General features: G+C 47.9%; 216 protein-coding genes, 7 long non-coding RNA genes, 6 other non-coding genes and 1 pseudogene across 373 annotated transcripts in view; 116 read left to right on the plus strand and 114 right to left on the minus strand.

The window, feature by feature from the left end:
- Positions 1-4,198: 4,198 nt before the first annotated feature.
- Positions 4,199-5,385, minus strand: LOC27206599 (proteasome subunit beta type-5). Its single transcript, XM_016181325.3, has 2 exons — positions 5,135-5,385; positions 4,199-5,078 (listed from the first exon to the last, which is right to left on the minus strand). Exons 1-2 carry the CDS (start codon positions 5,282-5,284, stop codon positions 4,281-4,283), a joined length of 948 nt encoding a protein of 315 aa, XP_016029213.1. The 5' UTR covers positions 5,285-5,385; the 3' UTR covers positions 4,199-4,280.
- A 3,209-nt stretch (positions 5,386-8,594) lies between these two features.
- On the minus strand, positions 8,595-9,488 carry LOC6735844 (heterochromatin protein 1). Its single transcript, XM_016181324.3, has 2 exons — positions 9,403-9,488; positions 8,595-8,894 (listed from the first exon to the last, which is right to left on the minus strand). Exon 2 carries the CDS (start codon positions 8,889-8,891, stop codon positions 8,637-8,639), a length of 255 nt encoding a protein of 84 aa, XP_016029214.1. The 5' UTR covers positions 8,892-8,894; positions 9,403-9,488; the 3' UTR covers positions 8,595-8,636.
- Positions 9,489-13,726: 4,238 nt separating this feature from the next.
- Positions 13,727-14,898, minus strand: LOC6735845. Of its 2 annotated transcripts, XM_039291970.2 has the most exons (2): positions 14,654-14,892; positions 13,727-14,565 (listed from the first exon to the last, which is right to left on the minus strand). In XM_039291970.2, exons 1-2 carry the CDS (start codon positions 14,875-14,877, stop codon positions 13,902-13,904), a joined length of 888 nt encoding a protein of 295 aa, XP_039147904.1. In that variant the 5' UTR covers positions 14,878-14,892; the 3' UTR covers positions 13,727-13,901. The 2 variants fall into 2 exon arrangements, with proteins under 2 accessions (XP_039147904.1, XP_039147903.1); XM_039291969.2 differs by having other exon boundaries at positions 13,727-14,898.
- Positions 14,899-17,111: 2,213 nt separating this feature from the next.
- Positions 17,112-19,097, minus strand: LOC6735846 (actin cytoskeleton-regulatory complex protein PAN1). 3 transcript variants are annotated; one of them, XM_016181321.2, is made up of 2 exons: positions 17,767-19,097; positions 17,112-17,694 (listed from the first exon to the last, which is right to left on the minus strand). In XM_016181321.2, exons 1-2 carry the CDS (start codon positions 18,957-18,959, stop codon positions 17,235-17,237), a joined length of 1,653 nt encoding a protein of 550 aa, XP_016029219.1. In that variant the 5' UTR covers positions 18,960-19,097; the 3' UTR covers positions 17,112-17,234. The 3 variants fall into 3 exon arrangements, with proteins under 3 accessions (XP_016029219.1, XP_016029217.1, XP_016029218.1); XM_016181319.2 differs by having other exon boundaries at positions 17,112-17,700; XM_016181320.3 differs by having other exon boundaries at positions 17,591-17,722.
- A 222-nt stretch (positions 19,098-19,319) lies between these two features.
- Positions 19,320-22,374, plus strand: LOC6735847. Of its 3 annotated transcripts, none has more exons than XM_016168805.3 (5): positions 19,320-20,585; positions 20,639-20,722; positions 20,780-20,860; positions 20,917-22,038; positions 22,095-22,374. In XM_016168805.3, exons 1-5 carry the CDS (start codon positions 19,440-19,442, stop codon positions 22,344-22,346), a joined length of 2,685 nt encoding a protein of 894 aa, XP_016029222.1. In that variant the 5' UTR covers positions 19,320-19,439; the 3' UTR covers positions 22,347-22,374. The 3 variants fall into 3 exon arrangements, with proteins under 3 accessions (XP_016029222.1, XP_016029221.1, XP_016029220.1); XM_016168804.3 differs by having other exon boundaries at positions 20,648-20,722; XM_016168803.3 differs by lacking the exon at positions 20,639-20,722.
- LOC6735848 (bromodomain testis-specific protein) lies at positions 22,154-23,275 on the minus strand. Its single transcript, XM_002082722.4, has one exon. The coding sequence runs from the start codon at positions 23,196-23,198 to the stop codon at positions 22,383-22,385; it is 816 nt and encodes a 271-aa protein (XP_002082758.1). The 5' UTR covers positions 23,199-23,275; the 3' UTR covers positions 22,154-22,382.
- Positions 23,276-25,200: 1,925 nt separating this feature from the next.
- Positions 25,201-25,751, minus strand: LOC6735849. The gene has a single exon (XM_002082723.3). It carries the CDS (start codon positions 25,679-25,681, stop codon positions 25,316-25,318), a length of 366 nt encoding a protein of 121 aa, XP_002082759.1. The 5' UTR covers positions 25,682-25,751; the 3' UTR covers positions 25,201-25,315.
- Positions 25,752-39,272: 13,521 nt separating this feature from the next.
- On the minus strand, positions 39,273-43,253 carry LOC6735851 (aminopeptidase N). The gene is made up of 6 exons (XM_002082725.4): positions 43,150-43,253; positions 41,844-42,310; positions 41,631-41,786; positions 40,161-41,565; positions 39,603-40,105; positions 39,273-39,545 (listed from the first exon to the last, which is right to left on the minus strand). Exons 2-6 carry the CDS (start codon positions 42,299-42,301, stop codon positions 39,329-39,331), a joined length of 2,739 nt encoding a protein of 912 aa, XP_002082761.1. The 5' UTR covers positions 42,302-42,310; positions 43,150-43,253; the 3' UTR covers positions 39,273-39,328.
- Positions 42,422-43,613, plus strand: LOC6735852. The gene has a single exon (XM_002082726.4). The coding sequence runs from the start codon at positions 42,503-42,505 to the stop codon at positions 43,322-43,324; it is 822 nt and encodes a 273-aa protein (XP_002082762.2). The 5' UTR covers positions 42,422-42,502; the 3' UTR covers positions 43,325-43,613.
- A 3,772-nt stretch (positions 43,614-47,385) lies between these two features.
- LOC6735853 lies at positions 47,386-48,098 on the plus strand. Its single transcript, XM_002082727.4, has 2 exons — positions 47,386-47,544; positions 47,607-48,098. Exons 1-2 carry the CDS (start codon positions 47,525-47,527, stop codon positions 47,869-47,871), a joined length of 285 nt encoding a protein of 94 aa, XP_002082763.1. The 5' UTR covers positions 47,386-47,524; the 3' UTR covers positions 47,872-48,098.
- A 3,081-nt stretch (positions 48,099-51,179) lies between these two features.
- On the plus strand, positions 51,180-52,274 carry LOC6735855 (ribose-5-phosphate isomerase). The gene has a single exon (XM_002082729.4). The coding sequence runs from the start codon at positions 51,325-51,327 to the stop codon at positions 52,165-52,167; it is 843 nt and encodes a 280-aa protein (XP_002082765.1). The 5' UTR covers positions 51,180-51,324; the 3' UTR covers positions 52,168-52,274.
- Positions 52,275-52,453: 179 nt separating this feature from the next.
- Positions 52,454-53,461, minus strand: LOC6735856 (protein TEX261). The gene is made up of 3 exons (XM_002082730.4): positions 53,270-53,461; positions 52,907-53,208; positions 52,454-52,768 (listed from the first exon to the last, which is right to left on the minus strand). Exons 1-3 carry the CDS (start codon positions 53,337-53,339, stop codon positions 52,544-52,546), a joined length of 597 nt encoding a protein of 198 aa, XP_002082766.2. The 5' UTR covers positions 53,340-53,461; the 3' UTR covers positions 52,454-52,543.
- Positions 53,462-53,680: 219 nt separating this feature from the next.
- LOC6735857 lies at positions 53,681-54,521 on the plus strand. Its single transcript, XM_002082731.4, has 3 exons — positions 53,681-53,897; positions 53,956-54,241; positions 54,302-54,521. Exons 1-3 carry the CDS (start codon positions 53,818-53,820, stop codon positions 54,407-54,409), a joined length of 474 nt encoding a protein of 157 aa, XP_002082767.1. The 5' UTR covers positions 53,681-53,817; the 3' UTR covers positions 54,410-54,521.
- Positions 54,522-54,657: 136 nt separating this feature from the next.
- On the plus strand, positions 54,658-55,234 carry LOC6735858 (ATPase inhibitor A, mitochondrial). Its single transcript, XM_002082732.4, has 3 exons — positions 54,658-54,789; positions 54,855-54,993; positions 55,058-55,234. The coding sequence occupies exons 1-3, from the start codon at positions 54,740-54,742 to the stop codon at positions 55,124-55,126; spliced, it is 258 nt and encodes an 85-aa protein (XP_002082768.2). The 5' UTR covers positions 54,658-54,739; the 3' UTR covers positions 55,127-55,234.
- A 47-nt stretch (positions 55,235-55,281) lies between these two features.
- LOC27206191 (5-formyltetrahydrofolate cyclo-ligase) lies at positions 55,282-56,308 on the plus strand. The gene is made up of 3 exons (XM_016168806.3): positions 55,282-55,627; positions 55,700-55,955; positions 56,016-56,308. Exons 1-3 carry the CDS (start codon positions 55,454-55,456, stop codon positions 56,246-56,248), a joined length of 663 nt encoding a protein of 220 aa, XP_016029224.1. The 5' UTR covers positions 55,282-55,453; the 3' UTR covers positions 56,249-56,308.
- On the minus strand, positions 56,217-62,429 carry LOC6735860 (protein virilizer). The gene is made up of 6 exons (XM_039291889.2): positions 62,224-62,429; positions 61,485-62,161; positions 58,538-61,425; positions 57,788-58,484; positions 56,658-57,719; positions 56,217-56,593 (listed from the first exon to the last, which is right to left on the minus strand). Exons 1-6 carry the CDS (start codon positions 62,287-62,289, stop codon positions 56,419-56,421), a joined length of 5,565 nt encoding a protein of 1,854 aa, XP_039147823.1. The 5' UTR covers positions 62,290-62,429; the 3' UTR covers positions 56,217-56,418.
- A 431-nt stretch (positions 62,430-62,860) lies between these two features.
- Positions 62,861-67,420, plus strand: LOC6735861 (little elongation complex subunit 1). Its single transcript, XM_016168807.3, has 2 exons — positions 62,861-64,445; positions 64,503-67,420. Exons 1-2 carry the CDS (start codon positions 63,125-63,127, stop codon positions 67,316-67,318), a joined length of 4,137 nt encoding a protein of 1,378 aa, XP_016029226.1. The 5' UTR covers positions 62,861-63,124; the 3' UTR covers positions 67,319-67,420.
- Positions 67,325-73,044, minus strand: LOC6735862 (golgin subfamily A member 4). Its single transcript, XM_016181316.3, has 8 exons — positions 72,799-73,044; positions 72,503-72,590; positions 72,262-72,437; positions 72,004-72,207; positions 68,214-71,924; positions 68,080-68,151; positions 67,898-68,014; positions 67,325-67,835 (listed from the first exon to the last, which is right to left on the minus strand). The coding sequence occupies exons 1-8, from the start codon at positions 72,880-72,882 to the stop codon at positions 67,818-67,820; spliced, it is 4,470 nt and encodes a 1,489-aa protein (XP_016029227.1). The 5' UTR covers positions 72,883-73,044; the 3' UTR covers positions 67,325-67,817.
- Positions 73,045-73,919: 875 nt separating this feature from the next.
- LOC6735863 (ATPase inhibitor A, mitochondrial) lies at positions 73,920-79,555 on the minus strand. 2 transcript variants are annotated; one of them, XM_016181315.3, is made up of 4 exons: positions 79,429-79,555; positions 79,112-79,186; positions 78,678-78,822; positions 73,920-74,230 (listed from the first exon to the last, which is right to left on the minus strand). In XM_016181315.3, the coding sequence occupies exons 2-4, from the start codon at positions 79,159-79,161 to the stop codon at positions 74,102-74,104; spliced, it is 324 nt and encodes a 107-aa protein (XP_016029228.1). In that variant the 5' UTR covers positions 79,162-79,186; positions 79,429-79,555; the 3' UTR covers positions 73,920-74,101. The 2 variants fall into 2 exon arrangements, with proteins under 2 accessions (XP_016029228.1, XP_039147825.1); XM_039291891.2 differs by lacking the exon at positions 79,429-79,555 and adding an exon at positions 79,371-79,395.
- Positions 74,308-76,504, plus strand: LOC6735864 (major royal jelly protein 1). Of its 2 annotated transcripts, XR_005543610.2 has the most exons (4): positions 74,308-75,347; positions 75,402-76,151; positions 76,212-76,408; positions 76,443-76,504. XR_005543610.2 is itself a non-coding variant. In XM_002082738.4 (3 exons), the coding sequence occupies exons 1-3, from the start codon at positions 74,931-74,933 to the stop codon at positions 76,341-76,343; spliced, it is 1,299 nt and encodes a 432-aa protein (XP_002082774.1). In that variant the 5' UTR covers positions 74,308-74,930; the 3' UTR covers positions 76,344-76,504. The 2 variants fall into 2 exon arrangements, 1 of the variants encoding a protein (XP_002082774.1); XM_002082738.4 differs by having other exon boundaries at positions 76,212-76,504.
- LOC6735865 (protein yellow) lies at positions 76,719-78,656 on the plus strand. Its single transcript, XM_002082739.4, has 2 exons — positions 76,719-77,517; positions 77,572-78,656. Exons 1-2 carry the CDS (start codon positions 77,322-77,324, stop codon positions 78,612-78,614), a joined length of 1,239 nt encoding a protein of 412 aa, XP_002082775.1. The 5' UTR covers positions 76,719-77,321; the 3' UTR covers positions 78,615-78,656.
- A 57-nt stretch (positions 79,556-79,612) lies between the features above and the next one.
- Positions 79,613-82,147, minus strand: LOC6735866. The gene is given in 8 exon segments (XM_039292915.2): positions 79,613-80,105; positions 80,162-80,316; positions 80,370-80,412; positions 80,473-80,844; positions 81,031-81,456; positions 81,519-81,742; positions 81,744-81,795; positions 81,861-82,147. Coding segments are annotated over 8 exon segments (1,881 nt in total). The 5' UTR covers positions 82,075-82,147; the 3' UTR covers positions 79,613-79,710.
- Positions 82,148-82,624: 477 nt separating this feature from the next.
- LOC6735868 lies at positions 82,625-83,281 on the minus strand. The gene is made up of 3 exons (XM_016181313.3): positions 83,140-83,281; positions 82,860-83,060; positions 82,625-82,788 (listed from the first exon to the last, which is right to left on the minus strand). Exons 2-3 carry the CDS (start codon positions 83,038-83,040, stop codon positions 82,721-82,723), a joined length of 249 nt encoding a protein of 82 aa, XP_016029230.1. The 5' UTR covers positions 83,041-83,060; positions 83,140-83,281; the 3' UTR covers positions 82,625-82,720.
- Positions 83,227-85,796, plus strand: LOC6735869 (translation initiation factor eIF-2B subunit delta). 3 transcript variants are annotated; one of them, XM_039291890.2, is made up of 5 exons: positions 83,258-83,365; positions 83,539-83,576; positions 83,740-84,357; positions 84,414-84,974; positions 85,029-85,796. In XM_039291890.2, exons 2-5 carry the CDS (start codon positions 83,547-83,549, stop codon positions 85,710-85,712), a joined length of 1,893 nt encoding a protein of 630 aa, XP_039147824.1. In that variant the 5' UTR covers positions 83,258-83,365; positions 83,539-83,546; the 3' UTR covers positions 85,713-85,796. The 3 variants fall into 3 exon arrangements, with proteins under 3 accessions (XP_016029231.1, XP_039147824.1, XP_016029232.1); XM_016168808.3 differs by lacking the exon at positions 83,539-83,576 and having other exon boundaries at positions 83,227-83,365; XM_016168809.3 differs by lacking the exons at positions 83,258-83,365; positions 83,539-83,576 and adding an exon at positions 83,663-83,681 and having other exon boundaries at positions 84,417-84,974.
- On the minus strand, positions 85,747-93,379 carry LOC6735870 (myotubularin-related protein 6). Of its 2 annotated transcripts, none has more exons than XM_016181312.2 (10): positions 93,139-93,379; positions 90,085-90,201; positions 88,494-88,656; positions 88,143-88,426; positions 87,940-88,074; positions 87,636-87,865; positions 87,046-87,558; positions 86,747-86,989; positions 86,458-86,680; positions 85,747-86,397 (listed from the first exon to the last, which is right to left on the minus strand). In XM_016181312.2, the coding sequence occupies exons 1-10, from the start codon at positions 93,160-93,162 to the stop codon at positions 86,260-86,262; spliced, it is 2,070 nt and encodes a 689-aa protein (XP_016029233.1). In that variant the 5' UTR covers positions 93,163-93,379; the 3' UTR covers positions 85,747-86,259. The 2 variants fall into 2 exon arrangements, with proteins under 2 accessions (XP_016029233.1, XP_002082780.2); XM_002082744.4 differs by lacking the exon at positions 93,139-93,379 and adding an exon at positions 91,672-92,170.
- Positions 93,380-93,475: 96 nt separating this feature from the next.
- On the minus strand, positions 93,476-99,010 carry LOC6735871 (focadhesin). The gene is made up of 8 exons (XM_016181311.2): positions 98,808-99,010; positions 98,322-98,597; positions 97,065-97,283; positions 95,978-97,001; positions 95,713-95,924; positions 94,577-95,652; positions 93,857-94,515; positions 93,476-93,799 (listed from the first exon to the last, which is right to left on the minus strand). The coding sequence occupies exons 2-8, from the start codon at positions 98,591-98,593 to the stop codon at positions 93,650-93,652; spliced, it is 3,612 nt and encodes a 1,203-aa protein (XP_016029234.1). The 5' UTR covers positions 98,594-98,597; positions 98,808-99,010; the 3' UTR covers positions 93,476-93,649.
- A 5,035-nt stretch (positions 99,011-104,045) lies between these two features.
- Positions 104,046-111,252, minus strand: LOC6735872 (PE-PGRS family protein PE_PGRS26). Of its 3 annotated transcripts, XM_016181308.3 has the most exons (7): positions 111,038-111,252; positions 110,785-110,853; positions 106,476-106,644; positions 106,144-106,412; positions 105,216-105,467; positions 104,725-104,844; positions 104,046-104,437 (listed from the first exon to the last, which is right to left on the minus strand). In XM_016181308.3, the coding sequence occupies exons 2-7, from the start codon at positions 110,842-110,844 to the stop codon at positions 104,312-104,314; spliced, it is 996 nt and encodes a 331-aa protein (XP_016029235.1). In that variant the 5' UTR covers positions 110,845-110,853; positions 111,038-111,252; the 3' UTR covers positions 104,046-104,311. The 3 variants fall into 3 exon arrangements, with proteins under 3 accessions (XP_016029235.1, XP_016029237.1, XP_016029236.1); XM_016181310.3 differs by lacking the exon at positions 105,216-105,467 and having other exon boundaries at positions 111,038-111,250; XM_016181309.3 differs by lacking the exons at positions 104,046-104,437; positions 104,725-104,844; positions 105,216-105,467 and adding an exon at positions 105,745-106,027.
- On the plus strand, positions 107,518-108,890 carry LOC6735873. The gene is made up of 2 exons (XM_002082747.4): positions 107,518-107,930; positions 107,993-108,890. The coding sequence occupies exons 1-2, from the start codon at positions 107,700-107,702 to the stop codon at positions 108,176-108,178; spliced, it is 417 nt and encodes a 138-aa protein (XP_002082783.1). The 5' UTR covers positions 107,518-107,699; the 3' UTR covers positions 108,179-108,890.
- A 1,786-nt stretch (positions 111,253-113,038) lies between the features above and the next one.
- On the minus strand, positions 113,039-123,419 carry LOC6735874. 3 transcript variants are annotated; one of them, XM_016181307.3, is made up of 4 exons: positions 123,175-123,419; positions 113,918-114,049; positions 113,486-113,812; positions 113,039-113,432 (listed from the first exon to the last, which is right to left on the minus strand). In XM_016181307.3, exons 1-4 carry the CDS (start codon positions 123,202-123,204, stop codon positions 113,247-113,249), a joined length of 675 nt encoding a protein of 224 aa, XP_016029239.1. In that variant the 5' UTR covers positions 123,205-123,419; the 3' UTR covers positions 113,039-113,246. The 3 variants fall into 3 exon arrangements, with proteins under 3 accessions (XP_016029239.1, XP_016029238.2, XP_039147244.1); XM_016181306.2 differs by lacking the exon at positions 123,175-123,419 and adding an exon at positions 117,310-117,507; XM_039291310.2 differs by lacking the exon at positions 123,175-123,419 and adding an exon at positions 114,117-114,272.
- Positions 123,420-124,153: 734 nt separating this feature from the next.
- Positions 124,154-130,601, plus strand: LOC120284330. The gene is made up of 2 exons (XR_005543523.2): positions 124,154-124,360; positions 129,822-130,601. It is a non-coding gene; the product is annotated as an uncharacterized LOC120284330 (long non-coding RNA).
- Positions 130,602-131,004: 403 nt separating this feature from the next.
- Positions 131,005-133,763, minus strand: LOC6735876 (odorant receptor 59a). The gene is made up of 2 exons (XM_002082750.4): positions 131,540-133,763; positions 131,005-131,481 (listed from the first exon to the last, which is right to left on the minus strand). The coding sequence occupies exons 1-2, from the start codon at positions 132,262-132,264 to the stop codon at positions 131,067-131,069; spliced, it is 1,140 nt and encodes a 379-aa protein (XP_002082786.1). The 5' UTR covers positions 132,265-133,763; the 3' UTR covers positions 131,005-131,066.
- Positions 133,764-135,335: 1,572 nt separating this feature from the next.
- Positions 135,336-183,430, plus strand: LOC6735883. Its single transcript, XM_016168810.3, has 14 exons — positions 135,336-135,595; positions 147,280-148,942; positions 157,987-158,294; positions 165,300-165,474; positions 172,562-172,694; positions 173,152-173,295; positions 173,380-173,580; positions 175,173-175,241; positions 176,156-176,265; positions 176,328-176,542; positions 177,760-177,898; positions 178,114-178,219; positions 178,287-178,437; positions 181,164-183,430. The coding sequence occupies exons 2-14, from the start codon at positions 147,561-147,563 to the stop codon at positions 182,297-182,299; spliced, it is 4,269 nt and encodes a 1,422-aa protein (XP_016029240.1). The 5' UTR covers positions 135,336-135,595; positions 147,280-147,560; the 3' UTR covers positions 182,300-183,430.
- Positions 149,231-149,955, minus strand: LOC6735878 (S-phase kinase-associated protein 1). Its single transcript, XM_002082752.4, has one exon. It carries the CDS (start codon positions 149,865-149,867, stop codon positions 149,355-149,357), a length of 513 nt encoding a protein of 170 aa, XP_002082788.1. The 5' UTR covers positions 149,868-149,955; the 3' UTR covers positions 149,231-149,354.
- On the minus strand, positions 160,464-163,080 carry LOC6735880 (odorant receptor 59b). 2 transcript variants are annotated; one of them, XR_006541519.1, is made up of 4 exons: positions 162,229-163,080; positions 161,813-162,170; positions 161,370-161,758; positions 160,464-160,713 (listed from the first exon to the last, which is right to left on the minus strand). XR_006541519.1 is itself a non-coding variant. In XM_002082754.4 (3 exons), the coding sequence occupies exons 1-3, from the start codon at positions 162,996-162,998 to the stop codon at positions 161,690-161,692; spliced, it is 1,197 nt and encodes a 398-aa protein (XP_002082790.1). In that variant the 5' UTR covers positions 162,999-163,080; the 3' UTR covers positions 161,230-161,689. The 2 variants fall into 2 exon arrangements, 1 of the variants encoding a protein (XP_002082790.1); XM_002082754.4 differs by lacking the exon at positions 160,464-160,713 and having other exon boundaries at positions 161,230-161,758.
- LOC6735882 lies at positions 160,464-167,589 on the minus strand. Of its 2 annotated transcripts, XR_005543522.2 has the most exons (3): positions 167,431-167,584; positions 166,927-167,156; positions 160,464-160,713 (listed from the first exon to the last, which is right to left on the minus strand). XR_005543522.2 is itself a non-coding variant. In XM_039291312.2 (2 exons), the coding sequence occupies exons 1-2, from the start codon at positions 167,540-167,542 to the stop codon at positions 166,978-166,980; spliced, it is 291 nt and encodes a 96-aa protein (XP_039147246.1). In that variant the 5' UTR covers positions 167,543-167,589; the 3' UTR covers positions 166,937-166,977. The 2 variants fall into 2 exon arrangements, 1 of the variants encoding a protein (XP_039147246.1); XM_039291312.2 differs by lacking the exon at positions 160,464-160,713 and having other exon boundaries at positions 166,937-167,156; positions 167,431-167,589.
- On the minus strand, positions 163,340-165,097 carry LOC6735881 (putative odorant receptor 59c). The gene is made up of 2 exons (XM_002082755.4): positions 164,068-165,097; positions 163,340-164,012 (listed from the first exon to the last, which is right to left on the minus strand). The coding sequence occupies exons 1-2, from the start codon at positions 164,841-164,843 to the stop codon at positions 163,553-163,555; spliced, it is 1,236 nt and encodes a 411-aa protein (XP_002082791.1). The 5' UTR covers positions 164,844-165,097; the 3' UTR covers positions 163,340-163,552.
- Positions 183,431-191,877: 8,447 nt separating the features above from the next.
- Positions 191,878-192,897, plus strand: LOC6735886. Of its 2 annotated transcripts, XM_016168811.3 has the most exons (2): positions 191,878-192,747; positions 192,812-192,897. In XM_016168811.3, exons 1-2 carry the CDS (start codon positions 192,165-192,167, stop codon positions 192,841-192,843), a joined length of 615 nt encoding a protein of 204 aa, XP_016029242.1. In that variant the 5' UTR covers positions 191,878-192,164; the 3' UTR covers positions 192,844-192,897. The 2 variants fall into 2 exon arrangements, with proteins under 2 accessions (XP_016029242.1, XP_002082796.1); XM_002082760.4 differs by having other exon boundaries at positions 191,892-192,897.
- A 2,279-nt stretch (positions 192,898-195,176) lies between these two features.
- On the plus strand, positions 195,177-196,254 carry LOC27208207 (cell death-inducing p53-target protein 1). The gene has a single exon (XM_016183819.3). The coding sequence runs from the start codon at positions 195,755-195,757 to the stop codon at positions 196,097-196,099; it is 345 nt and encodes a 114-aa protein (XP_016029243.1). The 5' UTR covers positions 195,177-195,754; the 3' UTR covers positions 196,100-196,254.
- Positions 196,255-203,547: 7,293 nt separating this feature from the next.
- Positions 203,548-204,500, minus strand: LOC6735887. The gene is made up of 2 exons (XM_002082761.4): positions 203,826-204,500; positions 203,548-203,749 (listed from the first exon to the last, which is right to left on the minus strand). Exons 1-2 carry the CDS (start codon positions 204,444-204,446, stop codon positions 203,651-203,653), a joined length of 720 nt encoding a protein of 239 aa, XP_002082797.1. The 5' UTR covers positions 204,447-204,500; the 3' UTR covers positions 203,548-203,650.
- A 47-nt stretch (positions 204,501-204,547) lies between these two features.
- On the plus strand, positions 204,548-212,286 carry LOC6735888. Its single transcript, XR_005543709.2, has 2 exons — positions 204,548-207,865; positions 208,013-212,286. It is a non-coding gene; the product is annotated as an uncharacterized LOC6735888 (long non-coding RNA).
- Positions 212,089-215,919, minus strand: LOC6735889 (ras-related protein RABF2a). The gene is made up of 4 exons (XM_016181302.3): positions 215,902-215,919; positions 215,525-215,762; positions 214,314-214,447; positions 212,089-213,217 (listed from the first exon to the last, which is right to left on the minus strand). Exons 2-4 carry the CDS (start codon positions 215,565-215,567, stop codon positions 212,609-212,611), a joined length of 786 nt encoding a protein of 261 aa, XP_016029244.1. The 5' UTR covers positions 215,568-215,762; positions 215,902-215,919; the 3' UTR covers positions 212,089-212,608.
- Positions 215,920-216,112: 193 nt separating this feature from the next.
- LOC6735890 lies at positions 216,113-220,531 on the plus strand. Of its 3 annotated transcripts, none has more exons than XM_016168813.3 (9): positions 216,113-216,432; positions 216,531-216,708; positions 216,766-217,814; positions 217,872-218,006; positions 218,067-218,201; positions 218,263-218,324; positions 218,382-218,992; positions 219,098-219,258; positions 219,319-220,531. In XM_016168813.3, the coding sequence occupies exons 2-9, from the start codon at positions 216,646-216,648 to the stop codon at positions 219,920-219,922; spliced, it is 2,820 nt and encodes a 939-aa protein (XP_016029247.1). In that variant the 5' UTR covers positions 216,113-216,432; positions 216,531-216,645; the 3' UTR covers positions 219,923-220,531. The 3 variants fall into 3 exon arrangements, with proteins under 3 accessions (XP_016029247.1, XP_016029246.1, XP_044778440.1); XM_016168812.3 differs by having other exon boundaries at positions 216,645-216,708; XM_044922505.1 differs by lacking the exons at positions 219,098-219,258; positions 219,319-220,531 and having other exon boundaries at positions 218,263-218,323; positions 218,380-218,569.
- Positions 220,292-223,243, minus strand: LOC6735891 (protein brown). The gene is made up of 8 exons (XM_044922506.1): positions 222,816-223,243; positions 222,495-222,727; positions 221,848-222,440; positions 221,601-221,795; positions 221,435-221,540; positions 221,278-221,379; positions 220,769-221,225; positions 220,292-220,709 (listed from the first exon to the last, which is right to left on the minus strand). The coding sequence occupies exons 1-8, from the start codon at positions 222,973-222,975 to the stop codon at positions 220,522-220,524; spliced, it is 2,034 nt and encodes a 677-aa protein (XP_044778441.1). The 5' UTR covers positions 222,976-223,243; the 3' UTR covers positions 220,292-220,521.
- Positions 223,244-223,353: 110 nt separating this feature from the next.
- Positions 223,354-225,512, minus strand: LOC6739499 (sodium channel protein Nach). Its single transcript, XM_016172097.3, has 6 exons — positions 224,801-225,512; positions 224,646-224,742; positions 224,475-224,578; positions 224,287-224,365; positions 223,692-224,046; positions 223,354-223,634 (listed from the first exon to the last, which is right to left on the minus strand). Exons 1-6 carry the CDS (start codon positions 225,490-225,492, stop codon positions 223,360-223,362), a joined length of 1,602 nt encoding a protein of 533 aa, XP_016029249.1. The 5' UTR covers positions 225,493-225,512; the 3' UTR covers positions 223,354-223,359.
- Positions 225,513-227,440, minus strand: LOC6735893 (putative gustatory receptor 59e). 2 transcript variants are annotated; one of them, XM_044922507.1, is made up of 4 exons: positions 227,301-227,440; positions 226,126-227,108; positions 225,908-226,063; positions 225,513-225,847 (listed from the first exon to the last, which is right to left on the minus strand). In XM_044922507.1, exons 2-4 carry the CDS (start codon positions 227,059-227,061, stop codon positions 225,740-225,742), a joined length of 1,200 nt encoding a protein of 399 aa, XP_044778442.1. In that variant the 5' UTR covers positions 227,062-227,108; positions 227,301-227,440; the 3' UTR covers positions 225,513-225,739. The 2 variants fall into 2 exon arrangements, with proteins under 2 accessions (XP_044778442.1, XP_002082803.1); XM_002082767.4 differs by having other exon boundaries at positions 226,126-227,084; positions 227,301-227,393.
- On the plus strand, positions 227,129-228,589 carry LOC6735894 (putative gustatory receptor 59f). 2 transcript variants are annotated; one of them, XR_005543708.2, is made up of 3 exons: positions 227,129-227,253; positions 227,307-228,420; positions 228,476-228,589. XR_005543708.2 is itself a non-coding variant. In XM_039292433.2 (2 exons), exons 1-2 carry the CDS (start codon positions 227,192-227,194, stop codon positions 228,229-228,231), a joined length of 987 nt encoding a protein of 328 aa, XP_039148367.1. In that variant the 5' UTR covers positions 227,129-227,191; the 3' UTR covers positions 228,232-228,562. The 2 variants fall into 2 exon arrangements, 1 of the variants encoding a protein (XP_039148367.1); XM_039292433.2 differs by having other exon boundaries at positions 227,307-228,562.
- Positions 228,590-228,687: 98 nt separating this feature from the next.
- Positions 228,688-229,626, plus strand: LOC6735895 (eukaryotic translation elongation factor 1 epsilon-1). The gene is made up of 3 exons (XM_002082769.4): positions 228,688-228,856; positions 228,929-229,234; positions 229,306-229,626. Exons 1-3 carry the CDS (start codon positions 228,776-228,778, stop codon positions 229,456-229,458), a joined length of 540 nt encoding a protein of 179 aa, XP_002082805.1. The 5' UTR covers positions 228,688-228,775; the 3' UTR covers positions 229,459-229,626.
- Positions 229,503-232,634, minus strand: LOC6735896 (serine-threonine kinase receptor-associated protein). Of its 2 annotated transcripts, none has more exons than XM_016181300.3 (3): positions 232,118-232,634; positions 230,006-230,671; positions 229,503-229,944 (listed from the first exon to the last, which is right to left on the minus strand). In XM_016181300.3, exons 1-3 carry the CDS (start codon positions 232,236-232,238, stop codon positions 229,745-229,747), a joined length of 987 nt encoding a protein of 328 aa, XP_016029250.1. In that variant the 5' UTR covers positions 232,239-232,634; the 3' UTR covers positions 229,503-229,744. The 2 variants fall into 2 exon arrangements, with proteins under 2 accessions (XP_016029250.1, XP_039148366.1); XM_039292432.2 differs by lacking the exon at positions 232,118-232,634 and adding an exon at positions 230,764-230,981.
- A 200-nt stretch (positions 232,635-232,834) lies between these two features.
- On the plus strand, positions 232,835-233,540 carry LOC6739498 (cytochrome c oxidase subunit 6A, mitochondrial). Its single transcript, XM_002076359.4, has 2 exons — positions 232,835-233,009; positions 233,155-233,540. The coding sequence occupies exons 1-2, from the start codon at positions 232,913-232,915 to the stop codon at positions 233,385-233,387; spliced, it is 330 nt and encodes a 109-aa protein (XP_002076395.1). The 5' UTR covers positions 232,835-232,912; the 3' UTR covers positions 233,388-233,540.
- Positions 233,541-233,616: 76 nt separating this feature from the next.
- On the minus strand, positions 233,617-239,503 carry LOC6739497 (zinc finger protein 623). The gene is made up of 3 exons (XM_016172098.3): positions 239,003-239,503; positions 234,602-235,687; positions 233,617-234,545 (listed from the first exon to the last, which is right to left on the minus strand). Exons 1-3 carry the CDS (start codon positions 239,162-239,164, stop codon positions 233,745-233,747), a joined length of 2,049 nt encoding a protein of 682 aa, XP_016029251.1. The 5' UTR covers positions 239,165-239,503; the 3' UTR covers positions 233,617-233,744.
- Positions 235,953-238,323, plus strand: LOC6735898 (caspase-1). The gene is made up of 3 exons (XM_002082772.4): positions 235,953-236,540; positions 237,077-237,639; positions 237,700-238,323. The coding sequence occupies exons 1-3, from the start codon at positions 236,389-236,391 to the stop codon at positions 237,954-237,956; spliced, it is 972 nt and encodes a 323-aa protein (XP_002082808.1). The 5' UTR covers positions 235,953-236,388; the 3' UTR covers positions 237,957-238,323.
- Positions 239,504-239,747: 244 nt separating the features above from the next.
- On the minus strand, positions 239,748-240,969 carry LOC6735899 (exosome complex component RRP4). The gene is made up of 2 exons (XM_002082773.4): positions 240,417-240,969; positions 239,748-240,353 (listed from the first exon to the last, which is right to left on the minus strand). Exons 1-2 carry the CDS (start codon positions 240,861-240,863, stop codon positions 239,904-239,906), a joined length of 897 nt encoding a protein of 298 aa, XP_002082809.1. The 5' UTR covers positions 240,864-240,969; the 3' UTR covers positions 239,748-239,903.
- Positions 240,970-241,114: 145 nt separating this feature from the next.
- On the plus strand, positions 241,115-245,067 carry LOC6735900 (integrin alpha-PS5). The gene is made up of 7 exons (XM_002082774.4): positions 241,115-241,655; positions 241,734-242,580; positions 242,654-242,756; positions 242,818-243,535; positions 243,594-243,956; positions 244,021-244,741; positions 244,810-245,067. The coding sequence occupies exons 1-7, from the start codon at positions 241,486-241,488 to the stop codon at positions 244,951-244,953; spliced, it is 3,066 nt and encodes a 1,021-aa protein (XP_002082810.2). The 5' UTR covers positions 241,115-241,485; the 3' UTR covers positions 244,954-245,067.
- A 167-nt stretch (positions 245,068-245,234) lies between these two features.
- On the plus strand, positions 245,235-248,811 carry LOC6735901 (phosphatidylinositol 3-kinase catalytic subunit type 3). Its single transcript, XM_002082775.4, has 7 exons — positions 245,235-245,389; positions 245,459-246,080; positions 246,136-246,317; positions 246,373-247,265; positions 247,329-247,602; positions 247,665-248,026; positions 248,085-248,811. The coding sequence occupies exons 1-7, from the start codon at positions 245,319-245,321 to the stop codon at positions 248,528-248,530; spliced, it is 2,850 nt and encodes a 949-aa protein (XP_002082811.1). The 5' UTR covers positions 245,235-245,318; the 3' UTR covers positions 248,531-248,811.
- A 6-nt stretch (positions 248,812-248,817) lies between these two features.
- LOC6735902 lies at positions 248,818-249,563 on the plus strand. Its single transcript, XM_002082776.4, has one exon. The coding sequence runs from the start codon at positions 248,841-248,843 to the stop codon at positions 249,510-249,512; it is 672 nt and encodes a 223-aa protein (XP_002082812.1). The 5' UTR covers positions 248,818-248,840; the 3' UTR covers positions 249,513-249,563.
- Positions 249,564-249,624: 61 nt separating this feature from the next.
- Positions 249,625-284,122, plus strand: LOC6735903. 3 transcript variants are annotated; one of them, XM_039292429.2, is made up of 5 exons: positions 249,625-249,812; positions 281,541-281,646; positions 281,709-281,969; positions 282,032-282,278; positions 282,341-284,122. In XM_039292429.2, the coding sequence occupies exons 1-5, from the start codon at positions 249,798-249,800 to the stop codon at positions 283,155-283,157; spliced, it is 1,446 nt and encodes a 481-aa protein (XP_039148363.1). In that variant the 5' UTR covers positions 249,625-249,797; the 3' UTR covers positions 283,158-284,122. The 3 variants fall into 3 exon arrangements, with proteins under 3 accessions (XP_039148363.1, XP_039148364.1, XP_039148362.1); XM_039292430.2 differs by lacking the exon at positions 249,625-249,812 and adding an exon at positions 265,850-266,310; XM_039292428.2 differs by lacking the exon at positions 249,625-249,812 and adding an exon at positions 281,228-281,428.
- On the minus strand, positions 284,123-284,790 carry LOC27208680. Of its 2 annotated transcripts, none has more exons than XM_016184243.2 (4): positions 284,649-284,790; positions 284,469-284,564; positions 284,346-284,409; positions 284,123-284,287 (listed from the first exon to the last, which is right to left on the minus strand). In XM_016184243.2, exons 1-4 carry the CDS (start codon positions 284,666-284,668, stop codon positions 284,141-284,143), a joined length of 327 nt encoding a protein of 108 aa, XP_016029253.1. In that variant the 5' UTR covers positions 284,669-284,790; the 3' UTR covers positions 284,123-284,140. The 2 variants fall into 2 exon arrangements, with proteins under 2 accessions (XP_016029253.1, XP_039148371.1); XM_039292437.2 differs by having other exon boundaries at positions 284,469-284,597.
- Positions 284,674-285,400, minus strand: LOC6735904. The gene is made up of 4 exons (XM_039292436.2): positions 285,218-285,400; positions 285,054-285,164; positions 284,930-284,996; positions 284,674-284,871 (listed from the first exon to the last, which is right to left on the minus strand). The coding sequence occupies exons 1-4, from the start codon at positions 285,298-285,300 to the stop codon at positions 284,674-284,676; spliced, it is 459 nt and encodes a 152-aa protein (XP_039148370.1). The 5' UTR covers positions 285,301-285,400.
- Positions 285,401-285,530: 130 nt separating this feature from the next.
- On the minus strand, positions 285,531-285,825 carry LOC6735906 (immune-induced peptide 18). Its single transcript, XM_039292439.2, has one exon. The coding sequence runs from the start codon at positions 285,823-285,825 to the stop codon at positions 285,574-285,576; it is 252 nt and encodes an 83-aa protein (XP_039148373.1). The 3' UTR covers positions 285,531-285,573.
- On the minus strand, positions 285,531-286,448 carry LOC27207588. Its single transcript, XM_016183272.3, has 3 exons — positions 286,291-286,448; positions 286,168-286,237; positions 285,531-286,099 (listed from the first exon to the last, which is right to left on the minus strand). Exons 1-3 carry the CDS (start codon positions 286,347-286,349, stop codon positions 285,893-285,895), a joined length of 336 nt encoding a protein of 111 aa, XP_016029255.1. The 5' UTR covers positions 286,350-286,448; the 3' UTR covers positions 285,531-285,892.
- A 165-nt stretch (positions 286,449-286,613) lies between these two features.
- Positions 286,614-287,145, minus strand: LOC27208235. The gene is made up of 3 exons (XM_016183840.3): positions 286,996-287,145; positions 286,879-286,945; positions 286,614-286,818 (listed from the first exon to the last, which is right to left on the minus strand). Exons 1-3 carry the CDS (start codon positions 287,055-287,057, stop codon positions 286,627-286,629), a joined length of 321 nt encoding a protein of 106 aa, XP_016029257.1. The 5' UTR covers positions 287,058-287,145; the 3' UTR covers positions 286,614-286,626.
- Positions 287,146-287,393: 248 nt separating this feature from the next.
- LOC6735907 (aquaporin AQPcic) lies at positions 287,394-300,614 on the minus strand. 2 transcript variants are annotated; one of them, XM_016181297.3, is made up of 3 exons: positions 300,206-300,614; positions 288,126-288,684; positions 287,394-287,722 (listed from the first exon to the last, which is right to left on the minus strand). In XM_016181297.3, the coding sequence occupies exons 1-3, from the start codon at positions 300,295-300,297 to the stop codon at positions 287,501-287,503; spliced, it is 873 nt and encodes a 290-aa protein (XP_016029258.1). In that variant the 5' UTR covers positions 300,298-300,614; the 3' UTR covers positions 287,394-287,500. The 2 variants fall into 2 exon arrangements, with proteins under 2 accessions (XP_016029258.1, XP_002082817.1); XM_002082781.4 differs by lacking the exon at positions 300,206-300,614 and adding an exon at positions 288,829-289,208.
- On the minus strand, positions 289,336-290,573 carry LOC6735908 (aquaporin AQPcic). The gene is made up of 2 exons (XM_016181296.3): positions 289,778-290,573; positions 289,336-289,714 (listed from the first exon to the last, which is right to left on the minus strand). Exons 1-2 carry the CDS (start codon positions 290,369-290,371, stop codon positions 289,496-289,498), a joined length of 813 nt encoding a protein of 270 aa, XP_016029259.1. The 5' UTR covers positions 290,372-290,573; the 3' UTR covers positions 289,336-289,495.
- LOC6735909 (aquaporin AQPcic) lies at positions 291,346-298,439 on the minus strand. Of its 5 annotated transcripts, none has more exons than XM_016181292.3 (3): positions 298,322-298,439; positions 291,874-292,423; positions 291,346-291,799 (listed from the first exon to the last, which is right to left on the minus strand). In XM_016181292.3, exons 2-3 carry the CDS (start codon positions 292,402-292,404, stop codon positions 291,581-291,583), a joined length of 750 nt encoding a protein of 249 aa, XP_016029261.1. In that variant the 5' UTR covers positions 292,405-292,423; positions 298,322-298,439; the 3' UTR covers positions 291,346-291,580. The 5 variants fall into 5 exon arrangements, with proteins under 5 accessions (XP_016029261.1, XP_016029264.1, XP_002082819.1 ...); XM_016181295.2 differs by lacking the exon at positions 298,322-298,439 and adding an exon at positions 298,116-298,140; XM_002082783.4 differs by lacking the exon at positions 298,322-298,439 and adding an exon at positions 293,158-293,271.
- A 15,487-nt stretch (positions 300,615-316,101) lies between the features above and the next one.
- LOC6735910 (protein dead ringer) lies at positions 316,102-338,007 on the plus strand. 3 transcript variants are annotated; one of them, XM_016168816.3, is made up of 12 exons: positions 316,102-316,773; positions 325,589-325,755; positions 325,812-325,962; positions 326,120-326,465; positions 326,527-326,642; positions 330,940-331,012; positions 334,114-334,297; positions 334,644-334,791; positions 334,860-335,338; positions 335,666-335,764; positions 335,929-336,455; positions 336,688-338,007. In XM_016168816.3, the coding sequence occupies exons 1-12, from the start codon at positions 316,687-316,689 to the stop codon at positions 337,038-337,040; spliced, it is 2,730 nt and encodes a 909-aa protein (XP_016029266.1). In that variant the 5' UTR covers positions 316,102-316,686; the 3' UTR covers positions 337,041-338,007. The 3 variants fall into 3 exon arrangements, with proteins under 3 accessions (XP_016029266.1, XP_016029265.1, XP_039148359.1); XM_016168815.3 differs by having other exon boundaries at positions 326,542-326,642; XM_039292425.2 differs by lacking the exons at positions 316,102-316,773; positions 325,589-325,755; positions 325,812-325,962; positions 326,120-326,465; positions 326,527-326,642 and adding an exon at positions 329,444-329,643.
- A 2,753-nt stretch (positions 338,008-340,760) lies between these two features.
- Positions 340,761-363,574, plus strand: LOC6735911 (high affinity cAMP-specific and IBMX-insensitive 3',5'-cyclic phosphodiesterase 8). 9 transcript variants are annotated; one of them, XM_039292419.2, is made up of 20 exons: positions 342,500-342,889; positions 343,558-343,697; positions 348,343-348,936; positions 349,000-349,084; positions 354,994-355,106; positions 357,293-357,349; positions 357,420-357,625; positions 357,820-357,879; positions 357,953-358,007; positions 358,129-358,227; positions 358,373-358,483; positions 358,557-358,726; positions 358,796-359,006; positions 360,111-360,251; positions 360,308-360,406; positions 360,464-360,712; positions 360,774-360,996; positions 361,061-361,218; positions 361,277-361,547; positions 361,609-363,574. In XM_039292419.2, exons 3-20 carry the CDS (start codon positions 348,670-348,672, stop codon positions 361,749-361,751), a joined length of 2,718 nt encoding a protein of 905 aa, XP_039148353.1. In that variant the 5' UTR covers positions 342,500-342,889; positions 343,558-343,697; positions 348,343-348,669; the 3' UTR covers positions 361,752-363,574. The 9 variants fall into 9 exon arrangements, with proteins under 9 accessions (XP_039148352.1, XP_039148353.1, XP_044778437.1 ...); XM_044922502.1 differs by having other exon boundaries at positions 342,502-342,889; positions 360,084-360,251; XM_039292418.2 differs by lacking the exons at positions 342,500-342,889; positions 343,558-343,697 and adding an exon at positions 340,761-341,216 and having other exon boundaries at positions 360,084-360,251.
- An 845-nt stretch (positions 363,575-364,419) lies between these two features.
- Positions 364,420-365,898, plus strand: LOC6735912 (amine sulfotransferase). Its single transcript, XM_039292431.2, has 3 exons — positions 364,420-364,984; positions 365,049-365,579; positions 365,639-365,898. Exons 1-3 carry the CDS (start codon positions 364,572-364,574, stop codon positions 365,787-365,789), a joined length of 1,095 nt encoding a protein of 364 aa, XP_039148365.1. The 5' UTR covers positions 364,420-364,571; the 3' UTR covers positions 365,790-365,898.
- Positions 365,899-366,296: 398 nt separating this feature from the next.
- Positions 366,297-370,879, plus strand: LOC6735913. Its single transcript, XM_002082787.4, is given in 9 exon segments — positions 366,297-366,602; positions 366,662-367,119; positions 367,177-367,249; positions 367,303-367,440; positions 369,443-369,471; positions 369,474-369,787; positions 369,946-370,077; positions 370,145-370,227; positions 370,342-370,879. Coding segments are annotated over 9 exon segments (1,584 nt in total). The 5' UTR covers positions 366,297-366,333; the 3' UTR covers positions 370,430-370,879.
- Positions 367,583-368,570, minus strand: LOC6735914 (protein lethal(2)essential for life). Of its 2 annotated transcripts, none has more exons than XM_016181290.3 (3): positions 368,411-368,570; positions 367,930-368,317; positions 367,583-367,869 (listed from the first exon to the last, which is right to left on the minus strand). In XM_016181290.3, exons 2-3 carry the CDS (start codon positions 368,315-368,317, stop codon positions 367,694-367,696), a joined length of 564 nt encoding a protein of 187 aa, XP_016029271.1. In that variant the 5' UTR covers positions 368,411-368,570; the 3' UTR covers positions 367,583-367,693. The 2 variants fall into 2 exon arrangements, with proteins under 2 accessions (XP_016029271.1, XP_039148368.1); XM_039292434.2 differs by having other exon boundaries at positions 367,930-368,320; positions 368,411-368,487.
- Positions 370,880-371,030: 151 nt separating the features above from the next.
- On the plus strand, positions 371,031-373,516 carry LOC6735916 (peptidyl-alpha-hydroxyglycine alpha-amidating lyase 2). The gene is made up of 6 exons (XM_002082790.3): positions 371,031-371,617; positions 371,835-372,033; positions 372,099-372,212; positions 372,275-372,362; positions 372,437-372,536; positions 372,593-373,516. The coding sequence occupies exons 1-6, from the start codon at positions 371,202-371,204 to the stop codon at positions 372,894-372,896; spliced, it is 1,221 nt and encodes a 406-aa protein (XP_002082826.1). The 5' UTR covers positions 371,031-371,201; the 3' UTR covers positions 372,897-373,516.
- LOC6735917 lies at positions 373,211-380,744 on the minus strand. The gene is made up of 8 exons (XM_016181289.3): positions 380,541-380,744; positions 380,069-380,482; positions 379,313-380,012; positions 378,154-379,136; positions 375,736-376,611; positions 375,489-375,677; positions 374,447-375,310; positions 373,211-374,393 (listed from the first exon to the last, which is right to left on the minus strand). Exons 1-8 carry the CDS (start codon positions 380,547-380,549, stop codon positions 373,767-373,769), a joined length of 4,662 nt encoding a protein of 1,553 aa, XP_016029272.1. The 5' UTR covers positions 380,550-380,744; the 3' UTR covers positions 373,211-373,766.
- Positions 376,861-378,112, plus strand: LOC27207542 (protein angel). The gene has a single exon (XM_016183229.3). The coding sequence runs from the start codon at positions 376,997-376,999 to the stop codon at positions 378,059-378,061; it is 1,065 nt and encodes a 354-aa protein (XP_016029273.1). The 5' UTR covers positions 376,861-376,996; the 3' UTR covers positions 378,062-378,112.
- A 210-nt stretch (positions 380,745-380,954) lies between the features above and the next one.
- Positions 380,955-381,884, plus strand: LOC6735918 (39S ribosomal protein L43, mitochondrial). The gene is made up of 3 exons (XM_002082792.3): positions 380,955-381,215; positions 381,279-381,385; positions 381,461-381,884. Exons 1-3 carry the CDS (start codon positions 381,079-381,081, stop codon positions 381,793-381,795), a joined length of 579 nt encoding a protein of 192 aa, XP_002082828.1. The 5' UTR covers positions 380,955-381,078; the 3' UTR covers positions 381,796-381,884.
- LOC6735919 (tumor necrosis factor alpha-induced protein 8-like protein) lies at positions 381,809-385,214 on the minus strand. Of its 2 annotated transcripts, XM_016181286.3 has the most exons (4): positions 384,942-385,214; positions 383,655-383,723; positions 383,152-383,444; positions 381,809-383,093 (listed from the first exon to the last, which is right to left on the minus strand). In XM_016181286.3, exons 2-4 carry the CDS (start codon positions 383,716-383,718, stop codon positions 382,818-382,820), a joined length of 633 nt encoding a protein of 210 aa, XP_016029274.1. In that variant the 5' UTR covers positions 383,719-383,723; positions 384,942-385,214; the 3' UTR covers positions 381,809-382,817. The 2 variants fall into 2 exon arrangements, with proteins under 2 accessions (XP_016029274.1, XP_016029275.1); XM_016181287.3 differs by lacking the exon at positions 383,655-383,723 and having other exon boundaries at positions 384,942-385,213.
- Positions 385,215-385,293: 79 nt separating this feature from the next.
- On the plus strand, positions 385,294-388,241 carry LOC6735920 (protein lethal(2)denticleless). Its single transcript, XM_002082794.4, has 2 exons — positions 385,294-385,507; positions 385,782-388,241. The coding sequence occupies exons 1-2, from the start codon at positions 385,465-385,467 to the stop codon at positions 388,046-388,048; spliced, it is 2,310 nt and encodes a 769-aa protein (XP_002082830.1). The 5' UTR covers positions 385,294-385,464; the 3' UTR covers positions 388,049-388,241.
- Positions 388,230-392,590, minus strand: LOC6735921 (lethal(2)neighbour of tid protein). Its single transcript, XM_002082795.4, has 2 exons — positions 392,208-392,590; positions 388,230-389,558 (listed from the first exon to the last, which is right to left on the minus strand). Exons 1-2 carry the CDS (start codon positions 392,491-392,493, stop codon positions 388,318-388,320), a joined length of 1,527 nt encoding a protein of 508 aa, XP_002082831.1. The 5' UTR covers positions 392,494-392,590; the 3' UTR covers positions 388,230-388,317.
- Positions 389,696-391,812, plus strand: LOC6735922 (protein tumorous imaginal discs, mitochondrial). Of its 4 annotated transcripts, none has more exons than XM_016168820.3 (2): positions 389,696-391,266; positions 391,426-391,812. In XM_016168820.3, the coding sequence occupies exons 1-2, from the start codon at positions 389,943-389,945 to the stop codon at positions 391,641-391,643; spliced, it is 1,542 nt and encodes a 513-aa protein (XP_016029278.1). In that variant the 5' UTR covers positions 389,696-389,942; the 3' UTR covers positions 391,644-391,812. The 4 variants fall into 4 exon arrangements, with proteins under 4 accessions (XP_016029278.1, XP_002082832.2, XP_016029280.1 ...); XM_002082796.4 differs by having other exon boundaries at positions 389,697-391,266; positions 391,421-391,812; XM_016168822.3 differs by having other exon boundaries at positions 389,697-391,279; positions 391,426-391,571.
- Positions 392,591-396,827: 4,237 nt separating the features above from the next.
- On the plus strand, positions 396,828-405,448 carry LOC120284448. Its single transcript, XM_039292440.2, has 3 exons — positions 396,828-397,070; positions 397,610-397,843; positions 405,224-405,448. The coding sequence occupies exon 3, from the start codon at positions 405,287-405,289 to the stop codon at positions 405,446-405,448; it is 162 nt and encodes a 53-aa protein (XP_039148374.1). The 5' UTR covers positions 396,828-397,070; positions 397,610-397,843; positions 405,224-405,286.
- On the minus strand, positions 401,817-402,971 carry LOC6735923 (purine nucleoside phosphorylase). Its single transcript, XM_002082797.4, has one exon. It carries the CDS (start codon positions 402,863-402,865, stop codon positions 401,846-401,848), a length of 1,020 nt encoding a protein of 339 aa, XP_002082833.1. The 5' UTR covers positions 402,866-402,971; the 3' UTR covers positions 401,817-401,845.
- Positions 405,449-405,754: 306 nt separating the features above from the next.
- Positions 405,755-416,021, plus strand: LOC6735925 (sestrin homolog). The gene is made up of 8 exons (XM_016168823.3): positions 405,755-405,888; positions 411,852-412,037; positions 413,752-413,934; positions 414,000-414,372; positions 414,491-414,809; positions 414,875-415,058; positions 415,235-415,345; positions 415,404-416,021. Exons 1-8 carry the CDS (start codon positions 405,838-405,840, stop codon positions 415,488-415,490), a joined length of 1,494 nt encoding a protein of 497 aa, XP_016029281.1. The 5' UTR covers positions 405,755-405,837; the 3' UTR covers positions 415,491-416,021.
- A 1,698-nt stretch (positions 416,022-417,719) lies between these two features.
- On the minus strand, positions 417,720-429,569 carry LOC6735926. 2 transcript variants are annotated; one of them, XM_016181284.3, is made up of 8 exons: positions 428,889-429,569; positions 426,997-427,267; positions 421,409-421,654; positions 419,274-421,218; positions 419,115-419,213; positions 418,803-419,052; positions 418,657-418,745; positions 417,720-418,599 (listed from the first exon to the last, which is right to left on the minus strand). In XM_016181284.3, the coding sequence occupies exons 2-8, from the start codon at positions 427,160-427,162 to the stop codon at positions 418,386-418,388; spliced, it is 3,009 nt and encodes a 1,002-aa protein (XP_016029284.1). In that variant the 5' UTR covers positions 427,163-427,267; positions 428,889-429,569; the 3' UTR covers positions 417,720-418,385. The 2 variants fall into 2 exon arrangements, with proteins under 2 accessions (XP_016029284.1, XP_016029283.1); XM_016181283.3 differs by lacking the exon at positions 428,889-429,569 and adding an exon at positions 427,784-427,851.
- Positions 429,570-430,323: 754 nt separating this feature from the next.
- Positions 430,324-431,042, plus strand: LOC6735927 (sericin-1). The gene has a single exon (XM_002082801.4). The coding sequence runs from the start codon at positions 430,394-430,396 to the stop codon at positions 430,976-430,978; it is 585 nt and encodes a 194-aa protein (XP_002082837.3). The 5' UTR covers positions 430,324-430,393; the 3' UTR covers positions 430,979-431,042.
- A 3,713-nt stretch (positions 431,043-434,755) lies between these two features.
- LOC6735930 (vegetative cell wall protein gp1) lies at positions 434,756-435,346 on the plus strand. The gene has a single exon (XM_002082804.4). The coding sequence runs from the start codon at positions 434,801-434,803 to the stop codon at positions 435,269-435,271; it is 471 nt and encodes a 156-aa protein (XP_002082840.1). The 5' UTR covers positions 434,756-434,800; the 3' UTR covers positions 435,272-435,346.
- Positions 435,347-435,556: 210 nt separating this feature from the next.
- LOC6735931 (transmembrane protein 14 homolog) lies at positions 435,557-436,219 on the plus strand. The gene is made up of 2 exons (XM_002082805.3): positions 435,557-435,717; positions 435,776-436,219. The coding sequence occupies exons 1-2, from the start codon at positions 435,642-435,644 to the stop codon at positions 436,036-436,038; spliced, it is 339 nt and encodes a 112-aa protein (XP_002082841.2). The 5' UTR covers positions 435,557-435,641; the 3' UTR covers positions 436,039-436,219.
- Positions 436,220-436,328: 109 nt separating this feature from the next.
- Positions 436,329-480,863, minus strand: LOC6735932 (venom metalloproteinase 3). 6 transcript variants are annotated; one of them, XM_039291362.2, is made up of 15 exons: positions 479,848-480,863; positions 474,513-474,635; positions 468,482-468,925; positions 461,541-461,636; positions 451,569-451,698; positions 450,771-451,033; positions 449,971-450,075; positions 443,533-443,675; positions 442,443-442,498; positions 441,199-441,325; positions 440,739-440,903; positions 440,447-440,678; positions 440,187-440,266; positions 438,287-439,940; positions 436,329-437,138 (listed from the first exon to the last, which is right to left on the minus strand). In XM_039291362.2, exons 2-14 carry the CDS (start codon positions 474,582-474,584, stop codon positions 438,563-438,565), a joined length of 3,291 nt encoding a protein of 1,096 aa, XP_039147296.1. In that variant the 5' UTR covers positions 474,585-474,635; positions 479,848-480,863; the 3' UTR covers positions 436,329-437,138; positions 438,287-438,562. The 6 variants fall into 6 exon arrangements, with proteins under 6 accessions (XP_039147296.1, XP_039147300.1, XP_039147299.1 ...); XM_039291366.2 differs by having other exon boundaries at positions 438,820-439,328; positions 479,848-480,861; XM_039291365.2 differs by having other exon boundaries at positions 438,820-439,337; positions 479,848-480,861.
- Positions 472,597-473,787, minus strand: LOC27206598 (E3 ubiquitin ligase complex SCF subunit sconC). Its single transcript, XM_016181278.3, has one exon. The coding sequence runs from the start codon at positions 473,737-473,739 to the stop codon at positions 473,257-473,259; it is 483 nt and encodes a 160-aa protein (XP_016029290.1). The 5' UTR covers positions 473,740-473,787; the 3' UTR covers positions 472,597-473,256.
- Positions 480,864-483,894: 3,031 nt separating the features above from the next.
- On the plus strand, positions 483,895-485,452 carry LOC27206192. Its single transcript, XM_016168825.3, has one exon. It carries the CDS (start codon positions 484,002-484,004, stop codon positions 484,620-484,622), a length of 621 nt encoding a protein of 206 aa, XP_016029291.1. The 5' UTR covers positions 483,895-484,001; the 3' UTR covers positions 484,623-485,452.
- A 1,089-nt stretch (positions 485,453-486,541) lies between these two features.
- Positions 486,542-488,553, minus strand: LOC6735935. The gene is made up of 4 exons (XM_016181277.3): positions 488,500-488,553; positions 488,284-488,439; positions 486,900-487,064; positions 486,542-486,839 (listed from the first exon to the last, which is right to left on the minus strand). Exons 1-4 carry the CDS (start codon positions 488,551-488,553, stop codon positions 486,684-486,686), a joined length of 531 nt encoding a protein of 176 aa, XP_016029293.1. The 3' UTR covers positions 486,542-486,683.
- On the plus strand, positions 487,127-488,213 carry LOC6735936 (receptor expression-enhancing protein 2). Its single transcript, XM_002082810.4, has one exon. It carries the CDS (start codon positions 487,302-487,304, stop codon positions 488,169-488,171), a length of 870 nt encoding a protein of 289 aa, XP_002082846.2. The 5' UTR covers positions 487,127-487,301; the 3' UTR covers positions 488,172-488,213.
- Positions 488,554-488,662: 109 nt separating the features above from the next.
- Positions 488,663-491,328, minus strand: LOC6735937 (FACT complex subunit Ssrp1). Its single transcript, XM_016181275.3, has 3 exons — positions 491,107-491,328; positions 489,460-491,031; positions 488,663-489,400 (listed from the first exon to the last, which is right to left on the minus strand). Exons 1-3 carry the CDS (start codon positions 491,158-491,160, stop codon positions 488,858-488,860), a joined length of 2,169 nt encoding a protein of 722 aa, XP_016029294.1. The 5' UTR covers positions 491,161-491,328; the 3' UTR covers positions 488,663-488,857.
- A 159-nt stretch (positions 491,329-491,487) lies between these two features.
- On the plus strand, positions 491,488-493,644 carry LOC6735938 (gastrulation defective protein 1 homolog). Its single transcript, XM_002082812.4, has one exon. It carries the CDS (start codon positions 491,631-491,633, stop codon positions 493,587-493,589), a length of 1,959 nt encoding a protein of 652 aa, XP_002082848.1. The 5' UTR covers positions 491,488-491,630; the 3' UTR covers positions 493,590-493,644.
- LOC6735939 (NTF2-related export protein) lies at positions 493,587-494,364 on the minus strand. The gene is made up of 3 exons (XM_002082813.4): positions 494,205-494,364; positions 494,061-494,147; positions 493,587-493,990 (listed from the first exon to the last, which is right to left on the minus strand). Exons 1-3 carry the CDS (start codon positions 494,211-494,213, stop codon positions 493,685-493,687), a joined length of 402 nt encoding a protein of 133 aa, XP_002082849.1. The 5' UTR covers positions 494,214-494,364; the 3' UTR covers positions 493,587-493,684.
- Positions 494,365-494,438: 74 nt separating this feature from the next.
- Positions 494,439-500,579, minus strand: LOC6735940 (facilitated trehalose transporter Tret1-2 homolog). Its single transcript, XM_002082814.4, has 5 exons — positions 500,281-500,579; positions 497,690-497,849; positions 496,892-497,030; positions 496,621-496,829; positions 494,439-495,762 (listed from the first exon to the last, which is right to left on the minus strand). The coding sequence occupies exons 1-5, from the start codon at positions 500,292-500,294 to the stop codon at positions 494,683-494,685; spliced, it is 1,602 nt and encodes a 533-aa protein (XP_002082850.1). The 5' UTR covers positions 500,295-500,579; the 3' UTR covers positions 494,439-494,682.
- A 1,955-nt stretch (positions 500,580-502,534) lies between these two features.
- Positions 502,535-521,817, plus strand: LOC6735942 (sodium- and chloride-dependent glycine transporter 1). Its single transcript, XM_039292083.2, has 9 exons — positions 502,535-502,778; positions 512,088-512,380; positions 512,469-512,747; positions 515,760-515,913; positions 516,085-516,352; positions 516,420-516,523; positions 516,639-517,005; positions 517,065-517,274; positions 517,334-521,817. Exons 2-9 carry the CDS (start codon positions 512,116-512,118, stop codon positions 519,248-519,250), a joined length of 3,564 nt encoding a protein of 1,187 aa, XP_039148017.1. The 5' UTR covers positions 502,535-502,778; positions 512,088-512,115; the 3' UTR covers positions 519,251-521,817.
- Positions 505,492-508,427, minus strand: LOC6735941. Its single transcript, XM_016181273.3, has 4 exons — positions 506,628-508,427; positions 506,259-506,340; positions 505,917-506,165; positions 505,492-505,800 (listed from the first exon to the last, which is right to left on the minus strand). Exons 1-4 carry the CDS (start codon positions 507,231-507,233, stop codon positions 505,592-505,594), a joined length of 1,146 nt encoding a protein of 381 aa, XP_016029296.1. The 5' UTR covers positions 507,234-508,427; the 3' UTR covers positions 505,492-505,591.
- Positions 521,818-522,898: 1,081 nt separating the features above from the next.
- On the plus strand, positions 522,899-523,395 carry LOC6735944. Its single transcript, XM_002082817.4, has 2 exons — positions 522,899-523,138; positions 523,193-523,395. Exons 1-2 carry the CDS (start codon positions 522,988-522,990, stop codon positions 523,393-523,395), a joined length of 354 nt encoding a protein of 117 aa, XP_002082853.1. The 5' UTR covers positions 522,899-522,987.
- A 19-nt stretch (positions 523,396-523,414) lies between these two features.
- On the minus strand, positions 523,415-525,276 carry LOC6735945 (inactive peptidyl-prolyl cis-trans isomerase shutdown). Of its 2 annotated transcripts, XR_006541583.1 has the most exons (4): positions 525,103-525,276; positions 524,284-525,028; positions 523,581-524,208; positions 523,415-523,475 (listed from the first exon to the last, which is right to left on the minus strand). XR_006541583.1 is itself a non-coding variant. In XM_002082818.3 (3 exons), the coding sequence occupies exons 1-3, from the start codon at positions 525,159-525,161 to the stop codon at positions 523,651-523,653; spliced, it is 1,362 nt and encodes a 453-aa protein (XP_002082854.1). In that variant the 5' UTR covers positions 525,162-525,275; the 3' UTR covers positions 523,415-523,650. The 2 variants fall into 2 exon arrangements, 1 of the variants encoding a protein (XP_002082854.1); XM_002082818.3 differs by having other exon boundaries at positions 523,415-524,208; positions 525,103-525,275.
- Positions 525,277-525,460: 184 nt separating this feature from the next.
- On the minus strand, positions 525,461-526,742 carry LOC6735946 (synaptosomal-associated protein 29). Its single transcript, XM_002082819.4, has 2 exons — positions 526,359-526,742; positions 525,461-526,289 (listed from the first exon to the last, which is right to left on the minus strand). Exons 1-2 carry the CDS (start codon positions 526,624-526,626, stop codon positions 525,703-525,705), a joined length of 855 nt encoding a protein of 284 aa, XP_002082855.1. The 5' UTR covers positions 526,627-526,742; the 3' UTR covers positions 525,461-525,702.
- Positions 526,743-526,925: 183 nt separating this feature from the next.
- On the plus strand, positions 526,926-528,964 carry LOC6735947 (thioredoxin-related transmembrane protein 1). Of its 2 annotated transcripts, none has more exons than XM_016168827.3 (4): positions 526,926-527,289; positions 527,493-527,654; positions 527,712-527,886; positions 528,053-528,964. In XM_016168827.3, exons 1-4 carry the CDS (start codon positions 527,117-527,119, stop codon positions 528,530-528,532), a joined length of 990 nt encoding a protein of 329 aa, XP_016029298.1. In that variant the 5' UTR covers positions 526,926-527,116; the 3' UTR covers positions 528,533-528,964. The 2 variants fall into 2 exon arrangements, with proteins under 2 accessions (XP_016029298.1, XP_002082856.1); XM_002082820.4 differs by having other exon boundaries at positions 526,929-527,289; positions 528,074-528,964.
- Positions 528,965-529,100: 136 nt separating this feature from the next.
- LOC6735948 (U4/U6.U5 small nuclear ribonucleoprotein 27 kDa protein) lies at positions 529,101-533,050 on the minus strand. The gene is made up of 3 exons (XM_016181272.3): positions 532,863-533,050; positions 532,502-532,798; positions 529,101-530,706 (listed from the first exon to the last, which is right to left on the minus strand). The coding sequence occupies exons 2-3, from the start codon at positions 532,741-532,743 to the stop codon at positions 530,373-530,375; spliced, it is 576 nt and encodes a 191-aa protein (XP_016029299.1). The 5' UTR covers positions 532,744-532,798; positions 532,863-533,050; the 3' UTR covers positions 529,101-530,372.
- On the minus strand, positions 531,177-532,364 carry LOC27206633 (eukaryotic translation initiation factor 6). The gene has a single exon (XM_016182438.3). It carries the CDS (start codon positions 532,004-532,006, stop codon positions 531,269-531,271), a length of 738 nt encoding a protein of 245 aa, XP_016029300.1. The 5' UTR covers positions 532,007-532,364; the 3' UTR covers positions 531,177-531,268.
- Positions 533,051-533,425: 375 nt separating the features above from the next.
- Positions 533,426-535,162, plus strand: LOC6735949 (protein 60A). Its single transcript, XM_039292085.2, has 2 exons — positions 533,426-533,528; positions 533,610-535,162. The coding sequence occupies exon 2, from the start codon at positions 533,682-533,684 to the stop codon at positions 535,047-535,049; it is 1,368 nt and encodes a 455-aa protein (XP_039148019.1). The 5' UTR covers positions 533,426-533,528; positions 533,610-533,681; the 3' UTR covers positions 535,050-535,162.
- Positions 535,061-540,766, minus strand: LOC6739501 (benign gonial cell neoplasm protein). The gene is made up of 5 exons (XM_016172096.3): positions 539,032-540,766; positions 537,371-537,724; positions 536,351-537,316; positions 535,608-536,289; positions 535,061-535,552 (listed from the first exon to the last, which is right to left on the minus strand). Exons 1-5 carry the CDS (start codon positions 540,524-540,526, stop codon positions 535,417-535,419), a joined length of 3,633 nt encoding a protein of 1,210 aa, XP_016029301.1. The 5' UTR covers positions 540,527-540,766; the 3' UTR covers positions 535,061-535,416.
- On the minus strand, positions 537,803-538,814 carry LOC27207209 (partner of Y14 and mago). Its single transcript, XM_016182939.3, has one exon. It carries the CDS (start codon positions 538,791-538,793, stop codon positions 538,116-538,118), a length of 678 nt encoding a protein of 225 aa, XP_016029302.1. The 5' UTR covers positions 538,794-538,814; the 3' UTR covers positions 537,803-538,115.
- A 359-nt stretch (positions 540,767-541,125) lies between the features above and the next one.
- LOC6735951 (TAR DNA-binding protein 43) lies at positions 541,126-544,387 on the minus strand. Of its 5 annotated transcripts, none has more exons than XM_016181269.2 (7): positions 544,258-544,387; positions 543,015-543,269; positions 542,644-542,954; positions 542,382-542,586; positions 541,698-542,326; positions 541,501-541,638; positions 541,126-541,429 (listed from the first exon to the last, which is right to left on the minus strand). In XM_016181269.2, the coding sequence occupies exons 2-7, from the start codon at positions 543,253-543,255 to the stop codon at positions 541,358-541,360; spliced, it is 1,596 nt and encodes a 531-aa protein (XP_016029304.1). In that variant the 5' UTR covers positions 543,256-543,269; positions 544,258-544,387; the 3' UTR covers positions 541,126-541,357. The 5 variants fall into 5 exon arrangements, 4 of the variants coding, with proteins under 4 accessions (XP_016029304.1, XP_016029303.1, XP_016029306.1 ...); XM_016181268.3 differs by having other exon boundaries at positions 543,015-543,266; positions 544,029-544,371; XM_016181271.3 differs by having other exon boundaries at positions 544,029-544,371.
- A 3-nt stretch (positions 544,388-544,390) lies between these two features.
- On the plus strand, positions 544,391-544,907 carry LOC123327054. The gene is made up of 2 exons (XR_006541514.1): positions 544,391-544,710; positions 544,763-544,907. It is a non-coding gene; the product is annotated as an uncharacterized LOC123327054 (long non-coding RNA).
- Positions 544,732-547,158, minus strand: LOC6735952 (ceramide phosphoethanolamine synthase). Of its 2 annotated transcripts, none has more exons than XM_016181267.3 (2): positions 546,898-547,158; positions 544,732-546,174 (listed from the first exon to the last, which is right to left on the minus strand). In XM_016181267.3, the coding sequence occupies exon 2, from the start codon at positions 546,112-546,114 to the stop codon at positions 544,939-544,941; it is 1,176 nt and encodes a 391-aa protein (XP_016029308.1). In that variant the 5' UTR covers positions 546,115-546,174; positions 546,898-547,158; the 3' UTR covers positions 544,732-544,938. The 2 variants fall into 2 exon arrangements, with proteins under 2 accessions (XP_016029308.1, XP_016029307.1); XM_016181266.3 differs by lacking the exon at positions 546,898-547,158 and adding an exon at positions 546,360-546,505.
- A 29-nt stretch (positions 547,159-547,187) lies between these two features.
- Positions 547,188-548,496, plus strand: LOC6735953 (NADH dehydrogenase [ubiquinone] 1 alpha subcomplex assembly factor 3). The gene is made up of 3 exons (XM_002082826.4): positions 547,188-547,561; positions 548,029-548,227; positions 548,281-548,496. Exons 1-3 carry the CDS (start codon positions 547,311-547,313, stop codon positions 548,419-548,421), a joined length of 591 nt encoding a protein of 196 aa, XP_002082862.1. The 5' UTR covers positions 547,188-547,310; the 3' UTR covers positions 548,422-548,496.
- Positions 548,488-550,460, minus strand: LOC6735954 (trifunctional enzyme subunit beta, mitochondrial). The gene is made up of 4 exons (XM_002082827.4): positions 550,303-550,460; positions 549,894-550,053; positions 549,661-549,835; positions 548,488-549,604 (listed from the first exon to the last, which is right to left on the minus strand). The coding sequence occupies exons 1-4, from the start codon at positions 550,364-550,366 to the stop codon at positions 548,594-548,596; spliced, it is 1,410 nt and encodes a 469-aa protein (XP_002082863.1). The 5' UTR covers positions 550,367-550,460; the 3' UTR covers positions 548,488-548,593.
- Positions 550,461-551,992: 1,532 nt separating this feature from the next.
- LOC27206277 (transcription factor Ken) lies at positions 551,993-559,225 on the plus strand. Of its 2 annotated transcripts, none has more exons than XM_016170786.3 (3): positions 551,993-552,626; positions 556,653-556,822; positions 556,879-559,225. In XM_016170786.3, exons 1-3 carry the CDS (start codon positions 552,618-552,620, stop codon positions 558,500-558,502), a joined length of 1,803 nt encoding a protein of 600 aa, XP_016029310.1. In that variant the 5' UTR covers positions 551,993-552,617; the 3' UTR covers positions 558,503-559,225. The 2 variants fall into 2 exon arrangements, with proteins under 2 accessions (XP_016029310.1, XP_016029309.1); XM_016170785.3 differs by lacking the exon at positions 551,993-552,626 and adding an exon at positions 556,425-556,457.
- Positions 559,226-559,807: 582 nt separating this feature from the next.
- LOC6735955 (23 kDa integral membrane protein) lies at positions 559,808-562,158 on the plus strand. The gene is made up of 5 exons (XM_002082828.4): positions 559,808-560,265; positions 560,949-561,137; positions 561,200-561,385; positions 561,464-561,664; positions 561,728-562,158. The coding sequence occupies exons 1-5, from the start codon at positions 560,200-560,202 to the stop codon at positions 561,944-561,946; spliced, it is 861 nt and encodes a 286-aa protein (XP_002082864.2). The 5' UTR covers positions 559,808-560,199; the 3' UTR covers positions 561,947-562,158.
- LOC6735956 lies at positions 562,111-563,716 on the minus strand. The gene is made up of 3 exons (XM_002082829.4): positions 563,412-563,716; positions 563,018-563,357; positions 562,111-562,884 (listed from the first exon to the last, which is right to left on the minus strand). The coding sequence occupies exons 1-3, from the start codon at positions 563,612-563,614 to the stop codon at positions 562,207-562,209; spliced, it is 1,221 nt and encodes a 406-aa protein (XP_002082865.1). The 5' UTR covers positions 563,615-563,716; the 3' UTR covers positions 562,111-562,206.
- A 770-nt stretch (positions 563,717-564,486) lies between these two features.
- On the minus strand, positions 564,487-565,845 carry LOC6735957 (homeobox protein ceh-17). Its single transcript, XM_002082830.4, has 3 exons — positions 565,348-565,845; positions 565,062-565,255; positions 564,487-564,789 (listed from the first exon to the last, which is right to left on the minus strand). Exons 1-3 carry the CDS (start codon positions 565,622-565,624, stop codon positions 564,598-564,600), a joined length of 663 nt encoding a protein of 220 aa, XP_002082866.1. The 5' UTR covers positions 565,625-565,845; the 3' UTR covers positions 564,487-564,597.
- Positions 565,846-568,261: 2,416 nt separating this feature from the next.
- LOC6735958 lies at positions 568,262-570,152 on the plus strand. The gene is made up of 4 exons (XM_002082831.4): positions 568,262-568,428; positions 569,154-569,344; positions 569,405-569,682; positions 569,756-570,152. The coding sequence occupies exons 1-4, from the start codon at positions 568,380-568,382 to the stop codon at positions 570,018-570,020; spliced, it is 783 nt and encodes a 260-aa protein (XP_002082867.1). The 5' UTR covers positions 568,262-568,379; the 3' UTR covers positions 570,021-570,152.
- Positions 570,153-570,318: 166 nt separating this feature from the next.
- Positions 570,319-571,560, minus strand: LOC6735959 (mRNA-decapping enzyme 1A). The gene has a single exon (XM_002082832.4). The coding sequence runs from the start codon at positions 571,441-571,443 to the stop codon at positions 570,343-570,345; it is 1,101 nt and encodes a 366-aa protein (XP_002082868.1). The 5' UTR covers positions 571,444-571,560; the 3' UTR covers positions 570,319-570,342.
- An 89-nt stretch (positions 571,561-571,649) lies between these two features.
- On the plus strand, positions 571,650-574,443 carry LOC6735960 (DNA ligase 1). Its single transcript, XM_016168828.3, has 6 exons — positions 571,650-571,877; positions 571,935-571,997; positions 572,053-572,343; positions 572,404-573,036; positions 573,092-573,717; positions 573,772-574,443. Exons 1-6 carry the CDS (start codon positions 571,861-571,863, stop codon positions 574,383-574,385), a joined length of 2,244 nt encoding a protein of 747 aa, XP_016029311.1. The 5' UTR covers positions 571,650-571,860; the 3' UTR covers positions 574,386-574,443.
- LOC6735961 (regulator of nonsense transcripts 3B) lies at positions 574,337-576,285 on the minus strand. The gene is made up of 3 exons (XM_002082834.4): positions 575,949-576,285; positions 574,739-575,887; positions 574,337-574,683 (listed from the first exon to the last, which is right to left on the minus strand). Exons 1-3 carry the CDS (start codon positions 576,039-576,041, stop codon positions 574,441-574,443), a joined length of 1,485 nt encoding a protein of 494 aa, XP_002082870.1. The 5' UTR covers positions 576,042-576,285; the 3' UTR covers positions 574,337-574,440.
- Positions 576,286-576,297: 12 nt separating this feature from the next.
- On the plus strand, positions 576,298-578,274 carry LOC6735962. The gene is made up of 2 exons (XM_016168829.3): positions 576,298-576,457; positions 576,516-578,274. The coding sequence occupies exon 2, from the start codon at positions 576,534-576,536 to the stop codon at positions 577,965-577,967; it is 1,434 nt and encodes a 477-aa protein (XP_016029312.1). The 5' UTR covers positions 576,298-576,457; positions 576,516-576,533; the 3' UTR covers positions 577,968-578,274.
- On the minus strand, positions 578,164-579,537 carry LOC6735963 (protein-L-histidine N-pros-methyltransferase). The gene is made up of 3 exons (XM_002082836.4): positions 579,318-579,537; positions 578,978-579,262; positions 578,164-578,923 (listed from the first exon to the last, which is right to left on the minus strand). Exons 1-3 carry the CDS (start codon positions 579,408-579,410, stop codon positions 578,384-578,386), a joined length of 918 nt encoding a protein of 305 aa, XP_002082872.1. The 5' UTR covers positions 579,411-579,537; the 3' UTR covers positions 578,164-578,383.
- Positions 579,538-579,790: 253 nt separating this feature from the next.
- On the plus strand, positions 579,791-584,915 carry LOC6735964 (histone-lysine N-methyltransferase 2C). Its single transcript, XM_016168830.3, has 9 exons — positions 579,791-580,526; positions 580,581-580,703; positions 580,763-580,932; positions 580,996-581,186; positions 581,246-583,209; positions 583,275-583,419; positions 583,487-583,785; positions 583,847-584,155; positions 584,210-584,915. The coding sequence occupies exons 1-9, from the start codon at positions 579,932-579,934 to the stop codon at positions 584,860-584,862; spliced, it is 4,449 nt and encodes a 1,482-aa protein (XP_016029313.1). The 5' UTR covers positions 579,791-579,931; the 3' UTR covers positions 584,863-584,915.
- Positions 584,916-584,962: 47 nt separating this feature from the next.
- On the plus strand, positions 584,963-587,428 carry LOC6735965. Of its 2 annotated transcripts, none has more exons than XM_016168832.3 (6): positions 584,963-585,219; positions 585,284-585,490; positions 585,544-585,616; positions 585,689-585,864; positions 585,922-586,999; positions 587,058-587,428. In XM_016168832.3, the coding sequence occupies exons 1-5, from the start codon at positions 585,078-585,080 to the stop codon at positions 586,347-586,349; spliced, it is 1,026 nt and encodes a 341-aa protein (XP_016029315.1). In that variant the 5' UTR covers positions 584,963-585,077; the 3' UTR covers positions 586,350-586,999; positions 587,058-587,428. The 2 variants fall into 2 exon arrangements, with proteins under 2 accessions (XP_016029315.1, XP_016029314.1); XM_016168831.3 differs by having other exon boundaries at positions 585,922-586,994.
- On the minus strand, positions 586,931-587,223 carry LOC120284472 (nucleosome assembly protein 1-like 4; the record flags this gene model as incomplete). Its single annotated transcript, XM_039292777.2, is given in 2 exon segments — positions 586,931-587,032; positions 587,095-587,223. Coding segments are annotated over 2 exon segments (231 nt in total), but the record flags the coding sequence as incomplete, so codon positions are not given.
- Positions 587,337-589,437, minus strand: LOC6735967 (nucleosome assembly protein 1-like 1). The gene is made up of 5 exons (XM_016181265.3): positions 589,283-589,437; positions 588,691-588,798; positions 588,148-588,616; positions 587,947-588,087; positions 587,337-587,885 (listed from the first exon to the last, which is right to left on the minus strand). The coding sequence occupies exons 2-5, from the start codon at positions 588,774-588,776 to the stop codon at positions 587,469-587,471; spliced, it is 1,113 nt and encodes a 370-aa protein (XP_016029316.1). The 5' UTR covers positions 588,777-588,798; positions 589,283-589,437; the 3' UTR covers positions 587,337-587,468.
- Positions 589,438-590,553: 1,116 nt separating this feature from the next.
- Positions 590,554-599,535, plus strand: LOC6735968 (solute carrier family 12 member 6). 10 transcript variants are annotated; one of them, XM_016168837.3, is made up of 22 exons: positions 590,554-590,702; positions 591,749-591,904; positions 593,730-593,921; positions 594,248-594,381; positions 594,444-594,526; positions 594,589-594,691; positions 594,772-594,877; positions 594,940-595,069; positions 595,129-595,247; positions 595,317-595,535; positions 595,591-595,747; positions 595,806-596,065; positions 596,127-596,379; positions 596,441-596,803; positions 596,868-597,054; positions 597,117-597,332; positions 597,397-597,504; positions 597,817-597,870; positions 598,467-598,559; positions 598,880-599,013; positions 599,080-599,219; positions 599,285-599,535. In XM_016168837.3, the coding sequence occupies exons 2-22, from the start codon at positions 591,769-591,771 to the stop codon at positions 599,374-599,376; spliced, it is 3,279 nt and encodes a 1,092-aa protein (XP_016029321.1). In that variant the 5' UTR covers positions 590,554-590,702; positions 591,749-591,768; the 3' UTR covers positions 599,377-599,535. The 10 variants fall into 10 exon arrangements, with proteins under 10 accessions (XP_016029321.1, XP_016029318.1, XP_016029320.1 ...); XM_016168834.3 differs by having other exon boundaries at positions 591,749-591,880; XM_039292771.2 differs by lacking the exons at positions 590,554-590,702; positions 591,749-591,904 and adding exons at positions 592,616-592,888; positions 593,480-593,604.
- Positions 599,536-599,691: 156 nt separating this feature from the next.
- LOC6739502 (WD repeat-containing protein 47) lies at positions 599,692-601,504 on the plus strand. The gene is made up of 5 exons (XM_016172227.3): positions 599,692-599,886; positions 600,044-600,201; positions 600,273-600,675; positions 600,741-600,964; positions 601,035-601,504. The coding sequence occupies exons 1-5, from the start codon at positions 599,851-599,853 to the stop codon at positions 601,258-601,260; spliced, it is 1,047 nt and encodes a 348-aa protein (XP_016029326.1). The 5' UTR covers positions 599,692-599,850; the 3' UTR covers positions 601,261-601,504.
- Positions 601,395-610,400, minus strand: LOC6735970 (calcium-transporting ATPase sarcoplasmic/endoplasmic reticulum type). 8 transcript variants are annotated; one of them, XM_016181262.3, is made up of 10 exons: positions 610,049-610,172; positions 607,141-607,288; positions 607,048-607,065; positions 606,880-606,962; positions 604,632-606,803; positions 604,457-604,572; positions 604,161-604,397; positions 603,979-604,096; positions 603,793-603,910; positions 601,395-601,653 (listed from the first exon to the last, which is right to left on the minus strand). In XM_016181262.3, exons 2-10 carry the CDS (start codon positions 607,256-607,258, stop codon positions 601,625-601,627), a joined length of 3,009 nt encoding a protein of 1,002 aa, XP_016029331.1. In that variant the 5' UTR covers positions 607,259-607,288; positions 610,049-610,172; the 3' UTR covers positions 601,395-601,624. The 8 variants fall into 8 exon arrangements, with proteins under 8 accessions (XP_016029331.1, XP_016029333.1, XP_016029330.1 ...); XM_016181264.3 differs by lacking the exon at positions 601,395-601,653 and adding an exon at positions 601,943-602,205; XM_016181261.3 differs by lacking the exons at positions 601,395-601,653; positions 610,049-610,172 and adding an exon at positions 610,299-610,400 and having other exon boundaries at positions 603,592-603,910.
- A 1,480-nt stretch (positions 610,401-611,880) lies between these two features.
- Positions 611,881-614,305, minus strand: LOC6735971 (U3 small nucleolar RNA-associated protein 25 homolog). Its single transcript, XM_002082844.4, has 3 exons — positions 613,931-614,305; positions 613,168-613,872; positions 611,881-613,112 (listed from the first exon to the last, which is right to left on the minus strand). The coding sequence occupies exons 1-3, from the start codon at positions 614,190-614,192 to the stop codon at positions 611,977-611,979; spliced, it is 2,103 nt and encodes a 700-aa protein (XP_002082880.1). The 5' UTR covers positions 614,193-614,305; the 3' UTR covers positions 611,881-611,976.
- A 489-nt stretch (positions 614,306-614,794) lies between these two features.
- On the plus strand, positions 614,795-616,517 carry LOC6735972 (probable transaldolase). Its single transcript, XM_002082845.4, has 3 exons — positions 614,795-614,948; positions 615,465-615,588; positions 615,648-616,517. Exons 1-3 carry the CDS (start codon positions 614,852-614,854, stop codon positions 616,420-616,422), a joined length of 996 nt encoding a protein of 331 aa, XP_002082881.2. The 5' UTR covers positions 614,795-614,851; the 3' UTR covers positions 616,423-616,517.
- Positions 616,518-616,909: 392 nt separating this feature from the next.
- Positions 616,910-621,360, plus strand: LOC6735973 (G protein alpha s subunit). 3 transcript variants are annotated; one of them, XM_016168845.3, is made up of 9 exons: positions 616,910-617,011; positions 618,661-619,164; positions 619,231-619,327; positions 619,384-619,504; positions 620,133-620,261; positions 620,338-620,517; positions 620,576-620,700; positions 620,874-620,956; positions 621,024-621,360. In XM_016168845.3, exons 2-9 carry the CDS (start codon positions 618,889-618,891, stop codon positions 621,168-621,170), a joined length of 1,158 nt encoding a protein of 385 aa, XP_016029337.1. In that variant the 5' UTR covers positions 616,910-617,011; positions 618,661-618,888; the 3' UTR covers positions 621,171-621,360. The 3 variants fall into 3 exon arrangements, with proteins under 3 accessions (XP_016029337.1, XP_016029334.1, XP_016029336.1); XM_016168842.3 differs by having other exon boundaries at positions 616,962-617,224; XM_016168844.3 differs by having other exon boundaries at positions 616,963-617,224; positions 620,883-620,956.
- Positions 621,361-621,374: 14 nt separating this feature from the next.
- Positions 621,375-623,430, minus strand: LOC6735974. 2 transcript variants are annotated; one of them, XM_002082847.4, is made up of 4 exons: positions 622,918-623,071; positions 622,762-622,807; positions 622,043-622,079; positions 621,375-621,769 (listed from the first exon to the last, which is right to left on the minus strand). In XM_002082847.4, the coding sequence occupies exons 1-4, from the start codon at positions 622,984-622,986 to the stop codon at positions 621,520-621,522; spliced, it is 402 nt and encodes a 133-aa protein (XP_002082883.1). In that variant the 5' UTR covers positions 622,987-623,071; the 3' UTR covers positions 621,375-621,519. The 2 variants fall into 2 exon arrangements, with proteins under 2 accessions (XP_002082883.1, XP_016029338.1); XM_016181257.3 differs by lacking the exons at positions 621,375-621,769; positions 622,043-622,079 and adding an exon at positions 622,121-622,616 and having other exon boundaries at positions 622,918-623,430.
- Positions 623,431-623,614: 184 nt separating this feature from the next.
- LOC6735975 (stomatin-like protein 2, mitochondrial) lies at positions 623,615-626,873 on the plus strand. Its single transcript, XM_002082848.4, has 7 exons — positions 623,615-623,895; positions 623,960-624,061; positions 624,133-624,340; positions 624,399-624,598; positions 624,661-624,805; positions 624,866-624,981; positions 626,564-626,873. Exons 1-7 carry the CDS (start codon positions 623,848-623,850, stop codon positions 626,843-626,845), a joined length of 1,101 nt encoding a protein of 366 aa, XP_002082884.1. The 5' UTR covers positions 623,615-623,847; the 3' UTR covers positions 626,846-626,873.
- Positions 625,001-626,637, plus strand: LOC27208745 (fizzy-related protein homolog). Its single transcript, XM_016184301.3, has one exon. The coding sequence runs from the start codon at positions 625,098-625,100 to the stop codon at positions 626,451-626,453; it is 1,356 nt and encodes a 451-aa protein (XP_016029339.1). The 5' UTR covers positions 625,001-625,097; the 3' UTR covers positions 626,454-626,637.
- Positions 626,874-626,912: 39 nt separating the features above from the next.
- LOC6735976 (cytochrome c oxidase assembly protein COX15 homolog) lies at positions 626,913-628,445 on the minus strand. Its single transcript, XM_002082849.3, has 4 exons — positions 628,219-628,445; positions 628,042-628,144; positions 627,852-627,984; positions 626,913-627,793 (listed from the first exon to the last, which is right to left on the minus strand). The coding sequence occupies exons 1-4, from the start codon at positions 628,309-628,311 to the stop codon at positions 626,944-626,946; spliced, it is 1,179 nt and encodes a 392-aa protein (XP_002082885.1). The 5' UTR covers positions 628,312-628,445; the 3' UTR covers positions 626,913-626,943.
- A 3-nt stretch (positions 628,446-628,448) lies between these two features.
- Positions 628,449-630,788, plus strand: LOC6735977 (THO complex subunit 5). The gene is made up of 6 exons (XM_002082850.4): positions 628,449-628,620; positions 628,681-629,475; positions 629,530-629,642; positions 629,701-629,788; positions 629,842-630,378; positions 630,435-630,788. Exons 1-6 carry the CDS (start codon positions 628,546-628,548, stop codon positions 630,675-630,677), a joined length of 1,851 nt encoding a protein of 616 aa, XP_002082886.1. The 5' UTR covers positions 628,449-628,545; the 3' UTR covers positions 630,678-630,788.
- LOC6735978 (uncharacterized protein C6orf136 homolog) lies at positions 630,715-631,916 on the minus strand. The gene has a single exon (XM_002082851.4). The coding sequence runs from the start codon at positions 631,557-631,559 to the stop codon at positions 630,798-630,800; it is 762 nt and encodes a 253-aa protein (XP_002082887.2). The 5' UTR covers positions 631,560-631,916; the 3' UTR covers positions 630,715-630,797.
- Positions 631,917-632,204: 288 nt separating this feature from the next.
- On the plus strand, positions 632,205-636,008 carry LOC6739503 (alpha-catulin). The gene is made up of 6 exons (XM_016172228.3): positions 632,205-632,598; positions 632,714-632,894; positions 632,955-634,462; positions 634,521-634,841; positions 634,895-635,101; positions 635,596-636,008. Exons 1-6 carry the CDS (start codon positions 632,569-632,571, stop codon positions 635,710-635,712), a joined length of 2,364 nt encoding a protein of 787 aa, XP_016029340.2. The 5' UTR covers positions 632,205-632,568; the 3' UTR covers positions 635,713-636,008.
- Positions 635,876-637,190, minus strand: LOC6739505. The gene is made up of 4 exons (XM_016172095.3): positions 636,780-637,190; positions 636,512-636,705; positions 636,377-636,456; positions 635,876-636,322 (listed from the first exon to the last, which is right to left on the minus strand). The coding sequence occupies exons 1-4, from the start codon at positions 636,819-636,821 to the stop codon at positions 636,030-636,032; spliced, it is 609 nt and encodes a 202-aa protein (XP_016029341.1). The 5' UTR covers positions 636,822-637,190; the 3' UTR covers positions 635,876-636,029.
- Positions 637,191-637,295: 105 nt separating this feature from the next.
- Positions 637,296-638,951, plus strand: LOC6739504 (senecionine N-oxygenase). The gene is made up of 5 exons (XM_016172229.3): positions 637,296-637,616; positions 637,676-637,862; positions 637,915-638,086; positions 638,149-638,684; positions 638,749-638,951. The coding sequence occupies exons 1-5, from the start codon at positions 637,429-637,431 to the stop codon at positions 638,914-638,916; spliced, it is 1,251 nt and encodes a 416-aa protein (XP_016029342.1). The 5' UTR covers positions 637,296-637,428; the 3' UTR covers positions 638,917-638,951.
- Positions 638,952-639,036: 85 nt separating this feature from the next.
- LOC6735979 (5-aminolevulinate synthase, erythroid-specific, mitochondrial) lies at positions 639,037-641,133 on the plus strand. The gene is made up of 2 exons (XM_016168846.1): positions 639,037-640,492; positions 640,645-641,133. The coding sequence occupies exons 1-2, from the start codon at positions 639,262-639,264 to the stop codon at positions 641,019-641,021; spliced, it is 1,608 nt and encodes a 535-aa protein (XP_016029343.1). The 5' UTR covers positions 639,037-639,261; the 3' UTR covers positions 641,022-641,133.
- Positions 641,134-641,470: 337 nt separating this feature from the next.
- LOC27208421 (nuclear receptor 2C2-associated protein) lies at positions 641,471-642,144 on the minus strand. Of its 2 annotated transcripts, none has more exons than XM_016183994.3 (3): positions 642,032-642,144; positions 641,891-641,981; positions 641,471-641,837 (listed from the first exon to the last, which is right to left on the minus strand). In XM_016183994.3, exons 1-3 carry the CDS (start codon positions 642,064-642,066, stop codon positions 641,544-641,546), a joined length of 420 nt encoding a protein of 139 aa, XP_016029344.1. In that variant the 5' UTR covers positions 642,067-642,144; the 3' UTR covers positions 641,471-641,543. The 2 variants fall into 2 exon arrangements, with proteins under 2 accessions (XP_016029344.1, XP_039148708.1); XM_039292774.2 differs by having other exon boundaries at positions 641,891-641,988; positions 642,032-642,117.
- A 147-nt stretch (positions 642,145-642,291) lies between these two features.
- On the plus strand, positions 642,292-643,310 carry LOC6735980 (AP-3 complex subunit sigma-2). Its single transcript, XM_002082853.3, has 4 exons — positions 642,292-642,464; positions 642,520-642,611; positions 642,671-642,873; positions 642,931-643,310. The coding sequence occupies exons 1-4, from the start codon at positions 642,396-642,398 to the stop codon at positions 643,140-643,142; spliced, it is 576 nt and encodes a 191-aa protein (XP_002082889.1). The 5' UTR covers positions 642,292-642,395; the 3' UTR covers positions 643,143-643,310.
- On the minus strand, positions 643,302-644,451 carry LOC6735981. Its single transcript, XM_002082854.4, has 2 exons — positions 643,954-644,451; positions 643,302-643,890 (listed from the first exon to the last, which is right to left on the minus strand). Exons 1-2 carry the CDS (start codon positions 644,362-644,364, stop codon positions 643,504-643,506), a joined length of 798 nt encoding a protein of 265 aa, XP_002082890.1. The 5' UTR covers positions 644,365-644,451; the 3' UTR covers positions 643,302-643,503.
- Positions 644,452-644,653: 202 nt separating this feature from the next.
- Positions 644,654-646,603, plus strand: LOC6735982 (zinc finger protein 135). Its single transcript, XM_016168847.3, has 2 exons — positions 644,654-644,969; positions 645,029-646,603. Exon 2 carries the CDS (start codon positions 645,071-645,073, stop codon positions 646,268-646,270), a length of 1,200 nt encoding a protein of 399 aa, XP_016029345.1. The 5' UTR covers positions 644,654-644,969; positions 645,029-645,070; the 3' UTR covers positions 646,271-646,603.
- Positions 646,604-646,779: 176 nt separating this feature from the next.
- LOC6735983 (anaphase-promoting complex subunit 2) lies at positions 646,780-649,797 on the plus strand. The gene is made up of 8 exons (XM_002082856.4): positions 646,780-646,940; positions 647,002-647,518; positions 647,575-647,813; positions 647,882-648,062; positions 648,122-648,823; positions 648,884-649,147; positions 649,209-649,450; positions 649,509-649,797. Exons 1-8 carry the CDS (start codon positions 646,878-646,880, stop codon positions 649,707-649,709), a joined length of 2,409 nt encoding a protein of 802 aa, XP_002082892.1. The 5' UTR covers positions 646,780-646,877; the 3' UTR covers positions 649,710-649,797.
- A 170-nt stretch (positions 649,798-649,967) lies between these two features.
- On the minus strand, positions 649,968-651,659 carry LOC6735984. Its single transcript, XM_002082857.4, has 2 exons — positions 650,519-651,659; positions 649,968-650,458 (listed from the first exon to the last, which is right to left on the minus strand). Exons 1-2 carry the CDS (start codon positions 651,260-651,262, stop codon positions 650,249-650,251), a joined length of 954 nt encoding a protein of 317 aa, XP_002082893.1. The 5' UTR covers positions 651,263-651,659; the 3' UTR covers positions 649,968-650,248.
- Positions 651,660-651,981: 322 nt separating this feature from the next.
- LOC123327049 lies at positions 651,982-653,934 on the minus strand. 2 transcript variants are annotated; one of them, XR_006541510.1, is made up of 2 exons: positions 653,520-653,934; positions 651,982-652,663 (listed from the first exon to the last, which is right to left on the minus strand). It is a non-coding gene; the product is annotated as an uncharacterized LOC123327049 (long non-coding RNA). The 2 variants fall into 2 exon arrangements; XR_006541509.1 differs by lacking the exon at positions 653,520-653,934 and adding an exon at positions 652,727-653,135.
- A 138-nt stretch (positions 653,935-654,072) lies between these two features.
- Positions 654,073-659,651, plus strand: LOC6739507 (putative transcription factor SOX-14). Its single transcript, XM_016172230.3, has 2 exons — positions 654,073-655,173; positions 658,012-659,651. Exons 1-2 carry the CDS (start codon positions 654,634-654,636, stop codon positions 659,485-659,487), a joined length of 2,016 nt encoding a protein of 671 aa, XP_016029346.1. The 5' UTR covers positions 654,073-654,633; the 3' UTR covers positions 659,488-659,651.
- LOC123327050 lies at positions 655,224-655,909 on the minus strand. The gene is made up of 2 exons (XR_006541511.1): positions 655,431-655,909; positions 655,224-655,375 (listed from the first exon to the last, which is right to left on the minus strand). It is a non-coding gene; the product is annotated as an uncharacterized LOC123327050 (long non-coding RNA).
- A 137-nt stretch (positions 659,652-659,788) lies between the features above and the next one.
- Positions 659,789-662,923, minus strand: LOC6735986 (peptidylglycine alpha-hydroxylating monooxygenase). The gene is made up of 8 exons (XM_016181256.3): positions 662,561-662,923; positions 662,065-662,122; positions 661,914-662,001; positions 661,785-661,857; positions 660,719-660,851; positions 660,617-660,665; positions 660,224-660,562; positions 659,789-660,156 (listed from the first exon to the last, which is right to left on the minus strand). The coding sequence occupies exons 1-8, from the start codon at positions 662,747-662,749 to the stop codon at positions 659,988-659,990; spliced, it is 1,098 nt and encodes a 365-aa protein (XP_016029348.1). The 5' UTR covers positions 662,750-662,923; the 3' UTR covers positions 659,789-659,987.
- On the plus strand, positions 661,075-661,755 carry LOC27207757 (paxillin). The gene has a single exon (XM_039291660.2). It carries the CDS (start codon positions 661,178-661,180, stop codon positions 661,739-661,741), a length of 564 nt encoding a protein of 187 aa, XP_039147594.1. The 5' UTR covers positions 661,075-661,177; the 3' UTR covers positions 661,742-661,755.
- Positions 662,924-663,023: 100 nt separating the features above from the next.
- LOC6735987 (PAS domain-containing serine/threonine-protein kinase) lies at positions 663,024-666,505 on the plus strand. Of its 2 annotated transcripts, none has more exons than XM_016168849.3 (3): positions 663,024-663,325; positions 663,445-666,072; positions 666,132-666,505. In XM_016168849.3, exons 1-3 carry the CDS (start codon positions 663,289-663,291, stop codon positions 666,371-666,373), a joined length of 2,907 nt encoding a protein of 968 aa, XP_016029351.1. In that variant the 5' UTR covers positions 663,024-663,288; the 3' UTR covers positions 666,374-666,505. The 2 variants fall into 2 exon arrangements, with proteins under 2 accessions (XP_016029351.1, XP_002082896.1); XM_002082860.4 differs by having other exon boundaries at positions 663,033-663,376.
- A 72-nt stretch (positions 666,506-666,577) lies between these two features.
- LOC6735988 (oxysterol-binding protein-related protein 2) lies at positions 666,578-669,537 on the minus strand. 2 transcript variants are annotated; one of them, XM_016181255.3, is made up of 9 exons: positions 669,300-669,537; positions 669,005-669,216; positions 668,722-668,942; positions 668,081-668,339; positions 667,826-668,023; positions 667,564-667,765; positions 667,377-667,502; positions 667,089-667,312; positions 666,578-667,028 (listed from the first exon to the last, which is right to left on the minus strand). In XM_016181255.3, exons 2-9 carry the CDS (start codon positions 669,037-669,039, stop codon positions 666,926-666,928), a joined length of 1,368 nt encoding a protein of 455 aa, XP_016029352.1. In that variant the 5' UTR covers positions 669,040-669,216; positions 669,300-669,537; the 3' UTR covers positions 666,578-666,925. The 2 variants fall into 2 exon arrangements, with proteins under 2 accessions (XP_016029352.1, XP_039147591.1); XM_039291657.2 differs by having other exon boundaries at positions 669,005-669,233.
- Positions 669,538-670,109: 572 nt separating this feature from the next.
- On the minus strand, positions 670,110-688,724 carry LOC6735991 (obscurin). 9 transcript variants are annotated; one of them, XM_016181248.3, is made up of 38 exons: positions 688,332-688,724; positions 687,427-687,548; positions 687,238-687,369; positions 687,004-687,174; positions 686,783-686,948; positions 685,434-685,526; positions 683,221-685,303; positions 682,364-682,675; positions 682,141-682,297; positions 681,990-682,075; positions 681,794-681,929; positions 681,545-681,729; positions 680,923-681,483; positions 679,951-680,811; positions 679,791-679,896; positions 679,554-679,735; positions 679,322-679,396; positions 678,519-678,685; positions 678,343-678,457; positions 678,045-678,284; positions 677,621-677,989; positions 677,301-677,557; positions 677,032-677,243; positions 676,834-676,973; positions 676,577-676,769; positions 675,526-676,518; positions 675,165-675,466; positions 674,930-675,111; positions 674,699-674,868; positions 674,505-674,645; positions 674,264-674,449; positions 673,959-674,196; positions 673,307-673,888; positions 672,535-673,235; positions 672,341-672,473; positions 670,628-672,279; positions 670,448-670,553; positions 670,110-670,391 (listed from the first exon to the last, which is right to left on the minus strand). In XM_016181248.3, exons 1-38 carry the CDS (start codon positions 688,338-688,340, stop codon positions 670,251-670,253), a joined length of 12,657 nt encoding a protein of 4,218 aa, XP_016029354.1. In that variant the 5' UTR covers positions 688,341-688,724; the 3' UTR covers positions 670,110-670,250. The 9 variants fall into 9 exon arrangements, with proteins under 9 accessions (XP_016029354.1, XP_016029355.1, XP_044778295.1 ...); XM_016181249.3 differs by having other exon boundaries at positions 687,427-687,551; XM_044922360.1 differs by lacking the exon at positions 688,332-688,724 and having other exon boundaries at positions 683,221-684,015; positions 684,091-685,303.
- A 617-nt stretch (positions 688,725-689,341) lies between these two features.
- On the minus strand, positions 689,342-691,682 carry LOC6735992 (synaptic vesicle 2-related protein). 2 transcript variants are annotated; one of them, XM_039291656.2, is made up of 9 exons: positions 691,397-691,682; positions 691,123-691,248; positions 690,809-691,065; positions 690,631-690,755; positions 690,507-690,570; positions 690,325-690,450; positions 690,197-690,268; positions 689,750-690,144; positions 689,342-689,690 (listed from the first exon to the last, which is right to left on the minus strand). In XM_039291656.2, the coding sequence occupies exons 2-9, from the start codon at positions 691,232-691,234 to the stop codon at positions 689,405-689,407; spliced, it is 1,437 nt and encodes a 478-aa protein (XP_039147590.1). In that variant the 5' UTR covers positions 691,235-691,248; positions 691,397-691,682; the 3' UTR covers positions 689,342-689,404. The 2 variants fall into 2 exon arrangements, with proteins under 2 accessions (XP_039147590.1, XP_016029361.1); XM_016181246.3 differs by having other exon boundaries at positions 691,123-691,257.
- Positions 691,683-691,835: 153 nt separating this feature from the next.
- Positions 691,836-694,309, plus strand: LOC6735993 (radial spoke head protein 6 homolog A). Its single transcript, XM_016168850.3, has 4 exons — positions 691,836-692,249; positions 692,311-692,503; positions 692,561-693,479; positions 693,533-694,309. Exons 1-4 carry the CDS (start codon positions 691,945-691,947, stop codon positions 694,240-694,242), a joined length of 2,127 nt encoding a protein of 708 aa, XP_016029362.1. The 5' UTR covers positions 691,836-691,944; the 3' UTR covers positions 694,243-694,309.
- Positions 694,303-696,603, minus strand: LOC27208453. 2 transcript variants are annotated; one of them, XM_016184016.3, is made up of 7 exons: positions 696,230-696,603; positions 695,819-695,984; positions 695,446-695,762; positions 695,198-695,383; positions 695,009-695,140; positions 694,827-694,952; positions 694,303-694,785 (listed from the first exon to the last, which is right to left on the minus strand). In XM_016184016.3, the coding sequence occupies exons 1-7, from the start codon at positions 696,419-696,421 to the stop codon at positions 694,681-694,683; spliced, it is 1,224 nt and encodes a 407-aa protein (XP_016029364.1). In that variant the 5' UTR covers positions 696,422-696,603; the 3' UTR covers positions 694,303-694,680. The 2 variants fall into 2 exon arrangements, with proteins under 2 accessions (XP_016029364.1, XP_016029363.1); XM_016184015.3 differs by having other exon boundaries at positions 694,303-694,764; positions 696,230-696,602.
- Positions 696,604-696,776: 173 nt separating this feature from the next.
- On the plus strand, positions 696,777-698,419 carry LOC27209061 (xyloside xylosyltransferase 1). The gene has a single exon (XM_016184575.3). The coding sequence runs from the start codon at positions 697,014-697,016 to the stop codon at positions 698,388-698,390; it is 1,377 nt and encodes a 458-aa protein (XP_016029365.1). The 5' UTR covers positions 696,777-697,013; the 3' UTR covers positions 698,391-698,419.
- A 201-nt stretch (positions 698,420-698,620) lies between these two features.
- Positions 698,621-700,297, plus strand: LOC6736002 (adenylate kinase). The gene is made up of 4 exons (XM_002082875.4): positions 698,621-698,838; positions 699,308-699,544; positions 699,608-699,775; positions 699,840-700,297. Exons 1-4 carry the CDS (start codon positions 698,737-698,739, stop codon positions 700,053-700,055), a joined length of 723 nt encoding a protein of 240 aa, XP_002082911.1. The 5' UTR covers positions 698,621-698,736; the 3' UTR covers positions 700,056-700,297.
- Positions 700,298-700,870: 573 nt separating this feature from the next.
- Positions 700,871-701,948, plus strand: LOC6736003 (ejaculatory bulb-specific protein 3). Its single transcript, XM_016168856.3, has 2 exons — positions 700,871-701,026; positions 701,432-701,948. The coding sequence occupies exon 2, from the start codon at positions 701,443-701,445 to the stop codon at positions 701,821-701,823; it is 381 nt and encodes a 126-aa protein (XP_016029366.1). The 5' UTR covers positions 700,871-701,026; positions 701,432-701,442; the 3' UTR covers positions 701,824-701,948.
- Positions 701,949-702,375: 427 nt separating this feature from the next.
- LOC6736004 (probable protein BRICK1-B) lies at positions 702,376-703,381 on the minus strand. The gene is made up of 2 exons (XM_016174474.3): positions 703,166-703,381; positions 702,376-702,549 (listed from the first exon to the last, which is right to left on the minus strand). The coding sequence occupies exons 1-2, from the start codon at positions 703,284-703,286 to the stop codon at positions 702,440-702,442; spliced, it is 231 nt and encodes a 76-aa protein (XP_016029367.1). The 5' UTR covers positions 703,287-703,381; the 3' UTR covers positions 702,376-702,439.
- Positions 703,382-703,808: 427 nt separating this feature from the next.
- LOC27208798 lies at positions 703,809-705,073 on the plus strand. Its single transcript, XM_039291658.2, has one exon. It carries the CDS (start codon positions 703,901-703,903, stop codon positions 704,999-705,001), a length of 1,101 nt encoding a protein of 366 aa, XP_039147592.1. The 5' UTR covers positions 703,809-703,900; the 3' UTR covers positions 705,002-705,073.
- Positions 705,074-705,161: 88 nt separating this feature from the next.
- On the minus strand, positions 705,162-705,720 carry LOC6735994 (allergen Tha p 1). The gene is made up of 2 exons (XM_002082867.4): positions 705,473-705,720; positions 705,162-705,360 (listed from the first exon to the last, which is right to left on the minus strand). The coding sequence occupies exons 1-2, from the start codon at positions 705,666-705,668 to the stop codon at positions 705,218-705,220; spliced, it is 339 nt and encodes a 112-aa protein (XP_002082903.3). The 5' UTR covers positions 705,669-705,720; the 3' UTR covers positions 705,162-705,217.
- Positions 705,721-706,187: 467 nt separating this feature from the next.
- On the minus strand, positions 706,188-708,467 carry LOC6735995 (LIM domain-binding protein 2). 2 transcript variants are annotated; one of them, XM_016181245.3, is made up of 2 exons: positions 708,320-708,467; positions 706,188-708,069 (listed from the first exon to the last, which is right to left on the minus strand). In XM_016181245.3, exon 2 carries the CDS (start codon positions 708,032-708,034, stop codon positions 706,301-706,303), a length of 1,734 nt encoding a protein of 577 aa, XP_016029369.1. In that variant the 5' UTR covers positions 708,035-708,069; positions 708,320-708,467; the 3' UTR covers positions 706,188-706,300. The 2 variants fall into 2 exon arrangements, with proteins under 2 accessions (XP_016029369.1, XP_002082904.1); XM_002082868.4 differs by lacking the exon at positions 708,320-708,467 and adding an exon at positions 708,176-708,212.
- A 58-nt stretch (positions 708,468-708,525) lies between these two features.
- LOC6735996 (inner nuclear membrane protein Man1) lies at positions 708,526-711,201 on the plus strand. 3 transcript variants are annotated; one of them, XM_039291652.1, is made up of 2 exons: positions 708,526-708,541; positions 709,181-711,201. In XM_039291652.1, the coding sequence occupies exon 2, from the start codon at positions 709,191-709,193 to the stop codon at positions 711,141-711,143; it is 1,953 nt and encodes a 650-aa protein (XP_039147586.1). In that variant the 5' UTR covers positions 708,526-708,541; positions 709,181-709,190; the 3' UTR covers positions 711,144-711,201. The 3 variants fall into 3 exon arrangements, with proteins under 3 accessions (XP_039147586.1, XP_039147585.1, XP_016029370.1); XM_039291651.1 differs by lacking the exon at positions 708,526-708,541 and adding an exon at positions 708,694-708,929 and having other exon boundaries at positions 709,179-711,201; XM_016168851.2 differs by lacking the exon at positions 708,526-708,541 and adding an exon at positions 708,694-708,919.
- Positions 711,187-712,236, minus strand: LOC6735997 (CCR4-NOT transcription complex subunit 11). 2 transcript variants are annotated; one of them, XM_002082870.4, is made up of 4 exons: positions 711,880-712,236; positions 711,682-711,821; positions 711,456-711,621; positions 711,187-711,398 (listed from the first exon to the last, which is right to left on the minus strand). In XM_002082870.4, the coding sequence occupies exons 1-4, from the start codon at positions 712,123-712,125 to the stop codon at positions 711,267-711,269; spliced, it is 684 nt and encodes a 227-aa protein (XP_002082906.1). In that variant the 5' UTR covers positions 712,126-712,236; the 3' UTR covers positions 711,187-711,266. The 2 variants fall into 2 exon arrangements, with proteins under 2 accessions (XP_002082906.1, XP_016029372.1); XM_016181244.3 differs by having other exon boundaries at positions 711,187-711,621.
- A 179-nt stretch (positions 712,237-712,415) lies between these two features.
- Positions 712,416-718,938, plus strand: LOC6735998 (integrator complex subunit 1). The gene is made up of 3 exons (XM_016168853.3): positions 712,416-713,876; positions 713,938-714,917; positions 714,972-718,938. The coding sequence occupies exons 1-3, from the start codon at positions 712,559-712,561 to the stop codon at positions 718,833-718,835; spliced, it is 6,162 nt and encodes a 2,053-aa protein (XP_016029373.1). The 5' UTR covers positions 712,416-712,558; the 3' UTR covers positions 718,836-718,938.
- A 10-nt stretch (positions 718,939-718,948) lies between these two features.
- Positions 718,949-721,323, minus strand: LOC6735999 (cofilin/actin-depolymerizing factor homolog). Its single transcript, XM_002082872.4, has 4 exons — positions 721,174-721,323; positions 719,492-719,682; positions 719,311-719,416; positions 718,949-719,247 (listed from the first exon to the last, which is right to left on the minus strand). Exons 1-4 carry the CDS (start codon positions 721,174-721,176, stop codon positions 719,101-719,103), a joined length of 447 nt encoding a protein of 148 aa, XP_002082908.1. The 5' UTR covers positions 721,177-721,323; the 3' UTR covers positions 718,949-719,100.
- On the minus strand, positions 721,188-723,403 carry LOC6736000 (gamma-soluble NSF attachment protein). Its single transcript, XM_002082873.4, has 7 exons — positions 723,246-723,403; positions 723,116-723,183; positions 722,817-722,932; positions 722,562-722,756; positions 722,424-722,494; positions 722,003-722,357; positions 721,188-721,829 (listed from the first exon to the last, which is right to left on the minus strand). The coding sequence occupies exons 1-7, from the start codon at positions 723,308-723,310 to the stop codon at positions 721,791-721,793; spliced, it is 909 nt and encodes a 302-aa protein (XP_002082909.1). The 5' UTR covers positions 723,311-723,403; the 3' UTR covers positions 721,188-721,790.
- A 228-nt stretch (positions 723,404-723,631) lies between these two features.
- LOC6736001 (potassium voltage-gated channel unc-103) lies at positions 723,632-727,500 on the plus strand. 3 transcript variants are annotated; one of them, XM_016168854.2, is made up of 15 exons: positions 723,632-723,758; positions 723,898-724,772; positions 724,835-725,078; positions 725,131-725,201; positions 725,264-725,374; positions 725,435-725,589; positions 725,646-725,766; positions 725,829-725,949; positions 726,012-726,130; positions 726,186-726,240; positions 726,305-726,440; positions 726,500-726,639; positions 726,860-727,053; positions 727,116-727,210; positions 727,263-727,500. In XM_016168854.2, exons 2-15 carry the CDS (start codon positions 723,906-723,908, stop codon positions 727,399-727,401), a joined length of 2,568 nt encoding a protein of 855 aa, XP_016029374.1. In that variant the 5' UTR covers positions 723,632-723,758; positions 723,898-723,905; the 3' UTR covers positions 727,402-727,500. The 3 variants fall into 3 exon arrangements, 2 of the variants coding, with proteins under 2 accessions (XP_016029374.1, XP_044778296.1); XR_005543570.2 differs by having other exon boundaries at positions 726,860-727,017; positions 727,078-727,210; positions 727,263-727,428; XM_044922361.1 differs by having other exon boundaries at positions 726,860-727,017; positions 727,078-727,500.
- LOC6736005 (acid-sensing ion channel 1C) lies at positions 727,376-729,594 on the minus strand. 6 transcript variants are annotated; one of them, XM_039291653.2, is made up of 11 exons: positions 729,486-729,594; positions 729,236-729,425; positions 728,840-729,185; positions 728,637-728,773; positions 728,487-728,583; positions 728,228-728,415; positions 728,082-728,164; positions 727,976-728,023; positions 727,831-727,918; positions 727,655-727,776; positions 727,376-727,596 (listed from the first exon to the last, which is right to left on the minus strand). In XM_039291653.2, exons 1-11 carry the CDS (start codon positions 729,592-729,594, stop codon positions 727,490-727,492), a joined length of 1,515 nt encoding a protein of 504 aa, XP_039147587.1. In that variant the 3' UTR covers positions 727,376-727,489. The 6 variants fall into 6 exon arrangements, 3 of the variants coding, with proteins under 3 accessions (XP_039147587.1, XP_039147589.1, XP_044778297.1); XR_005543571.2 differs by having other exon boundaries at positions 727,836-727,918; XR_006541507.1 differs by lacking the exons at positions 727,376-727,596; positions 728,082-728,164 and having other exon boundaries at positions 727,737-727,776.
- Positions 729,595-729,883: 289 nt separating this feature from the next.
- LOC6736006 (cell wall protein DAN4) lies at positions 729,884-731,972 on the plus strand. Its single transcript, XM_016168858.3, has 4 exons — positions 729,884-730,001; positions 730,055-730,116; positions 730,183-730,382; positions 730,442-731,972. Exons 1-4 carry the CDS (start codon positions 729,953-729,955, stop codon positions 731,970-731,972), a joined length of 1,842 nt encoding a protein of 613 aa, XP_016029379.1. The 5' UTR covers positions 729,884-729,952.
- A 297-nt stretch (positions 731,973-732,269) lies between these two features.
- LOC6736007 (eukaryotic translation initiation factor 5A) lies at positions 732,270-734,002 on the plus strand. Of its 2 annotated transcripts, none has more exons than XM_016168861.3 (4): positions 732,270-732,414; positions 732,976-733,192; positions 733,445-733,646; positions 733,714-734,002. In XM_016168861.3, exons 2-4 carry the CDS (start codon positions 732,978-732,980, stop codon positions 733,783-733,785), a joined length of 489 nt encoding a protein of 162 aa, XP_016029382.1. In that variant the 5' UTR covers positions 732,270-732,414; positions 732,976-732,977; the 3' UTR covers positions 733,786-734,002. The 2 variants fall into 2 exon arrangements, with proteins under 2 accessions (XP_016029382.1, XP_016029381.1); XM_016168860.3 differs by having other exon boundaries at positions 732,370-732,410.
- Positions 734,003-734,850: 848 nt separating this feature from the next.
- LOC6736008 (60S ribosomal protein L12) lies at positions 734,851-735,910 on the plus strand. 2 transcript variants are annotated; one of them, XM_016168863.3, is made up of 5 exons: positions 734,851-734,945; positions 735,014-735,075; positions 735,177-735,250; positions 735,312-735,492; positions 735,645-735,910. In XM_016168863.3, the coding sequence occupies exons 2-5, from the start codon at positions 735,039-735,041 to the stop codon at positions 735,848-735,850; spliced, it is 498 nt and encodes a 165-aa protein (XP_016029384.1). In that variant the 5' UTR covers positions 734,851-734,945; positions 735,014-735,038; the 3' UTR covers positions 735,851-735,910. The 2 variants fall into 2 exon arrangements, with proteins under 2 accessions (XP_016029384.1, XP_016029383.1); XM_016168862.1 differs by having other exon boundaries at positions 734,923-734,950.
- A 377-nt stretch (positions 735,911-736,287) lies between these two features.
- LOC6736009 (60S ribosomal protein L39) lies at positions 736,288-736,968 on the minus strand. The gene is made up of 3 exons (XM_002082882.4): positions 736,819-736,968; positions 736,630-736,733; positions 736,288-736,430 (listed from the first exon to the last, which is right to left on the minus strand). The coding sequence occupies exons 1-3, from the start codon at positions 736,819-736,821 to the stop codon at positions 736,382-736,384; spliced, it is 156 nt and encodes a 51-aa protein (XP_002082918.1). The 5' UTR covers positions 736,822-736,968; the 3' UTR covers positions 736,288-736,381.
- A 538-nt stretch (positions 736,969-737,506) lies between these two features.
- LOC6736010 (ras-related protein Rap-2c) lies at positions 737,507-739,810 on the plus strand. Its single transcript, XM_002082883.4, has 4 exons — positions 737,507-737,998; positions 739,142-739,279; positions 739,398-739,515; positions 739,584-739,810. Exons 1-4 carry the CDS (start codon positions 737,864-737,866, stop codon positions 739,739-739,741), a joined length of 549 nt encoding a protein of 182 aa, XP_002082919.1. The 5' UTR covers positions 737,507-737,863; the 3' UTR covers positions 739,742-739,810.
- Positions 739,811-740,327: 517 nt separating this feature from the next.
- On the minus strand, positions 740,328-742,860 carry LOC6736011 (transcriptional coactivator yorkie). 2 transcript variants are annotated; one of them, XM_044922417.1, is made up of 5 exons: positions 741,805-742,860; positions 741,504-741,595; positions 740,907-741,062; positions 740,607-740,659; positions 740,328-740,531 (listed from the first exon to the last, which is right to left on the minus strand). In XM_044922417.1, the coding sequence occupies exons 1-5, from the start codon at positions 742,653-742,655 to the stop codon at positions 740,427-740,429; spliced, it is 1,257 nt and encodes a 418-aa protein (XP_044778352.1). In that variant the 5' UTR covers positions 742,656-742,860; the 3' UTR covers positions 740,328-740,426. The 2 variants fall into 2 exon arrangements, with proteins under 2 accessions (XP_044778352.1, XP_016029386.1); XM_016181240.3 differs by lacking the exon at positions 740,907-741,062.
- Positions 742,861-743,317: 457 nt separating this feature from the next.
- LOC6736012 (glycerol-3-phosphate acyltransferase 3) lies at positions 743,318-747,834 on the plus strand. 4 transcript variants are annotated; one of them, XM_016168864.3, is made up of 7 exons: positions 743,318-743,640; positions 744,052-744,255; positions 744,313-744,555; positions 745,090-745,326; positions 746,285-746,518; positions 746,992-747,248; positions 747,315-747,834. In XM_016168864.3, the coding sequence occupies exons 1-7, from the start codon at positions 743,506-743,508 to the stop codon at positions 747,616-747,618; spliced, it is 1,614 nt and encodes a 537-aa protein (XP_016029388.1). In that variant the 5' UTR covers positions 743,318-743,505; the 3' UTR covers positions 747,619-747,834. The 4 variants fall into 4 exon arrangements, with proteins under 4 accessions (XP_016029388.1, XP_016029390.1, XP_016029389.1 ...); XM_016168866.3 differs by lacking the exon at positions 746,285-746,518 and having other exon boundaries at positions 743,320-743,640; XM_016168865.3 differs by lacking the exon at positions 745,090-745,326 and having other exon boundaries at positions 743,323-743,640.
- A 1,380-nt stretch (positions 747,835-749,214) lies between these two features.
- Positions 749,215-752,432, plus strand: LOC6739509 (muscle LIM protein Mlp84B). 2 transcript variants are annotated; one of them, XM_016172232.2, is made up of 9 exons: positions 749,215-749,325; positions 749,431-749,569; positions 749,665-749,824; positions 750,387-750,489; positions 750,552-750,648; positions 750,704-750,800; positions 750,855-751,151; positions 751,259-751,579; positions 751,639-752,432. In XM_016172232.2, the coding sequence occupies exons 2-9, from the start codon at positions 749,455-749,457 to the stop codon at positions 751,907-751,909; spliced, it is 1,461 nt and encodes a 486-aa protein (XP_016029392.1). In that variant the 5' UTR covers positions 749,215-749,325; positions 749,431-749,454; the 3' UTR covers positions 751,910-752,432. The 2 variants fall into 2 exon arrangements, with proteins under 2 accessions (XP_016029392.1, XP_044778353.1); XM_044922418.1 differs by having other exon boundaries at positions 749,251-749,325; positions 749,416-749,569.
- A 7-nt stretch (positions 752,433-752,439) lies between these two features.
- LOC27208785 (carboxylesterase 5A) lies at positions 752,440-754,746 on the minus strand. The gene is made up of 2 exons (XM_016184343.3): positions 754,257-754,746; positions 752,440-753,941 (listed from the first exon to the last, which is right to left on the minus strand). The coding sequence occupies exons 1-2, from the start codon at positions 754,666-754,668 to the stop codon at positions 752,542-752,544; spliced, it is 1,812 nt and encodes a 603-aa protein (XP_016029393.1). The 5' UTR covers positions 754,669-754,746; the 3' UTR covers positions 752,440-752,541.
- Positions 754,747-755,063: 317 nt separating this feature from the next.
- On the plus strand, positions 755,064-755,572 carry LOC6739511 (MICOS complex subunit Mic10). Its single transcript, XM_002076372.4, has one exon. It carries the CDS (start codon positions 755,162-755,164, stop codon positions 755,411-755,413), a length of 252 nt encoding a protein of 83 aa, XP_002076408.2. The 5' UTR covers positions 755,064-755,161; the 3' UTR covers positions 755,414-755,572.
- Positions 755,573-755,863: 291 nt separating this feature from the next.
- LOC6739510 lies at positions 755,864-760,416 on the plus strand. 2 transcript variants are annotated; one of them, XM_016172233.3, is made up of 6 exons: positions 755,864-756,204; positions 757,125-757,212; positions 757,586-757,699; positions 757,768-758,398; positions 758,463-758,943; positions 759,054-760,416. In XM_016172233.3, exons 2-6 carry the CDS (start codon positions 757,173-757,175, stop codon positions 760,122-760,124), a joined length of 2,337 nt encoding a protein of 778 aa, XP_016029394.1. In that variant the 5' UTR covers positions 755,864-756,204; positions 757,125-757,172; the 3' UTR covers positions 760,125-760,416. The 2 variants fall into 2 exon arrangements, with proteins under 2 accessions (XP_016029394.1, XP_039147584.1); XM_039291650.2 differs by lacking the exon at positions 755,864-756,204 and having other exon boundaries at positions 757,107-757,212.
- Positions 760,417-760,695: 279 nt separating this feature from the next.
- LOC27207297 (E3 ubiquitin-protein ligase RBBP6) lies at positions 760,696-766,166 on the plus strand. Of its 3 annotated transcripts, none has more exons than XM_039291647.2 (10): positions 760,716-760,826; positions 760,907-760,976; positions 761,682-761,866; positions 761,926-762,160; positions 762,214-762,692; positions 762,751-763,025; positions 763,089-763,414; positions 763,702-763,851; positions 763,912-764,205; positions 764,266-766,166. In XM_039291647.2, the coding sequence occupies exons 3-10, from the start codon at positions 761,701-761,703 to the stop codon at positions 766,037-766,039; spliced, it is 3,699 nt and encodes a 1,232-aa protein (XP_039147581.1). In that variant the 5' UTR covers positions 760,716-760,826; positions 760,907-760,976; positions 761,682-761,700; the 3' UTR covers positions 766,040-766,166. The 3 variants fall into 3 exon arrangements, with proteins under 3 accessions (XP_016029397.1, XP_039147581.1, XP_039147582.1); XM_039291648.2 differs by having other exon boundaries at positions 760,907-760,964; XM_016183016.3 differs by lacking the exon at positions 760,907-760,976 and having other exon boundaries at positions 760,696-760,826.
- Positions 766,167-766,232: 66 nt separating this feature from the next.
- Positions 766,233-772,852, minus strand: LOC6736014 (serine/threonine-protein kinase Genghis Khan). Its single transcript, XM_016181238.3, has 11 exons — positions 772,689-772,852; positions 771,550-771,768; positions 771,217-771,488; positions 768,260-771,163; positions 767,922-768,198; positions 767,422-767,850; positions 767,154-767,360; positions 766,905-767,090; positions 766,755-766,848; positions 766,492-766,688; positions 766,233-766,418 (listed from the first exon to the last, which is right to left on the minus strand). Exons 1-11 carry the CDS (start codon positions 772,714-772,716, stop codon positions 766,318-766,320), a joined length of 4,914 nt encoding a protein of 1,637 aa, XP_016029399.1. The 5' UTR covers positions 772,717-772,852; the 3' UTR covers positions 766,233-766,317.
- Positions 772,853-773,271: 419 nt separating this feature from the next.
- Positions 773,272-781,151, plus strand: LOC6736015 (histone acetyltransferase KAT6A). Its single transcript, XM_016168869.3, has 5 exons — positions 773,272-773,499; positions 774,001-774,869; positions 774,929-775,012; positions 775,073-779,807; positions 779,872-781,151. Exons 2-5 carry the CDS (start codon positions 774,007-774,009, stop codon positions 781,054-781,056), a joined length of 6,867 nt encoding a protein of 2,288 aa, XP_016029401.1. The 5' UTR covers positions 773,272-773,499; positions 774,001-774,006; the 3' UTR covers positions 781,057-781,151.
- Positions 781,152-781,186: 35 nt separating this feature from the next.
- LOC27208725 (helicase ARIP4) lies at positions 781,187-788,516 on the minus strand. Of its 2 annotated transcripts, none has more exons than XM_016184286.3 (8): positions 788,161-788,516; positions 784,920-787,397; positions 784,247-784,854; positions 783,989-784,187; positions 783,253-783,922; positions 783,075-783,186; positions 782,784-783,017; positions 781,187-782,734 (listed from the first exon to the last, which is right to left on the minus strand). In XM_016184286.3, coding segments are annotated over exons 1-8 (5,049 nt in total). In that variant the 5' UTR covers positions 788,163-788,516; the 3' UTR covers positions 781,187-781,988. The 2 variants fall into 2 exon arrangements, with proteins under 2 accessions (XP_016029403.1, XP_016029402.1); XM_016184285.3 differs by lacking the exon at positions 788,161-788,516 and adding an exon at positions 787,653-787,862.
- Positions 788,517-788,775: 259 nt separating this feature from the next.
- Positions 788,776-790,621, plus strand: LOC6739512 (beta-1,4-glucuronyltransferase 1). Its single transcript, XM_016172234.3, has 4 exons — positions 788,776-788,935; positions 788,993-789,978; positions 790,040-790,193; positions 790,250-790,621. Exons 2-4 carry the CDS (start codon positions 789,188-789,190, stop codon positions 790,472-790,474), a joined length of 1,170 nt encoding a protein of 389 aa, XP_016029405.1. The 5' UTR covers positions 788,776-788,935; positions 788,993-789,187; the 3' UTR covers positions 790,475-790,621.
- A 287-nt stretch (positions 790,622-790,908) lies between these two features.
- LOC6739516 (uncharacterized protein DDB_G0283357) lies at positions 790,909-797,396 on the plus strand. Its single transcript, XM_016172236.2, has 7 exons — positions 790,909-791,110; positions 793,728-793,749; positions 794,038-794,413; positions 794,865-794,974; positions 795,045-795,627; positions 795,686-795,987; positions 796,051-797,396. The coding sequence occupies exons 3-7, from the start codon at positions 794,158-794,160 to the stop codon at positions 796,141-796,143; spliced, it is 1,344 nt and encodes a 447-aa protein (XP_016029406.1). The 5' UTR covers positions 790,909-791,110; positions 793,728-793,749; positions 794,038-794,157; the 3' UTR covers positions 796,144-797,396.
- Positions 796,432-798,459, minus strand: LOC27206830 (scoloptoxin SSD43). The gene is made up of 3 exons (XM_016182621.3): positions 797,820-798,459; positions 797,507-797,765; positions 796,432-797,443 (listed from the first exon to the last, which is right to left on the minus strand). The coding sequence occupies exons 1-3, from the start codon at positions 798,356-798,358 to the stop codon at positions 797,420-797,422; spliced, it is 822 nt and encodes a 273-aa protein (XP_016029407.1). The 5' UTR covers positions 798,359-798,459; the 3' UTR covers positions 796,432-797,419.
- Positions 798,374-799,622, minus strand: LOC6739517 (antigen 5 like allergen Cul n 1). Its single transcript, XM_039291659.2, has 4 exons — positions 798,948-799,622; positions 798,785-798,889; positions 798,567-798,726; positions 798,374-798,514 (listed from the first exon to the last, which is right to left on the minus strand). The coding sequence occupies exons 1-4, from the start codon at positions 799,484-799,486 to the stop codon at positions 798,506-798,508; spliced, it is 813 nt and encodes a 270-aa protein (XP_039147593.1). The 5' UTR covers positions 799,487-799,622; the 3' UTR covers positions 798,374-798,505.
- Positions 799,505-800,629, minus strand: LOC27207622 (venom allergen 3). Its single transcript, XM_016183301.3, has 4 exons — positions 800,072-800,629; positions 799,914-800,018; positions 799,701-799,860; positions 799,505-799,646 (listed from the first exon to the last, which is right to left on the minus strand). Exons 1-4 carry the CDS (start codon positions 800,614-800,616, stop codon positions 799,641-799,643), a joined length of 816 nt encoding a protein of 271 aa, XP_016029410.1. The 5' UTR covers positions 800,617-800,629; the 3' UTR covers positions 799,505-799,640.
- Positions 800,630-800,699: 70 nt separating this feature from the next.
- Positions 800,700-807,654, minus strand: LOC27206630 (protein tamozhennic). 2 transcript variants are annotated; one of them, XM_016182429.3, is made up of 5 exons: positions 807,053-807,654; positions 804,348-804,509; positions 804,086-804,285; positions 802,752-804,020; positions 800,700-802,685 (listed from the first exon to the last, which is right to left on the minus strand). In XM_016182429.3, exons 2-5 carry the CDS (start codon positions 804,469-804,471, stop codon positions 801,888-801,890), a joined length of 2,391 nt encoding a protein of 796 aa, XP_016029413.1. In that variant the 5' UTR covers positions 804,472-804,509; positions 807,053-807,654; the 3' UTR covers positions 800,700-801,887. The 2 variants fall into 2 exon arrangements, with proteins under 2 accessions (XP_016029413.1, XP_044778351.1); XM_044922416.1 differs by lacking the exon at positions 807,053-807,654 and adding an exon at positions 805,644-805,828.
- A 350-nt stretch (positions 807,655-808,004) lies between these two features.
- LOC6736016 (programmed cell death protein 2) lies at positions 808,005-809,253 on the plus strand. Its single transcript, XM_002082889.3, has 3 exons — positions 808,005-808,345; positions 808,403-808,487; positions 808,542-809,253. Exons 1-3 carry the CDS (start codon positions 808,077-808,079, stop codon positions 809,229-809,231), a joined length of 1,044 nt encoding a protein of 347 aa, XP_002082925.1. The 5' UTR covers positions 808,005-808,076; the 3' UTR covers positions 809,232-809,253.
- On the minus strand, positions 809,234-812,132 carry LOC6736017 (N-alpha-acetyltransferase 35, NatC auxiliary subunit homolog). Of its 2 annotated transcripts, none has more exons than XM_016181237.3 (6): positions 811,917-812,132; positions 811,459-811,828; positions 810,829-811,396; positions 810,586-810,767; positions 809,490-810,527; positions 809,234-809,428 (listed from the first exon to the last, which is right to left on the minus strand). In XM_016181237.3, the coding sequence occupies exons 1-6, from the start codon at positions 811,967-811,969 to the stop codon at positions 809,288-809,290; spliced, it is 2,352 nt and encodes a 783-aa protein (XP_016029414.1). In that variant the 5' UTR covers positions 811,970-812,132; the 3' UTR covers positions 809,234-809,287. The 2 variants fall into 2 exon arrangements, with proteins under 2 accessions (XP_016029414.1, XP_002082926.1); XM_002082890.4 differs by having other exon boundaries at positions 811,459-811,831.
- Positions 812,133-813,558: 1,426 nt separating this feature from the next.
- On the plus strand, positions 813,559-824,057 carry LOC6739514 (arylalkylamine N-acetyltransferase 1). Of its 2 annotated transcripts, none has more exons than XM_039292707.1 (4): positions 813,559-813,830; positions 822,098-822,271; positions 823,191-823,343; positions 823,408-824,057. In XM_039292707.1, the coding sequence occupies exons 2-4, from the start codon at positions 822,137-822,139 to the stop codon at positions 823,840-823,842; spliced, it is 723 nt and encodes a 240-aa protein (XP_039148641.1). In that variant the 5' UTR covers positions 813,559-813,830; positions 822,098-822,136; the 3' UTR covers positions 823,843-824,057. The 2 variants fall into 2 exon arrangements, with proteins under 2 accessions (XP_039148641.1, XP_016029415.1); XM_016172235.2 differs by lacking the exon at positions 813,559-813,830 and adding an exon at positions 820,782-821,370.
- Positions 823,960-824,499, minus strand: LOC27206315. The gene has a single exon (XM_039292708.2). It carries the CDS (start codon positions 824,394-824,396, stop codon positions 824,070-824,072), a length of 327 nt encoding a protein of 108 aa, XP_039148642.1. The 5' UTR covers positions 824,397-824,499; the 3' UTR covers positions 823,960-824,069.
- Positions 824,500-824,594: 95 nt separating this feature from the next.
- Positions 824,595-825,559, minus strand: LOC27207041 (dnaJ-like protein 60). Its single transcript, XM_016182796.3, has 4 exons — positions 825,424-825,559; positions 825,253-825,364; positions 824,871-825,199; positions 824,595-824,809 (listed from the first exon to the last, which is right to left on the minus strand). The coding sequence occupies exons 1-4, from the start codon at positions 825,465-825,467 to the stop codon at positions 824,641-824,643; spliced, it is 654 nt and encodes a 217-aa protein (XP_016029418.1). The 5' UTR covers positions 825,468-825,559; the 3' UTR covers positions 824,595-824,640.
- Positions 825,560-825,604: 45 nt separating this feature from the next.
- LOC6739518 (RNA polymerase II-associated protein 3) lies at positions 825,605-827,769 on the plus strand. The gene is made up of 6 exons (XM_016172237.3): positions 825,605-825,909; positions 825,963-826,240; positions 826,300-826,508; positions 826,573-827,150; positions 827,208-827,493; positions 827,557-827,769. The coding sequence occupies exons 1-6, from the start codon at positions 825,754-825,756 to the stop codon at positions 827,646-827,648; spliced, it is 1,599 nt and encodes a 532-aa protein (XP_016029419.1). The 5' UTR covers positions 825,605-825,753; the 3' UTR covers positions 827,649-827,769.
- A 969-nt stretch (positions 827,770-828,738) lies between these two features.
- Positions 828,739-839,688, plus strand: LOC6736018. Of its 3 annotated transcripts, XM_016168871.3 has the most exons (9): positions 828,739-828,970; positions 832,631-832,716; positions 834,649-836,077; positions 836,174-836,813; positions 836,872-837,140; positions 837,214-838,315; positions 838,371-838,891; positions 839,051-839,270; positions 839,337-839,688. In XM_016168871.3, exons 2-9 carry the CDS (start codon positions 832,692-832,694, stop codon positions 839,415-839,417), a joined length of 4,287 nt encoding a protein of 1,428 aa, XP_016029421.1. In that variant the 5' UTR covers positions 828,739-828,970; positions 832,631-832,691; the 3' UTR covers positions 839,418-839,688. The 3 variants fall into 3 exon arrangements, with proteins under 3 accessions (XP_016029421.1, XP_044778654.1, XP_016029420.1); XM_044922719.1 differs by lacking the exon at positions 828,739-828,970 and having other exon boundaries at positions 832,615-832,716; XM_016168870.3 differs by lacking the exons at positions 828,739-828,970; positions 832,631-832,716 and adding an exon at positions 833,437-834,023.
- A 104-nt stretch (positions 839,689-839,792) lies between these two features.
- LOC6736019 (28S ribosomal protein S17, mitochondrial) lies at positions 839,793-840,488 on the minus strand. Its single transcript, XM_002082892.4, has 2 exons — positions 840,285-840,488; positions 839,793-840,220 (listed from the first exon to the last, which is right to left on the minus strand). The coding sequence occupies exons 1-2, from the start codon at positions 840,390-840,392 to the stop codon at positions 839,861-839,863; spliced, it is 468 nt and encodes a 155-aa protein (XP_002082928.1). The 5' UTR covers positions 840,393-840,488; the 3' UTR covers positions 839,793-839,860.
- A 354-nt stretch (positions 840,489-840,842) lies between these two features.
- LOC6736020 (H/ACA ribonucleoprotein complex subunit 4) lies at positions 840,843-843,296 on the plus strand. The gene is made up of 6 exons (XM_016168872.3): positions 840,843-840,991; positions 841,052-841,420; positions 841,497-841,748; positions 841,941-842,215; positions 842,443-842,847; positions 842,909-843,296. The coding sequence occupies exons 1-6, from the start codon at positions 840,979-840,981 to the stop codon at positions 843,119-843,121; spliced, it is 1,527 nt and encodes a 508-aa protein (XP_016029422.1). The 5' UTR covers positions 840,843-840,978; the 3' UTR covers positions 843,122-843,296.
- LOC120284518 lies at positions 842,249-842,388 on the plus strand. Its single transcript, XR_005543796.1, has one exon. It is a non-coding gene; the product is annotated as a small nucleolar RNA snoR639/H1 (small nucleolar RNA).
- Positions 843,297-843,427: 131 nt separating the features above from the next.
- LOC120284523 lies at positions 843,428-843,516 on the plus strand. The gene has a single exon (XR_005543801.1). It is a non-coding gene; the product is annotated as a small nucleolar RNA Me28S-Gm1083 (small nucleolar RNA).
- A 161-nt stretch (positions 843,517-843,677) lies between these two features.
- On the plus strand, positions 843,678-843,763 carry LOC120284526. Its single transcript, XR_005543804.1, has one exon. It is a non-coding gene; the product is annotated as a small nucleolar RNA Me28S-Gm1083 (small nucleolar RNA).
- A 145-nt stretch (positions 843,764-843,908) lies between these two features.
- LOC120284524 lies at positions 843,909-843,997 on the plus strand. The gene has a single exon (XR_005543802.1). It is a non-coding gene; the product is annotated as a small nucleolar RNA Me28S-Gm1083 (small nucleolar RNA).
- Positions 843,998-844,147: 150 nt separating this feature from the next.
- Positions 844,148-844,234, plus strand: LOC120284525. The gene has a single exon (XR_005543803.1). It is a non-coding gene; the product is annotated as a small nucleolar RNA Me28S-Gm1083 (small nucleolar RNA).
- A 1,040-nt stretch (positions 844,235-845,274) lies between these two features.
- Positions 845,275-853,990, plus strand: LOC6736028. Of its 2 annotated transcripts, none has more exons than XM_016168874.3 (6): positions 845,275-845,470; positions 846,976-848,326; positions 848,386-849,346; positions 849,407-849,573; positions 849,634-853,529; positions 853,596-853,990. In XM_016168874.3, the coding sequence occupies exons 2-6, from the start codon at positions 846,977-846,979 to the stop codon at positions 853,726-853,728; spliced, it is 6,507 nt and encodes a 2,168-aa protein (XP_016029424.1). In that variant the 5' UTR covers positions 845,275-845,470; position 846,976; the 3' UTR covers positions 853,729-853,990. The 2 variants fall into 2 exon arrangements, with proteins under 2 accessions (XP_016029424.1, XP_016029423.1); XM_016168873.3 differs by lacking the exon at positions 845,275-845,470 and adding an exon at positions 846,142-846,574.
- A 107-nt stretch (positions 853,991-854,097) lies between these two features.
- Positions 854,098-855,691, plus strand: LOC6736031 (7-methylguanosine phosphate-specific 5'-nucleotidase). Its single transcript, XM_016168875.3, has 2 exons — positions 854,098-854,288; positions 854,357-855,691. The coding sequence occupies exon 2, from the start codon at positions 854,463-854,465 to the stop codon at positions 855,420-855,422; it is 960 nt and encodes a 319-aa protein (XP_016029425.1). The 5' UTR covers positions 854,098-854,288; positions 854,357-854,462; the 3' UTR covers positions 855,423-855,691.
- A 253-nt stretch (positions 855,692-855,944) lies between these two features.
- Positions 855,945-860,459, plus strand: LOC6736032 (ubiquitin-protein ligase E3C). The gene is made up of 8 exons (XM_002082898.4): positions 855,945-856,678; positions 856,738-857,458; positions 857,519-857,927; positions 857,984-858,105; positions 858,164-858,928; positions 858,987-859,131; positions 859,190-859,889; positions 859,949-860,459. The coding sequence occupies exons 1-8, from the start codon at positions 856,343-856,345 to the stop codon at positions 860,114-860,116; spliced, it is 3,366 nt and encodes a 1,121-aa protein (XP_002082934.1). The 5' UTR covers positions 855,945-856,342; the 3' UTR covers positions 860,117-860,459.
- A 31-nt stretch (positions 860,460-860,490) lies between these two features.
- LOC6736033 (lipase 3) lies at positions 860,491-866,449 on the minus strand. Of its 2 annotated transcripts, XM_039292114.2 has the most exons (5): positions 866,378-866,449; positions 864,460-865,044; positions 864,039-864,197; positions 861,000-861,084; positions 860,491-860,804 (listed from the first exon to the last, which is right to left on the minus strand). In XM_039292114.2, the coding sequence occupies exons 1-5, from the start codon at positions 866,432-866,434 to the stop codon at positions 860,491-860,493; spliced, it is 1,200 nt and encodes a 399-aa protein (XP_039148048.1). In that variant the 5' UTR covers positions 866,435-866,449. The 2 variants fall into 2 exon arrangements, with proteins under 2 accessions (XP_039148048.1, XP_039148047.1); XM_039292113.2 differs by lacking the exon at positions 866,378-866,449 and having other exon boundaries at positions 864,460-865,332.
- Positions 866,450-870,681: 4,232 nt separating this feature from the next.
- LOC27206597 lies at positions 870,682-891,195 on the minus strand. Its single transcript, XM_039292115.1, has 2 exons — positions 890,466-891,195; positions 870,682-873,859 (listed from the first exon to the last, which is right to left on the minus strand). The coding sequence occupies exons 1-2, from the start codon at positions 890,838-890,840 to the stop codon at positions 873,341-873,343; spliced, it is 894 nt and encodes a 297-aa protein (XP_039148049.1). The 5' UTR covers positions 890,841-891,195; the 3' UTR covers positions 870,682-873,340.
- Positions 891,196-903,427: 12,232 nt separating this feature from the next.
- LOC6736036 lies at positions 903,428-915,168 on the plus strand. Of its 4 annotated transcripts, none has more exons than XM_016168879.3 (8): positions 903,428-903,884; positions 904,782-905,193; positions 912,722-912,807; positions 912,882-913,131; positions 913,202-913,880; positions 913,948-914,081; positions 914,140-914,280; positions 914,339-915,168. In XM_016168879.3, exons 2-8 carry the CDS (start codon positions 904,901-904,903, stop codon positions 914,502-914,504), a joined length of 1,749 nt encoding a protein of 582 aa, XP_016029431.1. In that variant the 5' UTR covers positions 903,428-903,884; positions 904,782-904,900; the 3' UTR covers positions 914,505-915,168. The 4 variants fall into 4 exon arrangements, with proteins under 4 accessions (XP_016029431.1, XP_016029428.1, XP_016029430.1 ...); XM_016168876.3 differs by having other exon boundaries at positions 903,428-903,721; positions 904,724-905,193; XM_016168878.3 differs by having other exon boundaries at positions 903,428-903,721.
- On the minus strand, positions 909,155-911,397 carry LOC6737526. Its single transcript, XM_039292111.2, has 2 exons — positions 910,483-911,397; positions 909,155-910,384 (listed from the first exon to the last, which is right to left on the minus strand). Exons 1-2 carry the CDS (start codon positions 911,395-911,397, stop codon positions 909,155-909,157), a joined length of 2,145 nt encoding a protein of 714 aa, XP_039148045.1.
- Positions 915,169-915,252: 84 nt separating the features above from the next.
- On the plus strand, positions 915,253-918,241 carry LOC6736037 (gastrin/cholecystokinin type B receptor). Its single transcript, XM_002082903.4, has 3 exons — positions 915,253-915,820; positions 915,876-916,223; positions 916,374-918,241. Exons 1-3 carry the CDS (start codon positions 915,467-915,469, stop codon positions 917,235-917,237), a joined length of 1,566 nt encoding a protein of 521 aa, XP_002082939.1. The 5' UTR covers positions 915,253-915,466; the 3' UTR covers positions 917,238-918,241.
- LOC6736038 (sphingomyelin phosphodiesterase) lies at positions 918,078-925,265 on the plus strand. Of its 3 annotated transcripts, none has more exons than XM_016168880.3 (7): positions 918,078-918,552; positions 921,980-922,162; positions 922,218-923,535; positions 923,590-923,798; positions 923,857-924,151; positions 924,209-924,394; positions 924,635-924,802. In XM_016168880.3, exons 2-7 carry the CDS (start codon positions 922,048-922,050, stop codon positions 924,717-924,719), a joined length of 2,208 nt encoding a protein of 735 aa, XP_016029433.1. In that variant the 5' UTR covers positions 918,078-918,552; positions 921,980-922,047; the 3' UTR covers positions 924,720-924,802. The 3 variants fall into 3 exon arrangements, with proteins under 3 accessions (XP_016029433.1, XP_016029436.1, XP_016029435.1); XM_016168883.3 differs by lacking the exons at positions 918,078-918,552; positions 924,635-924,802 and adding exons at positions 921,870-921,903; positions 924,831-925,265; XM_016168882.3 differs by lacking the exon at positions 918,078-918,552 and adding an exon at positions 921,870-921,903.
- A 2,210-nt stretch (positions 925,266-927,475) lies between these two features.
- Positions 927,476-929,280, minus strand: LOC27208232. Its single transcript, XM_016183837.3, has 2 exons — positions 929,148-929,280; positions 927,476-929,088 (listed from the first exon to the last, which is right to left on the minus strand). The coding sequence occupies exons 1-2, from the start codon at positions 929,148-929,150 to the stop codon at positions 927,805-927,807; spliced, it is 1,287 nt and encodes a 428-aa protein (XP_016029437.1). The 5' UTR covers positions 929,151-929,280; the 3' UTR covers positions 927,476-927,804.
- Positions 929,281-935,574: 6,294 nt separating this feature from the next.
- On the plus strand, positions 935,575-951,042 carry LOC6736039 (protein CBFA2T3). 2 transcript variants are annotated; one of them, XM_016168884.2, is made up of 6 exons: positions 935,575-935,996; positions 944,828-945,074; positions 947,990-949,320; positions 949,411-949,590; positions 949,649-949,774; positions 949,905-951,042. In XM_016168884.2, exons 1-6 carry the CDS (start codon positions 935,994-935,996, stop codon positions 950,247-950,249), a joined length of 2,232 nt encoding a protein of 743 aa, XP_016029438.2. In that variant the 5' UTR covers positions 935,575-935,993; the 3' UTR covers positions 950,250-951,042. The 2 variants fall into 2 exon arrangements, with proteins under 2 accessions (XP_016029438.2, XP_044778341.1); XM_044922406.1 differs by lacking the exon at positions 935,575-935,996 and adding an exon at positions 944,657-944,763.
- A 3,045-nt stretch (positions 951,043-954,087) lies between these two features.
- Positions 954,088-958,173, plus strand: LOC6736040 (long-chain fatty acid transport protein 4). The gene is made up of 4 exons (XM_016168885.3): positions 954,088-954,219; positions 955,576-955,852; positions 955,911-957,387; positions 957,725-958,173. Coding segments are annotated over exons 1-4 (2,064 nt in total). The 5' UTR covers positions 954,088-954,218; the 3' UTR covers positions 958,034-958,173.
- A 3,670-nt stretch (positions 958,174-961,843) lies between these two features.
- Positions 961,844-962,345, minus strand: LOC27207258 (annotated as a pseudogene).
- Positions 962,346-965,745: 3,400 nt separating this feature from the next.
- On the plus strand, positions 965,746-972,148 carry LOC27208378 (tubulin beta-3 chain). Of its 2 annotated transcripts, none has more exons than XM_016183963.3 (4): positions 965,746-966,067; positions 970,576-970,684; positions 970,746-970,990; positions 971,047-972,148. In XM_016183963.3, the coding sequence occupies exons 1-4, from the start codon at positions 966,011-966,013 to the stop codon at positions 971,998-972,000; spliced, it is 1,365 nt and encodes a 454-aa protein (XP_016029441.1). In that variant the 5' UTR covers positions 965,746-966,010; the 3' UTR covers positions 972,001-972,148. The 2 variants fall into 2 exon arrangements, with proteins under 2 accessions (XP_016029441.1, XP_016029440.1); XM_016183962.3 differs by having other exon boundaries at positions 965,758-966,067; positions 970,749-970,990.
- A 12,596-nt stretch (positions 972,149-984,744) lies between these two features.
- On the plus strand, positions 984,745-989,938 carry LOC6736041. Of its 3 annotated transcripts, none has more exons than XM_039292201.2 (2): positions 984,745-985,100; positions 989,654-989,938. In XM_039292201.2, the coding sequence occupies exons 1-2, from the start codon at positions 984,885-984,887 to the stop codon at positions 989,792-989,794; spliced, it is 357 nt and encodes a 118-aa protein (XP_039148135.1). In that variant the 5' UTR covers positions 984,745-984,884; the 3' UTR covers positions 989,795-989,938. The 3 variants fall into 3 exon arrangements, 1 of the variants encoding a protein (XP_039148135.1); XR_006541533.1 differs by lacking the exon at positions 984,745-985,100 and adding an exon at positions 989,336-989,540; XR_001599731.3 differs by lacking the exon at positions 984,745-985,100 and adding an exon at positions 989,336-989,531.
- Positions 989,939-991,187: 1,249 nt separating this feature from the next.
- Positions 991,188-993,922, minus strand: LOC6736042 (CCAAT/enhancer-binding protein). The gene has a single exon (XM_039291921.2). The coding sequence runs from the start codon at positions 993,354-993,356 to the stop codon at positions 992,007-992,009; it is 1,350 nt and encodes a 449-aa protein (XP_039147855.1). The 5' UTR covers positions 993,357-993,922; the 3' UTR covers positions 991,188-992,006.
- A 7,284-nt stretch (positions 993,923-1,001,206) lies between these two features.
- Positions 1,001,207-1,003,266, minus strand: LOC123327110. Its single transcript, XR_006541579.1, has 3 exons — positions 1,003,175-1,003,266; positions 1,001,397-1,001,954; positions 1,001,207-1,001,335 (listed from the first exon to the last, which is right to left on the minus strand). It is a non-coding gene; the product is annotated as an uncharacterized LOC123327110 (long non-coding RNA).
- LOC6736044 (serum response factor homolog) lies at positions 1,002,411-1,027,668 on the plus strand. 4 transcript variants are annotated; one of them, XM_002082910.4, is made up of 4 exons: positions 1,002,411-1,004,264; positions 1,007,711-1,007,959; positions 1,026,609-1,026,960; positions 1,027,021-1,027,668. In XM_002082910.4, the coding sequence occupies exons 1-4, from the start codon at positions 1,003,680-1,003,682 to the stop codon at positions 1,027,182-1,027,184; spliced, it is 1,350 nt and encodes a 449-aa protein (XP_002082946.1). In that variant the 5' UTR covers positions 1,002,411-1,003,679; the 3' UTR covers positions 1,027,185-1,027,668. The 4 variants fall into 4 exon arrangements, 3 of the variants coding, with proteins under 3 accessions (XP_002082946.1, XP_044778517.1, XP_016029443.1); XR_006541578.1 differs by lacking the exons at positions 1,026,609-1,026,960; positions 1,027,021-1,027,668 and adding exons at positions 1,018,115-1,018,290; positions 1,018,364-1,025,315; XM_044922582.1 differs by lacking the exons at positions 1,026,609-1,026,960; positions 1,027,021-1,027,668 and adding an exon at positions 1,018,115-1,025,315.
- LOC123327016 lies at positions 1,010,252-1,010,722 on the minus strand. Its single transcript, XM_044922741.1, has one exon. It carries the CDS (start codon positions 1,010,720-1,010,722, stop codon positions 1,010,462-1,010,464), a length of 261 nt encoding a protein of 86 aa, XP_044778676.1. The 3' UTR covers positions 1,010,252-1,010,461.
- Positions 1,010,880-1,020,674, minus strand: LOC27208480. The gene is made up of 2 exons (XM_039292101.2): positions 1,020,536-1,020,674; positions 1,010,880-1,011,930 (listed from the first exon to the last, which is right to left on the minus strand). Exons 1-2 carry the CDS (start codon positions 1,020,537-1,020,539, stop codon positions 1,011,737-1,011,739), a joined length of 198 nt encoding a protein of 65 aa, XP_039148035.1. The 5' UTR covers positions 1,020,540-1,020,674; the 3' UTR covers positions 1,010,880-1,011,736.
- On the plus strand, positions 1,025,241-1,025,314 carry Trnan-guu. The gene has a single exon. It is a non-coding gene; the product is annotated as a tRNA-Asn (tRNA).
- Positions 1,027,669-1,028,985: 1,317 nt separating the features above from the next.
- On the plus strand, positions 1,028,986-1,029,920 carry LOC6736047. The gene is made up of 2 exons (XM_002082912.4): positions 1,028,986-1,029,420; positions 1,029,476-1,029,920. The coding sequence occupies exons 1-2, from the start codon at positions 1,029,303-1,029,305 to the stop codon at positions 1,029,793-1,029,795; spliced, it is 438 nt and encodes a 145-aa protein (XP_002082948.2). The 5' UTR covers positions 1,028,986-1,029,302; the 3' UTR covers positions 1,029,796-1,029,920.
- LOC6736048 (muscarinic acetylcholine receptor DM1) lies at positions 1,029,804-1,041,482 on the minus strand. 2 transcript variants are annotated; one of them, XM_039292098.2, is made up of 5 exons: positions 1,040,751-1,041,482; positions 1,035,120-1,036,246; positions 1,034,650-1,034,833; positions 1,034,455-1,034,591; positions 1,029,804-1,033,062 (listed from the first exon to the last, which is right to left on the minus strand). In XM_039292098.2, the coding sequence occupies exons 2-5, from the start codon at positions 1,036,073-1,036,075 to the stop codon at positions 1,031,973-1,031,975; spliced, it is 2,367 nt and encodes a 788-aa protein (XP_039148032.1). In that variant the 5' UTR covers positions 1,036,076-1,036,246; positions 1,040,751-1,041,482; the 3' UTR covers positions 1,029,804-1,031,972. The 2 variants fall into 2 exon arrangements, with proteins under 2 accessions (XP_039148032.1, XP_039148031.1); XM_039292097.2 differs by having other exon boundaries at positions 1,034,404-1,034,591.
- A 319-nt stretch (positions 1,041,483-1,041,801) lies between these two features.
- Positions 1,041,802-1,043,626, plus strand: LOC120284423. Of its 2 annotated transcripts, none has more exons than XR_005543667.2 (2): positions 1,041,802-1,042,195; positions 1,042,313-1,043,626. It is a non-coding gene; the product is annotated as an uncharacterized LOC120284423 (long non-coding RNA). The 2 variants fall into 2 exon arrangements; XR_005543668.2 differs by having other exon boundaries at positions 1,042,337-1,043,626.
- Positions 1,043,627-1,044,097: 471 nt separating this feature from the next.
- LOC6736049 (serine/threonine-protein kinase 10) overlaps positions 1,044,098-1,045,245 on the minus strand; it is a 9,791-nt gene continuing 8,643 nt past the window's right edge. For 5 of the 9 annotated variants that reach the window (XM_039292090.2, XM_016181228.3, XM_039292087.2 and 2 more), the window contains one exon: positions 1,044,819-1,045,245. This exon is cut by the window's right edge and continues 1,175 nt beyond it. Coding sequence is in view for 4 of the 9 variants with exons in the window: in XM_016181226.3 (XP_016029446.1) it covers positions 1,044,198-1,044,347; positions 1,044,557-1,044,658 (252 nt within the window). In the remaining 5 variants the exon portion in view is untranslated. Of the gene's footprint in view, positions 1,044,348-1,044,556; positions 1,044,659-1,044,818 lie in introns of those variants that run through there. The other 4 variants (XM_016181230.3, XM_039292091.2, XM_016181226.3 and 1 more) reach the window with 3 other exon arrangements.

The raw sequence follows: 1,045,245 nt of genomic DNA on the forward strand, positions 1-1,045,245 counted from the left end.
AGCACTCCCTGCCCCAATCTTCTTATGTCTTCTTATGCAACTGTAATGAATATCATATGATGATAATGATGATACCGATAGAAGTGCAGCGAAGCGACGTTGACGATGACAATGCTGACAAGCCGATGAACATAAAGGATATGAACGAGTGGGGGGCCATCAACTGGGGTGTTCCCGAAAGCCTACATCGCAATCAAGTTATACTGAAAAATGAGAAATGGTTCTGCAACTCAGTCGAATAAAGATGTCCTTGCTGGAAACTCCACAAGATACTTTTCGGAACACCCGTTGCAATTCGCCAGTGCCAAACTGGGAAACAATGAGTAAAATTTCATTACCGGACGATGGGACGATTTCCACTACAGCGATGAGAGCGCTGATGGGATGCCGAAGAAAAGGGGTATCAGTGGACGGACGGGTGGGTGGCACTTGGCGTGGCGGAGGAGGTGCAGCAATCTTGACGGGAATTGAAATTGAAAAGAAAATGAATGAAATGCGCCGCGAGGAGGAGCACGCGGAGCCGGGGAACAGCTTACTCGGCTCGCATCCCGCCGGAGTCGTAGTGCTGCCCCACTTGGCGTCCGCCTCATTGCCATACTTGCCGCCTGTCAGCGCGACTGTCATCTCATCCAGCGCCAGCCGGAGGAGCCGCTAGTCTCCTGCGCTGTTGTCCTCTGGTTATTTGCATTAAAAATATTATTCATTGCAATCACAAGGATTTGCGCAAAAATGCCTGCAATGAGCCGTTGTCGCTACATAAAATGCAATTGCCAGGAAAAAGGACGAGGCGAAACTGGAATGAATCCTTTTGTCTCCAGCGAAATAAGCGAATAATGGTATAACTGTGACACAGTTTAACTGGCGGCACTTGAAGCACTCGCAACGGGATTCGAATTTCAGAAGATTAACGATGCACAGCATCAATGAATAAGAATCATAACGAGGTGCTTGATCAGCACGACCAGCAGTTCAGTTCCTATTGCCATATTGATGGTCAAACTCCGCTTACAATCAGTCGTGGGATTCAAAATGCATATTGACAAGAAATCCTCCTTTAATCGTTTAAACTGGTTGCAAGCGGCAACATATCCGCTTTCTTGTTCAATTCCCTCCACTGACGTACAATAATTGGACCCATTTCAATGACCCATAATTAACTCGCTTTGAAAGCTGATTTCCATAATTGCTTTTTTCACTGGGCCGCCAACTAATTGCCGTGAATTTCAACAGATATGCGACTAATGTGCAGTTGCCGCCAAAGTAGCAATAATGGAGAACACACAACGGCAACATCTAGCTGCAACATCGCTTCGCAGCAGCGGCAACACCAACTGCGACAACTGCAGCAGCAGCAGCGGCGCATCAACAACATCTGCACTTTGATGTTGCCTCATGTTGCACAAGCAGCATGCTCAGCGGAGGGGGGATTCTTTTGGGGGCTCAAGGGGCTCAGGGAGGCTCAGGGGCTTCTGAAGGCAAGGAAAACTGGCAGCCCAGAGCTGATAAATTGGAAGTGCATTTGACGCTGCTGGCGGAGAAGATGTTGCTGCTGTCGCACTGCAAGAAATACCTTGTCAACTTGTACAAGGAAAATCTATTATATGAATAGTTCTTATGAAAAGGCACTTTCTTAGATAGATACCATGACTATCAATCTCTAAATCATACTGATCATTAAAACCACTTCATTTCTGGGCACAATTGAGTTCGCATTATTTCATAAAATTCTGAATTTGTTTAATTATTTATAGATTTTCTTTAGTTTTTCGCTGTGCACTGATTTTGTTGTAGCTGCTGCTCCTAATATGGGCGATGATGTTGCATTTGCATTTGCTGCTGCTGCTGCTGTTCTTGTTGCAGTTGCAGTTGGCCTGGTGTCGTGTAGCCACCCATCGCCTGCTGCCCCTGCCCCTGCCCCCCGCCGCAGTCGGTTAATGAAACTGCCAAACGAGGCATCGCTGCCACATCCGCTGTCTCCCGAGCCGTGTGTCCCATCTATGTGTCTGTATGTAGCTGTTGGCCAAGTGTTGCTGCTGCAGCTTCGGCCGGTGACAGGGGCAACATCATCATCACCGGCAGGCAACATCCCTGCCCACTCCGCCAGTCTCCGCCCAGCGAGCAGTCACGCTTGCTTGTCAAACACTCTGGCAGACTCTTACGATCTCCGCCGGCTTCGGATGCACCTCCTCCTCCTCCTCCTTTGCCGCTCCGTGGCAAAATCCATTTGCATATTTGCATCCTTATGCCTGACAGTTAACGCCCCCCTCCCGACTTTCCACCTCTTGCAAGCGGCGCGCTTTTAACGACAAAGTGTGAAATTTCATTGAATTTGAGCTCGTTGACAAAAGTGGAATGGCAGCAGCAGCAACAACGCAACAACTGCAGCAGCAACAACGCGCAGCAGCAACATCGCAGGTGTTGCAGCTTGTTGTTGCTGCCGCTCTTGTTGTTTGCAAATTAATTTAAATTATGGTTGCTGCGTTTTTTTTTCGACAAGCTTTTTATGCCATATTAGCTGAAGGCTGGGGCGAATTTTGTAATGCAGAAGGAAGCCAGCTAATTTGGGAAAATCGATACTGGCAATTAGTTTGCGTTGTTTTGAAAACAACCACTTCATTATTGTATGCTAATATTTCGCACAGCGATTTTCAGTAGAGATTGTAGCCAGGTAGTCATATTGAAAATTTTAATTTTAAGTTCACGCTTTAAAGAGTCCAACTTCCTGCGTTTTAAAATATTACAAATTTAATGGCGTAATCCTTTAAGCACTTCTCCGTTTGATGGTCCAATAAATAATTTGTTGTTCAACGCGTTTGGAAAATTTGTGCATGGCCACTTCTTGCCACCATGGGCATAAGTACACAAATCTAGTGCGCCCGGAAAATAGTTTTGACCCATTAACCCGGGGTGCAACATTTTTTCCGCCACTTTTACTCCACTTACCCGCAATGAGGATTTTCCGAACTTGGGCCACACGGCTTTGGCTTTAAGTAATTTTCTAATGACACCACAGAGGAAAAATGACTCTCGGGGACTTGGGGGCTGGCAAGTTGTCTCCATTCCCCGCCAGTTTTGCAGCTCCTGCTGGCGACGTTCATTAGATTAAAAGCAATTTACAGTAAAACTTTTTGCCACAAAACGCCTTCTGGCCCGATGTTGCTCCGCCTCCCTTCCACCCCACGCAATCCAGCTGCTTCACACACGTGCTGCAACTCACATGTGCCCAAAACGCCGTGCAAATGCTGCCACCAACTCCTTAAGCACTGAGAGAGAAGGTATAGTGCATAGCACAAATTATATAGGTGAAAAATATAATTGTTGAGAGTTAGGTCTACTTGCACATGATTTTGTTCAGTATTTATTTCATATATTTGCATAATAATATATTTAATATTTGTATTTCCTCCGTGTAGTCATGGTGCTCTCTCCTCTTCTTTTGGAATTCAACAAATTTGCGGATTTGGTTTGTAATTTATTAAATTTATCGCATGCTCAGAGCGCCTTAACAGTCGTGGAACGAGGAGGAAGATCCCGATGAGGATGAGGACGATAATGGTGATGGAGATGGGGATGAGGGTCAACATCCAGTGGGGTGTTGGGAGTGGATGACCTACGCCTGCTAATGTCTGTGGTTGCGCTTTTCCGGAGAGGAGGGGAGGGAACTGGATGGGCAGTGAGGAGCAGATCCCCCGGACGGAGTCTCCAGGCAGTGGCATCTGCAACATTTGTTGATGACAACCCAAAGACACGGAGTGCAACATTTCGGCGAACATTTCGTTGGCCGTATTTTGTGTGCGGCACGCCCATTTGGGGAAAGTCATTGCGAGCTTAGAAGTTATTATTTTGATTTATAGGAAAAGTTCGTTTAGCGAGCGAAAGTTGCTCGTATATTTTCCGCAGTGGAGGAAGGGAAGGGGCTGGGAGGGGGCTAGGAGTTTGGGGAGTGGAAAAATTAGATAGAAGCACAGCTTTTAAAGTGTGGAGTGTGGCGAGTGCGGGGCGAAAGGCATCTGTATGTATGCAGCTCTTGTTTTCATTATTAGTGGCTAAAACTTTGAAATGTATCTGTATCTGTGCTTCTAGAACTGAAGAGGATTAGATAGAACAATTCAGCATACGGTTCGGAAAACTATTCTCACGATAAATTCCGGACTTCTTCACTGCCACAACTTCCCATTACCATAAACACTACATTTTATACGTTTGCACGACAGAAGTTTTAATACCACAGAAATTTTTGATAATATGTTCCTAATGTTGCTCCAATAATTTGCAAATTTTCATACTGTTGCCAGCGTAGTCTGCAAGTTGTCTTCTGTGATTTTCTTCTTCGTCCAGCCACTGGAACAGGGCGTATCCTTGCTGGAATCGCCTGCGTTTCCTTGATCATTCTCGTTCCCCGGACATCCAGATGCGCAATACGAGTCATGTAGATCGGAGCAGTCGGTGTTGCAGATGTTTCGCCAGCCCTCCGAATGGATGTGGTAGAGACGCACGATTCCGCCAGAATAGGCATCCTTACTGGTCGCATGGTAAATCGCTCGTCTGGCCAGGTCATAGGCCTCCTGATCGGACAGATCATACCGGTAGCCGGTGTCCAACACGCCGAGCGCATATGGAGAGCCGCTGCCAACGGAGAAGACCTGACCATGGGATCTCATGCCCTCCGAGTCCACGTAAATCAGCTTGGGTCCCTCGTCGTCGAAGCCGGCCAGCATCATGCCCATCACCAGACCCATGCCCTTGTATTCCGTGGATATGTTGCAGATGATCCGCGCAGCCGTGTCCACGGTCATGCGTTTTCGATAGCGCAGCTGGTGCAGCCGGCACTCCTTGGCCAAAACCCTATCCCAGTAGACGCAATCCGCGGCTCCGCCGGCCAAGGTGCCCAGCATATAGTCGTTCAGCTCGACTATTTTCCTCATTGTCTGGGATCCTATATACTGGCCAGAGGTGGCCCTAGAATCAGCACACAGAATCACTCCTCCGCGGTACTTGAAGCCCAGAGTGGTGGTGCCGTGATCGAAGTCCATGCGAATGCCACAGTGCGACAGGATCTTGGGCAGATTCTCAGCGGGCTTAAGAAGAGTTTTGATTTAAGATGGATCTTTTGGATTACGGAACTTATACTAACCCTTTCGAAGGGAGGCGCCATCAGTTCGTAGGGATTCTCAAAATTACTGGTTGCCTCGCGAAGCTGCTCCTTCTGCCATTCGGACTGCACGTCATCGAAGCGCCGCATGAAGGGCATTTTATTCATGCCGCAAATCGCTTCCAGAGCCATTATGTGTTCAAAAAAGTTTATTAATTCCAATAAATAGTTTAGTGTAATGTGTAAGTGAGCACACTAAACGAGCTCGATTGATTGTGGAGTTAAGTCTCTAAGGCATCTTAAAATATGTATCAAAAAAGTACTTCAATCACTACAAGATCAGAAAGCTTGTTCCCATCAAAATATCGCATTCCGCTTGAAAGTTTCGCTCCACTGGGCAATCCGCAGCGGCAAGGCCAGTCTCCGATTCCATTGGCATTTCATGGTTAGTGGGTGAGAGTGGTCGCGGCGGCACTTTCGCCGGCCACCCAAGTGGAATCCAATGGACCTTCTGTGGGCAGTGGTGGCAGTGGCAGTGGCAGTGGCGCCACCGCAGAGATACACGACATTTTAATTGGACTGCCGGGCAGGGTCATCATCGCCACCTGCCGAGATGCGAAATTGGGCCCAAAACGAGTGGGGAATGGCATAGAAGGTGCTTTCGCAGTGACCACGCCCACTCGCAGGCGGTGGCAAACGGATTAGCCGCTAATTAAACGCCAATTGGCAATGTTTGCCAAACTGTTTGAGTCCGCGGGTCGACTGGCCTGATACCCCACTGATATATGTCCACTCCCAGTCGCAGCAGTCGCAGTCACTCCGGCTGCTCCCACTGCCTCCATTAGTGGACGCCATGTGTCACTGATCTAAATTTATGCAAATTGCCGAGGACTTGGCCTCCGCATTCCCCAATCCACCGAATTCCATTTCCCATTCCCCACTCCGCATCACCCATCCGCCACATTGGCACATTTCATTTTTGCACGCGCTTTTCATTTCAGCCTGCATTCCCCGCCCTTCGAATGGAAAACTGAGGGGGCGGAAGCAATTCGGAGAAAGGCGGGCTGGAAAGGAAAAATCGAGGAAAAAGAAACGAGTTGGCTAAGTCCTTCATCCAAACATACCCTAACTATGAGTACATGAAACCACTTACTGGTATTTTATTGGTCACGAAGCATAATAGTTTGCTGGACTATCTAAATGTTAAGTATTTCTTTCTTAAGTCTATATGCAAACTAACGAAACTTATCCCATTGGTATAATGTTTTTTTGTATATATTTATTATATAGATTTTAGATTGCTACAGGGTATTCAGCTTATCAACAAATATGACACTTTTTCGCAGCGCTGCAGTTGCTGGATAGTTTTGACAGCCAGCTCTGATTATTAAATCACAGGGCAGGGACAAACTGGAGCCGGGCCAGCAATCTGATATGCAAAATCTCGTCTAACCCAGACGACGCTACTCCACCAGCTCCTCCTGGCCACCATCATCCTGCATCCCCAATCCCCATTGCCCCATCCCTGCCCTGCGCGGCATCTGTCCTGCGTTAATTACAGCCCAGTTTTGTGCACTGGCAACAACTTGTTAAAAATTTCCGCTGCCAGTTTATTAGAGGGCAACTAACTAAGGCAGCGGCGTGGAAGAATCTGGCCATTCCCTCCGCTTTTGGCCTGAAGTGGCTGGCAAATTACTCAGTCTGAACCTGTTTTAATGACTAAAATGACGCCAAGTCAAGAGCGAATAAGAGATTAGGCCAAACTTGAGCTTCCCGTCTGCGAATTGTTGCAGCGCTGGAGTAGAGCAGATTTTGTGGCATCGGATTTAGTTGAGAGCTAAACTAATAGCCTTTTATTCGGTGTATAGTTCTTAATTATTTACAATTTTAAGTCACATGAGCTTAATTATAGATGAACTATGCAAGATGAGCGAGTAAAGTCGCCTTTCTCCTGAACTACGACGTTACTTAATAGACACTAAGCATTGACTAACTTTGCTCTCAATCCACTTAGCCAACTTTGCTGAGTAATAAAAAATAAACCACCTTGTTGACAAGCTTAGGAATATTCCCCGAATCTTTTCAAAGAGTTCTTTTTAAGCTCTCGAATTACAAAAACAAAACTCCGCCGAGAATTGTTAAAATAAAATTCAACTAAGGCGCACGTAAGCAAAAACCGTTTTAGGGACTTTTGCCGGCGAATATTTTATTTCACTTTCGTTTTATTTACTTTTGCCGCTTAGCATTATTGTTTCAAAATCCTTCAAATCCGTTGTTTTACTGCTTATTGTTCGCCAACTCAGACCCCCAACTTTGTTGCCAGCAACTTTTAAGCTTGCTTAAGGCGCCCAACCAGACTTGCCTGCTCCCAAAATAACGCAAAACTTTCCCATGACTGCGGCGGCATCATATCCACCACCCACCAAGCCGCCGATCCACTGAACCACCCAACCACCGCCACCGTCCAATTTGTAGTTCATCATCTGTCCCGCGGACCTGTCAAAGCCCCAAAGCTGCCCAAATTGTGACAGAGCGACGGTCGGCGGCGGGGGATTCCCCGAAAGCAGTTTTGACATTTGCGTTTAATTTATTTTAATTGAAAAAGGCCCGCCAAATGGATTAGGCCGTCGAATTCACTTGCGGACTTTTCCAAAATAATGCACATCAAAAAATGCTGCGTGTCACAAAAATCATTATGCTAGTTTCCACTCAAATCTCTTTTTGGTGACCTTCAGGTTAAGTATTCAACTGAATCATATACTATAAAATAGGCGAATTTAAAAGTTTTCTAATTTCCATTTGATTTATATTAAATTTGTCTATGTGTGCTGCCTATGAAAAAAAGCCACATTGATAATGGGGACTTGTGACTTTTGCTTATTAGGCCAAGTTGGCTGACAGCTCGGAGATCCGCCGAAATCAAAGTCAGATACAAACTATTTGTACGCCAAACAAAGTGTGGGATTTTACGATGATGCATTAAATTAAAAACTTTGGCCTGAGAACAGTCCATTAGACGGGCCAAAAGTACATGACGGCGAAATGCAATGCTTATTTATGGGCCAGATTAAAATTGTATAAATGGAAAGTAATTCCCGAAGTGCGGCCATAAAACAAACTCCCCGGCCAACCGCTCAAACTTTTTCATCATCTCGCCCGGAATCGACATCTTGAGGGGCAGAACTTCTTGTAGGTTTTAACGACTAACGACTTTGCATTGGTTTTCATGGCCAGAGTGCCGAAAGCATTCAAGTTGGCTTTTATGGTTGACACAACATATTTGCCGGCATTCCAAGCCAATTGGCAACTCTCACATATCCGGAGATACGCATCCTAATTGTTGCGCTCCAGGATTTTATGGTTCTTTGAGAGCCATTAATCCGAATTTGATATCTGCCTAATTAGTTTTCCCTGCTTGGCTTTTATGGCCAACAGCCTCGTAAATTTTCATGATCGATTCGAGCGGTAAGGCGCGAAAAGAAAACTCCGCCCTGCCGATGGGCATCCAAACACATCGTTTCGTTTGCTGCATAATTGAATTTAATTATAAATCATTCTCGCTGGCTTTTCTCTTTCTCGGATTGCTTTTCCGGGATTCGGGCGGTGGGAAGGATAGGTGGTCCTCGTAGAAGTCGATCACCATTTGGGAAAAGCGTACGTTGGCCTCGATAGCTGGAACCTGTTCCACCAGGGGCGAGTCCTTGAACTTGATCAAGAACATCGTAGTTCCATTCTCTGTCGTAAAAACGTGAAGTATTTTTTCTGCCTTCCGTTCCCGGGAGATTGCCGTGCGGTTCATTATCTAAAATAAAATTAAGCAGAATTATTAGTTTTCTAAGTTTTTAGCGTGCTGTGCAAAAGTAAAACTATTGCAACACTGGGTCGTTGACTTTGAGTCCCATGGAATGTGCTGGTGCACCATCGCTTTCCCTTCCCTTCCCCCCGGAAGTCATGGTCCTTTTGCTTTCGCGCCGCCAAACAATGCAAATGCACTTTGATTGTTGTTGACCAACAAACAGGCACGCGTCCATCGCAACTCCGTGGCAACAGAGAAAAGTGGCAATGACCAGGAGAGCTGTTCATGTGGATGCCACGCTTCTGCGTTTTGGGCCAAGGCTTCTGGCCGCATTCGATGTCAAAGAACTGAAAGAGATTCTACTCCATGTGATTCTCCGCTGATTATCGAGGCAATGACAATTTCCTCAAATGATCTAATCATCGCGGAATCGCGTAACGAGGCGCACTGCATCACTTGATTTTAATGGCAATCCTGGGTGACTGCATGCATCGCTGATATTAAGGAAACTCACTCGTTTATTGGCAAAATTCGCCTGGTTAGATTGAGATGTTTGGTGGAGTGCAACTTTTTAACTGGCAGTGTTGGAAGACGCTAAATTGGCATGGCATGTGTTATCGATATTTGCAATTACATAGTTAAGCATTTTTTATGCCGCTCCCAACTTTTTGCTTTCCCTTTAATTACCAACTGTCGCACCTGAGGCCAATTATCCTGGAAAAAGGTAGGAAGCGTCTGCAAAACATTTTAAATAATTGAATCGTGTTTGCCAGCCGATAGGTCGAAGTTTCCGCACACGTATAGATACATACATATGCATGTATGTATGTACATATTTATGTAAATATTTCAATGACTTTAATTAACCAAAAGCGTGGCAATTAATTGACTTTGCATGCTCAATTTAATTAATATTTGTTGTTGCCTATTTGCCAAAGGCTGTGCAACATTTAGGCTGCAACTAGGGCGCGTTTTTGACCCCCGGGCATTAATCAAATTGTGAAAAACGAAAATGCTTTGGCATTTAAGCGGCGGTCAGGCAGCAGCTGATTAAAGCCATTTTCCAGGTTTTTCCGTTTCTTGTCTGTTTTCTTTTTGGGAGAGGGTTGGAAAGCGGTTGGAAAAGTGTCGGGCGGAATGAAATGAAATTCTTTATTTTAATAATGCAAGTTTGCACATTTTTAATTGTGCTGCCGACAGCTGCAAGAACTTGGCTGCTCACTTGACCCACAAAGGTGCGGCCACTGCAATTGTGGGCGAAAGTGGGGAAAAGTGGGCGGCGGGTGGGCAAAGGTGAAAGGTGGAAGGTAAGGCGACAAAAACCGCGCTTGCCATAAAGGGACGCTGCAAGGACATTACGACTAAATGTAAACAGCTTAATTAAAAAATAAAACTCCGCTCGGCACGTACAAGGAAAAACAGTGCTGGGAAAATCCAACCACCCCGCGGCACCCCCGCACATAAGACCACCCACTGGGGACGGGGTTTTCCAGCATGTGTGTGCGGCACGCTCTCTTTATTTGCTTAAATGCACAAAAGTGTTTTTAATTTAATTTTTCGTCTTTTCGCACACACTCGCTCCTACTTTGCTCTTTGATGCAGTTCCTAATTAAAATGAAAGTAATTTTTCATCAGCAACCGGGGTAAAGTAAAATAAATTTCCCGCCGCCCCCTCGACAGCCATTCAAGTGCTCATTAAAAGTGTTTCAAACCAGTTGCACAGTCTTAAATATGCCACTATAAAAAATGAAATGCAGAATGTTTGCCATCTTTTATGTTTTTAGGGGTAAATTGAAAATTATTTGCTCGCTAGTCTGGCGCCAGAGTTTTCCGCACTTTCCACCCCAGTGTCGTCGGCGTCGTCAGCTGTTCAAGTGTTTCTTCTCGAAGTCGAAACTTTTCTTTTAAATATTTCCCATACTTATCCCCCAGTCATGTGCTGCAAAGTTTTATGCATACGCATTAACGTGAAAAGTGGGCTGGCGAAGCTGGGAGATATTCGCATTTGGAGGGCGATGGTCCTCGGAAAATGCAAGCATCCCCACCCACTGCATATGTGGTGAAAATGCCAACCAGGACGGGGGGTAATTATAAAGTTCGCCGCTGATAACTTTGGTGTTAGGCCTTATCCTTCAACTTGCCGATATGAATAAGTAGCGTGATTTACATGCATATGTTTCTACTGAATACAAACCGCATTTATACAGCTTTGGCTTCACTTCCGTAATCGCATTATGTGTCCAGCTGTTATTTGAAAGTACAGGAACTGCCCTCGCAGTGCAGCCAGCCGTGAAGTGCATGTTTCCCCAATTTGCATGCCAAATTGTTTACTTCTCTCGTTTCAATGTGCTTTATCAATTCGAGTTGAGTTGAGTTGCATGTTTGGGTTCTCTTCGAAGAAAAAGAAGAATTAGTTTTCCCAATGAAATTTCCGCAAGAAACGATGAAAAATTGCCGCAGATTTCGCGGGATAAGCAACAATTTGATTTAGCGAACTGACTGCGCCAGAATGTCATGCATAAAGTTTTGTAGCACTCTTCATGGCCTTAAAAGGGCGCACACATGGCTTTTCCGCCCACTTTTCCACCCACTCCGCACGCCCATTTGGCACACCTGGACCCACCACCCCGCTCCCAAATGGCGCTATCAAAGCCGGCGAATGTCTATTTAATTGTGTCTGCTACGGTGTCGGCATCTCGATGCTTCGACGCCACCCACTTTCCAGGTGGGCGGTGGCTGGTGGGGGGTGGGTGGTTGTCGGCCAGGCGGCAGCATCAAATGCACTTTAGCCCAGGGTTCCGTTAACTGATACGGCATCCTGATGACCAGTGCTGCATTCTCTTCAGATTGCAAACAAAATGCCAAAATGATAGCTAAATGAAATTCTCAAATCTGTAGATTTCAAACTTAATAGTCCTTGCAAGATTAAAAATGGTAACCTTACATAATATTATTATTATTATTATAGATTATAATGTATACTATATATTTTATGGAATATCTTTTATTGAAACCACATTCAGCTAGAAAAGTGCCAAGCGGCTGGCACCGATGCTGCCTTTTCGCTGGAAGTCGCAGGTGTTGCAACTGCGAGTCTGCGGTGTGGCTGCCACACCTGCAATTTGAGTCGCTTTTACACACATTCTCCGGTGTGTCGGAGTGTGTGTGTGTGGGTGTTTGTTTGGATGGGAAATGAAGTCATAAAGTCTGATTTCGCCCGTTCATGCTCATTATCACGTAGCGATATCGTGTAATCGTCATGCTCACGATAATGATGATGTTAACCAAGTGGATCGCTGCACAGCGTACATCCCTCTCGCTCCCGCACCATTGGCCCCATCTCTTTCTACCGGGCGCTATCTTCAGCCATTTATTTTCCAGCATCTGCGCTTCGCTGGTAAACTTTCTGACCGAAACTGACACATTCATGAAACAATTTAAAAAGTCATTGTCATCGCAGGATATAGTGGCTCCCATCCCCTTCCCCCAGTTCATCCCTCTCTCAGCCAACTTCTTTAACTGTCCTGTCAATGGCACCGTCATTTGTTTTGCTGGCCATTACGGTCAGTGTCCCGAGTTGAAAACAAAATTGTCATGGCTCCCAAGCCAAGTGGTCCTCGGGTGAGCAGCTTTACTCCAATTGGAGCTGAAGTATGTGCCAAGCCATCCGCTCCACCAAGTAGTCGGAGTGTCCAGTGTCTTTGGAGCATGCCTGCTTCCGACTCCGCTCCAGATCCCACTTCGCTCTATCTCCGAAGCCAGGGTATCCTTCGGTCGTGGCCGCCGGGTGGCCCAAGTTTTAAGCTACGGCATTCGGTGCTTTTGTTTTCGCAGCTCACGTGACAGAGCAATTTCGAAAATAATTTCAATTCTTCAACTTAAAAGGCTCGCAGTAATAACTTTTAAACTCTTAGTAACTGCAGTACACGTGTATCTTAACCTATACATGTACATATTTTACGCTCACTCGAAAAGTTTATTAATTGGGCCATGCTCGAATGAAGTTTGCTGGGAATGTATTGTATTGGATGTCTGCTGGTTCTGCGATTTTTGATCACACCAGCAGTTTGGGTTTTAAAAAGCTTTCCCGAGAAATTTGTAAATCATTAAAGAGGGATTTCCCCCAGCAGAACGCTTGCCTGCACTTTTGATTAAGGGACAATAACCTTGCAGCAAATGTTGCAGAAACTCATTACTGCATCGTAATGATGAAAGAGCCAAAACAGGAGGAACAGCGGGGAGGGGGCAGCACATGGCAATGGCTCCCAGCAGTGTAATTTCTGGGAGCCAAAGCCACAGGATTTTATTGGGCGGAAAATTAAAAGCATAACATGGCACGCTTTAAATTTGAGTGCAGCGGCAAAATGCGGCAAGTGGCAAGTGGCAAAGTGGCAGCAACAGAAGCCGCAGCATATCGCGCCAAGTCCGACTTGGCAGGACTGCCAAAGAAGAGTGTTCCGAGGGTTTCCCAAGACCTTTCCCGAACACCCACCACCTCATTTTCGCAGTTGCAACCTGCAGTCTGTGGTTTTCGGACTCACGCGCATAGTAAATTCAACTTATTGACAGGCTTGCAAAGAAACGTGTTCCGATAAGCGAGCAGGTGAGTGAGTTGCACCTGTGGTCCTCCTTGCCTCCTCCAACTAGTCTGGAAAAGATTTCCCAGCTGAGAACTGAACTGGCGGTATCGGCACTACTTCGCCCATGAATCTTGCCGACGACAGGGGAACCCATGCTAATTACAAATTTATGACACTTTCTGCGTGGGAAAATGTGCTCGTTTTCCCTATCAACCAGACTGGCGAAGGCCTGTTTCTGGCATTTTGAACATTGCTAGCTGGGAGTATCACATGGAAGGATTTTATTGCAGGTTCCCAATAGGTTAAATACAGCTCAGTGCGAATGGAGACGGGTTTACCTAATAATTTGACCACAGCATACCAGAATCTAACAGCACGAGGATTTCTCTCAAAGTAAATGACGCAATAAAATGACACAGCTGCTAGAAGCACTCTATTCAAAGCTGCGACCCATCCTGGACAGCACCGGAGGCATCCACTCCTCGAACTCGGGAATGTCGAACAGCGGGTGCTGGTTGAGGATGTCGAAACGAACCACCTTGTACGTGGAGACGAGCCACTGGCCCATGCAGCGACTGTTGTCCCGCACATTGCCCATTCTCGAGGGTTGCACGGAATAGTCGCGCCGGAAGCGCATGAACACCTCGGCGAAGATCAAGGGATGAGGCACCCTTAACTGTGCGGGATCTATGAACTCCTTTAGCAGCTCCGTCATCTCACTGAGTTCCGCCGTCGAGCGGAAGTCATTGGATCTCCGCAGGGCCACAAAGACCACGTCCAGGAAGGCGAACCGATGGTCGTAGTGCCGCAGCAGCTGCACCTTGAGCGGAATGGCCCGCCGGAAATGCTCCTTCTCGAAGCGCATCAGTTTGAGCCTCCAGTCGGGCGGATCATCCAGCAGATCGTGCTTAATCTGCTTGAAGCCCATGGGCGTACTGCATCGCTCCACATTCCGGTTGCGGCGGCGCCTTACGAAGTCCGTAAAAACGGCGGCTGCCTGGCTCGCATTCTCAATGAACTTCTGCTCGGAGAAGTCCCAGTCCCAAAGGAGTTTCAGCCGGAGGAGAGCCAACTTGGTGGTCAGTCGGCTGAGTGGGCTGTAGAAGTATATCATCGTGGGCAGGGACACTTGGTGCGGCTCGTCCTTGGCCACAAAAAAGTCGACCTCGATGTCTAGTTTCTTACCGGGACTTATTTGCACCATTGGCACATCCTTTCGAGAAGCACTCTGGTGATGTCCCGATGATGTCGCAGTTCGCCTGGAAACCCGAATCAAATGCCGCAGCACATGACCGTAGCGGGTGTACTTGTCCATCAGCAACCGGTGTATCCACATCATTCCATAGTTTAATTTGTTTTGAATTTTGTCTATTTAAAAAGCCTGAATATTCAAATTGAACGGGATACATGTGAGCGTCAGCACTTGGCATTGAATGCTCGGGGTGAGTGATAGGCAGTTGCCACTTCAGTTCATCCTGCACTCTGTTAGTATGCACTGGAAAAAAGGCTTCCCAATTTGCAGTCAATCGATTACACTATATTCCATACCAAACCGCTATCGTTTAGTTGTACTCAAGGTGCTCCATCCATTAGTATAGAAGTAAAATGTTAGTGTAACCTTTCATATTGGCAAAACAACAATAAGGTCCTAATTAGGCCAACATGGAAGGGAATTCAATCCGCCTGAGACGAGGCCAAGACCCTACACATCCTTCCCCACTCCCGCAGGAGAAGTGGCTCCATTGATTCGGCAGCATGCAATTATCGAATGCATTAGGAAACGCAGAGTGGCTCCGCAAAGGGAGCCCCTCTCACCTGGAGCCACCTTCGACCACTTGGGCCACCCGCACTTGTTTGCCCAGGCGTTCGCTTATCCCGGATCCCGGGCGAAGCAAACAGACAATGGCGAAGAGGAAGGCATTCAGGACTCGCCCATTTGCCATGTTGAATGAGGGTTTGCCCACCGACTTCTACATCGGGTTAATTGCTTGACAATTAATTTCGATTCGGTGGAGCCGTCTGCAAAATATGCAAATGTTTTTGGGATAATTAAATGAAAGTCTGTTGCACAAGCCACCCAGAAACAAGGTACTTGGTACTTAGCATAGAGTACAGTTGCCGCAAAACATTTGACTGGCATGTTCACCTTCAAATTATTAATAACGAAAGAGTGCAAGAATGAAAAGCCTTACTGGCCTAGATCTTTGTTTTATAAGCTATTTTTTATTCATGTTTTTAATAAGGATTTGCACATATTGGGCATAAGAACAGCAAATAACCTTCAAGCCTTTAAAAAGTACAGTTGAGTACTGTATGCAAATCCCCGGTAAAACCGTTTCAGTTTGATGCCTACGAACGCTTTAACTAATTCAGAACACAAAAATACGTCCATTCATTTTTGATGCCGTAGATTTATCAAACGAAATATTAAATGACCGAAACGGAATGAACCTACGACAATGGAGTTTGAGTATGAATAAATGCTGAAAATGGCAGGGGACACGACGAAAGGAGATGATATTCCAGGCATTTGGACACACCAAATCCCCGTGTAATCCCCGGGAAAATAGGGGAAAACAGAACGAGAAGTATCGCAATAAAATATGTTAAGTAAATACGAAGGGGGGAGTCGGGGAAAAACTAAACAATAAGCCAAAAAGTACGCTTGATTAAGTTTAACTTCCGGTCTGTTATAAATTGAGCATTTATGTGGGATTTGTTTGGGAATACAGTTTCTGCTTTGTTGGCCAGACCCCCGAAAAAAAATCTATGGCATCCATCCATCGGCGTGCCAAACGAGACAAATGTTTAGGCCAACACACACACACCCACGCTGACACACACACACACACATGTCCGCATGTCTATTTCCGGCGGAAGTGGTGAATAAAACATGAAACGAAATAAAATGACGGCCCGAGGCGGAGGAAGAATGGAGAACTTTTAGTGGCCAAAAGTGAACATCCTGCTGCTGAGCCTCCTGCTGTTGGCAGTGTTGAATTTTGTTTTGTTTACTTGGGCGCAAATGGCTGAATTATTCCTGAACCAGCCAATCGAAGGGTCAACTAAAAATTAAATGCCAAACATTTTATCGAGCACTGTAGCAGTCTGAGCACTGTGGCTGCATCTCTGGCACTTAATATCCGTAGATAAAATATTCAATTTCCCCCTGATGACAAACCTGGGAAATAACCAAGTGAATGAGAGACAGCAGGGATTCAGCTGCTTGAAATATGGAAGTATAATGAAATGTTTGCCGGGCCTTTTGACTTTGTCAATGAATATCCCAAGCAGGCAATTGAGTCGGCAAACTGAATATTATAATCACTCGGTCGTTAAGGTCCCAATTATAGTTATTGCCCTGCTATTGCACTCAAGCAATCCGTATTTGACCATAAACTACGATTCGGGGCCAAAATCCATTTCGAAATTGGTTCATTAACGAGCTGTGGCTTTGCTCACCGCAAATTATTTTACCAGGATTTCCGTTTTGACCATTTATTAAGGGGTCAAAGTACTAACTCTTAATCCAAATCCACTTTAAGGCGGACCTAAAAAATTTTACATTTTAAGAACATACTCAGCTGAAATTCCTCAAGATATATGTAACATAATGGTGTCTAAAAACATCCATATATTTCGAAAGACGTGATTTATGTATCATGATTTTTGGAACACTTTATTGTTGGTAATGCGATTTAGTTGGGCACTTGCACTATTGGAAACTGTTTTAGTTAGTTGGACACTTGTAGTATTGGGAATGGTTTTAAAGACAATAGTATCCGACACACATGCTGCCGAAGCCGTAGATGGGATCGCATTGGGATGTGCTGGGGGGACAGGAAGGACACTGGTTGCAGGAGATGGAGGGCGGACAAGGACATCTGCAGCTAACGCGCTTAGGTCTGCATCGCGGAGGATTGGCGTATCGGCAGACCAAGTCGTTTGGTGGATAGCCTAGTTTGACTACCACTTTGGGTGGCGGGCGCTTGGGCTTTTTTTCTTCCGGTTTCTTCTCAGGCTTCTTTATTAGCACCTCCGACACGCTGCTCTCGAAGAACGCTGTTTTATTGGGCTCCCCGTCATGATGACGCCTCATGGATGCCTCCTTTCTGTTAGTGACCTTTACATGCACGGTACTCACGATGTCAGATTCGGAATGCCCTTCTTTCATCTCCGTCTCTACTAATTCCTTCTCGTCGTATACAACGAGATCTTTCGAAATGCTATCACACATAATAGTTAAGGGGTTTGCTACGAATATTATAAGTTTATTTTAAGAAGCTATAAACACCTACCTTGTATCATCATTCTTGACAAGTGATGGATCTTCCTCCGAAATTGAGGAAATGTCTCCTGGTAGTGATGGCTGGGATGTATCCTTGTTGGGCAGTTGGGAAGGAGGGGTTATACTATTAGGCAGTCGGGAAGGAGGTGCTATATCACTGGGCTGTCGGGAAGGAGGTGGTGTACTGGGCATTTGGGAAGGAGGTGGTATACCACTGGGCAGTCGGGAAGGAGTTGGTATACCACTTGGCAGTCGGGAAGGAGGTGGTATACCACTTGGCAGTTGGGAAGGAGGTGGTATACCATTGGGCTGGCTGGAGTTCGATGCTTTTGCTTCGGGCAAGTCCACCGGAATTTTGACATTGATGATGGTCTTCTCTACCTTGGCTTCAGGGTCATCAAAATCGCGCTCCGTCTTCTCATATTCCTGGTAGACGAGCTCCTCCTTTGCATCTTTAGATTCAGTTCTTGGCACCTCCGCCCTCATCGACTCCAGCAAGGGCTCCAGCTCGGAATGCCTCATGGCTCGATGAGGAATTGCATCCTCTTCTTTGGCCTTATCGATTTCCCCAAGGCGCTGAGTTTCCGTCACGGGAAACCGGGTGACCGACTGAACCCTTTCGATGATCGTCTCCGTCTTTCCGGTGCGATGCTTTACCTTCATCTCCTTTGTGGTAATGTCGGTGACCGCTATATACTCGGGCTCGATGATCTCGGGCTCGCTGATGTCGCACTCGTCCGCCTCGTCCGTTTGAACGCCGACTTCGTGGGTTATGCAACAACATGGTCTGGTCCAGTTTGGACAAGGCGGCTGAAAGCAGTTCTGTCGATTTTGTTGGCCACAACGGGAAACATAAGGAGATTGTTGCGAACACTGCTGAGAATATTCTTGGCAAAATTGCTGAGAATGGTCTGGCGGAGCTCGCATTGGAGTTTGGTGCCCACAGAAACAGTTTGGTGGATGCTGGAAACTCCAACTCTGAGCAGATTCCTGAGAAAGTATTTGAGGATTTCTTTGGGAAAAATTCTGAAAAACTTCCCGAGGATCTGGTCTGTTCTGCCAGCGAGGACGTGGATCCGAACCACACATCAGATATTTCTCCGGGAAACATTGCTCATGGCAGGGCATCGGCTGATTGGACAAACGAAGTTCATACCGACACCGTGGACATTGGCAGGATTCATTCATCGCTCTGTAGTCCATCGTCCTGAATCCCAGGATTTGAATAACAATTCCGGACTAAAAATCATCGAACAACGTTCAAATAGGATTCTAGGCACCCAGCACACACAATTTTTTCAGTGAAACATCGAAATGGTTGTTATTGTTCTTTATTTACAAGGCATACTTCGTTAGATTTCAGAAAAACACTTTAAATAAACATAAACCAGATAAAAGATATATATAAATATACATTTTAATATAGAATGGGGTTATAATAGGTTTCAAACAATTACAGGTTATATATAATCGCTTTAAGTTTAGTCCATTCAAAATCTTAAAATAAATTCTAGAAATTAGTCAATCATATCTACCTTTGACATCAGAATTAGTTTTAAAACTCCATACGAAATCCAGTTTGTTGTGACCACATGTCTGACTAAGATCTTGTTTTTTTTGTATTAAGCATTTTGTAGAAAATAAAATTATAGAGTAAAAAATTCCGCCACAGAGTGAACCGCCATGAGTTTTCAGAATAAGCTGGATGAGTTTACCAGGAACTTGGACCTGGCCAAGTGGTATATGGGAATCTCGGCGAAGCAGGAGGCCACGATGTCCACCATGTCGGAGAGCCTCCGGGATGACTTCGAGCAGGGAACGGGGGAAAAGATGTTCAAGGCACTGATATCCCTGGGCCTCCAGCCGGTGATATCCAAAAAGAAGATCAGCCGGATCGTGCAGTTGAGCAGGAACAACATACTGGCCTTCCTGTTCTTTGTGATGGAGGGCTACTACAAGACGAAACAAAAGGACGGCGTTTACAGCATTAATGAGCAGCTGATAATGAATGCCATTGCCAAGATCGACATGATGCCCACCATTCGTGCTCTGGACCTTGTACTGCCCCAGGCTCCGGTCAAAAAACAAGACCCCCAAACTCAATCGTTAGCTTCTCTGACCACGGAACGCCCAAAAAAGAAACCCTCCAAGAAGTCGCCCTACTTCCTAAGGCAACCGAAGCCGGTTCAAAGGACCTCCCGTCTGACAGCGAAGATTCCCGAGTTTGTCGTGTCTTTCAACTTCTGGCCCATCAATGGACCGCCCGAATATGGCACTGACGATGAGGAGCCTTGGTATGCGCTCTACCGACTGAATCCCGGCCAGCGGCTGATCAAGAAAACCCTCTCCGAGACCCTGGAGCGCTACTTTAAGTTGGCAGTAGTGGAGGGGAAGCACGATGAGGAGGAAACCGAACAAAGTCGGGAGCCCGAGGCCAACATGTGCTTGGTGCACAAGGGTCAGGTGTTGCAGGCCCAGCTCCTGAGGGATGAACTGGCGGTCAAGGCGAGGGATCGCTGCCTGGAACTCCTCGATGTGAACGAGCCGTACGCCAAGCTTCGAAAGGCCAGAATCGTGGCCCAGTTGGAGCACGACATCGATTTAATCATGGCCCGCCACCGGAACGCGATGCACTGCGACCAGACCAAGGTGCTGACCATCGAGAACTTCAACTGCGTGCTGTGCCAGCAGATGCTGGTATCGCAGCCCTGGCCGGAAACCAAGGGTCAGATTGATCGGGCTCTGGTGGGCGAGGATATCACCGTGGCTCATACTGCCGCATACGATACTTACCGCGGAAAAAGGCTGGAGGGTGGTGCGGAGAAGCCGGTAAGTTGAGAATTATCAAATTCATGCATTCTATACCTAATATCCAATTTAAGAAAAATAAGGATTGCACAGTAGCCCGCACCAGTGGAATCGATACTTGCCGTGGAAAAAGACTGGAGGGAGGTGCAGAGAAGCCGGTATGTTGTAAATAACTAAATATATTTATATTATCCAAACCCACTTTTCTATTGAAGAAAATTAAGGATTGCACAGTAAACACACCGCCTGCAGAAAAAGGACGCGGAAAAAGGCTGAAGGGTGGTGGAGGAAAGCCGGTAAGTGGAAAATTACCAAATAGATTAACTTTCCTTACAATCTTTTTGTATTGAAGAAAAAAGACAAGAAGGGGAAAAAGGAGAAAAAGGCTAAAGTAGTGGAACCGGAACCAGAACCTCCGAAGAAGGTGAAGGTATCGCCATGGAAGCCACCGCCTCGCAAACTTGTTAGCGGCCCCTTCCGTATCCACAACATCGACTTCAACGAGTACACACACGTGTGTAAGCAAGTAGTAGGTCCTACGGAGTGCGATGTTCCTCCGGCTCCCAAAAAGTCGGCCGTATCCTTTATCCTGGCCAAGGGAAAGATCGAAGGGAAGGCACACAAGTGCGATATGCGCATGCCCAACAACAGGCATGTGAAGACTAGGTTCTTCCGAGGACCCCGATCGAACAAGCCGTACCAGTTCAAATACCACCGGGTCTTCCAATCCGGCCAACCGAAACCCTTTGATCTCAGTCATATTATGGCCAAGTCTTTTGTGAAGGCGCTGGATCAGTCGGATGAGGACGAAGCCGACCCTTGTTACATTAAGGAGCTTATGTCGGAGATGGTGATTGAGGATGAGGCGCCTCCGGATTCCAAGTCCGAAGGCCATCCGGAGCCCGAGCCGGAGAGGAAAACGTTGGAACTCTTTAGTGAGCTGGATCAGAATAAGATCTCCGACAGTCGAGAGACCTTGGATCGGTCGAGCAACCACAGTGGTCGCAGCCATGTTAACTACAAGGCGGAGATCGTGGATGCAGTGGTGAGATGTGCCAAGGCCGTTTGGCAGAAGCGGTCCCTAATAAAGCGGGCCGAGATGGAGCGCATGGGCAGAATGACCCCGCGCAAGGCACTGACCCATAAGGATACGGAATCATTCGATCCGAACGACGCCGCCCAGATGGACAAGTTGCTGAAGGATGGCATGCGGGTACTCAGGAAGGAGCCCCGTTATGTGTTGGCCTGTCTGCCGGATGCCCACAAGCTGCCAGTGCTGCGGGAGTGGGTCAAGAGGAGGTACGGCAAGACCTACAGCCAAAAGGAGCTCGAGGATAGTATTGCCGAGTCGAACAGGATATTCGAACTGGTCACCATCCTCCAGAGCAGTCCCGCCAGTCCCGATCTCATGGGCATCGATCGTCTGCCCAGATCCAAGGAGAACTTTAACTTCTATAAGCAGATTAAGAATACGGTATATATATATATTATATATATATGTATATCTTAATAATCCTTGATTTTTTTCAGGCTGCCCTGGCGAAGCAAACATATCACGACCAGTTGAATGCCCGCTACCTAAACATCGTGAGCTCCGCCTGGTACGCCATGGGTAACTATCTGGTGCCTGGAGGACCTCCTCGCAAGACCTTCTTCGCGTACATAGCTTCCAATCCGCTGGAGATCATGCGTAACAAGACGTGGAATGGGGATTTCCGGAACTACCGCTCCATGCGCGACAAGAGAAAGGAGCAGGAGAGGCTTTTGGGCAAGAAGGACTAGATTACAATAAATTAAAACTCTTTTGCAATCTGGAACTTAGTTATATTTGGGCTTGGTGCAGGCCGCTCTTTTGCCGGTGAACCCCTTGTTGGCCAAATAATCCAGGATGCAGCGCTTGGTGTGCCCCTTCAGTTTACAGATGTCGAACTCCAGCTCTTTGTTGCAGTACTCGGCGCCTTCCATGCGTTGGATGAAATGGATCACGTGGAGCAGCACCTCGCCGTCCAGCTGCTGAATCTTGGCGTGCAGATCAAGGTCCTCCTCGGCTGTGAACGGCTCCTGCTGCTCCGAAGTTCCCAAGGGTGCCGGCGGAGTCGATTCGCGGGTCGGAGTACATTCGGGGCTCGGAGTACATTCGGGGGGCGCACCCATTATGGGGGGGGAGGACACCTCCGGGGAGCTCACCTCGTTCTCCGACGATGATGAGTCCGATTCATCTGAGGAGCTCGAGGACGTCACTTCTTCGGCACGCACTCTACTGCCGGAGATGATGTAGAGCTGCACATGGGCGAACATATCCTCGAAGATGATCTGCAGCTGTTTGGCCATGTGGTAGCAGAGGTGATCGGGATTCGTGTACAGATAGGTGTTGTAGAAAATCAGCCTAATGTCATTGGCGAAATCCACGGCATTGAGATAGCAACCCGTATTCAAACGATGCCTCACGGTGGACAGATCCATGGGTTCCTGGACAATCTCATGGTAATCGTGGAGGCCCAGCAGCTGGGGATCCAGTGGCTCGTAGAAAACCCAAGCAATATTCTTATAGGTATTGGAGAACAACCTTTTCATAATGACCTTGCAGGCGTTCATTTCCGGCGAGAACCGTTCAGTCTCTTGTTTTGCAGCCATTCTAAAAAAAAATCTTCGACTATCGGAAATTTCTATAATAATAACTACCGTTTTGACAGCTTGAACGCAATTCGACTGACAATATTCACACTCAGGGTTTCCCTGTACGATGATATTTTTAGCTTATGAAAACTTGTGGGATTGCCACCTCAATCCGAGCAGAAAAGTCAATCCACAAATGCGGTTGGGGCAGCAAACAAATTCAGTTAATTATGCAAGTGGTTCCGGCCAGGAATGTATTTCCATACATTTAGTGTGGGAGTGCGGTCCTTTGGCCCGAACGCTTTGCCTCAATCCTGAAGCTAGGATGGTTAATCTAATTCCGAGACCCGTGCAAACAGTCCTTTTTCCGGTGAACCTATTTAAAATCCCCATCGAGCTGCGGGGCGAAAATATTTATGGTCAACCGCTGACGTTTGCTATTTTAGAGTGGCGAAATATTTCGTTAGCATAAAAGTTTTGTTAGGACACACAATATACATCATTTTTGGGCAAATATTTGCAGGGCTTTCATTTGGGCAGTCAACAAGTTGGGTTTACAAAAGTTAAATCGAAATCCCGTTTAAAGCCACTCTGTTAAGTTGGCTTCCACAGGCATGAGGGGAAATCCTGTTCCTGTGGCTCTCTCCCTCTGTTAGCTTACGATCCACAACTGAGAGCAACTGATTTACGGAGACCTCCTTTCTCTCGCTGTTAACTTACCTGCCACAAAATGTTGCAAATTGGGTGGCAATCGCGGACCAGGTCTTGGCCACATCTTGGGGCGCCTCTTCAGTCTGCTGTTGGGCCTTTGGGGGAATGGTCCTGCGAGTGGGTCAATTGGGATTGCACTCCACTGACCCACTTGCGAATGGGGATTCACCTCTGGGCATCATCTGCTTCGGATGTTGACCTTCAACCCCAAGTTTGGAGACTTTACGCACTGAGTTTGCGAAAACTAAAGAAAAAGAGATTAATCTTCAAAGCATATTTAAAATATATCTAATCAGAAATACCAAATAACAATATAGATAAAGTTATACCCTATATCTATCATATATTCACTTTTTTGCAAGATCATTCGCTTTGGTTGCTTCTGACCTAGAATTAATTGATATGAGTGATATTTTTATGCATATCACATGTAGCTGAGATTCCATATGAGAGCCCTTAGCACACGATTCCCTTTGATCTTGTCGATATGCCAGTGGGGCAGAACTTCACTTCGCATTTCACGGCAAACATGCCGCTCTCTATTGCCGATTTCCAGATAAAAATCTTGTTCGTTTTTCACACAAGTAAAACTGCGACACTCAATCAGTTGGCAGATGAAATTATACACCCAGGGACTGGGCCAGGTGCTAAAAGGATCGCCAGGGGGACGCAAAGGAAACGTGTGAGGCTGTCAGAGGCAAGCACATCCCTTGCCCCAAACCCACTTGCCTCGCACCTGCGAACGAATCCCTACCTGGCCATCCCGCATCCCATTGGAACTGGGCAATATATGGATAAATATAAAAAAAGGGCGGCAATATGAAAGCCCTGCAGAAATGGGGAAGGGAAGAACCAGCAGACGAGGACGCCGAGGAGATATGAGAAATGTACATTTGGACAGGCTACACACGCTGCCCTCGCACGGCAGAGCGAGGAGGGGCTATTCGAGCGAAAGAGACGGCGACAGCCAGTCAGATGTCAAACATTCTTTTGACACTTTGTCATAGCATCTCCCGGTGACACTTGTCAGCAGTCGGATTTCGCATTTCGGTGGAATGGCTGTGCCGCAGTTGATTTATACTGCCATGCATATGATATATATGTGTAAATATGTACCTATAGGTATGTACGCGATTGTATCTTAATAGCATTTACTTATGCAACGCCTGAATTCAATTTAGCTAATTCAGCGATTTACTGTTTTCTGAGTATTGGCCACAAATTAACAAACCAAAGTTTGGAATTAATTATATCACGGATATCTATTGCACAGACTTTTTCTCACTTGAAGAAACCATTGAGGTTGAACTCTAGTTTAAATATCTTTATTTCAGGAACGTGACACTGATGAACATCATCTAGTTGTTAAATGAACACAATTCTTTCGTAATTAAATAATATAGAACCCAGTGGATCGAACGCACTTAGGATCCGTATATCACCACCTGGGACTTGATGCCAGCTCCCCGTGCAGAGGTGAATTTGATCGTGACTGTCGTGGATCCCACTCCACCGGAGGTGATTTCGGCAGTGGCTCCACGCATTCTCTTTAGATCCGTGATCTTGATGTAGGTGATGGTCTTTGCTGTTCCCGCCTGGGTTAGAGTATATGTCTTCGTGGTGGTTCCCAGCAAGGCCTTGGACTTGGTTACGGTCTCACTGGCGATGAGGGTATCCGTCGTTGCGTGGGTGCCGTAGGTGTAGTCATTTCCTTCTCCGCTGCCGAAGTTCGCATCGATGAAGCAGATGTGAGTGCCGACCAAGAGCAGGAAAACGCCAAAGAGGTACATCTTAGAGGTTGTTTTTTTGGGAAGAGATGAAAGCGTACTGTTGGCTAGGGCAATACGGCGATTCGTTTATATAGGGTCGCCGTGAGTTGTAAATGTAACCCATCTGATGGCCTAAATCGATAGTGGGCAAGATAGAGAAGTATCTGTAACACCTACGCAACGCTATCACGAACAAGATGCATTCTATCTTGCCACACAATGAAAATGAAATGATTATTGGGAAAACTAGTCCATCGACTATGAAATGCCTGCTCTTTTACAATGTGTGGAGTTTCAAAAGCGATTGAAATGATCTTAGGAACTTTCGTATTTTCTTGTCTGGCAGAATGCATCACTTAATTAACGAGGAACGATCATTAGGCAAAACAGGTTTAGTTGCATCCAATGCGATTGTTTCGGAGAAAGTGAAATCTTTGACTTATAAAGCTGGGATTATATTTGCCTTACGATCAAGTAATGCAAGTTCTAATAAATTAATGCTAGTTAATAATATTGTAGAGTAAACAGTGACAAAGTACTTCTTATTGCCAAATCCAATTCTTAGGCTTGTTATCTACAAGAACTTAATTAAAAACAAGTGACAACCTGTTACTCAATCCAAACAATCTTACAGTTTATATAGACAAACAAGAAGACGAAATATATCTTCGTGCGTCATGGGTGACAAGTTGTATGTTCTTCTATTTTGACGAGGTTCACAGTAAGATGTTTTGGTAAATGGACATATATCGATTTCACACGATTTGAAATGTGTTTCTTGTCTTCTCCTCATGAGTAGCAAACTTTCGCAGAGGAATATGATAATTAGTTGGTTTGCAATTTAGGTTTTTCGATTCGAGGTATGGAGGCTTTCAGAATAAACTCAATTATCGCCCCGAACCGAGCGGGTGATTTTGCTATTTAGCTAGCAAGTTGGCGGCCATTTATCAGGGAATCTAATCTAATCCTTTTGCTGGCCAAATAAATTAAAATGGAAAGCCTTTTCGGCAGCCGAACCACTAAATTACACCAAAGATAATTAACCTGTGCGGCTCCAGATTGGCGGGAGCGGGAAAGTTGGAGTCTCGGTGGTTTTGCCGAGCACTTTATTAGGTCTTCGACCCAAAGCGGCGGAAGCGAAAACGACGGAGGAGCATCACCGAGGACGAAGGACCAAGCAGCAAGAGCAAGGAGCAGGGAGCGCACTGAAATTACAAAATGGCGCAAATTATTGCGGCACAGACTCGACCTCGTTGGCTATTTCCGTCGGCAGGCATTTTTCCAAATGAAGTTTGCAAGTAATCATGAAAAAGGTAATTTAATAAAAGCAAAATCGAGCAACATAAAACTAATTTACGGCCTGAAATTGCCTGTGAAAAGCGAGTGAAAACACAGCAAGCTCTCCCACCTCCTTTGGCTGAGGTCAGTCCTTTGAAGTTCAAGGTTAGGCACTCTCCGCTGGCCCAGCTGCCACCCTGCTCCATCCAGGCGAAATAAGGGACTTGCGAGGAGCAGCAGGACATCGATTTACCAAAGGATACGCCCTCCTATGCATAAGCTCCTTGAGTGCCTCCGTCTCCGCGACGACCGACTGTGCCACATGTCCAGCAGCAGCAGCAGCAGGACAAAAGCAGCAGCAGCAACATCAAGATCCGCAGCAACCATATTCCTAGTGGCAGCAGCAGCAATGCTCCATAAGCGGCTCAAACTGGCGGAAAAAAGAGCAAAATTGGAGAAGGATTTCTTCACAGTTTCCCATTATCCCAGAACGATGAGTAGGAAACCATTTTCTGTTTGGGCTTCTGTGCCATTTTTCAATGTTTATTTGTGTTATATATTTAACTAAACTAAACTTAGTAGAAAAGTGTGAAGGCTGCTATTGAGCATTTTAAATTTGAGCTTAACATTCTTGTGAAATTATGCTGCATTATAAGCCATAATCAACACTCAACTAACAAATTTGTTGGTAAATTATTTCAAAAGTGGCTTTCAGCCCCACAAAACCCCGGCAGCCACACATATGACAAAAGAATTTAAGAGCTTATTTATTCCACACATTTTTGGACCCCCATCCGCTCCAGTTTCCCCATGCTTCCCATATCCCATTTTTGGCTTGTGTCCAAGCGCTGAAAATATTTGGCCACAAAATGTTACAAGGCCAAGAACTGCAGCAGCAAATATGGCTAAAAATGCTAAAGGACAACATGCTAAAGTTTAAGCAAATATGTTTGCCACCGAGCAGAATCCACCCCCCAGTGGCCTCTGACCCCCAATTTTCCTCGCTCGGTTTCGAGTCCAAATCAAGGCATTTAAGCCAGAATTTCAGTGAGTTCGCTGCTGGATTATTTAAAAGTTGCTTTAATGCCAGGGAAAGTGGAGCAAACCATTGGGGATATGCGATGGCGGCGGAGAAAGTTTCCAGGCCTACGCAAATAAGACCCAATTCCGCAAGGAGGAATTCCGTGGAGCCAAGGAGCAGCCGGAGAACATGGCCATCTGGAGCAGGAAATCTTTTGCATCAGAGATTGAGTACATATTTTCATTAAGTAAATAATAGATATATTTAAGATCATCAAATGGAATGTTTGGTTTCAATGTTTGAGCATGTGGTTTTCGGTGTTTTTTGCATACATATTGGAGTGGGGCTATCTGGAGCTGGTGGATGACCCACGAGTGTGACCCACTGGACCAAATACTACCATGCATGGTAGTACCACAGGCAAAAATAACAATCTGTTTCCAAGGCTCCTGGTCCGCCGTCCATCTCCAGGCAGCCACTGAACATAATCTAAAACAGAAATGTTAAAATCCATTTTAATTTCTATTATGCAAATTTGCTCAAGTGCCATGTGTCGGGTTGTCGGGGCGACGTCGGATTGTAGCCCACTCCAGACCAGAAGTGGTCTGCCCCACTCCCCAACATACACACACACACTTTCGAGCTGGAGAAGTGGCTCAGTCTAGTCGGGTTCGCCTTGTCCCGAATGCATAATAACTTTATTACGGTGCAGATGGGCTCCTAGTGGGCTGGGGGGGTGAGTATCGGGCAGTGGACACCCGGAAAAATACAATGGACCCTTTGTGGAGCGAACTGGCATCTGCAAATGAGAGGAAGGGATGATGAGACCAGCATCTAAGCAGTGTGAAGCTACTATCACCATATCGATGGGCACGATGCTGACTATATGTGAGGATAATACTGTGATAAAGTTCGATCTATTGGTGTCCAACTGTACTTGGGACCTGCCTCTTTGACTCTAAGCTCCCGTGGCATATGCGGCAAACTTTTTGCGAAAATAGTTTTGGTTGAAAAATTTGAATGCAGAATTTTCATAGCTGCATCCTTTCATTTCTGACATGGCCAATTCAATTTGTGAAAATATGGCACAAAGGCGACCGGCAAAACAAGGCGAACCCGACATACTGGCACATATATTCCGAATATAGTTTGTGGCCAGGGAGGAGCCCAATTTAAACGCTTGCCGAGTGACACATGCCGTGATGCGAGACGGGGGAAGGGACAACGACACAGGACGCAGGACACGTTGCGAGCCGGAGACGGGGAGATGGGAGATAGGAGACGAGCAGACAGGAGACGGAGTTGCGACAGGAGCCACATTGCTGACGACAAAGCAAAGTGGGTCAAAAAGAGGAAAAATGCGAGGCATTTCTCGCGGGTGTCACACACACACACACACATATATACAACTCTCCTGCTCCTTCGCGCTCATGTTAAACATCCTCGCGCCCTTGTCATGGCCTCCACCCACCACTTTCCACCCACCGTCTGCCACCCACTCCCGACCCACCACAAAGGCCCAGCGGTGTCAGCGGCGGCACTTTGACATTTTTGGAGCAATGTGCCCTGCGGCTTGAGCGGAATGGGGGATGCCGGATTGGGCAGATGGGGAGCTAAAGAGGGGCAAGGACGCGAGGGCACGCTCTCCGCTCGGTTGAAAGGCAAATCATGTGCGGCAACAACAGCATATGAAACAAAACAACGCAAGTTTAGTGGCGGATTAACCGAAGCCTGGATACCCTGGAATATAAATGGATATGAAATCAATGGAAAGCTGTCCGAAAGTATGCAACGATGTCTAAACAAGAATAGAAAGAAAACTTACTCCTAGATATCTAGCTTGATATCCATTCTGCACAAGGGGCGAGCCAAGGAATATACCTTCTCCAAGTCAGGGAACACCAATGCAACATGCAAATAGAATAAATGGAGCGGTGGAATGGGGACTGCTGAATGTCGTGAATGGAGGATGAAATGGGGAACGGGAGCCCAAGGGGGAATCGAAGGAACCACGACATTGATTTCGCATTTGGCATTCGGAGCCGCCGCTTGGAGACCGGAGTTTGGGGATTCCCCCGGGGAGCGGCGGTGCGAATCAGTTTGCGTATGTCAATGGCGTTCGTTTCCTTTTGTAATAAAATTTTATGAGCCGCCGTCGCCTCGGCATTGTCAATTTTTATTGTTATTGTTTCGGCAACATAAACTTGAAATCGATTAGGGGGCCGGGCGGGGAGGGGCCGAACTGAGGCACAACCACAAGTTTCGCAAGTCAAAAGCTCAAGTGACAAAGTTTTATTTTGATTTATGGCCCGGAATCAGGAAGCCGGAATAGCGAATAGAATAGAACTGCTCGCAAGATCACCAGGCAATAGCCAGCGCCCACTCCCCGGCAATCCCGGCCAGAAATCAGGAGTCATCGTCAGTCGGCCAGATAAGTAAAGGCCAAAAAACGAACCCGAACCGAAACCAAAAGCCAAACCAAAAACTTGGCCAGCAGGCTGAACAAATAAATCACACAAATTAAACACAGAGTCGAATGCAATTTGACGTCGCAAGTTGCAAAGTTCTTCCGCACGGATGGGAAAGTGGTGGGGGTGGGTGGTTAGGGTGGTTTTTAGGGGGTTTTCCGGGCGGTGGCGCCGCAGAAATGAAGACGCAGCAGATTGCGACCGCCGCTTTTATGATGCGGCCAGCAAAAGTTGGTTGGTTCTTAGCCCGGCTTATTTGCGCGTCGCCTTCGTCCGGCGATTCTTTCGCTTTTTTATGCATTTGCCTTAATTGCATCAACTTGGGAATTGTTTGACCAGCGAATTGGCCAAATAAATTGTTGACAAAGCGGTTAAGCGATATGCCCCATGGCGTAAGAGGTTTTGTAAGCCCCATAAGATTAAACACATTAAATTCAAAAACATGCTCCTTAAATATTAAAAAGTAGATGTAATCAGCTGTAGCTGCTGCCTTTCTTAAAGCTACCTTCCTTAATTCAATATTATTTACCCAAGCAGTTGGCCAATTCACTGGATTTATCTTATATCCATTAGCAATCGATAAACTCGAGTCGCCAATTTCCGCTATCTGCCAGTCAATGATTGTCGCACTCCGACTCCTTAGATGCTCTGGTAGGAGCTCCAAATCCCCACGGGGATGTTGAGGAGATGAGTTCTCAACGCATTCACACGTAAGTCGTTTGTAATTTGGTCGAGTTCATAATCATAATAATTATGGGCTGTGCGAGGCGGGGGTGGGGCTTATGGCCAAGTGCTACGGAGCTTCCGCTCCGGATTCCCTTTATGAGCCTTTTTTTGCCGCATGTCCATAACATGCGCAAATAACATAATTTCTGGCATTAAAATCAATTTTCATCTTTCCCCAGACGCCGTCAATTGTAGCAGCTGCTTCCATCCGCCTGCCCAGATTTTCCCCTATTTCCCTTATTTTCTCCGCTTGGACTCGCTTCCGTTCTATTTGCCATGAATTGGCCGTGGCATTGTCGTGAAAATAATGCAAATAGTAATTTCTGGAATTGCCATTTTGGCTGCCATAGTCAACTTCTGGAAATGGCCATTGCCATTGCCGTAGCCAGAGATTTCTGACTGCGAAGGCCTCCTCTAATGACAATGGGCATCATTTTCATTCCCATTCCAAATTTATTCCCACGTTGTCTGCGGTCTGCGAAATGGCGCCCAACAACAATGTTACCCAAAATTGTCGACCAGACAATATTTTCCACACGACAACAATCATAATGGACAGGCTGTGGAGAAAAGTTGGCGAATGGGTGGGTATATGCATACTGCCCAGCACTTTACTCTTAAAGGTTCAGCGTTGGAATACTTGAAAACTATTCGAAATATTATATTTTCAAATTTGAAGTAAGACCACCACTATACCAAATGAAAGCACGACTTTCCGCACTTTAAGCCACAAGTTCCATGGCGAGGATTCCGCTATCTGGAGACTCAATCCCTTAAAGGCTTAACCGAAGTGTCAAAGCCAGGAGGAGTGGAGGCTGCGGAGTGGGCGGGCCTTCCTGAGCGGGCTCTCAAAGTGAAATAAACATTACAAAATAATATAAATGCGAAATATATACGGCAGTGGAGCGGGCGGCGGGGGTTTGCACGCTGAATGTGTGAAAAATGAAGGGAAATGCCGCGACGCAGAGGCGGAAATGAAAAATGCACGAGTAAGAAGGAACGGAAATGCTACCAACGGCGATAAGAATGCTTAACAGCAGCGGCAGCAGGAGCAGCACAGTGGAGGAAGTAAACCCGCAATGAAGAAGGAGCAATGCTTCCCCGCTATTACTAAACATTAGTGGAAATGAGTGAATTAAACTCCGAAACTGCATTAATAAAGAGCAGTCTTTCATTTCGCAAAGCTATGCTATGATATGCTGGAATAATCCCTATCTTATATAGCATACTCGTAGTTTTAAGTGTAAATATCTCAACAGGTTCCAACCATCAGCGACCAGTACCCATTTTCCAATTTGCCCTTAAGCAATTTGGCAATCGAAGCGTGCGGAAAAAGCCCCTTTCTGTTTGTTTGTGTTATTGCTCTTCCGTTTCCATCCCAGCGACTCCACTCATTCCTCCATTAGCCCAGCTGGTGAGCATGTGTTCCTCAATTGCAAGTTAAGCGCCAAATTGGTACCCCGAGGACCATCCGACGTCGCCTGATTTGCGCTAATTGCGTCCTTGAGTGGGAGGACTCAGCACTGCACTTCCACCTTCGACAGCAACTCCTCCAACCCATTCAACCCACTCAAAACAGGAAGCAGAACGTGCCATTTGGCCAGATCGCCACAGCACGGCGAAGATTTTTGGAGGACACTGTAAAACCAAAAGTCGCTGTGCAGCTCTAATGTAAAATGATAAATAAATTAGTATGGTGTATCTAAAAGCTACTAAATACTATATGTTTTTAAATACCCTAGTGTGAGCAAGTAGTTTCTGGTTTCTCTCTGTGTACCTGCTATTAACATTACTCCTTTTTTTTGAAGTTATCGCTGCAAGCGAATCTCTAGGGGTGCCAAATCAATTTGTGCAGCGCGTCTGTTTGGCTTTTCACACCCACGAAGTCTTTGTCCTGGGAGAAGGGGTATCCCTGAGCAAAAACAAAGGACTCGAAAGGACAGCGGCGAGACAAGAAGCGAGTCATTAGGCAATAAGCAAAAAGTAAAGCAGTCAAGGAACAAAAGCCAGAAATTTGCACACGCGCTATCAATTTGATGCCCAAACAATGGCACTTTTTAGCCCTTCCACGGGCTATTTGTCTCCCGTTTTCCGCTTGCTTTTTATTGTTTGCAGCGGCGTGTTCGCAAAACGCGTGCCGGCCATCAAAAATAATAAACACCCCTAATTTCGAGGACCAAACAGGAAGAACTGATGGCGTTGGCCCAGCCCGCTCCATTCCACTCCATCGCAACGACATCCCCGATCTCCTCAGTTTCGGGCTCTCATTAAAATCAACACCCAGCGCTGCTGATGATATTTCAGAGCTCGTCATCGTCGACGGAGCGTCATTAATATTTGGCGCTTAGGCGAATGCAGCCGCATGAATTGTGGCCAAGTCCTCCCCACCAGCAACATCCTGTGTTGGGTGGCAGGACCTCCCAGCGGGCGTCGTACGCTGGGAGAAACAAATTGGCTCATGAAAGTCATGTAGCATTTGAAGGCGTAGCTAATCAAAGGGACAGTGATCCATTACGGTTGTTCATGACAAATGTATTCCAAGCCTATATTCCGCACCTACCCACGATTTTCTTGCAGTGCACCCAGAATGGCAGGATGACGCGTTGTTTTGTCCCATTTGCAGCGGCAGCAGGAGCAGGAGCAGGAGCAGGGGAGCACACGCAAAAGCAACAGCAGGAACAGAGCGAGGAGCATGAGCAGGAGCAGCAGAGATTTGGATCTTTTGGTCTATTGTTTGCAGCATCGAAATAATGCCGTTTCATGCATATGCATTCACCATGGGGCATCGGGGCAATGGGGGATGAAAAGAGGAGGAGGGGTTCCGGGATATAGAATAGGGAGGAGCTGTGTGCAGACAATCAAATTTGATGTCAGAATGTGCCGGCGAATGAAAGCGGTCTGTTTAATATGCATATATGCATCGCAGTCCCAGTTTAGGTTCCAGTTTTCGTGTCATTCCGCGCTCCGCCACCCACCATGGTAGCCCCCACCCAAGCACTCATCCTTTTCTCGCTGTGTATCCATGGATTTGCCAAAGCGCATCAAAATAATGAGCAGCCGCCCGTAAATATGCTTTAAAATTTTACGAGTTGTCATGGGGGATTAATGGGAGCCAAAAAGGGATATTGGTGGATCCATTGTTCAGCGGAGTTTTCACAAACGAAAATTGAAGCTAGATTAGACCGATTGTACACCAGTATCATGTGGTGAAAGCTGACGGGTGCTGATGGGTGTGGAAAGTGCTCGGAAAATACTTTTTGCCCAACAGCCAAAGGAAAATCCCTGAGAACTACATTCACTTTGGCATGGTTGATGTGGCATTCAAAATACAAAATATAAGCTTCCATCAAAAGTATAGTTTCACATAAAACTATATACTAAATTAAGAGTTTCATCAAATTAAGCCAATCATCGCCCCTTATCGACCCAAATGTGTGGATTACTTGGCAAGGATCTGAAATGGTTTTCCATTCTAGTCTATCCAGGAGGCAGGTGTGGAAAGGTGGAGTTGGTCTTCCCCTTCATGGGCTTGGACTTTGGAGCCCGGCTGTTGGCTCTATTGGTTTTCCTTCGATGCGTGCTAAAAGTGTTTTTCCTCAGACGCTCTGCTTGTGTTGTCTTCGGGGGTAAACAGAAACTCGACAACAACAACGGAATCAACTATAAGGAGCACTTAAAAGAAACACGAAGAAGAGCTGTAGAAAGTGGCTGGAAAAAGGAGGAGAACGTGGTCCGAGGAGCAGGCAACTCGACGCCCTTGCCCCTGCCACTGCCAGTGCCACTCGTTTCTGTTTTTGTTGCCAATGTTGTCCTGAGTGGTTGCCGTTTTGCACTGCCAAGGTCACAACCCACTCAAAGTGGAGCCAATCAAGTGCTCGTTGAGGTGGTCAAGTGAATTATTGGGCATGGGCATGGGCATGGACATGGGTTACATGACTTAGGCGAGTCGAATTTGCATTAGCATCAAGTGGCTGACACTCTCAATATTTATTGAGGTGTCGAGTGATTCCATTTCGATGATTGCTTATCGATTTAATGGAAATTAACCATCACAACAATTACCCAGTCAAGTGAATAAAATGCGGGTAGTGTAATATTATTTCAAGAATAAAAGCAGGAGAATGAATGTAAAAATACTTACAAAAAATACTCTCAACTGTAAATCGAATCTCCTAAATTTCGATTTTAATATTAACTCCCATAACTTGCTATCCCAAGTACTTAAAACTTTAAAGTGCTTACTAATGCTTTTACGCACTCAAAGTTTCTAGTGCCAGTTGCCTGTGCCAGATGGCGCCACACAAATTTAAACTCTACAAGGCGCATTTCTGTTGCAAGTGCAGCAATAAAATATTTGCAATTTAATTAAACGAAATTAAACAATCCTGCCAGCATTTGTGCAAACATGTGTGGCAATTGTGCTTGCCTCGTAATCTAAATTTGTAAGTTGCCATCTCTGTGTCCCTCTCCTTACCCTGCGGCTCTGTCCGTCCGTCCGTCCGCCTCTCTGTTGGCCGGACAAGGGGAAGTTTTTGGGCTCCTGGTCCCGTTTCCACTTTTGTGGCAACTTTCTTGAATGTCTCGCAGCCTGAAGGCGCCAGCAAGGAATAGTTTTCACGTTCTATTTCTTTCGCCCAGAATCCAACAGAACTCAAACAAAAGCACCGAGGCCCGGGGAAGGAAGCAATAAATGTAAAGTGAAGTAAGAAAACTTTTCATTCTGATTATGAGAAGACAAGAGCGGGCAGCTGGAGGCGGGAAACACTCGCATTTGGTCAGCAAATCGATTCAACTCGGATTGTGAATATGCAACAGACCCCGCACAATCAAAACATGCTAGCCAGTGCATATTTGCATAAATATTTGCACACGCAACCACCGAACAAACCGGCCAAAGTCAATAAAAAGGATTTTCACATTGGCCAAAAGTTTTTAATGAATTTATTTTCCCTTGGCGGCATTAAAACAACGAACAATGCCACCCCTCCACCCACCGCCCGAGCTGCCTTAATTTACGACATCAACAAAATGTAATACACAAGTTAGACAATAAAAAGCATCGACATCTCCCATCGAAAGCAAACAAACAAGCTGCACAGCACGAAAATGGAAAATGGAAAATCCGAAAGCCCAAGAACAATGAAGCAACAAAGCTGCCATAGCAAAAAAGTGCACTAATTGAAATATATTTCCCCAGTCACGGGCTTAATTTCAAAGAAAACTTGGCAGGTGAAAAGGTCAGTGCAATGAAAGGGCTCCAAGTTGTATTGGGGGCTTTAAAATGCATTCTAGAGTGATGTATTCAGGAAGTTATGAAAGGTTTGTTCGCAAAGAAAGAAGCTATTGTTAGCCCGTCAATGGCGCGCACATAAAACAAACGTCTTATGAATGTTTCACATATATATCGAAATAATCGTTATCGTTCCAATCGAACAAAGCTATCGAGAGCAACCGTGAAAAATCCAAAGGCCATCAATTTATGAAACCCACAGCGCTTTGTAGCGAACACAATGGTAATCACGTTTACAACTCCTTGGGAGTAGCAATTGACCCGATTGCCGGCCACAGAGCATAATCAACAATCGAAGCCAGGAATTGATAATCTAAACACTCCAATTGAATTGCAATTGCAGCTACACACAAATAATGTGTCCCCTTGAAGGGGCAGCACGGTGGCCGGGGGTCGAGAGCTTGTCCTATTCAATTAGGGGCAATTAGACCATTTTCCATTTTCCAATGGACAGCGAATGGCGCTCCCCGCCTGCGTCACTGCCACGTGGACAGAAGCCCAAGTCCCTCCATATGTATGTATGTACATTCGATATGCATTTGCAGGCGAACTCCGGTGGACAGCTACACCCACACGGCACGCATCGAGAAATTTAATTTGAATGCGGCTATTACATAATTTGATCCCTGCCCTGCCAGACACTGAATGCATATTAATTAAGGCTCGCAACTCGATTGTGTGCCAAACTGCCGCATCCGCAGGATCCGACTATTGCATGCAGGTTATAGCCAGCTTAAATCCAGAACTATCCCGCACCAGGAACTCAGCCCCAGGCACACACTTTCGTCTCAAATTACTTAGGCTCTAGCCTCGAGCATGGCAGATACGCAACCAAGTTGGAAAGCTATTATTCAAATCAAATTCTAATGTTAAAAGCCGAATTAAAACGTTTATTCAAAAATGCTTACACCCAGAAAAGAACCGAGATCAGTCATGAAAAGGATTTCGAGATTTTGAGACGAAAACAATCTCAATGTTTTAAAGATGGGAGTGAGGGGCAAAAGAGAGAGATATAAATGAGAGCAAAGTTATTTCCAATCTGAGAATGATGCGATCTCGATCTGACAATGCTGAGCATGGATTCGATCTTGGCTAGAATTCGAGATCGAAATTCTCAATGCGAGATCGTGGAAAGGGTTTTTTTCTCTGAGTGTATATGTATTTCCGATTCCATGAAAATAATGGGGCAAGAAAAAATGTCTTTAGATACTGACCCCTTTAATTGGATAGCACATTCCACAGCTCTGTGAGGACACTTCAATCGGGCACTTTATTTGACATTTCGGTCGCATTTTCCTCTGCCGGCGTTCGGATTCAATTAATTTGTGATAAATAAATAAGTTAAGAGGAGCGCTAAATTCCGATGTCCGGCGTAAATATTTAACATGAAATATGTCGAAAAACACTTGCACATTCACCGGACCAAATTGTTCAGCTCCGTTTCTGTTCAGTTTCTGTTCTACACGCACGTCAAGCTGGGCATCGCATTTAATTAATTTAATAACCGCTTTTAACAAGCATTAATAGCGTTAATTTTTCTGACAGGGCCACTTTTCATTTGCATTTGCATTTATGTATGCATTTCCCAGCAAATATAATATAAGGCAGCGCATAGTGGCTTCCATGCTGACCCATAGGTCATCAGATGATTGATTCAGCGCAATTTTAACTCCAATAAACTTTAGTGTCCATTAATTGCGGGCGCCATTTTTTCGCGGCTCTTGATTCGCACTTTGCAGTCTAGTTAAAAAAAAGAGGATATTAAGCCATTTCCATCGTCAGCCTTTGCAGTGCAATATGAATATGCATATGTCCGAAATGAATAGTTCATTTCGCCCCGGAGTATTTTCTATTAATTGTATCAATTTCAATTTAGCATGCTCCACCGTGCTAAACTCTCAATCGGATTAGCTTTCATCATCTCCGGGCGATTGCCAGCTAAGTCCTGCTAAATATTCCTTATTGTTTGTCCAAGGAGTCAACAAACAAATGGCATAATCCGTGATGGTTGGGAGCTGCAAGAGCGCATCGTACTGACTGAATAAGCCATCAAATTGGTTGCAATTGACAGATACTTTCGCCTGATTGACGCCCTAAGTCTCACTTTTGCAATGCAATCCATTTGGCCCCCGGCACATCAATTACAGACGATTAATTTATCTAATTGGCAGCTAGTTGCGGATCCCGATCCCGATCCCGAATCCTACTCCTTGTCCGGGTCCACTCGGATGACAAACAGCTGGAAGCGGCGAACAAAGGAACAACCTAATGCTGGGCCGCCATTTCCATGTTCTTTCCACATGTCATCATCGGTGGATGCGAATGCGGATGTGGATGTGGATGTGGATGTGAGTGTGGCAGTGGCAGTGAGAAGTACATATTTTGACGTACCCGTGTAAACGTCAAATGCCAGAAAGGACCAAGCAGCTCCGCCGAAACAAAGGAGCTGCTGCATGGCCGAATGGTGTCGGTGTGTGTCCCGTGTCAGGCAATCCACCAGTCAAAGTCCTGACAGGACCCGTTTCTGACAGCCAGGCTCCTTGAGCCTCCGCCCTGCCCCTGCCGTGACCTGCCCTTTCGTTCCACCCCAAATCGCATTCCTTTCAGTGCTGGCTACAAGATTTCATCGCCATTGGCTTAATTAATACCCAGAACGTGGAGCCTGACAGCCCGCCGAGTCTTGGCCATTATAGGTTGACACAGGTGGCTGCCTTGAAAGTTGGTCAAAAGTAGGGTACAAAATTAACTAAATTGTGACTACAAAATGAGGAGGCATTGTGTTAAAACTATGCAGCATTACGAATAAAATATAACAAAGGTGCCTTTTTTAAAGTTTATAAACTTTAATCAACATAAATCTGTTATATATTATTTAAATGAGTATGCTATAAGCGTTTCTCTATGGCCTCGATAAAATCGGCGGAGCAATCTTTCTGCCATTTCTGGTTCATTTTGCCCTGATAGATGGCTTTCTTCAGAGGTTCTTCAAACTCCTTTAGGTCTTCCAACTGCGCCTTAAGTCGATCAATTTCCTCCGAGCTCCGAAGATTTTGACCCAAACTGAGCAAAAGTCCCGTGAGCTCTTTCTTCTTGAATTTTTCACTAAAAATATGGGATTGTTAATAAGTTGCATATGGTAATAAAATATGTGTAGCTTACCCAAGTTTCTTGGCATGGCTGATAATATAGTTTCCTGTGGGAGAAACCAAATGTTCCCCATTTAGGGCGGATTTCACTGCTAACATATAGCAATCACCGAGCAGTTTCTCGTCCGATTTAAGTGTGTAGTTCAGAAACTGTTCGAAGTTTCCAAAGTTGCGAACGCAACCGAGGGCAGATGCCAATATCCTTCTCTGCGATCCATTGGTGGAGTTCTGGAACAGCCCGAATACTTCCTGGAACTCTGCATCACCGCCATCATCCAGTAGCGAGCAGTAAGCCACCTTTTGGAAATCGGAGGGCAGCTCCAGCTGGCATCCAGTTCTGTGGGTTGTAGCCAGAATCTTGGCCTGATTGGTGCAATCAGCCACGTGGTAACGACAGGCCTGTGAGTATGCAAAGTGTGCAAATGGAATGTCCTTGATGGCGGGCTTAGCTTCTCTTATTCCTGATAGCTTTGGAAAGCGGTTATACAATGGCAACAGTAGCTTCTGCATGTAGTTCTGTAACATTGAATTGAGTTTAAGTAATAAATAATAAAGGTCTGTTTAAGCTCACCTTAAATTTGTTTGCCTCCGCAACATTTAGTAGGGCTCCCAGTCGATTGAGGATACCAATGGCCCTCTGCCACGGCAAAAAGTCCTGCTCTTTCTTCAGATATTCCAACAAATCGAATGCTTTGTCATATTTGTGTAACCGGACTGCAGCCAAAGCCATGAGATCATCCAGCAACTGAGCTTTGTTCAGTTTGTGGATGCCACCAGAATTGGGATCATTCCTCAGACTCTCGATTATCAAGCGCCAGTTATGCTCATCATAGTTAACTCTAAAGATGGTGGCTACTTGGGGATTCAGTATGACCCACTCGTCAGTGGATGGAAGATCGGGCAACTGGAGTACTTTAGTGTGTAAAGGACACTCTAACCAAAACTGTGGGATAGTTTGATCAAAGTCCGGTAGATTTTGCCTAACGAACCTCAGAGGAACCCACCAGCAGGATGAGTCCTTTTCAATTCCATGCTCCTGGAAGAATCTGCTCTGATTGAGGGTTACCTCGCCAGTTTTGTAGTTCCGTATAAGGGTTACCAAGGGATAACCACCCTGTAGGGTCCAAGAGTCCATGGCCCTACTTAGGTTGAAGTCGGACGTAATAACCTGGTTCTTCAAAGCAGCCCTTTGCAGGGAATTCCAAAGGTCAGCTTGGGACACATTACCAAAAGAAAGGCGTCCCAAAAAAGATCGAATTCCTTGGAAGAAGGCTTCCTCTCCTACCAGCTTGTGCAGCATGCGGATGGTCAGCGATCCCTTCTCGTACACATACTCCGTAAACTGTCCGAGCACCTCGGCGGGATCCTTGACTTCCTTGGAGATGGCCGGCACAGTTGCATTCGAGTCCTTGCTAAAGAAGTTCGCCAAATCCCTCGATATAAAGCCTTCTCCTCTTCTCAATTCGGGCTCCAAGGCATCGAGGGCCAGGTAGCCAAAGTAGGTAGAAGGACCTTCCTTCAACCAGAGATCATTCCACCACTTCATGGTGACCAAATTTCCGAACCACTGATGAGCATATTCGTGGGCCACCGTGATAGCAGTACTATCTTTCTGCTTTTGCGGATAATCGCCTTGATTTTGTGGCAATCTCTCCTCGTTGTAGGTGACCAGACCCCAGTTCTCCATGGCCGTAAATCTGTGAGTGGGCACCGTCAGTTGGTCGACTTTCGCCAGCGGAAAGTTAATTTGGAATACATTCTCGTAGAAGGAGAGCAGCTTTGGTGCAATTTCCATGGATATCATTTCCTGACCCAACAACTTCGGCTGCATCCAGTTGCGAAAGATCACTCTATGGCTGGTCTCACTCTCCTCGGTGGCGGCATTTTGCAGATCATGGACGGCAAAGGCCACCAAATAGGTCGAGGTCCTGAGAAGAGTGTCGTGATCGCACCATACGTAATTTGTAAGACTATCACTAGAATAAGAATAGAGCATTTCATGAACTTCAATCCTAATCATTCACAATATAGGGCTACTTACTGATCCTGACACCTGAGAACAGGCATGCCACTCAATCCCATGTATTTCTTATGATAGCCAAGGGTTATGTTGAAGGTTGCCTTCCAGGACGGTTCATCGAAGCAGGGAAATGCCTGCCTGGCAAAAGTGGGTGAGAACTGAGTGACCGCCAGGTGACTGAAGCACCACAAAAGTTATTCATGTGTCTCATTAAATATGAATTAGACAACTCACTGAACTTCCTTAGTAACTATATCCGTGTAGTTACTTTTGTAGTAGCCACTTTGTGAATCATTTAGGCCGGCTTCGAAGTGCATTTCCAGATGGTAGATCTGATCCTTTTTCAGTTCCCGACCCAAGTGCAGAATGTAGAAGTTGTGCACCTCATTCACTTCGATGCGATTGACTCCAAACTTTTCCTGGCCAGAAACAAGTGATGTTCGGTTCTCATCTATCTTTAAGTACGCCGCATGCAAGGTGATGTTCTTGGTGGTCTCCCGTACCAGAAGATCTATTTTCGCAGATCCCTCGAATCTTTGATCGGTGCTATTTAGGTGTGTGAGAATTCGCAAGCTGTAGTGCAGAGGCTCCACGGATCTGGGCAAACGATAATCCTCGTAGACAGCTCTGATGGAAGGAACAACGATTAAGAAGATCCCCAAGATCCAGAGACTTCGCTGAGCCCGCCACATGTTGGGATGCTACGAAGGGAAAGATTAGGTACGGATTGGTATGGATAAGGTATAAGATTAAAAAGGTTATGAATAACCCTGATTAGGCAGTGGAAAAACACGGATTATAGTCCTACAATTCCGAGCTAAGATGCAGGTAGGCCTTTGCTTATTTAATATTAGTTTCCCAAATTATTTAGATAACATTTCTTTGTTTGGAATATGTTTTCGAGGTTTCTCCGTGGTTCGTCCACCTCCCAAATTTCGTGTTTAGTGCGGGGTGGTGGCTGCAAGTCAAACACATCCCAATCTCTCTGCCCCGCAGCACTTCAGCCACACCGCAATGTGAGTCTTTTCACAGGGAGACTGCCCCGCTGGAAACTCGGCGTGATGCAGTTGCTCAGTGGCCTGCGACACCGGTACTGCCTGTGGCGCCTCCGCCGCCTGCTGGGCGTGGCCTTCGACGAGGGCGGATTCGAGGAGGGCACTCGGCAGGCGGCGGTCACCATTATCGATGCAGTGCGCCAAGCGGACTGGCCCTGCATCCGGAGTTGCTGCACGGATCGGGGATCGGCCGACATCTACGGCTTGTCCCAGATGAGGAGTCCCTACTGCAGTTTGGTTCGCTTCCAGAGGGAACACCTGCGGCATGCTCTGCCTGTAAGGGTGGTGCGTCGCTGGATCGATGGTCGCTACTACGTCATGGTGGACATGCTCTTTGTCGGCCTGCGCAACCTTCTCGATCTCGGAACCGCGCAGGAAAAGGAGGAAATGCTCCAGCGTATTCAGAGCGTTCTGGTGAACTCCCAAATCGATGATAAATTCGAGCCGAGCAACTGCCGCCTGGCCATTGCCGAAATAGTGCTCACCTTTTCTATGGAACTGGGCGATCCTCAGGATCCTCGGGATATTGACGGTGAAGATCAGGACAGTGGCTGGCTGGTGGACTCCTACAAGGTGCAGCGCTTCAAGCTGATCAGCTTCAGTCCAAAAACACTGAACCTTCGCGTTATTGACTTTCTGAAACCGGTTCGGCAGAAGTAGCCCACAAAGTCTCCGTTCCGAAGGTGTCGTCACTGGAGCACTCGAGTAATTTCAGTCACGTGCCGTTCTCCGGTTCATCGATCCCTCGCGTTAAACCCACTCTATCAGCGATCTCTATCCACCGATCGTCGCGCGATTGCGGTTCGAAGTGAACTGATCCGCTGGGAGGGATACCTGGCATATTTATGGCTTGGAACAGGTGTGTCGAGAGGCTTACCAACACTGTGATTTTTAAATTGCTATGAGTTTTTCAATAAATGTGTGTCAGTGTGTATTACCATAAAGGGAAGATACGAGGAGGCCTACAATTAGTAGCTGAGAAGTTAGGTCTTACATCTTACTGAACATAAAGAGCTATTACATACCCATATGAATCCAAAATGAATGAAATGAATAAACTTTTTGGATCAGGTAATTAAAACTGCAAGAGCACGCTGCCTTTTAGTTAAAGCCGCGAAGTAAGTGTAATTTGTCAGGCTGCGGGCTTTTAGCCCCTGTACGCGCATTTACACTCCAGATGGGGTAAGAGTTAACTATTAACTACTTGCAGCCGGAGTCCAAGGATTCGCCCCCTTTGGCAACCAAGGGAGGGATGGGTGGTGGGGCTGCGAAATCACGGCGTGTCGCTTTCGAATGGAACATAAAAAATTGAGGGCTTAATTAAAAAGCAAAAATGTGCTGCGATTTTCCGCTTTTTTAACGCCAACAGCAGCAACTTCGGCCCGTATTTATATCCGTACCCCAGCCCGTGGCCCAAAAAAAAGCCGGAAAAATGCGAATGCGAATGGGAAAAACAACACATTTTCCAGGGCCAGGGAGCGAAGGGAAGGGAGGAGTAAGAACTACTTGCCGACGACTTTTTATGTGGCCCATGTTCCTTGGAGGCGAAGGAAGCACTGCCAGCAGTTCCATTTGAAATTTTCCGGGCCTCATGTGTCTTTTTATTTCGCCCCCCTCCCGGGCTCCTACAAATTAAGCTTTCCCTCGCTTTGTTGCCTCTTTTTTGGCCAGGCCAGGCCAAGACCATGACTTTTGTTGTTAATTAAAGTGACGGCTAAAAACATGAAACTCTCAAGTGCTCATTAAAATTGAAATGCGACTGCAGGAACAAACCAAATGTGTGCCAAATAATGACGTTTGGCTCTTAATGCCACTCCATGTCCTTTTTGCAAACAGGATAGTTGCGTTCACTCTACTGAAAGCGGGAATATTAAAGGGCTCAAATGGAAATTTAGTAGGTAATTTTATGGTGTGGGCTTCAGCTCTTTAAATTAGGTAATCTTGATTAATACTACGAGTAAATACTAACCTACATAGTAGTACAAGTGGCATTCATATCCAGCTCTTCGGGTGCCGCACTTTCCGCCGTACTCCTTCATTTGTTTGGCCAAGTCCAGTTCCAGGAGACCAGGAGTCCACATAAACCAGCGGCAATCCCCTCCCGAAATCAGGGCGATTGCAGAGCTTTAAAGTGCTCCTTGGCAGGCCACATAAATAAATGTTTGCACATTTACTTTGCCGGGCTGCCCTCCTCCCGAGCCATTCTGCTCCTGCAGGATTGCGGGTGTTGTGTTCGCTCGCTTTGTTGCTCCCAGCACGTTCATAACTCAACTCCTGCTCCTGCTCCAGCTCCAGCTCCAGCCACTGCTCCCTCGCCAAGGATGCTATTGTGCGAGGATGTGCCGGAGGTGTTGCTTCCCAGACGCTTTATTTACTTGCAATTCGATGCCGGCAATCTCGATAGTTTCAATCCGAGGCTACGCCCCGCATTGTTTCCCGGCGCTCCGCTGGCGATGATTCTCCGGAGAGAGATTGCCATAACTTTGTATAGTGTAATGGCAATGCAATTGGATGAATTTGGCAGCAGGACGAACTGCACCCATCACGGGCATCGAGGCCAGTTAGTGGGAGCTCAAATTGCAAGACAAAGCTGCGAGCCCAAGTCAATTTGGCCAAGTCTCACAGGCGGTCAAGGTGGCGCAGTGATGCAGTGGCTCCACTGAATCCAATGCAATCGCTGCAATCACGTACCCAATGGGCATATTACTAGCTGACGGGGATGTGAATGGATTAGGTTGACCTGGCAGTGGCTGTTCACTAACTGCAATCTAATTCTGAGCTGGGGGTGTCACATTTATCGGCATGCTTTTATAAAAGGGTATCCATCGCACGGAGGGGTATCAAGCTTTTCTCAAACGCTTAAACATCCTCAAACTTAAATCCCTATATTAAATTGTCTTAATGCATATAGTTCTATTCAAGCATCTACAAAGGTCACTTGAAGTTGGAAACAATGAATTTCATTTGCAGCATACTTTTGGACACCTTCAACAGTGTTTTCCAAACTATACTCTTTCCTTTGCTGCCCGCTAGTTATGAAGTTCATTGAGTTATTACTTATTTCGAGTGAATCTCAGGGTGCTTGGAGCGTTGATCTGGCTATAGGGTCGTAAGCTGGGCGGACAATGGCCCGTGCGAGATGAGGTCGGGCTCCATTTTCAGGGCAGTTAGCACAATGTCACGTAGCAAATGCGACAGCGTGGTCAACATAATGAACGGGGCGGCCACCCGCTCCTCCTGACCCCGGCCACGCCCGCCGCCCCTCTGCTCCTTTGGGATAAAGAGTGCAGCATGCTGCAGGTTGCAGACGGCGAGTCCTTCGCGCAGAACCAGTGCTGTCCGGTTGACTATTTTTCAGGGGCATTGCCAAAAAAAAAGATATTTACCTAAAAGTTCAGAGTTTTGGTTTCTAAGAGTTGAGAAATACATCAAATGTTTTTTAACTTACATGAGTAGCTTCTTTCACGACGATTTTTTTACCTGAGAGCACCTCTGGCCATGGCTTCGGTGGCTTCCATTCGTGTCTGGTGTCCACTGATTGCTCTGGCGGCGATTGCAATAACCTTTGCCCATGTCGACCATGTCACGACAACTCCGCTCGGTTTTCGGGCCAAAGGAACCCTCAGACAGTTGGCTCCGAAAAATGTGTCGATGCACGTGACATTCGGATGCAATTTGCAATTTGATTTTGTTCCCCGGGGAGTCAGTGGACGGGCGGACGAGGTGCCCATCGCCAGCAGGTTGCAAGTTGCAGGTTGCAGATTCAGATTCGGCTTGTTGCCTAAGTTCAAGGATCAAATTGATTCCCCGTCCGGCAGCAGCAGGTGTGAGATGCGAGATGTGAGATGTGAGCTGCGTCTTTGCATTGTTACACTTGACCAATTCGGATTGCAATTACACACCTGACTGTTTACCGCCCCACCACCACCACCACCACTACCGCTCCAATTTTGAGCCTGACTTTATGTTTGGTGAGGAAGAGGGCATTTCTGGACTGTAGTTATTCTTGGGGGCCAGCTGTGGGGCTGGCTGAAATGGCAGAGCAACGATTTGTGTGGGTTTTGGCTTGTTTTGCAATCTGCTTTCTTTGTTGGCGCCATCATCCCCACCACACCACTACTTAGTCTGTTTATCGTTCGTGCGACGCGCTCCACAATTTGGGGGAATTGCTTGAGGGACAAGTGGCGGGAGTCCGTCGAGTAGGTGAAGGACAGGCAATAAGGAGACAACCGAATGGACACTGGCTTAATTGAAGTCCTCTTTATGACAGTGGATTTATTGGAGTACAATTCCTTTCTTCTATTGCAATCTTCTATTGCAATCTACCGATTTGAAGACACTTGCCAAAGGGTTTTTAAAGTATGCAACCACTTGTGTTCAGATAGCCTAGGGACTCTCTCTTTTCTGCAGCATACTTTCAAGCAGCGGAAATCCCAGTTGATGCTGTATTAAGTTAAAGGGCCGGCATCAATTAATGCCCACTTAAACCCAAAGCACCTAGTCAGCAATCCAGACTGCAAGTTTACTTACATTTGCACTCAGGCCCGGGAGTTAATGGCGCCCTTGTTATCGGATGTGGATATTCCGTTCGCCCCGGATGCACAACATCTCCGCCTGCGTTCGCCTTTCCAGTTCGCCTGATTGACCTTCTATGAGTGGCAAATGGTGTTGGGTGTCAGTCAGGCGAAGCTCTCCGCCCAATTTCCACCTCCGTCCGGCCAATCCTGGCGCTTCGACTAGGTGGCAAACTAATTGGGGAATCGAACCTGGCCCGGAGAAGGCTGTCGGCCGGGTTACATTAGTGTTTCAATCACCTCACATTAGGCACGCTGCTTTGTCTACTACCCAGTCGAGCGCAAGATGAAGAAGTCCGGGGACTTGTGAGCGCAAGCCAGTAGGATTCGCACTTCGATCGACTAACACCCTTCTCCTTTCGCCCTAGTCTCTCCCTGCTCAACAATCGCGACCTGCTGAAGACTCCGTCCGGCAACTCCATCGTGAACTTCCTGGTGAAACCGATGAGCGTGGAAATGAACACGGCGGACAATCTGATCACGGGTGCCAGGCGCCAGCGAATGATGGAGCTCTTCCAGGAGGACCGCGCCTGGGAGGCCGCCGAGTTGTCTCGCTTCGGACTGAGCTGCATCAAGGCCCCGGACTGCTATCCCTGCTGCACTCCCTTCGAGTGCTCCAAGGCCAAGTTCTAGGACTAAATGATACGTTGATGTGGTCTTTTCTTGTATGTGTGTGAGAATCAAATCCATACCTTAATCAACCTTTAAATTCCTTCCTCGCAAAAGAGGGGATTCTCTAGGAGATTAGAAAACCTACCGTAATTTCGTTGAAATTTATTTATTTTATTTGTCGTGGAAAGCACATTTGGCCTGCTCCTGCGGTCAACTGTCGGCCGCGTAATAAATTGATTCGGTGACCATTAATCTATTTCCCATGGCGGGCGGAGGGCCACGCCCCCAGCTGGATGCGCTGCTCATTGTTTAGTGAATGGCAGGCAAATTTCGGCGCCTTTGTTTCCAGATAAAACCCTTTTGGGCGGATCGTGTTTTTTCGGGGGCCAAGCCCGCTTTTTTGTCCTGCGCCGAACAAAACACAACTGATTATGGCGGCAGGCCACTTGGCCGGATTAATTAAAAGCCGAAAGCCGAAATCCAAAAGCCTAAAGGCCGGCTTTTTTGCCCACTTCGGTTGGGATTCATTTCGTGCTGGGAGATTGGGGATTGAGAATCCTCCATCATCATTTGTCATTGTCAGCTAACGGAGTGTGATGGCCGCTCCATTTGGCCATAGATGAGATAAGAGGCGGTGCTCGGGTTCAGCCCGGTTTCGCTCAGTGCACTCGGCTGCACTTCCCGCCTGACTTTTGAGCGTTTGAGCGTGATTTTCTTTTCCGTGTGCACTCAGCGATGCGCTAATCAAATTATAAATCGTGCCCATTGGAAAGTCGTTCGATGGCATCGGTGGCCCCCAGGAGGCGACATTGTCACCATCAGCCCGGGCAATCATAACTCGCACAAAGGGAAGGCCATCCTGCATTTTTCTACGCCTTCCCCACCTTTCACACTTTCCCCACTGCATCTGCGACACTTTTTCAGCGACCATTGGAGCTGCTGTGGCGCCACCATAATGGATGTCGGAGCAAGTGCAGCCGGGTCGGTCCATTTGCACTCCTCGGACCTTTTTTGTGTTTGAGCACGCTCTCCACCCGCTGGGAATAATGAAAATGTCTGCGATTGGGCGGGAAGGCGGCTAAATAATAGAATCGATTAGGTCTGTGAAACGGGGGAACCGTGCATCACTTTTAACTTTCAAACACATCTTAAACTTATCAATCTTAAAGTAATAGATACTTCCATTACTGCTACTCTAGATTCTGATACTGAGATAATACACAAAGTATAGGGTATCCCTAGTGCCAGACAGCGAAAAAGGGCGCAGAAACATACATACATATGTGTGTACATACATATGTGCATCCATATATGTATGTACATATGTATGTATGTTCTTTAATTCATGTACAATGTTTTTCCACGGGTAATCGAGAAGGGCGGCATTGTACATGGATCGCATCAAACAATGCCCATTTCTTTAATTAACAATTTGCATTTGCCGTGTTTCCACCGATTTTTTGCCGAGCCCCCTCCCGTGCTGCTTTTAATTGGTGTTTACTTTGGGCGGCTCTTGTGCCACGCCCACTTGCAATAATACCGCTGGGTGGAATGGTATGGTATCGATGGAGCACCCGGTAATCCCCACCTGGGCTGAGCTACCACCACATTGCTACATTCCTGCATTCCCGCATTCCGGCTGCCTTTGAGCGGCATCTTTTTGCTAATGACTCGAAATCCCATCCAATCATGCAAACTGCTTGGGACTTTGTTTGCGGATTCTCCCCTCCGGTCGGAGATAGTAATTTATTTCTTAAAAAGTGAAATCCATTAACACAAATTCCTTGGCCCACTATCTTTGCACCCCCTGCCCCTGCCAACCAACTGGCAACCACCCATCCATCCTCCCTCTCCCACCCGCTTCCAACCATATCTTTATGTCTTGGTCAGACCATTCACGTGGCTCTTATGTTCCGGTTCTCCAGCTTTTCCGCTGCTGCCTGGCCAGGGAAACATTGCAATCACCTTTGTGATTGTGTTCTGCTTTTCAGCTCCATCGCTCGGCATTCAACAGTTTTCGCTTTGTGCACTAAAAGTATTAAATTTCTTCAAATATTCTCGGTACACATGTGTTTGTATATGTACATATATACATACATTTATGTACATACATAAGTACCCTACATACCAACATACCGAGCAAAAGTCACTTTTAAAACGTATGTACATATGTTTTCTGGGCGCTTAAGTTGTTTATGTGGTCAAAGATATGGTGTAAAGGATACATTTTCATAGCATTCGGTTAGTGGTATTATGTATTTATTTTTAAGAAAATCATTCATCAAATCAATTCAGATGGCAAATTATGTACAGTTATGATTAATACTAGATTTTCCAAATACTGCTTACTAATACTGAGTGCAGGATTTTCTGTCGGGATTTTGCACATCAAATAATACAACTGTAAATAGCTTCTTTCGAACTTCTCTGTTTGTGGAATTCTTTTGATGTGATCGGACGTATATAATCAGTTGGCGACAGAGGCGACAAATATCAAAGTTTATTTAAAAGGCAGTGATTATAAACATTTGCAGCTGACGAGGCACTTCGTCGGGTAAGGCGATCCTCCTTGAGACCTGGACCATGGATAGCCGAGCCTTGGACCTGGATGAGATTTCAGTGAAATCGACGGACCAGGTGGTCACTGGATTCCGGTTCCGCGTCTTTAAGCAACACCTGAACCTGGAGGTGCGTTTCAGTTCCTTCAACTTTTCTACCGGCCGCCTAATCGAACCGCAGACGAAGAGCTTTTGGCTGGGCAACCAGAACTCGCATCTCGAGGGCCATCGCAAGCGATTGATTTTGAAAGAAAGCGACTTGCCCACTGCCTCGGAGTTGCCATCGCTGCCGCTGTCGCAAAACAACCAGTTCCTGGAGTTCGGCAGCTCCAGCCAGCTGAAGGATGCGGCCCAGAACACCGTGCCCTTCATCGACGTGCAGGAGGTGGTCCCCCGTCCGGCGATGCCGCTGGCCGGTCTGGGAATCTACTACAAGGGACGACCCGGCTACGGCGGCTTCTTCGCCCCCAAGGTAATGACATACGACTTATCCAAGACATTGCTGGAAAAGCTATAAGTTTGGGCATTTTACCGCTCACCAGACGATCGAAAATCCCTGCTTTCAATTGAGTTCATCGAAAGTTTGTAATCTTTTTGGGGACCAAAAACGTTTTATTCAATAAATTTAATCGTTTTTACAACAGCTAAGACCCCTGCTACCAAATGTAATCCCTTATTAATATATAAACCATAATAAAATAAAATTCGATTTCGATCTAGAAACCATTTGTGCTTAAGTTTCGATAGTGTAAACAGAAGAATTTGAACAGCTAACAGTTGGCGCGCAGCTAACAGCTCTGTTAGCCCGGCCGGCGCAACAGCGAAAAAATCCCTAGCGCCTCGCCACAAATCCCACACTCGGCGGCTTGATCTCTGTGACATTGAAGTTGCGATTGAAAGCAAAGCTGTTAACCACATGTTATCTGGGTTTTTGCGACGAGGCGTCCAACGAGCACGGTTCACCTTCACCAAGCAACTCGGCGAAGATCTTTTGAGCGGCGCAGCGGCGGCACTCCACACCCAGATACGCAAGATGGATGACATTGCGCTGGACGCGGCCAAGAAGACGGCGGCCCGCACGGCGGTGGACCAGTGGGTGACTGAGGACACGAAGATTCTGGGGATTGGCAGCGGATCGACGGTGGTGTATGCCGTGCAGCGGATCGCGGAGCGCGTGTGGAAGGAGGGCGAGCTGACGGACCTCATATGCGTGCCCTCGTCCTACCAGGCGCGCCATCTGATCCTCGACTACAACCTCAACCTGGGCGATCTGGACAGGAATCCCAACATAGACGTGGCCATCGACGGGGCCGACGAGGTCGACCGCCATATGGTGCTGATCAAGGGCGGCGGCGGCTGCTTGCTGCAGGAGAAGGTGGTGGCCTCATGCGCCAAGCACTTCATCGTGGTGGCCGACTACACCAAGAACTCCATCCGCCTGGGCGAGCAGTGGTGCCGCGGCGTGCCCATCGAGGTGGCGCCCATGGCGTACGTGCCCATCAAGCTGCACATCGAGGCGCTTTTCGGCGGCGAGGCCTCGTTGCGTATGGCCAAGGTGAAGGCGGGGCCCATTGTCACGGACAATGGCAACTTCCTGCTGGACTGGAAGTTCATCGCCAACCGGGAGTACGACTGGGACGAGGTCAACCGCGCCATCACCCTCATCCCGGGCGTCCTGGAGACGGGCCTGTTCGTGAACATGGCCCACAAGTGCTACTACGGCATGGCCAATGGCACGGTCAAGGTCCAGAACAAGTAGTTCTTGGCCGGAGTTGGGGGAGCGCTGTTTGCATTTATTGTTCCTTGAATTTAAGGCTTGCTATTTGTATTGGATTTAAATACATATTGAGTTCTTAGCCGAGAAAACGATGTGTCCTAACTTGAAAGTTTCAGGAAACGAATTTTATTCAACTTCTTCACTCACGTAAAACATAGAAATACGTCCCAATGACCACAAAAGGAGATCCATTACACTGAAATCAGACCCACTTTTAGCCCTAAATCTTAATTGGTTGCAGTTCCACTACAATAAAGTCGATGGCGAATGTCAGTGCGTAAACGTAGTTCACATGCGCTTTGTATACTTTTGTCTCGATTGCGGCTACAAAAATAAATAAACATTAAACAAGCTACACCTAGAAGGCCTTCTTGGTCCGCCCAGGGAGCAAGGCCTCTTTCAGATACTGGAACAGCGACAGCAGGCCCTGCTTCTTGTTGCGCGAGAAGTAGTTGCTGACCACGTCCGGACTGCGCCGGCTCTGGTCGCTGACGGTGGTGGGCAGGACACTGTCATTCGCACTCAGCGAGACGAACAGGGCGAAGGGCACGATCCACAGGCAGATGGTGAAGTAAGCCAGCACCTGAAAGTGCAAATTTCCTTTAGGCGTTTGCTGCGGCTCAATTCAAGTTGTATGTAAACAATGCATATTACATATAAAAGCCACGTAAAAACGAATGCGCTTTCCATGATTCATGATTTATGCAATACATATGCTCACCTGCGTGAAAGGCACATAGACGGTTGTGAAGTGCTGGAAGGCCAGGAAGTGATTGACCACCAGCATGGCCAGGGAGCCCAGCAGAGGCAGCGAGAGCAGGCGCACGAAGGGAAATCCACTCATGATGCCCAGGTGGAAGCCCTGCGCCACCAGGCCGCAGAGGATGAGGCTCCACGGCAGGTCCTCGAACAGCAGCAGCAGGATGTAGACAAAGATCGTGAAGCTGATCAGAAAGAGGATGCACTTCCTCGCCGCCGTCGTGTACTCCTCGGCCAGCTCCGCCAGATAATAGAGACCAGCCACTGGAAAAACAAATTGTAGACGTTGCAATTGGACAAGTGCGGCTGCAAGGCGACAGCTCACCAATCGACAGGGTGAGGAACACGATCTGTATGGCCAGCGAGACCCATCCCAGCAGGTACAGGAAGGCCATCTTGCGTACTTCAGCCGGAATCGCAGGATATATACGCGGAAATATACGGCTCGAATCGGCCGACAAAACAAAACAATCCGATTAGTGTGGCGTGTGGTGTGTCGCTCGAAATACCACACATTTAATCAGCTTGTATAAAAACGGCGACATTGATGCACAGAGCTGCCAGATATTCACATTCCAACGCTTTTTCAAATATTTTTTGTGGAAAACATGAGGAATTTAGGATTGAAATCCATAAGCAAACTAACTAATGTGAGCAGCAGCATCCATGGACAATGACTTAAAAATATCTGTAGATGAAGTAAAAATGCATTCATAAGCAAAACGAGTTCAATTCTGTGTCAAATGTCGGATATCAAAGCCGAATTTCTTAGAAAGCAACCTTTTTAAATTCCATCTGAAGCAAACAGTCTAGATTCTGCTTTTGATATCCTGCAAATTGTCCAGCCTTTTCGAAAAATCCGTAACTTTTCGTATGTGTTCCATAGTCGCACGTGCAAGGATGTTTTGTGCAGGAATAGTGCAGCGTAGACTGAGCATGGGTCTCAATCAAAAGTGAGTAGCGCTTGCCCATAACTCATTCCCATAAACACCTCATCCGAAATCCCCGAAGACTCGGCCTGGCGCCCAGGAAGCTCTACTCCGAGGAGAAGAAGCCCCCGGGTGTTTTCCTGTGGGGCGGCGGACTTGGCAAGCTGCAAGGCGGTCTCAAGGAGGAGGAGTATTTCATTTCGCTGACCCAGACCCTCGTGGGCAAGATGCGGGTCAAGAAGGAGCCCGGCGACTACCTGCCCAACTGGGACGAGTTCCAGAAGACCCTGGATCACGCCTCGCTGGGCAGCACCTCCTCCTTGAACAAGCACAAGAACGTGCTCGAGGAGGCCTTCTTCCTGGACAAGGTTGCTATAGTCTCTAGCTCTTTTTCCTTCTAGTTTCCATGGCAATATCTTTGCTTTCAGACTGCAGACGACATCAAAGTATTGCACGATCGTGCCCCAGAAGAACTCAAATCTCGCCATACTGCCACAGAACTGGAACTCGAATCAGATCCCCAGAACACCAAATAGTTAGTTGTTTATGTTTAAATGCCATACACCGATTTCTTCAGGCGCATCATCATCATAATCACCCAACTTATCCACATGGCACGGCTCAATAAAATTGTTAGTTGCAATCTTTCAGGAAAGTTTTTAAGGTATTAAGGAAGTAATTAGAAACCCACTGGGATGGGTTGGTTAAAACTAAAGTTCTTTGGCCCCTATAAAGTGAATGTGTTTCTATTTCCGTGCCCACGCAGTATTTTTAGCCACGCTCTTGTCCAATGTTCACCAGTTTGTTTTCACATATATATATAGCTTAACTATACTATATAAACCGATAAACCGATAGAGGCAAACATGTTTACATTGCGGCGATTCAGTCAGCGCTGGTATCCCAAGCAGATTCAGTAGGTTTCGCGATTTAGAGCGCAGTTGCGTAAGATTCTAGAACCGTTTTTGAATCGCTTTGCAGGCACTTGAAGATGTCGCAGATCGGAGAACTGGGCAGTGGAGCCGGCAAGGGGGGCGGCGGAGGCGGATCCATCCGGGAGGCGGGCGGTTCCTTTGGCAAAATAGAGGCTGCTCGCGAGGAGGAGTTCTTCTACAAGCAGGTGAGCTCAATCACTCTACTACACCAACTTGTGCAGGAGCTCAAGATTCCTTTTTTTTTTGCAGCAAAAGGAGCAGCTGAAGAACCTGAAGACCAAGACGGAGCCTAAGGCACCAGAGGCTCCCAAGAAGTGAGCCCAACCAGGAGCTTGGATCTCCACTAGCTTAACTATAGTTAGGCTGGATTGTCTGAATTGTATTTAATACGAATGGTACTCCAAATATATTTTCTTGTTTAATTTACATTACAACTGGTTGTGTATTGGATAACTCCCATCCCTGATCAGCTGATCGCCCCGCGGTTCACCCAAACTGGAACCCCAAACTTTCCCCAGACCGCTCCACTTCCATTTGTTTACGAACAGCGCTGCAAAGCGGAGCTGCCGACTGATAAGCGTCAGTGTAAGCGCAGCTGATAACAGGCGGAGTGGCGACCTACAGACGCCTGGACCACGCAGGCAGATGGAAACAGTTCGCACCGGTTCGCGCGAGTGTGCAGTAGATGATCCAGCAGCAGGAATGGCGGCCACGATCCAGAACAGCCTGAAGGTGGCGCTGCGAAAGCGCATGAAGGATGCACTGAAGGGCATCGACGCGGATGCCATCGCCCGGCAGTCGCATGCCGTCACGGCCAAGGTAAGATTGGGCTGGCTGGCCCCCAAGGTTATCAAGTTAATCCCCAATCCCCCAATCGGCTCTATCGAACAGGTGCTGCAAAGCGAGATCTTCCGGCAGGCGCAGCGGGTGAGCATTTACCTGAGCACCGCCTCGGAGCTGGACACCACAGCGCTGCTGTCGGAGATGTTCCGCCTGGAGAAGATGGTCTTCGTGCCCACCTACGAGGGCAGCAGGATGAAGATGGTGCGGCTGCGCGGCATGGACGAGTACGAGAGCCTGCCTCTGACCAAGTGGAACATTAAGCAGCCGGACTTTAAGGAGGCACGCGAGGATGCCATGACCAACGGTGAGTGGCTAGGCCTACGTCAGAGCTCCTTCTAAAAACACACACACTCGATCACCACAGGGCACGGCATCGATCTCTTCATCGTGCCCGGCGTGGCCTTCACCCGCTGCGGAGCTCGGATGGGCCATGGCATGGGCTACTACGACAAGTTCCTCAAGCAGCACGCGGAGAAGTATCCGCACAAGAAGATCTCGCTGATGGCGCTGTCGCTCAACGAGCAGATAGTCAGCAACGAGGAGCTGCCCATGGAGTCGCACGACGTCCGTTTGCACAGTGTAATTACGGAAAACTAACTTTGGGCTTACATATAAAGTGGGAAGTACAGCGAACTAATACAAAAGCAGCACACGTTATTAAGTAATGGAATTCAACTGCCCAAAGGGCATCCTAGGATCTAGTTCTGGTTCGTTTGCCGAGTTTACGGGAAGTGTCAATGAGAAGCGGGCTGGGCTGCAAGGTCCTCCTATCTGAGGTAAGATGGCCTGGAACGCAGGCCTCGTCCACGCGGCCGTCCACTGTAGTGGGGCGAGGAATAGTGCGAGTCGCTGCTGCTGAAGTGGGAGTCCGAGGCAGACCGATACGATCCGGGAGACTCTGCCCAGCTGGAAGGGGAACCAATGCGCATCATCTTCTTTTGCCTGTTAAAAGAGTAAAAAGAGCCCATTAGCGTCATCCTGGATAGTGGTAATTGTGAAACTTTACCTAAAGGCAGCTGCTGCCGAGATGCGAGATCCCCGGTTGCGTCCCACCCGAGAGCCTCTCAGCATGGAGGGTATCTTGTTGTAGCCGGTGGGTCCTGTGGGCTGGGCGCCACACGTTTCCAAGGCCAGGAAGTCGTCCACGTGTAGCGATGGCGGTCGCGAGGTGTTGGGCGGCCGGGAGCGGAACAAATCGCCCCTGGAAGGTGGTGGCCGAGCAAAACCACGACCCCTTACTGACGACACAAACATCTTCTTTTCGGGTCGACCAGTCGCTGGTTCCACTTCCACTCGGCGCGTGCGGAAACAAGGCGCGGTGGGCGTCATCTCCCGATTGGATTGGGGCGAGCCGGATAAGTTCATGACCCGCTTGTTATCGCCAGCCACATTCAGGTCCGGATTAAGGCACACGTTGGCCAAATCCGTGAGATCGCATGCAATGCGCTCGTATATCGGCTCGTTCATGTCCTCGATCAGCTCGATGGGCAACGGGTCCAGCCAGTAGCGCGCCGTAAGTTGGGCATTCTCGGCGGTGGCACAGAATCGCGTGAAGATCGGACGCGCCTCGTACTGTGTGACAATGCCCTCGGCCTGCGGCAGATAGGGCTCCACGGTCAGAGACGCACTGCAGCTGCTGGCTGATGGATTGGCTTCGCCCTCCGCCTCTGGTGGCGTCTCCGTACTGGTTCCGGCGAGAATCTCCTGCTTAGAGGCCTGCAGCAGAATCAGCTGCTTGAGGTCGCTCAGCGCCGCCTCGTTGGCCACTGCCTTATGCTTCTCCATGACGGTGAGAATGCGGCTCAGCACCGGTGGCTTGGCCAGCTCAATGTCCTGGAACTCAACCAGCTGGGCCAACTCTGTGGCGCCCAGTTTCAGAGTGCGGTGTGGCATGGCCGACATGGCGGGCGGCGGTTCTATTTGTGTCAGAGAGCGCAGCAGCAGGATCAGAGATTCGATGTTGGCATTGTACTCCACCGTTTCATTGTGAAGAATAACGCGCTCCATCCACGCCTGGAACTCGGTGATCTTTTGTTTCAGCAACTGCGCCAGATGGTAAAAGGTGAAGCTGGCAGTATAGATAATATTATTATTTTTATGAACTTTAAAAGCGTGCGAGTGATATTCAGAACTTACTCGTGCTCCGTGAGGATGACCAGATTGCGCACCGCAAGAATCGATATGCCATGCGTGACCTCCACGCTTGTCAGGTTACTGAAGACTGCATCGATGATTCGCGGAATGAGTTCCTTGGGTGGCAGTGCGGCAGCCAGATTCAAAACGGGTGAAGCCGTGCTCTTGTGCGAGATCAGCGAAATGCCCGAGTCTAGGAAACTGTCCAGAATGCGGTGAACGGCCTCCTGGCAGTTGGAAACCACGTCGTTAAACTCGTTCAGTGCCAGCAGTGACTGGAAGAGTTCCCAGAACTTTCCGGAGAGTATGGACAGCATGGAGCTCTTCAAAGGGGCAAAAGCGCACAAGCGAGTGGAGAAACGAAGCAGCCGTTCCAGGTTGGTGGTCGGAATGCAGTTGGATGTCTGGTACTCATTGCACAGCAGTTCCGTGATCGTCTTGGCGATCAGCAGCGTCATGTTGGGCGCCAGGTCGGACAGTTGCATGCACACTCGCTGCAGTAGTTCGGACAGCTGCGGAAAACTGGACGGAGCCAGTGCCTCCACCAGCTTGGCGATCTGTCCGCTCTGGGGGTGCAAGTGGGCGGACCACAGTTTCCGCTCGGTGATCAGACGCTGCTTGTGCTGCTGCTGCAACTGGTCGCATAGCGGCTGGGGCATGGGCAGCGGCAGTGGAAGCAACTCCGCCAAAAGTTTCAGTCCTGTACGGAAGATATCATTAAATGGATCAGATCTCTTGCAAAGTCCAGCTTACCAGGAATGAAGTGCGCGGGACCATCGACATTCTTAAGCACCTCTCTGATCATCAGGGTCCAAAGGGACTTGTGCAGCGACTCCTCGTCTTGTTCGTTCGGCTGGGTGTAGGCGAGCAGGGTCTGGACCACCTCCATCTTGCACTGCTCCACCTCGGGTCCCGCCTGGCAGCGCGTGGGGAAGTAGTAGAGCAGGTAGTACACTTTCACCAGGTGATCGATGGATGTCAGGTCTTTGTAGGTGCCGTCTCTGCACAGAATGGCGTAGGAAAGCAGCTCTCGGAGGATCTGCAGCGTGGGCAGCATGATCTGGCAGCAATGCACTCCCTGGATGGTCATCAGGGCGGGAGCGTGCGCACCCGGCTGCTCGAAGTAGGCGCATAGTCGCTCCATGATCTGGATGCAAAGCTGGACCCCATCTGCCGCGTACAGCTGCAGGGCCACGAACCTATGCTTGAGCTCCTCGGTCACTGGCGGAGCTTTCTGAGCTGCCAGCGGCTTGCTTATAGAGAGATATCGTAAAATCCGCAGGGCCATAATCAGGTCTCCGGGAAAAGTGGTCAGGTAGTCCAGGGAGCGTCCTATGACCTCCACCAGCGGCATTATGTCATCGTATACGAACACATTGATAGCCTCTAGGGGTTTCATGTACACGTACATCTCCTGCAGGACGGCCGACACCGAGGGCTCGAAGGTCTCGTGGTTCTTGGCCAGCTCCAGGATCACACCTCCGTGCTCGATAAGGTAGTCCAACTGCTCGCAATAGCGGACGCAGGCGTCCACCATGTCCACGGCATAGCTTAACACCGGGCTCTTGTACTTCGTGCCCGGCGAACTCAGCTGGCGTTGCGTCTGCAGGCGCTGCTCCTTCTTGATCAGATCCATGAAGATCTTGAGATTGTTATTCAAGCCCAGCACCTCCACGGTGTGCTGCCGTCCAGCGGGATCGCAGGTTTGCGAGTAAATGGCATGCATATGCGTGGCCAACTTGACGGCATCGTATTCGGGAGCCGCGGCAGCGTAAGTAATGGCGTCCAGGTGGTAACGCGTCTGCACCTTGTACGACATTTCGATACCCAGCCTGGCCAGGCGTGGCAGCACTGGGCGCAGGATCGGCCTGGGTCGCACTTGAGGAGCAGCAGCTGGAGCAGAAACGGAAATCGGAGCGGCACCTGGCTTCCCCTCCTCGTCGGCCGTTGGTGGAGTTGGCTTCTCGCCTCCAGCCTCCACAGCTTCATTTTCGACCTCCATTGCCTTGTCCTCTGCATCCGACTTCTCTGGCTTCTCCTCCTTTTCCTCTGGGTTCCGAGGAACCTCGTCCAGGCCTAGCAGTATGGCCACAATCGTCTGCGTTACAGGGAAAGCATCATCCACGAAGTAGTCAATGCCGACATGCGAGCGCAAAAGGGTATGCATCAAGTCCAGCATGCTTAGATACGTCGTGGCCGGCAACTCTTTGCAGTTTCCCAACATGACCAACAGGGATTCCGCCAGTGAGTTCTGTCCCAAGTAGGACTGCAGTGCATTTCCGAAGCTGCGCTGCGCAGTGGGATCGGTAACCACCTCGAATTTCTTGGACACGGGCAAAAAGCGGCGCGGCTGCAAGTAGCTCAACTGGCTGGAGAACAGTGCATCCATCAGCATCTCGAAGGCAAACTCTATTTGCTGGCAAGTTATTACTGTGTCCTCCATTTGGTCGCGATTACCAGGAATGATTATGCGGTCCACGAAGAGACGACGGCACCAGATCTGTACACTCTCCAGGCCTTCCCACAAATGCAGCTTCTTTATGATCGCCTGCAGTGCGAACTTCGTCCTTGTCAGCTTGGCTGTCTTGATGGCTTCAATAATCATCTGATAGCCGTTGTTCTTCGCTCCCATAAAGTGTTCGATGCCCATCCTGGTGTCCAGCAGGGCGTAGACGGCTTTGAGGAGCTGAAGCTTAATGGACAGAGCCATGTACGGTTCGTGATACAGCAGGAACACCGCCTCGAAGGTATCGAATTTGTGCTCTTTCAACAAGTGCTGGAAGAGCTCTTCGCTGCTGCCCAGAAGTTCAGCCATTCGGGCACCCAGCTTGATGTGGCGGATCTTAAAAGCTGGTTGTGGCTGCATGCATGCCGCCTGGAAACTCAGGGCTATCTGCAGCACGTTAGCCGCCTGGCGCAGATGTAGCTCATCGTTTCCGAAGAACTGCTGCAGGACAAAGTTCCGCCGTTTGTAGTGCTGGGCTAGGTAACCCAGTTGGTTGTTCAGTTGCTCACCCAAGTACACAAATTGCTCTCTTTCGTCCACACTAGCGCCATGTTCCTCGCTGAAGGCAGTAACATTCTCGCAGCGGGTTTGCAGGACCAGTTTCTTAAAGAGCAGCTTCAGAGTTTCCAGCTCCTTGCTGAAGTGGGCTGCCATGTCCCCTTCAAAGACCAACAGTGGCTTCTGCCACGGCTCGAACGCATCGATGGCCGGAGGAGCAGCGGCAGCAGCAGCCTCCAACTCCCGCTCGTACTCCGCAATGGCAGCCGCATCCACTGCGTCGTCCTCCTCGTCGTCGCCGATGATCTCGTCGTCACTGAGAATGGGTTCAAATTGCTCTTGCGGCGTGCACGATCGGTCCTCATCGTCCCGATCCCGATCACCACGGTGCAGCGACTCTGAGGAGTGCCGGTAGTGCGATGACTGCATCTTGTAGTGGGAACGCGAGTCCTCGTCCTCATACTCCATCGTGTCTGGCGAACGCGGACGTGCCGGTGAGTCTATCGACGCGGGCGGAGTTCTGGGCCACTTGTGCTCGTCCACAACGGAGCGAGATCTCTCCGAGCGCTTGCGACGTGACCGATGGCTGGAATACTCCGGTGAACGCGACCAATCCCTGGAGCCCTTGTCGCGGGAACTGCAAGGAAAGGTCTGTGATAAGTCTGAATATAATAAATAGAAAAGATAACCACTTACCACCTGATATACTCCCTGTCGTTGCTCTCCGAATGGGTGTGCGATCTTCTGGGTGGTGGCGGTGAGTGATCCGTGGAGTGCGTGGATCGACGCAGTCGTCGCATCTCTCGCTGCTCCTGCTCCTCGGCGTGCTGGTGATAATGATCCCGCGACATTCCATACTCCATGTCCTCCGGATCGTAATCGCTGACATTTCCCTTGTGAGCGGTCAGCAGTTCGGCCTGCATCGGCTCCTGCCACTCGTCCTTCAGCACATCCTCTTGGAGGAGCACCTCGCCACTCAGGTTGGTTATTTCCGGGCCTACGGGCTCGCAGGGCAGCGTTGGACTGGCAATTGGTTCGGTCACCGAGTTGGTGAAAATGCCGTAGATGGCCAATGTGATAGTGCTGTACCAGCCGCGCAGCACCAGACCGTCGGTGACGATCTTTTCCTGCGAGCAGTCCAAGTGAATGCAGTCATTCTGGTTGTACCGCAGCAGGCCGAGGTTCTCGAATGCCGACGCAGCCGGCATTCCTAGGTCGTTGACGAAAAACTCCAGATCGAACTTGGAGGGGTTGGTGGCGCCCAGGCGGACGCCGCCGGGAAAGTCCGCCTGGACCCGGGCGCCGAGAGGAATGATCCGCACCTGTGTGATGAAGACCGGCTTAGGGAACTGCACCAAATCCAAATTGATGTCCTATGAGGAGACGGAAGTGGGGTCAGCGAATGCTTTGAGTGGGGGCTTCTGGAGGCACTTACCGTAACTTCCTCGTGCGAGAAAGTGTCGAAGAACAGCAGCTCGGACCCGTCGTCTACGTCGGCCATGTTGTGTGCTTAAATCGTGCCTTTTTTAGTAAAATCGTCTACAGTCTGGAAGTTTTATTTATTTTCCGCAACTGATAGGGATGGAACTTAAGACGATAAGTGGTCGATATCACCGATTGCTCCAATGCATTTGGTACTGATATTCAAGAAGACGTGCCTAAGAAAATGTTGACTACTAAATCTTTAAGAAGAAACAAAGATTGTATCAGTCTAGTAGTTTGCGCAAAACAATGCATCGAATATTAACGGCACAATTGGCTAATTTATACAAATTAATTGGATTTTTTCCCAATGTTGCTCATTTTTGGTAATGAATATTATACTACATATGTTTTGTAAAAGCTAGTGAGTAAGATAGCCCTAAAAACCATAGGGAACCGCACTGATTCAGAGTACATTTGTTTTCCTTCAATGGACGCATAGAAATTGTGTAAATTTTGTTATCAGTAATGCAAAACTTACTTCCTCTACAATATAATGAAACTTTCACTGTTATTATAAATAAAGTGTAAACTATCAAAAATGAAGTAGTGAGAACGAGCTATAAGAGTGCCACAAAAATAGTACCATACCATATATATCGATAGGCTCGTGCTGGGTTGTCGATAAGGGAAATGTTTTGGAGACCGGCTGCAGAGAAAAACGCGGATTTCGTTATATTTCTCTGTTTTGTGTATTAAATCGCCAGATGCGCAGCTTAATATTGTCCAACGCGAGTCAAACTAGCGAATTGTGTGGAAAATGAGGCCTCTCCTTGTTTTCAGCAAGTTCTAGAATCGCAGTGGCGCTTGAAAACGCAACCACGTGAAATCCAGCAACAACAAGTCTGTGCAACATGAGTTTAGACGAGTTTTCCGACTTCAATATAGATCAGCTTCTGGGCCCAAGCGCACCGCTGCAAGATTCTCTGGTGGCACCGTACAAGCAAGTGTCGCTGCCCAGGAGGAACCAGGATGTGTGCGCCAAGCGAAGCCGGCTGGCCGAGCGGATAGCCCAGAACGACGAGCTGATCCGCCAGGTGAAACAGCTGCAGGCTCAAAATAAACAGCTGTCCGACCTGCAGCGCACCGCCCAAGAAGTCACGGATCTGTACCAGAAGGAGAAGCAACAGAGGATCGAGCTGGAGAAGCGAGGCAAGCAGATCGGCGAGCGATGCGGACAGCTGGAAAAGGAGCTGGACGCACAGGTTGGGAACTGCGAGAATCTGCAGGAGCAGCTGCAGGTGCGGGGACTGCCCGTGGATGCAAAGGATGTGCTGTCCATACTCATGCAGTTCTCCCAGCGGCTGGGCGATGATTGTGGACTTTTGCGGCGGGATCAGAACATCATGAAGAAGCTAAGGGAGCACTGCAGGACTATAGACGTAAGCGTGCCCACGCCAAAGAGCCCGAATCCGCGTAGCAAACGGAAAGCCCATCAGCCCGGAGTCAACCAATCCACGCAAACCGACGAGAAACCCTCTGACCCCAAGCCTGCGCTTTGTTCTGTTGCTGTGCAGGTGGAGGGTCTGATAGAGACGCGCGACCAGGCCACGCAACACAAGAACACCACCACCACCCGGGGAACCACTACAGCCTCCTTCATCAAGCACCACGATGTTGGCACATGCTTTCCCGAACCGAAGCCCCTGCCAAATATTCGGCAGATACTTGATGAAATGCTATCGTGGCGGGATGATGTTGTAATTGAGCCCATGAGTCCGCTGAGCGATTTGCAGCAGGAGTTGGAGCTGGAGGACGTACCGGCCAAAGCCAGTGTGGCCACCTGCACCACTCTGTATGATATACACCGCGAGATCGATTTCGTTGCCGACCTGTCGACACAAATCAAGGTGTCCGCCTCGAGGCCGCCCTCACGAACAATGCTGGATAGTGTGAAGGAGGAGGCCAGGTCCTCCAGGGAGCTCGCAAAGGAGCTCTTCAACTTTCTACCTCAAAACCAAAGTTGCCTGACCAATCTGCCGCCCCAGGCCTTCGAGGAGCTGTGGCAGGTCTTTGGCCAAATGGTGCTAGCCCTGCTGCAGAGGCGCTCCAATCCGTCAGTGGCCACGCCACCAAGCGTCAGCCAGGCGGATTTTACCAAATGGTTGTATGAAATCTATGAGGGCACGGAGAACCAAACGGATCAGACCTCCAGCGGAAGCACCAGCAAGAGAGGTAAACCCGTGCAAAACGCATCAGTAAGTGGATTAATTACGTCCACATTCTTTCTAGATTTCGCCACCAGCACAGAGTGCATGGATACTGGAACGGATCCCATCATCCAGTCGCCCAACATCAGCCAAGAAGGACATGTCACTCCAATTCGCCTGCCCTCCAAGCCCAAAGAACGAAAGCGAAAGTCCAAGAAGCGCAAAGCGGCTGCTACACCGAAGCCGATAGCCAAGCGAAACTGTCTGGAGATGGAGACAAACAATGAATTAGAAGTAGAGCACGAACAAACGCCAGAAACGGCAATCCAATTCTTAAGGAATTTGGAAACTTTCAACATGACCAACTGTGATAATCTCGAGATGGAACTGGATGAGGAAGAACTTTATTTGCTTCAGTTGACGTCCAACGCAAAACAGAAAGAAAATAAAGGAAATGTTAAGGCTCAGGCTCCTGGCGACTCGGAAAACCCTGCGCAGACTTCTAAGTTCCCGAAATCAGAAAACAAGGATCTAAATCATTTGCCTGCGGTCCAGAAAAAGACAGATTCTTCTTTGAAAAGATATGACGAGGAACAATACTTCTTTTTGGACTATTTTGAAGAGCATAATAAAACGATAAAAGAAAACATTGGCGGTCTGAAAGAATTGCCTCCAAAAATAGATATTTCAGCGAATCCAGTTTCAGTGGCAGAGGATAGAATAGACTCCTTAAGTAAACCAAGCGAAAATGAGGTGAATGCTTCAGAAGACACCGATTCACACTTGGATAATAGTGTCTCAAATTTAGATAGACGCTCAATGTGCCTATTCGGCAGTGATTCAGATGTGGAATCCGAATCCTGTGTAGAGCAGATGGCTCTCGAGCTAAGTGATTCGGATGACACTTTTGATAATAGCGAAGAGGATTGCCGATCCGCGGATGAGCACAGCAACACCAAAAACCTGAAAAATATTTTCTTGTTCGGCAGCGAATCAGAATCGGATGAAAGCGAGGAGCGTGCGTTGGAAGCGGATGATCTTACTGGAGCGGAAGCAGAGCTGGAAGAGAAGGAATCAGAACAGAAGTCATTAGAAGTTGAAGCAGATTTCGTAACCATAACGCAGCCTTTGTCTGTTGAGAAACTGGATCTAGAGAACGCGCAGCCCACAAGTACAAGTACGTGTCCCAGGCCAAAGGCAACGGATGAATCCGAGGACGAGCACGGTCTAGTTATCGACGAAGAAATCTTCATTAGGCAGCCTGAGGAACCACCTTCACCACCAACTGTTCCGTTAGCCGCAAAACGAAGGAGAACGCAAAGTGAGCTGAAAACTTTGTCGCCCCCAGGCGAAGTTCGTTTGACTCGTCAGAGAGCGAAACAACTGCTCGACGAACAGGAATCCGGGCCAGAAAAGGGTCTTTCGCTCGTAGAACAAATAAGGAGACAGCTTAAACAAGCAATTAATAAATCGGAACCTTTAAAAAAGGATTCGAAGCATGATTTGAAACCATTAGAGCATGAAGAGCTGAAAGCAAGGCATCCAGGTAAACATCTTGAGCCTTTAAAGCTGTCCTGTTCAATAAGCGAGGAGTCACCTGCTTCGCCTACAGCTTCCGAGCCAATGGACGAGCTTGACCCTCCGCCCATAGAAATCCCTCTAGAGCAAGCTGCTTGCACCCGGGAAGATGACCAACACAAGTCGATCGTACAACATGTTCTTAAGATGGACACGGGTCTGGATAAGCTTGGGGAGGCGAATAGAAAAACTTTGGGCAAGTCCCAACCGCAATTGTGTGCCTCAATAGGCAAATATCTGCGGGAGAACATGCAGCTGGAATCCACGTGCAGTGACTTGGCCATGGAGATCTACAAGGTGACTAAGAGTGAGGCTGTAATCGTGAATGCTCTGATTACAGTTATCTGCAAGATCGGCGTAGATGACGGTCCAGTGGAACGCCTGCTGAATGCCTTGAAGTATTTGAACTTCGCGCAGAGATTTTTGGCTGAACTGGAGGAGCGTCTGTTCCGCAACACCAAGGAGCGACCTGCCACTGAGCTGGCCCTCAACTACGTGCGGCTCTACTTGAAGGCAGCAGCTCTGCAGGCGACCATGTCAGCAGGGTATAAGAATCCGGCGAGACTACTGTTGGCCAAAATTCTGTATCACTTCGACCGGGATATGCCGCCGCTGGTGATGGAGGTGCTGCGTCAATTTCCCACCGCGCTTCCCCACCGCGAACAGCGGGAGTACGACAATTCGGATGCCCTGATCACGGTGATCAAGCACCTGTTGATGAACCGGCAGTACGACATGCAGGATCCCAACGGCGCCGAGCGACTGCTGCTGTCCAAGCTGCGCTTTGAATACCACTTCCATCCCTTTGAGCCCAGCAAACAGCAGGTGCTGGAGAACCTGGTGGGGAAGCTGAAGGCCGGCCGTGAGGAGGAGCTGGGCTACGCCTTTGCGCTCTTTTGCCGCCGCTCACCGCATCTCAAGGTCGTGGAGAGCGTAGTGGGGGAACACCTAATGCCGCTCGCCACCAGTTACTGTGATCTCGCTGCTCAAAACGAGTCGTACGACGCCCGGCTTGGGCTTCTGCTTCACTGCATCTCTTTGGTCCTGAAGCCACTGCCCCTGGATACTGATATCTCCGCCTTCGTGGGGTTCCTGAAGCGCCTTCTCGTGGCAGTGCCACGATCCGGAGTTCAACTGGCGGCCGTGCAGGCCAGCCTACGTCTGCAGAGATTCGGATTCAAGTACACTCTGGATGCCCTGAAGGACTACAGGCCCAACTACGAGCTCGACCCGTTAACGCGGGCAATGATTCGATGCTTTGCGAAACGGAGAAGGCACTTCCGTCACGTGGCGGCCACTGGGCGGCGTCCAGAGATTTGAGATTCCTTTTTATGAATTGTAACTATTTATTGATGTATGTAATTATATTGATTTTGAATTAAACTAAATGCCAACTGCGCTGCGGATCTTTACAAATTTAAACTTACAACTAAAATACACAAAACGATTGCACTTAGGTTAGGCTGGGGTAAAGTTAAGTAGTGGACATGGGACATGGATCGCAAGCAAGTGAATGCCGGGAACAAAGGAAAGCGTAATCAAAATGTACAAAAGTGCTTAGCGTGGATTTGGACAGAAGTAGCTATACTTAATTCGTGGACTGTACAATAACATTGATCTAGTATGGGGGCATACACACACAACAGCGGCTTCTACTACTCGAAATGCCTGCGGAGTCAGCCGGAAGCACCCATGCCGTGCGCGAGGGTGAGGTATAAGTATAAGGTACTTGTGATCTCCGACATCATTTGCGGTCTAGAAGCGCCACCGGGCAGGGCTCCCAGTTCCAGTCTCCGCCGTAGAGAGCCATCAGTTCATGCTAGATCAGTTTGTTCAGCTGCAAGTGTTCGTATTGGGTTAGTTAACGATGCAATATGGAACTCAAGTGGGCTTCCCTACCAGCGATCGCCGCTGATGCTCCTTTTCCAGGGCAACTTGGGCCTGCTGCGGCGAGAATTTGAGCACTGCCGATATCACCTTGACAAGCGTCTCGTTGTTCGTGTTCCCAGTTAGGTACTGGAATGGAAGATATCAGTTAGTAGGGTGTATATATTTGGACATTATCTAGTTTGATTCCCCACCTGGAACATGATGTTGCGCAAGTACTCGAATTCCGTGTTTGCCGGAACAGCCTCGCTGTGTTGCATGGATACCTGTGGGCAAAAGGAAGGAATCAGCAATGGAATCAACGGATGCACCGCTGCTATGAACTCACCAGGGTTTCATCCAGTTGCCGCGAGAGTTTCGCATTTTGCAGCTTAAGTCGCTCGTTGGACTGTTCGAGTATGAGGAAGTTCTCGCATTTTTGCTCCAGGAACAGGTTCCGATTCGTCACGTCCTGCACCTCGTTCATAATCTCTTTGAGCTTAGACTCCAGTTCAGCCTTCTCGCCGGCAGCGGCGGCCTCCTGAACGTTTTTGGGCGCCATGCTGGCGAGAAGTTGCTGGGCTTGTATGCCGGCTCGCAGGGTTTCCAGCTCGTTGATGCGCTCCGCCATCTGCTGGTTGTTAGCCTGCAGCTCCTCGATCTCCTGCTGCATATTTGACTCCGCGCCGGCGCTCTTGTGTTTGAGATCTTCCAGCTCCCGTTGCAGTCGCTCGTTCAGGCTGCGCAGGCTGTCGGAGTCGGTTGAGGGGGATAAATGCTCCTTAAGACAAATCACCTCTTGCCTTAAGCCATCGGCTTCAGCCTGCAGCAAGGCCTGCTCATCCCGGCTCATCGCCAATTCGATTTGCTTATCGTGGAGTTGCTGTTGCGCTTGAAGAAGTTCTTTTTGGACCGCATCACTCTGCTCGGTGACAAAGCTTGCGTGCTCCTTCTGTCGGGTCAACTCGACCGCCTGTTCCTCGATGGCCTTCTTCAGTTCGGACACCTCTGCCGTTGCCGTCGCACTCTGCGTTTCCTTTTCGGCCATTTGGACGGCATGCTGCTCGGCCTTCTCCTGAAGAACGTACAATTCACATTGCAGGGATTTCAGTTTCTCCTTCAGCTCCGCACTCTCACCCAACTCGGCCTCCAATTGCTTCGTGTGCTTATTCAAATACTCGTTCTCGATTAGGATCTCATCGTATTTGGCCAACTTTTCTGAGGCTTCAACCTTTTCCTGTAGCTGAAGATCTCTTGAGGCCATGGCTTCTTGGAGCTCCACCACCTGACGGTTTTTCTGGGCAATGGACTCCTTCACCTCCTCGCGTTCTTGGCCGTGCTTAATCTTCAATTGTTCCATCTCCAGCTGCAGGGCATCATTGGCTTCGTGAAGACGCTCTACGTCTGAATTGGCGGCGCTCCAACGAGCTTCCAATGTGGCAATTTGCGTGGTGTAGGACGAATTGCTAGCCTGGAGCTTTTCCTGGATGCCCTGCTCTGTCTGCTTATAAGCATCAAGTTGCTCGCGAAGATTGCTGATCGTGGCCTGCAGTTGAGTCTCACTTTCGCTGTTTTGGACCTTCAATTCCGCGCATCGCTCGGCTTGGTCTTTCAGCTGCTGCTCCTGTTCCCTTTGTCGTTCTCTCAGCTCCGACAGTTGTTGGTCCTGCTCCTTCAGTTCTTGATCTAAGTTGGCCTTAACCCTATGCAGCTCCTCACTGGCTGACTGCAGGCAGTCCAGAGTGTGTTTGGTCAGTAGCTTATCCTTTTCGTAGGCATCACATTTATCCTGCAGCGTCCGATGGTCGTGATCCATCAGCTCCTGTGCATTTTGCAGCTTCGAGTGCTCGTCGAGGACCTGTTGCAGCTTCGTCTGGATCTTGCCGATCTCGTCTTGTTTGGCTTGCAGTTGGGACTCCAAATGATTCGCCTGCTCCTCCAGCAGACAGTTGCGTTCGGCCAGCTTGGTGTTTTCGCTCTGTATCTCCTCCAGCTTAGCTGAGGCCCTTTCGTCCTGGGCACTGCTGTCCACTTGCTCCTGCTGCAGTGACTCGATGCGGGATTCCAGCTTGCGCTTCTCCCGTTCCAGTTCGCTGTGTGAGTCTTGCACCTGTTGCATTTGCGCCTGCATGGTGCCAATCTCCTCCAGAATTCCGGTGACGCGTGCCTGCAACTCCTCCTTTTCGCTCTCCACCTGGCGGGAATGACTCAGTCGATCAGCCAACTCACTTTGCAGAGCTTCGAGGCGAGCGTTTTGCTCGCTTGATTTCGCCTGGTGCTGCTCGTGTTGCTTCTTTATCTTGTTCAACTTGTTGCCGCTGGCTTTCAGTTCCTTTTCCTTGGCCAACAAACTGGCCTGACTGGTGGCCAAGTCCTGACTAATAGCCTCCAACTGCCCTTTTAGAGCAGCCACTGTTTCGCTCTCCGAGTTCGCGTGCTGATCCTGCAGTATTTGAATCTCTCGCTGTAGCTGTTCCAGCTTAAGCCTATGCTGTTCCTCCTGGGAAGCTTTCTCGGAACTCAAAGCGGCCACAGATTCGCGCTCCATTTCGAGGCTCTTCTCGAGTTCGAGAGCACGTAGCTCCCGTTGCGATTGAATAGCTGCCAATTCCTCTCTTGCCTGACCGAGTTGAGCTTCCCAGTCGTTTTGTTGATGTCGCTGGACAATTTCGAGCAACTGGTCGTTGTGCAAGCGCAGGTCCTGCAAACTGTGCTCACTTTCGGTTTTAAGCGCATTCAAGCTTTGCTCCAAGGATGCCGCTTGCTCTTCCTTGGCCGAGAGTGCGGCCTGAAGTGCGTTCAGACTGAGTTCAGTGGAAAGAAGTTTGGCTTCGGCTTCGTCCTTAGCTGCAACTAGTTCATTGATCTTCTGCTGGGAATCAGTACTATGAGCTTCGCGTTGTTCATTAATGTGGCGCAATTTTTCTACATTCACTTCGTTTTCCTTGGAAAGAGTTTTCACTTTGTCTTCCAACAAAGCGACTTGCTCTTCCTGTTCTTTATAATCATTCCTGATGGAGTGCAAAAGGTCTTCCGTGGCTAAGAGCTTCGATTCGGCTTCGTCCTTGGATGCTTGCAGTTTCTTTTGCTGATCCTGTGCCGCGTTAGTTTGAGAATCGCTACTTTCCTTGCTTTCTCGCAATTTATCCAAGTAATTTTCGTTTTCTTGTTTCAGTTTACCCAACTGCTCCTCCAGATGCTTTAGCTGCTGCTCCTTGGCTGCGTTTTCGGTTCGGAGAGATTCCAAGAGCTGATCCTTGGACAAAAGCTGGGACTCCGCATCCTGAACGGCTGCTTGGAGTTTCTTTAGTTGCTCGCTTGAATCGCTTGCTTGGGTATTTCGATCTTCGTTTTGTTTCTGCAGATCTTTTACTTTCTGTTCGTTTTCCACCCTAATGGCTTCCAGTTGCCCTTCTAGTGTGGCCACCTGTTGCTCCTTGGTCGCATAGCTTCCTTTTAGGGTGTTCAGCAGGTGCTCTGTAGCCATAAGTTTGGCATCGACTTTCTGCTTCGTGGCCTGGAGCTTTTTGAACTGCTCCTTGGCTTCGTTGTTCTGGGACTCTCGCTGAGATTCCAACTGCTTGAGTTTCTCCTGAAGCTGACGCACCTCGGTGTCCTTCAGCTCCAGTTCCGTATGGATGGCCTGCTTTGTCTGGGCCAGAAGCAGCACGTTCTCCTCCTCCTGCTTGCGCAGAGCTTCGTATTTTTTGGTCACACTTTCCAGCTGCTCCTCCCGCTCTTTAAGTAGTCTTTGTAAGTCGGACACCCCGGAACTGCCATTGGCGGATGATGGCGACATTCCGGTCGACTCCTCCAGGTCGATTAGCTGTTCGGACTCCAGCTGTTGGCCACTTCGCTCCAGAGCCGCCGTAATATTCTCAGGATTTTCGCCCAGCAGCTGGAGCTTCGTTTGATAAGCCTGCATTTTGCAGCTCATGTCGTCCATCTCAACGCGCAGCGCCTCCTCTAAATGCGCCTTGGCCTGCTGCTCCAGCGTGCACTGCTCTCTCAGCTCGCTGATTCGGCGCAGCGCCTTGTCTTGCGTCTCCACCAGCACAGACTGCAAAGCGATATTATCGGAAACGTTAGTTACACAAGCTTATCAAGCAGACCGATTAGATAGGCAGATAGATAGATACCCGCGCCTTGGAGCTGTCGCGTTCCAGTTCCTTGTACTTTTTGGCCAGATCCGTGTACCGACAGCGGTACTTGTGGTAACGATCGAGTGACTTTTTGTACGCGTCGTACAGCTGGTCCTTGGTGATCACATCCAGCCGGGCCGTTGAGGCGGAGTCGTCGAACTCGCTGCTCGTTTCGTCCAGATCCGATTGCAAGTGGTACACCTGGCGAGTAGAACACATAATTAAAGCAATCTCGGAAGCTTTTCGGTCACTTACAGCTGGCGCTTCATAGGTAGGCAGGCGGAAGGACACGTCGCTGGCCATGGACGAGTTTGAGAGTTTGCGGGTCCTGGAGGTGGCGCCGTTCAGGGATTGGGTCGATCGCCCGCGCAGCGCGGATGCACTTGTGGCCGGCAGCTTTTGGATGCGATAAGGCGAGTTCTGAGGTGTGTCTGCGCGGTGAAAGAATGATTGATATGTGAGATAAGGAACACCAGGTGACTCATGGCGTACTCACCCTCCTCCGTGATGCTGAAGAAGTTCTCATTGTTGCTGGTGTTCGTTTCCGAATTGGGTGTTGTGCTCGACGATGAGCTCACGGCGGCCTGGGAAAAAAGTCCAAGGAAGACTCATGAGCAGCTGGTCACTTCACTTTTCAATTGTGCACCCAGAAATGGGTCACAATCGCACTACTGGCGACCCCTTCCCAGTTCACCGACACACATGCAATTCCGTGTCTGTGTGCGTATGTTTTCCTCAATTTGCATTTTTCATCGGCAGTCCGCACCTCCCCGCCCCCGCACCCAAAAATACCTGTGCAGCATTCGCAAATTGCTGGAACTTCGAGGGCGACGCCTTCACCTCCTCGATCAGCTTGTTCTTCAGGTTGGCGAACATTTCGAGTGCCTGCTGCGCTCTTTTTCAACTGGCTGCGCTACCTGGTTTAAGCACTATTCAATTTGTAATTAAAAAACATCTAAATAAATACGTGTCTGCAGATGTTTATTCAACGGTCACACTGCCGATAGCTTCGGTAGTTATCGATAACAAGCGCAGTATTCACTAGAGACGAGAGCACTTGCGGGTCATAAAGTTTAGGAACGTGACGAAAAATTTAAAATTTAATAATTAAACATAAAAAGATGTTACGTACAATTTAATTTTTTATTTAATACATACAAAGTTACATTGTAATTAGTTAAAATTGACAATAACTAATTAATTACACCTACCTGCATTATTTTGATAACATCTTGGTTCAAGATATTTCCCACAGGTGGCGCTGGTTATCTTTAAAAATCTTTGGAAACCTGTTGAACGCCCTTTGAATTCTTTAAATATAGATATATAGAAAGTCCCTAGGTATGATGTATTCCAGTTTTTTCTAACAATACTACTATAATGAACTGTTTACACGCTAAAACTGAATGAAAGCTGGTCGAACATGCTAATTAGGCAATGATTTAGCATTTTAAGTAGCCGCTCGTGCTTGAAGAATCCTCAAGTTGTGGGCAGAAGCTTAGTTAAGTACCCTATAGCTTGTTTTCATTCGAAGATTATTCAGCATACGTTCAAGTTACACTTCTTTAAGATAAGAAGTTCAGCTGCACACATTTAACTTTTTATTAAAACCATTTCTTAAAATTAATCCTTATTGTTTTAACTTTATTTATAAAAACCGCGCAATAAATAGTTCGTATAACTGTGTTTTCTTGTGAGTGAAACACACCGTCTTCTCTGAAAAGTATATTTTTCATAAGATTTTATTCTTTTTAAGTTAATTGCTTTTCAGTCGATAATAACGGCAGGCGATAAGGCCTTAGTTATTACCGAAGAGGAATTGGAAAATAACTTATAAAGAAACACATCACCGAACTTTATTGCTTTGTAACTTTAGTAACCTGTTCCAGCACGAGCTAAAGATGAGCTTCTGATTAAAGCATTCAAAATATGGATGGTTTATTACGCACTTTTAAAATACACATATCATTTTTGGGTTACTGGTAGGGAGTAGTGAGCACTTGGGAACATACAAAAGAGAGTGAAATGCATTTTAGTAAATGTCTCGAGTTCATCCGTCCGTGCGGTCGCCTTCTGCCGGTGAATGTATCACCGCTCACTTGTGCAGGTTCTCGAGGAACTCCTTGTGGCGCTGGATGGCCTCCTCGTGCTCCTTGATCTGCTGGTGGTGGAACTCAGCCTGGTGGATCTGGTCGTTCTTGAGGCGATCCAGCTGCTCCCTTTGCTGCAACGAAACGAACAAAGATGGATTCTCTCGATTAGCCGGTGCGAAATACAATTAGTGCTCGTAAGTCGTAAAAAGCTAATTGCTGGTTGGCTAAGCCCGCCCACCCCTGGAGCTCGCTATCAATAATGATGGACTGTCATTATTAGCTGCCAGCCATATAAGAGGCTTTACTCCAAGAGCCAATATTTGGTTAGCAATTTTCAGACCGAACCCGTCACACGGGCCCACAAAAAGTTCGGATATCGCCTGGGTGACCACGACAAACAGTCGACGGAAGTCTGTAAAGAGTGCGAAAAAGATCGGGGGAAAACCACCTGCCGCCAATGAACCTGAATCATTGTCTGCCGTTCTGCCTGCTCGTCTTCAAGCCACCAAGCTTCAAGCCTGTTTTCAGTTGATAGTTGGCTACCGAAGTGAGACGTCGAAGAAAGTGTCGTCAGATCGGGGTCACCGTATTAAATTATTGCGCATTGTTAGGCCGCATCTGGCCAAATATCAACAGACCCTTGCTCTTAATTGGTCGTCAACAAGTGGACAAAGCCAGGCCACGCTCCACTCTCTTCGATCTCCGCCTGCCAGCCAAGCCAGCCAGCCAGCCTGCCTCTCTGCCACTTATCAACGCCTCAGGAACCAACTCGCTTGATAAGCAGCTGCCCTTAGTTCGAGCAGAACATTTACCATCCGACTGTGCTGTGGAATGGTTATGGTGCCCCTCCGGATACTGCTGATCGCCTCCGCACTGACGCTGGCCCTGGGCTATGGCGTCGGTGCTAGTGGGCCGCGTCCCGTGCGCACTGTGGAAACGCTGACGCAGTGGGGCCAGCTGGAGTTTGGATTTCCCACGGCGCAAGATCGGGAGAACGCCCAGGCGGCGGGTAATCTGGTGCCCGAGAACGGCACTCCCATCGATGTGCAGCCACAGTACATGGCCAATGGACAGATGAGGCTGTTCACCACTATTCCGCGCTTCGTCACGGGCATTCCCTACACCTTGGCCACCGTTTCGGCGACGCAGGGCAGGAATGGCCCGCTGCTGCAGCCGTATCCCAACTACTCCTGGCATAATGCGAACGGCGAGGACTGCGATCGCATAACTTCCGCCTTCAGAGTGGCTGTAAGTGGAAAATGTTCGGACAGCTAAGCTGTTTCTACATTGAATCTCTTCCAGATCACCGAGTGCAACCAGATGTGGGTGATCGATTCGGGTGTGATTGGAACCACCCAGCGGTGTCCGCCGCAGTTGCTGCAGTTCGATCTGGCTACCGATCGCTTGCTGCATCGCTTTCGCTTCCCGAACGACACATACATCGCGAGTGGATCGCTCTTCATCACGCCAAATGTGCTCGTCCAGGATCCTCCGCCTAGGGGAACCTGCAGTCGCACCATGATCTATGTGGCCGATGTGAGCTACCATGGCTTGGTGGTCTACGACCACCAGGCCCAGGCATCCTGGCGTGCGGAGAACCGCTTCATGTATCCCGATCCGGACTACGGCAAGCACACCATAGCAGGCGAGAGCTTCTACCTGATGGACGGCATGTTTGCGCTGAACAACGACAAGCGCAATCTGTACTTCCACCCGCTGGCCAGTGCCAGTGAGTACTCCGTGCCACTGAGTGCGTTGAACCGGCAGCAGAACTGGGCCAATGGGCCGGAGGCTCTGCCGGAGGAGTTCAGGCTGCTGGGCAGGCGGCGGAGCGAGTGCGCCGCGTCCGCCATCGATGGCAGGAACAACGTCTACTGCGTCACCTTCAATCCCGTCAAGCTCTTTGTGTGGAACGTGAATTCGCCGTACAATTCGCGAAACTTTGGCAATCTGCCAGCCAAGTCCGATGAGCTGCAGTTCGTCAGCGGCATGAAGGTGTTGCGGAACCGCGACGGGCAGGAAGAACTCTGGATGCTCTCCAATCGCTACCAGGTTTGAGTTAAGCAGGCTTTTGTGTGCCCCTTAAACTGATTGTTACGATTGTTCCCTTAGAAAATCGCCGCAGGTACACTAAACTCCAAGGAGGTCAACTTCCGCATCCTGCGCCGCAAGTTGGATGATGTCCAGGGCGGCGTCTTCTTCTCCAACGACGAGGATCTAACCAATCGCCTGGTGTTTAGCTAGTGACTACGTAAATCCACTAAATTGATGTATGTAAATATTAGTTGTGTTGTGCAGTTCTCTGGGGGATCGTCGCGAATTCCGCCTAAGTGCTAATAACAGCCTATCTCAAATTGTAAAGATTCCGCCAAGCCTAAGAAATATATATGACGTGTAAATATTTACCATCTTGTGGTAATCATTCCCTTGAATAATTTAAATTTTACGACTGCGAAATATTTAAATTTAAATATTTAAATATAAATGCACATAAAACGATCAAGTTGATTTGAGAAAGCTAACTTTTCGGTTTCAAGCTTTCAAAGAAATGTTGACTATAAAAGTCGATAAAAGTTATTGTGAGAAATGGAAGAATTGGAGGTTCTTCTGCATATGTTTGCCTTATGTATACATGCGTCCGAAGCTTTACTGTATTATTTTGATTTTCAAATTTCTTGCGGCACACAATTTGTGGCAAAGTTCAGGGTCACTTGTTATCGCCACAAGTCTGTAGTCCCAAGCAACAGTCTAGCCACTCGAGTCCCGCTGGCCAGTAGAAGCCTCATTGGCTTGAGATTAGACCTGATTTAGCGCCATCAAGTGACCTTAACCGTTTCGGGCATCAGCAGCATCGATTGGAACTGGATTGGGAACTAAATTGTACTGACTGGATAATGGATCACACTTAATGGGGCGACGAACCCAGCAATCGGTCCAAATGGGTGGTGGCGTGCATAATTAGCCAGCAACAGCAGCAGCACCAGCAACTTGTTTTCCGAGGTGGACACCAGTGGAACAGTAAACAAACAGCCATGGCTCGACCAGAATTTCAGTGCACAGAGTTTTGGGTGTGCAATTAAACCAGTTACAAAAGCTGACCCGCTTAGCCTGCTGAGTGGCTGGCTGGATTAGAAAGACATGGGCCCGCAGCTCGGCGCGCATGTGCAGTATCCGCTCGGTCTTTAAGTGGAGCAGTTGTCGCGAAAGTGAAAGGATTACGGCATGGAGCGTTGGATTGTCTTCGGTGTCTGCTGTTGCTGCTGGCTGGCAGCATCCGCCCAGGCCTTGGAAAGTGTCTTTGGAGCCTATAATCTGGAGCTGGAGTTCCCATCGCCGCAGGAAAGACAGCGCGTGCTGAGAGAGGGACTCTACGATCCGGGCAGCGTGATCCCCATCGATGTGGACGTCTACTACAAGCGTAAAAGTTCTCCATTTCAGCACAAAAGCCTGCCTAATTTGCTCTCTAATTCAGATGGCGATGCCACGCCCTCGATATTCGTGACCATTCCGCGTTTCGCCAAGGGCGTTCCATACTCTCTGGCCTACGTCACAAACGAAATGCGTCCGAACGGAACTCTCCTGCAGGCTTATCCCAGCTACGAGTGGCACAAATCCCACGGAGCCGACTGCAATGGCTTGACTTCGGTGTACCGCACTCAGATAGACGAGTGCGGGCGCATGTGGATCCTGGACAGCGGAGAGATCGACTTCATTCAGCACTGCCCGCCGCAGCTGTACGCCATTGACTTGGAAAGCGGAAAAGTCGTGCATCAGTACAAGATGCCCAAGCGATTGTACAAGGAGGGCGTGAGTCGCTTTGTCACGCCCACCGTGGAGCTGGATCCACACAACTGCGATGTGGGATTCGTGTACATGGCGGACTCCATTGGAGACGGCATTGTGGTGTATGACGTGGCAGCCCAGCAGTCGTGGCGTATTGAGAACAAGTTCACGTATCCCCATCCAGACTTCGGCACATTCACGATAGCAGGCGAGAGCTTCCAGTTGTGGGACGGCACGGTGTCCACCACTCTAACGCCCCACGGCTTGGGGGGCCGGCGGATGATGTACTTCCACTCGCTGTCTAGCGAGTGGCAAATGGCCATTCCGTTGGATGTGGTCAACAACGGCAGCAACTGGCGGCTGAACGATGTGAGCGCTGCCTTGGATCAGTTCCAGTTGCTGGGCAAGCGGGGAAGTCAATGCGTTGCGGCGGCCATGAGCGAGTCCGGCTTTCTGATCTGCGGCCTGGTCCAGCCGGCCAGCCTTTTGGCCTGGAACATCCGCACCGGCTACAGCCATCAGAATCTGGTCATGCTGGTGGAGGATGAGCAGCGCCTGCAGTTCGCCAGCGGACTCAAGATAGTGCGGAACCACGAGGGCAAGGAGGAACTGTGGGTGCTGTCGAATCGGCTGCAGAAAGCCTTCGGGGCGGGTCTGGACTACAAGGAGATCAACTTTCGCATACAGAAGTGCGGGGTTCAGGAGCTGCTCAGCGGCAGGCCTTGCAACTAAGTCGCTTTCCACTGCTGCTCAATAAAGCTAATGATGAAATAAGTCGCTCTCTGGGTCACTCACCTTCTTGTAGAAGTACTCCTCCTCGCGGGCAGCCTCCAGCTTGCCGAAGGCCCCTCCGGCCTCGCGGATGGAACCACCGCCGCCGCCTCCCTTGCCGGCGCCACTGCCCAGGTCGCCCACCTGGCTGCCGCTCATCTTGGCCAGCCTGTGGAGCGGAAAAAGGAGGGGGAACCATTAGAATCTTCTGGTATGGTGCGGTTACGCAACATTGGAGTGAAGTCAGCATAGACTGCACACACACACATGCGCGCAGGGTGAAAGCGATTTCGATGGGATCGGGATTGTTTATCTTATCGCACATTGTGGAAAGTGTAAGTTGGGGGCATACATAACACTTTGAATATGGCGAATGAGATATGAGTGCTCTGTTAACTGTTGTAAGCCAATTAGCAGGTAGTTATGTGCGGGGGTTAAATGTGGTAAAAAAAACTCACTGGACTCCAGCGGGGTACAGGCGAGATGCGCTACGACGTACAACGAACATTCTGTTTGATTCTTGGGTAGTTTAGCTGCAGGAGAAGCGAAGAAAATACAATTTATTGAGAAAACTCCAGTACGAAAAGTAACTGTATAGCGGTCCCCTTAACAAAACGGAGTGCATTGAACTTTTTCGAAAGCCAAGTCGCAATAAAAGCGCCGCTATTTTTAGCCAGTTCTTTGTTTGTTGTTTGCATAAAATATATACACGAATACCCAATGCACATAGAAGATTTAAGGCCGGAAAAGTGCGGCGCGGTCGAACTTTACTTACTTTTTTTGCGACGACAAAAGTATTCTGCAGAGTGACCGTAGACGTACCCTTAAATAATACCTTCGCGGCAGAGCGAGCGCAGTCGGCGTGGTCTATCGAATATGCGAGCTTGCGATCTTAATCGATAGCACTTAACGCCTTTGCACTTAATACCCTTTGCACACTGCAAATAAAACTAAGCTTCTTCTGTTGTTTCTTTAACCATGGTAAATTAATATTTCATTGCAGATTTCTTAAGTAGCAACAAATGGAAATTCTCAATTGACTTGGCCGCTAAATGCTTTAACTTGAGTTCTCGTCGATTGTTGCCTTGATCCAGTCGACGTAGTGCGTCACATTCGTGGCCACGCCAAAGCTCCTGCAGGATGCATCCCCGTAGCTGACAAGTCCGAGCAGGAAAGCCCGCTTCTTGAACCCGAAGAGCAGCTCCGCGCTCAGCGGGCCTCCGGAATCCCCAGAGCAGGCCTCGCCGTCCACGCCAGTGGTGCAGAATTGGGACTGATCGACTTGGACGTCGAACTTGCTCTTGCAACGCGCATGCTCGAGCGCAGACAAAGTGGTCTCCTGGAGGATGCGGCTGGGCTTACCGTCTGCGGTGCGACCCCAGCCAGTGAGGGTGTAAAACTGAACCTTCTCCAAGGGCTGGTTGATGGACAGACAGATGGGCCTGATGCGGTCTGGGGAGTAAATGGGTCACTAAGCGGGTCGGAAATGTGTGGCATCCTTGAGTTACCTGAGAAGATAACTTCGTGCGCCATGCGCAGCAGGGCTATGTCGTGCTTGAAGGGATTCAGCGGATCGAACTGTGGGTGCGAGATGTTTCGATCGATGCTGACCTCCAGGAATGTTGCTGGCAAATCCCGGTCATGTCCGCCGAGCAGAACTTTCCTGCAAGAGTAAGACTTTAAAAGGGGCTCCTAAAACACCAGTCGTGTGCATACTTGATGGGCAGCGTGGAGCAGCTGGATGCCGTCAGCACAAAACCTGCGAAAATTGGCCATTTAGCACTTAGCTCATCCAGATACCTTCATTTGGCTTACGTACGGGAGGTGATGAGCGAGCCGCCGCAGGCAAAGCGAGAATCCGTGTGCACCATTACCATCCACGGATGCGCCAGACTCTCGGCATCGTGGCCTCCCACTACCCGCCGCACTCTGGTCATGCTCGCCCCGGCTCCACAGTTCTCCTCCAGCAGGTAGGCCGATCCTCCTCCGAGGAGGAGACCGAGAAGAAGACACGCTGCCACCAAGAAGACGTTCATGTCAAAGCGAAGTATGAGCCAATGCCCGCACGAGCGCCCTTTTATAGCGCGCCGAACGAAGATGTTATTTATTACAACAAACAAATCGTGTTTCTTGATCCGCCTCCATATAAGTGAATGTGAATGTGCGTTCTTCCCCAGAATTCTGCCCCCACCTCAGTGGAAGCGAGGCTTCGTTGCGTATAGCGTTAAATTCGCTGAAGATAAGCTTCGCTATGTGCATACATACTTATGCAGATATTATTGACCCGACAGAAGTCAGGGGAGGCATTAAACCACTCGAGATAAGCTTCAAAATTGGCTTGATAATATTTTCTTAGAAAAGCCCAAGAAATGTTATTACGGGTAGCTCCCGTACCCTAGATTCCAGGATCCGCTGAAGTGTGCGATGGCGTCCACTATCCAGTCCCTGTAGTGCGTAACGTTGGTGTAAACGGAGAAGGAGTGGCATCCCTTGGACCCGTAGCTGACCACTCCGTACTGGAAGGTCAGCAAGCGGTCGACAAAAGGAACCTGTGCGCTCAGCGGGCCTCCCGAGTCGCCGCTGCATGCATCGCTTTTTGTGTTAGCAGCACAAATCTGCGACTCATCCACCTTCCTCGTGGGGTAATTTCTTCGGCAAAAGTTGAGTTCGGTGTTGTACACAGTGGCCTGCTGGAGCGTCCGGCTGGGCGTGCCATCGTCGGTCTTACCCCAGCCGGTGATGTTGAAGACGGGACTTTCGGTCATGTGTCCCTGGACCAGGATACAGATCGGCTGGACGTAGTCTGAAAGAGGTGTCCACTGCTTAGGGAGCCCTGGCTGCTGAATCCATTACCTGAGTCATTACCTGAGTACTGGACGAAGCCCTCCATGCGCAGCAGGCCGATGTCGTTGTCCAAGTCTGCGTTAAAATCCGCATGCACAATCTTCGTATCCACAGCGAGTTCATAGGCCGTGGGCACGCAGCCTGACGGCGAGCAAATCGTGCCAGGAAAGCGGGTGTAGTAATCGCCCAAGCGCACTCTCCTGTGGAAATGGGAATTCGTAAGTGTTCGCCGAAAGGCAGTGCTGCCGCACTTACATGTGTGTCGTCACGATGCAATGGGCGGCCGTGAGAACGAAGCCTGGAAAGATTAGCGGCAGGTGACTGGACGAACAACTCATTCGTGGGCCACATTGGAATACTTACGACTGGTGATTAGAGAGCCACCACATAGTTTCGCGCCTATCACCTTTACCATCCATGGATTTGAGAATGGGGCTGCGCTTGCTCCTCCGGTGACTAATGGGATAAGTCCTGCCCTCGTCGTGCCACAACTGGAGTCCAGCAGGTTGCCAAGTGCTCCTTCACCCAGCTGGATGGAGCAGACCAGAAGAGCTAATCCAGCTGCGATGAACTTCATCTTTTCGTGGTAATGGAGCGACTGGCAAGCTTAGTCGAGTTTGAGTTCATTTTAGAGGTTTATGTTGAACTGCTGATAATAGTACATTCTTTATGGCCCGCCAACTGAAACGGCTATGATAGGAATCAGTGTTTCCGTGCTCTCATACTTTTAAGATTGGTTTTATTTACGCATAATCATGGGAAATTCCACCACACTACCAAAAGTGAGACCCCTGTGATGCTAACTTGTGACTTACTTATCATTTGAATTTGAAAATTTTCACTCGCTTAGCTTTTCGATTAACCCTTCCAAATGCAGTTATCGGGGTAAACGAATATTCATCGCGAGCAGTTGCGAAAAATAATTTAATCTATTATTTACTAACTCCAATTTAATGCTGCTAGTTATGAATTTTAATAGTAACAAGCAACTTAATTTATAAGTTTGTTATAAATCATATAACAAATCATTAGTGTGACCGAACTCAACTCATAGGTGGTGTCATAGCCGCATAGTAAGACCGTATTTGGATGTTGCAGTGCACTCTCCAATAAGAATCAAGTTTAACTTCGTTTCAAATCATTTATTCGCCGATTTCACGTTGGGTCCGACACAAACAGCTCTGAAATGTTAATGCGACAATTAAGACTAATTTACTGGCCGCCTAGTGGTGCTCGGCGTGCTCCTTGGCCTGCGATTCGGCCCATGCCTTCTTGTTCTCGGGCGAGTTGGCTGAAAGTGGACAGAAGGGAGAAGTGCATTAGTACATGGGGCCCAGAGGGCGCGAGGCGAGTGTTACGCACCCAGCTTGCTGATCTTGTAGAACACGGGCACGCAGGCCACGGCCGCAATGAAGTAGTAGCGCCAGATCCACTGGTTCTTGATGTAGTGCTTGATGGGGAATTGGGCTATCTTCGCGGAGAAGGTGTACGGGTAGCGCATGGGGCGTCCGGCGGGTTTCTCGGCAGCAGCTTTGTCGGCCATGGTAGTCGTGGAATTCGCAGCTGCGGATGGTCGCATTAAACGAAATCAATTTACGCAAAAATTATGTAATTTTCGGAGGCGGCGGACGAACATACGAACCTCACAAATAAAAGACAGCTATGGAAATGCCAACTCGTGCGACGAGGAAAGCACCAAAAATGACACTGGCTACTGACGAGTCTGGCAAGGCCGGCCATGTGTTTACCGCGGCCAATCGAAACGGTTATCGATTCACTTGCATCGCTATCAGCTGGTGGACGTTTTTTTGCCATCGTGAGCAAAACTTTCGAGTTGCTTTTCCCGAATAATAATAAAGAATCGTAAGGTAAAGACAGCAAGCACACTGCTTAGGTGCTATAAGCCACAATAAGCCAGCATCGTGCTTACCCATAGACGCAGGATTCAGCTTGGATCTTAATTGCACCGCCACAGGAGACTGAACCTTTAACCTTTTCACATCCTTTTCCACCTAAATTGCCATGTCTCTCTCTTTTCAAGCTTTCAAAATGGTTTTAACTAGCGAACAGGTGCCACAGGTAGCTAGCTTGCCTCTTAGTAACTTATCTGCCAAGTAGCGAGAATCCCAAATTTAGTTTTTATTTAGCATGTCTGCCGTTTTGATTTCGTATTGGATCCAAACAGTTTGATTGTCTTACATTTTGTTTCATCAAAAACTAATTCCGTACTCCCTAACTGCAGACTGACGCCCAGACTTTGAAGAGCAAGCACAAGAAGCAGAGGCAACGCAATCGACCGCGCAACAAACGAAATCGCCAGGAAGACAGCCAACCAACGACCCAGGAAACCTCAGTCAACGTCGCCGCGAGTGCAATGCCCGGAAATGCAGTGGATGCAGTGGCCACGGAGAAGACTCGTGACCAGATAATGGCCGAGCGGGAGGCGAAGAAGCTGGCCAAGCAGGCCAAGAAACACAAAACTGCACCGACTCCTACTGCCGCCACTCCTGCTGTTCTGACCACTCCCGCTGCTCCGGCCACCAAAATCATCACTGAGGTGGAGCAGACGACCATAACCACCAAGCTGACAACCACCACCACAACAAAGGTGCAGGATGCAGTGGCTTCAAAGACGACTCAGCTAGCTGCGGTAAATGGCAAGGATGTGGAGGCGGGGGAAAAGACACGCGAGCAGATCAAGGCGGAACGCGAGGCCAAGAAGGCAGCCAAGAAAGCTGGCAAAGGCGGAGGAGCCAAGGTAGAGGGCACCACACAACAGCTCGCTGACCTGAAAGTTGCAGAAAAAGCTCCAGTCGCAGCCAGTGCTGCACCTTCGACAACAGAGGCGGACCAGGAAAAGGTAACTCGCTAGCTTTAAGATTCCCTTGCTTTATATACATCTCGCCTCTTGTGCAGAAGAAGCCAGCACTTAGCAAAGCGGAGCGTCGCGCCATCCAGGAAGCCCAACGGGCAGCCAAGGCCCAGGTACAGACTAAAAAGGACCAGCCTGCGGCCAAGGCTCCACCCAGCGCAGCTCCCAAAGAGCCGAAGCTAAAGAGCGTTTCCCCCACCAAAGCGGCCACAAGCAGTTCCCCCGGCAAATGTCCAGCCAACACGCCCAATGTAGACTGCCGGGTGAAGCTGTTCAACCACCTGGTGTGTGCCAAGGAAGACAGCCAGTTCATCAACGATCCACTCGTTCATCCGAGCATTGCGCGCTTGGGTGTCCAGTACGCCAAGCGCACAGTGGTCGGATCCAATGCTCGATGCATTGCCTTCCTGCACGCCCTGCGCCAGGTTGTCCACGACTTCGAGACGCCCGCCAAGAAGGAGTTTGGTCGCAGCCTAGACGCCGCCGTGAAGCACCACGTAGACCACCTGCACAAGTGCCGCCCGCTGGCTGTGTCCGTGTCCAATGCGTACAAACAATTCAAGAACCAACTGACACAGCTGCCGGCGGATGTTCCCGAAACGGAGGTAAGAATGAAAATACCTTTTTAAATCGATTGGTAACATGCATTTGCTCAACAGTTGAAGGAGCTGCTCGTCCACTTCATCGATACTTACATTGAAAATCAAATCGGCAAGGCGGCCCAAGCGATCAGCGGGTTCCTGCAGGAAAAGATCACCGATGGCGACGTGCTGCTGACCTTCGCCTGTTCCTCCCTCATTCAGTTCATCTGCGAGGAGGCCAAGCGGCGCCAGGTGGCCTTCCGCGTGATTGTCGTCGATTCGCGACCCGGATGCGAAGGCCAGGAGCTGCTGCGCCGACTGCACGCCACCGGGATTCCGTGCACCTACGTGCTCATCAACGCCGTGGGCTATGTGATGGCGGAGGCCACGAAGGTGCTGCTGGGAGCGCACGCCCTGCTGGCCAACGGATACGTGATGGCGCGCACGGGCACCGCCCAGGTGGCCCTGGTGGCCAATGCCCACAACGTGCCGGTGCTCGTGTGCTGCGAGACGCACAAGTTCAGCGAGCGCTTCCAGACGGACGCCATCGTCTACAACGAGCTGAGCGATCCCAACCAACTGGTGCGCGGCGACAAGTGCCAGCTAAGCAACTGGGCGGCCAAGGGGAAGCTGTTGCCGCTCAACCTGAGCTACGACATTACTCCGCCGGAGCTGGTGAGTGCCGTGGTCACCGAGGTGGCCATCCTGCCCTGCACCAGTGTGCCCGTCATACTCCGCATCAAGCCAGACATTGGCTACTAATCAGACTTCACCGATCGCTCAGTAGGACTCGCAGTTGTTGAATAAATAAGTTTTATTACACTTTGATCAAATCGACAAACAAGATTGATGCGTAGTTCATAATTTACGGGTATGCTAGTGGAATATACTTGATGCCAGGGACCGCTGCTGCGGAGGAGGGCTAGGCCCAAGTGTCTGTACATCCGGAGACCGTCGAGTTCCTCGGAAATTATAAATATTTTGATCAAGAGCAAGTCTGCGCTCTGACATGCAATTGTACTTTCCGTGCGGGTGGGGCTGGGATTGGCAAACAAGTAGCTCTAGGTTCTAACAACAAAATACAGTTTTGTGCCCGGCTTATAGACTAGGACGATGCCTGGAAGCCAATCGCTGGTGGATTGATTTGGTTTTGCTCTTTTGATTTCCATTTGCAACAACTTGAATGAGCTTCTACAAGCAGCTAAGGCTACAAATGCAACAATAAATACACACAATAAATTTAATAGCGTTTCCATATCGATCGCACACCCTAGCTCCGCTCGATCCCTCGATCCTGCCCGCCTTGCCTTTACGGGCTTTGCTTTTGCATTTGCCGGAAGCAGCCCCGGCACACCGGCACCGGCTTTCCACTGTCGTGTCCTGGCAGAGCCACGTTCTTGTCTATGCAGCGCTCGCAGAAGATGTCCCCGCAGCGCCAGCAGTGAGTCTATTCGAGGATTGGATCATCATCAGTGGGAGGCTTGCTTAAGTACGCGGAGTTACCCACCTTTTTGCTGAACTGATCGAAGGGCGTGGAGCAGGAGCAGGTGGTTACGTTGCGCATGGGCTTCCAGTCTACGGCCACGGAGTTGATCTCCTCGGGCAGCGCCTGTGGCGGACTGGATTGTTCCGCGCTCAGCGACAGACTAGCGAAGGACATGTTGCTGGCCTTCAGCGGATGGTCGTCGTCGGCGGCAGACAGTTCGCTAAGTTTCTTATCGTAGTTGTATCTGCAATAAGGGGATGGATTATATAGCATACATGCCAAGCTGATATCTAATATCTATCATTCGCACTTGTTGTCATTGATCTCGTTGCTGGGGAGCTCCTTGCTCACTTTGCCAGGGGCGCTGGTGGCGTCTTGCAGTTTCTTGGCCGACTTGGAAATGTAGTTCTTGAAGCTGGCTATGCGCTTGGTCAGATGCTGCACGTGGTCCTCCAGCGAGTTGCAGTGCTCCTTGCTATCGAGCAGAAGGTCGCCCAGTGGCTCCCGCGGATGGATGCCGCTCTCGAAGCGACTATACATGCCGCGCCAGAACCTGTGTGAGAAGCGCATAGTTTATATAGGATTTGGCTCACTCCAGAAAGTCCTCACTTGATGCACTGCGGTGCCAGGTTGGCCTTGATGGCCTCGTCCACATTTGGCTTGTACAGCGGGTTGATATACTCGTTCAGGTGGTTGGCCATGTAGCCCCACAGCGAGAAGGTGCGCTCGGCCAGCTTCAGGTCCAAGCGATCCTTCTCGCAGTTGCCCACGAAGGTGCCGAATTGACATGAGTGCACATGGTCGTGCAGGATGAGCAGGAACCGCTCGTTGAACTCGAAGGCCTCGCTGCGCTGCGACATTAGCTGCCAGGTGCAGTCCAGGAACTGTGTGAAGATCGGCGACACCTCGCGGGCATCCGTCTGGATGTGGCCGCAGCGCTCGCTGAACTTATGCCCGAAGGCCAGCCAGTCCTTCTCGATCAGCGCCTGGAAGCCCTTGATGGTCCGGTAGTAGGGGTTCAGCATCAGCTGCGCCAGCGAACAGACCTGGGCCGTGCGGTCCCAGCCGTCGGAGCAGTGGACCACTACCGAGACGCCCTTGTCCACGGCGTTGGCGATGAAGCTGCAGGGTCACACACAAAGGATGTTTACAACTCAGCCCACAATGCCAGTGGGAGATTCTCCTGTATGTTGGCTCACCTCGACGTGTCCAATATGGAGCGAATGTGCTTCAGCCAGCCGGATGACTCCAGGGCATTTATGAAGGCGCTCATCGTGGGCGACTTCTGTTCGCAGGCCTCCAGCACCTTTTGCAGGCTGGCGCGCTGCACGTGGATGTTCTCGATGCCGAGGAAGTGGAATTTGATGTTCTCGTAGAAGGCCTCGTTCTCGTATCCCTTGCCGGCGGCTCTGTTGGCCATGGCATTAATCTGCAAATGGCGTAAATGGATTATTTGCATATGCTGGCCCCGGGGGATTCCCGGTATTCCCCTGTCACACTCACCCGTGGTCGTGTGTCCACCACATACATGTAGTCCGTGTTGGAATTCGTCTTGCGTATGGCCTCCAGCATCTGCTCATCCTCCAGACAGCGGGCACTGAATCCGGACAGCGGCTGGCTGCAGCGGCAGATGGAGGCCTGCAGTGGTTCATAGTTATAATATAGGTAACTGGTGATAATAGAAGTTATGTAAATGCTCGCCTCACCTTGTTGTTGTGCAGATAGGTGAGCGCCGGCAGCCGCCCCTTGGAGCGGAATCGCGAGCTGCTGATGAGCATCAGCGTGGTGGCCTCCTTGGGCACGTAGATCTGACGCGGATAGGTGTCGCACAGCTCGTACTTCTCGTTCATGGTGCACAGTGTCCAGGCCTCGTTGGGCACCAGCATGTGCTTGAACTCGGCCTCCAGCTTGAAGTAGTCCCAGCCGGCGTTCTTGGGGAAGTCATCCTTGTTCGGCTGGTAGTTGAAGCAGTACAATTTGTTGATGGACACTGCCCGCGGGATAGGAATGTAGGCTTGTGAATGGCGGCCGCATTGTCGGGTTTGGCGAATTCTTACCCGGCTGGAAGAGTTTCAGCAGCGAGGTGTAGACATCGTGGCACTCGGAGTCCTTGGGAATGACGAAAGTTACGGACAGAAAGGTCTTGCAGCGGATGAGCAGCGGAGATCCTGTCGTGCTCAAGGGAAGCTTCTCAATGCTGGCCACGTGCATGTGCAGGATCTGAAAAGGACGCAAAGTGTAAATACAAGTATATAACGTCCGGTGTGGTTAATAAATCTGCAGACATGGGTTTCGTTGGCTTATTTTCCCAGCTACTCGAATGATTGCTGCTTATGGTTTGCTGCCCTTTGTGAGCGAAACATCCAAGCAGGCAGCTGGCGACCGTGACTTCGCCCAAGGCTGCTCTTATGCAACGCTGGCAACAGCAAAACTCCACTCCCGCCCCTTGGACAAGCCAGCTACGTGCCCGAACAGAACTGCTTTCGCCACTAAATAATTGATGCGCCCCAGTGGCGGGCAGTAAAGAAAGCGGAGCAAGTCAGGGGCGGGAAGAAGCAGCCGGATTATGAGGAACTAAGCAACCAGTTTTCAATGGCGCAGAAAATCGATAGCTGCCTGCTTTTGGCCCCCTCACGGCGGCTCTCGTGCTCTGATCCTAAGTGTTTTCACTTTTAATTAACCACTTTGCGCGGCCCCCGCAAGTGCGACTCATCCGGCATCCCGGACACCTACGCTCCTGGGCCACTTGTGGCACTCGGATGCGCCAACTTGCTCCGGGGAGTGCATAATTAATACGATTTGGGCGAGGCAATTAAAATGCAATGCTTGCCTGCTTCCGGCCAGCAACCTCGTTACGTATACGCAGTGGACAACTTACACGGCTGGAATAATTAAACGCATTTAGTGGCACTCGCATGTGCAGGGATTTGAGCAACAAATCCGGCGGTGTGTCCAAAGGATATGCTTGTCGAGCTCGTCGGGCACTTATTGTGCAATATAACGCTAAGCCAGGGCTTTTTCGCGACTATTCAGGCCGCTTATTGTCACTTTATCCTTTCAATTTCGCTGCGAAAATCGCATTCGCCAACACAACGAACCTTAAGCTGCAGCAGCTTTTCAAACAATTCCCGGTGAATTTAAAGCGGCAGCAAGGAAATATGCTTGCAATTAACGTACACAAAAGCTGTGCGAATTCAATTCGGATGTGTGCAATGGGGCGTATACGCAACACGCTCGTGCAAACATTCTTTTGTGTGCCAGATTGCGATTGCAGGAGGCGAATTAAATTCCCTGTTAGGTAAATAAGAATCTTAAAGCGCAGGAAACATGCTGCAAACTCGTTGAAGAAAACTTTTCCACACTCAACCGCTGTCTTCCTCCTCTCGAGGAAGGAAGTGCAGCGCACCTAAGACATCAGTCGGCTCGGCTGCCAGAGGGGCTCTAAACTTTTTGACAGCTGCGAGGTCGGTGCTAAACCGAAAAGAAACCCATTTGAGCACGTTCGCAGGCAGCGGACTTATTTGCCAGCACAGTGGTGACTCACATAAACGTTTTGTGGGCCACGCAAATCCACATTTGCCACTCCGGGCGACGAAAGTTGTTAGCAAAGGAGCTACCGCATTGATGATGTCATTATGGGGCACTTACCCAGGTCTCCTTGTTGCTGTCGGGCTCCACGAATATCAGATGGGTGGCCGTCAGATAGAGGGTGCCCACCGTGGGATTTTTGGTATTGTAGCGATCTATCATCCGCACATTTTCCACCTGCAAAAACAAAAACAGAGCCAGAGAGAATGGAAATGATTACAATTGGGTTTAAATTCGCTCTTTCATTTCAGCTGTGCCCCGGCTGACGTCAGCGGAATCCATATAGTTTTGTGGAAACCCACTCGAACGTACACATTGCAAGCAATATAGAATCAACTGCATGAGCACGAAGAAAGGAGCTAACTTTTTCAATCAACTTTCAGCGAATCCCCGGCTGAAGTGAACGGAAACTTCATCAAAGATTCATCAAAGCCGAGTATATGTCAACTATAAAGCATCACCTAAATATAGGCACCTCTATATGTGCTCCTTGCGGTTAGTTGCTTTGCATCCATTTAATAAAACCGTCGGCCGACCAGCGGCACATTAATTCCTTTGATGGTCCTCCAGGCCGGATTCCCCAACCCAACCTATGCCATGCCACCGCTTCCCTTTTTCCGTTTCGCCTGCGCCGGCTTTTATTGCCCAGGAGGTCTCTACATATTCCATTTCCCCAGAGCCGTTCATCATCGGACTAATTTCCTTTCATGTCACTTAGATTGAGGCCCTTGTTTGAGCCGGGTCCATTGTCGGGATAGATAAGGTTAGTTAATTGTCTGATTTAGCCAGAGGGAGTTCATTACCCTCGCCCAGCGGGCAGGCAAATTAAAGCGTGGATTTAAGATAAACAAATTTGCCTAACTAAGCATTTGTATAAATGGTTTGGACTTTAAGGTCGCACAAGTTTAACCTTCATAAGCTTGCAGTTTCAGAAACTAAATCTTATATAAGCATAAGCATAATATATTTGATTCGATTTATTATGGTTAAGTTGCACATGCAGAAGCTAAATTAGTTTCTTGGCAACATGGCGTATACTTGATGCACGATTATCAAGCGAACTGAGCCATAAAACTAAGTTATATTTCGAATTTCGAAATTATCAGATACACAGAAATAAAGACAAACGAAGTGCATTAATTCAATCTGCGTATGGTGCACATGGGGAGTCTGTGCCATTGCCCATTGGTAATCAACATGGGAAACCTTGACAATCGCCAGTCCGGTGGCCTGCACTTGATGTACGAGTGCAATTTGCCAGCCGATGGCAGTTGCATCTGCGACTTTGATGGAAAACCCATTCCATTAATTGACCGAGCTCCGCACCCGAGTGTCCCGCTGACAATGCAACAATCTGTCAGACTTGTGGGTGCCCCGAGGAGTGATTGTGGTGACGCACTTGGCGCCCGGATGCAGTCGGGATGGCCAGGACCTGCTCCTCCTTCCTACACATGACCCACATAGGAAACGGGTGTCGGGAAGGGGGCGCAGTCAGCTTTTGGCAGGCTCCCGAACATACTGCCTGTGTGCTGATTTGCATATTTTCCGGCCAGTAGCCAGTAGCCCGTGGCCATGGGTGAGATGGGAAAATTAGCACGATTTGCTCGCCATGATTTGCATGGGAACGTGGGGAGCGGGCGGGTTTACCTTCTTGAGCACACTGTTGCCGTTGTAGAAGACCGGAGCCTCGTTGAACTCCTCCTCGATCCAGGAGACCACCTTCTCGGAGACGAAGGGCGGCACGGGCACGCCCCACAGCCTCTTGTTGCCATCCGGCGGCTCCTCCGTCTCCGGCGAGATGTTGTCGAAGCTCAGGCGCAGCGCGGAGGTCGGGGACAATTGGCGCTCGATCTCGTTGAACTTGTTCATGAATCGGGTGAAGTCCATTGTGGGACTGGCGGCCGCTTTATTGATTTTGAATCAGCAGCAGCAATCGTGTGCTGGCAACTCGAATGGAATCAATCCGAGTTTGTATGGGTGGAATGGCCTGGGACTTTCACTTTTCGCCTCACGAGCGCGAAACTCGCGCTATTCACTGGCGATTTGCTTTGCCTTTTAGTGCGATTTCCCCCACGAATATGAGTGTGTGTGGTTTGCTTGGGGCAGCGCGAAGTGCTCCCGTCGAGCGATGGAATGGAACTCAGTTGCCTGCGACGAATGCGCGCGCCTTAAAGCGCGCTACGATTTTGTGTTGGGGAAATTTGCCAAGGGAAATTCTCTCTCTAACGAAGAGAGGACTATTTGGACAGTTTGTTACATGGAAATACCCTGTAAGGATTGGGATCTTACTAAACAAACGTTTAAGTAAAGAGCAAGGTATTTAACTTCACTATTAAATGATTAACTGAAAAGATACTGCTTTTAATTTAAGCTACAAAAACGACTAATAACTTCTACTGTTAAGTTTACATTACATAAAATAGGTGTTTGAATTTGAAAGAATACTTATTATCGATCTTAGAATGCACATATTTCATATTTTAAGAAATTTCTCATGATTTATGTAAGCATTTAAGATAGGTAATTTCAGTTTCGTTACTTTCAAGGGCAGCTCTAAGTTCCAAATAAGTTTCCACACACTTGCATTGATAAGCAACCCATTTCGGGGATGCGGGAATCCCATCAACTTCGGCCACAACACGAACCCAGTTAAATAGGCCACGTCAAAGGACAGAAGTGTGTGTGTAGCCTCCCATTTTGGACGCTGAGAGAACCTTCCACTGATTTGGATGGACGACTTTTCACGGTTAAAAATTGAGGCTGAGTGGGTGGATTCTGGGTGATTTAGGGATGGGAAGAGAGCGCGGCTCGAAACTTATTTACTTTGCATTCTATGCGCATGTTTTGGTTCCGCATTAATGGACGTGGATTTCTGGGAGTGCTCCCACCTGCCCGGGGCGGAGCACCCCACCTGTGTGGGCGGAGTAGCCGGTACTTTTCCCACGGAAACGGCGCAGGTGGAGCACCCTTTCCATCGATTTCCAAGTGTCCAGCCCCCGCGATGGATGACTCACAGCGCCTTCGCGGCAGCCCAGCCAGGTGCTCCACGGTGGTCGCCGATGGATGACCCTGGCTGCAGTGCACCCTATCGCATTGATTAAGCTGATAACTAACCTTGGCGAGCTTTATTTCGTCCATTGTTTACGTTTTGATTGGGTTTTCCTGTTGCCTCACGTGAAAACGAGCCACAAAGTCGCTGTGCACTGATTCGCCCACCGGTTCACAAGCTCACGCAAGGAAGCCTCGTTAAATTGTTAGAACTGCACTAGTGGTTGCGTATTTTTTGCATTTTTTTTGTAATTATTCCGGAATAATAATAAATTCTTCGAGGCGATTGTACGAACTAGTGATGTGCTCCAGTCGATTGGATCCACCCCCGAAGTTATCGGCCGTCGACGGCTATCGGCGGCCACACTTTGCGACCGTCTGGCAGCCTTGGCAAATTCAAATGTTGTGCGCAAAAATGCATTTAATGTACGTTAAAGTTGAAACACATACAAGTAACAAGGAACGCGATGGCTATCAAAAATTGACTAACATTGACGGTAGGCGGTTGGTTCTAGCCATTCAAGTGCACTTCAGGCGTGGGCGGAGAGGGTCTAAATGCGGTGAGTGGTCGTCGTGTTCATTTACGCAGTCCTACGTATTTGGTCCAGACGCCCTTGCTGTCGAAATAGGGCTTGTTCCGGGAGCAGATGATGGCCTCCCTGAAGACATCGGCGTAGGAAGCGGGCATGATCGTGTGCTTATACAGATTGAAGAGGAACTCGTATATCTGCAAGTATTCTCATTGGTATTTTGCAGGGAATGGTAAAACGATTGTGTTGCAAACCTTAGCCTCCTGATCCTTCCAAAAGATGTGATCGCACAGGAACTGCAAGCTCTCCGGGAACAGCGCCAGCCGCTGCTTGTCGTCCGTGGCCACCACATCGACGCTGCCCAACAGCACGGCGCAGCCCGAGAGCACATCCACGGCTAGGATGAAGATGTCCAGCAGGTAGAGCGCCCTGTTCACCTTCTCCTTGTTGGAGGCCTCGGCCAAGAGCATTTGGATCTCCAGGAACATCTCCGCTATCCAGTTGCTGGAGTGCTCATCGCTCGCGAAAGCGTACAGAGTGGCTGCCAGGTGGCGGTAGAAGAAAGGCCGCTCCTCCGCTCGTTTCTCGTAGGCATCTATTATGGGCGTGAGCCACTTGAGAGGATTTGGAAGCTTCTCGTTGTACAAAACCAAGTAGCACCGAATGATGGTCGCCTTTTTCAGCTTGCCCACCGGCGTCTCCCACCAATTGGCTGGCGTCGTTAGACCATCAATTGCATTCGGATGCAGTGTGGCCACAACTTCCGTGTAGCGTTCGAAGAGCCGTGAGTCCAGATTCATCGAGTCCATGTAACGCTCAACAATCAGCGTGAAAACGTCCAGTACCTCGGGTATGTCGCAATTGCCGGTAAAGATGTACTTGACGCTTTCCAAAAATTTTTCGAACAAGCATCCTGAAAAGAAACTAAAGCTTCGGGGAATTGCTCATTCAGATACAAGCGGATTGGGACACACCTTCAACAAAGTCATTTATCTGCGATTCTTTAAAGCAGTAGACAGCCACCTTCTCGGCAAAGTTCTTCAGAATCTGGAGGCTCACACTGCTCGCAATCTCTGGCAGCAATGAGAAGAGCAGCAACAGATCCTCCTCGAAGCAATTGGGCTCAAAATCGATGAGGAAGTTCTCCAGGAGACGCTTGGCGGTTCCCGAGTTGACGGCCTGATTCTTGGCAATTATGATGCAATATTTTCGCGCATCGAAGGACAAGTGGAAGAAGCTGGTGAGGCAACTCCAGTCCAGCGGCGGAATTGGCTTGGGAAACTTTTTGGACAGCGATCGCAGAGCGAAAGTGACGGCATACGGTTCCGGGACGTAATCTCCAAAGCGCGCCTGGCTCACCAGATAGTTGGTCACTGCGCGGAGCGGACTAGTGGCAAACAAGCCCACCAGCTTCCGTGGCTCCGGTCTACCCTCGGGCAGGCGGTAGACTCCACTGCGGAAAGCGTTGATCTCACTGTCTATGTGATGGGAAATCAAGTCTGCCGCGGCATCTCCGCACTCCGGGCGTATCTTCTGCAGTAGCTGCACCCACACCTCACCGGGCACAGTCTCCTGCTGCAGATCCACAACTTCGCGACCTCCGGGACCTCCAGCTCCCACTCCGCCAACGATTTCAAAGCGAAATTGTGCTGGAATGTGGCGTAAGTTCAAAGTAACTCCAGGCTCGTAGTTCCTAAGGGCAACCAGGGCATTCCGCACCTGGGCAGCATCCGTGCCCGGCCGGCTAATGGCTTGCCACAGGTGCTCCAGCGCGTCGTCCGCCAACTTCTCGTACTCCAGGGTGGGCGTCTTCAGCATTGGTACGAGTCCAAAGAGCCTGTACAGCGATTTGAGCGTCTGCGGACGCATCTCGTTGCGGAATTTACTGCCCAGCGCCTGCCAGGTGGAAGCAATGTTCACGGTGTGACTATCACACAAGGAGTATATGGCATCCAGGGCCAGGGATGTGGCCAGATCGCCCGCCTCATCGGAGGAATGGTTGAGGGTGTTGCTAAGATGCGGGAGCAGCTCCGTGCCATGTAAAGTGGGTCTGGAAATGAGTAATGGTCGATCAGAAAGTCATTTTGGGTAGAAGTTATTTCAAAGCTACTTCTCCTGACAGATCTCCCGCATGGCATGGTTGCGGGCTATCTGCAGCTCCCAGCGCTTGTCATTGTCCGGCAGTGGTTGGGCAATCTGCTTCAGCAGGAAGGGATAGGTGCGCCTCTCCACTCGCCATAGGCGCACATAAAGATCCACGCAGAATGTGCCGTTCTCGGTGGAAAGATTTCGTATGGTGTTCAGTATCATGGGAACATTGTCCTTTAAACAATACATTGAATAAAAAGTAGGGGAGTAGATGTGACACATCTTACCTTGCACACGGCAAAGCTGGCCAATCCTCTGAGCAGCTCCAGCTGCAGCTCCGGATTGTTCTCGTGGGCGAGCTTGAAGATGTATGTCATGAGGAAGTCGTAGGCGATGCCCTCGTTGACCTTAACGATTTGCAGTATGACCTCGTAGATCTTGAACCAGCAATCCACGGGCGGCTTCTTCGACAAGAACAGCGCGCGCAGGAAGAGGTGCAGGCGCTGGCAGAATACCGTGTTGGCCTTGACGTTCAGGGCGTCCACAAAAGCGAACACATCCTGGTTGTCGGAGGCGTCGAAGGACTCCACCAATGTGGCCAGGTCGAAGGCTATCGCAATGTCCGGATGATAGTTGCGCATGTGAGCGGGCTTCAATTGCTTGGTGGAGATCACCTCTGCCCCCTGGTCGGATCTCTCAGTGTCCAACACCTTCTCGACTATCTGATGGGCCAAGGCCAAGCCCTCTGCGGGTATGAATGCAGTCTGAGACATCCACTGAATAATTCCGTCCAGACACATGTTCAGAATGTATTCATGGCCACAGCGCTCCTGCACCACCACGAACACGATGATGCGCAGCAGATCCGCCAGGTAAAAAGGGGACAGCACGTGCAAGACCTCGGCAAGAAGAACCAGGAGCACATGGTAGTGGTCCTTCGTGTGCTCCCGCGTGGCATGGAGCACTCGCAGCAGGCACTGCAGGCTTGGACGCGGATCGATGCCGTAGTTGGCCAGCTGTTTGATGAGACACGCTTGGTAGATGCCCAGATCGATGGACTGTGCGTGGTCCTCTCGCTGCAGAAAGTGGTCGATGGCCTCAATGACCAGAATGCTGGTGCACAGACAGGTGTTCGCGTTGTTGAACTTGCTCCACGCCAACAGCTCCTGCATCAGAGCACGCGCCTCGGGTTGCTTTCCACTCAGATTGAGCAGACAGGTCCAAATGGGCTTCACATCGTGCAGAGTTTGCGGATTGCAAAGCACGTAGAGAAACACCGGTCTCAGGTACTCTATGCTGTAGTCCCGAATGCTGAGAATGTAGTTAAGTTATAAGATTTCGTCTTCAACTGTCCAGTATCTCATTTGGCCTCACCCTTTGTCGTGGTGCTGACAAATGCCAATGATCTTGTTGGCCACGTCGTGCATGTTGGCACTAGAGTGCTGGAGCAGCGAGATTAGCGGATGCTGCTGCGTCTTCAGGCCATACGCACACTGATAGGACTCCTGGCCCTTGAGGGACGACGTCCTGCGCTTCAGGCTCAAAAGCTGCATACCCAAGATGCTCTCCGTGATGATGGCAAAGTGCATTGGACTGGAAGCAAAGCAAAGCCACGTAAAGTAGGATTGAGATGAATAGTTACTTAAACTAGGAGTGACACTTTTAGGTGTTTACAATCCCCGCAATGATTAAGATGGAACAACTGTAACAGCCGATTAGCGCTCACTTCCGGAGTAGCAGCTGCAAATCAGCACTCAAGGACGTTCCGTCCTCTTTTGCGGCGGAGGTGGAGTGAATCGCTTTGCGTTTGACGAGGTAATTACAATTCACGCTCTGGCCACAAGTCGCCCGGGTTCGGCCTCTAATTGCAGGCCAATTAATATGCAATCCTTTTTGCCTGCACTTGCAACTCGACCGGACTGGCTTATCAAGGTTAATTCCGGTATTACATGACCGCCTGTGCGTCCTTCGCCGCTCCGCAAACATTTCAGGTTCAATGCCAGACTTTTAGTGGCTCTGCATACATCAAATATTTGCCAGTCAAGGCTGCAGGATATGATATGTGGGTGTAGCGCTGCGTGGCGGGAAATGGCTAATAGTTTTTACAGAGCCCCAGGCATAATCGCTGTTGATCCACGAGATTGACGACTGCGGATTGCGGCCAAGCGGAAGCCGAGTCAATGCCAAACAACTGGGATTTTGGATCAGCTCCGGGTCATAATTCATTTGCGCATTTGCTACATGACGTGCCAAGTGCTGGGCAATTAATTTGGGGCACGCGTCCAGCGGAAATGCGAGGGATTGCGTGCGTCGACGGCCGGAAGGAGGGTCAACAATGTTGGAGGCACTTGGTGGCAGGCGTTAAATGGCGCGTTAATTAACTGCCTGCACTGGGGAATCCACGCTGTTTGCGCTTCAGCTTGAGGCAGACTCAGGCTGGCTAATTTATGCACCTTAGTGGGCAATTTTGCAATTGGAATCGCTGCGCTCCACTTAGGCTGATAGACCAGCACGCCAGTCGCCTGCTGTTCCACCTCCTGCCTGCTGCAGACCTCCGGAAGTTCAAAGGTGCGCCATGTATGTGGGTCGTGGGCGGGTTCTCTGGCCAGATAGCCGTTCCGGTGTCCTCACCCCGCGTTCGCCAGCATGGAGAGCAGGCTGTTCTGCACTCCGTTGGCTTCCAGGACGCCCTCGTCCACCAGGCGCACCAGCGTCTGACAGCTCATCAGGCTGAGTTGCATGTGGTCGTGCTTGCACTGCGCCTTCAGGAACTCGATTTCCTTGATTTGGTGCTCGGGCAGCTGCTTCTCCCGGCTCTCCACCACCTTGGCGTAGATCTTCTCCAGGCAGGAGGCCAGTTTGACCACCGAGCTGTGCGGCTTTATGCTGGCGAAGTCCTCCATGGTGCTGAAATAGCAAACACAACTACAAGTTAGCTGGCGTTTTTTCGAGGCGCTGCGATTTATGGTTTGTTTGGGTCCTAGGATTTGCTGGCCCAGCGGTGCGCGGCGCGTGTCCTTTCTGCTGCTCGGCTGCCACTCGAATGGAGTGGAAAATCCGAAGCGGTTTGAACATTGCCGCGTTTTCCGGCGCTTTCCACCCCCGCCACCTACTCACATTTTCCGTGTTTACCGCTTTCTTTTAATCGGTTCGTGTGGGCTCATTTCATGCGAAGGCTGCGGGTTGTGGCAACTCAGTTGGTTGCTTGTTTTACACTCTAATGGCTGTTTTAGCAGGGAAATTCGTAGAATGCGTGCAAAATCAAAAGCCGGTCGCGAATTGTTTTCCTTTGTTGATAGAGGTCAGCTGTTAGAGTGGCCAGTCATCAACTTGGGCTTTTGCAGGGTGGCAACGCTGTGCGCTGCAACGGTTTCACTGAGTTGAATTTCAAAATTTGAATTTCTATCTTAAAGATATCTTAAATTCTAAGTTAATTTATTTTAATAAAAAGATTATCCTATTAAAGTGGTTTTAAATTAATCGAAAGCACTCTTAAGCACTCGTGGCATCAGCATTAGAGTTAGCATGATTTCAAATTTAAGATCAATATATACATATATACAATAATTTTAATTTATTAGTTTTTCTAGTTTTTCAGTACTTTGGAATAGTTATTACTATAGTTTCCTTTTTGTTTATTCAATTGAAATAAATCAAAGTACTTCTGGCCAGTACCTACAAATCTTCGTTTGATTTATAAAGTTGTGGTCTTTTTCATAATTTGCGAAGTGGCAATTAAAATGCCAACGACTCGAGGAATGCGTAAATCTACCTCAACTGTCCGTAATTAAAACAATTGTTAAACTAAATCCGTATTGCAATAGAATTTCGCCATTGTCCAGGAAACAATTCGCTCCAATTGGATTTCATTAGCTCCGCTTGGCAGCCTCTGCAAACTCGAAGTACGCAAGTTATCATTCGGATAATGGACTTCTCTGGCCGAGGAACCAGAGATTTTTGCCCGGCACCGAGTTGACCCGTTGAGATATCTACGGCATGCCCTGTTAAGGCACTACAAGCTCATCATTTCGCCTCGCTACTCCTGCGGAGCTTCTCCTTCCCAGGATTTGCCAGGAGCTGAGAGCCAGGAGCCTTGTTTTCTCGCCGGCTGCCTTTTCAGTTAATTGACTTTATGCATTTTTGCCAACTCGCCCCGCCGTAAAATGAAATTAATTATGCCGCCGTTGCAGCTATAAAAATGTTGCCGGGCCGAAAGGAGCATCATAAATGAGGCTTCCACAAGGAAAACTCCGCGAAAGTGTTACAGCGAGCTCCGAGTCTCCGAGTTTAAACTGCAATCATTCATGGCCGCGAATCCTCGCAGCCACGCGCACAAAAAGCGGCGAAGACAAAGGTTAAGTCCAAGACGGGCCAGCATTACTTCCGCTTCCTGACCCGAACTCCGCATTTTCGGCAGCTCCTTCTGCTCCCCTTCTCCACCTGCTGCCACCCACTTTTCGCCTGGGGATTTATGATTTTATTACCGAAAGGCACTGCACAACGGAAACGGAAACACTTTTTGCCCCACGATTTCGGCGCGTTTTTCAGCGTAACTCGACTCCGGAGTTTATTTTCTCAGCGAAAGCTGTTGCAATTCAATCGTTTCGGTGGCCGCAGCCTTAAATTATTCGGCTCCGATTTAAATCACTGTCTTTTGCGACCGGAGGGATTTTGTGGTTTGGTTTTGCGGTTTATCGCGAGGCTCTCCATAATTTTCATCGGCTGCTAGTGAACACAGCATTCAATACAATATTCAAATGAAAATATGGCACATTAAATGCCATTTCAATCACAGGGAGCAAAGGAAGCAACTGATTGCAGCCAGGACCTGTTGACAGAGTTCTCAGAACTTGCGGTTAGCTTGAGCTCGAGAGGTTTACGACTTTCAGTTACGGCCACGAATTATTGGGCTGTACAGTTGGCTAAGGTAAGGAAATACATGTTCCCAGAACACCCTTTAGTTTGGGTTATTTACGTTTGAACATAAAATATTTAAAGTGCCTTGGGCGATGAATATCGAAGAGGGTAATACCCTCAGATGTGCTTACAAGTGAAGGCTACACTCTAAAATAGTTTTAAAGCTGTATTATGAAAGTTAAATGTATATTGTGGAAGAATTCCTTGCATACCCAAAGATTTTTAAATGGAATTTGGAGTATTTAAATTATGTAAGAGTTATATTTCAACAAGTTGATATACTTGTTTTTTAAACAGTCTACACTTACTTACTTACCTTTTCAGCGAATAGTATGTTAATGTAATGAAATTCCTTTATTCGCTGCAGTTTAAATTCCCATTTCGCTGCCTGAAAGTTTAATTATTTTGCGGTGGGACCACATACATCCACAGGATATAACTCGCGCTCACAACTGAATGTTGACATTTGTAGCCCGGTGTCGACTTCCGTGGAAAGCGGAGGCGGAGGCGGAGGCTCCTGTGCCCGGAGCACGTGGCAAGCCGAATTTGCATATGCCCAGCAAGGACAGGTGTTCAGCCCGTCCGGATCAGGACACGCCCGCGGAGCCACCGCCCTTCGCCAGCTGTCGCAATGGCCGCAATCACATTGCTTCAATTAAATGGAGTCAACTCATTAATAATGCAGACAGCGCATATTTGGCTGCCATGTACAATGTACTTGTATGAACTCGGCTGGCACGTTTGCTTGCCAGTTTCGCCGCTTAGGCTATGGGAAGCTTTAATCAAAAGCGACTCGAAGTTCGGCATTGCTTCCATTTTGGAGCTGGCGCACAAGGTCCTGTTGGATTTATGAATATTTATGCTCTGGCAGTTATGCACTCGATCTGCGTAAGCCGGGCCACTGAATATTTATAGCTGCCGCAGTTAGTTACCTGGCGATGGAGCTGAATAGCAAGCATACGCACCGTTGTCCCGGCAACGATTTCCTCACGGCTACCAACTTCCAATCTACTCCTAATGCGCATAGCCAAGTTTATTTTTAAGGTGATTACGGAAATAGCTAATTGTAAACAAGACGAGCAGTGTTTCCTTGGCCGAAAAGTAAGCCAAATGTAAATGAATTCCACTGCAGTAAATTCGTTTGTATATCATATCTTTATTCAATTGAAAACTATTCATTTACCTTCAATTAAACATGGTCTTTGGTTGAGGTAACAAAATCCAACCATATGAATGGTAAATTGATTCTCTCTAATTAAGCAGAGTGGCGAAATAAAGAATGAACCCATATGGCTGGGAAATTCGATTCCCTTGCAACTTAAAGCGCACAGCTCAATTTGGAGTGCGGTCCTCGTCTCGTCGGCAAATTACACAAATTTTATGTTGCCTACCTTCGGGCGCTCAAAAGAAGGCAACTTAATAAGCACAAGTGTGTGTGGTTTCCCAGTACGTCTGTGTGTGTGTGTGTATGTATGTGTGTGTGTGTGGGCGAGCACATTTGTTGAATGATTTAACCTGCCACCTATTCATTCGTTCTGCTGGCCCACGTAAATTGTAGACAAAATAAAATCCAAAAGAACCTTTTCAATTCTCCACTAACGCTTTTCTTTGTGCCGAACTCTAAATTAGGAAAATGTTTAAATGTACGTCGGCCAGCCGGTGTGTGTGTGTGTGTGTGGGTAAACATAATTTGTGCGGCACGTGCGTTAAATTTAATGAGGCAACCGCGACCCACGAGTCGAGCTCGATTTCGGACGCCTTTGACCCCGGGCTCTTGGTTTTTCACCGCTTCGTTTCTTCGGGGTCCTGGGAAAAAAGAGCAGCGAAAATCGCAGAAAACGTCCTGTTGATTTTGGGCCACCACACATAAAAAACCAACTATGTGTGTCTATATGCATAACATTATAGGCCATATATCCGGGGGGCCATTTTGGCTTTTAAAGAAATTTAAGTTATGTGCGTGGCATCCTTGCTGGCGCTCCTGCAAAGTTGGCAAGGATATTACTTATGATTAAAGTGATGTATGGCAGCTCATTCATGAGTTTAATTGGAAATACGCTTTTCAGGTGGATCCAGCTAAGAAAATGAATTTATTCACGCTTGCTGCTTGTGGCAAATTAGCAGTGTAAAGTAAAGTCCAACAAACTTTAAGAAAATTACTCCTGATGATGTCTGTGCCACTTTATTTGATGTTGCGTCATTCCTGCGACTTGGAAATTATTATTTTTAGTTCTTTGAAAAGCCCACTGAAACAATTTCTGATTAGCCTTTAATGCGCTCTGGCTAGAGGAGCAGCTTTTGAAACCAATATTGAAGTCCATCCCATAGGCTTTGTCTAATCCGGAAAAAGCCGAGACATTAAAAATTCTCTTTCATGTTTTATGAGCAGCAACAATGGCTTGTTTCCTCCTGTTTTCATTTAATTTAACGTGTCCTGTTCACACAGCTCAAAATGCAGGCGACTCCACCAGGAGCCTGTTGCACACTCATGTGTCCAGCGGATGGACATTCTGAGGGCCGAAGGAGGAGGCCCATTGAGAGCTTAGTACAGCGACTAACGGCCAATAAATTCTCGGCCGGGCAGTAATTAAGAAATTTAAATAGCGGCAACTAAACCACCGGCCGTAACCCAAACAAACTGACCCCCGTGACCGACATCCTCCGCCCGCCCTGAAAGTCATGACTTTTCGAGGGTTAGGAGCATAAAAGCCCGGCGAGTATTTAAGCACACTCACACAATGCAAACTAGTGTAGTACACATAGTGTCCTGCATTCGTTTAGGTGCGAGCCCCACACTTTTGGCCCCACACGCCATCTAAATTTGGGGCAGCCGAGTGCCTGCGGTTGCAGAGTGTGAAATATTTTGCTGCCCCACACTTAGTGTGTGTGCGTGTGTGTGCCATATCTTGTCTGGGGTCTGGATCTTCCACATACTCGCACATTTCCTAAATAAACAGCAGGTCCTGTGCCTCGTCCTGCTTGATTTTCCAGCGAATTTCCACAGTTCCTGTCTGCGAAATGTGGTGGTTCCCCTTTTTCGATTCATTTGCCTGCATTATGTTGCGGCACTGGATTTAATGGCGCCAGGCAGGACCCTTTTAATCGCCGACCAACCGACCAGGAAAGATTTGAATTCCATTCTCGCCGGGTAATCACCAAGTAAACACCAGACAACCAGGAGTTGAGTGCTCTGTCCAACTTAATAATTGACGGATAAGCCGGAAGTGAATTGCTCGGCCTCAGCAAAGAAAGAAATTAACATTTTCCAGGAAAAACAATTCAAAAGCGAACTCATCTTGTATTTCAATGTTGGGAGTATAAAGAGTGACAGCTTTCAACACAATCAATTAGTTGACAGCAGTTTAGAGCGGGTTATACAGTGCACACCAGCTAAGTGAAACAATACATATATTGATTGGTAATCAAACAAGTTATGTGTAGACTAGCAATGCAAGTGAATTTATTAGAGGTTTGCACCTTACTTAATTTGTCATAGTGCAATTTTACTTTTATTGAATTGGTAGATTCCTTGAATATGTGCGTTCACTGTTGTCAGCAATTATTTGCTTTCTCAGCTCGTAGGTTGATTTTGGGTAATGACTAATGGCAAATCATACTGTTTAATCTCTGCTCAATCGAATTTGTTCTGTCCAGTGTGCAGATACTTTATTAGTTCCTCCTGTACGAATCTGGAAACTACATCTCTAGTGGTTGTGGGCATTGGCCTGTGCACCTGCAACTGCAGCTGCAGCTGCTGGCTGCTGAGGAACTGCTCCTCCGCCCAGGGCGCCCAAGGATTGCTGCAGGGAGCGCAGGATGCCAATGGGAATCTAAAGGGGGAGTTACAATATTATTGACATTTAAGGAATAATCTTCTTAATCGTGATACCTAAACAAACTCTTTATAATAATATTTTAGAATGTATTAAGCAGCTTTTAAAGCTGAACAATGAATATTTAAAACTAAACTATAAAGTACTCAGCCGCTTTAATTATAAGTTAAGTTACCGATTTATACTTAAACACGTCTTTCAACTAAAGATAGCTTGCTTGTGCTGCAGAATCTACCTCGAAACCAGGCTCATCCTGTGTATATCCTTCGCGATTTCATACTTACATCGAGGGCCAGGCCCACGGGTCCTTGGGCCTGTGGTGCCAGGAAGCGATTGTTCACGGCCTGGGGTCGCTGGACGGACTTGTACTTGTGGGCCTGGACCACCTTGGCCTCGCTCCTCGCCTGCGAATGGAGGGAGGTTCGTGAGTTGGGGGAATTACTTGCAAAGGACGAGGACAGCGCATGCAGCAGGTGAACGGGGGTGATAAATGAAAATTGTATTAAAATATATTTCACGGAAATAATAATGCTGGGTAGCAGCTGACCCCTCCCCCGCCATCGCCCGCAGTGTCCGCAAATGTTTTCAAATAAAATTACTGCCACAAAGCGAAAGTTTCGGCATCCAGCTCCACCAAAAAGCCAAACAATTTGTTTGCGTTTAAGAGTGCCAAAGTGTGTGTGCCTGTGTGCGCCTGTGAGTGTGTGGGAGTGTATCTGTATCCGTATCTGTATCTGTATCTGTGTATCTATGTCCGCACCGCATTTGGTTTTACCTCAACGGTCGACTGCGGCGCGTCCTTTTGGGCTTCCTCGTCCGGAATTTGCTGCTCCTCCTGCTGCTGCTGCTGCTGCATCACGTATACGACACGTTGCCGCTGTCGTTGTCGCTTTGCATGTGCGCGTGGTCGCTTGACAATTATCAGCGAGGTGGGCGTGGCCGGCGGGCGGGGCAGCTGGTGGTTATCCACCGCATCGGCATCTGCGGCCGCTTTAACATGATTTTCAATGATTTCGCTGCGGTCCGGCTAAAACATCAATGGCGGGTGGATTTGGTTGGATTGGATTGATTGCTTGTTGTTGGCTGGCCGACACGAGGGCGTTGATCAATATTTAACCGCACGCCCTAGTTAAACACTAGTCGGCGATTTATAGCCAGGAATTTCGCAATTGAAAAGCCGTTCAGCACCGAATTCCCCCATTTAACTTCACTAACATGGCTTACGAGCGAAATGATGCAGCTTTAATTTTGTGGGAAATCTTTTAAGCACTTTTCAACTCGAAGGGATGCGCAAACAACTTTCGAGCAAAACACTTTTAATACTTTCGGAAGCGCTGTAAACATCTTGCTGAAATTTCGATAACCATACTTCTAAACTTGTTGTTAAACTTATCTCGGGAATGAAACGAAAGCTGACTGAACCGACCATTACTTTTCCCGATATATTGATGGGTGGATTCAAAAACAAGAGCTAGCCTGAAATCTCATTTTAATTAGTATATAAAATACCTTTGCTACCCTCATAACCAACTATTATTTTACAAAAGATATACTTATTTAGCTCGGCAAAAGCAACTAGGCACGGTCCTGATTTTATGAAAAATACGTTTTGGAATGTTATGGATATGAATAATAGAGATTGTAACTCTTTATAATCCGTATTGATAAAAAAGTAATATTTATTAAACCTCTCAACTACTTACATCTTGGTGGATCAGCGAGTACTTCTTGGGCGGCTTTACCTTCTGGATGTGGCTGGTGACGACGGGGCCGGAGGTGGGTGACGCGGGCACAGGATCAGCAGGATATGCCGGCTGGACGGAGTGCTGCGAGGAGGAGACCAGGGTGCGACCAGGACTGTGCGCCTCGGCTCCGATGTAGCCGTGCTCGCCGGCGCTGCCGCCCAGAAGCGCACTGGCCCCCACCGAGGGATTGGCCTGGGCGGCGGCGTAGCCCACGCCGGCTGCGCGTCCTGCGGAGGAGGAGTAGTGGGTTATCTGGCATGTAAATCGAATCAATTAGGAGCAGGACCCACCATCCAGATTGCCGCCCAGACCGGCGGCTGCCCGGGAGCCCCAAGGAGTTCCGGCCGAGGCGCTGAGTCCGCCGTGGGCGGAGTTGCCCGTGAGGAGTCCGCCGAGTCCCGCATCCGCGTGATATCCAGCGAAGTTCACGCCCACCTTGCCATCGCGCAGCGTAAACAGCTGCGGGGTGAAAATGCGAGAGCTTTAGCACAAACTTCTGGCCACGTTGCGTATACTTAATGCTATTCAAAGTTGCCCACGACCTTCGCGTTTCGCCCTCCGGCCACATTTCGGCCCAAGATGTTTTGTCCGCCCCGCCTTTTCACTAATAGTTGCCAAGTTGTGGCCCAACTTTGGCCGGCCCGGAAAGGCGGGCAAACACCCTTTGTGCCCGCTTAACCGAGTTTGCAAACATTTCGTGTGTTGCTCTGTGTTAATCAATTTAGGCGGAATTTCTCAGCGGCTCAAATCGGTGAAGGTCGCAAGTTCTGCAGCGCAGATACATATTTGGACAGCTTTGAAACGTTGATAAACATTTGCACAGCTCGTTTGCCCGTCATCGCAGAGCAGCAAGAACTAGGCTGTACAGAACTACAGATAAGCTGGCATTACACCCGGCTACAAAACACCGATCCGCTGATAACGACAACTTGAGCGAGTGCTAGATAATAGTAATGAGCACAGCGAGCGGACTCCAAAGCAGTTATCAATAATTGTGACAGTTAACAGGTAGCAAACAAATGTGTGCTGCGTAGTTTACTTAGTGCTATGGGGAACTATGAACTCCCTACCTCTAGTTTATATACAATATATACTACTCTGCAAATATTTATAATCATATTGTAAAGTTATCATCAGCTATGAATACCAAGGTGTAACTACAACTACAAATCATGTGTGATTTTTAGTACTATTCAAGTTTGTTGGCATATAGGTAACGTATTGGTTTAGCAGTCTGATATACCCCACTTTTGATAGTGTGCCAGAAGTGTGAAACTAGTGAATGGCCCCGGCCAAGAGAGAGAGAGCGAGTGGGAGAGCCTTCCACACCTGCCGCCGATAAGAGTTTTTCCAGGCAGACACAACGACAATATTTAACCTGCGACGGCAGCTCATTTGAGTTTCACACGCCGACTGGAGGAGGAGGCGGAGGTGGTGGCCAGCCAGAGACAGCAGCGAATCATCATCAAGAGAGTCCGAAAGGAGCGGAGCAACGAGGGCGGACACATGTCGCCATGTTGACAAGGGCGTGGGAGTGGGAATGGTTGCCAGCGATGTTCGGGATGTTTCCGATGCGGCTGCTGTGGCTGGTGGTGCTGCTCTGTTTGCTACCTGGGCAGGTGCTGCTCGGCAACGCCGCCTCGGTCACCTGGGGCCATGTCAACAAATACGCCAGCGTGCTGCACACCGAAGATGTTTACTTGCCGCCGGGGACCCCCGGCCGAGATGTGGCCTACGGCCTGGAGGTGAGACTTACAGCTAGCCACTTGGCGGCAAATTGCTTAATCTCCTTGGGAATCTCCGGCAGAACGCCAGCGATAACTACCGGATTACGGGTGTGCATGTCGAGGATCTAGGCGCCGATGGAGCGGAGGCCCTGCTCACGGCTGGCGGCATTGGCCAGCAGTTTGTGGTCCTCCACTGCCGGCGACTTCCGAACTCCGAGGAGCAGGCGGCTCATCTCGAGGTGTCCATCTACGGAGTGGACCTGTAGGCTGTTTGCTATCTTGTAGCAGTCAGTCAGTCCCAGACCCATTGTTGTAAATATCAATTAGTGTACGGAGCTTTCAGCTGTGCAAGCCAAGAGCACATAGGAAAAAGTGTTGTATCTTCGAGATACAACAAGCACATATATTAGCTTGAATTAGTATATATTTTAAGTAAACAAATTTCAAATATTCCACATAGAATATATTCCCTTATGTGAAATATGAGTAAGTTAGTAGATAGCACTATTTGAAGTACAAATGAAACATTTGCAACACTGAACTTCCCACGCCCATCTCTATATTCAAAGATATCTTTACATCTTCAGATTGTATTTATTACCTCAGATCCTATAGGTTGCTATAGCAAATGATAGGTTTTTATCTGCTCTGTGGACTGAAAACTTTGTAATTCGCTCTGAACAACGTAATAACATTTAAAGTTGAAAGTTGCCAGGGGTTGTGAAGTTCGGATGTCGCTTAAAGGCAGTCGGGTTTTTATAATATTATGGAAATGTGTAGTAAGTTTGTAACTATGTTACTATGAAAAACCTGTAAGCTGCGGGCATCTCTTGCCTTAAATTTTGCCTTTCAGTGCATTTCAGCCTTAATAAGTCCATTTTTGCATTGCTGCCAGATGCACGAGCTTGAATTTGTTTAATTAAAATGTAATAAGTCTAACAAGTCGGACGTCATAATAAACTTTCGCTCGAAACAAAACACGAATTGTAAAACATGAATTGTAAAATTTCAGCTGTGAGCGAAATGCGTGTGGAATGTGTGTGTGGGTAAATCAACGCAATAATTGATTTGTTTTATTGTTCTGTAAACAACAAATGTAAATTAATCGTATGTGTGTGTGTGCATGCAGATCTTTTGTTTGCTTTCAAATCATTTTGTGAAACACTCTAAAATCTCTATTTGCAGACCATCCATTACTCGGATAAAAATCGCAATGGGCAGTAAAGCACCGCAATTGTGTTCGGCTAATTCAAGTTGACAGTAATTGAGTTCTGCGGTTGGTAGATTAGAGATTGGCCAAAATTCATAAGCTCGGTTCATGACACACAGATAAAGAAGCCAGTGAAAGGATTTCTTCGCGGAGCCTGCGAACTGGAAATGGAATGGCCAGTAATTTGCATGAATTCCAGGGAAAGGCCGCCTCGCATTGTATCCTTCGCCGGCTGGCGGGAAAACCCTTCTCAGGACTTTTTACGTGTGCTCTTAATTTCGATTCCCACGACCCGCGCTGAAAATAAACAACGCTTTTTCTGGGGTTTTCCACTTTCCACTTAGCTGGCAAATGCAAATTTCATGCATGCGTTGATTAAAATCTAAATTCTTGTAGCCCTCGGGCCGCAAATAGAAATAAACTTTTTGGCCAGAAAAAAAATCCCAACGAAAGAGAACGGGAGAAGAAAGAAATATTATTTTCAGCCACGAGGTGTGAAAATTCCATTGGTCAGAGAAATAAACACTGGAAATTTTAACAAACCTAAATCAAGTCAGTTTAGCACAGGCATTTAAACACGAATCCTATATGTTTTCGATTACAGCTCACAAACTAATGAAATAGAAGCCATTGAACATGATATTGCCGACTTAAGCCTTTAATTACCATGAAATACCGACGCTATTCAACAGCCGTCGTGTGCAACACTGCGTATGAGTAATGAGTGCTGAAAAATGCAATTATTTTGATATTAGTCAGCACAGGCCGCCAAAGTTCAAGGTGGCCACTAAAACGGGAAGCACTTGGTCAGCGGCGTCAGTCGTGGTTATTAAAATGATGCTTAGTTAGTTGGTCGCGACTCGTGAGGCCGATATTAATGATAAGCGAGTGGTGTTGAGTACACCGTGTAATTGCAGGTATTCCAGGCAGTTAAGAAAACCCAGCGAGCGTTTTCGCCTTGGCCCGCAATTAGAGGCGGAATCGCGCACTAAAAATTCTTAATTGCCGGACGACGGGCATTGTGCAACGGTTTAGGCAATGTGGCAAAGTTCGCGCCGAAACCGAATGTTGCACTATGACCTTTCGCCTTCCATTTGCGACAGCGGACCGCAAAACAAAATCATCCGCGCGCGTTTTGAAAACGGCATTGATTTTCGCACTCTGGCCCTGATGGACAGCGATTCTGATTCGGATTCTGATGCGGACTCACATTTCGAGTAATCTCGTTGAAAGCCGGAAAATGGGAGGCAGGCATTCTCAATCCGCGGGAAAATCACATTTTCAGGGCTTCACTTTCGCAAATCAAGCTTGTGACAATAGTCAACAGAGAAATTAAACATAAAATACAGATCTTCTAATAGTTCGTAATGGAAAAGCATCTAGTACGATTGCATTATTTCTTTCTCTGCGAAATGTGCAATTCATCGATTGAACTATTAATTAAGTTAATGTATGCACAGTCTGAGTAATGGAATATTTGTGAGTAAACTGGTAAATGGGCTGCATATTCAGGAACCTGGTCACCCGATAACCGACTGACTGCCAGTTGATTACCTTGGCCAACAATGCAGTTCGCTTTTGGTTTCGGTGGCAGGTGGCATGTGGCATGTGGCATGTGGCAGGTGTCGGGCGGCAAGAGGCCTAATTAATTTCGGGACTCACCTGTGCCGGCACCAAGCTAGCCGTCTGCAGCAGACAGAGTGCTCCGAGTAAGACGATCATACTGCGCACCTGGAAGACAAAGAATCCGAAATCGGAATCAGTTCTACGCTACTCCGATTTGTATGCGAGTCGCGTCGGCGGGAATTCTTCCTCGCACTTCAGCTGGGAGCGGTCAAGCATAATTGTGCGGCTTTCACATGCTAGCTCAACTCAACTCGGTTGATTAATTAACAAAGCTCGGCTTCTGCCGTACCTTTCCTAGACGCTTTCCGTTGTTATTGTTTTAAATTACTTCACTTCGCGAGTCTGAATCTGAGTTTCAGTCTGAGCTGCTCGTTGTTGTCGCGACGCGATTCCGCTGTGAACTGAGTGGTCGAGTGGCTTGAGCCGGGCTTAAACTTGAATTCTGCCGCGGGGAGTGGGAGATTTCTGGTGCTTGTAATGCCTGGCGAAACTGGAAATGTGTCGCAATCCAGTATGCTGGGTCTATTTATATAGGAGCTGGGCACAGGGTTCTGGCTGCTGCCTCTTCCCCTGCATAGTATATGCCATTATCTTTGCAACTCAGGGAACTCTGGACGCTGCAATGATGATGCAAGATTTTCGGTTACTTTGTTTCGACGACCTATTAGCACTTGGCCAGCACCTGTCCTAACAACTCGGCGAGAATTTGGCAACAACTCAGACATGACTGAGTGGCCTGAGCTGTGAATTGGGCATCAGAAGAGAGGAGGAACAACCAACCAAAACTCCTGAGTGGTGATCTTGAACATTTATTCATCTTCATATCATCTTACGCAGCTAATGAGTTGGCAAAATTCTTACAAAAATGCATAAATTAGAAAGCGAATACTAATGTAAAAAGAGGTTTATACACACAGGCTGAGCAGAATTTCTCAAGTATTCGATTGTGGAATAAAGTTCACTGCCACGCACAATCAATTAAACCTCGAAGTTAATCAAAGCGAAATCAACTTCCGATTTTCCATGCCCAACGCAAGCGTTGCAAAAAACAATCGGCCGCTGGAAAACTACTGCATTACTCATGAGCCGCATTAAAGTGCATCCGATTTGGCCAATATTTGCGAACCGGTTTTCGGCCGGCCACGCCCCTGCGCCCCCCTTTTGTTTGCATTTCAAGCGGTGTGCAATTGACCGAATTCGGGCCATAAATTCGTTCTTCTGTTTTATTTCGCTTTACGCCTCAACGAAGCTGCAGGCAAATGGGATTTGCCAATTGCAGTTGGACAAATTAATAAGAGCCGAGTGGTGGGGCATTTGGTTTTGGCCAAGATTCCATTGTGGATGTGTGTTCTGTGTTCTGGGGTTTCTTCGCCAGTCCATTTCCATTTCTTTGTCCCAGCGATTTCTTCATTAGGTATTCAAATGACAAACAGAGCCGCCCGTTTAATGAGATTCACCCCCTGGCTGCCACTTTTGGCCAAATCCGAGGCGCACGTGCTGGATGATTTAGAATGCGATGGCCGAAATCAAATGCCAGCGAAAAGGGTCCGAGCAGAAGAAATATAATTTAATTAAATTCAATTCAATGCCGATTGGATGTGCTGCCTTGTCCCTTGTCCCTTCATCGCCATCACGCATGATTACTTCTTCTTTGGCAAATGGCAGCTAGTCGTTGGCAAAAAATCGCTCGATGTTCTTTTCATCAGCTGCTTTTTCCACATTAATTACGAGCTTTTTTTGCCAAATTGAAATTTCATTGAAAACAAATCAATTAATTTGCGGCAGCAACGTAGGTGGGAAGAATTCAATTCCAGGAAGTGCCACTGCTCCTCTTTGATAACCTTTTCATAATGCTCAATCGATTGGGAAGTGCTGATATGCGTTTATTGACTCGCCAGCGGTCATAATATTTGCCAAATCCCGAAAAAAGCAATTTTTTAATTGAGTGCCATTGAGCCGGGCAATGTTTGCATCGATGAAACAACTGATATCACTTTTTCATCGACGTATGCAAATCTCACGTGAAGAGATTAAACATTTCGCTGCGCGGCCCAAAAGTATGCAAGCTTTTCGCGCTACACGGCGGCAAAAAATCCTAACCAAGTTAATAATTTATAGAGCGCCCTTGGGCTGTATTCAATTCATTTTGGTTTGTAAACAATTCCCTGCTGTTATGGCGATTAAAAATTAATAGCAACTAACTGCTGATTGTATTGTTCAAAACAAATAGCTTCTGTTATTAAATTCCTCTATTTACATACTACAAAAAACTACAAGCTCTTTTATATCATTTTGTTTTTACACATAACATTTATTCTACACTCTAATATTTTTTTGGAATTTTCTTGTGGCTGGACATAAATATCCTTAGTCTAGGCTTACAGCAAAGTCACATATATCACAAAGGTCAAAATGCACACGAAAAACGCACTCGAAACATACACTGACAGAAACTACAACATTCACGCACAACTACTGGCTAAAAAGGCGGCCCAAGATTACGCCATCTCCTCGCGCATCCGTTGCCCACTGGGATGGGTACTCAGCGTGGGGTTTTGCCTGCCGGGCGGCAGCGCCGTTCCAGCTGCCACGGATTTTTGCGCCATTTCCGCCGGCGCCTGGCGATACCCGCCGGTCAGGCGACCCACCAGGTTGTTGACAGCACGCAGCGTCGAAATCGGAATCTGCAAAGGATGCGGATGAGCGATGGTGATGCGTGGACAGCAAGTGAACTCACCTCGAAAATGCTGTCGATCAGCGGACGCAGGCTGAACATGGGGTACGTGCTCTCGGCCGTGTGAGCCGGTTGGCTATCGCCGAGGGCCAGAATGGCCGCGTTGCTGCCGGGCACCGCTGCTCCGGGTGCAACTGCTCCATTTGCCGGACTCACTCCCGCCGCCAAGCTGCTGAGCAGGAAGGCCGCGTTCTGCTGCAGGCTGCTCATGGCTCCCATGGAGGAGGAGGCGGAGGCGGAGGCGGAGGAGGAGGGTCGCTGCTGGTACTGGCCGTACTCCTGGCTGGGGTAGAGCACCATGTTCTGGACGGGCATGGGCTGCAGCAGCGTCTGCAAGGAAAAAATATATTGGTACATGAATCAAAATGAAACTGCACACATTTTTGGATGATTATTTACCATCCAAATAGCCCGAGATCAGGTTTCGCTACTTACATCGTTCAGCAGCACCAGCTCGTGGCGCTGGCCACGCGCATATCCAGAGACGCGGGTGAACTCGGTGACCAGGTGGGACATGACCACGAGTAGGACGAACCAGACGAAGCGGTCCATGGCGGTGATGATTATCTGGAAGAAGAGGCGTGGTAAAGGTTACTTAAGGATATCTAGCTGAGTCATCTCCGCTACAGCCCACATCATTGTTGAAACTCATGCTGGCGACACATTGATCTTGGCAATCCGCACTTGAACGGCACTTGTTTGGTGCGCCGCGGACGAAAACGTTGTGATTGCAAAGTCAAGTTGCACGAATATGCAGCGGCTAGATTTTCATTCTGGCCAGCAGCCATGGCAGTCGAGTATCAAGTTTGGAAACCGCAGTCGAGATCCGAGACAGAATCTGCTGCCTGCTGCTCACTGGCTGGCTATCTAGCTGGCTGGCTGGCTGGAGGTTCTGAGATGTGGATTAGACCAAGGCCAGGCAGCAACCAGTTTGCGCTTTCAGCTGGATGCATCGAGTTTTTCCACTTGGCAGTGAGTGAATTTTCCCGCCCCGAGCATTTCGAAAGCCGTTGGTCCGTCCAAGGCGAAAGGTTAAATCAAAATCCATATCCAAATCCAAACTCAGCGAACTGCGGGCCCGCATTTAGTTACGAAAATAGAGGGCAGCACATCCATCAATGGCTGTGTCTGGGTTGTGTTTGCTTTCGAGTTGTCTGGCTCGACAGTAATTCGTAAAACAGCAATCAAAAATGGCAACATAAAGGCAGCCAGTGCAGAGCAGGTCAAAAGCAAGTCCACCGGGCCATGACACTCCATGACTTTGGCTGGGAGTTGCGAGGGGGCTGAGCACTTAACCCTGCAATTGCTGTTGTCTAATTGTGGCTCGAATGGCATTTAAGCGAAACAGAGATTCTGCGGCAGCCCTGACACAAATGCAGCCGCCTAATTAAACAAACAATTAAACAAATCTCAGCCGTGACCCTTGCTGGCCAAAAGATTCTGTTGGCTTTGTACTTGAACACATCAATAGTGCGGCGATAACAAGGGCTGCGTGTTCGCTGGACTCGAACAAGACAAAAAATAGAGTTTCTAAAAAAAAGAATATTTCATTGCGTTGGCATAATCATGCGCATATCAATTGGAACCAATATTTGTTATACATTTATTTATTTACTCTTTAAATGCTTACAAATTTATGCCGAAAGTGCGGGGAAAATGTATTGAAAATTGCTTACATATTCCATATAATTATCACATTTTTGTGACCATTTAAAATGCAAATAGGGATAACTTACAAAACGAAAATTCTGGCAACTTTGGCCAGCAATTGAAAGATTTCTGCCAGAGTAACGTACGTGCAATTAAAATAACGTAAAAACTATTCCCAGCTAAAATGAATTACAGGCCAAGGACTCGAGCAGTGTCCTTTGCTTGATTCATTCCAGCCAACGAATACACCCACTCACTTAGTGAATTGTGCGTTAGAATGTGAGCTTCCATTTGCATGACAAGAGCCGAACAAAATCCAGAAAATAAAGGACACACAACGAGGTTGTAGTAGGTAGAGTTCTCCGAAGCCAGACCTGAATATGCGATTTTATTCTGGCCAATGCATTTACATTTCGCAATGCAAATTGAATCTGTTTGCAGCTGGCCAAGTTGAATTACGGTCAGCCAGCTCTGCAGACTTGGTCAAAATAAAAAAGAAAATCATTTGCCCGCCGAGACGTTTCCGTTTGCATGCGAGATACGAGGCGTATGCGTGATATGTCGACTAGCAGAATCACGCATACGCCCCGATGTCTCGTAATTGTTGCCATCGATGGCCCAGCATCGCCGCACACAAATCTGTGGGTCTTTTGCGACTCTGTTGGCTTGGGCGCGCAAAATCTTTTTGTTATTCTTACTCAAAAATTGTCGGGCAAATATTGGGCGAGCAAACAGAAGTCTAAGCGCGCGGCAAACAAACAAAGGCGCACATTTAGCGGGGGCGTGGCCGCATGGCAGGACACACATATGCATATGCTCGAAAAGAAGATTGAATTTACGAAAATAAGCAGAGTGTTCATTGGGCGGCAGTCCACGAACTTCTTGTTTGTCCGCAGCCAATAAGCGTTAATTACTTTGCCAACAAAGTGGGCTGCAGCCCATGGGGGTGGGGCAGGTGGCAGGTGGCAGGTGGCAACTGGCGTCTTCCTCATCGCCGCTCGAGCTTAATTATAGTTTCGGTTGCATATTAGTGGGCGAGGGCATTACACCATCTCATTTAACTTTGCTAATGAGGTAACCGCAGCAGCTCGCTAGCTCGGCCACCTAAGTGATTTGTATTGAATGCCGCCAGGAGCTCGAGGCGTTTCCTAATTGGCCACCATATGCAGTGGTTTGCAGGGGTTTCTCCAGGCTGAGTATATTATTTAATCATTTCTTGACTTATGATGATGTTTAATCCTTACGGGTTTTAAAGAACCAAACCCCTTTAAATTGAATAATTGAATTTGAGTTTTTTTTCCTTTCGAACACTTTAACGTTTTCCACTCTGTTTTCCGCTCCACTGCCACTGACCGGTTTTTTCGTTTCGTTCTTCTTTCATTTATTTGATTTCCTGAAATTTCACTCATAATTAGCCACATTATTATTATTATTTCTTTATAATTTGCATTTGATTTTGTTTCAGCCTCTGTTTCTCATTCGTGTTGCCCGCGGGGCGGCTAAGCGAATCTGGATATTTGTTGTTTGCGTTTTACTGTTGCTTTCTTTAAGCTTTCGGCCGCCAGCTGTTTGCCCGCCAAAATGAATACTAATTTATTCTAATCATTTCAAATCCAATATTGCGCCCGATTCTGGGCGCTGCAAGCCCTTATCCGACAGCAGGAACGAGTTTTCCCCGAAAGCGTTCAGCGCGCTAATTGTTTTCATTGATTATTAATTTGGATATTCCCGCTCCGGAGCGGGAAATCTGACCTGGCGTAAATGGGGCTTTTGTTTCGCAATTACGCCGGGCAGCCGGGCATTCAGATCCAGATTTGTTTGCTCGACTTTTTGCTGGTGTTCTCCGGTTCCCTGGTTTCTGGTTTCTGGCTGCTGGCTGCTGGCTTTTGGCTTTCCCGCTTTTCTGAAGAGCGGTCTCGAGTGCCGAGCAACAGTTTCGCTTGTTTTGGCCTGGGCTCGCTTTTAATGAGCCAGCACTAATTAGCAGCCAGTTTCGGAGTGCCACTCATCAGAATCAGCATCAGAATCAGCAGCAGCATCAGAGTCAGAATCAAAAGTAGACTCACAATGGGAATCAAAAGTGCCCGCGGCAGACTCCGCAAACTATGTATTTTGTGCCGGCGCATTCCATCTGTTCTGCTGACTTTGGCTTATTTTTTGGCGAAGCAGGAACTCACCTCGTTTGTGATGTAGAGGCCGCGCTGCGGCGTCGTCGTCGTTGTGGTTCGCATCGTCATTTTGGCAGTGATTTCGAGTCGGTTTTCCCTTTTAAGGCAGAACTTATCACCGGACGAGGTGTTCTTTTCGAGTGCAGCTGCGCGACTGGGGAAAACGCGCAGCGCATGCGCCGCTTTTATAGCCCGCGCTCCTCCGTTACAAGAAGAGAGCCATACAGCACATCTGCTCTCCAGCACTGCAATGTAAAAGTTTGCACTTGAGTGCGAGCTGGACAGGTTGCATGTGCATGCGACTGCAATGGGGCGCGAGGGAGATAGTACACTTCTTTCACTCTCTGCTTTCCCGCGGTTCATGTAACAGCGTAAGAGATCTCGCGTGCTGTTACAATATCAGCAAAATTGCAATGTGAATGTTAGCTGATGCAAAAGAGAATGGAGAGAGCAGGAACACCTTTCGTTGTGCTCTTTTCTGCACAGTGGTCTGAATGGCTTCATTGATGCTCAGATCAAATTGCTAAGGTGAGAGGCAGACGAATTTAATTTCACTTTAGTCAAAGAGAGTTTAACATTACTGCTATTCTGACAATGTGAGACTGTGCAAATCCCAGAAAGAGAGCCAAAGAGAGTTGTGAATTTCTTTCTGTGCGCAGCTTTCTCAGCATCTGGCGCTGGTAACTGTAAACGGGTTCGAGGAAAAGTGGACCGCCTACTTTCAGTGTAATTGTCGGCCTGACCCACATATTCGCCGCACTCTTCGCACCCACGCCCAGCGCCGCCTCGCCCTCTCGCTCGCACCCAATGCCAAGCAGTAGGCTACTGCAGTTCAGTGAACCTGTAGCCACCTATGAATACCCCATTCCCAGATGTCAATGGATGCGGATCAGTGGCTCACCTCAACTGTCTGACCGAGTTTCGATCGCACAGACCAGGTTTCGTTGCTCCACCATTTCGGCCATCAAAGTTATATGGCTTTGAGCCGGCGAGGAGTTGGGTGCACAACGAGACTGCACCTGGGATATCACCGGAACCGCCTTGAACTCAGCACCCCCCTCCCCAGAACCGGATATGGAGAATATATGCAGATGTGAGTGCCAACAAGGAACACGTAAAGCTATAAAATATCGAAAAAAACGAATGTCGATTTGGCTATTTTTAAAGTAAACGAAATAATCGGCTTGATACATCCTAAACTATATGACGGATGTTGAATAATTATCGCTAGATTGGAATCCACACCAACAAATCTGGCCAAAAATAGCATCGAACGCAAAACAAGTTCAGTGAATTCGGCAAGAAACTGAAACTGTATCTGTGTATCTTCCACCAAGGCTAATTTGCATAAATCTGCATCAATACGTATAATTTGTGTGCTGCGGCTAGCGGCTTAAACAATAAATAATATTTACTTCAGCGCAATCAATCACTTAGCTAACAGGGAAATAAACTTACAGCCCTATTCGTCTCCATCGGCTAGCTTTTCGCTCACGACGGAGATCTTGCGGCGATTGCTCGTTTCTTGGACGGACTAAACCTGTTTCGATTATGCCCTGATCTACCCCAATACAAATGGATTTGACGGCAGACAAATCACTTGCTCAGCGATAATTTCAATTGGCCAATTAATAACGCCTGGCAAAGGGCGGTAGGACCTTTGGCCCATGGAATCACTGTGTATCAGTCATCCGAGTAATTGTTTGCTGCTCTACTTGTGCATAAATTACTAATCTGCCGCACAGCACAGCAAGTCACGTGTAGCCCCCACTTTCCAGCTTGTTTAATTTATTTCCCATTCCGTATGCCGTTTTCAAGTGCCCCCTTTGTGGACGTAACCTTGCCACCTCTTTGCAAAACTGAATTAAGTCGCTGCACTGGCAGAAAATGCACTTAAATTGTACAAAAACATATCATTAGAGACATTATCGATATATAGATAAGATTATCGATAATATTATTATTATCTCGAGATAATCGTGCCACAAAAATGTGGCATGCTAAAATTAATCACTTTAAAATTACTCTACAAAACTAATAGTTACCACCTTCGAATTTCTCTCTGTGTAGCTAGCTCGACGATGATGCATTGAACCTGGGAGTGAATCATGCTGAACCGGCTGCGCCCTTAGGAACGCCTCACCTCTAGCTCCTTGTACAGTTTGCACTGGCTAAATACAAACATGTGAGGTGGGGCAACTGCGAGATTTTCGCACAGTCGATGATAAGCAGACACGGCTATTTTGGTTGCGCCTTTTCGCCGGCCAATCAATATTTGTTTGCCAATTTTACAAATTGCAAACAAACACATAAAGCCGGGCCCAAATGCAGGCCCGGAGCAGCTATTGACCCTCAACTTGAACTAGAAAACCAAATAGCCGGGCGGTTGGCATGGCGTTAAATTGAATTGTATGACCAGCCGGCTCCAAGTTACCCCCCTCCCCCCACCAACTCATATATATTTTGAAGTGCCATTTGTTGTTGTCCGCTGACAATGCATAAAATTTGAATAGCCAAACAACGATGCTCGGCAACAACAACACAACAAAGCGACAATCAAATTTGGCGCTCAACGATTCTTGCACCTCTTTTTATGGCTGGCAACACTTGTGTATGCGTTTCAAATGTAAGCTGGACTTTAAAATGGGTGTCAACTGTTAGCAGCAGGGGCTTACAAAAGAGGATTATCGAAGGGGGGTTTGGTTAATGAATTAAATTAATTAATTGAGTGGTATGTTCACAAAAGCAAGAGGTTAAATGTGGTTCAAAATGATTTCAAACAATAACTGAAAACAAAAATATTATGTACGCTGTAGGATTGAGATCTTAGTTCATAAGAGGGCCCCCTTTCTGCGAGCCCCTGGCTGACATTGCTCAGGGTCGCGGAGTAACAGTACAATCCGATGCTAATCAGCATGGCGAAAGAGCGAGCGAAAGGGCGAGCGGGTGCGAGCGAGAGGGCCCTGACTTCGCTTGGGGTTACCGACACTCACACACGCTCATAAAAAGCACTACCGTTCTGTAAGCTCGATTGCCGGATTTTGCTTTAATTTCATTACGCGTTTTTCTCTTTCTTTTTCTTGCTCTTTCTTGCTGTTTGTTTGGATCGCGTCTTTTGGCTTTTTTTTTTGGCGTGGGTTTCGATATTGTTTTTGTACGTGACCTTTTGGCGGAAAAAATCGGTTGATATTTTTAGCGTTTCTTCTTCTCGCCCTTCCGTGCGCCCCACCCTCCCCAGCAACTAGACAAAGAAAAAACGAATAGTAAAGAATAAAATAAAAAGCGAACACGTGCAGATAAACGTTACTAGAGATACTCATAGCAATAACCACATATTTTCGCTTTCCAGTTTGATTATTTGCTTAGCGGCTTCGGCGTTTGTTGTTTGACTGCCCTGCCGTTGTTGTTGTTTATGTTCGCACATGTACGTTTGTATATACTATATACAGTAATGTACTATTTGGCATGCTAACGTTTTCCTCTCCTTCTTGGCAGATTTGATTTAATTACGGGCCAAGTTTGTTATTGTTTCGAGTGGCGGCGGTTAGCTAACCCGTAATTGAGATAATACGCCAAGTGCTCTGGAGAAATGAACAAGGTTCATTCGCAGAGTTTAGCTGCAATTAAAGAGGGCTTAACGAACGGCAAGGGGGCGGCACCATCCAGCTAGTCGAGCTATCGTTAATCAGGCGGCTAATTAAAGCCAAAAGCACCCACCTTCGCATCGCAATTGAATAAACCCGCAGGAGTATCGCACACACTCGACACGAAAATCGGTTTAATTAATTCGCTTTGTTTCGATTGCCTGGGAAAAGGCGATATTGTTTGTTTATTTCAATTACTCCTTAGTCACTATGGTCACTATGTTTTTTGGTACAAACATGAAACATGGATACTTTTGGCAACTTAAAAGAATTTAAGTAATTTCATTTCATTCGTTTTTAAAAAAATATACCAAAAGCAGTGCACTTTGACGTCAATTGAGAGAGATATAAGTATATATAAGCAAATGCGTTTCTTAATTTAAATTCGGCGTTTAATTTTAATAAGCCTACGTGTGTTGACCCATTGGCTTCTATAAATTATAATTTAGTATCATAATGCAAATTAGTAAGCATAATTTTAATTTAAAATTGAAATTATCAAATTTTTGCTTGATTCTAATGGCTTTAAAGCTATTTTTAAAACAGCATTATTTAATTTTACTTTTAAAAGTTAGAAGAATTCCTAATCAACCTCCATTCTACAAGCTCAGTATCTTTTTTTTCAAATAATTTGCAACCCGCTGGGAAGCGAAGTCATTAGTACGCCTTAAAACTGAAATTAGACAATTGCTCATTTGGTTTTGGGAGCCTCATTAATAATATAACTTTATCTTCTCTGCGTTTTTCTTAGAAACCACGATATGGGGTTCCCAAAGAACTCACCCATAGATTAAGTACCCATGTGGCTGGGTGGCGAAGTCTACGTGACACGGACCACGGTCAAGAATGTAGAACTAATCTCGATTCATTCAGAACCGACTTTAAGCTCCATATAAATGCAGCTGGGCGTGCGCAGTGACGCAGATCCACTGACGTTTGTACATACATATATCTATATATAGCTCAATATCGTTCAGTTGGCCAAAAATACTTAGCCATTTCCGCTGCATACTGAGATACTGAGGATCGCGGTGACGCGCGGCGCTTTAAATACTTTTGGATACTTAGTAAGCGAAACGATCGATGGGAATCCGCATAAATTAGACAGCTGAGCGCTTACTTTCGTTTCGCAGACGGAATATCTTACGTAATTCGACACGCACATAATTAATTAGAAGCCAAACATTTCGGCTCCGACTGGCGGCCAAACAAAAGCAAAAGTTCTAAACTCCAAACAAATGCAAATGAGCTGGGCCACGACTGAGTCACTGCCAAGTGTGTGAATACCAGCGACTCACTCCACTCGCTTTTGCGAATATTCAGATACGCGGACGCAGATTCAGATACAGATACAGATACAGCTACTCGGATCGCGCGATCCGCGAGATGCTTAGAACCTGAAAGGAAAACTCGCACATGGCTGATTAATCAGACTGCTGGGCCCAGAATAAAACCTGAATCGGAGGTCCGACCACTCTGTGAATCCACTTAAACCCTCTGCGATGATCGCAATCAGGAAAATAAATATGTTCTGTGTCTTGTATCGTTGGGACTATATATCAAACAGTTCTTTGGAATTTGGATACTCTGCTGCCCCATGATATAATCCAAGTGTTTAGGGAACCAATTAATAGAGTCACAGAAACCTGATGGCATATATTATATAGCACACGAGCTCTTGTCCAGCTTCTAATTGAATTATAATTTAATAAATTATACAAATTAACTGAATCTAATTGCTTAGCATATATTCAGATATTTGCTTAGCAAGAACACATTGTTCTTAGCCCACTAAACAAATGCTTTGTTTACAAATGATTTGGTTATACATATCAACATTGAAGTGCTGAGTTTTAGTTTAAGAATTAAATTAAAATTAATTTTCTACTTTTCCCCAAACATTCCATAAAGTTTTTAGCACCAAAGTTGGTTTACCAAAGTTGTATTTACTTTAAGAACTCGTACCTGCCTTTGCTTACACATTGTTTTTAGGAATTTATTAAGTTTTGCAACTAGCAGATTCGCAAAAAACTCACAGGTTTTGCCTAAAGTTTGCCATTATTTGTGCAACTTTCACAGACAATAACCGAATTTCGCATGCAAAAAAGTTGCGTAAATAGAGCCAGGCAAAAGGGAGAAGTTCTTGCGACTTGGCCAACATTAAATAGACCGCAAACCATTTAAGTTAATAGAATTTCGACCAGAACTCCGTGTGGCAAGTGGGCTTTACCTTATCCAGCTGACTGCGCCGCTCAATCATTTTGGCCACTCAATCGAATTGATACACTCGCGATTTTCACTCGCACTTGAATGACTATTTGCTCGACTAATTTCCGCCTAATCGCGAAACTTCTTTTCTCTGGCTACTTTGGCTTTTATTTATTTAGTTTATTTTTTTGGCCAATTCTGAATCGAAGTGAAGAACGCCGACCGCTCGGAGGCAACCGACTCGTGTTGTATGGAATTCGCAACTGAACTGAGCTGAGCACTTAAGAGACTCTTACCCGCCACTAGAGACCCCCTGCTCCACACCCCACGACCCCCAGAGCCCCAGATCTCCGTTCCGAGACACAATATACAAGCCTGGCTCTCGAGCGCTGGCCAGGCCAAATCAAGCCGGCAACGAAGCGTCTCACGTTTTGTTTTCTTCTTATTATACCCAATTTTTTATTTTCGTTTTCGTTTCTGTTTCTTCGGATTTCGGCGAGCGGACTTCCAGCGGACTGAGCTGCGAGCGGCTAACTGCGAGCGGCGAGCGGCGAGAGGGTTGCCAGGCAAGTTTCTCGGCTTCGTTGGCGCCTAACGTGTTTGCTCTGGGCTCTCGGAAGGGTGGAGGTATGTGGGTATGCTGTTCCGGGGAGGTGGGGATGGAGCAAGTGGAGCTCGAGCTGTAACGGGGGGCGCTGCTTACTGGGTGGCTAAGTAGCCGAGCACGTAGCTCAGCTGTTCTTCGTGCGCGCTGCGCGTGCGCAGATCAAACCCTTTCGCAAGTCGACTGCACAGTGTAGATACACTGGGAAAATCTTATACCGACTCGCTGATACTCTACACAAGGTATATTCTATAGATTGTGAAGCTATCAGTTGGATTTCTATACTAAAACTCAGAAAATCTTTGAGAAATGATGGTTGGCAAAATATACAAAACTAGTATCCTACTTAATGCTGGCACTATAATAATCGCACACAACTTCTCAAACTTCGGACTTGGTCGACAAGTTAGCCAATCCTAGGGTATCCACCCATCAGTTTGTGGTTTTGTTTCAATACGTTTTGCTTGCTCTGGTGGTTGAGTGGTGCGAAAAGGCAACACTTGTGCCAGACTGACTGACTGATTAGTTGTCGCTGGCTATTTGCTATTTGCTGTTTGGATACATTCGAAGCTGCCTCCGCTTCGTGAGTAATTCAATCTTATAAGTGAGTACTCGCATTGGTGGGCTGGTTGTCGACTGGGGCATTGACGTTTGTTTGGTTTTGGCTGCCGGTGTGAGCTTTCTTTTCCGCATATGCGGCAATCAATTCGCCATGCAACGCGAATCGTAGACTGCAACTGTCGTGTTGGAGCGAAAGTGGCGTTCACCTGGTCTACGGGGCGGATGAGTCAGCTGCATCACTCATACGCCGCGTGGCCCGTCCAGAGGTGGGTGCGAATATACGTATTCCTATGTTACCTTACCCTGTTTGCAATTGGTTCACACTTGACTTGGCTGCTGGCGAACACTATCGTTTTTTGACCTGTTTCTTGGTCCACAAAATCCACTGAACTGGCATTCACACGAGCGAGTGTATTGTTATTTATGCCAAAATGGGGAAATTACTGGCGAAATTTATTGATATTTATTGAACCAGCGATTTAAATGTCGGCTACCGATTCTGCGTGTGAATCAGAGTGTGACGAAACCATTTGACCAAAAACCAATCGCTAATGATTCTGGGCGAGATTCGGCGGCTTCCTCGAAATCAAATTCGATTTTAATTCGCACCCAGGACCTATGCATTCCGAATTTCGCAGCGGAGGACAATAATTGGTCCTGGACGCGTACGTGATCCTGTTGCGGAAGTAGATTCGCCTGTGGTTCCCGGAAATGTTTGAATAAACGGAGAATTCCGGGGACTGAATGGCTCACGCAGATGGATTCCGTTGGGGTGGGGCAGATTTCGGCACACACGTGAAGCCATTTGGCATCTCAATTATGGTCAGTTGTGCGTGGGCTCCGCATTTCGCTCCCCATCCCCATCCTCGTTATCTGGCCTCAATCAGCAAGGTTATCTTAAATGAATACACTCCAGTTCGAGCGCATCATCATCTTTATCCCGAGCATTGTGGTCCGAATAAGAATAAACAGAGATTGTGTCTCTCGACTAACCGATACTCTTTGAAAAGATATAGAGAGATGGGAAATATACGGGTAGTTGCTCGCATTATTGTGTAGCAATATTTTGCCATCGAACTTATACTTTTTCGGCGGAAGCACAATGAATTGGCTTATTTAGCAGTATACTCCAGAAATGCATTTTGCAGGTAATGCAAGGCGGAAATGTGCCAAGTCTGAAGTAAGTTCAGCTGCTCTTGGTTTCTGGGCTGGCTTGCAGTGCCTCTCCGGCTGCAATTATGCCAATCTCGTGCATTACGCTTCAAGTTCACTGTACTTTACAGCACGCAGCTTTTAATCACAGCCAGCAGTGACCTTAAACACCAACTTCATCTGGTCGCGGGTTATGAGCATGAGTTGGGGTCGCGTTGGGCTTGGTTGGGGTTTCGGCATTGGCGGGGCATTTACTCAAGTGTGTTTGCTGGGGGCAAGCAAAGGTAGTCGTCGGCCAAAGTGACACTTTGCCTGGGCTTCAATAGAATCGATTAAGTAATTCCGGTCATTTAATTACTTTTACCCCAGACACACCCTATTATCCGCGAGTAAATACCGATTAATTGCGTCAAATGCAGTGTAAGCTTATAGAGAAACACATTTGATGAGCTAAGATAATATACATATCTTAATGGCCATATGAATCCGTACTTCAATTCAGAAGTGTTCAGTCCGCTGTGGTTCGCTTTTATCTTCAAATCTGTGCAATTATTTCATCTGCCTTGGCTGTGGTGGCATTTGATGATCGCAAAATTAGTTTTAAATTGCCCCTAGTCAGCCGACATTCGTGTAATTTTATGTCATTTTAACAAATGTTTATCTGTTCGGACGTGGGCTAGTGACTAAACCAAAACATGTCAAGGTCGCCACGAATGTGTACATGGAGTTTTCGAGTTTATTTATTATAAAGAAAAGTGCTTAGAAAAGCCTAGAAAATAAACAATATTAATGTGGGATACTTTTGAGTCAAGCAGAAGTTTGCCACACGAAATGCCAGTTTGGATTGCCGCAGTTTGTAACTTTTGTTATTGGCTTATGAACTTATAAAAATGAAAATCCCAAGCGGATTATCTGGAAAAGTGCATCCAACAAATGGCTCAAATGCTCACTTATAGTTATCCCACAAAGTTACCATTTAAGAGCAAATATATAATGCATAATATATAATGTAAAGCTGTCCTTTTTAATTAATTTTCTTCAGGTAACCCCGTTGGCTAACTTAAAAGGTGTAAGACATTGTGCATAACTTTGCAAGAGGAGCTAAAAAGTTGAAGATGAAACGGCTCATTAAACGGAAGCTCGCATTAAAACGCGCTTAAAATACATTTAATCACTTGTTATCAGCCAGCAAGGCCATAAAAGCCCCACGCGATTGTTTGTTTGTTTGTTTGCGTTTGTTTTCTGATGGGGCTGAGCAATCGGATTGGGCCCATTAAGGGTGTAGGGTGTAGTACACACGTCATCAGCATAATTGTTACCATCCCCCAGAAAGTCTCGGCTTTAACCTGCTCATTATTGTCATTGTGATTCGGCGGCTTTTAAATTTCAATTGTCGAGACCTGCACGTGGCGCGGCCACGCCCCCAGCAACCAGACGCCCACTGCGCACGCTGTGTAAAGATGCACTGGCAGAAAATAGCAGCACTCATTGGGTAAATCAATGATTAACAAGTACTTCAATGAAAACAAAAAGAAGATATAAACTCATATTCATTATTTGTTATATGTTCATTAACTGATTATTTTGCTCCGAGGATTTAACAGGTTAATTGGTAAGTATTTCTCTTGGTGCACTGCCGTGGTTTCCCACGTACTCGCTGTTTATTCCCGTTTCCATCCACATTTTCCGCATATGTGGCCCGCAATGCCTCTTGGCCACGTTTGTTGCCACAGCGCGGAGTCGCCCCATTTGCATTTCAACGGCACCGAGTTACCTGTGATTAAACGGAACTGCAGGACGCAGGACTGCTCGTAACCAGCTCATTCAGCCGGCGATTTATGGCGATCATTTAACTCGCAATTGTGGTTCAATTTGGGCCTTCTGCGGGCCACGCTTTCAACTTTGCGGCGTGATAATATGCGAATGAAATGGCAGGGAAACTAAACTTCATTGGGTTTTTTATAAATTAATGTGTATTAAAATGATGTGTCAAGGCTTTCAAAAAGTTCTTAAGCGAATGGTCAAGCTACTTTATAATATTTGGATAAGGAATAGGGATCACGTGTGGTCAAAACCATGATAATCGGTGGACAGAAGGCAAATATCTGATAGAAAGCAGAAGGGAGCGCCTTTCGCTAACCGTAGGCACTTTAATGTAATTGAAAATGCATTCGATTTTAATTAAATGATTTACTGCTGACAGGATTTGCGCCTACTGTGGCACATTGCAAATGCGACAAGCCCACGTGAGTAGCTTTGGATGCTGCCGTCCTGCTCTGTCCGCTGAGCGCCTCTCCCTCTGGCACCATCGCCCCGTCCCTTTCTCTGTCGACACTGTCTGTCACTTGTTGTCGCTGTCAATTAAACGTAATCCCTTCGGCAGAGTTAAGTCCGCTCGTCTTTGTGAATTTTCGAGCTGTGCCAGAAGTCAAACTAATTTTCGACCTTTCGCCGCTCGTCGCCCCGCCCCCCAAAAGTGGAAAAGTAGAAGTTTGCTGGGCGTCGGGGCGCAAATAACGCTCATTAGCCGTAATGAGTTATAGTTGGACTACAATCCACATCGGACGCCAAACACTCTTTAGCGGCAATTATGCTGGGCGGGGGCGCTGTGGCGCCTGGCTTTTTATGGCCTGGTAGTCATAAAGTTTTGAGCTATAAATACTTTGGTCCGAAGGCCTTTGAGCCAGGCTTTAAACGAAGCGGGGCGGTGATGGTAATTCGAGTGAAAGAGTTGGGCAGATTTGCGGGCGAAAGAGACGGGCAGCTGAGTGAGAAGACCGCAAATTGTTTGACATTTGGCACTGGGCCCCAAAAGAACCCAGGGAACCCCAATGCTGAAACCGAGTAAGCCTCCATAGCTCATGCTGACAAGCCGTCCGTCTCGCTCGCACGCCATGTGCCGTCTCGCTCGCGCACTGGCAAGATAGTCGCTCTTGTGTTATTGTCACTTGCCAGCGGCAGTCTTGTGTTATTCTATCCAAGTTTTCCGTCACACAACAAGGACGAACTTTTTGTTGTTAATTCGTGCAAGTTTCGGGCAAGTATTTACGTGCCTCGCCGAGAAAGAGAGAGGGGAACAGGGCGCTAGAAAGAGAGGGGACTAGGGCCATAGAAAGAGAGCGCTGGAGTCGCACAGAGGCCGCCTGCTGCGAAAGTTTTGTATGTTAATGGCATAGTTTAGGCAAAATGTTTTCACTGACGCCTGCCGCCCACTCCAGATTATACACCCACATCCACATCCACATCCACATCCTCAAATTTGGCAGATTCTCAGGCTCTGCACATTTTCCACGGCTCACATTTCCCGACCAAAATTAACTTTCACTCGCCACATCACCCCTCATCGCTCACTTAATGTGCCATTGCCCACGTTAAGTGACTTTCTTATGTCGGTTGTAAAATTTCCCTCTTTATATGGGACCATATGGATCCTGTTTTCGCCAGCATCCATGTTTTCGGTGCACTCGAAGAAAGTTTACGCGTAAAACAAGAAACCAGAATAACTTAACTGTCATGGTGGCATAAAAACATCTTGCCTTTGAAAAACAAATGATTTCTAAATGTCGCAAGACTTTTCGATGAATTTACACATTATAACTCTCATTTCTTTCGAGTGCAAGATAAAACCTAAGTCAACATAGCTGTGGTTAAATATCGCAGGACTAAGAAAGCTTGTAATTTACTTGAGTACACCGCGCTGCAGATGTCCTTTTGGCCCATCCTCCGGTCGCATGTGTCTGTTGGCCAAGTTAAGCCATTGACAAAACTTTCGCCGAGATAGTTTGCGCCATTTTTCTTTTGATTTACTTTCGAGAATTTGAAACTTCTGGGCCTGCTCCCCCAAATGTGGGAACTATTAATTTCGAGTCAGGGCCGCTGGTTGTTTGTATACAGTTTTAGCTGGATTTATTTAGTTGCTAATTAAATATAAAGTTGGCCAACCGATGATAGGGGAGAACTTACTGCCCGCACCTGTTGGGTTCTGTGGCTCCTCATCAAGCGGCTCGAGTGGCTCACGTGCGTAACCACTTGATGCTGCTCGAGACCGGAGGATTCCTCAATCCCCATCAGCACGGCCTGGTGCTCCTTGTGGCCCATCCTCATCCAATCGCCACTCCTGGCTGTCACAGCAACCCAGGCAGCTGCCACTTGCTGTTGCAACCGCATTAACATTCTGCTTAGCAACAAATTACATTCGGACGGGGGATGTGGGCAATGAGCCACTTCATCTGAGTGTTCTACACTGACACAAATCAGCTAGTTGTCTTTGGGGGAAAGAAAAATAAACAAGCGATGCTAACCATTTCTGATTCTTGTTACAAGTACACTACCCTACTCTACTTTTCTTCCAGTGCTCGAGACTGGCCAGCTTACTTGAATCATCTGCCCCAAGTGCAATGGACTTCTCAAGTAACCGCTTTCCCGACTTGCAGACTGCTGGTTGAAGTGGGGGAGCAACGATGAGCACGGAAAATGATGATGGCGATGACGAGGTACCGACGAAATGAGCCAAGTGACCAAATACAATTTCCGGGTGAAGGCAAACAGCTGAGTCTGCTTAATGTACACAGAACCAACGTGGCGAACTTCAACAAAACGATTTTAGCAGCTTGAGTTGTTGTTTGTTTTGATTAAAAATTAAGCATGTCCTGGTCAGTGGGAATGGGAATGGGACCGGTACTGGGACTGGGACTGGGACAGGACCTACAGTACGTGCTCGGCCTGGGGAATTAGGCGGCCAGCAGAAGTAAATGCGCTCCGTAATAAATTCAAATCAACTTTGGGTGTCCGACTACATGGTCATCAAATCGATTGGAACACAAAGTCACACCCACGCACACGCGCACACTGGAAAGTCCTGTCCCAGGATGCTCTTTAGTTTTTGCCAGCTATAAATTTTAGCTGCTGGGTCCCTTTTTGGCTTCCGTTTTACAATGTTCACTTTGCAGATCCAACGTGGACTTTGGCCCGACTTAAGCGCATTACGGACTCCGGCGGATATTCCGGGACTCGGACTCGAACTCGGATCCGGATTCGAACGGAGGGCAGAGTCTTTTAATGTCTTATCGCTTGTGCAAATAAAGAAGCGTCCAATGGCATTCGGCTCAAGTCTTGTTAGCCTGGCTAAGCAATTGATTTGTTCGTTTACTGCCTTATGCAAATTCCTTGATGGATTCAATTAGCAAACGTCCAGTGCAGCACACGTGGCGTATACTTAATAAGCTGGCAGGATAGCAGGCAGCCAAATCGAACAAAATCTATTGAGATAATCGAGCTATTATTCTTCTTTATTCTTTTCATTACCTTTATGAACTGTCGTCCACTTCCGCTACTTGGTTTCTGGAACCGGAAGTACTGAAGCAGCCATTTTGTATGCAAACACGGACAATGGCTTCCGGTTGCAAATGAAGTTGATTATGACCAGGTCCTTAAGGTGAAACCAATTGCAACAACGACAATGACTGTGGAAGTTAAGCTGTTTCAAAAAGAAACGAGAAAAGAAAAGTCAACTGATCATAATTGTGATGGCTCTTTTTAAGCAGATTAGTGTCTTTAATAATCTCAATAGGTTGCAATTGAAACCCTTTCACAAAGTCCTACTTTCTCATTCGAATTATGATGGTGAAGAGGGAGTAGGCACCCTTTAGGGTGGAAAAGAACGTGTCCAGGTGGATACGCATCATTCCGCCAGCCACAGCGGTGCTCTTCTTCAACGATTGCTCAACGAACAGCATCATTTTCCGCTTAAAGCTCCTGTTCTGCGTGTGCCAATTGCAGCTGAAGGCCGCGTAGTGGAGGCGTCCGAACCAGTACTCGTTGTCGGTGCCGAAAAAGCAGGACGGGAAGATCTGCAGCGGCATGGCCAGGGAGTAGAAGATGAAGTACATCCGTGCCATGGGCTCGCTGACGAAAAACACCAGGGCTGCTATGCCGATGCACACATTCAAAGCGGTCACTGTGAACTGAATTAGCATGGGCAGCGAAATGAAGGCCTCGATGCGTCGGAAAAGTCTGGAAAAAAGCAGGGAAGTGAATAGAACCCGAACGTTATAATGAGGCAGCTACCCACTCTAGAATATGCTTGTGATCGGTGATGCAGGCCTCCAGGTCCTTCTCCGCATCTCTGGCCGGATCCAGGCCCACCTTCTCGAATCTCTTGTACAGCATTTTGATGTGGGATGAGATCAGGCACAGCACCACCGCCGGAAAGCAGTCGCTCACATAGTTCTGCAGGAGCTGGAACGTGATGCCCACTATCTGATAGGCGTTCGCTATGTAGTAGTTCCTGGTGGAGTGCAGCCAGTCGAAGGGAAACCAGGCGGGGTACATCAGACCACGCTCCTCCTTGAACAGGAAGGATAGCTCGGCGAACAGGGCACACGGCATGTAGATGCCGATGAAGACGTACAGCACATTCCGCAGCTGGACCCTCACCTGGCCGTAGATGCTGCGCTGCTCCGGACCCACGACGCGCTCATCCAAGAGCCTCAACAGCCGCTCCATCTCCAGCACATCCTTGATGTTGTAGGCGTAGAGCAGGCACTTCACCGAGCAGGCTGTGCAGGTCGCAAAGGTGGTCAGGTTGAGGATGTCCTCGGTGAGGGTGCGATTGCGAAAGAGGGACATTCCCAGGTGAACGGGGTAGCACAGGGTCACGAGAAGATTCGACAGGATGCTGTAAAACACGTATAGGTTCTTCCAGTTCTCGACCCGAATATGAGCTACGCCCAAGTACCGCCAGGCGGTCCAATGGCTCTTGAAAAACTCCAGACTGTCCACTCTGACCTCTGCCATGGTTCCTTGAATTCTCAGCTTTAATGTAAGGTTCTCCCCACTTAAATACCGTTTTGGTGATGGCTCAATCGGTGCGATTGCCCAATTATATAATTAGCCTTGCGTGGCCAACTCAATTAGAAATTAGACCACCTGCCGATGAACTAAGGCTTCCCATTCGCTCATCCCATGGCTCCTTCACATTTGGTTTAAACGCATTCCATGGAGTAGAACACTCACTCAATTGGGCATCCATGTTTAGGTAGGAATAATTGGTTCACTTCAATCGCAAATTTAAATTTTGGCCTCCTTTTAGGATGAAAAAAAGTGGCTCTTCAAAAACAAACCATACATCAGGAAATGAACTATGTAATATGAAAAAGCATGAATTCCGAACAAGGTAAAATGGAAAAGTTGTTAAAACTGTGACGACTTTGTTGTACAACAATTTGCACTCCATGCTGATTTCAACAATGGCAACTAAAATGCGGAATTACACGTGTCATAGTTTCAGGTGAGCAGTTTGGCAAAGCTTTCGTCGCTTTTATAATTAATAAAACCGGCGCATAAATCTCCATTCTCGTTTTCGGCCCACTTTGCATTGGCTGCCTGCTCTTGTCAGCGGTTTTTGTCGCTCAAAACGCGCGCTGAAAGTATGCTACAGAATTTATGGCGCACTCGCTGTCAATTTTGCAATTTTACAATTTTACAAGCGAACATGCGAATTTATGGCGCATTAAATTATTCGCTTCGTAAAAGTTTCAGTGCCGGGCAGGGACTTACTTGATATTTCCACATGGTGCATGCAATTAGCATGTCCAGACGCAGTCGAGCAAAAAACATGTTGCCATATTGTTGACAGCCCCATAAATTGTTGCATGCACGTCGAAATGGCAGCGGGCCAAGCAGGACAACATCCGCAAAAGCGGCGGCAAATCGCACAAAGGGGCGGAAAGGGCGGAAAGGGGGCGGGAAACAACCTCATCGCCCATATGCATTTAGATGCATCGCAGCTCGCTGTTCGAGCACAATCTAAGGTCTTAATTGTTGCATTTTTCCACAAAATTCCCAGCGACATTGTCACACACTGTCTCCCATTTACTGTATGCAAAATCCCTCGCCTCCATGTGTGAATTGTGGATGCGGATGTGGATGTGGATGCGGATGTGGATGTGGATGCCATAACCCAATTACGGCGCATGCCGCAAGTTGCTCGTCGGATGTGGGGTGGCAAGCAAAGTGCATTGACTATTTTGGCGGGGAAGGCGGTGCTGCAAGGCACTAAATTTGATCTGTTAATTTGGGTTCAATTAAGCGGAAACTAGAATCACTGATTGAAGTTGCAACAAATCGTTTACTCATGTCAAATTTTTGTATAAATTTATAAACAATAGATTTTGTGCACACTCTCTGCTGTGTTTAAATGTGATGCATATTCTGATTTTGGCAGCAACAGCATATTATTAAAATTTTATTTATTTTGAACATTTTGGAAATGAACCATTAAAAGGAATCTATAATCAACAACACATGTTTCTTTTTCATAAAGAGCCAATGTATTAAATTAGCTGTGACATTTCGATATAATATTTCCCAATTTCGCAATGACTTCAATTTGCTGCTTAAATTTCCCGACAAATTCAAGTTGCAGCACCCAAGTGTTCAGTTCGCACGCCCTCTCGGAAACCAGAAGCCCCCTTTGGTTTCCACGTGCAACGTGCATTCAACATTAGCTCCCATGCAATGGGGAGCATTTAGGGGAGCATTCTTGTCCGGCGCCAGAGATCGCGTTCCAGCTGCTGTCAGCAAATTAGAACGACAACAATGTAATTATCATAATTAAAAGACAGCCCCAGTCGCCCCAAAAGCCGAAAGCCCAAAAACCCAACCATCCACGTGCTCGCCGAGGGAAAAATGCTGTGGAGCCCGGCGACCGGACACGGCGGCCATGAATTTCCTATTAACAGCCGTTCCCAGTGACAAAAAAAAAACAACGAGCAAGATTCACGACGGAGGTTTTTTGCATGGGGTGCAGGGGTCCAGGGTGCAGGGGGTGGCAGCTGCATAATTGGGCCAGGTCGCTAATTGTAAAACGGTGCGCATTAATTGCGTCTGCAGCGTTGCGCATTTTGCGGTAACCTTTCCGCCCCCCCCACCCTTTCCTTCCCTTACCACCCTCCATCCGCTGGGAACCGCAAATTGCGATGATGAAAGTCTTATGCAATTGCACCCCATTTATGAAAGAGGCGGTACGTGTTGCTCTGGGGCGGATGCAGCTGCATCCGCAGTGCGTTCTTATCAGTGATTCTTATCAGCACGGTCTGCCGACCCGCAATTCACCACACTGGAATGCCGGACACGCCGAACAGCTGAGCAGGGGGCTCCTTACCACTGCGCGCATGTCCAGGATGCAGGGGCAAAAACATAGAATTGTGATAGGCCCACAATAGAAGTCAAATCTATTGTAAGGTTGCTCCTGGAGGCATAGAATCAAAGCTCACACAATTTACGATACATTTCCATATTAAAAGATTGGAATTCCTTTGCAATTCTTAGCTCTCTTAAAGTTAATAACTGTAAGAACATAATAATAGTAATATTTAATGATAAATAATATAGCTGTCTAAATGGTAATTGAAATACATTAAGGCGTAAACATAATGATTAAACTTGAGAGTCTCAATTGGTAACTTAAAAATGTCTCAATTATAATATAATATATATAATATATTTAACTAAAAGTGCTACAAAATCATACAACTTTTTAGAGTTTAGCGGAGTTACATGCAACAGTTTACTTTGCGCTGCCAAAGTCTGGCTTATCAGAGGCGAAGCCGCCGCTTCCAGTCTAATCAGAAACATCGCTGGAAGCTTCTCGCACGAAAGAGAGCGAGTGAGAGCGGGCACTAACCTGCCTCAATCTTCAAAGTGGCCAGTGCGATGGGTACGGCTTTCACTTTCTCCGGCGCTCAGCTGCTGGTCCACAGACCCACAATGGACGCCTCGGATTGCCAGCGCTCGGATTTACCGTTCGTTTCGGGGCGTGGTGAGTTCGCGAGCGAACGAAGCCGACTTTAAGGCTGGAGTTCCGATGTCGCACGGCGGCTGGCAGTTCGCTCTGAAGCGCGTCGCGGCGTGGTTGTGCATCCATCGTGGGCTCCCAGGAGGAACTTTAAGAACTATTCCGATTTCAGCGAGCCAAGATCGCGTGTTTGGTGAAGTGATCCGAATAGTTTAAGACAAGTCTGCGGCAATGGCAGCGACAGTTTTGTGACAAAAAAATATAATAAACTGTGACCAATCAATTAAAACTAAGCTAAACAAAAACCTAACGCGGAGTAACCTTTTAAAGGTACGTAAGCCCAAGGAAAATCAAATAGACATACACAAATCCAGTTCACTTCATTCACATTAATGTAAGCCTCATGTACATCAAGCAAATTCAACGGCAACTGTGTCTTAACCAAAAAACAGTGTGTCCTACTCCGAGCCAAATGGAAAATGTGAAAACCAATTGGTTATCTGTGCCTTTGGGCTGATCCTCTGACTGCTCCTGTGCGAGTTTTTGAGCCAAATGCCCGTCCACAGGGCGTATACGTAATGCCATTGTTCGGACAACAGCTTACGCAAATCGCATTCGGTGCGACTCGAATGTGCGCCTGCATCTGTGTGCACTCATGGGGCAGCTGAGTACTTAAATACCCGTACATGCGATGTGGAAGCAAGGGCTGGGAGCCAGCAAAAAGTGCGGCTTATAAATGAGTTAACAAAAGCATAAAATGTAGTGGCCCCCACTCGATGAGCAGAAGCCTGCTGACAGCGGATTCGAAGGCCGCACAGGAATGCTGGCCAAGCGAAAGTAAATAATAAATTTCATTATCTTCCGCTGGGAGATATTATTTTCAGACTGCAAATAGCGCCGAGTGGGTGAAGAGCACACCTAGAGGCCCCTCTGCAAGTCAATTAATTAGGCGGAGGCCAGGACTCCATGTCCGTGCGGAAAAATCCGGGTGAAAGGCACATCGAAATCACTCATACGCCGTGTGTGCGTTTGCCCGGCCAGGTGTAAAATTGTATTGCCGCTCTGACTTTTACTCGGAACTTTATTTTCGGCCGACCTTTATTTTCGGCCAATTAATTAAACTCCTTTGTTTGGTTCGAAAATTCGGCGTTCCAATTAACTGGGCGCCATTTGGCCAAATGAAGAAATTATACTTCTTTGATGTCAGCACATTTCCTTGGCAAAGTGCGAGTGCCAGAGAATTCGGGTGCCAAGCGACTTATTATGCGCTTCATTCACGTTAATTGCCATCCTCAAATCCCGAGCTTCTGTTCCAAGTCATTGTTTTAATTTGGGCATTTACCTGCACGCTCTTAGCCGGTGTTTACTTTCACTTACCCCAACTCATCCGCCCCGTAATACTTTACTTTGCATACAAATGGGCCAACTGGGCGCCACTGCTTTATGAATGCAAATTTGCCCAGCCTCCTGCTGATGCCTGCAGTTCGCCATTGACCCATGCTGCGAAGGATGCCAGGATGGGAGGACGCTGTGGTGTCACTGTCAGTTTCAGTTACTTATTTGCATACAGTCGGAGAAATGTGCAGGGAAAGAAATCCGAGCACGGGGTGGACAACTTTTCGAGTGCGTTGGGCATGGGCAAATAATGGAAATTTAAGTTTTTTCGGGCATGCCCTTGCTGCACGGAAAACTATTGTCTTCTAAGTTTACATAATGGTTTTAAATGGCAACGAAATAATGATTGTAGGGCCTGATAATGTATCTTAAATATAATCATTTTCCCTTTTATTCCGATTCAAAGTGATACCTTTGTTGCGTTAGATGAATGAAGTGAAGTATATAATTTATTTTCCACTTTTTCCGAGTGTTTCCTTGTCAACAAAAGGCAGCACAATACAGAAAAAGCTGCGAATGGCTACAAAACTCGGGAAAAGCGGCAGATACTAACGCCCAACGTTCCCAACGTTGGCAGCTGTTTTGCCTTCCACTTACTCGGCGTTTACTTTGCGAAGTCCTTTTTTTAAAGGCTTTTCTAAAATTCAACAGATATCCCAGGCGCGGACTTCGCCAGAACGGATTTGGGGCAACAGCAAAGTGGCAGTGAAGCAAAGCCGTAGAAAGCTGCAAGTACGGCTTGAAAACTGCTACACGTGTTTGGGCTCGAATTTCATTGAGATTCGCTTAAACAGATCTGATTTTCACTACCTAAGGGCCGCCTGTGGTTTCCCAATTTATCCGCATTGGTCAATCGGTGAGTGGGTGTGCATAATGTGCGAGACATCTACTTAATCCTCCTTTCAGAAATATAATTACGTAGGTGCATGTTTGCATTTATTCACTTGTGTACATTGAAAACAGCTACACGCGGCCAAAGTGTAATTAAATCAAGACTACATTTTTAAAGTGGGCTTTCCAATTCGGCAGCGTAGCCGTTTCCGCAGTGTATTTGTGCAGTCTGTGGATGTGTGTTCCATTTAATTATTATTTTGACTAAGACCTTAATTCATTTGACCATTTACACAAGCCTCGTAAATGTAATTAAAATCAAGAGATGGCGTCGCAGTCGAGTCTCTCGACTATTAGATACTTGCTACTTCGCTACTGTAAGCTTGAACTCAACTTTCCAGAAAGTAAAGAGCCTGCGAGATCTCGACTTTCATACGGACGGACATCCGGATATGGCCAACTATACTGGACTCGTGATCCTGGTCAAGACTTTTATACTTGTGATATACATTTCAACGAGTCGAATATACCCTTTTAATCTGCAAGTACCGAGTATAATTATCAAAAACAAAAATATAGGATAAGAATGGGAATGGCTAAAGTATTCCAGGGACATAAGCCCTTATTTTGACAAACTTTAGGGACTGAACTTCAGAATGTGTGAGCATCAAACTTATGTCTGTTGAAAGCCTAGCAAATCGGCTTAAATCGGATTTAACGTGGCAAGTTATTAATTATGTACGGGGCATAAGCTCGAAGGATGCCATTTGCTGAAAAAGAGAGAAGAAAGCAGACCGCGTATCTGCAACTTGTCTGCATACTTTCGGTTTTTTCTCACAAACTTCCAACTCAAATACCTGAGTATTTGAGTTGGCCAGTTGACATGCAACCAATTAACTAAGGACAACTGTGTTCACAGCTCATTTCGCAAAGCCCCCTGGGCAATCAATCTAATTGAACGAGCTAAAAGCAGGCACACCAATTAAAAAGGCCAGGGAAATGGGGAAAGTTGATCCTTTGGTGGGCCTCGCTGACACGCCCGATTGTTTAACTATTTAGATGGTTTTTTGTCCACCAACCCGAACGCAAAATCACGTTAAATTAGTTATGATTGTGGCGTGCTAAACATTAATTAAGCTCGCCCCGTTTGCGGTGCGGCCAAAAGCAAATCAATTATTTAGGCTATTTTAAATGCAGGCTTTGCCCAGATTGACGGCCTGCTAAAGTCACGCCCACGCACGCCCACTCATTAATGGGTATAGATTTGCCCGATCTGCCTGATTGCACTCCTTTGAGCATCAATTAGAGGTCAGCAAGGTAAGAGGTTATTTACTCACCAGCTTTGATTGAGTGCCCTCGGTCAAATTCTCGTTTACGAGAACTCGCTTGGAGATGGCAGAGAAATATCGAAGGTAATTGGTATTTAATACTCAGCTTGAAAAATTAGTTGTGCTAGCATTTCTATTCCAATATCACGACTTAAATGCCACTCAGATTTAGTGATATTCCACGTAGACGTCCTTCACTGTCATCTCGATCCTGGGACCAAGGGATATTTGACTGCTAGGCCCACTAGGAATACTCCTTTGGCGGTCAGTGGAAGAAACGAATGACAGAATAATTGCCATCGAATGCCAAAGTTGAGTTACAATCTAGACGACTAGCTCTGGCTGCCAGTCCATTCGGCGACTTTTCCCCGTCCTCCCTGCAGATGATTTGTGCCTTTCGCTCAGCACTTTTCTTTTCCATTATTTTTTGTTCTTGCCCGAGGCAGCAGGTGCTTTGAGCCGAGGTTTCTTTGCCTGTCTGTGATTGAAGCGCTTGCAAATGGCAACAATTGCGGCGGTTCTCTAAATAACAAATGGCCAAGAGGCGGACGAGGCGGCAGCTTTTATGGCCCGCCTCCCTGGACGCTTTCCCTCCAACTTGTTTGGCCAAGTGTCGTTTCCAAGTTTTCCCTTTAGTTTCCCTCTAGTTTTCCCTTTATTTCTCGTTCTCGGTCTCGTCCTGGTTCTGGTTCTGGTTCAGCGGTAAGGCCTGCCTGCCCGGTTGTCCTGTAAAAGTGAATTATGGCGACAGTTGTCAGCGGAACTTTTAAGCTGCCTGCGCAGGGACAAAGGCAGGGATGCGTCTGCAATCAGCTGGGGAGATGGAGTTTGGCATTGCGAAACTTCTGCCACCACGGGCATCGTATCATTTGTCAGACGTGCAACTTCCCTCTCTCCCCCCCTCCACTTGCTCACCACGCCAATTGAAGCGCCGACTTGAGCAACAGTCAAGTGTCAAGGTTGGCGGCTGAATGTTGAATGCTGAAAGCTGAATGCAGACTTTGGGGCAAGGACGCGCTCGCGAAAATGGTCCTCTTAAATTGTCATCTGTGTGTGACCCGCACAGCCCACGTCATGACTTTCCCACCCGCCCGTTCGCCGTCGTCCTGGTCCAAAGGACAATGCCACGGTGGCTGGTGGCGCGGAGTAAAGACAAGCATTTCACCGTCACTTGACTGACAAGTCGTGCGTGTGGGCGTGGCTGCTGCCCCCCATGCCACCGTGCCACCAACTTTCGCCCAGCCACACCCCCTTTGCTCTCGGTTATTTCAGCACACACGACAGAATGGGCGTATGCGTATGCGTATGCCAGGGGATGTTATGCGAGCAATGAAGTGAAACTATTGGGCATGGGAGAAACATATGAAAACAGATATGCCGAAGATGGAAAAATGATATTTCTGATAATGAGAGAAGCGGAGAACGCACACACACATCGAGCATAATAACAAAGAATGCTGAATAATAAAAGAAATTGCACACAAAATCAACAATGGTGTAATTTAGCCAGAACTGCTACATATTTTTACATGTGCGAATAATTGTCAAATGATCCGCATGCTCTCCATGCAGACACAATTTAAAGTTCTGGTAAAATCAGAATTTATATGCCATTGCCAACCTCCAAGAGATACCTTCAAGTCGAGTCCCCTAAAACACCTCCTTTTCTTACGTGGCCATATGTGTGCGCTTGTGCTCAAGTACCACACACACACACATACGCAGCGTGGCATTGTAAGGATACGAGTATCCTTTGCCGTGCTGCCTGTATTATTTAATGACGCCATTGTCGTCAGCCCAGCTCGGTGTGTTCTGGGCCAAGTTGATGCGTTGATTGCTGGCTCACTTGTTCGTCGCTTTTATTAATTTACGAGCTGCGATAAAGGCGAAACCAAATGAAAATGACCCTTGGCGCGGGGGGTTGGCCGCCTCGATCGAGATAGAAGTGCATAAACCGAAAGTTATGTAACAGATGGAGATACACGGCCATTCAGGGCACTCGTGTGGGGGTGTGGCATCCACCTGCTTTTTGCCCCGGCACGTGTGCGTCAGTCCGCCCACAACTTTCGCTCGTTCGCTCTTTCAACCAGACAGGCGCTGCACGGCGAAGGTCCTTGGAAATTGATTGACACGGGCAGGAAATTAAAACAGGTTCGCCGACGACTCGGCTTTAAGTTTATGCATTTTCGGCGGACCAAATCGGCTGAACGCTGGCTAAACGGATAGCTGGCCATCCGACCGACGACGCAGACCATTAACGAAATTGGATTTGATTATTTATACATGAGCGAACATCGAGGAGCAACTCTCAGTGATCGGCCACAAAAAGAACGATGTCATAAATCACATTACACAGCACAACAAAGCACACGAAACACAAAGAGGAGGAGGAGGCGGAGGAGGAGGATGTGGGCACTCCGCCAGTTTCTGAGTGAGAGGAAGTGTTATTGATGAGCATTTAACATTTGTTATTTCCGCAGACTGGCTTTAAACTTTTCGCCGGGCTGGCGTCATCTGGGTATCTTTACGACGGGTTTACTCCGCTTCGGTTTCCTCTCCGGTCGATAATTTAGTTAATAGTTTTAGTACGATTCAGATTTTGGCAACGCCAGCGATTCCATTCGGCCCTAGTCGATGGAGATTCGCTCGGGGAGCTGGGGCAAATGGGATTTGGGGAATCTCCGCTTGACGAGGCCTGCTGATGATTTGCCTTTCCGACTGGTCTGTTTGGTCAATAAAAGGGCAACGTCATGTTTTATATTGGCTCTCTTGCTGTCGAGGCCCATAAATTAGGCCAAATTCCATTTGACTGAGCTTTGTGCCTTGACTTCGGTCCCCCACTTGCCTTTCGCTACTTATTTTTTATTTATTTTTTATTTATTTTATATTTATACTTTATGCGCTCTTTATTTTTTCAAGTCGAGCCGAAGTCCTTGCGGCAATTTATGGCTACACACTTCGTCCATTAGGAAGCGGCTTAAAGGCCAAACTTTCAAGGCAGTCCATTAACAATGGCAACAACTTAAAGCGCGTTCCACATGGCGTATGCGTAATTTGCCATTTCCTTTGCATCGCCATCCATAGCTGGCTAGACGAAGTCTGGCCACTGAATTTATTGACCTGCCACTGTGGCAAGGTCAACTGCGTTTGTTTTCCAATATCGAGCGATGAATTAGTGGACTAACTTTTGGCATCTATCAACAATTTGCCGCTACTGTTTACAGAGATTAACTTCTGACCAACTCGCTGCATAATTTTGAATATTTTATACTCTGTATATAAATGAAAGTAATTTGCGAAAACCCAATTAACGTAAGCCCCTCGAAGGGTTGTGTTCGTAGTCAGAAATCAAAACACATAATTAGCATAATCGCCGGATAAGTTGGTCCAAGATGGGCTTTTTTATTTCGAATGCCATGGAAAAGGAAAAGGACACTGTATGTGCATAGGAATCTCGGACTGGAAACTCTAAAGCTAATGTTTTGGCAATTCAGATTCCGAGTGTGGGAGTGTGCAAAGTTTTGTTTGCATTACCTGAGCACATAATTCTGGTTATAAATTTCCCTGGAAATAAACACTTTTTCCGACTCGCAGGTGTATTCTCTTTCCCTGTAAGCCGGGATTAGGACTACAGCTCCATTTTGTTTGGGGTAGCGTTTACCATTGCTACGATTGCTACGAGTACATCCCATAGCCCCCGGCATCTGGCGCACGTCTCAGACTTCCCTGGAAGTCTGTTACCGGGCAATTTATGCCCGCACGTATATGGTATAAATAGAATTGATTTTGCCTAAGCATCGCGTATATTTTACCTGCGCAGGTGATTTAATGTCTGGCGACATAATCTGCCATTTGGCACTCGCTTCCCAGCCATCACGTACTTGGGCTGGGCTGGCATCCTTATCGCCGTATCTTTAAGCTGCGTGCAAATCCGAATTCATTTTCCGGGGATTCCATTATGTGTGCTGGGCCTGGATAAACAAAGAGCAGTACACACACACACACGGGGGGCTCCACTCACGAGTGTTTCTCGGCAGAGGAAAACAATTATGCTCGAAATATTACTGGCATGCGAATTGCTGTTCCACTCGCTTGGCAGTCTGTTTCAAATCTGATTAAAGGGAAATTAATCCCAGGGGCCCGCAAACTATTGTATTATTTACTTTGAAGCAGAGCAAATATTGAGATATGATTGCTTCAAGTACCTGCAGCCAGTACTAGTACTAGTACTAAAGCCAACTCTCTGGCAGCAAGAGTATTTAAGCAACAAAATGCTAAAATGGGTTAGCAAACAAATTAAAAACTCTTGGCAACTTTTTCGCCAGTATTCAAGCTTATCAAACAGGAAACTTTTGCGGAGCAGTTGTTGTTTTGGGGAGCTTCTTACGGCAGGACTAGCGAACCCCGAACAAATTCGCCTAATTCAAAAACACATGTAGGTGTTTGCACTGAATATTCGCAGCTGAAAGGTACACAAAACAACAGCAAATAAATAAATAAATACTTCCGGACTTAGCTGGAACAAACCTCCGGTTGTGTCCACAAATAGAAGCTAATGAAGGCAGCTTTCCACAGCGCCAGCAAAAATAAAAAAAGAGAAAAAAAGCGAGCTACTGCCTTTTGCAATTTTTATTTTCATAAATTCTCAAAGCATGTTTGCCAGCTCATAAAAACGCAGCGCACACGGCATTTCCCCCCGATTTTTCCAGCTTGCAGGAAAAGCCGAGCCAGCCAAGGCCCAAGTGGCTCATAATCTGAGCAATTTGCCAGCGTTTTATGTGATTTTTGTAGCTACTCGTACTCGTACTCGTACTCATAGTACTACTTGCTCCCATCAGAAGACAACCCAGATGAGCTCGACTGCGCGTGGAAGTGGGTTTACTGCATCATTTGTATGCAAATTGGAATAACACATCGGATGCTGCTCCATGTTGCAGCGACTGCACGCTGTTTTCGCAAGGAATTGGACTTATAATCCATCTCTTTGTCTCGAGTGCATTTATCAGCTGCTAATCAAAATCAATTAGATTGCATGCCATATCATTTGGATGCGATGCCGGCAGACAGAGCCCTTCGCCTCCTCGCTGCTCCCCCCGTTGATTGGCAACCCGCCAGGCAGCCAGAAAAATTATCCAATTTAAAAGTCAAATGTCATTTTTTCGTATTCCTGGCACGCTGCTCCATGTTTGTGACGCTGTGCTTTCGTTTGTTTTCCTTTTTATTTTGACGCCATTGCCGACACATAATGTGAATTACCTAACAAAGGTGGTCCTGCTGATGAGTTGACGACGGGGCTGAAACGGAGCAGAGGGCGCCATTTCCATTACGGCCTCCGGAATACCCTTTCCCAAGGATGCGCAAGCTATCACCAGAAGGTTGCTTTCTGTCCTGGCAGTAGGACACTTTTGGGTTCACAAAGAAGTCCATGTTTCATGATTCTATTTTGAGTTAAGATATCCTTCGATGGGTAAACTCTACATACCCAAGAGTGATGATTGAGCTGCCACTTTATGTTCCAAATGTACTCAAAGGGTATCGCCACTTCGGGGAACCGATTTCGAGCGTTGCTCGAATCTTCTTTTGACGGGTTTTGCTTCCGCTTCCGCTTCTTTTGCTATTTTGGCAAAAGACATTTCATTCTTTCTTTGCCAACGACAGAAAAATTACCTGAATTTCATTTAACGCTCCAACTTTGTCACCGGCAGCAACAAGGACACTCGCACACACACTTCCTTGTTGCTTCGCCCATGCAAAGCGAATGCGTTGAGTTTGTTAATGTGTTTGCATAAATTTGCAGGAGTGAAAGGCGGGGAACCGAGAGTAGGATGTGTTTTGGTCCTGAGTGAATGGTTATGGAAAACCTGAGCAACAACAAGGACATTTCGAAAGGTTTAGTTTCGGGGGCCACACAGAAAGAAACCAAAGGAACAATAAAGTTGTAAACAAAAGTGGAGTTCTTTTAACTTAAGTTTATCCAAAAAAGACAGTGGGATTTCCACTTTTATGCAGAGTAACTATTAAAGCTTTGGATTTACTGATAGATGCCTTTAACATAACTTTATGAATTATTTTGAAAAGGTACTTTAGTTTTATTTCAACAATAAATCACAAGTTCCTAGGTCAAATTCACACTAGAATGATATTTGTTCTCCATGTAGAAGGGGTCTGCCTTTTCGCCCGGACAATCCAATTTCTTTAGAGTCGACTGGGCAAAGGACTGGCCATGGGCATTAATCAGACTAAGCGCCCTCGTGCCCCCAGATGCAACTGCTCTTTGCTAGAAATTGGATTGTTAGTTTTGAAACGGTCTGGTCCACGTGTGGAGGTCGGAGCTCGGGTTACCTGCATCACCAGCCACTCACCGGTGACGAGGGCTGGCTCCTGGAAAAGAGAGAGTTCAGCTGTCAACGGGTTCACAGCTGCCCGCATGCTGAGTTGGAACTGGGTGTGGTTGGTGGCTGGGTGGCTGGTTGGCTGGGTGTCATGGGTTAAGTGCATGAGAGTGTCGCCATTAACCCTCTGCAGTCCGCTGTCCGTTTTCCGCCCCTTTGTCGCAATGCATTAGCCCTGTCCGGACCCGGAATCAAACTGTGGCCCTATTCCCTCGGCGACTCCATTTCCAGTTGTCGGACAGCAAAGCCCCCGGCGAAAGAGCCCGATTTAGATGTCCTTTTCTGGTTGGGGATCCGTTTGACTTGCTGTGTCCTTTATGAATAATTGATGCCAGCACCCTCACACCCCAAGGAGCGCGGAGAGCGTCAATTGTTTATTTATTGTTCGATTGGAATGGTTCCTGCACTGCCAAACCGCGACACTGGCAAATGCAAAATTCATGGACTTTTCTATTGCTATTGTCGTGGCGAGCCATGTTTATGCGCGGATAAAGATGGAAATAAAAAGTGGGTGGGTCATAAAACTAGTTTACTGCAATGCAAGAAATATGTTGAGCTTATATTTCAGTGCCATCTTAGTACAGGCTCCTGAGTGTGGAAACATTCATCCAAATCAGAGCTTAAACAATTAGAACAGAGATCAGTACAGACTAAAGCTTAAAAGCCTTCCATAAACTGCAGCCAAATCCGTACTAACCGTGCATAGTGCCGCATGATCCCGGGCTCAAAAGTGGAAGTCACACCTCCATGTGGCCGGAGTGGCAATTACTCTTCTTGCTGCTGTGCCATTATGTCCTCATCCACAGCCCACCCTGGTGACTGGATACTGGATACTGGATGCCTCCCCACATCCCCATCCCCCACATCACCATCGCTGCTGCCAACTTCTAGTCCATTGTGTTTGTTGTGTGTCTGTTGACGTTTGGTCTCGCCTTGGAGAAATTTTTATGGCTCATAAAATTCGAAATTAGAACTGCTGCTGCTTCCTGTGTCTGGTGTCTGGAATATATGGTGTACTTGTACGGGAAATGTGCCTTTGTGCGGAGTATAAAATCGTAATGCTCACCGCCTTTTCAGCGCACGGAAATCTGGACGCGCCGAGTGGATTTTCTTTTCAGAATTAGTATTACATTTAAATGGCGTATAATTTGTTAGCGCCATAATATTTATGCGGCCTGTGGCCGTTCACTTTTATTTATGTTCACTCCGCCGTCTACTTGCCGCGCAATTCTCCCCAGTTGACAATCAAGCGCACTTCTTGCGAATCGCGTTTAATTTGCGTGCTAGAGGCACTCGGCTGCCACAATGCAGCGGCCACGCGGCGTATGCGCAATTTACGCGTTTCCCTGCTCGACGGCTCTCGGGAAAACAATCATATAGTTGTGAGTTGTGTTGTTTTAGCGCCGCCTAGATGCGGAAATTTTTAATTGCCGACTTAAAGCGAATTTGAGAGCATGACTCTTTGTTGCCCCAGTTGCCTTTGTGGCCAAGAACACGGTCCGGCAGCCGGATTACGCTAACTCGCGCTGCTCTGAACTTAGGAATAATGTGCGCGACCTTCAGTTCTGTTGAAGGGAAAGTACGCAACACAGAAATAACATTATTCAAAGAAAACATTTTTCTTACTCTCGGAAAACGTGAAAGCGGCAAAGGGCACAGAGAAATGGGAAACGTGGGGAGGAGGGGAAAATAAATAAAAGACCAGGGCGAAATTCGTTTCCCAGGATTTTTAATAAGGATCCGCGGCTCACACGCAAGAAAAAAAATACACTAACTATTGCGACTGGGTACTCGTAAATAATTAAGCCATTTAAAGACGCCTCATAATCAATATGATATATTGATAAGCTTAATTAATTGTAATGATTAAGTGCGTAAATAATGTTTAAATATTTGATGTGTACACTTGCGGAATAGCTTTGAATTTACTATTGATTTTTTCCGACTGTTTTTTTGTTTCCATCTTTTACGCTGCCGTAATTTCCGAACTCATCCCATCCAGTTCATCACCATTCATCGTATTCCTGACTGTCCGGGCTAATCACTGGATTTTCTCCTTCCGTTTCAGCGTTTTCCCGAACAGGCGGGCACAAGGCTAGCGAGTGGGTGGAGCGGTGAAATGGGCGGTGGCGCCCTGACCATCCCGCCAAATCAGCGGCGGGGCACGGTGCGGATGCGTGATGTACTCGTCCTGGCCTTTGACAACTGAAAATGGCAAAAGGTAGCTGAGCAACGAATCGATAACCGCAAGACACAAAGTGCTGATCAGCCAATCAAGGCGAGCAACTAAGCGATATAGGGGTGCACTCAAAGCGTCCCGAAAAAAGAACTAGAGCCCCGAGCCCCAGGATGCGGATGTGGGTGCGGATGCCACAGGCTGTGCAGCTGCTGTTTGCGATGGGCTTGTGGGCGATGCAAGGTCACGCGCAGTTGGATTCAGAGCCAGAGGCGGTGGGAGCAGGAGGAGCTGCAGGAGGAGCCGGAGCAGCGGGACCTGGATCCCCAGCGCCACGGAACCGCATCAAGGCGGAAGCGGATGCCCTGATGACGGGCGACAGCTTCAACATTCGCCACGGGCGCTCTCGGTCGCATTTCCTTCATGGCAGCACAAACAGTAGCAGTGGCGGCATTGGGAGTGGCGGTGGGACCACCCGCCTCCTCCTGATCCCGCCCACACAGCTGCCGGGTGTGGGTGGGACCTCTCCGGCTCCCGTCACGCACAAAATCCGCAAATTGCACAAGAAGAAAATCAACGAGAGCATACGCAAAAGTGTGGACAAAAGTCTGGGCCTCCGCCATACGCCGAAGAACCACCGCAGTTTGGCCGAGGCCGAGCACCTGCAGGGTCGTCCTGCCAGCGAGGACGCCGAGGACACGGCTCTCAGCGAGGTCATGCAACTAGCGGATGAGATTGAGCTGGAGAGCTCATTCGTGACGGCGGCCCCAACAGGTGATCCGGATATAGGTGTCAAACAGGCTCGCCAATTTGTGCGTGATGAGGCCAATTACCAGGAGGACGATGATGATACTATCGACGACGACGAGGAGCTCGATGAGGAGGAGGAGGAGGCTCCAGTGTCCACCACCATCAAGCCCAAAATCGCCAGTACCCGCCTGCTGCCGGTGAATGGCACTTGGCAGCGAATGGGCACCATGACGCGGGACTCCCCCTCGGAATCGGATTACGACACTAATGCCCTGGACAACGCGGAGGAGGAGGAAGAGGGTCAGCCATTTGGCAAGCTGCTGCCGCTCAACGAAAGCCTCGCCACCACCGAGTGGATGGACGACGTGGCTCAGCGGGAACCGGAGGCGGAGGCCAGATCCCAGGCGGCCAGCATGGAGGTCAAGCAGATCAGCTTTGACAGCGATGGCGACTCCGATTCCGATGCCGGACTGGACACCTCCGAGGTCACCATGGACGACGGCTATCCGCCGGATGCGCAAGTCGATGACAAAACCAAGCAGCTGGTCATTGGCGATGTGGAGGAGGACTCGGGCGACAACATGGAGTCCAATCAGTTTACAGCCGACGTGATCAACGCCCGGGACAGTAAGATCGATCTGGTGTCCAAGTTCCTGCAGTACATCGAGCAGCAGCATCTGATGGGCTCCAACTGCGTGGCTGGCACTTCACTGAATCTGGGAGAGGGCGTGGTCGACCGGTATGCCCAGGACAGGTTCCGGGTGGAGGCCGAGGTGGCCGTCAATCGCGCCAATATGCTGACCAGGTGAGTGGACGTAACGGACAAAGTTTTCCGAGTTACTCAGCCCACATCATATTCACATGCCAAACTTTTCCAATCGAAAGTTTTCGGCCAGACGGTTGGCGAATGCAAGTGGAAATGGAAATGGAATCCGCACTGAACAATTGCGGTCAAGAAAGTAGTGTGCTTTCCCTGAAGGTCATTTGAGGGTCAAGATACATATGCTAGAATACTTTGATATTTGAAGATTATGAGATTATTTCATAAGAGAAATGCAGATTACTAGAAACCTTGGTAGGATGAAAACCAATCCCAATAGGTTAAGCCCGATTTAATTTCTATTTTTGTGAGCATAAGCGATTATTAGTTAATCTATTCTAATCCGGAACAGGCATGCATCCTTCGAAAAAGTTATTAAGACACATTTACTCCTAATTTATATGTCGCCGTACACTGTCGCCTCGTCCTCCTGCGGGACCTCCGCCTCCACGGTCTGCAAATCCTCCTCGGAGGGCGAGAAATCGTTGGTTATGTGGAAGGTCTGGCGAATCTCCTCCGCCGTGCGGCCCTTGATCATGTTGGCCACCGTCATGCAGGCGGCGTTCAGCAGATTGGGGATGTCCAGGTAGTTGGCCGCCAGGATGAGTTCGAAGAGCGTGCCCTGATCCATGGTCAGGAACTCGGCGTCCCAGGGGGTGATCTGCATTGCGACGGATTTGTCCGCTTCCTCTTCGTTCTCCTCAGCATCGTCCTCGCGATGGTGCTTGGCCCAAATGAGTATCTTCTTCAGGATCGTCGAGTTCACATTGGGCAGCGGGATAAGAGTGTCGCTCTCCGCCTCCACTGGACAATCCTCCAGCAGGGTCTTAATGGTGCTCGAGCACTTCGCAGTCTCGATGTCGGTTTCGAAGATTTCGCCATCGGAGGACTGCAATTTGATGACTGGCATGGTCCTTTTTCCACAACTCACAAAGGGTTTTCCTTTTAGGTTATATGTTACAGTTTAACACGAAATCTGGCAGTGCCAATTTGACAGTTAAATCCTAAACAAAACAGATTCGTAATGAAAGCAAATTGGTGATTCATCAAATTCAAACGAATGGCACTGGATATAGCATTTATTAATAATTTAGACAACATTTTTATTTCAATATATCGTGCCAAATCGATTAGATATTGGCAAAAACACACAATTTTACTTTCATAACATATTTATTGTTGTATAAGTAATAGTTGATTGCCGCTTAAAATGGTATTTACCATGTTCTACACAATGGGCACTTCAATTGCAGCACAATTTATTGCCGTTTGTTATAACAGAAAAATATGAAATATTTAGGGCCCATTTCGGATACGGAAATAAAAACAAAACCAGGGATTTGGTCTACATTTTCCACATTTTCCATTGCTCGGGGTTCACTTTTCCAGCAGATACTCGCCATTTTCTGCTCATCTAGATTGGCCCGTGTCCTTTGTCAACAAGGAGCATAATGTGCTTTTCTTGTTGCGGTGGCTCTCGGCGCTTGTTGGCCATAGTTGGCAGAACTACCATCGCTTTCCCTGCGATTTTCCTTCGATTTTTCCGTCCGCCTGGCTGCGTGCAATTTTTTGATAAAAGTTCAATTACTTAGCGTGGCAGGCGTGCCGGGCAAAAAGTTTGCGCCATTCTTGTGGCCAAAAGGAAGGCCAGCTGGCGGAGGACATTGATTCACCTGGACAACCAAAACGATGGCAATTCATTTGGTTTTTCTTGGAATTTCCAGCTGTCCAGGCTGGCCAAACTGAGCAAGCTGACCAATCTGATGTGTGTGCTCTTTGTTTACTCGTGTCCATTCCGCTTCCATCATCGATTTGGCACTGTATCGTGTATCAGGATAACCGCCCCAGTGACAATCCCAAGGACATGCCAGCCCAGCTCCCATGTTTTCTGAGCTCTGCTTTTCTTCTGCAGCTCTCTGTTCAGCAGCCAGGCACAATAAACACAAAGTTTCTTCAGATTTCGCATATCTGGGTATGAAGTCCGAGCACCAAAGTTACGGACTCCAAAGTCCTGTGTTCCAATGTCCAAAGTCCAAAGTCCAAGTGTCCGAATGTCCTTGCCTGCATACACGCATCGTATGTGTCAATGCCGATGGGGATGTGCTCCGTGCAGACATTAGACCTGGAATTTATGTCCTTCAGTTTTTCTTGAGTGTCTTTGTGGCAAATAGCAATAGAGAAATCAGCAAAAAAACAAACTTTTTGTGAGCCAAAACGAGGGCAATGTGGGTGTGTGGCTGGCTGGCTTCGTGCAACAGGCCATTGGATATCGTCCAACCGTCGATGGTCACCAAATTCCGATGACATAATTTTCCAGCTTAGATGACAACTTTTTGCGCGCTGATTGAGCCAGGAAATCAAAGCCATTTGTTAACGAAAAACTCATTTGTTAAAAGCCGCACAGAAAGGACGACAGGACTACAAGCTGATGAATCCAAGGAACGATTGCCGCTTGTCAATAAAACGCACAAATAAACAATTAACCCAAACGACTAGCAGCTTGACAAATTAAGTGACAGTGAGGGGAAAGGTCGGAAAAGCGAGGAAAGACGAGGAAAATGGGAAATGCGGACAATGTCGTAACTTGGCCTGGGGAGCAATAAAATGTCAAAGTCTCACTGTCAATAAATTAAATTGCAAACGGCCACGGATCTGGCACGGGATCAACATTATTGCATTTAGTGTCATATGCCAGGCATTTGTTTTCATTATTTGTTCAGCGGGGAATGTGGCCTCTGGGACTGAACTCCACTTCCTTGATTTATCCAGCTCGACTTCCATAAATCCAATGGATTGCCAGATACTGGTTCATAATTTCAGGAGGGACGGCGGCTAATCAGGACCCGTTTTAATCAGTTTTGCTTGTGTTAACATCATCAAGGGTGGCCGGAAACTTTTCCTTCGGCGGAAAAAGGGAAACTCGCAGGAGGAAAGCAAAGGGAAAGCGCAGGGAAAGCTACACAGATAGATACTAATTGAAGTTATTGTTTTGTGATACATTGTTATCGCCCTGCCAGCTAAGGATCCTGTTCCGTGTTGGCGCTCGCTTTTTGGTTTGGGCATTTCCCGTTTACTTTGTTGCGCAAACAAAAACAAGGATAACATTTAAGGAAAACAACGGGCGGCAGGAGCAGAAGGTGAGCCCAGGGGGCGGGCTAAATGGCAGTCAGGAAAAACAATATCAATTCAAGTTGAAATTACGAGCTTCAATTGTTTTCTTGCCTTGGCCACTTTTCGTTAGTTTCCGTTCACGCCGCCAAAGTGCAGACGGCAAACAGAAAGGAAAAGCGACTTCAGCTCGTCGCACACACACACGACACAAAAGCGCCGAGGAGAAAGGAAAAGTGTGGCAGTGTGGCAATGTGGCGGATGGAATCGGAAAACTTTTAAGTACTTAAATGTGTTGTCGTCGCGCCGAGAGAAGGTGAGAATCGTGCGAAGGACCTGCTGCCGCCTTTTTTTCGTGTCCTGAAATTGAGTTTCCGGTTGCCTGTTCTCTGCCAACAAAACTCCTTTGTTGCTACAACTGGCTTTTGCGACTTCAAGTGCACATCTCTCTTATTTGCCAGGCAATGATTTTGTTATTTTCCAGCGGAAGTTCGGCGATAAACTTGGCAAATAATTTATTGCCAAAGCCGTCGCTTGTTTCAGCTCGCAATGCCTTTGGAATTCGAGTGCCGTTTGCGTTCAGCTCGTACAACAAATCGAAATTGAAATCTGCATAAGCGATGCAGTTTCCAATTGCCAGCGGCAATAAAACGCGACAGCAGCAAGGACATCCCCGCCCCCAAAGGCGGATTCAGCCCCCCCCCAACAGCCCCCTAGCCCATCCTCACAGCCGCGTCATTGTCAACATCCTTCAAAAGTTCTCTTCAAACGGAAGCAAACAAATATCTATGCAAGTCAATGTTCAGGAAACGGTTGCGCACGGAGAGAAATGCTGGATGTCCTTGGAGCTTTAGGGATACTAGTGTTGCATTTGAAAATTTCATAGCAAAATCCCCTATATTTCATGCAGAATTTTATTTAAATTTGGAATCAATCTTATTTTGTATACTAAGCAACCAACTTTTCTCTCTGTGCTGCCAACGAGGTCACAGCAAACCACTTCCCACTTGATTTCTCACAGTGTTGTGCTGGGCTTTGGGACTTTGTGCCGCTTGATTTACTCGACTCGGCTTTTGCCCAGCGGGTGGTGCTAATAACACTGCCTCCTTTCGCCCCTTTCGCCGCTTGCGACCTGCCACGCCCACCGACCTTTGTACCCGCCAGCTTTATTGTTGGCCGCTGCAGAATGCAGTTGTCTAGCCCCCAAATGGAAATTGTTTTCATTTTGTGCAAAACAATCCTAATGTGCATTCTTGCCCCGTCGCCCGCCGCCTGGAAACCCGCAACTGAAAATGTAGCTGCCACTGACGCGGACATGCATGCCCATGTAGGCCAGCGGCGGCAGTTGGCCCCATCCTGGAGCGGATGGGTGGGGCGGTTTCTTTGCAACCTGTGCACCATGCCACCGCGCCACCGCGGCACCACTGCACCACATCACCACTTGCCGCGGCCCTTTTTCCAGCTGGTTTATTTCAGCCCACTCGCATCTGGTCCTGACTCGTCGTCTGTTGGCGATGTTGGATGCAAATGGTTCTGGTTCTGGTTCTGCATCTGAATCAGGCTGCGGTGATTCCCCCTTTTGACGCATTTCGTCGGGTTACAGTGAAGCCTCTCAGTTAGCTGACCAGGCAATCGACACTCTAGCATTTGATTTCTGTATTTTTGGCTTTTTAGTTTCTAATTTCTTCAGTTATATCAAATAATTGATATTATGGATATTATTTATTAAAGCTGCAATACAAACTATTTATTTTCCCAACCAAATCATATTCAATTTTAGTTTCCAAAGAGCATTTCGGAATGTCTCCGGCTGAATTGAATCAAATTGAATCAAAAGTGTCGAAAGTTTAGTCGCTAAGCGCAGTTTCAGCTCAATTTAGTTGGGGAGTTGCACAACGAGGCAGCAGTTCCAACTTATGGTAGGTCGTCTGTGAATGTTTCAGCCGGTTAGCCCCTTTCGGCGGCTTTGCCAACTGCGCCGCTGCAACGCTTTGGCGCGCTTTGTGCAACACATGTTGCCATAACTTAACAGCTTAACAAACTTGTCGAGTATCCCCCGAAAACAAGTCCTTCGCCGCGGCGCTTTCAAGTGGCTGGCCCACGCGGCGAATGCGTAACGTTTAAGCCGCTGCAGCCTGCTTTTTTCACAGTCTATTTTTGCGCAATAAAAACATTTGGTGCGCGGAACTCGGAACTCGGAGCTCAAAGCCCAGAACCCGCAATCCAGACCCACAGACAGGCGGGCAAAGTTGGTCCTTTGGAGGAACAAGGAGTGCCAGCCGTCGACTCATTATGCGCGGCGGCAGGAAATCAGAAAGGGAAACTTTTTGGCCAAAATGTTTGGCAACTTTGCGCCCTTGCAATAATAATCATCGGGCTGGCAAAGTGCGTTGCAAAGAAGTTAGCAAGTTGAAAGCAATTAATGGACTAAATCAAAAAGCATTTTTTCAACAATGGCCCAGAGTACTGGGGGTCCTGCCTTGGTCCTGCGGTTCTTCGGTCCTGTGGCCAGCATAAACATGTCAACGGCAAACATGTCGCCTGGAGGCTCAATTAGCCGCAAGCCAGCAAAGCAGGAGCAGCAGATGCCAGGCATCCAAAGTGCTCCAAACTGGGCCAACATGGGGTAACTTTTAATTAATTGAACTCCTTTTCCTGCTTCCTAATTGAACACACAATGTCATGTCGCATGAGTTCGCCAGTGATTCCCGTTTGGGGGACAACACTTTTGATCTTTTGTCTTGGCTGCCAACTGGGATGACAGCACTCCATGCTAAATTTGCCACATAACTCTTTAATTTTTGCAGTTATGCTTGCATGGGATGAGTTTTAATCTACAAACAAGATTGGCATACATAAAATTCCATCATAGAGTAAAGCAACATTTTCCCATAACTTTATAAGCTCTCACAGACATTGAAATAAAACATAATTCACAGAAGGTAATTAGCAGAGAATCATATCTAAATATATATCTTATCAGTTATGCCGTTGCCTTACCGTTTGATCATTTAATTATGGCCTAATTAAAATTGGCAAGAAGCCTTGACCGTTATGGGCCATTAAAAGCGCACCCGGCAAACAAATGAGGGAGGCCCAAACGAACTTCAGACAAAAAAGGGCCGTCGTCTGAGGCAACATCATCACGGCCATTCAGTCACTCAGTCAGTCAGTCAGTCAGTCAGTTGGCCAGGCTGCTTTTCTAAGGATGTGCCAAAGTGTCCTAGCTTTGAATAATTAAACCGGAGCAGTTCGCTTTCAATTAAGATGTCGACACGCAGTCGGAGTCGGAAGGCAACGGATACTCGAGGCTTTGGCTTTAGCTTTGGCCAAAAGGACACGGCCGGCAGCCTGAAGAGCCCTCCAGGACACTGGGTGCGTTCGTGTGTCCTTTGAGTCCTACGCAGAGTTCGTGGCCCCAGGTGCCGAAACTTGAAATTATATTTCATTTTCGCTGCATAATTAATTTTTTCTTCACACTCTGCAGTAAAGGAATTAAATTTCCCTGTTTAAGTCTAGGCAATTAAGTTATTTGTTCGGCTCGCGTGCTGTTTTGCATTATTTTCGAAATCAATAGAGCCTTGGCATCGACTTGAATCCAAATGGGAGCCCCCTGCCGACCGGGGGACATGGAAAAGCGGCGGAAAAGCCCATCCTCGACATGCAACGGCCTTCCCAACTGCTTGGGAATAACAAAAAAAGCGGCTTAAGTGCCGCCAGGCGGCTTTTCTTCTCCATATCGAGCATTTCCAAGGCGATTCGAGGTTCTAATACGCGTTTGACTTGGCTGACTGGCATCATGTGCTTAACAAATAAGCGAAACAGCCTCCAAGGTGCCCTGGAGACTGGACAGGGACTCCTCAGAATCGCTGTAGTTGGGGATTTTGACAAGGGCTGCATGGAGCGAAGAATAACTTTCTTCCTGGCCAGTGATGGCCAACATATTTTTAATTAAACGTCAGAGCGATCCTGTGCCCGACTTTCGAATGCAGGCAGCTGCGTAATTACCACGCAGGTGGTAATCCCGAGCAACCGCATCATAGGAGGTTGCTACGTGGCTCGCATCCTTTAAGCGGGCCTTTAAGCCTGCGACTCAGCTAACCCGTCTCCGCTCCAAAAGCGCACACAGACAAAGGCCAAAAGGGAGGAGCACTTTCGAGTACTTACCGAGTTACTTACTCCTGCATCCCCCTGTCCTGGATCTCACCTCTCGTCCTGGCCACCGGCACCTGAAGCTTGTTTTGCGCTTGCTTTCACCTCTTTCCCAGCACTCAAGTGCTGAAAAGTGTTTTTAGCACACTTTAGGACACAGTCTCGGGGGGCGGAAGGGGCGGGAAAGCCGGAAAACAGGCAACACTGCAACTGTAAGCGTTCCAAACTATTTAAGCATCCCCTGCATCTCAAGTTGTCTGCGGAGAATGTTAATTGGGGAACGAGGACTCCCAGGATTGCACGGTAAACAAATGTGCAAGGATACCCACCTGGAGAGGTGTTCACCACCATTGAAAAGTACTATTGTGTGCACAGATAGAAAAACATGCATTTTAAGGTGAAATATCAATCATGAAACTTTACGTGCGCAATATTGTAAAATCTATGCGCTTGAAAAGCACCCATGATGCTACCTCATGCAATTTTTCCAGTGAGATATTAGCTCTCATCATTGGCCATGTCGCAACATGCGGGTGTGTGTGTGTGTTTTGGCCATAAATAATGGAAGGGAGCCTGGTGGAAAAAAGCTGTCAACTCCATGTCGAGCTCCCAGCTAAGTCAGCATTATCACCAGCGAACAATGTCGCCGGCACCATCATCATTAGGCGACTTTTGAGCCCCGGAACGTCCTTGGACACTCGCATGGATTTGGTTGGGTGTTTGGGCGCGGATCTGGCTGACAAAATGCCTTTGACATTTACAAATGAGGCCCGCCAGCGAATTAATGAGCCACGCCCAATTAGCAAGTGCGTCACATGCGAGACCCGCAAGATCCAGGAGCAGCTTCTATTGCTCCTGGCTAATGTATTGGAAAATGGAATTGAAGTCGACGCTGTGACAATTTCTTTTTTTGGAGCTAAAATGTTAGCTCGCCTGCAGAGGCAACAATTTAATTAATATTACACAGGCAGGCGCAGAGGTCTCACACCGAGCAGAAGAAATCTTCAATGTAATTTTCTCGTTTACCCACTTTCGAGGAAGCAGGATGGCTGCCTGGCGGGCCAAGGATGCGCGGGAGGACATCCTGCGCCGGGCCGCAGACAATGGAAAGCCAGGAGCGCACTTGAGCACAGTTTGAGGCGGGTTGAATGCGCCGCGCCTATACTAGTAAGTGTGCACTTGAAACAGCCAGCGGGCCATAACTCAGCCCTAAAACTGCCAGTCCGCCCAGCCGGGTTATAAATATAAAAATGACAGACCAACAAGAGCGAAAGGAAGGCAATTCTGGGGGTTCCTCCTCCGGTCCACTGGTTCCCTGGTTCACTGGCTCACTGCCTCACTGGTCCACTGAGCCACTTTCGGCGCTCCTCTGCTCAAGTTGCTGCAAAACTTATTACATTATATTATTCATGCCCTGCCACCCCAAAGGGTTGCTCCTCATTTTGGGTTAAGACGAGCTACGTGCCCACACGGTTTCGAAGCAAATCGGTTAACGACCTCTTGAAAATATTAAGCAACATTTTAAGGGCATTTAAGGGTATAGCAAACTCAAACTAGTATCTTAGATAATATCTTGTCAAATAGTTTAATATTCATTTCCGTTTGGCTTCCTTTGCATGGCAAAGGGTATTTGGGTTTCGGTACTGGACATTCCCTAACACCGCATACATTTTGAATGCAATTTCCTGGCTAGGCCAGCGGCATAAATTGCCATCTTTCCCTGGCCTGCAACTAATATCCGACGTATGCTCCGCTTGTTGTCTCCGCAGGATCTTCAAGACCACCGGCCGCTCCGTGCAGGAGGATGTCAACCTGCTGCACGCCTCCGTGCTGTCCATGGTGGAGTTCGACGATGATATATTCGCGGCCGGAAATTGCTTCGACTGGAACGAGCACCCCGCGCAGCCGGGCCTCTTCTGCCCGTTCGCCTACCGGCTGCCGCCTCCGAATCTGGGAGCGGTGTTCGCCAAGGATCTGGCCATGGAGTACCACTATCTGGGCAACACCTCCGAGTGGTTCTTCCTGGCGCGCAAGAATGCCGAGAAGGTGATAGCCCGCAACGAGCAGTATCTCAAGTGTAAGTATATCGGGCATGTCCCTCTGATTTATTTGCCTGATTTATGGGTGACCCCGATAGCAGCCCCTCATACGTACGGCATTGAATGTTTATTTTTGGGAGCCTTAATCTGCGACTTCATTAGTCACCGCCCAGACATCTGGCTGCGGATCCTGTTGGTCCTGCCTAATTGCGTATATTTTACCCGACCTTATCACGGCCAAGGGACCGAAAATGTCGCCTGACAGCGCAACAATTAAGCTATAATATATAGTAGGAATCGGAGTGAGCAGTCCCTTTAACTTGGCAACTCCACTTTAAATGGAAATTACCTGGCCCCACCCGCCAATCCGGCAGTTCCGTTTGTAATTAGCCGGATTCCGTCTGCTCTGCCGAGCATCTAATCCATTCTCGCGGCCTTCCGCATGACTGTCCGCATGATTGTCCGTATGGCTGTCCGTAAGGCTGTCCGTATTTGACGGTGACGCGTGAAAGCTAATTTTATGCAAGACCCGCCACGGAGGCTTCTTGTCAGCGTCCTCAAAGCGCGGAATATCCACCATTCGCCCTGCTCTCCCTTTAAATCTGCAATATTGGAGGCGATGCGATGGAAGGCATGCTAATGAATTTTAATGATGTTGGCATATCCCATCCCGTGCCTCCCATCCTTGGCACTCACTTGTCCAACAGTTTGCATAACTTCAGCAAATGCACTCGACACGAGCGCGCCGCAACATTTCAAAATAATTTGCAAATTAAAGGTTACGGTTACGCCACGTCGCATCGCCAGCCGCATTCCCCATTTGCCGGCTTTCCCATTTTCCCATTTTCCGGCTTGCGTGTGCAACGGTGGCATGCAAATTATTTGTTTGCTTGCCTACAACTAATACTAAATGCCGCGGTTGTGCCACTACATGGGCTTTTCTGTACTTTCCACTGAGCGAATAAAAAAGGCCTTAAAAAGTCAAAACTAGTGCTTCAAGGGCATTTTGCAGGTTAAATTATTGTTTTTAGCACAGAATCTATATGGTTGTTTCCTTCCTTTTTTTTCCAAATTGCTTTAAATCTATTTTAAAAGTTTGGCTAACTATTTAAAAGCAGAACAGTGTTCACTGAAACGCGGATAACTAACTTTGCAGGTACCACGGATCATTTATTCTTTACGAACAGGATGACTGACTTAATGATTCTCCCTTTAGTTCTGCAAATGGAAGCACATAAATACAACACTCAATTTTAAAATGCAAAGATTGACAATAGTTGCTGCACTTTGACCTTTGCCCTACCCAGTATACAACCTTCAAGATAACTTTGTGAGTATTTTGCTCCGTGTGACCACCACACACTCGCATTCCTTCACCCGTATCCGGAGATCCGGAAAACCGGACTGGGCCGCAGGCTCAGGCCTGCAAATTGCATGGACGAAATTGCACGAGATGCCGCTGAAATATGTGTGTTACGTATACGCCGTGTGTTCGATCGCCCTCTTTGGCTGACTTTGGCTGTGACACTCGCCCACTCAGCATGTCCCTCCGTGGCCGAGGGAAAACAAATGGAATCGAAAACAAACATTCCGCATAGCGGGTGGCAAATGTGGGTGGGCGTGGCCGGGGCACATGGCCCATGCATACTAATGGCATTTTGGCACAGCCGAAAGCTGATTGCAGGCAGGCAGCCAACTATTTGCCATAGATAGATAGATAGAAGTCCGGTCCTCGCTCGCTTGTTCGCAAATTGAAAAGGCTGCCAAAAAAAAAAGGAATAGCGAGCTGGCCAAATTATATTTGTGGCTCTAACAATGAGCGAAAGCGTTTCCTGTTTGACATCGGGTCATTTATCTAAATTTCTTTAAGTTTGATTTATGGAGTGCCGAAACTGCTGCCCTTTGCCTCGATTTATGCGAATTTGCATATTTGCATACTCCTTTGGGAAGTTTGTCTTACTGCTTCTTTTTATGGATATCAAGGACCTACGCAGAGTGTGGGCTTTTTCACACCACAACCAATTTGCGGGCTATTCAAGCGCAATTAATTTGATTATATGTTTGCGGTGCGCAAGGCAAATGTTTCTCCTTTTTATTTGACGCCGAAAAAAGCCAATTCGCGAAGTTATTACCTTTTCATTGAATAATTAATCATATTTTTTGCCAACCCGGCGGGCCATCGAAATGTACAATCAATTCGAATCGAGTGCTTTTAATAGCCTTTCCAGCTGCAGTGAAATCACTTTATTGGCTGTTAAATTCAGAAAATGATTAATAATAATGTCGATTTGAGTGCACTTAATACAGTAATTTAGGCTAATTGCTCATGGCGCTTGTAGATGGTGGCCAAATAGATGCAGCTGCAAGTGTTTAGACAGGCATCAAAAGTCATCGATTGATTGAGTGTGTATAATGCCCATGATGTTTCATATTTGCTTTATGCTGTGCCAACATCAGCTGTAATTAGGCAAAAAACGAATCAATCACTTGGAAAACTGAACTCAAAAGGTAGTAATTACTGGAGAGAGCACTTAAATTTAGGTCAAGATTTTCTCAATAGCTTTCTCGAAGTGGAATGTGTAATTAAACAATGTTTTTGCTCGCATTCATGTAATGTGTTTTCCATCGGATAAGCCCACATCTTGTACTTAAGTATTCATAGATAAACCGTGAAATAAACCGAATAGAACATGAATTTCTGACCGTTTAAGTGAGGGTTTGTCTGTCAAAGGGAAGTCTGAGCAGAGGAATAAAATAGACGGAATCCTTCGGTTTATTTGCCCTACCATTGTTCGTTTCAATGGCATATTTGCAAATATTCCCGTGCGTCTAGTGCAAACATATATCAGGGTTCATCCATCTTGCCCCATCCCAACCACTCCACATGTTTATGTACTCCAGTGTGGAGCCTTCGTTTTGCGGGAATATGATGACGCGTGTGCGGCAAGTAAACCGCAAAAATATGTCATAATATTTGCTTTTGCCACAGTCTGGGCGATCCGTTTTGTATTATTATATACGCTCGTGCTCCGCCTTTTCGCCGGCTAGCAGTCACGTGTTTAACATAAAATTTAAATAAAAATCGCATACAATATGTAAACGGTTATATGTACTTCCTGTGGTTGCTCCATCCCTCCGTGGCGTATATTTTCCAAGCTTTGGGCCCATTTCCCAGACGCTTGTTGTTACAATCGTCGACTCGTCTGGCTGTTGTAATTTCCGTCTGCTAACGCAATTTGCGAATTCAGTCTGACTCTCGCATCCTTTGGCCTGGCCATTACCATTTAGCAACTAAATCAGCCGAAATCTTGCCAGATAAGCCACAACATATACACATTTTATGCAAAACACGCTCGTAAAGAATTGCTGGGGGGGCTCTTTTTTCGGGGCTCATGGGTGCAGGGCAATTCGGAATCATTTTTGTGAGCTAATTTTACTGGAACTGCTCGGCCAGATTCATTTGTCGCACTATTGTAATGATGCTGAAGGCGAACTTGGCCACCTAAAATGGGTCAAATGTGAAGTTGGCAGTTGGCGGGAATGGAGTAATCCTTACGCTTATGTTGCTATTCATGGAGATGGGAAAGATGCCTCCGGCAATGAAGATTATCGGCTGCTGGACATGGTGCATGAAGAGCACCAGCGTGGCCTTGTAGCGCGGCTCCGCGTCCACCCAGTTGGACTGGAAAATCTCGTTGGACAGGTCCTGGGCATCGTCGATCAGCATGTTGCAGGTGTAGCAGAAGGGGAAGGTCTGCAGCAGGATGGTGATGACGAACAGGAGCGAGGCCACGCCCTTCCAGAAGTTCGAGAAGAAGAACACGTTCACCAGGGTCAGACCCAAAACCGAACCAATCAGCGCGAACTGCACGAAGATGGTGCGGGATATCATGGGGCGAATCATGTCACAGCATCTGAAAGATACGGGTGATAACTAAGCAGAGCACCTTATAGATCTGCAAGCATTCCCACTTCAGTATAGTCTTGTGGTCCAGCACGCAGTTCACCAGATCCTGGTAGTTGTCTGCCTCGCTGCGCTCGGGATCCATGCGCAGGCTCCGCACGTGATCCTTGAGGACCTCCATGTGGGCGCGGAACATAATGGTGAACATCAGGGGATACGTGTCGGATAGCTGGTCCTGCAGCACGGCGAAGGACATGGTGATGTACTCGAATATGGCCTGGATCCACAGGCTGCCCATGCCATCGCGCCAGTCGATGAAGGGATTGTAGACGGACCACGGAGGACGACCACTGAGGGCGTAGGACAGGAAAGTGGAACCAGCGTATCCGCAGTATATGAAGCTGTAGATCAGAAAGGCGTAGTTGCAGCGCGCCACCATGTTGTGGATCCTCTCGCGATCGTTGTCGTTCGCCAGCCTCTTGTCCAGGGAGTCCAGCAGGATCTCCGTCTTGCGCAGTCGCCAGAGGAAGAGGTAGGTGATGGTTGACTTCACCGAGGCGCCGTACACATTGATGCACACCTGCAGCGAGGTGAGGAACTCACCGGGCGTGAAGTTCTTGAACTCCTGCACGTAGCTGATGATGAAGCCCACGGGCAGGTAGAACACCCCGAAGGCGAAGGGCACGCAGGTCCAGAAGAGATACACGTAGCGCAGGATTCCCTCCTTCGGCGGTATCCATCCGATCAGCCACATGGCCCGGTACAGATATATATTCCCCTGGCGGGACTGCACTTTCTCCGTCAACGGAGCCGGTTTGATCAGCTCGAACACCGCCATGATGACCACTGACCTGGTCGGTGCCAGCACCTGCACTTTATACCCGGTTACTATAACCCTTCAATCGAACAGGTGCTCCATTCCCGGGCTACAGACACGCCCCATCGTTTTGTGGTCTGTAATTAGACTTGACCAACGGCAGCCAGGTGTTAAGTGTTTAAGGGGATTTATTATTGAGGTGCAAGCAGCCCTGTCAACTGTCAATTAACCGGCTTAATAGTTAATTGTCGGGTGCCCTGGTTAATAAACCAATCATGCTAGTCAATTCAATTCAACTTTTAAAGGGCGAAAATTGCTGTCATTCTTTTAAATTATTGGTTTACATACACAAATTGAAATAATTTCATAGGTGTAACTTTAATGTTGACGACAGGTATTGGGGATTTGGCGCATATTCATTCGGTTTTTGGCCCGGTTTCCCTTCTTATTACCACATGGCACTGAAGATGTTTTTCGAGTGTGTAATCACTTCTGGAAAGTTGAGTGGATGTGCAAACACTACGGGGCAGCAAATATTGGGTTAAGCGTTTTTCTTTGCCTTGCTCTCGAAGGATCTAAGGATTTATATCGCCATTGCTCCTGTCACTGAAGAACTTCTCGCCCAGATTCATTTGGTTCACGATTGTGATGATGGTGAAAGCGAACTTGGCCACGGCAATGTTGCTCTGCACCGAAATGGGAAATATGGAGCCGGCTGTGAATTGAATGGGCTGCTGAGCCCGGTGCAGGAAATACAGAACCGCCGACTTGTAGCGCCTGTCCGCAGTTATCCAGTTTGAGTGGAACAGGGCGTTGCTGACATGGACGGAGTCCTCGATCAGATGCTCGCAGAGCATGCAGCACGGAAAGGACTCCGTGCAGATGGCCACGATGAAGGACACGTTCGCCATGATCGTCCATATGGTGTTCGGAAAGAAGAGGATGCTGATGGACGCCAGGCCCAAGTCAATGCCAACCAGCATGAACTGGGCAAAGATAGTGATCGACAGGATGGGTCGAATGATCTGGGAGCACCTGAAATGGTTCTTCCTTGAGTGGAACAGAGAGACCATGAGGCCACACATCTTACTGTATGATGGTACGATGATCCTGAATGCAGGCCACCAGCTGCTCATAGTGTTCCATCTCACTGAGCTCCGGATCCTGCCGCAGATTGGCAATGCGATCTCTGAGAATAGCCAGGTGGCAGCGGAACAAGGAGATGAACACAATGGCATAGGTGTCGGATATCAACTCCTGCATGGTGCCAATGGAGACCACACAGTACTCCAGTATGGAGGCTATCCACAGCTGCCAATGGCCATTCCGCCAGTCCACAAGTGGGTTGTACAGCTGCCAAGGAGCTTTGCCAGCGAAAACCGAAGTGAACAGGGTTAGAAAGCAGAAGCCCAAGTACGTGGACAGGAACAGAATCACGATGAGATTGACCCGTGCCACCATCTTATGGAAAATCCGACGCTGTGTCGGAGTCACACATCTCTTGTCCAGGGACGAGATAAGCTCATTCATCCGGCGAAAACGCCACATCTGGGAATAAGTCACGCATGACTTGATCACATTCCCGATGCAGTTGATGTCCACCTGCAGGGAGGTCAGGAACTCCGTCGGCGTGAATCTATCGAAGTGCTTCACATAGGTGAGGCTCAGTCCGAGCGGCAGATACACGATTCCCAACCACATCGTGGTCAGAGTCCACAGCGCGTAGATCCATCGGAGCAGACCCTCCTTGGGCGGGTTCCAGCCCAGGAAAAATGCGATGCGGTAGTAGTAGTCACTGGCATCCAGGGAACTCACCTCCTGGTCAAGTGGAGCAGTTTGCAGGCGCTTGAAGAAGAACTTGGTCATCTTAAGGGGCCGGATTTAATACTTCTAGAGCGGAGATTCGCTCGAAGGGGTTTTTATACGGCAGTATTGCCACTCTGATTTGCTTTTAATGTCGCGTCATTTTTGGTTTATTCATCACAGAGTCCCGAGTCATCCAAGGCTACACGTTTGCACTTATAAAGTCATTAGTCGCAGGATTGTCTTAGGCAACGCAAACAGCCAAGGTGAAGCACTCGCAGAAAAAGTAGTTTAAATATTCCCATTTCCCAGACTGTCACAAAACATCCAAAGTCTCATTAGCTGCAGTTTCCATAGAAATTCGTTTCGATTTCTCGCTGTGTACCCCTTGGGGTGCACTGAATTGCTGGCTGAATCCGAGAGCTGCTGACTGCCGTGAAAGGCCGATCGATTTCTGGGTCCTCTAATTACAGTTTGCATAATGGATAACGCTATTGAAACCCTTCCGTATCCTTGCAGCCTTTCATCTCTACTCGAACCGCACGGAGGAGCGCATCGAGGACGACACGCTGGCTGTGAAATACGAGGACGGCAGATGGTCAAAGCCGTACTACGACTGCGGCGGTGGCAACATCTGGATGCTTACCTACACGGTGCCGTTCTTTGGGTATGAGAACGGCACATATCACTTCAAGTGAGTATGGATATCAATATCCAATCAAAGTATCTGTGTATCTATATGCCCAAAATGAGTTTATATCTATGGAGGTATCTTAGAATGAAGGAAAGTCTTATAAGATATATTGCGCCCTACATTGTTTTTGAACTATCTGGCATAACCTTTGCCCCCACATTCGTATCCCTCATATGAGGATTAACGAGTCCTTTTCTGCTGGCAACGCAATGGGTACAATGCACAAGTGCGGCAAGTACATGCACATGACGGATGCCGCCAGATGAGTATTTTATAAATAATTCGCAGCATGGGAAATTTCGAAAGCGAAGTGCAATGGTGCGCTAAGTGCCAGCCGAGCAATGCAGTTTTCCCAGCGAGCAGCCGCCGCTGGCAGCGACAGACAGGATGGCATGGAAAGGAAAGCCGGAAAAGTCGGAAAACTGAGCGAGTGCCAGTTTTTGGCTTTTGTCTAGAGCGGACCAAGTAATTGAATAGCTGAATGGCTGCTCTTGGGCGCCCTTTTCGGGCTATTGGGCCGAGTTCCAGTGTGGCACGTGCAATGTGCCACCAACCGAGTTGAAGTTTTACTACTTTGCAACTTCTGCCCAAAATCGACTGACTGGATGCACATTCCGCTCACGCACCGGCCCAAAACAGAGTTCTTTGGTCGGAGCACAGCATCTTGTAAAACTTTCTGCTCTTTCAAGTATCTCGACTTCGTTCTTGGCTTAAATAATTTCCCCCCATTCCCTCTTTCATTTCTTTGAAATAGTTTTGTATTTGTATTTTGCTCGCTCTATGGCAAGTTTTTCAATTGAATGATTTCGCGTTAGGGGAAGTTATCTGGTTTGATAGAACGCTGTTTACAATGTAAAACTGATAAATAAAACAAAATTCCCCTTGTAATGCTTAAAACTATTTGTGCGCCCAAATGCAAGAATTAAAGTTGCTAAAGTAAATGCTAATGCTTGTAAGCCATCGCACTAATGACAGCTGTTAACTATCAGAACCCTTTCATACTTATGACAAAACACCGCACTGCGAGTGGGCGTGGCCGTGGGCAAAGGGGGCGTGGCAGGCGGTCGGCACTTCCACTCTACTTCATGCATAATTCGCAATTATCAATGGCTGGCAGCAGACAAAAGCAAAGCAGGCAGCAGATTGCGAAAGCAAAAGCACAGCAAAAGCAAAAGCACAGCAACAGCACAGCACAGCAAAAGCAAAAGCAAAGCACATTTTGGCCAGCAAACTATTTTCACTTAGTGGCTGAGTTAGTGTCGGTAGGGAGTGGCCAGGATTACGTGGCTTTTGTTTTTCGACCAACCGAAATTGCTTTTGACTGGCAGCATGGCTGTTGTTGTCTTGAAAGTCGTGCGGCATTTGCAGCAATGATTTAAAGTCCAGGACTTGGACAGATTTGCTGGAAATTCCGCCACGAGTTTATTTACTTTTCCCTAATGAACACTTTACCTGTTCTATTTCGACTGCATATCGTTGTGTACATCATTACCGCACATCCCACTATTTGTTCAGGAAGAATATTTCCTTAGTCTCGATCATTCGCTGCTCCACCGGACTGGCAGTGGCCAAGCCCTCGGGAGTTGGCTTGTAGCAGTAGCAGGGATACACCAGTCTGGCTTCATCCGATTCGGGAGTGGCTCCTGGCCGGGGAGTCGTCGTGAAGCGCAGCCTCTGTTGCCCTGGATAACGAGATTATTATTTACGAACGAAAATGTTTGATTTGATTACGGTTTAAGATGCTCAATCAAAACGCAAATCATACATGCTTTTGGTTGGCTTTCAAAATGATTTAATTGAAATGAATTCGCCTGCGGGCAGCCAAATAAGCAGAGAGTCAGAAACATGTTTTAATTAAATGCAATTTTCCCAGGCATTTGTTTCACATTTTTTAAAGTTCACTTGTAATTTATAGCGTATTTATTTATTCACTAAATGTTTTGGTTCTGTACTCACATAACGACTGGTAGTACTGTTTGTGCCACCAACTCAACTGTCGTTTTGGCGACTCGGAGGTTGCAAGACGCAGCAGAAGTAGAACCAAGATGCGGAGCCACTTGGAGGCCATATCTGTTTGCAAATATCTCACCCGGTTGGCCGCCCCTTTCGGGACCTTGGCTAATGGCTTCCGTAATTATTGCAAGCACTTCACTTCGCTCTAAGTAAGCGTTTAAAATTTAATTACACACGCCTTTGCGATGCGATGCTCCATTTCGGAGCTATTTTCACTGGCAGGTGAACGTGTGCCGGGTGCCAGGTGGACTTTTCAAAATTTAATTAAAGCAATCAATTATAAAGTTGGCTCCTCCTCACACATGCCTACTTGGTGTTCGATGACTTTCCACGCTCGATAAATTTCACACGCAGCCAGCTGGTGGGAGAATTCCGGGGGTCAGGGGTCAGAGGTCGCAGGATTCTAGCTTTGTGCGGCTGGCAGCGAGAACAGGACCTCCAGAGAGCGGAAAGGAAGCTGTCTGCCGCTGGCGGAAGCCCAGCAACTGCCTGCAATTAGTTGCAACATAAATTTGGCCCGGCCAAGTGGACGGAGGCACTGTGGGTCGACCGGAAGTTGTGGCTGTGGTTGTCGGAGTGGAAAATACAGCTGATTCTCAAGTTTCCCTGCAGATTTGCGGCACTTGCAGAAAAATCAATTCAATTGGCTTTGAAGTTGATGTATAAGCCAATAAATTTCTACAAAACTAACTATTTTCTCTGCCATTTAATAATAATGTGTTAGCTATATAAAGAAATATGCAACAAAAACATTGGATAGCCATGTTATTCAGTCACCTTCATTATTTATTTGTTTTTCGAAGAGTAACAAGTAAATAGCTGGATAAACATGAGCATTCGCCTGCCATTTCCCACTGTAGCGGTCCTGCTGAATTAATGTGGAAATGTTAAAAGTTCGTTAGTTCATTCTAGTTTGCACCGCGTGGCAGCTGCACATTGCGAATGGTTAGCCTGGCCGGAATAGAATGCAGTCCGCCAGCAGGAGGAGGACGTCAAACAAAGCTCATTTGTTTCAGCGGCTTACGGCGGGAAACTGGGGGCCAAAGGACCAAAGTTGAGCTGTAGCTCCGGGAAAAGTGGGCTTCCACATCCCCGCCTGCCGTCGAGTCCACATTCGAGACCATGTCCGTGTCCGGCTCGTGTTAATAATGTGCTGCTATCAGTTTCCCATTAGTTGGCAAAATTAATTTGTTTACGTTGCGGCGGAAGCGAGGAGCACAGAAAATAAAAGAACACTAAGCGAGGATCGTGGCGGAAACTTGCTAATTAATTTAATTTGCTATGCGGCGTGTGTAGCTGGCTCATTTTTCTTAATTGCATGAAATATGCAGGCTTGTCGCCGGAAAAGCAGGGAAAGCCGGAAAGCCAGACCAAGCCGAACAATAAGTATCCGCATTAAGTTAGAGTTAATTTTATTATAAATTATTTGGCCAAACGGGCGCTAAACGCACAAATCACATTAGGCGCCCGCTGCGAAAGGACATGGACACAAGAGTCCTGCCACTGCGCCTGCCCACCAAGGACCTCCTGCTGGAGCAATAATTTTATTTGATTTCATTTAAGTTTCGCTTAGCGCTCACAACTCTGCGGGCGCCGACAAAGTTTCAATATTAAACAGGGCCAACGGGCCAAAGGGCGGCTACGAATGCGGACTGTAATCCCAGCATTGTATTTACTTGACTTATGCTGCAATATGGCTCAGATCCCTCCACCCCCCACCACCCACCATCCACCCGTTTCTTGGGGACTCAGCATAATGATGCAAACGGAAACGGAAATATCAAATATCAGGCAATAAGCCAGCCTTTGTAAGTCGGCAGCCGGGACTGAATGTGTGCCTGATTATGGATTTGCATGTGCAAGCCACTGAATTCCAGAGAGCCAAGTGTGGTTGCCCAAAGATCTGCGTAGCCAGGTATTGGCAGCCAGAATTTCGTCTCACCCATTTGTTGGCTTTAATGTGGCCTCGCTTTAAGCCATATTTCAACGCCGCTCGACCGCCCAGAAAGGTTTGACATCCATTTTGGTCCTGTCATCGGGCCGTATTTTAAATTAGTTTGTAAATGAAGGCCGCCTAGCTGGCTGGCAAATATGGGAGATTAAGAGCTTTGCTCAGAGTTGTCACCATTTTCCATGTCCATTTTCCGGCCAGTTAGCAGAAACTCTTCAAAGTCAAAATGCGATTGTATCTTTGCTAATTGGAAGACATGGTAGAAAATTGAAGTAATCATCAGATAAGTTCCTAAGTGGAAATTGAAAGTATAGAAACTTAATAAGAATCACAATGATTCAAACAAAACCCTAATATACAGAGTAGTATGTCCTTTTCTTTTTATTCTAAATGGTACTTCTAAATGTCAATTCTATCTGAAAACTTCTTGATTTCGCATTTTTGAAGTGGCAATCTGCCATCACTGATTGTGCCAACAGACCACTGCTCACTGTGCCGGCGAGGTGCAAACTACAAACCTGATTATGTGCATTAGCAGCCACGACCGAAAATTGGGCACGCATGGCGTATACGTAATGTGGCGCTGGTACAGCAGATGAGTTGTTTACAAACTGGCAACAAAACGGTATGCGTAATGGTGGATAGGTTTTGGTTCGCTTGGGTCTGGGTTTGGCTGCCTGTGATGGTACATCGTATTACGTTGCCAGCAATAAAGTTGATGCCATATTTTGGTTACGCGGCACTGAACACCACCATCTTTATGAACTCGCAAATGGAGCAACCAGGGAACACTGCTGTCGCCAGTTTTAAATAGCTGGCACGTGCATGTATGGCGGGTATTAGGATGTTAGACATATATAGATAGGGAATAGGGAGAATGTGGACGGGAGTCCCGGCAAGAAAAGCTCTACAGATGCATTTCACTTACTCACGTAGTGCGTGTTTGTTGCACGTGCTCCGCATCACAAGTTGCACTCCCCCGAGTCCCTAATCCAGCGCCGAAAGTGCTGTGATTCCATGTTATCCCATCCTTAAAGTGCACTCGAAGCTGGATTTAATCAAAACCCATTATATGATGTACCAATTTAAGTCAATATGCTGGCAAAATGTCACAGTTAATTTGAATTCAACAGGCCTGGGCGAACCCATTAGCAATTTTGGCCTCAGACTCTACGTCGATTATGGCTCATTTGTAGGCATTAGGCCGAGTTGTCCGAAAAGGCGTTTGTCATATAAATCAAGTATCCGCCAGATAGGCAAACATTGTCACATCAGCAGGCATCGGCCGACAGCCCGAGGCGCAAACTAATAAATCAATAAGGCACACACACACACACGTGTATCTCAATCTATATCTATGTCTATTTATTTGTGGCACGGAAGCAGGACAAACTCGTTCGGTCGGCTCAATCAGCTTATTTTCTAATATCCGTTTACAAATTATCTTCAAAAACTGTCAACAACAAAGCCAGCCAGACAGACAAAGGGCGGCGAAGGCATGAGTAGGGAAAATGAAACCACAGCAAATAAATGGCATTGGGCAAAGGCAAATAAGAAATGGGGAATAACACACGGACACACAACACACATCCTTTCGAACTTGGCCCCAATAATGCGGCAAAGGACGAGGCAAACTGGCCGCCCAGTCAGTCGGGTTGCTGGACACAAAGGCGTCGGGATCAACTGCCTGGGAATTAACATAATCATTACGATAATGTAATATGGCCATTGTGCAGCCAGTCCCGCCGCTGTGCATTTCCCAGCGGTCCCTTTTCCCGAATTTCGCAATCAATAAGTTGTCAGAAACAATCAAATAAATACAAACTGATATGTCAATATTAACTGACAGCAGGCACCATCACGAACCGAACGTCTGCAGTCCCGGATCCGGTACTCCGATCCCGGCCATTCGAATCCCATCCCATCCTCACCCGATCCCTGGGATATGGCCACCGGATATGGCCGGGACAAGCACATTATGGCCGACGGTGGGTGGGCTTGGAGAAAGTCGGGTTATTGAAAAGAAAACGAAGACGAAAGTTCATGTGAAACTTTCTCTTTGAACCAACGAAATGGAAATCACCCTTGCCGAAAAAACCCCGCTTCTCAATAATTGGGGTCCATTATATTTTTCAATTTAAAAGTGAGCTTGTGGAGGTTTCTATGACGAGCGTGTGAACGCATTCAAGCTTATTTCGTTCCAGTCCACAAGAGATTTATTGTTTTTCAAACAAAGATAATACTAGTAAGCAAATTAAGTTTCCCAGAACGTCTTTTATCATCTGAGTGCGCTGCAATTCAATGGCCAAACAGTCAAGTGCAGACATACTGCAACATTGAATATCCAATTTATATTTCATTGAAAACCCATAAGAAATTCCTGCAACTTTAAAGACCTTGAAGGCAGATGCCGCAAGAAAACTTTCCCCGGCTGACGGGCAAGGAAAGCCGGAGAAAGGACGAGGCTTTGGCCACAGCTCCGGCGTGAAAATGCGGACGAGTAGGCAGGCCGAGATTATGCGTAAAATTCTACATGTGTTCCGGCCGGGAGCCTCCAGCTGCCTCCGTCCAGGATTTTGCTTAGGTATGCGTGTAATTGGGTGGCTGCCCATTGCCGGGGGCGACCTTTGCGAAGGCATACACGCAGGATATGGGATTCCAACTAGCCGGCGAGGGGTCGACGGCTTAGTGCACCCTTTTCATGGCTTTATGTCTTTGTAAAACGACAAGGCCAACCCATACCACACCCATTCCGATTCCCATTCCCATAGCCCGTCAACGACAGCAAGAAAATAATTTTCTGCTATTTTTTCCGGACTTCGGAAGCCGGAACCAAACACGCGTGTCCTTTATCCTTTTGTAGGCTCTACCGAGCCTAAGACATATGCACAATCAGAGCGGGAATTTATTGTTTGTTATCGCTGAGGACTGGCCGTTCAACTGGCAACTGGACACCCGACCATGTCCATAAATATCCATGGCTGTCGGTGCACCGGTCTTATTGAATCCAGTTATAAATGGCGCCATTTGGCTTAAGTGCCGCCCAGTTGATTGTTAAGCTGACAAATTAATAACATAAACTTTTAACGCCTTCTGCTGACTACCCGCTTTTCCTTCCCGCAGGGGCACATCTGGCATCGACATCGACTTGCGCCGCGTGGACATCGACCAGTGTCCGCAGCGCCACACGCCGGGCACCAAGCGACCGCTGAACATCTTCGCCGGCACGGACAAGTGCAAGCAGCGCACCACCATGGTGAGAGTCAGTCCGGCTACACAGAGAGAAATGTGGGGGCAAAGTGGCTAGCTCATAGCCCATTCCATACACAGCACTGCGTACTCTTAAGCACTTCGTAAGAAATTTTCCAACACAATTTGAATTTTGGTGCGTGGGCTTAATGGAGCCACCGTGGAAGTGAAATCTCATATTGATGAGACAACAGAATATTTCCGAGTAACATTTAAAGTACGCTAATAGTACGCAGTGGCTTTTTGCAGAAATGGTTAACAACTTTGCTACAATTTCTGCGCAAAGAAGTTCCAAGAAAAGTCAACTCAGACACTTAAGTGCCTGAGACATAATTTTATTGCGGCAAAAACAAATGCTAGCCAGATGGGGACAACGAATTCCTCGCTGTGTAGACACCCAAATTCGTCGCAGTCAGCACTTAATTTTCATTTCCATTCCCCCGTCTTCCATTTGCCGTTCGCAGTGCGAGGCCATCATGGGATTGGGCTTCCGGCGCGGCTCCTACAAATGTCTGTGCCGCAAGGGATTCTACTTCCCGGACATCGTCTCGCAGCACAAGTTCTTCAACGGCAGCCTCCTGGAGGAGGAGTACGAGAAGCTGATGCTGGTAAGTCGGATGGCGGATGGCGAATGGGAGGTGCCGCGTCAAGTGGCCGCCGTAAGAGCCTTATTCTCATTAAATATGTATTAGGGCAAGAACTCCACGTACAACAGCAACAGCGAGTACGAGTGCCTGCCCTGCGCCGAGGGCTGTGACTCCTGCGAGGACTCCTCGCCCTGCATCGCCGCCCTCAACTGGCCAATGCGCACCAGCATCCTGGCGCTGGCCTGCATCGTGATTGGACTCCTGCCCCCGGCCGCCTGGTTCACCTTCCGCTACCAGCAGGTTAAGGTGAGTCCTGTGAGGGAGTCCTCTAAGTAGGATATCTGTGGGCAGCCAGGCTGTGCCTGACTTCATCTAAACAGATCTCCCAGTTTCAATTAGCCATTAAGTTTATTTTAAAGTTGAAGCAGGCTAGAAGACTTTAAGACAGCCGCTTTATAAGTGCTTTCAGCAGGGATTTATTTGCATTATGTCTTGAGAGGAGGAGATTCAACGTTTTTCTAATTCATTTCACTTTGGCCATCTACAAACAGAATCTGATGTTCAGAAACTAATTGGTCAGCAAAATAACAATTTCCCTACGAGGTGAAAGCATCCTAATCTGCTTGCTAAAACTCGCAAGCTGCAAAGCTCCTTTCCGAGTCACAGTTGTGGAATTGAGAGCCCTGGTGAATCTTCTGAAATCCGCACCGAATTGTAAAGCCATCATAATGGCATTATCCCCGGCCAGTCGCAACCGGTCCATCCATATTTTATTTTCACTTGCTTACTGTGTTGTTGCGTCCATCGGTGCGCACTGTCAAATAGCGCTGATCCCGAGCGGGCCAACCTAAGCTGCTGTCATCATTCAGCCGCTAAGCGGCTTACCATTGTTAGAATCGAGTTAATTTTGAACGTGCAGCACGCTCAGGATGGTCAGGATGTCGGGCATCCTGGCAGCTAGCAGCTAGCAGCCCGATGACAGGCGGCAACAGGCCAACAGGACAGCGGATATAGTCGCGCATAAGCGGAAGTGCAAACATTCGCACAGCCGGTCACGCCCACATCCTGCTGCTTCCTGCCGGCAGAAGTGGGCGTAAGTGGGAGTAGCGTAGGTCCAGGACCTCCCATCTCGAGTGTCGTTCGGTCACTCATTAGACCAGAGAACAAGTCCAGCTGACGGCGTCCAATTGTCTCTGGTGTTCGGATTTCAGACACTCGCATTTTTCCCGTCCACAGCGGATGTAATATATATGCACTGAAAACAATCTCGCAGTTAGGATGAAATATCTTTTGATAAACGATATTTATTCTACAATTTATTGAGGGAGCATTATGAGTATCTGAATTTATACCACACGCTTACATCGCTGATTTATGTTTGAACCATATTTATAATCATATTTTTTTGCACCCAGTGAATACATGTTGGGTGCGGCAAGTGAGTTATTCAGTTCCCTTGTCGCAGTCTGACATTTGTGTGCTGTCTGTCCGACATCGCCACATCCCTCCATCTTGCTATACCCAGCTCCATGGGTCCCCTTGCCCATTCCCCAGCCCGTTCCACTTGTCCGCCTCCCAAGGCAACTAGCCAACTAAACTGTTTTCATTCGTAATGCGATTCTGTCGCATTTGTGTCTCCGGGGAAGTCCCCAATGGGCGCGAGATGGTGTGTGTGTGTGCCCAAACTAATTAAATGGCGCTAAACATGCCGCCCGACATCCGACATCCTGCCAAGTGCGGGTCCAACTTGGAGAGTTCGGGTCCTGTAGAGATTTCCTTGCGTCCTTGGGCAATCGTGCGGATTAAACGATTTCAATTTAAATTCGCAAACTTTCAGCCAGCAAGTACTTAATTGGAAATGTCCTCTTGTCCTGTTCTCCCGTTTTTCCATTTTCCAGGTGGTGAGGGCCGCCAGTCCGGCTTTGTTGCGGGTCATCGCCTTGGGAGCGTTCTTCATCTACTGCACGGTAAGTAATGGATGGTGTTTTCCATTAGTCAATCGCCTGCATACACAATAACTTAGCAATTCAGTTTCAATTGAGTGGCATAATCAATAGCAAGCGCCTGCTTTCACTGCAATTCGAATTAATTAAGAGTCATCGAATGCATCTGAAACATTTTCCGGGGGCTTACAAGCGGCTCTGTCGAACATTATTACAACTCAATGAAGCCATTCGGCGCTCGAAGCCATAAATAGCCACGTAATTTGCATTCGGTGAAAAATGAGATAGAAAAGCGCTCGGCAAACAGAGCACTCGAACCCCAAGCCCATCGATTTCTACACAATTTAATTTGATTGATTTATGGTTGGCGAAGGAAACTAATGGCATGCCGGCCAAATAAACAACTTTAAGCGGCAGTTCATCGAACATCCTGCGAGTGCCTGTCCCAGCATTTATTTATGTGTGGCAGATTTATTTGGCCGCCATGAGTATCTCTTGACGACCACACAAAGGCGTGGGAGGATGCGAGCAGGATGAGGCTGAGAATGGGGATAAGCACGAGTCCTGGGGGTCAGGACGAGGAGGCCTGTCAGCACAGTTTGCTTTATGATTTTTTAATATGTGCAAGGCGTGAAGGCAGCCGAAAATAGAAGCCAATATAGATCCCCCGAATAACCTATTGTCCTGATAGCCCGCTTCATCAATGTTGGCCTATTGTCACACTTGGCTTTCTGGTTTGATGGCTTGGGTTTTTCGTGAACTGCGGCTTGAATGACAAACGCTAGCTTGCACTTATGTTTTGAAGAATCATCCGGAAAAGTACCACCTAGTACTTTTCCAAAGGAACCAAAGTGTCGGGGAAATAGGTGGCGATATTATTGATTTCCTAGGCATTCTGGGCAGAAGGCACCTATTAAAGCTAATGTATCTATCTGCAGAACATTGTGATGTATCCGAATCCCAACCTCTACACCTGCACGGCGCGCATTTGGCTGCGTGAGATTGGCTTTTCCCTGACCTACGGAGCTCTGATGCTGAAGACCTGGCGGTAAGGATGTGCAGTGCCTTCTTCAGGATATTTGAGTAAAATTTTGGGTATAACGACCACAGGATATCGGTGATTTTCCGCGTTCGATCTGCGAAGGCTGTGAAGATCACGGATGCCGCCCTGCTCAAGAGACTGGGCATCATCTGCGGAGCCATCGGAACCTGCCTGCTGGTCAGGACACTCGTCTCTCCGCCGGACGTGGTGGTGGGACGCACCGCCGACGACCTGAAGGCGTTTCTCTGCAAGACCGACTGGTGGGACTACACGTTCACCTCGAGTAAGTTGGCAATACGTAGAACAATTTGGCTCGAACTAAGTTGCTTTGCCATCGCAAAGGCCACTTAAAGCGAGCTCTGTCTCTTGCAAATGGAAAAAAGCCACTATGTTCTCATAACGCATATGCACCAGTAAAAAAGGAAAAAAGCCAGAGAAGAAATGGAAAATGCGAAAGTGCAGCAGCATGAAATCGTTGTCTGGCCAACCGGCACAGTGGGTCGAACACCTGCTGCTCCTGTTAGCATTGCACACACATCAATATTTTCCCCTTTTTTCACGACTTCGTAGCTCACTTGCTCTGCTCTCAGAAGTCAAATGCCTGGCTATCATGGGTTTTAGAGTGGACGGTCTCCTAAGCGAATTTAAGCTAAACTACTTTCTTAGTTTATTAATCTGTGTGTGGGTCACTTAGTCATCCGAACTAGGGTATATCCTTTGGGTATATCCTTCTTAAATTTATTTCACTTGTTATAAATTGCGTTTGAAATGGGTTTTCCCACTAAAACAAATAAAGCGAATCAGTGGAAGTTGTAGGAAGTGGAAGTAGACTCACGACTTTCAGCCGCAATACGGTCCACCCTAAAGGGCACAAAAGTGATTTTTCCGTTTAACCAACTGACTGGCGACACAGGTCCGTGGCATAAGTTGAGTTGGAGCTGCGCAGGAGCGGATTTGCCGGGGATAACTGCGTCCCACTTACCAGGGCGCTTAATTAAAAAAGTTCAGAAAGGACCCGGGTGCTTCTATCTGCATCTGTGCATCCGGGCATCCGTGCAACTGTGTATCCGTGCAACTGTGCAACTGTGCAACTGCTCTTTTTTGTGCCACACACGCACACAGCAATTATCGCTGCTTCTCGCGTTCATCACGCACTTTGGCAGCAGCCAGCTGCTAAGTAACTTCATTTGACTTGGCTACACGCCAAAGCTCGTATTACATTTATAATTGCATGTTGAACATTTCCCCAAAAAAGAAAAAAATGAAATAAAAAACTACTTTGGCTGCGGCAACATGCATTTCCATAGTTGCGGCCAATAGAAAACGAAGCCCGGCAGCCATGAAATTGTATATTCACTCTTTTCGCATCTAATGATATTCAGAGCTCAGTCGCGGCCAACTGTGCTGCGGTTTTGGTAATTAAACTTCAAAGTGAAGCTGGGCAGCCTGCGAAGTGCACAATGGGTCTAATCCCTTCGCTCCGATTCCATTCCTTTCCAGTGGAGGTCCTGTTCCTGGCCTGGGGCGTCCGCCTGTGCATCATGGTGCGGAAGGCGCCGTCGGAGTTCAACGAGAGCCGCTTCATCTCGATGGCCATCTACAATGAGTTCCTGCTCACCTGCTTCCTCAACGTGTCCATGTAAGTAGTCCACATCTCCTTGCTCTTCAACAAGTTCTTTGAATCGAGCATAGCTGATTTCAGCAGAAATATGCGTTGAGATTTCCTTTGGCCTGAAAGCATGCTTCAGATCCTTTAGTTGATTTCCCCGTATTAGTGGCAAGCAGATATGCCTCCTGACTCAAGCCAATCCTTCCTAATTGGTACATCTATTTGATTTACTCCTCCGCATCCAGGCTCTTCCTGCAGTCGCCTGCCAATCCGGACTTGCTGTACATCATCTTCTTCTGCCACACCCAGCTGACGGTGACCCTGCTCCTGGCCCTCATCTTCGGCAGCAAGGTGAGTAGCGGAGTCCTGCCCCACCGTTCCGGCCATTCCGTGATACTAGATACCCACTTTGACGCAGGTGTACATCGTGCTGCGCAGCGGCAAGTCGCACCAGGAGAACATCGGCATGGGCACCAAGGCGTCGGGGGCCAAATTCAATTTTCGTCCCCAGGTGCGCACCTTCGCCAATCCCAGTTCGGTGACCACTTCCACGGTCCCGGTGGCAGCAGGTGAGTCTAGTGGAGTGCCAGTGCTCGTCCGGCGATAGCGGACAATTGCCCCATTTGTCCTAATGGTCCCGGCGTATCGACGCTTATGACAAACGACAGTGTCCACTTGACAAACGATCTGCGGAGGGAAAGCAGTGTACTCAGGTACACAGAAAGAAACGCGAAGTTAGTTCATGTAAAATTCATTGCATAAATTCCTTTTTCCAAGTTTCTCGATTATTTAGAAAGATTTAAATCTGCAAAAATATACTATAGGTATCTCGTTTTGCTGATTTTCCTTCATAGGTAACTCCCTTTCGAAACTGAGACTTTTTCCCACAGTGTAGCGTCGATAAAGTCTTCTCCCGAGTCGACTGTTATTTATGGCGTATTATTTGGCAAATTAAAAAATGAGCGGGACAGGCGGCGTCAGGGGCACGCTTATCGGAGCTGTCTAGACATGAGCCATGCCACATCCAGTTGACAGCCCGGGATGCTGATTTATGGGCCGCTCCTGCGCCGAAGATCCTTCAGAGCAATCTTAGCTGCGGTTAACCCGCGATTCATGCACGTATGTGTGGCAGTGTGGCAGTGTGTCCGTGTGTGTGTAGGTGTTCCCACGGAAGGAAAGAGCTCCGGAGCACAAACTTCCGCCAAGTTGCCGCCGACGCCATATTTGTTTACCGCTTCGCTGGCTTTGATGTATAAACAACTATGTGAACTCCCCCGGAGGGCTTGGCCTGGCCACCACGAGCACACCCATGAGGCAGCCGAGCAGACCAGCCCAGCCATCCCAACCGGATGGCGGGTGGACTCACGTTTCTGGCTGCCGGGGAATTTCCATTTGCGTGGGAAAACTTTAAGGCTGTGAAGAGTCTGTAATTGAACTACGATATTGCACGGATGCCACGGCAACGCAGCCAATAACTTTTGATTAGAAATTAAGTTGTAACCAGGGGCTAACTTCGCCATAAGCAGCGAGTTTTCGATTAATTGCATATTGGAAGAATCCCGGGAAGTAGGAGCGGTTTTAATGGGGAAAAAGTTTAAATAAATACTATTATTGCGTTTGTTTATCGACGCATGTTTATACTGAGTTTGTGATAAATATGGCTTGCATAAATATTTCAAAGAAGCTCTAGTCATTGGCAGTCGCGATTTATTATTCCATTTAAGAGGCCCAATGAAAAAGAGCCATGTTTATATTTGCATTCGCTTGAACTGCATAAATTAATGCACATCCTGGCGCAAAATGGAATTTAATCTGAATGGCAGGAGAGCAAAATAGAAGATACTCGTTGGTAATTTCAGGAGCTGGCTCCTCTTGGCCATTATGCCTTTTTGGCTGCCATTGTTGACTATTCGGTTTGATGGCGAGCCTTTTTAATTCCAGGAGTTTATTGCCAGGGAGCCACGGTTTATGTTTTAATGCTTTACGGGCTCTCAGTGCGGCGAAGAGGTTTTTATTTAATTTTTTATAACCCGCATTTCTATTTCGAAACAAAACGTAGCGCATTTTTGTGGCTGCGTAAATTGTGCGTTAAATTTACATTTTTTTGTTCGGGCCGCTCGGCCTTGTCGCTGCTTTTTGCTGGGCGTGTTTTTAAGCGGCTCTCAATTTGCATATTTAAATTGAACAATCACAAAGTAGCAAACACTCAACCGTCCACCCACACACTCACACACATATGCGGGGTGTATCTGTGTGGCGCATTTTAAATAACTCGCGAGCGCAAAAGGAATATCGTGTTGCATACTAAGAGGGGCACACATAATAAATTCAATTTTGGCCAGCCTCGACTGCTCCGCTCGCTTAATTTCACAGCCATAAATCTAAATTCATCGGGCAGTGGGGAAAAAAAGCGTCTGTTTTTAATACACTTAACGGAAAGAAGGGTCACAAGCCGGTTGAAATCCTTCCTCCATTTTGGAGCCACAGCATGTTTCCTTACGCTTGAAATCTTGTTTGTTTTTCCCCTATTATTTGAAACTTGATATCTTCTGAGTGGACTTGGCTTAAATCATACCGACAGGCTTTCAACCGAATTGAATGGCCATTTATCATTCCGCCAGCGAAGAGGAAGTCTGCCACTCCGCCAAGCCGCACTGAAAACCACAACAGGGTCCAACTTTCGCCCCACATTCCCACTTTCACTCTCGCTTCCACTTCCGCAGACGGTACAAACATTACGCATTTAAATGTGGGGTCGCTTTTGGGGGTTTGGGGAGTGCGAAACTTTTGACATGGACGCGCAACTTTTTAGTGCAAAAGTTGGCAGCGGAAAGCAGGAGCCTCGCTTTTTAGCGCGCCATGAAAACAGCTTTCACTTCCACAGCAGATCGTATCTCCTGTACATTTGTTGCGATTTCTGGTTAGCCCTTGGGCGGCCAGAATACCAAGGACCACTGACTCCCAACTACCAATCTTTAAATTGCTGACCTTACTTTAACTGTCCAATTTGGGGGTGACCCTATCTATAAAGCCACACATAAAAATCCAAAAAATTAAATAGATACACATTCTATATCTTGATTTTTTATTCTGTGTACAGAACAATCATGAATTCGATTTCACAATCCCAAAGCAAAATAAAATAACCAGTATTTATGGGTGTCTTGAAACAATATCATAATTTAAAGCTACCTTAAACCTTCTTACGTATACGTATTAACAAAGTCATAAGCTTAAGCCATTTAAATCACTAAATTTCTACTTTTATCCAAACCCACCCCTGCTGCCCGCCCAGAAACCAAGCTGTCCGACCAGGAGGCGCTGGAGGAGATCCGCCAGCTGAGCATGCAGCTGCAGCGCATCCAGGAGATGGCTCCGCCCAAGGGCGTGGCGGTGATGACGATCTCCAGCCTGCTGGACGGCCTGAAGACTCCCGGTGGCCTGATGGTGGTGGCGGCGGCGGCGGGCGCCACTGCCCAAGGCCACTCGGCCGCCAACCGCCAGAGCGCACTGCCCCTGCTCGCCCTGAACGTGGAAATGCAGAAGTACAGCCAGCAGAACAACAACTCCAACGGAGGGCGGGGGAGTGGCCGGGCCTCTATTCCCACCATGGTGCTGGAAACGCCGCCCAGCTCGACGCCCCCGTCGGCGGCGTACGAGGAGCGGGCCGTGAACACGGAGCTCAGTGGCGACGACTTCCGGGAGCAGCTGCTGCGGCGGACGGCCGATGGCCACATCATCTGCAGTCGCTGCCTGGACGCGTCCAAGGAGCACTACTACTGCTGTCCGCCGCGCAGCGCCTGCGACCATCTCGGCTCGCCGAAGGAGGAGGGCAGCCTGAGCTTCGCCAACATCAAGCTGGAGTGCATGTGCTCCCAGTCGGAGGACCTCGACCAGGAGGTGGGCCAGCGCCAGCGGCGGCCCACGGTGCGAACGGCGGCCACCAATACGCCGCCGACCAGCTGCAAGCGGGCTCCACGCAACCTGCTGGAGGCCGAGCTCAGCATTTCGTATCAAATTTGTGATAACTGTAGAAGTAAGTACAAGCTAACGGGCCGCCGACGCAGCGGCAGCTACTCCCAGGCCCAGGAGAATCCCCAGCTGGGCCAGCAGCCGGCTGGCCAACTGCCCATCCAATCCCGCAGCACCGAGCTCCTGGACCGCACCACCGCCGCCGAGGTCGAGACCGAGGCCGAGGCGAGGACCAAGGCGGCCCACTCCACGGACGACATAGTCCTGTACTCCAGTGCACCCGAGGAGCTGGCCGTCCAGCTGAACGAGCCCGTGGCGGCTCCCTCCCTGGGCAATGTGTCCAACAACTCGAACAACTCGACCAGCGGCAGTGGAGGCACCACTCGACCCAAGCGGCCAGACAAGCTGGTCTTGGACCTCAACGATCGGTCCAAGTACACCAAAGAGGTTTCCGTGTAGAGCGAATGAATCTTGGCCAGCAATGCAGAGCTGTTCGGCGAAGGTCCGTGATTTCCCATTTGAATTCTGTTCTAGATTTATATGAGATGTTGGAGGGTCATGGTTTTGGAAGTCACTTCGCCATTGCAACCCGAAATAATTAAATTGTTGGAGGAAATGTTGGTGGAAATGCAATTGCCGAACAGATTTTGCATTGGCTGGCGGCAATCGAAATTGTTTTATGCTTAGGCCAGTTGAATTATCAAAGACTTTACTAAATTATATTTGTACAACTAACTAGATAACTGATTGATTTAGCTAAATGTAGGCATAAGTCGGAGTGGAAAACACGCGATTTCAGCGAAAGCGAAGGCGTCTGCGATTTGCATTGCTAAGCAAAATGATTTGCAACTATAATGAGCCCCGAATGTTGTGAATTTATTGAATTTGGCACGCACCGCAGACCCGAAAGTCAACAATGCAGTTCGCTGAAAGTCATGTGCTTTCGATGGAATATTAATAAAATTTACATTTCATGTGTGTAGATAATTAAATCTAAATTGCTTACTAATTGAAAATCGCAGCGAGTCATTTCCAATGGAAATGATTTGCGCACTCATAATGCATTTGCTGTTATATTTACTATATTAAGCCATGTTTAAGTGCCGATCTGATCTATTCAAAATGGGAGCCCAACCACATGCACACACTGTTCATTGCATAATGGCCACTCTGTAATATAGGTAATCATAAATTAAATAAAATGTGTTGATGTGAGCTGTACAATACACATATCTCCGACAAACTCCAAACTCACACAACACGCTCACACCTTCCAACTAATATAGTGAGTAAATAATTGTAGCTACAATTAAGCATTAACTAGATGTCCCACACCTAGCTACACTATTATCAATACTTCATTATCAATAAATACCCTTTGCCGAACCGAAATCCCATCTGCATCACGGATCGAAATGACATTTGCGAAATCTGCGTTGTCGCTTGAAAAGGCCCGAACAACAATTGCGTGTACTATATTTACGTACTGTAGTTAAGCGTTGATGTTATTGAGTTGGAAAATATGTGCATTAAATGCGTTTGTTTAAAGCAATCCAATAAATGGCGACTCTACTGAATGTACACCTAAAAGCAGTCTTTCCTTTGTCACGGCGCTGGAATTTCGGCACAAAAACGATTTGTTTATCTCCTAGCAACTTCATTAAGTATACGCACCGGGGTACCAACTCGACATGCATTGCGGGGTGAGTATGCTACAGAGGCCACACTCAAACAAAAAATGCCACTCTTTCTGTCAGTCATTAAATCACTTCGAAATTATCAGTCAGACGGGAAGTGCTCCACCGATCTTTTCCAGTGCATCTGTCTATCACTGGGGGGCAGTAGATGGAAAGTGTTGGCGCCTTTTTGCGCTTTATGAGCACGTTATGGTTTTTATCTTTATGGACATGCCTGCGTGTGACCCTTTTTGCCATTTACGTCTGCCATTTCAGGAATGCCTTTTCAACTCGGGCACACATATTTGGTCCTTTGCCAGGACGCCGCTGCTTAGAAGGAGACGTTAATTTAAATGTTTTACGGCCTCATCGGAAGTTGTTTTGTTTGTGCGCCGCCTTGTTTGGGTTTGTTTTGTTCTCTGTTTGTGTATCAAATTAAACTTCAGCAGCCAGGCAGACAACTTTAGTGCTATCAGCCCCAAAAAGGACATCCCCGCCAGGATGCGTGCGTGTGTGTGTGCACTGAATGTTAAGCACTCGAAGAGCCCAGGAAAAGTGAAAATTCATCGGGCGCGGCACGTTTTCCGAGTTTCTTTAAATTGAATTTCAATCATTACACCTCATCAGATATGCCAGAATAAACATAAAATATTTATATATATATATATTCGGGTGCTGCTGGGTGTAATGTACTAACGAATTTCATCTTCGCAGCTCCAGCACGTGACAATATTAATTAAACTTTCACCATATGCGGCTGTCGCATGGCTGTCGCGATTTTAAAGCGGAAAATTCAGGGGCAAGTTGGAAAACCCGCTGACATAAGCGCAGACGTAATCGAGGCAGTTTCCGCCTGGCTAGCGAACAGATTTTTTGCTTTTATTAACACCGCAATGGCGCAATGCCGCGAATGCAGCGATATATCGAACTGCCATTTTTTGGGCCATTTTTCCATGGCGGGTTTTCACTATTTTTCATTTAATTGCCCCGCAAAACAAAAGCAGTTGAGTGTTTTTTTAATGGCAGTTCGAATCCGTTGAAAGTGGCAAGGAGCAATTATGTGGAGCGTTTACTGCGAAATGTGCGGCGAATGCGTGCAATTAAAATGGGATATTTTACATTAAGCATGCATATTTATTGAGTTCTGGATAACTAAATTGGAAGTGATTTTATTGAATAACAAAGCTTTTGCGCTAAGCGTATTTGTTTAAATAGCACAAGTGGTCATAGTTTACCACTCTAATGATGGGCTACTTTAAGTGTTTAAAAGTGCTTTAAATTCACATTAAATCCATGGGCTGTGCCATTAAGAGCGTTTAATTAAACGCCTGTTGCAGAAGCAGGCTCGCCAGAAAGTCGGAGGTGAAACTTCCCCCAACTGGAAACTGGATCATAAATTTCAAAGCGAATTGAGTGACGGAGCAGGGAAGAAGGGGGATTGGGCTGGCTTTGCCAAACAAAGAATATGGCACTTACCAGAAAACACAAATTGCTTTTCTTTCGCCAGCCGGAAAATTGCACAATCTTGAAGCCGGACGGAGCCAGACGGAGCTGAAATACTCGTATATTCACCAGCCGATGGTCTTTGATGGCCAACTGTATTGTTTTGAGCCCGGTCTAAAGCGAGTGCGAGTTGCCAAGCATTTCAAGGATTTTTCCATCTCTTAATTACGGCAATAAATGCCAATGGCAATTTCTTCGGCATTAAATAAGCACATGTTAACGGCCTGGCAAGCCTTCAAAAAAGTGCCTTCGCATAAAAAGCAGCTAAAGGCGGCAAACTCCACACACACTTACATCACACATATGCCAAAAACAAAGCCGAATGGAAAGGGGGGAGTTGGGTGGCGGCCACTTGCCAATTGAGTAACAAGCTGGCGGCAAGGACACGTGCTCCTGGGCGTGGAGCCAATTAAAATTAAAGGAGCCTCCTCCGGATCGGTCGGATATGTGTGGGCCCCTGGTGCTGGAATCCAATAAAATAAAATTGCTCAACACCTTATTAACAGCAGCTGCCTCTGAGCCAGAAAGCAAGGAATGGGGGCAATAGCAAAATGGCCTAAACGGTCTAGCAACAGCCGAAAAATACAGCTCTCCGGAGACTCGTACATTTGGCCTCGCTAAGCTGAAGTTAAAAAAAAAAGTCGAATGAATCATGAGTCGAGTATATTTCTGAAAAATTATTTTGTAATTTGGTAAACTCGAATTAAATCGAACAGCTTATAAACGTTTCTTAAGGTAGCCAATTTATAAGAGATTAGATCGATCCATTCATGTGATAAAGAAGTCCTGCACATGCACATCCTTCCATCCTACTGGTTTCTTCCAGATGGACTACTTTACATGGCCTTTGCACAGAATGTTGAAAGTATTTGTGTCTCCATTTTTGTTCGTTTTCTGGAACATCTAATTCAATTCTCCAACTTATTCATAACCTGACATCCCTCTATAGATCCAGGACATCAACCATATTATTGTCAAGGATATTAAGCAAATAGTACAGACCAGAGAACTGCAGCCCGCCACTCGCACTCTACGTCCACCCGATAAACACTCGGTACTCTAGGCACCCCGTTTTTTTTGACACCCTACTTGCGGCAACACAAACTACTCGAGTGTTTTACCGACGTTGTGTTTTTGTTACGAGTAAAAAAACCACCCGAGGCCTGCTGCGCAAGAGCCGTTTGGGTGAATGGACGCACAGTCAACGATCGGCCGCACGTCATTTTTTGTATGCGGGCTGCAGTTCTCTGGTCATTTTTTGTACACCTAAAATTTGTATGGGAGGAAGCGTGACGGGTATAAGAAATGAAGGGTAAAAGGGAATACCCAAGAAAAATTTCGTGCTCACGTCTTTGATGGACTCAAAGGGTGCCACCCGTTTCGAATCATTCCGTTATTTATTTTTCACACGTCGCTACCTGAATACTCTAATGACAAATATTCTTATATAAAGTAATTTTTGAAATGAATTTTGTGACATTATGTACTATTATTTTTACTATAATCTATATTTAAATAATAATAACGTTATTAATATATATAATATATAATAATATATAATATAATATATATATATATATATTATATTAATAATATATAATATAATAAAATATTATATAATATATATAATTAATAATAATAATATATAATAATAAGATGAAGGGCATTTTACAAAGTATTCGACAAAGTCTAGAGCCACGCCGAAAGAATAGTGTGTAAACGTATGGAGTGTAAAACGCATGGAGTTACGCATCTTGTCTGTGACTCGATTACCTACGAGACCACTCGAGTATTTTTGGAAACACCCGAGTATTTTTGGAAACACCCATGTGTTTAACGGTATACCCACAAGTGATTTTCTCACTCATCCCTTTTTAGGCAGTGTGTGATCGGCACCCGCGACGCGGAGCACCGTATTGATTCGGGTGCGCGCACAACGGGGTGTCTTGTCTACATGTTCAGATTTATACTGTGTGTTTGTAAGTACCCGCGATGTGCGTGGCGGGTAGCACCCGCACACAAAATTGTAGGGTGTGAGTCGAGTGGTAAAAAAGTGCCACCCTTGCAGTTCTCTGGTACAGACAACTATTATTGGAGCGGTGTAAGTGCTGCTCTTATTCACTTCGCGGTTTAGCGGAGGGGGCACAAGGATCGGAATGCTATCCTCTCTAAGCTCCGCAGATCCTGATGGAATCCAGCCCATTGCCTCCTCATAAGAGGGCGGATTTCCGTAGGTAATCGGCGTCGCACTCATATCCCTATTCTTTTGAATTATATAATTATATGATCATTATTCTTTTTAGATCCACATTATCCAAAAGACGCGAACAAACGAATCGAAAATAAATCTATAAATAAGAAATTTGAAAGAGTCGACCAGCAATAGTGACTGTTCAAAATAAACTGAGTTTCCGAATATTTTATTGAAGCTCTTGTCCCCATTTGATAAGCGATTCATGGTTAATTCTTTGGAACCGAAGCATTCGTAAGCTCGACTCAAGCTATTTTTAATCAAGAAATTCGATTGGGAACCCGAAGCCCTTAAATGGGAACAACAAATGTGTTTGCCTCGGAGTCTGAAATATTTGCCCCCCACATGAAATCTCGATAAGGAGGCCCAAGGCCTTACTGTTGTCTTTAAATGTTGATATTAATTGCTTTTTATTGTTTTAGACTCTCGCCCTGTCAAATATTTGGGGCCAGTTATAACTTAATCCCAGATTCCAGGCAAATCCGTTTGGCATATGCTGCAAAAATGTTTCGCAAATATTCGAAGGACAGTTGAGCACACATTTGGGTCCGGCTTTTATTTTGGCTGGCACCGAGCTTGTGTAAATATTGGTATTGCATATGAAATGCGTTCTGAGCTCGGCAAGGAACCCACTCCGTCACCCATTCAACGCAAATGGACTTCCAACGGACATTGAATTTAATGCCCCAGCATTGCAGATATGAAGTGGCAAAGTTTTCGAGTGTTCTGAATACGTGTAATATGCTCACCGACACTTGAAGCCACGCACTCGCACACACACTCGCTCACAGGCCACCCACACAATTGCATTTATGTGCACACGTGAATTGCATTAGAAAGTTGCCATCACATAAACTAAATCTGCCTCAAGTGCAAAGATCCCAGTCTCCGGCTGACAGGAGCAGGAAACGACAACGACAGGATACCAAGGTGCAGACCGAGCAGGGCATTTGCATTAGGGATGAGCTCGTGATCCTGGCAGTGGACTACAGCCACAGTCTTCTAAGCCAAGCTAAACAAACCAGTCTGCTAGGCAAATCAAATTAATGTAAGTTCATTCCGGGCCAATTCACTTAGAACTGGGAAAGAGAGCAAGGACTCGAAGGACTCAAAGCGAACCCACCAATAGGGTTAAACGAAATGGGCGCATTTAACATGTAGTCCAACCATAAAATACAACATTTATGAATCCATTGGCTCTTAAAATCAATTTCAAAGGTATGCTAGCTATTGCAGGGAATCAACAAGTTCGTTTTTCGATGCAACTTAAAAACCCTTTCACAACTAGTCGTACTACATTACATCTTCCTCCTAAATGGTAAATGTAAGAACTAGCCAACTCTCGCTAAATTGGGCATGCAACTCAATCGTATTTATTGGCCAACTCAGTGGTATGCAGATGCTGCAGACACATTTTCACCGGCTCCACAAAGTTTCCATCTCTAGGCGGAAATACAGCCATTCGCTGGCACTCGGAATGGCGTGGCCCATTCGACTTTAGTTCCTGTGCTTACTTACGTTTACGTTTGGACGTGGTTGACGTGTCAGTTTCAAGGAGCAATTGTGCAAATGTGTCGGTTACCATTTTCGGGATGAGATGTGCGATAAGCGCCAAATGCTCCAACGGAGCTCAGGCTCCTGGCGGTTATATCCTGACTAAGGACACGAATGGCTGCTTGTGCATGTAAGTTGGCATCTACAGATTGAGATAAGAATGCGAAACTTTGCTGACATCCAAAGTTGCCGGAGACAAACGTGGTGTGAATGGCACTGCCTTCCTCCTTGACCATCCCTGCCATCTTTGCCAGAAGATCGAGTCCCTGGCCCCAAAGAAATCCGGCTCATTGACTCATTGGCGGCATATGCACCGGCTTTACCGATTTCTCTCGAGTCCACTCCGACTGTATCTCGCACGGATACATCGGTTAAATCCGCTCTTGAGGCCACCAGTAAGTGTGGACCTGCTGGCATGTAGGAATCACCGTTGAGGACCCTCAGCTCAAAGGCAATGTCAGTAAATGAGAGTTTAACAGCAGGGATGAAGAGGCAAGTAGAGTGCCAATTACTGCTTCACTTACCTTTGAGAGTCCCAGCCAGTTGGCCCCGGATTTAAGTCCTGCAGTGACTCACTGAGCTCGGCCTTTGTGGGTAGTAGTTTGGCTTTTACTACTTTTCCATCAGCATAAGCACAAATTATTGCTCAGCGGGATGGAGCCATTAAATTAAGTCACATCAAGTGCGTATACTTAATTTTTGGGCATGCTCTGTTTTTACGGCCAGCCATATGTAGAAATCGCAAATTGGGCCGCATAATATCACTTTTTGGGCCGCAAAGTAAGCACGGCCCACCTCAAAGCAGCCTACGGTTGCAAACTGTGTTCCTGTGGCCACATCCAGCCCATCCGCACTACGATCCTAGCCACTTCCGCTTCCGCAAAGCTCCGCACTGGCAAATCCACAAAGCATGAGCAGCGGCTGCCGTGCTTTATGCTCTCTGCCTTATCCTGCGCCGCATTTAACAATAAAACGTGAATTGTTTGCAATGAAAAGCGCAAAGGCGGTAATAAAGCGAGCAAACAAGGAAGCACACACACACACACGCACTTGTTTGCCCCAGGCGTGTGTGTGTTTGTACACTGCGAAAAATCAAAGCAAACTGTCGAGCCAAAATCACTCACAATAGAGAGCCAAAAACTATGTATAGATATAGGAATGTGTATAACAATCTCTAGGAAATTTAACTCTAGAAAAGGAAATATATAATAGAATTAACCTCATATTCTTAAACTATATTTTTTAAAGTGCAGTCGTGCGTGCTTTCGCTACTTTTAGCTAATTGCTGCACTCAAACGCAATACAGGTGTTTGGCCAACCGGAAGCGAGTCAGATACTCGTGCGATTCGAGGGAAAGTGCAGTTTGTGGGCACTGTTTAAGCCAATGACCATTAGCGCCCAGATATCGACACTTAAACTGAATGGGCCAACTGTTGGTGGCAGTGGAAAACTCGATGATCGGGACAATGAAACACATTTACGGCATTAATTGCCCCAACGACATGGAAAGCAACTTGAGCAATTCACACAAGGCCCAATTAATTGGCGCACACGTGACAAGGTTCATGCGCTATTAGCCAACTCATTAGAATATCTAACCATTGTTTCAAGAAGTAGTCCAATAGTGTGCACAAGTCGGACTTTCGAGCAAATCTTGATTCCGGCCATCTGATATTCTGGTAGTTGACAGTCTGCAGCACGTGTAAACCCGGATGAATAGAACGGCCTAGAGTAACCTCAATACATTACATTGTGGGCTGCTCAACGAGCCCTGAAATTAATTGAGAGTGCCATCATAAACATGCCAAACGAGAAAATTTTAATTAATTCCCCAATTGCAGAGCTCACCACCACCACCAGCAAAGACATTTGTTCATTTGGATACGATGGCCAATGCTAGAATTCATTAGGGATCCATGTATCCTGTGTGATTTGTGACAGCTCCACGTTGACCTGCAGCACACTTAATCAATGGCGAATTGCCGTAGCAGGCGATGCAATTTGATATGCCCTGTCGAATTTGGCCAAATTAGCAGGAGCACGGCTTACGGCATTTGGAGAAAAGCCGGAAAGGAAATGCGATAAGCCAGGACGAGCAGGACGAGCAGGACAGCCATAAGTTATGTTTAAGTATACGTCTGGATCCACGACGGCATCCGCACTCGTAATTTCCTTCAAACTAATTACTTTGAAAACAGCAAAGATGCCACTTGACACAGTACTTCGCGCTATAACTCTTCCACCAGCATCTCTGTTTCCTCCAGTTTTCCCCGGCACTCCCAGCTTTTCCCGCTCCCCCCACTGCTGGTGCAATTGCAATTGCAATTGCAAGCGTGGCTAAATTAAATGGCTGACAAAGTGAGCAGCATCAGCAGCCCGCATCCCGCGAGGACCGGAGTTTTCTTTTATATTCCGCCACCAATTGCAGCCGGCAGCCAGAGAAAATGGTGGAAATGAACGCAAGGACATGGACTTGAAAGTGGAAAGTGCCAAATGGCAACTGCGAAAAGTTGCAAACGGGCGGTGAAAGTTTGTCATAAATCAGAATATTTTAAAAGTGTTTGCCCTGACAGAACAAGAAGAGCGAAAGATGTGCACTGTGGCAGTCATAAGCCAAGATTATGGCCGGGAACTTGTAGCCATGTCGAACACAGCGAGCTGCGATGGCAAAAACTGCGAACTTGTTAGTCGCTTGCCGAGGGGAATATATCGGATATGAAATGTCCTTTAGGTCGCGGATTGATAAAGTTTGCGCACAGCCAACAAGTGATTATCTCGGGAATTGATGTTCAATGAGCTGCAATGTAGTAATTTTAAAATATTACATCTAGTTATAAATCAAAATGGGTTTTAAGATCAACTCAACGCTGGTTTGCTGTTGCTGCATCTAAGCTCTTACCTCCAATTAACTTTCCCTAACTTTTATTATTTATAAGCCCCATTCAGGTAGCCATCCAGTTAGCCTGAACAATTTTCCTAGTTTTCGTTTTGCTTCGTTGACTGAGTGCACCTAATGCAGGCATTTAAGTCCATCAGGCATACTAAGTGACTTCCAGCATCGCCATTCCGCGAATACCAATTTAAATTCAAATGCGGACTGCGACTTGGAGCTGCAATGACATCGGATGTCCAGTGATTTGCATTCGGTGATGGCAACGGCAATGGCAATGGCGATGGCTATGGCGACGATATAATCGACTTGGCCGGATAGTTTTCGATACCGCAGGAGGCCAGGGAATCCACAACAGCTGACAACTCAAAGCAAACAAATATATGGACGGGCGAGGCTTTGATTGACATTTCAATTAAATAACAGCCCAACTCGCTGTCGCTGGCGGGGATGTTCCGGGTGCAGAAAGTTTTGCTCGCCGAGTACGAGGAGATCTACGAGCCGGTGCTGGTGGAGAATCCCTTCACCCTGGTGGACATCAGGGGCGTGGGACTGCGCCAGTACCATATAGGCCTTACCTGCAACCGCCTGATCTTCGGCTGCGACAACTTCGCCAAGTACGGCGATGAGCCGGGCTTCCTGAGCCACGGACTGGATCCGGAGATCGAGAGCTTCGAGCTGGTCAGCATGCTGCCGCTGCAGCTCATCCGGTTCCACTTCTTCCGCAAGGCAACGCGCTGCCTCATGATGCTGAACATTGTCCAGCCGCTGGGCAAACCCCTGGCCGTTCAGGAGCAACCGATGATTTTCGAGTTCGGCGGCTTTCTCTTCAAGCAGCACTTCTGGCACACGTGGCGCGAGCGGGTGGCCACCATCCGGGTGATGCAGCCGCTCTACGGTCATATAACCGGCGCCTCGCCCTTCTCCAGCACCGACGTCCAGCTGGACGAGGAGACCATAGCTGTCCAGGTGCATCCTGCGCCCAGATCCCCCTCCGTCTACAGTGCCTGCCATGCGGGAGCAGGCGATTTCGGTTAGCCATTCTCGAGCGGATCTTGAGCCACTTTCCATTTTCTAATAACAGATTGCGCCTCTAGGTTCGATTTGCCTGCTAGGCATTTCCATTTAGTCAGCTGCCTATTTATTTATTTATATTAAAAGCAGGACGCTCTTCCCACCTTAAGAACAGCTATTTTTGGTTAGTTAGAAATAGCTTTCGATGCCCGGAGCGAAAAGCCGAGCCTACGAGAAAAGGTCCTTGAACACACTTAAGGGCTCAAAAGACGGCTTGTTTTGTTAAGACGATTAAACTCTGTTAATAACCTGAAACCTTATAAACTGTATTCCATTTCTATACGCTTCTTGCTTGTTAATCAATAAGAATATTGTAATTAAATAAATATGCAAATAAAGGAATTACATATGTACATTAAAAGTAACATCTACTTGCCATACAAAGGACACCCATCTTTACATGACGATAGGGTATTTCCAGCTTCGATGCTTCCACCGATTCCCACCGACTTTCGTTATTGTTTGACTCCATCTTGGCTTGGGTGGTTAATGCAATCAGCAGGATGGCCACAACAGGCGACCAAGGCTCTGGTTTTGGCGGCTTGTTCGCCTGGTTGTTTATTTGGGAATGGGCTGGAATCGTCCAAGAACCGGCCTGAGGCGGGGGTGATGACGACGGAAAAATGTTGTATTGATGTGCTCCGGCTTTTGGGCTATTTTTTGCTCGCCAGGCCACAAGTTAACCAAGAGCCAACAAAGTTTTCAATTTGCCGACAAACTTAAGCCGCAACCACAGCATTTGTCGACGCTGGCGGATGGCGGGGGGCGAAGAAGGATGGCGGCAGGGCACTGGAGGTCCTGCGTCCAGGACATGTCTGTCTCCGGGTGAGCGTGCAGCTGACACCAAAAATCAATTGCAATGAAATGCTGGGCGAATAAAACAACAGGCCGACGGATTGGCAAACAAAAAAAAACAACAAGTCGTCATTGGCCCTATTTGGTTTGGGGCATTTAATGGTCAAAGTTTTTCAACTTGTCTGTAATTTATTTGATTTGCTCTGGCTTTCGCTTGTGGTCGGTCCAGGGGCGAATAGCTTTTGATAAATTACAATTTATTTAATGAAATGTGCCGAGTCCCGGGCGGCGCATTAATCATACGCCATGTGGTGCGGCCAACAAACACAGAAATACCGAGAGCGAATAAGCAGAATTTTAAATTTCGCCACATTCTCGCTACTTTAAGCCCTTTTACCCCTAAGCTCCGCCGCAAAATCGGTTCGCATGGCGACGGCAATACGAAAAGTTAATTAAAAGCCCTGCAACACGGTCGGCAGTCAATAAAAAACATTACAAACCCATGAACGCTGAACATTCCCGCGCAGTTCTACGTTTTTATTAATTCTTAATACACCTGCTGACGCTGGCAATTAAGGCGGATCTGTTCAGTTTCATTTAATTAGCCATAAAGGCGTTTAAAAGGGGCGAAAGGAGCTGCTCTCCGGCGACAGGACTCAGTTATGTCGGCCAATGTGGAAGACCTAGACATTCAAAATTGGAATAGCTGCCGAAAATGTGCCTGCATTCTAGGCATTTCGGCTTTGTTGCTCATTTTTCGCTATTTATGTATATGTATGTACAAGTATTTATATACAGCTTCTTATTGGCTTGGCGGCAGTTCAAAGCATCCGAGCAGCCACATCAAAGCATCGTGAGTAATTGCTTCCGAAAAATTTGAATTTTGGCTGCCAGCATGTGCAACTGGCCTTAGGAAAAATTTCATTTCAGACACTCGCCTCTGAAATTCATTGACAGCATCGATAAGTTCATGCCACACATTTTCCCATCTCCCCGGGTCCCCACTGCGTATACGCAATGCTCTGCTCCCAGTCGCCGTCCGTTTGCGCGTCTCTCTCTGTGTGTGTGTGTGTGCGAGTGTATTGGAGTTGGCCATATTTCATTAGCACAACACACGGCACATTTGACATTCCGTCGGTGCTTTAAGCGCAGCGTTTAAGGCGACATTAAAGCTCGGCCCGCATGCAGCTTAAGTTGACAGTGATGGATGAGTCTCGCATTTATTGAATTCCAACGCATGACTGTGCGTCTTGTGGCACATATGCAAATTCGTGGGCTTAATAGCTAAATGCTGATTGGTATATATTTGCACAAATCGAATTTATCGCTCGGGGGCACTTTAAAGAGCAGTTGAGATTCAGCAAGTCGCCTTTGATTGAATACATTTCGGCTCGTTTTTGGCTTGGCTTTAATTAAATTAGGAATTTAGTTTAAATGGGTTCTGGAATGAGTGAAAAATACGTAGTGCTGTATTACTCTGTTCCATTTAAGGCATTTCCACATAACTTCATGGTCACTAAGAGATTAGTCATGCACGTTTTTTTTCACGAACCAGAACTGTTTTAAAAATGCGATAATAGCTAACATTCAAAATATTAAGTACCACGGGAATATATTAGAAATATTCGCGTTATCAGTAATTTTTCCCCTCCCTCTCTTTCACCAATGCTTATCTATAAAATGTAATCCGTCCAAGGCCTCGACTTCACAGAATTATTAAATTACTCGCGCTCTGCGAAGTCGCTTATCAAATGTTGAACAGAGAGCTCAGCAATGCAAGTGCATTAATCAGTTTACTCCAATCCCTCGGCTCAAGTGGTTGACTTTCTCAATTCAGGTCTTAGTTAAAAAAAAAAAAAGTGTTTTAAAGTGAAATTCATTTGAAATGAATAGTTTAAAGTGCTATTAATATGTAAAAGAAATATAGGAGTTTAAGTATGTCAAAAAAACAAACTAAACTATTTAAATAAATAATTTTCTTAAATTTATACAATAATTATTCGCGGTGTACAATTTCTTAGAAGTATTCTTAGTCGCTTATCGGGAACTCAGCAAAGCAAATGCAGAGAATTCTTAGTTTCCAGAACTCACATTAAGTGAAGCTTTAGACTTGAAACAAGTTGAGGCAAAGTGAGCCTGTAGAAGAGTACAAAGACTTATAAATAAATAGGATGAGTTCTTTCGCCCAGGTTCCCAGCACACCTCCTCCTTCGTATGAGGAGGCAATGGGCTGGGAACCACGGAGATCACACAGCACCACGCGGCTACTCCCGGAGAATACCTCATCACTTATGATCTGTCCACTGTGCCACGACGAGATCGAGACGACCACAAAGATCCGGCGCCGAAGGATCGCCTATGTGGCCTCGGGCATAGTGCTAATCACCACCTGCGGCATGGGATGCTGGATGATCCCCTGCATCCTTGACTGCTTTAACGAGATCCATCACTCGTGTCCCGTCTGCAAGGCGACCCTGGCAATCGTTCCTCAGCAGGATCAGAGCTGGCCAACCTAATTGAGTCACTTAAAGTGCACGAACTGAGCTTAAAGCTGTATTATTTAATACTTAAAACTAAGTGGATGCCACAAGCTGAAAAAAGATAGTAGCTCTAAGCTAGCTCTAAGTTAATACAGAGTTGTACTGAATAAACCTAAAATCACTACGTTAAAGTCACTAAGACTGGCAGATTGAAAACGCTTTTTCGCTTTCCCCTCGCCTCAACTAATTGAATTTGATTTTGACCGGCGGCAGGTTGAAGTTTTCAACGAACCAAAACGTGCCGGGCATCGCAAAGTTTCCGCGCACATGCCTCCTGACCACAGGAAAGGGTGACCCATAGCCGAAAGGATTTAAGCCCAGACTGGCGGGGGATGCCCCGCTGGATTCAAGTTTACCCGGCGGCTTCTTTCATGTGGTGGCATCCGCTGGATGCGTGGCAACAAACAGCAGTGTGGCGGCAGGAAATTATTAAGCAAACATTTTGTCGCATGCCTCAAAAATCGCGGCATTCTCTGGCCTAGATGGTTGTATTTGCTTTTGTGTCGAGTGTTAAAGCGGCTGCCACGCAGTAAGTAAAAGCTGTTAATGCTTCTGATAGACAGATGACAGCGAATCCTTTCTCTTCTCACACACACATGCACAGGTGGCCCCAAGCCAACGCCAGATTTATTGCATACTTTGCAGGGCGTGCATTAGCGTGGCATCTCGTCGCGTCACGAATCCTCCCTTTCCCACCCCTTCCACTGGAGGAGCGGCTAGAAAGTAGGGATCGCAGGGTGAAACTGGGAAACTGGGAACTGGGACTTGAAGAGAATGCAAGAAGCGAGGAAAAGTCAAGCCAGAACGTGACTTGGCGTTGGCAACAGTGCCCCTGATGATGATGGAACTCCTCATGTTGGCCACACATCAAGCCAAATGGCTGTCATTAAAATAGAAGTCTGCGAAATCCCTCTGACATCAATTCACTTTAAACCCGATGTCATGTAGATAAGTAGTTTGTCTATTTTTTAGTCCCACGAATTGACTTGAGTAAACTTATTTTAATGAAGCAATTGCTTTAAAGCGATTTGATGACTTCCAGTTTGTGGTTCACTTTGGTATCTGAGCAATGCAACCTCAGACTATTGCAGAAACAATTAAACTATTGCTGACGAAAGGCAACAATTTCCATCACAAGCCCACTGACATTTACCATTCTCGTATGCGATGCGATGTCGAAATCAAATCCAAGTTCACTCCAGGGGAAACGAGTCTAAGCGCCTACAATGAACCGAAAATTGGCCAAGTTGAAAATGCAATCGCATGCAAATCTCGGGTGCAGGCCAGCCACACCTGGCCAAGGGACTCGGCCCAGGGACTCCTTCCACGCCACTCACTTCCTCCGACCTGTGGCAACATAAGCAAACACTGTGCAAATGGTCGGCAGTTAAGAGGCTATTAAAATGCAAAACTTTAGACGCAAGCCCATCTGGCTGCAAGTCTTTGGCCGCTTTCCGGCCCACTGACTCACTAAGGGGATCACGCCGGGCCACCAGGAGCACTCCTGTGCCAGATAAACTGCAAACAAATAGAGAGGGTCCTCGTCGATTTCCAGAATTGCATTGCATTTGCCCTCACTTCACATATCACAGGATGTGTTTCAGCTGCCATCGCCTGTTAAACGCCTACCAATCTGGGAAGCTAGGAAGCTGGGAAGCTGGGAATCTGGCTTCCTCCTCCTGCACATCCAATCCTCGATGGCAAACATCTGGTTTGCTTGTGAGTGGGAGTGTGGGTTGACCTCCGGATGTGAAATCGTAAATGTTAATGGCTGCAACGGATTCAATGGCCCAGGTTTTGCCTTGACTTTCGGTTATCCAAAGGGTTTCGATAGAATGGTGATACCAGGCACTGAAACAATTAATTTTTTTGAATAAATACCCAATTGATTTAACTGAAACAACATATCAAGCAGTCGAATCCTTTTTAGGCTACCTTTTGGATAGAATTGATCCTAGTGGAGGAGGTATTGGTGTTCAATCCTTTCTCTCTGTGCAGGCAAAGGAAATGTTCGTTAATGCTCGCCTGGGAAATTGGGATTTGGGGACTGTGGAGCCGGCTGCGCTTCTGGGATTTGAAAGTGGAGCATCCGATGGATAGCACTGCCTCCAGATAGCACTGCCTCCCAGCCACATTAGGCATTTGTTGGGCCTCCAGACAACTGCAGCGATTGCCCCACAGCCACTCGTCCCCCGGAGGCAGATAATCAAAATGGAATTAGGATTTATGCCCCGACGATTGCAGTTTATTTGTCTTTCCGAGGAGCACACGTCTGCCGGAGATTTAATCGAGATTTACAAGACATCCACTTGGGTGTGCGAAACACACTCGAACATATTCGTCATATTTCACGGCAGTCCGGCACTCCGGCATTCCGTCCGTTGACACAATTGTTGGCATCACGTACTGCCAGGCTAGATAAATCTTTTGGCCCAGTGCTCGCAGCACTCGACGCCATTGTCGCCACCTTTTGGCCAAGTCCCCCGGCCCTTCCGGCCAACCCCTTTCCTTTTTGGCCAGCACGTGCGCGCTGTTAACCTCAAAAATGCGCTGCTAAAACATTTTTTAACGCTTGCTGGCTCTCCGACACTTCGAGCGCTCGTCAACCCAATCCTCCCACTCCCGCTCCAACTACCACTCCCACAGTCGCGGCCAGGAAAGAGCCAGACCAGACGGTCAGCTAGGTTGAATCCACAAAACATGACCGCAAGGACGCAGCCAGGCCACAACATCTAATCGAGCTGATGGCCAAGGACCGAGGCGGGCCAAGCTTGACCGGAGCGCGGACAATCCTTTCAGGATCTGCCATACGTGCGTCCCCTACGTGAGTCGGATGACAAAGTGTTCGGAGCATATGCCCTCGAACAGGGTGCTTCCTTCTGACATTAGAATGGTTAATAGTGAGTACAGGGCATACCTTTGGCTACCCCACATAGATACTGAGTTGGTCACCCTGTCACTTTCCAAACGAACTACTACCACTAAACGCGTGCGGTTTGGTGACGAAAGGCTCGCGTTCGCCGGCTCAGCCCCAAACACACTTGCCTTCAAATTAATGACCAACAATGGGAAATGGCCGTGGGTCAGCAGACGGAACGCGACGCGTGCCAAAGTCACGTAGCCAGAAGGACACACAAACGTGGCCCAAAGGGGGGACTTTTGGAGCTGCCCCATTGGCATGCTGCGGATTTTTAACGTTTGCATGCAAAGTGCAAAAAACTCTGCGACTCGGATTCTTTAAGGATTTAAGGCGGAACAGGAGAAGAGAGAGAGAGGAAGGCGAATCGACACACAAAGCGCCAGTTATCTCGAAAACATTTATTTACTTGGCCAACCCCGCCGTCTCCTTTAGCCCGGTTTTTGTCCTGGCCTGTAGGTTAAAATATTTGCGCTGGTTAGAAAGCAACGCCCGCATGGCCACTTTAGAGGCCACAAGGATTCCGGATTACCAGGGGGAACACCCTGCTCCTCCTCCCTCTCCGCCGGCCGGGGCGAAAGTAGTTGGTAGCCGAGATAAGAGCCAACAGAAAAAATAATAATATTCCTGCTGGCTGCTGGAGTTGGCCAAACTTGAGCTCCGGCTAAAACTATTCCAGTGCCCCGATGTGTGGCAAGTGTGCGTGCAACTGATAATTAGAGCATTGGCCAAAGATGGCCATTCCATTATGATTTCGAAAGTTCGCCGAGGACTTATAGTCTCCTCACATTTCCCACCATTGTCTCCCACTTTCCATGGCTCTTTTGCGGAAAAGCGGAAAATGCATTGGCCGGCTGCCAGTTGGAGCCGTTTCACTTGTAAAACATTTATGGAATTAAACTGGGCTATTATTTCACGGCATGCGAAAGAAGAAATGGAATTTCGCCGTTGGATATTTCTGCGTAAGGGGCTTTAAATTAATTTACATTCATCAAAATAAAAAAATACCACTTTGGTTGAATCATAGTCAAGTGTTGAGAGTATCGCACCAGCACTTTGGTTTTCAAGAGGTAAACCCCATTCTTTTCCGCTGGCTCATTAAATAATTCACGTTTGCCCGCGACTGCCATGTCCTTCGTCCTTCCGCTCGTTCGCAACTCGAATGGAGGCTATTAATTTATACATTATTGGCCGCCGCAAATTTCACTTAAACACGCTCGTTAAGAGTGTGAAGCCGATCGAATTGCCACTGCGAAATCTTGCAGTGCATCGAATTATTCATCTGGGGAATTTGTGGCCGCGATATGCACTCCGGCTGGCCAATCGAGCGCCGCAGATAAGCTGCTTCTGGGCGGGATTGGGTTGGTTGGGCTCTGGCCAAGATGGCCGGGGTCCAAGTAATGAGATTTGCTAGCTGATACTGATACTCCGCATTTATTTATGGCCACTGGCCCGTGCGGTTTCACTTTCCCAATTCGAGGCGGATTCGTCGGAGGGAGCAGCACCGATAGCACGGGCCATAAATCCGAAGTGTTATGAGAGCACTGAGTGGGAAGAATTTTATCAACGAAACACATTATTTTAGCGCACTCCAGAACAGCTCGAATTCCCAATAGTACGAGACAAAGGGCGGCGAAAGTAATGTCCTTCGAGCAAGGAGAAAACGAGCAGCTCCCGCGGACCAAAAGGACTTCTATCTTCTTCGGAATATTGCCAGCTTGCAAAGCGAGTTCGATTTAATGTAATAATTAAATGTGTATGTGAACCAAATAAAGTGTTGCCCACAAACTATGCGAAATGGTCCTGCTACCACCACCAATCCCTCCCCTCCTTTTCACCAAACTCGATTTGTGGCCGAGTCCTTGGAAGGCTAAGGACCCACCATATTGCACACTGCACTTGGCAATCGAGCTGTCGGTGGAAATCAATCGACTCAAATCGCATTTGGCGCCTAGCTGCGGCGAGGTTCGTTACTATAATAAAATTTGAGAACAAATCAAGGAAACAATTGGTAACGATTCTCCCTCAATTGCGCAATAGCAAAGTTGCTAGCAATTGTTTAGGCCGGATTTGCTGATTTAATGAGTATGTATGTATATATTTGAAATTTCCAAACACGGAATTGATTTATAAATCAAGCAGCTTAATATTTCATATTATTATTTGCATAATTCGAGCATAATTATAATAGCTGTTATAATTCGCGATTAAAAAAGAGTGTATTAATCTATTTATGTGCATTATTTGCGAGTTTAATACTTTTGCAGTGCTAATATTGGTTCGCCACAAAGGGCATTTTCACTAATTAATTTTCCCTTTTCTGGGCATTTTTTGTTTCGCTCTTTGCGGATGTATAATTCATTAAAAGTGATGCAATAATTGGATTCCCTCCGATGGCTTAATTACACTGGTTTGATTTAAAGCGATTGCCGAGTCTATCGCCAATACATCCGCCAGATGCATCTTATTGCCCCCACACACATACTCATAAAAGCCGGAATGCATCATTATTAGTGTCGAGTGTAAATACACCCACCATTTGCCATTTGCATACGATTCGACCTTTTGACTGGTGTTGATGGATCGTTTGCACACATCACAGATACACGGGCGTTGTTTGGAAACCAAATCACGATTCGGGCCACGACAGCGTTAATTAATTATTTCATTTCAACAGGCAAATTGCTGGAGCTTTGTTTTTCCTACTCACTTTTTGTTTTTTTTTTCTTTTTTTTGGTTTTCCCGCTTTAATCTACTGCATGCGCCCAGAGGAAATGGAAAAAAGAAAAGAGCGGCTGACAGCGTAATGAATTCAATGACACGTAGTGCCCGCGTTCTCGATTTTCGCAGGCGAAGACGAGAGCGCAAATTGTTTGCGCACGTAAGTATGCAACGATTTATTTCGCCCTGTTCGCTGCCACAAGTAAGAAAGGACGCGGACAGGCGGGCTCAGGAATCTTCCCATTTTGACCATGGCCATGACAGTGAAAGCCGCCTGCGATCGATGCGGAGGTTCGACTAGTTGGATACCTCTTGAATGGGTGACTCTAGGTTGCCCATCTAGAAGTTATTATCGCATATAAGGCAAAGTGCAAAACAGACCAGTCAAGGATCAACTTTCTCTGGCATCATATTGCCCTAAGCCACCCAAAGTCCCCGCACTGCTCCCAGGACCTCGACACTAAACAGCCCGACCGCAGTGGGTGGAATGGGAAATCGGGAGTGTGTAGAAAGAAAAACAAGTGGCGCTTGGTCCTGTCAGCATATCCTTGTTCCGCTGCCGAGTAATTCATTAACATTTAACTTGATTGACACACAAGCCGGGCGACGGTCCACGTTTCAGGTTGGAGCTGCCAGATTCGAGGACTCGAGTGGGTTTTTTGCTCCTGTGCGAGGCACGTACTTTGTTCGGGGGCGGTGGGCGTGGCACGCTCACGATTTGTTTATACAGTTATAATGCATAATGGCATCGGATTTGGCCTGCACAGGAGGCACGCCCACACACAAACGCCCGACAGTGAGGTTGTTACTTTGTTAATTTAATAAAAGCCAGGACGACAACAGGTGCTGTTCGAGTAGCCCCAAACCCAAACCCAAACCCGAATCCAAATCCGAATCCGTATCCTGCTCCGAAATGAAGTCACGTCGCAGGCATAAATCAATTGCCATGAGCAGGCATTTGTGCCGCCCAAATTGCACGCCTGCATAGGTAGAGTCCTCGCCGCAGGACTAAGGAGCTGGGCGACTCCCCGCCAGCTGGCAGCTCGCAAATTGAGCGCGAGCCATGAAAGTGTAACGAGTCTTAATTCGTTTGCCAAGTGCCGCCGAGCGGCCCACAAATCCCGATAACCATCCGATAAGCCACTCCCGTCGATGCCTGAAATACGTTCGCCTAAAACACGGAAGACTGATGGCAAATCAAATACCCAGCTGGGACAGCCAAGTGGCGCAGGAGGGTTGTCCTTAATGGGAGAGCACTCGCAATCCATGGGAGGCCTCCACTACAAAACGGTTACTAGCAATACAATTGGCTTTAAGGTGTAAGTTGTGTGCCAAAGAAATTCCGTGTAAAATCTGACAATTTAAAATGAATTATGGCGAACTTTTAGACACTTTGAATTCCGCGACTCAAAGAACTAATTTCAAATATTCAAGAGCTGCCTAATTAATAATGCAAAGTTGCTTCAGGAAAGTTGTAGATAACAGCCTCGATACGCTTGCCAGCTTCAGGTTTTCCGGGAAATGGAAATGAGTTGGCTGCAGGCGGAATGGGTTGAACTGAAAAGAACCACGTGAAATGTCGCGGATCGATTATCTCCAACACGAATCCTTCCTTCCGCGACACTACCACTGCAGTTACCCATGGATGCCAATTACAAGTGGAGCCCGCTGAAGGCGACGTCCTGAAAACTTGTTGATGTCCTGCCGGGCGCGGCGGGTGGTAATTGCACCACCCACTGCCACACAACCTTCCGCACCCAACAAATGGACAGGTGTCAACCGTGAGTTCGCCTCTGCGGAACAGTTTCCTTTCACTTGTTGCTTTATTGGGCTTACATACATACAATGGAGGCACATTGAATACTTCACTCCGGCTGCGAGTGCTCCACTCACCACTGGAAGATGGTCAGCATGGCGCGGAGCAGCTCCGGGATGTCCCAGCCGTTCTTGCGCAGGGTGCGCAGTGGCTTCACCACGTCGCGCTTGTTCTGCAGGATAATTGGGGAAATGACAATGAGAAGCAAGGGAGTCAATACACTGCAACACTGGAGTGGATCTACTCACAATGTTGGCCTTGAGCGTGGCCTGGAATTGCTTGGAGACCACCGCCCTGGTGAAGTTGCCGAAGTTGGTGTGGTTCGCCTGGGACTGTGCCACATAGTTGTGCACCTCCTGCTTTGGCATGATGGCGAGCAGGTCGCCGACGAAGGTGTGGTGCTTCACGGCCTTGCAGTCGCAGTTGCGGTCGGGCTGGCGGACGGGCAGGATGATGCAGTGGAAGATGTCCGCCACGGTCTCGATGTCGGCGGTATCCACGCTCTCCGACTGCAGTTCCTTGAGAACGGTCTTGTAGGCATCCGTATCCGTGAGCTGCTGGGTGGTCCTCTCGAATCCGGGGGTGTTGTAGTACCGCATGGCGCGGCGGAACTTCAGGTCACAGTTGTAGTGCACCTCGATCAGGTTGAGCAGGGCCTCCTGATTGATCATAGCGCGAATGTGCTGGAAGTTGGCGCACAGGGCGGAGTCGTGATCGGTTCTATTCGGATGGTCGTTATCGGTATTATTGTCTGGTGGACACCATTCCGCTGATTCCTCCGAATCCTCAATGTAATGTGGCTGTGCGATCGTGTGGCAGGCGAATATGGCCACGGCCACGGTCAGCAGTATCAACGTCTTCGCGTCCATCGTCTTCTATGTAGCTGGCCGAGATTCAAGTTAACTGTGGCCGGAACCCGCCGTTCATCACCTGCTTTTATGGCCCTCCCATCGGCGGCAGAGTCAATTACATGCATTTCCCCTTTTCTCGGACACCTCGCTTATCGCCTGCCAATTAGCGGAATTCGTCCGAGCCACTTTCCGCTTATCAGTTGGCCAAAACAAGCGGGGTGGGCATAGTTCCCGGAAGGGCATATGTGCAAAAATGGTAAACACTACTCAACATTAGCGCCAAGATAAGAGCGGATCGTGTTCTAAACATCTTCTCACACTTGAAAACAATGACTCACGCAAGGGGGTTGTTCATCCCTTCGTGAATAAACCAGCAGAATGGCATGAATTGTGCCATTTATTAGTTGCCTGGTGTTCTCTTCGTGCACAACATCTAATTGGTTGACATTAGAGCTTATAATTTCCGAAATTCGCTCATAATCTCTGGGCTGTGCGCTTCATTAATTGCGAATTAGAGTTGCTCCCATGCCGCCCACCAAAAAGCCTCATGACTTATGCACCTGATGCTCCTCGTCTGTGTGCATGTGATTATGACTTTGGGGGAGTGAATGTAGAATGTATAGTCCACCCACCCATTAGTTCTGGCAGGCGGGGCAAAACAGGACGGGGGGACTCGTCAAAGTGAGTCCAACGTTTATCCACAGGACCAAGTGCTCAGACCCCAGAGTGCGAATCAAGTTCGGTGGGGGATCAGGAGCAAAAGGACCCAGCTGTCCAGAGGGGGGCAGTGATTGTTTGGCCAGGGGCTCCGCTCCTCAACTTGATTCATGGCCCTCTGTTTGCAGAGCTACTCGCAGGAGATTCGAATTCCATTCGAGCTCGGACCAAGTTTGCAGCACTTTTCCGCACTCAATGGGTTGAATGAAATCTGGAAATTCAGGAAAAAATGGGACAATTCTGCGTAATAATATTAATAATCATGCGCCTCGCTGGGCACATTTATCTTGCCGCAATTGTGATGAGTTTCTGGGCTCCGAAGATATCTCTTCCGCTTTCATGACAAACAAATGTAGCAAATATTTGCCAACCAATGGACCGGAAATAGTTCCATTCAACATTTTCTTTTTGCTTTGTTTTCATGTTTACGCCCTTTTTTTACAATTTTTTGCAATGCTCGAACTGAATTGCAAATTTGGAGACATGGGAAAAATACAAATGGCTGGGAGTTTCGCAACAGAAAATAGTTCCAATTTTCCTGTAGTTAAACTTGCCTCCACTTAAGCTTAATCGGCGATTTCAGTGGATAAAATAGTTGGCAGTGCCGGTACAAAATTCAATTCAATTCGGCAGTCAGCAGCTCAAATGAAGCAAATAAACTGTATGCAGTGTGCAAACTTTTGGCCAAAGGTGAAGTTCAGCTCAGATGGCTTACAAACGACCCCTTTTGGCCGGAAAATGGGATGGCTGCTGCACACACGTTTCATGTGAGCATATGAGCGCTTTTCCTCGACTATCTGCTCGCAATTTAATTGCGGTTTCCTGACCTTGATTGCCGTTTAATTAATGCTGGCGGCCAATAAATTGTCATAACCAAAGCAAACCGCAGATCCACTTTTTAGCCCGATTCCGCAGGCGAGTGACACACGAGAACCGCACGTCAGCAAGACATGGCCACAAAGTTGCTCGCATCTGGCCAACCATTTTCATTACCCCTCGATAATTTGCTCAATTAAAGTCGAACTCGAAGACTTTGCGGCATTTGCGAGAATCGCTTTATTGCTGCACTTAGAAACGCTCCCCAATTTGTGGCGACACTTGCTCCATACTCCACTTCCGTTCATATACATATACAATGCATACATATGCCGACAGACAGACAGCTAATTTAGTTAGCTGATAAAACTAAACTAAACTGAGCCGATCATCTTGGCGAAGGACGAGGGTAGGGGGGTCGGGGGGCTGTGGAGCGAAAGTTGAACAGCTAACTTACTTCGATAAACAGGCTTAATTAGCGACCAAAGCTGAAAGCCAACAAACTGCCAACTGGAGCTGGCACTAGGCGCATTATTTCCCATTTCCCAGGGCCCAGCGCACACACACACACACAGATACACACTCATCCCCTGCCTGCCACGCACACAAACACACTTAAAGCCACTGGCAGCAGGACTAAAAACACAATCAAATATTAGACAGTGGCTGGCACTCGAATTGTGGCACAACTAAACAGTGGAGCAGTGCGATGGAGTTTGTAAAATAAAAACCATAGAAAGCCATTCTAAAAGTAAGTACATTTTAAGCAGTGAAATATATTGCTCATACGCAACGTTGTACGCAATTTCAGTTCTGTATGTAAGCTTTAAAGATGAGATACATTATTAATTCAATTACATTTTCACTTGGCGAGTTCAATTAATAATGTATATAAAAGCCATTTAAAATGAAAACATAATATTTTGTTGTATCTGCAATTCACTTAACCCACTGTAGACTTGCGTTCGTTGAAGGGCTTTGTCGACTGTCCGGCTTAATTATGTGCAAGCAACAATGATATTTATATTATCAGCCAGTCAATGTCAAACGTCAGCACCACCCACTGACCAGCAGATGAAGTCCTTGGTCCTTCGAGCCCGATACCCAACCTCCGGCGAGCACACAGCATTACCATTAAGTCCGAAGGAAGACAAAGACGCCGGCCAAGGTACCAGCATTCGTTTTGGGGCTGAGTCGGGGTCTTTGTGGGCCTGTTAATAGCTCCTCCATGTGCACCGCTCCGATTCGCCATAACCCGAAATTATATCCCCGCACACATGGCTCCCCAGGGGCAGGGCATGAAAGCGAGTTGAAATGCTGGCCGGTCCAGAGTTAAATGCAGATTCATGGCTGCCCAGTCAGCAGACAAATGATGTGAACGCGAACTCGAAATTTCAAGGGGCTCAGGACGCCGGCGAATGTCCCTGGGCGCCCAAAACTTAAAGCCCATCGTTTTAATTCGTTCCGAACCTGTTGCCGGCAATTCCATTTTTATTTTCGTCCTCGATTTTTTACCCGTGTTTTTGTTTTGTCGCAGAGCACTCTCGATTCGCATCGCATCGAATCGGAATCCGAATCGGGGTAAAACAAAAGCTTTGTCCGAGGACAGGACTCCGAGGGCGCAGGACATCCAGATGGGCGAATAGAAGGCACAATGGCCCAACGGCGCAAACACAATCCAAAGTGTTGGCATCGCACAACAGCAGGAAAATGGCTCACTCTCGTGTGACAGTGACGTCTCACAATTCGTATGACAGCACATCGAGTGGCAGGGAAATGATATGAAGGGGCATGTGGACAAAGGATGCCGAAGTTATCTCAATTATGTTCGACATTCAGTCGATACCCTGCCAAAAGGATATGAGTAATAGGATAACCGCAAACGGCGATGATCCGCAGACAAGGTTTGTATTGTATGGAATGTGATTATGATTCAAGTAGATTTGAAATTTGTACATATGTATCTTTAAACTGCTCATATATATCTTGAGTAACTCTTTCGCTTCCGGTTCTATTCTATTGTCATCTATTACGCTTTTCTTCCTTTCTAGCCTGCACATCAAGCTGCCATCCTGCTGTTTTCAGGGTAGCAAGGCGAGAATATGGAAAAACCAAGCCGAGCTGGAGTTTGTCTAGACAAATTGTGTCCTTAAGCCCGCCCAAAGGGGGATCCTCCCCCTTCCAGGGGGGAGCCTACATCTGTGTGCGTGGCGTGGGCTTATCTCGTTAATGGCTGCCATATTTGCTCAGCCTCCGTTTTCGCTGCGGCCCAGCTACCTGAAACTCCAAATTGGCAACATGAGTTGGCAACAACACCATCTGCGTGGGCGAAAAGTAATTTGTAGGCAAATTATGATAAATAGATTCGTGTCTAACCCGCGACCAGGCAACCCAACTCAATTTGGGCTTACACAAAACAGGAACTCCATTTGCTAAATTGTTTCACATTGTTCTCAAGAAAATCCTTGAAATCCTGCAGCGAAATACGCTTCTTCGATTTGGATTTCGGATTTCTTGGCAATTTATGACCCAACAATTGCACTCTTGTGGCACTTATTGAATTAGGTGACATTCAAATGCTTTTTTATGCCCCGACATAAATAACTCTGTGGGAACTTTGCGTTTTTTCGGGGTAATACGTTTAGAGACCCAAGGCATTGGCTGGGCAGCTCAATTAAAATGACACTAAATTGCATTTGGATTGCCATGTCGTGCCTTGGTCTGAGCCACAGCCCACTCCTTGCCAGGTTGCCCTCCTTTTCCCCGGCTGAGATTGCCTTTTTGCGCAGACTGCACTGGAAATAAATCAATGGATATGCCTAAAATAAAAGTCGACACTTCTTGATTGCATATGGGAGTTCGCTTTATTAACTGGCCAATCTTATAAGTTACACATACACTATAGCTACAGAAACCTAAGATTTTCGCTCAGTGTGCCTGAGCTTGAGCTGCAGCATCTGTCTATGCACTCGGGATTTGAGCTCGGGACGTGGACGAGGACACTCCACTCAAGCGACTTGCCCGCAGCGCCGTCATCTTGAGCACTGAAGCCCCGAAGGCCCCGGATCCCCGGTTACCCACCCAGCTGCCCCATCCTTCGGCCTCGTCCTGGCATCCACATCCTGCGTGTCTGTGCATTCGCCGCTGTGGTATTTTCCATGTCGCTGCATTGCTTTCAGCATCTGGCTGGCGACCAACTTTGCAGGCAGCCCGACATCTTGGCATTTAAGGAATCTCCAGGAGCAAATTCGCCTTGTCTGTTGCCTTTAAGGCTGCCTGCAGTCCTGTAGTCCTGCAGTCGTGCGATTGAAATGCCGATTGTATGCTAACTGGATTAATTGTCCATGTGGCAAACACCCCTTCTCCTTCGGCATGTACTTAAAACATAATGCCAAATCGAAACGGAATTTAATTTGCCGCACTTAACGCCGCGCGGAGGGAAAACAAACACATTTCCGCCGAAAAAGCTCTTTGATTTCGAGCGCTGAAAATTGGATTTCGAGCTATCTTGATCCGCATTTGCTAGCAAAATATGCGATAATGCGAATAATGTTGTGGGAAAATCAATTTGTTATGACGCCGCTTGAGTTGAGCGGGCGAATAGAAGGAATGCGCCTACACGCTCTTGGAAATAACATAAACATTTTAAACATGAAAAGAAAGCAAAAGCATTGTATCTAGTTACAAACATTTTAGGCTGGAATAAGTGCTGAATTGTCAAAACGATATGTTATAATTATAAGAATTCTCCCTTTAGAAATTCGGTTAGTTGTCACTTAAATGGCGATTAATTAAAACTTAAAGCGCTAAGAATTTATTACTCGCCACTCGAATTTAATTTGCTTGTTCTGTCTGTTCTGTGTACCAGGACGAGTGCACAAATGCCGCTGCAGGTCAGTGGAAGTTCAGCTGGATCCCTAACAATGCCAACTAGTTGCCACTCACACAGATACTCGCACACATGCACACCAGCACGGCGCCATAAAGTATGCATCAGAAAAGCGTGAACGTACTGAGCCCCGAGCGAGGCGCTTGATAAATATTCAAAATTCGATGGCAACGGATATGCTGGATGGGGGATGTATGGTACGTATGGGAGGATGCAGGATGGGGGATGGAGGAGGGAGGATGAAGGATGCTGGATGGAGAGGCTGGGCTGTGCACTGGGCAGGACGAAGGAACAAAGGGGTGTACGGGCGCACACCTCACACAGTCGCACAAACGTTCTTCGTTTGCATACTTGATTTGCGTGTGAGTGTGTGTGGCAGCAATTTATGTGGCATTGAGAACTTTGGTAGATTTGACATTCTAACGCTCGTCGACAAAATATACGCAAATCTATGTATGCATGGGGGGCTCGTAAATATGCCAGCATGACGTGTAATTCGATTTATATGCATGCTCCATATAAAAATATGACCCCACCGCCCCTCTGTCCACCCTCCAAATCGGCCATCGATGCCTAGTTGCATGTCCATAGGCGGAATTAAAAGCAAATATAAATCTGCATATATGAGGCGGGATCAAATTGTTAGCTATTAGTAAGTCTGCGGCTCAAAAATGGGTATTTGGGGCATACCAAATGGTGCGATTATGGATTTGATCCATTGAAAGGTGTTTGCTTACTTAACAAAGTACAAAAACATAAGTGCCACAAGTGGAAGTGTTCCTTTCTTTAACACCTTAATTAACTTAATTTTTAAATTCATAGTGAAGGAGTCCATTGGTGCTCAATGATATAACTTTAGGCACTCGAGTGAAAGGCGAGTGAAAGTTGAAGAGGGGCAGCAATCAAAGTCAGGGAATGCTAATGGCTAGTGTTGCACATGAAGCTATTAGACGGCATGACAGGCCCATCTCCGACTGAAGTGAGCAATTTGCTCGGACAACAGGCTGCTCGGTTAACCCAACTGCACACAGACCAGGATTGTGTGGCCCCGCCCGCAGGTTGTCTTCGAGATTCGTACATATATATACGTACGTATATATTTGAGTATAAAGCTGCTGCTCTTGTCTCACCTTGATTACATTGATGCATTTCCACATCATTAAGCCGTCTAAACACCATTAGCAGCAGCCCAGATTTTGAGGTGCGTATGTTGTGCGTGTGTGGATGTAAGTCACGGATTTATCTGCCAGGCATCCCTACACACACACACACACGCATCGCTTCCGGCTGAGTGCACCCACACAGATACAGATACGAGCCAGCGCCAACTCATTTGCCACTCCCTAATGGCGAATCAATGGGCTGACTGCGCCACAGCCCACGTCCCAGTGTTCCAGTGTTCCAGGAAGTCCAGCTGCCCACGACTACGACTTCTACTATGGGTATGGCTATATAGGAGCCGCAAACGGAACCATCCGGCTGATGACACTTGAATGAGTTTCGGCGTCTTTTGTCGCCGGCATCTCACGCTAAATTGCACATATTATTTATACATAAGGACTCAACTGACCATAAGTTATGTATATTAGCTAATCGTTAAGGTTGCTTCCGCTGCTTTATGAACTTGCCAGCCAACTGACGACCACATTTACCCATTCGATTTGGCCTTCCGATGGGCCATCAATTCCGGAGTGAGTGAGTTTTGGATTATGGATTCAGTTTTTTGCTTGGGCAGCCCGGTGGCGTGTATTGATTTTATATCAATTAGTCTGTCATACGATTCGAATGTGCGCATTTCGGGATTTTATTTTAGAAAAGCCACTCCTTGCTAAATCTCTTTGTATATTGGATTACATTTCTGTTTGAGCATTCCCAGATCGAGAGTCTAAACAAATCATTTCTTAATTAAACTCCTCCTGGAACAGCTCTCCATGAAGTCAGAGTACTAGCAGCTCCCCAAAATCCAAAACGCACGTTCATCCAAGAGCCCCCAAGTGACGCACAAGGGTTGATAAAAATAGCAGGTCACGCTTCTGGGGGGCAAACTTAATGCGAAGGCATTAGGAGCCGGTGGAGCCAATACAATTGTAACCCTTGGCATTGTTATGGGGGCATTAAATTCCAATTACACGTTAAGATGCCGCGTTAATGGCCAAGTTAATGCACTTGCACTGCCGTTGGCCCGTTGATTCGCCACTGGGGGGGCGTGGCGCTCCCGAAATGACAAAGCAGCCGAAATACATTATTACATTTACATTTATTATAGGCATGCAGTATAAAATGCTTTGTACATGAATTGGTGTTTGTGTTAATGTCTTATGGGTGAGTGTTTCGTGAGTGTTTTGTGAGTGTTTCGTGAGTGCTGCTCCCTGTGTGTTGCGGGTTAATCTTATGATTGGTAAGTCAGATGGGCTTAGAGCGAAACGAGTGTATAAAGTCATAATATGCACGCGGCAATTGCTGTACACAGCTGTCATTAAGAACTAAGATTATGATGAAGCGGTTGTCGCAGCGCCTTGTCAGTGGATCGAGGGGATCCTGGATCTAGCCTAATCAGTGATCTAATACATAGCTTCAAGCCAAGTTCGCTTCTTGCGTTTGCGGCGGCTGCTTTTGGTCTTTGCGTTTTCGGAGTTGGGTTGCTTGATTGCTTAAACGATGCTGGATGGCTCTTGAGCCCATATTCGAACTGCAGTCTGGTTCTGTTAAAATCACATTGGTTCTTTCACAGAGGTGGATCCTGGGGATCTGATAGATCTTAGTAGCAGCACCAGCTGGGCCTCTCCACCTCGCCGAGGGCGATGTGCTCGATGCTCCACGGCGCCGTTTCCAGCCGCCCCACGCCATTGGTCTTCACGTCCTCGCCCTCCACCGCCAGGCCAATGTCCACGTAGGGCAGACGGAACGCTGCATTGCCGGAGCTCCTGGCCAGGGCGGCCACAGTGTGACTGAAGGCAGTGTTGGTGTTGGTGTAGGCCAGCGAATCAGTCGACTGGAAGGAGCGCAGCGACGGGCTCTTGCCCTCGTCCGCCAGGCGAACCAGTCCCTGGGCAGTGGAGATAAACACTTGCTCCAGTCCCTGATCCGTTTCGGTGGAGGTTTCGAAGTAGGTGGCCCCAATGGAGGTGGCGAACACGAAGGCCTCCTCCCGGGAGACCGCTCGCTGCGCCTGCATGTCCATCTTGTTACCCACCAGCGTCAGTATCATCGGGTCCTGGACATTGCGGTGCAGCTCCTGAATCCACGACTTGATCTCCGTGAAGGTCTTGTACTGCGTTAGATCGAAGACCAGAATGGCGGCGTTGGCATTCCTGTAGTACATGGGCGCCATCGCCCGATACCGCTCCTGGCCAGCTGTGTCCCAGATCTACGAGGATGGAGAGAGAGTGAGTGAGCAGTGGTTAGAGTTCGTACGCCACTTGAATTTAATTGAGTCATTGCCCGCTTATTCTGCAATTGCCGTTTTATTGTCGCGTTTTCCCACAGCAATAACAATCATATTGGATGTGGAATCCCTGCTTTAGGTCTTCTCAAGGGGCTCCTCTTTATGCGATTCATAAGCATTTTGGGGCAACGACATGTTCATTGGCGAAACTAAATCGAAGCACACAAAAGCTTGGCAAAGAAACAAAGAGCCCCGCAAGCGAATCTAACAAGCGGAATACGAAAACTATATCCTATTATGTATTCATACTTATTGTGCGCCGGCGACTGCTTCTGCTGGTCAACTGGGGTCAACCGGGGGAAAAACAAATCTGACCTGTTTCTTTCAACATTCGTGTGCATTTGAGCAAGCACTTCTTTCAAGAAAAAGTATTGCTTTGCTTAAACGCTATGCGATTGAATTTAAGAGCTTGAATACTAAGTGCCAATCCTATTTAACTAGAAAGTTTCAAATGTTCTCAATTTAAAGCCTATCCACCCAGCTGCCTGTGCATCTTGTTAGAGAAAAAAAACAGTTTGGCGTTGAGAGTAAACGTATGGCTATTGTAGTGGCCATTGTTATATGGCTGCGCATAAAATCGGGATCACCGAAGAGTAAATACGGCAGCCAGGGCCAAGTGGGTGGTAACCCTTTGGCAATGGGCGAAGCTGCTACTACTGCCGCTCCCGTTTAGCTTATCAATAAACTATAAAAAAAAGGAACGAGCTAACAAAAAAGCGAATAACACAAAGTGCAGCGGACGCACAAATTGCAAACAAAAAAGGACAAATAAAGTGACCAAAACAGTGGGCGGCGGAGACGGCGGACGAGCAGGACCCGCGGCGGAGCCAGTGGCAGAATAAACCCAGATTAGCGTTCCGGCAGCCCAGCCGGCAAATAGGATTAGTGGGCGCGTGGGGCAGTGGCAAATTCCTTTGGCTTTGCCTTTGGCTTCGGCTTTTTTACGAGGCAATTCCATTTGCGTTTGCCCCAAAAGAGTTGGGTGCACTGATACATATTCTGGCTGCTGTATACGCACTTGCAATTTAATTTTGACCTCGTCCAGGATGATGTTGCACGTGAAGAAGGACACGGCTATCGTGGGCACCTCGCCCTCTTTCCGGTGCAGCGTGTTCTTTATGTAGCGGATGACCAAACGTGTTTTGCCCACTCCTGCAAGAGAAGAACACAAGTTATGCAATTAATCGAGGTACAGCATTGTCTCCCTGTTTACCCGTGAGCCCTATTTCGCTCAAACATAATGCCGTGCAGCATATCAGCTTAAAGTCAGTGAACGCGCAATGGCGCACGCATTAATTGACCACTGATTAATCACGCAAAGTGAGCCAAATAAACAAAAACTGGAGACGCACTAGCCCGCAAAAGGTGGTAAACTCTGATAAGGAATCGCCCACCGACCGCGAGATTCTTTGTTTGGCGGTGCCCACTTTTTTGTGGCTCAGAAAAGCCCCTCTGTGACTGATCGGTCGGGGAATCTGCGCGTGGAGCTGCAGTACATGCATGCACTGAATCATCCGGCGATAAAGGGAAGAACGTATACTCCGAGGAAAGTACCGCCTTTTTTTATCAATGCGTCCCTTTGTTTGGCGAAAAAGCAGAGCAAATAGTGCAACCGCTGTGCATATAAGCCCCCTTAGTTGACCTTGGGCCAAACTTAAATACATATACTCATTGCGAATTCGTCAGTCGGTTACACTGCAAAAAAATCTCGTGTAAAAGAGGGTAGACGGTGGAGGCTTCAACCTTGATATGTTTTTGGAGTACACTTATGTATGGGAATCTTTTTATGGAAGATATTTTCATCAGCTGCTACAAATGTAGAAATGAACAATTTGGAGTTTTGGAGTTGTGCACTACTGAAGCCATCTAATTTGGCCCATTAACACAGATTTCTTATCGTAAATCTCCCAAGGGCAGCGTCATCTTGGTGTGAAGACCTTGTCTGTGGTGAAATTCATCGGCTAGTTCAGCCTAATCCCAACCAGACACCCTGTCTTTGCCAGACCTTCTTCTGCATCTACCTAAATCCAGATTGCAGCTCGCAGCCTGCAGATTCCCAATTGGGGCCAGTGGAGTTCAAGGCTACGGCTTATCGGCTCACCCCGGTTATTAATCTTATCACTGGGCAATTGATGGAATTACTGCCATTATGCGGATCATTGAGACTTCTGAATGGAGCCCACCGAACGGCCATTGAAATGGGAAACGGGTGGAAACGTGTGTGCTTACCTCGCGAGCCCAGAACAAGCACTTTGCCCTCGATTCCGCGCATCTCGCCGAGATTAGCGGCTCAATCGCATCGCTTTCCGTGGACTTTAGTGACGTTTTTTTTTTTGTAAAATGGATGAGATGATGTGTTGTTGGCTCAGTGGATGTTGCTGTTGTTGTTGTTGCTTGTAGAGCCAGTGGTTGGGAAGCGCGTAATTGGCCCTTTGGCGGCCTGCTGCGTTTGCTTTCTTGGGCACAACTGAATTTATCGGAGTCGGTGGGGGTTTTCAAAGTGGGCGCAGTGATTAAAAGCGCGCAGTCAGCAGTAAAGATAAAAGATTTAATAAATTTGAAGGCTTGTTGTTATTGTGCGATGTTATGCGCGAACAGCTGATTACCAGGGCTGACACGAGGTGCGATAGTTGCTGCTGGCAGCGATAGCTTGTCTTGTAGGGTAGAATTTTGCATAGAAATAACTTTGTTCCACAAGTAAATAAATTCGTAAAAAATATATTTATGTGTTAGTTTGATTGGTTAGAAAAGGTCCTAATCAGGAATATGACTACCACAATAACCACGACCCTGATCACAGCTTGACAGCTGCCATCCGATAGCACAACCATCGCCCATCACTAATGGCAATCCCCAGACGCGTTAGTACCACCGCCAAAAGCAGGCAGATGTTCATACAGGCGGCGATTTTAACAACAGTGTTTTATAGATAATTTAACAAATTAAAGGTATTTAAAGGCGCTAGACAACATGCAATAGGAGCTATAAGCTCGCGGGCACAACTGGATACTAGCGATAGACGTGCAGCGTGCGGCTCGAGCGCCTTAAATGCCCGCAAAAGTCAGACTTCTACGCGCGTTTTTCGCTTGGGTAACTTAGTTTTCCCCGACCTGGGAAAAGTGCCACATTTCCAAAAGGTAAATGCACTGCCAAGAAGATTGATGCGGCTGAGATAAGAAAAGCGTCAGTGACTCCCCCGTGTTTACTTTCACTTTTCTCTGCCCCGTCACTCTAGCTTTCGTAAGGCTCCACAAACTGGAGCAGCCTGTACAAAATGCCGCGTGCCTAAAATAACTTCGGGCTATAGAAGAAGCTATAACTACAACAGGAAATCTATTTTTATTCGAAGAATGGCCACTATTGGGAACAAGATAAACAACAGCTACGAATCGGAGCCTTCTACAGGAAGCGGGGTAAGACTAATTTGTGTCCTTGCGGATGCGAGCTTGCTGAAACTCCGTGTTTTATAGTCTTCGCTCAGTGAAAACAATGAGAGCCACATATCTGACGAGGATCACATGAACTTACCGTATCTGATGAAACCGAAAGCACTGAGCAGCCAGCCCATCAAGGAAACCCCAACGCCGCCCAATCCGAAGACGGGCAGCCAGGAATCGCAGTTCCTGGGCTTCGGAGACAGCCCGTATGGCCAGGTGAACAAGCGACTGTATGGCTCCCAGCTGCAGAACCTCAAGCTGCCGGAGGTGGAGCCCCCTGCCGTCCGTCGTCCCTCGCCGGGCAAGATTGTCTTTCCCCGGTTCTACGACACCCTCATCGAGGAGAACAGCTGCAATGCCGTGGACATGGCCGTGTCAGTGGCCACTACAGCCACCACGACAACTGGCAGCCTCTCCTTCGATGGCAAAATCAAGAGTCTGACCGCAAAGCCCGAAATTCAGGACAAGCCTGGGCCCTCCAATGCCAATCCACAACTGTCCAACGTGCTGGAAACCTCGCTAAACACCTCGCAGCAAAAGTACAACAACGAACGCTCGCCTGATCTCTTTGCCGACAGCGACGATGAAGCTGACAAGGACGAGCAACCGGAAAAGGAGCTGCCCACGAGGCTGGATGATCTGCCCGAGGTGTTGGAAGAGTCGCAATGCACCAGCGACACACGAGCTCGCTGCTCGCTGAATGCGCCCACGGAGTCCAGCTTTGTGGATGAGCAGACGATGGACCTTTCAACCACCCAACTGAACGCCAACGATCCCCGGTCACACTTCTTGGAAAACTGCAGGAGAGAACGGGAGCTGTATCGGCGAATACGTCGCTGCCTCCAGGGAGTTCGTCCGCCGCCGTCGGTGACTGCACCCGATGTGGACGTCATCAAAATGGTGCTAAGCATGAAGTCAAACGTGCTGAACTTTCTCTCCAAGGATAGCCCAGCATCTACGCCCACAATCGAGGACAGTGGCATCAGCGAAACAACCTCTCTGTTTCGACCCTCTCACAGTCTCTCTGAGGCTCAAAACATGGGCTGGCGGGATGTGCTGGGAGTGAGACATCATGGACTGAGGTATGCTCTTTAAAGCATTGTGCTAGCAGTGTTTTCATTACCCGCGTCCCTCCACAGCTACAATCTTAACAAGGCTGCCGAACAAAATGAATACCTCAGCATGTCCGTGGTGGACCGCTATGTGGGCGTGGAAACCGCCACGTCCTATGTGAGATCGCCCTCGAGCGCCAAGAAGAGAAACATGCGTATGAAGTGAGTAATAAAATAGACAGACGTGTGAACGCCTAACTCACTGAACCCAACTCCTTACAGAATGTTAACCCAATCGCCTGGCAACCGCCTCAGTCATTTGGCCAAACGACGTGCCATATTTTCCTCTGCGAATCTAGCCACCAACTCACAGAAGCTTAACAGCTCAATTGGACCACAAATAATGCTAGATAAGAAGTGGGTAGCTTTTGTGATTAAAAACCCCAAACACACTAATTTCCATGATTTTGGTTTACAGAAAAGTGCGAAATAAACGCAAGGCCACGCCCAAACGAAAGACGCCGGGCAGCAAGAAAAAAGGTGAGTGATTTGATAAGATAAGCCAATGAACTTTTGTTAATGATGCATTTGCACCAGCTCGCAAGACGCCATCTTCATCCGCCCGAAAGCGCCTCTACCGCACTGATCTCATCAAGCCAGGACCTTCGAGAGAAACCTCCAAGCGTGCCTTATTCCAAAGTCCGGCCAAATCCCTGCAGCAACAGCAGCTAATGCCGCCCAAACCGCTCTTCAAGCCGGAGATTGCGAACCGCGTAGAGCGGTCGAAGCGCGCTCTCTTTTCGCCGGATCACCAGGGCAGCAGTAACCAGCTAGAGTCGATCCTGAAGCGGAAAAGAAACGCCTGCGATGACGAGGATTCAGCTGATTTGGCTAGCCAGAGCAGCAAGCTCTTCCGCGCCGAGAGCAGTGGACCCAGTGGGTTGACACCTCGTGCGCTAAAAATCAAGAGCCAGAGTTTCTGCATTGGGGCTGGTTCCTCCATTGCGGGTGTTCAGCTAAAGTTGGCGCAGCACACGGCTGCTACCCCTGGCCAGACGCGGCTCAGTCTTGGTCTGAGCGGCAGCAGTAGCAACCTGGTTAACCCGGCCTCTTTTGCAAGCGGTACGCCACTGGCGAGTAAACTTCACAGAGCGCACTCGGAGATGAGCGCCACACCGAATAGCAGTATGACTGATAACCAGCGAAAGGTGAGTCCCACTTAATCCATACATAAAAAGGTGCCTTTTGTATATGGTTTATGCCTAAGATTCTTTCTCTAAAATCGTCATAACTAATTTCGTTTATTGCCACAGAAACTGCTTTGGGCTGTGTCACAGGCACTGCAGGAGAAGAAAATTACGCCGAAGCACGAGCAATTCCGTCAGCATGCGGCAGACCTTACGCGCATTGTGAAGCGCATCTTCCAGGAATTCTACCTGGGGCATTCGTCCAGCAACAGCGAAACCCTGCTAAGGTGAGTAAGGGGTGGATATAATACTCGTATAAGCATTACTGGAACTTCCACCTTCCGCAGGCTGGCCAAGAAGTTTGCCTTTAGCGTGATTGCGGGGAAGAATGCGGACGACATTTACCTGCAGGCGCGCAGTCAGGAATGCGAGGCCAAGCGGCTGTCGAGCACCCGCCTCTCGGGCTACATAGGTCCGGAGGAGTTTGCCCAGCGTAAACTGCTTCTCTCGCAATCATCGGTCGTAGGATCAACAGCAGGTTCGGCGCGATCCCTGCACAACATCTTTGGCAGTGAGAACTCCATCGATTCCTTCGGTCTGAGTCAAATGAGCCTGCCCACAAATGCCTGCTCCGATACGCAATCGAGTATAGTGGATCGCATCTCGGAGGATCTCTTCTGCAAGGAACGCCAACCCATCCGGCCCAATGCCTCGCTCCAGAACAGCTCGTCGAAGAGTAACCTAGGTGGACTGGCGCTGCGCGAGAACATGGACTGCGAGGCTCGCCGATCGGCGCAAAAGAACTTCACCGGCAAGGACCAGCAGAACATCAGTCCCTACTTCGGAGGCGGCGGAAGTAACAGCTCGGCGCGCAAGTTCCAAATGCCACCCGTGGGCAACAGCAACCACTCCGGAGGCAAAGCCAAGAGACAGATTTCCTTTGACTGCTAGAACACTAGGGCCAATAGGATGATTGTTGAAAAGGCATTATCATGATATGATGCTCTTGAATCCTTTCCGATCCCTTGAAATTATAGGAGTCGGCAAGGAGCAGCCAGACGTGTACATGAGTTTTAGCTCTTTAGCATTTTAAGCAAAAAGATTAATTCGTTTTTGTTTCCATTATTTTTTGGTTGTTTTAGCTTAATTTATTCAACTGTCAGGTCTCTTTAAAGCCTTTCAAACCATTTATATATAATGACAGACAATCGTATATTAATAGGTGTAAGTAAAATAATCTGATATAGATCTTATAGATCGCCTCTCCTTCGACTCGCAAGACTCCCGACTTCTCCTTGAGCTCAAAAAATGCAAGTTAAATTTATTTTAGTAACGGCATTCATATATGATCTATATGGGATTTATTTTATGCGACTCAAGTTTGATGAATGCAATATTTTCCACTGAAGTTTAGATGTATTAGAACAGTTTGTGCTTAAAAATTACAAATTTTACTTAACTACCGCACGTGTACTCAATGCAACTGAAATTAAGCTGAAGCAAGTTCTGTAACAGTGTAAACTGAAATTAGTATAATAAAAGCGCGCCAATCAATAGTAACCACTGCGGTGAATGTATCGCCGCACCAGCCCAAAGGACACGATGTGGAAGATGACGGCCACCACCACCAGACTGAAGCAGTCCAGCCAGTAGGTGTAGTCGGCGGTGCGATAGGATCCCTGCTGCAGCACCTCCACTCCGGTCTTGATGCACGGATGATCCTCGTTGACGGGACAGTCTGGAAAAGATATTATTGGATAACTTGCATCCTGTTTAACTACTGGGAGGTAAGCCCACCGATATTGTCGATGTCGATCCAGAACTTGTACATCAGCGCCTCATTGGAGTAGAAGAACAACGAGAGGTACTTTAGTCCAGGCACTGTGTCGACATTCATGTAGGTGCCGCCAAAGATCAGGAAGATCAGATCGAAGGGCGCCGCGCACTCGGAGGCCATCTTGTCCGACTCGAAGAGGCTGGAGAGGAAGACCCCATAGCCGACAGCCGCCACCGCGGACAGGCTCATCAGGAAGCCCATGCTGAGGTACAGAAGGAAGCCGCGCGTGTAGTATATGGAGGCATATATCACCGACAGGAAGACGTAGCCCTTGAAGAAGGCTACGGGCACGAAGGAGAGCACCAGGGCCACGTAGTATGCGGAAAGGCTATAGGTGCCCTCGCCCACCTCTCGCCTGATGATGGGCAGGGCGGCGGGAAATATATACGTCACGCCATAGCTGAACGTGAAGATCATCTGGGAGAACTACATAAGTGACTGGAGGTAGAGAGGAGAGGAAGGCACGCACCTCGTTGCTGAGCATGAAGATGGATCCACCGACGTCCTGCACTGTTCGCTGCGTGAGTCCTCCAATGCCGGAGTACATGAGGGATAGTGTTACAGCCGTGATCTGCAGTCGGAGATTAGAATACTGCTTAACTTTGGCGCAGCTAGAAAGCACTTACCATGAAGAAGCCAAAGGCAATGAGGCCACTCCTGATATTCCGCACATCCTCGGTCATGAAGCGCACCATCAGGAGGTACACCTGATATACCCACCTAATCTTCTTGCTGAAACATAAGAGAAGTTTAGAAGACTCAGTTCCTCAATTAATCACTGCTAGGAGTTACAAGTTCTGGACGTGCTTCAGGTAATCCCCGCTGTAGCTGCGCGCCAGCAACCAGCTGCCGCTGTAGAGTCCATCCGTCTCGTGCTCGTACTTCGCCCGGAGCACGGCTCCAGCGTTCTCCTTGCCCTCCTTGTCCGCCAGGGTCTTCAGGTAGAAGTCCGCAGGATTACAGTTCAGCGGGAGTTCGTAGCCCAGGCTAAGAAAATTTGGATGTAGCGAGGAATCTCGAAAGGAAGGAGCCCACTCACTCTGTGAAGAACTTGGCCGCCTGCTCGGTGCGTCCCTGGTAGACTATCCTGCCGCCATCCATGAGGATGATGTGGGTGAAGAGCTCGAAGATGTCCGACGTCGGCTGATGGATGGAGCAGATGGCCGCCTTCTTGTGGGTGCCATTGGGGCTGTTGCTCAGGACTCCCAGGGCTGGGAGCTCCCGCATCGCCTGCAGCAGACTCTCGTGCGACTCGGCCACCACCTCCATCTCGATGGACTTGCTGCCACTGCCACTGGCGCTGCTCTCGCCACTCGGGGTCTCGAATGAGTCCTCGCCGTAGACCTGGTTCAAGGAGTGCTTGGCAATCCGTCGCCTGGTGCACAAGTGCCTCAGTGTTTTGATCACCGAGTAGGCGCTGAAGCTGTCCAGGCCCGTGGTGGGTTCATCGCAGAACAGGAATATGGGATCGGTGATCAGCTCCTCGGCCAAGCTGAGTCGCTTTCGCTCTCCGCCTGACAGCTGCTGGATGCGGGTGTGGGCGGAATCGCGCAGGCCCACTGCCATGAGGAGATCCGCCACCCTCTGGCGCTTCTCCGCCTTGGTGGTGCGGCGGTGCATCTTGAAATGGGACTGGGACAGAGGACAGGGTAAGCAAGCATTACTAAATGGATGTAGAGGACCCACCATAAAGTACAGATGCTCGTATGCCGTAAACGTCTTCACGTTGATCTCGAACTGCGGCAGAAAGCTGGAGATGCGCGTCATCTGATGCCGCTCCATGGCCATGCCGTTCAAAACCACATCCCCGGTCAGGTTACCACGCAGCCGTTGCGAAATCGCCGCCAGCAGCGTGGTCTTGCCCGCTCCGGATCCGCCCAGTATGGCGATGAGGTCGCCGGTCTTCATGTGCCCGCTGGCTGCAAAGCAAAGCGAACCGCGCCAGACCGCAAATCAGTCCCATTCCCATAGACACCTACTACATCCACATCCGGAGCATTGACTCACCGTCTTGGAGGATACGCAGCTCCCGCTTCTTGCGGCACTCGTTCCAGAAGCTGTAGTTGCTCTGCTCCTGGGCGGGCACATAGTAGTTCAGCTGCTTCCACTCGAGGCACAGCGATGGACCGCCCTGTCCCTGGCCCGACGAGCCGCCGGATTCCTGCATTTCAAGCTATGTAAGTTCAACGGGTTCAGTCACCTCTCCGACGAACTCCTATAATTCTGGCTATGTGATGTGCCGACTTATCGCCTCCGGAGCAGGCTTATCTTATCTGAGGGTCCGCCGCCTACAATGTATTTGCATATCTGCTCGGGATCTTTCGGGGGAAACCTTAAATCTGTCCGTCTGTCTGGGCAATCGTAATCGCGGTCACACGCCGTCGACTGTTCGCGTGGAAGACTGAGCGGCAACTGGGCAACGCCGATGGCGGCGACATGGTTTTCTACCCCCAACGGGGATCCAGCAACCCACCTCCGGCCCCATCCAACCCAACCCACCAGTAACATTAAACTTTTGACCGCATTTGGTTTGCCAGCTAATTGTCGCTTATCAATTCACGTAGTCGAACGGAGGCAGTTCAGCGGTGGCAGCCAAAGAGAGGCGCTCGTTGAAGTCATGCAGTCGGGCATGGGCATGGGCATGGTCGTGCTGGTTGGCCTCCCGCTTGTGGTCGTCTCTTCGCCAGAAGCGCCGCAGTCGAACCCACACCATGCGGAGCAGCGTGAACACGTCCAGCAGCAAGTTGTGGACGAGCACATGAACCATCTCCACCAGGCCCATCACACTGACGCCCACGAAGAGGGCCAGGACTCCTCCAAAGGATACTGTGGAGCACAAGTGCTATAGGACATAAATACATAGAGAGTCTGAAGCGGACTCACCCACTAAGTCCTCGAAGCTGTAGACCACATCCCGTCGCATGCGCACCTTGGGTGGGATCAGATCCCAGCGGAAGCTGGAGGTGGCGGTCTCGCTGCTGGCCACCTCCTCGTTGTTCTTCACGCCCCACGAGCTCTTCTTCACCGTCTGCATGGTGTACTCGATCTCGGTGCAGGTGGAGGGGCACTTGCAGATGTGCAGCGCCCAGATGGGCCACTTGAAGTCCAGCAGGCACTCGAATCCGGCGGGATTGCAGCTGGGTCCATCCACGTACGGGTAGAAGAAGGGCACGCAGTTGCACATCTCGAGGGCCATCACCGCGCGACATCTGGCCAGGCACAGGGACTTACTGTAGATCTGTGGAATAAATAAATGGATTACTGAATGATTCTAATAGGTGTGATGAAGTGGAGCATCCCAGCACGTGCTTAGATAACTCCACATTCCTCCAGAGAATCCAGGGAAGCTGCTGTGAAATATGGGTTCCTTGCACTGATACCACTTATCAGCTGCTGTTCCATTTGACTTGGGAAATTTGTTTACCCGCCGAACCAAAACGCAGGCCACTTTCCCCAGATAAGATGAGTATGTATATACCTTTAGGTTGGACGTCTCCTCGTTGTTGAATACACACTTGCGCTGGGCGACGCTCAGTTGGCGCAAGTTCTTCGATGCCCTGGAGATGGAGGAGCATATAAATCAATCCCTCTATGATGACTGTCTGGATGGATGATGGGGCAATGTAGTGCGGATGTGGGGGGTGGTGGGGTGTCTGGTCTACTTACACCGTTTCCAGCACCTTGAACGAGGCGGTTATCTCGTCGGACTTGTGGAGGGCCACAATGTTCGCCTCTGTGGCCGAAACCTCAAAAGGGGAGTGCACGTCCAGCTGAAAGGTTGATTTTATAGTTCGATTCAGAGATTCTACTCAATGGAGGCCACTGTGCATCACCCACCACGCCCGTGCTCTCATACAAATCCATGCGGATGTAGCACTGCTGCTTTCCATACTGGCAGGACAGGGGTTGCGGCATCAGCTCGTAGGCAACGGGTCTGAAAGATGGAAGATGGCAGGATCAGCGAGAAGTAGACCCATTCCCTGAGCACTCACTGGCCACTCAGCACCGTAGACATGGGGGAGTTGATGGCGTAGCAGGCTCCGCGCTCCGTCATCACCCTCTGGACGTGGACCTGGAAGCCGGCGTCGAAGCTGCTGATGACCTGCTCGAAGGGCCTGTCCACCCGCTGGATCATCTCGTACAGGTCTATCTGGTCGAAGCGCTCGTCCTCCGCGAACTTGGCCAACTCGGCGTAGTTGCCCGCGGTGGCGTTCACCACAGCGTACAGGAAGTCCATGAAGTAGAAGTAGTCCTCGTCGATGATGGACACATTCCACACCTCCTGTATGTACTCATTGGCCTTGAAGGAGTCGATGTGGTCGTAGTAGCACAGCGTGACTGCTGGAAGGGAACCATTCCAGCCGCGGTAGTCTCGGTCCACGGAGATCACGGTGGGCGAGCTGAAGTATCGCTCCAACTGGAGGCGACTGAGCACCAGGGCGGCGATCACACTGCTTATGACCACCGCCAGCCAAAACAGCCGCTCCAGCAGATGGATACTTCTGTTGACGCACAAGCTCAGCGCCAGGAGTCCAGTTTCGGCTCCTGCCTGCGCAACGACATCCCTTAAGCGACCGAAGTACCTGCCGCAGCCAGCCAAGACCATCCAGAGCAGCGCCAGGAGTCCTCGAAGGGTCCTGGCAGCGGCTCCTCTTATCCAAAGCAAGACTCTTTCGTTGGACATTTATTTACCAAATGAAAATAGTGGTCAGTGGTCACTGCTTTTATTTAGTTGCTTTATATGCTAGGACTCCATTAGTACTTTAATGCTTTGATTGATTTCGATGAGATATTAAGGACAAAGGACCGGAAAAGTCCTTTCCTGAAAGGATCATCCCCATGACCTTCCTACTTCATACCCGTGTAGCGATGGGTTTCCGACCCATCCGGCCATCTCCAGAAGGTAAATGGTAAATGATAGCCCCACCTCCTCAAACGTAAACCCAATTTGATCTGTTGAGGGCAACGCCCATTAGCGACTTATTGCCCAGTCCGATTTGAATAAGGAAAATGACAATGGCCATCAGGACGCCGATAAACTGTCGATGAACAAAGGCTAGAAAGTTAATGGGTTAATGGGACGGCTGCCACCCACTTACCCCGCCCAACGAGCGAGTGTCCAGGGTGACGATTCCGCAGGCTTCCAGGGGCTGGTCAATACTCCGCTGGAGCTGCAGCAAGAAGCGATTAATGGTCCTCTCCAGGCGAGAGCTGCACACTTCCAACTCGTTGAGCAGCTGGCAAAGGTTACATTTCTAGGATTTGGAGTGCTCTATATACAAATCAGGTCTAATGATATTTGAATCCTGTTGATTACCTGCTCCAGGATCTGCTCGTTGATCGCCAGAATGAACCAGATACGTCCGCCATGCATGGCCAACCAGAGCAGGCGATATACGAGGAGCACGGTCTCCTCCCAGAGAGGAGTCTCAAAGAAGTTGAAGATCAAGTAGAACTCCACACAGATGCTGACCAAGGAATTGACCAGGTTTAGCACCAGGTAGAGACCAAATCTCGATAGATACTGGCTGTGGACCAGCTCGATAAGATTGCAGGCCGATCTCATCTCTTCAATCATCAGAGCAGATCCTCCACCCGCATCTACTAGGACAGCAAAGGCGGACTCGTAGCGGGCATCCAACTTGGTCGCACCCTGCTGTGGTCTCTGCAGCAACTTCAGCTCCTTGAGACACATAATCATCTGGTCCATTACCAGCCACAGGAAATGGACGGGCAGGGCGTACTGGAGCACCCCCAGACTCATCATTAGTCCAGGCAGATTGTAGACACTGTTGCTGCTCCAAGTGGTCCAGAACTTGAAGTCGTAGTTGATCACGTCCACCAGAACACACAGGCCATGGAAGACTATGGTGGTCGCCATTAGATGAAGAGTCCTCTGACCATGTCTCCTATAAACCAGACGTTTAGCTTTGCCTTTGAGTCCCGTGATAATCCGCTCAATCTGGAGCTCCACTCCGTGAGCAAGTGGACGATTCAGCACGGCATAGTAGACCAGGATGGCAATGGTGGCCATATTTCCAGGGAATTCCATCAGGTAGAGCAGTTTTTCAATCGTGGGTATCTCCACTGTGAACTCCAAGCACTTGACAATGCTGCCAGTCCAGATGTACATAAGCAGGAACAGGCTCCAAAGGGAGTGAAGCCAGCGGAGCACGCCCACTCTCCCACTTGGATACACGCCCAGGAACCGGTTGATGGTCAGCAGCAGATTCTCCCAGTACGAACTGTCCATCCTGAGCCCGCTTTAATTAATGACTGGAAGTGGCGACCAGGGTTTACCTATTATTGGTGTGATTGATGATTAGAATGGAGGAAGTGACAGGCCTAAATGGTTCCAGCAACCTAAATCCTAAGTAGTCATCATGCGGAGCTCAGAGAAACCAGCAACGGCAGGCGCTAGACTTAAGGCTTCTCCGAGGGAAGGGTGAGTAGGCATAGTGTCTTGAGATGGATAAATCTATAGTTACTCACTTGCAGACCATTTCCCTTTGAACCGCAATATGCAGAAAGATACAAAGAACTTCACAGGACTCTATTTTGGTTACTACTCATCTCCGTTTCGACGAATACGGCACCTATAACCATTCTGCCATGCTGTCCCAACAGATTCTATCGATTGGTCCACTTGAGTTGGATGATTCTGTGGTACGGATCGTTCGTCGTGGGCTCCTACTGGGAATTCGTGCTCGTCACCACACAGAGGGTGTCCTTGGACCGCTATCTATATGCCATCGAGTCCGCAATCTATGTAGTTCACATACTTTCCATCATGCTCCTCACTTGGCAGTGCAGGAACTGGGCTCCGAAGCTGATGACGAACATCGTTAGATCCGACCTGGATAGAGCCTATACCATAGACTGCGGCAGAACCAAGGGATTTATATGGCTGCAGCTGTTTCTGGTGGGGATTTTCGCCTGTCTAGCGATCTTCTTCAACATCTGGACCCAGAACTGCGTTGTATATAGGTCGATCCTGAGCATCAACAGCTACGTGATGCCCAATATCATAAGTAGCATATCCTTCGTCCAGTACTACCTGCTGCTCCAAGGAATCGCTTGGCGTCAAAGGCAACTAACCGAAAACCTGGAACGGGAACTAACTCATTTACACAGTCCCCGAATATCGGAGGTCCAGAAAATCCGAATGCATCATGCGGATCTGATTGATTTTACCAAGGTGGTGAACCGCACCTTTCAGTACTCCATCCTACTGCTCTTCGTGGGATGTTTCCTGAACTTCAATCTCGTCCTGTTCCTCGTCTATCAGGGCATTGAGAATCCTTCGATGGCTGACTTCGCCAAGTGGGTATGCATGCTCCTCTGGCTGGCCATGCACGTGGGAAAGGTTTGTAGCATCCTGCACTTCAACCAGATTATACAGAATGAGGTGGGAAAACCCTAAAGAAGATCAAACTGTAGCTGAAATGTATTTCCTTAGCATTCCAGGTGCTTGACCTTATTGAGTAGAGTGTCGTGTTCCAGAAAGGATCTTCAGGATACCATTACCCATTTCATCGTCCAAATGCGGACGAATGTGCGGCAGCATGTGGTGTGTGGAGTCATAAATCTGGACCGCAAATTTTTAACCACTGTAAGTTTGAGCTACTGCTTTATTGCAAATAACTTTAATTATTTAACCAATTTAGTTGTTGGTGGCCTCTGCTGATTTCTTTATCTTCCTGCTGCAATACGATGTCACCTACGAAGCCTTGTCCAAGTCGGTTCAGGGCAATGTCACTAGATATAAGTAGTTATCTGAATATCTTATTAACATTTAAAAATACATTAATTATGTGCCTCTTAAACTTGGCGCCTCTGTATATCTATAATCGATGGTGCATACTTATCGATAGTTGCCAATTGGTGCAACCCTGTCTGCTAATCTGGAGTATTATCGTTTCTTGCAATTTCGCACGCCAAATACAATAACTTTAATTTCGCTGACCATGTGCGACGTTGCAACAGTGCAGAAGATAGCCAACTGCCTGGGCGTTAATCCCGGCAAGGTGCACCTCAACGAGGAGCAGGTATGCACACACCGCTGACCCTGAAAATCGAACGATTCTCACCGCCCCACCAACTCATTTTCTGTTGTGAAGGTCGTAACGCGCACGAGTGGCCAAAAGAAGAGCGTGGCCGGATTCGCCACGATCCTGGAGAGCCTGGCCAGCGAGTCCAAGTCGGAGACCGCCCAGAACAGCAGGGCGTCGCGGGAGGTGGAGGCCCAGGTGTATCAGTGGATCGAGTTCTCCGTGCTCTACGTGGCACCCGGCTCGAAGGACAAGTATGTGTCCAAGCAACTTCTGGCGGACTTCAACAAACTGTTCGCCAGCAAATCCTACCTAGTGGGCCACTTCATCACGCTGGCCGACCTGGCCGTCTACTATGCCATCTACGATCTTGTGGTGAGCATAGTTCCAGTTTCTTCTTTTCCATTCAGAACACCCTGAAATCTAATCCGTGTGAACCCCTCCAGAAATCCCTTTCGCCGGTGGACAAGGAGTCGTACTTGAATCTCTCCCGCTGGTTCGATCACCTCCAGAACCGCGCGGATGTGCACCAGGGCGAACCACTGCTGAACTTCACCACCATCTACCTGCACGGCTGGGCCACAGGCACCCACGTCTAAGCCCCGGGCGGGCACCCTTGCACCCATTCACATCCAGTCACGAATGCGACACTTAAGTTATTTATTTCTATTGCATTTCACAATGTAGTTTTGTGTGTTGTGATTATCATTTAATGCCAATGAGAGAGTTCAGCGTTGGAATATGAAGAATCGTTATTGTAGCCCGCACTACGAGTTGTTCTTGTTCTGATAATCGGATCTCAGCCGTAGCTCCGAATCACGTGCCCTTCCGTTGCGTCGCCGGTGCAGCGTGGGCTGTGTAGCAGCGACTCCTGCTGCGCCAACATCAGTTCGCCTGCACCTCGCGCGGCGAGCTGATGGAATTGCCCAGGTCCGCGGGCTCCGTGCACTTCCACAAGCCGTAGGTCTTGCCCACGGTGGTCTGCCACAGCCGGAGAGTGCCGTCCTCGGAGCCGCTGGCATAGAGCTCCCCATCCGGGCTGAACTTCACGCTGTGCACGGGTCCGAAATGGCCCTTGAAAGATTCTGTGGGGAACAGAACACAGTGCCTTGGGATTAAAGACGACTCATGTGAGGAGGTACATACCAATTTCGTTTCCTGTGATGTAGTCGAATTTGTACATCTTAAAGTCCTCGCCGCCACAAACAAACACATGCTTATCCGGATGCAAACTGGCCGACGCCACGTTCGTCGGCACTTTCACCTCCTTCAGCTTTTTCAGCGTGTCGATCTCCCAGAAGCTAATCGAGGAGCCGTGCGATATGGTCAGTATGTGGTTGTCGCTGGAGATCTCCAGGCTGTTCGGGTTGCTGTTGAACTGCAGGCGCTGCACCTCGATGCCCGTCATGCGGTCCCAGAGGCGCACCGTCTTGTCCTCGGCCGCCGAGATGATGCACTTGTCGCCGCGGCAGAAGAGCGCCCGCTTGATGGCCCCCGTGTGTCCGGCGTACTCCTCCGGCTGCGCCTCGGGCTGCTCCAGATTGAAGACCCGCACTAGCTTCTCGTTGCTGCCAGTCACTATGTTCTCGGAATCCCTGTCGAAGGCCACGCTCTTCACGATGTGCTTGTGCTGGAAGCTGTGTATCTCGGCCCCGGTCACCGCATTCCACACCTTGCCGGTGAAGTCGGCCGCTCCCGAGGCGGCCAGGGTGGCGTTCCGGTTCAGCGTGGCGTTCCACACGGCGCCCTTGTGTCCCTCGAAGGTGCCCACCCAGTCGCCGGTGTCGCCGTGCCGCAGCATCGGGCTGCCATCTGCAAGATTCACAATACACGATTCTCGGTCAGTTGCATTCGCTTTCGCCCGTCGCCGAGCGTGCGTGCATAAATTAGCGCACGGAAGCCACCTTGACTCAATGCCTGCCGCCAAGGCCAACGACCTGGCCGCCTGCCGCTCGCAATCATGCAAGCGAGCTCCCAAGTTCACGTCACTGGCACCGCACCGCACTGCACTGCACTGTCGCGCTCGACGGGATCGGGATGCAGGGTGCTGCAGTGCAGTGCAGTGCAGGGACGCGGCTTGTTAGTTCGAACAGAGCTACATCATCAATGCATTCTATATGTGTGATAAATGATCCCACAACTCTCGCCATTTCAAGGACTTCTACTGATGTTTGCCTGGAATTCTATAGCTTTACTTGCAGAGAAAGGTTTTCTAACAAGAGCACTTAATAAAGTAATGTATACTATGTAATTTCCCATTCTAATTTATACAATTACTGTGGCCTTAAACTTGGAATGATTCATCGCAGTGAGTACCGCACGAATTAAGCCCACATTAGATGCTGTATCCGAATAAATTGCAGCGGATCGGGATCGGGAAAGTGTATCCAGCGAGCAGAATCTTCCAGGCGGCAGACAAACGGCAGCTGCATATACACACAGCATATAAATATAGAAGTTCCAAGGTGCTTCCTGAACGAGCAGTTTCGAAAAGTTGCTAAACAAGGGGAAGCGAGTACGTTAAAAGGCGATAACGAAGTCAACTTGAACTTGCAGTGGGAACGAGCGCTCTTTCCGCATAAAAGCAGCATTTGCGAAAGCCACGAATGCAAAGTGCCTGTAAAAAACAGGCAATAGCTAACGAATTGCAACTGCCATGGCAATTGCAATCGCATCGACTGGCTGACACCTCAAGGCAAAGAACGCGAGTTTTGTAGCATGCGAGTGGCGGCAGGCAAAAGGGTTTCGCACTCGCAGAAAACAGGTTTCGCTCGCGATGAGTGACTTTGCATTTGGGTCAAGGTTTCCCACAGGCTAGACATGATGCTACACCGTGCTGGCCCGCCTGTAGTTCATGTGATTCCATGCCACTCTGATGCAGCACCTTTCCCACGAACACAACAATCCGTCAAAGAACACGGACAACATAACTTGTTTTTCGACATGGCCTTCTGCGTAAAACATTATTTGCCCTTCCTAGAAAACTTTACTACAAATTTGACCAATAAGCAAAAGTAGCTGCCTGTTTTTATCATAACACTTACTGTATGGGCATTAAACTATTGCTATATCGAAACACTACTTTAATCTATTTCCTACGGGATCTGCGTTGTGTCCCAGTGGTCAGTGATGCACTTGCGATTTTAACCCCATCCGATGATTATGACAACCACTGTGCGACGACGGAAAGTGGTGTATAAATAGCGCGCAAGGACGGCTAATCGCATGCGACTGGCTGGGCGATCCCGCGGACCTTACCTTTGCAGGCCGAGATGAGAAAGTAGCCGGCGTCGCAGATGTCGCTGAAGTCCAGGTGGACCACGGGTCGCGTGTGGCCACTGCAGGTCAGCGGGATTTGTCGCAAGTTGTTGGCGGCCATGGCAGTGGACTGGTGGATTGGTGGACTGTGTGGTCCTTAATACTTGTGGTTTTCTCCGAGTGTAGCGACCGTTATGTCCGCTGGCGAACTGTGCACTTAGTGAATAACGACGTTTTGTGGCGACTTTGTACTTGGATTGGTTGTTGCTCCTGGTTAACTGCGCTTCACTGCCCGTACGATAATGATTTTCCCGTTCGTTGCTTAGGTTCGAGGTGCTGCGGTGGCTTTGCAGGGTGTGCAGTGTATTTACAATCTGATGCACTGAATTTTATAAACAAGAGGGGAAAATAATTACGCGACACGTTGTTGTTGTGGATGGACGATTGGTAGCCGACTCCAGCCTCGATAGTCCGCACACACAGTACCTAACTATCGACGGCGGTGGGCGCGTGAGGCGATATCTCGTCGATTAGTTAGTGCTGTGTCACGGCAGCAAAGGGAGGATACGAAGGGAAATATCAAATTACTTATTTACAATTTTGCATAGAATTGTTTTTTTTTCCTTTTTTATTTATATTAATCGAATTAATAGCTACGCAGTACATAATTTCGAAATCACGGCCAACCACTATCGATATCCTCAGTGAACGAGTCACGACATCTTGCATGTAGCCCATCCCTATTTACTTGTCAAAACAGCAAATTTTCATTCGGGCCAAGAATCGACTGAAAATATGTCCGCTATTCTAAACCACGCAATTCGCCGCCAATTCGGCGCTACTGCCGCCCGGAATATGTCCGGAACCGCCGCTGTGGCCGGCGAGCACTCCGGTAAGTGTCCGTCCAGCGTTCCAAGGGCCAAATTCGTCCCCTTTTGTAAGGTTAAGGTTATGTAATTTGGCCGTTGGGCAAGATCGATTTGTGGAGAAGGATTCGCTCTTATAACACATCTTCCCATGCTCATCTCATCCTCCAGGTGGCTACAAGGTGTGGAAGCGCCTGTCCTTCTTCGTGGCCGTCCCCGCCGTCGGACTGTGCATGCTGAACGCCTACCTGAAGCACCAGGAGGAGCACGACAAGCCCCGCCAGGAGTTCGTCAAGTACGACTACCTGCGCCGCCGCGAGAAGCGCTTCCCCTGGGGCGAGGGCAACAAGAGCCTGTTCCACAACCCCCACGTGAACGCCCTGCCCGACGGCTACGAGCACTAGGTGGCCACCACCTCCGGTTCCCTCTGCGGGATGTATTCGTTGTTTGGTAGTGATAGACGTTAATGTAAACTGAACTTTACGCGGAAATACACAGAAAACACATATACCCAAACTCCAGTTGGCGCTTCAATAAAGAACAAATCAGACCGAGGAGAGATCCCTTAAAGAATCAGTTATGTGGGACTCATAACAAGGCAGGCAACGAACATTTCAATGAGCGACAGCGGAATTCTGGTGAGGAGTTTATTTAAAAGGCCTTCGGTTAAAGGATAAATTAAAAGTTACAATTAAATAGAATTTAAATTTAAGCATAAGCACGGATGCACTTTCCGCAAGCAATCTATTCAACTGCTATCATTATTTTGCGGATCTGCGATTCTTAAGGTTGCGTTCCAGTTTGTGATGAGGCTTGCCTTCGTTCTTTCCCGTCTTCGGAGTGATTCTTTGAGCATCCCGACTGCGAGTTTGGCGCACGGATTGCTGGGCGTCCTTGGGAGGATTGGTTTTACGCTGCTTCGGAGGCGGCGGCGTGAAGGATTCGTCGCTATCGTCTAGGTGGTCCTCATAGAGAGCATCGTCTTCTAAGTATTCCGTGACGAATTCCTCCTGCTTCGCATTGTCCAGGTCTTCAAAATCGTCGAGATGTTCCTCCTTCTCATCGACGCCGCCTTCTCCTTCGCCGTCGTCTTCGAACTCGTTTTGGTACGGCTCCATGTCCACCACATGGTCGTCCTCGATGTGGCGCTGCAGGCATTTCTGCGTCAAGAAGATGTGGTCGCAGAACTCGCAGGCATGGCGCTCGCTCTGCTTGTGCTGATCCATGTGGCTCTCGACACTGTCGATATCCTCGATCTGCTTGCGACACATGGGACATTTCAGGCTGGCGGTGGCATGGATGAGCGCGTGCTCCAGCAGGTCATTGTAGTTGTTGTACGACACCTTGCACTCGCTGCACACGAACGAGGCGTCGGAAGTCTGCGTGTGCACGCGCAGGTGGCGCGAGAGATGGTGCGACAACATGTAGGACTTGTGGCAGTACTTGCACGGATACGCCCTCTTCCCGGCGTGAGCAACCAGGTGGCGGGCCAGCTTGGAAGCGGTGGAAAAGCTTCTTTCGCAGTGCTGGCAGGGGAAGGGAAGATTGGTGGAGTGGACAGTCTGAAAGTGGACATGATTGTTAGCCGGGGAAATCATAAATATGCTTGTCAACTCACCTCATGACGCTCCAGTCCCTGCTTGAAGGCAAACGACTTGGTGCAGACGCCGCATTGGAACGGACGCTTTTTCTGATGCCGCTCGGCGTGCTTCTCCATCTCCTGGCGCGAAAGGAAGGGCTTCTCGCAGTACACGCAGATGAACTTGGGTACGTCCGTGTGGGTTCGCTCGTGGCGATGGAGCAATGCCTTCCGGGTGAAGGCTTTCGAGCAGATGGCGCACTTGAAAGGCCGCTCGCCGGTGTGCACGAAGTTGTGCTTGGCCAGGTCGTACTTGGAGAAGAAGCTCTTCTCGCACAGGAGGCACTGGAAGCTGCGCGAGCGAGTGTGATTCAGCCGATGGATCTCGAGCAGCTGCTGCAGCGGAAAGGAGCGTTCGCAATCGGGACAGGGGAACACGTCGGTGGCCACCTTCTCGGCGTTCTTGGTCGGATCATCTTGATCGTCCAATGGCAGATCCGAGTCCAGAACCTCTGTCACTATGGCCACATTGCCACTGTCATCTCGCTTGACTTTGGGGGTGGCCAGGCGCGGTTCCACCGGAGCGGCGGGTCCCTTGTTCAAGATCCTAATCGAGGACTTGTTCAGCACCTTCGGCTTGACGGGTGATGCCTTCTGAGGGATTTCGGGGAACTCCTTCTCTAGCTCACTGGCCATATCCTCCAGCATGCTCTGCACATCGTCCATGGACAGCTCCTGGTTGTTATCCACCTTCAGCTCATAGGCGTGCGAACGACGTGGCACTGGAGAGGAACCTGCTACCGTCCCGTGGGTCACCATGGCGCTCTCCAGCACCTGGACGTCCTCGATGATCACCTGACTACTAGATTTGGCCATTGTGTTCAGCAGCTTTTTGGGTGTTTCGCTTGGCTCGGCTGCCTTTGTGGGCACGACCAGCAACTTCTTGGGCCCCATCATCATGGGCGCACGGGGCTTCTCCAGCGGCGACGGCCAGTTACCCGTGAGCGGATACTGGCGCAGGAGGGTTTCCGCCCGCTTGCACATCTGCTTGAAGCGGTAGCAGTGCTCGAAGAGGAGGCGGCACTCCAGACAGATGTGCCCCGGCATTCCGTCGCCGGCGTAGACCTGTTTTGAATGTAAGATTAGATAAATGCGTGAATAACTAGGAAGCTACATTTATTCGGGGAAGTCCGTGCTTTTGCCAAATAATAAGGAATTATTCGTGCAAATCCCCCATATGCTTTTCGCTACATAATAAATTAAACGCAACTAAGTGCGTGCCATAAATGTCTTTTTCCCTTAAAATGAACAATATAATGTTAAAGTTTAAATTTAAAAAAGGCGCCGAGGACCAGAACACCCTCTACAAATTAATCGATGGATACCAATCGATGATTTGTGCTATCGACGGACGGCCATCGCCGCTTGGCGGCAAGTGCATACACACGACTACATGCAATCGCAGTTTGTTTTCGCCGCTCAGAGCACGCTTAACCTCCGTTAATTGATTGATTAAACACGTCCGATTGTGAGCCATAAAAGGACATTCGCTCGATCGAAAGCCGACAAAAGCTGGCTGAGAAGCGCAAAACAGCTGCGCTGCGCAAAGTTTGGCCAACGCAGAGCAATAGAAAACAGAAGCAGTGCCAGAATAAAACAAGAATCAGACCAAAAAGGGCGCAACAACTGCAGAGAGAGAGAAAAGGAAGGAACGAGCAGCGCGTGAGCGAGGGAGGAGCAGGAGGGAGCGAACAAAAGGCAAGAGGAAACACAAGGAGAAACGCAAACAATCAAAACAAGAACTTAAGCAAGAAAAGGGGCGCAAGATGACCGACGAGTGCGTAACCAGAAACTACGGAGTTGGCATTCTCAGCCCGAACGGATCGGAAAATCGGGGCAGCTTTCTTATGGCTGATAATACCGATGCCAAGGGCTGTACGCCGCAGTCTCTTGTTGTTGGTGGTGCAACTGCAGAGAGGTGAGTCCATGTGCCTCGCTCTCTCCCTCTCCCATCTCTCTCTTTATGCTTCTGTGTGTTGTTATCAATGCGTCGTTGTATTGCGAGTGCTGGCATAACTGTAATATCCTAGTCTCAAATGCAGCATACATTAATTTTTATTAATTATTCCATTTTCATTCCACGATCTATTTTATAATCAGCCATTATTAATATTCTTGCTCTTGTAAACATTTAAAATCAATGTGTGCTGCTGGCCATTTTAAAGAATCTTTATAATGTTGTTAAAATTGCTGAAACCCCAAAGTTCGTAATCAATGATTACGAATACGATTGATCATGACAAATTTTTGGCAAAATCGATAAGTTACTCATAATAGGATCTTCTTAGCAAGCAAATAAGTTCGATCAGTGACAATACTGCCTGTGACTATAATTCTATTGTTCACAAGTTTATTTTAAAATAATTAAATACCCAATCATCGATTACTTTGACCAATACCTTATCTTATCATGCTGCTCAAATGGCTATTACCATTCTGATTTCCTTTTCCCAGCCCCTTGCCGGCCAACAAGTTTGTGGCTCGAATGCCCGTGGAGCGCTATGCCAGCGAATACAACATGAGTCACAAGCACCGCGGAGTAGCGCTGATCTTCAACCACGAATTCTTCGACATACCCTCGCTGAAGAGCCGCACCGGAACGAATGTCGATGCCCAGGAGCTGAAGAAGGCCTTTGAAAACCTGGGATTCGCGGTGTCCGTACACAAGGACTGCAAGTTGAGGGACATCCTGAAGCACGTGGAGAAGGCCGCCGAGCTGGATCACACGGACAACGACTGCCTTGCGGTGGCCATACTCTCGCACGGGGAGCACGGCTACCTATACGCCAAGGATACGCAGTACAAGCTGGACAACATCTGGCACTACTTCACTGCCACCTTCTGCCCCTCGCTGGCGGGCAAGCCGAAGCTGTTCTTCATCCAAGCCTGCCAGGGCGACCGTTTGGACGGAGGGATCACCCTGGAGAAGGGCGTTACCGAGACGGACGGGGAGTCCTCGACTAGCTACAAGATACCAATACACGCCGACTTTCTCTTCTCCTACTCGACCATTCCGGGTAAGGAATATGATTAGACAACCATTTTAAAGAATTTCACTAGCATTCTCGCACTGTTAGGCTACTTCTCCTGGCGCAACATCAACAACGGCTCCTGGTACATGCAGTCGCTGATCCGCGAGCTGAACGCAAATGGCAAAAAGTACGACATGCTCACCCTGCTCACATTCGTTAACCAGCGCGTAGCCCTAGACTTTGAGTCGAACGTGCCCGCCACACCGATGATGGATCGCCAGAAGCAGATACCGTGCCTCACCTCCATGCTGACGCGCATACTGCGCTTCGGCGACAAGCCGAACGGGAATAAGGCTGGCTAGGAAGAGATCTCCCTTCGAAGAAGAAGTTTCAACACAGGTTGTACAACCATCCCCCGCAATCATTCACGTTGGATTCCAATTCACTTCAAGTCTAGTTTTAGCTGACGCGTGCGATTATCCCGATGGATATTGAAGCACCCGACTCCCTTTCATTCATTCCCCTCCCTTTCCCACGCCCATTTCGGCCTTATCATTGACGAAATTCGTTACCCACTTAGATGACTTCCGTACGCATAAGCGACACCTTGCCAATAGCAAACCCACAAATTTGAGATAAGATTATACAATGAAGATTTATACATACATACATACCTATATGTACACGCAAACATTTATATTTGATATGAATAAAAATGAATTAAAAACATTGCAACCCACTTCCCCAAGTAAACGGGTGATTTCGATCTAAGCATCTTCCAACTAGATAAGAGCTTCTACGATTTGTAAACACAGGTAATTGTAAATTAAATGGGCCAGGTTGAGTTGATATGGAAAATAGAAGTTAACAATGAAGACTTGGCTGAATCAGTGAAATTTTACGAAACTTGAGTGATTCATTAATTAATTAATCAAATTAAGAAATTTCTCAATCTCATTTTCTAATTAAGGGAGAAAATTTAGTACAGCAGTTAACCAAATAATGATTTTTAGCGTAAATAGTATCGATGGTACTATTGATGCAATTAAATATGAACTCGATTTGAATTTGGCGCCAAAGACAACTGACAGCTGTCAAGGCGATCAGCTGTTGACGACGCACTAGTGTGCGTGTAGCGCAGTACAGTTGCCCCAAATCGCAGAGATTTATATTTTCTTTGCACCAGCAGAAAAAGGGAAAGCCCAATGATTAGCCAACCAATTGGGCTGTGTCCTGGTCGCACTCTCCAAGGACATTCGGCTGGAAAAGGGAGGCGGGCCGGTTGGGAGCGGGGAAACTTAGCCAAGACGCCTCGCAGTCGATGCGGAAACCCGCGATGCGGCTTCTTAGCCAAGTTATGCGTGGCGGTGGTTAGTGCAAGCCAGAACCCATGGATGGAGCCGCTTACCTCGATCGCCGTGATGGCCATAATCTGCAGCGGGAGATTGGCGGTTGTTTTCACCCGTGGATTTTCCTCGAAAATCGAGGCCAGCTTCTGCTCGGTCAGGCAGAAGCGGCAGACCTTCTTCTCGGTCAGCAGCGCCTCGCGCACCTCCAGTTTCGCGGCCATCGGCAATTGGCGGTAATTCGTTCCGGGCGGCGGTAGAAACGCGGAAATTCACTTCCAAAGTGCGAAAAGATTACAAATGAAAGGAAAACAATCGCTTGGCGTCGCTTAGCGATGTGCACTATGCAGATATCGATGTTTCTGCGTGAATTTCGCTTGAGAAACTTTTTTGTTTTTATTTCACGCAGTCAAGTATACATATGTCACAAATAAAACTTCACACTTATATGGGATGAAATAAAAATAAACAATAATGCCGAGTGCCTTTATCATCCAGGCAAAATCACTTTTCATTTGCACCAACCGCCAGGGCGTTGCCGGATCGCCAATTTGTGACGCCACTTGGTGCGTGTCTCGGTAAAATATCGATATCTTAGCTGCTTTTTAACTAAAAGTAATATGAAGTCGAAACATTCAACTAAAACTAAAATGCTATGAAAATGTATGTATATTATATTAACGCCATTAATGCTTAACTCATATGCAACACATGTTTTTCTTCAAATTTTTTTATTGGACAACCAGGTTTTTTAACACAAATTCAGCAAAGATCAAATGAATATTTTTAAAAAAATTAAACAGAAAGTTTGCGATAGTTTTCAGTGTATTTAAACTTGTAGCCCACGGATGCAGTATTGAAATCCGCCAATTTCGAACCCATTGAAATGTTCATTTTTCGTTTGACGGTGGAAAATACATTAACCTCTATTTAAGCTAGTTCAGTATAAAATATATATGCAATCTACTCGTCCGCGTCCCTCAGCCGAGCCTGCGTCTGCTGGCCGATGTCGTAGATGGCGTTCTGCTGGAGCAGCTCGTGGGCCTCGTAGCGCAGGGACTCCTCGTAGGCGTACTGGATGCTGGTGTCGTAGATCATCAGCTTGCACTTGGCCAGCGCGAGGATGGAGTTCCTCAGCCGGGCGATCACCTCCCGCTCCCCGCGCGGCACATGCTCGTTCAGGTTCTGGGCGAATCCTCCCTCGCCGCCCTCCTCCTCCTGGCCCTTGGTCGGCGATATCCAGATGTAGCCATTGTTGCCCAGGATCACGGAGGCGCCGCAGGGCAGATTGTGGAAGTGCATCTTGCGGCGCTTGACGAGAGCGGGGAACACCTTGACCAGGATGCCCTGCGACAGCTTTCCGTACTTCAAGCTGCGCGTGTACAGCGAAAGGGAGCCCTCCTCGAAGATGTTCTGGTGGCCAGAGATGAAAGGTTATATGAATGCTCCAGGACCAGCAAGTTAGGAAGTACCCACCTGGACTTCGGCGGAGATGAGATCGCCCTCGTCCAAGTACCGTCGCATCATCTGCTCGTCCTCCGCCGATCTCCGCCGGAGTTCTCCGCCCGGCAGATTCACAGAGGAGAGCAGGAGGATGGAGTCGAGCCGGGAATTGGTGTCCACTCGCCAGCGCTTCTGTTGCACCTCGCTGACGCGGGCCACCACCACGTCCCCGATCTCGCCCACATAGCGACTCTTGAGCGGGCGCACCGAGATCAGCTTGTTGACCTTCTGGATCACCCCGGCCACCGAAGACTTGATGTTCTCGTCCTCGACGAAGGTTCCGTGGCCACGCATGAATCCCGCCTCCGGCATCAGCACTTCGCCCGGCGTATACACCCTCGGCTGTTCCTCCGTCTGCGCGGCCAGGTCGCGCCAGTCCACCCGGTCCAGGGCCAGATCTATCGCTGCGTTGGTGGACATCTCAGTTCGGTCAAAGCGAGGTAAACAAAACTTTAATTTTGAGCGAGGCAAAAAGAACAACAGCTGGCCAAACACGCGCCACGCGGAACCGGTTCGGGCTCGGGGTTCGTTGCTGGTTCCGGTTCCAGTTCCATTTCTTCGCCGCAACTACAGTTCCTATCGGTTGCGGCGAATTGAAATTTGAAAAACCAATTTTATTGAAATTCAAAAGTAAACATAACGAAGACCTACAAAATAGGTATTGCGTGTATTGAAACTTGGCTTAACACAAAAATTCATAAAAGCGAAATAAAATGAATGTGAGGAGCATAAAAAAGTAGTTAATATCAAGTTCTTCAAGATGCAACGTTTTTAGTTTTCTTAGTTTTATTAATTAACATTTATTTTTAATGTGTATTATATACATATAGGTCGAAGTCATTTTTGGGTTGCCCTAAGCATTCAGCAAATTCAAATTAATTGCTCATACTTTCAATGATAAGTTATCATTTTTTGAAGTTTGCTAAGCTCCATTAGACTTCTACATCCAGTCTTGTTTCAGTTCGCCTGCCTCCGAGCTCGCAGGCACATTCCCATCCGCAGTAATATTTGTTAAAATAAGACCTAAAACTTTAAGTAGAAAATGAATCGGCTTTTGTTCCTAATTTTTTTGGCTCTCAAATACCAGAGCGAAGCAATGAACTTTTCGCCATTCCCGAATAGAGTGATAGATGCTCCAAAGCACATAAAAACCCGAATGATCCAACTGCGAAGCTCCTACTTCGGATACTCGCTCGTCATCCGTCCAACCAGGTGAGATCTAATCCTAGACGGTGATGGCACTTGAAGTTCCATGAAATTCCTTCTAACAAAACTTCGTGATCAATGCAGCATCTTCGTGGGAGCGCCTCGGGCTCAGTCTCCCTTGAAATCGCAAGGCAGCATCAATGAGACTGGAGCTGTGTTCAGATGCTCCCTGGCCAGTGGATCCTGCTCGCATTACGTCCTAAACGACAAGGGAAATGGGGACGCGCTTCACGGCAAGGAATTCCAGTGGCTGGGCGGCTCAATGGATGGCGGCACCAAGGATACGGACAAGCTGGTCGTGTGCGCACCCCGGTTTTTCATGCCAACTAGCGAGATATTGGACAAAATGCTTGGAACTTGCTACTGGGTTCGGGACACAGTTGCAGACGCTCCTCCGCTGATCGACGTGAGCTCCATCACTCCACCCCGTTCCAATGGTTCAAAAATGCACGCGCTGGGACTCAGTGCCCATGTTACGGACGACAACTCGGGGTTTCTGATAGGCGCCCCGGTAGGCGAATACTGGCTGGGATGGGTGTCAGTTCCCCAGCACAGCGGAGGTGATGAGGATGTACCCAATATGCTCTATCCGACAGCGAATTTGACACAGAAGACCCACACATACGTCGGCTTCGCCGTGAGCTCCGGGTACTTTAGCACAGACAACCGGACCAGTCTGCTCTACGTGACCACCGCGCCGCGTTCCGACCTGAATTCCGGCGAGGCATACATCTTCGACGTGGAGGAAGAGTCCATCCGTAAGTGGCATGTGTTCCTCGGCGAGCAGTTGGGCGAGTACTTCGGTTACTCCGTGCTGACGGAAGATCTCAACGGCGATGGACTAACGGATGTGGTCGTATCCGCGCCCCTCAATGCTCTAGGGAACTACCACGATGTGGGTGCCATATACGTGTTCATCAACAAGGGATTGGTGAGTAAACCGATTTCCCTATAATCGCCATTAGTCAAACTCGGACTACAACTGCTTCTATTTCCCGCTTCAGTGGAACTTCGAAAAAAAGATAATTCGCTTGCCATTGGGCAGTGGTGCCCGTTTCGGAACCTCGCTTTCAAGACTGGGCGATATCAACCAAGACGGATACAACGGTGAGTAATCCTCTGGGTATGCGATATAGTAGTATAGTTCATTATTCCTAAACACTTGAAGACTTGGCCGTTGGAGCGCCCTTCGCGGGAAACGGGGCGGTGTTTATTTTTCTGGGTAGCTGGCACGGATTGGGGGATGAGCCGAGCCAGCGACTGGATGCTCCCTCGCGGGAGCCGGGTCCATACGGAGACTACATGTTTGGACACGCCCTCTCCCGCGGATCGGACATAGATGGCAACGGATTCAATGACCTGGCGATTGGAGCGCCCGGGGCTGAGGCAGTGTATCTGTATCGCACGTATCCAGTGGTCAAAATCCATGCCACTGTGCGCTCGAAAAGGCGCGAGATCAGGCCGGATCCGGATCTGACCATCTCGGTGCTCGCCTGCTACCGACTGGAAACTCCTTTCAAGGCGAGGCACATGCAGCAGCGGGAGCTGACTTTCCGGATAACCATAGATAAGCGCCTGAAGCGGGCGGTGTTTGCGCCCATGCGCACCAATGAGGAGTTCTTCCAGGCGCAGGCCGGATTGAACGAGAGTTGCAAGCACTTTGAGGTGTTGGTGACCGACCCCGGTGGCATATTCATCCCCATTCGTCTCCAGCTGCACTACGAACTGTCCAAGAAGATTCCCCGTTCTCACGAAGCATTCTGCGAATCCTGCGCCGTTGTCGATCCCCTGGAGCCCAAGTATGCCACGGAGACAATCAGCTTCATAACGGGATGTGCCGGCAATGTGTGTGAATCTGACTTGCAGCTGAGCAGCAAGGATGTGAAGTAAGCTGAGATCTCGATCATTAGTGTGTGATTCCATTTAATCAGGCGTGTTTCTCAGTTCTAGTTTCACCTTGGGCACCATGGCAGTCTTCAGTATGAGGTACGAGATCACCAACAACGGAGAGCCCGCCTACGCGGCCCAGTTCAAGGTGACCAGCTCCGCCCGTCTGCCCTTCGCCAGGGTTCCTGGGAACTGCAGGGTGCGGCAGGAGCACATGATGTGCGACCTGAACGGCGGACTAGCGCTGGCCAGAGGAGACAGCGAATCGCTAACCATCACCTTCGATGTCAGCCAGCTCAGTGGTCACTCATTAACCATCGAGGCAACAGTATCCTCTGCGGGAATGGACCAGAATCTGAAGGATAACACGATTAACACTACGATTAGCCTAAGGGAAGAAGCCAAAATCGACGCCAGTGGGTAGGATTGAATGGAAAATCGTTAGATATTGGGCGCATACGACTAAATCAACTTGGTATTTCAGTGGACCCACAGATGGACAGATCGCTCTCAAGGAGTACCCCTACTCCGCGGAAGTTAGCAACAGCTACGAGCTCAAAAGTCATGGGCCCAGCGTCATAGATGAGCTCACTGTGTACGTTTATGTACCCATAGCTTATAGAGGAGCGGGAGCCGCCGGGATCAGGAACATCTTTAATATAAGCAGTCTGCAGATGCAAGCCACCCACGGTTCCCACCTGGTGCCCATCAAGCTCTATGACCAGAATAACACCCTGGCCAAGGAGTACCCCTTGGCGGACTCCAGTCATAGTGCAAGCCGAAAGCGCAGGGAACTCCAGCAGGATCCGTATCGCATCATGCCGGATGTGAAGATCAGCGATATCCAGACCAAAGGGGATCTTCCCGCGAATCGCACTCTTGTGCTCGACTGCCTGCGCGGCAACTTGACCATCTGCGTCCGATCGGAAATGCGGGTGCAACTGAAGCCGGAGCAGCCCATTAACCTTAGGATAAGCTTCAAGGTGGACTTGAGTGATTTCAAGGATAGCTTCGATTACTTCGTCATCTTCACCAACGTGGTACTGTTCAAGAAAGGCGACTCCACATCAATTGCCATCAAGCGGAACATCCAGCCCAATGTGATCTTAAAGTATTCAGAGATTCTACTGCCCATATGGTACATCTTTCCGGCCCTGATCATTGGACACCTGCTGCTCGCTCTGATGACCTATGTCCTCTACAAGGTTGGTACAGTGTATATTCAGGAAATTTGTTCTAATGATGCCATATCCTGTGGTCTTACAATCCTCAGTTTCGGTTCTTCAAGCGCGGCAAGAGGGAGCAGCTCAAGCGAATGCGTGAGGAGCAAAGATCCAAAACGGAGGAACCTGCAACGGATTGTGAAGGCAGCCAAGAGGAAATCCACCTGGAAAGACATTCTGACTTAGATAATTAATACAAATGTAAATGATGCAGGTCTTTGTAAATAATGGTTCTTAATGGTTCAAGAGAACTCCCTCCCTTTGATAAAAAAAAATATACACTTCAGCATAAGAAACAAATTAATATAAATTAATAAAAGCTAAAATATTTGATAATTTTTGAGAATAAACCGCGATAATAAAATGAATAAGGTGAATGGATTGCCTAATAGGTGCCTAAAACATGGCGATTTCTTTGTTCAGCGTACGTCTTAGTCAGCGCCCACTGTACTTCGCCGCGTCGCCGTCTGAACAGCTGTTTTCTGTTGTGGACAGCTGTTGTGGCTGCTCCGCGATAATTGCGCATAAATGAAAAAGTGAATTGGCTGGCAGCAGGAAAATGGACCAGCCCGACGACCATTTCCGTTACATACACAGCTCCTCGCTCCACGAGCGAGTGCAAATCAAGGTGTAAGTGGAGAAGGCCTCGGAAAACGTGAAGGAACTGGCGAATCCAACCATTACTGTTGCTTTTCACAGAGGGACGCTCGAGGGGAAGAAGCGCCAGCCGGACTATGAGAAACTGCTGGAGGATCCGATCTTGAGATTCTCGGGCCTGTACTCCGAGGAGCACCCCTCGTTCCAGGTGCGCCTGCAGGTGTTCAACCAGGGCAGACCCTACTGCCTTCCAGTGACCAGCTCCTACAAGGCGTTCGGCAAGCGATGGAGCTGGAACGAGTGGGTGACGCTGCCGCTGCAGTTCTCCGACCTGCCCAGAAGCGCCATGCTGGTGCTGACCATCCTGGACTGCTCGGGCGCTGGCCAGACCACGGTCATCGGAGGCACCTCCATCTCAATGTTCGGCAAGGACGGCATGTTCCGCCAGGGAATGTACGACTTGCGAGTGTGGCTGGGGGCCGAGGGCGATGGCAACTTTCCCAGTCGCACGCCCGGCAAGGGCAAGGAGTCGTCTAAGTCGCAGATGCAGCGCCTGGGAAAGCTGGCCAAGAAACACCGGAACGGCCAGGTGCAGAAGGTGGACTGGCTGGACAGACTGACGTTCCGCGAAATCGAGGTGATCAACGAGCGCGAGAAGCGTATGTCGGACTATATGTTCCTTATGATCGAGTTTCCCGCAATCGTGGTGGATGACATGTACAACGTGAGTCATTGGAACACTGATCCTGGCCATCTCTGAGCTGTATCTTTTCTTACAGTACGCCGTGGTCTACTTCGAGCCGGAGGGCGACGTCAAATACAAGCTGCCGGCCAAGCCTAAGCTGGTTTCTGTGCCGGACTCCGAGATCCAAATGGAAAACCTGGTCGAGCGCAAACACCATCGATTGGCCCGTTCGGAACGTTCAGGCATCTCGGACAGAGATGCCAAACCGACAGCCAGGTAAGCCGTAAATCTTCAGAGATAAGAAGTCAACTCATGCATGGCATTCCCGCAGCATTCGCGATCAGCTCCACACGATTGTCTATAGGTATCCACCCACCTATGTTCTGAGCAGCGAGGAGCAGGATCTGGTGTGGAAGTTCCGCTTCTACCTCTCCTCGCACAAGAAGGCTCTGACCAAGTTCCTCAAGTGCATCAATTGGAAGTTGGAGGACGAGGTTACGCAGGCCCTTTGGATGCTGGCCAACTGGGCACCCATGGACGTGGAGGATGCCTTGGAGCTGCTGAGTCCGACTTTTACGCACCCCCAGGTGCGAAAGTACGCAGTTAGTCGATTGGCCCAAGCGCCAGACGAGGATCTGCTGCTCTACTTGCTTCAGCTGGTGCAAGCGCTGAAGTACGAGGATCCGCGGCACATTGTCCACCTGCATGGTTGCATCTTTCCCGAGCGCGATGTGGTGCGGTCCATCCTGGACGACAACGGCTCTCTGCTGGACCAGAGCAGCCTATCCGATCTGAGCGCCACGAGCAGTGGACTCCACGCCACGGTCATTCCAGCCAATCAGCGGGCGGCCAGTGTCTTAGCCGCCATCAAGAGCGATAAGTCAGTGAGTCCCGGATCAGCGGGTGGCAGTGGCAGTGGTGGTCAGGGATCAGTTGCGCTGCCGAACCCTTCTGCTCCCGCCACTCCGGGCAGCAGCTCGTTGCCCTGCGACTCAAACTCCAATGCCCTCATGCTGGCCGAGGGCATCAGCTTCGGCAGTGTTCCAGCCAATCTCTGCACATTCCTGATCCAGCGCGCTTGCACGAACGCCACGCTGGCCAACTACTTCTACTGGTACTTGTCCATCGAGGTGGAGGAAGTGGAGTCGGTGAGGAAGCAGGACGAGAGGGCCCACGACATGTACGCCATGGTGCTCAAGATGTTTCTGAAGGTGCTAGAGAACGGTGGGTGCAATTCAACGAAGTCTTGGCTCATTCTCTAATTCTTAAATACTATCATCCGCATAGGCAACTTCAATCTGAGGGGCATCTTCTACAACCTCCGGAAGCAGCGGCGTTTCATCGACGAGCTGGTCAAGCTGGTGAAACTAGTGGCCAAGGAGCCGGGAAATCGCAATAAGAAGACGGAGAAGTTCCAGAAGCTGTTGGCCGAACAGGACATGTTCAAGGTGAACTTCACCAACTTCGAGCCCATTCCGTTTCCCCTGGATCCGGAGATCTACATCACCAAGATCGTGCCCATGCGCACTTCGCTCTTCAAGAGCGCCCTGATGCCAGCCAAGTACGCCATGCCCAACCACAAAGTACTCACTCACAGTATACTTAACGTAATCCTTTTCCCAGGCTCACCTTTGTCACTTCGATTGCCCATCACGAGTACGCGGCCATTTTCAAGCACGGCGATGATCTGCGCCAGGATCAGCTCATCCTGCAGATGATTACTTTGATGGACAAGCTGCTGAGGCGCGAGAACCTCGATCTGAAGCTGACTCCCTACAAAGTGCTGGCCACCAGCTCCAAGCACGGCTTCCTCCAGTACGTCGACTCCTGCACCGTGGCGGAGGTGCTCGCGCGGGAGGGTAACATCCACAACTTCTTCCGCAAGCACCATCCGTGCGACAATGGACCCTACGGTATTTCGGCGGAGGTCATGGACACCTACATCAAGAGCTGCGCGGGCTACTGTGTGATCACCTACTTGCTGGGTGAGACTAAAGGAGTGTAACCAGGTGGATTCCGCTAATCGTTTGCCTTCCCTCGCAGGTGTGGGCGACCGGCACTTGGACAACCTCTTGCTGACCACCAACGGCAAGCTCTTCCACATCGATTTCGGCTACATTCTGGGACGCGACCCCAAGCCCATGCCGCCGCCCATGAAGCTGAGCAAGGAAATGGTGGAGGCCATGGGCGGCATCAGCTCCGAGCACCACCACGAGTTCCGCAAGCAGTGCTACACGGCCTACCTGCACTTGCGCCGGCATGCCAACGTGATGCTCAACCTGTTCTCCCTGATGGTGGACGCCACTGTGCCGGACATCGCCCTCGAGCCCGACAAGGCGGTCAAGAAGGTGGAGGAGAACCTGCAGCTGGGCCTCACCGACGAGGAGGCAGTGCAGCACTTGCAGAGCCTCCTGGACGTTTCCATTACGGCGGTGATGCCGGCTCTGGTGGAGCAGATTCATCGGTTCACCCAGTACTGGCGCAAGTAGCGGAGCATGGCTTGCATAAGAAATTGTGGGAGGAGCAAGTAATCTTTGAGTTGTCTAACATCAAATGTGTACACTAGACTAGATCGACCTTATTTTATGAACCTTATACTTATTAATACTTATTAACATTATGTACTGATTACCTTAGGCTCCTGCAACTTTTTAGTTTACCACAGCACACTTTTAATCCTAGTCGTAAGTTTGCTTTAGTCGTAGGTGGCCTGTAGCTAAAAGTCCGTAGTGCGGAACCAAATGTATCCACGTATACTATCTTGTCTCAATTGTAGTCTAACCATTTGCTCGGGCAAACATGCAGGTGCGCTCCAAGAAGCCCGTTTGGTTCCTGTTCAAGATGATGGAGCTGCTGCTGAGCCTGGGCTGCTGCCTCGTCCATTGGACCTGCTTCATGGAGGAGGGTGTGCCGCACATCTTCCTGCTGTGCGGGACGTACGGCGGCTCGGTGATCATATGCTTCATATCCCTGATTGGGGCATTCTACGCCGAGCGGCCGACGATGAAGCACGAGGCGCTGTTCGGCGGCATCTTGGGTGGCCTGCACATGGTCACCGTGTACGCCAACATGTACGTGGCCACCTTGGAGGAGTTCCGCACTGAGCGATGGCCCAGCTTCTATGCGTGCTGCCGGGACAACGCCATCGTGGCCCTGTACGCCGGCGCCATTTACCTGATGCACTGCACCTTCGCCCTGGACCTCATGTTCTCCCACTCGCGCAGCAGGGCGAACCAGAAGCTGCATAGGCAGAGGAGCAGGCGACCACTGCAGCTGTACTTCATCAGCCGGGGCGCGGAGGCCTATCTGAGTCGCTTCTGGTTCTTCCGGCGCATCGCCGCCAGGATGCTGACCAGCGCCCAGCCATCGGAGCACTCCGCCCGGAAGCGGCAGGTCTCGTCCTCCGAGTCGGACTCAGATGCTATGGAGAGGGAGGCGGAGCGGACCAGGCAATCGCAGGTTTTCAAATAGCTCAAGTAATTAAATAATACCGTTCACCTGCTCGTGTGTTCACTGTAGTTGTGCCGTTTGAAAGCCCGCTGCGCTGCAGCCCTGGTGCCATCAGCTGTTGGCCGCATAACAGCCCCGTCTCTATGAGCGCGCGCACTTTGACAGCTGTTCGTTTACAGTTCCTTGTGTTCTTGAAAGTTTGTTTGGCGCGTCGCGTGCTATTTTCGTTACTTTAGCCGAAATTGCGACGATTCTGTGGATTTTTGGACTGGTTTAAGCCTGCGGAGGAGTCCAGCTTTAATTACGATGGCGAGCGGTGCGGTGAGTTGCGGGGGGACGCACTGCGTCGTCCACTTCGCCATTGTGCGGATGCATGGCTGGAAATTTCTGTCTGCAAACTTTTCCGATTTTCATAGTTCGATGCGTGGTGGAAACTTCTGCGGGCGGCGCTCGTGCTCTGGGTCTGTTTGCCTGTGGTTTTAGTTAGTGGCAGGTACTCGTAGCTAAAACTTTTGCTAAAAGTTAGCCGTTGCCACTAAAGTTGCCGGCCAACGCACCACAAACAAACGAAAAAAGAACGGGACTAGCACACTCGCGGGCACGTGCATATGAACACTTAGACGCAGGCGGCCAGCTAAGTTCGCCGCACAGTGGGCCTGGAAATGGAAGATAGACTTGCGACACTGTGCCTGGAATTCTTCCCTTCAAGAAATTCCAATTTCTAGGACTTTCCCAATTTCCATTCTGTCGTTGGAAGAGGCGGGAAACTGTGTGTGTAATCATCATTTCCCGTTTTCGCTTTAATAATTCACTCGATCTGTGCAATGTTGTGAAGTAGCATCAGCAGCAGGAATCTCTTATCGGGAGCACTATGCCACATGCCACTCTTCCCGAAGAGAGCCCGCTGCAGCTGCGAGTGCGAGTGAGTGGGAGTGCGACTGGCGAGCGAGCGAGCGAGCATGACTCACCGCTGCCAACTGCACTCAACTTGGCCTTTGTTATTGTCTGTGGCTGCAAGCCACCGAACACCGAACCACCAATTCACCAGGCGGCCCAGCCCCAATCCACTCCCCCCGCCCCCGCTGCTGGCCCCAATTCCCCGGTCGTGGTCCTTCGAGCCGGTCCAAATGCAGCACGTGTTCAATTCGGTGTGCACAGTCAGTTGGAATGCCAAGCTGGAGTTATGTGTGCGCACTTGGGGGTGTGTGGGTGTGGAAAGCGTGTGCATCTGAAAGATACATTTTCTAGATCGCAGCATGTTTGGTTTAGTTGCCAGCTAAATTTCACTACGTGCAGTTTGCGGTGGGTGTTGGGCCCAAAGTCTCGGAATTTCAGCTATGTTTCGCAACAACAGCAACTTAGCCGGCTGGTGATAACGATAAAGCGGCGAGTTTCCTAGTCGATTGAGTGAATAAGATTAATAGTTATGGTGATGAGTTCATTACGAATGTGCTGCGGTATAGATACAAAGGCTGAGATAATTAGAGCAAAATAGGTGATTCATACATACGTATGTAAGTTAGCTAACTTACTTGAAGTCAATGCATGCAGAATTGTCATTGTTTGGTGAACTAATCATATGGAAATAGTAGTAATAGTGGTATAATCTCAGCTGGCAGCACGTTCCATTAATTGGTAATCGCTTTTGGCGCACTCTTTTCGTTTCGCCTCATTTCGGATTCGTGGAACCCAAAGGTGGTTCGTCTATAATTTCACAATCGACCCATGGGTGGTGCACCACTGTAATTGAAGTCTTAGCTCCGACTTCCTATGTGCAGTCGCGTTTAGCTGGAACTTTTCGGGCCGTCGAGTCGTTCTGTCTTCCCCATCGACGAACCCAACTCCCGAAGCGAAGGTTCCCATCGTAGCACCGGAGCCCGTAAGCCCCCATCTCGGGCTTTGGCCCCAAAAACGCTGTGTACGTGCCGCTAGTTCAGCTCCATAGATCGTCCGGTGGTAATCAGTTTACGCTGACGACGTTTGGCTACCACTTTCCACCGCCCCCTCTGCCCACGCCCCTGACCATGCAGATACAGCTGGGGTCAGCAAACTAGACAAAAACTTACTTGAAATATGTTTACTAGTAACTAAGTATATTTGCGCTTCTACTCCATTGTTCAACACAGTGTGGTTTCCATGTAGTGGCCCTATAATGCTGACCCCGTCTGTGGCTATGTGTGTGCATTCATATTCAAATCCAAGTGCAAGTCGTGTAGCTACATGCGAAACTCTGTGTAAACCGAAGTGGCTCTCATTTATTTTTCGTTCAATTCTATTTCGCTGCCGTTCGTTTTTCATGAACCGATACTAACACGAGTGCTACTATTTCAGTTGGTTACTAAACATTTAGTGCCCCTCCCCTCCCCTCCGGACAGCCCCGCGAGCAGCGAGCGCAGCGGGCTGACTAAGCGAGCGGCGGCGGACGAAATGTCGCGCCATATTAACCATATTGCGCGGTGCCAAAAGGGGGAAGCTTTGCATACTGCCCATGCCCATGCCCATGCCCCAGTATGTGGGGTTCCCTATCCCCTCGCTCCTGCCCCGCTCCGCACCCCGCATCTGCCCGCATCTGTCGCCCGGCAGAGTTAGCTGCAGTTGCTCCATTTGTTTGTTTGTGTTCGCCTGCCTTGTACAGTGAAGCCTTGCTAGCCTCGCACTACTGTGGCTGAAAATGTCATTAGGATCCACCTCCTGCCACACTGAAAACGTATGGTGTTGCATACTTACAAGTGGCGGTTAAATTTGAAATTTTTAATGCTTGCATTTGGTACGGGTTAGTCCACTGCGAGGCTCCACTGTTCGGTTTAGTTTTGTTGGAGTGTGGCGCTGTGTTTTCGCTGCAGTTGTTGTTGTCCACAACGTGATAAAAACTTTAAACATTGAATTGTGATACTTCGTCACTTGGTTGTAAATTGAAATAAGACTACCTTCCCACCCCCCGCACCTCCAAGTGCAGCCCAAGAAGACCCCACTGCTTCCCCAAACCCGCCTTCCCCTCCCCCCCAGCCGTCGGGCGAAATGCGAGGCGAGGGCAAAAACAAAATAGCTGGAAAAGCCGAGCAAAAAAGAAACATCTCTTGCAATTGTCAGCAAATTTGCCTCCGATGGGCGAGAACTTGGTCGCCACAAGGGTTCCAAGCACGAAAAACATTAGGAGCAGCCACTGAGACACTCGTTTAGTGGGACTTTCGCTGCTGTAAGCCGTCTTTTCTGCCAGTGTACTTGTATGCTTATGTGCGCACTCATTATTTATGTGAGGCTCTGCCCGATTCCATATAGTATATTCCATATACTCCATTTATTCCTCGATCGCCCGATTCCACTCTCAATTTCAGTGCACTTTGCGACGCCTTCGGCTTGGCTCTCCGTTTTGGCCATCCGTCTGGGATTTTAGTTTTCAGTTTATAGTTTTAAGCGTTTCGCGTTGCCTGCGGTTTAAGTAGCTACCCCGATCTTCCTGTTCGTTTGCTTTGTGCGGTTTAATTCGGCGTTTGATTTGCGAATATGCGCAAAATTTGCGCAAATTAAATAAATAATGCACGTGCCCGTACTTTGAATGAATTGAATCGTATTCAAAAGGCTCGCGAATAAATTGAACAGAAGAAAGCCAAATGCAAATGCATAACACATTTGATCAATCGCACACATAATTCACATTTTTTTATGGTGAGTTCACAAATGTTATTCGTGTGTAAATTAAATGATAATGTCATTTAGTTCGGTTTCAAGTCATTAATGTTATTCATGTCATTAAAGAAAGGTATTATTTTATGTTTATAAACAAGTTTCGATGAGTGTTGCCTGTGGCTTATTGCCATTACCTGTAGTACTGATTGATTCTAAGCAGAACTCAAAGGCAAGATTTCTTTTAGCATGTATATACTATACTATCTGAAGCCAGAAACCATTATTGAATAGTCCAGGCAAAATCAAAACGCTGCGAACGGGCTTTTATGGTGCCTGAAATTACCGTAGGCCGAGTGCCAAGTTTATGGCTCTTGAGTCACAGACGGCTAACATAGCGCACTCTGCTTACCTTTGGCTCAATTATCTGATAAGGCAGCTATATATACATGGATGTATATATATATATATATAGGTTTATGTGAGGGGAGGGGGAGGGAGCGACTTGAGCGATATCCGCGGTTTGTTGACCTCCGCGCTGATAAAGATTTTCCCGTTTGTGTATCTTCTTCTGGCCGCTGGGTTTGCGAAAACTTAACTTGCACGAAGATCATGGCTAGAAAGCGGGCCAGAACGACCGCTTTATGGCTAAGAAGCGGCTACTTGTGGTATGACTATATGGTAATTAGGCGGCTAATAAGTAAAACCCGCACGTAGCCCAAATAAAAATGGTAACAGAATCGCCGATTGGTGACTGACTCTCTCGAGCCGCTTTTGGTATCCCAAGGCCAGTGGATCTATCAGGTTAATTACCCGCCATTGTTAATCCTAGTACTCCTACTACTCCCACACCGCGCGCCCTTCATCTCATCTCGTTTTTAGTGGCCAGTTGCCAGTTGCCAGTTTTTGGTTTTTCGTTTCTGGGCCCCGCCAACTTTTTTTCCATGCCCATAATGAATTCAATTATTGTCACTCGAGTGCGTTAAGTATGCCGCAAAGGTATGTGCCGTGTGGTCTACTCGTATCTGTATCTGCGAGATACATTCGTATGCTAATACGTGCCCAGCCACGAAAATCTAACGCCGAACGGCAAGACAAATGGAAGGCAAAGGCTTCTGCGTCACTTGAAATTAAAATGCCTGTGCAGAAATAGCAACAAAATTATCAAAATAAGTGGGGGCTAAGGCTCAGAACTAGTTTTCGAGCGCATTTCGGTCGCCGGAGGGAGCTCGACGGCTTTGGGCCACAATGAAGTGCGAGGGCGGCCCGAAAAGTTAGGTGACAGTTCAATTAGATGCAAGTACACAAGGAAACTTTTTCAAAAAACTTGAAAATCTAACCAGTAAGAAGTAGCTACTACTTGTATTACTACTTACGCATAAACTTATGAACCTAAAGTAGAGAACTTTCGTATCAGCCCCCTTGATATGACTTTAAATTTATAATGCTTTTTGTTGGCGGAATTTATGAATGTAGCTACAGATAGATTTATTTATAATAAGCTAATTCTTCCCCACCTTCGGCTACGTGATTATACTGCCATTCGACAGACGGAGAAGAGCATATAGAAACCCCAGATATCGTATATATATAGTATTCTCCGATTTTGCCTGCGTCAGCTGAGTCGCCAAGTTAGAGACGCGTTTCGTTACCAATCTAATTTATTAATTCCGCCTAATGTCTGACTTCTCCACTCGGCTGTTTTTCGTCATTCGCTGTTCTTTTGGGATGGTGGGCCCCGCCCTAATCTTTACACAAAGCACTGCTGCCTTTTGTTTTTAACAATTGCTCACTGCCTCTCGCTCGCACTCCGGCTAGCGCTCTCTCTGTCGCTCCGCTGGGTTCTTGGCTTGCGCGTGTATTTGCTGCCTTTATAAACATGTTTTCGCATTAATAATACATTTTTATTCGCTAATTTAAATGTTGTTTACATTTAACAAAAAACCAGTTAGAGTCTGCGACATATCAGTACATATATAATCGCAAACACCAGCGGTCACAACAATGTAGCTCGACTGCAGCTTACTTAAATTTCAATAATACTTTGTATTTTGCAATCTCAGCTAAATGATGATGTTACATGTATGAAATGACATAGAGCATATAAGATGAAATACCCAATGATTCAATACCACTAATATGTTGACCGCAAACGTACATGAGTGTAGTACATATAGAAACACACATACAACAGCACTGCTGGGTGGAGCCTAAACTTTGATGATTTACTTAGTCTGGGCATGTTTTCGTCTGTGTGTGTGTATGTGCTTCTTTCTTATTCGTTATTTATGCATTTGTTAAACTTAGACTTGGGAATCATTCGATGGCGACTTAAGAGTTACTCTGTTCCCAAAACGCTCCCCACGGCCCAGATACCCATGCTTTCCACTTCGGAGCAGCTAGACCAACAATTGTTGAACTTGCTGAAGGGAAAGGGTTGCTGGAAGTGGCTGTGTCGTCGCATTGTGGGCGATTAAACCACCCACAATCAACGCCTCGGGCACCCACTTCGCCCCCTTTTTGTTCGAAGAAATCCTTGTCAACGCATTAAGTAAATGTTGTCGCACCCCCAAACTGGCTGATCAAATCCCGCATCCTTACCAGCCTTTTCCCGAGAATGTGGTTACCTGAATGTACATATATTAACACTTTTTTACATCTGTTTGAACTTGAGTGGCTTAAATAGCCATGCAAGTCCTGGAATTTTGTCAGTACTCAGTTCCGGATCCTTTTGGTATCCTATCTGCGTTGAATTGAGTGGTTTTATCTGGACAATTGGTAAATGGTATATGAGTGTTCCATAATTTCCATTAATTGAGGCCTTCTAACTTGATCAAGCACTAGACTCGATCCACTCCATTCAGAAAGGGTCGCACTTGGGTTTATGGCCGGACTGAGATAGGGGACTTCAGTTGGAAACCGAAAACGCCGTCCCAGATCCAGATTCGGTTGACAATGGAGCGGAACTCGAAGCCGTGCGGCAATTTGGGGCAGCATTGAGGAAGGGTGATTGAAACGCGACAATTTGTTGGTTCTCAAGTGCAAATGCTCGAGGAGCGGGCACAACTTGAATAACAAGCAATGAGCAATCCGGCCATCGGCAATCGAAGGGGAACGTATCGCACACATTACACCAATCAATCCGAATCGGATCCAGCTGCCCCTGCCTCGAATTCAAGTAAACAAAAGCCATTAGCAAATGTGTATCCGAAAGATGCACAAACGGCGACACTTGAGCTGGTGTAATCAAATCATAAATTCATATATACACAAATGGAGATAGATACGGGACATGCTCGCCCTGTGTCATTCTATGCATTTCCATTAGACTCGCACAAATATACGTATAGTAGATGGATATAGATATAGACATACATAGCCCTTCCAGTCCGACGACGCTTTCGTAATTGGTTCAAGTGTCTTTGGTCGGCTGCAACCACAGAATCACAGCAATGAAACACAGAAACTGTACTTTATCGCCAACAACATTGAGTTGTCGAATCCCAAAAAACCAGCTGGTTGTTGCGAACGGAAACTCCTTGCCTATCCGCTCCTTTCCTCTCCAACCTCCAGCTCATCTCCTTCTTGCGCTCCAGGACTTATCGAACTATCTTTGAGCGTTTTGCATCCCCTCAGCCCTGCGCATCCCTTCGCATCTTCCTGTCGTCTCTGCTTCCATCTCACCTAACTGAGTTCATCTCCGCCTGTCCGTCGAGACTTTCTTATTGTCTATACCCTAACCATTAGTTTCCAACTGGGAGTCACAGTTGCCATAACATCGTACGGAATGGAGGTGTCCTTAGGACTGGTATCTGCCACTATCTTACAATTCAAAAACCTATTAACATCCTGAGTTTGTAGATGGGTGTTTCAAATATGCAGAAGAAAATGTCCTTTCCTTCATGTCCTTTGGTTAACAAGATCTCAAAAGAAGGGTGTATATCGAGTAGGGCTTTTAAATATATTCCTTATAAAGTAAGCATTAAATCTGTTTTCGAAATACAACCCTTTTGATGTGCTACTTGGGCAATTCTCCCTCAAAGTCAAGTTTCCCTTAGTCCCTTTGCAATTTCAATTTTTAAGGGTATTCCAAACATCGCGCAACTTGGTCAAAAAACTGACTCCCCCCTCCTGTCAGCCCTCCCCCCTCCCTTCGTTTCCATTGTAATGGGTCCGAATTCAAAAAGTCGACAACGCGCATATTTTAAGAAATCATTTCTTGATTACGACGTTTGAAAACAATTTGTCTTTCACTCTTTCGCTTCAGTTCTCAGTTTTCAGCTTTTGGTTATTTGGTTACTTGCTGTATATATATCTATGTGTGTATGTACTTCAATCTCCATATAGCCGAACATAGATACAGATGTGTTTGTGTAGAGGGTTTGCTGCCTTTGTGTGTGAGAAATGTATTGTGTACTTAGCGCAAAGTTGTCTGACTTGTTGAGACTTTTTTATGCATTATTCTAGCGCCCATTTTGATTTTTATTATTGTTGCTGCGGCTGCTTTTTTTTTCTCTTCTATTTCTGTTGCTTTTCATTGGCTTTCGTTAGAAAATAGATATGGGAGTTCTAGCGAGCTAAATTGATGTGGTTGCCTTTTGTTGTTCGTTACTTACTGGGCATTTGAAGGCAACGATTTCATAATTTGAATTGCTGTTTCCATTTTGGGGGATAGAAATGGGATCAAATTGATTTTAGTTTTGGAGGGTTTGAGTTGATGGACCTTTTCAGAAGTCAGATATTACACAATAAACAATACCTTTTAAAACCGAATATATATATATATATTTGATATTGCTTTATTAACTAACAGATATGATATAGTCGTTTTTAGCATTTTTCATAGAGGTCCTTTTTGCAGTTTTCTGCTTTCATTAATGAATTTTAGTGAATCGCCGGGGGAAGGGAGAAGGCAATAGCCGTCACAACAACTGGCAATAACACCTGTTGAGGTCACGCACACAGTGGTTGACACACACTCCATTTCACACAGACACGCGCCGTCGCATCCGCACACACGCACGCGAAAAGGACAATAACACTTGCTCACGTGTTGCGAGGATGAGAGTGGGAGAGCGCCAAAGCGGGATGGGTGCGGTGCGAGGGGGAGGGCAACAGCAGCCGAGCACATGTCTGCGTGTCCGTGCTCCCGCTCCCTCTCTCGCTATCTCTCTGCCTCCCTCTCTCGCACACAGCGAAAGAAGCGCGTCTGTGTGTCCTTGCCGTCGTCCTTTTCGTCTCTCTGTTTTGTTTTCGCTCTTTGTGCGTGTGAGTAACATGTGCATGTGCATACACACACACACAAAGGCACATTCGTGCCCATAGGTCAGGTTCAGAGCACCTCGCCTCGGGCTCGAATTCAGGTTAAGGATCAGGATATCGGGATAGGGACATCGACAGCTAAATGCCACTAAATATGCAGCATAATGGACACCGAGCCGATTGGCAGAGTGCCAGAATGGCATGTGTGTCCTGCCGCTCGCAATGCGATTCCAAAGGTGTGCAAAGCCTGTCACAATATTGCGTGCTCCCTCTCCTCCTTTCTCTTTCCTCGTCCTTCGCTCCTATGCTGATGCTGATAAGAAAGGACCGGGCGGCGGGCGAAGAGCGAGCGGCTACGGCGACCGCAACTGTAAAATGTCAACAGTTGGCGACCCAGGACATGAACACATGTTGCGCGATAAGGGGCAGGCCAGGAACATAAACATGCTAGCACAAGGATGTGTAGGATGAGTAGGATGACCCACAAACAGAGGGAGCCATAAGCTAACGGGACTTAGAGAGCGCATTGTGTCCTGCTTGTTCATAACTTTGGATTCCAGTTTCATAGGAATGTTGAATTGGTCTTAAAAGCGTTGTCCTTGTGAAAATAAATAGATCTAAAATTCAATAGATAACCTTGGCAGGATGATATTTATGGCCCAACTTACCTTTCAAATCACCGAAAGGTCTTTCATCGTTAATTTGAATATGATTTATCTTTTCCACGTAAACGAATATATCTATAGTTGTCATTAGAACAATGAAATGCGAATCGATGTGTGATCCTTGCCTTTCAATCCGACTATTTCATTACGTTCAGTTCACTGGAGTTGAATAAGGGTGCAGATTATGCGTGCTATCAAATGGCACTTCCGATCGAGGGATCAACTGTACTCCATAGAATATAGAATCCATAAGAATAAAGTCGCACGCAAAAACCGAAGACCGAAACTAAATTTGAGCTCGGGCGACGCGCAAGTCGAACACCCTAAATCCTAAAACGCAGAACCATATACCATTGCCTGGCTGACTGACTGACTACCTGAGGAGCAATAGCAATGTGAATGCGATTCGTACCTTGAGGCACTTCGTCCATTGGGATGGGATTTGCCTTATTTGTAGTTCTTTCTGCGCCGCCTGTGTTTTTGTTGTAGTTCGGCATGTTCCTGGTAGATATTTTTGCGTCTTGTGCAAACACACACAGACTGCCAGTCGCAGCAACTGGGGAGAGATAACAAAGGAAACACGTTATCCTTTTTTTCATGTTAATGGTTTATGGTTTCCTTGTTTTGACGATAGAAACAGGAATGGGAATACGACTATAGGTCGCAATGGGCATAGGAATATAATGAGAGCGCCTAATGCCGGGGAATCCATTTCCATTCTCCAATTTTGCGACTCATCCAAGTCTTAGGATAAACGCTCACTGAGATAAAATGTGTGATATTAACCATTATATATTTAAGGATATCTAAGGAAGAGATCAATTGGGCAAAGAAAACATAAGGGAAGATATCTACTTTCATCTTTGAATGAATGATTCGAATACTTGATCCTTCTCAGCTGGATTTTCCTCAGTGTAGCCTAAAACACAGAGCGTAAATCAATGAAAAACTGAGATCTGAAAAGCCAAAGTGCGTCTTTGTTGCCCATGTTCCATCTGCCTCATATGCGTAGTTTGAGGAACTAGTTTTGCGCCTTGCAAAACTGCGCAGCTGTTTGGGCAAAAGTCCTTTGTCTGCGGATTATGAATGCGCAAGACTACGATCCGTAAGTCTGCGAGTGTGTCTCAGTTTCTATTTTGCAATGCGGAGATTCAATTACCATTTGAACAGGTGTCCCTTTCCCCAGATTTGTGCTAATAATGCAAGCGCTGCAACCCTCGCCCAGTTTCTGAGTCCCAAATCCAGGGGGTGCAACTATTATTAAACAAATTCAAGTCTCTGGCAATGACAATAACTGAGTCGTTGGGCGAAAACGGGTGGTGGACCCAGTTATGAGAGGCGGCATCTACGCATCTGCATCTGCATCTATGGATGTCTAGTCGGGCGGGAACTGTACTCCACTCGCTCGACATTTGAAATTCAAATCGCAGCGGCGTTGAAAGCGTATTTCAATTTTCCCCCTTTTGTGGAGTGCCCGGCAGATTGGGCGATTGCCAAATCGCACTTCACAGAGCTCGGCTCTAAAGTTAGGCAAATGTATTTACATATTTAGCCATGAAGCCGAAGGAAAAGTGACACAACACAAAGATACTTTTTAGTTGCGGGGTTGCGCCTGCAAAGCGACACACAGAAGATACTCGGATACACAAAGCGACGAGTTGAGATATTTACCCTGAGATACGCATTAGAATGGGTTGCCCCTGATGATGATGGTGATGTTGACGCCGAGGGAGGCTGGCATATCCCAGGCAATAATCTAATGTATTCAAAGTTATATCTGCGCCCAGTTCTGTGTGAATATTTGTGTATTTATGGCTTTTTGTATAACTGTATTAATGGGCTAAAATTCTTGATTACCATGAAGCCATTTGAATTCGAATTGTGCCCTCAGATTTTTATTAACGAACCACCGCCCTCTTCCGTTCCGTTGGCCATGTAAAAATCAGAGCCATTGTCTTATGGGCAACAAATTTTCCATCAATTTCCCCGCCCGCTTTTCATCGCGAACCGCGAAGTACACCCTCGACGGAAAGGGGTTGCAACATTTCGAATTTCCAAGCTATTTCGAATTCGAGTGGCCAAAATGATGCCGAGATAGATGATGCATTAAAGTGCGGAAAGATGTGCGAATTAGTTGCGACCAGTTGAGATTCATCGAGTGGGTGGAGTGGAGTGGAGTGGAGATCGGTGAATTGAGTTGTTCAGCTGGAATGAGGGCGTGTGAAGGGTCTTCAACTAGCTTATTATTGATATGAAGAGAGACTTCGATGCACATGCTCGTTGATCCTAAGAGCCACCCAGGATCATCTGATGAATCTAGCCAGGCATTTTTTTCAAGGAATTTGATTACACTAACCGCCATACATAAATATATTACAACGAAGGGCCATATTTTAATAGAACAACTCTCTTCTACCCTTAATGGGATTTCTTGCCTATCTTCGCCTGAGATCCCCGTCTTTTGTAAAGAAGTCCTGCCTAGAATTTCGTCAACTAAATGACAGACATCCGTCCCTCGGAGATGACTCTCCCACATTGTCATTGTTCCACGTGCATGGCTACAATAATTAATTTTCCCAAATCCCGATATCAGATTTATCTGTGGAAAACGTTTTAAGCCTCCCCCTGAACGGAGAAAAAATGGAAAATGAGCAAACGAGGAGTGTAGAACAAAACCAAACAAAAAACGAATGCGAACAATAAGAGATATTTTTAAATGGAAAATTTCGTATTTAATCCTCACTATGTCCCATACCTTTCTCACACATCCATGCGGCTATCCCTGAATCCATCTATCTGTCTGTCGGTTGGCTCTTAGCTAACCCAACCTTAGAATGCCTTGGATGTTTCGGTGCTGTGGTTGTTGTAATTCATCACCTACAAATCAATCATTTTGACGAAGCAACTCACTAAAAAAAGAAAAGAACGTCCGAACATCGAAATAAAGGGAATATCGCACTAGGAACGGAGCGTATAAAATGCACACACACTGCTCTGGAGGGACAATAGATCAATGCTTCCATATCAAAGAGTCGGCTTGACCTTTTAACGCAAGTTATGGCTCGCTAGGTGAGGAGGGGTGAGGGGCGAGTCGAGGGACTGGGGACGAGGGACTGGCTATCGGGAGATGCGAGATGGAAGCCTGTCTCAGCTCGACTAATTGTCTCCCAATGGATCACTCTCTGGGTTATTACACTGGGAGAAACAGCAGGGTTCGATGGGATCTGGAAAATTATATCAGTACGATTACTATCAATCTTAAGTTAACAATATCTTAAAATTAGTTAGAGTTACCTTCGTTTCATACGACATTTTGTGCGCTATAACAGTTTGGGAATTTTAGCATCTATTTTTGATCTACTTGTCTGCAGATAATAAATAGTTGCACATTTTTCCAAGTGCAACTCTCTCTATCTTGGAAGCATGAAAAATGTTTTCATTCCATAGATTTATGTAGATAGGAGGTCTGCGAAGGTGTGGCGTAGGTGAGCGAGTGCGCGTGTGTGCGTGCGCTGAGTATCTGTGTGTGCCGGCACTTAATTTGTTGTTTCTGTGTGCTGCAGCATTTCGGTGTGAGATTACGCATTCCGAGTTGCCTGCCAGATCTTTGACGATCCTTTCAGAATTGGAATTCTCATCTTGTCTTGGCTTAGTTTACAATGCTCTTTTGATTAGGCCTCGGAGGTGGCCATCTCCCCCTCCCCCTTCCCCTACCTACTCCGCCTGTTCCCCCACCCCCCTGTTGTGCCCGGCCGTACGTGATTGGTATTATTCATCACTTGTCCTTCGTTGTATCCTATATCTTTGGGATTTGTTCCTTCGCCTCGCATTGCGGCTTATCGGGCGAGATTTGTTTAGGCACTCAACCTTGGCAGTGTTTAATTAAAATTTTAAGTATGTATGCTCAGGTAGTTTGCTTTCTTGGTCTTGGCTGTGTTTGGTAGGTAGAATCAAAACGCTCAAATTTATTTAGTTGGCACAGGAAGTCGTAAAACATTTGCGCTCACTGACTGTGATTTTCCTGTGCTGCACGAAAAATTTCTAATTGATTTTTATAGATTTTTGTTCGGACATTTACAGGACTTCCACTGAGGGAAAGTTTCCCCAACCGATTGTGCGATTGGGGGCTTAGTGGGGGGTTTAGTGGGTTCGAAGGGGTCAACAGCCAAAAACTGAAAAGTTTTACTGAGTACTAACAATGAATGCAGTCGATAAGTAGTGGCATAAGTACGATTTCATTTCTACGCACACAGTCACATAATGCGAGCAATGAGAAACGAGGAATGGAATCGGTTTTTAATTTCGGGCGACACCGAATAGCAAGTTCACTTACTACTAGGATTAATATATATATTCAACATAATGTTTGTTACATATGTAACTTGAATGCTGAGGAAGGAATGTAAAACCAAAACATTAAGATTTAGCGACTTTAGGATTATTCAGAATATATTGATTCGCAGATAAGTTGAAGTGAAGTAACTTGTTTGCCGAAACTTGTTACCAACTCTTGAGTTAGGGTATCCTCAAAAGCTCCGAGCTCCTCCACCCTGCAAAGGACACCGAATCGACTCAAGGCACAGCTGTTGGGAAAGAAGCAGAAGTTGGATAAAAGAGCCGAGCAGAAGAAAAGGAAAAGAAAAGGACAGCAGGCGGAAAAGGACGAGGACGAGGACGAGGAAGGGTGGGCTGTGGGGATGGTCTCAAAATAGTCATTGTAATAAGAAAATTTTGATTTCATTTTTAGTATTTGTGTAAAATTTAATAACGCCGCACAAGATGGCTGACTTCGCAGGGGCAGGCACAACAAAAGGAGCGAGCAGGATGGCCTGGCCTGGCCGGAAGGGCGAAAGAGAGAGGGCGAGAGAGAGGGGTGGCATGGCCAGGGGCGTAGCGGTGGGGGGGTATGGAACGGTATGGGTAACTAAAACGCTTAAAACACACAATCTCGTTTCGGGTTCGGTTGGGATTTCGGGGTTACGCTTAAACTCTAAGTACATTTTAACTTAACTGCCTTTTTTGTTGTTGGTCCTTCGCTTTTTTGGTTTTTGTTAGTAGCCCTGCCGTTCTTCCCCTTTCCCACGGCGAATCGTAAGGCGAGAAGGCAAAAAACCCAGATGATGATGCCGATGCCAATGACGATTACCACGCCAGGATGGGGGTGGTGGCATGCCAAGGGGTGGTGGGTAGGGTTGGGTTGGGTGGTGGTTCCTCAACTTCTAACTTGACTTGTGTGTGTGTGTGCGTTCGCCTGAGCACAATTATAAATTTTTGGAATTGTTGTAATTTAGTTTGTTTGTTTGCCAGTTGGATGTGCTGGCTGCTCGCTCCTGCTCGCTCGCACCTAGCACACGTATCCCTCGCTCCCTCTACCGGCTAGTTCGAATGTATATTTGCGCTAGGGTTTTCCCTTTGTTATGTACTATTGCTAGCTTTGCTCTTGCTCTGGCGAGTAAGTGAGGCAAGCACTTTGATACCCATCAATTAGTCAGGGGTTCAATGTAACCCCATTCGGGCTGAGCAGCTGCTGCTTAATTGCCATGTCTTGAAGACCTCTTTAGTACAGTACCCATAATTGTGTCGAACAATTTGATTTAATATTTTAGATCCCATTGTGCGAAGGAAGCGTTTCTTCGTAGAATGCAATCAGAACATAACCTATTGAATCAAAATCGAAGTTCGAAAGTAACGGACTGTTCGATGGGAAGGGGTATGGGTTAGGCTTTTCGAATGTGCTACCACCTCTACTAATTTCCTATCTGGTACCCCTAACGTAAACCCGCTTAATCCGTTATCTCCTGTCGCTGCAACGAAGGCATATGCGGCATACCCTTTGACACCCTGTGCATAAAGGGCATAAAACTTTTCTCCTGACTGCGATTTCCACTGCGACTGCTGCCTTTGCTGATTATCACGATAAAGCATAATGATTACATTTTTAGTAGCAGCCGCTTGGGGAGAGAGTGAGTGCGAGCGGGATGGCAGCAGCCGAAAGAACTGCGAGTGCGAGCGAGAGTAATTATGGTTCGCAAACCGTCGGAGTTTTTGAACTTGTTGGGATTTGGATTGAAATTGGGCTTAGGTTTGGGTTTGGGTTAGGGTTTGCGAGTTCGGGAGGGTTGGTGGTATATAGCGGCATTGGCTTGCACTTGATTAATTGCGATTTATGTATATGCGATATGGAACTTTGTGTGTAATTACGGACGGGTTGGTAGCTCTTATAACGGTCGTTGACATGAGGGTTCCTCCGGATTAGATTCCTCTCATTCGTTCGCTGTGAAATTCGAGCAATAAGCGAGGTGATTATGTAAGAATAATAAAAAAGGGGGAGGCAACCGAGGACTCCCTAAATTATGCTATGCAGCTGCAACATCCTTCTTAAAAACCGAGATAATTTTTTTTGCTGGCTGGGCAAATAATTCAGATTTGATATTTGTTGTTTTATTCCGAGGAGAGCGCACTGTTGCTGTTGTTGTAGCCGCGTTCTTGCTTTTTGTTTTGCTCGCCCATTTGTTACTCCCACTCGCAGAGAGAGAGAGAGAGAGAGCGAGAAAAGCGAAGACGAAGAAGGAGAGAGCGGCAGAGAGCGGAGTTGGCAATCAGCCCAAGTTAAAGTACAATTGCCGCTATTGTCATTACTTTTGGCCCACATTTAAAGCCAAATACAACGCACACTAGCAAAGCGCGAGAGCGGCGCTCCCGAATTGCTCTCTGCAGCATGTTTCGTTGCTGCACGAAGCGCACACGAACCGTCTTCGGCTCCGCTCGTGCTTGTGTGCGTTTGTAAATTGATTTTATTAGTTTTTCGTTGTTGTTGTGTGTTTGTCGCTGCCGCAGTCGCCGTCGCCGCTGGCAGAGCAGAATGATTTTAAAAAAATTTTCAAATGCGGCCCTTTAGTCAGTAACTAAACGTGAAGCAGTGCGAACGCGCGCAGCGGCACAATTCCAGCGTTCTTGGCTTTCATCCGGCGTTCTTCCCCCATCAATCACTTAAGAAACCCGCCCAATGATACCGATACCTAGTGCTAAACACAATTTTGAATCGGTTTTCGAGTGCTTACACAACCAAGAAACCAACATATAAACCAATTTACCCATGTGAACATGTGCACTTAGCTTGCAAGAAACCACGAAGTTCTAGAAATCAAAACAAATACGATAAACTTGCTAAACTCTCGCTTTTGGGATTATCAACAAACACACGAGTGAACTTTTCGCAAGGACTTGTGAAAAGGATAACGAACGCACACAAACAGACAATCAAAATGGTAAATATGAAGCTGGCTCACACCAGAACATTTCTAAAGGGTATCCTTAGTGTTGTAACGTTCTAAGAGGACCACAAGCATTGGCAAAGGACTAAAATTGATATGTATTCAAGTCAAAACATTAATGGTATTTTCGACCTATCCTTACAAAAGGATATTTCGAATTTAAGGAGCCAGTCCAGTGACAACGAGCAACAGTGTAGATATGGGGCTTATAAACAAGAAACGAAAGAAACGATATTGGCCAATATAAACGTTCTAGTGCCGCATTTTCATACGCCCTATGAATCAGCGCGCACTGGCTAATTTCTATTTTATTAGCCAAGTTTGTGTGACTTGACTGACACTCCTTAGTCTTAGTCATTAGCCAACTAACTGGCAAATGGCGTGGTATCTTCGCCCGCTAGATTGCATATTATAAAGTGAAACATGAACTGAGATACCGATGGAGATGGAGATATTCCGATTCAGAATCGGCGAATACCTTTTATTTGGCACGCACTCGACGCCGCGGCGTACATATAAATTTAGCTTAATCTCTTGGCTGCATATTAATTTGTGCTCAATAATATTGGCATCGCTAATTTCTATAATTTCCGGCGCTGCTGATTCGCTTAACTTAGGCGACCGAGCGAACTGCACCCATAAAAGGCGACTCTGATTTGTGTTTTCGCGATTTATTTGCTCCGGGACCCATAAAGCAATATGCACACTGTACAATTAAGCCATCGACGCGTCACTTCCTCTCCTACTTATATAATTCCGCTGAATTTTAGTACCAACACCAACAGCACTCTGACATAGCCAAAGTGAGAAGTCTCCAGGCGGATGTGCCGAATTCCAAACGTTATCCCTGTGGGACCCCCCCAAGGGTCTTTGTGTTGATAACTATTCCAGCTGATAGGTGTTTGGAGCCTAGTACGCTCTTAGTTCAGCGACATTAAAATAATGACTAAGAAGCCGACAATTGATAAACTCCGAGTTTTATATCACCGCGAAATATATCAAGCGCGAAAGAATTTGACTGCCAGAGATGATGCTGTCAATTGTCAACAGTGTTTTGCAATCGAATGGTTACGTATCTGATTTTCAAATTAATCGCAATAAATGCGAAATATGAAGAGAAATGAAGAAGCATTCGCTCGTTTGGGTAATATTGAAAATGCTGCGCCATATGTGAGAGTAGAAGATACATTTGTATCTGTGTTCTTGGCGGGATACAAATAAACTTTTGGCACATTAAGAACGCCGCAAAATGCGAAGAGTCAGCCAAATATGAAATTATGATCGCGAATATGATTATGATTATGATGTTGTTATAATTAGAGAACAACGAAAGCGAAAAACGATTCATAATTATTCAAAAATTGACTTGAAACACTCGCATTCGCATTCGCATTCGCAGTCGTCGTCGCAGCTCTCTGCTCCGACTTTTCCACCAGCTGCCGTCGCCAGATCGTTCAGATCGCATAAGTATAGGATCGTTCAGAGACCCATATGGCTATGGGTTTAGTTATGGTCTTAGTTGGGGGCTGCTATTTTTAAGTGCACACACACACACTCATGGCTGCAATTACACTTTCGAGTGCTTAATCACAGCCGAACTTTTACACAAATCATATTCCCCGATATTGTCGGTCCACCCCGCGTTTTCCATTCAGGGCGTGCGCCCCTTGCAACTTTTCTTCCCCCACTTTTCCCGCACTTGCTTGGCTTTTCCATTGAAAAGTCGGGCGAGAATGTGCCCGATATGTTTCCACTCAAAGTGCTCGGCGGCGGAAGGAAGGAGGCGGATGAAACGAAACGAAACGACCACATTTGTTTTATTAATTGCCACTCTTACAAACACATGCTCGAGAATCCGCGGCCGATAATCGTGGAATACGCTATTTTATATGGCATAATCATAATTGGCCAAAAAGTGGCTGTAATGAGCAATACGAATCGAAATTACTGTGGGCTACACATTCGGACCATGTTGTTGCCGCGGAAAATCTCCCCATTAATTCGATTCCACACATCCGACTTTTCGGAGGATGCTACCTATATATATATATGTATATAGAGTGCAGATCTTACAGCTGGCAGTGCTCACTAAAAATAGAAAATGACTATTAAAATGCTTTATAGCATACTAAAATTAATGGCGATGTGTAAAGTCATGTAATTCAAGTGACAGTATTGAATTTTACTGTTTTTAAGGGCGATTATCAAAGGTTTGGGTACTGTAACTTAAGGATTGATATGTATTATATTTCCTAAATTAATATTCTTGCTGCTGCCAGCATTTGGCCAAATTCAGTTAATCGAAAATACCATTCGAGCACATTTGGAGCTTTGTCAGCTGCCAACCCCTTTTTATTGGCTGCCTATTGGATTGGCAATTATTGGAATTTATTTATAATGGCCACAAAAGCACACACACGAGTATCTGCGAGTTGGGGCAACTTCTTCCATGGCTCATTTTCACCATCTGGAATGGGATTTGATCTGATTGCATGTGAGTGTAGCCTGTATCTGTATCTGTAGCTGTATCTGTATCTGTGGCTGCTACTGACTACTTAATTTCCAAGTGCCATAAAATTTCGATCTGGAGTTCAAATTGAAAGGTTGCCCGCTTATGCCAACTTAGCTTTGGCGTTGAAATAAGATTTCTTATTTATTGATTCTATGCTCATAAATATTTAAAAAGCCTCAATTGACAACGTACAATTAGTATATTCATTGACACTTGAAATCGAAGGACAGCCTTTGGAAGCCAATTGCTGAAAGGCTTTCGATCGAAATGTTTATGTTAATGGCCGAGGAATTTTCCATATTAATATTGAGGCTAGGGTTTCGTTTCCCCGTCTCCGATTGTGCGCGCCTCAAATGTCGAATGCAAATTCGTTCCATCACTCACTATGGAGACCCATAGTTTCCACAGCGGAAAATTAATGCAAGTGTAAGAAAAGCGGCCGTCGCAGACAATACATGTCCATCTGTTCATCTGTCCATCAGTCAGTCAATACCTCACATCCTCAGTCAGTCAGTCAGCCAGTCAGTCAGTCAGTCAAGCCAGGCGACAGGCACAGCCGGTCCAAGTTGAGTCACCTCATGTTATGCTCATGTGGATGCCGCTTCAGATCCAGGCTCTTTATTTCACCTATCAACAGATCCTAAAAATACTCATAAAATAAACTTAAATTTATAGATTAATTTGAACATAAAAGCTAGCACAAAGTTCTAGGTTATGCATTCCCAAAAAAAGTATCTTATAAATATGCTCATTACTTTATAGATTATACATTCGACATATATTATATCTGTCCTTATGCATTTCATTGCGTTTGCCTATCAAATCTAGTAATTGAATTGGCAAACTGAGAAACACGATCTATCAGACTCGACCAGCCAGAAATGAGTAACTTTAATGATGCTCGAGCTGGTTCATTCCGAGCAACGTTGCCAATGGGATTTCACGCTTTTCCGGGACACACGCGACCACCTCACGTGGCCATCGCAACTCCGCGAGGTACAATGGCAATGGAAACTCCTCCTCCTCCAACTCGAAAAGCCTCTTTTCAGTTTCGGAACTTAAGCCCCCGGCCATGAGGCGAGACAATAAACTGGCAATCAATCAATGCACGTGCTTCATGTTTTTGATAATGCCGCAGCAGAGAATTTTGGACTGGGTTTGGCTTAGATATAGATATTGCAACATCGGATGGGAATCCATCTTTATGGCGGAGGGCCAAAGTCCGCGGCGTCACCCGAAAGTCGCTCAATTAGTGGCGATTTAAATTTATAGATACGGTTAGGCAATGCATGCCTGCTGCCCGAGGAGAACGTCTTAATTAACTTTAATTATTTTCAATGAGCGACTATGAAATACAAAACATTCCCCCAACTAAGAACGCGACTCGGCTCTCGATAAGAGGAGCAATTAAGTAACGAATTAATAGCAATCGACTTGTAAATATGATGGTACCCTCAGCGCGTTCTTCTTATTTGCTAACCCTGCCACATGGGAACTTGTGTGCCATTTAACCCGATCCGTACCCCTCCCCCCCGGTACCCCGTGCCCTTTTTCGGGGTAAACTTTTCACGCCACCGAATTCGTGGCTTTTGCATTTTCCAAGCCGCCAGTTTTTCCGCTTTCCATGTGTTTGCATGCGGGCAGGCCTATGGTGGCCCGCTCAACTCCGGCTGCTCCCTGTTTTTCCTTTGGTGGGCCATTAATTTATTTGTCTGCAACATGCAAACCAATTGACAATCAAACGCAATTAGTCACAATAATCGAGAAATGGAAACGCATTTTCTGCTTATATATTCTGCGCCCCGAAAATATCAATTCTACTCATGCCACCCGGCACATCTTGATTGCCTTGAAAAATTCGTGAGTTGTGATCAGCAGCACAGGACAACATAAATCATCTCAGGTAGCCGCTGGGGCAACGCCCAAAGTTCATATTCTATTGAATAACAGAATGATATGGGAATGGTGCTGAAAAGTGGGAAGCATCTCAAGGATGTATGTGCTGGCCACGAAAAAGTATCTTTACTCAATATGAGTTTTAAAGTCACTATGTACATTATATAACTGAAGATCAAAGGAGGATTTGCGCACGCAGATGTCGGAAATTCAAAACTTGGCCCACATTCGAGTGCTGTTTTTGTTCGAATACCCTTGATTCGCTTTTGAAGCTCGCAGAATTAATAGGAATTCTCCATTCTGAAACCGAGATTAGCAAATGTTGAAATACGGCGGAATATGGGCGAAATATGTATAGGGGGGAGTGGGTCATCCAGTTAGTGGTGAAAAGAGCAAGGCACCAGAGGAATAGGAATCGGAATCGGAATCGGAATGGGAAAGGAATGGGAATGGGAATCGATGGAACCAAAAGGGGTTGTCGGCGGCGTCATCATCCTCATAATGATCTTCATTGTCGTGGCCGGGAATTCAGCATTTCGCATGGCGTGCACTTAATAAAATAGGATTAACGTTTTATAGTGAGCCATCGCCCATCTCTCTCGCTCGGCGTATCGCCGTCTCTTTCAGCGATTATGAGTGTGTTCGAGTTGCTCCGCTCCTTTTGTACAATTTCAACAACTGCGCATTGCCGGGGTTTTTATTTGCCTTGTGTGCGTCTGTACGGCCAACCAGTTATTGGAATAATGACAGCTGTGTGATATGGACTCAAAACTGAACTCAAGAATTACTTCAGCCGAAGGCCATTTGTCCTTAGCAGCTACTCGGTATGCCAGAGTTCTGAAAAGTTCGGTCAAAATAACAAAAGGGGGTCAGCATTTATACTTAGACACAATAATGATATTCTTTTTGACTTAAAGATAGAAGTTCCATTTCTGTAAGATACAAATGAGGACATTCAACCAAGCATAGATACTTAATACTCAGATGTAGCTGAAGCGTTTCTTTAGGATAGTTACTGCGTGCCTTGGCCAATCCTTGAGCTATCCAAAGATGAGATAAGATAACTACCCATTGCCTAAGTGCCTATATGCCCTCAAAGAGAGATTGAAGATTGCCAAGTCCGATTCCAGATGTGCACACAACAATGATTAACCCCGGCAATTGCCGTCGCTTGCAGTTCGTTCTTGGTCGCTATGTATCTGTGAGATACTTTCATTCCGTTCGCTGGCATAACTTATGCCTCAACGCGTACCATTTAGGCATAAATCGCGCTGTCACCCCGATCAGCCTTTTGTCATCATCATGGGAGCTGCTCTTGCCTCGTTCTTCTCCTCGGATTTGATTGTTTTCGTTGTCGTTAAAATATTTTTTGGGTGTGTTCTGTATTTTAATAGCGCGCTGCGAAGAGAAGCCAGCACTTCCTTGCGTCTCACACACCCTTTTGCCCCGCCACCTCAGCTTGTTTAATTTCTTTCGAATTGGTCGGGGGAGGGGGACTGCGACCAAACCAAACCGAAAGTAACATGATTTCAGTTTTTACTCGAAGTAATTCGGCAGATACTTTGACACATACACACAGGGACTGCTAATCCCTCACACGTCTCGGGTTTGGTAGCTTTGGTAGTTCGACAGCCGAATTTACAGTCGCGGAGGAAGCGAGCGGAGCGACTCACTCGGAATTATTAAACCTAATCTTGATTCTACGACTTCGGCTTCAGTTAGGGTTCCCATTCCCGCAGCGAGTGCGAGCGGGGGCGGAGGGGGCAGAGGATGTTATATATATTTTAATACGAGTCCCCGATGCGATCGCACGATCCGCGCCACGCAGGTATGCGCGTCCAAATCGGAGATTTGATCACGAACCAGCGCACTCCCCCACCTTGACTCTGAGTTTAGTCTTGATTTTAGGATCTTAGGATTAAAAATGTCGTCAGCCTTTTATGCTGAATTCCAAATATTCTCCGCTCGCTCATCCATTTGGCATTGAGTTGATTCGCAAAAACACACACCCCAAACTTTCAGCTTCCTTCCTTCCACCGACTAATTTGCGGATTTGACAGTTGATTTGGGTATTCGATTGGGCAACGACTATTCATCATTGGATGTCTTTGCATCTGCGGCTTTGATTGTGTTCAGTTAGCTAGCATCACTTTGAGCTCATCAAGTGATTAGTTAGTATAAGTTAGTACTAGTAACGAATACATAGACTGTACTGAAAGATCTGCAATCGGTGGATGAGGAGGCGATCGTTCGCAGCACCCTTACATTCATATTGCCCGACTAATTGGCCGACCAGTCATATTTCAGGCACATATGTATGTATATGCACATCGAACTATACTAGAGGTAGTCACTCAGCACGGCAAAGGCAAAAATTAATTTATTAAAATTTAAAGCGCATGACTTTTCGAGCAAATGGCAAACGGCGGCAGCAGCCGCAAATAAATGGCTATATAGGTTATATGGGTTATAGGTATGATTCATGCGTCACACTTGCGCATAATAATCGAGGGGAGTGCGGAGGGCGGCTGGAAATTCGGGCACAGATGCAGATACTGGCTAGACCTACAGCCACGACCCCAAGCGCCAACTCCGACTCCAGCTCCAGCTCCAGTTCGATATCAATGGATTGTTGCCGGGCAGACTAGATTCTAGTATCTAGATACCCAACTGCGTCCAGGTGTGCACTGCCAAACAAATTTTTCGTTGTTTGTGGTTTCGGTTGTTGTGCTTGTGATTTGGATTCGGATTCGGATTTTGATTTTTCCTTTTGCATGTGGGCTGTGCGCCTTGGGCGGTTTTGTCACTTGCGAACTGAAAAGCTGAAAAGTTGAAAGAAATTCGAGGAATTCGATTCGCCGGACAGCTTAATTAAGGTTATCTATCAAAGGTACTTAGTTTAGTTTATTGATAGTGCCGTCGCGGACAGTCGCCGTAAGCTCCCTAAACGATGCAATTAGCAATTAAATATCAGTTGACTTAATGCTAGGCAAAGTCTCGACGACTTATTTATCAATTACAGATACAAATACGCCGAGGTGTGCGACATCGATAAACAAAAGAGCTTTAAATTATGTGTAGTCTTGGCATTTGTTGTTTCTGTTGACCAACACACACGCACACACTCGAAGCCAATCGTTCCCATGACTTTAATTACAATTTAATATTTATTTAGTTCGATAAGGCCCGGGTGATTATTTTTGGATACTCATGACTGCACCCAGCACTCGCACAGATACAGATACAGATACTCAGATACAAATGTGTGTTCGTACATATCTTTAGGAGTGCGTATTTGTTTTTGTGTTACTATCAATTGGGCCTAATCAAATGCCTAAGTAAATTTGCTCAGCAAATCACTGAAACCGGACACCATGTGGGTAAATGTGTGTCTAATTAATAGTTAAACCCAAAATGCGAATGAAAGTGCCTGGCAGAAGATTGCTTTCGACGAACTTCTAATACGCTTGCTGCACACTTTAAAGGCGAATTAGGGAGTTAGCTTCGCGGAACTGTGGCTTCCGGTGTCTTTGTGGTTCCACTGAGTCCAAGATGGCTCTGCTCACGCACCCATCTGCAGCAGGCACACCCGCTCTTTTCCGACAATTTACGTAAATTAGAGACGAAAAATGGGTAAAAAAAGGGAAAATAAAAAGTTATAAACTATACAAAGAAGGCGTCAACAATGCCAAATGGGAGCGTTTCTCTTGGCGTTCCATTCGGCTTGGCTTGGTTTCGCTTTTATCAGCTATAGGCTTTGGTTAAATTACCTAGAATTAGTTAACACATTTTCCACTGCGCTGTGCGTTGTGTTGCGTCGTCTGTTTGGCATAATTAAACAATTTTGTGCTTTATGCGCAATTAAATTAATTTCTTCCTTTGGCTTTAGCCGCCTGATAAGTGAATAAACGGGCCCAAGTCAAACATTTAAATTGCGATTGCACCGCCGCAGATACAGATACATTTACACATACAGATACACATATGGAACTATAGAGCCAGGCGATATTTATGAGATATTAATTGCAATTGTGCCGGATTACAAAGGCTGACCCAGCTGCAGTTTCCGCTTCCATGCTCTGATTTCCTCCAGCTTCCCAGGACCCATTCAATCCGCGTCTGTACGTGCGAAATCATAAAGAACCAGAGCGCTGCGTTCCAGGAATGGGGCGACAAAGTGAGCAATGAGTTCAGAAGGCAATCCGCCAGATACACAGATGTGTATCTCTATCTATCTATGTATGTGCGGGTTGACAAGCGCTGCAAGTAATGTGCGTGGCTACTTTTCCATTCGCTCGGAATGAATAACATTCATGCTCTTGGATTGAATTAATGCCTTGGCATAACTCAAGTGCCAAATGCAAAATGTATCTTGAAAAGCGAGAATTAGCATTTGTCAATTGGGTCGTGGCGCGGTGGGTGGTGGTTTTGTTCGAAGGGGATTCTATTGAAAGCGGAGTCGTCGGGACTCTATCCATTTTGGACTTAATTATCCCAACAGTCGGTTTTTGTTGCCAAGGATTTATTTACAGCAGCATATCAATCTGGCAATCTAGTTTTTCAGCTTTTAATTAAATTCCAAATGATCACGCGCACTTGCGGACTATCTTTTGGTGGCTGGATGCAGACTTTCTCCAATCCAAATTCTTTGCATATTCCGCCGATTGAATGCCAGTGTCCATAATGACCGTGTTCATTTCATTCGATCAATTCAGCTAGCCAGTACTTATTAACGCCGATGCGAAGCTCGTTTCTGCTGGGCTCCGAGTTCTGAGCACATTAAGATCAGATACAAAGATACATTATCGCGTAGTTGAAGGCGGTCGTCATTCAGTCAGTCGCTCAGCTTGTGGGTCCGATCGGGCATTGGCGCAATTAAAACGCTTAAGGGGCCAAGTCAGAGTCAGAGTCAGATCGCGAGCTGTTTGCTACTTAAAGATACACGCCACACACACACACACTTAGGGAACCGTCCATCTATCGGATCGAGTCAGATATAAATAAGCGATACGTGTAATTCGGGTCACTAACCGTTAACAATAAATTTCATTTGTTTAAGAAACTCCGGCCGGCGGGCTGGCTGTAAAATAATATCGCCATAAGAATTGACATCCGATCATTTGTAATTATTATTGCGCATTGCGACATGACAGGGCGTCGGCTACTTGCTGCCATTATGTGGGCGTGGCCAGTGGGGCTGTAGCACGTTGCCATTGGCCCAAAGTCGCCGCGGAATCGATATATAAAAAGCCACAGATCGGAGCAGATCGCAGCACAAATCATTCTAAATGGTTCGTGTCGAAGATCCGACTCATTCCGCCTCTAATGGTAATCGCAGTGCCATAATTTACATTGCGGGACGACTCGACTCGACTCAGAAGTCTTGGTTCGTTCAACTCGTTCAATCAATCTTAGATTCGGTTCAGGGAACAATTAATGCCAAAAAAAAAAGAAAAACAAGTCGAGAAACCTCAAGTGCGGGGAAGGGCTTTCTTTCTTTCTTATTTCATTTATTTCATTTTTTTTTCATTTTCGGGCAAGTTGCGTTGTCTACTTGAGGAGTTTCGGTATTCAGTCTTCGGTTTTGGGTTTGGGTGCTCAGTTTTCGTTTTAAGTCCAACTTAAATGGAACCAGAAATTATTTTCGAACGCCTTCAAGTGCCACACACAACAGCTACAACAAAAGTACATTTAAAGGGAAAAAAAACGAAAAATCAAAGTTGATTCGAAGTTGGGGCGCAATCATGACTTGATGCGATTATAAAGAAGTTTTTCGATGGGGCGGGGGGCAAAGCGTAGAGAGTCGGAAAGCATTAATGCCCAATACAAATAGAAATTAGATACACACACACACTTACGCATTCGACCGCCACAAGCACATATGGATACTTAACAATTTCGATATTCAAATGAATTTTTGGAAAATGACTTAACCAAAATGCCGCAAATGCCCCAACTGAACTCGGCTGAACCGAACTGACTGTCTAGAATTGTTTTCTCTTCTCCCCTGGCTTTTTATTGGGCTTTCGAGTCCGCCGGTTGGAGAGTTATAAATAATAATAATAACAATCAACATGCAGCAATGGCAGCTTTAAGTTGGCCCACATCAAGATACAGATCCAGAAATACCTACGCATCTGATTCGATTTAAGCAGCTTTAGAAAGTAAGCTCATCGAAATAGTATGCAATCTTGTTATCAAACTTGTGCTTATCACTGCAATGTAAGCATAAGTTCTTGGAAAAACTGTATACTAACTTCTAGGCCTGTTCTTAACTTCCTGGAAGCTCACAAATTAGCATAGAATTTTAGAATCATAGAATCAGATCGCTAGTTATTCAGAGCACGCCGCCTGGCGATTTTATGATCGCCGAATGTTGTTACCATGTAGCACACACTCATTCGAGTGACAAACCAATTTTCATTCTGCGAATGGCATAAGAACAATAGCTTATAGCAAATAGCAATTGTGGGGGCCCATATAAGGCAGTTAGCAGCAGCTCGGCTCACAAAGTTTGTGGCAATTGTGGATGGAATGGATGGCATGGTGGGCATGGAGGGCAGGGAGGCCATGGGACTGTGGCTGGGGATGGGGAGCGGAGTAATGAACTTGTCAGCCATGTTAGCAGGGTGTGTGCCCAAGAAAGCTGACTTGCCGAAGTGCTCCAGTTGCTCGGGGGAGTGTGCGACGCCTGGGAATCGAAGATAAAGGTAATCCATTTGACTTGGCCATATCTCCGACTGTCACACAGTCTGGCTCTGATTCGAAGCTATGCACAGCTGCGCCATTTCGCATGCGAGTGGCTTGGCTGTGACGTTTTCGGGTTTTTCGGGGCTGACTAATGAAAGCGAACAATAATAATTTAGTAAGTCTGGAGCGTCTAGCGTCTAGCGGCTAGAGGCTAGCGTCTAGAGTCCAGACCTACGCATGCGCAAAGGTGGATTTCCGATGCCTGGCAATTGTCACCGCACAAAACGCAATTTGTCGTCGTCGCAGACGAGGAGTGGAAGTCACTGAACCCGCCCGATGCTTTTTTCTATTGCCTTTTTCTCCGTCTTTGCCGCACTCCATATCTGTACACTGTGAGAAATAGTTGTGTGAAATGTTTCTGCTTAAAACTAGCACTGCTCCATTACAAATACATGCTAGCTTAGCTTTCTTCATGAAAATGATTAGAAATTAAAGCGGTTCCAAAACAACTACCACAGATTTGTTCTCAGTGCAGCCCGCTCTCACTCGCTGCTTATTTTTGGGTGTAGGCCAGGCCGCCGCAGACAAAGCCGCATTCGACAAAGAAAATCTCACAGTGTTTCCAGCTAGTTACAATTGTAAGTAGCACACACAAGCACTCGCACAACTAAATATTTTGCTGACAACTGCGCAGGCGCGCGTGTGCGTCATGAAATTAGTTTATTTGTTTGCATAAATGCGGCAGAGTGTGTGTAGCACTGTGTGCAGGCAATTTCTAATAAATTTGTTGTTTCGGCACCCGTGTCATGCACACCTGGAGCATAATTCGCCCCCGGCGGATCCAACCGAACCAACTGAACCAACTTGGCCCAAGCTGGAGCTGAGCCATGAGTCAATTTCCGTCAGCTGCGCCAGCTGAGCGCATTTACAGGAGAAACTTTGACGCCACACCAGCCATTGATTCTTGCAAATAACTATGTGGATGTAGCATACACCACTTTGGATAAACACCATTAAGTGTTCCAAGGAGACACTGGTTGCCATGACTGATTACCAATGCCCATGAAGCATTCGTTCCCATCGAGAAGCGCCGCACTCCCTCCAACTAGTCAGTGAATTTCCCCTAAAATAAAAACGCTGATTTTAATAACGAAACCTTATAGCAGCTCCACTTGAATATTACGAGAAAAATGGTTGGAGTGGAGTGGATTGGAGTGGGAGGGGTGCCACTTAGGTCTGTGGAACTACTGCGAACGGCGTTAGAACAATAAACAGCGCACAAGAGATTCTTTTCTTTGATTTTGTTCATACTTTTCCCCGATTTATCCATCCATCGCAACACACATTCAAATCAATGAATGGCCGCCACTCGAGTCGAAAAAACGAGCACAGAAGAATCTCGCAGGATGGGGAGCACTTTGGGCCACTCGAGCGTTCGATGACATTTCGTTTTTTAGTTTTCTCCGCGTAATTATTATAATACGTAAATTTGGGCAGTAGGAATTTGTAGAATCACTTCAAGTGCTTCAGAGTTTAACGATTGCCCCGCCAGGTTCAGATTCGGATCTGGCCGTAGCTGTACTCCGCCATAAAAGCCAGCCGTGGTGGTGTGTGCTCCACTTGGACTGGCCGTATGTACAGATGTATAACCCATTTGGCCGTTTAGTCCGAACTATAACGCCGCTTCAACCCGATGACAAGATAGTTCAGATTCTAAGGCATGCCGCAGAATACGTTCGTTGATTTGCGGTAATTGCGCACAGACGCCTGCCGGGGCATTGGATTTCGGCTCGGAGTGGATACCTATGCTGTGTACTATATACAATATTTCCACCAGTATATATAAATCGGACATGGTCTGGTCCATAACTATAAGTAGCCGTAAGAGTCAACAATGCCGGGCTTTATTTTAAGGCACAAGGTTGAGTTTTGTTGCTCCGGTTCGCGCCGTGTGTAGGTTCACAATCGCTGGGTTCGAGTTTGAGTAGAGCATGTAGATTCGGTAATTATACTTCGTTTATATTAACAGCCCACAAAAGCAGATAACAAACAGTCATACTCACGCTCACAGACGCAGCCGACCAAAATCTAAACCAGTTTGCTTATTTAATTTCAATGCTTAGTTTTGAAGTCGCATTGATTGGAGTGATTACTACTACAACAAAAGCGGAGTGCCAGCAAACAAACCAATGTACATCGGGTTGACGTAATAATTTAGTTACATTTCCGAATCAAATCAAAAATGGCATCAAATCGCTTGTGAGATCCTGGAGAGCAGCGATGATTTTAAATGGCGACATTTGCGAGTTCTTTCGGGCACAGAATTTCACAGTTGGCATCTTCGAACTTCATCTTCGACTAACTTGGCTGGAGCCCCACCCTGGCGAATAATTGGCACTCGCCTCGAATTTAAATGATTCTGGCATTCCTTGAATGCACTGACAGAAACTCTGGCTTCTTTTTTGGGCTTGAGAACCCTCCATTGAAGAATCTATTCTATATCAGCATGCCGTTTTCTCTGCGTGTATCTTCCCAAAAGGAGGGGTTTAACCACCCCGCAGCTCATGACTAAAATTTAAACAGCGCCATAATAGTCGGCCGTAATAATTAATTGTTTGCTAATAAATATGAGTTTATATATAGGAAGAGCGCAAATAATAAAAAATAATAAGCGCACGCGCCGCGTCTCCAATGACTAAGTCTCCTTTCAGTCTTCGAGTACGCGATAAATGCGAATGTACATATCTACATGCGACGTATCTAGATACGTAGTTCGAGTGTACGAGGTACACATACGAGTGCGAGTATAAGTATAAATTGTAAATCAGATACGGCATAAATATTGAACACATGGCGCAGTTTATACAGCCAAGAGTTGTGGGTGTTTGGGGGGCAGCAAGGGGGAATCAGTGGGGCACGGAAGGAACTGAACAAAATTGAAATAAAATAAAGCACCATAAAACGTACTTAAGATTGACGATTGTGTTTTTGGGGGAGCGATCAATGAAAGAGTTTTGATGAAGACGATATATGGCGAGTACAGTTGAGCTCTCTTTTGGATTTGGGCATTTGTCATGTCTGCAAGGGGCTATTGATAATTCTAGGGTCTTTCCAATTTAGTTAATGTTCTTTTATTACTAAATTATGAGGGAATTTGTGGCTGATTTCGACGGGGGAACAACCGAAGGAGCCAGAAAGTACATGCACATTCTGGAATATTTATATAGTACTTTTGAATATACTTGATTAGATATAATTGGCTGTCAGTATGACTCTTGATCGCCCCACTCAATCGCACCAATACTCGGATTCGGATACTGAGAAACCGCACAGATACATTTTCGAACCAAACAAAATGTCGGCAGCTGCTTTTTGTGTGAGTGGTGTTAGCTTATAAATTAAAACGCGTTTCATGGCATTATTTGATGGTTTTGTACTTTTTTTTTCTTTTCGTCTTGCGGCTGCTCAATTCATTCGATTGTTCGTATATTCACATTCTTTTTAGCCCATTTTGGATACGCCTTGGACGACTCAAATGCTCCGTACCATATACCCCCGATATCGCTCACACCTCCCCCCTTTCTCCGCTCGGTTCATCTGTCCGCCTGTCTGCTAATTGAAAATCAATTAATGTGACTGCATCTATAGCTGCTCATGTCAAAGTCAGATATCATCCAGGGTAGGGTAAATCCGCTGGAATAAGGGAATGGAAACAAGAGAAGGAATTCAAGACTCGACTCAGATTCAGAATCCGAATCAGAATCCTTTTGTTTTCACTGAACTTACTGTCCGAAAACAAAAACCGAATTGATGTGCTCCGAGTAGCACTCTGATAATTACCGAAAAACTCCACATTTTTCGATTGCTTTCGACTCTGGCAGTATTCATCGTCAGGTTCATTGGGTTTTCGAGTGCGTCCCGCGAATCGCTTTCGTTTGGTGCGGAATTTGGCACAAGTTTTGCATGCTCAACTACTGGGACGGCCAATCTGGGGCCACTAATTCATCAATGCGGGTAATTTGGGGACTAATCGGTGGGCAAACGGATACCGAGTCTTGATACTTACCTCCCAATACGAATCTCTGATTTCTCACCTCACGCCACTCGCTTCTTGCTTCCGTTGCAGGTCAACAAACAGTATTCGGCCACCGATCTGGAGGCTTTCATGAAGATCGCCGCCAACTGGCAAAATTCCAATCACAACTTGCTGGAGGGCGTCGACATAAAGACGGGTAAGTTAAACAAAACGAACTGCCCGTTGAAGGAACTTAATTCAATCATCGAACGCTTGCAGAAATGACACAGTACATGAACAGTCCATCCATGAACATGTACAAGAAGAGGGAGCGCACCCAGAACTGGAACCACCAGGAGAAGAAATACCTACTCGATCTGTGCCGCAAGGACATGCGCATCATCGAGAACAAGAGATTGGATGCCGGTCTGACCGCCGTGAAGAACAAGGCATGGAAGATCATCCACCAGAAGTTCTCCAATCAGTTTGGCACCGATCGCACCTGCAATCGCCTGAAGGAACAGTGGCGTCGCATGAAGGGTAAGTCTTTATAAAATACATAGTTAAATGGCACAGCTAACCTTTTCGATCTCATCCTTTAGCATGCACTCGCAACGAGATCCTGGACTACAACAATCGCCTGGCCAGGTTTGGAGCAGAGGTGGCCGATCGCAAGAAGCCATCTCCCTTCACCTTCGAGGTGTGGGACTTCATGCAGGAGGCGAAGAAGGCCTGCAAATCGGAGGCCCTGGATGGCATTGACTACTCCAAGATTCCCCTGGCCTTGGAGGAGGGTTTTGAGTATCGCGAGGACTACAAATTCAACCCCGAAGACCACGACATGGATGAGTAAGTTGATCGCGATGTGGTAGTCTGAACAGATCTTTATTGAGCATTCTCTATTTGAGCAGCAGCCGCACACCGCCCCAGGAACTGTGCGATGTGGACATCAAGGAGGAGGAAAACAACGAGACCTTCAACGAGACCTTCAACCATCACCACCTCAACCAGAGCGACATCCATGGCACCGGCGAGCGCCTCAGTGTGTCGCCCAATCACAGCATCAGTCGCAACGGGATCCACGAGGCCGAGAGTCCCGCCAATATGTCCGCAGCTAATGTCCTGGACTCAAGCGGTGCCTATATGGCCGGAGGAGGTGACATGTCCGGCTTCCAGGCCAACTTCAACATGAACAACATATCCGCCACGCTGGAGGCCCTGAATGCCCTCCGTTCTGGCCAATTTCCCAGTGCAGCAGCAGCGGCAGCGGCCGCCATTCAACAGCACCAGGCACAGGCCCAGGTCGCCATGCATCACCAGCAGAATAACAACAACAACAACGAGGACGACGAGGACAGCATGAAGCCGCAGTCTAAGAGACAGCGCACCAGCAGTGGTAGTATGCTGGGCAGCGAGGACCAGCCATCAGTCCTGGCCCCTTCAGTGCCAGCATCCTCGGACTGTCAGGCCCTGGAGCGGTCCGGCAGCAGCAATGGATTGACCATGCCGGGAACGGCAGTCAGCACCAATGCCAACAGCAGCAGCAGCAACAACTTTGAGCTGCGCATGTTCATGGAGATGCAGAGCAAGGAGCACATGATGCGCATGAAGATCCTGGAGGTGCAGTTGCAGGCGGCCAAGCACAGTCGCGACCTGGTGGAGATCAACAAGACACTGGCGCTGCAGAAGCTGCAGTTGGAGCTGGCCAGCAAGCGACTGCCCAGTTAGGAGGCAGTGCAGCAGCAAAAGGAGCAGCAGCAGCAGCAGCCCATCGCCGTTTCATGTTACATTAGTTTATAGAAATAAAGCCTGTCACCTCGGTCACGTTCGCAGGCAGAGAGCGTGACTGGGAATCGACTAGAGTTAGCCCTAGAGTTAGTCTTAAGTTGAAAGCAGGATCCACAGCTACACATCCAGACCCGACACACAGAGAGACATTCCTGGCATTGTTGATCAGTATTTGAAAGCTAGAAGCGAACCCCGACACACAGAACCGAACCCAAGAACCCCAGGGAGGACCAGGAGGCGCTCGGAAGTATGCCATAATCTTATGATGATGATGATGATGAATCGCCTACCTCACAAGCACACACACACGCACACAAGATGCACACACTCAGCTAGCAGACACACACAGACACACTCTCTTCTGGCCTAACCAGCACTTGACCAAGTCAAGTCAAGTTTAGTTAGTTTCTAGTTTTAGTTCGTATGGGAACCACTCTCTCCAAGTTGCTCAACTACCACAAATGTATTGTACTTACGTTCTTGACTTCTGCTACCACAACTAACGATTTGAACGAACATGAAATGCACACATGAATATTTTTCATAGTCCTAAGAGAAGAACCTTATATATGTCAATGCATCATACAATCGGCAGTTGTCTCTGATTTTGATTCTTACTTGAACTTGTATTTATTTGTATCTTTGTATAGACTATGTTGATATATATACGACCCTATATATGTTTGTTTCAATGCCATATTACATGAAAGTTCTTTTTAATTCATATTTTCCGTTTGCGCTGCAAAACAAATTGTTACCATATATGATATATATGTATGTACCCTACGTATAAGCAGGCTTGCAGAAGGCCGCGAACTCGGCTTCAGTTGTCGTAGAAGGCTTCTTTGTAAAGCGTGTAAATGAGAGATACAAATTATTTTAAATAAAATACAAAACAAAACAAATGCTTCTGCTACACTTTATTAATTTTGTTCATGGTTCATCTGTGAGCCTTCGGTCTTGGATTTTTCCAACGATTGTATCTGCTTGTCCACCTTGATGATCTTCGTTGTGACTTCGTTCTTCTGGCTGAGAATCTTTTCTCGCAGCGTCTTCAGCTGTTCCCGTTGCTGGGTAAATTTGCAAATTGATTTAAATAGATTACTTTCGTTTTTGGAGACAACAAACCAGCTTAAGGAAATGTATGTTCTCCTCCGCCCTGGCTTTCTCGAACAAATGCTTGGATATGTTCCTGGATACAGAGATGCATCTAATAATCGAAGCCATAAGTGCTCAGAGCCCGGAACTTACTTGTTCGATTGCGAAAACTGACACATCCTGGGTCGCAACAGTTGGAAAAGCTTCTCGACCACCTTCAGCATTGTATCCTTACGGAGCGCGCCAAAACTTGTTGAGATAATTTGGAATTTACTATAGTAACTGATGAGGTGTTTCAAGGTAGAATATTGAAACTTAAAAGTGATAGCCTACCGTTTGTTGATACATTTCATTCAGGTCATTTTTCGAGACTCTTTTTGAATTGCTCCAACAAATCCTTCAGAGCTTTCAACTCCTTAAGGAGATTCTCCTTCTGTTTCCTTGATTTGTGGCTAGTTTTGGACTCCAAAGTCTTGATCTCCTCTTTCAATTTCACGATATCATTGGCGATTTCTTTAACCCGGTTCTTTTTTATCTTCATAAATTGCTCTGAGGCCTATGGAATACCCTATTCTGCATGGTTATTCACAACATTAAATAGTTTCGATACTTACAAGCTTGAGAACATAGTTAAGTTCCTCGCCTCTGCCCTTCTCGGAAAATTTGTCAGTGAATTGACGTCTGTTATATGTAAAAAAAAAGTGTTCTTACGGGTCATTTGAATAATAAAATACTTACTTGACAGGAAGTTTGTTTAAAATATTATTCGACCTCGGGTGGAAAATGTTTCTACCTTGGCAAAAGTTTCTATGCCTTGGTAAATTTCTGTGCAACTCATTGGAAGGCCAACTAATTTAGGAGATTATCAAATATAGTAGGGATAAATTGCCAGAACTACATACCAAACACTTTCTCGACAGAGCCCCTGACGTTGAAATAGCCTGTTGCATGATGTCGAGCCTAAGATTCGTGCAACAGGAAACATGGCTTCTTAAGTTTAGGATAGAACGAAATCAGTGTGGCAGAAATACATTTTACCAGTCTGAAAGTACAATGTGAATATTTGACGTATGGTGAAAAGCAACTATTTCGATATGAAATTTAAAATTTGCAATTAATTTTGAAATAATTATTACGCATTTTATAAATAGAGTGCTGATGTGTACCAAGGTCACTTCATAAGTGAGAAGTAAGATAAGGAAACTGGGCAATTAATTTAGTTTAGGCGTTTCAAAGCTTTATTGTTTCATTCTTTACGTTAGGCGTACATAGTCTTCGATGGTTTCCCAACCGGAGCGTCGTAGTACAGCGGTCGTTGCTGTGGACTTGGAGACCTGAACGGATTGCCGGACCCTGGTACAGATGGTCCAGCTGGTCCAGTGTGGCGAGATGGGGAGGCGGCGCCGGGAGCAGCTAGGAAGCCCAGGAGGCCCAAAAGGAGCAGGCAGCACAGTGCGATCAGCTTCATGGTTGGCAATCTCAAGTGAATCTGAATGCCGACCTCCGGCATTTGCTTGCTTTTTATACGCTGCTTATACAAGTGCCCCTGGGATTGGGAAGCACCCGGGGGGATTTTGCTATTCGCTGAAATCACCGACTTTGGGTGATTTCTTATCAGCTGGGGGGCGTCGATCCGCCTTTCTCTCCTTGCTCCCGCGATTGGAATTCACCTTTAAATCGAACTCCATGCCTCGGATGCAGCGGGTCAGGTCGGTTAGGTTGGCCTCGACGCGCTTTTGCTTGAGTGCCAGCTCATGGGATCGCAGATCCAAGACTCCGCGTTCCTGACGATGGGATTTGATTAGATGGCGCTCGATTTGTGTATCATCTATCATGTAAGGTAAGAACTTACTGTGTGCAGATCCTCCAGCTTTAGCTGTTTTTCTATGCGACTCTGATCGGGCAGGACAACCAGGTAACTTCTATATATCAAAATGTTGTGATTGAATCTGAATAATCACAGAATGCAACATACCTGATGGTGCAGCCTCTGAAATGGCTGAGAATAGATCGAATTATCGGGTTAATGTTCATGCTTACGAAAATGAAACCAGCTAATTTTGATTATCTCTAAATGTTTGAAAGTATATGCAAAGTGTTTATGAAACTTCAAACTGGCATTCTGCTGATATGGAACTGAAATGCATATAACCACTTTTTATAATTATCTCATTCTTTGCTATGCCAAAAACTATGCTATGCATTCTTGCCGTCCCATAGGTGGCGCGTTGGTTACGCATGTCAAATGCCTGTAAAATTACCATCGCCCTTGCCAGTACAAAACAGTTTTTGCAAACATTTAGTTTTATGTTTATTTATTCATTCTTATGTTTCGGAGGGCTTGTTTCAACTCTTTGAGCACTAATATAAGTTTACCCTTCGCAGTCTGCGCCTCGGATGACTTACTTTTCTCAAGGGCTTTGATTTGCATTTCAAGTGACTCGATTTGTGCCGTCAGTTCCATGATCTTTGCCTCTTTTCCCTTGTTCCCCTGCAAATGTTTCTTGGAGGAAAACGTTCTTTATGAGCCATTGAAATGATAACTAAGCTAGGAGATACTCACAACATGATACGTGTCGATACCGCCACTGCCTCCTTTGTCAAAAAAATCGCTGAACGGTCGTCTCTTGCTGCATGGAAATGGTTGATTTAAGGGAACTCACATTGCGGTCGTACTTACCATAGAAACATGGTATCTCTTGCCTTTAAAAAAGTAAGAATCTTATAAGCCCCCCGAAACATACTTTAAGCTCTGCCTAAAATTTGTGTACTTATGTTATTTAAGTTACATTTCTCCACGCCAACTAGGTGTTGCAAATACATTCAAAATGCTTTGCGAATATATTTGTTAAAAATTTCCAACATTTCCAGTAGTTTTGCTGGGGTGAGTTGAAAGGCTTTAGATTCTGTGACAATAAACATAAGCTCGACGTTTTTGGCTACCGTGTGGTTTATTTGATCAAGTGTATGAGCAATTAAATATTAACGATAAGCAGTTCGCCGTGGCGTAAAAATAATCTGGCTCAGATAAGCATAGCATTTACATTAGATTAAATATATAGTCGTGAGGCGTAGGAATTCATTTAAGGTATTTATTTGCACGCTTTGCAACTTAAAACTATCCGCTCTCAACTAACACGAACACGAACTTAAACGATAACTTGTCTTATGTGTAGTATATCCATCTAGGCGAGCTCCGCCTCCGAGGTCCTCTTGGTTGACATCGTGGTCTCGTCCACCTCCGATTCCTCCAGCTCCCGCCGGAAGGCGTGCTTGTAGATCACCGAGGTGACCAGGGCTGCCGCCATGGGACCCACCCAGTAGATCCAGTGGTCATCCCAGTATCCATTCCAGATGGCCGGCGCGAAGGATCGGACTGGATTCATACTAGCCCCAGTCAGTTGTCCCTGTTGGGTGGTGATTTACAAAAAGTTAAAAAGTTGAAAAAAACCCACATGGAATTTGTGTTCTGATAAGATGGAAATATATTGTTCTACCACCATTCTACTCAAAATATATGTTACTTATTGATTTCATTTCATGCGGTGGCCAAAATGTCTATATTAAAACTGATTATTTGCCATTTAAAGAAAGGTTATCATCGATACCGAGAAAGTCAAGTGCATTTGCCTGATAAATAGAAAACAGATAGTGATTGGATTTTTAGCATAGCGGATCGTCGCTTTGATATTTCTTAAGAGCAGACAGTATTATCTGTATCGATATTACTCGGACAAACAGACATTAAGGTGGATTACAAAATAAGATATATCTAATCTTTATCTGAAAGCCAAACAATAATCAACTTACCGCTGTGAGCGACAGGCATGCGATGGCCAGACCAAATCGCACTGGCAGCGAGTCCTGCTTGGTGGCATTGCGGGGATCCCAGACGCCGCAGCAGATGGAGATGAGGACGCAGGTGATCAGGAACTCCACGGCCAGGCCCTGCCAAGGGGTCAAGGTGCTGTTGAGCGAGGTGAGGCAGACGCCATTGGGGTTCTCAGTGCTGTAGATGGCGCTCTCCGGGAGCACCGCCTTCAGCAGGCCGTAGCCAATGAAGGCGCCCACCATCTGGGCCACAAAGTAGGCCAGAGCCATCGGCAGGGAGATCATGTTGTAGACGTAGGTGGCCAGGGTGACGGCGGGATTCAGGTGGGCGCCACACACGCACCCGAAGCACTGGATGCAGATTAGCACCACGAACCCGAAGTTCAGGGCGCTCTGGAAGTCCGAGTTGGTGAACACGGAGTTCTGGACACTGCCCATGCATCCGAGCAACATCAGCATGGCGGTGGCTATCATCTCGGCAAGAACTGTTGTGATGCTGTCCAGCTGGCGGCGCTGCAGCAGCCAGCAGTTGGATTGGCTGCGGAATAGAGAGGAATATTCCATTTTAGTATTCTTGTGGGTTTCCGCAGTTTCCAATGTGTTTCTATATCTTTGTAGCACTATCATTCAGTTCGAAGAGATTTTAGATACTGATTTTAAGGCTTGGAACTTGGTGGATCACCTTGCGCTTGTAGCCATGATTTACGTGCGTCGAGACGAGCGATTGACTTTAACGGAGACGTGGTCCGACGTGGACTGCACTCCAGACCAAGTACTCAATGGTGCGAATCGCATACTCTATCGCCGGCTCTTAATCGCCGGCAATCTCGTCTAATCGCCTTAGGTGGGTTATCAGCCAGCGGTCCTATATACTCGTATCTACCCAACTATTGCCGAACATTCGCGTTGGTGTGCTCCATTCACTCGAGTGCGTATGTCCACTTTATGACGTTTTAAGGCAATTTAAAATGTGACAAGGCACTAAGTTATTGTCCCACTAGACAGTGGCTATAAGCCATCTAATCAATATGATTTAAGCCAGCTGTTGTAATGGTTGAATCGCAGAACAGTGGACTCGCTATCAAGCTGAGCAATTCTAAAGGGTTACTTATCAATGGACATTGATAGTGGTTTTCTATGGACCTATTGATATATATGACAAACTCGACAAACTTTCCAGCGAATACGAGCCCCCAAAAAAATGGCCGATATCGCCCCTCATCCCAATTGTATGCTATGGAAATAATAAAAGTGGTGCTTAATTACTTAATCGACCTAAATATTTTGTGGCTCTATTATTACAACATATTCGTATATATATAGTTTATTCGATAAGATTCGATTCACACCTATTGCACTATAACCTCTCCGATCATTCGTATCTTGGCATCGGAAGTTCTCAGATCGATCTCCTCGTCGCCCTTGAAGGCCATGCGATAGATCAGCGAGGTCACAGCTCCTGCCACCAAGGGACCCACCCAGTAGATCCAGTGGTGTGCCCAGGAGTCGTTCCAAACAGCTGGACCCAGGGACCTGGTCGGATTCATGCTGGCTCCCGTGAAGAGACCCTAAAAGCAACAGACTCCCCATTAAGTAACACTTCGGATCTTGAAAGGCACCGAAATACCAACCGCTGTGAGGATCAGACAGGAGACGGTGAGGCCGAATCTCACGGGCACAGAGTCCTTCAGCTTGGCATTCCGTGGATCCCACACCGAACAGGCCACCATGACCAGGCAGCAGGTAATGAGGAACTCGATGAAGACCCCCCGAAGTACGCTTATTCCGGGGGCCAGAACTGTCACACAAACACCCGCCGGGTTGTCCACTCCCTTGATGGCGTTTCCGGGCAGAACAGCCACCAGGAGACCATAGCCTATCAGGGCTCCGGCAGCCTGGGCCACGAAGTAAGCGATGGCCCGGATCCAACCGATGGCGCCGTACAGCCAGGCAGCCAGGGTGACGGCCGGATTCAAGTGGGCACCGGAAACGGAGCCGAAGCACTGGATGGCGATGAGGATGGCCAGGCCGAAGGTGAGGCCACTGCGGAAGTGCGAGTTCTGGAACAGGGGCGTTTCCACACAGCCCATGCAGGCTATGAAAACGAAGACGGCAGTCGCCACCAGTTCACCGAAGAAGCAGGCTATCGCACTCCTGTGGTGTCCTTCCAGGCGCCACCTGGCGTTCGGATTGGACTCCTGCGATTTTTGCTTCTGTTGCGACATGCTGACGGAACTCTACTGCCGCAACGCTGGGCGGCTGCCCAAGTGACCCAACGCGCCAGCAAATTTACGGCAATCAATCAAAATCCATTATAAAACCTTAATGCTAATTATCGAGCGCAGATTTGGGAGCAGCCCCCGCCCACCCATTCAGGATGGATCAATCCATCAAGGCGATTTTCGGGGCTTTGCTCAGCCGTAATTATCGGCCTGATAAGCGCCACTGCCATTTCGCCCGATTTGCGCTCAATCTTATCTCATTAAGATCTTTATCGAACGGCGAACGGGGCGCCGCGCCCTGGCCAATACTCGTAGTTCTTGTGCCAGCCAGTGTCTGAATCGCCACAACAAGGCCAATAAACCTGGCCTATGGTGTTCGAAAGCTACTCGAAGGAATCACCCCATGATTTTCAGAAATTCCAGAAGAGTGGTGCAAATCCAGCATTAGCATATCACCCATAGCCCTTAGTCCCCTTTAAACCACATGGAACATACATCATTTGTGCTCCGTAAACGGACTTTAGACCAGAATGGAGTTCGTAACGTACAATAACTGCATATTGTTGGTATATTTGCTTTATTTGGCTTGTACGCGCCCCTCATTCGCAGCCTGCTGATAACGTTCTTCAGCCCCCATTTGATTGGTCGATTTGAAGGTACTAAGATATTCGAATATCTTATGACCAGATTTTCCAAAGACCGCTTAAGCTCACGGGCTTTTTTCACTTTCGATTCCTGGAAAAAGCTTATTGGTGTTTTTAAGCCCGGAAGTAACTTAGAGTTAATCAAGGCAAATACCTCATTATTGAAGAATGAAAAGCTTTTAGATAATGCGAGTTTTCTCACTATGTTTTTAGATGGCCCAGAAGAGCAGAACTTCAGGTATCATAAACACAACATTTCACAACAAATCACCCAAAATTACTACCAATCTCGTGGCGAATTTCTTACAACCATAAAAATAATTAGCTTGTTGGTTTGTTATAGATTAAAAATCTCGATGTTCTTTATTTCTGAAGGCAATTAGTGTTTTCACCAAGACGTTTATCGTTTCAAGAGCTTAGGTGGGCACTTGGTTCGCCTTTGAAACGTTCGAGCACTTTGTGAAGACACTGTTAACATTAGCGTACAACGAATGCATTATTTTAAAATTCGGCATCTTAGATATTAACTAAATTAGTTAGGGCTGCTCCTACAGCAATGTCTTTGGCTCTACGACAGCTGGACGTCCTCCAGTTGCCGCAGCTTCTCGTTGGAGGTGATCTCCGCCTCCACCACCTCGCGGCGGAAGACCACCTTGTAGGCGTAGGCGGTGATGGCGGACGAGCTCAGCGGGGCCAGCCAGTAGATCCAGTTGCTCTCGAAGTACTTGTTCCACAGGGCGGGGGCGAACGACCTGGCCGGGTTCATGCTGGCGCCGGTGAAGGGACCCTAAAACCAAGGGGAACGAGGTTAATAATCCATTCAAGGCAGGTAAGGATTAGCCAAACGTTGGCCTAACTTACGGCAGCGCAGGCGAGGCAGGCGATGGCCAGGCCAAATCGAATGCCCACGGAGTCATGGAACTTGGAGTTGCGCGGATCCCAGACGCCGCAGCAGACGATGACCAGGATGGAGGTGATGACGAACTCGATGCCGAAGGCCTGGCCGGTGGACACGCTGTCGTGCGGCAAGGTCACACAGAGTCCGGCGCCCACATTGAGAGTGGACGAGGGGAGCAGGACCATGAGCAGGCCATAGCCGATGAAGGCGCCCAGCATCTGGGCGGCGAAGTAGGCAAAGGCCATGCGCAGGGTGACCATCTCGTAGATGTAGGCGGCCACGGTCACGGCGGGATTCAGATGGGCGCCGGAGACGCAGCCGAAGCACTGGATGGCGATGAGGACGGCGAAGCCGAAGTTCAGCACAATCTGCAGATGGCTGTTGGGGAAGAGGTCTGTCTTCACGCAGCCCATGCAGCCCAGGAAGACCAGGATGCCCGTGCCGATGAGCTCGCCGAGGAAGGCGGAGATTTTGTCCAGCGTCGATCCCTTCATTTTGAAGACCTTACAGCAACTGAAATGGCCAGAGAAGCGCTTGAATAATGCCACACTAAAAAGCGAGCTACCCTCTCTGTCGCACGGCGTCGCCCATCTCTTTCTCGACTCTAAGTAGACCTGCTTAGGAACTTCATCAATCATATCCTATCTAAGACCATCCTATCGATTCGCAAAGCCCTCCGCGATTCGCACCTAATCCCCGCGACACACTCCTACAATCTCAACTATCGTGCAACTTTGTAGTTTGTCCAGTTTCAAGACCTTTGCAACTGCTGCTCTCCTGCTGCTTCCTGGACGATTTCCAGCTGGTTTTCCACCCCTTGCCGATCCATCCCCTGCTGCTCGAGGTTCATTGACTTGGCATCGATTTTCCAAACTCCCTTTTGGGAAGCACAACTTATGCTGCTGATCCGACAAACGATGCCTGCTGCGCGAAGGCCACAGTGCGAATGACATCGATGGTTGGACTGACATGAAGTAGCCGTGTACTAAATTTAGTAGACTTGTGATTGCCGCTCGGCTGTCAATTGGGTTTATAGATAAATGGCCCAAAAAATGGGAATCAAATCACGGCATGGCCATAAAACAATAACCAATCTTTGTCACTCTTATCGGCTGAGGGCCACTCGAGTCAATTGGCGTTCACTACGTTGCGAATTAATCCGTTTATTGTGATTGGTAAATCCCACTTTCTGGTAGCCAGTCCACTTTTTTTTTGACTTTCTTTGGTTTTGAGGGCCAGATATTTACCGAATCTCGTGACTCATTTTGACACTTGTCCGATTCTTCGAGATCGCACTATATAATCAATCTTTTCCGGAGCTGGTGAAAATTCACGAAGCGGCAGCGCGACTGTCAATGTCAATCTGAGGCGGTGGAGTAGCCATAGGCAAATATTTATATCTGTGTCTATATAATATTGCGTAAATCAAAAGCCCATTTTTAGCCCCAGTGAGAGAGCACCACACACACAGATACACACACACATGCCGAGGAGGGGACCACAAACACACACACACACGAAGGCGTGGAAATTAGCGAATCCTACTGGTGAGCATAAAAAAGTCAAGTGTCCAGAATTTATGAGCATCTTAAACGCTCATTCGCTGCTCTCGCTCGCTTTTGTGATTATCTCTGGAGCGATGCTCCTTCTCGCTCCCACTCTCCCGCTACCAGTCACCTGGCTTAAATTATTATAAAATGGGAGAAACAATACGGATGATATTCCATGGAAACAAGGGCAGATATTAGCACTTGGTGTCCAACTGACATACTGGTTTTGCTCTATCGAATTCATCCGGCTTCTGTTTATAATAATTATAATATTAAAGGTGGTCCTTATATTATTTTCAAGTAAATTATCATTTTCATTTAACTAGTTTCGAACTATATGTTTGCCATGGGAAAGAAAATCTGCTTAGCAATGATTGCTAGAATTAGCAGTAAATATAGTTCCTAAAATACGACGTTTGGATTGCATGTCATTCAGTCTTAGCACTCAACTATAATTGATGCCGAAAATCCCCATGATTATTTTCAGTGTAGTTGGGCGGTGGGCGGTGGGCGGAACACTGTTATGCTGTGCAAGTGCGTGACGCGCTGGCAATTGAAAATTGAAGCTGGCCACTGCGTATTGATAACAGCAGAGTGGCCCGCTATCAATTACCACCGTCGCTTCGATTCCTATCAATTGCAATTGTTGCAATTGAGGATGCGTTGCGTGAATCGGGGTACCACGCAATGTGGCAAACAAATCACGGCAAATCTCGGCACGCCTGTCGATCAAATTGCACGCAATTTGCGTAGTTATGTGTCTCAATAACAATTGGAGCGGCAGTCGGCAATAAATAGTAACAATTTAAAGCAAATATTTTCAAAGCCCTGCTGTTGCACACACACAGTACACAGTGATCTCAGGTGAGCTATCTATTCAGAACCTTTGACCCTCACTGACCACGCCTAATGTTTTCTATCGCTTTCTAGCCATAACACACATCGGCATTTCCACAGAAAGCAGTGGAGAAAATAGCACTGCTGGGACGTTTGCGTTTTGGCCCTTGGACAACTGCCAATGTTTGTTTGGCCAACTCATTGACAGTTGGTAAAAAGAGAGCGACACGTTTTGGCAAGAGACAAAGAGATTAAAGGCAAGCAGTAAACACGCGATGGATCAAAAGTTTAAAAATAAATCACACCTTCCTATCGGCAGCGCAATAATAATAATAATAATTTAATTACCACCTGCGCCTTCATCATATGCTCATGCCCAGAAGGATCACGTATCATTCATGGGATCGCTGCATGGGCCACGATTTCCAATGGCCCGAGGGCCTAATTGACGACAAACCCCGTTTGGGATGATGGGTCTTAATTATTATAATCCATTCTCAGCGTTTGTCTAAGTGATGGGACGTGACTGGGCGGTTCTACGTTCAGATTTTGGGGAGTGCTAATCGCTGATGTTGGCGGAAGTGGGGTCTGTTAATTAACAGCGCGGTGCGATAAGAACGGGGACTCCTCGGAGCTTCTCAAAAGCTCAGCTGCGAGGATGTGCAGCTTTAACGGAGCTTCGATCGTTAGCTTTCGGCGCTGGAAGCTTCTGGAGGAGCTTCCTTATCACGCGGCGTTATTATTAGCTAATTATGACTAAGTTGGTAATGGAGTGATAAGCCTTTGGCCAGAAGCTCGTCGTAAAAAACTTGTTAGCCTGAAGAACAGCTAATCAATCCGTGCTGATAAGCCCCACCCGCTGTTTGCTGATGGCTGGGGCTGCTTAAGAAGTGATTTTCGCTAGTGGCCCTAAAATGTTGGCCATAAACCACACGCCGCAACCACTGTCACTCACACTGATAACAGATATCGAGCTGAGTGATGGCGATGGTGTATTGGGATTGGCGGTGTCTGGCGGCGCAATATCACAGGCTTAATTTGGCCATAATTGGGCCAACTCAAATCGGATTTACTCGTCAGACTTTTGACATCGCCCCGCATTTACGGCTCTTCCAAAGTGCGATAGTGATCGGGTGCCGACTTATTGAAGTGCAACAACAACGTATGCCCCTTTATGGCATTCCAATTGCCAGCTGGATCGCAATTGAAGCTCATTATGGTGCCACAGGCGGAAGCCTTAGTGCCCATTGATCAAGATCCATAGCAGCCTCTTCCTAGCCCCAAGGTTCTGCTCTTATCTGTGCGGCTTATCAGGGCAATGGAAACTGCTGACGCTCGGGTTGCGCAACAGGTTGTTGGCATCGCCACCTCGCAGTGCTGGCCCCTTTTATTTACGGCTGTAAATACGGGGGGCAATTAAGACGTGGTCAAAAAAGCGGCGAGATCCACGCACACGGCTCGGAAAAGTCAGGTGCCCTGGCAGCTGAAGGCCCCTGATTTTGTGGCTAAAACGGCGGGGCTCCGTCTTATCAGCTGGCCACGAGGTTAGGCCACTCGAAGGGGGATTGCTCACACTATGATTTGTGAATGGCTTTGTAGTGACTAGACAGACACTTTGCTAATTACTGGGAAATAACTCTTATTCTAAACTCTAATAGAACTCGGCAGTGACCTAGGCTACGATTTCCTTCTGCTCTTCCACGAAGGCTGGTCAGCAGTTAATTTATGGTTCGATGTGGCCTCTAATCATGATATTTTTTATTTTTTCCCACTTCTGGCAATACGTATGTATATGCAGTCCATTCGATAATGGCGATAAGGATGGAGTGACTCCGGAATTAGGCTGGAGCTTATGCATTATGCAACGGCCCGGTCTTAAAGTCTTGAATTGGAACTACACTCTGCTCAATGGCAGCTGGGACCCGATTGATAACCTGATAACCCCACGGCAGAGCACCTTATCAAGTGGCAAAGCAAGCAAGCTAATCGCAGTTCCGAGTGGCTGCGGCTTGCCAAGCACAAATACGACGGCGTGGGATTGAATGACATCAACCAACTGTGAAGAATCGCCGGGTTTTGGCATAGAACTGGCCAAGTCAGGCACAATTACCATACAGGAACTGCCATATCAGACACTTGGACTGGCCCATTTTGAGTCGGGCCAAGTGTTCCGTGTTCGACCGGTCTCTCAATCATATGATGACTTTACAACTGGGCCAAATCTCGATTGATCCGTTTAATTGAGCCAACAATCTGGCGATGGGGCACGCGATTCGCCACTTGATTGATTTATCAAATTTGATTACCACAAACTCGTGAGTTCCCCGCGAAAGATCTTAATCGAAGGCATGTGCCAACTTATATAAAATCGAGACTTCGTTTAGTTAGTCACTAATTACTTGAACTGTTTGGAAATTATTAAGCTAATGGTACTAATGAGATCAGCTGTTTTATTAAACATTGTTAAAAAGGAGCAATCGCTTTTCAAAATCTGACCTCTAATGTCAAAAATTAAGATTTCTTTAAATAAACTGGCATTTGTAATTCTGTTTATACCCCCTTTATGAGAGATTTCAGCTAACAACTTTATCAGACGCTGCGACCTTCAAGGCAGCCGAAAAAATGTTCATTTTGCTTGGTTTCATTTTTCGGTTTTTGGTGCGAGTGTGAGTTCAAGTTCTCGAATTGCGCAGATAAAACTTCGACTCCAAGCACACCACCATATATGTAGAAGATACACTGAAATGTTTCCAAGTGGCCACATAAGACATTGGTACTTAAGGTATCATAAAATGATCAATTTGGCGCGGGCACTATGCAAAATCGCCTGATCCAAGGCCAGAAATTCCGTTTCTTACTTATCAGGGCGCTTTTCAGTTTATAGAACACCGAGGACCGAGAATCGAGTGACCCCGCCAATCGTGTTGCTATACTTATTTTTCAATGATAATTTTGATAAGACCGCCACACCAGCCGACGTCTAATTAGTATACAAAAACAACAATGGTCGGGGCAAACATATATGAATGTATACACACATATATAGGTATATTTGTGTAGCTAAAAGCTAAAGTAGAACAGCGGGCCGACTAATGTATGCGCACACAGAGTGGAAACGTTTTCCAAAAGCCAAAACGTCCAAAAAGCGTGGCACAGTTCTTTAAAAATAAACACTCTCCGGTAGAGTCGCTTTTCAGCACCAGACGCCAAGTGTTAAATGAATGTCACACGGAGGAGTCCTCCGTAGAATGATGGCCATATCTATCATATCTATTGCAGCTGAACTTCTAATTACTCGCTCCGATAGTTGCGCAATCGTGGGATCACTGGCAATTACCTTCGCCCCTGCAGGCTCGCCCATCATCAGGTGCAAATGCTAAATAATGCACATAATTACCAGTTAATAATGCGGCAGTCGGTAAACAACAATATTAATAAGCGTATAAATGTGCAGGCAATGTGCCCGCCCGGGTGTTTTCGATTGTTCTTCGCTTGTTTGATCACTATTCAAGTATCCAACTAGTCAACTATTCAAAGCAGCCAGTGGCGGCGCTGTGGGAGTGGGAACTCTACTTTTTATGGCTAGACGGCGATAAGGCAGAAATGGAAAGCTGAATGCTGACAGCCAAGATAACCCAGACGAAGTCAAATATTTGAATAAAATTAACATTTATCGGCCATTACACGCGTGCCAAAGCAGAACTCGCACTCAAAATCACGCACTCCACTCACTCGCATTCACTCTCCTCAAGATATGGAAATATTCCACCAACTTTCTGTTTCACTGTGTTCTTTTTTTCTTTTTTTTTTTCATTTACCCAGGAAGCAGTTCACAAAACTCAAAAGTGCAAGCGCGCCAATTCGAAAACGCGTTTTGCGAACAGCTTGTGCCGCCAGTCAACGCACTGCAGGCCTTTTTATATCGAAGCCACCTCGCTGCCCACCTGAGTCTTGATGAAATTTGGCGACAGCTTTGCTAATTAATTAACGCACACTCAAGCAGATCACGGAGAGCCAAACTAACCTGCGTTCCGATCGATCGTTTGTTTGCTATTGAGTGTGGAAAAGGCCTCCAGCTAAATACGCGCGATCGACTGCGAGTGGGCTGCGCAGTCGGCGTCGCAGCTGGACACCACGGCGTATGATTGCGCTAGCTGTTCGCTGCTGCTTTCCAGCACAAGCAAGCAGTGCGAAGCTTCCTGCTCAGTCGACGCAGCGTTCTTGCGCCAGTGATGTGAGCTTTTGATAGCGTTATCAAGCAATTAAGTTCACGTTAATATGCGCTTTGCTTCAAGCAGCGCAAACAGCTCGCAGCCGGCAAGCAGTGCAAAGCAGTGCGCAGTGGAGTTTGGGAACGGGTTTTTGTTGATCTCAATAAAAAGAGTCACATCATGCATGATTCACCGAGTTCTTTCAATAATGCCATCGAAATACTTGACATTTCACAAGATATATTATGTTAACAAAAATATCAATTTAATCTTTGATTATCTCATCCAATCCATGACAGGTGCATCTGATACAACTTTGCTATTTACATTAGTTAAACAAATAAATTCTAATATAAAACCCATACTTACGGACACAATAGTCACGCAGTCCCGAGTAAACAATTAAAAACCCACCGTTCCCATATTTGGACACATGGAAGTCATGCCAACTGTTCAATTATAAGTTAGAATAAATATGACAGTCATACCTATTTGCCTAATATTTCCGCCAATTATCAGAACACCTCAGATGCTGAGGTTGGTAGTTTACCTAAAAAAAAACACTTCAATTGGTCTCAAGTGGCGCTCCCCAAGTGATAAGACAACCCAAAACTGATAGGAAGAGCAAGAGGAGATAGACTAAATTAAATAATTAAAAGCGTGCCATAAAATAAATCAACAGATGACAAAATCCGTGGCAAGCGAGTGATTATCAATTGGAAAACACCCATAAAACTGAAGTGGCGCGCCCTTTTTGATAAGAGCGAATCAAGAGGGAAGCGGGGATTAATGGCCCTGTTTACACTTACCTTCAAGGTTGCGGCGACTGGAAAACTTACCCGTAAGATTCCTGGCTGGATTTTCACGGCACTCACTCGAGATAGCACTGCTTATCACTCACGGCCAGCGGTACGTCACTTATCGAAAGCTTTATCGCGATTCCGATTTCCATGACGGATTCGGATTCGGATTTCCTTGTGGCCTTGACACTGAAATCACTCGCCTTATGACGCGCACCTTCGGCGACTTGCACCCAAAGATTAGCATAGACCTCTGCGCGGCGGAACACATTTGAAGTTCGATAATAAATTATGGACATAGACATAGCAACTATGTGTGCCAGCGATCGAGGTAGAAGCAATTTAGCTCGCTAGATTAATAAATAAATTCAATGAAACCGCGACGAATCAAAGTCGCGCATAGAAGCGATTGATGGTTTCGCGATGCTCATCGACCATCGTAACTCCCGCGCATGTGACACAGTGTTCGATCCACTTCGGACTTTATATACCATATTATTATTATTATTATTATGTTATATTGTTTACTGGTCCAGGCCAGACTCGCTTGATTTATGGACACTTCGTTGCTGTCTAGCGCAGCTCGTTAGCCGCCTCGGGAGTCACCGAAAACTGGTTAAACGGCCTGCGAAAATGCAAAATATATAAACAAATGCGGCGGCATTTGTGTTTTCTTGTATTTGCATTTGCAGTGCGGTTCTCGATGCCGCAGCCAAAAATAAATGTTGGCTTTCTGTTTTTGCAGCCTGTTTGTTGGTGGGTGGTGGAGGGGGGGGACTGGGGGGAGAGGACTGGCAACGCTTGTGCGCACGTGACGTATACGCAACGTGGCACCGAAAGTGTGTCAGAAATGGGTATACGAAATAGTGTTGTAATAAATAGCAAATGATGTCGCACCTTCTGCGCGTTTGTTTGCCACTCGGTGGCTCCTCGCTGCCCATCTTTATGGGATGACCGACGACCGCGGACTGTGGCTGTTGCACTGGCATTTCCTTCCTCGATTCCTCACTTCAACTCCAATTGCTTGGGCGCTACTTTATTCGCCGTTTCTCCACTTGTAAAGCACTTGACGCGGCGTACAAACTAATTGAATTGCCCGTTTGCAATGGTAATTTTCATGAATCGTATGGGACGGGCGCAACTTCACTGCGTGTCGCGAATTCGGACTCTTGACTCGCGGACGGTGTATCTGTATCTGCGGAACGGGTATTTGTATCTGTATCTGCAGCCGGTGCGACGCATGTGAGTTTCGCTTTCGAGCGCCGATCGAGTGACTGACTATAGCTATACTACGGCTATCGGCTATAGCTGACTGGCGGAGAGTAAACGCTGTCGAAGTCGCCGCTTAACAAAACCGAAGAGCAAAAGCCAAAGCGCCCATCAAAATCAAATATAGCAAAAAAGGCATGCCATAAAATCGAGGCAGCAAAAACCGTAAGTGCCATTAGACACGATACCCAATCACCAGGTGGGTATATACCCTAAACGAATGCGATGCGCGTCAATCTAGATAGTGCCGAGGGTCTGATCAACGACCGGGCTTCCTTAGCCGAACTACACAAGTGGAATTTTACCCGGCCCAATTGAAACTGATAGGGAACTAGCATTGGAGGATGAGTAAGCCCTAAATACTCCACAAAAAGACTAAAAGATTAACAACAAACGGCTTGAGATACAAAGAATGCTCGAATATTCCTGCTTCTACATGGCATTTTCGTTACAAATACTTTCCTGTCAATAACTGACAGTGGAAACTGACGCTTACGTTGCGAGGGGATCATGCTACTTTGCACATCCATTAATAATGTCTGCGTGGTATCCGCATGGTCGAGTACACAAATTTTCCACTTGCCCTCGTGTTTTTTCGACTTTTGTTTTGATTCGACAGGTTTTCGTTGAACTATTGCGTAGAGGGTCATCACAAATTGAAGTGATCTCTTTGGGGTTTTTTTTTTGGCAAGCCATCTAATTGCTGCGGCAATTGCTTGCCATTGTTTCGCGCAGTGTATGCTAGTTGTGGTTTATCACTCGTGTATGTTCATGTATGGATTTATACAAAAAGCCTTGTATATCCCCCATAGCAATTCCGCATTGACGGAAAGATCGGCTTTTTATTTGATTAGTTTCATTCGCGTGCAATACGATGGGGTTGTTTAGGGCTCTGCAATGGGGGCGGTTCTTTTTTTATCCACTATATTGGAGGCCCGCTTCGATATCACTTATCGGAAAGCAATTTATTGGGCGGGCGAGTATTGCTCGGGTTGTAAAAACAAATGATAACAGTTTGTTCTGTGAGTAGACTGTAAATAGATGGCTGAAATGAGCTTACTGTGTTTATGAATTCATAAACGAATTTTATGGGAGTATATGACTTCTGTTACTACCGTTACAAGGGGTGGCGTTTGCCCACAAGGTACTTTCAAAAGATACTGCATACTTTAGGGGGTTTCTTCTTATGGGTGCATACTTTTGGGCATTTTTCAGATTTTCTATTTTCTTTCAACTATGTTGCGAAATTGCTAATTTTAGATTCTCCTTAACAAATATTTAATATATATTGCTTGATTTTGTTTAAATGTTATTGAAAATTCATACAGCGAAGGTTCCAAAAACAAACGCAGCTCTTAATATTTATTTATGGCGCCACTGAAAGCTTTTCAAGCTTTCGCTTGCATTTCCTAAGCACTAGCTTTTTATACCCTTAAAGGGAGTATTATACAATTAGTAATAGCTTTGCAACGTGGTGGTGGAAAAATGTTCTACTTATAATTTACCAATTATTTGTAGTAAAATGTGCATCCTCCTTTGTTAAATGATGTGATATATGAACCCCAGTGGTGGAAGTAGCTACTGGGTGGGTCTGTTTATTGTTATACAAATAATACCTAAGTTTCTCAATATGAAATTCTTAGATTGGATATCTGTAACCAAGTGGTAAGCGATTAAAATGAAATGAGACATTTTTTATATAAATGAAAACGCAGTATATTTACATATATCTTAATTATTACGTTAGGCATATTTTTTGTAGAAACTGCACATATGTAGCATAGGGCTTTTTCATTAAATAAAATATTGGTAATATCCGCTCCGTTTCCTATTATTTTCAAGCAGCGCCGTGTGTACATTAACTTGACGTATTCGAGAGATCAAAAATACCCGACTCACTGCGATTAACAGGAATTAACATGTATCGCTAAAGTCGGCCAAATATTGACAATCGGCCGAGGCGAGTGAGTGACGGAGATCGGATGTATCCGGTCCAGCGATGAGAAGGAGGATTGGGTGGAGGAGGAGGCGGAGGTGCTGGAGGCCCTGGAACTGGTTAATGTGAGTACGTATACGTATAATCGATTTCACACTATTTTTTAATCACTACAAAACATTTATTGTTTGCCCGCAGCGAGAAAAGTCAAACAAAAAGCGGCGACGAGTGGGAATGGGTCGAATGGCTGAACAAATTGACTCGGCCACATAATTAGGCACTTGCCCATGTCCACAGCTTGTACGATATATCCATACACATTTGTATACACATATATATGCCTTCGATTCCGTGCAGTTGAAAGTATCTCACGCAGGGGGACAAAAGGTTTTTATTGTGCGTACCCGTTGACAGCCTCAATCGACGGGGTTTGGCCGAGACTTACCTTTGGGTCGCATCGTTTGTTATATTTGTTATTTATTTTGCGGTTATAATACTTATGCACTGGCCGGGACGGGAAAATATTGGCATCCATTCAGCGGGACAAAACATCACGGCGTTTTTACAGTTTCTCGAGCCGCGACCGGATGATAAATTAGCTTTGTACGTAAATTCAAAATGGAAAATCAGTATGTGAAAATATCCCTAGCTCGAGTTGAGTCGAGTCGAGTAATTGTGTAAATATCTTGTCGCTGCATGACAATACCAGACATCCCCATTCCGCCTTTCTTTGCCGCACAATGAATGCCACATTATTATTTTGTAGTTTGTCAACCAAGCCGAGTCGAACCCAACCCCGAAAAAGGCGTTTTTCGAGACGGGTGATGGGTGATGAGATGGGAGATGAGAGATGATAATTCAATGTCGCTCGGCCAGCGCACGGATGCAGATACAATATCTTTTTATACACATGATGACCGCGCAGGCCAAAGGAATTGTAATTACGTGTCCGTCGCCTTGTGCCGCATTTGTATCTTCATTTGTATCTGTATCTGCATTGCGAGTATCTGTATCTCTGTATCTCCAACAAAGGCATCAGCATAACAATGCACCCATTTCTGTAAGCTCCGGATCTGAACTTCTCCCCCTCCCCCCCGACGCGCTGTTTCGCTTAATAAGCGCCTAAATAGTGTCAATGATTAATTGCTTTTGTGATTAGATGGAAATTTAATAGATTTTTTATTGTGTGCCGGGCAAATTGAAATTCTATCAAGGTACGAACAAATGCTGGAGGCACGTCTGCTCGTTGTTGTCTCTGCAACAGCATCGTTATTACCCTCCTCACAGCTTCAGTTCAGTTATTTGTCAGGCGGGCAAAAGAGCCCCATCATTGTTACCAATTTCGAATTCAAATTGAAATTCACACGCGTCACGCTGCCCGAAAAAGTGCCAGAAACGCTTGATCTGCTCCCTGTTTTTGGCCCTCAACTTGTTAGCTTTCCGGGCAGAGAGCACATAGCACATGGCACAGACCACCGACCCAACCCCACGAATTCCTCTTATATTAAATGTAATGCCACCGCAAAAATCCCCAAAGCCGGCCGAGCGACCACAGGCAAACGGAAATAGATACGCAGAAGTCCTGCGACTAGCAATCTGCTCAAATCCCACACAAAGTCGCAAAGGAAACACACATTGAAAGGGGAAATTCAAGTGGAAATTACTCAATTACAAGGCGCGTCCCCTGCGCAGCAGTTCTCCGTCAGTTCTCGGTTATCCTGATTATGATAGTCCAAGAACCTTGGGGGAAACCCTGCAAGTCGCCGCCGATGTGCGATAATTACACTGCATAAAAGCGGGGGAGACAATGCAACGACAATTATGTAACCCGATAAGCGCTGGCCAGCGTGGAAAACTCAGACAAAACTTGTGAAATTAATAACCCACCTTCGCTCGAGACTCCGACTCCGACTGCGACTTCGAGTTTGACTTGGAATCCCCCCTTCTTTGGCCAAACATATTTATTACAAATAAAGAGACAAACACAAAAGCACAAAAGGCAAACAAATAAAGAGACCTGGCCCAAAACATTCGAGGACGGAAACAACAAAGCGTTTGGGGCATTTAATAGGCTTAACTAAAGTCTGAAGTGTTGACAAGTTGTTGTGGTTCGATTTACACACGAATTTGAGCAGAAAACTCGGCTCTGTGTGCTTAAGTTGGTAAGAGAGATACAATTATTGCATCTCCTTCAATTGCTTTGATCAGGGCCCAAACACGTAATTCATATTTAAGCCGGCTTGGAGTGTGCTCTAAAGGTTTTCAGATTGATTAGCACATGGGGCTTGAGTATCTCAAAGATACACAAACATCACTTGCCGAATCCATTTCAATCAATTGGATTAAGCGATAAGGGCTCACGTCGTCCACATTTACTTAAACTTCCCGCCAATGTTTTATTGGATATATAATAGAGAAATGGTGTAAATATATATTGTATCTGTATCTTTATCCTATTTATATCTAGTATCTTTTATCAGTCATGAAATGAACTTAGCCATCTAACGAATACATGATTCGAAAGCTTCCCATTGGCTCAGCCGCAGAGGAGTAATTGATTAGATACTTGAGAGTCGAGCAGCAAATGGCAGATTCAGAACGAGATGCAAATGTATCTTGTGGGTAGTATTTGTACATTAATATCGCCCCTCTCCTCGCACCCCACCACCACCCACAACGCACACGAAGTTCTCTGCTCGTTTCGTTTCGATTCCAACATTTCCTTTTCCAATTTCAATTCAAATTGTGTGCGCACGCTCTCGTCGTTCGCCAGTGTGTGTGTATCTCGTATCGGAGTGTGAGTGCCTCTATGGCCCACTCGCTCGCACTCAGTGCGCCAAGCGACATCGGCCGGCCTGCTCGCTCCTCGATTATTTTATCTGTCCGCAGGCAGCCAATCGGATGGCAGTTTCATCGACATCGCCAGGTGAGCTCTATTCGACATAAAAAGCGCTTATAACCACACCTCAATCGAACAGCGAGGGGCGCTCTAGAAGTAGATAGCACACAAAGTACGCAGGCTGGGCGCAACTCATGCACACCACACTCGTTTTATGGCCGCAACACCTGATGTGTGTTTCTCCACTGGCCAGTCGGCAGACCAGACCACATAAATTCGTTTTACGCTCTTTTAATTGAGTTAGCTAATTAAATGTTTCGCCGGACCAGCCCCACCCCATCCCCACCCCCCATCCGCACCACATTTCGATGTGGCCAAGAGCCGGGAAGGTCCTCCCCTCGGAGTCGCACTGTGGGAACCCGCACAGCTTTGGTGGGCATAAAAATGTGCGCCGTAATTGTCGGTTGCATTTAATTGTGATTGGGCACCACGGAAAACACGGGCTGTACTTTACGCCCGGAGAGCAGAATTTTCCAGGCGCAGTGTGACCAGGCTGGCAATTGAGTTCAATTAAGCGGACAATCTATGCTACAAATTGTTTTGGTCTTACTAAACTTACAACTAATTAATATGAAAGTATATCAATCACTTGTAGTGCTTATTCACATGTTATAACTTAAATTAATTTAAATTGTTACTAAGCGGTTCACTTTGCTGTTCAAAAAAGAGCATGCCTTAAAAACCTCATTATTCGGAATCACTGCAAATTGTTTATGGAATTGTGCAATCACATTTTCCCAGGCCCCAGTAATTGTTGTGCACACACCTCCGCCTACTCCAAAAACCAGCCCCATTTTCCCCCGTTTCCCCTCTGTAGTGCGGGATAATTTCACGCAGTGCTAATTAATTGCCCAACAATCGAAGCGTTTGGAATGCAGCCTAAAGCGGCTAAAGAGCGTGGGAACTGGCCGAAAAGTGAATGAAAGGCGGCTCGAATCGGGCAGAGGAAGTTGTCGCCTCGGTTTGGACAAGCCGAAAGAGTTTTCACACCTGTTTGCCGGCCAATTGATTTCAGCTCTTCGAATGAACTAGGAAACCAGGGGGCTGAGAACCCAGATTGATACTGAGATCGGGCTCCCAAAGCGGAGGCAGCAAATTCAATTAGTAATAAACAAGGCCTTGATATATGCACGGATACAAATGCCTTCCCGGGGGCCACAATCGATGGAATCTGCTGCCCGACTGCCGTCCACACGTGTGACTATAAAATTTATTAAAGCCCGGGGGCTGGACAGCAAATCACTTGCGTGGGCACTTGACTCACCCCGCATTCAGCAGCAGGAGTTTTCGCAGTTTTTCTGCGGCTGCAATTCACTTGGAGCCTAATAAAGCAATTCAGGGAAATCATTTGGGAGGCCATTTGAAGTGCGCCTATTAAATGCGGCAAGGAATCACAGCCACGCCACTACAAGCTGTAAACTTGTTGCAGATCAAAAACGGCTGCACCCTGGAACAGGGTAGCAGTACGATCGAGGTCGCAAAAATAGTGACCAAATGGAAATGGTTTGATTTATGTGAGATATTTAGATGAGAGGTTCTCGATTAGAAGTAGTTTAACTATATGGATTGATCAATTAAAAGAGTGCATAACTTTGTATATCTCTACTGAATATTTCACATTTTGATAGCCTTGGCTGTGTATAAATATAAAATAGGGAGCGGCGATGGCAAAGGGCGAGGCACCAACGCAGCGTAAAGAGATCAAAATGAACTCATTTGGCGAACCGGAGGAGCGGTGGCTTCGGGATGCGGCGGCCACCGACCTGGCTCTCCCAGTCGTCCCTGGAGCAGAGGGCTCTCCCTCCGCCGCGATCCTCGCCTCTCGCTCCTCGGACGAGTTGCCTGTGAGCCTGTGTAAATCATTGGGGGGCGTATAACGCAGCTCTTTGCTCTTCATTTGTTGTATTTTATGCGTACATGTTCGCGGAAAAGTCGTAAAATTATTAAAAATCGTTTAAGTATTTCGGCATCTTTCATCGCTGCCACAGCGGAAGCAAATGCCGAATCTTCCCCCGCCAGAAGAGCCCCTCCGCGGATTCTTCGTAGCGAGAGCCGCGACTCTGGGCCACAACAATGTTTTCCACAATTATTTCCACAGCTCCACCCAAAATCCCCCCGCCCTCGGCTTTCCCCCGCCGCCTCAAAGTCTGCCAAACTGTGCGGGTGTCTAGTGATCGATGTGGTGTGGAAATTCTGGATCGCAGGTCCAAGGGGACTTCTCTTTGGAGAGAGGGCAACCGATCCGCCCTCGGGCTGGTTAAATACATGTTATTAATGCTATAAATGTTATAAATCGATTTTCCCGCTGACCCACTCCGATCTGTTCTAGTTCTGCTTCCCACAGAGCTATCCACTTTCCTCTGCACTATCTAATGGATCTATAAATGTGTGTTAATTGATGATTAGATGGTCCCGGGGCTAAATATGGTAACAAGCCGCTCGAGTGTGGAACTATCTGACTAAATTGTTTATTATACTCTCGGGTTTGATGATGTTTTTTACCCATCTGACGGATTATAATTAATACTTGTTGATCAGTAGTTTATTTTTGGTTTACTCAAGGCCAGAAACTATTCTTCATATCTGGGAGGTTCCTGAAATATCGAGGCCATTGACATCATAGATATCTACAGATATCACCATATTTGGTATTATTATTTTACTGACAGATTTTCACAAGCCGAAAATGCGAGCTGTTGGCAACCCTGGTCCTATCAGATGGCGATTTCTAGTCGCAAATTACCATGAAGTGAACTCTGTACCCGGTTGCTCGGTCGGTTACTTGATGGGCGAGCAGTTTTGCGGTCTTTTCGCCGGCATTTCAACCTCAGACACACTCGCACACACACCCATGCACAGATGTGCGGTATGGTGTGTATGGGTGTATGGGTGTATGGTGTGTGGTGTATGCATAAACACGCTCGTACGTTTTAATATTTAGTGTTAATATGTTGACGGATTTCTGGTCATAAAAAATTTTGTGTGGAACGGTCCACGTCGTCATCCTTCTCCTCAGCCTCTCTCCCTCTCTTCCTCTCTCCTTCTCCCTCACTCGCTCGCTGTCTTGCTCGCTCGCACCGTCGCATTACAGCCACTTGGCTATAATTTTCTTTAATGATGAAAGTTGGGCTCGAGTCGAGCTACAAGGTACAGAGAGAATAATTATTGGAATAATCAGTTTCGAATAGCAATTGTAGCAATATAAGTGCAATACCAAAAATTAAGATCTAGATTGAATATTCAGTGAGCTTTTGCTTGAGCGCACTTTAGTACAAAAGTATGGTCACACTGCGCTGTTTGAAAAGTACAGTTGGACAAGGCTACCAAGTACGTTGCTTCGTTTTTAGAGCCCTAGAATATTTCGAATTGGCGCATAGTTTTCCAGGGTTTTTCCTTGTGTAGAGGCGAAGCCAAACTCGGACTGCAAGCCTTGGGAGTTCATTAACATAACAAACATTGTGGAGTTTTGGAGCCTGACTTGGGCCGAGCCTGAGTTAAAGTTAAAGTTAAAGCCGAAGCCAGCTGGGGCTGCGGCCGCAGTTGGGGAGGTGGAGCCTACGCATTATAACAATAGTACGAAACCTATTAACGACAGCAATTTTAACTGCAGCTCCGGCGAATGCGAACGCCAATGCGACTGCGAATGCGAATGGCGACGGCATCTGCGAATATGGCCATTACGGCGGCTGGGAGTTGGGAGTCCGATTCGCTGCGCATCGCTGCATTTCATATTTCGCAAACGGCACGCACATGAAATGACATAAATTATGTGGCAATCAATTATCGACCTGATGATCGCGGGCAAAAGCGTTTACGGCAGCACTTTCGGCTGGCATTTGGGGCGAGTCGGGGGCCTGGATCCCCATCTCCGTACCTATTTGCAATCGATCAGCCTCAGCCGCCAGAGCAATTGGCTGCTGTCCAACCCATCGCCATGGGTCGAGCAGCTCCAAGCTCTCACCGGCAGCCTCCCTTAACTCCCTTAGCTGGCATTGGCAAAAAGCAAAAAGCCGGGAAAACAGCACTCCGTTTTTGCCGGCTTTGTTTTTGCTACATTGTAACCTGGGCAGCATGTGTGCTGGTGCACTTTTGGGCATAAAACACGAAGAGGAGCGAGCTGCAAATACATCATCCATATTCATAGCCCAGTGTGATTTTCCATTTGACAAAAAGCACAGCGAGCGGAATCGACCAATGCTGGAATAGTGGGTCGAGTCACAGGGAAAAAACTCGTCATTAAGTATACACTAAAAGTTCTTCAAATCAATATTAACTCTGGAAAAGTGTAGGAATCGAGTAAGGAATCAAAACAATGGTTCCATACATTCGATCATGTATATTTTATTTACCCTTAAAAATTTAATATTTGAGCATCAGTAACTTTGCTTTTACTCCATTTGGTTTGGAATGCTGTTAAGATTGAGATGTCTTCGCAAAACATAAGAGCCCATATTACATCCCATTGGAATCCCATAAAGTGGTCTACTCTTTCCGCCAATTCCTTTCTAACTTTCCCAGTTAACTGATGACTGACTGACATTTCCTGATTTAGATCCTTTTCAGCTGGGATTTTGCTCGGCACTCAGGTGAGCTCGGTTCCACGGTGCACATAATTTAGTGCATGCGTTTTTTAGCCAACCAACCGTCTGGCTCTCGCCATCCCGCTCTGGCAGTAGCCCCGTCCCGCTTGCTCCTTGGCCGCCGAATGGTTGGTATCAAGGGGCTCAGTTCGATGGTTGGATGTAAAAAGTTATTCGCAGTTCGTTGCTGTCTATTATTTATTGCCGTTGAAACGACGACGTTTATTATAATTCGCATTTCGAAGTCTTTTGATTTTCGGCCTTTTTGTTGCCATATTTTGCCGCTGTTGTTGTTGTAGTTGCTGTTGTTGTTGCTATTGTTGTTGTTGTGCTGGGGCCGAAGTTGGACTAAGGCGGCCATTTTAGCCTGCAACTTTTTAATATGCGGTTGTAAATTTAATACGCCCTGTTGTCCATAAACACATAAACACATATCAATAAGTGCAAGGGGCCAGGCGACTGAAACTCAAACTCAAACTCGAAGTCGAAGTCGGGCCGAAGCATTCGTATTTGCACTCCGCCATTGCAGTTTTTGCAATTAATTGCTTTGTACATTAATTAAGCGTCTGACTTACTGGCGAGCCGTGTCACTTGGCGACACCAAAGGTCAAAGGCCGCTAATAAGCGTTAGACAAGTTAATTTGAATATAACACTGGCAGATGTGTTTAGGCCCAGTCACGATGCAACGAGCCAGATAAAATGGCGAAATGTATTTCAAGTGGTTGGTGGGGGCATTAAGGCTAATCGCCGCTCATTATGCCAGTCAGTCCGGCTAGACAAAATTAAGAAATCCGTTTGCAATTGTACAATTACCAATTAGCTGCTAATGAGTTACTTATGTTTTGGGGTGCAATTGTATAACAATCAATGAATTGCGCTCGATAAAAGGTGTCATTACATGAGCTCTAATCCATAATTAACTTATAAACTTAAAGTAACATCGCATAAATCAAGCTAAGATTAGCTTGGCCACATTGTTGTAAAAAAGAAAAAGTCTCTGATAAACACACATCCGCAGAAACATAGAATCATTTTGATAAATAGAAATTAGCCTCGGCCGGAAAAATCCGCTGGCGTCCAATGCGATTGTTGTTGCCCCATTCGGAAAATTCGGAAAATGCGGAACATTATGCGATATGTAGCGATTTATAAAAGTCAACGAAATTAAATGTGGACCTGGCAACGGACAGCAGCAACTGTTGGATTGTTTGATGTTACGCTATATGGGGATTTGATTTCAGCGGGCGGCCCACGGGGCGTATGCTCCATTCGGCTGGAGAAGATGGGCGGTTGGGCGGACTTCCTGCTGGCCTGTGGAGCGGATTAACGAACGAGTGGATATCCACAATTGCAAATATCCAAAGCCTTTTAGTTTTGTGTGGGCGCCGCAAGTGTCAGCCGGCCATCAGATGAATTAATCAACGTGTGTCGCTGGCGCTGTCGTCAATCTTGTGCGTTTTTCCTTCGGTTTCAGCCGATCTGAATGGATCTCCGCCTGGCTAATTTATTTATTTATTTCGGCTGAGTTCCGTGCTGTTTGTTTGCCCAACGAACGGACGTCAACAGCTGGACTTGTTCGCCGCACTCCGCTCGCATTCGATTCGATTTAAAATCCGATCCCCATCCCCGTGCCCATCCGCATCCCATTCCATCGCCGATCGAAATAGTTTCAGTTGCTCACATGACAATGCGCGCGGTGCGGGTGTGCGTCACTCGAATCGATAGCACAACGTGTCGTATGCGCGATGTTTGCCCGCGAATCGCAATCCAAATACGTGGCCACTGCACAGAAGCCCCGCAAGTGAGCGGGGCATTATTATTGTTATTATATTTATATTGTCATTTGTCTTCTCTAGTCCGATAAAAGCACGAAAGCAGCAGCGACAATTCAATGTCATTATTGATGTCATGTGAGCATTGGGGGTCTGTCTTCACGCTTCTATAATGGCCAATGTCTTGTGCGGTCGCCGTGCATAATGAAATTATTTCATATTTTACCAGAAATATATATCTTATATATATATCCAGAATTTCGCGCAAAAGGAACAAAACAGGGGAGAGAGAGCGAGAAAATTAAAAGCCAGTTCAATCCCCATAATCCAATTTGGTTTATTGTGTGCCGGTCCAAATGAACCGCAGAACATGTGTGAGTGTGTATGGGAATATATTCGGAATAATTTATTGCATTTCAGCCCAGATCCGCTTCAATCAAATCTTTTATGTCAGAGATTAACGATTAAAGTCATTAGCAGTTAAGATCGAGATCAGTCAAACAGTTGATGTGTCCAGGCGCAGATCCGAGTGCATGCTCCTATAGGCCATCGTGTGTCCATGTGGCAGACAAAAGGCAATACGGCTCATTCTTTTATCGCTTTTGGCATTTTTAATGCCATGTCTGAGGTTGCGGGCCTGAGGTGAATCTCGATGTTGGATGCCGATTCTGGATGCTGGATTCTGGATGCCGATTCTGGATTGTGAGATCTGGAGGCAGCGTCATCGCCTTCAGTTGGGTTTATTGTTTCCCCACTCGCGGGGCAGGACGAATATTAAAGGGCAGAGTTATAAAACATTAGCGCATATTAATCATTTTTCTCCATCGCTCGCGCACAGAATTCCATTTATTCATTCGTTCCCATTTCCCGCCGCAGATCTTGATGAGTTGCAGTCGCCGCGGAGCGAAATTCAATTAAAGTTTTGATGTAACCATTCCGGGAATAAGTCGGGCACATACCACATACCCATATACCACATAGTAGTGTGTAGTTGGGTGTTTGCCGGTTCCTGTTAGGCAGCGAGAACTGTCAAAATATTGACAGCGGCATCCGTTATGCTTTCTGCCCAAATTGATATTCTATTTTCGAGCACTCCCGCTCCCAGGCTCCTCCGAATCCGACTCCCGATCCGACTTCGACTTCATTAAAAATCGTGCCCCCAAATGGGGAAAGAGATCATCTAAATAAATATGACGGCTATGCGACCGAGCCGAGTTGAGTTGAGTTAATGATGCCGGTGATGGCGATGGTGATGGTGATGCTGCCACAGCCATAATGGAGACACTCTGCCCCTCTTGACAAGCTCCCGACAGTTAGCTGCAGTTTATGAATGAATCCGAGGTCTCGTTTTCGCTCACTGCGATCGCTTCTAACTGTCTGCTTGTGGATTTCCACTCGCAGTTTTGGCCAAGCCATTAGCGGAGCCCGACCTGGTCCAAAGGTCCCAGCCAAATGGCCCGGCCAAAGAGTGTGCGATCCCATCGGATCCATAATACAACAACTAAGTATCATCAATTATCACCGCCGCCGTCGTCGTTCGCATTCATTCATATTCGGTCGGATCTGGTCGATCTGGTCAATCAATTTGGCTTTAACCCCGGACTCTAGCTCTGTTTCTAGCCCTGGCTCTGGGGTCTCGGGTCTGGGGTCTGCAGCCCAAGGGCTAGGAAGGCGATGGCGAACAGGTAGAGATTGTTGGTTCAACAGCTGGAAATCGCTTTCTCACACATCGATCCGCTGGCGGACTGACAAATTGCATTCCGCGGATTAATGATCGCCTAAATGGCGTTTAATTAATCGATCTGCTGACCCCTCTCGCCCGCCGAACTGTGTTGAAACTGTAAATTGCCGCTTAATTATATGTAATTATATTCGCATTTTTTATGTAGAAGGGGCGGGCAGGCAGCTCAAACTGGATGATCTACATTCGCAGGGGAATTAATTTATGCACTCAATTAATTAGCCATTAATAGTCCGCGTCCAAATGGTTGCTAAGCATACGTTTTTAAGACTAGGAATGGATTGGTATATCATATCATATACTAGAATCGACTTACATATCTTGAGTTCGATTGCGCAGGTGACCAAGTCAATAGTGCCACATAGTTATCCATTCCGGCCATTGATCCAGCCGCAACACTTAGTCAGCGTATCGAGTTGCCCGGGTTTTCTGTGGAGTTCACACAGCGAGCAGATAAAAAGGAGCGGAGGAGGAGGGGTACGGCGAAGGGGACATACATATATTAATGTCAAATGTGTAATTCCCAAATCACTTAATACTCATCAACTAATGAGGCCTAAAAGCTTCGGGCGGCGACGGATGTGTTGGACAATAACAACTTCAACTAATATCCATATATGTATCTGCCGGCTTTGTGTGGTTGTTGCTGCTTTTGGGCTGCGCGCGGCGGTTTCTCTATCTCATTTATTTATTTTGAAATTGTTGCCAGTACGTATTTCGAATTTTGTGTTCGGGTTCCCATTTCTCTGCCCGCCCTCCGCCAGCTAACGTCTTTTTTTCGGCTAAAACACAAAATGCAGGAAATGGACGTGTTGACAAATAAACGATGTTCCCCTGTCCAATATTTGCCAATATGTGTATCCATGAATTAAACACGAATTTCACTTACAGGTGAGTACGTTGTTAGGAAATCAAATGGGGCTCAGCTTGCGGCGAAAAATGGAAAGTTCCAAATGGCAAATTCGCGCCAAACAGGCACTTCTAAGATCGATTTTATATTTCCCTCGAATTCCTAAATACTCCCGATGAATCCATTTGACTGCAACTTCCCTTAGATCGCGCCCAGAATCCTCCGCCCTGCCATTTGCCCCACGAATTTGACGGCGTCTCATTAGTCACATTTAAAATTGTATTTAATTACTTTCTCTCTTCATCATCAGTCAAGTCGGTGGGTCGGACGACGCCTCGTCATTGGCGTTGCTCTTCTCCTCCTGGGCGGCTGCCAGGGGGTGTATTCGTGGTCGTAGGGTAGCCTCCCCTACAGACACCCAGATACAGATACAGATACATATACAGATGCAGATACAGATACATGCCGCAGCGTTCGCGGCTTGTTTGTTTCACAGACAAGTCGGCCAAAATTGATATACTCAGCTGCACACAGGAAAATCAGTTCAAAACGTAACTTACTTTACAAATAAATAAATAATTGTAAGAATAAAACTTATGATGTTTATATTTATCATTTTAGTGAGTAGCCTAACTTATTTGTTTGCATGCATAAGAGTACATCATTTTTTCTCCAAGTGTCTGGATCCACTGCCGCTGCTCTTCGGCGGCGCTGCCTTTCATCAATTTCAAATTAGTGAAAATCGAGAAACGGAAATTATTTACTATCTGGATGGGTGGCTGGGTGCGAATGTGAATGTGGATGTGGATGTGGCTGTCTGTTGGGTGGGTGGCAGCAGCAATCTATCCATCCATCTATCTACCGCCTTGGCCATTACAAGTGCAATTTATCTCGCAAATCATTAATCAACCTACCGTTTGCCTTTCCCTTTCCCTCCCTTTCCCTGCCACTCCCAGCCCTCCCAACGCCTACCTCCACCCCCCCTACTTGGCAATTGTTTTTAGCCCGTTTTTGTGTACTTATGGGCAACAAATTTGAAAGGGCACAAGCGTGGCCCCTCCCATTCGATTGGGAAAATCAAAAGGACGATTCGGCGAATGAAAAGGGCGGCGCTCTTCAATTGAACCGCTCATAAAACTCGATTGAAAGATACGCCAGTGAGCCAATACAAGTGCGCAAAACTAAACACTAAGCTACACAAGTTATAAACCAAAAAGTTGTCATTTATTTAGTATATAAAAGTCACCTAAAACACTTGTAAACAACGGTACATGTTATTAGTAATACGTGATTATTAAAGTAACTTATTAAAGATACATTTCATTCGAAAACAAAAGCACACAAACCCATTAGGTTGCGTGAACAAACGTGTTAGGCAGTGTATCTGCGTTTTCTGCCCACATTCTGCGGATACAGATACACGAGCACACCTCTGCCTCAGGTGTGCGTGTGTGTGAGTGTATCGGAACGAGCGAATAAGAAGGCGGCGTATTGCGCACACTCTCACACACACACGAATCGGGCATTGCATAGATCGCGATTACAATTTTAATTTAATTGACCACCTCCCCCATCCCCTCCCCTAACAAGCGGTGGAACGGCCATCCGATTGGCTGCGAACGAGTTCGGGGAACGAGTGCGAATTGGAACGTGCTACAATTCCATTCGTTCGATTTGAACGGCCGTTCCGGCAACATTTGGGAATGTTGCAGCAACTTGTTGCTATTGCTGTGAGATGGTGTCGGTGTCTTATTCGCCAGTTTCTTGTTCGCTACTCAGACCGATTTGAACTTTCGAGTGAACGAGACGAGTTCCGTGCGGTCGGATAACGGCTTTTCAAATGGACACATCACTGTAATTAGATAACGTCGCAATGTGGATTAATAACAATCGTGTTCTGTGTGTGTGAGCGTGTGAGCAGTAAAACTCTTGATCTATAATTTAAGTGAGAAGCATTCTATGCACCTAGGAACCAAAACGCACTAAACAACCGCAAACAGTTGCAAACAAACAGAAAGGCATAAATGCAAGTGAACGGTTCTTAAGCGCGCTCTCCTGTTTTCCATCCAGAATAAGGTGCAAAGAGGATCGACGATCACAAGTAACGGTTCGCGCTCACGAAAAAAAATCAAATGCTGGCCGCAAAGTAATGCCATATAGAAGCTAAAAACAACACAACAAAAGTGTGCTGTGCCAATTAAACACCAGCTAAGGAAATAACATCAAAGTATCAAAGGGCTGCGCAGGTCTTTGATCAACCGCAACATTCGTCATATTCGTTGTTTTCCTTATATTCGTGACATTCGAGCAGGGTGATCCAATTCGCCTCAATGCAACTGCGAGTGCACCCTACTATGGACTGTAGCGGTCGTTCAACCAGCAATATTGAACGCGATTCCGATCTGGGGGACGATTTGGTAAGAAAAGGAACTTTATTATAAAGGATTATTATCTTCCGAAATATTATGTTTTCCCTTTTAAAATTGATGTGACACGCTGATTAGTTGGCATTAAAATAAATGTCATACATTCAAGTAATAAACTTAATTGGCATAATCATACTCAGTAGAAGATTCCAGGTGAAAAGTATGTCAGTAAGTGCCGCTAAATTACCTCTTTATTATCACATCGTAAAATACTGATATGAAATATACAAATGAATTATGTAAACAAACATGTAGCATTGAAACACAAATAATGAAGAAATATACGGAATTCATGGTTATTGCTTACAATCAGCCACTGATGGAAAATCATTCATTTTCCCATAATAATTCTCAGAAGCGTTTCGAGGTATTATTATTATTTTAACCAAATGAAATTTGTCAAGCGCGAAAATTAATAAGATATCCCACCTTTCATCTATCCATCATATATAGAATCTGCTTCGTTTTCTTCGCGACCGTCTGGTAATTTGAGTTACTAATGCATCAATATCCATTTGCCACGCGAAAAATAGTATTGAGTCTTGAGATTGAATGGAAAACGAGTGACACTGATGGGCAAAGATACTCAAACAGGTGCGCCATTTATTCAGTCGGAAAGTAACACCGATTTGCCGTCGGCACTTAGAGGAAATCCTTACCCAAAAGCCAAAAGCGATCGCTTTTTGGCCATAATGATCTCTTGTTTGGGTAGCAACTTATACTTCAGCTTTGTTTTCTGCTTTCGTGCTCGAAAGCAAAGGCAATTCCTGCAACCGACTCACATTGTTTGCAGATGATTCAAAACGTAATTATAATGTTAAAAAAATATGTTTATTCAATCGGGAGATTGCGGAGATTCGAGGGGAATTCGAAACGGGGGAGCTGCCTTTTGGCTTTTTGGCGTTTCAGTTTGCCGGAGAGCCGTTAAAAGGTGACATGCTAAATGGTCGCATACAAGACGGCTGTTGTGGCGACACACTCACGTCCAGCGCGATATACACTCACACGTTGATCGAGCTAAGTGCATGGCACACTCGTGAACACAAATAGATTCATCTGTTTTGGTACCCAAAACCGAGCGATCGGATCGTTCACAATTTCCACCGATTGAAAGAGATCTTTCAATCCGAGCTCTTTGATGGCGTTCATATGTAAATAAATTGTTCAAATATTTGCATTATTTGTTAGTACCTTAAATGAATATTAAATGGGTTTTATTGCCTTTCAGGCCTTTCGGCCATTCGCTTTCAGTCAGGTATGCACCTTCATCGCCAGCTCCATCCCATCCCCATCTCCATATCCATCTCCATATCCATCTCCATCTCCATCTCGTCGCGACTTCTTCAATTCAATAAAACTCTTGTTAGTCTTTTCCTGCCCCTTTGTTTTCCTTTCATTTTTATTATTGTTAATAGACATTGCCGGCTCGATCAACAATGAGCCAGACTTTATACACTCACTGCCGGCCGGTCGGTCTGGCTATTTACATAATAATTTTTAATAGCCTCGCTTTTGGCCAAGAAGCGGAGGCGGAGGAGCGATGGGCTGTGCAAACAGTGAGTGAATCTCGGCTCTCCAGGCCCATTCGTCATCCCCCGGATCGATGTGTGCTCCTTGTGGGCCTGGGCTGGTGTTAATTGCGGGTTCCTCAATTGAGGGTCCGCATGTGGGTGCTGTCTAATTAACCCCACTGCGATCGGACCGACATGCTGGTGTCATTCGCACATCCGATCCGCAGTTCTATTCAAATCAAATCCTGCCACCGCCACTCGCTCGCATTTCCAATTTCAGCCCGAAAGTCACGATTAAACAATAATGTGGGCTGTCAAAAAGTCATAAATTCTCGAATGAAACCCAGTCCCAGCGAAGAAGTCGTGCCCAATGGTCCATGCTGTATGGTCCAATGCCCAATGCCCAGTATCGTCATCCGAGCACCACTTTAATTACATGGGTTAAACGCAGAGTTTAAAATTATTGCCGAATTGCTGTCTGTAATTTTTGAATCGTTTTTAAATTAAATCAAGCCGGCGAACATGACTCGAGACAATTGGCTTCCGATTCCTTTTCCAGCCGGCCCGTCCAGTGGATTCACTCCGAGCGCTGCACGTGCTCCAGGCGCAGTTCCCACATTAAATCACACCGGCCTCGGGTTGGGGGAACCCCCCCAAAAATCTCAGTGGTGGTTAACTGGTGCCGCTGCTGGTGTTTGCACTGATTCACACTCCGGCTCCGATTCCGATTCGGCCAGCGTCGTTTCCACATTTATTTATGACCGCTTTAGTGCGCCAGCCAGAAATTTTGGAAGAGTTGTAAACTTAATTGCATCTTAGTTCCATGGGAATCAAGCTCAGCTGCAAGATCTGGCATTTAGGAATAAGTACATAGATGTAGAGCCCTATGATTTGTATCAATGGAATATTACATTCCATTTACGCTTACTACCGAAACGAGTTAACTGTTTCACACTTGGCTGGCTAACTGGTGGGGTTGGCTTACACCGCATATCCCCCTTTCCCTGCGCCACTGGAACGCAGAAATCATTTGGGTCGGACGGCAGCGGCACCTGTTATAATTTGTTTGGCTTCTTGTACGCTGACAGGCAACGATTTTTATTAAATTCTTTGTGGGGGCTCATGGCGCTCCTCTTCTTCTCATTCTCCTCCTCCTTCTTGCATAACCAGAAGGCAGGGGAAATATTTGATTAAGTATCTGGTGGGGCCTTTGGGGGATGGCCATGCCATCATGGAATGAAATGGAATGGGATGATTTTCGGTGGCGCTTTCCACCGCAATGACAAGCGAAATTTGTTTTGCTTTTAGTTTGGGGAGCGCGAACTTGAAACTGGCCAAATGGAGGAGGGAATTTGTCACGTCAATCGGATATATGTATGCATATTAGGGGGGGGGTGGGGTGTTGAAATTTAATTAACTACTAATGCAGTTGGCGGCACTCAAAAGTGCATGGCGACAAATGTCAGAACGGCACAAAACGCCAATGAAAACAGGGCCGTAAAGGCAGAAAGAGCTCGTAAAAAATATGATTATTATTGGCAGTATTACAGTTTGCGCTTTTCGTATTGTTTTTAATGAATTTATGAATTATTTTGCCAACCATAGCTAATAAAACTGTTAATTGGATTTTTCCAGTACAGCTGCCGATTGCGAAAAACGATCGCGAATCGCAAAACAAAATGCGAATTTGCGAGGGCACGAACCGAGTATCTGTGTGTATTCCTCTCTGTATGTGTGTGTGTGTGTGCTCGGGGGCCTGGATAAAAAGTGTATTTATCATCGCGCTAATAAAACCCAGCCCTCTCGCTTGCGCCGCACATATCGCCCTCCCTTTCGCCGAATACAAACAGAAATGGGCGTGCCAATTGGCCAACGAGAAAATCGCGTGAGCGCCAACAAATTGAATAACCGCGCTGGCAAACAGCAATCTTAATTTGGCATTTGGCACTGAAAAGATCCTTGTTTGATGTTTGATGTTTGTCTGTTTTCCTCTGTTTCCATCACTTCGCACCTGAACAGCCCTGCCACAATTTTCATTCGTATAAAGAAGCCAAGCAATTGCAAGTGAAATCCATACGTACATACGTAATTATTATCGATTCGTAAACGCAGTGTTTTTGGGGAATTAAGCAAGGTACACCCATTAAAATTGGGGTATTTGCACTGGCTAAACATTTGGCAATAAGTATCTGAGAAGAGCTTCTGCCATATTAGCCAAGTAGTGTAGCTATTTGTGTGTTTCATTTCCTGATTAACAATGGTGGAAAGTGCGGTCTTAGAAACTTTCCTCATGTGGCGACACCCAGTCATAAAACACAGATATATTTCGGGCGGGCGACTGTAACAAGCCCTGCGCCACTCGCATCCAATAAAGTGGGCTCTCTCGCCGTCCAGACGGCCACCAATACCTCCAGAGACCAGAAGACCAGGAGACAGAGCGGCCAAGAGGCCAGGAGACCTGGGCAGGCGGACTTGCGGGCTGGCCAAGGCAATAAAATAATGCAGTTTTTAATTATTGCCGCCTGCAATCGAAGCTAGACGCAGTGAATCCACCCCGCAGCCGGACAAGGAGTCGGTCCGGTCGCTGGAGCTTCGGGAAGTGCGACTCACGGAGTTGGCCAGACAGCAGGGGCGTAGTTTGAGCCATGTTTGGATCCATTATGATCCGTTTATTGGTTTTCGGCAAGAGTGTAATTTAAATTAGCTAATACGTTTTCTATTTATGCATTGTTTTTACGATATGCTGTTTCCGAAGCCAAGCAAAAGAAGAGCGAGTATCTTGTATCTTTCTTTGTGTGCCCCGCTATCTAGCGCCCTTCTGATTAAAAGCCCGACTACGCCCCTGGCGAACGTAGAAGGAACCCAGCCCAACTATTGCCGTTTAACCGTTGCGTTCCTTTTTTTCTTTCGTATTTTTTATTTTTGTTTTTAACCGGTTTTGTTTTTTGTATTTGTATCTTTTATTGTTTACGCGAAACTTTTCGTCTGCCCGCCGCGCTCGTTTTACATGGGCGTGCGTGCTAAAAAAGGGTTAAGGGGGTTGGGTTGGTGAGGGGGAGGGGGAGGAGGCCTGCACTCTGTACAGCCAGCGCCATTATGTTTTGCCATTGTGCATGCATGTGCGTGTGTGTGTGTTTGTTGGCCCGCTTTTGTTGTTTCCATTTTTATATTTTATTCGCCTTATTTTTTCCGCTTCGACGCTTGGCGAGCGAATGAAATCGCGTTTGTACGCACACACACACACGACCATTAAGAGCGCGCGTCTGTGTGCGTACGTGTATCTGTATCTTTCAGATACGTTTTGCATTTTAATTTTATTTCCATGCTCTCGTTGCCCGAACGCAGACCACGTTGCACATGTTTCGTCCCTTTTTACACAAATTTATTTTTCGCTTTTTTCCATCTCCGCAGTTTTTAGCCGCTGGCTTGCAGTTCTTTTCGCTTTCGAATATTCCGCTGCAGTTGCATCGCGTTGAAATACATAATTCGCCACGGGGTGGATGCGTAAATGGGTAATTTTATTTATATATTTATTCAGTTATAAGATCCGAGCACACACATGTGCCAGCGGAACGGAAACCTAAAAGGAACCAACTCAAGGGGTTGATTGGCATATAAAAACGGATTCTTTGATGGCCTGTTAACGGTTTGGCTCCAGCTAACAATGGCTTAGAATCTTTAGTCTTGGCTGCGTTCCAATTAGCAGATTTGTCTGTGGATTGATTCCGAATATATACGCAAATCCCAATAAATCTCCCGCAGATTACAGACTCCGGGGGCAGCGAAGAATCCATCTCCAGAGGCCATCGTGTCATCCAAGATTATGATTTTGACAGGCATCACGATATGACATATTTCTACGGTTCTATTTTTATAGGAGAGATATCTGTCAGCACATGTTTGTAACCCTACACTCCTGCCCTGCCTATAAATAAATACTTAGGATCACAATTCTAAGGAGATCTTCGTTATAATAAATTGATAAATTTATATCGAAATACCTACAATTCCTTTCTTCATTAGCCCTGAAGAACTGCTTGCTTTATTAGTTTAGGACTCTGCACTTCTTCAAAGTTTAAACAATGTGGCTAATTACTCAGACCTACGATTTGAATAAGACGAACGTAATAAACTTAAGACGCCAGTACGCCCCGGTCTGATCCTCAAATGAGACTCCGGGCGAACCCACTTGAGTCATAAGGACATTAGGCCTTAGTTTGTCAAGAGAGTTCGGGCTAAAAAAAAAAAACAAGAATAAGAATAAGGACAACGAAAAAACAAGGAAATACAGTTGTAAAACCGGCGACTCGAGCCACAGAAGAGCAGAAACAAATGCGGATACACATGCTCGCCGGCTCGTAATCTTAATCCTTCACACAATAAACGCCCCTCGAATGGGCTGCTGTATGCTGTATGTGTGCCATGTAGGACTCTCTCTTCTGGTAGCAATATCCTGATCCTGTTTGCCGGCAGCGCCCTTCACAGCTTCGCTTCTGGATTGTCGCATTATGGGTTTCCGAGCGGTCGCAGCGGTGCGTCCTTTTGTTTTAAATTAGCACGGCATGTTGCACATGCGGCATCTGTCCGTCCGTTTGTCCAGTTGTCCGTTTGTCCGTATGGCGAAGCCCTCGGAAACTGCAAGCAATTTCCTACAAATTTGTCGCATTCGATTGTCGAACAGCGAATGGAAATTAGGCAAATTGCATTTGTAGTTCTCAGTTCTGAATGCAGCGATGATAATAAATTAAGATACATTATTTCCAGCCACTTCTATCGAAATGTAATGTCAACACTAATTAGCGATAAAAAGCCGTGGCGGAGGAGGGGGCTAAGTACGGTCTGTGGCAAATAAATTAAATATTTTTCCTATACAGGCCACTCAGATAGTTGCCTCCGTCTGCGGTGCATCGCAAGCTATTAAAGTAAATTGCACAGGTGCCGCCCCGCCTCCCCCCTCCGCAGCCATTCCCTTTCCGAAATGCCCATGCCCACATCCATTTGTTTGAGTTTCGGAATAGTATCTCTATCTTACATGTGTAGCGCCGAGTTTTCCTCATTGTCTGTGGGTCTAATTGCGATTTAATGTCTTGCCTTAGCAGTTGGGGACTTCGTGTTTAGCTGGCGATAACAGTAGCGTTTTATCAACGCAGAAATTAATGGAACTGCCGTGTCCCCCGCCGACCAGGTGGGTTCGCCATAGCCATCTGAAGGTACATATATGCATGTATATATGGCGGATAGTACACCGCCATTAGTCGACTTTCCTGCATGAGTTCCGCAATGTGCGGGTGTTTTCCCGCCTTCCATTGGATGGGCACCTAATGCCCTCCAAGTGGAGCACCTTATCGCTTCACGGTGATTTATGCGTCGCCTACTGCGACCATATATTGATATTCCACGGAAGCTCCGACGATATTCCGACGAAATTCCATATCTGAAATGGGCATTGTTGCGGTGATTTTGATGGATTTCTTCCTTGAAGGTGGAACCTCTTCTCCATCCTCCAGCTAATTGCATTTACTTCGATTGGTTAAGATGGCTTGAAATGTTGACTTCATAACATGTTACCACCAGTTGCAATGGCTTCTTCTCTGCTACTTTGTTAGCTTTTTAATGAATATCTTAAATAAATTGCATGTGCGCGCTCTTTGAGCATTTCCATCTGCCGATCCGTATCCACAGCCATGCGATCCACTTGCACCAGCCACATTAAAGCGGCACAAATTCGTTGTGCATTAATTAGACATTTTATAGGTGCAAGTTGGCATGGCCTGCATGCCGCCGCTTTCCGCGGCTGTTGGCTTGGATGTTGGCCATTGGCCATTGGCGGAGCCCAGACCACAATTCGTTTGGACCTGGTCAACAGCAGAGCGCAACTGAAACGCACACATGCACACAGTGGCTGCACTTAACCGAGCATCTGCATGTATTTCGCACGACTCCGATAAGTTACATTAATTTGATATACACACATGCACAGATGGAGTCGAGTTGGACTAACTAACCCACCAAGTCGGTTTACGTTTGGTCTACTCTGGTGCTATACCTCATAAACTATAATAAAATATATTATTTTGATTAAATATACATACTGAAAAGCATTTTTAAAGACATGCCAGTAATCATTTTGACCGCAACTGCGTGTGGAAACGCATGTGCAACATTTTCGCCATAGAAGCGCTTTGCATTCGCGCCGACTTCAAAGAATTCCAGGAACTCCGTTTCTCTATGGTCGAGGCATTGTCTATGCCTTGGTTTTGGTTGCACTTATGATTATGCCACAGCGACACCAGCACTTGAAGCCCCAACACCAGTGCTGCACCACCAAAGAGCCAGGCGATAAATGTTGAACACACTGGGGATCCGGCAAACAGCCGCATACGAGTATGAGACCGACTTGGGTTGGCCTGGCTTACTTTGTTTGGCCCCTGCTCCTCCAGCTCCTCTAGCTCCTCCAGCTCCTCTAGCTCCTCCGATGGCTGTGTTTAAATTGAAAATTCCCGATTTGCACACAGTCACAGATGCGCTTAATTTGCACCTCTCCAAATGCATAAAAACCAAGAAGCCGTGATGGAGTTGCATCGGACTTGGAGCTAGCTGGCTCTGGCTCTGGCTGAAGACGCAGTTGCAGTTGGTGACTTCAACACTCCCGGCCATGCGTGGCGGACTTCTTGGCAAAGAGTCACGGCTGGCACTGGTCTGCCAGTTCTTCCAGTTCTGCCGGCCAGGAGCGAAGCTCCAGTAGCTCCCCCCGAACCCGCCAACCGGCCCTGGAGCGGGGCGAACAGCTCTGGGCTGATTGCCGTTTTGTGGGTCTGGCATTGTTAATTTATTAAGTGGTTACCTTTGTTGTCACCCCGCCGGAGGAAGTGGCTTTCTGTTTTCAGCACTCGCAGTCTTTGGCTTTCAGTTGCTTTCAATTGAAATTGCGCGGCGTGCCTAAGTTAATGTGGCTCTTGGCACATGCCATAAACCAGAGTCGAGATGGAGCTGCTTTTCAGCTAGATCAATGACCACTGCCCACGCCCAGTGATCCGCGGTCAGTGATCGGAGTGCCTCGATATCGATTCTGATTCCGATTTGCCGATTTGCCGCCTGACAAAGTGTCCGTATTAAGCTGGCGCAGCGGGCAGCTTGTTGACATAAGCGCCGCCATTAATTCCCCATCACCTACAAGGGGTCGCTTTGTTTATGGTTCTAGGTGCACTGGGAGAAATTTTGTATTAAGAAATAGATGTAAGAGCCTTACACCGCCAAAACTCACTTCCAAACGATCTCCTTTTCCTCCTGTGCAGTCACATGGTGATCGAACGGACGACGAGATGCGCGACTGCGACTCCGTGGATGGGGAGCATCATCAGCTGAGCGCCAAGGCGGCGATTGCAGCCCGCCTGAGTCACACAGTTTCCGGCGGCGGAGGAAGCTTCGCCAGCCCCGAACCGCAGACCGAGCTGCCCCTGAGGTGAGTGACTGCTCCTGATTAATGTCCTGATCGCTGCAACAATCCTCTTCCCACAGCCATCACCATCAACTGCCGCCGAATCATCCGCTCAACGCTCTGGGCAGCTTCATGGGCATCGGCGGACTACACAGCATTCCAAATCTCCAGCACAGCGACGTGCTCGAGAAGCTCAAGATGCAGGTGCGCGACATGAAGGTGGGCCTGATGGTGAGTGTTAAGGTGTCTATCGAGCTGAAGATACTGTAGCTACTATCATACTGTAAAGCAATCTGCCAAAGTTTGGACAAATCTGTTGACTGAATTTCAGTCGAGGATTGGATATTTATATCCGTATTATATTGGAAATACCTTGATTTACCCGCAGGAACAGGACTACGCTGCCGCAGCACATGCCGCTGCTTTCGGGGCCAACATGCTGCCCACGACGATCAGCTCGGGCTTCCCACTGCCCCACAACTCGGTGGCCTTTGGCCACGTCACATCGGCGCCCAGCGGTGGAAATGGGAGCAGCTACAACGGAGGCACCACCCCCACGAACAGCTCCAATAGCAATGCGGCCACCAATGGAGGCGGCACCGCCGGACCTGGAGGAACAGGAGGATCGGGTGGCGGAGGAGCAGGAGGAGGTGGAGGCGGCGGAGGAGGCGCAGGAGTGGGTGGCCACCAGTTCTCGTTCGCATCCCCCACAGCAGCGCCGAGCGGCAAAGAAGGTTGGTATCTATCTATCGCGTGGCAGGCGGCGATCCATTTGTGTTTAACTGTTGCACTCAGCCCGCCACTTTGCAGCCAATTCCGCATCGAACTCGTCGACGTCCAGCGAGGCTTCCAATTCATCGCAGCAGAATAATGGATGGAGCTTTGAAGAGCAGTTCAAACAAGTCAGACAGGTTAGTAGAGTGCTGGGCGAGGGGAAGGGAGTTGGATGTGGACGGGTACAGGGGGCGGGGGCCGAGGTCCAGTCAATTGAAATCGACAAAACTGTGTGTAAACAAGATGCAGGCAAGCTATCAATTAACTACTAATAGCCAGTCGCAGTCCAGCGGGAAAGTATCTCATCCTCGTCCCACCTGGCCGAAGGGGATCGAAACCAGTTGGAAGACGCTGCAGTCCGCCAGTCCAGCACTCCAGTTTGTGATCTCGTTTTGGATCTCGTCGTGGCACGGCTAATGCTAGTGCCGCCTTGAGGCGTTCCAGGCGATACGATAGTTCCGGTTTGCAATTGAGCAATTAATGTAGCCCTTTTCAGGGCGTTAATTTGGTGAGAAAATAGCTGGTCAGCATCCCCCGGCATGTGAGGTCCAGATGCTGACCGAGTATCCGAGCAATTAGGCCCGAAATCCCCTCGAATCCTCACAGTTTTTGGTGTGGTCATTAAATGTGGTTGCCAAAATCGAGACACAGATACAGATACAGTGCAGATACAGATAGAGATACGGATACACTGTGTGAACCTCGACAGCTTTTGGTTCGTTTTGGTTGGGCCTGACTCGTCTCGTCTCGCCTCGCCTCGCTTGGGTCATAAAAACCGAATTTCGATTAACTTTAAATGCACACACACTCTCGCCGTTGCTCCCTTTCGGCCAAATAGCCATGTAGCTGTGGCCATAGCTATCCATCAAACGGAGCCCGCATTCTCTATGCACTATAAAAACTTTGACCCTCGCAATGCAATGCAAAAGATACTTATGTATCTCTCGTGGATGGGGCTTTTGCCACAGCTCTGGCCGCAAATGTATCTGTAACTTCACGCTTAACACCTTCGCTTACACCGTGTGCGGCTCTTGAATGATGATGATGTGCTTGCAGAAACCAGAAACCAAGCTGACCAGATATACATATATATTTTACAACTCCCTTTGGCCTCCTCCAACTTGGGCTTTCCGTAGGTGTCGGATAAATCCCTCGCAGCACATTCAAAATGGCTGTTTCGCTCTTTCATTAATTGTGGAAACGAGACGAAACGTTAATTATGTTAATTGAAGCGATAGCGGCTGGCTGCGACTGCGAGAAAAGACATTTTGAAAGAGCATCGCACAGATACGGTCGCAGTTACAGATACAGATACGCTCATTCATTCGCTGGCTTCTCAGCCATTCGCCTTTCCCCAACTTTAAGTAAAATTCACAGTGCGCTCTGCTCTGATTTTAGTTCTCAGTCTTGGCCATCAGTCAGATAGTCAGCCAGTCAGATAGTCAGCCAGTCAGCCATCCATCTATCTATATATCTATCTATCTTTCCATCCATCCATCCGCGGACGAAGACAACAAGTAAAACAAAAATATTATTTTTGGTACATTTCGCTGCTCATTTCTTGTATTATATAGTTTCTTTCTGCCCTGCTCTCATTAATCAATGTCAATTATCTGTACGTACTGAATAATTATGTTTAATTATAGCCCGAAGCATTTTCCAATAATATTCTATATAAATATATTCATGTGTTCTTGTTGAAGAATTCAATCGTGGCGATTGGCCATTTCCTTTCAATCCGACGCTTTTTGGCGCGTGTTTTGTAAATCACGTTCTAAAATCTGGTGAATGGTAAGGGAAACAAGTTTAGGAATTCCAATAATCTATTAAGACTAAACGTTGACTAAAATATGCAGAGCCCTTTTCTAACCCAAAAACAAACAACTTAATAATTTAAATGACTTTCGGCTTGACAAATCATTACAATGAATTCATTAACATTTAATGGGTATTTATTCAGTGCAAGTCCACGATCATTATAAGCTGTAGCATTCTCCAGAAAATTATAAGAGCCCAGAGATGGAATAAAACATAAAAGACGACGAAACGGAAAGTCTGTTCAACACATTTCGAGTAATGAGTGTAAAATTCTTAAATAAATATGCCGGCAACCTGCAGATGTATCTGCATCTGTAGCGGTATCTGTATCTGTATCCGAAGCAGCGGCTAGAAAACGATGTGTGAGTGCTGGCCGTCGAATTATGCACTCGATGCGGCAGGACAACACTTAGGTCCGTGCAACGGGATCCTGTCCATATAAATTTTAATGTGGAACCTTTTTGCATCCATATGCTAGGGCATCTGTATCTGTATCTGATAGTTATAAATTACACCCACACACACGGGGGCAGGCAAAGGGAATTGATCTGGCGAAATCCAGAATTCCCAGAATCAAGGATTCAAATTTCAAGCACCCAGGCAGCGGATTTGTCGGGCACTAAGTCTAGGCGACAAATAAGTGAGATTATTTTTATAACCCGAACCCAGAACCCCGAATCCCGAATCCCAACTCCCGATTCCCAACTCCCGATTCCAGATCCCGGAAAACATGTGTGTGCTCAGGCAGCGGCAGCAGCATCTTCGATAGTTATAAAAACGATTATGATTGGTCTACGGCAACCGTGGCAGGGGATAGAATTCTCGTTTGCCGGTTTTATAACTTTATTGCTACGGATTTGGGAGAGATATTGGTAGCGCTTAACGGTTTTGCGGCTGCTGTGATGCAAGTTAGGGATCGAAATTCGGGAGAGATATTGGAAAATGGGGCACAGGCAGGTTTGCTTGCAACCCTTGTGCGTGAAAGCGGGACTTCATTTTATGATTATTAATACGAACGAGTACCCCAGACAGGCAGGCAATAATGTAGGTACACAGATACAACACATGTGCGCATGTGTGCGTGTGCGTGTGTGTGTGCGGCGGCAGCGACGCAGGCAGCATTTCGATCCAGACTCCTGCCACAAATTTAGTTGATAAACGACCTTTGATGGCGTTGCATCGTCGCGTTGATCAATGAAATAAATTGAAGACTGCAGCAAGACAAGTGAAATATAGTTCCGAGATCGGGAAAACAGCTCAACAAGTGTGAAACGAAAGCAGCGGCTCAAAATGCTCATCTCCGAGGATCAAATTCAGGAGGTACATCCCATCCACATGTATAAAGTGCCATCAGTGAAAAGCAACGAATCCTTCGAGGAACCAATCCAGTTGAATTTCAATTAATTTATTTTTTGTTTGGCTCAACCCCGAGCGGTATAAAGCCACATATATATGAAGGTTTCTTTTTTTTTTGTTTTGTTGGCACTGCTCCTATAGCTCTTGTGGGCGTCGAGAATCATAAAAAATATCCCCAGCCCAGCCAGTTGGGAAAGAAGTTGGCAGGAGGATTGGAGTCCAAAGTGCCCGGCCAAAGTCGGGGCTCCAAGTCTGACTTGGTTTTAAATCATTTATGCGAGGAGGTGGAGAGGCGAAAGGAGACGGAGATGGAGATGGAGAAGGAGGCAGTTCATCATTCGCATTGACTTAGAATGTGCACCACGGATGGTGCAGGGCTTGAGCTCCATCTCCATCTCCATCTGCAGCTCGGCTTCGTTTCTTTCTTTTTGCAGTAGGCGGAAAGTATGATGAATTCCGAATTTGATGAGTTCACTCCGATGTTGTCATTAATTCTGAACATACTCGTACCAAGTTGTGACTAGGGTTTTTCCCTCCACAGACTTGGTTGGTTCCTGGTGGCAAAGGTCAAAGCATGAGCCGCAGGAAAAACGCAGCACATAGCGACGATAAATAATAATTTATAAATGGCAGATACATTTATGTAGTTCCCTCGTTTGTATCTCCGGCTCTATGTTTATCACCTAATTATCCGTGGTGCCACTCGCGCTCATTGAGCTCTTCACACTCGAACAAAAGTCCAAAATGAGGCAGGGTTGGAGGTTAGGGGAATGTTTCTCTATCAACCCCCAGCAAACAATGCTCAACATTGCAGGGAGGGACCAGGAGCGACAGAGATGGAAGCACCCAACACGCGCCCCTGTCATCGTGAGCGTCTATTGTTGGCCCAACAAAAGGCCAGAAGTGAGCCAAAACTCCATTTTGTGCCAATCCATTGGCCTAAAGAGTCAAGTTGTTGGGTCTTTTGTTAGATTGTTTTGTTATCAAAACTGGCACTAATGCGCTTATAATAGCTCGTTTTGTATGTTTATCTACATGAAAACTAATTTAGTAATGATATGATAGCATTTAGCATTTTTCAATTAATAAAATGGTTATATAATGTATTTTTCTTCCGATAAATTAAGAATATAACTGAGGAACAATGCTTAAGAATCTTGAATGATGCCTATAATGGCCGTTAAATGTTTTTGGCGCCCCCGGGTGGACATTAAGATTATGAAATCTAATAAAACTAAACATTTTCGCTTATAATTGCAGCTCTACGAAATCAATGATGACCCCAAGCGCAAAGAGTTCCTGGACGACTTGTTCTCGTTTATGCAAAAGCGCGGTAAGTTGCACATTGCATTGAAGTTTTTCCAAGGGGCTCATAGAGGAGGGAGGGCGGTACTATTGGGGGCTGTATCTTGAATCTCACATTTGCATATCCCTGGCCCAGATGACGGATTGCTGACTCAGCCAGCCAAGTGTTTTTGGGGCTCACTCAAATTATGTTAATTGAATAAATTTCTCGGCACTTTGACGTTTGATTTTGAGCAGCGCGAGCGGGCGAAAGGGGAGCCATTAAAATATGCAGAAATTCTGGTGAAAAGGAAACCGAGAAACCGAGAGGAGAAGAGAAATCATTTTTGTGGCTGACTTTTTGTCATTTTGTCACTTCAAATTACTGTCACACACACACGCACACGCACACACTGCGGGAAAAGGGGGGTACCATATGCATATTGGTACTTAAATTTTAAAGGCGACTTGCAGCGGCAATCGGAGCAAATGCCTATTTATACATGCGAGTATGCTTTCCTGCACTTTTGTCATTAATTATGGGCATTACCGAATGCGAGGACAATCGGTGGCATGCACACCCACTACTAATGCCTGGCGTGACTGTACTTTTCCAATAAATTGACTTCCGGTTGGCGATCCAAGCGCAATCCTTGAGCGTCCTGCAATTCCCGCTGAATGTGAGTGTGTTTGCCTCGATTTCCCGAGACTCGCAACCTGAGAGGGCATTAAATTTGTTTGTATTTGCACAAGTCGTGTTCCAGGGAAATAGTACGAGTCGAGTACAGTGATGTTGACCCACGGCAAACTCGCATAAACTTGGCAGCAGAAATGTACTTCAAAGTCTTGCAAAAGTATTCTTTTTCCAAATTACTTTTGCAGTTCATGACCAACTATAATTAAATTTACAAATTTTCTAGATGCAAACTCATGGCTTTGATTAGTAATCATGGCCTGGGAGGGAAATCTACACTCCATGCTGAAGTCAGCATTATTTGTTTATTTATGTAATTTCGTATACGTTTCATACAAAGTATATAAAATCTATGTTCTGAATAAACATACTTACACGTCCCTATATGCGTAGAACATCCCTGACAACTTAATGGATTTTAATCTGTCACATGCGTTCAAGTTTTGACATATGCACGCTCACCCGTCGCGGTCACTGCAAAGGGGGTTTTTTGGGTGGGGGCAGGGGCAGGGGCGTTGGAGCAGGAGGTGGCAAAGGGGGTCGCCTGCTGGGGAAGAATGAGACTGTCTAAAGTTGTCGTCCGCCATGAGAAGGAAGCGCCGAAAATGCGACTCGGGCCAAGAGTATTCCGTGTCCATGTGTCTATAACCGAATGATATTGTACAATTGTACAACTAACTAACGGAAATTATGCCAAATATATGTGTATAAATAAATGTGATTTGAAATTTGAAATAAATGTGGATCGCTTGCCGTGAGTTGTTTGCGCAGCGAAGAGCGGCGCAATTCTTAATTAAAAGACGTCAATCACTTATCAACGCGGGCGCTATTTTCGTAGCTATTTCCCAGTGCTCAGCGCCCTGATATTTGGGATATGGGAACCAGGAGCTGGGAACTGGGAGCCTGACTATGTCGGCATGGGCCATGCGACGACTCCCTCCGGCGCTGGTGGCGTTATGATTTCAGACTCGATCAAGTTTCCCTTAATTTCCATTAAAAGCGCCTGACATCTAGGAAAACAAATGCAGCCGAATGAGTAAATAAATAGATGTGCCCCCAAAAAGAGTTCAGCCTGAAAGCCACAAAAAGACCGCAGTGGAAAAAAATGTAAAAAGCTGGCAGGAAAAATAATAATAATAAGTCAGCAGTCGGCAGGCGGCGTTTGGCATGTGCGTGTCAGGAGCAGCGATCGGTTGGGATACTCCGGTTAGGATCGGATCGATACCCCTGGGCAGGAGATTCGATCCGATCCGATGCGACGGAGAGTTTAATGATCGATTCGATTGACGGGCGGCCGGAGCTGGTCATTAAATTGCCTTTGATTATGTGCGTCCTGACCAGATTTAGATTTTTTGTATGTGGCTCGTGCAGCGATCGCTGGGCGATCCACAGTCTTTTTGCCCTGGCACATTGTAGACGATCAATTGGTACATGTGCATATCCCAGATTGTTCATTTATTTTGTGTTATTCCTTTTTGATACGAGCATCACCTCGCCACTCAATTTGTTTATATGCATAAAAAACAAACGTATTTTCATTCAATCAACACGTCCATCAAAGAGTTTGATTGATTCCTCTGGGGCTCATAAAACACAACGAAAACGAAAACGAAACCGAAAGTCGATCGATCGATGGATCGTTGGATCATTGGATTGTTGGATCGTTGGATCCATGGGGCAGCAACAGGCGGCATTGGGTGATATGGTATTTGGTATTTGGATCGTAAAAAAGAAAGGAACCCGCGCAGATTTATACAACTTCGAGTTACACACGTACAGAGCCAGCAATTAGGCAGGTTGATTCGTTTTTTATTCGTTTTCATGTGCCGTGCAAGAAAAAAGAGTTGGGGGATCTCAAGTGGCAAAGATGCTTAGTGGGATGTCTAAATAGAAAGATGATATGATTATAGAATAGTCTTTAAGCAGATGAACCATACTTTAGTACCAAAACTAGTAGGGAATTTCTCTCTGTGTGCAATAAAAAGGGAAGTAGAAACGAAAATTTGAATAGTACAAATCAATAGCAAATAGAGGCCAATAGAATGCCAATGTGTATGATGATGATTAGCCGCCATAAACAGACCAACATATGTACAAACATGTGTATATACGAGTATGTGTGTGTGCGTGTGTTTCAAATCGAGCAACAATTAGGATTTATTTCAGTTTTTATCGGCCTCGCTCTGCACTTTTCAGCTGCTACAGGGGCTACAAGTGTTAATTGCTCCGTGATCGATGAGTGGGAGTGGGATGTGGATGAGGATGGGGATCGGGGGGCATTGCTGCACTCTTTGGGGAGATAAATCTGTTTTATGGATCTTTAAATCGTGTTTTGCTTGTTGGTGCATTTAACGAGCTGGATGGAAAACATAGCCAAGTGCAAGAAGAAGTTTCATTGCGCAAACAGCTGAACTCGGAATCGAATGTTTAGTAAACCCCCTCTAATCGCATTTCAGGAACTCCGATCAATCGGCTGCCGATCATGGCCAAGTCGGTGCTGGATCTCTACGAGCTGTACAATCTGGTGATAGCCCGCGGCGGCTTGGTGGATGTTATCAACAAGAAGCTGTGGCAGGAGATCATCAAGGGGCTGCACCTGCCCTCCAGCATCACCAGTGCCGCCTTCACCCTGCGCACCCAGTAAGTGGATATGCCATCCCTGCTGCCCATTCAATCCCTTCCCTTGAATCTCATACCTGCCACGTTGAGCTATGTCCAAGGCAAACACAAACACCATCAGCAACCCAAGATGCGGGACAAACAGAAACGGACAATCAAACATTGCAGCGATCAAGCAACAATCGATCAGCAATCGTGGAGCTCCCTCTGTGGGATCGTGATTTGTTTGCCTGTCGCTTTCGTATTTACACGATAATTCAACTTAAACAGGACATCAACGTGAAGTTTGCCCCTCCCCTCTCCTTCCCTCGCTGCCGCTTAGAGCGTCTGTTTGCCGCGCTTATTAATAATTTTATGCATCTTGCAGATACATGAAGTATCTGTACCCGTACGAGTGCGAGAAGAAGAACCTGAGCACGCCGGCGGAGCTGCAGGCGGCCATCGATGGGAATCGCCGGGAAGGACGCCGCTCCAGCTACGGCCAGTACGAGGCCATGCACAACCAGATGCCGATGGTGAGTACACAAAGCAGCAGCTTGGATTATCCAAGACCTTCTGGTACTAATGCTGCTATGCTCCACAGACGCCCATTTCGCGACCCTCCCTGCCCGGTGGCATGCAGCAAATGTCGCCGCTGGCACTGGTCACCCATGCCGCGGTGGCCAACAATCAGCAGGCTCAGGCCGCCGCTGCTGCCGCCGCAGCTCATCACCGCCTGATGGGCGCTCCCGCCTTTGGCCAGATGCCCAACCTGGTTAAGCAGGAGATCGAGAGCCGGATGATGGAGTATCTGCAGCTGATCCAGGCCAAGAAGGAGCAGGGCATGCCGCCAGTCCTGGGCGCCAACCATCCCCACCAGCAGCAGCACTCACAGCAGCAGCAGCATCACCACCAGCAGCAGCAGCAGTCGCAGCAGCAACACCACCTGCAGCAGCAGCGCCAGCGGTCGCAGAGTCCGGATCTGAGCAAGCACGAGGCACTCAGTGCTCAGGTGGCCCTGTGGCACATGTACCACAACAACAACAGCCCACCGGGATCGGCACACACCTCGCCGCAGCAACGGTAAGCTTTTCACGATGTGCGACTTTGATATCCGTCCTTTCGAGATTTCCCAATTGCCAAATGTTTTCAGTGGCAACCAGTTTGATTGAACGCACTCTAACTGGTTTTTGTTTTTGGCAGATTCATAAAGTTGAAATCTGCCTAAATTCAGGTTTTTGTTACTTATTACTTATGTAAAACGAATTATGTTAGAATAAATTCAAACAGACTGCTAGCGCCATCTAGCTTACAAACTACTCGGGCAATAAAAACAGCGCCCCCTGCATGCGAAGCGTACTGTAAAGCGAAGACACTAACCACTTACGTTCTCTCCATTCTCCACTGCAGCGAAGCCCTGAACCTGTCCGACTCGCCTCCAAATCTCACAAATATCAAGCGGGAACGCGAACGGGAACCCACTCCAGAGCCCGTGGACCAGGATGACAAGTAAGTTTGCTCCATACCCGTATAATAAAATGTCAGGAAGTCGAGGCATCCAATGTTCCCCTTTGTGTACCTTTAGTTTGTTAAAGAATTGATTTATTTTATCCAGTTTTTGTATTATAACGTGAGAAGACATTAGTACTAACCAAATTGGCTTCTTCATCCAGATTTGTGGACCAGCCGCCTCCAGCGAAGCGCGTGGGCAGTGGCCTCCTTCCGCCCGGCTTTCCCGCCAACTTTTACCTGAATCCACACAACATGGCCGCTGTGGCAGCAGCTGCGGGATTCCATCACCCATCCATGGGCCACCAGCAGGATGCCGCATCCGAGGGCGAGCCAGAGGACGACTACGCCCACGGCGAGCACAATACCACGGGCAACTCGTCCTCCATGCACGACGACAGCGAACCACAGCAGATGAACGGACACCACCACCACCACCAGACCCACCATCTGGACAAGTCCGACGACTCGGCCATTGAGAACTCACCCACCACATCGACCACCACCGGTGGGTCGGTGGGTCATCGTCACAGTTCGCCCGTTTCCACCAAGAAAAAGGGCGGCTCCAAGCCCCAGAGTGGAGGGAAGGATCTGCCGGCCGAGGACAAGGATGCGTCGTCCAGTGGCAAGCTCAATCCCCTCGAGACGCTGAGCCTGCTGTCCGGAATGCAGTTTCAAGTGGCAAGGAATGGTGAGTTCACTCGAAATTATATCAAACAGCAACTTAAAGCATTTATCAAGGTAGCAAATAAGATAATATCGGAAATAACTGAAGTATTTAAATCACGTTCAATCCAAACCTTTAAACGAGAGTTGAATAGAAAGAATTGATGTACCTCAGTTATGTTTTGCACTACAGTAGTTGGATTGCAGCCACCCAAGCATATGGCCATTGAACTAATACAAACCCTAATCCCTTCCAGGAACTGGCGATAACGGCGAACCGCAGCTGATTGTCAATCTGGAGCTTAATGGCGTCAAGTACTCGGGAGTGCTGGTGGCCAATGTGCCGCTGTCCGAAAGCGAGACAAGGACGAGCTCACCCTGCCACGCCGAAGCACCGACAGCCGAGGAGGAGAAGGATGAGGAGGAGGAGGAGCCGAAAGCCGCTGAAGAGGAATCGCATCGATCGCCAGTTAAACAGGAGAACGAGGATGCCGACCAGGACATGGAGGGCAGCGAAGTCCTTCTGAACGGAGGCGCCTCGGCGGTGGGTGGTGCTGCTGCTGGTGTGGGTGTGGGTGTGCCCCTGCTCAAGGATGCCGTGGTCAGCTAGGAAGGATAACGAGAACCGGCATGGAAAGAAGAGACAAGGAAAGGAATACCAAAGTCATATTTTTCAGAAAAATACAAAAGCAGTTAAACTCACACACACAAGCACACAGATGCCGAACCTAAATGTACATACACACGCATGCGGCAGGAGCACAGGAGCATTAAGGATGTGGACAGGACATGAAAAGCGCATTAGGCGCATCCCAGCATTCGATGTTCATGCATGCAGCACCATCCACACCATCATCCCCAACCGACCGAAACTCAAGTGCGAGATGCCGCCAGTAGAAGATCATGGAGTATATACATTATCGAGAGTATATACAGGATGCGTGTGTGCTCCATTTCCACATTTGCATAAAAGACAAGCCAGCGAGCGTGTAGTTATCGATAGCCATTACTTACATAAGCGAGTGCATAAGCATCACTTCGGATACACACAACCAATCCAATACCCGTATATATATGATATATGATATATGAATAGGTTACGATTCCCACACACCAATTTGTTTTTAGCGTGAAATCTGTTTTATCCTCTTACGAACTTCTCCTTTTTTGTGTTAGGCTGCAAGGCTTTTTGTACATATCAATCAATACTTAGCTCGTAGGCCATATGCTATACAATACTATATATATATCTATATATACTATACTATATCGGAACCTAGTTTGTAAGCACACAGCAAGCATCACACCGCAGCAACACACATGCATATCCATTATGACCGCATCGTAGACATATTTAGACGTAAAATCAACACAAGTAATAAGCATAAATGTATCTGTCGTAAAATTAAATAGCGCTTTTGGCACCCCACACACAAACACACACACACACCACTTCGATTGCCCCACAGTTTGTACTGCTCCAGAGCCAAGCGGATGGTGGCAAGCCACGGCAGATTGATGAGCATATTCTAAGCATAAGCGTTCAATTTATTGAATAATAAATCTATTTAATTTTAGTTCAATGCGCATTCGAATCTATCTCGGCCATAAAACACACTGGCCCCTGGCTAATTAACGCACTTGGTTGGGGGCACATGGATGCACCATGTCCTGGTCCTGGGTTAAGTGCCCGGGCAAACAGCAAGCAGGAGAAGCACTCGAACCCAACGACATAATATTTGGCTTTCCCCGCGTTATAAAAGGAAAACATATTCCTTTCGTTTTGTTTTGTTTTGAGCCCAAGCCCCTCCAATTTCGACATTGTGAAAAAGTCATAAACACGCAGAAGGGGCCGTAGATTATCATTATCATCATTGATGGCAGCCAGTCCCGCAAAATGCACACCAAACAAAGTGATGAAAAGCAAATGTTGTTGGAAACAATGGATGCGTAAAATGGTTCGCACCCCGAGGGCCAAACGCTGCGCTTAGTCCGCTTAGTCTTGGTCCACCTCGTCCTGCCCACCATCCTCAGCCGTATTCCTGCCCAGGTGAGCTCGAGTGCTAACTACATTAATGCATAATGTGGTTGGTTGGAGGTGGTGGTGGTGGTGGGGCAGTGGGCTCCCAGCGCTCGGAGAGCGGTGCCAACCGGACCCATCAGCCTAATGACTTGCGTACGGCGGACGCAGCCTGGCCAAAAGGACCTTGATAAGTGGCAAGTGCGTTTAGGACCTTGGCCGTAAACCGCCAAAGCTGCGAAATGTTGCTTTGTCGGCTCAACTTCCTGGTCTTTAAAACTCGAAACTTTAGCCATGAGGGCGCAAGGCTTCTCACATTAAAAGGATACATTTCCGCTTTAAATTCACAACAGTTTCAAGGTCCAAATTAAAATTATTGTCCTTGCTCTACGGAACTTCTATTGTCTCTTCTTAAAGATGATTCCATGAGCAAATACTCCCTGTTTGTTTGAATTTCTGCACCGGCAGGCGGCATTGCTAAGTAAATGAATATTTGCCCCAGGGACTTAATTTGGGCAGATTGAATTAAATATCTTTGAAAACTTAATCCCCAACTAAAGTCCTGGCCGAGGACAAAAGAAGCAGCACAGGCGATTGTTGGGCTTCAATTTCCTGGTGCTGGCAACTCGCATCCACCGGGCCTAATTGAGTTGATTTGGTGTGGAATTTCAATAATTCCAATAGGGCCTGCATTCGGGATGCATTTGCGTTGCACTCGGCATTGGGTTTCCAATTAGGCAGCACATATCTGTGGTCTTCCTTGACCAAAACCTAGGCACCAGCTTCGCATAATTGGTTTTCCAGTGTGGCACATTAATTAAAATAAATGCCGATAATAAGGCATGCTTTTAACCCCTGGGTTCAGCAGCCACAATAAATTGTGAAAAAATCAAAAATAAATTATTCAAAGGGAGCGGGTCACGTGTTGAATGCTCTCAAATTGCCCCACTAATCAGGACCAAGGTCCGCGGTTCGTCCTGCCGCTCATAAATCGTTTGTATTCCGGCCCGGGCATTTTTTTTATATTTTATTTGCTGCCTTCCTCACAAAGGAAAGAATGGAAAACATTACAGAAATTAGCCGACTAGAATGGAATGGAAGGAAGTCGTCGCCGACGCCAGGGAAATTCATTTCTGTGTGCGCACGAGAATTCTGCCGTTCAGGCTCAAATTAAAGGCCAATAATACAGTAATAAAGTCGGCAGCCAATCGACCTATGGACCCCCTAAGCCAGGCCAAATCGAATCACCCAGACACAGGCACAAACGCACCTTGACAGGCCGCGCTTAAAAGTATTTATAAATTTTATATAATGTGCTGCCAGCTTCCAGCGAGCGAGATACATCGCATCCCCCAAGCGAAGTACAGATGCGGTGCAATTAATAGTTACATTACTTTACCTACAATTCTATAATATCAATAAACCATATTGAAAAGAGGCAAGTTAATAGAGAATAAATACTTTAATCAGCAGTCAAGTATCCAAACTACCTAGTAATTGCCTAGTAAGCAAGTATTAGAGCCCAAAAATTAACTTAAAAGTTTCGCTAGATGCACAGGACTCCTATTTTCCTGACCGCCACTGTGCGCATGAGGCATGTACTGTACATAAAGTACGACGGCTTGCCCTTTTTGGTGTCGAGCGGGAAGTAACCTCTATTATTTACCAATACAAACTAAGCTTTAAAAATAAATGTAAAATTACCCGAAGCGCCAGCTGGTCGAAGGCTGGGTGGCGGGTGGTCCTCCCAGGGGGGGTTCCCTTTGGCCCCAGACAAACATGTGTATAATGTGTTTAATACAACGATTGTGTGGCTTTTTAGTACCAGTGGCAGTGTGCCACACGCAACAGTTGTTTTTAGCGGGATGTTGCGGAGCATGAAAGCTGCTCCTGCAGATACGCAGATACGCTTGCGCGCTGGCGCGATTTGTTGCCTACTTTTCCGGGCAGGCCAGGTGATGCCGCTGCCGATGACCGTTTCATCCCCCTCGATGCGGACTCCGATTCGGATGCCACCCTTATCGGCGGAGCTTTTGGTATCTCAACATTTGGCGGGCATGCAACAAGCGTGTTGTATCTGTATCTGTGCCCGTGCCTGTATCCGTGCTCCTATCCGTATCCGCATCTGTTAGCTGTAGCTGTATCTGTATCTGTATATGTATCTGTATCTGTATCCGTGCGCAACATATTTGCTCAGCCTCAGCTGCTCCGCTGCTGCTCAACATAAACGCTCGGCTGGAGGCACGAAGATGCGTGACGAGCGGCACTCGACTTATGTACCATTTGGCACACTTGAGAGTTTTTAGTTCGGTTTCGGCAGAATTGATAGATACACGCAGCTCGCACCGCGCACACCACAGCCGTATATGTAGATATAGATACACACACACAGCCACACGCACTGGCACTGGCACACGGACACAGCGATTTCGTCCCGCTTTCTGGCCAAAGCAACCGACTTTGGCTTTGGCTTTAGCTTTAGCTTTGGCCCACATCGTGTCTATCTAGTGCCATCGGGCATCGGTTAAAGCCAGAAGCTGAACCGCAATCACAATCGCGGCCAGCACGCTTTTCCAGTGGGAAAACATTTCGGCAGTGAATGCACGTTGATTTTTTATCGGTCCGCTATCCGCAATCCGCAATCCGCAGTTGTGATTTGTGCTTTAACCCACAAACTGTCCACCGAACTGGAGTGAACGGAGGTCGTCGCACAGTTGCAGTGTTTTCCGGGAAGGTGGCCTCTAATCCTGAGGCTCTGCTGGGCAGGTAAACCAATACCCCACATCCGACTTAAAGCTGTGTACATTCCGGCCAGAGAAGTGCCATGAAATGGCTCCAATTTAAGAACAAATAATGGTGGCCGACGGCTTGTGGCGCCCAAGTTCGCCTCCTTTTTTGTGGTTCCTGGCTAATTGATAGTGGTGTCTGCAGTCGACCGATAGAGGCACTTGGCCTGGTCAAACACAAATGCAATTACAATTACCCAAAGAACAAAAACAGGCAGCAAAAATCCCATTGCTCATATAAGCTCATCAAGAAGTGCTCATGTGTACGTGCGCTCGCTACTAGTGTGTGTGTGCGTTTGTGTTGGTGTGTTGGTGTGCCTTTGCCGGGGGCTCAATCTCTATAAAGCTGGATTCTGGTTGCGTGCAGACTCCATCTGGAGTGTAAGCACTTGCCGGGGGCTCGGCGAACGAAGGAAAAGCCGTTAATGTAACGGCCACAACTGCGATCCTTCGTCCTGTCAATTCGCCTGGGCAGCTCCTGGATGGCAGCTCTTCAGCTGGAAAATCCCACCTCCAATATCCCATATTTGCTGGCTGCGAGCGAAAAGCAGTGGAGTAGTGACTCACGGGTTCGCGATTTATTTGGGTCACCTTATCTTACGATGCCATAAATGATTCATTGGCTTCCGTTATTATTATTTTAGTCCAGTCAGTCGTAATCCACAATGTTCTGCGGACAATTGTTCGGGGCGGCCAATTCGCCTTAATTATGTTTTAATTTCAGTCATCAAAAGATGCGGATTCGCAGAGTGTAGCTCCCTAGTTTACAGTGTTGTTACTTGATGAGAAAGTCCTCAATCGATGCGAAAAAAAAACGAAGTTATCTTTTATTTTTTTGTTATTGTGATATAGAACATTACTAATATACAAATGAGTTAAGCAAAGTTCTTTCCATGTGCGCCGTATATTATTCACTTTCTTTAAAAAGAATTTCTGAATAATGTTTAAAATACTATATCCTTTTAAGACATCTGAAAGCTTATCTTGACTTGAAGATACATTTGTTGCTGTAGTTAACTCAGTTAACACAGTTTTCCCCACTGTAAAGTTATAAGAGTACTAACTTGTTTGCTCTCTCAAAGTTATATTTAATAACAGCGGCTAATCATACAGTTATTACTTTACAAGCAAAGCTTTTCTTAAAGCTCTTCGCTCTCCGCGCTCACCGGCTCTCTCCGCGATTCTTCGGCTGTGTAGCTACTTCAGATTCTTTCGGAGCCAAGTGCAGATACAGATACTCGCGATCGTCGCTTGTCGCTCGCATTCGGCATTCGGACTCGCATTCGGATTCGGATTCGAACTCGTACTGGCACTCGCACGAATTTGTATCTCAGAGATTGTTTTAGTTTTAGTTTTCTTCCCCGCGATTCTTCTGTGTGTTCGCGTTCTTCTGGCCTGCCATTGCCATTGTTTCTGCTTCTGCTTCTGTTTCTGCTGAGTTTCGTATCGTAGCGTATCGCTGAGCGAGAAATCAGTTTGACGTTTTGCTTTGACAAGCAACCGTCGTCGATCGGAGATCGTGAATAGCGGACAGCGGACTGCGGATTGCGGATCGCGACGCGGATCGCGGCTGAATCTCGTGAATCGAAATCTTGGGCGTTCTGCTCTCCACTCCACTCGCCGCCGGCCGCCCCGAGCAGAGTTCTGAATTCTGTAGGAGTAGTATACCACCCAAGAGCACACGTTGCACCACCCGCTGACCGCCGAAAATTCGGTTATCTCCGTGGCCGCAATAATCGACAATCATATTCCCGATTTGTGATCAATATACATGTAGCGAGTGTGTGTGTGTGCTGTGCTGTGTGCCATATATCGGGGGTGCGTGTGTGCCGTTCAGATTGAGTGTTGGCAGTAAATGTGAGCCAATTGTATCTCTCAGATACAGATACGTTGGCGGTAGGAGCGTTATCGGCGCTACTGCTGCCGCTGCCATAGCCGCAATAGCTCCTACTACTGTCGTGACCGCGCCATTGTTATTATTTTTAATGCATTGAATTTGAGTTTGCAGCTTACAACTCGCCGTGTGGATACGAGTATATGTAGCTGGCTATGTGTATACATATTTTGCAATATCTTGTGCGTCAACGGCAACAGCAACAGCAACAACATCCGTTCTATGAACGTGACCCCCGCGCATTAAAATAAATTCTAATTTGTGGAAGAAAGAGCAGCGAAATGTTTTGTTATTGCGAAGAAGTGCTCGTGTGTGTGCGGCAATATTTATTATGAGAGTGCGTGTGTGTGTGTGTGTGCGTACTGCTGCCCACCCTGCCCACTCTGCCCACTCTGTGCTCATGTGTATTTGTTTAATTTATATCTAGAGTCTAGAGTCTGATATAAATATTAAAATAAGTATAAGAAGCGGCGCGCAGCTACGTCCGCCCGCCTATGTGCACAAAATATCACAAGCAACAGGCGGCCAAGCAACAACTACCAGCTGAACGACAAATTTTTGGTTTCGGTACGTCAACAGATAATGTATTGTATATGTACGGCGAGGTTGGACATACTACATACTACCACATTTTGGGCTGCGATTCGCCCAATTTGCGGCCCTCCTCTGCGAGCGAAGATACGAATCGCTAGGTGGGTGGGTTGGTTGGTTGACCAGCTCCCAAGGAGCACATGTATCCTTAAGATACACGAGCCAAAGCTATGGCTATACAGAGCCACCTTGGCGGCGGTGGCAACGTACGCCGTTCGTCCTCGAAAAAGATCGTTAAATCGAATGAAACGAAACGAAATGAAATGGAATGAAGCGAATAAAAGCGAATATTTTCATGCAACTGGCGTCGCAGTTTTCAGTTTAACTAGCCCACCTGACCGCCGCCGCCGCCGCCGAGTGACTTCTTATAGGCGCGACGCAGGCACATAAAAAGCGCTTGAAATTGGTGAGCAATGATGCCCATACTGGTCATAAACAATGGGAGAAATATCATTCCGTACTTATAAACAGGCGGCGATAAGTTTGCAAACTGCGTTCGCATTTCGCCATTCGTGTTTTGCATTTTGCATTTCGCATTTCGCATTGCGCTGCTGGCCAAAAATGTGGCAGTGGTTTCTATTTAGTCTCTATTTCGGCCACATCCCGCGTGGACTGGCCCATTTCGTCGATTATCTAATGGCTCCCAACGATATGAGCATGATTATGAGTACGGGTGTGTGTGCGGTTTCAGTACGTTTTCACTATCTATGCGATAGGCTGTCGCCCAATCAGTTGGCTGGCTTAATTAATTCCCGATTTTAACTGTTTATTAAAATGGATTGTTATTGTTGTGGCGTTGGCGAGGTGCTTTCGCAGCTATTGTTAACAGCAAATAAATCCGGGCTGCTCGCGTGCATACTGATTGGGAGTTTCCAGAGGGGCTCCACATTCCATCCGCCCGCCGCTCGACTGTTTACTATGACTGGGGTTATGCAATGCCACCCACTCCCGCTTCCACTTCCACTCCCATCCCCCACTTCAGTCAGCCGTAAACCCAAAGTGCCATGGTGTCTGCAGTTCGTCCAACTTTATGCTCAATGTGCCATTTCATTGTATCTGCATCTATGCATCTGTGTATCTGTGTATCTGTGCATTGCATTTGCATTTGCATTGTCAACTGGGGCAATCAGCTCCGCATAGCGCCCTCTCGTTCGCTCACGAGCACGCCGTCCCTGTCTAATCTTCCAGGTTGCGACACTTATTCCCTGCTCTCCCATTCCTCCATTTTGTTATATCTCACTTGAGATCGGCATTTGAAATGCAAATTCAGTCCCCATAGACATTGTAAGCAGTCGCAGATACATATAGGTCCTCCACACACACACGCGTGCATCTCGGAGTGTTCTTTCATGCTCGTTATTAATTAGTGGCGGTCCAAACATTCCGCCTGTAAGCGATTAGTAGCTGTTCCATTGTGAAGCCCCAAGGTCCGTGATCGCCAACGAATCTCGAGGATGCCACAGCCATGTAGCTACATACATATCTGACACTTGTGACGCACGTTCTGAACATGAAATTCGTCGAGAGACCACCCTCAAGGTTTTCCATCATTGGAGGACATATACGAGATAATAATGGGCCATCAAATTGTATATGGACTGCCCCTTTGGGCGGGGAGATCCATATTTGCAACACGTTTTCTTCGTTGCCACACTTTTTAATTGGTTTTCAGAACTTTTTCGATTGGAGGTTCAGGGATTACGCAGAATTTTAGTTCGTGATCAATTTAAATATAGCAGGTACACTCAACCTACAAAAACAAAAACAATTTAAGAGTCAAGATTGTATTTCTCGTTGTCGCATTGCGTAATTAACTCCTAACTGTTTTTTCTAGTCGTTAATTTGAGAAAAGTGTCTTGAAATATGGCAGGCCGTAAACTTAAATACTCCATTTCAACACCTGACTTCGAGTCAAATTAGGCACTAGTAATGGATCTCGAGTCGAGTCGAGTCAAGTGCACACATTATTCGGCACTTGTATACACATAGTTGTCGATCGGATTCCAAATCCAATTCCGATTCGGATCCGTGTGTGCATGCAATGTAAACAGAAAGCCGAAGCCAAGCGATCCGCAGCTGCAAAGTATCAGCGTGCAAAAACTATTAGATACAAATTCGCCAGAATGCGAATCCGAATGCGAGTGCGCCATGCTCCATGTTCATCATCTTTTTTGGTCTCGGCCAGCTTTTTCGTATATGGCCCGGCTTCGGCTGCCAAATACCTACGTTCTTGAGTACATATCGGTAATCGGTAGGAAATTCTATTAGGGGCTCTCGCACTCGCACACAGGCGTCCTGATGATGCTATTATCCGAGTGCCCACAAGCACCTGCATACTAATAGCTCCGGGCTGGGGCCAAGCATCCGTGACTGGCTGCATCTAATGAGTTGACGTTGCCGTCGACGTCGGGGACCGCTAATAGAATTTGGCACTCCTTGGCACTCGAGCTTTTAGTTGCATACCGAGAGGCGCCGCACAGGAGCTCGAGGCCCCGATAAAGTGCACAGCACGGCACAGCCTGGCAACGGGGCGGCTGAGCAATGCCAAGCCCCACTCGTCCCGGGGCGGCGGTAAACAAATTATGCTACGTTCTCGGCGTTCGTTATTTATTTGAAAACCTAAATGAGCCTGAGTGTATGGCGAAAGCCATTACTTGTTCATTTTAATATGGTCGGGCTAAAAATAATTTGTTTAAATCAACAAACAAACCATAGACTGATGTGTACGCGGAGCTGATTCTCGACATCTCTATTGTAGTTTTCACATTGCTAGAAATGTGGATGAGTTTGCTTGGAGCGGCATGGGATGCTGCACGGAGAAAAATGTAGGAGCAACTTATATATAAGCGTGACCTTAGCTGGCAAACTAATTTGGACCTTACTTTGAGAGCAAGGTCACACTGCACATAGATTAAAGGACCTGAGCAAAAAATTGGATTTCGGCATGGAGAAAAAACCTTTAATCATTTAAAATGCAAAGCACAATTTTCTCTGATATTAAAAATTCCAAATAGATGACCAATTTTAGTGACATATCTCTCTCTGTACTCATGTTGCCGTTCCTCTTCCTCCGCTCGCCTGTCTTCCTGTTGGTGTCTTCTGTTGTGACGCCTTTTGTCTTTGGCCCCAACAATGCAAACGGATTCAGACAGTGGGACGACAACAAGTGTCCTTATGGATGTGAATGTGTTTATGTACGAATGCAGATGAAAGACAGCCTTTCGCTTTAGCAAGTCAATCAACGTCGCCGGGGATAAGGACTATCTTTTCCCGGCGAGTCCCTTCGAATTGTTTTTCCTGCCCCAGAGAAGCGACATAAGACATTTCACTCGCAGACTTGATCTGTCGAGGCGTAGGGCTCCAATTGCCACTTGAAGTGGGTACGATTTTTGGTGACTAATCTGAACTGTGCTCGCTGGGTTCCCGTGCTCCGTGCTCCGTACTCCCAACTCCGTATCAGTTGATTTGCTTCTTTCGCTTTCGTTGGGGGTTTTATCTAAATATTTAAAATTGGCTAGCAGACACGAGCCAGCGACATAGGGTTTTTCTATTTGCCCCAAGATAAAGCCGACTGACAGCCGGAATGAGAACAACAGGGCGACATCGACATCGACATCCCCATCCACAACCCCATTCCCATCCCCCCATCCCCCATCCCCATTCCCACCGATGTCAGAGATATGTACCCGGCGCTGTATTATATATGACACCCACAAATCCCCACAAGTCAATTGTTTGATACGTGCCTCCGAGGGTTCAGACTATCAGGTTTCGTCAACTTTTCGGGACGCAAACTTAATATGGCAGACAGGAGTCGTTGGCGAATGAAAACGCAAATATAGCTCGGGCTGGGCATTATTCATATGCAGCGAGCTGGTCACGTTCAAGGGCCCCTGTTTTATTATTTTCTTCGTTTTATTTTCGTATTTTTCTCGCCTTGGCTCCAATAATCATTGCCAATATTTGGGCTTTTATGAATTTATAACAATCGCCAAGAGTTTTTGACAATTGTGCGGGTGCTCTGCCCATATTCGATGAGAGTTTCAATGAAACTGCAAAACGAACTGGCTTTCGTAATCGAGTTAAAATACCAGATATGCACTGCAGCGCGCATTTATCACTCTGGCTTATCAATGTCAATTAAACTAGTTTAACTAATTAAGCCGGGGATTATCAAAAAAGAGGAACGGGAAGGTCCAACGTTAATGTAGGTCAGTGCGCACTAGGCAGCTGAATATATAAAAGTTAGGGATTGAGGGATAGCTGACAAATCTAGTTACAGAAAAGGAGGTTCCATTAATGAGGCGCTTTTTAGGGCTTAATACGCTCAAGTTGAAGTGCAAGGTTTACATAAACAGGGTTATTTTAGAGCCTTCCATTATATTGTTTATATTTAAGACGGGCTGTTTAATATTTAAACAGAAAACTAATTAGCTAGGAAACAGCGGGTAATAAAGTTATATAAAATGTGTTGTTTGCTTGATTGCCTTTTTAATGGATTTAAGACCTATAGCGGACTTACGAAAGCAATTCAATCTAACATGCAAATCTGTGAACAAGCCCATTGCACTCGCCTGGTATTCCAATTAACCAACACCCACTTCGCTCTTCCCTCTTGCAGTTATCCGGATCATGTGACCAGTATCTCCGCTGGCCATCAGTCAATCAATCAGCAGACCGCAGCCCAAAAATGTTTCAATTATGTTATCGCCAGCAACAACGACATCGTCCAGAATCGAAAGCATCGAACCAGAGCAGCAGCAACCACAAGAAGGCAGCCGCACTGCCCAGGACGAAGGAGTAAGCCGTGCAATCCCGCAAAGGCCAATTCCGGATACGGAACCGGAACCCACTGCAAAACCGAAATCACAAGGCAACCAAGAGCAATTTAGCATAGCAACCGCAACGCAATCAGCCAGGCCAGGATCAGAAGCAGGACTTCTTAGCCATGGGCTGTTCTCCGAGTACTCTGCCCCCCGCCCCTTCCGCTGGTCAGACCGGCGAACGAGGATCCCTGCCGCTGGACGCCTCTGAAAAGGACGAGAGCCGCCTCTTCTGCATCAAGCTCCGGCGCAGCCGCCTGCGCCGCTGCAGCTGTGGGGGCGTGACCTTGCAGCCCCCCAGCGACGGGAACGGCAGCACGGCCGGAGACAACCTGTGCGGCCAGGTGCTCCTCAATCCGCTGCAGACCAAGAGCGAGGCCGACTACGAAAAGGTAACCCAATGCGCTCGGCCAGAGCCCCCGTACTCCCGGTGTTCACTTCTTGTCTTCCACCAGCTGAGCACCGGCAAAAAGGACTCGATTGTGACGGTGGCCGCCCTGGGCAACTTCACACACAGCGTGGTGCGACGGGCCACTGGAAGTAAGTAGAGACTAACTAACGCTAAGAGCTGCCCATAGTGGTAAGCTGATACGGAAGGGGCAACATCCTTTCATGCGCCGAAATAATCCGCCGCCTTGGTTCTCAAGAAGGGAGCAGCAATAGTTTGAGAAGAATTTTTAAAAGTTTGAATCATTTAATCATGGCAATTTGAAAATTCCTTGGATCCACTGAAAACTTCGATGGGTTAGGTTGCATTTTTGTAAAATCGATGAAAACACCTCAATGGAGCATGATATTTAAATCGCTTGCAACAATTAGTCTCAAATCATTAGAGCGCTTTGATATCATTTCTCTGCGTGTTTTTTGATATATGATACCTTGGAAGCATCATTTCCCTCCGTAATACCCTCTAAGGCGAGGAGTCGGTTACCTTCAACACTCAATAGAGAGGCTATCAAAGTAGATAAGGGCTGCGATTGAGGAAATCAGCTTGGGCTTCTGCTTCTGGTTCTGATTCTTCTAATCTGAAGTGAGCCTACTCCACCGTCAAGAGGTTCCGCTCTGCTGTTTGATAGTACTCGTAGTAGTGCTTATCAATGGGAATCTCAGAAGCAGTTGCACGTTTCCTTTTCTTCAGATTTTCTGATGATTTACGATGCTCCAATCTACTCAAGTGGCTGTCATAACTAATGCTAGATATACGTGGATTAAGACTGATTAGTAAATATGGGGTATTAGTGTTCTCTTTGACCTCTAATTTGTATGCAAAATTAGAATTAACATGACTTTATCATGGCGTGTGCTTTAAGTTCAAATGTAGGGTATCAGAAGTGCTGTGCAAGCTAACAGCTCATCCAGGTAACTCGATGCCAGACTCGTAAGAGTCAGCTGGCGCTTGTCGGGGATCCAAAGCGCAGCTGTTTTGTGTCGCCGTCCAATTAACAGATTCCCGCTCTCCGCCCCACTCTCACTCTCTCGCTCTCTCCGGCTGCCGCGTTCGGTGGAGCCGTGCCCAGAGAGCGCGTGAGCATCGGTGAAACTTGATCGTGCTCAGCAAACGGATCGGGATCGGATTGGGGTGGGAGAATCGGAGAGCCGGAGAGCGAGCTTCGATTGTCAAAGCAAAGCTCGCTCTTTCCGAGTGGCCGCAACAGCTGCTCCCCAGTTGCGGAGTCAGTTGCTGTAGATTCTTTCGCCGCGACGGTTGCTCGGTCGCAGTTGCAGTCGACGTCGCCGCAACATACATATGTGAATCGCAGTGCCTGTGCCATATAGAATCGGAATCGGCGGCTATATAGCCAGTGCAGAAGTAAGGCGCTTGATGCAAGTGCCAAATAAAAAGCAGAAGAGACTGCCAGCTGCAAACTGGTCGCCACGAATCGCCATCTAATGCAGCTGGAGTCGCTTGAATTTGGCCAAGTCGTGGCTGCGGCGCACAACATATATAACATATAACCCAGGGCCAACCAGTCGTCGATCCAAAGCGATTGCAATTAAAAACGCATAGAGCCGACTGAAAATCATGTACGCGCTGAAATTCGTTGGCTGCATTCGCCCGAGGTGGAAAAAAACAGCTTAGCGTGCTCTAAAATACAACAAAAGTGTGCATAGCCGCGCACGAATATAAAAAAAGTGTTAAAAATCAAAACAAACTTCACAACTAAGTGTGCCAACAACCGCGGCAGAAACAGCAAGTGTAGCGAGTAGCGATCTCTGGATAGATTTGGTCGGAGACCACCACATACGCAGATAGCCAGCTACGCAGATTCAGCCTCCAGCCTCCAGCCTCGAACCTCCCCCAATCCAGAGCCCCATTTTTGACCCATTGATGGGAGTAGGTTGCCCGAATAACGCCCTGTGAAAAAGCCTCAATTAATATGCAAAAATTCACATGACAATATCTGGTTTTCTGCCAGTCGCGCACAGCAGCCGTATAAGAACAGAAGGAGAGCGAGATCGGCATCGCAGTACGACGAACTCGCACTTCTCTTTCTGAATCTGAATCTGAATCTGAATCCGAATTGGAATCCGAATACGCATCTCAGTGCGAGTCCGATTCCGAGCCCGAGCCCCCGTAAACAATGGATCGCACACGGAATGGCGCCAAAACATCAATCACAGCCAAAGAAAACAAACCGAACGATCCGTCGACTCGACGCTACTCGATTCATTATAGGCGGCTAATCCCACGCGTCAAAGTTCTGCAGTTTATCAGCGTTCCCCATAAAATGGGAAATTGAGCGATGACGCCCGCGTAGTCGTAGTCACCGCGACTTTTGCGATTCTCGCAGGTCTTACACAAATTACGTATAGTTTAGCCGCCACGTGAAGGCATAGCAGGCCGATTAGATTACCGCCCCGAATAGAGAGTACTCCCTATCAATATGGGTTTCCCATTACCATACCCGCTCCTCTTGCGGCCATATGTCCAGTAGTCCAGCAGGCGGCTATCGCTGAGTCAAGAAGATCGGCCCAGATAGGCCCGGCTGCCCGATTCGATACCGACTTCGACCCAGGGCCACTCGGCCATCCAGCCAACCAGCCATACAGCCAACCAGCCATTGTAGCCCCCAGATGTAGATTGTGCACGCGTTGCGGCCTATCTGTAACTGTATCTGTATCTGGCCGTTTTTGTATCTGCATCTGGGCAAGAGTACCTGTATCCGAACCTGTGCCGTATCTCGACGCACACAGCCTAAACATCTGAATACTATGAGCAAACTTGCCTGATATTATCTTATCACAAATTAATTGGTCGCCATGACAACGGCCCAAGGCGCAAAAGGCCCCAAAACCGAGAGCCCAATGCGATTCGGCCAGCGGGACTGACCGGGAGCCCCTGCTAATCCGCTCATAGAATTTGAGTTGAATTCGCCAGTGCTTCTGGTTGCGATGGCATTGCACCTGCCTTTATAACGCTAAGCGCCTTATAAGCGCACCCAAAAGTATCTCACGGATTGCCAACAGCACAACCGTTAGCTTTTGCCGCAGCGCACATTCGCAGTCACCATCGCCATCGCCGTCGCCATCGCAGTCGCCAGCGCCATCATCGCAGTCGCAGTCGGTGCTCGCAGTCCACTGCCTCTGGCAGTTTGAAAATCCGTGCGAGAATTATCATCTGGCAAACAGTTCTTCATACCGGATTAGAACGGACGTTTCGCCCAGTCCGGCTCGCGTTTAATTCCATTTTCCATATTTTTTGGTAGCTGCGCCAGTTTGATTCAGGGTTTATCCCCCGCAATTTCGCCACTCGATCGCGTGTGGAAGTGAAGAAGTAGTGTTGCTCTCGGGCGGAAAAAGTAGATGCGCCCGCGATTCCCGCCGCTCTGTGTGTGACCCTGTACTCTGTACTATGATTAGGAGTGCGAGCCCAGGCAGTAAGTAACTTGGAGCACCAAGTACGCACTACGTGGTGCTGGGTCCAGTTTTTGAGGTGCTCCCGAAATGCAGAGACGTCAGCGGCTGCTGGCCGCCTTTTATCTAAACAATTTATCGATTTTCGCTTAGATTACACCATCGCCCCCATTCCGCTCCACTTTACTCCCCGGCTGCTCCGAAAAATAACAGCAACGATAAGATACACCCGACCCATTTGAATAAGCGCAAACATACTGTCCCCACGGATCCCGTCCGCTCGTGGGTACGGGCATGGGCATGGGTATGGGTATAGCTATAGCTATAGGTATGGGTATGTACTGGGCGCAGAGACCCGTACTCCCCACTTTCCGTACTTTCCCCGGCTAGTTTTTGTTTATGCCCCATTCCATCGGCTATTTATATTAAGAGCGCTGTGCTGCTCCGTGCGCCGTATCTGCTGGGCTGTGCGTATGTAGTGGTGTGCATGTGGGGCAGTTTATCATTACGCACTAATTGTGTGAAATCAATGCCGCAGCCAGATAAACAAACTGTTGCACATAAATGACAATTAGCATAATGCCACGAAAGTAATGCGAATTTGTGTGACTTCATTTGCAAAACACCAAGAAAAGCAGTAGTGCCAAGCGAGGAATAAATAAATAACGACGAGCACAACAGCACAAACAATGATAATTTCCAGCCAGCCGAATTTGGCTGGATCGGCGACGACCACGACCACCACCACCATCACCAGTGCCCATGTGAGCCAGGAGGGTTCCATGCCACTGCCGCTGCCCGTTCCCGTAACCATTCCCCTGCCCAACGCCGGCACTTGCAACTGCGGGGCAGTGGGCGTGGGAATGGGAATGGCCCTGGGGGCCAGACAGTGCCCATCTCCAGCCTTGGATCCGACGACAGCCACGGCCACACCCACGTCCACGACACCAGGCAGAGATTCATTAACGCGTCCGGCCTCCGAGTCCGAGCTGAATGTGGGTAAGGTTCCTCCGCCGTCGCCTCCACTCCGCTGGGGTCAAAGTGGAGTTTGATGATGCGGTTAACATGCGTGTCCACTGGGGACTGACTTGGGCTGGCCGAAATGATGATGATGATGCCCTCCTGCCAAGGGGTCTTGGCAATTAAAAATCAGCCTGAAAGTTTCTTCATCAACTTTTCATCCTTAGTAAATGTTGGCAGCTAGGCGAATTGCCACCAGCTTGTGCAGAAATTTAAAACTTTAGGCAACGGAGCAAGATGTGAAAAGTTATGATCGCATTCCCCAGAAGCAACTGCATGAAAATTATGCATTCAAGAAGTGGAAAACATTAAAAAGACGAGAGCTCAGTCCGCAGAGCAAATTTGGATTAGTGGGAATTAAATAGAGTAGAGGAGGAAACATAATTAATTAAAGCACAATCCACTAAACGTAGTTTAGTTGCAAAATGAGTGCTTAGCAGAAAATTCCTTTTTAATAATTACGTTCACAAAAATAATCTCGCAAGTGAATGACTGGTTATTGTGTGTACTGAAGGCTTCAATTGGCATTATAAGCTTTAAAATGTCGTAACACAAGTATTGTAAATAATTTAAATAATGCATACTTAACAAGAAAGCAGCCTGCCATGTGGATACTCCTTATCAACTCGGAAAAGCCCCCAGAACAAGACCCAAATGCCTCGTTGATAACTTTAATTTGCTTGCAGGGAATCCGCACAAAAGCCACGAACAAATTTCGTTACACAGAAAGTTTGTTTGGTCAATCATTTGGGGTCTTAAAAATTGTTTGGGCCTAAGCATACATAACTTGCGAGAAGCCGCAGAATTTTAATTTCCCCCAAACTTTGGCCAGGCAACTTTGCCTGCAGAATGCCTGCGAAGGTATGCCGGGCTCCAAAGCTCCAATATGGATTGAAATTCCCTACTTAAATATGTACACAAACTTTAATGCGCTGGGAATTATTGAAGGTTGAACAGGTCGATCAATTGGATTGCAAGTTTATTTTTCTTCTGCTTCGCCGAGGCAGCCTCATGTCCTCATGGCATCCTTTTCGCAGGATTCTTGTTTAGTTTGCTCGCCGCAGCATAAAGCAGCATAAAGTGGGTTGTTGAAGGCCCGACCTGTTTCTCATTAAGTGAAATACAATTTGTGCGGCTTAGTTCCTCGGGGGATCCCCCGTTCGGTTGACAGATAGGAAGAAGCCCAGGCTTGAGCACCGCCCCCAAGGACCTTTGTACCCTTTCGCCGGCACTCACACACACACACTCGTGCTTTATAAAGTGTTTCTGAAATGCCAACGTTTATAATTAAATAAAACGTGCAACAAGAGGAATTAATGTGCGTGCGTGTCCCTGTCAAAGTGTTGGTAACTGAGTGGTTGCCTATGTGTGTGTGTGTGTGTGTGTGTGTGTTTGTGAGCGAGTATGTTTGTGTGTGGTGACCATTCATTGTGATTGTGGTCGTGCTGTCGACAGCCCCCAAGTATGCAGCGATTGCCAGTCCCGAAACGCTCGGAAACGTAGCATACTTTTCAGGGAATTTTCCTCGCCTCCTAACGCTTTTCCCCTCTTCTTCCGTTTTCCCACAAACGCAGGCACAGGCACATCGGGCACCAGTTCATCCGGCGGGAACAGCCGTCCAGGTCACCGCAAGTCATCACTAGCCCTCGCCCTCACCCCGGAAGATGAGCCGATGGACGTCTACCAGGTGAGTCTGCCAATTCATACTGTGACCATTCAGTGGGGTGGTGGGTGGTCGAGCGATCTGAGCCACATGGCTGTTACGTCTTTTGATAAGGTATCTTATCACGGGCAACACAGTTTATATGGCAGCGGGCCGAGCGGAGAGCGTTGCGCTTTTCGGTTTACATTCCGCTTTAAATAGCCGCTCACCCACACCAGTGACGCGCGGCGTGTGTGTGAGTGTGTGTGTGGCTTGCCTATAAACAATACGCTACCAGAGAAATCAAATCAATTAACATTGAAGGTGGGAAATCAAAAGGCAAAGAAAGAGATTATACCCCCGATCGACGCGACTCAGTTCATTCCGTTTCAGTTCGGCGTTTGAGCGTCGCGAAGTCGCTTACTTTCGACCACGAAACCTGTGAATTATTCAGAACTGATTCCGCATTGAATCACCGATCGAGATACAGACAGCCGCAGATAGAGATACAAATACAGATACTGATAGAGATACAGATACCGATCTAGATAGAGACTGAGATCGAGATTGTCGCATTAGAGGACGGCGTGGAAAAGTTGGAAATGCCACTCGCGACGCGCCGCCTTTCTGTTCCCATTCGTATGTTCGCGGAGCTTATGCAAACAACTTGTTATTGATCTAAGACATTGGACCTCAAGTGGCGAGTGTAATTGTTTTGTCGCTGTCATTGTTATTGCGCTACGGATTGCTTCGCCCCACTCTCTGCGAGTGGCCAGTGGTCGTGGTCGAGTGTTGGTTTATAATTAGCAGAATGCGCAACTGCTTGCCAAAATTCAGCAAAGTCTTTCGCCGCAAGTCCTCCGCGAAGTCCTCCTCTTCGTCGGCCGGCCGAGAGAATCCGTCGAACGAGCCGGACTCTGATACGGAGCCGTATGCCGTAGCCATCGCGGCTATATCCGATCGGAGTGGAGATAACCGTAATGAAAGACCAAGACCGCTGCCAGATGACGATAGCACTCGCAGCCGGCTGATAAGCGCTGCTCATTTGGATTTGGATTTGGGTTTGGAATTGGACTCAAATTCAACGGCAGTGACGACCAACGGAGGCCTTCGGCCAAAGAGCGAGGGTTCCTGCCCGGAAATGAAAGTGGAAACGATTTCGGCGGCCACGTCTCCGCCTCCGCCGCGGCCTCTGCATGGCACTCCAGGTCCAGTGGCCATTTCCCTGCCATTTGTGGGACGGAATTCGAGTAAAACGCCCGAGGAAATGGAGCTGGAATACGAGGCGAATGTGGAGGCCGAAAGTCGTGACATAATGACCCCCCTGCGCCGCAACACAAGGCCGCTGAGCGTGTCCTTCGGCGGAGGAGGAGGAGGAGTCGGAGGAGGACGCAGTGCACTGCAGCCGGAAATAGTCGAGGCCATACGCAGCCTGGACGTCCCGGCCCTGCGCTTGAACAATCTGAGCTTCGACGGGAGCACAGACCAGAAGGGGGAAAGGAGTCGTGCGGAGGAGGAGCCCCTGACACCGGACCACGACCATGAGGACTCGGTGGTCCTTCGGCGCAAGGTCATCTGCCTGGAGCGCAAGGCACACAGTCTGTACGAGCGCCGATTGCCCAGGGTGCCGAAACTCCACCTCCTGGTGGCTGGCAAGAAGGGTCCGCCGACGGAGGAGGAGGAGTTCCGCACTTTCCAGGTAGCTTCCAGCACTCAGCTTTCGCAGGACCAACTTTTCCGCTCGGCATTGGCATTGGCATTGGCATGGCCATCAATCTGGCGCCTTAGCCGCGTCTTATGCCGTGTTGTGATACATTTCCGATTACATTTTCATTCCTCTGATTGACACTGAGCCCAGCCCACCTTCGCCGGATTTAATGTGCTCGTATTATAAATCTGCAGCGCACGAGCGTGCCACACATAAGTCAGAATCAGCAGCGAGCAATTTTATTTTAATTTATCATCATTTAAGCGACACGAACGGCGACACACACGCAATGGACCTCCTGGCTGGGGGATACATGTAGATACAGATATATATATGTATAGGGATACAGATACACAGATACGTCTGTACATACGCAATGCGAAGCCGGGTTAAGCCCTCTTATTTTGATGGCAAAGCCGGAGGAGCTGCAGATTTATATTAAATTTTACACGTTGTCTCACCTGTTCTGACACCAGCACCCCCACTCTCGTTTCCTCCCTTCTCTTTTCATGTCCCGATGCAGCGAAATCTCATGGACCTGAAGTATCCAACCGTGCTACCACCGAATCCCCCACTTAAGGTAAGCCCTCCTCGGACCACCTTGAACATGGGGCAATTCAATCAGTGCAATGGCTTTGACCCGCCCTTAGGCCCTCCTGGTTTTCCACAAGTCGGACAGCATCTGCGAGGCGATCACCGCGGCCTGCCAGCGCCACCAGCTGGACGTCACGCTGGTCAAGTCGAAGGAGGAGGCCCTGGACACCCTGCAGAAGTCGTACGCCACCGCCCAGTGCTACCACCTAATCATAATTGATGCGCGCTCCTCCAAGAACCTGGATGCGGAGCACATTGCGAGGTGGGTAGTGATAATGCTAGTGGTTGGGGCAGTAAGTGCCAGATGTGAAATGGGTTTCGGTCGAGTTTGGGCTCGGGCTTGGGCTTGGGCTTGGGTTGGCCACCAAACTTCTCGAAACTTTTCCATTTTCATAAACTTTTCACTTTGCTATAAAACTTGGCGTCTCCTCTTTTCGGTGGCTCCCGTCCCCACAGAACCATTCGTCACACACACGGCCACCATTTAACGACAATAATTGCAGTCTGCAAGAAGAGGTGAGTTCAGTGCTCAGTAGTTGGGCGCCAATTTCCACTAACGACTTGCACTTACGCCCGACGACTTTTGCAGTTTCTTCGAAAAGGATGATGTGCTAATTGCTCTATTGGACGCTGGCGTTAATAGAGTAAGTTTCCGTTAATTGCCCCATCGGAGGAAGGGCTCTGGTCGGGGGAAACGGCAACGGCAACAGCAACAGAAACCGAAACAGATGCTACAATGCCACCTTGTGTCTTGTGTATTCGCAGTGCGTAGCGGAGACGACCAACCTGGCCATGTGCAGTGTGGAACTGAAGCAGATACTGCACTCCATCATCCGGCCGCACAATGTCATGTCCACTCAACAGGTAATCTAGTTAATGCCCCACCGTCACTCGGCCATTCGCTTCTGCAAATTAATTCAATTAAATGGAAGCGTGCAAGCGCTGTCCTGCAGGCCAATGAAATTGTAAACCCGCTCTGTATGTACTCCCAATCCCTCCTCATCCCCAGGCCCTCTACACGGCTCTGCACCGGCTAAAGGAGGTGGTGCTCATCACGGACGACTTGCTGCGGATTCAGTACGCGAACCGTGCCACCGAGAGGCTGCTCAACATGCGGCTGGTAAGTGGGGCTGCGTGGGCGGGTGGATTGTTTGCGATTGCGGCATTAATGAGATTTCCGCGTTGGACAACAGGACGAGATCATTAGCAAGCAGCTGGAGGACATATTTGTGTCGGACCTCTCCACCATCAGCGAGCAGTGCAAGAACATCAAGGAGTTCGACGGCATCCTGACCGTGCGTCGCAAGAGCCAGGAGGGCATACCCATGCACGTGCGCGTTGTGCCGGTGGCCTGCATAGGCAGGTGAGTGACCAATCGTCCGCCGATGCCCCCGCTATCGAGCGAGTCTAATTGGCAATTTTGTACCAACAGCGCCCCCACGCACCTGATTTTCAACTTTGATGTGCCCGGCGGGCAGATGGACTTCATAGCCACGCTGCCGCAGCCCAAAGATGCGCCTCGGGGCTCCCTGCACTCGGTGCGGCGCTGCAGCTTTGATGTCCGCTCCATCGCCTCGGACGGACTGCGGAGGACGAGCTTGGCCAAGCTGACGTCGCTGCCACTGGAGGCACCCATCACTAAAGTATGACTCCGCTTCCGCACTTGGGTTGTGGCTGCAGCACGTTGCATCTTTGGGAGGGCTTTTGGGATTGCCTAAATTGCTAAATTGTCGTCCGTGCCTGTGCCTGTGCCGTGTGCCGTGTGCCTCTGTCCGTCCGTGCTCCGTCTGTGTGTGTGTGTCCTGGTGACCAGGTGTCCTGTCATGCCCCGTAGCATATGCAGCAATAGCAACGGCAGCAGCAGCAGCAACTGCAGCAGCGACAGCAATAACATTAGCAACAATATTTGCACAAGCACAGCACACAGACCATCCACACCCGCACCCCCGACACAGGCACCGACACACACTGAAATCCGAAGGCAAATGCATTTACCGGATTGGAGTAGTGCTGACTTTGACCATCGGTGTTTCGTGCTTCTACATACATATATGAGAAGGCCACGAGATGACAGCCAGCTCTCAGCTTTTAATTATCAAATTAGCCAATCAAATTTCCGCAATCGAATCGAAAGGGTTTAAAGCACAGCTTTGTGATAAGTGGCGCCCAACCAGGAACCTTAGTAACAAATGGCGCCCAACCAGGGACTTTTCGCTGGTGTAGCCTGAAATTAAAGACTTGCAAGCAGGAAGCACACTCCAAGCTAGACAAATGTATTTGACGTACATAAAAGAACCGACAATGGGTCATTTTAACCCACATTGCCCCACTGTTCACCCATTTGAGCTCCTAATTTGTCATAACTTAATGCCTACTAATCCCAAATTCAACAGTAACAGCACATCTAAGCCACCATGTTCTTACATTGATTCTCTTTTTATCTCTTAATTGTTATGTTCTCTTTTTTACTTTTATGTTTTGTGTACTCGAACAATGAACCAACTCATAAAAATATTACAAATAATGTACCAAACTGTTCGTTCGCACGTTCGCTCGCTCGCTCGAATTGCTCGCTGTGCGTCGCTAACCAAAATAAAAAAAAAAACCAAAAAAAAAAAATAAATGTACAAAACTCAAAACCAACAAACACAACCGAAAATACCAAAATCAAATCAAAACAAAATCAAACCAAACGCAACCACTGCGCACTCGCACATTAGATAATCAATTTACTATCACAAGTACAGGAGAATTGTTCGGCCGATGAGGCGCGTCTCATAGACAAGGTCTTGGAGTTCCTGAAGCGCGAGGGACTCTACAGTCCGCAGATGAAGGAGATACGAACGGACGATCCCATAGCCACCGATCTAATCGGTGCCCTGCTAACAGTAGGTCCAAACCCTCCTGCCCATGGGATGCACCTAACTCGAATTGGCTTTTCCAGGGTCCCAGCGTGTACTCATCGCGCCGCAGCTCGAATGACTCCATCATACGCACTGGCAGCTCCACGAGAACTGCCGCCATTGTGCCCGCCAAAATGAAGGTGGGTAGTCAGATCAGGGTTCTATTATCATATGTTGCTAAGTACAATGTCTTGCAGTCCAACCCCATTATCATGGAACTACTTGACGAATCTCTCAGCTGGGACTTTGATATTTTCAAATTGGAGGAGATCACCGACTACCACCCGCTGCTCTACCTGGGCATGGAGATGTTCCGCCGCTTCGACGTCTTTGCCACCCTGAACATCGATGAGAACGTGTGCAAGGCGTGGTTGGCAGTGATTGAAGCCCACTACCGCAAGAGCAACACATATCACAACAGCACCCATGCCGCGGATGTGATGCAGGTGAGTTGCTCGAAGTTAATCCTTGCCTTAACAATCTCATAACATTCGTATTTCACCACAGGCCACTGGCGCATTTATCACCCAACTAACCAACAAGGATATGCTGGTGATGGATCGCATGGAGGAGGCGACTGCCTTGATCGCCGCCGCCGCCCACGACGTGGATCATCCTGGTCGCTCATCCGCCTTCTTGTGCAACTCCAACGACGCCCTGGCCGTTCTATACAATGATCTGACAGTGCTGGAGAACCACCACGCGGCAATCACCTTTAAGCTGACACTGGGTGAGTGTCTTCCTAAATCGGTTAAACTCACTGTAACTCATGTTATGTGTGCCCATACTTTCAGGCGACGACAAGATCAACATTTTCAAGAACCTGGACAAGGAGACGTACAAGTCGGCCCGCAGCACCATCATCGACATGATCCTGGCCACCGAGATGACCCGCCACTTTGAGCACCTGGCCAAGTTCGTGAGCGTCTTTGGCGGCGAGGAGCCGCGTGATGTAAGTCCCCATACAAAACACCTTAGGAAATCAGTTAGTAAATGTTTTCTATAACCAGCACAACCCCCAGACGGATGAGGAGACCTCCATACTCATGCGTCGCATGCTGATCAAGGTGGCCGATGTGAGCAATCCCGCCAGGCCGATGCAGTTCTGCATCGAGTGGGCCCGCCGCATAGCCGAGGAGTACTTCATGCAGACGGACGAGGAGAAGCAGCGCCACCTGCCCATCGTGATGCCGATGTTCGATCGGGCCACCTGCAGCATACCAAAGAGCCAGATCGGCTTCATCGAATACATCATACAGGACATGATGCACGCCTGGGAGAGTGAGTTCCAGAGTGAGGTAGATCCTGCAGAGCAGTAACTAATGGCTTACGTCCTTTGCAGGCTTCATCGACATGCCGCAGCTGATCACTTACATGCAGATCAACTACTCGCAGTGGAAGAAGTACGACGAGCAGGGCGTCAACACGCTGACGGAGATCATGGCCAAGCAGCCACCGGTGGGCAAGATGGCGAACTCCAAATAGCATACGGCCTTCCGGAGATTGTTCTCGGGTCTACTGAAGCCTCTGCCGGCCCAGGCGCCAGGTACCTCCACGATTGGCGAGAACGAGATGGAGGACGTGCTCTAGTGACGGCGTCGAAGGTCCTGCGACGTCTGACTCCGGACCCGCAGTCTCTCGGCCTAATCCTCCCACTGAAGTCGCAGCTCATCACGGCTTGAAGCCCACCCGAGGCCACCCGCTCCCCGGACTGCCCCACACTTATCTCTGAACGGACCAACGGACTGGGGGCGGGGTCCCGGAGTGGGCGGCTGGCTGGCTTACGAAGTGGTGCCCTGAGCGGTGTCACAAATGCGGTATCATGCAAAGCAAACTAACTAAGGCAAACAAGTAAACAATTATTGGGCTGGACTCAAAATTAAATGTTTAAGATGATGCATCACAAGAAGCGAACTTTCTATTTCTATATAAATATATATACCATGTGAGTCTGTGTGTGCGTGAGTGTGTATGTCCCTCCATCTCCATATAAATGTGTATGTGTTTAGGCTAACGAAAGCAGACTTGCAAACTAGCATGCTGTGCTAGCAAGCTAGCAAGCTGGCAAGAAGTCCCACAGCATATTGACCAGATCATATGGCGTGCGCTCCACTGTACCTGGCAACGGTATAATGTATAACAGTATAACGGTTTTGGCGACCGTATAGCGGTACTACCGACCCAAGTGTTACAAGCATGTAGTTCTCTCCCATCATGAAGACAATCTCTGTTAAATACTGCGAGGCCAAGTAAATATAGTTTAATTGCTGTCCAAGTCAGATTCGCAATCGGATTCGGATTTGGATTTGGATTCGGGTTCGGAACGAGCACGAGGCCATAGCATAGATGAAGACTATACATATATACATATGCACATGCGGGCGAGATCGCGGCAAGCACTATACATACATACTATCACTAGCGACTAGCCGAACGGCTAACTAGCTAACAACTACAAGTAAAACTGAAACAAACTAATTCGAATCCACTCTTGAGACATATGAAATCCTATGGGGCCCCTTTTACTACCTAATTATCTAGTTACCTACTTTCCTAACTGAAGAAAAACGCGAAACGATGAGCTATCCTAACTAATACTATTAATGTTGTTTAGCTTTCTAAGCATACGGTATGAGAAATCAAACTAAACGCAAATGTTTACCAATTAAGTGAAATCCTTTTTGAAATCTTTTTATCTAATTGACTGAACAAATTACATATACATATATAAACTAGATCTATTAATACGAGTTGATAATACGTTCTTGTTATAACTAAAATGAAGAGATGAAATGGAAAAGCAAAATAATATATACAATATACATATATACAATTTATACAACTTTTACGAAGCATATTATATATATTTATATATGTCATACGATATCGGCATTCATTCACAGAGTTACAGTAATTTGTATGTGTTACCAGGTGTTAATCCGTGCTTCAGAATGTTTTGATAGAAGTTATATACACGTATACAAGTCCCTCTGTCGACCTCCTGAGCTGGAAACCCCCACCCACATCCAGTCTGCTCCACCCGACCAAAACTGACCACCCAACCACCCAACCACCCACCAGCCCACATTTTCCGTTCCCACACGTTCGCATCACTATCACTACTGATGATCGCATTAGGTCGGAAAAATCAAACTGAGCGATAGGAGAATATAAATGTATTTGCATATTCAATGTTGTTAATATGTGTGTGTTTCAAATTGAATGTATTGGATTAATCGCGTAAGTTACAAGAGCGCAAAAGTTGAATAAATAAAGCAAAAGCTGCTAGTAAAGGCGAAAACAATTTACACGTTATGAAGAATATATGTATACATATAATATTTATAGATACGGTACTACTACATGTTTCACAACACACAAATGATAAATCTTTACATACAACTATGTATATTTGTTACTACATCTGTTTGCTCCTTGCAGGTTAAGGATTATAAATGTTAAGATTTAGTCAAATTTATTGTAAAAACCAAACACAACAAAAAGCAAAAACAAACACAAACAAGAAACAAAACAAAACGCAAATAATACAAATAAAAATCCAGCGAAATGGAAATTATCTACAAAAGCCACCGATCAAGAAAGCGCTCAAATCATCGGGTCAAGGTTGTTGGCCAACTTGGCCCGTTCTAGCCCAATTCAAGATTCTATAACTGCCAACAGCTCCATTAGTATTTCATTCACTCCGTCAATAATAATGATCTATTCATTTGGTGCGAGCCCCACCCTCTGTGAATGCAAACAACCTGTTATCCGCAGCTAATGGCTGGCATTCTTCCAACTCGACGGCTGCCCAAAAGCGTCTTCTTAATTTCACCTGGCCGCCGCGATCGAAAGGTAAACAATGCGAGCGGTTCCAGCCCGAAAACTTTCTTTCGGACGTTTCGGACAAAGAAAGTCTTTCCGTCATTCAATCTTACAGCACCATCGATTCATGCAGCCCAAAATCGTGTCGCATATGAGTAAAAAACGAGTCCGGTTACGCGTTAATTGCATAATGCCGCTTGGCGTTTTGGCGATGGATGCGTGATATTGGGGCCAAGACTCATACAAGTGCTTTTGAACAATTGGAATTTGGTTTTAGCAAGTTAGTTGGTAACCATATCTAAGGCTATTTAGCAAAATGCTAAACTAAGAGCCTAAATATGTTATATTAATATAACTATGTTTTAATGGCTTCCGATTTGAGGTCCCTTCCTTAACGATCGTGTCACGCTGCCATCTCCAAGTCGAGGAAAGAGCCGAGATTCTGCTGCCGATCCATGGGTGTTTCTCAAGCAGCGTTTAATGCGGTTTCAACTGCCGAGCCGATCAGGTCGATCAATCGTTCGCCCACTTGAGCCACCTACCCACCCCGTATCGAAGATGCCCCAGTCGAGCTTCTTTGCCAAGAGCGTGCCCTTCGAGCAGATCGACAAGCTGGCCATCAGTGGCGGCTACTCCTCGATCTTCGCCAGCAGCAAGCCGTCGGTGCCGGTGGTCGGAAACTGGGAGCAGCGCTTCTGCCGCCTGGCGGACACCTTCCAGCCGGTCCTGGATCGGGTGTACGACTTCGAGGTGCGGGAGGACGACGTGTGGATTGTCACGCTGCCGAAGTGCGGCACCACCTGGATGCAGGAGCTGGCCTGGCTGGTGATCAACGAGTGTGATTTTGAGACGGCCAAGAGCGTGGATCTCACGCATCGATCGCCCTTCCTTGAGTGCGTTCCCAAGCCATCAGCATAGCTAAGTGAAGGGTACTAATCAACCAACAATCCTCTCCAGATTCAATGGCGTGGTTCCCAACGTGCCACACGACACCATCGCCGCAGCGAATGCCCTGCCTTCGCCGCGCCTGATCAAGTCCCATCTGCCCGCCTGGATGCTGCCCAGGCAGATCTGGAGCAAGAGGCCCAAGATCATCTATGTGTACCGCAACCCGAAGGACGCGGCCATCTCTTACTTCCACCACTGGCGCGGAATGGTGGGCTACCAGGGCACCAAGTCGGACTTCATGCACTCCTTCATCGACGGCTATGTGAACTTCACGCCCTGCTGGCCGCACATCCTGGACTTTTGGCAGCTGCGCCACGAGCCCAACATCTTCTTCACCAGCTACGAGCGGATGAAGGGCCAGCTGGGCCAGGTTATCTCGGAGGTGGCCCAGTTCCTGGAGCGCAGTGTCAGCCAGGAGCAGATCCAGCAGATGCAGCGACACCTCTCCTTCGAGAGCATGCGCGACAATCCCGCCTGCAACCACGTCAAGGAGTTCGAGAGCATGAAGGCGGCTGCCGGCAGGGAGGTGGAGGAGTTCAGGTAGGTCCTTGGATCATATGCTCTCCTGGAGCAGGCTAAACAGCCTAATCTCCCCGCAGGTTCGTTCGCCGCGGAGTCGTGGGCAGCCACAAGGATGAGCTCACCGCCGACATCATCCGGGAATTCGATCTCTGGTCGGACAGCAATCTGCGGGATTTCAAATTGAACATGGATGACTTTGCCAACTACAGCAAATTTGCGTCCGCGTAATTCTCTCTAATTGTTTTCACTAATGTGTTTCTTGGGTAATCTTCGTTAATAGTCCGTAAGCTGTGATGATATACGTACATATATGTTTAATAAATAATTGCTTCCCCTATACTGTATGTAACTTAATTATTTTATGAGCGAACTGTTTACGTTCCTGTGCTTGGCACTCCATTATCTACTATGACCGCATTAAGTGGCTCATTATCATTACCAGCAGCTACTCTAATAAACAAGTAACATTATAAATACAATTTATGTTTATATCTCTTCGATCGCAAAGCTTCTTTCTTTGATAAAATAATACGAAGCTTTCCGCTCATCTGACCTACTTTATGGAAAGAAGTGCATCTATATCTTGGCTGGGTTTGTTTTCATGGCTTTTATCAACCGAAATAAAAGATGCGTCCCATTAACTACAGTGCAATCTTATCATCGGAGTGAGAAGAGAGAACTGAGCGAGCAAAGCAGGTCTTTCTCTTAAATAGTTACCCAACCAGTGATATAGTCTACTTCATTCCCCACAAAAGCTCAGTAGGCTGTCGCCATGGAACGGGTTCGGGTCTGGCCGCGGAGCTATCCCACGAACCTCATCGATAAGGACTGGGGCAATCGAAAGCTACTGCATAGAAAAGATTCGGAGAACTTTCTTCGCTTGGTGCACGATATGAAGCTCAGAGATGACGATGTCTGGATCGTAACCCTACCGAAATGCGGAACCACTTGGATGCAGGAACTGCTCTGGTTGCTGCTCAACAACTGCGATTTCGAGGGGGCGTTGGCCAAGGACCAGGAGCTGCGAACTCCGTTTCTCGAGTGGGTGTATCCGTATTCGTGGGCTTACATATATATACTTACACCTCCACGTCTTCCAGGTTCGGTTACTCCGTTTTTCAGGACCTGAACCGCTCATTCGGGCCTATCGAGGAACTGAAGTCCCCGCGACTGATAAAGTCCCACCTTCCGCTTGCCCTCCTCCCCTCAAAACTTTGGGAGGGAAACAACAAAGTGGTCTATGTGTCCCGTAGCCCCCTGGACTCCTATGTCTCCCGATATTATCACGGAGTATCCTTTGGTTCCAATTACGGGAAGACACTGCACCAGTACTTCGATGAGTGGTTGGCCTCTGATGATTTCCCCACGGAGTTCATTGAACACGCCCATGAGTTCTACCAACTGAGGAACGAGCCTTGGGTCTTTTACACCAGCTTCGAAATGATGAAGAAAGATCTGCGAGGAGTGATCAACGATGTCTCCAGATTTCTGAATAAACCCATCAACGATCAGCAAATGGAGAAACTGCTGAAGCATTTGTCCTTCTCGGAAATGAAGAGTTGGAAGCCTATGCGGAAACAATGATCTCATTGAGCTAAATGAATTTTCTTTTCAGAAAATCCCACCACGAATCATCTGTGGGAGTTGGCCCAAGTGCAACACGAAAATGCTGGTAAAGAAGTTCACCCGTAAGAGAATGTCCCATAGTTTTCCGAAAAACGATTCACTTGTAATCCTCTAGATTCGTGAGACGAGGTGATGTCAATGGTTACAAGGACGAATTGAAGCCCGAACAAATTAAGAAGGCCAATGTCCGCATACAAGAGGTTCTTGCGAAGAACGGAGTGACTATGGACGAACTACTGCTCCTGAATGATCCGTAAGATACATATCGAGAAGAATAAAGATAATGTATTGTATAGCTGTTTTGGCTTAGCTCAGAAGTAGTTAACAGATAACGAGAGAGAGAGCAAATAAAGCAAGATCACGCCGTTTGACCTACAAACACCTTGTTCTTCAAATGTTTATCTAAAGATTCGTTTTAATTGATATAAAATATGTAGAGTCCAATATATAAGGCACACGTAGACATAAACTAACTAACACTGAAGGCGGTACAAAAGGATTGAGTCCTAGGCGGTGGAGGTCTCCACCTTCTTGGCGTTGTCCTCCTTGGAGGAGGGACCAGTCTGTGTGATCTGCACAAGGCGTTCAGTCTGCGGAGGAGGCAGCGCCTTCATGGGCGCCTTGATGGTCAGCAGGCCGTCGGAAGAGAGGGAGGATGTGACCGTGTCGGGGTTGACATCACCTAGGGAAAGGATCATACACGTTGAGCATACTTTCTATTGTTGAAGGAATTCGGACTCACTTGGCAGCTGGTAGCGTCTGGAGAACTGGCGGGAGACATATCCGTGCTCGTCCTGCTTCTCCTCGTGCTTTCCCTCCACGATGACGAACTTGTCGGCCACCTTGACGGTGATCTCGGATGGCGAGAACTGCTGCACGTCCAGGATGACCTCGAACTTCTCGCTGTCGATGTTGAGGGTGGATCCGGACTCCTGCTTCTGCAGGCTGTTCGTGTGCCAGGGGCGCAGGTATCCCGATCGCAGCACTGTGGGGCGGGAGTTCCACACGGAGGACATGAGGTCATCCCTCTTCAGTCCCTGACCGAAGTGCTGGTCCAAGAGGCGCGAGGTGCGCATTGGAAAGTCGAGCTCATCCCACCAGTCACGGAACATCAGTGGCACTACGGACATCTGCTTTGATCAAGAAACGAGACGACAATGAGCTAATCACTTCACTTCTTCACTGCACAATAAATTCCGCGTTGGCTCTGTCCTTTCTCGTACCTTTTTAGATTCAATTCACTTGGATAAACGCGTCTGCTTCGATTCGCGGCTGCTGCGATTTTGATGGAGCTCCTCGAGCACTCACACGGTTTTATACCCTCAACAGATTGTTTACATCTTCCCCCACGGGCTAAAAATATGAAAATTTATTTCCCATCTAAATTTAAACGAGCGTCATTCTAGAGAACATTCTGAACCTATATATGCCAAACACATATCTTCGGTGCGAATCTGCGAGCGATTTCAGCCTGTTTTGTTTGTTACCGTGGGAGTCGTTGGATTTGGAGACTCCGACGGCTGTGATTATGATGATGGTGACCCAAAGAAGAATCTATTAGTCACTGCGCAGACAGGCCTTTTTCGGAGTTAAGCTGATAGTGTTTCCGATTGTTTGTTCCAGAAGAAACACACAGTACTAAAAAGCAAACCTACACAAATTCCCACAGTTTGTATGCGAATTCTATTCTGTATAATACTTTTTTGAAAAGCGAAAATCCAAAGTGCAAAATGTGTTCTGGAAAATGCCAGAAGAATTTCTCGACACTTTTACGCCCCCTTTTCTCTTTAGATACATATATAGGAATTTTCATAATTTTCTACCTGTTGAGAGTGTTGATTTGACGCGGCTAATATGAAAATACTTTGGCCACTAAATGACTTTATGAACTATTTTAAGCATCTGCCACTTTTGCTTATTTCTCGCTTTCCTCTGCTGAGTCATGTCGCGTGCGTTTTCTATCAGACGAAAGAGATGACGTCGCTCAAAACAAAGGAATTTTCAAGCATTGTTTTCAAAATTATACCAGCAATTTGGTTGAATTAGTACCGCATCAATCATCAAATTTTACTTCTTAAAATATATCATCGCATCAATATATGAAAAATAAAGTGCCGCCCTCTAGTGTTCAGATTTAATTTAAGATACAAGTGAGAGTTCAGTTCGTTGGATACAAATATCTTCTTTTGATTTGTTGTTAAAGGGTTGCTAAAAGGGTTGTGGTACATTTCATTTATATTTCTCGTTCTTAACAGGCCCTGTATGGGATTGTGTACCCAGCACAGCCAAACAGTGAGGCAATCACCCTTCGAAATGGGCCAAAAGCACACCAACACCAGTGCAGCAGTGAATGCACTCGCTGGCTGTGTGTGTGTGTGCGTGTGAAAGTAGTGAAAGCTGAAAGCCGAGGGCGAACGGGGCCAATACTTATGCTTATGCAAGGCAGCCGAGATGCCGAGATGCCGACGCCACCGCCCCAAAGGGATGCCAAAAACGGAAAACAGGCGACATTCATCGCAGGACGTGCGGCACGTGAAGTGTTCACTGTACTTCGGGAGCGGAGGATAAGTCAAGACGGCAACAGAGGAAGCTATATGATGGTGAGCTCCAAAAATAAACAATAATCACAGGAGTGGCAACTCCTAGCTCATAAAGGTGTTCACGAGTGTGCAGTGGAAAGTAGTTGAACTTTAGTGCTTTCGGGGGCAACTTAGGGTTATTTGTCTGATTGGGTTTCACTTTCTCCTGTGCATTACAGTGCGCCCCCCACTCGCTGCCCGTGACGTCACGACTGTTGCTTCTGGTGGTGACGCTGCTCTTCTGCCCCGTGCAGGCGCATCTCTCGAAGCGAAGCTACTCGGATCAGAGTGTCCACGGCTACATGACCGAGGTGCCTATGGATAACAGGTGGTACATAGTGGCTGGGAGCTAACCCTTTCGTTTCCAATGCATTCTAGCGCACCTGCTGGTGGAACGAGGTGTGCAAGGAGGAGTTCCAGAGCCTCTTCCGCTGCAAGTGCCCCCAGTTCTCCTACTGCCGGTGAGTTTCCGTTTCCGGCCGAGTGCCCGGAATCCAATGCCATGGGGGAAACCGAAACCGAATTAGCTTTCCTTCCCCGATTCGGTTTTATGCAATTACTTTCGCATTTCCCAGCTCGCCGGGACGCTACTACAATGCCTACTGCTCGATGACGGACACCGGTTATATTTGGACCCAGCCGAACTGGGATTGGGGGGCGTAGGATGAAGCCGCTCCGGACTTTGCCCCCGCCACGCCCCCTCACAAACAACACAGCTCGCTGTGACGTCAAACACACTGACTGCCGACCAAACGCCTCCGCAGGCCAAACGAAAATTATTCCAGGAGGATGCCCACTTGGAGCCTCCAGCTCAGCCTCCAAAATACTCTAGTGGAGATGAGCTAGTCTCCCCCGTTGTTATCGCACCTCGCGCTGAGTAAAAAGTACCAAGTGTCGCGTTACTTTTCGCACGCACTGTTTCCGCGCTGCTGTTGGAAAATCAATACAGGCTTTCCAATTCACGACGGCTTGTGGCAGGGCCACAGTGAAACCGAAGCGACTAGTTCTGCACGTTTTCAAGTTACATTAAAAGAAACCATAAGATGTTAAATCGAATAATATTTATATTTATACGTTCCTAGCACTTTTTTAATAAATTTATTCGAGACTAGAGTGCAAACTTGTTTGGTCTGGCAAGGTATAGAAAGTGCAGTAACCACCAATGAATTTTCCATTGGGTTAAAACTTGTATTCGATGATTTGCCCCACTGTGCAGGACCAAGGCGCAGGCGTCGCAGTGAAAGCGAAAATCGAACAGCGTGGGAGTGCGTGTGCGAGTGTGTGTGTGTGTGTCCGGAGCAGAGTCAGTTAATCTATTGCCAGCTCGACATATAGACACCGCCAACAGATGTTGGCAGTGAGGAAAATCGAGTGAGCGAAGCCAGAACCGAGTCGCCGTTGTTTTGGGTGAAGAAAATCGCAGGACTTCCAGAAAATGTCGCGTCTCCTGTTCGTGGCGCTGCTGGCCATAAGCTTGGGATGTGTGGCGCCCAGCAGCAGCAACCACCTGCCAGCGGGCTTGGCCGTGGACCTGGGACCAGGTGTCAACCTCAACGAGCGCTTCTTCGACCAGGTGCGGGCGCTCATCAAGAGGAGGCTTCAGGAGAAGGGGCTCGCGAAGCCGGAGCAGCCAGAGCTGGCAATGCCACTGGCCGACGATGATGCAGTGGCCCTGCAGAACCAACGCAGCTACGACAACGTGCCCCTTCCGGCGGCCAGCGTGCCGACTCCCGTGCTCGTGGAGAACTGGCCCACCGAGCAGCACAGCTTTGGCCAGGTCACCGCCGTGGCCGTGGATCCGCAGGGCAGTCCGGTGGTTTTCCACCGCGCCGAGCGCTACTGGGATGTAAAGTAGGTCAACAGCTGGCGCTGCCTGGTAACAAGTGTCTATCCCATATGTACACAGGCAACAGAAACCAATCACTTTGATCCTTTGTTTTTATTGCAAACTGAAAGGAGACTAATAACAAATAATATATAGTATGGATCAGGTTTTTAGTACAATGTGTACAGTGGAATAGATAGATATAAGCTAGTTACTATTGCCAATTCTATTTACTATTTGCAGCACATTCAACGAGAGCAATATATACTACCTTATTGAGTACGGGCCCATCAAGGAGAACACCATATACGTGCTGGACGCGAAGACGGGCGCCATCAAGTCGGGTTGGGGATCGAACATGTTCTACATGCCGCATGGCCTGACCATCGACTTGCACGGGAATTACTGGATCACGGATGTGGCCATGCACCAGGCTTTCAAGGCAGGTGTTCTGTTTATGTCAATAAGTTACCCTTTAACGTAATCCCCTTACCCCTTACCCCTTAGTTCAAGCCCTTTAGCAACAAGCCTCTGCTGACCATTGGGAAGCGCTTCAGGCCAGGATCATCCGTGAAGCACCTGTGCAAGCCCACATCCATTGCAGTGGCGACCACCGGAGAGGTAAGACATGCATACCTGTTGATCTCTTTGACTTTCGAGCTTACTATAATCCCGCACCACAGTTCTTCGTCGCCGATGGCTACTGCAACAGTCGCATACTCAAGTTCAATGCCGCTGGCAAGCTGCTCCGCACGATTCCCCAGCCACCCGGTGCGTATACTTAATATTTACTCTGATGCAACATCCAGATGTGTCGTTGTGTTTCCTAACGACCTGCTCTGCAGAATTCCTCTCTTTGCAGGTGCCACACGCCATCACCTTGCTGGAACACCTAGATCTGTTGTGCATCGCCGACAGGGAGAACATGAGGGTGGTCTGTCCCAAGTAAGCTACACTCAGCTAGCCATATGTACACAATATCAATTGGTAATCTTTCACAGAGCTGGCTTGATATCCTCCCACGGCGAGGGTGAACCGGCGGCCACCATCCAGGAACCGGACTTGGGTCGCGTCTTCGGAGTGGCCAGCTTCGGGGACATAGTGTTCGCCGTAAATGGACCCACCTCCATGCTGCCGGTGCGGGGATTCACCATCGATCCGCGCTCGGAGACGATCATCGGGCACTGGGGCGAGTTCAAGAACCCGCACTCCATGGCGGTCAGTGTCAACGGATCGGCGCTGTATGTGACCGAGATCGGAACCAATCACCAGACGAATCGAGTGTGGAAGTATGTGCTGGCCTGAGCCTAAGCCTAAGCCAAACCCGAATCCCTCAGAAGGACCCGACTTGCACTGCGCTCCTGCATATCCTTAGACCCATAGACTCATCCCAACTAGTTATCAGCAGAAACAGAAACAGAAACAGAAAAAGAACCACAATCAGAGCCGGAATCAGATACAGATTATAGCGATCCTAAGCCTAAGCAGAGCCCACACCAAGTACAGTTTAACGTGACCAGTTGTCAGATCAATAGAGAATAGTCAGTGCTTAAGTAATGTACAAGTTAAGTATGTAAATTGCTTGGAAACAATACCACAACAAACATAACCTCAGACTCTTATGTTTTGCACTGTAATGAGCAAACGAAAACGAAATGAAAACGAAATTACAAAGCAGCTTAAATAGTACATATACTTAAATGTAATAGTTACGAGTAGGCACTAACTAGGCACGAATGTGAGGATGTGGGGACGTGAGCATGGATAACCGATTTCGCAGATAACCGGGGGCAACCAGCGCATATAACATACTTGTGTATCATATTGTAACCTATATCAAATATATAATCGTATCTGTATCTTATCAACTTATCGTAGCCCATGTAAATTATGTACGTAATAAACTGTTGTTGTTGTGACGTGAACGCCAAGCCAGCAGGACACTGGGGATTCAGATGGTTCAGATCAAATGACTATATCCCGCTCAGGGAAAGGAATGTTGATTCACATACGTATGACGTAAGGGCTAGAATTGCATTGAAAGGAGCGACACGTTTGCATGGCAAACAATATACAATTTGTGGAAAGATTTAAGCACAATTTAAATATAACCAAATATAAATAGAAAACTTTAACACATATAAAAATAAAAAGCGTTGGGCAATGCAGCTGCTGTCAGGAGCACAGCCAGTGCCTGGCGAAAGCTATAGCCTCATTTAGATGGGTTAGCCATTCCGAGAGCTCCGCTTGCGTATCGGCAGCAAAGAAGACTCCCGATTCGTAATCTGATTCCCTTCCTTGCAGCAGAAAACTTCTCGCCCGAGCACACAGCTCGCGGGGGGCTGCAGCTATCTGGGATTGTCCGAGTCCAGGCAACTCCAGCGAGAATATCGGGGTATCACTTTCCAGATTATCCTCGTGTTGCCAAACGGATAACCGCACGCCATCCAGAATGCACCATCTGCGGTTCCAGTTGTGCTGGCTCTTCGGATCCTGAACATTTAGGTAGCCAGAGAAGCGGGTCTTGGGCAGCCGTAAGTCCACTCTGCCAGTAATAGATATGGCAGGTCCCAGATTCGTGGATTTGGTGTGCGTGCTCAGGGGAACTTGCCAGGAGCTAGAACTGCGCAGGCAGATTTTGTCGCTTGATCTCGACTCATTGGTCACCAGTTGAAATGGTGACAGATCCACAGCTCGCAGATGGAAAGAGGCATGTAAGCGAAAGCGTGACATGATTTGCTCACCACCAGAACCCGCAGAGCAGCTCGAGTTGGCAGAACCTAAGTTTCCGCTGCCGCGGCGCTGTAAGGTAACTTATTAGCGAACTGCCTCTGAGGACAACTGAAGCTACTTACCAGAGACTTGGCAGGCTCCAAGGCCAGAGTGGAAACTTTGCGCAGGCGGAGCATGAAGATCTGACAGCGCAGCTCCAAGGAGTCCGCATTTTCTCCACTGTAGAACTCCAAGCCACAGTCTCGAAAGAAGGCGGAGCCATTCTGGCACTCTACCGACTGAGTGGATCGTATGCGTCCTCCGCACTCAAAGGTGCAGATGTAGTGGTAGTTGAAGAACATATCCCGGCTGACGTCCGCCCTCACCGGCAGTTCCATGGCGTCGATCAGCAGGCACTGGGATTTTCTACGTGCGGCCAATGCTTCTTCATTCAATTGGCCACCAAGTGGAGTCGATTTTCGCAAGGTAGAGAAGAGCAACAGTCGCTCCGCCTCCACCATCTCCGCAGAGATCTCCAATTCCGGCATCTGCCGACATATGCTCACAGCTTGGGCCAGCTGCTCGTTTGGGTTCAGGGAATCGTTTAGCAAGGAATCCACGTTGAAGCTGGCGTAGTAGGTGCTGCTATCCAGCTCCCCATCCGTCTGATTCGATTGATCCCTCGAGAGATTGAGGCTCTGAGCCAGGCGCTGCTTCTCCGCCAGGAAGAAGTCCTTTCCCTTGCGGTACGAACGACGAAGGGCATTCTTCAGGAGGCGGTAGCGAGCGAGGGCGCTGACTGACATCAGCTGGCTGTCACTGGGATTGGGCTCCGTCTGCATCAGCTCACCCAAACTGCTGCTGTTGTGCAGGACAGAGGGATCCACTGCCTGCGAGGCCTCCGCCTGCTGGGGAGTTGTGGGGCAACTGATGCTCAGATTGTTTCCAAACTGGCGCAGCGACGTGGCTTGGCCATCATGAATTTCTATGGTCAAATTGGAAGCGGGCTGAAAGATCAATCATTACTCAGTTTCAACAACAATCTTATATTTGAAGTGCGTTTCAGAAAGCTTTAGATGAGTACAGCGTGGTAGTGTCTATTTACAGGATTTACAGTGTCAGATGTCAGAAATCAGATGCAAGCGGAAGCCTTAAGCTTTAGTGGGAGTCAACAAAAATCTCTACCTTGGTTGTAAAGCGCTGGCTCTGCTTCTTTTTCGGCGTACTCTGGTTGGCCGGTTCAGGTTCGATTTGCCCGGAGCCGTAATCGTTGGTCACGAAGGAGCTGCCGGCGCTGCCCGCTCCAACCAAGCTATAATCTGCGTAGAGCTGCTCGGGCATGTCGTACGAAACGGAATCCACATTAGAAGTGTTCTGTAATGGGCTTTGGCTTAGAAATGTGACAAATTGTAAAAACTGCAATGGCACTTACATTGGGCACCTTTTCCAGGCGATCCAACACCAGTTCACTGCGGCACAGATTGTCCAAGAAGATCTCGCTGCGCTGCAGAGAGAGTTCTGAACGAGAAAGATTCCGGTTCTGCTTGGGCGGCGAGTGTTGCTCACTGATATTGTTTAAGGAATGGTGGGTATGTGGCGGAGGCAACTTTAACTTCGGCTGGCGAACCACAGAGGACTCAGTGGTCTGACTGGCTGAGCAGGAGGATTCCGTTCCACTCGGCTCCTCGGGCAGAGGCATGAACTGAAAGAAGTTACCGTTCTTCAGGGATTCGTGGAGAAAGTGACCCAACGCTACAGGCTGCTGAGGAGCAGTCGCTTGTGGTGAAACCATCTGGGTGCTTAGCTGCGGTGGATTCGACTGGGTGCAGCTTTTAGGTTGTACCGCCTGATCAAGAACAATAGGTGTTGTTATAGGCGGCGAAGCGGAATGAGTACTCTTCTGTGGCTGAATGGCTTGGAAACTGATCTGAGGCTTAACCAGTGGCTTCATTTGCGGCGAGTTCTTCGGCGTCTTTTGCACCCTGGCGTACATGGCACTGATATCATCGCGCGAGGGCGACGGCGCAGGTACAGACTCACTCACATACGCGGTGGAGCTTTCCGTAGGAGTCGGCGTGTGGTCTATGATCTGTGCAGCGGTCCTAACCTCGTGGTGCGGACTCCCTCTAATTCGCAGGCAGTCTTCCTCAATCTCCGAGTAAATGGGCTCGCTGTCGAGATCGCGCTGTTGCCGTGTGGTGGCCAACGATGTGGTTGCCCCACTGCTGGGTCCGTCTGTGCAGTCGTAGCTTTCGGTTTGAAGATGGCTGATCTGAGGCTCATGGCGGTCAAAGCGGCGAGAGCAGTTCTGCAATCGATTGAAATAATACTTTTATTATTGAAATACTAACCATATTTACGATATATTTATAAAAAAATAAAATAAAAAATTTATAAATAAAATAAACCAATGATTAGCCAAATCGATTAGAGGTATTGGGAATTGGATCTTGTAATGCTACTCCAAATAAACTTTTTTTTTAATTTCGATAGACCGAGTACCGCCGCGTTATCGATATCAGCTGCAATGCAGCCCAGCGAAGGAGAGCGCAAAACAAGAAGTGAAAACAGCTGACAACAGCAGACTTCTTTCCTCCACTCGAAAATTCAGACGCCACCCAAAAACACTAAAGAAGCAAGAGGCTTTTAAGGGGACCAGGAGCTCGGGCATATGGGGAGGCGCACCTGGTGAGATGTACAAGTCCCTGCTGCACAACGTTACACTCAAGGCGACATCAAGGATCATCAGGCGCAGCGTTAGCAGCCAGGCAAAAGGAGCCAGCGGAAAGCGCAAACAAAAAGCGAAGGAAATGGAGTCGAGCCACGATCGGAATAGGCGCTGGACGCCATTGGGGGATCCGACTGAGGGTGGAGACCCACACAAGTGCTCCTCCTTCAAGGTTGTCTCGTATAATATCTTGGCCCAGGATCTGCTACTGGAGCACCTTTTCCTGTACGTGGGAATCCCGCATGAGTTCCTCAGCTGGCAACGCCGCCAGCAGAACCTTCTCAGGGAACTGCTCAAACTGGATCCGGACATACTATGCCTGCAGGAGATGCAGTTCGACCACCTCCCAGTGCTCGTCCAAAGACTGCGTATAGGCAATGGCAAGAAGTTGGCTTATGTCTACAAAAAGAAGACCGGCTGTCGAACGGACGGATGCGCCATTGTCTACGACTCTTCAAAGTTCAAGTTGCTAGACCACCAAGCCGTGGAGCTGCGCGACCAGGCGGTGGCCCTGCTCAATCGCGACAATGTGGCCTTGTTTGCCAAGTTCCGATTCAGAAAGCAGCAGGAGCAGCAGAAGGAGTTCGTGGTCGCCACCACGCACTTGCTCTTCAACCAGAAACGGAGCGATGTCCGTTGCGCCCAGGTGGAAAGGATTCTGGAGGAGCTGCACTCGTTCTCCACCGACACGCCCATCGTCCTGACTGGTGACTTCAACAGTCTGCCCGACTCCCCGCCTATTGAATTCCTCGTTGGCAAGAATGGGGGTGTGGATTCCACAGATTGCCCAGAACCCCTGCATTTCGAGATCATCGATTCGGGAAAAGGAACTGCCTCCACATACCAGAACGAATGGGTCATCGTGGACTACATCCTGCGCTCGCTAGGATCGCGGAGCAGACACAAGCTCTTGCCCCTCAGCGTCTACTCACTGCCCACAATCAACTGTTGCATTGGGACGGGACAGATCCCCAATTACCGTCTGGGGTCGGATCACTACGCCTTGGGTGCAGTATTTACCGTTGTCTAGTATTTAATCTCTTCATGCTTTTTGGACTCATCAATAAAGGTACGAAATGAACACACCCCACAAATTATAAAGCAAAAGCTTAAGGGACTCACCTGAAAGGTTCTCACTGCCTGCTCATCGCTGGCCTCCAGCTTGGCCCTGATGCTGCTGAGCAGATAGCCCATTTTGGTGATGGTGACGTCCTGGTCGAGATCCTTGTGATACGAACGATAGGTGGTGGGTGCTGCTGCTGCTTGAAAGTCCAGCTTGCGGGCTCTGTTGGCACGGGGCAGCTTCTTCGGCGGAGTCGGCGCCTTCACCTTGCGTTCGAAATCGAAGTACGGCTGCTCTGTGTCCAGCTGTTGGCGGGTGGATGTGGTGGTACCCGAGGGCGTGGTCTGCATGGGGGAGTGGTAGCTTCCCGGCGGAGACTGTGAATGTAGGTCCAGTTGCGAGGTAGAGGTCTGTACCCCAATAGTGCACTGTTGGGGAGTGAATCTGTGCTGATCCAGCTGCGTGTTATCCTCCTGATTAGACTTCTTCGGCGAGACGAAGCGCAGGATCTTCTTTTTGGAGTTGTTCAGGAAGTTCTTGGACTTCTTTCCAAGGTTCTTCGGTTTGTTACCCTTCCAAGGAGATAGATTCCGCCACTGCTCGCCCCAGATGAACTTCTGGCTGGCCTGACCTCCTGCCGTGTTAACTCGACTGGGATACTTGATGGGCGTCTCCTTGTGCATCATATTGGATGCCAGGTTCTCGCAAACACTTCCATCAACAGTGTCCAAGGAAACCTTTGGCACTACAGGCTGCGGCTGCGCTTTAGGCAGTTGCCATCCAATGCCCACTTGGGGTTCCGCCGGCGTCCTAAACTCGCTGGCTGTCTTGCCCTCGTAGTTGAGCATATCGGTGATCTTGGGTTCTGTCCAGCCAATAATAACCTCCTTGGTGTGCGCTCCTTTGCGACTGCTCTCCTGCCGAATATTCCGGGCGTAATTTGAACCCCGCTTGGACTCCACCACGCGCTCAATGTCACTGAGTGAGGGGCAGGTGGGCAGTTGCTTGTGGCTCCTGGGATGCGTGGGCTTCTCTACCTCAGCTAAAGAAAGACGCAAAACTCGTAAAAACATCGAATAACCAAGGAACCAATAAATGAAACCGTAAGCCAAATGGTTGGATATAAAAGTCTTTATTTGGTAAATACATTTGATTTTTGGTAAAATAGATTCTATTTGGTTACGGTTTCATTTTTTAGGGCTTATGGGTATAACTTACCCATGGGAAACGATCTGCGCTTGCTGTCCTTTTTGCGCGAAGGCTCCAAGTTGCTCGTAGGCACCTGAACGCCACGCTTGCGCAGGAACTCGTCCAGCACTCGCTCGGCCTCCCGCACCGAAGGATTCGTGGAGGTGAGCGAGGATTGCGATAGCTTCCCATCCAGACTTTGGGAGCTGCGACGCGGCGGCTTCGGAGGCGGCAGCTGCGAGTTGCGTGCCTTGAAGCTGACTTGACCCTGCGAGAGGCGCTTCTGCAGCAGGCGTCCACCTGCTCCGGAACTGCGTCTAGAGCGAGAGCTCCTGCGACTTGTGGGCTCGGTGGCCAGCTCTTCCTTCTCCTGCTCCTCCTCCACAGCGGATTCCTGTTCGCTGATGTTAGACAAAACAGGAGCTGAGGGCTTATAGGCTATGGGTTCGTATGAAAGCATTTTAGTAGGCTCTCTCTTTGTGCTCCTGTGCCGGCAACTGGAGCCAGAATCTGACAGCTTGTGGCGGTTCACGCGCACTTCGGACACCACACAGTTGTCGTGCAGCTCCTGGATGATGTGTATAAGCGGTTCATCCTCGCCGGCCACGGCTCTCAAGCGACTGACAGCAGTTAAGGGAGTTTTGAAGCCAGAATTTATGCTGGTCGGCTCACTTCGACGAAGTTTCTCCGCCTGCTGCCGCTGGCTGCCGAGATTGTTCTGCTTGGCGGGCTGTAAAATGTGAGTTTAATGAGGGAACTCTAGGGGGCTGGTCAGTAGTGGCTTACCTTGGCGCTCTCAGATCGCCTGCTGCGCCTTGGTAGTCGCACGTGCTGGTCACGTGGCGGCGCTGTGGAGCCGCAGTCTCCGCTGTCGCTGGTGAAGCAGTAGCAGAAGCCGTTCTGGCACGGCTTCCCCTTGCGCTCCTGCTCCTTGTTGCAGCGATTCTGGTTGATTAGGTCCGCATCCGTGGTTCTGCGGACTCGGGGAAGCTGTCGGGACATGTTGATGTGGTTATTGTTGGTCTCGCAGTCGCGGCTTTGAGTGGACACACGGCGAATGCGGCGTGCCCTGAACTCGTCGATGCACTCCTGTAAACTGAACGACGATGTGGAACCAGACTCGGCGGAATCCTCCTCCTCCTCCTCCCCCTCTTCTTCTTCAACTAGAACATGTTTGGAGAACTTTGAGCCCACAAAAGTCTGGAGGCCGATATGCTGTTAATTTGCATTCGAGATTAAATAGCGATTTAATGCTTACGGTGGCCATTTTGCAGTCTATATATTTGTGGAGCTGATTAGACCTGCTGCATGTGCTCCACTTTTACACGTTGCACGCTTTCTACTCCGCTTCTACTTCGTGTTTTTCCAATCAAATGAAAAGCGACGCCTCGCCTGCATTTTTGTTTTCCGTTTTGTGCCGCTTCTTCTTTATCAACGAAAGAGAGGAGAGAGTGCATAACAGCCCTGTCTTGTGTCAGAGATGGGCAATTGGCTTGTATAGCTCGGGCAGCACTATTTTCTTATTCTTCATATTGTGATTAGTTCAAATGGACGTTACCTTACATTATTTTATTGAGTGCGGAACAGCTACATATTTTAAAGCGGATGTGCCATAGGTTATTTATGTTCCAACGTAAGCATAGATTGGGCATATAGCTAAAAAACTTAACGTTTATAGCTAACTCGTCATCTCTGGTCAGAGAGAGTCAGCTGTTTGCGGCATGCTGTTACGTCGTCTTTGATTACGAACTGTACAAAATAGTTAAAAATTGTTTTGAATTAAAAACAAATACAGAATGTCAAACAGCCACTTGTTCTTGAAGTCCGGCTTCCCCCGCGCGCCCCTGCAAAATGGACTGGGACGCTATGTTTGCCAGCTCCAGCGGATCACCCTAAAGTTCTGCAAGAATAATGGATCCAGCAGAGGCATGCGGTAAGCAAAAACCATTAAATGTTTAAATATAAAATATAATTTATCATATGCAACGTTCAATAGCGACTTCATTGAGAACCACTTGCTGGACTTCGCCAAAGAGAATCCCGGGATTGTGGTCTATGTGAAGCCCAGACGCCATCGCACGCCAGTTTTGGTGGGAGAGTATTGTACGTATACATGATGTATAAATAAGGATGGTCACTAGAAGCAAAATATATTTAAAATATGTTATGCTGTTCCAGTGAACGGCGAGCGCGAGTGGATGAGCTGCAGGAACAGCACTCAAGAGGAAATCTCCAAGTGGATTGACTTGCTTAAGACCCAAAACGGCAGCTCCAGCTCCCTGCGACTCCGGAAAATGTGGCACACGGAAGTGCCCTCCATCCAAGGCCCATGGACGCCATTCCTGCTGCGTTCGCCGGATGCCCAAGGCCAGGCCTACCCCAGTGTCGAGGCGTCCAAGCCGCTGGAGACGCCGCAAACCGCCACCGAGAAGCTCATCGAGTTGTTCCGCCAGCAGCAACTGGAAGCTGGCGAGGAAGCACACGACGTGCTGAACAAAAAGCGGGCCGAGTGATAGGGATTAGGACTTTTTGGTAATTGTTGCTTTTATTTTTATAGTCAACATAGTTTTGTTGGTAAACAAATAAATATTTAAAATCTAAACCACTAAACTTGTGCCTCCATCGCTGGAATATCGAACCAAAAGTCATAGAAAAATGCAAACAACTTATTGTCCCCTTAGCTATGTTGCCTTTCAGATAGTTTCGATATGTTTCGGGTAGTTGGAATATCATTGTGGGAGTATCATAAATAATGCTTAAGGTTACCGACCCCTTGGAGGCTTGGAATACGAATACGAATACAAATACGAATAGAAATAGAAACAGGTTCTGGTGACGACTTAGCATAACCAACTTAGCATCGACTGACGACTGCAGGTGAGATGGGTGGCTCCGATCGGCGGCGATCGGTTAAGTACGCAAAGGTCTGACTAAGACGGTGATATAGTTACTTGCGGGTGCACACAGCGAGTTTGGGAGTATCAAAAAGTAGACCACGAATAAGTAATTGCTTATGTGCTGAAGTATTTCCCATATAACACTTAGACTTATACATATAGTTACTTTCACACGTACGATCAACGATCAACTTACACACCGATAAAAGCATTTTGCTCGAGTTTACAATTTCCGTTTAGTGAATTCCTTTGGCGAAATGCATTTGGTTCTTCCTAATTACTACTACATAGACCTTGAGTACACGAATGTTAACGTTGTCATCAAAATAATCAATACGGACGTCTTTACACTTTTGATATTGTTGTCAATGGTATATCACTAGTTGAACTAAATTAAACTCCTCCTTAAACACATGTCTTTTTCCTTTCCTTCCCAGCTCTGCGCCCTCTCTTCCGCTGCTGGCCCATATCTATACCTAGATTTTGTATTTTGGTGGTGATGGTGGTGGTGGTGTTGGTGGGTGAGCTTTAAGCAAGCGTTTTCCATTCGCAGCTAGCTACTGGCTGCTTTTTGGTTTCGATAGATAGCCTTTCGTTCATAGCACGCAATTACAGCTCAGCTCGCTTCGCGGCTCCCCTCAGATATCTCCTGTTTCCATGGCGGCGTTTATGTCCGCCACGATCTTTCCCATCACCTCGCGGTAGGGGGAGTCCGCTCGGAAAGCCGTCTCCAGCAGCGCCTCCTCGCCGAAGAAATCGAACACCTCGTCGATGCGGCCCAGCGACTTCTCTGTGAGATGCGGCTGCACAATCGACTTCAGCGCCACTTGCGATTCGGCTATTGACTTTTGCAGGTAGGGCAGGTCGAACGTGAAGTCCACTTCGTAGAATGATATGATGGACAGCTGCGTGTTCTGCAACAAAAAAGAACTCATAGTAACATGTAGTTATGGAGTAGCACTTAAGACTCACCTGAAACTTTCTCTTAAAGAGCTCCGCTTTCTGCAGCTCCTCGTCGCTGAACTGATTGTTCCGGTGGAGCACACCGATCTTGATCACGATCTTGATGATGTTTTTGATCAGCTTCTCCGCCTTGGCCTTGTTCCCCGTGTGCATCTTGCAGAGCCTGTAGAGGTTGTCCAGCAGCGACGCCGTCGTGCCATCGATGAAGGTCTTGGCGATGTTTTTGGTGGCCATGCGTGAGAGGATCTTCTTCTGCGCCCGCAGCCCGATATCGTGCGACTTGAAGACATTGTCCGCCATGACTAAAGCGGATGGGAGGGGTGGGATTGAGATTCAGATTCAGACATTATTATCGCTGTATATTCATTGACTAAAGCATTGTGGCAAAGAAATACGAGCAGTACGAGCAAACAAAACGGAGCAACAACTCAGCAACCAAGGAAAACTTAAAACTGAAAACTGAATGGTGGCAACTGAAAAGCAAATCAGCTCCGCTCTTCTCCGCGGTTTACCTTCCAAATTCCAGTAGTCGACGCTCCACAGCAGCAGACATTGTCGAAGCCCGGCCACCGACATCGCGGCTATATATCACACATATATTACACCGATTCCAGTTGCAAGCATTGATAAGGGAATTATAGACAGAGATATAAAACATGAATGATTGGGCCATGTACATCAGCGCCGTATCTCTAGATAAAGGAAACCTGGTTCTTTCTTTGCTGTGTTTCTGTTTTTCTTTGTGCTCTACGTGAAGTGGGCAATAAAACAGTCTGCATGGCCTACCTTTAACTACCATGAGTCACTTTAATGCAATTACTTTTACCTATAGTGCTGAAACATTGGAGGAGAGTCCTGTAGGACTTAAGTCCTTTTAAACTTATAAATGGTATCAACAAAACGATTAATGTACACACAACTTTATTTGTAACGAATAATTCCTTATCGAACGTTCGTCACAAGCTTTGAGCAAACAAAACAGGAATCTAACGATAATAAGACATTCTGGAGAATTCAAATTGGGTTATCATCGTGAGGCATGTACGCAATGAACACAACATAAAGCGAATAAATTTGATATAAGGAATTTAATGCACAGTCAAAGTAAGAGTTCCTCAGCTCCACAACTTTGCTGCTTTCCACACACAGATATAGGAATGCTGCCTATTAATAATGGATGACCAACTGCGCCCCTCTGACCGTATCTATAAGGTCGTTCTAACGGCGCGGCGTACGTGCTGGAGCCCAAAATGGAAATGCGGCAGCTCTTCCAACTGTCCAAACAAGGAGTCCAGACCAGAGCTAGTTGGGTGATGGAGTGCTGGGGGGAATCCCCTGACGGGTCAGCGGAGTTCAAGCTTTCTGACACACATAGGTATTAACTAGAGAAGTCGTGACTAAGCCTAATCTGGAGCAGGGCATTCCTGGCTGCTAATTTAACTAAGTGACTGCCAGTTCCAGTTAGATAACGCCCGGCAATAGAACCGTGTCAGGACACGGGCTGCTCCAAATGGCTAAGGTCACGCGAAGTGCAATAAAAGAAGGTCTATCCCTTCGAAGGAAGCGGGTGTGGGTCCCCCAAGGACGCCAGTGGAGTGCGGAAGTGCGCTACAGCCGAAACCACAGGGCACTTGAGTTCGTTGGGCCATACTTCTCCTGGCTCCTGTTTGTCCTGCATTTGCGTGTTCCGTTTTCGCAGCAGGAGGGTTTCTTTACCTTCTGGGTGTTATTGATTGCAACAGGCTGTGTGTGATGCCCGCCCCCTGGAAACCAGAATAGAAATCCAATTTGGCGCTCACCTGTGTTGTTGTTGTTGCTGCAGTCCTTGAATCGAATCCTTGAGTCCTTGCTTCGTTCTGAGTATATGTGTGTATGAGTGTGAGTGCGTCTGATGACCAGTGTCTGGGAATCGAAGTGCTAGCGAAAGCAACTGAAAGGGGGTGGCTGCATTTAAGCCCGCGAACTGCGTACGATTTGCAGATAAATTTATGCGCAACTTCGATTAAACATAAAACAACTCAGCGAACAGCAACAAAAACAAAATATCAGCCTGTGAGACCAGCTGCTTCTAGCAACCAAATGTTTCACTGGAACGAATCAATCTTCGATGGCTAGTATTAATTTCGCTTTTGGCGGTTCTCCAGTCTTTCGCAACAGAACGCCTTTACTTCCCATCTGAGTACGGTCACACTGCCCAAGAGTCCAGCTGCGTCGTTGAAAAATATTTTCGATGCCTCGAAGGTTGATTTATTTCAGAGGAAATAACAGGAAATAAAGTGGAAAACGCAGATTAGCAGCAGCAGTCGCCCAGAGGAGTGCACGATGAACATTTACAACAAGTTGCGGGCCAGGGAGCACGGCTACGGTGAGTCTTTCGCTTGGCGGGAGAATCTCACTTTTGGCGCTCGAATTTCCTGCGGTCAAAGGTGTTGATTTTGAAAAGGGTTCAATGAGTTTTCCTGGCCATCTGCTCACTGTGCATCCTGCACGGTCACCTGACTACACAGCATTGCCTAAGGGGTGAAGAAACCCGACTAGTTGCTCCACTGGAAACTGCTGATCGTGCAGAAGTTCCGTGGAAAACAAAGCCACGGCACTATTTTCATGGTTTCTCCTCTGGTATTCGTTTTTCATTTTAGGCAATGAGAGGACCTACGACTTCGCCCTGCGCCGCCTTTCCGTGGCCAAGGAGGACAGCTGGCGGGGCATCGCGCCGGCCAACTACTGCCCAGACTTCAATCCGGAACCGCCGATCTTCTCCGCCAAGTTCGCCAACTGCGACGGTTACCGGCACATCCTGGCGATCGCCAACGAGGACGGCAAGATCACGCTGCAGGACACCACCCAGCGCAACCACCAGCCGGAGGAGCAGTCCCTGGTGGGCCCGCAGTGCCACTACAACGCCGTTTTCGATCTGGAATGGGCCCCCGGCCAGATGCGCTTCGTCTCCGCCTCGGGCGATCACACTGCCAGGCTGTGGGAGGTGGCGGGCTCTGGCATCCGCGGCCTGAACTCCTATGTGGGCCACACAAGGTCCGTCAAGTCGGCGGCCTTCAAGCGCACCGATCCCGCTGTCTTCGCAACCGGTGGACGTGATGGCGCCATTCTCATCTGGGACATCAGAGCCAATCTGAATATGGACCTCACCTCACGCGTGGACAACTGCATCTACAGCGGGCACACGGGCGGACCTGGCACGCCAGTCTCGCAGCGCAAGCAGCGCACACGCACTCCCAAGATGGCCGGAGGAACCACCTCGAGCAGCATCACCGGCTTGGCTTTCCAGGACAACGATACACTGATCTCCTGTGGTGCCGGCGACGGAGTCATCAAAGTGTGGGACCTGCGGCGCAACTACACAGCCTACAAAAAGGAGCCACTGCCCAGGCACAAGCTGCCATATGCCGGCAGCTCCACCTTCCGTGGATTCACCAACCTCATTGTGGACGCGTCGGGCACGAGGCTGTATGCCAACTGCATGGACAACACCATCTATTGCTACAATCTAGCCTCCTACTCGCCCCGCCCGCTGGCCTGCTACAAGGGACTCCTTAACTCCACGTTCTACATCAAATCCTGCCTCAGCCCGGACGGCAAGTATCTGCTGAGCGGAAGCAGCGACGAGCGGGCTTACATCTGGAACCTGGACCACGCCGAGGAGCCGCTCGTCGCACTGGCCGGACACACGGTGGAGGTGACCTGCGTGGCCTGGGGCTCCAGCCACGATTGTCCCATTGTCACGTGCAGCGATGATGCGCGTCACAAGATCTGGCGGATTGGACCCGACCTGGATGGCCTCAGCGAGGCGGAGCGCGCTGAAAAGTACCGAGGAACTGCCTCCTACGTCAGGGAATTCGGCAAGAAGGCTGTTGGTCCATCTAGTGGAAATCACAAGTACAATCTTCGAGATCTGGAGTCCACGCCACGATCTCTGAAGCGCCTTATGGATCAAAATGAACGGACACCAGGCTCTGTTGAAAAGACGACGACCAAGCGTTCGTTCCTGGAAATGCTGGGCGTAGCTGGCCAGGAGACGGAAGCCACAGAACACCCACAGAAGCGGGCGAAGCCACTGGAGTCACGTGGAAGGCGGCTCTTTGGACCTTCCAGCCAGGAAACTGCTTGCAGGCATATACAACTTCAGCCCATAAACGAAGAGGATGCGTCGCCGAGCAAGAGGCAAAAGGAGAACTCTGCCGCGGAGGATGTCTCGCCACTGCACAAGCTTCTCAGCACACCAAGTCATTCCCCCTTGAGTGAGAATGTGAACCATATGTACACCTCCCCGCCAACCACGTCAGCGGCAGCAGCAGCGGTGGCTGCCGACGCGGTCAATCCGCCGCCGATCTCCGCTGCCATCTACTCGCCCACCTCCAACCTGCCCAACTACGTGCTGGATGGCGAGGCACCGCACCTGGGCATCATGTCGCCCAAGCGGAAGGCGAAGGAGAAGGTGGACTGGCTGACGAACATCCGCAAACAGAAGCTGATGAGTGGCAGGGCCCATGTGACGCTCAGCGAAAAGATCAGCGAGGAGCAACAGACCGATGTGCTGGCATCTCCGCGCCTCCAGAGCCTGCGGCAGTCCGAGTGCAGTCCCAGGATACACGCCTCGCCCCGCAGACGAATCTCCCACACGGACGGAGGCGGTGGCACGCCGGCTGGCAGCTCCTCGCACTCCCATTCCCAATCCCAGCCAAAAACGCCCACTTCCAGTAGGCGAAACAGCGAGACGACGCTCCTGCGATTCTTTAGCATTCAGAGGAGTAGCAGTGTGCCGGCGGGGGAAACAACGACAACGAATGCGGCTCCCTCCTCTCCCGATCCCCATCCCCCGGCAGTGACTGCGCCCGCATCCACGCCCCTCAGCATGCGCACGCCCACGACGGCGGTGGGCAGCGATTGACGCGGAGCCTCGAGCCACAGCACCATTATTGCACTTGTAGTTTTAAGCGGACATTGTTTAAGTTATTTTATGTAGATAGTAGGTTGCATCTATCGCGGGACGAGTTGGTAACCAACTCCCCGCCCTCTGTACAGAGCCGAAAGATACGAAAGACTAACGTACCCGAATAAAAGTAACTCCATTTTAAAGCATACTTTTTATTATATTTTTTTTTGGCATAATCAAAACGGTTTATATGTGGCACTTATGGCTAACAAGATCAGCCCATTTTACTGCAGCTTCTTCTGTTGCTCCTGCTGCTCCCTCTTGGCCGCATTATTAATCCGCATGGTCTGGACAAGCTGCTTGGCCACCCCAGCGAGCAGTACGACGTGGGTGAAGTGCAGGGCAGCGCTGGAGAAGTTCGTACTGGGATAGGTGTTCCAGCAGTACTCAATCAGTCCGAGGATCAGGCAGCGCACGCCCAAGGAGTACGGCGTGGACCAGGCCAAATAGGGCAGCGAGTGGAAGTACCAGACGTAGAACTGATAGTGCAGGGATCGGGAGCAGGCCACGCCAACCAGGTTGCACAGGAAGAACGGCAGCAGGGCCAGCTGGGTGCAGCGATCGAAGTGGATGCCGTAGCGTTCCGGTTCCGCCTGGGCGGGCGCCGCAGTGGCCTTGCCTCCGGACGCCTTCTGCAGGCTCTTCTCGAAGGCCTTCAGGAAGGACTGCTGCTCGGATGTAAACTTCTTCTGGTCCTTGTCTTTGTCCTTTTCCACCTTCTTTGGTCTTTTCTTCAGCTCAAGGTTCTGCTGGGCTATTTGGGGCTGTAGCTGGTCCTCAATGCGGCGAAGGCGCACGTAGCTCTGGAAAAAGGTCCAGATGGGCTTGGCGAAGGCCAGCAGGAGCAGCAGATGCAGTCCTAACAGAGAAACGTGGAAGGATCGATTCTCGAACAGATCTCTGCTCAGGAACCGATAGTTGACCGTCCACTTGTGCTCGAAGATGCGTCCCAGATCAAAGCTGCCTCGCAGATACTCCACAGGATGGGTGAGCAGGAAAGGAGCGCCCAGCAGCAGTTGTACCACTCCGCAGACAGCCAGCTGCAGGATCGTACGCAGAAGTCCCAGATTGGCCAAGTAGAACAGAAGTAGGGCAGGCGCAAACAGCAGTATGTTCATCTTAACGCCCACCGCAAAGCTGAAGAAGGTGCTTCCCAAAGTCCACCTCCTGTCCAGGAACAGATTGAGTGCAGCATAGAGGAGCAGCACTGCCACCGGATCGTTGAACAGTCGCAGCACGTATATCGAGTGGATCCGGTACGACGTGAAGGCACTGAGCACCAGCACATACGGCGGTACCTTCCTGCTCTTCGCGTATAGCCTCAGCACCAGGGCCAGCTGGAGCAGATAGATCCCGGCGAAGATGTACTGTGCCAGGCGCACGTTCGTTCCATGGGACGTGATGTAGTAGAGAGCCGAGTAGATGTACACGAAGGCAGCGGGATACACAAGAGGTCCTGTGTCTCCTAGGAAATAAAAAAGGATTTCAATTACGTAACATATCATAACTTAGATAAAAAAAAACATAACATTATTACTTGTATCATTATTCTTTTCATATACTCAACATTTCAGTATGGTCCTGGGAAAACTATTATATTCGTTGAGTTACATTTCATATTTATTTTAAGGCAAAATATTAGTTAACTTATTTAAAATCAGTCTTTTTTAACTTTAACGGTATATAACGGTATTTCATTTGCTTTCACGCCGGTTGGTATTTTGCTCGCTACGCACGCGGCCACACTGAGCAGGTGCGAGCGAGAGAGAGAGAGACAGACATTCGTAGGACAGCATGGATGTTACGGCATGTTGTTGAAAAGCTGAAAAACTGATACTTTTATGGAAAAATGATGATTTCGTGTAAAAAATTATTCGTGTTCCGGCAGCTGCCGGCGGTGCGCCGTTGCCTGGCGACAGCCGCGTTCTCATCGCCCCGCGCGACCTCCTACCGAATCCTCTCCAGCGCCGGGAGCGGAAGTACCCGGACAGACGCACCCCAAGTGCGCGGCCTGCACACTACGCGTGACCTCCTGGCCAAGGACTACTACGCCACGCTGGGCGTAGCCAAGAACGCCAACGGCAAGGACATCAAGAAGGCCTACTATCAGCTGGCCAAGAAGTACCATCCGGACACGAACAAGGAGGATCCGGATGCGGGCCGCAAGTTCCAGGAGGTTTCCGAGGCCTACGAAGTGCTCAGCGACGAGCAGAAGCGCCGTGAGTACGACACCTATGGCCAGACGGCGGAGAACATTGGTCGCCAGGGCGGCGGATTCCCCGGCGGAGGAGCCGGTGGCTTCGGCCCCGAGGGTTTCTCGCAGAGCTGGCAGTTCCGCTCGAGCATCGACCCCGAGGAGCTCTTCCGCAAGATCTTCGAGGGCGAGGGCAACTTCCGAACGAACTCGTTTGACGACTTCGCCGACTCCAAGTTCGGATTTGGACAGGCCCAGGAGATGGTCATGGACCTGACCTTTGCTCAGGCTGCGCGCGGCGTCAACAAGGATGTCAACGTCAACGTGGTGGACCAGTGCCCCAAGTGCGCCGGCACCAAGTGCGAGCCGGGCACCAAGCCAGGTCGCTGTCAGTACTGCAACGGCACCGGCTTCGAAACGGTGTCCACCGGGCCCTTCGTGATGCGCTCCACTTGCCGCTACTGCCAGGGCACGCGGCAGCACATCAAGTACCCGTGCAGCGAGTGCGAGGGCAAGGGCCGCACGGTCCAGCGCCGCAAGGTCACCGTGCCGGTGCCGGCTGGCATCGAGAACGGGCAAACGGTGCGCATGCAGGTGGGCAGCAAGGAGCTGTTCGTCACGTTCCGCGTGGAGCGGAGCGACTACTTCCGGCGCGAGGGCGCCGATGTGCACACGGACGCGGCCATATCCCTGGCCCAGGCGGTGCTGGGCGGCACTGTGCGCGTCCAGGGCGTGTACGAGGATCAGTGGATAAACGTGGAGCCGGGCACCTCGTCGCACCACAAGATCATGCTGCGCGGCAAGGGTCTGAAGCGCGTGAATGCCCACGGACACGGCGATCATTACGTGCACGTCAAGATCACAGTGCCATCGGCGAAGAAGTTGGACAAGAAGCGACTGGCTCTAATCGAGGCGTACGCCGAGCTGGAGGAGGACACCCCCGGGCAGATCCACGGAATCGCGAATCGCAAAGACGGCAGTAAGCAAGCAACGTAAATAATCTCCCGATCTACCAATGCAATCTCTAAATGTAACTTGGAGCTTGAATTCGTAGTTAAAATATACGTGCGTTCTATGTGCGAGCTTTATTAAATGATGGCGTCTTTCTCTCCGTTCCCCATCTCTCGTTGCAGCGCAGGAGCGAGTGAGGAGCCAGGAGCAGGAGCAGCTGCTGGAGCCAGTGCAGCAGCAGCCGGATCAGGAGCCTCCAAGCCAGGACCAGGAGCAGCAGAAAGCGAAGGCAAAGACCAGCGGACGGACGAAGAGGAAACCAAAGCGAAAGAAGGCGGCGGATCCGGATCCGGACAAGGCGACGGCGGAGGCTTCATAAGCAAGATCAAGTCCATGTTCAACTGACAGGCGTTGGCAACCCGATGGCCGATTCTGTTTTTTAGTGTCTAAGTTAACGCACGTTATTGTTGCTAATCTAAGTTCGGGCGGGAACCGAGGGAGTGTATTCCAAATACGACTCGGTTCGAGATGAATAAACCAAATTGACCGTCAGTCGGGCAAGTTCTGCGTTTAAGCGAGGCTAACTTCACTTGTCTTCATCCTACGCTGCTCCGGTTTTCATTTGCCCAAAGTTCGTGCCACATTGGATGTCATCAAACTCCCCAAATCTCTGTAAATCACTCTACATTTGTGTTTAACCTTTGATGGTTACTGTGTTCAAACATTCGAACCATATGTCAAACTACTCTCCTCAATTTGGAAACTACTTCAATCTTTTAAGTAACTGAAATATCTATTTTATAAGAGGATAAACTAGCTAGTTGGGAATAGGCTATCCTTAGTAAGAGAACGCTTAAATATAGTTATAACCACAGCATGCAAAGAACAACAGGTGCACGCATATGCTTCCGGATTCGAAATGGGGTCACCTGTGGCCAAAAATAAACCAGGAGCGGCGAAGTAACTCACCGCGCAGCAGACTGTAGTTGGTGGTGCCGTTCAGGAAGCCCTCGCACTCCTGCATGTAGGCGACCCAGTCGATCTCCGTGTAGGGCACCCGCTGGATGACCACCACGTTGATGACCAGCTCCGCCAGGAGCACGAAGAGGCCAACTATGGGCAGAGCGGCCGGCTCCAGGAGCAGGTACTTGAAGAAGCGCACGTTGAGGTACTTGTCCAGGATGGAGTCCACCAGGGTGCCCGACTTCTTGCGCCGCACCGCCGGACGATGGCTGGCGGCCTTTGGCGGGGCCATTTCTGTGATAACCGGCGAAAATTAATTAAAATTCAACTTGAACCGAAAAACAACCAGGGCGGCACTATCAAAATCAGCTGTTGCGCCTCCCACCGATAGCAGTCCAATTGGATTTTGCATGCTATCGATACTTTCCCAATTTAAATTTTTAGTTCTAACAGCGAGCACCAGTGGCGCCTTCCGTTTCCGGTGCTTGCTTGGTTTTCAAGAAAAGACAATTTAATTTTCATATGGCCGAAAGTGCTTTTAAATATTTATAATTTACATTTTGAGGCATATTTGGGTTGCTAGCTAAATTATTGTGGCCAAAACACGTGGTTTCCAAAGAGGGTTATCTTCATAACTTGGCCAAAAAGAGTCGTACAGTTAAAATAATTACTGTTTTGGACTGCTAATGACCCAAACTAACTATCTGCATCGGAGTCCTGCCGATTGAAAAAAAAAATTTTTTTGCCAATTTTTGCATTTTTTGAAAGGGGTTACATCATTAAAAATTGCAAAAAATTACCAAAAATTTAAATTTTCAAATTTGAATGGGAATCGATTAGGAATGTGAATACGAGCTCAACAAGGTATGACACTCTATATTTGGGCCATAAAATCGATTGTTTTGGCCAAAATACCTATTTTTTGGGGGGAAATTGAAGGTTCACCTTTATAGATTGGACAAAACGAATTAATGATTCAATATAATAATGCCAATCGGCCATTTATCTACATAAAGTATAAAAAGTATAAATTTAAGGATTTGCTTAAATTTCATTGCAGTGAATAGCAAGGAGTTGGACAATTGCATTTCGAAACACATCCACTGCTTTGGCCCCCGCTGAGTATTTACAATTTGAATGGCTGCATTTTTCCTAGCCAGCTGGATGTTGTAAGGCCTGCGGGTGGATTAAACCATAACATACATGTAGTAATTAGCAGAATTCCTACACGACGACCGCTTCTATTCGGTCAAAGTGGGTGGGCCCGGGGCGGGGGACCGGAACTGCAGGTGGGAATACGCAACAGGTACAAAACCAATCAGCTCATGGCCAATTTGCTGGCCAGATTAACGTCCATCGCTGGCGTCATCCCAATAGCAAATAGTCGGTCGTGGTCCGTGTGCTCCGGCTGGTTTTGGCGGCTTTGGGTGGCTTTTGGGGTGGCACTGGCGGTTTAACGCATCGCTGAGATGCATTTGCCAGGGGCAAACGGGGTAACATAAGCCGGGCGAGGGGCTCTCCGGTGTGCTCATGCAAACGCAGCTCGTTTATCGGGTTACAACTGATATGGCGGCCATGCCGCAACCACACTTAACCCACCATCGAGCCCACATCCTTTTCAGGACTCAGGACACAGGACCCAGGGCTCGGGACTCTGGACTCCGGACGGGGGAATGGCCCGCACCCAGAACCACCGGGCAATTAAATGTCAACCTACGGATGCGAATGGCTGCCCGATTTTCCGGCGCTGCCCCGCTCTTGTGTGTTTTTTCCGCATTTCGTGATTCATTTATTGTGTCCACTGCAGCGTGCTTGCTCGGAAAAAGAAAAACACGAAATAGTTGGCCCTGTTGTCGCTTTTTCCCGACATTTACCTGTTCAGTCAGCCAGCTGAAACACTGATATGCCACCAATTATCCAAAAAGGGAAAAACTGAAGTGAAAAAAGGTACACGGCGATTTACAGGAATTTAGCCGGAGGATCCGTGCGAACTGGAATTCAATAACCCATTTTTGTCAGCTACATTTTTTCAAAAAAATCTGTTTAAAAACATTTTTGCTACAGATGAGTGGAGTTTTACAGTGAAATTTCTCTGTACTCGGATAATCCTTTGTTTCGCCTTTTTTTTAAGCAAAAATGTTAAAGTGTGTCCCTTAATAGCAAAACTAATTATGTATGCCAGCATTAATTAAGCTTATATGCTTGAATACATCATTTCGCTGGAGAAAAAACATGCTCGAAAGAGTAATTGAAATCAAATATAAAACAATTTAAAAGGTTTCTACTATAGTACATAATGAAACAATCCTACAACAGATAGTCGTGCGTAATGTGGCAAGTCATGCATTTTGGCTAATTTAAGTGATCTCTGCGTTTGGCTGGGGCCCGTACCAAAATAGGTGTGAGCATATGTCTTTCATGTTTGTCGCCCCATCTTTGTGGGTCAATCGCGTCCGAAGTTGGCTATCTCCGCATGAACTATAGAACTAAATCGGTCACTCCTTATCGGTCGCGTCGCCTAAGTCGACAGATGTACCCATGTGTGTAGACAAACCAACATACGTACAGCCTCAGCTACTTTCTGTGTGAGTGAGACAATTGTTTATTAATCAATAATAACAATAATCTACGCCACGCACACCGACACAACGTGTGTATTTCGGTATCGGCGCTGTTATCACTATCAGCCCGCTGCTGCTGTGGCTCCCATTGCTGATAAGCGACTCCCCCCACTCCGCCGCTGTAATGCAAATCAACAGCATTCGGCCTATGATAGTGATAGTGGTGAGCAGTACTTTGCACTCGAGTGCTTATTAATTTCTCTTGCCAGCAGCGCACTCATTGGCTTTGCATTTTATTGTCTCACGATCTGGCTATAAAATGAAAATGGGGACGGGCACTTTATTTATCGCCGCCACTTATTGCAGTTCGTATGATACTCGCTCCTCCATGGGCGGAAGAAACGGAGGCGGGGCAGTTCGGAGGCTCTCGAGCCGGAAAAAGTCTCTGTAGGGTAAACAAGGCGGGTTCCATGGCTCTGCGAAGTCTTTCTGCCGAGCTTCGAATACAGTGGAGGTTCTACTGTGTGAAATTATAGTTAATACCTACATAAGTTCGTAAAGTTCCAAGTGCCATTTTTGCTTGCAAAGCATGCTTTCTTGCAAACTTTAAACCTATGGCTAGAAGCTTGCAGTTTAGTGGCTCTAGATTCCCTTTTAGTGTTATTTTGAGTTTTTGTAAAAAAGTAGATGACATATTTGCACAGTCCTAAGTTCTGCAGAAAAGCATGCTTTTTGAAGCACACTTTTGCACAGCTTGCTGGAAGTGTTGGAAATGTTTTCGGGTTGTATTCCAGTGAGAATTAATCCCATTTAAGTGCGAAACTATCGACTTTAGTGCTGATTATTGTGGACAGAGATATTGGATCACGACACAGAGGGCTGCCTGTGGCCTCTTTGCTCTTGCTTTTGCTTTGAGCTTTGAACGCCCGCAAATGCTGACTATTTTGTTGGGCCCTAGCATGAGGATAAAGTGAGGGAGGGGAAAGGGGCGTGGCAAGGGGGGTACGGGTGGAGATAGGAGGGCTGGCGACTAAAAAGTGTTGATAACCGGGCACACATTTGCATCCACAAACACTGCGACGCACACACGCACACCCTGCTTTCTAGGCCTCTGCCATTTAAGTTCAATCATTTGGAGCGTCGTCGTTGTCGCTGCGCTGTCATTGTTGTTATTGTTGTTATTGTTGCTATTATTGTTATTGCTGCTGCTGTTTGTGTTGCTGTCGCTCCATGTGCTCCTCACATATGTTGAACTAAAAAGAATTGAAGGAGCAGAGAGGCAGGGCGAAGAAAAGAACTGTACATTTGTGCGTGGGGTATTGGATTAGTTGGGTACCCTACGCTACAGAAGAAAGTAGAAGATTAATCTGAAATATATCTTCTACTTTACGAAATATATCATATATATATGATATTGGAGTTTCAAAATGATAATATTTTAAGATATGTATAAAACTATAAAATGAAACGATTCGGTTCTGAAAGTCTCTATATCTTGTTTTGTGTAGCGTATTCGGCATGCAGCTTAGCTCTCACCCTTGGCAACGGCAACAAAGTAGGTGCAACAAAGAGTCATAGCGACCGTCTCTCCTGCGCCTACAGAGCCACTACCCCCGCCCCCAGCCTACTAGTTCGACTGCTTCTGCCTTTGCCTGTTGCTGCTTTGCCCGCTCTCTCTGTCCCACACACTTGCTCTCCCGCTCGACGCTCGTAATAAGCTTACACAGAAAACAAATAATTGGAATCTAAAGAAGTTCTCTTTAAAATTATAAACACAAAGGTATAATTTTATACATTGAAAATAAGTTCCTTGAATGCAGATCCTTTTAAGCTACGAAATCGCTGTTAAAGGTATGTTTATTTATGTATGTATGCTACGAAAAATGAGCTTATATGTTACACGGGCCATATATCTAGTGGCTGCCCGACTTTTTGCTCAGTGTGGCGTGCTCTCTTCGGCTCTCCGCCCCCGTCAGCTGTTGTTGTTGCACTCTGGGGCTTTGGGGCTGCGATACCAGCTGTTTCGTTTTGTTTCGTATCGTTTCGTTGCGATTCGTTTCATTTCGTTTCGCCGCGATTCGATTCGAGTCGAGTTGCTTCAGTTGAAGTTTGTCGCTGGCCGCGTTCAGTTGTCCGGCTAGAAAAGCGGAAGACCGGGAAATCCAGACGCGCTACAGACGCCCGATATCTGCTCCCACTCGCAGCGCAAGATCGCGGGAAATCAGGAAGCTCCGAAAACATCGGATAACCGTTTTTATTTTTATTCCCCTTTGGTTCGTTCTCGCCTCCGTTTCTTCTGTTACTTCTGGTAATTTCCATTTCACTCGGATACGCGCTCAAACGCAACTGCAGGCGGCGCGAAATAAGAAATGTAGATAGCGCCAAAAAAAAAAAAAAAAATTGAAAAAATAGAGAAAAATAAAAAAGCGAAAATCATTGTTATTGCATGGAAAATTACTACAGAAATCTCCTGCAAAGCAGCCCAGTCAGAGTGGCACTAAAGCAAACCAAACCAAATCAAACCCAAAACTGAGACAACAACAAGGCGGCGGAGCATAAATTAGATTGGCCTCATAGTCGAATAACAACGAACTCGAGCCGCGTAAACAAATTAAACGATGCTGACCGCCGTTGTTGTTCAAATTTAAATATAAACTATTATTGTTATCTCTGCGCTTGCCGTTGTCTATTTTCGCGCCAAATGCACTCGGTTCTTCGTTTTTTCGGGGGGTTAGGGGAATGGGCATTACATAATTAGTGAGCGCGTAAATCAAATTAAATACGAATTATATACAAAAACCAATTACCTTAGTTTCCTTTGATCAAAACAATATATTTTATCCACAGTTTTCGTGTCTTAAGTTTGGAACCCTTCGCCGATTTCCAGCATTTAGTTACTACATATGTGTTCTGTGTTATCAAAAACGCGGGCGAAAGAAGCGCTCTATCTGCGATTGTAAAGACAAACACCCACCACAAGAAAGCAGCTGTGTGCCTCTCGGGCAAATGAACCGAAATTAAAGGAGATTACAAACATCGCTATCAAGCAAATGTAGAGACTGTTAGTCCGGAGAACAAAGGGTAAGTGAGGTGCCACCTATGGAGTACACCAGTTTTTCCAAATACATTTGCAAATGTCCTTTGAGGACAGGGATGTCAGTAAGAGGCTTTTCGGATGAAATGGAATGTTCCATTAGGGATTGCCGTGTAGCGAAAATGTTGGCAAAAAACCCAAGGCACTGCAAGAAACAAAATGCACTTTTAAATTTGTTAAAATATATCCTTGAGCTGGTAATCTCCTAACACAGGTTGCCACTCGAAGTTATCAGCAGTGCCTTACTTAATGTCTTCATACATAAATAACTCACTATTTTTGAAAATTTTAATCCTCTATTGAATCTATTGAGAAACCTCCTTTTCCCTGTGCACAACTCTCGACTGGAGTAGCAGCTCAACCAAGTGGGTTGGAGCATCGCTCCCCACAAAATCCTCACAAATCTTTGGCAGATTGAACATGTGAAACCTGCGGTTGTTGGCCAATTCCGGCTGTTTTCCCATTTTTTGGCCAGGGCCAGGAACTTTGCGGATTGACGGGCTGTCAAGTCAGCGCAACAGGTTCCTGGCCAAGATGCGAATTGGTCGGAACTGAGGGACGAAGACAGAACACAGAATCGAATGGAAGACACACTGATTCAATTCGTTCAGCATTGGATTTGCTGCTGCCACACAACTTCGAGTTGAGGAAATTGGCACTTGACCTACCGCACGGGAATCTAAATTAGGCGGCGTGTTCGCTTGCCGAGCGTTTCTCCCTCTCTTTCCGCCCCACTGTAAAGGCGAAGCCTCGCACGCGGTTTTTGGTAAACTGCTGAGGGCATTTGTTCACTTTGCTGGCTGCGTTTGTTTACGGTTTCCATTACGCGCTTCTCGCGGCTATTTCGTCTCGCTTTCGGCTTCAGCTTCAGCTTTTTCCAGTTCTATTTCGAGTTGGCAATCATCCACTAATTAGGCAGCTTGTTGGGCAGCATTCGAGTTAAATGTTCAGCAGATGACATGGTCCTTGCGGACATACACACGATACTATGCCATTGTTACACTCGCACAATACATCTGGTGAAACAATCAAGTACGTACGTAATTCGCAGACAAACAAGAAGAACGAAAACGAACTGAGCCTGCGAATTAAGGCCCCATGCTCGGCAATGAATTCTCTTCGCCATGCCAGGCCATCCGGGCGTATACGTAATGCTCCGGGCCGAAAAGAATTGAGGAATGGCTGGCAGTTAATGCCAATTATGATAAACGGTTGCTATGTCGTCGCGTCGCCGTAGCCGTCGCACACAGATACTCCACACACTGGCGCGCGCTACACAGATACTCGCGCAGATACAGATACTCATGCACACAACTGTTGCTCGCGATGTTGTTGCTGCCTTTTAGTTGTTGCCAGGCGCATTAAGATTGCCGCTTGTGCTTGTGTGTGTGTGCTTATGTGTGTTGAGTGATTGGGTGTGCGAGTGTGTGATGGGAAATCACTTGAACCATCGGCTGAGAGGGCAATTGATATGTGCTTCCATCAATGTTGCAATCAGTTAAGCGGCTTTCGAGCGCCAGAAACAACTGAATCGGTCTGTAAACTCAATCAAATTCGTCCTTTTGCAACGGAAACAACAGTCATGGGTCTTCCACTGACCTGCGGCCACTAACAATATTAATTCGATCAGCTGTACGCTTCGCAGATTCCAGTAATTCGGTAAAAGTTTATTGTAACCATAACTTAAGCACTAATTTGAACAGAATCAAATTGAAAGTTTAGATACTTTTCTGCAAATTATCCAATGTTTATTTATCACTTGCCTCATATTTAATGCGGATAGTTTAAAAGTCGTGTTGTTTGTTGTATGTGCACTACTTACACCGCGAATGCTGCTTAAATCATAGTCATTTCTATGGGCGCAAGACGAGGTGACTGAACTCGCAACAGCAACTGCAGCAGCCACTGCAGCTGCAACTGCAGCAAGTGCAACAGCAACACAATTGCAACTGCAGTCAGTTAAGCTCGGTTGCCGTTAATTTGTGCAATCTTCTACTTTTACCTACTTATTACAAGTAGTCACAAACAAAACTGAGTACTTTCCATGCCGTTTTCCCATGCTTCAGATTCAGGGGTATATACATACGCATGTACTTCAGCTAACTGCAAGCATACTCCAAGTGGGAACTTCCTGACTTACCCATAATGGTAAAGACTTCACTAAAAGAGTTTCAATAACTAATCAAATGGATTTCCCTCACAGCGCAAACAACTTACCATTCATAGGCACATATATCAGTGGCCTAATAAATGGCGATTGGCCCTACTTAAGTCAAGTGAATATATAAAAAATCTAATCGCCAAATATTGTTTATGGTGGCCAAGTACGATTAGAAGTTCGTCGGAAAATCCATAGCAACTGCCAAACTCAGATTTCCATTCATTTACAGCCGCTGCTTTGCAGGGCTTTCAACTTGTGTGCGATTGTTTGTGGATTTGTGTATGTAATTGGACAAATTGCATTACAACCGAATAATAATTACAATGCAAAAGTAATTTTGTGTGCGAAATTCTAATTCCCCATGCAACCGAGTAATTGGGGTTGGATTTATCTATCAAGAAGCTAATAGAATCAAATTAGTTCTAAATGCAACTTTGCTTCAACTGGGCTTAAATTAATAGCATGTATTTTTCCCCAGTTGGCATTATAATTAGCACGTGGCATTATAATTAGCATAATATCAGCACTCCTATCGGCATCTGCCTGCCATTTGGATTGCGTCAGCCGAAGATCGCATTTAGATCCTTGTTGACAATTGAGTTGCCAAAATAGCGGGCAGATGTTGCGCCCAGCGCAATTGAAATGCCAGAATGTGTTTGTATCTTTGCATCTTTCTATCTGCTGATGCAGATCTGCATCTGCGAGTCAGCTGACACCGATACTCACGCACTCATGGCACCCAAAATAAAACTGTGCATAATGTCATCAGTGCACTGAACTGGCCGCATGAATCGCAGTCAGAACTGCAACTCGGTGGCACGTTGCAATCAATATGAGTTCATGCAGCGGGGTCAACGAACTGCCCACGGAAAACTCATTAGCGTAGTGCCGCAGGCCGAAATCTCAGTCGGGGAAATCGGTCGAAATCGGATGAGAGATCGGACGAGGAACCGGGTGAAATCGGCGAAAAATCGGTGCAGGCCGGGGAAAATGTAGCTTTCTAGCCGCATGATCGCACAGCTGAAAACAGCTGAAAGCAAAGCGACGAGCGCGATTCGCAAATTGCAAGGCAAACAGCTCGTGGCGGTCGCCATAGCCCATATACATACCCCACTATATACATACACACATATATGCACTTGTATCTGAACAATCAGCGTCAATAAGCAGCACAATCGCCGTTCGTCATCGCGCTGCTACTGCAGCTACCGCACAATGGCGAATAATAAAATTAGCCACAATGACGAACAAAGAAGCGCTGGCAGTGCAAGTTTGTAATGGCCATTACAAAACAGGCTAATCTGCGGGGAGTTGGCTCGCTGGGAGCCTCCTCCGCTGCCACTGGCCATAGGAAGCAGGGCATTTAACGACGTTCTGATAAGGCGGACTCGTAAGCCTCTTAGCCGATTAATTGATACATTACTCTGCTATGCCAAGTGGACGTGCAACAGAGTAGCTCGGCTTTCGATGCCGGCTAATTGCCATTAAATGGACTTTACAGCTGGCCCGAGCATTGGACATTACGTATACGGCTCGTGTGCACTCTGCTCTCTACTTTTGATGGCTGGCCATTTGGGGCGTCCATTAGACAGCGTCACACCGGGCACACTCGTACCTCACACCTCACACTTCCCACTTGGCCATCTCGGATCACAGATCTCACATTTTGAAACCTCCCCCCCCAGGCGACAACTCTTCTTCGCCGAGAAGATTGCGCCAACAGCTGCACCTGTGGCTATTTCCGCGTTGGCAGCACACTGGCCGCACCGAAAATAGGAATCCGAATAGAAGAAGTCGGGTGGGGATTCGAGAAGTCTATTTTCGATCGTCAGATCTCGAGGTGCATGCAGTACATAAGTCGGCCGATCAGATCGGAGCAGGCCTGCAGTCTTGGGAGTGGGACCAGCTCCTGGGAATCCTGCTCCCGCTTTTCCTGCTTGGAGTCCCTGTCAGTGTCCTTCTCCTTGTCCTTATCGCCCTCCTCGCTCACCTTGTCGCTGGCCACCCTGCTGATTACCACAAAGGCGAGCACCTTCAGGCCGCCGTGGTGGGCGGCTATAACCTCGGGCACCAGGGACATGCCCACGGCACTGACCTCCATCGTCCGCAGCATTCGCTCCTCGGCCACAGTGCCGAGGATGGGCCCTCCCAGGCAGGCTAAGACGCCGCTGTGCAGGAACTTCTGGATTCCCATCCGCTTGCCAATCTCGAGTGCCTTCTCCAGCAGGTCCTTGTCATAAGCGTTCACCATCGAGAATCGGCGACTGCCAAAGCGCGGATCGCTGGGACCCTCCAGCGGCGTCTGGTGCATCATGCCCACCACATTTATGTGGTCCTGGACCAGCATAATGTCGCCCAGGGCGAATCCATGATCCACGGCCGCTGCCTCCGAGGTCAGCATGATGGTCCTTACCCCGCACAGCTGCATCACGCGGACTGGCAGCGCACAGGTGGCCAGGTTGTAGCCGTCGCAGGAGTGGAAACTGTGGACCAGCGCTATTATGGGCGCTCCCATGACCGAGCCCAAGACGAAGCTGCAGTCCGGTTCAATGCCGTCGGGGAAGTTGGGTATGTCCTCGTAGGGAATGACCACCGGCTGCTCCACCATGCTGACCATGTCGCTCAGGAAGCTGCCGCAGATTAGTCCGTACTTTGGCCTGATGTGACTGACGCTCACGATGTACTTGGCCATGGCCTCCACATCCTCGAAGGGGTAGAAGAGGCTCTGTGGCGTCGGGATGACCAGCTTGGGCCTCCGGCGCTCCTCCTCCTCCATCTGCAGGAGCTTCCTGGCCGCCATTCGCTTGGCAATCGGCGACCTGGACTTGCAGCACTCCCAGTTGCACATTTTGATTGGGATGGATCGCCAAATGGGTGCGAAACTTCACCACTTTTCGAATTTTTTAGCAGCCACCAAAGAAGTGTTTTGGAAAATACTCAAAAGATGACTTTTAGGGCATAGCTTAGGGCTATTTGTGTGTGAGGCCTAAATAAGTATTAAACCATGTACTTATTACTTAAATATGGTTCAGAATTAATATGAATCGACGGCAGATGACTTTTGTTCCTGGTTGTTCGCTAAAATCATCGCTTTATTAAGTCCGCGGAAAAGAGGAGGTGTGACTCGAATCGAATGACGCTAAAAACAAAAAGCCAGAGTCTGGCTGAAAAACAAAGCCACAAAGGCGCGCCATGACGTCTGGTTAAAATTGGCTGATGAATTCCGAAATCCAGCTGTTCGCAAAGTTCGTTCCCAAAAGCGAGGGCCAAAAACTGCATTAAATCATAAGCAACGGATTTCCGAAAAGGGGGCATCCAGTTTGTTTTTCCCTAGTTAACAAAACAAATGAAAAACTCTAATCAGTAACATGCAATATGTAGGAGCGGGGAGCGCTTTTCTCTTTCATTTTCCATAGTTTTCACTTTCCAAAGTTCAATCGGAGTCTTTAAGCACAAACAGACAGTGCGAAATAGATTTAATTATCAGCGTCGGGGCAGCCACGCCCATGCTGCCGCCGCTGTGGGCGGGGAAGATGCTGTTTACCATGTTTACCATGCGTATACGTGATAATAACGCTCATACGCATGGCGGCACATAGGCAACGCCCCGGCCGTTGTTTACTTGTTGTGTTTGTGTGTTGTGGACGCCGTTCAATGTCACCGCACGCCAGAGTTCGTTTACAGCATCGCATCCATGGAGCAGCTCGCGATTGGAGCGCTGGTGTGAGTGGATAAATTAAATACGTCCATTCGGAGATTCGGAGCTGGCGGTAAACAAGACATTCAAGACTACACTGAGATGAATCGGGTTGTTATAAGTGGCACCGCGATTCTATCATTGCAATCCAGTTAGGAAGTAGAAAAGCTTAAAGATAAGATTCAATTATGCACAGTGTACTTACTCCCCTTTTTCTGCCAGTGCATCGCCTGTCTGGAGTGCGCTGGAGTAGACTGGACCAGGCCGAGGCTTGGCTCAATACTTTCGCTAATTAGTTGGGCCAACCAGCGAAAAGCAGCTACATTGTCTCGGCCATGTTTACCATGACCACCTCTGTCAACGAATCCACTGGCCAGCTGTTCGAAGTCGATTCGTGCGACTGGGCGGGATGGGATTGGGATTGGGGAGTCGGCGAAGCGTTTAGTATGCTCGTGACGTGGTCGATAATAAAAAATTATTAATAGGAAACTTTGTAGCGCTGTTTATGTTATTCGAGTGCGCGCCAAATGGCTTGGGTTACAAAAGCAGCCTTTGTCGCCGATTGTTTTTCCCGATTTGTGGGCTATTTGCTATTTTGTTATTCCAGTGCAGCCGCCTACAATGTCAGAGTCACGTTTGTGTGATTCGCCTTGCTGTTGATGGCGATGGCGATGGCGATGGTGACGATGACGAGGCTTCGATGCGGGGCCAAAAACCGCAAGAGATCATCCGGGCCTGTAACTCTATCATCTGTTTTCCATTTGTTTGTTTACTTCCCCGACTTTGTATCTGTATCTGAATCTGTGTCTGTAAATGTATCTGAACCTGAATTTGAATCTGAATCTGTGTCCGAATACGAATGCCTTGTTTCGGCTTGTTGTGCCCATTGTTGGGCTTGTTTCTTTGTGGCCCCCGTATCTTTGCCCACTTCGGTTGGCTATTTGTTTGTCACTTTGCGCCAGCCTGCCAAAAATGCCCTGTTTGCAGTTGATATTAATTTCGGTTTCACATTCACCCGCCGCTCCATTATCGTTTTTTGTTTTTCACATTCTTTTTTTTAAATTTTTTTTTGAAATCTCACCTTGCCCCAGGAAGAGGAGCGAACCCGTTTCGGCCATTCCCAGTGCACAGTTGCCCAGTTGCCAGTTCCGAGTTCCCAACTCGCAGCTCCCAGTTTGTTTACCAACTTTTGTGCTGCGTTTTGCTTTGTGGCCGATGTTTGCCTTTTATTTTTGGCATTGCGCGATTTTTACGCTGTCTGTGCAGGCCCGCTAAATACACGGCAGTGGAGCCAACAAGAAACGCTCAAACAAAACCAAAACCAAAACCAAAACCCGAGCCGAAAAAGCTGAAAAAAGAAAGCGACGAAAAGTGAATATTTTGACTGGCATTTGAATGCTAATTGAAGGCGGCGGAGAGCCGCCAACGAGTTGTTGCTGTGGGAAGCGAGCTTGGGCTTTGTGGAGCTGTGATATGGTAATTAATGAAGATCGTTTCTCTCATCCGCAGCTAGCAACATCTGAGGAGCACAAGCACGTGCAGAGTGGAAGGGTCGCCAGCTCAAACCGACAAATGAAAACCAAAAACCAGACCAACATCATCTGCTCCAACTGCCAATGCTTTAGCCACTCGAGTCGGGGAATCGCCATCACCGACGAGAAGAACGTCCTGCGGATCCAGAGCTACACCTACAAGTGCTTGAACCACAATCCGCGACCTCGGATACTCCGCTGATAGTGATAGTGGACTCTGGCTGCAGATAGAGAAGACCCAAGCCTGACCACACCAGACCAGCATCGCCATCAGAAGCAGCAGCTTAACTTGAAAGAAAATCTGGTTTGGCTCCAGCGATCCAATCCGCTCTGATACGATACGATACGATTCGATTCGATACTATACGATCCGCGGACGAGCCTCCTGCTTTGGTGCATTTCCAGTTTGGCGGCTGCTCCACTTTCGTGGCTCCATAAACAAAGAGCCGGGCGAGAACTGGTTATTTTCCCACTGCGATCGCTGCTGCAGCTACCAACTGCGCTTAACTGCAATCGACTGCGACCTCTGATTCCGAGTCCGAGTCCACGTCGCATCCACATCCAACTGGACTCGATCCCTCCGCCAGACTCATGTACTACGCTGTGGATTACTACGCGGATATGGGACAAATCTCTCAAGATGTAAGTTCATGCGGTTTAGATGTAAGTCCCCCACAGCAAGTAGTTATTCCAAACGTATGCAACTCTTTCTGGGAGAGATTAGCAGGAGTCTCCATCAAATTCAGAGCTGGGTGCTTGGTTTTCTAACCGAAATATCGCTTGGTTGAGTTAATGTTTAATGTTTTTATATCGCAGCATTATTAAGCGAGTTTGTGATTAACTCAAGCTGGTGCACTTAGAACCTGACTGACAGCATATTATGTTTCAAGTGGCAACTGGCAAATGATATGATATGATTATTAAACTGAGATTTCAATCAACGATGCCAACGATACTTGGTGCGTTATATTTTTGCCTGGCCAGCCAAAATGATTTTCACTTTATTCATACGCTGAAATGTAATACGTGCTTTTGTGTTTTCGGATGGCGCACATTTTGCACAGCTTCGTAATTAACTTTTGCCAGAGTAGGAAAACTTAAAACCGCACTGCAAATATGAAAGGATGTTATTTGAAAAATGCGTGCTTTTGTTTGAAATTCTTCTTGCAGGCATGCTGATAAAATTATAAAAATGGGAAATGCAGGAAATGCGGGAAATGCAGGGAGTTGTAGGGAAATGCAGGGAGTTGCAGGGAAAACAACAATCAGTTGCTGGGAATGTGAGTAGGTAGTTTGGTAACCGAGCTGAGTTGCCAACTTTTTAATGCGCAGTGAGTGTGCAGAAAGGACTGGGTACTTTTGCGAAAGACCCCGTCGATAAGAACTGATAAGCCTCCGATATTTCTCACATGGATCTGTGTGTGGACATAGACCCGGTAGAGCTATGGAATAGATAACGCCAAGCTGGCGACTCTGGCACTTTGTTTTCATGGCGAACTCGATTGCCGAACTAGGTCAGCTAATCAGCGAAATAGATGCAAATGTCGAGTAATTGCGACTCGGAATGAATTCAATTAGAGTAGCTGAAAAGTGAACTAACCGCGAAAACAATGCGTATCAACTGAACTACATATTTGGGCCTTCGTTTGCAGCAAGAGTTAATCCAATCAAAGGAAGCCATAGGATCTCCCAGTGGCCTTTAAAGGTCGCACAGCCTGCTGCACTTTAATCAGGCACTGCACTGGCGAATCAAAGTGGAAATAATAATAATAATAATAATAATTTCAATTATCATGCCCGATACTCAATGACAGCGAACGTAAACAGCCCGCGGCCATCAGCCATCTGCGCCAGGCCAGGAATTTTATTTACGCAATGAAAATATAAATTGTATAAAAATACACAATTTGTGGCGAGCGCGGGGGGAGGGGTGGCCAATTGGTTGGGTGTGGGTGTGGGTGGTGCTTGGGCCAGTCACTCAGCCAGCAGTCGAATATCAGAACAAACAGATGTGCGCCATTCGCACGCTGGCAGGAGTCCAAAAAGGCTTTCGCCTCGGGCCGAGTGGCAAAGGGGCAGCTGATTGAGCTGATTGGGCTGATTGAGTGATTGACTGGCTGGGCGAGTGATTGAGATCAATCGCACACGAATGCAGCAATGCACTTTGATGACATGCCGCTGTGGCCCAATTTTGCAGCAGGAAGTTGCCATCAAACAGTCAACTTTATCAACCGAACTTAAAGCTAATTTAATATATTTAGTATTAGTATAGTATTTTGCACATAAATCGCTGGCACGAGTCTATAAAAGTCCGCAAACTATTCGCTAAAATTAGGCGTTTTAAATTTAGATTTCTGAGAATTTTAGGCTTTTGTTTGCGAGTTCATTCACCCAAGGGAAATATATATACTGAACTATCTTTGCCTTTCGCAGTCCTTACAACATTGTTCAAAGGGTTTCCCATCGCACTTCGTTATCTCTTTTAGAGTCTATACTATACAACTATACCATATAAATTAATTGGCACAAAGACACAATGCGCAGACACACAGACACACACAGAACTCATAATTTGTCATGATTGTTTGCCATTTGCCATTTGCCGCTTAGCAGTTGGCCGTGTTGTTGCACTTTATCAGCAGACAAAGTGTCGCTTCGAGTGCCAGACAGCTTTTATTTTTTATTTAGCTACCCGAGGTTGGAAAAACACGTACCGCCTCCCACGCGAACCCAGAAAAACACACGCACAAGCGATTTAAGTACACTCGTATATGTATATGTATGTGTGTGCTTAGGTGGTTTATACACACCAGGGATATCTTATCCATATCTCATATCCATGCCAGCTTGAACTTCCATGTGAGTACAGGAGTATCTTGAGATATATGCACCCATTTCAATATTCAGTCACATATAAATCAGCCGATGCCTGGTTGATAGTTGCGGATTAATTAAGTATGCCCCACTGTAAGTGCAGTTCGTAAAAAACACAACACCCATACTGGCACGTTCATGGATGGGCGAGTGTGTGTGTGTGTGTGTCACGAACTACAGACAAATAGTTTATAACGTCTAGACAAGTCACTTTATCTACGCACACAGCCAAGCACCTGGTTTTGTGCGCAGTGTAAGTGAGCAGTCCTCGAGTTGAGCTCAGGTGCTCAGGTGATAAGCTACACATGTATATGGCGGCTATATTCCGATCTGCTCGATCTGGCGGAGTATAGTAATTGACCCATTTGGAGGAGCTTAAGCAGACAGCCTCCATATCTCCACACTTCGGATTTATAGTTCTGATGAACTTGCGTCCACTTTCTTTACACACCTACTAACTAGTTATGCTAATCAGCCATAGTAAAGCTGCTGTGATCGATCTTTCAAGTGTTTATTTAGTGTTATCAACCTGTATTCGACGCATTCTACCTCATGACTGAAGCCATTCTTCCAGCTGCATATGCAAAGAAAGAACAAGCATTCAGCTTTTTCCGAGTTTCGTGGAGCGTTTTTTCAGGCTTATTATTTTGTTTTCCACGCCTCGCACTTTCGTATTTCATAGATTTTGTTTGCTGTCATTGTTTTCAGTTTGCATTTCTATAACACCTGACGTTTTTTCCACTTTACTTGTTTACTCGCTCATTGTTTGGTGCCCCCTATCTGGCCGTCTCTTTCGGCGCACTGCTGCCGTCTCGCTCGCTGGCATTCTACCATTTATGCTAATTTATTTGCCTGTTTACCAGCTTTTGTTTTAATCTGTTTGGGGCCGTGTTGACACTCACGGCGTTCTGTGTTCTGTGTTTTGTGTTTTGAGTTCTGCGGGAAGCAGAAGACAATGAGTTTGCAGACTCATTTGGGCGGAGCTGGAACTACAGTTAATTTATTGTTATTTTCCGCGGCTAATTATGCTAATTAATTAATTTGGCTTACTTTGCGCTGGCCAAGTGCGGAGGAAATCAGAATTAGTTTACAGCAATTAATTGCCCGCGATTAACATAAGCCCAAGAGCGTAAAGAGCTGCGTTCGCTCGTGCATCCGGCAGATACAAATTGCCAGTTGCCAGTTGCCAGTCGCACCGTACAGTGAGCACTTCGCACAGCGCCCACTTCGCACGCCCCACTGCAGGCATTATCTTTGATTTAATCGCCACGCTCCATGATCTCGCACGTTAACAGTTGGCGCGGAAAGTCTTCGGCCGGCAGCGGATTGATTGGGGCCACTGGCCGCCTGTTTTGCTTTTCGGCGGCTGAAAACAGCCCGTTCTCACTCTTTTTTATGCGCCTTCACGAAGTATATCCGTTTCCGGTCTTACAAAGTCTCCAGAAGCATAAGCTACAAATGGAAGAAGATGGATCGTGCTCTTGCAGTCTTCAATTAGCATAATTTATAATCAAGGCTAATTGAATCTTAAAGTATAACTGATATTCATGTATCTCATCTTATCTTTAGTTCAGAAAATGTATATTGTTACACATGCTTGCAGTAATTGAAGTAATGCTGCATTCTGTTTGATTTACACCTACTTCGCACCCAAAACTAAAGACCATGACCACGTCTTGAGGTCAGAGTGCCTTGATTAACACACTTTCGAGCCTACGAGTGGGTGGCTTTGCTAGATGCACCCACAGGCACGGGAGGCACTATTCAATTATCACGTATACGCCATGGCAGACGAACAGGTTTCGGCTGGAAAGGGGATGTAAAGGCAGAAGCAGGGAAAAGCTTCGTGCCAATGCTACACACCGCAGACTGTAGTGTGTGTGTGTGGGGCTCAGAAATGGATATGCACTATAAGTGTACATGCCCATTAAACTTGGCCTAAGCTGCGCTCAAAGCCGCTGGCTGCCGGAGTGGACTGGGATCGAAACTGGAACTGAAACTGAAACTGGGATCGGGTCGCTCGTCGCCAGTTGGCGGTCGGCGGTTGGCGGTCGGTAGTGTGTCACAGAAACTAGTTTTTGTTTTCCAAACGGGTTTGCCCGCCAGCGTGGGTGTGAGTGTGTGCCAATTTGTGTATTTATGGATTCACAAAGAGAACCCATAATGATGGAAATGTCAACGCAGTGCCATTTGCATATCTCGGCGACTCACCCTTTTAATTAGCCAGTGTAACTGGACAGATTTAAATTGGCCAGCGCCACTCGGCGGACGCAAAGTTTCTGTTTCTCGATCTGCATACGCATAAATCACTTTGACTAATGGCGCTACTCTTGTTTACGCGTGTTCGACATTTGTTAAGTCTGGTGTCCCAGGAGGAGGCAGCTACCACAAGACAGATCTTTCGGCATTCGAATTAATTAATTACGCCAAGCGATGGCATCTAATGAGCTGCGATGTCCGGCGTAAGCGGTCCAGTTAGCCGCTTATGAATATGAAGCTCACACGCGGGCGTGGGTGCATCCCACTCGGCATCCATCAGCTCATCACCTCCCTCGGCCTGGGTTGGATTGCGAGGTGAGTGGGTGGCATCTGAGGTTAGAGCCAAACCTGATATTCACAATTAGCATTGAGTTTCGGGGCTGAGGCGGGGCCAGGCCAACAACCAATTAGGAATGTATTAAGTTACCTATTAATCGGATACTCGCAGCTCGGTCGAGTGCGTTAAGCATACGACGTGGTGGCCAGCTGTTATCGGAAGAGCACATGCCAGCTATTATTAATATTTTACGGCCGTGCAGCTGGCTGTTCTTCGCCTTTTCGCAGCCCTTCTGTGCTGCTGGTGCGATAAGCCAAAGCCAAGAAAATTTCAATTAGAGAGCGGAGCGGAAAATCTGCTTTACAATGGTCAGCTGCCTGCCTGCGTGAAAAGGCTTAAGTCTAGTGCACCTGCAGATGCAAAATATCCTGATTGCAGCTCAAATCTTTATTGAAAGGGGGGCTGCGAGCCACGGTAGCCATGGCCACCAGAGCCATGGGAGCCGAGTGCCAGAAATCTGGCAGAGCTCGGCAGAGCATCAAGCAATTGCCGCACCCGTTGGTCCGAGTTTATTAAATTCCGCATTTCATTATGAGTGCATTGCCTCATAGAGAGCTCCATGCGGCTATGTTGGCTTTGGGCCCAGACGCTCGGATGGAAGTACTTTGGCACGCCTGTTGCTGAGAGCCAAAGTTGCGCAGAACCCATGTTCATGCCAACTGTGCGTATACGTGATGGTCGACACAATAATCGGTGCCCGAAACTGACAACTTTGGCAAAATGGGAGTCTGCAGGCGGCATGAAAGCCAAGTCATGCACAACATTCTGATTCTTGTTCTCACATTATGATTTCTGCTCCGAGCAGGGGGAAGTTTCGAAAGTTTTCGCATGGAATTTAATTTGCACATGCCCGCTTCTTTCACTCCTGGCAAATGGCATGGACCACGTCTCGTATACGCAATGCGTTTGCTGTAAAATTAATTTGAATATTAATTAGCACTGTGTGCTGTGTGGGGTCTCTCGTTACGCAGATTTAATTTCCCGAGCACTGAACTGTTCTAAACAGAAATAAATTTAATTTACCCCGCCCCTCTTTTGGTTGCGTGTATTTTGATGGGCTGAATATGGGCGATTTTAATTAGATTTATTCCTGCATATTGAGATTGTAATGCAATGTATGATCTGGTTCTTTCAGTGTTTCGCTGCAACGCAAACTGGAGCATCCGACTTTGACATGGACGAGCTCGATGACCTGGACCAGGTGACCCAAGTGATTGGATACCATCCCCAGTTCCACGATCATTTCCTGGCCACGCAGAACTTCATTATGAAGGGCGATGGTCCGCTGCCGAACGATTACAGATACTACTTGGCCATAATTGTGAGTAAGAGCTCAGCATCAAACTGAATGAAATGCATACAGACATGAGCTCAGCGCACTCTATTTTCCGTTTGCTATTCCCAAAATTTATTTGGCTGCCAAACTGGCCCGAAACAATAGCCATTGATTGGGCCAATGAAGAACATGGCCTGCTGTGAATGCGAGCACACGGCTCTAAACAGCGAATCGGGAATCCGGTGCTGCTGGATCGCATTTGCATTGTTCTGTCTGACCTTTTGTTGGGAAACCCATTCGCAGCACGTACTGTGCATCTGGTGTGCGGAAGCTGCGAACTGCATTTCGCGTACTCGTTGAAATCAAATCCACCTGAGTCCGAGTGCACTTTTCAAATGAGGCAAAACAGGGCTTTTGGATTGGAAAAGAGCCTAGCTCTATCCCTAACAACCCGTTGGCATATCAAGAAGAGTGGCAAAGAATTAGACTCCAAGTGCCACTGAATATTAGAAGTCGAACTATTAATTCAACTAAGTCACTCGCCATCATAATTAAGATCCATTCTAATCACTTTCGGCCATAAAAGTAGGGATAAATGCGTAATTAAAATTGATTTATGCTTTCAGTTGCATGCATTGCGCAGGCGATGCCCATTCATTTTAGATTTTCGCAGCTGCAATTGGGAGATCGAAGTGCTAGAATAGAGGAAACAAACGCATTAATCAATTATTTCACAAGTTTTCCAATTGTTGTTCTGCGCTATTCGGAGCAAATTAGTTGGCTTCTTGGCCCCTGAGTATAATTTATAGCCCAAGTTGTGCGTGTGCAATAATCGTAAACCCAATAAAAAGTACGTATATATCGTGTATAGTATTTGCTGTTTGTGGGTGACATTTTGGCCGACATTCGCTGGGTTGAATTATGAACACATTACAATTGGGACAGCTTTCCACGGGTTGTTTTTTGTCGCTACTATTTCACATTTTATTTGGCGGGAAAGTGCACCCAAGAGTCGCCTAGGGAACTGCGCGGATTCTGGCACTGCCTTTGTCTAGATTCGGGCCTCGACGAATGTAAAATTATTTAAGATTTACGATGGCCTGTCAGGGCATGCCATGGTGCCATGATGCCATGGTTCGCCATGATGCCACGATTCCGCTGCCTGGCTGCCCAAGTCTCCTTAATGACGAACAGCTAAATGAAACGGAGAGGCCGGGCAGACAATGGGCCTTTTGCTCTGAATGCCCGAAAATGTGTTGTTTTGGGTCACAAACATCACAAACAGCCACACACAGCCGCACACACACGCACCGCGATCGAAATAGGTGTCCACGTATTCTTGGCACCCGTTCAGGTGGTGGTGGCTCACTCGGAGGCGATCCCTCCCAGGTCCCGCGCTCTGGGGGATTTTCGATTGTGGGTCACGCCGCCTAACGCCGCGGAGTGCGGGAGGTTGGGGGCCAAGGTTAGGCGAGAAGATCAAAACAATTACGTAATGCCTAGAAAAATGTTACCTGAAACCAATACACCCTCACGCCTTCATTTCGCCAAGCGAATCGTTGGAGTTCTCGTGTGATAATTGATGGTGGGGAATAAAATCAAGCTTAAGTCTATATGTAGCTTATTATTATAATCCATTTTAGTTGCGATTAAATGAAAACATATGCAGCTGTCATTAGCCAGCTAGTATTGAGTAAATCTTAATTAATTGCAACTTGCGACTTGGAATAAATGGTATCTCTGTTTGTGGTATCTCTAGGCTGCTGCCCGACATCAGTGTCCGTATCTGGTGAAGCGGTACGAGAAGGAGTTCATCAACCAGGGCGGCGATAGCGCCTGGCTGGGCGGCCTGGACTTCATACCCGCCAAACTACGTGCCATATACGATATCAATAAAATATTAGCCCATCGGCCCTGGCTGCTGCGCAAGGAGCACATCGAGGTGGGTACTCCGCCGAGCGGATTTGGCTGCGGCAAGCGCCGAATGAAAACTTTGTGCTCTTCCAGCGGCTCACCAAGGGGAAGAACAGCTGGTCGCTGTCGGAGGTGGTGCACGCCATGGTCCTGCTCTCGCACTTCCACTCGCTGTCCTCCTTTGTGTTCTCCTGCGGCCTCACACAAAAGCTGGACGGGCTGTCCAGTCCCAAGCTGAAGAGTCCGCCCGCCGCAGTGGGGGCCCTCGCACCCACCATCCTCATCACTCCCACCTCGCCGACGGAGGCGCAGAAGGGGAAGCCCGTGCTGGCGGAGATCTCGCTCAACAATGCAAATCCGGATTACAACAGCCAGACCGCAGCGAGCAGTAATGGAGGAGCTCCACCGGACTCCGCAAATGCGGCTGCGGATGGACCCGATGCAACGGCCCTTAACGGATATTTGGGTGAGTACACACAGAGAGAAATCTATTGTGCCAAAGAAATCTCAGTTGTAGTAAATTCTATCATATTGGAATGAACTTTAGTCCCTGCTACTCCTTAACTAACTTGATTGATTTGCAGCCACGGCGCAGCAGCTGCCGCAGCAGCACGGCATCAGTGTGGAGACGCTGATGGAGCGCATGAAGGTCCTGTCCCAGAAGCAGGACGAGTGCAGCGAGGCGGAGCTGAGCAGCCGCTTCCAGAAGGTGGAGCAGCAGACGGCGGAGCTGGCGGCCGTGACTCCGGAGGCGGCTGTGGGCGTGCCCACCAACCTGTCGCACTACGTGGACGATGCCAACTTCATTTACCAGGACTTCGCCCGGCGCGGCACCGAGAGCATCAACACGTTTCGCATCCAGGACTACTCCTGGGAGGATCACGGCTACTCGCTGGTGGACGGGTGAGTGATGAGCCACGGCTGTTGTCCCACATGAGCTCAGTCTTGGATTCCCATTCAATCCCCAGGCTGTACAACGATGTGGGCATCTTCTTGGACGCCAAGTTTCGGGCCGCCTACAATCTCACCTACTGCACGATGGGCGGCATCAAGAATGTGGACACGTCCAAGTTCCGGCGGGCCATTTGGAACTACATCCAGTGCATCTACGGCATTCGCCACGACGACTACGACTATGGCGAAGTGAACCAGGTGAGGACCAAGAAATCACTTATGCTGGGCATTCACTTTCAAAGAGGTCTGAAAGTGTGCAACAGTCAACTTTGTAGCCGAATGCCTTGAAGAGCACTTGTGCCATTGAGTTCTTGGCCGATCCAAGTATTTTCCATATTTTCCAATTAACTTTGTAAACATTCCTGAACCCCCAGCTCCTCGTGCGTCCCCTGAAAATGTTTATTAAGACAGCCTGCTGCTTCCCCGAGCGAATCACCACCAAGGACTACGACAGTGTGCTGGTCGAGCTGCAGGACAGTGAAAAGGTGAGTGGAATTTCCCCAGCCATTAGTCGCCTCTAACTGATATCTGTGATATCCGCAGGTTCATGTGAATCTGATGATAATGGAAGCCCGTAATCAGGCCGAGTTACTCTATGCTCTGCGCGAGATAATGCGCTATATGACTTGATCTCATTAAGTGAATAAACATACATACGTACGAGTATATATACATACACGCCCAAAAACCACTCACCACACACATACCCACACATGCATAAAACATTTTGTTATTTTGAGAGAGCGCAACGGAAATTCGGCGAATCGGAAACGGAAACGGAAGCTGCAGAGGATCCCAGAGGCAGGAAGAGCCGCTAAAACACTGTTTTGAACACAGCGAAAAGATGGAGTAAATGAGCGTGTGCCAAGCTACATGGGCGGCAATTAATAGCCATTCGATATCGGTGTCCATTAAATGAATGTGAATCGTTTACTACTCAATTAACAATAGTCTGTGTCTATGGTTAGCCAACACGCAAATTAATCACGTATACAACCGCAATGCAAGAATGGAAAATGATTCCCAAATCGAGCTGAACTCAAGAGCCAAACCTTCTGTCTGTTTCCCTTTCGTGAATGTGCAAGCAATAATCACTGTACATATGTATTATGTTTTGTTTAATTATTTTAGCGCAATAAATACAACTTTATTTTAATTAAACGACCCATGTTTTCTTTTCTCCCTCCTCCGTTTACGATCTCTTTTTTGTCCCTGATTACAATTATTATCCTGAGTTTGGTGTTTCGGACAGAAAACGACGGTGATTGGAATTGTCGAGCTTTTGATGGAGAGATAATAAGTATAAATGTCTATTTTGATAGTATTTAAATCAACTTAAATCAATGACTGTAATGTGTGTATCGCATCTAAAATATTTGTAAGGCATTCAATGTCGTTGGTAATGCAAATGACACGAGGTCAAAAGTCAACTAGATACACTGTAAGCCGAGCTAGGAATTTAATCGGCAATATACGAATTTAAAATACACTTGCTACAGGGTATGGCATCTTTAAACGCTTAATTGGTCCTTGTTTGCTCACTTCCAATTCCAAGTTGAAACCTTTGTTGAGCGGAGGTACGCACATCTTACAGATGAATAAAGCGATTGTACCTTTTGCATTCGTGTAGATACATTTGACACTTTTGTCGAGATGCAGGTTTCGCGTGAAATGCAAACGAAATACTTTAGTCACAATGTTTAATCTTAAGGTTGTCCCACCTGAAGGAGGTTTTCAATACCACGCTTTGATGGGTTATACACACGATTTTGATGGGTCAATAGTGTTTACAAGCCATCTGTAGTATTAAAGCGATTTCGATTAAGTATATATTTGTGCAATATTTATTGGTAATTGAAGTAAAATTAGCATGTAAACTGAAAACGCCGAGTTAATGGTTTCTGCAAGTAGGTACGGCTTAGTGCTTTGTAAGACCTCCAATTGTTTTCAGGCCCGTCAAGCGAGTTAGATACCACTGTACATAAAACTAGCGAGCTGTGGCAATTCAAAGATGTGATTTTACCGAATATATATACACGCACATGTATTCCTTTGCAAATAACTAATACATAGACAAGTATATATATTTGGCCTAGATATAATACCTATAGTTTCCCATCCCCTCACACAGACTAGACTAAATTAATCGCTCCACATGTTCTTGCATCTAAATGGAACGGCGAGTGCAACTTGTAGGTGAAACTATTTAAGTCATAAGTGCATATTATAATTAAGACACAAGAGCTCAAAAAAGGCTGTTTAAAGTGAGTAAATATGAACGAATTTAACGTTTTTGAAGACGGCAATGCAATTGCTGTATAAACTAATAACTAGGCATGTTTTAGTGTTGAGTGTTTTTTGGTCAAATTATAAGTACATCTTTTCGAGCAGTGGCTCTTTCTAGAATTAAGTAAATCTATTAATCCAGTTTAAAGTGGGTGTTCAACAATCCAAGTATGTGTACATGTGACTTTAAATCAAACAATTTCCCGTTGGAAATTATTTTATCCGTCTATTTTTGATGTCCAGTCTAATCTTGAATGAAATATGATCGCCTAAATACAATACATACTATAAGAAACCACAAGAGAGCACCATTTCATAATTTCAAACGAAAGACAAATAAGTGTAATATTTCTTCTCAGATAAAATACACTATTTACTAACTATCTATACTACTATTTAAAAACGCTTGTTCTATGTGATAGATCAGCCCAACTGCGATAACCAAAATTTTGTGACTGCTCTTTGGAGATCTTATCTTGTATTACTCATAAGCGCACAGAATTATAAGTGTTTTTATCTTCTTGGTGTTTGGTGTCTAATAAAGAAAAGCGAAAAGAAAGCGGAAGTCCTCTGTAATGTTGGTATATACATGTTTATTCAATTAGATATATAATTTATAATCGTACCATTTCAGTATTCTTTTCATTACAATTAGTTCTCCTCATTTACTTAGATTGACTACACAATTGGATATTAATTAAGAAGATTGTTTGGTTAAACTTAAATTGAGTTGAATAATCGATTCGGTTTATAAAATATTATGGTTAAAATACAATAAGTTCTCTTCCGATATGGCGACAAAGATATTAGGAAACCTCTAGAAAACTGCATTTAATAATTTCTTTACGATTTAATACACATTGGTCCAACGCAGATTTAATTTTAGTTCTGTTGGGCGCTGCTCATCGAATTCCACTCAGAATCTCAGATCCGTAGGCATTTTCTGAGAAGAGGGATTCGGTAAGATTGCATTGCCAAGATTTGTCGATTGTTATATAAAAGGATTGGGGGGCCGGGGCGAGTAGTTAACAATTGCTAGATCATATATTATTGTTATTGCAATGTTCAACATCTAGGCACAAAATATATTGCTTCTCAATAGGGTATGAAAGTTATTGCAAAGTCGTTAAACGTCGGGGGACTTAAGGCCAAGCCCCTCAACTGTAAAACAAAATAATAATACGTAGTTCGTCTGCGCTTTGTTTGTTAGGAATCATCATAGTTCGAAGGTCGAAATGTTTATGTGGGAGACACACGCTTCGCGGGCGAGTTGCTCAGCAGGGCCGCCTCCTTGGCCCGCTCGTGCTCGTCCTGGAAGAAGATCTTGGTGATAACCACGTCGCCGGTGCTCAGGGTCTGCGATTCGGAGTCCACGAGCTTCACCACACGCTTGTCAGTCGTTCGCAGAATGGGCGTCACACTCCGCTCGCCCTGGCAATTGCAGTTCTTTATGCTGAAAGCATGACATTTTATGAGTTATTATATATAGACACCCATATTCAGCACTAACTTTTTGGATTTCTCGCGTATAATCTGTAGATTCTCGGTGGTCGCAATGCTCGAACCCAATTGCTCTTGCATAGAATTAGAAGCTATAATCTGCAGGAATAAAAGCATTAAAGGAGGTGTAACCAACTATTCAGTTTCATTACTAACTTGTTCACATGGCAGCGAGGTGGCAGTCGTCAGAATGGCCTCCAGCTTGTCAATACGGGCTATGCGATCCATTGACTTGTTCTGGAGAATCTCTTCCAGCATTTGCATGGATTCAGTGAGGCTAGGTGGCTCTGAACTGAAGCGTGGCGAAAATGTACCCGAAAGCGAGTTGTCCGAGGGCACCGAATCCAAACTGGGAAAGGCGTCGTTCTCGTTCGGCTCTGGTTCATCCTCTGAGTCACTTTGATCTCTGGAAGCACAAATAGAGTTGTCAGTTGGATAGCTATTTGATTTGAAATCGATTGAACCCACTTGCTGGGATTGCCGGCGGATTCCATCTTCTCCAGCTTCTTCGCCACCTTGTAGTAGCCCTTGAGGCGCTCTTTCTCATCCTCTGTCAGATCCATATAGCTGTAAGTTAGAAGACCTTCGATTAACATGAGTCATATTGAAATATAGATCACTACTTACCGCAGCAAGCGAATCTCGCGATTGGAGAGCACAATGCTCTTGCTGGTCTGGGCCAGCTTCTGTTTGAGATCGGACACCTCGGTGCTGACCTTGCGCTGCTTCTTGCGTATCTTGACCTCGTTGGGTTTGATCTGCATGAGTATTTGCTCGGTGCACAGCTCTGAGAAGAGAGCCCGATTCTCCGGCTTGATCTGCCGCGCCAAGTTGCCGAATAACTGATCGTGGATGAGCACCAGGACATCGCCCGCTGCGTACAGCATCATTTCGCGTGTGAGGGGTCGCTTGGCCCAGAACTTCTGGTCCCTGCGATAGATCTGCTTCAACTGATCCTTGATCGGGTTGCAGGGGGCGTTGTACTGCTCGCACAGCGAGTTCAGCGATATGTACTTGGCCTTGTAGACCTGCTTGCCGCTCTCCTGATACTGCAAGATGGCATGTGCCGCCTGGGTGTCGAACACATTCCGCAGCAGGATGCCGAATTGCAGATACAGGTTGGCAGCGTCGTTGCGGCAGTCGTGTATCACCTTGATCACCTGGTCGTGCTCCAGCACGGTCTTCAGTCCGCCATCGGTGACCATCGCCGGGCAGGACTGCACGTCGAACAAGAAGGCTTCGCCCCGCGTTGTGCCAATCTCAATCAGGGTGATCTCGCCCTTCAGGCCCAGGTTGATGCCCTCGCAGTCCAGGGACACCACAATGCTCTCGTTCTTGGCCGCGTACTTGAGTATGATGTCGGTCACAAACACCGACTGCTTGACATTCGCTATCACCGTGGTGTTCTGCAGCACCTTTATCTTCCAGGTGTCACCGACGAAGTAACTATGACTAGGTGAGTGGTTGGCATTGTTCGGATTCGCATTCGAGTTGCTATTGGCGTTATTTGCAGCACTGCCGGCATTTTGGTTCGAACTCGAATTGGCAATGGAATGCACGGGACTGGCGTGCGGGGAAATGGGCCCGCCCTGCTGGTTGGCCAGCGATTGCTTGTCCTTCTCCAGGTTTTCGGCCAGAGTCCGTATAACCAGGGTGTTGATGCGTTGCTTCAGCGTTTGGTTAACACTATTCAAACGCTGCTCCGCCGGATTCTGTTTCGCCTGCTGAGGCTGCTGCTGCTGCGTCTGCACTAGCTGCGCCTGCTGGCTGGAGTTGTTAATGGGCCCGTAGCAGGTGTTCGCACTGGGATAGTTGTTCTCGCACAGGTTCTCCAGCTTTAGCTCCGACATGGGCACGTAGCTGTCGAAGCCAGAGCTGGGCTCCGACTTGGGCTGCCCGAACCCCTGGCTCTGTCCACCCATCACATTCGAAACGGGCGCATTCAGCTTGAAATTCGGGCACGCAATGCTGTTGTTGTTGTTGTTATTGTTGCTGCCATTGCTCCCATTGTTGTTGTTCGTGTGACCATTACTCCGCAGTGCCGGCGACTGCAGTCTCTGCTGCACCGAGCTGACACCTCCACCGCCTCCACCTCCAGGTGTTGGTTCCTGCTTGCGAACGCCGGCACTATTGTTATTGTTCAGCGCGTTGAATTGCTCCCGGGTTTGAGCCTGTGCCTGCTGGATGTGCGTGTCGCTGAGCTTGGGCTTCTGCAGCAGGGTGACTAGATTGGCCTGTATGTGGAAGCAGTCGGAGAAGAGCTTGAGGAAGGAGCTCAGGTCGCCCGGCGTCTTGAACATGCGCAGCCACTGGTCCTGCGGGAAGTTGGTGGTCAGCAGGTGGAACAACTGGTCCACCAGTAACGGTCCCTTGACCTCGATGCACTGCGCAAAGAAGTCCAGCATCTGCTGTGTGCCTCGAGTATCGATGTTCGACTGCGGCAGGTGGAGGCGATCCCGCGCCGGCAGATCCGTCATGTTCTCGCAGCCCACCAGCATCACGTAGTCGTCCGTCACCTTGAAGGTGTCCGTGTGCTTCATCAGGAAGTCGGTGAACTCCTTGATGTGCTGGCCTGCATGGAAAATGACGTGGGTTAAAGGAAGTTTTTTAAGTAATCATAGACTGCCACTTTAAATGCTAATAAAGACTTTGCTTTTGTTCATAATAATCGATTTAATGCCCGTCGGTTCGCATTTACTCCATTAGTTTTGAGTGGCAGCCTTGATTGGGAACACCTCCGTCCGTTTTTATTTCAAACTCACCCGATATGTGACGCACTTGGGGCGACGCCTGCGACCGGTGGCCCAGCAGACTGCGAACGGGCACCTCGGCAGCCGCTCCGTACTGCAGCATCTTGTTCTTGAAGTAGTCTTTAGCCTCTTGGATATAATCCCGCTTGCCCCCGCAGCCGCCATCGTCCGCGTTGTGGTGCTGATAGGCGTTCACCTGGACGTAGTCGCCGTCCACCAGAAATATGGCCGGGTACTGGGCGAGGAACTTCTTCAGACCTGTCAATCGCCGGAGCAAAGATGTCAATTACAATTATGTGGCCATTAGAGGGTGCTCCCACTGCTGCTAGTGAGTGGCTAATGCAGTAAAAGTGTTGCAGCTACGCCGGCGTAATTAATTTACTTTCAATCTGTCAACTCGCAAAGTGCGCCAAGATTACTTAAGAACCTCATTGTAGCATAGTTGGTTAATTCCTAGATAGTTTCAACTCCCGACTTCAACAACTGGATTGTGAAAACTTTTCTACGATTCGTGCTTATTGTATCAGTGGGAAGCATGTGCCTGGATTCCCATAATTAACAACATTGTTTAATCGCATAACCATCAAATGACGGGCGCACATCCATCCGCATGTGCCACATGTACATATGGAGATGTCTACGTATGAATAATCATGAGTGTTTTGTGCTGCCAGCTTCTATGCTGTTGATTTGGTTTGTAAAGTTGGCTAAAGTTTCTGGATTCAAAGTTAGTTTACAATTGCATGAATGAGGCAAACTCTGCCGGAGATTTGACGTTGTGCATGTTGCACTGGCAGAATAAATATGTTTCATTTCAACTATAAATTATTATATTATTATACCTTTAGTATTGAGAAGCAGCTCCCACTCCACATAGTTGTTCTCAGTGTAGTGCCAACCGAATGAAAAGTGAATGCATTCAGGCCGTGGAAACGACTGACTGAGCTAGCGAACCATTTATTTGATAAATCAGGTCATACTCGTAGTTGCCGCCGCGGCTTCCCAAAACGGGGCATCCATACCAGACCAGCCCAACCCACCACTTCCAGTACCACCTCCACCTCCACCCCCACTTCCAGCTCATCATCCGCAATTGGTAGGAATGCGATGAGCATGTGTCCCATTGTGCCAGCAGCAGCACCCTCCCTCCCCCCGCCCACATAGCCATCTGTTGTGCTCGGCATTGTTTGGTTTTGGGTAATATGACGTGACAAGACAACGCGCAGCGATGGATGGATCAGAGGTTTTGTTGCGTGTCACTCGAATTTGGCTCCATGATGCCAGACATGAATTAATTCGATTGCATTTGACATAACTCGGCTGTAAAGTCGCATAAGGAAGCGAGAGCACTGATTGATCCAGTCGGACTGGCATTTTGCTAGGTACACATGAATGCTAAGCTGGATTGCCAACGGATTTGGTTAGTCAATCGCGGGGTAATCCCTGGGCAAACATCCCCATGCCCGGCTGCCAAATGAGCCACAAAACTGACAAATGGCTAGTAATTTCCACCGCCCAAAGCACGGGAGAGCGGAAAAAAACGGCAAATCCTTTCGAGCGTAATTCAATTTTATGTTTACTTAGAGAAATTGAAATTTGTGGAACAAATCGAAGTTCATGGCATTTCAATATTAATATTTACCGAGGGCGTCCGCCCAGCCCGAGAATATGTAATGTAATGTGCTCAAATATATAGACAACTCGGCCACTTGGCGGGCTAATATTTGAATATTTGAATATTTTGTGTTTGTATTTGCCTGCGGCTGTGTGCTTAGCCGCAATTCTTGGCAAGCAAACTGTTTTGGCAACACCCGCCAGCCAACCGCCACCCGCCGCCCGCCAAAGTGGATGTGGAGCAGGTGTTACGGATTTGGGGGTCTTTGGGGGCGGCACTGCCGCATTTTACGGCTCGACCCACTTGGACACATTTTTTTGCGGTGGCAATTTTCAAATGCACCGAGGACACTGGCCATAAATTTATGTATATTTATGCCTTGCCGCTTATTGAAGAAAACGTAAAACGAAAAGACACGAAACGAAATGAAATGAAACCATTTCCCCGGGATGTTGTGAATCGAAATGTAAGTGGCGAGCAGCCAGGTAAAGGGTTACGTCTGGCCGTAAACTCCGGATTTTATGACTCACTTGGGGGGCCATCTCCACATCCTCCGATGTAGAACGCTCCCAGGGTCGTGACTTCATTAGGAACTCATTAGTGCCGCCTCATCACAGCGTCCTGGCTGTCAAAACGGTTAGCGATCAATTAGAAACAAATGGCACAGAGTTGGCAAATAATGACTGCCACACTCACTTTCGCCTTAAACAAAATGTTTCGCCCTTTGCGATTAATGTCAAAAATCAATGCGAGTTCCATTTGCTTTTGGGAAAGAAGGAAAGTCAACTTAAGCATAAAGACCTTGGCTGCACACACGCAATACCGGGAAATTTGGAGCTTCAACGGGGGTATTTCCTTGGTGGATTTCCGGGGGTTTCAAGGGTTAAGGGGTTTGAGGTGGTGGGAGCACCGGCTGGCAGGCGTTAAAGGATTTCCTCCGCTCGACATAAAATCGTTAAATTTACGACAATGTCAGAAATTCAAATGCGTGGCGAAAACGCAAAAGGTTCGAGCGAAATTAGCTGGCGTATCGATCTGGCAATCTATTCAATTTTTTGCTAAAAGTTGATAATCAATGTGCAGCAATCAATTCAAGTAAGTTATTTAACTAAGTTTTTGTGGCTGTATTCCATGGAATTTCAGACAACACTCTATCTTGATTTTCTACTTTTCGCATAGCGGAATGAACACCAACTCAGCCATTAGTTACAAAATTGATTTCTGTGTAGCTTAAGTATTTATTTCATTTGCTTTGACAACTTTTGCCTGTCCGTGTGTTTTGTTTGCTTTGGCAATCGATTACGCAAAGCGAAAAAAATAAAAAATAAACACACACAGAGAAAAACAGTTGCGAACCTTCGCAAAAGGCTTGGCCTGTTTTGGTGCGAATGCCTTTTCCATTTTTCCCAGCTGCTTGTGTGTGCAATTATTCAAAGCCGCTGGCAAGTCAAAATGGCATAACGATAAACTGGGCTAAATGGTCGTGTTTACTTCTGGCAGGCCGTTAAATTAGCAGCGAAATTTAAGCTCACCATTAACGAGTTTCAGTTCAGTTTAGCAAACTCTCCAAACTGTTTGTCTAACCCAATAAACGCAGTTCGAGTTTCTCCCCCCGCCAGGCTAGAAAATTGCTTTCAACGTTAATTTCCCGGAGATGTTGCCCCACCAGAGAACCCTCATCAATCGCCGGGGAATATGCATGGTGGCACACACACACCTCCATTTATTATTGAAGCAACAAATGGATGTGGTCTCCAGTCCCCAGAATATCATGCAATTTTATTGAAATTTCAATTGAACATTTTTGTCACGTAATCGACACTTTTCTATTACAAAGTTTCCGCCACCCCCCAATCCGTTCCTGGCCAAAAACCACATTATGGCTGACTTGGATGGCTGTCTATTGTGGGCGGAGTGCAAAATGCTGCCCATCGGCCTTAACGGCTTATAAGTTGGGCAAACAACACGTTGACAAAATTGAAGAGGCATTAGATATGTTTGTGGGATTTTAGGTCAGTCCCCCGGGTGGCCTGAAAACCGGGATTAGTGGCCGAAATGGGTCGAAATGCCATTGGCCAAGGAACTGCTTGTCGCTGGCTCGATGTTTCCTTACTTGGAACATCCAATTTCGGGAATGCGCAACTAACTCTTCTCTATTTATAGGCCAGACCTTGACATTTCCCATTCCATTAATTCATTTTCCCAGTCTGTTCTTCTAATCCAGCTGCGATTTGCGTGCTAGCCGCGTATTTCCCTGAACTTTCCCCAACTTGTCTATTGCGTTCTGGGCCAAAAGTAAAGCCAGCGCTTTAAGTCACAGACTAAACTATTGTATTTCGGCGAAAATGTTGCTCACCCGAGGTAAACACCATTTGTCTTGGCGGCAGAGTCACGCACATGGCTAAAAAATCAACTAATGTGATAAACATTTTGTTAGATGTTTGTTTTCTTGTTGCAATTAGCCAAGTCGACGTCGAGGAGTGTGAAAAGCAAGAGCAGTATGTGCAATTATTGTCGTAAAGACGATTATGGCCAAAAGTTGATATTCTCCAACAGCTCTTTGCTCATAACTTGGCCAAAAACGATCGCCCAGCGAAAGTAATGACCGTTTTGTGCAGCTTTTTACTTACACTAAAGATCCCTATCACTTTCTAGCTGATTTTCAGAATTAAAAAATTTGACCATTTTTCGCATTTTTTGTAAGGGGTTACATCATCAAATTTTGCAAAAAATGGTCAAAATCAAACATTTCAAGCTGGGGATACCACTCGATAGGGAATTTCACTACGAGTTCAGGAAGGTAGGACATTCCCCATTTGGTCAACTACTTTTTATTTTTTGACTCTTTTTCTGCAAAAAAGGTCATATAATTATACAGTACATCCTTATTGTTATTATAATTAGCAATGTCATAAGACCATTACCACATAAACTCAAGTTCATGATGATTCGGTGTAGCTTAATGATTTGCTATTAATCCCCAAGGTGCGGAGCAAACAAATGCGTGCCATTTCCTGTGGCTCTTTTTCAAACCCCCCCTCATCCTCTTACAAGTGAGAACATCAAACAAATGTGTTCACATATCTCCGCCTCGAGGGAAAGTGCATTGCACCTTCCCAACACCCAACTCCCAACTCTCAACTAAGTGGTAGCTATTTATAAAAACCGAAAGTTGTTTGTTGCCTCTATTTTTAGTCGCTCGCGTTAGTTAACCGTGCATTTTGATAAACAGCATGGCCCGAGTTTTCCATGTGCCGACTTGTCAATGGAAGTACTACACGTGTCGAGAATCTTTGCCTGTTTTTCGTAGACCAGTTGTAAACCAACACCCATACCCATATCCATACCACTTGTGGAAAACACAAGGGTGGAGCATTATCGATTGCAGCTTGGCGGCTGCAATGAAAGGCGATAAACCCTTGGCATGTTTTTGTGGTTTTTGGCATTGAGATCAGCCGGGAGATGGAAAATGAGGAGGCCTGACTGACTGACTCGCCTGCGGCAACTGGCAATCGGCAAACGGCAAACTGCAATTGGAAATGGAAACGGCAATGACATGTGCACTTGGACGCCGACCACTCGAAGGCAACATGAGCAACACAATCATCGACTGTGACTGTGACGAACAACGCAAACCCGCAGGTGCACAAATATGTACTGTATATGTATGTTCCGCAGCCGAACAAGAGTGTCCACCGTCCAGTGTCCAATGTCCACTGTCCACTGCCGCTTTCCACCGCACACGTTTCCAATTTCCCAGGCTCGGCTGGCGACATTTCAAATGAGAGTTTGAATTGAATGCCACGGCATTTTCAGCGCACTTTCCTTGGCTCTATTCGATTCAGTTTTCTGATTAAAGAGAGCTGTTTTCAATTCAATCAATAAAGCAGGCCTCTTGCTTGTATTTCAGTTGCATCTTGGCTATATGGATTCGCTAGTTGCGAAGCGTAGGTACTAAGTGCTGGCTTAGTTAGTGCGAACTTACCCGACTGACTGCCACCGGCGATTTGGCGCATCTCCTTGGTGAACTCCTTGTTGCCGAACTGGCAGGACAGGTCGTGGACGGTGCGGGGCTCGCCCTTGTCCAGCAGCCGCTCCAGGAAGAAGAGCAGCGTCATGTTGCGTGCCATCTCGTACTCCATGGACTCCATTGCTGGGCCTGCTGTGTCCGCTATCCGCTATCTGATATCTGCTAGCTGCTATCCGCTATCTGCTCAATTATTAATCCGCCCGAGTACGTCACGTTGGCTGCTTATCTGCGGGAAGAAAGAGGAGGGAGAGGAGAGCGTGAGTGAGGTGAAATGGCCAACACTTATGCAATGCGCCAAGAAAGCCGGCCAAAAGCAAGAGGCAGGGCAAAAACTAGCCAAACCGCAGGCACATATTAGATGACACTGAGAGAAACAAGGTGAACTCAACTTTCATCTCGGGTTTGCGCTACTCAAAATCTTTAGGCATGCTGTCCACTTTTACTCTACTCTACGATGGTCATAAGATTATGAATCAACATGATTTTTTTCTTTCTGTGCAGCTTCGTTTCGTTATTTATTTAATACATTTGCACTTTGCCACTCTCGCTCTCTCTTTCCTGCTCGCTATGTGCGTCTCACTCGCTATCTCGACACTTGTCCCATGCCATTGCATTGTTTTTGTGGCTCGCCTTGCACTAGTTGAAAATATTCGAGGCAACGGCGGGCAGTTGCAGAGCCATAAACTTTGTTTTGCTTCGTGAATAATTGAGGAGCACAGACTCAAGCGAGTGGAACACGTACGAAGGAGTTGCTTCCGTTCCTAGGAGCTGCGACTTCCGTATCCTTGCGGCATGTCCTTGCGCGCCGCTTGAAAGTTTGAAATCAACTGGCAGTTTCCTGCTTCCTGCGCCCACAACATAAACACCGGCGAATTCAGCCAGCTGACTGTGCGGCGAAAGAAGGAGTCCACGTCATGGCGAATTGGCATCAGTGTTGCCAGCTGAGAATTTCGAAACCGCCAAATTCGGTGACCGAAAACAGTGAAAATTCGCTAAACCACAATCACTACTTAGAATCGAAAGGTAAATAAGGATAGGATCTGCTCTATATATATATAAAGATTCATGACCAATTTCAGCTTGACAAGAGCTAATCTAAAGAAATCGTCAGAGGATTTTCAATCTAGCGATGTTGGACTGTATGGGAACGCGCCAATTGGAATTTGCATGGGATTAGTGCAAATAAGACTCTGAGCACAATGGGATTTGGTTGGACTTTTCGAATGGAATTCGGTGGGAATCAAAAGTTGGCGATCAAAAGTTGGCACCTCGACGGGACTAGGGCTATATATATCACGTTGTAATTTGTTTGTTGCTGCCTCTGCTTTTTGCCGCCGATTGGCATGTGAAAAGTGCCAGCGCTGCAGAACAGGTGATTGACACAGAAAGAAAGGTACAAATGTGCAGCGGAAATGGAAAATGAAAAGCGCCAGCTCCCAGGAGTGCATATTACTATTTTTGCCACTCATTATTGTTATCCAACAGGAGGGCTGCCCAAGCCAATAAGAAGTGCAGGTGTAGTTGTGTTCGTGCTTTCCAATTGATAAGCAGAAACCGTTGACAACAAATATGTATTGAGAACGGCAACAACAAAGCACACACATTCCAATCAGCCAATACTGTGTGCGTGTGTGTGTGTTTGCTGTACAGGTATTCGTGCGGTTGTATGGGTGGCAAAACAAGAAACTCCAGCCACACCGATAAAAAGAAGAGTCTTATTAGAAGCGAACGAGTGGGCAAGTGCGCGATGCGATGACTAAAGAAAGGTAAAAACAATAAAGGAGACGCGAATAATATCTGGCGGAGAAAACGAGCAAAATATGCATAAGAAGAGCAGCTGTAATTACCTGTCGGTTAATCACTTGTTTGTCTCTTTCCCTTCTGTTTGTTTAAGTGCACTTGTGATCTGATCTATATTTAAACCGATTGACACACACGCGATACAGATCCTCGCGTTTGGGATTTCTCAACAGATCTGCGTTCAGATCTTAGTTTCAGCTTTTCTCGTCACTGGCGATTTCCAATTGGGCTTCAATTAATTAACATTTTTCGGCGCAATTAACCCATACACTTGCAGAAAAACTGCGACGAAAGCAGTTAGGTATTTTCGTAGCTGTGTTGCTGCTATTGTATTGTTGTTGTATCACTCGCACACTCATGCACACACATATGCGCGCTGGTCAGGTAGGTTACGTATGTGTGTGTGTTTGTTAGGCACTTTGAACTGAACGCTGGTAAAAATTGTAAAAACCACTTGTTGCACCGTTTTAAAGGCACTCGTCCAATTGGAGAGTGGTGCACGTGAATTTGCGACTCCGGCCGGTTGGCGGGCAACTGAAACGCACTCGCTGGCAGGTAAAAAACGGACAATTGGCACGGTTTTCTGAGCGGAGCGATGCGATATGATGATGACAGCGCCAACGCGAACACACGAACACAAGCGCAGCGAAAAACACCAACGAATCGAATTTGGATGGCGGGCGGCGAAGCGAAGGCGGTGGCTGGTGTGGCCAGTGCGCGGCCGAGGCGGGAATACCACTGAGCGGCTGCGTTGGTATTTTACGAGCCGGGTGGCAACGTTTCGCGGTGCGACCGTTACGCAGTGTGACCGTTTCGTTTCGCTTCGATTTGAAATTGCGTTGAGAAAATATTTTGAAAAATTGCATAGATTTCTCAGAACTGTATATGGTAGCTTAATAATTATTAATACAGCTTCATTCATTAAATAGTTGTGCATAATTTGCTGTGATTTGATTTTACCGCATAACCTTAAAAATGCGTACGGATATAAGAAATTTATGAGCCATGCGTATATGTATATGTGTTACGGATGGATAAGCATTTTTCTAAAGTACAGTACGTGCTGTAGTCATCCCGCCATAAGCCTTTCTCTTGAACCTTAGTAAAACTCTAAGTCCACTGCGTTCAAGGCGTTGCTATCTTATTTTCATACATCCTTCTAAATCTCTTTGAGCCAAACACGCATCTGTTTTGCGGTTATTTAAATAAGGCCGAGTGCTAAGGCACTGATAGAATGGCTGAATAGCTATTCAGCAGAACTGAAAACAATACCCGAGCTGCCTGTGTTTGCACACTTGCTTAGAATAAACTAGATCTAACAAATCCACAATTCACCCATTGTTGACTTGTTCAAACAAATTTATTTTCGATAGTCATCTGCAATATAGTCTCAAGAATATCCTACTGAGCCACGTGCGGCTAATGACGATTCGGAGCAAACACACAGTCTGAAAATGGACCAAAAGAATTGTGAGCGATGGGTATAAATACCCTAATTAAAAGCAGGGAAAGTACAGTACTTGAGTACAGTGTTCAACGGACGGAGCTAAAGATGCGATTCCAATTCGTCCTGGCCTTTGGTCTTATCGCCCTTGTGGCAACCACTTATGCTCTCACTGACACGACAGGCACCGGCAGCACGGGCACCGATACTACGGGCACCGGGAGCACGGGCACCGATACTACCGGCACTGGGAGCACGGGCACAGGCAGCACCGGGAGCACTGGAACCGGGAGCACGGGCACCGGGAGCACGGGCACTGGTAGCACCGGAAGCACGGGCACCACCGGGAGCACGGGCACTGGCAGCACCGGAAGCACGGGCACCACCGGGAGCACGGGTACAGGCAGCACCGGAAGTACGGGATCAACCACCTCTGGCAGCCCCAGCACCTCAACTGGCTCATCCTCGACCAATCCGTCTCCTTCCACAACCTCGCCCTCCGCAGCGCCGACCACGTCCACATCCCCGAGCGACTCCTCATCCTCCGGCTCCAGCAGTAACTCCTCGTCCTCCAAGCGGAACCGCAGGGAGAGGCGTCGTCGCCAACAGCGTCGTCTGAGACGTCAGGAGAGACGTCAGGAGAGACGCCGTGAGAGGAGGCAGCGCAAGCGCCAGCAGAACCGTCGGGGCTGAAATGGGAAGCCCCAACTCACATGACATTGTAACTCAAGGCAATTAAACTGTTTATATGAAAACCCAATGGTCCCAAGAAATGTGTAGCATACCTTCAGACACTATTAGAGAAATGTTTTCAGTTCTCCACAGAATCACAGCATGGTACCAGAAATCTTTCTTAGCTCTTCCAACCCATTTGGTGCTATCTGAACTAGTGCCTCGGCTTCATACAATCTTAGTAACGAATTCCCAACGTTTATTTTTATCACAAAGAACGCCCGGAAAGTATGCAGAACCTTGTTTTGAAATAAACTCACGAGGCTTTAGAACTAAAGATAATTAATTCCAGTGTTTACGATTCACTGCAAAATATTAGAAGCGAACACGAGATAGCTTTCATTACAGTCTGAAAGACATTTTTTGGGAACACCGTAGTTTCAAAATCGTACAAAATATATCAACAGCTCACTTTATTTCGCAGGTTTCGCCAGTCCATAAGCTGCTTATAACGGAAGTCCTTGAGAGCCTCAATGTCCTTGGACCCAATCCGACGCTTCCTGGTCATCTCATGGCTGCTGCTGGATCCACTGCCTCTAGGCGAAGTGGGCGTGGATCAGCCGGCTGGGTTGACGTACCTGAAGGCGATGCTCCGGCTAGGAAACCAGGGCCAAAAGACAAAGCTCCATTTCGTTACTAATTAAACAAAACGGCTTTTTTGGATTGGCTGGCTCAATGTATTGTTAGCATGTGTGCAAGCAGCAGCACATTGTTTATTAAATAGATGAATATGTATTGTTTCGAACAGAAAGCCACATTTAAATAACCTCTAAGCTTAAATATAGATTAAGATGGCATATTGTACATAAAGAATGAATTCTCACTAAAAGAAAACCTAGAACAAACTCCTATTTATCACATTTATTATATTCCTACTCGATTAAGTTTTTATCTGGAATTGTGTTTGGACCTAGTCCAGTTCCACTGGATCAACCAACTAGCTTGTAAAATTATTTACTTAGGATGCTCCATAAGAGTATATACTGTAGCCTCGTTCTTTTTTTCCAAGCCTTGTGTTTCTAACTATTCAATCTAAGTGATTTCACTTGTTTTTAAGGTGCCAAGTTACCAACTCCCCACCTGAATTGTGATAACTACGATTGTTGCTTTTCTGTATGCATTTATTTCTCAATTTTTACAATTTCATTGTTCGATAGGACTACACCGACGGTTTATCCCCTACGTTGGCGCCTTCTTTCAGCACGCCTCTGCTGGCGTCTTTCCTGCTGCCTCTCCCGGCGAATCTCCTGCCGCCTCTCCTGGCGCCTCTCCTGACGCCTCAGGCGGCGGAGCCTGCGAAGCCTGCGAAGCCTGCGCCTCAGCCTGTCCACCTCCTCGCTGTCGGAGCTCGAGGAGGAAGAGGACTCAGTGGTGTTGTCGCTGGACGTGGAGGGTGCCTTGGTTGTGGCAGTCGTCGAAGAGGTGGAGGAAGTGGGCGAAGTGGAAGAAGAACTGCTGGGAGTTGAGGACGAACTCGACGGAGTGGAGCTGCTGCTGGACGGAGTAGAGCTGGAGGACGAAGAGCTGGGCGTCGAACTGGAACTCGACGGAGTCGATGAACTGGACGAAGTGGGCGTTGTGGAAGAGGACGAGTCGCTCGAGGATGAGTCGCTTGAGGTGGTGCCACCATAGGCGGTCGCCACGAGGACAACCAAAGCGAAGGCCACGACGAATTGGGATCTCATCTTAAGCTCTGTCTGTTGAACACTGTACTCAAGTACTGTACAGCCTCCGGATCTGAGTGGGCTATTTATACGGCGTATCTGGAGGGGATTGGTCCAAAATCTCAATCCGTGCGTGGTCTAAATTTGATCTTAACATGTGGTATTTGCGGCAGTGTTTTGTTGAACAAGGTGTGGAAAGTTCCTATATTTGTCTAATCTAGCAATGGAGCTACTATTTGCGCAGTGGTATTTTTATTGGATGTGCCAATACGGCACAAGAAGAAAGTGCTTAACCTAGAGGATGTTTAAAATAAGAACATTTAATATTAAGGAAATATTAGGTGATCTAAAGCAATATATCACTTTTATTGATGATTAGTTCTCTCTCTAAATAATAAGCTGCTTAAGATAGAACACGAAGTGACTATGGTTGTATTGTAGCTTTCATTTTAGCAAAGTTAACTTGAAAGAATCTTGGCCATAATGGACACAATCTAAAACTTCCCTTCCTAGCATATAAACTGATTGTTCCTATTGTATTAAGTTATTTTATTCAGAATAGTCACATTACCTAATAGCCACTTTATTCCATAGTCACTTCTTAGTCAAAAAGTATATTTGTTGAGTGCCTGTGCCGTAGATTGTTTCAAAAAATCAACAACTGCTTCAATGTTTAACTTAACAACAACAACCTTTCCAGCTTTCCAGACGTTTTCAGCAAAACACTGGGCCACGTGCCAGATGCTAAGATGTAGACCACGCACGGATTGAGATTTTGGACCAATCCCCTCCAGATACGCCGTATAAATAGCCCACTCAGATCCGGAGGCTGTACAGTACTTGAGTACAGTGTTCAACAGACAGAGCTTAAGATGAGATTCCAATTCGTCGTGGCCTTCGGTCTGGTTGTCCTCGTGGCGACCGCCTATGGTGGCACCACCTCAAGCGACTCATCCTCGAGCGACTCGTCCTCTTCCACAACGCCCACTTCGTCCAGTTCATCGACTCCGTCGAGTTCCAGCTCAAGTTCGACGCCCAGCTCTTCGTCCTCCAGCTCAACTCCGTCCAGCAGCAGCTCCACTCCGTCGAGTTCGTCCTCAACTCCCAGCAGTTCTTCTTCCACTTCGCCCACTTCCTCCACCTCTTCGACGACTGCCACAACCAAGGCGCCCTCCACGTCCAGCGACAACACCACTGAGTCCTCTTCCTCCTCGAGCTCCGACAGCGAGGAGGTGGACAGGCTGAGGCGCAGGCTTCGCAGGCTCCGCCGGCTGAGGCGTCAGGAGAGGCGCCAAGAGAGGCGGCAGGAGATTCGCCGGGAGAGGCAGCAGGAGAGACGCCAGGAGAGACGTGCTGAAAGAAGGCGCCAACGTAGGGGATAAGCCGTCGGTGTAGTCCTATCGAACAATGAAATTGTCAAAATTAAGAAATAAATGCATACACAAAAGCAACAATCGTAGTTATCACAATTCAGGTGGGGAGTTGGTAACTTGGCACCTTAAAAACAAGTGAAATCACTTAGATTGAATTGTTAGAAACTCAAGGCTTGGAAAAGAAGAAGGAGGCTACAGTATATACTCTTAGTTGATTAAGTGGAACTGGACTAGGTCCAAACATAATTCCAGATAAAAACTTAATCGATTAGGAATTTGCAAATGAAAGTGATAAATAGGAGTTTTTTTTAGGTTTTCTTTTAGTGAGAATTCATTCTTTATGTACAATATGCCATCTTAATCTATATTTAAGCTTAGAGGTTATTTAAATGTGGCTTTCTGTTCGAAACAATACATATTCATCTATTTAATAAACAATGTGCTGTGTTTGCACACATGCTAACAATACATTGAGCCAGCCAATCCAAAAAAGCCTTTTGTTTAATTACTAACGAATTAGAACTTTTCAGAGCCATCTACAGCTTTCGCGCTTACAGAGAAGATAGTCTCGTCTTTTTATTGAGTTGAATCTGTTTGCTTTGGCGAGAATGTAAGGCGTACTCTAAAACATTCAAAGCAAACACAGATTCGGCAATTAAAGCGAAGCAAGTGGATCATCCCTATAAATACTCGGATTTTAACCACCATCCACACAGTACTCCATTTAGTGACAAACTGAGCTGAAGATGCGTTCCCAATTCGTTATCGCCTTTGGGCTTTTGGCCCTAATTGCAACTGCCTACGCGGCAGGAGCACCAGCGGCAGGATCCGCGCCCGCTCCACCTGCAGCGGCAGGATCCCCGCCCTCGCCACCTGCAGCGGCTGGAACCCCGCCCTCCCCATCCCCAGCGGCTGGAACGCCGCCCTCCCCATCCCCAGCGTCTGGAACACCGCCCTCACCATCCCCACCTTCTGATACACCGCCCTCGCCAGCTACTCCCGATACGCCCGCTTCCCCGACTCCACCAGCTACGCCCACATCGCCCAGTGACAGTGGATCCAGCAGCAGCCAAGAGGAGATTAGGCTCAGGCGTCAGCTGCGCAGGCTGAGGCGCCAGCTCCGCCGCGAGAGGCGTGTCAACCAGAGGAACCAGAATGGAGGTGGTGGTCGGAGACGACCGCTTCGCCGTGTACACCGTCACCGTCGTCTATACTAAAATTCACGAATATGTTGGCTACGAATTTGAAATAAAATTCCAGACAGAAATGCAGAAAATCTAAAAAAACATAAATGTGTTGAATGTCTCTTTAAATTAGGGGAACAATCGATCCACTTGTAATGCAAACATTATTAAACTTACTTATCTTTGCCCAACGAACTTTCTAAACATTGCAATGAATATTCTGATTCGGAAGTTCGTTGCACAAATGTAATTCAAAATGACCGCCAAGCGGTGTTGCCACATGGCTGAATTTCGTGCGCTGCGGAGCGGATCTTCTTTCCACTAAGGCAGGAAGGGTCATACTAACACCTCCACTTCTCACCAAAACAAAGGTTAAACCGAAATTTAATCAAAATAAATCGAAATGCCGGTGGATTGGTTCGGATATGTGTACGCAGCCACGGTCGCCGCGGGAGGAGTCATGGGATTCGCCAAGGCGGGTGAGTGACCAGCCCAATGACTGTGGTCATGCCGATTGTGCAACGCCCTGCATTCCAGGTTCCATTCCCTCGCTGGGTGCTGGTCTGGCCTTCGGAGCCCTGCTCGGCTATGGCGCCCACCTCAACTCCCAGGACACGCCTCGGCCCCTGCTCCAGCTGGGCACCTCCCTGTTCCTGGCCGGGCTGATGGGCGCTCGCTGGAACCGATCCGGAAAACTGATGCCCGCCGGAATGGTGTGCATGCTATCCGTGGCCGCCTTGGTCAAGAACCTGGCCACCTACAATCGCTACCTAATGCCCGCCGGCACAAAGGCCCCTTAGGCTGATTCCCGGCCACATGCTGGACTTGCCAGGAGATTGCCCTACCTTCATTCTTCGTTCGTATTGAATAGGTTTTCTACTTTTCGGTGATTGGACCTTTGGTAATGCGCTGTGTCACTTTCTAAGATAGTGATTAGGAACTGTACTTGCTGCAAATATATTTTATCACCTATGCTTTTAACTTGTGGACTTCGTTGTACTCAATTGTAGCACAGGGTCATATTCCATAGCATACTTTCAGGAACTTCGGTATTCCAGTTGGCATAGAAGCACAGAAATCCACCATTTCGTACGTTCAAATCTTTTTATGTATATTTATTGTTTAACTTAGCTTTTGTTTCTTTTGTGTGTGTGATAAATTTACAGTTTCATCTATTATACGATGTTCAGTTAACTACAACTAAAACTTAGCTATTACATTTTGTTGCTGCATGAAAAGAGCATTAGGCTAGGTAAACGTAGAGTGATGAATTTCTTTAGAATTTAGGCTTCTAACAAGTTTAATACAATAATGAAGTGAATAATTTGAGTTTTCTGCAGGCAAAGTGCGGCAAGGTAAGTATTATTATCGATTCTCCACCTTTCTAGCATTTTCCCAACAGGAAACGATAAATATTTGTTAAGTAGAGTGTACAAATTATATATGTTTATCACATTGGAAAGTGGGATTATTATTAAATTTCCTTTCGATTGATTTGTGGCTCAAAGAATAATTTAGGTTGTCTGCCGAAAGTGCGTGCGTGTGTAGATGAACTTTTTACAGAATTATATGTACTATTTTACAAAATTGATTGCATTTTGCATTAAATTAGATTACATAATATATGCGCGTACTGAACATAACAACTTTGCTCGGCTGCTGCGTTGCACTCAGCAAACAGGCAATTAAATTAGAATTAGCTGCGGCTAGAACTAACAACAAATCAATAGGGTTTCGTACAGAGTATAATAGTAATAAATTCTAGCTAAAAACACTTTAAGCTGCAAACACTTCTTCCAATTTCGATGGCAGTGACGTCTGCGTGCCAGTTTCAAACGTTCCCCCAATGCGGCTGCATTTTCACACTTTCACTAGAACGGAAACAGCTTCCAGTTAACCACTGCGGATGCCGGATGCGGAATGCGAGAACGGAACGGAAGCGGGGAAGAAAGAGAGAAAAACGCAGGAAATTAGTGATTGTGGTAGCATACAATTCTCGTGGGGCGTGCAAAAACAATGGGCTAATTTGGGAGGTTTCTTTCGTATGCAATAGATAAATAAATATATTTTTGCAGACGCCGGCCATTTTGAATTGTGTGGGTGGTTGTGTGGTATGTGCGTGTGTTCCATTCCATGCGTTTCCACTTGCCAAATTACTCTGTTTCACTCTTGCCATTTTGCTGTCTTAGTTTTAGTATGCAGAATGCGTTCTTGATTCCATGCCACTCTTGTAGATCAAATAGAATACTTAATTGCTACAGTTAAAGATGTTCTGATGTAGTTTCGATCGGTTTTGCCTTCAAACAGTGTGTATGCGTGTGTGGTGGTGTGAGAGAAGGAGCGTGTGTATTTGTATGCTGGTATGTGTGTGCATGTTTCAATGCCAATTGGTTTCTAATTCGATTTTATAGTTTTTTATGTGTGGAGCGAGTGTTCGATGCAATTTTGGAAAAAAAAATAGAGCGAGAACTAAACCGCGCAAATAAGGCAAGAATCAGCGATCGTCGAACTCGAAGTCGCTAAATATTGATAGATAGGTGGTATGAGAGATTTCTGCAAGCATGCTTTATGAGATCTGCGGAGGATGTGTGAATGCGAATGTCCTAACCGAGCTGGGCCCGCGTTTCGGAGACAATGATTTCGTTTCGAATCGGGTGGTCTGAAATGATAGTCGAGGTTACGCTTAGGGTCATGCCAAAATAAGATAAGATTCAAGGACTACTTTTCGGAACGCTCCAAGGCGACTCCGTGCTACGGGATTAGATATGATCGATGCAATGCCAGATGCCAAATGCTTAAAGTACGAGGGTAATCCATATTACAGCTAAATGGACCGCCACGCATGAGTTTAGCACTTGCACTTCGATGCGTCGACACTGACAACCAGGATTAAGTTTGAGTTTGATTAGAGGCCAGGCAGCGTGGTAGATAATAATACTGCTATAACTATCGCGCATCCATGCTCTACGGTACTAGGTAGGCCAAAGCTTTAGACTACTAGGGGGAGTTAAGAACCCGACTTGAATGCTGGATTGGTTTTGGGCTTACCGCACGCAAGGATAACGAATCGGTAACGGGTTCGATTTCAGTTTCGGTTTCGGTATCAATCGGTTTGACAATGTGTGTGATGCGTGTTGCGTTGTATAGTGTGTGTGGTCTTGTTTTTGATGTTGGATGGGGAGCCTTCGGTTCTTTCGGACGTTCGGTTCGGTTTCTCAAGCAGCTTTGTGGATCGGATCTGTGATCTGGGATCAGTGTTTCTTTCTGGCTATCAGTAGGTAGAGTAGCTTATGCTAATGGGTATCAGAGTTGTCTGCCACATCCTCAGATCGTTTGCGTTTGCGTTTGCATGACTCGTGTGCGGCGTATGAGTTTTTGTGTCTTGATTTTGGGTTTCTTGGCGGTCTCCGTGGTGCTCGACGCACTGCCGCTGTTGTCCAACACCGCTGGCAGATTGTTTGTGGTGTCGCCAATGTAGTTTGTCGCATACTGCTGCTGCTGCTGCTGGGGCTGACTACTGCTGTTATTACTACTGCTACTACTAGGTTTGTATGCCTTAAGACTACTCCGCTGGGGCGTACGTTTCAGAAAGTGACTGCCATCCGCATGTTGCTGCACTTGCTGCTGCTGCTGTTGCTGCGGATGCTGCTGCTTGCTGCTTGTTGCGGAGCTGACGGACGACGACACGGAGGTGGCGGTGCTGCTGCTACTGCTGGCCGATCCCGCGTCATGCAAGGCTTGCAGTTTTTTAAAGTACGCGTCGAGAAATGATGATGTGGTTATCGGTTTGGCGGTGGTTGGTGTGGGTCTTGCTGATGTTGCCGATGTTGCTGGTGTTGCTGGTGTTGCTGATTTCTGCGCAGCACTTGTTGCTGCTGTGGGTGTTGTGGGGAACTTACGTTTTTGCCGCTCAATCGCTTCATTGCTCTGAATGCCGGCAGTCGCCTCGTTCTCTTCATCGGGCAGCCCATCCTGGAGTTGCTGCTGCGCCTGTTGCTGCTGCTGCTGCTGTCTCTGATTCTCGTCCTTGTTGCTCGGTGGCTGTTGCTTTGCCCCGTTGCTGTTGCTGCTGCTGCTGCTGCTGCTGCTGCTGGTTACACTATAATTTGTAAGGCGTTTTTGAACCAAGGGGATTTCGACTATCGACTGTTGTTGTTGTGACTGCTGTTGCTGTTGTTCTGGTTGGAATTTGGTGGCATGTTGTTGTGTCTGTAGCATGTGTAAGTAGTATTCGATTTGTTTGCGTAGTTCGTGTGTATAGATTTGGAAAAGGTTCGGTGTTTGTGTGGTTGTTGTTGTTGTTGGCCTGCGCGTCGATGCTGTTGCGGCTTCACCGCTGCTGCTGCTGCTGACGCTGCTGCTGATTCGCGTCGTGACCAGCACGCCATTGTCCTGCATCCACTGTCGCTCGGGAAGGCTGCGATGCAGATAGCCAAAGGACTTGGACTTGGGCTTGGCAGTGGTCGTGGTGCGCACAGTGGTTGTCGTCGTGCTTCTGGCGGTTGTGGTCGACTGCGCAGCAGCGACGCCAGCGGCAGAGCTCTGCTCGATCTTGTTGTCCTCCTGGTTGGCCTCCTGCTCCTCGCTGCTAGTGGTGCCCTCATCCTGATCCTCAACACTCTCAGTCTCGTCCTCTTGGGACTCGGTCTCCTCACTACTACTCTCAATATCCTCAGCTGAATCTTTCTTGTTGTCGATTTTACTAATGTTGTTGGTTGTTTGGTTGTTGTATATTTGGGTGTTGGAATTGTTGTTGTACCGAATTGGTGTGTAAGGGTGTAAAAGTTTGTATATTAAAAATTTGCATTCTGAGTGTATTCGTGTACTTGGAACTCAAAAGTTATGTGTTTTTGGTGTTTTTTAGTAATAGGAGTACTCTTAGCTTACACAACAAAACTACTGGAGAACAGTCTTCTTCTAATTAAATTACCCATTTTGCTATACTCACTTGTAGACTAAACGATAGTTGTGTCCGTAATCGGGAATGATGTTCGAGGGCAGTGGTGTGCAACGACCATCCAGACAGTGCTGTAAAGTTCAAGGTAAACAAAAACAGTCAAATTCAAAGTTTGTCCGCTCAAGAGAGAGATTGTTTGAAAAGAATTTAAGAATGCTAAAGGTGGCTTAAGAAGGCCATTCAATCCTGTCAGCTTAACAGAGTTGTCCTTCCAAGGGAGCTTCTCCCGTGCCAACTCTCACATTACTTACATAACCATTTCCGCAGGCCGATCCCTCGGCCGCTGGTCTGTAGGCCACACAGTATCCCGTCTGGGCGTCGAAGCAGAAGAGCTGGGCACACACTCGCTCGTCCTTGAAGCAGGCATACGTTCCCCGATCCCTGCGGCACTGGGCGTCCAGCGAGAGCAGGGTTCCTGGCAGAGATCTACCCAGGGCGCTGTCCTCATGAGGAGCGTTGTGCAGGCAGGTGGCCGTGTCTCCACTAGAAATCAAAGCGCAGTCATTAGTACCTTTCGAAACCGTCCAGAAACCAACAGCTCACTTGAGGAAGTGGTGGAAGCTCTGCACCGTGCAGGCGGACCATCGGAAGCCCCGCTCCGTGTGGCGCAGATCGGACATGATGTAGCCATCCTCCCAGCGGCACCGCTGGGCGCCCGGTCCGCCCAAGTAGCTGGGCGGTGGCGAACCGTCGTGCACCGCTCCCAACCTGAGAAACGAGCATGGGACACATTATGATTGAGGGGCAAAATATGGTAATTGATTAATTGCACGCCGAATGATGTCAAACGGAAATGCAAACGGGTTTCGGTGACCAGTTTGCAGCGGCGGAAATTATTCATGTTTTTTATTAGAAATCCGAATCGTTCATTTGGGGCGATAAATAGTTTGGATTTAATGGAAATAGGTGGTTGTTTTGTCGAGTAGTCAAAGAAAATGAGTAGGTCACATGCATAGGGCAATAAACCTGGCGATTGATGTGGTCAAGTCGGGGGGATACTCACAGGTGTCCCACTTCGTGGGCAGCCACGATGATGCCGCTGAAGCCGCCGGTGTCCTCGATGATGGCCACGCTGTTCACCTTCTCCAGTCGCTTGTTCACCACGCATGCGCCGCCGACGTAAGCGAAGCCTTTTCCGAAAGAAAACACACGACCGAAATGAGGCAATTAGTGGGTTGTCTTACTCAGTTGCATTTTCTTCTTCTCTTCATTGTTATTTATTTATTTCTTTTTTTTTTGTTCGCTTTTGTCCAACAGGAAGTTGACAATTTTTTCGAGTCGCCGTCGCCGTCGCTGTTGCAGTTATTAAATGAAAAATCTAATGTTTCTGTTTTCGCAACTGAGCAATTTGCTTGTGTTTTCACTTTCGAACATCGTATTAAAATATGTTTTTACATAATAACTGTAACCGCTGGGAGAAGCGGGTCGCTTAGTGGCTGTGACTTGATGCGAGTTAGCAATTAGTTAGTAGCTGCATTTGAGTGTGTAAGATTAGCCACAATTACCATCGCTAGATAAGGTGTGTCCACAGCCCATAAAGCTTAATAGCGGGCTTAAATGTTGTGCCAAGTAGACCAGTGTTAGTAGGACCAGAACCATTCTTATGTTATAAGGTTATCATGTTATATAAGAGCATTATATTTATAAATTCCTCACGATTCTCATTGACAATTAGCTAGCATACTTAACAGCCATTCTTCGAGAGATTCTGACACATCCGTTGATCATGGATACTATGTACACAAAATGAGACAGATCGAAAGCAGCAGAAGAGACTGTACAATGCAAAGACAGGAGATTTGAAGAATCAATTGAAGAATCAGATGGGTGTTGAGTTGCCTGTACAGTTTGACAGCCATTGGTGGCACGGCACATGCGCAGCCGCTTCCTGTTCTTGTTCTTCTCTTCTGGCTGTACAAAAGGGGCGCGTGCGACACAAACAAAGACACATGGAAGATATAGATTGCCGATCGCGGAAAGAGAGAGGTGAACCAGCAGTAGAGAGAGATAGAGACAGATACAGAGAGTCAGGCAGAGAGAGACAGAGACGTGCATGAAATTCAATTAAATTCGCTTGATTTGGTTGATGATGGAGCGACGCATTTTGGGGCTCGGCGGTGGCCGCCTTTAATGTTATTTATTTTTAACGCGTTCGCTTAACTTCTGTGTTTTTGTGACTTTCGTATGGCTTTTGCATTTATCTGTACAGATGTTGGCTAACAAATTGCCAGCTAGTTGGGTCTTTACCTGCGGTACCGCGATTACATTCACCATAAGCGGAGGTGCGACGGCACATATCGAGTCTGCGGGCGAAAATTGATCAGAAATGCGTAGAAATTTTAGATTGGGTTGCTTTCGGGGGTTTTCAGCGTCATTCAATCGATTATCTCCTCTCGGCTTTGATCGATAGCTGCTAGTTATAGTTGTTGTCTCACTGAGTGGACCTGCCCAATTGGATTCGCGGAATTGCGCACCAATATCGCGGACTGGTTGCACTTGTGGAGTCGAGATGAGGGCAAGAAAAGAGGCGGAAGAATCCTGCCTTCGGAGCTCCGAAGTCTGAGGGAACTATTATACTGTAGCTAATGTTATCGTAGCCAGTGGACCTTCAAGTTCAGCGGATTGGGTGAGATATTGTTGCCATAAGGAGTAGCCACTAACTTAGGCGCATAAACCACAATTAAATACCAAGTCTAAATGTAAATGTTCGCTTCAACCAATGAGACCTTAAAGCAGCTACAAATTACTTAATAAATCAACCGGTTTTATGCTTTATGGACCGATCCGCTACTCAAATTAGTTTAACGCTTTGAGATTTAGTTTTTCCTTCGCCTAAATGTTGTAAATTTTGTGTTTTATTGTGAGCGTGTGTGTGTGTGTCGTGTCATTGTGGTAGTATCGCTTATAAGACCCACACGCAGTTTTAGTCAACTTTACTGGGCTTTTCAGGTGTTTCTTGTGGCGCGAGAGGTGCAAACCAAAAACTGACTAAACTATGTTAAACACCCGCAATGACATTTGTTCTGATTGTGTATCTGTGTTTCGGTGTATCTGTGTTCTATGTGTAATGCATGAGTGTGTGGGGTAAATCTAGTTGTTTGGAATTTCTTTGAAATCTTTTTACCCGCTGTGCCCTTGGTGCAACGACCTCCTTTACGCCTGCGACACATATCATACCTAGACACGAGTAGACATTGTAAATAAGTACTCTTGGGTAAAGTGGATAGGTTTAGAGGGGTAAGATAGGGGAAATCGCGCGCGGAGAAATCAGCTGGCGGTTCTGCAAAGAGAATTCAAAACACAAGGGCCACCAGGGCCCACCTCGAAGCCCACTCACTTGGTTATGGCCACGGCAATGTCGTAGACCGGAAGTCGGCGTTCCCGGAACAGATACTTTCCCATGTCCGTGAGAGCAGCGGCCGAATCGATGGCATCCCGACCCACTCGATTGCGTTCCAGATAGGGAGTGGCATCACGACCCTGGAATGGAAATGAGTATAATATAGAATAAGGTTGCGCAACTAACTGATTTGTAGATAAGAGGGCCTTTAGTACCTTAAGTGTCTACAAAATATGTGTGGCAACTGCCTGTCTGCTGGGTACTCATCTCGTGATCTTTGCAGATATTAGCCATTAAAGTCACATAATGAGTAGCTGGCATTTATGGCTCGTAAAAGCCCCATTGAACCCTGTGACCCACATTAGAATACAGTAGCAAGTAAGTGCAAATTGCGAAATGTTCGACGAAATCGCCCAAGGAAGCTACCAGTGCAGTGATGCAACTGATTTGGCATTTGACTGGATGCGACGTAGCGAATGAAAAGAGCGCCGAGTGAAATATTTATGGCCCATTCGGCGGTGAAAATGAAACTGGAAACCGACTGCAAGCCGGCTCGCAACGGAAATCAAGTGAACGTGAAAAACGTGCTGCCAAAGTCGAGCCTGGCGATAGCCTAGCAATGCCAATGCAGCAGAAGATCATCATTAGATGCACTTGAACAAAAGTTGCCAGAGGATTGAAAAGAAAAATGTAATGCAATTGAATGTTTAAAGTACGCAGTAAACATAAAACCCTTAACCCTTTCAATGCATTTTGATCAATTGCCCAAATAGACCCAAATATTTATCAGTGTATACGACTATCCAGCCGGGCAAAGTCAAAGTCGTGTGGGCTTCCTTTGGAAATTCGCTGCTTTCGACTGTTAGCCTGCCCCAGTGGACACAAACCAGTTGCAATTGTGCGTTGCATAATTGGAGTTGCAGTGGCAGTGGCCATTTCATCAGCTGAGTGCATCCGAGGGCACCAGGCGAGTAAGTCCATGGTACATAAGCACTCGTGTCGTGACCGAAGGGGCGTTTAGATTTACCGAAGTGACAGGTACATAAATTAGAATAACACAATTGTCAATCACTTTGAGCCCTAGGCAAATCAATATGTTAATTCCGCTCTGAGGCTAATCTGTGTGCCCGGACCAGTTGCATTTCCACTTCCAGTTTGCAGCGGCAGCGTTGCAGGTGATAAAACCGAAGTTAAGTGACAATCCGCACTGGGTTGACACGTTTGATTTGCAGCCATTTGCCAGCTGGAAACAATCTCGCAGATACTCCGACTCTCGGCTGGCTAAGCCGGGCCAAAACGAATTCGAAGTCTTTTGATAAATTACCAACTATATAGTTGGACAGACAGCAGATGTCTAGGAAATGAACACAGTTTGACAAAGTGATCTAAGATCGCACAAGCAAGCGTTTTGAAATCTGTATATTGCCCAAGGAGCTGCGAGACGTATCCGCTCGATTGGGTGTATCTGTATCTGAATGTGGTTCTTAATCCGATGTGAATCCATAAGCATTCAGCACTCAGAGTCTATCCACTCCCGTCAGTTTTTCGGACGCTCTGACACTTGGATCACTTAAAAGTGCGGGCACGTCGTTCTCCCGAAAGAAGCACAAGCTCAAATTCAATTTTTTTGGTAATTTTCGACAGACAAAACTATCAAGAATTTTAAATGCTTCGATTGTGGCCTTCGGACCGAAGTGGGAAAGGCACTGGCACTCGCTTGGATTGGAATCCACGAAATTACAAATAATTGTTGTGGAATTGCACTTTGAGTGGTTTATTAGAGCAGTCTCTCTGTGCGGTGTGAAGATGCTTCACTCGAGTTGTTTGTTTAGGAGCTTGATTGGAGTTGTAACTGCTTCACACACGAAAAGCAATCGTGGATTCATTGTATAATTGAGCAAATATTACCACTGATAAGCTGCTATTTCAGTTGCTGTTTCGTAACTTGGCCAACTGTTTCCTTAAACTAATCCAGATTCGCGATAAGAGACCACAAACAAGTCACCTGGCCTGGGAAAGACAAACCTTTGGACGTTGGAGTAGACCACCAGCGGATTGACAGCCTGGCGAATGTAGTGCCTCCCGTGGAACCACTGGACCATGGATGACCTGGCACATCTTTGATTACCGATTGCACAATGCAAGTGGTTAGCCCGGCGAGTTGGGCCAGAAAACAAACGCAAACATTTGTCAAATGATCGGACACAAAAAGCGAAAAATTATCAAAGAAACTGTCAGTAGGACCTAAAATGTAACCGAGCCACTAAAACCGGGACCGGTTTGCCTTTCGCCCAAAAACTGAAAATAAACCAAAGTCTGGCGACTCTTTTGCAATGGCCTTTTGTGCGTAATTAAAAGCAAAATGTTATATTTTAATTTAATTTTTCGACCGCAACTGGCGCTCGGCTGGCTATGCAGCTCCTTTCCCTGGGCGGCGCATATAAATCTTGCGGCGGCCCAAAGAAACTGTCAATGCAACTGGCCGTAATTTCTAGCATTTCGCAAGGCCCACTAAACTGTACAACGGGGTGGTGGACAGCCCACGCCCACTCGGCCCCACACACACACACCCAGAATAGAGGTGTAGCCACCGCCCATCCGCCCCCTCCAATGACATATAGTGCGCTCCGACTTTCGGCGCCCACACAGCGGATAAATCGCACTGGGCGACAGGCGATCGGGCACCACCCACGGAGAGACAGGCTTTTGGGTCAAGATATGGGATTGGGAATACAGAATATGGGATATGGGATGTGGGGGACACTTTTCCTTTCCCAATACCCTGCAATGGTGTATGGCGATCAGCTGATGAAGCTGTTTAAAATCCACCATGAATATTTTCTTTTTATTTTATAGTAATTTATAGTCTGGCTAGTCAGTTTAAGGCTGATTAATAATACTGTATAATTTACTATTTAAGCCATTTCCTTTAGGGTGTTGAAATGCCCCCCAATTGGCGGCGAGTTTTCCGGCTTTTCCAGCAATATTTATTTGTTTGCCTAGCCGCACGTTTCCATTTGCATTATTGCAATTTATGTTTGTCTGGCACTTGCATTTCTGGCTACCGGCACTCTATATACCATCGGCTTATATGGATGTGGATATGGATGCGGAGTACGAGAAATGTGCCCTGGGGGCAACACCTGGTCTGGTGGCCTGCTGGCCTGTTGGCCAGCCCTATCCCGAACTTTAAGAGCGCGGCTTCGTTAGGCGCGGAATTCGTTATGACAACTTGCAAATATGAGATTTGACTGGCCAAAAGGCAGCGAGGCACTTGGGTGTGTCGCTGTGGATTATTTGGCATTTCTGTGGCACTTTAGATAGAGTCGCCGAGATAAGAGCGAGTGGAGAATGTCGATTGGCGCGGAAATTGGGATACCCCGGCCCTCGGACAGCGGAATTCTGGACGGGAATGGGCTCCCCACTCGGCTCTTTCTTCGGCTCCAGCCAAGCGGATCGATTAATCAAATGGGCGGAATTCCTGCGGCTGATAGCGCGGCGCAATGGTGATCATAACAAGTCATAGATATAGATTTATAAAGCCAACGCTATATATCAGATCAGATCGGAATTGGCGTGGGGGTAGCCTAAGTCGGCTACCGACTTGACTTGAACTTTTATCTGTGACATTTAATTAACATTTTAATTAATTGCGGGCAACTTTCCGTTAGAAGTTAAACAACCTGCCTCCCTTTTGCCGCCACTGCCCCCGCCGCCTGCGACTGGCTACAAGTGTCGAACGCACTGGCGCTGCGCTTGCGCCACACACATATTTCAATGCGGCCAACTGCGGCCACGTTGCGTATGCGCAATTTATTAGGTGCGTATCGTGTGGCGTACATGGAGAAATATGCCAAAGCTCGACGGGCTGTTACTTAGTATTAAGTTTCGCAGGGGACTTAAAGCGCCTGCTAGATATTTTTATGGGACCTAATTTATAGTCAACAGCATTTGATTACCTCGAAATGTCGCTTGATGAATTCGCAGAGTAGTTTAAGCTGTGAAAGAGTAGCTTTTCCAACGAATCCACCCTCTTGTACCCATTCATACTAAAAAACCATTTAATATTGCCCCGCCAAAATGTAATTTGAGTGCTGGCCACTCGATTAGAATTTTTGATTTAGCCAAGTTTCCAAGTCTAAAAGTAACTGGGTTGCCACTCGATCAGAGCTCATTGTTCTGCCCCTGCGGAATGAAAAAAATTGCTTTTAACCAGGCTAGTGGCGCATTTGCAGTTTCTAACGCCTTCGGACCCCAATCGAAGTCGTCTGAGTTACGCAGTTTATGGCTTATTAATGTGACGGCGTTTTGTTGTCATTTTGTTGCGGCTTATTTATTTGTTTTTCGGCTTCGAGTTAGAATCAATTAATTGAACAACTCTCCGAAGTTGGGGCCTAAGTAATTCTCTAAGTTATTTGTCAATGGGTGATTAATTTATGTGACTGCAGATTTCGTGCCTGGGCTGGCTTTTTGTTCTTTGAAATATAAATAAACGATTGGCTTTCGGTGTTTTGTAGCTGGCATTGGGGTCAAGTTGCTTGGGTTTTCCACAGCGAAACTCGCACTCATATAGCACTCACTTATGGTTTAGCCTGTAAAGTGATCGGCACGAGCTCCTGTTGGCCAAACAATCTACTTAGCCAATCTCTTCCGATAAAATGACTCAAAAATCCAATATATTCGCTCGGATTACCTGTTTCTGCATTGCGTCGACTTATCGGATATGTGTATCCAATAATTTGTTGCCCAATCCAAATTCTGAGTAATTACCCGACTTCCACTACTCCACTTCTGGCAACATTAATTATCGTGGCAAAAAGTGGAAAAAGCTTAGCGACGGATGCTATATTTTAAGATACTAAGTACCTGTATCCACCAGATACGCACTTTGCATCTACCACCTAAGTGTGTGTGTGTGTGTGGGGGGGGGGGCATAGAAGAGGAAGTCATGTGTGTGTGAAATTGGGCAAAGAGGAAAATAAAACATGCCAGCCGAAAAAATCTGATCTGAACTAACTGCCGACTGCAGTTAGCGTGGCCCATTAGATTATGTAACCACGGCCAACACGCAGTTGCAGCAGCAGGCGCTGTTGCATTATTTATGCGGTCTGAAAATGATTTTTTGGTTTAGTTTTAGTTTTTGCCGGGCCAGAAAGGCAGAAAGACAGCCAGAGAAGCAGAGTTACAGCCAAAGCCAATTGACGTACTTAGGGTAACCCGTCGACATCGGTGTCTCCTCGATGCGGAGTTGTCGTGTGGGCAGCCAGCTCGATGCAACTGCAACTGCAACTGCAGTTGCCACTGCAACTGCTGCAGGTGAACCACTCATTCCGCCACTCGCTGTGCCAATTTTCCACTTTCTTGGCCCACTCTCTACGCTCTCCAATCTCCACTCTCTTGGCCAACTACGAATGGCTTCCTGAAGCAGCGCCAATCTGATTTGTGTGAGAAAGTCTGGCCGAAAGTCTGAGTATTCGAGTATCTGAGTATTGAGACGGGTCGAGACGAGACGAGACGAGACACAAAGCCACGATGCTATAATGTTGTCAAAGTGTTTTATGGTCTTGGCTTATGCAATCGAATTAGTTGAATGTTGATAAGTGAAAGATGTTAGCGGAGATCAAAGAGATCGCTCACGACACCACAGCTCGCTGTAATAGGAAATTAAAGCCATATTTTTATGGCCATTAGTCATTTCTCCCGAGAGACTTCTAATATGTCTAGCTTCTGCCACGTGCTTCTAAAACTTATGACACACATGATAATCTTGATTTTTCCAGCTGGAAATGGGTTTAATAACGATTTAGCCACCTCAAAGCAGTTTAGCCCAATTAAAAAAGCTTGACACCGATTCCACTACTTAAAAAGCCATTTCAGGAAATCTGAAAAGTGCCAGAAGGTTAGATCCAATTTTTTTGGCCAACTCGATTCGCGTGCCCATAACGAATTTTCGTCGCTAATTTCTAGAAAAACATTCAGTCAGTTCCAGCAAAACACAGAGCACGAGTAAAAAACTTGTTAAAATTTGCTGGCATGGCTTTCTGCTTTTTGTGTGCTGTGGCCAAGCAAATAACCAAATTGATTGTTCACATTTTTTCTAGCGAATCGAACGAAGCGCATGCGTTGCATGTTTCTTCGGCCTGTTTTTGCCTGCCAGATTCCCAGATCGTGACAGTTCATTCGGAGTGGATTTCAGTTCACTGGGCTAGCTGGGGGCTACTTGGGCTCCGAAGGAGAGCCGCCCGATTGGCAAGACCCACTTGGCCAGGGGTTAAAGTTGGGGTTCCAAAAATGGATTACTCAATTAGCCAAATGAAAGTTGAATTGCTGCGATTGTGTAATGATCCAGCTGGAGGGCCTTTCAAAGCAGGCTGACTCCGATAGGAAACCCTTTTTGGCAATTCTATATAGATATCATATGCTCTGAGTACTCACCCTCGAAATGATTATGCCGGCGATGCTGATGCGGATTCTGGGCCCCTTCAGCAGGCGGTACCGCAGATCGACTCCGTTCCAGAATGAGATGAAGTAGCGCTTGACCTGGGGAAGAGACACGAGTTATGTTAGTTCTTGTTTGGGCACAGTGCACGTTTGTCCTTGTCAGGCCGTCCCATCTCTATAGGGCTTTCATCTGAGCCGCATCTCCGGGTTCTAGGTATTCCACGAAGCTAGAACGCACCCAGATCAGGCAGGCAAATAAATCTTGAGCACGACTGATGTGCATGACAATTGAATCATGTGTTTCGGCAACTCTGGCTCGAGAATCTTAAGTGAAGAACTACCTGGGACATGAATCGTACACTTAGATGTGTGGAACAAATATGATTTGACTGCCTGAGCTACTTTTTGAGTAGAGATTTTCCCAGCCATTGGTCTAATAAAATATATTGCCTTAATAAATCGGCAATTCCCCCCCGGGGATTCGGGTCTCAGTCGCAACCAGACCTATCTATCAATGCGAGCACATGTCTCGGTCTCAGCTCGCATAATATCTACACATGTAGCGCACAAGAAACAACTTTTACAATCCTCAGACTTCAAAATCCCCTCCGGGTTGGGTTGGATACCACACCATATCGACGGCCTGGAATCGCGACTGAAATCCGCGCGCACGCAGAGACAATCCGAGCTGTCTGCAATTGCCGAAACAACTTCATTGGAGCCAGCGGCGTTTAATTTCTCTCTTCATTTTTTCCCCCATATTTTTTTTTGGCGGCCCTGTCACGCACACGTACCTGCAGATTATCGCCGCCATGGAGCCGATAGCCATCGTAGTCCACGATGACCAAGACCTCCGGATAGATGATATAGGGGGCCTGCCGGCGGGATCTGGTGCGGGACTCGGCCACTTGGGGCTCTGAGTCCAGGGCGCCTTCGTCCTCGTCGTTGAGGTCCTCGAAGTCGGGACTGCTGGGTGCACTGCGTCTGCTGCGACGCTGGCGGCGCTGCAGCCTCTCGAGCTTCTCGCTGGCGAGCAGATCATCAGGTTCCATGAAGGCTGAATAAGCGGGAAAAAATGGCAAATAAATAATAAATGGCATGAGCAGGAAGCGGGGAATTAAGCAAAAATTAAGCAAAATCGAGTGGTGGAATGTCTTTATTATGATATAAGAAGCTGGCAAGTCAGGTAGCAGCCACACACTTAACTGTATTGGGTATAATTTTTGGGGGCATTTCGGCAAAGCCGACATTGGAAAAATAAGTTTCTGCGGCGAGAAATACCGGGCATAAAATAAATAATTTTACAGCGATTATCGCTGGAATTTTGGCGCCACCGCAACCGCAGGGGTAAATGCATTCAGTGAAGGGCGAATTGTTGCATTGAACTCATGAGCCCTCGTGAATGTGTGAGTATGCTGCTCTTTTTCGAGGCAGGAAATGCTATCGGCACCACGTCGATCTCCAGCCGAAGATTTATGGGCCACGGTATAGACCGTGGACTCTATGGCTTTCTATGGGTCAATGCGCCCATTAGGAACGTAGCCTGCTTCTCAATGGCTTCAATTGATGCGGCAATGCCAAATGAATCTTACCAAAGTCACTCAGTTGGTCTTCTGCTGCGGATGCCTCCCGCTTGTAGATGATGTGGTGCGACTCCTCCGGATTGGGACTCAGTTCGTGCGGCAAGGGCTTGATCACCAGGTCGTGTCCAATGCTGCCCTCCTGCAAGAAGAAACGATTGGAATGAGTGAGTTGGCCAATTAATCAGTGGCAAATACATCATGAGCGGGGATTTAATTATCTAATGATAAATAGGGTATTCTGGTGTCCCAGCTGACTGAAAAGTAATACTAGCAGGCTTAATGGCATTAAATTTCCATCGACATTTGTCAAACCACTGACACCGGCGAACTCCATTTCGGGCGGAGCATTTAGATAATTTATTGAACTTTTTTTCAACTCAACATTCTTGGCCTGCAGTCGGCCGTATGAGTTGTGCCATATGAATATGAGTTGCGTTTGAATGACGCTGGCCAAGTCATAAAAATTAGCTGCGATTTGCATAGTGGAACATTTTATGCAAATAAGCCGCGATCTAGATAAGCTGTGTTTCTCGGTCTCTCGGTTCGTTTTTATCGCCCCTGTAATTGCAATAATTATTTGAGTAAAACAGAGCCCGCAGACGTAACCTTGAGAAAGGTTAGAAACAAAATTGTTGGCTGAACTTCAAGACTCCAAAATGCTTTCGATTCCATTTGCTTGCGACTCCGTTTCAGTTTTAATTGGCCTTTTGTTTATCGATCGGCGTGCGAGCACCCACTTGGCACTAGGCGTGATCAGGGCTAATTAAGTCGCGGAGGTAATGCTATAATTAAAATATTACCAGTGAGTCAAGTCAGCTGGACATAAAAGCTACTGCGATAAATGACCACCAGCTGAGATCATGTTTAACATGAAACGCATTAAGGAAATGGAACTGTAATTGTTCTCGGTCCGAGTCGGCTACATATATAAATTTATCTAATGCTAATGCTGATTCTGACTGGAATCGGTGGGAATGCGCTGCCCATCTGAAGTTCCCATGCGGGCAATTGGGCACAAAACGAATGACTTAGGCAGCGAACTTGATTTTGCTCTCAATATATTTGAGCACTTATCGAAAATGCCAAAAACCCCAAAGCAGCACCAAACGGCAAAGTTCAATGTCCTCGCACACGCGACTTCGGTTAAATGTCAGCAAAACAAAAACGACATGTGCCATAAACAAATTGCAAGCGAAGCCAAGCAACAAATTGCAACAGATGACATGGGCCAAACAGTCGGCGCACTGAGAGAAACCATGTATTGTGCAGATAAAAGCTGCAGATTAAACTCAACAGCTCAACTATCTTGTATAGTAAAGTTGGATAGTATCTGAAATTTGAACTAGCTGCATTTAAAGTGTGAATCGGTATCACAGCCCAGTTTCTTTCGGTGCCTATATGCAAATCCAGTGCGATTGGAAATTATTCGAGCAGCCTCCTTTTCTTCGCCCGTCGCCGCATCGCTGGGCACTTGAAATATGATCAATATTTGAGTTAGCGACACTTAAATGGCTTTTGGCACACAGTGCGTATGATAAATGTGCGCGATAAACGCCTGGCATTCACATTGAAAGTCATTGAAAGACAGCGGAGAAGGTGTCAACAGGCTGGGCAAACAACTTCATCGGTTTGCTCGGGTCTCTTCACTTTTCACTAAAATAGTCATTAATTCTGCATTCGTCGCATTTATTTGGGCTGCGAATTTAGTTTTATTTGCCGCTTGGCGGGTCTTTTAATTTGGCTCGACTGACTACAATTTTTCTCGGCATGTGGCAGTTAAGCGAGTGGTAGTAACAAATTTTTCGTGTTCCACTTTGGCTGCGTTTTCCGCATTTCCACCGAAATGCCAGCAGAGAAGCAGAAATAAAAAAAAAACAGTCAAGGCGTTTTGGGCGTATGTTGTGCTGATTTCAGACTTACTTAACGTTTGTTTATTCGACTCGGGTTTGTTTCGCTGTTAGAGTTCTGGTACATGTGTTATGTAACTGCCCAACTGTGATAGCCGGTAATTTCCAAACGCCTTGCCTTGAACGCAATTTATGCGAAAAACCAATTAATAAATTAACCAAATGCGATTTATGTGCTCTTATGCCCAACGTGTTGAAAGTTCGGCCGCGTAATTGCCACTTAATTATAGGCGAAATTAAAAGCTTTTACTTGTTTCCTAGCAATCTGAAATGGGAAAACTATCGAAATGGGAGAGGAAGTGGGTATTGAACCTCTGAATGTAAATAAAAGCCAAATGAAAGGGGTATGCTAACATAAGTGGATTCACTTTACGCTGATTGTAGTGTTTGAGTATGTAATTATATGTTTGTTTGTTTGGTATGAAATAAGTCATAGCTTTGCGATATCTCGTAAATAAGAACCGTTTAAACTTATGTGCAACACCATAATACTCTTGCCAATAAGTTAGGTGAGCTGTATCCCAGCTTCAAGTTGCCTTAATTCCATTTGACCCACTAACTGTTCGCTATATTTCCCAAGATTCCCACAGCTGCGTGGCCAGCATTAAGATCCAAATACTTTGAGATAATCGCGGACCTTATAATTTCCCGGCTGTCGGCAAGTGCTATGAGGCCAATTACACGTCGCTCGATATCGGATAGATCGGATGGATCGGATGGGGGGATAAAGCAGGGGGATTGGCGGGGAAAACAGCAAATTGCTTTCAAATCACGCAGCTTACACACCGCACAGACTTTGGCAACGAGTATCTGCTTTCAGCTGGCCCAAAATAAAGTTGTCCGATTCCGAGCTGTCTTGTTTATGTAATCACCCACAACGCGATTGTTATATCTGCAGGAGCACAGAGCCGATTTGGAATTACGCTTACGTTTACGAGCTTAGAGCTGTTTTTTCAGCCTTTCAGCATTTGAGTTTCTTGCGGCGCCTTTCACACATATTTATCTGTCAGAAAGTGCAGATAGACAAGTCTGATTGGCACCTGCAGAAACGCCCAGCGATCGCAATCAACTGACAATGAGCTTGATTGATTTGTGATGATATTTTCGTTCGCTCCTTCCTTTATTCAATTAAATGTAAATCATTTTAAAGTATTTCTCCCCACTCGATCGCAGATAATCAGCACACGGCGGTTGCCTAATGTGACACGCCACAGAAAAGAGTTCACTGAACCAAAAATTTACTTACAATCAAAATTAACACCTATTCGTATTTGTTTTTGTGCTTTTTTTGGCCAAGAGCATCAAATGTGCAAATACCAAAAATTGGCAGACACCGAAACACAGCAGCAGCGGATAAAGCAATACAAAAAAATCACTTTGCGGTTTGTAATTTTGGGAAATTAGCATAATTTGTGCAAATTCATGACACGAACATTCGAATCACTTTGAGCGGCGATCATCATTATAGTCATGACGGTTACTGTTTGCCGAGCTCGGTGGCGTTACCGCCCAAAGCCGATGGAAAATGGCTGTCAATTGGAAAAGAAGTGGTCTGTGATCGCCCAGCAATCAAATTCAAATGCAAATCGCACTGCATTTGTATTTATAAATGTCTGCGTTCAGGTTTACACTGCCTAGCAGTCTCGATCTAGAAACCTTGATTTAAACACATAATTATGCTCTTTTCGATGCGCCATCAATGGAAATGCGTTAAGGTGTGTGCCGCTTTGGTTTTTTTCCCCCATTTTTTTCGGTTATCATCTTGGTCAAGGTTAGATCTAATCGGCTCTTAAGATCGCTGTTCAATGCGAGTGCATGTAGTCGTAAACTACAGACTGACAATGAGAACAAGAACGGATACTAATGCCTCGATAGTTCAGCCGGAGATACCCGCCGTGTTAACAGTTTGTTTACATAAAGCAGCTCGTTAAAAATATTCCGCCGAACCCACCTTCGGGCGGCCCACTCAGCCATGGATTCTGGGCTCTATATTCTGTATTCTATATTCTATATTCTGTATCTGTATGTGGTGTATGTGCGCCCCGGCTGGTCAATGAATATTTATACGTGTAAAAGAATAAAAATCGACCACCGCCCATGGCTGCAGTCCGGTGGCCAATGGCTCAAGAACCTGGCCCACACAGCGGTTCTCGGGTGCTGCCCCACTGCAATCGCGGCAATCAAAATTAATTTGCTCACAAAATGTATCTGCCACTAGAACGCACTTTGCCGTGGCTCTTTTGGCTGCTCGCCAGCTTTTTTTGGTATAATTTGTTGTGATGTTTGGTGCGTTGGTGCAGCAGCAGCAGCAGCAAGTTCAATGCGAACAGAGGCTTAGAATGGGGGAAAGACGGGGCTATGTCTTTCAAGTTGCCGCGCCAATGGCTCCGGCCAGATGGAAAAGCATTTGGCCAAGTGGGTAGGCAGCCAGGCAGGCGCATGAACCAGGCCTAATGAAGTTCGAGTCGTATGTCAAAGTCAAGTGGAGTCGACATCGACATCACAATCGGGTTTGAGTGACTGCAGGTTATCCTTGCACTTAGAAGTGTCTCAGAAGTGAAGGCCTCTCAAGGTTGACGTACTGGGCGTGTGACCACCAATCAGCTGCCAAAGAATCAATCTGGTCGAACAATCTTATCTAGATTGAGGTGATTTTTGCCACCTGAGGGAGGCTTTTACTTACTTCGTTCTAATCCTATTTAAATACCAATCTAATCTTTGTGTTAATCGCATATAGATTTCCAAAAACGTTGTGTCTTGATTTATGAACGTCCCCTTTCATTTGCCATCGATTAATCGGCTTAATTGAAATTGGATCCACTGGCAGACACCAGAGCCCCAAATTGAATCCCCATCAGCGGGCGACTATCAAATTTAACTGTCTTAAGCGTGAAAATATCAGACTCGTGCTCAGCTCCCCTTCCCGAAAATAGTGTTTGTGGGGGTAAGGCTTGACGTAACCGATATGACCGTTTATTAATATGCAATATGCGGCCAAAGTCTTGGAACGGCACCCGCCAGAAATGTTGTTATCATCTGGTGGCTTGCCACATCGCGTCGCACCAATTAAAAAACATTTTTCACGAGGAAATTGCAGCCACAACCCAAAAAAGGAGGAAAAAATTTGCATTTTGATTAAATAATACGAGCAACAGGCTGTAATTGAAAAACGGTTACTTGGCGGCACTCAGTCCTTTGTACTCGGGGCATGCGTGGCGATCGTGGCGCCGAGATCGTGATGGATAGCGGTGGCTTTCAATCGTGTCACGCTGCCATCTCTTGTTCCAGCCGCATAGTTTCCAGATCCACAGATCTGCATATGAGCTGCTAGGCAAAGTTGGCGCTTATGAATATTGGTAACACGCTCGTTGTTATGTCGACTCGAGTTAGTTTCACTCTAGTTTTCCTTTCGGACAAGTCGAGTTCCTTGCGGCTATCGGGTAACCGAAATCGAAAAACGAAAGACTTAGGCAACAAACTCGTCAGTTGGGGGTTGTGTCGTCCGCATGAAGCGATTTACTATATATATATATACGAGCATATGGGTGGGGTATCTTTGCCAATTTGCAAAACTATTTTGCATTAATTTCGCTCCAACCGAAACTCATTGCACAATGACCACAGCCGGATCAAGTGGCTTGAAAGTTTCGGCTTTAATCAGCCAAAATCCGATGCCAATAAAGACATCAAATTGTATAACATTTGTAAATGTCGCCGGCGCATTGATTGCACTTCTCCCGCCTGAATGTCAAGCCACGTTTGCCCCATAAATTGTGCAATTTAACACTTGACGATGATGCGACTGCGGCGGCGGCTGCAAATGCAAATCAAATCGGCGGTCAGCCAGTTATTCAAATATAGAATTTGCAGCCAAGAAGAGCAACTATCGAATACACGCGTTTGTGCATACAGTGAACTCTTTGTAAATATCAAGGCTAGCAATTAGTTGGGAAGGTGAGAAGACTTTGGCTCTGGCTGCCAAGAAGAAGAGCCTCTCTTGAGACGAATAAAAACTTGTTTGGCACTTTGGACATGAGTGTTGCTTAATGATGACGCCGCGATTGCCGTCTAATAGAGTTGGCCAAAATGCTGAAAGCCGTGTCCAAATGTCGCCAGTGCTACCTGATAATTCTGCTCGTTTTGTTTGCATTGTTGTTGCCCCACCGTTTACAGAACTCTGATTGTTTAAATGGCAATATTGATATTTGCAACGCGCCTTCAAATGCCAACTGAAAAAAGGGCAAACCGCATTAAAGGCGAGAGGAGTGTGCCAAAGGTGTGACTGACAAAGTTCAACAGTGGCGAGGAAATGAAGAAGATCGATCTGAAATAATGTTTACATTGCATTATACTTTATAAGCAGATGGTAGATTGCTAAGCAAAAACCTAAATGTTAGGGATTCAACTGCATTACAAGCACAAAATATGTTCTGAAACAAATGACTTGAGGCACGAACATCGTTTCAGTGCGGAATGTGTTACATAAAGGCCGTGTACATCCCCCTCTAATAATTTAAACTTCCCTAAGTTACCTGAAGATACTTTTACCTGCTTGTGCACCTTACCCAAAGGTTTTTGAAAGCCCATTAATAGAGAGATGCATATCACGAGTGCTGCATAATTGCTCTTACGTAAGCCACTCTCTCGTTATGAAAGGTGGCTGAAATGCATTTCGTGGATTTGTTTTCAGTTTCAGGGCCAAACTTTTCAGAGCAGCGGGCCATAGTAATTAGCAGTCGAAGCGCCGACATAAGATGCATGCATCACCTGCAGCCAATTCATCAGGGACCCCACGCATCGACTTTTTGGATTTTGGATTTGACTGACGTTGGCCGCAATTAGCATTAATCAAGCTGCCTTGCCGACCCCTCCCCGCCCCGCAAAAAATACTTTATTTGTTCAAGTGCATATACACAAATGACCGTAAGCACTGCGGGCAAAGAAGAGTAACTCAGAGTTATTATTACAATTTGTTCGAATTGTCTGGTTGGTTCCCTTGAGCTCGTTTCGTTTTGATAAATTCCCTGTGGAGGGGGGCATGTAATTGGCCAAAACAATTAGCCGTCTCCAAAATGAATGTCATCAATTTTTGGAACTATTCGCCAAAGAGCCGAAGAAACATAACTCAGACACTGAGAGTAATTGGCCGTGAAATTAATATTCGCATGTAAGAGTTTCTCTGTGTGAAATTACGAGTCAATGTCAACATTGATTGGGTCAAATTGGAAACATTACCACCGCTGGCAGTGGGTGGCTCAAACATAATGGACACCGCACTCAACTCGATGTTCAAGTCCAGGTCGACCGGCTAAGGGCATTCGCGGCGACCTTCAACCTCTGACATGTACATATTGAATCGCATTCGATTTTCGGTTTTTTTCTTTCCCACACGGACAGATGATGAATAACTTGTGCTATGGGATGCATCATTTTCAAGTATAGCATCTGAAGACGGTGGGAACAGTTGGCTCGCAGCTCGTGAAGAATCTATAGACTCCAAGCTGACTAATGAAGCTTATTTAATAAAAATCATTGGGCCAGCATTTTTCGCTGTCAAACGATAGCAAAAGTGCGAGTATCTGATCAAATGGTGCGTGTAAGTCCACTCTTGAGTAAGCTGTAATTAAATTAAATCGCCGGCAAAAACAATGTGGGTTTGAAATTTCCTTTGAAAATGTTTTGCAATGGGCTAAAAGCAGTTCGTGTCTTAAGTCTTTCGTACAGTGGACAGGCCGAAGATACAAATGCTGAAAAAAATTAAATATTTTATGAGGGTATCCAAGTGACGGATTTCTTGGGAATTATATTTGTCGAAGTAGTTTTGAACCGTATGAAGCTGTTCTTTTTGAAATCCTCTAATTACAACACTGATTCATCCCACTGTAGTAAAATATTTTGAATGCTCTGCAGGTTTCGTCAGCGGCAACAATTACCTAAAGTAATACACACATTTATATGGTCGACAACTGCTTCGGTGGCACTAATTAAGTGGCCATAAATGTGGCGTTGGAGGAGGTGGTGCCGGCTACTCAGCTTGTCGGCATTTCTTGAACAATGATCCGATCAACCGGGCCAGCAGAAGTCTTACGCAACTATCTTCGACTCAGCCATCTTCGACTTCTGGTTAATTACAAGTCGGCAGCGTCAGTTTCATCTCGGTGGCGAGAAGTTTGAGAGCCCGTCCGTTTAAGGTCAAAACCGAAGCCGGAAGCCCCACTGGATTTGGTCAGCACAGCTGCGTCCCAGTGCTTTTGGCTTTGGCTTTGGCTGTGGTGTTGGTTTTGGATTTGGCCAATTGCGAAACTTTTCGCCGGCTTTGCGCCTCCAAATGTCAGGCAGCAAACATTTTTCATGCTCACATGTGTGCTGACTATTTTCTACATATTATTTATGAATTTTTCTGTTTGTCGGCCGGTGCAGCGGCGCACTTGGCCATAACAAGTCGGTCAAGTCGGACCGGCCAGACATTGCTGTTTGACCTTTTATTGGCTGTCAGTAATTATTATCAGAAATACACATTTATTCCTATCCAACTTTTTGTTTAACAAATTAAACCCAAGCAGACGTCAGCGCCGCTCAAGAAATTGCCAAAATAAAGGCCCCGAATAAAGCGGAGAGGCTAAGTTGAGGCCCCAAGACTTTTGGCTATGAAGCTTGTTTATTGACCTTATTGTCTGCCAATATTTGTTGGCCATTTCTGAGTCCGCCGCTCATTTGTTGTGCGATCGGCCAGTTGATTATTAATTTGCTTGAATTGTGACATTTGCTCTTGTGCAATTCTCCATGCAGCCCAAGCTGAAAAGGTCTCTATCTTTCGGTTCTTTTTCCCACCAGACTTTGTTGTTGGTCTGCTCTCAATTTCCACCCGCCTGCCATGAAATGGAAAAGAAAAGAGCCCACACACAATGGCCGGTAATTAGGCAGACTTCCTCCATGCCGAGAAACTTGTTCCTGCATATTGGTCTCCATTTCCGCTCGGGGCCATGTTAATTGCCAATTGTCTTTAAATTGAACGTCATCAGAATGTATCTGATGCTGGTCAAAAGGCAAGCGCTTTATTAAATTGGATGCTAAATAAAAGCATAAACAGGAATGGCGCACAATGCCGAGTATTATGGCAACCTTGGTAATTGGCGGTGAGGAAATACAATACAATACTTGCAATTTTTATGGATTAATGAATGAAAAGTAAACTGAATACAGTGGCTAAGAATATTCTGTTCATTGCTGCGCCTGAAGGTTAAACTGACCATTTACCAAGGCCGCAAGTTATCTATGCTGATTCCTAACCATATCGGTACGCCTAAACGCTCGTATTTGTTCTAGCAACATGAACACTTATGGCCTAATGCAATATATCGTGGCATTATCGCCCATACGCCATCACAATTTGCACTCCTGTCAAATTGGCCCAAGGTGCTCATAGACAACAAAGGAGTACGACCGACTGATGGGGTATACAGAGCAGTCGATAGATATGAGAGCTGACAAAGGATATCAAACTGCTGCCTGATGGCTTGGAACAGCTAGATAATTATAGGCATTACCCAAAGTTCTTCAGTTACGCTTTAGAAATCCGACAAAGTTAATTGGGTATCCAATGGTCGACCCTGGACTTTTCTGCAGCTTTTTTACGTTGGCCATTTACATTTCCAGCTGCCTATTTGGCCCGAACACTTTTGCGGCGATAAATTAATGCTTAATCAGCAGAAATTGTCTAAATCCGCAAATTATCCGCCATCGCTCTGAATATCCGATCAACGGGCGTTTAATTGTAATGCCCGCCGCACAGACACTCAATTTGAAATGGGCGACAGCCGGCAGTTAACATGGCCAAGACCAAAACTGACCATAACAATGGCCGTCTGTCATAACAACAAGAAAATCTATCGAACAAGCACCAGCCGATTCGGAATCGGCATAAAAAACTGTAACAGAACAACGCCAAGAACAACCATTAATGGTCAGCGCTAATTGAAATTCTTGTGGCACGTTCACGGAGTGCACTGCAAGTGCAGCAAAACGACCTTGGGAGGTGGGTGGGGGCGGGCCTGTTCACATTTGCACCACTTACCATTATCAGGTCGCCGGTTTCCATGTGGCGCCGCATCAAGATCGCGGCCATGTTCTTCTCGTCCTGGAAAACTTCGCCCACATCGTTGCTGTTGTGCTGCAAAAAAGGAGTGACAACATTAAGTTTAATTAACAATAGTACTAAAATTGTAATTATAACTCGATTAGGCAGTATATCGTACTAATAAAATGTAAATGATGTTTGGATTACTTATTCAATTACCAGCAATCCCATCGATTGATGTCAGCAGTTAAAAATGCACTGCAAATTGAGCAAATATATATACCACCAAATCTAAATACAGCCAATCAAATCATAACACACGCTTTATAAATTTTGGACAGCTGAGCGGTGATAAAATATAATTTGTATAAAAATGCAATTAAATAGCCATTTTACATATTTTTACGGGTCTAAATTCCGCACATTCCACGTGATGTAAAGCAAATACATGCTACACAGCCGCAGCTGGCCATTACTAAAATTTAAGGCAATTCTCGTTTTGTTTTTTCCCGTGGCATAACAAATGCACAAGTATTTGGTGGCCACCGCAGCTGAGTTGGCCAAGACAAAACGCGTGGTTAGTGGGTAAATTTAATTAAATGCAACTTTGGCTGGTCAGAAAAAAAGGTGGCGGTGGTAGGAGGACTTGGCCACTTAGTCAGGAGCTGGAGGAGAACCATGGAGAACCAGTGGAGGCTGTAGCGGTACACCGCGCTTTGATTTATGCTCGTGGCTGGCAAATGTGACGCCTCAGCATGCACGTCACTCATACGCCGTGTGTGCCGCGGCAGACTTTAGACTGACCATGAAAATGGCGCTGCTGGCACGGCTTAAAGCCTAAGCTTCTGACATTTGGCCAACTGCTCTAGATGCGATTTAGATTTCTGCCACAGTCCAACTGTTTCTCAATCCTGTGACATAGACATTCGATTCGGCGTTTCTTGCATTGGCTATTCAAGGCGAGAGCCGAGAAAATACCCCGGGGATATTAGCCGCGAATTAGCATAAATTTAAGCATCAACGGCTTATCTTCGGGCCCGCTGTGGTCAGACTAATTAAATTAATTGCCCCTGCGTAGCCTGACCATTCAATTCAAATCAATTCGCTTCCATTCAATTGGATTGGGTTCTGTAATAAATATCGAAATAAATGTAATCTGACACTTGACATCGGCCACAGCATTTGGCATTGGACCGCGTCCGAGGCTCAAAAACTTGTCGTGCCGGCACTCTATCAAATTACAGGCATAAATCATAACTGCCCCCGTCCGAGTATCCGAATCTACAGTTACTAATCGCAGTACGCCCGACTGGAGCTATAAATGGCATTACATATACGTACTCGTATGCATCAAAGTGAGTCAAGTGCCAAAATCTGGGTAAAAACAGACTCGGAGCCATTGGCCTTTTGTTTGATGGGAGCTGTCAGCCAGAAGATAATCTAGATTCGCATTCGTAAGATGAATGAAGCCTCATTAAAAAATATTCAATTGCTCTTCAAGGAGTCGCGTTTAGCAGTTGAAGCGACTCCTCAACACCAATCACTTATATCAGATTAAATTCTCTTACTTCATTTATGGTTATCAAATCAAATTCCTTCAATATTTCTATTCAATATTACAAGCGCTGCTTACTTATATTAAATATCCTTTTTAAGGAAATATTTGTTAGCCACTTAACCAACCCAGAACACCCTTAACAGCAATTCGGCAGAGCTGGGCAATTATTTATCGCTTCGATCGAATTACCGAGCTGTCCAGAACGGGGCGTGGTTTTGGCCAAGTCGGTTAGGTTTGTTAAGTGACCGCCAAGCGTGTGGACACGCAGCAACAACGACATACTCAAATTTTTCATGTGCAGCAGGCATTTATGGCTTAATTCGTTGTTGCTGTCGCCGGTTGGTTGTTGTAGCTTGTTGTACCGCTGTTGTGCAGTTGTTGTTGTATTGGCTAGTTGGACACGACGACCTTGTGGAAAAATAAGTTCAAAGCAACAAGTGGCAAGTGGCGACCCCCACGCCACCACACGTATTTCGGCTGCCATGAATCCGAGTCCAAGTCCGAATCCAAATCCAAATCCAAAGCCGAATCCGAATCCAAGTCTTAGCCCGATTCAGAGTGTCGAGTTGTCAACGCTTGGAGCTTGGAGCCTGGCCAAGTGTTTTGGCCATATAGTATTTATGAACTGTCAATTGGCCACTTATTCTGCTGCTCCGTTTGCTCTTGACTCCACTTTGCATGGACATGGGGACCCATTCTGAATTTGACTCTCCCTCGGCTGCACTTTTAATTAGTTGACTTGCAAATTGTAAATTGTTTGCTGTCGCGCATTTTTTCCCCTACTTTTCCACTTCGATTCCACTTCCATTGAACCCAGCCATATATAGTATATATATTTTTTTTATTTATGGCGCCGTAAATTTTTTAATTACAAATGGCTACAAGACATTATGCAGATCTCTTTGCGGAGATTAGGCTCTGGCCGGAATGTCTTTTTGTTTGGCTGCAACTTTTGTCTTATGTAAGCGGTGAATTTCTCGACTGCCCCAAGGGACTTGCTTTGATTTTGGTCTATAATTTTATTAGCCACAAACATTTAGCCATGAATGGTTTTTGTTTGGCCAGAGAAAGGTGGGAGAAAGGTGAGCCATTGTCTTTCCTGTATGTTACTGACGACAGAATCTTTAAAATAGCGAAGAATCACCCTTTAATGCTCAACCATTATTAAAGGATCGGTAAGTTGTAGTGTGGAAAGCCCTTTCCACTAAAGCCAAGCCCCTTAAGTGCTTTACTTCAGCACTCTGGCACCTAGATGGCCAAAAACGAAAGTAAAAGCCCGCAGACTCAACAACTTCCTGGCTGAAACTTTTTAGCCCATTTTCGTTGGCTCTTTCTTTGGCAATTTTGTTATGCAAATTAAGCCGAAAAGTTGAGAGAAGAAAGACACAAATGACCCGGAGCGGCGAACTTGGCAAAGTGAAAATTAGCCTCTGAACTCCATCCGATTTTTGTTTTGTGGGCCGAAGCGAGAAGAAGGTTAGGGCATTAGTCTCAGGCCCTTAACCCGAGCGAAAAGAGACGATAATTTGCCATTGTTCGAACTGCTGGGTAAACGAAAGTTCAACTTTCAAACGGGAAAAGGTGTACAGCCATAATAGATCCCACACAATCTTTCAGTTTGTAGGTCTACGAGCCATTTAGCCAAGTTAACCGACAATTAACGCATTAGACGCCGTGTGGGCGTCGCTTTTGTTGGCTTATTTTGTTTGCCCGCTGATTTGTTTGGCGTCGTTACGCATACGCCGCATTGGCCGCATTCGAGCTGCGCATAATAATAACTTCGGATTTAGCCATGCGTGTGTGTGCGTCGGCTGATTTGCTTTGGCAGTTAGCTTGTTTATTACGCACCATTATGCATTGTATGTCAGTCGAGTCGCACTGGACTTGTTGTTAGCACTACGGCTTTGAATCGAAGACAATGCCAAGGCTGTACCTCCATTATTTGTCTATTATTCGGCCAATTATGTGACCCATTGAGCTCTGCGAGGAGCTGCGATTTGCTTACCAGCACGGATCCCTGAACATCCGAGTTACTCGGCCTGAGACCTAATCACTGCTAAAAGGGAGCGATTGGGCCAACTTGTTCCTGGCTACAAAGCAGCACGCCGCGCGGCGTTAACAATAGCTGCAACATGAGCATAACAACAACCACAGAAACTGTCAGGCCGTGGCAGCAACTTGGCGGCATTATGCAACCGATTGCAGCCGCAAGAAATAGGAAAAAAGACGCGGGAGAGCAGGCGAAATGCAGGCGAAACTGCTTTCTAAGCCACAAAGTTTTCCTGCTACCCCTCGAGTTTTTTGCGGATTTTTTGCGGAATCGCAGCTTGCATCGCCCGCACATTTAAAAAATAGCTAGCTGCAGATAGCAGATTGAGAGAGAGTGGGACACAGTGAGCTAATTTCGAATTCATTCAGCTGCCAAATCGCCAGCTCATTAATCATGCTCTCCTCCGCCGCCGCCAACGAGTTGGAATCGTTTTGCAATGACAAGATACAATTTTGCGTCTTGTGAAACGAGTGCAGCGGCGACGGCAAGTGGCATGCAGCAAATGCTTTTACAGTTTCATTGCTGCACTTGCACACACTATTTTTTAATTATGCACTTCGAGTTAGCACCCATCAAAAATGCATTTTGAAAACTTAATTAGCGTGCTTTCAGTTTTCCATCGGCTGGCAGCTGCATATTGAAAGCGGTTGGGGGGTGGAATCACTAATGCCCGCCCAATGCCCGCGTTCGTTGCCTAAGTCTTTCGTTTGCGGCCCCGTTTTATGGTAATTGTCGAGCCTCAGAGTCCCGAACGGGCAGGTGGCTCAGTCTCAGCCGAAAGGGATTGTTCTCCTCGCCACAGTCATGATCCATGATTCCCGATCAATTGCTGCAGATTGCTTTTGGAGTACCTTCTGTTTTGTTACTCCAACGAATAGGGAAGTTGAGCATAAGCAACAAAGCGAACAGCAAGGTATCTTGCACTTTTTATATTTGTATTATTTTATTTAATTGATGAAGTCACTGTAGAATTGAAAGCGTAGTTCCACAGCGGTGAGCTCATAATTTGAACTCCATTTATAAGGCATTTGGCTGGAAATCATTAATTTGAACTGAATATTCAAACCCTGGGTATGTCCATTTTCAGCTTTCCCAGCTTTTTACCCACACAAATCATAGTGGGCCACAACTTCTGGTACAACAGTCCCATTTACTCGACTCAACGCTCCCCTTTTCGAGCGTTTCCATTTTTTCAGAGACCTGTGCGACTTTTGTTTTCATTTCGCCTCATTTCTGGTATTTTGCGGCTGCACTGACCTTTGAGTGCGGCCTATCGCCTTCATCGATTGAATGCGGCAGTGGGAGTGCCGAGCAACGCCTTGTATTTGCCTTTTAATTCCTTGGCCTGTCTGTGTATGAAACAACAACTATCGGAGTATCTGGGTGGAAAAGGCACGAAGCAAGGTTTCCACCTTCATGGCGAGGCAGAGAAATTTCCACCGCAAGACCAACGGGTGCTGCACTTTTCTCATTTATTTTACAATTTAATTTTAATGTGCAATCGAACACAGCGTAAAACGCAACATTTTCCCCGACCATTAAGGCCTTTGTCCGCGTAAATAAAAAAACGAAACGGGGTCAGTTCTTCGGACCAGATATCAATGGAAAATTATTTTTCGGTACTTTTGCGGTTGCCAAACAATAAGGCACAACAAAAAGAAACAGAATGTCAGAAATTAGAATAAATGTTTTTTCCATGGCATTTTTTGTTTCCTTCGACTGCTGTGTTGTGGAAGGTCTCTGACAAAGTGCCGCCACTACCAAAAAAAAACAGAATAAAAATCCGACATAGAAAACATTGAAATGCTGTAGTTATGTGGTCTATATCTTGAGGCCATTTGTTTGTGGCATGAGATCAAAAAACAGAAAACTCAAATACTTGCCAAGTCACCAGATTCAAGGGGGAAAATGGAATATGCCTTTGCATGGGTTGGCTAATCTCGCAGAAAATGGCCAAAAACACAGCCGCAGCTTATTCCGTTTTTAATTAAAAGCGACGACAAAATCCCCCAAGAAATGAAGGAAAAGTCAAACGAATCTTTCCGCATTTCGCAGTGGCTGGCTTAAAACAGAAATTATCACACATAAATCACAGAAAAGGCAACACAAGCAACTCCGCAGTTGGCGAAGTCCAAAGACATAAGAGTTCGAGTCGCCGGGTTCATTTCTTTTTCGGCTGTCGCCTGACATGACATTTCACTTTCATTTCCGAAGTGTGGTGTCTTGCATTCAAAATTATGCTGTGTTCGGAAACCACCCACCCCGCAGACCCTACACCATCCGCCGAGTATAAGACTCGTAATTTAAAGTGCGATCAATTGATTGTACTTCGCAGGCCAGAAACACGCCCACCACATGAATAATGGGTAAATGGGAAAATTGAATTACACCAGTATGCACAAACAAGCCATGAAAAGAAAGTGAACTTTATCAGTAATTACAAAAAGTCACGTTCGTGGCTCAACGCGGCTTACTGAATTTTTGGGAACTCGTGGGTGGACACAGTAAATATTAATGCCAATTGTTATGATTTCGATCCCAACACGAAGTGTAGGGAATTGCCCAGCGTTATGGTAAACAAGAAATGAAAAGGTTAAGCCTTTCAGCCTGCTACATGCATGTATACCCCTCGATCTGTTAATCAGATTTCCACCTGTCCTTGACTTTAAGCATGATTTTCCGACGTGTTCGTGATTACTTTTCTTGCCCACCATAACAAGCAGAGATAACAAAGAGCGTAATTAAATGCGAGCTCAAAAGTGCTTATATAAATAAAAGAAAATCTCTTTATCACGTGCCCAATTAACTCCGATTAGATACGAATAAAAGCAAAGGCAGCTGAGGAGGTAATTAAATGCCTGAAAAATAGCAACGCGAAGTGTTGTAAATAAAAGCAAAGCCAAACAAAACAATATATAAAAGCCCGATAAAAGCTGAAACAAAATATCTGCCTACCTCAAGCGGAAGTATGGCGAATCAACAAATCAGAAAACGTACAAAGGCAAAACGCAACAAAAAGCATGATAGTAATTTTTTACGTTATGATGTAAGCAATGAAAGTGCAGTAAGAGAAAGACTTACAAGGAAAACATTTACAACAAAACGCCAATTTAGGGCAGGAAAATATATGACACTAATAAGAGGGCCAATCAACTACGAAACGCGATTGTAATACTAACTAAATTGGGCATGATGACGAGTTACGTTACTTTGATATAACCGTGTGCTATAAGCTAGCCTGGTTTACTAGGACACATTGTGTTTCAGCCTTATAAACCCCTTTAGGGTATATCTTGCTTAAGCTGAATAGAAGGAGAAATCACGACTCACCTGCTCGTGGGCGATCTCCTGGAGGTCAAGGCCGTGGGTGGCATTGGGCTCGCTGCCCACGGTCCACATGCGCAGCTGGTGGGGCGCGCCCTTGAAGAGTCCTTGGGTGGCGCGGAGGGAGAGGTTCAGGTGCTGGCCGAAGGCGCTGAAGGAGACGTTGTGCGACTTGATGGCACTCACTTCCGGGGCGAACAGGTGGTTGCCGCCCGAGGCGAGGGCCTCGTGCTTCAGTTCGCTGTAGTAGGCGTTCTTGCTGAGATCCTTTTTCACGTGGTGGGGCGGCAGGGCGGCGTTGACCTTTGGCCCCGCGCCGATGCTCCGCCGCCGGCGGTTGTGGTTGTTCTCGTGGTGCTGGAGCTGCACGAGCTCATAGTGGGGCACTGCGTCGTGGGTGTCCACGTGGAAGACTGACTGCAGCTGCTCCGGCGTCATTTGTTTGTGCAACTGGAAAACGACAGAAGCGAGACAGAAAACGAATTCAGGTTAGTTGCCCTGGGCAATGACAACAAATTGTAGCAATTGTCAGATGGATATGGTACAGGGGATAGGGGATAATTGAAAAATTATCAATAATTCAATGCAATAATCGAGTGTTTGTTTGCCAAGCCTCGTTGGTGGCGCTCTCTCTCTTGGATCGTGTCTGCTGTTTGCATTGGACCCTCAAGAGCTATCTGGAGATTATCGACTAAGCCAGAGCCAAAGTCACAATCCGAATCCGAATCCGAATCGGCTGGGTTTCGAGTATCTTCGCCAACTGGGTCAGGGTCAATGTGGCGTTTGATAGATTTATTTATTGTGAGCAGACACACATGTATTTAAGTATTTCCGAATCAAACGAGGCGAATCGAACAAGAAGCAAAGCAATAAATATCGAATAGCAATCTTATCCGAGTTGCGTGTAAACTTTTTCTTTATAAGCGCATTGTGTGCTGGCCATAATTGCGAATTTCAATTAAAATCAAATTAATTTTGTATTGATATTAATGGGCTTTTAATCTGCGACTGTGGTCAGCGCTTATTCAATCCCCTATTCAGTTTGTTTAGCCCCGAAGAATGGTGCGGAATTTCCAATAAGAGTGTATTTCTACAAATGAAGTAGTTAAAATTCATTCATAAGCTACTTTGCTTTGAGTGCCCAAAGTGCCAGTCAGCGTGCCATTCTAAATGACATTCTACATGACTCAATCTTTGGATTTTTTCGTACATCCAGTGCATTTCCGTTTTATTTATCTGCCAGATCTGCATCTCACTTGCAATCCAATCAGCAAAGCAGCAGCGGCCACAAAAACAAGATCTGTTACAGGGTCAAAGCTGGAGTAGAATTTCCTTAAACAACGGCTAAGACGCAAGCGCAAAAACAAAAGACTCAGGCAGCGAACTTGCTGGCATGCTGGCCGGCTAGCGGCCTGCAATTTAGGCAAATTTCTTGAATTTATTTTGCCCAAAATGGCCTAAAGTGAGTCAGAAATGGACTTACTGCAAATGACGACAGCGCCGTACAAGAAACGGTCGAAAAGAAGCAGAAATCAGCAGAAAAGCAGACCAAAGCGAAGGCGAGCAAGATGGCCAGTTGTCTTGGCCAAAGTACCAGACTCACTTTTACAGTTAAGATCGCCGCTGAGCGGAGATGACACTGGCGGTCATAGCCGTTAGTGGCCGGCATGATAATTCTATTATAATTGAAATCCCGCGGAAAGTTGGGTGGCAGGTGAACAAACGCCAGAAGAAGAAAAACGAGACTCTTGGCGCTCAGACGCTCGTCTCGTCTCGCCTCGGCACAATGCCAAAGAGTTTTTACTTTCATTTGAAACGTGTTTTCGACCACAGCCAACAGGAGCCAGCTGTTTGGGGTCGCATTGAGCAACTTTTGCCGTCATCGCGTCGTCGTCGCCCCATTGAAAGTGAAACTGAGGCTTGGGAAAGGAAAACGCAGACGCAGGCAGCTACTCTTTCGATGCGCCGTCGAGTTGGCCACTCGAGTGCAATTGGAGTTGAGTGCAATCGCCGGCTCTAGGGCTCTCGGCTGGCCACATTTGGAAAGTTTCTGCACCTGCAGCACTCGCAATTATTCTTTGGCCTCTCCGTATGCAAATCTTCCAGTTAAACGACCACACCCAGACAGCAATCAACACTTAGCTCCGCGGCCCTTGTGGCCAATTAATCGCAATTAAAAACAAATGAGCGAGAAAAAAACTGCGATCGGCAATTACGAATTATGCAAAAAAGACGGCATCCAATGAACAAGATCACCAGCGGCGATTAAAGAACCAGGGTTGCCAAAGGCCCACAGCCGGAAAATCCGTTTAGAGTCCCCAAATGGCCCAAACATTATGTAAATCATTGATAGGCATCGCAAATTGCCGCTCAAAAGGTGTTGAAAGCAGCGGTAAGTTTTCCACAAAATTCGGCAGACAATTGCTAGCACTTAATTACAGATAATCAGCTGGCCAGCTGCGAGAATAATTACGTCTTTAATTTTAAGAAGCTATAATTCGTGTCTATAATATTTAAGTAATCCTCACTCTTGACTTTAAGTGTTCTTTTAGAAGGCGCAAATTATTTTTGTTAATAAATTATTATTTATGCCATTTTTCGTATATTGAATTGGTAATTTAATATCCTTATTGAAGAAACACCCATTCTTCTTGTTGCAAAAATGGTTCTCAGCATTTACTATCATGTTTCGCCACAAATTGCAGTTCATTAGAAACTCGAGAACCAAAATCAACTGCGTCTAGATATCCGTCGAAGCAAATCCAGCCCTAGCTCGAGTTGTCATTCGATTCGATCGCCATTAGGCTGCTGTTTACCCAGCTATTTGTCCAAGCTAAAGTTTGATTTTATTTTCGGTTTTCGCCGAGTGCAATGACGGATGTTGTGAAATTTGCGCTGTTTGTAATTTGTATGGCTAGCTGTGTTGCTGCTTGATTTGGATTCGGATTTTACTGGGGCTGCTGGTGCTGCTGGTGCTGCTGCGCGGGCAATTACTGAAATTGTGCGAGATTACTCATACGCCCGGTGTGCGCGCTACACTATAACCGGCATGGCGACGACTTTAGCTCCGATGGCGGCGGCGGCGGCGGCGACCAAGTGCAATCAGAGTCAAGTCAAAGTAAAAGGTGTAGCCGCCATATTAACGCAAAAAGTGTGCTTCAAATTGGCTCTGGTTGAGGCCAATACACTGTTTATGGCCAACAGTGTTTGTTGTGCAATTGTTTTCCCCGCGTTTTTATCAGCCGGTCAAAGTCAACAGCGGCAGACGCTCGAAAGAGTGTCACTCGACCTTTCGCGCAGTCAGTCAAACACAAAGAAATGATTTTCAAGATTTGTGTGGCACTTCGCTTGGGCTTTTGCGGATGGATGGTTAGCCAGCCAGCAAATTGCAAACTCGTCGGCGTTCGCCTCTTTTCAATCCATTTCCTTGGATATTTGGGTGTGTTGACCTTGTCGCCTCGGCTGACAGGCGGCGGAAATTAGCAACCGCTTCTGTCGGCGTTAAGTTTTCTGGTTTTTTCTTCTCTCGCCTTTGGAAATTTTGTGTTTATGCCAGCGATTAACAAAGTGTGAAAAGTTCAGGGTGTTACGAAACCTCCGGAATGGGCTGCGTCTAATCGGAATGGCAAATCTGAGTGATTTATTTCTCTGGCAAATGGGTGAATATGGCGGAGCGAATCCTGAGTAGGCACTTAAATTGCAATATCTCAAAATAATACTAAAGAGGAATTGATTTAATACACCCAATTTATTTATCTCCTTTTAAAGAATCTCTGCAATATCTGCATTTATCGTTTGGATCAATTAAGATCTTTGCATTTTTATACGATGTCTATGCGTTTCCATTCCGATTGCATAATCTCTTTAACAACAGACAATTACTCATTCACTGACAATCGACCGATTTTCCTGTAGCCCCACGCACACAAGTAACTATTTATATAAAAACAGCGGGGAGAACGTGACCCGAGAACCCGAACTCAAAAATGATTAAATAGAAATAAAGCAAATCTCAAACCGTGACACAGAGCAGGCAGCTGTAGGCAAAAAGCGAAGGAGCTGATCAGTAGCTAAAAAATAAATAAATAACAAAATACGAGTCCAGGAAAAGACAACAAATCGTGCGGCGAACCATTCTGGATTTCACAATTAAAGGCTTAATTTATTTGGCCGGCAATTGATAGGCCGCAAACATTTAGATATCTCATATTCCTTTGCACTTCTGACAGCACATAAAGCAAAAATGCAAACCCACAAGACTGCCAACCGACTGCTGACTCACTCGAATCCGAATCGATATTCTGGCGGTGTTTTGCATGAACCAACTTCAGTTCGTTTTTTACATCACTCTTTTCATGCTCGGCTGGGATTTGAAGGGCCTCGTCAAGTTGTTGCTACTTTGGTTGTTTTAGCCGTTTTTGTTGTTGCTGGTGTAGCGTGTCAACTTTAATTGCAGTGGAAAACGGAGACGAAGTCGTTTATGGGGCACTTTTTTATGCCAGCACTTTGGCAAGGCTAGGGGGTCGATGTCTCCGCCAACACGAACTTGCTCCAAAATCGGCCCCAACTATCATGGTCTATATTTAAGAGTTCCAAAAAAAGTCAAGGGAACGTCAAAAAATGTGGGTTCTCGCGCTAAATTTGAATATTTCATTGTAATAGGTCACGAAAACGGAAAGGTACTAATATTATTATTAATATTTTTTGTTTCTTTGTATTTCAGAAGTTTTGAATACAGCCCAGTGACAATTTTAACCCAGACGTTCCTTTTACAAATCAGCCTATTCATTTTGAATTTCCTCAATGAAAAGGGACTGGAACTCGCCTAGGGGTGGGATCTTCTCCAAGTAACCGCTTAACTGCGACTCTGACTCGCGTCTGCTGAGGAAGACGAGTTTCTGGGCACAGAGCTTATAGAGCCAAGGGATGTCCAAGTAGTTGGAGCCCTCCATGATTTCGCAAATGCTATCGATCTCCACGCGCAGGAACTCCTTGTCCCAGTCGGAGATCTGCAGCTCAATCTCCGCGGCCGGAAGAGGATCTTTACTGGCCACCCAGGCGGGCTCGTCGTGCTTCTCGTGGTACTCAGCCCACAGCAGGATCTTCAGCAGGACATTGCTGAGTATGCCGTGCAGCGGCAGGACGAAGTCCTCGTCCTCTGGGACCTGGCCAACGCGGCACATCTCCCGGATCACCAAGGATTTCTCGAGTAGAGCCAGATTCACGCGGATCGTACGGCCATCCCTAGTCTCGAATCGCACCATTCTTGAATCGAATTCCGGATCAGAAAGTCAGGGCCTACTGCTTGCAATCAATACAAAGTAAACCACAAGCTTGTAACATACATTGCCTGCTCTACCTCTAGAAGTTTGAATTGGAGTTCAATATCGAAATAAACCACCGTCTGCTGTAATCACACAGTTTCCAAGCGACCAAGCATAACCATAACCTCCGCAACAAAGGTAGTGACAATGAAAGAGAAAAGTGGAAAGAAGGCGGCCAGCAAATGGCCAACGACAGCAGAATAATAAAATAAAAGTTAGTAAACACACGGAGGGAGGGACAGTCTGAAATTCACTTGAAATAATTACAAGAACTTTTTACGTCCGACCTTGGCCATAATTTTGCTGGCCAAGCTTTTTCTCGAAAACGAAAAGCAAAAACTCGAGACAAAAGCTGTGCTGTGTGTCAATGAGATACACCCATACAGGCGCACTGAGAAACCTGGCCCACAATGCAAACACACAATGCCAATGTTTTATTTCTAACGACGACTCTCTTCGGCTCGGCGCTCTGCTCTGTTTTGTAATTTAATTAATATACAAAAAATGTTTTGTATTTCTCGAAATGCTAATTACGCACAATGCGAATGACAATGAAACCGTCGACTGGCGGCCACTTGTTGTTCGTTTTTTGCCCCTTTTGATCCGTTAACAGCTGGCTTTATGGCATTATAAGAGCCCAAAGGTTATTTATATCGCACCGGTTGATTGATGAGTTCTTGCACTTGGCATTGGCCATATCTGCGGGTACTTACATCTGGCAGGCCCTGGCATATTGTGCTGCTGACCAGGAGGAGCGCTGTGAAAAGGACCAGTGGTGAGGACATCTTACTGCGTCGGCCGCCTAGGGTGCTAATATAATCCTTAAAATGCTTAAACTGCAATGAAACGAAAGGGGAAACGAAAATTAAATATTATTTATTACTAGCCACATCCCATTTGCCAATATATGCACGCAATGGGCAGCATGCTAAGTATTTGCTTCCTAAATAATGGTCTTACCACCTCACATGACCATTAGTTAGTTCCCTGCCCACAAACCCGTCCTGGTCATGCTCGAATGGGCACTGTATTTGTAACGCGAGTACAGTTAGCATCTGTTGTTGCAACTCAAACGCCGCTTGCTGCTTCAATTAATATTTACTTTTAGTTTTGTAGAAAGAAACCTAGTTTTCTGGCCCGCTGGCCGAGTAATTAATTATTGCATAAGGCCAAGAAGCAGCCTCGAGGCACAAAACAATCTTGTGCTGCCCTGCTGATTGCTGTTTGCGTTGCAGTTGTAGTTGCAGTTGCACATCCGCCCGCCATCGAATGCGGCTAATTGTCAATAATGATGCAGCGATGCGTGGCGAGGGGCTAACAGCATCCATCGCATCCAAACCTTTTGACAAACCAACCAAGAAAACAAACAGAACTGACCAGCGGCAACAAAGGCAGCAACAGCAGCAGCAACAGCAACAGCCGCTTCATGTTGCCGTGTTGCAACTTCTCAGCGGCATTTACGACAAATTGCATGACATTTTATATCCCAAAGGTTTTGCACAATTTGCATGCAACGTGCTGCAAGATCCGAGCTGCCGTGGCCCACTTCAAGTGGAAGAAAGTCTCGCCGGCGAATCGATCATCATCAATCGTAATGAAATGTTCAGCTGAGCAATTGCCAAAAATGGGTGGTACACAGCCCAAGGCCAATGCCCCAAAACACTTGCTCATGGATTGGCGAAAATTGTAGGTAAGCGCAAGGAAAGTTCACTTTTTCCTATTTCAGCTGGCGGGCAGGCAGAAATGAGAAAATGGTATATATGTTTTGGGTAAACAACGAAGGCTGTTCAACACGAAAGACTTAGAACACGAACTTGAGCTTACAAGCATGACAAGGAGGCAGCTTGCCAGCCACGTTTAAAGATATGTAGCTACATAAGTTTAAATGAGTGTAAAATCTTCTAAATAATATGAAAACCATTTCGGCCAAAGGTCACCCGACTTTTGCAACCATGTAATGACCGTCAGAAGTCCATAAGAAAAGCATCAATGCTAACAGAAAGTGCCAGTTGGCAACCTTCGCGGCGAGACTTTCACCCGAAAACAAAAGTGAATCAAGAGCATTGAAGAGTTTAAACTGAATAGCAACTAATGTGCATTGGCTGCACGCCAGATTATCAGGAAATTCAAGCGCACATATTACAGCAATAGTGATAAAGTAAAAAACCAAAACGTCACGGCTTTTAGGTGACCGCGAACATTTTGGTTGATATTCCGATTCACATTTTACAATACACCACACCAAATCAGTTGGAATAGAGAAACAGTTATGAGGCAAGATGGCAACTCGATTCGGTCTATCATTTGCATAATTAAGGCCGATTAGGGTCGAATCATTTGCCATATGTGGGCATGCATAAATCTAAATCTGAGCCAGCTCAAGGTTACGGCTATGGCAAAACTGTTTTTTGACTTATACTCGGCTTGCATAATTCCCGTTCATATTTTTTATATAATTACGGGCCAATGCAAAAGTATATAGAAAACAAAACAAAAAGATACGCATCATCAAATGTCAACCGAACAGCTTCAAACAGAAGCTGGCCCAAAAGTGTGTGGAAATGGAAGTGGGAATGGAACTGTGCCAAAAGCCCCGAAAGCCGCCAAAAACCGAAAAGCAAGTTGCATTGTCAGCTTCCGCATAATTATGCCGCCTGGCCGAATATGTTTTTCTTTTACCCCCCTTGTTTTTTACGGGTCTTGTGGCTGCTGCCTTTGCTTTTACCATAAAGTCAGCGTCTGTTTCGGGCGGTTTATGGGAATTTTTTTGTGTATTGCTGCTGGCTGGGGCTTGCTTTTAACTTTTGCTTTCTTAATGATTTGCTGACACAACCCGCCGAGCGCGGCTCTGTTGTAAGCTCGTTGTCTCGATCTTTTTGGAGGGCGTCAGCGTTTTAGTTTAAATTGACATTGACAGTTGTTGGCCACCGCTCTTCCCTTTCCTCGGCCAGCGGTGTGTCAGACAAACAGCTGCTTCTGTTGGCCGATAAGCATCGGGGATTGGGGGAACCTGTGTCAGCACCTGAGTCAGTAGCACTCCATTTGGCTTGATAATGAACCCATTTCCCGCACACATCGCGCGTCTGTCAGGCAGCGACATTGGCTGCGAGAAGAACTGGAACCACAGGGCGTATGAGTGACGCAGGCAACCCATTTCCCAGCCAGACGCAGAAAAAATAAGTGGATCACACATAAATCGGCCAAAATGTGACATAACAAAGTTCAACTGCGAACATTTTGCCCAAGAGATAATAAATTTACCCGATACTCCGCCGACAATTCCGCTGCAAGTTGCAGACAGCTATCAAGTGGAGGTGGGGATTACGTAAAGTGTCTGTGACCTGAACTTTTTGCATTTGTGTGCCTGCTGGAAAAGGGCGAGCGAATCTCTCGGCCATTGTTTTATAATGATAAAACAATGAATGCGGTCTGGGAACCTGCACCTTGAGTCGCTAGTGCGCTGTTGAAAGCTCGTCAAGTCGAGTTGAGCTGAAGAAACAGCTGTGCAAATTTGGCTAATGGCGAACAAAAAGATATAAAGTGCGGGCCAAATGTCAAACACTAATATTTGAATGAGCCCAATTTAAATTCTAGGTTCGCTGACATAATCCATCGAAGATCATGGCTGCCAAACTGGTTTCAGGGCCGTCGCCTAGATGTTTGTCTCAAGCATCAGTTCCTGAGCATATTATTCATTTATGTATATTAGATGGTTAGCCAAGACCATCTCGCCGATGGTTCTTCACACAACAAAGACTTGGCCCCCTGTGCGTATACGTAATGTGCTGGCGGAGGGGCGAGCAAAAGAGATACATCACCGAAAACATGCTTGAAGTTATTTTATCTACATCTGACTCCCCTCCCCATACGAAATAATAATCAAAATGCCATTATGAGATTATAAAATGCGCAAATATTGAAAAATTGCAAGGCGCAAAGGCGAGGAAGAGGTGGCAAATAAAAAAAAAAGCACCACTACGTATACGTAATATGCGAGACTAATTAAATTTAAAGATGGGCAATGACAAGCGAAAAGGCAGCGAAGGGAAATAAATGAAATATTTGCCAAAAGAATAAGCAGCAGAGTAAAAAGTTGCATTTCCGAACTGAGTAGCTGCTCCTGTTTTTCGTTGTTTCTGGCTTCTGCTCTTGTTGCAATTGTTATGATTTTTTCAGCCGCTGTTACAACATGCAACTTTGCCACAAACTGCAAAAACAACAACAAGCACTTGCGCTGATTGCGTGCTGCGTCGGCGTCGCAGTCGGCGCTGCGGTCGAAGTCGGAAAAGCCATAAACCGCATTAAAATGAAAATGAAAGTGAAATTGTAATTGAAATTGAAGAAGACGTCGGCTAAAATGTTTGACTTCAACTTTGCTTCGATTTGTGCGATGGTTTGCATGGGTTTTTAACTTTATTCCCATTGCATTTGGCTTTTGAAAATTTATGGGCTTGCAATAAATATAGAAAAATTGCTAGGAAAAACTAATAAATAATAGCTAAGTTTGGTTAAAAAAAACGCGAAGGATAGAAATAATAACGGTTCACTAATTGAAAGTAAAATAAATATTTAACCTATTAGTAGCTTAGGTAATGCTGAAGAGGATCTTACATGAAATGCCAGCGAAATATGAAAGAAATTCGCAAAATGATGACTACGCAAAAGGTTAAACTTAAGTAACACTTTACGGGCAAACAGTTTATGGGTAAATAAAACATAACCTGAGTACATTGACTACCCCGACAAACTATTCCATGAATGCTAAACAAACTGAAATAGCAACAACAACTTGGTAAGCTGAGTGGCTGGGCGACTGAAACAACACAAATAAAAATATAAACAAACAGGTTACTCGGGTTTCGTCTTCGCCGATGTCAATGAAAACGCTGAAAAGATCCCCAGAAACAAAACACTCGACACAAGATGAATTGAAAGCGAATCAAACGCCGAATCTGATGAATGATCGCTATCGAATGGCGCAAATAATGCGTCTTCATAGAAAATCTGGACAAAGCCCAGAAGGGCTGTTGTTCCGCAGAATATCAATGGCATAGAAAGTGGCGAATCCATGGGGTGTGGGGATATGGGATTTATAATCGAACAAAGGCCGATCAGAAAGCTCAAAGCTCTCCCCCTCTCTCACGCGCTCTCTCTCGCACTCTCGTGCTCTCCCTCTTTGTTGAAATCAAAAGTGCAATAATTGCAGCAAAATCACTAAAATTCACTACGAAATGCGGAGAGCAAAGCGTGGCGGGCAATAATAACTGTAGCAATATTACAAAATCGCATTGGTTCGAGGCTCGCAAAAGCCAACGGAAAACACACAACAACAATGGGATAATAAGCCCACAACACACCAACCACTACTCCAACAACCACACCAACTACTCCAACGACAACAACAAGTCGACACGAAAAGTTGTTTCAGCGAAACAAAAATATAAAACAAAACCCGCTCGAACTGAACTTAAAACTGGGAAACAAGCCCATTTTGTGGGCCGAACTAAAAGCGAGACAAAAGTCTTGTGCACAATCGTATGCACGTACATATGGCACATATAGTATAGTGTAGTGTATACTATATATACTATAGTATCCCCAACCCAAGAGCCAAGATCCTGCTCTAGAAATCTCGTTTTACAGGGACAGGAGGCACTGCATATCGCCTCCTTGGCATCTCGCACATCCCATGTGGCATTCCCATTCATTTCCTCTGGCTCCATTCCGCAATTAGCAAGTTCAAAACCAAACTCACATGTGTGGTAATAATTATGCCCCGAAACTTGTCTGCAAATTAGTAGGAGCCACCCAACCACTTTTTGGTATATGAGGTAATAATCAAAGATCTACGATAGCAGAAGACCGAAAGTGCTGACTACTTGGATTTGGAATCCAGCTGGGAAATAAGCTGGGAGGTGCTTCTATATCTATAAGTTCTTCGAACACTCATTCTGCTGACTTAGAAATTTATAGTGAGAATGATTAACTTTCAAACACTTTTTGTTGCTTCCTTTACCACTTTCTAGTTACTCGAATTATGAACCTCACCTAAGTTTGCTCCTGTCTGCTCCAATGGCCAAACAAAGGTGGCGAACCAAACGTATTTTCGAGGAGTTTTCAAGTTTTGTTCAGCACTTTCAGAGGCGGGCACACAGCACTATCTTCTATCTGGCGAGTTGGACTTTTCAAGTTTAAGGATATTGATGATCTGTTTCGAGTGCTGGACTACGCGACGCGGCGAGCGACTGGAAGGTGGGATGCGGCTGGGACTCGGACTCGGGATCGGATTAGATCGGTGGCCGTTACTGGGGCTAGAGCCGGAGCTATCTGTCCAGAATCGGGGCACAGAACACTCGCGATCGCGAATCGCGGAACGTGGCGGAAAGAAAGACGAGCAGCGATTAAGCTGGAGGCGGTCGGCGAGCGACGATTAAATACGGCGTGAAATTTGCTTGGCAGTGAATTTTTTCCTCTCATTCGCTGCGATATTTTTTGATTATTTTTCGTAAACGAAATTTATTTTTCACTCAATTTCGCCGCATTGCTTTTATTATTATGACTTGCTTCCCCGCCTTCTGGGGGGAAGAACACAAAAAAACATAAACAATGAAGAGCGCGGCGGCGGCGACGGCGACGTCGACTGCAGCGGTACGATCTTGGCTGTGGGTGCGAGCGGGATGCCGGACAGCAGATTCACTTTTTTATCAACTTTTTTCACTGGCTTTTTTGCACGATGCTATTACGAAAGCGGGCTGAAGCGGGCGGCGGATGGCAAATTGAGCTTTGTTTTGCTGGGGAATTGCACTTTTGAGCTGCCCTGACGTCACGATCTTGCCGATGCACTTATATACCTGATATACATGATACATATATGCATGTATATGTATATCTTCTGACAGCAGACAGTCACTTGGGAATTTTTGGGAATTTAATTCAGCGACCGTTTCTCGAATTCGAATCGAAATCAAAGTCCAAAAGAGTCGGTGGCTAAGTCTTTGACGGTTTTTTGTGGCCGTCTACGGAAACAGGTCGGCGCACACTAAAGTTAACGATCGCTCGGAACGCTCCACGGAGTCCAAAACCGATCCAAAGCTGGCTGCCCGAGCGAGAGGGCACCATCGGCGGTTCGAGAGCGGAGCTTTGGGCCAAAACTTATAGCTGCTAGACGATCTGCTGGCCATATCATAACCAAAAGCCAAAGCCTTGAAAGCTCTGCGACCAACGAAAGCGAAACATAAAACACTTGCACTTTTCGTTCCATAGTTCGAGCTTCGCTTTGAGCCAGCTTTCGAGTGGCTTTTGGCCATAAACTAAAACTCCGACTCGCACTCATTCGCCGTTGAATGACTCTTTGAGTGGAATGAAAGCCGACTGATTAATGTTGTAAAGACTCGCTTTAATTAATCTTCAGCCGGGCATCTTCGCATTCAAAATGTTACGGGCACTCCGAAGCACTCGACGTTGTTTAATTGGCGAGTCGAATGTTAAATTAATTAGCAAGGAAGGTGTCATTTGGGCATTGACATCGCTGACACTTTGTACAGGAAACTAAAGTTCTGATAGAACCATTCGTGATCCGAGCATAACGGTTGAGATATGGCAGTGATAAGTCGTTCCAAAAACTCATTAGCTGCATGAGCCATTTTTCAAATGATTTGACATGATGTTTGATACCATGATAAGATTCTTTGATAACAAAGGGTACTGTGTGTATTTCAATGACCAACTGAACTTCGAAGGCTTAGGCTGGAAATTCTACCCGATTAAATGATTAACCTACTTTGGCATTCTAATCCGAAATTCCAATCGAGGCGGCACTTCGCTCATTCAAAGCCAAGACAAAGGAAACAAAAACCATTTTTCAAAAGTGTTAGAAAAAATCGTTTCATTCACACCAAGTTCAATGGCAGTATTCGCATTGATAAAAAAAAACCCATTTGACTCCCACCTGAGCACACATACAAATAAGATCGAGTCGGTCCATTCAAACTGGGCCAATTAAAAAGGTAATTGTCACACATTGAGAGATCGATGTGAAGATCTCAATGGGCCGGGTTCCACATCCAACATCGGGGCACACTGAACCGCCCACGTAAGCCCGGCAGCTGCGGACGGCGATGATGATAACCAGGACAATCGAGTGCTCTCTGGGTGAAACGGCAATGAACCGATCTCCGGATGACTCAACGGGGGCACACGAGATGTGGGATCCGCGATCTCGAGACCCATCCTCCCACCATGCTCCCCATGCCATTCGCATATATCGACCCCATTTGCCATTTGCAAACAGCCCGTGGAGATCTGTGATCTGCGATCTGAGTGCCGCACTTCATGCGACATTTAAGTCGCAGTTGGAGATGGTATCTATTAATGGCTGTGAGTTCCAACCCATCGGCACCCCCAATCCAACCCAAATCCCTGCCCCCAATCGACGATCTTCGAGCGCAGCGAACAGGTTTCGTTTTGGCAATTGAACCCATTACTTTTATGCGGATTTCGTGCTAATTACCTTGCATTTGCTTACATTACCTTAAATTTGCGCTGTTTATTGGTCAAATCCTGTCCTGACTTTCTCACAGTGCATCGCATTCGAGTTGACGTCGCATGCATTAAATATGGCTTGACACATTTTCCTTGGCTTTTTGGCAATTGTTCTCTGAATTGTTGAACCCCAAACGAGTTTTTTTCCTGCGCCCAGTTTTCATCCTAAATAAAAGATTCCCTAATAATACGCTGGTAGCTTCGCTAGCCAATCATTTCGATTCGTGATGTAGTTTTTATGCGGAAGCAATATTTGGTTAAAGAAACCTACCTCAATGATGGTTTTCCGTACAAAAAATACCTTTTCTACGCCACTTTTCGGGTCAATAAAATAATGACTAAAGGTCATTGAAGAAAATGTGCTTCCCCAGCTGGTCGATTAATCAAATTACATATATTTCGCCGCCCATCTGCATTTTCACACACACATGCATGCACAGGTATTTATCCGTGTCAAAGGGTCAATGTCAATCTGCCCGCATCGGTAACCAAAAAAACCAAAAGTTGGGCAACCGCGGAGGAGGTACGAATCTGCGATAAAAAAGTTAACAGATCGTCGGATCCAGCTTGTAATCCCCGCTCTATCCCACAAAACCCATATGGAAACGGTTAACGAGGCGTCAATGATACATAAAAAACGAAACGAAACCCATTTAAATATACATCCCATCCCAGATTGGTTCGATATTTATGTGCGACTCTTCCCCCGATAATTTCTACAAAGACAAACAAAGAAAAGCCATAAAACATTTGCATAATATTCAACATTTCACGCTACTTTGTTTGGAAATAGCCAAGTCCGCCTGCGAAACACATACGAAATTGTAAAACAAACCGTTCGGTTTATTAAAATTGTGTAATAGGACAAACAAACTACTTGGCAAACTAAAAAGTGGGATAAAACGAGGATTATCGAGCAAGTGAAGCGGATAAACACAGTCCCGATTTAAGCCGAAGAAATGTTCATAAATCTAAGGGGCAGACAGGCCGAACAAGTTGAGCAGTTGAGCAAAATTGTAGCCGAATCGATTATATTATTATTTCCATTATGTCAGGTCGAAGCTGAAGTTGCTACTGCTGCGCGGACTACCGAATGCCCAATGGACCAGCTTCACTAGCACCGTTTTGGCCAAAAGGCGCCGCCATTAATACAATCTGGCCCATAAACTGGGTCTCTTTCTCCCCGCCGCGCTCTGGTCTATTTTGGTTTGGCCGACTAACAGGCCAAACAAATCTATAAATATGCATAAAGCTGGCCAAAAGACAGGCGCATGGCTTCTGGCTCCTGGTCTTGCGAAAGCCGCGGGCAAAGCCCCCAGGCACTTAGCCCGGCTCAAACCGCTGATGGCCGATGCCAAGTGCTGGCCACAGATTTGTTGTCGACTCTAGGAAGTGACAAGGAATTATTTGATTGTCTCTCCGCTTTTCGGAATGCGAGCTCAATCATTATAAACCATTTTCGGTGGGAAACCAGTGCTGAAACTAGTGCTGAACACCGCTGAACATCGATTACATTACGGGCAAGTGGCCAAAGAGCTCCTCGACTTAAACGTCTATCGAAATTACTCGCAAAACACTCTCCACGCTTATCAACTCAACCCCTTACATTATTTTTTTAACTTGTTTGCTATTCTGCATTACATTTGCATAAAGCAGCGGGAATGCTGCGCTTGGTGTACATATACTATGGAACCCTGCTACCTGGCTGGAGCAGCTTGCGGGCATTTGGACAAGGCCAGAGACACTTCAGCGAACTCTGGCTGAAGTATTGGGTAATCTATGCACTGCTGCAGGGACTCGGAGTCCTCACGGATTTCCTGCTCAGTGGCTTCTCCTTCTACGCTGGTCTCAAGCTCATCCTGTCCGTGGGCCTCTGGTTCAGTGCCCCCTACAGCACCAATCACCTGTTCAATCTGCTTGATGCGTACGCTATGGGGAAACTAGGAGCAGTCGTGGAGAATGGTGTTCGCTGGCACGGGCAAATCAGTAGAAACATTTTTCGCGGCTTTATGCAATCACCACTGGTGACAGTGATAATGCCAAGGGGCGAGGATGAGCATATCACGGAGCCGCGGATCAATAAACGTCTCCTGAAAAGAGAACTGTCAAATCTCATGACGCAGATTGCAAGGGAAACGGCCGACCATCGCCATCAGCAAGAGCGCCCTATGATGCGTCATTCCCCTCGGCATTTACGAGCAGCTGAACCGGACAAATTGAACGGGGATTCCATGCACAATGTCGTCGAGTATTTCGACCAAAGATGGGGAGATCAGCAGTAGTCCGGCCTACTATAAGCCAACTTCAGCCGGTCCAAAGAAAGAACAGCCATTGGCATTATTTTCTTTTCCTGTCCTTTCCAAATTTTACTAAGTAAAACCCGAGTTGGATAATCCAAAACCTTGGTGTTGAATCACGCTTGGGGAGTTTACAGAAGAGCAGCAGCTGCCATTAATCTTCAATTAGAAAAGTTCAATGCCAGCGGACGGGCATGTTAATTGATTCATGGAACGGCGCCAGGAATCGATGATCCAGCGATCAGTAGCGATTTGTTGGCCATTGGCGCACATTGTTATTACAAATTGGCGAACAAAACTGCGGCCGATCAATTGTTGAAAGCAAAGCAGAACGCTGCACGGACCTTTGGCGGCGATGCAGCTGATTAATGGAGAACGGCGAAGGGCAGGCGAAAACAAAAGACTGAAGCAACGAACTTGCGGCGACGGTCGGGACGCGTGTTGCGGCTTTTTGGGGAATGCTGTTCTGTTGCTGTCGCTGGCAACAATCTTAATGCAATTAGCACACTATTAATCTTGATCAAAATCCGAACTCAGCAAATTCGCAATAACAACCGCAATGTAAGTGACGCATTCGTCAGCGCATTGTAAAGCAATTTGTTTCAATTTCGTGGATCTGATTCGGCAAACAAATTCTCGATGGGGGTCGAAACAGCTTCTAGAAGCAATAAGGCGGTTAATCACCTAAATAACATTTATTGCCTTATTAATTTCCTGTATTTCATGTGATGATGTAGAAACAAGCGTTAGCTTTGCTAATCAGGAAGGAGATGGAATAATAAACTCTATTGATCTGCGGACAAAAGACAATCAAACTATTAAAGTGTTCTATCTTTATTACAAACGAGAGCATGGAAACTCGTTTACCCAAGAGATTGAAATTATAAAAACACATACACGATTCTAAAACACCTTACAACAGCTTGCACTTAATCATTGGCATTCAGAGGTTATTCCATCAGCTGCCTGCACCCACGTCGCGGAGTCATTAGCTCCTGGCCAAAGTTCCTTAGCCTTTGGCCGCGTCCTCTCAATTCTCGGAAGGAACGGGTGCCCGCCTGGGGTAAGCTCCATTTAAATTTGGGTTAATCAGCGATAAAGCGCGCATTGCCATTGACAGCAAGGAGGAGCACGAAAAAAACGAGGCGAAGAACGAAGCGGAGTGCGAAATAAGATGGTGCATTTACATATTTTGTAAAAAAATAACAATAATAATAAGACGTGCAATTAATAAATCGGCTTTGTCTCGCATCGCTAATTGTTTGCCATTAATTTGCATAACAAAATTAATTGGCGGCATTTATGCAAATCCCGAAAGCCCACAAAAAATCACTTCCTAGGCGATGCGGCTGTCGTTGTGCCAAAGATGACACCCCAGCGGAGATGGGGATCGGACCAAAGCCACTTGAATTGAAGTTCAAGTTTTCGCAATTGACCCACAAATTAATTATGCATGCATGCTGGTAATTGTGAATTTGCCTTTTACAATCGCACACGTAATGCCTCTGCGTTATTTCCGTCAACATTTCATTTATTAGACGCAATTACAATTGATTTGGGTTTCGGTTTCGGTTTCGGTTTCAATGGCTGAGGTTTCTGTGAATGGGAATGGTATGGGAACCTTTTCTTGATGGCTTTTTGAATGCCTGCCCAACCGAAATGTCATGAGCGAGCGCTCGGCTTTGGACAGGGTCAAGACTTTTTGGCTCATTGTGCGAAAGAAATTTCGGCCGAAAACCGAAAACCGATCTGAATCAGAAGCCAATGATCCTAACCTTGGATTGGCCGAAAATTACCCGAATGAGCCATGTTTTTCAGTAAAATCGGTTCCCACGTGTCAGAACCATTTACATATTACACACAAATGAAATGCACGCATTAATAATTTTAATTAAAATCCGTTTATTGCAATTACAAAGGGATAATCAAATCGGAAAGCTCTTTTACGGCCAGTTAACAAATTTATGGCAAATTTATTAATTGGTTTATTGCACCGCGTCTGATGTTTATAACAAATACTCGACTCGATTCGTGATTTGTGTGCCTTTAGCGATACTCTGTTAATGTGAAGTACACCTTAACCTGGGCCAACTCCGCTCGGTGGAAACTGAAGGTGGTGAAGAGTCCGTAGTCACCGGAGGGCAGGGGCATCATGTCCAGAACCTTGACGGGAAACCGGAAGTGCTCCAACACTATTTCCGGCTGTAATCGATAGAAGAACTGAAGTAACGAGCTATGCAATCATTTCTTAGGCAAACTCACTGGAATCGGACACTTGTTCACATTGGTTCTGTTCCCGAAACTGCTCAGGATGATGTTTATGAAGGGGTGGTTCCGCTTCTCCAGATACTCGCACACATCCGACTGGCGGATATTGTATAGGAAGGGCTTGTAGCCACTGGCCTTCTTCAGCAGCTGCATGCGCATCTGAAGGAGAAACATGTTGGCATTATACTAAGGTGTACTATGCGCCAGCAGGCTGTGCTTTACACTTTACACACAACTGGCAGTTGATCATCGACGCACTTTTCAACAATAGATTGATACACACGCACATCGATCTTAAGCTGCCAAATTCGATTATAACCCATGCATTAAATTCGGAATTTTCCAAAGAAAGAACACTTATTCTGGCAGTCCTAGTATCCACCGTACATTTTAGATATGTGTTTCTTTGGCCTTGTTTCGCAGTTCCTGTTCTTTGTTTACGGCACCATGGGACCCGCCTGGCAAACCTACAAGACCCTGAACAGCGGAGACGAGGAGTTCCTGGCCTGGGCCAAGTACTGGATAGTGTATGCCTTCCTGGTCACCTTCGAGGTGCTGGCGGACCTCTTCCTCTCCTGGCTGCCGCTCTACATGCCCACCAAGTTGCTCCTGGTCCTGTGGATCGTGCTTTCCGCTCCGGCCGCCAATGTCTGGATATTCGACGCCATACTGCGTCCGGTGCTGGCCAAGCGGCAGGAGCAGATCGATCACTTCCTGCACCGGGGCAAAGAGAAGCTCCTGAGCGACGCCATCGCCTCAATGACGCAACTGGTGGCACAGAGCCAAATCGTACTGCCTCTTGTGTCCAACTTCTGGTCGAGATCGAGCACAGCTCCCGTGCAGGACTCCACTGGAGAAGGAATTGGAGGCAGGACTTCCGAGGATTCTGACTCGGCCAACGTCTCTGTCCAAAATCTGTCCAGTGGTTCCAGTCCCGTTGGCAGCTTAGAGCACCTCCGCGACGACTCTGATGAGCTTCAGGTGGGCGTTTCGAAGGCCACCACACACCTGCAGGCGAAGCAGTCCCAGACCGACGTGTCGTCGGATTCACCCAGGATGCTTACTCGCCGAGCTCAACGCAAGTTCAAGAATGCCATTGCTATTTCCTCCGCCACCAAGCTGGAGGACCTCCATGATGAGGTGGAGGATCTGCTGGCCAAGTCGAGGATGGAGACCAGCGGCCAGGAAGTCCGTCAGCAGCGTCAACCGGGCAGCCGTCGCCGTCTCTTAGCACAATCATTTGTGAAACCCCAAACGGGGTTATAGTTATTCCATTAATTCAAAACATAAATTGGTTTTAAGCATGGATAGGTTTCAAGTTGTTTAAATACTAGTTTTTTGGATACTATATACTACTATAGATAGCTATTGAACTCACCGATACCGGACCTTTTGGCCATCGCAGGATGTTGGCCCGCAGACTCATTTCGACGACATCCCTCTTCACGGCGTACAATCGGCACAAGGAAATGGTGGTAAAGTTTTCGTCCGCACTCAGGCACTCGATGTTTGTGAACTTGGCAACTCCTTGGACCTGAAGTGGGCCAATGTTCGGTACATAATCCCAGCCAGCTTAGCTTGCGGGCGAACTTGCCTGCAAAATGGGCCACAGCCCAAACAAGAGGAACAACTCCGTCAACGTGGCCATCACTAAGTTCACCAGAGAGCCATTAAAAACTGGCAAACTGTGTCATTATAATGTTGACGAAAGTGGCAAAGGCCAGTCAAGCGAAACAAAACTCGATAGATATCAATCATTACGGGCAATTATCAATTCTGTTTAATTACTTGAACTTTCGAATTGTTGTTGAGTTTTAATTAAACAAAAACGTATGGGTCTGTATCCAACAGGCAGCACTTAACTAAACTAGGCGAATGTAAACTAGATTTGGGACAGGGTGTGTGAGGAGCGTTGTGTGTGTTTATGGAATTGATTTGTTGTGTTTATGGCCCTAATCACTGGCCTCATCTTCCTCATCCTCATCGCTGGCATTGCTGGCCTCCTCGCTCTCCTCCGGTTCGCTCTCGCTCTTGGCCTTTTTCTTCTTGGCATCGCCGTCGGATGGGGGCTTGCTCTTCTTCTTGGCAGGCTCGTTGTCCTTCTCGTCGTCGGAGCTGGTGGAGTCGTCGTCCGATATGTACTCCTTGCTCTTGAAGCCGCTGCCCGAGGTATTCGCCTTCTTGGATGGAGAAGGCTCCGTCTTGCGCTTCTTGGAGGACTTTCCACCCTTCTCATCATCGCTGCCACCCGCTTCGGGCTTGTAGTTGCGCATCTCGTCGTGGTAGCGCTGCTTGTCCTTGGCTGCCGCATCCTCCCACTTGGACTTGTCCTTCAGCTCCTTCCACATCTCGCCACCCTTCTTGGCGATCTCGGTAACCTTTATGCCCGGATTTTCCCTCTTGATGCTCTCGCGCGTGTCGTTCAGCCAGAGCATGAAAGCGGTGGTGGCGCGCTTGGGTTTGCCAGAGTCCTTCTTCTTTTTGGAGGGTTTCTTCTACAAAACATATAAAAACATGTTACTATAAGCTATAATAATAAGCAAACATTACTCACTGTTCGCTCTTTCTCCTTGTGTTTCTTCTCTTTTTTCTCTTTCTTCTCGGACTTCTTCTCCTTCTTTTTCTTGGCGCCATCAGAGTCGCCTCCGCCGCCACTAGCATCGCTGTCTTCGTCAGAATCACTCTCCACGTTGCTGTCATACTCCTCGGCCACATCGGACTCGTTCTCGTTGGGCTTGAAGTCCTCATCCGTGGACTCCTCATCCGAGTCGCCATCGTCGTCGTCCTCCTCCTTTTCCCTGGCCTCAGCCTTGAGGCGAGCCAGATAGGCATCCGGTTCGTTCTCGTTGTCCGAATCGCCAAAGTCCACGTCCTTGTAGCCGCTCTTGTCCTTGCCCATGTTGCTGACATGCAACTTCTTCTGTGTGATGTAGTCGAAGAGCTTGGCATACTCCTCCTTCTCGATGGAGGAGAAGATGTGGACGGTTCCGTTCTTGAGCGTCACCTCGAAGTCGAAAGATCGCGTGGATCCGCCGCTGCGGGCAAAGTTCACAGAACTAATCTCCTCAAAGCGGATATGCAGCGGTGGCTTGTGGATATAGATGAATCCTCGCTCCAGGGGATACAGATATCCAGCTGCAGCCTTGAACGAGCAGCCCACTGCAGCCGTGCCAGAGTGTCCGATAAAGTTACCAGGTCCGGTAATTTTTCGACCGATCAGCACCTTCATCACTTTGCCCATCACCTCGTACACCGGCCCGGAGATCTCCTTCTCCAGCTTGCCCTCGTACTTGTCGCGCAACTCGGCCTCCGAAAAGGGCAGCTCAATGGTGGTCTCCTCATCGGGAGCAAAGAGCAGGACCAGGTAGTGGTAACGCGTTTGTCCCTGCTTGATGGGCGGATCCAAGGAGAGCACAAAGAACATCTGTCGACTGTCTTTGTGGGGCAGCATGAAGAGTCGCAGCACCGAGTCCATGGGAATCTTGTAGTCGAACGTCTTGCCGTGCAACTGGAAGAAGGTCGAGAAGATCTTGATGTCGTAGCGACCGCGAGGCGTAAGGATCTGGATCTCTCTGAAAATGGCGATGGACTCGCCCGACGCCGAGATGACCGAGGCCTTGCTCATAACGTTCTGGTGGAACTTGTCCACCGGATCCTCCTCGGCCGACTCCACGGCGGGTATGTGGAACCGCATCTCCAGCAGACCCACGGGCGCATCGTCGTTCTGGTGGAACTCCAGGGTGACCTCGTTCTTGCCAGTCACGCACTGCGAAACGTGCGACAGCGGCACCTCGAAGATGGTCTTCGACTCCTTGTCGAAGCTCAGGACGGAGCCCATGAATCGGGCGGTGCCCCAGTTCCAGCCCTTGACGCACATCTCCTTCTCGACCATCTCCTGCGAGTAGGCAGTCTTGATAAACTTGCCCAGCTTTTCGTGCTCGCTGTCGCGGAATCCCGTGAAGCGGTGGAGCACCCCGCCTTTGGTGAACACCCTCAGTCCCCAGGTGCCCACGAACTTCTGCGAGTTGATCAGGTCTATGTCCTCTGCCGAGATCTGCTCCACCTTGCCGGTCTTGGTGTTCTTGAAGATGATGTTCTGCTCGGTCATCTTCAGGCGTCCGGAACACTTTTTGCGCGAAGGGGAATGGAAAACCTCGGTCAGGCGAAATGTGCCAAAATACGCCGGTTTTTTGCAACTCACCAAGACTCCGCGCACTTCGGCGTTTATGTCGTTGTACTCCAGCGAGTCCGTCATCCTACGCTTCTGCTGCTCCAGTAACTAACTAATAGATCAACTATATATTACGCCGCCTTGCGAAATTGTCAGCAATTTGCAATAATTCCGGCAGACAAAAAAACAACACTGCGCGCCTAATTTTAGGTTAGACGCCAGTCAGCTATATTAGAGTGACCGTACGTGAGTCTAGTATATTTGAGAGCACTTTTCTTAAATTGCAGATCAATTTCAATATAAACTCTTAATATTCCAATGCTGTTTTTTTGCAATATATGATTAATATATGTCTTTAATAAATTTTAAAATTATATTGGGCAAGCCAGATTTAAATACCATAACAATTCATTCGATCTCTTACAATACCAAATTAACAGTCCGAATATAAACGGTCACTCAATTCACTTGTTTACAAAATAGACGCATATTTTCAGAGAAATATAGTTTATCTTAAAAATTTGAAAATCCACTGAGTGTGGAGCCTTAAAATAATGCAACGCGTTAAAATTTCCTTCGGGAAAATCAAACTGAATGTAATGCCGGAGCCAAAATCCAACGAAACCGTGGGGGAAGATGCACAAGAGTCCACTGAAGCCGACGGAAATGGCGGAGGATTCAAGAAAATGGACAAGCAGCAGATGATTCGGCAGATCGAGGACGTGGCCGAGGATCCGGAGAGCCAGCACCTCAAGGAAGTGATGGGCATCAGTGGCTTCGGTCGGAAGGCGGCCAAGGTGTTCGACATCAACGAACAGATAGAAAAGGCGAGAGTTACCCGACCGGGAATGGACAAAAAGAGGGAGGAGTCCAAGCCGAAGGAGGATGACAAGAAAGACGAGCAAGAGGAGGACGTAATAGGTCCCCTACCACCAGCTGTGAGCACAGACAAGGAGAAAAGCACGAAGGAGTCGTCCAAAGACGAAGACTCCGATGACGATGATGATTCTTCCGATGAAGATTCAGATGACGAACAAAGCCTTGCTAAGCGCATACCCTACACCCACGAGGTGCAGATGCAGCACGGTTCCCGCGCTGTCCTTGCCCTGGCTGGCGATCCCTCGGGTGCCCGCTTGGTCTCTGGTTCCATAGACTACGACATGTGCTTCTGGGACTTCGCCGGCATGGACTCGGGCATGCGCAGCTTCCGGCAGCTGCAGCCGTGCGAGAACCATCCTATACGTTCTCTCCAGTACTCCGTAACCGGCGACATGATCCTGGTCATCTCCGGAAATGCCCAGGCCAAGGTCCTCGACCGCGATGGATTCGAGAAACTGGAGTGCTGCAAGGGCGACCAGTATATCTCGGACATGTCGCGCACCAAGGGTCACGTGGCACAGCTGACCTCCGGCTGCTGGCATCCATTTAACAGGGAGCAGTTCCTGACCGCAGCTCTCGACGGCACTCTGCGCATCTGGCAGGGATTGAAGTCCAAGGAGCAGTTGCAGGTGATCAAGACAAGGGCGCAGGGAGGCCTCCGCACCAACGCAGCATCATGCAACTTCAACAGGGACGCCACACTCATAGCAGCGGGCTGCGTGGATGGTTCCATTCAGACGTGGGACACGCGCAAGATGTTTGTGAACACCACGCACTGCGTCAGGGATGCGCATCAGAAGGGTTCGGAGATCACCTCTATTGTGTTCTCGTACATGGGTCAGCAGTTGGCTACCCGCAGCAACGACGAGACCATGAAGCTTTGGGATCTGCGGCAGTTCAAACAGCCGCTGCATACCTGGACGAACCTGTTCTCCCGCTACGACACAACAGATTGCTGCTTTAGTCCAGATGATCGTCTGCTAGTCACCGGAGAATCGCTTCCGAAGGGCCAGGCCGAAGCGAACCTGTACTTCTACAGCACTAAGAGTTACGAGGAAGTGCAGCGGATTCCCGTGTCCAACGCGCACGTGGTAAAAACACTGTGGCACCCGAAGCTCAACCAACTCTTCGTGAGCTGTGGCAATGGAACCATTAAGTGCTATTACGATGAGCACCGCAGCATCCGGGGCGCCAAGCTGTGCGTAGTGAAGACGCATCGCAAGAGGCAGCCCATGGAGATGGTGGGAGTCTCCCAGATCATTACGCCGCACGCCCTGCCCTTGTTCAGACAGGAGAAGTCGCGCACCTCACGCAAGCGGATGGAGAAGGCCCGTATGGATCCCGTCAAGTCCCAGCGACCGGACTTGCCCATCACCAGCGGTCAGGGCGGCCGCGTGGCCAGCTCTGGCGGCACCCTCTCGTCCTATGTCATCCGCAATCTAGGCCTGAGCAAGCGGGTGGACGACGACCAGGATCCCAGGGAAGCCATCTTGAAGTACGCCAAGGACGCAGCCGAGAATCCCTACTGGATAGCCCCGGCCTACAAGCAGACGCAGCCGAAGGCCATCTTCTCCGAGAAACTGCCCGCCGACGAGCCGGCCACCAAGAAGCCCAAGACAGAGGCGGACAAATAGGAAGTGAATCTATTTATAAGAGCTTAAAAATGTAAATAAACTCGTTACGGCGTAAGATCTTTAGCTTAGCTTAAAATACAACAAGTGAGTGGTTCTCAGACCTCCTGCAGTCGGTAGCAATCGGAGACGACCTTCCATTTTTCGTTCTCGGCGGTCACGATGAAAGTCTGCTGAAATTTGCGTAACGGCTGATCTGAGAACTTGACGGAGCCGCTGGCCATGATGAGGTAGGCCAGCTGGTTGGACACAGCCTGATCCACAATAGGCTGGGCGTCCAGGGTGTTCAACTGATGTTTGGAGGATGGCAGCTCCCGAAAGTAGCTCTCTATCATCTGGCGACCGGTGGCCCCGTTCCCATTCCAGCTAAGCGTAGCATTGTCCAAATAGAGGCGTCCAATTTGCTGGAGTTGAAATCCATTTGAGTTTCGATTTCACATGAAATGCAGACTTTCACGGCGTATTTCTACTTACTTGGCGTCGGTTGTCCACGGAGGCGTAATACAGGCGCGTAAAGGTGTCCGCCGTACGGGCGCAGCTCTCGACCTTCGCTTTCAGATCCTTTAATCAAATTGTTGCTATGTTAAATTGCTAAACAACTAAATATTTTTAACTCACGCTGTCCATGTTTCCCGCAATTCTCGAATCAGAGTGACCGTCCTCGTGTGGGCAGAAAAATACTCTCCAAGAAAAATATTAATACCACCATTTGAAATTCAAATACGTTACAGTTTAACTATGAGTACCCCTAATTTTTATTTAAATGTTAATAAACGTCGAGATTTTCAAACATTTAAAAACTTGGTTATTCCTGACATTTTCTACAAATTGCGCGTCAAACAAAAGATGCCCTTTATTTTTCAAGTTGTTTATTTCTAATCATAATTTTAATTAACAATTAGACACAATTTAAAGCTTAGCGATCACAATTTGAATTGGTAACCTAACATTTGAAGATTCCCTGTCGGAGTGACCCATTGGGGGTCACTGGAAAATCGAGCGAGTCTAGGGCGACTACGAGGCACTGTGGCTAGAACTATGAGTATGGCTAAAACTAGCTAAGCTAAGACCTGTTTTAAGACTAAAGCCCCCCGACCTAGGCCTCCAGCGCCCGGTTGTCCTTCAATGGCTGCAGGGGCTGCAGGTTGACCGTCTTGTAGCCTCGATCCCGCCGGAACCACAGCCAGTTGTCCCCGTTGAAGTAGTCCTCGATGTGCTCCAGGCTGCGGCCCTTCGTCTCCGGCTGGAACAGGCACATGAAGGCAGTGAGCAGGAAACTGGACACGCCGAAGACCAGGAACACGCCGCGCATCTTGAGCATGGCTTGCAGGGCGGGAAACTTCTTCGCGAAGATGAACAGGGCCACGTTCATGGAGGCAAACACTCCGCCGGCTGTGCGTCCGCGTATCCTGGCCGGGAAGAGCTCGCCGATCATGATGCCGGGCATCACCATCAGGGCCGTGTTGAAGATAATGTAGCCCAAGAGACAGCCAGCACCCACGAATACGTCGTACGACATTTTGGGTTGATCGAATCTGGCGTACTGATAGACACTTAGCACCAGGCAGAACAGGCCGGAGCCGATGCCCGATACCATCATGATCCTGCGGCGGCGAACGAAGATCAGGACTACGCAGAAGACCATACAGCAGATCACCCGGACAGCTGCCGTCGCAATCGCCGCCTGCTTGGAGTCGAACTCCGCTCCGAACTCCGAGATCATGTCCACGGCGTAGAAGATCACGATGAACGTGCCGGAGAACATCTGCAGCAGGGAGAACACGATCACGATGACCAGCGGCTTGATGGCCACGCGCTGGCAGCACAGCTGGAAGATGTTCTCGTTCGTCCTGGTGGTCACCCGCTCCTTGGCCAGCCTCTGCTTCATGTCATTCAGCTCCTTCTGCGCAGTGATCTCGCTGCCCCGCAGGAACGAGAGCGCCTGTAGCGCCCGCTTCTCGTGGCCATTGCGGAGTAGCCAGGCCGGAGTCTCCGGTATAAACGAGATGGACACCATGGACAGCAGGGGCAGCACGTTGGCGCACCACGCCACACTCCGCCAGTACATCATGGAGCCCAGGGAGTAGACCAGCAGGATGCCGCACGAGTAGGCCACATATGGCGCGCCGATTAGCAGACTCCTCAGATTGGGTTCCGCCGTTTCCGCAATGTACACCTTTGGGAAGGTAAAGGAAATTAATCAATGAGGGTGAAAGTAGTACGCTTCTAAGGATACGTTACTCCTAACCCAGCTAATCCACTTTGACCATCTACACACATCAACTATATAAATGATTCTATTACTATTACTTTCTGATGATACATGCCCACCTTGAACCCTGCTAGAACTTTCGCCAGCAAAACAATTTGATCTATTCGAGGGTCACGGAAGCAACATCAACATCTTAATCTGTGGGAACTCTTGGACGGCAATCATAAAATCGTAAATCACGTCAGGCGGCGAACCATTAACCATTGAAAGCGAAGCGAAAGCCGGGGGAACACGCGCCCATTCATCCAAATCCGAGCAAATCGCCCACCCGCATCGCCCACCGCATCCACGTTATTATTATTATAGACTAAGGTCAAGAATCCGGAACTACTACGCGTATAATGTGTGCGCCTAATGCAAATGATGCGCTGGCCATTTAAAGTCCGGCAGCGATGACGCCGCCGACGATGATAACTATCGTTATCACTTTGGCCGCAAGATAAGTCACGGACATATCCATAAGAAGCTCGTAAATAAACAGCGCCGGCTGAGACGCTGGAGACAATGGAGGCGACCAGAGGAGCCGGGACAATGGAATACGCAGCGTTAAGTGGGCAATTGACAATCTGTCCACCTGCCACGACTGCTCTTTTGTGTTCCCAGTGGGGCAGCGCCATTTGGGGGAGTTCAAGGCTCCGCCGATTACGGTTAATGGGTCACTCGAACAATCCGGTTCCGCGTAGTCCGGCTGTTCCGGGTATTCCGGGTGTTTCGGGTGATCCGTGTGAACGAACCCCTGGCCAGTGGCATTGAGTTACTCACCTGTCCGGGTCCACCCAGAATTCCGGTGGCGAATCCGCACAGGAAGCGGGCGAAGATCACCACCTTGATGCTCTTGGCGATCGCCAGAGTGCTCCAGCCCAGGAGGAGGGGAATCACAGAGAGGATCAGGGTCCTGCGGCGACCCAGATAGTCCGCCAGAGGTCCCGACAGCAGGGATCCAAATGGAGTGGCCAGGCTATGGACACTGGCTGTGGGTGTGGGCAGGAATTAATAAGGGTTTTTGAGGATGATATCACCTTGTTGAACGCACCTATCCAGGAACCCGTTTCCACATCAATAGGTATCTCCGTGGAGTTGTTATCCATCAGCTGGGGCAGCAGGATGGCCGAGTAGCCAATGGGCATGCCGCATCCAGCGGAAAGTAAGAGTACAGCACAGGTGGCCAGAATCTAGAAGGGAACAGAGTAAGCAACTATGTAATGTATTCCTGTTTCCATGTGCCATCTAGCTTTAATCGAATCTAACGATCCCTTCATCATGGTTGCCCCATCCCAGCAGCAATTGGCATCAATTGAAGTTGCAATTGCATCACGGACAACATTATTTTGATTTGCGCTGATGGTGACAAACGATCCGGGATCGCTGCCCATTGATCACTGATAGGGCATATGCCCGATCAATTTGTGACGCCAGCAAACTGGACACGGACGCGGACACCCTGACTTTGAATGACACTTCGTGCCCGCTTGGTTTGTCCAATTCCAGCGGCTCCGTCACATGTCCGCCACATGTTGCCCCCCAACAGAAGCGTTTTCTAATCGTGTCGTGAAGAAAGTTCAATTGCGTATCTTATCATTTTGTCCTTCACGGAATATTTAGTATCTGTCACGCATGAGGAGGCGATATCCCAAAGATGTCCGATGTTCGACAAGTTGCTGACAAGATTATAGACCCTGGCCTGATTTGGATTTATATGGGTTGGGTTGGGTTGGTTAGTATGCCCCACTAAAAAGTTCTCTTCAGTCTGCTAAAGCGAGAATGCAACGTTCTCGAAAAGATTTGATAGAACAAATCTTTCAGTTTATGAATCTTTAACTTCTGAACCCACCTGGTGCATGATTCCCCTCCGGTTGGCCGCATCGTCGTCCTGCTCGTCGATGGTGGAGAGCTTCCTGGAGCTATAGTTGGCCTTCTTGCACTGGAACTCCGATCCCGGGACCACTTGATACGACATCGTGTGGGGCACAAATTTGAGATACTCGTCATCTCTAGATGAGGAAGAATAGAAAATAAAATGAAATATATGATGCTTTCCTTCTGCCCCGTATAATTCCTATAGAAAACCAAATGAACTGGGCAGCCCCAAAGCTGTGGAGCTCAGATACAGGGTAGCATATAGTATGGGCTGGCCTATTATCAAGGTGCTCCAACACTTAGTCCGCCTAATGGGCTTAATGACCCACAATTATTGGCAATTTCATGGATCGGCGGAGCGGGCAACCCTTTCACACGCCACTCAAATTAATCCACTTGCATTCCCATTCCCCATTGCAGCTCCTACCACAGTTAGGTGCACTTTAATCCGAGCCACTGGCACTTGGAGAGAAGCCTTCGGTGATAAGAAGAGCGGGAATACGTCACTTTTGGAAGCAGAAACCAGCTGAGTTTGAGTTTGTTTTGGCTGCGCGATAAGAAAACATGGTAAAAACAAAAACAAGGCGATTTTTGAGCGTTTCGCGCTCTCGCTCTTTTGCCGAATGCCTTTGTTTTGCTTGTGTTTCAACTGCTTAAATAATGTCAATGTGTTTTTTTTTAAACGCTCGCCAAGGTCAATTCGGAGTCACGTTTAATGAACCGAATCAAACTTTCTTCCTCTTTTGTCGATATAAATATTGTTGTGGCATAGTTTGTCCAATCAAGGGTGATGAATATGGTGCAACTCAATACAATGTTTTGATATCAATAGGCCTAGAGTGCGGAGTACTTCCCCTTGGGCACCTAAAACTCACATGTGGCATTGGAGGCTCCATAAGTCTGTCAGCCGTGCTGGGAATGTGCAAATAACGTGAGGCGAACTTTGGCAAAACCAAAACATTTCAAATCGGTCGACTTGAGCCATATAACACGGCTGTATCGCCGGCAGAATCGTCTGCGATTGATTAAGGAAGTGCCGAAGATAATGTCAGGGGTTCAATGTACCAAAACAACCGGGTGTTTGGACCCACTCCCAATGCAAAGTCCTTCCGATTCAAGGAAATCCCAGCTCATAACTTTAATGGGCCCATTGTGATCCCTAAACTGCCTGGCAAACTTTCCAATCACATTCAATCGGCGTGACTGATGTCCATGTCAGTATATTTGCCCATCAATATGCCGATGTGTGAATTGGAAGAGTCGCCTGCACGACTCGGCGGATTCTACAAACCGAAACGCTCACCCACTGTTGACACCACAAATTAGATAATTTATACCACATCGGCACACAACTCGAGTAAGACAATCATTGGGCGGCCAATCGAATGGGCAGCGCGCAAATGATTTGGCTTAATTGGGGCAATCTTGGGGATCTTGGGGCGCAAGGGGTGAGTTCCGTCAGCTGGTGGCGCCATGCCACTCAATCGGGGATTCATTTCACCACCACTGGTTGGCATGGTGGTTCCGGTCTACGCGGCGTATGCGTAATAACTAAACTGAATTTAATTGGCACGCCAGATGGCAAAGTTCAAGATAAGATATACATATTTGGTGGCACAGAGCCGAAAGTCGAGCAATCTCGGCTAGCAGTAATTCAAACCGAAGGCGGTGGGCTTATCACCAATTAATGGGGGGGTTAACCAATCCAATTAGGCGGTTTCCAGAAGTGAAATTTCATCAGTACGACAATTACGATGAGTAATTTCGAATCAATCAATATATTGAATGCAAACTCAATGCGGCAGGACTTAAAGAGCCTGCGGGGCTCAATTCACCTCTCATTCAATAATGTAACGTCATTCAGCCATTGATTGATGTGCTAATCGGCGTAAAAATACTTCAAATCATCGTGATAAGGTGGCAATAAAGTCTGTGCACATTTCAAAACAATGCACATTGGTTCTATAAATTTCATCTGAGCTCAGCCGGAAAATGTACTTTTGTTTTCAATCAACACGTGTTTTTTCGTCTGGTAAATACCCGCGTATCTAATCAGCCTTTCCCACATTCGAAACTAATATTATTTACTATCTTCGGCGAGGTAAGTGAAATCTTTCCTTTCCTCTGAACACATTTCGTTGATCATCGGGCACTTTGGCCACAAGACCCATCGACGAAGACGGTTTTGGCTGGCAGTTAGTAATGTAGTGATAAGATTCATGCGAGTATATCTTTATTGGGAACTCGACAATTAGCTGGCACCCAACCGCACCTATCGAAGGGGCAAAAAGAGCTAGTCCTAATCTCGCATCTGGGCCACTTCAGAACCTTTGCGATGATCACGGACCCTAGCAACATGAATGCACACAGTCCGACCAACCGACGGACGGAAGGAAACCGAAAACTTGTTTGCGCTGGCTGGGGTTTAAAGTCGAAGTATTCGAAGGGGGTATTTTTAGCTGACCAGACAGTAAGTCCGCAGAAAGCAGCGATGACTGGACACCCGATGTCAGTGCTTAGCACAACAAATACACGCACTGGCATTGTTTTGATCTGATCCATTACCTTTCGACACTCATTTTGGCCGGCTATAATGTAGTTCAAGTTGTTTAGTTCAAGTTGTTTCCGAATTAATTTATGCAAGTCCTCCGCTCTCTGCTGCCCTTTATGTAACCAAGTAGTCGCGAATTAAATCGCCTGCCTCATATAAATTGGCTGAGCAAAGCACTCGATCGCGTGGTCATATAGATATATCAACGATCTCCGGCAAAACACTGGGATACACTGCGAGAAAAGCGGGTCACGCGGAACAGCGACAGTTTCATTTCATGCCAAAACGCACACTGGCTGGCGATGCGGCTCCGCTGCGGCTTTTTATTTATGAGCAGCGATCGACGCTGACGCTGCGATCGCAACACGCACACACGCAAAGCAAAGTAATTTCGCATTTATTTGAATTTAACCGCGCTACGACTCAGCCGACTTGCAGCACTGGCCTGTGGAAAGGCGCTTTGCAGCACCGATCCGTTCAAAAAGTATTTAAAATTTAAAAAAAAGGGGGAAAAAAAGACTATTTCATATTTAAATTTTTTTGTTTTTTGTTTTTTCTTGTGTTTCTGCTCTTTTTTCGCTTAATACTTGTGCCAACTTTCGCGACTAGCCAAGACTCGAACCACAGTGAGGATCTGTAGACTACATTTGTAGAATCCGGCCATTTAGAATCTGAAAGATACATCAAAATGTAATAGTATGTGCAGCAATTCTATCTATCTCGATCCTTAAAACGAATTGTAAGCCTTTAAGACATGTTTGATGTGTAAAAATAGCCACTCATTACTCGCTGTTTATTTTGTTTGGCTTGCTTGTTTTAAAAAAATAAATACAACCACCCCTTCGTGTCCCCTGGCTAATACCCTTCGTTCTGAATCGAAAAGAGCAACAAAAGAGAGCTGTGAATGCGAAAGCCGTCGTGAAAATGACCCGAGGGTCCGAGGAAAGCTGAATTGACAAAGCTTTTCATTCATAACCTGGCCCAACAACAAGAACGGTGGGGATGCATCAACAAATGGTGGCACAAATGGTGCTCACAAGCTGGCGGAAATTCGGGGAAATGCGAATTGCGCACAGGATAAGCGGAGCGGGGAAATTACAGATGATATATATAAGTATATACCACTAGAAAAAACTGTGATGGGGATAAGGGCTGTGCGGTGCGGAAAGGATGCGAAAATTGCGTGGAAACTATCCGCCATGCGACTGTTTAAAACTTTGTTATTCCCTCTTTTTTATGTGGGAGCTTTTGTAAGCGGCTTACGTTGTTCGGTGCTATCTCCCAAGCCACCCCCTCCCACTCCCCCTCCCACTCACACTCTCCGCTTTCACTTCCATTTCCACTCCCACTTCCGTTTCCGTTCGCTAAGCTCGAACACTTGCGTAAATAAATGTATCACCCTGAGCGCTCTCTCTGCTTTCACGATTTTTCTCTCGGCCCCAATGCTCCAATGCTCCAGTGTTTCAGTGTTTCAGTGTCTAGGTCGGGGCAGCTTTTCCTCCTGAAGGTCGCCTGGCCAACTGTTCGATGTGTGTCTCTATTGGATTTATCCCCCTTCGGTGGGCCAAACTATCGACCGCTGGCGCGGGATGCTCGCAAAGTGGGCGGGCGGCCAACCATAATTTTTAAGCTCTAACGTTTCACTAAGCAAGTTAGAATTTTGTCAGCCCCTCAGCTGCATTTTAGTTCGCACTTTTATCGCCCAATCGCCCATTGTTCGGCGACTGAACACCGGACAGCACTCCCACACACACAGAGCCAGATGCAAATGCATAATTAAGTGAGTTATTGTTCAAGGACACATATTCACTACTCAGCCCAACAAAAGAATCACTGCGAAAAATTCGTAGAATTTACATACTTTTAAACAATTTCGCATCTGTCGCATTTATCCAATAACTAGATAAGCAGATGTACAACTAGGCGTATACTTGATTTTCGATCGCTTGTATTCCCCATCCGCCATGTGAGCCGACTTTTTGCCCAGTGACCCCAATGGCATTACCACTCCCACTGCCCTTTTTTCGCCAGTATCCCGCTTTCCCATTCCATTCCATTGGGCCGTAAATCAAATTGCAAATCAAAAGCAGCGCCCAACGGCTGCCATAAACATTTATAGCAAGCGAGCGTGGGTGGGAAAGCTGCGGCGGCGGAGCTTTCCACGCTCCCGAAGCGAAAAGCGCTCGCTCTCGCTTTCCACTTTTCACTTTTCTCGCCTCCGCCTTTCAGCGGGAAATCTCCTGCTGCTGCTGCTGCTTCCGTTTCACTTTCAGTTGCTTTCGAATTGTCCGCCAAATTGGACGCTCCACGTGTCCGTAATTTTCGATCCACCCACGGGAGCAGGCGAAACAACAACAAGCCCACAGAAACTGTCCGAAAAGAGCAGCCACCAAGATAGCTAGTGCCATTCGCTAACGTTGCCGTTCCTGCCGAAAAGATCCTCGCAAAAAGTGCTGAAAAGTGAAGAGAAGTGCTGACGAAGGGGAAAACCCTGTAGCGAACTCTTAATTGTGTAAGTCCCGCGTGTATGCCATGTATTTGTGTGCGATTGTGCGAGCTGTGCGTGTGTGTATTGCTGGGAGTGTCCTTCGAGTCCTGCCAGTAAATATTTAAAACAATTAAAGCCCTAGCCCGCGCCAAGGTCCTTCCCGCAGGACGCGTCCGTTGACAGGCCCAATTAGATGGCGTTCCGTTGCAGCCACGTCCTGCGCCCAGGATAACTGCATTGTGCGGCTAATTCGGCGTTAATGCAGTCTGATTACAGCCCATCCCGATACTCTGTCACCTGCCACCTGCCACCTGCTACTGCCACAGCCAGCAGCTGGTCACCGGATTCGCTGTGGCAGTGGCCATGAAAACTCGCTGCAACTGCAACATTTTCGTAGCACACTTTTCGGGGCAAACTGCGAGTGAAAGTGAAGCCTTGGGCTAAGGCGAAAGTTTGGCCGGACTTAACGTTTAAACCAGGACTCAACTCGACTTAAGACAACAGTCGAGCAAAGTTTCGAGTAATTAAGAGTGCAGCTCAGCAAGAACCCCTGATAAGAGCAAAGAAAATACCCAACGAATTTAGCGGAGGTCAGGTAATATAACAATCATTCATTCGCTGTCTGCCCCGCTCATTCAAGGATTCGAGCTTGAAGTGCATCTCACCTATGCATCAGTTGAATCCTGCATCCTGCATGGCCTGTAATATCTGGTTAGTTACGGCGAACTCAGTGCGGCAGTGAGCTGAAATTGAAACCTGATTGGAAGCGTAATTTGCATTATCTCAGAGTCGTGTCCAATAAATTTGCATGTACATGCCAGGCGCCCCCCTCCCGCCGCTTCGGCATGCAACCGCTTGGCTGGGCAGCAGGTGCATCCAATTCCGGGCCGAATGGATACTTCGGGCTGGGCAAATATTTGCCGCAAGTTGGCCAGGAGTGCTGCCTCCAGCCGCGTCCCTTCCGCTCCGGCCAAACAGCCAAGCAGCCAAGCGTGGATGAACGCAAAATTAATTCCAGCCTCCACCCGCTGCGGCTCCTCTTGTGCCCCGGACTCCTGCTCCCGGCGGCACCTTCATCCCGAGTCCCGATAACTTTTTACTACTTTCGCTATCCTTTTGCTCCTGCTGCCCAAGTTTTTCCGCCCCCTTCCACTTGGTGGGCATTTTCTTACCTCTTGTGAGGCATTGTTATTGGAATGTCTAAGTCGAGTTCTTCTTATTGTCGTACAGTCGGACCTCGAGAAGTGCGACATTGGGAATTTATCTGACAAGGATTCTCTAAATGTAGGATAAATATATCCTATCAGTAATACTAACTAACCTCATACTAACGAACCTTATCAGAGATTCCCTTTTAATATGAGAGAATTGCTCCTATGAATATGTTTAATTAATGAAAATACTATGTACTTTTTGGAAAATCCCATTATAACTTACTTTATTTCTCAGTATTTATACCCGAATTCCACTTAATCGCATCAATAGTTTCGTGCAGTGAACCCTAGTTACTTTTAATGGAACTGCCCTGTGATTGCCGTGCCCTTTGTTATAGTGATTGTTGTGGCTGCTACCTCAGCATCCTTGCCCTTGGAGCGGGCTTTTCCTCCTCCTCTAGGGTCCTTCCGCCCCCGGCTCCTGGCGCCCCTCCCCCTGCTGTCGCTTTTTGTTCCTTTTCCTGTGTGCCTTGTGGCTTCCTTCCTGTTCGGCATGAACGTGCGTTGTTTCCTTCGCGTTCGGGCTTTTGGCATTGGCCTGTCCGTGTTTTGTGCGTGTTTGCCAGGGCTCAAGTTCAGGTTTTCCAGTTTTTCGGCTTTTTTGTCCTTTTTCCCTTGCCATTTGTTATTTTATTCGCTGGGCTCGCAGCGCGCTTTCCCTTTTGTGTGTACATTTGAATCGCAATCAAATAACAATGAAAACATCAGCGACCTGGCTGAAAAGTGATCGGTGACATCGTGGTATCCAGTGCATTAGACTTAAAGCCACATCCTGATGGATGGCGGGATTTGGCTGTTTGTTGTGACTGGGACATCCTGGCGTATACGCAATGTGGCGGATCCGTTGACTACTCGACCGGGGAGAACTTGTTGAGGGCTTAAGTGGCAAATTGACAAGGTAATGGATTAGCAGCGACCGCCTTTGAAGAGCAACTCTATCATTTTAATAGATTATTTTCAAAATTCAATTTCCTCGAGGTAAATAGGGATTTATCTGAAAATGTGGGTCATACACAACGCGTAATTGGACCATTTAAACGAAAACCTCATTGTCTAGCTGCGGGCTTAACTAAATATGAGGCGATTGAAGACTCCGTGAACTTTGACCTACAGCACAAAGCTGTTAAACTGCTTGTGCATGTCAGCACAGCTTTCCCCCACCTTTCCCCACTTTCCCCACTCACTATCTCTGCGCGGCAGCTGTTGTTGCATTTCCCCGACAATGCAACTGCCAATATACATGAATGTGGCTGTAAGTAGCACTGGGGATGTCTGTGTGTGTGTGTGTGTGTGTGTGTGGTGGTGTGGAAGGGCGATTGTGTTAGTTGTGTGTGGCTAACATTGACATTTGTGTCCGCTTAAGCGAACGACTCCCTTTGAGGAAAGCGGGCTCCTCTTATGCAACATGTGAATCCTAATCAGATTGCACACACCCTCTCTTGAAAGTTATGAGAAAGTTACCTCATATAAAGGTAAAATCAAGATCTATCTATATTTAATATGAGCCAGTAACTAAGCCCCGTAATTCGTAACAACTTTGTTGGCGAGTGTAGTCCATACTCCATGCTCTCATTCACATGCACCTGCCAAATTCTTGTCCGCCAGTTGCACTTGCATTCCTCGTCAGCACTCGACCAGTTCGTGGAACTGGTGCATGATCAATCCCTGCAGCATTTCCCTGGCCAATATGCATCCGTGGCACGGGCAGTCGCGCGAATTGGGAATGTGCTCCGAGCGCAGGTTGGTCAGCTGCAGCCGTCGCTGTGCCTCCATCCTGGAACGCCTCCTCAAGCTCCTCAACTTGCAGTGCACACAGCTGTAGATGGTGATTCCTAGTCGGGAAAAGAGATACCATCACTTGACAACCAAAACTATTGTTTCTGCAAAGATTGATTCTGTATAGGAACCCCATATGAACAAAATATATCACAGAACCAAGTTGACTTACCAACTCCCACCACGGATACGTGCAGCAGCAGAACCATGAAGATGAAGCGCCCAAAGTGCCGATGCTGCCGCAGGTCCTCGAATGGAGGTTCACGTTGGCCACTGGTGCTGGTATTTGCATCCGTTGGAGCAACAGTGGGGCCTTCAGTCGGCGTGGCCACGTCGTGTTCCGCGGAATTTGCGTCAGTGTTGTTTTCGTTCTCGAAATCAGACATTTGCAGCAGCTGCGTTACATTTACGAAGTCAAAGTCTTCCCCGGAATGCAAAGATACAGAGATACACAGATACAGATAGCGAAAACAGAAATCAAACGAGCCGCAGGTGCCTGCCCAAGTGCACTTACCCGTATAGTTGTCATCAGCTTTGGCCAGGTGAGCGCAGGCAGCCGAGGTGGCCAGCAGCAAGATCCACCTGGCCATGTTTACCTGGACGGAGGGGCTCATGGTGCTGCGCCAATCGATCCAATGCAACTGAACAAACCAGAAAGCCCTCGATTCCAGTTAGACTTATCAACAGAAAGCTGTTTATTTGTATCGCCACTTATGCCGAAGAAAGATGCCAAGTGGATTTCAATCCCAAACAAAATCAAGAAACTTGGTGGCATAAACACAACTTCAGTTCCATTGCTATAAACCACTGGTCTAGAATCTAGATCTTGAAAAGAACCAAGTTCTTATGTTATGAGAACTTCCTAGGCATAGTGTGTGATGACCCCACAGTTTTCGATGCAGAACGAGTTTCTGGCGAGGCAGCAGTTGCGGCACAGGCAGTTCACCCTGGGGGCGTGCAGGAAGGTCATCTCCAGGACGCGGCCCGCCTCTTGGGGCAGGGGCAGAGTGGGCCACACGATGCTCTGGGTGCGCGGGGCGTAGACATCGAGGCCATCGGAAGTCGATTCCACAGCCCGCGAGATCCGGCAGAAGCAGCAGATACATCCTGCCCAAAGGAAATCGGAAATCTCCGCTCGGCGAGTTGATCGAGGAGATGGAAGGCACATGAACTCACCCAAGAAGCCCAGGAGGATTAGGACGAAGAGTCCCAGTAGGGTCAGCGTAAAGATTCTCATCTGGGACTCGGCCAGCAGGGAATCGCGACTTCCATGCCCACTCCCATTTCCATTCCTATCCACCTGGCAATGGAATTGGTTCGGCAGGATGGTCAGTGCCAGGATGACAAAAGTGCATCGAGTGGCCGGCGCCAAAGACATTTTGTTAATGCTTTCCACCAGCATTTCCCAGCGCACAATAAAGCACTCGAAAATGGAAAAACAAACCGTGGAAAACAGCTGCACGCAGATGGCGACATCGCCGTGGAGCATACACAACCGACTTGCAACTTCTGGGCAAATGAAAATTCAGCAAGTGCTAATCGGCATAAAGCTTCTTTGGGACAGCCATTCCATTCCATTTCGCTTGCTGTTTACCCGAGAAAAATGCAAATGCTACACTTTGGAAAATCCATTTCGCTGGAGACTCAGAAATTCAATAGCGGGGAAAGTCAGGGCCATTCATCATTGCAAACGTAGTTTTAATCACAGGTTTCGAAATAAGAATGAAATTGTTATTCCATCTGAAGAGAGTGACTTTGTGAAGATATGGTTTCTAGGAAACGGCAGAAGTGATCAAGCTTGCATTTCGCTTGGCAACACACTCGTGAATAACGAGTGTATTCACACGAGTTCAAACCCATGCCGCAACCAGCCACCCAGCTGTCTGAAAGCATTAAATCTGCGCGTTTTGAATGGGTGGTGGGTGTGCATTTGTCATAAACCAAATAAAAGTAACCCATTTGCCCTGAGAAATTACATTTAAATTGCAAATTTAAGGCAGAGGAACAAAGCGGCGCACACTCGACACTCACGGCTGCACTCGAAAGCAGGAAAATGCGCGCCAAGGTGCAAATGTGGTGCAAGTGCGAGGGGATTCTGCGAAAACTACTGGGTGACAAGAAAAAATCATTTGCAGACATAATTCACTTAACTGCCAGCTGTCTCCCGCTTCCCTCGTCCTTCGTCCTTGTGCATTCATCCCATGCATGCATTTTTTCCCACTCTGCCATTCGAAATTTAATAGCGAGCTGCACACGATGTCCTTACGGCAACTGAAAACCCGAAACGCGTTTAGTTGTCAATCGATACGGCGGCAATTAACCTAAAAATAGGCTAATGGAGAAATTGTGTAGCCTAAATTATTAAGCCGCCTGTCATGTACTAAGCGGTAGCAATTTCATTTGATACCCATTAATCAGACCAAATTATCCTCATTGGCGATTCAAAATCGTTGTTTGCATAGAACTGCATTCGTGTTTTCAAAATGGAACTGCGAAGTGTGTCGCATCCTCAACAATTTTCAATTTAATCAACGAAATGATTTGCAATTTGGAATTCATAAAAAAAAGGAGGCGAATCACTTGAAATGCCACTTTACGCGCATTTTGATTGTGATTTAGCGCTGAATTTGCGATTACCAGGACGATGACAGGACGAAGGACGAAGGACGACAGACGATGACGAAGTAGATGAATATTTAATGCGGCTACAGGAGCCCCGGGGACCCAAGACGAAGGACGAAGGACGCTGGACGGTGGATCCTGAGGTGGGCAGCGGGCGGTGCAATAGAACGTGAAAATCTGTTTTCCTCTAGCATTTTCCGGGTGCGGGGAAAGCTTGGGAAAGCAGGGGCAACTTCGTTGCATCGCTACAAATTTGTGTGCGTGCGCTTGGCCTCATGCAACTATAGTATGTATCCACATGTATAGCTATATCTATATCTATAGCTATAGCTCCTGCAAAACTGAATAATCGATAGCGCCCGTCGAGCACTTGAAATAGCACCAATAACTCATTGAACTGCGAGCAAAGAGGCCAGCATCAGCTGTTCCACCTCCCTGCTCCCTGCTCCCTCCGCAGGATTCATTTGCATCCGCTTTTTGAGGACGACACTTGGCACTGCATAATTACTCAAGGCTTTGAAGTTTGTCGGCGCAGTGGAAATCGAGCTATCTGCTGGTTAATCAGCTCGTGAAAAGTCCTAATCAGCGGAGCTAGTGGCAGATTAGCCTATCTTACAGTTATAGATTATTTAACAAAAGAAAGCAACAATTTAAATTGAATTATGAATAGAAAGTATCTCTATCTTTTAGCAATGCAATGCATGAGTGCAATGAACAATTTCATGGCTTGACAATGAACGAAGTACTTTGTTTTCTGCAGTGCTGCTTGGCATATCCTGCGCCTATCCTTCCACCCACTTTCAGGGGGGGGGGGGGGGTGGGGTGGTGAGGGTCGAAGGTCGCCGCTCGCTTTGTTTGCCGCTTGTGGGCAGCCTTCGTGGGTTCAAGTTCAAATGGCCCGAGTTTGGCCCTTCGTAATTGCCGTGACTTGTGCAACAGCAGAGAGCACAGATGCCACTGGTGGGGCGATGATGATCTCGATGGGGATGATGGGGCTGTTGGGAATGATGGGCTTGCCGAAGGTCCCTTGTCTCGCCTTGGGGCCTGCAGGCCCATATGCGGGGAAATTTAACTTTCGCATAAAAATGTCAAAATAGGGAAAATTATGAAATGCCAAAAGGCGGAAAACGCTGTCGGCGGATTGTTCGCAAAAAAAGGAAGAGAAAGTGAACAGGAAAACTATAATGCAGCCCATGTAAGCTGGCTCCCCATACCCTCGCCACCCCACCCCACTCCCCTCCTCGCTGCACTGCACATTCCCAAGGACGCTCAATGCAACCCACCCACACCCTCCGCCTTCCCCCTCCCCCCCTGTTCTCATCAAGCGTAAACAAGCGGCGGCAGAAGCTCGAAAACATTTTCACACTCGAATTGACCAAACACAAACAAGGCAAAAAGAGCGAGGGCAGAGCCGTGGGGGGGGGGGGGGACGTTGGGCGGAAAATGGAAAAGGAGTTTCCACCCCCACACACACACACTCTCTTATTAGACTTATTTGTTCGCACACGTGGCCACTATTATTAGTTTCTAGAAAAAATGCTTAGAGCTTCCAGGAACTAGAATTTCATTTAAATTTCATTTAAATTCATGTTTATCAATTACAAATATGTGTTATTTAATAATTAACAAAAGTGCACTGCTGGTCTTTTGTTTAATTGAGATACATTTCCATATAAGGAAGGAAGGAGCACCTCCAGTGAAAAGTGGATACACTGTAAAATGAAGCTGTTGACTAAACGAATTCAACTGGGAATTCAAACGTGAAAAATTGTTACTTCAATCAGGACTCGTACATAAATTTGGGCAGTAAGTTGGTCAAAGTTTGCTTTTCAGTTGGCAAACTACCCAAGCCATTTGTTTGCTCAACCGAAATGCCAACTGTTTGCGCAGAATTCGGTACACTGAGAAAAAAAGAGGAACCTAATTATTATAGTGCTTAAAATATGACCTTCTAAATTGCAACTTTCCTCGTACTCCCATTGGGTTTTACTTTATATATACCTCTTATATAAAATTGTATATTTTTATTTATTTTGTTATCTGTATCCTATATACTATATATGTACCATATATTTCTAGTTTTCCGTGAACGCTAAACCGCTCTCGTTTTCACCTGACCGATGGGAAGGAAAAGTTTGCCGGCACTTTTCACGCTTTCCCATGGAAACTTTGGCGCTTCCGCCTGCCGCCTCTCGACTTTCATTGTCAGGCGATTGTGTTTCGACCATTTGGAGCATTTCCACAAAAGTTCGCACAAAGCTAAATGTTTATTTGTACTGCAGTTGGACTGCCGCCCGTCTGTTTGTTTGTTTGATCGTTTGTTTCGCCGTAGTTTTTTGTAGTTTTTTTCCGGTTTCTCCCTGTGCGTCGCCGCTGAATCGCATTCTTCTTGGGCCGGGAATCATTAGGAACTATTTGCTAAGCAAATGCCACTGGCATTGCGGAGTGGGCTGAAATTGTTGCAGCCGGAATGCTGAACCGCAAAAAAGCCGAATGGCAATGGGGAAAACCAGGCCAGGAGCGAAGCAACCTTGCTGGAAAATGGCGCTGCGAATTGGCATTGTGGTTTTCCCTCATTTTCCCCATTTTCCCTGCTCCCCTGCGAACTGAGATCATCGTTGGCGCATTAACAGCCCCATTGGCTCGTTGGCACACTCACTTGGCCAAATGCACATTTGACTGGCTAATTACGAGGCTGTCAACAAATTGGCATAAAAAACAACAACCATCTCATCTCAACTCATCTCATTTGATCGCTGCCAAGGAAATGCCACCGAAACGTGACCAGGCAAAAAACTCTCGGGCGGCAGTGCGGAAAAGCCGGAAAATCCGTCCACTTCTCATCACACATCCCATGGCACCATGTTACGGCCACTACAGAAACAGAAAGTGTGCCACTATGTACCACATAAACTGTGTGTGTGTGTGTGTGTGAGTGTGGGTGAGCTGGTGTGAGTGCGGACAGCATCAAGTGCCATTGACGGCGCGTCATTTTCTTGAGTACTCATTTATCCTCGGCGCACAAAAGTTGCCACCTTCTGGAATGGAAAAACAGCACTGGAGCCCCGTTTTCTGCGTATTTAATTAACGAAACGGAAATTGCGAAATGCGCCTGCGGATAGCAAATCCATTGAACTTGCATTCAGTTTAAGTTGGTTTGGTTTGGCCTTTCTCTAATTTAATAATAATATTAAAGTTAAGATTCTACTTAAAATGGACGTATATAGCTTAAAGCCAAAGCAATGATTTGCTTAGGAAAATGCATTTAGTTAACGAACTTATTTCACAAATGAACGCCAAGAGAATTTGAGACCCATAAACCAATTTGCAATATAGCACAATATTTATTATTGAACTCGTATCTTCCGGCTTCGATAATTAAATTTAAGTATTCGCACTTCACAGCTAATCCAGTAACTTTCTGCTCGTTTTATTCTATAAGTTGAACTACAAATTGCTTCACTCTTTTCTGTAACAAATCTTCTGTATTTAAATTAATAACATATTAGTTAAATATTGTGTGGGAAATGAATATAGCCACCTAGTTTAATCTACGGTGAATGTCAGGTGACCTTTCCTAATTGCATTCATTTGGCCTGCATCGAGGCCAATCGAATCCATCAGCAGGCGCTCTTGGCCAGCTGTGAAAGTTGGCAGTTGGCCAGCTGGTTGTCACCTGTGAAAGCGAACTAATAGATTCAAATATTTGCATTTTCCACAGCTGGAGGAGGATCAGAACTGCCACCCAAATGGGGCAGAGCAGCAAGTCCGGAAGTGCCGGAGGAGGCGGAGGAGGCGTGGTCTGCCCCTCTACGGCGATCAGTGGCTGTGCCTCCGGAACAGCGCTCATCCAGCTGGACGCCACTGGGCCAGGATCCGGCGGAGCTGTGGAGTCCGAGCACGAACGTGGCACCTGGACGGGTCGCTTTGACTTTCTGCTCTCGCTGCTCGGATACTCAGTGGGCCTGGGCAACGTGTGGCGGTTTCCCTACCTGTGCTACAACAACGGAGGAGGTTGGTTCCATCTAAGAAATAAATTGTGTAGATACGCACTTTCACTTTATTCCAGATGCTTTCAATATGATATACTTTCCCTTTGCAGGAGCCTTCCTCATCCCCTTCACCATAATGCTGGTCATCGCCGGACTGCCGCTGATGTTCATGGAGCTCTCATTTGGCCAGTACGCCGCCCTGGGTCCCGTGGCCGTCTACCGCCGGTTCTGCCCGCTCTTCAGGGGACTGGGAACCGGCATGATCCTGGTGTCCGCCATAGTGATGCTCTACTACAACCTGATCATCGCCTGGACCATCTTCTACATGTTCGCCTCGTTTGCGCCGGTGCTTCCGTGGCAGAATTGCGAGCCCGCCTGGAGCACAAAGTGTGAGTTTGTCCCCTGGGGAGCACATAGTGCGATGGCTCCAATTAATTAATAGGCCAAAACACTTGGCGGGGGATGAGGATAAGAGCGGATGTCAGATTCCCATCTTTTGTTACGTTCCTCGGGTAATAAATTAGGCAAATTGCAGGCTGTCAAAAGTGGAATTTTATTCCGCTCGGCTCCGCATTTGTTTTTGTTTGTGTCCATCGGCGGCACGTGGCACGGTTGGGAAAACACATGGCCAGGGAAATAGAAATCGGAGACGGAGGCGGAAGCGGCGGGGAAATTGGGGAAAATGGTTGTGTAACCAGCGGAGCCCGGAGACAATTGATTCGGGACGACGCAGCAAAGATAAACACACACAATCCCAGGGAAACTTTCAAGGAAACTCGCAAGTCAGGGCAGAAATGTAAAATAAAAACTCGATAAGTTCGCTTCCGAAATATCCGAATAGTGGAGGCCAGCCTAGCATAATGCCGGGGGATCAAAAGTACATCATTCATTGTGCCCCGCCCCCCACAAGTGTGGATGCCTCCACAATCCCGCCCTTCACGCACACGCAAGCAAATAGAAAGTATGAACAAACTTTCGCCCAGAATTATAATAATAAACAAGACGCGGCAATTGTTTTTGTGCCTCGCTTGACATTGCAAGGTGAGAGCTGCCTCTGTGTGTGTGTGACTGTGTGAGTGTGTGTGAGGACTCTATAAGTGTGTGTCTGTGTGGCGAAGGCGTTTCCTCCTTGGCCAGAAACAGAGACATGGACACGGACACTTTAAAACGTTCCGCCACGCGAAACACATAAATCTTTAACGACCATTGAACGCCGACTCTTCCGGATTCTGGATTCCAGATTCTGGAGCTGGGAGCTGGGCGGCGGGTGGATTCGTCATGCTGTCCCGGATGAGCGTGGCAAGTTTCCTATGTAGGTCAGAAGGGATGAGCTTATTTGTCGGGCATTCAACAAAATTTACATTTCCAGCATGTCATAAATGGTTGATTTTGTGAAGAAGTGGGAAAACCCAGTGAATGGCTGGGAACTTTCCTAATTGTTTTGATTAACAAGGAATAGTTATATAAACTCAAGCATCTGCTGTAGGATAGCATGATTTTTGAATAAGGTTATGTAGCAAATTCTAGTATTCCTACTAGAAATCAAGACGATGGCAAGTAATCCACCTGCTTCGAATTCAGACGGAGGTTGGCTGCCATTTCCATATTTTTTTTCTTTTTGTGCTGGCCCAGAAATCGATAATGGATGCTATTGAGGGTCCTGGATATTGAGCAGCGTCCCTCGGCGCAGAGCATTTCACCTTCGGGGGAGCGAACACGGCAGCTTGAAATTGTTAAAATGACAAACAATTATGTCTTAACTGTTTTTGACACTCAATCGCTGGCAGTGGGAAACTCAACCTTGGGCCGGGCTTTTCCCTAAGCTCCCAGGGATCCCACGACGAGAAAGTATTGTATGTGTATGCTGAGGGAGGAGCAGGGAGCAGGGGTGGCGGGCGGAGAGGAAGGACCTGCCCCGGCAGACAAGCAATTTCTTAAGGATTTTATTTATTGACACTTCTCGATTCGCCGCCCGATGTGCTCCTGCTGCCAGCATCCTGACCTCGTTCGCCTTTGTCCTCTGTCGTCTGTTTTAGATGACAAATGTTTACTTTTAGTGTCACGATTAAAATGTGTTTGACTCTGTTTGCCCACGGATCGAATGTCGCACTCTGTTTGGCTCTCCACTTACTTGTGTGCTTATGTTTTTTCCAGTAAATATTTGGCCAGCATTTCGAAGTGCCTAATAAGGTAAATGATCTGGCCACTAAAAATCCCTTTATTTGACTCTAAACTTTAAGGCCAATTTTCTGCGCTCAAGTTGAGTAAGAAAGTCGGTATCCTTTTGCGGGATACACAAACTGCGCCCAGGATTTATTTATATGCGAATTGGTTGGGAGGTCCTCGTTCTCCGTTCCTCGTTCCTCTTTCAAATAGAATTTATTTCGCACAACTCGCGTGTGTGTGCGTTTGTGTAATCAAATTAATTGCAATGCAAACAGAGGCAGACAGGCAAATTAAACGGCGTGTAAACACTTTGAAGTTTTTCACAAAACCATCAACCGCCAGCCACACGAAATTGTTCTCGAATTTATTTCCCCGTCGCAAAATGAAGCTGATGAATGTGGGGCTGCTCGGAATTTAAACTTGAGTCTAGCGACGGTTTAATTCGATGCGCCAACGGGGCGTATGAGTAATGTTTATTGACAGGCGCTGATTGGGCGTGGGAATGGTGGGAATGGGTGGTGCTGCTCGATAAATCGATTTGAATACCCATTTCAGTTGGCAAACGAATTTAGTTCGCAATTAGCCACTGCCAGCCTTAATGTCCTGCAACTCATCCCTCCCTGCGAGTGGAAATCAACTGTCAGCCAGTCATTTTGCGGCCATTTGGGTGGAAAACTTCGACGGCGACACTTTCTCTTTTGGCACACATAAGTCAAATGTCATAACCAGAACTCGAAGTTTCTGACTTTTGTGGGCCTGACAGGTAAATACAATTTGTGGTTGCGCGGGAAAAGCGAGTGTTGTGGGTGAGGAAGTGGGTTTTTCCAAGCAGCTGCCTAGTGCCTAGTTAAAGTTAAAGTCTCATTAGGCGGATCAAATCGGATGGACTTTATGTACTGTCGAAAAAAAAGGCAGGCGAAAGACAGATTGCTCTGCTATTGACCTTTCACCCCCGCCAGGCAGTCAAATTTGCCAGTTGCCAGATCCTTTCTGGGCAACCCTTTTCCGCCAAAGGACTCTGACATGCCCAGACCCTTTTTTTGTTTGCGGGGCTGCACGTTTTGTGCCCTCCTCTGATTTGCTACTTTGTCCTTTTAATTATGTTCCCAGACTGGGTTGCACAACCCGGCAAATAGTTCATAAATATTAAAGCGCTGTTTGCATAATTGAGGGGGAAATGGGAATGGAAATGGAAGGGGAAGATCCAACTTGCTGACAGCCAAAGTCTCTTGCAGATTGCTTCTCGTACGCACAGGCGGACCAGTGCGAGGCCACCAATGGCACCTACTACCTCCGCACCTGCCACAACGCCACCTCCGCGGCGGAGAACAACATCACCGCCCTGGCGCTCGGCGCCCTGAAGCGTCCACCAGCCGAGGAGTACTTCAAGTGGGTTATCACATGGACTTGCACAATTATCATTTGCTATTTCATGCATGATTTCATACACTACCTATTTTCATTACCAACATTGGTTCAAATTCTGTGTTAATTGACTTCAACTTGGCTTTCTCTTCCATTTGGTCTCTTTCACTTGCCACTCGCACTTGGCTCCGGCAGCAACTTTGTGCTCGGTCTGTCCAAGGGCATCGAGGAGACGGGCAGCATTAAGCTGTCACTGGCCGCCTGCCTTTTCCTGGCGTGGACGATAGTGTTCCTGTGCCTGTGCAAGGGCGTCCAGTCCTCCGGCAAGGTGGTCTACTTCACGGCCCTCTTCCCCTACGTCGTCCTGGTGATACTCTTCGTCCGGGGAGTCACGCTGCCGGGCGCGAGCACGGGCATTCTCTTCTACCTGACGCCCGACTGGAAGCAGCTGGCCAACGCCCAGGTAGGTGGTGAACGCGGCAACCCACCGCTCCATGGCCACGTCCTTCATCCTCCCACTCATCCACTAGGTCTGGGGCGATGCGGCGGTACAGATATTCTTCGCACTGAGCCCGGCCTGGGGCGGATTAATCACGCTCTCGTCTTACAACAAGTTCTCCAACAACTGCTACAAGTAAGTTTCATAGTATTCCGATGGGCTTAGCAGCGATAAGTCCTGCGGATGAGATGAGTACCACCTTGGTTACAAATTGTGGAACTTTCGAACTAAACACCAAATCCAATTCAAGGGACTCGCTGATCGTGGCCTTCTGCAACATAGCCACCTCCTTCTTCGCCGGCCTGGTGATCTTCTCCATCATTGGCTTCCTGGCCCACGAGCTGAACGTCGATGTGGAGAAGGTGGTGGACCAAGGCGCTGGTCTGGCCTTCATTGTCTATCCGGAGGTGGTCACCCGGCTGCCCGTCTCGCCCGTTTGGGCCGTTCTGTTCTTCGTGATGCTGCTGACCCTGGGACTGGACTCCCAGTTCGCTCTGATGGAGACGGTGACGACGGCGATTCTAGACAGGTTCCCCAACCTGAGGCAGTACAAGATCTGGGTGGTCCTATCGGTGGCTATTTTCGGCTACATCGGCGGTCTGGGCTTCACCACCAATGTGCGTATCTTTGAGCGCTAATCAAAGTGTATGACTTTACTTTACTACTAATCCTCTAGAGCGGCATGTACTGGCTGCAGCTGATGGACAAATACGCTGCCAACTGGTCCGTGCTGCTGATTGCCATCTCGGAGTGCATCCTAATTGCCTGGATCTATGGATCCCAGCGGTTCCTCAACGACATCCAGGGCATGATTGGCAAGCGATCCTGGTTCTGGAACTTCTTCTGGGGCATCATGTGGCGCTACATCACGCCAGCCACTCTCTTGGTGAGTTAACTCTTGGTTACTGCTGATGATGTATCCCTCATCTACTACATTTCTCCCAGTTCATTTTGTTCTTCAACTGGGTGGAGTACAAGCCCGCCAAGTATGGCCACTATGTCTACCCCATGTGGGCGGATGCAGTGGGCTGGATCGTGGGACTGCTGCCCGTGCTGGTCATCTTCCTGGTGGCCTTCCAGGAGATCTGGCGGGCGCCCAAGAGCCTCAGCTTCAGGGACCGCATCAAGCACCTGCTGCAGCCCACCGCCGAGTGGGGACCAGCGGGCAGACCCTGCGTCAACCTGCACGCCGAGCGGTACCAGAGCCAGAACTACGACGGCGTGACCAACACCAAGATCCTAATCGAGGAGGAGGCCTCGCCCAAGCAGGCGGCGAACAAGAAGGACAGGCAACTAACTCTGGATGTGGACGTGGATGTCGAGTGCCTGCCCCTGGCGACTGTGGGCAAGCGGCCAGGTGCTCCGAAATCCGTGGGCAAGCAGGGCAGCAGCGGCAACCTGCAGACGAATGCCAAGAACGGCACCCACAAGTCGCCAACCACCGAGATCAGCCCCAGCAAGCAGCCCCTTATTCCCGCCGAAAAGGACAACAAGTCGGCGAGCACAAAGGTCCTGGCCGCCGGAACGCAGAGCAGCGGACGTGAGTGCACCACCATGTCCACATTCGCGGGCGGCGGGGAGAAGAAGTCAACCAAAGTCAATTTGGCCACAGGAGCCACAAGTGCTGCAGCTCCGCTGGCCAGCAGCAACATCACGACAGCAGCAACTGTCGCTGCTGCCACCAAATCACCGCCTGCAGCTGGTGTTGCACCCACCACTTTAGTGGGTGTGGCTGCCACAGGAACAACAGTTGCTGCTGCGGCAAATGGCAAAGCCACACTTAAAACGACAATATCATCGGGTGCTGCTGCAGCTCCTACTGCTGGTGGCAACAAAGCAGCCAGTGTTGCAGCTGCAACAGCAACAGTCGCCACTGGCAAAACGCCTGCAGCGGCAATGGCTTTGAATGTGGCTGCCTCGGTTAAAGTGTCGCAAACGGATAAAACAGCTCCACTTAAGACCACAATATCGGCCAGTGTTGCTGCTGCTCCAGGCGGCACAAAAGCATCAACAGCACCTGGTGTTGCAACTGCAACAGTGGTCACTGTCTCGTCGGGAGCAACAGTGCCTGCTGCAGCCTCAAAAGCAGCCGCTCCACTCAAAGCTACGGCACCACCACCATCGGCTGCGGTTAGTGCAACACAGGCCGCAAAGAACACACCAGTTGCCGCTCCACTTACCGCGGCACTTGTTGCTGCAGCGCCGCCAGCCAAGTCCACATCAGCATCGGTGGCGAAGACAAATACAAACGCTGGCAGCAAGGCAACGGCCGCATTATCCACTTTCAAGTCGGATGCTCCAGCTGCAGCTGCCAGTGTTGGGGTGACGAACGGAAAGGTCACGCCGAGTGGAGGAGCCACATCAACTGCACAGCCAGCAGTTAACCAAAAAGCGACAGCAGCAGCAGCAGCACAAAAGTCGCAAGTGGCTACTGCAACCCCAACGCCTACGAAAACTGCCTTGAATCAGAAGCCGATTGCCCCTTCAGCGGGAAGTGGCAAGGCGGCTACATCGGGCGATGTGCTCAGCAGCCGGAGCACGGATACTCCACCGCCTGCAAAGGGTGCCGCCAGCAGCAACATGTCGGCCAAGTCCGCGAAAGCCGGCAGGACACAGGCGAACGAAACCAGCCCCACGAAGTCGGCAGTGAAGCCCATCAAGGCCGGCTCCACCAGCCCCACAAAAGCTGTGGTGGCCAAGCCAGGAGCAACTGCAGGCAAGGGTGCAGTGGCATCTGCTGCAACAGCGACTGCAGCGGGCAGCAGCAGCAGCAGCAAGAAGGCGGCCACGTCGACAGCTGCAACATTGGGCAGCCAGGCCAAGACGAAAGGCAATGCATCCGGAGCAGGCACTAAGAAGTAATAGCCAGAGCGTACCAGGTAGGATCTGTTGGCCGAGGCCTAGGAAAAGGAAAGGAGTCGAACGCATACGTTGTTGTTCCCAATATCGAAAACTATTTTTATAAGTATATATATATAAACGTGTATGTGTGTATCTACGAGCTAAGCAACCTACTTAACTGTACATGTAAAGAGTTTAACTAGGCGATTATGCAAGCGGACACAAGCTACAGTCGAATATTTTATAGACACCTCATCCGGATGGGCAGAGCGCGACGAGGGAGGATCGAACCTTCATGTTTCCTATGCGAAAGTACCTATTTATCAGTCATCACGATGGGATAGCTGTTCCTTAGTACCTAATTTCAGATCGATGGTGGCGGCAAGACTCGATTGTAATAACCGAACCGAACAAGTTAACGTAGGCTTTAGGTCAGGAGTCCTGGTGTATGTTTGTTTAGTTCCGTGTGTATATCCCTGGACGCCCCCCGTTGGGCGCCAACTAATTCGAGAGCAATGTTGAAAGTGCAATGGAAATCGTTGAGTTTTAAAATATATAAATTTATATACAAATATACAAAGGTTACAACTAATCAATTTACACAAGTGAGAGATCGTTTGATTGGTTTTTTACTGCGAATATTCTTAAGACTACTTTGGAGGGCGGAACTTGGGCGGGCGGAGGTATTTTTCCGTTTCAAAAGTGCGCGCATTTGTTTATAGAGCAGAATACATCACCCGGAAGGCGAGATCCCTAATCTGTAAATGTGAATGTAAATGTAAATGTAGATTATCTGTGTGCTCACTGTACTCCATGTTTTCTGTGCTAACGAGAGACTCATGTACCTAAATGTTAATCAAGTTGCATCAAATCCCTATTTGTGTGCATTTGTATAGTTAAGGCGAATATTTAGAAGTGTTTTATGTGCGTGGAGTAGGCGGGAACTAGGCCAAATGCGGAAAATGCTCACAGAAAACGGAAAAACAATAATTACGCGTACATTTCTAGAATTTATATAACCATTGTTGTGTATTCATGTTGAAATAATTATATAAATATATTAAAATATACAAGAATAGAACAAATATAATACTCGTAGATATTTGTATGTGTTTGTACCTGTAGCTAGTTGGGATATCTAAGCACCAGATACTCAGAACGATCCAATCTGAAGAAAGTGTGCTTTGCTTCTCGCCCTATTTTGATATTACATTATTGCAAGTTTAGAGGCATTCGCTCGATTGAGAACCCAACTTTATTCAGTCCCTGAAAATGTGTGATAAATTATTTGCTCCGGCTCGAAGTAATTTTCAATTTGTGTCAAACATACTTAGGCGTAAGGAAAACATTGGAAACAGGAATATATAATTAAACGCGAATTGAAATTGTTGTAACTTGAGTTCGTTGTTGTTGTTTGTTTAGCGCAGTAGCTGTGACACCTGCCTACATACATATGTACCTAGATACCCTAGAAACTAAATTCGTATAAAGTCATATAACCGCATATTTGCACGCAGCAAGTTAGTCGCCTGGAATTTTAGTATTATTTAAAACAATCAATTCATTTATGCAAGTTTCTCTGTTTCAAGGCGACTAATTTGCCGAGTGAACTTATGTGGCGTATGGAAATAAGCCATCGATGTTGCATGTTTGTTAGTTGAACTGGATGTGTACCTGTAAAATGAAAACCGAAACGTAGTCTAAGCGGAATTATCAAGTAAATATGTATATGTAGTTAAGAAATTATGTACCGGCTGTTCGAAAGATATAACGATAATTATGTATTAGCACATGTAATGCCGCAATTTGCTCAAACTTAACTTAGGTCGCAAGTGAATACACAGAAACACAAACTGTCAATTCAGACAAGGTATTTATAGTTTTAAAGTAAAACAAATTACCCAATCGGCACATGACGTAGTGAAGTAAGCGGAGTTTACTTTAAACATTGAACAGAGGAGCTTCAAATTTTATATGAAACTTTGAGATGTCAACGGATTAAGTAATCATGTTTAAAAATAAAACCCGAAGAGCTAGGCAAGTAATCAAATTGCAACTCATATCCCTGAAAACCGAATGCAACCGAAATAAGACCCATCAACCGGAAAACCCACCAGTTACATACATGATCAACAATAATAATATTCGATGTATGCATTTTAAGCGATTACATAGTTAAGAGTAGATAAACTCAGAAGAATAAAGAGGCATTCACATTATTTTTCAAAAGTTCTGTTATTCAAAATCAAAAGCGAGCAGAGTTATGTAATCAGAAATGTTATGTTGAGGCGGAATTGAATCCTGCACAGAAAATCAAAAGTAACAGCCTGCGCCGATTCGAAAAAACACAATCCGTGGGCTAACTACACACACACAATATCTTACTAAAATAGATGTATAACATTTTGCTGTTCTGGTAATCAAAAAAATATATGTTATATCAAATTAAAAGTGTAAGCAAATATGACACGTACGAGTATTCCACAGATGCCAATAACTAAACGAGTAATCATAACAAGTATGGTAAAATGTAACATTAAGCCAGGAAAACAATATTCATGAATAAATATTTATGGGTTTTAACAGTCCGTTTTCTCGTATTTCATTTCACAAAAAAGGTGTGGAGGGAAACAAGGATGATAGTTATCTCGCGGATTTATAACCGATTCGAGCACCGAAGGCTAATCCCCACCATTCCTCACTCTGCCTTCTCCTCATGCATAATCGGAATTAACTACAAATACATTAATCCGGCCAAATAGAGGGGCATTTTCTATATTTTAGATTGATTCTACGGAGTAGATTCGATGACCGTGCTCTCGCCTGAAAAGGCGCGACTCTCAACGCAGAGTGCCATGGACGCTCTTTCATACGCGCTGTCTAAATTTCAGTTCAAGCGAGAATCTTTTACTGGTTCAGAACCGGTTTGGCCCGGTTCAAGTGGAGGCATTTTTAGCGGCGGCGCGCACCCTGCGTGGCGCAGAGCGTAGAGCGTGCGACTACAAATCCCAACTGACGGGGCTCAAAACCACCTCTGAACATTTTTTTTTTTTTTGTAACTAATAACCTTTGAAGGTTTTTCTGTCCGTTGAAAACTATTAAAAAGATGGGTAGTGGCAAAAAGTAATTATTGAATAGCCTATTTTCTGTTTGGCTTATCTTTGTACAATTTTTAATGTGTTACAAACGGAATAAGGACTGTGAAAATGGGGTTTCCAATTGATTTTCCATGCATATTTAGGCACGGCAAACAGAAACTTCATTTTATGAAAATAATCCACTAGATGAACGACATAAACGCTAAAATGATGCTGAAAAAAACTATTATTTTAATTTTACTGGCTGCTCTTCTGGACAAATCCGGTGCAACACGACTCGACGGCTACAAATGGTGCACGGTGGTCAAAAATGGAGCCTGTGTGAATTAAACACTTTATAAATATTAAATAAAATATCTCATTTTTTTGAGCTCCTCAAAACAAGTTGAATTAATCTATTCGTTTTCATGTACTGTACAGTGCAGTGGAAAAATTCTTTTGAATTGAAGTTACAATCTTGTAAAAACACATTTACATTCATTCATCAGGGCACAACTGTTTTTTAATCTATTGCGAAACTGAACAATCCCAAGCTTTGAATTAGGAACTAGCTGCTAGCCATAGACAGTCGTTTAACTAAAAAGGTTTGGAGGTGATCAAAAAACTGGTCCAACCAGAACTTCTTTTGGTTTAAGTGAAAAAATTACTTTCTTCGAGAAAATGGCAGATACGAAATCCCAAGCGGAAACATTTATTCAAAACATCCTGGGCATTGATGATGGAACAGCAAGCTTAAGTGCTGGCGAACTACCTATGGCACGGAGTTTTTTCTGTCCGCTCCTGCTGCTTATTCTTTGGATAGTCTCCTTAGGTACGGATGTGAGTTGCTCTTAGCCCAAATCCTCTAACTTTCTCATTTTCCCAGGCATTTTGGGTTGTATATGCGTGTGCTGCAAGTTTGTGAAATCGGAATCATTTACGAGCTACGACTCCGACAGCTTTGAGCTGCAGGAGGTTCATATCGTGGAGTCCACACTTGGACATGTCAAAGGATGTGCGTGCCTGGAGTGCCTGGAGTGCCTGCATCGCCAGTTGTCCAAGGAATTCGAGCAAAGCAATGGAAAGTAAATTAAATAGTACCTGAGGATTATGTAGCTGCCGTACATTGCTTTTATTGTAGTTTGTAACAACTTAAGGTTTACGTTGCTCTAGATAACAAAAAACGTTGACATTAGTCTGGGCTTACGATATTCGAGTTGCTAATATCGAAATAACTAAAGATACTGCTCTTCTAGAACTGGGAACTAAATTACCTTCATGTTTGGTATGGTTTGTTTCCTATTTTGGAATAAGCTATGAAAATACTGGGGCTCCTCAGTAAGCTCAAGCGAACTTGACATCCGGCTTAGACAATGTCAGAACATCCTCTTGGATCGGAGACAAAGTAAGCTTCAGGTTGTGTTTCTTGGCCAATTCGCAAGTCGTGTCGAACTGAGCGTTCGAATAGGATTTACGTGAAAAGCTCACTTGTTGATTTGAAGTGTTCTTGAACCGCATAATCAAATCTTCCATTTTGTCATTGAAATCCTTTTCCTTTGCCTCCTTCTCCAGCTGAGCAGGAGTTTTGCGGACGTCTGACTTTGAGTTATTTAACGAGAGGGCACGTGCCCATATATCGCGACTGGCCTCCTCATACTTGCTGATCCTCTTGTTCATGCTGATAATCTCATCGCTGATCTCCTTGTTCTCCGGCTGCTTGGCCTGCGCCTGCAGGTAAGCGTTGCGGGCCAAGTCGTACTCGCCCAGAGCGGCCAGGGCGCGTCCCTCCTGGAAGAGCGCCTTGCAAGACGGAGTGCCCAGGGTCAGGTGCCGTAAGGCCTTCATCATGATGCAGGCGCGCTTCGGCTTGTCCATCTTGTTGTAAACGATCATCAGGTTTTGCTGAGAAAGGAAAAATGGAATCAACTGCTTAGTCGAGAACGCTGTGTCTGCAAGCTCTTCTAGTTGGCCACTTACGTTCAGGGTAATAAGCATTTCAGTTTGCTTGCGCTCCTCCTCGTCATTGGCCAATCGGCAGTAATTCAGTGAGCTCACCGCCCGTTCGAAGGCAGTTGCCGCACTCCTATAGCGTCCTCGCTTCACTGAGTCCTTGCCATGTAGGTGCAAGTCCACAGCCTTGGGATAGACCACATAAAACTTGTCGCGGTCTTCTTGGGGGATAGCGTCTATGCCCTTCGCATCTCCTATGAGCGAGTAGTCAATTACCTCCACCTTAAAGAGCGCATCCGCCTTGGGCTTGATCCGCGGAGGGCAACCGAGTTCTCCGAAGAGCAGCTTGTAGGAGATAATGAACTCGGCCTGCTCGTAAGGGCGCATGCTGCGCACGGCGGCCTCCAGTCCTTCAACCACCGTTCCCTGGCCAGTTTCAAACTCGAATTTGGTGCCCCGCAGCAGGGAGGAGTCGAAGGGAGCAGTCTCTCCCTCCCAGTAGCCACTGTACCGAACCGAGACCCTTGCCTTGTTCGGCACCGCCTCCCGATCCACGTGACCAGTGCGAGTGATCCGCTTGTAAATGTTTTCGTCGATCTCGCTCATCAGCGCACGCAGTTCGTCGAAGGAATATGTCCACGGGGAACGTAGCTCCTCACCGTCCACATCCAGCGCATCCTCGTAGTCGCTGTCGCTGTCAAGACCCAGATCCCTGGCATGGTTCGGGTGCGAATTGTCGACCTCGAACTCAACGCCCTTTTTCACGAGATCCCTGCAGAAGGAGTTGCAAGTTCGTGATTACAACCACGTGCTCATGAGTGACTTTAATATGTAACTAGTACTCACGAATAGGACAAGGGATTTTTGAGCAACTGTGGGGTGTACGATTCGAAGTTTTCCCCCATTATCGCCAAAATTTACAGATTATTTACGGAACGAACTCCGGAATTCGCTGATTTGGCGCTATTCTTTTGGATGCGTCGTAGAAAAGAGCTTTCCAGTGATGGTATCAACTGGCCTTCGATTGCTCGGTAGCGATATCGATTGGTCCTTTTGTCCGGAAGTTATCGAATTCAAATTAAATTGCCTAAACAAAGAATTATATATCTTCATTTGGTGACATTCCAGAAGGCGCGAGCTTTGCAACTCGAGATATCTTTCGAAAATGTATAATGTATTCCAACCCTAGGCCAGATAGCTTTACTTGCTTTTATACATGAATTTTTATTTAAAACTGAACACTTATCGCTCTCCAACTACGAGCACTCCATTGAGAGAATTGTTTTGGTGTGTGTAACAATAAAAAACTAGGAAACATAATGAGGAATGCATTCTTAATGGCCTTGAGTAGTGCTCACCGTGCGATATGGTATGGCTATGATTTGTATATTGGGGGAGGGCTATTCTAAGCAATGATTAATACATTAGTATGCGAATGCTCGCCGTTCACTTCTTCAGCAGCTTGCTCATGTCCTTGTTCTGCTTGTGGATCTTCAAGTCGACATCCTCGATTTTGTAGTTCATGTTATCCAGCAATTCGTTTTGCGACTCGATTTCGCCACCCAGATCGGTAGCCAGCATCTTCAGCACCGACAGGTTGCTGCACATCTCCTCCAGATTGGAATCGATCTGGGCCTGGAAGGGATTGGCTGCCTGCCGCTGGGGTTGGTAGGTGCTGCTGGGATCACCACGCAGCTGGCTAACCGGATGATTGTCGTAACGCTCCGCTGGTGAAAGCGGAGCCGAGGGGCTAGCACCGCCACAGGCACCCAGGTTAATGTTGCTATTGGCCTCCTGGGAGGACTGACTGCCCGTGGGCGAACCAGTCGCGGTGGGTGGTTGGTCCCTGTTGCCCGAGAGGTAGTTCTTGAGGCCGCCGAAGACACTCTTCAGGCCAGTCAGATGGCGCTGGCTGAAGCGCAGCGTGGAGCTGATCTCGTCCAGCTGATGTGATGTCTTCTCCAGTTGCTCCCGCTGCTTGGCCAGCTCCACGGCCGTCGCCTTGCCCACCTCCTGGGTTTCGTAGAGCAGACCTGCAAGTTGAAGGAGATAGATGCATCAATAACGCCCCTTAATTGGCTGGCAATTGACCCCTTGTTTACCCAAGCTCTTGTTGGTGGAGTCCAGAGTTCGCTGCTCAATGGCCCTTCGCTTCTCAGCATACGCCAGTCGCTGTGCGGCCACCGATGGCGACGAGGTTATCTCCTCCTCGTCATCGTCATCCATCTCGAAAGGATTTGTGCTTCTCTGCTGCGGCACCTTGGCTGCTCCCGTCCGTTTGTTCTGCAGGAATAGGTCGTCGTCCACGTCCTCGAATCTGTCCACGTCATCGAAGTGATCGTGCACTGGCTGCAGGTAGTTATGGGCCATTTCTTGAGGCGAGGGAAACTTCCAAAATGTCGAATTTTGTTGTGTTTTCGTAAACTTTTATTTTCTTTGTTGTTGTCTGGAGTTATCGATTGCAATAGCGATGGTACGAATGTAGTAGTTTTATGCAGGTCATTCGACTTATAAAAATATTATAAATTATTATAATTTAAATGATTTCGAAGATACGATAAAAATTAAATTTGTGTGTAAGAAAACTCTAAGCGTGATCTAATAAATAAAATATTCGTATAATAAGCCAATACAGACCGACTCCCCCTATCGATGATCTAGCGGGGAAAAAAGCGGCTTGCCATCTCTGACGGATATCGAACCAGCACTTCTGTCAATTTTCCAGCAGGCGTCGCAGTTTCTATAACTTTTTGGAACTGACCAAGACGGAAGCTTTAGTTTAATTTAAGAAACTGTCGTAGCTGAACGTCACAGGTTTCAGGACACGAATCAGCGGAGCAAAGCACCCGAATATCACCACATGCATAGCACATCGCACTTTGTGGCCGCGACATGCGCGGCGCTGCTTCTGCTGGCGGCGACGGCGCAGTCGGCGGCAGCAGCGCAGTCAGGACTGCAGCCAGGTGGCAAGTTAATCGAGTTGGACGAGGACAACTGGCACCTGATGCTCCAGGGCGAATGGATGATCGAGTTGTGAGTGCGAAAGGGTGGCTCTGAGTAGTCCCTACCCACATGAAACCCCGCTGCCCCTGACGTAACGTAAAGGGGCGTGGTGCGCCGGCTTTCTCCAGCCGGCAAGCTGCTTCTTTCGTTCTTTAAAATACCAGACATTCCTTTGCGGCGACGATGACTCATCGGCAGCTGTGCTTAACATATGTTTCTCCCTGCATTCACAGCTTTGCTCCATGGTGCCCGGCCTGCAAGAACCTGGCTCCCACCTGGGAGCGGTTTGCCCGCGTGGCCAAGGATGTCCAGGTGCAGGTGGCCAAGATCGACGTGACAACCTCGCCCTCGCTCAGTGGACGCTTCTTTGTCACCGCCCTGCCCACCATTTACCAGTGAGACTTTTAACCCATGAAATACACATCGTCGTAATCCACGTCAATCATTTCCAGCGTAAAAGATGGCGAGTTCCGGCAGTACCGTGGAGCCCGTGATGGCGACGCCCTCCTCTACTTCGTGAAGAAGCAGCAGTGGCAGAGCATCGAACCGCTGTCCGCCTGGAAGAAGCCCGACACCACCCACATGTCCGTGCTGTCCTACTTCTTCAAGCTGTCGCACACTCTGAAGGTACGTTCACCTAGCCCATTATCGCATCGGTTCACTGCATGAGACATAAGCGGAAGCTTATCAGCGGGTTGATCCCGGTGACCCACCCAAGATTGCCGCCCATCACTCATTACTCTGGTCTTTGCTCTCTGCTGTTGTCTTGTATGTTGGGTTCATGTACTAATAGCACACGCAAAAACTCTTTAAGGACTTCAACGGACGCCTGCAGGAGGAATACGGACTGCCCACGTGGGGCTCCTACGCCCTCTTCGCCATCGCCACCATCTTCGTGGGCGCTGCCCTGGGGCTGCTGCTCGTGTGCCTTGTGGACTTTGTCTACCCACCCAAGAAGTCTCAGCGCCAGAGCTTCTCCGAGTCCCAGGACAATCTGACCGAGGGCCTGGAGGATTTGGCAACCGAGGAGATCGAGGATGATGGCGACGCCGAGGAGAACGATGACGAGCAACGCGATAGCGACGAGGAGGAACCGGAGGACGACGACGAGGAAGAGGACAGCGAGGAGCAGGCGGGCGATCTGGCCACTAAAGAGAAGGAGGCCGACAGCGAGCCGGAGAAGGAAGAGAAGCCGGAGCCCAAGCAGGCCGGCGATGCTGCGCCCGAGAAGACGGAGCAGGTGCGCAAGCGCAAGCCCCGCAAAGGCGATTAGGTGCAGTGGGGTCCCTGCGGATCTTCAGCCTTAGCGATCATCAGAAGCGGCAACAAAAAGACTAACACACACTGAATCGAGAGAAACAACCTCTTACCCAAGCATCATTCGAGCGGACAGATTCCGTCTGCTTTGCCTTCGCGCACAAAACCGATTGTTTCCCCTCCTCCTAATCCTAGCCGGAAAACGGCACCCCATGTATTTCATTATAATGTAAAGCAAAGTTGCAATCCATTTAGCGATAGCAAGCGTAACAATAACTAAATGTAACTTTAGTCGTATTCTTTTACCTTTTGCCAAGCATTGTATTTTGTGTTCAACTTTATTTCCACACAATTCATTTCTCTTAAGCATTTCATTTGTAATTGTACTTCAATCGCAAATTGTATTAAATTTTCGTATTACACAATAATAAAAACAAAACAATTTAAACTGTTTTTGTTTACTTTGCGCTTCTAAATAAGAAATTTCACATATGCACGTATTATGTATATTTGAAGTGGAAAATCCATCTGTTTCATTCGAACTCTTCAGATTCATAGTTAACACCACATAAACAACATGGACATTAATGGTTTTACAAATTTATTATCAGTTTATTGTAGGAGAATATGAAATAAGACAAAATCCCTGCAATTTCGTGTGTGTAAAACTACAAATAATTGTTATAAGATGTGTGTGGGTGGTGCTGGTCCAAAATGGTTCAAATTTTCCAATACATGTGGCTGTTTTCCAAACGCAAAGAAATGGGTAACTGAAACGGTGGCTTAAAATAGTTAGCTCGTTGAGGCGTACAATATTCATGCCTACTATCTTATAAAAGAGTACAAAAGAGTGATTATACAAATATCTGTAATCTGTATCAAACGTGATTCATCTTCAGCGTTGCTTGCCTGATCTGTTGGCACTTGTGATTGAAATCGGAATTAACTGGATTAATTACAACATTTTGATTGTTCAACAAATAATAGTTCTTTCAACAAATTGCTATGGCTATTGTTGGGTTCGTTCCGGGGGTTGCGGGGTAAGGTACTTGTGGTGTGTGTGTATATATAATTTCTATATTTAAATATATATTTGATATATATTGTTTGGTTGTAAAACTTGTACTATTGCAGCGTATGGAGGAAGTTTGTTGGGAGGTCTTTTCAGTTGCGGTTGGGGGATCAGGATCGGGATGGGGATCTGGATGCGGATGTGGGTGTGGATAGTGCGTTTCGGGCTGTGGTAAGTTTTCAAATACTTTAAGTAATTGTCTGTGTGTGAGTTTGGAAATTTTGCTGTTGTGAATTTGGGTTTCTCAGGCTGGCTTCAGTTAATTCGTTCGTATGCGTACAAAATGGCGAGATGTCAACAAAAACATTGTTAATTACTTTGAAATATTCAAAAAGCAATCGTCGTGCGTCGTCGACTGCAGCTGAAAGCAGATTCGCCATCCGAGAACGGCTGGGATGGCTGGCTTTCAGCCCCAGACTTTTGTTGTAAAATTAACCTGGCGGCCAACTCTATAACAAAGGCGCACTTCAGGCTTAGACTACTAAATAACTAATTGAGGTATGTGTGTGGCGAGGCTGTCCTCGTGCTGAACTAGCTGGGTGCGTGGAAATTTGGATGGGCCAAGAGATGGCTGAATTTCGTAAACCGGTCTATTGCATAAAATTGCAGGTCTTCGTCCGCCGCCCATTTTGCCCATTGGGCACGGACAAGTAAAAAAGCGTAGCAAACTAGTTGGGCAACGGTAAAGGATGTGGCTGCTGCGATGACGATGGCGATGGCGTTGGCAATGGCCAATGGCAATGGCAATTGCAAGGACAACGCCAACGGCTGCTGCTAGGCACTGCTATGCCACGAAATCGAGCGGCCGGTTGAAGCCACCCTTGCGATTCATGTACTGGCGGTACTTTCGCTTGAGGATTACATGCACTTCTCCGACATCGTTGCCCTCGACCTTCCTGTTCTTGGTGGTGTCGAACGTGCAGAATCCCATTGTCTTCAGCATCTCGACCTCTTCCGGCGATTTACCCTCCAGGTCCGCCTCGTTGATCTTGGGCCGGTCGGCAGCTGTGGCCGCCGCATTGTTCCTCGTCGTCCTTCGCGACGTCGATGGTCCGGAGCTGCTGTTGCCGCCGCTGCTTCCGCCGCCGCCTCCTCCTCCGGCGACCCTCGACCGCGATCTGCAAACCATGAATGTGTGTGCATCGTGAGTGGTGAGTGTTCTATAGATTTCGTTTGAGTGACAGGACCGGCCAGTTGATTGCATTCGAATTGCAACGAGCCTGGGAAATAACTGGGGCGACCTTGGGCATTGTGCACCCGATTGTGCAATATGAAGTTTTAATTACGCGAAATGCGACACTTCGCAACCGGTCGGTTGGCTTCATTAAAGATCTTATTTACGTCTAGATTTTGGCAATTATATAGACCCAAAATAACTGGCTTGGGGTGATGTTTGTATATGCAAATGCCCAGGAATTTCATTCTAAGTTTTAAAATAAAGCTCAATTTCCCTATAAAAATGTAAAAACTACTCTTCCCTCAACAAGCCTTCTGAATCCATTTATACACCTCCTAACAGAGAATACCTAAACTATCTCCCAGCAACTTCTATTGGAAAATAGCTAATTGATGCTTGCAGCTCCCAGACTTTGTTTTTGTTTAGTTTTTTGTATTTCTTAAATGAAATGTAGAAGATAACAGATAATCCTTATATCAAGTAGAAAGTGCGAACAGTTTCGCTTAGGACATGTCCTCGATGAGGGCCGCACGCAGCTTGGTCGTTACTGTGGCGGGCTGTGCCTGGTTTAGCTTGAAGACGCTCTCGATCACCGAGATCTCTGTGGCCGTGGTGTTCATGCCCACGAAGGAGATCCAGTCGTTGACCACCATGCCGGCGGCGAGCACTTCGCTGCCCCGGTTCACTGTTCCGGCCACGAGGGGAACCTGCAGCAGGGACGACAACTCGTCCTGGTCCTGAATGCTCGTCTTGGGGTGCACCATGCCGCCCTGGTTGCTCAGCACGGCGTAAGAGCCCACCAGTGAGTTGTCGGCGATGGTCTGGCGGAAGACCTCCACCTTGAGCACATCCGCGATGATCTCCTCTGTCTCTTTGTCCAGATCAGGGTGCACCAGGGCCACATAGTCATTGCAGGCGATAACGTTGCCCAGCGCGGATAGGCGCTCCTCCACACGATAAATCTTCACGGCGTCCGGCAGGCTGTTACGCAGGTGCTGCAGCTCCTCGTCGGTGGTGGAGTTGGGCACCAGCAGGCCGTTGCGGTTGCCCACGGTGAGGCGGCCGATGATCCGGCAGCCGCCCACATTCGCGTGCACCACCGGGATGGTCTCGGCCAGCTCCGCCTCGAAGGCGCTGTAGAAGGTCTCGGATCCGCCGATGGCCACCAGGCAGTATGTGTTGGTTAGTTTGGTGAAGACGCCGATGTCGTCGTTGTTCTCGAATTGAACGCGTAGAGCCATTTTCTCTGTATTTACGTGGATTCTCTTTTCCTGCTGGTTGCTCTCTTTTCGGATTTACTGGCCTGACTGAGCCTGCTGCCGGATGAGTTTCGGATTTTGTTTATATGTCCGGAAATCAATTTAAATGTCGTGATGAAATTCGCACAATTTCGCTTCACGTGGTAATTTTTTGATGTTGGGACGCCAGAGCTGCATAGCCATCGATTGCCTGCCTATCGAAGTGCGGGTCTATCGATACTCGTCGGTAAATAAACAAGTTCTGAACGGAGATTTCGGGGGTTTGAGGGGCCAATTGTCCCCTGTGGAGGAATGTGTTCCTAAACCTACACAAACACTCCCTAAGCCTATCCTAAACTTATAGATATTAGTTCCTATTTAAACCCCATTTCACGTTTATCCAGCACGCCCCTGAACTGTGACCCACATCCCCGATTTTAGTGAATAGTTTTATACTTATCGTGGTTGGCGTTTGGTACACTACACTTTGTTATTCACCTAGATCGCCGACTCCGCGCACGGTCGCGCTCCCGTTCCCGCTCCCGATCTCGGCTGCGACTGCGGTCGCGATCCCGTTCCCGGTCGCGGCGGCCGGCGCCTCCAGATCCGGATCCTCCGGCGGGCGCTACTCCGATGGCCTCCCGCTCCCGGGAACGGCGCTCCCTGCGCTTCTTCCGCTCGGATCGCTCCTTCTCGCGTCTCCTGTGCGCCGGCGAGGCGGGACTACGGCTGCGGCCCATGGCTCCGTTTCGGTCTCTGCTTGTGTGGTGGTTTAAGTGATTGATGATGGTTTGCCTGCAGTGGATTTGAGTGGATGTTAGACTATGAGCTCCCACTGCACCGCACGCATCCCGCTCACCGTTGCGCTAGGCTGTGTCTAGCATTATTTGGGCGACACCGGCGGTGGGTAAAAACGCGCTAACTTAAAACTAAAACCAAATAAACAACGCGCGTTATCTCGCCGCGACGCCGAAACGGAATGAGGAATGCAGAATGCGGATGAAGATGCGAGGGATGCGATGCAAGGGCAAAACACGTCCACCTATCGGATATCGATTGATGGTCGATGTTATCTTCGATAAGAATCTATCCTATGTATGCGATATACCGAATATTTAAATCAATCTTTTGAAAATGAATTATGTAGATATTTCAAATTATATGTAACTTAGTATTTCTTAATATCATTACCTATATTATATTTCAACTTAAGCCTGGACTGTGATAAATTTAATAAATGCATAATGACAAATCCTTTGATCTAAAAATAGTTTGAAAATACATATAAACATATTACGAACCCAGCATAAATAAACCCTTTATTTTTAACATTTCCACAGTTTACTCTTTTTTATAAAAACTATTAAATCACATATTTGCTCACGATCGCAACTGAAATGAACTACTATGGTGGATCTTCTAGTTCGATCTTCAAGACCGATTCATTTTTCAAGACGCGGGACTGCCAACTCCCGCGAAATAGGAAGAAAATGCATCTTGAAGATTAAGATACACACAACAATCCGTAAGTGCGTCAGAATTTTCAGAACCCGCGGTTCGCTGGAACTCTCGAAATAAACAACTAAATGCCACTGTACATCTGAAGCTATCGCAAGTGGATAGCGCAGTAGATATAGAAAAACAGCGATCGCAACCGATCCGTCCGGAACACGATACAATGTCGGGACTGCGAAACACCTCGGAGGCCGTTGCAGTGCTCGCTTCCCTGGGACTCGGAATGGTTCTGCTCATGTTCGTGGCTACCACGCCGCCGGCCGTTGAGGCCACCCAGTCGGGGATTTACATAGACAACGGCAAGGACCAGACGATCATGCACCGGGTGCTGAGCGAGGACGACAAGCTGGACGTTTCTTACGAGATCCTCGAGTTCCTGGGCATCGCCGAGCGGCCGACGCACCTGAGCAGCCATCAATTATCGCTGAGGAAGTCGGCTCCCAAGTTCCTGCTGGACGTCTACCACCGCATCACGGCGGAGGAGGGTCTCAGCGATCAGGATGAGGACGACGCCTACGAACATGGCCATCGGTCTAGGAGAAGCGCCGACCTCGAGGAGGATGAGGGCGAGCAGCAGAAGAACTTCATCACCGACCTGGACAAGCGGGCCATCGACGAGAGCGACATCATCATGACCTTCCTGAACAAGCGCCACCACAACGTGGACGAACTGCGTCACGAGCACGGACGGCGACTGTGGTTCGACGTCTCCAATGTGCCCAACGACAACTACCTGGTGATGGCCGAGCTCCGCATCTACCAGAACGCCAACGAGGGCAAGTGGCTGACCGCCAACAGGGAGTTCACCATCACGGTCTACGCCATTGGCACCGGCACGCTGGGCCAGCACACCATGGAGCCGCTGTCCTCGGTGAACACCACCGGGGACTACGTGGGCTGGTTGGAGCTCAACGTGACCGAGGGCCTGCACGAGTGGCTGGTCAAGTCGAAGGACAATCATGGCATCTACATTGGAGCACACGCTGTCAACCGGCCCGACCGCGAGGTGAAGCTGGACGACATTGGGCTGATCCACCGCAAGGTGGACGACGAGTTCCAGCCCTTCATGATCGGCTTCTTCCGCGGACCGGAGCTGATCAAGGCGACGGCCCACAGCAGCCACCACAGGAGCAAGCGAAGCGCCAGCCATCCCCGCAAGCGCAAGAAGTCGGTGTCGCCCAACAACGTGCCGCTGCTGGAACCCATGGAGAGCACGCGCAGCTGCCAGATGCAGACCCTGTACATAGACTTCAAGGATCTGGGCTGGCACGACTGGATCATCGCCCCAGAGGGCTACGGCGCCTTCTACTGCAGCGGCGAGTGCAATTTCCCGCTCAACGCTCACATGAACGCCACGAACCATGCGATCGTCCAGACCCTGGTCCACCTGCTGGAGCCCAAGAAGGTGCCCAAGCCCTGCTGCGCTCCGACCAGGCTGGGAGCACTACCCGTTCTGTATCACCTGAACGACGAGAATGTGAACCTGAAAAAGTATAGAAACATGATTGTGAAATCCTGCGGGTGCCATTGAATCCAATTTACCACTTAGGCTAAGCACTATAAAGCATTTCTGTGTAGATGTCCATCTCTGTACTAATCTCGAATATTTTTATACAAAAATATACAGCGCTGTACCTAACTGAAGTTTGCCTCTTGAGGAGTTTCATTTGTGGCTAGTTATCCGATTTGCGTATTAAAAGATACTTCTTTATTGTCTCACATCTACCACGATTGGGATGCACATTTCAAATATTTCTAAACAACGATGCAATATGGTACTAGAAGTACGTGTTTTGATTCTGGTTGGCTCTCATTTAAAATTAACAGTCACTCCACAGCAATATAAGGCACAATCAAGTCCTACTTGGTTCGGCACGCTTCTTCGGAGGAAGCAGGCTTTATCGCTTGTGAATCCAGTGGTGGCGGAAGGCGAACAATTCCATAATCAAGTTGCCGACACGCTTGTCAATGAGCGCCGACATCAGGCGGCCATCAAAAACTGGTGTCTGCACATTCAACGACACACACGCATCTCTGAAAGGAAGCCACATTAGACTGGAGTATTCTCCGCAATTGGGATTGCACTTACAAAATTTCAAACACCGGAATGTTGTTTCGGAAGTATTCCTGCATCATAAACACAGCATTGACGAATTTTGCTCGACTAATGCTGAGCATCATATCGGGATCCTTTCTATACAGGATCACAAAGATGTGTCGGTTGGGCGTGTCGATGGGCCTGACAAACTTGCCGAGGACACTTTCAATGAAGGCTGGCGTGTACCTGCTGTGGAACTCCTCGCAGTTGCCGCCGGCGTAGAGCACGAAGAACTGCCTCTCGATGAAGTGCGAATTGAAATGATGGGGTTTCGGCAGCATGTTCTCCTCCACTTCCCTAGCCCAACTGTAGTTGGCGTTAACGGACAGGAGGTACAAGGATGGCAGCTGGGGAGTGGGTAGAAAGGTTATGGGCGGAGGCTTGAAGAAGCCCACGAACCCATCCTCGCTCTCGAAGATCTTCGATAGCGTCTCAGTCAGCAAGGTGTATTGGGAAACTGGCTCGGAGTCGCGGCGCCACATGTCCAGCTCGCTGCAGTGCTTCAGCAGTTCGTGGTACATTTTAAAGAAGTAATAGCGCGTGCGCATCACCATCTCCGCAGTAGCCTTGGACATAACCATCCAGATCCATTCGTCTATAAAGACGTTCACGTTGCGATCAGTCAAACTCATTTCACTGTCGCAGATCGGCGAGAGGCGAATCCGTGGATGTCCTAATTAATACAAAATGAATGATAACCAGAATGATATAACATCAAAGTCATTCGAGCTTACCCGAGAACATGGCAACAGCCAGAGGAACGACCAGGGTGGCGTACACAATGTGGCTCTTCTGCCTGTTGCACACAATCCACGGTGTGCGGAAGCTCTGAGCCGAAGTATTCAGTGGCTCCAAGAAATCGCGGAGCACGGTGTTCGGATGCATGGAAATGTTCCCGGAGAAGGCCGACTTTAAAGTACTCTTCCTAGTGTCCACGGCATAGATGTTGGGGTACATTCCGCCCGTGAGGGCCGCCTTAACCATGTGCCAATTGCAGGACATCTGGTTGAGATTGTTCATGGACAGCTTACCTCGGCTGTGGATCAAATTGGCTGCCCGCAACGAGTTCACGATCTCGGAACGAATGGAGGTGAGCTGCTCCATCAGACCATTCAGCACGAATTCATACTCATCCTTAAGGTACAACGGCGGAGTCCTGTTGTGCATTCGGTTTTGCCACTCCTTGTACAAGCGCACGAAGATGAAGTGATCCGAAAACTGATTGTCGGACAGGTAGGTCCGCTCTTTCTTGATACTGTTCTGGATGTAGATGGTGAACCTGTCCCACAAGCTGTCGATGTCCTCGGTAAACGGAATGCCCAACGGGTCCGCCGTGGACAGAGAGCTGACAATCGTGAGAATTGGATCCAGGCAGCGCAGCAGGATGCCGAAGATCAGCATGCGGCCGAGTTGGCAGGAAACCGGGATGTCCATCAGGCGGCAGCCCAGCCAGGTCACATCCTCGGCGTCATCGAGCACGTCTATTTTCTTAAGGAACTGCACGGCATGGTGCACGTTGATCAGCGGTGGCGGTGAGATGGTAGTACCTAGATATTCGCTTATAATCGTATTGGGCGAGAGTAGCTTCACCGCCAGGCATATCTTGTCCAGTTGCATAGTCTGCAGGCTTGGCTGACTGGTCTCGCCAAGCTCTTCGTAGGCCTCCTTGCTTATCAGACGGAAGCATTGTACATCCCCTTCTGCAGAAAACGCAGTGCATCAGTAAGTGTAAGCTATGTATGACGAGTACTTACTATTGGGCTGAAGGATTTGCTCCCTTCGTAGAAGGGCGTCCTTGGCCACCCATTCGAAGCGATCATCGCCGCTGCAGCTCGTGGTATCGTAAACATTGTTCAGCCGGCAGGCGGTGTCTATTTGGTACTTAAACGGCACCTTCAGGCAGAGCGATTCGATAATATCCGTGGCCAGAACCACCTTCACGGTCTCATCGTTGGCGTTGACCAACGCCTGGAGGTAGTCATTCCTCATGTTGTCGTACAGCAGGAATATGGAGCACTCCTGCAGGTTGCCAGTGAGGCAGTGGCTCAGGATCATGTAGTTCAGCTTGACAATGTGGTAGTACGTGGGCAAAATGATGAGGATGTTGCCTGAAAATAGGAAAAGGTAGTAGTCTTTCTCCCATTCTTTCCACATGGAGGTTATTGATAAAGAGCAGCCTGTGAGCGTTCGCTTCAAATGGGTTTAATTTATTAAATCTGATTTACAAAGTTACCTATACATAAATAAACGCAGCGATTCTCCATTCGTATAAACTAGGTTTCAAGACAGACACACATTACTAAAATAGATCGATATTACTAAATGGCTTGACATCTTCGGCTAAAACTAATATAACTATTCAACAGACATAGGCATGTATGTGTTCTTTCGTGCAGAGGCGGCGCGACTTCTGGTCGGTGATTTGTTCACGAGGTGAGAGGATATACTCGTAGCAGTATCTGAGTTGACTGGTGCTGGAGCTGGAGCTGGAGCAGTGGGCTATGAGCGCGGCGTGCTCTCCAAGTCCTTTATCTGGCGCAGGATCTCCGACTTCTTTTTCACCTTGTCCAGCTGGTCCTTGTCAAGCTTCTTCTGCTCGCCGGCCTGGATCCTGCTCTCGATCTGTTCGATTTCCCGGATTTTCTTGCGCAGCTTCTTCAACTGCTTGGCAGGGTCCACCACCTCCTGGGGGGCGTCCAGTTTCAGGGTGTCCTCCATCGCCTTGGATATCGAGTTGATGTCCCGGCTGCCAGAGGGCTGCTGTTGCTGCTGCTGACTGACTTTGGGTGGCGGACACGTGCTGGGCGGCATAACCAGGACGCCGGGCGCCGGCGCCTTTGGCTGCCTGCCGGATTCCTTCTCCTGCTTCTTGGCCCTGGTGCGCTCCTGCTTCTCGCGCTCCTTCTTGGACTCGGCGGCCACCAGGGGACACATGCCAGGCGGCACTCCGGCCTGGCGCTGCGCCACGAACTGCTTGCCCTTGCTCTCGTAGAGCGGCACCTCCTCCTGCGGCACGTAGCCGTCCTTGACGCGCCGCGCCTTGCGCCAGGTGCCATCCGGCCGCTTTGTGGCCGGGATGAACTTGCCCTCGCTGCTCTGTAGGTACGTGCTCATCTTGCTGCTTCTATAAAAAACAATGCCCACTCGCCAGGCGATACTAATCGATAGTTTTGCCATTGCGGGTGGAACTTTTTGCGCGGCGAGCTCTAATTTTAGCGCGATTAATCGCAATCGAGCTTGCAGAATCAGTTACTCAGCCGTTCCAACGCGCACTTTTTGAATCGTAGTTTGAATGAATGCTAAACACTTCCTTTCTCGCCTAGATAACCCTTACTACCAATTCAAATCATTTTTGACCTTAATAACTCACTAAATATGCTCTACAAGCTATGCACACTATGCAAAGCACACTCACCTGGCGAATACTCCGGTTTGGTGCGCAGCAGATACATGATGTCGATGATAAGGTCGTAGTCGACGAAATCCGGCTTGGCACTCTTCACCACATAGCCGTGCAGACTGTAGCTGTTCAGGACATCGATGCACTCGTGGTTGCCGTTCATGGCCGCCAGGGATATGGCGCTCTGCTGGAACAGGTCCACGATGTAGGGATCAGCGCCCATGAAGAGCAGCAGGCGCAGATGATTGGCCTTGTTCAGCTCGGAGGCGATGTGCACCGCCGTTTTGCCGGTCAGCGAGTGGCGGTAGTTCACGGGAGCCAGGTCGTAGTTAACGGCATACAGGAAGGGACGTAGGGCGGCGTCCGTGCCCAACTCTCCGTAGGCCTGCAGGCACTTGTCCATCTGCTCGTTGCGCGGATTGTTGGCGCGAAAAGACTCCGGAATCTCCTTGTAGATGTCCGGACTCTTGTGGATGCCGGCCAGGGCAATGCAGCTGTGCAGGTCATTCAAGTAGGAGACGCGGGGTGCGACCTCCGGTTGCTTAATCATATTCAGGTCCAATCCCTCGCCAAAGAAGTCGGCGAACTTCTTGGGGTTTTCCATTTGCGACAGCAGCACCACCCTTAGGTTCTGATGGCTACCTAGCGCCATGCGGATCTCGCTCAGCAGGATGTCGGTGTAGGGATCATGCAGGTGGACATCGTTCACCACCAGGTGACTGATGTTGCGGAGCTGCTGGTTGGCCAGCGAGCGCAAAAAGTACTGGGCCGTCGAGTAAATGATAACAGTGCTGGAGCTAACGGCGCTGAAGTACGGCAACTGGATGCCCACCGTCTCGCCCAGCTGCTCGCCGAAGAAGTTGGCCATTCGCTGGCTGTTGTAGGTGGCCAGAATGCCGTGCCGCTCGATGCACATGATCTTGACGTTGGACTTCTTGTTCCGGCAGTCGTCCAGAATGATCAGGGGCAGGAACACGGACTTGTCCCAGCAGAGCGCGGCGTTATAGACGATCACCCGATTGGCGTACAATGACTGCAAGATCTCGTCGCTCAGCGAGTGACCCAGAAAAGTAGTCAGGAAATTCAGCTGCGCCTCCGTCCAGAAGCGCAGGTTAGGAGGACGTATGGCAGGCAGCGGCAGATGCAGCGACGGCAGGTTCGATGCATTGGCCTTCATGGAGACCAGGTCCGCGTATAGTTCCAAATCCTCCCTGCCCATCAAGGATTTCCTGCTCAGCAGCGTAAACATGTGCAGCGTGGCGCCCGAGGACAAAACGAGCGCCTTGGGCTCCTCCAGGTAGTGGCGACATGCCTGCTTGTACACCTTCACGCAGCTATTCCCGTTGACATGGACCACCTGCGATCGCAGCCCCAAGGAGCGGGCGTTGTTGGCGAAGGCTTCGTGCTCGCTGGTGCGGAATGTGCAAGGGAACTGCTGGCAGCAGCGCCGGCCCGCCAAGAAGTAGAGCAGCTGCTGCGGAATATACTTGTCCTGGATGATGTGGTTCATTTCGGCGAAGATTCAAACAGAAGAAACAGAACAGAAAATCAAGCGAAGTGCGCCGCACTGCGCGCGTCGAATGCAAGTTCCGTTATTGCCACCGTCGTGAAAATAGAAAAATGGCGGAATGGAACACAGTGCTGTATTTTTGCTGGCGCGAAGCTTGGTCATTAAGGGCATTCCTTGCATTTACTCAAACAAATGTGGAAAATTTAAAAAAAGGTGTTATTACAAACTGAAGTATAAAACATACTTTGTTATTTTCAGAGAATAAGAGATCAGTTTCCAAGACGGGGGAGTTTCCTTTACAGGAATATATTTAAATATCATCGTGTATTCACTTCACAATCCCATAGATCCCATTCAAATGAAATAATTCACTTTTATACTAATATGCTTCTGCATTCTTTATTTGTTGAAATGAATGTACATGTTAAAAAGATTCTCCTCTAAAATGAGGCTGTGCCAATTCGTTTAGATATCTTAAAGAAAACTTTGTTATATTAGAAATTCTCCGCAGATCCAGCATTATAAGTGCACACAATCCTTATAAGTAAACTTTCCTAGCGTAAGCCAAAATATATTTAATAAACAAAATACAAAACAAATTCTATAATGCAGAGCTTTTTACTGAGCTTTGGCGCAGAATTTATTTCGAAGTGTTTTATAAATTGTGTTATTAGCCATCCAGTGTCATCTTGTTTACAATTATCAAAATATCTATTACATATTAAATACAATTCTTAACTGGTTTGTATGTGGAATACATATATGTAAATTTAAGTAAGCTACAGAGGTGTTGGTTATCATTAACCACATTAATGGGTGGCTGGCACCGCCTTAAAGAAAGTTTGACTTCTCCGCGGTGTTTTGAGATCCGCTGCTCTGGTTCGACCAACCGGTGTTCCCATTCTGGAATGGAATAGAATAGAATCTGGCTGAGATGCAGGTCTTTTTGGGGGGTTGCACTGTTTGACTCTAACCTGTGACTCCGAGTTGTCGGTCTTTATTCCGTTGGCGACCGGATTGTTGTTCGGGTTATTCGGCCCCTTCCGTCCACCAAAGTTGTTCGCGTTGTTGTGGCCCCCGTTCTGAGCCATCCAGGATAGAAAATTGCCGCCCTGCGGAGCAAGTGAGAGAGTTTTTTGTTTGAAACAATGATAGAGGTGTGGAGGCTTGCCTGCTGGTCCTGGTTTTGGTTCTGCAGCTGGTTGCCGACCAGACTCCACTGGTTCAAGGCGGCAGCGACCAGTGCGGGATTTATGGGCAATGAGTTCAGATTGAGCATTGACTGGTTGCTCATGTTCTGGCCCTGGTTGGAGGAGCTCGAGCCCTGCGAGTTGATGCCCAGCGCCTGCAGGTTGGGCATGTCCAGGTGGCCACGGTTCATCCAGCCGTTGCTGCCGCCCACGTTGCCGTTATGCGGCTGGTTCATCCCGTGAAAATTCGACTGGCGACTGTTGTACTGGCTGCCGCCGTCCTGGCGGTTCGCGTTCCCGCCACTGGAGTGATTGCCGCCATTGTTGTGGTAGCCCCCGCCCGAGTTCCCGCCGTAATTGTTGCCACCCATGCCGTAGCCGGCGGTGCCAATGTTGTGATTATTGGGCACAATTGCGTTCTCACCGCCGTGAGCATTGTGTTGGTTATTACCTCGGTGGTGTCCGTTGCGGCCCGGATTCATGTGGTTACCCTGTGGGTGGTATGAGTGCATGCCAAAGCTGTTGGCAGAGTTGTAGTTGTAGCTCTGGACCTGCTGGTTTCTGTTCTGCTCGGCCTTTGGGGCAGCATTCGACACATGGACCGAAACGCCTGCGGAAAGTGTCTCATTAGTTCACTGATTCTTCTCCACGCGGCAGTGACTCACCCTTGATAATGTGATCCTCTCCGCACAGGGACTGTGCCACGTCGGGGTCGAGGAAGGTTACAAAGCTAAAGGCCCTGAAGGGCCGGGGAATGAACACATCAGTGACCTCGCCAAACTTGGAGAAATACTCGCGCAAGTCGTCCGAGTTTATGTCCTCGGTGCAGCGGCCCACGAACACCTTGCAAGGCACCTGGTGGCCCATGCCCTATGAGAATAGAAGGATTAGCAGGCGTGAAATTGGAAGGCAAACAAGAGGACTCACCTTCGAGTTGGGCACCTTAACCTCGCACCAGCGACCGTCGATCAGATGGCGATTGGTGAGCACGCGCATCTGGGCATCGTAAGAGCCGAAGCGCACGAACCCGAAGCCCTTGGACTGGCCCGACTTGGTGTCCTTCTTGATCTGGGCCATCAGCACCTCGCCGTAGGTCTCGAAGTACTCACGCAAGCTCTCCTCGGTGGTCTTCCACGGCAAGCCGAGCACGATGAGATCAGTGCAGCGCAGACGGGTCTCGATGCGCTTGGTCTTGGCAGTTGAGTTCTCCAAGTTATCGTCGCTCTTGCGCTTGTTCTCTGCGGGGGGATTACAGAATTATCTGGTGCTCACCAGGGAGTCATACAACTCGAACTTACCCTTGGGGAAGACGCAAAAGTAGGCGTACTCGCCCCAGCCGGACTCCACGCTGGGCGGAAACAGTCTGCCCTCGTTGGAGCGAACTCCGCGCACAGCCTTCGTGTCCAGGTTGCGGTACTTTAGGCCGCAGGATCCAGGGAACTGCGCCTGCAGTGTGGACAGCAGCAGAGTGCCATCCTCCTCAGCCGGCAGCTCGATGGGCTCGTCGCCCTCCTCCTCCGACACTTGGACGAAATCCATTTCCTAGAAGGCTGCTAGAAACGAGAGGGGATTAAAGAACTCTATCGCCGCAGGGGCTCACACTTCGCTCTAGAAATGATCCACCATGTCATTCAGTCAACGGAAGCATCCCACATATTCTGCATCGCTGCATTCATGAATGCACTCACTCAGTTCATCCGTTCTATTCAGATGCATCCCAAGGTACAATATCCAACACAAAAAGATTGCCCCGAAGCACTCTATACACACATTGCTCGTGGGACCAAGCCAAAACAAAAAGGATCCTGCACACTATCTATCTATCTACTGAAAACCACAGATAAACAATGTTCCTATCTCTTGTAATTCGTCTGATATAATATACTAAGTATTGCAAACATATTAATATATTAATAGAGTTAATGTTTAGGCGTTTATTTACGTTATTATTAGTTAAAAATTCTCTGATTCAGACGATTCTTATGCCCACCATTAGCTAGCTTCCTATTCTACGTGCATTTAGTTAATAAACAAATGAAGAGTGCCCCATCCCAAGTTTACAATGTATGGCATATGTTTTGAACTACTCAAGAATACAGATATTTCGCCCACTTAATACGAGTAAACTGACTGAATTGGAAAATCAATGAATGAAAGCCCCATAAATTCAACATATCCAATCCTGGCGTGTGTGTGTGAGTGCAAGTGTTGGCACAAACACACGCACACAAGCGCAATCGTCGAGGGAGGACAAAATGTGTAGACGGAGGCAGTTTGGCGGTCCTAAAAGATGGTTACACAACAATTCTTACACTATTGACAGGGATTAGTTGGTTGCTGTAATTTCTGACTGCGTATGGCAAGTAGATATAGATTTCTGATCCCAGTTCTCAGATCGCACGCTCTCTCACACGAATTCGATTCACACCCAGGCAAAATCAGGTATTCACTGTACGTTCCACGCTCGGTTCTTGACACAACACACGCTTCGATGCACAACCACTTTCAATCGGTGCGAAAAAGGAATCAGGTAATATTTACAATTGACATCTCAACAAATTTTCAACAGACGAGTAAAGCATTTTTCCTCGCTTTCCGTTTTGATTTTCTTTTCCTTTGTATGTATCGCCTGACGTATGCGCAGTGTGGCCGAACGGGGCTAGTGGGAAATACCAGCCGGCGGGTGAATATACTAAAAGTGGTCTGGGGTATTACTTTTAATTAAAACACTGCATTGTCGCAAATATTTTAATAGCCTCTTTATTAAGCTATATGAGCGTTGATTGCCATTATGAATGTATATGCAATATATTGCATTAGAAAATGGTAATTATATTGCCATTTGGTACTGTCGTATAAAATACTAAAACTTCCAATGCTACCCATCAGCTATCATAAGTAACTTGGCAGCATTGCGTATCGTGTTCATTTGAAATTTCGAAACACAAAACTTTATAAATAAATCCAATCGAAATTAGCTCGGGATGAAAATGCGTACGATTAAAACAGCAAGACTTTATTAATCAATAACATTTATTATTTACAGCTGAAGGAGTTTCGATTGCTCTTGCAGACCGCGCTTGAATGACAAAATGCATTAGTTGGTTTCGAAATATTAATGATTGGCTAACAATTATGATACATTATTTATACACAATTAAAAAAGGCATCGCTGATTTGCACTACACAAATATTATTGTATTTTCCGTAATATTAGTAAAATCACAGTGAAATATTACTGCACGCCGTAGAGTTGAAAATGTAGTTCTGGGCCTCCAGAATGTGCATTTCAGTTAAACATATAGCAACTAACAGGATAATGTAACCGCTGTACCGGATCGCGCGCAGGAAGTCCCACAGCTTGTCGCAGAAGATGCTCAGCAGGACGCAGTGCAGCAGGGCGTGCACGTTGACGATGCGCCACATCCAGGCGACGCAGAAGAACCAGGTCGACTTGAACACGTAGTCCTGGCAATGCGACTGGCTGCCGCTCACGTCCTCGCGCTCCAGCATGTTCTGGTAGACGGCAATGTAGCGATTCCACGCCGTCGAGCTCAGCAGCAGCTGGCCCGTGAAGCTGATCACGTTCTTAGCCACCTTGCGCGTGGTGGCCTTCATCTTCGGTATCATCATGGTGGGCTCCGGCAGCTTGGAGTCGCTCATGGGTATGATCGAGTAGCCCCTCCGCGGTGGATTGTTCTTCAGGTAAAAGAATATGCCCAGCAGCAGCGCAATGCAGCCGAGTCCGTCGCACAGGCCGTCCACATAGTAGCCGGAGGTGCCGATCTCCGAGCGCTCGCCGCGTATGTGCTTGCGCACGCGCGCCACATGCCCGTCCAGGTCGTCCAGGAAGGTGCGGATCTGGAAGAGCAGCACGCCCAGCCGCCGATAGCCCAGGCTGTCCGAGGCCACCAGTTTGCCCGCCAGACAGGCCACGCCCACGTGGAAAAACGATATCATGTTGGGCGTGATGAACGTGGAGCGCGAGAAGCCGATCACGTTGTCGAACATGGTGGCCAGCGGGGCGAACAGGTAGTGGTTGGTGTGGTCCAGCAGAATGGCCTTCACGGTCACATGGCAAAGCGGGTTTATATCACAGGATATCCAGGTGTGGTCCTCGTAGGACGGCTGCCGGTCGACGGCGGTGGGGAGTTTCGTACTGGTGCTGCTGCTACTGATGCTGCTGCTGCTGCTACCACCGATGCTGCCGGACCCGGACTCCGAGGTGGACGGGCCCACGACGGAGGCGGGCAGCGAGACATTCGTGTGGTAGTTGCGCTCGATGGCGTAGTTGTGGATGCGCAGGTAGAGCTCCACGTCCATGAAAACGTAGAAGATGATCAGCAGGAACAGCAGGGTGAGCAGGATCTTGCTGATCTGCGAACTGGGTCCGATCATGGTGACACTTTGAGGTAGCGCTTAACACTAAGTTCTTATCGGGCTGATTTCAGGGCGCAGCTGTGGGGCGGAAAGAGGAGAAGCTGATCAATATGGTGTATCGAAGCGAAGTAGTTGTCAAGATAAGCCGCGCACGGCATAAAAAGTGTGGTAAGCAACATGCAGGGTTTTGAAATCCCTTTCTGAAGTTCTGAAATCGTATGTGCGATCATAATAATGCTATCAAAGAGTGAAAGCTAACTAACCACTGGCAATGCGTTCTTATCGAAGGGTTTTTGGGAACTTTGGGGAGCGAGCGCAGTGACGAAAGAGGCGGGGGGAATAGAGCAATATGGTCAGGTACTGGTACTGGATGACTAAATCAGCCCACTTGGGCACCCACACATACACACACACCCCCCACCTCAGCCCGCCCGACCGACACAGCGCACTATCTGCTCCAACTGGCGCACTATCTGCAGGTATTTGCGGAAGCTTTTGGCGAGGCACTGGGAATTATAGGCGCTATTAGTAACCTTTTAACTGCCAATGCCGATTAACGGGGCTTCTAATTGGCTGCAGGAGTGTGCGTGCACGCAGCAATCCATCACACACACCACACACACACACGCCCATTGGGTGTGCGTGTGTTGGTGGAGGAGGGGTGCCCCTGATAAGTGGGCATATGGTAATGGAGCCATTTATGGGCTGGAATTGGCGATCGAAGTGATATAGGTGATATGGGTGATATGGGTGATATGGGTGGTAGCTGCGGCCATTGCGTTGGGGGGAATTTGCACTCACCGCCTTTCTGAATCATTGCAAACGAATATAGACTGTATCAAAACATTGCAGTATTTATTACTGCGATGGGGTAATGCGAGCAACTTGTTGGAGTTGCAGCCTGCAGACACTGTGGCACTTAGACGTAGTCAACAACAGCACATAGATAGATAGTTATTGCTAAAACACACGGATAAATGTAAAAGTTTATGTTAATTGTTCGTAAATTTCGTAAATTAATGACCGACCAGTGTGGCCAGCGCCGCGCGAAATATCGTGCACCAGCGATGGCATCCAGCGCTATCGATAACATTTCGGCCTGCGCGCTTTGTGCACCTCCGGTCACTCTGGCCGGTTAAACTTTTCAACTTCAGTCTATTTTGATAGTTTTAAATTGTTGTGATAGCCGTTAATTACTTTTCTAACACAAGACCATGATTGCGCGCACCCTGCGAACCGTGGGCCGGCAAGGTCGCAACCTCCTGCTGCCGCGCATCACCGCCTGTCGCCCGCTACACGCGATTCCGGCCAACTTCAGCAAGGCCTACGACTACGACGGGAAGACAAAAGTCACCATCTTCAACACCGAGACGGATCTGGGACTCATGGTCACCGGCTACAGCCAGTACGGCTTCCGGCTCAACAACGACATGGTCCTCATTGGCCCCATCTCCGTGTTCCCCAGGTTGGTGGCCTTCGACGGATGCAGTGGCTCGCCCAATTATGTAAACAAGTGCATGTGGTTTATGCCATGGCACTCTAATGATCCTTGAATCCCAATCCTTCAAGCTTAGTTATGTAGAGCCTGAGTTTATTAAACAGAAGTCAAGGATTTATTGAGAAAAGTCAAAGAGAATGACTTCTTCATTTAAAGTTTCATACAAAAAAAAGTTAATGTAAAAACCACCAATTGTTGTTAAAGGCGTTTTGGATATTGATTTAAATTTTAATTATTTCAATAACTTCTTACCTTATAGCCTCTATTTTTAATTAAATTAATTAATTGTATTTTACGATTAAAAAATATTTTGTAATGGTCATTTGGCTAAGAAGTGCTCGATGGTTTTTAAAAGTGATATTGTTTATAAGTATTAAAATGTCATAAGTAACTATCTGAAGCAAAAGCTTAATTTTATGCATTGGTACTTACAGATCGGTTCTGTCCTGGAACGTCAACAGCTTCGAGGACATCAACGAGGACAGCCTCAGCCTCTTCCCCACCCTGGAACCAAAGATCGACGTGCTAATCATTGGCATTGGCGACCAAGCGCCGCCGCCAGCTCTTTCCAAGAGGATCATCGAGTTCATGAAGAAGTACAAGATAAACGTAGAGATCCTGCGCACGGAGCAGGTAGGTACCTCCACTCCCCGATTAATATCCGTACTGAAACGCACTCTTTGCAGGCATGTGCCACATTCAACTTCCTGAATGCCGAGAACCGAATGGTGGCCTGCGCCCTGATACCCCCGATGCACCTGTCCTACAACGAGAACGACATTTTGCAAGCGAAGCTGCGGAAGAAGGAGCTCTACGAGACCGAATAGGATTAGTTAGACACATCTGATGAATGTTTGAAAGGCTGGTGCTCTGTTAGAAATTAAACTGTTTTGTAAAATTCAGATTTCTTTATTCGTATAGACGTAGTTGTAAAGTGTATAAAAGCTAGCAATGTCGCAGTCAAACTGCACTCTCCTCCTTGTCGATTAATTGGCGATTTCAGTCGGCGGTGGCGCCCGGATAGCGCTCAATGAGCATAGCCACGCCCTGTCCACCGGCCGCGCAGGCGGCGACCACTCCCAGCTTGCCATCCTCGCGCACCAGGCGGTTGGCCGTGTGCATGCATAGGCGGACTCCTGTAGCGGCGAAGGGGTGGCCGATGGACAGAGAACCGCCCCAGTTGTTCCACTTGGACAGGTCGGGGGTGCCGACCTTCTCGTTCAGGCCCAAGTACGTCTTGCAGAACCAGTCGGAGTCCAGGGCCTTCAGATTGGCCACGATCTGTCCGGCGAACGCCTCGTGGATCTCCCACGAGTCAATGTCCTTCAGCGTGAGTCCAGCCTTCTTGAGCAGCTTGGGAATTCCGTAGGCGGGTCCCAGCAGCAGCTGGTTGACGGGATCCTGCGACACGTACAGGAAGTCGCGCAGATAGGCCTTGGGCTTCAGGCCCAGCTGCTTGGCCTTCTCCTCGGTCATGATAATGCAAGCAGAGGCTCCGTCCGTGAGGAAGGAGGCGTTGGCTGCTGTCACAGTGCCGTAGGGCTTCACGAAGGCGGGCCTCAGCTTGGCCAGGCTCTCGGGGCTGGACACGCGGATGCCGTTGTCCTTGTCCACGATCTGGTCCACTCCGGACACTTTGAAGGGAACCAGATCGGTGAAGTAGCCCTTCTCCTGGGCCTCCTTGGCCAGCGTGTGGGATCGCAGGGCATACTCGTCCTGCTCGCTGCGGGATACGTTGAAGGCGGATGCCAAGCGATCGGCCGAGTGTCCCATGGTCTCGCCGGAGGAGAACTCCGCAACAGCGGGCAGCTCGGGGGCCAGGAAGTCTGGCCTGAAGGTGGACAGCAGGGCCAGCCGCTGGCCCAGGGTCTTGGCCTTGTTGGCTTTCAGGAGCAGAGAGCGCATCTTGCGGGAGTGGCGAATGGGCACATCGGACATGAACTCAACGCCGCCGGCCACGATGACATCGTAGGTATTGGTGGCTATCAGACCCATGCCCGTGGTGATGGCCTGTAATGCATGGGCTATAGATTCAAGCTCCGAGGAACTTTGAACGAGGCTCTTACCGCATTGGAGCTGATGCAGGCCATGGTGACGGTGTGGGCAGGTGTCTTGTTGCTGAATCCAGCTGCCAAAGCTGCCTCCCTGGCGATGTTGGAGGTCTTCACCTCCTGGATGACGCTGCCGTACACGATGTAGTCGATGAGCTCCTTGTCCAGGCGGTTCTTTTGCAGCAACGACCTGTTGAATGGAACGGGGTGAGCTAATACTCCAGGGATACTGGGGATTGTGAACCTACAAAAGCGAGTGCCTGGCCAGTTCGTGGGGCATCAGCTTGGAGTAGGTGGTTCCGGATGTCAGGAAGGGTGTGCGGACTCCATCTACGAGCACGATGTTCTGGCCGTTCTTCTGCTTCGGTTGTGGATTCGCCACAGCGGCCGATAGAGTGCGGCATTGAACTGAAAAAGGGTTCCGGATTCGGGATTATCCTTAGCACTCTCGTTTCGCGGTATTTTTAATCATGATGTACCCATACATTATCTCTGCCCCGCAAGACGTCACTGCGAATTCGAGTTTGGACTTTGGCCCTTTCAGATTCAATCGGCTGCTGCTGCCACAAATCGTTATGAATTATCAGAGCCAAAGTCCAACCGGTGCAGCCCGTGTCTGGAATGGGGTCTACTAGAACACCTGCGCTATTAACTCACCTTTCCTGGAGACATTCAACAGGTTGAAGGCGTTACCCTTGCGGCAGACATTTTGAAGGCTCATCTTGCGAAAGTTTTCGGATTTCTTTTCTCGCTTTTCTCACTGTTGCGACTGCAGCTGTTTGGCTAGTGATGAACATGAACGCCGGATCGCGGCTAGCTATCGGTTATCGAAAGCTGCTGCATGAAAAGCTTTCGAATTGTTAATACCCTTTCTGAAGATCTTACTCGTAGATCAGAAAGCATGACAGCTTGTCAAGTTCGGAATATCTTTATTTTCAACTTTTTATATATTTCTTGGTTATATTATGTTCAAAATATACAGTTCAAAATATTTCACCATTCACCTTCATATAAATGTATGCAACGCAATCTGGGAGTCACATAAAAGGATAGATTTCTCCAATGTCCTTGATCTTGATTATCCTATTAAGCGTGCTGTTTACGATGTCCATCTGCGCTCCCATTCGTCACCTATAGCCTGTATACCCTTTCCCACAATGGAAGATCATTAAACGTGACCTTGGACCACAATGCAAGTGATAACTGTAGCAGGCAACTAGCTGTATGCAAATGGGCGAAAGAAAGGATTACTTCCAAAGGTCATTCTTGCAATCCTGTAGAATTTTAAATATTATGTTCATCCCAATTTCTAAATTTAAACTTTAAATAGATTATAAATAAAATGCAGGTCGTTTTGGAACCATTGTTAGTTCCTCAATGATTTGCATACAAATTTGTTTCGCTGATTGCCTTTAGAGCCTACGAAAGAAATTAGGTTCAAGGACGAATTTAATGGTTTCCTATAATGGGATAGTAAAGGGTAGGATGCAAATGTAGGCGGCGTGTGCATTTCAAATGAGCGATCGTTAAGGACGCACAAAGGAAGCAAATGATGGAAGGATGGCGGCTTATTGGGGATCAAGGTGAAATTTCTTTAGCATGCCAGTAAAATTAATGTTGGAAAACAAGCATTCGTACATACATACATACATTTATATGTGGTACGCCAACTGAGCATTGATATTTTCTAGCCTTTTTGTAAAAGACCATTCATAGTGGTCATCAGTATATTAAATATATATATATTTTTTAAATTAATTTATTCAATTTTAAACATGTTTTTTATTTCAGTAGTAAAACATAATTGAAAGCTCACATTTTGGAGTGAAATGTCCAAAGCTCCGCCTCCGCCAGAGACAGTTACAGTGGGTGAACAAAGTATATTAACAGGTGAAATGATCTCCATAATCGCTGGCTCACTGTAAGGAACCGTTATTGTTGTTTTTGCTGGTCGGTGGGCGGTGGTCACCACGTCACCAGAAGGAAGCCATCAGAACCAGGACCAGGACACACCAGTGGCAGTGGAGCTTTACTCAAATTTTGATTTCGTTCGGTGATGGGCTGGATGGGGATGGTGGTTGTGGTCGGAGTCCGTGTTGTGGGCGCGGATTTTAAAATGTTCTCTGCTAACTTCTTGATCATCAGCACAGATCTTGTTGTAGTTTTTATCGATAATAGAAATGGTATTTTTATTGACTTTGTCTTTTTACCTTTTAGCTGTTATTAAACTAATGATTGGACGAACATAAATAATTAATTACAAGGTAGCTTAGTCGACTTAGAGAATGCTTTTCTATTATCGATATCAGTATCGTTATCGATATATCTGCCGAGCAGCGCGCCGCAGCGATCGTAATTTATTTCCCGATCCCGCACAGTCAAAAAAAAAGGCTCCGAGTGAACGGACGTGCGCGCGCGCAAACTGAAAGTGTAAGCACAAGCAGAGCGAAGCAAAGCAAGGCAAAAGCAAAAGCAGAAGCTGAAATCGAAAATCGAGAGAGAGGCAAGAGATCGGATTCTCCGTACCGCTCGCACTCGCAGTCGCGCTCGCGCCAGAAAAAGTTTTACCAATCAAGTTTTTTATTTCGCAATAAAACAAAAAGAAAAAACAAAACTTCAACCTAGTTAAAGTTAATGTTGCCGTTGTAGTTGTAGTTGTGCCGTTGTAGTGAACTTTAGTGAGTGTGTGTGTGTGCTTGTGCGAGATTACCAGTGTGTTGGTGGATATTTCTTGCGTTGCGTCGCATAAGAAGCAGAAGAGGCAGCAGGAAAAGCCAAAGAGAAATTTTAAAATCTGCTCCTGTGAAAATATAAACAAACCATGGTCAATGAAATCGAAAGTTTTCACTGAGCAAGCAGCCAGCAGTAGATGGCCCATCGCAGGGATTAGGCGATCAGAACAGAAAGTGCGCAAGTGAATAGCAGTGACTATATTCATCCTGGGATTAACCAACTGCTGAACAACCAACTTAATGAAAGAGGTGAGTCCGCCGTTCGGCAGCAAGCTTTTCCCCGAGATTTTCATCATCTTTGGGCATTGCAACATCGCTGAGATAGATAAAAGTCGGGGTTGGGGTTTTGGGTCTGCGATACGTGTGTGTGGCTTGTGGCTCTTTGTGCACCTAAGCACACAAAGCAGCCAAGGTCAGAAACTAACTTAATAGTGGTAGAGAAAACAGAAAACAGAAAAGCAGAAAACTGAAAACATTCCAAGCTCGGTTTGGATCGCATCGCATCGTATCGTATGGTATCGTATCCAAAACTTTGCCTCGAAGCTTCGGTTCGTGGCGATCCAATCTTCGTCGTCATGAACATCATTAGCACTGCAACAACAACTGAACCCAGAGGAACAACAACAACTGGAGACAAGAAAGGCTTAGTGACCTTCATCGCGTGCTTTTGTCTGCGTAATACCGTCCGTGTATTGGTGTGCTCGTATGCATGTCATGGAATTTGAAGACACATATCTGCGTACATATGTACGTACATTGGCGCACGCACTCGACCAACTTAACTGCTTTCCAATAAGAGTGAAGGTGAAAAAGCACAGACACACTCACACATACACATACGGTTACACGATCGCGCAGATGTTACAAAATATGCTGTTAGCAAAGCCAGGGGCGTGGGTTTCCCAACGCGAGGGGGGTTTTATTTTAAAGGCGCGTGGGAGGGGGGAAAACTTAGAAAGGCTATTGTGAGGAGATCTTTGATTTCCCCGTTCAGTTCGCCTTATCTGACAAATACATATTTTAAAACGTAGATCCGTCGACGGCGTCCACGAAACTAGCGCATTGTAAACCCCTCACGGGCCCCTTTCCTATCTTTCTCCGTATCGCCCAGCTTATGGAGTTATGCAATTCAAATTTGGGTCACTTTTACGAGTGTAGCATTTACAACAAGTACGAAAGACAGCGACGGCGACTCTTTGCCATTTTCCCTCGCTTCTTTTCGGATCAGCAAGTCAGAGAGCTTTCGTGAAAGGGGAAAGGGGCAGTGGCAGCGCGGGAGAGAGCGGGAAAGGAAGAGAATGCGAGTGCGATGGAGCGACAGAGACAGAGAGGGCAGGAAAACGAGTTTGAACGCGCGCTCCGCTCCCTTTAACTTTTTACCTTTACGCGAGCTTATAATACTTTCAAAACCCCGCGTAGCTTTCTCTTTTGAGGCCTTCGATCGGATAAGATCCGTGCGATTCCAGTTCCATTTCGAGTTCCAGTTCCCCTTTCCCTCTCCTCCCCGCGCTCCCGCTTCCGTTCCCTTGCCATTCTCTTCCACTTGGAAATAGACACATGTGCTTTACATTCGTAAACACTCACGCAATCTGCACACCCATACACCGACATCACAATGCGCAGGGGAAAGAGTAATTGTAAAACTACATTTACATTACATGGGAACGATGACGACGACAAAAATCGGAAAGTGTGGAAATATACAAACGATTGCGTTCTCCGTCTGTATGTCGCTATGTGTGTTTCGTTGTTTAGCTTTATACCCCGATCGTTGGACATACAGACACACATACACAGCATAGAGAGGAGAAAAGCTTTTTGTGAAAGGTGATTTTATGCGCGCATTGTGAGTTAGCGCGTTTTGTTTTCGTATCGCCCTCCCCTCGACCCTCCTCCATGTTCGCCTTGTCCCTTTCATTCTCATTTCCAGTTTGCAAAAGTGTGCGTGCGAATGTGTGAGTCTCGCGAAGAGAGCGGAGAAATGTTGGGAAATACACAAATATACATACGTACATACATACATGCGGATCCCTATGGCGTCTTCCATTTAAGGAATTATTACCATGAACTTTCACCTTTTGATTGCCTTAAATGCTGTAACGATCTTTAGTCATGCTCTGCTCGCAAGCAGATTCAGATTCGATTGCGAAATCCGCCGAGAAACTTGTAGAAAGTGAATGGCCCTGATTCGTGGAAGCATTAAGTATACAAGCGCACACACTCATAAATACATACATATATACATATGTATGTTCTGTCAATACCGCCTTGGAATTTATCTAGCGTTAGAATGAGCACACCAGATCCCCCCTTTCCTGCCCGTGCCCCTCCCCCGCCACTCACTCCAGTGGCAGTGCAAAAAGCGAAAAATAAAAGATCCATGCTCAGCTTTCGCTTGCCATTCCCAAGCCAAATACAACATTCCCATTTCCATTCTCTTGCTCTCCGCCAAGCCAGTCATTCAAGTTTTATTGAAAGTGAACGTTTCGTTCGTCTCCATGCAAAAGGAGTGGTGGAGCCAGGGGTCTGGAGCGGGGATCGGTGGGGAGAAGCAGCAGAGCGTAACAAAAAGCAAGACTATCTTTCCGAAGTTTTTCGTTTTTTCCGTTTTCGAGATCTGCTGCTGCTGCTGAACTTTAGCTTCGCTTTTTGGTTTATTACTTTTCGTGGGGCCATGCAGACACTCACTCATACTCGCGCAGCCGAAAAGAGCTTACAAGCCATGCTCTTGCACAATACAATAATGGTGGCCCCCCAGCAAACGCACACACTTGCAAAAGCCCCGCTGCACTACACTTACACGCACACGCGACAGACCTTACACAGATACAGTCCGCTACACAGAAAGAAAGGGCAGCTCGCTGTTACACATTTTACATCATTTCCATTATGTATCTTCTTTTGGCTAGAAAGTAGTTTACTTAACTGCTCTTCAACCTTACAAAAGCTGAATTTAACGTTTTAAAGCTACCATTTAGATCCACATGTAAATGATCCATCAAATTTGAATGGCACATTCACCTGCATGTTAATATACACAATAGCATGGCATGATGCCACATTTTTCTGCCTGTGCACAACGACACAATTGCACAGGCCAGCGAATTTCAGTGTAACAATTTCATCGCATAAAAGAAACAGCAACAACAACAACAGCACATCACAGCGGGAAAGCTTTTTTGGAGGCAACACCATTACCACAAACATCAACACGATGGAGCTCTATGAAGTGAAGCTTTCATCTTTTCCAACAAAGCACAGACACACACACACACATGTATGACGATTGTGGGTTGCAGTATTACAAAAACACCAAGTACAGAAAAACCTAAAAACCTGATTAGTAAACATTTACTATTGCTTTATGGGAAGTTTGTTAATGCCAGCACACACACACACACTTACGATCGCATGCTGAAATTGCAGTAATGTGTCGCACTATACCGTTATGGAAAGCACTTTCCAATCTCTTTCCACGATCCTTTTTCTAACAACGAGCACTGTTCGCCTGTGTGCGTGCATGACACAATCGCTGGAAAGTGGAAGAGAGAAGGGGCATAGAGAGAGGCCGGGGGGGAGAAAGAGAGGGCGACACAGGCGGTGAAAGGCGGATTGTGTAATACCAAAGCAAAAAGATGCAGACTTCCCATTCCACAACTTTCTATTTCACTGGCCCCACTTTTACTACATGCTCCACATACATTCGTTAATAATTTCATGAAGTAGTCATACAGTTTAACTTCTATAGCTCGAACTTCCGTACGTCGGTCGTAAAGCAGCGGCTCATAACTCATTGATCGCCCATTATCTTTTGAAATTACTCAACTTTGGGAACTGTAACTTCACACTTTCTAAACGTCACTAATGGTTCTAGTTTTTGTGGAAAATAGCTCACAGCTCATTGCTCGAAACCTCCTGAATGTGTTGATTAAATTGTTACTATCAAAGCTCTTCGCATGTGAACAATCGAACCATAAACAATTTGAGAGTTTCTGTACCAAAAAGCTAGTGATAACGTTTTCATAATATTACGTGTCCTAGGTCAAGATTGCATATTGAGAAATGGAATATTACGTATACGTACGAATTAGTACTTTATTTGGGTGATTGCGCCTCAGAATTTGAGCAAGTTTTTCCAAGTAATACAATTGAGTAGAGCTAGAGAATTTGTTCTGCAGTTCATGTGGGACTCTTGGCAATTTGACACCCATGATCTGGGGCAAAGAAATAGCAGAAATCTAACGATACCCGACATACTTGCTCTTCCACTTGCAGTTTCAAAGAATGTTGATGTTGCAATACAGCAAGCATGGCGAGTGCATACTCAAAGAAATCGGAGCAGCCTTCAGAGGGGAGCACCCGGCGGACCTGACCATCGTCTGCGAGAACAAAGTGAAGCTGCACGCCCACAAGTTGGTCCTGGCGGCCGCCAGTCCGTTGATAAGGTAATCTACACGAAACACATCCTCAGCACTAAACTAATGCGTCGTTTGTACCGTAGGAACCTGCTGGAGGACACCCACTTGAGCGACTGCTCCACTACCGTATACTTTCCGGACGTGAATGCCACCTACTTCAAGTTCCTGCTGGACTTCCTGTACTCGGGGCAGACGTGCATTACCTCGCGGGATGTGAACTATCTGCACGACCTGCTGCTGCTGCTGCAGATCAAGTCGGACAGCTGGAAGACCACCGACTCCGCCTATCTGAGCAGCAAGTGCGGCGGCCTGCGGGATCGGGCCGACAGGCGGAAGCAGCAGTACACCAGCCCACAGAATCTGGAGCCGGATCAGACGCTCAAGTACGAGGTGGACAGCGTGGATGAGTCGCGCAACGCCGCTGACTTCTCGTCCGCCTTCAACTCCAACGACAACTGCGAGAATGCGGCCGAGTGCGAGCGGAGTGGTGGCCACAACAACAAGGAGGAGGACGAGGACGACTGCACCCACAAGGACAACAAGAGCGACAAGGACACGGACGAAATTGTAAATCTCTCGAATGCACCGCCCAGCGGCACCAGCGGCAGCAACAGCAACATCAGCGCCAGCAGCAACCACCAGCAGCAACAGCACCACCACCATCACCACCACAACCACAACAACAATAATAATAACAACAACAACGGCAGCAGCTCAACCATAAATCCCGTCAACCTTTCACTCGACCTTCGGACGAAGAGCGAGAACTCGGCGAGCAGAACCCTGGGATCCGGATCAGACCACAGCGGCATCGACCTGGCAGTGACAGCGAGCGAAAGCACGAAGCGGAAGGGCCTGTTCTTCGACTCGCACAAGGACGTGATGAAGCCGCTGTCCGATGGGTCGGACATAAACAGCTCGCCGGAGAACTACGTGGTGACGCCGCATCGGAAGCGGCGACCCGGATTCCACAACACGCAGAGTGACAACCAGCCGTTCACCTCGTACCCACACAGCTTACTGGAGGAACTGCGCCTGGCCAAGTCGACGACGTCGCCCATTTCGGGCTTTGGATCGGAAAAGAACATGCTGGCGCACCTGGAGGACGGAGCACTCAATGGGGACACACTGACGCCGGACAGGAAGCATCTGCTGGAAGCGCAGCGCAATCGAGCCCAAAGTCCCGAGATGCCGATGCACTTGGGACCCCAGTTCGTGTACCAATGGCAGTCCAACCAGAACGCAGCCATGTCCGCAATGCCCAATCTGCAGTCGCGACTCTCTAGTCTGTCGCACATCAGCCTGAACCTGGATCATCCGGAGGGACGCAGTGGGTCGGCATCCGGTTCGGGTGCAAACTTGGCCGGCAGCAACACGCACGCCTCCTCGGTGCGGGAGTATCGATGCGAGTACTGTGGAAAACAGTTCGGCATGTCCTGGAACCTCAAGACCCATCTGCGCGTCCACACCGGCGAGAAGCCGTTCGCCTGCCGCCTCTGCGTGGCCATGTTCAAGCAGAAGGCCCACCTGCTGAAGCATCTGTGCTCGGTTCACCGGAACGTCATCACCACCACCAACGGGGCGGATACTGAGAACCGGTACAGCTGCTGCTTCTGCTCCATGTGCTTCGAGTCGGTACAGGAGCTCGTCCGCCACCTGTCCGGCCACCACAATAACCTGCTGCTGACGAAGAATCTGCGCGAATAGTGTCCCGGGCATCGGCAACCGCATAATCCGAGAGTATCCCATCTGTCCGATCCGATCCAAGTCGATCCGAGGTGATTCGCCGGACGGACAATTGCAAAGAGACCTGAATTTTAAATAGTAGCAGTAGCAGATTTAATTGCCTATTGTATAAATATGTAAAATCTAAATTTAAATCCTAAGATTACGCAACGCAACACATTCACGCGACTCCGCTCGTTCATATTTCACGCAACGGCCTGGAGCTCTACATCCGAATCCGCATGATCCTCGATCCACGATCCCCGATCGGAGGCCACTTACGTTGTTTTCTCATTTAAGTTGTATTCGACATCCAATCCCGATTCCAATTCCCCGCAAATGCACCACTACCTACTTACACCCCCTTCCTCTAGACGCCCAATCCAATACTTTTTAAGCGGCTGGTCCATTCAGTGGAGCACTTATTTGTAAGCATATGTCTATACGAGAGGTATTTTAATTTCTATTGTATTTCCAACTCGTCTTGCATGAACTTCATGGCCCAAACTTGTACCTATACCTACATTTTTGATAGTTTTGATACACTTTTTGTGTTAAGATTTTACGTATTCCCTCCTAAAATCGCCAATTAAAGTGTGTAAATTGTACAGTATAATTCGCAAGCTCGTAATAAAATCAGAAAAGCATTTCCGTTTGTTTATACTCTTTCGATCATTTTTAGAAATATATTTTATTTTAAACCGACGCTGCGTTGTGTGCTATTTTAAGAGAAAGATTGGGTGGTGTAGCTTCCATTACAGGTTCTTCATTTCCATTCATTCAGGTCAAAATACCTCCATTCTATTGTAGTAATATTGTCGCAATTTGTAAAGCTTTATTCAAATTTTGGCGCCCTAGATAGCCGTTAATAACTTGGTATTTTATGGGTATTTTCCAAGTGGCTTAGTATTTTTTATAAGCCTGAGTTGGCAGCCCAGGTGCCAAAAAGTATGTTTCATTTGTTTTGTATGCTATATGAAATATATATTTATTATAATATTAAATTTTCTATATTTTTAGCAATAATTAAAAGTTTACTTTATCAATTAAGCACCATGCGATATAAATCAGTCATTGAAGCTTGCCAAGAGTACGTATAGTTAAGAGCATAGAGAGAATTTGCAAATTACCCGAACTTAGCAGCAAATGGAGCACTGTTTGAACTCCCCTTTCGAAAAGTAACGGCTTTTGGCGCCCGAGTGGCGCTGTCATCGAATCGCGATTCGCAAGCGAGGCGACGGTTATAGATAATATTCGCACTGCTGGTCGCTGAAGTATAACAAAACAAGGAGCCAACTGGTCAGACCGTCGAATGCGTATTTTCGACTGCGGACGATTTCGAGTCGCTCGGAGTTAACGTTAACTGTTATTTTTAGTTAAAAATTGCATCCGATCAGTCGGGAACGCGAGTTGAGGCCCGCGACTATGTGGTGTTCAAAGACAGGCAACCGCAAGATAGGAATCTGAATCGGAATCTATATCTGCATCTGAATCCGGAGATTCGGCCCAAGAACTCCAGCTCCAGATCGAAAGTCCACACACACGCACACCAGCACCAATACCCATACAAATACCACGGTGACATATGCACACAATCGCAGTCGGATTCGGTTTACTAACGGTAGTTCAGTGATTGCGGGAAAGGGACAGCGAACGAGCATCGAGGATAACGGGAAAGGATGGCATTGCCGAAGAAAATTAAATGTTTTAAGTATTTGGTTTACAGTTATGTGGTGCTCCTAGCGGTAAGTTGCATTGCTGTGCGCCCAAACGGGGCCACAACTACATGCTTGTCAAATTACATAAGCCCACATTGTACTCACACTCGAATGTATGTATGTATGTACGTATTTATGTATGTTGATTGTTTGTGGGTCGCGAAGATTTTCAGATTTCCATATTTGCATATTTCAAAAGACATCAATGAAAGAGACACCCAAATACACTGCCCTCCCTTTTGTCTCGACAAACGGAGTTAATTAGTTCCCGAAAGTAAGTCAATCTACCCATGTAGACAACACTATTGATACACACCCGCCAGTGCATTTCTACATCAGTTACATACATCGTACATACATCGTACACAAATCATACATCGCTGGCAGGATAATGCCTTGTGTTCTGGTCCCGACTTGCGGCGACCTTGAGCTACTTAAAGCTGCGCTAAGTACATAGGCACAAGTATACACATGCGTGCACATGGGGCTCCTCGGCATGTGACGTCAAAAGGGAGTAGGCCCCAACGCCACAGTATCCATGGTGTATACTACGTAGTGCAGGGCGCATCCCGAATACACACGGTGCAGCTGAGGCCGCGTCCAAGGACAACCAGAGTGCGGGGCCTTGAGATGAAAATCAGCAGGCAGTGATAAGAGCAGCGCCCAAAATCCTCATCCTCATACGTATCCTTACCTCTACTCCCTTGCAGCTGACTGGAGCTGCGCAGATCTTCCTGGGCACATCCCTGCTCTGGGGTCACTCGGTCTACTATGGAATTGTGCAGAACAAGCTGTGGGCTCCGGCCGCGATCCTGCTTTGCCTGGGACCCGTCACCTTCATCCTCTGCTGGATGGGCTGCCAGGCCACCAATCAACGCAAGCGCTGCCTGCTGGGAATGGTAATGGTCATGTTAGGCCTACTTCAGTTCCATCGTAACCCGTATCCTTTGGATTCACGCAGTTTGCCGCCCTTTTGGTCGCCTGCATCTGTGTTCAGTTCATCATCTGCGGCTGGTCACTGGCCATGAGGGAGAACCTGCCCACTTCCGTGGAGATCTTCATCGACGACTCCTTCGTCGAGTTCTTGGACAAGTTTTCGCGCACCAAGGTGGATAACCTACATCTGTGGAATAGGATGCAGTCGCAGGTGAGCCAAGAGCGGTTTATGTAAATCCTAACGTAGAGATAGATGGCTTCACAATTCATCCCCGTTTCTACCCATTAGTTGCAATGCTGCGGCGTGGATGGACCTCTCGATTACCGCCGACTTTCGCTGCCCTGGTCCTGCTGCTCGCGCCCGGAGCACGCCTACGAGTCAGCATGTGATACCCACTACAAGCGCGGATGCCTGGCCGTCGTGTCGGAGCAGATCAGGAACCGCCTGCTGATCACCGCCTTCGGAGCTGCCATCATAGCCATATTCCAGGTGAGTGCCCAATGGATTCCTGTTAGTAAGGTAATATAATAAATTGAGAACCAATCCGCACAGAGCCTGGGAATCTTCTGTGCTGTCCACCTGACCATTCTGTTCGGCAAGAACGACAACACCCATCCCATGAACATGAACCGGAAAAAGAAGCAGCAGCAGTTCTTGCCCCTGACCATACAGGACAAGAGGCACGACATGCCCTCGCCCATCAATCTATCCCCTTCAGCACCCGGGCAGCGGGTTTTAAAAACTGCTCTGCCCTCGGCCATGCACAAATGACAGACGATTAGCTTTTAAGGATGCAAAAATTTATGGAAACTCCAAAGAAAAAGTATAAAAAAAATGTTGTAAACTGAGATGGAATGAATATAACTGTGACCCTCAATGTTACGTTATGGTAATTTTAAACAATTTAACGTTCGAGAAAAGAAACAACATTTGAATTTGGATTAACTCTCCAGTAGTTTAATTAAAGCTTAAAAACAATTGGATCTAACTTGTTTGTGGCCACGGGTTGTGTAGGGTCCACGGGTTGTCCACTAGCCGTTGTGCGTGATAGTCGGCGGCACATAGAAGGTGTCCGCTGCCTTGGGCTTCTTCTTCTTGCCGAACCAGCGCTTGGGATAGTAGACCTTCTTCTTGTAGATCTGGATGTCGATGTCGTCCCGGTTCTCGAAGAACCACAGGTTCTGCCGCTTCGCCTCCAGTTCGCTGAGGGTCTTCTGGATGCTGGCCTTGCGCTCCTCCACGGTCTGCAACTCCAGTTGGCGCTGCACCGCTGCCTCGAACTTCTTGGCCCACTCCTGATACGACTCGCCGTAGTCGGCCAGCAGTTTGGGCTCAAACTTCTGCGCACTGGCTTTGACGCTGTTCTCCAATAGCGATTGAATGGCATTCGATTTGCTACTCTTCTCAACGGCTTCCTGCAGGGACTTCAGCAGCTCTTCGGATCCCTCCAGCTTGAGGCTTTCAACTATGCTCTGGGCGGCTGATAGAGTCTCCTTGTGCAGGGCAGCTGGGTTCGAGGCCAGAAAGCTGGAGGCCTCGGGCACTTGTCCGGATAATACATAGCCAAGTAGGGCAACGTTCTGCTTCAGCTCTTTCAAGGACCCTTCGCCGGAGCCCAATCGAACCATGGCGCGACCCAGTTTCTTCTCTTCGGTATTTTCACTGGCGTCGTCGGGGTAATTGCGAATGAACTTCACGCGAACTTTTTCCTGGCAAATTCAGGTATGATTAGTGAACTTGGTAAAGTGCCAAAATGAACAAAATCTTAAATAGCAATTTGTGAGTGATTAAAGTTTCCAGCCGCTTGGCTGATAACTCAGCCACTATTAAAGATCATCTTACCACTTCAGCATTTTTGGCAGGAGGTTGAACTTGAGAGGACTCGAAAGGCTTGAACTCCTTGGCGAAGGACCAGAAGGACTGTAGGGCCAGGGACTCCAGCAACTCGTTGTTGCATAAGTTTCTGTCCACGAGAATAGTGGCCAGTTGGGCCGATTCCACCTCGTGGCCATTGTGCAGCAGGAAGTCCAACAGGAAGCAGCCGGAGAACTGGTCCACAAAGAGTCCGTACTGGATGGGATTACGGAGCACAGATATCGTCTCCTGCGGATTGGAGGAGTCCAGCAATTGCTTGACCAAGACACTGGGAATCAGCGGCACCAAACTGGCCTCCTTTTGTTTCCTGCAAGAGTCATCATATGAGTAGGGACCCCACTTATGGTTTATGCACACCCACCTGAGCTTGAGCAGCCGGTCCACCAGGTCCATGGGCCGGTTATCCGGATTGACGAACAAATCCAAATCCACACTCGTTACGGCATGACTGCTGCCTGCGGCGAATTTCGCCGGTCCCTCGTGCGCCACCTTATTGAATTCCGCCGAGAAGTAGGACACCAGTCTCCTGGGTGGCAGTGCGCAGGAAATCCTCGATCGCAGCATTGTCAATTACCTTTTTTAATTCATAAAGTGTTATAACCAGACGATTAACAAATAACATGCAGCTGGCCAAAAGAGCAACAAAATCCCTAGCGCGTACGCATGTTAATACCGCAGATGCGGTATTTTCGTGTTCGAAAGCATTGAGGGTATACGATGTTGCTTTTTCCGGGAACGATGGAATTGAAAATGTCCCTGGAATATAAGAATAAAATAATTAATTTATATTCTTCTATTCTAAATGAAAATACACATGAAATAATCAAATCAAAATGCAACAAAACTATTTAGAAACGGAAGAGTACGATTTATATATGGTTAAAAGGCAAAACGATATTTGTATATTTATTGAAGATACTTATGTTTAAAATGTGTATATTTAATACATAACTGTATATACGTTTCACTAATGAAATTTAGAAAAATGTGAAATGGACAACGATTCCAAAGTTTATTAAAACCATTTGAGGGTGTTGAAAGGCGGGAACTACTTATAAATTGCAAAATTAAGTTATACATGCACATATGATTTCAATAAACTGCAATTCAACTTGATCTTGTTAATTAGATCTGAAAGGCATTCGCCACCAATCCCTGCGGTGGGCACTCCACAACAATTGCTATATTGAGCGCACCGAATCGCCACCATCAAGTGATTACACGCCCTAATGCCGATCCAATCCACTTTCCACCCGATAATGGGATGACAATTTACCCCTGAAGGGCGTGAGGTTCGGTACTTGTAGATGGTGACCCTTCCAACCCCCATTGAAGCCCTTGTCCTTGTTTTCCTTCCCACAGGCTTAGCCGGCTGAGCCCTCAAAAGGGTGCTAAGTCAGTTGTCCGGGATGATATGGAAACAAGCAAAGTGTTACACAGATCTTATTTATTTAACGCAATTCGCTCCAAATAGTCAGTATAAATAATATCAAAATAACTGCATTCATCAAAATGTATACTAATATTTACATAGATATTAGTGGATTCTATATTTGATCGTATAAGCATTTCATCTGACGGCCATGGCCATTCTGGGGTCCCTTGAGAGATGGGCCCAGGTATTTCGATCCTGCCGCAGGATTCTTCCGGCCATCCAATTTGCTCGACTTGTCCTTCATTATGTAAATGGCGTGCCTCTCCTGCTTGCGAAACTTGGCTCTTCTGTTCTGGAACCAGACCTAAAAAACACAATTGTTTTTTTGTAATTTCGAATCCTAAGTCGTTTTGTATTCTTCAACAGGATATGACTAAATTCGTTTCGATTGTAAGCTGGCTTCGAGAATTATATACATAGAAAGGAAACCTATAATCTTTGAACCTATCAACAGCAGATTGAGTTCTTTTCAATAGTTATATCATATATATTGTAAGTATTATTTGTTATATGTTAATGTTTGATATAGCTACCCATTCACTTAACCACCAAATCGATCTCATTGGTTTTCCTCACCTGAACTCGGGCTTCCGTCAAGTGTAGCTTGGATGCGATCTCCTCCCTGGTGTAGATGTCTGGGTAGTGGGTTTCCAGGAAGATCTTCTCCAGCTCGTTCAGCTGGTTGGACGTGAAAGTGGTGCGAATGCGCCTCTGTTTTGATTTGTCGGTCAGGCTCAAGCCGTCGTCTCCATAGGACTTCAAATGGAAGTCTATGGCGAGGTGAGGGTTGGTTCGAGATTACAATCCATAATCCATCCAGGTGGATGCAGGTGCAGGTGGAACTGATGGCCACTGTACTTACCCGTGTTGTAGGAGCCAATGTTGTGGGTGGCCGGGTAAAACTCGGAGACAGTGGTGATTTTGGAGAACAGCAGGCTCGACTCCTGGTTGAGGGAACCCCGGATTGCGGACTCGTTGGCGCAGAGCTTGTAGCTGGAGTCAATCATGAGGTTGTAGTGATTCATGTGATTGGCCACGGAGAGTCCTCCTCCATTGGCGCCGTTGTTGTAGAACTCCGAGTTCGCGGTGTACAAACAATCCTTGTCGAAGTTCGCCTTGTTGAGCAGTGAAAATTCCATCGCATCTGCAGGTAAATTCACACACGGCACTCGATTGAAATTTTACAGCCCGCTAATGAGTCATTCGGCCATAAAACACATAGTTATAGTAGCTCCGCGGCCGCACACACTTTTAACTGCCCTTGAATAAATAAGCTTCGATTACGATTGTATCAACTACAGGACATCCACGTTGGCCGAACAAGGATGCTGCACTTGTCTCGGGAGAGCGGGACGGAAAATTTCATTCGTTTCCGCGTTTGGAGGCGGTCCTAACGAGCTCCACTCGACTAGGGGTGGAAATCTGACTTTCCGGCGCGTGTCGTGCACTGCGCGAAAATTCACCGCGTTCCCCCAATTTACTTATCAGAAGATGTCTAAAGAATTGGGTTTGGTTTTAATTTCATCGCTGTTTCTTGGTTCTGATCTAATCTTCACTCAGAAATCTTCTTTTTAAGGTATATTTCCTCGAAATCTGAATATTTTCCAATCTCACTTTTAGCGAAGTTTTCTTTGAGTGCACCAATTTTCACAGGCCTCAAAAAGCAACACTCAGAAGATTAAATTGGCTTATCGGGCAACCATGACGCTGGGATGTCCTTTCTGTGCGATTAAAGGAAATGGTTCTCTGGGATAATATAAAAAGTAAGTTAAATGAAAATACTCTCTTAGTTGCAATAAACGCAGTAGCAACTCTATGAGGCTACACACTCAAAGTAACATAATTTATACATTATATATAAACTTCAGATCTGAAAAGGAAAGGGTATCTGGCAGTCCGTCTTCACGAGTACAGCACCTCGCCAACCTGATAAAACAAATGGTGTTGTACCGCACACAATGGATAAGAGACACCTTACTATCTTTTCTTGTTTATAACATTGGGCTGATTGAAACATTGTTTAAAGTCGCTGGCAGGATACAACCCCTGTTTTCGGAAACAATTATTTGCTCTGCGGATTATTTCGATTAGTTAATTCCTGCTAATCAGAGTCCTGCCTAATTTTTATTTACTCTGCGCTGAAGTCCTTTTTTTGGACACCCTAATGCTGGATTGCAAATAGGAAGCCTGCTTGTTCCATGTGCTGTTAATCATTTGAAGCCATTTGTTTAAATTTTCAATGAGAAACAGTTCCAAATTCAATCTTTCTATCTTCGGATGAGATTTCCAACATACAAGGTTTAAGTTTAGAATAGACAAATGTGCCTCTTTTCCAGTTGCAAAATGGTCTTAGTTGCCTTTGTGGATTTTCCACATTTGCATGGTAGAGTGAGCCTTTTCTTTTCTTAATCAACGAGTTGGAACGAGTACGTCTCTAGGAAAACAAAGCCACTTTATAGATGCACATGCTCAAACTAACACTCGTGCAAAAAGAAACTCTACTTTGTAACAATCATTACTTAAATCACAAGTCTATGTAAATCGGAGAATTGTTATGGCAAGCATAATAATACAACATTACGACTTCTTCTTGAATTCGAAATGAAAGTCTTGCAATAAATTGCTGTGTTACATTTTAGCTTAAAATATATCAAGTTTATGTGTAAAATTATAACCTTCAAATTCTAATTGTATAGATACAAACAACTACAAGTGCTCATTCTTATAAATAGTATAGTAACTAGATGTTAGAGGTGATCGACCTGAACGGAACCCACCTGCAATCTTTGCTTAGCCCGATCTGAAACCCACCCCAAAAATCCTGTAAAAACAGCAACATATTATTTAGTAATAAAGTCTCTAAATGGGAAGTTAGTTTAAGTAGATTTCAAACCACAAGTAAACCAGCATGGATTTCAAGCAAGTTTTTACATGGATCGTAAAGGTATCAGGTTATATCGAGTCATTCTGAAAACAACTAACTTTAGTTTGGAAAAACTAAAGAAAAAAGGGTTTATCATGCATAGGTGTGTGTTGTATTTACACACTAGCTTGTTATAGTGAAGGCTTTTCTTTTGCTAATCACCCAGTTGGAACGGCTAACTTAGTCTTTACAAAAACTCAAGCAAATGGATCTACTTAAACCTATGAGTAACTGAACGGTTAATACCCTTACCCATTTTATTTAATTCTAAACAAAGTATAAAAGAGTTGGTTGCCTTCTATCGGAATTTCCACACAATTGCAGGAATGTTAATGATCCCTATTGCCATGGAGACAGCATATTATTAACGCCAAACGTTACAACAGCCCCTAACTTCGGCCGAGAAGAAAAGGTCCTTAAGGACTACGCTCGACACCCCCTGTCCTTTAACGGTCTCGCAACTGACCCTCGACTATCCCTAGTTGTAGGAGTGGGCCTCAGCTGGGCGGCCAACTGGTTTTCGAGTAGTCAACGGCAGCTAGGAGCAGCGGAGAGTATCGAAGCGGAAAGGTTGTGTCCAACCCCCACACATGCAGGGCGACTTGGCTGGTGGTGGTGCCTGGCCAGCTGCGGAGCGATCTCCCCACATGTCCATGCGAAGATCGTGCTTGTGCTCCGAGAGTCGCGCACAAGTCAAGTGGCACGGGCTATGGGAGGAGGAGGAGGAGGAGGATCGTGTGCCGGAGAGGAAATGCCGGCATTATCTCGGCTAAATTCGAATTCGTTTGGTTACGCTGCGTGGTTCTGGCCAAGAGCTCTCGTTCCCCATTTCTCGGTTTTCAGTTTTCGGTTCTCTGGTGGCCAAGAGCATTCAGTTGCTTTAGTTGTACCATGCCGAGCGGACCGCTGAGTTAGGATCGGTTGAGAAGTCTGGCATACGAGTGGAAGTGGAAGTGTAGATAGTGACCGTTATGGATACCCTGCTCATAGCCATTCTGGCCATCGGACTGCTCCACAGAGGTACAGCCAGATCCTGTGGCGATCCAGCCAGCACTCGAAATGGGAAACGCGATTTTTAAATTAAGAAATGAAATCATTCGGAAGGCGCATATAAACGAATTTCGAATGCGCAAACCTTGAGAAAAATAATGACAAATCGGATATCTATAAATACGAACGTATTTCACATTCGGTTCTGAGTTAACATGTGCTAAAACGGAATATAAACAATATATAAACAATATATATAGATTCGAATATCCTTTAACTTTTGGATTGGAACAGGCTCAAGGATCTTAGGTGCATTTGCTCGTGTTCAAAAATATGTTTTTCTAAGTGGAAAAAGCGCAAGTGGTTTTGAAGTCGGAGCAAAAGATGCAAAGTGGAAAGCAAAAGTTTCCAGCGAAAGGAACCTAATAAAATTGGACAGAGTTTTCAGAATTTTGGCACACATGATGACAAACCGCCGAATGAAAAATGTTCAATTTTCTAGCTTTTGTTTGTTATTAGTGTCTATTTTTAAAACGAAACAGGCATCCGCTCATCGCGTTTTCGCTTCTCGTAAATATACGCTTTCGCCAAATTATATAGATTTGTGTACAATGTGTTTTGGATTTGCCTGTGCTGCATATGTATATTCCAAATAACGCCGTGTGTTCTGTAATTTCGAGACGTCGTCGTGCTAAAAGCTTTTCGCCTCGTTTCTGAATTCTGCGTTCTAATCAGTAATATTCGCTCTCGCCCAGATGCGCTATGCTATCCCACGAGGGACGAGTCCGAGGACAAGATCATAGTCCTTCAGAACGAGGAGATGGAGCCCACGATTCTGGACTGCGACTACGAGGTGGAGGAGAGCCCGAAGTTCATCACCGTCAAGTGGTACAGAGACGACAAGTCCATATACCAGTGGATCTTCGGAACACCTCCATATGCCATCGTGAGTGATCCCAACGGTGTAGTGGGTTTTAGATGCTAACCGCGTTCCCCTCCTTGATAGCCCGAGTTCAGGAACGAGATTGACAGCACCTATGAGAGCTCCACGGAGCCGAGCAAGCAGTACAGCTCGCTGGCCTTGATCAACCCCACGATCGCCACCACCGGCGACTACAAGTGCGTGGTGCAGACCTCGCTGAACACCTTCTCCAGCCACCAGAGGGTGCAGGTCATAGACCTGAGGAACTACACCCTGGAGCTGTCCCACAAGACGATCCACAACGAGACGCAGCTGAACTGCACCGTGACGAACGTGTATCCCAGGCCCACCATCACGCTAATGTAAGGATGAGCGCCAGCTTTCACCAAGCCTTTTAGTAAACAACATCGCAACTCAACTCCACTCCTGTTACAGATCCAACGACATGGACGTGGTGAAGCGGGAGCCCATGGTGTACGAGAACGAGGAGGGATACTTCGATGGCAGCGCCGTGGTGGCGGCCTACGACACCGACGACGATCCCGACGCCTACCAGTGCGTGGTGTCCTTCGAGGGATACGGCAAGAACCTGACTACGGTGGCCACGTCCGCGGCGGCGGGCGGGAGCCACGTCGACTTCAGCCCGTGGCTGTTTTGTTTTCTGTACTACCTGCTCTGCAAGCTGAAGGTCTTGGCCTAAATAAAAACGTTGTTATTTATTGTTACTAAATTAATGTTTATTGAATTCTGTTTGCCATTCAACTACCTTTTCTACGCCCCTTCGGCATAGTTAACCATTTTGTAAATAAATACGAATACTTCACAAAACCAACTACGTTAGTTAACTCTTAAGGTTGCTCTGGAAATGGATGCCGTCCGGCGGGGCTTCTAGATTTCAAATCTACGACTGCCCTTGTCGGCTTACAGCTATTACATTTTGTAAATCAACTCGGCTTGAACTCGAACTCCATGCGAACAAATGAAAAGATGGGCTGCAATTCGGAAATGTTGAATATTTCTGTTTATTGATATGTGGAGCTGGAGTCCAGCAGTAGATTGGAACAGCCGTTCAGATAGGCCTTGTGCAGCTTGTTGGCGAACTCCTTATCGTTCTGGATAAGGTACGTGAAGGCCTGGACGAACTGCGTCGAGTTCAGCAGCGGCTGCTGTGGCTCCGGATTGCCATTGTTGGGCGCGTCGAACATGGTGGGCGGCATGAGTGCCGGCCCGGGCTTGTCGCCAGCCAGCAGTCTCCGCAAGCACTTGCCAGCATCGTCGTTGGCCATCAACGCCGACGAGGACGGGGCGACTGTCGGAGATTGAGCCGGGGCGTAGCTCTTACCGATCTTCAGGTCGCTCAGGAGCTGAAAGTTAAGCTGCTGCATCTTCTGGAAGGGCGACAGCCGGCTGTCGTGGTTGTCCCTGCCCGCCGGGGGCAACAGATCCTCGCCAGGCGTGGCTGCCCGCTGCTGTTTCTCCAGCTGGTCCACGGAGAGCGGCTGTACTCGGTGGAACAGCGACTCTGCCGTGGCCTGCTTGGCCGATTCGAAGAACTTCAACACATTGCCGGCCGTTACGTTCTCCGCCGAGGGCGTCTTCGGCTGCCCGCCGCTCACCTGGGCATTGTAGTCCTTCTGGGCCTTGGTCAGCATGTTGAATATGCTGGCCGGCTGGCTGCTGTCCTGCTTTGGCTGCTGGGGCGCGGAGACGTGGCGCGGGGCCTGTCCGTTCGTTCCCTGATCCTTGGACTTAAGCAGCCCGTTCACCAATCCGCTGATACGGTCGCACTCCTCACTGTTGTAGAACCAGAAGCCGCGGATGCGCGAGCGCTCGTTGCGGTAGAGCAGGAACGGTGGCTGCGACTGCAGCTCCAGGCTGCCGGTGATGGGCTCCACGAAGGACGTGGTGTTCAGTCGGTTGTTGATGAAGATGCTGTGAAAGGGCTCCGCATTGCGGTGGTATATGAAGAAGGCTCCCTCCACATCGGTCTTTTCCCATTCGTTCTGCGACGAGTTGAACGTGTAGAAGGCGACGTGCGAGGACGAGTCCACGATCTCCTTGGCGTACGGGTCGATCTTCTTGATGGCCGCCAGGTTCATTCGCGTGATGCTTTCGTCGGCCATTGTAATTTGTATGTAATCTTCGGTTCTGGCTGTGCTATTGCGAATTGCAATTATTTGTGAATTTAACGGAGCTCTGGTCACACTGATCCGTGGATGTTTTCCAGTGTTTACCAAACACTGTGCTGCGGTCACACCGAATGACAATAAACTCTTCCTTTTATCGATAAGCAGTAATATTTTTTGAAAAATATTTAGTGCGCTTATCGTTGTTTGTCGATTAACTTGCACAATTATACAATTGTACGTAAAATATTTCACAATTATGTGCGTAAACACTTAATATATGTTTATCTACAAAGTGTCTACTTCGATAGAATTTCCATTTAAATATATCGATATTAATGACCAGCTCTAGAAACTGGCGGGAACTAATTGCATTGCAATATATATTTATTTGAACACAGCATATCCATCAAAATGCAAAAGTCTATAACGTAATTTACGCATTTCCAAATGCCAAGTATTCCCAATCTAACAATCCCCCGTTTCAGCTCCTTCTTCAAGAAGAAATCCGATGCCACAGACAGCCCCTCGCCGCCCAAGAAAGTTCCCAAGTAAACGGTGCCGCTGTTTTCTTCTTTCATTACTAAATTCCTCGACAAATCATAGGATCGATGCGAAGACCGAACTCCCAGATGAGCCCCACATCAAGAGCGAGAGTGCCTCCCCGGAAACTAAGCCCAAGGTAGAACCTATGTCTGTGGATTCCGAGGAGAAGACAAGTCCGGTGAAGAATGTTAAGAAGGAGCCAAAGGATACCGTGGACAAGACTACAGACAAGAAGGTCACAACCATAGGTCTCAACTCCACCTCCGCTTCTAAGGAGGATGCGGAAAACTATGATCCATCCGCCGACTCCTATCATCCGCTCAAGAATGCCTACTGGAAGGACAAAAAGGTGTAAGTAGTGCAGGATTTTGTGCCTCCAACGCGAATTATATCAAGGGAAACACTTTCCAGCACTCCCTACTTGGCACTGGCCCGCACATTTCAAGTAATCGAGGAGACCAAAGGCCGGCTCAAGATGATCGACACGCTGAGCAACTTCTTCTGCTCGGTGATGCTGGTTAGTCCGGAGGATCTGGTGCCCAGCGTCTACCTCAGCATCAACCAACTGGCGCCCGCCTACGAGGGAATGGAGCTGGGCGTTGCCGAGACCACCTTAATGAAGGCCATTTGCAAGGCCACGGGGCGTAACTTGGCTCACATTAAATCACAGACGCATCTAATCGGGGATCTGGGCATCGTGGCCGAGCAGTCACGCGTTTCGCAGCGCATGATGTTCCAGCCAGCGCCCCTGAATGTGAGGGATGTGTTCCGGAAGCTGCGCGAAATAGCCAAGATATCCGGTCAGTCGAAAATGGACCTGGTGTACAATATGTTTGTGGCCTGTCGATTGTCGGAGGCTCGCTTCTTTATCCGTTCTTTGATAGGCAAGCTGAGAATTGGCATTGCAGAGCAGAGTTTGCTCACAGCGCTGGCCATTGGGCTGGTGAAAAAGAACCACATCGATGACTGCAAGGCTAGCAAGGTGCCGGAAGTCTATAAGGATGAAATAGCAGACACCACCTTGCTGCTGAAAACTGCATACTGGTAAGAACTAACCCAAGATCCAGGAAATAATTCAGATGCTAACGATCTTTTGCAGTCAGTGTCCCAACTACGACATCATTATACCGGCCATTCTAAAGTACGATATCAAGGAGCTGCAGGAACGCTGCCCCATGCATCCCGGCATGCCGCTGAGGCCCATGCTCGCCCAGCCCACCAAGGGGGTCCATGAGGTATTTGAGAGATTCGGCGGCATGCAAATCACCTGCGAGTGGAAATACGATGGAGAGCGAGCCCAAATCCACCGCAACGAGAAGGGGGAGATCAGCATATTCTCGCGCAACTCCGAGAACAACACGGCGAAGTATCCGGATTTGATTGCCAGGAGCACTGGCCTGCTCAAGGGCGACGTAAAGTCCTACATCATAGACAGCGAAATTGTGGCCTGGGATGTCGAGCGCAAGCAGATTCTGCCGTTCCAGGTGCTCAGCACGCGCAAGCGGAAGAACGTTGATATCGAGGAAATCAAGGTGCAAGTCTGTGTCTACATCTTCGATCTGTTGTACATCAATGGCACCGCTCTGGTGACCAAAAACCTGTCGGAGCGTCGCAAACTTCTGTTGGAGCACTTCCAAGAGGTCGAGGGCGAGTGGAAGTTCGCCACTGCTCTGGACACCAATGACATAGACGAAGTGCAGCAGTTCCTGGAGGAGTCTATCAAAGGTTTGCCCTGCCCACCAACCCAAAGATTGTTTACTTAAGCTTTATTTGCACCAGGAAATTGCGAGGGCCTCATGGTCAAAACTTTGGATGAGGAGGCCACCTATGAGATTGCCAAGAGATCCCGCAACTGGCTGAAATTGAAGAAGGACTACCTATCCAATGTAGGCGACTCACTCGATTTGGTGGTCATTGGCGGCTACAAAGGCAAGGGCCGGCGAACTGGAACCTACGGAGGATTTTTGCTTGCCTGCTATGACACCGAGAACGAGGAGTATCAGAGCATATGCAAGATTGGAACGGGCTTCACTGATGAGGACCTGCAAACGCATTCCGAGTTCTTGGGCAAGCATGTGACCAGCGCCGCCAAATCCTACTACAGATACGACCCCAGCCTGGAGCCCGATCACTGGTTTGAACCGGTCCAGGTGTGGGAAGTCAAATGCGCGGATCTTTCGCTCAGTCCGATCCACCGAGCAGCCATTGGCATTGTGGACGGAGAGCGCGGCATTTCCTTGAGATTCCCTCGGTTCATCCGGATACGCGACGACAAGAACAGCGAAAACGCAACGGACGCCAATCAGGTGGCCCACATGTACCAGTCGCAGGATCAGGTTAAAAATAATCAAAAGTCGAGCACACAGATGGAGATGGAGGACGAGTTCTACTGACCGGTCTGCTCCAGCCATGTGTACACGATTTATTTAACAATAAAGTCTGTTATCGCTATTTGACGCTGGTGCTGCTCTCTGAGGATTTGGAGAAGCGGCGAGTTTCGAGCTCACACTCCTTCACATCCTTCGGTTTGGGCTTGTTGCGCCGGTTGGGGCGTTTGTTCCTCTTGGAAGTCTTCTCCTCCACCACGGAAGGCTCTCCATCCGAGCCATCTTTGCCGCCTGCACCTTGGGGCAGCTCATCTGATGCACGAATGCGGGCTTTGGGCTGGTAAATGGCAATCGAGGGTCGATCCTGTAAACATCAAATGGGTTAGTAAAATGTCGAGGGGGGAATAAGTAAGACCCACTTTATTCCGAATGCGCCGCTCCTCGGAAGCTCGAAATTGGGCAGCCTTGATGGCTTCCTCTGCAGTTTCGTGGGCGGAACCTGCTGGCTGCTTGTCTACGCTGGTTCTTTTTTCCTTGCGACCACCTCTGGCAGCCGGTGTAAAAACCTTTACAGCTTCTGGAGTCTCGGTGTTTTCAGTTCCAGGATTTTCTTTGGAAGCCTCCGCAGCCTTAGAAGTGGATGGCACGACCAAACTCTCGTTTGACTCTGGCTTGTTTGCTTTCTTTAAGATAACGATGTCCATGGGCTTTGAATTTTTGTTCTGCTTGCCGCTGGATGGCCTGCCTTTCTCCTGTTTGTCCTGTTTGTCCTGTTTGTCCTGCTTGCCCTGGCCCTCATCCTTTTTGTTTTCCCGCTTGACTAGCTTACGCTGTTCGTGCTCCTCCCGCCGCCTCTGATCGCGCTCCGTTCGTCGCTTGGAACGCGAGGCCTTGGCATCATTGGCTTGAGATCCAGATGACTGCGGATCTTTGCCATCCTTTTTGGCTGGCTTCTTCGTGTCCCCTTCTCCGCCGCCACCTTCGGCCTCCTTAAGCTTGCTGGCGTCCGACTGCGCTGCCAGTCGCAACAGCTTCTGCTCCTCGCGATGCTTCCGCTTCTCCTCGTTCCGCTTGCGCGCCTCCTCCCGGCGCTTCTCCTTCTTGTTGGCCAGGTACTGCAGGAGGGGTGTAGACTTAACATTTTCTTCTGTTCGCCGTTCGAAGTTGAAGTCGATCTTGACGTCGCCCACGCGACTCGCCTCCTCGCGCTCTTGGGCCAGCCGCTTGATGAACTCCTGGTAGTGGGATTCGCTCTCGATGGTGTTCACCTTGCTGTCGTCGTTCCTGGCCTTGTTCTTAAGGAAGCACTGGAAAGGAGCGTACTCAACGATGGCCATGTACTCGACGCCCTTGTGGTCGACGAAGACGTAGCCGTCGAAACGGTCCCGGAACTGCAGCACCTCGTCTATGTCCTTGGAGGACATATCGATGTAGGCACGACAGGTGGCCTCCTGGCCCAGCGACCAGTCCGGCTTGCAGTAGTAGTAGGAGTCGTTCTCCGGCAGAGGACCCACCTGATCCAGGAACTGCGCCTCCGTCATGGTCGGCGGCAAATGCCGCATCACAATCTGCAATGGATGGATGGATTAGCTTCGGAGGAACGTGGGATCAAGACAGTATGGACGGTACCTTGACGACCTGGTTGGTCTTGTCCTTCTTGTCCTTGCGCCTGCTTGCCCTGGACTTCTCCTTGGGCTTTTCCTCGGCCAGAGTTTCAGCCATTTTCTGTTCCTTTTTATCCACAAAAATCAAAACAAACCCGAAAAGCCAACAAATGCAAACATGATGTGGAACCGATAGAGATGGCACTTTCGGCTCGAACTAGAAGAAATTCTGAAGTTCACAAGTGGAACCTATATCCAATTATTTTAGTGAAAAGAAATGATTATATCATAGAAGTTAGTCAGTTAGTTAGTAAGTAGAATATTCGGAAAGTAGAACTTCAAATATCTGTGCCATTTCTGGCAATTAACGCAAGGCTCTAGTATCTAGCTCTTTGGAACTAGTTCTTTAAATCCACATTGGAAGAGCGCTTTTTTTGACCGGTAAGCAGATAGCATGCTCAACTTTTGAACAGAATCGACTGTTTTGGCACATTTAATGCTCGAATTGAATGAACAAAAGGACACTTGGTCAAGGTAATGAGTAAATGGACATTTTAGAGCTTGAAACATGAGTCAGTTCAATCGTTTTCAGGAATCTGAGCATAGCAATATGATGGCGCCGGTAGATCCACCAGTGGGATCCTTTCTGAAGTGCTTCGTCTGCGTCACCGATGAGGGCAGGATTTGGACAGAATTGATACAAGGTTTCACCGAGAAATCGGACGAGGTGGAAAAGAACCTTGCCCACCTGCAACATCTTCTGGAGAAAGCACATGTGAAGCCCAACGTGATTTGCAGAGGCTGCAATATGCAGCGATACTGCAGCCTGTCCCATCTCGTGGCGGATCGCCAAGAACACCAGCCCCTCTGCGAGGTGCTGAGGGATCTGCAGAAGTCCATGAAGATCGATCACCCGTTGAAGCTGCTCGGTCAAATCAGCGATCGCAGGAAGCTTCAGCTCGTCATTTCGCAGCTAAAGATGGTCCTGCTGGCCAAGTTGGGCAGACCACTGAATCAGCGGGAGCATCAGCTAATCGGCAACCCAGCCGTGTGCGATGTGTGCTTCAGCACTGAAGCTCTCGAGGAGTGTGAAGGATGTGCCGGAGTGGCCTTCTGCTCCGAGGCACACCAACGTCTAGTCAGGGGCTATCACACCCCGAAGGATTGCCAGACTCTGGCTCTGATTGCCACTCCGTTTCGTCAGTTGAACTGTCTGGTGAATATCAAGGACTTCTACCGCAGCTGCCCACTAAAAGAGTCCAATCTAATCAAGGCATTCACCGAAGCCACCGACATACGGATCAGCAACACACCCTGGACCGATCTGGAATCGTACCAGCTATTCGCTACCTGTTCCTCCTTCAGCGGCATCGCTAGTCTGTGTCTGGCCCTGTCGCACATTTCCTGGGTCCCAGATCCGGATAAAGCTGTCATCGTCTACGTGGCCGGCGCCACCAAGGACACTTTGCGCTACTTCGAGGACATGCACCTGCGTTTTCTGTTCCTGCAGTACCCAAGCATTCGCAATCTGGAATTACACTTCATTGGAAAAACCATTTCGCGCATTGGCCGCGTGGATACCACATTCAGCGACAGAGGCTTTGAACAAACCGTGGTGAAATACTTTTACCCCATGTCATTTTCACAATATTCCTGCATTCTAAATGTGGATCCCACCGTGATTCTCATCATGCAACCCGATTTCTTCGGAGTCGGTAAAGTAACCCAGAGAATTTCTAGCTTTATGAAAAAGAAGGTTCCACTCGAAAACGAATGGAAGCCTTGCTTGTCAAGTGTTATTCGATCATTTGGTGTTCCCATTTGCTACACTTCGATCTCAAGGGCTCAGGCCATTTCCGATTTCGCGGCCATCACATTGTCCGCTGTGCAGAGCAAGATTGCCATCGAGAGAGCCTACAATATAATGGACAATCCCTATCGCGAAATATTGCCACTGCACAATCCAGCACCAGAAGATACCGATAGGATTGTGTATGCCAATAACTACCTCGAGGTTATCTTCACCAGCAACAAGAAATGCTAATGACTACCAAAGACTATATAAGGCTTAGTTTAGTTCACATAATACCTTCGACTATGCCGACATTTGATATGGAACAGGTGCTCGTCACATACATAATCTAAGTTACCTGATTACTGCCACAAGTATCAAGTTAGATGCATTAAACTACCCAAGACTGTAGACTAACCACAATTAGTTAGTAGTATCGAGAACAGTATTCAGTTTCGAACGCGGCTTTGAATCTCGCCCTTTGATTTAAACATGTTTATCCATTTACATTTTTGGTAATTCTTTAAGAATAAATTGTTTAACTAGTTTATAGCCTACATTTGTAATAAGTATAAATGCTCAGTTTCTCAATGCAGCCACTTAACTCTACGAGGAAAACGGATACAATAACTCCAGAGGGGTTTGGTTAAGGATCTGGAAGCTTTGATCTAGAATGTCTTTTTGGAAATGACAACGATTAAATCGATTAACCAATAGAACGACTGGTGGAGATCCCCCTCGCACAAGTACGGCGCCTTGGTCCACGCCTCCACGCGGAAACCACAATTCTCCAGCAGCTCCATAAACCTGGCCGCCTCCTCCTCAAACGACGCCTGCCGCCCGTTGTTCTCCAGCAGCGGGCGCAGCGGCAGATGCGAGGTGTTCGTCTCCACGTAGTGCATGTAGGGAAGTACTAAGGCCACAACGGCTCGACCATTGGGAGCGAGTGCCAGGTGAATGTCCTCGAGCAGCTTGAAGGAATCGAAGCAGCGGTCCAATACGTTGAGGCACAGAATCAACTCCAGGTTCTGCAGACCGTCTATCTCGGTGATTACGTTGAAGTTCAGCTTCTTCAGCCGGTCGCGCATGGTCCAACTGGCCTCGGTGGCGAAGACCCGCAGCCCGGCACTCCCGCTCAGCTCGGAAACGGTGTTAGCCACTCGCAGCGATATCTCGCCATCCCCGGCTCCGATGTCCAGCAACGTGACCTACGATATGGGAGTTGAGTAGTGGTCAAGAGTAAAGGCTTCTATTCATCTTACAGGTTCTTGACCGCCGGCAGGCTGAAAGCCGCCTGCTACCAGCAGCTTGCGAAACTGGTCCTCGGACAGTATGAACATGGAGCCGCGCTTCAGGAACCCGTTGATGTCCGTCTGGGTCATGAAGAACTGCAGGATTGAGCGCGCCAGGGCGTGCCACAAGTGGGTCCAGATGTTCGCCGAGAGCGCCTTGGTGCGCTCCAGCCAGCTCACCGTGGTGGCATCCGGCTCGAGCGGCACGAACTTGGCCTGGAATCTCGGCGGCAGCTCGTGGTTTAGGCAGTACCACTGAAATGCACCCAGAATTTAGGAAAAATTCTATTGTTTCGGGATTTCGAGTTACCTTCCGAGTATCTATGTCCTCCAGAGAGTTGTCGTTGTGGAATTTGGCGTGGATTACCCTGGCTAGGGTGCCGCGGGGACGATAAACAGCCATGCTAACAGAATATTCTATAATTGTGCTTTTATTTACATTTTCTACTTTTGTGTGTTTAGATTAGTTGTGCCATCATTTTTCCAGTTTGAAGAACTGGAGTACGGTATTTTTCCAGGGCTGGATTGCAGAGTTGCACTTTGATCAGCTGAATGCGATAGGTAAAGGTATATCGATAGGTAGGCGTGACAGCCTAATTTAAATGTTTATTATTCATATTGTTTTAGCATTGAAAGCGTAAATTAATTTGTACGGTCATAAAAAATTTAAAATATGATGTATTTGTTATGCCATTTAAAAGTAGTATAAGGAAGACTTTTAAATGTATATCTAATTACTGTACATATTGAATTTAATGAACTACTCGCTCTGCGAACAAACGCACATCGCTCTGGACAACTTCGACGCCTGTTCGATAACATTGGGGGGCGATGCACGTTCACATTTTATTTAGCTGTCGAGTAATGTATACAAAATAAGCGGCGGCTATTTTTTGTTATTTTAATGAAACGCATCCATCCGCGATGAGCACGAACGTTGTTGTGAGCATGGAGGAGAAGGCGGTGGCCGACGACCTGCCGTACTTCCCGGAGAAGTTTCCGGGCAAGGTGTGCTGTTTATGCAATCTCGGCGAGAAGAGTGCCTTGGGCCAGGGCGAGATTCTCCAACTGAAGGCGCCCGCGCCCGCCGAGATCAAGGATAAATATCCGACGGACCGGCTGAGAGAGGACGGATCCAGGCTGTTCTACGGGGCCAAGCAGGCCGCATCTAGTTCGGGCGATTGCCACTACGAGCTGGACAAGATTGGACAGCCGGACGTCGTGCATCCCGCCGAATTTCTGGACGAGGGATTCGTCTACGTGCACCGCATGTGCATCATGTGGTCGCTGCGCAAAAGTCAGATAAGCGATGCGGATGCCGCGTACTTTGCCACCCACTTCGCGGAGTTCCTGGAGCAGAAGTGCAACTTTTGCGGCCGCTACGGGGCCTCCATCAACTGCAAGATGAACTGCCGCCAGGTGCACCATTGGCCGTGTGCCGCTGCTGCGGGCTGCCTTTTGATCCTCGAGAGCTTTACCGTCTTCTGCACGGAGCATTTGAGCCAGGTGCCTGTGATATGTAAGTGATTCTTAGGCAGCAAACTCCCATAGAAACTAATGGCTTGACTTACAGGCAGCGACAATAATGTGGAGTGTCTGTCTTGCTCCTCGCTGGGGGATCTGTCCAAGCTGATCATGTGTAGTACCTGTGGAGACCACTTACATTCGACCTGCATTGGTCTGGCCAATTTGCCGGGTAACTACTGTCAAGTACCATCGTACCATTGGTTAGTTACATGTTTAATGCTTCCATAGATACGCGTTCCGGGTGGAACTGCGCCCGTTGCACCAAATGCCAGATTTGCCGGCAGCAAGACTCGAACGACACCAAGTACGTTAAGTGTGAGCAATGTCAGAAGATTTACCACGCCTCCTGCTTGCGACCAGTTATCTCGGCCATCCCTAAATATGGCTGGAAGTGCAATGTAAGCAAATATTGACTGAAATTAAGTGTTATCCAGTACTTATGATACTTATTATCTTTCTAGCGCTGCCGCGTCTGCACGGATTGTGGATCAAGAACTCCTGGCGGCGGCAGCTCCTCCCGCTGGCATAGCCACTACACAATCTGCGATTCGTGCTATCAGCAGCGGAACAAAGGCTTTTCCTGCCCGATTTGCCAGAAAGCGTACAGGGCAGCATCGCACAAGGAAATGGTCAAGTGCAGCTGGTGCAACAAGTATGTTTCACTCGCTTCTGCCTGATTAGTCTCGTTTGTTATCCATGGATTCGTTTCAGATTTGTGCACAGTACGTGTGACGAAGAGGCGGATCTAACGGCCTACCACAAGAAGAAGGAGCAAAATCCAGATTACGACTACGTGTGTCCGAATTGCAAGAGTAATTCGTCGGGCCCAGGGTCATCCCAACAGACAATCGACTCGATCGTGCTGTCCGCCATGGATTCGTCGTCGGAGCAACTGAGCCTCAAGGAAATCGAACTTGACCCGCTGGAGGGCAAGCCCTCAATGGATCCGTCCAGCGATGAGCTCCACAAGCTACCCGCCGGCAAGAAAAAAGTGTGCCTTACGAGTGTTCGCGGTAGAAGCGGAAAATTCGTCCTACACCGCATGGGTGTGATGTCTCAGATCAACAAGAAACGCAGCACCCGTGGCAAGGGGCGCCAGCTTGCGCTGCCCGCCATCTCGAGCGATCGCTGCCTGAGTCGCAGCATGGAAACAGATCTGACCAGCGACAAAAAGATGCTGCTCTGCTCGGCGCGGGACAAGTTTATCCAAGCGCAAGACATCTGCGTAATGTGCGGCTCGTTGGGCATTGAGAGCGACTCCGCGATGATCACCTGCGCACAGTGCGGCCAATGCTATCATCCGTACTGCGCCGGCGTGAAACCTTCGCGAGGCATCCTGCAGAAGGGTTGGCGATGCCTGGACTGCACGGTGTGCGAGGGATGCGGCAAGAAGAACGACGAGGCGCGCCTACTCCTGTGCGACGAGTGCGACATTTCGTATCACATTTACTGTGTGAATCCTCCGCTGGAAACCGTACCCACGGGCAACTGGAAGTGCTTGTTCTGTACACTGTGCCAGAAATGCGGTCGCAATCCCACCGAGAAGAGCGAGTTCGGGGACTCCAACATGCTCGAGTGCCCATCCTGCACCAGCCAATCCTCGTGCCCCGTCTGCAAGGTCTCGTACAGCAACGGCGAGATGATCATCCAGTGCGAGCACTGTGAGCTGTGGGCGCACTTCCACTGCGACACCGTCAATGCCCAGCTGACCATTGACCACTACGATAACAATGTGTACAAGTGCTTCAAGTGCCGCTGCTCCACGAGAAGCACTAACTCCCTGGCGGATGCCAAGTTTGGTAACGAGGACTCGCTGGCCATAACTCCGCAGGGCAGCAAAGCATTTGTGCACATCACAGCCTCCTCCGGGCCGTCTTTCGATTCTAAGAGTGGTGCCGAGCGAAATCATCTCACCTTATCCGGCGATATGGCCGAGTCTGCCCCAGAAGCGCTCCACTGGATTGACGGAGTGTGCCTCAGCGAAAGCGGATTGGGCATGATCAAGTCATTGTCCACGGAGATCAAACGCAAGCGCAAAATGCGACAAGCCCTCGGCAATGGCAAGGATGGACAGCTGGAGGCCGCCGCCGAGGAAGCGCTGGAAAAGTACAAAGACGGCATGGTCTGGGATGGGACGGAGAACGCTATTCCCGAGGGTTTCACCATCTCCACCAACGACGAGGGAGTGCACATATTACGCAAGAAGCGACAGCGCAATCTGCAGAAGCTGGGCATTGGTGGATTCTCCGTTCGCAACCGAGGTCTCAAGAAGGACAGCGAGGAGACGACGGCCGTTGACCAATTAAATTCCCTTATGACCATGGACAAAAAGAAGAAAATCATACGAAAGAAGCAGAAGAACAAGCTGATTGAAGCCTATCCCGTGTACTTGCAAGAGGCCTTCTTCGGAAAACCTCTGTTGGAAGGAGGAGAGCTTGTCATGGCCGAGTCGGATTCCTCAGACGAAATCGATGCGTCCATGAAGGTGTACTTCACGCGGCCCGAGGGCAAGAGTCCTGCCAACCAGGACACACTGGCGGTGAGCAAGAGTCCAGCGAAGACCCTGAAGAAAGTCAAAGCTGAGTTGAAAACTGAGAACAAAACTGTTTTCATTGAGCAAATGCCCATGGGAATCCAGAACAAAAACGGAACGACGCCAGTTTCTAATGTTTTTGGTAAATGTTTTGACCACCCCACTGACCACTATATTCCCAGGTTTTATCGTTTACCCTCTTTGCAGATCCCTTGCAAGCGGAGATTTCGAACACTGTCTTTGCTAACAGGCATCCTCTGGATGCGTTGGCTTCGCCAAATGTTCCGGAACTGGACATGGCTAACTCTGTTAGTACGGTGCCATCAGCTGAAGTCATTGAAAAACCAATGCGGTGAGCGTCATTTCCATATGCCAGTCTATTCCTAGCTTATTAATTTGTTCTTTTTTCTTTCTCAAAGGGAATCACCTGCGGTCTTGGTGGACAGTTTCATGGTCCCCAACCAGTTGCCGCAGGAACAGAAGTTTCACAATCAGCTATATTTGGGCGGAAATACCTTGGTCAATCCCGCCCAGCAGCTTCAGTTCCGTCAGCAGGCACCACCAAATGCCAATAAGCAGAATATGCAAACTATAATGAGCCAAGTCGTTTTGCAAACCGAAAAGAGACCAGAGGAGGAGCAGAAGGTTGTGGAGCCCGTGACGGAAACCCTGAACGCTGGCACTCAAAAGACGGCGGAGAAAATGCGCAAGGATGAGGGTATGAGGTTGCATTTTAATTGTGTAGGATTCAACTACTCATTACTCCATTTGAATTGCAGATCTTGGGCTCATGGCCACCATTTCGGCCGTGCTGTATGCCAATACTGAGCATCCCAACCTGAAGGAGTTGTTTCCGATTTGGAACGACCGCTGCAAGCAGATTCTGAAGAGGTGGCGTTCGCTGTGCAATGAGAAGAAGGCGCCGTTCTTGCAGAAGGCCAAGGACAATCGCTCGGCACTGCGGCAGAGGCGGGAACAGAACAAAATACCTATGCCACCGAAACCACAGAAGCAGGAGGAACTGGGAAGAGTCTGGAAGCAACCGCCCAAGCTGAAGGAAGACCAGCCGAACATGTTTGTCACCTACAGTAAGTGCTGCAGCTCAAGTCTTGTTTCAGTTGCTTAACCCATGTTTCGTCTAGATGGAAACGCCTACGATATGGGCAACTATGTTGGTGGCCCGGCGCAGGCAGCGTCCAATAATCCCAATCCGCATCACGTGATGCCGAACGTTAACGATAATCTAGTGATTAAGGCCACGATGCAAAGGAATCAGGTGCACACGACAGCAGCCAGCACCTTGAAAATGACCACCGTGGACAATCGGCTGGAGTTGAACACGGCGGTGTACGGCACGGAACCCATTGGCGACAAGAAGCTCAGGAACCTGCTGCAGAAGAACAGCACGGAGCCGATGCTCATGGGGGCCAACTCGGACTTGTTCTTGGGCAACGATGTAATGCGGCTGGGAATGATGCAGAACACACCCATTACGCAGAACAATCCCATGTTGAGCATAAGTGGAAAATCTCAGCCATCTGAAGGCAGGTCCTTGGAGCAGGATGTGAAGTTGGGCGAGCCGCAGGAGGCCACCTCTTCCGCCGTCGAGCTGGAGAACGTCGGATTCAGCGACCTTCTGGGAGGACTCGGCGAGGGCGACGACGACGACCTCCTCAAGTCGCTCACTTCCGAAATGGGAGACGACTTCAATATCCTGGAGTACGCGGACCCAGAACTGGACGTCAATGTTCTCAACTCGCTAGATTTTGATGATAATGAAAAGTGCTCTACATAGGAGAAGCGGAATCATTTAAATGGAAATAAAGAAAATGCAATATTTAATAGAAAGCGCCCATTTTTGAATACAGCCTCTTTTGGCGCCAAATCCCATTCTTCATCGATTGCCGACCATATCGAATTTGTATCTCTTCGGCACACAAAACGGGTTTTCTACGCGGTTTGTACTGTTGTTACCTTTCATTTTCAGTTAACCATCCAGATAACCAGATAATGCAGTTGTTCAGTAGTTTCCACTCAATCCTAATTGTTTGCTGTGTTCTCTTAATTGATGGAACGCACTCGAAACTGAATCTTAGATATGCCATTTTGAGGCAAAAGCAAGCAGCGAAGGCCACGCAAAATGAGACTTTGGGTATGGATGTGGGAGAAAGTTTCTGCTGGACCAGCGTGTCATGTCCATGTTTTTGTTTACGAAGCCCACCAGCAGAGAATCAAATATGATGCCCAGAAGACCATGAAGGTGATGTTCTACAAGAACAACACCAAAACCATGGAGGCTTCGGCCTACGACGATGCCTACGATCTCAGTGGGTCGGGTTGCGCGCCCTCGGACCAGTTCGCCATAGTTCTGCATGGATGGATCCAAAGTTGTTCGGACGAGTGGGCGCTGTCGCTTATTGAAAGTGAGCATTTGGTCAATGCCAAAGTTGAAAGCTACTCGAAATATGCATTTCAGGACTGAGTTACTACCGCGGCGGATGCGTGATGTGCATAGACTACAGTGTGGTCGCCAGTTCCTCGTACATGCGGTGGGTAGTAGTATTAGTAGTCTGACCCAGTGGCGAAGCCATTCTCCGATTCTCATTCTCCGACTTTTAAAGGCTGTACACAAACTTTGACACCCTCACCGGCGCCATATCCTCCATTATCCTAACGCTGTTCAGGCAGGGATTCGATCCAAAACGAGGCTATATGTTTGGCTTCAGCTTCGGCGGACAACTGGCTTCAGCGGTGGGAAGATCCCTACGACCACACCACGTAATCGAGAGCATAGACAGTCGGTATCTTGAGCGTTATCTTAGCCACACCCAGTAATTATTGTATTGAACTGTAGCGTGTGATATGGCCGGGCCCGGGTTCGATCCCATTGCGGTCGACCACTCCAAGGCCGGCAAGCATGTGCAGTGCTTCCACTCGAGCCGCGACAAGGGCACCTTCGTCTACTCCTGCCACCGCAACATAATGCTCGGCAGCTGCGGCCTCAAGCAGCCCTCGGTGGCCAGTCAGCTCCACCTGGGCAGCCATGGCCTCTGCGTCGACATATATATCAACACGTTCGACTATCCCTTCTACGCCGTGAACTACACCCCGCCGGAGTGCTTCACCTGGCAAAAGGCGGCCAAGATACCAGATGGCTACACGGTGGGCTACGAGGAGAACTTCGACAGCCAGGTCACGGGGCAGATATTCGTGCCCACCAGCCTGCACTACCCCTACAACTTGTCCAAGAAACAGCTAAAGCTGCTGACTAACTTAGCTTAGCTGCTTATCTGAATATTGGGAGAACACACTTGATTCAAGAATAGCTACCTCAGGAGGCGGATGTTTTTTAAATCAAAGTCAACCGGTTTCTAATATCATGTAGGTTTATTATTCGAGTTCAGCTCATACAGTTTGTAGTTCTTAAGTTTTTATTCGCCAAAAATATATTTAAATCAAATTTGAAACATGTATACACATTACATCGGTAATCCAGACACATCAACCTGCTAATTCAGTCGTAGGGCTACTGCCTTCTTGTTACCGGCTGACTTGGGGCCCTTTGCTGGCGGTGCATTGTCCTCGTCGTGCTCTTCCTCCTCGTTATCGCCATAGTCCTCATCGTTTTCATCGTTTTCATCGTCGTCATAGTTGACGATGTCGCCAGTGGAACTTTGGAATAGTTCTGTCGCGGAAGCAGTGACCAATTTTGAAGTCGGTGGACAGGATCTGCGAGGAAGCAAACTCGGATCAGCAAGTGGGCTTGCGGAGCTTACCTGCTGGGAGTCGTCGTCGGCTTCCTCCTGGTCGGTCGGGACCTCTGGTGGGTTTAAGAAATTGAAGAAGGAATCCGTCGGGACCTGCTAGACAATGGTGCGCACTGCGCCGCGCTCCTTGTGCTCCTGCTCCTTACGGATGGTCTTCACAGTAAGGTTCCTCTTCTTCTCCCAGTTAACTGTGCACCCCTGTAATTGGTTTTGTTTTGATTAGAAATCCCTTGTTGCCCTCGAGAGTGTAGCTAGCTCACCGTACACTTCTAGATCTCTGAGCCTCCGAATGCGAACGGATCGTTGGGATCCGCGGTGGACTTCAGAACGTACTGCTGTGTGAAGTGGAACTCTCTTTTACGCCGTGAACTACACCCCGCCGGAATGCTTCACCTGGCAAAAAACCACCAAGATACCAAATGGCTACGAGGAGGAGTTCGACAGCCAGGTCAAGAATAGCCACCTCAGGAGGCATATGTTTTTTAAATCAAAGTCAACCAGATTCTAATATCATGTAGGTTTATTCGAGTTCAGCTCATATCGTTTGTAGTTAAGTTTTTATTCACCAAAAATATATTTCAAATCAAATTTGAATTATGTATATACATTATATCGGTAATCCAGCCATATCAACCTACTGATTCGGGCAGTCGTTGGGCGTCTGCTTCTTGTTGCCGGCTGACTTGGGGCCCTTTGGTGGCGGTGCATCGTCGTCGTCGTACTCATCCTCCTCGTTCTCGTCATACTCCTCTTCGTCTTCATCGTCCTCATCGTCGACGATGTCGCCAGTGTAGTAAAGCACTGCTTTTGGAATAATTCTGGCACGCAAGAAGTGACCAATTTCGAAGTCGGTGGCCAGGATCTGCTGGGAGTCGTCGTCGACTTCCTCCGGGTCGCTCGAGACTACTGGTGGGTTGAAGAAATTGAAGAAAGAATCCGTCGGGACCTGCTTGACAATGGTGCGCACTGCGCCGCGCTCCTTGTGCTTCTGCTTCTTGCGGATGGTCTTCACAGTAAGGTTCATCTTCTTCTCCCAGTTAATGGTGCACCCCTGTAATTGGTTTTGTTTCGATTAGGAATCCCTTGTTGCCCCTAGACTTCAGCTAGCTTACAGTGCACTTGTAGATCTCTGGGCCTTCGAATGCAAACGGATCTTCGGGATCCACGGTGGACTTCAGAACGTACTGCTTTGTGAGAACCGAGTTGGAGAAGTACTCGTTCTTGTCGAAGTGGAACTCCAAGGTGTACGAATGCTAATGAATAAAGCGGTTTAGACGGGCAGGACTACTAGAACTATTGGCCAGCAAACTCACCCCGTTGTCGTACTTGATGGAAATATCGATTAGCTTGCGGATGGCGGGCTCGTCGTGCGGCTGCACCATCTCGGACATAATGGCCGTGTTGCGGAACACCGTCAGCCAGAAGCCGGGAATGCCCTTGGCATCCTTGGGAATACTTTTCAAACTGCTCAGGGCCTCGCGGAAATGCTCGGCATCGGCCTCGTTGTCGGTCGACGACTCCGGTTCCTTCCACTGGGGCTTCTCCTCGGCGGGGTCCACCTTGCCCTCGATGATCTCCCTGCGCTTATCGAACAACGGCTGGTACTGCACCTGGTACTTCTGCTCCAGCTTGTAGACGTCCTCAAAGAACTGGGCCTCGATGTTCAGGTGCTGCAGCTGTAGGTTTTTCAGGAACACAATGCGATTCTGCACCGGAGCCGGCAGCATCTTGACCATTTGCTGCAGATACTGCCGCCGCATGACCGAGTTCATGTAGGCGGGCCTGAAAAGTGGTTTGAGTGCGTCATTCCCCTGCTTCGCTTGCCAAAATGTTGCCACCCCCCTCCCACTACTCACATCGACTGGCAGTCCGAGCCGGACTTCTCGTCCTCGACTTCATTGCAGGACTCGGGGTCAACGTGTCCTTCGGCTGGGGCGTCCATTGTTCAATAAATGCTGATCTCACTGCAAGATTCTCGATTAGTGTCTGTTGCCAATTGTTTGCACCCTGCCACTTTTTCGCAAGTGATGTACAGACTGATGTACACATGTGCACATGCATATGCATATGTGCACATTCTTATACAGAAAATTGCCACTGCGCTGCCATCCCAGACTGGGATTTACTTGGTAAGAGGGAGCCGCATATTTACTAGAGCAGCTGAATTTCACAGACTATATAGCATATTTGCACCCATAGAAGGGCGTTGTAAAAACTAATACGCCATTCGGCGAATCTGCCTGCGCGTGTGTGTGTGTGTGCATGTGCGATTCAATCGAATTACCATACATCGCGCTTTTGCAAAACACGTGGTGAACCGAAATGAGCTCGAATATAGACGAAATTCGGGGTCAGTCGGCAACTTTGACCACGAGCGTGTGCTCCCAGTGCCTGGCCGGTGAATTGGCCTCCAAATTGCCGCCAATCAGTCAGAAAATCGCCACTTACCTTCGGTTAGAACAGACGCACGATGAGCACCGCCACAAAAAAAGTTTAAAAAGGAATGCTGCGCTTCGCTGGTGAGGAGTCCATTTTTTTCAAAACGTGCTATTTTAGGACGGGCTGCGGTCACACTAACTCCCCAGCGGAGACGCAAACCCTCCAAGTGCAACACTATTTTTAATTTAAATTTTTTAATTTTTAGATAATAATTTGAATGGGCTATTTACAAGTTGTACTCACATAACACAAAGTTAGCTAGCTGAATTCAACATTTGAAATTCATTTAGTTGCTTAACAACAAGCAAAGCTTCAGCTTTATTGCACCATATCAGTGATTAGTTTAATCGTTGCATGCTATTTAATATATTAAATTTAATATTTTTTTAACAAACTAAACTTTAACTTAGAAATATAGCGGTAAATTTTAAGAATCGAGATGCTTGTGATCCTGAATTGCCTATCGATACTATCGGCTAAATCAAACGAAATAAAACAGCTGTGGCTTAAGTAATAACTATATTTAATGGAACTTCTCTTAAAAATAAAAGCCTGTGTTGAAATATATAAACATACTGAAAAGCTCCTTACAAATCGGATTTCTTTTAGGACTACGAACAAGAGATTTGGATATGCTGGCCCAACTATCGGCTAACTTAGTAACTACTGAATTTTAAACAATTTAAGGATTTGTGCCAAATACAAGCACAGGATCAAAGTTATTCCGTTTAATCCGCTCCTATTTACGGGTTTATTGACTTCTGTAGCAAGAAAAACTAAAATAAGTAGCACGAATGTACTGTGCAAATTTGGGAATTATACCAAAATGCGCCGTTCTGCAAATTAAAAATATTTTTAGGGACCCAATATATATGTATGTATATATGCATATGAATATAATATGTATTTACATACGTACACCCACATCGGCGCACATCAGATGCCCATATAGCCAATTAGACTCTTTTCACTGCCTTGTAAACTTAGCGCGGAATCAGTAATTTTCTGCGTTCACGGACGCCGAGGCGGAATCATCCATAAGATGGTATCATGGGTGCTAATTGCAATAAACATATCTTGGGGGACGTGTTTTCCAAAATACAATCGCCACTCGGCGTCCCCTATGCGTTACATTTGATTTCAATTGGACTTTTCATTAATACTACGCTTTCCCCCACTCGCGATTCCAAAGTATATACGGTGGAAAATCATTTTGTATTACTCATGCGCCTTTAATATGATAGTTTTATTTTATTCGTACAATTGAAAAGTTCACCCACATCGGGCAGCAGGAGTCGAAGCCCCCAAAAGTAAACACAATTCCTCAAAGGACGTTTCCGTTGGCTCTGCCCAGCACAAGTGCATCGGATCGCATCGCATTGGATCGGATCGGATCGTCGGTGAAGGCGAGTTCCAGGCGCTTGCCCAAGTAAATCGAATCGAGTGAATCCGCTGTCCCCCAAAAGCATTCCCGCACGAGTGTCCGGGTGTCCAGTGGCTGGCCTGGGCGGGCACATCCTCGGGTTAGATAACACCGTCCAGTCCATCCTGCTCCACCACGACCACCACCACCACCTCTGCGTATGTATGTACATGCGTGCGTATGTGCGTGTTTGGATGTACGTATCTGCATGCACCTCTTTGTGTTCCACGTACATAGCCCCGTATCTGCGCTAATCTATCTGCCCCTGTTGTGTGTACGCGGCTGCGACGGCCCAATCGATGGGAACAGATTTGTGCACTTATCAGCGCGCGGGTAATGGCCTCCACCTGGGCCAGCTGCCTCGTCTGAGTTCGGGATGAGCCCGATCTCGCTGAGCGCCACACAAATGCTCGCCTATCAAATAGTCGCTGCGGGAGGGGGGTGGAATCGTGTTGGCAGGGTCAGGAAACCGCCAAAACCGTTCCCACTCGACGTTTGGCACTACGCAGCGCATCTTGTGTGTCCCAAGTCGTGCCTTATGTAACCAAGCCGGTGACATAACACTGCTGAGGCATACTAAATGGCACTAAATGGTCGTTATCTTATGCTCGCAGCTCACAGTTCGCGGCGAGTGCTGGGCGATTAGCGCCAGAGATCGGGAACAGGCTTTATCTCTGCCCGAAAGTGGAGCATACATCGCAGGTGCAGTGGCCCATTTCGGGCAGACACCCACCAAGTTCGATGGTCATGTGATAGCGGGCTACTAATCTCATGCAAATAGTGCGACTCACTAGATACCTTCGATCACGGGTTATCACACAAGTTGAGGTGCGGCAGTAATGAAGGGGGCGGACTAACCGTCTTAGTTATTTGGTGGGCTTTGCAATTCGGAACCGAAATGGAATCCTTATCTTGGGAGCTTATGTGAATTCGGAACCAGCCGCACTGGACTGCGCGATCGTCGGGAATGCTTTTGATCGCTAATTCCTAGTCGTGCCCTCGGCAGGGTCTCCATGGTAGCAACGACGATACTAATGTCATTCCGATTTCAGAGTGCCTTACATCCACAATTATGCCAGATAGATTTCAAGTTACAAAGGCTGACGAGGACACCGCGTTGGACTACAACCAGGATGAGTCTGCGAGCGGCAAGCTACTGGGGGACATCCACGACGAAACCCTAGGTGAGAACTATGGGTCGTACGATGGTAAGGATGTTTTCATTTTTATTTGTGCTACTATTATCACTCTAGTTTTACTATTAACTATAAGAGCTCGTTTCTTAATATATAGATACATACTTAGATAGATGTATACATACACAAGAACCATTAACACTGAAGAGATTGTGTGCACTTTCATCTGGTCCTCGCTGAGTTTCGTTCCATCAGCGCACTTCGCCTGCTCACCCCCAGGCACACGCTTTTCCCCTCCCTCGAGTGACTACTGTATGCCCAGATAGAGCTTACGGCCCTGCAATCCTATCCTGAGCTGCCCCAGTTGCCCCAGTCCGAGTCCAGGATGTCCTGGTGACACATTTCGCGGCTGCTGTAAGCCAAAGCTCGTTGTACCTGCCGAAAGCTCGCAGAGAGAGAGAGAGGGAGAGCGAGAGAGAGATTGAGGGCGGCGCAGCTCTCTCGCAATCCCTTCCAGCGGACGTCGGATGCTGGGCGAGAGTGGCTGGCTGGCTGGCTGGCGGGCGGGCAGGTCCTGGCCAAGGCAGTAGGCTCAGTGGGCCCACTGGGCTGTGGGCCACCGAATGGAAATGTACACCTGCAACGAGGCGCTCTCCATTCTCCCAGCACAGCTCAGCCCAGCTCAGCTCAGCATCGCTCTCGATTTCGCTCTCCTGCGAGAGTGTGTGTGTATTAAAAATGTGTGTAGACAAAAGCTTTCGATTTCATCTCAATTGAACGCTCAGGGTCCTGGGCAACATAATTTTTATTCGGCCGAATACCAACAGTTTTCTTAGTTTTTCTATTAATCCGAACGAAAAGTAGCATACATCTGAGCGTTTTCGCTCGCCTAAAATAACTTTAGAAGGAGTCTTCTTTCGCATAATACAAAAAACCTTAAAAAAATACGAAAAAACGAGAAAACATGAGAAACCAGTTCTTTTTGAGCACCTTTAACAAATAACATACTTTAAACAATCGACGAAATTCTAACAATAATCAAATACATGAATACAAGTGCGTTCAACCACAAAGTGTGTCCAAAGTCCCTCCCGGAGACCCCAGATCCGGGCACTCGGTGTCGAGGATTACCCCGCATTCCCATAGAAGGGCCTCATTTCGTAACCATTTTCAGCTGCATTCCGCACTTTCGGTGCATTTAGCCAGCTCGAGAGCCGCTTTACGGCGAAAAGGACGACTCTACGGCATTTATTTACCGCCCCACGACGACGGCCTGAAAATCCTTGACCTAAATTAATCGGTTACATATTTTTTTTTCTGTCCGAGCTGGCTCAACTTTCGCAGCAGCATCCCCGCCCGCCCTGCCTGCCGCACGCAGTTTTTGATTCACCTCCCATCCCACCTCCGAGGTCCTGGGGCATTTCCCGATTAGGAGCTCCCTTCCGAAACCAAACCCAAATCTCGAGTATATAGGCGCACGTCCGCAGACATGTGAATATATACACCGCATCGGCCACGCCTTTTGGGTTATATAACCCCAATGCGTGGAGCCCCGCCTGAAGAAGGACCATGCCCACTTAGTTCTTAGTTCTCGACCACGTTCTCCTCTAGTGTTACCTAATTTTAAGTGAACAAAGTGCAATCTAGAGCAAGGGTTTGAAGCCAAACAACCAACGTTAACATGCAAAGTAACAGTGCAAAAGATGATTCGGATGAAATGGAAATAATACCATCCGAACACAATGGTACAGTTCACGAAACCAAAAATGAAGGTATGCGGGGATCGTCAATTATATAGTATATACATATATAGTGTTCACTAGCAGTACTTAGTAGCTTGATTACATAACGTAAGGTGATAGCCTAACCCCAGTCCATCCTGTGCTCCTCCCCACAGACTCAGGTGATATCCACAGGGCGGAGGAGAACCAGAAGTCCAGCATCGACCCAAATCTATATCTGTACGACGATGATTTGGAGACCAGGCCCCATATATCAACGTTCATTTCATCAATTGCCAATTATGAGAACACGATACCAGCGGCCACCGATCCCGATGCAAAGCCGGCAGCTCCATCGGCTCGAATGGGTATGTTCGCCGCGCATTAATTAACTTGCTTGTTCCATCTTCCCCCATATTGAAAGGCATGTGCACAATGGAATCGCAGCGAACAACAAAGCTGCGGAGGAATGATTGCTGTAATCCCCTCAAAGTGTTTCAGCCTTCACTGTGCGGGCGAATATTATAGAGCTGTTCGAAAGTATGCAACAGAGTGCAGTGGTGTGGCACAATCGGAGGAAATCGCTCCCGCTTTGAGTGCATACTTTCGGGCACCTCCCTAAATGGTTTCATGAAACTGGTGACCCCCAGCATTCCCCATCAATCCTCTAACGCTCGTTTCAATGTCTCATAAGGTACCCTAATTGGAGTGTTCTTGCCATGCATTCAAAACATCTTTGGTGTCATATTGTTCATTCGGTTAACATGGGTTGTTGGAACGGCTGGCGCCGTGTGTGGATTCCTGATTGTTCTGACCTGCTGCTGTGTGGTAAGAGCGTCCTGCAGCTGAGCCCTCCCCAACTTGGCCTCACTTCAAACTCCTCTTTGCAGACCATGCTAACCGCGATCTCGATGTCGGCCATTGCAACGAACGGGGTGGTTCCGGCGGGCGGGAGTTACTTCATGATATCACGGTAATTACAATGGCATGGGCAGGAGGTAGTAACTCTAATGGTGCCACCATTAACATTAACAGATCCCTGGGCCCTGAATTCGGCGGAGCGGTGGGAATGTTGTTCTATACGGGCACCACGCTAGCAGCGGCGATGTACATCGTTGGTGCCGTGGAAATCGTATTGGTGAGTTAAGAGCGCCCACTCCAGGCGCAGTTCCACTCGAAAGTGCCATTACTTAAGCACTCATTAATTATTCATTGCAGACATACATGGCGCCGTGGGCATCGATATTTGGGGACTTCACCAAGGATGCTGACGCGATGTACAACAATTTCAGGGTCTACGGCACTTTGCTGCTCATCTTTATGGGTGAGTTAAGCCTGGGGCCCACTTGTGAGGAGCAAACATTAATGTCCCGCCACTAAATCAAGGTCTCATTGTGTTCCTGGGCGTGAAATTCGTCAATAAGTTCGCGACGGTGGCCCTGGCCTGCGTCATCCTTTCGATAATAGCGGTGTATGTGGGAATATTTGACAATATCCATGGCAACGAAAAGCTATAGTAAGTATGCGCCAAGTACGAGCCTCTTGAGCGGCCATCTAATCTCCGCCCGATTGCAGCATGTGTGTTCTGGGAAAACGACTCTTGAAGGACATCCCGCTGGAGAATTGCACAAAGGAAGACTCCTTCTTACGCGACATATACTGCCCAGATGGTAAATGCGAGGAATACTACCTGGGTAAGATCCCTTCACACATGCAGAGTGTTCCATACCGAAACTACAATGCCTCATCATCATCCTCCACAGCCAACAACGTGACCAAAGTCAAGGGCATCAAGGGTTTGGCCAGTGGCGTGTTCTACGACAACATCTTCCCTTCGTTCCTGGAGAAGGGCCAGTTCATATCCTACGGCAAGAGTGCAATCGACATTGAGAACACCAGTGGAGAGTCATACAACCAGATTATGGCCGACATTACCACGTCGTTCACACTTCTTATCGGCATCTTCTTCCCATCGGTGACAGGTTAGTAGCATATCGCAGACACAACTATTCAGATATTTAACCCACTATATACTAGGCATCATGGCTGGATCCAATCGATCGGGCGACCTGGCTGACGCCCAGAAGAGCATACCCATCGGAACGATATGTGCCATTCTGACCACCAGCACAGTCTACTTATCCAGCGTTATGTTCTTCGCCGGCACAGTGGATAATCTCCTGCTGAGGGACAAGTGCGTAGCATAGTGATTCTGACTCTTCCATGTGCTTATCATCAACCTACTATTCCAGATTCGGTCAGTCTATCGGTGGCAAGCTGGTGGTGGCCAATATCGCCTGGCCAAATCAGTGGGTCATTCTGATTGGCTCCTTCCTCTCCACCTTGGGCGCTGGTCTGCAGAGTTTGACTGGAGCACCCCGCCTGCTGCAGGCGATTGCCAGGGATGAGATCATCCCCTTCCTGGCTCCGTTTGCCAAGTCCTCGAAGCGTGGCGAACCCACCCGTGCACTGCTCCTGACCATCGTCATTTGCCAGTGCGGCATCCTGTTGGGTAAGCATCTGATCGTATCACATTGTATGTTCTGCGATTATAATATCTATACCAAATACAGGCAACGTGGACTTGCTGGCTCCTCTGCTGTCCATGTTCTTCCTCATGTGCTACGGCTTTGTCAACCTGGCCTGCGCCGTGCAAACCCTGCTGAGGACTCCCAACTGGAGACCGCGCTTCAAGTTCTACCACTGGAGCTTGTCGCTCATCGGCCTGACGCTGTGCATATCAGTCATGATCATGACTTCCTGGTATTTCGCACTGATTGCTATGGGAATGGCCATCATCATCTACAAATACATAGAGTACCGCGGGTGAGTTAATCACAGATCATATGCACCCAGAGCACCAACTAATCCATCCAACTGATTACAGTGCTGAGAAGGAGTGGGGTGATGGCATTCGTGGAATGGCCCTGACCGCCGCCAGGTACTCGCTCCTCCGCCTGGAGGAAGGCCCACCGCATACGAAAAATTGGCGTCCCCAAATTTTGGTGCTTTCGAAGCTCAACGACAACCTCTTGCCAAAGTACAGGAAGATATTCTCCTTTGCCACCCAGCTGAAAGCTGGCAAGGGATTGACGATTTGTGTGTCTGTGATAAAGGGCGACCACACCAAGATCACCAACAAAGCCGTGGATGCGAAGGCCACGCTGCGCAAGTACATGACCGACGAGAAGGTGAAGGGCTTCTGCGATGTCCTGGTAGCCCAGCAGATTGGTGAAGGCCTCAGCTCAGTGTAAGTTGGCTTAGCCATTGCGGAGGGATGACTCAGGCCACTAATAACTGAATTCTCAACACAGCATCCAAACCATCGGACTGGGGGGCATGAAGCCCAACACAGTCATCATCGGATGGCCGTACAGCTGGCGGCAGGAGGGCAGGAACAGCTGGAAGACCTTCATCCAAACGGTTCGCACGGTGGCCGCCTGCCACATGGCCCTCATGGTGCCCAAGGGCATCAACTTCTACCCAGAGTCAAACCACAAAGTAGTATTTACCGCTCCGAATGCCAAGTTTTCTTTGAGTAACATATCCTTCTCCCTCTTCAGATCGGTGGCAACATTGATATCTGGTGGATTGTCCACGACGGTGGTCTGCTCATGTTGCTGCCCTTCCTGCTGAAGCAACACCGCACCTGGCGCAATTGCAAGCTAAGGATCTTCACAGTTGCTCAAATCGAGGACAACTCGATTCAAATGAAGAAGGATCTAAAGACATTCCTCTACCATCTCCGAATCGAGGCCGACGTTGAAGTTGTTGAGATGGTATGATATGGCTGCCAGGATATATCTTATACCTATTGACCACATTTATATTTGCGAACTGCAGAACAACAGCGATATTTCCGCTTACACCTACGAGCGGACCCTGATGATGGAACAGCGTAATCAGATGCTGAGAGCATTAGGCTTAAATAAGAAAGAAAACTCCAAAGTGGTAAGTGGTCCACATCCGAGGCGACTGTCACCCACGTCATCTGTACTTCTGCGAACTGAAGAACATCCATCATTCAGCTCATTCTTGTTTTGTTTATACGGCCATAATGCACATTAGCCTTTCATTTACTTAAATCTTTATTAGCATATTGTTATTGTATGCGTTCGATTTGAAGGTTGCGTATTTTGATTTCAGTAATTGTTAAGAGGAAACCATTTGCCCTTTGTTTCTCATGAACTCCAATTTCCATGCCATACCACTATCTGAGATCCAAATTAAAACTTTACACTTTATATATTTGAAAATCAAAAGGTTCAGACTATAATGGACTTTAAGGAAACACCCAGTGATAATAAAATGTCTTTGGTAAAGAGTATAAACTGATTGCCTACATATATCGATATATCAAGATACAAACTATTCATTGCCCGAACTTTGTATGAAACCTGGTTGTGTGTATCTCATCAGTGCATTTCTCGGCGGGAGCAGCTGCTCCTTTCATCTCCATACCTACCATAATCCTTATATGTTGTGTCAATGTGATGTTGCTAATGCTCACCCTTCTATCTATACTAACTCTATCAAATTGCAAATTATTCCAAACACCGAGTACTTCCAAACATTGTCTTATTCTACAATAATCTAAGAATAGTCTTATATGGTTCTTCATTCCCTAGGATGATTAACTTAAATATTTCTTTAATAGTTTTTCAAATTTAATTCAAGTTTAAACATCGAATAACAAGTGTCGGTATACTTTACAATCAAATTCTTTGTTTTTAATTTAAAGAAAATGGGACTTTGGATCCCATCTATAAGTTCGACTACCATTAGGGAAATAAGTAAAAAATAGCGTTTCCTGCTTTGCGGTTTGCATCCCGAGAATAGTTACTCCCTCCTCTGATATTGGCCTCCCACTTTTCCGCAACCTTTTCTCATACTCCTCATGGTGACATTTTCAGGTTCAAACAATTGTAGACCACCATTATGACGCCACCAAAACGGCGTCTAAAGTTCGCTTCGCCGATCCAACTATAGAAGAAACACAGCATCACGTATGTACTGCCTTAAGCTTTTTATTTACCATTGTCTCTAATCTCTCGAAATACACATAAGACATAAGTAAAGTTAAGTGAGATCGACGACTCATCAAATGTAAGCCTGAAACATTTTAGTTTTGAAGCATAATCAGCAGTAGCAATCGAAATCCATTCCCGAGTTAACTTGAGTTATGTTCTAACTGATATTTTGGCTTCTTAACATGGTTGATTTGAAGTGAACTTTTGAGTTTTTAATGTCGACGGCACTTGTCATCCAAACTGAAGGCTCATGCCACTCAAGAGATCTGATAATGTGACTGATTGTAACTCTGCAGGATTCTCAAAACGACGAGAAACGTAACTCAATTGATTTGGATGGTCCCGAGAACGCGGACACACCCGAAACTACTTCTAACAAGGATGAATCGACAGAGAAAGCCGACGGAGACTTCAAGTCCAGTGTGAAACCGTATGGAACAGCTCTCTTATTGCCCACTCTACGGTGTCCTAATTGTCCTTGTATTTTTTTCCACAGGGATGAGTTCAACGTTCGTCGCATGCACACAGCAATAAAACTAAACGAGGTTATTGTAGAAAAGTCACAGGACGCCCAGTTGGTCATAATGAATCTACCTGGACCACCTAGGGAAGTGAGAGCGGAGCGTGAAAGCAATTGTAAGATCTGAAAAGTATGGAGAGTATCTGAGCCACAAACTAACCCGTCTCTATCCAATCCGCAGATATGGAATTTCTGGAGGTATTAACAGAGGGCCTTGAAAAAGTGTTAATGGTTCGCGGAGGAGGCCGAGAAGTTATAACAATTTACTCTTAAGAGCATTAATCGCTCAGTTTTATAAGAGTTCGCAACACTAGACAAGTTTAAGAATCAATCAAATTTTTAAAGAAGGTTATTAATTTGTTATATTCAATCATATGTCCAAATATTTTATTTTTACGTAAATAAAATATCAAAAAATTGTAACAATAAGAACCGAAGGCGTTTTTCATTTGGCGTATCTACACACGTACCATGGCAGCGTCGCTTGGAAACGGGGTAAACAGCGTTTTCAAGATACTTTACCTGTCTTTCTACAACCGCGGCGTAAAATCAGATGCATCTGGCAGATTGACCAACACTGCTACTCGATGGTTTCTCCCCACTTTTGTTATTTCAACCGTGGCGAGTTGTACGTTCTATTACCTCGGATGGCTTAGAAACTCTGTGGAAACAGACACGATCCAAGCCGCAGAAAATACTCGAAATAAGTGTGAAAAACTGTAGAGATCCTCGGAAAATACTCCATTCATGAATCCGGAATCGAGGGACCTGGATTTGGGAAAGGTGCGAGTGCTGGCCAGCCGTCGCAGGTGGCTCTGTTTATTTTGAACACGCAAGCAACTTTCGGTATCCAGCTAACAAAAGAGTCTAAACATATGCATCTGGGTTGATCCGAGTGACATGTACCCCATTCATTGATTGACCATTTTCTCTGCCACAGGGCGATGTCGAGAGGCCGCACTTCGAGGCGGTCACCACACTGTCCGACTCGCAGGCGATCCGGAGCGTCGACTTTCATCCGAATGGAAAGTTGTACGCGGTGGGCTCCAACTCCAAGACCTTCCGCATCTGCCAGTACCCCGCGCTGTCCAAGCTGAGGTAATTAAATCGCAAAGTGCCGCAACTTTGCCTTCATTGCGTTCAACTCGTTTCCCTCGAATCCCATGCAGACATGGACACCAGACCGCGGTGTATCCCCCGTCCGTTCTCTGCAAGCGCACGAAGCACCATCGGGGCTCCATATACTGCACCTGCTGGTCGCGGGATGGGGAGCTGATTGCCACCGGATCGAACGACAAGACCATCAAGTATATGCGCTTCAACAACGACACCAACCAGCTGGTGGGCCACGAGATGGAGCTGAACATGCACGACGGCACGGTGCGGGACATGTGCTTCCTGGACGACTCGTCCACCAAGTCCAGGCTGCTGGCGAGCGGCGGCGCCGGGGACTGCAAGATCTACATCACAGACTGCGGAACTGGCACTCCCTTCCAGGCCTACAGTGGTCATACCGGCCACATCCTGTCCCTCTACAGCTGGAACAACGCGATGTTCGTGTCGGGATCCCAGGTGGGTCCGAAGAAGATCCATCCCAGCCTGTTCGAGCTATAACCATATGCGATATTCTCTTTCAGGATCAAACGATACGTTTCTGGGATCTGCGAGTGAATGTCTCTGTGAATACGCTGGATAACGATCGTAAGGATGGTGGTCTTGAGAGCTCCGCTGTAACCGCGGTCTGTGTGGATCCCACGGGCAGGCTGCTGGTCTCTGGGCACGCTGACAGCTCCTGTACTCTGTACGACATCCGTGGCAACCGGCCCATTCAGCGCTTCTATCCGCACACCGCTGAAATAAGGTAGTACACTAAGAGAGCTAGCCTCTCCCACCTGACACTTGGCTAATTGGCTTCCACTTCCTCTTCATAGGTGCGTCCGATTCTCCCCATCCGCCTACTACATGCTGACGTGCAGCTACGACAACTCGATCCGACTGACGGACCTGCAGGGCGACCTGGCCCACGAGCTGTCCTCCGTGGTGGTGGCGGAGCACAAGGACAAGGCCATCACCATCCGGTGGCATCCGACCGAGTTCTCCTTCATCTCCACGTCGGCGGACAAGACGGCCACCCTCTGGGCGCTGCCGCCCTCGTAGCTCCGTGTCGGTGGTCCGGTCCAGTGGCGGCTTTAACTTCGTTGTCGATATTGTACTTCCGCAGAATAGTTCAGACTGATCTAATTTATTGAATAAACCCATTCCGAAAGAAAAAGGAAAATGAAACAGGGCCGTTCTAATTTATATATTTGGTATATATTTATTTAAATCCGTTCTTACTAACCCACAGTTCCATTAATATTTTACTTTCTAAGGCAAATAAATTGATTTATGTTGGATTTAATGTTGCAGTTGCAAGTAACAGGGCTGGCTTAGCGATTAATACACGAATGATAAAGGCAGGAAAACTCGTCCTCCTTCACATTCACTTTCACATTCGTATCGGCTTTGGTGGTCCAAACCTCTACATCCTGTCGACGACGACATCAGGAACTACAATTTCGGGGCGAATACGGATTATTACGTGGGGATTCTCGATCGGAGGGAGGGATTAACCAACGCAAGAGCAACCAAAACTCGTGGGGGAAATGGCGATGGAGTGGCACTGGGGACCAGTTAAGCGGCATCTTCCGAAATTCTGGAATTTGGCAGCATCGGTGGGATCGTACTTACAGCCTAGAGGGGGTTGGAGTTTCTTGGGGGAGAGGTGTTTGTGTGTGGTTGATTCTCTACTTGGATTGGAGGCGGGGCGGGAGAAATTGAGTAGAGTACACAGGCCGGGTTCGGATTTCTTGTTTTATTGTTTCGTTTACGTTTAGATATCTTACATGCTGAATTTCAAATCTGTGTTTTCTCGGTTATGCCGGCGAGTGCGACGGCAATGTACTAGACCATAATGTACAGCAATTGTTCTTTTCTACATTCACATCGACTTGGCGCACCCGGACATAATATAATAACTGCACGTACTTTTCTAAAGCAGGGATGGATTCAATTTGTGTTATGGTAACTAATCGGGGTCCAGTTAATGAAATCTGGGGTTGACTGTATAAAATAAAACAATAGTTCATTGAGAGATGTAGGTAGGTAGGTAGGTTTGGTGGGCACGAATAGGTCGTCGGCTGTTTTAGGCCAAGGAGGATTTAGGTGCACCAACGGTCAACGGTCACGTGCATCGTGCAAGCAAACGTAACTTAGAAATAGGAATAGGAACGGGGAGCAGCGAACATAAGCGTTGGGAACTTGGGCCTCGTGGATCCCAGTCGTCCGGTTTCGTAGAGCCAGCTCGGTTTAGTTCTGCATAATTTATTTCTTTAATGTTAGGTGTAGGTAATTTTTGTTTAATCAATTCACAGCGTCTCTAATTGTATAACAGAGTAAATTATGTATAATGTTAATTTAAGTAGGTATTCTATAGAATGGTAGAAGGATTACTTAACTCCTTACAACTGAGACTTGAGACTGACATAAGATAAGTTACACATGTTCTTTCTTTCTTCAATAGGTCCCCAATATTCTCTATTTTCTATACGGCTAGGCTAGGCTAGGCTATTCGGCTATTCGGCTGCATGCCTTATGCATTATGTACGATCGCCATTATGTACCCGATCCTAATCATTTGCTCATACATGTACATACAATACAATACGAATGGAGACGGAAATGGGCACCGAGACGCTGTTGCGGCGCCACGCCCAGATCTGGGGAGTCATTATCTACTTAATATCTTGTGCTCAATAAAATTCTTACAGTAATGGAATGAACGAACCAATATTTGCATTCGGTAAATACTCGTGGGGATTCAATGGATTCAATTACGTTAAACAAGCCCGGGGATAGGATGGTACTCTTGAAACATTAGGACGCTCGCTTGGTGGAATCGTTTAAACATCAACGCACAGATTCGACTTGGAAAGGTTGTGGGTATTGTGGGTTCTACTTAATGGGATTAAACAAAAATTTTGTTCTTCTGCATGGTTAAGCCTACACTTTAGTATTCCAGTTACTAAACACAGAGACGAAACGGTTAAGTTACAAAAGTTTGGTTCAATACAAACAGCCATCTCATTTCCAGAGACTTGGATTTCCCTACACGGTTCTTTTGGCAACCCGGTGAAATTAAATGACGAAAACTAACTAATGCATTCGAATGTGCCGGTGTGGAACTTTCTTATGTATATAGAGCATTGTATGTACAAAAAGCAATCCTGCTAAATTTAATATAGTAATATACAAACACAGATATCTATGTAGGGTATACGCGTGTTAGATAAATCGTTAGCTCATAGAAAATATTGATCATTTAACGCTGTTTGTTCAAAGCCAAAAGCCAGGAGCGAGTCAGTCGGCCCATCTTTTGGTGCCACCAGTCAATTCTGTGACACCGGGTGGAAATCAGTAGTTGCAGTTGGGAACAAACTTCTCATGGGGTTAAAGTCGTTACGTTAGATGTATATAATTGTGGGTTCTTGTTTCTGTTTATATTTAGTAACATTTTATACTAGAAATTAGAATAATGAAGTTGGGCTTATGGATTATAATTATATTCTTAAAGCATCATAGCGTACAGCAGGCCAAAGAAGACAGCCCACATTAACACAATCCCATGCATCTTATATATAGGACTCTCACCATCTGCGATTTTTCTAGCAACAAACTTCAATGTCTCATCTAATAAAACTACAGGAATTGAGAATTTCATCACAGTTATCCATTCTTCTGCAGACAACGGTGTCACTTGGAAGACGGTCTGTGGGTAAAACGTTACTGGCATTAGTTTCCGCGGCGCAGAAAGGCTTATCGTTGCCTAATACTTACGGAGAGGACATCGACGTAAAGAATAACAAAGTGAAGAGTGAAGGAGAGTGCCATTGATCCAATCAGCCACAGGTTGCACCATGGGGGCATGGTAATCAGCGACTGGTTCTCGGACAAGCTGTTCAAACAAAGGCGATCGGTTCGTATCTATCGTGTTGTCCATCATTCGTTATCTCACTCACCTGTTCATTGCGTTCAACATTTCGATTGTCACCAGCACGGACAGAGCCATGGTCATCGCATGGGGGTCGCTGAAGATCTTGCAGTCAACGCCCTTGAACTCGTCGCCACCGCCCAAGCAGGACAGATGGTGGGTCAGCTGCCAGTAGGACAGTTTGGGTCCCTCATCAGAGAACACGAACCACCAGGCGGCGGCACCGACGGTGGCAGCGCCGACATAGAATCCAATGGCCATGTAACTAAAAATTCAGGCAAAGTTAATACCGATTAAGGGATGTGTGCTCTTTGAGTAACCCACCGGAAGAACAACCATCCGGAAATGAGACCCTCATCGGCCTTCCTGGGGGGCTTCTCCATGATATCCAGATCAGGGGGGTTGAAGCCCAGAGCGGTGGCTGGGAGACCATCAGTAACCTGTGACCAAGTACCTATTACTAACCGTTCCAAATAGTAAATACCCCATCAAGACGTACCAAGTTGACCCAGAGCAGCTGGACGGGAATCAGAGCCTCGGGCAGGCCAAGGGCAGCAGTAAGGAAGATGGAGACGACCTCACCAATGTTCGAAGAGATGAGGTAGCGGATGAACTGTTTCATGTTGTTGTAGATAGCGCGACCTTCTTCAACGGCAGACACGATGGAGGAGAAGTTGTCGTCAGCCAGCACCATTTCGGCGGCAGACTTGGCGACGGCGGTACCAGAGCCCATAGCAATACCGATCTCAGCCTTCTTCAGGGCGGGGGCGTCGTTCACACCATCACCAGTCATAGCGGAGATTTCGTTCATGCTCTGCAGGAACTCAACAATCTTGGACTTGTGCTGGGGCTCCACGCGGGAGAAGAGGCGGGAACGGGCGACGGCAGCCTTTTGTTCGGTGGGGGAAAGGTCGTCGAATTCGCGACCCGAGTAGGACTTGCCAGTGGTGTCCTCGTCCTCGGCGAACACGCCGATCCTGCGGCAGATAGCCTCGGCAGTGGCCTTGTTGTCGCCGGTGATCACAATAACACGAATACCGGCGGCACGGCAGCGCACAATGGAATCGAAAACTTCCTTACGGGGGGGATCCAACATGCCCACAACACCGACGAAGGTCAGGTTAACCTCATACTGGTAGAACTTGGTGGAGTCGCCCAGATCCATCTCGTCGGGCTTCATGGGGCTATCGGCAACGGCCAGAGCCAGGCAGCGAAGGGTGTCGCGTCCAGTACCGTACTGGCCGGTCAGGGCGAGGATCTTGGCCTTCAGGGCCGAGGTCAGAGGAACCTTGGTGGTGCCAACGCGGGCGTGTGTGCAGCGCTCCAGAACACCCTCGGGGGCGCCCTTCACGAACAACTTGGGGCCAGTGCCCAGGCGGGAGGCCTTCAGGGGGGTGCAGTACGAGGACATGGATTTACGATCGCGAGAGAACTCCAGGGTGAATTCCTTCTTCCACTTGGTCTCGATCTCACCGCGGCAGGCGATGGCAGCCGAGCGGCGGTCCAGGCCAGACTTGTTCACGCTGAAGCTGTTCAGTTTCTCGGCCAGCACAATCAGTGCGGTCTCGGTGGCCTCGCCGACCTTCTCGAAGGCCTGCTTGAACTCATTGTAATCAATGGCGGAGTCGTTGCACATGATGCAGATGGTGGACAGTTCCTGCAGGGTATCGTAGTCAGCAGCCTTAATGCGCTGACCGCCGAGGAAGACCTCGCCGATGGGCTCGTAGGTGGAGCCGGTCATCTCGAACTCGAGGAAGCTGCTGTCGTTGCCTTCAACCTTGTCGAAGATGAACATGCGGGAGACGGACATTTGGTTGGTGGTGAGTGTGCCGGTCTTATCAGAGCAGATGACAGATGTGCAGCCCAGGGTCTCCACGGAGGGCAGGGAGCGGACGATGGCATTCTTCTTGGCCATGCGGCGGGTGCCCAGAGCCAGACAGGTGGTGATGACGGCGGGCAGACCCTCGGGGATGGCAGCCACAGCCAGAGCGACGGCGATCTTGAAGTAGTAGATGGCACCCTTGATCCAGGAGCCTCCGTGAGCGGGGTCGTTGAAGTGGCCGATGTTGATGGCCCACACGGCAACGCAAATGACGGAAATGACCTTGGACAGCTGCTCACCGAACTCGTCCAGTTTCTGCTGCAGGGGGGTCTTGATCTCCTCGGTCTCGGACATCTCAGTACGGATCTTGCCGATGGCGGTGCTCAGACCAGTGCCGATGACGACGCCGCGGGCCTTGCCGGCTGCGACGTTGGTGCCGGAGAACAGGATGTTCTTCTTGTCCTGGTTGACGGCGCGGGGATCGGGGATGGCATCGGTGTGCTTGATGACGGAGACCGACTCACCGGTGAGGATGGACTGATCGATCCTAAGGGTGGTCGAGTAGATGTGGGTGATACGGATATCGGCAGGGATCTTGTCACCGACAGACACCTCAACCAGGTCACCGGGCACGATCTCTTTCGCGCGCACCTTCTGGATGCCGGATTTGTCCTGGCGCACCACCTTGCCCATCTCAGGCTCGTACTCCTTGAGGGCCTCAATGGCCGACTCGGCGTTACGCTCCTGCCATACTCCCACCACGGCGTTGGCTATCAGGATAAGTAAAATAACTAGGGGCTCTACAAATGCAGTGAACGTTTCCTCGTGTTCCTCAAACAGGGCGAGAACCTGGAGATTGCAGAGGGGAAGAGTGTGGTCGTAACTAAGTTTCTGGGGGTGGGTTTCTTTGTGCTGCTGCACTTACAAATGAGATGATGGCTGCCAACAGCAGAATCTTCACCAGCAGATCGTCGAACTGCTCCAAGACCAGCTGCCAGATGCTCTTTCCTGTGGAATACAATCGTTATTATAATGTATGCAAACAGTGAAGTGGGGGTGGGGGGCAGGGGATCTGCTCGGGTTGTGTTCGCACCTTCCTCGGTCGGCAACTCTGTAACGATAAGAAAACAAACACGTCAGTCGATTCGGTCTCGGAATGCGGAGGGGGATTACGCGCGACTCTCACCATTGGGTCCGTATTTCTTCTGGTTAGCCTTGATCTGGTCGAGGGTTAAGCCGCGCTCGGGGTCCGTTCCGAAGAAGTTGAGGGACTGTTCGACGGTTTTCGAGTGACCGTCTTCCATCTTGATTCGTTATCCTCTTCGTTCAGTGGCCTGTGTCCAGATTCCGGGCGATTCAGGTGGGGATTTGAAAGTAGACACAAGGCAAGGGGCTCATTTTAATTCTCTGGCAGGGCTATTTAGCTATTTTGCGTTTTCTGGGCTCTATTCAACGACTGACTGGAATAGCAAGTGTGTATGCACGTATGTATGCACATACATCTGTGCTGGCATGTACGTTTGCAGTTAAAACTACCTCATTAGGTTCTGAATAAGTGGTCGTACATGTGCATGTGCACGGCACTCGGCTCACGGGTACTTTCCAACATACGCACATACACAGGTGCTACATGCTAATTCCCCGATTTCAGGCACTTCTGATCGGGCCCGGACTGGCCACTATAGTCGCGCAGTTATCGCGCCAACTTGGGATCGGATTGTGCGGATCGGGTCGGAGAATATGCTGGAATTTTGCATTACTATGATAGGCTGTTACCCTGGCCAAATCGCTCCGCTTATGAGATTCACACACGTGTCACTTCGCACAACAGACGCAGTTCTCGTTTTTCTATTCTCAGTTTCTGCGGGGGATTGGGGGATCTGGTCCGTAATCCGGGTGCTCTGCTCCTACGTTAACCTCGCTAAACGACGCACTGCGTGTGTTAAGTACTTTTTTCCACTGACTCTCTATATAATATAACCCATGGCGCTTTTTTCTGAATATGTGTGCTGATAACTATTGCACTAAGTACCAAGCCGCGATTTACTGCCTATCGCCGTTCTGCCTCACTATGACACGACATTATTCGCACAAGACAGGGCTGACTGAAAACGTATATCGTCCCAGTTACGTTATTTGTGCAGAGCTGCCTCTTTCTCCAACTTTTAACCATTCGTAATCCTGGGAATTATTAGATTATCCCACCTTTTCTCTCAGCTTCTACTGACGCGTTCAATTTGTGCTACTAAACTGCGATAGCCGGCGTTATCGATAACTGAGAATCTCAACTGCGATGGCTAACTGTTGAGTTTCCGTGTTCAATAATACCGATAGCTGAGGTGAGATAGCAATTTAAAACTAATCAGGGTTTCGAAAGATTTCAGCTATGCTGGAAAGTTTCTTTATCGAAAATACTTCTACCTTAAAAATCAAGTTGTTATTGCGATCGAAAAGAAAATGTTTTTACTCCCTTCTGTGGTGTAAATCGAACTGAAATCCTTATCACGAATGCCTAAACTTATTTATACATTGTCATATTTCCACTTGGCGAGCGACAGAGACATCCGCACTGTTTCGGCCACACAACAACCAACACTATTCTTTTCGCGCATTTTGTGCTCAAATTAATGAGATCGAGATCAAGAGCCCGCAATAAATAGATCTGGGTGCCAGGTATTCGCCAGCAGCGACATTTTTAAATTTTAATTTTAATCTTTTTCGCGACCAGACACTAGAATCAGGCCATACGGGGAATTTTGAACGGCAGCCAACTCGCATAATACTTGAATATTACGCTGGCCTGGCTATGTCACAAAATTACATACGTAACTCCTGATAACGAGATTTCCACCCGTTGCCCGCCCCCAAAAGGCGTTAGTTTTGAAAAACTGTCAAGCAATGTGCTCGAAAACTACTTATATTTTGAGCACACAGACGTGTGTTTCGAAAACATCGTCATGCATATAGCCTATATATACCCCTGAAATACACATGTGTGTGTGCATTATGGAGCAAAAAATCGCCTCTGTCCGAGATGGGCTAAAAATAGAGTCCTAGCACCCGAAAAATACAGCTCAATTCTGAACACTCGTAGATATAAAGATATGTACTAGGACCACATAAATAAGTTTGAGTACATATACAGAGAGACGATCGTAGGGAGAAAGATTCCTATTCTGCGCGGTTATATGTACGATTTAACGGCTTATGATATTGCGAGCAGAGATATCTCCATGCTAATGGATGTCGACACTTGTGCGATACGCTGCTTCCCACGTCCCCGGATCCGAATTTCCGATTGACAAGTCCACCGATGGGTTGTATAATAGTGCGTGGGTGGGTTCAAAAAAAAGTACAGATGCTTGGGCCATGATCCTGGACTGAATGTACTTATAGCTACACGTTGCCGTGAAACTGTGTGTTTGTTTCTGGGATCTCTTACAACTGTAAGACAGTCGAATTCACTAACCGAAGTAACCACCATTAAGCTATGAATGCGGGTAGTTGAAGGGTTCAAGAGATCGTGTGTTCTTTGCTTGTTTTGCCTGGGCTACAGGTACAGTACAAGACATGGATCTTTCGAATTTGGGTACGAATATATTCGACACGGTTGCGGTTGTGGTTGCATAACCAGATTTTCAATCACAGATACATAGACCTCGGGCACTTGGAAAACTTTACATCTGTGTCGGATCGGATCTATTCGTGGAGTGCTCTCGTATTGGTGACATTCAAATTTTCGATACCATCCGGAGGTCGAGGTCACCGCCGAATCGTCGCCCTTACGGACATTTAATGTATGTAGATAGATCGAACTGCGAGCTCTGGACGAGCTCCGGGATGGCAAGTAAACTGGGGGCAAACACTTTGAGTTTGAAGCACGGTTTTCGAGTGTAAGAAGCATGTTCGTATGTAGATATGTAGGCATTTCAATAACTTTTGGTTTCCAGGTTTTCTTTTCTTTTGAAAGCGCGCGGACGAATTTTCGATATTTTCAGGGGGGTTTATTGGCTTTACCCAATGGATTTGGCAGTTTGGAGTAATTCACTGGCGTATTCGCCTTGCAGTCGTTGCAGAAAATCAACAAAACTTACAATTATTATTCCTAGCAAAAATTCCGTTATTATATAATAATTTATTTCAGTCGGAAGACCAAGAGCTAACACAAAGATCGCGCTATTATAACGATCAACGGCAACTGAACGCAAGGAGAACGCTGCGCGATGAGAGTGTCTATTTGAATTACAAAATTCATATATTTTGGCAAAATTCCCAAAACTACATACACTCTCTATTTTGGCCCGGGAAAATACTTTTAGCACGCACAAACTTTCGGGCACTTACCACCTATCCAATCCAATCCAATGCGATCCGAATTCGAATGGTGGCGGTTCAGATCTGCTCGTGCAGCTCGTTCGTACCTCGACGAGGCAGATTCACCGCGGTCCCCCAGAGATTCGTATATGTGACTAGGTATAGGTGGGAATACCACAATACCACGGGCACACGAGCTCCCCATCCACATGCATACATACGTACATATGGCCGCCCGATCTCGGATCCGCGGGAGCGCACGGTCACGAAAGTCTAGAGCAATGGCAATGTGGCGATGCCCGCGCCTGCGGATCTGAATGTGGATGTGGATGTGCCTGTGCCTGGGAGTGTGAGTGCAGACGTATTCCGAGAAATGCACGTGTGTTTGTCTAATATTTAGAAAGTGGTATTTTTAAACCAATCTGGGGAAATTATGCTGGGTTGTGTGGAAGGGTTTGTCACTCAAAGGTGTTTCTACCTTCGGTGTCAGCCACTTCAAGTGGGTCAAGACTTGGGTCCTTTGGAACACTCCCTGGGAGGGGATGGTTGGGAATGATGGTACTGTCCAAACCATTCCACTTTCGCTGGGTTAGAATCTATCATAGTTATCCATAGCTGCCCTTTGAAAATTTTACTTGTCCTTGGCCACAGATACCAAAGATCCCAAATCCCAGCCACAATACTTATTCCCACAATCTAGTTGATCTCGGTCCATTAACAGTCGAAAGAGCATCCACCAGTCGGCCTACGAACCCGTAGTTCTTCCTTTGGCTTTTCTGCCTTTTTCCCCAATTTCAGCAGAGACTGGCAGCCGTCGACTATTTTTATTTATAGGCTTGTAATGCCCCTACGGACTCGGACTCTCAGATCTTGGCAAGAGCGCTCTCCGCACACGTTTCTGCCGTATGATATCCGCCATCCGCCATCAGCCATCCGCCTTGTGCAGCAGCTATTACGACTTTTCACAGAGACCCCCATAAATATGCATTTGGCTACTATTTTACCTCTATATGTCTAGGCCAGAACTTTTATAAGCTACCTATGTGTATATTTAAAAATGTTGATAAATGACAATGCAGCCAGGAATTTTGATTTATTTTGGGACTGGCAAATCTGGGTTTGATGCGGTTGTCAACCGCTGGATATCGTCTATTGAGGAACTCGGTCAATGGTAATGGCTATTGAAACGCTCCTCGGGCAGCCTTTCAATGGTTCCAGACTTCAGCAATCTATCATGCTTTATCAAGCGAAGTAATCATTTAAAAACAAATCCAAACTGCAAAATAATTTGTTTTAACACTTAATTGCCTTATTAATGATGCCTTTTATTGCATAATGCTGTAGCCAATCTTCCTTTATCAAAAAGGATGTTAAAGTAAAAACAGCGAAATTATATTCAATTGAAATGCATTTAGCTCATCAATCTGCAAAAGACCACCTATGCTGCCTTTTATTACACAACCATTTGCCAATTATTCATAATTTCGAATTGCGTAATAACAAAGAGCAGACATCGCCACCCTTAACATCAGATCAATCACCTAGCCAGTTCCTCCCAAAATCTCTACGTCACGAAAGCATTTAGGTCCAAAAATAGAGCCACAACTGAAAGTTATCACATACATTACTATTTACTTGCGTTAACCATTAGTATATTCTAGTTGACAACTAAATATGTACACATTTCAAAGTCAGCTCGTGCAAGCATTTACGTTTTGGTGGAGAAAAGGTAGGAATCCTTTTGACCCGAGGTCAATTTCGCAGCATTCTCGCTTCCCACAATGTTACTTAAGCTTAGCAGATCGTACTTTGTGTACAGGATACTGACGGACATTGCGTCCTCGAATCCATCGCGATGATTTTGATTTGACTTCAGCATCAGATTGATGATCTCGGAATAGAAGTGCGGAAAGTTGGGCGGCTGGTACATGATCAAGTTCCGGATGCCCTTAATCCGTGTGCGCCGGAAGAAGTGCGCTCTTTCCGAGTACAACAGAACAGATGCGCCGCTGTGGAAGAATATATCTCTCGCCCGGGAAATCTTTTCCTTCTTGGTGTACTCATTGATCTGCACAAAGCTGACCATTTCGGTCTTGAAATGGTTGCGTATCCGCACGTAGTCAAAGTAGCTGGGCACGTATAGCATGCAGTGCGAGAACCCGGGCTTACTGAATTGGGGCATAATATTCTTGACGAAGTACTGGAACCGATCGTCGAAGGTCGTCTCCACACTGGAGCAACTGATTAGGCGGAAAACCTGATGTATTGGGGTCAGAACGTTCCGGATGTCTCCGTGCTCGACGAGGTTCGCGTCTCGCGCCTTTCCTTGGTAGTTGTTGCACTTGCTGTTGAACACTGCACGGAACTCGGGTAGCTCGTGGGACGAGAAGAACAGGGTTTGGCGGTAGAAACTTGACGCTCCACTCAGGCACCAAGTTCGTACCCTCTGGCAATTCGTATCGGGCAGCTTCTGCGGCTGCAGGTGCAGGTGGTCCAGGGAGTGCAGCAGGTTCTCCCAGTTCTGCGCCAGGAACAATTCGGCTTGGTCGATTATCAGCAGTTCAATGGAGTTCAAAAAGTCAAAATCGCTCTCCTTGTCCGTCACCAGCATTCTCAGTCCCAAGGGAGACGCGATCAACATGTCCGATGAGTTCATATCGGAGAATAGGGACATTGTTTTCTTGGTAAAACGAATACCTAGTTTGAAGTTGTCATCCGTGTTGCCACTGAATGTCTGCTCATAATCCATTGGCTTTGGGTTGGTTTTGGGGAAGTAAATCGTATTCCCGGAGTAATCTCCCAGAAAGCGTTCATAGTTCGCTATAGAGGCTTTCCTGGCCTGATCTGTAAAGGACATTTAATGGTAATACAGTTTCTTTGCTATCAACGGGTGACTTACCATCTTGACTGCCAAAGAGTAGATCTCCGAGTATATTTACAATCCTCAGAGCCGATTCCCTGAAGGGCACTACAAAAACCACCTTCATCCGCTTGAGCCCTTGGTCCCTGAAGCTCTCTGGTATACAGATTTCGTTGGGCGACATTTTTTGTGACTTGGCCAGAGCCGAAACCTTTTCGTTGTTGCGCAATATCAGAGATCTGACTTTCAGCATGTGGTTTAGGGCGTGCATGCAGTATACATAGCGAATATCCTCGGCGTTGCCATGAGTTCGGTGGGGATAGTATATATCTTGGTAGTTATTGGCGATGTAGAAGAGCTGGGACTGCAGGGCAGTGAGTGGCAGTTTGGCGTTTCCACAAATGGACGCCTTCACCTCCAACTTTTGCAGATCTCCCGTGCTCGCAATGTCCTTGGGCTCGCTGCAGTCGGGCTCCTTGAAGTCCTCAGTCAGTCGTGGTATATCGAAGCTTATATTCCCCAGAGCGGACCAGTTGCTCTTGATTGTTCTAACGTCCTTTCTCGCAATTAAATCGTTGATATTATCCGTAGACAGCTCAAAATCGAAGCGTTTCGAAAACGAATTGTATATTTCCAAGTCGACACCTAGCTGCTCGGAACGTTTTTCCTTTTTGGGTTTGATCTTTCTGGGCACGGCGATAACGCGATCCTCTTCCTCCTCTGCTTTTGAGTGTAGAATGTCACCTGAAAACCAAATCCTTAGTTAGTCGGCGGTTCCTTTTTTGACCATTGCAAGGGCTACTTGGGGGTATGTTGTTGAAACCAGTTACGAGCTTTTTATAGAACCCTGTCTCGTCCGCATCATCCTGGATCTCCGGCAACAGCTCTGCCACGGGCTCATATTCCTGTTTCGGTGCTGTGGGCATCCGTTCCCTGCGGTGGGACTCCTCCATTTGCTTGCTCCTCTGGATGAAACTGTAGTTCTTCGAGAATCTCTCATTTCGTCGGGCGGGCGTTGGTTTCTTGTAGGGTTTCGCCCTGTTCTTCGAGTGTTTTTGTTTCATTTTAAACTGTTTGTTACCGAGTATCTTTCGAACACACGTGTGGATCAACAAACATCTGGGTTGATGAAGGAATCCGATAGACAGATATATCGATACCTCGTAGAGATGGCGTGTGGTGAATTAAAAGCAAAACAGCCGGTAAAGTAAATTCATTTGAAATATATGATCTAAGCAACGTTTTTTTTTTTTAAGAAATCACATAAATTTGCCATGAAACCCCAGTAGGTGACCAACGTAATGGGCAACCGAAATCACAGTGGTGACCAACTTAGTCCTAGGAAAGTAATTGTTATTGCACTGGAAAAGTGTCAATATAAAAGTATCGTTATTTAACGAAATTTCTCTTCCAAAATATTCAGCGCTTTCTCTACAACAACGAAAGTATTACCAATAATATTGACATATTTATTTATCCAAATATAAGTATATGGTTATTTATTTTTACAAACTATTCACCTAAGATTAGCTTGATTGCTTAATCATCACAGTTAAAGATTAATGTTGGGAAGCGAGTTTAAGTCTGCTTAGTTGTTAGGAATCCCCCTGATGGCCCCTTATATCGATTCCTAAACCCAAGTTGGGGCTGTTCGGTATTTTTCCAGAGCCGGGCGGTATAAATTGCCGCTCCAGTGGCGGTCTTATTGCATTGAAGTTGGGCAATGGGAAGTGATCGCACGTTAAAAAAGCAAAAGATGTCGGTATTACAGGAACTCAAGAAAATCACCACAATTGTGGCTGACACCGGCGACTTTGAAGGTAAGTGCGCACGCATGGTAAAAGGTATTTTTCTTAAGAAGATGAGTCCGATTTCCCAAAACTGCGAATCCAGAAATGCAACTTAAGCGAAATGCGATTCTGAGCTCGAAGATATATACATATATAGAATATACATAGAATTCGAGTCCAAAGATACATAGGATACATGGATTTATCCATTAGATAAACATGAACGACGGGCCTTCGGATCCGTCGTATCTGCCGCAGTGAAGATCAAATAAAAGTGAAAAGCAAAGCCGAGCTGACTTTAGTTTGACCTTAGGTGCTTACGTGTGTTAGAAATGTGACCGCTATAGTAAAGTATACTATAGAGTGTCACAGAGATAAGGTTTCGGAGCGGAGTGCCAAACCTGCTCAGAAATCTGAAAAGTTCGAAGATATTTTCGGTCGGGCGATTGAAAAATGAAAGTCGCTCAACAGGTTTCGAGGTCTTTCTAGAATTCGCAATGTAAATCGGCCCCGCACTTATGCAAATACTTTACACATTGCTTTCAGCCATCAACATCTACAAGCCCACGGATGCCACGACCAATCCATCCCTCATCTTGTCCGCCTCGTCCATGGAGCGGTACCAGCCGCTGGTCCAAAAGGCGGTGGAGTACGCCAAGGGCAAGAAGGGGTAAGCAGTTCACCTGGGTGTTCGCCACACAAAGCTACATAGAATACGTTCGCTTTCAGCTCCGTGAGTGAGCAGGTGGCCGAGGCCATGGACTACCTGTGCGTGCTGTTCGGAACGGAAATCCTGAAGGTTGTGCCCGGTCGCGTTTCCACCGAGATCGATGCCCGCTTGTCCTTCGACACCAAGAAGAGCGTGGAGAAGGCCCTGAAGCTGATCGCCCTGTACAAATCCCTGGGCGTTGACAAGGAGCGCATTCTGATCAAGCTGGCCTCCACCTGGGAGGGCATCAAGGCGGCCGAGATCCTGGAGAACGAGCACGGCGTGCACTGCAACCTGACGCTCCTCTTCTCGTTCGCGCAGGCCGTTGCCTGCGCCGAGGCCGGCGTGACCCTCATCTCGCCGTTCGTGGGCCGCATCCTGGACTGGTACGTGGCCAACACGGATACCAAGAAGTTCGAGGCGCTCAAGGACCCGGGCGTGATCTCCGTGACCAACATCTACAACTACTACAAGAAGTTCGGCTACAAGACCCTGGTCATGGGCGCCTCCTTCCGTAACGTGGGCGAAATCAAGGCCCTGGCTGGCTGCGATCTGCTCACCATCAGCCCAGCGCTGCTCAAGGAGCTGGAGAACGAGACCGAGTCGGTGGTCACCTACCTGTCCGTGAGCAACGCCAAGCTGCAGGACATCGAGAAGATCACCGTCGACGAGAGCCGGTTCCGCTGGCTGCTCAACGAGGACGCCATGGCCACCGACAAACTGTCCGAGGGCATCAGGAAGTTCGCCGTGGATACTGTTAAGCTGGAGAATTTGATTAAGACCTATCTTAAGTAGATGTTCCTCTGGGTCCGCTAGCAGGTGGAGGATGAATACATTCGTTTTTGAAAAGACAATGATTTTATACTTTAATAAATACTACAATTAAAAGAGTTGACTAGTTTCACTTGGGAGTTATGGAAATTTAATAGGTGGATAGGAGTGCCATGAAAATGGCATGATTACAGATAGGGATACGAATAATGAATAATAAAAGTTTACAAAATAAATATAATATGCAAATTATATCACAGATAAAGATACTTTTTTTTTGATACCTTATCAAAACAACTTCAAACAGACTTTCTACACGCCTGTGTAAAATAACTATGTATGCCTGTAGAGACGGCTGCTTATGTAAAGTATCGGACGGGTGTTTCTCGAATTCGCTATTCTACATAGTTCGGAATACTTTATTTTATTATTTATATTCGATTTCTTAAAGAGCTAAAATAGTACATTGTCATTTGGCATAGATGTTTTTGGCCCAGTAGCATATCTATCTACATCTGCGCCCGCACTATCCGATAGGCAGGCTGACTATCGATAAAAGTATCTACTTCGTTGCATCCCTAGGTTGATACATAAAATAAAAAATATATAAAAAGTGAGTTAGTACTGGTATTAAAAGTAATTTTTAAGCTACAAATTGGTGAAATGCGAGCACGCAGAGACTAAGAACACTGGGAATCCGGAAAACAGTGGCTGGCGCGTCGGGTGCGATAGAATTGCCCGTTTTTCAGACCCCAAAAGTCGCTCCCAACCGAGTCGTGCACCTATAGTCTTGGCCCGAAGTTGCTCCCATGAATAAAAATGTTCGGTAATTTCACGGTAAACAATAACCATTGTCGAACGCAGGGAATAGTCGCGTTCGCACACGTAATTGCCATCGCGCAGAGATGTGATTCGCCCCTGCTGCCCCTCGATCTCGACCGACCTCCCGATTTTCGGACGTCCTGCGTCCTGCGACCTGCGACCTGCGTCCCATGTCCTTAAACCTGAAATCAGTGAAAAATCGTTCGCGCATGAATATCCAAAATACAATCCCATCCATCGAATTCAATCCATTCGAATCCAAACCAATCCAAGCAGATGCGTTGCGATGCGATGCGATTCCATTCCATTCGATTCAACTCGGTTCGATCCGATTCGCGATGGTATAGGTATAATATAGTTTTCCTAACCAAGTGTCAAAGAAATGGCAAATATTCGGACTCGGAGGCACGGAGCACTACGTATTGATATATGTACATACATTTATTTATGTACATCCATCCATTCACACATGCGAACCGAGAACTTGTGTATATATCTAAATACATACGCACGTATATACGAGTAGATACACAACGGTGTGTACTCATATCTGTGAGATATATATGTGCCCGTGTCCGTGCCCGCTTAGATCCCGATTCCGATGCCGATGAATTTATGTACATATATTTACATTAAAATCTGCATATCTGCCATATCTGGCATATCTGCCACCACCCCCTCCGCCTATATGTATATGTATAGGGTATAGTACGTTCGTCTTCCTGCGACTCCCGTCGGTCGGCAATAATTGCTAGATTAAATACTCTTAATATACGCGTGCCCACACTCCTCCGTAAACCCACATTCGAGCTAATCGAATCCGAATCCGCGTATCGGGCCCATCCATTCCATCCGAGCCTCGACTGCAGATGGAATTATGTTGGGTTGGTATCTCTATATACATGCGTACCTGCTGCCCAGTATGCGCGAGAGTCCCACCCTCTCCGCCCCCTTCTTCACCTGTTACACTACGCCGATGTTGTGGATGTCGATGTGAATGAGAATGTGAATATGGCTGTGAATATGGATGTGAATATGAATGTGATGAATTCCAATAGCCCGACGCGAAAGTCCAACGCGAATGTACGAGCGCTGCGTGGAGTAATTTTTGATTTTGATTTTGATTTTCATTCCGATTCCGATGCTTTGCGAGCGCTTTTGGGACCCGAAACCCAGTGACTCACGGGACTTTCGTGGGCGGCAATGTCAGCGGCGTCGCCTTGGCTTAGTAGGCACCCATTTTGGGCGCTACACTCGCGCGTACGCGGATGATATATGGGCCTGATGTGGATTCGGGGTTCTAGGCAATCGGATTCTATGCAATCGAAATGGGCTTCTTCTGGAGAATCTCAGTTAGTGGGGATAGGAAGCTCTAGGATCGCTAGTTCTGAAAGTTCTGTTACTCATTCTTCCATCTACTGCACCATTGTTCGAATGCAGCCTGCTGCGGAGATCCACTAAAGCGCTGAGCCAAAGCCAACGGTGGTGCCACTGAGATCGGAGATCGGAGACCGGAGACCGACGAGCACGCAAGGGATTGTGGTTAGATCCGAGGAACCCGAGCACTCAGCTATACTGGAGCAGAACGGAGAAAGCACAAGGGGTGCCGAGTCGCCCGACGCGAACCAGGAAAACCGAGCGACGTGTTGGTGGACCCCGTGGGCTGCGATGGGTTGCTTTGGGTCGCCCACCTCCAAGCAGTCGGACGTGAACTCGGAGGACTCGAAGAGCCAGAAGCGCCGGAGCGATGCAATATCTAGACAGTTGCAGAAGGACAAACAGCTCTACAGGGCCACACACAGGCTGCTCCTCCTGGGGGCGGGCGAGTCCGGCAAATCAACCATAGTCAAGCAAATGCGAATATTGCATGTCGACGGATTTTCTGACTCGGAGAAGAAACAGAAAATTGATGATATTAAAAAGAATATTCGAGACGCTATCTTGGTGAGTTCCTCCGCGCCAGCCATCTAAGCCCAAGCACTTGCTTAACTTTTTGCAAATCCCTTCCAGACTATTACAGGAGCCATGAGCACACTTAATCCACCTGTAGCTTTAGAAAAGAAGGAAAATGAACCCAGAGTGGAGTACATTCAGGATTACGCATCTAGTAAGAGCCCCTGCCGCCCCAACTTGAGTTCTTATTAAACATTATCTGCCCCGCAGGTCCGGACTTTAATTATCCTCCTGAATTTTATGAACATACAGAAGAACTATGGAAAGACAAGGGCGTTCTTCAAACCTATGAGAGGTCGAATGAGTATCAATTAATCGATTGTGCGAAATAGTAAGTATGCCCACCCACATTTGACTGACATCCTGCCATCGGTGTGTTGAGCCAAACGAATAGTTCTTGTAGCACCACAAACAGATTTAATTGTTTAATTTAATTCATCTCGGAGTGCATGCGAATTGTCCTGAAAGCTTAACTGTGTGTTTCACTTGGAAGTGCAGAAATTCAATGCGTTGGATCGAAAGTATGCAACTTTTAATTCTAACAAGTAATCCGCTTGATGAAGTAGCCTTCAAATATCGTTGCTTTGCTACAGTATGGCAAAGTAGTATTTGGATAAATAGAACCACAACCTAAACCTACTTTCGCATTCCAAACGTCTGTCTGTACAATGATTACTCTTAAAAGGAGTTCGTAGTCGAAGTAGATCCAACCACACCATGCACATAGGAGTATCTGATCGTAACAATCGTATGGTATTCAGATAGTATTCATACCTTTCCAAGTTGAGAAGGCTTTTCGTTTAATTCCCTGACGAAACAAGATACTAAACACCAAGTCCCATGTTTCCGTAGTTTATGCTAGCTAATCCGCATTTGTATTTCTATCTAAGCTCGATTAAGCAATTAGGCACTGAAAACAAATTCGTACTCACTTATGCACTTCATATTCCACTTTGAAGCTTCCTGGACCGAGTGAGCACAATCAAGAATCCAAACTACACCCCTAATGAGCAGGATATTCTTCGGTGCCGTGTTTTGACTTCTGGAATATTTGAAACAAGATTTCAAGTGGACAAAGTAAACTTTCAGTAAGTGCAATCCCAAGTGATATACCCATATTCTAGTCTATATTCCATTCTAATGATGTGATCCGTTCGCGTGCAGCATGTTCGATGTCGGTGGCCAGCGGGACGAGCGTAGGAAATGGATTCAGTGTTTCAATGATGTAACTGCTATTATATTCGTAACTGCGTGCTCAAGTTATAACATGGTTTTGCGGGAAGATCCCACCCAGAACCGACTTCGAGAATCTTTGGATTTGTTCAAGAGTATTTGGAACAACAGGTGAAACTGGCACTTGGCGTAATCTCGAGGAATGGAAGCTAACTAGTTGTTCTTTCAGATGGCTTCGCACGATTTCTATTATACTATTTTTAAATAAGCAAGATTTGTTAGCAGAGAAAATTAAGGCTGGAAAAAGTAAATTGTCGGAATATTTCTCCGAGTTTAACAAATACCAAACGCCAAGTAAGTAAAATAGTATAACCCACAGTGGCCAGTCGGCGAGGGAGTCATCAGATCATCAGATCCGATTCAGATCTGGCCCAGAAATTCGCAATTCCTTCAAATTCGCAAACCATGCCCAAGTTAACTTAAGAAATTTAATGGATAATGTGTTTTGTCTAATTTCAAATGTGCTGTCGACACAGGTGACGCAATAATGGAATCCAATGACGACCCAGAAGTAATACGAGCAAAATATTTCATACGAGACGAGTTTCTGGTGGGTTATATCACATGTCCGTTTCTTCCTCCGCCAACCTAACTTATGGGATCTCTTTCTTATATAGCGTATATCTACCGCTAGCGGAGACGGAAAACACTACTGCTATCCACATTTCACATGCGCCGTTGACACAGAAAACATTAAACGTGTGTTTAATGATTGCAGAGACATTATTCAAAGGATGCACCTTCGTCAATATGAATTGTTATAGGTTATCCCCATCGCCGTAATGCAAGTAAATAAAAATATTAATGACTTACTGTTTTAAATATAATTATCAAATGTAATTTGTATTTAAATAGTCCCTTGATTAAAACAAAAAATTCGCTGCATTTAGATCTGGTATGACCTTTCACAAAACTCAACATTAAAGAATAATAAATAAACATGTTAATAACAGACACGCTTGTTTCGATTACTTTGGCTATTCTACCAGGATGCACCTGCTTTATTTTCTATAGTCCCTTGACATGAAGCATTTTAGTGTATTTCCGCTATCAGAGTCCTTATCCGTATCCGTATCCGTGGGCATTAACATTCACGCGCTATCGGAGGTATCACTAGACGAGCTGGTTGAGGATGCTGAAGCTGGCGGAGGCCTTGTCGATCTCGTCGAAGTTCCGCTTGAGCTTACTGCTCCAGGTGTCCTTGTACAGGGGGTCCATCCTCACCAGGTAGGGCACCAGGTCGCGGTGGTGGCCAGACCCGATCTTGCCGGGCGCGCACTGCTTCACCGAGTACTTCGTCTTGAACTCCGACTGGCTGCACTCGTAGCAGACGACCGTTTGTCCATTGGCAGCCGAAATCAATCTGGGGATCAGGGCATATGTTTCAGTGATTGGGGAGGGGATTAGTGAGTTCAGTGAGTAATGGCAAATAGCCGGGCAAGCAGGCACTTCGGCTGCCGGTGTAGCCACGTATTATTCGGATCTGTTATCTGCATATTTACATACATTATATATAGCGCCCATTTCGATAACATCCGGATAAGACCTGATAGCAGCAGCCCAGTCCCAGATATCTGATAGCACTACATATATATCTGTCGCACGATGGGCATTCACGTGCCACTATATCACTCACCTCACTATAAAGGGTCCATCGTACTTCTTCGAGCCAGCTTTATGGGGCAGCATGTGTTAGCAGTGGTAAGGGATTAGTCTAGATTTTTGGAATTTACATGAATGACTCTCCTCTGGAGGGCGAAAGTAAAACTCTTTACAAATGCAATAATTTATTAACAATTAGGAGCTACATCATTTTATATGCACATATAAAATAAAGACCAGGCTGCTTATTTACATTTCATTTTCATTTCGGTCCTCGATATTGTCAAAGTCAATGGAGTGGTGCGTAAGCGGAAGCGGAAGTTGGGTCTGTGGCGGTTTCTAGTCGCTTAGCAGCTGTCTACTCTGCGTCCGCTTTATCAAGTGGCCGCCGCCAATGCTGTCCAAGCCGCGCTTCGAAACCGTTCTCGAGAAGCGCTCTTGCAAGGACTCGGGGCTCTTGTTTTTGGTCAGAAAAATATTTACATTTCGTTGGAAGAGCTTGTAAAACTCGTTAAACAACGGCGATGTGGAAAGGTCGTCGTTGGGAAGTCCGGTTTGTCGTAAACTCACGCCGTTTCCGTTACACAATTCTCTTAACACTGGCAGATCTGATCGAAATCGAAATAATAAGAAATTAGGACTTAATGGCTTTGTACACAAGCTGAGCTGTTGGTTATGCTAATTGAAAAGTTCGATTATATATATGTACATGCTGGTTATCAGTGTGAGTTTCCTTCAATGTCTCGTTGTTACCTTCACAAAGATATTTTCCATCCAGCAGTTCGTCGTTGGAAATATCCTAAAACATAGTCAGAGCTATAGTAATTGTAGTCCGTTTACAGAAGCCCGTAGCTTTCCGCTGGATATTCTCGAAAGCACTTCAAAAACCCATTCGATCTGCGTACGTACCACACTGGGCGCTGCGTGAATGAAGTTCAGGAACACCGATACCACCGCCAGGAGCACATATAGATTCATGATTCCAGCCGTTGACCGTTAGCCTGGTGCACTTGGGAGCGATTTGAAGATGACTGTGCCGATTTGCCGCGCCGCGGTTCGTTTTATACCCGATTCGGGGCAAACATCCTCTGACTTAAACAGGGTGATGGCAAATTTATGATGCAGATAACCACCGACGACAGCTAAAAGACCGCAGGAACGCACCCGTTATTAACGGCTTAGTGGCTCGATGGCTTGATGGCTCTGGCTCTATGGCTCGGTGGCCGTGGGTTGGGTGGGCCGACCCAGTGCGGTCTCCTTTATGCTCTTAATGCGTCACTTGCACCATATTTCTAGCCACTAATGGTAAGTACTCCCACAAACAGAGCGAGAGTGTCAAGATTTCAGCAAACATGCGTGCACTCGCACATATGTTCGATTATTAGATTTAATTTTCATTTGCACAACACCATAAAGGTCCCTGTGTCTGCTGCCGTCGTCGGTTCCCGGTTAATTGAGTTAGCCGCGAATCCCATTCATCTGCAAGCGTTGGTTGGTTGGTATGTGAAATATTTTAAAGTTGACTTCCCTTTGTGACGAGATATCACCATTATAATTCGGGTTGGAATTGGCTAAAATTGAAAAACAATTATTATGCTGTTGCTCTTTACTTACTGTCACTTTTTACAAAAAAAAACTTTTTTTTTAAACTAAAAGACATATTCGAAATCATCTTTTCCGATTCGAAAAGAGTTCCGAAATTTACCGTTTTAGATACCCCCAACGAAAAAATTAATCGATTTGCACGCAAATGCGACATGAATCACCCTGTTTGCCGACTATCATAATGTTTTCTTCTTAGTATTTTTCGACTCGTAAAATCGGCACATATATTGCGAAATGTCGAGATTTCTTCTGAACAAAAGATTCGTTCCGAGCCTGGTCCAGGTACGTTCTGGAACCTTCGAAATCCCTGCAATGGCTTAACGCCCGCTAATATATCTACTTGCAGCAAGACTTCCTGCTCGCCGGCTCATGGATTCCGTCGCAATCTCGGAGGGGAAAGGCCTCCACCCCGATAAACATGTGTGTTATGTTTGTGCCCCAGCAAGAGGTAGGTTCCATTGCCTGACCACGGTCGCCCGCAGCTCACTCCAATCCGATCCGCTCCGCTCCGTTTTCCAGGCCTGGGTGGTGGAACGCATGGGGCGCTTTCATAGGATTCTGGACCCCGGACTCAACATACTAGTCCCGGTAGCGGACAAAATCAAATACGTTCAGAGCCTGAAGGAAATCGCCATAGATGTGCCCAAACAGAGCGCTATTACCTCCGACAACGTGACTCTGAGCATCGACGGCGTGCTCTACTTGCGCATCATTGATCCGTACAAAGGTAGGTCCACAATTCATACGCACCGGCACGTCACCACATCTGTTATATCACCGTTAAGCCTCGTACGGCGTGGAGGATCCGGAGTTCGCAATAACACAACTGGCCCAGACGACGATGAGATCGGAGCTGGGCAAGATGTCCATGGACAAGGTCTTCCGCGAGAGGGAGTCCCTCAACGTCAGCATCGTCGACTCGATCAACAAGGCGAGCGAGGCGTGGGGCATCGCCTGTCTGCGATACGAGATCCGTGATATCCGAGTACGTCACATCCTTCAGTTGACTCTCAAGTAGAGAGATTAATGGATCGTGTCCCTTTTCAGCTGCCCACCAGGGTTCACGAGGCGATGCAGATGCAAGTGGAGGCCGAGCGGCGAAAGCGAGCCGCTATTCTCGAATCGGAGGGTGTTCGCGAGGCCGAAATTAACATAGCCGAGGGCAAGCGGAAGTCCAGAATTCTAGCCTCCGGTAAGCGGCAGTGTTCCTCACAGAATGTACGAAGTGTACTCATGGTTCCTTCTTCCACAGAGGCCGAGCGGCAGGAGCACATCAACAAGGCCAGCGGAGAGGCGGCTGCCATTATAGCCGTGGCGGATGCCAGAGCACGCAGTCTACTGGCCATAGCGAAATCCTTATCCCACCTTGTAAGTATTTCGACGTGGGACTCCACCAACTCTCAATTTCGGTTAGGTAGAATGCTAGGCCAATTCTTTCAAAAACTCTTTGGCATCACACAACAAACAAATACTCGAATTTGGAGATGTTTCAATCAGAGTATCAACAACGATTGCTTCCGGGCGTCACCGGGGGCAAAAGGGAGGATCTCGATCTGCGCTGCATTCCCACACGAGCTGGTAACCACTGGAACCGGAACTTTGTCAATGCTCCGGGAAACTCCAGTGTGTGCGAGAGCTCCGTGTACTCCTGTCTGTTGCGCAACGAGTTCCTGGACGAGAACATCACTTCCTTGGAGAACTGCGAGGAGAGCGTACAGGTTCATGGCCAGACGGATGATTTTAGGAATCGGCATAATCGTATCTTTGGGTTTGCCAGCGGCTCTTCGTCGCCAGTACGCACACCATTCGTCAACATCAGCGAGAGCAGCCAGCGGCTGCTCAGCATCTTCAAGAGACCCGTGCGCCGACTGCCACGTCGCCCGTACAAGATACTCGACGCGCCGGAGCTGCAAGACGACTTCTACCTGAACCTTATTGACTGGTCGTCGAAAAACACCCTGGCCGTTGGTCTGGGGTGCTCGGTTTATCTCTGGAGTGCCGTCAGTGGTCAGGTGACGCGACTATGCGACTTCAACAATGAGGATAACCTGATTACAGCAGTTAGCTGGCACGGTGAAGGCCGGCATGTGGCCATTGGCACCCAGTCCGGGTACGTGACCATTTGGGATGCTGAGAGCCAGAAGCAGATAAGCCGACTGGACGAGCACTCTGCGCGTGTAACGGCTCTAGCTTGGTGCGGCAACCAATTGGCCAGTGGCTCCCGCGACCGCTCCATTTTGCAGCGGGATGTCCGCAATCCCCCGACGCACATAACCCGCTGCTTGCGCGGACACAAGCTAGAGGTGTGTGGCCTACAGTGGTCGCCCAGCAATCGATACTTGGCCAGCGGTGGCAGCGACAACCGCCTGTTGGTTTGGACCGACGACTGGCCGGAGCCCATTTACGCCTTCGACGAGCACAAGGCGGTGGTCAAGGCGCTGGGCTGGTCGCCACATAAGTCCGGTCTTCTGGCCAGTGGCGGTGGTTCCGCCGATCGCTGCTTGCGCTTTTGGAACGTGCTCACCGGGAAGCTGGTGAAGTGCATCAACACCGGCGCCCAGATCAGCAACCTGGCCTGGGCCAGGGATTCCCGAGAGCTAGTTACCACCCACGGACACGCGCAGCCACAGGTCATTGCCTGGCGCTATCCCTCGCTGAAGCAGGTGGCCAGGCTCTCCGGGCACACGCAGCGCGTACTCCACCTGTCCGTGAGCCCGGACAACGAGTCCATAGTGACTGGCGGCGCAGATGAGACGCTTCGCTTCTGGACCGTTTTCACCAAACAGAAAATATCCAAAGAGCCAAACTCCGTGCTCCGTTTGTTTAATGGCATAAGATGAGGACAAAATTGCGACGTATTCCTTGTGATACCATAAATTATATTTGTTACCATCTAAAGTCTCATATGTCTCTTCATTTAAGATCGTCGTTTTCGTCTTCTGCATTTCAGGATGGACAGAATGCTGCTTCCCTCACGCTGGCGGAGCAGTACATTGGAGCCTTCAAGAAGCTGGCCAAGACGAATAACACCATGATCTTGCCCTCGAATCCCGGGGATGTTAATGGCTTCGTGGCACAGGCCCTGGCGGTGTACAACCACGTTTCCCACTCTAACCAGGCCACCAAGTCATCGGAAAACGTGAAGGGTGTGGGCGCCTGCCTGAACGCAAAGAGTGTTGAGTACAAGGAGTTGCAGGAGGATAAAAGCAGTGTGAAAATGAATATTGAATAGGAATGAATAAACGGTTGTTGCTATTACATTTGCCCCACTCATAGTTGTTATTATCGAGACGAGGATATTAGATTTTGGTTGAACAAAGGCCTATTTATTTACTTTGGAAGGTACTTCAACAGTCGAACCTCGTGCGACAGCCACAAAGCGAAACTCAGCAGAATAAGCGAGCCCGACTGGTGGGCCGTCGCCAGAGGCACGGGCACGTAGTTAAGCAAGGTGGTTACGCCAAGCGTGGCCTGCGTCCAGGCCATGGCCACCACGGCGTTGATGGCCCAGTTGGCGCGCTTGGGCAACTGCATCCTTCTGGTCACCAGCCACAGCGCGGTGGTGAGAGTTACTGTGCTAATTCCAAGGATGCGGTGATTGAACTGCACCGTCGTCGGATTCTCGGTGATGTTCTTCTGTATGGGCGCAAATGTCCACATGTCCTCGGGAATCCACTTGTCGCCCATCTTCGGGAACGAGTTGTACACGAGTCCGGCGTCTAGTCCGGCTACAAAGGCTCCAGAAATGGCAGTCAGCAGGACCATTGCCTTCGTCAAATGGGTCAGGCCCTTGATATTAAATGCTTTCTTGGCTATCACGAATGTGTTGGTGGGGATGAGCAGGGACATGGCCTTCGACAGGGAGAGTGAGTACAGGACGAAGGCAGCTGCCAGGTGGGCGGCCAATCTATACTGGGAGACCCGTGGCACGTCGTTGGGATCCTGGAACCTGTCCTCCAGCCCGGACTTGACCATGTACCATCCCATCAGACCTTGCAGTCCAATCAGAGTGCCCAGCAGCAGGACGCTCTTCTTCGTCTTCGCACAGAAGTATCCCTTTCTCCAGAAGTAAACAGCGGGCAAAAGGAAGAACCCGCCGATGGCACGTCCCCACATCCTGTGCATGTACTCCATCATAAAGATGAACTTAAACTCCTCCACGGTCATATTTACATTCTTTCTGAAAGCAGAGGTTTGCATGTAGTTCCTGGCGTTGGATGAATCTGGGGAGTACTCACAGCTTGTACTCTGGGTATTGCTGGTAGAGATTGAACTCCTGCACCCATTCCTCCTGGGTTCGGGGCATACGTTCACCCGTCAGCTTCCAAGTTACCATGGACAGTCCGGACTCTGTCAGTCGGGTTACTCCGCCTGGAAGGGATTCACTTTCGCAAGGAACTACAAACTTTACATTAAGTTATCGGTTACCTAGACCAACGGCCACGAACACCATGCCGCTGACTCCCAGGAACCATCTTCCGACGGTCTTGTCGCTCTTCGCAGTGCTGATGGGCTTTATCGCTGGGATTTCCTGCAAGGTGGGGGCATTAACAAATATTAATTTATTAATGACAATACTCATTTTTATATGTAATAAGTGTGAACCTTTATCGCTGTTTGCGCAATCGTCTGATGAAGTCGGGGGCCGGGTACCACTAGCTTTATGAGACTGGTTCTCTTCTGGAGCAATCGCAGCATTGTGTTATTTCAAGTTAAGAGAGATTAACTTAGGCTTATAGCGAATATTTAAGAATATATTTTGTTTTTTAACTATATTTACAAAACCGCTGGCAAGTGTGACCGCAGCCGCAGGCATGCGCATATACTAAAATCAGTTTGAAAAGTACCGGCTGGATAGCCTGGCCACATTATATCAGTTTTGTTAATAAAAACAATTTTTGCGGCTTCCTATTCACAATTTCGCCGAATAAAATGGAAACAATATTGAACACGCAGTTCGATCAGCTGCAAAAGGCCATAGAGGGAATTAAGGAGGCGAAGAGCAAGGTAAGTCCAACTTTCGTGCCCGACTACAGCTCTAAATCCGTTCAAATCCGTCACGAGCAGGGGCAATCCACGGATGAGGCTCGCATTGCCACCACCTTGATGTTCGTGGCTCTGAAGCACGCCAACCGCGAGGTGAAGCACAAGATCAAGGCGGGGCGCGACAAGCTGCACCTGGAGAAGTGCAAGGTGGATCTCAGCCGGCTGCAGCTGCAGAATCTGCTGTACGAAGTGAGCCACCTGAAGAAGGAGATTGTGCGCTGCCAGAAGTTCAAGAGCAGGGACACCAGCTTGGAGCTGCTCTCGGACGCCGAGTACTCCAGCGAGCTGCCAGACATGGCCAAGGACGAGGAGGAGTTGTCCAGCCACAAGCAGCACCTTCATCGCCTCGACTGCGAGCTGCGTCTGCGAAAGGCACTCGACAAGCAGTACAGCGCCCTGCTGAGCTCCAAGCAGGAACTGCTCCAGGACAATCTGAGCCACGCCCAGCGGTACGTCTCGTTCGCACCCGCCTTGCGCACTCTGCAGAGCGCCACAAAGCCGCTGCACGATGCACTCCAGCTATCCCTTGACGTGGAATGGAAGCTAAGCGCAGTGGTCAAGTACCTGCCCAAGCCGCTCTACGTTTTGTTCATTGTCCTGCAATCGCTGCAGCGGGTCAGCGAGGAGCAGTCCTTCAGCGCCGAGGTGGTTGGCTATGAGAGCGAGGCCCAAATGCAGGAGCTGCTTAAGGAAAAGAAGTGCTCCACGTTGAACTACAGACACACTAAGATGGAAAGTGGAGAGCGGGATAAGATTGAGGAAAAAACCAACTTGGACGAGGCACTCGCTCCTCATCCACTACACATTTGCTTGACGGTAGGAAGCCACGGTTTACTAGTTCCAAAACATTTATTAATCTAAACTTTGAAGATTGGAGCCGCTGGATCGAATCAGCTCGTTTTGCAGATTCGCTACTTCGACTTGATCAAGTGTGCCACTGTCTGGGGCCAACTTAACTGCTCCGGGAATTCCAACGGCCAGGCGTAAGTTTGGAACACACCTAGGAAAGAATCGCATAAATAATTTGGCATTTTTCCACAGTGACGCAAACTTCGTTCACTACCTCTTGCGGCATTTGTACCCCAATGACTTGGGCAATGAATTACCCATTCCGGGAATCCAATACGAGGTAAGATCTTCCTTATCCAACTTTGGACAATTAATCAAAATACGCTCTTCCAGCTACGAAGCTCGGATTTAACAGCCGAGGAATGTGTGCGCTACCTCAAGGCCAAGGACTACGGAAAACCCTTCTGTTGGCTGCAAAGCATGTGCTCGATTGCAACCGTCAACAGTTCGATGCTGTACAACCACGAACTGAACTTGAACAAGAACACCAAGGAGATTATTGACCGCATTGCCAGGCGCTTGAACTCTTGGCAGCGCTTAAGCCAGCAGATTCGCGGGCTGACCTTCAAGGATATCGATTTGTATAGCTTGAAGGAGAACATCTATCCAGCCGGCCTGTCGTGCAGCCTCGTCCAATGGACTGCCATCACACACGAGGAGCTTCACTCGCAAATTTCAGACGCACTGAATACTTCGACAGCGGACAAGGGTATTACGTACAACTCTTACCGCGCTGTCATTGTCCGGGGATCCGCCAAAATGGAGTGCTTCATCAGAATACCGAGTAACTATCCACTGGAGATGCCTCTATGGATTCTGAATGTGCACTGGAACGGATGCCTTACCGCGCAAAACAATTCGGCCATCAAGGTTTGAGCTTGTCGAGCTAGTATCCTTCAATTAGCTTTTAAACTTGTAATCCTCAGATGATGGAGTTCTGGACCAACTCCCTGCAGCCCAAGCAGTTGGAGCCCAACCACTGCGTCTTGTACGCGCAGCTCTTCCGCACCATCTACAGCTTCGATATATTCCTCGAGACCGAGGGATCCATGCAAAACACAATTGAGTACAACAAGGAGAAGCCTTACATAAGCGCCTTCGCCAAGCGGAGCCGCTCCCGCCCCTACAAATACATCAAGAAGGGATCGGTCTTCGCGTTCAAGCAGTGACAGTTGAAAAACGAATTCGTACAACACAAAGCGCCAATGCAGTTACTAAACGTTCTCACAGTTGCGTTTATTACGATTAGTAATACAATAAATAAGTAACATTTAAAGCTAGCTGCGGCTTCATTGGCAGTTGATCTTCTGGGAAGAGGTCGCCGCCAAGGATCCGGGAGGTAGGGCCGTCGCAGAAGGGTTCTCAACCGCCTCCCGACTCTCGTCCGGCATCACTTTGTCCACGACGTGCTTGACGATCAGCCCGTCGTCACCCAGATAGCAGACGGAGTAGCCGTCGTACCACGCCTCCTGATCCTTCAGCACCTCCTTCAGCTGCCAGATCTTGTACTTCCAGAACTGGAACATGACCTTCAGGCCGGAAATGCCCCGCACTCGCCACCTTATCCGCACTGTGTAGTCGTCCTGGTGCTTTGTGATCTTGAGCACCTCGAACTTCACGTAGGCGTACTTCAGATGGCCCACCGTCCGCAGGATGGCGATCTGTTTGACGTAGTGGTACAGGCCCACAGTGTGCTTGCCCGTAATGTTGTTGTGGAAGATCAGGCCCGGGCTGTAAATGGAGTAGTCCAGAGGCTCCACGAACAGCTTCGGCAGCGTGGCCCTCAGGACCTCGTAGGCTCTATCCAAATCCTCGGGCTTACGCTCGTTCTCCTTGGGGTTCCCGGGCAGCCTCTCCGCTTTGGTGCTCTCGTAGGCCCTTCGACTTTGCTGGAGGTTATTGGCGGCATGGCTGTTTAACAACTGTTGTGGACACTTCGCCGGCGCTGAAGCACTTAGCCGCATGGCGGACGCCCACGCCCGCTCCTTGGAGCACCAGTTGGCCATCCAGCTGCTCCTTCTTATTGATGAAATCCCGAAATTTCGCAACATCTTGCGAGGACTTTGTGTGCTACTTCCTTCACCGGAATTGGGTTTCCCTCGAATCAGATCTGCCTCGTCTGCAGATCACACCATTCAAATTGGACTTAGATCCTGGATACTCGGCTATTTTTCGTTTGCGGCCCTCAGGAATTTGACGTGCTCGTGTTTAGGTAACAACATTTGGAAATAAAATACTCGGCAAAAATCATATGGTCGTTGGGCCGCAGTGTGGCCAGACTGTGTGTAACGACCTAATGGCTGAGAGTGCCAGTGTGGATGTTAGGGGAACTCCCGTTGTCCAGGGCTGTCATACCCGATTAGTTTCAAAAATTAACTTCCGCCACCGGAAGTCATGAAGTGAGATACGGAAAATATAACTTATTTGGGTGGAATTTATTATTTCAAGCTCATTACATGAAATATGTTGTCTCTTTTTGAACGTTCGATAAGCTCAAACACTTTTTCAAGCTTTTCATCTATGTAAGAACATGGTTTTAGAGTTTCCTTATGATAAATGTTTGGTACCTCAACAAGCATCGAATCCAGGCACTCGCATCCGCATCGAATCCCACAGGAGGCGTGTGACGAGAAACTGTTGCACTTTACAGTACTAAATGGTTTTGTGCGCAGACTTGCTGCGCAGACCAATTTGTTACAAGCTCGAATCACACACAAATCTGGGGGCATACACATATATCTGTCTGCAGGTAAACACGTTGTTTACAGCCACCCAGCTATATAACACTAATTTGAGCTGGGGAGCTTTCGCTGGCTGAAAAATCGACTTTTATTTGAGCTTAAACCCATAGAGCCTCGTACTATGACGCGCTAATCGGTGACCGTATTATTGAGTGCCAAATTCTCGACTTAGTTGCAATGTCTACTCGACTCTGCTAGCCCTAGTATTGAGAAAAATCAATAGGAAGTAAATAAAAATGCTGCATGCCTGAAACTCGCTTTGCGGATACTCTTTAACTACGTATAATCAATTTTTCTATCGGTAACCGAGCTATCCAAGATGTACGGAATCACTCAATCAACTGTGAACGTAAGTACCCAACCGGCTGTTCGGGATAACTTTCCGTTCTAGTCCTCAGCGATTATTGATTGGCCTTGAAACCAAACCAACTGCCAATGTGGGCTCTCCTCCTTCCCCTCTCCAGAATCAACGCTTTCGAGTTCGTGATATGGATAACGAGCAGATCATGTCCACTTTTGGGAACATAGGTCACCTGCTGAACATTGCCGTGGAGCGATTTATAACCATTGGCGAGATCATCGCCGAGGAGAATATTGACATCAAGGGAGACATGTACGAGGCGGCGAAGGAGGCCAGAGATGCGGGTAAGAAGCCATCCTTTCCAGCCTGGTACATCCTATTCATTGTATTTCATTGTACGATAGGAAAATCGATTGAACGACTTTGTGATATTTCACCTCTAAGCGGCATGGAGCTGCGCCACCACATCGAGCCCCTAAAGGACTATGGAGCCATCATTTTGGCGGCCCGCTCCCTGCTGTCGTCCGTCACGCGCATCCTACTGCTGGTCGACATCATAGTTGTGAAGAAGCTGCTGACCGCGAAGAAGCGGGCCTCCGAGAGCCTGGAGAAGCTGGAGTCGGTCATGAACTTCACCGAGTTCGTGCGGGCCTTCTCCGTGTTCGGAACCGAGATGATTGAGCTGGCCTACCTCACGGGCCACCACCGCAACTCCTTCAAGGAGGAGCGGCGACGGGCGCAGATGTTCTCGGCCCGTCAGATACTGGAGAAGTCCATCGCCATCCTGCTGACGTCCTCGAAGAACAGCCTGATCCACAGCGACTGCGTGATCGTGAAGGAGAACCGCGACACGGTGTTCTGCCAGATCCGCAGGGCCATGGACCTCATCCACTTCGTGGTGAAGGACAGCATCTTCGACTCGGCCAAGCACATGCCCTTCGAGAAGCAGGCGAGCAACCCGAACTACGAGAACGAGAGCATCTACACGACAATAAAGCGCATTGTGAACCTCATCAAGCGGTACAAGTACCAGATGAGCTACTACGAGGGCTCTGGCGAGGGCAACAACAACTCCGACGCATACTTCAGTTTCCTGGACGACGACCTGTGGAAGTCGGAGAAGAACCTGCCCTCCGCGGCGGGCGGCGGCCGCATGGTGAACAACACGAACTTCAGGAAGCACCTCAGCTCCGAGAGCCTGGACCTGCGCGAGGAGCTCTCGCTCGCCTTCGAGAAGCTGTTCGAGAAGGCGCACGACTTCACCGACTCCCCCTACATCAGCCACAACCACCGGAAGAACATCCTCTCCTACTGCGACAACTGCAAGCTGGAGTTCGACCTCTACCTGAACACCATCATGAAGGATCAGCACGAGGGCGGCGGCGGAGTCGGTGGAGTGGGAGGAGTGGGCGGAGGCCAGGTGAAGGGTCGGTCAGATCCCGAACTGGGTATGCTAAGCAGCCTGGAGGAGCTGTGCAAGCAGCTGGTCGTATCCGTGTCCAGCCAGATCGAGGACTTCAACGAGTCGCTCAAGATCTGCTCCAAGCTGGTCAAGTCGTTCCACGTGCTGGCAACGAACTACGACATCGACAATCTGAACCAGCGCTCCTCGAAGTTCCACGACTGCTGCGACCACATCTTCGACATCTGCAAGCTGCTGCAGCACATCGCGCCGACGGAGAGGCTGCAGGTGCAGGCCAAGTGCCTGGCCATCAACCTGCGTATCTATGGGCCGCAGGTCTTCATCGCGGCCAAGATCCTGTGGAAGTACTCCAACAGCAGTGCGGCCAACGAGAACTTCGAGTCCTTCTCGGACATGTGGAAGTGGCTGACGAACGAGATCTCCATGATCGCCAAGAAGATCCTCGTCTCGATCAACACCACCAAGGGTGACAGAGAGGTTGATGCTGAGGTGGGTTGCTGCCCAGAGTGGGCAAGGTAGTCACTAACTTACTTCCGATCTTCCCCAGAAATGCGAGAGCTCCTCAGACAAACTAACAAAATCCGGTGTACCTGCAACAGAAGACGGAGAAATGGTTGAGTATTCTGGCCTCGAAGGCAAGAACAACGGAGATCTGAACACATATCAATCAAAATGGAGCGAAGACTTGTCGGACGACAACGACATACTGAAGAGAGCCAAGAACATGTCCGCGATGGCTTTCCTAATGTATCAGTTTACCAAGGGCAACGGTTCTCTAAGAACAACTCAGGATTTGTTTACTCAAGCCGAATATTTTGCGGAGGAGGCCAATCGACTTTACAAAGTCCTCCGCCACTTTTCATACCAGGTAATTGTCAGCGGATAGTGGGCATCCATGTCGCTAACTCTGGACTTGTTTAGGTTCCCGCCAGTGACAACAAAAAGGATCTCCTCAACATTTTAGATAGAGTGCCGACTTTTGTCCAAGCACTCCAGTTTACAGTCAAAGACCACACGGTTGGGAAAGCCGCCACTTTCGTGAAGGTCGACCACGTCATCAGGGAAACCAAGAACCTTATGAACGTTATAAACAAAGTAGTGTCGAAGTGCTTTGAGTGCGCAACTAAGGTAAATAGGCCGAGGCAGGCCCACGCGGCCATTTCCTACCTGTAGTGGATACTACAGACTCTTTCGATGTGTATGATTTCTATAGTTTACTGTGATATTAAAGCATGCATTATTACAGGTATGATTTTAGAGCTTTCGTTTGTTGCCAGAGGCGCAGGAGCAGCCTTTTGGTTTTTGAGGATGTGCTCCAATCCCCGTTTCTAAACTCTCAATCTTATTAGTTACATCTCTTAGTTTCGACTTTGCTAATGTAGATGGCGCTGTATCTTAATCTTAATCGCTAACTTTCTGTTTTACGCATGTATGTACATATGTATTCTGATGTATTCAGTTTTGAGTTGAGTTGAGTTGATAGCTTGATAAGATCCCCCAAAGTGTGTTTATCTAGCCCAACTGTGAGCCTTAACCAACAATTGGTTTTGGCCACCTATGAGCTGCAGAGCCAGCTCCTCTACTTACTCCACCCTAATCCTAATCCTTGCTCCGCCTTGCAGTACAAACTAAATTTAACTGGCATAACCGGAGGACTCACCTCGGAGCGGTCGAACGAGAACATGGCCGGCGGCATGTGCGATTCCAAGGGGACGACGAGCAGCAGCGACATTCCCTGACATTACGGGATGGCTCGCCGAGCCAAGGGGGATGCGCGGAGGACGAGGGTGTCCTTCCTGCTGTTCTGAGAGGAGCCCGGGGGTTTTGCTATCGTAGTCTACACTGTTGGCACTGCATTCCGTTCTGTGTACGCGTATTAGTTGCGGCCGCTTCTAGCGTTGATTAATGTCGAAAACTTTATTAACATACGAGTCCAATTAGTTGTTTCAGCAGCACGATCTTATAATGCATATTTTGTTTCACTACATTCGAAGTTACGGCAATAAAGGTAACGCAGATGCAGATACATATGTATCTCGAGCTCTTTCACTGGGGTCTACAAGTCGGTGCGTAGATAGTTCCTGCTGCTTTCGTTCACGATGTGGGTGCGGGGCACCATGTTGCAGCAGCTCGTCTTCGGTTCCTGCGCAAGATTGTACACCTTGAGGGCCACTGTTTCCTTCGACTGGTCTGTTTGGGCGGTGGAGTCCCTCAGCTTCAGCAGGTTCTTGAAGAACATCAGGTCCAGGGCGAACAGAGCGGCGCAGACGAAGCAAAGTGCTCCCAATGCGTAGGCAAAGACCAGCAGATCCTCGGACAGCTGCTCCACCGTGAAGAATATCAGCAGTCCTGGAGGAGAGAGTTGAGCACTCTGACATTACTGCATCCTAGGAGCCATATTACCCTCTATGGTGAAGAACAGAACGCCGCAGGTCAACAGAATTATCTCACAGGTGCCATAGTTGGAGGTGCCCTCGATGATCCTAAGGGGAGATGGTCTTAGCATAGCATATATGGTCATAGTCACTGGGCAGTTACCTTGTGAGCAGCAGCACGGCTGCAATGAAGGTGTAGCCCACGAAGGTCAGCGTGCCGAAGTCATCGCCCTCCTTCGACCAGGAGATGCTGTTGAGGAGGGTCCACTCCCTGGACTGCTTCTTGTTGATGGCGAACACCCGTTCCGAGTGCTTGTCCGACAATCGCTTCACAATCAGGGCCGCCACCGTGGCAATCTAATGGGGATGTATGTACATATCTCTATCATTCAAGGTAACTCAAAGTCTCCTTCTAACTCGAAGATACTCGCCAGCTGGAGAACTTTGGTGCAGATGCAAGCTGGTAGCCCCATGTTAGACGATCTTGACGTGCACTTTGCTACTGCAGCACGTACGTTCCGAATCCGCCTGACCCATGCAAATTTTCTCACATTCGGTTTCGCAGTTTAGCGTGGGAAAAGACGAACTCAAAGAAGTTGGCCTCATGGCCCATAGCCCATAATAGCCCAAACCTTGAACTGCTGAACGAATCGAGTACATCTGAGCATCTGTGGGCATTGGCTGTGTTGCCTATGCTTCCTATCAGCAGTGTAAATATTTATTTAATTAATATATAAGTTTATATGCCCCATAAACAAAAAGCGAGACAAAAGCAGAGGCTTTTATGCTCTTTCTTATCAGCGCGATTACAGAAAACAAGCACAGCGATCCATCCGGATTGCGAACGCAAGATACTCTGATTGGACTTACTCAGCCAATAGGCTGTGCAAGCGAAGCTCTCAACGAAGTCCAAGTACCCCACTTTTGCAGGGCTATCGGGCGGGGAAGCCATAAAGTTCATCACGGTGCGATCCTCAGTTTCGTGGAGGCAATCGGCGTGTAGAAAGCAATCCCGGCGTATCGCACTTAGGATCGCAGCTAGCAATTAATAAAATTATAAGCTGTAACCAATACTGTAATATGATGAGCGTTTGCATAATTGGGGCCGGAACCGCGGGTCTTTGCTGTGCCCGCCACTCGATTGCGAATGGGTTCGAGACCACTGTGTTCGAGCTATCTGACCAAATCGGCGGCACCTGGGTTTACAATGAGGCAACGGGGGTGGTCAATGGCATCGATGTCCACAGCAGCATGTACAAGAACCTACGGTACGAAAATCATTCGAAAAAACATTTCATATTCTAAGAGTTTTCGGGCTTCTCCAAAGAACCAACCTGCCCAAGGAGGTAATGGGCTTTCCGGACTTCGAAATCGGGGAAAACAAGGTTTCCTACGTGAGATCCGACGAGATCTGCGACTTCCTCAACCAGTACGCGGACCATTTCGACCTGAAGAAGCACATCAAGTTCAATACCTATGTGATTCGAGTGTTGCAGAGGAAAACAAAGTGGCAAGTAAGTTGTGGAGTCAGCTACATATATATCCACCTAACTGAAACGTTTGCAGGTGCTCTTCAAAGACTTGGCCACCAACAAGATCGAGTTCCAGTACTTCGACAAGGTCTTGGTGGCCAATGGCCACTACCACACCCCGAACTATAGCAAAATTCCGAATATGGAGAGGTTCAAAGGGCAGTTCCTCCATAGCCACGACTTCAGGAGTAGGGAGGTTTTCGAAGGTAATTAAGGAAGAACTTCTATTAGCACAGGTTATTTCACATGGTCTTCTATTCTGCTCCAGGTAAATCCGTTCTGGTCATTGGAGCTGGTCCCAGTGGCATGGACCTGTCGAACATCATTTCCCGATCGGCGGATCGGGTTACCATAAGTCACCACTTGACCGATATCGGGCAACACATATTCTTTGAGAACGTCCAGCAGAAGCCCGATGTGCGGGAGCTCGATGAGAAGGGAGCCTTCTTCGTGGACGGATCCTACCAGGAATTCGACACGGTCTTCTTTTGCACGGGCTACAAGTACGCCTTTCCCTTCCTGACCGTTGACTCGGGCATCTATGTGGAGGACAACTACGTCCAGGAGCTGTACAAGCAGTGCATCAACATCAGGAACCCCTCCATGGCTCTGGTCGGACTGCCGTTTTACGTTTGTGCCGCCCAAATGATGGACATCCAAGCGAGGTTCATCATGAGCTACTACAGCGGATCCAACGAGCTGCCGTCCACGGAGGATATGCTCAAGGACACGCGCGATAGGATGGGCAAACTGTGGGCGGAGGGACTAAGGAAACGCCATGCCCACATGCTGGGTCCCAAGCAAGTAAGATGCGAGTTGACTTTACTTCTCCATCTGGTTATTAACTCTATTATTATTAATTATCAAGGTCGACTATTTCACCGACTTGTCGCAAACTGCAGGAGTTAAAAACATAAAGCCTGTGATGACCAAATTGCACAACGAAAGCAGCAAGTGCTTCAATGAGAACTTGCTCCATTTCCGGGAGGACAATTTCGCGATTCTGGACGACGAGACATTCGTTAAGCTCAACTAGATCCTGAATGAATAATCAAAAGGAGAAATATATTGGAAAACGGCATTTTTCGACTTCCCTTCGAAATAAAATACATTTCCAATTCTTGTATTCCATAAATACAGTTTAAAAAATAAACTTTTATTCTCGAACAAACAATTTTTGAACGTCGGCAAACATTTGTTTGAACATGTTTGTTGGTATTTTTCCAAACAGCTGATTGCGGGCAGCGCACTTTCAACAGCTCTGGCCACACTCGCCCGCCTCCTCGCAATCACCTTCTTGCATAATTTTCGGAACACCTCACTTCGCTTTCAAAGTTCGCTGATTTAGGTCGGGTCTTCAAAAGTGGAAAAGCACCTCGTCATGCAGTGTCCGTTCCTGAACCGCTTCACCGCCAGCTTCATCCGCAACTACGCGGAGACGCTGTGCCAATCCTACGGGAGCCACTGTCCCGTGGTTGGGAAGACCTTGGTCTCCGGCGAGAAGAAACTTTCACTCGTCGCCGCAAGTGTTACAAGGTCTCACTCGACGGGGGCGAACGCCCAAGCTAATGCTGGTGGCCCCGCACCTGCAAACGCCCCCGTCCCCGCCTCCGCGGATCCTGTCAAGGCATCCGCCAAGGAGACCTTTCCCTACGAGCGCTTCTTCAACGAGCAGATCATGAAGAAGAAGCGGGACCACTCCTACAGGGTCTTCAAGAAGGTGAACCGCCTGGCGGGCGACGGGCTCTTCCCCCACGCCCTGGAGTACTCGGAGCGGACGGAGAAGCCCATCACGGTGTGGTGCTCCAATGACTACCTGGGCATGTCCGCCCACCCCGGCGTCAAGAGGGCCGTCCAGGACGCGCTCAATAGGCACGGATCGGGGGCTGGCGGCACCAGGAACATTTCGGGTAACTCTCTTCACCACGAGCGCCTCGAGAGTAAGCTGGCTGAGCTCCATCAGAAGGAGGCAGCGCTGCTGTTCACGTCGTGCTTCGTGGCCAACGATTCCACTCTCTTTACGCTCGCCAAGCTTCTGCCTGGGTGCGAGATCTTCTCGGACGCAGGGAACCACGCTTCCATGATTATGGGCATAAGGAACAGCGGGGTTCCCAAGCACATCTTCCGGCACAACGACGTGGACCACTTGCATCAGCTGCTGAAGCAGACGGACAAAAGCGTGCCCAAGATCGTCGCATTCGAGACGGTACATTCCATGACGGGGGCAATCTGCCCGCTCGAGGAGCTGCTTGACGTGGCCCACGAGCACGGGGCCATCACGTTCATCGACGAGGTGCACGCCGTGGGATTGTACGGCGACCACGGGGCCGGTGTCGGTGAACGGGATGGTGTGCTGCACAAAATGGACATCATATCGGGCACCCTGGGCAAGGCGTTCGGCAACATTGGTGGCTACATAGCTGGCACCCATAACCTGGTCGACATGATCCGGTCGTATGCGGCTGGCTTCATCTTCACCACCTCACTGCCGCCGACTGTGCTGTGTGGCGCCCTGGAGGCCGTCAATATCCTGGCATCGGAGGAGGGTCGCCAGCTGCGCCACTTGCACCAGCGGAACGTTTCCTACCTGAAGAGCCTGCTGAAGCGAGAAGGTAAGACGTAATTCTGGCATTTATGTAACCCGAATTGAAGGTTATTCTCGCACTTTCGTTTTATTTTAAGTGATGGCTATACATATATAAATATAGAAAGAGACACTTAACTTTCAGTTTACTGACTGCACATATAATTGGCCCCATTTCAGGTTTCCCCGTCGAAGAAACGCCCAGCCACATCATTCCCATTAAGATCGGAGACCCTCTGAAGAGCAGTCAAATCTCAAACGTGCTGATCGAACAATTCGGACACTACCTGCAGTCGATCAACTACCCAACCGTCGCCCGGGGCCAGGAGAAACTGCGGCTGGCCCCCACCCCGTTCCACACTTTCGAAATGATGAACGCCCTGGTTACCGATCTGAAGAAAGTGTGGGAAATGGTGGACCTCTCTACAAACGTCCCGCTTTCGCCCAACGCATGCATGTTCTGCAACTCGGAGAGCTGCTGGCACCAGGACACCTCCCCGGACCTGGAGTGTGGCATTCCCAACTGCCCTCGCCTGGAGATCTCGCTTGCAGCATAGTTGCCTCTTGGAAACACGACATTAAATGAAGCATTCGAATTATAAAGCTATGCCTAAATTATCTGTGCGGTTTTGGACAAATAAACAATGGTTTTGGTGCAATATACATAAATGACGAAATTTCAATTGGAATGGGCTAAGCTGATTGATGACGCTTCTATAAGGGGTGATAAGACATGGACTAGAGAGTGTCACCTTCGTTGGGGAGTTGCGTGTTTCTCGTGCCAGCTCCATGCAAATGGTATTCAAATTGGGGAATTGCGTGGAAATATTTTCATTGAACCTTGATCCACACTCGTAAGCACTTAAAGGGCTTACCTTGTTTGAAATATTTATATGAAATTAGTCGCATATCAATTTCAGCAGAGGCAGGGTGAATCAGCACAATAATTCCTGATAACCATGACCATCCCATTACGGGCGAATGTTTTTGATAATACCATAATAGATAATGCTCCGATTTTATAGACTTTGATTAGAGTAGATTTTGTACACATTTAGTAAGATATATAGGGCCAGAGACTAGCCTAACAGCTGGAGATCGTAAACAATGATTCTACCAAAGAGATCTGTGCTGGACTCGAAGACGAACTTCAGCTTTGAGCAGGCTTTTTCCCGGACTGATTCCGCGATCGGGAAGACCTGTGGAGAGTTGATATCTTCTGGGTAGAACGGTTCTTGGTGAATTTGGGCTCCGTCAGCGGAGTACATGATCAGTTCGGATTTTTGGCCAGAGAATCCGCCTTGGAACTGGAAACTAAATCCTGAGACTTTCTGTGGCTCCTCCAAACTAAGGGTAATGAATTGGGGGGTTCCCTGAAATGGCCGTTTGGAGTTAAATTCTTTTTTTCTAAATCTTTGCATGATACCTCATCTGAGTTCCAAGAAGTTTCTTCCCGCGTATCAAACATGAACTGCTTTCCGTGCTGCTTCACATCTTTGTTTAAAACCGAGCTCACCCTGCAAACTATATGTTAACTAAAGGAGTTACAAAATAAAACGAGAAGTACCTGCAGCTGTACTTTACTTTTGTCAAAATATTCATAATTCAATAAAAATAGGACATAAACAAATCGGAGACCGCGAGGTTAGAGGCATTAGAGATGGGCAACAATCAAAAATCACCTAAAATATTTTTGTACAGTTTTTAACTCCAGACTTAAGAAAACGCTTTAAAAATATCGCTTTTCCCTAACTTTATAAAATATGCATGATTCTTATTAGATTTTTTAAATAAATCCGTCAGATAAAGATATATCGATATTATAGATACAATAACAACTATTGATTTTGCAGCCCTCGTCGAAAAAGCAAAACAGCTGGCAGTTTAAACAACATTTTCATTTTTTTTGTTGACTTATCTTAGAAGTTGAGATGATAAAAGCCATACTCGTTTTTAACAATCACGGGAAGCCGCGGCTATCGAAGTTCTATCAGTATTTCGTAAGTACTGCGACATATAATCCAGTTCCTAATAAATTTTCACTATCTTTTGTAGGATGAAAGCCTGCAGCAACAAATAATCAAGGAGACTTTCCAATTGGTGTCCAAGCGGGACGATAATGTTTGCAACTTCCTGGAGGGCGGAAGGTGAGCAATACTATTAAGCAAATACCCGGAATATCCTAAAGCACCTCTACCTCCACCAGTTTGATTGGCGGATCGGATTACAAACTCATCTACAGACACTATGCCACGCTGTACTTTGTTTTCTGCGTGGACTCCTCGGAGAGCGAACTGGGAATCCTGGACCTGATCCAGGTGTTCGTGGAAACCCTCGACAAGTGTTTCGAAAACGTGTGTGAGCTGGACCTGATATTCCACGCCGATGCCGTCCACCACATCCTCTCAGGTTGGGAAAGCCACTTTAGCAATCCATTCAGATTAAGCTATCATGACTTCGTTTCAGAACTGGTTATGGGCGGAATGGTCCTGCAGACAAATATGAACGACATAATGGCCAGGATCGAGGAGCAGAACAAGATCGTCAAGCAGGAGGCGGGCATCTCGGCTGCACCTGCCCGTGCTGTGAGCGCCGTGAAGAGTATGAACATTCCGCAACAGATTAAAGACATCAAGCTACCTGATCTGCCACAGGCCATTAAGGACTTTAAGTTCTGACAAATGTGCGTCTGATAACTCTATCGTCTAATTGTAATCTGTTGAATCTAGTGCTTTTTCGCAGTCCTTCATGAATTTCCAACAGCTGTCGACTGTTCCGTAATATTAGGTCCCAAGTACTCTATATAACTCCCCTACCATAATAAAAATGCAAATGAATTACCAGTAGCGAGAACAAGTCTTACGATTTTGATAGCTTAACAATGCGAAGTTCCCACTTCCGTTTTATATCGAATGGTGTTTAAAATGTACATACAAAGTGTCTTGCGATGACGTATTCGCATGATCTGTGTGCTGCATATATTTAAGATTTATACCTAAAAGGGTGTCGGCTGCATTAAACATGTTCATGCTTCTACAATCAACTGTTTGCAAGATCATCTTCTTCGCCGACTTCCAGCATAACTTGCATTATTTTCCGCTTCAGCCTCTTGCGCGAAACTTCAGAGTTCAGGTTGCGGAATTCACTGGCGATTAGTTCGCCAAATGCGTCCCATTGATCCCGACCACTTAATGGTATGTGGACGGGAGCGGGAGCAGCTGGCGCTTCGACAGTTCGATTTGGATCAACGAATTTGGAAGACGGCGCAGGTTCCGGAGGCATCGGAATGGGTTCGCTGACCTTCGGAGGCTGACAGATTTCAGCATCGTTCTCTATGATCATGGATTCTAGACTTTCTATAGAGGATTGGCTCTGCTTTTCCACATCCTGATCTGGGTAGCACATGTCCAGCTTCGATACCAATTTCTACCAAAAACCAGGATAGATTGGTTAACTTATGGGCTAAAGATTTTGATTTAAGAAGCCCACCTTGCCCGGAGGACCTTGTTGATAGCCTGGTCGTGGTTCTATAACAGATCGCAGGAACATCAGCGTTTTGAAGTGCTCCCATCGGCAAGCCTTCTCGGAATCTCGATCTCCTCCCGACTCCTCGAGCCTCCTCTCCAACTTCTTGAGCTCCGCATTGAATTGATTGCGCAGGTTGTGCACCTTCTTGCCATAGTCGTGCTTCGTTATTCCGAGAGAAGCGCAGATGGAATCGATGGCTTTAGCCCTGCAATCTTTGTTTTTATACAGCTCGGAATAGTGGTTCCACAAGCAGTCCGATGAGCGGTAAAGTTCGATTAGCTTGGCGATCTTCTCCCGCGTCCAGATCGTCTGCTTCCTCCTCTGTCTTTTGGTCAGTTGCGTTTCGCCCAGTTCCTCGGATTTATTTGGCATCTCAGCAAACTAACAACAAACTGTCAATATGCATCGAATTTTATTACAGTGCACATTTGAGATGGGCGAGTCTGAACTATCGAAAGTAAACAGCAATCGATAGCACCCTCATCACAGCAATGCAGTATTTTTTTAGTACTTAAAAAAAACAAAAGATGAATAGTTTTATGATCTATCAAACAGAACGTAATTCCTTTGCACGTTATATGGATTTCTTAATGTTAACTACGAATTTAGTTTTAGATATTTAACTGAGCATAAAGTAATAGCTATCAATAAATACAACATTGAAATCCGATAGCTCCGTACACACCATTCAGTCGTATCTTTCGGTCCTATCGACTAGTCGATAATTCTCATCGCAATTAAATGGATGTACTTCAGTATATAAATAAAATAAAGTAAAATAAGCAAATCCGCTGGAATATGCAAGCGCGTTAGGCGAAAACAATTGGAAAATGTGTGCGGGACACCAGGACCGACTATAGACCGTTTTCCGCGCTGGCTATGGTGACGAGGGACCACAGAACTGATAAATCCTAGGCCGACGCCCACTGAACACAGTTTCCTGTACAGGAGTGTAGTTTTGGATAAACGCAATTTTGGTAATTAGGGAGCGGTAGGCGCGTAGCTGGCAGTAAAGTACCTCCACTCTCGATTCCAGACATACCGGATAGGGCGCTAGCGAACCTCGAACGTAAGCGCAATGTCACAAGTAATACCAAACACGCCCACACCCCAAATGCTGACGACATCAACGCCCATAGAACCCATGAAACCACCACCAGCGTTTCCCACGATGAGCGGCGCAAACATACACGAGCAGGCGTCCGATTTGATACTGCGGGCCTCCACGATTTTTGAGGACGTCAAGCACGACCAGGCGAATGTGGAGAATGTGCCCCATCACGGAGTTGAGACTGAGACGGAGGACGACTCGCACTACGGCGGGAACGGCAACTCTAAGATCCGCATAATGCCCAGTGTGAAGCTAATGGCCACGGCGCTCGCCTCCGATCCCAAGCGCAAGTTCGTCTGCCCGTATGACAACTGTACAAAGAGCTACGGCAAGAGCTCCCACCTGCGGTCCCACCTCACCTGGCACACGGGCATCAAGCCCTTCGTCTGCAGCGAACCCAAGTGTGGCAAGGGATTCACGCGCTCCGATGAGCTCAACCGGCACCTCCGGACGCACACCGGCGAGAAGCCCTTCGAGTGCATCCAGTGCACCAAGAAGTTTTCCCGCAGCGACCACCTCACCAAGCACCTGGCCACCCACGACCGCCAGCTAAAGGGCAGCACCCCGAAGCGAACAGTACCGAGCAGCAGTGGCGGAGTCCGTCTCAAGCCCCCGAAGAAGCAGATTCATTCGGAGTCGGACTCGGGCTTCCACTTCATGGCCGCCATGGTTGGTTGCGGGGAGCCGAGCATGGAGCACCACCACCAGCAGCAGCATAACCAGCACCAGCAGCCCGGGAGCATTATCGACATACACCACAAGCCGATAAAGATCAAGCTGGAACGGCCAGAGCACAGCGACAAGTACCAGATCGTGGCTCCTGAACACCAGATGGAGAACCATGGCCAAAACCAGAGCCAGTTGCCCGATTTCCTTAACCAGGCGAAGCCCGAGGTAAAATACGAGCCGACCGAAGAAATTGTAAATACCCTCTCTCAGCTACCGCCGGCGGACGGACCCGGCACGTACGGAATGCCCCAGTTCGTCCAGGATCGGCCCTTCTACTGCCGGCAGTGTGAGAAGCGATTCAAGCGGCAGGACGACCTTAACCGGCATATACGAACGCACACCGGGGAGAAGCCCTACGCCTGTCAGCAGTGCTGTCGTCGGTTTGTGCGGAGCGACCACTTGAAAAAGCACCAGCAGACGCATTTGAAGATACGATAGTTTCATAGTTACTCCTTAAGTCGCTAGCCATTGGCATCCGCATCCAATCGATATTGGCTACCACACGGGCGTGTGTCGGGTGACGCACACAGTACAATAAAATTAAATAAATTCGCAATCTAACTATATTCCTATGCAAGATCAGCGTCGGCTCTCAAATCTCAATTTGTATGTATGTATGTAAATAAGTCGTATGCAATTTAATTTTAGCTCTAACTGTTTGTGTTTGCCAGAACATGAAGACATACATCTGTATTTCTGAAAGTCTTGCTGTTTCTTATTTTCTGGCTACTAAGCTCCCCGTATCTATTAATATAATTTATTTTAGTAAAACTGTTTTACATATTAATGGGCCAATTGATGGGGAACTGATAGCTCATCAGGATCAGGATTAAATAGGCTCGATCCAGTTTGGAATTTGGAAAATGATTAAGAATGGCATATAGGAATGAATAATAGATATATGTATAATTTCTGATAAATCAAAGATTCATCGTCTATCGGTTCGGTTGATAGAATCGCTTTATCGATAATAGCACTACCATCACCATTGGCGTTTGATTCAGAGTTTTAAGAAATGTTTTGCACTGCCTAAAGTAATTACACGATGTGCGACTTTGACGCCTTGTGGTCGGATGTACTGAGAATCTTTCCGGTTTTGGGTGGAGCGGTAGGTTTATTCCTTCGGTTCAGTAATAAGGATTGGCGCTAGCACTCAGCAACTCTTACAGAACGCTGTATCCAATGATCCGGTTGAGGAGAATGTGTTCCAAAATGTTCGCCAGCACCTGATGATGTTGGGCAGCATAGACACCTTCGCGGCGCTTGTGGACCTGGAAATCCAGTCGACCATTCGGAATGTCCTGGTGCCGAAGTTCTGGAAGCACATCCACGACTGCTTGGTCTCGTCTAAATTGCAGGGCTGGATTAACGACCAAGCTCTGGCCATAGAAGCACTGCCCGATAAGAACGGACTGTTCACCCAGTTCATCGACGCCATCAATGAGCTGCATGACAGCTTTCAGAGCCTGATGCAGGTGAAGCCCAGGCTGATCCAGCTAGTTGGAGCTGAGACAAAGCCCGCCGGAAAGACGGTGAAGCTCATGCAGGAGGATGGCATTAAGAACAGCTTAAGGGACTGCTTGCTGGCTCAACTACCACCCAATTTCAGTGTGGTCGTTGGGGCCTTCTACTGGGTGCACTTTAAGCTCTTCACTAAGGCTTCAAATCTCGCCTTGACCACAGTTGGTATGGATCCGATACATACTCCTGTGGTTCCCATGCTCACTTGCTTTCCCCTTCAGACTCTGATGTTTTCGATGAGCTCCTCTGCGTTGGCTGCAACTTCGAAGCAGAGCAATGCTGCTGCCAAAGGCTGACGGATATGGTTAACAAGACGAACATGAAGCTCTTTGAGATGAATCTCATAGACCGTCTAACTGGGAGTGCTCTAACCGCTCTCATCAAGCTCAAAATCAAGGAGCACATCAGCGACACATGCATGGGAATCTTCGACAGAAGTCATCTAAAGCAACTGGAAACTGTGAGTGGAATGGGATATCCTTCTGTTGTCATAAATTAACTACGTAAGTAACTCATTTATCTTTGCAGTGGCTATCGGATGTTATAATGTCGTGGCTCACAAATATATTCACGGAATGGAAGTCTAAGGACAGCATAAACGATATCGAAGTTCCCGAGTCTGTAAAATCCTTCAAAGTCAAACTGACTTACTTTATGTACGAAACGTTTGCCCAAAGCGTTATTGGTCAGTTCTTCAGCATTATAATTGGTATGTTTCCTTAGATTCAGTCAAGGGTCCCCCAACTACATGTATTTATTTGTAAACAGACTATCCAGATTCCATTCCGGCTATAGATGACTTAAAGATTTGCATGGAGAAAATCGATATGAGAGTCTACCTCACTGAATCCCTTAGGAGCTCGCTAGAGGCAAGGATTCTGCATCCCGGAGTTAACACCATGGACATATTAACGGGTTACGTGGCAGCCATCAAAGCTATTCGCCATCTGGATAGTACCGGAGTCATCTTAGAGATGGTAACGGCTCCAATCAAAGATTACCTGCGGAAACGAAACGACACAGTGCGACGCGTAGTCACTGGGCTGACTGAAGAGGGGCCCACGGACTTGTCCGAGGAACTCGCCAAGGGAGAAACAATTAAGGAATGCAAGGACTCGGGTACCGATGAGTTCAGCAACTGGGAAAATTGGCAGCCCGATCCGTTTGGTATAGATGCCAGCATTATGCAGTACAACAGCTCGCGGAAGATGAGATCGGCCGACATTATATCGATGGTTGTAGACATATACGGCAGTAAGGAGTTGTTCATGACAGAGTATCGCAATCTAATGGCGGACAGACTGCTGGCCCAGTTAGATTTCAATTCCGAAAAGGAAATTCGAAATCTGGAACTGCTGAAGATCCGCTTTGGTGAATCGCTGCTGCACAGCTGCGAGGTGATGTTGAAAGACGTAACCGACTCCAAGCGAATTAACGCACACATCCACAGCGATGGCGACCGAACTGAAAGTGAGTGACTCTTAACCTTCAAAATGTGAACGTGGCTTTAACGAAAACGTCTCATTTTAGATCAGTTGTTCGACATCTCCTCGCTGATTGTTTCTGCCCAGTTTTGGCCGTCCTTCAATAAAGAGAGCCTCCAACTTCCTGAGGAGATTGAGAATGAGTTCAAGAAGTACACCAAGGCCTACGAGGCGTACAAGGGCAACCGTACGCTCAACTGGCGTACAGTGACGGGTCGTGTAAATATTGAAATCGAGATCGGGGATCGGACCATGGAAATGGTTGTGAGCCCCATTTTGGCGGTTATTATATACCACTTTCAAAATAAGAGTACGTTATTACAGGGCAGTGAAGTTCTACAGTTTTACAACCGCATGGTCATATTTTTCAGATGAATGGGCTATCGAGGATCTTAGTTCCATTACGAAAGTTCCAGCGTCTGCTCTGAGGCGTCGTCTGAGTTTTTGGCAAAACCACGGGTTGATCTCGGAAACGACACCCGGAATTTTCACGCTACTGGAAAAGGAATCGGAGAAGTCTCAGTACGAGGACATGAGTCTGGCAGAAGCCGACGAAGAGGATTTGGAATCCGCAATGGCTTCTGCCAGCGATCAAAGGGAAGAAGAACTCCAAGTAAGTGGTAGCAACTGTGCCTCCTTCCGGCGTTTTCTCATGCAATTATGCCACGCAGGTTTTTTGGTCCTATATTGTTGGAATGCTCACGAATCTGGACTCCATGCCAATTGACCGAATCCACCAGATGCTGAAGCTGTTCGCCTCCCACAGCGGCGGAGTGGAGTTTACTCAGGATGAGCTGAAACACTTTCTGCAGCGAAAAGTCAGGGAGCACAAGCTAATATTCTCGGGTGGAGTTTATCAATTGGCCAAATAAGTTCAGGAGATTACCAAAACCAAGTTGCAACGACCGAAGGAATCATGAAATAAATAATGAATAAACGCGATAACGTTTATGAAATTTACTGTTCCATGTTAAACGTATATTTTTCCAAACTGCCGTCTTATCTATTTCTATTCAGAGCTTATCTCTCTCACCCACGTACACACAAAGCCTTTGCCCAAACTTGTTTGGCTTGGGAATTCGGAACAGAATGCAAGCAATCTTATGTGAAAAGAAGAACACACAGTAAAATACGTCTAATGCTTAATTTATTTCAAGTTATATTAAGGTATATGCTAATCCCGTTATCAACAAATTCAAACTGCTTAGGGCTCTAAAACTAAAGGCGAAGAAAAGTGTACTTGGTTTTGATATACTTTACAGGGTTAAACAGTTTTTGGCTTCATAAAATCAATCACGAACGCAGTGGTTAAATCGATCCCTTTATACACGCAAACAACTTGTAATTTAATGCTGTAATCGTTCTAAACTGTAATCTGTACATCAAAAGTTACATCAGGTAGGCGGACCGGCTAGTCCTCGTGCAAGAATCGAGCTTGGTAGACACGTTCTCGGTGAACTGGGGTCAGGACGGCGTTGAGAATCGGTGAAATCCGTCGAATCCGCTGCTGAAAGCGATCCCGATCCCGCGCCATTACCTGCCATTCGCTCTTCCTGGCAGCCCGATAAGCGTAGTCCCAGGCGAGCATTACGTGAACTTCGGGTTTCATGTTGAAACGAACCTGTGGGCATAAATTGAAAATTAGATACGCCAACTTATGCCGCGCAAAAGCCTTCTTCACCTTCTTGACAGGAGCCGAGCTGTCGTCGCTGCACTGGCAGGCCTTTAGCTCCTCGGTATCCTCATCCTCACCGCATGCTGTAAACTGCACGCTGCTGTCGTCGTCATCATCATCCTCGTCTTCCTCGACATCCTCATCTGCCTGTTCTGCGTCGTCCTCAAAGCAAATGAAGCTGTCCTCACTGCACTCGGAAATACTACGCTGCCGCTGCAAGGAGCTCTTGGGAGTCGATTCTTGCGAACAGCCAGCGTTGTTGTTCCGGTCACTGGAGGCTTGACTAGTGGGGCACTCCTCCGCGGTTTCCTTAAAGCCGTGGTGCGGATGCAGGTCAATAAAGAAGTAGCACGAGGACGGCACGCAACGCCGCAAGGCGTCCAACTCGATTCCCGCCATCTTGGCGCCCGGCGGACTCTGGGCGTTGACGCACTTGTGCAGGGCGGTCTGCATTTGAGTTACTACGTCCATGGCCATTAACTTGAAGGACATCATGGTGGCCAGCGGATTCAGGGGGTCTGGCTGCAGGGTTGGGATCCTTAAATCCTCGGGGACCTCGAGCGGTTTGACCTCGGGTGCTTCCTGATGCACCTTGTTTGGCTTCCACAGTGTACGTGATCCAGCGGAGAGGGGACGTGACGGCCCGAACCGATATTGCTCGTAGATAGGGGAACTCATGTTTGCAATCAGGCGGAGAACAAAGAGGAAGGGGTCAAACAGCGCGCCCATAAGGGTATGAAATTTCGACATCTGAACTTAAAGACACAAGTATGCGTTTGGTGTGGTGGGAATCCCTTGCGAATGGCCATTTTCTTGAACTTGGCTTTGGGGGGCATGGTGGCCAGCTTAATTTGAGACACACTTATCCATGGTTACTGCGATTAACTAATGTAATATGGAGTGAAATAACGCACATATATGGTGAAATGTTACGTATGTCGTGCATCCGATCCTTTGCACTTTACTGTTTTTCAGTTGTAGGCTAGTTCTGCTTTCGTTTGTAGCGTATATAGCGAAATATAGAGTCCAGGCACAATAATATTCAGAGTTTTACACGTTTTATACCAGAATAGTTCCATACTTTTTCACTAGAGCTGAAAATATATCGATAACAGACGTTGAATCACCTTGGGTATTGTTGTTTTTGTGACCATTCACTCACGCACCCTACAAGTTCGTCCCATTCAAAACGGGCAATAGCAGCCTATCGATAGGCATTCAATTTTGAAATTTTTAATCGGGCTTTCAAGATTTATTTAGATAAGAGGATTTTAAACATTATTTTATTTTTTAAACAATATTATGTTGTTTTGTATTTAAATTTTAAACAAATTTTCTGTACTGATTGAAAATGAGTTTATTGTTGATAATCTGATTTTTCTCCGTGAGTGATGATTTTAAAGTTCAATAAAATCCAACTTGGCTTAATTATTGCACTTTAATAATTATTTGATACAACAATATTGAGAAACGGTGGTTAATGTATAATTTTATTTAAGCTTGATGTAACACAGATGTACGAATTGATGAATCATAAACTTCTAAGAAGCCAATTTAAAAATTGATCATATGATCGATGAGTCATCGTTCATGATTCTGGTTTTTGCAGAGTCATCAACGAAGACAGGGATCTAGGTGTACTACTCCAATGAGTAGAAATATGTTTTGTTTATTTTAAATGAAATAACCTAAGATTAAAATGTGAATAAATATATCGCAGCCTTAAAACTTAAGATGAAATATTGCGGTCGCAGCGATCAACTCGATTACTTCCGTGTGTCCGAGTACAATTAAATCATGCATACTCGTATGTACACTGCATGTACATGGTCTTTAACCGATATTTATACCTGACACTGTATGAAAATGCAAGTGCATGTTCCGCTGCGTCATTCTGTAGATAAATACTATATGTACATACATCGTATTTGTATCTGTAAATATGTATAGTTATCTCTATATTCTCGCATAATATTCAAGTGTTCTACGTTAACTGCATGCCATTTATGCATATTATTCGAGATCTCGTATATGGCAGCATAGTGCCTGCATACATATGTTTTGTGAGGATGTATGTACTGGCATACATATTATATCTGATATTTACGTATAATATTCAGATTTTCCGCTCTCGAAACCGTTCGGAATCGTCTGAAATAAACAGAAGCCAGATTTATATTCATGAGCACATACATTGCACGCATATATACGTACGTAATGTGTATTTATTCTCGCCAGTATATGCAGACACACACAAACACACGTACAGATTAATCAAACAGCCATATGATTAATACACAGTGGAACAGCTGATTCATAAGCGTACATGTACACACCCCTCCCCGCACACCGGACACCAACACTGTTGCGCTACTGCAACAGTTGATATCAACAAACCCTGGGGCGGAGTGCGGGTGGCGCCCGCCAGAAGGGCGCTATGAAGAATTGATGACTTAAAGGGGCACAGAATGAATTCACGAATTCTATGCTAATTGTAATAACTCTTTTATGGAAAATAAGGAAGGCATAAGTCACTTTTATGCCAATGCAACTGAACTAACCGCAAGTCCGCTCCTGACTCGTCGAGTCAGGAACACTCTCGCAGAAACCTGCGCTCTTTCCCTCTCTGGCACGCACACAGCGACAGCGCGTGTATGTGACGCTGGTATGGGTGCATGTATCTGTATCTACGTGCTGTGGACTCAACTCAAATCGTAAACTTGCAGTCAGTTCACTTGAACAGCTGTGAGCGATCGACGTTGGTCGGGAAGCAATCACAATCGAAAACACACTCACACACACCAAACACACACACCCACACGGATACAGCAGAGCCATATATATGTATGTGCAAGGCATATATGCATAATTACATACAGCGCAGTACATGGGGCTGCATAAGAAACAAGTACAACAAAATCACAAATACACAAATGTACAACAAAATAAAAACGTAAAATCTTTTGCGTAGTTTATTCGCTCGCGTCGCGCTCGTTTCTTCACTTACTCCACTCCAGCCGTCCATTTCGATTCCACTTCCACTTCCAATCCAAACCCAACTCGCATTCGTATCTCATCGCTTCGGTTTCGTTGCGCTGCGCCGAGAGTTTCGTTTTCAGTGCTTCTTCAGTTCACAGTTCAGTTCAGTTCGGTGTGGATTCAGTTGGATTCGAATCGATGTTTAGTGTAGATTGGCTAGGACACGGAGAACAAATAAGTCCCTAATCGCGCGGCGTGCCAAACCATCCGAACTAACTAAGTCTAGCCAAGTCTAGTTCTAGGAACAAGAAAGCTACATACATAAGTGCGTAAACCGTGGATGCCACAGAGCTGAGATACATTTAAGCAAGCGATCTCGCTTATTGTCGAGTGATAACACTACGATTGGCCAGAAACATTCGGAACCAGCTGGAGTTCAAACATTATCAAAACATTTGTGTTTCAAAATCAACACACGTAAAGCAAACAAACACAGTCGAAAGCGCGAGTGCAGCAGTATTAGTGGTGACCACACACAGATACACACATGCACACGGCCATATCGTTACATACGTGTGTAACTCTCTGCACATAAATGCGAGCCAATCTATTTAATTCAGTTTCAGTGCATTTATAAATTAATAAAATTTACCAAGTGCGAGAGTGAGGGAGCGACACGCACACCTATGCACGCTCATTACACGGACGAGGCGAACGTGAGTCTTGGAATATTGCAAACAGCAACAACAGCAACAACAACAACAACAAAACCAAAAGCGAAACAGCAAAAAATAAATAAATAACGAGGAACCAGTTTCACCTTGAGGAGCAATACCTAGTGCACACTCACACTCGCACTCGCGTCCACACAAATGAAACAGCCCGATCGTACTCTTACTGCGAGTACGGACACATAGTGCACATATAGTGCATATAGTGCACAGCACTGGGTAGACATAGTGACCACCACATAATTTCGTGATAAAGCCCCAGAGAATCGGAGCGCTCCGCCTTATCGGCAACCCACTGCCACTGGTCCGGCTACTATGCTCCAGCGGGGATCGGGACATCATCGCTGGGACAGAGACACAGTGGGCACCAGGACTGGGATGCAGTTGCAGCGGCCCCGAACCCACTGAAAGATGATAGCTAAGCCCAACCAGGCCACCACCGAACCACCATTGAGCTTGCGCCCCGGAACAGTGCCAACGGTTCCAGCAACCACCCCAGCCAGACCAGCGACCGTCACCATCCAGCGAAGGCATCCAGCCCCGAAAGCGGACTCACCACCCCACACTTTGCCACCGTTCTCGCCTTCGCGTTCGCCAGCGTCGTCGCCTTCGCCATCGCCAGCGCCAGCGCAAACGCCTGGAGCACAAAAAACACAAAGCCAGCCAGCTATTACTCATCCAGCGGCTGTGGCTTCGCCTTCCGCGCCTGTTGCTGCAGCTGCACCGAAGACCCCCAAGACCCCGGAACCCCGGAGTACCCACACCCACACTCACACTCACAGCCAGCGCTTCAACCCCCCTCCACCCGAATCCGAAATGGACGGCGAAAGATCTCCGAGCCACAGCGGCCATGAAATGACACTGAGCATGAACGGCATCGATTCCAGCCCGGTGTTCGGATCTGCACGGGTTCCTGTCAACTCCAGCACCCCGTACTCGGATGCGACTCGAGTGAGTAACACTGTCTACACTGAGGGAAATTGGGATCGAGTAGGAGGTAGGACTGTTTAACCCTTATTATATTTCGGCCTTCGACACCATTTTCCCCAAGGTGCATATTTCTGTCCAGGCAGGGGAGGAATGTGTTGTTGGTGTAGCCATGATTTGGTCATCCGTTCGTCCGATAGGAAGATCCACTCTATCAGCCGAGGCGCTGCAGTTGCTGTTCTTATCTCTCCCAATGGGAACTACTAGATATACATACGAACCCAGCTGTCTCGGCGGGTTGAACGCATTTGATATTCGGCAGGGAGACCTACTTATAGAGCACAAACAAATACTTCGCCGACCGGAAAGGTCAACAAAAGTTTGACTGATAAGATTCGGGCAGATTAGATTCAAGTTCCTTGCGATTATTCTCTTTGTTTACAAATACCAGCAGGCACAACAATTATAGCAGATTAGCAATCGAATTGTAGCTCAAACCCACTGCTGACTTATTATGATGAAATAGCCAAGATTGATGGATGGTATCTTCGGGTGCGCTGGCCCATCAAGTGCTGATGAGTCGCGACCATGGATGGATACATAGATGCATAGATCCATGGATATATAGATACATAGATACACGGATTCATTCGTGGAGCGCGTGGCAGTGCAGTTTTTGTCCCCGTGCATTTCATTTACGGGGCGGTTGTACTCGCGTTTCGCTTCCCCGATGACTCACAGTATTTGTCGAGCTTGCATATATGTATGTATGGCTGGATGTGCTGTAGCCTGTAGATATGTATGTATACGTATCTGGTGGATATGCTGGTCGGGCGGATAGTACGTCTATATTTCGTGAGCAGTACGTCTGTATGCTGGCTGATATGATTTCGTCGGAACAGCAGTTCTCTATGGCGATCTACCCATCTATTCGTCATCTTGTTTACCGGCCACCTTCGCGTCGAAATCAAGAACGCACTATCTGCCTAACTGAAAAGTTAAAATTTTAGCAAGTGAGTTCACCACACACTCACACTCGCACTCACGACACTCATGGCACTCATAGCACATTTGGTGCATTGACCTTGCTTAGCAGTTTGTTTTTTACGGTTATTAGTGCGGACGGGCGGATGGATGGATGGAGGAGGCAATGGCTTCGCCTTTGGCGTCACGAACAGAACGCTCAATTGCGTATTACTCGCATATATAGAACTGGCAACTGGCAACTGGGAGCTGGGAACTGGGAACTGGGAACAGGGAACGGGGCATTGGGAAGCGGGTACACACGAACTGAGTCGTTGACTTCTGCGACTACATGTTTATCTGTGCTGCAAAAAGCGTGTTTAATATAGTATTCGAGCTGATGACCTTAGGATCTAAGCGTAAGAACGGTTAAAATCGAAAGCCCCAGCCCCATTTCATCACTTTTACTTGTTCCCCGAGGAGCGGAGCGAGCGCACATAGATACATCGCTGCACATGTATCTGTATCTCACGGATGCGGGTGTCTGCAACTTCTGCCCTGCTCGGCGCGTGTGTGTGTGTGCTTTGGGCCCTTTGGGTGTGAGTGAGAGTGTGTTGTGTTGTGTCTACAAGAGTCGGGCTGCTTATTAGACTTGAACTGAACCGTCTGACTGACGACGTCGGCGACATTGAGAGTGAGTTTCGGAGCAGAGTTGCGAGGGCAAAGGCAACAGAACGGCAGTGGCAGTGGCAGTGGCAATGGCTGAGGCAATGGCTGAGCCAATGGCCGATGGAGCATCGCATCCCGTCGGCCCCAATACCACGTCTGCTCCACTCAGCCCGCTCAGCGTTCGGTTCGGTTCAGCTCGGAGCGCCAAGGGTATCGCCTCTGCTTCGGATGTGGATGAACTCGCGAGGTGCACGAACTGCTGCAAGGTCGAAGTTAACGCTATTAATAGGTGGTTTCTGCCGTCTCTCGCGGCGCGAATAAAACGGTTATTCACATTGGCCAAACGAGGCGGCGCGTCACCGCTATGACCTATTCCAAGTCTCCAAGTCTCGGTCTTCCTGGCCTCGCGAGCCCAGTTTTCAGATGTGTGCCCACCTGAGATCAGGCTGGACTGGATCAGTTTGGATGCTTGGGATGGTCAGGATGATTAGGGATAAGTTGGGAGCAGATGAAGGGGCAACCAGGAAGCGGGCCCACTTGTCCGAGCATCGCAGCAGCCGCAACACGCCGAGCAGAAACACATTTCGGTACAAGTGCACACAGACACAAGCCATATTTCGTTTTAGGAGCGTTTTATTAACCTTGGCGAGGGACATTGAACTTCAAACGCGGCGGATACGTATTTCGCACAGATACAAACGCATGCATACCGCCATAGACAAGGCGGTATGAGCATGAGCGGTGCATGTATGTCGGGCACACAGCCGAACTGCTCAGATGTACTATATACGTCTATATGTATATGTACTATATCTGGCGTGAATTTGTTTCCTAACTCTTTATCTGCGAAACGTTAATATGCAGTCGGCATTTATATGTATTTATATGCGCAGGTACAATAGGTAAATGTGTTTTTCGCATGAACGAATTAACGGAGCGTATCTGCGGTTGCCGAAAGGTGAAGCGAATTTCGTTGTTCCATAAGTTGGTGGAAACAAGGGAGCGCATTAATTTACGGGCTCTGAGATGCCGGAAGTGTATTCAATATCGTACGGGCGGGCACATATTACTCACTCACATTCCTTGCGCTGCACTTGACGCCATGCCTAGGCCAACATCTGTAGGCTCAGCGCTGGGTGGGGATCCCCATTCGCATCTAAGATACTTGTGTATAACTAGCTATAAGATTGAGGCCATAGTTAATCCGCCCGCTTTTCCTTCCACCTGCAGACCAAGAAACATTCGCCCGGCCATATCAAGCGACCCATGAACGCCTTCATGGTGTGGAGCCAGATGGAGCGGCGCAAGATCTGCGAGCGGACCCCCGACCTGCACAACGCGGAGATCTCCAAGGAGCTGGGCCGCCGCTGGCAGCTGCTCAGCAAGGACGACAAGCAGCCGTACATCAGCGAGGCGGAGAAGCTGCGCAAGCTGCACATGATCGAGTATCCGAACTACAAGTACAGGCCGCAGAAGAAGCAGACGCGCTCCCCGGGATCGCTGAAGACCAACCAGGACGCGGACGGCTGCGAAGCCAGAAATGACACGCCCAACAACAACAACTCACTGACCACCCTTGCAATTAATGGAACCACCACTGCCGGCCGCAAAAGCAAAAGATCTACCTCTACATGTCAATCGGGTTCCGCTTCGAAACGATTGAGGAACGACTCGGGTGATATCTCCTCCAAGCCTAAGTACGAAGTTAAGATGGAGTCTGCTGAGCAGCTCAACTCCGCGGATATTATACTACCCTCAGCCGATAATCTGTTAAGCTACCAATCGTCTGAATACTTACCTCTAAGCACGCACAGCAACGCCGACTGCGACGAGAAGCTGCACTCCGAGCTGAGCTCGGGTCCGCTGGAGCCGCGGGAGAACCTGTCGGAGGTGGTCAACCGCTTCCTGCCGCTCTTCCTCGGCGGCAACGAGGACTCGCAGCTGGGGGTCAGCTCCCTGGCGCAGAGCCAACACAACCAGTCGGATCCCACCGCAGGACTGATGGACAACATCTCCGACATCAGCCCCATCAACGACCGCGAGGAGCTGACCGAGGAGGTGATGCGCTACCTGCCCTACCTGGAGGTGAATCCCTCGAGCGACGGGCTCACCCTCAAGGTGGAGTCGTCCAGCCTGCTGGACAATCCGCTCAACGAGCCCGTCTTCGACTCCGAAGACAACATTGTGAACGACGCCAACTTGCACTCGGCCAGCCATCAAATACCTCCATATGTGCCTGACAGCCACGACTGCTTCGCGGAGGACTGCGGCGGCGACAGCTCCTCGCACCAGGTGGAGTTCGAGGTGGTGCGGCCCCAGACGGTGACCATGACCATGACCTGCACGCTGCCCTACGGCGGACCGGACGCTGGGCACACCACATTCCAGGCCGACGACTTCAACGCGATCCCGTCGGCCGCCGAGGACAGCGAGTGCAGCATTCTGACCACCTCCAACTCGCCGCAGATCGGCTTCAACGGGAGCAGCTTCGTGGAGGCGGACGCCATCGGGAGCACTTGTACATACGCGCAACAAGACTACACCGGAAGTGTAATTGAAACACACAATGATCTCAACTACGCCGCACACGATAACAACGGAGCTCTGCTAGCCTACACATTTGAGGACTTGCCGCCTCAGCCAACCGGTAGTCATTTAGAGTTTAACACTAACAAGTACGAGTTTGCAAGTTATTATAAAATGTGAGAGATATTTAAGTTTGTGTAATTTATAACTAATCTAATTGTACGTTTATAATTTTACACCAAATTATATATAAAATATGTATATGTATGCAGATAATACCATATATTCCATAAATTCTATATACATACAAAAAACGCGAGAATAAATGCTTTGCATTGAAAATATTTACGTCGGAGCAGTCTCATTTACTGCGTAGTGGAATGATCGCTGGTTCCTGCTATGCGCGACGAATGGGAAGGGGACTAACCTTGCGGCGATCAGCTAAGTGCTCCCAAATCCATTCAATAGGATCTCCAGCGGGTATCGCGAATTATCTACATATGTTTATTTACACGTTACACAAATATGTTACATAAATCATTGGTGGCCAACAGAAGGGGATACAGAATGAGGCTAAACCATCATTAGTTGTTGCACACGATAAAATAATCCAGACAGTAAGGTAGTATACATTCGTTTCTCTTTCCGCGGCTGATTTCCTGGCTCTCGGCGAGCGCTGATTACAAGGTGCTCGCCTCGATATGTGGGATATTGTGTAGGCCGGAGTCGGGATTGGACCAGAAGTAGTTGGGGGCGCCCTGGCTGAAGCAGAACTTCATGTTGAGAGTCTCCCCGTGATCCACGTAGTACATGAGATAGAAGTTGCACATCTCGTCCTCGTTCGTGGGACTGTCATCAATACAGAGTTTGATTAGGAGCGGTGCTCGAGCTGCGTTTCAAATCTCTGCCTACTTACCCTATTTTGGTAGTCCGATGGCGAGTGCTCTGCATAGTACACCTCACGGCGATCTTGTCTCCCTCGATTATGGGGTCCGTGTTGCTGGTGTTATAGAACATCTGGGGCGTGAGGGGATCTCTCTTGCCCAGCTGCAGCCACTCCTGTTCGCCTTCGCTGTTTGTCCTCACACGGTAGCCGGAAACCACCTTTCCCAGGCCGTGGGTGTGCACCCGGTACGCGAAAGGATGCAGGACCTTCTGCTCGTTCACCTCGCAGGCGGTTTCCAGGTGCTCCGTCTTCATCGCCGGAATCTGACCGTCTGTACCCAGCAGCAGAGTGCCAGCCAGCTTTTTACGACTGCCAGGATGGTAATGGTTATTTTGGGAATCACGTATTTATCAAGGCACTTACGGCTCTTCTGTGTAATCCAAGAACACCCCAGAATCATCAGTGGAGCCATCTGAAGAAAAGCACATATAAATTTCCTGATATTGAATGCAATCTTGTACTTACCTCTGAACTTGTCGATGTGCGCATAGTGAACTTGCAACACAAGGTACTTGATTGGCGAGTTCTTGCCCACCTTGAAACCCACTCCCTCGGGCAGATTTAACTTTTGGGCGTCTCTGGCCCAAGCGTATACGATCTGTTGAGAGGTAAGTGTTAGTCCAGTAGATGCAAATTTATAGCACATTTGCCAATTAGTTAATGGAAAAATTCGATAAACAGGTTTAAAACTCTTATTAAACTGTGCTGACTGCCAAGGATTGACTTATTGAAGCTTGCCCAGTTGACTCCTAATTATCCGTGCATTTCGATCTTCATTCATATGTATACCCATCAATCTTATTGAAATGTTACTATATATGAACTGGATTTTTGTGTCAATAACAAGACAAAATTTGACTTTAAAACTATCTATTCGATTTTTTCCTTAAAATTTATAATTTGTCTATCAGAAAGCTGCCTAGTATGTGCGCTTCGATTTGCTGTAGATGCAACGAGAAGATTTGGCCACGGGCAGTTTGCAGCTTGGGCAAGACGTACCATCCGCACCACTTCACCTGCAAGGAGTGCGGCCTGGTGGTGGATCCTAAGCTGTTTTTCGCGGTGGAGGACGACGTGGTCTGCAGCGAGTGCTATCTGGACAAGCATGCCGCTCGGTGCTCCGCCTGCCGGACTCCGATCCTAGAGCGCGGCGTGGCTGCCGCGGAGCGCAAGTGGCACGAAAAGTGTTTCCGGTGCGTGAGCTGCAGCAAGTCGCTGGTCTCGGCGAGCTTCTTCGAAGTCAACGGATACCTGTTCTGCAAGGCCCACTACCGGGAACTGTTTTCGTCCCGCTGCGCAGGCTGTGAGAAGCCAATCGATCGTCGAGCCGTGGTCGCGCTGAGCACCAAGTGGCATGCCAAGTGCTTTAAGTGCCACCTCTGCCGCAAAAGGATCAGCACCCGGGAATTTTGGATCGAGAACGGACAACCCATTTGCGAAGCCTGCCAAACTGTAGTCTCGAGTCCCAGAAATTTGTCGGCCCCATAAATGTGTGGTGTGTATCTGACGGCCTTTTTGGACATTTTCATACCTGGGAATTGGAGTGGGGTCCGCAAGGACTGGCAGACTCTTCTTGGGAAGCTCGGTTCATCTCGCCACAGTTCCTGTGGGCAAAAATATGGATGTATTAACAAGTCTGAAAACATCACTTGCAACTCACCAGGTGGTCTTCGAGGTTCCGGGCTCTCCGCATCCGTAGAGCAGCATATGGTGGGCCGTGTTCATCGTGGCATTGGGATTGAAGCCAACTATTCAAGATAGAACGGTTAGTTGAAGTATTTAAGGAATGAATCTCAATCGAAAGGACGTACCAATATAGTAAGTCGTAGTTGGGTCGACCTTGATGGGCGTGCACAAGTACAGATCGGGCTATATATGTACACATATATATATTTGTTAGTTTTGTTAGAGAGAACATTCATATAGGATTAGTCAACAAGTATTATTCAAATTGGAGTATGGCCTTCAGTGGGACGTTTGCCCTTTTCGCCACCCTCGTAAAAACAAATTCGTATCTACGGCGCAGGTTCGAGAAGTGCAATCTACAGGTTTCGGTTTCAGGGCCTTACATGTGGGTGGCGAATCGTGTGTATTCGGTTATAACTGACCATATGGAAAAATTTGCACAGCACTCTTATGGGTTTTACCCGCGCAGAAGATATGGGGAAAACCAGAGCCTATATGGAGGGACTTTTCTAATCTGATTCGGATTGTATGCGCGCAGCTGCAGCTAGGCTAATCTGTTCATCCATATGGAGCGAACTCCATGGTGTACATGTATGGCGTTTTTCAGGAACCTGGACTTACGGTCTGGGGTGAAACGTTGGGCATCAGGAATGGAAACGAAGCCGTTGCGCCTGTTGCGGAGTTCGACTCGAGATTCTGTTGATAAAGGGAGTTTTGGTAATCCCCGTCTTTTACAAGGCCGTCCACACTTATCACTCCGATAAGCAGGAGAAGCCCCACGGAAGCGGCTACTTCGGATATGCGTGGCATTTTCACCGTATTCGAACTATATTCGAGTGTGCACTGCACTGAATACTTTCTGGAAAACGAAAAAAAACCTTCCTGTTTGGAAGAACAATACGTTTTGTGTTGCTCTCTCCGATATTTTTCCACACGTAGCTAGGCCCAGTTTATATATATGTAAGTGCGTTCTAGGCAGCAATCGATACCCAGAGCCATTATATCGATGACGGCGCCAGGGCTGCAGGCTAACGGTTAGCGGTACATTCAAATATATATAACGGAAGTTCACTTGTTCGCAATAAAATACATAAATTAAATAATTATTGTCAACTATTTGAATACAGTGATTTAAAAAACACTTCAAGGCAAAAGGAAACCCCACAAAAGTCTGCCCAATTCAACGTATCTGCGTTTCGTTCGACCCACTGGGGAATTCCCCTTTTCGCATGCGCCATTCAATTGATTTTCTACGAGTAGAGTTCCCAATGTTTACGGTGCGCTCATTTGGATGTAGCTGTAGGCCTCGAGTTGGAACCGCTGGGACTTGGAAAACATCCGACTCTTAAATGGAGGATCAGGGCGACGTGACCGACCAAGCCGCTGGTAACCTGAGTAGTTCGAATGCACAGTGCTCCAGAAACCGATGTGCTAACGGTAAAACTATATAGATGTACACTCAAGAGCGGTACTAAATTATTTACAAAAAATCGTGTAATTCCCAGATGACCCCATTATGGGCACCCAGAGCCAGAGTCGCCAAAACTCGTCCGGCATGCTGAACATGATGGACGCCAGCTCCTTCAGCATGCCGCCCCCCAATCTGCACTCCTCGAAGGTGATCAACCCGAACAAGGCGATATTCACCATCGACGCGAACACGGGGCAAATCTTTATAGTGAACAACAAGGCCTGCCAGCTGCTGGGCTACACGTCCCAGGAGCTGAGGAACAAGGGATTCTTCGATCTGCTCAACGGCAAGACGGAGAGCCACATCTCCTCCTTGGCGGAGATGCAGATCGAAGGCGACGAGGGCCGGGTCGTCCTGCTAAGTGGAAAGGTCATCGAGATGAAAACCAAGTCGGGCGGCAAGATCCTGGTCTCGCTCTGGATCCGGCAGATCAGCACCGATGGCAGACACATAGCCGTCGCTGAGCCTGTAGAGAGGCACATATGCCACATCAGCACCGATAGATCTGGAGTCATAACATCCGTTGACTCCACCACGGCCACCATATTCTTTTATGAATCCATCGAAAGCGTGGTGGGTGTCAGCATTGTCACCCTCATCCCGTTTATAAAGCTGCCCGATCCGGATAGCCGTGAGATCCCTAAGAGCCTGCGGAAGCAGAGAGCCACTGGACGAACTACGGATAACGTAAAGTTTCCCCTGTGCTTGCTAATAGCCCTGGATGAGGATGCTTCCGCGGGTTACTCCCATTCCGGAAAAACCGGGCTAAACATCACCGTCTGGGTGTTCCAGAATCTCAGTGGCCTGATTGTGGTAGACGACATAGGCAACATACTGATGTGCAACCAGCCTTTCTCACTGCTAATGTTCGGATATGGTCAGGACAAGATAATGAACATGCATATATCGGCGATCCTACCCAATTTCGGGAAGGACTCCCGCGAGGAGAAGAGCCCGAATGTTTCGAACACCTCGATAACCAGCAACGACTGGGAGCCGGACACGGATCCCTTCGTCGTGGACAACGACTCCTCGCTGCAATCCTGCAAGAAGAGCTCTGCTAACAGGACGGCACCCAACAACGAACAGTCTTCGGTGGGCGATGCCCACCTAAGCTGCAATCTGGAGAACAGCAGTGGTCTATTCTGCGACCTCCGCCAGCCAGATGATTGTACAATAGATGACATCCTAACACCTGTTAATGCCTCGAACAGTTTCCCCGCCGACGAGTTTGAGGCAGGATCGCAGTCGCAGGTGAATGAGTCGTCCCTTGACAAGGCGAAGTCCGCCTCCACGGAGACCTGTGATGCCTCCGGCAGCAATCCCGCCACCAGACTGCTTAGTTCTATTAACGGAAGCTTTGTGGGGGAGGCTATCCACGCCGATGGCTCCGTCATAGAGGTAGTCTACTCCGTGCTCCTCCAGATACTGCCCTGCTCCAACCGGGTGTACTGCATCTGGGTGTGCCGGAACCCCAGCACTCGGCTGGACGGCGAGAAGTACAACTATGCAAACCTAACGTCCACTTTCAACAGCATGGCCAGCACTGTTGAGCAGTCGCTGGGCCAAGTGATAAAGACCACCGCTGCCCAGAACTCCAGCAGACCCAATTCTCTGTCCTTGGTGTCCAAGTACGAGGACGAATTGTACCTGGGTGACTACAGCAAATACTACACGTCCATCCGCCAGATCGGAAGGGGAGCCTATGGGTATGTGAACATGGCTTTTCGGAACACCGACCGCCTACTGGTGATCACCAAGTTTATTCTCAAGGAGAAGCTCTGCTCTCAGTTTATGGTCAAGAGCCGCGACTGCAAGGAAGTTCCTATCGAAATCCACCTGCTGCAGACCCTGAACCACAAGAACATTGTGTCCGTTCTCGATGTTTTCGAAAACGATCTCTTCTACCAGCTGGTCATGGAGAAGCACGGATCCGGAATGGATCTGTGGACGTTCATAGAGCGGCGGCCCCTGATGGACGAAAAGCTGGGAAGCTACATTTTTCGGCAGGTGGCCGATGCCGTCAACTATCTGCACGAACAGAAGATACTGCATCGGGACATCAAGGACGAGAACATTATAATTGACCAGAATTTCACCATAAAGCTGATTGACTTCGGATCGGCGACCTTCATGGAGGAGGGCAAATTCTTCTCCACGTTCTACGGCACGACGGAGTACTGCAGTCCGGAGGTTCTGGCCGGAAACAGATACGTGGGTCCCGAGCTGGAGATTTGGGCCCTTGGTGTGACCCTTTACGTTCTGATGTTTTTCGAAAATCCATTCATCGATGTGGAGGAGACGTTGAAGGCCGAGATCCAAATACCGAAAGCTGTGTCCGAGCAGTTGAGCCGTCTGCTGAGCTCCATGCTGAATAAGGATCCCAAGTACCGGTGCACCATGCACCAGTTAATCACAGATCCATGGCTCACCCAGGAGGTGAATCCCTCTACTTTCAGTTTCTCGTGGATAGTGCCGTGCAAGGCCCACGAGGCCAATCCGGATCTGTATTTTTCCGGCTACCTGTACTCCAGCACTTCGGTGCTGTCCACCATTTCACCGCAGGAGAGCTTCTCCCACATCGAGGAGTCCTCGATTGGTGGCAGCGATGACGCCAGATTGGCATCCCACAGGACCGGAAACAAGTTGTGCGTCAATGAAGGTACGGAACTTCTTCGTCTGCTGCGTATTTGGTTTTAAAGCATCCCTTTGTCGTTCTAGCCAAACACAACAAAATGGACACCCTTTACGCGAAACAGTTCCAGCTAAACACCTCAGTGAGTAACCACGAGCTGAGGGTATCGTTACCTGACTCCAGCCACCCAGAAATCGGCGGTTCAATATGCTCCTCGAAATCCGAGAACGATATATTTAAGAACAAGCTTCAGCCCTGCGTCTCCACTTATAACGTAGTTAGTCTGCACGACGTGAGCACGAAGCCCAAGATGATGGATCTGAAATGAAGTTCTACATCCGTTGTACATGTGTAAATCGAACCTGAGCATACTGTCATATGTAAATAGCAACATTTGTGAAAGGACAATTAAGTATTGGGGCGGAAAAGCATGTAGATGAATAAATCAATTTAATTGTTACTCTACAGCGTTTTGATGGCGGCGTTCTTACCTTTCATCGCTCGAAGCCAAATTAAATAAACCACACTCCGCTCTAGCGCAACAAATAACTGAATAACACTTTAATAGCTTCGTATGGAATCGTCACGATTTAACAACTTTCTATACACATACATAGAGACTACGAAAAGTAAGCGTTCAACTAAATATCATTATGGATTCTTGTGCGACTTGATTGACTGAGGTCAACAGCCCCACCAGATCGTACAATCACGTGGTCAAATATGAACGTGAGGGTATCAAACGGCGGGATTTGGAATGCTATGCCTGCCAACCATTACAATTATCCAGGTTTCAATGGTTCCTAAGTTTAAACAGCTCGCAAACTTTTTACAAGTGTATATATATATACTGTAAGCGTAAGCCCGCTACAAAATGGTTCTAAAATATCGTATCGGTGTTGTCGTATTTGCGGTCCCAATATCCCCCGCTGTATAGCCAATCGTCGGTCTTTGTATGTGGGTTAGTTGCGTATTTAAACCACCTGCAATGGGTATAGGCGCAATGAGCAATCCACCGGATGAATGAAATCAGACTTTCTTACCTGGGGGACCAGTCATCGCTATTGGTGGACTTTCTTTGTTTTCGTGTGTGCCTTTGTTTCTCCTCGAGACGGGTCTTCTCCTTGGAGGCACCATCCAAGTTACCTTCCTCTAGGTGTAATATATCAGGTCGCAGTCGCGAATCGGTAGGGCATAGTGTCAGCGGTGGTTTCATGTTGCTATCCACGGCGTTAAGCTGCAGCGCAAAATGCGTAAACTGGTAGTACTGCAATGTAGGAGTTAGACTGGAGATTAGACTGCGATTCAGGGTTTCTGGGGAGATGTCCCACCTCGTTACAGTTGGAAGGTCTGGGCTTACAGCTCCACAGGGTCGTCGAGTCGGGAATGTCAAGTGAGTACGCGGAGTCACTCTTCGGGATGTCGCCTTCCTGCTCCATGGGTGGATAGCTATCGCTCTGAAATGTAACAATTTTTGAGATACTCATCGCGGGTAACTCAAGAAAGTCTTACACTTACGTCTTGAATGGACAGACTGCGAAATGAGTTCAGCTTAAAACTATTCAATTTCGAGAACATCTTCTTTGGAGTTCCGTTCGGGGAGCCATCGTAGTCATCGTTCTTCCTGGTTCCCTGCTTCAAAAACTGGACGTAGGACTCGGCAGAGCAGCATTTAATGAACTCGGTCCATTTGCCATAGAGGAAGTATAGGTTGGTTTCACTAAGGTTGATTTGAGTATCGGATTAGTATTTTGGCGAACTTGCTCAAAGCTATAATTACCTGGCATCTTTAACAAATCCCTCTACTCGGTGCAAGTTTTTGGCTCCAGATCCGGCGGACTTGAAGGTGAGACTAGCCACATGGCCAGTGGCGTGGTTAGTGATCTCCATCTTTCCATACTGCTCAATCCACAGCCTGCCCACGATTATGTTGTGTACACAGCAATTGACATTAGTCCAACTGTAGCTCTCGTTCCATCTGGAAAAACACCGAGGTAAGTGTATGTTTTTGTAAAACGTAGACAGGGAAACCTACTTTGGAAACTCGACGGTCACAGTTCCCTTCGGATTCACCTCAACACTCTTGCCCCAAAACTTGATTTTTGGGCTAATCGTGCCGTGGAACTTGAAGTCCTTGGATTCTGCGTGAAATGCAGACACTGGAGGATGGTGGGAGACCTGCTCGCAGACGATTCGGTAGTCGCCCCTCTGTAGCTCGTATGTTTCACCAAGAAGAGGATTGAAAGGTTTTCCGAGGCGCTCCCAGTTGGAGGCTAATGCTGATACGGCAAAAGCTGAAAGATAATTTTTAGTAAGAACATTTCGCACACAAATGTAATACAAATGAACTGAGGAAGATAAAACATTGACTTTTGGTTGAGATGTATGCATATTTCGAGATGTAGTCATTGAACTCAGTATAAAGACTCACAATTGAGTGCGGAAAACGAATCCATTACCACAGACAATACGTTTTGCAGGAGCAATAGCCTTATCGTTTAGTGGTCAATAAAGGAACCATAACCAGCGAGTACCAGTCTATAGGGCATATAAACTATTATTGGTATAGACAGTCTATAACAATTTGAGCATCGCGTTGAGGAACCGGTGGACATTTGGAACAACGCCGATCAATTACAGGTGGTTTGATAAGCCCTAACCTTTGATAACACTCACCCGCCACGTATTTCATCCGGTCTGCCGGGTGTTCCTGCTGAGCTGCTTCGGTGAGCAGTTGTGCGTACTCCATATACTCGCAGAGCCTCTGGAGGAAGCTCAGTGGTTCGTTCAGCATGACCGGCATGGTGATTTTGCTCAGGTCCTTGCCGATGCAGTTCTTCAGAATGGCCCAGATGCTGACCTCCTTGCGGGAAATCATCGGGGCCGGAAGCTCAGTTCTGTGGGTGATAAGATATGGCGCGGATGAGTAATGTCAACCGGAAAATTTTGAACTACGCACCTTTCCACATGCTCTGCGTAGTCGCCCTCTGCCATCTTGGGTGTGGAAGCAGGTGCAGCTTTAAGCGACTGGAATCAGATTGTTATAGCGTGTCGCTGTGGGTTAATTGATTGCTAGTTGACCCTCTGCTGTGGAGACCAATAGGTTTACGCACGGAAAGACATGTGAGTGGAATTGCAGTGGTGCGGGCCAACGGTGGGCCAGTCCGAAATCTAAGCAGGATTAGACTCTAAAGGTGAGATAAGCCGATAAGTTTGGCCGTGGGAGTGGGTACACACACACGGGCAATTCATACCTTTTACTCGTTCTCTACGTTTTCGATTTCGATTGATTGTAATCTTGTGACCAGGGCTCGTCACTCATTGATTTTTCTGCTGCAAATGAACGCTGGACTTGAGGGTTGTGTATGTGAGTGCGCTGAGATCTGCTTTGTTTCGTCTCACATCGTGCCGAAACTGAGTTCCTATTGAGCTAATTGAGGTGTTTGCGTGTTGTACCTAGCGCGTACTCTATAATATAAGCTGTGCACGAAAATTTAATCAATAGTGATAAGAAAGCTTTCGCCAGCTTTCCGAGAGCGAGCTTTCGCAGGGTTGCTTTCGCTGAATCGATTTGTGTTTACTCTCGTCGACTAACGGGTCTGTGTGGGTGTTTACCGTTTGGTTGCTGTCTGTACCTGTGTGTATATGAAAATATGTTGAACCAAATTAATAAATAACTCATTAAGCTTAAATAAAAAAATAAAATAAGCAAATATCGTTGCAACTGAAGTCACAAGAACGCTTACTTTAACTATAATGTTTCAGTCTAACGATTAAATGCAAGTTCCACAATGCAGTTTTCCCATAATATTATCGTTTACAGAATATCCTCTATAAAAAACTCAAAAAATTTCAGAAGCTTTGGACTTTCGCGCCATTGCAATTATAGTAGTAGTATAGTAATTCAGAGATATTTTCTAAATCATCATAGCATGTTCTCATACAAGCAGAAAGAATATGTTTATAACGCCCACTTGAAAAATTGTTTTTATGAACACCCGAATACGATATGCTATTTCAAGCACCGAAGGCCGTTTTCATTTGATTGATTGAGTGGAGCACAGTTGAATTTGAATAGTTTCGCTTTAATTAACCAGATAATATATTTATATATATAGAATTTGCATGTTGTACACTTATATATATTCCATATATACAAGAAATAAAAACAACATTCCTCTTAACACTACTTCGCAGCTAATTGACTAAAATGTGGTGAGCAGCTCCTCCTGGATGCTATTCGATCGAAGTAGTTGAGTAGGGGTAGGTCCGCCGGCGACCGTGTTCAGGACCTTGGAGGACGTAGCCGAGGCGTTCTTGAGGTCGTGGTACTCGTCGCAGAACGTCTGGTGGTGGAATGGAGATAGCATTACGCCAAACATGGATTACCTTCATTGCTTACCTTGAGACGGCTGCCCAGGAAGATGGCACGCTCGCGCTTCCTGACCATGTAGTCCGACGACATGAGCCACCTGTGCTCCAAGCAATCCTCGGTGTATGGCCGCTTTCTGAATTTTCAAAAGAAAAGTGTACAGGTACAGAGTCATTGAGATGTACATAGATGACAGCCATGAGTACTCACGTGGGATGGCGCTTGAAGAGGAGCATGATGAAGCGCGTGGCCTCGGGCGTGACCTCCTTGAAAAGATTCTCGAACCTGTAGCGCACGAAGGAGATGTTTTGCTTGGTCTCGTACTCGTCGGCTCCGCGGAATGGACTGCATCCGGACAGGAGCAAGTAGGTCAGCGCTCCCAGCGACCAGATGTCGCTCTGCGGGAATATGGGCTCGTCGTTGATCATCTCGGGTGGCTGGAAGTCCAGGGAGCCGCAGGGCGTGACCTTCATGCCCAGCTTGTTGACCTTCTTGGCCGATCCGAAGTCGACCAGTTTCACCTGAATAGAGCGCACGGAGGCCATGACCACGTTGTCCGGCTGGATGTTCAGGTGGCAGTAGCCACGCCAGTGCAAATACTGGAGGGCATCCAGTAGCTGGGTCACCACAGTGGCCACCATCTGCTCGGAGTACTCGTGCCGGCTGCTGAAGTAGGTCAACACGTCGGCGCCCTGCAGCTTCTCCATCACAAAGATGGCAATGGGCACATTCAGCGGCTTGTAGGCACTGAATAGAGCCGGGATCCGTTCGTGGCGGAGCGTTTTGAAGTTATCGAACTCAGCGACAACATTGTCCTCGTTCTCGTCGGTCACCTCCAGGATCTTGGCCACCACCACGGTGTCGGTGGACTTCTGGATGCCCTTTACTATGGTGCTGAACTCGCCACGGGCGATCTCCGAGATGAAGCTGTATTTGTCGCTGACGGAGGAGTCTGTCACCCAGTTAGGCGGTTCCCGCTCGCAGTGGTAGTCGGTGTGGACGCGCTCCTCCTCGGGAACCACTTGATGCCCGTTCTCGGTGAGCTGCTGTAAATGCTTCATGGCCTTGGTGATGTGGATTTTGGGGGCATCTCCGCCCACCGTCGAGGCGCTCACCGGGATGCCCATCTCGCTCCAGCCGATGCGGTTCTTGGAGGCCAAGCGGAACTGGTAGTTGGTATTGGGCTGCAAGTCGTGCAGCAAGTAGAACTCGTGGTCAATGTTGTCCGCCACCGTGGTCCAGGCATCGCAGTTGCTCAGCTTGTACTGCAGACTGTAGCAGAGGACAGTGGAGTGGCCGTCGTCGCGAGGCTGCTTCCAGCGGAGCAGGATCTCGGTGCCGCTGTTGGCAGAAATCTCGGGCGAGTCGGGGGCATCGGGCAGGGTGGCCACCACAATGCGGCAACGGGCCACAGTTTGGCCCACCTTGTTCCGGGCCACCACCTTGTAGACTCCCACGTCGAAGTGAAGGGCCGGCTCGAAGCGCAGGATGGAGCGTCCGTCCTCGTCGACCGATATCTTGATCCTCTTGCTCTCGGTCAGCACCATGTCGTTCTTGAACCACTGCACACAAGGCTTGGGATCTCCCACGGCGAAGCAGTGGATGTGGCTGGGCTGGTTCTCGGTTATGGCAATGGTCTGCGGCTTCTCACGGAAGAACGGCGGGTAGCCCTCCCGCTGGGTCTCGATCATGGCGTCCGCCTCGGTGTACTCATCCAGCCGGGGTCCCAACTCCGTGCGCAGACGTCTGATGGAGTAGGATTCGTTGGCCGCGTACATGCTGATGCGACTGCGTGTGCGTTCGTCGTCGATCTCCTCGTCCATGATGTCGGTGAAGCGACGTCTTTCGCGGATCACGGGCAGCTGCTCGAATACACGCCCAATTAGACACATTCACATATGGATCCATTCCCCCTTTACTCACCGACCAATCCACTGAATCGTTCAAAGCGAAGGACGGCGATCGGCGATGGGCCACCTTCATATACTCTCGCAATCTCACCGGGAAGTTGACATCTCGCAATTGCAGTAGATAGGTATCCGGTCCGTATTGGTAGCTGGATAGGAAGCAGAGAGCAGTTACGAGATGATACGCCTTCAGTTCCAACATGTACTTACTGACTCTCCGATTGAATGAGACCCAGTTCGTAGTCGGGATGCAAGTACTTGGAGACCACTTCCTCGCGCTTGGCACGGATCCTTGGCTCCGGCAGGGGCTCCGGGGTGTTCTCCGGCGTGTAGACATGACCCGGGGGATAGACCATCTTGGACGGATGCTGGAAGCAGCCGCTGAGGCGACGCCGGCGGAAGTAGTTCTTGCAGGAGGCGTTGGCATACCAGTCCCTGAAGTGGTCGTAGTAGTTGCGCAGCCGGTCGGTTCCGATCTGGTAGTCGTGGTCGTAGACTGGGCGGTCGAGCATGAAGAACCAGGGGTGCTTCAGGGCGGTCTTCACATCCATGCGTTCCTCGGGACTGTAAAGCAGCAAGCGGCTGATGAAGTCGCGTCCATCGTCCGAAATGTGCGTCCAGATCTCGTCCTTGAAGTCCCAGCGACCCTCGCGAATCTTGGTCAGAGTTTCCCTGTCGTCGATGCCCAGGAATGGATTGTGGCCTCCAAGGAGCACGTAGGTGATCAGGCCGACAGTCCACATGTCGTGGGAGAAGTTGACTCCCTCCTTGTTCACCACCTCGGGCGAAACAAACTCGGGCATGCCGTAGTCCAGTGTGGACAGATTGTGCCTGTTGATCTTCCTCGACAGTCCGAAGTCAGACACCTTGATGATATCACCGCCGACCACGGAGATCAGAAGATCCTTGATCTGCAGTAATGCAAGGAAAGATCGAGGTGGTTAAACGATGGCACTGTTGCTATGTATGTAACATCTCTTACCGTCAGACCCATGTGGCCCACTCCCATTTCGTGCATGTGCTCCAGGCCCCACAGAGTCTGCCTGATGTAGTGGGCGATGTCTCGCTCCGTGTAATAGTCGCGACGAAGGAGATTGTCCCTGACCAGCTCTCCGCCGGCGGCCAGTTCCATGATGAGAGTCACACTGCGGTCGGTGTCGTAGGCATCGTATGGACGGATCAGGTTCTTGTGGTTGAACGTGTTCATCATCTCCAGTTCGTTCAGCATGAATGGCCGCAGCTCGGGTCTTCCGTACATGATCTTGGCTGCGTAGTTGTCGCCGGAGGATCGCTCCACGGCGTGGTAGGTGATGCCCTGGGTTCCACGGCCCAGTTCATCCCCGATGTCGTATTTGTCCTGGTAGCGCAGCTGCTTGGAGCGCACGTAGGGATGTCTGCCGTAGGTCTTGTAGATATACTGATCCTCGTTCTCCTCGATGTGCACTGTTACCGAAGTGCTAATGGATCCGGCGATATTCCTGGCACTGATGGAGTACAAGCCGCCGTCCTTGATGATGGAGTCGTGGATAGAGAGCACGTAGATATCCGGGTCATATGAGCTAATCTGTAGAAAGCATTCCAAGGTGAATTAATATGGAAACTGCCACTAGCTATAGCGTTCCCTCGTGCTGTACCTTGATACGAGAGGAGTCCGCAATCGGCTTCCAGTCCTTGAACCAGTGCACCTCTGGCAGCGGAATGCCCACCAACTTGGCCTCGATCCTTCCATTCTTGCGGGCCATGATAAAGGTCTCATCTGGACGCTTGAGGAACCTGGGATGCTCGGCAATCTCTAGTCTGACGCGCTGTCTAGCCTCTCCGTGTTCGTTTGTGGCCACAGCTTCGTACCAGCCAACATCGCGATCCAGCATTCTGGAGGAACATGAGAATCAGATGTTGTGATGATGGATGTACCCAAAAGTAATCCCTTAAAACCCACTTGTTAATGAAGAGCGTGGCCTGTCCGTTGCGAGTGTAGCTCTGGTCGAATCTGCCACCCGATTCTATGAGCATGTCATCGAAGTAGTAGGTCATCTTGGGCTTGGGATAGCCGTAGACGAACCACATCAGCTCGGTGTTGTGATCCTTCACGCCGTAGCTGATGTCCTGTTCGCGCAGCAGGAATCTAAATTGAAGAAAGCTATAGGAACCACAAAACATAGATATACACCCATACTCACTGAGGAGCCTGCGCCAGGCCGTCATGTGGAGGCCTCTCGATGTCAAAGTCCTTGGGGAAGTACGGCGAGGTTTCTGGCCTGAAGTCCGTGCCTGGAGGCAGGTAGGTGTAGGTCTTTGGTGGATCTGGCACCAGTTTTTGCCTGCAAAGAAGGACATTTAGTATGGGAACTCAAATAAATTTATGCTCACCCACCTGTAGGTTTGGGTATATGGACTGGGATCGCTCACACCGAACTTGTTCTCCACTCGCACCCTAAAGCGATAGTCCCTGAATGGTTCCAGATTACGGATATCACAGGCACAGCTGCGAACTCCCGTCCTCAGAGTACGCCAATCCCCCTCAGGCAGATCCATCATTTCGATCTGGAGTTCGTCAATGAAAGATAAGTCTTGTGCGTGTGGGTTCGATGCGTCAGCCACTTACCTGGTAGGTGATGGGATAGCGCGGAGTCAATGGCACCGAAGGATTCCACGACAGAAGCAGTCCGCGATCGGTCATTCGTGAAATAATTGGACCCTCCGACAACGGCGGAGGAGCACCAGACTTCTTGTACTTCTTGAAATCGGTGTACTGGTCCTCCAAGGGCTTCTGCTGACTATCCAGAGCTGCAACGGGAGGCTGGTTAATCATAGCTCGGAGCGGATTTATTATAACCTACAGTCGTAGAATAGCTCAGCATGGCAGATATCGTCGCCGTACGGATTGAAAATGCGGCAGGAGTAGCGGCCCACGTCGTACTCGGTCACATTCTTGATGGTCAGCCTCAGGAGGCCGTTGGGCTCGATATCGATCAAAAAGCGGTCCGAAGGGAAGAGCTTCTGGTCGTTCTTGAACCACTCGACCTCCGGCTCCGGGTATCCGGTGGCACAGGCCGTGAACTTGGCCACCATTCCCTCGTAGATGTCGCAGTCGCCAATTTTCTTGAGGAACACTGGTGGCTCCGATCGGGAGTGCTTTTTACTGCAAAGTAGAGAGGGCTAGTTTACAGGGATACTTCAGGGGCACAAAGGATTACTTACATCTCGTTGACGATGTCGAGGCGTCCTTGGGTAATGTCCTTGCCCTCCCTGTTGCTGGCGATGCACTTGTACACGCCCTGGTCGCCCTTCTCGCAGTTGTTCACAATCAGCATGTGGTGGTCACCGTCGTTCTTGATACTGTACTTCTCCGACTTGGGGATGGGCTTGTCCTGGAAGTACCACTCCAGATCCGGATAGGGGACTCCAGAAACAGTCACGGGGATCTTGGCGTTGTTGCCGAACACCTGCTGCTGGTCGGATATCTTCTGAGTGAACACTGGCGGCTTGTAGACCTTCCTAACATTGGCGTTACAGGCGGAGGAGTCCTCGCCCAGCGGATTGGCCAGCAGGCAGGTGTAGTTTCCGGAGTCAGCGGCTTCGGCTGGCTTGATGGTCAGCCCAATGTGCTTGCCGTCACAGGTCATCAGGAGGCGCTCGTTGGGAGTCAGGGTTACGCCATCCTTTGACCAAATCACCTCGGGCATGGGGTTCGATATAAACGGAGCGGAGAGCACCAGCTCCTGACCCTCATCCGCGTTTACATCCCGCAGAGCGGACACAAATTGGGGCGCTTCCTCCGTAGCCGTTTCATCGGCCTTGGGAGCCACGTAAAGCTTGGCCTTGGAGGCGGTCGATCCCTCGGGATTCTGAGCAATCACCTCGTACAATCCAGAGTCACCGGGCGCAGTCTTCTCGATGATGAGGCTTGAACTATTGTCGGGATTCTCCACAATGGCAATGTGGCTGGGATCGGGCTTGATTTCGTGGCCGTTGTGGAACCACTGAAGTTTCGGCTTCGGGTTACCAACCACCTTGATGTCCATCTTCACGGGGAAGCCCTCAATGCTGGACGCATCCTGCAGCTCGGCCACAAACACGGGCTTCGACTCCTTGGGCACAATCTCCACCTTGGACACGCCCTCGATCTCGCCGCCCTTGTTGGCAATGAGGCACTTGTAGACTCCGGCGTCCAATGGCTGTGCAGCATCGATGCTGCATTAGGAATGTCAGAGGATAAGTACCATTCCTAATTCATATTGCCTGTACTCACATCAAGCCAATTTGGCCATTGGGGCTGTTGATGAAGTTGATCTCCGGACTTGGGCGCAGCAGCATGCCATCCTTGTACCACTTGACCTCCGGTGCTGGGAATCCAGTGACCTGGGCTTCCAGCTTCAGGGGCTCGCCGACGACAACGGTCTGGCTGGTGATGGGCTTCAGGAACTTCGGCTGCATCTCCTCAGCTAAAGGTGAGTGTATATATATGAGTGTATGTCCTTTTTGAAGTAATTTTCCTTGGAATCTTACGTTTAACGGCCACCGCACACAGAGCCACCTTCTCGCCATGAGGATTGGATATAATCAGCTTGTAGGCTCCAGAATCGTTGGGCTGGCAGCTGTTGATCTCCAGCTTCACCAGGCCATCCGGATTGGTAGAAATCTTAATACTAAATTGGAGGTTTAGCAGGATTCCGAAAATGAAAAGGAAATTAAGTGCATAACTACCTTTCGCTAGGCTTGACTTCATCGCCGTCCTTGAGCCACTGGACAGTGGGCAGGGGGCTTCCGTCCACGCAGCACTCCAGGACAAGAGGTTCACCCTGCAGCACGTCCAGAGCATTGTCCAGCTTCTTCACAAAGCTGGGTGCGAGGGACAGCAGAGCCAACTTGAAGGGCGCCTTGGTCACTCCGATTTCATTGGTGGCCACACAGGTGTACTGGGGAGTTGAGTCCATTAGCTACCTCATAAGGTCACCAATCGAGTGAAGTCTTACCGCTCCCACATCGTTTTCTCTGAAGGATTTGATGTCCAGCACACTTTCGATTTGGTCGGATCCCTTCTTGGTGTCCTCCTTGGCGTACAGCTTATCCTTGCCGGGCTTGTTGATGGCCTCATAGTTGATGGGCTTGTCGTCCTTGAACCACTCAATTGTGGGCAGAGGAACACCGTGCACCAGAACCTTCGTGGAAACGGGTCTGTAGTCGTGGATGCTTTGGCTCTCGGGCTGCACAATGAAAGTGGGTTTCTCCACTGCGAAAGAATAGAATATGAATCAAGCGGCTTAAAGATTCCACTCCAGGGATGAGTCCATACCCAGCACCGCCAAGTTAAAGTCCACGGCGGCTCGTCCCTCGCTGTTGGTGGCCGTGATGGTGTACTTGCCATCCTCGCTGGGTGAGACGGACTGGAACACCAGGCGGTACTTATCGGCGTCCACATCCGCGATGACCTCACAGTTCTCATGGTTGCAGAGGTTCTCGTTGCCACGAGTCCAGGAAACCTTTGGCTTCGGATTGGCCTGGACCAGAGCTTCGAAGCAAATGGTGTCGCCGGGCAGGCACTTGGTGTCGTTCAGGCCAGAGATCTCCGGCTTGGCCAGCACATCGATCCAGCCGCTGGTGACCAGCTCGCCGTACTTGTTCTTCACCTTCAGTTCATAGCGTCCGGAGTCCTTGATCTCAGCTGCAATTTAATCAGTTATATAAATCCCTTGCGATAGCTTTAGTGCAGCTATTACCTTCCAGGATGTTCAGAGTGCAGGTGTACTGAACCAATCCGTTCTCTGCGTCCTTCTTGTCCACCTTCAGCTTGACGTTATTGGTCTCCACGACGGGCTGACCATCCTTGAGCAGGACGATTTCAGGGGCGGGATCAGCGGTGAACACAACCGGTTCGCAGACCTTGTCGCCCTTGTTGACCTTAATGTCCTTCAGTCCAGGACCTTGGGTCAGAATGGGCTTGCGATATTCAGCGATGCCTACAAAACAGGATGACTTAAGGAAAGGAAGGTAATAGAGCTGGGAAAGTCCTTTTACCCGACAGAGAAAGTTCGCCCTGGTGCGACTTCTCGCCAACCTTGTTCTGCACGACCACCTTGTATTCTCCGGCGTCCACCAGATCCAGGGACTGCACCTCCAGCTTGTAGTGGTCCTAAGGGATTGCAGTATATGAAGTAGATCGCAAGAGTTGAAATATCTGGTTAGAAACGAACCCCATCGACGGTGATAGCGGTGTGCTTGTCCGGCGTGATGGGCTTTCCATCGTGATACCAAATCGCCTCCGGCTTGGGAATGCCCGTGGCGATGACTTCGTACTTGAGGGGCACACTTTCGTAGCTGTGCTGCTGGAAGACATCGACGTGGACGATTTCGGGAACGGCTATAAGGCAAGACTGGTATCAGGATCTGTGTGCATCTCAGAGGAGTGTGCTATTAGATTTCTGTACATGGTGCATAGATCATTCGTAGGATTAGTTTCGGCAGTGCAGCACTTACAACATCCGCAGTAACTGGTATCTTACAGGTCAGATAGGAGCGCAATGGGACCTACTGACTACCTAACCACCACATGATCGTAGTTCATTATGGATGTGAGATATCTTATGGCATGAGCATACAGCTGTCAAGTGAAAAAGTTCAACGCAGATTGAGAAACTCAAGGATCGGTTTTTAGTTCCCCAATCGTCGTGCAATTATTCAAATCAGTCCACTTAGATACTAATTCATTCACATATTCACGTTTCTTACACTTTGTTAGAGGCTGTCGTTTGATTTATATTCTCTGTACACTTTAAGTTAGGTGGTTGTGTTAAATGTGACATGAAATGATTTTCTTATTCATGATGATATTTACAATGGGCGTGCATATGAAATTGTTGCGACATCTTCTTGGTTATTTGTCATTTCAGGGTTAATTCGTTTATATTTAGAATTATTTCGATTCGTTCTCATTCATGGCATTCCCCGAGTATTTTTAGTGGTGCTTAAGTGATGCATTGGAAATGGTTTGGTTTACCCCCTTCTTCAGGCTCTTCGGTGGTGGCAATCAAAGTCTTTGTTACGGTCTGTTCCAGAGACAAAGCCTCGCTGGCTGCATCAGAATTTCATATTGGAGACAGGAGATTAGGTTTAATGACAAAATTCGGGTGTCGCGAAATACATATGGTTATCACTCCCATTCGCCTATAGCCCTTGTTCCCTTTCACTTTGCTGGAGAATCCCGTGGATCTTCGAAAATGTATACTCACTTAGAACGGCCACCTTGCACGTCGAGGTGGTCTCGCCGATGAAGTTGGTGGCCTTCATCTCATAGGTGCCCGCATCCTCGGTCCTGGCCAGATTCAAGGTGAGATAGTAGTTCTCGATGCGCTGGGTGTCCCGAGAGATTTTGATGCGTGCATCTTCATAGATTTCATGGCCATCCTTGAACCTGGATACAACCGCAGGTTACTTAAGCTTCGGATTAGGATTGCTCACTTGCTTACCATTTAATTTTGGCCTCCGGTTCACTGTACACTTCCACCTCCAAGGTGAAGGACTTGCCCTCCTGGACCTCGACGTTCTTGAGTCCGCGCTTAACCTTGGGTTTGCCTGAAATTGAAATAGAGATTAGATACATAGGGTAAGGTGGTTCCGACTACTCACAGTTGACGGTCACCACGCAGTTGTCCTCCAGTTTTCCGTAGTCATTCATGATCTTGCAGGTGTAGTTGCCCTGCATGTTGGTGGCCACCTGGTTCATGATCAGCTTGAAGTCATTGCCCTCCTCCACGTGACGGAAGTCGTTCCTCTTCTCGTCGATCTCGATGCCATCGATGTACCACTTGGCATGCGGCCGCGGATAGGCATCCACACCCACCACGAGCTCCACATTGGAGTCGCCCTCGGCCACAGTGATGTTCTTCAGTTTATGAGTGAACTCTGGAGCGCACTTGATGAGCAGCTGGGTGGAACTGGTGGCCGATCCGTGCTCATTGGTGGCCTTCACGGTATACTTTCCAGCATCCACACGGGTGGCTCCGGTAATCTTAAGGGTGTAGGCATTGCCGTCGCTGCTAACCGTGTACTTGGAGTCGGTTATCTTGATCTCGGTCTCGTCGTGGTACCAAGTCAGCTTGGCCTCCGGATAGGCATCGATGCGCACCGTCATCTGGACGTTCTCCTTCTCCCCGTGGATGTACTCGCTCTCGAAGTTCTTCACAATCACCGGCTTCGACTTCACCGTGCAGCTCCAGTACTCCGAGGTCTGGCTAAGATCGTTAGTGGCCTTGATGGAGTAGTTGCCTGCCTGGGACAGCTTGATCTCCTTCACCTCGACAACGACCTTCTCCAGACTCTTGCCAATGGAACTCGAGGAGATCTTGACGTTGCTCTCGGCGGTCACGTCCTTGCCATTGTTGGTCACCTGGACGGTGGGTTGTGGGAAACCCTCCACTTCGATTTCCATCTTGATGGTCTCACCGGCCGAGCAAGTGATGTCCGTGATTTTCTTGATTTTCGGGGGAGCTTAATGGGATTTTAAGATTAGTACGTCGTTTATAATTGCAATGAGCTTTAAAAATAATACAAATAAAGCCATACCAACGGACTTTCCCTTGGGGATGATTAAGTAATTACCTTTCACTACCAAGTTAATGGACGACTCGTCCTGGCCTAGTTCATTGATGGCCTCAATGGTGTATACTCCGGCGTCGACGGTGTCCACGTTCTTGATCACCAGCGACATGGTCTCTTCATCCTCGTACATGAACTTGTGCCTGTCGTCCACCTGGATGACCTCACCGTCGTGCTTCCACTGCACCGCCGGCTTGGGGAAGCCCTTGCACTGGAGCTCCAGGATGGCCGAGCCGCCGATGCTTGCGTTCGCCTCGCGGTGCTCGATCACCAGGGTGGGCTTCTCGGGCTCCCGGTTTAGGGTCTGGATGGCACCCTGAACCGAGAGCTCGGCACTGCACGAGATGTTGCCGGTGGACGTTTGGGCCACGCAGGTGTAGATGCCCGCATCCTCGGGCTTCACGTGCTGAAAGACCAGGGCCAGGGAGTCCTCGTCCTCGCCGAAGAGCACCTTGAACCGCTCCTCGGGATCGAACTCCTCGCCGTTACGCTTCCATTGGAAGACTGGCTTCTCGCCAGCCGGCAGAATTTGGCCGCTTAATGCGCCAAATGGATTTTTATCCTCTGTTGGAGTTACGAAATTTTAATTACCAGATATTTATTGGACTACCTGAACTTGACTCACCCACTGTGGTGGCGATAGCCTCGCAGTTAGCTTCACCATGCTTATTGGTGGCCTTGCAGGAGTAGGTTCCTGCGTCGGTCTTCTGCACGTCGGCAATCACGAGCTCATAGAAACCCAGATAATCCTTGTCCCGAATAATTTGGATCCTGTCATTGGTTTCGAGTATCTCCTTTTCATCCTTGTAGCTGCAGAGGAATAGGGAATAACATTTCATTTATAGCCCAATTTAAAGGTAAGTTTTAAACTCACAATTTCACGCGAGGCTTGGGATCCCCTATAATCTTGACCATGAAACGGAAGAGAGTGTTCTCGATCATCTCGGCATCTTTCAAGCTAACCAGGAAGGCTGGCTCCGTATTGGTTTTGGTTTCATCATGACCAGGAGCTGCACGGGAAATGGGCTAGTCATCTCATGGCTTCAAGCGCTCCCTAAATCTACTCTTACCTTGACCAACCGCCAGTTGTGCCGACACAGTCGTCGTTTCGGATGCAGACTGGGCCCGAATGGTGTAGGTACCCGCATCGGTCTCACTGGAACCAGTTCGAAAAATCATTTAAGTCACTTACATTTAAATTAGACAACGTGGGTGCCTTACCTGCAGTTCTTGATGTCCAACCGATAGGAGTTCATGGGAGCGGCAGTCTGGGTGATTCTGTCAGCCAAACGATCCTCCAGGGGCTTGTTGTCCTTCAGCCAAGTAACCAAGCCAGGCTGATCCTTGAATTGGATCTCAAAGTGGGCAGTCTCTCCAGCTAACCGGGCAGTAAACACAATCGCTTAAAACCACACCCTTGAACTTGCATGTGCGATAAACTCACGTTCCACTTGCACGCTCTTCAGCATCTTCACCACCACTGGCTTGTCGACCGAGCGCAGGGGTCGATCCTCTTGGAGACGGGACGATGACCGGATTCCGGCACGCGATTCTGCCACAGAGTAGGAGGCACGGCTCTCGGCTCGGCTTTCGGCGCGGCTTGCAGCACGGCTCTCAGTGCGTCCGGTGGCCAGCAGAGACGAACGGGCTTCGACCTTGTCGACGGAACTGCGATCCCGTCTGGAGCTTATGCCATACTGCGATCGCTCGACGGTGCTGTCATAGGAGGTTCCCCGGTCGTAGTCCCGAGTTTTGGCTTTACGGATGGCCAGCAGAGTCGGAAAAGTTTATTAGAAGTTGACCAAAACCGAATATTCAATTTTAGACAGAGGCGTTCCTGAAATCTCGAGATCCAGAGATTCCAAGAACCCCTCGTTGACAACCAATTCTCATTCTAAACAGGAACTTGCAAGGATGGGATAGACTTGGGATTCAATGTGGGAAAACAGGTAGACACATAAAGTGTTATTTGTAAAGAAAACAACGTGTGTAAACAATGAAGAGTAACACATGAAGAATAGTTTAAACAAAGTTATTTACGATTAACTAAACGGATTTATGTGTAGATGATAGAAGTGAATCACATGAAGTACACCGATGTGTAGGCTGACTGGTCTTGCAAAGAGTTGATGGATAGTTACGACACATCGAAGATCCCAGATCCCAGACATTGAGTTTAACTGGCTTTACAACGCACATTCAACACGGTCATCAGAGGATGGATTCCACAAACCCATCCATACATATGCATGTTAACTACTCCGGACCGATGGGTCCGATCGGTCGGTCGTGACAACTTACTTTCATAGCGACGTGTTGAAGCCCTCGAGTAGCCAGAATAATAATCATCCATACCACCGACGCTTTGGCCCCTGGCTTCGAAATCGGCACTTGGCTCTCTGAAATCGTCAGCAATAGACTCGGTATAGTCGCCTTCAAGTTCAAAGATATTAACGGGCTCCTCAACGATCTCGTAAATGGGACGTTTCTTAACGGGCGGGGTGAAAATGTGCAGGAAGTCGCGGGCCTTGGCCTTCTGCACAGTGTCTTGGGCATAGTTGGTGGAGTCCTTCGACTTGAGCACCGTGCTCTTGATGCTGCGGATCTTCTGCTTGGCATTGCGAAGCGATGTGTCCGAGGAGGCCGCATCATAGATGCCCTCGAAGAAGTTCTGCGTCTTCTGCTCTAGACTCTCAGTATGGACTAGGACGCGCTTGATGGTGGGCGGCGGCGGAGGCGGCGGCGAGGGGGGGCGTGCCTTGACTATTAGTATCTCGATGGTGGTCTCGTAAGCGATTAGTGGAAGCGGTTGGAAGAAGCCGGGCATGCGCGTGAAGTTGGGTGGAATGGGCGGCGGCGGGGGACCAGACTGCTGCAGGTGCTGGTTGGCCCCGCTGCGATCGCCGGCGATGTTGGCTAGCCGGTTATTCCAGATGGTTAGTGAAGCGTGGTCGGTTATGTTGGCGGAGTAGCCCTGCTGGCGGCCCTGCGATCCACCCGCGGGAGCGGTGTCCCCGTCCCGGAGCGACTCGCTGTAGCCCACAATGTCTTTCAGCTCGATGGGCTTGTGCTTGGTTACCACGGGGTTTTCGCATTCTACAGGTCGGTATACTTGGATCTTTGGAATCGAACATGGTGACGGTTCTCGCTCGAGAGCCTCGGCTTGCTTACCCTCTAGGGAGCTCTCTTCTGTGATTACTATCTCCTCTCTGATCTCACTTGACTGGCCTGATTCGACTACAGTTGACCTGGTTTCGGTTAGAGACTCTCGAATCTCTGTCGCGACTGAAGCTTCGACTTCCTTGGAATGTGAAGCTAACGAGGGCAGTTCTTGTCGGACTTCCTTGACAGGAGAGGGACCTTTGACAGGCTCAGGCTGCGAAGGAGTTACCTCCTTAGCAGGAGAAGCAACCGCAGTGGGTTGAGGTGGAGGAGCAACCTCTTTTACTGGTGAAGTAACCACTGGCGGTTGTGGTGGAGGAGTCACTACCTTCGCAGGAGTAATCTCCTTCGGAGGTGGTGGGGAAGACACTACCTTCACTGGAGTAACCTCCTTCACTTGAGATTGTGGCGGAGGAGGTGGAGATACCACTTTACGGACTTCCGAGCTAGATTTGACCTGGGAGCTAGTGATCTCCACAGATTCGGTCTTGCTGGAGACGGACTTGGAGGACTGCTGCTTCTTGTACAGCTCAATGGCCTCCTGCTCTAGCTTTAGCAGCTCCTGCTGCTCGTGCTGAAGGCGCTCCTTGGTCTCCTTGCTCAGGAAGTAGTTCTCTGCCACGTCAGAGGGTCGGACACTGAGATTCGGATCGTGGGCCTCGGCCCGTTGCGGAAGATGGAGGATTAGCTCGCTTTCGGAAGCGATCTGGGACGCGTCGACCTTCAGGTCGTCGGCGTTGTGCTCTTGCAAGGTGACGTCCTGGTTGATGTGGCTAGAGATCTCGTTGAACCAGGTCAAGTGAGCCTCGGGGCCGTGTGGCTTTATGTCAATGGGTAGGAACGAGTTGGCCTCCGGCGCCTTCAGACTCAGGTGGATCTGCTTCTCGTCGCCCTTGAGCTCGATGTTGCAGAGGGGCAGCTTCACGATGTTCTGCAGTATGAACACGGATCGGTTCTCGGATATCTTGCGCACCTTGGTCACCAGGATGCGCGACTTGAACAGGAAGCAGTAGCGCTCGTGCGCCTTGCCCTCCTTGTCGACCACGTTGCACCAGGCGTGGAGGAGCAGGCGGCCCAACTTGTAGATGTTGCCGCGACAGCCCTCGATGCTGGAAAGAAACCTATTGTCGTACGCTCTACTCGGCACACTAAGCATTAACTCTAAGGCCCTCTCCAAGTCTTTAACGTTCTCTTTCAAGCTTAGCGAGTACTTAATGAAGTCCTGCGAAAACAAACATTATCAAGGTCTTTAGCAACTTGGCGATCAAGCGAGGCGCGGGGATGAGCTTAACTAAGATCGGAGCGGACTAGCACTAGACACTAAACACGGGAGTACGGATATGTCGGCAAACCTTGAACAGAAGCTGGTAGTCGTTTATCCGCTGGATGGGGAGCTTGAGATGTTCTGCCAGAGATTTGTCGTCTCCGAGTTGTTTCGAAAGTTCCTGCAAGGTAAGAACAGGTGCTTTAGTATGGATGCTCCATGGTCAGATTCCGCAAGGTCACTGGACTATGTGTACATTCCCCCTCCCCGAAAGTTCCAAATGAAATGAAACAACAAATCTTCTGGTGGGTCGCGACTTGGTGGTTTTCTGCATCCGCTTGTGGCTGCTTCTTCCCACCGCCCACCGCCCACCGCCCACCGCCTGGCGAGCATATACATTCTCGATCCCTCTCTCGTTTGGGGTTATTTTTGGAACGATGTTTAAAAATTTATCACTTGTTGCAAAAACGGATACGTGTGCGTGCGTCGGTGAATGATTGTCTATATGTATGCTTGTACTTCGCTTTGGAAGGCTATACGCGTGTGTGTATGTATGCACATACATATGTGTATAATGAATACTGGTACTGAAATGTTTGTTCGTTTTTTATTCACTCTGCGAGAATGAATGAGCTGGGTGCTCAGTTCATATTCATATGCTCGTATTCACCAACCACGAATATTCACTGCTGAACCAATTTCGAAATGAATTTCATTAAAGTCAATGTTACAATATTTTCGCCAGTATATATATTTAAACACTTTTAGATCTGAGGTCGGAATATGTGGGCTGAGGAAAAATTGTTCGCATGCATATATTTATAAATGTATACGTATTGGCGTATCTTTTAATAAATACACTCTCGCACAGTAAAATTTCGGAAATGTTGCATAACGGGCGAAAAGTCACAAGTATTCACGGATCGATTCGAAAATGATTTCTTTTCCAGCAACTCGATTGATCGGCTGCGGAGTTCCTCCACGACAGGTGGATTCAACTGAATGGACTTGCACAGCGGTCAGGATTTCACTGAATGGAGGGGTTTGTTATCCGCATGCAGTGCAGATTTCGAAGTGGGGGGACTAGGTGGAGATGGGTCCAGTTAGAGGGTCCAAACTTGAAGTACCTTAGGCGAAACGGTTACGTATATGAGTAATTAGCACGACACGACCGCGAACACTACTCGGAAGCAACTGAAAACTGCAAAAGCTTTGGATTCGAAAGCGTCTGCCTTTAAAAATAAACCGATTCTCGCACACAGCGCACGCATAATATTCGAAGACGATTCCACACTTGCTCAGCCTCGCAGTTTATTCAATTCTCAATTGCTTTTGATTTCTGCCCACAATTGCAATAGTCGGGCATTGGTTCGTCATTCGACTTGGCAGAATGAAAAGGAGAGAGCAGTCTGGATACCCTGGATACTCGATACTCACTTGAAAGTACTTCTTGGCATCGGGACTGGAGCCCAGGTAGTCCTGGGCCAATGGCTCGTTCTGGCAGTACACCACATGCTTGTCGAAGTCCCGCTCCAGGCGCAGGAAGGTCTTGGCCACCATGTTCGGCTGGTTGCTGTAGCACTTGAGGCCCTCCTTCAGCACGCTAGAAATCCAAGTGTTAGCTTCGTGTACTCCAGTTCACCCGGTCTGCGCCTTACTTGTTGTGAAACTCGGCGATTTGCAGGAAGTTGCAGAATATGATGTCCTTGTTGTCCCGCACGGAGCGCGGCACCACCGGCTTGTCGATGCCCTTGATGTACTTCTCCACCACGTGGAGCAGATCCCTGGAGAACTCCTCCTCGGTTTCCACCAGCTCCCTGAGAATGGTTCTACAACGGCCATTACAACTAGTATCTACTGTCCAACTGGACGGAGTGAGTTGAAGTCCTTACAGTTTCCTGAACTCCGCATCGCCGCTCTCCTTGCCATTCGAACTGCTCATGGTGGGATTGAACTCTAGTATCTCGATGGGCACCCAGCCTTCCTTGGGGGAGTCCCCGCTATCGAACATTCGCACAAAGCATCTGGAAAACTCACCCACTGGAGTACCGTACCACTTCTCGATGAACTCTATCGCTCACCTTGACTTTTCGGATGCCTTCGAACTTATCAGTTCGACCAGATCCCCGCGAGAAACGCTGATCTCGTCCGTGGCCAGCGACTGAGCCTGGTAGTCGCGACTCACAAACACGATATCCGCCACCTGCTGGGTAGAACCGATATCTTAAGTACGAACTTTCTTTTTATAGCTACTCCCGTAGGTCACACACATTTCTATCGCCCATTTCGATAATTTAACACTGATACTATATCCCAAATAGATCGTTATTTTCGATGAGTTTATAGGGTTTATGCAATTGGTGCGATATCGATTTGATCTTTTGACGCGTTCGACTTCGCTGTTTCACAAACAAAAGTGGCTGAGCAATATTTAGCCCGCTAGCTGAAAGTCTATTTTGCGTTGACATAGACACGCGGGCTCGGCTATTTATTCCGATGTCCAATTTTACTGAGTGCAAAGCTTGTGCAGCCGAATCAGCTGATCCCCCGATTCGCTCCCTCGAACAGGGCTCTTCACTTCGGGCCAATGATCCGAGACCACAGTGGAACCACAGTGGCCAAGATGGACGCTCACCCACTTCGCACCAAAGGAGGCTTTCACTTGCGAGAGTATAAGATACTATTGGATGGTCCTGCGGTTTTAAGGTCACTAGTATCATACATCATCTTGATGCACTCAAACTAAACAAACAGGACGCACATATTCGTCACTAGCTGGTTAACCAGTTATGATCTTGTTACACATTCACAGTTCCAAGTGGGAAAAATCCATTGAGTAGGTGCTATTTCCCAGCAAGGACGTCCACTGTAGCTTTTGCTCACACAATGTATGTACATCTGGTTGCCCAGAAGTATTAATAAGTAAATTTGGCACATGTTCATAGAGACCGATCTATAGTGTATTTTCCGGACACGCATAACTTACGGCATCCATTCCGGCTGATTTGAGTATTAAGACTTCGTATCACTCGATTAACTCGACTTCACACACACTTGATTAACTCACTGGCATGAATTCGAAAATGTATTGCATAACTTATTACTGGGGCGATTTCGTTTCGAATTTTCAATGCACTACTCGCACTGGATTTGAGGCATTATCGGCACTAGCCCAGTATCGAAAACTACGGAAACTAGTCACTCTCGAGTTCGCTTGTCATAACTGAAAAGTCGGGGAATTTTCCGCCCAATCCGCGGGCCAGGCCGATTCAAAAGTGGAATAGGTTTAAATTTAAACTGCGGTCGCGTGAGAAATATTGGCTACTGCGTGCGGATACCAATGATTCTAACTGCATCCCGACAACTGTACGACTGATCGATATTCGCCGATCACAACAAAAGCTCCCCTCGAACATCGTTTCGCAATTTAAAAATAATGCACATGCACCTCGCACTCGCCATCCGCATCCCCATCGGTATCTGCGAATGCATCTGCATCTGCACTTGCATCTGCATCTGCATGTGCATAGCCATGTGCTTAGATGCCGAAAGTTTATGGCTGTCAGAGGAGTGCGCATAGATTTCGGCACCCAGAGTGCGCCAGCATACATATTTAATTAAGTACTATAATATATGCGCGGGCACGAAGTTATTTATACGGCCCCATACGTTATTCGCAATGTTTATGGTCTGAAATATTGGCTTGTTTAATTAATTTGCAACTGCACTTCCTCCTGTCACCTGAAATGAAATCATAAATGAGGGGAAATGAGGGGCTACAAAGTTGAGATTAGTCACCAATTGGACCAACCCGAACGGGGTAGTTAGTAACACCTCCCTCAACTGGGTATTTATGCCAATGCTAGACCAGAGCTTTCCCCTTAGGAGCTTCGTTACTTGCCAGAAGCATCTTAATCTATTCTAGACACAGATTACAGATTACTACTAGCCCGCGAAGCCTAAAACTAGGCAATCCGAATGAAGCATCCACTCAGCTTCTAGGGTCTAATAATGGGTTTAATAATAGCAATAGGTAATAAGTTATGGTAATCAGTGCACTCAGTGGTAGCCAACAGTTTCCCTGGGCAGAAAGACGCAGGCTATGGAGGCCAGCAGGCCCACGATTGCGTACGTGGACATGGCCTGAATCCTGGACGAGTCCATCAGCACCTGCGCCACGAATGGGGTCAGCATGGCGCCGAGTCTGGCCAGCACGGAACAGCCCGAAACTCCGACGGATCGCAGGGCGGCGGGATATATTTCCGGGGTGTACACATAGATGGCCTGGAAGATGCCGGATATCGTGCCGCGCGCAATGAAGAGGGTCACGGAAGTGGAGAAGCGACTAGGATTGGAGGACTGGATTGGTTATCAGTTGATCAGCTGAGTGTGCACCACTACTACCTTTCCACCGACATCAGCACCAGGGTGCACAGAACCAGCGCCAGGTACTGCAGGACAATGGTTTTCTTCTTGCCAAACAGCTTGACCACCTTGATGGTCAGCAGTATTCCAGGAAACTCGGACAGGGTGATCCACAGCAGGTCCATAAAGTCGGAGGTCATGAAGGTGACGCACTCATTGGAATGGCTCTCCTTGTTCCTGGCCACCAGCAGCTCGGTCGTGACCAGCACCAGGCCGTAGTAGCAGAAGGCCGAGGCCAGCCAGAGGAACCACAGCAGGATGGTGGTCCTGTACAGGCTCGGGCTGAGCAGGGATCTGAAGCTCTCCGCGCAACTGGGCTCGTCGTCGGCCATCAGCCGACCCATCAGCATGTGGCGCTTGTTGTTGTGAGCTATCTGCAATCGAAGGTTTTAAGATTCATAAACACTCCACAAAGTTGCCACTCACCTGTTCCAGAACCTTGATGGCCTTGTCATTGTGCCCGTTGTAGGAGTAATAGCGAGCCGATTCGCTGAGCCACTGCAGTGGGTTAAATTTGATTAAGGAGATTTCGGAAGAGAGCAAGGGATTCCTACCGGTGATAGGATGGTAAAAATCAGTAGGGGTGTAGCCGAAAGAGCCAAGAGACCCCGCCATCCGTAATAGGGATAGACAACCAGTGCTAGGACCACTTCAAAGCAAGCTCCCAGAGCCCAGAAGCACTGAAACCAGTATAATATATTCAATAAAGGTTTAGTACACGGGGGCACGTACTCACGTCCATCAATACGACGCACTTTCCCTTGTGCTTGGTGGGCAGAAACTCCGCGTACAAGGTAACTCTTTTGGGTTAAAGAAAGTTTTAGGTGGAGAGGTAGCTCCTAGCCCATGGAATTACTCACGACTGTGGAACGCAGCCGATGGCGAAACCGACGAGACCCCTTAGGGTCAGGAGCCAGGCGTAACTGGGAGCCACCGAGCTGAGAATGCTGTACAGCACTAGCAACACTCCAAACAAAGTGAGGGCCTAAAATGGTGGCATTGGAGTAGCTATTAGCGTAGGTTACCAGCCAGCCTTACCGATTTCCGGCCATATCTGTTGCTCAGCTGTGTCCAAAAACTGGAACTCAACATCATGCCCAGGAACACCACGGTTGTGACGGATGCCTGCTGGAACTTGGTGACATTCCACTCGCAGAACAGAGCCGGGCCCAATATGCTGAGAATGGCCATTTCCATGGAGTCGGACATCCAGCAGAGCCCCACCAATAGCGACAGCTTGACGTGAAACCATCCGAAACCGAAGGCATTGATCGCCTGCTGAACAGTGTAGGTATCTGTGAAAGGTGCACTTGTTACCCGAAATGTGTGAAATTCCTCTACGGACCACTTACCATCCGGATTTATAGACACCGTCTTCAGCTCCAAAGTGGATGAGTGCACATCCCGTGGGGCGAGGTTTCCGGGAGATGGAAGCGCCGCTGGCTCGTTGTTCAGATAGTACATCTTGAATCTTGAATCTAGAATCACTAAGGAAAGTAACTAGGTCACTGAGCTGCACCTTCTTGGTTAATATTACAATCCAAGCTATCAAATATCACATTTTTAACCCGCGCTTTCGATTACATCATGATATTTATGATTTTATTATGCATTAGCATAAATTACCTTCCTCAACCGTGAAGAAAGTTCTTCTCGACTTTAAGACTGTGATTTATTTCTTCGAATGCAGATACACAAAGATTCATCCATTATATTCGAACATATTCGATTTTGCGATATTTAAGTTAGTTGTTAATTTTGATTAGGAAACACACAAATAGTTAAAGCCACGGCACAAACAACAACTTTCTTTCAAGCACTTTCTTTTAGCCAGTGAGAAACCGAGAATCGGAATGCAATGTAAACAACTCGCATACTACACTACCAATTCTCAAAAACTGGTTATAAGGTAACGACTGAAGACTGTCTTCAAGACTTCTATCGATAACGATAGCAGGCGCGAAGTTCAAAGAATTCAAAATCGTTTATAAGTTATAAGATTTTTATGATTAAACATTGCAAGTTGGTATTATTTGTATGAAATTGAAAGTACTTTTTAAAATAACTAAATAGGCTAGCTGTCAAGCCATTACTCCTACAATCATTGGGTTGTCCCAAGCCAAACAACACATGCTTTTGAGGATTACTGATCAGAGTCCCACTATTCCATCGCGATGGACAAGGATTCCTGCCAAAATTTCTCATTAGACTCCACGAGCAGTTCGCACTTTGCTCCTCCGCCAGTTTGCGCACCCAGAAGGAAGAAGCCGGAGAAGCCCGCAGCTGAGGAGGCATCTCCCGAATGCTCCAACGTGACATCGTCATCCTCGTCCTCGACAACCACAATATCCATAGGCGCCTTTGATTCGCAATGCAATCTCCACAACGCCCAGAATCCCGAGGCCCCGAACATTGGCTATGAGTTGAACGTGGCCAAGTCCATATTGCAGAAGTATAGCACCCTCAGTGGGGACAACTTGTGAGTATGCTCTTTTAACCATGGTTAACTTGTACTTAATCCAATCTTCCTATGCCCACAGGTTCGATCATCTTAGTGACATCATAAAGAGGGTGATTGACGAACGTCCTCCGAATGTGATAGACTTCTTCGAGGAATTCAGCCGCAATGTTCGCGAACAGAAGTTCCACTTGCCAGAACGCTTTCCGCCCAGTGGCGTGTTCGATGAGGTGCGATCCTTCCGGGTGGCCAAGAAAATTCTCCAGTCCATGAAGGTGAGCAGTGTGTTATGTTCATAAGCAGCTACACCATGCAACCACCATCTCGCATAGCTGCCCTATGTCATGGAGGGCGAGGATCTGATGGGCGAGGACCTGTCAGTCGAGGATTTGAGGACGAACGAGGATATGCGCATTGTCATCGACGATTCCATGCGGTACTTCGTCACCTTCGACGAACGAGTCCAGCAGCTGCAGTTCTACTGGACACAGTGCGGATTTAGCATCAGCAACGACGACATCTTCCAGCTGGCCAGCGCCATGAACCGGCTGCAGACGCATCCCTCGATCATGCAGTGCAGATTCTGGGGTTGCATCAACGGGCTGAAGGCCTCCTACTACATAGTGGAGGCTTCGCTGACCCGCGAAGAAATCGCCTCGCGCTTGGTCATGATGGAGGACGAGATGCGGCAGAAGCAGGTTCCGTTCCAGATGCGCACGGACAGGGAGGACAAGCCACCGCCGCCGCACATTGGGCCGGAGCTCACGCCGGGCATCTATGGCTGGGAGGAATTTCCGCCTGAGGAGCTCGAAAAGATGAAGCCCAAGGCTGCGCCCGTTCCCTTGGTGGAGGAGATGGAGTTCTACGACATTCCACCGGAGTATATTGGCAAGGGGTGCAATAGGTACTCCTATTTCGTTGTGAACTCGCTCTTTGACGACTGGATCGAGCTACCCATAGTGACTCCTCGACAGATCGTAGTGTCGCGGCAGATCAAGAAGTTCCTAACAGGCGATCTGGAGGCGGATGTCATTTCCTACCCCTGCTTCCCTGGAAAGGAGAAACATTACCTTCGCACCCTGATAGGTCGCATCACAGCGGGTACCTACATCGCTCCTGTGGGCTACTACAGGCGGATGACCAAGAAGGAGCAGCGGATGTTCGACGGCGAGGAAGAGGAAGAGGGCGAGGAGGAAGAGGAGGAAGAAGAGGAGGAGGAGTTCAACGAAGGCGAGGAGGAGCAAATAGAAGGTGAGCACGTGGCATACGCACGATTCGCTTAGCACTACCCGAATATTTTGCAGATAACGACGTAATGCTCCTGAAAAACGAGAAGTACGAGGCGGAACCACTGGGATCTCTGGCCACCCCAGTGGCCTGGGTTCATGTCAGGTCCAATATTCTGAACCAACAAGGCCGCGTTGTCTGGTACGACGAGGAGAAGGCCCGCAAGGAGCGCGAAAAGGCACTGGCCCTGTACCTGAAGATGCAGATGCTGGGCGAGATGGAAGAGGAAGTGGAGGAGGAGGAGGATGAGGAGGAAGGCGAGGAGGAGGGCGAAGAAGAGGGCATGATCGAGGGCTTCAATCAGCCCGAGCTGGGTCCCAGTATCCTCTCCTCCTGTGCCAATGACATGAACCCCGAGGTGCCCGTTTGCTGGCTCGCCCGCATGACCAGCAAGTACACGAATCAGAAGGAACGAATGCTCGTGATGCAGTCGAACGTCTGGCCAGGCGCCTTCACGTTCATCTTTGAGAAGACCTGCGAGTCGATATACTTGGGCTGGGGCCACAAGTACTACGCCCGCAACATTCCCTTCAAGCACTTGCCGATGGTGCAGGAGGAGTTCCCCCACAGCCCAGAGGACTTCGTCGAGGCCAACGACCCGACTGTCGAGGATGAGGAAGCGTACAAGGCTTGGCTCCTCCGGAAGCAGCAGAAGGCCGAGTATGTGGCCGAAGACATCGAGGACTACGACGATGACGAGTTCGCCGATCAGTATGACGACGACTGAGTTAAATGAAATTGCTTGTTTTTATGTTCTCATTCAAGTTCTGCAATAAAATGTATTGGCTTTGTGAGCTTTAGTTTGATTTATTACTTGCAAATAAAATACATATCGTGTATCTAAAGTGAATAATGTTGGACTTACACTTACTTCGCCCCCCTGTATGTACATTTACTCCTTCTAAACGGACTTTAAAAGTAAACTTAACTGCTTAACTGAAATCACACGTGCACATCGTCATCCTATAAATTGTCATTAAGTTAAATAGCTCTTCGAACCATATGTACATTGCAGTTTTCGTGTGCAATAAATGTAATTGTAATTTAGTTATCGTTGGCTGTAACTCGCACACATGGAATCCATGAGGTCTTAATGGCTAAATACGGAATCGAACAAATTTGGTAATACAACGGGCATCACTACGCAAGGTAGCAATGCAGCAGCTTACAGCTTCAAAGGTTCCTGAAGCTTCACTGTGGCATTTGCAGACGGCTTTATGACTTCCTGCTTGGCGGCAATCGCTTCGGGCTGTAATCGAACGTTGAAACTCTATAGAAGATAAGCAATCACACCCATATTATAATTTATACCTTGGGGACCACGGAGCCATCTTCGCTACTGGGAGCTTTAATATTGCCCATGCTCTGAATGCAAAAGTTCTTCAGCTGATCCACGGAAGCGGCCAGCATATTGTTCTTGTTGTTTGCCAGGGTTATCTGGAGTTAATCAAGTTCAGTACATGTCTACCTATAATCACTTTCGAATGACCTACCTCTTTCTCAATTTTCTCCAAAGACTCATCGAAGCTGCTTACTTTCTGCTTATATTCCGGCCAGCTGTTACTTATTGTGGCCACATGGGACGTAATGTTTTCAGATCGATCCAGCAGGTCGTCTATTTTTGTCTGCAATAAATAATGGGAATTAGCGCTGATAACGCAGCAGAAATTGGAAGAGATTACCTTGTGCAGAGATATTTCCTCGCTGAGGATTTTCGTTGTTTGACTTAGGGTATTATTCACATTCTTCAGATCGTTGGCCAGTACTTTAAATGAATTGAAAGTGGTTTTGTTCAGCGCAGCAATATCATCCGATAAGTTTGCGGGTAAAGCGTTGGACTGAAGCGTGGGTAGCTGCGAGAGATTGAGCTGCAGGAGCATGATGTTCATTACTGTGTTGATACTCAGCGTATACTGCTAGCAAGACCTACCTTTAAGGCTTCCGTTTCGGCCTGCAGTGTTTTCTGCACCTCGGTGTACTTATTGTAGTGCTCCTTGATGGCCTCTATGTCCGTGGCCACGGCTTCTATCTTGGCACCGAAGTCAGCCACCAACTTTTCGTCCTTGCCGTGGTTTCTCTGTGCTGCCACGGCCGCCTCCAGGTTGCTAAAGTTGTTCCGCAGGCTCTCCATGGATTTTTGCAGCTCATTTATTTCCGAAATGACGGCTGTTTGGTTCTTCAGCAGGTAGGACGAAGTCTCGTGCCATCGTTGCAGGGTGTCCGGGAAGTTCTTGCTCATGGCAGACACTGAAAGATTACATAATTGAGGACGCACTGTGCGTAGCAGACTGTGTATACCATACCCTCTTCGATCTTCTGGCGATAGTCGGTGAGTTGCTGGCGCAGATCGAAGTAGAGCCAGTACAAAATGCCCACAATCAGAATGCCCATAATGCCGAATAGAAGCGGGCCGCACATGCGGAAGTAGGCTATTTTTCGATGGCTGCGGCGACTGCCAGCGACATTTGTCTGAAAAGAACGCAATATTATTGGGTTGCTACATATTTCACTCTTTTTATGGTGGGAGGCACATATAAGCATGTACATATGTATGCACGTAGAAATTCCCAATGAATTTGTATCTTCACATACTCGTTAGCTGGGAAAGTTCAATTGGGCAGGTTCGGATACATAGATACAAATACAGCTAACCTTGTACTTGATCGAGTATGTGAGTGGCGATGTAAGCAGCAACTAGCGTAGAAATTCCTTACCCATGCGTAATCCTCAGGGTCGTCGGTCGAGACGGAGAGCAGCTTGTCCTGGGAGTTGGTGGCTCCGGGGACTCTCCGGTTGGCTCTCTTGCCCGAGGACGACTGGGAGGCTATCAGGGCGTCCAGCTCCCGACGCTTCTTCATTTTCTTTCCGGCCCGCAGGGGCACTTCAATGCGATGGTGGCAGTCCATGGGGTCGTCTTCTAGAAACTCTGGTCTCCAGTGGAATTCTTGCAATCGGTCGCAGGCCCAAGCTATTACATTTTCTCAGCGTAGTCCAGTCGCTTTTGTAATTCTGGAGCAACCATAACATGTACTTATACTGATAAAAAAGATACTTCTGCGCATGATTTGAGATTACGGTGATTAAGATTAATCGCTGGTTATCGATAAGCGATGAAAGTTATTTTGGAAATTAAATTGACTGATTATGCTTAATATACCTTTAAAATGTGCTGCTTTTCAAGTACATTTCACTTGGATCCTCCGAAGATGATCCAATAAATTGACCCAAAAAGTGGGGGCGTTCGATAGGTTTGGTAATTTCCGGATTCGTAATAACGGTCTCACTGCCCCCAAAAGACTTGCATTGATTTTTACGCCGTGCTCGCTTTATCGATCTAGTTTAATTAAGTTCATAGCCGTCAAAAATGTTCTGTGCGCTTCTGCTCGTCTGCTCAGAGTTTCCGTTTAGTGTTTTCTAACGTTGGCCTCCATATGTCCCATAATATGTTCGTTGACGCCGACGTACTGTTGCAATAGGTGCTCCTCCGCTGATTTCGAAATGGCCAAGAACAGCTTTAAGACTTTAATCAGCCAGAAACACAAAACGTTTCCGGCGGACCTAAATATGTACGGAATGAAGTGTAAATCGCAGCTGCTGGAGGATCAGGAGAACGTGACTCTGATCATCAATCGGCGGAACTCAATCCGCCAGAAGCCGAAGAGTTGGGCTTGGACCCTGCTGCGTTGCAGGTGGCAAAAGAAGCTAGTTCTCTTGTTAATATTTATTTGTGTGTGCGTTCTAATTGTTTTCGCCAACACGCATCTCTTGGTTCGCGGCAACATCCTCTCGGCCTTCCTCTCGAGCCGGCTCACCAAGCACTCGCACGCGGAGAAGCAGGAGGCGAGGTATCCCGACATCCCGGCCACGACCCCGCCAGTTCCCCCGGTGCTGAGGCCCACGCACTATCTGCTCAACTACTCCGCCACCCAGATGGAGCTGGGCTCGCACTTGAACGGCCTGTCCTCGGACTACAACATATTCGTCATCTACACGCGGGAGAACTACCACTTGAACCTCAAGTTCGACCTGTTCGCCCACAGCTTGCTGAAGCATACCAGTGCCCAGCTGCATCTGCACGTGATCACGGACAGCGAGAGCCAGCCCTCGGTGCTGGAGATCCTGCAGCGACAGATCAGGCGGTTCCGGCGGACGGTCATATACACCATATACGACGTGAAGGTCTGCTCCAGCATCATACAGGACATAGCCGCCAAGTTGTCCCCGTACTTCAGCTCAACCCCGAACTCGTACTACAGCGACTCCCTCTTTTTCCTGTCCCTCGGCCTCCACAGGATCGCCGACAGGAGCCTGAACAGAGCCATTCTGCTAGATTGTGATATAGTCTTCCGATCCGATGTCCGACTGCTGTTCAACGAGTTCGACAACTTTCTGCCGCACCAACTGTACGGACTGGCGCCGGAACTGACCCCCGTCTACCGCCACATCCTCTACCGCTACCGCGTGCGCTATCCCAAGACCAGTTTCGGGAATCCCTACTATCCGATTAACAACGAAGGGGGCAACCAACATAGCCGTGTCCACCACGGCTATCCTGGCCTGAACTCCGGCGTGGTCCTGCTGCTCCTCAACCGCATCCGGAACTCAAAGTCCTACTTGGAGAAGCTGACCCACTCGGAGGTGCACACCCTGGTCGCCAAGTACTCCTTCAAGGGCCACCTCGGCGACCAGGACTTCTTCACCCTGCTGGGATACGAGTACCCGAACTTGATCTACAGACTGGACTGCATTTGGAACCGCCAGCTGTGCACCTGGTGGAAGGATCACGGATACTCACAGATATTCGACGCTTATTTTCGGTGCGAGGGCAATATTAAAATGTACCATGGCAACTGTAATACGCGAATTCCAGAATAAATAAAATTGTTATAGGAATATTAAATTAATTAACTTCGGCAGACTTTTATTGGCGATTCAATGGGATGTGGGAATATAAATATTGATACATAAGAATGCAATTTAAAAATAAAAGAAACTCACCTATCAATATTTAAATAGCTAATTTTCAAATATCAAAACGATGTTATCGATAGGCGAGAAGCAAGAGAGTGGAAACAGGCCGATTTTGTGGCCAAATCCGCACAGGGTGTATCGTGTGCGTGATTTCGCCTCTTGTTTCTTATCTTTAACCTTCATTTCTGGCTCCGTTTGGCTATGAATTAGGAGCAGTCCCGAATAATCAGTCGAGCATACACAGTTAACGATGGCGCCTAATGCAGCAGTACCAGTGGAGCGATATGAGCCGGAGAACATCGGGATCAACGCCATTCTCCTGGGGCCGCCGGGCTCCGGCAAAGGAACGCAGGTGGGTCAAAATTACATAATGATGTGTTTTTTGTGATACGGACGCCATGTAGTATTTATTTATAATACAACGTGTTCAAGTGCGCGGTTTTTGTTTGCAAATAATCGGTGAACTCCCAAATTCTCTTGGAAGAGAATCAAAACTGGTGAAGTTATATAAGACGATGTGTACATGGAAATGTATACGTATGTATCTATGTACCAAGTATGTATATATGCGTCAAGCGGTGTCTTTATCTTGACCCTGAATCAAATCAAAACCTTGGCGAGATGTGGCGAATTAAGTGGGACACCTTTAGGCAATCGAGTGGGTATTATGTAGACCATCTATTAAAAGTCTACCAGAACTTTCCTGGCCTCAAGAAATGCATCTTATCTGGCCGATTGGTAATTGCTAACCTTCCGATATGGTGCTAAATTGATTAGCTTTAACTGAAACTTATCAATGTTTTTAATTATGCCAATTTCAGGCTCCCCTGCTGAAGGAGAAGTTCTGTGTGTGCCACCTGTCGACCGGCGACATGCTGCGGGCGGAGATTTCATCCGGTTCGAAGCTGGGAGCCGAGTTGAAGAAGGTCATGGATGCCGGCAAACTGGTCTCCGACGAACTGGTCGTGGACATGATCGACTCCAACCTGGACAAGCCCGAGTGCAAGAACGGATTCCTCCTGGACGGATTCCCCAGGACTGTCGTACAAGCTGAGAAGGTAGCTGCACGAGTGAAGCACTTTGAACTCTAGGGTCTAACCCGTTCGACCCGATCTTTCCAGCTCGACACATTGCTGGACAAGAGGAAAACCAACTTGGATGCTGTCATCGAGTTTGCCATCGACGACAGTCTGTTGGTGAGGCGCATCACTGGCCGCTTGATCCACCAGGCCAGCGGGCGTTCGTATCACGAAGAGTTTGCCCCTCCAAAGAAGCCAATGACGGACGATGTAAGTATCTCTATGGGACGCTCTCCAAGAACTCTAAATGAAAGGCGACTTGGGGTACTTGCAGGTCACTGGAGAACCCCTAATCCGTCGCAGCGATGACAACGCCGAGGCTCTGAAGAAGCGACTGGAAGCATATCACAAGCAGACAAAGCCGCTGGTCGACTACTACGGCCTGAGGGGTCTGCACTTCAAGGTGGACGCCGCCAAGAAGTCCAGCGACGTATTCTCCACCATCGACTCAATATTCCAACGCAAGCGTCCTGCCCAGGTCCAGTTATGATTTGTTCCTGCGCAATGATCAACTGCTGATAACTGCCTCCTGACAATTTATTTCGAGACACACACAACGTTTAAGCCTAAAGTTATAGTTGCATCCGGAAGTCCTGAACATACGAAATTACCTTTGCAGGTCGACTACTTTCCTTGTACAGATTTCTAAGGTGTATGTGTTTGTTACTTTTTACATTTCACTATTTGTAACTACAATACAATTTAATAAAAAAAAAACCAAGAAAACAAGTACATTTTACGAGACATGACTGCTGTAAACTGGGCTGCGTTTAAATGAGGGATGGACGACGCCAAGTTCAAACTTCCCACAATTGTTTTCCGGAAAGCTTCTGGAATATGGTGCGGATGACTCAGTTTCGAATCGAGGTTTTTAGCGTTTGATGGATAGCCACTAATTGTTCGGAGAACTATTTATTATTGCAATCAACTTTAAAGCGACTATTAAAGGGTCATGTTGCACGGGTCTCAAGTGTAACAAATAAGGAATTGCTAATGGAAATCGCTAATGAGATCGTTAAATCTGGTAAACAAATAACATATCGCCAAGTTAGCCCGTCCATCGTGGCTGCGTCGAATCCCTCGCAGAGCGACTTTCAATCGACGTTTAGTACTCAGACGTCACCTGCCTAATGTTAATGTCAATTTAAGTGTGTATAACTATCGCACATATATTATATAAATTTATAACGACGATTGACTAATCACTGGGTTGACTTTTCAGCAATAGCGACTTGCGCTTCAAAGTCTAAAGTGTGTGCAATCCCATATGGATACGAGCCGAGCTCGAACACAGGCTCACAGCGCGCGGTGTGTGTTGTGTATTACACTTGAAGTTCAATCCCAGGTAAAAAGTGGGCCCAGGTATAAAAGCCCACTTCATAGAAACATTTCTCAGTTAGTTCCAGCAGCTGAATTGCTTCACATCTATCCGCACCGAGTCGCCACAAGTCGAGCCCCATTGTAAGACCACCGCACCGCACCGTTTATAGTTTTTGGAGCCGATCGGCTCGGGTGGTCGACTGTTGGCTGGTGGTAGTCCACACACTCATGGACGCAGCCAGACGGGCAACCAGTTTCATTGTGTGTAAACAGTGACATCTTTTCAGCCAGCGAATGTGTTTCAGATACGCATACAAAGTGGACTGGCTGTGCATTAATTTGCATACAAATCCCATAAGTCCACAGATACATTTTGCGAATGCAGTCGCGCTCGGTGGCTAGTAAAAATATTTTTCCATCGCCCAGTAAAATCCCCTGCTCACAAAACTGGTTGACTACTGGTTGCCCGACCAACAGACCCACTAAGCCACAAAAGTGCTGAATAATGAATAAAAATACATACATACTTACCCAATTCGCCCGCAGAAAACTCCAAGATGAAGATGATACTTGCCCTTGTCGTCCTTGGACTGGTGCTGGTCGCCGCCGAGGATAAGTACACCACCAAGTACGACAACATCGACGTGGACGAGATCCTGAAGTCGAACCGCCTCTTCGGAAACTACTTCAAGTGCCTGGTGGACAACGGAAAGTGCACCCCGGAGGGTCGGGAGCTCAAGAAGTCCCTGCCGGACGCCCTGAAGACGGAGTGCAGCAAGTGCAGCGAGAAGCAGCGCCAGAACACCGACAAGGTCATCCGCTACATCATCGAAAATAAGCCCGAGGAGTGGAAGCAGCTGCAGGCCAAGTACGATCCTGAGGAGATCTACATCAAGCGCTACCGCGCCACCGCCGAGGCCTCCGGAATCAAGGTGTAAGGCCGATCCCGGTTCCGGAAACACACTTGGTTATGTGCACTGTTAATTAGGTCTACGTCTATATCTGATCATCAAAATTATTTCTACGATCGTGCTCGGAATAAAGAGATTTGTTTTTTACCATACACCTGCTGCGTATATCGTTCTCGAAGGGGAATTTGCCAGGCTTCAGAGAGCTTATCAATTAACTATGACAAATGTAGCACTTAAGTCTAGCCTCCTGCTACTAGAACGATGATTAATCTAAGCACAATTAAGGTCTTAGAAAAAAAATTCACAAGATTACGACTAGACCCTAATAAGCGGCTTATATATGGCGGGCGATTTGCATTAACATTGACAATAAAGGCGGCTACGGTTAGTTGGCAAAAACATCGCGTGCTGCTCGTCTTGGTTCTGAGCTATTACTTATATTATTCTTAAAAGGGGCAATGAATCGAATCCGATGGCCGCAAGTAACTCAGCCGTGAAAACCGTCCTTCAAAGAACAAACAATGTACAGCGAATTATTAATGTCACGGCAGTTCACATCGCGAATCAAAAGATATTAAATATTAAATCAGTATTTTAATTACTTATAAATGTACAAAGCTTAGTGTAAGGTTGTGGGCAGCGTTTACGTTAATGTTTCACCCTGGGCGACGCACGCCTCCAGATAGTCAATGCGCCGCTCCAGGATGGTTAGTTTTTCGTTCAGCACCGCCAGACGGGAGCGACAGGACATATCTGAAAGGATATGATGATAGATAGCACACGATGATACAGTTTATAATGTCAACAGTATGCATAAAACCTATTAAGGATACTTTTAATATGGGATCTTTTAGCTTGCTATATACGATACTTTCCATCGCTGTAAAGAGTACAATTCACTGATTTAGTCTATAAAGATAGTTGATGCAGGGGAAATAAGGCCGCATTCGCATGACTTGCCGTACCCAAACCCAACTACCTCGCACTCTTTGGCGTATCATTTATCACAGCATTTAGCGTGCTTTAAATTATCCATAGAAGAAGCGAAAGAGTTTATCCAATTTATTCAAGTGATTAATTCGGATAGAGATAGCGCCGACTTTTCGTTTTTAGCCCTCCGATGTTACATACATATGCATATGTATGTAGATACACATATTGCCATACATATAAACCACTCGCACAAGCCGCTGTTTGTTTCTATTGACTTAAGACTCGAGTAAATAAAGTCAGTGTCACTGATGAATATTTGTTAGTAATATTATTTATGCGTTTACCCACACATACAAACCAAGTGTGAATAAACACGCACACACGCACCCACACATGCGAGAGAGGGAAGTGGGTGCTTCGTGAGCAGGTTGCTTACCAAAAGAGTTCAGAAAGTCGGTGATTCGCTTTATGCTGGCAGTTATCACTTCGATATACTCCCTGTTCGCCCAGTCCTGGTGGATCTGCTTTTGGATCGCCTCTCTGTGAGCCCCACTCATCTTTATTTATTCTTATTGTTTCTGTTCGGTTTAATTGTGTTTATCTAGAGGTGGGAGATGGGTTGGGCCGGAACAATTATCGACAAGAACTTGGAAATATCGATTGGCATACAGTTATTGTGTTCACCAACCATCGGAAATCAAATTTTTACTCCACCAAGAATTTTAAATGGCGTTTTACAACACTCCTTACTACTATTTAAATATTACGCGGGAAAGTGCGAGGAAGGAAAAAACTTAAATTAATCCTCGGCCAACTATAGCGGGTAAATATGAAAAATTAAATAAGAGTTATATTAAAGTATTGGGGTAGATACAGCCGAATATAAAGAAACTTATCGCAGCACAATCTAAGCATATCGATTTTGCGTTTGCTAGATTTTATATTTACCGTGGGTGTCTTATTTAAATTGGGTGTCTTGTTTTAAATTATATTTTTTAAGGAACTACTGCAAACCAGCAAAGTATGTACCCATTTTGCGGTCCGATCCCGCGTGTTCCAATCGGAACGAACCGAACGAAACGATAGCTATTGATGCCACTCACGCACACGCACACATACATAAATTAGGTGGCCCCGTAAACTACAGTGTTTTTCATTTGGTAAACAAAAAATGGACTTTATCGACGACTTCATCGAGGAATACAAAAGCAATCCATGCTTGTGGAAGGCGGACTCGGCGGACTTCAGAAACCGCAGCCGCCGGCAGGAGGCCTACGCGAAGCTCATCGAGGTGGCCACCAAGCACGGGGAGATGTACAATGTGGAGCGAACAAAGCAAAAGATAAACAATCTGCGCTGTGCATTTCGTCATCAGCTGAGGAAATACAACGAGGTCAAGAAAAAGGGCGAGAAGTACGAGCCCTACTGCCCCAAGCGCCGCTACTTCGAGTCCCTGATGTTCCTCAAGGACGAGGAGATCCCCGCCGACAAGAAGTGTAAGCGCGAGCAGTCGGTCTGCATGGACAACTCCATGCAGCTAGGGGCGCCAGAGAACGGCGACGAGTATTCCGACGCCGAAAGCCTGCACAAGCCCCCAAAGCCGTCGGCAGACTCGATCAAGATGTCACCCAACAACAGCGCCAACGAATTCTGTGCCAACATCTTCGAAGAGGCCGCCGCTGCCGCTGACCCCGTTATCAGTATTAAGACAGTCAACAACGCCAACAGCCATGCCAGTGGCGCTACCATCAAGGAGGTCGAAATCGTGGTGCCTGCTAACAACAGGCTGCTGTCCGCCCGCAGAAAATCCGTGCCCGACTCCATAAAGTCTCCGCCTGGCGACCCCGAATCGCCGCAGTGCAAGCGCGTCGTCGCCCAGAACCAAACGAAACTGATCAGTAATCAGAGCCCGAGCCAGAAAGCCAATCACATAATACGGAAAAGGTCCTCCTCGGTCTCGTCGCAGATTTCGGAGGACAACGAGCCGCCGCCAGGTAAATTCCGGGCGGACATTTCCACCATTGACTTTGAGCGCCTCTTTTCGCTGGCCCTGAAGAGTGCGGACAGCCAGCTGGACGACCACTTCTCCAACTTCGGAAAAATTATCGCCCACAAGCTTCGCTCCATGGACGGGACACAGGCTATCTATGCGGAAAAGATCATCGCCGATGTGCTGTATCAGGGCCAGATGAAAATGCTGTCCTCGCTGAGTATACACCAGTTTATGGGCGTGGACAATGCAACAGTTTACCTAGAGAGCCACAGTAAATGATGGCCTGGCCCCTTTAAAGACGTACTTTTAGAGTTTATGTAATAATAAGATGTAAAGAGACAGTCATGTGTACAAAGACATGTTTTATTTAAAGGAGGGATTCCTTTCAGCCGCCTAATCCCTAGAAAATCCCCTAAGCTACGAAACCAAATGCTAGGGATGATGTCGAGACTAGTTTATTATATTCGATGCATGAGAATAACATTTAGATGCCATTTAGGCACTGTCGTACTTCCTCAGAAGCATGGCCCATACATCCGGGTATCTAGTTTGCAGAAATGTGGTCAGCTTTTGGGCTTTTTGCGCCTGTTGTGGGGAGCAGTTCCTGCATTTCCTGGTTATAACTTCTGGCAGGGCAGCTGTAAGAACCAAACTCGAAATAATTACATTTTGGCCTCATCACCAAATGGCGAGGAATTCAAGGACTTGGGAAAGTGTTGTATCTGAACATTAAACGATTATGTTTATTACCTTTGAGTTGAAGGCCCAGTTGGTCGCATTCGCTCTTGCCCAGGATGCACATAATCTGGCGGCTGACCACCACCTGGTTGTTCAGCAGCTTGTTAATGTTTCTCTCGTCCGCTTGGACACTCGATGAAATGAGAATGATAAGAAAAATAAAATTAACGACCAAAGAAAGCACTCGGTTTTTATTTAGAAGTAGCATCCTTTCTGAACGCGAGACGGTATAGTATAACTGAATGTGGAGCAGAAACTGTGTATCTGTATCCCGCAGATGTTCGTGCATGCGCAAAGGAGCTGGACTTGGCAAAATCACGGGCAGGGTAAGGATTGCTAAGCACTGCGATTACAATCCGAATATCTGATGAGATGCCACGTACTATGTACATGGTATATGATGATAGCATTCCTTCAAATTGGATAGCTTGGTATTCTGTGCTTCTGTTGGAAGCATCTGAGATATGTTCCAAGCATTTTTGTACCCAAGTTGCAAAGGGCAGCCCAGAAAGTAAGTCAGCACCTGCTGTTCCATGCGATAAGGAGGTAAATAAAGAGCTTTCAATGTTTTTGCGTTGTGCTTAAAAGTTATGTTTTACTAAAACAACACATTAAGTACTTTGCAAGGCAGTCAAGACAAGAACAGAAGTATCCTACGGTTTAATTAATTATAATAGATAGTGTGTAGAGTAGACGACTTAAAGTACAATTATATAGATTTAATATGTATGTATGTCTTATATACATTTCCTAAAACTTGAAAGCTTTATTTAAATATTTTTACATGCAAGTATGAAAATACATTTGACAATATAGCGAAATATTATGTTTTATTAAGTTCTATTGCGATACAATGGGGCTCTTTTTATCTATGTCAGATATATTCGCGTTGTTCTGCGGGGCAGCTCCGTTCCCAGGGCTGGCCGGGATGGCTCCCGCCCGGTCGATGCTCCACGGATTCGAGCCGGAGATGGGCGAGTCGGCGTGTCCAAAGCCGGTGTGATTATCGTGCTCCACGGCATTGGTTCCGTCGTATTGCGTGTTCTCTAGCCGGGTGATCAGCCGCTCGTCCTCCTCACCAAACTCGCCGCCCATCAGCGTCGGCTCGCCCACCACCATCACGTCCTGGGAGGAGAGGGAGAAACTGGGACCGGAGGGGGAACGCTTCTGGTTCGTCACAGGCGGCGTGTTGGAGTTGTTGCCACCACCCGAGTTGGAGCCCTTCCGTTTGCGCCTCTTGTTGGGTGGTCGTTGCGGATCCTTCTTGCCGGGCGGAGCCACCATGCGCTGCCACTTCTGGAACAACGTTGTCTTCAGGCAGTCGCGCGGACTCAGGGCGTACGCCTTGTGCCGCGACATCAGCTCCTGCATCGGCTCGAGGATGACGCAGAGGCGCAGATAGTTGAGGGTGGAGTTGGTGATGCCAGCCCGCGTGATGTTCTTGGTTATTTGATCTAGCAGCATCGGGTCAGGCGGCAGACTGGTGCCGATCACGGACCTTGGAATGAGCTCGCGGTGTCCCTTGATGGTCATGTGCCATGACTTGATGCGCATGTAGTCGTCGTACATGAACTCCAAGATCAGTCTTGCGTCGGCGCAGACCTTCGTGAAGAAGGGCTTGCCGTGCTGCGTGATCACCGTGCACTGGTCGCAGTCCAACGTGATGGACGTGTTGTGGAACGACTCCTTGGCATGCTTCAGCTGAAAGTACAGGTCCGAAACGCCGCCCTCGTATATGCTGCGAAAGAAGCGCGGGATGAGCGTGCGTCCGATGGTGTACCGCTTCGGTCCGTCCTCCAGGCAGAACAGAATGGTCAGCCGGGCGTCGTCCTCGAAGAACTCCGTGGTAAACGAGTCCCACCAGCAGTTGTCGCTCTCCTCGTTGCGCTGCTGCAGCCGCTTGTTCAGCTCAAAGACGCGGTGTTCCGTGTGGCTAAAGTAGGAATTGTGCCGCCTGAAGCCCTGGTCGATGCGCTCCATCTGCTGCGGCCCGCCCATCATCGGGTGGTTGCCACCGTGGCCGAAAGGCGACGCCGGCGGCATCGGATTGAATTGCCCGCCAACGCCGAATACCGTGGGCGATGAGAAGTGCCCGGCCTGGCCGCTGTTAAACGGAGTGCCCGAGCTGGCCGGCCGGCTAAACTGGCCGAGTCCCGAGGAGGGCGAGCCGAAGGGCCCGCCAACCGGACCATTGAAATTGCCCGCCGTCGCCGACTGCGGGTAGTTGCCGGGAATGTTCTGCGCACCAACAGGTCCGGGTGTCGATGAGCCCGAGGGAGCAGGTGAGGAGGTATACTGAGGTGTGTTCGAGCCAGGCTGGTTGGAGTTCTGGAACACGATGGACTGGTTGCCGGCTGGTGAGGATTGGCCGGCGGGCGGGTACGGATTCCCGGCCGAGTTGTACGGCAGGCCGCCCTGCGCGAAGCCGCTCTGGTTGCTCCCGTCCGGATTGAGGACCGCCGAATTGGACGCGGGCAGCATTGATCCACCCTCGGATACCGCCTTCCAGCTGCCGTCGTCAATGTTCGCTTGAGAAGTCATCGTATTGCCAGCGTTCAAACCCCTACGATTCATGCCTGTGGTCGGTTCTATCGGGCATTCGCGTCGGCCTGTGGATGGAGAGGAATCCATTAGTTTGAACCCATTATTATTTCGGCGTTTTGGGGGTTTTGGGTTCGGTATATTTTTATGGTGCCCATGCGTATGTGTATGCACTTGTCTGTATGTCGCACTGCATTTACAAAATATGTGTGTACACACACACACTTTTCACGGCCCGTTCGCGTTCGAAATGGAAAACGCTGCGAAGGGCCGGATCGGCCGGATTTCAGTGCAGGCAGGCTGCTCCCGTATACGCACCTTGCAAAAGGCATACAATATTTTAATTCTTAAAGCACAAACACATATAAATGTATCTACAATTTAAGAAAACTGATTGGCCTCCACCGATAGTTTTGCCATCGCTTTCCAAATAGCAGATTTCGATAGGTGAGAACGCAAGCGTGGGTTTGTCTCGCGTTTGGAACAAACGAAAAACAACCTATCGCCTGGAGGGTTTTTATGTTCTTGAACCAATTTTTTGTATGGTGTTTAATAAAACTAATACAAGACTCTTTCTCATAAGTTGTTTGTAGTTTCTTAGAAATATCATAGCACCCTTAACGTATTGTACATCAATTGCCACATATACCCTTTAAATAATTGATTTATTGTAAAAAACCTATCGATATGTCAGGCCCTCTTAAACCTATTCCATTTCCATTTCGTTTCACTTTGTCCCGCGCCGCACCCTTGACTTAATAATTTAGTATGTGCCGTGCCGTAAAAATTTGTAATCAAAATATGGTTGTAAGACTGTTGCTTTAACGTCGGTAGTTCATTTTATATTTATGTAATTTTGGCCTGTGACACTGCAAGCCCGTAGTGTGATGCGAAAGTGTTCGATTTTTATATACTAGAGTACGTGTATGTTATTTATAAACTGCATAAATTTCGCACATCTTCCCGTTTCCTTTGAATGGTAAACATATTTTACGCCATTGAATAATCAGACCTAAGCGGAAACTTATTGGCCATAAGCCGCCGAAAACCCTCTGCTTATTTCCAAGGGCTTGTGAAAATGTGCTTCGCTATGCAGTTATATATGCACATTCCTGTGTATGCATGTGTGTGCTGCAGTGTGCGTTTCCTACACTCTAAAAAATGTTCTTTCACTTGCAGAGCGAGAAAAATGTCAACCGAGAGTTTGAACAGTTTGAGCGACAAGGAGCTGCACAGGAAGCTAATCCAGAGCGGCTTCCCCAGCACTCCGGTGACGGAAACAACGCGAGCGGTCCTCATCGAGAAGTTGAGAAAGCACACGCGCGCCGACAAGCTGAAAAAGAGGAGCAACAAGTACGTGCTGTACTCCAAGGAGCAGCAAGAGTCGCCCCCATTTCCACAGTACCACCAGTACCACGCCCCCCAACCGCCCCAAAACTACGCCAATGGCCTTGACAACAATAACGACCTGGACCTGACCGCAGGCTCCTCGTCTTACAATCGCAGCTTCGACGAGAGCGACTCAAGCCCGCTTCAGTTGTCCGCCTCCAAGATGTACGCCCCACCACCGGTTGTGGCTTCCAATTACGATGGGGACTGCTCGCCGCACAGCTTGGGGCTAAATGGCAAATACCGGCAGCCATGCTCCATGCCGTACGCCATAGACACGTCGAATAACTATGGCAAACCTAGCGGAAAAGCTAAGCTGTCCGACGGAGGCGTGGTAAATAGACTGCTCAGCTTTCGGGACACCACGATCCAGCGGAAGTTCAACTATCCCACTGGCCAGGCGTCGAGAATCCCGCCCAGGAACGATAAGCTAGCTCGGTTCGCCTTGTCGGACCTTAAATCCTTCATCAGGAATCCCGACATCAGGCCCTATGTAATACCACGAGTGCTAATTTCGCTGTTCTTAATATTTTTGACAATAATCACTGTCCTCTATGTGGGCAAGAGGTTCGAGCAGAGTCCCATCGATAAGACCGCACTGAAGTATACATTATGTAACCCCAACGATATGCAAATGATCAGCGAAAAGGTGAATTGCATAGCAAAAGATTCGCTAAGTGGTGCGCTGGACATGAGTGAGGAACTCTTTAGGCATCTGAACGAGCGAGCCAGGCTCCATCACTGCAAAGATGCCAGTTTGTCGCCCGCTTTGGAAATAGGAGAGTTTGTGCGGGAAATGGTCAGCAACCCAAAGACTCACAGGGGAAATCTGCACAGCAACTTGATGGCTGCCAAATATCTGATTACCGAGAACCCGCAGTGGAGCATCCAAGTGGTGGATTCTACGAAGCATGTTGGACAGACCTCGCACTTTGAGCTGTCTGAACCCAATCTGCCGCTCAAATGCATTGTGTTGAAGAAAGTTACCCGGTTTTTCACCGTGATCGGTGCGATTCTCCTGATAGTCGCTGGATTTCTCATCGTATACGTTGCGGTAGTAATATACCGAGTTAAGCAGAAGGAAGCCCTGTTGGCGGTCGACCAGTTCCAAAAGGACATAATAAACGAGCTAATTTATTTGAGCTCCCAGTCCGAGAGTCCCGAGGTCATCATTAGCGAGCTGCAGGAGAAGTTTCTGCCAGTCAAAAAGCGCTCAAAGCACTTGTCTTCTTGGAACAAGGCCCTCAAGCAGCTGGAGAAAAACGATAGCCGTGTGCTGTTCGGTATGGTGAATCGTGACGGGAAGGCAATGCGCACAATTGCGTGGAACAGGAACGTTGACAAAAAGGATGTGGGCCTGGTTAAGAAGTGGCAGAGTCCCGCCTTCGACAACTCGAACAAGATTGCCAACCCGCCGACTCCCTGCCTTAAGATTAGGCACATGTTCGACTCCTCAGAAGTGGACCAGGCCAATCTGAAGCAGTCCATCGTGGAGTCGATCATCGAGAAGGTCGGCTCGCGCTGCAAGATCTGCGATGTCCAGCTGGACGTGCAGTCCTGCTGCGTGTACATCCGCTGCGCCAGCGAGGAGGACGCCGGCACGATTCACAACGAGATCAACGGCTGGTGGTTCGACAAGCGCCTGATTTCGATTAAATTCTTAAGACTGGAACGCTACCTGAGCCGTTTCCCCAAGCCCTCGGCCGAGCCACTTTACTTTCACACCAACGAGGCAGCTAACACTCACTCATAAAACACACAACTCTACATTAGATACTTAAGTTATTAAATGCGAATTTGTTTTACATGTACAGCTGGAGTTGTTGCTTTTATTTATGAACTAGACTTTAAACTTAAAAGCTGCTAAACACTACCACTACTTTGCTAGGGAGTTGGACGACAGAGCGCTCTCCCCTGTTTCCAAGTGTTTGATGAGCCGGTACAAGGCAGCAGCCTCTTTGATTTTGCTGAAACCCACGCAGAAGGCTTCGATTTCAATGAACAGTTCCTGGAAAACATAACTAGAGTCACTAAGCACAGTCGAGGAAGTGGTAGTAGAGCATACCCTAACGTTCACAATCTTGTTCCGAATCAAGGACTGCAGAAATACGCAAACGAGTCGCACCAGGCGAGATTGCATGTACTTGTCCTTGACTGTTTCGCAAGTCGAGATGCAATTGCTGATGTACAGGTGAATAAACTCAGTGGGCAAAGGTCCGGAGGTGGTTAATCTGGAATGAGAGCTCGAGCATGTTAAAGAAGCCTTGAATACGCGATGTTTGCATTCCCACCGGTTGACCACCTCCATGGAGTGAAGTGTTATGTCCATGTTGACCAACACGTTGAAGTATTCAGTTATGTCGGAGGTCGTCATCAGTCTTAGCAGGATCTCAATGGAGATCAGAGGATTCTTTTCCACGAGCAGAGGTAGCTGAGATGGAGAAAGCACGGATAAGACATATGTATCTAGCAATGCTTTCGAGTCTTACCTTGTCCGGGGTCAGTCCATATTGGCGCGCAATGTCCGTGTTCTGCTTCAGCAGGTCGTCGAAGAGGATGTGCTGGTTCTGCAGGCTGAGTGGCTGGAGGAAAGCCTGCTCGATGAGGTGCTTTGTGTTGGGGGTAACGTAGTTGGACTTGTCGTAGATGATCTCCACCTTGTCGCTGTTCGACTGGTTTATCCAGAGCAGCTCGTCCTCGAAGTCCATTAGGGGCGGGGCGATGGACAGAAACATGTTGGTGCGCTGATTTTAATTTACAATTATCAGACTTTATGTTTGCCTTGCAATTTTGTAAACAATTTTAGTGTGACCGCGTTAGGGGTTCTTGAGAACAATCTGCACATGAGAGTGGACCATTTGAAAAATGACTTATGCAAGTGTGCGCCTAAGGGTGTTGGGTTACTCAATTGCCAAAAAATAAAAATTAAAATATAAAAAAACAGTTTAATGTTTTATATTTAAGCATGTTTCAAAACTTCCATCGTTCCGAATCAGAGCAATTGCACCGACTTCTGCATGCGTTAGCCATTGAGCCCTAGCGCCTGCAGTCTGGCCACACTGCAACTGTTGCACGGCTGCAAATCGCAAAGCAAAATAAAATGCACCGCGCTTGAATTATCCATCTTTATGGACAGAAAAAACCTTCATACTCTAACAAAGACACTAAATGGATCGCGGGAAAGGAAGCGGCTCCAACCGATCGCAGAAGAAGGTTCCGCTGGGCGGAGAACTCTTTGCGCTCGGCAAGAGCGTACGCGATGACTCCAAGTCGAAGATCCTGCCCATTAAGGGCATGTCCTCGTCGGACCGCAAGCGTGAAGCCTCCAGCGCACTGGCCAGCTCGAGCAAGCGGTTCCGGGGCAACCTGAAGGACGCGGGCGCCCCGGACATGTCCTCCGGCAGCAGTCAGTGCGAGACGTGGGAGCAGTTCGCCGTCGACTGCGATCTGGAGACCGTGGTCGAGACGATATACGCGGCTTTGGAGCAGAACGACAGCGAGACTGTGGGCCGGCTTGTATGCGGCGTTATAAAGCAGACAACGACGAGCTCCTCGCGCTCCAAGGTGGACAACATAGCCCTTCTGGCCCTGATCTACGTGGCCAAGGTGCAGCCGAGTATATTCTGCACGGACATAGTGGCCTGCGCGCTGCTTTCCTTCTTACGGCGGGAGGCCAACGTGAAAATGAGGTACAACACCAACCTGCACATCCTGTTTGCCAATCTCCTGACCCGGGGATTCATGGAGATTTCTCAGTGGCCGGAGGTGCTGCTCCGCATCTACATAGACGATGCGGTTAACGAGCGCTACTGGGCGGACAATGAACTGTGTGCCCCGCTCGTGAAGAACATATGCGCAGCCTTTAAAACCCGCACGCCACACATTAGTCTCCTCCGCTGGGATGTGAGCACGTCCTTGCCTTCTGGGCAAGCACACAGAGACAGCATGACCGTGGACGACGATTCAGGGGACAATTCCACACAGAGCTTGGATGCAAGTCCCTTAAATACCGAATCGGAACCAATTCCCGACGCCATGTGCACCACTAAATCCAGATTCAGCGATGCTGTGGTGCAGAAGCACGTCAGCGACGCCATTCGGGATCAGCTCAACAAGCGACAGCAGCAGGATAACTACACCAGGAACTTCCTAAAGTTCCTGTGCACCACATCCGGCATTGCAGAGGTACGATGTCTGAGCATTTCCCGCCTGGAGGTGTGGATCCACAATGGAAAACTGGTCAAGTTCGCCCAGCAATTGCTCTCGTACATCTGCTTCAACATCAAGGGACGCAACACACAGGACAACGAAGTGCTCTTGGTGCTGGTGAAGATGCGGCTCAAGACCAAGCCCCTTATAAACCACTACATGTCCTGCTTGAAGGAGATGATTTTTCTGCAGCCGGAGATCTTGAGTACCGTAATGAAACTGGTCGTGCAAAATGAGCTATCCAACACCAGGAATCCAAACAATATGGGGATGCTGGGTAAGAGGAAAAAACTCTTTTTTAAATTGCATCCATAATCCTTAATTTCAAACTTTTCCAGCCACAATGTTTCAAACATCTGCTGATCAATCAGCTGCCAATCTGGCTGAGATCTACCAGGAATTCTTGCTTCAGCGGGACGATTGCCTGCGCACCCTGCGCGTTTTCTTAAGGGAGCTTGTGCGGATGCTGCGCTTCGATGTGAACCTGGTCAAGTTTTGTAAAACGTTTCTGAGTGAGCGGGAGGACCTGACTCCGCAAATCGAAATGTTCGAGTTTAAGGAGCGAATATTCAACTCCATGGTGGACATTGTGTGCCTCTGCATGTTTCTATCGGCCACGCCACAAGCTAGGGAAGCCAGTTTGTCCCTGAAAACCAATCGGGACACCAAAAACAACCATGCGCTGCTCAAGCTGTACAATCAGATGTCGCAGATTCAGTTGGACACAGTGTCCTGGATGTACGAAACAGTACCCACGCTCTTCAAGATTCCGGCAGCGGAATACCACCAGGCGCTGCACAAGCTTCTACTGCTGGACAGTCCGGAGCAGTATTCCCGCTGCGATCAGTGGCCGTCAGAGCCGGAGCGGGGAGCAATCCTGCGGATTATCTCTGAGACGCCGATTCACGAGGAGACCCTGCTGCGAATCATATTGATTGGCATCACCAAGGATATTCCCTTCTCCATCGCAAACACCTTTGATGTCCTGCTGCTGGTCATAAAGCGAGTTTCCGGGATGAAGGCCACCAATATTCCGGCGGTGCAGGCCAACAAATTCGACATCATCGACTTCCTCTTCAGCATGTCCGAGTACCATCATCCGGAGAACATTCGCTTGCCTGCGGAGTACGAGCCACCTAAGCTGGCCATCATCGCTTTTTACTGGAAGGCGTGGCTCATATTGCTTATGATATCCGCACACAACCCCTCCACGTTTGGAGCCTTCTGCTGGGACCATTATCCCACAATGAAGATGATGATGGAGATTTGTATTACGAATCAGTTCAACAATTCATCAGCCTCCAAGGATGAGTTGCAGGTGCGTGCTTAATTATATAAACCAACTGGTGGTGCTACAATGAAGATTTTTTAGATAATAACCGTGGAAAGGGATCACATTCTCCAGTTCGAGACGTACTTGGCTGCCCAAACATCGCCGCATGCTGTTATCACCGAGGAAACTGCGATCCTTATCACTCAGCTCATGCTGATGGATCCGATGGGCACTCCGCGCAAAGTGCCGTCCATGGTCCTGGATCAGTTAAAGTTCCTTAATCAGACCTACAAGCTTGGCCACTTGTTCTGCCGCTGCCGCAAGCCGGACTTGCTGCTGGACATAATTCAGAGGCAGGGCACCACGCAATCCATGCCGTGGCTTTCCGACTTGGTTCAGAACAGCGAGGGCGACTTCAGCCATCTCCCAGTGCAATGCCTGTGCGAGTTCCTGCTCTTCAACGCGCACATCATCAACGAGGAGAATAGCCGCGATGCCGAGTTGGTCAATTTCCTGAGAAACCTTATATTTGACGGCAATCTTAGCCACCAAATCGTTTGCGAGCTGTTGGACTACATCTTCAGACGCTTGTCGTCCACGGTGAAGCAATCGCGAGTCGCTGCTCTTTCGGGTCTGAAGATAATCTTCAGGCACTCTGGCGACTTTGAAAACGAATGGCTCCTGAAGTCGCTCCAGCAAATTCCGCACTTCTACGAGGTGAAACCCTTCATAATTCCCCAGCTGAGAGCTGCCTGCCAGGTGGAGAATTGCCCGGAACTGATTATGGCGTACATTCAGTTCATCACTGCGCACACGCTCAACGATCCGGTCAACGAAATGCTGGATCATGTCATCGATATGGCGCAGCTGATTGTAGAGCGCAGCACAATGTTTCAGCACATTATCATTTCGCAGGAGGACTACGACTATGTGCCCGACGAGAACCGCATTCAGACACTGAAGTGCCTTTTCGTCATGTTCAACAACTATATAATTAAGCTGAGGGAGTACCACGAACCGTACGAGTGGACCGAGTATCCGGACCTGCTGATGGTTCAGTTTGACGATGGAGTACAGCTACCGCTCCACATTAACATCATCCACGCCTTCATTATCCTGCTCACCTATTCCAACAGCAACATGCCCGAATCGATACCCATTTTGGACTATTGGTTTCCGCCCGGACGACCAGCGCCCGTGGCCTTTCTGCCCAGCATGCCGCAGGAGCAGGTGCAACTGCTGCCCGACTGGCTGAAGCTGAAGATGATCCGCTCCTCGGTGGACAGACTAATTGAGGCGGCTCTCAACGACCTAACGCCGGATCAGATTGTGCTCTTTGTGCAAAACTTTGGCACGCCGGTCAACTCGATGTCCAAGCTGCTGGCAATGCTGGACACCGCTGTACTGGAGCAGTTTGATCTGGTGAAGAATGCCATTCTGAACAAGGCCTATCTGGCGCAACTAATTGAGATTCAGCAGGCGCGGGGTGCGAAGAATGGGCACTACACCGTACAGGCCCTGGATCTGCATTCCCACTCGCAGACCGTGCCAGATCTGCCCAAGATCAGTGTGGTCATTCAGGAGGCCGTGGAAATTGATGATTACGATTCTTCAGACTCGGATAATAGACCCACTAACTTCCTGGCCACCAAGGAGGTGGCCCAAACCATTCTCACGCAGCCCGACCAGTTGACTGAGTCGCGAAGTGACTGCCGATCCTTGATCCAAAAACTCTTGGATATGCTAGCAAGCCCGCATAGCAATAGAGCGGATGTGGTTAACGCCATAACAGAGGTGCTAGCCGTGGGTTGCAGTGTCACGATGAGCCGTCACGCCTGCACATTTCTAAGGACTTTCTTCAGCTGCATGCTGCACAGCGACAAGTATCACATCCTGGAAAACGCTCTCCAAAAGAACTTAAGTATGTTTAAGCACACGTTCGCCGACTCCAGTCTGCTGCAGAAATCCGAACTCTATCATGAGAGCTTGGTGTTCATGCTGAGAAACTCGCGCGAGATTTATGTGCAGCAGTTCAAGGCGAATACCGCCTTGGTGGCAAGAAAGCGGATCGTCCGGGGGATCGTCCAAAGCTTCGATCAGACCAAGGACTGTCAGACCGTGGCCAAGTCCAAGAGCGATCAGCTCTTCCACAACGGGCTCTTTATTGACTGGCTGTCCGAAATGGATCCCGAGATAGTTTCCACTCAGCTGATGAAGGAGCGCTTTCTGTTCTCTAAGTCCTGCAGCGAGTTTAGGTTCTATCTGTTGTCCCTGATCAACCACCAAACCAACTGGGACACGATCGAAAGGATTGCCGAGTACCTGTTCAAGAATTTCCATGAAGACTACGACTACGCCACGGTCCTCAACTACTTCGAGGCGCTGACCACCAATCCGAAGCTGTGGAAGGGCCGCGAGAAGTACATGTCGAAGAACGTACGGCCGGATGCCTTCTTCATGCTGAGGCCCTCTGAACTGGAGCCGTTCTCCCACTTCATCCTGCACGAAGGGCTTTCCGAGGTCAAGCTGGACAGCAAGAACTATGATTTCAAGCTCTGCTCGCGAATGAACCTACTGTTTAAGCTCACGGAGAAGCGACGAGACCTCATGGTCAAGGTAATGGAGCACGTGGAGAAAAGTTCGGTGTCCGACTACTTGAAACTGCAGGTCCTCCAGCAGATGTATATCATGTATCCGCGCATCAAGTTTCTGAAACCGAGCAAAACCGGCGAGCAGGCGTACAAATTACAGAATCTGAAGGGCTGCCAGGCGGACAAGGTGTCCAACAATCTGATCACCTGCTTGGGCAGTCTGGTGGGCAAAAAGGACTTTGAAACCCTGTCCACGGACACCGAGCTGCTCCTTCGCAAGCTGGCTGCCTCCCACCCGCTGCTCTTCCTTCGCCAGCTGGGCGTGCTGTCGTCCATTATGCAGGGTCGGGCCCAGCTCAGCATGAAGGCCCTGCGCGAGGAGCACCACTTCCACCGATTTGTACAGATCCTGAGGACGCTGGAGCTGCTGCAACCAACCATCTTTGAGGAGGCGTACAAGAACGAGATCCAAAACACGCTGTCGTGCTACTTCAACTTCTTCAAGCACCACAGCAACGTAAAGGAGGCCTGCCAAATGCTGAACAAGTTTGTGCAGATGCTCCAGGCCTACATCAACTACAATCCGTCAAGTGCTTTGCTCTTCATCGAACAGTACGTGGGCATCCTCAAGGAATTGGCTGCCAAATACACCTCACTGGGCAAACTGCAGGTTTTAGTCCAGGCCGTTGCCCTGCTGCAGCACAAGTCGCACTCGGCGACGGAGTTGGACGACGAGGAAGTTAAGTACGAGTACGATCTGGATGAGCATTTCGATGTAAAGCCATCGGCCACCAAGCCCGTGGTAACCGAGGATCCCATCGAAGTGAACCCGCAAACACCCATCGATGCGGGCAGCAGTAGGGGTCCCTTATCGGTTCTTACCTTGGGCTCGTACAGCCGGTCGAACTACACGGACATATCGCCGCACTTCCTCGATCTGGTCAAGATCATAAAGCAGTCCAACACGGAGGACGTGGTCTTGGGTCCCATGCAGGAGCTGGAGTGCCTCACTTCCAAGAGATTTGTATTCATCAACGAGCTGTTCGAACGACTGCTCAACCTAATATTCTCGCCGAGTGCCCAGATCCGGTCCATCGCCTTCATCATCCTGATCAGACATCTGAAGCACAATCCCGGCAACTCGGACATCAACCTGTGCACCCTCAACGCCTACATTCAGTGCCTGCGGGACGAGAACTCCTCGGTGGCAGCGACGGCCATCGACAATCTGCCGGAGATGTCGGTGCTGCTGCAGGAACACGCAATCGACATCCTGACGGTGGCCTTCTCGCTGGGCTTGAAGTCGTGCCTGAACACTGGCCACCAGATCAGAAAGGTTCTCCAGACTCTAGTGATCCAGCATGGCTATTAAGCGTTTGGTCTATAAGTTAGAACCGTCATCTTATGTACATTGTAATCTTAGCTCCTAATAATAAAGTGTATTCTGCGGTACGAGATTTTTACCACATTGGAAACGCGACTTGGTCAAGTTAAATATTTCATTCTTTATTTCTACTGAAAATACAAATTATGTAGAAAATTCTCATACAAATTGGCGATCTCAACAGGATACGTGTTTCCATCGCTGTTTCATGCATGCCTTGTTTGTTAAATGCAATGCACAGTGCTCGTACAGTTTATTGGCGGTCGGTGGCCCGGAGTTTCTCCTCGACGGCTTCCCGGGAGGCTTCGGAAAGATCAGTGGCTTGTATGTACTTTTGCACGCCCACGAGCGACTTCTTGAGAGCATCGAAGGAGCTGGAGTACAACATCTTCTTCTTGACCTGTGGGTGTGTGATATCGAAATGAGTTCTGCGCCCTTGCTTGGCCATTGGCTATTCACATACCTTGGCAGTATCGGGACACCACGACATAAGGAACAGCTTTTGCTTCTTTGAACTCTCAGAGGTGCCTTGACACTGGTGCATGTACTCGAAATCGAACAGTCCGTACCTGTGCAAGCGAATAGATGTTATTAAATTAGGTTAGTTTTGAGTGCTCTGGGTGTCTCTAGCCAGCGGTACTTACCGGCACTCTCCAGGTCCGCATTTCTGGATATCTTCTAGAAACTGGTCGTACTCGGCGTTGCGATCTGCCACAGTCTCCACATCAATCTGCTTCTCATCGCGAATGTAGAAGATGACATAGCGATGCTTTTTGTCCTTCTTTATTTCCTCGTATGTAGTCTTGCAGACATCAGACACAGTTACACCAGAAGCCTTTAGAGAGAGAAGGTAGAGATGGAATTCAGAGAATGTATTTTGAATGTTCAATGCGCGCCAAACTGTCAACGGCAAGTGTGTGTGCATGTATGTGCGGTGATACAGGGTGCTCTCTTTGCGTTCCCCAAGTACTCCCTTTAAACAAATGTTCATGAAGTACAACAAAGTAGTTGAATTGTAAAAACAATAAGCGCAGTTCAATGTTCAATGTTTTATGCCCACATAAGACACGAGGCACCCTGTACCTCACTGATGTACTTATGTGCGTATGTAACTGACTAGCAGACATAACTGCCCACCTTCAGCTGACAGTATATCCGTCCCTTTTCGTCTTTGCAATTTTATTTCTTTGATTGCCGGCAATAACAAACATAAAGGTAAATAATTTATGCTACTTTATTTGCATTGCCACCGCAGAACTTTTACCGGTTAAGGCGTGCGCACACTTGGCACGCCGATTTAGCTGGGAGTGGTGGGCGTGGCACCATTTACAGCTAGATTTTCCTTCCTTTTTTCCCGGCGCTCGGAAAGTTCAAGGGTAAGTTCACAAGTGCCGGCAAGTTTAAGGGTGAGAACAAGCCGACAAAAGGGAGAAAGAAAACTAAAAGGGAGGTGGCTGTTTCCTCACGCTTTCGTTGCGCTCACAAAACGGTGGAAAATGCCCGATTTTCTATAATATTCGGAAAATGTCGAGAAAATCAAAATCGTCCCACATGCAAACAGCCGTCTGCTGCACACACACAGCCAGACAAAATACGTACATGTGTATGTATGTATGTACATCCGCAAGGCGGCAAGGAAACGATCACACCTTAAATATGTATGCCTGCAGATATATATTGATACATATTTCTGTATGGTAATATGGACGTACATATGTACACACATTTTGCGTCTGCGAGAAAATAAGCATTAAGCATTGCCCCGCAGATACATACATACGCACATATTTATAGCCATCGAAATATAAAAAAAGCGGTATACCCACACACGCTCAAGTGTGTAAAAATATATATATGTATAGACATGAAAATCCAATGTGTGTGCATTTCTCTTTCCAACATTTCAATTTTTAATCGCTCCATTTTTCCAGCTGCCACTTTGGAGCATTCTTTCGCGATTGCCTTTCGCGAATTTGCCAGTTATGAGTGTGAGTGGCGGCTGAGAAGTATGGAACACTCCAATAAATGAGTAATATCCGCTGCTACCAATGACTAATTTGGTATATATGTATACGCACACATTCATGACCATGTATATGCCCGAATATGGCCAACGAACATATAGGCAAAAAAAAGTGGAAATATATGTATGATTGATATATACACACTTATCTAAATATGTATGTATATACAGATTTCAAAGGAGAGATGCTTATATGATTCATCGAATCGAAGACATTATTCGCACTCCACCTCGCTCCCAAAAATGCACAATGACCGGCCGCTTTTACCACGAAATCTGAACGAGAGTCCCAAGTGTACGTACCATTTTTCCTGTAGTTTTTCGCTTTCACAATTCTCAAATTGCTGCTTCGCCGAGTATATATTTTACAAATACTGTTTAACCTTCCGCCTTCTTTCACGAACAACCGGACGAATCAATTTGGTCGGTTATTTCGCACAGGTTAGGGTTGTCAGGCGCCCGCAAAGTGTCAACATGCGTCGTGACGCGTCGCGTCGTTTGCGTAGCGTTTGGAACGGTGAAATGGCACACTTTCGATCTTTCAAAATATTATTAATTTTTTTAGGGTGCTAAAAAATACTAAGTATAGTTTGCGTTAATTTATTTATTTATATTAACAAATTGGGCTATACTTTCGTGTAATAAAACTGAAGAATTACAAATTTGAAAAGCCATTCGCTGTTTGGAACATAGAATAATATACATAACTTACACTTATTATAGCAACAATTTATTACTGCAATTTCAATTCATCCCAAGGCCAAAGCAATTGTTTGTTGTATTATATTGATCTTAGTATTTATTAATTAGTACAACGATTGCGATGAAATTTGTATTTAACAGTTAATATAATATGTTAAAAGCGATATTATTAACGATAAATATATTTTGACTAACAAGCAGACCGAACATTAAGAAATTTAGCACAAGCCACCTTCGTCCTCGGCGTCGTTGGTTTCCTGCAAGAGAGAAAATACGAAATTCTTGTTAGCTATATAGTTTAATTCTTCGCACTGCGCAGTCTTCTATCGATAACACAGACTGATTTAATCGTCTATCGATATCATCATAATAAGAACCAAATTTACAAAACGAAATTTGCAAATTCCATTTTAAAAATAGAAGTACTCACAACAGCAGTGTCGCCAGCCTTCTTCTCCATCTGTATACCCTGAGGTAGTGGAATGTTTTTAGATAGAATAGCGTACTCAACATCCATATGTCGTATGAATGGAGATGCCAGCATCCTAGCAGCTAACTCTGGATCCTCGTCATCGAAGGCTTGCAGAAGGGTCTGCAGTGTGGACACTTCCTCCGGCTCGCAGCAGTTTCCCCACTCCCTGAAGGTCTTTTCGGCTTCCACGGAATCCCCGCGAGCCAGTTGGACCATCACCAAGGCCACAACTAGACGTCCAATTTGTCCGTAGGATTCCGTTTGCTGATTCAAACTGATCTCCTTTTTGAGCGCATTCGTGGCTTCGTCGTACCTGGAGTGATTGGATGATATAAGCTAAGTATGCCCAAAGTGATTCGTTGCGATCATAGATACATACCTCCTTAGTTTGACCAGTATCCTGGAAACTTTTGATGCATACTCGGCTGCTTGACGGACGGAATCCTCGATCTGTCGGGTAAGTATACAAGTAGTGGTTTAAGAATAGACGCTTAGAGCAGTGTGAAATAGGACGAACCATTATGACTTCTAGAGCATGCTGATAGAAGCGCAAAGCCATGTCAGGATGCTTGGATTCAGTTAACTTGGCGGCTTTATCCAAGGCGGATGCTGCTGCCTCTGGGGAACCGTGCTGTTGATACAAACTCGCAGATTTGTTGGCGTATTCCTCAACTTCGTGTAGCTTATCGGCATCCTTAGACAGCAAAATGATCTAGAAGATGTGCACATTTAGAGCGTTTTAACTTATATATTAACTTAAATTTAAGTTCACCTGCTCGTATGCCTTTGCAGCATGGAACCAGGACTTGTTGTTTTTGTAGGCGTCGATGGCCTTCAGAAAACACTCCTTGCTCTTATCATAACTTTTAGCTATTCGATATGCAGTGGCTGGAATTAAAAATGTACAACAAAGATACATAAATGTACACCAATATGTGTGTATGTATCTAGAAAGCTATGGATGCTTTGGGATAATCGTTGGCTGCAATTCATAGTATTTACATATCTCATTGATGTCATAATGTTTTTATAGATAGGTGATATTAGTCACACCTTCTTTGTAAAACTCACCAGCTTTGGAATACTCATCCGCAGCACTATCGTAATCAGGAACCCATTTCAGCATGGACAATTTCAAGCTGCAATGGAAGATGGGTTGTATTTGGAACCACTTTTAGAGGGATATTTCTGTTGGGGATACCTCTTCTCGGCCTGTTTCACCAGGTCCTCCGCTTCGGCAATCTTTTTAGCAGCGATTCCCGACATTTTCAACAACTTTTGTTTTGCAGGAAAAATCAATTGTTTACGTTTGATAATAGTGTGACCGAATGCGAGAAGGAAAATAACAATGGTTCGAAAATCACGGTGGTTTCGAAACTTTAAAAACCGAAAGCAGTACGCATGTCTGAAAATTTTAGAAAACCAAAGCTTGATTACACCGAAAAAAATAGTTGGTCTTAAAAAGCAGTTGACTTCGAAATGAAAATGCCATGTATTAACAAATATCCATCATTTTTATTCTATCTATGATATATCTTAAAAAAAGAATATGTGTAACGACAAAGATAGAATTGAAGTGTTTTTAATTGATTAAGAATAAGTTTCCACTCCTGATTTCTCCGTGTGCATGTCATACCTGTTCTGTTTTGATTTGCGAATAAATAAGAAAGTGCATTAGGTAAGAAATCGCAGTTTTCGCCAATTTCAATCTGGAGTAAGTGGAAATTCTAGATTCGTTATTAAGATGTTTTTAAGCGAAGATTTATTTGAATTTGCTTTCGAATCCGGATATTCTGAGCTTTGCGAATGTTTGATTATAATTTGCAACACTTTTTCGTTCCTATATTTTGCAGACTTAAAAATGTCCCACAAATCTTGCGTGGAACTGAGCGAAATTCGAAAATTGGATAAAATAGTGCAGCAATGCGAGCTGTACATGTCCAACAACAATATTAACGACAATGCGGCCAAGAAACCGCCTTTGAAGGAATTCAAGCGCAATTGCCCTGCAAAATCGAACAAATTTGTGGAGAGGGAACTCTTCTCGCTCATGTGCAACCTGAACAAGATTGAAAAGAAGCAGGTTTTCGTTTCAGATATCCTGATTAACGCCAGCATGTTCGACGACAAGAAGGAGAGTTTGGCGCGGTTTCCCAAAAACGTGTCCGACCACAACACTCTGGTGTACCACAAATTCCTGAGGACTCGACCCACTAACGATGATGAAGCCCTAAAGCTGAAGGCTGGTGGGAAATCGAAGGAAAGGCCAGGTCCGAAAAGCACGGCAGATTGCTTCTTTTCGCCTCTTCTATTCAAAATCAACAACAAAAGGGAGTGTTTGAAAAAAGTGAAGCCAATGAAGGGGGAAAATGCAGTCGAAACGAATAGTATCCCACTCGAATCCAAGCCAAGTCAGCACAAAAAGCAGAAGAGTTTCAAGAAATGCATTAAGTGCGACAAGAAGAAGCTGTACATCAAGAACTACCAGGTGTCCGCCCGGCGGGAATGCGATCTCCTCTGCTCTTACGATCCGTTGCGTAAAAATAACGCCGACCTCTTCCAGACCCACAAAGGCACTTCCTACGAGTGCATGTTCAAGAACCTCAAATACAACCAAGCCGAAAAGCCGGCGGACAACGTGATGGGCAACTCATACGACGACATGCTGGACAAGGAGGCTCTGCTCGGATCGAAAAGCGAGCCGAAGGGGCAGGATCCCAACGACATGGTATGCAGATATATCTGAATCCGCCGATTAAAGCACTATATTTATTGAATTCGAATCACCAGATTACTTCACTGGGCGGAAACATACTGCTGGACCAGAAGTTGCAGAACAACTACTACCACAAGTGGACCCTCCTGCACTACTCGCCCTTTAAGGCTGTGTGGGATTGGATAATATTGATCCTGGTGATGTACACGGCCATTTTCACGCCCTACGTGGCTGCCTTTTTGCTTGGGGAACAGGATTACCAGCGGCGGAACAGCAAATACATCAACTCCGATCCGATTGTCATCATCGATTTGATTGGTGAGCACTAATGCTGCATTTTGTGGGCTTAGCTATCAATGGAACTTTTCAGTGGACGTTACCTTCATTGTGGACATTATAATAAACTTTCGAACGACCTTTGTCAACTCGCAGGACGAAGTGGTCAGTGGCCAGCGTGGTGGAGCACTCAAATTGGGAAATTAAATAATCCACACTCGTTTTAGGTATCCCATCCTGGGCGTATAGCAGTTCACTATCTGAGCGGCTGGTTCCTAATCGATCTCGTGGCCGCCGTTCCGTTCGATTTGCTCCTGGTGGGCAGTGACACCGACGAGGTGAGACCCATCTATGCACTCCTACATGGAATTGATTAATGCCTGCACTCCGCATTTCAGACAACTACCTTAATAGGACTTTTAAAAACAGCTCGACTCTTAAGACTCGTTCGCGTGGCCCGAAAAATAGATCGTTATTCGGAATACGGAGCTGCAGTTCTTATTTTGTTGATGGCGACCTTTATTTTGATTGCCCATTGGTTGGCATGCATATGGTAAACTAGCCTGATAATAGTCGATTTGTTTTTGGAATTGCTTAACTCTATTTAAGGTATGCGATTGGAAATGCGGAAAAGTCTATCGCTTCCAAGAACATCGGTTGGCTCAATTCGTTGGCCTACGATATTCAAGAACCCTATTTCGACAACCGCACTGGTGGTCCCTCTATAAAGGTAGATCTTCCCTCCGTCCATCTACTCGTAATCCGCACGACTCTAAACCGATCCTCTTGCAGTCGCGCTATATCACGGCTTTGTATTTCACGTTCACCTCGCTCACTTCCGTGGGATTTGGCAATGTGGCACCGAATACTGATGCTGAAAAGGCATTCACTATTTGCGTGATGCTCGTTGGATGTAGGCAACCTCGATATATTTCTTTAAATACGTGTAATGAGACCTTTAATTTCCCCCCCAAGCTCTTATGTATGCAAGTATTTTTGGAAACGTATCTGCCATTATTCAAAGGCTGTACTCGGGAACCGCCAGATATCACACGCAAATGCTGCGCGTTAGGGAGTTCATTCGCTTTCACCAGGTACCGAGCACGCACATCCTATAAGCATAGAACTGAGCACCTTCCTCTTCTGCAGATACCGAACCCGCTGAGGCAGAGACTGGAGGAGTACTTTCAGCACGCCTGGACCTGTAATATCATCTGACCTCCGGCCTCTTCCCTTGCTTATCCACTGATAACCCACTGCCCTTTCAGATACGAATGGCATCGACATGAACTCGCTGCTCAAGGGATTCCCCGAGTGCCTGCAAGCCGACATTTGCCTGCACCTGAACAGAAAGCTACTGACGACATGCGCCGCTTTCTCGGAGGCAAGTCCTGGTTGCCTGCGGTGAGTTTGTGTGTGCTAGTGAGTCAGTAGGGAAAATGAACTAGTGCTTGAATTTGCAGAGCGTTCTCCCTTAAGTTTAAAACCACCCATGCCCCGCCTGGCGATATCCTAGTCCACCGAGGAGATGTGCTCACCTCATTGTACTTCATTGCCAGGGGATCCATAGAAATCCAGAGAGCCGGCAATATTGTTGTACTTGGTGAGTACAGCGATTTCGAACCAACTGTCGCACATAAAATTAAACTCATAAATAAGACCCTTTCTACCTTCTTTTCTAGTTATGAACTGTGTGCTATAGAGATATAGTTGCATGCTAGACTTTTAGTACATTCAGAGTTTGCTTTAGTTACTCGTGCATAAGAAGTTATAGTTCGTTGGCTTTTGCAATTGATAATTAATCAAAACTCCTCTTGCTCAAGGTAAAAACGATATATTTGGCGAGAATCCGTGCATATACCCAACGGTCGGAAAGTCGAACGGCGTGGTGAGAGCACTGACATACTGTGATATCCACAAGCTGCACAGGGACGACTTGCTGGACGTGCTGGACTCCTATCCGGAGTTCCTGGAGAGCTTCGTGAGCAACCTGGTAATAACCTACAACATGCGAGATGTGAGTAAGCGGACCTCGTTGCAGTGCCCAACTGATTGGTGGCCATATCCTGTTCCTTTCAGGACGAGCACTCTGGCGTCGACATCAAGCACCGCTACCTGAGAGCAAAGTCCTCCGACAAAATGAGGAGCTCTCCTGACATACCCTCTATAAGAATGTAAGCGAATACCACGTTGCGGGCGAATGCTGTCTTACGTACTTCTTTTCAGAGTCGGGCTGCGTTATAAGAAACAAAATGTTAATACTTCTGTGCATAAAGTTAAGAATGATAACTCCCGAGACCTAAATATCTTTATAGAAAACGAAATCGCAAACTATCACCTTGACTTGTTCGATAATAATAATTAGGGCTCACTTAGGCTCGCCCAATCCGAATTATCTTATTTATTTGTGCACAAGCTGTTGCGAGGCTAAAAAGCGAAAAGCAATAAAGGTCCTAACCGAAAATCGCGGTCTTGACTTTTTTAATGAAGTACGAGATGATCTCCAAGAGGTTCAGCAGGGAGGCGCCGAAGAAGAGTCCTGCCACACTTCCGATGCCGACTGAAAAGGGATTCGGGATTAGTCCCAAGGGAGCCGACTGGTCGGGCGGCAGGCCTACCTATTAGATCCAGCTTGGTCTGGGTGACCTTTCTTTCATACCTCACCGTGGGTGGAGAGATTATTTGGATTTCGGTGACCTGTTCATTATTCTTGTATATTGTTTGATTTTCAGTTACGACCCTGCCAGAGAAGAAGGGGCATTAGCAAGGATACACATTAGCTTGGGGCCTTTACCCCACTAGACTTATCTGCTGCTCCACGCAGGATGGCAGGCAAACCGTATTGCTTCCGACGTACTCCTTAACTCTGTTTGTCACGCCGGCTGAAATTATTAACATCGACAACGGGTTTCGTCGGTCAGAGTCTTAGTCTTAGTCACCTTTAATCAAGCAATCCGCTTTGTGCAATCCGCAATAGAGACTGTCGTCTGCAAAAGAAACAGGGTAATGGAGTCTTCACCTACATCATTCAGGTGGCTCACGTACTGCGATCCTCGGGGTTGAATAGAGAGCAGTTGCAAGCTGTCATCTCAAACTCACTCCGGATGATGGACATGCAGGCCGAGAAGCTGCGTGGAACAGAAGAGGAGCAGCAGGAGCAGGTAACTCCGGCTGAGGACTCACGTACTCACCTGTAAGGAAACCCCTTGACGGAAGTCTCGCTGGGGAACTTGCACTTCCGCTGAGAAATGGGCTCATCGATGACACCTTCGTGGTTGTGAATCTCCTCGACGTTGAAGGCGTATGTTGTGCTGTCGTTGGAGATGGTGTAGGTCAAGGAATTGAAGAAGGGCAGATCCTCGGGGCTGTTGACGTACATCTGAGGAGCACAAGTGTTACTGTGGGCAAAGCCAGCTATTTGTTAGCCTCGCGCAACGTATCCCACCTCACCTCATATTTATAGAAAACAGAATATCGCAAGATCAGTCGCAGATTTCGATTGTTGTCCAGCGAAGAATACCTGAGGGGCATTTCATCGATGCTGTCGCTGGAGAAGGTATAATTAATTCGCGATTTGAACTACTAAATGCTAACACGTACTAGTCCAATAGATTGTTCGCCAGAAAGCAGTAGCCCATTTCCGTCACATGAAACTTGAATATCTCCTCGCAGTTGGCCACCAATTCGCCACGAAAGTATACTTCTTCAAAGCATGCACTGCAATTGGTTGGAAACATCTAGAAGTGCAAATGGTGGTTTAGTTCAAATATAATCCCAATCCAAACATCCAATCCATGCGACACCTTTCTTCTTATTTCCAAGATATCGAAATCGTACGGGTAACTTGTATTCTTGGTAGGCGCCCTTGTAAATAAGGTGTTGGGGTTGGTAAAAGCAAATTCGTATATCATTTTTGTAAAGGAGTATTCAAACTCTTCTTGGAAATGATCCCGCATCATTGCCTTGAATTCGTTAAACGCTCGGTATTTTGTTATGCAGATTCCTATCGATGGGAAGGTGTTTATCCAGCGACTGTAGGCGGTCGACACTCCTATTGTCGTGGAGTCCGTTTCGTATCTGTGTTTTAGAAGAACCAATATGGAAACCGTGCTCCATCCAGAAATGCCGAGCACAAAAATCCAAAGCAGCCTGCAAAGAATGCTGGTTTTTTATCGAACCCTCGGATCGATATAACTTACCCTTTATTCTCCACAAAAGACCTTAAGAATCCCAGAAAAGTCGGCCCAATCGATCTGATAATTCCCCGAAGAGTCGTTAATGTCTTCCGCCACATTTCGTATTCATGAAATCCTTTCCACGATTCCTTCGTGACTAATTCGAAAATATATGTCCATCCTTTACTTAAATACCGAGGCATGCACGCAAGTTCTGATTATCCAAATCGCAGAATGTCGTTTAGATTAATGGAGAGATAAGAAGAAAACATACTCGTAGCTTTGAAAATGTGTGCAACTGCATACTGCACGCGAGGTTCGGATGCACTAATGGGTATCAGAGATGCGAGGGAATCGGTTCGTTGGGCTGCGAAAGTGTGCATACCTTTCGAGAGTGTATTCAATTATATAGATGCAACAATTATTGCCGAAGATGGGCTTGTCCAAGCGTTGCGTTTTATGCTCCATAGCACACACGCCACCATTTGGATGCAGCATCTGGGCACTGACTTGGCAACAATCACTCACTCGGGTACCTAGGCGGATAAAAAGGTAGTATATTGAATATATATAATAAGAAAACTGAATGCACTTTTACCACAAGTGTGAGTGATCTGGCAAATGGATGTTCCCCTGAAAAGTCGACCATCTCGTTGATTCCCGGCCAAGTAGCAAGTATTGTGGATGGAAAACCAATGCTACTAGTCTCGAACTGTCTGCAGCCAAACGTATTCGCTCAAGATGCTGGGGAAAGTGAAAGGAAGCATTATTGTCATTTACATGACCACTGGTATGGAGGTTGAAATCAATAAATTCGAATTAGGCTCACCCGCTTCTCTCCAGGACTGCTGTACATACTGCTCAGCATAAAAACATCCGCCAGCTACATGAGGCCAAAACGCCAGGTAAATATTCGAAGCGGATTCCGCGCCAGGAAAAGCGAAAGTTTGAACGCCCGCATCGACTTTCAGATGTGGCCCGTGGATCATCCAGCGATCGTCCTCTATAGACAGCACCCGAACGCCATGCGAAAGTTCTACTGGTACAACACCAGGACCCCGATCCTGGTGGGCAAAATGCGCCTAAAAAACTACATGCGCAACATGCACATGCTGCCCCGATACGTGCCCTCACCTGTCCAGTTCCACGAGGCCTATGCGAACTCGAAGAGGTCTATATCAGCACACATATCATCCACGCATACGTATAATCATGGTGGATTTCTTTCAGGAGCATCTTCAGGGACTTGAGCAAAGTCAATGGGTTCAAGAGCACATCCATGCCCACTGCTACTTCCACCGTGGACTTCGTTGCGGCCCCGCTCAACACAATTGAGTACAGTTCCCCTCCGGTAAACGCACCTATTGGTTTCAGTGCAGCCCCTGTCAACGCCTTTGTGCCCCTCACGACGGGAACCCTTCCGGGCGCAGAACGCCTCATTGGCGCTCCGAGTCAGTGGAACCACTCCGAAACCCACGCGTCCAACGACGGCTGGAAGAAGTGCCGCGAAAACTGCCTCCAGATTCCGTTCCAGGAGTATGCCAAGGACCAATTCAGCTCGCAGAGCATGACCAGTGACCTACCGTTGACCACGACAACAACTTTGCCCTACTTCAACTACGTTGCGCACACCTACTTCACCCTGGACGACGTGATTCTGCCCCACTCCGCATCGAATCTCGCCAAATCTCCAGCACAAGACCAGCAATTTCGCCCAAGTCATCAAGTACTCACAACGGAAAGGCCCCATGAGCTTTTCACCGAACGGATTCAGCACACCACACCGCCTCCAACTACCACAACCACGACGACTGAATTCACTTTTCCGGGGAAAACCACTGCTTTGGACATGGAGTACAGATATAGCACCCGACCAAGCTGGTTTAGCCCCACTACCTCCAGCACTACAACAACCGAAGCTGCGGCTTCTGAGGATTCCCCGATATGGACAACTCCGCAACCCGTTCAGAACGTCTATTCCACGGCGAGTGTTCCGACAGGATCCTATAAGCATAGACTTAAGTCCCTGAAAGCGACCAAAAACTTCTCTTCAAGCATTGAAACTAAACTGAAACTTTTGAAGCTTCATCTTAAAAACCTGGTTACAACTAGGGAAACGCCGAAGAACGTTCAGAATCTAACGACTCCAGCTGTTCTTGACAACAACACCACTTTGGAAACGACTACAACAACAACTACACCCACACCGCCAAGAAGAAGAACAAACGTCAATAGAAAACTGAGAAAGCTGCGAGTTTTGGCATCGACCAAAAAGGTTCCGGTGCAGATTTCGAGAAATTCTACAGATTCCAGCAAAGCCATGGGAGAATTCAAAAAGAGTTTACCGAAAAGAATTTACCAACGGCGCAAGCACTTGAACTCCACTGCAATGCCAGAAGCCGCGAAAAACACAACAGCTGATACCGATATCGAATCGATTAAAAAACTTAAGCGCCGAACAACAGCAACACCCCGGAAATCGACTAAGGTCGATGACAATGTTATCGTTCGAAACGCAACGCAGGCGATAAGTCATACTTTGGCAAAATCTCGCGCCGATGGTTTATCAGAAGAAAAACACGCTTTGGTCACAGAATCGGCAATTATGACTATTTCCAGTGGTACTTTAAAAATGAGGCAGCCCCATATTAAGGCAAGGTCAAAGCCGCAAAGGTCCAGAAAAATCTCGCACCTGGAAAACGATAATTTCATACCGTCGCTGCCCATTGAGGTGTATTTTAAAAAAGTAAATCAGCAGTAAATTGATATAGTCTTCAAGTCATGCTTATACATTGTGTAAATGAACAGAGAAAATTAAAGTCTTAACCCATATTTATACTTACAGAGACATTTTAAGCACCAAATACATAATAATACATAAAATTAAGTGTTTACTTGCGGGAGAAATCCTTTAAATTTCCCTACACCATACATGACGTACTATAGTTATATATAGTTGTTTTCAAATTTTAGACTGAGTTGGCAGGCCATTGAAAGTTTGGCGAAAATATTGCATCGGCCTTATCGTTCCATTCCTACAGTTCCTAAAGTGGCACAGCGACCGGCGCTGATAATCTGTGTGCTAAGATGCAGCACTGTGCGTTTCTTATTATTGACCGGAAACAAAACGTGGGTTTGATTCGATAGCAGGGTTCTTTCATTTTACATCTTCGGTTGGAACAGTCACTGGACTTTGCAAGTAGGTTAGTACTTTCGCATTTTTGCGGATAAAAAAATTGCAAATTCGCCCGAGAGGCGGCGGACGACCCAAAGGGCCCTTGCAGCCGGGCGAGATGGTGGAAAACGGCTTGGAAGCCAGAAATAAAATTCGGTCGTCTCGGCACATTCAGTAATGTGCGAAAGAAAGTATTTACACTCACACAAACACACACACAACCACACAAGTGCAAAAATGCTGTACACAACTTTCAAGTGCCGTGTCTCGATGACTTTGCCAAATTAAATGTTTGAACATTAAAGTGCCAAGTGCCTGGGTGTGCATTTGGCATACGACATTTCGGATACAAACATTCGCCGACACATATAGACATACGTATGTATGCATTTTTTCGGCTTGCACACACACGCATTTACGTACATATGTGCGAATCCCGTCTGTGTCTGTATGTATGCATAGAACGTCGAGGTATATAATGTGCTTTCAACACCAGCTAGTGTCTTTGTGCCTAAGTGTGAATGCATTCAAATCGCAATCAATCGGCAGTTAACTAAAAAGATATATTATTAATTCAATCACTTCTAAGATATGGCAGATATGGCTGAGTTGGACGATCATTTCGAGCCCACGGATTCCGGCGCATCGGAGACCTATCCCATGCAATGTTCGGCATTGCGCAAAAACGGATTCGTCATGCTGAAGTCGCGGCCATGCAAGATTGTCGAGATGTCTACTTCAAAGACTGGAAAGCACGGACACGCCAAGGTTCACATGGTTGGCATTGATATTTTCTCCAACAAAAAGTGAGTATATTCGCATATTCCTTCCTATCTGGTGGCAGCAGCATTTGCTGAGAACACAAAGGCAGGTCCGCTGCGCCGCGACGCGCTGCTCTTGAATAAAATCAACGAAAAGTGTGCGCAAGCAATCTTATCTTGGACCAAAGTTATCAATAAATTTATGGAGGAAAAGTAGAGTTCAACGCGCGACGCCACCTCAAGCCAAATCAAGATCCTCTTACTTAACGCCTGCCTGGTCTATCGTCGTCTTTGCAGATATGAAGATATTTGCCCATCTACTCATAACATGGATGTGCCCAATGTCAAAAGGGAGGACCTTCAGTTGATTGCTATTAGTGACGATGGCTTCCTTACATTGATGAACGAGTCCGGAGATCTGCGTGAAGACTTGAAGATTCCTGACGGCGATTTGGGTGAACAATTGCGTTTCGATTTTGAGAATGGCAAGGACTTACTGGTGAGTTTGCTTCGACACCATATTATTTACCAGCGAATAATTTATTATTATTATTATACTTTTTCAGTGCACCGTTCTCAAGGCGTGCGGAGAGGAGTGCGTTATCGCAATTAAAACCAATACTGCTCTGGACAAATAGGCAAAATGTGTCGCTGTAAATTTCTGTTGCATTTACATCTGAAACAAATTTATTCAAAGATGCTGTTATAGGCTAGTTGGCTCTACATCTTAAATCTGGTTCTAACGATTGTAATTAATATAACAGAAACTCGAAGCATCATGATTGAATAACCAAGTAACAAGATACACGTTTGCCAATAAAATTTTTTACCTAAACGTCATCCGTAAAACTATGATTCTCCTGCTTTTCATTGGGTTTAAGCTCTTTATTTCAGCAAACTTTATTCTAATTCGCACAGCCAAATGGGAAAAGTAAACAAAATGTTGGCCTGGACGGACGCTCGAATGTATGGCGTCACTTAGCATGGTGATGGTAAACGGCGGGAACCAGGTGGGGTGACGCTACCGGTTTTGAATGGGTTCAAGAAGAACTTGTATTATTGACAATGCTACTGAGCATTACTAGACTTCATTTAAAAGTGAAGTGTATTCGCAAAAAGATGAAGTACTCGGATACAGAGAATGGAGGCATATTGTTTGAGGCAGGTCGGAATTTCGAATAGTACCAATTTATGTATGTGCATATTTGTACGATTCAAATGCTGTTGTTAAATAACATTGCAACATTAATGTACCTACTTTCGGAAAGGTCAAGTAAAAGTACAAAAACAATAAAAACAATTTTCATAAGTTGTAAGATAAGAATAGTAATCGATAGTTTTTAAGCCAAATGCTAAGCAATCGATATACCAATTGTCTTGTAAATCGGTTTAGTAAATTGATAGGCAAAATTAAAATAAGTATTTCTTTAGCTAGAAGATATAAATTACTTTCATAATCACAAATAAATATTAGAGTTTTAAAAACTATACTAACAAGAAGATAATAATATTTTAATCGACCGCTATAAAAGTAGTTAAAAAAAAATATAAATTTTAATTTTAATTGTTCTCAAAATATATCAATTAGTATTTAACATTTTCAACAAAATACGTTTTCTTAAAGCTTAATTTTAAATTAAGAATAAATAAAAATAAATAAACTCAATACACTCGTTTCATTTCCGCGTTCCATTCAAGACACTTTTTATTCCGATAGCCCTGTGCGATACATCACTTGCAAACGGTCCTCCCGGAAATCGATAGCTTCTTCTTTCTTTTTCTGTGTGTCTTTTTTGCGGTAAAGTACATGAGCTGAAAATGTCTCAAATAAAATCGGCGAAAACTAACGTAATCTTTGCCTTACAGCGACTGTTCAAGCCAAGATACCGCTATGCCTCCCAAATTCGACCCAACGGAAGTTAAATTGGGTAAGTAAACGAGTGTTTTTGTGAGGAGTTGAGCTTCGAACAAACCGAAGTTTAAAATAGAGGATTGCCTAAAATAACAAATTTCTAAACCCAAATTACAGTGTACCTGCGTTGCGTGGGCGGAGAAGTCGGTGCCACATCCTCCCTGGCCCCCAAGATCGGTCCCCTCGGTCTGGTAAGCATGCAAATCGGTTTGTTTACTTGTGCAATTCGCGCTAACAAGAGTGTCTCTGTAGTCGCCCAAGAAAATCGGTGATGACATCGCCAAGGCCACCTCCGACTGGAAGGGTCTGAAGATTACCGTCTGTCTGACCATCCAGAACCGACAGGCCGCCATCTCCGTGGTTCCCTCCGCCGCCTCGCTGATCATCAAGGCTCTGAAGGAACCCCCACGTGACCGCAAGAAGCAGAAGAACAGTGAGTATTGCCGGCAATCCCAAACTGAACTCCAATTGCTTGCGCCGGTTTGTGGTGGAGCATGACCTCTGGTTCCACCGCGCACTGCCCACATGCACTGGATGGTTCTGTGCCTGATCACCCAATTAACAGCAGATATCCATCATTTACAGTCAAGCACAGTGGAAACATTGGCTTCGAAGACATTCTGGCCATCGCCCGCGTGATGAGGCCCAGGTCCATGGCCCGTGAGCTGAAGGGAACCTGCAAGGAAGTTCTGGGAACCGCCCAGAGCGTTGGCTGCACCGTTGACGGAAAGCACCCTCATGATGTTATTGACGAACTGAACGAGGGCTCCATTGAAGTCCCCGCGGAATAAACAGTTTTTTAAACAGAATTAATAAATTGTACGCGATACAGTCTGTAATAATTGACCCAATCGGACAGAATTTTACTTTCGATGTTAAGAAATGTGCATACTGCATCTAGTCCGCAGAGAGCATTGCCATTGAGCAACGCAATAGGAGCTGTTGAATTCCTATTAGTCACAAAACAAAGTGCAGACCTCTTGAGTACATCAATACAGCATTTTAATTTGTTTGTTAAACCAAACATGTATTTGGAAGCTCTAGCTCTGCCCGTGCACTTTCCAGTAAACAATTCGCGCACATGCCCGGCAAAAAGCACATGCTTGATAAGAAAGATTCGTTTTCGTTAGGGGAGGATGCGTCCGGTCACATTTTCGGAGGATGCTGATTTTAGCCTGTTTGCTGCTGTATGCCACCCCTTTCCCAATATACAAATAAAAAGAGGGTATTTAATCCGCAAATTGTAGACGAATTTATTATTTCATATTCTCGAAAAGATCTTCAGCATTCCACAAAATTGCGGAGCTCCTGGAATCAACAGCTTACAGCTTCAACTTGGTACGCCTCCAGTGACGGCGCTTAGCGTTGTAACTGAAAGGAAAAGCGGAAAGTGGAAGTTAGAATCAGACTAAGAATGTTGCACCAAGGTTCTTCATGTTATCAATAAGATGAGCGAAAAACAAGGTAGTGACAGTGCACTCAACAATTAAACGCAATTGTGTTGCGATACTTTGCCCTTACAAAACCTTTGGCACTAAACGTTTAAATAGAAAATCAACGCTGAACTCACCGAATAGTGTTGCCAGTACGTAGGCGAACCCATTGGGGAACGGATCTGTTCTGCTTCAGCTTCTTAGCCAGCTTCTGCTTTATTCTGAACGACTTGTGTGCAGCCTGGTGGAGAAAGAAGTAACGAACGTTTAGTATCTCGATATATTCAAAACATTTGATCAAAAACACAAATAAAATAATTTCCCACCATTTCGTCCAATCTTTTCAACGAGCCACACCGGAAAGAAAGAACCAGACCGGAAAAGAATACGCGTTGGTGGTGGGTAAGTATCGATAAGTTTACGTCTCCACAATTTGATGTTATATGGGACGATGAAAAAGAACGAAAAATATTTGAGGTATTACAAAATTTTATAATAAAATTTTTAAGACTTTGTTATAGCAAGGGTAGTACTTATAAAATTAGATAACTAAGTTAGTTTCTTCCAATTACTACTCGTTTCTTGAGTTAAATATTTTGCATGTTTCCGTAAGAACCGGTATCAGCTGTTAAGCGTAAGTGAGCGAGGAAATCATATTATATTTTGCAAACAGAATTCAGCTATCTTTTATTATATATTTTCTTTATATACAATTTATATTACTTTGTATCTGTTTTATATATATATTTTTTACTTTACGTATATTGCAAATACATCACCAAAATATAAACAATGAAAACATAAAGATCGGCATGATTAAATGTGAAAGTGTAATTATCGTTAGTCTGTTTTAATTCGATCATGTTGTCTTCTAATTCGTAGCGAAAAAATATTTTTTTAAAATAAAGTTCCTTAATTATATAACTTTATAAAAATAATTTTCTTCGGCATTCCGATTAGAGGCCTATCGATAACGGTTTCAATTGTCGTGTGTATCTGCCCCTAACATTTTTGTTCTAAAACCATTATTTCATTTCCTCTATACATCGTTCCATTTTCCCATAAGTGTCAGTGTCATCATTTATCAATTATCATTTGATTATTATATTTTACAATATAATATGTGTTTAAGAAAAGTAAAAAACGCTTCCTACTGAGGACGAGGCACAAACAGAGCGCAGTTTTGTCACCGAACTTCCGTGCATTACGTGCGAATCGAAACGCAATGTCAACCCATACATAATATTTTGCTTTGTAAACGGTTTTTGAGTTGAAATACATACACACAGTGGTGTTAAATATAAACACGTACAGAAGACTCATTTGCATCTATATTGCACGCATCGAATAACACAAAAAGCTGATTTAACAATGCGCGAATTCAAAGTTGTTGTGCTCGGGTCGGGGGGAGTTGGTAAATCGGCCCTCACGGTGCAATTCGTCTCGGGATGCTTTATTGAAAAGTACGATCCCACCATCGAGGACTTCTACCGCAAGGAAATCGAGGTATGTACATGGTGTGGTATGCATATGTACGCGATATCGGCCAGACATAATCAATTTACAAACGCAGCCACACGCACATACAGATCTACATAAATATTTATGTATGTACTAAGCGTAATCACGCACATACATACGAACGTCTGTAAGCACGGGCCCAGCACAGACATCCGTACATATACGATTGTTCGTATGTATGAATGTATGCGCACATATGTAGATACATATAATGGGCGATTAATTGTACATACATATGTACATATGTGCGAACGGCCACATATAGATTCATAAATTCACTGGCGTCTGTGCATCCAAATGTGCATATTTGAGCATAGGCGTGGGTGTTGCTGCAAGGATTAATGGCCAAGCCAGTTTTCAGCCCGAAAACATGATTCATAGGCGTCCGCATCCGCAGTCGGGGGGTTTATTAAATAGGGAGCGGACTGATAACGCTAAGCGACTCCGAAACCTGCATTTTCATTCCCTTGCAGTGCAATTCTCGTTTCGGCCGTTTCCAGCCAGCCAAACTAGTTCCCAAGCCATAATGTGCATTCTACGCAGAGCAGAGTGCCATTTGCATCGCAGCCTGCGCAAAAGTTCACAGTTTGTCATCGCTAGCAAGGCAACCCATTCGATGAGTGAATCAATCAGCTGGAACCGTATGTATCTCGCCATGCTGTTTATCTTTGAAAACTGCATTGTGCTGCCGAATTGAAAGCAAAATGCTCACATTAACTGCGACGTGAGTTCGCCTCTTGCCATAGAATGAATGAATGACACATGGGAGTGTACTCACTCGCAGCCACGAGTCCATCGGATAGCTGATACTGCATGGATCTCGGGTGCATAAGTGCCGCCTTCGGCAAATAAAATATGTCTAATGATGTCGAAAGACAAAGAGCAGGCGTTTCTTCCGCATTCGCACATGCCCGCCATCGTGTGTACCACCCCATTTTGTGGGCAGCACTTGCACAACCCCTAATACCGCAGCTTTGTCTGAAGAGCAAATAACTATTTCAATTAATCCCTTCCGAGCCAAGAGAACGTACAACGTACGTTTGCCCACGTACTTACGTAGATGGGGCCAGCTTCTGCGGGTTCAACGCCCCAAGACAATTTACTAATGCAATTTACCCTCTCTTGCAGGTGGACAGCTCGCCGTGCGTCTTGGAAATCTTGGACACCGCGGGCACAGAGCAATTCGCATCCATGAGAGATCTCTACATCAAAAACGGTCATGGTTTTATTGTAATGTATTCACTTACGAACCATCAAACATTTCAGGTATGAAAGCCACAAGTCCCTCTGCGTTTTTAGCATCGTGTTTGCCTTACTTTTTGACCCGAACCCGCTCTTGAGTACTCCAACTAATGCCAACTAATGGTCTCGCTTTGCTCCACAGGATATTTCTAGTATGAAAAATGTGATCACTCGAGTGAAAGGAAGTCAGCCAGCACCCATCCTACTAGTCGCGAACAAATTCGATTTAGATTGCCAAAGAGAGGTATCCACCGCTGAAGGTAGGCATCCATATAACTCCCCAGACGAGACTGCTCCTACTCACACCTCTGTTTTCCTCGTTGCATAGGTAATGCCTTGGCACAACTGTGGGACTGTCCATTTATCGAGGCATCTGCTAAGGATCGGATAAACGTAAACGAAGTATTCGCCACCATCGTTCGAGAGATGAATTTGACGCAAGAGAATCGGCAAAAAAAAAATTACTGTTGTTGTACGCTTTTATAGAAATTTTGTAAAATTGTAAGATTATTATAGTTAAAAATAAAATTACTAATATTTAATAGATAACGAAAACTTGCCGGACTTTTATTTTCCATTGCCCCGAAACAAAGTTGTGCTGAAAAACCCAAGTCCAACTCTTATCATCTATGAAAGCTGTTGAAAGAATTCAAACGATGACTAGCTTGACAGCACGAAAATAAGTAATTCATGCTAAATTAGAAGAGGTTTGCAATTGTGACTCATGGATTGATAAAGAGCGATGAGCACGGATGTCTTTGGCTCCACGAAAAGCTGAATATGAATCTGACAGATTCACAGATGGAACTCAATGAAGCTCATGAGCATTCGAGCATTCTGGTCCAAGCGCACGCTGCATTCGGGTTACTTCTTGGCTTGCACTTTACAAAAGTCGGGGTATTCGGGTTTCGGCATGAGTCATCGCTGCTGACCACACCTTCCATCCACCTGAACTCTCTCTCTTCGGCGTTCGAAAGTCATCTGAATCAGATTTCTTCTTTTCAACCAGTGCGTTCATATCGAAAGAAAAACCCAGAAACGAGCCGCCCAGTAATAATGATAAACACACAAATTCGTTATGTAAAGAAATACTATAAAATTTGAAAAATATTTAATTTAGAATAATACAAAATATAAAACTTTTAGGTCTAATACAGATGTATACATTGAATTAATTAATTTTATACCATTCCAAATCGTCAGGTTTGTGGGAAGACGGCGGATTTACAATGGCCTGTGCGTCATTGAACAAGTTACTGCAAAGATTATCCTCAATCTGAAAGCGAAAAGTGCGTAAGGTGAGGTGGTGGCGTGCAACTCGGTTAGCCAACTGGCAACTGCGAATGCTTACCTGGAGGGAAGACACTAAGTTATCTGGGCAGTCGAGCACGCTAAGCCCAGATTCTGCAAAGATACACGGTAAGGGGAGGCGTTAAGTTAGTAAAGGCGAGGCATGGAGCGATAAGGAGTGTGGAGTGTTCGGCCTCTATCTCAAGATCAGTACTATACTATATAGTGAAAGCAGAGATGCCATGGGAATTACGTGATCGGCCCCCCGCCCACTGCGCACTCAATGTTATCTAGCGATGTCGCTACGATATCTGTGTGTCTCGTTGTCTTACGCTAGTCGGGGTGGTGGAACGAGACTTACGCATTCTGGGATCATTCCATGAAGTCGTTCGATCAATGTGATTTATAAAGTAAAGATCTCCGGACTCGGTAACTGCCTGCTCCCAACCATCCGGCAGTGGACCCAAATTGTTAGCAATGGTCGATGTGGTAGTTTGTTTTGTAGTTTGCAAAACATCTATCGAACAAAAACAATGAATTACAAACCAAAGTAAATAAAAACAAATTAAAATATGTCTTCAACGTAATGCTGCAGTGCAAGCGGATGATAACTGAGGGGCACTGGCGCCCAGCATGCAGCACATATCAGAATCAATTGGAGTGTACTCAAAGCAAATCCAATCGAACTCCCACTTCCGAATGCCAAAATGATCAGACTCCAACCCAATCCCGAAAAGTGCATTGACGCGCTCAAAATGGACGGAATGGACTCCCTGAAATCGGTTGTGTATGCTGTTCATGCGTTAGTTGGAATGAGTTAGAGCCTATCTTATCCCTGCCTGGTCTCTAGCATTAATTAGTCCTCTGATGGGTGATTTAAGTGGGTTAACAATGAGACGCAGCCACAGGCAGTTAACGACTTGCTTATTTAAGGCATGAAATCTCAGATAGAACCTACCATTCTGCTTTATTCGCTCGGCCATCAAGATTTGCTGCTGCTGGCGATATTGGATTCTGGGATCCTCCCACTGCGTAGATTTTGTAGTATGACTGCAAGTAGAGGGAACATCATTGTTGAGATGGCTGTTTTGGCTATTAGTTAAGCTAGTAATGCTTGAGAGATAAACTTTAAAGTCAACCAACGAAGCGAAGAGATATCTGTGACTCACAAGAGTATCATAGTTTTCATAAGTTCATAAAGACGACACGTATTAAATAAAGCTTCCTGCACACTGTTCTTAAAGTCTGCCCACACTCACTTCAAGTAGTAGATCTGGCCATCGTTGGTCTTGGCTTGCTCCCATCCCGGCGGCAAGGCGCCCAGTTGGCGGTTCAACTGAATGGGGCTGATGACGTCGTAGGAGCGCTGCTTCTTGTGCACTGTCTGCATGGACATGGGAATGTCCTGCGACATGCAGGTGTTCATGGCGTCCAGATCGATGGCCGAGCTGGCCGGGGCGCCGCTTGGGAACTCTTGGGCACTGTTCTCTGGGAAAGTGGGCCCAGCGGGCTGCTGTTGGCTGCTCGGATTGGCATTCGGATTGTTGGCTGCTGCTGCGTCGCTCCGGGCGCGCACGTTGTAGTTCTGCTGCAGCGAGGCGGGGCTGCTGCGGGCTCGGGAGTGATGTATCGCCAGGCGGCTGTGCTGGGGAGACGGCTGGATCTGGAGCTGGGGGATGGCGGCGATGGGCGACTGGCCATCTGGCTGCTGGACGATGGACGCCTTGTTCCCGATGTTGATGCTCGACTGGGAGCCCGCGTCGTAGGTGGAGTCGGCGCTGTTGGCCCGCGAGTGCGAGGGCGCCGGGGGCGTGAAGAAGGAGTTGGGCAGCTTCCGCATGCGCAGGGGCAGCTGCAGCGGGCGCTTGGCGTCACCCGGATTCAGGACGCTGTCGAACAGCGCCTGCAGGTTGTCGTCCGTGTCCTGGTTGACCCGCACCACCAGGTTGTTGGACTTGATCGGCGACAACATGTCCTCGTCGTCGATCTCCTTCTCGATCAGGCTGTTTGTATTGCTGCTGGCTGACATCGTCGTTAACATATAAAAGGCACTTATTGTATACAAACGAAAACTACATAGAATTATCTTAGCGATTAGGCACGCGCACATATATGTTCTTCCATATACGTATCACTCCATCGCGCTGCGCGAAACTATAACATTAAGGTGTTAAAAACTAAACTTCGTTGCAATAAATAATAGTAATAATAATAATTACGGAACTGCCAACATAAAATAAATTTAGCCCAGTGTTGCCAGATGGCTATCCCCGTCCACTTGTCCATTCCGATACCAGCGTTCCTCATGTAATCGGCTTCGTGGCTGCACCTGCGGAATGCCAGGGGTATTCCGGAAACCGATAACGATTTTTGTCGTTTTTTTTTTTTAGCTATAGCTAAAGATATATTATTTATTTTGTAAATAATAAGGTACAAAACTCACACACTTGTGTTCCATAATATCAGACTATAAATTATTAGACTTACAATTATTATTTCTTGGTCTATAACATTTTGTTTAGTGAAAATAAGTGCAGGCAAAGGTCTGTCAAAAACGCATACCTAATAACAATATAAACTGAATGTACCTTGCTGTTTTAAATAATAAGTGCAAGCAAAGGTCTGTCAAAAACACATACCCAATAACAATATAAAATAAATGTAAATGTGCCTTGTTGTTTTCAGTGCACGTTCGTTCAAACCTTTCAAAACGATTGACAATGGAACAACAAGCCGTTCCGTCTCCTGCCCGACCGGAATCGTCCCCTTTTCGTCTGTTCCCCGTAGAGATGAGCGCGGGCCAGGTCTGTGAGCACGAGACAGGTTTTAGACACAGTCAAGGTCCATCTCTAGCTCGGTCTACAGCAAAAAAGTATTTTAACATTGTATATATTGGCACGACACAATTCGGAGGCATTTTGCGCTTGACAATAACTAATGTCGCATGAAACAAATGTAAAATGATCGGCGTGCTATTCGACATATTATGGATCCCCATCGGGGGCTTCCTTTCATTTCTGATATTTATTTCCGCCATAAACAAATCAATCGGCGTCCGAAAAGCGTACGTGAACCTCCTCCTAAGGATATTCGAGGTAAATATTGCTTGCTTTCGGTCCTTAGATGAGTAAGCACCGATTTGAGGTGCTCCAATGCTGCGGTGGCTTTGCAAAAGGTGCTGTCTTACCAATAGTTAAGCTATTCCAAAGTCCATAAATATAGTCAGCTTTTGGAGTACGCCATACTACGTCTGCCCTACGCAATTACTGCAATGCAGGCGAGTTCGAAATAGTTTTGCTTGCCCGGAAGTTTTAAGTAGATTCAAAATCCAGCTATCCTCAAGGAATCTGAGGGTCAGGAGGAGTGTGCGTGTGCTCCCAAGTTGCCGCTTCCCAGCCACTTGTAAAGTGCCAGTCATTAACTCGTCCAATGATATGCTTGCGATACTCTTATCTGCAGATAATCCCCGATTCGACTCGTTAACAACTAATCACCTCTACTTTCAGTACGGTCGAGTTAGTATAGAGACAGCATCCAAAGAAAACCAACACATTCAAAACCCCAAGACTGACGACAAACAGGGAGTGCAACTAGTGGACGACGCCGATTCCAAAGAAGGCACCAATGGAGCCACATTGATTACGAGGGACGCGGTACTCCTGCCCCAGCCACAGGAGCCCGCTCCAGAGAAGCCAGTTTCGTCCACGAAGGTAAGGAGTCCTGCTTTGAAATGGGCAACTAATCCGAACTCCATTTTCCACTTGCAGGATGAAATCAATTTCGATTTTGAGAAATGCCTGGACTACGTAAAGTCTGGCGTGGAGGCCATCATCGAGGACGATGTTACGTCGCGCTTCGAGGCGGAGGAGCTCAAGAGCTGGAACATGCTGACACGCACCAATAGGCACTACGAGTTCATCTCCTGGAAAATCACCTCCATCTGGGTGTTCGGCTTCTTCATCCGCTACGTCATCCTTATGCCCCTCCGGGTATTGGTTTGCTTCGTTGGTGTGAGTACATTTGGTTCATTTGGTGGCTTTTCCACAACTACCCGATCGTCCCGATTCCCATGCATGCGACAAAATTACACCAAAGGATTCGCTTGAGTAATGTCTTCCGCTTTAGACTCGAGACCAACATCATGCATGGGGATTGGGCTGTCGAGTAGTTATCTTACAGTGTGAAAGGAAGGTGACTCAACGGACAATAACTGGTTAAACTTTACTCACCTACTGGTGAAAAAGCGTTTTCCTCAATTGATTACATTTCAGCGAAGAGCTAGCTACTTAGTGATCTCTTTTGAGAAATAACTTTAGGCAAAGAGTAGATTACCGGACGACCCGACCCCCAAAGGCGCGTTGTTATCTAAATTGCTTGCACTAACGTTCACTGGAAGTTAATACAGACACGTCGCAGTACCGCGAACTTGTGATTAACAAAGTTTTCGTTGATAATTTGTTAATTTACCCAAAATTTACCACCATTTATTTGTGTTGTGCGCGTCTTTTAATTTACTTCTCTAATAAAAACTATTTAATTCCTAGGTTTTATTTGCAGTTTTATCAAACTCTATTGTGGCTTGTTTACCTTTTCGATTTGTACGGCTTTCTCTAGCGAGCTTGTCATTCAAAATAACGTTCCGCCTTATTTCAAGTTCTATGTCCTCCTTTATCAAGTTCCACAATAAGCAATATAAGCCCACAGTCTCTGGGTTCTGTGTAGCCAACCACACCTCTCCCTTGGATGTGGCTATATTATCGACCGATTGTACCTACTCTTTGGTGAGAAAGAAATTTTATCTTAAATTCGTCACACAAACTGGTTTCATTTAAGTTAAAATGCATGCATGTAACACCCGAAATCGCACATTTTGTAACCCGTTCTTGTACCTAAACATACTAAATCCCGGCGCTCTAACGTATCAGTTCGATCATTTTATCCCAGTAAGAGAAACTCGACTTTTGGGCTTCAGACCTTGGCCAGCAGCCCGGTAACCGCCGATAAATTGTCCAATGGCTTTATTGCTTTCCATTCGCCCAAACTTATCAAAGAGTTCCCATGTGTACGCCTTGGCAGATAGCCATTATCTCTGTGTACATGGAGTTTAGACCCGACGCATATTAACATACCTACAGGCATCGATAAGTTTCAACCGCCTTGCCGACATGAATTACTTCATACTAATCATACTACCTGATAAGTCGGAACTGTTCCGAGTTCGGGCAGAAAGTCGATTCGATAATGCATGCATGAATTTGACGGAGGTGACGTTTTCCATGTGGTCCTAAGTTTATGTTGCAGTACTGGCTTTTGTTTCGTCCCCGCCTAATGTCCTTTGTCCTTTGCACTGTACGAGTGGTTTGCTGATTCCAGCTTATTCGTTTGCCGTGCGAGTATCCGAGTATCGCGAATCAGGTAAGATAAGCGCCGTGGGTATGGAATCCATTTGTTTATTACTCAGTTTATGGCCCCCACGGTGCCCTCTGTTACGTCTGACGATTAGTTTCAGCTGTTTTCGTGGTTTCCCCGGTGAATTTTGTTTGCGGAGTGTGAGCCTAGACCTAAAATCGCAATGATGACCTTTAGATTACGCCTAGGATACTATGTAGGAAATACCAGTGTAAACCCAACCAAGAAGACGAGTGGAGATGACTCCTGGTGTTTTTGAAAGCGAAGAACTTGAAGCTCTATGTAACTGAACTCCCTCACTGTTCCCATTCTCGTTTTGTGCAATCTTAGGTAGTGTGGTTAACAGTCTGCACGGCTGCAGTGGGATACTTGAAGGATGGGCCCTTCAAGCGGGATCTCGTGCACAAGGTGCTCGGCATGTGCTTCGGCGTTTTGTCCAGCGCGATATCGGCGGTTATCACCTACCACAATGAGGATAATCGCCCGTCATCCGGTATTTGTGTTGCCAATCACACCAGTCCCATTGATGTGCTGGTCCTGATGTGCGACTCGACCTACTCACTGGTAAGGCAACGTTTGGAACCTGAAGCTACTAACACCCTGCCCGTATGGAAATAATCACGATCTTTGGTTTTAACATCTTACCTTCTCAGTTTCCAGTAGTCAATAGAATCACACAAACATATTTTCAATTTTGAAGTGGTAAACGCTTGAATGCTTTTCGCATTTTCCCTATGTTATCAATTAGGAATAGGGATGATTCTTTTTTAGTTTCTGATACACAATGAACAATTAAACTCAATTTAATAGTACTTAGAAATAAGAAAACACTGGTGTTAGAAGCCAATCTGGAAATGCTCCAAGTAAACTAGGCTGAATTGGCACTTACCCAAAATTGCACGTGCAGGTACTAACCCGAATTTAAGCTCGTTGTGGTGATGGTTTTTGTTTTGCATGTTTAGTGTTCTTGCTTTTGTGTTTTCGGTAGCTCCAAGCCTCTCTCCAAGCCAGATAATAAGTTTCGCCCGGTCTTCCAGATTGGCCAACGCCATGGCGGCTTCTTGGGGGTGCTGCAACGAGCTCTGGCCCGCGCCTCTCCTCACATTTGGTTTGAGCGCGGCGAGGCCAAGGATCGCCATTTGGTGGCCGAGCGACTGAAGCAGCACGTGTCTGATCCGAACAACCCGCCGATCCTCATCTTCCCGGAGGGAACTTGCATCAACAACACGTCGGTCATGCAGTTCAAGAAGGGCAGCTTCGAAGTTGGCGGCGTCATCTACCCGGTGGCCATTAAGTGAGTACTGGATATTTTCTCGCAGCGAAACCATTTCTCATCCACGGGGTCTTTTTCGGCTTGAAGGTACGATCCGAGGTTCGGCGACGCCTTCTGGAACAGCGCGAAGTACTCGATGATGCAGTATCTGTACATGATGATGACCTCGTGGGCCATCGTGTGCGATGTGTGGTACCTGCCGCCGATGTACAGGCAGGAGGGAGAGTCGGCGATCGACTTCGCGAACCGCGTGAAGAGCGTCATCGCGAAGCAGGGAGGCTTGATTGATCTGGTCTGGGACGGGCAGCTGAAGCGCATGAAGCCAAAGAAGGAGTGGAGGGAGATCCAGCAAGTCGAGTTTGCCAATCGGCTGAAGTCGGACTCCACCTAAATTACCATATTTCTACAGTGACTGTAACTGATATACATGATTTTGCATAATTTGTATTGCAGCGACTGTAATTTGTATAAATTACGATTAACAATTGGATGGTTAAATAAAAGATGAAGTCAAATGTACAATTATAATAATTATTTGTATATTAATTAATTTATCTACTTTGTAAAATAAACGATATCTGATAAGCTGATTATCACAACATCTGGACGCGCTCGCTGTAAATTCATTTCTTTGTCATGCAAAACGCCAGCCACACTCTGGCGAAGAATGGGCTTGAAGGTGAGGCCTCTTTGTTGGATGGAGCGAGACCAGGTCAGCAACCTATGGAGGTGGATTTTCGGCCACCTGCATATCATACATAGCTAAGCGGAGCCGAATGAAGCCAACAAGATGGCTAATAACTAGATTACATATGCATAATTATGCGCCGTGCGGCTAATAATAAATCCGAGTGACTGACTCAGCGCTGCGCACCATGTCTATTTTGCACTAATTGTCCACCCATACAGGTAATTAAGACATACGTACTTCCGTGTTCCGAGTTGGAGGCGATCGGTCGATCGAGTGGTTAATTCCCGACATTCTGGCGAACTAACCCTGAACTGTCGCCAAAAATAATGGTGGTATCGGATCGGCACGCGGATAAACAATGCTGGCGAAGCAAACCATATTGTCGGATTTGCCGAGTCAATGGGCCTGGCCTTCATAAATTGTTAGGCTCATTGCCAATCGCAAGTGAGCGATTTACAATTAACAAATACCCAGAGCCCCTCTATTTATAGATATGTTTATACATGGGCATCGCAGCCGCCGATGAAAAGATGCTTCACTCCATCCACATCCATATCCATATCCATGTGCATATGCGTTTGGACCCCAAATGAAACACTTGTGGCGGCTGGCCACTCGATCCACTCTCCAAAAACGCTCTTTCGAAAACTGGAACCTATTTTCGAACACTTTATGGCATGTAAATCCGATTCCGATTTCGATTGCGATTCCAATTCCGATCGAGATCTGATCGAGCGATCAATGCGTAATGGGTTTATTTATGGATCTGGGTTGAGCAGTTATGAGCTATTTTCGAATTTCTAAGACTAAAATAAGGCCATGAATGTACTTTGATACACATCGCATGGGTGTGCATATATTTTTAGACTACAAACATACATATTTACATCTGCGCGGATTTCGGTGTGCGTGTCGAAAGCTAATAAATTAATTGTTGCGTAAAATCAGATTACATATGGGTTAGTTGGTTGGTTGGTTGGATGGTTGGTTGGTTATACGGGTAGAACCTTCGTGAGAAAGAGCCCATTATATATTTCGATTTTTCCCAAAATCTTGCATGCCTCGCACTTGAGAGTGCAGTAGAACAATACAAAGTACTTGAAGACGAGGCGAATACCCTGCCCCGTTGGGGCGATATGGTAATCCGGGTTACTCTAACTGGGCTGTTACCAGCCCAGAAATGAGACATCGGCGTGGATATAGCCGAGAGTACACATACACAGAGCCGTGGGCATTGCATGATAAATAAATGATATATTCAGAAAGTGCTGTTTTTATTACGCAAACTGTATTTTCTTAGTTGTGCCGTGTGCATCCACAAATATAGACTACCTGTGTACAGAATCTTTCCAGTCTAGTCCGCGGCATTTCCGACGAATAGGAACTACTTCACAGAGTACCTCCGAGGTATATATCCTTAGGATTATATATATATGCATATATATGCGTGTACATAATTCAAACGCGCCGATCCGCTGCAGTTTGCCATAATCACAGTTTCTTGCCCCGCAGACACACACACGCACTCAGATCAAAATGCCTTTCGTTCCCGTTGAAACCCCCAAGTGCCCCGCGTGCGGCAAGTCGGTCTACGCTGCCGAGGAGCGCGTTGCCGGAGGCTACAAATTCCACAAGACCTGCTTCAAGTGCAGTAAGTATGAGTGTCCTGCGGGACAGATCCTCTGGACTTGGTCCTTCGAGCAGGATAGCTAACGCAAACCCCACCTCGCCACTCTCCCCTTTCAGGCATGTGCAACAAGGCCCTGGACTCGACCAACTGCACGGAGCACGAGAAGGAGCTTTTCTGCAAAAACTGCCATGGTCGCAAATACGGTCCCAAGGGATACGGTTTCGGTGGTGGTGCCGGCTGCCTGTCCACGGACACTGGCGCCCACTTAAACAGAGAGTAAGGACTAACTAAGAAATATGTTTTGTATGAAAATTGTGTAAAATTCCTTGAATTAAATGTGTAGTTTTGCTTTCTATTAGAACCTGTATGTTTTCAATGTTTTCCACACCCAAAAAAGTCCCCGAAAATCAGACATCCTCCCACTGTTAACTTTCTGGGCAGAAACCGCCAGGGATATCCAGTTTCTGATTCCCTGGAATATTCCACTAACGATAACCGATTGTTAATGTTAAACAAACACATTGTGGTCTTTGGTGAAATGATTCTTGTATCTTTGTTTACAACGTCCGCGGACTGCAAATTGATAAAATAAATGTACAATAAAACAAAGTAGTTGTAAGCTTATTCACGTGTTATTTATAGGTTTCTATTCGCATCTCCCTCGCTGCTGTCTGTGTGGATTTCGTGTATTCCCCCAATTCGTTTTTTGTTCGGGCACAACGACCGACCTTTCCGACTTCTGTTCCTCGTCTTCTGTGTGACTAAGATGACCCCCTCGCCCCCCATTGAGTGTCCACCTAGAGCGCCGTAATTGAGGGAGGCATTTGAATCTTTCTAGATTCGTTCCGCCCAAGATCCCCCCGAAAGCACCCGACGGACTGGGCTGCCCACGGTGTGGCATATATGTGTATGCCGCCGAGCAGATGCTGGCCAGAGGAAAGGTGAACTATTGAAACGATCCCGGTTCGTCGGTCCTTGTCTTAGGTGGTGTTCTCTATCGCAGGGTTACCATCGAAGGTGCTTCAAGTGCGTGCAATGCAACAAGACTCTAGACTCAACTCTTCACTGTGATGGTCCGGACAAGGACATTTACTGTAGAGGTACACTTCCAACCCATAGAGTTTAGAAGGATCTCTAGAAGCATTCGCTTTTCAGGATGTTATGCGCAGAAGTTTGGGGCCAGGGGTTACGGACACATCGGCATTTCGTCCTTGGGGTTGATGTCCGACATCAAGGATTGCGAGTGGCAAAGGTGAGATCAGTGGTAACACCAGTTCTGGCGAGGCTATTAAGTTGGTCCTTGCAGCGACATGGCTCCCAAGGCCTCCATCATAAATGTGGAGCAAATCCAGGCGCCCATCGGGGAAGGATGTCCACGTTGTGGCGGCGTAGTCTTCGCCGCGGAACAAGTTCTCTCCAAGGGAAGGAGCTGGCACCGGAAGTGCTTCAAGTGCCGGGACTGCACCAAGACTCTGGACTCCATTATCGCGTGCGATGGTCCGGACAATGAGGTCTACTGCAAGACTTGCTACGGCAAGAAGTGGGGACCCCATGGTTACGGATTCGCCTGTGGATCCAGTTTCCTGCAAACCGACGGCATCACGTGAGTGGTTTCCACTCCAAGGTTCATCTAGAATCTGGATAAAACAATCCTTCAAACATCTTTTTTAAAATCCAATCCATAACTTGACTGAAAGAGATTTCTTACAGTGAGGAGAACTTGGCATCTGAGCGACCCTTTGTGGCGCCGGACACCACTTCGATCATGGCTCCGGACGGCGAGGGATGTCCCCGATGTGGTGGAGCGGTCTTTGCGGCCGAGCTGCAGCTGTCCAAGGGGAAGATGTACCACAGGAAGTGCTTCAACTGCGCCAGGTGCACCCGACCCTTGGACTCGGTGCTCGCCTGTGACGGACCGGATGACAATATCTACTGCAAGCTCTGCTACGCGAAGCTCTTTGGCCCCAAGGGCGTCGGGTACGGACACACGCCCACCCTGGTGTCCACCAACTACGAGTACACGCCCAGCTGGTAAGCCCGGTGTCCAGTTCAAACAGAGTTCGTCTGCATCCAAGGATCTCTTCTTCTAGTTGGGGAACCATCGATCGCAACGGCCAAAAGTCGGAGAACGGGTGTCCGCGATGCGGATTCATGGTCTTCGCCGCGGAACAGGTGAAGAGCGCGAAGAACGTGTGGCACAAGCTCTGCTTCTACTGCATGGAGTGCCGCAAGTACCTGGACTCGACCAACCTGAACGACGGACCCGATGGCGGCATCTACTGCCGATCGTGCTACGGCAAGTTCTACGGGCCGAAGGGCGTGGGCTACGGAATCGGAGCTGGCACACTGACAATGGCTTAACCACTCGACCAAAAAAGCGCGCTCAAGAACTAATCCCGCCAGTATGCAATGTGCTCCAAGATTCGTGCTGGGGATTTCAGTCCTTGAGCGCCCACATTTTTGAGGCTGACGAATAGGTGTAGTATTGCAATTCCACAAAGGTGTACTTTTAGCTCCAAGACAACGACATTTAGTAATGAAAGTATAGAAGGCAAATGAGCTGGCGGTGGTTAGTATAGAAATTGTATAAGTATCGAACATAAGTACCGAAAAATGCATTCTGACCTCCGACTTGAACTCCATTGTAAAACCTGCGAAAACGAATTTCCAAACCTTGCTCATCGAGGATGCCCTTGCTTATCCAAAGGATTGGTGTGCAAAAGTATGCAACACAATTTCTCGATCGACCTTTTGGACACCGCCATTCGAAATCCTTGGAACGTCTGAGGAACTCCCTATGATATGATATATATGGCAGTCGTAGCAACAAACCGATACCCTATAAGTTTCGAACGACTAATAAACGACAAGTGGTAACTTTGTACATGTGGTTCTGTTGTTTCAAGTATTTATTATATAATAAGTAATAAGTAACGGTAGGACAGATTACTTGGAGAGGGTCAAAGCGGCATCTATTTGCAGGATCTCTTTATTCAAAATATATTAACGATAAGGCTAAGGGTACATAGTATGGGAACGGAAGTGGCGACCAGCAGGCCGCTGCCGGAGAACGTGGAGTTGCAGCAGTCGGCGGAGAAGACGAGGATCTTGGGGTACAGCGATCGCCAGAAGTTGATCCGCTGGTTGTTCAGCAGGTTGTCCGTGTTGAAGCTCTCGTCGATCAGGAGCACTGAGTCGTTGTTGGGGGTCATGGCGTTCCACTTCACGTACACGTTCGACTTCGTGGGGTTCGAGGTCTTGGCGAAGTTCGCCCACAGGGTCATGATGATGTCGGCGATCTTCTTGTCGGTCGACTTCCAGTCGACGGAGTTGGTCATGTAGGGATTGCCCCAGACGAAGACCTGGTCGAAGTACTTGGGCACACTTATCCAGCTGGGCAGATCCTGGAGCACCGATCTCGGCCGCATCCTGAACAGGTAGCTGTACACCTGGCTATCGTTACTGATCAGATCGGCGAACGTCTGCATGGGTGTGATGTAGAACTTCTCGGTGTGGGCACTGATGATGTGCTTGTTCGCCTTCTTGGCGTCCGTGTCCGAGTCGTTTGCGTACATGAAGTTGATGGCATCCGATATCAACTCGTAGTTGGAGCACCACTCGTAGTTGCGCACCAGCTTGTGCATGTCGGTCACGGCGATGTCGGTGTAGAAGCCCTCCAGATCGGAGGGGCTGATGTCCGTGTCGAGGTTGTCCTTGAACAAGGTCAGCACCTCCTCCATGTCGGTCACTCCAATGATGACGGGCACCCTGTGGTAGCTGCCCTTCTTGAACAGGATCTCCGGCTGGTTCTCGATGAACGGATAGGAGGTGTTGCTCAGCCCAAAGTCCACCACGGGTCCCCAGCTCACCTGCGGCAGGTTCTCCGAGAGCCGCTTGGCGTCGATCCTCTTCAGGCACTGGATAAACATCGAGGTTGGCCTACGCGGACAGGCGAAGGTGCTGGACACCTGGTCCAGCGATCCCTCGTACTCGTACGGCATTTTGACGGGACTCAGCGGATTGCCCGACATTATGATGGCCTTGTGGAACCCACCCTTCGACCACTCACCCGACGTCATGTGCAGCGCCACACTCACGGCCCCCGCATCGTGACCCATCAGGGTAATCCGGTTCGAGTCCCCGCCAAAGAAGTTAATGTTCTTCTTGACCCAGTAGAGCGCGGCTGACTGGTCCATCAGGCCATAGTTTCCCTGGGCCTCGCCGTCGTCGGTGGTGAAGAACCCGAAGATGTTCAGCCGATACGAAAAGGTCACCACAATCACCTTCTGCTTGAAGACCAACTGGAATGGCTCCACATCCGCCGGGCTGCCCGTGGAGAAGTCGCCGGAATGGATCCACACGACAACTGCGTAGCCATTGATTTCGGGCAGTCCTATCATAAAAATGATATAAAGGTATAAAATAATATTTTTTATAGTTATTTAAGGTGCAAAAGGTGTTTTTGTGGGGGTGACCCAGAAATGCCGACGGTTGATATTCGATATGAATGCATTTACATACAAATTTCAACCTAAATCCAGCCTAAGAGATTTCTATGCCAACCCCATTGTGTGCGGATAAACCATGATAACCAAACTATAAACTAATCAAAAACAAATATTAACATAAACATTTGAAGAGCCCACAAAAGATACAGATCCTAGATGGAGTGATCCAAATCTCCAGGCTAATAAGTAGAAGTACTTACCATCAGGTACAAAGACGTTCAGATACAGGCAGTTCTCCTCGTACTTCCTCTCCGCATCCTGGGCACTCGAGTCGGACTGTATGATTTTCAGGATCTGCTCGGTTTCTTTGCCCACGGACGGCATGGCGTTCTGCCAGCAGTCCGGTTGGAAGACGGTCGCGTTGAAAATGCCCTTCCAGGGTGTTAGTTCGATATCCGGCGGCTGGAATCTCCTGGCGTGTGCATAGCGAATGCCCAGGTAGGCCTTGATGTTCTGCGTCCGGAACATCTTCAGGTAGGTTCCGGAAATGACGCCGTTGCCCGGAATGTGGATGAAGGGTGCGTCCACGCATTGCACAGGTACGAAGCAGTAATCGCTGACTAGGTGAAGAAACACGGCCAAGTAGGCCAGGAAGTTCGCTCTGCAGTCCATGGCTCGTCCGGTTGCTTCACATCTTTCCCTGTTTTGAGCCCAGGCGACACTGTTGGCAATCTTTCGAGGCACGCGAGCCCTCCGTTGCCATGGCGAAAATACACAAAAATATTGTTGCCTAGGATTTTGTAACTATGGCACTCATCCATCTCCTTGCGCCGAGCTTGTTTTTATTTATTTAGCCTACGTCACCATCGGAATGCTGTTAACCCCAGATGGCCCCATTTTGCAAATAATAACTATTATAACTGATATATATTTTAAAATATATTTTATTTTTGCATATAGCGATTTATTGTTAGAAATATAGAAATAGGGTTTTCAAATGACTATATCAATTCCAGATCTCGGAGGTTAAAAGTTCTAAACGGATTTTACTTACTTCTAAGCAACATATTTTTCGAAAATTCTAAACGTCATGTGTTCAGCTTAAACGTCAATTTCCCCCACAAGCAACTTATACTCCCCGAAATTTTAGAAAATTGCTCTGAAGATGGAAATGTCCCATGAACCGCAGAAGCCCGCCAAGCCAGCAGTGAAGGAGCCTCCGGTTGTGAGCGAGGAGACCAGGACCAAGGACAAGTGCCTGGCGGACTTTTGCCTGAAGGGTGGCAGTGGCCTGATCATCGGCAGCGCGGTCACCTTGTTCTTCACGCGCCCACAAACCTATCCCATTTGGCTGGGACTGGGCGTCGGCATGGGCGTGGCCTACGACTGCTGCCAGGCGCGCTGGAATCAACAGTAGTGTTCGAAAGATCTCTGGGCTTCAATAAATGTGGGCTTTCCCGTCTCGGAATACGTTCTAGATACAACAGGGTTTCCGCTTTTGTAATCTTTTTGAGTGAACTCGGCAATTTCCCTCCTAATTGCTTGTATTATATTAAAGTGCACAGAACCCAAACTACACACTTTGCAAAGCCTCTTCGAAAGCGATTTGGAAAAAATGGTTTTTCAAAACTCTTCGCCCAGCTGAAGCAGCCGCTGCAAGTCGGTCTTTGGCCACCGAAAGTTTAGTTATTCCCACGGCGTTTCGGAACGGAAAAGCAAGAGTGGCAAACTGGTTTTGGGATCGGCGCGAGTAACCCTACTCTTCGGCCAGCCACAATTACCATTACCACTGCCACCGCCACCGCCGACGATGTGGCCGTTCTCTTCGGGAGTCCGCGAATGCGCATGTGTGCAGGCCATGGTAGCTGTGGCTCGGATTCGGATTCAGATTCACATTCAGATTCAGACACGTTCGGTTTGGGACTCGGATTCATTCGTGGCCACTCCAGCTCTATGCTCCGCGTTGGACCCACCGATAGCTTGGCTTTCTGCCTCAGTTTCATAATTGTCTCGGCCAGCAGCAGCGGACGGAGTTCATGATTTCGCTCGGAATATGTTTTAGCCCGTTAGCCAGTGCATCGTTGTTGCCCCCCCGAATCAGTGCTTGGAAAATGCACTTTTGAGCGTGTATGTGGCAAGTAGCTGGCGAACGTGAATGAAAACATGAGCTGCCACTGAACGAAACCCACTCTCGAGCTGGAAGTGCAAGTGAGTTATCCGCGGAAGAAAAGAAACTGAATTGATTACCGATTACCAGTCGCGGAGTCGCAGCCTCGGAGCTAAATACCAAAGACCCAGGCCCGAGCCCAGTTCCAAGCTGGAGGCCCAAGCCTTTCTCTATTCAATGTTTCTCAATGACCTAATGCTTTCGATTGTCTTTGTGCTTGCGAGTGTGCGTGTGCATTGGTTACATACAGTGGGTGCGAAAACTACTCGCACTCCGTGGCGGTTTCAATGTTTTCAGCCACGAAAAGTGATCTGACCAGTTCTGTGGGAGCCAGGCATTTGGCACGGCGCCTCCGAAAGACCAAAGTGATCTGCCGCCGCGAAAGATCGCCAGATAATGTACACATGTACTCCGCGCTCATATGTGCTCCATCATCGGGGCCACCCTACCCAGTTTTGCCCAGCTTGCCCATTCAATGCCAAGAGTTAGCGGTCGCTGGCTGAATAATCTTAACCATACACCACCAGCCAGCCAGCCAACTGGCTGTCAGCAAATTGGCTCAACTCAATTTTGTAACTAATGATCGATCGCAATGCGAGCATACGAAATCCAAACAAAGCTGGCCCAGCTCCGCGACTCCGAGTACTGGGAAGTTTACATAACGCGGAGCCACTTGCACAGATAACCCCGAATGAGTACAAAACACTCGCTTTCAAGCCCACATGTACTCACGAGTGTTACGGTGGCCAATTTGAATGTTTATGGCCTCAATTAGGCCGTACGCAATAAACTGGACCGAGAAGCTATCGCAGTGGTCCACTCTTAACAAGGCCAATTAAACATTTGTGCTACACAGCTTAATTATTCACATCATTATTCAAATTCGAAATGCGGGTGAAAGCCTTTTAATTGCCCGAAAACAGTTAACACCTATCACAGCATTCACTTCTTCGGTTTTCAGATCTTATCAATATTTTTCTGAGCTTTTCACCTGCCGAGTCTTACCAACATGCTGCGCCACCTGCTCATTCTCTGCGCCCTCGGAAGCGGTGAGTCCATAGAGTTAAGATCAACTTTCTAACACCTCCTTGTAGGGAGGAGAAACCTCGAGACTCGCATATATTATACCTTAAAGTTGCTGCGTTCGCTTTTTACCCTACCCTATTGGCAAAAACATATCTTAATTGCAATCACTTCGATCTTCGTCATATTGTTTTAATAAATTGAATGTGTATTTTCTTGAGTAATTGCGCCTGCCAATCAGAAAAACTCTTTCAGAAAACCAGTTTACAAAGAAATTTCGCGCTTGTACATTACGAGGCGTGTTGCCTTGAATTCATATTTATTTGTATATCTGTAAGCCTAACAACACAAAAGATATTCTATGGACTAAACACCGATTTCGGATACCCTTTCCCCCAGCTACTTGCGGCGATGTTGAGCTACTCACTCAAACTGTCTATGGCTTCCTGGACTTCACAACCACGATTGGCAACACCGTCATGGTGTTCTCGCCCCAAAGTTCTCCAGCCTTCGGTGAGTGCATTGATTATTCGTATAATATCAGAACTACTTTCCTAAATGAGCAATATTAATATTAATAGAACTTAAATCCAACGACACGCACGAGATAATCAACATTATAGAGACTAAGCCGAAAGTGACGAAGAAGGAAAAGGAGAGTGTCGGCATCAAGCCAACGCCTTTGATCGTGACTCACTCGAATGTCATTCCCGAGACCGAGACATCCCAGATTGAATCTTACAACATCAGTCTCTCCAACTCGCCCATCCAGACGCTTCTGAATGCCCCCGAATACGACCTGCTCTCCCGCCAGCCCGAGCAGTTCGCCGAGGAAACCTACCGCCTGGTGAACTTCAAGTCCAAGGGCGAGGCCGACCGCCAAAGGATATATCCGTCCAAGAAGGAGCCCGTGCATGGCCACCAAACGCGGTCCACTGAGTTCAGGAGCATCGTGACGGCGACCAAGGACTCTGGTAAATTCTCCAAGGTCTCCCAGGTCCACGCAGTCGCCAGTGTGGAGAAGAAGAGCAAGCCCCGGCAGTCGCGGACCAACAAACCAGTTACGCCCTCCATCCAGCCGAGCAGGACTCTGAAGGAGTCCTCCATCCAGACCCAACTGGCCAGCAAGCCACCAAGGAAGAGCCACCAAAGCGGTCGCGACAACCGAGGATCATCGGGCACCAGAAAGCCCTCGCGTCCCAAGGGAAAGCGGTAATAGAAGCCACATTGCAAGGTTTCTTATGATTACCTTGTAAAATTGATCCTTCTATTGCAGGAGGAACAAGCACACCCAGAGTTCCAAGCCGGCAGTAGCTCCATCAGCAACTGAAACTACCGCCCGCCACTCGTATCGGTCTAAAGCAAATGCGAATGCTGTGCAGGAGGAGCCTGTGTCCGTCGTGAGTCCCAATGCATTCAAGCTCAACAGGCGACCTGGCAGATGGCAGTACAAGTCCTCGCCGAAGCCCAAGGTGAACATAAGGAAGAACGCCAACCCCAATGTGCCCACCACCGTTCAAAACGACACGGCTCCCAGTGATGAGATCCCCGTGGACATCATCACCAACCAGGCCATAAACAACGGCAGGGATCTTGAGGCGTCCGGCTCCCAGAACGGCCCAGTTGCGAACAACAATAACGACGATCCCAACTCCAAATACTTTGTGCAAACGTTGAACGTGGAGATATCGACACCCCAACCATTCATAGACACCTATTACGAAATTGCGACCATTAAGACTCCGTTTATATTCCAGGTAATGATGTCGTTGTGTCTTTTTTTCCATTTCAAACTATGAGACTATGAGTTTCTTTGTCTAAAGTTCCCACGCCCATAAGCCCCATTAATGGCGTTCATTCGTTTCAGGCTGGCGTGGTTAAGAAAACGCGCTTCCTGACCGTCACCTCAACCATTGAGAAGGTGATCCAGGAGGAGCACACCAAGGAGTACTCCGAAGACGATGGCCCGCTGACGGAGAACATTTTGGAGGCCACCGCCAGCACCGATGACAAGACCTTAACAGGCAGCGTTACGACCTTGAAGCCCATCTATCTGGGCGAGGAGACCGAGACCCCCAGCCTGGAGACCATAACGGAGTCCTTTTCCATAACGCACACCAAGCTGAAGACCCAGATCCTCCCAGTCGTGTACGCGAAAAGAAACGAGACCATCCAATTTACCCTGGTTCAGACCTACGATTACACCAGTCTCATCACTGTAACCCAGACCATTTCCCCCTTGAGCGACGACTTCAATCCCTCAAAGAACTTCAAGGACTTCGAAGGAAGTTTGGACGAGGCTGGGTCGGAAATCAACCTGGACCTCGAGTTCGGAGATGAAGATAATACGGGCAAATTCGACGCAAAGATCAAGCCAAAACTCAAAGTTGAGGCCAAGAGTAATGTAACCAGCCCACTAATCCCTCTGCTCCCGGAATCGATTAGCTTCCCGGAAACGCTGCAAAACAGCTTGATAACTTCCACGCGACCCGTGATCAAGCTGGAGACCATCTGGGAGTCCCATGTGGTGCCGCTGGTCAGAGGAACCGAGACCATCATGAGAACCCTCTCCAAGTCCGTGGGTGTGGTGGAGAAGACGGAATACGTTACTGATGTCGCCACGATTTCCATGCCAACGCCATCCTCTCAATATCCCTTCTCGATCAACCCCTTCAATCCCTTCAACCCACTCTTGCCCATTGCCCCGCAGCAGTTCATCACCTCCACCGAGGTGCAGCAGTCCATGGTAACGGAAACGAGCTCCAAGGTTCTGAAGCTGACCTTCGGCGCGAGGACCGCCTACACCACCATCTTCTCAACCTCCGTCGTTCCCACAGCCGTCACTAGATTAATAACCGCCACCATTCCCGGCCAGCCAGGCCAATCCTTCCCCAACTACTTCCCGCCTCCTTACAATCCATTCGCCTATGTTGGCTAGTTTTTAGGAGCATCTGCGCAAGCGAGAGCGTCTAACCCCATTACTTCTTTGTAATTAGGAATCCTGTATTATATTTAAGAACACGTGCAAATATCGAAAATGCGGTGATACAAAAAGCAGTAGATTTTATTAGATTGTATGTGCACTTTGTCGCAAAAGTTGTTTATGTAAATACTCGAGTTAAGACTAAATTAGGATTGCATCGAATTTTTTGGATCTAATATAAGCAAAACATGGTTGTAGTTCGGTTTAACTGCTGTTAATAAATTTTTGAACCTTTTTATTCTCTAAATTAGTTTTTAATTCTGTTTTATTTACTGCGGCTCAACAGTTATTTGATTCTTTAAATTATCGATACTAATAGTTATGCACTGCGTTCCATTCCATCGTTTCACGCGTAGGATAACTGACGCAGAATTGCGGCCTTTGCAAACAACATGTAAAAATTGATTCACAGCAATGCACATTTAATAAATGCTTACCGTTACATTACAACACTTATCAAGATTATCCAATTTTGTTAAAGACTTTCACTTTGCAATATAAATCACACTCCAACATCAATATCGATATCTTGGCCTCTATCGATACCAGCGTGTGTGTCCGCATTTCACATCTCTAGGGCTTTGGCGTCACGTTCGCATCTCTAGTAAATTGGAAAAAAATAAAATCGTCGGAGTTTTTATGTGCTTGCAGAGTAGTGTAAGTAATTGCTATTTTTGTGCCAGCTGCTTGCCGGTAGTAAACAACACGTGTGAACTGCGATGCCTTGCAATCCTCAGGACAATTCCAGTGCGGTTTAAGTCCGAACGACCACTTATCTTGGAAGAAACCCGAAGTGTACGTACATATGTAAGTTTTCGCGTGTGTATTTTTATGCACATGCAATTTTATGCTGCTGGCCATGCAAAGGTGCAAAAAATGCAAAATGTAAAAAATGTTTGCAGAATGCCCATGAATCTGACCGGATTTTAGGCGGCACACACGCATGTTGCCGAAATTGTGCAACTTCGCATACGTACATATGTAATGTCTTATGCTGGCATAATTATCCGCGGTTGAAGTTAAGTGCGTGGTGCAAATCGGGAATCTATATTCGGCATACTTTGGTGAAGGGCCAATGAGTTCGTACTTATTAGAAAATTGACCAGCCGCTGTAATTATAGCACAGCACCAATGAATGAGTTCGCACTTTCACCTTATCCCGATGCAATCAATACTGATTTCTGAACCTGCATGGTTTGCCACTGTTTAGTAGCTTATTTTAGTGATCTCTTAAGATTTGATGAAATATCATGTTTCCCACAAATCGACTATTTGCATAGCTTCAGTTTTAGACTGTCCACTTAAACGTTTCGATCATGTTTTTAGGATTGCAGCGCATTGCCACACAATTTTAGCGCTTTGCTCGAGCTTTGAAAACATTATGTAAACAGCTTTATCTGTTTGTTTATTAAGATATTTATGAAGCATATTCTGTACTCCCTCTGTTTTGACTCTGATAACCCAATTGCCGTGGACACTTTAAGATAATCGTATTTAATCTCTTCATCGCAGATTTCTCTCATATGCAACTATGTCGGTACACTATAAATTTAAGAGTACACTTAACTTTGATACAATTACTTTTGATGGACTTCACATTTCTGTCGGGGACTTGAAAAGGGAGATTGTGCAGCAGAAGCGACTGGGCAAAATCATCGACTTTGATCTTCAGATCACAAATGCGCAGAGTAAAGAAGGTATGTCCACCGCAATTTAGAATTGTTCCCCTGCTACATGGTTTCCCTTCCTTTTCCAGAATACAAGGACGATGGGGTCCTTATTCCCAAGAACACAACGCTGATCATATCGCGCATCCCCATCGCCCATCCCACAAAGAAGGGCTGGGAGCCACCAGCAGCAGAAAATGCCTTTTCGGCGGCGCCTGCCAAGCAGGACAACTTCAACATGGACCTGTCCAAAATGCAAGGCACTGAGGAGGACAAAATCCAGGCAATGATGATGCAGAGCACAGTCGACTATGATCCCAAGACGTATGTGGTTTTAAGTCGTTACAAAACCATCATCTAATGTACTTTCCGTTTAGGTACCATCGTATTAAAGGACAATCGCAAGTGGGCGAAGTTCCCGCATCCTACCGATGCAACAAATGCAAGAAAAGCGGACACTGGATCAAGAACTGTCCCTTTGTGGGGGGAAAGGACCAGCAAGAGGTCAAACGGAACACTGGTATTCCGCGGTCTTTCCGCGACAAGCCAGATGCGGCTGAGAACGAATCAGCCGATTTTGTACTGCCTGCTGTACAAAACCAAGAGATACCGGAGGATCTCATATGCGGCATATGCCGAGATATATTCGTCGACGCTGTCATGATACCCTGCTGCGGAAGTTCCTTTTGTGACGACTGTGTGCGAACCTCCTTATTGGAGTCAGAGGACAGTGAGTGCCCCGACTGCAAGGAGAAGAACTGTTCCCCTGGCTCCCTGATACCTAATCGGTTCTTAAGGAATTCAGTGAACGCCTTTAAAAACGAGACTGGGTATAACAAAAGCGCGGCTAAGCCAGGTAAGCTCAGTATACTCGGGTATCGCTCAATGAAAATAAAACGAATTTTCTTTTTTAGCTGCAGTAAAAAATGAGGAAAAACCTCCTGTCGAAAAAGAAGTGGAGGAAAAGGCGGTCGCGGAGAAGGAATCCGAAGAGACTGAGGTGAAACCTGTAAAGCAACAAGAAACCGAAACCAATGGCAGCAATCCACCTAAATCGGAATCTCCGGAGCAACCTGCAACCACAGAACCAACACAGAAGGAGAAAGATAAATATGATTCAGACTACGAGGATAACATTACCATAAAAATGCCCCAGCCAGCAGCTGATTCTACATCAGTGCCCAGCAAAGTAAGACATACATATTTGGCACATTTGCAATATAGATACTTAATTATAACCTCAATGTTTCAGAGATCCCCCAGTTATTCCCACAGAAGTGAATCCTCTCACCGACGAGACAGATCGGATTATGTTTCCGATCACGATCACAAGCACCAACGTCCATCGAAATCGGAGTCTGTTAACAAGGATCGCAGTCTCCTGCCCTTGCCCATTGGCACCCTGCCCAGCTACCAGGGGCACATGATGGCCGAATCGGAAGAAGCTCGTCGATCGGCTGCCTATAAGCCCCCTTATATGCAAATGCAGCGGGGCCCACCTCCAATGCACATGATGAGTCACCACATGCCAGCCTACAACAACGGGTTTAACAACATGGGACAGAGGCCTCCCCTCAGGTAGGTTTCATTTCCACCCGTCTGGATCCCGCCACCATGTGGATAGAGTCAAGTGTCGAGGCCACTGGAACTCCGAGGTGTTGACGAGTCAATACGCAGCCGGTCCTGCCTGATCTCAATATTTTTAAGTTCCAACCGAGACTATACACACACTAGTTAAGAGTAATTTAAGCTCTGGGCTAACGCGCCTTTATGCTTTGTTGAATATTGGTTATTCCTAATTAAAACAGTATTGCTTACAATCAACGTTAAGCTTTTTGAATTGTAATTAACTTCTGAAATTGCAGCTATGTGCCGTATCAAAACCAATCCGTACACCCAATGCGTGCGCCGTACGGATCTGCAGGCGGAGGTATGAATATGAATATGTCACAACCATTTCAGTCCCCAAATTTAGCCTCGATATACCAAGGGGTGGCAGCGAAGGTCGGTTCCGGGTGAGTATCTCTACTACGTGGTAGAAGCATGGGATGACAAGTAATCCCAATGTTTTGCAGTCTCATTGACGATCCGTTGGAGGCCTTCAATCGCATCATGAAGGAGAAGGAGCGGAAGAAGGTGGACCGCTTTCGAAGCTCTGACCGCCACAGGTCAAGGTCCCCGGATAGACAGAGGCATCGCTTTAAGTCTCCCATTTACGAAAAGGACAACTCCAGGGACAATCTCAAGGACAAAAGACCGCGATCCCGGGAAAGGAAGCGAGAACATAGCTACGAACGGCATATGCGCCACCCTCGTTCTAGTCGCCAGCCGAATGATGGCTCTAAGTCACCAGGTGGCAGAATCAAAAGGTAGTTTACAACCAGCCTATTCCGTGTGCTTAAATTGATTGTCTACTCTCTGCTTTTTAGATCTGGTCATCGTCGCTCTGTATCTCCAAAGCCGGGCTACAAGAGTGATTACAGAGACAAGCCGTACAACAAGCCTAGTGCTCCCAAAACGGAGGCAGTTGAGCCTCCTCCCCCCGGATTCGAGCCGTTGCAGCTGGCCGATGAAGACGTCTACAGGAACAAGCACCCGACCAGTTCGGAAGCATCACAAAGCAGCAAGGCCGAAAGCAGCAAGAAGAAGGGGGAAAACAGGCACGACGAGGCGCCACGAAAGAGGCACAGGTCTCGCAGCACTAGCAAGGAACCGAAGCCGAACGACAGCACCTACAGGAGCCTGACGCCACCAGCAAAGATCACCACACCGAAAATGACTGCTGCCCAGTTGAGGGAACGCGAGAGTTCGCCGAAGACGCCGGAAAATGTTCACGACGATTATCTGACCGCGAAGGCCAGAATTATGGCCTCCCAGCCCGACATCAACATGTCGGAAATGGAGACCAATGTGGGCAAGGAGAACAAGGCGAAGAGTCCGTTGTCAAAAGATCGCAAGAAGAAGAAGAAGGACAAGGACAAGGCTGAGCGCAAGAAGAACAAGAAGGACAAGCGCGCTAAGAAGGAGAAAGGGGATCGCCAGAAGAAGAGCTCCTCAGTTAATCGATCTGACTCGGATATTAACCACAGCTCACTAATGAACGAGTCAAATTATAAAGTCTTGTCTCCCAGGGCTCAAAGTCCCAGCTTTGAGATCAATGCGGCTCAGCTTTCCCCTGCTCACAACGCCACTGAAAACGTTAATCCCAAGAGCCATTCCATCCTTACTGTGGGTGCTGCTGGCGACGATAATCTCGGCCCAAGAAGCAAACTCAGCGAGGCTAACTCTGTCAATCTATCCAAATGGGAAATGGAGGAGAACAACTTAGGTTTGGAGGATTCCTCCAAAAAAGCTGCCGGGGCCTCCGACGATCCGTCGGAAATAACTTCAGACGTCCTGCGGAAGGCTGAGAACGCAATATTTGCCAAGGCTATTAATGCCATCAGACCCATGGAGTTTCAAGTCATTATCAACTCCAAGGACAACAGCAAGGACCGCGCCGTAGTTCGCAGTGACAAGGATCGCTCCTCTTCACCCAGGCGTACCAGCAGCAGGTCGGTAAAGGATAGGCTGGGCACCAAGATTTCCAATGACAGAAGCCGTTCGCGGGACAAGTCGAAGGACAGGCGCCGGGGGGCGGGCGCAAGGAGCTCCGACGACGATGCGAACCGCGGCAGGTCGGATCGTCATGGCAGCCGGAAGAGGGACAACAGATCCCGCGACAGGGCACCGCCTTCAGAGAAGAGGCAGGAGCGTTCGTACAAGCGAAGCTCGCCGGAGGACGACAAGCTGAGGCGCCAGAACAAGGAGCGGTCCGACTCCAGGCACGGAAAACACGATCAAAACAATAGCGACGACTCGGATCGCAGGGCGGCCAGAAACACCAAGTCCAGCGACAGCCGAGTTGTCTCCTCTGTAACAGCCGTGGCTGCTCCTCCCAAGCCCTGTCGTCCAGACAACCCGTTCCGCAAGTGCGTCGACCCCAGTGCGTCGAGCAGCTTAGTTGTAAAATATGATAACACGATACAGAAGGAGGGCGCGTCCTCGGACAACGGCATGGAGCAGAGGAAGCAGCGGGATAAGAAGCTGAAGAAACATTCGAAATATTCGTCAACCGATTCGTTGAAGAGCGAGAAACGCAAGGATCCGAAGAGCAAAAAGAAGAGCAAGATTTTGAAAAAGAAGAAAAAATCTAAGAAGTAGGTTACGGTAGGCTACGAGATAAGAATGATATAAATATTGAAGATTATTGTGTACAAATCAAAGATTTTTAATGTATGTATTTATCATGCAACTATAAGTATACAAATAAAACAGAACTACTCAAGGATTGCTTGCTTGTGGTCTAAAATTATGATCTAAAATTCGATTTCCCGCCGAGTTAGAAGACGGTGGATTGATATTCGAGAAATTAAATATGTTTATTACAAACAGTTATCTTAAAAAATCGATTAAATTACACGTGTAGAGATTGACTGAAGTTAATCATTATTGCTTAAGCCGTCCATGAAGGACGATGCCATTGGACTGGGCGTTCTGGAGATAATGTTGTCATTGCCATAGTCATCGGAGTTTGCATCCACTGAAAGCACAGAATAGTAATATATATATGCATTAGGCAAACTCGACTAGTCTGTGCACTAAATGCTGCTTGCCTTGTTCTAGAAAATTGGATTTTCTACTCTGGGGTATGCAACTCAGCGAATGTATTATTGGACTGCAGGCTTGATCGGCTGTTTCGAGCGTGGTTGGTAAGTCTAGGAGTCGTTGATTTTGAATGCCATCCCCTGGCCCCATGTGAGAAATGTGGTTGAAATTAGTCGGTGCTGATATCATCTTTGATCTACGATCACTACAAATAAAAAGCGAATAATGAGGACTCGAATCGATTGCGCCAATGGGTTAACTGAAGCCCAACCTTTTGATGGTCTTGTTTATCTCCCTGATGGAGAATCTCCGCTTTATGCTCGGCATTCCCTTTCGATTTCCGTCGCGGTATTGCAAAAGGCCCTCTGCAAAAAAAGCATGTGTTTTATGGCCCTGATAAACAGACGTTGATTTAGCTTACTTGTGTGAATATTGGATAGGTAAACAATCAGCGGAGTGTCATTGACCGAGGACAGCACCACGTTTCCCAGATTGTTTAGGGGAAGTGATTGCTTCAGTCCAATTGACTGCACCCATTCGGCAGTCTGCGTATTGAATATATCCAAATGTGTATCAGAAAACACCAGCAAGTGACCATCACAAAAGGCTGGAATGAGTCCACAAAAGAGTTATCCAGCATGAGTCATAGCCGCATCTCGTTTTTACTCACTTATATACGTAGGGAAGGCTGGATACATGATTTCCCTATCCCGGGACTTCCGCCCTTGCAGGTCTACGTATATGGCCAGAGTCTGGAACACCAGCAAGTACTCCCCGAAGTTGCCGCCGCTGGGGCACAGAATTTCAATGACCCTGACCGCATCCACTCCGGAGTAGTTCAAAAATGCACATAACTGGTTCTCCGGATGAACCAAAGCTATTGAAAGATACCCAGACGTTATAAACACTCTCACAAAACGCCATCCATTACTACTCACACATTGCAGTTGCTTCTCCGCGCAGGAAGTATGCGGTAAATCCGCTTTGGTGAGCCACAACCAATCGCATGTCGGACAGAATCTGCAGGTGCTGCGCCATGTAGCCAATGGTGAATTCGCAAGTCTTCTGGTGTCTTGTGCGCGTTCTATTGATTTCGTAAACTACGATTTGTGTGTGGTTATTCGGCCGCTTCAGAGCGATGATAAATGAGTAGACGATGTTGGGGAAGCGGCGGATTATTCCAGTGCAAGCAGATATGCAGTTCTTCGATTCGACCACCTTGATCCACTCGACATCACTAGCCTCTAATGCCCTTATTGGTAATAAACGCAAATTGCGCTGCTTCCCGCAGAGAATGACGAGGATCTGCTCCTCTTCAATGTACCATAGCTGAAGAATCTTCTTGCTTTCGCCAATACGAGCGATCTCTGGAAAAGTTAGTTAGCATTTAGTTGTGCCCTCTTCTAGTTGCAACTTTTCACAAAATGTGATTGCTTACCGTACTGGTCCAGATTAATGTAGAACAGGCCGTCTTCGGTGCCCAAGAGTATTTGATTTGGATATATGATGACCGAACACAATGCGTTTCTTATTAAAGACAGGGTATTGTCCAGAATCTCGTTAACTTTAAATATAGCAGTATTTGGTAAGCTGTTTCGTTTCAATATTCGATGTAGTTCTCCCAGGGCAATGACCCACTTGGACTTCTCCGACTCGTTGTCCGCGAGCATAAGGGTGTTCAGCGAAAGACCGCCATCGATAAGGGCGGTTTTTATCTGGAATGAGGAAGATGCACACATTTAGTCTCGGGAGATGCCGCGCTGGCAGTCTGTTCACCTTGAAAATACATGGCACATCTTTCTTGGCGGCATGGATGACGTCGCTTTCGCGCACACTTCCCACCGAGAACTCGGGATCCCTCATATCCAGCACTTGGGACACGCTCACGCTGGGCAATGCACACCGATCCGGCGAAATGTCATAGAGGAACAACTTAAAGTCGCAAACCACTACGAACTGCCTAATCCATCCCCGCTTAATCACCCCCGACTTGGGGACCTTTACGTAGCCCTCGTATGCCGTGCCGATTCCCCTGGTGGGATCGATGCCCAGCGGCCGCTTCGTCTGATCCACGGGCACGGGGCACGTGGTGGGCACCTTCTGGCAGCAGATCGTGTGACAGGCGAATCCGCAGATCTCGCACACCACGCCCTGCCGTGTGAGCCCCACCATCAGCGATGTGCAGTGATTGCATTTTGTGGGACTGCTGAATGTGCGCACCAGGAACTGATGGATCGCCGTGTTGCCGGGCACTTTCTTCTGAGATTCCTTGACCAGCTGGTCGCTCTCCTCGCGGGACAAATCGCTGACCGAGGCTTCTTTCATGGACGAATGATCCTTGCTGTTCTTACCCGCATACTTTGGCTCGTAGTTGAAGAGCATGCCCGAATTGCCGGACTGGAAGAAGTTGGGAGTGAAATTGTCGCCGGATTCGTTGCCAAAGCTCTCAGCAGAATCTATAATCTCGGAGTTCTTCGACATGTCGCGGAAGAAGGCGCTGCTTAGCCCATGATGCGTTGATTTGTTGAGGAACGACTCGGAGTATTCCAAGCCTCCCTTCTGCAAGTCCCGCAGTTCGGTTTCCTTCTTTTGGAAATCGTGCAGGATGGAGTCGTACCGCTTCTTGTAGTCCCGAACCTCTTTCTGTGTGGATATGAGGTCCGATCTGGTTTGACTCAGCTCATCCGATATCATGTTCTTGGCCTGAATCTCCCTTTGCAGCGCGCTCTGCAGGTTGAGCAGCTCCATCTTGTCCAGCTTCTGGGAGCGCCGGTTCCTCCAGTTCTTATTGTCCACACCGTTGTTGTTGAAGGTACCCACATGCTTCAGGTACTCCAACTCCTCCGTCATTTTGGTGGCCAAGGCCTGCAAGTAGCCACGCGCGTCTTTCTCATCGGACACCCATTGAATAATCTCCGCCATTTGCCGCTCCCACAAGGTGATGGCCTCCCGTTTCATTCGCAACTCCTTGAAGATCTCGTCGTCCTCCGCTTGAAGTTCCTTTAGACTCTTCGACTTGAGATTCACCTCGGAGCTTAACCTCTGCTTCTCCTCGAACCACGAGCTCTTCTCCAAGTCATGCTGCTTCTTCAATTCCAAAAGCGTTTCCGCGGAATCGGTAATCGACTCCATTTGAGTGTACTTCAGCCTTTCCTGTGTTTGTTGCAACTCCTTGGTGAGTGCCAAATTCGCGTTCTCTAGCTCGCTGAACTGCTCGCGCAGTGCTTCCAGCTCCATATTGTGGCGCGTCTGCTGATGACTTAGCTTCTCCGAGAACTGGAGTTCAAGGCGTTCGATCTCGTACGACGACATCTCGGAGGAAATGCTGAGTGGCATAGTTGTCTCCACACTCGAGGAGCCCTTCCGCAGCTCCATCTGCAGCTGCCTGCAGCAGTCCTCCGCGTGCTCCCGCAGCTTCTTTTCTTTGGCAGCCTCGATGACGGCATCCTCAATGTGCAGCTCCAATTCCCTTCGCGTTTTGTCCGACTTTCGCAGTTCGTTCCGCAGGCTGTCGTTCTTCTGCATGGCACCATCAAGCTCCTCCTCCTTGTCCCTGACCTGGCGGGAGAGCTTCTGCTTCTGGTTTCGCAGCTCCGAGAGTTTCTCAGTGACCTCCGAGTACTCCATCATGGCGATGTTTCGCTGGGAGATGGCGTCCTGAAGTTCAGAGTCTTGAGTCTTTAGCCGTTCGAAAACCTCGTTGTGTTGCTTTGACAACTCGGCCTTTTCCTGCTTCAAGGCCGCTAGCTGATCGTTCAGTGCCTTGAGCTGAACGGAGTCCACCGGTGTCTCCGAGTTGTTGCTCGGCAGAATGGCCAACTGGGGACTGCTTATGGTGTCCAAGGTATCATCTCCGAAGCCCGAGCTCTGGTTCTTCTTCGAGTCCAAGGTGGAGCTGCTGGTCAGCGAAAAGGTAAACCCGATAAACGGCAAGTGAAACCCAGAGAAGGCAGGATTGGCTGACGGCGGAATAGAGTCCGTTAACCGGACGTCGTTGTCGTCCACATCGAAGTTGGAGGTATCCGTTGGACTGGACACTTCCGGCACATACGGTGCTGGTCCCTGCCTTATGTTCTTCCAGTCGATGCCCACAAACCAGGGGTGGTCCATGAAGTCTTGGATGCCATTCTGACCAAGTCGGTTCTCGGGAATACATATCAGTTTGCAGAGCAAGTCCTGAGACGTCTCCGATACCTTGTAATTTAGGGTTTCTTGTGACGGTAAGTTGAAACAGTTCTGGTGGTTCATGATCTTGCCATAGGTTTCCACCAAACTTTCTGCGTAGAAAGGCGTCTCTCCGTAGAGCATTTCGTACATGCACACTCCGAGTGACCACCAATCGCACTCCGTGCCGTAGCGACCCTTTCCGTCCTCCATGGCCCGCAAAATTTCCGGGGAAATGTAGTCGGGAGTGCCCACGGCCACGTTGGACTGCACGGTGCCGTCCTTGTCCAGGCGCAGGCAGGATCCAAAGTCAGCCAGGCGCACGTGACCGCGCTTATCGAGCAGTACATTATCCGGCTTGATGTCCCTGTGAACGTACCTTATCTGGTGAATACTGTTGATGGCCAGGATCATCTCTGTGATGTAGAACTTGGCCATGTCCTCGGGCAGCTTGTCCTCGAATTTGCTGAGCAGCGTAAGCAGGTCTCCGCCGCAGTAATAGTCCATCACCAGATACTGAAAGGAAGGTGTTAATAAGGTAAGAACGGGGAGGAGGAGTGCTGACATACCAGGTTTATATTGTCTTGAAAGGCATAGTGAAGGTTGGTGATCCACTGCCGGTCGCCGAAAACCAACACATCCCGCTCCTCGCGAAAGCAGGCCGTCTCGGCCCTCTTCAGCATCTCCCACTTGTTCAGGATCTTCATGGCATACACCTTTTCGGTGGATATCATCTGAACCACGCAGACTTCTCCAAAGGCACCGCGTCCGATGATCTTGAGTATGTCAAAGTCATCTCGGCTTAGTCGAATCTTTCGCACTATGTGCACGAAGGGTTTGGCTGCGGGGTAATTCAGGTTTTAAGTACTTGATAGCATCTGGTTCGCACTGAGCATAGTTACATAGTTTGAGGAAATCAGAGACGCCCTTCTCCCTGCGCAGGGAGGAGTTGCTGCACTCGTCATAGAGAACGATGAAGGTGTCCAGCAGATAGTCCAACGAAAACTGATGTCCTTCCGTGTCCTCGCCAAACTCGGCCGCCCATTTTTGATCGCTTGTGGTGTCGCTTAGAATACATTTCAGAAATGTGAGCCTTTTCTTGCAGCTTCCTGTGGTTATATCTGCAACGTAGAATTTGGTGCTTGAGTCACTAAAAGATATGACCACTTTTGATGCTTGAAAGTGTGTAGATATATAGATATCTTTAAAAATATTTGCTTAGTAGGTACTTTTTTTCAACTCAACGCTTAGATATTCAAAGTGTTGTGAAATAATTGGGTAGAAATTTAAAACGTTTAATGGAAACCTAATACGTAAGTATCCTTGGCATCATTAAAAAATACATATATAAGCTGATAAAAACTCGGAGACTGTCCTCCTTTGGCCAAGAGCGCGAGCAATTGTTGTATTACCCCAAAAAGCCGACCAACACATGCATCGCAAACATTTGCCAGCCCGCAACAATGCCGCACCCACTGACGTCGCAGACACCTGGCTCCTTCCAACTCAGAAATGCGGCTCGGGGGGCAGAAATCAGCTCAAACGGGTGGGTTACGGCTGTGGCTATGGCTATTGCTGGAGACCGAAGACGAAACGTGGGGGAAGGTAGACCCGGACAAAGTGACTGGGCCGGAGAACAATGGGCGCAAGCAGAAGGCCGTACTCCTAATGGATTCCGCTATATTTCCATGCATGCACAGCTTTCCCATATTTTCCGCATTCTCCTATTGGCCACCACTATTTACGATTCATATTCGGGCCATTTCGATTTTTCAAACATGTATGCGGGGCATGCATGTGTGTTGGACCGACCCCCCGTGCAGGAGGATATATTAGGTATGGAGCCGTACCCTACGCCCAGCATGCCCAATACACCCGAATCTCGCCTATATGGCTGGTTCTTCCGCACAGATATAAATAAATAATTGTTTATATGCATATGTATGTATGGTTGGCAGAGTGCGAAAAAACAAATGCCCAATGGGGAAACCAACACGGCCTCCAACTGCCGATTTTGCTGTCACCGAGCCGCGCGTATTACCACTGATTTCGGAAGATTCGTATTCCATCTTAGTTATTGCTCCGTCTGGCCTAAACCATATTTATTCGAAATAGTGCAAAAAGAAAAGCCGAACTGTTGTCGAATTGTAGTGTTCCGTTTCGTTTGGAAAACAGAGTGGCCCTCTTGACTTTTAAAATCAGCCTATAAATACCACAAATAACACTGGTATTTTGGCATTCTTAAGAGCGGTCACACCGCCCTTACCAGCTGATAATATTACAAGTAATATAATATAAATATTTTACATAATTTATTATTATATTATATTATCAAATTATATTATAATTTTATATTATATATTTATATATATTATAGATACAAACAGATTCAAACTACAGGCAAATAAGTGGTTGCTCAGCGGCATTTAAAGATATATTCTCAGCTATTAAGTCTAAGATGAAGATACATTTTATGTTAACTGGTAAATAGTAAATAAGACTCAGTAAATTCTAATATTATTATAAACACTCCAAAAGATATTTTGTTTTCCTTTAACTAAAAACATTTAATTTAACGTGGCCATCTTCCTGTTCCATTCCATCACTCCAAATGCGACGCCGCGGCATTTAGCCGCGTTTTTGTTGTGGGCGTAGTGCACATAGGCCCTCAAGAAAGCCTTCTAATACTCAGTAGCGATCAAACTTCATTGCAAAATTAATATTTGTTATTGTTTCCGCGATACTAAATGCCTTCCGATGCGTTCTTCGCCAAAAGTGTAACGCGGAGCTGAGATAAATTCGCGCATCGCATTAAAATTGCGCTTACTTTCACCGCATTCGAATTAATAAACGTATGTACATACGAGCGTACTGGCTCGCATATGTATCTGGATATGTGTGTATGCAGCAGATAGTTTGTGTAAAGTGGATACGTACATAAAATGGGATAGTTGTGCGGAATCGGCTCGAAATACTCGAATTACGTTCGCAAAATGTTTATCTTTGTGGCGATTCGAATTTCGAATGAAAGTCTTAAAGGCCGGGGACTACTCATTTCACAAGTGCAAATAGCCCATTGGTTTTCCTCGACTTCTTATAATCCAATCGAATTATAAGCTCATATGTTTTGACAATAGGTAAAACAGATACATAGGTTCTTAAAGGCTGCTTCTGCTTCCGTGAGATGCACTCTACATCGAGCAGATAAAGTATCTTTATGTGTGTATCTTGAAATAGAGTGCCTATTGACTACCAAATAAGTTGAACTATCTTACATGAAAACAGATTTACAGATTGAGAAAGGCCGAGTTCAGTGCAGTGCAACTACTAACCTAATGTGTAATGCCTTTCAGTAAGCCATGATGAGGGAATCGGCGCACGATATCAACATGGACACCTGGAAGCAGTGGATCCTCGAGGCAATATCGAAGATCAGGTCCCAGAAGCAGAGGCCCTCCGTGCAGAGGATTTGCCAGGCAATTGGCACACACCACAAGTTCCACGAGGACATTGTGGCCGAGAAGCTGGAAAAGGCTGTCGAGTCGGGAGCCGTCATCAAGGTCTACAACAAGGGACTGCACTCCTACAAGGCACCGATGGCCAAGCGTCGCGTCAAGGTGGACAAGAACACTAATCTGTACAAGCTGGTGGCCAAGGCGGTCCACGACCTGGGCGAATGTGAGGGATCCACCATCAAGAGCATTGAAAACTACATTCAGAAGTTCAACTGCATCGACTTGTCGCCCAATGTGGACTTTAAGGCCGTCATTAAGGCTTCAATCAAGAAGGCCGTGGATGCCGGCTTTCTGATCCAGGAGGGAAAGCTATACAAAAAGGGCAAATCCTTGACAACCCCACGGAAATGCGCACCCGTCTCGGATGTGGTCATAAAGGGCGAGGAGTCCTGCACCCACTGCTCGGGAAATTCGCAGAAGAACCTCAACGGAATCCCAGAGCCCTTGAGCTCCTGCAAGCAGTGTGGGATCTCTTTGCACACCACCTGCGCCAATATCGCCGGCAGATGCAAGTCGCAATCCTACGTGCTGCTCTACATGCTCGTCACCAAGGGCACGATCTGGGATTGCCAGAACTGCGCGGACTGCGCCGTTTGCAAAATGAGAAACCGGGGCCCGTGCTTACTGCAGTGCTTCGTGTGCAAGGACCATTTTCACTTAACTTGTCTTGATACGATTCCAGACAAGAAGCCGAAGCATCCATACAGGTGAGTCAGTGTAAAATTGCGAGCTCAACTGGACTTTACCCTCTTCATACCCCATTTAGGTGTAAAACATGCTCCAAGCAAGGCTTTGATACTCCGAAGTTACTTAAGAAAGACAATTCAAGAATTAAAATGGAAGCTGAGAGGTAATCTTAAATACATTTAAACCCAACTATTTTTATTGAAAGAAAAAACTATTATTTTAGAATGACCCCCTCGTATAAGTATGCCTCCAGTAAGCGCCAATCCATCAAGAGGGACGGCAACATCGAGAGTCCTTCGACCTCGAAACTTTGTGTCTACAACGACGGCAACGGCCAGAGAAGGAAAGTGCCCGCCAGCTTAAGCTCTAGAAAACTGAACCACAGCGAGGACCAGTTCGAGTTCCCCAGCAAGCAAAAGAGGTCGCACATATTACAGGGAGGCTACTTGGCTAGCCAGGAAACGCGCAAGCGAACCTTTTCGGATCTGTCCTCCACGAGTTCGTCCAGCGAGAGTGAAGACGAAGACGATGAGGACGACGACAGGAACAGGAATGGCGATGACAACGACCAGGACGAGAGCACGTCGTCGGATTCGTGCACTTCATCCAGCTCAGACTCGGACTCCAGCGAGAGTTCCAGCGACAGCTCCGAATTCGATGACGAAAACGACGAGGAAGAAGACTACGACACAGATCGCAGCACGATAAAGGGAAAAATCTTTGAGAGTGGCAAGCAGAGCTGCGCTAAACTTAGCACAGGCGATGGCCTCGGCTCCCCGCAAAACAATGAATTGGGCAGCGAGAATTGGGGGTTTGCTGCCGTGGCAAAAAACCCCATCGATATATTTGTAAAATCGAAACATAATAGCAATGTCAAAGGAATTGGTTACTCCAAGCCGGCAGCAAGCACGTTTGCCACGTCCCCCGCAGCAAATAGAGTGCAAAAGAGCACTCCAGTAGCTTCGTCTACTCCCGAAAAGAACTCTGCGCCGATTGGCGGCATGACAATTAAGCGTCAGACTGCCAATGGGCAGAAGAAAAAGATTGTTCCCTTGAAGAGCATGCCCCTCGAAGCGGGCAAGTCGTACGAAAAATGCGAGGACGACATTCCGTATCTAACAGAGGAGACTGTTATGAAAGTTCAACTGCTGGAGGAGATAGAACGCAGCAGAGAGACCCACAGCGAAGCTGATGGAAAACGGGAAATTAACAACGACGAGGATGTGCCTGGGGAGAGTACAAAGCGGGCCAATCCCTTTGAGAACCAGCCACTTCCGCCTGGAGTCACCGCCACGGACGTGGAATTGTATCAAGAGGTGCTCCATAAGGCCGTCGTTCAAATGTCCAACAATCATATAGAGAAGGTGAACGACGTAAGCCTGAAATCCGGACAGAACACCCAGAGTCCCAAGTCGATCCAAATTGGAAAGTGGGACATCGAAACCTGGTACTCCAGCCCCTTTCCGCAGGAGTACGCCAGGCTGCTGAAACTGTTTTTGTGCGAGTTCTGCCTCAAGTACACAAAGAGTCGTTCTGTGCTGGACAGGCATCAGAACAAATGCATTTGGAAGCAGCCGCCGGGCACTGAAATATTCAGGCAGGGAAACATATCGGTGTTCGAGGTGGATGGCAATGTCAACAAGATATATTGCCAGAACCTGTGCCTGCTGGCCAAGTTCTTTCTCGACCACAAAACACTCTACTACGACGTGGAGCCCTTTCTGTTCTATATTCTCACTAAGAATGATCAAAGCGGATGCCATTTGGTTGGCTACTTCTCAAAGGAGAAGCACTGCACCCAAAAGTACAATGTGTCCTGCATCCTGACGATGCCGCAATACCAGAGGCAAGGCTACGGCCGCTTTCTGATCGACTTCAGTTACCTATTGAGCCGTGAGGAGGGACAGTTGGGCACTCCGGAGAAGCCGCTCTCGGATCTGGGTCGACTTTCCTACTTTTCCTACTGGAAATCAGTCGTGTTGGAGTACTTGTACAAGCATCGCAACTACACAAAGATCACCTTCAAGGACATTGCCATTAAAACCGGCCTGGCTATTTCCGACATCGCCCTGGCCTTCGAGTTGTTGAACTTCATAAAGCTGAGAAAGAACGACGGCGACATCAGGTATCAGATTAATGTGAAAATTGATTGGAAAAAGGTTGTGGCCCACCATAACAAAATGGCGAACAGCAAGACTCGTATAATCATAGAACCCGACTGCTTGAGGTGGAGTCCGTTGCTGTCGGTGTCGAAATTACCCAACATAATCAAGCCCATTTCCAATCGAGAATATTTGAGCAACCAAATGGAGACAAATTCGAATTTCAAGGAAATTAATGAAGACAAAATCAGCGTAAAGCAGGGTGTTCCCACCTCCTCGAAGGTGAATCAGGAGTCTTCCGAGTTGTCTACCAAGAATCGGGGACCCAGCTCGGAAAAGTTACTCGACGAAAGGGAAAACCCGCGAAAACGTGCATATCCGGAGGAGTTCTTAAAGTCAGCGTCTAATGAGGCAAAGAAGCCCAAGTTGACTGCGCCTCAGCCGAACCTTGAGGATCAGTCGTTCGGTGAGCTCTCCGACTCATCGGATTGTAAATCTTCTAAAGAACTTTCGGAACAGTTGACCAAAAGAGCGCAAAGGTTGGCCAAACGCAACGACCTCATCCCCCACACCAACAAAAGAAAGCATTTCGACCGGCCCCTTGAGAACAATGCTGCTTCTACCGACCATAATCCGCCAGCTCAAAGTCAAGCGGATACTGCGGGCACCGAAAATGGCCCCAAATTGGAAGAAACTGCTGCCAAGGAGACCTGCAAGAGTGTTGTGGAAAAGGAGCATGTCGACAAGCCAGTCAACATTATGCCCAAGCTGCGGGGCAAGCAGTCCAATGGGAAGCGCTCCGAGGAGCCTCAGTTCAATGAAAATCCTACATCAGACCCAGTCGCAGTTGCCTCGCTGAGTCCAGCCAAGGAAGTAACTAGAGAGCCGGCTAAAGTGGCAAAAACGGAGAGTCCTGTCAAAAACCAGGAGTCGGCCAAGCACGATGCTGAACCCAACAGCGTCAGCGATCAAGTGCTCGATGCAGTGGCCAAGAAGACCAAAAAGACGTTGTTCTCTGATGTAGCATCGTACAACACTGAGGATGTTAAATATAATTCAGAGGAAAAGCCAATGGCAATCGTGCAGGAGCCGAAAGAAAGTCCCAAGGAGGCTGGCGTAAAGGAGACCAAGCCGCTTGAAGTTCCTGAGCAGAAGCCCAAGGCAAAGAGTCCGGAGAAGCCGGCACCCGCTGCGGAGACAGTATTGCAGCACGTACATGCTCCTGTGAGTACGGAAAAGATCTCCAATTCCACAGAAGAAAGTAAACTGGAGTTGGATGTGCACTACTTGAAGCTGTCGCCGGACTCCGCGCTCAATCCACCAGTGGCCTCAGTGCAGAAACCAGTGCCCGAGCCTCCAGTTCAGAAGGAGAAAGCTAAGGAGCTCCAGGCCGCTCAGCCAAGCGAAGCCTTACAGAAGCAACCAGAAATAGAGATGGTCAAGAAAACCGAAACCCCTGTATCTAATCCGCCATCAAACCGTACTGACGTTTCCTCTCTTGTGGAGCAACCAGTTAAGGCTGCGCCAGAAAAAGTGGAGCAGCCTATGGCCAAGGAAGCAGTCGACATCAAAGATAAAGCACTCAAAAAACCTGTGCCAGATGTGCCTGTCGTAAAGCCAGAGGCTACTAGCTGCGAAAAGAAAATCGATCCCAGCAAGACGAAAGTGTTTCACGAGAAGGAAGCTATCAAAACCGATCAGCAACTAGTGCAGGTCAAGGAGGAGGAAAAGTCAAATGCGAGGGCTCCCTCGGCACCCATTCCCATTCGGGACAAGATCCAACTAAAGGGTAACGAACACGCCCAGTTGCAGAACTCCATTCCCTCCCAGTTTCCACTGAATCAGATGCCCAATTATCACACCTCGCAGTACTGGCAGTGGGAATACTATGGCTACAATCTCTCGCACCTGGACGCATCGCAGAAGGGACAGAAGCAGTTCCACAAGGACCTGGCCACGACAATGGCGTACACGCACAACTTTACGCAAAACCTTTATCAGTCCGCCAATCTGGCCATGCAGCACGCCCATCACCAGATGCACCAGACCAAGGAGAAGCACAAGGTGGAGCGCAAGAACAGCGGCAAGAAGGAGGAGCAGAACAAGGTGGTGTCCAGTGTCAATGTGGTCAGCACGGCTCGCGAGGATGCCCATGTGCAGCATTGCAACGAGTACGCGGCCAACAACCAGGCGGCCTTGTACAACCAGAAATGCGCAAGTCAGCAGAAGCAGGCGCAGCAAATGAAGTCTCTGGCCAATGTCCAGAACCCAGTGCCCCGGCAGAGCAACTCCAACGCGTCGGAGTCGACGGTTCTGATGCCCAATCCAGTGATTTCCCAGGCGGGATCTGTACCTGCCAAGCAAAAAGTCGAACATGGCGTCAACTCGACATCGGTTATTTCGCGCGAGGGAAAGCTGAACAAGATTGGGCATTCCAACATTCACGCCACCGCCCAGCATGCTAATCTTCAAGTGGGAGGCGGCCAGTCCGACGTCAACCCGAACATGGTTTACAACACGGAGTCCTCGGCGAATTCGGCCATGCAGCACTACGATTGCGGAATCAGTGCCCAGATAAACATGGACTCGCCGGCCAACATTGGCTCCGCCATCGCGCACGGTCCTCAGGAGATCTCAGGCACGTCCAATGTGCACATGCATCAGCCGCACAGGCAGTTCTCCGACTGTTCCATGCAGAACCAGCCGGTAACGACGCCCATGCACATGTCCATCCAGAACTCCCACATGCAGCAGCAGAACAACTTGAATTTGAATCTGGCGCCAGAAGGCTCGTCAAATATTAACCTCTTAAGTAATCCACAGCACCAGCACCAGAGCAGGAAACTCAATGCCCAGGTAATGCATTCCACTTTGTTTTGGCTTGTGTCTCGTATTAATTTCTATATACTTCACTCTACAGGCGGACATTGCAGTTAGCTCGCCGACACCTTCGCACAGAGCCACCACGCCCAAGCAAATTCGGAGCGGAAATACCCAGCAACGCGACGCTAAGAACGCGGCGCCACCCACAACAACAACAAATACTCATCATCAGATTCCCCAGGGCGGATCAGCGGCCAATATTTCCAAGTCGCACCACGACTCCTTGCACAACCTGCAGTTCTCGCAGCACGGACACCAGCAGAACATGCAGCCCATCGACTACGTGCCCATCCCGCAAATCAGTCAGAACTTCTCGGCGAATCCCTCGAACTATGACATCGTGGGCATGCCGGCGGTGATCCAGCAGCGGATGTCACTGAACGGATCCGTGCACTCGCTGGCCAACTCGCACCAGCGCATCGAGCAGCCATCGTCAGCGTGTGCCGTCAATAACTTTTACTTGCAGAACAACATGCCGGCGGCTGAGAACGCGCCACGGGTGCCGGTCTCCAGTTCTCTGGGCGGTCCGCCGTCGGCGGGTAACAATGATCAGCGGCAGGCAGGTCAGGACTCGATAACCACGGCGAATAGTAGTGGCGCAACAGCTTCGCTGGCGGGAAATCTGTGTAGCCTGTCCAAGCTGCAACAGCTGACCAATTGTCTGGAGAGCCAGCCGTGCAACACGTCACCGGGGGCCCAGGTGAATCTGGCGCCCTCTCCGCACCATCCAATTCCGCCCAACTCGACCCCTCCGCCGCACCTGCTCATGCAGAACAGGAACATCTCCACGCCACCCAACATGCTGCAAACGCAGGTAACGCCGCTGCAGTACAAGTACTATCCGGGCAACATGAACATCCCGCCAATCACGTCGGCGCAAAACACGAGTCGGAACACCCGCAACACACCCTCCGCCCCGGTGCAGCACACGTCGGCGCCGATGGGCAGCGGCAACAATAGGACCGCCAATGTCCACATCAGCCCGAACTTGATGGCCCCGTACGGAGCGATCAACAGCTACCGGATGTCGCCGCAGCAATCCCCGCCCACTGGAAGCTACAGCTCGGGAGGCGAGTACCCCAACTCGCAGATTCCGATGCAGATGATGAATATGCAATCTCAGTACCAGGATGCCTGCGTGCTGCAGCGAGGCACTCCATCCAACCCGATGTACCCCACGTATTCCCCCTACTTACCTCTCAACGGTTCTATTCGCAGATAATAGATGCGCACATTTTATATGTTACTTTATTAAGTATGCCTGTGCATAGATGTGTGCTGTAAATAAACATATATTACGTCAATTTAACAATCCAATCCCCCGTTTAAAATGATTCAGCGGCGTGGGCGAGTCTGTTGTTTAATACTTTTCTTTATTGCTTAGATCTAACATTGTTCAATCAAAGCTTGTTTATTATTTCGAATCTGCTATAATCTAGACTAATGTCAATGTGTTCTTGGTTTCCTTCTGGGCACGGCTGCCCTTAACAAAAAGAGACCAATCTTCGAATGTTATTCCGTATGAGTTTTTCTATTCGTGGTTTTATGTTAAATACACTTGGGTAGAACGATCGATTGCTTAGACGGTATGTTACGAGCTATGAATATTTATTTAGCTTTTGTTGTTTTTCAGAATGAAAACTAATAACTTAGCGTAGTTATGCGTTTAAAAGGAATTCACTATGTTAAGGTAATAAATAAATAGGTGGAAAATAGTGGTAAGGAATAAAGGCCGAGCTCTGTTTGTCCAGTCAAGGTGGCACCTAAACGACATGGTAATATAAAACTTTCTGATTCGCAAGCCGCAGGAAATGTAAATTTAATAAGTATAGGAAGCATTTAGTGGTTTATTGATCACCTGTGTGATCTTATTAATTGTCTAATATAATTAAGTTTACTTCTTGGGCGAACACAGAATACAAACAACGAACTTTAAATACATTCAAAAATGTAAGGAAAACAATTATAAAACCGCCTTTCGACCAATCATCTATACAGTACATATATGTACAAACATCGTTACAAATCAAATGCAAAGGCAAAGAAATACAATTATCAATAACTAATAATCTGAGTATATTTGAGCTCGTTATGGCGGCGTCGCCCTGAACTGGACACGGAGTTATTGGACCATAGTCTGTCTATTTACACTCGCTATTGCGACGACCATTCGTTGACGGGATAAGTACTGCCGATGTACGATGGCTGTCGCATAGACTCGCTTGACGCTGGTGAGGAGTTAACAACCGAACTCCAATGCTGCCGGGGGAAAACATTCGAGTTCACGTAGGACGACGGAGCGCCGATGTAGGACGCCGGTGGATGCAGGTTGGAATGGTACGGTGCGAAGTTTAGATTGCCGTATGAGGTGTAGTTATTAATGTGGTAGCCGGAACCTGGTGGTGCGGACTTGTGCTTATTGTCGTAGTAGTCGTAGTACTGGGGAGGATATGTGTGCTGAAAGGGCTTGGGCTGGAAGTACGAACTATCCGCTGGCGGCGGTGCCTCGGAGCTGTTCGGAGCTCCCGGATGCGGTGGGAGCGGCGCATTGGGCTGAATACTATTGGCGTTGCTGTAACCCTCGCCGGCGGCCGGCAGGTGGTTCTGATGCTTGTACGCCGGCGGTGGTGGCTGCTGCGCCGGTTGCTGCTGCGACGCTTGTTGCTGCGGCTGTTGATGGGACTGCTGCGGGTGTGGGTAGCTCAGATCGGATGGCAGCTGATGCTGATTGGATGTGGCGGCTAAAGTAGTATTTGGTTGTGTCTGCGACTTAAAATGTTGCACGTTCTCCGTGGATTTTCTATCCTTGGCAGGCATTTCTGGTCGGCTAGTGGTCGCCGGAGTGGATTCCTTGTTTTTCACCACACGAGGCTCGTCATCAGCAGTCAGATCTTTCACATCTGAAAGAAGATATTAACTTTTAGCCAATTGTAAGTTAAAAACTCGTACCTTCCTCTGGAGATTGGGGCTTTGCGGTATCGGTGTCACCATCGTCAGTTATGTCAATCACATCGTCCTTATTTGTCTTTTCTGGTTCAGTTTTGGCCGTGGTCCTTATAGCTATGATCTTCCCGCTGTCCAGCTGCATGTAAATTCCCTTCGCCGACTTGAGAACCATAACTCTCTGACCTGCCTTCAGAATTATATTGGCCTTATCGGCCGAATTTGTGGGAATGACAACATCTGAAATAAATGTGAGTTACAATATCTGGAGTTTATTGGCAACCAGACGCGTTTTACCAAGAGGCAAGGTCATTTCTTGGGCAGTCATCCCCTGTCTTTGCCAAACGTCAGCCGGGATCCATCGCGTTGATCGGGCTCCAGTTGAGGACGATGTATTGGTTTTTATTTGCTATGGATTAGTAAAAACAATGACATAAGTGCTTTGTAATATGGCACCTATCTACAAATCACTTACCTGGTTCATTGGCTTGGTAATCACCGTTCCATCGTTGTTCACGATCTTGTAATTCATTTTCGCAGGTGCATAGGTGAATCTCTGATTGACGGCAGCTTTCTTTTCCAGCTCGTAGCTTCGATGAGCTTGTCTTTTTTCAGCTTGCGACAGCTTTCTGTCCTTCTGATCGACCAACAAACTCTCGTGCATGAATGGTTCCTTTGTAACACAGTGCCTGTGCATGTCGAGAATAGTGTTTATTATGCCGTCGACATGGACAGCATGCTCCTGGCCATCGTTCTTTTCGGTCTTGATTGGCGAGTGAGAGGCACCGTTTGGTGATTTAGGCTCATTTTGATCGTCTAGTGGCTTCGTGGGTCCATTATTTGATTTACTCGACGCTTCTGGCGACATATTTGCACTTCCTGGCTTGCTTCCTTCCTCCGACGGCGAGCCTGGCTTACTCAAATCGCCTGCAGACTTATTTACCTCCTCGACAGTGTCTTCATCAGAGTCATAGTCCTGGCACAGATTTGTGATATCCTTCATGGAAAGATGCGCCTCAGGATTGCATTCATCGACGATTCTATCGGACATTCCTTGCTTCTTGATCTGCCGATCGTAGATCTTCTTCTCCAGACACTTGTCCATTACGATTCTGTACACAAAGCACGGCTTTGTCTGACCGTATCTGGAGAGTAGGAGGGTACGTTTAATTAAACATCCTAGGTATATAAACAACCTATTAACCTCTTACCTATAAATCCTATATACAGCTTGTGTATCGTGACAGGGGTTCCAACTAGCATCGAATATTATAACGCGATTCGCTCCGGTGAGGTTTATCCCCAATGAGCCGGCTCTTGTTGATATTAAAAAAAGCTTAACATTACTATTTGCATTAAATTCATTGACTAGCCTTTCCCTTTCCTGCGAGGAAGTAGAACCATCCAAACCTGGAGGAAGCAAAGGTATACGGTTAGAGCCATTCCGTAAGGCAGTTGTGCATACTTACGAAAATAAGAGCTGTTTTTAGTCCAAAGTTGGTTGCTACCAGGAACATAACTAGATTTCAGATAGACTTCGAGTAGGTTTAAGGTTAATAGGCTTTGGCTAAACAACAGAATACGATCTCCCAAATTCAGGCTCTCCTTCAAGATGCAGAAGAATATCTCCATTTTGGGCGAATTCGATATTAGGCCAGACACGTAGTTCTTCATCAAATCCACAGCCCACGAGCACGAGAACTCTTCGTTTCGCTGCTTGCTCTTCAGTAGCTTTTTGAACGGCTCGGCAGCAGCAACGCCACTTGAGTTTTTACTGCCCGCGGCGGTCCATTCACTTGGCTTGCCAGCGCTGCAACCATTATCTAGTTGATTGTTGGAACACGGCGCTTGTATCGTCGTTTCGACGGTTTTTATTTCGTTGGTGTCCAGATCCACGATCTCCGAAGACCCCGTAATACTTTCAAAGTTGCTCGACATGTTCGTGTCCGTTTGCTTAATGACTTCCACGCATCCCGGCTTGGGCAGAATACTGGAATCCATCCAGTAGTTGTTCTTCCCCTCACTGCCGAAAGATCCGTAATTAAGTGGCTCAGGTTTTTCGTCGTAGAAGCTTGGACTGCAACAACAAAATAATCATATAAAGTAGTCTGCATACATCGAATGTGTTATCCAATAACATACCTCTTGTTCAAGTATTTAGCATTCAAATCCGATGATGCGGGGATGTTGAATAGCGTTTGATTCTCGGCTTTGGAAAACGTTTCGATACTATTGATCGGATCCCCGGATCCATTGATTTTCTTCTCGAGGGGCGATGCCAAACTCAAGGAAGAATCTGCACTGGGCTCCACTATGGGCGTGGCCGCGCCCTTGGAAACCTCCTCGTCGATTTCTAAATCTAAATCAGTCTCACATTTTTTCAAAAAATTATACAGAACGTCTGGATGGTTCCAGATTTTGCAGCAAACAGCAAAGGCCTTCAGCGGATTTGGAAAGGCCTTTGTGCGCACCACATCCGTCATGAAGGTGTCGTAGAGCTTGCGCTGAAAGGCGGTCATTTTGACCAGGATGACGTACTCGTACTTCTGCGGCAGCGTCAGCTGCAGCACAGTGTGGGATCGCCGCTGAACGAATCCCAGCAGCAGGGAGTGCAGCACGTGTGCCCTGTATCGCATGAGCTTGATGTCATCGGGCGTGGAGTCCACGCACTGGCCATTCTGGATGGGCCGCTCGAACATGTTGCAGAACTCCGTGCGGGTGCCCAAATAGTTGGGTCGCACAAAGTCCACCATGCACCAGTACTCGAGCAGATTGTTCTGCAAGGGGTAGCCGGTGAGCACAATACGACGCCGCGTCCTGATCTCCTTCAGGGCCAGCGAGATGCCGGCGTGGGAGTTCTTGATCCGGTGTCCCTCATCGCAGATTACCAAGTCAGGCCCCGGCTTCACCAAGGCCTCGTATACCAGATTCATGAGATCGCTGCTGGAGTCCATGCCGTCGGGCCGGATGACGCTACCCTTCCGCTTGCGCGTCTTCACCAGCTTGAGAGCCAGTAGCCGGAACAGCTCGTAGCCGATGAGGAGCACACCTCCATCGTGCACCCAATTGAGGATCACCTTCGCCCGAGCCGTCAGGGTCTTCTGCTGGTCGTTCAGCACGAAGATGTCGAAGTTGCGGGCGCGAACATTGCTGTCCGTCGAGTAGCGCGGAATCCACATGTTGAACTCGCTTAGCCAGTTCTGCAGCGTGTTGATTGGCATCACACACAACACTGTCTTTGCCGAGGTATGTCTCAGGAAAATATCACAGAAGGAAACAACCTGCAACGTCTTGCCCAGGCCCATGGAGTGGGCCAGAATGCAGCCGAAGCCGCTCGATTTGTTGTACCTCCGTGTGGATTCGATGATGTTGTCGTACAGAAAGCGGACGCCGCCGATCTGGTGCGGCTTTATCACTTTCGCTATCTGCGGGGCCAGGTACAGGGTCTCCTCGCCCTCCGGATGCGCCATGTTGACCACCACCTGTCCGTTCTCGTCGGGAACATTGTATATATCTTTGACATGCATACCGCTGTTGGTGGCGTCGTCCGACTCGTTTAAGTCCTCGTCATCTTCCTCCTCCTCCTCCTCGGAGAGAAGGATGCAGTCATCGTCGGAGCTGTCGTCTATTGTGACCACCTCGCTGGGCTGCGCGCTGGCTCCCTTGTGCAGGACGTCCTCAATGCTTCCGCCACTCAGGCTGCTGCTGTTCGAATCGTCAAACGTGTCCGAGGCGATCTCCTCCTCCGGAAAGTCGACGGGCGGGTGGTGCTCGACGGGATTGGCCACTGCACAGCTCTCGATGCCTTCGCTTTCGTCCAGCTGCAGGATGCGGAAGATCTGCTTGTGCACCACCTGCTTCTGGATCTCGCGCATTGACTTCTGTTGACCAGCAACGCGAGCCAAGCGTTCCGATTCCTCCCGCTGGGCCGCCAGCGTGGTTGTGTCCAGATTGTTCTCGTTCATCACGTCGCGGATGTTCTTCCGCAGGTGACTGTTCTTCTTCTCCTCGGCGGCCGCCAGACTGAGCTTCTTGCTCGCCGCCTGGTCCTCTCCCGCCGAGTTCTTGCGCTTGTGGCCGTAAGGTACTGTGTTTTTGGCTACCTCGGCCAGGGGATTGATGACCCGGTCAGGCTCGACGGGCTGGCTTATCTCGGGGCAGTATTCTGGCATCTTAACGGGAACTTCCATAGTCCCTTCCATGGGTGTGGGTATGGGTACGGGAATGGGGGGCTGTATCTGTGCCTGTGGATGTTGTTGCGGCTGCACCTGCGGCGGTTGCTGAGGCTGTTGCTGTGGATGCTGCTGCGGCTGTTGCTGTGGATGTTGCTGCGGCTGTTGCTGTGGATGTTGCTGCTGCTGTTGCTGTGGATGTTGCTGCGGCTGTTGCTGCGAATGCTGCGGATGCTGATCCGGATGCTGCTCTGGCTGCTGCTGCGGATGTTGCTGTGGCTGGTGCTGTGGGTCTGTAGAGGCATTGTGGAAGTACCGCCTGGGATCATCCGGATACATTACGGAGGGATGGAACTCATTGACGTTGGGCCAACCCTCCGGCTTTTGTAGTCTTTGGTTAACATCGTAATTTGGGTTTGACTCTTCCATGTTGGCGTCTGGATTATCCCTGTGGAAGCAAGAGTTTGATTATTTATCCAGATCCTTTTGGACGAGTTTCCTATTTTTCACACCCAAGTGGCAGGTGAGCAATGGAAAACCGACTTATCCCATCGCTAACAGAGGTCACGAAACCAATTAACAAATCTTTAGGGACATGGGGCGTTGTAATATACCGGATCTGCTTACTTCGCGGTATCCACTACGCAGGGAGGCCTGTATGTATCTCGGAGGGTAATAACCCATTGGGCAAACTCCTATTTACCTGGCACGGACAAACTCTTGGCTGTTGACACTTTCGGAAGTACTTTTGCACACTGACATACATACACGTTAATACCCGTCCGACTTTTGACGGATTATACGAGGTAGGATATACTTGCAAGGGGCCAACTATGTATGTAGCAAACTTAGTGGTAACTGGACGATCGTAATCCTGAATTTGCAGGCTGGAGAAGCTTTTTTGACCACGATTCGCCTTTTGCAGTCCACACATGCATGCACATTACATACTCACATACCAAGTACATACTGAAATCGTAACCGGGCCGGATTTTGGCCTCCTAAGTGGCCTATAAGTGGGCTATTAGTGGTCTTCTTTAGAGAACATCTTTCAATGATCAGCACAAGGACAACTCGAATCGAATCGGTTCGGCGGAGTTATCATTACAAATACTAATTTAATTATATATGCACATTGAAGGGGGGGAATGTTTCCTGAATTACAAGCAGAATTTTTCGTTTTCAGTTCGGGCACCATCAATCTTACGTACATTTACATGCAGCCGGCGAACGGGGGTTTCAGATAAAAGAATTAACAACGCAGGTTCTTAATTATTGTTATTTTATACATATGGATGTTTTTCTATGTGCACGATTGGGAGGTTCTCTTAATTGGGGAACGTTCTTGAGATTCTCGGCTTATCGCGTGCGGCACTGTGATTGCGAGGACCAGGTCCTTCCGATTGTTATTATATTAATTTAAAATGTTATTCTCGATTTATTTTCTCGCTGTTTTCAACATGTACGTTTGTATATAATGTATACATTACTCTACATAGATATGAACAAAGTTTTGCCCAGCTGAACGGTCAGACTGCACGATGAATGACCGATTGGTGGGGCTCTCTGCACGACTCACCGACGATAGTTATCGAAATGAAGAGAAATTCGAACAGTAAGCTGTTGAATTTAAAGTGCGCACTTGAAAAACGATCATGCTAAATTGTCATTGCAGTGTTGGTTTCCTTTTCTACGAATCGAACATATTAAATAGGAAAGGAACATATTGCATCAAACAATTATATGCCATAAAGTGGCTAATCAGAAGTCTTTTATTAAGCCACACAGTAATTATAAGAGATATCGATATCCGATGTAAAAAATAGGCTGAAATGAACCAGTTACAAGCAGAACTCGACGAATAACGGTGCCAAGGCGAAAGCGGTCACACTGCAAGGACATTGCTAAGTATATGCTTTATGTGTTATTAAGGTTGTGTTTTCCTGAAAAATAACTGCATTGTGATACTCGATTACTCGAATGATGGTAAATATTAGGTTGCAGCTAAAGGATGTCCTATTAACCATTAGTCCTTTTTGCCAGTGCCACATATCAAACTGGAGTTCCCTGAAAATAGTGCTGGCCTTTCTCTCGGTCAACATCTTCTGGCTCCTGAAGGTGTATCCCCCGGCAGGAGATGCTGCGCAGAGGTGTCCGCCCACTCCCCAAAGTCCCGTGGCCGTAGAGTGTCCCTAGCATTCGGATATCGCCTATGCGCTGCTCCAGCCGCTTAACAACATGGACGGCTTCGTGGTCCCGAACAACTCCGCGTCTCTGGCCTTCGATAACATCGACTTGAGCTACGGCCGCTGGGACAACCAGCAGCTGTACAAGATCAAGGACTTTGCTCTGCTGGGCGAGCAGTACGTCGACTCCTCGGAGGGCAGCTTGGTGTGCCTGGCCACCCAGACTTCAGTGGAGCGCCTCAACTCGCTTCCCCAGGTGGCTGCCAATTGGCAGGGCAAGATGTCCGTGGCCCTGTTTGCAGCTGGTCCCGAGGAGTTTGTAGTCCTGCAATACTTCGTTACCTATATGCGCCTGTGCTTCGCCAACATACGCGAGAATGCCACCTTTCACTTGCTCACGCCGAGGGACTTCGACAAGCTGCCCCGAGTAGCCGCACTTCCCCTTAACATGAGGGGCAAATTCGACTGCCAGTACCCGGATAGGACGCTCAAGGCCCTGCTAAAGTTCCGCTCCCTGAAGACCCTGCAGTGGCGACAGAGGAACACCTACCCGCAGAACCACATGAGGAACCTGGCACGGAAGGGGTGCCAGACGAAGTACGTCTTTCTGACCGACATCGACATTGTACCCAGCACCAACAGTGTGCCCCAGTTGAACCACTTCTTGAGGACTGCCAATTGCACGAAGAGTTGTGCCTACGTAATCCCCACATTTGAAATAGACATTAGGGCTACTTTTCCCCGCTCCAAGAATGCGTTAGTGCGCCTGATAAGGAAAGGACTAGCTAGGCCTTTTCACGAAAAGGTCTTCATCTATAACCAATATGCCACTAATTTCTCCAAGTACGTTTTTCAAAATAGTGTAATGAAATCTGTAGATGTATTACGTTTTCTTGTACTTCAGGTGGCTGTCCTCCAACACAAATGATACGGAAGTATCCGTCAGCCATATCGTAACGAACTTTGAATTCCTTTATGAACCCTTCTACATATCAGTGGACAACGCACCAGCGCACGACGAACGATTTCTGGGTTATGGGTTCACAAGGAACTCCCAGGTCAGTACAATTTGAACGCAGAAACCGCGCATTGCTCACCGACTTCCAACTTGCAGGTTTATGAGATGCACATTGCTGGCTATCAGTTCTACGTCCTTTCTCCGGTGTTTACCGGCCATTGGGGATTGCAGAGGAAGCAGGCCAGACCTGCTTGGCGGGAGCAACAGAACAATGCGAATCGCCGGAAGTTCGACGTTTTCAAAAGCGAAATATTCGTGCGGTACAAAAACGATCCACGCCTGCTGTTAAAGGCCAAAAAGAATCAAATACTAGTGAAATAAATAAAATAATTCAAATTATTGAGTTGTTCATCCATCAGCCGGCGCCTTACACTTTTGGCAAGCGCTGTTCCTATTGATCCGTCTTTGTATTTTACGAAGGAACAAGGATAAACTTTAACCAAATAAAGATGCCTAATTTTAAGTATATCAGATGGATTTGTGGGACAGTAATGTAGTAAAATGTATTTACACCTATTTTGATCGTGGTTTCTAGAGGCTTGGAGGTCTTTGGAAGAGGTGTGAGTGGAGGAGAACTGTCATCTGTGGGCTTTCACGCGAATTTGGCGCCCAAAGCAGAGGGCGCGAGGATGGTCCGTGTGAAGGAAAACAGTGGCGGCCGAATGCCGGAAGAGCAGAGCGCCGGCGCAGGACTTTCGCAAGCTGCGTGCTCCCCCAAAAAGCTCACGTCGCCTTCGCAGGACAATAAAAGCTCGCTCCCTCGGCCAGCTTTCCGCAGTCTGTGGCAATCAGAAGGCCCAGTGGATTATTTATTGTGAGTGCTAAGAAAAAAAAAACGAATTCATCGCAACGCGCAATGAGGCAAGGTGATTGCCTGATTCCGAGCAGCGAAGAAGTCGGGAATAGCCAGCAGAACTTGATTAATCCCCATCCGATCCGGCTGTAAGTCCGCCGCAGGTGAGTCCTTCATCCGTCGCCGTTCGGCGCTCCAAGGCTGCCTAGTCGGGTCGTCCGTGTTTTCGATTTTTCGTAACGGGCAGGACACAAAGGAAAAATGCGAATAATGGGGAAAACAAGCATCGACTGACCCACCCATCCATCCATCCATCTATCCAACCATCCATCCATCCATCCAACGAGTTGGAGCCCCCGGCTGTTTGCCCAATTAGGTATCAGTTTTCCAGCGACAGACGCATTATCCTGCGAAGCCTGCAATAGCTGTCCTTATGGCAATGATGCCATGGCCCAGGCGTTCCATCATCGCCACCACCTCGCTATCGATATCCGGCGCGAAGGCCACCCTTATCAGACCCCATCCTCGTGCCCCAAGGCGCATTTGTTTACCTGGCCGCCCTTCGATGTCCACTAATTGCGATCCGAGTGTCAGCGGCGGGCTTAGGAGCAGGTTCGGAGCAGCCAATTAATATCCAATTTGTGTAATTGTGCCGCACCCGCCTTCCACTTCGAGTGCGGGTGCCAATGGCATTGGGACAGTGCCCCAAAATCCACCAGGCACTTCGATGAGCACTTGAGCGTAAAAAACGCAGCTAAAATATTCATTTCTCGCCGATAATGGAAAGAGCTCACTTTCCGACTGATTTTATGACCAGCAATTCGACTTTAATGCGGGAGAAAGTGAAGTCTCGATTGAAACGGAAAGCGACTTTGAAAACAGTTTTCGAAATTCCATTTCATTACTATATATCATTTATGGGATCATTTTTTTTGGGGAAACATAACATAATGTAAAAACTGCAAGGATGTGCCTCCTTTTAAGATGTCTTCGCTCAGTGTATTTTTTATGCTGATGGCCACAAAGTGGGAAGCGATTTAATCAGGGTGAGCTGTCCGTGGGAAGGGAGGAAGGAGGATGGGGAGAAAGGACATTTAAATATCGTGACCATCATCCAGAAAGTGGCGGGAGGCTAAGCCCGGGATGAGACGTGACCTTGCTGGCGTCAATTGCACGGCAAACAGGCTGCATTCGCTAGCTAGCTTTTGGTTCTGGTTTCGACGGGGATCTGGTCCTGGCAGCAGGAGCAGGGGGAGTGCAACTGGGTCAGGCCATTATTTATACACGGCATTGGTCGAATATGCCTGGACAAGCTCAGTTCCACGGCCAAGTCAAGTCAAGTCAAGTTTTTAATGTCCCTGTTTACGACAGGAGCAGGGAAAAACAATTTACTGCAGGATGACACCACCACGTAACCAACTGTCCGGGCCGTAAAACTAGGAACCCAATCCCGCTCCGCTCCCCGCTCCGCCTGTCTTCTGCGAAATTAATGAGAATGTCAAATGCGCTCTGCCATTGCTCAAAGTCAAAAGTGAAAAGTTTCGATTAAAGATTAAGCTGGCTGCCATATCGGAGCGACTCCGTGTCCCGCGTCTCATGAACAATTCATAGTCCACTTCACGGAATGCATATGCATCCGAGCAGCGAGTGGTGCCCACCCAGCGCCAACTGTTGCTGCGATGGCGGCCAATCCTTGTTTGGTTCCATAGTGCCATAAACAGGATTAGATAGTTGAGGCTTATAGATTGGCTTAATGTCAATCCAACAAACAGGAAGCGCTATTTAGAATGTATGTATCTTGAGTACCAAGGAAAGGTAAAGATTTGGGGATTGAAACTTCCGAGCTCATGGAGTACAGATACAAGGAGTCCTCATCCTTGCTGCTCGAATCAAACGCCTTCGAAGCGAGGATAATTCGCACACAAAATGCTTGGTATGTGGGTGGATAACAGGGTGTGGGGGATAAGCAAATGACTCACTGCCTGGCAGAGATTCAGATGCCTTGCAATTGTCTGATGTTTGGATGGGATGAGTGACTGGGGGGGATGCGCCTGCCTGCACGCAATCAGCAGTTCCATGTGATTCCGCTTGCCGAGTCAACAGCGGCAATTGGCAGTTTATGGTTGGCAAATATGCCAAGTCGAATGTTTGTCGAATTATGTGGATCCCGCCAATCCCGCCCTGCTCACTGGATGGGTTATCAATCAGCAGCTGATGGGCATCGGCATGCAAATAGGCTGACTTAATTGGGATGCAGACACCCACATGGGGCACGGCACGGGCACATCCTCCTTCAAGGACGCCTCCATGCGAGACTTAATGAGCTTCCTCGGCGCAATAAGCATAATAATAGTTCGCCTGCACCCGAGACCGACTTTGTGCATCTCGCATCCTTTGGATGGGCATGCGAAAGTGGGTTTTGCTGCAATCTGCATAATAATGACAAAGGGGCGGTGGAGGGCGTGGCCGGAGGGTGGTTACCTGGATATCCAACCACTTGTCGTGCCCTAACGAAACCACAAACAGCTCAGGTGTGTGGCTGTGACCGAAGACGATGGCGATGGCGATCTCCTCGTGGAGAGCAGATGGATATGGAAATTGGGAACAAGGGCGTTTGGGGAATGGAAAGTGGTACGCTTTAAAATTTTAATTATTTGTTGAACGCAATCTGATGTCAACCAATGTGCTATTTGATTGAACTATGCTGTATTCCTTTTGCTAATCATTATGTTGCATACTTTTAGACACCTTAACCCTAATCTTGCCATCTTCTAATTACAGGTACCTTCTTTTGGACACCCAGGTAATTTAGGCAGTAGGCTGCTTCACGTCTAAGAATAATCAAGATAATTGCATGCCACTAATCAAAAGTCGAGAGGAGCTGAAAACGGAGTCCTCATTCCGTAAATCCGATGGCCAATCTGTGTTTATTACTCTTTTTATTCGTACTCAAGTCACCATTTCTGAAATAGTACCGTATTGTAAAGCTGTTTCTGTCTCCCTCCCTCTCTTTTCCCGTTACCTCCTCACTCGCTCTCTTCTGTAATTTCCGTAATCCGTGTATCTCTTCCGTACTCTTGGTGTTGTCCAGTCTGCCGCAACACCCATGCCCGTTCGAATAGCAAAGATATCGCAGTAGAAAGGTAACCACAAGCCAGCGGGAGAAGCAGGAGGAGCAAGAGGAGCAGGAGGAGCCGGTGGACCCGACGCCATGGCGCCCTTCAAGCTCAAGTTCCGGATGGGCAGCTCGCGCAGCACCTCGCAGGAGCACGACCCCGACCCGCAGGTGAACGAGGCGCTCCTGGGCGCCCAGAGCCAGCAGCAGAACGCGCAGCCCCTCCAGGAGGCGGTGGAGGCCAGCAGCAGCTCCAGCCTCGACCTCGCGGACTCCAGCAGTCTCGGCCAGCTGAGCAGCGAGCGCAAGCTGCTCCTGCCGCCCACCACCAGCAGCAGCACCATGCGATTGGGTAAGGACGACACAGTAGCATTCTGCACACAAAGCCATCCAGAGTGGGTATCCCGAACCAAGCAAACATCCTTTAAGTAGCAGCATACGAGATTGGAGCTGAAATTAGGCGTGTAGGATGACTAAATCAAATCGAGGACGAACAAGGACTCTTTTTAAGATTAAATCGTATACTTAATTTTAAAAATTCGTTAAGAACCGAGACTTTTACTATGATGTTCGTAGTTCGGCAGCCTTTGTACCTCTTTTTTTTCTGTGTAGTAAGTACATCGCATGCAACAGCACATATGTAATTGACTGGGTATATGATAGTAGTTACGGATCCTACATTTCTCCACGCACGAATATTTCCACAACTGTTGCACCTCCTTCTGTTTGGAAAAGTGAAATGGGCATTTATGCTTCGCTGTACCACTGATTTTCTAAATCCTGCTTCGCCAAACTTATTGCAGGATATCTTAACCAGAACCGCACTCCGTGCATCAACGAGTCGTTGGCGGATACGGATGCGGACACAGTGCCCACCACCCCACCGCCTTCCTACGAGCATGTTCTAGAGGAGGTAAGTCCGAGTCTGGAGCGGATCCAGCTGTCAATGGGTAGTATGTGAGAACTGTTTGCATCCCACACAGAACACTCGGTTGTCCCAGCACCAGCGACAGTTGTCCCTGGACAGCGCCACTCCGAACCAGAACAGCCGGCGCAGCTCGGCGAACAGCTCGCGGCACAGTGCCGCCCAGCTGAGTGCCGCCTTGGAGCAGCTGGCCGGGAATGGAGGCGCCGGGGAGTACTGCAACGACCCGGACTGCAGGCAGAACCTGAACAACAACGGAGCCACCAGCCACAACGGCAACCACATCCAGAACGCGAACAACAACAACGACGGCGAGCAGATCTTCGAGGGCGTCACGGAACTGGAGCTGCGGAGCGACAACGAGGAGCAGCTGAGCATCAACGAGTTCCTGCTGGAGACGGAGATGGCGGCCTCACCGTCCCGCCGTCTGGAGGATCGCTACGCGGGTGGCGCGGGAGCGGACGAGGATCAGGGCGGCCAGTGCCAGGACGACCAGTGCGCGCAGTGCAGCGAGGAGCGGGCCAGCGGAGAGGACAGGGATGCGGCCAGCACCAGCAGTCAGGCGGCGGCGTCGTCCGGCGGTGGCCACAACTTCTACGATCCGCTCCTGAATCGGGGCAGCTACGCAAACTACAATGAAGGTACTATCTATTCTTCAACGCCATTCGTACTAGATATCTTAATGATATTTAATCTTAGGTGGCTCTGCGAGTTCGGGACCTGGTTCGGCCAACGGCCAGATGTGCCAGGAGGCCTGCTGCAGCGGCTCCGCATCCGGATCGACTGCATCCAGGAGCGGGCGGAGCGGAAGGCGGCAGAACCAGCAGGGTCAGCCGCCCAACTGCCACACCAGCCTGCTCACGCCGGAGATGATGAGCAACAAGACGAGCAAGGAGATCTACAAGGACCTGGCCAAGCAGTGGGGCATCACCTGCAAGATGTCCGAGAGCTGTCGGTGCATGGAGTGTCAGAGTCACTACTTCGACTGCGACTTCGACGATGTGAGTAGCCGCGATAGCCATGGCATGGCAGATTCCACAGTCGTAATCCTGAATCTTTTCCAGAACGAGCACCAGAAGACGGACGGAGGATTGGGCGCTGGCACGCCCATGTTTATCAGCGAGGTGATGCACGGATCCGGGTGCAACATTTTGTAGGGGGCGACATCCGGACGCGGAATCCCCAAGGATTTGCTGAACAACTACTATTATTTATCCGTATTGTACATGTTATGATGAGGGAGACGTCGCCTCACGTACTTAGCACTGAGTGTTTGCACATTATTTTAAGGTAATGCTGCACGGACATATGTTACATAGAATCGGGGAACCGGGAGTATCACGTATGGAATTGGCCAATTGGCCAGCCGCTTTAGGGGCTTTAAAAGTGGGGAAAACGGGGAGCACTACTGTTCGGCGGTAGGAGTATATTTTTGGTGTTAGCCGTAGGACTTGGGGGAAACGAATCGAATCGGAATGGATAGGTCATGTTACCCACCTAGCAGATGAACATCTAAATATCCTTGAGTGTGTTCTTCTTCGGTCAATATATTTCGAAATTTATATATCCCACTCTTGGCCAGCTTGTCATCCCGACTTCTTCATAGGTACTCCCCCTAGCTGCTTTGTCCCCAATATTTATATGTATGTATTTTTCTAAGTGTAGCGAGGAGGAGCAGAAGCTTGAGGCGGACTAGGATGAGCGGCATTCCAGTGCACTTTCCGATCAGAACTCGACGCGTTTCAAAAACAGTTTGGAGGAGTCTCTGGTGGGCGAGAGTTCCCGTAAGCCCGTAGGCACGAAAACCCGGAAAGGCCCGCTTGGAGGACACCACTAGTCAAAGTTATCCACATCAGCAAACCGTAGAATAAGCAAGTCGGCACTTTTGTGCCGTTTTAGATCCAAATCGATGGTGGTTTGGGGAACACAGAAACCAAGTTAACTCCATCGAAATGGCGATACGAACCTAGTTACTCGAACAAACGAATATGCAAACTTAGTCTGAAGGTCAATTGGTCCTCATTTAGAGTCGTTGAATGTTCATTACTCGCTTTCCGTGTGCGCTGACGACACTTTCCGGAGATGGAGCTGGTTTCACTGGACAAATCCACTCGATTAGCACCCGAAAATCGAGAGATAGTGAAGCAAAACCGACTAAGTCTGTTAGCTGTTAGATGGAAGTAGGAAACTACAAGTAATCCGCGTAGGAAAAGCGAATCGAAACCAAGTACTCTTTCCAAGTAGCTAAGTAGCTGAGTAAGAGAGGAGCCCGGACTCGCATCAGCATAGAAATAATTCGAAGGGATCGTAGGAAGTGTAAGGATTGTATTTCGGACTCTGGGAGGTTTTCAAAGTCGGACTCCTGTGCTTGAAAAACATATATAAATGTACGAATATACTAAACACCTCACAACCGGACTTTCACTTTCGCTTTCACTCGACTCGATCGCCGTGATCCTGCGGAAAGGGGTGTCAGGATTAGGCCAGTGGGTAACACTAGTGGGTGCAGCCTGGACTCACGTGGGGAAAAATCTCGCCGCTGTTCTTGCACAGATTCGCATACTTGTCGGAGCTAACGACGCCCCAGTCGTCGCAGGAGGAGGTGGGATCCCCGGCCTTGTACACATAGGAGCCAGCCATGTTGTGGAAGTCGAAGTAGCAGGTCAGGAAGTGGCAGAACTTGAAGGATGGATGGCAGTTGGCGCCCACGGCAAGACCACATCCCATGCGCGACACGCGATCGCTGATGATGTTGGTGAAGAATTTCACCTGGAAGTCCCTGTAGCAGCGAGGGATCAGCACAAGGACGGGGCAACCACATTTTCCAGCTCACCTGTCAGGGTCGAAGGCTTGGAGGAGAGCGTCCGGATCCGGAACATGCTGGTACTCGGCGAACAACGATGTGAACGCCTTCGAATATATCTCCTTCAGGTTGAGCTTCTCCTTGGGCGTGACCAGGGCAATGGCCTCGCCGACGTGGGGGAACCGCAGAGTGGAGCGGCACTCCGATGGCCTCAGGGACAAGGTGGACGCATGGTTGTGGCCCATGTAGGCCAGCTCCTTGTCCCAGACGAGCTGCCGCATCCGCCTGGCCTTCGCGAACGTCTTGTTGCCCATCGCCCTCAGTTCCCCGCCCGCAAACTTGTTCCGCAGAGTGTTGAGTATGTCCAGTGCTATCTTCTGCATTCTCATGTTGTTCGGCACGGAAGCATGGAACTTGGTCGAGTTCCCGTAGACGGTGAAGTCCTTCAGATGGCACATGAAGTGCTTTTTCTTCTCCAGCACACACTTGTGCGTCTTGTTGTTGCAGTAGTTGTATCCGGAAGCCAGTGGTAGCAGGAGCACCACAGCCAACAAAAGCCTCCAGATCATCTTCACTTCGAATTTACACAGTGTTAAAAAGGAAAGCAGTCAGTTATATCTGATTTTAAAGGAAACGAACTGGCGATCTCCAGTACAGATGATATCTCAATATACGAACGCACTAAACCCTCTGACTGCCCCAGGTCCTCGAGGATCCTATTGATCCTGTGGAGAAGTTGTTGTGAGAACGTCTGGTTGGAGAAATGCTCGTACTTACAGGGGGGAAGAGTTTACCATTGTTATCGCACAGATTCGCAAACTCCTTGGACCTGGTGGTGCCCCAGTCGCCACAGGAAGAGGCGGGCTTGCCTGCCTTATAGACGTATGATCCGTTCACGTTGTCGTAGTCGAAGTGGCAGGTCAGGAAGTGGCAGAAGCTGGGGAAACAGGAGGACGTATCAGTTAGCCATCAGTTGCCACGATGCAGTCGCTTACTTAGAGCTGGACCCTTGGCGGCAGTTGGATCCGACGGACATTCCACACCCCACGCGCGACACCTGATCGCTGACGATGATGGTGAAGTGGGCGCTGACGTAGTCCCTGTGGGAGCATTCCGCGGTTATCTATGTGGGCGTAATGCTGCCTAACCCTTGCTCACCTGATGGGGTGGAAGCCCTGGAGCAGAGCCCCCGGATCCTGAATGTGCAGATGCTCGTCGAACATAATGTGGAACATCTTGTTCAATGACTCGCGAACGGTGTGCTTGTACTTGGGCACCATCATGGCCAGGCACTCACCCACCCTGGGAAACCGCAGTGTTGAGCGGCACTTGGTGTGCTGGAAGGACACGGTGGAGGCGTGGCAGCGGGCCATGTACGCCAGCTCGCTGTCCCACAGTACCTGGCGCAGCCGCTTGGCCTGCGCGAAGGTCCTGTTCTCACTCGTCCTGAATGCGCCGCTGGCAAACTGGTTTCGAAAATTGTTGATGATCCGCAGAATCTCGGTTCGCAGTTTTGGAGTCTCCGGCACGATGGCATGGTACCGGGTGCCGCCCAGCGAAGGAATCTTGTCCAGCCTGCACATGAAGTGTTGGGTATTCAGCAGGATGCACCTGTGGGTCTTGTTGTTGCAGTAGTTGTAGCCGTAAGCCATGGTTGAAATCAGCAGAATCACAGGCAGCACAGCCCTCAAAATCATTTTACTGGCAATTTAAACAGTGTGGGAAACTTGAAACTTTAATGAGTTGTGATGTAAAGCGAAAAGGACCTTTGATCGAAGAAGGGTCCTTGAATGATTAAGAATGAAACGAATTTTCAGCGAGTTCGGGATATTTCAAGACCTAAGTACGCTCTTACTCCTGCAAGAACACACGATGTAGCACGATATAGTAAGCAAAGGAGTATCCTCTCACCAGGGGGAAGATCTCGCCCGTGTTTGCGCACAGATTGGAGTACTTGACGCTGGCGATGGTTTTCCAGTCGTTGCAGCCAGTGGTAGCTTTTCCAGTCTTGTATACATAGGAGCCGTTCACGTTGGTGTAGTCGAAGTGGCAGGTGAGGAAGTGACAGAAGCTGGAGGAGCAGATGATCAGGGCGAGCGCCCAGTGGAAAGATGACCGTCTCACCCGACTTTGCCGTCCTTTTCGCAGTTGGAACCCACAGTGAAACCACAGCCCACTCGAGACACTCGATCGTTGACGATGATGGAGAAGTGTCCCACGCTGTAGTCCCTAAATCAGCAAGGAGTTATCCCAGCTCGGAGAACTTAGCGGCCCGTGCTCACCTTTTGGAATCGAATCTACTGGCAAAACTGTGCGGATCCTGAACCGTCTTGTACTCGTCGAATATCTGACCAAAGACCATGCTCAGCAGCTCCGAAAGACTGAGCCTGTGCCCGATGGGAGGCGACAGGGCCAGGACCTCGCCCGCCAGCGGGAAGCGCAGGGTAGAGCGGCACTCGGAGTGCATAAAGGAGACGGTGGCGGCGTGGGTGCGCGCCATGTAGGCCAGCTCGCTGTCCCATTGGAGCGCCCTCATCCGCTTGGCGCTCGGGAACGTCTTGTTCTTGGCGGTGTCCAGTTCCCCTCCTGCCAACATGTCCCGGAAGGTGTTCAGTACGCCCAGCGTCTCCCTTCGCACCTTCAGCGTGTCCGGTATGCTGGCGTAGTACTTGGTCCGGCCTCCATAGGGCGTCAGTTCCCCCAGCCGGCACATAAAGTGCTTTCTCTGGGCCAGGTCGCACACATGGGTCCGATTGTTGCAGTAGTTGTAGCCGGCCACCATGGGCAGCAGCAGCAGCCCGGCGAGCAGCAGGAGGATGGAGGCCATTGGGAGCAGGAACTTTAGTTCGATCAGTATTCGGGGTGAGGTGGAGTAGAGTGGAATATTCCCCCATTCAAACAAGGCTTGGCTATGTCAAAATTGTATTTTATTGTTATTTTTTCGTTAGGGATTTTAGGAAGAGCTGCTGCTAAATTCATTCGGTAATAGTATGCAAAGTTATGTAATGTAATAAATGGTTTGAGCGAAGGTTGTGCCGAAATGGCCTTGCTGAAGTTCCTTGGTTTAATTTCAATCCTTAGTCGGTCTAAAGTCTAGATATATTGCTTCGGTCTGCTGGCCATGGCATGTACAGAAAGGCGTTCGGAACTCGAAACGTCAACAGAGGTGTACAAAAAATACAACAAACTATTCAACATAGCGCAATAGGTACGTGGGTATCGCTTACAAAAATATCTCGTGGCTTTCGATTCTAGCGGGATGCTTCATCAACAGGAAACAATAGTAACATTTAACAAACAAATGGCTTTGGGTGGGTGGGATGACGTGGGTGGTGGCCAGGCGGCCAGGCGGCCAGGCGGCCAGGCGGCCAGGCGGCCACTGAGTTCTCGTAAAGTGTGAATCAAAAACTTTCAGTTTACAACCCGTACCAGTTCGATTTATTATGTTGCGTTATGTATGCGTAGCTCGGTTCTTCGAATTGAAATCGCTTATGTTACGGCTATAGGTGTACAAGTACTATCTATGCAAGATCGGTATATAACTCTATGTACTCTGATTTACTGTCGGAAATACGTATTGTGAATGCAACTATTAGCATAAGGTATATATTATCGGTTGATTTCCTAGAAAACTTCCAACTTTCGACTTCCAACTTCGAATTTCGAATTTCGAAATTCTCTCTCTTTCGCTCCTCGCGTCGCGTGCACACGTACAAATATATAAATGTCTATACGCTGTATATACTCGTATATATGTATATGTAGATGACTTATTCAGGGAGGCACGTAATTTGAAACAGAAGCGCCCTTAACAATGGGAAACAATCTAAAACTAATTAAAGCGTGTGTTTACGAGTAGGGGTAACTAATTAGAATACTTCGTATGTACAGGCTGCAGACCCATCCCGTCTGCAGCGCCATCCGCCGATCCGAGGAGCCGAATGCGGATGACAAAGGGCTGCCTGCCATCGAACGACGACTGCGATCGAGACTAGATCTTGGAGACACGCGCACAGGCTTACATTGGTCGTATAAAAAATATATGAAGCTATACACTGTTTGTATCACTAACGAGGGTTCCGTTGCATCCACTGCATCCTACACGCAGGTCGAGGATGCGTGCGACACACTGGCCGCTGCCGCCGCAGCTGCAGCCGCCGAGGAGGAAGCCGCCGAGGCGGCCTCCAGGTTGAAGTCCTTGCTGCGGCAGCACATCTCGCAGATGCGCTTGGTGTCCGGATTGAGGAACGTGCAGAAGCTGCAGCTCCACTCGTTCGGACTGGTCACAATCAGCTGGGGGGAAACAGTCGGCGGCTGCTTGGGCACAGCTCCGGTGCGTTGCCGTGACGCGGTTCCCCGATTGTCCACGACGGCCGTCTTCAAGGCGGACTTGACCTTCTTAACGCCGGCACTGCTGCTATTGGGCAGAGGACTGGGTGCAGGAGCTTGCACCACCTTAGCCTCGCGTCGCCCCGCACCGGATTTCTTATCTAGCGTGCGCGCCTTCTCTCCGTTTGTGGGTTTCGTGGCCTCACGGCGCTTTTCCGCCGGGGGAGCTGTACCGTCATTCGTTATGGCCAGCGAGCCTAGGTCCAAGCTCTGCACCAGCAGGTCCTCGCGGTCACCCAGGTCCTTGGTGTAGCCCGAACGCTCGAGGTTCTTGAATACATAGTTCCAGGACTCGAAACTGCCGACGCCCTCCTGCACTTTGGGCATCAGAGGCGGCGAGCCACCGTCCACGGCCACAAATCCGTCCAGACTGGCCGAGTCGTAACTGTTCATGTCCGAAATGGTGGTGGGTAAATCACGTTCGGTGACGGACCTCCTGGCCGGAGCCGTTCGACTAGGCCGCTCCTTCAATTCCTTGTGCATCTTGCGATTATTGTCCATGGTGTTCTGTTTAAAGGATTAGACAATGTTAGGTAACCATTATACACGTATGAAGATGTTGTTAGAACTCACTTGCTTTTCCGCTGTTCGCGGATGTTTGTCAGTCGAATTAATGCCCCCCGCCTCGGCCAACGCCCGCATACGGCTGCTCTTCGGAACCGGCCGTGCGTAGATGTACATATCCTGGCCGGTCGGCGGTGGCGCTTGCGGGAGCGTGGTGGGCAGGTCGTAGCCCCCGTAGGTGGCATACATGGCTGCCGGATTCCCCCGCATGCTGGGCTGCAACTGACCCATGAGCTCGGCATACTGCGGATCGTAGTCGTGCGCCCCAAAGTCATGCTGGGACAGAAGGGCTCGCTCGTCGAAGTCAATGAGGTGGTGATCCGGCGGATAGGTGCTCTGGCGGTGCTGCATGGCGGCCAAGGCAGCGGCGGCAGCAGCAGAAGTGTTCGGCTGGCGACGATGCAAGTCGCAGCTATGGGCTGTGCCCGTCTTCCCCAGCGTGGCGTACATGTTGGTGTGCTGTCCATTGCCATAGAGGTCGGCGGGCGAGGCATACGGGTCATTCAGCTGGCTGGAGATGTTGTACGGCAGCGGATAGCGGTTTCCCGGTGCATTGTAGGCACCAGCCACGGCCGCGTAGGAGGCACTGCTGCCCATGCTCAGGCCATCCAAGCAGTCATAGGGCGCCTCGTAGACGTGCGGCAGCTGGCACTGCTGCTGGAGCTGCTGATCGAAGGAGTGGCGGTGAGGCAGATGGGCATGCGGCTCCTGGTAGTGTTCCAGGCTGCGAGAATGCGTCATCAGCGGACCAGGCAGGTGCGGTTGCTGATGCGGCTGCGCTGGGTAAGGCGGCAGATACTTACCCGCCTCGTTCAGCCCATTGGGATGCAGGGCACAAGTGCCGGAACTGCTGGGATGATGGGCAACGTTGTTGCTGCGCATGGCGCAGGCAGCTGGCGCAGCTTTCACCACATTGCTGTATGTATTCTCCTGCATCGGTGGCTGCTCCTTGCGCACGCGTTTCTCACTCAGCTGCCTGACCATCTCCTTGATGGTCGTGGACGTTCCACCCACGTAGCGCTCGCGGAACTGCAGGATGTCCTTCCAAGTGCAGCTGTATCCCGCTGCCGTGACTCCCGCGTAGATGTGCTTCATGATCTGGCACTCCACGTAGGCGGCCATTGCGTCGCGCGAAACATTCGTCACCTGATCCGGACAGATGGGACCATCGAGGACGAAGGTGTCCTCGGCAGCCCGGCGATAGCCCATGGCCAGGAAGAGCTGCTCGGCGTCCAGCAGGCGGGACTGAATGTCGTGCTGAAAGCATCCCGAATAGGTCTGCAGAAAGGTGGATTACTCAGTTAGAAGTGGGTATTCAGTATATGTCATCATCCTATATCCACCTTAAGAGTTCGATACTCCTTTCTCCAGGGCTTCGTAAACAGGTTGTTGGCATACTGGCTGATGGTCTCGAAGGCTACGATGGCGTTCTGGGCCGAAAAGTCGGGCAGCTCGAGCACAGACCTCCGCAGGACATGCCCAGTTTCCGGCAGAAAGAACTTGCGATCGTGCTGCACCACGCAGAGGAACTCCTTCAGGCAGCCTGTAAACGCGGATTGATTAGTTCCATTTCCATTCAGAACAAAGACAAGGCGACGAACTCACCCTCCAGCTGCTTGCGCTCCTCGAGCTTCTCTATGCTCTCCTCCGTCTCGAGAAACATCCAGTGGCGCCGGAGAATCTCATCCCACAGATCGGGGATGAGGTCGTGCGGCACGAAATCTGACATCTCGGGCTAAGGACTCTCATTCAAGGCGCCTCCGGCTCCTGCAAAACAAGAACACAAGGTTACACTACGGCAAACATCTCGAGAGCCCAGGGCACGCCACCATGGCTATTGATTTTCCACAAGGGGGTGGGGTGGGGATGCACTTCTCTGGCATGAATCACCAGAATCACATCCTTCCCCGCATGACGCATGCCGTCGCGGCATGCAGCAAACAAACAAATAAACAACCAACCGGGTTCGAATGGAGTAACAATAACTGGCCAGATAAGAGCAAACAATGGGCTCCACTGGGGCCCGTCATCGATAGTGGCATTCCCGAGTCCTTATCAATTTCCTCCCAGCCAGCGGAGCACCCAAGCAACCAGTAGTTGCCCCTCGCCGACAAAAACAGTTGACAACAAAAAGCTCACCTGTGATTACGTCTACTGTGCTCCCCAAAGCAGTGGAAGCTGATTCATTGGCGGGGAGAAAAGCTGTTTTGCGGGGATTTCGTTTCCAATAAATGCAATTTTTTGTAAATAGAAATAGGAAATAGAAATCTCCAGCCCAAAGTCGATCTATGGGATTTCGCACCAACTGGAATCCCTTTATTATGAATGCTAGTTAGAGATCCAGAAAGATTCTGCAGCATACTTTGTTTATTTTCAAAAGCATATCTAATCTAGGGTTTATTTTTGAATTGAAAGATAGCGAATTGTATAGAAATCAACTAAATGCGGGGCTGCTCGTAGCTTTGCTTCGGTGAGTCATAAGGTCAGAAATGCTAATCATGTACAATTTCCAGGCTTACCTAATGTACGCGAAAATAAGTAGAGTAAATAATAATAGAGCTCACTCGCTGTGATGATAATGGATAACCCGAAAGCAAGCTCCAACCCTTTACTTTATCTGTGAGCTTTACCTGGCAGATACTACTCCCAACTGGGTATTAACTGCTCGCTGACCCGAAGGAAAGCCCACAAGTGCTCGATAGGAACCCAGAAGCCCCGCGATGGCATCGCTCGAACTTATCTCCCCCTCCCCCCGCCAACCGGAGAACCGAGCCACTTGACTGGCTATCTCGATATTGATATCGGCTATCGTGGAGCCAGAGATCGTCCATTGGCCTTTGGCATTCGATACTGAGAGCACCGGAGAGGCACTGCGTCGAGCAACCTTGGGGAGTGACTCACTTGGCGTTCGGTGCTCCAATCAGAATGCGAATGAGCAGCAAGGCGGGCGTGGAGAAAGAAGTGTGGAGCAACTGAGTAAACGGCGAAGAGAAGGAAAGGAGAACCGAATAAACGCGGTGTGCGAAGAGAACAAAATTTACAGTGATAAGCGTATATTATCAAATATATCAAAACAAAAATATGCAAGGCACAAAATCCGACTTTCCTTCAGATCCTCTATAATTTATAATATACTTATGCAATAATTTCGACGCTACACATACTGACAATTTCCTATTTTGTTGCTTGGGTTCGTACATATACATACATACATACATACTACTAGTTAACAATACCATGAAATGGGAATTTAAACAGTCAGTCGAAGCTGCGCTGCCAACCGATTAATGAGCTGAGCATTACATGTATGATGTCCTGTAATAATGAATCAATTGAATATGCATGCAACTGATAGCTTTCCCAGTCCACTGCATTTTAATTAATGTTTCCCAGCGCCGAAACAGCACACATTGTTGCTGGGAATGGGAATGGGAAGTGGGGGAAATGGGGGAAATGGGAAAGCGGGCCGAAGAAAGTGGAGCTTTCGTGGGAACCCATAAATTCAGTGGCCAAATGAAGCAAGATGATTGCAGGGCGGATTAAAATCAATAGCCAGCATGCAGGTGGAGCAAGTGGAGTGGGCCGAGTGGCAATGTAGTTACTTATTTACTATGAGTACCACAGGCACATTCGCACTCAGGTGGTGATAAATTCATGGCATTTCGGCTGCCCGTCCGTCTGCTAATTGAATTTTCAATATTTATTGCCTGGCCAGGACACATAACGTACATACCACCACCACCGACCGAATGCCTGCAGCCGAGTGAAAATGCCCTCGATGGGCAGAGAATTTGTGTGCTGACATTACAATGGACGCAATATGGCAGGGATTTGAGGCGTTTATTGATTCAGGCAGCACTTCAAGCCGAAGTCGGCGAAGGCATCGATTGGCCAGGACGAGGATGGGCCATGCAACAGTTTCGAGCCATGTGCCCTGGCCACAGATCCGCCGCACCACACACTGGCCGTCAGGGGCGATTATGCATATACATATAGTACATATATGAGTCTGCCTACCGGCAACCGATGGCAGGGTGCTCCCATTCTTATTTTCAGCAATGCGGCACTAAATTTAGCAAATAAAAGCTCACCCGGCTCGTTCTTTGGCAGCCAGAAAGGGAGCCGCTGCCAGGGGCATCGAAGCGCGGATACCCTGTACCGACCACCTAATAGTTCCTACACACACTTTTCACTCTCACTCGTTCACCGAACATCTGGTGCTCACTTTCAAGCCTTCTTGTTCACTAGCTCGCAGCAGCGCACGTGATACCCTGTAATCCGAAACCAGGAAGCATCCGCCTTGGACTTACGCAAATTCCCAGTGGTCCGCTGGTGGCTCGGCTCTCATTTTTGCATTTTCCTCCGGAAAAGTCCGCGCGCTGGAAAAGTCAACACAAGTTCACCTCTCCAAATTCGTGCGTGGGTGTGGGCGGAAGGCGGAAGGTGGTGGTAGGTGGATGGTGGGCGGGGTGTGGGTTGGTGGTGATTCGAGGGGGGGCGGTGCGTGGGTGGGTTTATTTTTAGCGCTGCTGCGACGGAAACGCGACAAGTCGGAGATTCTGCTTCCGCAATGTTGTTGTTTTCGCAGCCGTTATTATTAACAAATATTACGCTGCCCACGGGCTCTTCTTCTTGCTTGTTTGCGTTGACAAATCTCGCTGCGCTTTCACAATCACATCAAATCGGGGAAAACTCGTTTTTCCCCCCTTTCTGCGCGGCTCACTCTTCGGTTCGTGAACAGTTTGTGTCCGCGGTCAATGGAAAGTCTTTGTTTTTCACACGCGTTTATCACAACAGTAAATAAAATAGCAATTTAGCCAGTTTAATCAACTCGGAGAGCAGAACTTTTAACCGTGAGAAATAACCGCATACTGAAGTGGGCAAAATCTGGGAAATCGCCACGGAGGAACTCGCGGAAAATACCAAATCCATGGCATGCAAGCTTTATTACCAGGGGCGTAGAAGAGGGGCTTTATCTGATTCATCCTCTCTCTATACTTTTCAACCGCTTGCCATTTTTAAGAACTGAGGTTAATAAGATTTGTTATTCTTCCAGATTAATCTAATTAAATTAAAATCGGATGTTTCCCCTTTATGTTTCTAAGAGTAATCGCAAATATTCAATGAAGAAAAGAATATTTTATTTTATTGTACTGCCGAAATCCATAAATTAAACTCTATATAAGTAATTTAAATTTAAATTTATAACACCCAAAAAGTGTGATTCCCCCGAAATACCAGTTGGTATATAACGGAATTTCGGAATTTGTAGAGGTATTTTCTGGCGCTTCCGCTGCGGTCACACTGAACACGAGTTTCGTTTTGGTCTAAGAAATGGAGATTGACTTGGGATTTGCGGAAAAGAGCGACAATGGCGCCTGGCTGAGCAACCGCTACTTCCCCAGCAAACTGGGTGGCCAGCCCGCCTGGCTGGAACTGGAGGCCTTGCCGCCCACGTCGCAGGTGCAGTGCAGCAAGTGCCTGGCGCCCAAAACCTTCCTTGCTCAGCTGTACGCTCCCTTCGAGGACGAGTTCAACTTTCATCGGTCCATCTATGTGTTCCTGTGCCGGAATGCCGACTGCCAGGAGCCCCAAAATGCAAGGTAATCCCTTCCAGCTCTAGAAACTAACTTGGAACCTAATCTTACCCTTCTTTCCAGCAATTTCACAGTCCTGAGGTCGCAGTTGCCGCGAAAGAATAAGTTTTATTCGGAGGAGGAGCCAAGCGACGTGGGTCAACCCCTGGTAAGAACAGCAGCCATATTTTCAAAGCAAACTCACCATAATATGTTTTCTTAGCCCGCTGTTCCCTGCCTAAAGAAACTGTGCGCCGCCTGCGGTTGCCATGCTCCCCACGCCTGCAGCAAATGCAAGGCTATCCACTACTGCTCATCAGAGCATCAAAGGGCCCACTGGCCACAACACAAGCCAAACTGCGGAGCACCAGGAGTATCCACTGCGAAGCCCTTAACTCAAATCGTTTTCCCAGAATTTGAGATTGTAATGGACAGCAACCCCGAGGAATCTGCCGAGGAGGACAAGGACGATGCGGCTCGTTTGGCGGAGTTCCAGGAGTTGGAGTCCAGCGGGAAGACGGGCGACTTGAGCAATGTTTCCGAGGCGGAGATGGACAAGTACTTCGGAAACTCGGCGGCCGCCGATGACAAGACCTTTCGTCAGTTCAAAAAGCAAACAGCAGCCGAACCCGATCAGATTGTGCGCTACAAGCGTGGAGGCCAGCCCCTCTGGATCACCAATACCGTCAAAACGGTGGAGGACCAACTTAAGAAGCTGCCCAATTGCACCGCTTGCGGAGGAGAGCGTCAATTCGAATTTCAGATCATGCCGCAAGCGCTGACTCTTCTGGAGGACGAAAACCTCGACTGGGGCGTCCTGGCCGTGTACACTTGCGCCAAGAGCTGCCCCATCGACGGCTACGTGGAGGAGGTTCTAATCAAGCAGGACATTGTGGCGGAAGATGAGAGTTGACATTAAAATGCGTACATTTAAATTTTATTCTTGTCAATTACGGAACACGTGAACATTTACTTCAGCTTGATGATGGGGAAGTAGCTGTGTTTGGAGAAGTCAAACTCTGGCTGCCGCTTGACTTCCTTCTGGTGTCCGCGGGCCAGCACATTCATCACCACAAAGTTGGTCCGCGCGATTTGCAGGAGGTCCAGCATCTGGAGGAATCGAAACGTATCTTAGTCCATGATAACCAATTTAAAAACTCCATTGACTTACCTCCTGATCTGGGTTTTGAATGCTTTCGAGTACATTGCGGGCCTGGTCAAAGTGCTTGGCCGCATAGGTGTACAGGTCCTCGACGCTATGTCGCATCATGTGCTCCCGGACGTTTTTGAACTCTGCGTACGAGACGGGCGGAGGACTGGTGAGTGTGGCGAAGGGCAGGAAGCGTCGGTTGTAACGGATCTCCTCGTTGTCGAACTTGGACAGCGGCAGGCGCACGCGTCCGTCTTTGGTCAGGGCCCCCATTGCCTTATACATTCCGCCGCAGAGGCTGAGTAGCGCGTGGTAAAAGACGATCTCGGCGCGGTACGGCCTCTGAGTCTTTTTGTTCTTTTTCGGCTTGGCCGCCTTGCGGTTCTTAGCCGCTCCGCCGCCGCCCGACTGGGTCTTACTTTGGTGCTCGGCGTACTCCTCCTGGGCCAGGAGGATGTTCTCCGTGCGCGTCAGCGCGGAGACCAGGAAGCCAATGAGGAACTCGTACGGATACCAGTAGATGTAGAGGAACTCATGCACAGCATATAGTTCCAGCTCAAAGCCGGACATCAGGAAGATCAGCATCGCACGGAAACAGTTGTACAGCACCCATGTGGAGAAGTGGGTGCTGTGCTTCAGAGCGGTGGCCATGGGCTCGTTGCCCTCCATGGCTCGTTCGTTGGCCAGTTGGTTCATCATAGAGTCCAGTCGCGCTGCATCCACTTGGATGGTGTCGAAGTTCTCTATCAGACGCGCCAGCTTATCCCGCTGCCTTGCGCGATTGAAGCCACAGATGCGAATGAACTGCGTGAAGGTGTTCATGTTGATGCAGTAGCGGAAGAAGTTATCCAGGTGCTGCTGCACCTTGGGATCGGCAGCCACCGGATGCTTGGCATTCAATACGGGTGGCGAGTTGAAGACCTGAACCGAGTGGCGCAGGAACTGCTTCATGGGAAGCTTTCCGTGCGCCATACGCATGTTGGCGCCGAACAGGCTCTGCAGCACGCTTCTGGACAGGATGCACTGGCCCGACTTTTTGCTGTACTCGATGAAGAAGTTCTGGAAAGCCAGCGTGTTATTACAATTTCTCTTAGAAGACAGTTAAATAGTTTTCTACCAGCGCCGAATAGTAATCCTTGTACTTGGTGACTTTACAGGCGTATTTGAAGCGCGAAATCATTTCCTCCAGAAACTGATAGCTGGATGGACGGTCCCTGATCTTGATGCTACGCGGAAACGCGGGCGGTTGGCTGCGGTCGTGGATGCGTGGAGAGAAACCCATGGGATTGGGGGCGTCAGCTAGTGATTTAGGGAGGAAATACTCAGCATTTACATAGGCTAGTTATCTGTGACCACTTACACCCCTTCTCTGGTTGTGTGCCCCGATCCAAGGTGTTCCTTATTCCTGGAAGCATCTCAGAGGCCACAAACAGGATTTTGTATATGTCTACCTTGTCATCGACGGTGTCGTTGCTGGCCATTTGCTCCACGTGGTAGATCACCTGGAAAAGATGGCGCATAAAGCGCAGCCGGTGAACCACGGCCATCCAGTCCTCTGTGGAAGTCAGCTTTTTGCACTTGCGAATTAGCTCATCCTCCACATCCTTTAGCGAGCTATAAACAGTGGCTGGTTGTGCCTTCTCAGCAGCCAGAAGAGCAGAATTTCCGTACAGCTGGAAGTCCTCCTCCTCGTTGACAGCAGCCACGGCAATAATTTTCTTGATGACCACAATGAGATTGCGCACGGCAGTGCAGAAGACGCGCAGCGCCTTATCCTTGATCTGTGCGGGAGCGTGCAGGTAGAGGCAGGTGAATAGAACCTGGTCCATGGAGTTGCCCTCCAGCCAGGACACCAGGCAGGAAAACAGAGCATCATAGATGCCAATCAGTTCGGAGGGCGTGAGATCGTCCAGTTTTATGGCGCCCGTCTGGAAAGAGTCCTCTTTAAGATACACATACTTTAGCCAGGGGTCAAAAAGACAAATCTCACGGCAATGGCTGCCTCGAAGGAGGGCGGCGGAAGATCCTGCTTGTCGAAGCCCATGCCCACGTCCATCTTGGGGTCCATGATCTCTATGGCTGACATGGCTTCAAAAAGACCGAACAGCATATCCTGGGCCAGTTCCCCGGGCTGCAGCTCCGCACAGGCGTCGTGGAACTCCTTGGTCACGTCCACCCAGCCGTGCATCGGGTACTGGGTGATGTCTTCCGCAGCACTGCCGCTCCGCATGGTGCGCTGCACATCCGGATCCAGAAATCCGCACTCGCCCACGCTCCACTCGTCCTGCTCCAAGCTACTGGCCCGGGCAGCTGCCGCCGCGGCCGCCGTGGCAGCCTGGAAGTCTGGAGGCTCCGCAACGCTGCTGTGAATATGCGTATATGCATTTAGATGGTTATGCTCTGTATGTAGGTACGTGTGTGGGTTCTTGCCGGTGGTCTGTGGCTCACCTTCCGTTCATGGTCGTCGGATCTGCCTCCGCCGGCAAGGTCGAGGGGTACATCTTTTGTACCTATATTCAACAGGCGGTCAACCTGTAGCTCGATGTGCTACAAATTTTCTTTTATTTATAAAAGCTATATATTTTTATGAATTAAAATATGTAACTTCCAGTGTGACCAAGTGCCGAACGGTCAGCCATGCCTTTATGTTGCAAATATACCGCTTGGTACCAAAAATGTCATAATTTTCTGTTTTTAAGTTCATTTTTGATTTTGCGGAGATAATCATTGGCTATATGATTATTAAAAATCTGAAGTTCATTGATAAGTCTTAATAAGTATAAGCCTTCAGTATTTTTCAGCCCGCCACTTGCAACTTGGCAGCACTGGCAAGGTTAACAGTGTACTGTTATGTTTTCCGATGTTTTGAAAGCTATTAAAAGAAAGTCTTAAAAGATTAATGAGGTGCTTTCATGTTTTCCCATGATTTCAGCTTAGAATTTCTCTAAGTTACCCATAAAACAAGTGAATGAGCATTTAAAATGGGAAACTTGAAGGCTTGGTGGGCTTTAAGCTGCACTGTTGAGCTTAACAGCGACGACCGTTACAACTGTTACCAAGTTCAAATGCTGAGTCAGGTGAAAATGGAAGTAAACAAGAAAAGCGTAGTTCATTGGACTGCGGCTGGCCCATTAACTAAACAAAATGACTGGAAGCGCAATTCAGCGTTTTCTGAGACCCAGACGATCGCCTAGACCGAGCAGAACAGTTCCGCGGTTCAAAAAGCAAGGATCAGAGCACGAGCTCGATTTTTAGTCTCACTTATGTTTGCTCCGATTTGACTAAAACAAACAAAGTATGCCTTGAACCGAGGCATTCTACAACCTTATCAGTCGCGATTGTGCCCGCTGTTATCGGAAGCGGAAAAGCTCGCTCGCGCTTTCACTCCGCGGTTTCACTCCGGATTTCGAGCAACGCGGCGCAGCGCCCGCCCCACGGATGTTGGGGTTGACCACCACCCCGACTGTTACAAGTATCCAAGTTGCGAGTGGGAGCTGAGCCCGAGGGGTTGGATTGGTTTGTTTACCACGGAAGCCCCACTTTCACTCGCTCGCTCTCCCCAAATCGCAATCTTTCTCTGCCTCGGCTCCCAAATCTCTCTTGCTAGTGGCGATTTACTCAAATCAGAACGCTCATTCAAACCAAAGGTTACAATGTTCCCACAAACAGTGGGTTTTTATTATTTAATATAATTATATAAATTTCAAGTTAGAATATTAGTTTAAAATATTTTTAGACATATTTCTTTGAATACGTTATTAGATTTCTTTAAAAGTGGTTAGTTTTTGAGATATTTGAAGTTACATTGCTTGGAACGAAAGCGCCTAGAGTTATGCAACATATACAACTTATAACTTATATAACTTATTCGAATGCGATTCCCCTAAATCCCCACTTAAATCCACTGATTACTTCCTCCGCTGGCATTGAGTGGTCTGCAGAGAGAACTTGGGAGCCCGAGGAGGAAACCCACTCAATGAATGAGCAGAACGCAGAACGGATGGGCAGAGAGATTGGGATTGGAAGCGACTGAGTTTTTGAGTTCGACCGGCGAACTATTTAAGCAGCGCTCGTTTGCTCATTGCATTTCAATGTGTTATCGTTGGCCATTAAAAAATAACACGAAAACATTGGTCCCAAATCACGAGAAGAATTCCGCCTCCCTAGCATTCGAGTACAAGATTCTCAAGCCTGTAAAAGCTGGGCACCATCGTTTGAAAAACGTGCTAACGGTTCACTTGGTCGGTCGAATCGGAACGTATCGGGCGAAAGTCTCCAACACAAATTCCGAAATTTAACGCTTCGTGGTATCCAAATCAAAGGAGGCGGCGCACTGGGCCCACTTATTAGCCAATTTCACGCGTAAGTTGCCGACAAAAATACATTTTTATTTTAGAATCCAGCGGTGACATTTACGCCGCCGCCAAATGTTTTCCATTTCAAGTTCGCCGAGAATAAAACACGAAACACTCACTATAAACTAAATCTGAATACATATGTACATATAGATGTCGGACATCGGACCGTAGTGTTTCCCAAACGGCACACACGTCCTAATTAAATGCGAACAGCGAAAACTTAAGCTTTTTGGCAGGCGACCAAATCAAATAGTTTAAATGAAAACACAGATGTGGACGCTGACATGTGGGTACCTCACATGTTCGTTAATGAAAAAGTGGAGGGATTAGGTCTGGAAGTGAGCCGGAACAAGTGCCGAGCATAAATTGTAGTATTCCCAAGACAACTTAGCTCAACTTAATCACCCCACCGACCGACTGGGGTGCCTGACAAGTCATAAATATCGTTTGGAGTGCTGGCCCCCCAGATAAGATAGCGTTCCTTATCAGCGGCGAAGAAAAAGACCATCCTCCTTATCAATCGAACAAAACTTTCCAGTATTTCGCGCTGGGAATGGCCCAGGCAGTCGTGGAGTGCTGGCCACATCGATCCGGGAACTTGTTTGTGGCTCAACCCGTTGTCAAGGCAAAATCGAGGGGCGGCTCTAAGTCTTCGACCCCAAGGGGCAGTCCACCGCAGGGCGTGACAATTGACCAAATTTAATCGTGGCCCACACGCACGACTGGGCTGCCAATAACAAGCAGACAAATAAGTGAAATACCAGCAAACTGCACACGGGCAATGAAAATCTCGGTCCTTGGGCGGCGGGAAAAGCAAATATGTGAGAAGCAACTGCTTTCCCCGGCCCCCAAATCACACACACACACACGCAGGACTGCGAGCCATGTGTATCCTATTTATTTCAATTGATTTGGGGGCAACGTGGCGTATGAGCAACGCCGCAGGCAGGCAAAGGAGGAAAAGGCAGAAGTTCCCAGCATCAGGCAGCAGGAGGAGTCCTGCAGACTCCTCCTCGCCCTCGAACTCTCGACTTTTATACAGCATTTTGTATCGATTTGATTGGATTCCATTCCATTCGATGCCCCTGCCGCACGGTTTTGTGGCTTTTCAATGCGCTCCAATAAAGCTGACTGGGCGCCTCGCACGCCTGACTTAATTGGATTTAATTACAGGGTGGCCTTGATGGCTCCAACTAGTCTCTAGTAGGATGGTTTGGATAAATCCAATTAATACGTAAAATGGCCAAGACTCTGCACACAGCATACCAGACCGGAGTACCTTATCCTTCAGTCGAAGCTAGCGAGGCTGCACTGTAGCTGACCCGCCGGGGCAAACAAGCAATGAGTAAATGCGAAAAACTCTGTATTTGATACAATAGATTTCCCTGACCCAACTGGATGCAGGAGGCGAAAAAGTTTTGCCGTTTTTCCCCTATTTTCCGATTTCCCTCGCTGAGTTATAGAGGGTCATTTCTCATTCAATTAAATAAATGAATCTCCATGAATATTGCAGGATGGAACATCCAGGCCCATTCAGGGAGTTCATTAAGTCCGCAAGCCCACGGAAAAGCCTTTGTCAATTAGTCAAAGCGCTTCAAGAGCCAACCAATTAGGCTAAAATGTTTGTTGCCTCTTCCAGCGCCGTGGATGCCCCAAATCAGCGCAGCACGGCCCCTGCCCCCAGATTCGCTTTAAAGGACCCTCAGCCAAACAATAACAATGAAAACACATCAAAATCAATCTGTCAACAAAAGTCGAGCAAAGTGCTGACTACACAGACGCCGCCCCGGGCAACTGACAAAGCGTCCTGACTACGTGCCGCACCAGAGCCCTTCCACGATGATTACGTTGTGAAGGAGCACGCCACTCCGGACTCCGCACTCCGGAGTCGGCCAAGTGTTTAAAACACCCTTCAGCCCTCAGCCTTCAGCCCTCAGACCCCCTACGCCACTCCGAATCCCATTGAGCTCCGAGCTCCTCAGTCGAGGATGTCGTTTTATTACAAGAGGAAAGACAAACAGCAAAATGGCGCCAACATTGTCAGAGTGTCAGCTTGTTGCCGTTGCTGCTTCTGTTCCCGCTGTTGCTCCTGCTCCTTCGCTGGGTTCTGTTGCTCCAGGCAGTCGAGCGGGATGGGGAGGTTGCCTCCCCCCCAGCCTGCAGGATTCAGTATAATCACGATGGCGGTGGTGATGATGATGCCTGTGCACTGGTGCACGGATTTCGCTTGGCTTCCTGCCAGCAATTTGCGCTGCCGTGCGTTCTTCATGCACTGAGCAAAAGCAGATATGCTTATCTAAACTAATATATAGTTCTAGCTCTTTTACGAGGGTCTTCAAACTCTTGTGCGATTTGATAAGAACCTAATATAGTAAGTATCTTAGCACAAGAGCTTCGTGCAAAAACACTCCCCAGCAAACAGACCGTTGATAAGGAAATTAATCAGTTCAAGTACGATGTTACGTGACAATCAGGAGCCTGATTAACAAAAAACCCAATGAATTGATAAGCGCACAGAGTGTGATTAACCAGTGTTTCGCAGTGTTTGTTCGGCTCGGCGCACATGGCGTATGCGCAATGTTGCTGGCGTTGCATCCGTTGCCTGGGTGAAAAGAGGGGGGGTGGGTGGTTAGTGGTAAGGATGCGAGTGTATGTGCGTCAGCCAGATTGGAGGAGGAGGCCAGAGCTTATTGTTCACTGTTGCTTGCAACAACAGCAGATCCTTTGAATCCTTTTCGCTGGGTTTGCGCCCCAGCAGATGGCAGGCATTATCCGCCGCCTGGCTGGGATTTGCATTTCAATGGTAACTAGCCCGGACTGAATTGGTCGGGATTTCAGACATCCTTTCAGCGGCGGCAGGACGAAAAATGCGAGGAAATTGCCCGGGCCCGTGATGAATTTAAATGAAGTTTGCTGCTGAAATGGGCAAAATGCAATTTACAACTTAAATGGGTAATTTGCAGATGGAAGTGAATAGTTAGCTTATGGAAACGAAATGCATCGCCCAAGCGGCATTTCCGATGTGGAATTAAACGAGCAGTTTGCGTGGAGCTCAAATGAATTCAAGTGAATTCAAATGAACAGCCAGTGCACCCGTATGGCTGGTGTGAATAGCCCGATAATCCATTTGCATCGTTTCCGTTTCAGCAGCTCAAACAATTGAGTTCGTGCACTTTTCGCAGATAGCAGCAGATTAGTTCTAATGTGTTTAGAATGCCGCATTAGTCTGCACAATAGGCGGATTTTAGAGCTACCAGGCAACTGATCGACTAGTTCGTACTCAGTACCCTTGCAACCCAGCAACTTATCACTTTATACATTTTTCACATGCTCAAAAAGTTGATTGTAGAGAGACTACATTTATGGAAATTTGTATTTCTATATAATTAACTTCATGTTGCAATATCTTTCCAATAAAAAAATCATAAATCGTTGGTTGTTACTATGTACTATGCTTATCTATTTAATTACAGTGTTTGTTGACAGACCATTTAGTGTAGATTTGCATTTCTAAGATTTTGATTTCGAGCATACCCCTCTTACTTTACAACCTTTTAACTGCTCCACCCACCAGCGCGGATCTGGGCAGCCAGACAAGCGGAGCTAGTGCCTCATTCGGTGGCAATGGATTGGAGTGGGGGCCATGGAGGAGCAGCGGGAAGGGGCGGCTAATCCGATTAGGCGGCTTTTAACTCTATTAAGCTGAATCAAACTTTCAAAGCCTCTGGCCAGTGCGCTCCCTCCCCCTCGGTTTCCAGTCACGTTCTGCCACAAGTTGGCCAGCTCCCAGCTCCCAGCTCCACCTGTGGCCATGGGCCGAGTGTCGAAGCCCAAGCGTAGGAAATTGGTTCCGGCTTGTGGCAACTGTCGGAAAAGCTGGTGACAAAGCTGCCAGGTTTATGGACCAATCACCCAAACTGATTCCACCGATCGATCCCACAGCGAACAATTCGAATGATTTATGGCGAATGTAAATGAAAAGTTGTGATTTATATGACAGCGGCCACTAATTGTGGGTATGTCTCGATTCCGTCGCGCAGGTGAAAAGCATTGAATGTGGATTCTGTGGGTGATTTGCATATTCAAACTAATCTTACACGTGTAGGCATTCGAATGCATTTAATCTGTAGCAGTGGAAACTATTAATATTGATTATTTAAAAGTAAATAATTTAGTGTTGGAACTGACTTTAGAAAAGGACGAGGACTCTACTTTGGTTATTAGGAAAGATCTAGCTTGATCTTTATAAATCATAAAGTAATGATATTCACTTAATCGTATGTAATATCAAACAATCTATTAAAGCTGAGTTAATTCATTTTATTGCCGCTCATGACAGCCTTCATATCTGCAACGACTTTTAACATGACAATTTAATTTAATAACTCATTTATTTAACTTAAGACAGATCCCCTGGCTTGCATTGCCTAGTTAGCATATAAATTAGTAGAGGACGCCCACTCTCGCGGCTATCGGATCTTAATCGGCTTGGCGTGTTCCTTAAATAATTGTTAAGTAATGCTGATAAATGACCCGTGCACTGGCACCTGGTGCGGATTTGCATGGGACCTTGATCCGATCGAGTTCAGCTGAGATTCAAGTGTTCCCAACTAAGCACAGTTCTTTGCGAAAGTGCCCAGTGATTGAAAGAGAGTTCAAGCATTTGGACAAACATTCAATCATTGCGAGTGCAACCGCAAATTGCCAACCATTTCGGTGCTCAGCTAAACGGCGTTAATGTGATTTTAATTATCCGCATGCAAACAAATCGCAACGAGGCGATGACGGCGGGCAGCTCAGCACTTTGAAGTAATCGCGCCGCAATATCACTCATTCGCACCGTGGGCCGCAGTGGGTGTGCAACACTTGAGTGCCTACTAGGCACCTTTGCAACACTGGCACTTCCGCTCGGAAATCAAGCTTAATCAAATCAAGCCATTCAATGTAATTACACCATCAACACTTTATGCGATTGAGCTCTACTCACTTCACAGACTGATTGAGTAATTACCCGCGGCTGGTCGCGTACTTAACTTATGCGTGTAACTAAGTTATGGTGCGCGGAACATTTGTACCTGTCACTTAGTCCGATATCGGTGTCCATAATCCGCAGACCCCACAGAACGTGCAAACCCGTTTTGCAGCCGTTCGACAATTTTGGCAGCTCAATCAGCGATCGTCGTTTAAGATTCGAGATTTAAGACCTATTGCGATTCATTAGGAGAGTGACTCGCTGAACGAAAGCGACGCTTTGGATTCGAATGCAAGGGTACTGAACTACCTATTAAGTCGAAAATACCCGCCTTAGTATGGGTTCCTCGATCCAAACGCGTCGCAGCCTTTACTCACCCACCGGATATAGCTCCAAGTGTGGTTCCAAGTATAAATACCGCCAATTGCACCTGCACCCAGCCACCCAGAACTGAGTCATCTTGCGTCTTGGAGCCCAAAACAATGCGAAGAGGCGCGACTCTGGGCGATTGAGATAAATTTAGTGCTCCACATCTGAGTGTCGGCGGAGATCGTCTGGTGGTCGGTCTGACGACCCGAAACGAGTTTCCCAAAAAAAGAGACAGAAACGTGACTGGGTGGAGGAGGGGACAAGCGGTCGACGAAATAATAAATTTTGTAAACAAAATTATCCATGAAAAGTTTCCAGCGATTGTGCATGATAAACAGTTTCGTTGACAATTTGCATTTTTTGCCCGCTAATTGCGGTCTGTTTTTATGACCGCCTGAATAATCCATAGGCAAAACACATTCGAAATCAGCCAGATTTCGACGAAACAATCGCGGGAGTTAATGGCCGGAATAATTCCGTAATATTCGAACTAAAGAGCCGGAGAAATAGAGATAGATATTCATATTCGTATTCGTATTCATGGGTGATAATTGGGAGAGCGCGCGCCAAACTAAACAAACCACACGGCGAAGAATGTAAATATACACATACCCCGCCGTTCCGACGATTCGCCGCTGCCCCCCGTATCCGCCGATTTCTGGGAGAGACCTCCACCTCCACCGCCTCCACAATGGCGTTGTGTTTCTTTCTTTTGTCGCATTTTAATTGAGCCAGCGGCGTGCGCTCCGCTTTGCTCGTTTGCACGGCCAAAACAAAATAAAATGAAATAAAATAAAATAAAATGAAAAAGAAATAAAAACAAAAACAGAAGAAAATAAAATACGCGACAGCTGCGCGCGGAAAGTAAACAAAAACAGCACGGGAGGATCGGGCAGTCCGCCGTGGAAAGATCATTCACTGCGGGAGTAGTACGCATACGCCGTGTGGGTTTTAATTGCGGCCAATATTTCGGGGGTGTGCCTCTCGACTTGTTTACTCCGTGTTCTGGAAGGGCTACTCAAGCATTCCGCGCTGTAACATCACTCATACGCCCCGTGGCCGCTAGTGCGAAAATAGCTGGTGCATACAGACATACACTGTGCATAATAATCCGGAATAACTATTAATATGCTTGGGATTCCTATTGTTTCAAATGGCTAAATTCGCGATCGTAAATCTGAAAAACCTGAAAAGAATGGAAAAGTACGGCTGACACCTTCCTGGTGGACAAGCCTGCTCCTTCAGCCGATCCAACCTGGCCAACTGACCTTGATAGCCAGCACAGTTCAGCCTCTCGACATCGCTGCACTAATTTCTAACCAGTTTACCTTTTTCGCCTTACTTTTGCTAACAAAAAAACGAGACAAGAGGGAAATGTCGAGAACCACTGACCGCAGACCACAAACACAACGCCCTCCTCCACGTCGGAAGTGCCGGCGGGGAAAGGCCCATCTTGGAAAGTCCAGGAAGCGGCTGCCAACTGGTCGGTGGCCCAAGAGAGCGCAAACCAGTCACGATCCGCTCTCTTTGGCCGATAACTGAGCAAATAGACTGCTATGTGACCGATGGATTCGACCGGCAACCGCTGGCTCCGTCCAGCGCCTCTCTCAGTCGCGAATGAGCAGCCGGCGTGCGGGGCTCTGCGCTTAGACCGATCCGATTGCGATTGCGAATCCGAATCCGATTCCAAATACACTCTCTCGCCGCGATCCGCTGGCTATATAAGGTGCAAACGTGCCCGACTTCTGGCATTCATTGTTTGCTCGCAGGCCCATCGAGTTCTCGCGCCAGGATCGCCCTCAAGGATCGCTCCTTCCAGTCCGCCCATCAATCTTGCTCCGAATCCCAGCCAGAGAACCAGAGATCCCCGTGATTGTGTACCCCATCTAGTGTTTATCAAAGCAAAGTCAAACTAAAAGCCAAACAGCGCCAAATACAAACAGAGATTCGTCGGCGGCGAAGTAAACAAAACATCGCAAAACGTGCGCGCCAGCAAAAAAGCGAAATAATCGAAATAAGGGAAAAATTCGCCATAAATTTTCCCGACATCCCCATATCCCGATACCCCCTTCCCCGCCGCCACCAAGAGAAAGAACAAAAGAAAGCGTTTTGCAATAAACAAAACCAGAAAGGCAACATGGAAGTGCAGAAGCTGCCGGACCAGTCGCTGATATCCAGCATGATGCTGGACTCCCGATGCGGGGTAAGTGTGGCTCCAGCCACCCACTCCTCCAGCGAGGTGCTCTATTAATACCAGTGGGGCATCCAATAATAGACGAGAACAATGGGGTAAACACCATTTTCCTGGGGGCCAAGGCAGCCACTTCTGTGATTTGGCATGTGCGAATTTTCCAAATCCAAATTCCTTCTGGATCGGTTTATGACCCCTTGGCATTTATGGGGCATCAGTCAATGGAACGTGATTTTATGAGGTGGCAGCTATGGAGGAACCTTTAATCCGACCTAGCTGCTCAAGCAAATCACTCGAAGGCCTAAATTTAAGTGTGCCTTGAAATATTCCCAAGACAGCTGTATAAACAAATTGGTTATTTTGAGTATGCTCTTTTTAACTAATAATATAACTAATAGTATAGTTAACTACATCTGCCAGCTATAACTCATAAGTCGGGAACTGCGACCTTAGTTTCGGTTCTATGATTTATGGCTCCTGTCGCTGGCGAACACGAAAACAAAATTCGAGGAACATGGTCGGTGGAAAATGGATGTGGAAATGGAAATGCACGGGATCGCCATCCATGAGCTGCGAAATATACAAAACAAATTAAGCTGCCTTTCATCTAAGAGCCATAAATAATAATGTTTCCTATGCGCCGCCCGACTTTCCCCCGCCCATCCACACATCTAAGCACCCAACCATTCCTCCATCCATCGAAAGTTTCTGAACGATTTGTTTTTCTGGCGCTTTGCAGCTGAACGAATTGTATCCGATCGCCCGGCTGACACAGAAAATGGAGGACGCATTGACCGTCTCTGGGAAGCCAGCCGCATGCCCCGTCGACCAGGACTGCCCCTACACCATCGAACTGGTCCAGCCGGAGGACGGGGAGGCGGTGATAGCCATGCTCAAGACCTTTTTCTTCAAGGTAAGTGCGCTCCCGCCCATTCTACACATCCACATTGTATTGTAATCAGGGGGCTGCTAGGGAGATTGGTGCGCATATCGCTGGAGCCAATCAAGCCGAACACCTGGCTCCGGAATTTGTAACTGCTTGCCGAATAATTTGAATCGAAAGGCGGCGCACAAAGGTGAATTTGAATAATTTCCAGCGAATTTCAATTAGCTAATTAGGCTTTAATTCAGATCGAAATTCGCACACTGAACTTGAATTAATGCGTTGGCCAATCCCTGGGAATTCCAGCCCCTACCGGGAGTGTGCCCTGTTTTGGGGCATGGAATCTTGTGGAGCACTATTCCACTATCCAGTATTCGGCTGTCGTGAGATGTCTTGACATGATCCATGTCACGGCTAGCTTTCAGCTGGTCTTGCATCACGACTCTTGGCGATCTGAAACTCAATCTCAATTGGAATCTGAATCCAATGCGCTCGCTTGATCTTGACTGGATCAGGTTCCAGTTCTCGATGGGGCCGGCCAATGAGAATGCTCCCTGCACAGACCCAGACCAATTGGGCACTCAAGACCTATATTTATGCATACATTGCATATACATGTGTATATACTGCATGCTGATTAGTATGCATGCCACGCCCGCTGGCCACAGCCGCCCCCTCCGGCGGTGAGATGTCGATATGCAAATCGAGTTCCGTTCGCCATTCCCCAGCTGCCTCCATAAATTATTGGAAAATCTTTGGCCGAGGCAATGCGTGCATAAATCACTTGAATCAATTGAATTGCCGATCAATTCCACGATCGTGTCGCCTAATAGCGCCGCCAATTTGTTCGCTCAGCAGATCCCCAGATTGATGATCAATTGGATCCGAATGGGTGGGCCAGTGCGCTGATGAATCTAATGAATCTAATCCGCTTCCCTTTTCCGCACAGGATGAACCGCTGAACACCTTCCTCGACCTCGGCGAGTGCAAGGAGCTGGAGAAGTACTCCGTGAAGACGATTCCCGACAAGTGCTCCTACAAGGCGGTCAACAAGAAGGGCGAGATTATCGGTCTGTTCCTAAATGGCCTGATGAGGCGTCCGGTAGGTGAACCTATTAAGTGTGATAAGTATGTTGCATGACTAATTGTGCTCCATCTTTGCGTAGTCCCCCGATGATGTGCCCGAGAAGGCGGCCGACTCCTGCGAACATCCCAAATTCAAGAAGATCCTCTCGCTGATGGACCACGTGGAGGAGCAGTTCAACATCTTCGACTTGTATCCCGACGAGGAGCTCATCCTGGACGGCAAGATCCTGTCGGTGGACACCAACTACCGGGGCCTGGGCATCGCAGGCCGCCTGACGGAGAGGGCGTACGAGTACATGCGGGAGAACGGCATCAATGTGTACCACGTGCTCTGCTCCAGCCACTACTCCGCCAGGGTGATGGAGAAGCTGGGATTCCACGAGGTGTTCAGCATGCAGTTCGCCGACTACAAGCAGGAGGGAGAGGTGGTTTTCAAGCCGGCGGCCCCGCACGTGGGCATGCGGGTGATGGCCAAGGAAGTGGGTCCCGCAAGGGCGGTGAAGACCAAGCTGTAAACTATCTGAGTTCGGATTTTGTACTATCGTATGTGATTCTTTAGTTTGTAGTGCGGTGGCGGGTTCCCGGTAGTGTATCCACGTTCGATTCAGAGTAGTGTAAACAGACAGTACAAGTTACGTATTTATCTAATTTAATTTGCCCGTCGCGACGGTAAACTTAAGTGTTTTGTGTTTAGAACGAGCTCAAAATAAAACCTTGTCTTAATAACCGACTGGACAACAACTTAGCCCCTGGCGCGGCGGGAGTTCGACTTCCTGTTCTTGCCGGAGCGCTTGGCCTGGCTCCGTTTGGCCTGGGTCTTCTTGGCGTTCAGCTTCCGGTTGCTCCTGGTCCTGGAGCTCCGGCTGGTGCTGCTGGCGGTGGTGGTGCCCACACGGATCCTCCTCACAATCGAGTACGTCAGGTTGGACAGGTACACTTTCTTGGGCGTGCCGGACGAGCTGTAGGTGGGACTGGTGGAAGAGGTGGAGTTCTGCGAACTGGACAGGTCCAGGCAGCAGAGCACGAGCACCACGATGCACAGGGTGCCGACTTGAATCGTTGACTTCATGTTGGTAGTAGGATTGCTTGGAATATGCTTCGATGGATGCGGCCGGAGTGCTTAAGTAGTCGCCCTGGTTGTTTGCACAGTTTGCACAATCGCCTACGAAGGCCGACGAAATTGTTTAATTTCGCAAAACACTGGCGCTTAAGCAATTGCTTTTGCGTTTGCTTTGCCTTGAACCAAAACAAAATATTCAAAAATAGCTATCTGCTCTCACGTTTAATTTGACCAAAGGAAATGGGGAAATGGATTACTTAGCCGAAGACTGGTTGAAAGGACTCCGCGACATACGGTCCACCATGCGACGCACTTGCTCCTCGTTGCCGTACTTCTGGGCGTCGGCCACAACGGCGGCGTGGTGGGAATTAGCCTCTGCTGAGATTTCGTCCTGGATCTGGCGGCTCAGTTTAAAGGACGACCTGTTGGGGATGGTGCAAGTTTAGTGTGACTACTTAAATTCTCTGGTTCATAATCATTCACCTGACGGAGGTGAAGCCAAAGAGTGCCCCGACGAAGCCTAGGGCCATCAGAACCATGGCCACCTGCCAGTTGGAGACCCTCTTCAGACCCCGGATGCCATAGTACGGTCCTGGATTGGGATCGTAGTTGGGCCTCACATCCCACGCCTGGCCGGGATTGACCGTCTCGCCCACCGGACTTCGGTCCGAGAGCGGTGGCTGCCACAGCAGGCTGTCATCGTAGTCTCCCCTCCGCTGCGGCTTTATCAGGGTCTTGTACGCCTCGGAGATCTGAACAAATCGGGCTGTGCGCTCCGGACAGGCGGCATTGCTCTTAACATCTGGGTGGTACTGCGGGAAAGGCAGGGCTTAGGAGGCTCCGTTGGAATCTTGGAGTTACTTACCAATTTGGAGAGCTGGACAAAGGCATTACGGACTTCGCGGGTGCTGCAATCATTGCGAATATTCAGAACTTCATAGTGCGTTTCGGCTTTTCTTGGTTTGTCGTTGGAGAAACTGCGCAATAGGCAAGCATTTACTTTATATAACAACTTTTTCAGTCGTAAAGTCCTTACTTACGCACATATCCAGCTCGAGTGGGGAGGCACAACCTCAGCATTGTGAGCTGTATTAGTATTATTTGTGCTGATCTGTCGGAGAAAGCATAATTTTTAACTAGGGCTTTAAAAATAAAATCAAAACACAAAACAGCTGATTTGAGCGCCTTACTCTGGCAACCCTGGGTGGCCAGCTACGAAAATAGAGTTGGCAGCTCCGTTCGATGAAACAGCAACTCAGTTGAACTATCGACAGCGAGCAGTGCTGCCATACTGTCGTAGCGCTAGTAACAGAAACAACATAAATTCATTTAATATTTCTTTGGCCACTTGACAACGCAAATCACCATGAGTGCACAGGAAAAAGCCTTCGAACTGCAGCGCCAGGTGCGCCAGAACGCGCGAGAGTACGAGAACTCTGTGAAGGACTTGTACTCCTGGGAGCAAGACATCAAAATCAAGGAGAAAGAGCTCCAGAAGTCGCCGCTTTCTGCCGCCAATAAGGTGAGCTTTAAATTCTTTGGGATTACCAAGTAGAGCTCACACTTTCAATGCAGGATGTGCCGGTGCGCAGTCATGTCCAGACAGACAAGGCGCGGAAGGAGAGCCCCTCCTCCTCGGCGGCCAGCTCACCCACGGAGAAACAGGACTTGCCAGTGGACCCTGTGGCCCAGCAGTACAAGAAGGCCAACGACATCAAGGACCGTGGAAACACCTATGTCAAGCAGGGCGAGTACGAGAAGGCCATTGTGGCCTACTCCACTGCCATTGCCGTCTATCCCCACGATCCCATTTACCACATTAACCGGGCACTGTGCTACCTAAAACAGGAGCGGTAGGACTGCTTAGAATGTTCTGGATACTTCTGTACTACATGGATATTTATCCTTGCAGCTTTGATCAATGCGTGGAGGACTGCGAGGCCGCCATTGCGCTGGACAAGCTCTGCGTGAAGGCTTACTACCGGCGAATGCAGGCCAACGAGTCCCTGGGCAACAACATGGAAGCCCTGAAGGATTGCACCACAGTGCTGGCCATCGAGCCGAAGAACATCGAGGCCAAGAGGAGCCTGGCCAGAATCAACGACCGTCTGCGCAAGATTTGTAAATATAATTTAAATTTCCTAGTACGCAAATTTTAAGACTATCCTGGTCATCATCCTTACAGCCACCAAAAGTGGGCCAAACTTTACGCCCGATCGTCCTGGCATGATTGAGATCTTGCCAATCGAGAAGCCTGTTTATAAGCGCTCCAAGAAGGCAATGCGCAGTGTGCCCGTTGTAGACGTGGTATCTCCTCGTGGTGGCATCGATGATAGCAACCAACTACGCATTTCGGATGAGGACATAGATAAGATATTTAATAGTAACTGCGGCATAATCGAGGAGGTAAAAAAAACAAATCCGAAGCCGACGCCAGACACATCAAGTCCTCCCAAAGCTGTGACCATTGCTGAGAGCTCCAAAGAAGCCAAGCCTGCCAAACAGACTGCGGGCAAGAAAGCACCAGCTGTGGAAGCCCCCAAAAAAACAGAAACACACAAGGATACCAAGATTGCGCCTGAATCCGATAGTGAGACCAAGCCAAGTTCACCCAAAAAGACGGCTGTCGAGGTCCCCAAGGTTCAGACTCCAGTTTCTCCGCCAAAGACCACAATAGAACGCAGCCCAGAAGTCAATACCGTGCAAACTGAAAAAATCGAACAAACTTCGAGCAACAACGCAATGTCACCCAGTCCAATAGAGGTAGGTTCGCTTAAGATCAAAGCTGAGCTATTGTTAAACCAATTCTCTATGATTTAGCGCTTCTTACCGCCCGCACCCACGAGCACAGCACAGTTCCATGTGACCTGGAAGGAGCTGAGTGGACCGCAGAAATACCAATACCTAAAGTCCATTGAAGTGCCGAATCTGTGTAAGATCCTGGGAGCAGGCTTTGATTCGGACACGTTTGCGGACCTGCTGCGCACCATCCACGACTACTTTGTACCAAATAAGGAGCCAAACACGGCGGCTATCCTGCTGGAGGTCAGCAAAAATGACGAGTTCACCATTTTGGCCATGCTCATGTCCGCAGAGGAGAAGAAAAGTAGGTGGCAAAACGTTCTATGCATAACTTAGTTTGCATTTCATGTGCTTCCCCTTTTCACAGTGGTTTCGTCTATCTTCAACGCCATCAAGAACTGGCCCAGCAAGAATCCGGCTGTGCTGGACAACCTACACAAGGAATACGGAGTAGCCTAAACACACAATGTTTCAAGTTTAAATGTACTTAAGTTGCTTCAAATTGTTAGCTCAAAAACCAACTAAAACAACTCAAATATAAAGAGGATTTGTAGATAGGGTCCCAAAACGTTACACAGAATGTGAGTGAATGAATGTGTTTAGTTCGGCGTTTATAAGATACGCTAAGATGCGCACTAGTTACACTTGCTGGGAATTTCTCAGCGTGACTCATGTTTTTTAGTCCAGTATGAGCCGAAAATTCCATATGCAGAAGACCATTTGAGCAAACAAGCCGTTCTTGCCCGACCAGACCATGAATATTGGATAACCAATTGAGTAATACGAATTAGTGTAATTTACATAAATCAGCGCATTAATTCAATCTGCGAAGCCACCTAAAATGGGCCTTCCAGCAAGAACAACAACTCCATTAAGCGACGTTAAGTTGGAAGCGCTGATCAGTCGGTTTATCCGATCCGCGCACATATCATTACAGCGACACCACATCCAGGAGCACCAGGAGGGGCCCCCGAAGCAGGAGGGGCATCTCGGCGAGAACCGCGCACCACCGAGGCACCCGGACAACCCACTAATTGCGTGAGAGCTGGTGCACTAAGCACAGGGGCCGGGTTTTACTTAAGCCCATTGTGCCGCCGCTAGTTATAATTTAATTTACATTTTTCTTAACCAACGCTGGCTGCGATTTATCAATTTCTCGCCGCGAGAGAATCCGCGAGAGCGCTTCCTCCAGGGTTGCCGCTCCATTTGGCGGCCGGGGAGCTGCAAGTCGAGCTGGATCCAATCTGGATTTATTGCTTTAAAATCTTCACCAGCTGAATGCAAAGTTTATAACACAGCCAGAATATGCTTATATGGAAAATCAATCATATACCATCATATAATCACACAATCCTGATGCGAACGCCACATAATTTTGACACTAGTTCAAGCTATATGTTTATATTTTCGATAAATCCCGCCCAGCTAGCGTTCCAGCGAGCCGCAAGCTCCAAGCTGCGATCTCCGGGCGCAGTGGCAACCCCCGACAGAGCCGCGCTCCGGAGAGACCGATTCCGAGTCCAAGCGAGCGAGGTGGAACGGGAATCGAGCGAGCTGGGGGCTATCGCTCATTCGAGATTTGCTGTCGAACCGACTTGGTGCAGTCGCTCCGCGGATCCGAGATCGCGGTTAATCGGGGGAATCGAGAGAGGCGGCTAGTTGGCGCGACTTTAGAGGCAGTGCATCGAGTATACGGAGCGTAAAACACCGACTATAACCGACATCGACACAGTGAAGCCACAGATTCGTAAACAATCCCAGTAACGCCGATTCGTGCGAGTGTAAGTGTGGGTGTGCCAGTGTGAGTGCGACTAATTTAAAGGCGACTTTAGCTAATCCCAGATCTACACCGCCCCCGCGCAGTGATCCAGTGTCTTAGCCAATGCATTTAAAAGCCATGCTGGTAATTACGCAAATTCTGTGCAGAAAAGCGAGTGAAACATGTGCGATGGAGTGAATATGAGAGTGAAGTGGCGATTTCACTGGCGTGAAAAGTGCTTGGGCAGCCACTGTGGCGTATACGTAACCCCCAACCTGGCCAAAATCCGTGCACTACCCCACACATCTCTACAGATCAGTATCTGTAAAGCGAGCGAGACAATGGGGGCCCAGCCTCCCAGCCTCACAGCCTCCTCCCACTGAAAGCCAAATGGCAGTTCCCCCTCGTTCGGCGGAGTCGAAAAACAATAAGAATGCGGCACAAACGGGTTTTATTCTGCATTATTTATCGCTTCTGTTTTCCGTCGCCAAGTGCACGTCTTCATTCCATTAGTTCGATCGTTATGCTCTCGCTAGCCGGAGATTACTCCGATCGGAGATCGGAGATATGAGGTCTGAGATCTGCGATCTGCGACTATATCTTCGGCTCAGCCTGTGCCAAGCACACAAAACAGCAAAACACACGAGAAGATCGGCAAAATAAAGGCAAACAGCTAAAACGTGTCCCATAGCCCAAAAAGACGCTCGCGACGAGCCATCGGGCCAAGACATAAACTCAACCGGTTGGTTTGCTTTTCGAGCACCAGCCACAGTAACAGAAAAAACACAGAAAAAACAGAAAAAAACAGAAAAACAGTAAAAAACAGAAAATCAGTGAGGAAACACACCTCAGCTCCCCTTTAAGGCCCACGAACCCAAGAGTAGTATGTAAAAATTCAGAAGAAATGAGTCTGGCAAAAACGCGCCGAGATACTTATAAATAACAGTCTAGATGGCCAAGAAGGTGAGATGCGGGGGATGCGCGGGATGGGGGCTGTTTAGCATAGTTTATTTTGGCGCTAATGGGCGGGGGAGGAGGGAGCAGAGATCCGGCTAACTGGAATCGAAGCCGAAAAGATGCTAAATATGCGATCAACAACAAATAAGAAATAACAAATGGAATATTCCATGCCATCCCGATCGGGCACCGACTTTCTTTTCTCGCATCCGCCACATTTGCATTCCAAATGAAATCCTACGAGCACACTCCATTTCCAGTTCGATGAAATGGTGCGACGACCACGCCTTGACTCACCCACTTCCACTGACGCACTTCCGTCCAGGGATCTCGGACCACATAGCCACATAGCCACCTAGATGCGTGGACATATGCGCTCGGCCGGATCACTGCTCCCATGTTTGCCCGCTTGGTTAGGCAGGCGGTGCTAATTGCCTTGATTACCCTTTATTAGACGAACATCTTGATAATCTCATCTGGCTTTTGGGCTGGGCGGGCTGGTCAAATTGAAGTCATGGGTTCCAGATTTTGGCCATAGTAGCAGCACGGCGGCTTGCTGGCCATAATTGACTTGTTGGCCGAGTGAATCCCATGCCCATGCCAGCGGCAATTAGCACAAAAACAACATACCAAATACAATTTATTCATATTTATGGCTCAATTCCACCGCCGCTTACGTGCAATCGTGTTTTTTTTTAACCCGCCGCACGCCATTCGAGAGCTCCATGGGTCGTTCGCAGATTTGCTTTATTTGTTTATTGAAATGCTAATAAAACGCTAAATGCCGATTCGGAGCCCCAAGAAGCCCCAAGGATGAGGTTAAGCCACAATACACATCCACTAGAAGCAGTCCGTCGGCCAAGTCGCTAGTCCAAAGCCCAAGAAACCAACTTCCGACTCCGTCATAGCACCGATCAATAGCAATAGTCGGACAGCTAGCTACAGGTTTCTTGGATTTGTTTTGTTTCCATTGGCATCTTCAAGTGAAACTCGAGTCACGATCGCGGGTCTGGTTTGGGTTTCGGCTGGGTTTATTTTTAGTTGCCCCGCCGCCGACTAAATCAAATCACTTGAGCATTCCATTTTATTGTTATAGGAGGAAGCGTTCTTTATCCGACGGGCAAACAGCCCCGGGATCCGCACTGCCCCTCCATCCGCGCCAGCGTGCATGAAAGCCAAGGCGTTAATTCAATCAAATCCATTGCGACAGGCAGCCATGACAAAGCGGAGGCAAAGTCCCGCTTCAGAAACCACTTTCGGTCATTGGATCGCACGAGCGAAGAGCTAAGATCGATCCAAGGCTGCCCAGTGGCCATTGCGCAATCCACAGGCCACCCGAAGGCCTCGATTTCGGCCAACTTACGCACATCCCTCGATATTGCGCATTCGCCGCGTGGACCGCAACACCTTTTGTAGCATACATTTTGGCTTATCTTCGCCGGAATGCCGAGCCATTCCACTCCAGGCACTCCGCTGGCCCAACAACCGGGCTGTGTGTCACTCGGGGCATTCGCATCCCCTGCAAATCGGGAGTCACGTGCTCCCTGACAATTTAGCAGACGCTCCACATCGGATGAACATGCATTAGTGGTGGAGTCATGGCGCTCGGTGGCGGATAAAGCCCCACACAGACGCCGCAGAGTTCCATCGAAATCGCCAAGTACTACTTATCTGGATCTGGTTTCTCTTTTTGCGTTGTTCTGGTGCCAGACAGCCCAGATATCAACTTGCAGTATAAACATGTGCCCATGTATATTCTGCATCGCAGCAGTCGCATTTGCACGCGGAACCCGTATTCTGAGTACTTTCCGACTTGGGGGAGGATTGCTTCGTGGTTATTCGTGGTCGTGGCATTGTGCCAATTTCCCAACGAGGAGGATTACATACTCAAGGATCACTTATAGACATTTATATAAGAGTGAGTGAGAGAATGGTAGTAGTTACAGCGCTCCAAAGGTTGAAGGATTACATCCACTCGCCCCTTTTATGGCAATCAATGGAATAACGGAATAATCTTGAGACTGGAAAAGTCCTTGGAAAATGGAAGTATATTAGGGATCAGTTGATAGGAGTGATCTGTATGCACAAACGACTCGCATACACAAATTGTTTAATTAACACGCACTCTACCATTTTAAAGTTCATTTAATAATCATGATGTTGCAATTGCGAATTTCTATAAGTGCGCAATTTTGGGATAGTTGATGCAACTATCTTAAGTAAATGTTATTTATCTTAAGTCATGTGTCATATAAGAACTAGGGCCCCAGGAACTATTACTCATCATTATATACCCTGGAATTCTGGGAATTAGGCTCTATCGGCCCCTTGAACATAACTCTGCTTAAATCTTGCCACTTCCTGTGGCAATAAAAACGAGATTTGCAAGTGGAAATTTTTGACATAATTGCTGTATTTGGCGTGCTTATCACCGGATACAGATACCCTTCCTTCATACTCCCACTTCTTCAAAAAAAATATCATTTAATCCAGACATTAAACGAGATGAGGAAAGGAAAGTGGGTTTTGGAAGTTTTCTGGGCACTGAAGTGCCACAACTAAGCTGACTTTGCTCCACTTAGTGGATTTGCCTGATAAGGTTAATCGTTTGTGTGTACTCCACTTTTAACATTTCAACATTTCCTTCAAAGGTCGCCCAGTGGCCACTTGCAACCCAACGATCATTCGCCGGCAACTCATGGTCCCACTTCTGCACTCTTTACAGACCCAACCGACCACCAGACATGCTGTAGCCACCAGACAGGATGCTCTGAAGTGACTCGAATATGGACCTTGATTTCTTCGAACTCTGTAAGTACAAATCGAAATCCATTCAATTACCACAAGTGTTCGTACCCACGTTGCTCCGCAAGGATAACCCATTCGAGTGCAAATGGAGTCCTTGCAGTGGCCCCGCTGAAGGCTGGGCCGGCTCTCCTCGTCATTGACAGCCAAAGTGGATACTAGAAATAGATAATTCGGGGAGGGGGTGCCTCTGGGCCCACGAATACTCTTGGCCAGAAAGGGCAACCAACTGGAGGTATCCACTTGAGTTTCAGTAAAACATCCAATTTTGAACTCCCGCCAAATGAACATTTATAACTTTGGTTCTTGAGGAACAAAAGAGGAGGGAACGCAGGATTATAGATATATTTCAAATGGCAATATGCCCCATTTACAACAAAAGCTATAACCTCCTGCCCAATTCAAAAACATACTTATTATTACCCATACCCATATTCATCTGAAAAATCTTAAGTTCCGCCAAGAGTAGTAAACCAACTAGTTATGGATACCTACATAGGACTGAGGCAGTCGGGATATATGATAGCTGGAACCGTTTAATATATTCCCATACAATTGCGACTGCCTGGGATTGGCATGCCACTTGGGCGGCACACGAAAGGAGCAGGTTGTTTGATCAATAACCCGACTCCGGGGAACGGAAGCCCAAATATTTGCACTCCGGCTGAGATTCCGCAGGCCGCAGTCAGTGCCCAGATGTTTCCTGTCCATGTGCGACGTGTCGCGAGTGCCCAGTGACTAAGCAAACACAAGAGATTGCCCATATCCCCCCACTGGCCTGGCAGATTGTGGAAGCAGGTTTCCAGAACCAGGAGCATTTGCGAAAATATTTACCGCAGAACAATTGCACAAACAGTAGCTGCGTAACTCCAAGCCCTGCAGACGATGATCCGCTGCTGGGGTCCCGCCGATCCGAGGGCTCCCGTTTCCATTCCGAGCAATTAGGTTTCGTTTTCATCGCTTGGTTACCATGCCGATCCGTCCGCAGTGGACTCCATCGTTTGATTATTAGTTTTACGGCCCGTTTCGGGCATTATTTTCGCTGCTCAGCCAGTTGTGAAGAGTGCATCAACCGTATGCTCGCTCATACGTGCGTTAGATAATTGTTCCATCGGATGCAGCGGATCGCAGCAGCAGCAGCAGCAACAGAAGCATCAAAGTCGAGTTGGGCAGCCCATGGTGTGCGCATGGATGCTGGCAGTTAGAGCCAGCTAACTTGGCCACCAGTTCGGGCTAAATCGAGGAACGCCGCGTCTTGGAGTCCTGCAGACACAACCACCCACTAACTATGGACTATCCCAAGAACTTGAGCGGTAACTCATCATCATCATCATCGTCAGCATAGCATAATAATCCAAGTCCCCCATCCGCGGCACTTGCATAAATTACACAACTCGCTTTGGGGCACCACCAGTCAACAATCCGTTTGGCCAAGTATCGATCAAACACGGAGCGGGAATTTCAGGGCTTATCAGCGGCTGCTCCCCGCTTCCAGTGGCCCGAATAAAACGAATATTTTGATTCCACTATAATTATCTGCGGGCTGGTAGACGCCCCCTCAGCAACGTGCCACACTTAGTTTCCCCATAATTGAAATGTTTTTCTGCCATTCTGATTTGCAGTCCGAGTAGCGCGCGATTCCCGGACTTTGCTCTACTTCGAAAGATAATAAACTATTGGATGTCAATATTTACTCCTTACCCCCGTCCCCCTGGATACAGAATTTGTATATTTCCCCGGAACGAAGGTGGCTACTTGAGAGCTAATGGGCCCAAGGAGCCGTTCGTACCACATAGTCTTGTAAAACTAAACCACCAACTATACCTATTACAACTGAGCTCCACATTCAGAACCATCCAGATTCGCTTGGATTTCAATGTTTCCTTTGCACACAAACTTGAGATGATGAACTAACCACCATGTCTTGCACTGTTACAGCTCCCCAAGATCTGGATGACATAAACAGCGATGGCATGGACCATCTGGATCTACTGGTGCAGGGGGCCTTCGACGATGGCATCCAGCTAGGCCACAATGGCCACCTGTCCGCCGGAGGAGCAGTGCACTCCCACATGGAGTCGCCGCACACGTCGCCCATGAACGGCTTGGATGCCCACCTGACCAACTCCGGCCGCGTGGGCAGCACGCCTGTGGCGGCGCAGGCCCAGAGCCACGTGCATCCGCAGCTGCCGGAGAGTCCGCCGGACTCGCAGCCCGCCTACAGTCCGCTGGGCGAGGCCCACGGCATGGCGATGCCGCTCCAGCGCGAGCTGATCTATCCGGGTCTGGCGCCCATGCAGCACCAGGCCAACATGCTGCAGACGGATCTGGGTCAGTACGCCTCCCCTCCGCAGCAGCAACACCACTTTGCAGCTCCGCAGGCCGATGTGCGGATCAAGCACGAGTCCGAGCTCATCATCAACCCGAGCAACTTGCTCGGCCAGCAGCAACAGCAGCAGCAGCAGCAGCAGATGCAGCATCAGCAGCAGCAGCTCAACGAGCAGATGTTTGCCCAGCACCACCAGCAGCACCAGGACGGCATCCTCCAGGACCAGATGCTCTACTACGATAATGGAGCCGGAGCGGGGATGTACGCGACCGGCAGCTACCAGAACCTGTCCACCTGCACCCTGACCTCCGCCCTGGGACTGGGCGATCGCGTCCAGGTGATCGGCACCAGCCAGTTGTCCCTGAACCGCGTGTCCGCTCCCTCGACGCCCGTGCACTCCTTGTCGCGCAAGCGCAAGATGTCCACGCAGCTGGATTGCCCGGAGTTCCCCAGTGCGCCCAAAGTGGATGCGGGCCTGCAGATGAGTCCCCTGCGCGCCTCTCACCACTCGCTGGCCACGCCCACCCCGGCGCCCTCCCACTGCTCCGCCTCCGTCTCGCCAGCCCTGTCCGCCGTGAACTCCCAGGCGGACAACAGTCTGGACGGACAGCCAGGCGGCGTGGTCACAGGCTCCGGTTCCGGTTCGGGATCAGGTTCCGGATCGGGCAGCGAGGCGGGTGACCCGGCGGGGGGCCAGTGCATCCGGTTCAACGCCTTCCAGCCGGAGAATTGGCACAAGCTGTTCGACCAGAGCCTCCAGGAGCTGTCTGTGATCTACTACCGCGTGGACGCGGACAAGGGCTTCAACTTCAGCGTCTCGGACGACGCGTACGTGTGCCAGAAGAAGAACCACTTCCAGGTTACTTGCCATGCGCGCCTCCAGGGCGATGCCAAATTCGTGAAGACACCGTCCGGCTTCGAGAAAATCAAATCCTTCCACTTGCATTTCTACGGCGTCAAGTTCGAGGCGCCCAACCAGACGATCCGCGTGGAGCAGAGCCAGTCGGATCGCTCCAAGAAGGCCTTCCATCCCGTTCCGTGAGTAGATCTTCCTGAAGATCGCCAGATCCTATCTTTTAGAAACCCATAACATATATCTTATCATATCATTCATTTTAAAATTTCCTTCCACAGCATCGATCTCCAGAAGCACATCGTCAGCAAGATCACCGTGGGTCGTCTGCACTTCTCGGAGACGACAAATAACAACATGCGCAAGAAGGGTCGTCCCAATCCGGAGCAGCGCTTCTTCCAGCTGGTGGTGGGTCTGCACGTGCACACGATCTCCGGGAACTTCCCGGTGGTGAGTCACGGCAGCGAGAAGATCATCGTGCGGGCCTCCAATCCGGGTCAGTTCGAGTCCGACGTGGATCTGTGCTGGCAGCGGGGTCTGACCCCAGAGTCGGTCTTCCACACGGGCCGCGTGGGCATCAACACGGACCGCCCGGACGAGAGCCTGGTGGTCCACGGCAACCTCAAGGTGTCCGGCCACATTGTCCAGCCGAGCGACAGTCGCGCCAAGCAAGAAATCGGCGAACTGGACACCTCCGTGCAGCTGCGCAACCTGCAGAAGATCCGGATAGTGCGCTACCGCTACATGCCGGAGTTCGCCGTGCACTCGGGTCTCCGGCGGGAGAGCGACACCCGGGAGATAGAGGACACCGGCGTGATTGCGCAGGAGGTGCGCGAGGTGATCCCGGACGCGGTGCAAGAGGCTGGCAGCGTGGTGCTGCCCAATGGAAACGTGATCGAGAAATTCCTGCTGGTCAACAAGGTGGGGCATATTCCCAATTCACTTTCTTCAACTGACTAACTTTCGAACCCTTCTCAAGGACCGCATCCTGATGGAGAACATCGGAGCCGTCAAGGAGCTGTGCAAGGTGACCTGCTCGCTGGAGACGCGCATCGAACACCTGGAGCGCGCCAACATTGGCCAAAACAGCCAGCAACTGCGTGCCAAGGATCTGCTCGAGCCGCGCTGCATCCTGCCGGAGCGAGCAGCCATCACGTCCTACGGCAGTCGTCGGGATGGCTACGAGGTCTGCTCCAGCCGCTCCCTACAGATCGTCATCTTCCTGCTGATCATCGTAATGGCAGCCTGGTAAGTTGCAGCTCGGATAAACATCCTTGGGGGGTAGCACATTTAAAATATCCAACTTTTGCTCATCTTGCAGCCTCGCAGCGGTGTCCACTCTGTACTTCGTGGAACACAACAAGCAGCAGCAGGCTGACGGATTCTTTGGTGCCGGGATGTTCCGCCAGGAGGCGGGTCCAACGCACCTGAGCGACGAGGAGCGCCACTACTTCCACAACCTGCACACGCTGTTCAAGAACAAGACGCACGGACCCTGGCCAATGCGTCAAATGTACGCCACCAGCACCTCGCGTCCGCCCGGATCCCGCCTAGCCGAGGACGAGGCGGAGGACCTGGCGGCGGTGCTGACCAAGCCACAGGTGTCCTCCGGCCAGCAGCAGCTGAGTCTCAAGCACGGGGTCATCACGACGACGGCACCGCGATTCAGCAACAAGACCATCAGCAGCAAGAAGGGCAAGTGGCCGCCCACCCAGGAGGTGCTGCGTCAGGCGGCGGGTCAGAAGCTGCACCTACCTCAGCCGGTACATGTGGTTCCCGCTGCTCCAGTGAAGGTATCTCCAGCTGCCCTGAACGACACAGTGGCCTCCACGGAGAAGCCACCCCAGGCCATTCCTCTGCCTCAGGACTTCGAGAACAACTCCATCGACATCGATGCCCAACAGAAGCAGTCCCAGCTGAAACTGGACGAGCACATCGTGGTAGTGGGCACTATCGCCAGTCCCGCCTCCGATGCCTACGAGTCCAACTCCCCATCTGTCGCCGCTCATCCCATTCGCAAATTCAATCCTGGAACCGTCTACACCCACGTCTACAAGACCGTATCGCCCCCAACGTCCAATCTGGCTCTGACCACCAACAAGGTGAGCACCGAGCCCGCCCAGAGTCCACTAGCCCAAGCTCTGGACGTGCCGCCCCCGGCTCTTCCCGTGAGAAACAGCAGCGACAACCCCGATGCCCTGGACCTGCAGAACCTGAGCAACACCAACGAGTCCGTGGACAATCCCATCACCCAGGTGTTCGGGTTCGAGTACCAGGAGTCGGGCCTGCGGGAGTCCAATCTGGGCAGGCGATCTGCCAATCAGAGGAGCCTGGAGTGGATCAGACAGAAGAACATCAAGACGGCCACCTTCGGACAGCCGGCGGAGTGCAATGGGGATGAGTCGGTTAGCGACAATTGTCAGGTAAGCTTCAGATAGAGTGATGCGCATCCAGGTAGTTATTCAACATCCTCTCCAGTCCGTTTGCTTCGAGGAACTGCCGCCGACTCATCCTCAGCCAGACAACGTGGATGCCAATGTGAAGGAGCAGCACGTGGAGGACGATCTGCAGTCAGCAGAGGAGCAGGAGCACGACCCGGACATCGTAGAGACCCTACCCGCTGCCTCAATAGGCAATGAGACCTCAGCCGCGCTAGAGGACCAGCCGGGATTCCTGGGCAAGAGCTCGCACGGCACCGACGCCCTGACCAAGAAGTTCCCCCAGCAGACCGAACCGGTGGTCGCAGCCAAGGACGATCCTGTCTATCGCCTGCTGCAGTCCGCCTCTGGGCAGGATCAGGGGCCGAAGACCGACGAGTCCGTGCTGCCGCCCTTCCAGCTGGACTGCTGGAGTGTGGCCAGTTGCGTGCTGGCGGCCCAGTACAACCACACCATTGACGTGGAGCAGTTCTGTCCCACCTCGGGCAGTTCCCTCAATGTCAGCTATGTGGTTCCGGTGTCGCGCTACCTGCAGGCCAGTAGTCTGGAGCTCCATCTGAGGTTAGTTGGGTACACTTGCATCTAAGATAGTATCTTAAAGATACTATTGCATATGCAGTATGTTTTTAGATACTGAATCATACTGCCGTTGAAACCATTGCAAAGATCCAAGGACTTCTAATGAGACCTTTACAATCACTTATATCTATAATCCAACAGCTCCAACAAGCCGCTGCAGTGGTCCATCTGCGTAGATGAGGATCAGGCCAAGCCGAGTGCCAACGCCCAGCTGAACGAGGACGACGAGGGCGAGACCACCAGCGGAGTGAAGATCCTCAAGCAGCAGGGCAAGAACAAACTGAGCCTGGCCCTGGATCTTCCCGCCCGCGGCTACTTCCTACGGGAGTTTATGCTCCGCGCCAGCCACGACCTGGAGCAGGTGGGTTATCCGGATTAATCCGCATTAACGCGAAATTCAGCGACTCTAGCCTCCTTTTCGTTGCAGCAAAAACTGTGCGACGACAACGCTCACCCGGCAAACCCCATACTCCAGTACAACGTTAGGATCGTAAGAGATTGTGATTAGTTTACAGCTTAATTTATGGCACGGGCCGAATCTGAACTCCAAAACCATGTGCGAGTGCAGCACGCTTCGATGTTGCGGATGTGTCCTGGCACCCGGCGCGGTAACATCGTTTGAATTAGGAAAATTCAAAAATTAAATAATCAAATACTTTTGATCAGCGAGCGGAAGTTGAAAAAGCATACATTTATACGTATAGACAACAAATCATCAATAAATGCAAAAAAAACAATTATCGACCATTAAAATAAACTATGTAGAGAAATCTTGTAAACCTGCCTTTTTAATTGCTATAAAACGATTCCAGGAATATAAAACCAATAAAAATATCTTCTTTCGTCGGTCTAACCCTTTTATAAGAAAACCGAGAAACATATGTACGTCATATTAATGCACTTTACTATTAAACAAAAGGGAAACTTAACAGATAAACGACCGGCGAAGCTCTAAACGGCGAACGGCTGGTCCTTGCCATCCTCATGGTACTTGATGTATGTTTCACCGTGGGTGAAGTCCTTGGTTCCCTCCAAGCGACCTCGGGGCGGTGCCTTCTCGTAGTCGAAGGCCTTCTCCGACTTGCCGAACAGCTGGTTGGTCATCTCGATGTCCTCGCGGTACTTGCCGACGACCACCTTCTTGCCAGTGAGCGGGTCCGTTATGTCACCCAGCGGATAGACTACTTTCTCCACGTTGTGCGTGATGAGGCGGGTGAGGCGCTCGGGCAGTTCCCGTATCAGGACCACGTCCCCGGTCTTGCACACCTTCTGCGGATCGTGGGCGAAGTAGAACTCGTCCTTCTTGAAGTACTACGAGGAGGAAGGAAATTGTGTGAAATCTCCTGAGGCGAGATCTTATGTATGTTATGCACACCATATTCAGGTTCTTGTCCAGCTCCATTCGGCGAATGCGGATTTTGGAGGCGTTCTGCTTGATGCAGGGCATGCACTGGCCCATTAGTAGGAGTCCTCGCCTCGACATTACTTAATTTTAATTTAAGAGTTTAGAAAAATAAACAACCGGTTGGAAAACACAGCTGGTAGATCGCTGGCGATAGTATCGATTGGGCCTGGAACTATCGATATTTCGATATGTTTTACTCAGCAGTTTCTGATTTTAAAAATCGCGCCAAATGCAATCAGCATGCAAGCCTCACTTAAAAAAGAGGGTAACATGACTTTTCATCGGAAAAACAAGTGGATTCTAAGGACATGATATTTTTATGAACATGATATTTTATAAAAAATTAAGCAGTTTTACATAACATAACTTTTAAATTAAATTATTGTTTAATGGCTTAAAAATGTTTACTTCAAAGTGTATTACTTTTAAATTCATTTTGTTTGTAAGTATTACAAATTTTTAATTCAAAAGTTAAATTAACAATTTGGCTCACGAAGACATATCGCAAGATGTATCGATGTCTTCATGCAATGCAGCTCTGGGTAGTCACACTTATCGATAGGCCGCGCACTCCACGTGTTTTTCGTTCATTTTCTCGCAGCGCGCAACACGTGCGGAGGTTTCTCTCCGTCTATCAGTTGATTTAGCAGAAAACGTAGATAAAATGGCCGACGTGGGTAAGTCTGGCAAGTGATGAATTAAAGGAGTGCCCAATTAAACGGACTATGCGCCAACAGAAGTACGCAAGGAGAAGAAAAAGAAGAAGATCAAGGAGGAGCCCTTGGACGGCGATGACATTGGCACGCTGCAGAAGCAGGGCAACTTCCAAATCAAGCCCTCCTCCAAGATCGCCGAGCTGGACACCTCGCAATGGCCGCTGCTCCTGAAGAACTTCGACAAGCTGAACATCCGTTCCAACCACTACACTCCGCTGGCGCACGGATCGTCGCCCCTGAACCGCGACATCAAGGAGTACATGAAGACGGGCTTCATCAACTTGGACAAGCCGTCGAACCCCAGCTCCCACGAGGTGGTGGCCTGGATTAAGAAGATCCTCAAGGTGGAGAAGACGGGCCACTCCGGCACGCTGGATCCCAAAGTCACGGGTAAGTGATGCGCGTGCTCGCCTCCCCCCATACAAACCTAACCTCATTGTGTGCCGCGTGTTTTTTTTTCTCGCAGGTTGCCTTATTGTTTGCATTGACAGGGCCACCCGGCTGGTGAAGTCCCAGCAGAGCGCCGGAAAAGAGTACGTGGCCATCTTCAAGCTGCACGGAGCCGTGGAGTCGGTGGCCAAGGTGCGTCAGGGTCTGGAGAAGCTGCGCGGTGCCCTCTTCCAGAGACCTCCACTCATCTCCGCCGTAAAGCGTCAGTTGCGCGTTCGTACTGTCTACGACAGCAAGCTTTTGGACTACGATGAAACCCGAAATATGGGTAAGTCAGAAGTTTCGTTTATCCATTCTCGCCCAGAGCTGGTGCGTCGCTGCTGGATTAGTTTATCCTGCAGAGGTGCAGCCTGCTTCAGCCAGTGAAACACCAGTATTTGCCTAACCACGCAAATGCACAATGTAATTGTTAAAACCTCGTCTTTTTCTCTCCTCCAATTCTGCCTACTCACGTGCTCAGGTGTTTTTTGGGTTAGTTGCGAGGCCGGCTCCTACATCCGTACCATGTGCGTCCATCTGGGTCTCGTACTGGGTGTCGGTGGCCAGATGCTGGAGCTCCGCCGTGTCCGTTCGGGCATTCAGTCTGAGCGCGATGGCATGGTGACCATGCACGATGTTTTGGACGCCATGTGGCTGTACGAAAACCACAAGGACGAGTCTATGCTGCGACGTGTGATCAAGCCGCTAGAAGGTCTGCTGGTCAACCACAAGCGCATTATCATGAAGGACAGCTCGGTAAGTTTGGCATCCAGTCGCCGTTTGCGAAGTACCCCATGATATTAAGCCGGCAGGTGCTTGCAATCCCCACGGGCACCTGTGACTATGATTGGGAACAGCAAAGCTGCTGATGTGTGTATGTTGGGCAGCGCTCTTTTCCTGCGCGCTCGACAAAGAATATTCGGTCGACATTTCGTCTAGCAAAAGACCCCCTTATGATATCAACTAACACCTTATTTCTCCAGGTCAACGCCGTTTGCTATGGTGCCAAGATTACATTGCCCGGTGTCCTGCGCTACGAGGATGGCATTGAGATCGATCAGGAGATCGTCATTTGCACCACCAAGGGTGAGGCCATTTGCCTGGCCATCGCCCTCATGACCACAGCCACCATGGCCTCCTGTGACCATGGTGTGGTGGCCAAGATCAAGCGAGTGATCATGGAGCGCGACACATACCCGCGCAAGTGGGGATTGGGACCAAAGGCGTCGGCCAAGAAGGCGCTCATTGCCGCCGGCAAGCTAGACAAGTTCGGAAGGCCCAATGAAAACACACCTAAGGAGTGGCTGACCGGTTATGTCGACTACAATGCCAAGAAGCCAGCAGCTCAAGATGTCTCCGCCACAAACGGCTCCAGTGAACCCAGCAAAGTATGTTTTTGACAATGAGTTAAACCCGGTAATCAGTTGCTAAATAATTGTGTTCCTTCAGCGCAAGTTAAGCACCTCCAGCGTAGAGGAAACTGCGGCGGCGGCGGTATCCGAGGAGACTCCTTCCAAGGACAAAAAGAAGAAGAAAAAGAAGCATAAGGGCGACGAGGAGGCCCCAGAAGCCGCTGAGGAGGAGGCAGAGCCAGTAGAAAAGGAGAAGAAAAAGAAGAAGAAGAAGGACAAGGATAGGGAGAGAGACGAAGCTCAGGAATAGAAATCAGAAGTTTCTATAGGATTAGGTTTTAAAGAGAACTCTACGCTTTTTTGTAGAGGCGCCTACCGATTGATAGCTGTTAGGTTTAAGGAGTGTTTTTATGTGTAGAAGTGCATACAAATTACAAATGCATTTAAGTGACATTCGCAATGCAATAAATTGTACATTTTATTGTAGAACTCTATCGCTAGTTTCTTAAGGTCTTAGATTTTCCTTAGGTTTTTCAGTTAGAAAGGCAGGGAATACAGACATCAAAGGTGAGTCAACCATTTCATTACTATGTTCTTCAAATGTGGCTTTCGTTTGCGTTATCTGATGAGCAATAACTTTCGCCCCTAGCTGAAAAATGAAACTTCTCATGTTGAATGCGAGATTGGTCTTACTGAAAATAACGCAAAATAGCTAAGCTCATTTGAGTTTTTAAAACCGTTAACGTGACCTATTAATTACCTAATTTATATTTCTATTGTAGCTTGGAATACTGCTGAAAGAACAAAGCGGGAGTGCAGAGATGATACGGTTAGTATCTATTTGATGACCACCTTTACGTTCTAATAGTTCTGATGAGCATTAACTTTCGCCCCTATCTGAAATTGAAACTTCTCTTGTTGAATGCGAGATTGGTCTTACTGAAAAACTCAAGAACTATAAGCACATGGGCTATCTTTATCCAATATATTTTAAAACCCAATATATATTTACAGATCGGCGGAACGAAAACTAAAAACGTGCTTCGAATAAACATAGGAATTAAGGTAAGAACGCATTAATTGAAAGTTGGTTTCCTTATTATCATGATGAGCATTAACTTTCGCCCCTATCTGAAATTGAAACTTCTCATGTTGAATGCGAGATTGGTCTTACTGAAAAGAATTTCCATTTAAAAACACGAAAACAAGTTTCTAAGCTCTTTCTAACAAAATTTTTCTATACTCTTTACAGATTTGTTAATCAGGTTATCCAATATATTGATTACACCTTTATTAAAAGAGGTAAATATTGAAATGCTAAATTTTATTAAAATGTTTTTAAGTGATGAGCATTAACTTTCGCCCCTATCTGAAATTGAAACTTCTCCTGTTGAATGCGAGATTGGTCTTACTGAAATGACTCACAATTAAAAACACGCCTCAATCTTTTCGATTGCCCTTCTAAATAAATGCTACTTTCTCTTTACAGATGCATTCAAAAGATTTTTTGAAAATCATTCAATACCACAGGAATCTTAAAAGGTAAATATATTCAAAACGAATCAGTTCTTTGCGAGAATCCCTTCTTCGAAAATTAACTGATGTAAAAAAAAAAAAACTGAATTATGTGGCATGATTTTCACATTAACCGCAACAAATCCTACTCCAATAGGTCCTACTGACAATTCTCACAAAAATAATGCATTTTGGTCAATACAATAACAATCTTGCCTAACAATTGACTCTCCTTTGCTTTTCAGTTCGCATGCCACTTTGTTGAGTTGAGTAAAAAAGGTAAAAATAATAAAGCTCGTTTGCCCAGTTTCTAGTGAAAATGTTGAAATAAAAATACTGATTTATGTGGCATGATTTTCACATTAACCGCAACAAATCCTACTCCAATAGGTCCTACTGAATATTTTCACAAGAAACTTAAGGTGTGTTTTAACCAGACGTGGTGCTAAGTGAAGTTTTTCTTGTATTTGCAGTTGTGCGTTTGGCGACTTTCCACTGACTGCTCCAATTGAATTCCATTGCATGCCCATTTTTTTAGGTACAGCACTGCCCAAGACATCATATAATACTTTATAAGCAAATAAAAGAAAAAACACAAAATGTACAACTTGTTTTTAATTAGACTAGGCCATGTGTGCTCTTAACCTAAAACACAGCTGAAGTCTTTGGACCGCCTGTTTTGGGCGCGCAATGGTGGGTCAGGGGTGCAAAAAAGCGCGAAAGAAAAAGAGTGCCGACCGTCGGATGGAGAACTTAAGCACTGCCATGTGTGTGTGCGAAATTAAGCTCCAATGTCGATCCTCATATCGCATGCCCAATGTTTGATTGTGGCTGGCTTGTCCAGATGTTCACATAAACACGTTTTTCGTGACCCGAAAATATCAGCTTGAGTTTTTTGCTACCCAAGCAGCTCTGCGTTCCATTCCGACATCCCTTGCCGCGCTGCCTATCGAACGCCATGTTGGATTTATCGTAGTGTGTTTGTCTGTCACTATTTGTGTATGTATTCGGCTATGCTTTTTTCCGTCGCGTTGTCAGCGAGAGCAGCAGGTTAATTGTGAAAATAATTTCAAACTGTGGGCGCACTTGCGGATTTCCAAGTGCCTGCGAACCAACAGACTCCAATTCGAGGCTCTGAGTACAGGTAAGTGGTCCCGAATAGGTGCTAAATTGCGATGCAAAAGGACATTTGCCGGCGTGCGGAATTTTGTGCTGAGTGTAAAGGGTGCTTTTGAGTGACGCATGCGATCGTGTGCGCTTGTATCCATTGCGACGCCATGTTGGATTTTCACTTTGAGGTTATTGATTAGTTTTCCGCAAGGCAAAGAATTAGTTTCAGAGTAACCGTTCAGTGTGCAGAATTACAGTTACAGTTATTGTATTGCGGATGATAAATAGCTGGTGTAATGCGTCGATTTCGATAAAGCACGAAGGCAGGTAGAATATCGGTATTTAAAGAAGCAGCAAGTACTGTACATTGGTCTTCTATTTCATTATTTGGGTTAGTTTCAGTTATTGGCCCACTATTATTTGCAAATAGTAGTTCTCAGAAGATAATTCTCGGAATGAGTGTTACAAAAAGTCAGTTTTACAGAAAATATTTCTCTTTTTACTCGTCCTGTGCCAAACGTTTTTTATCTATGCGCATATACATATAGCACCTAGTTTTCACCTATCTTCAGGTAGCTAAATTCATATCATATGTTGAGTATTGTAAAATCAGGACATTTTCCGAAGTTTTCGCCGTCTTTTTCCAACATACTCGAGTAACCCAATTATCGGTAATCGGAAGAAGCACGTGTGCCACCACCTCTCTCATCAATCTTGCTAAAGCAACAACAACAGCCGCTAGCCCATGCCGTTCGTTCCCGGGAAATGTCTGGAAGGCCAGGGCTCACACACGGACCCACACACTCGCAAGCATGCATGTGGCGGTGACGCTGAGTCGAAATCGGGATTATTTTGTGATCTGATCGCAGTGCATTGCGTACTTCTGTCTGGCAGCCGAACTTCAGTGCAACTAGGAGATGAGTTCATCGTGGAACTGAATCACCTGGAGCTCTGGCAACTAAGCGCAGTCAGTAAAAGTGCGGAAATCAAAGCAAAAATGTGTTGATGCTGCTCTTCGCAGCGCATCGCTTCGCATCGCGTGTTTGTTTGTTTGTGTGATGGTGCGGCAAAAGGCGCTAAGCCAACAACTAAAATCGTAAACATAACGATTCTGTGATAGAAAGGCTGTTTGCAAAAAGTGCGTAGTAATTATAATTATAATAAGTGATTTAGTCATGTATTTTACTGTCATAGGCAAGCTGTTAAATTGGTAACTGTGTTGCATGTAAAGCAAACTTTAGCCCGTGTATGTATCTACTGTTTTTTTTGGCAAATTGTGGGACACCAATTTGCAGACATAGAATTGGTCCAACCTTAAAATGAAACCCCCATATAGTCCTTATGAGAAAATCGATGTTTTCTTATGTATATTTGTCATAGATATGTAGTGTTGTATGGGCGGCGATCTTGTTGTTTTTTCCGGCTAGTGTTGGTAAACCCGCATTAATTAACAGTTCACTTAGCACTGGAAAACGTCCTAGTTTTTGAGGTTAAAGTTTCGACATTGCATTATAATTTTTTATTTCGGTTTCCCCACAGCATGACTTACGAAATACCCCCAATCAAACTGAAAGGCAAAGAACTGATCAAATACCGTCACATCAAGCGAAAATATCCTGTGTCCAAGGAATTCCTGCACAGCAACTGGTGGAATGTCGAGAGGTTCATAGTGTACGCTCTCAGTCCCCGTTGCGTCATCAGAAACTATGCCTGGCGACGGCGGCGCACCCGCAAGGTCTGCATCATCCGGCGAGTCCGCATCCTGCTTTTCGATCCGCGACTCAAGCGGATGATAAAACGCCGCCTGCAGAACGTGCGCCATTGGTCCAAGAGTCTAGTAAATTACTACAAGAAGATGGGCAGAATCGAAGAGCATGAAGAGACGGAGGTGTACCGCGTGGCAGAACCTCTGGCAGCCGAGGAGCTGTCCAAGCAGATGAAGCAGCAACTGGAGCTGCTTAAAACGGGCAAGAGAAGTTTGTCGCTCATTGAAGAAACAACTGCCATTGCGGAGGCGCCGCCTAAGAAGCCTAAGCAGTTGCCTGATATCCCCGAGGAAGCCAGGGTCATTAATGATAGCGATGATCGCCTGGATGCAGCGCCCTCCAAGCAAGCTGCAGAGCGGACACCCACCAAGTCGCCTGCGCAAGTCGCCGCCTCGGAGGATGTCCCAACCCCGGCCACGCCTAGCAAGGAGCAAAGTGGCCAGACAAGCACTTGCTCCAGTGCCGAGAAGACGGACAAAGAGGAAAAGGTCGGCGGCGGCAGTAAGTTCCTGGACATGCTCATCAGTAAGGTGCGCGTTAAGAACTTCGCGCGGGAGAACAACATGCCCGCTGAACCTACTGCGGTCACGTTTTGCACATCCGAGGACGAAGGCAGCACAGACTTCGTGGGCTTTGACGAGAGCGTTCATCAGCCGGGCATGCTGCTCACGCCGCTCGTGCCGAACAACTGCAAGACCACGGAGGGAAATTCCGCCTTCGTCAGCGAGTCGCTGGATGCATACATGCGTGAGCACCATATCAATGACTCGGACTCGCAGGACGATAAGGACAAGTTGCTTGAGCCCATGGGACACGATGGCCAGGTTACTTCGCACAGCATGCCGCCGCCGATGGACATGCCAGCCGTTCCGGAGGCATTGCAGCGGTTGAGAACGGTGGCGGAGAGGCGTCAGTACTTGCAGCGTTGCAAGAACCACAAGATGGGCATCATCAACAACGAAGCCAACGTATACAGAGAGCTGCAGCGGAAGCAGCGCCAGCGAAAGGTCAAAATTGGCGCCATGCAAGCGCTTCAGGCATCCGACTCCCAAATGCCTTTTACTCGCCAGGGCTGGCAGGCGGCCAGTTATGTGGCCACCGAGCACTCCAAATACTACTATCAGGTGCGTTTTTGAAAGACTCTTTTTGTTGGGCTTTCGTTAACCAACTCCATGTTTTCCAGGTAATACAAGTGGATGGGGAGATGGTTCGCCTGCCGGGCGCTCAGGGTAATAATTTAAAGCGCGAGAAATCTCCCTACCTAAGTAGACTCAGTCGCAAGGAAGAGGAGGAACTAAAGTGCAGCGACCAGTGCTTGGATGCCCGCATTCTGCGGGAACTAAAAGTAATTCCCACAAGAGTGAGCCCTCCAAGGAACCCCAAGATCCTCAACCAGTATCCGCTGCCCGCCATCTTCCGCCCCTGCCCGTTGTCCAAGAAACCGCTGCAGAGGCCGCTGGACGATGACACGGCCGCGTTGCTCCTCGCAGGAGGCAGCATGGCCGTGGTAAGCATGCCAAATGTGGAGCTTGATGTAATGCCGCAGCTGGGTCGCCCGCTGGACGAAATAGCCAAGCGGTACCTGCAGCACATACTGCCCCATCATGACATAACGCGGGAGTGGGCTGAGTTTAGTGTATCTACGCTCCAGGCGCCGCCCGCCACAATGAAGGATGCAGAAGAGCAGGCTTCCCAAACACCAGCTGGTCGTCGGAAGAGCTTCACCTTCGTTATTCCCTATCTCAATGATCGGAATCACATTCTCGTTCGCCGCGTAGTGGACCGGTCCGAGCACCTAGACAAAAGTTTTAAAGAGGAACCCAATATGCTAAAAGAGTTCACTTTCCGAGAAATGCTTCCACCTCAGCCGGATGCCGAAGGTCTGGCCTGCGCGGACATGATAAGCGATATGATCAACACTGTGGCCATCAGCTGCAGCGAAAACAGTTTCATAAGCGAAGACCCGGATGCTAGTTCGTTACCCAAGTCCTCCGATCTGAGTCCCGCGAAGGAAGAGGCTGGCAAGGACGCGGATAAGTCAGGCGCCAAGCCAAAGCAACTGCCCAACAAGCAAAAGCGTCTGGCCAACGAACTGAGGCGATTAAATGCCACCATCATAGACGCTGCTGCTAGAAAGGCAGATGGTAAGTTGTCTTGCTACTACCTGATATAATATATTAAATAAAGATTATTTCCTTCTCTAGCTAACAAACCTTGCAGTAAGGATTACTGTCAGCTGGGCTGCGTATGCGCCAGCTTGGCAGGTACGGAGCTACCTGTGCGGGATCACTGCGGCAGGGCAGAGTGTGTTCTGGATTGCCGTTGCCTGAGTGCAGAGGAGAGTCGCGTCATGCGCTTGGAAGCTGCAGATGTAATACTCTCTCTATAACCATTTTATGTGACTATAAAGTAATCCACTATTTTTACACAGGGACGCGGAATTTCCAACGAAGATGCCTTCAACTTGCGCCGTAAGGCCACGGCACGACTGGCCAAAATGGAGAAGGACTTTACCTCCACACTGGTGCTCACCGACAACGAGACGCTGCTGATCAATGAGTCGCAGGGCGACAAGAAGCGACGCTGCACAAAGGCGCCGAAGCGCTATGAGGATTTCGATGACTCTATTTACGACGAGGAGGAAAACAATGTGGTATCGCCTACAACTAGGAAGCAAAAGAAGCACGCCGCTGCTGCTGCGGCTGCCGCAGCAGCCGCTGCTGCAGCCGCTGCAGCTAGTGCGAAGATATCGGCTCCTGCTCTAAGCGAACCGTGCTTTGTGAAGGACACGCACCTGGCCATGCTGAAGCATTGCTTTGTAGGACTACGACGGCTGTCGAATGTAGAGAACTTGGCCACGTTCTGCATGACCCACCAGCTATATAAGTGCTTCTGTGGCGGTGACTCTCCAGATGGCAAGCCTGTGGTTATCGAGAAGGATCAGTGGAACGCACCAGTGACTCACTTTAATCCAGATCTGGCCGTCAGAGCGCACTACAGCTTCGAGCGTCCGCCGGATGAGACTTCAACAAAGAAGAAAGGAAAGGAAAAGAAGCCCAAACCTAAGCTGGAGCCGAAAACTACCAAAGAGGATCAAGAACCACAGACTCAAGCAGTGGAGGCCCTTCCGCTCAAGACTGAACCCAAACAAGAATCGCCACCAGCTAATTCCCTGTTCAAAGATGAGTCCCCTCTCAAAAGGTCAAATGAGTTGAATAAGATATTCAACTACTTCCGTTCGCGTCCAGATAACTGCCGGCGAGCTATTTCCATTCCCAAGAACTCTTACCAGCGGCTAAACCAAAGACGGGCGGATCGTGTGCGTCACCAAATAGATCGCGAGGAGAGTTCAGAGACGAATGAGGTGCTTAAGATGCGCATTCAAGGTGCCGTGGTTTACTATCGCAAGGAAATCGATCGGCAACGAAAGCGAGAGCTGTGCAAAAATACTGTGAGAACTCCCGTGATAGAAGTGCGGAATGAATCCGATACAAGTGATGCTAGCGTGCGTCAGAAGAAGATTGAAACCCCCGCCGAGGGGCCGACTCCTGGCAAGCGCATTAAACTGAATGCGGATGAGCCCCCAGCCCAAGAGAAGAAGGCCCATATGCTGGACATTCAAGTGCCTCGCATCGCCGCGTGCTATTCCCTTAATGCCGCTTCGGTGGACGTTCTTGCAACTGATATTGCAAAGGAAGCAGCTGCAGCTGCTGCTGCCACGGGATCCGCACATGGTTCCACCGATACGCATTCCGCCAATAACGGGTCCTTCTACAACGAGGTGGTCAAGAACATGAACACCCTGGTTAGCAAAAAGATGCAGGATATTGATTTGGCGCTGCAGCGTGAGAGCAAAATAATTCCGTCGCCCAACGAAGAGATTCTTTGCATTATCAAGTGGACGAATTTTCTTGCTGCCTTTGAATCTGGTTTCGTATTTATTTGGGACGTTCAAATGAAGACTCACAGCTTTCTGGCGGCTACCACGACCAATTTGATGCCCTCTGTGTGCGGCGCAATTGGAGTTGTAAACACCAAGTTCGCCCCGGATCCCCAGGCACTGCCCTTGATGGCTCGAATGCTAATGAATTCCATGCGGAATGAAAAGACCAACCGTCTCGCCGTTGTGATGCAGGGCAGGCAGAGTTTCTGGCTAGTCAAGGGCTTTCTGCGACATATGCAAGGCAATGCCTGCACAAAGCCCACGCCCATGACTCATCCGTTGCTCACCAAGAAGATCAATGTGCTGTGCTCGCTGCTGGTGAAGCAGCGCGTCCGGGAAAACGACAAGAAGGCGCTTGGTGACGGCGGCGGCGCACCCTCTGAAGTCTTGGCAGCAGATGTTTCGCCTCAAACATCGCTTCTAATGAAGCACCGCTCACGGGATCTCAAACGAAAGTCTCAGGGCGATGAAAGTCTATCCAGTGGGCCTCCAAAATCTTCCAGACCATCTGCTGGAAGCTATCCCACAGCTGCATCGGTGGCTCTGACCTCTACATCGTCAGCTTTTGCTCCAAGCTCCGGGAAATCTACTCCTGTTTGCCCTGCCAAGACCAACCCCGCCTCTACTAAAAACAAAAGCAGCGCCTCCGGAATCCGCAGCAATATCGAGTTCAGAAAGGTTAACCACAACGATGTCGATGAATTGCAAATACCCGAGCTGCACCAGACCGACCACCGCTGGGTGGTGCTCGACATCTTCGATGACTTTTCTCACATCTTCGTGCCCTCCTTTAGTGATATGATCTCGCTGACGAGGATTCACAGCGTGATGCAGGTGGCCGAGGAGAGGCAGAAGGTGGTGAAGCTTCAGTTCTTTCCCAACGCGCCGTACGATGCCTTCGTGACGCCGTCGTCCAAGAAGAAGATCTACTTTGGACCGTTGAGTTTGGACATGCCGCCGCCGGTCCTTGTGCTACTACAAAGTGTCGATCGGAAGATGATGTTGCGCGAGGTTTACCAGCGCGAGCACTCCATTCCTGTACAACGCCATCGTCGAAGCATGGCTTTCTGGGTGCTGCACATTAACGGACAAGTGCACTTTGAGATCGATACGGAGTCGACGGCTAAGCTGGCAGCGCAACAGAAAAATTTTATTGGAACTCCTCCCGGTCTAAATGTGTTGAAAATTCCGTCGCAGCTGTCCGTGGAAATAGAAAAGAATCAAGATGAGGTGCCACCAGTGGTGGTCATCGACAGTGATGAGGAAGATGATGACGGAGAGAGGCAATTGGTAATCGACGAGCAGGATGATGAGCAGGCAGAGACGGCCGTTAAGCCGGAAGTGGACCGCACAGGCTTCACCATACAAACTTTGCCTTCCAGTGGCGCTCTGCAAATAACGATCTCAGATTCAGCAGAGCCATCCCCACAGCCTGCCAAAGATGTGACCACCTGCCACTTGAGTGGTGGCTTCATGCCGTTCATTGCAAACGTGCCCGTAAAGGTTGGGGAGACGGCTCCCACCACTCAATTCCTGACACCTCAGGTCCAGGTAACCACGTCGCAAGGTGGTCCGGAAACACTCACCACCAGTTCCTCTTCTCATTTGCAACCATCAAAAATTGCATACTCCAAGATCAACGAGCCATTACAAGAGCTACTCAGCAGTGGAATCCCTCCTGGAGGCATCACGATCACCAAAATGGACAGCAAAGAGAAGACTTTGCCAAGCGAAACCGTCCAGATTGTCAACAACAAGAAGAGCATCGCTATTACCGGGATACATAAACCAGTAACCAAGGCGGGGTCGTCAACGACCAGAGCTACGGCAGCGCGAGCGACTCCTGTTTCGAAATTAGCACCCCATATAAGAACTGGTGCAACAACACAACCGAAAACTTTGGTTAGGATTTATCCAAAGCCAGCCACTGCTGCTGGGCGGAAATCCCTGCCTGCAAACGCCAAGACGCCAGTAGCGACGCCACGACAATCCCAGCCAGTCAAAGTGGGAGTTGCCTGTGATAAGCCGCCATTAGTATCTGGCTCCACATTGCCCGCGTTGGTTGAGCCATCCGCTCGAAAGTCTCTGCCCTCGAAGCCTCTAGCTGCTGGGGATCCCATGCCCCCACGACAATCTCTGCCAGCAAAGGTGACCGCCAATCCTGCAGCTTCTCGTCCGGATGCGGCTTCAGTTTCGGGCCAAAATCTCAACAACGTATCTAAAGCTCAGTTGGCAAAAGAGGATATTTGCTACGGCATCATGGTCGCCAAGGACTTGCCACGTTTCCGCGCCAAGGTGGAGGGCTCTGCCTTCATAATCAAGATACCTGATCATGGCGTGTTTCGCTTCAATACTTTCGGATTAGCCGCTAGTTTCCTCAGTCGGTGAGTGTGCACTGCGTCCTTCCAAGAAGCGAAAGCTTATTAATGAATCTATCAATTTACTTGCAGCCATGTGGCGAAGGATCATAAATTGAGAGAGTTTTTGCCTGCCGAGTGGAAGTTCCATGCCTTGGAGCAGCTCAATAAACAGGTGCCATCTAGGAGTCAGCAGTCCCTTGCTGCCATCGTAATCGAAGATTGAGCTGATTTTTCATCACATTTCTTGGATACGGATACATATTAAATATGTAAACTGTTTAGTTATATCTAGAAATAGCCTTGTCTGTTATTATGATTTTTGGTCATGCGAAATGGCATACTATTATGTTGTGTATCATAAATAATTAATAATTTTAATGATGTATAGCATTATTTAGTTGGAAACACCATTTAAATGTATTTCATACTCACGCCGCATGAGTTTTAGTCTTTGTAAACTATTAAATTTAAATACATGAAAACAACAACATTTATGGTTATTGGTGGGAGAAAAAATGGAGAAATCGCATTTCAAATTTGCCGCTCTTGCCAGCTGATTGCCCGTTTCATTTCCCAACCGTTTCGCATGCGAACAGCTGCTTGGTATGTTAAACGGGCAGTGAGGTAAACGTCGTTTAAACTAAATCCATTGTTTACGCAGCGCTTTAACTAATTTTGGGCACAGTCTATATCAAAAGCTTGTCACGGCGGAGCTTCGATAGCCAGCTGATAACTGCGAGTGCTGCAACAAGACCAACAAAGTTGGCAAAATACTCCTCCAAGGTCAGCCATAGATATAGAGCCAACTGCACAGGTGATCGGCATAAATCGCTTGCCTAAACAATTTGCAGATATCGCTGGTATCGATCGTTGTGATCGATTCGCGCAGAGTGCAGATACTCCGCCACCGTGATCAGGGGAAGACCACTCAGCTGCTGGACGAGAAGACTGCTCAAAATGGGCTGTGACGAGAAGCGAGAGCCCGCCGGCGGCAGACTGCGGGTGCAGGACATTCCGGCCCTCACCCAGGACCACTGCCGCATGCGGGACCCGGCGGAGGTGGAGCGCATCATCAACGAGTTCCTCATCGGCGGACCAGAGCGCATGCAGATCGTCTCCGACTTCGACTACACCATCACCAAGCAGCGCACGGAGGACGGCGGAGCAGTGCCCTCCAGTTTCGGGATCTTCAACGCCTGCCAGTCGCTGCCGGAAAACTTTAAGGCGGAGACGGACAAGCTGTACCACAAGTACCGGCCCATCGAGATCGATCCCCACATGCCCATCGCCGAGAAGGTGCAGTACATGATCGAGTGGTGGACCAAGTCTGGCGAGCTGACCAGCGGCTTCCCCTTCGACCAGTCAGAAATAGATCAGATAGCCAGCAAGTACACTCATGCGCTACGTGACCGCACCCACGAGTTCTTTGCGGACCTCCAGCGCTTGGGCATTCCCACGCTTGTCTTCTCCGCCGGGCTGGGCAACTCGGTGGTCTCTGTTCTCCGCCAGGCCAACGTTTTGCATCCGAACGTGAAGGTAGTCTCCAACTTTCTTCAGTTCCGGGATGGCCTTCTTGATGGCTTTCAGCAGCCGATGATACATACCTTCAACAAGAACGAAACGGTGCTGAATGAGACCAGCGAGTATTACGACTTGGTGCACACCAGGGACCACATCATAGTCATGGGCGACTCCATTGGTGATGCGGACATGGCCTCCGGGGTGCCTGCCTCCTCGCACATCATAAAGATCGGCTTCCTCTTCGACCACGTCGAAGCCAACATGAAGAAGTATATGGACACATTCGACATAGTGCTCGTCGATGACCAGACCATGGACGTGCCCAGGACCCTGCTCTCCCTCATCGAGAAGCATCACAAGCTGAACCTAGAGGCCGCCAAGCAGAGCTCGCTATAATTACGGCGGGGAGTCCACGAATTCAATCTGAAATGTACTCGCGCCACTCCTGCTCTCTCATTAGCAGGCTAGTTGCTAACCGGAACACAACAGAAGCTACTAATTAGGTGGTTAGGCTTAAAAATTCTACTCATCCTAACGAATGAATGTATACTTCATGGACACAAATCATATTAAAGACAACTTTGTGCATTGCAAATGAAAATGGTGCTTGGGTCAGGAAAACACGCTCATTAAAGGCATTTATTATGTGGATTCTATGTTATTATTATGGATTCTATGTTGTTATTTCACCATTGTCAATCAATTTGGATAAAATATTTTAAACGGCACGTCATTTTTCAGAGATCTTCGAATTTTATTATCACGCTCAGTACAACAGATTTTTAAAAAAGTTTTTTGGAAAATCGAAAGAAATTTACACGACTAATAAAATTATGAAAACATATTTATACTCTACAATTAACAGGTATAATTAATTATTTCAAAGTGTAGCTGTCATTTTTAGTTACTGATTTTCACTGAAAACACGTACCGGAATTTTCGAACCGGTTATTTTCCCAACGGGAATCTGGAACGCGCCGTCGACTAGGGATGGAGAACCTGCCAGTCATTCCAGGCCAGTGCTGGGCCAGCTGTCGATAACTTGCTATCGAAATATACAAGAGAAATATACAAATCATTGGCAAATTGGGATTTTACGCATTTAAAATTCGATCGTATCGGCAGGAAACTCGTGAAAAACAGTCGATTTCCGATCGTGGAGCAAGTGTAGCACATCCACCGCGGAATCGCAGCATTTCGAACGACGGCGCAGCCAGGCGAAGAATGCGGAGGAGCGTCGACTGAGCAAGTGTGAACCAAAAGGCTGGTGGGTTTAGTCCGATCCGGGCACAAAAGCAAAACAAAAGCGCACCGTCATGTTCGGATTCGACGGCGAGTACCGCCGAAGGCCGGTGCAAAGTCTGGGCGGAGCGTCGCACACCTGCGACCGGGACACTGTGATCCGGAAGGCGGCCATGGAGCGCCAGAAGCGCAACGAGCTGCGCCAGAAGGAGAACGGGGCAGTGGTACTGCAGTCTTACGCCCGCTCATTCATCCACCGCCAGCGTCGCAAGCGGGCGGAACGGGAGGTTTTCGACGTCTACTTAATGGGCCACATGGATCGCATCGTGGAAGACGACAGCCTTACCTTCCTCTTGCGGCGCCTCAACTTCTTCTACAGCACCCGGGAGGCCAAGGACAGCGAGCGACTGGTAGGGACCTTCTGGTGCGCCCTTTATAACTCTCTAATGCTGTTCCAAATCCCCCACAGATCGAAGTTTGTCAACAAATCCTTCGCCAGCCCTCTCGGCTACTTCAGCATTCCTCCCCTGACTCCTTGTGGCTTCTGAGACTGTGCAAGCTGCTGGACACTTGCCTGCTACAGCTTAGTCTGTCGCACACGGCCCAAGCCATTCCCCTACGCATGCTGGAAACATTTACCACCGTATCCTCTGTCCAGCGATACATGGAGGATGAGGCTGTGTTGTTTCAGTATATGGAGCGCGTCTTTGGCTTCCTGATTGCCCGCAATTACTTTGTGCGACTGCGACGGCTGCTGGACGACAAGTGTCCGCCGCTGGACGGAGAGACCCTGCATGCCCCGAGTCCGCTGGCTGAGGCACTGCTTCAGTTGTTGCTACGTCCCCTGGAAGTGGCCAAAAGGGCGTCCGCGGGCGGGCAGATGTCCTCTATGTCGATGGCGGTTTGCCGGAACTTCACTCGTGACATCTTGGCCACGCCTCACACAGATCCTGTGCGATACTTTGTGCTACCCTGCTTTGCGCTGAATGTGGACTTCCCATTTGACTTGTTGATGCGTTCGCTCCTCGACGCACTGGAAACAGCTGGACCAGTGGAATCGGACAGCACGTCCAGCCGGCGCAGCATTCTCTTTTACGGTGTAGAAACAGGCCACAAGACTAGACGGATTGACTCGATTTTCTCGTCGTTTCTACTCAACTCCCTCATGGTTCTCGATCGTAGGCAATTGGGTAAGTGCAAAGAATTTCCTTGTAACCATAAGCCATCAGTAATTTGTTATTCTCTGCTAGCCACCCTGCATCAGAGCCCGCTGCTAGTGATCTACGTCCGCCTCATTGCCGAAATGATGCCCAACATTCTGCAGCTGCCCAAGTCAACGCTTCGCGGCCATGCTAATGCCCCACATCGTCACAGGGACGGCGATGACGATTCCGAGGAGTCGGATGATGATGAAGAGCTGCCAGCGGCTCAAACCCTGGACTACGATATGGAACAGACTTGCCGGACTAGCGGTGAACTGAGTGTCAAAGAGCGCGAGTGTCTGCTGGAGTCCATTGCCATACTGAACGAAACGGAGCGGGTGGACTTCATTGTCCAGCAGTTAGATCCGCACATTGAGAACACTCACCTCATCTATGCGCTATGCGAGATCTGTCACAATCTGATGATATACAACAAGCATGCGGTCTTCGAATACAAGTGAGAGGCCCATACACAATATTCCTTGGCAATATCTAATCCATATTCTCGTCTAGATTACTCTATACGTTGGCTTTTACTCCGAAATTCATACGGGCTGTGTGGTTTAAGTTGGCTGCAGAGTCCACTCAACTAGGTTTCTCTGCTCCACTAACCCTTATTTCCAAGGGTGTTGTGCGTGAGTAGCATTTAAAGCCAGCTGATTAGACAATTACTAATGAGGGTTCTTCACGCAGCCAAACATCAAGGAGTGGATCGCACTATTCCTCTTTTGGCCACTTTCTGCATGCTGTTTGGACGCCTGCTGCCCACGCTGCATGATGTCGAGTTCGTGGAGAACAAGTTGCTGCTGCAGGTCCATACCACCATCAACCACGTACGACTGATGCCCTTTTCCATAGCGGAAATTGTGCAAATGTCCAAGACGCTAAAGGACATCAGTATGGGTCTAGTGGAACTGGCTTTTCCGGAGACCCGTAGCAATATGGCCAACTACCGCAAGGTCCTGGGTCACACGGAGGCCGACGACAAGAAGTTGCGGCACCAGAAACAAATCTGGGCCAACCTGCTCAATGTGGTCGTCTTTGTGCTCAACCAGATCCACACACGCGACCTCCGCTTAGGGTTCTGCCCGGAGGATCACTGGACCGTCACCAGGCTAGACTTACCACTGGATAGGCCCACAGATCTTCCACTGACCCATAGCAGTCGTCTTAGGGGCATTCGACCCTTTCAGCCGATTCGGGACTTTACTCGGGAGGACTTCGAGAACGGGCCACCCATGTCCACGAAGCAGATCCGCTCGATAACCATTTTGCGTGAGATACCCTTTGTGGTGCCCTTCAACAAGCGGGTCAGCATTCTGCAGAGCTTGGTCGCTGCCAGCAAGATGCGGGTGCAGGGCAATATGCAGGCCTTTCTCCAAGGGCCCTCCGTTCTGATCACTGTCAGGCGGTCGCATCTCTACGAGGACGCATACGACAAGTTGCGTCCGGATAATGGTAGGTGTCATCGCAACGTTTTTTCGTACACCATTTATCATTAATCGTTCACTTTTAGAGCCGGATCTGCGCTTTAAGTTCCGCATACAGTTTGTTTCCTCGCTCGGACTCGACGAGGCAGGCATCGATGGTGGTGGAGTTTTTCGCGAGTTTCTTTCGGAACTGATTAAAACTGCCTTTGATCCCAACCGTGGATTCTTTATGTGAGTAGCATCGAAGTATTTAAGTCATTTGGCAAATATATCCGCCTTCCCTATGCAGGGTAACCACGGACAATAAGCTTTATCCCAATCCAAATGTCGCCGATCTCTTCGAAGACTATGAGAAGCACTACTATTTCATTGGCCGCATCCTGGGCAAGTCCATATATGAAAACCTTTTGGTCGAACTTCCATTGGCCGAGTTCTTCCTAACCAAGCTGGCTGGCAAATACTCCGATGTCGACATACACCAGTTGGCCTCCTTGGACCCGGAGCTCTACCGCAATCTACTTTACTTGAAGGACTACTCGGGCGATGTAAGTGAACTAAACTTGGACTTCACCGTGGCAAGCAGTTCGCTGGGTCAGACGCAGATTGTGGAGCTGAAGCCTCAGGGCCAGAGCATTCCCGTGACCAACTCAAACCGCATTGAGTACCTGCAATTGATTGCCGACTACAAGCTCAACGTGCAGATACGTCGTCACTGCAACGCCTTCCGAAAGGGTCTATCCAACGTCCTGCCCATCGAATGGCTGTACATGTTCAGCAACAAGGAGCTGCAAATACTCATTTCGGGTGCCGAGATACCCATTGATCTGGAGGATCTAAAGAAGCACTGTGAATACGGCGGCGAATTCTCTCCGGAGCACCCCTCGATTGTGACATTCTGGGAGGTTTTGGAAGGTTTCGATGATCTGCAGCGCCGTCAGCTCCTGAAATTTGTCACCAGCTGCTCGAGGCCACCGTTGTTAGGCTTTAAGGTGGGTATTCAATCACATTTTAAGCCAACATGTGTAACCTTTTTGCATTCCCATGACAGGACCTGGACCCACCTTTCTTTATCCAAAACACGGGAGATATGGAACGTCTGCCCACGGCCAGCACCTGTACCAATCTGCTGAAGCTTCCACCCTTCAAAACTGTAGAACAAATGCGCGAAAAGCTGCTCTATGCCATACAGTCTGGCGCAGGCTTTGAACTAAGCTAAGCACTAAGCTGTCACTCCCCAGAAGGGAATCCCCGAAAACATATCGAATTATCGAACTATAACAGCCCCCACAGATGACTACCAAACCCCATACAATTCACCCACCTGGCAGAGCGAATGGATCGCAGGACGGCAAGTTGACAGGCAGGAAATCTATTCCAGTTAATCTATTACCAATGTACATTTGATTACCCCAATTGCTTAGTGTAAAGTATCAAGCTTAAGAGGTCTGTTTATCCACGTTTTCTTTGTTTTTCGTATTACAAACCATAAATGTAAATCAATGCGAGCTAAGAATATTTAAATAAAGGGCAAGCGTTGTCAGTCCGCACGTTCGGTGGAACTCTTTCCTGTTTCCTCGTTCGCCAGCTGCCTTAAAGCGCCGCCAATGCCATGTCCAGCTGCCAGGCCTGTTGAATGATGCGCTGGAAGACCACTTGGGGCGCCGAGGAGGCGAACAGGAAGTCAATGTTATTATAGCCCGGCACCTGATACATCTGCGTGGCGCTGTTCCGCAGCTCTCTGACCAGGCGCTGCACATCCGCCAGGCTGGACAGCGCGTCCCGGCTGCCGTGGAAGATCTGCAGCTGCAGGCGTACATTGGCCAACTGATACGAGGGGGGCGTGGTCCGGCCATATCGCAGCGTATTCAGCCGGGGGGAGCGGTAGTCGTACTGCTGGAACTTGCCTGCGGACGATGCGACTCATTTAATGCCCACCACACTCAGGGATGCCGTGCACAGAGAAAACAGTTTCTCTCTTTACAGATTGAAACATTTTGGAAAGGTTTTAGGCTGATCCTTACTGATGTTACATCATATCATATGTCATATCCAAAAATGTTAGAAACTGGCTCGGATTTCTCGCAGTGCACCCGACTTACCGCTATTGATGAGCTGCCCGAAGTGCTGCAGCTGGCCCCGCGAGATGCCCGCCGGCGTCGTCTCCAGGATGCGTGGCAAGATGCTCTGGCAACGGAAGAGAAGGCAGGCCATTTTGTTAGGCTTAAGCTGCCGCCGAATCGCTTAAATTTTATGAGCAGCCGCCGGAAACAGGACCCCGCCGCACCTCCTCCTGCGCCCCGCCTGACCACTCATGTGTGTATCGGTGTGTGTTCAGGCTGCTATTTCCGTTTCATTGCGACACAAAGCATATGCGGAAGTGCACACAAGCACACTCGCTCACACTCGCACTCACACACGCCCACTCACACATGAGCGGGCACAGGAGCGAGGACTCGGGCCAAAGGCCAAGAGGTCCTTGCTTTGATCCTGCGAAGGAGGAGGCGCTGCCTGAATTTATATTGCGGCTATTTGTTTCGAAATTAGCTGCTTACTCGCTCACTCGCCGCATTCTCAGCCCCTGATTAAGGTAAGTGCACTGAGCCTTTTTCAGTTTTGTATCGAGATTGATATTGATATTGCCACGGGCCACTGATTGAAATTGCCGACGGATTTGAAGAGGCGGCTGCGAGAGGTCTCAATAGAGTCCTTTTCCAAGGAAATGCCAATGCAACTGGCCAACACAGTGGAGTCAATGGGCCGTGGCATGTTTTCATATTGGGTGGGAAATGAGTTAAGTTATCTTCAATTAATATTAATGTGAATGTATCTGTGAAATGTATCTTTTTACTTACTAAATTGAAAAATGTAGTGCGCTAATGAATCTCCCCGATTGCAATTGTAAATATTACTATTTAAATTCTAAATTTAATACCCAACGCTGGAAAATGAAAAGCTGATTGTAAATTAAATGGGACTGAAGAGCTTCGTCAGTTTAATTGGGGAGTTTTGCATGTGGAAATTCCGTTTAAATCCGAAAATCGTTGTTTAAACAGAGTGTCTGAAAAAATGAGCCCACTTTTTGCCGATGCGGCGATGCTGGCCACTTTTTGCGACCCCTCAGTTATAGCATTTTATGTAAATCGGCCGACTTTAAAATGCCATGACAAGCCATTGAAACGTTGCATGCGTCCTGCGGCGACACATTTTTTGTTTTGATGTTTATTTGATTTTCCGCCTGGCCGTTGCATTTCGCATTTCCCATTTTCCTTTTTGCAGAGGCGAGCCAGCCAGCAACTTGTGGCAAATACTGGCAATTTTGTGCCGCCAGCTTGTTTGTGTTTCCCGAGTTTTTCTTTTGCCATCCCTTGCATTTATTTTTCTTACATCTCGAATTTTGTATTTTTTTGCACTTCAGCTGCAATCTTATTCGACGCAGTGCAGTTTTCCAAGAGTGTTGAACTTTGGGCGAGGGCGTGCCGGGCGGTCGCCGGGTTACTAAATATGCACAAATATTTATTCGGACCTCCGTCTGGTGGTGCGGGTGGTGCGGGTGGTGCGGGTGGTGCGGCATGTTCGGCAGTTGTCGCAAGTATCGCCTCGCTCCATTTGCTCAAGCTCGGCGTCTTTCATGTATTTGCTTAACAATTTTCCGCTGCCGGATCTGGTTTGTTGACTTCTCGTGGAGGTTATGACTCCGCCAAGTATCTGTGACTCTCGAGTCAAGTGGCAGTAGCTCCGGGAATTTGTTTTCTGAGTTAAACAGTCGCATCGGAAACAATAGTTCGCAAATACCAGTTTGGCAAGTAGTTTTTTGGTGGGAGACACATTCAACACACAGTTGATACTGATGAGTACCAAATTCAATGGGCTAATCACTTAACATAGCTCTTTAATCCACAGCTTAATCCCCTTACTTTCAACTGAACCTTTTGCCATGCTTATTTAAAATGCATTTAAAAGTGTGTGCCACGCCTACTCTCCTCACTTATCCCTTGGATTATTCAGCGCCTGAAATGCTTATTTATGGCTGCATATGTGAAAAGAATCGAGCACTGTGTGCGCGGCAACTTCCTAACCCTTATTTGTGCTCTTCGGGCAACTAAAAAATCCAAATCCAGCTTTGCATCGCAGTGTCCAGGGCCGCAGCCAATTGGCCAAAGCGCCACTTTAATAACTTACAAGCGCCACTTGGCACCGAGGTCCGACCCCGATTCCGAATCCGACCCCTATTCCGTCCAACCAACTAACTCAGCTCGGATGTGCGGATGGTAAGCCTTTTGAGCACGCGCCCCGAAAACACTCCGAACACACAGATAAGCCATAAAGTTGCTTCCTTCGTTGCACGCTCGCGATTTATTTGCCATATTTCACGGCAAAACAAAATTTAAATGTACCGTGTGCGCGGGAAACAAAAAGTGTTCAAGGCACCGTGGCGTATACGTAATGTGTGTTATACTCTAGTTGGCCGCCAGCTGGAGCGGCGTTCTCGGGGGGCGGAGGGGGGAAAGTTTGGAGCACCTTTCGGTTGCACATTATGGCGGGCATTTCGGATTCTCCAGAGTCTATGCGGAAATACTCTAGATATAAAAATTTAGAAATATTGGATCTATTTTTATAGGCACTTTTTTGGTTAATCGCATAAAGAAGCTACTGGCGTGCAGTTACTCAACTGATTTCAAGGTATTTTTATATATTTCGTTTCGTGTATCTGGATATGGATACTTGACTCGTATGCTCGCACCAATTAACCCGTTCAGCTGGGCATTTATCACCCCTTCGTAATCCCCTTTTATCCGCATCCACAATAGTTCTGGTCCGGCTGGCGGCCACCAGGAAGCTCTGCCCGGCAGGAGCAGCTCGTTTACGCATTTAAATTCAAATAACTTTTATTACCGAAACTAAGGCCTCCGCCACCTCCTCCCCCCACCCATTTTTCGCATTCGGCCCTCGATAGTACGTATGTTTGTCTGTTTCCGGGAGTTTTAGGGAAGTGGCCTTGAGGGGGGATGGGCGGTGAGCGGCGGGAGGTGGGAGGTGGTCCCACTCCAGAGTGCAATAAAAACTTTTGCATACAAGAGGAAAAAAGTTTCGGGCGCTTTGTTGGCTAATTTATGGCCCGCATATATAATCGTACTCACACGATCCAATGGATAGTCGCTGAAGCCCACGTAGAGGGAGGTGAAGAGGGTGCAGAGGGCGTAGGTGGGCCGGGAGGCGGTGCAGAAGAACTGGCCGCCCACCTGGGTCAGCGCCGTCGCCGGGAGCAGCTCGTGGAGGCCAAGTTTGTTCAGCAGCAGCTGCACGGAGAGAATGCCACCAGTTTTAGTTTCAGTTGAACTTTGAGCTGTGTTATTTGCAATTAAAATCAGATTCATGCTTATCCTTTAAATATAGGTGTAATATTTCCTATTCCTTTTAGACCTCCCACCGGTCACTTTGGACTCTTTTTTGCTAGTGTAGCTAAGAACTAAGACAAATGCTAATCTTCTCTAGCAAACTGCGTACTTCCGCGAGTGACAAGAGCTTATCACGCGCGCAGCACACATCAAGTATACGCACCGTGGCCATGGAGCTGTCCCTGGCCAGCAGCCGCAGTGGCGGACTGCTCAGGTGCTGGAGGAATGCCACCGGAGCCATCAGGGCGGCGTTGGCGAATCGCGCATTGTACTCCGGCCGCTGCGAGAGCAGCACCAGGAGCACGGTGGTGCCCTGCGAGTGGCCGACGTAGTGCAGCTGGCGGCGATTCGTCCGCGCCAGCACGTAATCCACGATGGCGGGCAGGTCGTAGATGCCAATCTCGTGCCAGCTGAACTGCCAGAAGCGAGCGTCACTTGTCTGGAGCGTGCGGTGCCCGCGGGAATGGGTGGTGCCCCTGGCGTTCGCCAGCCAGACGTCAAAGCAGCGTGCATGCAGCTCCAGCGCCAGGGATCTGCCCCTTCCGCCCGACACGAAGTCCCCGGCGGATCCGAGGAGGCCGTGCATCAGGAGGAAGGGGCGCAGCTGCTGCGGGCACCGACGGTTCTGGGGAGCGGGAATGCGGTGCAGGCTCAGCCGGTAGCCATCGGCGGTCTCCACGCGGTGCACTTGGCACTGGAGCTGCTGGCGCTGCACCGCCTGGCACACTGAGTCAATCAACGGCGTCCTCTGACCCCTGACTGAACCAGGCCAGAGCACCGCTATCACCACCACCACCACCACTATCTCTCCGTAGAACTCCCATCCGCGACTCATGCTGCTCGACTTGAAGTGCAGGCTTTAAGACATGACTGTTGCCACGAGACGTGCGAACGGATACTGCGGCTTTCGGGGCATCGCGTTGGGTTTTTGTGTTTGCGTATACGCAACGTGGGTCGCGATGGCAGGTGGGGCAGGTGGGGGAGGCACTCTGAATGGAGCTTTAAATAAACACATTTCCACCTTTTGTTGACTGGCAATCGATGTGCACTGCGCAGGTGGCCTAGAAACGCTAAGATGTGCACTTTTCGCAGTAGCTACTATTTTTCAACAAATAAATCAATTTGTATTAAAACTTTCGGCTTATCAAGCTAATAGCTAATACAGTTACTAATTTAATATTAATTCCGTAATCAAGAAACTATAGTTAGAGTGGTCAATCGAATTATCCAGACCCAATTGAAATGGAACTCAAGCTGGATGGTGTTAATTTTGAGCACTTGATCAAATTACCTGCTTCGGAGGCCCGTGCCCCAATTAGCCGGATTAATTTACTTGCAACTTTCCACCGATTTGCGCCGTATATGTGCATATAGTTTCCATGCCAGCGATGTGCTGATGAGGGCCAAACCGCAGCCTGCTGCACAATGCATCTGGATGCGGAGACGAAATCAAATATGCACCGACGTTTGAGCACACATCATGTACATATAATGAGCGACTGACCGACTGACTGTATGACTGCATGACTGCATGACTGAATGTTTGAGTGACCGAATGTTTGAGTGACTGGCAGCGGCAGCAGATGTGGGGCAGCCTATGCGAGTTACAATCCGAATGGCCAGGACGTGTTGAAAATGCAATCGTGCTAATTAAAGCGACCGCGACACAGGCGTGTGAAATTATTATGGAGCGTAGATGCAGCTGCGAAGTCCGTGGAAATGATACGGACACCATCGAGTGGTTTCTGTGGCCAGAAATTGCCATATTAGAGCGCAGAGGTCCACTCTTTAAAGGGGCAGCGCCAGTCGAACTCTTCAGTCTGCAGCTCCTCGATATGAACTGCATTCCCAAACTTCAGCAGAAGCCGCAAAACTTTTAGAGTCCTGCTCAAATGGATCGCATCACATATTAAGCGACTTAAGCTGCGAAGTTGCGGACTCTGACTTATGGAAATTCATTTTAGCTCGGGAAAGAAAGGAAATTGCTGGCAAATGAAAATAAAATCAAGGGGCGAAGCTTCAGCTCAGTAAATATGATTCAAGGACACTTGGCTGGCTGTGGAATCCCTTTGGCCACTTACTCTCGTGCAGAGGGAATCTCTGGCCACCTCCTGCTGCTCCTCCTCCTCGGGAGCCATTTGAAAAAGCGATTTTAATACTTTCTCGCACAAAGCTACTTAAAGTTCGCCCTGCTTGGCGCTTAATTCGTTTTCGTTTCGTTTCGTTTCGTTCCTTTTGTCAACAGCTAACAAAACAAGCCAAAAAAATAGAAATAAAAGTTTTCGTAAATTGAGTTAAGTTAATTTTTCTTTGTTTTAGCCGAGTTCTTGGCTTTTTTCGCCAGCGCGAAGTTTGCGCTTTGGTTTGCCTAATAAATGTGCGTGCAAACAAAGGGCCACAATGCACGAGCGCGAGCGGGAGGGCACTAGTGGACAGACAGTTGTTGCGACAGCCAAAGGATAAAGGATAATGACAGCCATTAGTATTAAGTGCGCGCTGGCTACTTTGGATCCTCCCCCGATGTAGCACTTTTTTCTGGATGGATCCTTCGCGTTTTCCCATCCCCCGCTCATTAAAGATGTTAAGTACTTGGCGTAAATGTGGCTTTTCGAGGGGCCCGTGGGCTGTGGGCCGAAGTTCCCGAAGGACTGGGAAGGGGAGGTCCTGAATGGGCCCGCCATTAAAGTTAATTTAAATGCGTCCTAAGCGCTTTAGCCCGAAAACTAAGGGGCGCTGAACTGAGAGTAGCCATGGAAAAACAATACAATATCCGCATTCTTTCAAACCAGTGCAAGCCAAGGAAACATATTCAATCACTCTTATGCTCTGACACAACGAAATCACCACATTTTTGACTTTGTGCATTGTTTTTTGCCAAACAGAAACCACATCTAGAGCTCCACTTTCATTTCATGGCAAAGCACAAAAGCCTTTCGAACAATTCACTGCACAATGAGTGACATCAGGTGAAAATATGGGGAGTGAATGGGGCATTCAGTCGTCGGAAATGTTTCTTGTGCATATTCTGATTTTTGGTCAAGCCAAGTTCTTAAAATGCTCTATAAATACTTCACTTTTTCTGCCTCTCTATCTCTTTCGTTTTGCGCGCTGAGTGGATGCACATTTTGGGTATCTTAAAGATACAAATGCAGTTACGGCAATGCGAGAGATTCTTTAAAGCAAACTGAATATAAAATTGAAGTAAACTGATTTAGGTTTGGATTTGATCGCCTTCGAAATGAAACATGACTTTATGTAGAATGCAAATGCACTTTCGCACTTACTGGGTATTTTCTTATGCTAGGGTATCTGTTATTCGCTACTGCGAGTCCCTGTTACCATTACACCTTTCTCCGGCCACCTTTTGTTGGCCCTTTTATGGCGTGCACGCCACATTTGCGTTCAATGAGCATGAGATAATGTCATCATCAACGTCGTCTCCATCATTCATCGCCAGACTTTCTGGTCAGGGGAATCCGAGATGCAGTGTCTGCTGTCTGCGACGTGGTCTTTAATGGTCCACATTTTCGTTTTAATTAGTTCCGCGTTTACAAGACCATCTGATAGCACACAGAACCCCGATTAATAGGGTATCATTATTGTTAATCTGTAATTCCCCGCCATTTAAATGCGGGCTTTGTCCACTAACTGATTTAAGAGCTGCTCGGCAAATGGCAATCATTTAAAAACGTTGGTCGCCACTTGTTGTGCTTTGCTCGGCGAGCGGACTTAATAGAATAATGTGCCATAAAGCGTTCGTTCAATTTACAATTTCTATGGCTGCCAGAGAAACAATTGCATCGCGCCCACAGTGCGAGTCCTGTGCCAACCAATTCGGTGGCGAATCGTTGCTGTTGCGTATTTTGTTTCATCCAATTAAATTTATATTTACAGCAATGTTTCACACACACAGCCGGTGGATAAATCAGAGCAGATATATGATGCAATTCGGGCCGCTACCTTTTTTATTTGTTTGACATTTGCATATTGGGTTTGATTTTTTATTTATTTGCGCGGCGATGGATGTTTTTCTCTATTATTTATGTGTCCGTTTTTTGTGCATTTCACTTTATGTGTATACAGGAGATTTTCACTCTGATTTGATTTCGCATCGCATCGCATAACATTTATTTTCCATTTATTGCCGCTGTCAAACATTTACAAAGGGACTTCAATTGCGGGATAAATCCCACTTGGTGAGTCATAGAGAAAATTTGGACGCGTTTAAGGCTGTTTTTTAATAAATTATAACCGGGGCACCTTCGGTTGCTTCTTTTCATGGCAATCTCGGGCACGTGCTTCCATTTCCGTTTCCGCAGCGCAGCCATAAGAAAACCTGCTCGGCATATCAATTATTTATAATTATTGTTAATTTTCAAAGCAGGCATCCAAGCAGGCAAACAGAAAAAACGAGCTCGCAAAAACAAGGAAAACCACAAAGAGAACCTCAATTAAAATTCAAATTAGAGCGCTTGCGAAATTCCCCCGCCTGGTGGCAAAAGTGCGAAAACTTAAACCACCGGGAGGTGCACCACCCACCACCATTCACCACCACTCACCACCTTTTTCACCAGCATTTTCCTGCGCCGGCAAACTAACTGCATAAAATGAAATATGAACTCACGAGTGGTGAAAATGGGGGAAGTGGGGGAGTTTGGCGAGAGCGGGGAAAGCCCACTTCCTCAGCCATGGACTACTAATAAGAAATTTGTGAACTTTGCAAATTTGCCATCATTAATTCTGGGCGGGGGCGAGGGGGCGTGGCAGCACGGTGCCGCTTGGTAAATTGTCGAACGGAGCATTTTTCATTCGCCGGCGTCCTCCGTCATTGTGTAATAATTGTCAAGCAATTTAAATCGAAGCTCCGAGCGTAATAAATTGTCATATGGCAGGGGCGGAAACACGCCCCCTTGCCACCACGGCCTCCAAGGACCTCGCCGGGCGGAGAAGTCCTGGCTTCGGCGCTGAAAAAACAAGGTAATGAGGAAACGGAAATTGTTGCCGGAAGTTGGGAGCCAAGAAAAAGGCGGAAGCTCATTTTGCAATATTCACAGACGACTGATTTCGATTTCTAGCGACGGCTTTTCCCGGGCTTACACCATGAATTGTAAATTGATTGAGGACCCAAAACGAAAATCATCCGATTTCGGCTTGTCCCCCGCAGCATTCCCGGTATTTATCATTAATAATAGTGGCCTGTTTCCATGAATCCTAGAACTTTAAGAACTTGATTTTGGTAAAGAGTAAAATGCTAGCTTTCGCCTGAATTTTCAATTTTTCGGGTTTTAAATACGGGAAATATTATTTTGAAGCGTGCAAAAAGTTTAATGCCGTGTTTTTTTATCTTCTGCATACCTAAGGACACTCTAAGGATTTCCAATAAATACCCAATGTGTCTCTTTAATTCGGCTTAATTTAATTTATTTAGCAGCTAGTGTATCCTTGGCTCTAATGACTGTGCAAACTTTACTGCTTCGGCGTATTTTAATGAAAATATATATTTTGCGCCCCTGCTGAATTTACCATTTTCATTTCCTGATTCGTCCGGGCCTCCAGTCCTGCGGAGCCCCAGGTTTAGGCCGTGTCCTGTGACAGGAGGCAACAAAATGGCTGCGCGAAATGCGCTCGTAAATGCTTCCATGTTGCCAAGTTCTTGTTTGTGAAGAGCTGTTCAAATAAGCACCGGAGCAGCAAGAACAACAGCACGAGGGCTCCTGCTGTCCTGCTGTCCTGAGGTCCTCGGATCCTCGGATCCTGCGCTCCAAGGGGCGGGGTGCTTAGGACCCGCCGCCGTTAGTTTCATTGTTGACATTGCAGAGGCAACAGAAACAGAAGCAGAAACGCCAGCGTGGCAAAAGTGAGCTGGAAAAAGGCAACAAAAAGCAATTAACTTGGCTTACATCTCTGTTGAAAGCTGAAGCGGAGGGCGCGATTTATGCCGCCGGCGCAACGGGCACAGGTGCACAGGTGAGTTGCAGCTGCATTTCCAGCTGCGCTCAAGTGTCCACTCGTCCTTCGTCCTTCGTCCTTCGTCCTGCGCCCTTCGTCCTTGGCCGAGGCGTGTGTCTTGCACAATGACAAAAGTTAATGGCTTGGCGCACTTCAGGGGTTAGATCTGCTTTGATTCGCCGTGAAAGGTGCAGATGGCTAAATGATTGAATATTCACTTGCCACCTGGAGCAATTCCACCAGCATACGTTTGTAATGAATGAGAAAGCTGGCTAAAAGTATTCTATAATATAATTCAACACCTGAAACATCATTCTTCAACACGCTTTCCTTGCTATCTTCCTTGATATTTAATACTTTTGTAGGGTATAGGGTATTGGTATAGGGTATGCGATTGATACTGCGATTGAACCCATTGTAAGCCCAGAGAAACAGCTTTCATTCTGCTTTCCTTTTTTATTTTCAATGTTTTGATTTCCATGTTCAACTGCACTCTACATACCTTTGGGGTATTTATTTTCATTACACGAATCCACTGCCAGCTCAAATTGCATTTGCCGAGGCTTTATTCGCTTTTGATTTATGCACTTGCATTAACAGAGCGGCGTGTTTGATTTCGATTCATATTTTCAATTGCATTTGCATTTCCGTCTGATTTGATTTGCTTTTTGCTGGCGTTTTTTCTACCGCTTTACCTTATCTCTCGATTAGACTAATTATGCCCGCTTACATCGCTTATTTCGATCGAAGCTTAACATTAATTTATTCCCGTGCTCCGCAGCACGGAATTGTTTGTTGGCTCGTTTGCTATTTAAAGTGTTTAAATAGAACTACAAAAAAGCTCATGCGTGTTTTGTTCGGTTTGGACATGGACATATTCAGCTTTAAGCCGAACAACTCGTGTCTGTGTTGGGTTTTTAAGCATTGGCGCAGAAGTATTTGCTACACACAGAGAGCGAGAATCCCTAATAAACATTTATACAACTCGGGTGTACGACATCGATTTGCGGGTAGTCGGGGTGTTCAGAGTGTTTCGTTACCAGTGATTCTAAAAAATAACATGCTTCTCTAGATATCTGGACATCTTTGTTTTCTCTCTAATTAAAATGGACACAAATATTTGCACAGACGTAATTGTTCAATAAATAGTTATGTATACTCGAGTTTTTCTGTTTACTTGGTTTTCGTGTTGATTGTGGCAGGTACCTGATACTTAAATATCGATAAGTTTTGGGGCAGAGTGGCAGGGGCATCTGAGTGAAGCGAAAAAAGGGAGTTAAGAGGTTTCGGCCTTATTCGCTTGCGTGTAAAAGCGCCTAAAAGCGAGCTATGCGAACTACGGCAAAAATGTTATTGTATATGCAATCGCAATACAGTTATACAAATACACAGATATACATATACGCAAAAAGGTTCAGCCTACACACAAATATATAGATATATATATAATATATATAGATTCATATTCTAGCTTGTAAATATGGATTTTTAAACTATCCTTAGCCTACGTTGAGTTTTGACTTAGCTTTGGTTTCCTTTACGTTTGGTTTCATTGTTTTTTAACACTTAGGGTTTTTGGCAATTGGAGCTCCGGCCTTGCCAACTTGACACGTGGCAATTTGTGGCGCCAAAAGACTCCAATCATTGGACGAATTGTTGATATACGTTGCGTATCATGCTCAAAGTGAGTGAATAAGAGGGATAGAGCCGTAGCACGAGTGGGTCAGTGGGTTGAGTTAGTGAGAGAAAGATAGAGAGAGAGAGAGTTAGGGGCTTAGTTCCTTAGATTAGCGTAGAGTTGGCAAACTCGGTTTTGGACGAGTCGGCTAAATGGCCAGTGGCACTAGTCAGCATGTCTCTAGCACTTATTCCACAAGATTATCACGCTTTCCGTATAATATGAATAGCAGTGTGACCAAGCCTTCAAGAGAAGCGCGCCTGGGGTGCCATGTGACCATGCAGAGTGCTAGAAACAGTAAATCGGCTTTAAGAGACATGAAATCATGTTTGTTTGCTTTAAACAGCTCGTTAAATAATTAACTTTAATGCTCGCCTGTCATCAAACTGCTGCTCAGTGCCAATGGCCATCGCTCGAAGCTTTTGACTTGCTTGCCTGCGTTGAGTTGTGCTTATATTTTAAAGCTTAAAGGCAATAGGTTTCGCAAACATGGCCGTTAAAGTACATATTCGTATGTAGTAGAAAAGAGTACCAGCTCACACACACACACACACAGCCTCGTAAACATGTATACTATAGCATAGCAGCTTATAGTGGAGCACTCACAATCACATGCTTCGACAAGCACAAGTTTCAATTTGTTGCACTTTTTGAAGCATTAAGTAGCCGTCCAGGCTTAAGTGTGCGAGTGTATAAGTGGGTGCCTGCGTGTTGGTGCTACTATGTGTTGCTGAGTGTGTGTGTGTGTGAGCTGGCAAAGCGGTTTAGTTTCATTTAGCATTTAACAGTTACTAGTATTTGGTTTTTTCGCTTATTTTTTCCGGTTTGTTTCCGTTTTTCATATTACACAACACTGAAAGCACACGTAAAGTTTTTGTTTCCTAGTTTCCTCCTTTTTTACTCGGATTTCTGTTGCACATTTAGCTAAAATTACAATTTACGCACTAAACATGCAGAAAATTTCGTAAAACTACGGCAAATGCAGTACGTCCTTAAAGATCCCCTCCGCCATTACTTTTCTAAGCCTTACGATCTAGTGGCTATCGCTTCTCGACGCCTCGGCAATTTATGTTACATTTTCTATAGTCCTGGCGAAACTTTTGATTTTAATTCGGGATTGCACAACAAACATTTTGGCTCTACTTAGATGCTAAAAACTTAAGTGGTATTTGCTTTAAAGGACTGTGTCTGTTCTCACTCTCAAACATTTTTAGCTCTTCTGAAGAAATATTTAATAATATGGTACTACATACTGCATACAACGGTGTCTTTTGTCATATTGAATTCTGGGAAATATTCAAATATTCAGCAAATTCTCGAAAAGTGAAAACACGCACAGTCCCTCAGTTAATTTCATTTCGTTTCCAATTGGGAACAAAAGGTCGGATCACAATTACAAAAGTGGGATGCAGGGGCCTTAGGAGTTGCCCAGGTTGGACGGCGACGGTGGCCACTGGCGCTTGATGACCGCAAAGTGAGTCATCTGGAAGGTGTTGGTCACCTGGCAGCGGCGCTCCACGAATCCGGTGAGGCAGTAGCCCATGTTGTAGTCCTCCATCGAGATGTTCGACGTCAGATACAGCTTGAACTCGTCGTTCCACGCGGGCTGCGACTTGTCACAGCCCGTTGACCCCGTCCGGATTGCATCGGCAGGTATTGCGGGGGTGGGCGTGGCAGCCACCGACCCGTTGCCCGCTGCCCCGCGCCCCGCCGGCGATGCAGCTCCTCCGCCCCCCGCCGTCGTCCGGCGAAAGTGTCCGGCAATCAGGAGGGATCCCTGCTGCTCCAGCGGCAGCATCCGGGCTTTCGTCGCGCGCCGCTGGGTTCCGGAGCACTCGACGATGCGGCAGCGATTGGGCTGCCAGAAGCAGGGCGTGATGGTCCAGTAACTGGATGAGGCGGTCCTCGCCCAGCCCTCCTCGGGATACAGTAGTATCTGAAAGGAGGCAGAGATGATGAAACGGTATGTGAGTGCACTGTGGGAAATAATGATGTGTTTTTAATAGAAAATGTTATAATATCTATGAGAAATCTTATCAGATAAGACACAATAAGAGTTTAGAGTTACAGATCACAAATTTACATTTGAAGCCATTTATTCCTGCTTAGAATCTCTTAACCAGAATTTTTTGTCCGTGTAGGTCGTTTGGGCCATCGGAGCCAATTGCAAATTGGTTTTCTGTGTCGCACTTTAATTGAAAATCGTAATTAAAATCGTGCAGATTGTTTAGCCGGGATTTGGAATCGGATTCGGTTTCCATGCAACTGCACCTTAATCAAGTCCACTGCGAGTGTTTATCATTAAGTGGGCAATTATTGCCGAACAGGCTTTCGTTTAATTTGGTCGAATTAAATTGGCATAAAATCGACATGAAATTGCTTTTGACGCTTTTACCGCCGGTGAATTTTACACCACGGGAGAGCCAGACCATATAATCTGATTTTCATAATTCATTTGCACGCCCGCCATTCACCTGTTGTTCTTAGGCAATGCCCCCTGTCCATTGGGCAGCTCCTGCTCCACTGCTTGCCGTGCTGCATTCCCGTATTAAATTGACATTTATGTCACTGCCACTGAAACCGCAGTTGGCCAGCAGAAGCCGTAAATGAAATTCGTCAGCTAGTTTATCACTACCGAAATGAGTGTCCTCCGCTCGGCTTCAATTTCATTTACCGATTTTGAATGCGGTCGTTGCGGTCAATGCACGCGGCTCTTTCATAATTAATACATTTCACAGTCGCTAAATGCCAGACATTTCAAATATTTGCGCACAACGAGGCGTATGCTTAATAAGCGTCCGGCAAACAGGAAGCAGGATGGACGGCAAGCACGCAGCTCCGAGGGGCTAACCAAACATTGAACTTGGCTTAAAGGCTCCTGCGCTGGCGAGCTGCAAAGAAAACTCCGGCAAAATTGAAAAGGGGAACCAAGCGCGAGGAGCAGCAAAATCTGGAGCCAAAGTGGGCGAGGCGAGGAGGTGGCCGAAGGCGAAAGGCCAGCGGCCAATGGCCACCGCAGGACCCTGGAAACATAACCAGGAGCCAGCCACCACCAGGAGCTGATGCTTTTGAAATTGAAGTGGCTGCAGCTGGAGCCACAAGGAAATTCGCCCCGGGGGCCCCCAGTTTCCCAGTTTTTCCATGGTTTTCCCTGGCTTTTCCCCATCCTCGCCTTTGTTCTCCACTTTGACTTTAAAATATAAATTCGCACATGCCTCGAGTCGAAACATGGCTTCGCCAGGTAAATTGTTTAAAATGAATGCATCGCAGGCACTTAAAAATGCATCCGTTTACGTTTTATTTACGTTCGACTCCGGCTGACCGAAAACAATGGGGCCGATCGATGCGATTGAGTGTTTGAATGGAAGTGAAAAGCCCGGCCACGGCACATTAAGCTGGAAATGGAAATCGCCTTTGGCATTAATGAGTATTGAACGCTTTTCCCGCCGCTAAATGCCAGATACTCATGAAAAGGCATTTAACTTAAAAAAAAGCGCGTAGAGTGAATGATTTCCACAATATCTGAAGCACTTTAATGAGCGCCACTATGAACTTCATCTTATCAAGCGGTAATTGATCATTTGGAAGCTCACAGAGATTATGTTTTACTTTCCATTTTCCCTGGATAATTATCCCATCTTTCTGCTTAAAATTCCAACCTCGTTTGCCATTTGTTTTGCACAATTAAGAGCGGATTTTTCACGCTATTGCCCGTAATGGGACACCGAAAATCAAATTTTCCGCGGAAAAACCAAGCTGATGTCTGGCTTTCGGGCTGCATAGATGGCACTTGGATGGCACATAGACGGCACATCAATCCGGTCCACAAACTGCCCTTGTGGCGAACCAGAGCACGTGCTGCATATTTGTCAACTTGCCCCACATGACGCGATTGGCTTCGCAGAAATTGCGCGCTCGTGTTTGGAAATTATAAAAGCGGGGAAAATGGAACCGAAGCTCTCGGTACGACTGCCTAATAAGCTGCCAAAATGAGCTTAGTGACGACAGATACCCCACTGATTGGCCGCCCGATTGCCATTGCATTATTCAAAGACGCCAAAAGTGCGCGCTGCCAAATTGAAAATGCAACGGCAGCCACCGATGCACGCAACAAATCGCTTGCCACTATCAAGGGTCATAAAATCCTTCACTGCCATCCGCGTCCTTTTCCCCCTCCCCCCCTTACCACCCCACCCCCTGCTCCACCGCGCTGAGCACACATATTGGCTGTGGGGTTTATGCAGCAGGATGCACCAGTGGTGGCCCAGAAGTAACTAATGCCCACAGTGATTGGTACTGCTATCTGTGCTGACTTATTTTAGAATACCTAACACATAAAGGAATTTGTTAAATAAAAGGAATATGATTTTGTAGTATATCTTCTAATATATATAAATATATTTTATAATGATTCTGTTGGGTCATGCAGCCGCCAAAACTGTGCAGTAGACTAATTTCATACTTGTTAATATTTAAGCCAAATTATCAGTAGCATGCCCATAGTGCAAACCGCTGCTCTCGCGTGCATTTATCTGTACGGCGCTCATTCCTTTGTTGTTGTTAGCTACCTACGCTAAGCTTGGGCGCAGCATTCTCGGCTGCCTGCCCGCCAGTTGCAATTTCTTCGCGTTTCGGAAAAGACCAACCTTACCATTGTCGCTATCGTAAATTATCGCTATTTCGGAAATAAACTGTCGTAATAAAACAAACTTTCTTGTGGTTTATTATTCGCAACAGCTATTGAAAAAGCTCAATAGCTAAACATTTGGTGACCCCGACGTGATTTCGTTAATTTGCATGCATTAATTAATGCACTTATCCCGCTTATAAATAAATATAAATACATTAAAGCGCAATCGGTTGGACAAGTGAGCGGAGATTTCGGTGATATTGGCTGTGTCTAAGCGAGCTAGCATTGCATATATACATACATTGCTACATATATCGTTGCGTGCATTGACCCCGCTTGCATTTTCGGCATCTATTTTGTGCTCATCTTCCCGCTGAACCGAATCAAAGGCGACTTGTTGCTATGCCCGCTGAAGGTGAAAAAAACAGGGTGACCTTTTTAAAGCGCAAAGCCAATGCGCTGTTCAGCAGGTTGCAGAGGCTACAAACATCGCTGTCTAATGAGACGCTTAGCGGATACGACGAACCCACTCTTACGGTGAGGCTGGAGCAGATTGATGAGCTGCAAAGTGCCTTCAATGTTCTGCATACAGAACTGGAGGAATTGGATTTCGACGAAATTGGCAGTGAAATGAGCGAGTCTTTTGATGAATTCATCGTTGAATTCAAGGCTAGTGTGCGCGCGGAAATAGCCAAACGCAATGTGCATTTCGCGCCGCACTCAACGCTTGCGGAAGGTGTTGTGCCCCACCAGTGTAGCGGTCCTCAAACGCAGCCGCGGCCGAGGCCGATGCCGTTGCCGCCTGTGCAGCTGCCAACGTTTGGCGGAGGCTACGCAAACTGGGCGGATTTTTACTCCGTGTTCACGAGCATAATCGACAGCCATCCGGACCTCTCCAACATTGAGAAATTTCAACATCTGCGGTCATGTTTGAGGGATTCAGCGCTGGAAACTATCCGATCGTTGGAGATTTCAAACAGCAATTACGAAGCGGCTTTAGAGTTGCTTCAAAAAAGGTTTGATAATCGGCGTCTCGTTTTTCAGGCGCACATCACCGAGATTCTGGGTTTAAGGGTAGTACGGAATGGTTCAGTGGCATCGCTTCGGGAATTGTCGGACAAATTTAACGCTCACATTCGCGCGTTGAAGGGTTTGGGCACCACTGAGCAAATCGCTGGCTGCATCATAGTTCAAGTGCTGCTGCAAAAGCTGGATGCGGCGAGCCAAGCTAAGTGGGAGGAGCGCTTGGAGGATCCGGTCATTGCCAACCTTATTCCGTCGTGGGAATCGATGGCTGCATTCCTGGAACAGCGATGTAGGACTTTGGAGGCCGTGGATTGCGCCATGGCAACCTATGCGCCAGGCGTTCAGGTGGACAGAAATCGTTCGACGCTAGTTGCTACCACCCAAAATTCTCTTGGTTGCATGCTGTGCCATAGTGCAGAGCATGCCATATATCATTGCCAGCAATTTAGAGACTTAGCGCCAGTAGATCGTCTGCGCGAGGCAAAGAGACTAGCACTATGCCTAAATTGCCTAAAGGCTGGTCATCAACTACGGCAATGCAGCTCGAGCCGCTGCCGCACCTGTGGAATCAGGCATCATACGCTGCTCCATCTGGATGGTCGGCCTTCCTCGCAGCCACGTGTTCCGGTGTCTTCAAGCAACCACACAGAGCCTTCTGCCCCGCTTTCGAATTCGTCTACTCTAATTGCCCAGGATCTCGGTAGTGACCTTGTGCTACTAGCCACTGCAACCGTTCTAGTGCAGAATCGATCGGGATTGTTCGTTCCCTGCAGGGCCTTGTTAGATTCTGGCTCTCAACTGCACTTGGTCACCTCTCGGTTTGCAAATCAATTGCAACTTAAGAGGTCGAGGTCGTCCGGCTCCGTCACTGGAATCGGGCATTCCAATTTCGCGACTGATGGATTCTCGGTAGAAATTGCGGTTCGGTCTGTCACTTCGGACTTCTCAACGAGCATAACAGCAGTTATCGCTCCCAATATCACGGATCGCCAGCCAAGTGCTAATGTGGACATTGGGGACTGGAAGATTCCAGAAAACCTGCAGCTCGCCGACCCGGAATTTCATAAAGCTCAGCGTGTTGACATGTTAATAGGAGCTAGCCTGTTTTATGAGCTGCTGTGCGTGGGTCAGATAAAGTTGTTGCCAGGACTGCCCCTGCTTCAAAAAACTCGTCTGGGCTGGGTTGTGTCTGGAGGCTGCGCGCGCCCTTGCGGTAGCGCCTTAATAGCTTCACGCGTTCCTTCTTCAGCCAGCAAGGAAAACATATTTGTGGAAAATAGGGTTGCTGCCATTCAGGAGCTGACAGATGTCACGGCTTGGCGTTACGTTCCAACAGCTTTAAATCCTTTAAATCGGCTGACATCTTATCCAGAGGATCCCTGCCGTCTGAGCCTAGCGAATCGTCATTCTGGGCGCATGGACCCGCCTATCTTACGGAGCCTGCAAGAGATTGGCCAACAGCTGTTTGTCCTGACAAAACAATTATTTCGCATTACCATGAAAGCGATCTTCATGCCGAACCTCGAGCGCTTCTGGATGCAAGTCAATCCCAATATTGGCCTATTGGGGGGAGGAAGACGGTTACCAAGGCAGTGAACTAGCTGTGTCTGCTTCCCCTTGAGGACTCTGTTGGAAGCCAAGCTTCCAATGGGGGGAGGATGTTGGGTCATGCAGCCGCCAAAACTGTGCAGTAGACTAATTTCATACTTGTTAATATTTAAGCCAAATTATCAGTAGCATGCCCATAGTGCAAACCGCTGCTCTCGCGTGCATTTATCTGTACGGCGCTCATTCCTTTGTTGTTGTTAGCTACCTACGCTAAGCTTGGGCGCAGCATTCTCGGCTGCCTGCCCGCCAGTTGCAATTTCTTCGCGTTTCGGAAAAGACCAACCTTACCATTGTCGCTATCGTAAATTATCGCTATTTCGGAAATAAACTGTCGTAATAAAACAAACTTTCTTGTGGTTTATTATTCGCAACAGCTATTGAAAAAGCTCAATAGCTAAACAGATTCCCATAATGATTGGATCATTTCCTCTCTTATTGTATAATCTTTTATATTTGATTAACTGGTAATTGTATAGCCAAATATCCTTATTCCATAGTGACTGCCAGCACCAGCACCCACAACTATTTATACGGACACGCACACACTCACGCCATCACACACACACAGGGAGAGCAGACACGTACACGCTGGAAAATCACTTCCGCTTTTGAGCTGCAACGTTGGCAATTTCGCAGAGGAGAGCAGATAAATGGGAAGTGGGCGTGGGGCGCTTGGCGCTGGGCCACTGGCATCAGGTGGCGAATGCCGAGTGGCGAAATCGAAAACGTGGCCAGGAGTGGGTCGGCGATTCCCATACCCATTCCCATTCCCATTCGCAGTCGATGCGCAGGGAACTCCTCCTTGAGGCGTCCGTAATCGATTTCTGCGACTCTGGGCGGGAATCGTTTGTTGACTTTGGGTTTTTTTGGCGCGCCACTTTATTGCCACCACAAGTCCACGGCGACCTTATTCCCAGTTGGCTTCTCAGCTCCGGTTCGGTAAATAAAATGCCAAATGGCAAACGGCAATACCCGAACGCGCAGCGCAGCCTTCGAGGGCGAGCTCCATTGTCGCCAATTGGCAACTTTGTCTATTAATTTGCTTAATGAGTTCGGTGACAAATATTGAACGGCTGCAACTCAACAAATGGCTGCCAAGTTTGCAGGTTCCTCTGTGGCCCCTGGAGTCCCTGGAGCCCCTGGAACGCTTGGATCCCCTGGAACCCTTGGATCCCCGATTCCTCAGCCCCGAGCACAGAAACTTTTCTCATTTTGCTCGCCCGTTCGCTTCGCTCGACATTAATTAATTAAGTGCTGCCGCAGACATTTCAACACTTTTGCCAGTCAGTCAGGCAGTCAGTCAGTCAGTCAGCCAGTCGGGCATTACTTAGGCAAATGGTCTCTGTGTGCGTGGGGTTAGGGGTGTATATCTCTGGGCACTTCAACTTAATTACCCGCCCTCATGAGCACCCAGCATCCGATGTGAGGGGGCGGAGGAGTTGTGCCTCCGAATCCAGCATAAGCTCGAAAATCAAAGCTTCAACACGATTGTCTAAGCACTTGAGCAGCCCCCGGCCCATCGAAGTCCTCCTAGCCGCCAGCCCACTCATCCATCCATCCACATCCGCACGCAACTCCACTCGAAGGTCCTTCGAGGAATTTTATGAACACTTCTGATGCGAAAGGATGGAGCGAGGTTTCCGTTAAGACGAAGAAAGGAGCTTTCTGGAAGATTAAACGTAATCAAACCGTGTTTTCCATTTTGTTAGAATATTGCCTTTGCAACAATATCTAATAATATTAGTAACTAAAGGAAATTCCTAGTTATAGTTTATATTTCGCAATCACGGGTAGTTCCTTATTCCTTAAACCAGAGCCTTTGTTTCATCCGGTGAAAAGTGCGCTTTGAGCAAACTTCGCCTCGAGTTCTTTACGCCATTCTTACGTGTACGGAAAGGCATTCCATTGAGTTTGGGGGAAATTGGAGTTTTCCTCGGTTCACTTCTCCGCTTTTCGTGAGCGTAAATGAGTTTTTGGCTGATTGTAAATCTTATCTGCCCGCTTTGTCTTCGATTGCCAGTGCCAATTGTATCGGATATTTCCTGTTTGTGTTTCATTATGCGCCTCACGCGCTCCACTATCCCAATCCGCATCCGCATCCTTTGTCCTTCGACTGGAGCTATTCAGGAGATGCTGGAAGCTGGGAGGCTGCGGGGCTGGCGAAAGTTTTAATAAGTTGCTCATTAGCACAGAAATGGAATAGCTGCTGCTGCGGCAGGCAGACAAAATAATTTACACGCCAACATCCGTTGCAATTAAACTGCAAGGGTGAACTTAAATTTCCGGGTTAGGAATCGCCTCTGGCTGCCGGATGGCCTCGCCGTCTTGGCCTCCATGCTGCCCGTCTTGGCCAAGTTTATGGCTGGCTGCCGGGTGAATGTAGATGTCAACGGATGGGCCCACAGCGAAACTTTGCCCGCCAGTATTTTCTAAATTTAATGAGTTGTATTACGAGCGGCTTAAAGAGGGCAGCCCCCATCCCCGCCAGCCGCAACTTGGTGTAAACTTCTATATGACAAAGTTTCGCTCGCGAGTCCTTGCGGCGTCGCAAGTAATGCACAAATTAAAGTTCTTTGCCAAACTACACCAGGCAGTGGCTGCTGAAAGTTTCCTCCATCCTCCATCCTCCGTCCTGCATCCCCCATCCTCGCCAGCGCTAGTTGACATGTTGAGTCGCACAAGGATATGCGTGGCTACAAATTTGATATGTTAGACAAGTCCCGGCTACATGGAAATGGCAAGTGGGATGCGGGAAATGGGAAATGGGAGCTCGGGGCTGGATGGGAATCCACTTGCAATCCTCCAGTCGCTGCACCATGGGCGATAAATGCCGGCAAACTTTGCGGAAGGATGCGGAGCAGCCACTATTGGCAGTGCCAGGATTCTGGATTCTGTACTCTGGATTGTGGGGTTAATGCGAGCGGAAATATAGATATTGCTTTTAGTTCAGCCATGTAAATGCTGTCGTTTATTAGGGGATTAAGTCCCTCAGAAAGTTACTCTACAATGGAATTTAATACTTTTCTGCCTTGAAAGGAAATTTTATTAGATTAAAGCTTATTTATTTTAAAATGGCAAATTAATATAATTTTAAAACTGAAATAGCACACTTGATAAAATTGTAATTCCACTTGAAAAGCATTCCAAACTTAATTCACTTAAAATGTACCTTCCTCTTTACTTCATAGAGTTTATTCTCCACTTCCCAACTTTAAAGCTAAAATTTTATTTTCCATGCAATGGCCCGAAACTTTTTGATCGAAATCAATGCCCTACCTCAGCAAATTCGCATTAAATTTAATTTTCATAACTGTTACAGCATTTTGTCATTGCAAAAGTTTCCGAATCTTCAGGCGACCAGATTTCGCTCCATTTTCCAGCGGAGCACACACTGTCATCTCTCTGGATCCCGGGATTCTGCGTTCGCCGGTGTAAAAGATTAAGCACATTTATGTGACAAGTGCGACATCAGCGGAGACAACGAGGAGCAGGCTGAGCTGGGGCTGGAGTGGGGAGGGGCTTGTGATGGGATTCATGTCCTGGGGAAGGATACGCGCGACAGGCACGCATGTGCCACAATTTAAAGTTGAGCACTAATGAAATTTGAGCTGCCGCTTTCCCAGCTGCCAGGCAATTGCAGACTTGCAAAGTTATGCAGGAGCAGATACCAAAAATGGCATCGAATCCGGCAATCCTGCAATTCGGCTGAGAGTCGGAGAAACGTGTCCTGGCCCTGATACCCCGGCTCACAGCTGGCAGAAGTTTGCCCAAGTCCTGTTACCCGGTTAATGCGAGTCGGCAGTGGCGGCTTAAAGTCCTGTGCCCTGAATGTTCGGTCCTTGGATTGTCTCATTAGGGGCAGAGGTCCCGGTCACGCTTCAATTCACAGACTGGGCTCTAAACTTTGCCTCCGAGTCAAGTCACCGCGCGGAATAGCTCATCAATAACCCATTTGTGTGGTGCTCAATGGACCAGGGAGACTGGGAATCCGAGAGGCTGGTGGAGTGCTGGACTCGTGGGTCGGGGGTCGGGTCACGACCTTCCCCACGGGCAAACAGCAACGGAACATAACGGAAACAGCTTTGAGCCCGATATCCCTGTGGACACAAAACGGTGGGCACAGTGTATTCACTTTGCCATTCAGACGGAGGCCCATAAATCAGGTCGCGCCCCCCCGAGCTTATAAATCTCCCACATCTGCGCTTTTCATTGGCAATCAACGAATCAGCGAGGAAGTGCTTCTTTCAGTTATTTTTAATGAGCGACAGCCCCTGTTGAGAACTCCATGCCCAACCATTCCCATTCGCATCCCATCCCATGCCATGGAAATCATCTTAAAGCGGCGGGAAATGCTCACGAATTTCGAAATTTCTGAGCTTCGGCCGGGGCATGCAACATGTTGGGCGAGTAATGTACGGCAATGTCTAACAGACGAAATGAAATGAAAATTTAATAAAATAAAAGTATACGAGCAGGCCTGCTGCGAGGGAGGAGCCGCTCCTGCTCCTCGGGGCTAAAGACGTTTGCCTTAAATGAAGATGTATGCCAGCCGGGCGTATGAGTAATATGCGCAAATATGCGCATAAAATAAAGCAACTTGTAGCAATTTCCCCTGCTCTCGGGTCCTTTTGCTCGGCTCCTCTGGCTGCTCAGGATCCGATGGATCCTTTGGGCCGTTGCCACTTTGGTTTCCTCGACGTCTTTGGCTGGCTTCTTGTGTTTAATTTAGGCAGCCATAAACGTAATGCGGAGCCTCAAGTACTCGCAACCGAGGAGTCCCAGTGCCAGTCAACCGAATTTATATGGCGGCACATAAAAACTGGGCAACCCTACCCCTACTTCTAGTCATTCGTGCCATTCGTGCTTCATTTCCTCGGCATGGCGACATAAAATAGAATTTTATTCGAGACTGCTTTAAAGACCGAGATATTGTCTTTCGGCTCCGGGCATTAACCCATTACACGGCTAGAATTTCCGTTTCGGCGGTGGAAATGGGCGAGAGTATATCAAATGCGGAATTTTGAAATTTATGTGCCATCTTTATGGTGCAAGTGAATAAATAAAAATTTTAATATCACATTTTAATGTCTGCATCATGGCGAACTCCAGCCGAGAGTATATCGATGATGGAAAAAATGCCTGGTATATTACCTATTTGAATGTGAGTTAACAAGGCAACAACTGACATCTGTGTTCCGAATGGAAATGGTCGAATTGAAACATATTTTCGGGACCATACTTCATAAATTATGGTTACTTATGGTTCTCCTCTTTCGAAGATTGATAACTTTGAGTTCAAAGGCATATTTGTTCCGCCAAGTTGTTTGCAATCCGCGGAAGAGTTCAATAGAAAGGTGGCCCAGTGCCTGCCACCCTTCCAATTCACACGAAGTGCAAACAATTTCCAATCACAGCCTTGAAAGCCCCTATCATTGTTCGCCGCCAGGCTAAATGCTCGTTCCCATTGTGTGCGACCCAGTTGTCCCATTGTGCGATTGCCATTGCGATGGGATGTGAGTGCTCGACATCAAAGGCAGGCCTGGTGTCCTGGCGTCCTGCCATCCTGCCATCCTGGCGTCCTGGCGTCCTTGGCTGGCACTCACATTCTGTTTGGCTGCCAGCACGTTAGCATATCACCGATGCCATGCCATCCATCAAATATCGCGCGTCCCAGGCGAGCCTTTCGCGTGCCTCGAAGGATTTCGAAGGATTCCTGGAGGTTCTGCCAGTGACGGCCTCAAAATTCGCCAAGCAGCCACTCCTCGCCTTGTGCCAGACACTTTAAGACCGACACTCTCTGAAGGACATGGAGTTTCAACCTATTTTGTTGTCTACCTCATTGAATTAGCCCTCACATGCTCACTCGAGCGAGGATAATAAATTGAATTAAATTGATGCGCAGGCAAATTGGGTGGTGGAGGTGGCCTTCTCCTTCATGACGTTGGCCTCTGCCAAGGGAGAAATTCATTTAATTTTTGGCTCAAATGTCTTTTTAATTCGCCTCTTTCGTCCTTGTAGGTGGCCAATATGGCTGGAGCCAAAATATTGTTGACAGCACATGTGGCACATGGCAGGAATTGTTTTTTCGGGGCTAATCAGGCGGCAGCTGTGTGCCAAGTGGGGAAATAGTGCCACAGGAATGTGGTCCGAAGTTGCTTTAAATTTCCTTTCAGCACTTAAGTTAAGCTGGAGGAGATTGGGGAAAGGTAAGACTGACAGACAGTCGTGCTGAATAGATGCAGCAATAATTAACTGCATGGAGCAGCTGAGTCACCGAAGAAAACCATCGAGGTGAAGGGCAAAAAGTGAAAAGGTCTGGGAGTCTCTTAGCCCCCGGAGGTGCTCCATCCTCCCCAGCAGCTTAACTTGGCATTAACGCAATTTGTCACGGCAGAGCAGACAGAAGAGAGCCGGCAGCTCAGCTCCAAAAGTTGTACCTGCCGCCCAAAAAATGTAAAGAGGGAACATTTCGGCTTGTGTGTAAGAGAAATAAGTAGGTGGCTGCAGGGGCTGTGTTCTTATTTTTATTTTTACTTCTACTTATACTTTTATTTTGCAACATTGAGCTGACAGGTGAAATGAAATTGCGTGGGCTGCATTTACACATTCCTTCGCAGCGTTCTCCACTTCAACTTAGGCTTATCCCACCGGTCCCACTTTGAATACGCCATGGAGATGGAAAATTCCAGCGAAAACATTGACAGCCACAAAAATATGTAGCTACGAGTTCCCGTTTCCGTTTCCGTTCCCATTTCCACTTGTAGTTCGGGGCTGAAACTGCAGAATGACAGCAGACTGTGGCTTAAACAAGAAATACCGGGCAGGTAAGCTTCCCCCGGGAAGCTTAACAATAATGGCCAAGATATTCTGCCAGATTCAACTGCAAGCGTAAGCCAGGGCTTTTCTACGAGTTTTGGGCCAGTGGCTTTGGGATGGATGAAGAATTTTAATTTGGTAATAGGAGCTGCCGGAATATTTGCGGTCCCCGCACATGGTAAGTTTGTATGACAATCTTATTCGAGTGCTTTAACATTCAACCAACCAACTTACTTTGGCTTTAAAGTTTAAAGTCGGCCTAGGCCCATAAATCCTGCTGGCCATGTTGCAGTCGCCGCAATTAGAAAACCTGCCACTCAGTGGCTCATTGATAGCTGTAAGCCGCCAGCTCCCCTGGCCACTCGCCATCCGCCATCCTCCATACATTCCCCAGCCACCCACCACTTACCACAAAAGAGCCGAGAAACCAGTCAGCAAAATCGCGCATACGGCCCGTGGCCGGCCAGCTGCATCAGCTTGAATGCGGGTGGCAGCAAATCGCCTTAACAGCTGGAGGGAAAACCCTAATAAACCAGCAAGGAACTGCACAGTTAAGCCTTCTGCGGCTGTCACGCCCCTTCTCCAGCCCGCCCGATAGTGGTAGGCGTTGCCTTCAACTTTGACCAGAGCGATTTAAATCTTTGCCGGGGAATATAAATTTAAGAGTGCCCCGCTTACTTATCTAAGTCTATGACTTTGGGTTAGGCGCTCGGGATTCAGGCTTCAGGATTCGACGATGAGTCAGGCAGTTGGGAGCTGGGCTTCGGGGTCTGGGATCTGATGAGGAGCAATGGGATGGCATGGCTGCTGCGGATGGCTGCTGTGCTTTTTATGCCCGCCATTTCGCCGCTGTCTCTTGGCCTCTTCTTGCTACAAATCATGATAATAAATTCCAATTTTATTTAGTCAGTGAGGCGGCAAAGCACCCTTGTCATCGTCATCGCCAACCAAAAAGAGGAGGATGCGATGGGAATGGATGGCAAGGGAGGGAAAGGGAAGTGAAGGGAATTGAAGCTCCCTTCAGCCAAATAAAGGCAGCCGAACCGCTTCATCTGCTCGGCAAAAAAAGGGTCTGTGTTTCAACTACTTGGATCAACGGTTCAGCTCAGTTTTATGACTTTTTATTTTATACACACCCTGCTTCCAGCGCCCGTCATCCCGCATTCAACTTTCCGGTTTCCAGCGCCAGTTAAATAAATACACTCCCAAATTGACTTGGCCTGCTTAACTTTTGGGCGGGCATAATCAGGCCTGATTATAATGAATAGTTGGATGGAGGCGGCCAAATCAGCAAACAGCAAAACCAGAGGCGACACTCGGGCGGCCAGCTCATCAGTCAGCCAGACGCACAGTGCAGTTTGGAGTGGACCGCACAGGCCCACGTTCCTCCACCTCCACCTCCATCTCCATAGCCATGAATCCAGCATTCTGCACCCTGAATCCTTCATCATGGAAAATGCAGCAGCAGCGCCAGCCAAAACACATTAGCCGTGTGCTAAAAATGTCGCACAGCCCAGTTGGCCAACGCACATATCCTTCGTAGTGTGCTTCCACAATTCCCGATCCATATACAGGCAGTATTTTATATTTTCAAATCGAACCAGCTCTAAATGTCTATTTGGATGTGGTAAAATGAAATACCACAACATTAAGTTGGCTCAAATAAGTAGGTAGGCATGGTACTTGTGCGGAAACACTGTTTGCATTCAATGATGTAATCTTTCCCTAATTGAACATTTTACGAGTGACCCTCGTTGGCAGTGAGCGACCAGGCGGAGAGTCCTTTTTTCAGTTGGAGCTGAGCTGGCAGGACATGTGGCAGTTGGCAGTTTGCTGCGCTTTCCCCGGCCCGCCCCTTCCACGCCCCTCCCGCCTGCCGCTTTTGGCTGTGGCTCTTCATTGCCTGTTGGCAATTACAACGTTGCAATGTTGATGGCATTTTCTTCCTTTTATATGCATATGTAAGCGCACACACACACAGTCACATGCGAGCCAGGACATAACGATGCTCGCAGACAGTGAGCAGCTTACAAGGACATCCAGAGGGGGTGGGCAGTGGGCTGAAGGGGAGGGCCAGTGGCTAGTCACTTCCGCCTTGCCCGAAGAGGACGTTCATTTTTTCATAATACTCTTTCGCTCTGCGAGTTCGTTGAGTCCTTGATTGCATTGGCCTTTGTGCTCGGAAAGCTAATTACACGGCATGAAGAAAGGGCTATTAAAACTAAATGGGCAGATTAAAGTGTAAAGGATTTCGCATTAGCCATTGTCGGCGCTCAAATAATGAGGCAAATGGGCCATATCCTTCGATCAGGATGTGACTCCATAGATTCCCTTTTAATTCGCATATGCCGCGGTATTCCCTGACTCCAGAGACACCTTCTTCCCCCCGCGAACTCAGCTGTTAATGTAAATATGTCTTACAGCATTATCGCATTCGGTTAAGAGGGTAAACTTCACCCGACAGATTTCACTTGCAACATTATCCATAGGAATATATATACATCCATCTGGGGGTTGATTTCCGTTTTTTGGGTGGTTGCAAATGGATACCATTTATCCTGTGTACAAACAGTTTTTGTTTTACCTAAGCTATTGCTATTGCTGTTGCTGTTGCTTTTGCTATTGCTTCATTATAAAATCGATGGGGGACGATGTGTAAACTACCCTTTGAGGACGAAACTGGGGGTAATCAGATTGTTCATCAAAGGATCCTGCTCCTGCTGCTCAAAGCGCTTGATTCAATGACCGAGTGAAGCTTTTCGAATTGAATTTTACAGGAGCGGGCTGTGGAGCGTCTATGTCTCCATCGTTCCTCTGCACTCGTTGTCAACGGATTGGTGTTAATGTCCTTTGGCATTGTTGCACTGCCAGGACGACCACGACGACCAGAAGACCGGAATGCCAGAAGAGCAGAAGACCGGACGACCAGGGCCACAAGTCGACTGTGTGCAAAATAGACTGAAATTGATGATGTCACTTGATAGGGCGAATGGGTTTTTCATTTTTCACTTTTTCACTCCGTACCCCTGCCCAATCTTCGAGCTCCTGCAGATCCTTCGTGTTCGTGTTGTTTAACAAATTCATCCTGTTGCTTGCGCTCCAGTGCGTGATGCCCGGCAGATTGCGGGGCGAGTGAGTGTGTGTGCGAGATGTGCATTTGATGCAGACACTCCCTCGTGCAGAGAAACAAAATTCGGGAGCCCCAAATTGGGCAGTCCCATAGAGGATCTCATGAACCAGGAAACTCCTTACCTTACTAGTTCGAATAGCTTACAGATGCTGAGCTGAACTTAAGAGTCCCTATAAACAATTATTTCAATTAGTCAGAAGAAGTAATTTCTTCCAGTGCAGTGGCATAATTGAACATCTCTTTTTCTGGGGATTTCGGAATAGAAGGAGCACGCAGCCATTGTTGTGCATCGACCTGTTTGATTGGCTTTTCTTTTGCACGTTTTTAATTAGTGGGAATTTGGGGATATCGGACGAAAGTGGGTAAACTGTAGAGCCACAGTATGTGGGGCGGAGTGGAATGTTGTCCTTTGGCGCATTAAACAAACGAAATATTTCATAAGCGCATTGCGCCCTGGCCACAATGCCAAATGATTTATATGCAAAGTGGCATAAGCATTCTGCGTGTGTGTGTGTGTGTGTGTGTGTATCCTGGCCCTATTTTCCCAGGCCATCCCATCGCATTTTCCATTTTACCTAGGCCAAACCAAACAAACCGGGGGCAATCGAGCGAACTTCACTCCGCAGCTTTTGCTACAAATTTTCCAAAATTTATAACAAAGGCCCCACATACATACACACACGCGTCTATAATTGTGGGGTAACGGGCAAGACGGGCGGGGACTGGAGGACCCCTGGGTATTGGCTACCTTACGGTTGAGTGGCTCCTGGCTCATGGCTCGTGGCACTTTGGCGCCAGGACTCCGGCTACGGGGTCCTCGCCCCGCAATGGATGACAATGTAGTCAGGAGACTGTAAAATTTATGCACTTTTAGGATTGTTTGCAATGCGCTAGAGAAGGGGATTGTTCCATTATGCGATAAGCACTGGGACGCTCTCAAGGTGTTCCACTGTACAACAAAAGGGCCGGCTTCTGGTTCTCGAGACATTCCAGCTGCACTGGGTCAGACTAGAAATTAATTATCCACTTATTCTTCCGCTCAAGAATCTGAAAAGGGAGAGGCTAGTAGCTGCTCCTTAACCCTTTCTGGTTCATTTTGTCAAGGAAACGGAGTGCTTCTCCCAACATATTCCCCCCTTTAAATCAAATGCTTTCCAGCTAAGAGCATCGCAAAATCAATGCCAGAGTATGCTTTGATTATTCCACTTCAAGTCAATTGAAGCCACTGAATGCAGCAGCTTCGCGAGCAAGGATTTGATGCGCATCCCGCCGAATCTCCATTTCTTTTGTGCGGATAAACCCATTGAGATGCCCCCGCCCTTCGCCACTCACCTTGTTGGAATTGCCATTGAATTTCAGCAGCTTCTTGCAGGACTTGCCGCGACTCTCGAAGTAGATTTCCTGCGGCGTCCGGCGGCGTCGCTGTCCGGAAACGGCAGCGGGTGTGGCGACTCCCTTGCGCTGCAGCTGCAGCTGGGAGAAGGGATCGCTGCCCGCCACCGATTGCGTGGCCTTGTGGCGACTCACGCAGAGGAGGCGGCCCAAGATGCCGCAGCAGCCGCTGGGCGGCGCCTCACTTCCGGCGGCCGGAGTCCTGGTGGCTCCAACTCCGGCTCCGGCTTCGGCTGCATTGTTGTTGGAGCAGCGGGCGGATATGGTCATTAGGTTGCCATGGCGGCCGGTCGGGCGATTGACGTCCATTTCCATGTTGGCTAGCAGCGGAATCGTTGCCTACAGGGCGGCGTCGTCTTCCTTTGTTGATTTCGCTCGATTTCCAGTGTTTGTTTACAATTTTTGATTGCGGTTTCCCTGACCGCAGGCTGTGTCCTTCGTCCTTTCCGCCTTTCTTGCTTTTTTGTCAATGTTTCTGCTTTGTTGTTGTTTGCTGGTGGTTAAAGTCTCACCGAAAAGTTGGCGCCCTCTCACAGACACACACACGCGCACTCACAAAACACGTCGCACCCACACCAGCAAAGGAAATGCGGAAACTTCGCAGGACCTTCCAGCGCGTCGAAGTTCACAGGACAAAGTCAGCGAGCCAACTGATAAAAGCCGTGGCTTCTGGCTTGCAAATGTGCGCTCTGCAGGGTTGCCAGCTTTTCGAAAGAGAGCGGAGAACGAAGGACAAGCATAAGCATCGAGCCGAGCGAGCGAAAGAGAGAGAGAGAGAGGAGAGTGCGCAGACACACGAATCACCTTGTGTGCATGAATGAAGCACAGTTATTACGGTCTTTTTTGTGGCCCATAGTTCCGTAGTTCTTGCTGTTTACGTTTCCCAGGGTCAAAGTTGTACAGCCCCCCGCTTTATGTTTGTAATTGTTTGTGGCGCCCCACGTTAGGCTGTGAATTTTTCGGTCGCGACGGGGGAATACTCGAGTGTAATGGGTACCAAGGAGGCATTTCTGCGTATTAATTATGGTAATTGTCGCCTTTGCTTCAAAACGTGTTACTACCTTTTGTAGTTTGATTGGAGAGTATGTACCATCGATAGTGCTAGAAGATCTTTCTTCCGCCCGAAGAATACTGGTAAATGAAATGTGTAAAAAGTTTACACTTAAGTTGATTACCAAATAATATCCTTGATCAGTACCATTCATATCCCGGCATCCCCTGCCGTAGGTATTAAAAAGTTGGTAGAACATTTAATTTCGGCCAACACGGATGGGAAAGAAGAAGAGGCGGCGGGTGACTGTGTGTGCATGTGTTCGTGTGTGTGGTAGTGCCTATGACTATGAGTGCTTTCGGCTCTAGACGTAATTTCAATGTTTCAACGTAATCTTTGATTTGATTATGCTGTTGAGCTGCCCTCCCAGGGGGCGGGTCGTGAGTGTTTGCCAGTTTGTCTGTTTGTTTGTTTGTTTGCTTGCTCTCAGTCTGGACCACTTCCGGGCAGAGCTATAAACGGATTATAAAGTAATTTAATGCTTTTTGTGGCCGAGGATGCCGGGGAGCCGCCTCGTATGCGGATGTGCGCATTTATATTTCTGGTGAGAACGCATTTGGGCAATAAAAACTTTTAATGTTTGTTGTTTGTCTCTCAATTTATTTAGCACGCGTCACGCATACGCCCCGTTGCCTGCTCCTTTAATGAGTTCGCAGCTTTGCGGAGCAGTCGACTTGGCCAGAAGGCCAGAACGGTTTGGTTTTGGTTTTGGTCTCGGGCCCGTAATTAATGTACGCCTCGTCATCTGCGGACCACCGTGCGCCACTCGGCCTGATCATTTCGGCAACATGTTTATCTGGCCCAATGCCCATATATTAATGTCCGCACACACGCATTCCGTTAGATTGTCACATTAATTATGTACGTTAAGCTGTCAACGTGCGCAATATTTTTGTATCCGCAAAGCCCTCTTCTTCTTGTCCCGAATATCCGGCTCGAGTTTCGTGTTCGTGGCCGTGTGTGTCCTTGGCCATTCCCACTCCTCGTCCTTTTTCTTGCTTTCATCTCGGCCGATAAGAGCATCCTGGTTTATCTTTATGTCCGTGCTCTGCCGCCGCCTTGTTTCTGCTCATGCTGCTCCTGCTGTTTGCCAAATAAATACGTTTGATAATGCGACCCGACCATCATATTGATGAGCCTTCCGCTTGCTTGGCGCTAAATGGAATGAAGTGCCAAACACAAGTTCAACAATCAAATAGATCAAGGGGTCAGATACTAGCTTGCAGATGCCTAACTGCAGGTGAAGTAGCGATTAGGGATGGCTTGGTAGCGAAGGTTGAGTCAATTCAAACTTAAAGATGTATTTGCCGAATATTTAATGTGCGGAATGGACTAAGATCTATCTTCTTTGTGGAAAACAAAGTATATTTAAATGCAGCACACTTTTCAGAGCCTATATGAACAGCATATTGGTCGAGATCCTTTGTAGCAGACATACTAATTTCCATTTAAATAATAAATCCTTCAAATGGCAGCCCATTGAATTCTCCCCGTTTGCAGGACTATCAAATGAAATATTCGTCTGGAATGGCCGTAGAAAAAATACCATATCCAATTAAATAATTTTTCGTATGCGAGTTTCCACTCATAATTTAATAAATATCCCTCTTCGGAAATGCTGCAAATAAAAAAGCAGCTCAAAGGCCTTACATTCGGTCTCAATTACGCACCAATTTCTGTCCCTCTGCGTGAATGTGAATTCTGTGTGTGCCGAATGCTGCTAGCCATGAAAACTCTGCAACTGTGGCCGAAAATGAAAAGTTCCATTGCATTTGGCAAACTAAAAGAGAAGTAAAAAAGAAATGTACTCTCGTATAGAACAGTTGCCTAATTGCAAAAATGCTGCCGGCCAAACACAGAACCGAAAAAACTTTTTTTGGCCAAATGGAATGGAATGGGTAGCTATAGCTGCAGCTATAGCTTTGGCTGTAGCCCCTGGCTACTGGCTCTCCTGCCCCCGAAAAGTGGAAACTACGCTAAAAGCTTAAACAAAACCTCAATAAAGCCGTGGGGCGGGGAAGTGGAAGCTGGGAGCTGGTAACTATTGAGGCGGCAAATGGCAAACGGAAAAGTTTGCGACGCATGCGCAAACGTACCAGGATGCGATGGCAGGACTCCAGGACATTTGGCTGGCAGGACGAGTGATGCAAGTGCAGCGACAACGACAACGGCATGTAAATGACGCTTTTATGCTGCAATCACGTTTCTTGTGCTCCCTTTTTGGTACCGCTTTTATGGTTTTTTGTTTCATATGCAGTGAAATTTTATGATTATTGCCAAGCGACAAAAAGTTGTGCCGCTAACTTTTACAGGCGTGTGAATGGGGAGGAGTATGTCCTGCCAGTGGGCCCCATCCCGATCCACAGCCACATCCACTTTCCCATACGCGTCTTTTTAAGTGTCGTGCTTCGATGCCTTCATCAGCCACGCCCACCTGCGGCACGCCCGCCCCCTTTGGCTGCATCGCTCTGCGCTAAGTAGATGAAAATGAAAATGACGACATCGCCACGTCCGGAGTGCATGAAATTTATGCAAATGCACGGAATTTGTATGAAAATTGTTTTATTCCATCGCAGCATTCCCGCTCACACACACTAGCAATCATAAAGCACGCTCGTGCCGTTGTCTTGTGCTTAAGCCAGAAATTACTCATACCACATGTTGTCCGATGTCCCATTTCCCACCTCCCACTTCTCTGTTCCCCGTTCCCGAATCCTATTCCCTCGACCGCTTGCTGTCCCGTCGCCAGTCGCCTGCTGTGTGTTTTATGCAAATTTTACCGCTGTGCGCAACAATGTTATTAAAAAATGATAACAAGCCAAGCATAGAGCAGAAAAAATGGTTGCCAGGCGGCAGTTTCTCTTCGAGACGGGACTACGAAGTACCCTGTAATTTGCAGTGCAACAGGATAAAAGAGTTGAATCAGAAACAAACCATAAATCCATATTATATTATATAGATTTACAAATATTTAGCTTTGGAATTCAAGTAACGAAGCTAAGCTCAAGCAAGGACGAAACCGATATCCTTTCTGGTAATACTCGATATGCCTTTAGAATATTTTGCACATAGATAGGGACCCAGCGACGACTGTCAGTTAGACGTTTGTTGCGGCTTGCCCCTTGTCAACTTTTTTAGTGCTGCCTGTTTTTGCCGCTCGTGATGTTGCTGTTGTCATTTGCATGCGTTGCAAGGGGGCAGCAACACGGAGGGGCAACAGTCACATCAGCCGGGAAATTATGCAGTGAAATATGTTGCCACAGCGAGGAAAAACAAAATAACGAAGTACAGGCGACAAAAACAAAGGCGAGCATGGAGCCCAGTTAGGAATACACATACAGAATGTGAATACATTTTATAAGACTCAGGAATATGACAGACTGACGGCCGAGCTGCCAACATGCTGCCAGGAGGACGTCCTCGTCTTCGGGACACCCAACCTCCCAGCTCCCAGCTCCCAGCGCCGAGCGCCTAGTTTCCCAAGTTTCCCGCGAACGGAAAGTCGGGGGTCGCCGGAGATCCTTGTTGGAAATGTAAAAGGCGTGTCAAAAATTTCCAGCTGGCTTCGAGCGGCATTAGTTTTGCCATTTAACAATTTGAATGGCAAGCATTCCGGCAACGAGGTATTCCTGCTCTTTTTCGGTTCCGGGCGAAACAGGAGCCATTAACCAAGTCGGCACTTGGCAGTTCTTCGACCTCAGCAGACTGAGGTTACCACTCTTGGTTTCCATTATTGCGGAATTTATCATTTCATCAGTGGCTTCTGGGAGAGCAGGGTCGGGGGAGAAAAGCTGGCTTATTAGGGCACTTTCTGCCAGTTATTTGCTTATTGCACCTCAAAGTTAGCCGGCTTAGGAGGCCAAGCCAACTAAAATGTGCAGTTTGTGATGCTCAGCCGTTGGGTTTTCGTTCACATTGCCTAAGCAGCGGGTGGTAATGGTCATTAGAATATTGTAATTAGAGCATCTAAAAAGGGTTGTTTGCTTTAGTATTTATTAAAATATTCAATTAAGGCATTCTGGTTAAAATATTCTGGATGTTGATATCTTTTGGAATTATTTTACTTCAATGCACTTCAAGGTATTTACGTTAGTATGAAAGCGGAATTTTGGCCAAAAAAATCGATTCTATGTTCCAAATCTTGAGTGTTATACCTTGCTGAGCTCGTTATCACATCCCTAATCGATTTGGATTCAAATTAGACAAATTTAATTTTTGTCCATTTTTCGCCAATTTTAATGATGTTACCCCTTATCAAAAATTCGAAAAATGGCGAAAAATGTTATTTGCAAAATCGCCTGCATTTATTTTTGGATCTTTAGTAAAGGTCATTAGCTGTACAAAAATGTTATTTTTAAGTGTTTCTGACACTATTTGGCAAATTAATGATAGTGAGTCTGTCATTTTATGGCCAAAATATGGTTATTTTAGCCAAAAAAATCGATTCTATGGTCCAAATCTGGAGTGTTATACTTCGTTGAGCTCGTAATCACATCCCTAATCGATTGGTATTCGAATTTGAGAAATTTAATTTTTGACCATTTTTCGCGAAATTTAATGATGTTACCCCTTATCAAAAATTCGGAAAATGGTCAAAAATGAGTTTTTGAAAATTTCCAGGATTGGGATAGGGATCTTTAGTTTGGGTCTTAGGTAGTAAAAAAAAGTCATTTTTAAAGGTTTCTGACACTTTTTGTTCAATTTTCGATGGTATGTCAGTCATTTTTGGTCCATAAAATCGCTATTTTGGAAGAAACAGATCTAAATCTCGCGTATTATTCTTCGTTAAGCTCGTAAAAACATCCCTAATATAAACATTCGAAAGACGGCCAAATTGAATTTGTGAAACTTTTTGTCAAATTTATGAAGCTTAAGTTTCCTTGTAAAATCGTATTTTCGGACCAATATTTGTATCTTGTTCAAATCGTAATAATATTCAAAGTAATTTGGGCTTAAATGCTTTGAATGTCAGATGCCGAATGTAATTCTAAATATCGCCGCATTTGACTGCCTTTGTTTTGTGCTGGCGATGCGTTTAATTTTTGGCATTCGGAGATAGGTTCGTCCGGGCCAGGCTAATTACAATGTGCAGGCTCTTTTTGCCGGATTTGTGACAGGCTTCATTGCCAGAAAATCTGTGGGGCTGTGCGACTGCGATAAGCGCAGCTGCCGGAGATTCGGATACGGATTCGAGGAAATGGCATGGCAGTGGCAATCATTTCATTACACACTCGTCTCGTCGCCACTGGCCACATAAATGGCAGCAATTTAACTACGGCTTTATTGTTATTGTGAGCAATGTTGGCTGTAATTTTGTAGCTTAAACCAAATCCAATTAAGTAACAAGCGTAAGCCTTTTTGGCAAATGTCGACAACGACGACACATTGCCTCGTTTAACCCATTTAATGTTGCACACACTGAAACTGAGAGCCAAAGTGGGCGGCGGTCGGGGGTGGCAAGGGCGTGGCCGGATGTGGGGGTGGCAGAGGAGCACTGGATGCCAAAAACCAAAGCTGATAATTTCAATCAATTTTAAGCCAGAGACAAAGCGACATAAGGGTAACCGATTTAGCCGTTTCGCAGTTGACTGCCTGCAATTACCAAACTGGAAATTCAATGGAAATTGACTCGACTGCACAACCTTTCGCAGGATAAAACTTTAAAGATCCTTTAAATAGTTAAAGTCAAGACTAACTTGCCTTAAATTATACAAATAAATAAAACATATCCACCATCCATTTCAAAACCATTTATCATAACTCAACCATTAACAATTAAACTAATTAAGCTTTTTTGAAATGACTGAATACTCTAATCAAATATTCTAAATCCGAAACCCAACTCAAGCCGCACGGTTCAAGCCAATTAGCCGGTTCTTTCATGTGATAAACAGTTAGACCGCCAGGAATATGGCCAAAATCCCAACGAGAATGAACTGGATATTCGCCACATCGAGCTCCGCTTATGCAAGTTGGACGGACCTCCAACGTTTTCGCTTTCAATCGAGCTTGAATTGCAAAAAGCCAACGAATACTACTTTTTATAAGCCAGTATCGACTTTTAGATACCTTGCAGATCTATCTTTATTTTATACATGATATCTACCCATTTTATTATAGTGTTAAGTGCTTATTCAGATAAAAAAGATAATACTTATTATTACAAAATGGCTAAGTGAACAACCTACTATCTCAGCCATATCCCTCACCTGTTTTATTTTTGCTGGGTAGCCAATAAATCCAAGGAGTCCTCCGATTGCGTGTGAGTTTTGGCCAATTCTCGGTCTCTTTGTTTTGATCCCGATTCGAAGGGTTTTTTGCTGGTTCGGTTTTTCCCTGATTCCTGCCTGCGGATGGCTTAATAACGTTATTTTTCTCTGGTCATTGTACTTTTAATGGCCAGTGGCAGCAGGAGCAGCAAACAAATCAAACGCAGACGCCGTTTTGCCTTCGGGCCAGCTTGTTCTGCGCTGCTCAGCTGCGTTCCTATTGCCAACATTCGCATCGATCATGATCATTTGGTCGGGTGTTGTTTCAAGCCTTGTTCCTTTTGGCTCCCAACGATCGCGATGACGATGATGATGATCGATATGGGGGTTGTCCCTCTTCACTGGGACCCAGGAGCGGAGGAGCGGAGGAGCAGAGGATTGGCGGATTGGAGGATCGCAGATCGGTTGCGTGGCAGCAACAACTTATCGAGGAAGCTTCTCGGGAGGCCCCAGTCGATGATCATGATGGTGGCGAATCGAAATGATGATGATGGAATATGTGGGCTCCTGCGAACTTGAGCTTCTGGGTGGCGACGCATAACATGGGCCCAGAAAGCTCTTTCATCGCATGACAGGCGGCCGAAACGTTTAAGCCAAAACGAAAAAGCGGTCAACAAATTGAATGGAAGAGCAAAAACTTTGGTTTAGTATTATTGATTTTGCGCCGGTGTGTGTGGCGCGCAGAGTAAACAAGAAAATTAAAATACGTGGAGCTGCACTACCGTAGTGCATTGTTTATGCACAACAATCAGGAAATATCATTAACAACCGGCGAATTAAATTGTTTACGTGGTCAGCATGGCAACAGCAAAAACCAGAGATACAAACGTATCTCATTTTTGCGGCTGTTGTTGGCAGGAGTTTTTGTGTGTTGGCAAGTGTTTGGCTTTTAATTTGGCACGAAACTTGAAAAAGTAATCTTGAAACGAAAGCAAAAGTTCCTTTGATGCGAGATACAATTTCAACTGCAGATTTCTGGGAATTTCGTGAAGTTGCGCATAAATATCTAAGAGATGTCCTAGGGACACAAGATTTTACTTAGGGAAAGCGCCCTTAAAGAGGGGAAAGTAACTTTACGATGTAATTGCACTTCGCTGCCAGTTCAGATCTCCATGAAAAGCATTTTAGCCGAGTAACTGGTAGGTGGAGTTATGCGAAAATTATTTAAATACTGCCAAGTCAGCTTGTGCACCTAACAGGATTTCGAAGTCATTCTTGATTTCAGCCAAATGATTCAAAAGCTGGCAATTGTGAGGGCAATGTTGGTCCTTTATGGCCACTCCCATTGCTGCCTCCATTTCATCATTAGCATAAGTAGCAATATCCTTCTGCTTTCAGGGAAAACAAAACGAGAGGAAAGATTCGAAAGTGTACAATGAATGGTTCGCCCAGGGAAAATGCACAATTCTGCGTTGAATGTACCCCCACTTTTCAGTTTTCCCGGGCAAAATGGAGACGGGGCCTAATGCAACTTTTGTGTTGGCGATGCGAAGAGATTTTCCGCTGCAATTTCCACTGGAATGAATTGCTTGCCAATAATCCGCTGCGACAGTTGGCAAAAATGCAATTAAAAAATTTCCACTTTGTCGCTGGCAGGACGGAGAAAACGCTCCTTTCCCTTCCTACGCTTCCCTTCCCTTTCTTTTCTTTTCATTCGCATTTTCTTTCTTTTTTCTCTCTGGGCGAGTGTGAGTTGGCCTTTTCCGATTTGTTTTGCGTAACTTTGACAGCAGAAACAGCAGCCTCCCCTTCCCCCTTCGACTTTCCCACTTTTCCCAGCCAACCAACTGTAGCTAAGGAAAATTCTTTCATTTAATAAAATGCGTGCCAAGTTGACAATTTTCACTGGGCCGCCACTCGGCCATAAGGGATAAGCCGAAAGTTTTGCAAGTTTTTGATTTCAACCAGGCCCGGCCACGCCCACCGCCTCCGCTGTCAATCAACAGGGGGCGGGAGCGGGGCGTGGCAGCAATTTGTCCACGCCAAAGAGCCAGGTGTTTGAGCCTGTCTCCTTGGCCCGCGGCAAAGTTTGCCATTCAAAGGTGTTGTAAGGTGCTAAAAACTTGAGCGGCTTCTTTTTTCTGCCGCCTGAAAGCTGAAAGCTGGCAAGATAATTCACTGAACGAGGGCTGGGATAAGAAGTGGATTTATGTATATGGAATATGAGTGTATGCATACCACACATTTAATTCTTAAAGTTAGGCTAATAAACATTCAAAGGAAACCCTCTGCTTTAAAACACTAAACTTCAGTTTTGATTCCTTTGTCCTGGTTGCTGGTTATCCTGCTGGACCATTTCCTGTAGCCAGCATGTTGAAACCAGCGATTGATTTATGGCTTTTCCCACAAAACCCACGCACTTGCATCGTGCTCTGCATCCCTAGTGGCTCGATTTGCGGATGCGTGTAAACAAATAATCTAGCTCCCAGGCAGCAGGAGCAGCGCCCAAGTTCAAACGAAGCCAGAGCCACCGAAAACATGTAAAAAACGAGCAGCCGGACCACACACGCCACTTTCAGTTCGGCGGCAGGGCTCCTTGCCAACAACAAAAACTCGGCCAGCTCCGTTCCGTCGCATCCCCCCACCTGCCCTCCAGTTGCTCCAGTCCGCTGCTCCTGCTCCTGCTCCCGAATCTCCTGGCCCGGCCAGGCCGTATTGATTATTGTGATCTGCCGTGTGCTCCGCTCTGGGGGTAATTATGCAGCCAGGGGACCCAACTCGCCCCAACTCTTTGCGGGAGTAGGGTTTTCGTTTCGGTTTCGACATGGGGATCGGGATCGGGAATGGGGATGGGGGCTCGCCTGTCATTTATTTTAAACGATTCCTTTACACATGTCGGAGGCTTTCGCCGCCAACGTCGCCGGTCCCCTGCTCCCTTAGCTCCCAGCTCCCAGCTTCGTTTTCAGCTATATAGTAGTACAGCTCGGCTATAGCTTCTGCCGACGGAGGCATGCCAATCATTTTGCGTTGATGAAGTGCGAGTGTGAGGCAAAAATGTTGTTCCAATAAGTTCAGTCACTGGTGCTGGATGCCAGAATGCCAGGAAGCGAGGATGCCAGGAGGCAGGAGGCAGTCCGTCAGCATTTCAGTGCCTCAGTTTGGCAGTCGCAAATCGCTGATCGATTGTCGGGGGCAGCGTGTTGACTCTATCGTTGCACAAACGGAGCAGCTGAAGTATTGTGTCAACAGCGAATGCACTCAATTTGATTCACGCGGCATTTACTGGCGTGTCAGCAATTTGAAGAAAATCAATCAAAAGTGTGTAGGATATATGGCCAAACATGGGGGGGAAAATGCATGAGGGGAATGAGCAGAAGGCCAAAAGGATTTCGATTCGTGAAAGTACACACAGTTCAATTAAAAGTGGAGAACTGAGTAAACATTTGCAGTAGTCGGAATATTATTATCACGCAAGATTCATAGATTTTTTACTGCTATTCTACGCAAACCAAATATTGAATGCTACCCGAATTTTCAACCCAATTAAGAGCACATTTCCGAGCGAAAGGCCTAAGTTGCTGCCAAATTAACGTTCGATCGCCGTTCGAACAAGGGCCCATTCTGCTCGCCCAGCAGCTAAGTGACTTGTTCCACCTCTTCGCCAATAATTAATTTGTTGAAAATGCAACGCCGACTCTGGGCCACCATGGGCGTCGTGGGGATGGGGATCGGAGCTGGCGGAGACAGGGGCAGGGAATCCGGACAGAGGCGCACTGACAGGCGGGCAGCGGCCTGCATTATGCATGAGATTGGACCTGGAGCCAGGTGGACGGCGGATGGATGATGGAGGCTGGAGGTTGGAGAAGGGGCGCCTTCAAGGTTGGCGGTTGTCAACTCGCGAAGCTCTGCCGCCCTTCCTCTGCCGACGGAGTCTCTGTCGCTGCCCCAACTGCTCCACACTGATTAAGTCACTAAAACAGGCGGCTGCTTTTCTAACTAATTTGCTGTTAATTTGTTGCTACGCTACGGCCAGACGCAACTCATTTCCTTCCTGTCACAGGGCAAAAATGCTGTTTAACTTGCCTTTTTCCCTCGCCTTCTGCCGTCGGAATTCCGGGAAAACCCCCTCTCACACACTCACACTCAGGTGAAGCCAGCCGAAACGCAAGGCGCGTCGGCGGGGGAGGGGCGAGGGGCGATGGGGAAAGGGCGGAGCACAGCAAAAACTAATTTGTTTATATCAGCAAAATGCATAATAATGCCAGCGAAAATTTCATAACAATTTCGAGCTGACATTTACGAGGCTTCTGGTTCGCTACCTCTTGAATTACAAAACAAGAGGAGCGGAGTATTCAAAAATGGGTGGGCTTAAAAACAAGTGAGTTTCTTAAAGTTGATACTTAATCGTATTAACAATTCACAACTTGAACATAACTTAGGAACACTTATTGCTATAAAATACTCAAAAAATTAGTTAAATAACACATGTGTTCCCTTCTCTGATTCCGCTGCAATTAATGACTTAATCCCCGAAATGGACTCCACTCAGCCGCAGCCTTGGCTGGTAACCGATACTGCTGCCCCGGAGTGGCCCTAATCACTCGGGGACATGTGTAATGCCCGGACCCAGCTGCACATGCACTCGAATCGGCCAACACTCGCCTGTCAAAGCGTTTCCAAAGCATCGCCTCGTCGCATGTTGCATCCACTGCAGCTACCGAGCAATCCCCAGCCCAAGCCGCACTCCACTGCACTCCGACGCCTCCGTGCCACTGCCACTGCCACTCGGATCTAATGTTTATCTTCCGTGTTTCGGCCAGCTCCGATTTCTTGCGGGGCACTTTGCATGCGGATGGCTGGCGGGGATCCCCCCTTCCGAGACGCGGCCGAGTGGCGCTCAGGCTTTCCACCGAAAGTCACGTGCGGCACATAAAAATCAACGCACATCAGGCTGCTCCGCCGATTCTGGGCTCTTGTTCTTGTTCTGGTTTTCATTGAAAACGAAATCCGAAAATCAAAATGTTGGCGCGACACAAAGCAACACAAGCCATCAATGGGGCAGGCCCAAAGCGAGGGCATTAATTAGGGGAGAGCCAAAGTGTATGTATTGTTTTTCTTATGCTTATTCTTATTCGTATTCGTATTCTTTTTCCCATACCCGTTAATCGCTGGGTAGAAGGGGTATGACCCGTTTGGGGTGGAGTTCGTAACATAGGGTGAAGTTTTGAAAAAACAATAAACTGGAACAGCAAACTAATAGGAATCCTTAAGTATGCAGCATAGTTCCTACTGGAATCAATGTTAATCAACATTTATGACGCACACCTTACTGTGTCAGCAGCGCTTGTAAGTAGGCAGCATCTTCGGCGGCAAGACTGCGTAACGGGTATCCAGAAGTCGGTGCCCCAGTGCACCGTTCCGTCTTGCCGTTTTTCGGCCTTTGCGAGCTAGTGTGTGTGCGTGGGGGCGACTTCGGGCCGTCTTCGGGACTTCGTTGGGGCCTTCTTCGTTCCTTGGGAGCTGCCGCTGCCTCTGCCGCTGCCGGCGTCGCCGCCGCCTCAGTCGCTGCCTCGGTCGGCGCTGGCGCTGGCGTCGCAGTCGCTTCCTGCTCTCGACGCTCGGGCTTTTTGGCTTTCTTTGCGCACGACTCTCGGGCATTTTGCGTTTGCACGTCAAGGCAGGCGGACGACGAGGACGAGCGGCGAGATACTGCGGAAACAAGTGGCAGCCAGTGGCAAGAGCTGAACTTCCGCACCCGGGAAACGGTCGCGTGTGCTCCGAGTGGAAGTACGGAAATTCGGAAAATTCGCAAAATTCGGACGTGTATTCGCCGAGTCGGGGAAGCGCCGGCAAGTGCCCGCTGAAGAATCGCAACTATGCGTGCGACCACAAATCAAAATACGAATTTATGAAAAGTGCTCGCTCGCCAGGCAAAAGTAAGAGTGCTCGTGCGTGGGCCATCGGCTAATTGCTCGTGACTCGGCAGCCACAGGTGGTGCTCCTGCCCCGCCACGCCCCCAGCCGCGCCGCCCACCGGCCAATTGTTGCGGCACACGCAGATTCGCAGAAGCGTAATTAAAGTGGGACCCCGGGCGAAAGGTCAGCGCCAGCCGCAATTAGCAAATCTAACAGTTCCGAGAATCGACTCGCTGCAGCCCCATTAATTGGGGCCCGAATCTCCAAAGAGCAGAACCGACGCACAGCGAAACTCCCCCCACCCCCCAAAAAAAAAAGTCGCAAGGAAATTCATTTTTATTCTCTGGCCGAAGGAGAAAAGTGGGTGGCTGCTGGGGGATTCTTGGGGCTTTTGGGGGACAGCAGGCGACGTGTGTCAAAGGTTTGACAGGCCTTAATTGAGCGGAGGACAGAGAATCAGGAGGCGAGTCAGGGTGGTTTGGGGGACAGGGTGGTTGGGGTGGACTCCGGACGAGGGCCTCGCATCTCGGGATTTTCGGATTTACGGACTTACGGATTAGAAGCGAAACGCAATTTATTCCTCTTCGGGGGAGGAGGAGAATTAAAAGTCGGGCAGAAACACAATATCTTGTATCTCAGCGCATTTGCGATGCTTTCATTCAAAGGAAAATTGCGAGGGAAAAGCAAACTACAGCCATGAAACTTTTTAACGTAATTAGGAGTGGTAGAGATGTTGGGAGTATTATTTCTATAGTTCTGCAAAACAAGTGGATTAACGCTAGCACTAGACTTACACTAAACTTACTAAGAAAGTGGAGTGTTTCCTTTTTAAACGGGGACTTGTGTTCATAAATTATCAAGCAGAAAAAGCTTAATTTTGTGAAAAGTTTCCGATTCAATTTAATCTTATTAAGTAGACTATTCTGTACATTTTGGCCGCCAATCAAAAGTTGCCTCTAGTTCAATTAATAAACATGCGCCAACAAGAAATTAATCCAATTTGCCGACCATTGAAAACATAGTTATAGAGTGCGCCAATCAAAAAGCAATTCATTTATCGAAATTTGCAAATCAATTTAGCCGCAGAACACGCACTCACAGGTTGTTCCACCTAGTCAAAACCCAAACCCAAACTGCAATCAAAGAACCAAACGAGTGAAAAATAAATATACAAAAGTGAACTAAAGCGAAGGAGCACCATGTCGCCAGGAGTGGAGCTGCTGCTGTTGCTCTTGCTCAGCGCGTCGCTGCACGCGGAGATCTCCCACTTGCCGATGGCCAGCAACCGCATCATCCTGGACTCCACGGAGCTGCTCCAGAACCCGCTGATCCCGGACGCCGGTGTGCCAGCGGCCAGGGCGACGCCACTTCCGCCGCAGAAGTGTCCTTCGCTGCAGCGGTACCGCAAGATGCTGAAGGACTTCGACGACCTGGAGGACCTCTACGTGGACGTGCCCGTGCACATAGCTCTGGCGGAGCGGCAGAGGAAGCGGTGAGTGCGGTATTTGGCTTGTGCTTTCTGGCTTTCTGGGCTTCCGATGATGGGTAGCAATACGGCTAAGTGCGCTGGCGACGCCGCCTGCCACACAAATCAAATTACGGCCAAACAAATGCGAAAGATGGTCAGAGGAGCCAAACCCAGGGGCGCCTCTCCAAGACTAAGGAAAGCCAACAAAGGCGGGAGCAGGAGCAAAAAATAATTTATAACCACGACGTGTGGCTGGCCAAACAAAAAACATCCACAGCCAGATTTTTTACGCTCCTCCCAAAGTGTGTGTGCATGTGTGTGTTCTCCTCTTATTTGTCTAGTGTGCGATTTTTGTTGTCCTCCCAGCTGCCGCCACAAATCGCACTGTGGGGTCAGTCTGGGATACTAGTGAAACCTCTTGATTAAGTGTGCCACTTTAATCAATGGATTCTATCTTCTATGACTGGATCTTAATAATATAATTTAATCCGGATTCTGATTAAAGTTCCCTTAGTTCGTTAAATTTATAAATTCGATTATCCGGGTTTTCTGTGGCACTCCAGGTATGGATTTTCGCCAGCCACTTTAAAGTTTCTGCCAGCACACCAAAGTTCCGCACACTTCACTCTGCCCCACTGTTCCCACTGCGTTGCACGTGGCGTATGAGTAACGTTCTTTTTTTTTACGATTTTCATTGGTTTCCGATGGGCCGCAGCTTGGGCCTGGGTCAAAAGAGGCCCGTCACGTTTTCGCTTAGGCTCTGGCTGGACTCCGGGATTTCAGTTTCCATCTTCTCCAGTGAACGTGCACCCAGTGCGCTTGGCTTTTTCCCGTTTTTGCGAAGCGGGGAAACTGGAAGCCCTCGGCTCGTATAACACTCGATCATTTGCCACAGAATGCCAGCAAACATTCAAATTAATGTCGTGGCTTGTCGTCAACTTCTTTTCGGTTCGTTTCTGGAGTTTTTCTCCGCATTTCCCCCCTCTCGCATGGAGTGTGTACTGGGCATCGGTGTCGCGCGACCCGGCGAGAGTGCTCCAATTGCCCAAGTGAGGCTCGAGTGACCAGCCAGCGGGAATCTGGAGATTCGAGATCGGAGATGCGGGACTCGAGATCCGAGATGCGAGATCCGAGAGCCCAGATCCATCACTAGAACCAGAGTACGTGACGTTCGGCTCGAGTTGCCCGGTTTGCTGAGCGTGTGAAAGGAGCGAGTTGGCACTGTTGCTAAAGAGTCGAAGCTTTGGCAAGAATCGCGTTTATGGCGCGTGCAACCATTAAGCGTTTTGCTAGAATCAGCAGGCCATGCCCATACCCATACCCATTTCCATACCCATACCCGTTCCCATTCCCACTTCCATTCCCAATTCCCATTCTCAGTGGCCCCGTGCGTATCCTTCCACGCCATGCCGCCAATCAAGGGGAGGACGCATTATACTTTTGCGCAAACAAATCATAAATATTAATTTTACGACTTAATTCGACGGCGCAATATGCGCTCCCGTTCGCATTGCGTTCTCAATTCCCATTCTCAGTACCCAGTTCCCGATTCGCAGTCGATCATTCAGGACGCGGATGCCACTGGCGGCCACCTGTGGCATTCGCTAGTTGGGGCAGCCAGTCAGTGGCCTGAAATCAAAACAAACCCCAAAACTGCCGGAAAGGTGATTGTGTGGTTACCTGCGGGGGAATCGCCTCGACAGGCGGATACCTCTTAATGTGTCCTAAATATAATTTAGATTTTATGTGAGCCAGTATTGCATGCCTCTTTAGATCCACATGGTTAATAATGCTGCTTATTTTTTGCCTTTTTATTTAATTGAGATACTTTTATAGAACTCCCACCTTTACAATTTTCCATGCATTTTCCCATTATTCATAATGAAATGCTTTTAATTCACTGGTCAAACTTTTCACTCCGTTACGAAGCCGATCCACCAACTTATACCCCCCTTCCGGCTGATTTGTGCAGGGAATGGAGGCAGAATGTTGTTAATATGTTGATGCTGTTGTTTGATTGTTGTTGGCGTTGCATTTTTATGTGCGCCGCAGGCTCGGGCGTGTAAACAACTTTTATTGCCGGCCGGCACTCGGCAAACCCGCCCGCATCTCCAGTTTTATGGCGTGAAACTATTTATTTGTAAGCGCATCAAAGGAGCCACAGCCCCAGCAACAAATTGCCATAAAATGCGAAGCATAATTTAGTTTTGGACTTTTTGTTTTCGGGCCGCAACTCAAAACTACGCAGACCTTGCCGGCCAGCAAAAGCAAAACAAACTGAGTTTCGCACAATGACCAATGCCCCATCATCATCATCATCATCAAACCCAGCAGCCACATCCACATCCACATCCACATCCACATCACATCCACATCACTTCACTTCACATCGTCGTCATCGTTCTGCGCCGCCAGAAAAGATCTCCGGCGAGTGTAGTGGGTATAGTATTTTTAGCACTTGTCAGAGTACGAAAATACTCGGCCAGACGCAGTCCGTCTGAGGTTGGGTCTGCGGAATGGGAATGGGAATCCGAGTAGAAATCGGAATCGGAATGGGAAACAGCATCAGCATCAGCATCAACATCAGAATCACAATCCGCAGCGAGACAACCAAGTCCAAGCCAAAGCGAACCGAACAGACAGAGGGGCGTCGCTCCTAGTCGGACGACTCATCACCATAGTTCAATAGTCTAAAATTTCCCCAAAACTAGAGGAAAATGCAGGGTAGTCGGGGGAAGGGGAAGGGAAAGCCATTTTCGAATTACGGACACTAAGTGCTCACTGTGCCCATTTCGGTGTGAGTAATTGAGTGCGTCTTTGTTTCGCATTGTTTGCGGCGTGAATCACTCACAGAATCAGTATCAGAGTCGGAATAATAGAGATATCAAATAATTGTTATGTTCTTGGCCGACAACAGGATCACGAGTGAAACGGGAGACAAATGGGCTAGTGGGTGAACTCCACTTACACTTGGCTTTCCCGTGCCGGCGGATGATTACTCATCCGCCACTCAATGTCGGCCACAAGATCCATTAATGAAACAGATGATGAATTGTCTCAACAAGTTGCCATGGGAATTTTCCAAGGCGCCATCTGATTTATGACTCCAAATATCTAGTATCTGGCGGATTTTTTTTGAATTCTGAAATCTATATGAATTATAGATTTTGTAGATCCCATTAAACTGGTCATTCGTTGTTTTAAAAGTGCGTTCCTTCTTGAATTTTATTCATTACCTTCCATGCTTTCATTCGAATGGTTTACGCTCCATCAACCTATTTTACTACCTATTCAATGGGAATGGACAAGAATCAACGAATTTATCCCCCGTAACTCACATAATTCGGCAAAAGTTGTCCCTGCTCCGTGGCGCTACTTTCAATTCCATTTGGGATATTTTCCAACTGAAACTTGTGCCATCTGATATCCGAGCGATATTTGTTTGGCTGCCCTGCAGTAACTTCCTTTGCAATCAGCGAATGCGCCACTTATAGGGATATCTGCTTAACTCGTTCTTTATCTCTGTTTACGCCCAGAGTTTTCCGGCAGCAGAGCAGCTGGGAAAGCTGAGGCTGATTGTCAATTTGCGGAAAGCGGGGGGAGGTCGTCCACTGCGCACTGCCCCGCCCGCCTCCACTTCCATTCCCGATCCCAAGCCCAATCCCAGAGGCACGGGCACAGACTCCCCGCCGTTGTTGTTTGCAAAAATAGAATTTTGTCTCTGATTTTAAGTATTTCGCGTGAAAAGTAACAGAAGCGACCCGAACGGCACGGACCAGACCAACCACACTACACTACGCTACACTATGCCATGCTATATAGACTATAGACCAGACAAGCGCCCCAGACATCGCAGGAGGATGGAGGATGGCGGATGGGGGACGGGCTTGGGGATTGCCAGTCGGAGTCAGTGTCTCTCAATTGCAAATTTATGTGAATTGAGTCAATTTTATCGCAGCCAGCTAGGGAGTTAGTTTGGGTTAGTTTACTTTTGACTTGTTTGTCCCTGGAAAACTTTGCGTCGTTTGACTGGCGTAAATCGAACGACTGGAGCCACTTGAACTTGGCGCTGCCAGCGGTTGTCCTTTGCTGCCTTCCTCCTCCTCCTCCTCCTCCTGGCCCTCCTCCTGTCCTGCTGTTCGCTCGTGCTGACCAGCTGGGTTCGCCAGCTGTGGATCATTAGCTCGCCGAGGAACGTGAGGGCGGCGCAGCAGCTGCCCACCACCAGAATGAAGAAGGGTCCCTTCAGGTGCTCCGTGGTCAGGACGATGGCCGTGTCCGGGAACTGGGGGCGCATCTTGTTGATCCTGTTGAGGTACGTGTTGTTGTACCTGAAGTCCGCGTCGATCTTCTGGAAGATGCCCACGTCGCGCATGAGGCGGATGATGCTGTTCATCTCGAAGAGGAAGGGGAATCCCGCCTTCATGATCATCTGCAGCGGACTGCTGAAGACGTTGTAGGGAAAGGCGTATATGACATCCGCCAGGGGACTCTGCATCGTGTACATCCGGTTGCTCAGGATGCACCGCTGGCCCCACTTCACCGCCTCCAGGTTCTTCGATTGCGGAATGAACTCCGGCGAGATGTTGTATCCGTTGAAGATCCACATGTCGTCGTCGTTCTCGAACCAGTCGCGGCTCTCCTCGTGGCCACCGAAGGGAATACCCGCGGCCAACACCTCCGTCAGCTCGTCCAGCTGGTGAAGGTAGCCGGGATCCTGGAAGGTGCCTATCATCTTGGACGTGTACGTAGCCACCACGTTCAGGCCGTACAGGGTCAGGGCCATGAAGAACAGCCTCGTCGTCTCGCAAATGGGTCGCTCTTGGACGGCTATCGATATGGATACGGCCAGGGCATTAATGGCAGTCAGACTCAACTGTTGGTAGTACTTCGGCTCCGGCAAAATCTTGACCAGGGCGAACCAGAACAGCCAGCAGATTATTAGGATCAGGATGAAGCCAATCCAGGTGTAGGCTTCGAAGATGCCCACCATCGCCTGCCAGGCGGGTCTTCTGTCGGCCATTTTTATGTACCAGGTGTGCGCATCCTGCAGATAGGTATCGGATCCCCAAAAGTGGTCCGCCACCTCGTTGTCCGGATAATAGCCGCCGAAGACAAAGTCGCACTCGTTGTTCTGGACTTTCCCCAGTAAGCCAGTCCAGTTAACTGGGCCATCCATTTCACCACGTGACTCCAGGCTGCAGGTTTGGTTTACCTTAACAGTGGAATATAGGATAGTTGTTAGCTTAGCACAATAAGCTGGACTTTTGCAAGCAAAGAGGATCTTTAAGTATGTAAATGTCCAATACTCACATCGAATTTCAGTCGATTTTTCATGAACCCCAGGATCCTCATTTCCAGTCCCAGGATACAGTCGGCCTCCACAAAGGGAGCAGAGATGGAGGAGCAGGCAAAAAAGGTGCAGTTCCTGGGACTGAAGCCTGATACGTAGTCCTGCATGGAGGCCTTCACGACAGCATTATTGGGGTAAAGTTGGCCATCGTGGCACTGGCCCACGCTCTGGACATTCAGAATCCTGCAGTTTACATTGCTGTAGTAATCATTGACCAGCAGATTGTAGTTCATGGAGGAGTTGGCATAGAGAAGAGCAACTCGGTGCACGTAAAACATTTCCATGAGGTCCTTGAAAATACTGGTGGCTACGCCAAGAGGATAATTCCGACAACTAGCATTATGAAAGAGCACCAGGAAACGCGCTCCTGGATTCCAGGATCGCATTTTGGCTATTTTTTTCGCCATCAGCTCTTTTAATCGATTCACCGAGTCCACCACTATCACATAATTGTCCGCTAGGATCAGCTCTCCCTGGTCTTCCGTCCCATTCGTGATGTTGTAATCACTGGCCACGCGCATCTGGAAGAGTTCCTCCCTGTCCGGCGGACCTGGATTCGTTACTGCTTCGTTGATCAGCTTGCTGAATCCCTCCTGGATCTGATCCGCCGGACTGGACAGATTGAAGGCGTGCGTCAGCATCAAGTTATAGGCTCTGGTGAAGCGCTCCGTCGGCTTGCGAAAGAAGAAGATTTGGGCGAAGCTATCGAGGCAGCTCACTCCGGCCTGCCACACATCGGGTCCCAAGTCTTTTTCGGGCAGCATGAAGATCACCGTGTTGGCCGTCTCATTCGAGGGATTCACTATGCCCTGCCACAGGTTGAAAGTCTGCCCCAGAAAGATGATGATGATGACACCGGGATTATTACACCACATTATTGCTTCTGTCACGTCGGACAATTGCGAATTAACTGCGGCTGGTGTGAGTTTCAGTGGGAAGGTGATGTGACTGATGTCCTACATTTGATTGCATGGGTATATCGGTTAGGGTCTGGGGAAGTATTAGAGCCACTCGGTGCCTCTGACTGATCCATCGCAAATCGCTGTAATATGATAATCCGTCCATTAAACAACCACTGCTGGCTTGTAAAAGTGCATTAAGTCATTCTGCAGTTTCGCGTCCGGAAGCGCATTCAACTTTCGCCTTTGGCCGATGTTTGCCTTGTATAATTGACTGCTGTCAGCGTGCCGACAACGAGGATGCCCCCAGCAACAACAACAGAAACAACAACAACAGCCGAAAACAACAAACAATCGCCATTGCAACATGCAAGGCTTAAATTAAAGCAAATATTTGCTCAGTCGCAGCGGCGCCGCCGCCAACAATGGTCGAAATGCATTAAAACACTCCATCAATCCGAACCTTTTGGCAGGGCGGCCAAAAATACGACGGACTGCATGGTATAATGGCTATATGGCTATGTGGCTATGTGGCGCACCAACTTCTGTTCGCTCGTCCGGATTGCGGGGGATGATGACGAGGAGGATGGCCCATGGCGTTGGCCGGAAGTAGCCGGTCATAAAAATAAAACTCGAGATGGCCGGCCATCTCGCCAAGTCAATGAGTCATTTGCTGCAATAGAATGGCCATCCTGTCCTGCCCCTTTGGCAACTGCATCCTTGCCAGCTCGAAGCTCCCAGTGTCCCTGTGTCCATGTGGGTGTATCGGCGAGCTCATTTGTCTTAGCAGTTTGTCATTAGAAAAATTGCTCGTAAATTTCGCATTTAATTACAATACAAGAGCCAGCAAGTTCAGCAAAGGGCCAGTGCCCAGGGGACTTGAACTCAATCTTTGGCTGCAACAAAGTTGCAGCGGCATCGGCGAAGATGGATAAACAAAGTTGGCGAAAGGACAAGGGCAGCCGAAGAGGGTATACCCTTTCGGATGACCAATAGTCAAACCAACTGGCAAACGAATGGTGACTAAAAGTATTAAGTAAGAGATACAAAAGTTGTAATTTGATTAGTTATTGTTAAGTTAAAAGGCAGCAGTCCATACATACGCCTCATCTAACCAAGCTGATCCTCTAGTCAGGGTATGGCCAAAAGCCGCTGACTCATTTGGTTCAGTTCGGCTCAGACAGACGGCAAAACAAATTGCGTGTGATAATTTAGTGTCATCATTTTTGACAAAGGGCGTTAACAGCTCACTTACTCCGCCCCTCGAAGAGCCGCCTTCATCTCGTTCTCCGTCTTCCAGATTTGTGCTGAACCTGAACGACTCGACGCCGCTGACGATTCGCTTTTCGGCGCCCGTGGGCCGCAAGATGTACTACAATCAGACAGGTAAGTCCGCCCCTTTGTGGAGCCGCGTACCACCACCAACCCGCCACTAACCCGCCACCCCACCGCCTCTGCAGGAAACCCCCTACGGCCGGCGGCAGTGGCACCAGGGCCAGGTGTGGCTGTGGGCAGTCTGGTGCTGCCCTGCGCCCTGCGCGGCCAGTACGACCTCTTCGTCCTCGCCCGCCACTCGGGAGCCCTCAAGGTGGACGCCCTGGCGGAGCATCCTCAGCACGACTGGCCCCTCCTCAACGCCACGCACCGGATCGCCATTCGCACCCAGAACCGCGTGCGGAAGCGCGAGATGATCGTCAAGTGGGAGAGGAGGTGAGATCTAGATGATTTTATTACAAGGATCTATGTGTAACTTACTTATCATTATTCAAAATCGTTTCAGCAAGTTTGATTTCCATGTCATGCACTATTGCCTGGTGATTCAGAGACTCTCCATGGACACGCCACGGATGAGCTTCACCAACTTCTGCCAGGCGGTGTCCGCCTACACGGACCAGCGACCCATGACTCCCAGTTGCGCCGCAGGCGGTCCCTTGGAAGGGATTTGGGGTGCTCCACCCCAGCGGGAAAGGAGACTTAATCCCCGGCAGAATGTGCACATCGTGTGCACGGGGAAGAGGCGCCAGCAGCTGCTGCGCCGCCTTCTCCCGAGGAGCAGTTACCATCTAGACCTGTTCGGAATCCACCAGGGTCGGCAGAACCTCACCCTGCGACTGGCCAGCAGCCAGGTGAACTTCAACCGTACCCAACCCCTGGCCCTGAAGCAGCAGGCTCTGATGCAACTCAAGATCGGAGGACAGCACGGGAAGCAGGTGTACAGCTTCAAGGTGCCGCAGACGACTCGCCAGCTGGGGGAGCCGTTCATGAGGCACCTGTTGATCCCTTGCTCGGGCAGCGAAATCCGGGTGAAGCTGCTGCGCCAACGCAGCGAGGTGGGAAAAACGGAGGCCTTCTACAGTCCCACTTACATTCGGCAGAAGGGAGTCCTACCAGGGGAGCGCTATCTCATGCGGTTCGAGCCCAGCAACGACGACGAGGCGTTGCGAGCCCAGAAGGTCATGGTAGGGAGACCATCAGTCCGCGGACTATGTGGCCTGGCCGAAAGTAATGCTTACTCCTATTTCCCAGGTGGCCCTGAGCAGCGAGGCTCTGTTCCGGGATTTGCCCGAGCTGCCGCAGAACACGACAGTCTTCAATGTGCGGACGCGGTGCAGTAGAGCCACCATTGCCTGGAATGGCTCACCGGATGAACGGGAGCTGAGGTAAAGCGAGAATGTGGAGTTATGTGTGTGCCTTCTTTTAAACTAAGTTTACTTGCAGCTACTGCATCATAGTGTTCAACCTGCCGCAGCGCAATCGCAGCGTGGTGGACTTCACCAACTACTGCATGGACTTTGTGCCCAAGCGGGTGATGCAGTACAGGAACTTCGAGTGGATGACCTGCAGGGAGAGGCAGCAGAGGTGGGTCCTGGCACAGCCTATATGTAACGATATGATAACATGATGCACTCCCCCACAGTCCCGACAACATCGAGACGGAGACCATACTGAACCTGATGCCGGGCTCCAGCTACCTGGTCTACGTGACCGCCAACCTGAGCATGGGCAAGCCGCTGCCCTACCAGGCGCTGACCCTCCACATGGCCAGCCAGTGCCTGGACGGATCGCACGAGTCCTTCTACTAAGCGCTACCAGTGGTGGTCGTAATCCCAATCCAAACCCATACCCAAGCCCCAAAGCTTCGCTGCATTTTCGAATACAAACACTGAACTATCCGTCGTTGTAAAGCTACCTTATCCACTACGATTACTACACTATCCTACAAAAACTACGCTGGTTAAAAGACTATAGCTCCATATACTATATATATATATACAATATCGAGGCATGTGTTGTGTGGGCGAGTGAGTGTGTGCGTGTGACTTCTGATTGAGTTGCCATTTGATTCCAAGTATTTTCGAGTGCTTAGTTTTGTAATTTGTAGCTAGCCGTTAATGTTTGTATAAACTGTTTCATTGGTTTCCCACTCCGCTTTATTCGATAAGCTCGTTTTCTAGATTTTAGCCTTAGCACTCCTAGTTTAATGATTAAAGTTAGTTTCGCTGTTAAGTTTACACCGTAGTCGAGGCGTCTTGAGTAGTTCTTTTGTACATTAAGCTTACACTTAGCTCTACATTAGATATACCATGTCGAACCTACGAGCCTGCGAACATACGAACATATATGTGCGTTGAAAGCGTTGTATTTTTTGAAGCCGAACTTATGCAACCGAAAGGAGACAATAAACAAATGTGCTATAAAGGACGAAAGTGTCGCAAATAAATGTGAACCACTGCTAAAGAAGACCGATTTGCGCAAGGTGTTTTACTCGGCGGCGGCGGCAAGAAGCGATTGGGGCACGAACGGCGGATGAGTGATTGCCACTCGTATCTTCATCATGACGATGGCGTGTGCAACGAGCTGCGCATAATAATGACAGCGGATGGCAATCTGAACGATAAGCGGCACCCGATAATGAAACATTTAACTAACCCGTCGGTAGTCGCTGGCCATAAATCTGTCGGCAGTCTGCTCGCAGAGGCTTTTAGGTGCGGACCCCTTGCGCGGCATACTTTCGGGCTTCCGTTCCGTTCCGTTCCGTTCGCCAATGGCCCTGCTCCACTACACCTTCGACCAGCTCGAGTTGTACCTAGAATGGGCGTTCGCCCAGCACGGAGAGGCCACGCCGAGTCCCTCGATCCAGCCGTATCCGGGCGTGTTCGTGGGCGATCTCAGCCAGCTGAACCGCTTCAAGCGGCACGCCTTCTCCGCCGTCGTGGGCACGCTCTTCGTCCTCGCCTTCTCCGGCAACCTGAGCACCCTCTACGTGAACAGCCGCCGGAAGCTGCGTCCCTTCTTCCGGGCCTGCCTCATCTCCCTGGCCTGCAGTGACCTCGTCTCCAGCGTCTTCTGCACCGTGTCCTACATGGCCCAGTTCCAGGCGCAGTATCTGCAGCTCTGGGTGAGTCGACAGGGATTGAGCAGACTCAACACAAGCTAATCACAAGTCTCCTTAGACAATTGGTGGCTTCATGTGCAAGTTTGTGCCCTTCATAACCACCACGTCGGTGTTGTCGGGCAGCCTGACCCTGGTGGCCATCGCCTTGGACCGCTATTTGGCCGTGATGCGACCCGTGCTGGGGTTCTGGAGTCCCGACAAACGCTTCAGCACTCTGTGCATGCTGCTCATCTGGGCCTGCTCGATAGGATCTTCTGGCCCGCTGCTGGGCATCTACGACTACCGGAAGATCTATCTCTTGGATGTGGAGGACTCCGGCGAGGAGAGTGAGGAGGTGGCGACCGCTGAGCCCGAGGAGCTGGTGGTCACCGAGCTGGAAGTGGTCCACATGTGCCTGGCCGGGGACGTAAGTCAACGACTGGATTATCGCTTAATACAGTTGACAGCGATTAAGGGGATTTGGACGGGGGATGTCAAGTTGTTGAATCAATGTTCCGATTATCTTATCAGCCGCGTCGAAAACAATTTATGCAATTCTATAAATATTCCGTTTCAGCACGACGTCGGACTCTACTACGTCATACTGTTCACCCTGATCTTCCTGCCGTGCATAGTGTCCTTCCTATGGCTGAATGCCGTGATTGCGAGGCAGCTCTGGCTGCGGAGGCACTACCACCAGGAGCAGCAGGTGCAGCAGCAGGAGCCCAAGGAGGGTCAGTTCAAGACCATGGCGAATGGCGGGGACCTCCTGATGCCCTCCACCTTGGTCAGTGCCGTGGGAGTGGCCGTGCCCTTTGCGCTGGACAACACTCCCTTGCCGCCCAAGAGTCCCGTCAAGGCTCCTGGGAAGAAGACCACTGCTGCTGCTCTGGCCAGGGAGGCCAGGCACCGCAGGATGGTGGCGGTGGTGCTGCTGATGATGGCGGTTTTCATATGCCTTCGACTGCCCGCCTGGGTCTTCCTGATCATGCGGCTCTATGGATCCTACTCGGAGCCCATCGACTGGCTCCTGTACTTCAGCTTCGGCATACTGAACCTGTTCAGTTGCGCCCTGAACCCCATCTTCTACACCTTCCTCACCCAGACCATTAGGACCGTGACGCTGGTCAAGCACAAAATTCAGGGATTCCTTGGCTGCCCGCTTGGTAAAGTGCCGGATGGCATGCCCACGGATCAGATGGACAAAAGCAGGTGCTGCTGCGGCCTGAGGCCACCCACCTTCACATGGAGGTGCCATCCCAGCCGCGATAGGGCAGCAGCCACGGTAATCAGGGATGTGGACCAGCCAGATCCGCCCTCCGACCAGGTGCAACCGGATCCGAGTAGCCTGCGGCGGTTCCTCAGCTACAAGCAGGAGGTTTTCAGCATTTACAAGCAGTGCGGTGACTCGTCGAGTGCGTCAATCGAGTCCTCCGCCTGATAGGCGGTGGTCATAAATCACCCGGGTGCATTTGTCGGATACGGGGGCCAACGGTTAGCAGAACCCCAGAACTTGATTGATGGATGGATCCACCCCCATTCAGTCGGTACAGGCGCAAAAACGGTTTGTCACGGTGGGTATATCACCCACGAATACATTAGTACGCATATAAGATATAAGCTCACATATTATGTACCTCATCAAATGTGTAAATATGAGGAATAAACGAATGGGTGTTGGCAGCTAACTAACCATTAACACTTGGCACAATCGAGATCGGCAAGGTTTCAGTCATTATTGTGACGAAAACCTAAGACCTTCTAAGTACCACTTTAAACTATATATAGAGAACCTAAGCTAATTGTGAGATTAAAATGCAATAACGCCTAAAGGTGCGAATATAACTATTTTTAAATATTGTTAATTAAGAAATACTAGTTAACTGACATATGTGATTAGTTTTGGTTCAGACAGACTATCTTTGTTATTTCTAAGAACGTAGTAATTAGTTAGTGGAATTAATTAGTCACCGAAACTTAAATTTGACTAATTTGAGTCATGCCCAAAAAGAGAACTGGCCTGACTAAGATGCTCATTATAGAGTCAGCAGATCGTGGACGAGACAATGAGCCCGCAATGCAATAGAACTAGATTGTATACTAGATACTTCCGTTTGGAACAATGGTTAACAGATCTCGTGAGAGATAGAGCTGAAAGCAGTTATTTGTCAAATGATGGGCACGCCAGTTGAATTTAGCTATGCGGCGAAAGCTCTCTCCCAAACTCTCTTCCCATGAACTTTTGTAAGCCGCAGAGCCCGAAGCTCGACTCAAAGCTGAAATCTGCGTTTTCTGGCATTCAGTGTCGGCGGTTCGCGGCGAGCGGTTGGATTCGGATTCTTTGGTCGGTGAGACGCGAAATCTTCTGTGCGGCGGGTGAAATCTTCGGCAGAAGAAACAACAAAGCGACAAGTGTGGAGTGTGGAGTGCATACCGTACCGAAAAGAGATAATAATTCGGACTGTAGAGTCGTGAGCCAAACAAATGAATCGCAAATAAATGAGGGCAATCACCGGAGCAGAGCTGCGAGTTATGGCACAATATTGCCTATAAATAGTGTAACTGAAGGAAAGAAAAAGTGGCAGCCGTCGAAGAAAACACAAGAAACGAAAAGGGAAAGAGCCGAGCCACAAACAAAGCTGAAGAAAACAGAAATCGAAAGAACAAAGGCGGGTTCGTTGTGGGTCAAGAACGAAAGTTCGGCCCAAAAGTGCCCGTTCCGTATCGATTGTGCATTTTCGAGCGGTTTTGAAGAGGTAAATATGCGAAGTCTGCGGCTCGATCAGTGTTTTGGTTAGGATTCGATTCGATTCGATTCGAAACCAGTTGCTCTACACTGCTACACATTTCGTCAGAAGCAACGCGTCAGGAAAAACACGTTTGCGCATTTCACTTTGGGTTTCTTAACTTGTCACGCATGCGCAGACCGTCTTGCGAAATCCCAGCCTTGTTTCACTTTTCCCTGCCCATTCTAAGGATCACCAGTCCATTCGTTGCTCAGACCTGTATAGTGGGATCCGTCCAAATGGGAACTTCTGGTTACGCGGCTTTGCGCTTTCGTTTGGCATTCTGTTCTCCGTTTCTATTTGCGTGCAGTTTGCTGTAAGCCAGCCAGCTATTCGAGGTACGATGTTGGCTATGTGGCTGCATGTTTAATTAGCCCCCGCTAACCAAAGTGTTCGGGCCACAAAAGCAAATAAATGGGCCAGTATTTGGTCATGACGAGGCTGGCCAGTGGCCACCATCCCGTCCACTCGAATGGCAATCAAGTCACACGCACTCCCCGAAGCTTGACCATGAATACTAATTCGCTGGAGAGGAGATCGAAATGTCTTGTGGTATTAGATCGGAATAGCTCACTTTTCTAGCACCTACGTGCCTTAAATAGCAATTAATTTCTGTACAGTCATCCGTGAGTCGGGCTAAATGGCCCGATTCTGGGCCACATTCTCCCGATCGAAGCTTTCTTTTGTGAAATCAATTAAAGACTATCAATCACTCTTGGGAAAATACCCACGAATTTCCGAGGGAAAGAAAAGAAACTCACTTTCGTTTTCATCTGGCTAGTCGCTCCCACCACCCGTGTCTTTCCTAATTATTATAAAACCAGAAATGTCCATTAAAACATTACATGCAGCGTGACCGCGACTGCAGCATTATACAATAGACTCTAACAGCAAAGCCAACAAGATGGGACGCAGTGCGTCGGGCCCTGGGAGATTCCGATTCAGATTGAGTTGGTAAATGGTAAATGGGCAGCCATGGGCGGGGACCCACTCCATTTAGCACATGCCCGAGTGTTTTGGACACAACAAAGGCGGACGAGCGAGGAAATTATTTTATCAAAAATAATTTCTAAAGAAAGTGAAAGTTTGTCGGGCGGGCTCACATTTTTTCCCGTTGCGGGCCCTTTTCTCGCCGCAATCGAGCCCGAATGAATGGGGCTAGCCCTCCAATACTGTGAATGAGAAAGCTGGACAGCAGAACGCTCGGCTGCAGATGGTGCGTGCGTGTGCCAAAAATCCAAATCCAAATCCATTCTTCCGACCACGTGCTGCAGGTGTAGCATACATAGATGTGGTCGATGGAACCGGTTGGCCAAAGAGTCTGGCTTTCGGCTCTCGACCGCGCTCGTCTTTTGATAGTTTTGTAATGCCTTTTTGATGGCTGTAACTTGACCTGCATTCAGCTGGAAATTAGTGTTGTCCTCGGTTAACCTTGTCCGCGAAACGAGTTTCCCGCCATCTGCCCCCATCAAATGTGTTAATAATGCATCGCATCTTTACTCCGGCCAGGCCCGTACCGGCGCCCTAGAGAAGCACTTTCGATTTTCGCTCGAGCCACCGCGGCAAATAAAAAGTGCTTGCACCCTCGGCTATTACAGTACGCCGACGATTTCTCTCCGCGTCCAGAGGCCAATGTACCTTCGTGCGACACTTGTCCATCGTCTGGCTGTCTGCCTATCCGCCATGTCTGGCTGGCTGGCTGGCTCCAGCTCCATCTCCATCTCCAGCTCGAGCTCACGGATCACGGATAATGTGTGAGGAGGCATGGTCGGCCAATTTGGCGTGGCCATGCCAATTGGTCGGCATTGAGCGGGGCGCATAATGTGGGCCTGGCCCCCCACAAAACACGGAGCACCCAGAAAGCCGCCACCACAAACAAATCAATTGGCTTCGGTTGCTTTGTTTACTCGCACTTGATTGTTACTTTGAATGCCGTGTCATGTGATACAAAGCTGTTTGGATGGGTGGACCATCAACTGGATGTCTCTAGATGACCCTGGGTCAAAGACGCCTATTAAATTCATTAAATGTCGCATACAGTTGTAGTTACAAAAGTCTGCCTTTCCAAGGAACTTTAATCATAGGAAAGGTGGCATAATATTCATAAGAAATCGTGGACAAGTGTTTAGTGTATCGCTTGCAAGTTTATTCCGACCAATTGAATTCAATATCCAAACACTTAATCTAAGCCATTTCGTTGTTTAATTCCTGTTTACCCCCTACATATTTATTTTGCGTGTTCAACGCGTTATTTAGTTCACACTGATAAAGCCATTTCCTCTAAAAACAACTGCAGCTTGATAGCGCAGTGCCAACAAAAAATAAAAAATCTGAGCAAATAGTGTACAAACTACATCTGGTCAACAGATGCTGATAAGGCGGTTGATAAGGCCATCTCGGAAATCAGTGAGTGAGCTTGTAGCACCCGATATAAGCTCATATTGTAAATACAGCGCACATGAGTCGCCGGCAACTGTGGACTACAAATGTATCTGTCAATCCAAATAAAGCGCCGCCACAAATACATCTAATGTGGATGCATCGGGAGGTGACATTCCCCGATCTGCCGACTTTGCCGATGATGTTGCTCCTGTTTGCGGCTGTTGCTGCTGTTGTGGATGCTTCTGCTGCTGCTGCTGCTGTGTTGTGGGCGTCCAAACATGTCTGCCATTACAGCTAACGAGATTTTAAGTGCTGTCAAATGTTGATGAAAGCGACTAACACCAGCACACAAATTGAAATTTAGATTCGGAATCCCCAGTGACGAGCCATCGGAGGGGTCAAGTGAGGAGGGTCGGTTGGGAGTGGGCAATAGGATTTGTGGCCAAGCAACGTAATGCGACAAAAGCCAAGGGGCAATTTACGGTCTGCATGGAGCAGATACCTTTATGGCTGAATAAATGAGCAGGATTTGCAAACAGGTTTGGTTCATTCATTCTGGCTCAGTCATGGCAGCAGATGTAATAACTCGGTAAAACAGGATTTGACTTTTGGCCTGCAAAGGTGGAGGGATTTCCCTAGGAAAAGCATAGAATACACCTAACACATTGCCCCTTGTCTTCTGAAAAAGTCGGAAAACTCTGCAAATATTTCCATTGAGCTTGCAAGTGGGTAACCACTCAAGAGAGAGCTATTAAAGAGTTATAGCTGCCGGTTTACTTATGAGCCTGTCCCCTGCATTACATAAATGTTTATGATAGTGCCCATAAATCAGGCAGCGAAGAAACTGCATGCTGACGACCAAAACAAACCGAAAACGTTGATGAGCCACTGAACATGCTCCTACCTTCGGAGGCGGCGTAATGAAACCCGTTCCACAAAGTAATGACTCTCCAATTTGCTGTCGCTTAATACGAGTATTGTTGTTTTCTTTTTCCGGGTAAACCCTGTTATGTAGGTCAAGCCGCATACTCCAGTCCACACCTGGTTGAACCTGGCGTAGCGAAGTCCAAAAGTCCGCACATTATGACACAGCAACAGCCGCCGTGGCCGAGTCCCGGTTCCAGCTCCAGTTCCAATCCCAGGGGAAAATGCTGGCTCATCCTCGTACTTATGGCCGTGCTCCCAATGGTGCCAGATGGTGAGTAGATGATGGGGTTGGCATCAAGTCAGCGTCTAACTAAGACTACCTCCAGTTGGAGCCCTGCCCTTCCTGTTCTCGCACATCAAGCCGCAGATCAACTGGACGCAGCCGGAGATGGAGAGCTGGGTGATTGAGGAGCAGCCGCGCAGCATCGAGCCCCACCTGGAGCCAGTGCTCCATCCGAATCGCACGCACCGCGCTCTGTCCTCGGACAGCACGGATGCGGAGTTCCTGCAGAGGTTGGTCAGCATGCGGCACAACCAGACGGCCAGTTCCAGGATGCTGTGGTACGACGTGGCCGGCGGAGATGGGCTGGTGTACCCACCGTTCGTGGACAAGGCCCTCAAGCTGCTCAACCTCAAGCAGGTGGCCTTCGAGATCGAGAACAGCGTGATGTCCAAGGTGACCTGCACCGCCTGCAGAGCGGGAGCCGGGATGCTGCAGCATCAGATCCAGTCGGGCAAGACGGATGCTGAGCTCATTCGCATGATTACGGACTACTGCACCAATCTGAACATCCAGAGTGCCCGGGTCTGCCAGGGCGTAGCCCAACTCTTCGGCAGCGAGCTGATATACGTGCTGAAGAGGGTCAACCTGAGTCCTGATGAACTCTGCAGCTTTGTGATTGGCGATGGTTGTGCGGACGTGTACAATCCCTATCACGAGTGGGAGGTCATATTCCCACCAGTGCCCAAGCCACCTCGCCTCGCAGATCTGCCCATTCCCATGGAGGCGGCTCCCTTCTTCAAGGTCCTGCACATTTCCGATACCCACTACGATCCCCACTACGCGGAGGGCTCCAATGCGGACTGCAACGAGCCGCTTTGCTGCCGACTGAGCAGCGGTCGTCCTGCCACGCCCAATGCAGCTGCCGGAAAGTGGGGCGACTACCGCAAGTGCGACACCCCGAAGAGAACGGTGGACCACATGCTGTCCCACATAGCCGAGACCCACAAGGACATCGACTACATTCTGTGGACGGGCGATCTGCCACCGCACGACGTTTGGAACCAGACTAAGGAGGAGAACCTGGCCATCATTAAGGACACTGTGAAACAGATGGTCGAAATGTTCCCGGGAGTCCCCATCTTTCCTGCTCTGGGCAACCACGAAAGCGCTCCGGTGAACAGCTTCCCACCGCCGTATGTTAACCAGGTGGACATATCCATCAGTTGGCTCTACGACGAGCTGGACATCCAGTGGCGCCGGTGGCTGCCCCAGAGTGTGACCCACACGGTGCGGCGCGGTGCCTTCTACTCGGTGCTGGTTCGACCTGGATTCAGGATCATCTCGCTGAACATGAACTACTGCAACAACAAGAACTGGTGGTTACTGCTCAACTCCACGGATCCCGCGACCGAGCTGCAATGGTAAGGAGAGCTGACAGAAATAAGAGCTACATTTAAAACGCTCTACTTTTTCAGGTTCATTTACGAGCTGCAAAGTGCGGAGTTCTCCAACGAAAAGGTCCACGTCATAGGTCACATTCCACCAGGACACTCGGACTGCCTGAAGGTCTGGTCTCGCAACTTCTACAAGATCATATCTCGCTATGAGAGCACAGTGACTGCTCAGTTTTATGGACACACGCACTACGATGAGTTTGAGATGTTCTACGATCCGCACGATCTGAGTAAGACCATATCCTTCGGGCCAATTTCACAGGACCCTAATGCACTCCCTCTTTCCAGACCATCCCAACGGCATTGCGTACATAGGACCCTCCGTATCGCCCTATTACGATCTGAATCCCGGCTATCGGATCTACTACGTGGATGGTGACCATGATGCCACGACGCGCCTGGTCATCGACCACGAGTCCTGGATAATGAACCTCAAGGAGGCCAACCTGTATGGCTACCCCATTTGGTACAAGCTCTACACAGCCCGAGCGGCATACAACATGAAAGCCCTGCGTCCCAGTGATTGGAACAACCTGCTCAACGAGCTGACCAACAATCAGGAGCTATTCGAGCTGTACTACAAGTAGGTGGCTCAGATGGCTCTATGTGTATTCTATACAGTTACGGGTTTTCCTTCAAGATACTACTGGAAGAACTCCCCGGCGCGACCCACCTGCGATGCGGAGTGCAAGAAGAGGCTCATCTGCGACTGCCGGAGTGGGCGTTCCCACGATCGGAAGCACTTCTGTGCCGAGGTCGAATCGAAGATCGACGAGGAGTCTTCTAAGTCCTGGAAGTCCTGGTTCTACAAGGGATTGACCAATTCGTAAGCAATGTTTATGTCAAGTTCGTGTTTCTATGGTGTAGGTGGCTCACACAAACTAATTTAACTCGAGTTGTAATTGTAATCAATCACATAGTTTAAGTCATTAGATATTTATTGCTATTTGATCGTCATTTGGCATTCACAAAACAAACTATTACTACATAATAACAACCCCATTTTATTTTTCGCACTGGTGTGGTTCATGCAACAACTAAAAACCTAAAACATATGACCGAACAGCGCCGAGGATCGGACTGAAGAGCCGGCCACCACCACCGATGGCTATGGGCCTTTCGATGTGGTGATTGTTAACGTTGGTGGTTGATTTACTAAGGAATAAGGACCCTGTACATATCACTGGTGGCCAGAATCTGTAGTGCCCATGACAATAAATGACCTAAACATTTACCCCCAAACTCTTTCTTCTGCCCAAAAGCTATAGCCTTCTGTCCTCGATCACATACCTGCCCAAATACCTGCTCGGATATCGCTGATTCCGATCTGAGATGATCGTTTGAGGTCATCCAACTGCAAGTCAATGCAATCGCAACGAAGGAAAACTCCTACCCCATAAGTTTACTATGTGATAACTAGTGCTTAAAACCATTTGTCTTAGTGTACGTTAACGCAATGATGTCCCAAAACTGCCTGCTTTGAAACCCTACAATCGCCCTTCAGAATCTGAGTCAGTGAAGAATAGTCATTTATCTGTAATCGAGTCGATGCTGTTGCCCACTCCGCAGCATTTGTGGGCGTGGTATGTTGCGCGCTTCTACGCAATGGATATTGTCGAGCAAATTACCTTTTAGACACCTAATTGTAAAGCTAACCTAGGTCTTAACTTAAATAAAGTGCAATTATTTTTATAAAACATAAGATGTTTCTTTCTTTTGGCGTTTGCTTCAACCTTCTTCATTAAGCTATAAATTCGAATTTAAATTCAAATTTACCAGTGCTGGAAAACACATCCCTGCGTTGTTTTACAGCACAGTTCTTAACAGCGACTTAACAGCGGACTGTAGTGTTACGTTATGTAGTACTTATCGATATCATGCAGTGACTATCTGTAATCGGCGTAATGTCTGGAAATAGAGCGGGAAAATTCAAAAACGAATCATTTGATAACGTATAGAAATTACCAATGCTATGCGAATTGCATTTTGTTTTTTGTTTGTAATCTTGCTAAGAATCTTATAAAGCAAGTGTTTAAAACGAAAATCTAATATTAATAAGACATCATTTTTTGATAGACAAATTGGTGATAAAAATCAGTCCCTTGAACTTAGTAACCTTTCGAATAAGTTATTGATAAGTTAGAGAATTGACTAGTTTAGTCTCTGGAAATGTAATAATACTAAGAAGGGCACATCAAACTCACATTGTTTGAGTTGCCAACTGAATGCTTATCGGGTAGTGCAGAATTTGCTGGAATACTCACGGCTACCTGTTCGCAATGCACTTTCCCCTTGAAATATCGAGTCCCTGCCCTGCAGGATAAGGCCACGCTAGTCCTTTGAGCAAACTCGACTACCAATAGCGACGAAGGGGAATTGGCGGGCGCGGCGTATCCTAGTCGTTGTCAATACGCCCCGTTGGCCGTTGCCTTGAGCTTGTTGAGCGGCCGTGCGTGTTTTCCTTCATTGGTGATAAGACACGCAGCGCGATGTGTGTGTGCGGGGGAGGGGGTTATCCCTGCTGCCAGTCATTATCCCTTTGTCACACACACACCCGCACGTTTTCCCACACTCGCCCGCCCCCTCCTACAGACAAACACAAACACACACACACACACCGACGAACACAAGCGGCGGGCAGCATCGAGCAAAACAATTCCGTTTACATTTCCCACATCTCCGGCGAAGCATTCAGCTACACCCCCTCCCCCTCTCCACCATCACACCATCACCTCACCCATCCGTGCCACTACACCCACAAGTGGCGTGTGCCGCCTTCCTTTTTTCCTGATTTGCGCCGTGTTTTTGTTGCTTTGCATACTTTTGGGCGCCCCGCTGCTGGGAACCGCACATGTGTGTGTGCCGCAAACAAACAAACAAAGAGACAAACAAACAGGGACCCAAAACAGCCAAAAGTACAACAATGCAGTGCCTGCAAATTTTTAGAAAAATATACAAACATGCGGGGGCGGGGGGCGTGGCGTGGCATTATCTCATGTGGCAGGCACATTCGCAGGATCCCGATGCCGCGCTTAAATGCCGCTTAACATATTTGATTTTTCTTCTTTTGCCAATTTTTCCAGCCGTATTTTTTCGCGTGGCCTTGTTTGTTTTGGTTATGCGCTTGTTGTTGCTGTCAAAAGCTGGCAAATAAATTTGCTTTTCGACAAAGCGCGAGAATTCACACATGTTAACCCATTAATGCCCGATCTGAGCCACTAAAATGCCGAGACTTCAAATGTCTGAAATCTGCTTTTGGGCATTATGTGATGTGCTGCTAACTTTCGAAGCATTTTTGGCTCTTGCCACAGTTTTCGATCAACTCTCAGTGGGTTAATTGAACAAAGAGCGGTCCTCTTTAGAATTGGCGCCTTCATTTGAATGCCAAAACACGTTTTTAAATAAATCAGCGCATTAATTATTCTCGCTTGCATAAATCGCTTCGCTGTCGATGCTGCCTGCCCCCAGGAAATTGGCCACCCTCCCTCCCCATCCATCCAAATTTCCGATTTGGCGACCCCCTGCTGCTGCCAACACCTCCGCACATTTTTATTAGCTACGCATAATTGCTGCGGCAATAAAGTTGTTTTTCCCTTTGGCCCCGCTGGCCGACAAAAGGGACGAGAGTCGAAGGACATGGTCATGGACGTGGATGTGGATGTGGGGCAGCCTGGAGGCAGTGCGCGTGACCCGACAACATAACGACATTTAAGTGGCCACCGCAGCAGGAGCAGCAACATCAGTGGCATCGGTATCAGTATCGGTGGCACCGAGCGGAGTCCTTCTGCTCCAGGCTGTGGGCGTGTGGGCGTGGTCTCGGCCATGTTTGGCAACATGTTACAAAAAATTGATGCCATTGCTGTTTTTCCCAGCTATTGTTGCTGCAGCTGCACACAGTATTTATTGTTACAAGCTGTGGAAAAATGCTGGGAGTGAGTGAAATGGTATAAAATATTTGCCTAACATGGCAGAATTCACTAGTTTTTGTATCAGTTGTGTGGAGGCAATATTGGTTTTTGGGGATTTCCATTCCCGCACAGGTACTTACATACTAATTTTTCTCAAATATCAAATAGATCGGCAGATAACCAAGTGTCCCGTTTTAAAAAATTGTTTAAAATTTTTAATAAAATAATGTTTGGTCTTTCTAGTGTCCGTTTTCCTATGGCTAAAGGTATACACAGCATGATATACACATATACGCAACTAATTCTTCAGATCCTTCTTGTCCTTCGCCTACAAGTCCCCGATAACCTCGAGTACATCATCCAAGGATGGAGGTTCCTTCAGAAGACCCAGGTCGCCCGGCACCTCGAAGCCCCTCAAACGCATGCAAATAGTCTCGACGGCCTGCCAGTCTTCCACAGTTTCCGGAGAAGCAGTTGGGTCTGGGAGTTCGCACAAGGCCTTCTCGCAGACGTGGTTCAAGTCAAAGTTCCTGCCGTTGCCTTCTTCCCAGTTAATGCAAGTGGAGCCCCACAATGGATCATTTTTGGATATATCGTCGGTGCAGATGCTTAGCGGAAATTTGTCGTCGTTGCCAATCAAGGCATACAAGTCCTGAGTAGGAGAATTCTTTTCCAGCGGCTGGGAGGTGCCCGGTGGAGTCAGTAGCATGGGCATCAGGCTTTCGACCTCCAGCCCTTTTTCCAGGTCCGCCGTGAAGAGGAAGTCCGCGTAGTTGATCGGCGGAGCTGTCCATCCGGATGGCAGATTCTTCGGAATCTGGTATGGATTACTTTTACTGGTCGACGGCTGGCAATCTGGCGACTCGGAAGTGTCCCACTGGGAGAAGACATCATTCAGGGTCTGATGGTAAACAAAATCCTCCGAACCCACTATGCACGGATTGGTACTCCTCATCAGCCTCTTGTGCTTAGTCTTGCTATTTAGACTGCCTAGATGGGCCACATTTCCGGACCTTTGATCTTCTGCTCGCGTTTTCGGTGCCTTTCCTGTGACCGTGTGGGTCATTTTCCCAATGTCTCCTATTTTTGAAACGGGATAATTGTTGTCGTCGCTTGAAAAGTTAATAGAACTTGTCGAAGGCACTGTACAGAACAGCTGAGGGCTACTACGATTCTTCCGAGAGAAATCGCCGATCTGCCAAGATCGCCAGCCGGGTCCCAACTCATCCATTTTGGGCATCGAGGAAGTTGCAGGCAGGTGGCGACTCCCTTCTTCGCGATTCTGCATGTTTTCCTTGGATCTCATTTTATTCCAAGTGCCATCCGACTTGTCCTTGGTGAAGAGTAGCAGCGCAGGCGAGTCCCGCGAATTTTCAGACTTGGAGCTTTCCTTCAAAACTCGGTCCATGGGTTTTCCACATTGATTCGGATGCTCCTTTCCCGCCTGAGAAGTGGGAAACAGGGTCTCCACAGTCATCCGAGGTCCGGATGATGCTCGCCCGCGTGCGACTTCTGCTGCGACGCTCTGGCCGGGCATCATGGGGTTTATTTCGACGAACTCTCTCCTGGGCAGGGACACCGAGCGCTGGTTGCGGTTCCAGGCGCGCTTTGACTGCGAAGTACAAGGAAATGTTTTAGATGTGAAATTCATTGACGTATGCCGACTTTTACCATTGCGTTTTATCGAAACCAATTCTGTGAACTGAAAAGTTCGAGAACAAGAAAAAACGTGTGAAGTACGAGTGGAAGAACGCGGGCTAAGATGGCGGCAATCGCGAGGCAGAGTTGCCATGCTTCCGTAGGATTTTAAGCTGATTCTATAAAAGCCACACTGTTAAGGCCACACTGCTTTTGGCAAAAAAATGAAACACTAACAACGATGTACATTCTCATTACGCATTTCAAAATAGTAGCAAGGTACTGCCAACTGTTCCAATTGTCGATTACATCCAGTGCTGCAAAGTGTGCAAGTTTAGGTACTAGAAATTCAAATTGAAATGCTAGTTTCATAATTCATTGAGTATAATACGGCTACCATCCCATGTTCTAATCCCAACTGATTATATCTCCTAAGTCCGATGAATTTGACCCACTGCCACAGATTGGAGGCAATGCCTCAACATGTGGCCATTTAACCCAAAGGCGCAATTCCTACCAGATTCCTACCATTCCTACCAATTCCCACCAGATCCCGATTCCGATCCGATGTCACTTTCAGTGACTGTCAATGGCGTTGGCGCCATTGTTTCGGCCAGCGTGTAAAGCGCGGAGGGAAATTGTTATTTAATTACTCAAGCAAAAGCATGACAAGTGGAAATGTCGCCTGGGCGAGGTCCTGGTTCCAGGCTCCGGCATCCGGCATCCAGAGTCAGGCCCAGCAGGCCTGTCAGCTTGTCAGGAGCAGGCGCCCTGGAAAGCCGAAGCCGCCGTCGCATTGGTCACTCCGCCGCTCTTCACTGCTGCTGCTGCTCGCTTTTGTTTAAATTTAAATTCTATAAATAAATCTGCACGAGGGCGGCGGTGCGGGGCCACATCGCCATAAGCACGAGCAAGTGGGTTGTGACTGCAGTTGGCATCGCTGTTGGCCACTAAACAAAAGCAGGCACATGCCGTGCCCATTCGTAAACCATTTTGCAAGCCCGAAAATCGCAGGACACTTATTTGTGGTGGCTGCGGAGGGTCTGGAGTCCTGGGAGCCCGGACTCTGCTCTTCTGTACGAGTCAGCTGAGTTGCTGGGGGCAAAAGCGATGGTCTCTAATTTTATTGGGTTTTCTCAGAAAAGAGATACATATAAATACACAAATGGCTGCACAAAGCAGTCATTCCTTCAGTTTGGTGGAGTAACCTGAGATAAAAATAGCTTTGAAAGAACTTTATGAATATTTTGATCGAATATATTTGGAATTCCTCGATAGCTACAAACACAATGAAAACATCCTTGGAATCGTTATAAAATGTAAATTGGTGAATGTTTTAGAATCGCATTAAGGATCTATGGTTTTAAGCCTTAGCTGTACGAAACAGTCATTAGTGGGGCTTAAGGTACTATTTGAGTTATTTATAAGATTGACACTCTGAGTTTCCCCGCAAAAAGCAGTATTTTGTCAAAAACAAAGGATTAAATCGTCCAAATCCTGAGTGTAATACCTCGTTTAGCTCGAAATCACTTCCCCAATCGATTGGCATTCAAATTTGACAAATTTAATTTTTGTCAATTTTTCGCCAATTTTAATGATGTTACCCCTTATAAAAAATGCAAAAAATGTCAAAAAATTAGTTTTTGAAAATTTTCAAGATTTGGTTAGTTTTGGTCTTAAGCTGTGTAAAAAAGTAATTTTTAAGGGTTTCTGAAACTTTTTGGCCAATTTATAATGGTACGTCAGTCATTTTTCGTCCTAAAAACCGGTATTTTGGACCAAACTATCGATTCTACGGGCCAAATCTCGATTTCTACACCTAGTTTAGTTCGTAATCACATTTCTAATCGACTAGAATTCAAATTTGGCAGATTTAAATTTTGACCATTTTTCGCAAAATTTGATGATGTTACCCCTTTTCAAAATGTGAAAAAATTGACAACAATTAATTTTTGTAAATCCGCATTATTGTGTTAGGGATCATTTATTTGGATCTTAAGCTGTGCAAAACAGTCATTTTAATCGGTATGCGACTGTTTTAAAGGTGTTTAATAGATTTTCCAATTCGAAATCATTATAATTCGAAAAGGATTTTGCTGTAGTGTCCTTTCGATATGCATATCTCTTTTACAATCTGAGCACATCTGTCCTCCAGTTCATCTGTTTCCTTCCATGTGACAAAATTCCCTCGGATTCACCCAGTTGCTGGTTGATTTCCAGTTGCTTTATGGCAACAACAATTGGTTGTTCTGGACGAGGAGGAACCTAATGCATTCGAGTTCGACAGTCTCGAACGCCTTGAGCACAATGTTAATCCGATGTAAGCTCGTGTCCAAAGTCCACAGATCTCCACATCATGCTTCAATTGTTCCCGACATATTGTTCTCGACAGACCCCAGCTCCCCCCAAAAAGGGAGGACGTAACCCGGAACCTGGATCCCGGAACCATCACATGTGCTCACCTTTGCCATCAGAAAGCAACCACAGGGGAGTGCAGGACGAATAAAAAAATAATCACGAGGATGGGGATATTCGAAAAAACGATGTATGTAGGTTGGTTGGTTGGTTGTTTGGTCGGTTGGTTGGTTGGCTGTGGAAATAGTAGTAGAGATAGGAAAGCGAGCAAAAAAATCTCAGCTGCAAATGACTTGTGTGCCATTGAGATAAACCCAAAATTTATTTATTTTTGCCATAAACCCGAATGCAGTCAAGGCAAAAAGGACTTTTGGCCAAAACCATTGTGATTTCCTGTGTGTGCGTGTGTGCGAGCGTGAGTGTGTGTGTGGCAGGCATTTGTTGTGCCTGTATTTGTGTTTGAGCTTTCGACAGCAACAACAAAAGCGATGACGATGGCAACTAACTACAAATCCGTAGGCAATTAATTTGGCTAGAAAGCCCAAAAATACAAAACACCCGCCCGCATATTCCAACGTGTGTGTGTCAGTGTGTGTGCTTGCGGAAAATGGGCCAAAATGAAAGAAGGGGAGGGGGGGAGAGCAAAGCGCCCAGTGGAAATGGAAGAGCGCCGCGCTCGACGTCACCGTCAGTCGGTGGGAAAAAACGCAGAGAATCTGGCCAAGGAAAAAAGCAGTTTGAATGGAAATTCAATTGAGTGACATGAAAATGGAATTTTTCATATTTTCCCCCCCTTCGTGTTTTTGTTGCTCTCTGCCGAGATGAGAAGCTCGTGTTTGGCTGGCAGGCACATCACAAACACAGTTTGTTCTTCATGTTGCTGCTGCTGCTGCGGCTAACAACAACTATGGCATAGGAAAGGCAGCAGCCACATCCTCGCACCCACACAGCCGAAAGAGTCCTGGCGGAGATTACGCCCGTCCCTGTCATTGCTCCGCCCCCTTGCCCCTCCGCCCACTGCCACCTCCTGCGCAACAAAAAAACGTTTGCTTCTGACATTTTCATAATTAGGTATTCAAAATCTTTAATAACGGTTACTCTTGCTAGTTGTTGCTGCGGGTTCTGTTGCTGCTGCTGCGGCTGAGAGCTGCCAGTTGCCACACAAATACGCATATTATCCTTATGGAGTTTTTGTGTCTCTGGGGCATTCGAATTTCGAATGCTGTGGCTAGAGCTTGGCATGCATACATGTTGCTGCTGCTGCTGCTGCTAGTGGTTGCCACTGTTGCTGCTGTCAGTGCTGCTTCCAATTTAAGACAAATTTCCATTGCGGAGATAGCTGATAAAGTGCTGTCAGGGCTGAGTTATTGAGAAATCAGCACAACTGTGTAATTGCTGCTGTCACAACTGCAGCTCCTCCTCCGCAAGACGCCCTGCATTGTCCGCACTTCAGTTGCAGTCCACGATTTTGCGCTCTTCACTTTGCTCGCAGCGAGAAAGTCCTTTCTTGGCTTTGGCTTTTCATGTCCCGACCAGGCCAGGACGCGCCAGGACAGGCCAGAAGAAGACGGGACAGGCCTGCAGGATTGCCGCTGACGGCGACAATTTTAGCGCGTCCTTTGCCTCCTGGCCTCTGGACAGGACAACCGCTGAGCAACTGTCTCCGGCTGTCTGGAAGGGGCGAGGGCGTCGCAATAACCCGCCCAGTGGGTGGCCAGTTTACAAGGCCATTACCATCCATGGAGTGTTATCTGCCGACACCCAGTTGCCGATTCCCATATCTGGCTACTCCCAGTCGGAAGCCCTCGCCCAGGGAGACGCCCAAACAAACAGCTTCATTTTGACCTGCTGGCCTAGAGGACGCATCAAGTGGGTGGTGGATGGTGGATGGTGGATTGCCGGGGTCTCGTTTCGGGATTGCTCTGATTTTGTTTGCCGAAGTGCCGCTGCCACTGCCACTTCCACTGCCACTGGCGCTGAGCAAACAACTTCCTTATCGCAGCGATACACGCTGCCTTTCGCCAGATAAACACACACAAGTGGCAAGTGACGCATGTGCAGCAGGAGCACGGCAGTTGCGGCAGCGACAACGTGTCATTCGATGTTTAAAATAAAAATTAATAATTCAATTATGCGTCAACAGCATTCCGTTGTTTGCCCTTCCCCCACCCCCATCCATACTCAGATCCATATACACATCCACACCCACGTCCATCCCCAGTGCCATGCTTTTTGCGACTGGCCATTTGGGAGCGGACTTTTGGTCCGGTCTGGTCGCAGCTGTTGCCTGCCGATGTATGCCACTCCAAATTGCCGTGATTTCATTCAATTTGTCGCAGCAGCAGCAGCGGCAGCGGCAGCAGCAACAAATGTTGCCACTTGCCAGCCAGCCAGCGCGGCCCAAAATTGTTTTCGTTTGCTACGCTCCACGTTCCATGAGAATATTCCGGCTCTTCGCTCTCGTTTCCATTCGCCAGTGCGAAATGCGCATAAAAAATGCTGTGTCCAACGCCCACAGGGCGCCCAGCCATCCAAACCCATGCCATCCCATGCCTTCCCATGCGCCATTCCGAACCAATCCCCCCCAGAAATCCCAGACGACGACGTCAGCCTGGTGTGCCAATGCACAATTGTTGTTTGTATGAGAAAATCTCGCCTAATGGCGTTTTACATTATTTGCCGCCTGATGCTGCTCTTCCGACGACGACGACGACTTCGCTGCCATGGCCAACTGCTACCAAGTAGTAAAAGAAGCGGCCTTCCACCCACCGAGCAGCCACCCATCTCCACCCCTGGTGGGCTTCCCAGCCCGAGTGCCAAATATGCCCTCTCTGTCGCTCCACGTTCAAGTTTGTGGTTTAGGGTGTTAGGGTTTTCGGTTGTGGCAAGTTTGGCCCATCGAAGGCAGGGAGGGCGCTGGGAATCCGGGGAGCTGCGGCTGCTGGACAAGATGAATGGCCACTTATTGGCCAAAGCGGGTTTTGTTTAAATTGCGGTGGTCAATTTGTAGGAATGTATTGAAACGTCTTCGCAGGCGTAGATTGATGGAGCCACCAGATGGCCAGCCGGGTGATGTGCATGGCCCTAGGGACAGATGTGTCAATCGGTGGCTAATTGCCAATGGCCATTGGGATGGTTGACAGACGGGATTGGGGCCATAATAATGGGACTAGTGCAGTCTGAACCTCAATCTTTAAGCCGAATTTAAATAATATACATTGCTAGTTAGTTGATGTTCATTAAACTAATCTTTAAATAATATCCAAACAATATCCCCTGCGCATCTCGTAGTTCCCAGCCCGAATGAACCCCTATAAATTGTTCTAATCCCTGGCAAATCGAATGCACTAACGAGCAAATGTGTATCTTTACCACCTCTACCTCCCGAGCTAATTGCTCTTGAACGCTGATCTGTTAAGCCCTGGATGCGCCCATTTCCAATTGGAGATCCCGCATGGCATCGAAGCGAGCCGAATCGCTTCCAATTGCCAGCTCCCTGGGATGGGGTGGACCAGAGTCGGTCGGGGTGGACCTCCTGAGCATTTGACATGGTGTGAACACTCGCATAAGGCCCTTTCTCGCGGGCGGGGGAATCCCCCAAAGGAAGTGGGAGTGGGTGTGCACAATTGGTTGGCAATTTATTTAAATATCGGCACGCAGTTGGGAGCTGGTCTGAAGACCGAAGGCAGTGCCAACTGGAATGCCAAGGCAGTGAGATAGATGCGAAACAGCAACAGAGAGAAGCAAGCTGCTGCCGAAAAGGAATAGGAATTTTTCAGCTGCCTTTCAGCCAGCCAAGTGGCAGGGGGTGCGGTGGAGGGGCGCCTGAGTTCGGCAGCAGCTGATGTTAATAGCCCAGCGGGCCAGCGAGTGTCTGCCAGAGCTGCCTGGGCTGCCTGGTCTGCCTGGTCTGCCTGCCCTGCCAGTTGTTGTGCCCCTCGAGCGTCGAGTGCGGACGGGCGGGTGCGGGTAGAGCAGCGGCACAGCCGGAACAGCCGGAACAGCTGTTCCATCTGCAACTGCGCAGGCGCCTCGAATCCGACGCGGATGCGTCCGAACGCCGCTCGGATTGCCGAGCGGAGCGGTCGAACATGTGCTACCTGGGCCGCAGCACCAGCACCGCAACTGGCCTCACAAACAAACGCCACTTTCGACTGGTCGGACGTGCTCAGCTCCGCGGCTCCTCAGTTGTGCAGTTCAATCGCATCGGATACTCGCATTCGCGTGTTCTTCTCGTGCGTTTCGAGCGCGCCATTCAAGATAGTCGAGCCGCAGATACTTTCGCATCCATTCAGATACCGATTCTGATTCTGATTCAGTCGCTTGCCGTTGCTCCGAGATGCCGGTTCGCGTTTCGCGCTGCCGCCGCCGTTCCGACAATGATTCGATGGTAAACAATAACAACCACTCGCAAGCGGTCGCCAAGTGCTAGGTCCAGCGAAAGCATCTCGCAGATAGAATACTAAATCAAGCCACAAGATACACTCCACCTACGAAGCGTCGGCACAGCAGCGATCTGCCAAAATGGTGAGTCCATGCAAATTGTATCTCGACATGAACATGAGCTACGGCCAACACATGTTGATTGCGGCCAGCTGTCCTCCGCCACTCAAAGTGTCTTTGGCCTTACAGCGAGCACACATATCTGCTGGATGTGCGGGTAGATGTGTCGGGTCGCATCTGTTTTTTATCTGCTCGCAAGCTGAAGCAAATTCACAGCGCGCAATTGCAGATACGAATTCGTTTGTCAAGTGCTCGAATAATAGTTTAAGACGCCGCACACACACACACACACGTTCACGTTGCGAGGAGGAAAATCTCGTTTTCCCTCTGCTTTGTCAGTTTCACGTGCGAAATTATAAATTATTTGCCCGCTTTTTGCCGCTTCTGGTTGGCGGGAGGCGGTGGCGGGGGCGGCAAGGGGCCGGAAGCGACATCCAGTCGCTTTTTGGTCCATGACTTTGCCCGCCGTCTGTTTCTGATGGCCTTGTGCGCCGCGTTCCCAACAGAAACAGAACTTCCAACTGCAAATAATTGCAGCTGGCTGCCATGTGTCGCCGCTGTGGATCTGCTGCCTCCACCGTCTGTCGATTCCATCTGCTCTGCAGCTATGGCCATAGCCAAAGCCAAAGCCAAAGCTATAGCCGTATATCAGTGGTCGCACCCCGAACTCCGGTGGCCAAACAGCCTCCGTCGGAATTGGGAAACCCTCGCCCAGATGGGCCTTTTCCAGCCCAGAGTTTATGGTGGGTAGTAAACTTTTGAGTGCTGCCAGGGCTAATTGATTGCGCTATCAGCTGAATCAGTACTCTACCATACATATAGTAAATACAAGTTTCATTACTTTGTTTTTAAAAATGAAAAATATATTCAAGAGCAGATGCTGCGTCTCTGATAGGCAATATGTATTTCAATAAATAATAATCAACCCCCAATCCTTAATTCAAATACCTGAATTATCGGCAAGTATGATCTGGCGATCTCGGGATCTTAAGATCTCGCGTCTGTCCCCTGCCTTCTGTGGTGACTCATTCTGGAAATCACCTGGTCGATCTGGCCTTGGCTCGGCAGCTGTTGCGATTGCGGATCAAGCGGGGCAAGAACGAGCCCGGGATGGAGGAGCAGGTGGCGGTGGAGGGATGGAGGGAGCGGGATGCGGACAAGTGTGAGGCCAGCTGCCTTTTGGCCTGCTTGTCTTTTTGGCCGAGTCGGCTTGTCTGCTATTGTTATTGTTTTTGGCAGTGCGGTTGCTGTTCCGAATTCCATACACCATTTACCATATTCCATATTCCATCTCGGCCATCTCCATCTCCTTTTCGCTTCCCAGCGCCGCTGTCATTGGCATGACACCTGCATAAACATTTTAACAGCTTGTAGGCTCAGAAGCAGTCTGTTTTGTATTGTGTTTTCTCGTTTTTTCTGCCGCTCATTAAACAGCGCAGTGCCGGCGCAAAAAAGGCGAAAAATGGTATCGAAAGGGCTTGTCCTAATTGGGGGTTAGACTAATTGATACCCAGCTGTACGATCAAAGTCACATAAAGACCTAATTCGATAATCCAGGAATATGGTAGTTTCGCTGTACAAGGGTATTTATTTTATCAATACAAGCTACTTTAAAATCTTGCCAAATATCATATAATAAAGACCATAGTTTTGTGTTTCAAGGTAGCTGTTATATTGAGGGATGAACAGGACAAGTTGCTCTTGCTTTCATATTTGGTTCAAGTAAAACGTACTTTGGTAACTGATATATTCTATAGATTAATATTGGAATAAATACTATTACCACCGCTTTCCATTTAGAGTATCCAATTGATTTGCCCTCGAATCACTACCATTTGAAATGCCTACGGCCAAGGTAGACGGCCCAATCGTGTCTGGCAAATAGATCCAATATTTCAGGAGGCCTGCACTCCAATTAGTGTCAGCAATTTAATTTTGTTTTGGCCGCTGGGCAGCTCAGCTGGCCAGGCCTTGTCTGATCGGCAGTAGGTACTCGGTACTGGGTACTGGGTAATAGGTAATAGGTAATCGGTAATCAGCGGGCAATCAGGCATTCAACAAAGTCCTGCTAAATAATGCACGTCCTTGGGGGAGGGGCCCTCCACTGGCTGGCTGCACATGGTGATTGAATTTAAAATGGACAGCGGCGAAAAAGGGCAAAGTTATTAGCGTAATGGTCGGGGGCAAACAAAACACACTGGCGAACCTGGGGCAGGTGAAAATGCACATGACAAGTGCAGCTGTTGGCATCAAATTAGACCCCCTTCAGCCATTCGCCATTCACCATTCGCCATATCCACACCATGTGCCAGCAAATCCCGCCGCCCAGCCGGCGGCAATCCGGGCAATCCATCAAGGGCTCAATCAATCATTAGCACTGCAAACGCAAACGCAAACTTCGGCGGGGAAGCGGAAAAGCGGGCGGGCAGCGGGAAAACCCAAAACAAACAGAAAAACTTTGGATTTTCACACCTTTTGCAATTAAGATGCCGCCTAGACGACATTGACTAATGAGACGCCATTTTGTTTGCGGCCTGGCGCAGCTGAGCCAACAGACAACATGGCGACCGGAAATAAGTCAATTTGCTTATTAGACTTGTCAGTGGATCCGTGAATGGAGCGGAACGGAGCGGGGAGGAGCAGATTGGAGGACCCTGCCCGAAGCCCAAACGCAAACATTGCAAACGGAAAACGAGAAAAGCACGGATGGTATGGATTTTGCGGGGAGGGGAGGGGGGGAAAGCGAAAAGAAAAGCCAAAAAATCGCGCAAATGTCACACACAGAACAGCAACTAACGGCTGCCCCGGAAAAGCGGAAAAGTGGAGAGCGGGGCTGCATACGCTTAATCGAAAAAGTCAAAAACAAAATTCGGCGTCGCTCTCATCCAGTTTTCCTGCTTTTCGCCTTCCTACTCCTAGTTCTTCTGCTCGCCTGGCTGCCTGCCTTTTTCCTCGTTTTTCCACTCCGCTGTTGTGGCTTTTCCACCGCCACTGTGGAATTGTTGGCGCTGCAAGTGGCAGCTTATTAAAAAGACGTGGGCCACAGAATGTTTTGGGGGCAAGCAAAAATGTCATAGGAAAAGCCAGCGCAAAAAAACGAATTTTTCCCCGGCAGAAACAATGGGGAAAATAGTATAGATAGACCGCGTTCGCCACTGCCTGGTCGGAGTTTAGTTGGGGAAAACCACATTGGAGGTTCATACTTTCATTTGGGTGCATGATGTTCCCCTTCCCCAACGTCTTAAACTATTTCCGTAAATTGGAGGAGTCTAAATGTGTCCATTGACCTTTTGGTCACCGGAACTCATTATTAAAATGTCATAGCTCGTATGACACACCTTTTTAAAGAAAACCTGCTTAATTGGTCTGGTTTAGAGTCGAGTTTTATGACAGAACTAAGTATTTCCATTGCCTTACCATGCGATATTCTGTCAGTTTGGTTGAAATCTCTACGCTGCGTGGCCATATATTTCAAAGTCTTAGCCATTAACCTTAGCCCGCCCACAAACAGCGCCCGTCCGGAGTGCCAGCTGCACTGCCCAGCCCAGAGGCTCTTATGTTTTAAACATTTTGCCGGGTCGGGACAAAAAACTGTGTCCACGAGTGCCGCATGTCCAGTACAATCGCAGATCGCAGTCCCAGAAACGCAGACGCCATTCGCTGGCAAGCTACCAAATACCAAGTGCCCCTGCCGGCATTTGAATTGGATTTGCCAGGCGCTACACAGCATTGCTGCTCAGCCCTAAATCTCCGGCCCAGACTGGGCTGACCTTGTCCCGCACACTGCCACATTCCGAAGTGGGAGGGGCGTTGGATAAGAACGACAACGAAGCAGCTGGCACAGCTGGCGCAATATTTCTTGCCCCAGATGAAACGCAGATGATGCGGCAGGAGCGCAGGAGTAGCAGGGGACAGCGGAGCAGGGGAGGCACTCCCTGCTTGTAAGTTGTCAGGACACAGTTGTTTGAGCTGCTGCCTCGAGTGTCTGCAACAGATTTGTGCCAAAAAAGAGTGGAATTGCTGCTGCAGGGGCATGTGTTGCTCGTTCGAGGGCAACATTCATCGATTTGGGCATTTGGCTGGCAGTCCGAGTCCAGGCACTACATCCTTCTGTTCGGACTCCTATTATACCGCCCAGGTGCATCTGTATCCGTATCTGCATCCGCATCCGTATGTGCATGTGTATCTGCATTGGTCGGGCCATCAAGCGCACCTGCTGTCACTCGCAATTTTTAATTGAAAACGGCAGCGGTGGCTGCTGCCGTCTAGAGCAGGCTTTTGGCCAGGAGACATCGGCGTCGACACGTGCCAGCATTTGTTGCCAGTTGCTGCTGCTGTTGCTGCTGGCAGACAAGTTGGCAAAAACTTGAATAGCGTCACGTGCTGCAAGGCTGGCAGAACGATTTTCCAATCAGAGGAGAACGAGCGCCGCCAGCGGTGGCAGCTGGAAAATCTTCACTTGCAACAACACAGGTCGGGAAATTGCATCCCGGCAGCAGTGCGAGCAGCTCGGGCAGCAACTTCGCCAGCTGGCGGCCATCAGCTGCCTCGCTGGCATAATTGGGATGCCTAAATACGTTTTGCGGGCAACATGTGGCAGCCAAATGTTCTCCGTTCGCCCCCCTCCCCCTGCGCATAAAGCAGTTCGTATCGGAAATAAAACAGACCATAAAGCCGATTAAGCGCGACACTCGTCCAACTGTTTTTGCCCCGTAGTTGCTGTTGCTGATGTTGCTGCTGCTGCTGCTGCTGCTGCTGCCACTGATGTTGCTGCCCCTGTGACAAGCCATTATCTTATTACGCCCCACACAGGCTGCAAATGAAGGGTGGTGAATCGAGGGGCGGGGCGAAGGAAGGGGTAGGAATATTCGCACGTGCGGCCGAGTAGTGTAAAAATGCTGGTGTTGCTGTTGCCATTGCTGCTGCTGCCCCTTCCCCCTCCCCTCTTCCTGTTGCGCGTTGTCAGTCGGCGTTGCTGTGTGTGTGTGCGATGTGTAATTTAAAATGACGCCAATGCTGCGGCACGTTGCCAACAGACACACACACACACACATGAGGAGGCACTTTGGCAGACTGGGAGGCGCTTAGCAAATAGTTGACGAGGGTTGTCGCTGAAGTTCCAGGCACTGTCTGGCCAATTAGGTAATCGAATTGCACTTTAATGAGTACGTATTGGGGGTTAAAGCGATTATTTTTTTAGTTTGCAAATCAGCGGGGTGCTGCATTTGAACATGTGGTAAACCAATAACAAGATTTACGATCCTAATTTAAATAAAATATCTTTTAGGCTTACTCAGATTTACATGGAGAATACAAAGGAAAGTAAGCCAATCGATTTTTAGGCCATAATCACAAGCTTAGTAGTCACTTTGAGCATTTTTCTCACATCTCCTTTTAACCGAATGTCTGTAATTGTAGTCGCTTGCCGTGCAATTAACCCCAGAACGCCGGCCGCCCACTTTTGAGCCCCTGCTGCTTGATGCTAATTACCCAGACCCCTTGGCGCCAAAACTCCTCGCACAACCCACTGTTCGCCTCCGCCAGCATACATTTGTAGCTTCATGTGTAATGAAGCAGCTGACGCAGCAAGTTGCAAAAAGTTTTAACTGTGAAACGATGTTGCTGCTGCACAGGTGTCGTCGCCAGTCGCCATTCTCCATTCGCCGTTCGCCAGTAATCCCTCCCAGAAGCGGGACGCGGGTCGGGCGCCACTTGCGCATAATGACGCACAATGCGGAGTCCGCAACACACAGTGGCCCGCAGTCCGGGTGTCCACCAGTCCAATAGTCCAGCAGTCCGGGAGTCCCAGGTTCGAGTTTCGAGGTCCGAGGTCCAGTTGCTTGTCATTCGCACACACACATATGTGGCGGGGGATTGCGAGAGGGACGGGCGAGGTGGAGGGTAAATGGGCAGCTTACCGGGAAAGCACATGCAGCTGTGCTGTGATTTCCCACCCTCCCGGCCACCCACCTCACTCTCAGCTGGCCTTCAACCCCCGGAAAAGCCGCCCACCCTCCACGCCCCATTTTCCACATCCTTTGTTGTTGTTATTTCAGTTGGCGCGCCTTTTCGTTAACCACTCCTCGTCCTTTTTATCCAGCTCTCCTACAATCTGCGTGTGTGTGTGTGGGTGAGTGTGAGTGCGGCTGTTTTTGTTAGCAAAAGGGATAAAAGTATAAAATGCTTTGGTGTCCAGCGCATGGCTCGCTCCACCCGCCCCCTGGAATTAAATGAATGTCGTTTAAAATTCGTCCTTTGTTTTTTATGATTTCTGCCAACCTAATTGAAAATTATGCAGTGAAAATGTATTGTGCCGTCGCCCTTCATTTGTCAAGTCGTCGAGCATGGGCTGCTAATAGTTGCTAAGCAGTCGTCTCGCAAGTGGAGTGATGGCTATAAGATGCCACCGCTTGGGGCAAGTAGAGGGTGGAGCGGATTCCACTTGTGTAGGATCAAAATTTAAATTCATAGAGAGATGTCTTGTCCAAGTTCAAAATCATAGAATCATCATAGCAGATCCCAGTAAATTCGACTCCGCGATGACTGCTACATGTGCTTATAAATCACACCATTGACATTCCCAAAAAAGTAAGTCCGTAATTGGGCTTCTATCCCACTGTGCTGCCTCCGTTTAAATAATTACTTTTCCTCTTGGCAATTTCGCCGGCAGCCGTCGCAGCCTCAGCCTGCCAGCCCCTTCCCCCAGCTCCCCTTCAGTCCGGGATCCTGGATCCTGAAGCCTGGATCCCGCTCCATCCTGCCGCTTCAGATTCAGCTTCAGCTTCAGCTGGCCCAAGTTTTGTGGGAAAAACTTCTGCGGGCGACATTTTCCATTTTGCTGCGATGGAAGCTTGTGAGGCTCCCGGCTCTTTGAAGTGCCTGCCTTACACAGGACGATGGAGCGAGGGGGCATCGGGTGCGAGGATTGGGGGACTGGGTGGGTGAACTGGGGGCGCCTTCTGGCGACGACAGGCGACAGCTGCTTGAGCGACAACGACACGACTGCTCCTGACATTTGATTCATTCGTCATAGCCAGGGCCAAAGGCGGCAGCTGCCGGCTATTAAGTGAGTCAGAACCACCACCACCACCACCACGACCACCCAACCGATGCCATCCACCTCCACCGGCATCCCATTCCACCCACTTCCCAATTAAGCTCACCTGCCGCCTTTCACAAACACTTGTTGTTTGCCTCGGCACCTCCCCACTCCCGCCACCACCACCACCACCTTCTCCACCGCCTCACGCATGTTTTGTCTCCCCGTTTTTTGCGAACTGTGGAAAGACCTCGCTGCAAAACACTTGTCAAGTGTTCCTGCGGCTGAGGGATGGCAGAAGATCCAATCGTCTGGCCGGGACTTTCCCAGCCGAGTAGGGGGCACGGAGAAGGGGGCTGGGTCGTCATTAGTCGGCCCTCACTTTGGCAAACGGCAGCTGGCGGCGTGTCAAGTGTTTGTTTTTAATAGAATTTCATTTGCGGCATTTGAGTGTAATTTCGCTCTGATGCCAAACAGCTGCTCCCACTGCCCCCGTTGCAAACCCCCCTCGTATAAGACCGGGTGGGAGGCTGAGGTATCCCCACTCGATTGTAAATATTGCCGGCCGCGACGATTGACTTTAAACAATTGCTCTAAACATTTCTTGCACCTCGAACGGCCGGGCAGAGATTGATCGAAAACATGAATGAAACTGAACAGGTCCCTGCTTTTCCGCCTTCCTGTGGTTTTCCTCCGTGTTTTCCCTGCTTTCCCACCCCCGCCGCCCCTTACGCAAGGGCACGGCAAGCTGCACAAACTCCCACAGTCCGCAAAGGTATTTACATATTTTAGTGATAAAAATCAACACAAAAATGTTTCCCCTCATGCGAGCTGGACATGAACAACTTTCAGGTGGGGTGTGGAAAGATGTCTGCTTGCGTGGAGAGTGGGTGGGTGGTGGTGGTGGGTGGCCGGAACTCCCGGGGAAATGGGTCGCAGTGATGGGTAAACAGGAAGTGCAGTGTCGAGTCAATTAGCAAGGCTGCGCTCCCGATCTCTTGGATTCCCCTTTGAGGAGAAATCGGGCAGGTTTCCCAATGGATTTTCATTTAGTCGGCCGCCTCGAGTGAAAAGTTCTTCGACTCAATTACGAAACAGGTGTCTACGGCGTGCGGACTGCTGGCAGCTGTCGGCATTCTTTGACTATAAATTCGTTTTGGTCTATGCCATTTGGAGGCAAGGAAAAATCTCGAGAATTTGTGGAGCATTGATAGATATAATATTAGTTACTGAACGAAGGTCAGCAAATCAAATGGCACCTAGAAATTAAAACTGTGACACGCATCATCTTCAAAAGCTAGCTAGAAGATAGATGGAATATTCAATTGAATTCTTTCGATTCTCTACTCAATTCTCTATTCTCTAGGCTACTCTTAAGTCCACTTTATGAGGATCAACACCAGCTTAGAGTCCTTTAATGCAGCTGGTTTAGTATTGAATGGAACGTGCATATTTAAAATAATCGCACTTAAGCGCCTCTAAAATGGAAGCAATTTGGCCAAATTAAAGCGGCAGCTGTTCTTTCTTCTCAAAGCGAACAAAAGGTTCCAAGGTCTCCGCCTTTGAAAGTGTATTTCGGTGCGGGTGCGCCCAATTTGCATGTCAGACAACCATTTAATCAAATTGAAATCAAATAAGTTGAAAACATAATGTGAGAACTTTGTCACTTGATGTTTTCGTCTATCGCCCGGAACCTGGGAACCTGTGAACCTGTGCACTGTGCCGGCGGAATTAGCTGGGCGTGGGCAGGAGGTCCTCCCCATATCTTTTCCACCTCCCCCAGCTAGCTAACCGCTTCTTCCCCTCCTGCTTCCAGATGGCGCTCGACGGCAAGGCGATAATTAAGGAGGAGATTACCGACAAGGACGCTTACGACGCAGCTGCGGCGGCGGCAGCGGCGGTGGCAGCGGGAGCCGCTCTGGCGGTGGCCTCCGCTGCGGCCGTCCAGGTGCCACCCGCGTCATCGTCCTCGGCGGGATCAGCGTCATCGGCAGCCGCCGCGGCCACCAACAACACAACATCGGCGGCAGCCACAGCGGCGGCAATTAGTCGTCGGCTTAAAGGTGAGTGGAGCACATTTAAGTAAACTGCACTGCGAGAAACGGGGGGCGGATGTTGTGACCATAGAATATTAGAACAAAGTAAAAGTGATGGGTGAATATCATTGTTTGAAACTATAAAAGGCATTGTAAGGAATATTAACTAGTCAGAATTGATATTGAATGACAACCAATGCAAGCTGCTTGGAATGGATACCTTAAAGTCTAGGATATTCACATTTATGATTGAGTACATAAAGTGCCAGTGTACGTTCAAAATCCCCAGTATTTATAGCTGTTTACTTGATGGTGCGAACCTGAGCAGCTGCACGTGTTCCACCATCCTTTAAAATGGGCCCCGATCCCAGCTCCAGTTCCGTTTCGAACTCCATCTGGAACTGCACATCAGAGCATTTCGGATTCGTTACTTTCTAAATGGTTTTCCGAACCGAACCGGGACCACAGGCCGCAGTCGGAAACTTGCCGAGTATGCGAATGAAAAAGGCCAAAAGCATTTGCTAGTTTGCACCGCACCCCAAACTCCTGCTCGAAAAAAAGAAGAAAAAAACGGAAACCGCTGCTGGCATTGTTCCCAGCATCAGACCAGCATTTTGTTGCCTGCTTTTGGGCGCCCGACACTGCAAAAGAGCAGGGGTGGTGCTGGAGAGGGGGATCATTGCGGCTTTGATTGCCGGATTCTCCGGACTACCTGCGCCTGTTCCCAGGCAAATGATGTGTGGCCCAGCATTTAAGTCGCATGAATTTCTTTCCTTTCACCAGCAATTAGCATTTTCCGGGCAAACACAGCTCTCTGTGCAGGAGGCCACCCCTCCCCGCTTCGCTGCCGATGATAATCAGAAGCAGTGCATGATGAATATTTGCCAAAATGATTGTTTTCCCAAATGACTATGCCAGCAACAGCAATGACAGCAGCAGTACCACCACCACCAACAACAAACTAAACTTGCCAACGTTTCGTTTTGTGCGCTCGACTGCAATCTATGGGACGCAGCTGTGCAAATTCTGTTGCCCACATAGACACACAGCACACTCACACTCACACACACAGCACACACACACACTCACTGAGAGAGAGACGCACACACAGATGCATGGCTGGGACCACGCTGCGTATACGTAACCTTAAATCGATGGAGGGAGCTCATGATGCTGGCAAATGTTGGGCCAGCAGTTGAAACCTCCCGAGTCCTCCGCTCGAAACATTATGTTTTAGAAAATATGTGAATTGTCAACACAGAATTTTCGTAAATAGTTTTTTGGTTTTGCGTGGGGTTTTTCTTGGCAGCAGCTGCTGCTCGGCCAGCAACTTTGGGTCAGCAGTTGAGGCTTTCCCACAACAGGACCAAACCAAAACAAACCGAAACTTTTAAGCCCGGTCAAGTGCAATATTTTACAATTGTACACCACACTAGTCGAGGGGTTGGAGGGGGCGTTTGGCAGGGAAAGCGATGTGGCGATGGCGATGCCGGCCAATTAAGCCCGGAAAAACGGCAGGAGGGGCAGCATGTGATCCATCATTGTCTATGCTTGGCGTTTGATAAGAGCCGCCGAGTCGGTTGACTGATGCCTCCGACTCCGACCACTACCACGACCATCCGCATCCGTATCCGTGTGTCTGCCATCTCCCATTCGGATGGCAGTGGATGTGGCTGTGGGTCGTCGTGTGGCCCTTCGATTGGCAAGGCGGTGGCGTGCCTGAATGGCTGTGAAAACACAGCCAGTTGCAGCTGTATCCACAATCATTATCACAAAAGCAAACTGTGCAGCAGCCGCACGGCAGCAACAGCATCAGCATCAGCGGCAACATCAACTGACTGCCATTCCCATCGTCGTTGTCGTCATCATCGTCCTCATCATCATGGTCATCAGCAACATTCGCCACCCACAATGTCTGTCAGCCACCAGCCCCATCGCTACCCACCCATCTATCCACCCATTCACCCACAGCGCACCAACCCACCAATCCAGCGACCCACACCCATAAACAATTTCCATTAGCTTGTGCAAACAAAGTTTGTGTGTGTTTGGTCGTTACAGGCGACAAATGTGTCCTAAGCCTTTTATTTTATACCATTTGTGGTACCACATTTCAGGAATTCAGGGAAGCGACAGAAAAGTAACCAACTTCCATGTTGCAACCTAAATGGGACGAATTTAAAAGCACAACAGACTCTTCCAATGGGCTTGAAAGTATAAGGACTGATATCAGTACACTTTTAAATACTTTCCTGTTTCTTATCGAATATAAACCATTTACCAAATGATAAGCCCAATTCACTTTGCCACCATTTCGTCGCCTGACAATGAGTTTCCCAGCAGCTTCTCCGTCCAGCTGCGTCCTGCGGATTTGCGTTAAGCTTTCATTTTTGAGCTGCAGCATCGCTCTGGCAGGATCATGGTTGGCTGCGATGGGACAGCAGCACGTACCGCAGAGTGCTGCACCCGCACCCGGTGCCTCCATCATCGGAGGACCACCCACATCCTCCCACTCGTCGACTCGTCCTTGCAATTAGTGCGTTATGTGGTGCTTGATTTGCTTGCCTGACTGGGCCCAAACCACACACACAGCACACTTTGCAAGGGCCAAAAATGTTTGCTAATTTATTTCCCATGTTCAAACAAATTTGTTAATGCCGGCAGTTGGTCGGGTATGTAGTAGCCAGTATCCAGTATCCAGTATCCAGTGTGCAGTATGTAGTATGTAGTTGCGCAGTTGACCAGATCTGTGGGACAAGTGCTGTAGCTTGTTGTGGTTAGGTGGCACATATATTTCCGTTCCTCGGTTCCTGCTAATGCATTTGTAATGCGCCTGGGCTGCACATCCTGTCCTGGTCTCGAACTTGGACTTGGACTTGTTTCCCATGTTCCAGGATGAACATGCAACTAACCACTCGTCCTCCTCTCTCCCACCAAATTAGCCAGCAGCAGCGGCGGGGACAAGAGCTCCACCTCATCCTCGAGCAGCAAGGACAGCAGCCACACCTCCAGCAGCAGGAGCGAGAGGGACAGGGAGAGGGAGCGAGAACGGGAGCGGGAACGGGACCGCCTGTGCCGCACTCCGCCGGACTCTCCGCCGGATAGCTCGCGCAGCCTGGCCCCCCGCTCGCCCCACTCCCCTCTACAGTTGCACCAGCGTCCGCAGCGCAACGCCAGCGTTTCCCCGGTGGTCAATGGATCCTCCTCGGGCGGAGGAGGCGTAGGATCCTCCGGCACTTCGCCTACGCCCACACCGGGCAGTCAGCATGCCGCCTCCTTGGCCGCAGCCGCCGCCGCCGCAGCAGCAGCCCACGTGGAGCAGGCGCGACTGGTTTCCAAGATGCGCAAGTTCCTGGGCGCCCTGGTTCAGTTCTCCCAGGAACTGGGACAGCCGGAGGTGAGCGAGAGGGTGCGCGCCCTGGTGCTGTCCCTCTGCAGCGGCAGCATCTCCGTGGAGGAGTTCCGGCTGGCCCTACAGGAGGCCATCAACCTGCCACTCCGGCCGTACGTGGTTCCGCTCCTCAAGAACAGCATCGCCCTGGTGCAGCGGGAGATTCTTGCCCTGGCCAGAGCCACCAACCAATCCGCCCTGCAGTACGTGACCAACAACGAGCAGGCGGTGATGGAGTTCGCTCCGCACGGTGTGGCCAGTGCCGAGTTCGGAGACATATTCATCCAGCTGGAGGCACCCACATCAAACGGCAGCAGTGCGGTCTTCAAGCGCCGCTCCTCGGACTCCATGATGGAGCACGGCGGCCACAACGGCCTGCAGGAGTGGAGCGAATACATGGCCAGCGGCGGAGCAGGCTATCCTCCACCGCCCAGCAAGCGCCTCACCCTGCATCCCGCCCACTCGGTGGTGGCCTACGGGGAATACGGGGTATCGTCCGCGGAAGGACTCCCCTCGGCGGCGGCCTTCATGCAGCGCGACGAACGGGATCTGCGGATGAGCGAGGCGCAGGCCAGGCACGCCGCTCCTCCCCAAAGGGCAGGAAACCCCCAGCCCAATCCCAACCCCAATGCAACTGCCCCTGGAGCTCCGGGAGCGGGTGGCGAGGAGGAGTGGAAGAACATCCACACCATGCTCAACTGCATCTCCGCCATGGTGGACAAGACGAAGAGGGCCATCACGATCCTCCAGCAGCGGGGCATCGAGCCCCAGCATCCCAACAGCAGTCAGGAGGTAACCCCCGCGGCCATGGCGGAGCTGCGACGCCAGACCGAGGAGAAGGTCGCCGAGTTCAAGCGGAATGCGGAGGATGCAGTGACACAGGTGGGGCTACCACCTTTTCGCAACCGCAATGATTGGATCGATATGTTATTTTATTGTAATCGAATGTCTGTGTATGTTTTTTTTTTCCAGGTGAAACGCCAAGCTGTCATTGAAATCCAGAGGGCAGTGGTGGCTGCTGAAACTCGGGCTGCGGAGATCATGACGCAGGAACGTCTGCGCATGGAGAAGTTCTTCATGGAGATGAGCCGCCATTCCAGCGGAGAACGTGATCTGGACAACAAGTCGCCGTCAATGGCCAGTGCACAGAATGTAAGCTCATTGAACACGTTAATAAGTGCTTTGTTTATTAACTTTTAACCGCTTTTAGGGCAGCAATCTGCAGCAGCAGTGCTGGAACTGCGGGCGCAAGGCCACGGAGACCTGTTCCGGCTGCAACATGGCCCGATATTGCAGCGCCTCGTGTCAGTACAGGGATTGGGATAGTCACCATCAGGTGGGTTCTCTAGCAATATTTAACATTAATTTTAATGAGAGATCAGGGGTTCCTTCTATATTCTATTGATTAAAATATAGCGAGTTTATGAACTATTTGATTATAACAATGGTTTTTTATTACCTTCCAGGTTTGTGGCAACACCCGAGCTAGTGAGCTAAGCGCCAAGCACCTGCACTCGGCCAGCAACCTGAGTCTGCGCAACGCGATGGCCACCCGCTCACCACCCACTCCCAACTCAGCGGCCCACCTGCAGGCGGCGGCAGCTGCTGCGGCTGCTGCAGCAGGAGCCCGGGAAGCGGTCAGTGCTCCGGTCGGCGGTCCTGGAGCAGGAGTAGCTGCGGGAGCGGGAAGCGGAGGCCAATCCGGTGGAGGAGGAGGAGGCGGGGGCGGAGGGGGTGGTGGATCCGCGGCTGCTGCTGTGGCCGCCGCCACTCCAGGTGCTTTGGTGGCCAACGGGTTGGGCTCCAAATGACGCATTCGCATGATGAAACCCAAGAAGAAGTACTTGTGCTAGTCAAATTAAAGGGGGTGAACCACAAAACCATATACACCATTAAAAAATATGCAGCTAAAATAGAGATATCCAAAAACCAAAATCGAGTGAAGAATTCACAGTCGCATCGTCGGTTGAAGACAAGTGAAGTAGAAGATGCTTATCACCCAGAAACGCATAAATAGATACAGATTGATGTGCATTTTCACTAAAGTTTATAGATTACAATGTTTCAAGAAGGACACGGTAATGAGCGGGTTGAATTAAATGGGTTGAAAATCCATGGAGGAAACCAATATTAATTACTCTCACTCACAAAACATTTTACGGAATTCATCTAGCAATTCTCAACCTGTGACTTAATGTATGAAATCGCATTTTTACCATCAGCACTTTCACACACGAAATACATAAATATTAATAACAATATGTGCACACTAATAAAGAATTACATAAGCAAGCTAAATCATTTAATTCAGAACTTGAGAAGCAGTGAAATTCTGTGAGTAAGCAACCCAAAGCGAGTAAAAACAAAAACTGAACATAGTAGATTTTATTAATACAATACAGTATATTACTACGGATATGATTACGATTATGGCTAATTTATTGAGCGAGTTTAATTTATTGATTAGTATTTATTGTACTCCCTAATCTAAACCTAAATGTACTTTTATCATAAACAAATACCAAGTAAATGTTAAACCCACAAACGCGGGCTGCTGCAAGGCTCCGGCAACTGAAACCCAAGAAATAAAGTGTTTTAAACCAAGCGAAGTCTCGATTCCCATTTCCAAATTCGAATTAGAAAATAACATTTCGATTGGCAGCCTAAAAGAAGGCCATGAAAAGCGCATTAGTGTGAGGCGGGTGTGCGCCTGAGAGTGTGCTACAAAACCACAAACTACTGTGATGAAATTTCAATTATCGTCACTCAGCTGTGTGCTCCGTGTCGGTGTGAGTATCTGTGTGAGCGCCAGGGTGAGTATCTGCGCCTGTGTGTGTGTTCATGTATGGCACACCTGCTGCTGTCGCATTGCAAGCGAGCAAGCAAAAGCTCGTTAGTCCCCCGCTCCGCCCCGCCCGCACCAGGCCCAGCCCCCTTCTTCCTTCGTTCCAAGGACGCCCACAACATTTGTTGCACACGCACACACACGGCCTGCGGCTAGCCACCCACTCACACACACACACACTCTCGCAGAGGGGCAGCAGCTTGCCTTGGCTTCGCCTTTGTCTGGATGCTGTGCGCTTTTTTGCAACCCTTCAGCCAACAACAATGATGATGATGGTGGCATTTGCTACCTGAGTGATTTCCTAAAGCACAGCTCCACTCCGCTCACCACCCTCTTCATCCAGTGCCACCACCACTTCCGGTTGCGAGTGGGATTCACATGCACATTCGAATGGCTGCACGTCCAGCTGGCATGTGCTACCGTTTCCATCTCCCGGGGATTGCCGGTCCCCGTCCGCAGCCACTCGATTACCCCTTTGTGCCGGTGCCGTTGCCGGCCAGCCTTCGTTAGCTTCTATTTAACATGCAGTTATCGTTTGTTATCGCCAGCAGCCACAAGCCAAGCTCCCACAGAAGCAGCTTGTCAACAGGCAGCGTAGTGAGGAGGGATGACAGTCCTCCGGATGCCCTGCAAATCCCTTAATTATATAATCGAGCCAGGCTGAGTCTGCAGAGTGAGTGACTGGATTGTAGAAGATACGAGTTCGTTCCTAAACCTATTGAGAGTAGGATTCTTCGCTTCCGGAATACAAGGACCAAATACACTTCTCGACCGACTTAGCTTTAGCTTCCATATGGCTCGTAGCACTTGCACTTCCTCAGAAGGGCCTGTTAATCTCTCAAAACTCCGAATTCCATGCCCCAACTGGAGTGGGGTACATTGCCCACACCCTGGATTGCTAAACAGCCCACGGGCCTCTTCTATTGTTTCGCAGCTCCAATCGATGCCAATGCATTAACATTAAAACTTGGGTGCTGAAATTTTAATTAAAATGTGACAGGCAACTAGCGCACAATGAGCCCGCTCCAATCCCAATCGCCGGATATCTTGGCCTGGCCCTCTTGTGTGTGCGTCTGGCATTAAAATATTCAGCATAAGTGGCGGCCACCCTGCGATGCTCGACATAGCAGAGCTGCCGAGCTGCCGAGCAGCCGAGCTGGCAGCAATTGTGCCATTTCAATCGACATCTGTTACTGATTTCAAAGAAACTTTTGTTGACAACACAAACAAATGCCAAATGCAGGGGGCGAGGGGCAGCAGGGATGCCGTCGCCTGGGGGCTCAAGGTACAAACCGTTTGACGCTTGCCTGCGCACGACTTTGGCCCACCGAACACCGCCCACCGTCCACCGCCCCCCTGGCCGAGCTCCTTTGGCCCTGAACCAGACCCAGGACTCACGTGTGGCCCAAAGTGCCGCACAGCTGACGTTAACGTTATCAGCAAGCGGCTGTGCCGGTGAAATTGTGTGGGTCTGTTATCATACCCAGCAATGCAGGAGCAGGAGGGCATGCTCGAAGCTCTGAACTCTGTGCAAGGATGAAAAGAAGGGCGAAAGAAAAGTAACAAACGTAAATCAGTTTTCATTTACATATGAAGTTAGCTGTTAAGTGGATTCGTACAATGAAAACGAATTTTGTAAAATAATACAGGGTACCTCGCAGTCACCACCCTAAACTTCCGTCCTGCACCTGTGTGTGTGTGTGCTAGCCTGCTCCTGGGCCTCTCCATTGCGAGTGTGTGTGTGTGTTTTTGTTTTCGCCGGCTACAAACAAAGTTGACTGAGGCTGCCAGTTTGCGTGTCTGCGAGCCTGCATTTGAAGGCTGTGCAGCAAAGGCATCTGACATGGAGGCACGAAGGAAGCCCCGGCGGTGGGAGCGAGAGGGCGGAGAGTGCGAGCGGGAGAGCGAGTGTGCATGTGGGTGGGTGTGTGTTTTCGGCGGCGCCATTGTCGATAATAACGATGGACTGAGCCCCGGGTCGCAGGCTCTTTTGTGCGCGTAACATGTGTCAATTACAGGCGCCCACACCCACACACTCGCACACTGGCACACACGCACACACACAGAGAGCGGGCGGCAGGAACAGGAACAGCCGGCGCGGCCAGCACACACCCACACACGCATATGCGCTCACTTAGTTTCGCTCTCACACCGTCGATAACTCAAAAAGCTGCCAAAAAGTGTGCGCACATTTTTTATATGCGCCGTCCGAAAGTATGCACATATTTTTTATATTTGTGCTGCCGGCATTTGACAGCTAAGCGACGCTGCCCTATGTTAATTTATTTTCATACAGCATTTGCTTTTTGTTTGCTTGTGTGGTGGGGAGGGGGAGGGGGGCATTACTTTCCGCCTCTGTTTTTGTTGGCAAATAAAAAAGCTTAATTAAAAAATTTCGAATCGCTGTAACAGGTGGAAAGGCCAGCTGCTAAGTAGAACGGCCAAACTTTGTCTCTCAAAGAGATTTGGATTGGCGGGTGCTTTAAATTAGCAGTTTCCACTTGTTACGTAGAAAGCTATTATCAACATATTATTTGAATTACTTCTCTCTGAATATAGTTGCGATGGAATGGGATTGTCATTCATTCCATCACATTGATTGGGAAAGCTAACAGCGCTCTGTTAACTCAACAGCCGTTAGTTAAGCGATCTCCAATCGTGATCATCATCATTAGGTTCTTTACTGAGTTTTGGAGGCTGTTCGTACTCACCACAGCTCTCATTCTCCCCACACATTTGTGGTTCTATTGCTCTCTGCCGCTCTCCAATGCGAAGGTCTGTGGGTATAAAAACCGGGTCCCCACCGCAGCAGCAGTTATTTCTCCGATCCGACGTCGGGTGAACAGATCAGTCGTGCCGCAACTGCAGCTATTTTAATAATACCTATGTGTTCTGGTTTTCCGTGCAAGTAACCGTTGTGATCGTGCTAATAAAAAGTATGTCACTTGGTGGGGGCGCTGCACTGGCATTGAAAAGTGAATTACATTGATCGTGACATGGGGATGGAAAATGCCGCCGAGCCATGTAAATCGATTGAAGGCCCGTGGCCAACCAGCCAACCAACCAACCAAAACCTGTGCCAAGAACTGCGTGTGCGCAGAAGCGTTTGGGAAAACTCTGTGACTGGCATACGAAATAAGTCAAGGTCTTCAGCATAAGTAGACGCCAGAACATAAGTCATGCGGCAGTATAGACTTATAGAGATAGCGCCCATTTCCCATCCATAATCGCGAATAGCAATGAACTTTGAAGCCGGCGCGTCACTTGATAGCTTCCTTAACCCATGTGGGCCCAAAGGGGTCCGATTACATCAGTTCGCCAATTAAGCCCCTGTGCAAAACGTAACTGCATTATTAACAAGTGTTCCGACCACCTTTCCATTGTTTGGCGCTTCGCGATAAGCCGGCACAACAAAGAGCCCCAGACGCCGCGATATCAGTTGAGTTCAGTTCGCACCAGGGCAGGTTCAATGGCTGGTGCGGTTTTATGGACTGATTGCCCACTCAGGGGACCACTTAGCCAGCCGACCAATCTAGGAATCGCAGAGATTAATGCAAGATTATTCACCTAGAGACCCGAAAAATTTCCATGCGCAAAGGGTTAAGGCTGCACTTTCTGTTGATATAAAATGTCGCCATAATAAAAACATTCGCTTGAGTTGTAGATTTCGGATGAAATAATTAGCCGTGTTCCCACATAAAACGCTTTAATAATGATGTAAAAGTAATTAGCCGTTTTCCCTAACGAGATCGCAATATAATATTTTGTATGCCCCTTTTTATATTGGCTTAAATAAGGTGTAGTCATCATCACTGGGAGGGGGTAGTGTAATGACTACAATAGGTGGCGACATCTGGCTTTCCATGCCGGTTTCTAAAATAAAACTCAGCCCTCGTGCTCAATTGCCACTGCTCCACTTGGGTCCGAATAAATGTTTTGAGTGCATGAAGGGGGTTTTCACAGCCTATACAAGTCGAGACCCCTAAGCACTTGTCACTCCCCCACAGCCCCTCCTAAACCACACCAGCCTAAACTGCTCATGGCGGCTGATAAGAACTTGCGGCCCACAAGCCGTGCAGTAAATCGGTATCAGACAGCACTATGGTGCGCTTATCACTCAGTCACTCGCATGCGGTTGCCCTAGGCACAAGTGGAACTGGAATCGGAAGGGTGGCATCCACAAAGTGCTCCATTTGGCCTTTCCCTAGCTGTCACTAACCATATCCGTACGATTGAGCAATATCTGACTAACTGTTTCGATCATGTTTGCTTTCGCCCCCTGCCCTTTGAAGTGAGCGAGAACGAGAAGCGCCCCGATCTGGAGGATCAGGATCTGGATCAGAATCAGGAGCAGGCTGGCGGCGGGAAAATGGAGATCCTGCTGGAGCTGAACCTAAAGCAGAAGCTGGCCACCCGACTGGGAACCATCCTGCTGGCCACAGTGATCTTCGGCGGCTTTTGCTGGGACAACGCGTTGGCCAGTCTAACACTGGGAGCAGTGGTGGCCCTCCTGCTAAGAAATCCCACCTTCGTCTATGCCTTGGTGATGACCACGTCCAGGGACCTGAAGTGGGTATACGAGTGGCTAATTTCCCGGAGAAACCCACCAACTTGCGTTCTCTTTTAGGGCTTTCCAGCGATTCGTGGCCCTCAACATCTACCTACTGAGGAAGGACCGCGGCGGATTCACTGTGGCCCGCTGTTTCCAGGAGCAGGCCAGACGCCGCCCCAAGAAGACATGTTTCTTGATGGATGATCGCCGTTTAAGCTTTGCAGAGGCTCTGGAGTTTAGCCAAAAGATAGCCGGATACTTTAACGATCGCGGCCTGGAGAAGGGCGACTGTGTGGCGCTGCTGATGGAAACGCGTCTGGAGTATCCCTGCATTTGGTTGGGTCTCTCCCAGCTCGGGGTAATCACAGCCCTTATTAACTCCAATCTGCGCGGGGAGTCTCTGAGGCACTCCATCAAAGTGGCCAATGCCAAGGCCCTAATTGTGGGCAGTGAACTCCTGGATGTGCTGAGATCACTGAGGGAGAAGGAGCATCTGGACGAGGTGCCCATCTATCAGTACACAGATGACGAGGTTCGTGGGGTGGCTGGACATGATCTTTTGCCAGGAGCTGTGGACTTGGTTACTGCTCTAAAGACCCAAAAGAAACTGCAGCTACCGAGTGCTGCCTGTCCTGAAGAAGCTCGTTCCAAATTGCTCTACGTTTACACCTCTGGAACCACGGGCTTGCCCAAAGCAGCTGTGATCACCAACCTGCGGTTCCTCTTCATGTCCGCAGGATCCTACTACATGCTCAGGATGTCCAGCGACGATGTGGTGTACGATCCCCTTCCCCTCTACCACACCGCTGGCGGAATCGTGGGAGTGGGCAATGCCATCCTCAATGGATCCACGGTGGTGCTGCGCAAGAAGTTCTCGGCCAGGAACTTCTGGCTGGACTGCAATCGCTACAACTGCACTGTGGCCCAGTATATCGGGGAGCTGTGTCGCTACCTCCTGGCCACCACCTACACCCCCGATCAGCAGAAGCACAACCTGCGTCTGATGTACGGAAATGGACTGAGGCCGCAGATCTGGTCACAGTTCGTCCGTCGCTTCGGGATTCCGCACATAGGAGAGATCTACGGCGCCACCGAGGGAAACTCCAACCTGATCAACATCACCAACCGAGTGGGGGCCATCGGATTTGTTCCCGTCTACGGATCGAGCTTCTACCCTGTCCAAGTCCTGCGGTGCGACGAGTACACGGGTGAGCTGCTCAAGGACTCCAAGGGTCACTGCATCAGTTGTCAGCCTGGGCAAGCGGGTCTCCTGGTGGGCAAGGTGGACGCCCGGCGGGCCGTGAGTGCCTTCCATGGATACGCCGATAAGGGAGCCTCGGAGCAGAAGCTCCTACGAAATGTCTTCACCTCCGGAGACGTCTTCTTCAACTCGGGCGACATGGTGGTGCGCGACATACTCGGTTACTTTTACTTCAAGGATCGCACGGGAGACACCTTCCGCTGGCGGGGTGAAAACGTGGCCACCCAGGAGGTGGAGGCCATCATCACGAACTGCGTTGGCCTGGAGGACTGCGTGGTCTACGGTGTGCAGGTGAGTTTCAGATACTTCCGATTTCTTTTTATTTAAGTTTAAATCATAAATAATTGAGACCTTATCATCAAATGGTTGGTGGTGGACAGACAGGAGTATTTTTTACGATGCCCAATTGAGAAAGATGAATGGAATCTGGCTGTGATTACCGATTAATAGCAACCTGAAATCTGTGTTTCTAGATCGCATATATAACTATTGTTTCAGTGTAGCTGAGGGAACTACCCATGTCGCTCTTAGTCACTGGGTTTCTGGGTTGTGCCATGTAGATAACAAGCCACCTGAAACCACAAGCCACAAACCTTGATTTTCACTATCGGCACTCTTATCTTTTCAGATCCCCCATGTGGAGGGCAAGGCGGGAATGGCGGCGATTGTGGATCCGGAACGCAAGGTGGACATGGAATACCTGTCCGTAGTGCTTAGGGGCAGTCTGCCCCCCTACGCCCGCCCCCTGTTCATCCGACTGCTGGACGAGATTCCGCGCACGGCCACCTTCAAGCTGAAGAAACGGGAGTTGGCCAAAGAGGCGTATGACATCGGCCAGCTCTCAGATCCCATATACTACCTGAACCAGGACGGGATCTACAGGCCCCTCAGCCAGGAGCAGCACGAGTTGCTGCGATCGGGAAAGGCGGGACTCTAAGGATAGAGTGCCCTTTTGTGCCCACAATTGTATTCCAGCCACTCCTCAGTGTATATTGCAAAACGCTTGTCTGTCCCAATGTATTTTTAACGCTTAAACAACGACTGATTCCGAAAGACCAAAATACCTAAATGCCGAAATAGTGATAAAGTTGTTTCGCTGCTGGCCCAAAATGCCGGGCGCGTTTCTTGGCCATAAAATGGCAGCTTAACCGATAATGGGAGCCAATACGTTTTACGGCCAGAAGATGCTGCTACCGCCACAAGATATATCGAAAGTGTTAAATCCCCAAGATTAAGTTCTCGCTCATTGGCAGCTGCTGCAGTTGCTGCTGCTGCTGCTGTTGCTGCTGTTGCTGTTGCTGCTGCTACTTTTACAGTTGCTGCTGTACTGTTGCAACATTAACGCCATTTCCGCTCGCTTGCGGCAGCTGCGACTTCGTTGGCCGTCGCCTAAGATAAACGATGTGCAAAATCCATACAAAACAATGGCAGGAGCAGGAAGGCAAGGTCTTGCAACCGCAGCAGCGCAACATCGTCGACGGCCACCAATATCGATGTCGATGTCGATGGCGAAAAAGTTGTGGCAGGCAATCATAAAAAACGAAGAAATGGCAAACAAAGCTGGGCGCCACTTTTAAGGGAGCGAAAATGGCGATGGCGCTGCTCCTGGGATGCCAAAGGTTCTTCGATGGCCAAAAGTTGTTGCAGGCAGAGCGAAGTGGGTCCTCTTCGATTTCGCAGGATCGTTATTGGTATGCTATTTCACTTGGAATATATGCAAGCTCCTTGAGGTCCTGGAATGCACTTTTAAGATATCTATTATGCCTGATTAAGATTACTTGGGCCCCGCCATACAATGCAAGCTACAAAGGTTCACTACTCTAACGTTTTCTCGGGGGAACTGCAGTTTTGCAAGGATCCCGGGATTCCAATACACAATGTAAAAGCCGGATGCCCGAAATACACATAAAGTTGCAGCTGCAGCAGCTGCCAAACTCCCCGGCCACGCCCCCTGCGCCACGCCCGCTGCGCCCTTTTCGCGACGCCATCGTCGATGTCATAAACAAAATGGCAGTTGTGGGTGCAGAAGTGCATGAATACGTTCGCATAGCTAATAACAATAAAGGCAACAACAAAAACAGCCATTGCAGCTGACACCAACAGGCAACATGGGAGTTGTTGCTGCAACATCGGTGGTGTTGTTGCTGCTGTTGCCAGTTGCCAGTGGCCCCTGTTGCTGTTGTTGTAACTTCGCGTGCGCCTGGGCTGCGTAAGTGGGAAAATTAAAAATTTCTCAATAATTTTTCGAAATGTTCGACAAGAACGTCGCTCGCTGCTGGCATTGTTTCCCGTTCGTCCTGCTCCTGCTCCTTTTTGGGCTCATTTAGAAGGCTCTGGGTGGACAGACGGGCGGTGGGTGGCGAAGGGTGGCGATGGGTGGCGGAGGCCGAAGCTCGGCGACGGCGCCACAGCTGCCATTGGAATTCCAAAGCTATTAAAACGCTGCCAGTGGAGCTACGACCAAACGGCACCAGTGTTTCCGTTTCCTTTCCGCTGCTGCTGCTGTTGCTGCTGCTGCTACTGCTGCTGCCCTTCTCCCGATTCACTTACCCTTTTCCGAAGTGGGGTATTCCAAATTGATTGCTCGACTTAATCTCGGATTTGGCTAGCGTTTTTATGGGCCATCTTCGGGCGGAGAAAGTGCACATGCGGAATATGAATTTGTGTTGCCTACTTCTGGGCTGGCTGTAAAATAAAAGGTGCCATATAAGGTTTCCCTTTAGTTTGTAGCTTCTGTGCAGGAAACCAAATGATGCGAAGGAATTAATCATGTTGCATTTGCATAATTAAACTTAGAACTTATCTAAATAACTTATATTCAGCATTTGTTACAGGGTATCTGACTACTCGATATCCGTTTAGCCCCAGTTGGTGTGGCTGCTGTTGTTGCTGCTGCTGCTACTGGCTGAATTGGTTTGGATCGCTCCGCTTCTGCTTGTATGCATTTGGGCTTAAAGGTTTTGCTTGCTTTTGTTTTTATGTTTCATACTGCACCGCCACCGCCACCCACTCCCCGGCCACGACCCTTTTCTAGCCCACCCTGGGTCCTTGGCGAGCTTTGTCAGTTCGTGCTAATTACATTGCACCTGTGCATGACGTTTGATGTTGGCCTGTCGAGCTTCGACTGTCGCTTGTGTTTGTTGTTGGCCGTTGGCCGGAGAGAGCCAGAGTGTGTGTGTGTGTGTGAGCTTAGCTTGTTTGGTTTTGGCCTTTTTGGGGCGCTGACTGGGCTGCAGCAGCAGCAGCAGAAGCCAGCAGAAGGCAGCAAAAATTAATTAAAAGCCAACGTGCGGCGGCAATGCAATTAAATTCGATTTGGTCGGGACTCGACTGCCGGAGACTCGAGCTGCTATTGGTAGCCGGAGCTCAGCTGGACGGCTGTTGTTGACATCATTTAATACAACAATGCGGCAAAATTATATTTCACAAACCTGTGTTTGTGCAGGAGCGTCAAAAGTTCGCACAATGCAACACACACTCGACATGCGGCCCCTGGCTTTGTGTGTTTTTTGTGCTTTCTGTTTGTTTTTATACGGAATTTCGGCTGGTTTCAGCTGTTTGTCGGCTGATCTGCCTATTTGGCCTGTGCCACTCCCCCTTGCCACACACACCCGCCTTGCCGTGCACTGGTATGTGTGAGCCTTTTGATTCGTGGCACCTTTTGGATTTGACAGTTTCGTAATTAACTGCATTCGGCTGGCCGGCTGTGCTGCATGCTTTCGGTGGCGCCTCAATCCGCATTGGCATTTTGTAACGCAATTACTTTTTCCGGCGCTCCAAAACTTTTTCCTATTCATTTCAACTCGGCATTGATGTCGGATTCCGGATTCGAGGAACGGAAAGTTTGCCTCGAATCATGTTGATAGGGAGTACGTGACAGCTTGCAGCAGAGCCAGTGGACCGCAGGACGCAGAGGACACACGTGTGTGCGCCGCTTTCTCCGGGTTTTAGCCATTTCACCCGCCACCATTTCACTTTGAAGGCCCACAGCTGGCTCGTCCTGGCCAATCCGCTGTGTTGTTTTTTATGGGGCCACCGCTTTATGCGCCCGCATATTAAACAATTATTGCCAAATGGCGAGCGACAGCTGCGTTGTGTCGCCGATGTCGTTAGTTGGTGGGCATTCGTGGTGGCGTCTCCTGGCCTTCTGCTGCTCTGCTGCTCTGCTGCTCTGGTATCCCGGCTGGACGAATAGCAGGAGGCCTATACTGTGCCGAGCTATTTTCCCATTTTTTTTTACCATTTCTACCAAAGCAGGACATGGCCAGTAACGTGGGCCACTCCTGCAACGCGGCTTGCTGGGCAGAGCTTGCGTTCGTCGGCGCTCTTTTTTCGCGTTTTAGCGTCTGCTGCAATTTATGTGTATAAATGACAAAAGTACCGTTATTTATGGCCAGCAACCGCAACGCAATTTGGCAACACTTGTTGGCCAATTGGCCAAAATGTGAAGGCGGCAACTCAGCTGAGCGAGCAGCACTGTGCCCCGTTCCCCCGGCAATATAATGTTTATATGTAGGCGAGAAGCAACATCTACATATCCACGCAATCACACACATTACCCAATATGAAAATTCAGGAGGAGTTAGGCACCATCCTCCTCATCTGATGGATTTTCGAATTACCTAGAAATGAAAGAAGAATGACTCTAAATCAGTTATTAATTTATTGCGTACTTAATGGAATTTCCCATGGTTCCCTTACTCATTTAGTGGGTTTAGCTTTGTAAGAGTGACAGTGACCATCACATTCATACTACCCCAATTGCAGGGTATCTGTTCAGAGGAGCATCCTTCCCTGGCAACGAACATTTTTTGTGCGCGCCGTGCGAAATTTGAATTTTTATAGCTGATCGAAGCCTGCAGCACATTATATGACAAAGCCTCCCACTTTTGCGCCCCCAAATTATGCGTATTAAGGTCGTTTTGTGGGGGAGTGGGTGACATATCCCAGTTGCTTGATAGCTTGTTGCTGACATAAATCTGCTGCTCCTTGGCCCGTCTGTTTGTGTAAATGTGCCAAATGCGCTGGAAGCCCCAGCCCCCAGCGACTCCGATATTGAGTTGACCCTTCTGTTTTGTTGTCGCGCCTTTTATTATGCTAATATTTTTAGGGCATTGCCAAGATTTATTGAAATGGCTGCGGCTGTTCGTCCGTACATACTATATATAGATATTGAATATCCCCGATATAGTCCTTGGGCGATGGAAAGGTGTAAGGAGTCCTCGGGCCGTTCGAGCCTGCGGCCACATGGCGTATGCGCGATTTCGGGGGCACAACAATTAAATTGTCATTTGGTCGGTGGCGGTGTCGGTATTGGTATTGGTGTCGGTGCAAACGCTTGTTGCTGCTTGTCTCGCCTCGTGTTGCATAATTGGCAACGTTTTTGCAATTAAAACAACTAATTGGCAGCAAAAACTATTCGGCAGCCAGAGCAGCAGATGTTAGCTGCTCGTTGCTGCGAAGGCAAATGCGGTGGTGCCATAAAAAACGATGCGAAAAATTAGTTGCATAAATTTCTGCTGAAAGTTGCAACTTTGCGGGGCCGGCTAATTGAAGGTGGGGTGGTGGGGCAAGGGCCGAACTGTGTTTTCCTTTCGAAAAAGTGTCCAGCAGCGGCGAACTGAACTGGCCAATATAAATGTGTTTTTTGGTTTGACAACTATTTTGCTTCTCCCTAATTTCTACGCTGCAGGAAAAAGTAGTTGAAATTTAATGGATGGCAGCCCTCAACATGCCACACATTTTAAAGGAAAAGCTCAAAAAAAAGGGTTGAAAGCACAGGTGTTTATGCTTTGTTCGATTCTCGTAGGCTTCGGGCTTCAGTCCAGAGATAAAAGTGTAGCTGCCGGCTTTCACTCCCCTGCCAACGTGGATTGTTGTTATGATTTTACAACAATATTATTTTTCCATCAACAACATCAGCAAAAATCAATCAGGTTCAATTAAATTGCTGCCAACGGACACAAAAAGAGGCGGCAAAGCTCCAAAAAAAAGGGAAACTCATGCAGCCAGAATGCAATTATCCAGAATTAATTTTACATAAAAATTGTGTAGAACAAAAAGGTTTGTCAGCAACAGAAATTAAAATGCCAATTATAAATTGCAATTAAGAGTCGAAGAGCAGGCAAGAAATTAAAATATGGCCTGTCCTGGCAAATCAATCAAACCTAATTGCCTGCTTATAAATACGAGCATGCGACTATGTAAACACGGTAATAACATTTGCACTATTGCACACGCATCTATGTATGTGTGTATGTGTTGTTTTTGTTGCCTTTGTTGTTTGCGAATAAATTTAACTATGGCAATGCGCAAATACAAAATACAAAAAAGACAAATGCTGGCCACATATTGTATTGCACGCATATATAGCATTTTGCCCAAATGTGTGGCCCCGAGTGTGCGTGTGTGTGGGTGTGTTTTTTGTGCGTGTGCGAGCTACATTTACACAAGTGCAAAAATTCCCAAAACACAAATCCTAAAAAAACATTTGTTACTTTTTGCGGGCTCCCGGGAAGAAGGTGGGGAAGGGGGGGACCACACTCGCACACACCCAAAACCACACACACACACACCCTCTCCAGCTGAATGCAGGCCACCGCCTTCCATTGGTATTAGTGGGCCTTGTGAAAACACGGCGGTACGTTTCGTCACAAGCGTAGTCCTGCCCATCGAGGGGTCCTTGTCGGAGAAAGTATCCATTGATATTATTGTTTCCAAACTCTAATCTGCAAGGCCTCTTGGAAACAGCTTAATCCCCCAAGTGCGTAGAAAAGAGGTCAGCATACGCATCTATCACAATGCTAGTTTAAACATTTTCAATCCTTTGTAACTACTCAGCTAAGAGCATCTTAGATCAAATTCTTGTGCTTGAATCCTTCTTTCCCATCGTTTCAGTCAATTCCCTCTGTAGGCTACGCCCTCTGACATTTAGCCGACTAGAATTGTCAGCCATATTTGCATACATTGTCCCTTGGTCCAGAGACCTGGGAACCAAGTGCTGGCCAAAATGACCTCCGCCTTTCAGCCCACTCCTCCAGCGATTGTCGCCTTCGAGCCGAAAGATTGTAGTCCTCTTGTTGCGCATGAATGTACAACATTTTGTCTATTCGAGCTCGTAAATTCGAGATTATTTTGTGGTGCATTTAAATTTAGCAAACAGAGGAGCAGAGATATGGATGCTCCGATCCGCTCCACCATGCCTGCTCTGCCATCGCACTTAAAGTGAATTTTGCGGTTTGACTGCCGCTGAATGGAAATAGGAACGACCGAGGCACTTGAGCAGCAGAAGTCCGAGCCCGATCTGCTCCCCACTTAGGCCTGCTCTTGGTCTTTCAACTTGAATGCAATTAGAAAGTAAAACGACTACAAATTGTCTTGCCGGGGCATTGATTGATTTCCGAGGAAATGGGGAAATTGACGCCGCAGATCCAAATCCAAATCCCAATCCCAGTCCCCGAGCTGCGAGTCGGGAAAGTCGCCAGCCGAGCGGAGCGGAGTCCGTCTAAAAATACCACTCTGCATCTCGCTTTTCCTCTCCATCTCCATTTCCATCTCCGTTTCGTTTTCATTTCCATTTTCACCGAGTGCATTAGGAGCTCCAAAACGAAGGAAAAACACATGTAAGAGGACGAAACATTTCTAATGACTGCGGTGACACTTTTGTGGAAGTGCACACAGCCAGTCGGAAAATGCACACACTCGTAGGACTGTGGGTCTCTGAATCTCAGATACATATACGTAGGTGCGGATACGGAGAAGTCGGGAGTCGGGGAGTCGAGTTGCATACCTGTGCGTTCTGCCGGATAAAATTAGAACGTGAAAGTCGCTGCAGTTGACAGCGTAAAAATGTGTGAACTTAGGAACAGGAAAGCGACGGCGGGGTGCCACAATATGCAACTATATATGTTTCTCCGATTTTCTGCCGCCAGTGCATGAGCCAATGCGAAATTAATAACGAAACCGAAAGGCGGCTCCAAATTACACTTGCCACTGACTTGGGCTCCCTGCCACCCAACTCCTTTGGCGAAACTTTTCCCGAACTTCCGCCGATTGACGCATAAACTTTCGAATTACCGAAAATGATTTGAGACCACCCCATGGCCTCCCCCCTATACTTCGAACATATTTTTAGCCCAGTCATAATACAGTCACTATTTTATTGGTACAAAACAACAGGCAAGCGAGTTTAATGGCACATTTTCGGATATGAAGATATGGAAAAGCTTAATGTTTTTTAGAAACATTTTTATTAAATTACAGCTCAAATGCCTCAGTGAGTTTTGAAAACAACAAACGATAAATGAAACTTTAAAAATTAAAGTTGAGTAGTGAAGGGAGTGAGTCAAAGGAGAAATTAGTCAACTGTTTTTAGTCACTAATTGATTAAAAATTGCAGCAAAATAACTGAAAAGATCGGTTATCATGAACCCCTTTTTGCTTAAAATATGATTGAATAATAATGACAGGTCAGTTAACTTATTGGATTTTCAATTGAACTCCAAGAGGTGCTGCCATGTGACGAGTTTTGAGCTGGATAACTCCGCATTGGCCCCACTGTGCGCACTGTGGCTGTGTGTGTATCTGTGAGCCGCTGCCTTGGTGTGAGTGCGATCGGCCGTCTCGCTCTGGCCGCAGCGGCGGCACTCGAGTCGCAGTCGACTCAAAGTCACCAGAACATCGTCGACGGACTCGAGTTTTGTTCCGCCGATCAGTTGTGTCTTGTGCGTTGTGCGGTGAAGTTGCGCCTTCGTTCTGAAACCTGAAAAGCTGAGCATCAGAACCTCTGGACATCTGAACGTCTGAATATCCAGCAGCTACTCGGACCGTGCGGTGCATCCTTCTCCAGACTGAGACCAAGATCCGATTCCAGCCTTAGCCCCACAAATCGACCCCACAAATCGCCGCTTTCAAGATGAGAGAAATCGTGCACCTGCAGGCCGGCCAGTGCGGCAACCAAATCGGCGCTAAGGTAGGTCTCGTCACTAGTCTCTTTTGCAACTCGCATTTTCTCGAGTCGGCCGATCGCCGATTTCTGGTGGCACTTAATTTATTCAGATTGCCCGAAAACGTTTTTCAATGAGTTTCCAAAATGATCGCTGCGACGCGCGGTTCGATGTCGCCGCCTTTTTCAGCGCATTCAGCAATTAAAGCGAAAGAAAATTAACAAAAAACGAGCAGATATACGTTAAATAAAAAATGCAAAGTGCAAAAAGTGGACGTTGAAAGAAACTTATTTTGAGCTCGTCTGGCACTCGATATGCCCTTTCTGCTGCGCGACGAAGAAAAAAAGAAAACGGGTTGGGCCGGCTGCAGATCACGAAAAGTGATTCATGGCAAACCCTGTCGGGGAAATTGGGCGGGGAACTTAGGGAGGGAGCATTATGTTTGGCTGAGGCGCAAATCAGCGAGGAAACTTCTGGGGACTACTGCAACTTTGGGCCGAGGAGGGAAATCTCTCGAATTATCTGACCGGAGAAATCTTTTCGCTTTGCTTGAGTTTCCTGCGCTCCAAAGAAACCACAAAAATTGCAATAAACGAAGCAATAGTATGTAAAGAAAGCTTTGTTGGTTGGGCAATATAACTTGATTCAGTTGGTAATCACTGGAGTAGTAACTGAAAGCCATCATTCATGTTTATGAATATAATCTCCAGTTAATAAATAAATAATGGGGAACAAGTTCCCCCCAAGCAAATATAGGAGGCTTCCCCTTCATCCACCGAACTGCAGCTGTTCTAATCTTTCCTAGAATTACGGGTAGAGTATCCGATGAACAATAGTGCCAACCACTACTGGGCTTTTATCAATCGGAGTGAACGAGAAACGGAAACTTGAGTAATGCAAACGATCGTAGCAATTGGGTTCTGATTTGTACATACGATGGATATAGGATAGTCCACTCAATCCAATCAGCACGCCCGAAAAACAAAGTGCAGTTCTTCGCGAAAAGGAGGCAGGCAGGCAACCGGCTTTGGCGAACTCAGTTGTTTTTTGGCAATACCAGTTTGGAGCGATGTGTTTCTTACAAGTGGGTCCCCGCTGAGTGCATTTTTCTGCGGCATCAATGTCAATGCCACAGACTCCAATGGCCCCCCCAGTACAAAGTGGGTCGCTGATAAAGCCACATCGTCGTACACTCACGAAAGATAAGCCCGCGAATCTTAATCACTTGATATGAGTCAATTTGGGGAGAATTAGACGACGCAGCGACTCACTGACTAGTCAGCAGCTTCAATTTGAAAGCAAACTCGCCTGCCTTTTCGGCTTCCCGGAATTTCGGCAATAGCAATGGTTTTATGGGGCAGCGCTCGTAGGTATATAAGTACTGAATGAGATATGATGGGAAGTTTGTCTGGTAATTTGAGCGGCGAACCCCCCTTGGTAATGTGAGACCCCAAAAGCAGGGAAACTGAGAAAGAAAAAACTAACAGCTGAGTGGACAAGCGGCTTCTTGAATAGGAATGGCCCTCTGCCAGCCCGAAAACCGCACAAGTGCAGGAGAGGAAGGAAGTGACTCACCGGACCTGTCCTGTATACGATTACAGGATACCGGGGTTGCCCACTGGCCACTCTGTGTGCGATTCCCCTTTTGGCTCGAGCCACGACGATGAATGCATACTAAGTGAGCGGCCTCCGAGATTAAGTAGGATCCAAGGGGCCGTCCAGATCCGAAGTCAATAAACCCGGGGCTCTCTTTCGGAGTTCTTATCGCCTTCCTCCGTCTTTTTTGACACTCCACAGCAGCTGCGGGAAAAGACAAAAGTCAAGAGTGGGCGTGGGTGCGGGTGCGGGGCCTTCAATCGAGGAATTTTCCTCCTCGGATGCCAAATGCTTTATATCTTGTGAAAATAGCACTCTCCGTCTCTTTGCATAGCCAGCGATCCTCTGCAGAAAGAAGATGGGCTCCAAGTTCACGCTCGAGTGATTCCCTCCTCGCGAGTCTCGCATAGACGCAGTGCAGTCGCGGATTGGGGGAGTGGAGGAGTCTCTGGCTCCCAGACATGCAACACTTAATGAGGGCGTCTCGATTGCCAGTCGCCAGATGATCGCATGCTAGAGGCGTGGCCAGGGGCGGCGGTCCCGTCTCCAAAGGGGGCTTAGACCAGTTGCAGTTACTAGACTCCAGGCAGCAGAGCTTAGCTTTGCGAGCTAATTACACGAATTGAAGATTGGACTCGCCAGCGAAGCTGTTAGAACAGATGTTGTCTGTTTTCGTGGATGAACTAATTGTCGAAAAGCAAACCAATGAACTCCACATTCATAATAGATAGTTTGGACAGATGTGAAGGAAAGAAACATGTACTCCTAGGACCTACTATCTTCCCATACAACCATGTTGCTTGGGGCTTTCCAAGATACAGTTGGCCAGTTCCATTTGCAGAACGTTTTCCATCACAAACAATCAACCGTAAGCGAGTTTTCTTCACCAAATTGAATTCTCGCCACCGATCGTGTTCGCCCGAAATAAATCTGGCCGAAAAGCCATCAATCTATAATTGCAATCTAACTGTGCCTCCGTTTATGCCTCCAACTGCCGTTCACCGAAAAGGCCAACAGTTTTCCAACAAAGCCATTATCTGGCAAATGAAAATCCAAGGTGGAGCATTAGTCGAATGGAAAAGTAAAGCGATCAGCGATGGTCGTGCCCGAAGGGGGGAAGTGGAAATGGGGGGCAGGAGGGGCCGTGAAAAACGACTTTTCACTTCAACAGTTTTGTGTGCTAATTCGGTTTTCATATTTGTTGCTGCCGCGTGTGGTTTGTTTTCTGTTTGCTCGGCCTTATAAGCCGCGCTTTGTTGCTGGAGCTTCATAATTGCAGCGGCCACACTCCAATTAAATTTGATGATCTTGCTAAGATTGCAGTTGCCAGAGATTCACTTCGTTGCTGTAGTTTCCGCCCCTCTCCGCTGGGCCTTAAATAAACAAAGAAATGCAGACGCCATGGGTAGCTCCACTCCGCCTTCCCCTCGCAGTCGGATCCCCATCCCCAGCTGCATCCCCATCCCCATCCCCAGTTGCCAGTGCCTTTGTTTATAGTCGCACACGTCAAGTTCAAGTGCCAAAGGGAAACAACTCAGACGGCAGACATCGCTAACATTTTTATTATTTCCCCTGTTCCTCGGCGGAGAATCTCGGGGACTGTTGCCAAGCCAGCCGCGTTTCGCTCCGTTGGAGGGGCCATGCTGATCCCCAAAACCGATCCCCAAATAGTCGCCCAATGATCTCCGTAGGCGCCCAAATTTGGTTCTTGTTAAACGCAGCACAACAATTGCAGAGCACTTCCTCAATAAATCGCCGCGATGGCTGTGTATCCATGAGATTCGTAATTTATCGCTTTCGATCGGGTCACTGGAGTGAGGGGGAGGGGGGTGTCTAAGGAGGTGGCCCCATCTAATGGTGGGTCATTGGCCTGCAGTCTCTAATTCCTGGCCCCCGATGAGTCAGCAGTCGTGTATCTCTCACACTCCCATCCCATCCCATCCCATCCCATAGCAACCCATCCCATTCTGCTCTGCTCCGCTATTTTTAAATGCATTTCTCCCCAGGAGCGGCGTGTCGTGGAAATTTTGTCCCATACAGTGAGAGGGACAGGGTTTTTTACTTAATTTTTACCAGCCCGGACGCATTTTTTAAATTTAGCACTAAATCAGGGCATGTTCGGCGGCGTCCAAAACTGACGTTTGAAAAACTAAACATAAATTCGGTTTTCCCTTTTTTCGGGGCAATCTGTCTCACTTCTGACTGCGCCATCGGAGGCCCCCTATATGGACAGGCCAGGCCAGGCCAGGCCGTCCGCATCCGCATTTAGCCCATATATATACTCGTACTTGTGTGTTTTTCCAAACCTCAAACTTTATGGGCTGCGGCTGCGCCTTGTTGTTTGTCACATTGTCACATTTTCACATCGGAGGAGTCTAGAATGGTTCTTGGGTGCCTCTCTATGTTTTTTTGGATTTCGTGCGGATTCCATATGTCAGGGCTCAACATGAACTCTGACATGGCTGGGTGGGCACAATTACTCAACTTGATGAACGGCTCCGGGAATATTTAGTGGGTCTTTGTGCGGACTAAAGAATCCGCAATCGCCAAGTGCTCCGCTGGGTCCATAAAGATATCATATGGGCTGGCCGATAAGGATGAAAGATCTCCGCTGGAGTGGCGGATAAGGAGCTGCCAAGATGCGGGATGCAGCTTCTTATCTCAATGCCGTATATTATGTACGTATATTTATTTCTGAGAAACATGGCAAGTTTTCTTCGAACGAAGCATTTGACGTTCAGCGAATTTGTTAATTGGTTTAATATGGGTTGAGCTTGAAAAACTCATACTAATTACTTCTAATCAAACGAGTTTGTTGCCAGTTTAATGAAGCGCAGTAAATATGGCTTTCTTTCTAAAGCAATCTGAAGAAGTTATGATGCTAGGATCCAGCTTTGAGTACAACTTCCTAACACACTTTCCCTTTGCTTTTCCGCAGTTCTGGGAGATCATTTCCGAGGAGCACGGCATCGACTGCAATGGCATCTACGTGGGCGACAGTGATCTGCAGCTGGAGCGCGTCAGTGTCTACTACAACGAGGCATCGGGTAACACTTTGCCATGTCATAAGATGGCCCAATGGGTTTCACTAATCGCATCCCCTTTCAGCAGTCACGCGGTCGTCGGGAGGCAAGTATGTGCCCAGGGCCATCCTGCTGGATCTGGAGCCCGGAACCATGGAGTCGGTGCGATCCGGTCCGTACGGACAGCTCTTCCGGCCGGACAACTTCGTGTACGGACAGTCGGGAGCGGGCAACAACTGGGCCAAGGGTCACTACACCGAGGGCGCCGAGCTGGTGGACAATGTCCTGGACGTGGTCCGCAAGGAGTGCGAGAACTGCGACTGCCTGCAGGTGGGTACTTTTGGATGGAAACGTTTTAATCTAGTACTGATTCCGTCTGTCTTTAGGGCTTCCAACTGACGCACTCGCTGGGCGGCGGCACTGGGTCCGGAATGGGCACCCTGCTGATCTCGAAGATCCGCGAGGAGTACCCCGACCGCATCATGAACACCTACTCGGTGGTGCCCTCGCCCAAGGTGTCGGACACCGTGGTGGAGCCCTACAACGCCACGCTGTCGATCCACCAGCTGGTGGAGAACACAGACGAGACGTACTGCATCGACAACGAGGCGCTGTACGACATCTGCTTCAGGACGCTGAAGGTGTCGAATCCCAGCTACGGAGACTTGAACCACCTGGTCTCGCTGACCATGTCCGGGGTGACCACCTGCCTGCGCTTCCCTGGCCAGCTGAACGCCGATCTGCGCAAGCTGGCGGTCAACATGGTTCCATTCCCGCGTCTCCACTTCTTCATGCCCGGATTCGCGCCGCTCACCTCGCGCGGATCGCAGCAGTACCGCGCCCTCACCGTTCCCGAGCTGACCCAGCAGATGTTCGACGCCAAGAACATGATGGCCGCCTGTGATCCGCGCCACGGTCGCTACCTCACGGTGGCCGCCGTCTTCCGCGGCCGCATGTCCATGAAGGAGGTGGACGAGCAGATGCTGGCGGTGCAGAACAAGAACAGCTCCTACTTCGTGGAGTGGATCCCGAACAACGTGAAGACCGCGGTGTGCGACATCCCGCCGAAGGGCCTGAAGATGTCCTCCACGTTCATCGGCAACACCACGGCCATCCAGGAGCTGTTCAAGCGGATCTCCGAGCAGTTCTCGGCCATGTTCCGGCGCAAGGCCTTCCTGCACTGGTACACCGGCGAGGGCATGGACGAGATGGAGTTCACCGAGGCGGAGAGCAACATGAACGACCTGGTGTCCGAGTACCAGCAGTACCAGGAGGCCACCGCCGACGACGAGTTCGACCCGGAGGTCAATCAGGAGGAGGTCGAGGGCGATTGTATTTAATGGTGTGGCCAGAGGAATGAGGGGCGTGCGTGACGGCAGGGTGGATAGGGATGTGCGCTTTCTGCGCGGCATGCGCCACCAGCTGGCGGCCAAGCACTGCAGCATCCTGTGACCCCCGCCGTCGGACACACACACACAGTCACAGCAGACGCAGACCACACACCACCACAATCATCACACACGGACAGGAAGGACATGCAGACGGACAGGAAGGTCAAGCGTAGTTAGAACATCAAACGGAAATGTTCCCAAGCCCCCGCTTCCGCTACTCCCCATCATCCAGCTCGTCATCCATCATCGCCCATCCCGCATCATCTCGCATCTCACATCTGACATCTCGCATCTTCATCTTTTTGTTCATTTTCGGCACTTGTCACCTCCTCTGCGCTATATACTTTATACTATACTATATACCATATACACTTTACACGGAGGCACGTCTATCGCATTTCTCGCAGCCATTTTCACCCGTTTCCACCCACCACCCACGTCACTCCATTCATAACCCCAAGTTATCCCACGTCATCTTTATACTACTATTTATATCGCAACGTCAGCAGAAGGACAACAAGTATCTAGTATTGCAAAGGATATCGAATTTATGCAGAAATCTCGCCTCGAGAATGTCCAGCGTCCTGGAAGCGGCACTCACGTTTAGGGCTGTACGATAAACGAGCTCATCCAAAGATAATCGAACGACAACTCTCATGAGATCCTCTATAAAAGGCAATTTCTAAAAGCATCTGCAATTGTATTTACGTAATCTTAGGGCACAATCTATTCACTTTGTATTCGTGTGCAGTACTTCTCTTGTAGTTTTATATGAATAAAAACATTTGTACCCAATAAATAACTAATAATGGCAAACATTTTTGACAAATAATAAATGGAATTTATTTAAAATTTAAAACGTTGTGTTTCTGCTTCAAAGAGGGAGCCATGTGTACAACTTTGGGTTTATTTTTCGTTCTGAATTTAAATATTGATAATGATTCTGTAGAATCAGTTGGAGCTGCAGACAATAAAAATGTTTCATTTAAACAGAAAACGTACGTTAAGCCAGCGTTGCCAGAACGAACAAAAGTAGAATGTATTTAACGTGTCAAATGTAAGTTACATGCATCAAGTAAGTAACGTGTAGAGTGAAAAAGCGCCACTTGAAAAACTAATTTTAAATTATTGAGCGCATGTGGCAGCGCTGTCTGTAACTGTCACTTGGTTTAAAAATATTCCTAAGTACATTAAAATTTTCAACTCAGTACTTAAAGCTAAAAGTGCAACTATTTTCTGTTTCTATAAGAAAGAATTGTAAAGCCCATTTAAAGATTCAAAACTAATGGTGTATATGCATGAATATTACCTATTGAGCTTATTATTATAACACATAGAAGAACTTAGTAATTGTTCTTATATTATAAAATTTTCTTTGAAGACGCTTTTAATATTCTTAAATTTTTAAGAATTAAGAAAAGCCAGAAATATTACTGAATAGTTTTCTCGAAAGATCCAACCAATTAACCGAATTCTTTCCACATAAAAATCAACTTGCCACACATAATACATCACAATCTCGAGCGGATCTCAGAGTCGCACAAACGCTTCCATTAAATGCCTCTCGCAGACCTCAAATGCGACAAATTCGGCGGAATTAAAAGACATTAAGCGACGTTAGCGGTCTCGTGACAAAAGCAAAGCTCTGCCCAAAAGCCAGCCAACAACAAAGTCGGCTAAGAACAAGCCCCAGACACACGGAAAATAATGAAAAGAAGAGGTAAGTGCGCGCGAGAACCAGTTCTGCTCGGCTTTCAAGCGAAAGAGCCGGCCGGCTTTTCTGAATGGCGGCTAGAAGCCGAGAACACGCCGTCGAGAACTTTTCCAAGCCAAGAAGTCGGCCCAAACATCGTGGCACTATAACACGTTCTTTCGTCTGGCACTTCAACTTCGGTGGCCGGTTAAAGTGCGTTTAACCGTTAGTTATGTCACTCCGGCGGGTCAGCAGGGGTTATCCTGAGCGGAAGTTCCCCGGCTGGGGCTGAGAACCCGGCTCTGAAAAGTGGGCCAACTCTCGTCGCGGAGATATCATCATCCGTCTGCCAATCTGCAAAACAGCAGCCAAAAACGAGTTTGCTCTTTCCAATTTATTCCAATATTATTATTTTGAAGATACTCGAGTGCAGGGAAATACGATTTATGAAGTTGGGTCTTTAATGCTCGATCAGGACAAGTTTTTTGCGCTGAAAACCATTAGCCACGTCGGTCATCACATTTGGGAATTTGCTTGATATATAAGATAGAAGGAGGAATGCAAATTGCAGTGCCAACAAGCTTAGATCGATAAAGATAAATATTGTATCTTCAAGATATATTTCTGAATTATATCCAAGCTAACCACTTCGATGAGCTTAGCTTCTTTTTTTGCCGTGCACCTCGATCGCTGGGGAATAGGCAAATGAAAAAGCAATAAATAGTTGCCAACTTACACTCATTTGGCGCCGTCATCCAACAACATCCAAAGAGCCACATAGTCGCAGTCGCAGTCGTCCGGCAGAAGGAGGCAAGTAAATCCAAAATGTTCAGTCCGAGATCAGCAACATGGAGTGGGGGGCCAAGAGCGGGCACAGCAGTGATTGACCCAGTTTCCCGAGACGACAACAACCTACCTACCCAGCTACCCAGCTATCCATGTACTTGCCAACTCCTCACTCACTGGATCTCTCGGATCTCTTGGAGACGGAGACTTTGCCCGGGGAAGTGCATTGCACTCTAGTGCGGCAGAGGAAAATCGAGGAAAATCTTGTTTTTGCAGCTAGTTGCCGATTCTTCAGAAAGCCAAAAAACGAAACCCGCTTGAGGTGGCAAAGTGGCAGGGGGCGGCGGGGCGTGGCGGGCATGTTGAACAGGGGGGATGGGAGGGGGCATGCAAACAACACGTCAATGCTCTGTGGTAGCCAAAAGCCGCCGCAAACGCCTCGACTAGTTTAGATTGGACTTAGACAACCCGATCTACGCCGCATTTTGATTTTCAGCCATCAGTTTTCCACCAGTTTTTGCCTTCTGTCTGCGGCGGCTCGCAGACAAACACGAGTAGAACAACAATAAGCAGACAAATTGCAGCTAGGAAAATCCGCGCAGCCAGAGACCCACACGAAAATACACGCTTGACTTGGTCATTGATGCGACCGCAGCGGGTCCAAAAAGTCGAAAAATAACGAACGAATCCAAAATCCAAGACCCAAGAGGCGAAAACCGCGGCTCACATGTTCGTACTTAATATTTTTGTTTGGCAGACGTTCACTTGCGGCGTTGCCAAGTTTCTGTTGCCTGTCTGCTTCTTTTCTGTTTCTATTGCTGTTTCTGGCCAACAACAAGTGGCTCACTAAGTGCAGCGGAAGTGCCTCAGGTGGGTCTCTTCAACCTGGCTGGGTTGGGCCTCCTCCGAGTTCTACTTGGTTTTCCATTGGGCAGCCAGCGCTGTCATAAGCAAATGATATACGAAAAGTATTTGCTCCACAGAGCTTTGGCCCACTACATGCAAATTACTAGTGCAAATCAATGCACTGCGACTTGTGGGCTCTCAAGGACGAACTGGGAGCGATTTGCTAATAGGCTTTTGGCCAAGTCCATCGATCACTTTCCGCGTTTTCCAATAGCATGAGCACTTTGATAGTTCTAGTTGCAGCGGAATGTAAGAATTGCTTGGTTATTACTTACATACTATGTACTACCTATTACTTTCATTTAATAGCATTCTATCGTGATTGCATTCATAACTAAAGTATCTTAAAGGACGCCACTGTATCTTGGAGATACACCCATCTGAATTAGTTGTTGACCAATTGGCTTGTTGAGATCTTAAGATATTTAATTTATCAATAATTTTTGCATGCAACTTAGCCAAATATCACCCCAGTGCAGTTGCATCACACTCACCCAATCCCAATCGGAGGAGTCAAGTGATCCGCGCGGAATAAGCAATGGCGTTCCCGCGATTCATTTAGTTGGTTAGCTGGGCGTCTTGGCCAATTTCACATCACGCCTGAGATTGATGCCACAAATTGGTTCACATGGCATGCTGGCTCCAACTCCTCTGCCGCGCAAAACACACATGCAGCTCCAATCTGCTTCTGTTGTAATCTTACGACTTTAATTTCTGTTTTTCTCGGCTTTTCCTCTCCGCGTCTCCTTTATTTTTTCTAATTTTATTTCGTATTTTGTATTTTGTATTTTGTATTTCGGCTAATTTCGGTGCATTCTCGCGCTCTGAAGTGGCGACGTGAGTTGTGCGCTTATTGCCAAGCTCTTTTTCCACCCGGTGTCTTTGCTTCTTTTCTTAACTTTAGTCGCTGGCTCGAGGGTTTTGCATGTGTGCGTTGCCTGATTGTGTGTTAATTAACTTTGGCATCGAATGGAAGGCGGGGCGGTGGATTTATGTCGTGGTTATTACAGTGGATACTGCCAAAGTGCCCCATCCATTAACACTTTCGGCGAAAACACCCAGGAGATCTTAAAGATATTTCATAGTATCTGGTGGATTCATACTTATCCCATTACAAAGAGGGAATCTGCAGAGGGTATAAGCATCTATAATCGCAAATGAGATAGTTAGTAAGTGAGTAAGCTTCTTCTCTCAGTGCATTGCATAATGGCCAAAACACTTGTAGTTAGCCACTGGCCACTGTTTTACAGGCCGAGATCTTCTGCGGCGCTTTTTTATCGCCTGCCAATTCGTGGAATCTCGAGTGGGGCTTAATTTTGGGCCGGGTTTGTTAACCGTTGACATTTGTTTAACGCACGTCGCCGGCCAACAGTTAGCTCCATTTAATTCGGAAGACGAAGTACGGGCAGTGCCGTTATGGCACATTTTCATTATTTTATATTCCCAGGAAAGGCTGCGCCGGCCGCGCCGGGCAATCCGGCCCAGTTTCTGGCTTTTCTGGCTTACAAAACGAGCAGCGAGTGGAGATACTTTTTCTGCTTTGGCCATTTGTAATTGCCATTGCTGCAAATCAATCCAATCGAAGTCGGGCAATTTGTCTAATGAGTTGTTGCCACAGGTTGCAAGTAGCCGGCCAAGTAAATAGGTGCTAATAACTATTGCCAATGGAATGAAACGGACGCCATCTCCATCTCCCCACCGACTTGCAGCAGCCCCCGCAGATTTGCAATGCGACCTGGTGCAAATGCTAATTCGATTGTGCCGCCTGTCGCCTGATGGATTGCCTTGCGCAGATACATAGACCTATAGATAGATGGATACAGATGCGGCAGAGCCCGGTCTGCACTCCCAAGCCCACTGGAATTAATGTGCATTTCGATGAGGCCGAGCGCTAAAAGGAAGCAAGTTCCTAGGCTTATCGCAGTCGGCATATATTGAACTCCCGGCTGATAAACAAAGATACCTACTGGTGCATATTTATGAGAGCGTCATTGTAAATTCTAAACAGTGCAAGGTAGCAGCTGTAAGAATTTCCAGAAAAAACGGCATGTTTTCGGTCCATGTGATGCCGCAGAAATAGATAGATATATTCAATTGGCGACTGATTCATGCGATAAACCAAATGAATGACCAGACACTTTAAATGGGGGTGATTACTGTAAAGTTCTAATCTCAGGGACAAGTCCTTTGAATATCCCGCTATATAATAAGGTTTTCCATCAGCATTTTCACCTACCTACCTGCGCCTGCGGTGAATGATTCATGCGAAAACCCACTTTTTAGGGCTCAAAGTTCCCACTTGGCTTGACACTCGGGGCCACGTTCGTAAGCTCACGTATCTCCTTCTGATTGTTTAGTATTGTGGGCTGCTCTGTTAGCTGTTTTTGTTTTTTTTTTGCTTATTATTTTTGTGTACTGCTGTGGCCTTTGTCTTAAGCTAAAAACATTTGACATTTTCATCAAGTTTAACTGCATGTAAACAGCTCGGCGCGCTCTCTTTTCCCCATGATTTAATGTTTAATGTGCTGGCTACGGATTTTTCACTCGGCCAACGAGAGACATTAAGCCAAATATGTTGAGCACGATCGCATGGCTCTTGTTTTGCTTTATGTCATATGTAAAATGGCCTTTTAACGGCGGCCAATGATGCAGCATTTTTCGCTGCTCGGGGGGAATTGGGCACAATAACGGATTGTGTTCACCGGATAGTTAACCCCAATAATGGTTAATACAAATATTTGGTGAAATAGGAAAGCGTTGCTCTTATCTAATGTTGCACCACTGCAGCGGCGCTAAAAATTAGTGCCGAATTTAATGTACAATTAATACAGTTTGTAAGTCGCCGCTAATGAGCAAATTGCATTTGGAGCATTCACTAGCCCGAAGACATGCCTTTCCCATCGATCCCCTAATGATTTTCCTACTCCTATCTAATACATCTATGTATAATCTATCTCCCAATTTGAGAGCAAGCCCTCTGGGATTCGCCCAGATACAAATTGAATATTTATCAACAACTTTCCCATGGCTAATGGCTTGTTTTTATTTATAAACTGTTGACTCAAAGCCCAAGGACGACGCTTGTTGTTTACTAGTCTGAATCAGCGAGGTGCGTTCCAACACTTTACCCCTGCAGTTTGTAAGCCAAATTCGCCCGGTGATTTCTTGTGTCATATTTTGGCATCTTAATTTCCGAGTTTTGGCGAGCTGAACGAAACACTTCACACGCAGCCCAAAAATTGGCGATTGTCTGTTACAGCAGAATGATAAAAGCCGCTCCAGTGCAAAAAGTCGAGAAAAAAGCAATGAAATAAAAGACATTGTTGACTTTTCAGCCAGGCTTTTGTTAGTAACTAACACTTTCTTGTCAGGAGGGAAAAATAAAACGACACAGAGACAGCGCACAAAACTCGAATTTGGGTCAAACATTATTCAAATACAGCGAACGGCGACGCTCAACTGAATGAATGAATAGTGAGAGTGAGCCGAAGACTCCGGCGGGGATTGGGGGATTGGGGATCGGGGATCGGTGCTCGGGGACCATGGAGCAGGGGGGGTCCGGAGGGGCGCACTCCAACGATCCACCGATCGGACAGCTGACCAGCCAAGCAACCAGTCGGCCACTCGGCCATTTAGCGCCGTTTGCTGTCCCGCCCGTCGCGTACCGCTTCCAAAATGCATAAAGCGCGCGCTCGGCTTTTGGCTCGGACTCGGAATCGGACTGAAGACATGGCTGGGTTGTGCAGAGCGAGAAATATTTTATATTTTGTTTATAAACATTAATACTAATAATATTATATACTGCCTACTATAGCTCATGCAGTGCTCAGTTCACTGAGTATCTTTTTATCTACCCCGTTGAGCAATCCCCACCAATTTCTCTCTGTGCATGTCTTGGCCATTGGAGGCTCCTAAGTCGGTCGGCTGGTCTATTGGTGTGCTGGTCGGCTGGAGCGACTCCAGCCAAGCGACCAAGCTGTTGACCATTTGGCTGCGGCACGTCGTAAGAGTGCTCGATGATATAACCAGGCCCGGGCCAAAAGCGCTAAACAAAACAAAACCCAGCTACTAGCAAATATGTATGCCAAACGGATCGGGGCTGGAGTGGGTTGGATGCGGATTGGGATTCGGCTTCGGAATCGGCATGGAGCGGCGTGGAATGGAATGGAATGGCTGGGGCGGAGCAGAAGGGGCACAACGGCGCATACCGCCCGACGGACTGACTTAGTTACTTAGTAGCGCCTAGAGATGCAAGCGATTCGTCACGGGGGCGGCAAGTGGGTCGTGATTGGCGAGAAAGCAGTCACGCAGTCGCTAATTTGGGTCAGAAACGCTTGGACAGCTATTTCTGCAATTTGTCGAGCAATTAAGTATCCGAAAAGCTAATCAAGCAGTTTATGCGGAAAATGCGGATAAGTCAGGCAGTTCAGTTGAGGCAGTGGCAAGGGGTAAAGGACTATAGATGAATACCTCACTAAGGATCGTTGGTTACCCATTGGTTTTGGGCATGCTTCCTCCGGTCACGAGCTCGCCAGGATGAGTGCGAGCCGTGATCCGTGTCACGGGGCCATCGCCAAACGGTCTTTGGAGTATCTTCGGGGGCTTTCGCAACTGTTGGTTTTTGTGCATTTTTGCAGCGCTTCGCTGACTTTAGCAGCCCAGCCAGTTAGTCCAGCGCTATATTGGTCGACGGTTGCTTCTTTGGGGCTGCAGTTCTGCCCACTCAGAGACACGAACACAGACGCAGCGAGCATTTGCTTGGCCTAATCACGGGCCGTAATCTTCCACGCGCTTTCTTGTTTGGGCGTGGTTTTGGTTTTTGGGGTCCCCGGGCCTATCCTTAACCGGTTGCATAGCTCGTTTTTTTTTGTGTTTTGGCGGGGGCCACCTCCAAAACTAAGTCCTACATGAGCTCCTCACCTCACTCAAAAATGCTGACCACTTGGCAGAGATTTTGGCCCGAAGGCTTCAGAGTCGGCTTCTCCTGCTGCCTCCCATTCGCTTTGAAGATTGTAATTGCCTTGTCACGATTTTGATTGTGCGGCTATATCGGTGTATCGGTGGATCGAGGGAATCGGACACTATTTGATTCCCTTTGTATTGCCGTTGACATATTTATCTACTTGGGCTTCCCTTTTCATTTGTTTTTATTCGGGGCACATCAATTTATGGCCCTCTCAAAGGTAAACAGTCGCCAAACGTGCGCTAATTTCCACATGGAATGGATATTTGGTACTTTGGCTCACTTGGAATCTATTTTGTTATAGGATCTTGCCGATTGTGCAATGCTGAGACTAGTCACCGGTGGCATCTGGGGATCCGGTGGCTTAGCGAGGCTCTGAGGAGGCGGATGTCATGGCGTATACGTGATGTCTTGCAGATTATGTTCGCACTGATGAGATTAGGGTCTTTGGGAACCACATACATGTATATTGATGCATATTTTTACGATTTAGATACTTTCCCTATCGCATATTATCATAGTTGAATTCCAACAGAGCCAACATATGATTTTGCTTTAATCAAGGAGTTATAAAAACCTTAACGACCTGCCCAAATCCGAAACCCCTTCGCCCAGCCCACTTGATCCAAAGTGTTATGTGATCTGTTTTGATTAATGCCTCCAAAGACCATTAAAATGTATAGTAATTGTTTTGATTTTTGGAAAGGGCCACCCAAAAGTGGGCTCGAAAGCAGCGCCTTTTATTGTTTTCACCCATTTTGGCGACGTGCGTTTGATTTGTGCCTCAATTTTGTATGCCTCCCATTTATTTACTTATGCTCGCAGTGCCGCGTGCATAATTTTCCCTAAATTATAATTCATTTGCCCGCCGATCGCCCTTCTGCCTCCTCATCTGCTGGTTGTAGTTGTAGTTGTTGCTGCTGCCGCTGCTGCTGGCGTCGCTGTCGACGGCGATTATGTGATTTTCTAGCCGCAGTTCGTTCGTCATAGCCATTTTATTGTCGTAGTCGCCGCTGCCGCTTCGTTTTCACTTTCTATCGCTCCCCGGCAGCAGCAACATCGCAGCAGCAACAACACAGCAGCAGCAGCAGCACGGCAGCAACTTACATGTGTGCATATATTTGTCGACACGCTGACCCAGTTTCTCATACCAACACCAACACCAATACCCATACAATACCCATACCAATGCGAGGGGAGGCACACACTGGAATTAATATTATTATGGTTGCTTCGCTTCATTTTCTTGCTGCTTTTCGTGCCTCGGCGTCCGTCGTTCCCCCTTTCTTGCAGGCGATCCAGCGATCCCCCCGCCCCGCGCAGACACACGTATTTCCATTATCAATTATCGTCCGCCGATCGGCAGATACTCGGCATTATGCAGCATGGCCCACATGCCGCCGCGCTGACAAAAAGTCGAAATTGAAATTGAAGTTCGATCGGGGAGCATCGGTAATGCATTTGCCTCAATTGCTCGGTCATCGGGGATCCGATCCGGCGCAGAGAGCAGCACACGGCATCTGTAAGGACCGTGGAGCCCAGTCATGGCGGAGTTGGGGGCTCTTTTATGGGGGGGAGTGCTGGGGGATTGGGGCCGACTTTCTGCTTCGCTGATTATGTCTGCAACAAAAGCTCTATTAACTACGGAGACGAGACGCTCGCTGGCGATATCGATCAGAATCACGAAAATGTAATGCACATTAACTAAGCATTTTGGAGTGCCCTGAGTGAGGAGTCCATCGGCTTAGGTCTACTATTGGTAGCAATCGTATCATGATGTTGGATAAACCCTTGAATCATTGGAAGCTAATCCGCGATCTCAAATCTGACTGAGGATGTATTATGTGAGTCACTCTGAATCACTGAGTAGCTAAGTGGGCCTACTATGTTTGTTATCTTCGAAAGCTTCATCTATCTACTTAACTTTTTAATACTTTCGATCTGCAAAAGGGTATGCACATATTCGTTGCACTCTGCAGCTCCGCTGGCCGCTTTGCTGTGGTTGGTTGCTGCTGCTGCTGCTGTTGGTCTATTCAACTGCTCGACTCTTCGGCGGCCATCCAAGTATTTGGGTATCCAACTGCCATATTCCTGCCCTACGTCTGAGCCACTTCACGCGTCAATGAAAGCGAAAGGAAAACCGAGTGGAGGAAAAAGCCGGGCTGGAACGGTGAGGAAATGGTAAGTATTGGGCAAAGCGCGGCTATTTGGCAACTGGCCGACAAAGAACCACAGCCAGAGCGGCGTGACTTTTGGGGGGAGAAATTGGATGGAGCTCCTCAAATTCCGCTGGAGTTTGGGGAAGATATTAATTTATGCCCGTCGCCGAGTGCAAAAATTAATGTCATACGCATAACGGTGAAGTGAAGTGATGTAACCGCTGTCAACTCAAAAACTTATGAATTTAGGCGGATGGTCGGAGCTTCCCATTTGCATATACACACGTATATGACAGCACACACACACTCGCACTTGCAGCCTGGCCAAAAGGCGAGTGTGTGCGTGTGTGTGTGTTTAATATGCGGGCAACAACAAAAAGCGGCCACAACTATAAACAAGTTTGCCTATATATCTGTTTTTTCTTCGTTTAATAAATAAATAAAATTTGTTGCTGCCTTTCCGTTTGTTTTTTTTAGGCGAAACATGTTAGCATGCAGTTACAAGTGTGTGGCTGTCGGTGCCCCACTCCCCCCACTCCCCCACTCCCCTTTTTGCCACCCCCTTTGGGTGTCCCGCTTGCAAGTTTGCCTGCCTCGCGGTTGTTGTTGTTCCTGTTTGTTTGTTTGTTTGCTCAAGACAACACTTCAACACTTGAGTTCAAGTCTTTTTTCTCTTGTGCTGGCTGGGTTTCCTTTCCACAATTTCACACAGAGAGCACTCCGCGGAGTGCACTTTTCATCGGCTCCAGAGGGAGTTATCCGCTGGAGAGTCCGGCGATACAAGATACTCAATGGTGTGCATAAAAGCGCATTTCCGAATATTAACTGATCATTACAGATACTAACATATGACATCTAAATCTAAATCATCCCATCCAAATCAACATTCGACCTGTATCTTCCGCTTGTGCGCGGCGCATCCGTCAGATAAACTTCCCAATCGCGATCCCAGGGCAAACGCTGTTCGAATCCGCTTACGTAACTGACCTAAGTCAGTCGATGTTGCGTCGCCAACTGCTTAACATTTCTTATATAACCATAGCCGCTAACTAACTGCCGCTTGGCCCACTGAACTGCATCCCATTCATGATTCTAGGCCCAAACGCACCACCAGTCACACACATGGCGATAAAAGATACAGTATCTGTCGCTTGTTTGTTTGTTTGCTTGTCCGCCCGAGAGATATTTTATTTGTTTCTAATTTTATTCGGCGTTCGACTTCCGTGCTGTGGGTCACATGCGTGACTCGACGATGTCTTCGATGTGTTCGTGCCGCGGTTTTATTTTCTTTTCTTTTTATTTTGTTTTTGTTTTTGTTTCGGCCGTATTGACAACGGTCGAAGCGTTTTGATTACGCGGCCTTGAAAGTGAAAAGGTGTCGACTTGGCCCGGCCACTTTCGCTTTTTTCTGTTTTCGTTGAGCCAAAAGTAGGGGAAATAAATCAAAACAAGACTTTCTGTCTCTCTGGATTTCTGGTTTGCAATTGCAATGCGCTGATTGAAAGGGACAATGGTGTGATTTGGTACCTTGAATAAATCAAATATATATATTTGCACTATTTGGGTGGTAAGGAATCCAGCCAACTGCAATTAAGTAGTAAAAAATCTCGACTTGCCAATGTAAAGAACGGCCTGCGGTCTGCAATTACCAACTTAAATACCAATTAAGCCCGAGTGTGTTGGTTCTGACGCTTTTCGGCGCTGTCTTGGCCCTATCAAATGCCAAGTATCGTATCTGTGCCCACGCGACACCCACTAAAATCGGTCTTTAGCCTTAGTTCCTCGGAGGGTTATGGTGTTTTGGCCTGCAGTCGGCGGGCTGCTCATTTACATAAAGTCCGGGCAAAAGGCTGGCCAACTGCGAGTTAATTGTCGAGGCAACCTCATTTCATAAGCAGTTGCATTAACAGTTAAAAACACATTTTATTTTATTTGCCGCTGTTTTATTTTCCTTCGTTTTTCTCGCTGGCTGGAGGCAATTAAATAACACGGGCCAGGCAGCTAACATGGCTAACAGGGCGAGCGGTTATATAAGGCCTTAACTACCCCGAAAATATAATCGTAATAATATTACATACGCTTATGCTTATGCATTTTTCTTTTCTTAGTTCGGCTAACCGATTGCAACAGATTCGCTTAATTGTTGTCTTTCCCCTTTTATTTTAGCCAAATGAAACGAAATGAAATCAAATGCGAGCCCCGAACATCAACCATTTTTCCTGCGGGTGCAGATCCGTTAACGGTTATTAACTACGCATAACGCTGCGAGACGAAGAAGCTCGGAGTTAGGCGACAACAGGTGAGATGAGCTCGGATCCGCAGCTAAATGGAAATGCTTTTGGAGCCATCATTCGGAGCTCTTCGCGTAATCACAAAGCCCCAAACCCGTCGTCGCCTGCGTCATCGGTGGCTGTGCCAGTTACATGGACTACATTTCGAGATGGGACCCCAAAACGACTCTCATCGGATCCGATCTCCATCGCCATCTCCATCTCCGTCCAACCAGTTAACCAGTCGTAAACCGGAACTGGCCCGCATAACGGTAAGCAGACAAAGCCCGATCTTCAGAGCCAGTGATACCTGGGCTTCCCCTCCACCTACCCGCCAAAACTCTCACTCTCACCTGGGAGTCTCCTGCATTATTCATCCAAATTGGAGGCAGAGGCAGCGACGGCGGCAGAGGCAACATCCACGACCACATTGCTGGGGCATTTTCAAAGTCTTCCTCTTGACCTTGGACTCGACAACACGGCAACTTGTCGTCGTCGTAGCCGCTGCAGCTGTGTTGGTAGTGGTGGTAGCGGTGGTAGTGGCGGTAGTGGCGGCCACCCAAACCAAAGTGGTTGGAAAGCAGCGCCAAAAGCGTGTGCCACAAAAGAAAGCCAAACCACTTTTACTTTCAAGCTCAAGCCGGCGAAATGAGGCAATGGCATTGCAAACTCGGCGGCTGCGGCTTATGATTTTGGCGCCAAAATCAAGTGCACACGGAATGAAATAGGAAGCAAACTAAACAACATACAACTAGCACTAACTTAATATAGTTCATATGACACTTAAATTAGATTGCCTTTTAAATTTAGGATGAATCCCAGAAAGGCAAAGACAAGAAGTTGATGGGCTCCAAAGAGCGAAGAAAGTGAAATCTTCAGGGACACATCATCCTAATAAAGTGACTCAGCTTTCACACCTGTGAATCACTAAGTGCCTGCCCACAGGAAGCCATCAAGTAATTGACCCACTTGCACTGTGCAGTACAAACAAACCTTATTGTTCCCGCAATCAAATCAACCTTTTTTGTTATCGTTAACCACATTTTCCCTCTACAATGTCCCGAGTTCCTCATCTCGGAACCCGAGGAGCCCAAGAACACGCTCCACTTCCCCAATCGCAGCGATATGAAGAGTATTGTGATCTTGACATGTTTAAGCATAATATACAACACATGATTTCACGACTAGTTTGCAGATTTGTGTACACATACTAATTACATTCAAATGTAATTCATTTTATTTCACTTATTTTTTTATTTGTTGGCAGCCCGCGGTCTCTTGCTTTCTGGCATTTTGGCGGCTGCTATGAGAAATGCGACGCAGAAAACCAGAAGCCACACACACGAGTATTATGCCCCATCTCATTGTTGTTCTCTGGGTCGGAATGAACCTTTTTTTGGTGCTATTTTTAAGCGAAAATAAATGGACTCGGACTCGAGAACTTTGGGGATGGCCAGCAGAGCCAAGGAGACAATGACAAATGTCGAGAAATGGCCAGAGATACGCATAAGGAAAGGGAAGTATCTTTCAGATTTCTATGACTCGTATGTAAGACACTTTATCCCTCGGATACCAAAGGCATGAGATTCCTTCGTTTCAGGAGGTATATCCCCATCTAACTACAACAGTTAATGGGTAACTTATCTAATTCCAATTTGTATACTCCACTGCTGGGTGTTTCTGGCAGAGATCCATCAAGATGGCAGTGCTTTAAAGAAGCATTCCCAGTTTGTTTTATCTCCTTTCGTATGGAAAGACACATTTTATGAAGTTGCTGCAGCATTGTTTAGACATTAAAGCCCGAAAAGCGTTTCGTTTCTTTTCTTTCTTTTCTTTTTGCCATTACTAGCCGGAGTTGCAACACACTGGCGATGCTCGAAGATACTTTTGTTTGCCAGCCTCGTCGCTGCATCATCAGCTGCACATGATAATGAAAACTGCTCGTGGATCGGGCCATAAGTGCTGACCTACTTAACAGTGGGCCCCGGGTGGGCGAATGGCAAGGGGCGGGGCAGGGGCAGGGCGGCCGGAAGGGGAAAAGCGCTAGGAAGACCGAAGGGGAAATAGACACCGTCTAAACAGCGTCAGATCGCAGATACACATATCCAGACATACACATTCCACCGCCACAAATGCACAAACATTTCCCTCTTTTCCGACTTGATTGGCTCAGGGGAGGGGGGTTCTTGGGGGGTGGGAGGAGGCCCAGTCTGGTGGAGTCTATTTTACAGCTGCTGACCCACTTTTCCCAAAGTCAAGAAAATGTGTGTTGCTCTGTCTGTTGTTGTTCCTGCAGCATAGAACATTTCTTTCAATGCGCCCAATCAAAAAGAGCCCAAAAATTGAAAGTGAATTCTGGTGTTGGGCTGCTGCAGCCCCCAACCCCCTGACACCTCCCCATCCCCACCAATCCCCCCGGCGAAGAACTCAACAATGCCGCCGAGCAAACAACAAACAGCACCAGCAACAACAATTAACAACAATTCAATTTTAAGGGAGCATTACACACACACTTGGCCGCATTTACACGGAGAGAAAAGGGGAGATACTATTTCATAACTTTCAATAAATAAAAAAACAACTCTTTACAATTCTTCTTCAAGTTGAGATCCTTATAACCTGCCAAAAAATAGTATGAAAGTACACAGCATTTCTCTCAGTGCACATATTTCTTTATGACTTCAGGGCGCATATTTGGGTTTGTTTGTGTGCCGTTGTTTGTATCTGTGTGCAGTAAAGGAAAAATGTTCAAAATTGGGTCAATTTGTTGTTGCTGCTCTGTTTTTCTCTTTTTTTTGGTGGGGCGTTCTGCTTGCAACAAGTGTCTGGCCCTTCGCCTCGGCAGCCATCTCTTTCGCTCAGCGGACGCGGGTCTTGCCCTAAGATAAGTAACCGCCCGCCACCCGCACCACTCCCCCTGCCCCTTCCATGCCAACAAAAACCCCCACACCCCCCCGGAAGATTGATAAAGACGGCGACGCCAACGCGCAGCTGAAAATAGAAGCGCGCGCAGCTTTCTTGGAAGACTTCGTTTTTTCGACTTTTCGAAAAGGGCGCCCCTTGTAAATTTGGACGCACCAACACACAGATACGCCTTGATTAGCCATGTGTGCGTGTGTTGGCGTTGAGATTATTTTCTAGCATTTTTTATAATTTTATTGTTGTTGCTGCTGGGCCTGTAAGAAAAGTAGGCCAATGGGTCTTTGGGTGAGTCGTTTAGATTTAGTTTTGGTTTGGTTTGGTTTTGTTGTGTCTCGCCCTCTTCCTCTCGCTTTCTTTTGATTCGCTATTTTATTTGGGTGGCCTTTATGCTATTCACTTCCAATTACTACTCGTTGCATCTGGTTGTAATTGTGAATATTTTATAATATTCCATTAACTAGGTACTCCCTACGCAGGTTAGGGGAATTCCTGATTTAAAGATACTGTACTTCGTTCTATCTACATCTAAGGTTTCTCCCTACAAGCCACGATTAGTTAGTTAGTGGAGAGTAAAACTCCTTCGACTTCAACCCTTTTACTTTTACTTTCCGCCCTTTTTCTTAAGTGTTAATCGCCAAGTAGGCCCATAAACTGCTTTTATATTCCCCTGAGTTGGCCACTTTTCCCCAAATACATACTTTGCATACTTTTACTACGCGCAAACTTATTTCTTTTTAATGTGCGCCGGAGCTGCGTAATTGTTTCAAATGGCAGTGTCGACTGATTGGACCGAGAGAAGGTAGATGGATGGATAGCATTTCCACTCGACAAGTTGCGTAAGGAAAGTTGGGGAAAGGGGCGCAGGGGATGCGATATCATTTTCGCTGTGGGTCACTGTGGCTGCACAATCTATTTGGTGATTTACCATCTGGCCATCGCGGCAAATGTCTCTATTTCGCGTGGCTCGCTTGATTTATAACGGAAAATTCGTTTAGGCAAAACAAAACGCTAAACAATTTTTGTGGGCCACGTTAATAAGCGCAACATAACGAACATAATATCTTAACTTGGTCATCAGGCAGAGCAGACAGCCCAACAAAAGAAAAGGCATCTTTAAAGCAGCAACAACAGCACTCGGCCTGGCCCATTACATAACCCCCACACTCGGCCACAGATACACTCACAGATGCAGATACAGATACAAGCGCAGATACAAGCCGTTCCTACGACAGTGGAGCCGAATCTCAGCCAGAGCTTCAGCTGGCTCCGAGTCTGCCTTTAGACTCTGCGATCGGGCCAACATGGCGTATGGCGTCGTCGAAAAGAAAATAGTCAATGTATTGTGGAGGGAAAACAACAAAGCGCGAAGAAAAAGATTGTGGTGCTACACTGCGAGAATATGTTCCCTATAGTGAATATATTTGAATATATTTTAGTTGGCAGAAACTTGACTTGCACAGGAACAATACACATACTTCAAGCTCAAATGTTCTTAATATATTTATGAGAGTAAGTTCTGATTTGGCAGGTCAACTTTTCTCTAAGTGCAGCTAGATGGCCCATTGTTGTTGCGGCGGCTGTATTAGATAGCAAAAGTCAGTCTGCGTCGAAGTCGGAGTCGGCATAGAAAGTGAAACCACCGCGTTGGCCACACGATCGTCGTTGCCAGGCGAACGGCAGCACAAAGAAGAGGGAACGAAGCCCGGCTCTAAGATATAAGCCAAACAACTAACTATTACTCAATCTGTGCTAAAAAGAAAAATAGAGATAGATGAATAGATGTAAAGTTGGTCTCCGCCTCTCTCTTTCCCTCTCTCTCCCTCTCTCTCTCTCTCTATCTCTGTTTCTTGCGGCACGAAAATAAAAGTGAAGTAACCCACTTTTTCCGTTATGGTTTTTATAGTCGCTGCAGCTAAAGTCGAGATGTTGGAGCCACAACAATGCGGAGCGGACGAAGTGGAACTGGAGTGTGAAAGATGGATTGGATGACAACGGAATCGAGATGGATCGAAACCGGGATCTGGAGCTGGAGCTGAAGCTGTAGCTCATTGGAGGTCCAATCATGTAACCCACCATCGTATCTGTGATTAGTGTGGATTCCATTGATATCCATTTACTTTCGCATATGACTCAATATATTCTGTTTGGATATGTGAACGAATAAAAATCTGATGCTAATCTTATAAAATCCCAATTATTGTCATACTTAATAGAATCTTTATTAATTCCTTCATAAATCTCCTAGCCCGTCGTTAAGTCTCCCAGCCTTCTTTCATGGCGGCAATTAGCATTTATCAGCGCGGCGTACAGGTGAGACAGAAAGAAGTGTGTTTGCTGCCTCGTCTGCCCGTTGCAGTTGCGAGTCGCGAATTTATCACTTCTCGCTGCCGCCGCTCATAACTCATACGCCTCGTTGCCGCGGCGCCTAGTTGGGCAGTAATTGTGCAGCAATTTCTGAGCGCTTGCCAAAACGCAGATGCATTCGGCAGGAGGCAGGAGGCGCACTGCAGGGGCGAACTTTCTCCGTAAGCTGCTTAGAACCCTTATCAAAGTCAGGCTTAAATGGGATTGCGATGGATTTCGGCTGTGGCTGCGGTTTGTGGCTACCGAGCGACACCCACAAGTTCCAACAATTTCACTTTTGGGCCCAGAGTGCATGCGCAATTAGCTTTCATCAATCAAAGTGCTCAACAATGCAGCTAGACAAATTGGACGCACGCAGCAGCAGCAGCAGTTGGCCAAGATACAGATACGGATGGAAAGAAAGTTTTGACCAAAAGGGCTTAGCCCGAGCCCAAATGTCTGTAAGTGATTATCTGCCCCAGGTCGGCATGCGTTTTTTTGGCTCTGTGGCTCCGTGGCTTTTGTTTGGGCTTTCTCTGGCGCGTTAATTTGTCGGTTTCTCGAGTTGCATTCATTCTTTTTCGCTTTGTCGTTTATAAATTTGCTTTTCGTTTCGGGTTTGTCTTACTGTCAAATTGTGTCAACACGGCCGCCTTGCGATTGTCTGGGGTCCTCCGCTCCTCCGCTCCGCCCTCCTGCCTCCCTCCAATTGGCCAAGTGTCGCGCCTGGCAGCCCGAAATGCATTGCCTTGTCGTATTTGTCCCATCGGAAGACAGCGAAGACGGAAGACGGCGGACAGAAGACAGGGGACAGAAGAAAGACCCTACCCCCCTACCAATGTGGTGGTGCGTCTCTCTCTGGTCTTTCTAAGTATGGCCGACATTTAATTAGACACTTTTTGGCAGGGCTTTTGCATCAAATTGTGGCTAGGGCTAATTGCAGATTGGTAGCTAAACTGTGGAAATTAAGAAGTTCGGCGAACATGAGCTCATCTGAAATTCATTTGGGCATGGTCAAAACGCACGTCGAGTCGATTCTTTGTATAAGGTACATTTTATTTAATTTATTTAGATTTGCTTTACAGTTTTCTTTGTTTGTGTATATTTAATTTACGAATATATAAATTAAAATGAGAACATTGCGTTGGCCTTACAATTAATAGCATTCATATCTTCTACGCTCTCGGAAGCGAACCATTGGAATTCGCTACAAGTTGGTTGATTTCGGGAGGCTTTTACTCTGGGGATTGTGCAGGTAAAGCGATGCTTGATGCTCCGACTTACGAACTAGAGATTTGCTAATGTTGTGTGTCAAGCAGGGCAGGGCGTGGGAGTGGGCGTGGCATCAAGCATAGGGCGAAGCCGCACACCGTCGACAACTGTACACATTTGAATTAGATGTATAAATAGTTAATGGGCTTTGAAGTTTGTATTTCGTTCTTCGTTCCTGCGTGTTATTCTTTTTTACATTATTATTTTTAACATTTTTCTTTGGCTTAACTTTATGATAGATATAACGTATAAGATTATGTATAAAAACGTGCGAAATATATATGTTACAGTCGTTAAGAATTAGAATTAAGTACAAAAATATGCTTTACAGTGATAACAAGAAATGGGGACAGAGTAAATGTACAAGGAATGCCACAGCGATCGGCAAAAGAGTTCGGCCTCCAAGCGATGCAGCGGCCCACCAACTGGGGCGACCACTTCATCGTCTACGGCCAGAGGACGATGAGGAGCAGGAGGAGAATGGACCTTACGAGCTACCCACACAGCATTTGTATCTTTGATTTAGCAGAGTCTTGCTCACACGCACACACTCACGGCTGGAGCACACACACACACACTCAAGCACTCACTCACACACGCACACACAGGACTCGCAGGACACTGGCCTTAGCTTGCAGCGGCTACAGCGAGTGCTCGTTGGTGTTGAGGAAGCTGCGGCAGGCGCGGCTCACTTCGGGATTGGCGTGGTTCATGAGCTGCATGTAGATCTGCTTGTGCAGCTGCAGCTCGTTGGTCATCTCGCCGAGCTGCCGGATGAGGGCGTCCTTCTCCTTGAGCAGGCTCTTCACGCGCTCCTCCACCTCGCGGGAGCGCACCTTGGCCTTCTCCCGGCTCTTGCGCACCGCTATGTTGTTCCGCTCCCGCCGCCTGCGGTACTCGTCCGTGCCCTTGTCCACGTGCTTGTTGCTGTGCTTGCGGTGCTGCTGCTGCTGCTGGTGCTGCTGGTGCTGCTGCTGCGCGTGCAGCTTGCTGTGCTGCTTGAGCAGATTGTGTGCTCCTGCGGCGGCCGCCAGGTGGGGCAGGTTGTGGTGCGCCAGGACGTTGGCCGTCGTCAGGTTGGTGAACTGGCTGCCGTTGCTGCTGCCCGTGCTGCCGTTGCTCCCGTTGCTGCTGGGCGTGGTGTTGCCTCCGTTGAGTGGGTTTCCGCCCCCGGACAAGCCATTCGCCCCCGATCCGTAGCCGTTGTACAGGCCTGCTCCATTGCCCATGAAGGCGGCCTGCTGGCTGGCCGCCTCCTGCAGGTGCCGCCTGTACTCGGGGTCGATGGGCTCCTCCTTGATCGTGCTGGAGTCGGAGCCCACGGAGCTGTTCTCGTCGCTGGAATTGTTGTAGGTGGCGTGCACGGGCTGCGGCATGTAGGCCAGGGCGCCTCCTGCGCCGCCGCCTCCCCTGCCCCCGTAGCCGTGCTGGTTCCGCAGGGTCTGCTGCTGCAGGACCTTCGCCGCCGCCGAGACCATTCCGCTCGGCGGCAGGGTGGCCGAGAGTCCGCCCGGACTGGTCACCATGTCGCTGAAGATGCCCAGCGTTTCCGTGTCCCTGAACTGGTCGTCTATCAGGTGCTGCAGGTCGAGCGTGATCTCCTGGGTGGTCAGCTCGTCCAGGTCCGTCTGGGTGGAGTACTGCTGCAGCATCTGCTTCTGCAGCAGGTTGTTGTTGTTGCCCAGGGCGGCTACCTGTTGCATCTGGTGCATGGCGTGCTGCTTGACCAGGAGTGCCGCGTCCTGCGACGTGTTGTTGTTCGCATCGGTAGTCTGCTGGGGTTGCTGCTGCTGCTGTTGTTGCTGCTGCTGTTGCTGTTGTTGTTGCTGCTGCTGCTGCTGCTGTTGCTGCTGCTGCTGCGCCGTGGACATGGCCGTCAGGGTGATCTGGCCAATGGTGGCCTGCTGCAGGGGAGGCTCCTTCTTGAGGTCCAGCTGGGCCAATGTCTGAACGGCATCGGCGTACATCTGCGGCGACTCCATGTTCAGCATTTTCAGTTGCGCGAAGGAGGGTAGAATCTTGATGCCTTGTAGAGCGTTAATTTTGGCTGTTTTTAGAGTTCAGATTTGGGAATAAACTTTGCTCGTTTGGCGCCTAAAGCATTGCACTGAGGTAAGAAGTGGGTCTTTGGAAATGTTCGACTCGGATAGCTCGCTATTCCGTATGCTTCATCTTAGGCTGCCTAGGTGGTCACTGCAGCCGAGCATCGCACTATTGCTTGTTGTTTCCGATTCTTAGCCAAAATGTTTTATTCAGTTTGTTTACTTTGTTAACTCGACACTGCACTTCTCCGGCCGCACGCGTTCGAACGACTGAAGTGCCGCGGCAGTGATGCAACAGATTTTATACGAGACGGCCTGACGACTGCCGTTGGCTAGTGCTCTCGCACTCGTACTCGTACGTGTGCTGGTGTTAGAAACGCTCCTGAAGAACCGTTAGCTGAGCGAGCTTTTCTTCGATTTGGTTTTCTTGGCCAGCGGAGAGCGCGCGTCCGTCGCCGACGAGTGGTAAATTGTAACTGTGACAAAACGCGAACGCGAACGCGGCAAAGTGAAAAAGTCTTTGGCGCAGCGACGCAGCCGAAGAAAAAGAAAATGAGCGGCCAGCGCATGTAACACACACACACACACACATTCGCTCGTACCGCTCCCCACCGAAGCCCCAAGCGTCGCCGTTACAGCAAGGCAAAGGCAGCAGCAGCACAGCACGAGCAGAGCAAAAGCAAAGCAAGAGCAAGCAAAGCACAAGCAAGGCAAAGGCAAAGGCAACTACCTGTGGATGAGAGCGAGAGCCGCGATCAGGTAAAAAAGCAAGAGTTTTCCCAATCACTTTTACTCTCGTCGCAAGGCAGTTCACTTGGCCAGTTCTTGTGCTTGCTGCGCGGGCCAAAAGCACGAATGCAGGCCATTAAACGCAAGCAAAGTGCATTTGGGACGAAGCTAAAAGATACTTCTTCAGTTTCTGGAACTGAATTTGTATCTGGAACTAAATATCTCTTTATAACGAATTTATTACTTGTGTAAATGTTTATCATGCTCATAAGTTAGTTCAGATATTATTTTAGATATTATTTGCTTAATCAAGACCCTATTCTACTATTAGTTATGAGCTGCAGCACGCAGTGAATTTCATGAAAAAACTCAATGTTCGCACGATCGCGTGACGTCACACAAAAGGGAGCCCCAATGCACCCACACAATCACAAGCTCAAGCGAACACACACACCAGCAACGCCGACGTCGGCAGCGCAGCCAGCGCTCATTATTCCTTGGCTCTCGCTTTCGTTTTCATTTTCAGTTTCGGTTCCGTCGCTTTTGCTTTTTTGGGAGAAGAGCCGCACAGCCGCAGCGAGCAGCAACAACACCACGCCCGCACACACCGGCACTCCGCTGCGTAACCCCCGACCCCCATTTTGGGGCCTTGCCCACTCCGATTTGTGTTTGGGCTTCGACTCGCTTTGCGCCTTAGAAATACAGAGAAGCAGAAACACAGAAGTGCAGTTACTTGGGGGATTGGGGGATCGGGGGATTGGGGCCTGTTTTTGGCGCGCATGCGTGACTGCGCAGTCGGAGCGCAACGCATCGGGGAGCTTTCACGTAATAGGCAGCGACGTCTTATTAAAATTAAGACTGTGTTATGAAATTCATAAAAATTAGCACGCCTCGTAGTTTTGTTTATTTAAATGCAGCGATTTGTGAAGTCGCCTTCTCCACTTTTCCCCCACTGGCGCTCTTCTGCTTGGGGCTCACTCTGCTCACTCCGCCGACTCTCCTGAGTTTTCGAGTCTGCAATTTGGGTCAAGTTGTCGTTTACTTTCCGAAGGTGCGCCCCTGCTTTCGGCCCGCCGCTCGCCCCCGTCTTCTGCCAGCGTGTACGTACCTTTTGTTTACCCGGACTTTATTAATCATACGCCCCGTGCGCCGTTGCACGATAAGAGGGTATTCCGCTGTCGATGACAGGACAGCCTCTTTTCTTCGCTTATCAGTCAAGCTATTGCAGCGAATCGGAAACATCGCCGATATCGATGACTGCATCGAGATTGTGCAAAAGTGCTTCCTTGTGCGTCCACAAAGATATTCTCCTGGTCGGGTGTATTTCAAAACGCACTCAACGCACCCTTATTGTTCTTGGGGGATTGCATTGTGGGGTCTTGTTACCCAAGAACTGATTCCATATCGATCGATGGGAAAGGTGATGAAATCTGCCATTCAAATGAGGCAAGATCGATCCATGTGCGCCTTATCTTATCAGATTGTTTATGGCGAAACTACTGGTTAACTGGGATTAACGCAGAAGCAAAGTCATTTATTTATTTGCTTATCCTCCTGCTAACTGAGAAGGTCCAAGGGTCTTAAGTTAATGATTGAGTTAGCAGTTTTAAAGAAATCAACAAGAGTTAATACAAACACTTAAAATTGGTTTAATAAGTATCTTTTAAATATACCGCTAACAACTTATATATAACTTTCGATTTCATTTATACTAGGTGGACAGGCTAGATACCAGCCCTTTTGCTAACAAGAAGGTGTTAACCCTGATAAGATTAAAAACGCAAATACTATCGGCCCCCAGCAATTTCACCCTGTTAAATTTGAGTAGGGTATACATAGAGATGCTAGCATAAATCATAGATATTTACCCATTGATACCAAGCCTGGAGAAAGTCTAGCAGATAAGCAGCTCTTTATCACCCTGATCCATTTAAGCGTTTTCCCAGAGGGAAATCGTAGGCGTATTTATCTGCCGTCCACAACGCCCACGCGCAAAGTGCCTAAGAGTCTTATTTATATATTTTGGCAAACGACTGATAAGACGGCCAAAAGCCGCGAATTCGTAAACAAAACAAATACGAGTAGCGGCCACAATTCACAATTCACAACTGCCGTTCGTTGCACTCTGCAAAAAGTTGTCTGACACATGCGAAAATCCGACTGAATTGTGTTTATAAACACGGCCATAATTGGGAGTTTTGGCCAATGATTTCTAGACGGCGTTGTGTTTTGTTTTGCCTTCATTTCATTCGCCCATCGCAGTCACCTTATCTCGATGACGCGTAGCCAATTCAACTCTGCACTTCCTCAAATCCGAGCCCAATCGACGAAGTGAACTCGAGTCGATGGGGTTGGGGTTGGGGTTGGGTTACACACTCGCTTCATTCTCACGGCCTTGTTTATAGGAAAGACCTTTCTAGGAAGCGATTTTCTTCTGATGCGGTGATTGTAGTACTGATAGAATAAATATTAATTCCATAAGTACGCTTCTGTATTGAGTCACCGCCGCGGATAAGTTCATACTTTTCACAAAACCCAATTAGCCAAAACTCCGGCGATTTCCACCTAATTGCAGTGTACTTAACACCATTTAAATGCAGCCAGTTCGACGACCCCAAACTCTTTTCCAACGGGGATTCTCGTGCTTTTGCGTTTCACTTCTGTAATTCTGACTCTACTTCCACAGAAAACGAGCCCGTTCCCTGTCGCCGTGTGCTGATGAGTACAGAAATTAATAACATTTAGTGCTGATGCCAGGCGATTCGGCAATGAAAGTCGGCTCTTCGGCGAAAACTTTTCGCTGTCCGCTGCTTAGAAAAGTCTTCCCAATTAATAGGAGCGTGAGAATTAAGCGCGCGAGTCATCGAGTTCCACCAAAATATTTTACTTATTAAATTTTAAAATAATACAATTTTAAAATAGCCTTTTCTAACATTGTTGTTAATGTTTAGTTACGTTTAATAGTTATTTTTATGAAATTAAAATGATTGCTTATTAAAAATGATGAAATAGTTTAATTTATATTAACCTGCTATGTTCTTTTCATAGCTGTTAGCAATTGGCGCGTAGAAAGTTCAAATGCATTTGACAAATTTGAATTTGAATTTAAACAGCGGTTGTAAAGCAGTTTTCTATCGATAGGCATACACGCATATCCACTGCTTGCTTAAAATTTGTCCGATAACTTTTGTGGCGCCATCTATGTAAGCAGTCGTCGATGGCTGACTGCTTGAGAGAGGTGGACTGCTTGTCAGTTGGCGCCAATTCACGCAATTCAAAATTTGAAAATATGACGAGTAATAAAAGTTAGTCATTTATATTAGATAAGAAAACTTATGTATAGCATTGATAAAAACAAAAGTATTTTATAAACGATCCAAGGGAATTTTCAAAATTTCATAAGTAAATTGTAAGCTGAGCGTTGGTATTTATGGTTCGCCTCTCACCTTTGCGCCCATTTCCATGCCCATCGGCCGTTCCTCGAAAATACATCGAAAAAGCAGCCCGATGAGCCCACAACTCATCCTATGGGATGCCTAACTACCTTTGGCATGCGATCGATGGCCCGACGACAAACGCATTGATTGAAATAGTTTATTTGCAGGCCAGCAGTGGCCGGCTCTTGGGCCCTCGATTGTGCTGCCTTTTTGTGCCTTCCTCATATTATTTGTGATGTTGGCAGAGCGCAGAGATAATGATGACGAGCTGCCAGGCCGGCCAGAGGCCAAGGAGCCTGGCCAGGAGCTGGTCCACCCCCTTGCGGACTCTGGTGGGGATTGGGGGGCCGCATAGTGGCCGGGGCACGACTGATTGGGATGCCTGGTGAAGCGACGTGCGCAGAATTGACATTTTGTGTGTGCATTTGTGCATTTGCGCACAGTGGGCGCGATAAGGTCGCACAGTCCGCTTCCAGGCGACTCCGACCACTGCTCTGATTTCCAGGCAAAAGTCAAAGCCGGGCACAAATTAAAAATGCCCCACAATTGCCCGCGAGTTTGAGATCGGGAACGAGAACGAGATCGATCAAGCGATCGATCGACAGCTTCTGCACTGCCAGTGGAATTTTCATATGAGCGCTTGATTTCAGCAAAATTACATACTTGTAATTTTAAAATGCTGCCGAGTGCCGAGAGAGTTGAAAAGCAACAGCACAAAAAACGCCAAGCATCGCCGAGTCCAGGAATTTTAACCCCAAGTCGCACTGGCAGTCTGAATCTCAGTCCGAGTTCCCGATCCCCATCCCCATCCCCATCCCCATCCCGAGCCGTCTTCGTCCAACTGATCACTTACGCACATTTTATCACAGCCAAACTGGAGACATCGCTGTGTGAGCCTCCTCCTCCAACTCCCTCGGCTGGATCGAATCCCGATCCCCCATTCCCCCTTCAACTTCTGCGCAGCTTAACAATAAGTGGATCCCAGTCAGATGGGCAGATCGAATGGTGGCTACCTCGCTAGTTGTTGCAGAACCGAACTCCAAACTCATGCAGACTCCTGGACGTATCACTTAAAGAACTTCTAGATATTTTGAATAAGCGATTTCATCTAACTTTTAGTGAGAAATTATGTTTCATATTGTAGTGGGTGCTCCAGTCCAAGCTACCCCACACACCCTATAGTTAGCGGGGAGGAAAAAATAAGTTACCGTTCTACGCGCTGAAATTTGTTGTGCCATCGACGATCCGCAGATCCCAAGCTGCTGTGCTCCACCGTTGGCAGTTGGCAGTTTGCAGTCTGCAGGCCGCTGCTTTCCGTTCTGATGGCCTCAGCCAGTGGACCGTCTGCGCCGATCCTCCGCCTCCACCTCCATCTCCAACTCCGTCTCCTTGTCCGCCGTTGTTGTCAGTTGGAGACCGAGTACAAGCGACCATAGATCGCTGGCAATCGATCAAGTATTTCGCGTACATTATCCGAGATGCGTGGGATAATTCTGTTCTAATTTGTAGAGGCCCCGAGCTCCAGTGCCTTTGGCCTCTGGGCTCTGGGCTTTGTGCTTTGGGCTCGACTTGGCCAAAAGTGATTCGAGAAGCCCACTTCCATGCGAGGCACGCACCGACCCATCTGCGCTTGCCTTCTGATTTTCATAATTAATATTGGGTGAATTAAAATGCGCGGAAGGCGAGGAAGTTAGAACCGCGTGTTCGGAAGGAGGGGAAGCTAAGGGAAGGGAAGGCGGTTCCGAACTTCCTGCACTTGTCACCGTGAAAAGACGCGGCACCACCTGCATGCAAATGAGCCGGACTACCGGTAATCAGGTGAAACGGTCACGACCTGTTAATCGTTTTATGATTGTAGCGGTGCTTTTGTTTCCTGTGCACAAACGGTACTTGCACTTCGGCCCAAAAGAAAACCAATGCCCAGCGCTGAGAACAGAGAAATGAGAACCGAAATCGTAAGGCCAAAACCCCCTGCTTTTCCTTTTGTTTTCGCCCAGGGAGCCGCAATTTTATTTAAATTGTAACACAAGCGACCAGACAATTGCCCCGAAGCCTCGCAGAACTCGATCCTGATTTCGATTCCGATCCCGATCCCGATTCCCAACCCAAGCCAATCCCTACTCCCTGCTCCTTATGCGTTATTCATGAGGCAAAAACATTGCGATCGCCTGTACCAATTGCCAATTGGTTCGACTTTTGAGCTGGCGTTGGCGGTTTTCTCTGCCGGCTTTGTCAATCTCAGGCTTTTGGCTTAGTGCGCTGCAGCAGGAGCGGGAGCTGGCTTGGTTAAGTGGTTCATTGTCACCCCAGCGCCCAATTAGACACCTGAGTTTCTCGGCCACTCGCTTTCCGGCGATCTTGCACCGCACTCATGTGCTCTTGTGCCACGTTCTTGCATTCAATCAGATATATTCATTGGCCGATCTCGTCCATCTGTATAAGGAGTGTGTGGTGTGCTCGGTGGTTTGAGTGTGTAAATCAACCAGCTTGCTGCGCAGATAATAGATATTCTATTTTGAATAGTACCTGGGGAGTCGCCTGCACTGCTCTTCTATTTGCTATCTTAATTGCATCCAGTCGTACCAATAGCTTGCCATCCGAATCTCGTGCTTTAATTGAAATCCTAACACTATATTTCGCAGATACTTTCCCGCATGACCATACTGAAAAAGACAAAACAGAAATTTACATATTTCGACTATTTAAAACACTTTGGCTTTGGCTTAAGGCAAATGCCCAAGTAGCGCTATAAATAGTAAAAAAGTCTATATATATAAATACACATATGCGGCTATGGCTATGGCTAGCTGCAAAATCAAAAGTTGTTCGGAATCGTAAATGGAACAAACGTTCCTCTCGAGTTATAAATATATTTGGGAATATACCTATGCCATCCGAATGCCTAGATGATCTGTCCACCGTTTTGAAGGTGAACTCTGCAGGATTACATAATGCGGATTCTGAGCAGCAGCAGCAGGAGCTGCCCCCTAATTCCCCTCGCCCCTCTCAAATAAATGCACGTAAAACGGCAAGCAAATAATTAAGTATTAGAAATGTTCAGCTGGGGAGAATTCCGCGGAAAGTGCGATGGCAAAAACTACAGCATGTTGCAGTTGTTCCCAGCTGGCCAGAAGCCTCCACGAGAAGCCAAGAGTTCTCCTCCAGACAGGCTGACGATCGCCTAGAAAGACAGCCGCACTGGAGCCAGCGGACTCCTGCTGGCGGCGGAGGAGAAAGCGGCGGAGAAAGGGGCCTGGATGGCTGCAGACGCTGAAGAGCCCAGCCTGCAGCCAACTAACCAATTAGTAAGCGCTGCACAGAACGCGTCTACAATTGTGAGAACCTCAGACCAGGCTTGCAGGCCAACAAGCCAACAGCCAGCAGGCCGTGTGAGTATGATGAAATGTCAGCAGGACCAGGAGCTGCATCGAAATGCACTCGGAGAAATACTAAGCAAGCAACTAAAACCAAATTATACAATTAAAAAGTGGCATAGAGATGGAGATGCATATGTCATGTGACCCATCCTTATCCATAATCCATATAATATTAGGAATTATTAGGAATGTGAGGGGATCATCAAACCTCATGTTCATTTATTGTTCTTTCTTTTCGCAGTCTTTGGGAAATGGGAATACAAGGTGAAGGCTTCATTCAGATCCAAGTGACCCAAGTGGCATCCGTTTTTCCTTAGTGTCCAGAAGATCGGGTGCCCGCTGCGTGGATCGATCCTTATATGATCCGCTGGCAGCGGCAAACGTTCTATTTTGACAGTCATTATGATTAATTTAAATCATTAGGCAGCCCGGGCAGGTAGACAAACCATCGAGCTCCTATATTCCATCTAATTAAATGCGAGAGGAGCGGAGCTGCAGTTGGCTGTGGTCCTGGTCCTGGTTCTTAGTCGATATCGGAGTCGACCTCGGAGTCGGAGTCGTGGAGCTGGACACGGGACCTGGACTGGAGTGGACCCGAAGACGAAGACCTGGCTTATTCGCGGAAGAGACAAGCTGGCGACAACGACACCGATGGCTGGAAAAGGCAACGATGACCATTTGCAGCTGGGGAATGCATCATCTTCGATCGCGGATCGGGCGCAGTGAGTGTATCGATTTATCTGCGCTTACTATATACATATCTGCTGCTATCTGCTAGTCGCTGCACGTGGCCATGCCCACTCCGCCCCTTTGCCCATTCCGCGAACCTCTATTTAAGGACATGGCGAAATACTCGTGCTCCTGTGTACAAGTGGGCCCACCACGCAAATCCTCTAGAGCATTCTGACCATATTGGCGGGGCTAAGAAATTCCTGGCATAGTTTAAGTGTATCGCTTTTTGTTGTTGCGGCTGGGCACTCGACGAGATGCCCGCAAAGCTCAGCCTGCGAAATGTCGCAAAAGAAATTACAAAATCAGCAGCAATAAGAAAATCACAAAATCAGAAGATCACAAATTAACTAAATTAACAGCGCTGATAAGGCGAAACGCCACGTATGTAATTACCGAACTCAACCACGAGTTTCCAAGGGGAGGAGCCAAAGAGCCAAAGATCCAAAGAGCCACCCAGCCATATGAATCCCAAATCCACGATCTATGTGTGCGCATGCGCAGCGAATGGGTATGCATATGGGGGCGTGGCCATCTAATTAATTAAGCCATAAAGCCAGCAAAATGAACGACGGCAGCAGGAAGACGCCGAACGGGGGTGGGGATGGGGACGGGGAATGGGGGATTGGGGTTTGTTTTTATGTACTACGCGCTCTTCGCGATCGAAGTCGAAGAGAGCGCGGCGCTCTTAGGAAAAGAGGAAACCGGTTCGCCCAAGTTTGGAATATCGAGCGAACATCGTTGGTGGAAATACGCTGAAGTTTATTAGGTATTTGCACGCCATCTGAAGAACAACGAACGCCAGCTATCGATCGCAAGTTTAGCCCGTCGAATCGTTTCGAATTCGTATTTGGAATGAACCACAATAAAATCGCCACAAATAAAGTAAACAGTCCAAACAAGTGCCTAGCGACAAATAAGCAAACCAACTGCAACGCATACGGAACAAACAAAAACACAAATATTTCCCATAACTGCAATAAATCCACGAAGTCGAAACGAAGTTAGGCGTTTTTTTTACCAGAAAACTTGGACAAATTTAACAAAAAACGGATATTAATGCAATCAGTTCGAGACAAGGAGACAGCCAGCGGAAGACTTAAGGAGCTCAATACTTATAGAGGCCATAATCAAAGAAATAAAGCACCATCAACCAGCAGTGAAAAGGAACGTCTTCAATGATAAACCTTCGAAAACTTTTAGAAAATAAAAAACATCCCAATAAACCACAACAAATACAAGACGCGAGAAAGGATTTGGTAAATCATCCAAAACCAGTTCAACAAACATAACACAGTAAACATTAAAAATTAAATCACAAGTTTTAAAACGCAAATAAAGATAAGAACTCTCAACAACAGTTAAATAAAGAATAATAAGAGAACTGCAAGCAAACAATAAACTACATTTAAATGAAAAGCCATAAAGAAACTTAAAGCCATTGGAAACAAGCCATACAAGCGGTCCAGAACCTAAAAATTAAACACAAACCAACCAGCAACTCCACTCTACGCTCAAAATTCAAATTTCCCGCCAAGCGACCACACTGCGCAACACACGAGCGCTGCATCCCTGGACTTCCGCCGCATTCCAACACTGCAGGACTGTCAGCTGTCAGTTTTCCTGTGTGTGTGCGCGCGTGAGTGTGTGCGTGCACTTAAGAAACTTAAATTCGCGTTCTTGGCCAAAAAACCCGGGTTGTTAATAAGTTATAGCGTTTTCCTCGACTGAGAACTTGGCCCCCAGGCAGACGGGCACAAAAACCGCCCTAGAAACGCGCCCGCCGCCGTCGAAAAGGCCGAAAACGCCAGCGAAACGCGCGCGTTGAGTGTTTTCTGTGTGGTTTTATTTTTGGAATATAAAGCGATCTGATCTGAAAAGTGTGCCGCGGCCGGATTCTAGATATTCAGATTCCCAGCACCCGAAACCCAAACGCAATAATAGACGCGCGCGGTGCCTTGGATCTCTACGGCTCCACGGTGGAGAACTTTTACCTCAGAATGGATCCGACGCGAGGTGACTCGCGGTACAATCTCAACTACTCGATGAGTAGCATCGGGCTGAGCCTGGCGGATCCGGCGGACATGTACGGCAACCCGGCCCTGGGGGCGGGCCGCCCGCCCTCCGGCGGCCTGCTCCAGAACATGGGCGGCGTTCCGCCGATGCAGCGCCCCAATCCCGCGGCAGGAGCACCCCCTGCCCCCCAATGCCAAACGCTCCACAGCCCACAGCACGCCTCCCAGCAGCAGCAGCAGCAGCAACAACAGCAGCAGCAGCAACACCAGCAGCAGCAGCAACAGCAGCAGCATCCCCAGCAGCAACGCGGCCTCAAGCGCTCCGGCAGCGACTGCTACGAGGATCACCACCGCTCGTCCGGCGGACTTACCCTCCAAGGACTGGACAACGTGGCCAGCGGAGCCGTCGACGACAGCGTAGACAACTACAACCCGCTGCCCAACAAGAAGTCTCCGCCCGCCAACGGCAAAAAGACAAAGGGACGTGTCAAAATCAAAATGGAATACATCGACAACAAGCTGCGTCGCTACACGACCTTCTCCAAGCGCAAGACGGGCATCATGAAGAAGGTAAGATCGCCGGAGCACCCCTACGCCATCCCCATCGATATTCCCAACCCAACCCCGAAACCGAAATCGAACCCCATCCCAATCCTCATTCCAGCCACGATTGGCGCTGCAATTGGGATGTTGACATTGGGCCACGTTTCCAGCGCATGTGCAATTAATAAATGCTTCGGGGATTCAGTCGCGACGGAATCCAGCAGAGCTCTGGCATTGTTCTGCCTCCGGAAAGAGCGGGGATTTATTGTCAATTGGCCATCGGCACAGTGGTCGGGATAGCTGGCACCCAATAAGAATACCATCTGAAAACTCTAATTCAAATATTCAACTTTCTTTTGTGACCACTACCAAGAATTGCTTCCACTTGGAAGCATGCTTATTGGTCCAATACAAATTCTACTTGGAAATTGTTTATAGGATGTGATCCCAAACCTAATGCTAAACAATTTGATTCAAGACTCAAAAACCCGAACCACTGTGCCCGCGAAGTTCCTCTGCTCATCTCTAGAACAGTAGCCGCAGATCCTCTGCTTTTGGCCAGATCGCGTCTGTTTGGCCAACTGTTGGCCGCTTTGGCGGCGTTGTGTAAGCGGGGTAGCCCACGATTCCGCGTTGCCTTTGTTTTCGGCTTCATAAAATGTTAATTTGCCGCCGCAATTGCATTCAAAGGAGGCTCCTGCCCACGGAGCACTCCTCCCCCGAAACAATTGATGCGTGCTCCTTGTGGATGGTGGCCCACAAGTCGCTGCAACTGGCCACGTTGCCTTGGCATTTTCAAATGACCAATTTTCACACGCAAACTTACATAATGCCACTGCATTAGCTCCTGCTGCTTTCCATCGATCTGGGGGCCGCATATGAAATTTTTCACATTTCTGAAATAGACTTCCCTGGCCACTAGTTGAACCAAGCCCCGATCAAAATCAGACAAAAAGCATCAACATCGCGGCGCTAAATCACGATCTCAGCACGATCTTTGCCCAAGACACAAAATCTTATGAAATATTTGACCCAAGCAGGCCAAAAACAAAGACGTTGGAGCTCTTAAATTTAAAAGGGGAGATTTGGGAAAACGTTTAGCTTGTTGCACTCTAGAATGGCAACAAAATGTCAAGTATAAACTCTATGTTTAATAACTCCAATTTATTTACTGAATTTACTCCCTCAGAAACTAGATTCTTTTATCATTAGGTCGCAAAGTAACCTATTATGATTCTTGGATTAGAGGAAACTGTTCCTCTTTATCCAATCTCATTTGATCCCGAAATGGTGTTTCCTTATCGATGAGGGTATCCAAAACATTTGACCCCTGGGACGTGGGTTCTCGGGGCCGAGCTTATGACAGGCGCACGCCCGGGACAAAAGGCCGCTTCCATAATATGCGTTCCAAAAAAATATCGTTTTGGTGACTTTGATGCGGTCCCTCATCGATGTCCAGCCGGCGGACAGTTGACAGGCAGACAATGGGATTTTGACTTGGCGCTACCAGCGGTAGCAGCAAAAAGCGCAGGGCAATCTGCAATCCGCCATCCCAATCCCAATCCCAATTCGAATCCCTAGCAGCCAACCAACAAATTGCGGCCAATGAACTTGGCCCAGAGAGTTGTCGCGCCAACCTGCTGGCATGCTTTCCACTGGCCAATTTTGGTCATTTCGATCTGGCCGAGAGCCGGGGCTCTTTTGGCGTGGGTGGCGGTGGTCAGAAGGCCAAAAAAGGCGACGAGAGTGAAAAGTGAGCTAATGTCCACAAGTGATCTCATTTGCTGGCCAGCCTAATTGCGTGGGCCGCATCATCGATCGATTCGCAGCTTTCGCTTCTGGCTTCTGCATAATGCACGGCCATCGAACAAGAAGCCATCGACAAGTTCCCAACAATTGGCCATGGCTAAAAGGGCAGTCGGGCGCAAAATGCCGCCAAAAGGTGTTAAATTGAAATCACGAGGCCTGGGATTGGGATTGGGGATTGGGCTTGGGAATTGTTTGTTTCGGGGCCAGCTTGCAGCACGGAAGCTTAGGCCGCAGCCTCGTCGGCAGATTGTGCCCAGATAAGCCCCAGAAAGCCGGGCCAAGAGGCTCCACGTCGGCTCGCCTTTTGGCCACATGCAACAGGCTGTGGCCTCTGCCACATACGGGGGAAACAGGCAACAATCGGCTTCTAACAAATGACTCTCCATCTGGACGAAGCGGTCGCGGTCGCGGTCGCGGTCGCGGTCTCTGGGGCTGCCTTCTTGTCCTGTCAACGCGCTTGTACCCCAATCCTCGCCCGAATCCGAGTCGTGTCCTTTTGTCTTTGTTCGAAATTCAAATTGACATGAATTGTTGGCCTCTCGCGGTGCCCAAGTAGCCTTCCTTCCTAGCCACACAATCGACACCTACTCAGAAGCAGCATCAGAATCAGAATCCGAATCCGATTTCGAATCGGAATCAGAACGAGAATAATCGGAATCCGATTCAGATTCCGCTTTCGGACCGTGTCAATTGTTTGCATTTACACATGTTACACATAAAATTGGCAGCCAATCGATGTCTGGCAGGGACGGGGTAGCCCAATCCAATCCGATCCTATCCGATACGATGCGGTGCGATGCGATCCCCGGTATCCAATACCCAATACCCAATCCACATCGCAATCCAGCCAACAATGTGTACAACAATTTCATTAATATTAATAAATGTTCTCGGAGCGTTTGCTTCTCGCTCGGTCGGCCAGTTATTTATGCGCTGTGTTTTTCGACTCACGGCAGCAAAAGTGGCGGAAAAGCAGCAGAAACTGTTTCCAGCCAGACTGACTCGACTTTATCGCTTTTATAGTAATTACGAGCTGTTGATAGGCAGCTTAGGCTACCGTCTAATGTGCAGAAACACGGTCTGTGGCCCGGGGAGCAATCCACATCCACCACGGAGCTCCATCGCGATGCTTGCGTGACTTTTGGGTCTTTTGCGTGGGCGTGCTGTGAGAAAAACAGGGGAATGAAGGGCCTGACTTGGCGATTTCTCTGGCATGAAGGTTCGAAATGGGTTGGCCGTGATCATTGGGGATTAAAGATGTTTTACAAAACGTACACGATTGCTTATGTGACACCATACAGTGATATAGGTAACTAGGCAGTTAAGTAGTGCAACAGATAAATCTTCAGATTGTTAGAAATGAAACTCACCACGGAATTACTTTTAGCTAGAAGTTTGGAATACTATAGTTCGGTTTCAGGTTTAGCTGGCTAACTCAAGCTACCCAAGTCACGCTGCCATCTCTGCTAATTTAGAGTCCGGCACATTCGGGATCCCGCTTAACGCGCCTTATCGCTGCAACATAATCGCATAGTTTGGTGGGGAAATTTATGTGCCGCTCGGGCAACAGAGGCACACACGCTTCCCCAATCCCCAGATAGGCGATACAGACTCAGATAACATCGAGTACTTACCACGATCCTCTGCTCTCCCTCCACTTTCAGGCCTACGAGCTGTCCACGCTGACCGGGACGCAGGTGATGCTGCTGGTGGCCAGCGAGACGGGCCACGTGTACACATTTGCCACGCGCAAGCTGCAGCCGATGATCACCTCGGAGGCGGGCAAGCAGCTCATCCAGACCTGCCTCAACTCGCCGGATCCGCCCAGTGTGGGCGGCGGCGACCAACGGATGTCGGCCACCGGGTTCGAGGAGACGGAGCTCAGCTACAACATCGCCGACGAGGACTCGAAAGTAAGACAATTGATATACGGTCACCACGGGCACGCTCATCTGGGTCACCCGCCGGCGCCGCCCTCGCACTACAGCCTCGAGCAGAGCCTGATGCAGTCGGGCTACAGCGGCGGCCAGGCCTCGCCGCTTTCCCACGCCCAGTACGGCGGACACGGGCACCACGCCCACGTGCCGCACGTGCCGCCGCCGCATTCGACGCACTCGCACATGTCCCACACGCATGCGCAGCGCTAGGCTTCTGGCTAGGATTCCTAGGCAATATCCGGGACTTGGTTTGTGCGGTGAGAGCGGAAGGGGTGGGGGTGATCCTCTTCAGGCTACAGCTTTCTTTATCAGTTCCTTTAAGATAGGCTTTTAGGATGCTATGGTCCACGGAGCTTCGCAATCTGGCTTTTACTTTCCAATAGCGCTAAGTGGAGGCTAGTTAACGAAGTTCCATAGACCACACCAAAATGATTGAACCACTTAAAAATTCTGTATTGCTTTAAAGTGTAAAGACCGCTCCTCGACGTTTTCCCGCTCAAAGACCAAGCCCGGTTAGTTAGACAGCAGTTGATATGTTTAGCAGATCCAAAGTGCAGCAAATGGCTTGATGGCAACTTCGATACGCGTACTCCGTAGTCCGTATTTCGGATCCATGGCCAATACGATCTCGCCGCTCGTTTTGTTCTTGTTTACCGCAGATAGCAGTGTTTGTGTTTATTAATTTACATTACATGTATTTACGTTTTTTGTATACTAGTCAAGACTCTACTTAAAGGCGACTGTGCCATAGCAAGCTACAGCCCTTCCCAGTACATCGTACTCCCCATAGCAATAGCCCCAGTGCCCCCAGCTGCAGCTTCCAACCCAGTGCCATTCTACCGAACCACTAGATAACTAGACCACTAGAGACACATCGAGACACATTGAGACACAGCCGAGACTGCTTAGTTAGTCCTTAAAGTTAAGCCGCAAGTGCAATACCACACACAACTTAGCAGAAGTAGCAGAAGTAGCAGAAGCGGGATACTTTCCGCAAGGATTTGCTGTACAGAGTCTAGAGTGTAAACAGCTACTGTGCGTTTACGAAACTTAGTTAAAACAAGTTGATAGCAAATAATATAAAGCAATAGACGTCGAAGGCGCCGGCGGCCGTTTTCCTGAGTGTGAGTGAATGCGTGTGTGATGAGCGTGCTCCGTAAAGTTAAGCGTACTTTCCAGATTCGTTAGCCTAATGTTAGTTGTATTATGTTTATTCGATCGATCCGATTGGCTTTTACTGACCCCTACTAACTGGAGTGTTGCATGAGGAATCGCTCAGAAAGAATCCAGTTCCAAATTGCTGCGTGCAACATGGCCACTTCCTACTCACATTTGAGCTGTTCGCTTTTCGCCTTTCTACTAATATTTATTGTACCCATACTTGAACCTAAATACCAAATTAAGACAGCTCAAAGCAAGTTCTCTCGTATCCATTTTAATTTTATTTATAACTTAATGTTTACTTCGTTAGAGAAAATACTCAAGAGCACGTAATTTAAAAAATGAAACACACTTTTCTGTCAAACAGAAAGCTGATTAATTTCTTATATACTAGTTAAATTTATTATTTAAAGATCGTGCGAGCGACGCAAATCCAATAACCCTAAAGCAATTTACCCAGTAAGCCATCAACAACATATGTTTAAAACACCACAAAATAGTATCTACATACCAGAAACATAAATATATATATATTATTTAGCGCAATATTACGAAATAATAAACATAAAACGAACAAAACCGGAGAACCCAAGCATATTTCCAGCTGTTTCAAGAGCAAGGTTAAGAGCAGCGCGATAAGACCGAACCCAGACCCAGCGTTTCCAGTTGCTAGCCTGCCCACATCTCAATCCCATCTAGCAGTAATCCCACTGGCGAGTGGGTCGGCTCTCCATGAATGAATTTCTGATTTCGATACGTTCGTTCGTTTCTGTTTTCCTTCGATGTTGCAAAGAGCTTCCGCTTCTTCCACTAGAGACCCCAATAACAGAGTTTTGGCTGCGGGGGCTCTGTGACGTCATGACAACCATGCTGGCGACGAGTTCATAAATCGATCAGAGCCACCACTGGCTCGTCATGCACCACCGGCCAAGTCAGTCGGTCCCCTCGCTTTCCTCCCGGCTTGGCATGCAAATCGCGTTTCTGGCTCGTACTTTTCAATGCCAAAAGCTTGGCGTAGGCCCCACTGGCCTCTTGGCTGCCCCGATGACGTGTGCCACGATCCAAGCACCAGCCCCTCGCTTCCCCCATCCCCAACCGAGCCCCAAGCCAAGCCAATCCAACCCAGCTCAACTCAACTCAACTCAGCTCGGCTCGGCTCAGTTTTTCCATTCAGCATGGGCCGATGAATGAAAGCCAAATGTTGTGGGTGTGACACCAACGCCGGCTCAGGTCATCAGTTGTTGCGCTACACACAAAGAAATGGTTGCGTTCACACCGAAAGTGAAGGGAAATCGTTTAACTAAGCCCTTTTCCCATTTAATGGCTCTTTTGAGCGTGGTCAGTACACATTAGTTCAGCACTCAAGATACAATCTCTTCCGAAGGAATACACGCAGCATCGCTGAGCTGGCCCCGAGTTCTTTCTGTGTAGCCGTTGGTAGCTGCCTGCCAGCTGACTGATAAAATAAAATCCATAACTCGTACCGCTGCTGCTGTAGGTCGTTCTGCCGCCGCCAACTCTTTGTCCAGCCAAGGTTAATTGCCGACTTGCAGTGGGCTGCTCACTAGATGGATACATATATACAAGCTCATGTATGTTTCTGGCTCCGATCGAGAGTGCGATCCATCAGTCTGCGCGGGTGTCTTGGCTACACGGATCGCCTTCTATGGTCGCTCACCTGCGCATCATCATCCCAGCCGCCCACGAAGCCCGACCAGTAAAAACTGCGAGTTTGTTGGCTTCTGCGATTCGTATTTATTTCAAAATTTTATTCAAGATGTTATACTCAAAGTTATGAACTATATTTAAACATTTTCTCTTTTTCATGATTGTTGCATGTGTGTATGTGCTTAATATCCGAATGAAATTGGCTTAGAAATGTTTATCTTTTACTACTGTACTAAATACTTCTTTGTCATCTTTCCCTGGCAAATCTAGTGCTGTGAACTCTAGCCCCAGTTCCTCATCATTACGTTTTCCACCGAATTAGCTGGAATAGAAAACCCGAGGCAGAAACAAAGACCAAACCTCTGGCCCCGGCTTCCTCCGCGGCGGTGGGAGCACGGGTGCATATCAGTTTGAGAAATTAAAAGCATTTTGCGGTTTCGCTGACTATCGACGCTGCGTGCCGCTCGAGCCTCTAACGACATTTCAATGATTTGCTGCTTGGCTCTGGCCGCAGTTGCTGTTGCTGCTGCTGTTGTTGCGGCTGCTGCTGCTGCTGCGCCTGCAACATGGCCACGTGCGCAGCACAAGACGCAGGCGGAGGACACAAGCATTTGCAATGCTCGTCGATTACGTACGAGGGCGACCTCTGTCAGGCAGCGTCCAGCTGTCCGAAAGCCACCAACAACGCAGCCACGCAAGGAATCTCCTCCGCGGATTTTGTGTTTAAGCCGCCGCTGCGAGTTCTAACCGCATGCCGCCACAATGTCCTCTTAATTTCCTAGCCCGCGCTCACCACGCGATGATATCGCCGGCGATCCACTGGAGGGACCCCGTCTCCCCATCCCAATCCCAATCCACAGCCACATCCCCAGTCCCCAATCCGAATCCCATCCAGACGTCGTCCTCTGTCTGTGCGCTCGTTTTTTAATTCAACTGATTGTACTGCAGCTTCTGGAATTCGGCATTTCTTAAAGCCTTTGCGCACACACATTGTGAGTCGGCAACTTCTGGCGATCCAAGTCGCTGGGTACTTGGTACTTGGCCACTTGGCCATCGACAACCTCCAACTCCTGATGCCGCTGCTCCTGCTGCTGCTCCTCCGCCGCCGCCTTCGCAATCTGAAAAGGTTAAGAAATGACAATTTGTGAGCGTTTTTTCTTTTCTTTCGTTTCGTTTCGATTCGTTTTGTATTTCTGTGTATTGTTTTGGTTTAGTCGTTTCTTCTTTTTTGCCAGTTGGCCAGTTGGCTGTCTTGCTTTTGGCCCTGTTGCTTTCATTGTGATTATTTAAAAGCTAGACTGAGACCTTAACGAGGCGCTTTTGGCCTTTCAGCAGGACTCACATTTAGTTAAGCAATTATTGGGCCGCAATGCAAACAAATAATGCGTACATTGTGTGCCTCGGTGGTTTCCCGCCAGCCCGACCCGACTTACTCCACTGATTTTCCAAGTTAATCAAAATTCTTGGCTATCCACGTCGAAATCTCTGCGACCTTCCCCGACCGCCCAGCCCCCTCTTCCGTGGCTCTTCTAGCGCCGCCGAGCCACGCCCATGCAACGCCCCTTCAGTGGAGCGTGGCGGAGGCAGCGATTTGGAGGAAACTTATGGCTTTCCGCCGTACCGCTCCCGCCTGGGATACTTATATAGGCACAGGCAGCTCCGCTTCACTGACCAATTTATGGCTGGGAATATTTCTTTTTACAAGTCTGGTTGCCACATAGTGTGGATTTTTCAGCGAAGATGCTTGGCTAATTGTGCCGGAAAATGTTGGGATGAAATAGCTACAAGTTACCATTTGAACAACGTGGATTCGTAGTTAAGCTACGATTTGAATTCAAATACAATCAATGTCTAATCTCGTCGTACATTCCATCTTTCATTTCTTTTGTTGCCAGGCATAACTAAATCAAAATTTATAGCAAATTTTTAATTAGATTTCCGCTTCTAGTTGTTTGTTTAATTAATGGCTTTCAATGATCTTCCAAATAACAAGCTTGGCCCATAAAGTGTTGACAAATATTGTTGAAACTTTTCCCGCTGACTAGAAACTTTCCGGAACTTAAGGGTGTATCTATAAATTTGTAGCAAGTTCGAGCTGAACTCCAGGCAAACTGTACTTTAAAAGAAGAAAACATGGGTAGTAGCCAAAGTTCGTAGGCAAAACTTTGAGCTGGCGACTGCGATTGCGACTGTGCCCATCTCCCGAATCCGAATCCGATTCCAATTCCGATTCCGATCCATTATATAATGAAGCACACGCGGACTTCCCACATGAAACGGGGCAAAAGCCGACTCTACCCACAGTCCACGGCACGGCCAACAAAAGTTAACAACAATCGATGTTCGGCTGCTCAGCTCATTTCCTGCCCACAATGAAATGTTGAAATCTGGTGAGACGTACGTATGTGAATAGTAATTCGCATATAACATTCTCTAAAACTTAGGCTTGTTGGCCCAGAACCATGCCGTAATACCACGTTCCCACTCGGCGCTAATGAAAGTGCCATAAATTTTCAATTAAAGCCTGGCCAGACCCTCTGATTGGCAACGATTAAGTTATCCAGCGAGGCTCACTTCGCAGCCTCGCTGCAATTATTTGCGAATTAACATTTATAACACTTGATCCTGTGCGTATATCCGTTGAAAGCTGGGCTGACTTGACGCTTCAGCGCATTTAAAAAGTATTTTTGTGCCACTGCCACCATCTGCAGCAGCAGCAACCAAGTGGCGGAGTGCAGCGGCAAGAAATATTTGCCGCATTTTAAGAGTCTCGGTCCCGTCCGTCCGTCTGTCCGTTTGTTGTATGTCTGTTATGCGGATTCATTGCAACCGCAGCCACTTGTTGCGAGTTGCTGCTGCTGCTGCTGTGAGGTGATGTTGCTGCTGCCGCTCCTGCTGCTGCTGCTGCTGCTGTTGTGCTAAATTTCACACCGACAATGAGCGCGAGCCAACAATGAATGAAAATTACTGGGCCGAACTGAACTGAACTGAACTGAGCCGAAGTGACGGACTGGGATGGCCAAACGACCAACGACCGCAGGCTAAATCGATACCTTAATTCAAAGGCACGCCAGACCGCATTTTTGGATAATATACTCCAGCTCCATCCGCTCCAGTGAGCTGATGTGCTCACTTCGACTGCAACTTCAGCGCTGGTGGCACGCGTGAGATTTCCTGTCTGCAGTTTTGGGACATTTCATATCGGATTGCAGCCAAATTTGGCGTCCTTTGTGGCACGCGGGGTCAAAGATATACACACATAAACATCGATTCGGCGGGCTTATCGGCCTGGGAATTGTGGCAATGGCAGCGGCGAAGGCTCATTGTTCTGGCCGTGTGTTGCCAGCGTTTGCAGCGGCTCCGGCGTTGTGCAACGACTTTAAAAAGCTGTTAACATGCGTTGTCATCGCTGCCATATGTTGCACGACAGGCGACTCCTGGTCGCCACCAGCAGCCGTACTCCATCCACATCCACCGCCACCGCCACCGTCATCGCCATTGATCGGCGATCGCTTTTGGGGCAGCTGAGCCACCGGCGACGGCGACTTGTCAACCACCTGGCACAACTGCACCACTTTTGTGGCGGTTGCATCAACGGGCTGAACTTCAAACCGGCGGCAGGCGTTGGTTTCCCGCGAAATCTACGCGAAAGTGGAAACGCCAGCGATTTGCGTAGCCCGCAGCGATAGTTATAGCTTCCTCAGCTCACATGTGCCGTCCCTTATTTGGAAGCTTGTGTGCGAAGCGCAACAATTATATGTACGGCGCGGCCTGAGCGGACTCACACAGGCGAGCGAGCGCGAAAAAAACCAGCACAACCACATCAGTGCACTGGAAAAAAAAGTGGGATTCAACTTCGAAATTAGCCAAGTTACAGACCTCGCCTCTGGCTCTTCATTCGTCCGCAAAGTAAACAGCTGAGAATGGGATTCGATCAGGAATATCTCGTTATTATATGCATATTACTATATAGTATTTTCTTTGTGTGTAGCGTCGGCGGCCGAAAGCCGCGTCGCGGGTTCAGACTGAAGCGAGTGCAGCGGAAAGGAGAAGTCGTCGCCACATTGGCTGACTTATGACGAAAATAATTGCTGGCTATTGCTATCGCTAACTGGCGATCGCGTCAGCGTTATCGATGATTCGTAGAAAGCCCATCGCAGTTAGCCCGTTTTCATTAGCCCGTTGCACGCGGCGTATGAGTAATCAATAATAATTTGACCGCCGTTCCCCCGCCCCGCGACTCTTCTTCGCCGCCTCCCGCGATGTCAGCGTGTGTGTGTGTGGTCCCAAATCGATTGCCATAATAATTTCGCGCAGATATAGCGCTGCAAATGCAGGCAGAACCACTTCGAATGCGACAATCATCGTGCTCGTACCGTATTGTAATTTACTTAATTTCGAATCGTTCTGAATACGCAAATTTCGCATTTGCAAAGCGGGAAAAAAGTGCAGGAAAACATTGTCCGTGCATTAGTTACATGTCTATAGTCGCGCTTGTTTTCGCTTACTTGCTGTTATGAAAGGCGACTGCGCGGCGTCTGTTTCGCCTGCTTTTTGGTTGTTTTTCAGCTTTTCAGCTGCGTTTGATATGCAAATTGTGTGCTTTTACAAAGAGTCGCAGAATTATCGTATCTGTCGGCGGTCGTTGTTGTTGTTGTTGCTGCTGCTGTCGTTGTTGTGGGAGCTTCGAAGCGGGAGTTCCATATGGTAATTCCATACATCCACTCGAGCAGGCACAGCTCAGGGAATTGGATATTTAGTGGCTTGAAGTTCACATTTAAGTATTTATAAAATTGATCACACTTCATCCTAGTCGATAAATACAACAGTTGGAAGGCATTGATGGTACAAACCGACAAGCTCCCAGACTTTTGCAAAGCTTCCTGCTGCAGGGAACAGTTTAAAGGGAAACCTGCGAGTGCCACACGGCGTATGCGCAATATTTGCGTAAGATCTTTGGAAATCAGCAAGCAGCTCGGACTCGGCTTTGGTTTTGGTTTGGCTGCCACTTACGCGACAACGCCTTGACATGCCCACACGTCCGGCGACAACAACACCCAACAAGTTTGCAACATGCCACAGCATTTTGGAATGTTTTGCCGCTGTTGCGGCGTGTGAGAATTCACGAGTGGATGTCCCTCCGTGGATGCGGGGAAACCCTTAATAAGGGAGCCCAAATTTATAATGTGGCACGCAATTAATTCACTGCCAAAGCTGCCAAGCGAAGGCGCAAAAATTATCACACCATTCAAATGACGCTCACGAATGTTTTTCGAGCCGGACTTGCGGAGCTGCGGAGCTGGTGGGATTGGCTGGCCACCAGCGACTTGCCACATGCAACAACTGGTGGCAAGCAAAGTCGACACATTTTGTTTGTTCCGAACCGTTCTCTTTGGCGGCAAACATTTAACAAGCATCGCCTGTCCGCTGGCCGAGGATGCCACCTAGAAAGCTCACGCTAGGCGTCCAATTGGCTGGAGTTGCCGCCGATCATGGTCATGCCACATGGTGCCCGCCGTCCACTGCCTTGCGCCCAATGACTGGTGACTAGTGCCTAGTGCCCAATGCCACCAAGTGGACAATGCCCGGGTCTTCGGCCGGTGGTCCTTTGTCTCGGGAGCGCTCCTTGCCGCCTGTCAGTGCTAATTTGTTGCTGCTCGTGCAGTGCCACTAAAAATATAGCCATAAATGCTGATGGGCAGGGAGGATGGAGGAGCTGCTCCGCTGGTCGAGGGGAGAAATCTGCATGTCCTTAATGCCGGCAACGTGCGAGTTTTACAAATTACAAAATAAGCATCCAGGCAGTCGCGGTCCACTCTTTTTCCCACGTCTCATTAAAATTGCAGTTTAAATTCAAGATGCTGCCTCTGTTCTTTTACTTTCTATCATCGTCATCGAGTCACCGAGTAAACGAGGCAGCGGTGCAGAGATGCGACCAAGACGACGTCCCATCGTCATTATTGTCAACTCTCAACGAGTTGCCAATCGTCTGTCGTCTGTCCCGGCTATCTTTCTGCCTGCCGTTTCTAGATTGATGTCTCTGCAGTCGGGCAGACAGTCAGTCAGTCGGTCCACGAGTCCATCTGTCCTGCGTCCATCTGTCCACAGTCCGGCCGTCCGAAAGTCCCGCGGAATTATGCGAGGCGGAGGTGGTCGGAGGAGGGGCTGCAGATGGAGTTGGAGCTGGAGCAGGGGGAGTGGGCAGAGGCCGGCTTGGCACAGTTTGCGCACTTCGGCATCTCACTGCCCCTGGCCGAGATGGAATTTTCGGGAGGAGATTGCCCCAACTTCGAGATAAGGCACACAATTTTCATTTGGGAGCTGAAGAATTTCGGGTACTATATGTGATATGCGTCGAAAATGTATTTATTAATAGTATTTTGACGCACGGCCCAAAGTCTGTTTTACTTTGCAAATAAAAGGAAGAAAATAAAGGCATTCGAAAACACACAAAACTCACAAAAGAATCTTTAGATAAATTATTTCTGGCCCATCTTCCTTTCCAAATGCTTAGTATTTATCAAAACTGTGTTCTATTCGTACGTAAATTAGTAAATTACAATAGTTACTAAATAGATGAAATTGAAACTCTGGCACAAAAATGTAAACTACCAATCTGATGTAGCTCATATCCTATAGATATCTATCTATTCTTTCATAAGAAAGAAGTTCTCGTCCGATCCGCAAGTTCGTTGTAATTGTGCAATTCTTCTGTTTGATTTGGCCGCTTAGTTGCGACGTACTTTTAGCTGTGCTGCCCACGATGTGGATAATTGTTTAGCTGTTATTGTTGTTATGGGTCGTTAATATACATTTGATTCTGGTTATATGTACATATAGAAAGAGCAAAACGTGGAGTGTGTGTGCGCCTTAATTAAAACTGCGGCCGCTGCTCGTAGGAGTTAATTAGACTGCGGAGGTGTACGGGCCCAGTTTTCAGCTTTCAGTTTTCAGTTTGCAGCTCCCAGTCTCAGATCCGCCGATCCGGCGATCCGGCGATCGTTCGCTTTCAAGTCAAGCCCCAGCTATTAGTCGCTCAATATTACGCGTTTGGCGGACAACATTGTTCTTACTTTTTGCGCTGCCCGTGTTCTGTGATCTTGACTTATCGACGGTATAGGATGGATGGGATGGGTTGGGGATGGGGATACCCAATGGGGCTGGCGAATGGGGGATGGTACAGGAGACACGGGCTGCTGCTGTTCACACGCTGCTCATCAACAATTGCTGTCACGAATTTTCCACTCGGCGCTTTTTGCGCGCGCTACTTGTTTGTATTTTAAAATTTATTTATTTGTGCAGCCTCCACAGCCGGCAGCCTCCAGTCCCAGAAGCTGCGGAGCTCTTTAGCTCTGGATCTCAGAGGCCTCCACACACATGATGGGGATCCTCTCGTGGAGTGAAGTGGAGTGGATCGTCGGCGCGTAGTGTGTGTGCTCCTCCTGGAGCGCACTGAAGAATGCATTTGATCAGATAATGTAATTCGCATTTTAAATTGAGGCGCATTCCCAGTTATACTTCTTCTCACATGCATTTACCTGGCCGTCGCAGGCATCCTTCGATTTGCGAGGCGGAGGAGTACGACTGCCGGACTGGGCTCCAGCCTCATCTTCTCCAGAGGAGCCCCACGACCATTCCGATCCAGCATTGCGGGCGTTGCATTATTACGCACAAGTAAATCATCGAAAGACGTCGCTGTTGTCCACCGTCGAAAGCCAACGGCTTGTTAAGTAATTTAGTTGGCCTTTTTTGCCAACTCTCTCGGCGCATTTTGCTTTTTCTATATGGCATTTGGCATATTTGTTTAAAGAGCTTCTTGTGAGCTGAATTTGTTATTGTCTCTATAAATGTAATAAATTGGCATTCAATTAGGCCAAAGGTGTTTTGTTCTCTGGTGGGTAGAAGTGCTCGCTCGGCTCGACAGTTGATCAAGAAATTATGGGAGGATTTTATGAAATAGCATTATGAAATGCACGTTCTCATCTTAATTATAATAGCCATAATTTACAGAACAGAATCGGATTTCCATCGGCTGTGCTATAATTGCTTTTTATTCATTTCTCCTTGTAACTTGCGACGCCTTCACTTCGATTTCCTGATCCCGAAATCTTTTAGCTACTTGGCCAATCTTGGTTCGGGGCCATCTGGCATTAGCATATCGGTCATAAGATCTATAACTAAACTCGGCGGACAGTTGACAGCTACTCCGCCCCGCAGACGGATCAGATTGGATCGGACGGTACGGGATCATATGGGATCCGTCATGCGAAGAGGCTCGTCCTGCTTTCTAACGATGGCATTTTTGATATTTGTGACACGCAGATTTTCCATCAGTGTCAACAAGGCATTGTTCGGCGAACGTCAACGTGGTTGGTCTGGGTCCTCCGACCTGCGGTCCACCCCGTCCTGTCTCCCGATCTCTCCCAGACTCCCAACTCCTGACTCAACTGACAGACTCGATCGGCCGTCCGATCGTCGTCGATTTTTCAGCATCAGAGCAAAGGCAGGCAAAGTTGGGCCAATGCAAAACCGAATGCAGCGCGTACATTTGCATAGACACAAAATTATATGAGACCGAGACCGCGACCGGGCCCGAAACGCAGCTTCCTGGTCTTTTTGTGTCTGAAATTTATGTACCCACACAATGGGGTAACAAAACAGTTGGAGGAGACCCGCTCCGCTGCTGGGGAGCCGTGGGGCCCGTGGTGTTGGCCTAAACACCATTCTAGCGGTTTGTTTAGCTTGTTTATTGGCATGAAAATCTATCAAAAATGCATCATGCATTTTATATTTATTGTACGTAAGTACAAAAATAATGTGCTTGACATTTGACCCGGCCCAAACGACAACGGCGTTATGGCCGGGCCACATGTTGCCCATGGTCTGTTGCCAATGGCCAAGATGCCAAGTCGCCAGGTTGCCGGCAAGTCTGCCAGTCTGCAAGTCTACCAGTCCCGACTGATTATGAAACTGGCTGCTTTGTCGGTATCCGGGGATATTTGGTTATTGTCTTCGAACTTGCATTCTAACACAAATCAAAACGGGCAACAGCAATCCCAACACTCGCCACTTAAACGCTCGTTTATAATGTTGTTAAAATACAATAAATAGCCAGGACTCGCAGCAGGCGGTTTCCTCTGCCTCTCCGACCCCAGCAGCCCATTTCCATTGCTCATGCTGATTTATGAAATGTGGACGCCGATGTGGCGGCCCACAACCGCAAGCAGAACCCCCACCCCGGCTGAGGCCAGCTCTCCTCTGGCCAGGCTTAGACTCAGTCCTGGGCACTGGGTGCTCGGTACTCGATTCCAGGGGCCTCTAACTGGGCAAAGCCGGCAGGGGTGATTGTGTGATTGTGGGCCGGTGATTGAGTTGTCGGCCTGCTGGGCTACTGTTTGCAGTTCGCCGAGTGGCTTATCTTGCGGTGCATCGCAGCTGTTCGACCAGCCTCCACTTATCACGGTCCAGGAGGGGTCAAGGGTTACGACTGCACCGGGCACACAGCCCCCATCTGTGCTCCACTGAACGTATGGATCATATGATACAGCAGGTGGTAGGAGAAATGATGTTTACTGCCTTGCAGAGTAATATAAGCCCAATCTATACATAATACCTAATGTATTCCATTAAAGTTGTGCAGGTATCTGCTCTAATTGCCACTCCTTAGATACAGTTGCATCGCAACACCATGTCTTATCTTATCACTTAGTATGCCTTACTCACCCATGACTAGGTGCCAGCCGGTCTTGTCCAGATCTTCCTCATCGCCTTCCCAGCATCCGCGATCACCCCGATCAAGTCTCAAGTATTCAAGTCACCATCTTGCGATGTGTCCGTACAATTTTCTTCACACACTTTCCAGTCATCACTGATTGATCACACTGTTCACGTCTTTCAATTACTGAAGCAAGAAGCCGAGGATCGCTCCTCGTTCGTCGTGCGGGTCACGCAGTTGCTCACAGACTGAAAACGTAACCCCAGCGGTCGCAACTCTTGAGTCCCGAGCCGGAGAAACCCGAGGAGAAACCCGTTTGGAGGGGCTTAAGAGCACGATCCGCACTGAAGGCGATGGGGATGGGTGCGATAGGGAGGCGCTATACGGCCGATCCGCTTGCACCTTCGAGCCGCTCTCTTCGGGGCTCTCTTAAGCCGGCGCTCTCTCGCTGCCTATTAGGCACAGGCACCCATATTCCATATTCCACATAGTCCTCCATGTAGCGCCGATCTGTGGGCGGGACTTGTGGCTGCTCGTGTGCGTATTAGATTTTATAGACCCGCTTGCGACTTGCTCGCCAAGTCCATTTTGGGCCGGGCCTATGTACATTGGCTGCGTGGGGACAGATGGGCAAACAAATGAGTGGTCCCCGGTCGCAGCGGGCATGAAAATTCAATTTACACCAACCTGCTACAAAATGACGTATCTCTGCATGTATTTGCTGGAATTTATTCAGCATATACTCGGATATCTGCGGCGGGTACTTCGTTGTTGGGTGTAACCAGTTCTCGAGCAAAAAATATGAAATCAGCGATCGAATATTTCGTATTCCGCTTGTGGGCGTGGGCACGCTCCGTTCCTATCTATGGTCTTGGCTTTGTGTTTGATCATTTTTGTAAAATGACACAATTTAATGATTTCCAAACAGTTCTCGGCTTGGTCTTTGACTAATGATGAAAGCCCCTGGAACTGATTTGTCAATTAGTCTTGCAGTCGGCTGTAATGGCTGTGGTCGATTTTGGTAATTTTGTCAGATTGGGTTCTTATATTTGCACTTGAATATGACACATATCTCGTTCGTTATATAAACTTAGGTCTTACAAGTTGGAAAGCTATTTCCAAATGTGCGATTATATTTATTTCTCACTTAAAATACAGTTTCTATCTTCACAATACTAATTCCATTTTCGTCTTTCACAATTCTTGACGCTCTATCCAATTAAAATGAGTTTCTTAAATGACAAAACAACCATTTAAAAATTGATTTATTACTACGTAATGAAACTATAACAACTATAGCGACCATGGCACGCATTCAATGGGCTTCCCAGCATTTAATCGCTGTCAGGGGCTCCAGATTGTTTTCTCAGTTAGGGACCTTCTTCGACTTCGCTTGGCTTGGCTAAATCTAGCCAAACATCGAACTCAGTTGGTTGGGCACCCACATCAGCGAACCCCTCCTCCATCTTTCCAATCGGAGGCACTTTACATACGCCGAGTTGAGATCTTGTATTCGTATAATTGCAATTTCCATTCAACTGTTTGTTCGCCGCCGGTCTGTGTCCGACTCCGTTTCATTTGTTTGGCTAGTTTGCGGTTGTTAGTGCCCATCATAAATTGCAGAAGCGGCCAGGGGATCCCCTCCCAGTGCCTGGCCATGCGGACCGGGAGGAGTGGCCGGAGGGAGCGGCACAGGCTAATCGGTGGCGTTTCATCTGCGGCCTGCTGTCCTGTTGTCCTGTTGCCTCTTGTTCGCCTGTCGGCGCACGCATAATTAGGCCTGAGGACAATCGTTTTGGACGCTGCACTGCGAGAAATTGGAGCGAGCTGATTTATATACATATATGTCACAAGAAATGCTAACCTTTTTACTAATCATATTCGTACAGCTCCTAGATTAAGTTGCTAAGTTTGGTTTTCATTTCATGTACAATGCTCCACAGCAATCTACATTTAATTTGGCTAAGTGAACTAGTAGCAGGTTACCCCTCGCAATTTGGCCAAATAATTGGTAACCGAAAACAATAAGCTCGTTCCTCGTACTCCCGGCCAATCGTGGCATCCTAATGCGGCCCAGACATTTAAATAGATGCTAATTCCCATCATAACTGACTGGAGACCCCGTTTCCCGTTCTCGGGTCCAAATGAACTAATGAATTTGAACCCGCCACTCGATTGTGGCAGACTCACGACGATTGGAGACGACTGCCAACTTCCTGCTGGCCGCTTTCTTTGCGCGTGAATCCGTGTAACCGCAACCCGCACCAGAGAAAAGGCACAAAACTGTGATTTGCCCAAAAACAGAAAGCCGGCCAGAAAGCCTCGCTTTGCGGATATAAACGCTTTAAAACTCCATATTGTGGCCTGGCCCGGATGCGACGACAATTGTGAAGACGACCAAATGGCCAAATCCGACTCCGAGTTTAGCTGGCAAATGTCTACGCAGTGTTGTCGCTTCTGCCGCTTTTGTTGCCCTGCGTTGTTGCCAGTTGGTTGTTGGTAGTTGGTAGTCGCTTGTTGGTTGTTCGCTTGTTGCCGCTTCGTGTCAACTGACTTCTGCCTCAGCTTTCTGCTTTTGTTTCCTCGTGGCAAGCCGCCCCATTTTGCTTAGCCAGCCAACCCATAACATTTTCCCCAACGTTTCCTGCTCACAATGTGGCCGCTGTCCTGTGGTTCTGATTGTGTGATTCCTCCTACAAAATCGAGGACAGTGGTTCACGAAGATGTCTTACTTGAAACGAAGAGATGTCACAATGAACAGTTCTTTATTTGTTATAATTATTTATGTCAGGCAATAAATACCATTCACTTTTCGATAATGTAGAAAAGTTGCAAAGTTTATGTTATGAATACTTTAAATAAACCCAAACTTGCAAGCAAGCCACTTTAGTATCCAATAAACCTAGTATACAATTTTCATAGAGACTGGGATTGTGTTTGTTGATTTCAATGATGTGCCGTTTGGGCAATAAACACCGGAATTGGAGTAACCCAAAGCCATTTCATCTTGTATGCAAACCCCTTTGTGCCACGGTTATCCTTTGGCCTGTTCCCTGGGCAATTGTGCGTTAGATTTAAGTGCTTTCGTTTGCCAGGCTTAATTTGCATTTTTATTTTTATGTTTTCATTGAAAGCGCCAGCATCAATGGAGCCCGCTGGCTGCGGAGGCTTCAGAGGCCGGAGACTTTGGAGGCTCCGGAGGAGAGCACATTTGGCTATTCCTTTGTTTTCGGCTTAAAGTTATCAGTGTCGGTAGATGTACACGGCATCAACGGTAGCAGCAACATGCAAAATGCAAATGTTTATTGGCCAAATGCTGAACGATCTCGGCCAGCTGAACTGAGAACGGTCCTTCTGGCTTCGCCTCCGAGTGGCCGGGCGATTGGAGCGGGTGCTGACTGCCACAAAGTTGTCGCCTTTTGTTGTGGCAGCAACCATTTTGGTAAAAACAACTAATCAATTGGCAAATGTGCCATCCGTCAATCACGCAGTCAGTTGGCGGTGGTGTAGGTCACACGACACCACACGGTGGCTGCTGCGGTGCAACTTCGCTTGCAACTTGAGCTGCAACTGCAACTGCAGCGGCCACCGAATTGACTCGCATTCACTTTTGGGGCACATAAAATGCCACCTTGGTTGTGAATGTCAGTTAGCCAATTTGAAAATTCATTCATTCAGTGCTTTGACGACTCGCTGACTGACTATTGCCAACATTTATTATTAGCCTTTCCCAAACTGACTATTTTTGGAGCTGCCGATGGCCACACAGCAGCAGCAGCAGCAGGCGCAGCAGCGGCAGCCGCAGCAACAACAACATGCCGCACATATCACAGCAAGACAAATTTCTATATAATTGCATTTGTCGCAGGCTCTCCGAGCCTCTAAGTTCGATACCACTGGCGAGGCCAGATCGGCCAGACAATGCCAGGCATTATTTTTATATAAATTGCATGCCATTGGCCCGGCCAGTTGGCATTCCATCCAGCCAATTGTCGGTGGGGAGTTGTGGCTCGAGAGTCGGGCGGGCCAGGGTTTTCGCTCCGATTGTGTTTTTGCCTCGCTTTTAGCCAGGCTCAAACTCTAATTGTCATTTAATGAGACACGCTCGGCATTTGCGCACGACACACGACTATCAATTTGGCAAGTTGCAGTTGCAGGCAGCGGCAGTAGCATCAGATTCAGAATCGGAATCAGCAGTAGAAGAAGCCACCGATGAATCTGTTCGATTCGCTGACAACCCCAACTTGTCGCAAGTTAAATGCGATATTGATGAAGCGCAAGTTGAAATGGCATTTAGCATCTGAACCAGATGATAAACTATTTAACAGATAAGCTCGATGAAATTAAAACCACTTTAATCTTCTACAGAGCTTGTTCATCGAGTAAGCGTATTAAATGTTTTTAATAAGCTGGTATTTATAGTTTAAAATTCTTGGCAGTTGCATGCTGACTCGACATTCGAAATTGTTGTGTTTGCAGTTTGGTATATGGTATATATATAAATAATGACAATAGAATAATTTCAAATTAAATTGCACATTATAAAGTGTTCCTATGACATCAGCCCTTAAATGAGATCATACTGTTATTTTTAGAGCAAGAAGTGCTTAATAGTTTAATCGGCTGATAATGGATTCAACCCCCATGATGATGTCAGCTGAGATGTCTGCGCAGTGAGCAGATAAGGGTCTTTTTTCCCGGCGACTTCCAATAGCCTCCGTGGCGCAATTGGTTAGCGCGTTCGGCTGTTAACCGAAAGGTTGGTGGTTCGAGTCCACCCGGGGGCGCATCAAACTTTTTTTTGATTTATTAATCAATTAATTATTATATTTATTATTATAAACAGCTTTTATAATGTTTTTTGTTCATAATTCCTTTGTTTATTGATTTTGTGTGGCGAATTTAAAGTGCGCAATTAGTGAAGGGAAATCGCACACGCTATGGGAGGTCTGCAAATGAATTCCGTGAGCACAGAATACATTAGGCACCTACATATGTAGGAAGAACGACGACGAACAGACGTATAATTTGATTTTTATTGAGCGATAGCAGAGCCATTACCAGGATTATTTCAAGCCTTATACGTACGTGTGTGCTGTGGATGCAAGCCTGGGCACAATGTAACCTTTACATGAGCAGCTCCACTTTCAGCCGCCTTCTGGTGTTGTCACCGGTTTTTTCGCATCTGCTTGCTGCAACTGAAAACCACGAGCGTAACAACAGTTGCACATGCACATGCTGGTGTCGCCAGCAACGTGGCCAAGTGTATCATGGCAACTTGGAGACAGTTTGTCGTCGCTGGTTTTGCTAATTAAAATGTCTTGGTGCTGTCACTCAAAAGGCGGTCGCCTGATCCACTGGCCAAGTCGAGTCGACGAGTCGCTCGGTTGGCAGCGGACGACGATGATGACGACGCCCATTTTAGTCAGCAGTCGGCGGCAACAATGCGATTTTGCCTTTCGCGAAATGCTGCCGCTGCCTCTGCTGCCTGTGCTGCGGCTGCTACAATTTCATTGGAAGTCCGCTGGTGATGTGGCAGGGGCACGCGGCGTATGCGCAATGCCACTGCGATCTCCCTCGCACAAAATGGCGATCGCATTGTTACAGTTTGCAATTATTTTGATTTATTTTTTGTTCGTCCCAGAGGTTGAGCACTAATCAAAATTAAAATGACGCGTTCGCTGCCATCCCATCCAAGGCGATGCGACGACGACGATGATGACGGCCCCGCGCCGATCACCCCGCTCGCCGGAGAGCCAGAAATCAATATTCTAAATTCTTTAACGCGTGTGCACATTTAAGGCAACGCCAGCTCATTGAGATGCGTGCCGGCAAACAGCCTGGCCAGCACTTATACGCAATTTCGCGCCATATTTGGTTCAAACATATTGGATTTTTTTTGTCATCTCGACGTCTCCTTGCTCCCTGCACTTGGCTGGCATATAGAACAGCGCACCGGCCTACCGAAGATCCCAGCCGATCCCCACTCCCAGCCATCCTGAGCTGCGCTTAGCCCAAGATCAGCCTGCCAGACTGTTTGTCTACTCCACTAATCGGGTGTCTTTGCTTGTTTCCTTCCAGGATGACCGATCGCCTACCTCGTCGGGCAACGAGTCGGATGATTCGTCGGACGTGGAGATGCCGGTGGAGGCTGCTGAGGTGGCAACCAAGTTGCCGGCCAGCAAAACAGAGGTATCAGCGCCTCCAGCAGCCTCTTGCTCGGCGGCCACCGCGTCCTCTGGCCCCAAAACCATGCCAGCATTGAACTATCAGACTGACACCAACAGCGGACCCTCGACGTCCACGGCCGCCGGAGGAGGAGGCTCGGCGGACAGCAAGTACGTCTACTCAGCTGCCTCGATCGCTAACATACCGCAGAAGATGCTGAGGCAGCTCATCCAGTCGGGCCACTTGCAGGTGCACGCCGAAGAGGGTGAGTAGCTCTGAAGTCCCCAAGCAAAGTCCCAATACTTAATAGTTACTTAACCTGCAGATGGCAACCAGTATGTGACCATACCACTCAGCTCCACGGCAGCCAATCTGATAAAGAGCAATAAGCTAACAGCCTCTGGATCAGGAGCCTCAGGATCGGGAACGCCCGCCAAGAACGATGCCAGTGCCGACAAGCCCTTGACCATCAAACAGGAGTTCGATTAGCCCCCAGCTACGCCCACTGCTTATCCTGAGATAACTGATAACTGCGTTTATCCACACTTGCCCACACCATCTGGAAAAATCATCAGCAGGAGATTACCATTACTCACCCACTACTCTCTTAAAGTCTATCCAAAGTTTCGCGTCATCAGCCAGGGATGACGATCGCCTGCTAAGTCTAAGTCATACTTATCTACTATACCGTATATATACTATTTTTTATACCTATACAAGGAGAAGTGAAAGGATAACACCCTGAGCTGGTACCCAAGATGCCAGCGGCATATCTACATACGTAAGTTTTAAAAGTTTTGCAAGTTATACAACGTACAGGCATCTGCTGATATCGAGATTGTATGAGAAATGGAAATGAGGATGATATGGATGTTCCTAAATCGCAGAGATCATGTTGCTTTGTTACTAGTTTATATTGTTTTATTATACAATACATAAATACATATAAACCACTTTTTTTGCATAAAACCAAGACCCCAGTGTGTTTCATTATCAAGCAGCCGGCTTAATCCTTTAAATTAAAATGCTTCTGGCCAATTTCCAGGCAACTAAGCCAGGTAATTCATGGCTCAATCAAGTGAAATGACACTTAAGCAGCTGAGAGCCCGCCCCAACGATTATGGACACCTACCTGCTAGTATATATACTATACGTAGTGTGTATCTATGAGAGTGCTTGGATTAAGCACACTCGCAAAAAGAGCAACGGAAAATGCCTTTTGGTATTTGCCGCTTGATGGATGTGTCCGTGGTGGGTATTGTGCAATTGATTGATTGACGACATAATCTTATTGACACTTAACCTAATTAAACGTCGCTCATTACTCGCCGGCTCAGGTAGCCGCACTCGCCGTCTAGCACCTGTTACCGCTTATGGCCCTCGATTGGGGCTAAGGAGCCCAGGTCCCCGTCTTCCCATTGATCTCTCTGGCCGGCGGAGGGGCGCGGGTCGAGTACTTCCGCTTCGGCGGAGGCACTTTGCATGCAGGAGGCCCACAAAAGGCCACAAAAGGCGCAACGTGTGGCACATACTAATGGTTGCCACTTACCAATTGGAGTACTATGGGGATCGTATAAAATATTTCTTAATAAAATAATGGTTGCTCAAGTGTTAGAACTTTATAGGTGGAACAAACACTACTCATTCTTTGTTCTTAGGATAATATACTCACCGCGTCAATAAATACCACTAAATCTTAACCACTCTCCATACTTAGGTTCCAAAATAATTCAAATTTCGGCTAAAATATTCACTTCAAGCATTTCCACTGTGCGGTGGTTAAGTGTGGACAACTGACGACCTGGGCGGTGGATTGGCACGCGCCGCGGTTTCCGTGGGCTTCGGTTTCGGTCTTGGTCTTCGAAGTTGACTTGGTCTTCAGCCGGAAGCCGTTAGTTGTTGTTTGGGCCATGTGGGCTTTTATGGCCGAGTGTTGACGGCGGAGACAGAAATCAAAGACTACAGCCATCCCACTCACTGTGGCCCGGTCAAAGTTGAGTGGGTCACTAAACTCGGATATCGACGGTGTTTGCGAATGGAACCGCAATTAGCGTTGATTATGGCCAGCAGAGTTGATTGACATTTTGTGGGCCAGTCCCGGTCCCGGTCATGTGTGTGTTTGTCCGTCCACCCGTGTTCGTCCCGGCCAGCCGCTTCATTATTAACCGCACCCACGCAAACTCATGTGAATATTGATCCTGGTCGCAGCACGGGTCCGCTCCGCTGTCCTGCCATACCGACGATTATTAATAATGGTCACGCGCGCGGAAAACTTTGCATTGCAATTTCTCGGTAGTCAGTTGCCATCGCGTCGTCCCTACAAACGGCTGTGTCCTGGAGGACTAGGCTACCTACGGAAAATCCAATCCTGCGAAAATCAATACTAATGAGCCATTAAACGTGGCCTCAGCTGCAGTCGGCCGTAGTCTAATGAGCTGAGCGGCGGCGGAAATTGAATGTTGGCTCTAACCAAGCGGCTGCAGCAGGAAATCACATCGGCATCGCTCTTAGCCATCTCTCCGCCGAACGGAAACGGTAAAGGCGAAGGTATCGGTAGCAGGAGCACTAAAACGGAAGTCTTAGGCGTAATGCCTTGCGCCTGAGTGGATGCGTAGCATGGGCTGCTCCAGTTCCAAGACCTCCGCCACCGTAGAAGACACCAAATCATCGAAGCCCTGCTCAGCCAAGTCCAGTACGACGAGAATGGCCACCAAGAAGGAGTACCGTAGGTCGAGACTTATAGCCTATTAACGGGAATCTTATCAGGAACCTCGTTTCAGCTGCCTCTGAGGCCTTCACCATTCCTTTGGAGAGCGATGACAGTCCGGAGATGCCGCTAAACGAGACGGTTCGCCAGCCACCGAAGAGGATTCAGCAGCTGATGCAGGAGGCGGCCAGCTCGGAGCCACTCACCTTGGAGGAGCTGGAGGAGAAGCAGCTAAAGGCCGAGCAGAGGCGCCAGGAGCTCATGCAGCAGAAACTGGAGATCATACACAAGAATGCCCAGATGCTCATGAAGCCTCATGAGGATACCGCTGGCGAAGGCGAAGGCACAGGCGACCGGAACGAAGTCGAGGAGGAACATCCCGAAAAGGTCTAGCTATGAACTTCTTTTTCATTCACATTTTTATTGTTAGCTTTAAATTATATATGTATTACTATATATCGTAGTATATTTCCAAACAATTAGATTGTATGCAATTAAATCTGCTCTCATCGTCAAAATGCTGTCCATCTGTTCTTGGTTGTAATCCTACATGTCGAACCTCTCTCTTGGTAGTCAAAACGTGATCTATTTGTAATCGAGTGTTAAATATGTACGTCTAAAGGCTAAATGTAGGTATTTCGGATTGGTTTGCTCGACTCGCGTTGGCTGGGGTCGGATATATATTGTTTGCAGTACTATATGCTTCATCAGGATGTGTGTGCGTGGTTGTAAATCATGTCTCTTGGGTTGGTTTGGTTGCTTGTTTACGCTTGTTCTTGTTCTTGTTGCTCGGTATCGTTACTTCATATTAAACGCCGTATTCATATATATGTACTTGTATATATCGTATCGTATCGTTAGGTATAAATATGCATACTGTGTCACAGACACTACAAATGTCGCTTTGATTCCGGCTTGATTCGCACCAGGCCCCGCGTCACTCGGATTAACTGGGGCCAACAATTTGTTAATATTTCAATTAGTTACCTACACACTCATTAAAAATGTTCGCTCCCCGATCGCATCGAATATATCGTAGTACCTGGATGTCGTTTGCTTACACTGTATGTATTTTACTCTCTCATATGCCTTGAATGTGAATATGCTTGCGGTTCACTATTAGTTAGTTACTGGAAATTGGTGCACTTCGAAGAAGCAATTGGTTAATAGCTATGAGTTGTGGTTCGATTCGGGATGCTGCCCAAAGAGATGGTCCGCCAGTCGACGGATTGGCCACTTTCAGCACAACCTATTGTTAGGGTTACTAATACTATCCGTCTAGTGTCCGGGTCCGCACGCGCACGCCCACGCTCATGCTCCTGATCCTTGATCCTTGATCCTTGATTCCCGCCCCTCGTCCGTGTCTGTGGCCTGATCCTCCTCAACTGGGCCATCTCTTCGACACACGTGCCCCAAACATATTGCTTGCGTTACTGTTACTCTGTTACTCTTGGGTTAAGAGGCTAAGATCGTCCCGGTTGCGGGGACACTCGCCACGTCAGTTACAAAAGGTTTGTTCTTAGTTGTCGAACCATGGTGGGTTGCGTTCTTAATACATACAAATAATCGTTATTTTATACATACATATTCCGATATATTAGCAGGTATGTGTCTACAAATTGATTTGCACGGTTGACGCTGTTTGGCCTTCTATCTTGGTTTCTACACACATGTACAAAAAAACAGATTTAACTATTGGAAACGAGCAGTACAATCACAATATTCCCCCTACGATTAATACATGTCATATCCCATCATGTCCCCCCGCCCACACAACGAAAATCGTAACGAGAACAAAACGATTCCATTGGTTGGCCAAGATGCAACCGCCATTCGTTGCCCGCGGAACTTAATCCTCCTACTTTGAACTTGTATTAAAGCTTTTTTGGTTTATGCCTCTCCGCCTCTCGCCAACAACTTAAGCTAACTCATTTGCCATGTGTATAATAATAAATATATATCTTATATGTGTGTATGTATGAATTGCAAATCGTAATCCATTATATTTGTATTAAATTCTTCTTGCATCGAGCATGTGCCTACCTAACAGTACGTAAACGCCTAACAAAATGGAATCATCCTCCTCCTGGGGGACCGTGATCATCCTGATAACTCTGATTTGACCAGGTGCTGCGGAGGGTTGCCGGGGGAACTAGTCTAAAGATACCTTAATGAGATCTTTGGCTTACTTGGAAGCAGTTGGTCGAACTTCGTGGGTCTAACTTGGCTGGGGAGAGGTAAGTAGGTGGAAGTTCCTGCCTAACTAGATCCTCAATCAATAGAGAACTCATTTCTGATCTTTGTGCGAAATATCCCATCTGAAACTGTCTTAAGACTTATCTTCACACCGCGAAACCTCAGTTCTGGCAATAATTATGTATGGCAACCCTCCGGGAAGGGTGATGCGTGTATATAGTCGGGGGCTAGACATCAAAAAATCAGTACTGCTTGTCAATGGGTAATCCTAAGCCTAGTTTTGGTTTTACTGCCCCCAAAATTCTAGCGCACAACACTTATTGCAACTACTAGTAGTTAACCGGCCAGATGATGGGTGATTAAGTATTAATTATCTAATTGTAGACGCCGCGCACCATCCCCTCGCGGTTCCGGGTGTGCCACTTGCAGGTGAGGATCCGGACGTAGGTCCTCCGGAAGGTGGCGTTGCACAGGGCGTAGCACATGGGGTTGATCGTCGAGTTGATGTAGCACAGGGCGTAGAAGAAGTCCCACAGCTCCGTGGGAATGCAGTCGGAGCAGGTGGTCAGCGGCTTGATAAGCACCAGGATGTTGTACGGAGTCCACGTGATGATGAAGCTCAGCAGGATAGCCGACAGCGTCTTGGCCGCCTTCGACTCCTGCCGCTTCTCCTGCGATTTCTTCTTCTTCTTGGCCGCATTGCGGGCGTTCATGAGGGCGTGGGCCCCGCCCACTCCGACGCCCGCTGCCCCGCCCCCAGCCTTGCCCAGCTGCTTGGGTATGACCTTGGCGTTGAGTAGCCTGGCATCGTGCTGGGCATGGGACATCCTCCGTCCGAGTGGCAGGCTGAACTCAGAGTCTCGCGAGGGCAAAGGTCGTCGAGTGGCTGCGGCGCTTGCCAAAGGAGCTGCCGCGGCCGTCGTCGTGGGCCCGTCCTCGTGTATCATCTTGATGGAGGGCGCACAGTCGCCTTGCATGCTCAAGGCTGCGGAGGCAGCTGCCCCGGCACCAGCGCCACCCCCTCCTCCGTTGGCCGCATTGCTGGATGCGCCGTCGGAAGGCAGGCGGATGAGTATCGTGTACACGGAGTCCTGGCTCACCGACCGTGAGTTAATGCGATTGATAACGGGCAGAGTGCGCGAGTCGCGGTGCGTCGCATTTCCGGTTGTACCCAGTCCGATTCCACTTCCGTTTCCGGCCCCATTCCCGTTCACTGCGCCGTTCCCGTTGTGGCTGGTGTTGTTGTTGTTGTTGATGGCGCCATTGCCATTGCCACTGGGATTCACATTCGCCGTAGTGCTCGCCGCAACCGCACTCATTTCCTGCAGCTGCGAGATGGAGGCCAGCGGTGGGCGTGGCAGCGGCGTGGGCGAGACATCTGACAGGAGAATGCTGGGCGGACGCACGCCGCTAACGCTGCCGCCCATCGAGTAGTTGTCCCGCATCACGTTCATCGAGGTGCATCTGCGATGTGGAGAAAGAGAGAAGACAGGATGTGGCATCGGTTTAGCATTTGAACAAACACACATTAGAGCGGACCACTCCAACGACACTGACAGGCAACTAGAACAAGAACAACAGCTCGGGGCCAACTCTGGATGCAACTGTGCACCTGCTCAACCAAATGTGGCACACTCGGACACACAGGACACAGAAACACATCATGCATGTGGGCAGTGCATTTGGAATGGAAACAAGTGGCCGGAAATCGCAGCTTAAATCGATTACCCAGCCGATTGCCAATGGCACACATAAATTGAAACAAGTCCAGCGGTCAAAGAGATACGTATCTTTAAAATGCAATTCTGGCACTCGTTTCAATTATAGCCATCGAGTATCCTACACATTTTTGGGCTGGCCTGAATGGCGACACATCGCGGATTCATCCAAAAGCTCATTTTCCCCAACTGATTTCTATGTTTTTTCAGATTCCACATGGATTTGCCAATTTAGCAAATTATCTAGCTGTTTATACTTGCTAATTATTCCCCACTGATCTATGCCACCAATTTGCACGCAGTTGGTAAATTTATTTAAATCGTGAGAGTTTCAAATAAAATTTGGTCTGCATGCAGCAAATTGAACTAAAAGTTTCAGCAAACAAATGAAAAATCATATACAGACATCAAATATTAATCAAATAATAAACTAAATCCCAAATGTATTTAGAAAACTCCTAAAATTTAAATCTCATCGACTCGTGTTTCACTGCATATGAATACCAGAAATGGCTCATTGCTCGCAGAGCGATTTGTATTCTAAGCTTAAACTATCACTTGATCAAATCCAATTTCATGAATTAATTACAGCCATCGGAATCAACAAACTCCGGAGCACAATGTCCTGCTCCAACTACCTTGGACTGTAAGCCTCAATTAGTTTCCATCCCGATGTGTGCAGTGGTGCAAAGCCTTCCATCTACGTGGATTATTTTAGTGCTGGATGCTATGACTTTGATGGATTCGTGTGTGGAAGGAGGATTGGGAATGGTCGAGGGAGAGGGAAAGGGGCAAGGGATTGGTGCATCGTGGTGGCCAGTGGAGAATGGGCCCAAACTCATCCTCCTGGACACTTTTCACCACTGCCACTTTGCGTTTGTGTGCACAGGTATTGGACGGGAAATCGAATCGATATATGCATGTGTTTTGGGTGCAGGTTGTTTGTTTGCCTCTCGGAAAAGTGCTCTGGGTGCAATGGAAGTCGTACGAGTCGTACGCATATAACTTGGGGTGAGAGAGTGGGTGCGGTGTCGGCTTACTCGAAATATAGACGATTAAAGTTCAGAATTTTGATTGTTTTTACTACCTGGAGACGGAGCTTTGTAAAGGAGTTTCAATTGTTACTGGTGTTGCATACCCTAAATCAGAAGGCTCCTCCTGCTCGTAGGCGAAGTCGTCGGAGTCCTCGCGACCGGAGTGCCACCACGCAATGCACCACTCCTTGATGCTGCCGAAGCAGGTGTACGACTTTTTGATTGTATTCGTGCTTTTGATCTGTGGATAGTGGGAATTAGTAAGCAGGAACAGGGAAAAGGCGGTCAGAGTGTCCTACGCTTGACTTGCGCGAGTGCATCCCGTGGTAGCCGGAGTCGATGACCATGTTGGTCATGTAGACACTCTCCGCGTCCGCCGAACTCTCGGAGCGCGGACGTCGCCAGGTGTCATGGTCGTTGCCGCCCACCTGGGCGAAGGCCAGAAGGCCGCCAGAGGCGTGATTCACCACCGTGTTCTCGTCACTGCGAACATCACAAAATAAGATTATTTGTTTAAATGCTTAGTTATATATTTAGACCGACCAAAGGATTCTACTGTAATCATGCCGATTTCAATGTGACATAAAATCAAAGAAAGTGAATCAATGAGCTGTGAAATGAACTGTTTCTACATTTCAAATTTAAAATGATGCAGCTCATTGAGTCGCCAAATAAGCACAAGATATTTCAACGCAACGTCTAATCATTTAATATTACTTCAAGGTATAACTGAAAGTAAAGTAATTCTTCACGAAATCTTATCCCTCACCTGCTGTTTGATCTCTTGCTGGAGTCCTTCTTGCCCGCCTGCAGGTTGGGCAGGTCCTTCTGCCGCTTTTTCGTCTCGCGCCAGATGCGCCAGTAGAGGAAGCACATGATGGTGACCGGGAAGTAGAAGGCGGCCAGTGCCGTGCCGAAGGTGATGTACTGGTTGGTCTCGATGAACTGGATGTAGCACTCGTCCTTGGGCACCGTCCGCTTGCCCTCGATGTAGGGCCAGCTGTAGATCCAGGGCGGCCAGAGGAGCAGGCTGATGCCCCAGGCGGCGCCAATCATCACCGCCGCCCGGTTGGTGGTCCTTTTGGCGCGGTACGTCAGGGGTCGAGTGACACTAAAGTATCGATCGAAGCTGATGATCAGCAGGTTCAGCACCGATGCATTCGACGCCAGGTAGTCCAGGGCCAGCCAGGTGTCGCAGACGATGGGACCCAAGGGCCAGTAGCCCAGGATTGTGGTCACCGCAAAGAGCGGCATCGATATCGCGCCGATGGCGAAGTCCGCTATGGCCAGCGAGAAGAGGAAGTAGTTGCTGATCGTCTGCAGCTGCTTGTCGATCTTGAAGGATATCATCACCATGACATTGCCCGCCACCGTCACCGTGCTCAAAATCGCCGCCACGAAGCCCATGACCACCATGGAGGCTAGTGAGTACCGCGGTCCCTTCGTCTCGAAGCCCATGGTGCCGTTCGTCTGGTTTCCGTACATTCCCGAATAGGGATCGTATAGCCCGCTCGCCGCCGTGGACGTCAGGTTCTCGAACAGGGCGGTCAGGAGGGTGGTGCCCGGGTATCCTGGCGAATACCCTGCAGGACTCGCCGTCGTCGTCGTCGTGCTGGTCGTCGTGGTGGTGGTGGTCGTTGTGCTCGTGGTTACGGTCTTAAACAGCGGCTCTAGTATGCTGGGCGGTCCATGGGCGGCCAATGCCAGACTCATGACCGGCTCCATGGCGGATACGTGATTTTATCTACTTTGCAGCTGTAAGGATTACGATGCTCGCTGTCGCTTGCTTTCTCTCTCTCGCTCTCTCTGTGTTTGGCTTGCCTCTTAGTTGAGCCTCATCCGCTGCTTTTCCTTTTCGCTGCACCCACGCAAGGCGTTGGCCATTTTCCCCAGACCCTAAGGGAAAGAAAAACATGGAAGTTAGGTGGGATAAAAAGCACCCTAAAGTAATTATTCTGAACTTATTTTTTATAACTCATGTACATTGATAACACACATCACTTCGAACATTATCTTTTCAGAGCAGCATTCTAAGTACACATTACCAACTCGAGCATCTGAATTGAAACTCCTTTACCGCCTTATAGTTAACCTTCCGAAGATCTCGTAACTTGATAAATTTACAGCCCTTCGAACGACCGTAATAAATTTCACATAGATGCTAAAGGATAAGCTGCCAAGTGGCGCCGCAGAAATTTATTAAATTAACCAGCAAGATGTGTAAATGTCAGAAGATGTCGGTGGGCGTTGTGCGCGAAAGGAATAACTTGCGGTTGGAATAATTACGGCGATGAAGATTCCTTGCGAGATGCGAGTATCTCGCATCCGGATGCGGCGATAATTATGATAGGCCAACTTGGGCGGCTAAGCACCGTAAAGTACTTGAGCTTAGCGGCTATAATCGACTTGAGGCCTTCGGGCTCGAAGAGTAATTGCATGTTGGGCTGGGAAGTGCATATAGTCACACGATTTCGAACGCCCAAGCCAGCGGATGGCCAAGAGCCATGGAAAAGAACGGCGAGATTTATGAGAAACTGTCCCAGCAATGGCCTTTGATATATCTCATCTTGGCAAGGAATCCTGGGAAAGGAAGCAAAATAACATATTTACAATGCCAGGGGCCGACTGACTGGCTTTGTGCTTTCTGCAAAATGACATTTTCTGTGTGATTTGTTTTAATGGAAATGAAAACGTAGATGTAAATGTAAATGAAAATGAAAATGAAAACGGCTTGAATGCGTTTCCTTGGCAGGCCTCAGCCAGCCCCTGTCGCCCATTTGCAGCCGTTCAGCCATTTCAGCCATTCCAGCCACACCCACAACATTTGTTGTTCGTTTATTACTGTTGCCAACAATGGCAGTGGCAAAAACGACAGAAATAACAACAGGCGTGCAACAGTCGAGGAGGAACTTGGCTCGAACAAGGAGCATCGAGCTGCGAGTTGCTAGCTGCGAGCCCCGACACTTTGGCACGGAAATGTTCCAGGCGGCTTCCTCTGACACTTTTCAAAACTATTGATGTTGTCATTGGCCATATGCCTATAGATATCTGGAGGAGGCAGTGGGGCGCTTGTTCATTTGGCAGCCATTGTGCGCGGCGACTTTGATTTGGAAAGTTTTTCACCAGCTCGCAATGAAAAGCCGCCACGTTACGCATACGCCATGGCTGCCACCTGATTGATAGGCCACGATACGTGGCGGAATGAACAGGCCACAATGAGCTGTCCGTGATTGATTCGCATTCAATGGATGCGAAGTTATTGTGCGCCGCGCCATTGTCGCTGGTCAGGCGGGTTTCATACAAATCATGCCACAAAAGGGTCAAATTCCAGAAAACTAATTTACGTATCTTTTTGCAGAAAACCTATTTAATATTTGATTTCAGGGCTGTTATCAACGCGCAATCACTTCTGTAATCTTAACTGCTATAGGCTTGTAGTTAAACGTTATCTACGTAAAATAACACACATCACCCAATCGAAGCGACTTGTTTCAGATGTTGCAGTCCCTGAACTGGAATAGCACATCTTGTGGAGTAGATTACTTTTCCTGGAAATATTTCCTATTCTCACTGGCTTGTCCTGTGAAAGTCGTAAACTTGCAACCAAATGGATTCTCCGTACAGCAAATGGCCTGAATAGACATACAATTTTCCAACTAAACCAATTAACTTGTAATTGCCTGTTGTTAAAAGCCTTGAATTACAAGAAAACAAGCCGAATGGCTGATTAATTGGCCTCTAAAAATACTGTTGCCTACTTTAGATAACTACATGCATGCATATATGCGAGCGAATGTCCTGCCGAATGCAAATTGCATCAATTAACAAACCAATTGAACCATCACGCTTGCTACTCCAAATCCTAACTGAAATGTGCACATTGACGGATCAATTGACCTTTGTGGGGCTCAATAAATGCGTAATTTCCAGCGACTGTGCTCTGCTCTTGTTTGGGGCTATTTATGGCTATAACTCCAAAGGATGCCCAATTAAATGCAGCGTTAAACAATAAATCAATCAAAATCCGTCTGTTTATCTCATTGAAAACACGCACACACGTATAAATCAATTGCAAAACAAGCCAACAAACTGGTGAGATGGGCCAAACCAATGGGGCGCCATAAATTGAGCCGACGTATCGTACTGACAACAACAACCCCAACCTCAAGCTCAACCTCAACCTCAGCAACAAATGGAGAGGGCAGAACATTTCCAATAAGTGAAAAAACAAATCGCTCGTGTGACTCGCTACTTCTCGGTTATCCCCGTGGTGGGGGCCTTCTCTTCAGAGACCCAAGTAGTTGGAGCGCTATTTCTCGGCTACGTGATTTTGACTTGGCCACGTCAGATTACGGACTTGTGGGGCAGAGCTACACCGATAAAAACTGATACGACATTATGCTCACTTCCAAGAAATTCCGGATTAGAAGGAAGTGATTCCGCATTCAGAGAATGTTGGAGGGAATTCTCAATTTGTAACAATTTCAATGTAAACTACACATTTTTCAATGATGACTTGGGAAAGCAAAGTGGCGCCCAAATTTGGGTTAGTGAATGTAGTTATTGGTAATCAGCTGCCATTGCCGGCTGTCCGCCTATGTTACATTCAAATTTATCAGGCGACCGCTCCTCCGGCAAGTAATCGAATTGAGCTCCTTGTTGCCGTGCCTCGCTTTTTGGCTGCCATAAAAAAGGATTTATGGATTTATTATCAAATGCGTCGGGCGCACAAGTAACACAAGTAACCATATACCACACACACACACATCCCCATGGCTGAGCAACCTGCGACCCGCGAGGATTTGTTTTGCCATTTATTAGGCTATTTTTATGACACTGCCACGAGCTGGTGGAACGATGGGGTAAGCACAGTGAGCACACGAAGCAGCCGCTAATCAAATCACACTTCACTTTTCAGCCATGGGAACTAGGTGGAGCCTTGTAGGCCGCTACTGTGGAACAGGCCTATGGCCAAATGCAGTTTTGGCACTTGTAAATCTCGATGTTTATCGCACCCGTATAAATTATAACGCCAGTCGATTATAACTTTCTCCTTATCAGGTGCTTACAGGCAATCAGGTGACACAGTTCTTATGTGTAAGCTCCTGGCAACCGCTGATTTAATGAAGAGTGAAGCATTGACTAACGACTTTCATTTGCTAATGGCAGGGAAAGGCAGAGAATCCCGTATTTAATCAATCAGTGATTTCAGTAACTCGTTTGTCTCACCACCAGCTTTTTCGGGTCCTTTAAACGTGTTTGCCCAAAAGTATGTAACAGTAAATTTTAAATAAGGAAGTGCGATGGATTTTAACACTGCCAACAATTGAAATGACTTTCTTTCTTTCTTTCTGTCTTTTTCGCTTCGTGCGCGCAAATTATCTTCCCCTATTGCCAAGCTTCACTGTCCTCAAAGTGTATATTTTTGATCAGCTCATCAACAGTCGGCTTTATTTTGCATTGGTTATTCTCGTTCTGGTCCGCTTTTTATGCGGGCTCTGTCAACGCTCACACACACTTGCTCACGCCTATTTAAGCACACCCACTCGCCCGCCCACACATACACACATACGCACTCACACATACGCACTCACACACCCGCATGCACGCACTTTGGGAGAGCAGAGGCAGCGGATGGAAAGGATGGGCAGGCCAACTAGCTTGCACACTTTCGTGCCCCTGTCTTTCACTGCGCCCATTTCTCCTTTCTTTTCTGCTGGCTTATGTTAATTTCGCGCGAGTTTAATTGCTTGCCACATGGCTGCTGATGCCGAGCGGATGCCGTTAGCTGTTGACTGCTTTCTGTTGCCCGTTCCGTGCTGCCTTCTTTTCAGCGTTTCCTTGGACCGAAATGCGAGCTGCTTTGCCTGGCTTGTTTGCGGAAATTAAATTGCTGGACTGGCTTTCACCTTATGCTCCGGCTGTCCGCTAAGCATATTGCCAGGCGAAATGTGCACACACTTAGAGAAAAACAGTTTGTCTTGGCGGAAAATTGCAGTTCTCTCTCTCTCACAGTATTTCACTCCCACTCTATAGATTAGTAATAACCTCTATATAACAGTTGCTTCAATAAATTTTTAAATTAGCTAAGTGAATTTGTATTCTTTGTATACTTGAAGAATTGCACGCTTTTGCCAGGAAATACAACGTTTTCCAGCGTTTCTCGCTGTGTAGACTCGGGTGAGGTTGTGCGAACTGCTGGGTTGTAGGTCGAGGGGGTGGTGGCGCTACAGGGCGCAGGGAGAGGGGGTGGCTGAGCCGCGCCCCACCGACCTACTCGCACAAAGTTTAATCAAAACGAGAGCACTGGAAACGGAGAAAGCAGCGCTGCCGACGCCGCAGTCGACGGCGACGCCAACGCACACACAGACACACACTGGGGAACTGAACTCTCACTTACTTGCTAGCGCTCGTTCTCGCTCCCTCTCTCGCTTTCGTCGCTCTCTTGTGGCGCTCGCGTGCCCTCTTGCTCTAGCCTATTGCTTATTTGGGAAGGTTCCGTTGTAACGGTGACATCGCTGTTGTTGCTGCTGCTGTTGTTACTGGCTTTGTTTTTGTTTTTGTTTTTGGGCTTAGAGATGCTGCCGCTGCTGGCGTCGCTGCCTTGGCGTTGGTGTTGGTGTTGCTTTTGCTTTTGCTGCTTCTGTTGATTTTGGCCATTTGCCGCTCCCAAAAGTATGCTTTGTAATTTTTTGTATTGTGCGCGCACATCTTCGCCTCTGCTTTCTAGTATCGTATCCTGCCGCTCCTGGCTGCCCCGCCCCCAGCGCCTCCGCCTCCTGCTCTTTGGATCCTGCTCAATTCATTTCGCCTTTCGCCAATTTTATTATACACAATGCGAACTGCGACGCCGACGTCGGCGACTTTGCGTGCTTAAAGTTAGCACATTTAACATTGCAACTGGGCTTGTTTTACTCGCTATACGGACACAGCACAACTCGAATGACTTGTTTTAACTAAGGTACTTAATTATTGCTCGATGTAAAAATTCCCTTGAAACCGCTGACAGCTCTTGCACGCGTTTGTTTTTCACTCGGTTATTATTGCTACTTCTCACCGCGAAACTAGAGAGGCTGTAGCGCACGTTGCCAAATCTCATCCGGGACTGAAGCTGAAAATTCTGGCCAAGGTATATAACGGTACAGAGCCGAGGAGCGGAGAGAGCCAGAGCCGAGCAGCAGCCGAGAGAGAGCGTGGGGGAGAGAGTGGGCGACGCGAGTTCTTTATGCTGGAATTTGTGTTTGTTGGGCAGCATGGCGAGCATCCTTTTACCAACACCCTCGCACAAAGGACATACGGAAAAACGGGCTGGCGCTGTGTGTGTGCAGCCGAAAATGTGCTGGCAGCGGAACTTAATGGATGAATATGAATGAAACGCCGCAACAGTCCAATTGCACGACGGCTGGGGGGGGAGGTGCAGGTCGATCTATGGGCAAGGGTGGCAGGGGGAATTCCAGGTGGCGAAGACAAGTCCGCACGAGGCCCACGGGCATGGCTCGAGTGCCATCTTGTGTAGCAGCGGCATCTACGACTGCCACATCTGCAGCAGCAGCATCAGCAGCACCAGCAGCAACATCAAGTGCGGCAGCAACACTGGCCACTTTTCAATGGGACTCCTGGCGAACGAGTGTAAGCGTAACGCATTTGTGTGAGTGCCGCTGCGAGGGTGTTCGTGTGAAGTGGAAGCGCTGGAAAAGCGCATTCTCACATTTCAATTAAATAACACCAGCGGCGTACGGTCACAATTGCCAGTTCAATGGGCATTCCGAGCGTGTGAGGAAAATAACCACTTGGGCTTTGGGCGAACTTCGACTGGAGGATTCTATTCTCAGAGCATTAGGAAAGGTAAACACAGCTTGGGCTTGTTGAGTGCTTGAAATAGTATGATGGACCAGAAATATTGAAGACCTTTCCTATAACTAAACTTACAATTTACAAAAAGTTCGTTATTCTGGGTAATAGCTGAAGTTATTGCCCATCTTCCAGCTAATTACATTACAGTACTTTCACTTCGAACCCTTCGTCGATTGCGAGCAGGTCCCTCAAGTGCCTTGGCTTTATTAATAGCAACTCATGTTGCGTTTAAACTGGACAACAATGGAACTAAGGCAGCGGACATGGCACTGGCAGTGCACCCGCGACCCACACCAGCCCACGAGCACCTCGGCGGAGGAGGCGCCACCCCAGCCACCCGAATCCCGGCAGCCGACAAGCCCGCACTTTCCCTTGGGCTTGGCATGTGCTAAGGTCTGCGACTGCGGATACTTCTGTGCGCTCGTCATGCCACCACATGTGATATAAAAATACATAAATGGACAATGCAAAAGGAAAGATGAGTAAGAGCTCTGTGCCGCCGGGGCACAGGGAGCCGGAGGATGCGGATGGGGCGAGGCCCAGCTCGGATTAGGGGCGAATTGATTGAGCGAGTGGGCCGAGGGTGTGGTCCTGGGAAGACACCGTTCCAATAACTGCTGCAATAACCGGCCAAGCTGGCGGGCGCAGCAGGAAGGTCGGCTCTAGCAGTGGCCAATGCAGCCACATGCTGGAATTTGGTAGTGACACCACGCTCTCGGAAGCCGGAAAATTCTTTGCAGTGCCCCCACGTTACCCATACGCACCGTTGACCATGTAATCGAAAGGCACAGCATGCCATCGCCCAGCTAGAGAAATGCCGGACCCAGGGGACGGATGCCGTTGGAATGCTGGCGAGAGTTTGGCCATTTTCGGTACTGACATATTTTCCAACGCTCAAGCACAATTTCACTTTAGCTTCCAGTCAAGTTGAGTTACTGCAGTTAAGCCGCTGAAGTTTCGTCGGCAAAGTTTGGCTTTTAATCTTGCTAAATTGAATTTATCTAGGAATGAGGAAAGTAAGTTTCGTGTAATTGGCCAAGGCGGCTTACTGCCCAATAAAAGATCGCTAATTTGTCTTTTTCTTTCTTTTAATATTTTTTTGTTGAATATTGTTTTTGTTTGTTTTAAATATATATATATATATTTATATAAAATATATAAGCATAAACTTGTACAAATATAAATATCTTTTACGTTTACCCGACGGCCCCTCATTATCGATCTGCATATCTGCGTCCGTCTGCAGCTCGAAACTCGAGCGCTCACACAATTTGTTTCATGGAATCCCAACATCTCACATATTCCTTCTGTTGCTACACATTAACTTTTGCTAAACTTTCCGTGGATGTGTCTCTGTCTCTAGTGTGTGTGTGTTGCATAGCTAAGATACAAGTACTATAGATATATTTACAATAGCGATAAGGTCAACAAAAAATATTTGTTTGGTGTACGTATGCATGTTTGTCCTCTTGTCTTCGGGAGTGTGAGTGGTGTGTTAAACGTAGATAAATATTAAGTAAATTTAATTCTGCCCACGACGGTTTCTCGCATACATAACATATATGTATGTGTATAATATACATGTGGCATGTATACTCGAAGATATGGTATTGTAACGCGTTGGATTTCACCAGATCGATAGACATGTACAGTAATGATAATAATAATAATAGAACAATAGGCTAACGTACACTGAAGGATAATAAAATTAAACTTATGCAATACATTTACGACACAAAAACTAAGCTTGACCCCACGCGCTGCTTGGCCCGACTTACATACATACATGACCATCTAAAACATATATACTCTCTCTTACACATACATATATAAGCAAGGCAGAGGCGCTCAATCTCTGGCGGAAGCCTTAATGGATGGCTGACAATTGTTTTGTTACGTTCTGCATAGCTGTCATAGCTGCTGCCGCTGCAGTTCCTTTGTTCGCCGGTTCGACAGGCTGCTTCCCGTCCCCGGGCACTGCGATTTCTTGGCCTCAGCCCTCGGAATACGAGCTGAGGCTGCTGCGCGTCGAGCCGGTGAAGTGATCTCGCTGCAGCGTGTCCGAGGGCATGGACACAATCAGGGCGCCGCCGTACAGGGTCTCCATCTCGTCCAGCTGCTGGGCGAAGGTCTCCTCCAGGCGCTGGTGCAAAATATGGGAGTATCATTAGTATTTCTCAGGGCAAGGATGCACTTTACTGGGCAACAACATTCAATCGCAATCTATACATCATCAAGTTAGAGAGTAGAAAGGGCGGGGGAAGTTAGCTGAATAGCGCATGCATTAGTAGGACACTTAGAGCTGAATAACTATACATAGAATACGCAGTGCCTTCCGGAACCATCAGATACGCGAGCTCCAGTTGCAGGGCCCTGGGTCATATCGAATGGCTGGGAAGCGCACTGGGGATAGATCAAAGGACTAACCTCTTGTTGCAGCCGTTGCTGTAGTTGCTTTACACATTACGAGAAGAGGAGAGCCGGCAAGAAAAGTTTTTGGATACAGATTTTTGATTCGGTTTGGTTTTTGTTTGGTTTTCGATAGCAGCGCGTTGTTGTTTGCATGTGGGTGTTTATATATAAGAGTGGGTGTGTACAGTGAAGCATCATGAAATTTGCGATATGGTAATATTTATTTGTAAGTATTTCATAGTTATAAGAATGTTTAGAGTAAGATATGGCTACACAAATGCTTGGCATGTTGCTAAGTGGAATGTGGAATGTACTCTTTATCATTCGTTATACTCTTTTCGTTTTCGTTTACTAAGTACTTCGATAATACTGCTTAAATGGAATGCATTTGGAGGCGGAGGGCTGATCCAAGTCAAGAAAATACTTTAACATTAAAAATAGGCAAACAAGTAATCCACTTTCGTTCATTAAAATAGCATTTCCAACAAACAATCAACTTTTGGCAAGACAGAATGTATGGCATTTTCCGTTGCAGGTAATTAGGTGAGAGAAGCTTTACAAATTCGGTTAGCAGGATGAAGTGTTTGGGGAAAGGGGTTCTACGAGGAATGTGCAGTTAGCCAGCACCA

This window comes from Drosophila simulans, chromosome 2R (assembly GCF_016746395.2).
Source record: "Drosophila simulans strain w501 chromosome 2R, Prin_Dsim_3.1, whole genome shotgun sequence".
Classification (NCBI taxonomy): Eukaryota; Metazoa; Arthropoda; class Insecta; order Diptera; family Drosophilidae; genus Drosophila; species Drosophila simulans.

Excerpts from the sequence above, each read along its gene's own strand:
- LOC27206599 (XM_016181325.3), bottom strand. The coding sequence starts at position 5,284 with ATGGCTCTGGAAGCGATTTGCGGCATGAATAAAATGCCCTTCATGCGG. Across the intron at positions 5,079-5,134 it reads TGGCGCCTCCCTTCGAAAGG|CCCGCTGAGAATCTGCCCAA; the intron begins GTTAGTATAAGT and ends ACTCTTCTTAAG.
- LOC6735844 (XM_016181324.3), bottom strand. The coding sequence starts at position 8,891 with ATGAACCGCACGGCAATCTCCCGGGAACGGAAGGCAGAAAAAATACTT.
- LOC6735845 (XM_039291969.2), bottom strand. The coding sequence starts at position 14,807 with ATGATGTGGATACACCGGTTGCTGATGGACAAGTACACCCGCTACGGT.
- LOC6735846 (XM_016181319.2), bottom strand. The coding sequence starts at position 18,959 with ATGGACTACAGAGCGATGAATGAATCCTGCCAATGTCCACGGTGTCGG. Across the intron at positions 17,701-17,766 it reads GTCAAGAATGATGATACAAG|TGATAGCATTTCGAAAGATC; the intron begins GTAGGTGTTTAT and ends AACTATTATGTG.
- LOC6735847 (XM_016168805.3), top strand. The coding sequence starts at position 19,440 with ATGAGTTTTCAGAATAAGCTGGATGAGTTTACCAGGAACTTGGACCTG. Across the intron at positions 20,586-20,638 it reads AGGGTGGTGCGGAGAAGCCG|AAAAATAAGGATTGCACAGT; the intron begins GTAAGTTGAGAA and ends ATCCAATTTAAG. Across the intron at positions 22,039-22,094 it reads ATAAGCAGATTAAGAATACG|GCTGCCCTGGCGAAGCAAAC; the intron begins GTATATATATAT and ends GATTTTTTTCAG.
- LOC6735848 (XM_002082722.4), bottom strand. The coding sequence starts at position 23,198 with ATGGCTGCAAAACAAGAGACTGAACGGTTCTCGCCGGAAATGAACGCC.
- LOC6735849 (XM_002082723.3), bottom strand. The coding sequence starts at position 25,681 with ATGTACCTCTTTGGCGTTTTCCTGCTCTTGGTCGGCACTCACATCTGC.
- LOC6735851 (XM_002082725.4), bottom strand. The coding sequence starts at position 42,301 with ATGTGGCGGGCTCAGCGAAGTCTCTGGATCTTGGGGATCTTCTTAATC. Across the intron at positions 40,106-40,160 it reads CGGAGGCAAACAAATTTAAG|AACTACATGCAGAAGCTACT; the intron begins GTGAGCTTAAAC and ends TCAATGTTACAG. Across the intron at positions 39,546-39,602 it reads AGCCATGCCAAGAAACTTGG|TGAAAAATTCAAGAAGAAAG; the intron begins GTAAGCTACACA and ends CCATATTTTTAG.
- LOC6735852 (XM_002082726.4), top strand. The coding sequence starts at position 42,503 with ATGTTTTCGAGGTTTCTCCGTGGTTCGTCCACCTCCCAAATTTCGTGT.
- LOC6735853 (XM_002082727.4), top strand. The coding sequence starts at position 47,525 with ATGAAGAAGTCCGGGGACTT. Across the intron at positions 47,545-47,606 it reads ATGAAGAAGTCCGGGGACTT|TCTCTCCCTGCTCAACAATC; the intron begins GTGAGCGCAAGC and ends CTTTCGCCCTAG.
- LOC6735855 (XM_002082729.4), top strand. The coding sequence starts at position 51,325 with ATGTTATCTGGGTTTTTGCGACGAGGCGTCCAACGAGCACGGTTCACC.
- LOC6735856 (XM_002082730.4), bottom strand. The coding sequence starts at position 53,339 with ATGGCCTTCCTGTACCTGCTGGGATGGGTCTCGCTGGCCATACAGATC. Across the intron at positions 53,209-53,269 it reads GTTCCTCACCCTGTCGATTG|TGGCTGGTCTCTATTATCTG; the intron begins GTGAGCTGTCGC and ends TTGTTTTTCCAG. Across the intron at positions 52,769-52,906 it reads TCTATGTGCCTTTCACGCAG|GTGCTGGCTTACTTCACCAT; the intron begins GTGAGCATATGT and ends TTGCACTTTCAG.
- LOC6735857 (XM_002082731.4), top strand. The coding sequence starts at position 53,818 with ATGTGTTCCATAGTCGCACGTGCAAGGATGTTTTGTGCAGGAATAGTG. Across the intron at positions 53,898-53,955 it reads AGCATGGGTCTCAATCAAAA|ACTCGGCCTGGCGCCCAGGA; the intron begins GTGAGTAGCGCT and ends AAATCCCCGAAG. Across the intron at positions 54,242-54,301 it reads AGGCCTTCTTCCTGGACAAG|ACTGCAGACGACATCAAAGT; the intron begins GTTGCTATAGTC and ends CTTTGCTTTCAG.
- LOC6735858 (XM_002082732.4), top strand. The coding sequence starts at position 54,740 with ATGTTTACATTGCGGCGATTCAGTCAGCGCTGGTATCCCAAGCAGATT. Across the intron at positions 54,790-54,854 it reads TGGTATCCCAAGCAGATTCA|GCACTTGAAGATGTCGCAGA; the intron begins GTAGGTTTCGCG and ends ATCGCTTTGCAG. Across the intron at positions 54,994-55,057 it reads AGGAGTTCTTCTACAAGCAG|CAAAAGGAGCAGCTGAAGAA; the intron begins GTGAGCTCAATC and ends TTTTTTTTGCAG.
- LOC27206191 (XM_016168806.3), top strand. The coding sequence starts at position 55,454 with ATGGAAACAGTTCGCACCGGTTCGCGCGAGTGTGCAGTAGATGATCCA. Across the intron at positions 55,628-55,699 it reads CGCATGCCGTCACGGCCAAG|GTGCTGCAAAGCGAGATCTT; the intron begins GTAAGATTGGGC and ends TCTATCGAACAG. Across the intron at positions 55,956-56,015 it reads CGAGGATGCCATGACCAACG|GGCACGGCATCGATCTCTTC; the intron begins GTGAGTGGCTAG and ends CGATCACCACAG.
- LOC6735860 (XM_039291889.2), bottom strand. The coding sequence starts at position 62,289 with ATGGCCGACGTAGACGACGGGTCCGAGCTGCTGTTCTTCGACACTTTC. Across the intron at positions 58,485-58,537 it reads TCCCGCGCACTTCATTCCTG|GACTGAAACTTTTGGCGGAG; the intron begins GTAAGCTGGACT and ends TCTTCCGTACAG. Across the intron at positions 57,720-57,787 it reads GTCATCCTCACGGAGCACGA|CTTCACCTTTTACCATCTGG; the intron begins GTAAGTTCTGAA and ends CTATACTGCCAG.
- LOC6735861 (XM_016168807.3), top strand. The coding sequence starts at position 63,125 with ATGAGTTTAGACGAGTTTTCCGACTTCAATATAGATCAGCTTCTGGGC. Across the intron at positions 64,446-64,502 it reads CGGAAGCACCAGCAAGAGAG|ATTTCGCCACCAGCACAGAG; the intron begins GTAAACCCGTGC and ends CATTCTTTCTAG.
- LOC6735862 (XM_016181316.3), bottom strand. The coding sequence starts at position 72,882 with ATGTTCGCCAACCTGAAGAACAAGCTGATCGAGGAGGTGAAGGCGTCG. Across the intron at positions 72,591-72,798 it reads AATTTGCGAATGCTGCACAG|GCCGCCGTGAGCTCATCGTC; the intron begins GTATTTTTGGGT and ends CTTTTTTCCCAG. Across the intron at positions 68,015-68,079 it reads TGCGCAACATCATGTTCCAG|TACCTAACTGGGAACACGAA; the intron begins GTGGGGAATCAA and ends CTTCCATTCCAG.
- LOC6735864 (XM_002082738.4), top strand. The coding sequence starts at position 74,931 with ATGGTTATGGTGCCCCTCCGGATACTGCTGATCGCCTCCGCACTGACG. Across the intron at positions 75,348-75,401 it reads CTTCCGCCTTCAGAGTGGCT|ATCACCGAGTGCAACCAGAT; the intron begins GTAAGTGGAAAA and ends AATCTCTTCCAG. Across the intron at positions 76,152-76,211 it reads TGCTCTCCAATCGCTACCAG|AAAATCGCCGCAGGTACACT; the intron begins GTTTGAGTTAAG and ends TTGTTCCCTTAG.
- LOC6735865 (XM_002082739.4), top strand. The coding sequence starts at position 77,322 with ATGGAGCGTTGGATTGTCTTCGGTGTCTGCTGTTGCTGCTGGCTGGCA. Across the intron at positions 77,518-77,571 it reads TGTGGACGTCTACTACAAGC|ATGGCGATGCCACGCCCTCG; the intron begins GTAAAAGTTCTC and ends TCTCTAATTCAG.
- LOC6735863 (XM_016181315.3), bottom strand. The coding sequence starts at position 79,161 with ATGTTCGTTGTACGTCGTAGCGCATCTCGCCTGTACCCCGCTGGAGTC. Across the intron at positions 78,823-79,111 it reads CTGTACCCCGCTGGAGTCCA|GCTGGCCAAGATGAGCGGCA; the intron begins GTGAGTTTTTTT and ends TCCGCTCCACAG. Across the intron at positions 74,231-78,677 it reads AGGAGTACTTCTACAAGAAG|CAAAGGGAGCAGCTGGATCG; the intron begins GTGAGTGACCCA and ends GTTTCGTTGCAG.
- LOC6735868 (XM_016181313.3), bottom strand. The coding sequence starts at position 83,040 with ATGGCCGACAAAGCTGCTGCCGAGAAACCCGCCGGACGCCCCATGCGC. Across the intron at positions 82,789-82,859 it reads CTACAAGATCAGCAAGCTGG|CCAACTCGCCCGAGAACAAG; the intron begins GTGCGTAACACT and ends GTCCACTTTCAG.
- LOC6735869 (XM_039291890.2), top strand. The coding sequence starts at position 83,547 with ATGGTTTTAACTAGCGAACAGGTGCCACAG. Across the intron at positions 84,358-84,413 it reads CAGAGGCGGACCAGGAAAAG|AAGAAGCCAGCACTTAGCAA; the intron begins GTAACTCGCTAG and ends CCTCTTGTGCAG. Across the intron at positions 84,975-85,028 it reads CGGATGTTCCCGAAACGGAG|TTGAAGGAGCTGCTCGTCCA; the intron begins GTAAGAATGAAA and ends TTTGCTCAACAG.
- LOC6735870 (XM_002082744.4), bottom strand. The coding sequence starts at position 91,911 with ATGGACTTCACCCGATTCATGAACAAGTTCAACGAGATCGAGCGCCAA. Across the intron at positions 86,990-87,045 it reads CTGGCACCGCAGTGCATCAA|GTTCTGGCGCGGCATGTATA; the intron begins GTGAGGACTTTC and ends CTTCTCACACAG. Across the intron at positions 86,398-86,457 it reads TCGATCAGTTCAGCAAAAAG|ACTCACTGCTGGCGCTGCGG; the intron begins GTGGGTAACTCC and ends ATCCTCGAATAG.
- LOC6735871 (XM_016181311.2), bottom strand. The coding sequence starts at position 98,593 with ATGGAGGACTTCGCCAGCATAAAGCCGCACAGCTCGGTGGTCAAACTG. Across the intron at positions 97,002-97,064 it reads TGTCAGCACCACGACAAAGG|CATTCGGGACTACAGCATAG; the intron begins GTGAGGCCAAAT and ends CTACATTCTCAG. Across the intron at positions 94,516-94,576 it reads GATAAATGACTTTGTTGAAG|GATGCTTGTTCGAAAAATTT; the intron begins GTGTGTCCCAAT and ends GTTTCTTTTCAG.
- LOC6735873 (XM_002082747.4), top strand. The coding sequence starts at position 107,700 with ATGTTGACAAGGGCGTGGGAGTGGGAATGGTTGCCAGCGATGTTCGGG. Across the intron at positions 107,931-107,992 it reads ATGTGGCCTACGGCCTGGAG|AACGCCAGCGATAACTACCG; the intron begins GTGAGACTTACA and ends AATCTCCGGCAG.
- LOC6735872 (XM_016181308.3), bottom strand. The coding sequence starts at position 110,844 with ATGATCGTCTTACTCGGAGCACTCTGTCTGCTGCAGACGGCTAGCTTG. Across the intron at positions 106,645-110,784 it reads CTAGCTTGGTGCCGGCACAG|CTGTTTACGCTGCGCGATGG; the intron begins GTGAGTCCCGAA and ends TTCACCCCGCAG. Across the intron at positions 106,413-106,475 it reads TCTGGGCGGCAATCTGGATG|GACGCGCAGCCGGCGTGGGC; the intron begins GTGGGTCCTGCT and ends CCTCCTCCGCAG.
- LOC6735874 (XM_016181306.2), bottom strand. The coding sequence starts at position 117,369 with ATGACGATGCGAACCACAACGACGACGACGCCGCAGCGCGGCCTCTAC. Across the intron at positions 114,050-117,309 it reads GCCTCTACATCACAAACGAG|ATAATCATCACCGCCATGGA; the intron begins GTGAGTTCCTGC and ends CTCTTCTTCCAG. Across the intron at positions 113,813-113,917 it reads AGCTGGTGCTGCTGAACGAT|ACGCTGCTGCAGCCCATGCC; the intron begins GTAAGTAGCGAA and ends TTTTCCTTGCAG.
- LOC6735876 (XM_002082750.4), bottom strand. The coding sequence starts at position 132,264 with ATGGCAGAGGTCAGAGTGGACAGTCTGGAGTTTTTCAAGAGCCATTGG. Across the intron at positions 131,482-131,539 it reads GATCACAAGCATATTCTAGA|ACTTTTCCGACGCATCGAGG; the intron begins GTGGGTAGCTGC and ends GCTTTTTTCCAG.
- LOC6735883 (XM_016168810.3), top strand. The coding sequence starts at position 147,561 with ATGCGGATGTGGGTGCGGATGCCACAGGCTGTGCAGCTGCTGTTTGCG. Across the intron at positions 158,295-165,299 it reads CAACGAGCAGTATCTCAAGT|CCTTTCATCTCTACTCGAAC; the intron begins GTAAGTATATCG and ends GTATCCTTGCAG. Across the intron at positions 173,296-173,379 it reads AGTACGAGAAGCTGATGCTG|GGCAAGAACTCCACGTACAA; the intron begins GTAAGTCGGATG and ends AATATGTATTAG.
- LOC6735878 (XM_002082752.4), bottom strand. The coding sequence starts at position 149,867 with ATGCCAGTCATCAAATTGCAGTCCTCCGATGGCGAAATCTTCGAAACC.
- LOC6735880 (XM_002082754.4), bottom strand. The coding sequence starts at position 162,998 with ATGGCGGTGTTCGAGCTGATCAAACCGGCTCCGTTGACGGAGAAAGTG. Across the intron at positions 162,171-162,228 it reads GACCACAAGACTATACTGAA|ATGCTGTGACATGATTCGCC; the intron begins GTGGGAATGCTT and ends CGTATCTTTCAG. Across the intron at positions 161,759-161,812 it reads CCATGAATAGCAACATAAGC|GTGGCCAAGTTCGCCTTCAG; the intron begins GTAAGGATTACT and ends GACCCATTTTAG.
- LOC6735881 (XM_002082755.4), bottom strand. The coding sequence starts at position 164,843 with ATGACCAAGTTCTTCTTCAAGCGCCTGCAAACTGCTCCACTTGACCAG. Across the intron at positions 164,013-164,067 it reads GATCATCGTACCATCATACA|GTGCTCCCAGATCATTCGAC; the intron begins GTAAGATGTGTG and ends GAACCATTTCAG.
- LOC6735882 (XM_039291312.2), bottom strand. The coding sequence starts at position 167,542 with ATGGCCTCCAAGTGGCTCCGCATCTTGGTTCTACTTCTGCTGCGTCTT. Across the intron at positions 167,157-167,430 it reads ACAGTACTACCAGTCGTTAT|GGCAACAGAGGCTGCGCTTC; the intron begins GTGAGTACAGAA and ends CTCGTTATCCAG.
- LOC6735886 (XM_016168811.3), top strand. The coding sequence starts at position 192,165 with ATGTTCCGGGTGCAGAAAGTTTTGCTCGCCGAGTACGAGGAGATCTAC. Across the intron at positions 192,748-192,811 it reads TGCGGGAGCAGGCGATTTCG|GTTCGATTTGCCTGCTAGGC; the intron begins GTTAGCCATTCT and ends TTGCGCCTCTAG.
- LOC27208207 (XM_016183819.3), top strand. The coding sequence starts at position 195,755 with ATGAGTTCTTTCGCCCAGGTTCCCAGCACACCTCCTCCTTCGTATGAG.
- LOC6735887 (XM_002082761.4), bottom strand. The coding sequence starts at position 204,446 with ATGGACGCGAAGACGTTGATACTGCTGACCGTGGCCGTGGCCATATTC. Across the intron at positions 203,750-203,825 it reads CCACGCTCAAGGCCAACATT|AACAAGCGCGACGTGGTGAA; the intron begins GTGAGTAGATCC and ends ATTATCCTGCAG.
- LOC6735889 (XM_016181302.3), bottom strand. The coding sequence starts at position 215,567 with ATGCGCGGAATCGAGGGCAAAGTGCTTGTTCTGGGCTCGCGAG. Across the intron at positions 214,448-215,524 it reads GCTTGTTCTGGGCTCGCGAG|GAGTGGGCAAAACACGTTTG; the intron begins GTAAGCACACAC and ends CTTCTCTTGCAG. Across the intron at positions 213,218-214,313 it reads AGGTCAAAATTAAATTGCAA|ATCTGGGACACAGCTGGCCA; the intron begins GTGCGTATACAG and ends CCATCCTCGTAG.
- LOC6735890 (XM_016168813.3), top strand. The coding sequence starts at position 216,646 with ATGGCCACTATTGGGAACAAGATAAACAACAGCTACGAATCGGAGCCT. Across the intron at positions 217,815-217,871 it reads GTGAGACATCATGGACTGAG|CTACAATCTTAACAAGGCTG; the intron begins GTATGCTCTTTA and ends GTCCCTCCACAG. Across the intron at positions 218,202-218,262 it reads CAAATAATGCTAGATAAGAA|AAAAGTGCGAAATAAACGCA; the intron begins GTGGGTAGCTTT and ends TTTGGTTTACAG.
- LOC6735891 (XM_044922506.1), bottom strand. The coding sequence starts at position 222,975 with ATGCAGGAATCCGGCGGCTCGTCGGGCCAGGGACAGGGCGGTCCATCG. Across the intron at positions 221,380-221,434 it reads TTGCCTTTGGCTTCTTCATG|ATCACGGCTGTAACACTATC; the intron begins GTAAGTGCTTTC and ends CTCCGACTGCAG. Across the intron at positions 221,226-221,277 it reads TCTTCATGCTCAGCAACGAG|ATGATCTTCACGTTCAGCTA; the intron begins GTGCGTGCCTTC and ends TAGTTCTCCCAG.
- LOC6739499 (XM_016172097.3), bottom strand. The coding sequence starts at position 225,492 with ATGTCCAACGAAAGAGTCTTGCTTTGGATAAGAGGAGCCGCTGCCAGG. Across the intron at positions 224,579-224,645 it reads TGTATGAGAGCACGGGCGTG|CTGGACGTGCACTCCCCTTT; the intron begins GTGGGTGATGCA and ends TCAACCTTTCAG. Across the intron at positions 223,635-223,691 it reads CAGCTTCGAGGACTTAGTGG|TATCCTTTGGAGGAGTCCTG; the intron begins GTGAGTCCGCTT and ends TGTGCTCCACAG.
- LOC6735893 (XM_044922507.1), bottom strand. The coding sequence starts at position 227,061 with ATGGACAGTTCGTACTGGGAGAATCTGCTGCTGACCATCAACCGGTTC. Across the intron at positions 226,064-226,125 it reads ACGAGCAGATCCTGGAGCAG|AAATGTAACCTTTGCCAGCT; the intron begins GTAATCAACAGG and ends TCCAAATCCTAG. Across the intron at positions 225,848-225,907 it reads ACACTCGCTCGTTGGGCGGG|TTTATCGGCGTCCTGATGGC; the intron begins GTAAGTGGGTGG and ends GTTCATCGACAG.
- LOC6735894 (XM_039292433.2), top strand. The coding sequence starts at position 227,192 with ATGCGGAGCTCAGAGAAACCAGCAACGGCAGGCGCTAGACTTAAGGCT. Across the intron at positions 227,254-227,306 it reads AAGGCTTCTCCGAGGGAAGG|ACCATTTCCCTTTGAACCGC; the intron begins GTGAGTAGGCAT and ends ACTCACTTGCAG.
- LOC6735895 (XM_002082769.4), top strand. The coding sequence starts at position 228,776 with ATGTGCGACGTTGCAACAGTGCAGAAGATAGCCAACTGCCTGGGCGTT. Across the intron at positions 228,857-228,928 it reads TGCACCTCAACGAGGAGCAG|GTCGTAACGCGCACGAGTGG; the intron begins GTATGCACACAC and ends TCTGTTGTGAAG. Across the intron at positions 229,235-229,305 it reads ATGCCATCTACGATCTTGTG|AAATCCCTTTCGCCGGTGGA; the intron begins GTGAGCATAGTT and ends GAACCCCTCCAG.
- LOC6735896 (XM_016181300.3), bottom strand. The coding sequence starts at position 232,238 with ATGGCCGCCAACAACTTGCGACAAATCCCGCTGACCTGCAGTGGCCAC. Across the intron at positions 230,672-232,117 it reads TCTCATCTCGGCCTGCAAAG|ATGGCAGCCCGATGCTGCGG; the intron begins GTAAGGTCCGCG and ends TGAATCTTGCAG. Across the intron at positions 229,945-230,005 it reads CATCACAGGAAACGAAATTG|AATCTTTCAAGGGCCATTTC; the intron begins GTATGTACCTCC and ends TGTTCCCCACAG.
- LOC6739498 (XM_002076359.4), top strand. The coding sequence starts at position 232,913 with ATGTCCGCTATTCTAAACCACGCAATTCGCCGCCAATTCGGCGCTACT. Across the intron at positions 233,010-233,154 it reads TGTGGCCGGCGAGCACTCCG|GTGGCTACAAGGTGTGGAAG; the intron begins GTAAGTGTCCGT and ends CTCATCCTCCAG.
- LOC6735898 (XM_002082772.4), top strand. The coding sequence starts at position 236,389 with ATGACCGACGAGTGCGTAACCAGAAACTACGGAGTTGGCATTCTCAGC. Across the intron at positions 236,541-237,076 it reads GGTGGTGCAACTGCAGAGAG|CCCCTTGCCGGCCAACAAGT; the intron begins GTGAGTCCATGT and ends TCCTTTTCCCAG. Across the intron at positions 237,640-237,699 it reads CTCCTACTCGACCATTCCGG|GCTACTTCTCCTGGCGCAAC; the intron begins GTAAGGAATATG and ends TCGCACTGTTAG.
- LOC6739497 (XM_016172098.3), bottom strand. The coding sequence starts at position 239,164 with ATGGCCGCGAAACTGGAGGTGCGCGAGGCGCTGCTGACCGAGAAGAAG. Across the intron at positions 235,688-239,002 it reads TGGCCATCACGGCGATCGAG|GTCTACGCCGGCGACGGAAT; the intron begins GTAAGCGGCTCC and ends CATTCAAAACAG. Across the intron at positions 234,546-234,601 it reads AGGGACTGGAGCGTCATGAG|ACTGTCCACTCCACCAATCT; the intron begins GTGAGTTGACAA and ends GTCCACTTTCAG.
- LOC6735899 (XM_002082773.4), bottom strand. The coding sequence starts at position 240,863 with ATGTCCACCAACGCAGCGATAGATCTGGCCCTGGACCGGGTGGACTGG. Across the intron at positions 240,354-240,416 it reads TCATCTCCGCCGAAGTCCAG|AACATCTTCGAGGAGGGCTC; the intron begins GTGGGTACTTCC and ends TCTGGCCACCAG.
- LOC6735900 (XM_002082774.4), top strand. The coding sequence starts at position 241,486 with ATGAATCGGCTTTTGTTCCTAATTTTTTTGGCTCTCAAATACCAGAGC. Across the intron at positions 242,757-242,817 it reads CAACCAAGACGGATACAACG|ACTTGGCCGTTGGAGCGCCC; the intron begins GTGAGTAATCCT and ends AAACACTTGAAG. Across the intron at positions 243,957-244,020 it reads GCCAAAATCGACGCCAGTGG|TGGACCCACAGATGGACAGA; the intron begins GTAGGATTGAAT and ends TTGGTATTTCAG.
- LOC6735901 (XM_002082775.4), top strand. The coding sequence starts at position 245,319 with ATGGACCAGCCCGACGACCATTTCCGTTACATACACAGCTCCTCGCTC. Across the intron at positions 246,081-246,135 it reads TGGTGGATGACATGTACAAC|TACGCCGTGGTCTACTTCGA; the intron begins GTGAGTCATTGG and ends CTTTTCTTACAG. Across the intron at positions 246,318-246,372 it reads GATGCCAAACCGACAGCCAG|CATTCGCGATCAGCTCCACA; the intron begins GTAAGCCGTAAA and ends GCATTCCCGCAG.
- LOC6735902 (XM_002082776.4), top strand. The coding sequence starts at position 248,841 with ATGCAGGTGCGCTCCAAGAAGCCCGTTTGGTTCCTGTTCAAGATGATG.
- LOC6735903 (XM_039292428.2), top strand. The coding sequence starts at position 281,378 with ATGCTCAACTACTGGGACGGCCAATCTGGGGCCACTAATTCATCAATG. Across the intron at positions 281,429-281,540 it reads CCACTAATTCATCAATGCGG|GTCAACAAACAGTATTCGGC; the intron begins GTAATTTGGGGA and ends CTTCCGTTGCAG. Across the intron at positions 281,970-282,031 it reads ACAGTGGCGTCGCATGAAGG|CATGCACTCGCAACGAGATC; the intron begins GTAAGTCTTTAT and ends CTCATCCTTTAG.
- LOC27208680 (XM_039292437.2), bottom strand. The coding sequence starts at position 284,668 with ATGAAATGTATCAACAAACG. Across the intron at positions 284,598-284,648 it reads ATGAAATGTATCAACAAACG|TTACTATAGTAAATTCCAAA; the intron begins GTAGGCTATCAC and ends ACACCTCATCAG. Across the intron at positions 284,288-284,345 it reads ACATACATTTCCTTAAGCTG|CAACGGGAACAGCTGAAGAC; the intron begins GTTTGTTGTCTC and ends AAATTTACCCAG.
- LOC6735904 (XM_039292436.2), bottom strand. The coding sequence starts at position 285,300 with ATGTTTCCTGTTGCACGAATCTTAGGCTCGACATCATGCAACAGGCTA. Across the intron at positions 285,165-285,217 it reads CTCTGTCGAGAAAGTGTTTG|TTGGCCTTCCAATGAGTTGC; the intron begins GTATGTAGTTCT and ends CTCCTAAATTAG. Across the intron at positions 284,997-285,053 it reads TTAAACAAACTTCCTGTCAA|ACGTCAATTCACTGACAAAT; the intron begins GTAAGTATTTTA and ends TACATATAACAG.
- LOC6735906 (XM_039292439.2), bottom strand. The coding sequence starts at position 285,825 with ATGCCGGAGGTCGGCATTCAGATTCACTTGAGATTGCCAACCATGAAG.
- LOC27207588 (XM_016183272.3), bottom strand. The coding sequence starts at position 286,349 with ATGAACATTAACCCGATAATTCGATCTATTCTCAGCCATTTCAGAGGC. Across the intron at positions 286,238-286,290 it reads TTCAGAGGCTGCACCATCAG|AAGTTACCTGGTTGTCCTGC; the intron begins GTATGTTGCATT and ends TTTGATATATAG. Across the intron at positions 286,100-286,167 it reads AGCTGGAGGATCTGCACACA|GAACGCGGAGTCTTGGATCT; the intron begins GTAAGTTCTTAC and ends TCCCATCGTCAG.
- LOC27208235 (XM_016183840.3), bottom strand. The coding sequence starts at position 287,057 with ATGTTTCGGGGGGCTTATAAGATTCTTACTTTTTTAAAGGCAAGAGAT. Across the intron at positions 286,946-286,995 it reads AGAGATACCATGTTTCTATG|CAAGAGACGACCGTTCAGCG; the intron begins GTAAGTACGACC and ends ATTTCCATGCAG. Across the intron at positions 286,819-286,878 it reads GTATCGACACGTATCATGTT|AAACATTTGCAGGGGAACAA; the intron begins GTGAGTATCTCC and ends TTTTCCTCCAAG.
- LOC6735908 (XM_016181296.3), bottom strand. The coding sequence starts at position 290,371 with ATGTCGCAACAGAAGCAAAAATCGCAGGAGTCCAATCCGAACGCCAGG. Across the intron at positions 289,715-289,777 it reads CCTGTCTGATCCTCACAGCG|GGTCTCTTCACGGGAGCCAG; the intron begins GTTGGTATTTCG and ends TGTTGCTTTTAG.
- LOC6735909 (XM_016181291.3), bottom strand. The coding sequence starts at position 292,548 with ATGATTGATGAAGTTCCTAAGCAGGTCTACTTAGAGTCGAGAAAGAGA. Across the intron at positions 291,800-291,873 it reads CCTGCCTCGCCTGCGCTGCC|GGTCCCTTCACCGGCGCCAG; the intron begins GTAAGTTAGGCC and ends CCTTGGTTTTAG.
- LOC6735907 (XM_016181297.3), bottom strand. The coding sequence starts at position 300,297 with ATGCCAGTGCAACAGCCACAGTCCGCGGTCGTCGGTCATCCCATAAAG. Across the intron at positions 288,685-300,205 it reads GGCAAACAAACGCGCAGAAG|CCAATCCAACTGCTGGCTGC; the intron begins GTGCGACATCAT and ends TCTATTCCGCAG. Across the intron at positions 287,723-288,125 it reads CATGCCTGTCGCTCACAGCG|GGACAACTGACTGGGGCTAG; the intron begins GTAAGTTGATTA and ends ACCACCCAACAG.
- LOC6735910 (XM_016168816.3), top strand. The coding sequence starts at position 316,687 with ATGCAACTGCGAGTGCACCCTACTATGGACTGTAGCGGTCGTTCAACC. Across the intron at positions 316,774-325,588 it reads CCGATCTGGGGGACGATTTG|TCACATGGTGATCGAACGGA; the intron begins GTAAGAAAAGGA and ends CCTCCTGTGCAG. Across the intron at positions 336,456-336,687 it reads GTTTCAAGTGGCAAGGAATG|GAACTGGCGATAACGGCGAA; the intron begins GTGAGTTCACTC and ends AATCCCTTCCAG.
- LOC6735911 (XM_039292416.2), top strand. The coding sequence starts at position 355,873 with ATGCGCAACTGCTTGCCAAAATTCAGCAAAGTCTTTCGCCGCAAGTCC. Across the intron at positions 358,228-358,372 it reads ATGTCATGTCCACTCAACAG|GCCCTCTACACGGCTCTGCA; the intron begins GTAATCTAGTTA and ends CCTCATCCCCAG. Across the intron at positions 361,219-361,276 it reads GCGGCGAGGAGCCGCGTGAT|CACAACCCCCAGACGGATGA; the intron begins GTAAGTCCCCAT and ends TTCTATAACCAG.
- LOC6735912 (XM_039292431.2), top strand. The coding sequence starts at position 364,572 with ATGCGGTTTCAACTGCCGAGCCGATCAGGTCGATCAATCGTTCGCCCA. Across the intron at positions 364,985-365,048 it reads CATCGATCGCCCTTCCTTGA|ATTCAATGGCGTGGTTCCCA; the intron begins GTGCGTTCCCAA and ends AATCCTCTCCAG. Across the intron at positions 365,580-365,638 it reads AGGGAGGTGGAGGAGTTCAG|GTTCGTTCGCCGCGGAGTCG; the intron begins GTAGGTCCTTGG and ends ATCTCCCCGCAG.
- LOC6735914 (XM_016181290.3), bottom strand. The coding sequence starts at position 368,317 with ATGTCCGTAGTGCCACTGATGTTCCGTGACTGGTGGGATGAGCTCGAC. Across the intron at positions 367,870-367,929 it reads CAGACGCTACCAGCTGCCAA|GTGATGTCAACCCCGACACG; the intron begins GTGAGTCCGAAT and ends TCCTTTCCCTAG.
- LOC6735916 (XM_002082790.3), top strand. The coding sequence starts at position 371,202 with ATGTCGCGTCTCCTGTTCGTGGCGCTGCTGGCCATAAGCTTGGGATGT. Across the intron at positions 371,618-371,834 it reads GAGCGCTACTGGGATGTAAA|CACATTCAACGAGAGCAATA; the intron begins GTAGGTCAACAG and ends TACTATTTGCAG. Across the intron at positions 372,537-372,592 it reads ATGAGGGTGGTCTGTCCCAA|AGCTGGCTTGATATCCTCCC; the intron begins GTAAGCTACACT and ends AATCTTTCACAG.
- LOC27207542 (XM_016183229.3), top strand. The coding sequence starts at position 376,997 with ATGTACAAGTCCCTGCTGCACAACGTTACACTCAAGGCGACATCAAGG.
- LOC6735917 (XM_016181289.3), bottom strand. Across the intron at positions 380,013-380,068 it reads GGCGATCTGAGAGCGCCAAG|CCCGCCAAGCAGAACAATCT; the intron begins GTAAGCCACTAC and ends CACATTTTACAG. Across the intron at positions 375,678-375,735 it reads GCCTGGAAAAGGTGCCCAAT|AACACTTCTAATGTGGATTC; the intron begins GTAAGTGCCATT and ends AGCCCATTACAG.
- LOC6735918 (XM_002082792.3), top strand. The coding sequence starts at position 381,079 with ATGTCAAACAGCCACTTGTTCTTGAAGTCCGGCTTCCCCCGCGCGCCC. Across the intron at positions 381,216-381,278 it reads GGATCCAGCAGAGGCATGCG|CGACTTCATTGAGAACCACT; the intron begins GTAAGCAAAAAC and ends AACGTTCAATAG. Across the intron at positions 381,386-381,460 it reads AGTTTTGGTGGGAGAGTATT|TGAACGGCGAGCGCGAGTGG; the intron begins GTACGTATACAT and ends ATGCTGTTCCAG.
- LOC6735919 (XM_016181286.3), bottom strand. The coding sequence starts at position 383,718 with ATGTCGGTGGCCGGGCTTCGACAATGTCTGCTGCTGTGGAGCGTCGAC. Across the intron at positions 383,445-383,654 it reads CGACTACTGGAATTTGGAAG|TCATGGCGGACAATGTCTTC; the intron begins GTAAACCGCGGA and ends CATCCGCTTTAG. Across the intron at positions 383,094-383,151 it reads TCTTTAAGAGAAAGTTTCAG|AACACGCAGCTGTCCATCAT; the intron begins GTGAGTCTTAAG and ends TTTTTGTTGCAG.
- LOC6735920 (XM_002082794.4), top strand. The coding sequence starts at position 385,465 with ATGAACATTTACAACAAGTTGCGGGCCAGGGAGCACGGCTACG. Across the intron at positions 385,508-385,781 it reads GGCCAGGGAGCACGGCTACG|GCAATGAGAGGACCTACGAC; the intron begins GTGAGTCTTTCG and ends TTTTCATTTTAG.
- LOC6735922 (XM_016168821.3), top strand. The coding sequence starts at position 389,943 with ATGATGATTTCGTGTAAAAAATTATTCGTGTTCCGGCAGCTGCCGGCG. Across the intron at positions 391,280-391,420 it reads GACGGCAGTAAGCAAGCAAC|CGCAGGAGCGAGTGAGGAGC; the intron begins GTAAATAATCTC and ends CTCTCGTTGCAG.
- LOC6735921 (XM_002082795.4), bottom strand. The coding sequence starts at position 392,493 with ATGGCCCCGCCAAAGGCCGCCAGCCATCGTCCGGCGGTGCGGCGCAAG. Across the intron at positions 389,559-392,207 it reads CAACTACAGTCTGCTGCGCG|GAGACACAGGACCTCTTGTG; the intron begins GTGAGTTACTTC and ends TTTATTTCCTAG.
- LOC6735923 (XM_002082797.4), bottom strand. The coding sequence starts at position 402,865 with ATGTGCAACTGGGAGTGCTGCAAGTCCAGGTCGCCGATTGCCAAGCGA.
- LOC120284448 (XM_039292440.2), top strand. The coding sequence starts at position 405,287 with ATGAAAACCAAAAACCAGACCAACATCATCTGCTCCAACTGCCAATGC.
- LOC6735925 (XM_016168823.3), top strand. The coding sequence starts at position 405,838 with ATGTACTACGCTGTGGATTACTACGCGGATATGGGACAAATCTCTCAA. Across the intron at positions 414,373-414,490 it reads GGCCCTTAACGGATATTTGG|CCACGGCGCAGCAGCTGCCG; the intron begins GTGAGTACACAC and ends ATTGATTTGCAG. Across the intron at positions 415,059-415,234 it reads ACTATGGCGAAGTGAACCAG|CTCCTCGTGCGTCCCCTGAA; the intron begins GTGAGGACCAAG and ends CTGAACCCCCAG.
- LOC6735926 (XM_016181284.3), bottom strand. The coding sequence starts at position 427,162 with ATGGAGTCCATGGAGTACGAGATGGCACGCAACATGACGCTGCTCTTC. Across the intron at positions 419,053-419,114 it reads TCCGCCGGCAATCCCAGCAA|AGATCAAAGTGACTCAGAGG; the intron begins GTGGGTTCAATC and ends TTGTGCTTCCAG. Across the intron at positions 418,600-418,656 it reads ATACGCGAGAAATCCAAAAA|CATAAAGAACTGCAATTGCC; the intron begins GTTAGTGCTGAA and ends TCATGCTTTCAG.
- LOC6735927 (XM_002082801.4), top strand. The coding sequence starts at position 430,394 with ATGCGATTCCAATTCGTCCTGGCCTTTGGTCTTATCGCCCTTGTGGCA.
- LOC6735930 (XM_002082804.4), top strand. The coding sequence starts at position 434,801 with ATGCGTTCCCAATTCGTTATCGCCTTTGGGCTTTTGGCCCTAATTGCA.
- LOC6735931 (XM_002082805.3), top strand. The coding sequence starts at position 435,642 with ATGCCGGTGGATTGGTTCGGATATGTGTACGCAGCCACGGTCGCCGCG. Across the intron at positions 435,718-435,775 it reads CATGGGATTCGCCAAGGCGG|GTTCCATTCCCTCGCTGGGT; the intron begins GTGAGTGACCAG and ends CCTGCATTCCAG.
- LOC27206598 (XM_016181278.3), bottom strand. The coding sequence starts at position 473,739 with ATGGTGCGATTCGAGACTAGGGATGGCCGTACGATCCGCGTGAATCTG.
- LOC6735932 (XM_039291362.2), bottom strand. The coding sequence starts at position 474,584 with ATGTCCTCACCACTGGTCCTTTTCACAGCGCTCCTCCTGGTCAGCAGC. Across the intron at positions 442,499-443,532 it reads ATTGCCGTGGCCATAACCAA|ACTCGATATGTGCCGTCGCA; the intron begins GTGAGTGGGCTT and ends TTTCGCCCGCAG. Across the intron at positions 440,267-440,446 it reads CGGCCTGCGGAAATGGTTAT|CACTGTCTGGATGGTCGTTG; the intron begins GTAAGTAATGTG and ends TGAACTTTACAG.
- LOC27206192 (XM_016168825.3), top strand. The coding sequence starts at position 484,002 with ATGCTGCGCTTGGTGTACATATACTATGGAACCCTGCTACCTGGCTGG.
- LOC6735936 (XM_002082810.4), top strand. The coding sequence starts at position 487,302 with ATGTGTTTCTTTGGCCTTGTTTCGCAGTTCCTGTTCTTTGTTTACGGC.
- LOC6735935 (XM_016181277.3), bottom strand. The coding sequence starts at position 488,553 with ATGGCCACGTTGACGGAGTTGTTCCTCTTGTTTGGGCTGTGGCCCATT. Across the intron at positions 488,440-488,499 it reads GGCTGTGGCCCATTTTGCAG|GTCCAAGGAGTTGCCAAGTT; the intron begins GCAAGTTCGCCC and ends GGCCCACTTCAG. Across the intron at positions 486,840-486,899 it reads TGAACAAGTGTCCGATTCCA|CCGGAAATAGTGTTGGAGCA; the intron begins GTGAGTTTGCCT and ends TATCGATTACAG.
- LOC6735937 (XM_016181275.3), bottom strand. The coding sequence starts at position 491,160 with ATGACGGACTCGCTGGAGTACAACGACATAAACGCCGAAGTGCGCGGA. Across the intron at positions 491,032-491,106 it reads CCGAAGTGCGCGGAGTCTTG|TGTTCCGGACGCCTGAAGAT; the intron begins GTGAGTTGCAAA and ends TCGCGCAAAAAG. Across the intron at positions 489,401-489,459 it reads ACAAGGAGAAAGAGCGAACA|AAGAAACCCTCCAAAAAGAA; the intron begins GTGAGTAATGTT and ends TATGTTTTGTAG.
- LOC6735938 (XM_002082812.4), top strand. The coding sequence starts at position 491,631 with ATGCAACGCGTTAAAATTTCCTTCGGGAAAATCAAACTGAATGTAATG.
- LOC6735939 (XM_002082813.4), bottom strand. Across the intron at positions 493,991-494,060 it reads CCGTGGACAACCGACGCCAA|CAAATTGGACGCCTCTATTT; the intron begins GTAAGTAGAAAT and ends TTTCAACTCCAG.
- LOC6735940 (XM_002082814.4), bottom strand. Across the intron at positions 496,830-496,891 it reads GGAAACGGGTTCCTGGATAG|CCAGTGTCCATAGCCTGGCC; the intron begins GTGCGTTCAACA and ends CCACACCCACAG. Across the intron at positions 495,763-496,620 it reads TTCTGGGTGGACCCGGACAG|GTGTACATTGCGGAAACGGC; the intron begins GTGAGTAACTCA and ends ACCTTCCCAAAG.
- LOC6735941 (XM_016181273.3), bottom strand. The coding sequence starts at position 507,233 with ATGCTCCACGGCGATGTCGCCATCTGCGTGCAGCTGTTTTCCACGGTT. Across the intron at positions 506,341-506,627 it reads TCTGCATCGAAAACTGTGGG|GTAAACATGGCCAGGTGGAT; the intron begins GTCATCACACAC and ends CCCTCCGTCCAG. Across the intron at positions 506,166-506,258 it reads AGCTGATGACAACTATACGG|ACTTTGACTTCGTAAATGTA; the intron begins GTAAGTGCACTT and ends ATTCCGGGGAAG.
- LOC6735942 (XM_039292083.2), top strand. The coding sequence starts at position 512,116 with ATGGGGCAGAGCAGCAAGTCCGGAAGTGCCGGAGGAGGCGGAGGAGGC. Across the intron at positions 512,748-515,759 it reads GCCCGCCTGGAGCACAAAGT|ATTGCTTCTCGTACGCACAG; the intron begins GTGAGTTTGTCC and ends AGTCTCTTGCAG. Across the intron at positions 516,524-516,638 it reads TTCTCCAACAACTGCTACAA|GGACTCGCTGATCGTGGCCT; the intron begins GTAAGTTTCATA and ends ATCCAATTCAAG.
- LOC6735944 (XM_002082817.4), top strand. The coding sequence starts at position 522,988 with ATGGCAGATACGAAATCCCAAGCGGAAACATTTATTCAAAACATCCTG. Across the intron at positions 523,139-523,192 it reads TCTTTGGATAGTCTCCTTAG|GCATTTTGGGTTGTATATGC; the intron begins GTACGGATGTGA and ends TCATTTTCCCAG.
- LOC6735945 (XM_002082818.3), bottom strand. The coding sequence starts at position 525,161 with ATGGGGGAAAACTTCGAATCGTACACCCCACAGTTGCTCAAAAATCCC. Across the intron at positions 525,029-525,102 it reads AAAAATCCCTTGTCCTATTC|GGATCTCGTGAAAAAGGGCG; the intron begins GTGAGTACTAGT and ends CTCCTTCTGCAG. Across the intron at positions 524,209-524,283 it reads AAATGCTTATTACCCTGAAC|CAAAACCTGATGATCGTTTA; the intron begins GTAAGTGGCCAA and ends TTCCTTTCTCAG.
- LOC6735946 (XM_002082819.4), bottom strand. The coding sequence starts at position 526,626 with ATGGCCCATAACTACCTGCAGCCAGTGCACGATCACTTCGATGACGTG. Across the intron at positions 526,290-526,358 it reads CTCCACCAACAAGAGCTTGG|GTCTGCTCTACGAAACCCAG; the intron begins GTAAACAAGGGG and ends TTCAACTTGCAG.
- LOC6735947 (XM_016168827.3), top strand. The coding sequence starts at position 527,117 with ATGCATAGCACATCGCACTTTGTGGCCGCGACATGCGCGGCGCTGCTT. Across the intron at positions 527,655-527,711 it reads GCCCTGCCCACCATTTACCA|CGTAAAAGATGGCGAGTTCC; the intron begins GTGAGACTTTTA and ends AATCATTTCCAG. Across the intron at positions 527,887-528,052 it reads AGCTGTCGCACACTCTGAAG|CACACGCAAAAACTCTTTAA; the intron begins GTACGTTCACCT and ends ATGTACTAATAG.
- LOC27206633 (XM_016182438.3), bottom strand. The coding sequence starts at position 532,006 with ATGGCTCTACGCGTTCAATTCGAGAACAACGACGACATCGGCGTCTTC.
- LOC6735948 (XM_016181272.3), bottom strand. The coding sequence starts at position 532,743 with ATGGGCCGCAGCCGTAGTCCCGCCTCGCCGGCGCACAGGAGACGCGAG. Across the intron at positions 530,707-532,501 it reads GCGCGGAGTCGGCGATCTAG|ATCGCGGTCGAGGGTCGCCG; the intron begins GTGAATAACAAA and ends CATGGTTTGCAG.
- LOC6735949 (XM_039292085.2), top strand. The coding sequence starts at position 533,682 with ATGTCGGGACTGCGAAACACCTCGGAGGCCGTTGCAGTGCTCGCTTCC.
- LOC27207209 (XM_016182939.3), bottom strand. The coding sequence starts at position 538,793 with ATGGCAAAACTATCGATTAGTATCGCCTGGCGAGTGGGCATTGTTTTT.
- LOC6739501 (XM_016172096.3), bottom strand. The coding sequence starts at position 540,526 with ATGAACCACATCATCCAGGACAAGTATATTCCGCAGCAGCTGCTCTAC. Across the intron at positions 537,725-539,031 it reads CAAACCGGAGTATTCGCCAG|GCAACATCCTCATCATTTTG; the intron begins GTGAGTGTGCTT and ends TCCTATTTTCAG. Across the intron at positions 535,553-535,607 it reads ATTCCGGTGTTTGAAATTTT|AGATGCGTGTGTGTCGTTGA; the intron begins GTAAGTGCAATC and ends GCTTCCTTTCAG.
- LOC6735951 (XM_016181269.2), bottom strand. The coding sequence starts at position 543,255 with ATGGATTTCGTCCAAGTGTCGGAGGAGGAGGGCGACGAGCCCATCGAG. Across the intron at positions 542,955-543,014 it reads CTTTTGCGTCTTCCCCAAGG|AGAACAAGCGCAAGAGCGAC; the intron begins GTAAGTTCGAGT and ends ATCCCCCCGCAG. Across the intron at positions 541,639-541,697 it reads ACCAAAACCAGGACCAGCAG|GGCGGCAATTTTCTATCCTG; the intron begins GCAAGCCTCCAC and ends CTTGCTCCGCAG.
- LOC6735952 (XM_016181267.3), bottom strand. The coding sequence starts at position 546,114 with ATGATCGGACCCAGTTCGCAGATCAGCAAGATCCTGCTCACCCTGCTG.
- LOC6735953 (XM_002082826.4), top strand. The coding sequence starts at position 547,311 with ATGATTGCGCGCACCCTGCGAACCGTGGGCCGGCAAGGTCGCAACCTC. Across the intron at positions 547,562-548,028 it reads CCCATCTCCGTGTTCCCCAG|ATCGGTTCTGTCCTGGAACG; the intron begins GTTGGTGGCCTT and ends TGGTACTTACAG. Across the intron at positions 548,228-548,280 it reads AGATCCTGCGCACGGAGCAG|GCATGTGCCACATTCAACTT; the intron begins GTAGGTACCTCC and ends CACTCTTTGCAG.
- LOC6735954 (XM_002082827.4), bottom strand. The coding sequence starts at position 550,366 with ATGAGCCTTCAAAATGTCTGCCGCAAGGGTAACGCCTTCAACCTGTTG. Across the intron at positions 550,054-550,302 it reads GTTGAATGTCTCCAGGAAAG|TTCAATGCCGCACTCTATCG; the intron begins GTGAGTTAATAG and ends ACCCTTTTTCAG. Across the intron at positions 549,605-549,660 it reads CCTGCATCAGCTCCAATGCG|GCCATCACCACGGGCATGGG; the intron begins GTAAGAGCCTCG and ends CATGCATTACAG.
- LOC27206277 (XM_016170785.3), top strand. Across the intron at positions 556,823-556,878 it reads GCCGCCAGTCCGTTGATAAG|GAACCTGCTGGAGGACACCC; the intron begins GTAATCTACACG and ends TTTGTACCGTAG.
- LOC6735955 (XM_002082828.4), top strand. The coding sequence starts at position 560,200 with ATGGCATTGCCGAAGAAAATTAAATGTTTTAAGTATTTGGTTTACAGT. Across the intron at positions 560,266-560,948 it reads GTTATGTGGTGCTCCTAGCG|CTGACTGGAGCTGCGCAGAT; the intron begins GTAAGTTGCATT and ends ACTCCCTTGCAG. Across the intron at positions 561,386-561,463 it reads GGAATAGGATGCAGTCGCAG|TTGCAATGCTGCGGCGTGGA; the intron begins GTGAGCCAAGAG and ends TCTACCCATTAG.
- LOC6735956 (XM_002082829.4), bottom strand. The coding sequence starts at position 563,614 with ATGCTGCGATCGAGGATTTCCTGCGCACTGCCACCCAGGAGACTGGTG. Across the intron at positions 563,358-563,411 it reads GACCGGCTGCTCAAGCTCAG|GAAACAAAAGGAGGCCAGTT; the intron begins GTGGGTGTGCAT and ends TGACTCTTGCAG. Across the intron at positions 562,885-563,017 it reads CTGCCAAAAATGCTGAAGTG|GAAAAAGTTCGCGTGAAGTT; the intron begins GTAAGATGATCT and ends TGAATTTGCCAG.
- LOC6735957 (XM_002082830.4), bottom strand. The coding sequence starts at position 565,624 with ATGGAATTTTCACTGCTCAACAAGGCGAACTTCGACAAGGATTGTTTG. Across the intron at positions 565,256-565,347 it reads CATTGGCTCCTACAACACGG|ACTTCCATTTGAAGTCCTAT; the intron begins GTAAGTACAGTG and ends ACCTCGCCATAG. Across the intron at positions 564,790-565,061 it reads TGACGGAAGCCCGAGTTCAG|GTCTGGTTCCAGAACAGAAG; the intron begins GTGAGGAAAACC and ends TGTGTTTTTTAG.
- LOC6735958 (XM_002082831.4), top strand. The coding sequence starts at position 568,380 with ATGGATACCCTGCTCATAGCCATTCTGGCCATCGGACTGCTCCACAGA. Across the intron at positions 568,429-569,153 it reads CATCGGACTGCTCCACAGAG|ATGCGCTATGCTATCCCACG; the intron begins GTACAGCCAGAT and ends GCTCTCGCCCAG. Across the intron at positions 569,345-569,404 it reads GAACACCTCCATATGCCATC|CCCGAGTTCAGGAACGAGAT; the intron begins GTGAGTGATCCC and ends CCTCCTTGATAG.
- LOC6735959 (XM_002082832.4), bottom strand. The coding sequence starts at position 571,443 with ATGGCCGACGAAAGCATCACGCGAATGAACCTGGCGGCCATCAAGAAG.
- LOC6735960 (XM_016168828.3), top strand. Across the intron at positions 571,998-572,052 it reads CCGCCCAAGAAAGTTCCCAA|GATCGATGCGAAGACCGAAC; the intron begins GTAAACGGTGCC and ends GACAAATCATAG. Across the intron at positions 572,344-572,403 it reads TACTGGAAGGACAAAAAGGT|CACTCCCTACTTGGCACTGG; the intron begins GTAAGTAGTGCA and ends AACACTTTCCAG.
- LOC6735961 (XM_002082834.4), bottom strand. The coding sequence starts at position 576,041 with ATGGCTGAAACTCTGGCCGAGGAAAAGCCCAAGGAGAAGTCCAGGGCA. Across the intron at positions 575,888-575,948 it reads AGACCAACCAGGTCGTCAAG|ATTGTGATGCGGCATTTGCC; the intron begins GTACCGTCCATA and ends CATCCATTGCAG. Across the intron at positions 574,684-574,738 it reads AGCGGCGCATTCGGAATAAA|GATCGACCCTCGATTGCCAT; the intron begins GTGGGTCTTACT and ends TGATGTTTACAG.
- LOC6735962 (XM_016168829.3), top strand. The coding sequence starts at position 576,534 with ATGATGGCGCCGGTAGATCCACCAGTGGGATCCTTTCTGAAGTGCTTC.
- LOC6735963 (XM_002082836.4), bottom strand. The coding sequence starts at position 579,410 with ATGGCTGTTTATCGTCCCCGCGGCACCCTAGCCAGGGTAATCCACGCC. Across the intron at positions 579,263-579,317 it reads AGGACATAGATACTCGGAAG|TGGTACTGCCTAAACCACGA; the intron begins GTAACTCGAAAT and ends GGTGCATTTCAG. Across the intron at positions 578,924-578,977 it reads CTGCCGGCGGTCAAGAACCT|GTCACGTTGCTGGACATCGG; the intron begins GTAAGATGAATA and ends CCCATATCGTAG.
- LOC6735964 (XM_016168830.3), top strand. The coding sequence starts at position 579,932 with ATGAGCACGAACGTTGTTGTGAGCATGGAGGAGAAGGCGGTGGCCGAC. Across the intron at positions 580,933-580,995 it reads AATATGGCTGGAAGTGCAAT|CGCTGCCGCGTCTGCACGGA; the intron begins GTAAGCAAATAT and ends TTATCTTTCTAG. Across the intron at positions 583,420-583,486 it reads GTCATTGAAAAACCAATGCG|GGAATCACCTGCGGTCTTGG; the intron begins GTGAGCGTCATT and ends TCTTTCTCAAAG.
- LOC6735965 (XM_016168832.3), top strand. The coding sequence starts at position 585,078 with ATGCAGTTGTTCAGTAGTTTCCACTCAATCCTAATTGTTTGCTGTGTT. Across the intron at positions 585,491-585,543 it reads GGCGCTGTCGCTTATTGAAA|GACTGAGTTACTACCGCGGC; the intron begins GTGAGCATTTGG and ends TATGCATTTCAG. Across the intron at positions 585,865-585,921 it reads CGTAATCGAGAGCATAGACA|CGTGTGATATGGCCGGGCCC; the intron begins GTCGGTATCTTG and ends ATTGAACTGTAG.
- LOC6735967 (XM_016181265.3), bottom strand. The coding sequence starts at position 588,776 with ATGGACGCCCCAGCCGAAGGACACGTTGACCCCGAGTCCTGCAATGAA. Across the intron at positions 588,617-588,690 it reads GGCTCGGACTGCCAGTCGAT|GCCCGCCTACATGAACTCGG; the intron begins GTGAGTAGTGGG and ends ACCACTTTTCAG. Across the intron at positions 588,088-588,147 it reads CCATCAAGTACGACAACGGG|CATTCGTACACCTTGGAGTT; the intron begins GTGAGTTTGCTG and ends TTTATTCATTAG.
- LOC6735968 (XM_016168837.3), top strand. The coding sequence starts at position 591,769 with ATGCCAGATAGATTTCAAGTTACAAAGGCTGACGAGGACACCGCGTTG. Across the intron at positions 595,070-595,128 it reads CATGGCAACGAAAAGCTATA|CATGTGTGTTCTGGGAAAAC; the intron begins GTAAGTATGCGC and ends GCCCGATTGCAG. Across the intron at positions 597,055-597,116 it reads ACCCAGAGTCAAACCACAAA|ATCGGTGGCAACATTGATAT; the intron begins GTAGTATTTACC and ends CTCCCTCTTCAG.
- LOC6739502 (XM_016172227.3), top strand. The coding sequence starts at position 599,851 with ATGAATCCGGAATCGAGGGACCTGGATTTGGGAAAG. Across the intron at positions 600,202-600,272 it reads CCCGCGCTGTCCAAGCTGAG|ACATGGACACCAGACCGCGG; the intron begins GTAATTAAATCG and ends AATCCCATGCAG. Across the intron at positions 600,965-601,034 it reads CCGCACACCGCTGAAATAAG|GTGCGTCCGATTCTCCCCAT; the intron begins GTAGTACACTAA and ends TCCTCTTCATAG.
- LOC6735970 (XM_016181261.3), bottom strand. The coding sequence starts at position 607,258 with ATGGAAGACGGTCACTCGAAAACCGTCGAACAGTCCCTCAACTTCTTC. Across the intron at positions 606,804-606,879 it reads TGGCAGCCATCATCTCATTT|GTTCTCGCCCTGTTTGAGGA; the intron begins GTAAGTGCAGCA and ends TGCAATCTCCAG. Across the intron at positions 604,097-604,160 it reads ATGTTGAACGCAATGAACAG|CTTGTCCGAGAACCAGTCGC; the intron begins GTGAGTGAGATA and ends TTGTTTGAACAG.
- LOC6735971 (XM_002082844.4), bottom strand. The coding sequence starts at position 614,192 with ATGAAACAAAAACACTCGAAGAACAGGGCGAAACCCTACAAGAAACCA. Across the intron at positions 613,873-613,930 it reads TTTCAACAACATACCCCCAA|GTGACATTCTACACTCAAAA; the intron begins GTAGCCCTTGCA and ends TTTGGTTTTCAG. Across the intron at positions 613,113-613,167 it reads ACTCTTTGGCAGTCAAGATG|ATCAGGCCAGGAAAGCCTCT; the intron begins GTAAGTCACCCG and ends TGTCCTTTACAG.
- LOC6735972 (XM_002082845.4), top strand. The coding sequence starts at position 614,852 with ATGGGAAGTGATCGCACGTTAAAAAAGCAAAAGATGTCGGTATTACAG. Across the intron at positions 614,949-615,464 it reads TGACACCGGCGACTTTGAAG|CCATCAACATCTACAAGCCC; the intron begins GTAAGTGCGCAC and ends CATTGCTTTCAG. Across the intron at positions 615,589-615,647 it reads TACGCCAAGGGCAAGAAGGG|CTCCGTGAGTGAGCAGGTGG; the intron begins GTAAGCAGTTCA and ends GTTCGCTTTCAG.
- LOC6735973 (XM_016168845.3), top strand. The coding sequence starts at position 618,889 with ATGGGTTGCTTTGGGTCGCCCACCTCCAAGCAGTCGGACGTGAACTCG. Across the intron at positions 619,505-620,132 it reads TTAATCGATTGTGCGAAATA|CTTCCTGGACCGAGTGAGCA; the intron begins GTAAGTATGCCC and ends TCCACTTTGAAG. Across the intron at positions 620,518-620,575 it reads AAGAGTATTTGGAACAACAG|ATGGCTTCGCACGATTTCTA; the intron begins GTGAAACTGGCA and ends TTGTTCTTTCAG.
- LOC6735974 (XM_002082847.4), bottom strand. The coding sequence starts at position 622,986 with ATGAATCTATATGTGCTCCTGGCGGTGGTATCGGTGTTCCTGAACTTC. Across the intron at positions 622,080-622,761 it reads TGGAAAATATCTTTGTGAAG|CTGGCTCGAAGAAGTACGAT; the intron begins GTAACAACGAGA and ends TGCCCCATAAAG. Across the intron at positions 621,770-622,042 it reads GATGGACCCTTTATAGTGAG|ATTGATTTCGGCTGCCAATG; the intron begins GTGAGTGATATA and ends CCTGATCCCCAG.
- LOC6735975 (XM_002082848.4), top strand. The coding sequence starts at position 623,848 with ATGTCGAGATTTCTTCTGAACAAAAGATTCGTTCCGAGCCTGGTCCAG. Across the intron at positions 624,341-624,398 it reads CATCATTGATCCGTACAAAG|CCTCGTACGGCGTGGAGGAT; the intron begins GTAGGTCCACAA and ends ATCACCGTTAAG. Across the intron at positions 624,806-624,865 it reads GTCCAGAATTCTAGCCTCCG|AGGCCGAGCGGCAGGAGCAC; the intron begins GTAAGCGGCAGT and ends CTTCTTCCACAG.
- LOC27208745 (XM_016184301.3), top strand. The coding sequence starts at position 625,098 with ATGTTTCAATCAGAGTATCAACAACGATTGCTTCCGGGCGTCACCGGG.
- LOC6735976 (XM_002082849.3), bottom strand. The coding sequence starts at position 628,311 with ATGCTGCGATTGCTCCAGAAGAGAACCAGTCTCATAAAGCTAGTGGTA. Across the intron at positions 628,145-628,218 it reads TTGCGCAAACAGCGATAAAG|GAAATCCCAGCGATAAAGCC; the intron begins GTTCACACTTAT and ends CCCACCTTGCAG. Across the intron at positions 627,985-628,041 it reads GTTCGTGGCCGTTGGTCTAG|GCGGAGTAACCCGACTGACA; the intron begins GTAACCGATAAC and ends AATCCCTTCCAG.
- LOC6735977 (XM_002082850.4), top strand. The coding sequence starts at position 628,546 with ATGGAAACAATATTGAACACGCAGTTCGATCAGCTGCAAAAGGCCATA. Across the intron at positions 629,476-629,529 it reads CACTACACATTTGCTTGACG|ATTGGAGCCGCTGGATCGAA; the intron begins GTAGGAAGCCAC and ends TAAACTTTGAAG. Across the intron at positions 630,379-630,434 it reads AAAACAATTCGGCCATCAAG|ATGATGGAGTTCTGGACCAA; the intron begins GTTTGAGCTTGT and ends TGTAATCCTCAG.
- LOC6735978 (XM_002082851.4), bottom strand. The coding sequence starts at position 631,559 with ATGTTGCGAAATTTCGGGATTTCATCAATAAGAAGGAGCAGCTGGATG.
- LOC6739503 (XM_016172228.3), top strand. The coding sequence starts at position 632,569 with ATGTACGGAATCACTCAATCAACTGTGAAC. Across the intron at positions 634,463-634,520 it reads ACAGAGAGGTTGATGCTGAG|AAATGCGAGAGCTCCTCAGA; the intron begins GTGGGTTGCTGC and ends GATCTTCCCCAG. Across the intron at positions 634,842-634,894 it reads TCCGCCACTTTTCATACCAG|GTTCCCGCCAGTGACAACAA; the intron begins GTAATTGTCAGC and ends GGACTTGTTTAG.
- LOC6739505 (XM_016172095.3), bottom strand. The coding sequence starts at position 636,821 with ATGGGGCTACCAGCTTGCATCTGCACCAAAGTTCTCCAGCTG. Across the intron at positions 636,706-636,779 it reads GCACCAAAGTTCTCCAGCTG|ATTGCCACGGTGGCGGCCCT; the intron begins GCGAGTATCTTC and ends CATCCCCATTAG. Across the intron at positions 636,323-636,376 it reads TCTGTTCTTCACCATAGAGG|GACTGCTGATATTCTTCACG; the intron begins GTAATATGGCTC and ends TCTCTCCTCCAG.
- LOC6739504 (XM_016172229.3), top strand. The coding sequence starts at position 637,429 with ATGATGAGCGTTTGCATAATTGGGGCCGGAACCGCGGGTCTTTGCTGT. Across the intron at positions 638,087-638,148 it reads GAGTAGGGAGGTTTTCGAAG|GTAAATCCGTTCTGGTCATT; the intron begins GTAATTAAGGAA and ends ATTCTGCTCCAG. Across the intron at positions 638,685-638,748 it reads ACATGCTGGGTCCCAAGCAA|GTCGACTATTTCACCGACTT; the intron begins GTAAGATGCGAG and ends TTAATTATCAAG.
- LOC6735979 (XM_016168846.1), top strand. The coding sequence starts at position 639,262 with ATGCAGTGTCCGTTCCTGAACCGCTTCACCGCCAGCTTCATCCGCAAC. Across the intron at positions 640,493-640,644 it reads GAGCCTGCTGAAGCGAGAAG|GTTTCCCCGTCGAAGAAACG; the intron begins GTAAGACGTAAT and ends GCCCCATTTCAG.
- LOC27208421 (XM_016183994.3), bottom strand. The coding sequence starts at position 642,066 with ATGAATATTTTGACAAAAGTAAAGTACAGCTGCAG. Across the intron at positions 641,982-642,031 it reads AAAGTAAAGTACAGCTGCAG|GGTGAGCTCGGTTTTAAACA; the intron begins GTACTTCTCGTT and ends TATAGTTTGCAG. Across the intron at positions 641,838-641,890 it reads CTTCTTGGAACTCAGATGAG|GGAACCCCCCAATTCATTAC; the intron begins GTATCATGCAAA and ends CGGCCATTTCAG.
- LOC6735980 (XM_002082853.3), top strand. The coding sequence starts at position 642,396 with ATGATAAAAGCCATACTCGTTTTTAACAATCACGGGAAGCCGCGGCTA. Across the intron at positions 642,612-642,670 it reads AACTTCCTGGAGGGCGGAAG|TTTGATTGGCGGATCGGATT; the intron begins GTGAGCAATACT and ends TACCTCCACCAG. Across the intron at positions 642,874-642,930 it reads CGTCCACCACATCCTCTCAG|AACTGGTTATGGGCGGAATG; the intron begins GTTGGGAAAGCC and ends ACTTCGTTTCAG.
- LOC6735981 (XM_002082854.4), bottom strand. The coding sequence starts at position 644,364 with ATGCCAAATAAATCCGAGGAACTGGGCGAAACGCAACTGACCAAAAGA. Across the intron at positions 643,891-643,953 it reads AACAAGGTCCTCCGGGCAAG|AAATTGGTATCGAAGCTGGA; the intron begins GTGGGCTTCTTA and ends GGTTTTTGGTAG.
- LOC6735982 (XM_016168847.3), top strand. The coding sequence starts at position 645,071 with ATGTCACAAGTAATACCAAACACGCCCACACCCCAAATGCTGACGACA.
- LOC6735983 (XM_002082856.4), top strand. The coding sequence starts at position 646,878 with ATGTGCGACTTTGACGCCTTGTGGTCGGATGTACTGAGAATCTTTCCG. Across the intron at positions 648,063-648,121 it reads GTTCTTCAGCATTATAATTG|ACTATCCAGATTCCATTCCG; the intron begins GTATGTTTCCTT and ends ATTTGTAAACAG. Across the intron at positions 648,824-648,883 it reads CGATGGCGACCGAACTGAAA|ATCAGTTGTTCGACATCTCC; the intron begins GTGAGTGACTCT and ends GTCTCATTTTAG.
- LOC6735984 (XM_002082857.4), bottom strand. The coding sequence starts at position 651,262 with ATGTCGAAATTTCATACCCTTATGGGCGCGCTGTTTGACCCCTTCCTC. Across the intron at positions 650,459-650,518 it reads GCTCGGCTCCTGTCAAGAAG|GTTCGTTTCAACATGAAACC; the intron begins GTGAAGAAGGCT and ends TTATGCCCACAG.
- LOC6739507 (XM_016172230.3), top strand. The coding sequence starts at position 654,634 with ATGATAGCTAAGCCCAACCAGGCCACCACCGAACCACCATTGAGCTTG. Across the intron at positions 655,174-658,011 it reads CGTACTCGGATGCGACTCGA|ACCAAGAAACATTCGCCCGG; the intron begins GTGAGTAACACT and ends TTCCACCTGCAG.
- LOC27207757 (XM_039291660.2), top strand. The coding sequence starts at position 661,178 with ATGTGCGCTTCGATTTGCTGTAGATGCAACGAGAAGATTTGGCCACGG.
- LOC6735986 (XM_016181256.3), bottom strand. The coding sequence starts at position 662,749 with ATGCCACGCATATCCGAAGTAGCCGCTTCCGTGGGGCTTCTCCTGCTT. Across the intron at positions 662,123-662,560 it reads CCAACGTTTCACCCCAGACC|CCCGATCTGTACTTGTGCAC; the intron begins GTAAGTCCAGGT and ends GTACATATATAG. Across the intron at positions 660,563-660,616 it reads TTGGATTACACAGAAGAGCC|TCGTAAAAAGCTGGCTGGCA; the intron begins GTAAGTGCCTTG and ends CCATCCTGGCAG.
- LOC6735987 (XM_002082860.4), top strand. The coding sequence starts at position 663,289 with ATGGAGGATCAGGGCGACGTGACCGACCAAGCCGCTGGTAACCTGAGT. Across the intron at positions 663,377-663,444 it reads CAGAAACCGATGTGCTAACG|ATGACCCCATTATGGGCACC; the intron begins GTAAAACTATAT and ends TGTAATTCCCAG. Across the intron at positions 666,073-666,131 it reads CAAGTTGTGCGTCAATGAAG|CCAAACACAACAAAATGGAC; the intron begins GTACGGAACTTC and ends TTGTCGTTCTAG.
- LOC6735988 (XM_016181255.3), bottom strand. The coding sequence starts at position 669,039 with ATGGCAGAGGGCGACTACGCAGAGCATGTGGAAAG. Across the intron at positions 668,340-668,721 it reads CCGGATGAAATACGTGGCGG|CTTTTGCCGTATCAGCATTA; the intron begins GTGAGTGTTATC and ends ATTATCTTTCAG. Across the intron at positions 668,024-668,080 it reads GTGACCGTCGAGTTTCCAAA|ATGGAACGAGAGCTACAGTT; the intron begins GTAGGTTTCCCT and ends GTGTTTTTCCAG.
- LOC6735991 (XM_016181249.3), bottom strand. Across the intron at positions 678,285-678,342 it reads GGGCGAACTTTCTCTGTCGG|GCATCGCTGAATATCGCAAG; the intron begins GTAAAAGGACTT and ends CCTGTTTTGTAG. Across the intron at positions 676,770-676,833 it reads GTGTGCGGTGGCCGTTAAAC|CTGAGGAGATGCAGCCGAAG; the intron begins GTAAGATTCCAA and ends ACTCACCTTTAG.
- LOC6735992 (XM_039291656.2), bottom strand. The coding sequence starts at position 691,234 with ATGTACTATCTGAACAACGAGCCAGCGGCGCTTCCATCTCCCGGAAAC. Across the intron at positions 690,145-690,196 it reads CCATCAAGGTTCTGGAACAG|ATAGCTCACAACAACAAGCG; the intron begins GTGAGTGGCAAC and ends CTTCGATTGCAG. Across the intron at positions 689,691-689,749 it reads GTGCTGATGTCGGTGGAAAG|TCGCTTCTCCACTTCCGTGA; the intron begins GTAGTAGTGGTG and ends CTCCAATCCTAG.
- LOC6735993 (XM_016168850.3), top strand. The coding sequence starts at position 691,945 with ATGGACAAGGATTCCTGCCAAAATTTCTCATTAGACTCCACGAGCAGT. Across the intron at positions 692,504-692,560 it reads AAATTCTCCAGTCCATGAAG|CTGCCCTATGTCATGGAGGG; the intron begins GTGAGCAGTGTG and ends CATCTCGCATAG. Across the intron at positions 693,480-693,532 it reads CGAGGAGGAGCAAATAGAAG|ATAACGACGTAATGCTCCTG; the intron begins GTGAGCACGTGG and ends AATATTTTGCAG.
- LOC27208453 (XM_016184016.3), bottom strand. The coding sequence starts at position 696,421 with ATGGACTGCCACCATCGCATTGAAGTGCCCCTGCGGGCCGGAAAGAAA. Across the intron at positions 695,141-695,197 it reads AGGAAATATCTCTGCACAAG|ACAAAAATAGACGACCTGCT; the intron begins GTAATCTCTTCC and ends TATTTATTGCAG. Across the intron at positions 694,786-694,826 it reads ATGGCTCCGTGGTCCCCAAG|AGTTTCAACGTTCGATTACA; the intron begins GTATAAATTATA and ends TATCTTCTATAG.
- LOC27209061 (XM_016184575.3), top strand. The coding sequence starts at position 697,014 with ATGGCCAAGAACAGCTTTAAGACTTTAATCAGCCAGAAACACAAAACG.
- LOC6736002 (XM_002082875.4), top strand. The coding sequence starts at position 698,737 with ATGGCGCCTAATGCAGCAGTACCAGTGGAGCGATATGAGCCGGAGAAC. Across the intron at positions 698,839-699,307 it reads GCTCCGGCAAAGGAACGCAG|GCTCCCCTGCTGAAGGAGAA; the intron begins GTGGGTCAAAAT and ends TGCCAATTTCAG. Across the intron at positions 699,776-699,839 it reads AGAAGCCAATGACGGACGAT|GTCACTGGAGAACCCCTAAT; the intron begins GTAAGTATCTCT and ends GGGTACTTGCAG.
- LOC6736003 (XM_016168856.3), top strand. The coding sequence starts at position 701,443 with ATGAAGATGATACTTGCCCTTGTCGTCCTTGGACTGGTGCTGGTCGCC.
- LOC6736004 (XM_016174474.3), bottom strand. The coding sequence starts at position 703,286 with ATGAGTGGGGCTCACAGAGAGGCGATCCAAAAGCAGATCCACCAGGAC. Across the intron at positions 702,550-703,165 it reads CGACTTTCTGAACTCTTTTG|ATATGTCCTGTCGCTCCCGT; the intron begins GTAAGCAACCTG and ends ATATCCTTTCAG.
- LOC27208798 (XM_039291658.2), top strand. The coding sequence starts at position 703,901 with ATGGACTTTATCGACGACTTCATCGAGGAATACAAAAGCAATCCATGC.
- LOC6735994 (XM_002082867.4), bottom strand. The coding sequence starts at position 705,668 with ATGCTACTTCTAAATAAAAACCGAGTGCTTTCTTTGGTCGTTAATTTT. Across the intron at positions 705,361-705,472 it reads ACTGGGCCTTCAACTCAAAG|CTGCCCTGCCAGAAGTTATA; the intron begins GTAATAAACATA and ends TGGTTCTTACAG.
- LOC6735995 (XM_002082868.4), bottom strand. The coding sequence starts at position 708,197 with ATGCAGTGCGACATACAGACAA. Across the intron at positions 708,070-708,175 it reads GCAGTGCGACATACAGACAA|GCCGACGCGAATGCCCGATA; the intron begins GTGCATACACAT and ends CTCCATCCACAG.
- LOC6735996 (XM_039291652.1), top strand. The coding sequence starts at position 709,191 with ATGTCAACCGAGAGTTTGAACAGTTTGAGCGACAAGGAGCTGCACAGG.
- LOC6735997 (XM_016181244.3), bottom strand. The coding sequence starts at position 712,125 with ATGTTTCTGTCCATCGCCCCGCCCCTAATGGACTTCGAGGACGAGCTG. Across the intron at positions 711,822-711,879 it reads ATGGACTGACCCCGGACAAG|CTACCTCTGCTCGTGGAAAA; the intron begins GTAAGACTCGAA and ends TCTCCATCTCAG. Across the intron at positions 711,622-711,681 it reads TCCATGGAGGTGGTCAACCG|ATTAACCACCTCCGGACCTT; the intron begins GTGGGAATGCAA and ends CTCTCATTCCAG.
- LOC6735998 (XM_016168853.3), top strand. The coding sequence starts at position 712,559 with ATGGATCGCGGGAAAGGAAGCGGCTCCAACCGATCGCAGAAGAAGGTT. Across the intron at positions 713,877-713,937 it reads AAACAATATGGGGATGCTGG|CCACAATGTTTCAAACATCT; the intron begins GTAAGAGGAAAA and ends AAACTTTTCCAG. Across the intron at positions 714,918-714,971 it reads CCTCCAAGGATGAGTTGCAG|ATAATAACCGTGGAAAGGGA; the intron begins GTGCGTGCTTAA and ends AAGATTTTTTAG.
- LOC6735999 (XM_002082872.4), bottom strand. Across the intron at positions 719,417-719,491 it reads TGCGGACCTGGAGAGTGCCG|GTACGGACTGTTCGATTTCG; the intron begins GTAAGTACCGCT and ends TCGCTTGCACAG. Across the intron at positions 719,248-719,310 it reads GGTGTCCCGATACTGCCAAG|GTCAAGAAGAAGATGTTGTA; the intron begins GTATGTGAATAG and ends ACACACCCACAG.
- LOC6736000 (XM_002082873.4), bottom strand. The coding sequence starts at position 723,310 with ATGTCGGGAATCGCTGCTAAAAAGATTGCCGAAGCGGAGGACCTGGTG. Across the intron at positions 723,184-723,245 it reads GTGAAACAGGCCGAGAAGAG|CTTGAAATTGTCCATGCTGA; the intron begins GTATCCCCAACA and ends CTTCCATTGCAG. Across the intron at positions 722,757-722,816 it reads CTGCAAAGGCATACGAGCAG|ATCATTTTGCTGTCTAAGGA; the intron begins GTGAACTTAAAT and ends CACATCTTCTAG.
- LOC6736001 (XM_016168854.2), top strand. The coding sequence starts at position 723,906 with ATGTCCCACAAATCTTGCGTGGAACTGAGCGAAATTCGAAAATTGGAT. Across the intron at positions 725,767-725,828 it reads CTGGTGGTCCCTCTATAAAG|TCGCGCTATATCACGGCTTT; the intron begins GTAGATCTTCCC and ends ATCCTCTTGCAG. Across the intron at positions 726,640-726,859 it reads CGGCAATATTGTTGTACTTG|GTAAAAACGATATATTTGGC; the intron begins GTGAGTACAGCG and ends CTCTTGCTCAAG.
- LOC6736005 (XM_039291653.2), bottom strand. The coding sequence starts at position 729,594 with ATGCACACTTTCGCAGCCCAACGAACCGATTCCCTCGCATCTCTGATA. Across the intron at positions 728,774-728,839 it reads TCTTGGAAATAAGAAGAAAG|ATGTTTCCAACCAATTGCAG; the intron begins GTGTCGCATGGA and ends TTGCACTTCTAG. Across the intron at positions 727,777-727,830 it reads CAGCAGATAAGTCTAGTGGG|GGTCGTAACTGAAAATCAAA; the intron begins GTAAAGGCCCCA and ends CTTCTCTGGCAG.
- LOC6736006 (XM_016168858.3), top strand. The coding sequence starts at position 729,953 with ATGCTGGGGAAAGTGAAAGGAAGCATTATTGTCATTTACATGACCACT. Across the intron at positions 730,002-730,054 it reads TGTCATTTACATGACCACTG|GACTGCTGTACATACTGCTC; the intron begins GTATGGAGGTTG and ends GCTTCTCTCCAG. Across the intron at positions 730,383-730,441 it reads GCCTATGCGAACTCGAAGAG|GAGCATCTTCAGGGACTTGA; the intron begins GTCTATATCAGC and ends GATTTCTTTCAG.
- LOC6736007 (XM_016168861.3), top strand. The coding sequence starts at position 732,978 with ATGGCAGATATGGCTGAGTTGGACGATCATTTCGAGCCCACGGATTCC. Across the intron at positions 733,193-733,444 it reads GATATTTTCTCCAACAAAAA|ATATGAAGATATTTGCCCAT; the intron begins GTGAGTATATTC and ends TCGTCTTTGCAG. Across the intron at positions 733,647-733,713 it reads AGAATGGCAAGGACTTACTG|TGCACCGTTCTCAAGGCGTG; the intron begins GTGAGTTTGCTT and ends ATACTTTTTCAG.
- LOC6736008 (XM_016168863.3), top strand. The coding sequence starts at position 735,039 with ATGCCTCCCAAATTCGACCCAACGGAAGTTAAATTGG. Across the intron at positions 735,076-735,176 it reads CCCAACGGAAGTTAAATTGG|TGTACCTGCGTTGCGTGGGC; the intron begins GTAAGTAAACGA and ends CCCAAATTACAG. Across the intron at positions 735,251-735,311 it reads AGATCGGTCCCCTCGGTCTG|TCGCCCAAGAAAATCGGTGA; the intron begins GTAAGCATGCAA and ends GTGTCTCTGTAG.
- LOC6736009 (XM_002082882.4), bottom strand. Across the intron at positions 736,431-736,629 it reads CGTACTGGCAACACTATTCG|TTACAACGCTAAGCGCCGTC; the intron begins GTGAGTTCAGCG and ends TTTTCCTTTCAG.
- LOC6736010 (XM_002082883.4), top strand. The coding sequence starts at position 737,864 with ATGCGCGAATTCAAAGTTGTTGTGCTCGGGTCGGGGGGAGTTGGTAAA. Across the intron at positions 737,999-739,141 it reads TCTACCGCAAGGAAATCGAG|GTGGACAGCTCGCCGTGCGT; the intron begins GTATGTACATGG and ends CCTCTCTTGCAG. Across the intron at positions 739,516-739,583 it reads AGAGGTATCCACCGCTGAAG|GTAATGCCTTGGCACAACTG; the intron begins GTAGGCATCCAT and ends CTCGTTGCATAG.
- LOC6736011 (XM_044922417.1), bottom strand. The coding sequence starts at position 742,655 with ATGTGCGCGTGCCTAATCGCTAAGATAATTCTATGTAGTTTTCGTTTG. Across the intron at positions 741,063-741,503 it reads CGAGCGAATAAAGCAGAATG|ATGTTTTGCAAACTACAAAA; the intron begins GTAGGTTCTATC and ends TTTGTTCGATAG. Across the intron at positions 740,660-740,906 it reads ATGGAATGATCCCAGAATGC|AATCTGGGCTTAGCGTGCTC; the intron begins GTAAGTCTCGTT and ends GTATCTTTGCAG.
- LOC6736012 (XM_016168864.3), top strand. The coding sequence starts at position 743,506 with ATGATCGGCGTGCTATTCGACATATTATGGATCCCCATCGGGGGCTTC. Across the intron at positions 744,556-745,089 it reads TATTGGTTTGCTTCGTTGGT|GTTTTATTTGCAGTTTTATC; the intron begins GTGAGTACATTT and ends TTTAATTCCTAG. Across the intron at positions 745,327-746,284 it reads CCGATTGTACCTACTCTTTG|GTAGTGTGGTTAACAGTCTG; the intron begins GTGAGAAAGAAA and ends GTGCAATCTTAG.
- LOC6739509 (XM_016172232.2), top strand. The coding sequence starts at position 749,455 with ATGCCTTTCGTTCCCGTTGAAACCCCCAAGTGCCCCGCGTGCGGCAAG. Across the intron at positions 750,801-750,854 it reads AAGGATTGCGAGTGGCAAAG|CGACATGGCTCCCAAGGCCT; the intron begins GTGAGATCAGTG and ends TGGTCCTTGCAG. Across the intron at positions 751,152-751,258 it reads CTGCAAACCGACGGCATCAC|TGAGGAGAACTTGGCATCTG; the intron begins GTGAGTGGTTTC and ends GATTTCTTACAG.
- LOC27208785 (XM_016184343.3), bottom strand. The coding sequence starts at position 754,668 with ATGGACTGCAGAGCGAACTTCCTGGCCTACTTGGCCGTGTTTCTTCAC. Across the intron at positions 753,942-754,256 it reads GAACGTCTTTGTACCTGATG|GACTGCCCGAAATCAATGGC; the intron begins GTAAGTACTTCT and ends TTTTTATGATAG.
- LOC6739511 (XM_002076372.4), top strand. The coding sequence starts at position 755,162 with ATGGAAATGTCCCATGAACCGCAGAAGCCCGCCAAGCCAGCAGTGAAG.
- LOC6739510 (XM_016172233.3), top strand. The coding sequence starts at position 757,173 with ATGCTGCGCCACCTGCTCATTCTCTGCGCCCTCGGAAGCG. Across the intron at positions 757,213-757,585 it reads TCTCTGCGCCCTCGGAAGCG|CTACTTGCGGCGATGTTGAG; the intron begins GTGAGTCCATAG and ends CCTTTCCCCCAG. Across the intron at positions 757,700-757,767 it reads CCAAAGTTCTCCAGCCTTCG|AACTTAAATCCAACGACACG; the intron begins GTGAGTGCATTG and ends TAATATTAATAG.
- LOC27207297 (XM_016183016.3), top strand. The coding sequence starts at position 761,701 with ATGTCGGTACACTATAAATTTAAGAGTACACTTAACTTTGATACAATT. Across the intron at positions 761,867-761,925 it reads AAATGCGCAGAGTAAAGAAG|AATACAAGGACGATGGGGTC; the intron begins GTATGTCCACCG and ends TTCCTTTTCCAG. Across the intron at positions 762,161-762,213 it reads GTCGACTATGATCCCAAGAC|GTACCATCGTATTAAAGGAC; the intron begins GTATGTGGTTTT and ends CTTTCCGTTTAG.
- LOC6736014 (XM_016181238.3), bottom strand. The coding sequence starts at position 772,716 with ATGGAATACGAATCTTCCGAAATCAGTG. Across the intron at positions 771,489-771,549 it reads CTCTGATTTCCTCAAACTAT|CCAAACCCTTCGTGCACATA; the intron begins GTAACTATGCTC and ends ATTACCCCGCAG. Across the intron at positions 768,199-768,259 it reads ATGTGCCATGTATTTTCAAG|ATAAAAACCGCCCTTATCGA; the intron begins GTGAACAGACTG and ends TCCTCATTCCAG.
- LOC6736015 (XM_016168869.3), top strand. The coding sequence starts at position 774,007 with ATGATGAGGGAATCGGCGCACGATATCAACATGGACACCTGGAAGCAG. Across the intron at positions 774,870-774,928 it reads AAGCCGAAGCATCCATACAG|GTGTAAAACATGCTCCAAGC; the intron begins GTGAGTCAGTGT and ends TACCCCATTTAG. Across the intron at positions 779,808-779,871 it reads GCAGGAAACTCAATGCCCAG|GCGGACATTGCAGTTAGCTC; the intron begins GTAATGCATTCC and ends TTCACTCTACAG.
- LOC27208725 (XM_016184285.3), bottom strand. The coding sequence starts at position 787,711 with ATGTCAGTGTGCAAAAGTACTTCCGAAAGTGTCAACAGCCAAGAGTTT. Across the intron at positions 784,188-784,246 it reads TAAAAACAGCTCTTATTTTC|GTTTGGATGGTTCTACTTCC; the intron begins GTAAGTATGCAC and ends TGCTTCCTCCAG. Across the intron at positions 783,923-783,988 it reads GCTGTATATAGGATTTATAG|ATACGGTCAGACAAAGCCGT; the intron begins GTAAGAGGTTAA and ends CCTACTCTCCAG.
- LOC6739512 (XM_016172234.3), top strand. The coding sequence starts at position 789,188 with ATGGACGGCTTCGTGGTCCCGAACAACTCCGCGTCTCTGGCCTTCGAT. Across the intron at positions 789,979-790,039 it reads TATGCCACTAATTTCTCCAA|GTGGCTGTCCTCCAACACAA; the intron begins GTACGTTTTTCA and ends CTTGTACTTCAG. Across the intron at positions 790,194-790,249 it reads GGTTCACAAGGAACTCCCAG|GTTTATGAGATGCACATTGC; the intron begins GTCAGTACAATT and ends TCCAACTTGCAG.
- LOC6739516 (XM_016172236.2), top strand. The coding sequence starts at position 794,158 with ATGGCGCCCTTCAAGCTCAAGTTCCGGATGGGCAGCTCGCGCAGCACC. Across the intron at positions 794,414-794,864 it reads CAGCAGCACCATGCGATTGG|GATATCTTAACCAGAACCGC; the intron begins GTAAGGACGACA and ends AACTTATTGCAG. Across the intron at positions 794,975-795,044 it reads ACGAGCATGTTCTAGAGGAG|AACACTCGGTTGTCCCAGCA; the intron begins GTAAGTCCGAGT and ends CATCCCACACAG.
- LOC27206830 (XM_016182621.3), bottom strand. The coding sequence starts at position 798,358 with ATGATCTGGAGGCTTTTGTTGGCTGTGGTGCTCCTGCTACCACTGGCT. Across the intron at positions 797,766-797,819 it reads CAAGCCTTCGACCCTGACAG|GGACTTCCAGGTGAAATTCT; the intron begins GTGAGCTGGAAA and ends TCGCTGCTACAG. Across the intron at positions 797,444-797,506 it reads GCGGCGAGATTTTTCCCCAC|GATCACGGCGATCGAGTCGA; the intron begins GTGAGTCCAGGC and ends CCCTTTCCGCAG.
- LOC6739517 (XM_039291659.2), bottom strand. The coding sequence starts at position 799,486 with ATGATTTTGAGGGCTGTGCTGCCTGTGATTCTGCTGATTTCAACCATG. Across the intron at positions 798,890-798,947 it reads CAGGGCTTCCACCCCATCAG|GGACTACGTCAGCGCCCACT; the intron begins GTGAGCAAGGGT and ends ATGCTCCCACAG. Across the intron at positions 798,727-798,784 it reads CGCCAAGGGTCCAGCTCTAA|CTTCTGCCACTTCCTGACCT; the intron begins GTAAGCGACTGC and ends CTGTTTCCCCAG.
- LOC27207622 (XM_016183301.3), bottom strand. The coding sequence starts at position 800,616 with ATGGCCTCCATCCTCCTGCTGCTCGCCGGGCTGCTGCTGCTGCCCATG. Across the intron at positions 800,019-800,071 it reads AGTAGATTCGATTCCAAAAG|GGACTACAGCGTGGGACACT; the intron begins GTGAGCACGGGC and ends TTGCTGATTTAG. Across the intron at positions 799,861-799,913 it reads GAAAAGGACGGCAAAGTCGG|CTTCTGTCACTTCCTCACCT; the intron begins GTGAGACGGTCA and ends CTGCTCCTCCAG.
- LOC27206630 (XM_016182429.3), bottom strand. The coding sequence starts at position 804,471 with ATGTCAGATTTCGTGCCGCACGACCTCATCCCCGATCTGTGGGATGAG. Across the intron at positions 804,286-804,347 it reads GGAGCGCAAGCAGCTGGAGG|GCTGCCTGAAGGAGTTCCTC; the intron begins GTGAGTTCGTCG and ends CCGCGTTTACAG. Across the intron at positions 804,021-804,085 it reads AGGAGTATCGAACTCTTAAG|ACCTATTCGGGATGCTTTCA; the intron begins GTGGATATAGGA and ends ACCTTTCTGCAG.
- LOC6736016 (XM_002082889.3), top strand. The coding sequence starts at position 808,077 with ATGGAGATTGACTTGGGATTTGCGGAAAAGAGCGACAATGGCGCCTGG. Across the intron at positions 808,346-808,402 it reads CAGGAGCCCCAAAATGCAAG|CAATTTCACAGTCCTGAGGT; the intron begins GTAATCCCTTCC and ends CCTTCTTTCCAG. Across the intron at positions 808,488-808,541 it reads GCGACGTGGGTCAACCCCTG|CCCGCTGTTCCCTGCCTAAA; the intron begins GTAAGAACAGCA and ends ATGTTTTCTTAG.
- LOC6736017 (XM_002082890.4), bottom strand. The coding sequence starts at position 811,969 with ATGTACCCCTCGACCTTGCCGGCGGAGGCAGATCCGACGACCATGAAC. Across the intron at positions 811,397-811,458 it reads CCTTCGAGGCAGCCATTGCC|ACGGGCGCCATAAAACTGGA; the intron begins GTGAGATTTGTC and ends GACTCTTTCCAG. Across the intron at positions 810,528-810,585 it reads AGGATTACTATTCGGCGCTG|AACTTCTTCATCGAGTACAG; the intron begins GTAGAAAACTAT and ends CTGGCTTTCCAG.
- LOC6739514 (XM_016172235.2), top strand. The coding sequence starts at position 821,305 with ATGGAAGTGCAGAAGCTGCCGGACCAGTCGCTGATATCCAGCATGATG. Across the intron at positions 821,371-822,097 it reads TGCTGGACTCCCGATGCGGG|CTGAACGAATTGTATCCGAT; the intron begins GTAAGTGTGGCT and ends GGCGCTTTGCAG. Across the intron at positions 822,272-823,190 it reads TCAAGACCTTTTTCTTCAAG|GATGAACCGCTGAACACCTT; the intron begins GTAAGTGCGCTC and ends TTTTCCGCACAG.
- LOC27206315 (XM_039292708.2), bottom strand. The coding sequence starts at position 824,396 with ATGAAGTCAACGATTCAAGTCGGCACCCTGTGCATCGTGGTGCTCGTG.
- LOC27207041 (XM_016182796.3), bottom strand. The coding sequence starts at position 825,467 with ATGCTGAGGTTGTGCCTCCCCACTCGAGCTGGATATGTGCGTAA. Across the intron at positions 825,365-825,423 it reads CGAGCTGGATATGTGCGTAA|TTTCTCCAACGACAAACCAA; the intron begins GTAAGGACTTTA and ends CCTATTGCGCAG. Across the intron at positions 825,200-825,252 it reads TTGTCCAGCTCTCCAAATTG|TACCACCCAGATGTTAAGAG; the intron begins GTAAGTAACTCC and ends CCTTTCCCGCAG.
- LOC6739518 (XM_016172237.3), top strand. The coding sequence starts at position 825,754 with ATGAGTGCACAGGAAAAAGCCTTCGAACTGCAGCGCCAGGTGCGCCAG. Across the intron at positions 826,241-826,299 it reads TGCTACCTAAAACAGGAGCG|CTTTGATCAATGCGTGGAGG; the intron begins GTAGGACTGCTT and ends TTATCCTTGCAG. Across the intron at positions 827,151-827,207 it reads TGTCACCCAGTCCAATAGAG|CGCTTCTTACCGCCCGCACC; the intron begins GTAGGTTCGCTT and ends TCTATGATTTAG.
- LOC6736018 (XM_016168871.3), top strand. The coding sequence starts at position 832,692 with ATGGACCTTGATTTCTTCGAACTCT. Across the intron at positions 836,814-836,871 it reads AATTCCTGCTGGTCAACAAG|GACCGCATCCTGATGGAGAA; the intron begins GTGGGGCATATT and ends ACCCTTCTCAAG. Across the intron at positions 837,141-837,213 it reads ATCATCGTAATGGCAGCCTG|CCTCGCAGCGGTGTCCACTC; the intron begins GTAAGTTGCAGC and ends CTCATCTTGCAG.
- LOC6736019 (XM_002082892.4), bottom strand. The coding sequence starts at position 840,392 with ATGTCGAGGCGAGGACTCCTACTAATGGGCCAGTGCATGCCCTGCATC. Across the intron at positions 840,221-840,284 it reads TGGACAAGAACCTGAATATG|TACTTCAAGAAGGACGAGTT; the intron begins GTGTGCATAACA and ends TCCTCCTCGTAG.
- LOC6736020 (XM_016168872.3), top strand. Across the intron at positions 841,749-841,940 it reads CGATGAAACCCGAAATATGG|GTGTTTTTTGGGTTAGTTGC; the intron begins GTAAGTCAGAAG and ends TCACGTGCTCAG. Across the intron at positions 842,848-842,908 it reads GCTCCAGTGAACCCAGCAAA|CGCAAGTTAAGCACCTCCAG; the intron begins GTATGTTTTTGA and ends GTGTTCCTTCAG.
- LOC6736028 (XM_016168874.3), top strand. The coding sequence starts at position 846,977 with ATGACTTACGAAATACCCCCAATCAAACTGAAAGGCAAAGAACTGATC. Across the intron at positions 848,327-848,385 it reads ACTCCAAATACTACTATCAG|GTAATACAAGTGGATGGGGA; the intron begins GTGCGTTTTTGA and ends CATGTTTTCCAG. Across the intron at positions 849,574-849,633 it reads TGCGCTTGGAAGCTGCAGAT|GGACGCGGAATTTCCAACGA; the intron begins GTAATACTCTCT and ends ATTTTTACACAG.
- LOC6736031 (XM_016168875.3), top strand. The coding sequence starts at position 854,463 with ATGGGCTGTGACGAGAAGCGAGAGCCCGCCGGCGGCAGACTGCGGGTG.
- LOC6736032 (XM_002082898.4), top strand. The coding sequence starts at position 856,343 with ATGTTCGGATTCGACGGCGAGTACCGCCGAAGGCCGGTGCAAAGTCTG. Across the intron at positions 856,679-856,737 it reads CCAAGGACAGCGAGCGACTG|ATCGAAGTTTGTCAACAAAT; the intron begins GTAGGGACCTTC and ends AATCCCCCACAG. Across the intron at positions 857,459-857,518 it reads TCTCGATCGTAGGCAATTGG|CCACCCTGCATCAGAGCCCG; the intron begins GTAAGTGCAAAG and ends ATTCTCTGCTAG.
- LOC6736033 (XM_039292113.2), bottom strand. The coding sequence starts at position 865,131 with ATGAGTCGCGGATGGGAGTTCTACGGAGAGATAGTGGTGGTGGTGGTG. Across the intron at positions 861,085-864,038 it reads GCGACTATCCATTGGATCGT|AGCATCTTGCCACGCATCCT; the intron begins GTGAGTACGATT and ends TTCCGTTGCCAG. Across the intron at positions 860,805-860,999 it reads CGGGCAGCTCATCAATAGCG|GCAAGTTCCAGCAGTACGAC; the intron begins GTAAGTCGGGTG and ends CATCGTCCGCAG.
- LOC27206597 (XM_039292115.1), bottom strand. The coding sequence starts at position 890,840 with ATGGAAATGGACGTCAATCGCCCGACCGGCCGCCATGGCAACCTAATG. Across the intron at positions 873,860-890,465 it reads TCAATGGCAATTCCAACAAG|ATACTACTGTATCCCGAGGA; the intron begins GTGAGTGGCGAA and ends GCCTCCTTTCAG.
- LOC6736036 (XM_016168879.3), top strand. The coding sequence starts at position 904,901 with ATGTCGCCAGGAGTGGAGCTGCTGCTGTTGCTCTTGCTCAGCGCGTCG. Across the intron at positions 913,132-913,201 it reads ATCGTCAAGTGGGAGAGGAG|CAAGTTTGATTTCCATGTCA; the intron begins GTGAGATCTAGA and ends AAATCGTTTCAG. Across the intron at positions 914,281-914,338 it reads TGCAGGGAGAGGCAGCAGAG|TCCCGACAACATCGAGACGG; the intron begins GTGGGTCCTGGC and ends ACTCCCCCACAG.
- LOC6737526 (XM_039292111.2), bottom strand. The coding sequence starts at position 911,397 with ATGTGGTGTAATAATCCCGGTGTCATCATCATCATCTTTCTGGGGCAG. Across the intron at positions 910,385-910,482 it reads AAAATCGACTGAAATTCGAT|GTAAACCAAACCTGCAGCCT; the intron begins GTGAGTATTGGA and ends TCCACTGTTAAG.
- LOC6736037 (XM_002082903.4), top strand. The coding sequence starts at position 915,467 with ATGGCCCTGCTCCACTACACCTTCGACCAGCTCGAGTTGTACCTAGAA. Across the intron at positions 915,821-915,875 it reads CGCAGTATCTGCAGCTCTGG|ACAATTGGTGGCTTCATGTG; the intron begins GTGAGTCGACAG and ends AAGTCTCCTTAG. Across the intron at positions 916,224-916,373 it reads ACATGTGCCTGGCCGGGGAC|CACGACGTCGGACTCTACTA; the intron begins GTAAGTCAACGA and ends ATTCCGTTTCAG.
- LOC6736038 (XM_016168882.3), top strand. Across the intron at positions 922,163-922,217 it reads GCTCCCAATGGTGCCAGATG|TTGGAGCCCTGCCCTTCCTG; the intron begins GTGAGTAGATGA and ends GACTACCTCCAG. Across the intron at positions 923,536-923,589 it reads CCCGCGACCGAGCTGCAATG|GTTCATTTACGAGCTGCAAA; the intron begins GTAAGGAGAGCT and ends CTACTTTTTCAG.
- LOC6736039 (XM_016168884.2), top strand. Across the intron at positions 949,591-949,648 it reads CAATGGCCAGTGCACAGAAT|GGCAGCAATCTGCAGCAGCA; the intron begins GTAAGCTCATTG and ends AACCGCTTTTAG. Across the intron at positions 949,775-949,904 it reads ATTGGGATAGTCACCATCAG|GTTTGTGGCAACACCCGAGC; the intron begins GTGGGTTCTCTA and ends ATTACCTTCCAG.
- LOC6736040 (XM_016168885.3), top strand. Across the intron at positions 955,853-955,910 it reads ACCACGTCCAGGGACCTGAA|GGCTTTCCAGCGATTCGTGG; the intron begins GTGGGTATACGA and ends GTTCTCTTTTAG. Across the intron at positions 957,388-957,724 it reads GCGTGGTCTACGGTGTGCAG|ATCCCCCATGTGGAGGGCAA; the intron begins GTGAGTTTCAGA and ends TTATCTTTTCAG.
- LOC27208378 (XM_016183963.3), top strand. The coding sequence starts at position 966,011 with ATGAGAGAAATCGTGCACCTGCAGGCCGGCCAGTGCGGCAACCAAATC. Across the intron at positions 966,068-970,575 it reads GCAACCAAATCGGCGCTAAG|TTCTGGGAGATCATTTCCGA; the intron begins GTAGGTCTCGTC and ends GCTTTTCCGCAG. Across the intron at positions 970,991-971,046 it reads AGAACTGCGACTGCCTGCAG|GGCTTCCAACTGACGCACTC; the intron begins GTGGGTACTTTT and ends GTCTGTCTTTAG.
- LOC6736041 (XM_039292201.2), top strand. The coding sequence starts at position 984,885 with ATGGAAATGCTTTTGGAGCCATCATTCGGAGCTCTTCGCGTAATCACA. Across the intron at positions 985,101-989,653 it reads CGGAACTGGCCCGCATAACG|TCGCTGCAGCTAAAGTCGAG; the intron begins GTAAGCAGACAA and ends TGGTTTTTATAG.
- LOC6736042 (XM_039291921.2), bottom strand. The coding sequence starts at position 993,356 with ATGCTGAACATGGAGTCGCCGCAGATGTACGCCGATGCCGTTCAGACA.
- LOC6736044 (XM_002082910.4), top strand. The coding sequence starts at position 1,003,680 with ATGGATCCGACGCGAGGTGACTCGCGGTACAATCTCAACTACTCGATG. Across the intron at positions 1,004,265-1,007,710 it reads AGACGGGCATCATGAAGAAG|GCCTACGAGCTGTCCACGCT; the intron begins GTAAGATCGCCG and ends CTCCACTTTCAG. Across the intron at positions 1,007,960-1,026,608 it reads TCGCCGACGAGGACTCGAAA|GATGACCGATCGCCTACCTC; the intron begins GTAAGACAATTG and ends GTTTCCTTCCAG.
- LOC123327016 (XM_044922741.1), bottom strand. The coding sequence starts at position 1,010,722 with ATGTATCCATCTAGTGAGCAGCCCACTGCAAGTCGGCAATTAACCTTG.
- LOC6736047 (XM_002082912.4), top strand. The coding sequence starts at position 1,029,303 with ATGCGTAGCATGGGCTGCTCCAGTTCCAAGACCTCCGCCACCGTAGAA. Across the intron at positions 1,029,421-1,029,475 it reads GGCCACCAAGAAGGAGTACC|CTGCCTCTGAGGCCTTCACC; the intron begins GTAGGTCGAGAC and ends ACCTCGTTTCAG.
- LOC6736048 (XM_039292097.2), bottom strand. The coding sequence starts at position 1,036,075 with ATGGAGCCGGTCATGAGTCTGGCATTGGCCGCCCATGGACCGCCCAGC. Across the intron at positions 1,034,834-1,035,119 it reads AGCAAGAGATCAAACAGCAG|TGACGAGAACACGGTGGTGA; the intron begins GTGAGGGATAAG and ends TGATGTTCGCAG. Across the intron at positions 1,033,063-1,034,403 it reads TTACAAAGCTCCGTCTCCAG|ATGCACCTCGATGAACGTGA; the intron begins GTAGTAAAAACA and ends TCCACATCGCAG.